General features: G+C 41.5%; 3 protein-coding genes and 1 long non-coding RNA gene across 5 annotated transcripts; 3 read left to right on the top strand and 1 right to left on the bottom strand.

Annotated features, from left to right (window-relative positions):
* Window positions 1-12,488: 12,488 nt before the first annotated feature.
* On the bottom strand, window positions 12,489-14,488 carry LOC142070878 (uncharacterized). Its single transcript, XM_075124800.1, has 2 exons — window positions 13,615-14,488; window positions 12,489-13,026 (listed from the first exon to the last, which is right to left on the bottom strand). The coding sequence occupies exons 1-2, from the start codon at window positions 14,195-14,197 to the stop codon at window positions 12,506-12,508; spliced, it is 1,104 nt and encodes a 367-aa protein (XP_074980901.1). The 5' UTR covers window positions 14,198-14,488; the 3' UTR covers window positions 12,489-12,505.
* A 7,886-nt stretch (window positions 14,489-22,374) lies between these two features.
* Window positions 22,375-490,712, top strand: MALRD1 (MAM and LDL receptor class A domain containing 1). The gene is made up of 42 exons (XM_075124752.1): window positions 22,375-22,411; window positions 28,932-29,132; window positions 39,826-39,966; window positions 50,652-50,746; window positions 50,827-50,988; window positions 60,610-60,703; window positions 65,904-66,050; window positions 72,636-72,793; window positions 81,009-81,101; window positions 84,160-84,364; window positions 93,722-93,868; window positions 96,857-96,966; window positions 101,552-101,725; window positions 105,532-105,652; window positions 109,807-109,953; window positions 136,404-136,556; window positions 136,705-136,810; window positions 138,173-138,540; window positions 142,388-142,809; window positions 177,048-177,135; window positions 184,066-184,242; window positions 190,210-190,387; window positions 236,953-237,109; window positions 242,748-242,858; window positions 245,692-245,905; window positions 253,293-253,540; window positions 257,918-258,206; window positions 290,494-290,739; window positions 293,429-293,586; window positions 357,841-358,021; window positions 376,069-376,197; window positions 384,745-384,906; window positions 391,368-391,525; window positions 401,757-401,958; window positions 424,788-425,063; window positions 433,151-433,276; window positions 436,311-436,377; window positions 480,588-480,670; window positions 480,764-480,860; window positions 487,192-487,267; window positions 488,934-488,999; window positions 490,415-490,712. Exons 1-42 carry the CDS (start codon window positions 22,375-22,377, stop codon window positions 490,499-490,501), a joined length of 6,657 nt encoding a protein of 2,218 aa, XP_074980853.1. The 3' UTR covers window positions 490,502-490,712.
* A 43,076-nt stretch (window positions 490,713-533,788) lies between these two features.
* Window positions 533,789-945,198, top strand: PLXDC2 (plexin domain containing 2). 2 transcript variants are annotated; one of them, XM_048837969.2, is made up of 14 exons: window positions 533,796-534,486; window positions 713,064-713,275; window positions 756,537-756,683; window positions 763,871-763,940; window positions 835,161-835,283; window positions 838,099-838,217; window positions 850,738-850,837; window positions 864,132-864,227; window positions 865,065-865,146; window positions 888,820-888,880; window positions 892,614-892,767; window positions 894,484-894,522; window positions 916,004-916,164; window positions 942,558-945,198. In XM_048837969.2, exons 1-14 carry the CDS (start codon window positions 534,378-534,380, stop codon window positions 942,672-942,674), a joined length of 1,590 nt encoding a protein of 529 aa, XP_048693926.2. In that variant the 5' UTR covers window positions 533,796-534,377; the 3' UTR covers window positions 942,675-945,198. The 2 variants fall into 2 exon arrangements, with proteins under 2 accessions (XP_048693927.2, XP_048693926.2); XM_048837970.2 differs by lacking the exon at window positions 894,484-894,522 and having other exon boundaries at window positions 533,789-534,486.
* LOC142071209 (uncharacterized) lies at window positions 547,555-549,973 on the top strand. Its single transcript, XR_012667254.1, has 2 exons — window positions 547,555-548,923; window positions 549,583-549,973. It is a non-coding gene; the product is annotated as an uncharacterized LOC142071209 (long non-coding RNA).
* Window positions 945,199-1,153,433: the final 208,235 nt, after the last annotated feature.

Genomic DNA, 1,153,433 nt, shown 5'->3' on the forward strand with positions numbered 1-1,153,433 from the left:
CCACGTCAATCCGTCAATTCACTAATCAGCTGTGCTGCCGGTCTGGAATGAGCTTCACTGGCAGATCTGTGCTGTAAGCTTGCAAAACACCTGCTCTCTCAATACCTGGCTCCAGCCATTACTCTGAGTACTTGATTCCTGCCATCAGGGAGTGGAAGTCATTACCATCTGTTGGTTCTTGTGTAGCTTACGTTATATGAAATGAACCAGCTATTTCAGTCTAGTTCATAGTCCACATCATAAAAATTACCACCACCATAAATGACACCTTTATTGCAAGCAGTCTCAGCAGAAAGGCCAAGGAGTTGAACAGATATAAAGGGGCAGATCCTCACCTGGTGTAACTTGTCATAGTTCCCCTGAAGTTAAGGGAGCTATGACAATTTACAGCAGATGAGAATCTGTTTCAAAGACTGTTACCTTCTCACCCCTACATGTGGAAGGGGAGTGGTGGGGAAGCCTGTACTGCAAATGGCCTTAGCTTTGGATTGATTGATTGTTTGTTTTTTTACTGTAACTTTAATTTTTTTCCAGATCCTTCAGCAAACTGGCACTTTTTTAATTGCTAAGTTTAGTTAGTTATTTTTTCTTTTTTAAATAAAGGAAAGCAACCTTAGGGACCTCTACAAAGTGGCCAAGGCTGAATTTACTCGGTTTCATTCAAAGTCATGAAGAATGTCCTGTTTATGATTTAGTAATTGGTACTTAATTGAAAATGCTACTGTATTAATTGGCTTTTAATATCCTCAGTTGAACATTCAGGGTAGGTTGTAAATATCAGGCTATGTCTGCCATTTATTAAAAAAATTAACAGACTTCTGAACTGTAATTTCTATTTGCTCATGAAGTGTCCATTAGAACACTTGCTTCTCCTTAGCTGGTATTAAGATATTCAAGTCTTCTGTGAAGAGCTATTTCAGTTTTAAATAATTCATGATAAATGTGATTTTTCTAGCAGTGATAGATGACTGGTCATTTATCTATTATATGTCATGGTGTTTTATTTTCCATAATAGAATTTTAGTAGGCATTTAATCAATTAGCATGCATCTGGCAATCATTGCAGAGTAAATGTTAAGGGCAGGATGCTGAATTCTCTTAAGAAAGTGATTGTTAACTCAAGAAGCTTTGTCCTGGTGTTGGTAATCTTCCCAATTAATCTGTTCTCCAGTCTTGTATCTGATAATGGTTATGTTGAAGTGATTTTAATAATAATTGACCGTGTTGGTACAGTTTTAGGGATTGGTATGGCGAGGGAAATGCACTGGATTCATTTGTCAATGATCTTCTGTGGGTGATAGACAATAGTCAAGTATAAATGATGATTCTTTAAGATATATCAGCTGCTTTTGTTATTTGCCCATGAGTTGACTATAGGCTTGATATGGCTTCACACGCTGGCAATGATGCGTGTGTCGCTCTTGGGTGGCTCCATTCCTTTCTTGTTGGCATGGCCCACTGGGTAGTTTTGGGTGATAGAAAGTAGTGAATGGTTGGAGTGCCACAGAATTCTGTTCCTGTTTATGTATGGGAGGCTGTTGGGAGAGAGAGTGAGTTTGCAGGGCTACGTGGTCTCCAGTATGTGGATGACACTGTTCTATAGGTCATGTGGCATTGGACCCAACTAATGTGACTGCATGCTTTACCCAACTTTTTGACACACAGTTGAGGGGGAGCACAGCAATAGTGGGGGTGACAGTCTGAAATATTAAACATTTAGAGAAATGTCTGCAAATTCCTTTTAATGAATGGAAGGGGACACCAAAGGAAACTCTCACTACTGCACAGGGAGTGATATGTAATTTTCATTAGTAACATCAATAATACTTTCATACAACACCTTTCATCCGGAAGCATCACAGAAGGCTTCATATGTCACATAAAGGCATCACATCACCCTCCCCTGAAATGCAGTCTACAGCCACGGCTGAGGTGGAACATCACAAGCACTTAACAGCACCATTCATAACTATTAACAGTATTTGTCACTTCATTCTCTTACCCATCATAAGATGGTAGACCCCAAACTTTTGATTGTGGGGAAACTTTTTTGTTTAACTTATCAAACTTTCAAGGCCCAAATTTCTCCTGCACATTCTGATGACCTTCTTCTAAAATTTTTCATCAAAATGATTTAACATTACAGCTCATTATACAGTTTAAAAATACAGACAGGAGTGTGCTCTCCCAAATTAATCATCCTTTTTGACTTCCTAACTGTCCAGTCAATGGCAGCTGCATCTCAAGTTACATCAGCCAGAAAAGTAATAAAGGTTTATTGCCACACTTGAAATAATGTCGCATATAACCATTGCAATTCACTTTAAACTTTTGAATTAATGAAAGTATGAAAGAAGTCTGACCACGCTTGTAAATAAATTTAAAAAATGCTGCTGATGGTAGCTGATCTATAAATGTAAATAACTGAATTCTACTTTGGAACTGAAAATGAGGTGATGTAAAATCTTGACAAACGGGGCCCTGTTCTTCAGCTGCATCCTGAGGTAAGTTTACACTGCAATTAAAAACCTATGGCTGGCCTGTGCCCGCTGACTCAGGCTCGCAGGGCTTGGACTAAGGCGCTGTTTAACTGTGGTGTAGATGTTCGGGCTGGGGCTGGAGCCCAGGCTCTAGGACCTTGCTAGGTGGGAGCTTATCCTGAGCTCCTCAAGCCTGAGTCAACTTGCACAGGCCACTCGTGGGTGTCTAATTGCAGAGTAGGTATGCCCTAAGAGTGCTCAGTGCAACTCTGGAAAGGGTGTGTACAATGGTATGGAATTTCTCTTTGGTCCTGGTCATCCGTTTCACTGCAGCTACTTTGCACCCTGGGTTCAAAGTAGTCCTAAAGGTGTCTTAACTGGTTGCGGGGGGATCATAACAGTACAGGTAGAGTCTAGAGTGACCTAGCATCAGCATAGTGACTTGCATGCCATCCACTGCATGGAAATTGGCATAGTTGAGGGAAAGGAGGGTGTGATGCTTCCCTATGGCTCAGCAGTCCCAAGCTGCCATAATGCCCTGTGAAAATGTGGATGTTTTTTTAAGAGAACCAGATTAGCTTCACTCTAAGCACAGTAAAATTAGTAAATGCAGTGAATTAGTAAATGGATAATCACCTGAGGCAAAGGTAGCAAGATAAAACAGGTTTCAGAGGAACAGCCGTGTTAGTCTGTATTCGCAAAAAGAAAAGGAGTACTTGTGGCACCTTAGAGACTAACCAATTTATTTGAGCATGAGCTTTCGTGAGCTACAGCTCACTTCATCAGATGTTTACCGTGGAAACTGCAGCAGACTTTATATACACACAGAGAATATGAAACAATACCTCCTCCCACCCCACTGTCCTGCTGGTAATAGCTTATCTAAAGTGATCAACAGGTGGGCCATTTCCAGCACAAATCCAGGTTTTCTCACCCTCCACCCCCCACACAAATTCACTCTCCTGCTGGTGCTAGCCCATCCAAAGTGACAACTCTTTACATAATCAAGTAGGGCTATTTCCTGCATAGATCAAGGTTTTCTCACATCCCCCCCACCCCCATACACACACAAACTCACTCTCCTGCTGGTAATAGCTCATCTAAACTGACCACTCTCCAAGTTTAAATCCAAGTTAAACTAGAACATCTGGGGGGGGGGGGGTAGGAAAAAACAAGAAGAAACAGGCTACCTTGCATAATGACTTAGCCACTCCCAGTCTCTATTTAAGCCTAAATTAATAGTATCCAATTTGCAAATGAATTCCAATTCAGCAGTTTCTCGCTGGAGTCTGGATTTGAAGTTTTTTTGTTTTAAGATAGCGACCTTCATGTCTGTGATTGCGTGACCAGAGAGATTGAAGTGTTCTCCGACTGGTTTATGAATGTTATAATTCTTGACATCTGATTTGTGTCCATTTATTCTTTTACGTAGAGACTGTCCAGTTTGACCAATGTACATGGCAGAGGGGCATTGCTGGCACATGATGGCATATATCACATTGGTGGATGTGCAGGTGAACGAGCCTCTGATAGTGTGGCTGATGTTATTAGGCCCTGTGATGGTGTCCCCTGAATAGATATGTGGGCACAATTGGCAACGGGCTTTGTTGCAAGGATAAGTTCCTGGGTTAGTGGTTCTGTTGTGTGGTATGTGGTTGTTGGTGAGTATTTGCTTCAGGTTGCGGGGCTGTCTGTAGGCAAGGACTGGCCTGTCTCCCAAGACTTGTGAGAGTGTTGGGTCATCCTTTAGGATAGGTTGTAGATCCTTAATAATGCGTTGGAGGGGTTTTAGTTGGGGGCTGAAGGTGACCGCTAGTGGCGTTCTGTTGTTTTCTTTGTTAGGCCTGTCCTGTAGTAGGTAACTTCTGGGAACTCTTCTGGCTCTATCAATCTGTTTCTTTACTTCTGCAGGTGGGTATTGTAGTTGTAAGAAAGCTTGACAGAGATCTTGTAGGTGTTTGTCTCTGTCTGAGGGGTTGGAGCAAATGCGGTTGTATCGCAGAGCTTGGCTGTAGACGATGGATCGTGTGGTGTGGTCAGGGTGAAAGCTGGAGGCATGCAGGTAGGAATAGTGGTCAGTAGGTTTCCGGTATAGGGTGGTGTTTATGTGGCCATTGTTTATTAGCACTGTAGTGTCCAGGAAGTGGATCTCTTGTGTGGACTGGACCAGGCTGAGGTTGGTGGTGGGATGGAAATTGTTGAAATCGTGGTGGAATTCCTCAAGGGCTTCTTTTCCATGGGTCCAGATGATGAAGATGTCATCAATATAGCGCAAGTAGAGTAGGGGCTTTAGGGGACGAGAGCTGAGGAAGCGTTGTTCTAAATCAGCCATAAAAATGTTGGCATACTGTGGGGCCATGCGGGTACCCATAGCAGTGCCGCTGATCTGAAGGTATACATTGTCCCCAAATGTGAAATAGTTATGGGTAAGGACAAAGTCACAAAGTTCAGCCACCAGGTTAGCCGTGACATTATCGGGGATAGTGTTTTTGACGGCTTGTAGTCCATCTTTGTGTGGAATGTTGGTGTAGAGGGCTTCTACATCCATAGTGGCCAGGATGGTGTTATCAGGAAGATCACCGATGGATTGAAGTTTCCTCAGGAAGTCAGTGGTGTCTCGAAGGTAGCTGGGAGTGCTGGTAGCGTAGGGCCTGAGGAGGGAGTCTACATAGCCAGACAATCCTGCTGTCAGGGTGCCAATGCCTGAGATGATGGGGCGCCCAGGATTTCCAGGTTTATGGATCTTGGGTAGTAGATAGAATATCCCAGGTCGGGGTTCCAGGGGTGTGTCTGTGCGGATTTGATCTTGTGCTTTTTCAGGAAGTTTCTTGAGCAAATGCTGTAGTTGCTTTTGGTAACTCTCAGTGGGATCATAGGGTAATGGCTTGTAGAAACTCGTGTTGGAGAGCTGCCGAGCAGCCTCTTGTTCATATTCCGACCTATTCATGATGACAACAGCACCTCCTTTGTCAGCCTTTTTGATTATGATGTCAGAGTTGTTTCTGAGGCTGTGGATGGCATTGCGTTCCGCATGGCTGAGGTTATGGGGCAAGTGATGCTGCTTTTCCACAATTTCAGCCCGTGCACGTCGGCGGAAGCACTCTATGTAGAAGTCCAGTCTGCTGTCTCGACCTTCAGGAGGAGTCCATCTAGAATCTCTCTTTCTGTAGTGTTGGCAGGGAGACCTCTGTGGATTAGTATGTTGTTCAGAGGTATTTTGGAAATATTCCTTGAGACGGAGACGTCGAAAATAGGATTCTAGGTCACCACAGAACTGTATCATGTTCGTGGGGGTGGAGGGGCAGAAGGAGAGGCCCCGAGATAGAACAGCTGCTTCTGCTGGGCTGAGAGCATAGTTGGATAGGTTAACAATATTGCTAGGTGGGGTGAGGGAACCATTGCTGTGGCCCCTTGTAGCATGTAGTAGTTTAGAAAGTTTAGTGTCTTTTTTCTTTTGTAGAGAAGCAAAGTGTGCGTTGTAAATGGCTTGTCTAGTTTTAGTAAAATCCAGCCACGAGGAAGTTTGTGTGGAAGGTTGGTTCTTTATGAGAGTATCCATTTTTGAGAGCTCATTCTTAATCTTTCCCTGTTTGCTGTAGAGGATCTTGATCAGGTGATTCCGCAGTTTCTTTGAGAGCGTGAGGCACAAGCTGTCAGCATAGTCTGTGTGGTATGTAGATTGTAATGGATTTTTGACCTTCAGTCCTTTTGGTACGATGTCCATCTGTTTGCATTTGGAAAGGAAGATGATGTCTGTCTGTATCTGTACAAGTTTCTTCATGCAGTTGATAGATTTCCACTCCATACGGCTAAATGCAGTGCCTTGCATAATGACAGGTTTCAGAGGAACAGCCGTGTTAGTCTGTATTCGCAAAAAGAAAAGGAGTACTTGTGGCACCTTAGAGACTAACCAATTTATTTGAGCATGAGCTTTCGTGAGCTACAGCTCACTTCATCAGATGTTTACCGTGGAAACTGCAGCAGACTTTATATACACACAGAGAATATGAAACAATACCTCCTCCCACCCCACTGTCCTGCTGGTAATAGCTTATCTAAAGTGATCAACAGGTGGGCCATTTCCAGCACAAATCCAGGTTTTCTCACCCTCCACCCCCCACACAAATTCACTCTCCTGCTGGTGCTAGCCCATCCAAAGTGACAACTCTTTACATAATCAAGTAGGGCTATTTCCTGCATAGATCAAGGTTTTCTCACATCCCCCCCACCCCCATACACACACAAACTCACTCTCCTGCTGGTAATAGCTCATCTAAACTGACCACTCTCCAAGTTTAAATCCAAGTTAAACTAGAACATCTGGGGGGGGGGGGTAGGAAAAAACAAGAAGAAACAGGCTACCTTGCATAATGACTTAGCCACTCCCAGTCTCTATTTAAGCCTAAATTAATAGTATCCAATTTGCAAATGAATTCCAATTCAGCAGTTTCTCGCTGGAGTCTGGATTTGAAGTTTTTTTGTTTTAAGATAGCGACCTTCATGTCTGTGATTGCGTGACCAGAGAGATTGAAGTGTTCTCCGACTGGTTTATGAATGTTATAATTCTTGACATCTGATTTGTGTCCATTTATTCTTTTACGTAGAGACTGTCCAGTTTGACCAATGTACATGGCAGAGGGGCATTGCTGGCACATGATGGCATATATCACATTGGTGGATGTGCAGGTGAACGAGCCTCTGATAGTGTGGCTGATGTTATTAGGCCCTGTGATGGTGTCCCCTGAATAGATATGTGGGCACAATTGGCAACGGGCTTTGTTGCAAGGATAAGTTCCTGGGTTAGTGGTTCTGTTGTGTGGTATGTGGTTGTTGGTGAGTATTTGCTTCAGGTTGCGGGGCTGTCTGTAGGCAAGGACTGGCCTGTCTCCCAAGACTTGTGAGAGTGTTGGGTCATCCTTTAGGATAGGTTGTAGATCCTTAATAATGCGTTGGAGGGGTTTTAGTTGGGGGCTGAAGGTGACCGCTAGTGGCGTTCTGTTGTTTTCTTTGTTAGGCCTGTCCTGTAGTAGGTAACTTCTGGGAACTCTTCTGGCTCTATCAATCTGTTTCTTTACTTCTGCAGGTGGGTATTGTAGTTGTAATAAAGCTTGACAGAGATCTTGTAGGTGTTTGTCTCTGTCTGAGGGGTTGGAGCAAATGCGGTTGTATCGCAGAGCTTGGCTGTAGACGATGGATCGTGTGGTGTGGTCAGGGTGAAAGCTGGAGGCATGCAGGTAGGAATAGCGGTCAGTAGGTTTCCGGTATAGGGTGGTGTTTATGTGGCCATTGTTTATTAGCACTGTAGTGTCCAGGAAGTGGATCTCTTGTGTGGACTGGACCAGGCTGAGGTTGGTGGTGGGATGGAAATTGTTGAAATCGTGGTGGAATTCCTCAAGGGCTTCTTTTCCATGGGTCCAGATGATGAAGATGTCATCAATATAGCGCAAGTAGAGTAGGGGCTTTAGGGGACGAGAGCTGAGGAAGCGTTGTTCTAAATCAGCCATAAAAATGTTGGCATACTGTGGGGCCATGCGGGTACCCATAGCAGTGCCGCTGATCTGAAGGTATACATTGTCCCCAAATGTGAAATAGTTATGGAATCTCAAGAGAAGTTCAAGTTAGCTAGGACAAATCTGGAAAGGACACCCAAAGTCAGAGTTGGCTGCTAAGTCTTTTAGGGACTATGGTCTTTTGTGATATTATTTATGCTGACTGTTGTTGTTCTTTTAGTTTCTCTTCCCATAGTGGAGAGCAGGGGTGCTGGAACAATTTGTGTAATGTGGGTGCTGAGAGCCATTGAACCAAACGGTAAACTCGGTCTATGGTGGAAACCACTTCAAGCTCCCGGGGGTGCAGTATCACCCCTATGTCCAGCACCTATGGTGGAGAGGACAAATACATTTTAAAAAATCACACTGACTGACTGAGGCACCCTTATCTTCATAAACTGATGCAGAGTTTGATGTACCCCTTGGAAGACCTCTTATACCTCCATGGGTACACGTACCACTGGTTGAGAGCCACTGCTCTAATTTGTACTGGCTGCCAGTATCCCCAGAGAGCTATTATGGCAACTGAGGATCGTTGAATCCTAAGGCCTCCCCTTCAGTGGCACCAGCTACCAACAGGGGGGGTTTGGCACAGTACTTTCTATGATCTACTTATACCAGGGTGATCCTGTTATGGCCAGTTAGCCAGGTAGGATTCAAAGCATCCCTAATAGTGCAAAGTAAAAGTAAGCCATAGCACAGCTGAAGATCTGAACTAAAGAGCAGTCACGTTCTATTGGCCAGTAACTTGTAAGCAGCTGGGAGAATTTATTATATTCTACATTAATGAACTAGTGTGTCTAGAGTGGGCTTCATACCCTCCCATTTAATTGTTTTAGATGTTGAGATTAAAGGACATTACAGCAACTGGCTAAATAACAGCACCGAAATGAAGTATGGTTAATCCCTTACAAATTGTATGTTCCTTTTTATAGTGGTAGAACATAAAATAATTTAAAATCAATAAGAATTTTTAACTAATAATTAATCCTTAATATTCCATACTGATTTTAAGAAAGATAAAATGGCTGTAAATAATACTTTTTTAACTTGAAAAGTGGCTACTGTACATAGGCACTATTTTTGTTCCTGATTTCTATTCCAGATACCAGTGCATGGCTACAGAAATGTCAAACACATTTTTATGGGACACATTTTTGCAGAGTTGATATAGTTTATTTGTCATATATAAGCCAGGCTAATTTATTTTATTTTAAATCAAAACTAATATGCATATAATGCTACTCCAGAGCTATCCAGCAAAAGGGAGAGGTGGTTTAACATTATATAAAAGTCCTTGAAATAGGTTAATATTTTGGGGAGAAAAGAGCCCCATTTCTTTTCTGTACAAAGCCCAAGATAGTTCCTCTCTCACACACCTAGGCAAGTAACACAATCTAGATGAAAAGAGACAAAATAATGCCACTTAACACTTAACCTGAGGCGTAAAAGTAAACAGGAGAGGGAGGTGACTTTTTCACAATAAAATAAGAACTATTTTTTCAAAAAGCTATTAAGGCAATCATTGGGAAGCAGAACACACGGCAATAACTTCAGAAGGGAGGGGAGGACAGAGTGCACAGCACTGAATTATATTAACACGCATAACCAAAGTTGTAGGCAAAGCTAGTTTGTTAAGACAACAGGAGTTGACACTATGGGTATGTCTACACTACGAAATTAGGTCGAATTTATAGAAGTCGTTTTTTTAGAAATCGGTTTTATATATTCAAGTGTGTGTGTCCCCACAGAAAATGCTCTAAGTGCATTAAGTGCATTAACTCGGCGGAGCGCTTCCACAGTACCGAGGCAAGCGTCGACTTCCGGAGCGTTGCACTGTGGGTAGCTATCCCACAGTTCCCGCAGTCTCCGCTGCCCATTGGAATTCTGGGTTGAGATCCCAATGCCTGATGGGGCTAAAACATTGTCGCGGGTGGTTCTGGGTACGTGTCGTCAGGCCCCCGTTCCCTCCCTCCCTCCGTGAAAGCAAGGGCAGACAATCATTTCGCGCCTTTTTTCCTGAGTTACCTGTGCAGACGCCATACCACAGCAAGCATGGAGCCAGCTCAGGTAACCATCACCCTATGTCTCCTGGGTGCTGGCAGACGCGGTACGGCTTTGCTGCACAGTAGCAGCAACCCATTGCCTTCTGGCAGCAGACGGTGCAATACGACTGGTAGTCGTCCTCGTCGTGTCCGAGGTGCTCCTGGCCACGTCGGCTGGGAGCGCCTGGGCAGACATGGGCGCAGGGACTAAATTTGGAGTGACTTGACCAGGTCATTCTCTTTAGTCCTGCAGTCAGTCCTATTGAACCGTCTTATGGTGAGCGGGCAGGCGATACGGACTGCTAGCAGTCGTACTGTACCATCTTCTGCCAGGCAGGCAAGAGATGAGGATTGCTAGCAGTCGTATTGTACCATCTTATGCCAGGCAGGCAAGAGATGAAGATGGCTAGCAGTCGTACTGTACCATCTTCTGCCGAGCAGCCATGAGATGTGGATGGCATGCAGTCCTTCTGCACCGTCTGCTGCCAGCCAAAGATGTAAAAGATAGATGGAGTGGGTCAGAACAAGAAATAGACCAGATTTGTTTTGTACTCATTTGCCTCCTCCCCTGTCTAGATCACACTGCAGTCACTCACAGAGAAGGTGCAGCGAGGTAAATCTAGCCATGTATCAATCAGAGGCCAGGCTAACCTCCTTGTTCCAATAACAACGATAACTTAGGTGCACCATTTCTTATTGGAACCCTCCATGCAGTCCTGCCTGAAATACTCCTTGATGTACAGGCACACCCTTTGTTGATTTTAGCTCCCTGAAGCCAACCCTGTAAGCCGTGTCGTCAGTCGCCCCTCCCTCCGTCAGAGCAACGGCAGACAATCGTTCCGCGCCTTTTTTCTGTGCGGACGCCATACCAAGGCAAGCATGGAGGCCGCTCAGCTCACTTTGGCAATTAGGAGCACATTAACCACCACACGCATTATCCAGCAGTATATGCAGCACCAGAACATGGCAACGCGATACCGGGCGAGGAGGCGACGTCAGCGCGGTCCCGTGAGTGATCAGGACATGGACACAGATTTCTCTGAAAGCATGGGCCCTGACAATGCATGCATCATGGTGCTAATGGGGCAGGTTCATGCTGTGGAACGCCGATTCTGGGCTCGGGAAACAAGCACAGACTGGTGGGACCGCATAGTGTTGCAGGTCTGGGACGATTCCCAGTGGCTGCGAAACTTTCGCATGCGTAAGGGCACTTTCATGGAACTTTGTGACTTGCTTTCCCCTGCCCTGAAGCGCATGAATACCAAGATGAGAGCAGCCCTCACAGTTGAGAAGCGAGTGGCGATAGCCCTGTGGAAGCTTGCAACGCCAGACAGCTACCGGTCAGTTGGGAATCAATTTGGAGTGGGCAAATCTACTGTGGGGGCTGCTGTGATGCAAGTAGCCCACGCAATCAAAGATCTGCTGATATCAAGGGTAGTGACCCTGGGAAATGTGCAGTTCATAGTGGATGGCTTTGCTGCAATGGGATTCCCTAACTGTGGTGGGGCTATAGACGGAACCCATATCCCTATCTTGGCACCGGAGCACCAAGCCGCCGAGTACATAAACCGCAAGGGGTACTTTTCGATAGTGCTGCAAGCTCTGGTGGATCACAAGGGACGTTTCACCAACATCAACGTGGGATGTCCGGGAAAGGTGCATGATGCTCGCATCTTCAGGAACTCTGGTCTGTTTCAAAAGCTGCAGGAAGGGACTTTCTTCCCAGACCAGAAAATAACTGTTGGGGATGTTGAAATGCCTATATGTATCCTTGGGGACCCAGCCTACCCCTTAATGCCATGGCTCATGAAGCCATACACAGGCAGCCTGGACAGTAGTCAGGAGCTGTTCAACTACAGGCTGAGCAAGTGCAGAATGGTGGTAGAATGTGCATTTGGACGTTTAAAGGCGCGCTGGCGCAGTTTACTGACTCGCTTAGACCTCAGCGAAACCAATATTCCCACTGTTATTACTGCTTGCTGTGTGCTCCACAATATCTGTGAGAGTAAGGGGGAGACGTTTATGGCGGGGTGGGAGGTTGAGGCAAATCGCCTAGCTGCTGGTTACGCGCAGCCAGACACCAGGGCGGTTAGAAGAGCACAGGAGGGCGCGGTACGCATCAGAGAAGCTTTGAAAACCAGTTTCATGACTGGCCAGGCTACGGTGTGAAAGTTCTGTTTGTTTCTCCTTGATGAAACCCCCTGCCCCTTGGTTCACTCTACTTCCCTGTAAGCTAACCACCCTCCCCTCCTCCCTTTAATCATTGCTTGCAGAGGCAATAAAGTCATTGCTGCTTCACAGTCATGCATTCGTTATTCATTCATCACACAAATAGGGGGATGACTACCAAGGTATCCCAGGAGGGGTGGTGGAGGAGGGAAGGAAAATGCCACACAGCACTTTAAGCACAGCACTTTAAAAGTTTACAACTTTAAAATTTATTGAATGACAGCCTTCTTTTTTTTGGGCAATCCTCTGTGGTGGAGTGGCTGGTTGGCCGGAGGCCCCCCCACCGCGTTCTTGGGCGTCTGGGTGTGGAGACTATGGAACTTGGGGAGGAGGGCGGTTGGTTACAGAGGGGCAGCAGTGGCAGTCTGTGCTCCAGCTGCCTTTGCTGCAGCTCAACCATACACTGGAGCATACTGGTTTGGTCCTGCAGCAGCCTCAGCATTGAATCCTGCCTCCTCTCATCACGCTGCCGCCACATTTGAGCTTCAGCCCTGTCTTCAGCCCGCCACTTACTCTCTTCAGCCCGCCACCTCTCCTCCCGGTCATTTTGTGCTTTCCTGCACTCTGACATTATTTGCCTCCACGCATTCGTCTGTGCTCTGTCAGTGTGGGAGGACAGCATGAGCTCGGAGAACATTTCATCGCGAGTGCGTTTTTTTTTCTTTCTAATCTTCACTAGCCTCTGGGAAGGAGAAGATCCTGTGATCATTGAAACACATGCAGCTGGTGGAGAAAAAAAAAGGGACAGCGGTATTTAAAAAGACACATTTTATAGAACAGTGGCTACACTCTTTCAGGGTAAACCTTGCTGTTAACATTACATACATAGCACATGTGCTTTCGTTACAAGGTCGCATTTTGCCTCCTCCCACCGCGTGACTACCCCCTCAACCTTCTCCCCTCCCTGTGGCTAACAGCGGGGAACATTTCTGTTTAGCCACAGGCAAACAGCCCAGCAGGAATGGGCTCCTCTGAGTGTCCCCTGAAGAAAAGCACTCTATTTCAACCAGGTGACCATGAATTATATCTCACTCTCCTGAGGATAACACAGAGAGATAAAGAACAGATTTTGGTTGAATGCCAGCAAACATACACTGCAATGCTTTGTTCTACAGTGATTCCCGAGTACGTGTTACTGGCCTGGAGTGGTAAAGTGTCCTACCATGAAGGACGAAATAAGGCTGCCCTCCCCAGAAACCTTTTGCAAAGGCTTTAGGACTACATCTAGGAGAACCGCAAATGCCAGGGCAAAGTAATCCTTTCACATGCTTGCTTTTAAACCATGTATAGCATTTTAAAAGGTACACTCACCAGAGGTCCCTTCTCCGCCTGCTGGGTCCAGGAGGCAGCCTTGGGTGGGTTCGGGGGGTACTGGCTCCAGGTCCAGGGTGAGAAACAGTTCCTGGCTGTCGGGAAAACCGGTTTCTCCACTTGCTTGCTGTGAGCTATCTACAACCTCCTCCTCATCATCATCTTCTTCGTCCCCAAAACCTACTTCCGTATTGCCTCCATCTCCATTGAAGGAGTCAAACAACACGGCTGGGGTAGTGGTGGCTGAACCCCCTAAAATGGCATGCAGCTCATCATAGAAGCGGCATGTTTGGGGCTCTGACCCAGAGCGGCTGTTTGCCTCTCTGGTTTTCTGGTAGGCTTGCCTCAGCTCCTTCAGTTTCACGCGGCACTGCTTCGGGTCCCTGTTATGGCCTCTGTCCTTCATGCCCTGGGAGATTTTCACAAAGGTTTTGGCATTTCGAAAACTGGAACGGAGTTCTGATAGCACGGATTCCTCTCCCCATACAGCGATCAGATCCCGTACCTCCCGTTCAGTCCATGCTGGAGCTCTTTTGCGATTCTGGGACTCCATCATGGTCACCTGTGCTGATGAGCTCTGCATGGTCACCTGCAGCTTGCCACGCTGGCCAAACAGGAAATGAGATTCAAAAGTTCGCGGTTCTTTTCCTGTCTACCTGGCCAGTGCATCTGAGTTGAGAGCGCTGTCCAGAGCGGTCAGAATGGAGCACTCTGGGATAGCTCCCGGAGGCCAATACCATCGAATTGTGTCCACAGTACCCCAAATTCGAGCCGGCAACGTCGATTTAAGCGCTAATCCACTTGTCAGGGGTGGAGTAAGGAAATCGATTTTAAGAGCCCTTTAAGTCGAAATAAAGGGCTTCATTGTGTGGACGGGTGCAGGTTTAAATCGATTTAACGCTGCTAAATTCGACCTAAAGTCCTAGTGTAGACCAGGGCTATGATTCTTTTTTTTCTTCAGATTATCGATATACTCCTCATTTCATACAATTCAATCATGTAAGCTTTAGCTTCCATCTTTATTCTTCCAAATATACTGATTCTGTACAATTCTCAAACTGCATGTATGCTTTCGCCAACACAATTTTATAGCACAAGATGGTACTGCGGTGAGTCCTTGTTCACAGTTACGTCATTGAAGGCTATAGTGTCTTTTGAAGGGGCGGCTCGGGCAGAAGGGGCAGGGCAGGGGGCGCCACCCATGCACACTTGAGTCCAAAATGTTATAGGAAGTACTGTATAGATGACTTACAAGAACAAACATCTTGTTACTAAGGTCCCCATCCTGCAACTGGATCCATCACTTCAGAGCCCTGTGCCCAGCAAAGCCCCATTGCGGGTCTTGGGGGCACGATTAAATGGATTATGTGGTTGGAAATCTTTGCAGAAGGCTCATAGAGAGACAGTAACTAATGTTCCCATCTATAGGTTGGAATAGGAGCATGCTTCTTGGTTGTGGGTGTTATGATCACAGCATACATACAGAGGAGAAGATAAAACAGAGGTTCCAGAAGGTTTCAATGTTACTGTACTTTATTTCTTAGAATTCAGAATGATAACCCACAAGAACCCCAGAACAGAGAAAGACAACACAAGCTGCTCCCTGAAACAGGGAGGCACAACTCCCCCCCATCTTACTCTGGGCTGACTGGCTGGTTGCAAACTGACTGCTGCTAGACCCAGATTGCAGGCTTCCCTACAGAGCCCCTAGCATGCAGGCAGGACCAGGAAACTCCTGAAAACATGAAATAATAGATCGTAATTTTAACAGTTTTCAAAACACCACAATGGTGACACTTTTATTTCCTAAACTCCTGCAAAGGACTCAGCAACTTGGTTACTTAAGCTTTTTGCAGGTTTCTAGTACTACAGCTATAGGGAAGTGGAGCAGAAATCTCCAATTTAGCTTCAACTAGCTTATTTAGCTAGCTCTTCAATTTAGCTTATTTCAGTGAGTACTTACTGTAATGAAACCTCACTGTAAGCCATATCTCTTTAGAATGCAGCCTTTTATTCCATTGGTTGTCAGTTCCTCTTCTTTCAGGTTACGGATGAGGTGGGGGAATAGACTGTAGGGAGAATCCCTGACTTCCTGTATTTCTACATCTGCTCTCTTACTGGGAATAAAGCCTTCCTGGGCTGCACCCCCATTGCCCTGTCGCATCCCCCCATATGAACACCACTACTGACATTATCCTTTAATGAGCATTTGTCATCTGCATTTTAAATCAGTAACATATTTACATAATAGACTTAAATTGACTTGTTTTCATACTGACACAAGAAATAGGGTTGTTTTAACAACTCACATCCTTTACATTTGGGGGGATTTGAATAAAGAATGAACTTCTGGAACCAGAGAAATGATAAATAAAATGGAAGCTTTTTATTACAAGTCCTCATTTTGCATCTTCATATTTTATGCATCATCTATCCTTTCAGCATTTATATGAATCACAGAACTAAAATATATAAAATATTTACATCCAGTTAAAAGAAACTTCTTGAAAATGTCTTGGCTCAATTTCATGGAAAAAATGAATGTTTGCCTCTAGAAAGTCAGGAGGAATAAGAATGGTATGCTAAAAATATGTAGGTTCTTATCTGTATTTCAAAAATTACAGCTTATGTATATTGTCTTGAAAATAATCATGGATATTTTAAAATGAGGTGCTATCTTAATAATTTATTCAGCATAAATATATAACAAAGATATTAAATATTTTTGATTCTCTGATAGCCATGGGGAAAATATTATAGGCAGGGCTGGTAACACCATGTATTATTAATGATGGCTGACACTTCCCATTATAAGACCGTGTTTTCTGTTGCTTATAAATTTACCAAACTTTAACTGTTCAGGCTGAAATTTTACATGTCTGTATTAGACTTTTTTTTTATTTCAGCCAAAATGGTTCAGCCATTTCTGTGAATAAAATTAGGGAAATATATGTTTATGTTAAAAATGTCCTTTTATTATATTTTTTTAAGAGCTCTACTGCCCCTATCTTTTGGAAAATGGACTTGAAATTTGTCAGGGGGTTGTTTTTTGTGTCAGAGATATGCCTTTCCCTATCCTGAAAATCCACTCAAATTTGGTAAAGTAATAAGCATTTCAAAATTGAACTTCTCACATGCTCAGTAGAGACTTAGATTTTAGCAGCTAAATTCCTGGAAGATCCCATTCACACTGGGCATGCTCCAGCCTGACACTGAGCAGGACTTTCTTGGCAATTGCATCTCTGGGCTGCTGTACGCTGTGTTGGGTCCAGGCACTTGAACTGAGAGCAGGGTCTCTTCGGTGCTCTCAGTGATTTCCCAGCCCCCTGGCCCAGGCAGGACTTTGCATTGACAGAGGAAAATGGACAAGATGACTGTATTATTCAAGGCCTTTTTCTATTGATAAAGCCTTTAGGTGAATATGTGAATTATAGCACATGTGAAAGATGGAGGGAAGATTAATGTTTTGTATTTCCTTTGTTAGGTTTTGTTATTTCCATCAGTCTTTCTCATCTTCTCTTGAACACTATACTCTCATTATAAGGACTTCCCTTGTGCTACTTAGTATTTTATTGCAATGTTACCTAGTCGAAATCTATGATGCTCTAGTGGTTTGGTTCAGCTCTCTCAATTTAGTTTACCAAGGAGCCATTTGTTCAGGGCTTTGTCTGTCTCTCTAGCTGTTCTAAGGCTGCAACATTTGCAGCAGCACATTTGGAAATTGACCTTTTTATGTTATTGTTTTTTGTTGGGAACAAATAAGAAACATGTTGAATGTCAAGGCTATAACTGCAACCGTGGGTACTTTACACACTTGTTTCACGGACCATATGGTATCATTTTAATGGATCGCTATTGCTTGTGGTCTATGGCAAGTGTCAGGGCCGGTGCTATTACAGGACCTGATTCTGCAGGGTGTTCTGCTTTAAACATCCATTGACTTCAAAGAGAGTTGAGGGTGCTCAGCACTTCACAAGATGAGGTCGATTGTGCTGGATAGTTTTTTCATCTTTGATTTAAGTATGAAATCGGCATAACTCATCATATCAATTGTAATGCCACACATTGCCAGCATACAAAGGTACATTAATTTTCAGTGTAGTGTTTATGCCACGTCATGCACTAGTTTATATATTGGATTTAACTCAGCTTCGAATTGATTCTGTTAGCTCCTATTAGCAGTTGGGGAGGAAATTTGCCCTGGGTCCATTTCAGCCCAATGTATTTATAGCTTAGTGTTTTACATTTGTAATCTAACAATTGAATTAGTTCCATTTAACTGGGAGCAGATGGAATGCAATTATTGCCTTCCACATAAAAATAAGAAGCCTGTCAATACTCATTAAATATAGATCAAGTCAAGGGTTACTGCAACTTCTTGTTTTTTTCATTAACATAGTTCAGTTTGAATTTGGCAATTAGAATTTGGAGAAATCATACAATCATATGCATAATGCATTTCTGGGATATCGACCTCGACTCCTACTTCTCGTTTCAGTTACTGTGAAATTTTGGGATATGTAATTTATCTTGGGGGGGGGGCGTTATTTTTTTAGCTACAAGATAAAATTGTTCCTGTGTAAGCACACTTGGAAGGTTACCAACATTAAAGTTCATGATGTTTATAAAAACTGAATGATAAGCACAGAGCCAAATGGGATTATGTATTAAAGAGAAATACACTGCTGCTATGATACTTTCCAATCTCATGACATTGTAGCCTTCGCATTCAAGGGTCATATTACATTTAATGAAATTGTAAGTCCTTAGAAGCTGTAACCACATTTCCCCTTGGGGAAGAATTTGCCCAGCAAGGAAACTGTGCTGCCAGCAGATTCCTAATAACGTTTTCAGACGATGAAGCTAATGTTACAGGTTTATGTTCCTTTTTCTGTTTAACTTGTTGACAGTACCTGGTTCCATAGAAATTTCATGAGAATGACTAAGAACATGATGCACTGTATTATAAATAAGTTACTTTGCATAGGTATAATATGCATTTCCTCCTACCCTCCAGACTCATGTCAAAGACTGTTTAGATCTTCAAGGGTGGGATCTCTTGACAATAAGACTTGTCTATGCAGAAAAGTTGCACTAGTTTAAGTTAGGTTTCAGAGTAACAGCCGCATTAGTCTGTATTCGCAAAAAGAAAAGGAGTACTTGTGGCACCTTAGAACTCCTTTTCTTTTAGTTTAAGTTAGGTGCGATTTTTAAACTGATTCAGTTAAGCCAGTGGAAAAAGTTTCATGGACATTCTCAATTTGTTTTAAAACAAACTTATTTGTATTTAGTTTAAGTGAATTAGGAATCGATTAAAGCTAAGCGTGATTTTAAACCAAAATAAGAGTGTACACACAGCCCTTTTACACTGGTTTAACTAAATCAGTTTAAAACCTGTGACCCAAGTACCCCTTAATGGCAACTAGCAAGGGGGTTACGGGAATATCTGGATTCTGGGATGTACATTCTGGCTTGCCAAAGAAAGACATGTGAGGTATTAAATGAAAGCCCCCAGGTCACACTGGTCCTTAGTAACTATACGTATATTTCACAACAATATTATGTAAGAAATTATGTGCATGTATACTGAAAATGTTGTTAAAGTCTGTATCAAGGCATTAGTCACCAGCAGAGGTGAAAAACAGGTTTTCCTCCAAACCAGAGGTAAGAAATGTTTCTCTCTGTTGGAATGTAAATTAAGCATGGAAGCTAACACAGTGAATACCTATTTACATACAAAGTCAAATATTAATAACGAAATGTGAAGTCAACAAGAAAAACAAGCCATGGGTGATTATCCTGTCTGAGTACTGACAATGAACTTTGGGGGTATATGTGGGATGCCAAGAACCAAATGTAAATAAATTGGCAGTTGGTTTACATTTATGAAGATGGTCTGAACCAAATGTAAATAAATTGGCAGTTGGTTTACATTTATGAAGATGGTCTCTTAGCCAACCTTGGTTGAAAACACTGAAAAAGTCTAAGGTCAGATAAATTTCTTTAGACAGGAGTTAACCTGATAGTTATGTTTAGTGTCTGGAAAGCATGTTATGGTTTTTATTGATATGTAACCATTTGTTTCCCCAGATCCTTACCCACTGTCTCCTGAATTTCTAATCTTTGCTGTATCCTTATTCATAGGGACAATAAGAATATATCTCAGTGCTGTGGTGTTAAGGAAAGTGCTGGTCCTGAGCTGAATCATACAAGCTGCTGTATATTCTGGTCCTTTGGGGCCAATAGGCCTGAAATTTCTGTGAATGGCCAGGGTCAGGGGCTGAATACATCAGGAGAATGCTTCAAAGGGACTCGGGGATTGGGGTGCACCTATTGTTAACCTGCAAGGCAAAGTAAGGGCTGGCAGAGCCATTCAAGCTCTCTCCTCTGGGCTAACAGGCTGGTGATGTTAGGGAGCTGACACTCAACTAAGCACAAGCAAGAATCCTTCACACTGATGGCAGGGGGTTAACAAGGTGACTCAGAGCTCTAGGTCCTCAGAGAACCATCACATAACCACTTTCAGTCAAACAATGGAACTTTTTCATGCAGACAAGGTCATGTGTTTTTCTTGGTTCACTTGCTCTGTTCACACAGCTTGTTCGTATCTTTGCTTCTGGTTTCAAGGCAAAATATTTCCGTTTTCTTCAAGGAATCTTCTTTCACCCCCTCTTCCTTCTGGGTCCCCATTTATTTCATTTGCAGGACTTCAATCCCTTTCTAATACCCCTGTGAAGGAGTATGTTATCCCTTCAAGGGTATATCTACACAACAGCTGGGAGTGTGGGCAGACATACTGCACTAGATCTGTTGAGCTTGCACCTAAAAATAGCAGTGCGACTGTTGTGGCACAGGTGATGGTGGTTCGGGCTACCAACCTGAGTACCTACCTGGGAGGCAGGAGGGATTGTAGCTAGCTCAAGCTATTTTTCAGTGCTAGCTCGAGCAGAGCTAGCATGTATATGTTTACCCATGCTGAGAATTACACCTCCCAGCTGCTGTGTAGACATACCCTAAGAAACAGGCTGGAACCTGTGGCAAGGACAGCCTGGGGTGTAATCAAGGAGGCCCTTCTCTGCTCTAGGACAGGGCTATTTAAACAGGAGCAGAAAGCTGGGACAGAGAAGGGAGTAGAAGCTGTCCTGGCTGCACCAGGTGGTGGTTTCTCTCCCAGGCTGTGGGAGCTTAGCCTAACCTGACTCACACTTTGTTTTGTGACCTTTAAGTTAGGGAGCTTTGAACCAGGGTCCTGAGATGAAGACCTTCTGAGCTGCTTGTTATAATTGCTCCTGCCCTGGAGCCTTATGAAATGGGGCTATGCTATTTCGTTCGTGTATGTTGGTTTCTCCTTGCCCTGTGCTGTTAAAGTGAACCTACTGCAGCCCCAATCGGGGAAAATTAAGGCAGGGCCACACCGGGGCCCATGGGGATGGCCCATGCCTTTATACCTCCTTTTGTCCCCATTTTCCAGGACTCTATTTCTCTCTTTCTATATTCAGAGATTTTGCAGTGCAGTACATTGTCTTTGCTCTTTTTCAGCTCCTTTATAAGGCTTCACTTTCAGAATGACTTTTTCTCTGCTTGTGCACATTCTCAGAGCTGTGGGAAAACATGCATTCTTTTGTGCTATGTCACATACAGGGATGGCTGAGTTTGTAGAGCTGATGGTGAAAAAACATTTCACACCCACAAAAAAAACTTCAGCAAACCCCCCCTTTTTTTGGTCAAAAGACTCATTTGCAATTTTTTACATTTTCATCATAAAAATAAAAGACCCAAAGCGGGGGGAAAAAGATTGGCAAAAGCCCACATAAAATCCTTAAAAAGGGCATTTTTCACTGCAACTTCTATTTGAACCAAACACTGTTTTTCATCATACTATGTATATTAATGGAAAATGTTCAAGTAGCTGAACTGGTTCTGATCAATTATGACCGGTCTCAGATTGCTGCTTCTTGCTGGTTTCTAGCCTAACATGAACCTTCTTTATAAAAGGGATGAGATAAGAAAGAAAAAATTCACAGCCTTCTGCACATGCTTTCCATGGTGTTTACAAAAGTTATCTTGAGTAGATTGCATTCAGTAGTGGAGGAAGACCACCTGGACAGTATCACCAAAAGATGCAGTTGGCTGCGGGGAGAGAGGGTTTAAGAGGCAGGAAAGTGCTTCATTTGAGAAAGGTAGCTATGAGTTTGAACGGTAGTCTGTTTTTGGAAATACTGTGGGAACATCTTTGCTGATCAGAGATGAGGGGAATGGATATGGGGGGATGAGGCTGCTGAGTGAGGGGGGGAAGAAAGTGGGGATCAGATCAGATACTTTGGGGTGATCGGGCGGAGGGGATGGAAAACATAGTAGTTGAAAGGTATAGATAAGAACCTGAACTTTTTGTGGTGTATCTGAACATCTAATCCTTGTGACAATTTGGCTGCTATTATGCATTATGAAGGTCTGACACATATTTTAATAAACCTTCAAGTTCATTCACTGCTATTAAATCACTCAACTATTTACAAAAAAGATAGATATGTCCTGGAGTTAAATGTACTGCTTGGAGACACGCACTAAAAGAGAACATATTAGCTGTTATGATCACAGAGGGAAAGTGACAAATTGTATGGACCTGGATCAGAACAACTGGAAATTGCCTTCAGGCAGATTTCAAACCTAATTATAATAATGAATATCTACCCACAGTGCTGGATTTCCATCATTGCAACAATACAAATTTGCATTGCTATAACTGTTTGCCTTCAGGCAATGTCTAAGATTTTAGCACTAGACTTTGTCCCCCAAGGTAAGATTTCTTATATTTATGAAATGATGTTCCTCATTGTAGTGATTTGTATCACCAGAAGATAGATAACATTGGCTCTTCTTCCTTTGTAGGATTTGTGTCTCTGGATCAAAGTTATGTAATTATAGTGATACACTGTGTGGTAATTCTGCTCTCCAAGGAGGATCTTCATTTTACAATGGTTAGCTGTATGTGGGATGGTGGTTGCATTCTGGCTCATGTCTGTCTTCATAGATATAGGAGTAGAACCTGGAACTTAGTTTCTAAGACATTGTGCCTCAGAAAATATAACCTCTTTATTTTAGTGGGACCTTATTTATTTATTTCCTCAACAGATTTCAATATTAATTTCAGTTCCAGCATATTCTACAGGAGGTATTGCACCCTAGAAGGAACTTTTTCCAAACCAAAAATATACAAATATCTCTGGGCGGAAAAATTTAAATTATTTTATTTGTTTTAAAAGTTTACAGATCATTCAAATAACAAAAGAGAAAAATAATAAATGTTTGTGTCTGCAATTATAGTTATCCCCTATTGGTTTTTCCTGGGAAGGGTTGGGGGATCAAAAAAACATTAGAGTTTTTTCTTGCCTAAATAGCTAGGGGAAATATTTTCCATTTTGTTTTGGGGTATTTTTATCCCATATTTGCTCACTACAATTGGAAGTTTGTGAAGGAGAAACCCAAGATAAAGATATCCTTGCTGGGGTTTTGTGATTGTTTTAATTCTGTCACAATAAATGGAACACCCCCAGAAAAGGGGCAACTATTTCCCTGACAGGCAAAGCCAGAATATGTGATATCTGCTTGCAGGCCAGAGTATGAAGCTATATATGGTGTATCCAGCAGTCTTCTTCTGGTGTCACTTCCATTGGTTCAAATTTGGTGGGTATGTAATAGAGTTTGTGGTTTCAGGTGGGAATAGACTGACCTGTATTTCAAAGAACCTGAAATCTGCACAATTAAGTGTTTTACTTTTGGGTTTACGATTGATTTTCTAAATGATTTCTCTCTGTCTACTGCATGAGATAAGTATTCAGGAGAAGGAGGACATTGTAAGTAAGGAGTTTTTCATTGTTTCAAAGGCCTTCCTTTTGTAATGAGAGTTTCTAGCTGTGCAATATAGGATGGAAGTGCTTCAAGTACTAATGAGTTGTAGATAAATAAGTGTGATTGCAGGGGACAGTGGCATAAACTGTTAGTGGTGCCAACATTCATCTTTTTTACGAGTCTCATGATATATATTTATCTTAAAGCACCAACTCCTGGGGGCTTCTCCATGAGAATCTTACAGCCCTCATGGTTGCAGAGAAAATCTTGAAAATGTGACCATTAAAGACTCTCTAAACAGAAGGCAAATAAAACCCCCAAATTTATTATTTTTAAAAATCGTGATTTGTTTTTGTTGTTTTGTTTTTTTATTAAAGTTAATCTTATGGGTTTAGAACAGTTGAGGTTGGCAATACTAGTGTTACACCTTTCTTGTTCTAGGGATAGGAAGGGGGGAGGGGTGACAATAAGGAGACAACCTTTGATCTCAAATTCTGGCATGGCTGATGTCCTGTGTGTTGCTCCCCAGCTGGGGAAAATGCTGCGCGGGGAGGAGTCTCTCAGTTATGCTATGAAACCAAATTGTTTCTGTATTTGTGCTGATGGAGACTGCCTTTGTTGCTAAGGAACATTTTACAGTGCTCTAAGTTTCAGATTTTATGACTGAAGTAGGGCATCCTTATGAACATATAGAAGACTTATTCCTATGCTATAAGCTGTCGCCTATTCTTGAAGATCTTTTAAAAAATGCTTCCAAATGTCAGAGAGTTCTCTAAGTAGGATGAACATTGTCACATATTGATTTTAATTTGCAGTCAGTGTGATAAATACTTAATTATGATTAAAGGTAAGGGCAGAACATCAACCTTTTGTAAAGTCTGAGACAGATAACATGAACATATTTTCTAAATGGACATTGATTCTCCACTTACCATTAAAGCATCAAGGTGGTGGGATTTGTCAGCTAGGCCTGTGACTTTAGATAAAAAAGTTCTTGTTGAAGCATTAATTTATGTTCTTAATTTTTTTAAACATGATTTTTCTTAATGCTCAGGAATGGTCCAGAATTCCAGGCTTTGAGGCCGAAGTTCTCTGAATAGTCATAGAGCGGGTACTGCACATGTGTGAACAATACAAGCTTCCCAACAGAGCTAATCTAATCTAATGTTTCGATGCTGGTATGGTGAGACCATTTCTAAAGGAGGGAATGCAGTTTCATTTCTGTGATCTTTCCAGTGAGACTACAAGGGCCAAATGTAATTATCACTTGTGATGGCATTTTCAGTAGCGTGGTCACTTGACCCCTGGGAACACCCACTCATTTCACAGAGGCTACTGAACAGTCTTCAGGTGACAGTTATATTTTGTCACTGTTGATCTGGGCCAGACTTGAAAAGCTCAAGATCCCAAATCCCTAGCCCGTTCCTCTGCTATGGCTATGATTAAGGGCTTGTCTATATGGTACATTACTCCACACTAGAGGGGTGTACAGTCTAATGTGTACTAGCGCGTGTTAATGTAGTATTGTTTGAAACAGGACAACATTAACGCACATAAGGGGCCTTCTGGTGCATGCCAGTGGGGTCCACACAGGCCATTTAGTGCGCAGCATGCTATTGCACTCTAGAATTTACACCCCTCTAATGCAGACTAAGGCTCCGGGTAGACAAGCCCACAGATTTGACACACAGTGCACTTTGGGGAGCTGAATCTATGGACAAAGTTATCCAGCTCTGAGAAGATATTGAGAACCAATGCTTTTTAGGTATGGAATACCTAATATAAACCCAAATGTAATACTTGTGGAGTACAATAAAGCTATTGGAATCAGAAATGGAATGGTGTTAAAAATGTAGCTAGTTCTGTTTGTATTTGTATAGTTGCCAACAATTACTTTATGCTGATGCTTAGAGAGCTGTCCTAGTGTTATTTCACGGAAGAAAGTGCTACTTGTAAAAGACAGAACTTCACAGTCTGACTTCACACCAGGGAGTGCACTGCTTTCCAGAACAGTTCAAGATGGGACCATTGACTGGCTCAGAATACTCTGGCAAATCAGGATACAGCACCTACTTGTATCTTCTATCCTCCAATCACATTTCATTTCAAATGATCCAGCAGATCAGAATGTCTGGTTAGGCCATCTGGATTATTTAAATTTTTCATTTACTTATTGGAGGGGAAGAAATAAACATCTACATAATATTGCTGCTATCAGCCTTGTTGTGTGCTCACCTTCTTGGTTCTCCTCAGCTGTTTTTCAGAGAACAGTCAAGTCTGTAGCACAAGGCTGCTCATTTAACTGCAGTATATATGTGACTGACTAAAGTAATAAAGAGTTACAATATAATACTTTTTTTCATGTGGAGAAATTTCACAATATGTAAAAGAGAAATAGGCCCTAAAAATGAAGGGCTAGGTCCTCTGCTGTGCTGAGGAGCACCTTGTAAAGCTCAGAAAAGAGGGTCAAAATGGCGCAAGGTCACTTTTGCACTCCTCAGTCCTGAGCTGGCTGGGTACAAGGTTACTTCCCCTGCATCGAGGCTGCAGGCAGCTCTAAGTTACATAAGCTGTTAACACCTGCAAGGGCAGTGTGTAATTTGTAATGAAAGAGGTGCTGGGGCTGAAGCAGTGATTTACTTTCATATCGAACGCAGCGAGCCCAAAGGTGGCGGGGCTGTGAACTGCCAAGCCTAGAGGTGCTGGGGCTCAGCCTTGGCAAGCCCTGGTACAAATTAAGCACTCTGCAAGGGACAAAATATAGCCAGAAATCATCTGGGCATAAAGGTAGCCATGGTTATGTCCCTTACATCAACTGAATGGGGAGGAGATGCCATAGAAGCTTCTTTTTTGAACTAGATGATCTTCCTGCAGCACAATGATCTTTCTGTGGCCAGTAACACAGGCTTTAGAGTTGCTTTCTGCCACAACAGTCTGGCATAAAGCAGCCACACACAGCATAGGATTTGAGCTGAAAATTTAACATGGGAGTTAAGCTCACTTAACATTGTGAGCCTTTTCAGAGGGCGGGTTCCAAAAGTGGGAGGTCATTGAGGGGCAGTGACATGGTGATTCAACTAGTAACACTATACCAAGGTTGTGATAACAACCATCTTGGGTTCTTGCTTTGGTTTTTTCAATGTTTCTTGACAAATAGATATATTATTGTGATTGCTGATTGTATTCCCCCTAATGGCCACTAATATTCCATCATTCTGGTCTGCTTTGGCTGCCCATTCGGGGGAAAAATAACCTGTGAAGTGGTAAAAGATTTTCAATGTGAAAATAATTTTGTTATTTGGCAAAACAAATCCCCCTGGCATTTTGTCATTTAGGATGTCAGGTTATTATGCTGAATTATGTTGAATACATTATACAGCTACATGACTCACTTAAATGATGAGTACTTAAGACAGCATATTGTATGTTACTGCTGAAATAGTTGTATCTCTAGTGACAGCACACTTCATGGCTTAGCAACTGAGATTAAATACTGAGAAGATATAGAGATAAATGTTGATGTAGAATGTTATAAACCTGTTGGGACACAGTGATCTGAAGACCACCCCATTGCTTTACTAATGATCAGGTTATAGCTGTTCAACTAGGTCTTTATTTCTGAGGTGAGAATGACTAGTAAAGAGGTTACTAAACTGTGGTCTGCAGGGCATTGCTGTTTGGCCACGGAGATGGCTGGTCCTTTACTTCTGGTTCTCCTTGCTTCTAGGTACTAGGTCATGTTTAACTCTCCCCTCCCCCCCCCAAACACTCCCCCCCGCATTAACTTTTTCCCCAGTCTTACTTTTTCATATAAACAATTCCATATAAACATCACCACAAGGATATTACTGGGTCACCAATGGGAAGGAAGGTGGTCCACACAACAATGAATGTGTATGTAAAAACCTAGAGACAAGGTGGATGAGGTAATATCTTTTATTGAACCAACTCCCGTTGGTGAGAGAGACAAGCTTTCGAGCTTACACAGAGCTCTTTTTTGAGGTGAGACTACCCCTAACTGGAGCTGAATTATCTGTGCGCTCCAAGTGAGTGAACTTCTGCCCCACCACAGAATCTGATACCACTACCCTTATGTTAAACCTTTACAGAGATTAAAGACAGTTGACTCCTCAATCAGTGCTGTTCTTCAAAGGCTCTAAATGTGTAAAGGCAATTTGGCTTTGGCTATGAATGACTTGAATTTTATTTTTTAAGCTTGGTGACTTCTGCAGGAGTGAACAGTGATCTATGGAAACAAATCAGCTAGCAACAGTGGCGGGGTTAATTGGACTTCTGTTTATAAAGCTAAATGTCATTTTGTCCACATTTTTTCAGTTGATATAGACTTAGTTATGGCTCATTTGCGCCATGTACGCTCAACCCAGTACTGCACTGCCCCAGGGGGAGAATACACATTGCTGCAATGTTTCACGAGGTCCAGCTCCACTGGACAACACATAGGGGCAGGGGAGCCACAGCTAACTCTCATCTCCATTCCTCTCTGGTCCTGGGGCAGCAATTGTGCCTGGTCCTTGCATGGATGAGTGAAAAATTTGGTTTGCTGCTATTTGTGGGGTCATATTGTTCATTGTACATAGAAGGGTGTAGTTCAAGAAGATTATTTATTTGTTATTCTCTTGCTTACAGATATGCATTCATTCTTTCAGGGGGCAGAAACAATGCCATGTGACTAAGGTGACCAAATAAATGTCATGAATAGTAAGCAGCCAAAGTGAACAGAATGTGCAAAAACCTGCAGGCTCACAATTGTTCAAATGAGCTATCTGGAGAATACCTGTGAATATCCAGTACATTTGCTCAAATTAGAAATGATTCACGAAGAGAAGGCCAAAATCAAAACAACCCGAAAGTAGTTCAATTGACATCATTTGAGCCTATATACAAACATGCCTCAGGTTACTGCATGATATGTGGATAGGGTATACAAATTCTCATTCTTCATAGACCAATCATTTGTCATCACTTTGATATTAAAATCAATGTTGAATTTATTTGCTACATCTCTACAGCTCATGCATAATGCTCTTCATAAATGACTTATACTTAAGCATTGCTGCCAGATTACTTCAAGAAAAGGCACAAAAGGCTTCAGGAATATTGCTAACTGTCTGATTATACTATGTGTGCCTATGTTGTTTACTTATCTGAAATTTTTGCCGGTCATCAGGCAATAATTCCAATCAATGAGTTAATGATATACCCTTGTCTTACATAGTGATGCAACAAAACAAGCCTGCTAGTCATAAAAGAAGTGATGAAATTTAGTTACATATTTTCCAAGGACACACTGATATATGGCTCAAAAGTTACTTCCTCACACAGAGCATATTTCATTAGAGTATCAATCTCTAAACACGAGCAACTCTAGAAAATAAAGTTTTAAAGCAAAATGTGTAAGCATGGCTTTTTATGGAGACTTCTTGGCCAGTACTAGATTGCTGCAATAGTTCTCTTCAAAGTGGAAGCCTGGATGGCAGCATATCCAATGAACAAAGTCAGCTTCTGTTGTTTGTGGTGTTCTCTCACTCTTCTAATTGTTCAGCCATCCACAGGACATGACTTCCAATGTGCCAATGGATCCTCTGTTCCACCAAAGGAAGTGTGCAATTTCACCAACCAGTGCGAAGACAGCAGTGATGAAAAACATTGTAAGTAGCTCTCGGTAGGCTTCATCAAAAGTGAAGCAAAGTTTTTTGTAGTACAGTTAGCACAGTTTGATAGCTTTACTTATAAAATAACTAGTAGTGAACAGAAGGGCACAGAATTTCATTTGGATGAAACTTCATGGAATTGTAGTTCATCTATTTTTTTTCTTTTACCCAAATGTTACCTTCTTAAATTTCAATTTCTATCCAAATCTGTATATCTTTAATGGATTTTTCTTATTCAAGGTACGTCACTAGATGAAGCTTCCTCCCAATCCCACTTTTCTTTAATTCACAACTGCTTATTAGAGTCAAAATGTATTAAATGTTAGCTAGATACGAACTTTTTTTCTGGAATTCAGGTCTGCTCTAAAAATAATTTTGTGAAAGAATTTTGGTAAAAATCTTTGTTGCAGGTCCATGACAGTTCAGTAATAAAGGTTTCCATTTTGTTCCAGTACAGGAATAGTGGACAAAGTAACACGGCTAGAGCTCACACAACGTACTAAGTGAGCAAACAAATACAAAAAAAGTTATGAACTTATAGCTTTGGCTTAATAACTTGAGATGTCATCAATGTTTCTGAATGTGGCTGTGGTCAACTAGACCTAAGACAGCGATCCAGACAATCTGACTCCACTCAAGCTGGCTGCAAATTACCTAGTTGAACTGAATTTATAGCTGACATTTACCTTTGCTATAACATTAAGCTACGTTGCAACATACGTATAACAATGCCCAGCACAAGAGTTATGTTCCTTGAGAACCCTATTCCTGGAACACAAGGAGGAGTTTGGATTTCCTGAATTTTGTGAGTTTTAACATGAAAACTTAAATGTCACCAGGTTCTACCAGAGACTACCTTGTGGCAGTACCTCCAGAAAACAGATGTTCACGTTAGCAGGTTATAGGCTTAGAAATGTGTATCCTGCAGACATAACCCACTTCTGTCTTCCTGCTCAACCTAACCAAAGGTTAAGCATTCTGTATGCAGTATCCTGTTACAACAGACAGGATTATGAATTACCAGGCAGAAAATTAAGTCCACTGAACCCCCTCACAAATGCAGTGCCGCGCATGTATCTTGGCAAGTTTCAACATAATAGCAGTTTGAACACAAGGGATGTTTGTATGTTATGTCCAGCTATACCTGAAAAGCTCAGTTTGAGTATGTAGTATATATGGTCCCTGGCTGTTGTTTCCTCTACCGAAGAATATTTCCTCCAGGCAGATAGGTCACTGAAATACACTTTCTGCTACATTGGCAGAATGTACAAGAAAACCTGCTTTTTTGTTAATTTCTATGGCAGTTCTTTACACATCCTCTTGTTCAGCCCCATGCATAGTTGTGCTACAGGAGAATCATTCATGTGAAAGCAGGAGAGGGAATAAGAGACCCAAAAGACTCTTCTATAAAAATTCTTTCACAGGAGGCAGGGAACAGAACTAACGAGAAAATAGACTTGAATTTAAATTAGAGATGGGAGAGCCACAAAATTGGAAAACTGGATTTCAGACAGAGTTTCGGAGCATCTGAATCTAAGGATTTAGATCAGGTCTGTCTACATGGGGAAGCTATCGCAAAATAAATTAGTGTGTGAATTTAAAATGCAATACTTATTCCTCACTAACTGTCAGTGCTGACACTCTTATTCCACACCAAAAGTGCCTTTGTGAGGATTAAGCTAAACTGCATAAAGGGACTTTAACATGGAATAAGTGTGTCCACATGGACAAAAGAACTATTCTGGACAGGTTCTATATGTAGACAAGCCCCAAGTGTTAATCGTAAAATTCAGATCCAGATCTGGGTTCTGATTTTGAAATATTGCCCTGTCGTTGCCCACTGACAATTGGGGCTGTTCAGATTCAGTGTTTTTATCTGAGCTAGTCTTTTGCTTAGGCCCCAAAACTGCACTCTGATGTGAATGAATGGATCCCTGTGCCCATGCAGAGCTCCACTGATTTAATTTGGTCTCCATATGGGAATAAGAGTTTTAGCTGCATGAATCAGATTGTAGGAATGGAACTTCAAATATTATACTTTTATCACCATTTTGGTCTCATCTTTACCCTTCCACATCTGAGCTGTTTGTGCAGGAGAGAGAGAGTGGAATAAATTGCATGTATATTGTATTTAAGCTGTGAGCTTCTATTGCAAAATATTCACTAGGGGGAAAATGATAAAACTGCTTTTTTTAAAAAAAAAATTGCATTCCCAAGATAGCACTCTTGAAAATAATATATATAGATATATATAGATATATACACACACACAGTAGGTGTGTTGGCTAAATTTTTAACTCTCCAAAAGCACTCTCAAGGAGCCATTAAAAATATACACATTATTTTCACTGGAAGTGTTTGTCTTTGTTGGGACAGTATCTTCTGATCAAAAATTCTTTAACAGTGTGATGCAGTGTCTCATATTTCTAGCAAGATTATCAAAATTAAATAGACACAGTTGAACTTGAACTGTTTGTTTCTCTGTTGAGATTTAGACAGATTTTTTTAACTTAGGGATGGATTTCAAGACCTTGTTTTGTTGTTAACAAACACTGAGAAAAATGTGTCTAGAACAAGCCGCACATTCCTTCCTCCTCCCTTCCACTCCCCAAGCAGTAACTTTTATCTGCGTAAATTTATCTTCCAGCAAATTACATTGGACAACTTTCAAGTTAGATGTTCTATGAAAATAAATAGAACCGATCTTTTAAAAAATAATCGTGAGTGATCAAGAGTTTTAATTTAAAACAAAAGAACTGTGCTTCTTATTCTAACTTGTTGACATTTTAATTTGGGTTTTCAGCTATGGGAAATCTCTTGAGATAAGATTGAGTGTGATTCAGTTTATTTCATATAATAAGGCAACTATGCTCCAGCAGTGTTTGTGATAATGAACCATTGACATGCTTTTCAGCAAGATGTAGCACAGTACCAAAGATAAAAACAGCAGCAAAAAATTAGCTGCTGGCTCAGCTAATCTATACATTAATCTACACCACAAATGCCTAAGACAGTGCTGTCTGCTCCCTCTTTTGCACCTCATAACAAATCATTGTGCTGCATTGATGTGGACACAGAAAGAGAGACATACATCATAGTATGGTTGAATGCAGAGGAGGCAACTCTCTTTAAAACTATTACCCAATGATGGTGACTTCCCCCCCTCCTGCCCCTCAACACAAATGACCCAGCAGGGCTGTTCTGTTGTGGACCAAAACTGGCACCAATGGTCCTGGCTTCTGCAAATCTGAGGGTGGTATGAAAGCCTCTCCGGGACCCTGACTGAAGCCAGCCATGATCCATTCCCTTCCTCCATGCTGGAGGTAGGAGAGACAAGATGAGGGGAGCCACATGCTGCGTGAGACATAGGAGAGACCCTCTCACTGCGAATTGTCATGCTGGGGACCAATGCCCAAGCAGTCCATTGCGCTAAAGGGACTTCATATCTTGTTATCGCATCAGCCCCACTGGAACTCACTGCAGGAGACAACAGCAATCAGCTTGGGTATCTATTGTATTTCAAGGAATCCCTATTGAGGTTACAGGGACAAACCATCCCGATGTGTCGAACGAATAGTAAATATGGCAGGAGACCAGCTTGGCTTAACGGTGAAATCCTTGCGGATCTTAAACATAAAAAAGAAACTTACAAGAAGTGGAAGATTGGACAGATGACCAGGGAAGAGTATAAAAATATTGCTCGGGCATGTAGGAATGAAATCAGGAGGGCCAAATCACACCTGGAGCTCCAGCTAGCAAGAGATGTTAAGAGTAACAAGAAGGGTTTCTTCAGGTATGTTGGCAACAAGAAGAAAGCCAAGGAAAGTGAGGGCCCCTTACTGAATGAGGGAGGCAACCTAGTGACAGAGGATGTGGAAAAAGCTAATGTACTCAATGCTTTCTTTGCCTCTGTCTTCACAAACAAGGTCAGCTTCCAGACTGCTGCACTGGGCAACACAGCATGGGGAGTAGGTGGCCAGCCCTCTGTGGAGAAAGAGGTGGTTAGGGACTATTTAGAAAAGCTGGACGTGCACAAGTCCATGGGGCCGGATGCATTGCATCCGAGAGTGCTAAAGGAATTGGCGGCTGTGAATGCAGAGCCATTGGCCATTATCTTTGAAAACTCGTGGCAAACGGGGGAAGTCCCAGATGACTGGAAAAAGGCTAATGTAGTGCCAATCTTTAAAAAAGGGAAGAAGGAGGATCCTGGGAACTACAGGCCGGTCAGTCTCACCTCAGTCCCCAGAAAAATCCATGGAGCAGGTCCTCAAGGAATCTATCCTGAAGCACTTAGACGAGAGGAAAGTGATCAGGAACAGTCAGCATGGATTCACCAAGGGAAGATCATGCCTGATTAATCACCTTCTATGATGAGATTACTGGTTCTGTGGATGAAGGGAAAGCAGTGGATGTATTGTTTCTTGACTTTAGCAAAGCTTTTGACACGGTCTCCCACAGTATTCTTGTCAGCAAGTTAAAGAAGTATGGGCTGGATGAATGCACTATAATGTGGGTAGAAAGTTGGCTAGATTGTTGGGCTCAACGGGTAGTGATCAATGGCTCCATGTGTACTTGGCTGCTGGGATCAAGTGGAGTGCCCCAAGGGTCGGTCCTGGGGCCGGTTTTCTTCAATATCTTCATAAATGATCTGGAGGATGGTGTGGATTGCACTCTCAGCAAATTTGCGGATGATACTAAACTAGGAGGAGTGGTAGATACGGTGGCAGGTAGGGATAGGATAGAGGGACCTAGACAAATTGGAGGATTGGGCCAAAAGAAATCTGATGAGGTTCAATAAGGATAAGTGCAGGGTCCTGCACTTAGGACGGAAGAATCCAATGCACTGCTACAGACTAGGGACCGAATGGCTAGGCAGCAGTTCTGCGGAAAATGACCTAGAGGTGACAGTGGACGAGAAGCTGGATATGAGTCAACAGTGTGCCCTTGTTGCCAAGAAGGCCAATGGCATTTTGGGATATATAAGTAGGGGCATGGCGAGCAGATCGAGGGACGTGATCGTTCCCTCTATTCGACATTGGTGAGGCCTCATCTGGAGTACTGTGTCCAGTTTTGGGCCCCAAACTACAAGAAGGATGTGGATAAATTGGAGAGAGTCCAGCAAAGGGCAACAAAAATGATTAGGGGTCTGGAACACATGACTTATAAGGAGAGGCTGAGGGAACTGGGATTGTTTAGTCTGCAGAAGAGAAGAATGAGGGGGGATTTGATAGCTGCTTTCAACTACCTGAGAGGTGGTTCCAGAGAGGATGGTTCTAGACTATTCTCAGTGGTAGAAGATGACAGGACAAGGAGTAATGGTCTCAAGTTGCAGTGGGGGAGGTTTAGGTTGGATATTAGGAAAAACTTTTTCACTAGAAGGGTGGTGAAACACTGGAATGCGTTACCTAGGGAGGTGGTAGAATCTCCTTCCTTAGAAGTTTTTAAGGTTAGGCTTGACAAAGCTCTGGCTGGGATGATTTAATTGGGGATTGGTCCTGCTTTGAGCAGGGAGTTGGACTAGATGACCTCCTGAGGTCCCTTCCAACCCTGATATTCTATGATTCTATGATTGCTCCCACCCTCGCATCAGGCATCTAGAGAGGAATCCACTCATTACTTGAGGTCCTCCAAGAAAATATCCTACTCTGTGTTGGATAGATATACTCCATCCTCTCTAAACAGTTTTGGGGGGCTGTTTACTTCCCTTATGGGAAATCACTATACCCCCTTGTCACTTTTATAAACTTGCCAGTTTCTCAGTTAACTGCTTTGTTGGCCTGGTCAGTCTTGGAAGGTCTGGTGACTCCCCACCAAACTTGTCTTAGTCTGAGCAGATCAAGACTATTTCAGGAAAAAGAGATGAAATGTGGCTGAAATCCCTCTTTCTTCTAATGATCAAACCAAGCTCTTTTGCTGTGCCTAAATAATTCTACCCCAAGTGAATAATGATCACCTGCTGGGAATGGAAACAGCCTGCCATGGAGTGGATGAGTGGCACTAGCTGATCCCACAACCTTCCCTGATACCTCATGCAGGCAACCAAAATGGGGACTGTGAGCCAGATTTTTGCCAGATGCCTCGTTATACGCCCAATAATTTTTTTTATTAAAGCTAATGTTAAAATTATATAATACATAGGATAAGAAAAGAGTATCTGTACATCTGGGTAGAGTGCTTAAATTACCCAAAAGTATGAAGGTTGGTTGAAAAGTCATACAATATATAGAGGACATAATCAACAATAACCCAAATAAGATTGATTAAATTTAATGATAGAATTTAGATATTAGCATCCAAATATTTGGGTACATGAACAGTTATGCAGAGAGTCAATTATGGAAAGCAAATATATCAATGAGTGAAGATGGACAAACAATGGCTCTGAAGCCAAAGGGATGACTGCTTTTAATACCTTCATGGGGCAAGTAACCTTTTCACCACTCTCATTCAGCACAATTTTGGTACCATGACAAAACTGATCTGCTTTTAATTGACAATGTCTTTTCCTTGATCCCATTGCAAGTTTCCTGTGGCAACACTTTGCTAGACTCATTGCTCTTTGAACCAGAAACTATTTCCTCCACACTGAAAATCCTCAAAAAGACCACCAGGAAGGCTGCTATAAATGGTACTGCTTTACTGACGCTATTGCAAACTTGAGGAATGTAAGGATTAAATCTCTTTTTGTCTGAATAATAATTGGTTTTCTTCAGTCTGCCCATGGTCCCATTGAACATGGCCAACTTTCTAGTAATCTGCGAACTACACACCCAGTGCAAAGATTGGGGAATCCCTTTATGGGATGGGCCATACGTGAGGTAGGCCTGGCACTTGCTGAAATCCATAAACTCTGAAAATCCTGCTTTGTAAATTTGGAATGTCCATGTGGCAATGGAGTATCATGCTACTCTGAACGCGATCAGTAATCAAGGTTGCACATGGTATGAGGCATTGCTATTGTGTCCTTTCAGCCTGTGTTGCTAATTCCCAAAATCTGAAAGCAAGACAGAGCATCGATCATGGTATTATTAATACCAAGGACAGGTCAGGCTAGATGATCATAATGGTTCCTTCTGATCTTGGAATCTATGTTTTCACTCTAGAAATGAACTCACTTATGGAATCTGTTACCCCAAATAGAGATGGACACTAGGATAGAGAAAAACCCCACAAATATGATGTCCTTGGTGATCCAGCCACCTCTGAGCACATCATTTCCCTTGGAAGTTGTAACAGAGTATACAAACCTTGTACTGGTTAGGTGAGGGTTAATGAACCACTGGAAGCTCAAGCAGCTCTGCTTCACCACACCTACAAGATATGGCAGGGCCGGAGGAAGCTCAGCTGACTTAGCAGCAGCCCTGAGTGGACCACACACTTTCACATCCTCAGCTCCTGGAGGATACTGCGGCTGAGAATAGGGATTGCTCACACAAGCACAACAAATCTGAAGGGAAGGTTGGCTGACTCTGAACAATTACTCTGGTACTATTGTTAGTGGCTCTAACTATTGTTTGGCCATTGAGCTAGACTGCAGCCTGTGAGAGGCCCCTTGAAGGAAGGGAAGCCTGTCGTTTGTTGTTTTTCTTTTTTCCTTTTTGTGAGCCTTTGATATCCCAGAAGGGGTTGACTCCCACAGGACTCAGCCAGAGGACTGAGTCTTCCACAACTGGATCATCCTGACTCTGAGGACTTCAGGTTAGAGGAGTACAGGGCCCCGTCACACCCCAACGGCATACTATAGGAGACCAATATCATGACAGACATACACTCAGAAGCTCATGCCACCATCCGTGTCTAAGTGGACCTGCAAGTCCACATCCAGCAATCACTCTGCGTGCCAAAATGATACCCTTTTGTATTCTGACAAAAACATATCCCAAACCTTTAGGGCCTCTCTCGTTTCCTTGGTCAGCCAAATATAGTGATGAGGCCTGGTAATACCAATTGTGGCTGCAGCTAGTGTACATTAAAATTACTTCCAGGAACCATAACCCTGCATGCAAAATTTAGATGGCCAGTGATAACCTGCAGCTGTCAGAGGCATGCTTTCTTGGTTGCCAGAATTATAGATAATAATTCTCATGATTCTGCCAATTTTTCAAAAGGGTGATGAGAAATACCCGCTGCGGTATCCAATTCCAAATGGGCATCGGGGCCTTTCGTGTTTTTCCTTGCTAATGGTGCTCCCAGACAGTGTCTGTTTCTGTTCTTCCTACAAAAAGAAAACCCAAGATAATGGGTGACTTCTCTAAGTCCGGATTCCCTGACCAGTGCTGATTCTAATGCAGAACTAAGCTTTTCACAGGTGCGCAGGAGTTATAATTTTGTTCAAGTAAAATTGCCCAGTGAGTTGAAACCCTAACAAACTAAAGTCAGAAGGATGCACAGGCAGCAGTCTGAAGTCTGGCTTAATACCATTTTTTTGCTATCAGAGTTCCTTCTTCACACATCCTTATGTTCAGTGCAGGATTGAAAGAGGGACAGCATACCCCATAGGCAGCAGGATCAATAGCAATTGGGAATCCTGTTGGTACTGAAGTGGGGAGGGCTGGAGAACAAGACTCTCCCCTTCTAAACCTGGGATGGGCTCCCATACTGTGCCAGAGACAGCCCCAGCCACTCCAGCAGTGGGTACGGGGCCATGGGGTCCCAGCAGTAACATCTCACCAATGGCCCCTGTGTTCCAAACTGTCTATAAGGAGGGATTACCATCCATAATTCCCAGAGGCATTATCACCAAATGGGGGTCCCCCACTGCAGAGGGGCTAGAACTGCCTCCACCTCCCCCAGAGCCTCACCAGTTGAAGCAGAGTGTAAGGCTGCCTCAGAAGCCCTCACCAAAGCAGGGGTTTCAGCAGGCTGTTTCTCCCTTGGGCACAGGTTCTTCCTTTCAGTGGCTGCTCTTGTTCCCCTCTCTCTGCATCCTCTGGAGCTTCTGGTCCCAATTCACAGCGACTAGGTCCTGAAGCTAGAAGTTCTTTGGCAGCTGTAATATGAGATAGAGCTCCAGGGCTAGCCTTGGCAGCCACCTTCCTCAAAACTTCTGAGAGGGCACTGCTGGGGCTGCTTAGAGGAACTGGGTTGGTCTGAGGTTCCCCTAAGCTGCCAGGTACATATCTTCTGCTCTGGCAGTGACCCCAGAGTTGCTGCTTTGCTTCTCTCATTATGCAGCCATGCTGGCTGCTGTTGAAAAAATGCCTGAAAAATGGCTACTTGCCCAGCGATAAGTAGCAGTAATCACCTCCACCTTCTGCTTGTCCAATCACCAAACCCCACCAGCCCAATGGCAGCAGTGATGGGCGAGGCATGCTCTGGTGTCTGAAAGAAGTATACAATGTCTCTCCTGTTCCCCATGCTGGGCAGCAGGAATGGGGGGAGGGAGGAAGGCGGAAAGAGAAAGAAACAGCCCCTTCCTCCTGAACACATGGTGAAAGAGAATAGGAGGGAGAAGTAGGGGGACTGCATGGAGCACTGTCCTACCTGCTCCTGGTTGAGATCTTCTCTCACCCCTGCGGGTGTCTCTGGTGCTCCTGGCTCCATCAAACTGGCACCCCAACTAGCGAATTGAGCATTAATCTAATTTAATGCCCATTCATGAAAGGTGCTAAATGTCACCTGGAAAGTGCTGAGTGCCCTATCCATCCATTGATGAGATGATGCCCCCAAGTAAGGATTCAGTAACTTGCAGGATTAGGCCCTTGGAGATTTCTGGATATGGGTTCATACTTTCCTAATAAATGTTATAACCATGTTGCTAAAAATCCAGGGTTCAATACAATGATATGAAAGACAGTGGAGATAAAAATATTTGTGTTAAATGGTTATTTCCTAATGTTTAATCTTAATTACTGCACGAGAAAGCCCAGTGCTGACATGAATAATAGTGTGTATTGAAGCATTTGAAGTAAATGGTAACTTGATGATGTTTGCAGTATCTTTTAAGAACAATTTTATGCATACGAAGTATTTTGCTAGCCTGCACAGTTTCCTGTACATTTGTAGAGATGGTGAAAATGCATCTATATGAGACCTTATATGTGGTGGGGAAAGAGCCTGTATTATATCTGCAGTAGTAAAACAGGACTTGAGGTCCTCCAGCAGATAGACATTGACTTTTTTTGCAACCCTCATTCTCCCCTCCCTGTTATTCCCACTGCATTGTTTATTGCTGTTACTCATTGTGTCTGGTCTACAGTTTAGAAAGTCTTTAATAATTTAAGCTATTTCTGGGTGCTTTATAAGTAATAACTAAGACTAAGATTTTGTTATGGTTATTTTTAGTAAAAGTCACAGACAGGTCAAGGGAATAAACGAGTTGGTGACCTGTCTGTGACTTTTACTAAAAATAATCGTACAAGCCATGGGGCAAAAGCACACTGCCCTGGCTGCAGCCTCCACTATGGGGTAAGGGTGCAGGGCCCAGCTGGAGAACCAGCTGCAGGGCAGACCCAGCTGTAGCCCCAGCTTCAGCCGCTGACAGGTGAAGCTGAAGAAGTCACAGAGGTCCGGTAAAGTCATGGAATCAGTGGCTCCCATGACCTCCATGACTAAATCGCAGCCTTAGTAATAACTAACAATTTGTAATTTCATTTGTATCTATTTCTCTGGGTATGGTTGCATTATATATTTGCTCAATGAGTCAAACCTTTACGGCATACAGTTTCTGAAAACAGTCCTCTTTGATTAGGTTCCTCCTATGAAACATGTGACTTTGAAACTGACCTGTGCAATATGATGCATGATGGGGACTTACAGACTGGATGGACTAGGAGAAATGGCCTGACCAACATGGGATCTCCACATTCTGACCACAATGGGAATAAAACTGGTAAGGGTCTCTTATATTTTAAAAAAGGAATAACCATGTCTTTATGAACTCCCACCTGTTTTATTTCACCAACTTACAAATACTCATGTCATGTTGGATTAATTGCATTGAACAACAATAAAAACAGGCTTGCAATTATGTTGTGTGGGGTAGAATCTTTTGTGTCCAGGGATGTTTAGTTGTCTGTTTATAATCACATTGTTTCTGAAATATTAGGTCTATCATGGGCAAAAGTGTAGGCCTATTTGGCCCTTCCAAATGAGCAATTAGTTATATAATTAGTCATTTGATGTGCAATAATCACAATTGCATGCATTTTCTGAAAGTGTGAGCCTATTCTTCGGATATTCATACTACTGTGGCTCCTAGTAAGCATTCTTTGATCTATATCTTGATGAACCTGTGGTCCACAAACCCCTGGGGGTCCACAGTCTATGTGTAAGGGGTCCACGAAAGGTCGGGGACATGAAAGGTTGTCGTTGCCGTACAACAGTGTTTTTCAGCCTGTGGTCTGCAGACCCTTGGGCAGTCCACAAACAATGGGTAAGATTTACAAAGGGGTCCGCACCTCCATATGAATTTTTTTAGGGGTCCGCAAATAAAAAAAGATTGAAAACCACTGATCTATCTATTGGCAATCACAAACCTACCTGGAGCTGATGGGTGCTAGCCATCTTTCACTCAGGATAAATGAGGGAACAATGAAATTCCCTTTGTTTAGTGATAGCTGAAACGATGGAAATTGCTGCTCACTGGATAGACTGAATGCAGATGTAGGGCCTGAGGATTACTCGATGCCTTTGTGTCAGAAGCAACCAGAAAGTGAGCAGAGAGAGTAGCAAAAAAGCAGAAGACAGCGAAAGAAGCACTTTTAGTGAAGCCCTGACGGAAAGCCTGGAGAGACAGCTTCTTGTGTGGACTGCTGGCTGAAAAGGCAGGCTTGGAAACTGCATCCTGTGTTTTGATCCTGCTGTATTCAGTGTAGTCTTTGTTTTAAAAAAACAGGATTGCTCCAAAGAAATACATGATTCTATCATCAGTTTATCTTCCTAATGGAGACAGTGTGCAAGGCCTTGAATATTGGTTAACCACTCAGGCCAAAAGGGGTGACATTTGTATAGTATTTAAAACATGTCTGAAACCAATGTTAAGGAAGGATATTGGGGTATGTGCACACTGCAGTGGTGACGGAGAACTTTGGAAAGTTCTAATTTTTGGAGATATCACTTGTGGTGGGATGTGGAGAGCTGTGCCGTTACAAACCAACCAATACCACCAACTCATTTCTCATAGGCCAAAATAGTTTTCAGAAAATAATAACAATGCTACATATGGGCACTACTGCCATAGGCTATATTTGAACTGGCGATGTAGAGGTGAATAAATGAAACATCTTCTTTTCTGAAACCTGCAGAATGATAATTATTTAGAAATTTTCTAACTTTTTCATGAAAAATCTTTACCACTTTTCAACAAGCTCAAATTCCATAGTACAGGGTCCTCCACTAAGACACTACAAAGCCGGGACTCAGTCCAGAAACTCTTTATCATGTGCTCAGTCCCATTAGCTTCAGTGGAACTGTATAGCACATGAGTAAGAACGACTGGCTTGATTTTCAAAGAAAGCAGTAGGAACTCGGCATTTTTGAAAATAGGTCCTCTTTGCATAAGTATTGGGTTGTGTAGCTGTTGACTCAAACACTTGAGCTAATGTCAAGCACCATGTTGATAGACCGGGTTTTATTTCAAAGACCCAAATCATGAAGTGTTTTATATTTGTAACAATAACAAATAAATCTTAGCTCTTACATAGCATTTATCAAAAATAGAGAGAAAAAAATACCAGAAATGAATTGGAAGACACCATAGCATATGGAGTAGAAATATAGTATGTTCTAGGCAAGAAGCAGAATTCTGCAATAAGTGAAGTTTCCAAGGGGTCTTAAAGTGTAAGCCTTATGGACAGCACTATAGCAATCCTATCTGGACAGGGCAGAAGCCTGGGTTACTGTGGTGGGGGCCTACATCTAAGAGACAATTACAATGACCTTGCCAAGCAGCAAGAAAAAAGGATTTCTGATCTGTCTAGACATTCAGAACCAGCTGAAGATTCAATAGGATCCATCAGTTGAAATGCTTAGTAACAAAAGGTGGACAACTTGAATAACTGCATCCTGAGTATACAAATTGCGTTACAACCCAGACAATCTGCTATATAGGTTGCATGGGCAAAAATGGTAGTAGAATCTGGCCCTCTCATTCCTGTTTCAGTTGCTAATCTAAGGAGAGAGACCAAATTGTAATCTTTCGTTTTCTGTAGATATTGGTTCTGATTGTCTCGGGGTTTTCAATGTTTATCTGCTTACAGTTACTTTTCAGGCGTGTGGCCTTTCCCACCCTGTGTTTAAGCTGTGTTTACTTTGCAATTTGTTTTACTCTGGTACCTGCATGGACACTGGAAAAAGCATTTGTATGATGAGAAATGAATCCTAAGGTGCACTCTGAGAGGGAACAATTCTTGCCGTCATAATTGATAGTAGCATAAAATCCAAGTTCACTGGGAAGCGTTTATTCCTATGAAGATTTACATAATCATTTACTAGGACCCACTTAGCATTAGCTTTATCTCTTCCTGGCTGTCACTACTCTGTGAAACTTTGTTAATAGTAAAGTAATGACAATATTTTATGCTCCAGGTATACATACATACATACAAGACCCTTTTACTTTACCTTATTCTTGTATTTTTAATGTACTTTTAAAATATCTCCTTAAACTGTAATTGAACACTGTAAAATGATCTGGAAGGTGAGACCTGATCTTGTCTGTTATTTTAGATACAGTATATTCAGATACAGCTCTGTTTTTACTCACTGACTTTAAAAGCTCATTAAAATGAGAGTCTGGTAGAGTTGACTAGGATCAGGCTTAGGGCTCAATTGCATCATCAAGTCACAGCCCACTGTGGGGAGGAAATGGACCCCTCCAGCTGGAGCTCCGTGGAAGCCCTGGCAGGCACAAAGATGCTTGGAATACAAGGAGAGCATGACCACTCCTATGTCCCTTGACAGGCTGAGGGAAGAGCTCCACTGGGCAAGAGAGTGGGGCCAGACCATAGTTCTTCCCCCCTCTTTGTCTGTCTCTTCTGCAGTATTGGTAAGACTTTAGTTGTCCCTATGTTTAGGTGAGTGCAAGGACTATGACTGCACCTTTCTCCCTACCTCCTAGGGTGCTTCTTGACCATCTCCTCATGCACAGGGGTCAAGCACATTTAAGCCCAAAGTTTGTAGGCAGATACCGTTTAAATTTCCCAATACATATCCATGACAGTGCACTATGTAACGTTTTGCTCACTTGTGTGGCTATAACCTGTAGGCAGCAGAGAGACAGAAGAATAATTCTTAAGTCAGATGATGACTTGGGCAGAGCAGACTTTGCTGGGGATATGTTCAGCTTTTAAAGAGGAACTGCCTCACAGCTGACAATAAATATTTTTCTGAGATCTAACTTTACATTCCTATTCACTCACAAAATTTAACATACCATTTGGGGACTCCCAATTATGATATGTACCTTAGAATTGATTTAAGATGTTATTCCAGTCCTGGATCCTCTTAATTAGTGAATTCCCAGTTATATGGAGGGATGCTAAATCTGAATGGTGGTTTAATGCAGTTGATACATATCTAGGGATAAGAAATAAATCTCATATTGTATTTATTTAATGTGTTTTGCTTCTGTGGGGACATCATTGTTTTTATTTAAAAGTTCACACTGAAGTCCACATGGTTTCTCCTAGTGATGGAGCCTCCCCTCACTCTCTACCCCTCCTGTCCATCCCGCCATGCACACACAACAGTTAAAGATAGAGGACCACAATTTAACTGGCCTTGTATGAGTTTGAGGAAAAAAAGGAGGGGAAAAGAAGATGGATGAGATTTTCCTTGCTCCTTCCTTGTGTCCATATGCGGGATTTAGTATAACTGCAATCCTCACGTTCAGGAAGAGCAAGAACTCCATGAATCTAGCTCCACCTGCTGCACTTGATACACCATCTGCTTTGGAGTATCAAGGGTGGATGAAAAACAGGGTCACTGCCCTGTACCAGCCAGTAGAGCTGGCCCTGCACTGGGAGAAGCACATGTTGTCACCTTTCAAAGGAGCTTGTCCTTCTGAAAATATTGTATTTGTGATGAGGCCAATTACTTTGGGAGCACCAATAGGATGATGCAACCTCCACACTGCCTCCAATAAGGCCAGTGCCTGTGTAGTTCTAGCTGGGACCATATTAAACTACCATTTTAGCAAATGTTGCACTGGAGCCCAAACACAGAGCATCCTTTTGATTTATATATATCTATATCTAGGAATATGCTTAATATATATATTGTGACAAGGTCAGGCCAGATGTCTATAGGAGAGTAATAGAAGGCAGATATATTAGCCCCAGGCTAAGTAGGTCCTTTTTCCCTGGGTAATGTAACAGGGAAGGTTCCAGAACAATCAGGAACCTTCTGAAGACAAGATAGGCTGATTAGAACACCTGTAGCCAATTAAGAAGCTGCTAAAATCAATTAAGGCAGGCTAATCAGGGCACCTGGGTTTTAAAAAGGAGCTCACTTCAGTTTGTGGTGTGCATGTGAGGAGCTGGGAGCAAGAGTCACTAGGAGCTGAGAGTGAGAACGCGGACTGTTGGAGGACTGAGGAGTATAAGAATTATCAGACACCGGAAGGAAGGTCCTATGGTGAGAATAAAGAAGGTGTTGGGAGGACGCCATGGGGAAGTAGCCCAGGGAGTTGTAGCTGTCACACAGCTGTTCCAGGAGGCACTCTAGACAGCTGCATTCCACAGGGCCCTGGGCTGGAACCCGGACTAGAGGGTAGGCCCGGGTTCCCCCTCAAATCCTCCCAACTCCAGGTCAGACACACGAGGAGTCAATCTGGACTGTGAATTCAGAAAAAACGGCCAAGCTGAGGGCTGCCGTGAAGCTCCAAGGCGAGCAAATCCGCCAATAAGTGCAAGACCCACCAAGATAGAGCAGGAACTTTGTCACAACTGATGTTGGAAGTGGGATCTGGTGTCCACAGCGCAGCAGAAGAAGGAGGGTGTTTGGAAGGAAGAAAAAAAAAAGGAAGAGGGTCTATTTTTATTTTTTTCACCACAATGGAGGAGGTAGTGCGGGCACTGATACAAGTCACGGCTGCCCAGCAGGAGGCTACTTGTGTCCACGCAGCCGCCCAACAGGAGGCAGGGCAGCTGCAGCAAGAGACTAATCACCTGCTGATGGACCAGGCTGCTCAAGACCGGGCTATGTTGCGGGAACTGGTAAACCAGGTAAAGGTCCTTACAGAGCTGAACCACGGCCATGATAGGACGCAGATCATGCAGGCCAGCAATTGGCTGCAGAAAATGACGTGGGAGGCTGATGTAGAGGCATACCTCCTGGCCTTTGAGAGGACAGCCCTGCGGGAGGCTTGGCCCCAAGAACAGTGGTCTGGCATCCTCGCTCCATTCCTGTGTGGGGAGGCCCAGAAGGCCTACTATGATTTGCCTGAAGAGGCTGCGGCAGACTACCCCCAGCTAAAAGCAGAGATCCTGGCCAGATCTGGGGTAACGACCGCAGTGCGGATCCAGCGATATCATGAGTGGAGGTACCAGGAAAACAAAACCTCACGGTCCCAATTATATCGCCAGACCTTTGTTCCTGGGTAAGCCAGAACGAACCCTCCACCTACGACGAGGTTGTCGTGCTGGTAGAAAGACAAAGGACGGCGAGGGAGCTGACCTGACCAGTTAAGGAAGAAGCACCCCGGGTTAAACTAGCAGCACCAAGCCCTAGAGCTCAGGTGACTGGGCCACCAGGAGAACCCAGGTGGAAAAAGAGAGGGGCTGAAGGCCCACCAGAAGCCACAAAGAGTCGGAGCACTGAGAGGGAAGAGGTTCATGATATTAGACTACCCAAACCAAGAGATGGGGGAATGCCTAGGGCTCCATACAGATGTTACGCCTGCGGGGAGTGGGGACACATAGCTGCACAGTGTCCTAATGCCGAGGAGCCTATGCAGTGTAACCTGGGGAACTGGGCAGACTCATGCTCCCTAATCCACCTTGTGGGGGTCTCACTAACCCCACATATGTACACTAGACCGGTGAAGCTAAATGGGGTAGAGACCACAGCACTGGTTGATTCAGGGAGTGCTATCATGCTTGTCTTGGGGAGTCTCGTGAAGCGTAGTCAACTGCTGTGGGCTAAGCATATGGGGATAACATGCGTCCATGGGACAGTTGGTTATTACCCCACCATCCCAGTAAAAATCAAGATTCGGGGACCACTACTGAGGTAGCAGCAGGTGTAGTCCCTAAACTCACATACCCAGTGCTCCTAGGGAGGGACTTCCCAGGGTTTGGAGACTTACTCCCGGTAGGGGAATTGGAGAAAGGGGGAAGCCCTGAAAGTAGTGAGGACCTCTGTACACTGCTCCATATACATACTCTGAGAACTTCAGTCTATCATCCGCAGACCGATGGGCTGGTAGAAAGGTTTAACCGAACCCTCAAGGCAATGATAAGGAAAGTGGTAAGTCGAGACGGGAAGGATTGGGACACCCTACTACCCTACCTTATGTTTGCAATCTGGGAGGTACCTCAGGCTTCAACTCGGTTTTCCTCCTTGGAATTATTATACAGATGCCACCCCGGTGGCATACTAGATATTGCAAAAGAAATCTGGGAAGAGGAACCCAATGAGGGAAGAAATATAATTGACCATGTGTTGCAGATGTGAGAACGGATAGCCCGGGTCACCCCTATTGTACGGGAACATTTGGAAAAGGCGCAGGAGGCCCAGCGAACCCATTACAATCACCAGGCAAAAGTCCAACAGTTCCAACCAGGGGATCGGGTGATGGTGTTGGTATCCACGGCAGAAAGCAAGCTTTTGGCCCAATGGCAGGGGCCCTGTGAGGTGGTTGAACCCGTGGGGGAAGTAACCTACAAGGTGCAGCAGCCAGGACGCCAGAAACAAGAACAAATTTATCACATTAACCTCTTAAAGCCTTGGCACCAATGAGAGGCTTGTGTAGTGGCCCAAGAGACCCCAATCCAGGGAAATAATATGCAAGAGCAGATCAGGATATCCACTGATCTGACACCAAACCAGAAGAAGGAGGTAACTGAGATGACCAACCGATACCAGGACGTGTTTTCAACCAAACCAGGCCGGACCACCGAAGCATATCACCACATTATCACAGACCCTGGGGCAAAGGTAACTTTAAGGCCCTATCGGGTCCCAGCAGCAAAAAGGGAAGAGATCAAGGCAGAGGTAAAAAGGATGTTGGAGCTGGGAATCATTGAAGAGTCCCACAGTCAGTGGTCAAGTCCGATTGTGTTGGTGCCCAAACCCGATGGCACCACTAGGTTTTGTAATGACTTTCGCTGGCTGAATGAGATATCCAAATTTGATGCATACCCCATACCCTATATCGATGAGTTAGTAGACCGCCTGGGCAATGCCCGATTTTTGACCACCCTTGATTTAACAAAGGGATACTGGCAGATTCCCCTTGCCAAAGATGCGAACGAAAAGACAGCATTCTCTACACCAGAGGGTGTGTTTCAATATACTGTTCTTCCTTTTGGACTGCATGGGGCACCTGCCACCTTCCAGCGTTTTATGGACAAGCTCCTACGGCCCCATACCAGTTATGCAGCGGCCAAGCTGAGGGCTGCCGTGAAGCTCCAAGGTGAGCAAATCCACCAATAAGCACAAGACCCACCAAGGTAGAGCAGGAACTTTGTCAAAATATATAAAGCATATTCCTGAGCACCATTTCCTTAATGATTTTGAATTGTATCAATAAATCTAAGCTGTTCAGTCTACAGGCAATTTCCCTCGTTAGTGAAATAGGAAATCCATTTAATAATCATGACTTTAAATTTTTGATTGATTAACTTTTTCTGAGTTAATCTTGACTGTCCCCTGGCATTTTATACTTATTAATCAAGTAATCAATATGTTTATATGAGAGATGTTTTGGAAGCCTATTTTGAAAATCAGTTGGGATATTAAGAGGTGTGCTGTGTCAATGTCTAAAGTCAGCAAAAGATCAGTGCACAGTAACTATAAGCAAGATATAGATCATTCTAAAAAAATTATAATCTGTTCATATCAAAATATGTAGCCTAAAAGACCTGCAAAATGAATGGTATGAAAGGAAGAAGAAGAAAATAGAGTTTTTATTGCTTTGAAATTGTTTTTAAACTGGTAAGAACATAGTGATTACTAGAGTCTAAGGCTTCAAAAGTGTCAGCCTTACTTTCTCTACTTACTTCGCTTTAGAAGAGCAAAACTGAAACCTATGGAAGATGATGGCATATATATATTTATATATGTAGTGGTTTCCCAAAAATCTGCATTCTGTGTGTCCTTAAGCTAACATCCCACATTTAAAAAAAGTGACCCATTTTATTACTGAGATTGGAAGTGGTTTTCTGGAACACTGTTAAGGAAACAGTTATCTGAGAGTTATACACAAGTGCTGGGTGAACCTCACTTAAGGCTTGCTCCAAAGGCCACTGAAATGAACAGAAGGACTCCCATTGACTTTAAGCTCTGTTACTAGAGGCCTGGTAACACTTCCTATTAAGGTTACCTGACACTTCCTATTATAAGACCCTGTTTTCATTTGGTTATAATTTTGCCAAACTTTAGCTGTTTGGGTTGAATCATATCATGCTGGGCGTCTGCCTCAGGGTAACCATTTATGGAAAATTTTAACCAAACTGACTCAGTTATTTCTGAGAACCAGGCTAGGGGAAAATAGATTGTTTTGCTCAGGTTAAAAAAAAAATTTGATGATCTTTCTTTGAGTTGCTCAACTCCCCCACGCTTTGGAGCAGGGTCTTCAAACTTGACAGGGGGATGGCCTTTGTGCCAGGGATGTACTTTTTGACATCCCCATGAAAATCTGCCCAAATTTGGCCAAGTTACTGAGCCATTGAAGAATCATAGTTTACACATGCTGAGTGTGATCTTACTCGTTAATAGCTAAATTGCCCAAAAATTCCATCTGCACTGGGCATGCTCCTGCCAGCCTGGGACTGAGCAGAACTTTCCCTAAAGTTGAAGCTCTGTGCTCCTGCAGGCTGGGCCAGGCAGGGGAACAGAGCATAAAGATGATGTCTCCTGTGTTACCAATGGATGCTCCCTGCTGGGCTCAGAAAGTATGGCAGAGGAAGCTACTTGATTCAAATGCAAAGGGGACAAGAGCCTGATGTGGGGGTAGAGGGGACGACACGGCCACTAACGGGAGGCTGTTGGCAAGGAGGAGAGGTAAAATGAGAACTGGGGTAGGGGGGACATTAGGACTGGGAATTCAGGTGGGGGGTATTGGGAGCTAGGGATGGGAGACTAGGACTGGCCAGGCAAGGAGTCTGATCTGGGAATCAGTGTGGGGGGAGGAAGGAGATGTGGTGGGCGGGGAAGGGGGGAGACAGATCTGATGAAAAGCTAGGATGTGGGGAAAAAGCTGGGACGGATTGGATAAAGAGATGGGAACAAGGAGCCAGGGGAGGGAGGGAAGGGAGGGGAGACACTGACATTAGACGAGAAGCCTCTGAAGGGAAACTGGAACTAGGAACCAGGGGATGAGGGATGTGAGGGTGAATGGGGGTTGGGTGACTGGAGACCAGAGGAGGGGAGAGAGATTGTGTGAGGAGCCGTGAGGGGGGGAATATGGACTGGCTGGGCAAAGAGGACAGGCTACATCAGAAGAATGGAACTGTGATGAGGAGCCAGGGGAAGAGATAAGACTGATGTGGGGAGAGGTTGAAGGGGATTGGGAAGAAGGGGTCATGCTTGGGGGGCTGACTGTGGGGGATGGTCAGAAGAGTCTGTACTCACTAGAGTTCCATCCCTTCCAAAGCCTGGAAAGGAACCCGATATCCCTGAGTCTGTCTCTTCCTCTATTGTCAACAAATATTTGAAAAAAACTACTGACAAAGTTTTCCACCCTCACTAGTGCTGGTCCATGGAATTTCTATTTTTTTCAGTTTGCATTTTTACAAACCTAGAAAATTGTGCACAAAAATAAACGATGCTAAAAGAACATTATTACGGTTGCAAAGTAAAAGTCATGCACTCAAAAGTTAGGAAATGTTGGAATTAAGGTTATCTGTGCAACCTTAATTAGGCCCTGCTGTGCATATGCCTTATGATACAGTCTTTAATTACAACTATTTTTCCACAGGACTCCTCCTCATTCTATGGACAAGATGGATTGTGCTCAAAGGGGTGTAGTGAAAATAAATTCATTAATGTTTATGAAGCACTCAGATACTATTGCAATATGCATCATAGAAAAGCCCCTGGGGGAGTTATTAATTCTGTCTTCAGAGCAGGGTTTTAGTGTATAGTTAATAAGGCTTGGGCCCTCACATTGAAAAGTGACTAGAATACAAAATATTGAATATCTGATTATTTTTTAACACAGTTTGTAATTTATACCACAAAAAATATCCCAGAAAAAGTCCTCTTATAGATAAATCTCCTCAATGTAATTATTTATCTGTTATTTCCAATCAGTTACTAAATAATGTAATTTTTCTGGTATGTTCTATAGATTTGTTAGAATACCACTGGTTCTTAAACCTTCTATTTTATTCTTGCTCTTTTTAAAAATAGCCTATTTCCTCTTATTGTCCTCTGAAGTGGCCTCATCTCCTGCAACTTTAAGGAGCAGAGTTTTCCTCCCTACTGATAGCAAACACATTTGCCAGGTATTTTGACTGCACCTTCCTTTCATTATATTCTTGTCATTGTGATTTGCTGGAATAATCAGAACTTTTCTTTGTCCTAGATTGCATTTTACTATTGGATTGGTCAAATAAGGGGAATATTGATGGTGGGACTCCAAACACATTCTAATGGTCCTTTTAAAAACATCTGGCAAGAAGCAGGAGGGCTACAAAACCAATGGAGAGCAAATGTGATTACAATCAACAGCACTGAAAATTTTGAGGTTTGTAAATTGCTACAGTGTATATTTATAATGGGGAGATTAGTATATTGTGTGAAGATAAATATAAAAATTATTTTAAATCTGGAAAATAATGTGAATCAAAGAAAGGATAGATACACATTTTAGTTATTCAAGACCCATATAATTTATTATTGCTTGATCTTATCTTGTGGTGATGTGGAAGCTAAAAACTGAAATCCATTTAAAATGTGCTCAGATTTTATACAGAACAATCACTCTTATAACATTGTAAATAGGAACTTGTCCATAAAAGTTACTTGTTTCGGAGCTCAGATTAGTTGTTTATTCTTTCATACCCCAAAGAAGTTAACTGTTTTGCTAGACTGGACCTTTTTTGTTTATTTATTGGCTGTGAACGTCTATAGAGATTTGCTAGGTGATTAAATATTTACAATATTTAGTCTAGCTTTGTGGCTTTGTTACAAGATATATTTATGCAGTGATTTCACTAGTTCTCAACTGCTGTAACCTTCTAAAAGTTCGCTCAATTAGTTTCAACATTTTCCTACGTTAATCTATGCAGACCACTAGCACAGTAAGGAATAGCATCAGACCTACAAAATGACATCATACACAATGTATTCTCACTGTTCTGCAGAATACTGTTTTAAAAAATATCAGGGTAATTTTACTTCTAGCATGGTTATCATGAGGATCTGGCTATTATGTTTACCCTTCAGGTAAGGACCATCTGGTTATAAGAGCTCAGTAAGTCTCTGCCTTGTAATACTTCTGACCAAATGCATCATTGTACAATATACTGTTACTGTCCATGGCAGTCATAATATCATTTGATGAGGTCTTTGCCCTTAGGCTGAAGAACATTCATCACTTCTTGACTTGTAAAAGTGGCTACTGTCCACTGGGTCCTACATTTTTCAAAGCAGTGTGTGCCTCCAATTTACTAAGGCACAACTCCCCAGGGCACATGTGCAGTGCATCTCTGAGTTTTTGGGCTTATCTGATATTATTGGATACCCAACAGTGTGCAACTTCATTCTGGAGATCAAGATCAAGCCTTACATTTGCTTTTCTATCTCCCATCCTTCTTTTCTGAGACTTTAAAAAAAGGGGGGGGGGCGAGGGGAATTGTTAATTGAATATGGAATCTTTTCTCTGTAATCATAACTGGTTGACTGGTTAGCAAACATTTTAACCTTCTGATAGCTGTTCGGGGGAAGTCCCAGATGACTGGAAAAAGGCTAATGTAGTGCCAATCTTTAAAAAAGGGAAGAAGGAGGATCCTGGGAACTACAGGCCAGTCAGCCTCACCTCAGTCCCCGGAAAAATCATGGAGCAGGTCCTCAGAGAATCAATCCTGAAGCACTTACATGAGAGGAAAGTGATCAGGAACAGTCAGCATGGATTCACCAAGGGAAGGTCATGCCTGACTAATCTAATCGCCTTCTGTGATGAGATTACTGGTTCTGTGGATGAAGGGAAAGCAGTGGATGTATTGTTTCTTGACTTTAGCAAAGCTTTTGACACGGTCTCCCACAGTATTCTTGTCAGCAAGTTAAAGAAGTATGGGCTGGATGAATGCACTATAATGTGGGTAGAAAGTTGGCTAGATTGTCGGGCTCAACGGGTAGTGATCAATGGCTCCATGTCTAGTTGGCAGCCGGTGTCAAGTGGAGTGCCCCAGGGGTCGGTCCTGGGGCTGGTTTTGTTCAATATCTTCATAAATGATCTGGAGGATGGTGTGGATTGCACTCTCAGCAAATTTGCGGATGATACTAAACTAGGAGGAGTGGTAGATACTCTGGAGAGCAGGGATAGGACACAGAGGGACCTAGACAAATTGGAGGATTGGGCCAAAAGAAATCTGATGAGGTTCAATAAGGATAAGTGCAGGGTCCTGCACTTAGGACGGAAGAACCCAATGCACAGCTACAGACTAAGGACCGAATGGCTAGGCAGCAGTTCTGCGGAAAAGGACCTAGGGGTGACAGTGGACGAGAAGCTGGATATGAGTCAGCAGTGTGCCCTTGTTGCCAAGAAGGCCAATGGCATTTTGGGATGTATAAGTAGGGGCATAGCGAGCAGATCGAGGGACGTGATCGTTCCCCTCTATTTGACATTGGTGAGGCCTCATCTGGAGTACTGTGTCCAGTTTTGGGCCCCACACTACAAGAAGGATGTGGATAAATTGGAGAGAGTCCAGCGAAGGGCAACAAAAATGATTAGGGGTCTGGAACACATGACTTATGAGGAGAGGCTGAGGGAACTGGGATTGTTTAGTCTGCAGAAGAGAAGAATGAGGGGGGATTTGATAGCTGTTTTCAACTGCCTGAGAGGTGGTTCCAGAGAGGATGGTTCTAGACTATTCTCAGTGGTGGAAGAGGACAGGACAAGGAGTAATGCTTGTCAAGTTGCAGTGGGGGAGGTTTAGGTTGGATATTAAGAAAAACTTTTTCACTAAGAGGGTGGTGAAACACTGGAATGCGTTACCTAGGGAGGTGGTGGAATCTCCTTCCTTAGAAGTTTTTAAGGTCAGGCTTGACAAAGCCCTGGCTGGGATGATTTAATTGGGGATTGGTCTTGCTTCAAGCAGGGGGTTGGACTAGATGACCTCCTGAGGTCCCTTCCAACCCTGATATTCTATGATACTGTTGAAATGTCACTGCTTTTAGGACTCTTATCAGAGTGGCCAAGGATCTGAACAGGCACTGAGACTGAACTGTCAGCAGAGCCAGCCATAGGCATAAGCAGACTAAGAAATTGCTTATGGTCCCAAGAAATTAAGCCCCCCCATTCACTTTTTATTATAAGAACTTGCCTCTGTTAGTATTGTGTGTGGGGGGGGGGAGGGGAATATTTCTGCTAAAGACCCCCAATGGGCTAGTTCCGGCACTGAAGTACCCTCTCATCCTTGGAAGTGTTCCCTCCAGTTCCAAGGGGAAGCATATTGTCAGAATCTTGTGTGTGATCTTGCAGTGCACATGTCTTTCTGAACCTGTCCTGTGGATACTTAGGTGATCTCAGTCTCCAGGGCTGTCAAGATGGCATTTTTCAAGAGCACTGAACTTCTGCAAAAATGAAAGGTAGAAAAATAACCATTGTGATAAGCCATATCGGCTTATTGCCAACTATAGGGAGCTTTGACGTATTGAGATCTGTACTGCTTTAAGCTGCCCATCACAGAATGAACTCAGCACATTCTTTGACTAGCAGAGCTCTTTCTTCAGTGTTTTTTCCCCATAGTTACTCTGGGTTGCACGTCTTACATATTAAATAACATCCATTTTTTTTGTGTGAGGCAGAGACTGCTCTGAATAAAAGTGTTGGGATGGTAGATACTGTCCCTGTGATTCAGTCCTGTACTTGTCATTGCTTCTGTATTTGGTGTGTTAGGCTCCATTCTTGCAGTCTGATTGCACAGACAGGAATCTGCCTGCCTAGGAAGACTGGTTTCAGAGTAACAGCCGTGTTAGTCTGTATTCGCAAAAAGAAAAGGAGTACTTGTGGCACCTTAGAGACTAACCAACTTATTCGAGCATGAGCTTTCGTGAGCTACAGCTCACTTCATCAGATGTATACCGTGGAAACTGCAGCAGACTTTATATACACACAGAGATCATGAAACAATACCTCCTCCCACCCCACTGTCCTGCTGGTAATAGCTTATCTAAAGTGATCATCAGGTGGGCCATTTCCAGCACAAATCCAGGTTTTCTCACCCTCCACCCCCCCACACAAATTCACTCTCCTGCTGGTGCTAGCCCATCCAAAGTGACAACTCTTTACATAATCAAGCTATTTCCTGCATAGATCCAGGTTTTCTCACATCCCCCCCACCCCCATACACACACAAACTCACTCTCCTGCTGGTAATAGCTCATCTAAACTGACCACTCTCCAAGTTTAAATCCAAGTTAAACCAGAACATCTGGGGGGGGGGGTAGGAAAAAACAAGAGGAAACAGGCTACCTTGCATAATGACTTAGCCACTCCCAGTCTCTATTTAAGCCTAAATTAATAGTATCCAATTTGCAAATGAATTCCAATTCAGCAGTTTCTTGCTGGAGTCTGGATTTGAAGTTTTTTTGTTTTAAGATAGCGACCTTCATGTCTGTGATTGCGTGACCAGAGAGATTGAAGTGTTCTCCGACTGGTTTATGAATGTTATAATTCTTGACATCTGATTTGTGTCCATTTATTCTTTTACGTAGAGACTGTCCAGTTTGACCAATGTACATGGCAGAGGGGCATTGCTGGCACATGATGGCATATATCACATTGGTGGATGTGCAGGTGAACGAGCCTCTGATAGTGTGACTGATGTTATTAGGCCCTGTGATGGTGTCCCCTGAATAGATATGTGGGCACAATTGGCAACGGGCTTTGTTGCAAGGATAAGTTCCTGGGTTAGTGGTTCTGTTGTGTGGTATGTGGTTGTTGGTGAGTATTTGCTTCAGGTTGCGGGGCTGTCTGTAGGCAAGGACTGGCCTGTCTCCCAAGACTTGTGAGAGTGTTGGGTCATCCTTTAGGATAGGTTGTAGATCCTTAATAATGCGTTGGAGGGGTTTTAGTTGGGGGCTGAAGGTGACCGCTAGTGGCATTCTGTTATTTTCTTTGTTAGGCCTGTCCTGTAGTAGGTAACTTCTGGGAACTCTTCTGGCTCTATCAATCTGTTTCTTCACTTCTGCAGGTGGGTATTGTAGTTGTAAGAAAGCTTGACAGAGATCTTGTAGGTGTTTGTCTCTGTCTGAGGGGTTGGAGCAAATGCGGTTGTATCGCAGAGCTTGGCTGTAGACGATGGATCGTGTGGTGTGGTCAGGGTGAAAGCTGGAGGTATGCAGGTAGGAATAGCGGTCAGTAGGTTTCCGGTATAGGGTGGTGTTTATGTGGCCATTGTTTATTAGCACTGTAGTGTCCAGGAAGTGGATCTCTTGTGTGGACTGGACCAGGCTGAGGTTGGTGGTGGGATGGAAATTGTTGAAATCATGGTGGAATTCCTCAAGGGCTTCTTTTCCATGGGTCCAGATGATGAAGATGTCATCAATATAGCGCAAGTAGAGTAGGGGCTTTAGGGGACGAGAGCTGAGGAAGCATTGTTCTAAATCAGCCATAAAAATGTTGGCATACTGTGGGGCCATGCGGGTACCCATAGCAGTGCCGCTGATCTGAAGGTATACATTGTCCCCAAATGTGAAATAGTTATGGGTAAGGACAAAGTCACAAAGTTCAGCCACCAGGTTAGCCGTGACATTATCGGGGATAGTGTTCTTGACGGCTTGTAGTCCATCTTTGTGTGGAATGTTGACTTCATTGGGATTCAGCATGTGCAGAGGATTCAGCCACACAAACCAGAGCTGCCAGTTACAGAAAAAGAGAACGTGCCATAATCTTAGCCATTGTAGTGCCTACAGGCTGGTGGCCACTGGCACTACATGATTAGCTAGCAATAATAGGTCTGGTAGGGAGGTATTCTGATGCGTTCATTGTTATAGTTATGGCAGCAAATGCTACTGCTAAGCTTAACAAAGCATTTCCATTATAATGATTTCCTCGGCCTTTTGGGCTGAATGTTTCCAGGCTTGGTCTCATGGAACAGTAAATATTTGTTGCTCAAATTTTGAGGGGAATCAGTTCAGATGTTATTGAGTTAAATGAATTGAGAGGGGGATACAGTTTTTGCCATTTGTGAAGAAGACCTTTATAACATTTTTAAAAAACAAAACAGTAGTGGAAGGTGTGAGGTAAGCATTTAACACTATCATTTTCCTCATGGAGTAGGAAACTCAAGCCAAGTTAGAGAGAGAAAAATACAGAATTGGCAATCTTGAAGTAGAAAGATTTAAAATTGGCATTGAACCTACTCTCTCTGAGGTCAATTGTGTCAAGCCCTTCACTAGTACATTTTCAGTAGTGGTTTTTTTTCCCCTTTCCTCAGTTTTATATTAAGAAATAAGACAAGTTCCCTGCATGTCCCAAGCCAGTATCGAACATTGGGCAAATAGCAGAAAAGTTTTGTGTCAGAACAGTGGCAAGAAGGTAAAGGAAAGGAAATATGCAGGAACTGAACATGTACAGAATTCCACAAGCTTAAAAATTTGCCCATGCTGCTATTTATAAACCACTGCTGTAATGTTGGTTTTCCATTCATGTGCTTTATAATGCAGCAATGTGTTCAAACATATCAGAGTAATATATATCAATCTAAAATAATCCATTCACTGCATGAAAACAGTACATCTTTAAAAGATTCATAGGAATTTGGGACATATTTGACCCCATGGGAACCTTTGGTTATACCAATCATCAAGGCTGTTATTAAAGTACGGTGATGTACTATAACTGTTGGTGATCTATTGCTAACCTTTTTTGCCTTGCTAGGCTGCAGGGAGGGGATGCTCTTGTAACATCTTGCACTGTGTTAAAAGTATTCTTCAAAAGATTCTGTGAAAGGAAGCTTGCAATCAAACTACCCAGGAAGTATACAGAGTACCGCCTTAGACAGCTGAACTCTCAGCAAGGTTTTTCTTCTTTTTGCAATAGCTTCCTTTCATATGCATATGTTTAATACCTAGAGCTTCTGTTTCCTTTGAAATTATGCAGTGTTCACTATATCAGAGTCCACTGAGGTTATCTATTTCCCCAGAGAAGGCATCTGTCATGTCTTTAAAAAATAAGGGCCAGATTAACCAGTTCCCACCAGGTATTTTGTGCAACTCCAGCAACACAAAGCATCTGTAAACCCAGCTAGGCCAGATGGTTAAAACAGCTTTATGGCTGCTTAGCCTTGCTGATGCAAAACAGTCAGAGTGTACTAGTGGATATGGCCCAAAAGTCATGAAGTGTCATGTGAGTTAACTGCTCTAGAAAGCACTCAATAGGTGCATTTAAGGGTATTCCCTTGTATGTGTGTGAGCGCACACACGCTGTTTTTATGCCCGATATCATCATCTATTATTAATTATTATTATTAGTCACAAAATTATGTGTGGGGGTGTTTAAGGGGGATAGCAGCAGTACAACATTTAATAGTACAAAATAGTTTTGTAGAATATGGTTCTGAAACCACCTCTGATTTTGCAAAACCAAAACAAGACATTACTGCTCTAGTATTACCCAAATCACGCAAGTTCAGCCCATCTCTACTCAGATTAGTCAAGGGGGTAAAATCAGGACAGTGGTTTAAATTGTTAAAAAAGTGAATAACCAGTTAAATTCAACCACATACACAATACTAATTGTGAAATGGTCAAACATTTGTTTTATTATTTTATTTGTAAATTTTTAAACTAATATGTTTGTTTTACTTTCCAAGTTATGATCCTGAGCTGAATAACATTTTTGGAGGCATAATTAAAACCTTATAATAAATAAATAAGTGAAAAATTGAATATATGATTATAATTATATTATACATCATAACTCACCCAAGTTACATCATAACTCACCCAAGCTTTACTTGATATATTTAAACTTCTTTGTACAACATGTGTATACATGAGAGATGGTCATAAATAGAATTTCCGTTCCATGAAAAATTCTCACATTTCAAAGTTTATTTTCATTACAAATCAGAATGAAACATTGCAGTTAAAACATTTTCTGCCTTTTGATAATATTGAAACATAATATAGTATATAATAATATATACCCACACAATATATCAGAATATTTAAATAAAATTGGTCAGTTATCAATTATTAGATTAAAACTATTTCAATATAATTCAAAACAAAATGGAACAATGTTTTGATATTATCAAAATGAAACATCTTGACATTACTGAAATGAGAAAGTTATTCTCCCATAGAAAATTTTGTCAAGATAGATGTGTTCTTGAGAAATATATAGATTTTGATGAAACTATATGTTCTAACAGAAAACTATTCCATCCGAATGCTTTTTGGCCAGCTCTAATATAAACTCACAAGATGGCACTGTTTCTGAACAACACTGTTATTTCTGAAGAGGCAGCTGCTCCATGTTTGGCTAGCTGCAGTTTTTCTGTAGCATTAATCAGGGAAAATACTCACTAGTTATCCTACTTTCCACAGTACTGCAGAGGCTGGGATATACACGACATAGCTAACTCAATGTAGTTTGGCAATTCAGCTATATGTTCAGCTTTGAACGTGTGCATATTTAGCTTTGTTCTACACAGCTTATTTGGGTACACATGATATAATATTGCCTATGTAGTTCAGATGTAGCCAGAAAAACTGAATGTGATTACAGTTTTGTTATTACAGTAGTTAATGTTGTTTCCCTGGAGCAAGGCAAGGAATAAATATAATGATCATATCTATGGTTCGGCAATGAAATCCTATGTGGTATTACCCCCAAATGTTTTGGAATACAGGTAGTACTCACTGGTGGAGACTATAATAATCTATGGCATAAATTAATTACAAAATATGGGTTTGGGGGCCTAATGTCTTTTTTATTAAGTTGTACAAGCCGTCCATAAAATTGCCTCTGAACTTTAAAACTAATACTGGAAGTTTTGCTGATTTAGTATTATCAATTTAACACTTAATAGTAAGACTAGACTGTGCTTTTAGATATAGCTCTGTAAGGGGAAGGTGTAGCATCACCACACCATAAGGAGCCCAGGGAACTGATTCAGTGTTGGAATTTCTTCCTTATCACCACTCCCACCTTGTTCCCATGGGGGAAAATAATCTTCTGTTGCCTCTTGCCCATAGTAAATTACTTCTTTTCCTACACCATAATCTCAATTCAGCTGCAGTGGCCCCCTCATGGTGGGGAGGCAGCAACACCTAGGTTCTACCCATTTCTTACCTCTCTCCAGCCACTCCCTGCTGACCTCTCTGGTGAAGGAGTACTGGATATGTAGCCCTACTCTCCCCACTTGGCCTGAGGTTAGGATGAGGGAAGGCTGCACAGGGGAAGTGTGATTGTGTGGTCATATTCCCCTTATGTTCCTGGGTGGCCATATAGGCTGGATTACAATCTAGCCCTAAATCACTAACAGAAATGCAAGACATCTGTGCATAGCTCCAATGGTACAGTATAATTGATGGGAAAATATCTCCTTTGAGGTGTTAGTGATTAACATCTGATAACTTTTGGGCCCTTCCATTGACAAAAGTTTACAGGCTGGAATGGCATTAGTTGTCCTGCCACTGCTCCAGATCTCTGCCTGGTAAACTCCGAAAATGGGAAAAAAGCACACTTGCTATCCCCAGGCCCTGGTGGAAGGAGGGACTTGATAATCCCATACGTTTTTTTCTATCTTTTAACCACTATGATCCTAATTGACTTAGTTCCTCTGAAAGGAATACATTTTATTGTGGTCTGCATGGGCCTTTTGGTTAAAGTCAATTTAACTTTTGACCTGAAAGCATGATTAGGGTGTATATCCATGGCGACAAAAACCACAGTAGTGATCAAAAGCCAGGCTGTTAATCCACTAAGATAATTTTTTTTGCATGACCTGGGCTTCTTTATTTCCAGTAGAAACTCTACAGTATATACTCTTGTGTGATTAGACTGTTAGTTCACATAATGTAACAACTTCAGGGATTCTGCAGAATACAGGTATCCTTTTTTTCCCCTTTTTATGTATGTGAGACAACATGAATGGCATTTCCTCCTAACTTGCTGCTAAACATCATGCAGGTTGTCATTCAAGGGACACTTGAGGCCTGGGGACCAGATGGCACCATTGCTATTGATGATATTTCTTTCAGTGGAGGATGTTTTCCAGCATTCGGTAAGAATCCTTTAACCACAAAAATAATTCTTTCCCCCTTAAGACAAAAGAGAAAACGCAAAGTGGCCATTTTGTACTCAAAAGATTTCTCAACTACTTAATCATTTTCATGTGGCTTATATTTTATTCCTCCAAACTATCTGCTGTCAGATTTAATAAACACAACTACAAAGAAGGACAATAAATACTTTTAACAAATCTGGTATATTATAAATGCCTCAGGAACTTTCTGCAGAAATACTACCACAAAATCTTCAATGGGCAGGAAAGACGTACTGTTCTTTGCCTGAGAATTCATGTTTTCATCCAGCTGAGGGAAAGCTGTGGAGCTGACCTTTTAAAAAAAACAAACCTCAAACAAACAAACAAACTTAAGGATTTAAGGCACTGATTCTCATCTGCTCTGTGGATACTTTGCACTACTCTGCTGCCTCTAAGCAGCCATTAAGTCAATGTAGCTAGCCATTGGGGAGATCATCCAAGCATAATGGCATTCTCTGGTGGCATAGGGCCTGTGGAATGTTTCCTATGCCAGTCCCCTTTCTGTGGCCAGTAGACAGAGTTTGTCCAGGAGAAAAGGGACATGACTGGGGCTTGTCTGCACTTCCAGAGGTCCCTGACTATAATAATAACCTTTTTGGACCACTGGCTAGTCTGAATTACAGCAGGAGATTGTACTGGCACACTGATGATCCAAAATTGCAGGAGTGCAAAGGTGACTTAAAATCAACTTTGCATCTTCCCACTCCTGAGTTGTGCTGAAAGCTGCTTGGCCTGAGAATCTGAGGCTCTTTGAGTTTACTTTACCATGCTGGTATATGATTGCGATGATCCCAGTAGTGGCACAAGAGTCTGAGTACAAATCTCAGGGCAGACTGTTGAAAAACCAGGACACAAACCCCAAACTGGTTGTGAGTTCTAAGCTTAGATTCCAGCAACCAACTTCACCAAGTGCAAACTCATCGGGCACATTAACAGCCTTAAACAGAGTCACAGACAGTCCCTTTGGATACTCTGGTCTGTCTTGAGTGTATCTCTGTGATAGATGGCCCGTATACCAAGAATCACAGCAATATTGAGGTTACTCCTACTTCCAAAAGACCAGTCACTTACCCCAAGTCAGTTGTGCCTTAGATCTCACATCAAGGCCAACACTTATAAGCCAATCCTATAATACACTATAGGAAGATTTATTAAATAGGAAAAGGAAATCTAAAAGTTATTTACAAGGTTAAAGCAAGTGGATATAGACACACAAATTAGTTACTTAAGTTTTAAAAGGCAACAGAGGCTTCTATAATCAGCAAGCTGTATTTGTCCTTTATGGTTAACTCAGGTTAAGTATCTGGGGATCTCTTGCTTATGCCTACGAAACTCCTTACCCCGCCCTCTGAGATCCAGCAACATAGAGAGCAGCAACATGGGGAGGAGAGCAGAACTAAGAGTCTTTAGCCCTTTTGTTGATGATTCCTCAGTCCAGATGCAGGGAGTTTCCAGTTGTAAGATCCAACCATAACCTGTTGGGTATCAATGGGTCTCTTCTTGCAGGAGCGGCATAACACTTTTTGTAGAAGAACAGCTCTTCTCACTATTTAATGTCCCTCTCCAGTATGGAGATTCATGATCACAGAGGCTCACATTGTGCCCACTCAAATATTACATTACAGATGTCATACAGATATGACAAGTAAGATTAATGCGTAGAGCAGCTCGCAAGCATTTGATAGAGTCCAAACACTGAACACTTTCTTATAATTCTAGTACCTAGCTTATCAATATTAACCCACAAGCGAGACAGATAGTTTCCAGCTGTGTATTGTCAGTGTTTAGTTGAGACATGGCGACCTTGGCATAAGCTGGTGTCTGGTCTGCCAGCATCACAATGTTATCTTCTGGAATGAAGAATTTAAGTTTCAGGTATATTTAGCTTTTGCAAACAGTTTTGTGCACTGGAATCCAAAATAGGAGGCTCCCCTGAGAAGTCAATGAGAACTGACATCTAAAGTAGATATCCAATCTGATTAATATTTTAAAATGCTGAACATCTGTAGATGATGTTACCTTCATCCTGAGAGTCAAATACAAATCGTTGGGACCCTAATAATTCAAGGCTAGATTAATATTTATTTCACAGGACACATCTCTTTTTAAATAGGAAAATTAAATTTCAGGTAAAGAAACTTGCTGTGTTATAAGCATTTCTATGCCTCAGATGTCCTGCATTTGGGAAAGGTAGAAGCAAAGTGGGATGCTAGGTGTAGTTATTTACATGCCAGTACCCACTAGTAACTGTTACCCAGCAGGGCTGCAGAGGAGTGCTGGGAACCAAATTACAGGCTTTGGACCTACTTGCCCTATGAACTGCCGCTCTTCTGCAGTATGCTTTTTAGAAGACCAAATTTAAAACAGGGAGTCAGTGAAACTCTCAATGCAGAAATGTGATTTTTCTCCCTCTGTCCCTTCCTTGGAGGATTACTGCAGCTGAGATGGGAGAATGGGACAGATATAGAGAAAAAAAATGATAATTTGTCATTGTGGCCAATGAGCCAGTATGTCCTTGCTTCACTAACTGATTTCTCAAATAGCATGTGTATCTCTCTCTCTAAATCTACTGGCTTTGTAAGCAGAGCTCTTTTTGTAAGCAGAGCTCTTTTAAAGCAAAAAATCCCCCCCCCTTGAATCAATATATATCTTTAATTATAAGTTTTAAACTTATTTTACTTATATACAAAGCATAACATAGCAACTGATCCGTTGCAGCAGTACAAAGCTCATCAAATGAGCTCAGCCTGGATCCATTTCTTGTCACATCCAAATTTAGAGACACATGATAGGTAAGTCAACTTCCCGAGATGACAGCTCAGGTGCCAAAGAGCAAAGAGTCAGAATTCCAGCTTCAGGAAAGAGGGTTTTAATGCAGAACATTTCAAATAGAAGGCCAGATTCATGACCAGCTGAAATGTAAACTCCTTATTGTGCTGGTCTTTGTGAAATGGCTGGGTAAGAGGGCTCTAAAGGGAGACTAGTTCTGATTTCATGAAATTTGTGGTGAAACTTGCATTTCTCCAGAAACCCTAACTGTCACAATACCCTAGGTACCAGCCATTCTGCAAAAGGAGCTACATTTGTGTTCACTAATATAAAACTAAGCTTTTGGGATCATGAATAAATTAGCTTATTGAGAACATGTTCATTTTTTAAAGAATATTTTTTGGTCCAGACTCTGCCTGTCCACTGAAAACAGACATGGTTTCTCCCCAAAACAGGGCACATAAAAACGCTACAAATAATTGATAAATATATATCCATGTTATAGTTCTGAATGGGCTGAAAAAGACACACACACACACCCCCTTCTCCTGCTTCTGTCATCAACTCCTTTGCTCCCTCATTGTGCCACTCCTCCTTCCTCTACTGTACAAGGAACTGCCTTCTGCTACCGCCTTGTCTACTCAGCGCTCCCCCAGCAATCCTCTCCACAACCCTCCTCTACCTCCCACTGATTTCCACTTGTATGTAGCCCCCTCCTCCTGAAGTTAAAAAGATCCAGGAATTAAAATGAATGGAGAGTTTTATCCAACTTCATAACAAAAATATTTTCTACTGAGACCGACGTTAGTAGAAAAATGTATTAGACCAGATGTACTTAAATATAAACATCTCAAAACCCAGTTAAAGTCTTCATTCTTTTATTAGAGCTGGATAATCCAAAGTATTTCTAAACGCTGATTTATGTAAGTAGGTTTAGATCCTATAGTCCTCTTGTAATTTTTTTTCCCCACTGATGTCATCATTAAGCAATGATTGCTGAAATGTCAAACTGCACCTCACTATTCTGAGGCTTGTACATGTCTGCCATTCAGCAAAATTGTACAAGTAATATATTACATGAAAGCCGACTTTGGTTGACTTGATATCAACAGGGTGACGGCTCTACATTTAAAATCCTTTGAAGTTTGTACTTTGCAGTTAAATTATTTACTGTCATTTCAGCTTTTCTGTGTGTAATAAAAATGGCAAATTAGGCCCTAATCCATTCATTGTAGTAAAGTTAAGCATGAGCATAAGCAAGCCCTTCAAGAGATCATTTAAATTGACTAAATTTGGTTGATGCTTAATTACATAGTTCAAAAAAGCCACAGATTTACAGCTATTATATAAACACATGTAAACTACACAGAATGACTTTTAATTGTTAAATAGTAAATGTTAGAGAGCTATTTTAAAAAATCTCCTATAATAGCATATCTAGTGGAGCTTGCATTTCAAAGGTTTTCTATATACATCAAAGTGTCTATACTCCTATTGCAGAAAAAAATAGATAGATACTGACATGCATTTTCAAGCATCTTCATTCTAATCTTGCCACAAGAAAAGTAAACAGTGAATTTCTGAAAGTCAGTGTTCCCAAAGAGGGAGAAGAAGAGACTATTTTTTGTTTTGACAAAATTGCATGTTTTTAAGTTTGCTAAATTTCTGCAAAGCTGGAGCAATGTTATGAAATACTGAATTTTTACAAAAAGATCTTAGATTAATTTTTTCTCTGTCTGAAGACTTGCAAATAAGTCAGAGTTGAGAGTTTTGAGAGAACTTTAGGAAGTTGTGGTAATGTCCCCAAAAACTATAGGACAGGCCCAATTATTCTACTAATTGGAACTACTTACATAAAGAGGTACTACCGTACGTAAGGGTTGTACAAGTGAACCTCTGGGCTGGAGCCAGAAGACCCCAGGCTCTAATTCAATCTCTGCCACAGAATGCCTTTAATAACTAGAGTTGGGTGGAAAATGGTTTTCCACTCTGGCAAGAATTAAAATTTTGAAAGGTTTTCCTGTCCCAACAAAAAGTCTAAAACTTCAAAAATTTTGAAAACCAAAAAAATCAGAAAAAAGAATTAGATCAGGTCAATCAAAACATTGTATTTTCTAATGTTCATGTTCTAATTTTTTATGTTTATTATAAATTAACGTAATTCTTCACTCTGGAAGAATTACCCATCATTAGGCAGTGACTTTTTGAAGTGGTATCACTAAAGATGGCAGCCTAGAATACCCGATAAACCCACTGGTAGGCTGGTTACTTGTGAGGTAACCAGAGGCAGACGGGCTATCAAGTAGTTTAATGAACATTAATTTCTAAAGGGAAATATTCTCATAAATAATGACTTCAGAGGTAACCGAATGATTGCTTTCCCATTTAGAGCAGCACGTTTGCAGTTTTGAGCTTGACATGTGTGACTGGAATTCAGATTCATCATTTGAACACGTTTCCTGGGTGCGCACAAAAGCAGGAAATAATCTTGCCTCAAAATCAGCCCTCCTGAAAGATCAAAGCAATGATACTAGAGGTAAGAATATTAAATAAATACATGGTTATTAGCTGTCATTAGACTGTGGTAATTTATAGGACAAGTCAGAGGGAAACATTGTGGAAATAGAATTAAAAGTCATCACGTGCTTTATTTTATACTTGAACTAGCCTTTATTTTGGAATATTCAGTATGAGTAACAAGATCTATGCATTTAGTATGAGAACATCAAGAACTTTCATCTAAGTTTTCAAACGAGCTGATCTTTGATAAATCAAATCTTACTCTAATATTTTTTGTCCTACCTGTGGGCGGGGGATTACATCATGATTCTATAGCAAATTAAATCTTTCCCAAGTCCTTTTTGTCACAGCAGTGTTATTTGTAAGGTGCTGTTAAAGGGCTTATTCTTTCACCCTCTCACTTCCCTGGTCCTTCTTCCATGAACAGAGAGCAACAATACCTGATGTCCGAAGGTGCAAACAATTCAATGTTTATTGGGGTGAATTTCCCGCAAGCAATGATTCCAATTTCCTTCCTTAGTGTCCCCCTTCTCAGCTCTGATGCCACAGAACCTTGCATGTGTCCGTTTCCGTTCCCCCCTCTTCATGAAACATGATTCCAATTCCCACACCCCCATTCCCTGTTCCCATTCGCCTCCTTACTTCCTGATTGACTGCAGACTATATAGTAAAACTTGGGTTCTGCTTAGCTACACCTTAACCAATCATTTTACTGAAATTTAACTAACCAATTCTAACAGATTGATCTAACCAGTTATATCCCACCACCTTAATTGGTTTACACCTAACAAAATTAATTATACAGCAGACAGAAACCATTAGAGAACCAGACAGAGATTATACAGACAAACAATAGGGAGGTGGAGACTACAGTGACAGAACAACACAGAAATGAGGATTTCACACCCCAGCTTTTGATAAGTGAGTTCTTTCCAGACAGGGTGCTATCATACTAAGTTTTCTTTAACCATTTTTATCTGGTGGTGATAGGCACTATCAGGACAGGATTGTATTCCTAACAGTCCAATAGCACCTTATTTCAATGTGACTGGTCAGGACCACTTCCCAGCTTATGGCTGCCACTGCTGCTTAGCCAAAAGCCTTAGCCTAAGAACAGGGCCTCATACTGCCACAGTAAGAGAAGGCCTACAAACAGGCAGATTGATTTTGATTCTTGTTTTGTACCTCTATAACTTACTAAGTGATAAACATATACCTAAATTCAGAAAGTATAGGCCTTTACAGACAGGCTTGAATATCTATATCCTAACAGGTGCTGCTCTATATTAGCCTCCAATGCATTCCAAGGTTTCGCTTTACACCTTTAATTGGACCACCCAAGGACAAAACAAATCTGTATAATTAATAATTATAAATGCGAGCCTCTTTTCAGATGGTGGTAGCTTTCTGGAGGCATGTGAAGGGGACCACTCACTTCCAAGGCCACCTAGTAGTCAGGCTGGAGTGGGCAGGTTGTCTTCCTCCTGGACATTCCCCTTTCTCTCCATAGCTCTGCTTTGTGCTGGTCTGTCCTTTTAGTGACTCAGCCCTCTGGCCGGGTCACTCATTCAAGTCCACCCCTTTTGGGTTACACATAAAGAGTCCAATAATGTGGAAGTCTTCACGAGTCAGCAAGGGCCTCAGGGCTTCTTGGGATCAGGATCATTGTACCAGCTAGGTTCCCCACTGTCATTGTCCCCTCTTTAAAGGTTGGTAAATAAGCCCTGGCCCAGCCTCTCCACGGGGCTCTGATCCAGGGCCCAATGGTAGACAGCTAAGCCCTGCATCTTGGGGTGCTATGCAGCTGCCTCTCTGGATCACCCCCTCCCTGTTCCCACAGGATAGAGTAAAGAACTGAACACAAAAATACATTTCTGACCTTCAAAAGTCACCCTCCTTTGCAGGCTTGTTCAGGTCAGCATCACCAAGCCTGAGGCAGCAAGAGCTCCTGTGGTGTTCCCAGCTCCCAAGAACTCAGAGTATCAGTCAGCTACTTCCCCTGCCTCCCTGCCACTAAGCTATTCTGTTTCCCATTTTTAAACTCCAGCTTGTGAAAGCTTTCCTGGTGCAGTGGGACGAGGCTGCCTGGGCCCAGAGCAACTCCTTATCCTCTTTTTCTCCAGTGTGGGGCTTGTATACCCCATCACAAGGTGTTACAACCTGAGTAAATTTGCCTAATCACCCTCCCCTCCACAACTGTTCTTAGTACTTGGAGGGCTATGGACCCCTTTCTGCACGGACTTACATGAAATCCATGGCCCACAATGATACATAAACTTAATTCAATAAAGTGAATCCTGGATATTGCAGGAAATTGCCCTATCTGTCACAATTTCCACAATTGTCAGAAGCTGAGAATGAGCAACAGGGAATGGATCACTTGATGATTACCTGTTCATTTCCTCTGGGGCACCTGGCATTGGCCACTGTTGGAAGACAGGATACTGGGCGAAATGGACCTTTGGTCTGACCCAGTATGGCTGTTCTTATGTTCTTAATAAAAATGCAGCTTTAGTTATTATAGTCCTGGCATTCAAAACTGCTACACTTGTTAATACAATATTTTGACAGACTTTTGAAAGCATAAGAAAACATCAAAAATGCCATGGAATGGACTTCCAGGCTCATTTTGTTCTTGTCTTTTCTGTTAGGACTATCGCCAATGTTTCTATGTAGCACTAGTTGCAATGGTAACTTTTTAAGTCTATAGTCTATTGATTGCTGTTTGAACTTTGCTGAGTCCAGAGATGCAAAGTACTTCTTGCAAAATGTCATAGTAGTTGACATAGATGCTTTAAAAAAATAACATCTGGGTTATAGACAATTATATTTATAAAGAAAGAATTGCCTATAGGATTTGAAGCATCCTCGTTTCCTGGTATTCTTAAATTTAATAAAACCTTTTCGGACCTTGGCTGCCTTTTTATTATTTTCAACTCTGTATCCGAAAGTACTTTATAACAATGAATAAGATGTCGATAGTAAGTATTTTCCTTGTAGGCAAACGTGGTTGCTATATGCACTTATTAATAGTCCATATTTCTGGACATTAAAATATGTTATAGGGCAGAGGGAATGCTGCCTAGGAAACCAAGGAGATTCCTCCATTCTTTTGAATTATTCTGGGACCTTTAATTTCCGCCTGGACAGTTAGCAAAGAAGGGACTTCAATTCAACACCTCCCATGAAGGGCATTGCCTCAGTCGGTGACACACACTAACTTATTAGTGGAGTATTATGTCAGTAATGGCTATGAGCCTTCATGTGTGCCAGTACAGGCAATCATTTTTCTCTAGGTGCTGAACACCCTAACTGCCCTTTTTATCTGCTGGAATGGCTATTGGGTACGTGACTGGGTCAAATTTAATTCCTTCATTTAATCTGTATTGGAAATGAACATGTTTTTAAATGCCTGTCATTCAGGTACGTGGGTATCATTAATTGGGTAAATAGACAAAAGTAATTGAGTAGGCTGAATATATTCTTCATAAACAGTGGGTTGGGGCTGCTCTAAGCACTTTATATTGTAAAGGAGAAACAACACATAAACACATGAGAGAAAAGGCACAGCAATACACAGAAATGAATTCTTCATAAATGTTGGAAGGCATCCAACAATACTGAACTAGTTCAGCTCCTCGCTGCTTGATGCACAATTTTTCAGCATTTCTTTTCTTGCTAATTATTCAAGTTATAAAGAGAGAGCAGAGGTCGTCCTAATGACTACAACGCTAAAAAACAGAGCTACGGTGTAATGAAACCTCAAAAATGTATTGTAGAAAGGTTCAAACTTGCAAATTGAGCTTGACTAAGCTTTAGCTTGTGATTTTGATCAAAGCTTCCACTACCATAAATAGGAAGGGGTCAGAAACTAAATTACGGAGTGCAGGTCTAGACAATTATATTTATAAAGAAAGAATTGACTATAGGATTTGAGTAATCCTCCTTTCCTGGTATTCTTAAATTTAATAAAATATTTTCGGACCTTGGCTGACTTTTTATTTTTTTTTGTCTGTGTTGCTTCATTCCCCCACTTGTTATGTTACTTTATTTCTTCTAGTTTTTCTAAAGTTAGAAATTCTTTGAGTTTTCCCCCCTCCTTTAACCTTATAGTTTCTATCCTTACTGTATTTTTATTCATTACCAGATATTTTTCTTTTTTCAGTCTCTAAGCCTACACCATGCTACATGTGGCTCCCACAGTTCTTTCTTCCTAAAAAAAAAAATCAAAACAGATTCTACACCTTGGTTTAACATAAACAAATAAAAAACCTCAAGAGTAACTACTGATGCAAATCCAATCAGGTGTATGTTGTGAAAATGGCCAAAATCATTAAAATGTATGTTGTTTTATCCAGATTTTTTCTTAAATTATTTCAGCAGTGGGAGGAGAGTTTTCAGCAGACAGAATTTCCAAAGCTGCTTCTTGCTACTTCCTCATAATCTTGTAGGTCAAGGACTCTTTAAATTTAGTTGAGAAGGGCATTTATTTGAACTCCTTTCAGTGTCTATTATCTCCTTTTTGCTATGAATGTAGTGGCCTTATACTGTACATCTGTCCTCTTACAGTAAAGTTTAAAATGTGTTTTAACACACTTTTCTCCAATTTCCTTACAAAGCTTTGTTAGTCGAGTGGTAGGAATACTCAAATCTGTCTAGTCCTATCCAGATAGTGTTTCCATCGGTACTTGTTTGTCATGTACCCATGCAACCAAATCAAAACTCTAAAATAAGAACCAATCCCTTTCCTGTGTTGTACTGATAAGTAGGGAGAAGAGGGCAGATGTTTTCCTCCAGTGCACTGTCTAAATAGTATGACTGGAGTTCTCAAGTGACCACTTAGAGTAGGATCCAGATTTTTGTCCTTGTTGTCATACCACAGTCCTAGGTGACATGATCTCTTGGCACTAACCATGCTCAGACCCTAGAGGGTGGGCTGAAATGTGTATCATACCCTTCCCTCTCACCTCTGTTGAAATGATCAGTAAAATGTGACTGAGAATGCATTCCCCTTAGCTGCTTAGTGTGGCAGACCTGAGTTCAAATCCCTGCTCCACATCAGGCAGAGGCGGGGACTGAACCTGAGTCTCCACATCCCACGTGAATGCTCTAACCACAGGTCTAACAGTTATAAGGGAGGCACCCGCCAAACCCTGTTTGTTTGTTTTTTAATCTAGCCTTTCATTTGCTTTGCTTTTATGTTAAAAAAGTTCCTGGCAACAAAACAAATTAGTTCATTTCAGGTTCAACAAGATATTTTGTTGAACCTGAAATGAAACCTTTATTGACTTTTTCGATTTACAAAACAGTTTTCGCCATTTCCCAGTTGAGATTGTTGAACGAATTGTTTGAAAGGGCCAGTAAATGGAAAAATCAGTTATTTGCCCAGCTCCAGATGTAATGTTACCAGCTGTAGGATTCTGAGTTCAGTTGAAGAATGGGCACAAGAAATTCTACCGCTAATTTATGGGCTGATCTCATTGTGCAATAGTCATAAAAATATAGATGCTTTCTGAATCTGTATAGACTAGCACACTGTATTTTTTGTAATATTGCTATCTCTATGAAGGTTAGGTTCAGTGATGAAGAGGGATAGCAGGCGCTGTTTTGCAATATGGAATCCTAAATAACAAGTGCAAAAGAGCAGCAATAAGGGGGAATATGTGGCCTTTTTACAAAGTCAACTGTAAACCTTTTTTTATAAAATGCCATTTCCCCGTTTTATGTTTCAAGCATTCCAGGAGTATGGTCTAAATTTGAGATCAAAATTATATTTACAGAAGGTGAAAGTGATTTAATGACAAACAAGTATGTCATGAAATATCTTAACTGGGAGCTGCAGAAAATAGCAAAGTATCCTATGACTCAGGAGGGAAAAAAGCTATGCTCTAGCTAAAACAGGTGTCTTGTCTTTTTATTTCTGATAGATAAAAAGAGACTGTTGAGGACATAAGATATTCTTTTAGGTCTCTGCAGAAACACTTTTATGGGGGGCAGCAGGTCAAGAAAAGCCCAAATTGGTTTCCTGCTTCAGATGGAAAGACAGTGTGCTGCCGACACTTTGGTGTACACATAAGCTCTGTAGAGATCTTACACCTCATGGTGTTTTCTGCAGGAGGGCAGAATTCCACCCCCCCCCCTTTATTTCATTCTTTAGAGACTATAGCAGTTTTACTGTGAAATATATTTACTAGAAACACACTGGGAAGGAAGAAAGGCCAACTTCAGATAAAATCCAACAATGATTAGATATGGAATGACTGAAAATGTGAAGCAGCTAAACAGAATGTGGGACAGGTTGTGGCCTGAGACTATTACTGTCTGAAGTAACAGCTTTAGGATAGCATCAGCTGATACCAGTATTTGGGTGCATGGGGTCATAGTATAAACAAAATCGTTATAGGTTTTTTTCATAAGAAATTCCCGTCAATTCAAGTCACATCATTTCATAATTTTAGAACAAGACAACCAGATCCTGGTGTTGAAACCATTAGTTGTCTTTTTGATGACAGGAATCCAGTAGTCCTTATTTTTAAGGACTGAGGGAAAGAGGTGTCTTGTGAAATGGTATACAATTTTTTTCTTTTCTTTTTTTTTCCAGGCCATTATGTGTGTATGGGAGCTAATGACAACACATTATACAAAAGTGCTTATCTTAACAGCTCCATGTATCACTGCTTTGGCAAGAATTGCCATTTTCAATTTTATTACTCCATGGCAGATAGCAGTGTTCTCAAAGTGGTACTGTATACTAATAAGGTAAGGAGAAACTTTCATTCATTTTCAGACAGTAAACAAAGTCCTGCTCTTGTCAGTCAAAAAACTTGTCTAGTAGTACGTGTGCATACCTCACATTTAGGGACAGACTGGGGGCCAGAACCTCAGATGGTGTAAATCACCATGGCTCCGTTGAACTTCATGGACCTGCACTGATTTAAACCCGGGGAGGACCTGGCCACATGACTTTTAAATCCTAGGATGTACTTCGGTTGTCTCAGCCAGAGTTAAGGCTTTTGGGGATTTCCAGGGAGCAGACAACAGCAGCACCTCTGGTGCCCTTTAAAATGATGCAATGTGTGCTTCCCTCCGTGCTGGGCTAGGTCCCTTTGGGGAAAGTAATACCACTTGCATTGGTAACTGGAGGCTCAGACTGCGCCTGTCCCCTGTGCAGAGGCAGTAGAAAGCAGAGATTCTGGCATCATACGTCCGCACAAAGTTGGGAGCAACTCCTGCACCAACTGGTCACATGTTCTACTTTATTCTATAACACAGTCACCTTTTTCTTGTGATCAGCAATCGCAACAAATAGTGCTGGGTGCTGACTGTAATGTCAAACTCAATTATAAATCCTGACTCAGGCTCCTGTACTATTCTACTTGACACCACTGCATCTGTAACGAGGACACATTCTGCTGTTGGGATGCCACTGAGAATCCCTAGTAAAACTCTCCCTTGTAAAAGTCCTGTCACAGAACTTAGTATTGATGCTACTGTACAATTACTCACTCAAGGCATGAGCACTGCAGCTGGTCTCCTTGGCTAGTGGCTCTCCATGTTTTAATGATGGGACTGAAGAAGTTAAATTGTCGCCCCACACAGCAAGTATCAGGAAGGGGGAGAGCTTTGCCACGCTGCACTCACAAGGCTTACATCTGAAATAGCATTGCCCCGTGGCATTGTCTCGTGGTCTGTGGGGCTGTCTTCACGTACAGCGCTGCAGCAGCACTGGTGCAGCTGCGCCGTGGTAACACCTCAGTGATGATGCTCCGATGCCAATGGGAGAATGTCTCCCATCAGTGTATTGAATCCATATTCGTAAATCTTTGCACTTATCTCCCTCCCTCCCTAAAATCAACAGCAAACAAACCAAGCCTTTTTCACGCCTTTTTTTCGTAAGCCTGGGTTACCCGCATGGATGCCATAGCATGATAAGCATGGACCCTGGACGCTGGACCCTGTACATTAACTGTACACTGCAGTATTTACAGGAGTCGCCTCACGGAACAATGTGATGCCATGCAAGCAGCCCTGCTGAAAGACAGAGTGGAGCAATTCGCAGTTGCTGGCGACAGTCACACATCATCTTGACAGGTTTCAGAGTAACAGCCATGTTAGCCTGTATTCGCAAAAAGAAAAGGAGTACTTGTGGCACCTGAGACTAACCAATTTATTTGAGCATAAGCTTTCGTGAGCTACAGCTCACTTCATCGGATGCATACTGAGGAAAGTGTAGAAGATCTTTTTCTACACACAAAGCATGAAAAAATGGGTGTTTACCACTACAAAAGGTTTTCTCTCCCCCCACCCCACTCTCCTGCTGGTAATAGCTTCTCTAAAGTGATCACTCTCCTTACAATGTGTATGATAATCAAGGTGGACCATTTCCAGCACAAATCCAGGGTTTAACAAGAAAGTCTGGGGGGGGGGGGGGGTAGGAAAAAACAAGGGGAAATAGGTTACCTTGCATAATGACTTAGCCACTCCCAATCTCTATTCAAGCCTAAGTTCATTGTATCCAATTTGCAAATGAATTCCAATTCAACAGCCTCTCGCTGGAATCTGGTTTTGAAGTTTTTTTGTTGTAATATCGCAACTTTCCTGTCTGTAATCGCGTGACCAGGGTGATTGAAGTGTTCTCCGTCTGGTTTATGAATGTTATAATTCTTGACATCTAATTGGACACAAATCAGATGTCAAGAATTATAACATTCATAAACCAGTCGGAGAACACTTCAATCTCTCTGGTCACGCGATTACAGACAGGAAAGTTGCGATATTACAACAAAAAAACTTCAAAACCAGACTCCAGTGAGAGACTGTTGAATTGGAATTCATTTGCAAATTGGATACAATTAACTTAAGCTTGAATAGAGACTGGGAGTGGCTAAATCATTATGCAAGGTAACCTATTTCCCCTTGTTTTTTCCTACCCCCCCCAGACTTTCTTGTTAAACCCTGGATTTGTGCTGGAAATGGCCCACCTTGATTATCATACACATTGTAAGGAGAGTGATCACTTTAGAGAAGCTATTACCAGCAGGAGAGTGGGGTGGGGGGAGAGAAAACCTTTTGTAGTGGTAAACACCCATTTTTTCATGCTTTGTGTGTAGAAAAAGATCTTCTACACTTTCCACAGTATGCATCCGATGAAGTGAGCTGTAGCTCACGAAAGCTTATGCTCAAATAAATTGGTTAGTCTCTAAGGTGCCACAAGTACTCCTTTTCTTTTTACATCATCTTGACACGGTTGAACGCCATTTCTGGGTCCAGGAAACAAGCACTGACTGGTGGCACTGCATCATTATGCAGCTATGGGATGACGAGCAGTGGCTGCAGAACTTTCGAATGCATAAGGCCACTTTCCAGGAACTTCAAGGTGTGAGGAGCTTTCCCCAGCCCTGAAGCACAGCAATACTGAAATGAGAGGTGCTCTGACAGTGGAGCAGTGAGTGGAGATAGTTCTGTGAAAGCTTGCAATGCCAGACTGCTACCAGTCAGTGGGGAATCAATTCAGAGTGGATAAATCTACTGTGGTATCTGTTGTGTTACAAATTTGCAGGGCCATCAACAGACTTCTGCTAGGAAGGGCAGTGACTCTGGGCAACATAGTGGATGGTTTTTCCATGATGGGGTTCCCTACCTGGGGTCGGGAGCTAGATGGAACGCATATCCTTATCATGGCACCAGACCACCTTGCCAAAGAGTTCATAAACTGAAAGGAGTATTTCTCAATGTTGTTGCAAGTGCTGGTGGATCACAGGGGCCGTTTTACTGACATCAGTGTGGGATGGTCGGGAAAGGTGCATGGAATGTGCCTTTGGACATTTAAAAGGTTGTGGGCACAGTCTGCTTACTAGATTAGACCTCAGTGAAAGCAATATCCCCATTGCTATTGCTGCCTGCTGGGCTCTCCATCATATCTGTGAAACAAAGGGAGACAAGTTTCCGCCGGGGTGGGGGTGGGGGGTTGAGGCTGATCGCCTGGCAGCCAATTTTGAGCAGCCGGACACCAGAGCAATAAGATCGAGGAGCTCTGCATCTCCGTGAGGCTTTGAATACCAGTTTCAGCAATGAGCCAGAGCAATGTGACACTTATCTGTGTTGTTCCTTACCAAACTGTCCCCCCGCATTGTATTTTCTCCCCTGTAATCTCCACCCTCACCAAGCACCATGTGTTGAATGAATAAAGAGCCTTTTCTCCTCAATCCGTTACGTTTTATTTTGCTCACAAACACACAGACAGAGCAAAGAAAAGTAAGATAACCTGGGGCAAAAGGGCTGATAACGCTGTGGGGGGAGGCAAGGGAATAAGGAAAGCTTGCTTACAGATGCACGGCAATAACAATCAAAGGTGTGGGAAGGGGTGCCTTCTGGTCCTTGCACCCTCCCCTAATGTTGAGTGCAAGGGATACTGAACTCCCCCTTAGGCACCGCCACCTCATAGGACATTTGGGGGAGGAGATGCAGAACTGGGCGATGAGGGCAGCAGGTTCAGCATAGGCTGCAAAGGAACTCTAGCATCAAGCTGCCTTTCTTGAACCTTACCTAGATGCCTCAACATGTCAGATTGCTCCTTCATAATCTGCAGCATCTCTTCCTGCGTGGCTCACTCTTGTTCCCTGCATGAAGAAAAGGAGTACTTGTGACACCTTAGAGACTAACCAATTTATTTGAGCATAAGCTTTCGTGAGCTACAGCTCACTTCATCGGATGCATACTGTGGAAAGTGTAGAAGATCTTTTTATACACACAAAGCATGAAAAAATACCTCCCCCCACCCCACTCTCCTGCTGGTAATAGCTTATCTAAAGTGATCACTCTCCTTACAGTGTATATGATAATCAAGTTGGGCCATTTCCAGCACAAATCCAGGTTTTCTTTTTGTGAATACAGACTGACACGGCTGTTATTCTGTTCCCTGCATGCTCTCCTGACCTCCCTGTCCATCTCCAGGTTCTCGGATAGTGTAATCCTCCATACGCAGAGCTCCATCTTGTCAGTCTCGGAGGCGCACATTAACTCACTGAACATGTCCTCCTGAGGCTTATTTTTCTGTCTTCTAATCTGGGAAAGTCTCTGTCCCAGTGTGGAGGATGCGCTGATGGACAAGGTTTCAGCAGCAAGGAATGCAAAGCACAGGGGCAGCACTGATAGTTCATACATCGTTTCTGGTGCAAGGTTAATTCTTCTTTTATAAAAAAAACCACACCCCTCAATGTGCTTCACTGCAAGCCACAATGTAATCATAGCTGCTGGCTACTGCAAGAGTTGGTTTGCTGCTCCAGACATGGTCGAGAGGTCTTGTGCTGCCGCTTTTGTGAAGACATCCTTGGGATCACAGGTTGGAACTTGAGAAAAGTCCCCTTTCCCCTAGCAACCTGGATGGTGCTTGAGGACAGGCATCAGTGTAAAGCCTTCCAAATAGTTTGTTTTTTACAAAAGCAGCACTGGGTTGGGGAAAAAGACAAACTGAAAGCCCCCCCCCCTTTTTTTTTTCAATGTTGCTTGCAATACACGGTGATCCCTTCGAACCACAACCATGCATGTTTGGGAAAGCACAGTTGTGTGACCCCAATTTCACCAAACAGAGGGCGGATTACTTGTTGAATTATTTGCAGTTTAATGGCTAGCATTGAAAACTTCCCCGTTTCCCCTAGGTGATCCTATGCGATATCACTCTCCTATGGGTAACAGAGGCGGCAAGGGGGCAGATGCTGCAAGTGTCTGGGTACAGATCTGGTCCTTATGATGCAATGCTGTGTGCTGCAATGATCCCAGCAGAATTAATACTGGAGTGGCGCAGGAAAATGTCCTACCGGGGTGGACAAAGTAAGGCAGCCCTTCCCAGAACCTTTCTGCAAAGGATTGCAGAGTACCTCCATGAAAGCTTCCTAGAAATCTCCATGGAGGATTCCCAAGACATCACCGTGCACATAAACAGTCTTTTTTTGAGAGCACCCTCTGCGTAGCTGGAGTGGCCACCGCTACCCACTATGCCTACTTTTTTATTTATATTAAACATAAAAAATAATAGCATGTAACCATGTCCAGTTTGATTGGAAATATGCGTAAAGATTTACAAATATGAGTAACTTTAGGCATTGTGTCCCATTGCCTTCAGTTGGACTACTCACTGTGCATAAACTTAAGTGCCTAAGTCTTTGCGGAATTGGAGACTAACTGACTGACTTAAGCTCACACAGGAAGTTTGTGGCAGAGTCAGGAAGTCCTGCCTCCAAAACATGTGCTTTCAATGCAAAAGAATAAATGGACACAAATCTGACATCAGGAATCATAACATTCAAAAACCGGTAGGAGAACACTTCAACCTCTCTGGCCACTCAGTAAAAGACTTAAGGGTGGCAATTTTGCAACAGAAAAGCTTCAAAAACAGAGTCCAATGAGAAACTGCTGAGCTTGAATTAATATGCAAACTAGATACCATTAACTTGGGTTTTAATAGAGACTGGGAGTGGCTGGGTCATTACACATATTGAATCTATTTTCCCATGTTAAGTATTGTCACACCTTCTTGTCAACTGTCTAAATGGGCCGTCTTGATTATCACTACAAACGTTTTTTTCTCCTGCTGATAATAGCTCATCTTAATTAGCCTCTTACAGTTTGTATGGCAACTTCCACCTTCTCTGTATGTATGTGTATGTATGTGTATATATGTATATAATCTTCTTACTATATGTTCCATTCTATGCATCCAATGAAGTGGGCTGTAGCCCACGAAAGCTTATACTTTAATAAATTTGTTAGTCTCTAAGGTGCCACAAGTACTCCCGTTCTTTTTGCCGATACAGACTAACACGGCTGCTACTCTGAAAACTGCAGAACTTGTATCCTCTAGAAGTAAAACTGGGACAAAGGGGTTGAAGCCTTTTCCCTTCTGAAAATTAAAAGAACTGAGCAGTAACTGATTATGTTGTGTGCAGATGTGATAGGCTGAACCCCAAAAGAGTGCTTTTTCTTGCAGGTTAATTTTGTTTTCCCTGATATCAGTCTGAGAGACTGAGCCACCAGCTCATCAAAGGCAATACTTTTAAAAAGGTTTTTCATAAATATTTGAAATGATTCATAGCTTATACCTACCCCAGAGAAGAGCCCTGGTGAGGAAAGAACAATAACAGGCTAAAAGAACATTTTATTTTTGGAGTGATTTTACTTTATTATATGGTCTACAAAGCAGGTGGAAAGAAGGCAGTAAAAGATAACTTAATTCTTAACCTTCCACTAGGTTTATATGTGAAGGCCTGTCCTCACCCACATGCACTGAAGTATCTTCAAATGTTCAATAACATTTACAAAAAACTCTCCTGCAGGCATAGTGAAAAGTGGTCCCTTAGTCATCATGGGGGGAAACAAGTATTTGTTCCATATTACTCACTAAAATGAAAGTAGCAGGAGGAATTCGGTGCAGTCACCACAGCCGTGTGTGTGAATGCACTTGTAGAGATATGTCAAAATAATGAATATTTTATTTTTATAACTGGAGCTCAGAAGGAAATAGTTAAGGGAAAAGATATAGTTTTCTCTGCCAACTGTAAGGATAGCAGCTGAAATGCACTGTAAGAAAAAGGAAGACATCCCACAACTCTTGCCCATGTCCATCTCAAAAAGATACTAATGGAACAAAGGAAGCTGGACACTCACAGCCATGTCCCAATATCCCTATCTATTTCATATTTATATGCTTCAACAATATGTGCTTTAAGCAACAGTAGTTTTGCTCTCCATCCAGTCCTAATCACTAAAATATATCCCAAAGATCTCCAGGTGGGCAGATGCTGGAAGAATGTGTAGAATGTTCTAAAGGGGAGATTGGGGAAATGAGCAAAAGAAAAGGAATGTGCTAGAGAGGGAGGAGGAGGATTAATCCATGCAAAAGCAATACAAGTTTCAGACAAACAAACTGTACAGAGAACATTCTAAGGCCCCCTCTGCAATATCCTTTTTAAGATGGGGTGGCCAGTTCTGCACACCATATTCCAGATAGAAGCTGCACCATTGATTTATATAATGGAATTATAATATTTTCTTTAATGTTCTCCGTCCTGTTTCTTCTGCTCATTCCTTGAACCTTCTTATGAAATGTGTAAAAGTTCTGTTTGTTTATTTAAACTGGCCTCTGAACTGTCTAGTTGTGGTTGTGACCAGAAGCAGAATAATCATGAGAGTTTTCATAAAATTATCAAATCAAAGGGGTTTAGATAGTTTGCATAAGGTGAGCAAAAGCATAACTGGTCCTCTTGTTGTCATTTGTAGCACACAGTTCAAAGACAGAGTGGGAATGGAGACCAGGGCTCAAGCACATTGCTGTTGCTTGGTGGGGAAGTTCTCAGTGCCACTGTCCATACTTCACTTGTTCTGTGAATAGAAAATAACCTCAGTTTTCAGTACAGTTGATCTGGCAATTTTGACAAGCCCTAGATTCAGTTACAAGTAAACAGACTAAATGTAATGGTAACATGTTACTATGCTTAGTTAAAATTATAATAATTAATAATAAATAAATAGTTAATAAACCAACAGCCTCAAACACATAAGGACCCCATCCTCCTCTCATTAATATCTGTGGGAGATTTGCCCCATCATACCTTTGATTTCAATGAGAGCCCACAATATTTAGTGGAAACATCTCACTAAATACAAGCTAAGTTCAGCAAAAATGGCAGCAATTTGCATAGCAATTAATTATACTGCTACCAAGTTATCTCCTGATTAATTAAGCAATTAACTTGTTTAATCACTGAAAATGTGTCTCTTTCTCCCATTTCTCCCTTGGAGTCCAGGCTGGAAGAATAATGTAAAGATTACAAATAAAAACACGCAGTCATGTTTCCTCACGGACAGGGCAGATGGGAAGTTCTGGTTGTGGTATGAAAAGATCAAGGGGGAAAAAAGTTCAGATAACTCATAGGGAGATAAACTTTTTCATTGTAACTTCTTATTCTACATCTGACAGGAGGAACAAGTGCTGTGGGAAACCAACACATCAACTAACAATGAGTGGGTCAGAGCAGATGTGCAGGTACCAACAAGTATGAAAAAATTAAAGGTATGAGTGAAAAAGGCAAGCACTTGTCTTCTGTAAATGCATAATTTTGTTATTGTTTTTCAAATTTCTGGGAAACTAAGATAACTTACTAAAATCATGTTTATTCTCAATGGCTCTCTGATTTTAATTGACTGGGTGCAACTTAGGCTCTGGTTATAGTTCAACAGAAAACAAACTAACAAAGCATCCTGCAGCCAGTAGCTTTAATTACAAATGTGTAAAAGATGTATCCCCATACAGTAGTCAGCTTGGCCCTGATTCTTCTCTCACTTCTTACACCGTTTAACATCAGTAATTTCTGTGGAGTTATTCCTGATGAACACCAGTGTCAGTGAGAGGAGATAGCCCCTTTGATTCTTTTGGTTCAAAGAAGAATGCAAATTTTTCCAGAATTTAGTTCTTAAAATCTTCAGTGAATTATTAGGTCTCTCTTCTAATCTTGTTTTAGTAATGTATTTGTTCTGGTATTTTATACGTAAGGTATATGCAAACTCCATCAATTAAAAAAAAAAACTTGTGGGGAAAGAGAATATTTGGCTCATTACAGTTACTGAAAGGTATCTAAACAATCAGTTTCTCTAGTCTTTAGGTGTACTAGAATCAATTAATTTCAGTGAATGAGCAAACCACAATAAGCCCTTTACATTGCATAGATTATGTGCCAAGGAAACTGTAAAGTAAGAAAGCTGAATTAAGCTGAATAAAGAACAGGGCTTACGTCCTATGAGTTATTACATAAAAAAAACAAACAAACAACCCCCCCCCCCCATTGAATTTGTACTCAAAAGTTAGGAAATGCCAGAATTAAGGTTACCTGTAGAATCATAGAATCATAGAATATCAGGGTTGGAAGGGACCTCAGGAGGTCATCTAGTCCAACCCCCTGCTCAAAAGCAGGACCAATCCCCAATTAAATCATCCCAGCCAGGGCTTTGTCAAGCCTGACCTTAAAAACTTCTAAGGAAGAAGATTCCACCACCTCCCTAGGCAACGCATTCCAGTGTTTCACCACCCTCCTAGTGAAAAAGTTTTTCCTAATATCCAACCTAAACCTCCCCCACTGCAACTTGAGATCATTACTCCTTGTTCTGTCCTCTTCCACCACTGAGAATAGTCTAGAACCATCCTCTCTGGAACCACCTCTCAGGTAGTTGAAAGCAACTATCAAATCCCCCCTCATTCTTCTCTTCTGCAGACTAAACAATCCCATTTCCCTCAGCCTCTCCTCATAAGTCATGTGTTCCAGACCCCTAATAATTTTTGTTGCCCTTTGCTGGACTCTCTCCAATTTATCCACATCCTTCTTGTAGTTTGGGGCCCAAAACTGGACACAGTACTCCAGATGAGGCCTCACCAATGTCGAATAGAGGGGGACGATCACGTCCCTCGATCTGCTCGCTATGCCCCTACTTATACATCCCAAAATGCCATTGGCCTTCTTGGCAACAAGGGCACACTGCTGACTCATATCCAGCTTCTCGTCCACTGTCACCCCTAGGTCCTTTTCCGCAGAACTGTTGCCTAGCCATTCTGTCCCTAGTCTGTAGCTGTGCATTGGGTTCTTCCATCCTAAGTGCAGGACCCTGCACTTATCCTTATTGAACCTCATCAGATTTCTTTTGGCCCAAAAGAACCTTATTTTGCCTTTCTTGTGCATATGCATTATCATAGGTGCCGATTCTATGGGTGCTCCAGCCCTGGAGCACCATAGAACAAAATTAAGGGGGCTTAGCATCCCCTGGCAGCCAAGCTCCAACCAGTGCCTCCCACCCACCGGCAGCCCCACTGAGCTGTTCTGTGGCATGCAGGAGGCGCTGGGAGGGAGGGGCAGGAGCGGGGATGGGGTGCGCTCGGGGGAGAGGGTGGGAAGAGGTGGGGCGGGGTCAGGAAGAGATGGGGTGGGGTGGGGGTTAGGAGGAGGGGTTGAGTGGGGGCAGGGCCTGGGTGGAGCGGTGTTTGAGCACCCCCTGCTAGAGAGGAAGTCAGCGCCTATGTGCATTATAATAATCTTTAATTTCATGATGACATACAATTTTTTCAGCATAGTCCTCTACCTGTGGAGTAAGTGGTAGCTCTGAGGCATGGAGGAGCTGCATCTTATCAGTGAAACAGTTGTAAAAAAAAATTAATATGGGCAATATATTTTTCTCTAGCCACACTCTTGGAAGCAGATGAACCTTTAAAAAATAATTCATTGTGAAGCAGACACCCAGCATGGGAAATTTCAGCTGTGACAGGGTCAAGCCAGATGTCTATAGGAGAGTAATAGAAGGCAGATATATTAGCCCCAGGCTAAGTAGGTCCCTTTTCCCTGGGTAATGTAACAGGGACGGTTCCAGAACAATCAGGAACCTTCTGGAGACAATTAAGATAGTCTGATTAGAACACCTGTAGCCAATCAAGAAGCTGCTAGAATCAATTACGGCAGGCTAATCAGGGCACCTGGGTTTTAAAAAGGAGCTCACTTCAGTTTGTGGTGTGCGTGTGAGGAGCTGGGAGCTGAGAGTGAGAACGCGGACTGTTGGAGGACTGAGGTGTACAAGCATTATCAGACACTGGGAGGAAGGTCCTATGGTGAGGATAAAGAAGGTGTTGGGAGGAGGCCATGGGGAAGTAGCTCAGGGAGTTGTAGCTGTCACACAGCTGTTCCAGGAGGCACTCTAGACAGCTGCATTCCACAGGGCCCTGGGCTGGAACCTGGATTAGAGGGCGGGCCCGGGTTCTCCCCAAATCCTCCCAACTCCTGGTCAGACACAGGAGGAGTCGACCTGGACTGTGAATTCAGAAAAATGGCCAAGCTGAGGGCTGCCATGATGCTCCAAGGCGAGCAAATCTGCCAATAAGTGCAAGACCCACCAAGATAGAGCAGGAACTTTGTCACACAGCCTAAACAGTTTGTTTGGCAAAGATATAAGTAGCTATAAGAGTCTTATAAAGGGCAGCTACCTGCACCATCTATAATAAATCTTTTCACATTTTGTGAAAGAAAAATCCCTGTTTTTTTTTCTGTCAGTTCATATATTTATGCAAATATTTTAACCAATAACAATTCTCACAGCTTGTGTTTGAAGGAACTATTCAGAGCAGGACTGGTCTTATCTGTCTGGATAACCTCCAGTTCTCAGACTGGGCAACAGAATCACCAGAGCTCTGCTCCCCAGAGGAGTTCACCTGTGCCAATGGCCAGTGTGTTGCCAGTGGATCAGCCTGTGATTACCAGCTGGACAGTTCTGATGGAAGTGATGAAAATCCAACAACTTGTTGTAAGTGAATTAAGTTGTTTTATAAAGAGAGGATGCCAAAAAGCACTGTGGTATAGAAGGATAACATTTGTATCATAACCAGAGAAGAACTGGATAGAAAACTGGTAATAATAGTACCTTATTTATATAGCAGCTTTCATCCAGAAGGTTTGAGCCTAGGATGATTTACAAGCTCATGTAAAATTTTTTATAACTGATCACACCATCTTTCTTTCCACTTCTTTTTACTCCTATTTATCTAGGCTCCAGCACAAGATTCAGATCCAGATAATAAATCCTAAATAGTTTGGAGGGGCAAAGAGATTTGTATGATGTTTGTGTTTCAGACTTATCCGTAATTATTTATATATCTATAAGGGATTTCTTTTAAAAATCGGGGTTTAGATTTTGCTCTAATTTCATCTAAAATTTGAATTTTTCTCTAATTTCATAGGTCTCTGACTGAATGAGAGCATGTACATGTGTGTAATGTGGCAATATAATATTTCTGTGGACCTTCGTTTGGAGGCTGCCTTTAATTAGCAACTGCTTCAGTTTAGTAGCAGTAGCTTAGTCATGACATTTTTAATTGAAGCTTACTTTGCTTAGTAGCCACAATTCCACCATGCAAGCCACAGGAAAGTAATTAAATTTAATAGACAATGCTTATATTGATGAGCCTGCCTTGGTTTAAAGCTGCATATGGAAGTAATTTTAACGGATGCTCTGGCTTCTAAATGAAGATTATATGGCATACTTATGTGTGTGTTGGCTACATTTCTGAAATTCCAAATGTTTGCATTTATTGATGCAGATGACAGATAAGATACTGATAGTTGCATATATAATGCTTCTTGCAGGTTCAAATCAGAAATTCTATGCACCTAAAAGTGTAGGCACCTAAAATTAGGTTGGAATGAGACTGTAGTCAATACAATTTTCTGTTACAATTATTTGAAAAGAATTAAAAATTATAGATGATTTTCCCCTGTACCAGCCTTGCAGTCTGAATCATTATTTTTTGTTCACTTAACCAACCATGTAAATAAGGAAAGTCATGCTGTTTATCTCCAATTTAGAACCCAAGCCAGTGCCTATAACTTTGGCATTTCCCTGTTTCAAGCCTAACTGGTTGCTTCAGGCTTAATCCTGCCTTCCTGAGGAGGAGGAACAGGGCCCAATGCAGAGTGCTCTATGCATTGTGTATTCCTCAATGCTTTAAGGATCCATTTTTAATCAGATGGACACTTAATGATAACAAGTTCATGTAAAGTAACTATATAAGAGAATAATGGTATGGATATTGTCTTGGAATCCAATAAAATGTTTTTGAGGCAAAAATTGTTTATGAAAGTGAATAAAGCCCTGCTCAGTGAAGACTGGTTATTAAGAGCATGTATTATATAAATGAAAAAGCAAAGGTAACTTGCCACAATTACATATAGTTAATGGTTTTCCTTTCATTACATTTCATATACACTGTTCATAGCTCCTTCTGATTCTTCTCTGCCCTTTTTTCTCACACACAGCAAGCAGGAGAGTTAGATGCATTATTTACTCTGGTAAAGAACCTATATTTTCTCACAAAGGAAAACCGACTCAAATATCAATGTTTCCTGATTATGGAGTAGAACGAGTGTACTTACTCAGAAACCAACAGGTTTTTCTCCCTGGAACTTGTGATGTGGGAATTCTGTCTCTTCACTCAGATGTGGAAAGCTTGAAACACAGCAGGACAGGCTTCAGAGAGGCCAGCAGGATGCCTCAGAACCTCTTGCAGGCCATGGAGCTGTGCTCTTCAGCAGTATTAGGGGGAGGAGATAGGGCACTGTGGAAGGGTTGCCACAAGGTGAGATGCATTCAAAGCCTGCTTTGGTTCATTGGCAAGAGCTCTGCCTATGTAATTGTCCTTAAGGTCTGGAGAGGATTTGTCAAGGTTCCTTCCCCACTCTGAAACTCTAGGGTACAGATGTGGGGACCTGCATGAAAGACCCCCTAAGCTTATTCTTACCAGCTTAGGTTAAAACTTCAAGGTACAAACTTTGCCTTGTCCTTGAACCCTATGCTGCCACCACCAAGCGTGTTAAACAAAGAACAGAGAAAGAGCCCGCTTGGAGACGTCTCCCCCCCCCCCAAAAAAATATCCCCCCAAGCCCTACACCCCCTTTCCTGGGGAAGGCTTGATAAAAATCCTCACCAATTTGCATAGGTGAACACAGACCCAAACCCTTGGATCTTAAGAACAATGAAAAAGCAATCAGGATCTTAAAAGAAGAATTTTAATTAAAGAAAAAGTAAAAGAATCACCTCTGTAAAATCAGGATGGTAAATACCTTACAGGGTAATCAGATTCAAAACATAGAGAATCCCTCTAGGCAAAACCTTAAGTTACAAAAAGACACAAAAACAGGAATATACATTCCATTCAGCACAGCTTATTTACCAGCCATTTAAACAAAAGGAAATCTAGCGCTTTTTTAGCTAGATTGCTTACTAACTTTTTATAGGAGTTCTGAAGAGCATTCCTGATCTGTTCCTGGCAAAAGCATCACACAGACAGACCCTTTGTTTCCCCCCTCTCCAGATTTTAAAGTATCTTGTCTCCTCATTGGTCATTTTGGTCAGGTGCCAGCGAGGTTATCTTAGCTTCTTAACCCTTTACAGGTAAAAGGACTTTGCCTCTGGCCAGGAGGGATTTTATAGCACTGTATGCAGAAAGGTGGTTACTCTTCCCTTTATATTTATGACAGGAGTCCATTCCTCCTCTTTGCCCATGTAGATTGCGCACAAAAAGCCTCAGGCAGCACCATTCAGGCATTGTGTAAGTGGGTGACAGTGATTTTACCACATGGCACAAGTGTTGCATACTGACAGGGTTCTAGTTATATTTTAGGAGGGGAAAACTAACACACTGGATTTAATTTGAGATACAGGAATTATGTGCTTCCTATTGAGCTGGGTTACATCAAGTTAAAAAATGTATCTTGTTGAGAGGCTGCTTTTCTGAAATTTGAGTGAGTAACAGTGACTCATATAGCAGGTATATGCTGCACCTTAGTGAGACAGTGCTCTGTGGGAGGGAAGGGGAAAGGGAACAAATCTTTACAAATAATATTTTTTTAAGATTAGATCATGTGAGGTATCTTTATGGTCTTGGATACCGCACGGATCGAACTTCAGTGAACATAAGAATTCCATTGTTAGGATCATTCCATTGATTGGTCTTCCCCCACTTAGGAAATCCATCCTTCTGACAGTTTCCATGCTATTTAACGCAAAAAATCTAATGCACAAAGTGTCTTTCCCCCCAACCCCAAATATGCACATTTTCAATGTAAACTAACCCCCTTCTCCCCCCAGCTTTTTATTCTCCTTCTGTCCTGTGACTGGGGAGGTGTTAATTTGCTACTTTGCCTTCAATGGTCCCTTGAAATATTTAACTACTTATGCTAAACATTCTGTTTCACCTTGTATTTATCTGTGAGGCTCTGATTACCTTTCTCAGACCTGAAGAAAAGCTCTGCGTAAGCTAAAAAGCTCATCTGTGAGCTTGTCTACACTTTCAGCTCTGCAGCTTTAGTGAAAATACTACCACGCCGATGGGAGAGCTTCTCCCTTTGGTGTGGTTAATCCATCTCCATGGGAGGCGGTAGCCAATTATACGGGAGCTCTCCTATCTATATAGCGCTGTCTAGTCTGGGGGTTAGGTTGGTATAACTACATCACTCAGGAGTGTGAATTCCCCCCCCCCCCCCCCCGAGCGATGCAGTTATACCAATGTAAGTTTGTAAGGTAAACCTGGCCTTTTTCACCAACAGAGATTGGTCCAGAAAAAATTGTTACCTCTCCCACCTTGTCTTTCATTTTCAATGTAGTCATAAAAATGACCTCATCAATATTTTGAGTGCATTAAATTTTTTACGTGAATTTTGAAACAAAATTCCTACTCAGCACATTGGTACATTTTTTAGGATCTATTCTTGGACACATTTATTCTCAGTATTTTCCTTCTGATGAAGGACTCTCATGGTACTGTGCTGGCAGTTTTCCATTCTGAATTAATACAGAGGCAGCCAGCTGTTGCCTAGTGATTTACAGGATATTTCCTGTTCTTTCAAGATTTCTTTTAATGCAACTGCTTCTTTACAGTAAGAGGGAGGACATAATGTTTTCCTTCATTGATGCTAACTTGACACAAATGATGATATAAAAATATAAATTATTACCGTATGAAATAGGTAATTTTTTATTGTACTTCTATATAACTATTAGTTCAGAGGTGCAATACAGTTCTTCATATACCTAAAATGCATTTCTTCTTCTAAACTTCTGAAAAATAAGGGCCTGATCCTGCAAACATTTGTGCATGTGAATAAAATTACTCATGTGAGTAGTCCCATTGAAATCAACCTACTCATGTGAGTAAATTACTAAGGCACATGTTTGCAGTTTCAGGTTCTACATTTTAAAAATTTCCTCTTTGCATAGGTCCTTTTCAAAACTATTGCTAAATTTCCCATTTCACGATGGGTGCCAATAAATGAATGGATCACAATTCATTCATTGATAAATAAAAAAACATGCATTTAGAAAACTAACTGGAAGGATGAGTAACAGTATAGTGATATTTTTAAATTTTTGTCCACCTAATATGAAAGATCTTCTGCAAATGCCATAATAGCTAATGAAGCAAACTTTTTTGTATGGAATTCAGATACCATATTTGGTTAGACCAGTGGTTCCCAAACTCGTTCCGCTGCTTGTTCAGGGAAAGCCCCTGGTGGGCCAGGCCGGTTTGTTTACCTGCCGCATCCACAGGTCTGGCCGATCGTGGCTCCCAGTGACCGTGGTTCGCTGCTCCAGGCCAATGAGAGCTGCTGGAAGTGGTGCGGGCCGAGGGACGTACTGGCCGCTGCTTCCAGCAGCTCCCATTGGCCTGGAGCAGCGAACCGCGGCCACTAGGAGGCGCTATCTGCTGAACCTGTGGATGCGGCAGGTAAACAAACCGGCTCGGCCCTCCAGGGGCTTTCCCTGCACAAGCGGCGGAACAAGTTTGGGAACCACTGGGTTAGACTATAGTGTTAGATAGTATAAACATTACCAACAACTTAGACCAATCAACATTCATAGAGCTAAAACATCATTATGAGGAGTGACTTTCTGTAACTGTTTCCAAAAAATAAATAGCACCTATTGCTGTTTGGAAAGTCTGGTGAGAAGCCCCTTAAGACCACTCATATTGAGAAGAAGTTTAACTCTTCTGAATTCACCTGCTCCATCTCTAGAAATTAGATTTTATGAGGCTCAGTGAAGATGTAAATCATTGAGTAGCAAATACTCTAAAGTCAGACAATTATTTGGATAATTTTGGAAATATGCACATTTTGCTGCAGGATACCAATTTGTACTTGCAAATACTTGAAAACTTAAAAAGTTGAAATTTTAAAGATGAACTTTTAAAAGATGAAAGTATATACATATTTATTTTGCTGGGGAGTTTAAAGTGGGTGGATGGTTTTCTTGATCCTGAATATTTATTTTAGTAAATGTTTATACTTTCTACATGAGACACATTAATTTGCAGGGCATGCTAACATCTGTCATCAGGTCTTGATCTGTGTAATGTTTGTGGATTATAGATTGAGCAGCATACAAGATCTTTTTTCATGGATTTCTTCATTATATATATAGTGTAACACAAGCTTTGTGTTTCAACTGTTTTATAGAATGACTTTTTGAATGCATAGTTGAACATGGATTTCATTTATGGAGAAAAAAAGGTTCACAGAGCATTAACTTGTTTTGTGAAACTCAGAATGTTTGATTAAATGTATGTGTAGTATAGCTGTAGCCTTGTTAATCCCAGGATATTAGACACACAAGTGGGTGAGGTAATATATTTTTTTTTATTAGACCAACTTCTGTTGGTGAGTGAGGCAAGCTTTTGAGCAACAGAGACACTGTGACCCATATCTCTGCATTAAACTTGAAATGGACCTAAGCAGGGGTGAAAGTAACTTAAAGGATTGGGCAAGGTGGGGGAGGGGAGGCAGCTCTGGGCCTGCAGAAGGGGCGGGTCCTCAGGTGGAAGGGCGGGGCTGGGGTCAGACTCCCCCAGCCAGCCCTTCAGTGCTGCTCGGCCCGTGCCGCCCAGGGCTCCAGCGGCAATTTAAAGGGCCCAGGGCTCCAGCCGCTGCCAGGAGCCCTGGGCCCTTTTAAATCATCGCTGCCCCTTTTGCCCCTGCTGTCAGTGGCTTTCCTGGTACAGTGCTTAAAGCGCTGCCTTGGCAGCACTTTAATGTCGGCTTTGTACTGGCTCATACTGGCAGCCACTTTCTTACTGGAACGCCGTACCGGCTTACTTTCAGCTCTTGACATAAGCACACATTAAATAAAAAGGGAGTCAAGATAGAACCTTCTGGAATTCTACCTGAGGTGGTTCTTCTGTCATTCAGTAAAGTATTTAGTCAGCATTAGTACTGTCTTTATTCCTTACAGACTCTTAAAAAAGGGAAATCTATATCCAGATTTAAAATCCAAGCAGTGAAGACAGCCTATTGTAGTAGAAAGAAAGAGCCTGAAGCATGAGCCTGGTGCCTGGGGCCTGAACGAACGTCAGCAAAAGTTATGCTATAAGCAACAGTCAGGCCATGTCAAAAGCAGATGCTTGCCTGCAAGGCAGTGTCTGGTACATTAACTCAGCACGAGTATTGCTATCATTGCTAAAGCACACTGAATATGTAAACACATTCCACCAGGCCAGTACAAGAACACCTCAGCCTAGCAATAAAATGATTTGACAAAAGTGATGAATAGTGATATTTTGCCTAATACCTCAGGAGTAAAAGTACGAAGACAGGTGGTGAATAGGAATGTTTGTCTTTAACATCAGAAGGAAAGTACAATGGGAGGTCACAATCATGTCATAAAACGCGTAAGGTAATGCGTAAGCTGTTGATCCTACATTGTTTGTCTCAATCTATAAATGTTGGAATACCTCGCCTTAACCCTTCTTCCAGCCTAGGAGGCAGTGGAAAGTCCCGCCACTGACTGAGCTGCGTCTATTGTCATGGGCATATATGTCGTCGTATCCTTGTAGAGTCTGCCAGGTGCTATTACCATGCTTGGTTGACAATAAACCTGGCCAGGCGCCTTTGCTACTAAAGTCTTGTGGTCATTGGGCAGTTCAATTGAGGTCTGCGCAGAGCTGGGGCAGCAAACAAAAAACACACACAGCCAAACATCTAACAACACCTGTGTACTTAAACAGGGATTTTAGGTTTGGACAGGTCTGTCCCTTATGAGAAGAGACTTCTGGCTAACATATAAAGTTTCTAGCACTTGGATAGTGCCATACAAATAATAATATCGCTTACTATGGAAGGTCTTTTTGATGAGTACTGTGTGAGCTTGTCCACACGAGACATAGACTACATCTACACTACCGTGGTAAGTCGACCTACACTATGCAACTCCAGCTACATGAATAATGCAGCTGGAGTCCATGTACCTTAGATCGAGTTACTGTGGGGTTTACGCCGTGGGGGGTTGGCGGGAGAAAATATTCTGTTGACTTACCTTACTCTCCTTGTCGGGGGTAGAGTATAGGGGCCGAATGGAGAGCGATCTGCAGTCGATTTGGCAGGTCTTTACTAGACCCCCTAAATCGATCGCCAGTGGATCGATCTCAGAGCGTCAATCCTCACTGTTGTGTAGACCTGCCCCTAGTGCATGGCAAGCCATGGTGTGAATGTACAGTGCACTAGCCTGCTGTTTTCTAAGTTATCATGCGGACCCTGTTACCACACTCAACTTCTGTAGTGTGCTTTGAGCTGCTGCTGCTAGCAGTTGGTCCAAGTGCACTATGGAACTCAGTGTGTTGTAGCAGGATCCACATGGCCAATTATTGTGTGGCAAACTAGTGCGGTATAGATTTAAACCCTGACTTGCTGCGCACTAGTTGACCGTGTAGACAAGTCCTCAGTTTCTCATGCAGAAGATCTTTGCCAGGATTTGGAGGAGGAGGGACGGGGGAGGCAGAGGAAATAGATGTTCGTTTAAGTAAAGCAAATCTAAATGCATTCTACATTTTTTTCATACTCCCTACATCAAATGACTGCCTAAGTAAGCATAATGCCTGGGGATCTAGGTATTTAATTAGTACACAGCAAGATAGTTTAAACTGGATAGAAATTTGCATACTCTACTTTGGAGTATTAGCAATTGAAGTCTAATTAACAAGATACCTTGTCAAAAGCCTAAGCATTTCTTAATTAGATAAATTTAATAATATAAATACCATCTTTAACTAATATGTGACAGCAAATGGGGACCAATGTATTAGGTTAAAATTAAATGTGCATTGTACATCTAATTCAGTGGTGCTGATTTAAGTATTTTGTTTCTTGGCATAGGACATATTAGTAGTTGGGAGAGCCTTTGTCTGAATAGCGTGAGGAATCTTAGTGCCGAGTCATGCGAGCAGAGCTGTATTCTATTTTATGTTAGTGCTCTGCTTCTCACAATTTGAAAAATGGAATCTGGGATGATAGTTGCATGATGTAATAAATGCTTTTGGATCTTTGTCACAACTGTGTACAATCCCTACAGTACTTTCCACAACTGTGATAAATGCCCTAAAGGATTTTATATAATACATTTCCAGGTTGTTCTGTGCTTGAGAAGAAAACTTTGATAATGTATTATACTAATAAATTGTTTAATTTGGCTATAATTCTGGAGATAATGCCTTCTTTGAGTTAAGTAGAAAATTGAGAGCGTGTAATGGTCTAATCTGAAGCCATTCAGACAACTTGACTGCAGTTTAATTGCCTTGTATGTTTTGGGTAAAATTTTCTGAAGTGTCTAAGTGATTAAGGAGCCTAAATCCCATTTTCAAAAGTGACTTAAGCATTTAGGCCTTAAATTCTGTGGACTTTCAATGAATCTAAATTATTTAGGCCCATGAAATTTTTACCATATATTCTTAATGAGCTTTCTCCTGTAAAAAGTTTTCCTTTTTAGTGATTTCAGGAAGTATTTGTAACTACTTGCAAATGAATCACCTGTTGACAGAACTTCATTAAGATTTCACCGTTAAAATCAAGAACTTCTTAATTAATATAGGCTGCTTTTCTTAGAATTACGTGTATCACAGCTGAGGATGGACAAACCTGTTTCGTATGTTACATACACTTTTAGAACATTGGTTATTCCCCCCGTTCTCCCCAGGAAAGTGATTCAGATTGCAATAAACATACCATTAGTTCTTTTTTTTTTAAAATAGGGCAGACCAGTTTACACTTGAGGAGAATAAGGGTGACAATTCCAGCATAAAACTGTGATATATGACTTTCCTTATTCTTCTGCTTACAATAGCAAATTATACTACATGTAACTTTGAGTCTGGTTTTTGTGGATGGAAGCCATTAAACCCAGAAGATGCTAAATGGAATATAATAAAAGGAGAGACATCCAATGACACAAAACTTCCTAACAGAGATCATACAACCAACAGTGAACTCGGTGAGTCTCTCTTGCATAGTTTCCCTTCTAAAAGTGAATTTTAATGTCCATGAAGCATGCCTGACTGACTGGAGACTAAAAACGACATAATATATGTAACATGGATAGCATCCGTATAAGCTTATTCCCTCTGGCCCCTTAATGTTCCTCAGTTGTGCTCTTCCTGAGAAGTCCCCAGAGAAGTCATTGGAGTTTAAGTTTCTATGCCTACACTATGATTAATTTCGAGACAGCTAGTGAGGTGCTAATTAATGCTGGTTGTAATGTTGGTTTTGATTCTTCAGCTCTTGCTCACTGGATGGAGGCAGCCAACTTCTTTCATGTATACAGTGAACCACCATTATATCCAGTATTTAGACAGAGCCTACTCTTTTAGTTATTTCTCAGGCAAATTTTCCACTAAAGCCAGGACTGAATCCACAGTAAATAATTTAAACAGTTTTCTTTTTCTGCAGTACAGACATCCTGATCACTTTTGCTTGGGACAGGCGGAGAATGTACAGTATCCTTTGCATTGTTGCTCTACCTCAGTCAGTAGCTATCTCGTTGTTGTGCAGTGTGTTCAGCAGAGGGAAAGGAATTTAAATAAAGAGGGCTCATTTGCATTCTTTTGCAAAAGTCAAATGCTTTTACAAAGCGCTGCGCAATACTCAAAATGTCTTACATGATAACCTACAGTGTCAAGCGTTCTATGATTGTAGCATTATCAAAATATAGGGTTTATTATGCACTGTCCAGAGGAGAATAGACTAATCCAAAACCTGACTGCCTTTAGGTCATTCTCCAAGGCCAATTTTGGATAAAGCTTTCCCACTACTTAATGAGCAGCTCTTCAATATTTCATTTTTAGTCTGAACATTCAGTACGTGGCCCCACACATTATTTCCTGCACTCCATTCAAACCCTGCAGAATTAAGAGGCACGATGTAGAACTTGCAGCCCAAGAAAAGGATGCTAAGGAGTTTTGAAGCCACTTTTGTGCACTCCTAATCCTGGGGGGCAGGAGGAGTCCCAGGCATAACCTGGTCAGTCTTGGGAGCCTGATTAAGTTAGAGCAGCCTCCTTAGGCTACCCTATGAGTTGCAGAGCTGCCCATAATTCCTGCCATGCTTTGGCCCCACCTCAACAGATCCCTCCTAACCTCAGCCCCACCCCGACACTCCTTTTGGCTGTCTGTCACCATGCTTGCACGGGGGATCCTCCCCTTGTTAGATATGAGGATGTTAGGGCTCCTTGACACTACTTTGACCCTTTTAAACAGTATAAAAGGGCTGGAGTGGGGAGGATCTCGCTGGTAGTTCTCCATATTTCTTCAGTTCAGCAGGGTAGATTAACTCCTGATTTATGCCAGCTCCTCTCAGCATTTAGCAGGTGGTAGGGTACCTCTAGTTGCAATAATTCTGCCAGCAGGAAGTTATAGAAGTGCGATATGGCCCCAAATTCCTTCTGCTGTGGGAGGGGAGCAGCACAGCTTGAACAGTGAGTAATGCTGGCTCAGGATAGGATATGTCCCCCACAACCTCTGCTGGCAGGGCTACTATGGAATCTCACCTATAGACTGAAGCTGTGTCCCATGAAGTACCAGTGAAAACATTACCTGCTTATCAGTGAGAATGTCACTAGTGCCGCGGAGAGTAGCAGGCTTTGTTTGTTCAGGAAGGTGCGCCTGGCACCTCCCTGTACCAACCTGGGTAATCTAAACCTGTATATAATTGTGTATGTCATTATTCACTTGGGAGCCCTCTGCTCCATTCCCATGGATCACTGGGGAATGGCTACTATGCATAATTGTGCCAGCACGGTAACTGTTTTTCTAAGATACAAGACGATGAGTGTAATGTCAGTGGGCAAGAATGTGCCCTTGGTGTTACTTTGCATAGACTTTCATGAAAAACTTTTCAGTATTCAATGAAGGCAGCATTGATGGCTCCTAAAATGTGCAGCTTTAGGGGCCCTTGAAGATGTTTATCCTTTCCTACCTTTGTCTTGGGCACATCTGCTATAGTTCCAATCCAAAGGCAGTTAGTTTGCCAGAATTCAGATTAGATCTTTAATTAAGCTTTCATCCCCACTAGCACAGACAACAATGTGAAGCCTGCGGACCACAGGAGAAATTATAGCTTATTTCATTGGTTCACAACATTGTTAACATGCCTAAACACTGCTAGGCTGCAGTGGGAATTTGTTAAGAATAAACTGAATGCTGTACCTAATCTGAGTGTCATTGAATCTTGATTCTAAATGTTATTTACACCAATATTTAAAACCAATTAAAGTGGTCTTTTGGAGCTCCCAGCTGAGGTCTGTATTTTTTTGATCTCTCAGGCTGTCAGCGCTCCTAGTGGTGCACCCTTCCTACACTCTGAGAACTGGACCCTTTCTGGAAGTGGGATGTGGAGGAGTGGGATAGCTGGGCGGCTGTAGTGCTACACACACACACACACACACACACACACACACACACAGGTCTGAAGTTTTCTGTCTGAGGAGGGCAGATGCAAGAAGAACATCTCTGGAGAAGTGCTGGACCCCAGCATTTGAGCTTTCGTTGCAGATGTCCAGTGTTTACTCCCTCAACAGTGGCCTCTGTGCACATTCAGGAGCAATGTGCCTTAGCCTTAGCCTTCACTCCAAACAGCCCAGTTGCATACCCTTTAGAGTGTTGAGTGCTGCTGGAGTCTCTAGTTTCTTCTTCTCCCACATGTCCCCCACCCTTGTACTTAGGAATTCCCATATGGGGGCACTGGGAGTGGGGAAGAGAGCTCCCTACACTCTCACCCTATCCTTTCAGACTCATTAGAAGGCAGCCAAAGTCTGTCCCAAAATTTTCCTAATGATCTAATGGAAGAGAATGCTACTCCACTTGTTAAAATAAATGAAGGTGTTCAATATGCCGGAGGAGATCATTAAGGAAAGGCTAGTTCTCTCACATAAATGTTCACCATTGTTGGACAGTGTTTCTAACATTTCATTGATTTTATTTTTCAGGATCATTCATTTATTTTGGAGGATCACCACAGGCAAGCATGAAACCTGTCATTTCCTGCCTCGGGAGTCCTGTCATTACTAAGCTGTCCTTTGACTCTGTCCATTGTCAGGTAGCTGTTTGATACTAATTGTGATCACTTCATGTCCTCAGGTATTGTGTGGTGCTGCTGAATGCTGTTATAGTTGACGTGGTTGAAAAAGTGGCTGCATTTCAGTAGTGGAGCAAGTGATCATTGGGCCTGATTATTTATTCTGGCCAAGATTAATGTATGAGCTCAGGGATGGGCTAGCTGGAGGGGTAGGTGTGGGACACACAAAGTTATCTTTTTTCCTGATATGTGGGAGCTGGCCAGTCTCCAGTTTAGCTTAGAGCAATCTCAGACCATTCTACTTTTACACTAGGGCTACTCTCCTGGAGACTGTGGACAGCCAAGAATAGCCCTACCCATTCCCTCCGGAGTAACCCTAGGACACCTCCAAAATCACAGATTGACATAGAACCTTTCTGCCATCTCTACCCCAGCCAGGAAATCCCCTTACATTGACATCTCCATGGTGGGAGTTCCATCATTATCTGTATAAATGTCTCAGCATGTGAATCATGCTGAATGTTAATTGGGTAGTGTTCAGTCCCACACCACATATACAAAATACCCTAACATTTTAGTTGAAAATAATTTGAGGTGGATGGGTTTTGTATTTTAATCAATGCAGTGTTTGACACATTGTCAGTATGCACAGAGCACGTCATAGTCAATCAACTTGCATATCTTGGGCTCAATCTTGCAGCTATGCAGGGGAGTAGGAGAGCAATTAGCAGTAGGGAGAGGAATGAGCTGGAGGACTAGGAGGACTAGGAAGCCAGGAGTGAGCCAAGGAGGACTAGGAAGCCAGCAGTGAGAGAGAAATCAGCAGAGTTGACACTCAAGATTTAGGCTGGTAGAAAAATGGAAAAACAATTTTGTCTGAAGTTTTGGAATTTTGAAGAGTTCGAAATTGAACTTTTTTTGTTTTGTTTTCAAAAATGATCACAACATATATATTTTCTTATTTTTTGAAATGTTGAGGTTTGTCCCCTTTTTGCCACAGAACTACAGAAAACACTGTAATAACAATAAATATTGTGCCTTTTTAGTGGGGGAAGGGAGGGTTTTACTCCCCCACCTTTCCCTAACTTTTCAAAACTCTTCCAACTTTTGGGAAGTTACAGGGTCACAAAGTTACAATATTTCTTTTTTCCTTTTGCCATTGTGTAACTTTTTGAAAGTTGAAAAGTTAGAGTGGAAAAAAAGGGAGGGGGGAGTTGTGAAAACCTCCAAAATCCTAAACATCATTCATTCTTTTGCATTCGCTGGTGAAAAAGGTAAAAAAGTGAGAAAATGAAGTGTCAGAAAAGATGAAATTAAAATTTTTTTTGTTTTGGAATTTTCTGTTTTGAAAAGTAGAGGAATGTCAACAAAAATGAATGGTTTGCAATGGGGTGTTGGGGAGAGATTCTATTGCTATCTCCCTTAGTTCCCTCACTGGAGGAATCCTACCTCAGCTGGATCTAAGGATTTTAGAGCCCGTTTATGCCAATCTAACCCTTTCACCTGTCTTAAAGGGGCTGGAGTGAGCATGAGGATCTCCCCTCTTAATTCTTACAACTTTACAGAGTGCAGTGAAGAATCAGAAGTCAAATGAAGACCATTCTCTGAGCATCTTCCCCCTGTAATGAAATAAGAGGGCCAGAATGTGGCTGTAAAGCATTGCCAGCATACTGCTCCTGCAGGAACTCCTGGAGACGTGTCTGAGATCGGCAGGATGTCTCTCAGAGCACAGGGGAAGAGCAGGTGCTGGTTATATCCTCTGGAAGGTTCAGCTTGAACTCCTCCTTGTGTGGGGCCAGCCTGCCGGCTGGTGCTGTAATGGAATGGGGACCCTGCACCACTATCTTCACAAAGTTTGGTGTGACAGATGACATTAAACTCACGAAACCCTAACCCCCATATGTATGGCAAGGCAAAAGAGCCCTTCCTTCACCTGCCTTAAATTTTAAAGCCTGCTAATATTTTAAACTAAAATGCTAATCCTCCCAGACTTGCTCCTACCAGTGTTTACAAGTCATCCATCTTTAGAGCAGCTTTCCTCCAGAGAGGTAGCAAGTGACAGTATTGCACACCAACAACTTTAGGACATGGTTTAATTTACAGTAGGGAACTAAGGTTGAACGGTTAGCAGTGAACATTAATTTACAAAATTGTGGAAAGCTTGTGAAAGTCCAGCTGGTTTGGTTTCTCCTTTGTGAGACTTTGATCAGAGGCAGATTACTGTTTTGTGGGGCTCTGGGCCAGAGAAAATGGGGGCCCCTCCCCACCCCTTCCACCTGCAGTTCCCCCTGCACTCCACCAGCATTACTGCCAGGAAAATGGGGTTGGGGAGCGGGTGCTTGCCCCCGCTCCGCCCAGAGTTGGGTGAGTGGCACCTGGCAGAGCAGCCCTGGAGAGGCCCTGCCTCCAGATCAGGGATTCAACGTGAGAGTACCCTGTGACTAAAGGGCCATGGTGTAAGACTGACAAACCCACACGTGGAAGGCTTTGCTGTGGAGTAGCTGAGCGAAGGTCTTGCTTATACTTTGTGCTGGTCTTTTTCTGTTAATAAATGAGACCCTCCAAAGGGGGCCCTCTGTAGTACCTGAAGACCTGCTTGGACTTATTTAGACACTGGGGGAGAGGAAATCAAGGTAGAACTCACACATATCTCCATCTTTGACAGCAGGGGGGCACAGAAGGATGGCCTGCACCATGGCAGTCCTGTTTCCCTGAACACAGTGGGAACAAACAGCAGGCTGTTTCCTTGCTTGCTATTTCCAAACCTGCCTTTCCAGACATTGATCTGCTCAAAAAAAGTTCTCTCTCTCTCAGCTTCCTCCCAGGGCTGATTTCATACTGCTTCTCCTCCTGTCTGCTTGCATTCTGATCCTGTCTGCTGCTGATACACATAGCTGCAACTAATGAATACCCCAGACCCTGTATACTCAACCAGTCCCAGAGAAAACCTTCTTATTGTCCTTGAGTTAATTCTTGCTCAAGCCTTCCTGTGCAGCCCAGTGCCTTAGGCAGTGGCATCTATTAATTCAGCTGTTTTAAGCCAGAAAGTGGCTTAATTGTTTTTTCCACTGAGGCGATGTCTACACTACAGACTTCTGCCAGCATGGTTGTGCTGGTCAGGGGTGTCATGAAATGTGATCCCTGACAGACATAGCTATGCTGGCAAAAGCTCCTTGTATAGACACAGCTTACGTTGGCATTTCTGCTGGCATATCTTATTTTGTTTGGGAGAACTGGAATAAGCTCTACAGGTGAAAGTTCAGTTTTGGCAGTATAAGCTGTGCCCATGTTAAGAGCACTTTGCTGGTGTGGTATCCTAGCATAGCTATACTGGCAGAGTGCTCCTAGTTTAGACCTGGCCTTAGCCTGAATGGAAGGTGGTTACCCCACCCATCAGCTTCAGTGAGATCGGTGATTGCCTATATATCAAAGACAGACTTGCTGGCAGCCACCAACAATCTCCAGTACAACAGTGCTATGTGGTAGTTAACCTAAAATGGTTTGAATTCTTTAGATCTGTTTGCTTACAGCCTGTAATTTAAGAATCGGTAAATTGGAGAACATTTTCTGTATAATCTTATGATCCAAGGAACACTGTGGACACTCAGCACAAAGAATGGATAAAAAACTGGAAAACAGACTGCTTAACAGCCAGTTATATTCACCAGCTGAGTATCTCTTCATTTGCATTCAGTGATTAGCAACTATCTAGGGCTTGCAGTGAATTTTCAGCTGGAGGATTCTAGCTTTTCATTATCTAAAAAAGTGGGAAAAATTATGAGAAAAAATAAGACAAATGTAGTTTCCTTGAAAATCGTATTTCTCTCCAGTTCTTGTGATCAGAATGGTTTTCAGAATACTACTTAACAAAAAGTAATGAAACTAGGTCGGGATATATGAGCCAACAATCCCGGTATTACACTTCTGTCTAAAGGGCTAAAGAATTGTGTCTTCTGTCTTCCTGATTCCATGCCTGCCACACCAGTTTTTCCAGCTGCTTCCATCCTGGTGTCCCCTCTTTTTAAGCTTTGACCCTGCACTTGCATTTCAGGAGACCAGCAGGATAATTTATGGGAGAGGATTTTTTTTTTTTAATTTTCAACCCCTGGAAGGTTTACGGGATTGTTCCTGAAAACTGAGGATCAGATGAGGACTGAGGATGCATATGGTATTTCATGGTTTTACATCATTCTCTGACTTTCCTTAAGCCTAGCTTAGGCTGCCTTTTCAGATATTTCGCCCATGTCTCAGGGTACAGTTTTGAAAACAAAAATTATTCTTGGTGGAGCTCCCTGATGAGAGCCCCCAGTGAGGTAAGGGAAATCATAGATAGATGTCTATAGGTTATGATGGAAATACATTTTAAAAATCTTAGTTACATATTTATAGTGGCTTTACTTTTTTGACACAGATTACCTTTCGGATCCTATACATTCAAAGTGTGTTTCCTGTATGCCTGCTGCATTTAGTCTTGTGCGTGTGTACACAATGCAGTGGTACCGCATATGCAAAGTTAGTTTATATTATAATGGTGTAAATGTATATTGAAATTGCTGTAGGTTGGCAAGCTGTCCAACACTTTTTTAATAAACATTTATTTCAACAGATAATATTTTGGTATCAGTTGTCTCAGGATTCCCAGCTCTCTGTCTTTAAGAGAACCGTCCTTGGTGAGAATTTGCAAAAACTTGGTAACATGACAGGTTTGTCCAAGAGGCAGTGGACTAAAGCAAATATTCTTATAGAAAGCAAACCTGAGGAAATGTCACCACCTTTCCAGGTAACTCTATTGGCAATTATATTTCTTTTCTGTACAAATAAGCTATTCTAATATGGCTTTTAGAATTAATTTATTAATTTAAAATAATCTTTGCTTACACTTTTATAAAGAATTCCTTTAAGCTTTTTTGTATAGATGTGGAAATAAAAGAGGAATGTCAATGTTTCAGAAGTTTGTGCATTAAAATCACACATTTATGATGAAAATCAAGTAGCAGATGTGCAGTCTATTAAAAATGGGATGAGTATTTATGATACAGTTGAGAAAAAACATATATCTCTGGGGTCTACTAACAGGACTGTTGTAAGCAAGACACAGGAGGTAATTGTGTCACTCTACTCAGTATTTGTGAGGCCTCAGCTGGAGTCCTGTGTCCAATTCTGGGTGCCACACTTTCGGAAAGATGTGGACAAATTGGAGACCATCCAGAGGAGGCAAAAACATGGTGAAAGGTTGAGAAAACCTGTTTTATGAGATGAAAAAAATGGGCATGTTAAGTCTTGAGACAAGAAGACTGAGGCTGGGATTTGATAAGTCTTCAAATATGTAAAGAGCTGTTATAAAGCAGATGGTGATCAATTGTGTTCTGTGTCCACTAAAGGAAGGACAAGAAGTAATGGGCTAAATATGCAGCAAGGAAGATTAAGGTTAGACATCAGGAAATACTTTCTAACTATAAGGGTAGTTAAGCTCTGGAATAGGCTTCCAAGGGACATTGTGGAATCCCGATCACTGGAGGTTTTCAAGAACAGGTTGGACAAAGACCTGTCAGGAAGGTCTAGTTTTACTTGTTGCTGCCTCATCACGTGGAGCTGCGGTTGATGACTTCTCAAGGTCCCTTCCAGCCCTACATTTCTATAATTCTATGATTATACTCAAAAATTAGCAACTAATGATATTGGCTACCGGGAGGGTGAATGCAGGCTCCTGGACATTTCAGTCAGTAACAATCAATACTTCAGCACTGATCTCCAACCACAGGGTTTAGTTTGACTTGCAGATTATCTCATACCTGCATTTAACTAGGTATAGAAAACAACTGATGAATCACTCACCAACTAAAATATAAAGCATTTAGCAAAGCAATCTTCCTGTTTTGGTCTTTACATTTTGTATGCCACCGTCATAATAAAAACTGTCAAACTATGGATTACAGCCAGGGTCCTCAAACTTTCCATAAGGAGATTGCTGCAGAGATATCACAATTGATTAGTTGTTGAGCAACTTTCCTCTCATTTCAGGTCACTTGGACCACTTCACCTCCCAGTCACAATTGATAATGTGCCTGTGGCTACTATAATAAAAATAGAAAAGTAATACAGGGAAAGTGTTTGCACCAGTACCTTTATTTGATGCTAGTAGTATGTGCAAATGAGGAGGAGAGTCAGCAGCATGGGATCAGCAAGTGCTCCATAGAGCACAATTTGAGAACCTGGCTTACAGGGTGTTTTTCTATTTTAATGGAACCAGGGTCAGATCTCCAGGCTACTACAAAATTAATGTTTCATCTGTGCTCACCCATAGGATACATCCTCATTGTTGATTCTGCAAAGTGGTCATTAGCTCCTGGATTAAAATGTAATTCTTCATGTGGCACTGTAATATGGAAAATAGATGGTTTCCCACATAGAGTTCTCTTCCATGGTGGGTGACGCAAACTGTTGACACTTTAGCAGAGTTGAGGAGTTTAATCAGCCCAACTTCTGCTGTGCAGGATGCTGTTTGAACATCATTAGAGGTTAACAATGTGCTTATTTTATCAGATCAGTACCAAGAGGACAAAAGCAATAGCATTAAGCATTCCCAAGTCAGCAATTATGTATTACACACTTCTTTAGTGTGTCAGTAATTTTCTTATATTAGAATTAATTGTCTTCACATTTATAGATTTTGCTTTTATCCTTAGACTTCTCATTAATATTGTTAGAAAAATCTGCAATAATTTCATATGCTTCTGTCCATATTGACATGGAAAGTCTTGCCTCTTTTACTTCTGGAAAAGGGCCATTCAATGATACTATTGCTGAATAACATTAGAATCACTTCCTGCAATGAGTCTTTGAAAATGTAATGACCACCAAACGGAAAAGAGATCCTGTTTTGGAACCTACCTGATTTTGACAAATATTCTAGTAAAATCAAAGTAAATTATGGAACAGAGATATAGATAGGTCACATATAGAATACCTGCCCAAACTGGCTTATATAGGATATCTCGAAACATTTTATTTATCTACTTAGTGTATCTAAAGTAGTCAGCTCTCCTAGAAGTATTGTGCCCGTTCGTAAGAGTACAATATGGTACTAGAAATCACATCACTGTGCCAGTCAAACTCTGAGCCCAACATACATTAGAGAAGTATGGCCTTTAGGCATGGTGTATCAAATGTCATCATGAAATCAGCTCTACAGCACTGCCTTATGCTATCAGATCCTGAGGTAGGATCCACAGCAAACCTCCATTGGTACTTCCTGAAATTCCAATGCTACGTCAGTTTAGAAAAAATGGATTCCTCAGCTGAATACTCTCCTTTCTGGGTACGGTCAGAGATTGGTATGTAGTGATTCCCACCAATGGCGCAAAAAGCCAGGATGTGGGTTAAACACCACCAGAGCCCTGACTCATCAACCCTGGGCACTCAGTTCCGACTACAAGAGTGGGACAAGGCAATCTCCCTTCAAGCACGTATTGGTGGGAGATAATCACACTCCATCACAAGTCCTGCATGTCTTTTAGCACAGAATTTGCCTTCTGGAAGATATAGATCTTTTGGTAGATTTGCCATGCCTTCTGGTAGATTTGCATTACTCCACCAGCATAAAGTAGCCATTAACCTGGTGGATCTGACCATATGAAAATTCCTCCTGCATGTGGGTGGATCCTTGGGTTATATAGCACTGCCATAGTAGCTTCTACACCACTCTTAACTGTGCAGAGGTGTGGCAAGAGTGTGCCAATGCCCCAGTGATTCCTGCCAGCTGGAATGGCCCCTTGGAAACTTTGCCTTTATTTTGGATCAGGCAATTGATCTGGGGTGCTCTGAAAAGTTCTCCAAGAGCATTTCATGGCTGGATGATCGTGTGAGCATGTCTTGTTTCATAAATGTGCCAGCCACCCTCACTCCCCCTGTGATTATTTTTGTCATCAAGAAAACTATTTAGAATATGGCTAAGAAACAAAAGCTATATTTCACATCAGTGAAATCCTGAATGAGAGGGCTGTAGTTAAGTGAATCAGTTTAGTCCTCCAGTGACTTTCAGGTATGAAATATGTTGTTGTTTTTTTACTGTGCTAGCTGGCAGGGAGTTTGGGGCATAGTGTGTTTAAAAGTATCTTTGTATGCACACATTACACTATATGTATTTCTTATATGGAAATGTCTTATTGACCTCAGCAGACATGATATAAATGAACTCATGTCTCAGTTAAATTGAGTTGTAAACCACCACATTTAGTTACCCTGAATAGCTCATTTAAAAAGGCACAGGACTTCATGGTTCCACGAGGAACACAGTACATTCAGGAAGTGATGATTATTATTGCTTAGGGTTGAAACAAGGTTGTTTAGGTTCTATAATGTTTTGTGAAGGTAGTTATGTCTTTGAGAGTTTAGCTGTAAGTTTCTGACTTGAATCTTACCATGCTAACCTCAACCATATGTTTCGTTGGCTAATGGCGTCCTTCAAAACTGTGATGGTTGTAGATGGTGTTTACTCTCCATACAGATACCTGGAATTGTAAAGAAATGATATTTCCTTTTGTAATGTGACTTTTAATAAGATTATTTATTTCTGTGTCATTATAGATCATTTTACAAGCCACTGCTCTATCAGAGGATGCTACTGTTGCTATAGACGACATCAGCATAACAACAGAATGTGGTACTGCATATAAATCATTTTCCAATACCAGCCAAGAAAGCAAAGGCAAGTTAAATTAAAGCAAGCAAATTAAAAAAAAAATCAGAAGGACAAAGTATGGTGTCAAGCTAACTTTCTTTTTTATGCTTTGTTGTTCTTTCACAAAAAATATTCTTCTAGTTAATGTCATTTTGTGGTTTTTCCCTAAAAAAAGAATTAAACAATGAAATAACTAACTTGATTTGAAGATATTTTTTAGCCTTTCATTGACAATGAATTCCAGAATAATTTGAATTAGATATTACATATGTGTAAATCATAATATTCATACTTTCAGAGTAATGTTGCCTTGTTAAAGTCAGTGAGTATGAAAAAGGATGCTACAACGTAGCTGTCAGCTGTATGGTTATACAGACACAGACGAAAAACAAGTATATAGACATTATGTATAGATCAGATCCTCAGCCAGTGTTAACTTGCATAGCTCTGATGGGTTTCGGTTCAGTTATGTCCGTTTGCACCAACCGAAGATCTGGCCCTATGTGCATGTATTATTAAATTCCTTCTATTTCCTATATTTTATATCCATGCCCCAGCTATACTCTAAAACAATCCCCTTGCATAAAAAGCCATTAAAGTGTTTGTGGGAATGATCTGACCACTTCTTATAAGGGTGTTAGGTGGAAAATAGAGCAAGACATAGGTCTATTTGTGACAGTGCATATTCTGTAGTGAAGCCTATCATCTTATGTCTAACATGACTTGCTATAGTTTCCATTAGAATCACAGTGATCTAAACTGCAGCTGGATGGAAAGAAAGTATGACTTTTATGACAAAACTCCATCTGCATCATAAACGTATACATCTTGGTACTTTTCAACACTGATGAATATGTTTGTTAAATAGAGTAGTGTTACAAGGTAGCATGGGCATAGACAGTCTCTAGGGAAGTTACTGATTGTAGGAGTGTAACACAGAAACCTGAATTTCTTCAATCCTTTTCTGGAAAATGTATGACATAGTGGGAATGTAGACCTTTTGGTTTTCAGATGCGTTCCCTGCTTCCCCATATATTCTACTGTATTAAGGCATTTAGGAATTAGTAGAAGAGAGTTCCTTTTCAAAAAGGGTTCTTTAAAAAGAAAAACCCTACCCTCATATTAATCACATAGTAGTGTCATTTTTTAGAAATTTACTTTTTAAGAAGGGAGCACTTCCAGCAAAGTCCTTACCAGACTAGTTGGACTGGTATGCTACCAAATTAATTCACAAACTGAAAAAGAAAAAGTATGTGTCTTTTTTTTTTTTTTTTTTTTTTTTTTTTACCCCTGGTCTGAAATAAAGTTAGCACATTTTGGGTATCACTTACATTGAACTCTGTTCTGGACTATCTTCTAACACACATCTTGCTAACCGTCTAACACAGAACATCTGGCTTCTGGAAATTTTCTTATATAATAAACAGGAAACATTATGATCAGAGGCAAGGGGCACAGTTGCTAAACTGAATCCTCTAGGCACAAAACATTAGTGCAAGATTTGCCCTTGATTGGCCGGGGTGAAAGCTATATGCTGTTGAAGTATCCATGAGAAAGATGTCCTGTGCATAGAATGTTCACTCTAAAATGGTTGACTTTCAATAAGAGTTGGTCCTCAAACTCCCTTAGATGCTGTTGTGTTAATTTTTATGGAATATATGGGCCCAGTGGGTCAAAGATGTTAATATGGCCATGTCACTATACAACGCTAAACAATTAAATATGGTTCAAGCTCTTCAGTCCAGAGACATTGGCCTGCTTAGTCTAATGGCAACAATCAATATTAAAAATCTTTAACCATTTATTAAAGATAGAGGAAAGGAAAAAGCAATTAAAGCATTGAAATATAAAATATCAAATAAGGTGTCCATTTTAACAATATTCTTTATTCCTTTTAACTGTAGAGCTTTTACAGTCTTAGATGGTATTAACTGTCTTTTTGGGAACAAGAGAAGATAGCTGAGATGGTCTGGAGTTTGAGTTAGAGTCCAATTCCACTTACTTGGAGACAAAGCAAGATAAACACACACAAAAGAGGACAGCAAAGATAGAAAATTCAACTTCTGTCTCTTGTGACAGGAAGGAGCTTGACCAGGGTAGTCGGGACCAAGGGTCAGATCGGGGCAAACCTGAGGCTGGAATTAGAACATAATCAGGGTCCAGGCCAGCATCAATATCAAGGGTCAGTGTCCAGTCAAGTTTCAGGATATGAGTCAGGAGGCAAAGTCCAAATCAAGCTGAGGTCGAAGCCAGGAGTAACAAATGGTCATGGCAGCTACAGGAGATCCATACTGAACACTTCCTGGATATTTCCTGGAATGCCTCTTAGGTTTATGTAGGGCGGGGAGCCTATCAGATGACTTCTGGTAGGACTTTCCATGGTCTGTGTCCACAGAAGGTTGTGGGCAGTGCAGCACATTCTGGTTACAGCTACCTCTGGCTGGCAGCACAGAGCCTGGCAGCTCGGCCAGCCAAGGTTCTAGACCTGTGAGGCCTTACATCCTGTGCTGACTCTTGCTTGCAACCTTGTACCAGCATTGGGCTGTTTAGGGTGTGGCTTTTTGCTGCCTCTTTCGTCATAGGCTCACCATATTGGCTGGCTAAGCTAGGCTCCGATTAAACAGAAAGGGGAGATAGGAAAGAGAAGAAATAAGGGTGTGGGAAGGAAAATAACACATGAAAGGAAGTGGTGAGAGCATGAACCTAAGTTTCTCATTCTAGGAGTTGTTCAGGATTTAGCCAAAGCTGGTGCAGTTGGTGATATCATCTGAGTCCCTATCTCTGGCCTGGTCTGGTCAGGACATCTCTCAGGATCAGGATGATGAAGGCTCAACGGTGCCACGATGGATTGCACGGTCCCAAGAGGTTGTGGCGGTGGCAGCCATGACTGTGAAGCTTGCTCCTTTCAGCCCATTGATCGTCTAGCCTAGCACCATGATTCCTGCTATCCCCAAGTCTTATTTTTAACCCTTCCCCCCAAGGGGGCAATGGGCGAAATATCCCATCCTCCTGATTATTTTGTCCACCAATTAGGCCTAATTTATGACCCACCAATTTTGGTCCATTGATTTTGGATTCCATTCTCCTTTGTTTACTGGTCACAATCTTAACGTGGTCCTTGGGTGGTATCAATAGACCTTTTTGTTGGGACTAATTCAGTCTTCCTGTCTTTAACTTCGGCTGATTTTTATAAGCAATTTTATGTAACAGGCTGAGTTGGACTTTGGTTATCTTGGACAACTTAGGGCAGGTCTATACTACAAATTTACATCAGCATAGCTGCACTAATTCAGCTGCGCTGCTGTTGTGCGTCTGAGGACGCTCGATGCCAGTGGTGGGCAACCTGCGGCACGTGGCCCGTCAGGATAATCTGCTGGTAGGCCACGAGACAGTTTCTTTATATTCACAGTCAGCAGGCACAGCCACCCTCAGTTCCCAGTGGCTGCAGTTCGCTGTTCCCAGCCAATAGGAGCTGTGGGAAGCGATGGCCAGCACATTCCTGCGGTCCATGCAGCTTCCTGTAGCTCCCATTGGCCGGGAACAGCTAACCGCAGCCACTGGGAGCTGCGGGCGGCCGTGTCTGTGGATGGTCAGTGTAAACAAACTGTCTCACGGCCCGCCAGTGGTTTACCCTGATGGGCTGCAGGTTGCCACCCACTGTTCTATGCCAATGGGAGAGATCTCTCCTGTCAGCTTAATAACTCCACCTCCCTGAGAGATGTTAGCTAGGTCAGTGAGAGAAGCTCTCCCATTGACATAGCACTGTCTACACAGTGGGTTACGGTCGCTATAACTACATTGCTCAGGGTGTGGATTTTTCACACCCCGAACAATGTAGTTAAACCAAAGTAAGAATGTAGTGTAGATCAAGCCTTAGAGTATAAGCCTCTGCACGTTAGTGCTTTTGAAAATTCTGTCTTTAGATTCTAAGCTTTTCTAGACAAGTACTTTTCTTATCAGCAGTGTGGTGCACCCAACACACTTAGGGATGTCATGGAAAATAATTATACACAAGTAGACGGCTGCTGTCATCTAGAAAGGAGAATAACATTAACTGGATTTCTAGTTCACCAAAAATGGTGTGAAAAAGTCACTTTATATATAACTGATTCAATCTGCGTGCAATATTATATATGTAAATGGTGAAAAGAACATCTTACCAGTTTTCATTTTTTTTAAAGGGGAAACAAACTTTACAACCACTGAATCTTCATCCCTTTTTTGTCCACGGGGTTATTTACCATGTGAAGATGGAGCCTGTATTTCGTCTGACAAGTTTTGTGATTTCACACCTGACTGCTCAAATGGGAATGATGAAGCCAAATGCTGTAAGTGAAAACATATTGACTAGTAACTCATGCTGTAAGGACGTATATACATATTCATTGGGAGTCTTGTGGCCAGATTTCCGTTACTTCATGAATGGTGTTATTGAATCGAGAGTAAAAACTCCAGAGATGCAGTGCTTTCAATTTGAATCTGTATTGATGTCTCTTTGTAGTCTTTGTACAGCTGCCCTGTTAAAGTTTAAAACAAAAAAGCTGTACGCGGATTTATCAGCAGAACGGAGCTGTTTAAAAGAGTGTTTTATTTTACAGCACCCATGATGTAAAGTACTAGATACAGTTTTATGCTGGGGTGAGAAAATTATTACCATGTTAGTCAGGGCCTGATTTTTCAAAGATGAGCACACACAGTTGCACTTGTCTAATTTTCACATACAAATGCTAAAATTGGATTTGTAAATCTAATATTTATGCATAGGCATGGCCATTTAGAAGCACAGCTGGGCATGTACAGATGCAGTTACTCAGTTTGCACAAGCAATCATGGTTGAATATGTCAACTTTCAAAATTAGACCCTTGCTGTTCACTTAGATACTGACCATGTTGTTATAAAAGCCCATGAGCCATGATCATTATGCCAAGTTACCATGCATTTGCTGATTTTTCCAAAGGAGATACTGTCACAGATCCATAGGATCAGTGCTATGCCCTGAGCTTTGCTTGGAAGAACCTCTTCTGTGTGCCAGACTCCCAAGGGAACTCAGTCTTCCTTCAGGGTAGGCTACACCTACAGTCTGCCTTCTAAGACTGAACTTCTGGGGCTTCAGCACTTCTGCTTCACACCATGAGCTCTGTTCAGTGAGTCCAACTGAGAGAGACTCCTGGCAGAGACTAGTACACTCTTCAGGGATTAATACACTTCACCAGATATTTGCAGAGACACTCAAATAGCATTGTCAAAACAGTCGGGTTTATTAGTCAATATAGCATATTGTATATTTATTAGGAATATAGCATAGGAAATCCCTAGGTTAGCACAAAAGAATGTAAGGTAAAGCATAGCCCAAGTCCATTCTGGTTAGCCCAGAGCCCAGCCAAGCTGTAGTGAACTCCATGTTCAGGCTCTGTCTGTCTGTCAGTTTGATCTTCTTAATCAGTTCCCAGGTGAGAGCTCCCAACTACTTCCAGAAGCCAACTATTGTGCCCCACCTCACATCTTCCCAGTTCTTTATTCTCAAGATGGTGGATTTTGCTCAGCTTCTCTGCTGAGAGGTAGGGAAATCCATCTCTCTCTAGGTCATAGGTTGCTAGGTGTCAATGTCTGTGTGATTGGATTTGCCATTGTCTTCTTGGATTCTCCACTGACATGGGGTCAGTCTCAGCCAGGTTTTTTTAATGACCCATTCAAGCTCAGACAGATAGGCGACATTCATACCTATGTCTCTCAGCCTGCTCTGAGAGCAAACAGTCCTTCCCCCCACCACCACTGGATAGCCATGAGGCACACATAGGATTCATAAAATATTACAGAAAATTCTTACTTCATCACAGGTACTATAAGCAATACTTAGTAAAAGATTATTGGAAAATATAGTATGATTATTTTTTGACAATTGTCAAGGTTCCTCCCCCACTCTGAACTCTAGGGTACAGATGTGGGGACCTGCATGAAAAACCTCCTAAGCTTATCTTTACCAGCTTAGGTCAAAACTTCCCCAAGGTACAAAATATTCCACCCGTTGTCCTTGGATTGGCCGCTACCACCACCAAACTAATACTGGTTACTGGGGAAGAGCTGTTTGGACGCGTCTTTCCCCCCAAAATACTTCCCAAAACCTTGCACCCCACTTCCTGGACAAGGTTTGGTAAAAAGTCTCACCAATTTGCCTAGGTGACTACAGACCCAGACCCTTGGATCTTAAGAACAATGAACAATCCTCCCAACACTTGCACCCCCCCTTTCCTGGGAAATGTTGAATAAAAAGCCTCACCAATTTGCATAGGTGACCACAGACCCAAACCTTTGGATCTGAGAACAATGAAAAAGCATTCAGTTTTCTTACAAGAAGACTTTTAATAAAAATAGAAGTAAATAGAAATAAAGAAATCCCCCCTGTAAAATCAGGATGGTAGATATCTTACAGGGTAATTAGATTCAAAAACATAGAGAACCCCTCTAGGCAAACCTTAAGTTACAAAAAAGATACACAGACAGAAATAGTTATTCTATTCAGCACAATTCTTTTCTCAGCCATTTAAAGAAATCATAATCTAACACATACCTAGCTAGATTACTTACTAAAAGTTCTAAGACTCCATTCCTGGTCTATCCCCAGCAGAAACCAGCATATAGACAGACACATAGACCCTTTGTTTCTCTCCCTCCTCCCAGCTTTTGAAAGTATCTTGTCTCCTCATTGGTCATTTTGGTCAGGTGCCAGCGAGGTTACCTTTAGCTTCTTAACCCTTTACAGGTGAGAGGAGCTTTCCCCTGGCCAGGAGGGATTTCAAAGGGGTTTACCCTTCCCTTTATATTTATGACAACAATTATGTAAAAGACCAGTGCAAATATAATATCAAAATTGTATTATCTAAAAAGAAGCTTGTTGTATTCTCTTACCCCATGCAGTATCATGTGTTACTGAATATGATCAGAGCTACAATGTAACATTTTGCCACCTTTGCTAATATGATACAAAGGTCCTACTCGTTAATTATCAGTTTTGGAGAGGGAATTTCATAGCTGCTGCTCATGAAAATGATCCTGGGACCAATGCACCTACAACACTGCAAAGTAGTGCCAACAGACAGATGAAATGAGGACAAGTACAGTGGACAAGTACTTCTCCATACAGTGTCTTCTCCCTCCTCCCCACCCCTGCCCCAGTAACCTTTAGTCCTGCATCATCCCCACAATTCTAGTGCATGGGCATCTCTTGAATAAAGCAGTTGTTTTAATTTTGAAATGGTTTGTAACAAGTTGCATTCAAGGTTTGGGGCTTCAACAGATGAATGCACTAGACTAGAAACACATTTTCTCTCTTTAAAGAACATGTTCTCAAAGATAGAGGTAAAAAGGAAGCAATCAGCAGGGGTTAACGAGAGGCGTCTGCTTCCTTCCTTTAATGATGGGAGAAGGGGAAAGCAGTTGTGTTTAACACAGGACTCCAGCAAAGAGAGCAGGTGGATCCTGTTCCTTTAATGCAAGGGGATGGAGGAGAGATACCCAGGGGAAATACTTACCTGGCTGGAGTGAATACGCTATTTTTCCTTATGCGTATTCTGTGTTATTTTGGATTGAATAAAATGATGAGGAGTAACTAGAAAAAGCTCATATATCTGAGATCTCTTTTGTTTCATTTGTGGAGATAAATATGCTGTAAATTACTTCCATTAAAAAAAATGGATCACTTGATGATTACCTGTTCTGTCCGTTCCCTCTGAGGCACCTGGCATTGGCCACTGTCGGAAGACAGGATACTGGGCTAGATGGACCTTTGGTTTGACCCAGTAGGGCCATTCTTACGTTCTTGTTCTTAATCACCCTGCAAATTGAAGTGTTTTCAGTAGTGAAACTCAAACCGTTGGTATGTCACTCAGCATTTGTTCTGGAATAAACCTTGCCCTCCCACTAGATTATAGGAGGTGGATAAATGTTCGCAAAAGACCAGAAGGAGACCATTATGTTAATTTTCACTCACAGATCTATTTGGGAGTTTGAAGCTCTGGATTTCCAGGCGGTGAATATCTAGAACATTCTTATATAGATTCATAGATTCCAAGGCCAGAGGAACCTTTGTGATTGTCTACTCTGACCTCCTGCATAACACAGGCCATAGAACTTCCTTGAATTAATCCCTGTTTGAACTAGAGCATCTTTTTAAGAAAAAAAATCCAGTCTTCGTTTAAAGATTTCCAGTGATGGAGAATCCACCACAACCACTGCTAAGTTGTCAAATGGTTAATTGCCCTCAATGTTCAAAAAAAAAAAAAGTACCTTATTTCTAGCCTATTTCAGCTTCCAGCCTCTGGATCTTGTTATATATATTCTGCAGCTAGATTGAAAAGCCCTCCCTCTGTTATCAAATTTCTGTTTCCCCATGTAGATAATTATAGACTGTGATCAAGTCAGACCTTACCCTTTGTGATAAGCTAAATAGATTGAGCTTCTGGATTTTCTCTCTATAAGTCACATTTTCCAAACCTGCAATCATTCTTGTGGCTCTTCTCTGAACCCTCTTCAATTTATTATCATCATCCATGTTGAAGTGTGAAGATCAGAACTAGACACCCTATTCCAATAATTCTCATATCAGTGCCAAATCTAGAGGTAACATAACCTTCAGATTCCTACTCATTGTTCTCCTGTTTATGCATTGAAAGAATGCATAGGCCCTTTTGGCCACAGTGTCACATTGCAAACTTACGTTTAGCTGATTATCCACTATGTTCCCCAAGTCTTTTCCGGAGTCACTGCTTCCCAGGACAGAATCCTCAATCTTGTAAGTATGGCCTGTATTCTTTGTTCCTAGATGTATGACTTGTGTTCAGCTTACCAAGTGATCCAGACCACTCTGTATCAGAGATCCGTCTTCCTCATTATTTACCATAATTTGTTTATTTCCTATTATAGACAGTTCTACCATTTTCTTCTAGTAATGGAGCAACAGCATTGTTAGGATTCCTTTTGTTCCTAATGTATTTGAACTTCTTCTTACTGTCCTTAACTCTGCTGGCCATAGATTTCTCCTTGCAGTATTTCAGTTCCCTTATCAATTTTCTACAGTTCATAGCTTCTAATTTATGCTCATTGCTAGAAACTTCCCCCTTTTGCCATTTGTTTGTTTATATATCATTTACAGTTGTTTTCACATCCACATAAACCAGGTTATTTTTAACCAGTATGGCCTCCTATCTGATTATAGGTTTTGGGAAATTTAGTAAAACCATAAACTGTTCCCAGTTATTCACATTTTTCTGTTTAACTTCTGTGTCCCAGCTGATTTGACTCATGATTGTTTTCAGCTTTGTGAAATTGGCCCTTTCAGTGCACCGTGTGTGTGTATGTGTGTGTATATGGCCCTTTCAGTGCACCATTTGTGTGTATGACTTTATTCTGTTTCCATCTAACAAATGTGACTGAGTCATGATTGCTGGTACCTAAGCAACCACTAATTTTAGTTTTGTGATCAATTCCTCTTTCACTGTCATGATGAGATGTAATATAGAATTTCCCCATGTTGGATGTAATACTTTTTGAGTTAGGAAATTATCCTCCATAATTTTTAGGAATTCCAAGAACTGCCTCGTCCTGGCATAAGACCTCCAGCATTCGTCACTTAGGTTGAAGTCCCCTATAATAATGACTTTTTTTCTCTACACATTATAATAGGTAGGTGGTTAAGGAAGTGGTCCAAGTTTGATTATTGTTGCCATCCACTCCTCCATCTCCATTTATGATGGGATGGATGGGTCAAACCTGAGTGGCATGGTGTCCTGCCTTAACCACTTGAAATGCTGGGAAGTGTGAAAGAAAAATCCTGTTTGTGGCTGAGTCATTTTGGAATAGAAAAAAATGCAGCCCTGCATTTGGTGAGAGGGAGGGTAGGGGAGATATTTGGCTGGACCCCGGGGAGAAAGATCTGGAGAGGAGCAGCATGGACCCCTCATCTTCTCCCTTAGCAGTCTCATGCATAGACATGGCTTGAGCAAAGTGGTGGGCCCTTAGTTGCTACCACCCCCCACACTGCTTGATTGGCTCATTTCTGGGCTGCACAATTGCCTCAGTAACTTGTGAGAGTAGAGATGGCTTATAGTGCTGCTCCTGGTTATGGGCTGTTTTCTTTCCCCAGTCACCCTTCCCCTGGGCTGTGTTCTGTCTTCCAGTTCCTACTGATTTCCTACTTAGCTATGCATTTTGGCAAGTGCTTTGTTAATGATCTAGGAAGGGTTCTCCCACACCCTCATTGTAGATGGGCAGCTAGTAGTTGTGTTTTTTGACCTTTTTTAGAGCCCCTTTTCAGAAGGTTTGTCTAGGTGTGAGGTACAACTACTGAGTTATTTGTTGCAGCTTAATTAAGGTAGAAGGAGGTCAGAGTTGCTATTACAGTCCTGGGCACTGACTAGGTGGTGTCTGGCGGGACCCTTGTTTTTTCACTGAATGGTGAAGAGAAGCACTCCTTTCCTTCCTTCCTTCCTTCTTCACATCTGGAAAGGGAAATGGGGTCTGGGCCCACTTGGTCCTGATCCTTGGATGGATTTTCACAAACTCATGGATTTATAAGGCCAGACATAACCACTGCGATAATCTAGTCTGACCTGCATAACATAGGGCTTCCCTGAATTAATTTGTGTTTCAGGTTCAGTAGTTTAACTACAGCATATCTTTCAGAAAAACATCCAGTCTTGGTTTAAAGATTTCCATTGATGGAGAATCTGCCAGAACCCTTGATCAATTGTTTCCATGGTTAATTTCATAGAGATCCATAGACTCATAAAGTTTAAGGCCAGAAGGGCCCATTACATCATCTAATCTGACTTCCTGCTTCTTTCCAAATATAGAACAGAAATATTTATTGAACACTTCTTCCTTTTCTGAATCACTATTAATATCTAATAATGAGCCTATATCATTGTTAGAATTTATTTTGTTTCTAATATACTTTAAAAAATTCCTTATTATTATACTTAGTTCTGCCAGCCATGGACTTTTACCTGATGTCCTTCCCTTCCCTTATCCATTTTCTACACTTCATAATTTCTAATTTATTTTAGTTTTTCTCTCTTTCCCTCTTTTCCATTTGTTAAATGTCATATTTATATATGCATTTATTTATTTTTAATTCAAATTGCTGGCTTTACTTCACTACTGAACCAGCATGGGCTTTTAGCCAAAGTTTTCCTCTTATTTGATTGCTGAATCTTGGCTTTTTGGCCATCTAATAAACTCTTCTTAAATAGATACTAATTTTCATTCACATTTTTCTGACTAAATTTTTCATCTCAGTCAATCTTGCTCATGTTTTTCCTCAACTTTGGGAAATTATCCATTTTGAAGCACCAAGTATATATTGCTGTCCTCTGTTTGGCCACACCGAATATTTTCAGGTCATGACTTCCTGTCTCTAGGCAACCACCAACTTCCATCCAGTGGTTAATTTGGATTTATGTATATTATGTGATCCTTGGATGTGTAAGCAGGAGAATATTGAGTAGGGCTAATACCCTAATTTTAAAAATTGCAATTATTTCTCATCTGGATTCAACTTCCAACTGTGGTCTGCTAGATCAAAGAGCCCTCTATTATCACATTTGTGTTTCCCATGTAAGTATTTATAGACTGTGATCAAATCACCGAATAACCTTCAATTTGATAAGATAGATAGATTGAGGTCCTTGAGGCTCTCACTGTGAGACATGCCTTCCAATGTATTAATAATCATGTCTCTTCTCTGAACCCTCTCCAATTTTTCACTCTCCTCCTTTAAATGTGGGTACCAGAAATGGACAAAGTATTCTATTAGTGGTCTCACCAATGCCAAATACAGAGGTAACACTACCATTCTACTCCTATTTGGTATTTCCCTGTTTATACATCCAAGGATTGCATAATATACATCAACCAAACTTCTAATTGCATTGAAAAAGGAAAGTTATTTGACAAGAGTTATTTTCTGTGAACCTAACTTGATTGCTTGATTATCCTCTTTTAAATCTTTATTAATCAAGTCTTGTGTCAGCTGTTTCAATATTTTGGCTGGTATTAAAAACAGGCTGACTGACCTGAAATTACTTGGGTCATTCTATTTACCCTATTAAAATATTGGCACAATATCCCAGTTCTCTGGAACTTCCCCAGTGTTTCAAAACTTATTAAACATCAACATAACTACCCAAAGAGATCTTCAGGCAGCTCTCTTAAAACTCTTTGATGCAAGTTATCCAGACATACTGATTTAGTAGCTGTTGTTTAACATCCTCAGTTATTGAAGCAGCAGGCTAACGGCAGCCTTCTCTTAAGGATTGCTTTTCCTTTTATGGCTATTTGTTTGCAAACCTATCCTGATGGATAGTTTATGTAGGGAGAAGCAGTTCCTCCAGAGGTGGTTATGTTGTAACTAATAAAAATTAACTTTAACCAGATCTCTGTGTCGGTACGAGGTCAATATGTTTATGTTGTGAGGGTGCTTACACTAAAGCAGACCAGTGGCAACAAACTGAAACAGTCAAGAGTTTCTCTGCCAGTGAGGCAAAAATGACCAATGAAATCTTGCAAAGGGGCCATTATGGTGTCCTGTGTGTTGGTGGCAAATGTAAAATTGGTGCTTGGAATGTTCAAACATTGTCTCAAATAGCTACAGCCATTCTCCTCATCAAGCAGTTGAACACTGGGGTGTATACTGTATCTGAAGTGCACTGGCATGCAAGTGGTGAAAAGAAAGCTGAGGAGTATATGATTTTGTTCTCAGACGGCCCTAATGGATTGATGTAGCCAGCAGTGACCATTCTACTTTTACCCAAAGCCCAACAGGATTACAGTGTTGTTATTAGCATCCAATTCCATGATGATTATGGGCATCTTACCATCATTGCTATGTATAGTTCCACCGATACTAAGTCCAACAATGCAGCCGCAGATATTTTTAAACCAGAAACTCCAGTCAATCTTTAATAAAACTCTGAGAAGTGATGTCATTGTGATTCTGGGTGACTTTAATGCACAGATAAGAAAGGATAATGACACCTGTGCAAGTATGCTCAGGAAGTTTGATATAAGCAGAAGAATAGGAATGGGTAGTGACTGCTGAAATTTGAGGGTGCCTGTGACATCATGATCAATGACTTGCTCTTCCATCACCCTAAGTTTCACAAGCAGAACTGGTACAACCTGGATGGTTTCACCAGGATTGCTATTGATCATGCCCTCATTGATGATCATTGACAGGCAACAGTTATGATTGTATGAGTGCCCAGAGGTGCTGAACTTGACATAACTGTCAACTTCTGCTATCAAAAGTGTGCATCCAACTTCAAAGATTGTTGCCAGTTCAGTGATGGAGCCTCAGCCCTTCAAACATCATCCATAAATCAGTGAGGAGATGCTCAAAGCAGTTGGAGCTAAGAAAAAAGCGAAGCTACAATTTGAGTCTTTAAAGACACCTTTCTTGAGAGCAAAAGCAAAGTCTTAATGAATTTGACTTCAGAATGTCATCAAGTCATTGTATAAGGAAGATAAAGAATCCTCTGGTCAGCTCAGACAACCAGTTGAAAACAGGCTGCTGCCACGCATGGTCTCCACAACCTTTAAATCAACTTTGCAGCTGCAGGGGAAGGTGGGACCAGCTTGTCTAGTAAAGAATTGGGATGACAGCATCCTCCAGAGTCTGCAGGATGAGTTGCATCAAAGCGAAGATCATTTCAAGATACTCCACAATTGTTTATTGTCTGCAGTCTATCTTCCACTTGAAGAAGAGCAAGAAGCTCTATAAGATCCATCTTCCTTCAGTCAAGAAGAGATCTGGATCATAGTCCATAAGCTGAAGTCTGGGAAATCACAAGGGGTCTGTAATGTTACCCCCTGAATTGCTGAAGACACGTGAGAGTATTATTGTACCGTGGCTACATAGGCTCTTCCAGACCATCAAGTGCACTGATATCATCCCTGATGGCTGGAGGAAGGGGGGTTATTCTGCCTGTGTTTACGATAGAGGTATTACTCTCTTGTTGGTCCCAGGGAAAATATTTGCTTCCCTGTTAATATTTCAAATCATTTATGCACTTTGGAGCACATGCCAGGATACTGTGTGCAGCTGTAGACCTGGTTGTTCCACTGTCAACCAGATCTTTACCTTGAGATAGCTTTTTGAGAAGATGGCTGAACTTAATAAACTGTGAACATCACTTTTTATAGACTTCCACCAGACTTTCAGTTCAGTGCATTGAGCAAGTTTGTGGGATCCGATGAGGCATCTCAGCATCCCTGATAGAAGAGCTCTATAATGGGATGGAAAACTGAGTTCAAGTCAATGGCACATACAAAACGCAGTTTCCTACCTCCACCGGAGTTTGGCTAGGCTGTATTCTGTCACTATCATTGTTTAATATCAACTTAGATTGGTTGATGGATAAGCTTCAGGAGGCAGCTGTTGGTGGCTGAACATGATTCTGCTCCGAGATTTTGAATATGCTGGTGACATTGTCTTGTTGTCTTGGTTTGCTGAATCACTTCAGAGGATGGGCAATCTGGTCAGGCAAGAAGCAGTACTCATTAGTCTGCTTATTAAACTCGATGAAACTAAGTCCCTGGCCATTTCTGTCAAACAGCCTCTCACTCCAGATTGCAATGAGCTCAGACATTAACCTGTCTAGACAGACCATCAAGTAGGTGGCAGCTGTCAAATATTTCATCAGCATCATAGACTGTCCTGGAGGATGCACAAAAGAAGTGGATGCTCATGAAGTAACTGCTGCTGCCATTTTTCAGGCCCTTCAGTGGCCTCTGTGAGGATATCATGACATCAAACTTGCTACAAAGCCACGGATCTATAGAACTACAGTTCTAGCAACTCTGTTTTATGGAAATGAATGATGGTGCCAAGGAAGGCTGAAGAACATCAGATTGACAGTTTTGATGCTTGTTGTCTCATTTCAAGAGGCAGGACAAGATCAGAAATGAGGATATTCTGAGCCAAACTCAGCAACCTCCTCCATCAGCACTGGTTCAGTTTCTGGCTTTCTTGGTGTGGATATAAAAAAATGGAAGATCGGTGAATTCTGAAGTGTATGTACCAAGGAATGCCACTACATGGCTGGCGATCACATGAGCACCAAAAGCGTTGATGGTGTGACATGATTGCCAGTGGTGGATGTATAATCAGACTATCTTAAGCACCTTGCTAGATTGATCTGGGGGAACTCAGTTTGCAAGGAGGTCACATCCCTTTGGGATTTGCAATAATGATGAAATCTCTGTGTATGATGCCTTATTCATTGTGGTATCTAGGCCAAGTGGGCTAGGATATTGTGTGTATTGTGTGAACTTAACACAGTTAATAAGTCTTTGCTGAGAGATGTCATAAATGATTACACTATTGCACTGAATAGGTCAATTTGTTCATTGTTAATTGCAATGTCAGTGCAAGTAACTAGAGAAGTGTAATCCTGGTTTGCTCTGTGCAGTGTCTTAATGAAGCTGATAAATGGAATTGGGCCTGAACTTTACTACCATCTCTGAATTCAGGATATGAACAATCCCATATTTTAGAGGACTGGAATTCAGTGTTTATATTCTCCTTATTAAGCAGAACTGGATTGGAACTGCGCTTTGAACCAAGATTCTGGGTCTGGATCCTGGGGTTTGGTTCTGGCCCAAAGAAAATATTTGCATCAGACTGCAATATTAAATTTCCTGTGCTGCCTACCAGAGAGCTCCCTGTTTGAACAGAATCTCAATTAAAACCCTTAATGAGACAAGCAGCTTTAGTACATGTTAAAAAACCATGAGATCTTAACATGACTAAAACCAGCATCAGCCATTATGCTAACTAGAAGCAAACAAAAACATTCTAAACTCATTTCTTGTGGTGCCACTGTCACTAAATAGGGTGTAGGACAGAACCCAGACACCTGGTTGTGTATTTCTACTGAATAGGAGCAGAATTTCTCATTGTATAGTCCCTTGTAGATGACACTGTGAGAACTGCACCAGTCTGAGTATCGCACTCCCAGAGCACTTCTAAATGCTGAATAGTATTCAAGTGCCTCATAGTACTAAATAGAGTAATAGCTCTTTACAGTCATCTCAAATTAATTTTATTCCGACCCTTGATCTTTAAAGGGCTTTGGATTAAAAAGTAATCATTTTAAAGTACCTGTCATTATGCTTAATCTCCACTGTAGTCAAATGTCTAAACGGCAGATTTGGCAAGAGACACTGCTGTCTAAGGTTCTGATCCTGCAAACATGTAAGTAACATTAGTCTTATGAATAATCCCATTGAATTCGCTGACACTACTCAAATGAGCAATGTATATATATTGAGCTTTGAAGCATGAGGGCCTGATCCTTATCCACTGAAATCAGTTGCAAAACTCCCTTTGACATTGGCAGTGCAGGATCCAGCCCTTAGTGAGAGTAAATGCATGCTTTTTTTCTTAATCACATTTTATTAAACATAATTTTTTAAACTTCTTCAAACTATTTATTTGGAAGAGATTTTTCCCCCATCAACTACATCTTATCCCTAATAATCCTCACATCACATTCCAAGTATTTTGTATGCAGAACTTTATAAGTTCTGAATATGAAGAGGACTGACATTTGAAGATAAAAATGAGAAGGGGAAAGGATGGTCCTGTGGTTAAAACACAAGGCAAGAATTAGACTGGGAATCTGAGCTCTGGTTCCAGCTCTGCCATAGAACCCCCAAATGACGTCTAGCATGGTACCTGGTGATATAATAACTAGGCAAGGTACTACCAAACTTCAACAGGCCTTTATTCTTAAAGTGGAAACCTCTTTACCAAGCTGCTGCTGCACCCTCGGTAGCTCTCACTCAGCCTCCTCAACTACCCCCCCCCATCCTTCCTGTTTCCTGTCCTTTCTGACTCCCAACAGCCAGTGCTCCCTGTTCTAATAATTACAAGCAGCATCTAAACACCACATTCCCTCCTCTCTTAAGAAACTCTCCCAATTAAAATAAACATTGTTGTTCTAACCACAGGAACAAATATGAAACAAGACACTCTACTGGTGGCAGAAATATTACACTGAAAACACTGTAGATACTACATAACATAGTCTGTAGTGCAGTCAGGTGGTCATCTGGGGCTGACAGGCCGTCTCTCAAGCCCCGGTTCCAGTGCAATGTCTTGTTGTGTTGATACTACGGTGAAGTCATCCAATGCAGACTGGGTGTTGGCATAATCTCCTCTTGCTGCAAAGGCAGGTGCAAGATAAGAAGCATTCCATACCCACCCATCAGAAAGTCGATAGGTATAAGGTCCCTTCTTCTCTATGATTTTAAGAGGAGCTGTGAATATATGGTCCCTTTGCATAAAATTCCAGGTTTTCGTATTCTAATGAAGGAACCACACTCAAACTTTGGTTCCTTAGCACCCCGCTGCTTGTCTGTGAAAGCCTTATACTTTGCTTGATTCTGTTCAACTGTTTTTCTCACATCATCCTCGGCTGGGGCATCAGGTTGTGCATGTAACAATCCAGCAATGTTCAATTTAGTATTCATCTGTTTCCCATGCAGTAACTCTGAGGGTGATCTTTGCATTATGGCTTGTCGTGTGGCCCGGTATGCTTGCAAGAAATCAGAGGGGAAGGTTATCTATAATCACCCTTCCAGTTTAGCCATTTGCAAACACTCTTTCAAACTTCTGTTAAACCATTCGATTTCCCCATTGGCTTGAGGGTAATATAGGGATAACCTGTGTAAAATGTTTCTCTCTGCTACAAAAGTTTCAAACTCCAGGGAAGTAAATTGACTACCATTATCTGAAACCAGTTCTTTGGGATTACCTTCCCTGCTAAAACTGAAGAGAGAAACTTACTTACTATAGCAGAAGAGATTTGCGATGTAAACGCTACCTCAGGCCATTTACTGAAATAGTCTATTAAAATGATGGCATAATGGCAGTCACTTGGAGCAGTATCAAAGAGTCCTACAATGTCAATCACCACTCCGTTGAGTGAGGAACAGGCTGTAATGGAGGGGTACATGTCACTGCTGTCTTATCATGCATCTGGCAAGTGACACAGGATTTTATGAGTGCTTCAGTTTGAGAGTCCATCCCTGGCCACCAATACATATCCCGTAGTCAATGTTTGGTTATGACAATTCCTTGATGAGTATCGTGTGCCAGGTGTATGAGTTTTGACTGTAATTATTCTGGCACAAGGAGCCAGTGTGTACCTCATAGCACACACCCATCAAGCAACGGAAGTTCATCCCGAACTCTAAAATAAGGCAGCAAAACGGGGTCAAGGTTTTTATGGTTACTGGGGCCATCTTTGTCAGAAATTCCTGTAGTTTTTGTTGAATTGGACACGCTGAACAAGCAGCTTGAAATTGTTCTCTTGTAACAGCAGTAAGAGTGCTTCTAATAAGCGCAACTACTACATCCTTATCCTCTGGTGGACCATCAGGTGAAAGCAAAGGCAGGCGAGAGAGGCAATCAGCGACCACATTTTGGTTTACAGGCTTATATTCCAGTTCATAATTGAAAGAGAGTAGTCTTGCAGACCATCTAGCAATATGATATCCTGCTCTTCCCAGTCCTTTCATGGTGAGCAACATCGTCAAAGGGCTGTAGTCTGTGCGCAACTTGAACGTGCGGCCCCACAGGTAAGTTCTCTATTTTTCAGTAGCCCAGACACAAGCATGTGCTTCTTTTTCGACTGTAGAATATTTTCTCTCAGCACTACTTAGTGTCCTTGAAGCAAATGCCACAGTCCTCTCTGTGTTGTCCTCATGCAGTTGTGTGAGAACAGCCCCAAGTCCACAATCAGAAGCATCAGTAGTTACAATTGTGGGCAATGCAGGAGTGAATAGTGCAAGTACTGGACTGTGTACAATCAAGTCTTTCACCGTTTCGAAACTAGCTTGTGCTTCTGTTGTCCACACTAAGGTTGAACTTCTCCGTAGTAATTCTCGTAACTGTTCAATGACAGAAGCATAATTGGGAATGAATTTTGCATACCAAGAAGTAAGACCCAAGAAGGACAGTAAGGTTTGCAAATCTGTTGGAGGAGGAGCATTTGAAATTGCCAGGATATGATCTGGATCAGGTTTTAGTCCAGCCTGTGAAATTGTATGCCCCAGAAAGCAGAGTTCAGTTTGTCTAAATTTGCATTTGGACCTATTGAGCTTGAGGCCTACTTTGCTGATGCAGTTTAGTTCAGACCGCAGGTTATTGTCATGCTTCTTAGAAGTATTTCCAAACACGATAATATCATCCAGATAGCACTGAACTTCTTGCTGAGTCTTCAACATCAATGACATCATTTTTTGGAAGGCACTTGGGACAGATGCGAGACCATATGGAACACATTTAAAACGAAATAGTCGCTCATGTGTAATAAATGCTGTGAGGTCTCTGCTATCTTCATGCAACATAACCTGGTAGTATGCGATCTGCAAATCAAGAGTAGAAAACACCTTTGCTCTATGGAGTTCTGCAAATACTACTTCTATGTGAGGAACAGGATGGCTTTCAAGCACAATAGCTTTATTTGGCTCCCTTAAGTCCACACAAAGGCGAATGCCTCCACCCTTCTCCTGCATCACTACTACAGGTGAAACCCATTCCGAGGAGTCAATCTCCTCATTAATGTCCTTTTGAACAAGTTTTCTAAGTTCCTCTGAAATAGCTTCCCTGACTGAAAAGGGTAAGCGCCGTAACTTCTGTCGTACAGGCATCACATTATTCCACATTTTAACTTTATGCAGAAACCCATAAGCACAGCTGAGTTTCTCCTCAACCTGGTGTTGGGGGTCGCAGCTGAAACTGGCGTGTGTACTGCAAGAGTGCTGTGCTGAGGAAGATCAATTCGTCCATTAACTACCCTGAGATTTAAAGCAACTAATAAATCTCTGCCAAGGGTAGGAGTGCCTTTGTGGACAATGTAGAACTCTGCAGTTACACAGCAATCATCAAAAGTAACAATTGCTGGCAGACAGCCATGTACTGGAATATGGTTTTTCAAATAGCACACCAAGTGAAGCTTGGGTTCAGTAAGAGGCACATCTTTAAAGTAATGCAAATAGATGGAATCAGGTAGTATAGATACTGCTGAACCAGTGTCCAACATTAGCTGAATAGAGTGTGATTTGCCTGAGGGTATGGTGGAAAGGTTTACAGTGCACTTCATTTGTTCTGGACTATGTGCAGTAGTGATTTTGTCCACGCTCAGCACAATAACAACTGGTATTGTAACTGCATGCGCCTGTTGATTGAACTGGCTGCTGCAACATACTTTAGCAAAATGCCCAATCTTTTTACAATGTTTGCACTGAGCTACTTTTGCCGGACATCCTGTGTAGCTTGCAAGGTGTTGGGGGGATCCACAGTGAAAGCATTCTTTTACTGTATTTTGAATTTGCTGATTCAGTGGTTTTTCATTAGTTTTCCTCTTGGAGTCGTTTGTCTGTAGCAATAGTGAACTTTTCTGCAAAGGAGTCACAGTTTGGATTGTGCCTCCTGTATTCATGCTCATTATTTTGGCTTCAGCTGTAGCTGACTCAATCTGAGTAGCAATGGTTATTGCTTTTTCTAGTGTAAGTTATGGTTCTAGAGGTAAGCGTTCTCTTACACATAGCATGGTTGTTTTCTCAATGAGCTGGTCTCTAATCATCTCATCTGCCATATTTCCAAAGTCACAAGTTACAATCAGACTCCTCAGGGAACAAAATACTGCATTATAGTCTCCCCTGTTTTCTGCTCATGCTGGCGAAATCTGTAGCAATTAACTACTACATTCACTTTTGGTACAAAAAAGTTCTTTAATGCAGTGAGTGCAGTCTCATATTTATCATCTGCAAGGGAAAAAGTGTAAAATATATGCTACCCTTCTGCTCCAAGGCAGTTGATTAGCAGAGCACACTTTCTTACTTCAGAAATCTCTGTAGCAGTGATTGCAAGCAGATAAGTCTCGAACATATGGATCCAGGCAGTAAAAGCAATTGGAGGCTCACCTGGGCTTTGCAGAAAGGGTGCAGGTGGGTTCAGAGGCAGAAGATCCATCCTCATCACCAAAATGTTGTAACAACCAGGCAAGGTACTAACAAACTTTATAAGGCCTTTATTCTTAAAGTGGAAACCTCATTACCAAGCTGCTGCTGCACCCTTGGTAGTTCTCACTCAGCCTCCTCAACTCCCTCCTCTCCTTCCTGTTTCCTGTCCTTTCAGACTCCCAACAGCCAGTGCTCCCTGTTCTAATAATTACAAGCAGCATCTAAACACTACACCTGGCAACTTTATGCCTTAGTTTCCCTCCCTGCAAAATGGAAATAAGAATACTTACCTACCTTAGAAGGGTATTGTGAGGATAAATGCATTAATATTTGTTCAGTGCTTTGAGGTCTTTGGGTGGAAGCACTTTGTAATAGCCAAGTATGATTATGATTAGATGTTTTATTATTATACAATGGCAACATTCAGGAATGAAAACATGCAATACATCTTAGTTCATCACCTGCATAACTTTTGTGATATACAGTATGTTTTTTCCAAATAAATGTCTATCACTGTTCCAAAGATTAATTTCTCTCTTTGAAAAGAAATTTCTTCTAGACCAGAGGTCTCCGTTTAGAATCCTCACCAAGTAGTATATTTAGAAAAGTGACCTATCATATTTATATGTGTCTTCTGTAACACCAGTATATACTATCAGTGCCAAAACCTGCATAATAGATTTTGGAAGAAATCTAAAAGCTTTCTTTTCCAATCTAATGACGATGATGGCCTAATGGATAAGTCATGAGACTGGGAGTCAGTAGACCTCAGTTCCATATGTCTATTAATGACTTGATGTGTGACTTTGGACAAGTCATTTCACTTCTGTGTGCCCCATCTATTATCTGTTTTGTCTATTTATACTGTAATATCTCTGGGCAGTGACTGTCTCTTGCTATGTGTTTGTATGACAGCAATTTGGTCTCAAGTCTCACAGTGTTTGTTGCTCTTCTTAAATCCCAGCTCTTGGAGATATTCTCTTACGTGAGAATCTTTGTTTTCATTTAAACAAAAACTAAAACATTTCTAGCCTCCTGTTTGCAGTGAATCACATGAAAATGTGAACCAGAAAGGCTAAAAAAACAAAACCAAAGCAAAAAAACCAAAAACCAGAAGGCAAATAAAGAGCCTCAAATTTATTTATTTATTTTTAAAATCACATGATTTTTATGCCCATCTCATGAGTTTTTAGTTCTGACTGAGGTCTGTTGATACTGAAATATTGAATAGCTGCTCAGTAAGTGAGCACCATCTATGCTACGCACTGAATGAGGCGGGGTCTTGTGGAAAAAATAGTATGTGATCATGTAATTAACATGTTAATTAAAATGTATCACATGCATACACACAAGACATACAGTAAAAGGGAATATTTACCTAGTATGTTTAGCCTGTTAAAGTGTAAAGTCAGAATTAGATGGCAGTGTTAGTTTTACAAATGATTTTTCTCTTCTGATTTTGCCTGTCTTGAATGAGAAATTCTTCCTTCATTAAACAGGATAAATAAATATACCTATGTGCTGTGCCTACCAAACTGTCATGTCTGTCTATTCCTAAAATAAGCCTGTCTTGCTGGCTGGAGTGGACTACTACTGTGAGCCCTACCTCAGGGCAGACTGTCAGAAAACAGGGCAGATGCCCCCAAATTGGTGGCATGTTCTACAATTAGATTTCACCAAGCCAGTAACAAATATGAAGACCTGTATACACTAACAGTCTTACCATGGAGTTAGACAGTCCCATTCAACTCTCCAGCCTGTCTTGCCACTCAGACAAACTGAACTTTGTGATAATGGTCACTTAAACCAAAAATCACACTACATCAGGTTTCTCCCAGTCCCAAGAGACCAGTCACTTGCCCCAGATCAATTTGTACTTCAGATCGCACACCAAAGACAGTGTTGGCAGCTATTTCTGTAGTAAACTAACCAAAGGTTTACTAGCTAAGAAAAAGAATGAGAGTTATTGAGAGGTGAAAGCATGTAAAATATATGTACAGGTGAATCACACTTTGTAATTCCAAATGGTGACTGCGATGTAATAAACTGCCAATTTCTCAAAAATTTTTCAGGGCTACCCACAATAACTCTGGGGATTTCTGTCTTCTTATTCAATTATTCTGCTCTGTTAGAAACCAAACAGTCCAGAAATAAAACATCTTTCTTTGAATCCATATTTATATCTTCTTTTCACAGAAGACAAGGAGACAGTCTCTCTATCCACCTGGGCTTTTCCTTTTATGATGATGGTGGGCGAGGACTGCACTTTGTACCTCTGACTTTAGGTCATCACCACAATGGACGTTTGTTTTGGAATTAGCACCTTTTCTGAAAAAGTCCTTTATTAGCATTCCCCAAGGCTTCTTTGATGTCTGATGAGTTATTTAGTTACAGAGCTATAGACAGTGTAAATGTTTGCTATTACAGTATAACAGGAACAGGTCAGTGAGTAACGTTCCATTAGTTTTATGAAGTTTAAACACTCAAAACACTAATTGCCTTGATCTATACTAATACACAAGTGAATTGACCTGAATACACTCTGACATGACCTGGTCTGCCACCCTCACAAAGCCCACATGATTGAAATCACAGCTAGTTCTATTACATGGGTGTTGTAACGGATTTCCCCAGACCCACTGACTAGTGGAATGGAAAGCGAAAGAAAAAGTGTTCTGGAGCATTGTGCTCTATCTGCATTAAAGGATTACTGGATTTAAAGACAATGTGGTTGTGTTCACATGAACACCCCATGCTTACACACTATTTTGATTTAGTAGATAGACTCCCAAGAATAGGTTCTTATTTTTAGTTTGAATTTAGTTTATATTTTTTAAAAGGTTCTAGTCTAGGTTCAGGACTCTTGTTGTTGACATTGTGCGGCTCAGTGTTACAAATGGATTCCTCATGGCTTTACTTATTTCGCTTGCTAGGTGTACCTAAAGCTAAACATTCATTCCGTGCTCCCAAAAGTGTAAGGAATTTTGTTTGAGGTAAGGAATTAACAAATGTCAAGAAATGACTTCTTGGGGAAGAGGTAGTCTTCCACTTGTTTGAAGATAGTCTGCAATCTCCCCTCACTAAGGATCCAGTTCAGTAAAGCACTTAAGCATGTGAATTTGACTCATTGATTTTACTCTTCAGAAACCGAATTGAACCAAAGTAGAGTAAGGGAGGGTTCATTAGGAGCCTGAGTTGACCAAACCATCTGACCTTCAAATACAGTTTTTTGTTTGTATCTGGTTTATATTTGAGGCACTATTTTGTTACTGTTGTCTGAAATACTGCAGTTTATCCACACTTAATATAAGCATTAATCTTTTTATTCTAGAAATTAGGCTGGCATTACTACAAGAATAATTTCACATTGTATTTTAGAATCTGTTGTGCAATGAAGAAGTGGCACATTAAGAGGAATAGTGTATATGGGAATACAGACCCTATATACATTTTATTTATTTTTAGTTTAAATTGGTTCTGTCTTGATAAAGCTTTATAGTATATTTTTCTCCATCAAGATGGATATTTCCAAAGATAAGATGATTTATGGCCTAGTTGCTAAAGTAAAAAAAAAATTACCATAAGTTGTCTTGTTTGCAAAATAAATGGTGACTTTAGGTCATAAAATGTTCAAATCTTTAATCTTCTGATGGATGAATGTTGAGGGGCTGTTGGTTGCTAGAGTCTCTTCAATCAGTTATTTTTATATAAGATTTTAATTCACACTTTCCATAAACTGGTGAAATAATGTCATCTCAAAACCTTTTCACCTGACTGAGGCCATGACAGCTACCTCAGAAATGTACTCCGTTCTGTATTTTTCATATTTTTGGGGATGCAGATGTCTCCAAATATTTTTTTTAATTGCTGGCTTAAGCAGGACTTTCCCAAAATTGACATTAGCTATGGATAACTTAACTCGATCCTGATTAGACTATGTTGTATGGTTTCAGGATAGGCCTTGTATGTGATTTGCCCAATGCCTTGTAGGAAGCTGCTGGAAGGAGGAGTAAAAACAAAGTTTGCAAACTATAAGAATCAAGAGTGAGACCAAGAAATCCCACCTTTCAGGTCAACAAACCACCTGAAGGAAGACTGACACTCTTGAAACCCTAAAGCTAGCTACCTTAGGGAGAGGTGGTCAAGACATCAACAAACAGGCTATACTCGTCTTTGAGCAGTCTTCCTGCAGCCAAAGAAAGCCCACTAATAAGTGCTGTTCCAGCAACATCACCCTCTGGTTCATTGTCTACAGTTCCCGCTAGAACTGGGGGAGATGGTTTTCCCATCCCATGAAAATTTTGAAGATTTCAAATATTTTCCTATTTAATATCAAGACAAAAAGCAAGATCTTTAACATTTTTCACAAAAAGGTGGAGAGAGACTGAATAGCCACTTGCCTGACACTTAAGAGTGTTAGGGGGCTTATTCCTTCACCCACTTACTCCCCTGGTCCTTCTCGCATGAACAGAGAGCAACAATACCCGAAGTCCAAAGGTGCAAACAATTCGATGTTTATTGGGGTGAACTTCCAGCAAGCATGATTCCAGTTTCCTTCCTTAGTATCCTCCTTCCCAGCTCTGACACCACAAAGCCTTACACCTGTGTCCCTGTTCCCATTCCTGCCCTTAGCCAAACATGATTCCAACTTCCTTACTCCCATTCCCTGTTCCCATTTCCCCCTTTAGCAAAACATGATTCCAATTTTCTTACCCCCATTCCCTGTTCCCATCTCCCCCTTTAGCAAAACATGATTCCAATTTTCTTACCCCCATTCCCTGTTCCCATCTCACACACCCACCCCCACCCACACCCAGTCACTTCCTCATTGACTACAGATTATATAGTAAAACTTGAGTTCTGCTTAGCTATACCTTAACCAATCATTTTCCTGAAATTTAACTAACCAATCCTAACATATTGTAACATGATTATGTAACCAATTATATCCCACCACCTCAATTAGTTTACACCCAGCAAAATTAATTATACAGCAGACAGGAACAATCACAGAACCAGACAGAGATTATACAGACAAACAACAGCAAAGTGGGAACTATAATGACAAAACAATACAGAAGTGAGGATTTCACATCCCAGCTATTGATAAGTGAGTTCTTGCCAGACAGGATGCTATCAAACTAAGTTTCCTTTTACATTTTCTAGGCACTTCCCTTTCTCTGGAGGTGATAGGAATACAATCCTGTCCTGATAGTGCCTAACAGCCCAATAGCACCTTATTTCAATGTGACTAGTTTGGAATGTGAGGATGTGACCGTTCTCTTCCCAGCTTATGGCTACCTCTGCTGCTTAGCCAAAGGCCTGAGCCTAAGCACAGGGCCACAAACTGTCACAGTAAGAGAAGGCCCTTACACTGGCAGACAGTGTTTTTGATTCTTTCTTTTGAGTATAGGCCTTTACAGACAGGCTTGAATATCTATATCCTAACAAAGAGCACTCACCTGGAATGTCGGAGACCTAGCTTCAAGTTCCTGCTCTGAATCAGGCAGAATAGAGACTTGAATCTATATCTTCCACTGCCCAGAATAGAGACTTGAATCTATATCGTCCACTGCCCAGAATAGAGACTTGAATCTATATCTTCCACTGATTGTCCTAACCTCTCGTCTATTACTTATTCTGAGGTGGGGTTCTCTCCCAAATTAAAAATCACTGCATCAAAGCATTCCTATCCAGCTCTATTTCCAATTTCTATGCCAGGACAATCCAGAAGACTTCACTCTTATCTTTAGTATCTTATTTTTCCTTTTTTCTATTTTTGTCTTTTTGTTTTTATTCACTTGGTGACATATCAGCCTTCTTTTTCTTTAATTTTAGGATACAAAAGTGCAGTTGTATGCATGTATGCATTTGAGCACCAGTGAAGTCCATACAAGGAAGGTGCCAGAAAAATGTTCCCCCAGTTTAAACAGCCTTAACAATAATCTTATAAAATACTTAGTAAAATGGGCTCTGTATTTTGTGTTTGAGTCCTAAGAAATTTAAAGCTGTCAGCTGTAAACTGTCAAACCAGAGTCACCAAACTTCCACTTAAAATCTGGATTGTAATATCTCAGGGGAGAGGAGGGAGAAAGGGTTAGCTACCACACTCGAAGTGAAATCTAATGAGGAAATTTTATAATTGGCTTTGAGGCTCTAGTTAAACACGAGATAATTTGGTTTCAGTATCAAAATATTTAACCAGTTCCAGTTTACAGATTTGATTGACATGGATAAAATTAGAAAGTTGAGGTATGTAACCAACCAGATAGGTACTTTCTTAGTTTCCTTTTTAGAATTCATATGGATTGATTATTTGTTATATTGATCTGATTACTTTACTAATTGGATGATTTAATTTCCATACAACACTGATGCTAACCTGTTGATTTGTTTTTGATTTTATAGTGCAATGCTTTATTTTTCATTTAGTATTAATAACAATAGTTTAGCTGTGGTAATTTTTTATTTATCTTTGTTTAATATTTTTAATCATTTACAAAACTGATACTAAGTCACATTTCAGTCAATAAGCAACGTGGGTTCAGAACCTTGGAGGACCTGGTTAGGTACCAGCTGGTCAGCCTAAAACACCATGAGATGGCATTATCATTAGTAGTAGTAGTACTGTAGTGCCTAGGAGTCCTGGTAATAAACCAGGAGCCCATTGTGCTAGGTGCATACGTGTATGGTTCCTGCGTCAAGGAGTTTGCAATTTAAGTATGCAAAAAGAAACAACAGATGGATACAGACGGAGGAGTACAAGTAAACAATGAGATAATAGGGGTCAGCCCTGTAGGCAGGCGTCTCTGCATACCAACAGCCTAACCTTTGCTTTCTTTACTTAAATTGCAACTTCAGATAAGCAAACTATTTTGGACCTTAAAGGTTTGGTTTGAGTTTTAGTTGAAGGTTTGAGTCAGTTCCTGTTCTGTCTAAGTATATACCTGCATTCCTAAATTAAATGCATGGTCTACTGCTTCCTTTCTTTTATGTTCCATCTCTTCACTCTTGGATGCAAGTCATCTGGGCTTGGAGACTTAGCTGTTTTAGCTTCTTTATTTACCTCTTTTGGTGTAACCACCAGTGTCAGAAGTTTGTCTTTTTCTTTGCTGCTGGCTCCCTTGCAATACAGAACATGTTTTCATATTTTTCCTGCAGGCCCTGCTGAGGAAAAACTAAAGGAGAAATAGTTTTCCTTGCCTATCTGTTGCTTCCTCTCTAATTATGTTCCTTCAATGCACCTACAGTCAACTCCACCAAACCCTGGCTCCTTATAGATTTGCAAAATATTATTCATCATCTTGTCATTTTTCATCAAGATTTTCTTAATCATTCTCTTCTTCGTCATCTACACTATAACTGCTTTTGGCATCAAGAGCACTGTTGATTTATATACCCCATATCAACCTATATTTTCCTTGATCACACCCTGAACTTCCTTGTTGTTTTATATTTCTAGGGTATTTATTTCTCAGTGGTATTCATAATGGAATATTTTATCTAATACTCTCCACTTCATATCCCCCGAAATTAGCTCTTCACCCCCGATGGCCAAATGTTACGTAAGCCTCTAAAATATGTGTCAAAGATTCTAATCAATCTCTTATGGAAATACCATATACAGTCAATAATTGTTTATTATTAAAAATAAAAATGGTACTTAAAACATATGATAAAGCTTGAAAATGATGGACAACATAAAACAGTGCAGAAAAAGATAGAAATAATATTAGGTTAATTTATTTAGGATATCTGAAGTTTTCTATACCCTCAGTTTTCAGGATTCAGCATTTTAATGCCCATAAATTATTGTTTATTGCCATAAATTAACAACACTTTTTCCAAGGGACTCAGATAAATTTGAGTCTAAAACGTATGTTAACTTCTGTGTTGTGATCAGATGCATTTGAGCTTTATGGCCAGAAAGGCTATGGCATAAGTGTGCTACTTGCTGAAGTTTCAGGTATTCTTTGAGGACAATGTGAGTGATGCTTAGGTTACCATGGCTGTCCACAGTTTTATTAAATCCATTTCATATGAATAAATAATAAATCTCTGTATAAAATAACTCCTCAAACAATTTTCTTTTATAAAAAGAATGTATATATTGCAGGAATAAAATACCATTAAATTTGAGCAATTATATTTAGGAGAGTGGAGTCTGTTATTTTTTCATTTTTTTGTGTCACATATTTGTCAAGATTTCAGTAATTTGCTGCAACGCTTCTCATTTCTCATCTGCCATCTTTCCACTTGCTTGAATATCTAGATATACTTCATTTAGCATTACACACATTTTCTTAAACGTTTACTTTTCCTTTAAATTAATGCCTCTGTCTTATCATTTTGGGGATGCAGTGAAAGTATTTTCACACTTAACTAGGCTGTCGTATTAGGTCTTTTTCACAGATGTCCTACTTTCACCTGTTTGATACTATCTTTTAATGATTAAGGCTACATTTTAGTCATGGGTATTTTTAGTAAAAGTCATGGACAGGTCACGGGCAGTAAACAAAAATTCACGGCTCGTGACCTGTCCATGATTTTTACTATATACCCCTAACTAAAACTTGGGCAAGGGGCCACAGGTGCTCTGGGGGACCAGGCCGGGGATGCTGCGGGAGCTGGGGAGGGTGGCCTGGGACCCTCACTGGTGCGGCGAGGGAGCGAGCGGTGGCTTGGCCCAGGACCCCCGCTGGCACTGGTGCCGGGGTGCGGTCAGAGCATGTGGCCTGGGCCCCCCGCTGGTGCTGGAGGGGGGCAGGCGGCAGGCTCCCTACCTGCTCTGACCGGCATGTCCCTTCAGCTCCTAGGGGGAGGGGCGGCCGGGGGGCTCTGTGCTGCTCCTGCCACAAGCACCAACTCCGCAGCTCCCATTGGATGGGAACAGCAGCCAGTGGGAGATGTGAGTACAGTGCCTGCGGGCACGGGCAGTGCATGGAGCCTCCAGGCCCCTCCGCCTAGGAGAGGCAAAGACATGCTGGTCTGAGCTGGGTAGGGAGCTGGCTGCAGGGATATGCCGGAGGGAGCCAGGTAGCACCCCCACCCCCGTCAGGTAAGCACTGCCCTGAACCCCAACACCCTACCCCAGCCCTGAGACCCCTCCCACACACCCAAACTGCTGCTGTTGGCCCAAGGGCTTCCTGGCTTGGGCAGCCCCTGAGCCAGCACCGGCCGCTGCAGAAGTTACGGAGATCACGGAAAGACTCAGAATCTGTGACCTCCATGACTGAAGCACAGCGTTACTTATGATAGTTGATAATAATAAGGTAGATCTTACTAGTAATTGAAGCATTGAGTGGGATTTGGAAGATCTAGGTTCAATTCCTGTTTCTGACATAAACTTTCTGTGAGATCTTGAATCTCTTCATGCCTCAGTTCCCAATCTGTAAAAAGAGGATAATAATACTATTTTTCTTCCACTTTTTGCCTCTCTTGTTTTATTTAGACTACAAATCATACAATGTGTTTGCGCATGTGCACAGTGCCTGGCCCAGTGAAGGCCTGATCCTTGCTGATGACTCTATGTGATACTGTAATTAAAATTAAATAATAAAAAATCACCTAATCTCATACCCTGTTACCCACCTGTCTTTTTCCCAGATACCTGTCTGGCACATTGTAGAAATGTTTTGTTTTAGAGCCTTGTTCTTTTACTTACATTCTGGAAAGTTTTTCCACGGTCTGATTAGCTGATGGTGGTTATGTTCAGAAATACAAAGTGAAACATCTCTTTCAATATTTCAGCTGCTAAATGTGACTTTGAAACAGACAGCTGTGGCTGGTTTGAGACTGTTAGTGCAGATGGATTTGACTGGATAAGAAGCTCCAGAAGTGCACTTCCATCTGCTTTTCAGAAACAAGCCCCACCAGAGGATCATACCTATAACAAATCTGAAGGTAAGACATAAACAGGTCCTTGATGCAGATACACATACACCAAACTGCCTGCCATTAAATCAGGGGCAGTAACCCCTGTTGAAATCTTCTGTGTGTTATACTGGCTCTGTGTATGAACAGTTCTTTTCTATTTTTTTCCCCCAAACAGGTCATTTTATGTTTGTTCTGAGGAACAGCAGCAGCATTTCACAGGTTGCTCAAATACGAAGCCCCACGTTCAGCCAAGCTGGATCAGGCTGCACAGTGTCCTTCTGGTATGAATTAAGTTTTATTTTAAATTTATGGAACATCTGACATTGCTTCTGTTGGATTGAAATTGAGGTTAGAATTTCTAGTGGTGTACATCTCCCTCGGCAATATTTATTGCCTCCTTTTACTCTTTAGTTGCACAGGCTTTGTTGTAACCACTAGGCAACAATAAGCGGAAGCATTTGGAAAAACAGACCTGAGACACAGGACTGTTTTAGTTTTTGATCTTTTAGACATAATCCTTTAAAATGTTTTTTTTCCCAGAGTAATACACAGAAATCCCATGGTGATTCCAATAATACAGTTCTACTAAGGATGGGTCAATCTCAAAATGTTAACGAGATTCAGTTTGGAATAACTAACCACACAAAAGGCTAGTGGCTCATCAAGGCCTCTGGGAGATTCTAAATCAAGCTGTAAATCTCAGAACGACCGGCTTTATCAAATGATTTAGTGAACAAAAAAATGTTAAATGCAGGATGGTGGGGAAAGTTAACCAAGATTTGTGTGTTAAAGTTCAGGATGGTGCTTATTTTTAAATGAACAAGTTTGTCGTTGCTGAAATTTTGTTCAGTGATAAAATTCAGAATTGGTTTTCTGAAGAAAGAGTTAATTGGACATGACCTCATCTCTCTTCTTATGAAAGAGTGGTACTGTAGTCAATGGGAGGCAAGTCTGTTTAGTGGTTAGAATATGGGACTGGAGGTCAAAAGTTCTGGTCTTATTCCCAGTTCTGGCATTGACTTGCTGTGTCACTGTTGTACCAGTCACATAATTTCTGTTTCTCTAGATGTAAGAGGGATATAGTAATACTAAACTCATGGGGATGTCGTAAGCATTAATGTTTGTTAAGTGCTTTGAGATTGTTAGGTGGAGTGCAAAGTGTAATTAATAATTATGGTGAAAGAAAGACATGTTCTTGCATTCACTAGATTTTTGCTTTCCTTCAGAGAAACTTTAAATTTATCTGTTGAATTACATTCATACAATTAATATTTTGCCTGTGAGTGTGTTGTGTTCATTGGTTACTATGAAGGAGAATTTCTCTGTACAATTGTGGATTCTAAGTTAATTAAGAACCGTTCCTCCATCATAGTCTTAACTTCTTCAGAAGTGTCCATGATTCATCTATCAGCCAAGTCTGCCAAAGCAGATAAGCTAATATAGCTATGGTATGACAATGAGATCACATACAGAATGGTGTGAATTGCTGCTGAACTGGATGTGGGCTCTGTGGACTGACTTCATTCCAGGGGTGATTCCATTAAATTCCATAGAATTATAACAGAGCTGATACTGGCCCAGTACATTTAACATGATTCATCCTCATCATTTGCACCTTTTGACTTTTTCCGCTGCCTTTTCAGGTACTACAATTATGGACAGTCAGTTGGAGCAGCAGAGATGCAATTACATGTTCATGGACTGAAAAATGCTACTGTCCTCTGGAGGGTATACTATAATCAAGGAAAGCAGTGGTTAAAGGCTTTCGTTCAGCTCGGCCGCCTCCCATGGCCCTTCCAATTATCACTGTATAAAGTCAGCCTTGGATTTTATGATGGTGTCTCAGCAATTGATGATATAACTTTCGAGAACTGTGCTCTTCCACCTCCAGCAGTAAGCTGTGAAGGTCCTGATCATTTCTGGTGCAGAGACACAAAGGCTTGCATCGACAGTTTATTCGTGTGTGATCTCGTGGATAATTGTGGGGATGGATCTGATGAGGACAATTGCAGTAAGTACTTTCAGCTCTGTTCCTTGTCCAATAACAAAGTTGTTATAATGACCAATTTCAGCCCTGGAAGTGCACTGCTTACACTAGGGATGAATAGATCTATTGTTGAAATACAATCTTCAAATGATTGACTGGTGCCATATGCACCTGATGAGCTCTAGAAGTTAGCTCTTTGTAGAAAATGAAAACAAATATGCACAGACCAATCTTCTTTATTAGAAATGTGGCCATATTTCTGTATTTTCTATAAAATATAGAAAAGCACTCCTTGTTCAGAATAGAATTCTCAGAGTGGTAATATGATGTGTGCTAGGGTTTTTTGTTGTTGTTGTTTAATATGTTAACTTTCCTTAAATAGATGAAGCATGGTGAAGATCTATATTTATATGAGATGTTGACATACTGTGGGGAATAATATCCTCTAATTCTGTATATTATGGAGGTAATAGTGAGACGATTTCCCTCCACTCACATGGTGCCACCTGGAACTGGGGTTCCACTGAGCCCTCAGACTCAGCAGCCTGGGCTCCCTCTCAACATTGTGCTGCTGTGACAGGCAATAGACCGCTCCCGGTCTTACACCCCCACCAGTTACATGCAGGCTTTGGCCAGCCACTACATGAACCAACAATAGTGAGGCTATAACCAAGATAACCCCCAGCTTCCCAAGCTAGGACCCCAGAGCTGTATTGTCCTGCCCTGGTCAAAACCCTGACCAGTACGAATTTATTACTCAGTTCGCCTCTCCTTTAATGTGGAGAGGAATATGGAACAAACTTGTTTAACCAAACTACGATTTTTCCCCAGGCACTTCACTTAAAGGCACACTAAAACATTAAAACATAAAACGAGTTTATTAACTGCAAAAGATAGATTTTAAGTGATTATAAGTGCTAGCAAACAGATCAAATCAAATTACCTAATAAATAAACAAAACTGCAAACTAAGCCTAGGATACTAGAAAGATTGGATATGAATGCGCAAATTCTCACCCTGATTGATGATACAAACAGGCTTTCAGATTCTGAAGGCACAAGCTGCACTTGCTTTGCAGCTTGGGCTCCCCACCCTCGTTCCTAGTCCTTTTCTTTCGGAGCTTCCCTCAGCTGTTGAGTTGTGGGGGAGTGAAGAGGAACAGATGATGTCACTCCCTGCCGTCTATTCCTTTTCCATATGGCGGGAACCATATGTTTCAAACTTGGTTCCCAGACCAGTTTGTGGAAAAATACAGGCACCCAAAATGGAGATCAGTGTCATGTGGTCTGGTCACATGCCCTTGCAAACCTTGCTGAGTCATAGCAGCCATTACTTACAAGCTGTCTGGAGTGTTCTTATGATGTCTAGGCTGGAAGCATTTTGCCTCATGCATTGTTATACCAATAAAATAAAAACCAGCAGGATCTTATTAAAGGGGATAAGGCAAAATGCCACATTTATTGTGAATACAGAAAGAATCATAGGAAGCCATTAGTTATAGCTATAACATTCCATTCAATTTCATATTTATTCACACATTCATTCATACACACACACAGAGGTTCTGCAAGGTTGTTATCAAAGTTACCAGCCTTAGAGTTGCTCGTGCCAAGCCACGGGGGAGGTGGCCTAGACATGAAGAGGGAGCAGGGCCTTGTCAGATGCTCATGTGATGCTCCTGGAAATTGGTTTGCAGAATCAGACCCCAAAGTTCTCAATTTCTAGAGACCATTTTTATAGGAATTTATTCCTATGCCAGGCTATGGGAATTGCTTCATCATGCTGTTGCTGAATCAATCAACAGATGGCACATTTCTGACGGCTCTGTGCTGCCAGATGTTATCTTGTTCTTTGGTTCTCCCATCCTTGGGTCTGTTGGGCAGATTCCAGTCTTCCCCCCGGGGGGTCCTCTGGTTTTTCGGATAGAGGGAGATTTGTGATGGTTTCACCCTGCCAGTGGTTGAATTTTTGGAAAGTGCCACTCTTACTGCAAGTGATGTCTTGTGGAGAGTCTGCTTTATCTCATTTCCTACCACAATCACTTTGTGATCCATAGGCCTCCAGTTCAAGTCACAGCTGAGCCAGATAATTTGCAATTGAAGAGGCATCAAATGAGACTTATGCTTTCTTTGGCATGTGCTCACTCTGTTATCTTTTTCATTCCTGAAATGCAACACTTCCTGCTTTCCTAAATCAAGTAACTTATTTTTGTCAGGCTGCATTTAATCCTATACAGAGGTGAAAAGGTGCAGCGTTAATGGAAAACTTAATTTGAAAATAAACAGATTATTCCTTAATCTAATGGAAAAAAAATTGTGACTCATCAATAGTGTTTTTGCTAATATATAACCTTATATAAAAAAACTAAAATCACTAAACAGATTTAATTTTGCCTAAATCCTGATACTAACATTAATTTACATGGGCTGTCTTGTTATATAAAACACAGAAGGCTATGAAAAGCAGTTAGACACCAAGACTGATCCTGGGGAAAGTCTAATCTGGTACACAAGTCAAGAGGAAGAGGCTTCATGTTGATGGTGAGATAGGAAGCCACAGTGCCACTATAGGATGGAGGAGCTAAGAGGTGGGCACACAACTGGAGGCCACGTTGTAAATTGGTATGCACCCAAATGGAGGCTAGGATGAGAAGCCTTTAATATGTGGCCTTAATCTTTCTGGGTTATTGGTATTAATTGCTTCATTTTTCCTTTAATAAAGTTTTACTGTTGCACAAGGTGGTGTGAGCTGTTCTCAACATGAGTATTCACTCTATGGTGTTTTGATGATTATGATTCTGTATTCACACAGTAGATTCTGTACGAAGGTATCCTCCTTTTTCTCACATTCCCACACACTTTCACTGCTTTTGCTTTTCTATCTATTTTTTCTTCCCCCAATTCCCAGGGTAACAAGTTGAACAAATATAATACTATAATATAACATTTACAATGGTAAACAGAGCCGTGAATGTATGCAACCAGGAGATTTGTCATTTGGGGTTGAAATCTTGCAAAAAAAAAGCACATTACATTTTGCACCATTGCAACCAAACTTGAACCTTCATTCAGTTTGGCCCCTAACCCTGAATTCTAGCCTAAAACTAATCTGAATCTGGATCCAAAATTGGCTCCTTGGCCTATATCTAATTAGTTTGAGTACTGAAAGATAGTAAGAGTTTAAAACCTAATTTTAAGTCTTTTTCCTGCAATAAAGAATGCAACTATGAGGACACACATTCCATTCTCCCTTCCTATCCAAGTTTGTATCCTAAGTGGGTCTCAACCTGGGGTACGTGTACTCCGTGGGTACACAGAGGTCTTCCATGGGGTATGTCAACTCATCTAGATCAGTGCTTCTCAACCTGGGGGGTCGTGAACCCCAGGGGGGCCATGGGACGGGTTTAGGGAGTCGCAAGTGCAGGACTGGTGTTAAGGGATGGCAAGGAAGGCAACTGCCTGGATCCCCATGCCACAAGGGCCCCGTGAAGCTAAATTACATGCTTCAGCCCCAGGCAGCGGGGCTTGGGCTTACTCTAAAGGTGGCAGGACTCCGAAAAGGGGTACAGTAATCGGGAAAGGTTGAGAACCACTTTCCTACAGTATATTTTTCTAGTGGTTTGTCCAATCAAGTTTCAATTTAGGGACAGAATTTATCATGATACTTTAGCATAACTTCCACTGAGTATGTGTGTATTGCCACATATATGTGAGGAAAGCATCCAGTCCTTGGTTCTTGTTCAGACTGGTTTAAATATAATTAATTACATTGAGATTAACTCTGTGAGGAGAAAAAGCAAATTCTAGTAGATCACTTTGTTTGATGTAGCATATTGCTTTCATTTGACAAGGTCTGTATTTACATATTTCAGAATCTGAGCTACAGTGTAACTTTGAAAATGGTCTGTGCAACTGGAACCAGGACATGGATGATGACTTTGACTGGACCAGAAACCAGGGCCCAACTTCCACATTTGACACAGGACCAATAAAGGATCATACTTTGGGCACAGTCAAGGGGCATTATCTCTATATAGAATCCTCAGAACCGCAAGTGTTCCAAAATAGAGCAGTTTTGCTGAGTCCTATCTTTAACAGCACTTTCACTCATGGCAATAAAAGCTGCATTTTCCGCTTTCATTATCATATGTTTGGAAAACACATTTATAGGCTGTCAGTCTTCTGGAGAATTTTGAGCAACTCAAGGGGTCATCTGCTGTGGCAGAAGTTTGGAAATCAAGGCAACAGATGGATAAGACAAACACTCAGTATTACAAGTGCTAAGCCTTTTCAGGTATGATTCTTTTAGTCTGTCATCTACTTACTAGAGCACCATAAAATGCTGAGAGAATGAGAGATTACACTAATCTAAAATAAAGCCAAAAGTAAGAAACACTCTCTGATCAAATTTACTTTGAAACACATTTGTCATTTGATTAAATATGTTCCCAAACATTTTGTTCTGCTGCAGCCATATTTCCCCATACCAGAATGCCTGGTTATCATCTTTGAAGATGAACACATGGCATTTTGAAACAGCTGTTACTTGGTTCTTTCAGCATTTAATACCATGAAACTATGCTTGTGTCGATTGCAAAGCCAACTGGGAATATGGAACAGCTTGTCCTTTTATTTTTTGTGAAAAACCTTTTACTACGTGACATTAGACTGAATATGCCATCAAAATATTTGGGTGAAGAGCCTAATGCTCATAGGTTGAAAAGTAGGTATCAGTTAATAGAATACAAATTTATTATAAAGCACAGCTGGAAATCCAGTGCCCTCTTTTTAAAAAAACGCTTTGTGTTATAGAACATTTAAGTTTTACTTTGTCTTGTGGGTCATATTGGGGTTGGTATACTTGCAAACATATTTGAGATGTTTATTCATTTGACCATGTGATGCCAATTCATCAGAAAATTAATTGAAAAGAAAATATTAGCAAAAATTAATTCCTTTATTTAACTGACCTAAGGCAATATTAGAGGTAGATGGTGCCATGTTTTGTTTCCATAAGGACTATGTTAAGGGACAAACGGCCACATTCTCGTTGACACTAAGGCCCTGTTACATCAGTTTGGCTATTTAGAGAAACCTTACAGTGGGCGTAAAGGTTTATATCCATTTAAGGCCCCTTTGCACTACAGTCTACACTACAAAAATAGGTCTCCCTAAGTTATGTCCATATACAGCCACTGCAGTAATTAAATTGCTTTTGCACATCCACACTATGCCCCATTTGTCATTGGTGCATGTCCTGACCAGGAGCACTTGCACTGATTTAACTGTCAGTGTGGAGCATTGTGGGATGGCTTCTGATAGGCAGCAACAGTTGATGTAACCAGTGCAGTATCTACACTAACACTGTGTCAAGCTAACTAAATTGACCTAAGTGCTACACCTCTCGCAGAGGTGGAGAGTGATGGAACCTACAGAGAGCACTGAAGGGAGCTACATTTTAGTGTAGACGCTTACAGAGTTACATTGATCTAAATCTGTAGCGTAGACCAGTCCTTAGTGTGAATGAGAACAAGTTACTCTAGGGCAGAGAGTAATTACAGTAGAATTTGTTTGTATACAAACATGTACCTAGTTCTTAAAACCCAGAACTAAAACTCATTCTTATACCTCATTTTCTATATTAATTTAGCCTACTATATAATATATTGATAGCTGAACATTAATGCCAGTAGTACAAACTGTACTGTTTGTTGTGTGACATCTGGATTTGTTTTTATTGTGACTAGGCATACAGTGTGCAACCTACTTGGAAGGAATGTGAACGGCACTTTTCACATTGGCAGCTTGATTTTACTCTCACTTATACCAGTTTCACGCTGGGGATAAATTTATTGTTTGAAATGGAGTTACTCATAATTTATACCTGTGTCTGTGAGAAGTGAACCAGGCCCTAAACATGGAAGCACTTGACTTTGAATTGAATTGAAATGTGCACTGCATTTAAATTGGAGTTTGAATATATTTTAGTTCCTCTTTGTGCAAGTTCCGCATGCATACTTGTTTTGCATAGAAAGGAAGTATGTTGGATGCTTAGTAGTTTGCCTAAAAAACTCCAAAATCAATAGTCATACATGGGTCCTTGATTAGGGTTAGGAAGATGTTTTGAGTTAGTAAGGCTTAGTGTGACAGCACCATAGGGCTCTCCTACCCTTCCTTCCTCTGCAGAGTGTTATGAGCTGAGTGTAATCTTGTTATGGGAATTAAAACCTCACTCAAGCTTATATGGAAATTAATCCATTTAAGATAGTTGTAAGAGACTGTTAAGGAGTCACATCCAAAACAAGCCCTAATAAAGTCTGTCCAGAAACTAGCACCAGGTGGGCAGATGGGTTGACTGGATATTGTGTCCAGGTGGATGGGGGTGTCAGAGAGAATAGACAGAAACAGAGAACAGACAAAAACAGAGAGAGGGAGAGGGGGCAAGAAAGCCACGCAGGAGCCTGTAAGCACAGTGTGATCCAGGAAAAAGTTAGAGAGAGTTTTTGGGTCTGGTACTGGGTAAAGAGGCTTGAGGGCTGTGAGCTAAGAAACTGCTCCTTTTGTTCTAGATTCATTCTCTGTTCAGAGAGACAGGACTTTGTACATTCCTTGAAATGAAGAAAATTGCATCAAGAAGATACCAGTCACCATCAATTTTAACTTCAAACTGGAACTTCCCAGTTTGGAGCCCTGAATTTTGACTAGCCCTCAGATCAAAGGGGGTAAAATGGAAAGCTATAGGGCCAAGTTCGGTGTAAAAAGGGGAGTAATGGGTAGAGAAAACATCAGCATGACATTGAATGCCTTGGATATTGCTCAAAATTGGAAATTGTTACTGAGTTGTTCAGTTTTTGTCAATTGTTGCATTGGCCATGTATTGTAGAGTGAGCTTTTCGCTTACCTTGATTATTCATTTGGGGATTTAATTGCTTTGGGAAGGAGAGGTCTACTAGGTCAGTTAGATCAAGAGCTGTGGCTCATTCCTATGTCCACTATTGTTCTTGACTGAATTTTGCAGCCGGTTTGCCTACCCTTCCAAATTTGGTGATTTTGAAAATGAGATGGTTTTGGCTAGAATTAGAAAAGCACAAGTGATCATGCATGTTCCAAGTTGCATAGGAAACAGCTTGTTCTTCCGATTGCTGGCATTTTCAATGACAACAAAATGTCAATTAGAAAAAAAATGTGTATTTTCAAAATATACGCTGGGTGGTGGAGATGGTGCTTCATCCATGTGATTGGCTCCCCCAGAGGGGAGGTGAAGTGTGCAGGGGGTAGGGTGGGAGTTGATACTGTTTGCTCATTGTGAACTTCCTGTTTCAGCCTCACTCTTGATCTAGTTTCTGGATCTCTGTTGATGCTGGGGACTTAGCTGCTCACCAGTTTTATGTTCTGGAAGGGATTTTTGGAAGGATATGGCAAAATTGGGAAACTGCTGTGTGGATTTTTTTACCTTCCATCTGGCATGTTTATGGCATTGAAGTTACAATTGTCACAACTTTGGCAGATGCATGTAGTGGTTTGGTTAGAAAAGGTCTGATTGAGGTCTCTGTAAGTCAGCAATCTGCTTGGGTATTGGTCCTGGGCATGACTTGCACATTGGGTTTGCCTGTATGTGTAATGCAGCTTGTGGCTCACTTTCTCTTATTTCTCCTATCTCTGGTGTGGAGGAATGGATGAGTCAAGACTCTGGCTTCCAGTTGGGGCCCTGAGCCAGACCTAAGAATATAGAGGGGGCATGGCCTTCACATTTAATCTCAGGTTTGTAGTACATGAAGGCCATTGGTGCCTCTTGAGATCAGCACTGGAACAACCCCGCTGAGTAGTTTTGGGCTGTCACTCCAGTTGGGTAGTACTGTAGTTTTTAAGTAAAGTTGCAGCCTCTGCATTTAACCACATTAGGATATCTGTGTCTCATTGTTTCCATGTGCACATCAATGGAATGTTTCAGATCAAATCAATACTTCGAAAGGAAATATTTAGCTTGGCTTTGAAATATGCATTTGGAAAATTGAAAAAATTCATAGAAATCAACATTTTTGGACAGAAAATATTGATTTTGATGAAAAAACTTTTTGTTTGAAATTTTTTGACCAGCTGTATATATAAGTAAGGAAAATATAAGAAGAAAAATTCCCTTCCCTCCCCCCCTCTTTTCTTCTTTTTTCTCATAAATGCTTGTCACTTGTGTACTTAGATGTTCACTACATTCTAGGAAGGAAACACAACTTGTGAATTATAAACAATAAAGGGACATATGTTAATATTATTTTTAATTATGTTAAGCAAGCCAAAAAAAGAGTAGATATAAGTGATATCACAATCAAGCCAATAGACTGGATGTTTTTAAAAACATGTAATAATCTGCTGATTTACTGAAAGGATCCAGGAACCATGAATCATAGAATCATAGGACTGGAAGGGACCTCAAGAGGTCATCTAGTCAAGCCCCCTGCAATCAGGACAAGACTAATATTATCTAGACCATCCCTAAAAGGTGTTTGTCCAATGATGGAGATGCCACAACTTCCCTAGGAAATTTATTCCAGTGCTTAACCACCCTGACAGTTAAGGAGTTTTTCCTAAGGTTCAACCTAAACCGCACTTGCTGCAATTTAAGCCTATTGCTTCTTGTCCTATTCCAGAAGTTAAGGAGAACAAATGTTCTCCCTCCTCCTTGTAACAACCTTTTATGTGTTTGAAAACTGTTATCATGTCTCCTCTCAGCCTTCTGTTCTCCAGACTAAACAAATTCAGTTTTTTCAATCTTCCCTCATATGTTGTTTTCTTGACCTTTTATTGTTTTTGTTGCTCTTTTGTGGACTTTCTCTAGTTTTGTCCACATTTTTCCTGAATTGTGGCACCCAGAACTGGACACAATATTCCAGCTGAGATCTAATCAGCACAGAGTAGAGTGGAAGAATTACTTCTTGTGTCTTGCTTTCAACACTCCTGCTAATACATCCCAGAATGATGTTTGCATTTTTTGTAACAATGGTAGCATGGGGCAGTAGTCAGAAGGCTGAATGATTCTTGGCAGTCCCTCTGTAATGTCTCGGATATGGGCCCCTGGCAGGCAGCAATACTGGGATGCCATGTCAGGCCAATAGATGGGTGCCTTTTTGTCCCTCTCAGAAGAGAGTCACCAACCACCACTACCCTACATTTCCTCCTGGTAGTGGTGGCTGCGCTCCTCTCAGCTTTGGGGTACATGGCTTCTCCTCCTCCACCTCTGGGGGTGATTCCTCGTCGCTCGTTGCCAGGGCAGCATAACAGTTCTTCATCACTTTGGTGTGTAAGTTGGGAGTAGGGGTGGAACACTGCCTGCTCCCAGAAATAATCAGCAGCCAGTGTCCGCCCGGTGATGGAACCACATCCTTCTCTCCTGGTGGCCTGACAACAGACTTCTCTAGCTGGATAACTTGGATAACTTAGACGTCTCCATCTGAATACTCTCAATGAATTCTTTGTGGGCACTGATGCTCCTCAGCCCAGCTAGCTTCTTCTGTCATTCTCTCACCTGCTTCCTGAGAGATTCCACCAGCAGGCACCTTTCAGATTGGGTGGTCCCCCCAGCCTGGCTTTGTGAGAGTGGGAAATGCAGGTCACAGTCTCTGCAAATCCATACCAGGATCTGGGTAGAAGCATCCATGGTTAAGTTCTCTGTCTGGATTATAGGTGAAGGAGGCAGGAGCAATGTTGGCCCTTCCCAACCATAGTGCCTATATTAGGGCTCCCCCTTACAAACTCCCTCTCAAATTGTTATTTTAGCAAACTATTTGATCATACATAGCTCACTTATGGATTCCCATTGTGCAATATTGTGCAGGATGGAAACTAAAGTTCAGTTCTCAGAACTGACAGAACTTTATTCCTTTATTCCTTTTCTGGTCTAAGACATTCATCCCAATATGGGTAAACATAACTGTTAAGTGTGTTTATCTTCTTAATCTCCTTTAGCAGTCCACTTTCATGTTTTCCATATAAGTGGTGTTTGAAATCATAGTAAAATATTGAAATGTCCAGGATAGCTCACTTATATTGATGATGCACAGTGTTTGCTTTATCATCAGTGGGAAATCGATGCCTGACACAGTTTCACCTCAGAAGAGAGGACAGGTTTTTATTGTGGTTATTTGTTAGATAAATGTCATTGTTTTCCTCTTTTCCTTCAAACTGCTCCACATTTGGCAAAAATAAGTGACGATGTTATGTTTAAATTAATAAAGTGATATATAACAATATTCTTTGTTAGTCCAGGCCCCTTCCTTTTAGTCATGGAAGTTACAGAATGGATATAAATCAGATGCCTACAGTATCTTTAAAATGATATCTAGGGACATTCTGTCATATTTTAAAATTTATGAGGTTATTTATAATGTAAAGGCAATTTTGCCCTGATCTATTTCACATTTAATTCATATGCAAGTTTTGTAAACGGAGATAATTACAACCCTATAATATCACAAGACATAGGGAGTCATTTAATGTTTCTAACCCTCTATGATTATTTCACAATAATCACCCCAGGCCTTCTCTAATGTCTATTATGATTATGAAGCTTCTTTCAAACATGCAAATTCAATATTGAAATAGATTACTAGCTACTGCTACTCAAAATTTGCATTATTCAGGTATAATTCTGCTACCATATATGTCATTTGTCTATTAAGGTATGAAAAACAAAACCCAAAAAGCAAGAAAAACCAAAACTAACCCTCAAGCCAAAAAATAAAAATGGAAGATACTACAGAATATAAATCTATCTTCAAAATCACAATAATTTTCTCAAAAGTTGGGTGGTAAAATACATTTAGTAATTTATTAGTTTAAAAAATGACTAGGGAAGATATATAACTAAATACATAATAATAATTCTGTTTTGATTAACAATTACATACTAATAGATCATAAAGTGGTGGAATATTGATTGAAGATTATGACGATATATTGCCTATGCTTTATAGACAAGAATGAAAGCCAGGTCTCCTCTCTAATTTTTTTATTTTTTTTTATTTTTACTTGTTGTGCTTTGGTGGTGCCCAACACTATACAGAAACAAACATAAGGACCAAGAGGTTTGCAGTTTAAGAGCCTGATCCTCCAAACATTTACTACTGTGTGTACTGCAATTGGTTTAAATGGGTTTCAGAGTAACAGCCATGTTAGTCTGTATTCGCAAAAAGAAAAGGAGTACTGGCGGCACCTTAGAGACTAACCAATTTATTTGAGCATAAGCTTTCATGAGCTACAGCTCACTTCATCGGATGCATACTGTGGAAAGTGTAGAAGATCTTTTTATACACACAAAGCATGAAAAAATACCTCCCCCCACCCCACTCTCCTGCTAGTAATAGCTTATCTAAAGTGATCACTCTCCTTACAATGTGTATGATAATCAAGTTGGGCCATTTCCAGCACAAATCCAGGTTTTCTCACCCCCCCACTTCCCCCACACACAAACCCACTCTCCTGCTGGTAATAGCTTATCTAAAGTGACCATTCTCCTTACAATGTGTATGATAATCAAGGTGGGCCATTTCCAGCACAAATCCAGGGTTTAACAAGAACGTATGGGGGGGGGGGGGTAGGAAAAAACAAGGGGAAATAGGTTACCTTGCATAATGACTTAACCACTCCCAGTCTCTATTCAAGCCTAAGTTAATTGTATCCAATTTGCAAATGAATTCCAATTCAACAGTTTCTCGCTGGAGTCTGGATTTGAAGTTTTTTTGTTGTAATATTGCAACTTTCATGTCTGTAATCGCGTGACCAGAGAGATTGAAGTGTTCTCCGACTGGTTTATGAATGTTATAATTCTTGACATCTGATTTGTGTCCATTTATTCTTTTACGTAGAGACTGCCCAGTTTGACCAATGTACATGGCAGAGGGGCATTGCTGGCACATGATGGCATATATCACATTGGTGGATGTGCAGGTGAACGAGCCTCTGATAGTGTGGCTGATGTTATTAGGCCCTGTGATGGTGTCCCCTGAATAGATATGTGGGCACAGTTGGCAACGGGCTTTGTTGCAAGGATAGGTTCCTGGGTTAGTGGTTCTGTTATGTGGTATGTGGTTGCTGGTGAGTATTTGCTTCAGGTTGGGGGGCTGTCTGTAGGCAAGGACTGGCCTGTCTCCCAAGATTTGTGAGAGTGTTGGGTCATCCTTCAGGATAGGTTGTAGATCCTTAATAATGCGTTGGAGGGGTTTTAGTTGGGGGCTGAAGGTGACGGCTAGTGGCGTTCTGTTATTTTCTTTGTTAGGCCTGTCCTGTAGTAGGTGACTTCTGGGAACTCTTCTGGCTCTATCAATCTGTTTCTTCACTTCCGCAGGTGGGTATTGTAGTTGTAAGAATGCTTGATAGAGATCTTGTAGGTGTTTGTCTCTGTCTGAGGGGTTGGTGCAAATGCGGTTGTATCGCAGAGCTTGGCTGTAGACGATGGATCGTGTGGTGTGGTCAGGGTGAAAGCTGGAGGCATGTAGGTAGGAATAGCGGTCAGTAGGTTTCCGGTATAGGGTGGTATTGGAATTGGGGTGCTTTTCCTTTCTGACTCAGCCCTCCATTAAAGTCACCATATAATTTTCCCCTTCCGGTGCAGCCAGGTCCACCGGACAATCTGCGTGTGTGCAGTCTCAGACAGTCTTCCGCAATTCCCAACCTGTGCCACTTTCCCAGTGGCTGGTAGGGGAACCTGGGTCCACTGGCTACTCCGACTTCCAGCCCAGGGACCCTATCATCGGTAGCCAAGGTCTATACTGTCTCAACCCTCACTGGTCTTTCCCTTGGCATCTTCCTAAGCCATGTTCCACAGGCTTTCTTCTTCCAGAACACCTCTGGATAAATCCCTTCTATCGGGGACAGGATCTCAGGGCTTTGGTTCCTCATTGGGTTTCCTCCTAATCGCCACTCTGTGCCTGGAGAGTGACTATAGACTCTCTCCCTGTCACCCACTTCTGTCAGGCTGTCGGGAGTGGCTCAGGAGCATGAAAACCAATCTCAGGGCAGACTGTTAAAAAACAGGGCATAAACCCCAAACTGGCTGTGAGTTCTATACTTAGATTTCACCAACCAAATATCAAGTGTGAACTCCTCAAGCACTATGGTAACCTTAACATAGTCACAGACAGTCTCCTTGGGTACTCCGGTCTATCTTGCCACCCAGTGAAGTTTGCCTTTGTGATAGATGGTCCCTTACACCAAAAATCACAACAATATTCAGGTTATTCCCAGTCCCAAAGGACCAGTTACTTAACCCAGGTCAGTTACACCTTAGATCCTACACCAAAAACAATGCTTGTACGCAATACTATAATAAACTAACTAAAGATTTATTAACTAAGGAAAAAATAAGAGAAATATTTGCCAGGGTAAAGCAGGTAAACATACAAATATGAGTTAGAGTCTTAGACAATAGAAGCTGCTGTAAATGCAAGCTCTATGAGTATGTCTACACAGAGAAGAAAATTCCACGATTGGCCCCACAGGGTCCTAGAGCCTGGGCTCCAGTCTGAGTCCAGAAGTCTACACAGCAATGAAAGAACCCCATGAACCTGAGCCCTGGTAGCCCACATCAGCCAGCACAAGCCAGCTGCAGCTTTTTCTTTGCTGTGTAGATGTACCCTATATGTCTTCTTGGGCTAACCAGGCCAAGCAGCTCTGGAGCCCTTGCTTATGCTTAGAAATCTTGCCCGCCCAAAGTCCAAGCAGCATAGAAACACAGTTTCCACTTGCCAGGGATTTTTATTCTCTATACCCAGAGTTCAAACTATTGGGTGAGTCTTTGTGCATATCTCCTGTTCATGGGTATGGGGGGAGCAATCGACAAAGTCTTTTATCTTCTGATGTTCCACAAGGGTTTGCCTGGTGTCCATAGGCCTTTTTTTTGTTGGGCAGGAGATAACACCTCCTGTGGTAAGCTAGTATTTCCACATTTGGTAATGCTTCTCTCCTGACTGGTGGTTTTACGGTTTCAGTGCAAACACTTTTTCAGTTATAGAGCAAACACTTAAATATTGCCTTATAATATGGGATACAAATATTATAAATGAGATTAATGCATGGAGCAACTTACAAGCATTTCATAAAGTCTAAACATATTTTCATAAACCTAATATCTATTTTAACAATACAAACATGCAGGTGACCGTGACTGGTTTCCAGTTAAGCATTAGTCAGTGTTCAGTTGAGGCATAAGGGCCTTTGCATGAGCAGGCACCTGGTCTGCGAAGCATCACACAAGCCCAGACTGCTCCTGCCCAGCTGGGCTTCATCTTCAATTAGTGCTCATCAGTCAAGCTTGACTCTTCCCCCAGGTGCAGCCTTAAAGCTAATTGGCTCATTTTAACCCGGTCAGAGCTTGTGTGGGACACCCCATCAAGAGCACTATTCACTGAACAACCAGGGATAATGGTTGGGATGTGACCAAACATGTCAAGATAATGTTGAATTATAGCATGTCTTGTTAGATTACCAGTTCATTATTTATACTTTTTATATTTGAATGTGTTATGTGTAGTCTTTGCATGATCTGACATATACATCCAGTACATTGAGTTATATATTGTTGTAACATACTGACAGATAAATGATATTTAGGCACTGTCGTACAGGGAAGAGATTCAGATCTGCACTGCCTCTGGGTGGGTTCAGGCATGGTGCCTTCCTAAGTGGCCTGGTAGGCAGAAGGAATGTGCAAATGGTGCATCTGCTCCCCACAATATATCTGACTTGCTTAGTGGGCTAGTGCAAAGGAGAGAGAAAGAGACTGTTGTGCCTGAACTTCCTCTCCACAACTTTGGAGCAATGCATCCCCTTGGGAGCGTGCTCAGGGAGTAGCCTTCCCATATACAGCAACTGCAGTGGGTAAAGGCTCTTTGCAAAGTCTGCTTTCCTATGTACCCTGGCAAAGGCCAGTCACAGTACAGTCCCATGTGTGATGCAGAAAAACAGTCATAGTTACTGTAGCTGGAACTATTTAAAATATTTTTGTTACAGTGAAATACAATTTATTTGAAGGTAATAAAATTATAGTAACTCTGGCTTTATTGAATTTTGTTTACAAATTAGTGATACAAATTGGATTGACAGCCACTGAAGATCTCATCAAGAGTTACTGATCCATTAAGTAAATATTGACCTTAAAGTTAGTGGATGAACTTCAAGTAAAGAATTGCCTCGAGGGACAGTATATTTCGGAATGACTTAAAACAGAAGCCAGTATAAATATTGTTCTGTAGTCTGTTGGTTTTTAGGCATTTGCATTCTAAAAATTACAGAAGATAGAGCTGAAAATTCTGTTGCCAAATTTGTAATTAATATAGTATGCCAACACCCTTTATTTACTGGCAACAAATACAATATTCCAAAACCTGTAGCCACAGGCCTAGATCCAAAGCTAAGGAGGGCTCAGGAGGGCTATGAAGCTCAGGAGGGCTATGAAAGTGGCGCTTGATGTTTCCCTGATCCTGGATTAGCCACCTAACAGCAGCAGGCAGGGATGAAATGGCAGCAAGACGTTGGTGAGGTGTAGGAAAGGCCAGGCAAAGTCCTTTATACCAGAGCTGGAGTATATAGGGGTGGTAGGGTAGGAGACGCTGTGACTCTACATCACTGGAGGAGCCTCCTCCAGGGGAGTAATCTTCCTGCAGGTGAATACCCTGGTTTCAAGGCCAGAATCCACCCATTTGTGGCCACGCAGCACCCAGAAGTGGGCTACCCTGTTGTAATGATTCAGCAGTTTTGGTTTAGTCAATATTTAATTTTGATTTGAGTGCATTGAAAACCATTTTCTAATACAATCTTTGAAGTGTTTAGTAAGTATTATAACAGAACAGCTTATTGCTCAGGGAGGAAGGTAAGTTTGAGATCCTATTTATCGGGATATAAGCGCATGAGTTTCCTTAGTGGTATTTCATTTGTGATTAGTTATATATAACTTTTTAAAGTCATTGGGAATCTTCTACAAGATAATATTTTGAAACAGTATAACAATCAGGTTGTCCACTTTTCAAAGAATCCCAGGCAGCTGCTTCATGTTCTTATTGGCTAGATCAGGGGTTGGCAACCTTTCAGAAGTGGTGTGCCGAGTCTTCATTTATTCACTCTAATTTAAGGTTTTGCGTGCCAGTAATACATTTTAACGTTTTTAGAAGGTCTCTTTCTGTAAGTCTGTAATATATAACTAAATTATTGTTGTATGTAAAGTAAATAAGGTTTTTAAAATGTTTAAGCTTCATTTAAAATTAAATTAAAATGCAGAGCCCCCCAGACCGGTGGCCAGGACCCGGGCAGTGTGAGTGGCACTGAAAATCAGTTCACGTGCTGCCTTTGGCACGTGTGCCATAGGTTGCCTACCCCTGGGCCAGATAGACCCAACTTAAAAGGCTGCATGGTGGGATAGATGCTTTTGAAATAAGAGAAGCTTTCCTTTAGTGCCTACCTAACCTCTTGATCATCATCCCACTAATGCCCTCAGCAGCTACACCTGCTGTGCTGTGTGGAATTCCAGTGGAATTCAGGGAAGTAGGAGGGTATGCCCTGAGCATTGTATGGCTTCAGTAACACTGTTTTGGGGATAGGCTTTCCACACCAAATGGTGAACCACATGATGAACTGCTATCAATGCCATTTGTATCCTCTGTGCAGCACTGGAATGTAGTGGCATTCCTTTAAGTGTCAATGTTTAACTGGAACTTCACTAAGGACATAGTATTGTGTATAGATAGTGCCCAAGACCAAAGGAGGTATTTTCCTCTATATATGTTACCTGGTATAATACACAGCTTGCACCATGGTTGTACTCTTAATTTATTTATTGAATGGTGAAATTTGGGCATCAAATGTACAGATTATCTGTGAAGCAGTAGTTTATTACATGGACAGTTTATTAAACACCTCAAACTTCACTTACTATAAAAATACCCCTTGAAAAAGACAACAACAAAAAAAAATGGTCTCTGTATTCAGAAACATTTCATTTTCTTCAACACCTGCTTAGGGCTGCGATTTCAGGTAAGATTTCAGCTATTCAGGTCAGTAACTCACTAGGATACTGTAACTCCTCACTTAAAGTTGTCCCGGTTAACATTGTTTCATTATTAGGTTGCTGATCTATTAGAGAACATACTTGTTTAAAGTTGCGCAATGTTCCATTATAAGGTTGTTTGGCTCGCCCCATTCTGCCCGCCCAGTGCTTCTGCCATGGAGCGGGGTCTGGAGTTTGCCTGCTTTCTGGCTGGAATGCTGGGCGGGCCAACCAGGGTAAACCCCCGTGCCCAACCCCACTCCCCACCTGGAATGCCAGGCAGGTGGAGCGGGGCAAGTTCCACACTCTGACCCCACTCCCCGGCAGGAGTGTCGGGCAGGTGGAGTGGAGCAAGCCCCTGTGCCCCAACCCCTCTCTGCCCCTGCCTCAACCAAGCTTCACAATCATCATTGGTGACTACAGTATTAAATTGTTTGTTTAAAATTATTTAAAACGTATACTATACATGTATATCATGTCTTTTGTCTGGTGAAAAAAATTTCCCTGGAACCTATCCCCGCCCCCACCACCATTTACATTATTTTTTATGGGGAAATTGGATTCTCTTAACATCATTTCGCTTAAAGTAGAATTTTTCAGGAACATAACTACAAACGTTAAGTGAGGATTTACTGCACTGGGTAATTCTGCAAACACAGGTGCCTATATTTGCATATTGTATTGTCCCTCTGCTTTTCCTGTTTGCTCCATTCTTGTGGGTAGGCAATGTATACAAACATACTGCTCAAGGATTCTGCTTTCTGAGCCTTTGGGGGATTCTTTTAGTGACAGATGTTACAAACGTATGCACCATCTTTACAGTTCATTGTTTCAAATTTATAAAGGTTATGTATACGTTTGAGCCAGTCCTCGAAAACATGAAAATTTCCCTTTTGAAATTTAAGTTAATTATAGTTTAAAAAAAAGTTTTAAAATCTAAAGGAGTTGAAAGATTCAGATTGATCTGAACCAAAATTTTGTTGAGATTGTCAGTTCATTAAGTTTCCCAGATTTTGACATTTCATCCTGATTTGAGATGGGAACATTTTTTTGAATTCTTGGAAATTTTCCCTGGAAGGAAAAACTGTTTCCTGCCCAACTCTACCTGAGACACAGTTACAGACTTACAATTTATTATTATTGCCTTGCAATAAGATAGCAAAACCCAAGTGTAATATGTTCAGATTTCCTGAGACAAGGTGGTTGAGGTAGTATCTTCTATTGGACCAACTTCTGTGGATGAGATAGATAAACTTTTGAGCAGCTTCACAGAACTCTTTCTCAGATCTAAGGAAGATACTCAGAGTGTCACAGCTAAATACAAGGTGGAACAGATAGTTCAGCATAAGTAGTTAATACAGTAGTTAATATAAGGAACTATTCAAGGTAAAGTGGCCCATTAACTTCCCTGTAGCCAAAGGACAAAAAGTGGTGGAGGGGTTAATGGGATACAAATTATTTTAATAAGCCATAAATCCAGTGTCTCTGTTCAGTCCATGACTTTTAGCATCTATCAGAATTATGAATTGAATCTCCCAGGCTCGTCTTTTGAAAGTGTTGTGCAAGTTTCCTTTGAGGATGAGGACTGATAGGTCAGATATAGAGTTATTGCTGTGTGAAAAGTGTTCACCCACCGGTGAGACGGTGTTCTTGTCTTTTATCATTTTCTTGTGAGACTTCATTTGAGAGCATAGTGATTGTCTGGTTTCATTCACATAGTTGTTATCAGGGCATTTAGTGCATTGAATGAGGTATAGCACATGTTGTGGTAGGCACATGTAGGATACATGGATCTTGAAAGGTGTGTTGTGAGGAGTGTTGATCCTTGTAGCAGTGGAGATATGTCTACAGATTTTGCATCTCTTGTTCGGGCACAGTCTGCTGCTGCTTTAAGTTGGTGTGTCTTGGTCTGTGGGGAGCTTGTTTCTGGTGATGAGCTTGGAGAGGTTGGGGGTTGTTTGAAGGCCAGAAGACAGGGTTCAGGAAAGATTTATTTCAAGATAGGGTCCCCATCAAGTATGGGTCACAGTTGTTTGATAATACCCCATATAGGGTCCACTGTGGGGTGCTAGGTGACAACTAGGGTAGTGTGGTTGGAAGGGGTTTTATGTCTGTACTGAAGCAGCTTCTCTTGGGGTATTTGGGCAGCCCATTCCATGATGCAATCTACTACTCTGGTGGAGATTCCTTGTTTGGTGAAGGCGGTTTTAAGTGTGTTAAGGTGTATATCTCAGACTTTCTCCTCAGAGCATTTTTTGTGGTATCGGAGTGGCTGGCTGTAGATAAGATTTATTGGTGTGTGTGGGCAGTTACTGGATCAATAAAAATAGGTGTGGTGATCCTTGGGTTTCTTGTATATAACTGTCTGTAGGATTCCATTGTTGAAGCTGATTGTGGTGTCCAGGAAGTTGATGCTAGTGTGTGAGTGTTCCAGAGAAAGTTTAATGAATGGGTGGTGATTGTTGAAGTTGTGGTGGAAATCTGTGTGGGAGTTTAAATCATCTGTCCAGAGGATGAAAATATCATAGATGTATTTCAGTTATATGATTGGTTTCATGGAGCATTTGTCCAGAAATTCTTCCCTCAAAAGTCTATTTCAGAATTTAAGTAACTTTACAGTGAGAGGGTTTTTTCCCGTAATGTAATCTAAATCTCCATTGTTGCAGATTAGCCCATTACTTTTTATCCTACCTTCAGTAGAAATAGAGAATAAATACATTGATCACTGTCCTCTGTATAACAGCCCTTCACATATTTGAAGACTGTTATTAGGTCCCCCCCTTAGTTTTTTTTTTTTCTAAAGAATAAACATGCCCCATTTTTTAAATCATTCCACACTGGTCAAGTTTTCTAAACTTTCATCATTTTTGTTGCTTTTCTTTGGACTCTCCAATTTTTCCACATTTTTCCTAAGGCGTTGCACCCAGAATTGGACACAGTGCTCCAATTGAGGTCTCACCAGTAAAAGGTAGAGCAAGACAATTACTTCCCGTGTCTTACGTAGGACACTCCTATTAGTACATACCAGAATGATATTAGCCTTTTTCACAACTGAATCACATTGTTGACTCATATTCAGTTTGTGACCCACTGTAACCCCCAGCTCCTTTTCAGCAGTACTACCACCTAGTCAATTATTCCCCATTTTGTAGTTGTGCACTTTATTTTTCTTTCCTAATTGCAGAACTTTGCACTTGTTTTTATTGAATTTCATCTTGATTTCAGACCAATTCTCCAATTTTTCAAAGTCATTTTGAAGTCTAATCCTATCCTCCAAAATGCTTACAACCACTCTGATTGGTGTCATCCTCAAATTTTAGAAGCAAACTCTCCACTACATTATCCAAGTCATTAATGAAAATATTGGATAGCATAGGACTCCACTAGATATGCCCTCCAAATTTCACAGTGAACCATTGATAACTACTCTTTGAGTACAGTTTTCAACTAGTATGCACCCACCTACAGTAATTTCATCTAGACCACATTTCCTTAGTTTGTTTGAGAATATCATGTAGAACTGTGTCAAAAGCCTTACTAAAATCAAGATATCTCATGTCTACTACTTCCTGCAATCCACTAGTCCAGCAACTCTGTCAAAGAAGGAAATTAGGTTGGTTTGACATGATTTGTTCTTGAAAAATCCATGCTGGCTATTCCTTATAACCCCATTATTCCCCAGGTGCTTACAAATTGATTGTTTAATAATTTGTTCCATTATCTTTCCAAGTATCAAAGTTATAATTCCCCAGGTCCTCTTTATTCCCTTTTTTAAAGATAGGTACTATGTTTGCCCATCTATAGCCCTCTGGGGCCTCGTCCATCCCCTGCGAGTTAGGAAAGATAATTGCTAAATGGTTCAGAGAGAAATCTTAAAATAATACAAAATACAATTTTGTCTCATTTCATTTAATGTAGCGTGATGTGAATTCTCAGTCTTGGCATCTGCAAGACTGAAATAGTCTGTATATTGTATCCTTAGCTTCCTTCTCCCTGTGGATTTATGTCCTAGACTCCTGAAGGATCCCATCATGTATCCTTCTCTTTAAATCCCACAACCCAAGATGGTTAACCACCAAGGTCTGGATGAGGAGAAAACTCAGAATTGACTTCAGAGTCAGGCAACATCACTCCTATATCAGCTGGTAGGCAACATTACTGAGAAATATGATAGTGTCCCTTTTCTTTGCAGACAAAATATGCTGCAACCATTGTGCTGCCAATTTTCATGTGGCTTATCTATTGCAGGGTACACGGAAAGTGAAAAATTGTAGACTTCATATTGTATCAATTTAGAGAGAAAATAATGTTGAAGTCTTCACGTAAAAAGGAGTCTGTTGGGATATACTTGCTATTGTTTTTCTTTGAAGAATCAAACAAAAGGAGAGTTGGATCAGTTTCAATGAAATATTGATATTATCAGCATTGTATTTTTAGACTACTTGGGGTGAAAAAGAAAAATGAATACTAGGATTGTTTCAAATCATATATCCAGCTCTACAATATAATATGCACGATCTGTGATGGGATCAGCAAAACACCACTTTAGTATTTGGCTATTCAAATGGTGGAGGAAGTATTATTTTTAATTGGTTACAACATATTAATCCTCTGGTGTATTTCCTATACAGTGTTGAAATGAAGAATTGGCCTTATTTTTAACACTAGAAACAATCTGATGAAATATTACATTGATTGTAGTCAATTTCATTCATTTTGAAATATTGGATTAAAATGAATTGTTTTTCCATTTTATCATGCGTATTGAGATCTTATCTGATTTGTCATCTTGTTGTTTGTTTAAAAATAAGATAAGTTCTACCTTCATTATACTGTTTTTCAGTTACTTAGCTCATTAGCTCAGTCTTAAACTGATTTATTGTCAGTCACTCCTTTTTTTTTTAAATTTTACCCATAGAATTAGTTGTAGATTCATGTTATGATATTTGAGTTATTAGCTTGATCTTGGGGACAAAAGGTTTGACTTAGAAAATGGAGCTTTAGCTGCTTCTGTTCTTGTTGTTATGTTGTTATTGTGTTAAGCATGTTGTTAATGTGTTAAGCATTGTATACACACACTGTGAAAATATGGCACCTGCCCCAAATAGCTTACTATCTACATATATGAGAGATGCTAGATGCCTGCAACAAGTATGTAGGGGAAGTACTAAGTAACAGTGAGATGATTACAATTACTTTAATTAACCTCTCACTTACCTCCAACATGCTCCATTTGTATTCTTTGGATGAGATAGTATAAGTGTTGGGTCTTCATTCCATGCTGCGTTTTGATCAACTGATCTATCACAACTTGCAGGTGAAAATCTTTGGCTTGACAGCCCTGGAGACTGAAGCCCTCTTTATCCACAGAATAGATATAGCAGAGGCAATGCCAGCTTCTTCACACTTCTGGGTCAATGTACCTCAGACCTGAACTAGCAGGAGTGCTTCTCTGTGGCTAAGAGGCTCCTTCATTTCTTGACCTGTTGGAGGGCCAGTTATACTAACTGGTTGTGGTTTTGTTGTGTTGACACATGACCACTAAGTGCTGCACAGAGATCACCAGCTGATTTTGCAAAGTCTACTGAACAGTCATCGAACAGTGACACCTAATTTCATATTTGTCATAAATTAGGTAAATAGAAATAATAATAATTTATGGCTGTGATATGCCATCTACCAAGGGACTGCAAACCACAGTGTTATTTCCAGTATAAGGGCAATTGGGTTCCTCTATCTAAGCTGAGGTGTATTTCGTATATATGTCTCAACTGTGTATGCAAAACCTCAGTATTCACATGTGTGCAGCCCAATTAGAAAAACCAAACCAAACCAAAAGAAACCCCCAACCCTGATGTGCTACTGTATTTAATGCACAGGTCTCACAAGAATTTCTTCCCTTAGCTTGTGATAAGTAAAGAGGGGGAGGTGGGGGACTGCAGAATCTATTCCTATTTAAACCAAAATGCTTTTGCAGAAAGGAAGCACTTAACTGAATATGGCAAATAAATGTATAGTTAAGTGGATTTTATGGGAATGTTTATCCTTCTGTTTGTGTAAACTATACTGACTGTTTTGATAATGAGTGTTCAACTGGTGTATTTGAAATGAAGTGTGGGTGGGTGGAAATCTTTTAGTAAACACATTTGGTGCAATGATATATATTCTAAAGGCAAAAATAGTATTTTTCTGAAGTAATGTTATAAACTTCAGCAATGTCATCTCAGGCAAAGATGATTTAACAGTATAGAAAGGTTGGTGAAGCAGGGAAACCACTATCAGAGACAGGGAAAATACTTTGTTCAGTATGGACACTAATTGAGGCAAGGGTCCTGAAGAAATGTTACTAAGATTGTAAGCATGGACCATCTTTTTGCTCTGTGTTTGTACAGTGCCTAGCACAATGGGGTCCTAGTGCATGACTAGGGTTCCTAGGTGCTACAATAATACAAATATAAAATGAGTTCATGCAGTAAAAGACACAGTTAAAACATGGATGCATGGGAGCAGAGTTAAGATTGCCTGTACAACCTTAACATTGCCGTTCCCTGGCTTTAAGTTATTACTTTTGCAGTCTTAGTTTTCTTAGTTTTGTTTTTTAGTATGGGCTAAACAATATAATACATAACCTTTGTTTTCTGTAGCACCTGACATTCAGGGATCCCCAAAGTCCATGACATCTATTAAAAAACATAAGCTTCACGCAGACCTGTAACATAATTGAATATGGAGAAACTGAGGCAATGAAAAATTAGGATCAACATATTCAAAAGTGGCTTTTCACTTGGATGCCTCAGTTGTTAAGGTGAAGACAAGGGAAGCTGTAGATTTTCAGCGCCTTTGAAAATGAAGCCTATGCTGCCCCAAACCTTACTAGTAATTAAGGATTATAAAAAAGGGATAATGATATTTGGTCAACTGCATAAAATATTTAGAGTCATGGATGAAAAGTGCTGTGTAAATGCAAAGTGCTGTGAGTAGTACAGCTGGTCAGAAAATTTTTCCCCAAATTACCTTCTTTGATGTAAAACACGAAACATTTAATGGATTTTTCCCCTTCCTGACTTGCTCTAGGAGGCATTTTTGAAAATGTCACTAGAGACTCATAGGAAAGCTGTAGAAGGCTTAGGAAAATATCCTTTTTCCAATCCTATGCCTTAACCAAAACTTCACATTTTCATAGTCTCTTGGCACATGATAGCCAAGCTAGGGATGTGAGAGAGTGTGTTTTAAGAAACAAAGATTAATCCTAGCCCCATTGAAACCAATGTCAAAACTCCCATTGATTTTAATGGAGCCAGGATTTCATCCCAGGTTTTTTTGTTCTGCTCACAACTCTCTACTTTTCTTGCTATAATTGGTGGAATTAGTGTGTGCATGCAGGAAGTAGAAGTGGTAATTCTGTCTTACTATTGCAGTTTTACAGATGACTGAGGCAAAACTTGGTGTAAGTCAAGGTACATAAGTTTAAGCAATATATACGAGTAATGAACACTTACCCCCATCCTTATGTTCTACAGAGTGATTTGGTAGCTTACTCAATTTCTACTATGAATATTTGTGACAAGTATCAAGAGAATCTCCCTGAATAGAAGGGAGTGATTGATTCTCTTTCCAACTACATCTCCTTAGCTAACCAGAGGAAAAATTTCCATGGGCATAGGCCTTGCGTAGGAGAGCCACAGCCTGGCCTCCTTGAGGCCCCACTGGGAGTGGGAGGGGAATGCATGTAGCATATACTGGAACAGAGTATTCTGGGCTGCTGTGGAGCAGCCCTTAGATATCTGTGGGGAGGGCATTGTAACTTTGGGAAGCTCCTGGATGTTCTAGTATATGTTGGGGGATGGGGGGACATACCAGCCCTCAGAGCAGCCCATGTCATGACATTTTAGCCCCCTTTTTTCCCTGGGCTGCATCTTACTATGCTAAATCTTCCAGAATGATGGCATAGAGGGTCAGCCAAAATATCTTCTCCGCTGTCATGGATTCCTTAATTTTCATGTTTTATTTTATTTTCAAAGGCCCTTAATTTGTTGTTAGTGGGGAGAGGTTGTGCAGGAGTGGATGAATAAATACTGACACACACACCCAGATTGGACAACTCTGAATGGGGGTACCTAGAGCTACAACACCATGGCAGTGTAATCAAATTGTTAAAGGGAAAGATGTGGTGACAAGAATCCACCTAAAACTATAAGATGATATTTTTTGAGGGGGAACGGAAATAGAGAACCTGACCCTTTCAGGGACTCTATGTAAAAGGCAAGATGTAGCTAACTAAGAAATTCTAACAGGAACTGTCACAAGAAGCCCCAAACTTTTCAGGAGAAAAATTGCCTATACTTCTCCAGGAAGGGTAGTTACTACAAAAGTTCTTCGTTTCAGGGTACTAGTCATTAAATGGAATCAATACAAAATTTTCCTCATAGTATAATGTTGCATAGTGAGAAACAATACTGAGTGTTTGTTTTAGCCTCAAAAGTACATCCAATTGGTGGTAATTAGCCTCAGGATGCTGAGTGGTTGGCCCACTACTCAGGGCTGGCCTTAACATGAGGCGAACTGAGGTGGCTGCCTCAGGTGCCGGACTGGGGTGGGGGGGCAGGCAGGCACTGGGACCCAGAGTGTAGAAAATTGTGTCTGCTACTGGTGCATATGTATTCTCTCTGCTCTAGATGCACAGAAATGGTGGAGTGCTGTGCTGGAGGAAGGCGGGCACAAGAGACATGTAACCCTTCTGCCCGTCAGAGTTGGCAGCAACAAGGGCCGGGTTCAATATCTAGGGGATCCATTCCAATAATACAATGCAAACCGGCTCGAGCCCCCACCCAGTGACCTGGGACAAGTATATACCACCCCCGCTGGGCGCCTCCAAGAGGCAATACTTCCCCTCTCGCAAGCACATAGTCTGAGTGTAGCAAAAGCCTTTTAATAACAGAGAGAAACAATGTGGCATTATGTTGGGGAAACACCACCAACAGGATTCATAACACAACCCATGAGCAAAAAAAACCCACCCCAAGCAAATTGGGGCATGCCCCTTTCCCTTTGGTTCTTGAGTCCAGCAACCCCAAATCACCCAAAGTCCCAAAAGTCCAATGCCCCAGAAGTCTCTGTCCCTGGTCAGGGCAGCCCCAGAGTTCGAAAGTTTATCTGCGGAGCTTTACCTCCCAACCTGGGTGGAAATGGGACGGGGGTAAGAGGCACCTTACATGATCTGAAGCGGACCGCCCCATAGCTCCATAGCAGCGCTCCGCTCTGCCAGCCACCCCACGAACTCCTTCGCACAGCTGCGCTCCGCTCTGCCAGCCGCCCCACGAACTCCTTCGCACAGCTGCGCTCCGCTCTGCCAGCCGCCCCACGAACTCCTTCGCTCAGCTGCGCTCCGCTCTGCCAGCCGCCCCACGAACTCCTTCGCTCAGCTGCGCTCCGCTCTGCCAGCCGCCCCACGAACTCCTTCGCTCAGCTCCACGGCCCACAAGCAGCTCCTGCCATCCACAAACTGCTCCGCGTCGAACTGCTTCACCAGCCGGTCCGCAAGACACTCCAGCCATCCCACAAACTGCTCCACAATATATCTTCAGGCTCCCCCACTACTTAACACAACACTCAGTGATTTCAGCTTGTAGTAGGGGAGCCCCAGTGCTGGTGCACTGTCAGCCCAAGATGAGCTCAGCAGCCTATAACTAGACTTCTAATGAAATCAAAATTAGCTCTGATATTCCACAGTGGAGAGAGGAGGAAGTGCAATTAGCATGTAAGGCCCTCACCAAGGGGCCCATGCCACCAAGTATTAATACTTGTCCCCAGCCTCTCTCCATTCACACAGTTTTGGAACCCATGACCCTTGCCTAGCGAGTGCTACTTAGTTGATGGTGAATCCCTCCATCATAACAAAAGGCCACGTACAGTTCCAAGCACAGTTCCCATAATCAGGGTAATAACAATTTATTCTTCCTGCCCCAATAACAGAGATACTGGGGATCCCACAGCAGCCAAAGTGACCATTTGGGCAGCTATGGTCTCATTCTAGGCGTGGTGGGTGTGCCTATGCAAATGAGATCAGCCCCTGAAGTTCTTTTCCACAACTTGCCACACCTCACCACCAGATGTCAGGGTGGAGCTCATCCTGACACTGCTTACAGACATAACAGGCAGGCAGGAGAAAAGTTGAGAGGGAATAACAGAAAGCAGCAGGAGCTGCAGGGAGAGAGAGGAGGAGGAGCCTCTTATGTACCCCCAGAAGCCTGGACTGATTAACATCAGCTTCTCAGGGAGCTACCTGTTTCCTGCTGCTTCCCTGAATCCACTTGAGGAGAAAAGGCAGTCAACTGAAGTAGTAGGAGCCAGTTAGGCCCTTAAGATGCTGATATCTTCCCTCACTCAGGCCCTACTACCAGCCTGCTTATTTGTCCCCTTCAATTGAGTGTTGAGAGCCACTATAGTTGGCACAGAATATCAGTCATGAGTGAAAGAAGAAAACGCCCCTCTGGGGCAGCATTCAGAAAAAGAAAGAAAGCAAAGGAAGCTTTTTTATCTAAGCAGGCAGGCGCTCTCCTGAGAAACATAGACAAAAATGTTCACAGTGAGCCTTCCAGCACCAGTGAGGATGTGAGTGGTGAGGAGATGCCTGATCTTCCAGTTAGTCAGAGTGCAGGTGACGTGGCAGCTACTGCAGCATCCATATCTCCATCTCAAATGGATGTAACCATGCACATTCCTGAAGAAAAGTGTAGATCAGAGTGTGGTGGAGGTGCAAGAAACAGCTGCTGCTGAGTTTAGTTCCTTAAGTCTCGATCCAGGACTGTGGACCCACTTGAGCAGTAGCCTGAGGGACTTCCTTGTACTGCATGGGCCACAGCAAGTGAAACACTTCATGTTCCCCAAAGACAATGAAAATAGAAGTTTCCATCCAACATATTACTGGTGTGAAATTCCCAATGGTGACAAAGTGGAGAGGCCATGGTTTATATAAACCCAGAATGCTGCATACTGTTTTTGTTGCAGACTCTTCCAGTCTAATGTTCCAGCTACATTGGGTTCTACAGGAACAAAGGACTGGAAAAATCTGGCTAGAAATCTGGCATGCCATGAGAAGGCAGCAAAGCACCAGAGAGCATTCCATACGTGGAAAGATCTTAAGATGAGACTAAGGTTAAAGGCCACCATAGATTATCAGCATCAAGAGAAGATTGCATCAGAGTCTCTTTACTGGCAAAATGTTCTGAAAAGGCTCATTGACATTGGGAGAATGCCTGCTACCCAAAACCAAGCCCTGCATGGCACTTCAGATCAGCTGAATGAGCCAAACAATGGAAACTTCCTTAAAATTGTGGAGCTGATGGATGAGTTTGATGCTGTACTCCAGGAGCATCTAAGAAGAGTCACCACCCAAGAAATGTGCACACACCACTACCTTAGAAAAACAATTCAAAATGATATCATACAGTTACTGGCAACAAAAGTCAAACAGAAGATTGTGACAGATCTGAAGTCAGCGAGATATTACTCTGTTATTCTGGACTGCACACCTGACAGCAGCCATACAGAACAAATTACTTTAATGGTACGTTTTGTAACAACAACAGAACCTAGTGAAAATGTCCCTGCAATGGTGACTGTAAAAGAGCATTTTCTAGAATTTATTGACATTGCTGATACTACAGGAGCTGGTATGACAAATATGTGCTTCTTAAAGAGCTGGAAGATACAGGAATTGCGATAGCTGACATGAGAGGTCAGGGCTATGATAATGAGAGGAAAGAACAGAGAAGTGCAGACAGGGAGCCAAGAGTTAAACCCTCCAGCTTTTTTTGTCCCATGCAGTTCTCATTCATTGAACTTGGTGGTCAGTGATGCAGCATCAGTTTCTAGTGAGGCTGCTGAATTTTTTAATGTATTTCAAAGCATCTATGTATTTTTCTCTGCATCAACTCATCGATGGCAAATTTTGAAGCAACATCTGGGAGCATCCTCTCTGACACTGAAACCACCGCGTGCCACATGATGGGAAAGTCAAATGGAGGTGATAAAGCCTATCAAACACCAAATTGGGAAGATAGATGATGCCATAATTGTCATTATGGAGGATAATGCTATGACAGAAACTGTTCGTAGGATAACAGTGGCAGAGGGAAATGGAATCACCAGAAACATACATAACTTCAAATTTCTGTGTGGCTTAGTGTTGTGGCATGACATACTGTTTGAAATAAATGTTGTAAGCAAGAGACTCCAAGGTGTTGACCTTGATATATCTGGAGCAATGAAACAACTGGACAAAGCAAAGTTATACATACGGTCTCACCGGTCAGATGAGGGATTTGAGAATGTTCTGAAGAGTGCACAGAATTTGGCAGGGGAACTTCGCACTGAAGCTATTTTCCCACCCATTCAAGAATACAAGTCACCGAAGAAGGTGGCACGGGATAATCCCATAAGAGACCCCAAACAACAATTCAAAGTTGAATTCTTTAACTAGGTGCTTGATTGTGCAATACAGTCAGTTGAAGAACATTTCATGCAGTTCAAGGAACACAGCAGTATATTTGGGATATTGTATGATATTCCAAAACTCCTCAGTATTCCTGAAGAAGACCTACACCAGCAATGAAGGGCACGACAGACAATGTTGACACATGATGACATGCGTACTATTGATACGAGTGATATAGGTGATGAACTGAAAGCCCTTTCAAGATACATTTCAGCAGGATCAACTCCAAAGGCTGTTCTGGAATATATGTGCACAAATAAGATGACCACCCTCTTTCCAAATGCTTTTGTTGCTCTGTGCATACTTCTAACACTTCCTGTAACAGTTGCCCGTGGAGAACGCAGCTTCTCCAAGCTGAAGTTAATAAAAACACATCTGCACTCCACAATGACACAGGAGAGGCTGGTTGGCCTTGCAAGAAAATCTTTGGAACCAAGAAGGCATGGAAAGCACCACTTTGATTATTCAAACAGATAAAAATGCCAGTGTTTATTATGCAGACAAGAAAAGTTACATTTGCTGTTCTGGTGTTTGCAAGTTAAGTGTTACTTAAAATTTTTGAACAAGGCATTTTAAGTTGTTAGTTCTCCTTTATTGGGGTAGGTAGCAGAGCAGTACCATGAGAGGAGTAGAACAGGAAGAAGGCAGAATTGAAACCTTTCAAAGTTTTGGCCCAAGCAAGGGGATATGGGGGCGTCATTTGAGCTCCCTGCCTCAGGTGCCAAAATGTTGTGGGCCGGCCATGCCAGTACTCTTGTCTGATATGGCAATTCTGATAATCTTGCAGTGGTCATCATTAAACATCAATGTTTGCCAACAGTTACAGTGCTTTAGTGTCTGAGATACTACTCTGAAACCTGAGATACTACAGATATTCCCTATTCAAAAGTAGTCCGGATACCACAATCTGCTAGCTCTTGGTAAATGCTGACTTTTAAATGCTGACCATTGTGTGTTTTATTTATGATTTTCCCCATAGTTTTGCTACTCAGAAGTCATGAGATTGCTACCACAACTCATCCATGAATTTTTCACTGGAATATATCCTTGACAAACTTAGAATATCACTGAGGACCAGCCTTAGCATTGGTTGACTAGGCCAGTTGTCCACGATGTCAGAAATGAATGGACGCATTTTGAGTTCGAAGGGAATAAATTTGCTTATATTTTGGAGGGGCTTCCAAAAATCTGATTTCCCTAGGGTGCTAATTGCACTGAAAACCCAGTTAGCCGTAGATATTTTTATGTTGCTTATGAGTACATTCTTGTAGACTATTTAGCCTTCTCAAGTGAAAAAAGAGCAGTACATGTTGTGTGAAGTATTAATGTTTACAATTTAATTTAAACATTTAAAAAGAGGCACATGCAAGGAGAGGCATATTGTGCCAATTGAGAGACCTGATTAGCAGAACAGTTAAGACAAAGTGAAATTTCACTCCACCTGCCTATGCCCAGTATTTTAATGCTGTGTCATGTGTTTACAATTTAACAGCATTCACTTGTGGTATTTAATGGGACTGACAAAATATCTCCAATCTGAAAGGTATGTTTCTTAACACCAAAGATGAAAATAGATCATTTTAAAGCAGCTAGCTAACTAGAAAAACATTCTGCGGTACAATCCAGACTAGTGAGGGCCTGCCTTGTAACCATGAGCACCTCAGAATGTTCTGCTGCTGTAATTCTCTTGACTGGATGCTTCCAGCCAGCATGCAAGCATGCACTGAGGGCTTGTCTACACTTGAAATGCTATGACTGTGCTGCTCAGCACTTCAGTGTAGACACTCACTATAGTCACAGGGGGGTTCTCCCATCAGCACAGTTATTCCATCTCCCCAGGAAGTGGTAGCTAGGTCGATGGAAGAATTCTTCCATCAGCCTAGCACTGTCTACACTGGGGATTAGGTCAGCTTAACTATGTCCCTCAAGGGTGAGGATGTAGCTGGGTCAACTTAACTTCTGAGTTGAATCCTGGCCTGAATGTCTGTGTGTTAAGCAGCTCTGTTTCAGTGCTCTGATTCCAGCAGAGGTGAAGGAAGTTTCATGCTGGTTTCTCCCCCCTCGGCTCTCCCCCCGCCCATGTTTGCTAAAATGCAAATTGATCTGTTCCTGCAAACTCCTCTCCCCTACTGTGATGCTGAGTGGTTGTCTCCTTCCCTTGTTGACTTTGATGCTCCTGATTACTTTTGATGTAAATTGTGTTCCCATTGTCTCTTAATGTACCTTGAAAATGCCTTCCAGATAGCAGAACCACATTCCTTTGTCTAGGGTGGGGTAACTTAAGCCCTGCCTGGCAGACATATTTTAAGAACATAATTTCCAATGTGTTTCTAATTTTGAATTTATCCTCTGTACATTCACCATTCAATAATATTAATGTAACCCTTCTGCCCATCAGAGTCGGCAGCAACAAGGGCCGGGTTCAGTATCTAGGGGTTCCATTTCAATAACACAATGCAAAACTGTCTCGAACCCCCCACCCAGTGACCTGGGACAAATATATACCACCCCCTCTGGGCGCCTCTAAGAGGCAATACTTCCCCTCTCACAAGCACAGAGTCTGAGTGTAGCAAAAGCTTTTTAATGATGGAGAGAAACAATGTGGCATTACGTTGGGGAAACACCATCAAAAAGGATTCATACCACAACCTATGAGCAAAACCTATCCCAAGCAAATTGGGCTGTGTCCTTTCCCTTTGGTTCTTGAGTCCAGCAACCCAAAAGTCACCCAAAGTCCCAAAAGTCCAACAACCCAAAAGTCTGTTCCCCTGGTCAGTGCTGCCCCAGAGTTCGAAAGTTTAGCTGCAGAGTTTTACCTCCCAACCTGGGTGGAAATGGGAGGGTTAAGGGGCACCTTACGTGGTCCAAAGCCGATTGCCCCATCTCTTCATGGGGCTCCGCTCCACTCTACCAGCCGTCCCACAAATCGCTCTGCTCTGCCAGCCCCCACACGTGAGCTGCTCCAGCCATCCCGCAAACTGCTCCGCTCTACCAGCCACTCTGCTCTGCCAGCTGTCCCATGAGCTGCTCCAGCTATCCCACAACCTGCTCTATAATATATCTTCAGGCTCCTCCACTGCTTAACACAACACTTAGTGATTTCAGCTTGTAGTAGGGGAGCCTCAGTGCTGTGCACCATTGGCCCAAAGTGAATTCAGCTCAGCAGCCTGTAACTAACTCCTAATAGAATCAAAAATAGCTCTGACATTCCACAGTGGAGGAAGGAGATGCAATTAGCATGTAGGGCCCTCATCAGGGGCCCATACCACCAGGCAGTAATACCTATCCCCAGCCTCTCTCAATTCACTGAGAGTTGGAACTCATGTCCCTTGCCTAGCGAGTTCTACTTAGTTGATGGCGAGTCCCTCCATCATAACAAAAGGCCAAGTACAGTTCCACTGTCCTTGATTCACATAATCAGGATAATAACAATTTATTCTTCTTGCCCCAATAACAGAGAAACTGGGGATCCCACAGCAGCCAAAGTTACCATTTGGGCAGCTATGGGCTCATGCTAGGCCGGGTGGGTGTGCCTATGCAAATGAGATCAGCCATTGAAGTTCTTTTCCACAACTTGCCACAACTCACTACCAGATGTCAGGGTGGAGCTCATCCTGACTCTACTTACATTAATGATCAGTATGTTATTAGCTTTATATTGATAGTTCACATGACACCTTCTAGATACCAGATATGACATTAGTGGGTTGGAGTACATTCAGCTGGGTAGGCCAGTTAAAACTCACTGCCAGATTACAATGATATCTTCTTCCATTGGGATGCTGTTAGGGCAGTGGTGAGCAACCTGCGACCCGTGGGCTGCACGTGGCCCATCAGGGTAAGCTGATTGCAGGCTGCAAGACATTTTGCAGATGTTGACCATCCACACGCATGGCCCCCTGCAGCTCTGCGGATCACCGTTCCCGGCCAATGGGAGCTTCAGAAAGTGGCAGGACGGAGGGACGCACTGGCCGCCACTTCCCACAGCTCCCATTGGCCAGGAATGGGGCTCGTTCATCTGCACATTTACCAATGCGATATATGCCATAATGTGCCAGCAATGACCCTCTGCCATGTACATTGGCCAAACCGGACAGTCTCTACGCAAAAGAATAAATGGACACAAATCAGATATCAAGAATTGGAACATTCAAAAACCAGTAGGAGAGCACTTCAATCTCCCTGGACACTCAATAACAGACTTAAAAGTTGCAATTCTTCAACAAAAAAACTTCAAAAACAGATGTCAATGAGAAATTGCAGAACTGGAATTAATTTGCAAACTGGACACCATCAAATTAGGCCAGAATAAAGACTGGGAGTGGATGGGTCACTACAAAAAGTAATTTTCCCTCTGCTCATACTCACACCTTCTTGTCAACTGTTGGAAATGGGCAACGTTCACCTTGATTGCATTGGCCTCATTAACACTGACCCCCCACTTTGTAAGGCAACTCCCATCTTTTCATGTGCTGTGATACATATTATATATACTGCTTACCGTATTTTTCACTCCATGCATCTGATGAAGTGGGTTTTAGCCCATGGAAGCTTATGCCCAAATAAATTTGTTAGTCTCTAAGGTGCCACAAGGACTTCTCATTTGTATTTGCCACTTAGTCATTCATAAAGCTTTACATAAATATGACTCTTCTAGTTTGTAGGCACCAGTTTTCTTCTATTCCATTATATTCTTGACAGTGTAAATACAATAGGGTGAGAAAGAAGTTATATAACTTGAGCTATATTTTGTGCATTGTGGGCTTGAGCACTCTGGTGCTGATCCAACAACACACATAAATACAGAGCTGTGTATAACTGACTTTTTTTTTCTGTTCTGGCAGGTCAAACAAAAACTGATTATTTCTGGAATTTTCAGCAAATTGAAAAAGTTGGGAAAAAATGCTTCAACCTGAAACAAAATATTTTGTTTTAGATATTTTAAGAAAAGTAAAGGAAATGAAGGGCTAGATTAATATAAATGGAGGAGGAGGTTGTAGTGGTGCTCTCATCATAACCTTAAGGCATTCACCTAGGATGTAGGAGTTTGAGGTTTGAATCCTAACTCTGGAGCAGAAACTTGAACCTAGGGCTCCCACTTCCCTAGAGAGTACCCTTAAATCTGCCTTTCAGCAAGTACACCTTGATTCAACCTGGATTGAGCAGTTATTAGAGCTGGAGAAATCAGGAACTATTTATCCTCATTCAAATAATAAGTGAGATGTGAAATGAGCTTCATGGTAGGTAAGTTCCCTGCAGATTGTTTTATAATAGCATATTCAGTTTGAAGAGTTTCAGCTGGCAAATTAATTTAAAAGTGGTAAACATTTACAAAGGTTTCACATAGACCCAGCTATATATTACAAAACTAGATCAGAAACTGACCCTGTTTCCACTTTTAAACTGGCAAATACAGAGTAGTACTTAAAACAACCTCAGTGCTTTGAACAGCTGTTCTTTTAGAAAGCCCAAGGATAAATCAAAGTCTCATATTAAGGATCTGTAATCTATTTGAGTTAGAACTACACTGTGAAGTTTGTCTGAACTCATGTGGTTGACCCTATGGCACAATTGAATTAATATGTCTAGTAGATACTTCCCCAAACAAACACCTACATTTTCTGTGTTATTTTAAAGAAATAATTTGAATAATGTTTTATGCAAAAACCCAGGATACTAGTCACTGAGTAACTAAAGAAGCCTTCCAAGAAATTCAAATTTTATTTTATTTTTTTTCTTTAAGGTAGTGAATTATCAGAGGAAAAAAATATTGAGCTAAGGTTCACCAGACAAAACACTTTTTTTAAAAAAAAATACACAACCTGTTTCTATGTTTACATTGCTAATTTGCAGGACTCCTGCTCTCTTTCTGTGAATTACAGTTCACTGAAAGATGTACATTAGGTCTTTCAGTATCACAACAGGGTGTAACAAGGACGATTAAAATTGAACACAACTGAATTTGGAGTGTTGGCAAGTTACTTATATACCTTGTTTTGTGGTGTTCACTAAAAATGGCTATCCTGATTTGTCCTGTCACGGTGCATTTTTTATAATGCCAGCACTAAGGAACACTATTGAGGTGTAATACGGGCTCCGTTTTAAGTTAAATGGAAAACAAAAGGATGGATGACTATTTAGGATATGATTTTTATGTGTCTGTGTGTGTTACGGGGGAAAGTAACGCTCCACATTGAAAGGACAGGAGACTTTTTTCTTGCAATGATTCTGTTGGGTTTTTTTATTCGAAGTTTTCATTTTAGGCACACATTATGCTGGATTAATTAATATTCTCTTCAAAAGCGTGCTTTAAAAAAAAAACTTTCATGCACACATTAGTTAATTTCACCAAGAACTAGAACAGCATGCAGTGCATTAGTCAGTGAGAAATCACAAATGAGTGTCATCTTGCAACTCAGTACTTGTTTTGTCTACAGGACCATTGTTCCATAAATAAATTGCTATCTATTTTTGTACCTGTTTCTTTTATTGGATAGCTGTCTTTGATGTTGTGAACCATATGCATCATCAGAGCGGAAGCAGCATCTTAATTATTTAATGTTTGCACAGTGCTTTAAACATGTCAAGTACTATATAAGTGATAAACATTATCTAGATTTAATGTTATTTTCAGTGACATGATATCCTAGTGGCAAACTATCCTTGCAATTTTCATGTGGACTGTGGGCAGGATTGTGCATTATACACATATTCTTACAGGGGCATAAAGGTGAGCAAAAACCCCTGAATGGGTGACACAGATGATGGGCTACTCCATGGTGGCCACTATTCCCCTTCCCATTCAAGTGACTAGGGTATGGAAGGAGCCTTGGCTTAGCCTTCAATACCCTGGTTACTGCAGCTGAGTTAATGCACAGGGGAACTAATCTGTACTAGGTAAAGTTCTGATGGAGATTACATGCCACTTGGTCTCCTCCTTGGGTTTGATCCTGCACCATAGAAGTTAATGGGAATTTTACTTTTAACTTTAATGGGGGCAGGACCAGGGCCCTACAACTACAGTGCAATTACATGCTGCCCTTTACTCAGGGATTATGGTAAGTCCACAATCAATGTTTCCACGGTATGCCTCCGATGAAGTGAGCTGTAGCTCACGAAAGCTCATGCTCAAATAAATTGGTTAGTCTCTAAGGTGCCACAAGTACTCCTTTTCTTTTTGCGAATACAGACTAACACGGCTGTTACTCTGAAACCAGTTTACTACTGCTACATTATCCTCTTCCTTGCCTTTATCGTATTTTAAGGTAGATCCCTGCTCCTTTAGAGGATGTGACTCTCACTATTTTAATCACATAGGGTTCTTTGCCATGCCTGAGGGGACACCATAATTAAAAACAGGCATAATAATCATCAACATTATAATGACTGTTTTATTATTAAAGAAAGAAAAGATATTACACAAAACGGAACACAAATGATAAACAATTGTTATTTCCGTTTTATTCTTTTCTGTATGTCTCCCTGTATGTGGAGAGCTTTCAACAGAGATGGGCCTCCCTTTAAGAATGAGACTACCTCCAGTGGGCATGCTCTTCTTTGGTAAATTATGACCAAAATTAGCAAGGAAACCTGTGTTAATAAATCATACTCATTTTGTGGCTGTGCTTGAGCTAACTGTCTCACCTATCCATGTTAAAATCTTAGCAGTGAGGTTGTTTGTTTGGTGTTGCCCTCTGACTTCATTCTTCTGAGCAGTCTTGCTCCTATAGACAGCAGGGAGAGGTGTGATGAGTGCTAAAATTAAGGCGGAGAGTGGAAAATTCTTGAGTACCTTTTGAGTAGGTTTAAGTAGAGTCTTTTTCCTGCAAAGGGCGGGGTAGGAAGGCCCTCTTTAACGTTTTATGGCTTCTGATAAATCTCCCATGCTTACCCCTCCACACACACACAGTCTTGCATTCTTTTAAAGTCAGGACAAAAATATTTTTCAAAGTCTGTTGTTTAAAAATCATATCTGAGCCAAATGATATTTTAGACCAGAGTGGTGGTCTGTTTTTTGATAAAGACAATTTGTTGTCTGTTACTTTTTTTTCCTTCCAGTTCTCCTTAGATTTATGACCTGTTGTTTATAGTATTTACAACTGGCCATTAAAACTTCTATTAAGTATTTTGTACAAAGCACAAATTGCAATAACCAATAAATACTTTAAAACATAGTATAAAATGGAAATAGTATAGAATTAAAACAAAGTACTCTAGTAGTTATAAAAGTTGTATTTTAGAGTCTTCATAAATGCTTGGATGTAGTAAACATGGTTTCATGGCCAAGGAAAAGGAAAAGGAAAGAAGCTAATTTCAAAAGGAAAGAAGCTAATTCTCTTGCCTGTTGTTTATTCTGAATACTAATTTGTTCTATATTTTGGCAATAATGAGAAGTAAATGTATAAACAAAAAGAAAAGGAGTATTTGTGGCACCTTAGAGACTAACAAATTAATTTGAGTATAAGCTTTCGTGAGCTCCAGCTCACTTCATCAGATGCATAAGTATCTGCTATTTTAATGACATTTAGTAAAATATGTACCTCTCTTTAAAGTTTGCTAGAGTATATCTGTGTATCTAATTATTTTCAGTTTAATGGGATTCTCATAAAAGTATATCACTTATTCACATAACTATTAAAATAATTAAACATGATTAATGTTATTACAGTAACTACTAAAAGAGCTAATTATAATGTGCCACTTATTATACCATCTTGCCATCATTTTCCGTCACAATGTTTCAGTGGATTTAAATGTGACTGTATAACCAACCACATTAATGTTGTAGTTCACTGTGATTAATATGAACACCAGAGAGCATTGATAATGATTAGTCTCTTTCATGAAGTGTTACCAAATACAGTATCTCCACAAGAACAAATTTAAGCTCATTTTAAAATCATGAAACATAGTAAATGGCTCTTCTATCAATTGATATTAAATATATAATGAGAAGTGAAAGTCTACTATATGCTGACAAATGGTTTCATAATTATTGTTTCCCTAGATCTTAGTGGAAGGTACTGTGGGAGACGGTTTCTGTGGAGACATTGGAATTGATGACTTGTCCTTTACAGACTGTACCCTTTACAATGGTGAGAACAAAGTTAGAAAGTAACTGTAAATGTCTTTGCACCCAGTACATTGAGTACAGAAAGGAAATACTGAGGAAATGGACATCTGGAAAACAAATTAGTGAAAAGAAGAAAATGTGATTTGATTATTATCTGTTCTGTTCATTCCCTCTGAAGCACCTGGCATTGGCCACTGATGGAAGACAGGATACTGGGCTAGATGGACCTTTGGTCTGACCCAGTATGGCTGTTCTTATGTTAGATATGCCTGGTATACTGATTCCTGACCCTACAGAAAAAGGAAGTGCCTCTTGCCATATACACTTAAGCTTAAGTTCTGAGATCAGGTCAGATGTGAAAGAGGAAGAAACTGTGCTTAGATGCCTGGGGACACTGGCTAGAAAATAAGCTCTGTAAGACAGAAATTCCAGTGTCTAAAAAATGTCAGCAGCTCTAACAGGCAGTCACAGGAACGCATTTTCCATAACCAGCAACAAGGTAGTTTGATTTCTCGAAGGAGCATCAAACTTTTAAAATAGTGTAAATATATTTAAATTTCATTTGGCAAAATTCATTCCATCTTTTGACAGAGAGAGAGAGAGAGATCTCTCAGGTTTCAGACTAACAGCCGTGTTCGTCTGTATTCGCAAAAAGACAAGGAGTACTTGTGGCACCTTAGAGACTAACCAATTTATTTGAGCATAAGGTTTCGTGAGCTACAGCTCCCTAAGGTGCCACAAGTACTCCTTTTCTTTTTTTAGAGTTATCTCTGCACATACATATATGTATAATCAATTTAATGAAGACATTATTCTGACAGTGTCAAAACAAAGAAGTCAAACACTCACACTGCAGTACACAAACAGTTTGAATGATACTACTGTCTGCCTGAAGTCTTCACTACCTAGTTTGGTTCAATGTCTACAGAACCATCATACCTTGTGTCCCAAGACATCTACAAAATTCCATGCCTACTGTGTTTCATTAAAACAAACAAACAAACAAAAAGTAAGCTTCCAGGGGGGCTGGTGTTAGATGCAGAAGAAAATGGAATGTAATATATGGTGTGACAGCTGACTCAGGCCTAGTCTACACTAGGAGTTGAGGTCGAATTTAGCAGCATTACCTCAATTTAACCCTGCACCCGTCCACACGACAAAGCCCTTTTTTTCGACTTAAAGGGCTCTTAAAATCAATTTCTTTACTCCACCCCTGATGAGGGGATTAGCGCTGAAATCAACCTTGCCGGGTCGAATTTGGGGTAGTGTGGACACAATTCGACGGTATTGGCCTCTGGGAGCTATCCCAGAGTGCTCAATTGTGGCCGCTCTGGACAGCACTCTCAACTCGGATGCACTGGTCAGGTAGACAGGAAAAGGCCCGCGAACTTTTGAATCTCATTTCCTGTTTGGTCAGCGTGGCAAGCTCACCTGCAGAGCCCATCAGCGCAGGAAACCATGCAGTCCCAGAATCGCCAAAGAGCTCCAGCATGGACCGAACGGGAGGTTCGGGATCTGATCGCTATATGGGGAGACAAATCTGTGCTGGCAGAACTCTGTTCGAAAAGACGAAATGCCAAAATATTTGAAAAAATCTCCAGTGGCATGAAGGACAGAGGCTATAACAGGACCCGCAGCAGTGCCGCGTGAAAATTAAGGCGCTCAGGCAAGCCTACCAAAAAACCAGAGAGGCAAACGGCCGCTCCGGTTCAGAGCCCAGACATGCCTCTTCTATGATGAGCTGCATGCCATTCTAGGGGGTGCAGCCACCACTACCCCAACTCAGTGCTTTGACTCCGTCCAAGGAGTGGGAGGCAACACGGAAGCCGGTTTTGGGGGCGAGGAAGATAGCTCACAGCAAGGAAGCAGAGAAACTGGTTTCCCCAACAGCCAGGATCTGTTTATCACCCTGGACCTGGAGCCAGTACCCACCGAACCCATCCAAGGCGGGCTCCTAGACCCTGAAGGTGGAATAGGGACCTCTGGTGAGTGTACCTTTGTAAATATTATACATGGTTTAAAAGCAAGCATGTTTAATGATTAATTTGCCCTGGCATTCGCGGCTGGTACAGCTACTGGAAAAGTCTGTTAACGGGTCTGGGGATGGAGTGGAAATCCTCCAGGGACATCTCCAAGAAGCTCTCCTGGATGTACTCCCAAAGCCTTCGCAAAAGGTTTCTGGGGAGGGCAGCCTTATTCTGTTCTCCATGGTAGGACACTTTACCACGCCAGGCCAGTAGCATGTAGTCAGGAATCATTGCAGAACAAAGCATTGCAGCGTATGGTCCTGGTGTTTGCTGGCATTCAAACATCTGTTCTTTATCTCTCTGTGTTACCCTCAGGAGAGTGATATCATTCTTGGTCACCTGGTTGAAATAGGGTGGTTGTAGTAAGCGGATATTCAGAATTGCCCATTCCTACTGGGCTGTTTGCCTGTGGCTGAACAGAAATCTTCCCCACTGTTAGCCATGCCATCATCCCGGAGAATTGGGTGTGGGGGATGGGGGGCTTAGTTGGGTTTCTGCTGCACTTTAACCCAGAAACCGCATCCCCTCCTTTTAAATTGCCAACCCATTTTAAATGGCCAACCCAACGGCTACTTCATATGGGAAAGGAGGGTGCTGCTCTTTGAAACCATTCCCACATGTTATGAAGGTTCAAGAAGCCAAAAGACTGCGGCTTACCATGGCTGCCTGCAAGCCGAATTCTGTTGCCTGGCCCTGCGTGAGTGATCTCTCACACCAAACCAACATACCCTCAATAAAAGGCAAAATGTGACCTTGTAATGAAAGCACATGTGCAATGTAATGTTAACAGCAAGGTTTACTGTGAAAGAGTGTACCCATTGTTCTATAAAATGTGTCTTTTTAGCTACCACTCTCGCTTTTTTTCCCCTCCACCAGCTGTATATATTTCTCCTTCCCAGAGGCTAGCGAAGATTAGAAGGCAAAAAAACCGCACTTGCGATGAAATGTTCTCTGACCTCATGCTGTCCTCCCACACGGACAGAGCACAGCAAAATACATGGAGGCAGACAATCTCAGAGTGCAGGAAAACACAATATGACCGCGAGGAGAGGTAGCAGGCTGAAGATGGTAGGTGGCATCAGCTTGCTGAAAGAAGGCAGGAGTCAATGCTCAGGCTGCTGGAGGATCAAACTCATATGCTCCAGCATATGGTTGAGCTGCAGGAAAGGCAGCAGGACCACAGACCGCTGCTACAGCCCTTGTGTAACCAACTGCCCTCCTCCCCAAGTTCCATAGCATCCTCACCCAGATGCCCAAGAACGCGGTGGGGGGCCTCCGGCCACCCAGCCACTCCACCCCAGAGGATTGCCCAAGCAACAGAAGGCTGGCATTCAATAAGTTTTAAAGTGCTGTGTGGCCTTGTCCTTCCCTCCTCCACCACCCCTCCCAGGCTACCTTGGTAGTTATCCCCCTATTTGTGTGATGAATAAATAAAGAATGCATGAATGTGAAGCAACAATGTCTTTATTGCCTCTGCAAGCGGTGATTGAAGGGGGGAGGGGAGAGTGCTTAGCTTACAGGAAAGTAGAGTGAACCCAGTGGAGGGGTTCCATCAAGGAGAAACAAACAGAACTTTCACACCGTAGCCTGGCCAGTCATGAAAGTGGTTTTCAAAGCTTCTCTGATGCGCACCACACCCTCCTGTACTCTTCTAACCACCCTGGTGTCTGGCTGCGCGTAATCAGCAGCCAGGCGATTTGCCTCAACCTCCCACCCTGTCATAAACGTCTCCCCCTTACTCTCACAGATATTGTGGAGCGCACAGCAAGCAGTAAAAACAATGGGAATATTGGTTTTGCTGCGGTCTAAACAACTCAGTAAACTGCACCAGTGACCTTTTAAACGCCCAAATGCACATTCTACCACCATTCTGCACTTGCTCAGCCTATAGTTGAACAGCTCCTTACTACTGTCCAGGGTGCCTGTGTACGGCTTCATGAGCCATGGCATTAAGGGGTACGCTGGGTCCCCAGGGATAACTATAGGCATTTCAACATCCCCAACGGTTATTTTCTGGTCTGGAAAGTAAGTCCCTTGCTGCAGCTGTTGAAACAGACCAGAGTTCCTGAAGATGCGAGCATCATGTACCTTTCCCAGACATCCCAAGTTGATGTTGGTGAAACGTCCCTTGTGATCCACCAGTGCTTGCAGCACCATTGAAAAGTACCCCTTGCAGTTTATGTACTCACTGCCTTTGTGCTCCAGTGCCAAGATAGGGATATGCGTTCCGTCTATCGCCCCACCACAGTTAGGGAATCCCATTGCAGCAAAGCCATCCACTATGACGTGCACATTTCCCAGAGTCACTACCCTTGATATCAGCAACTCAGTGATTGTGTTGGCTGTTTGCATCACAGCAGCCCGCACAGTAGATTTGCCCACTCCAAATTGATTCCCGACTGACCGGTAGCTGTCTGGCATTCCAAGCTTCCAGAAGGCTACTCGCTTCTCAACTCCCTCAATTGCCACTCGCTTCTCAACTGTGAGGGCTGCTCTCATCTTGGTATTCTTGCACTTCAGGGCAGGGGAAAGCAAGTCACATGTGAAAGTGCCCTTACACATGTGAAAGTTTTGCAGCCACTGGGAATCATCCCAGACCTGCAACACTATGCGGTCCCACCAGTCTGTGTTTGTTTCCCGGGCCCAGAATCGGTGTTCCATGCCATGAACCTGCCCAATTGACACCATGATGTGCACATTGCAGGGGCCCGTATTTTGTGAGAAGTCTATGTCCATGTCCTCATCACTCTCGTCACCGCGCTGCAGTCGCCTCCTCCGGGGTTTTGCTTTTCTTGCAGGTTATGGTTCTGCATATCCTGCTGGATAATGCACACAGTGTTTATAGTGCTCATAATTGCCGCTGTGATCTGAGCGGACTCCATGTCCCCAGTGCTATGGCGTCTGCACTGAAAAAAGTCACAAAACGATTATCTGCCATTGCTTTGACGGAGGGAGAGCGTGACAACATGGCTAACAGGGTTGGCTTACAGGGAATTAAAATCAACAAAGGCGGTTTTTGCCCATGTTTTTGCCCCATCAGGCATTGGAATTTCAACCCAGAATTCAAATAGGCTGTGGAGACTGCAGGAACTGTGGGATAGCTACCCACAGTGCAACGCTCCGGAAGTCGACAGTTGACAGAGAGTACTGTGGCCGCACTCCGCCGACTAAATGCACTTACAGCATTTGTGTGGGGACACACACAATCAACTGTATAAAAACACTTCCTAAAAAACTGACTTCTATAAATTCAACCTAATTTCGTAGTGTAGACATACCTCACAGTAGTAACGGAGAGTAGTAGAACTGCAGACATTTTAGCACAAAATGATTTTCCTAGAATTGCTATCTTAGCAGGCTCTCATGCAGACAAACTTAGTTTTAACATGCAAAAACTTCTAGGCAAAATTATTAGGTCCAGCAGGACTGTTGTGCATGCTGTATGCTTTTCTCATGGATCATTTTCCCTTTTTTAAATCTAAATAGTGCACAATACAACTTTATTTTGTATAACATCTTTCACACAAACAATGTCTAAAGTTAAACGATACAAAGTTAATGTAAAAATATCTGCAATGGTGGTGGTGGTGGGAATTAAGAGATATAGACAAGGGAGCAAATGTCTTCAGGTGACATATGAAACTAGACAGGGAGGCAGAAGTTTTAAGTAGTCTGTTCCAAATGATAGAGCTTCAGGGGACAAGGCCCCAGCACAAACAGTGGTGAGTTTGTAGGAAGAAACAGAGGAGGCTGAAGATGGATAAAAAATGGAATAGTGGGATGATCATAAATGAGCTAGGAAAAGGGATAAACAGTGAGGTGGCAAAATTTTCAGATGACACAAAATTATTCAATATAGTTAGGTCCAAAGCAGACTGTGAAGAGTTACAAATGGATCTCACAAAACTGGGTGACTTAGCAACAAAAAGGCAGGTGGTATTCAATGTTGGGAAATGCAAAGTAATGCACATTGGAAAATATAACCCAAACTATACATACAAAATGATAGGATCTAAATTAGCTGTAACTAGTCAAGAAAGAGATCTCAGAGTCATTTTGGATAGTTCTCTGAAAACATCTGCTCATCGTGGAGTGGCAGTCAAAAAAGCGAACAGAATGTTGGGAATCATTAAGAAAGGGATAGATAAGAAGACAGAAAATATTATATTGCCTCTGATTAAATCCATGGTATGCCCACATCTTGAATACTGCATGCAGATGTGGTCTCCCCTTCTCAAAAAAGATAGATTGGAATTTGAAAAGGTTCAGAAAAGGGCAACAAAATGCTTAAGGGCATGGAACTGCTTCCATATGAAGAGAGATTAAAAAGACTAGGATGTTTCACCTTGGAAAAGAGATGACTAATGGGGGATGTGACTGAGAAGGTGTGGAAAAAGTTAATAAGGAATTCCTTACTCATTCTCCTAACACAAGAGACCGAGGTCACCCAGTGAAATTAATAGGCAGCAGGTTTAAAGAAAACAAAAGGGAGTACTTCTTCACGCAATGTACACTCAACCTGTGGAACTCATTGCCATGGGATGTTGTGAAGGCCAAAACTATAAAGGGGTTCAAAAACAATTAGATAAGTTCATAGAGGACAGGTCCATCAATGGCTATTAGCAAAGATGGTCAGGGTGTCCCTGGCCTCTGACTGCCAGATGCTGGGAGTGGACTGTGGGAATTAGGTACTTAAGCCTCATGAGAAAGAAATCCAGTGGAGAGGAAATTGGCATGACACAGTCAGAGTGGTGGGACAGGAAGGTGATTGTTAAAGTATTTTTTTTTCAATGGACAGAACAGCAAGGAGATGATAATAAAGGGATGTTAGATAGGAGGAGATTCTCACAGCAATTCCACAGTTCAGGGGCAGAGATCAAATAACTGTTGAATAAATACATTATTTGAATTATTTTTTTCATAAGGAAATTTGCCAACTATCTCATCAACGCCCTCAGGAACTTCAGTTCCTGCAACACTCCCTACGAACAATTGCACAGAGAAGGAATTTGTCTGTAGAGAAACAGGCCACTGCATCCAGATGATCCAGAGATGTGATTTCAGACCTGACTGCTCTGATAAGTCTGATGAGTCCTCTTGTGGTCAGTGAACTAATTATTATGCTAATTTATTCTGAGATATTAAACATATTTAATTATTCCATATCTTCATTTGTTATTCTGTATTTGTGTCCTGGCATTAATCTTCATATAAGCTTCCCCAAAGAAGACTAACCTTCAGCTTTGTAGTATGGGAATTTGAGATGTTATGCATCTTGAACCTTCCAATGTGCTGACTGGGACTTGACACTTTATATTTCAACTCAAATTACTTACTCAAAAGCTTACATCACTTAGTGCTTGGTTACTATACATAGCCATTTAAAAAAATACAGTTTCTCAAATTAATTGAACCAGTAATTATTGCTCAGCAAGGCAGTTGTTGGTGAGCAAGAAATTAAGATAATATGGCATGCAGGGAAGAGTGAATATAACCAAAAGAGTTACAAGGAAGTAACTTGTTGGCTGCTCCTGGTGGATTTCTATTATCAAGATACTTAATAATAGAAATCAAACTATTGCTTTATATTTGTGCCATAAAATATAGTCCTAGACAGTCCAGGTCTGATAGTTCACAGTAGGAAATGTAGTTAGATGCCCCTTCAGGACAGGAACTGTGTCTATATTAGAGGTGTGGGAAAGGAGAATTTCCAGGTTATGGGAAATTCTGCGATTTCTAAATTTGTTTTCATTCTGAATTTGAATGAAACATTGAATTTCAAAATTTGCCACAAAACCACAGTTTTTTAAAAAAATAATTTTTCTTCAATCAAAACATTTAGTTTTGATTTCCACTTTCAAAAAAATCATAATAGAAAAGAAAATTGTTGTCATGAAAAGCAGTTTCAAAATGAAAATTGGAAACATTCAGTTCTGAAAATGTTGAAATTAAATGTTGTGATATTATTGAATGCTTCGTTTAGATTTTTTTCTAAATGAAACTTTGTTGAAATCAACACATTCCCATGGAACATTTTGATTTCAGTAAAACAGCATTTTCCAGCCAACTCTAGTCTATATGTTTGTTCAGCACTGAATACAATCAGCTGTTATGCATCACCATAGTACAAATAAATAATAATAAATGAATATTTTTTTATTTTTAATACTCATGAAACTTCCTTGAATATAGCAGTTTCTTCAAAATTATTTGATTTTAATTTCACAAATCTCTTCAGCTTTTTGCTGTATAGATTGATTATGAATATTGAAAAAATAAGATGTTTATGATTGGTCAGACAAATCACATGGTATTGTTTTTCTTTCCTGATTAAATGTGTGAGTATTTATAAAGCATTTTGTTTGTGTATGTATGAATATAAAATATACTGTCCACAAATACACTCATATGTGATTTTGAGATCTACTTTCTGTTAACATTTGTTCCAGCAAAACATTAGCCACTGATTGACCATGGTAAGTGAACCTAAACGGAAAAAGTGGAAGTGATTTACAAATTCAAATATTGATAGACATTTTCATGCAGTATTCATCCAGCTCTAGTTACTGATGAGAAACACTGAAATGAAACTTTAGCATAAAGCAGAGTTCACTCAGTAGAACAAGTTTTTTCTCACAGATTCACTTTAAGTCTGTCTTCCAAGTCACCCTTCATCTCTTCAGGGGGATAAAAGCTATGGAGAATACTGCTTAGTCTACTGCATGCAATCTGAAGTCTGCAGTCACCACAGAAATGACTGCAATTCATCGCTTGAATGGCAATATCTGAATAGGCCTGAAGTACATCGGACCCTCACTAGAACGTGCATCTATATAAGGCAAATTCAGATATAATGCGGTCACGTCCATGGATCCCAAATTTAAGTACTGTACGGTACAATTTTTTTTTAGTATAGATGCAATAAATCAACCGTTGAGCGCTCCCCTGTCGACTCTAGTATTCCACCAGAACGAGGAGTGCAAGCGCAGTCGACGGGAGAGCGTCAGCTATTCACATTGCTGAAGTTGCATATCTTAGATTGACCCTGTGTGGTAGTGTAGACAAGCCCTCAGACGATTGCTGTAGGCCTAGAACGCCATACAAATATAATGTAATAAAAATTTACAGGTACAGTATTTATCTTTAGAAAGATGTCAAAAATGTCATGCAAAAGGAAGGCTTACTTGGTGCAGGAGAAATTGGAAGCTGTCAAACGACTTAGAAATGGCAAAACCCAGGCAAAGATTAGCCATGATATTGGCATTAACGAGTCCACCTTTCGTGGATGGCTAAAGAATGCTGACAAGCTCGGAATTTACATTCATAACCTGGATGAAGAGCATGGCCTTCAAAGAAAATGAGCCTGTTTAGCGAATGATGCTGATCTTGATTCTGCGGTGTACATGTGGTTTGTGCAAGAACAGCAGAAAGGCATTCCGATCTCTGGTCCGCTTATAGCCATGCAAGTGGAAAAATTCGACCGGGAACTTAATGATGAATTCAGCAATTTTAAGGCGAGTTCGGGTTGGCTATGGTGGTTTCAGAAAAGACACAGAATATCTCAGATTGCAGTTTTGGGAGAAAAACACTCTGCTGATGCCGATGCCATGCAACCATACCCTGTGAAGCTGAGGGAAATTTTACAGGCAGAGGGTTACTCAGAGGAACAGGTTTACAATGCAGACGAAACAGGAATTTATTATAAAATGTTGCCCGATAAAACCCTGGCTGTCAGAACAGAAGAATGTAAGAAAGAAGGCTATAAACAGGCAAAACATCATCTTACTTCATTGTTTTGTGTGAACGCAACAGGCAAGCATAAAGTAAAACCATTGTGCATTGGAAAGTCTCGCATGCCTCAGTGCTTTCATCATGTAAATGTGAATTGACTGCCATTTTCTTATAAGAACTCCAAAAATTCCTGAATGACAAGAGAGATTTTTGAACAATGGTTCTTCACCAAATTTGTCCCTTCTGTGCCAAAGCATTTGCGGGCAAAACACTTAGAAGAAAAGGCCATTCTTTTGCTGGACAACTGCGCATCCTCCGGCCAAAAGACTCAGAACCCATGACGGTAAAATACGGGTTGAATACTTACCTAAAAACACGACTTCCAAAATCCAGCTGCTTGATCAAGGTGTTATTGCCATTTTTAAACAGCACTATCGATGGAACTTGGTACGACAAATGATAGAAAGCGAGTTGTCTGTCACCAATTTTCTGAAGAAGTAGACTATAAAAGACTTCTTTTATATTGGTGGTGATTCCTGGAATTTATTAAGCACTGAAATGATAAACCGCTGTTGGATGGTGGGACTGAGAGAGTCATTTGGCCACCCGTTCCTGGAAGAAAATGAAGAAAGCAGATCACAGTCTGATGAGGAATTCGACTTTGAGGGATTTACAGAGGAGGAAGTTGGAAAAACAGACATGGAGTGGATGCAGGAACTGTGCCAGCAACTGTCCGGGCTCGGGGTAACTGTTCTGTCACAAAATATCGAGTCCTGGATAAGAGGCAACGATGAAGCAGAAGAATTTTGTCCCATTGCTGAAAGTCTAACGGATGACCAAATTCTTCAGACATTACGACCAAACGACATTCCAAAAGATGAAGAATTGGCCTTCACTGTGGAAGAAGAAGAGGAAGATGAAGTGGACATCGTTCCAACGTCAACTGCGACCATAGCCAGCTTAGAGACTGCTTTGAGATGGTTTGAGATGCAAGACGTTGAGCCTATAAAAATTATGCAGCTACGTAGTCTTTTATAGTTTGCTAAGCGGAAACAGCACAGCTAAGCGGAAACAGCACTAGACTAGTTTATTGTAATGTCTACTTTAAATCTCTAATAAAGCAGTACTTTTTTTCTCGTTTATTGTTTCCTTCAAGTAGGAGTTTATTTTCTAAGGTTTTCTATACTTTATGGATGTGACATTTACTGTATACAGTAATTTCATTTTAACGCGGTCCCCGCTATAACGCGGTACTTGGCATGGATCCCAAATCCCGCGTTCTAGCAAGGGTCCGGTGTACGTCCTGCAGGCAGCAATCTGTGCACAGGAGGGTGTTATCCACTGTCAATTGCAGTTTAAAACATATTTATAAAACACACAAAACTGTAAAAAAAATATGTGTGGTACTTTAGACTGTGCCACTTATCATTGTCAGAAAGCATCATTAATCTTATGGATAATTAGACAGAGACATTGGTTGTGGTTCGCTTTACTGTAACTTTGTAAACTAATAAAGCTGCTCTGTTAGCGCCCCCCCCCCACCTCTTTATTCCCCAACCTCTACTCCCCCAAAGAGGTTACCCCAGGACAACATGTTCTCCTCACACATTATTACTTACTAATACAGAGATCATCTAAAGCTTGGTCTACACTACCAACTTATGGCAGCATAACTATGTCACTCACACCCCGAGCGAAGTAGTTATAGTGACCTGGCCCACGCTGTAGACAGTGCTGTGTTGGTGGGAGGACTTCTCCCGTTGACATAGCCACCTCTCGGGGTGGTGGAGTACCTACGCTGATGAGAAAAGCTCTCCCATCAGCATAGGTAGCATCTTCAATAAGCGGTATAGTGGCACAGCTGCAGTGCTGTAAGTGTACACGAGCCCTGAGCAGCACCAACCTTTACAAGCTGCATGGGTCAGCAATACAACTTTCACATGCCCCTGTAGAATCCTCAGAGCAGTCCCCTGAACTAAACTGTGCTAATCTGTTTGAAAGTCCTGGAACCTGACAGGGACTCATCCTGCACCACAAAGGCAAATTTGGAGTTTCTAAAAAATAATTTGGAAGTTACACTGCAGTTGACCAGTTCCCTAAGTAGTGGAAATGACCATTAGTAAGGCTACGTTTTAGTCACAGTTATTTTTAGTAAGTCACAGACAGATCAGGGGCAGTAAACAAAACATTACGGCCTGTGACCTGTCCATGACTTTTACTATATACCCCTGACTAAAACTTGGGGAGGGGGTGGCTCAGGACAACAGGCTGGGGGGCACCGCGGATGTTGTGGGGGGGAGGGTTGGCAGGTCTGGGGAAGGCTCCCTACCCAGCTCCTGAGCTCCACGTGCTGCCTCTGCTCTGCCCCACGCTTCAGTTCTGTAGCTCCCATTGGCTGGGAACCGCAGCCAATGGGAAGCTGTGGGGGAGGTACCTGCCAACCCAGGCAGCACATGGAGCTAGAAGCTGAGGGAGGAGAGTTCCTGTAGCCCTTCCAGGGAGCCCACTCTAAGTAAGCACCGCCCCGCACCCCAACCCGCAGCCCTGAGCGCCCCCACACCCAGACTCCTGCTGCTGGGAGTGGGAGGGTGAGACTGCCCCAGCAGCAGCTGGTGCGACTGGCGCAGTGGTTGCCTGAGCTTCTCAGGTGGCCTCCGGGTGAGGCATGCCGGCCGCTGCAGAAGTCACAGAAAGTCACGTAATCTGTGACTTCCGTAACCTCCATGACAAACACAGAACCTTAGCCATTAGATTCTGTGTGTGGGGACACTGAGTGGGAAAGGGCAACTAGAATACTCATTTGTCCCATCTTCAGGAAGGGATCAGCTAAGGCACAGGAGGCTGAAATACTATCCAAATAAGATGGTAATTCAGTATTTTGGTCCCAATGCCAAATGGCAGCATTACTGTAAGGCATTCAGATATGATTTGGATTGTTAAAATAAAACTAATTTGCTTTTTGAGTTTCCTTCATAAAGTTGCTATCACACTAATAGCTAATGGCTTTTACACTGATATCTTGGCATATGACATCACCAGAGGAAATGGGTCCTTTTCATATATAATGTGATCTGGTAGAAACCAAGGTGAATAACAGTTCAAATGATTTATTTTAATCCCCTGGTTAGAATTGGTTTCTTAGCCAATAATATAGTGAGTATGACTGGTATTGTACCAATAGGGAAAAGCCATGCTTGTCGATACGGTATAAATACTAATTAAAGAAACGACACTGAAATTCTTTTATACCCATATTGTTCACTCGACCTGAACATCAACTGTCTGATCATTCCCCGTTTGTAGACGTATACTAAGTGTTTTAATTTTGTCTTGTAAAGTCGTGGAAGTTTGTGATTTTGAAGGTGAAAACCTGTGTGAATGGTATCAACCAGCAACAGAAGTGACAGCAGCAACTCTTTCAGTCCATTCCACTAGTGCATTCCGCTGGGGCCTTGGAAATGGAGCAACCATGCATCCTGGGGAAGAAAACCACAGGCCATCAACTGATCACACAATGTGAGTAGGATGTTCACACCTATACACTTACCTCTTGGGACTATATATGTTTAGTCAGCTATGGCTTGTGAATTCTGCTGCCATTTGCTCATTAGTGTCAGTGTTAAGTTATTCTAGCAGAATTTGGCTCAGTGCATGTGAAAATTGAACTCTCTCCTAACATGTCTTGTACACCACTAGCAGGGGAGGAGAATTGCTGCCCCGCCATGTCCCTCACAATGCTGAGTTGTCATCTCCAGCAGTACTAGCTCTGAGAAGAGGCATCCAATCAGTATTCCTGTAGGGACCAGGGTGTGAGCAATCATGCCTAATCATGCTTAGAGTCAGGCACCTGAAACCAGAGCCAGGGTCAGAGTCAGGTGCCAAGCCAAAGGTCAGAGCCGGAGTCAGCGTCAGGGTAGGATAGAAGCAGAGACCTGGAATGAGGCAGAAAAGCAGGAACTGGCAACAGCAAGGGTTCTGGGATAAGGAGCACAGGAACCAGGAACAGGCAGGGCTCAGGAATCAGGCAAGTAGGCAGGGCCCATAGCATCTGCCAGGCACAGTTTCCTGTGTCTCTTTCTGGTTTAAGTAATGTGTCCCTGCCACTCAGGGGACATCTCCTCCAAACAGAAGCTTTGTGGGCCCTTAGTGGGCTAGAGCTTCACTAACCCATTTTTCCACATCTTTGGGTGAGTGGTTGGTTGTGGCCACAGTCTCAGTCCTGCCTGGGGGCTCATGGCCCAGATTCAAGGGCCTGGATCCCTCATAATTACTGGCTGATGTGTTACATCTGAGAATACAGATGGAAGCAGACATGGGCAGCGTGTATAATAGGCCAGGAAAGGCTAAGCCATCCCTAACCCAGGCCGTGGCCCACCCTTGCTCCACCCTGAGACCCCACCCTCGCATCCCCTTTCCCCCAAGGCCGGTAGGAGCTCAGCTCAGGCCAGCAGCCTGGAGCTCAGAGCTTGGTTAGCCAGCTGCTCAGGCTGACCATAGGCATGGGGCAGCTCGGGTTGGGTCAGTAGTTGAGCCGGCTGGTGGCCTGAGGGGTCAGGCCAGTGCTTGGGCCAGCCGGGAGTCACAGCAGCTGTTGGCCCAGGACTTGGGGCGGGCGGACCAGTGTTCGGGTCAGCTGGTGCAGCTAGGGCAGTCTGGCCAATGGCCCAGGAATTTGGACAGCTTGGGCAGGTGGGCCGGTGCTTGGGGCAGTTTGGCTGGGACTCTTCTGGCAGGAGGATGGAGGGGGACCTCGGGACTCTGGCGGGCGGGCACGGACGTGGAAGGGGTAGGGTAGGGACAGGGCCTCGGAAGGGGCGGAGTGGGGCTGGGCTGGGAGCTAGCCTCCCCGAAGTGTGGGTTCACGCGCCACCCATGGAAGCAGTGACTCACTGCTTTTGAGATTGTGAATAATCAAGGATATGCACTAGGGCTGTCAATTAATCGCAGTTAACTCACGTGATTAACTCAAAAAATTTATTGCGATTAAAAAAATTCATTGCAATTAATCGCACTGTTAAACAATAGAATACAAACTGAAATTTATTAAATATTTTTTATGTTTTTCTACATTTTCAAATATATCTATTTCAATTACAACACAAAATACAAAGTGTACAGTGCTCACTTTATATTTTGATTACAAATATTTGCACTGTAAAAATGATAAACAAAAGAAATAGTATTTTTCAATTCACCTAATATAAATACTATAGTGCAATCTGTTTATCATGAAAGTTGAACTTACAATCTCTCTACCTAATCTGTGTGTGACCACACACACAAGAAGGCTAGACAGACACATACATACTTCTATTTAATGTTGTATGAAGAAAATACCAATAGGCCAGGTATACTTGTATTTAAAAGCTTCTTTCAGTGATGTGCAGCTCGAGCTCCAATCAAGAAACATGGGATTTCTATATGATATGAGAGATGTTCAGTAATCTGAATAGAGAAAAACAAGATTTTCTATCTGGCATGATAGATGCATGCAGCTCTCTATGAAAGTAGGAAATAACCATTTATATGTGGCAAGGAATGCAGAACAGGACACCAACGTTACTAATTGCAATAAGAGTTACGATTTTGATGGTAGTTTAAAACTAGATTTATGTTTATTTTTAGTGTCACAGTAATACTATAGAGCATTCAATCTGACAGAATTGTTAATATGAGTATAAGAGAACTACTGCATTTCAGCTTAATATGTTAGGGTTTTTAGTGTCAGTAAAATTACCATGTTTCTATTGTAAAAAGCCCCATAATTTAACCATAGTTAAAAAATACAGTTTTACTTTGTCATTTTTTGGAAACAATTTAGACTTCCCACAGAACATCAGTGTGTCTTCCTGCTTGAAGAGAAAAGGAATATGGTAAATCAAATGCAAAAAACTTGAACTGACTAAAGAATATAAAATCTTATGATATAATTGTTGTATAGTAGATAATATTAGCATCAAATTTTCTGTTTTACAGAATCCTCTTATAGCATTTGCACCCTGTACATGTTTTAATGTACAGTGATATTTTCTCTCTTTTAATATACAGTGATAGACATATGTACTAGAGCTGGTTAACATTTTTAATTGAAACCGTTTTTCAACAGAAAATTAATTTTTTCATATAGTTTTTTTTTTTTTTCAAAATGTGTCTGCTTCCATGGGAAAACTTTGATTTTTTTCATTTAAAAATAAACAACCTTGAATGTCGTAAAACTGAAAAGTTTTGGTTTTCAGGTGAAAACTGAAATATTTCAGTAAAGAACTGAAATTTTATGGTTCACTTATGCTGCCACAGTGCCTCCTGTGAGTGTGTTTTGGTTGCCACATGTCCCTGTTCCTCTCTGTGCTGCGTTCCCCAGCTGGGCTTCATCTTCACGTGATGCACTATGTCCCCTTATCAAGAGAGCAGACTCATAGACTTTCAGGTCAGAAGGGACCATTATGATCATCTAGTCTGACCTCCTGCACAACGCAGGCCACAGAATCTCACCCATCCACTCCTGCAATAAACCTCTCACCTATGTCTGAGCTATTGAAGTTGTCAAATCATGGTTTAAAGACTTTAAGGTGCAAATGCAGAAAATCCTCCAGCAAGTGACCCATGCCCCACGCTGCAGGGGAAGGCAAAAAACCCCCAGGGCCTCTGCCAATCTGCCCTGGAGGAAAATTCCTCCCTGACCCCAAATATGGCAATCTGCTGAACCCTGAGCATGTGGGCAAGACTCACCAGCCAGATACCCAGGAAAGAATTCTCCGTAGTAACTCAGATCCCACCCCATCTAACATCCCATCACAGGCCATTGGGCCTATTTACCACTAATAGTCCAAGATCAATTAATTGCCGAAATCATGTTATCTCATCATACCATCTCCTCCATAAACTTATTGAGTTTAATCTTGAAGCCAGATAGGTCTTTTGCCCCCACTGCTTCCCTTGGAAGGCCGTTCCAGAACTTCATTACTCTGATGGTTAGAAACCTTCGTCTAATTTCAAGTCTAAACTTCCTGATGTCCAGTTTATATCCATTTGTTCTTGTGTCCACATTGGTACTGAGCTTAAACAATTCCTCTTCCTCCCTGGTATTTAACCCTCTGATATATTTATAGAGAGCAATCATATCTCCCCTCAGCCTTCTTTTGGTTAGGCTAAACAAGCCAAGCTCCTTGAGTCTCCTTTCATAAGACAGGTTTTCCATTCCTTGGATCATCCTAGTCATCCTTCTCTGTACCCGTTCCAGTTTGAATTCATCCTTCTTAAACATGGGAGACCAGAACTGCACACAGTATTCCAGATGAGGTCTCACCAGTGCCTTGTATAATGGTACTAACACCTCCTTATCTTTACTGGAAATACCTTGCCTGATGCATCCCAAGACCGCATTAGCTTTTTTCACAGCTTTTTTTCATTGGCAGCTCATAGTCATCCTGTGGTCAACCAATACTCCGAGGTCCTTCTCCTCCTCTGTTACTTCCAAGTGATGCGTCCCCAGCTTATAACTAAAATTCTTCTTGTTAATCCCTAAAAATGCATGACCTTACACTTCTCACTATTAAATTTCATCCTATTACTGTTACTTCAGTTTACAAGGTCATCCAGATCTTCCTGTATGATATCCCTGTCCTTCTCTGAATTGGCAATACCTCCCAGCTTTGTGTCATCCGCAAACTCTATTAGCTCATTCCCGCTTTGTCAAGGTTCCTCCCCCACTCTGAACTCTAGGGTACAGATGTGGGGACCTGCATGAAAAACCTCCTAAGCTTATCTTTACCAGCTTAGGTCAAAACTTCCCCAAGGTACAAAATTTTACACCCGTTATCCTTGGAATGGCCGCTACCACCACCAAACTAATACTGGTTACTGGGGAAGAGCTGTTTGGACGCGTCTTTCCCCCCAAAATACTTCCCAAAACCTTGCACCCCACTTCCTGGACAAGGTTTGGTAAAAAGCCTCACCAATTTGCCTAGGTGACTACAGACCCAGACCCTTGGATCTTAAGAACAATGAACAATCCTCCCAACACTTGCACCCCCCCTTTCCTGGGAAATGTTGGATAAAAAGCCTCACCAATTTGCATAGGTGACCACAGACCCAAACCCTTGGATCTGAGAACAATGAAAAAGCATTCAGTTTTTACAAGAAGACTTTTAATAAAAAATAGAAGTAAATAGAAATAAAGAAATCCCCCCTGTAAAATCAGGATGGTAGATGTCTTACAGGGTAATTAGATTCAAAAACATAGAGAACCCCTCTAGGCAAAACCTTAAGTTACAAAAAGATACACAGACAGAAATAGTTATTCTATTCAGCACAATGCTTTTCTCAGCCATTTAAAGAAATCATAATCTAACACATACCTAGCTAGATTACTTACTAAAAGTTCTAAGACTCCATTCCTGGTCTGTCCCTGGCAAAGAGCATACAGAGAGACACAAAACCTTTGTTCCTCTCCCTCCTCCCAGCTTTTGAAAGTATCTTGTCTCCTCATTGGTCATTTTGGTCAGGTGCCAGCGAGGTTACCTTTAGCTTCTTAACCCTTTACAGGTGAGAGGAGCTTTCCCCTGGCCAGGAGGGATTTCAAAGGGGTTTACCCTTCCCTTTATATTTATGACACGCCCCCCAAATCTCAGCTAGGGTGAAACACTGGCTGGGATTTCTTCCTGGAGCTCTAGGAAAACAGAGTTAATAAGACACATGCATCTCTAAATATACTACCAAGTACATAAAGACTAACAATATTTTCCACATCTCAAGGACGATTTTAACCAGTTGATTCTGGGAAACTTTCACGGGAGAGTGCATCAGCCACTTTGTTAGAAGCTCCTGAGATGTGTTGGACGTCGAAATCAAAATCTTGGAGAGCTAAACTCCACCGAAGAAGTTTTTTGTTAGTTTCCTTGACGGTGTGAAGCCACTTCAGTGCAACATGGTCGGTTTGCAGGTGGAAACGCCGTCCCCAAACATATGGGCGTAGCTTTTCCAGAGCGTAGCCAATGGCGTAACATTCTTTTTCAGTGACTGACCAGTTGCTTTCCCTCTCAGACAGTTTTTTGCTGAGAAACACTGTGTCAATGGAGTGGTATGCCCGTTCAGTCAGTCCTGGGGTGGCTGAGAACGTTGGCGCGTAGCTAGTGCACAGCTCCTGGATCTGCTGTCGCTGCATACGCCCAAGGGTCATGGAGAGGTTCACCTCTTCCACACCACCAGCACATTTCCCTTCGTAGTAAACACCTTCAGGCCACTCAGCGTCGTCTCCTCCCTGGGCTGTAAACTGACAAACCTTTAATTCTCTGGAATAAAAGGGCTTTAGAGAATTAATATGGTACACCTTAGGCTTCCGGTTGGAGGTGGGGAATGCTATGAGATAATTAACAGCTCCCAGGCGCTCCTGGACCGTGAATGGCCCTTCCCACGATGCTTCCATTTTATGGGCCTGGAGCGCCTTTAAGACCATGACCTGGTCTCCTACTTTGAAGGAACGCTCTCTGGCATGTTTATCATACCAGGCTTTTTGCTCTTTTTGAGCATCCTGTAAGTTTTCTCTAGCAAGGGCTAAAGAGGTTCGGAGGGTGTTCTGTAGGTTGGTTACAAAGTCCAGAATGTTAGTTCCTGGAGAAGGTGTAAATTCCTCCCATTGCTGCTTCACCAACTGCAATGGCCCCTTAACCTCACGGCCATATACAAGTTCAAATGGGGAAAACCCTAAACTGGGATGTGGTACAGCTCTGTAGGCAAAGAGCAACTGCTGCAACACTAGGTCCCAATCATTGGAGTGCTCATTTACGAATTTACGTATCATGGCCCCCAAAGTTCCATTAAACTTCTCCACCATGCCATTTGTTTGATGATGGTAAGGAGTGGCAACCAAGTGATTTACCCCATGAGCTTCCCAAAGGTTTTTCATAGTTCCTGCCAGGAAATTAGTCCCTGCATCGGTGAGGATGTCGGAGGGCCAACCTACCCTGGCAAAAATGTCTGCTAGTGCCTGGCACACACTTTTAGCCCTGGTGTTGCTTAGAGCTACTGCTTCCGGCCATCGGGTGGCAAAATCCATGAAAGTCAGTATGTACTGCTTTCCTCTGGGTGTCTTTTTCGGAAAAGGACCCAGAATATCCACAGCTACTCGCTGAAATGGAACTTCAATGATGGGGAGTGGCTGGAGAGGGGCTTTGACCTGGTCTTGGGGTTTTCCCACTCTTTGGCACACCTCACAAGACTGGACATAGGTAGAAACATCCTTGCCCATTCCCTCCCAGTGGAATGACCCCCCCAACCGGTCTTTGGTCCTGTTCACCCCAGCATGGCCACTAGGGTGATCATGGGCTAAGCTCAAGAGCTTGGCCCGGTATTTAGTTGGAACTACCAACTGTCTCTGAGGATGCCAGTCTTCCTGGTGTCCACCAGAAAGAGTTTCCTTGTATAAAAGTCCTCTTTCTACAACAAACCTGGATCGATTAGAAGAGCTGAGAGGCGGTGGGTTGCTCCGTGCCGCCGTCCAAGCTCTCTGGAGGCTTCCATCTGCTTCCTGTTCGGTCTGGAACTGTTCCCTTGATGCTGGAGACATCAGTTCCTCATGGGATTGTGGACCTAGGCTTGGTCCCTCTGGAAGCGATATAGGGGATGGAGCTGTTTCTGTTGACTGTGAACCGCTCTCCGCTGGTGCACTATGTTGGGATTCAGGCTCCGGCTGAGCCTCTTGGGTCGGGTTATCGGCTGCTGCCAGTTCAGGTTCGGTGGGGCCCTCTGGTGTTGAGGTTGCAAGTACTGGATTCAGTGCTGACACGGGGTCTGGTGTTGGTTGTTCGGCTGGTTCCGGTTCTGGGACTGGTTCCGTCTGGGTCTCTGGGACTGGATCCACTACTGCTGTTGCAGACATTGGCCTGGGGTCCAGGTCCATCACCTCTGACTGGGTCCTGATAGAAGTTTCTGGAACAGAGCTAGGCCTCACGGCTTGTTTAGCCTGGCTGCGGGTGACCATTCCCACCCTCTTGGCCTGCTTCACATGATTGGCCAAGTCTTCCCCCAACAGCATGGGGATGGGATAATCATCATAGACTGCAAAAGTCCACATTCCTGACCAGCCCTTGTACTGGACAGGTAACTTGGCTGTAGGCAAATTGAAAGAGTTGGACTTGAAGGGTTGAATCGTCACTTGGATCTCTGGGTTGATTAAATTGGGGTCCACTAAGGAAGCATGGATAGCTGACACTTGTGCTCCGGTGTCCCTCCACGCGGTGACCTTCTTCCCGCCCACACTCACAGTTTCCCTCCGCTCCAAGGGTATCTGGGAGGTATCTGGGCCTGTGGACCTCTGGTGTGATTCCGGTGCAATGAACTGTAATCTGTTGGGGTTCTTGGGGCAGTTGGCCTTTACATGCCCCAGCTCGTTACACTTAAAACATCGTCCAGCTGACGGGTCACTGGGGCGAGGAGGGTTGCTGGAGAACGGGGTGGTGGGACGATAAGGGGTCTGGAGGGCTCTTTGGGAGGTAGGTGGGGCTTTGGGCGGCCCCCGGTAATAGGGTGTGGTCTGGGGTGGTCCCTTCTGGTCTCCGCTCCAACTGCGACCAGTTTTCTTCTTCTCTGCCACCTCCACCCATCTGGCTCCAATCTCTCCTGCCTCAATTACAGTTTTGGGTTTCCCATCTAGGATGTATCTTTCTATTTCCTCAGGAACACCCTCTAAGAATTGTTCCATTTGCATTAGGAAGGGCAAATTTACTGGAGATTCAACACTTGCTCCTGATATCCAGCCATCCCAATGTTTCACAATGTGGTAGGCATGTCGGGTAAATGACATGTCTGGTTTCCACCTTAGGGCTCTGAACCTCCGACGAGACTGCTCGGGTGTTATCCCCATTCTGACTCTCGCCTTGGATTTAAACAGTTCATACTTGTTCATGTGTTCTTTAGGCATTTCAGCTGCCACCTCAGCTAAGGGTCCACTGAGTTGCGGCCTCAGCTCTACCATGTATTGGTCAGTAGAGATGTTGTACCCAAGGCAGGCCCTTTCGAAGTTCTCTAAGAAGGCCTCAGTATCATCACCTGCCTTGTAGGTGGGGAACTTTCTGGGATGGGAAGTGGTACCTGGAGAAGGATTGCTAGGGTTTGTTGGTATATTCTGCTGGGCCTTTATCCTCTCCATCTCCTCCACATGCTTCCTCTCTTTTTCCCTCTCCTCCTCCACATGCTTCCTTGCCTCCATTTCTTGTTCCTTCTTCAGCTGCATGAGTTCTATCTGTCTTTCATGTTCCCTTTGTCTTTCCTCAGCCTGAAATTTGGCTAATTCCAGCTGTAGTCGAGCTGAGGATTTGGTCATTCTAACCTCTCTGTTTTTAACTAACTTTACACCCGAGGTTTAGAAATAAACAAACAAAACTTGGCTGTAAAATTTTGCTGTGCTGCAATAGAATACCTATTCTCTGATAGTGATTGTCAGCCTACAGAAAAAGACAATTCCCTTGTCTCTGCTCTGGGCCCAAATTAAAGCAAAAAACCTCCAACTGCTTGGAAACCTGCTTACCCAGCCCAAAGAAAAAGCAAATGGGTAGAACACACACCCCCTATTTACTTTTAGGAAGAAAAGAAAAAAAAAAACAATGGGTTGGAAGACTGTGAATTTCCCTGCAGGAGTTAAGTACCCTGCCTCCAGGCAAAAAAACCTGCAATTCACAAGATAATCCCCTTGTCTCTGCTTGGCCACAAAGCAGAGAGAAACCAAGCTGCTTTCAGTTTCAAAGCTGCTTTCTGGACTTTCTTTCCAAAGAAAAAAAAAATTTCCTTTTTAAAATCTGTATTTCTAGTTCAAAAAATCTCAACTGGATCTCAGATGATTTCAGGTTAATCCCACCACTGTGCCACCATGTCAAGGTTCCTCCCCCACTCTGAACTCTAGGGTACAGATGTGGGGACCTGCATGAAAAACCTCCTAAGCTTATCTTTACCAGCTTAGGTCAAAACTTCCCCAAGGTACAAAATTTTACACCCGTTATCCTTGGAATGGCCGCTACCACCACCAAACTAATACTGGTTACTGGGGAAGAGCTGTTTGGACGCGTCTTTCCCCCCAAAATACTTCCCAAAACCTTGCACCCCACTTCCTGGACAAGGTTTGGTAAAAAGCCTCACCAATTTGCCTAGGTGACTACAGACCCAGACCCTTGGATCTTAAGAACAATGAACAATCCTCCCAACACTTGCACCCCCCCTTTCCTGGGAAATGTTGGATAAAAAGCCTCACCAATTTGCATAGGTGACCACAGACCCAAACCCTTGGATCTGAGAACAATGAAAAAGCATTCAGTTTTTACAAGAAGACTTTTAATAAAAAATAGAAGTAAATAGAAATAAAGAAATCCCCCCTGTAAAATCAGGATGGTAGATGTCTTACAGGGTAATTAGATTCAAAAACATAGAGAACCCCTCTAGGCAAAACCTTAAGTTACAAAAAGATACACAGACAGAAATAGTTATTCTATTCAGCACAATGCTTTTCTCAGCCATTTAAAGAAATCATAATCTAACACATACCTAGCTAGATTACTTACTAAAAGTTCTAAGACTCCATTCCTGGTCTGTCCCTGGCAAAGAGCATACAGAGAGACACAAAACCTTTGTTCCTCTCCCTCCTCCCAGCTTTTGAAAGTATCTTGTCTCCTCATTGGTCATTTTGGTCAGGTGCCAGCGAGGTTACCTTTAGCTTCTTAACCCTTTACAGGTGAGAGGAGCTTTCCCCTGGCCAGGAGGGATTTCAAAGGGGTTTACCCTTCCCTTTATATTTATGACACGCTTTTTGTGCCAAGGTCAGTAATCAGAAGATTAAATAAGATTGGTCCCAAAACCGAACTCCACTGGTAACCTCCCTCCAGCCTGACAGTTTACCTTTCAGTATGACCTGCTGTAGTCTCCCCTTTAACCAGTTCCTTATCCACCTTTCAATTTTCATATTGATCCCCATCTTTTCCAATTTAACTAATAATTCCTCATGTGGCACCGTATCAAACGCCTTACTGAAATCGAGGTAAATTAGATCCACTGTGTTTCCTTTGTCTAAAATGTCTGTTACTTTCTCAAAGAAGGAGATCAGGTTCGTCTGGCATTATCTACCTTTTGTAAAACCATGTTGTATTTTGTCCCAATTACCATTGACCTCAATGTCCTTAACTACTTTCCCCTTCAAAATTTTTTCCAAGACCTTGCATACTACAGATGTCAAACTAACAGGACTGTAGTTACCAAGATCACTTTTTTTTCCTTTCTTAAAAATAGAAACTATGTTAGCACTTCTCCAGTTATATGATACAACCCCTGAGTTTACAGAGTCATTAAAAATTCTTGCTAATGGGCTTGCAATTTCATGTGCGAGTTCCTTTAATATTCTCGGATGAAGATTATCTGGGCCGCCCCAATTTAGTCCCATTAAGCTGTTTGAGTTTGGCTTCTACCTCGGATATGGTAATATCTACCTCCATATCCTCATTCCCATTTGTCATGCTACCATTATCCCTAAGCTCCTCATTAGCCTCGTTAAAGACTGAGGCAAAGTATTTGATTAGATATTGGGCCATGCCTAGATGATCCTTAACCTCCACTCCATCCTCAGTGTTTAGCGGTCCCACCTCTTCTTTCCTTTTTTTCTTCTTATTTATATGGCTATAGAACCTTTTACTATTGGTTTTAATTCCCTTTGCAAAGTTCAACTCTACATGACTTTTAGCCTTTCTCACTTTATCTCTACATGTTCTGACCTCAATAATGAAGCATTCCTTGCTGATCCCTCCCATCTTCCACTCCTTGTATGCTTTCTGCTTTTTCTTAATCACCTCTCTGAGATGCTTGCTCATCCAGCTTGATCTACAACTCCTGCCTATGAATTTTTTCCCCTTTCTTGGGATGCAGGCTTCCGATAGCTTCTGCAACTTTGACTTGAAGTAATCCCAGGCCTCCTCTGCCTTTAGATTCATAAGTGCTTCAGTCCAATCCGCTTCCCTAACCAATTTTCTTAATTTTTTCAAGTCAGCCCTTTTGAAATCAAAACCCCTAGTCACAGATTTATTTTTGTTTATCCTTCCATTCAGTTTGAACTGAATTAGCCCATGATCACTCGAGCCAAGGTTGTCCCCTACAACCATTTCTTCTATAAGGTCCTCACTACTCACCAAAACCAAATCTAAAATGGCATCCCCTCTTGTTGGCTCAGCAACTACTTGACGATGGAATCCATCAGCTATCACATCTAAGAAAATCTGAGCCCTATTATTATTACTAGCACTTGTCCTCCAGTCTATATCTGGGAAGTTAAGGTCTCTCATGATCATGCAGTTCCCATTAGTATTTATTTCATTAAAAACATTAAAGAGGTCTCTATCCATATCCAAATCAGATCCTGGAAGTCTATAGCACACCCCAAGCACTATCCCAGGGGAAGCTCTAGTAGCTTTCTTCCCCAATTTGATTTTTGCCCAGACAGACTCTGTCTTATCCATTCTATCGCTTCTTATTTCTTTACAGTCTACCTCATCATTGATATACAATGCTACTCCACCACCTTTACCTTTATTTCTATTACCCTTATTTCTTTCCTAAGCAGCACATACCCTTCAATACCTGTACTCCAGTCGTGACTACTATTCCACCATGTTTCTGTTATCCCTGTAATATCTGGTTTCACTTCCTGTACCAGTAGCTCTAGTTCCTCCATTTTGTTACCTAGGCTCCTCGCATTGGTGTACAAACATCTTAATTTTTTCTGTTTGGCCTCACTCATTTTCTTCACCTGAGTAAGCATGGACATTCTACTGCCAGTATGACCTATTAGACTAGTATCCATGGTGCATTGTGGGAAAAGTAATCTAACCGGGGAACCTGACCTATAGAGGAGAATGAGATCATGAGAGCACCCAAATTTCAACTTCCATGAGGTGCATCCATGGTATTTCCAAAACAAAATATTTCTATTTTCCATTTCTCACTGAACTTTTTTAAGTTTCATCAAAACTTTCCATGGGGGAAAAAACACATTTTCTGTCCAGCGCTAACATGTACACTGTGTAACTGCCTGTTTTCATACAGTATAACAGATTCCATGCTAAATGGATGAAACTCTTTCAGGTTCAGAGGGTAGGTGTGACGGTGGGGGAGAGGCTGTTTGTTGAGTGGGGCCATCCCCGTTGTCCCAATGCAAGGTTGGTACACCTCATCACACAGTCGTCTGGACTCCTTGTGGGATCAAATATTTGCAACAATGTGGTCTCAGGACCCCTAGTGGGGTCAAGCAAATATCAACCCGCTACCCCCAGGCGGGGTAGGCCAAGCAGTCTGTAGCCTCTGAGACTCCTGGCCAAGGCAGACAGTAACAATTAGGGTTTCTGATCTTCCAGGCAGAGCAGAACAAACAGTCAATCTATAGCCCCTAGGTGGGGCTGAACAACCAAGCAGTCTAGGGGGGCCTCTGAGCTTCCTGGCTGGGGCAAGCAAGCAGCAACTGCTTGGAGAGGGGGAGTTCAGACTCTTTGGGCAGGGCCGAACAAACAGTCAGTTTGTAGCCCCTGAGTGGGGCAGAGTAAGCAGATGGTCTGTGGCCCCTGAACCTCATGGCTGGGGCAGGCAAACAAACAGTAGCCACACCTAGTGATGAGTTTGGTGGGGTAGGGAACCCAGGCCCACCCTGCTCCACCAAGCTCCAACCCAGGGCCCTGTGAAGCCAGGGGATTTCTCATTAAGGGTTTAAACAGCAATGTTCACTGTATTCCCTGGGTCATTTCCTACCGCAAGGTGTATTTCAGGCATCTCCCTGTCTGGCAGCAGTTTGGCATCCCTGTCAATCTCTGCAGTCATCTGGTTGTCCGCAAAGTAGCCCAGGTCCATAGCTCATACTGCTTGGAGAGTCTCAGGCATCTGTGCAGGAGCTTGCGGCACATGTCCTTCCTCCTCCTCAGCCTGCCCAGACAGAGCTCGGCTTCCTCCATTTATCTGTTCCTTCCATCTGAAGCATATGCAGCAGAGGAGAGGGGAGCCTGGCCTCTTGGGCCCAATTGATTCGTCTGTCCCCGTTGGCCCAATGCGGGGTCAGTACACCCCGTCACAGTAGGCACCATTTAAACTGCATGGTGCAGGATTCCAGCAGAATAGCTATAAAGGGTGGAAGCTCCACAATGGAGCTGAGTGAATAATTGATTTTTTGGTTCAGCCAGCAAATCGAAAAATCAGGGAAAATATTCAGTGTGATTCCAAAAATGTTCAGAATTTGTCATCAAATTGGAAAAGTAAATTTCAGGCCAGCAAATCTATGTATGCATGCATGTGTATTTATGCCCCTCCTGTATAACCCTTAGCCTTTAGGGCACTTGCCTGAGACATAGGAGACTGAGGTCTGAATCTGCACTCTGGGACAAGGACTTCAATTCAGATCTCTCCTATGCCAGATGAACACCCTAACCAACAGGCTATCAGCTATTTGGGGTTGCGTGCCTCTCAATCTCTCATTGAAGTTCCTTTTTATATAAATCATCTCAATGGGACTTCTAGATGCTACTGTAATAAATAATGTATCTAGGCTTAAGCAAGTGCATAGACTAGGCAAGCAGCTAACTAGATAACTGCAGGCCTCATAATTCATTTCCACTTGAGAAAAAATGATTAGTGATTTAGCAAAGTCTTTGGAATTAATAGGACTATTCAGGTACCTTTGGTTTATACTTTGCAAATATTGCAGATACTTAGGAATCTGTTTCTTCTTTCTGCTGCAGTAACTTTGTATTAGATAATTCATATCCAAATATCTCATCAAAACCAATGAAGCAAAAACAACAAAAAGAATATGAAACCTAAATTCTGAGCTCACATGATAATTATTGTTTTGTAAACAGCTCCCTTGATAACCATATGTTTAGCACATATGTCTGCTTTGTGTCTGCTTTTCCGACAGGCATTATCCTAGTTTGGCATTCAAAAGGTAAAAAATAAATAAAAAGAGAAAAATAACCAGACTATACTGCAGTATAAAGCAGTTTTTGTAGCAATCAGGGAAGTGATCAGACGATTCTAAAGTAAGTGGTGATTGGGAGTAAGGGGCTGAAGATAGGTGAAAAAATGCCATGTAGTCACACAGGAGTGCAGTCACTTGAAAGAAAAAAAAAAAAGGGCGGGAGGAGGATCAAGAGTCAAAAAGTCTATAGAATTCACTACAATTAGGGGGATATAGGATAGGATAGGAAAAAATTAGCAAAGACACATATGTCTCATTTCCCTACTCATCTGGGGTGCCCATGTATTTCTACCTTTTCCTGGCATGTCCTATTGCTTATCCGACCTGTTCTTTTATTGTGCTTCATTCAGCTAATTTCAATACATAATAAATCTGGAAAAAAACCACCTCACTGACTCTGTGCTCTCCAGAGCAACCAGTTCTGCAAAGGGTGCAGGGAGGTGCATGCTGCTGGCCCAACATTTCTTCTTTTCAAATTATTCCAGTAGTAACATATATAAGTGATTTGACTACTGTAGCAATGGATCATAACACTCAAGAGCATGACTTCAGCCTTTTCAGACATCCAGGAAGAGCACAATAATTTTTTGAAAGAAGATTTGCTGGAAACATCAGTCACCTGTTTCATTTAAATTAAATGATGACTTTGGCAATTTGCACTTCAGCAAATTTTGGTTTAATTAGAAATTTTGGGTATGGGACTGATTCAAATTTTGGAGAGAATGAGGATTCAGATAGTCAGGCTTCAGGAAATTGGGTTTTATCTGTATAATCTTTTTGGACATACTGCAGCATAATGTAAGTTTTTCTCCCAAGTGGCTAGGGGAAATGGTTGTGGGAACCTCTTGTTAAAATATTGGCAGAGTATCGTAACAATCAGTGTAGACACCATCTCCACCAATACCTGGTGCTGTATCTTTACTCTAGTGTTAAATTCTTGTCTTGTATATTGTTATGTTGATGTATTTGATGCGGGGGTTTTAGCAGGAGGTTCAGTCCTGCCTGTCTATGCTGGAGTGGGCACTTGCAGTGTTTCAGTCAGTCCCTGTGATTCTACAAGCAAATATTACACCTGGTGGCAGCAGCTTCAAGATGGCACAAGCACTTTTGCTTGAGAAGAAATGTACTGGTCATGCAGATGAGACTAGAATCTGTGAGCGCTTGACAGACTTTGAGCTGTTGCTCTCTGTGAATGAGTGGCCTGATATGAAAGCAGCACAATATCCAACAGTGTTTTTCTATAGTGATCCCAAAGCATTTTACCAGCAGCTTCCTAGTGCAGATTGTGGTTCTTATAGATACACCTATATGACTGTTTTGAGAGGAGATTGGCCCTTTTGAAATATCAGAAGGCATAGCAAGCCAGGAGGTGGAGTGGCAGAGAACTGCTGCATAGTTGTTTTTGTGCATTGCAGAGACCGTTTAGTAGGGTTTTTCCTGCACTACCCTGGCCAGGAGGTGGCTCGAGTGATGCAGAACCTACTGTGCTGAATCTGGAACTGGCACTTCAGAGAGGGGCCTGTCACAAATATGGCAATTTCCTGAAATAGCCTTGAATGACTTTATTGTATTAAGTTTATGTATTACTGTGGGCCAGAATTGCATGAAACCACTCTAGGCGGGAGATGTGACAGATGTAAGAACTCTATATTCAAAAGACTATATTGAAAATGTGCCAGACAAGTATGAACTTTTGAGACAGTAAGTATTAAGTGGATTTCCTGGGGATGCCCTAGGCAGAGGTTAATGCACATTACACAACTTTGGTTATGCAAAACCCCAGTCTTTTGAAGCTACATCCTGAGGAGGGGGGTCTTTGTCTGATGATTTACCTATTATAGAAGGCCAGGACCAAAGGTCTGAGCTGCATAGAGAAATGGCTGCTCTGTCCAGCCTATGTTCTAGTTCTGGGTCTAAGATGGATATAAACTTGTAAACATGGGGAAAACCTAATTGTGGATTATCATAGAATCATAGAATATCAGGGTTGGAAGGGACCTCAGGAGGTCGTCTAGTCCAACCCCCTGCTCAAAGCAGGACCAATCCCCAATTTTTGATTTTGAAGGACTGAAACATAGCAGAACCCTAGAACCCTAGATTGGAGCTTGGGGTGACATCTTGTAAAGCTTTTTAGCATGTACATAGGTTCTTCTGTTGTTTTAATGTTTTCTCTCTAATGCTTTCACCTTAAGAATAAATGTGCTTGCTTAAAAGGAGCTGTGTGATAACTTATTACTCCAGACAGTTACACTGTAGCCTTTGGAGAGAAAACAGCACAGATGCTGACCTGCTTAGGCAGTTTGGCTTGCTGGGGATGTCACAGTGTAAATCCAGGGCTCTGTGTAGCCTTAACACCCCGGTCAGAAGGGGGAGAGAGACAAGGCTCTGAACAAGACTGGTGATGGCTGGGAGCTGGAAACCTTTAAGTGCGTGTCCTCGATTGACCACAGAGGGGGAATACAAGTGCACTTAATCTGAAACTGTGACAAGGCCTATGTTCAGTGGCAGGCTATGAGAGGGTCCTGTGTGAAAAGTGAGTTTATAAATGGGAACTTCATAATCTGCTGGTGAAGGAAGATAACATACTGGATAAACCTATGGACTAGATTATATGATGAGTTTGAAATGCCCCAGGGTGACTCCTTTGCAGCACTTCAAAAAAGATTGCTAGAGAAGTGGCTAAAGAGTTGAAGGAAGCCCAAGTGCAAGATATTCACACGTGCCCTTAGGATCAGATGAGAGAGACTGTTTCCCAAATTGATCTCAGAACAGATGACATTTGCAGGCGATGCAGAGGCAAAGACCATTGGAGACAGAATTGTCCAAGCAGAGGGAAACCACATCCAGGGAAACTAGAAGTTGATGATGCAATACGGCCAACATCCGCAACTAGTAAAATAGCCATGTTAAGAGCTGCCCAGGTATCTGTTACTGCACCTGGAGACATCAATGCCTGGTAAAGCACAATGCTGTTGGACTCGGGATCTGGAATAAGTCTCATCCATGGAGAACACCCAGCGCTTCAGAGGGAGGAGATTTATACTGCAAGAGTTAAACTGGTGATTATTAATCATGAGCCACAGCAGACAGCAGGTGAAATCTAGCTCCCACTGAACTTGGGGTCTCTGCATACTCAATGGGTTTTTGCTGTGGTGACTAGTATTTCTAGTGCTGTTGTATTGGGAGTGGATTTCATCCAAGAGAATCAAAAAAATACTCCTGGGTTATTAGGAGAACCGAACTGTTCCTGAATAATATTCGGAGATGGGTAGGAGAAAGTGTAGATCCTGGAGGGCAACCTTGAGGGCCTCAGAGGTGTTTCTGCCATACCTAAAGGATGACAGAGAGGAAGTAAGTTCTCCCTGTGATAGCTTGGAATAAAGGAATGCTGCAGTGAACCAGTAGGGCTGTTTGAAGCTACCAATGTCCACTTAGGAATGCTGTTTAGAAATCTCTGTCTTGAGTTGGACCAAAGGGTGAGTTCTGAGTAAGAGTAATTGATGTGACTGACCAGGAAAGTGCAGCTAATGTAAAATCAGACCATGGGGATAGCGTCCAAGTTAGCTGGTGTCTCAAAGCCTCTCACAAGAACAGAGATCAAGAGCTGTGAGGCAGCCCAGTCACTAAAAGAACATAGGAGTGACTTGACAGAAGTGGCCATAGAAGGCAATGAAAGGAAGAGACTAGAACAGCTACTCTGATTATATGTTAGTGTGTTCTCCAGGAATAATGAAGAGTTTGGGAGTAACACTAGATTGTGGAGTAACATTGGATTTTGCTTAAGCCAAGGAGTGTTCTTGTGAGGCTGCCCCCACTTCAGATTATCTTGGTGTATCAGATAGCAGTGAAAAAGAAGCTAAATTGCATGCTGGCAGATGGTCTGATTGAGCAATCTATGTGACCTTGACATTGGAACTGTGAAAAAATCGAATGAAGACTTGAGGATACATGTTGCCTACAGGAGACTTAATTCACGGAGTGTTCAACATAGCTACCCACTTCCCCACATAGCAGTCACCCAGGATAAAATGTCAGGAGCAAAATATTGTGGTTTGGTGTTTGGATATCATCAGATTAAAGTGGCATCTGAAGATCAAGGACAAAATTGCCTTAGTGACACCCTGTGGATTGTTTCATCTCTGCAGAATGCCTTTCAGATTTAGGAATGCACCAGGCACATATCAGAGGTTAGTGAATCATCTAACCCACTTTTTGAGAGCTGAAGACATCCACGTGTACTTAGATGACTCCATTTGTTTCCACAAAACATGGGAGGAACATCTGGTAGGAGTGGAAAGGATTCTAAAGCTTTTTAAGGATTCAGTGTTCAAACTTGCAGGAAACAACTGTCAGTTTGCAAGAAATTGCATCACCTTCCTAGGACATATAATCAGTGAGGATGGGTTGGAACCCCAACCCCAGAAACTGAACATTATGAAGGACTAGAAGGTTCCCGCAAACCTGGAAGAGTTACAGTGATTTGTAGGCCTCTGTGGATTCCACAGAAGACTTGTAAAAAAAACTTCCCAGAGCATCCAGTGCCATTATTCCAGCTAACAAAGAGCAACTTTGATTGGACAGAGCAACTTCAAAGAGCATTTGAGTCACTTAAGGAAGGACTTCTAAACTGCTGTGCTTAAATTCATGGATGCATCCCATCCATTCCTAGTAACTTGTGAAGCATCAAAGATGGCTGTTCAATTTGCACTTGAACAAATTGATGAGCTTGGTAGGCACAGACCTGTGGCCACAAATTAAATGCAAGATAAACCTAGTATGCAGCTATAGAACTGGAGTGTCTGGCATTTGTAGAGGCCCTCAAGGCCCATTGTCCCTGTTTACTAGGTGTGAATTCACAGTGTACACAGACCACAGTGCCCTGCAGTGGCTCCTTACAAAGCTCAACCCAGAAGAACACCTGGGGAGATGGATTCACAAACTGTCTGAATATACATTGCATGCAGTGTAGTTGTAGCCATGTCAATCCCAGCCTACTAGAGGGATGAGGTGGGTGAGGTAATATCTTTTATTGCAAAAAGAAAAGGAGTACTTGTGGCACCTTAGAGACTAACAAATTTATTTGAGCATAAGCTTTTGTGAGCTACAGCTCACTTCATTGGATGCATGTAGCTCACGAAAGCTTATGCTCAAATAAATTGGTTAGTCTCTAAGGTGCCACAAGTACTCCTTTTCTTTTTGCGAATACAGACTAACACGGCTGCTACTCTAAAACCTATATTTTATTGGACCAACTTCTGTTGGTGAGAGAGACAAGATTACAAGCCACACAGAGCTCTTCTTCAGATCTTGGAAAGGTATTCCAAGTATCCCAGCTAAATGCAAGGTGGAATAGATTGTTAGCATAGGTAGTTAGCATATATTGTAAGGGACCATTCAAGGTAGAGTGGCCCGTTAACACCACTGTAGTTATAAGACAAAAAGAAGGGGGTTAGTGGGTTGCAGATTGTTGTAATAACACACAAGTCTGTGTTCAGTCCATGATTTTTAGTGTCTAGCAGAGTTATGAATGTAATCTCCCAGGCTTGTCTTTTGAAAGTGTCATGGAGATTTATATACATTCACAGTTCACTAGAAACCTGGAAAGCAAAATGTGGTTGTGGATGCTCTCCGCCCAGCCAAGGAAGTTTAGGGAGAATAGACTTAGCCTGGTCTTGTGAGTATATCTGGCAAGAACAGTCTGAGCTATGTTCAGTCACCAACAGAACTACCAAAGGAGATCCAGATCGGGGAGGTTCAGTGTAGTTCAAGAATGATTATTCATTGATCTGTTGAACTTGCTGGTGAATTAAGGTAACAAGATTGTCTTGCCAGCAAGCTTACAGAGAAGAGTACTGGATTGCCTTTGTGATAATGAAGCAGCAGTCCACCTGAAGCATGAAAAGACACTGAGCAGGGTATCAGACTTTTTTTTTATTTTTAGCTGGTTATGGCTGCAGATTTAAGGACCGGGCACTTCCCTGTGTTACCTGTCAAGAAAGTAAGTGCTAACAAAGACAGGTGGAATTCCTCTATGAGGAATGCTCCAACCTATTAATCCCTGGGAGTTTGTACAGATTGACTTGAGAACTCCTCTACCAGAGACAACAGCTGGAAATTATGTGGTGGCACAGCCATGGAAGGATAAAAGGTCTGAGACAGTTATGGCTTCATTGATGAAACATATAGTGTTGCAGTTTGGCCCACTACACTTCATCTGCAGTGATCAGGGGAAAGAATTTGAAACGTGGTTATTACAGAAGTTTTGCTGACATCTCCAGACAACCCAGGTGAGGACCAGTTTCACCCCTTCTGCAAGACATGGGGGAGTAGAGAGAGGAAACAGCATCATTGGCTCTAAACTTAGAGTCTTAGTCAGTGAATCAGAGGGGTAGCCATATTAGTCTTTATCAGCAAGAACAACGAGGAGTCTGGTAGCTCTTTAAAGACTAACACATTTATTTGGGCATAAGCTTTCGTGGATAAAAAATCCACTTCTTCAGATGCATGGAGTGAAAATTACAGATACAGGCATAAATATATATTGGCACATGTTAGGTAACTCCCTTCTCTTCAAGTGGACAACCAATGTTGAAGGACAATTTAGTCAGGGTGGATGTGGTGCATTCCCAATAATTGATGAGGAGGTGTCAATACCAGGAGAGGGAAAATAAATTCATCTGCAAACTTAACACCATCAATCTGGACTTGAACAGGGACTGGGAGTAGCTGGCTCACTACAAAAGCAATTTTCCCTCTCTTGGAGGACGGGAAGCCTACACTCACAGATTTTCTAAATCCAACTACCAATGATGACTCCATGACTGATTATGGGACTCAAGCGGGCAGAGCAATGCAGAGACCTGTGTGGGTGACAGACTGCCTAGGAGTTACTGTTTAAAATTTTTATTTAACTAGGGGGGAGAAAAATATAATGATCAATGTAGACAGTACCTCCACTAATCGATGGTGCTGTACCTTTATTTTGATGTTACGTTGTTGTCTCATATGCTGTTATATTGTTGTATTTGATATGGGGGTTTTAGCAGGAAGTTCAGTCCTGCCTGTGTATGCTGGAGTTTGTTCCAATACATCCCTGTGATTCGAAAAGCAAGTGTTACAACATGACGATGATCAAATGTCTTACTGTTCACTCCGGATAACATTTGAGGTGTCAGTAAAAGCAGCAGGAGTGATGGGTCATATTTTCTGACACCAAATAAAAAAGCATATTTACGAAATAGTTTGCTGAATTAAAGTGAAATTTCATATTGTTGCAAACTGCAGTAGAATTGCAATTAAAAGAAATCATGCCCACTGTGATTAGAAGCCGTGGTGGTATTTTTACTTCCATCTTTATTACTTGAGAGGGAGAGTCTATCCTATTGTTTCCTTTTTTTCTTTCACAAGGATTTGAGAAGATATGATGAAATGCTAATGAGATGTGGCGTGTTCAGACAAGCCACAGAAGAATTGTGAATTAATCACAGCTCTTTGTCAGTCAGAGGCAGCCAAGCTAAAAACTCCAAATGAAAATTCCACCTAACAACTGGAATAATTGTTGTGCTATGATCAAAACATGGAATACTTAATCTCTGCTGCCATTTATTTTACGTCTTGGTTTGTACGCTGCAGTGTTTAAATCAGATGCTGATAAAAGAGAGTTTTTTAATAGATATTTTTAAAGAATGATAACACTGACAGACTAAAACAAAGAAAAGAGAGCGGAAGGAAGAAAAAGGGATTATATCGATTAGTAACCTACTAATCTTAGCTCCAGGAATCAGCTATAATGGGCATTTATTTGGCTATAACTAAACTGATCGGTTTTGCAGTTTTGCTAACAGCAGAGATTGGCTTAATTGTTTGTGCCAAACTAAGATACATTTGAACCAAGTGGGCCAATTTCTGCTCTTAGTTGAACTTGTGCATTTCAAGTCAATGGGGTCATGCATGAGTTGAAGTGAGGGACATAACCAGACCAGTGAGTTTGAAGATACATGAACAGTACCAATGATAATCCGCACAGACGGAAACACTTAAGAATTTGCAGAATTTCAAGGTGTGTTCATGAGCATATTTTGTTCTGGGGAGGACAAGGATTCTAATGTCTCCCTCAAGCAGCTGTCAAGTAACTCTAGTCAAAATATGTCAAAATTTTATTTTGTTTAACTGGTGATAGGATTTGCTGTACTGCATCAGATCATTGGTCCATCTAGTCCAGTCATGCCTCTGTTTGGCCTACTCTGATTGACTCCCTAAAATTGTTATGCTTTTCTAGATAAGTTTTCAGTCTGCTCTTCAACCACATCTATATAGTATTCTATGTTCTCTGCCCTTCAATTAATCCTGATCCTCTAAAGATTTGTGCAAGCGCTTAACTTTACACTTTGAGTAGTCCTAGTATCAGAGGGGTAGCCATGTTAGTCTGTATCCACAAAAACAGTGAGGAGGCTGGTGGCACCTTAAAGACTAACAGATTTATTCGGGCATAAGCTTTTGTGGGTAAAAAAATCCACTTCTTCAGATGCATGAACTGAAAATTACAGATACAAGCATAAATATACTGGCACATAAGAGAAGGAAGTTACCTTACAAGTGAAGAATCAGTGATGACAAGGCCAATTCAGTCAGGGTGGACATGGTCCACTCCCAATAATTGATGAAGTGGTGTCAATACCAAGAGAGGGAAAATTGCTTTTGTAGTGAGCCAGCCACTCCCAGTCCTTATTCAAGCCCAAATTAATGGTATTAAGTTTGCAAATGAATTGTAGATCTGCAGTTTCTCTTTGAAGTCTGTTTTTGAAGTTTTTTTATTGAAGGATGGCTACTTTTAAATCTGTTGTTGAATGTCCAGGGAGATTGAAGTGTTCTCCTACTGGCTTTTGTATGTTACCATTCTTGATGTCTGATTTGTGTCCATTTATTCTTTTACGTACAGACTGTCCAGTTTGGCCAGTGTAAATGGCAGAGGGGAATGGCTGGCACATTATGTCATATATCACATTAGTAGATGTGCAGGTGCATCAGCCCCTGATGGTGTGGCTGATGTGACTGGGTCCTATGATGGTGTTACTAGAGTAGATATGGGGACAGAATAGGCAATGGGGTTTGTTACAGGGATTGGTTCCTGGGTTAGTGTTTCTGTGGTATGGTGTATAGTTGCTGGTGAGTATTTGCTTCAGGTTGGAGGGCTGTCTGTAAGCGAGGACTGGCCTGCCTCCCAGGGTCTGTGAGAGTGAGGGATCGTTTTTCACGATAGGTTGTAGATCGTTGATGATGTGCTGGAGAGGTTTTAGCTGGGGGCTGTACATGATGGCCAGTGGTGTTCTGTTGTTTTCCTCATTGGGCCTGTCCTGTAGTAGGTGACATCTGGGTACCTGTCTCGCTCAGTCAATCTATTTCCTCACTTCTCCAGGTGGGTATTGTAGTTTTAAGAATGTTTGATAAAGATCTTGTAGGTGTTTGTCTCTGTCTGAGGGATTGGAGCAAATGCGGTTGTATCTTAGGGGTTGGCTGTAGACAATGGATCGTGTGATGGGTCCTGGAAGGAAGCTGGAGGCATGTAGCTAAGAATAGTGGTTAGTAGGTTTCGGGTATAGGTAGTGTTTATGTGACCATCACTTATTTGCACTGTAGTATCCAGGAAGTGGATCTCTTGTATCGACTGGTCCAGGCTGAGGTTGATGGTGGGGTGGAAATTGTTGAAATCCAGGTGGAATCTTAGGACTTCTCCCAAATAAATCTGTTCGTCTTTAAGGTGCCACTGGACTCCTCGTTGTTTTTGAGTAGTCCTGTTTACCTCAGTGAGACTACTCACAGTGTATAAAATTAAGCATGTATGTAAGTCTGTCAGACTCAGGACCTTAGATACTCTTGGTGCCCATTTAAGAAGTCAAGTGTGACTTTGTCTCCAGATAGAAGAGTTATGCCAGCTTAATTTTTAACTCATTTATAAAATTCTAGTTCCTGCTATAAAGCACATTTTAAATAGTGTACCCTGATTTTTTTAATTCCCTTAAAATATTTTAAAGGGGTTCTTTGCTTCTTTCTTGATGTTTATTGCAAGGGAAAAAATAACTGAGGGAAAATTTCACTGGGCTACAGAGAAATTTACCATGTACAAAGTGCTGTCAAATGCACAAAGCAAATAAAATGGAGAGAGAAAGAAAGCTGTATCTTCAAAAGATATCTCAATCTTACTTTTAATGATAGTAGTTAAATTTTTCAAACAGAAAAGCAATTTTCAAATTGACAGTTCTCCCTTTAAATTGACTGATTTTAGCAGTCATAATTTTCAACGCATTTTTATCCATGAAATTTTTAATGAAATGCTCTATTTTATTCTCTGAAATCATTCTGCTAGAATCAGGGATTCTCAAATATCATTGCACCATGACCCTCTTCTGACAACAAAAATGACTACATGACCCCAGGATGGGGACTGAAGCTTGAGCCTGCCTGAGCCCTGCCACTCTGAGGGGCAGGGGAGAAGGGAAGCCCAAGCCCAAGGGCTTCAGCCCCAGCAGGGGGCCTGTAATCTAAGCCCCACTGCCCAGGGCTGAAGCTTTAGCTTCGGCCCTGAGTGGGGGCTCAGGCTTCGGCCCCGGGCCCCAGCAAGTCTAAACCAGCCCTGGCGACTCAATTAAAATGGGGGTCACAACCCACTTTGGGGTACTGACCCACAGTTTGAGAACCTCTGGGCTAGACTGTCTGTGCCTTTTCCTCATACTGTATCAGACAAAGTGAGCTGTAGCTCACGAAAGCTCATGCTCAAATAAATTGGTTAGTCTCTAAGGTGCCACAAGTACTCCTTTCCTTTTGCGAATACAGACTAACACGGCTGTTCCTCTGAAACCAGACAATGTTGAGTGCACATTGCCTCTGGCTTAAATATAAATGCAATATCTGACTGATTAAATATTTTTTTTAAATACACATATTTTTTTAAAAAAAATTACTGCATCTTAACCAAAAGAAAAAATAGAGACCTACAGAAAAGTGATAGTAGATCTATAACTGGATGACTGGAGCAGAGCTAATGGGATGCCAATTTTTAAAAAGGGCTCCAGAAGTGACCCCAGCAATTACAGGTAAGTCTGACTTTCGTACCAGGCAAACTGGTTGAAACTATAGTAAAGAACAAAATTGTCAGACACATGGATGAACATAATTTGTTGGGGAATAGTCAAAGTGGTTTTTGTAAAGGGAAATCATGCCTCACCAATCTACTAGAATTCTTTGAGGGGGGTCAACAAGCATGTGGAAAAGGGGGATCCAGTGGATATAGTGTATTTAGATTTTCAGAAAGCCTTTGACAAGGTCCCTCACCAAAGGCTCTTAAGCAAAGTAAGCAGTCCTGGGATAAGAGAAAAGGTTCTCTCATGGATTGGTAACTGGTTAAAAGATAGGACACAAAGGGTAGGAATAAATGGTCAGTTTTCAGAATGGAGAGAGGTAAATAATGATGTCTCCAGGGGTCTGTACTGGGCCCATTCCTATTTAACATATTCATAAATGATCTGGAAAAAGGGGTAAACAGGTAAAAAGGTGAGGTGGCAAAATTTGCAGATGATACAAAACTACTCAAGATAGTCAAGTCCCAAGCAGATTGTGAAGAGCTACAAAAGGATCTCATAAAACTGGGTGACTAGGCAACAAAATGGCAGATGAAATTCAATGTTGGGAAATGCAAATAATGCACGTTGGAAAACATAATGTCAACTATACATATAAAATGATAGGGTCTAAATTAGCTGTTACCACCCAAGAAAGAGATCTTGGAGTCATTGTGGATAGTTCTCTGAAAACATCCACTCAATGTGCAGCAACAGTCAAAAAAGAGAACAGAATGTTGGGAATCATTAAGAAACGGATAGATAATAAGACAGAAAATAAATATAATATTGCCTCTATACAAATCCATGGTACACCCACATCTTGAATACTGTGTGCAGATGTGGTCACCCCATCTCAAAAAAGATATATTGGAATTGGAAAAGGTTCAGAAAAGGGCAACAAAATGATTAGGGGTATGGAATGGCTGCCATATGAGGAGAGATTAATAAGACTGGGACTTTTCATCTTGGAAAAGAGATGACTAAGGGGAGATACAGAGGTCTATAAAATCATGACTGGTGTGGAGAAAGTAAATAAGGAAGTATTATTTACTTCTTCTCATAACATAAGAACTAGGGGCCACCCAATGAAATTAATAGGCAGCAGGTTTAAAACAAACAAAAGGAAGTATTTTTTCACACAATGAACAGTCAACCTGTGGAGGATGTTGTAAAGGCCAAGACTATAACAGGGTTCAAAAAAGAACTAGATAAATTCATGGAGGATAGGTCCATCAGTGTCTGTTAGCCAGAATGGGCAGTGATGGTGGCCTTAACCTCTGTTTGCCAGAAGCTGGGAATGGGTGATGGGATGGATCACTTGATGATTACTTGTTCTGTTCATTCCCTCTGGGGCACCTAACATTGGCCACTGTTGGAAGACAGGATACTGAGCTAGGTGGACTTTTGGTCTGACCCAATATGGCTGTTTTTATGTTCTTATGTTCTTAAAATGCACAAACTAAACAAACACTAAATTTAAATGCAATATAATGTGAGGAGTGTTCACTCTACATATTTGTGTTCTCAGTTTAGTGGTTAGACACTTTCCACTGTAGTATATTTATGCTGGACTTTTTTGTGTGTGTTAGAATGTGCTGACATAAAACAGACATTGTTTTGGGGTAGTGCGAAATTAATGTCAATGTATTCAAAAGAGTCTTTGAGAAAGAATGCATAAATGATACTTGAGAGTGCTATAGATAATCTTACATTTATACCTAAGTGGAGAAAAAGAATGAGTTTTATGTAAACTCCCATAGATCTGTTCTCAAAGGTATTATTTACTTAAAAACATATATATCACTCATGACCTCTATTCACAATGAAACAAAAGATAGAAAATTAAGTCCCATAGGCTGTACGTCATTCTCTGTCACAGTGTTATTCCAGGATTTGTACTCTCCGGGCAAATAGAACGTAGATGAAGGTGATGCTTTAGTTCTCTAAAGAGGACATTATCTACCATACCAGTGTATCACAGGCTCTGTCCACCGAGGGCCTCTTTCTGATTTCATTTACTCTGGTGTAAATCATGAGCAACCCCATTTCAGTTACATTGATGTAAGTTAGATCAGAAGAAGGCCTTGAGTGCCTCCTGATAAGCACAGTTAATGTTAGACTTGAAGTATATACAGCAAACTGAGCAGTTTATGCTCCAGTCTGGAGACTGCCTGATACTAAATCAGGAGTTGGAGAGGACCAAAATGAAGTAAAATGATATGGGCAGAAGCTTTTATTCTTTGATATTCATAGTCTCCAACACTAAAATGTTAGCTCAAAAAGGGTGTTACAGATAGCATCAGTTATCATGTAATTTGTTCCTAAAAATAAATAACCCTGGGTAGCTCCTTCATATTTCAGGCAATTTACCTTGCCCATCCAGAGCAAGCAGTAAAATAAGAAGGCTTCATTCTTGTCTGGTTTTATATTGAGAACTTTCAATTAAGGCAGCCACTTGAGCACAGTCCCTAAGTGATTCCCATATTGAACACACAAAATATGACAACAGGTTGCTGTCCTATGATTAGGGAACTATATCAGCCAGACACTGTGATTTCCAATCCTGTTAGATGGTACAAGACCCGTCTGTGTTTTCTCCATTGGCACACTGGTGCACCCCAAAGGAGAAGCATAGTTCTCTCCCTGAAATCTAACAGGTTTCAGAGTAGCAGCCATGTTAGTCAGTATTCGCAAAAAGAAAAGGAGTACTTGTGGCATCTTAGAGACTAACCAATTTATTTGAGCATAAGCTTTCGTGAGCTACAGCTCACTTCATCATGAAAGCTTATGCTCAAATAAATTGGTTAGTCTCTAAGGTGCCACAAGTCCTCCTTTTTTTTGTGTGAAATCTAACAGTTTTCTCTCTATACTCCCCCCAAATAGCTTAATTTTGGAGAAGTCCATTGAAAATATTTGTTTTGCTACTAACATATAATGAATTATCATAGTTCAGCTCTAAGTTATAGTCATTTGCATACAGAAAGAACACAAAGCTCATATGACTGGTTTACTAGTTTTATTTACTCTGATAGTTAATGATTCACAAACTGTAACACTTTCTGTCAAATGCCTGATACTATTGTTAGGAGATAGGGTGGACTAATTAATAAACTTGGTTTTCAAGGTGCTCTAAAAATAAATCTCCTGTACTCTAAAATCTTGTGGATACTGTTTCTCTCCCTTCCCCCATGCTATGAGAAGAAGAACCAAAAATTGAAGTTTGAATATCAGGTGAATCACACAATATTTACAACAAAGAGGCTATCTTGGACAGTGAAGTGTGGGTCTTATCTTTGTTGTATCATCACTGTGACTTGTCAGAATCAGCCTTTCATTCTCTCGTTATTTTCTGTGCGCCAAGGCCAACATAAATATATATGGAAAAAGAACAAAACCATACATAGCAATCACATAAATTCATTTCACTTAAGTGAAATGGACAATGGTGTTTTTCCTGTGTCTTCCAGAAGCAATATGTTTTTAAAGACAAATTTGAACAACACACTCCTAACTGATGTACACAAAGGACCAAAAAATCCTTCACACAGGATGTTTATCTAAATGTATCAAGTAATTTTGAGGGCATCTGATTTTTTTCTTATTTGATTCAAGTATCTAGACTCAACCCCCACTCCCCCCCACACACAAACCCACTCTCCTGCTGGTAACAGCTTATCTAAAGTGACCACTCTCCTTACAATGTGCATGATAATCAAGGTGGGCCATTTCCAGCACAAATCCAGGGTTTAACAAGAACGTCTGGGGAGGCGGGGTAGGAAAAAACAAGGGGAAATAGGTTACCTTGCATAATGACTTAGCCACTCCCAGTCTCTATTCAAGCCTAAGTTAATTGTATCCAATTTGCAAATGAATTCCAATTCAACAGTTTCTCGCTGGAGTCTGGATTTGAAGTTTTTTTGTTGTAATATCGCAACTTTCATGTCTGTAATCGTGTGACCAGAGAGATTGAAGTGTTCTCCGACTGGTTTATGAATGTTATAATTCTTGATATCTGATTTGTGTCCATTTATTCTTTTACGTAGAGACTGTCCAGTTTGACCAATGTACATGGCAGAGGGGCATTGCTGGCACATGATGGCATATATCACATTGGTGGATGTGCAGGTGAACGAGCCTCTGATAGTGTGGCTGATGTTATTAGGCCCTGTGATGGTGTCCCCTGAATAGATATGTGGGCAGAGTTGGCAACGGGCTTTGTTGCAAGGATAGGTTTCTGGGTTAGTGGTTCTGTTGTGTGGTATGTGGTTGCTGGTGAGCATTTGCTTCAGGTTGGGGGGCTGTCTGTAGGCAAGGACTGGCCTGTCTCCCAAGATTTGTGAGAGTGTTGGGTCATCCTTCAGGATAGGTTGTAGATCCTTAATAATGCATTGGAGGGGTTTTAGTTGGGGGCTGAAGGTGACGGCTAGTGGCGTTCTGTTATTTTCTTTGTTAGGCCTGTCCTGTAGTAGGTGACTTCTGGGAACAGTGGATGAGAAGCTGGATATGAGTCAACAGTGTGCCCTTGTTGCCAAGAAGGCCATTGGCATTTTGGGATGTATAAGTAGGGGCATAGCGAGCAGATCAAGGGACGTGATCGTCCCCCTCTATTCGACATTGGTGAGGCCTCATCTGGAGTACTGTGTCCAGTTTTGGGCCCCACACTTCAAGAAGGATGTGGATAAATTGGAGAGAGTCCAGCGAAGGGCAACAAAAATGATTAGGGGTCTGGAACACATGACTTATGAGGAGAGGCTAAGGGAACTGGGATTGTTTAGTCTGCAGAAGAGAAGAATGAGGGGGGATTTGATAGCTGCTTTCAACTACCTGAGAGGGGGTTCCAGAGAGGATGGTTCTAGACTATTCTCAGTGGTAGAAGAGGACAGGACAAGGAGTAATGGTCTCAAGTTGCAGTGGGGGAGGTTTAGGTTGGATATTAGGAAAAACTTTTTCACTAGGAGGGTGGTGAAACACTGGAATGTGTTACCTAGGGAGGTGGTGGAATCTCCTTAGAAGTTTTTAAGGTCAGGCTTGACAAAGCCCTGGCTGGGATGATTTAATTGGGGATTGGCCCTGCTTTGAGCAGGGGGTTGGACTAGATGACCTCCTGAGGTCCCTTCCAACCCTGATATTCTATGATTCTATGAACTCTTCTGGCTCTATCAATCTGTTTCTTCACTTCCGCAGGTGGGTATTGTAGTTGTAAGAATGCTTGATAGAGATCTTGTAGGTGTTTGTCTCTGTCTGAGGGGTTGGAGCAAATGCGGTTGTATCGCAGAGCTTGGCTGTAGACGATGGATCGTGTGGTGTGGTCAGGGTGAAAGCTGGAGGCATGTAGGCAGGAATAGCCGTCAGTAGGTTTCCAGTATAGGGTGGTGTTTATGTGACCATCGTTTATTAGCACTGTAGTGTCCAGGAAGTGGATCTCTTGTGTGGCCTGGACCAGGCTGAGGTTGATGGTGGGATGGAAATTGTTGAAATCATTGTGGAATTCCTCAAGGGCTTCTTTTCCATGGGTCCAGATGATGAAGATGTCATCAATATAGCGCAAATAGAGTAGGGGCGTTAGGGGACGAGAGCTGAGGAAGCATTGTTCTAAGTCAGCCATAAAAATGTTGGCATACTGTGGGGCCATGCGGGTACCCATAGCAGTGCCACTGATCTGAAGGTAAACATTGTCCCCAAATGTAAAATAGGTATGGGTAAGGACAAAGTCACAAAGTTCAGCCACCAGGTTAGCCGTGACATTATCGGGGATAGTGTTCTTGACGGCTTGTAGTCCATCTTTGTGTGGAATGTTGGTGTAGAGGGCTTCTACATCCATAGTGGCCAGGATGGTGTTATCAGGAAGATCACCGATGGATTGTAGTTTCCTCAGGAAGTCAGTGGTGTCTCGAAGGTAGCTGGGAGTGCTGGTAGTGTAGGGCCTGAGGAGGAAGTCTACATAGCCAGACAATCCTGCTGTCAGGGTGCCAATGCCTGAGATGATGGGGCGCCCAGGATTTCCAGGTTTATGGATCTTGGGTAGTAGATACAATATCCCAGGTTGGGGTTCCAGGGGTGTGTCTGTGCGGATTTGATCTTGTGCTTTCTCAGGGAGTTTCTTGAGCAAATGCTGTAGTTTCTTTTGGTAACTCTCAGTGGGATCAGAGGGTAATGGCTTGTAGAAAGTGGTGTTGGAGAGCTGCCGAGCAGCCTCTTATTCATATTCCGACCTAAACAGCACCTCCTTTGTCAGCCTTTTTGATTATGATGTCAGAGTTGTTTCTGAGGCTGTGGATGGCATTGTGTTCTGCACGGCTAAGGTTGTGGGGCAAGTGATGCTGCTTTTCCACAATTTCAGCCCGTGCACGTCGGCGGAAACATTCTATGTAGAAGTCCAGTCTGCTGTTTCAACCTTCAGGAGGAGTCCACCTAGAATCCTTCTTTTTGTAGTGTTGGTAGGGAGGTCTCTGTGGATTAGTATGTTGTTCAGAGGTATGTTGGAAGTATTCCTTGAGTCGGAGACGTCGAAAATAGGATTCTGGGTCACCACAGAACTGTATCATGTTCGTGGGGGTGGAGGGGCAGAAGGAGAGGCCCCGAGATAGGACAGCTGCTTCTGCTGGGCTGAGAGTATAGTTGGATAGGTTAACAATATTGCTGGGTGGGTTGAGGGAACCATTGCTGTGGCCCCTTGTGGCATGTAGTAGTTTAGAAAGTTTAGTGTCCTTTTTCTTTTGTAGAGAAGCAAAGTGTGTGTTGTAAATGGCTTGTCTAGTTTTAGTAAAGTCCAGCCACGAGGAAGTTTGTGTGGAAGGTTGGTTTTTTATGAGAGTATCCATTTTTGAGAGCTCATTCTTTATCTTTCCCTGTTTGCTGTAGAGGATGTTGATCAGGTGGTTCCGCAGTTTCTCTGAGAGCATGTGGCACAAGGTGTCAGCATAGTCTGTGTGGTATGTAGATTGTAATGGATTTTTTACCTTCAGTCCTTTTGGTACGATGTCCATCTGTTTGCATTTGGAAAGGAAGATCATGTCTGTCTGTATCTGTACAAGTTGATAGACTTCCACTCCATACGGCTAAATGCAGTGCCTTGCATAATGACAGGTTTCAGAGTAACAGCCGTGTTAGTCTGTATTCACAAAAAGAAAAGGAGTACTTGTGGCACCTTAGAGACTAACCAATTTATTTGAGCATAAGCTTTCGTGAGCTACAGCTCACTTCATCGGATGCATACTGTGGAAAGTGTAGAAGATCTTTTTATACACACAAAGCATGAAAAAATACCTCCCCATACCCCACTCTCCTGCTGGTAATAGCTTATCTAAAGTGATCACTCTCCCTACAATGTGTATGATAATCAAGTTGGGCCATTTCCAGCACAAATCCAGGTTTTCTCACACACACCCCCACAAACCCATTCTCCTGCTGGTAATAGCTTATCTAAAGTGACCACTCTCCTTACAATGTGCGTGATAATCAAGGTGGGCCATTTGCAGCACAAATCCAGGGTTTAACAAGAGCGTCTGAGGAGGGGTGGAGGGTAGGAAAAAACAAGGGGAAATAGGTTACCTTGCATAATGACTTAGCCACTCCCAGTCTCTATTCAAGCCTAAGTTAATTGTATCCAATTTGCAAATGAATTCCAATTCAACAGTTTCTCGCTGGAGTCTGGATTTGAAGTTTTTTTGTTGTAATATTGCAACTTTCATGTCTTTAATTGTGTGACCAGAGAGATTGAAGTGTTCTCCGACTGGTTTATGAATGTTATAATTCTTGATATCTGTTTTGTGTCCATTTATTCTTTTACGTAGAGACTGTCCAGTTTGACCAATGTACATGGCAGAGGGGCATTGCTGGCACATGGTGGCTTTCCTTATGTTAATCAATTGCCTCACCTTGTCATTGGGACTACTCATATGAGGAAGCTGAGCAGAGCTTGGCTTTAAAAGGTAGAAAATAGTGTACCATTGGAGCAAACTATACATTGTATTCTGGTCAGATTGTTTAACCTGTTCCATGGCACCTGGAAAGAAGACAGGTAATTAAGGATTAGACCCAGCTCGGGAGAACCAGGCTGGGTGGTCCCTACAAAGAAAGGACTGCAGAAAATAGGCAGATGGGACCCAGGGGAGAAGTAAGTAGTTGGGAGTTTCCACTTTCTGGGAAAGGAATCACATAGGGGCTTGCAGGATGGCCCTTGTTCCCTGGGACTGTCCTTGTGGGGAGAGGGCAGTGAATTAATATGAATTTAGGTGCCAAAATTTAAACACTCACATTTGAAAATTTTATCCCTAGCTCTGTGGCCTACTATCCCTGGACCTAATCCAATTTTCAGATATGTTTATGGGAGAGAAGGGCAATAAAGGAACTATTAAACTTAAACCAAATGCAAGGTAAACAAACCAAATCTCAAAATAAAATGTGAAAAGAGCCAGTTTTATCACCTCCCTGAAGCAGTAACAATAAATTTCTGTCAGTACAACTGCAGGAAGATTGGGCATCCAACTCATACTTTTGTATGCCTTTAATAGGTATAGCTTTATCACATCCTTTTGGATATCTACCTTCCAGCAAATTTACCTCTACTTAGCAATGGCCTGAAAATGATATTGCTTTTTAAATTTCCAGTTTATTATGCATGAATGTTAAACATTTGAGGGAGGTGATGAGGCAGGAACATTTTTCCAAAACCATGTTGGGATTATTTACTCTTTTGGGTAATTATTGCTGTTTAAATTACATTTTAGCACATAACCTCCAAGGTGAAGATCCACATTCCTGACCACGGTTTACTTTCAATTCCTTTTTTAATTAACTGAGAAGTTTTCAAATAGAAAACAAAGAGTCTAAGATATCAACAGAGGAAAGCCTGCAGTATTATAATCTTTCAGCAGTGCTCAGTAGTTAATCAAAAAATGTAGATTTGAGTTACCAGCTGCTGGAAATATTTTAATAATTGAAAAGTAATGAGCTTTTTGAGTGGGGGAGGTGGAAAATCCTCTTCCTCTGACTCAGTGGCCACTGTTAATTTGAGCAAAAGATAAGTATGAGTCAGGAGTATAGAAAAGCAACCCAGACATGTAGTAGAGGGATGAGATTATCTGGAGTTGATAATCCCTTTTAACATAATTGAAAATGATACATTTTACTGAACATGATTTGCTTTAATCCTGCATATTTAGGCCCTGTTCCTGCAGTAAGTTCCACACAAGTGGACCCTTCATCCACATAAAAGTCTTTTTGAAGTCATCAGGGTGTTGTGCAAGCAGCTGCATAGATTGGGGGCTGTTGCATTAATTTAGATGCAATATATGAACTAAAGGTGTTAACATGACCCAGTCACTGTCCAACATTAAACAAAGTGCAGGGCTTGGTATAAAGATACCTCAGTTTACTTGGCACCACGACAAATACACCATTAAAATAGTTAAACCATTTCAAATGTAAAGTATGAAATCAGGTGTTCATTTTAACAACATCCCTTTTTCCCTTTCCCTTTAGCTGCAGTGGGTTTTTAAAAGGAAACCTCCCTGTTGTTTGACAGTCTCTTAGATCGTATTAATGATGGTAATAATTGTTCTTTTGGGGGGAAAAAAGAAATTGGTTGAGATGGGCTGCTGCTGTTGCTCTTGTAAAAGTCCAGTGTTAGGGCATGGCTACACTTGTAGATGTAGAGGGCTGTGAGTTAAACCAGCCCTCGGAGAGTGCAGTAGGGAAAGCGCTGCAGTCTGTCCACACTCCTCAGCTGCAAGCGCACTGGCGTGGCCACATTTGCGGCACTTATAGCGGCATTGGGAGCAGTGCATTATGGGCAGCTATCCCATAGAGCACCTCTTCCCATTCTGGCACTGTGGCTTGTGGGAAAGGGACGGGGAAGGGGGGTTGCAGGGCATTCTGGGTCCTGTCTCAATGCCCTGTGGTCCATTGGTTCGCATCCCAGCAATCCCTGTGCTTCCGTCCACATCTGGTGTCATCTTTCAACGTTTTTTGAACTGCGCGCTCTGTCTTCCCTTTCAGTCTGGGGGAATGGAGCCCAAAGTGCTGAGGAATATGCTGATAAGTCTCACCAGCATGTCCCGTTTGGCAGTCAGGTTACTCCATAAGCTACAAACTGACTGTGAGGTGTCCGACGATGATGTCGAATCGCGTAACGCATATGACACAAGATTGCTTGTGGCATTCACGGACATGCTCACCACCGTGAAACGCCGCTTTTGGGCTTGGGAAACAAGCTCTGAGTGGTGGGATCACATTGTCATGCAAGTCTGGGATGATGAGCAGTGGCTGCAGCACTTTTGGGTGAGACAAGCCAATTTCATGGGACTGTGTGAGGAGCTCGCCCCCACCCTGCGGCACAAGGACATGAGATTGAGCACTGCCATGCTGTTGGAGAAGCAGGTGGCTATTGCAATCTGGAAGCTGGCAACCCCAGATAGCTACCAATCGGTCACTAACCAGCTTGGAATGGGAAAGTCAACTGTTGGAATCATGTTGATGCAAGTTTGCAGGGCCATTAATCATCCTGCTCAGAAGAACCATGACTATGGGTAACATGCATGACATTGTGGCTGGCTTTGCACAGTTGGGTTTCCCTAACTGCGGAGGGGCAATAGATGGGACGCATATTCAAATTCTGGCACAGGCCCACCTCCGACTATGTTAATCAGAAGGGGTATTCTCTATGGTTCTCCAGGTGCTTGTGGATCACCGTGAGCATTTCATTGACATTAACGCAGGCTGACCCAGAAAAGTGCATGACGCACGCATCTTTTGGAACACAGGCCTTCTTAGGAAGCTGCAAGCCAGGACTTTCTTCCCAGACCAGAAGATCACTGTAGGGGAAGTCGAAATATCTATTGTGATCCTTGGAGACCCCACTTAGCCTTTAATGCCATGGCTTATGAAACCCTACACAGAGAGCCTTGACAGCAGCAAGGAGCGGTTGAACAACAGGCTGAGTCGGTGCAGAATGACTGTGGAGTGTGCTTTTGGCTGTTTAAAGGGCCGCTGGCGCTGTCTGTATGGGAAGCTGGACCTGGCCGATGACAACATCCCTGTGGTAATATCCACGTGCTGTACCCTCCATAACATTTGTGAAGGGAAGGGTGAAAGATTCACTTGAGCATGGAACTCAGAGGTTCAACACCTGGAGGCTGAATTTGAACAGCCAGAGAGCAGGGCTATTAGAGGGCCTAGCAAGGGGCTGCAAGGATTAGGGATGCGTTAAAGGAACAATTTGAGGCTGAAAGCCACCAGTAATGTTTGGTGCCATGCACGGGAGTGAAGAACAGTGGTTCCAATATTAGTAGGAATCTGTGTTTGCTACAGTGACTTGCAGTGCCTGTTGCTTTCCTGGGCTAAGGTATCTTTTACTTAATGCAATAATAAAGAATGTTTTCAAAGCCAAAAAATCCATTTATTTAAAAGAAAATTAATTTATTGAAAAGAAACACAACTGCTTGGGAAACAGAAAAGGCAAGGGGGTGGGGTGAGGAATGGTTCAATCACAGACTTGCCTATGTCCTGTTCTCATACTCTGCCTTCCTGTCTGGAATGCTGTACAATGAGTGCTGCACTTCAGGCTGGCTAAAATGCATGGTGATGGGGATTGAGTGTAGTGGGTAAGGATCATAGTTTTCAGGGCTGGGTGGTGAAGCTACAGGTATTGAACACAGCTGGGGTGATAAGAACCCGGATGTGGGGGAAAATGTGTTGGAGGTGAGATGAGGGCACAAGGGAAAGAGTTTTGGGACAAAGGCTGCAGGGGGAGGTGGGCACAGTAGTGCTCCGCCTGCATGGCTATGAGCGCCTGTATTGAGTCTGCTTGGCACTCCATAATGCTTAGCAGCTGCTCTGTGCTTTGGTGCCGGCGTTCCGCATTCTGCTGGTGGACCCTCCTTTCAGTCTCCTGCCACTCCTGCGCTTTTTGATTTTCATTAAAGGGCTGCTGCATTACTTCATTCAGCATGTCCTCTTTGCTTCTACGTGGCCTCTTCCTAATTCTTTGGAGTCTTTCAGCCGGTGATAACACGGATGGCTGAGATCTCAAGGTTGCATCTGTAAAGGCGAAATGCAACATTTAACAGAGGCAGCATTGTTCACACCAGACAGAGCAATGATTGACCCATACTTAAAGACAAGCACAGTCTACACAATAGCAGAATTTTCCCATCCCAAAGCGAGTGCACATAATCCACAGGAGTCCCAAAATGGTGAGTAAGCATGGGGCAAGGGGGACTGATTGTTTCACGGCCATACTGTCCTCTGGGTTTCTGTGCCTTGGGGAGAGCTAACAGCTGCAGGGGGCCCCTATACTGAACACTGTCTCCACATTTTCCACAGGAGTTCATTCTGGAAGATATCTTGCTGCTGAGGGTGACCTGGGAAGCAAGGGAGGGTCTTCTACTACAATGCGGCTTCTGCCCTGGCCCATATGCAGCTTGCCTGTGTGCAGCAATGGTCCTACCGCCCCTCACAGCACAGTGGCATGGACATGTTAGCCTGACTGGGACAAGGAGCACCGTAGCTCTCCCAAGGAACCTGCGCAAGCGCATTGCCCAGCTTCTGCATGAGACCTTTGAAGAGATTGCTGAGGCCGAGTACTGCAATGTGAGAGAGCACATCAATGCTCTATTCCACATCTAGGCATGAATGCAGCCCTAACCCTCCTCCTCCCAAGAGCCCACACTGAATAACTTCCTTTCCAAAATAAAAGCCGCTTACCGGGCACCTCCTCTGGTGTTTGTCCTTCCCCAAGCACCGGCCGCTGCAACTGGCTACCTTCTTCCTGGCTTGAGAACAGCTCCTGGCTGAATGCCTCTAGGGATGCCAGGATGTCTCCCTCCTCCTCAACACCCTCGCTCCCACTTTCCTCCTCCTCTTCCTCCTGCCTTGTTGAACTGGGCTCTGAAGTGTCCATGGTGGTACTCGGAGTGGAGGTGGGGTCGCCCCCAAGTATTGCCTCCAGCTCTTTGTAGAAATGGCAGGTCACAGGGGCAGCACCGGAGCGGCAGTTTGCCTCCTGGGCTTTGTGGTAGGCATTCCTCAGCTCCTTCACTTTAACTCTGCACTGCAGTGCATCCCAGTCATGGCCCCTTTCCATCATGTCCCTTGATATCTGCCCAAAGTTATTGTAATTCCTATGGCTGGGGCACAGCTGGGACTGGACAGCTTCCTCCCAGCAAACACTGATGAGGTCCAGCACCTCGCCATTGCTCCATACTGGGGATTGCCTGGCGTGTGGAGGCATGGTCACCTGGAAAGATTCTCTGAGAGCACTCCACACCTGGCTGAGCAAACAGCAAGCGTTATGTCTCTCGTTGAGGTGGATTACCAGGAGTGCTCCAGCCACGGAGTCCGGGCGGTCTATGTGCTTTGCCAGTGTGGATGTGTTGTGAGTTAGGGTGCCCAGGGCTGCTTTAATGTGCTCAAATCGCAAGTGTAGCCAGGCCCTTAGAAGGACAAGCCCCTTGTTTAACAGTGTCTCAGATGATATTAAAGATGGTAATAACTGTCATCCCAGGTGGTGTTTAAGATTGAGCTGGAACTGGTAGGGGTGGCAATGTCACCTGCATCCTTCTCTCTCTGGTCCATTCTGGTCAGGACACCTCTCAGCATCAGGATGATGAAGGCCTGGGGTCCCAGGAAATGGTGGGGGTGGCTGCCATGTTAGTAAATCTCACTCCAGTAGCTTCTGTCTGTTCTTCTTTTTGTTCTTTTGTGCTTTCCCCACAAAAATCTTTCTTTTTAAGGACCCAAAAAGGGAGTGATGGGTGGAATAGCCCATCCCCTCATTAGTTTGTCCACCAGTTAGGCCTAATCTCTGACATACAATTTAATTAGTCTAAACAAAAAGGCCAAGTTAATATGATTCAAGGGCTGTGTTAAAATTATGATGTGGAGTCGGAAGTTAATGAGCCAAAATTGGTATCTCACATTTGTACCTTTTCCCATCAATATTTGCTACTTACAGATTATTGTAGCGTCTCATGAAAATTGCCATTTTTTTTTATGGTTGAGCTCACGATTTGGCTAAATTTGTAGGCCCACTTGTCACAACAGGGCCTAAAAGAGTCTGTTCTCTCTTTATGTTAATCTAGACCAGGATACACTTGAGATCAGGACATTACTATTTTAGGTCCAAGTGATGGGTGCCGAATGTGCACAGATACACTCTAGGACACCTAAGAGGAACAAACACAGGGTGGAAGTTCTCCAACCCTGATTCTTGCCTCCTAAATAGCACTGACAAGCCATCCCTCCATGATATGAGCCAAAGAGATGAGTTGTTGGACAGTGCCTGTGCTTCAGGAACATATGCCTCCTCACGCAACCATGGCAACTGTCCACAAACTACGCTCTCCGTATTCGCTTTTGACCTTTGAACAGTAATAATGTGCATGGATTGACTTGTATAGAGCAGACGTTGGCCAGAATATGGGTGATTAATTTGTCGTCGTATAGGTCCTGTGCCATAAAGGCCCCTTTTCTTCTTGGTTTGAAAGCTCTTCCAAATTAGATCTGGTTGGGAATTTTTCAACAAAATGTTTTTTCATGGGAAAATGCCAGTAGGAAGAAACCAAATCTCTGTGGGACTGTATCAGTTTCAGTAAAACTTTTTCAGGTCTGGGATGGAATTTTGAGAGTAATAGGGACTAGAATAGCCACTGGCCACGTGGTTAGAGTTCTCCCCTGTGATATTAGGAGATCCATCTTCAAATCCTTCCTGAGCCTCATTTCATATCCTATATGAATGCCCTAATCTCTGGGGCAAGTGTCTCCAGAAATTTTTGAAAGGTCTTGGTTTTGACCCAGTGTGGAATGGGAACATTTTTTGAACTCTCTCAAAAAAATTTCCTACTCTGTCTCTTATCCTTTTAAGCTGGCAAAGGAATGTTAGTATGGGTGCATGTCTGCACTGCTTTTGTAGCATGTAATGCCATCTCTATATGGCTGAACTATGCAGTACCAGAAACTGGCTCTGAAGTTTACACAGTAAGAAATGTAAGTAAAATGTATTCCACTTCCTGCCTCCCTACAAGCATTGCCACAATAGCAGTTTCCTGACATTTTGTATTTTTGTTACAGTTTTTGTCAGAAATGCAGAAGGTCAGAATAATATGTGGAAGGTTATAAACCTTGTAAAGACATATATCATAGACTTAAAAATATTTAAATAGTTAGAATTTTGACCAGCCTCTTCAGAGCAGGCTACTGGCACTGTAAACAAAGAATAATGATGCTCAATGGAGGATCAAACTGTAGAATGATGGAAAGGTCAATGTAGCACAGTTTACAACCATCTTTCATGGGATATATGAGGCATTAAAATACTGATACTGTACTCTGGTGACAAAGTACATGAAAGAAATGACATAACATGAATCCTCTCTCATAAGCATCACTGTAATGAGAAGAAAGAGGAGGGGCTTAGCTCCCCCTTAGCCATTTGGTCAATGAGCTTGCAAAGTGAGGGTTCCTACTTACTGAGACCACGAAAGGTGAAGTATTAATGTGTATGTTTGTAAACCACTGATGCATCTGAGCACCAATTTATTTTAGAGATTCTCTGTGAATTTGTGGTAGTTGCAAAGTAGAGATAAGCCTGAACTAAAAACTCCATCTGTGAACATTTCCAATGGCTGGTAGAGGTCAGATTTTGATTTCAATTTTGAGCCTAGACACTATCACTATACTGAGCCAAAACTTGATTCCAAATATCCCTCAGGAGTTGGGAAGGTTTTTTCTTTTTTGCAGCCACTTCCAAACTCTGCAGCTCAAGACAATTTCTATTATGAAGCAAAGGATTAAAGTTTTACAACCTGAATTGGCAACACTGGGTTAGGGATTTTGGGAGGGCCTGCAAAACAATTTAAACACTGTCTCTCGCTCTGTCCCTCCATCTCCCTCTCCCTCTCCAGCCCTCAAAACATGCCAGAATCCTGCTCATCCATGATCACATCAAGGTGCTTGGGGCTAACCTGAGGGTTTTGAGGAGGATGCCTACCAGAGTTTTTTTAGGCATTCCCGTATTTAGCTGACCTCCTGTATATAAAAGGGTGTTGGGAAGCCAGTGTTTGCAACAAACTCATACTTCAGAAGTGGAGTCCAGCTGCTCATGCTGAGGTCTGTGCATCCAGTGAACTCCATTAAAATGTTGGCAATTTTGTCGTTTGAAATTAATTAGTGTTACTGAAGTGTTACAGGAATTCCTGTGTCTAGGGAACTCTTACACTAGCACAGTAAAATTAATTGCTTTCAAAGAGTAAATGTCCACAATATAATGATGCCTGCTGTAGCTGCCAATGTTGAGACAAGCTTTCCAATGGATAATTTTCCAGATGAGCCAGGGATCTAGTGGCCACTAGGCCCCCAACCACTGAAGGAGTCTGTGTGCATTGTAGTGAATTTTAGCACTCGTGTAGCACTATATTGAACACCCAATTCTGCCACCTTTATTAATGTCAAACAGTGCTCTGCTGCATGATTGGCCTCACTGAGGTGTCATTAACAAGTGTGTATTTGAGAGTGGTGCTATGCAGAGACTAAAACCAAAAACATAGCATTTTCAGATGTGTTTTAGAAATGAAAAGTGATGAGTTAAGGGAGATGTCAGTAAATTGCATGACTGAGAAGCTGACACACCAAAAGTAAGATTGACAGCTGACCAAAGGTGCAATAGCAGATCTCCTAAACAGTGAGTTGGTAATATCTGAGTGAAAAAGCCGAAGAGGATGAGGCTCGAGGAGTAGGGTGACCAGATGTCCCATTTTATAGGGAGTATCCCAATATTCGGGGCTTTGTCTTATGTAGCTTTAAATCTTTCACTTTAAAGGCAGCTGCTTCATGCACCGTGTGCTAGGTAATAACATGAAAGTATGCGATGTTTCTAAAACTAAACTGGCTCTTGATCGAGAGAACTTTTTATAAAGGTGCAGCAAATGCAGCTAGCATTCAAGCCATGGGCACAAAGACTGATTTCCTGGTGCCTCTTCCAAATTCTTCTGTCCTGCAACATGTGCTCCTACAAGCTTTATGCAAGTTGCAACAGCAACCAGTGTAAAAAAACGTCAAGGGGAGCACAGTATCCACCACTAGCTTCTCAGTTTTATGAGGAAAGTTGCTGCTTCATTCTATGTTATTACCTGCAGGTAATAGAAAAGCATTTCTGGTGAAAGCCCAACTTTGCAAGAGCTGCACCAATGAATTCCCGTCTTTTAGATGTTGTTCAAACCACTGGAGGTGATTTTAGACACACCTGCACTAGTTCTAGGCTATGGAAGCAGTGCATTCCAATAAGCAGCCAAATTTCTACTTCTCAAAAGTTTTTGAGGTATGGTTGAGAAGAGGGTATTCCTGTTATGAAGAAGGGTATTTAAACTTATTCATACATCTTTTATGACTCTCCAGGAAAGATTTTGATGGAGAAACCCAAAGCAAAACCAGGAATTCCAAATTACCTCAGAATGATTGAATGTCACTGAGGTAATGGCCTTGCACAATAAAGCTAGCCATGGGAACAGCAATTAGACTCACTTGAACCAGGAGGCTATCTGCAACTATGCAGGTTCCAGAACATTACCATTTCCCCTGTGTGCAGCTTTATTGGGGAAAACTGTTAAAAATGCCAGGTCTGCTCTTAACTTTTTCATCTGGTTTACCTTAATTCAGATAAAACTTGGGTAAACTTTGGTCTGATTTCTTATGGCTGAAATAGCTGCCCTGCAAACATCTACATCATCATCGTGGAACAGTAGCTTTGCAATTACTGGAGTGAGATCATCAGCCAGTGTAAATCTCCATTGATTTCAAGCTCCTTGAAATCAATGGAGCAATGTGATTTACACCAGCCCCTACTTTTTAAAATCGTGTGTTCTGCTTTTGTTTCATGAAAAGCTTCACTGATAGGTGGCTTATACAAAGTTTTATTTGAGAAGGCATTTTTAACGGGTGTCTTGGAGGGCCAGGCAGCCTAGTGGTTAGAGCTGCTGGCTTCCAGCCCCCTGCTTGCCTCAACCAAGCAGGGGGCTGAGAGCCAGCAACTCTAACCACTAGGCTGCCTAGCCTCGAAGCCACCTGTTAAAAAAAGGAATAAGGGGACCCAGCTCCTCCCTCTCCACCAGGTCCCAGCCCAGGGCCCTGTGTACATCAACCCCTGAATGGGGCAGAGAGGCGGGGGGGGGGGGGAAGAGGGAAAGTGCCCCTCCCAACAGGGAGTCAGAATCTGCTGCCCTGGGCTACTTCCTACCAGTCTCTTCAGTTTGGGGCATCGCCCCTCGAGTCCAGTTTCCTGGGAAGCCTGCTTCCCATAGGGTTCCCTCTTGGGTTTTGGGCAGCATCTTGCTGCAGTCCCAGGCTTCTTCATGTGGAGCAGCCATCAGTTGGTGACGGTGAGCCCCACAATGTCTCTGGGGTTCGCTCACTCAGTTACCTTAGGTGCTGGAGGCTCCTTGGCTGGTGCTTACTCCCAGATTGGCTGCAGGTATAACGGGGCAAGGCTTGCTGAGCCTGAAGGCTCTCTTTAACCTCTGCTGTGCTGCTTCATCACAGTCTACCTATAAACTTCCATGCACTTTCCTTCTGTTATAAGACAGGAATATTTAAAGACTGGGGACTGGTTAGCAATGTTTTATGTGTGACGGTGGACATGTTAGCTCAGATCATTACTGCTTCTCTCATGCAAGTATTTGATTTCACCTGTGCCTATGTGCCTGGATAGACCCAGCCAACATGCTGCTGTGTTTTTGTTTTGTTCTTCATTTTTCCCTTATGAATCATACATATTTCATTTACCCCAATTAACATAAGAGATTATCTGCAAAATGACATACCACTGCCCAGATAAACCCTTCATTTTATGGGACCTGTAACTACTTCATGTTTTACCCCTAACTCAAAAAGACATAATGGGAATTATTTGCCTCTTTATTTACAGAGGTTTTTATACATGGTGTTGTAGCAATACCATCTCATACAGTAATCATAGCAACTTCACCAGCTAAACAAGGTAGGGCCAGACCAGAGCTTGTATGGGAAACCTCCAAGGAACACCTAGTGACTTTAGAAAAGTATTGCTGCTGATAGCTGGGTAGTAATCTTTTTTTCCCCTATCAGTTCTGAACAATGGAACTGTTATGGTTGGCGTGTAAGGGTATTGTGCTACTGAAGGTGGTGTCTTCCTACCAAAATGTTCTCCACAGCTTCACAGTGATACGGTATTTGCCTTCACTTCCTCTTCTGCACTTAAAATAAATAGGCTGAAACTGTAGGAGGGGTGGAAACTCTATGTCTAAAGACATAAGTTAGGCATTGATTGCAGGGGTTAGGAAAAACTTAAGTTCTGGGCAATTCATTACATCATTTTTCATTACTGGGACTTTAAACCTTCCTGTTCAGCAAAACTTTTAACAGTAAAGAAAATGAGCCATTAGAACAGCATGTGGGATGTGGTGGATTTTCTATCACTTGAAGTTTCTAAAATTGGGATTTGGATGAGTTTCTAAAACATATGCTCTACTCAAGCACAAGATATAGGCCTGTTGGAGGAATTACTGGGTGAGTTCTATGGCATATGCTATTGCAGGAGGTCAGACCAGATTCTCATAATGGACCTCGCCTTAAAATCTACGAATGGAGGCAAGATACTGGCTATAGTGATCATTGGTGTGATCTAATAAGATAATTTCTATGTTTCTAACTTCTTATAGCATGCACTATTCAGCAACCCCAGATGTTCTACCCCAGAGATGGATCATTTTACCTGCCAATGATATGCAATCATATGTATATCCCTTATCTACCTTAGAGGCATTCTGGGGCTTAATTAATATTTGTTATAACACTTTAATATTATCTAATGAAAGGTGCTGTATAAAGTATTATTACAGTTTTCTAGTGATAAACTTGCATACCTTCTCTCAAAGTGACTCCAATTGCATAACTATCATTTTCCCCCCTCAGAACAAGAGAGAGGAAGTCTATGGCTAAAGCACTAATGAACAGATTTGTATTAATTATTTTAAAATGTTCTTTAAAGAAGCAGTTTCAAGTCCAAGGCTTCAAGGAATCTCAACTGGATTATTGAAAAATGTGCAGAATTTGTAATATCTATTCATTCCCCTTGAGCTGCTGGAACTCATCAACAAAACAATGCACCAAATTCTGAGTGCAAGTGACAAGATCCTTTAGGAACTGGTATCTAATGGTTAGAGCTGAGAGCCTGAATGTTAGGCTTCTATTTCTGGCTCAGCTATTTTACAGAAGCATCTCTGCAAGAAACCAACCTCCCAACCCACTCCCTTATTTCTAGGATGACCATATTTCCCTAAGTGAAAATGGGACACCGTGCAGCGCTCGTCTGAGCCGCCTGGTGTAGCCTCTCACCTGAGCCCCACTGCCCAGTGCTGGGGCTGACAGCCTGAGGCTGGGTGCCCGGCGTTCCTGTACACCATCCCCCTCTTCCCCCTGCCGAACATTCCTCCATGAGCCCCTAGGGGGCTGTGCCCCACTTTTTTGGCAAAACTGGGCTTTTGTCCCATTTGCTTTTGTCAACTGATAATCTATTGCCGGCCAGGCACAGTTAAGACCTATAGGACCTTGTGCAAGATTTTTAAAAATGGATTCTAAAGTTGGATCCTAAACCCTTCTTTAGTCTCCTAAATAAGTGATGCAAAATTGCTCAAAATTGCTGAGCACTCAGCAGCCTCCACTGAAGTCAATGGAAGCTTCTGAGTGCTCATGGCTCAGTCACGTATATCAATCATGAAAATCAGGTTGTTTAGGATCCTAACTTTAGTAACCAAATCTCAGCTTCAACTTCATTGTGAAATGGGAATAACACCTGTCTTCCCAGGGGTTTTGTAAGATTTACTGATATATTAATAAATTAAAGAGCTTGTGGATCCTCAGATGATTGCAAAACAGTATTACCATTTGCAAATCTAGAATTTTACTATGAATAGATGTATTGTTTTAATAAACTCTGCTTCTCTGAACAGGGTGACTAAAGAAGGCTGGTATCTGTATGCAGACAGTTCAAATGGAAAATTTGGTCATACTGCTGAAATTGTCACTCCAGTCATTTCGGTCACTGGACCCAAATGCAAACTGGTATTTTGGAACCATATGAATGGTGCAACAGTGGGTTCTCTGCAGGTACGGAAACGACATTAGAGTTTTCTGAAATTACTGTATGAAAGTCATGCCCTATCATTTAGTTTCATCGAGTGTAGACTGCTGATAAATGATAATGAACAATTATCCACACTTCACTCCCCACAATATGGTGTGACTGAGGGAAGTGTTAGCTGGAGTAAGCTCCTGAAATGGTAACTTTTTACAGCATAGATGCAGCTTCTGTACAAGTAAAGCTTTGTACAGCATAATCTCTTTTGCGACTAAGATACATTGAGTAGATATCTGAACATCAGAGATCTGTGGATGTGACCAAAGGGTTAAAATATGAAACTATCTTTTATTGGGGTTTTTTTTAATTGTCTCATCGGTGTGATTTCCCCTGGAGGTTTCATGCGTATTGTTGCTTAATTTGATTGAAACAAGCCGAACTGAGATTTTACTAGCAGTTAACTATAAAAAAAATATTTACCCGTACCCCATTCTGCACTCCACTGTAAAAAGGAAAATACTTACGTTTAGTTTACACAAATACCTAACTCATTTAACAGCACATTGGCCCCACTCACCTGAACTAAGAGAATAAAACAGGGAAACAATTCTAGACAGGTTTTATTGCAGCAAGTATAAATTATTTTTATGGTGTTATAAATAGAACAACAGCCGCATTTCAAAAATCCATAGTAAAAATATTTCGGATAAAATACACAAAGGCCAGATCTCAGCTGGTGTAAACTGACAAAACTCCACTGACTACTCAAACACTATAAGTACTTTAAAAAGGATGCTGAAAAACTGGACAGAGTTAAGAGAAGATTGAATGATTCATGGTCTGGAAACAGTCCTGCCTCTGAGAGATGTAAGGAACTGTAAGAGATGTATCACCCTATTTAGCTTTTCAAAAGAAAGGTTAAAAGGGGAGTTGATGATGATCTATAATTACTTACAGAGGGAGAATATACCTGATACTAGAGGGCTCATTATTCTAGCAAATAAAGGTATTACAAGATTTGATGGCTGAAAGTTGACATCAGCTATGTTCAAACTTAAAATAAGACTTTTTTAATAGCGAAGATAACTCACCACTAAAAACAAGGGATGTGGTAAATTCTCCATCACCCACAGTCTTTAAACCAAAATTGGCTCTCTTTCTAAAAGGTTTGCTTTAGTTCAGCCACAAGCTATTGGGATGGATACAGGAATCACCAGGTGAAATTCCAAGGTCTGGGTTAAGTAGAAGGTCAGACTCATATTGGTCCCTTCTGGCCTTAAAAATATATTATGCATCTGTCTGTGATTCAAAAATATTGGAACTAACTAATCCTGGAGCTTTCATTTAACTGTTTTGGTACCAATCAAAAGCTCTTTTCCGGTGCCTTGTTTGGGAATAAATTGGAAAAGCTTTCCTCACTAGTATTCCAAGGTCTGGTATCAGATAAAAAATTGTGGTCAAAGTCTGAATTAAGTACTCTCCCACTTACAATATGCACATCTATCCAGTAGAAACAATAAAAACAGTTGCATAATTTAATTGCCAAAAAACTGCATTTTGTATCTGCAAAGCAAGATGGCCGAACTTTCTCAGCTTTCTACTTTATTGTTATTAGCTGCTGGATGTAGGTGTAACTTACTAGGACAAAGAAACAGATAAGGGAGACAAGCTGGAAGCTTAAATCAGGCATTCTCAGTGTAATGAGGATTCAGAACTGGTCATATATCCCCCTAATAGGCCTTCATCCTGCAAAGTACTGAATATTCCAGGCCTGATCTAGCAAATCATTTAAGCGTGTAACTTTAAGCATATGAATAGGCACATTGATCTCAGTAGTAGTATTCACATTCTTAATGTTATGTATGTATTTAAATACTTTGTTAGATGGGGCAGGAGTTTTCAACATATGGCAGGATTATGCCCACAGCCACTATTAATGCATGCTAGCGAGTTTTGTTTTGATTTCTGAGGTACATCTGAATCAATGAGGCCCGGAGCCTACCTTTTCCTTATGACCTCTCTTTCCACTGCCTCACTTTTTGTTCTCCTTGTCACTTTCCTATATGTAGTTTAGGATCCAACATTCACACAAACCCACATATACATAATTCTGTGTTACCTAATCCTCCATCTTGCTTTTCTCCTAGACAGAGGGAAGAACACACGGGGAGCAGTAGAAGCATTAACATTCCTGATCCTTTAAGTTAGTGGAGCCGAGATGAGCCAGAACCAAAGTCCTCTCAAATCAAAGATCCAAACCCCTCTCAAATTTTGGGGACATTCATATTTGGATCCAGTCTTGGCATCTCAGGCCCTTCTTGTAGGACAGGGTTTGGGGAGACTGTACCCCCCAGAATTGCATGTGGAGGGGAACCTCAGTGCATGGATTCTCACCTCCTGCACAAAAGGGGGGCTCAGACATGTCCGTGGTACCACTGTTGCCGGCACCCAGTGCCGAGAGGCTGAACAACAGCTTGAGTTGGTTCGTTACCCGGTGTGCTGCACCCAATAATCACAACGGGGTGGAGAAGCAGAAAAGTTTATTTGAAGCTTCAAAAAGGTACAGGGAGATTTGAATCTCAAATCCTGTACAACAGAGCAGGAAGTTACACAGGCTTTTATACATCCTTTTTCCCAGCATACTTATCCAATAGCAAGCTGCTCCAAGTATCCATATAGCCAGCCAATCCAGTTCCCAGCTAGTTCCCTGATTCTCTGTATCATTTGTTAAACTATACATAAAGCTGCTTTATTCAGCATTGTTCTTCCATATCTCCCCTGTTTGGCCTTGCTTAGTTTCAGGCAGTCTGACTCTGCAACATACTGTTGCAGATTCTCAGCATAACTGCTGTGTGTGCCTCCAGGCGAGGGGGCCAAGGACACTTGGGCCTAGCACGCAGAGCTGCTGCGAGTGCCTCCAGGCGGGGGGGGGGGGGGGGGGGCAAGGACACCGGGGCCTAGTGCGAGGGGACTTCATCGACACTCGTGGTCTTCCATCCCCTCGAGTTACCTAGTGGCCATGCCCCAGTGTTCCCAACACCACCCTGCTTTGCCTCACACCCTGCTGAGGCCTCACCATTCATCCAGCGATCTACATAGCACGGAGAGAGGAGAGAGCTGGATGCACTAGGGAAAGTGAGTGGGTGTGTGTGTTGGGTGGGGAGAGGGAGGGGCGGGGAATGCCATAGAGAACATAAGCCAGTCTCTACTGATCCCATAGAAAAGGAAATTCAGCCTGAAGCAGAATTATTTTTTCTGTATGACCCACTTCGCAGGGGAATTCCCATCTATGCAATGAATGAATGCCAGGATGCAGAGGGGTGGGCAGCATTGCAGCTGTGAAAGCACAGGGCCACTGTGAAGATTAAATCTGATCCAAAGCCAATTGAAGTCCTTGGCAACGCTCCAGTTGACATCAGTGGGTGCAGGATAAGACCCTTGGCCCTGGCTTCTTAGTTATTCCCCAAGAACCACACGGATCCCAGGGGATCAACAGAGTTTCAAGGCAGGTCCATAGACGTTTTTGCTGGTGGTGGGGGAAAATCCTGTTTCTTCCCAATGCGCACTCCCTCTCTCCCCCCGCTCCACACACACAGTGTTACTATGTGAAGGAAACTCTGTAAGAACAAACTCAGTTTTCTTCTCCTTGAACTCCCCATCCATCGTTCTTGGGCTGCCACCCAATCCTCTGTCAAGGAGGTAGGCCTCGTGTCTTCTGTTCTGTAGTCCTCAGCCATTATAAGGGAAATCATGGGGCTTCTAAGCCCTTTCTACCTATAACTGAGATATTTTTCTTTTGTGGAAAGGTTAGAAAAAGAGAAAAGTCATGAATGGGTTATGTTGTGTGAATTTTAAACCATGCCACTAAAACCACTGTCAAAATTCAGGCAAATAAAACCACAGAATAATAACAACTGACACTGAGGTGTTGTGATATTAATTTGTTGCTCTATCATCCTCTCTGAGCTAGTATAACCTGAGTATATATTTATTAAGTACTTCTGTCATACTATTCCTTCCCAGGGCTGTCTATATCTCTTAAGATTGAGTCTTTTCAAAGATTAGAAATTTCTCACATTTTAAAAAAATAAAATAGATATGCTTGGATTTTAATCAGTCATAAAATATGCAAATGTAAGGAAAAAAATAAGAAACATCCAAGTCAAATTGTGCTTTTTGAGAAGATCATAGTTATTCTCACATTAGATAACAATGAAAACATGTAGATGTATTATAATGTACATTTCTGTTTTCTCCATTATTTTTTCCTATATCTGTAAGCCATTATTGATGGAGGATATTTGTAGACGCTTTCCTTTCTTGTCACCCCTTATGCTTGGAAAATAATATCCCCATCCTCTGTTTAAAAAAACCCAAACTTCTGAAACCCCATATGTTCTGTGAAGCATCTCACCATGCACCACTGTGTCTGTCTTGTGTTTTAATGTATTGCACTCTTCCCTCTTGTGTCTCTAGACTGAAAGTTCTTCAGGGCGAGGACCCTGTTATTCATTTGGCACAGCTTACCTGTTGTACAGCATCACATACACTTCTGGGACTACATAAATTTTCAAAAATGCCAGTTTTTCATTAAAGTGAAAAACATCTAGGTCATCCTAGATCTCAAAAATAGGATTACACTGTGAGGGGAAGATGATAAATCCTTGAGAGGAGAGGCAGTTCTGGAAACAGGGGATGTGATGTAGTTTTGTCAGTACTGACTGGAGAGACAGCTTGACACGCTCCATCTACCTAATATTATCAGCTTAGTTCAATTCAGATGCTCAAGAAGTCAGAGAGAAGCACATTTAGGAATGCTGGCTCATGTGGAGAAGTGTCTCCCCAATTCAGTGACTATTCACTGAGGCAAGACATTAGGAGGATATTTTGTGCACCTGCCATTGTCCAAACAGATCAAGTTCTTTGGATTGAGAGGACAAGTTTATTTATGGATAAATGGGATGTTCCCTGTGTAGTTGGGACACCAAAACACTCCTAGAACTACAATGGAATAATCTAATAGACGTATTTCAGAGTGGTAGCCGTGTTAGTCTGTATCAGCAAAAATAATGAGGAGTCCTTGTGGCACCTTAGAGACTAGCTAATTTATTTGGGCATAAGCCAAGCCACTGAATTTGTTAGTCTCTAAGGTGCCACAAGGACTCCTCATTATTTTTGCTGATACAGACTAACACGGCTACCACTCTGAAATACGTCTATTAGATTATTCCATTGTAGTTCTAGGAGTGTTTTGGTGTCCCAACTACACAGGAAACATCCCATTTATCCATAAATAAACTTGTCCTCCCATATGAACTCTTAGACCTTTTATTATTCTTGCCATTAAGATTATTTTCTTTATTGCATTCATGGGTCCTGAACTTATTGGCTGCTGAGCATCTCTTGTTTGGGGCTGAGTGCTCTCCACTCCTATTCAAGTCAATGGCAACAAAAAGCACTGAACTCAGCGTGCACACAGGACCTGCTCAGAACCTGTAGCATCAGGCTTACATACTAGTAGGTCACAATCATGATTATTTTCCACTGATTGTTTTAAAGTGTGGGATGGGGTTAATTTAAGGGCAAAATCTGACTGAAATGACTATATTTATATTAATGAGTTGAGAAAGATTTCATGTGACCTGGAATTCACAATTTCTCTTCCAGGTACTCAGTAAAATTGGTGATGTAACGTCTGTCCTTTGGGTTCAAAGTGGCTACCAAGGTGCTCAGTGGAACAGAGCAGAAGTGTTCTTAGGAATTCGCTCTGATTTTCAGGTTTGTGCTTCTATTTCATATGTCCCCCATTAAGTCAATTCTAGATTTCATTTTAGCTTAATCATTCCCATTTTCACCCTACACACTTTGTAGCTCTTCAGTTCACGTTGGTCTTCTGAATATTAAGAACAAAATCCTCTCCCAGGTCCCCAGACCAAGTATCTCAGCAGGACACTAGTGAAATCTATGAGGGAGGGAAGAGAGGTAACCTAGCCCCTGGAACATCTCCGTCGCTGCTACTCCAGCCTACTGAGTGGAGGCCCTGCATACCTTTTCTTAGGTGGAAGGATCCATGTAGCTGCAGAACTTCTCCTAGCCTGAACCTCACTTGTGTGACAGCTTCCCCAAATTCTTTGTCAGGTGGGGCACTGCCAGGGCTGGGGATAGGGTCCTAGGTCCCACCCCTGTGTCTCCACACAAACACACACACCCCCTCCCTCCTAGGGGTCAGTGTCAAGCACCACACTTAACAATTGAACAACAATTTTAGCTAAACCAGACAAAGCCAGAAGTAGACTCATCATAGGATCTCTGGCAGGTGTTATACAGACTCCCTTGCCCTAATACAGCATACAACACATTCCCACCCCCAACTCCTAGTGCTACACCCACCGACCCCTGTGCCCCACAGCAACGCCCATCCCCCTTGGGTCAGTTCAACATATTCATGCGTTCTGATACTGGCCTGGGTTGTGAGCTCAAGCTGGTGGGTTCTGCTGTGTGGTCTCAGGTGCCTTTTTAGCTCCAGTCTATGCATCTGTCTCTCTTCCCCAGCTCAGCACTGCTGCTCTTTAGCTCTTTCTTTGTTCTCTGTCCAAACCTTCCTGGGCTTGTCCCACACCCCCATCTGTTCATTGGCTCAAACCCTCCCAGGGTGTCCTTGTTTTGGAGTGGCACCTCCCCACCAGCCAATCAGGTTTTCACAGAGCAGTAGGGAGGGGAGAAAGGAAGGGCAGGGTTGGAAAGGTTGGATTTAGATGTGGAGCTCAGAGGGGTGGAGAGTAGGATGAGGAGCTGTGAGGTGGAAAGAGATGGGACAGGCAGAAGGGTTTGGGAGGTACATGGACAGAAGGGTCTGGGCCCATTTGTCAGGTGGGAGTTATCAGGGTTAGGTAAGGGGTCACCGCTCCCAGCCACACACCTCTGCACAAACACCAACACTCTCTTCTTGAGGGTCAGTATTAACCCCTGGAACAAGCACCATGCTTAACAAGAGAACTACAGTTTTATATAACCAAGGTAAAGCCAGGAGTAGACTTGGGTCGGAATTCTAGCAGGGGTTTACAGACTCCCTTGCTCTTGATACAGAATAAAAGCATAAGAACAGCCATACTGGGTGAGAGCAATTGTCCATCCAGCCCCATATCCTGTCTTCCAACAGTGGCCAATGCCAGATGCTTCAGGGGTAATGAACAGAACAGGTAATCATCATGTGATCCATCCCATGTTCTCCATTCCCAGCTTCTGACAACAGAGGCTAGGGACACCATCCCTGCCCATCCTGGCTAATAGCCATTGATGGACCTATCCTCCATGAATTTATCTAGTTCTTTTGTTTGAACCCTGGACTTTACAACATCCTCTGGCAAAGAGTTCCACAGGTTGACTGTGTATTGTGTGAAGAAATACTTCCTTTTGTTTTAATCCTGCTGCATATTAATACACAGTACATAAACCCTCCTACACCTGGCTAGGCACACAGAGACTCTTTGCTCCATGTCAGTGCAACCCTCTGCCCCGCCACAGCCCGTTGGGTCCGTCCAACCTATCTGAGTACTCTGATGCTGGTGTGCGCTGTGAGCTCAAACAGACAGGTCTTGCTTTGTGGTCTCAGCTGTCCTGTCCGCTCCAGGCTGTGTGTCTGTAAGATTCCCCTTTTTGCAAGCATCAGTGCAGCAGGAGCAGCAGCAGCAGCAGGCTTTCCTCCAAGCACCTCCGAGTTCAGACTCCGCACCCGTGCACTCTGGTGTCTCTGCCTCCGCTCAGTGCTTCTGCCACTGCAAGCACTGCTCTTTCTTTGTTGTCTCTCCAAATCTTCCTGGGTTTGTCCCCCATCTGGTCATTAGCTCAAACTCTCCCTGGTGGTCCATACTTCATCTTATGACCTCGTTTTGGAGTTGCACTCCTCAGCCAATCAGGTTTGTGCAGAATAGTGGGGAGAGCGAAAGGGTGGGAAAAAAGGAAGGGGAAGAGGATCATTCTACCCAGTCCTATCCCTGTCTTTCCCTTGTGTAGCAGAACTGTGCTGATTCCACTCCAGAAGGGTCTTCTGTACTCATGGAAGGATTTTGTCCCAAGTGATGTTAATTAATATCTGTGCAGCACTTTTGCAGATATAGCACCATACCATATAAATGGTAAACCTAAGCATCCATGCATTTGGGTTGTGACTGATTCTTATTCATATGTTTATTTAAAGATCTGTCTAAAACATCTGATTTTACACTCTTCAGAATACAAACATAAAAAACCTTCAACACAATTGAAGTCACTGAGAAGTTTGCAACTGATTTCAAGGGGAACAGGATCAGCCCCTTGCTTTCTAACTGTACACTTAATGTATTTTTCTTTTTTGCCCTTTGTTATTGTAGGATTGTGGCTCCTCCAATATTTACAACATCAACCTTTGAGGCATAAACCACGCACTGATTCATGTTTATGCAGCTTATATTTACATCAGTAAGAACTGAGAGCAATATCTAGAACTAAACATTTAGAAGACTTGGGCAACTTGCAGGAAGCATAGATACATCATGTTTTGTGTACCACACATGGCATGTTTCAAGTTTTTATACTTTCCCCTCAATATTTCACTGAAATTTCTCTTTGTTAGATTATTTTCAGGGCAAAACGTGGTGTCAGTTATGTGGGAGATGTGGCAGTGGATGATATTTCCTTTGAAGGTTGTTCCCCTTTGCTGATCCCAGACAGACCCTGCACTTCTGAAGAATTCACATGTGCCAATAAGTATTGCATCCCAAAGGATAATCTGTGTGATTTTGTGAATGACTGCACTGATAACTCAGATGAGAACCCTAACATTTGCAGTAAGTCTGGTAGTTCCTTACTCTAATTATCAGAAGTAACTGTGCCTGCTGTGAATTGTCAATGCAGCAACGCTATTGGCAGTTCATCAACTAATTGAGGTTAATAATGTAAGTATATTCCTTGGATCGGTGGGTTTTTTCTCTGTTTAATTTGAAAGCATGTCTTGCAAAATAAAATTTGCTGCTCACGATTTTTTCCCAACTTAAATTAATTGAGAGAACCACTCTGCCTTTTAAAATAAACAGAACCAAATCATTGATTTCCACATGAAAAAATAAAAGCAAAAAACATGTCAAGCAAAATACATCTGGGATCTTAGGAACCTTGCTTACTTTGATGTTTCAGGAATTGCCAAGTCTCTTAGCTCTTTCATGAATACCAGACAACTTTAGTTTTCAGCAGAAATCAACAAACAGTATCTTCAGTCTAAAATTCAAAAACAGCACTTCATATCAAAAGTGTACTTCTCTAGAGGATTGGATCACACTATACCATATATCAGAATTGCTGGCAGCCTCTTTTGTCAATAAAATCTTGGTAAATTCAGGCAAATCTGTATTGTTTGGTACACTACAACCAGTTGTTTCTGTAAATGTTATGAACACAGCTCATCAAAAATTAGATTATGACAAAGAAGGGATCATTCAGTAAACATCAGGTCAGTTTCTCAGTTAGAGGAAATCAGTGTAATGCCGTTTAAAATAATTTGAGCTGTGCAGATTTATATCAGCTGAGGATTTGACCCACTGTTTCTGGTTTCTGCACTGACAAACATTTTCCTTGGTTTCCATGAATGGTGATATCAGTGTAGACATACTGGGACTGATTCTGATTTCACACAGCTGTAAACCAGGAGTAGAGTAGATAGAAATTAAAATTTTCAATCTCGTGGAAAATTCTAAGTTCCACATTTGTTTTCATTCTGAATTCAGATAAGTCAAAATATCAATATTTTTTGTAGAACGGAAAGTTCTAAAATATTTGTTTCAGAACAAACAATATTTTGGTTTGCAAATGTCACTTAATTTCAGTATTTTCAATTGAAATTAAATGTTTCAACATTCCCAAATTGAAATGTTTTGTTTAATTTGTTGAACCAAATCAAAGCATTTTGTTACAGCTTAAATACCATTGCACTGCTGCAGTGCCTCCTGGTGGTTATAGTTCAGTGCCTCATGTCCTCATTCTTTGTGTGGGTCAGGCTCCCCTGTGAGACTGCATTTCCCATGATGCATTATGATAGTTCAGCCAGATGGGAAACAGTGGTTCATCATGGGAAAAGTGATCCAGCTGGGGAGCCCATTCCACAGAGGAGAGTGGGGACATGAGGCACCTAAGCTACAACTCCCATGAGGCACCAAGGCACCGCAGGCAGACCCAGGTTAATGCTGAACTGATCCAAAACCAAACACTTCAATTCAGTTTGAAAAAGTTAAATGGTTAGATTTTGGTTGGCCCAACCTGAAACTAAGTATTTTGTTTTGATTTTCCTGACAGAAAAGTTGAAACATTTTGGCAAAATTGAAATATTCCTGCAGAAAATTTCTTTTGTGGAAATCACATTGTCTATCAAAACAAACAGATCCGAGACACTTGGATGGAACATTCCTAATATACTCTAAAAAGAAGGAATTCCAATAAAGTCACTGGATGTAAACACTGGAATGGCCCAAATTGAAAGAGCAGGGCCAGAATCAGCCCTAAAGTTTCTATAGCAGTGTTCATTAGACATATGGCCCAATTCCATGCAACTGTTAAATATGTAGAACAAGCTTATGATCCCTTTCCATTGGTTTAGTAACACCTTATTCAAAGAGACATTCAATAAGGGTCTCAGAGTCTGACCCATAGTATCACCATAAAACACAGACTTGGCAAAATGGTCAACTTAACTTAGCTTTACAATTTATTGTCATTGTACTTTGCAACATATATGTTGCCTGAACAATGTATGTGGCGTTTTGTTTTTTCTAAGTGGTTTTTTTCTTGAATTTAATAGGTGCTAGAGCGTACTAGTGTTTCCTTCCGTTTTCTGATACTTTTTCAATGAAAAAATTAGAGAACAGCTAGCTATAATTTGCCAACAAGAGAACAATGGACAGAAATGTCTCCTGTGTGTTCCCCTGTCCCCTGAGGACATTATTTCTGTGACATATTCTAATGTGACTTGCTCTGGTAACAGTGGCTCCAAGCCTCCTTTTCACATCCTCTTCTCTTCACAGCACTGAATGTTAACAGATGAAATTCTTAGAGACTGGAGCTAGAATCTGGAGACTTCAGTTGTTTTTCATGAAATCATCTTTAAAAAAATGCTTTTAAAAATACATAAACTGCAGCCACCTCACTCGTTAAAATCTTGATCACTAAAGTGAACAGCAGATGTGTGCTTCATAGTTTAATTTTCCTTCGAACTAACTGAAGGACCAAGTAGTCAAATCTAATTTTCAGTGTGCAATAAATTGTTGATCAGCTCGCTTCTGCTCTCAATAAATTTCTGTGACTCCATAACTTTTAATAGTCCCTTCTTATATTTTAAAATTTGGTTACCAGATCAAAGACATAAGCTTACCAACTACAGGTTAATCAGTACTGCACAAACAGGATGAGACAATGTCTAAAAATATTTATTGAAGAAAGCATTCACCTTTGTGAATACGGTGAAAAGTCAGTTGAAATGGCATATAAAAGTTGTGGCTTGTGTCCTGAGTCTTTATCTTACCTTGGATGATGATAACAAATAAAGATTAGTCTGTTTTTTCAAGGCAAATTTCCCAAAAGAAAAGAACAGAAAAGATGTACCTATATTTCTGATTCTGTGTACTCATTTAAACGGTACAAAATAAGTTATGCATTTGGTTGACTCCATTTCCATTCTAGAGACAGAAATATAAATCAAACCCTAATATTGCTGACTGCTCAAATTTACAGTCTAATAGGTTTTTGTATGGGGGAAAAAATTGGCAGTGAATTTGATAGCAGTGAAAGTGGGGCCTTTATAGCTTGGGTTTGAGCCTACACATAAGGGATATAAGGTAGGCAGATGCTATACAGTCTTCCCCACAAACTTGTCTCTGTGAATGTTAACATGATTTCCTGTGCAATCCCAGTTTCGACTCACAATGGAGACTGCCAGGCATGGTAGATTAGTGGTTTTGTACTGAAGAAAAGTATCCACGAGGCTATATGCTGAGATCACAAAACTCATTTTGACTCATTCTTTCAGATCACCAGAAGTATCAGATTAGTACATGCTTATGCATTCTGCAATTTATCCTCAAGATTTCGCATCTCTCAGTTCATGGTGAAACTCTTGTTCTGTGTAAACCGGATTTAGGTGGTCATTCTGTCAGTAATACTTGGGACTGATGGTTTTGGATTGGCTGTTGATGTGGCTTGGCAGAAGAAAATTCTCATAAATATGAAACATAAACTTAAGTAAAAAGAAAAGCAGTCCAGATATTTGACTTTGATATTGCTTTTTCTGTAAATATTTATGGTTACAAAAGATGTTGGTGCCCATTACCATTACAATACTTAGTTTTATGGTATGTATATCCTATTCAAACCTTCTCATGGACAATAACAAGGGTTTTCTTTTCATGTCATAATCCAGGCTTGACCTAAGGATGACCTTTCTTCAACTGTGAGCTTTTTTCTAGTTTTATGTAATGGTAAAGTCTATCCTAATTTACCCCAGAAAAGTACTGTTTCCATTTTTTTTCATTCTGTAGTCTGCCTCATAACAGAGAGCCATTAAAGGATACCGCCCTCCCGCTCCCACCCATGACTGTTTGTCACAATTGTTCATTCTGTGGAGCCACCAGAGAAGGATCCCTTTACCAAATGCTAAGCTGCAAATGACTGTTTGAAAAAGACTGCCCCAGAAGTCTTAGGTCTGTGCTGGCTTCTGTGGAGCCCTTAGAGGAGGAAAGTCAGCAGGGTTCAAGTGTAGAAAACCAGAAATTGGTAGTGCTCACCAAGGATGGGAGTGGGGGCAGGAAGCCTGAAGGGTATGCTGATTCAGCACATCTGTTTAGTAGCTTTCAGTAATGGGCTTTTATGGATCCCTGGCCATAACTCTAGATACCACTGCCTCCCCTGAATGCAGAGAGCCAGACTGCTTCAGAAATTTGTGATTTTACACCTTTCTGCTCCAGACTGGGGGAATCTGGCCCATAATCTCTGCAAAATCCATGATGACCCAAAACATTAACAGAGCAATATTGCAAGGCAATACCCACAAAGACAGTTAATGTAACAGTGCTCTAAAAGATGATGCTTCTGAGACACTATTGCTAGTATGTTGTTCAGTATGTGAATCCGTCCTGTGGATAAAGGATTTACTTTTGTACAGAGGTGTGTCTTGTCATAAAGGGAGTTTTTGTTTACAACACTTTACAGAGGATGGATTTTTAACTTTGGATATTTGTGCTGGAAAGCAGATCAGGTACTACAAGTGTTACCGGGCAGACTAAGGCTACTCTGAGGACAGTCAGCTCTTTCAAATATCTGGGATTTATCCCTGCAGATTGCTGCTGAAAGAATGATCAGGGCACAGCTTTTATCAGGCATCTAATATGTTAAGCACTGGTCATTCTATAGCTGATTAAATTTGTCACAGCTATTGTTCTTCAAATATTGTAATATGTTGGAGTGTATCATTAGTACTGCTTTGTTAGTGTAATTACACAGGAGTATAATAACCACAGAATGATGTCATCACAGCAGAATATATTGCAGCATTATTACAACAGTGTTAGGAAACTGCAGGCATCTTTATTGTACACTGAGGCTTACTGTGCACCAGAGGGGATCTCTGAACCAGCTCTGAATAAGCTGATGTGGAAGTGCCTACAGGAAGTGGGCTAAAAGCAGGATACATGTTTACTGTATGCATATCCTTCTGAAAGAGACTCAGAAGGGCAGCAGTGTTTTTCTGAGCCCAGAGGCTGGACAAGTGCCACTGGAGGGGCTGCACAGCCACCCTCTGACCTGCCTTTGGAGTTGGGTGAAATGAATTCCATTTCTATTCTCTCCCACAGTGAATTCCCTACCAAATCCTGGTAACTTGGTGTCCCACTGTGTTTGTAGGAATGAATTTCACCCTAAGAAAACAATACTTCTGTCAATTTAGTAAATGAATTGTTAGGGCCCAGATTGCACCTGGCTCTTTGTCCAGGAGGGAAATAAAACCCCCACCCCTGTGAAGTGTCCCCACATCTTAGTTCAGAGGCTGGGGAGGAGAGCAGGGCTTAGAACCTGGTACCACCCTCCCAACATGAAACATGTGGGTGGAGAGGCCCAGGAAGCAGGTGGAACCTTGGCTATAAGTTTCCTGGGTAAGGGTGCAGTTTTGGGAAGAGAAGATCTGCACATCTTGTCTGATAAAGAGAGACCTTATTGCTCATAAGTAAAGTAGTTTTGTGAAAAGGAATATGGCAGTATCACTAAGCAGTTCAACTGTAATCTGAGTTTTTAGTTTTCTACTCCATTTTTACTAGAAGAATGACCTATTTCAAATTGCTTCATTATATATATATATGCTTCGGGGCCTTTATTATATATATAATACCTATATATATATATAATAAAGGCCCCGAAGCTTTAATTTACATTGAAATGCTGGCAAAACAATCATCATAGAGCATAGAGCTTCTCCAAAGCATCTTGCTCGTTACTTTTGCCAGCTAACAATATACTTCAGAATTAAGTTTTCATTTCCCCAGTTGTAAGATTGAAATTGTAATTTTTCAGAAATTCTCAGACTAGAAAGGGACATTAGCTTAGAAATAGGTTAGCTTTTGCTCTATTTAATTACCTCTTTTGATACAGATGTTTCATGTAGGTCATGTGGGGCCAATATAATTTTGACCACATACATAACATTCCTAATATAAAATAGTTTTTTTCCTAATTATTCAACTGTTGTCAAACTGATTAACTAGCTAATTCGCTAGCCCTGTTCCGTTACTCCAGAAGCAACAGGTTGGCTTTGTCTTTATATCTCTTGGTTCACAGTTCAACATAGAGGTACTTGCTAAAGGGGATTTTACATATAATATGTGCAGCATTAGTTGGTATATTAAATATCAGCATAGTTTCAGGTCCTGATTCAGAAAAACATGCTTCTATATGAAAGAAGCTTGAGCATGTACATAAGTGCTTTACTAAAGAGAGATGGATTTAGCAAGTGTGGGAGTCTTAAAACTCAATGAAATGAACAGGGACAGACATAGTGGCTGCAGTAGCCTTATGAATTTTGTTGGCCAGTTACTCATAACTCAAAGTTATTATTATGTTTTGAATGACTATGTGCTAATCCTTTTAGCACAACATAGACTTTTTAGTTATTATTATTAGTCTACACTATATTCACAAACAAAAATTGTCAGAAAAATAAACACATTTTGCTTGAATTTTCATTGATAATTTTTGAATTTTCCTTGCTTCTTTTTCACAGAAAGTTACATTTCCAGTAGAGAAATTTTGGGAGTGTTTGGCCATGTTGTTTTGGGGCAAGCCCATCTCTAGGGCTTGAAGAATTGTTGGCCTCTCTCCTGAGACTTCTAAACAGATGGCACTTAAATACAGCTACCTTTTAGATGTTGAACTTTATCAGACCTCTGAAAAGGCTCAGGTTCTGTTTGTACTTTAAGAGAAGGCTTTTGGGAGTTCTTCTTTTGTCAAACCAAATGAGCCATCCTGATTTAAGAATTTAGCTTCAAAATATGTTCTTTCCAGCAACAACAAGAGGAATTATTTGTGGTTTAATCCAAACCCTACTGAAGTAAATACAAAAATGACCATTAACTTTAGTGAGCTTTGGTTCAGGTTTGTAATTATCAGCAAATTATGAGAAAATCTAGCTAAAACTCTTAGAATATTGTAATTCTGTCAACATAAATTTATAAGAATATCTGACTTAAAATGTTGATCAATTTACAAAAATCTAAGTACTTGAAACTTGTGAAACAACTGTACAGGAAGTATCAAACATGCATTTTATACATATACATGTAATCACACTTTGACAGCTTTATGTATAGACATAAAATAATGTTCAGTTATAAGCATCTCGATTTGCATATTGCCCATTAAAATGTGTGTGTTAATTCTTACTGAGAGCAAATGGTTAGAGAAAATAAGCTAGAATTAAAGGACAGAGGCTGTTTGGTAATCAGAAATCCTTTTAAAATTATCTAATTATCAGCCATCTTTTTATGATAGTATACCAACCACTTGTCTATTAAAAAGACTCATTAATAAAACAAGTCCATGTTTTTGTCTTTGTGAGGATGTAGATAAATCACTTGTTTGTCTATTTGGTTATAAGCTGGTTCTTTGGATCTACCCATATTTTTACACAGTATATTTTATTTTTCTCAGGTACATCCATGGGGCACTGTGATTTTGAATTTGATCTTTGTGCCTGGGAGCAGGATCAGAATGATGACTTTGATTGGAATCTAAGAACTGGCAGCATCCTGAAATCTGGCCCTGGACCAGCTGCTGATCATACCTTGCAAGGGCCATCTGGTCATTACATCTTCATAAAGAGCTCATTCCCTCAGTTGCCGGAGCAGAAGGCCAGGATTTTCAGTCCCAAGCTAAGCAGAAGGAGCAAAAACTGCAAGGTATGTCAAAGCATAATACTGGAGGTCTGAGCTTGATTTGTAGAATGCTACAAAGTAATAATCACTAATGTGACAGATAATCAGTAACATGTTTCTTAAAGAAAACTGGAGTGTTCTACAGACATTATGATCCTGATCCTGTGTTGACCTTGAAACCAATTACCAAACAAACATTTTGTTTCTTACAGTGCAGAATATCAAAGAAGAATGACTTCTGTTGATAAATTAAGTACTCTGGCAAATTTGGAAGTAGTCAGTAGTAGAAGCAGATATTGTCTATTCAGTGGGTGTCTTAGAAAAAGCTTATGTAACAAAAGCACTGAAAACCCTGCATATATCTGCTTTGTGCTTTAATGGAGAAATTGAATAGAGGTACATTAACAACTGGATACAAGGGAGTGTAACTGGAAATGGACGAATACATGATAAGATTCTTCTCACTGATCTATCAGAAACTAGGGAAGAGTAAAGTTTTATTTGTTGAAGTGCTACAGCACATTTTTGTCATTGGTCCCAAAGATAGCCTGGTAGACATTTGGAAAAAATGGACTGAAAGGCTGTCTAGTTTCAGTGCATCCTCTGCCTTCTTTGCTAAACTGCTGTTTTGTATCTTCTTAACCCAGTGGCTTAAAACAGATATGCCTGTGGCTCCTGCAGTCACAGTACACTAGAAAGGGATTTCTGGAATTTTGGGGGGGAAATGTTTTTATAGTATTACTTGCTCTATTTATATACTGTATTTTTCCACTCATTTACTCCTGTTTTCTACAATTTATAAGGTTTTACAATGTGCAGATAAATGGGGTTGTCACATGACTGATTAACGTAGCCTATTAAAAGAGGGTTATTAAAGCATTCTTGCTAACCTAATTGGTAATGCATGCATAACACATCCACTTACCTATTTAAATAATAAACCCTACACCCGAATCAAACATAAATATTGCCAACTCTATGTATTTTCACTAGAAAAAATAATTTTGTTTACCATTGTCTTTCCTTCTTCCTCCTCCAGTATTTAACTCCTGCCTTCTTTCATGCACCCAAACTTGCACACATGAGCATGCATGTATAAAACTACTGGAGGAATAAGGATCTGAGGCCTTTGTAAGAAATATTTTTATGAGACATTCAAAGGAGGAGGCAATGGAAGTTTGAAGGCACAGCTGGGAAGGGGTTTCCAGGCATAGAGAGTGGTGTTGAAGAAGGCCAAGATAAAAGACAGGAGATTAAGGGGTAAAGTTAATTTAGCATTTTGGGTGGAGTAAAGACAAGGTGAAAGATAAAAGGAGATGTGGGCAGAGGTAAGAGAAGCCTAAGTTGTGTACAGCCCTGAAAGTTAGGGGAAGGAATCTAGTGAATCTTGAGTTTAAAAGCGAGCATTCAGGAAATATAATTTCAATTCATAAATGCAAGATAGAGTAAATCACTGTTAGCATGTAAATATCTACCCAGCTTACTAGTAGAAGTGTCAGCCTTTTCAATTTATCCATTTACATGTACACCTGCTCAGCAGTTCTTTGCTGTTCTGATCTCAAGACAACCGCCCCTCCTCCCCCCATCACCTTGAAGTATCTCCACTACTAATTATATGGCTGAAATTCTTAATCCATCCTCATACAGGAACTTGAGTTCCAGTCCCTTGATCGAAGACAATACCAGTGCCTGCCTGGTTGCACAAATTTTATCTTTTTTTTTTTCATTTTAACCTGTAAAAGAGGGTGTTTCATTTTTATATTCGAATTTTGCGGTGATTCATTCTGTTTTGCTGATTTACACCAATACAGCTACTTTATCTTAGTTTGATTCCATATAGAAACTAGACATGTCAGGAGAGTAACTATCAGAAATCTTCTTGATGCTGACAATTTAAATTTGATTTTTAAAGAGCCTTTGATTTGAGCTGATTGAGATCCTCTGAGTGTACAGATGCAGAGCTACTCTTTGGATTAGACTGCCTCAGTTCCAAACACATTTCTAAATAGATTTACTGAATTTTCAAATGGAACCTCAGCTCAAACTTTAACCCCTTACTCAGGTAGTTCATATAGAAAAAGAGAAGTAATAGTGATTTGGGGAATTTACTTTTAACAGTTTTGGTTGGTTTGATGTTTTCCAGATCACTTTATTTCACTTTCTCTATCTTGTCAAATCCCAAACCCTTTATAGATAAGAAATTCAGGAAATGTTAAACAAAAATTATTAGATTTTATTATACTAATACAACATAAGTAAATCAGTTTGTCAACAGAGAAAAAATAAACTAACCATTAAACATTCAACTTGGAAATTCTGGGCCATGAACTTATGTTTTCAAATCCGTTTCCTAACAGCCTTCTGAAAAAAGATATATTGAAAAAAAAATCTTCCCCCATATTGGAAGATGTCTCTGTCTAAATCCTCTTTCATTATGCTCTCAGACTTATAGTCCCACTCCTTTTAACATCTATGTGTAAACAATAAAATATGCTTTGAAGAAATATAGAATAACTAATGATAAATGGTCCATTGTATGAATATTGATTTCTACTGTATATTAAGTGCCAAAAGAATGGAGGAGGGTCACAGCAGGCAACAATTAGCTTTTTCATGAATAAATGTGTTTATCAGGTATTTGGAAATGCCTTTAATCTTTAGGCAGAAGACCTTTTTCCTATTTTGAAACAGTCAAAACCAGGTTTGATACTTTTCAAGCACTTTTTTGAACATCTCTGCAGTTTTGAAGTTTCCTTTTATACAAGTTCTTCAAGAGAACTCAGGTTTGAATCATATTGGCATGCACACATGGCTGGCTGGCTTTGTAAACTGTAGCCAACTGTATTTTGATGCTCAGAAGTGCTGGTGAGCATCAGTGGCTGAGAGGCAAAGTAGACATGGAATGGAATAAAGAATATAATGAAATAAGGATGATAAAATCTTGTGTTTCACAGGGTACATTGATTGCTTGCAGGGATCAGGAGGGTTCTCTCTCTCATGCACAGAATTGCATATTTAGCTACATATATATTACGGTGGGAATGGGGATACCATTTACAGTTGATGCTACCGCGAGATTCAGATTCCAATCTCAGTTGTCCAGTGTATTCATCTGATATACAAAATCTTATGTTCCACAAAAAATACCTGTTTCAAGGCCCAGGACTGCACCAGTGTAGATACATTTTCTTGTTTCTTAGCAATGAAGATGAGTTGACATTCCTTGGAGTCGGTGCAGAAGCTACTTAAGTATACACATTAGAGCCATAGCAAAACTCCCATTGACTTCAATGCACTCACCGTTTCAACTACAGAAGATATGCAAATTGCTAAATGTAAGAGGAGGCAGAAGGCAAGGGGAAAAAAAAGTGTGGTTAAAAGGCAAGATATAGTTGAGCCAAAACAGTATCCTTCAAAAAGTAGAAAGTGATACTAATAGAAAGGAACACAACTTTATGATAGGTATTCTGTGTAATCGGTCATTAAAATCAGTTGGACTATGGAGAACTGAAGGATAGTGAGAGTTGAGTCTACGTTTTGTCAAGTGCCAAGATGATCCCATAAATTATAGACCATCAAGTTTTACTTCAGTACCAGGATATTAGTTGAAAATATCGAACTCATAGTTGTAATTTATTTTAAGGATTCTTTGATAAATCCATCACAAGAGCCTGTTAAGGAGACTAAGTAGTCTTGGAGTGAGAGGTAAAATTCTGTCATGGACTAGAATCTGGTTGAAAGAGAACAAAGTATAAGAATAAATGCTTCACAGGCGATGAAGAACCCTTCACTGTGGTTCTTCCTTGTACTTTATCTACTGTTATCCTACTTGAGCACAGTCGTCATGTTCAATATTCTGTTTGTCGCTTTTTACTTATGAGTCCTTCTATTTTCCCTACTGTCTCTTGGTAGAGGCTCACTCTGAAGCAATCATAATAGGGTAGGAAAGAGCTCTGTGCAGGTGAGGCACTTCAGAGTCCAGCAACAACACCATAATTAGCCTGAGAAGAGTCACACTTGAGTGATTCAAGATACTCCGCATATGCTAACGGACATTGTTTATACATTGCTCCCTGTCTCTGCTGTGTCATCAGTTTTCAGAGTTTTAAATTTAAATGTGAAATTTGCTCAGAAGCAGTCTACCAGCAGCTCTATAAGGCCTGAAATGTTGACTTCCAAAATAGCTTTCGTTAGTTTACTGAAGGAATAGTTCTACAGATTACTATTAATGATATTTTTCCTTGTGTTTAATTAAAACCCTGGATAATGAATGATTTACCAATTTTGATGCTCTTCTGAGAACTGAGGATGCTTCTGTAGTGAAAATTTGGAATAATTATAATGACAGAGTATACATAATTTTCTCTACTGAGTATTTAATGTCATTATTCTTGGTTGCAGATATTATTTTATTACCATATGCATGGTGTGAACATTGGATCATTAACCATCTATCAGGTGACAGCATCAAACCAAGACAAAATCCTACTCCACCTATCTGGAAACCAGGGAAACTTCTGGCAGAGAAAACTGGTGCTTCTGGATGCAGATGAGGACTTTCAGATTACCTTTGAAGGGCAAGTTGGGAAAGGCTACAGGGGCGACATAGCACTTGATGACATCACATTCACCAAGGAATGTTTGCCATCACCTGACTTATCAGCAGAACCCACAGCACCGCCTTCAACAGGTATTAAATAGACTTCCCAGAATCTGATGCTGTGAAATTGCTCAGAGTAGCAAACAAGCCTTGCTTTGATTTTTCTGTTTGGGTTTTTTTAATGGTCAGAAATGAATATAATTTGATGTAGCTCTTTAGTATGTTGTCTAAAGTATTGCATAGAAGAGCTGTTTGGAAAAGTAAATCACTGATCCTGAATCTGCATGACATACTCATCTTGAGCAGGACAAACTCACAGGAGTGGTCCCATTTAAGTCAGCGGGGCTATTCACTTGAAAAATCAAGTGTGAAAGGACAAAGAGTGCAAGGGGCTTGCTTCCCTAGACCTATATGCAAAGAGTGGGCAGAATGCCAATGGGGAGTATAGGTACAGCTCCCTGCTAGCACCTCCCTGGTACATGTGAGACAAGAGGAAGAGGGCAAACCCCACTCCCTGCACACGTGCCAGAAGAACTGTTGCAAGGGTGACAGAGCTGCTACTCCACCATATGCTCCCACTGTAATTAGTGTGCCACCAATCAACACGCAGCTTCCAGCATGAACTGAAATTTAAGTCAGACACTAACCCTTAATTTTCATCAATTTTGATTGAGAGTGATTCATAGCCCGTGTGTCAGGAAAAGCTCTTCCTGTTTTTTAGACAGCTTTTGGCAGCTAAGCTCTCAGATGCAATCTATGAATATGCAGCTCTCATTGGGATTTCTGCCATGGCTTGAGGGCGGTATAGGACTCTCAGGATTTTGTATCTTTTGAAGGGAAGGCGTTCATAATGGGTTTCCATTGAATTGGGAGCCTGTTATTTTCCTAAATCTGTTTTCAGAAAGCCTTGTTGAGACAGTGAATTGGGATACAATAAGCTGTAATTCTTATTTTATTGATCTTTTGTTTCACATTTGTTCTTTCCATAAGCATAGTAGTTACCATCAAATTATATAACTACTTGAAAATTATGACAAACAGTTTAAAACAGTCTAGGCTTGGCTGTTGCAGAAACTCTATACTTTTCCTAGAGAATGGTATTTTTCTAATGGTTGATGGTTTGGATTCGCTTTCCTCTTTCTTCTCTTTGGGGTGAGGAAACATTTTTCTTTCTAAAAGACCCTGTGATTCTGATCTTCAGCATAATATCCATACTAGAGCTGGTCAGAATTCTCTAGATTAAATGAAATATCAAAATATCCTGTTTTGCTGAGACATATTGGTTTCAATGAAGTTTTCATCGGGGTTTGGGGGTGAGACAGGAGACACTCTGTAGCCTGAGGGTGAGAGCATTAGCCTGGGATTCTGCCTGTGTCAGAGCAGAGAGTTTCATCCTGTATCACTCTGACTCCAAGACAGCAGGGACTTGAACCTTGGTCTCCCAGATCTCAGCCAGTGCCCTAGCCAGACACGAACACACTCTTGCTTCCTGAATCAAAAAGCTCAGGTTTCAAGCTAAAAACTACTGACAATTTGGTTTTTACAAAAATGGTCAAAATGTTTTGATTGTGTTCCAATGGAAAATGAAAGCGATTTTGAAATCTCAAATGTTGCTGCAAAACAGAACTGTCATCCTCCAGTCATCTCTAATTTGTATCTCTCTTACTGTCCCCTTCCCTATATATATATATATATATAGTTCATGCTAACTGCCATGGGTTCTGTGGACACAATGACAGAGTGGCTAGCATTATCAATGACTGAGATTGGTTGCAATGAGATAGTAATTGCCATTAGGTACAGAAAGATGGTAGTTGACATTTGCCATTACTCCATAGGGTTCACTGAAATCATATGACCTCTGATGCAACATCAACAACAAATTAATTGGAACAAAAGATGTAAAATGTAGTTGTTTCTGTTAAACTGGATTGGACCATTAACAACCATTAGGAAAGTTCTTTGTTTCTCTTCATGAAGGTATTCTATTCCGTTTACCTACACAGTCATTTTGAAAATTACAGATGGCACGTGTACAAAAATTCTGTTACTTTCTATCTCCCCAGGCTGAGACAGAACTGGTCAAAATTCTCCAACATTTTTGATTGTGCAAGTAATTTTTTAATTTAAACTTTGATTGGGTGGGGAAACAAACACAACTCAGACATATTTACAGAAATTATTTTAACATTTTTCATCCATATCTAGGCTGCAATAACTTCTACAAAGCAACTATACACAAAAAGATGAGAGATTAGGGCCAGCGTGTGGAACAAAATGACTCCTGTCAGTTAGGGGCTGAGGGTGAGCCCTTGGAAGCTATGGCATCAACCTGCCACTTGACTGCCTGGTGACAGGAGGAAATCTTAAATCACAATGACACTATGGTTCCTTGCTTAAAGGCCCATCCTAATTGTCACTCAGTTGTGGAGATTCTGTTACCCACACCAGGAAGTCTGGGGAGATGCCTCCTCCTTCTCCTCCCCCAGTGTCACTTCCCAGTGCTCCCATGACCACTCCTGGTGGTAGCAGGCCGGTCATGGACTCTGCACCGGGGAGAGGTAGATTGGGTTTTCTGGTAAAGTTAATAGAGTGGAATTTTGGGGAGAGATTTTTCCTGGTTCTACCTTAGACTTCTTGTGTGTGAACTTTGATATTTACTTAATCTCTTTTGTCTCTGTTCCCAATCAGTAAAATTAAGGTATTGTGTTAAGAGTATTGAGTAAAAGAAAGTTAAGAAAGAGTATTGTGTTAAGAGTATTGTGAGGAGTCCATTAATTTGTTTGAGGTGCACAGACACTACACTGATCAATACCATGGAAAAGCCTATAGAAACACAGAAACTCACTATGTGGCTGCTGCTAAAGGATGGTTTTCGTCTTCAGAATTTCATTTACCACACTTTAGGCACTGAGTCAAGCTGGGCTTGAAACTCCATCTTGCACAGTGCATTCAGGTCAGAATTTGTCCCAGGGTGTGCAATGCTTTCAAAATATATCCTTAATACCTCATCAAATCCTTACAATCCATGCCATTCACTGCTCACTTCAGTCACAGCCCAGACTCCGTGGCCTTCATTACAGACAAGATCAATACTTGAAAAGTAAAAAACCTGATACTAGTTTGGCCCCAAGAAGTGCATTTGCTGAGGTTTCTAATTCTGTACTCTCTGGTGTTTCTGGACCTGCTGCATTTACAGTAGATGCGAGTCCCTGTGGCAACATTTGAAACTTTAAAAACTTTGCTTTTGATGGTGAAAGGCTGTTCAAAAATACTTCTATCAAACAAAAGTTATTAAAGCCTAAGAAAAAGCCATGAGGGACCCATTCCTTTGTATGATATATCCAGGATGTAATGGGTACAACTTCAGATGTTCACAGCAATTTCAAAGTAACAGTATGGGGTGTTAGGATTCATCTTAGCTGACATTATGTTTAGAGTTTATGTAAATATATTTGCGTTTTCTCACCTACAGAATTTCCATTTATCCTGATCAGAGATTTAAACTCTGATTTCCAAAGGTCCCAGGCTAGACCTGCTATTAAGCCATGCTTTTTGCTGCATTATGGACAGTTATGGGGATGGAATTAGTTGCAGGGATTTGGACCCATTGATACCCGTTGATGCTGGGCAGAGGGAAACAAAGCAGCACCTGAAACTGTGCAATTGGGATAAACCAAGACTGAGGCATTTAGTCTTGTTTCCATAAGTTTAATTTTATAAAGACCTTGGTGTGTTGTCTGTGTATGCAAAGAATGCATTGCAGGCCCCAGGACTTTCTGGTCTCCAAATGCACATGGAGGATGCCATTTGATAGAACAGGAGGAGAGTTGCTCCACCTCGGAGACTGCTAACAGAAACAGGGCGACTGAGAAAGACAATCACAGGTGTCATCACTCCTGACGCTGCATGGACCAGCTGCAAAGCAGTACACCCCAAGAGGAGGGGCTGGTGATAGACCCACTAAGGGGCAATAGAACCCCATAGACCAAGCTCATAGAGCTGACTCCAGAAAGACTGTCTGAAAAGCAGGCCACCTTTGCCTTTTTTTTTTCCTCCCAATTCCTCTCTCTCATAAGGGAAAGAACCTCTCTTTTGTCTGTTCGTTTGAGAACGCCTCATGTGCTGCAAACTGGAGTGGGAGGGAGGACAGTATAGATGACAGGCAAGGGGGTGGAGGGGGCCCCTGTTCCCCACATGTCAATACCTGGAGACAGATAGTTACAGCAGCTAATTTTAAAAGAGAACAGAGGTATAATTCTATAACAAGGTACTAGTCTTCTAAGTATTTAAACTCTGTATTTCCCGTTGCTGTTTCTCTCCTTGGTAAATATGCAGTAATATTTAAAGGGTGGAGGAGAGAGTTTGACAACTCAAAAAAGAAAAAAAGTCATTTTGAAAGCTTTGTCATGGACTGCTGATTAACTGCCTGTCCGCATGGCGCTGCTTAGCAACCATCCCAGATTGGCAAGTCAGAGAGTTGCTTAGAGTGTTGAGGCTCAGAAACAATCAAGCCTCATTTCAGGGCACTGCTTATCACCTCTTCACTGTATGAATAATGATGGCTATTGTAGTATCTGGAGCTGTTCACACTCTACAATGGTAGCCTGTGTAGGAAGGCAACACTACTTACTCCTTCCACTGTGGCTTTCTTTGCTGTGGGCTGGATTTGAAATGTACAGTCTGCCTTGGGTAAGGGGCAGCACATAGCTGCAGCACTTCTGGAGCAGCCCTGGAAAAGGACTGTGACTCCCCTGCTCTGCCTTTGCTCTGGAGCGTTCGTCCCCTTTTCTGGAGTAGCCTACTCCCCACTATGTGCCTGGCCAGTTCAAGAGGAGACTGGGGGGAGTTGAGCTAAGGTTCTTCCCGTAGTTCATCCCTCTCTGCCCTTTTGCTCACAGGGAGACTATCCAGTGCGTGGTGAGTGCGCCCCATTACACTCCTAAATCCAAGTCAATATACTCACCCTTCTTAGCGTGGTAAGGAGGCCTAATGGCCAAAGTCACTGTACTCTCCCCTAATAGCTGGGCAATGCAGTCCAATGGCCAGAGCCAGTAGATTTGCCCCTCTTAACAGGGCAGTAAGGTCTAGTGGCTACAGTCAGTAAATTTGCCTCTGTCAGCAGGGCAGTAAGGCCTAATGGCAACAGTCAGTAAATTTACCCCAGTGAGACAGCAGTAAGGCCTAGCGGCCAGAGTCCATAGGTTCACCCCCCATAGCAGGGAAGTAAGGCCTAGTGGCCAGTCAGTAAATTCACCCTGGTGAGACAGGACAGTAAGACCAAGCAGCCAGAGTCAGTCAGGATGGGGGCTGCCACACACAAGAAAGGGGGGTGGCAGCCTGGGTAGGGGGTCCAGGCCCTCCCTCTCTACCAGACCCCAGCCCAGGGCAGGGGCATGTGCTACTGAGTCAGTGGGTGGGGTAGGGGGTCTGACCAAACCACACTGGCTCAAAATTCCAGTTCACTAGCTGGGCCCCTATCAAATTCCCCTGGGCTGTTTCTTACCATCATTCTTGCTGCCACGGTCTGGGCATCTCATTTATCTCCCAGTTCCCTGGTCTGAAAGTCCCCTGTGACTCTGGACTCAGCAAGGTCTCCATAGATACCTTGGAGTCTACCTGGGTTGCAGCATCTCCAGTTCCCATGGCCTCAGGCTTCGGCTGATCCTTGGCTGGAGACAGCAGCATACATCCTTCCTCCCCAGCAGTCAGCCACAACTGAGCTGAGCTGCTCCCTTTTATACCAGTGCACTTGGAGCATGCCTAGTAGAGTGAAGGAGGCCTGGTTTCCTCAGCCCACAGTGTAGGCACCGTGTCACAGGGCCATATCAGGCAAGTGTCCCCTGTTCTCTTTCCACTATAGCTGGGCTGAGTAGGGGAGGTCAGTAGAGGTCACTCCCCTGCACAGACAAATAATGGCTGCAGAAAAGGTGTGAGGACCTTTCCATTTTATTAAATTTGGTGGAATTTCCATTTGGTGAAATATTAATAGATCTTAGAGTTAGAGTGACCCATTTTGCATTTTCATCTATTAATTGTTATTATTATTATTTATTTGTGTTACCGTAGTGCCTAGGCACCCTAGTCATAGACCAGGACCCCATTGTGCTAGGCACTGTACAGACGCAGAACAAAAAGGCGTTCCCTTCCCCAAAGAGCTTATAAAATGGCAAGACAAGATGGGGAAGAACAAGTAAACAATGAAACAGTATTGGGCAGCTTAACCAATGGTGGTCTCTGTGCACCAGCAGCCTAACTGTTGTCAAGTTTTTCATATACATCATAGGAAAGAGTTTAGAGGAGGAATTGAAAGTGGATAATGAGGTAGTTTTCGGGATGTTCATTGGAGCTCCTCCCAAGCTTGTGGAGTAGCAGGGGAAAAAGCAGAAAGGTGCTTATCTGAAAGTTTAACAAATAGGCAATGGAAGCTGGCATCATAGGCCAATCAGAGGCAAGCATTGACACCTCAGTTGTGACTGAAAGATGATAGATGAATAGCGGAGATTGACTATGAAGAGCTATGTAAGTGAATACAAGCAGCTTATGTTAGATACAATAGAGAAGGGGAAACCAGTAGAGGAATGCAAAGAGAGAGATGACATGGTCAAAATGACAGGCTAGGAAAATTATTCTGAATGGGTAGGAGTAGGGCAAAGTTGCATTTGTCAAGGCCAGAGAGAGAGAGAGATGTTGCCATAATCAAGATGCAAGATAATGAGAACCTGGACAAGAGTTTTAGCAATGTGGATGGATAGGAAAGGTAATCTCTTAGAGATATTATGCAGAGAAAATGGGCAAGAATTAGATATAGCCTGGATGTGAGGACCAAGCAAGAGGTCTGAGTCAAAGATGATGCATAAATTATGGGCCTGAATGACAGGAAGGATCATGATGCCATCCACCGTGATCAAGAAAGGAGGGGGTGGAGAGGTCTTTGGGGAGAAGATTAGGTGCTCTGTTTTAGCCATGTTGAGCTTGAGCTGGCAGCTAGACATCCACAAGGAGAGGTCAGAGAGACAGACTGAGATTTTAATTTGAACAGAAGGAGACTGATCTGAAGTAGAGAACTAGAACTGTGAACCATCTGCATAGTGATGGTGGTGGAATTTATCTTTGTAGATGAGCTCATCCAGAGTTAAGGTAGAGAGGGAGAAAAGAAGGGAACCCCCATAGAGAGTTGGAGGAGAGATGAGGAGGATCCTCTGAAGGACATGCTGAAAGAGCTATTAGAGATGTAAGAGGAGAACCAGGACAGAGACACAGACGCCCAGGGAGGACAGGATTTCAAGAAGAGGAACCAAAGGTGATAGTGCCAAAGGTGGCTGACAGGTCAAGGAGGATGAGGATGGAGTACTGATACAGAGCTTTAGCTAGAAAGAGGTCAATAGAGACTTTGGCAAGAGCAGTTTCAGGACAATGCAAGGGTTGAAAACTGGATTGGAGAGGGCCTAGGACTGATTTGGAGGAGAGAAGCTCCAGAACGCAATTGTAAACAGCTCATCTCTCTTTCATCTCTAAACTCATTGAATGGGGTGGGTTTTTTTAAGGTGGGAGAGATTAAAGCATGTTTGTATTGTGAGGGAACAAGCCAGAGGAGAGTGAGAGGTTAAGGAGAAGAGTAAGGTAGGGAATGAGGGTGAGCACAAGGGAGATCAGAATAAGGAAGAGAATGGGGTCACTGGAACAAGTGGAGAAGTTAAAGGGGGAAAGCAGATGAGAAACTTCTACAACAGTGAGAAGGAGGAGAGAGTTGTAAGGGGAGAAAGGAGAAGTGTATCTAGCATTCTTACCTTGACTAGGCTACAGTTCAACATTGACTTGGCTATAATTGTAGTCGGGAAGGTGTGTAGGATCACTATTTAATGTAATATTTGTATTTATTTGAACATAGCCATGGATGTGCATGACACTTTACAGACATAACACGGTAGGTCCCCATCTCAAAGAGCTTATAATCTATGACAAAACAGTAGGGGGGATGACATCACCCATGTGGGGAGAAGATAAAGGAAGGATGAGTGTTACAAAATATGAGCTTGTGAGGCTATTTTTGTATGCAATTTTATGCACAACATTCATTCTTATTTCATTGATTCACGGATGGGAGTCGTCATTGTAAAAGTAATAAGACACCAAAGATTTACATTACAGTGTTTGGTGATTAGTGTTTATGAACCATCTTCAGCACTCAAGCTAGAGTGCTTTGGCACCACAAAAAATACCACATTTACTACATATGGAATAATTACACTAAAAATTCTCTCAAGACATTCAGTTAACAGACAGACATTGGGGGACATGACCTTGTGTGGGTGCGTGTGTTTCAGATAAGATTATTGTAGACTCATAATGCACAAAGCTATATCTCTAAATGTTTTACAGAATTCAATAATGAAGTTAACATTAAAATAAATGAAAGCAAGGGGAGAGAAATTAAGAGGTAGAAGATGATCTTGAATTGCCAAATTCTGTTAATTGCTCTCAATCTTGTGTATCCAAAAATCCTCTGGGTATTCACCATGACCCTGTTTTCACATATACTGATGTGGCTTATTGCTACAGCAAGATTAAAAAAGATTAGACACGTACAAATAAGAATAGGCTCTGCAGTTACACTAAAATACAGTTACGAGAGCTTCAGAGTATAAAGTAATCTTCAGCTAGAGTCAGGAAAGAAATTTCTCCCTATGCACAATTAATTGAATTACAGAGGGTTTATATCTTCCTCTGAAGCATCCAGGACTGGGCACTGTCTGAAACAGAATACAGGATGAATAATAAACAGAATGATAATACATGCTTAGAGCATGTTGTCGAGCAAATCTTGAAGAGGAAAACTGCTTCTAAAATTGCACCCACAATTTCTGTCTGCACCTAAAATTGTACAAGTGTAACTAACTTTCAGGTAAAAATAGGCTGTAGACATCTGACTTCCAGAGTGTTCCTGCAATGGTGATAGAGTCTATATTATTTTATTCTCACCTTTGATTGCTGTGTACTCACAAAATTGCAGGTGCTATATTAGGAGGCCAGGTGAGGCCCATTTGAAAATGTGTCCTTTATATTTGTAAGGCAGTACACACTCTAATCTTAATATCGCTCTGTCAGGAAGGTAACTAAAGACAACTATCCTCTTTATAGAATGGGTAAAATTGAGATAGAGGTTAAGTGACTTGTCTAGAGCTACATAGTCAATGGCAGAGCTGGGATTAAGACTTGGGAAGTCCAAAGATGGCAGCTGAATCCATTGGACTTTGAGAAAGGGTAGAACCACCAATAGACTATTCTGGTATAGGACAAAATCTGTTCCCTGTTTTTTGGACTATTGTAGTTTAGATTAGTGATCCTAAAATCTGAAAGTTCATGATGGTTGTCAATTTAACCCTAGGATAGTGCCTCGATAAAAATGAAAGTTATGTCAATTATAAGTCTACCTATTTTGACAGTTTCAATTATAAATATAACATGGTCTGATATGAGATGATGAAACAAAATTCCTACAGAATAAAAGTGTTTCTTGAATTATAACTGAACTTTGTGTGTGAAAAAAGATGTCTTAAATTCAACTTGTCCCAGCTCCACTGAAGTAATTATAAGACAATCCAAAGGAGGCAGTAACAACAGTCTGCTGTGTAAATTCTCTTCTAGATGTCTTTTTACTTTGGCTTGAGTTCAAAGTTGTTCTGCAAAGTACAGTAGACTCAGAAAGAAAATGAAAATCAAATAACCTACCTTCTTCTGTAGGATGGGCAAAGCTAGGATATAATTTCACACAAAAAATTACTTGACCAAGATGTGTTCTTCATTTTGTTCTAATCTGGTATGTGTTTACTGCCTTATTAACAAATACAGAAATGTGAATTTCTAATTTGGCCAGGAATGAGCTTCCCAAATGAATCTGACATAAGAGTCCACTGTATTACCAATTTTCAGTTTTACAATTATAGTTAATTTTAATAGCATGAGATTAAAGTTGATAACTTAATAGAGATGTTGTAGGTACTGTAATAATACAGTAGCAGGTTTAAAGTCATCTGCTGTACATAATACAATGCCACCTCCTGAAACTAAGACAAGATTTTTCCTGTACTTAGAAAAATCGAAGAATGTGGAAGTAATGTAGAATGAGTGGGTTATTGTTGTAGCTTCACACTATAACAATCCTCAGCGTAGGTGATCCAAGACTGATTATATGCTCAACAACTCATTTAATACCTTGGTAAGGTGTTCTGAAGGCAATTCTCTCCTATAGCGAGGAGTGCAAGCTACCTATGTTGCCTGGAATTTCATACTTTTCAGACCCTCGTATATCTTCTCCAGCCAAGCTCCAACTATGTCTCATTACATCAGTTTAGCTTGTTGCATTAATTAAAACATACATAATTTTGGATCCAGTTATTTCATTCCATATGTGTATTGTGTTTTTTTAAATAAATTCAAAGGCAGTTGAAGTCTCACAGATAGATCTACAATCTTATTGGCATTTACCCCGAGACAATGTTTGTTCTTTTTTAGCACAATTTGAACTCAGAACACCTGTCACTTAAAACAAAACACAAAACAATCTCCCATCTAAACTGTTTCCTTCTTTCCCTCAGCTCTGGAATGCCGTCTCTGAAATTACTCTGGACATCAATGTTAGTTCAGGATCAGTGGCAGGTTTAGGAAGCAATACTTCATGACCCGTTAGGGCTAGAATAGGAGATTCTCTTCTTACCAAAGGGGCACAGAATTTGCTATTAAGTCACAGTACAGCGGGCTTTAAAACTAAGACACTGGTATATATGGAAAAGCTCCTTTAGTTCACTTTTAAAGGAGTCTAATATTTGTTGTAATTTTATCTCATGCTGAGACCTGTACAGTTTTGCATGTAGCATCGAAGGGAGCTAAGCTGAACAGGTTGAGTGATATGAAAAATTGTGGCAATATGTTTTTAATATACTCAAACATCTTAAAAATAGTTTTACTGTAAGGCAAGTGGTGGGTGCAGAATGCATGATAGCATGGTGTGGTATAAAGACCTGACTGGCACTTAATTGGGATGACCAGCATGCTTCACTTTTGGTTTGACCACTTGTGAGTAATGTGGTCACCCCAGTCACATGCTGATAAAACTTTCACAACACAGCACTCCATCATGTTCTCCTTCTTTTTATATTTATATATATATATATATATATACACACACACACACAGAGTCACACATTACCTTGTAAAAATAAGTCTAAAGAATGAAACTGCTGTGGTTAGTCATTCTTGGATCTAATACATTAAATGTAAGAATGAAAGAACATTCAGATCTATAGTGAGATCAGAGCATGGTTTGACCCATAATTAATTATGGCTTTGAGAGCGGGACAGTAGAATATGATTAATGTCATCTGCAGCCCTTTGAAATGAGGCACAGTCAGCACTCATTTTTCTCTTTGTCAAAGAACTTTAGTACCAGATAAGTGTCTGGGCCCTTGGGCATCCAGAGATACATTGAAGGGAAATGTGTCACACCTCTGACATCAGAGTATGTGACAGGTCAGGAGGGATTACTCCTCAAGGCAGTAACTTTGAAATTGAATGGTCTTTGAAAAACTGCAGTTAACAAAGCACATTTAAGGAGCTTGTATTAATTTGTGTGCATGCATGGGGCAAACTCATGATTCCTCTGAGGCAATGGTCTGCTGAGGGAGCAGGTATACTGTCTGGTAGGTGGTTGTGGGAGTCATCATGGCTTTAAAACCCACAATGCCTCCACTAATGCAGGGGGACCCCACTGGGGAGTAGCTGTTGCTACACTTTTGGAATGGCATAACCAGCACTGCTCTGCCAATACAGCTCTGTCAGCACTGGGGGGCCATAGTGAATAGACCACGTCTGCATCCAGCCCAATCCTTTCTGGGGCCACTAGTTTTGCTGGCATCACTAACTCTCTTCTCCCACTGGGTTCTCCAGATCCTGTATCCAAAGTCTGCCTCTGCATGGATGGACTGGAAAAGTGAGGAAGAGTGCCCCTTCCCCACTGTAATGCACCTTCTGAGAGCCAGCCATTAATTGTCCCCCAGTATATTTACTGTGGTACCTGCAAACAGATAGCCATAAAAACATCACATATAAGCCTTTCATGGCGGGGATTGACATGTTTCTGTTTTGTACAGCACCCAATAAAATGGGAGCCCCCAATCCCATTTTTGGGCTTGTAGGTGCCTATGGATACTACTTACTACTGACACACAGAGATAATGAAGCTATAGTATGGAGTATATTTTAATTAAGATTCATGGAAATAGCTAGATCAACTGCCTCCCCACTAGATGCTCAGTTGCTCACCTGCAGGGCTTGTCTACCTGAGGGATTCTTGTACCAGTGTAGCTGATTTGAAACCAAAGGAAGTGCTAGCCCTGTTTTATACTAGTGCATCACATTTGGCTGGCATTTGAACCATTGTAGATACTAGTGCAAAAAATCTCTAGTGTAGATGAACTACATGTATGTGAAAGCAGGGAATGAATGAGCTTCCCCTGATATCTAATGAGGAGCTGAGGGAAAAGACTTCAGGATCAGACCATATTTCCATAGACACACTATTCTTATCTTGGTGTTCAGCAAACAGAGCAGCTTTGCCGAAATGATCAGTTTTTGCTGGCAGTGGGTTACAATTCACTTTAGCATTGAATGCAGGGGTAGTGAAATGTTGTTATCCTTATTGTATGAGTAAACGGCAGCAGAATTGTACTTAGCCTGTGCTGACTGTGGGGATCACCCTAAACTGAACCTCACTTGCTAAGCAGGAGGTAGGGATGCCAGGTCGCAGTCAAGCAGAGAGGGGTGGGGACTGGCATTCCTACAGGGTGGTGTGAACCCTGCTTAAAGACTCCTAGACATCATTTGACACTAACCTCTGTAGTGTTTAAAGACAGAGATGATTGGACTCAGTTGAGAGTCCTTGTTTCTGGCCACTCATTACTAAATCTAAAATCACTGAGCAGGCCTAGGGGGGTTAAGCTTTAGACCTGGTGTGGGGACAGTGTTGCAGTGAAAGAAAAATATGTAGGCGGCACTACTGGTGAGGTTCCCAGGTACGCAGTGAAATCACGAAGAGCTGGGTTAAGTGGCGGAATCTCAGAACATGGCGTCGCAGAAGTGGCAGTGAGCGGCAAGCAGCAGCAGCGACAGTGAGGGCAGAGCTGAGGGGCAGCCGAGATAGTCGTGACGGCAGAGATAACAGCAGCAACAGTGAGCCAGCTGCATCAGCAGTGGCACTGCTTGACATCCCCACTTTTCAGGGTGGGAGGTGAACCCATGTGAACACACCTCTGAACGATCTGTCTTTCTGACCAAACACAACCAACTGTTAGTCAGGTGCAATGGAGGGAAAGGACAGTGGTGGGCTAAAGGGACATTCATTTGTTGGAGTTTCACACTGCAAGGCGGGAAACTGAGGCAAAGGACACTACCCAGTGTATTGTGGAGTAGGTGTTTGCTTATGGTCACATGCTTTTGAATCATGGTTGTGGTGTTTTCCCAAATTAATGCTGGGCTTCCTTTCTCTGTTAATAAAAGTTTTGTTATACATAGACTCAGTGTTTGCCAGTGGGAGGCACCCAGTGGTGGTGTTTAATTTTCCCAGATTACTGGGGGGGGGGGCTTCAGCCGGTTCAGTTTTGTATTGTTATGAGGTATCGCTAGATATTGAAGCTGGCCCTTATTGCTGCCGACACCACCTAACAGGTTACATTTTGGGGGGGCTTGTCCGAGATCCCTGGTTGAACGCCCTTCACAAGCTTATTTTGAATAAGCCATTAATTTGGGGGAAACAATGTTATATTTTTGGGAAATCACAGTCTGTATAATGGCTGTATACATGTTAGAGGATTGGTGCTTATAGTAACAGGGATACCTGAGGCATTCAATGAGGGCTCAATAGAATCTGCTTTACCGGCAGCCACAGAATGCCTGAGCAAGTGCAGAATGTGTGGGCACATGTTTACGAGTGAGGATGGTGCCTTTGTAGCACTCTGTGAGTTGTTCGTGGCTGTGGAAGCTTTACAAGTTCCAAGTGAGCTAGCAGTGGCAGATGCCCCATGGAAGCTGGTAGTGCTGGAAGCCAGTCCCTGCTGGCTCCTGCCTCAGATGTAGAGTTGTTAAAGGAAATATCAGCCTTCTTAAGGAAAGAGGGAAACACTCTGGCTGATATGCCGGGTTTGTTGGGCCTTGACCCAACAGCCCCAGGCCTGGGGGCTGCAGGCTCACCTAATGTATTGACAAATGCTCTGGAGCAAGCATTGGAAAAGGTTGTGTAGCCCCATCTTGAGTCAAACCCATATCATAAGTTAAGGTTGTTCTCCACAGAGGGTATGTCATAGTGCTCCTGGACTTTCCAGAGAAGTGTGGTAAGAGCAGAAGTGGACACCACTGCACTACTATGCCCCACCCTAAAGCAGTCACTAATGTGTCTGTGCTGATAGGGACCAACTCACATATCTCCAAGGTACTTGCTGATTACTGCAAACGGCAAGCTGCTGACCAGTATGTAAACATCTGATGATCTACAGGCTTTGTGCTGCAGCCTAGAGAGATATCAACACTAAAAAGGAGATATCTGAGCTACCAATGGGAGCACTGAGGTACATGGGCATGACCCCTTTAGTGGTGCCTGCAAGAACCGAGAGAGAAGTGCCTGCCATGACTACTTGCCTAAAAGGCAGTAAAAGGACATGAGCAATGGTAGAGCAGCTGACAGAAGGAGGGCTCCCTGAAGGAGCAGTGCACTGATCCCCAGGAGGTACATAATCTTACCCCCAGAAAGGTGACTATACCGATTGCTAATGAAACAGGCTGTGATATTGTAGTGAAACAAAGGCAGAAGATAGCAGACCTCTCTGAGCCCAAAACCATCATGGAACCACAGTGTGAAGCCCAGTGTATAATGATAGACCCTGCAAGGTTTGACTTTGGGGATTCACCATTGCCTGAGGATCGGAGGAATTGGGTAAGGAACGAACTTTGTGAAAGGTCCAAGGTATTCTCACTGCATGAGTAGGATCTGAGATGTGCAAAGGGAATGGGATACATCATCAGACTAGTTTCAGAGTAACAGCCGTGTTAGTCTGTATTCGCAAAAAGAAAAGGAGTACTTGTGGCACCTTAGAGACTAACCAACAAGACTCAGGACCCTTCAGGGAGCGATCTAGGAAGATTGCTCTCTCAGAGATGGAGGATGTGCAGCCTTATCTTCAGCTGCTTGCAGATGGCATTGTTGAAGAATCCCACAGCCCATACACCTTCATTATTATTGTGGTAGTCCCTAAGAAGAGTGGGAAAATCGGGATGTATATTGACTACCGAACCCTAAATAGGTACACTGTAGTTGACCAGTAGACCATGCTATGAGTACAAGATGGCTTGGACTGTTTGCTGGGGAGGCAGTGATTCTCTGTGTTGAATCTTTGAAGTGGATACTATCAGATACCTCTGGGAGAAGAAGATAAGGAGAAGACAGAGTTTATCTGTCCTTTTACGTTTCTATCCGTTTGAATGCATGTCCCACTTCTAAAAGTGCTAGATGAGTTGGAAGTGTCAGGACTGAAGCTTTCAATTGATAAATGCCAGTTCTGAAGAACATCAGTCAAATACGTGGGTCACATTGTGTCTCAAGAGGGTGCGAGTATTAATCCAGATAAAATAAAAGGGCTCACTATATGGCCGCACCCGTGTAATTACAGAGAACTCAAGACCTTCCTAAGATTTAGCGGCTACTATGTAAATCTGCTGCCGGAGATTTGTGAAGAATTTTGCTACCATAGTAAAGCCACTGAATGATCTTACTTGGGATATCAGTCCAACAAGAACAAATCTAAGACCAAGGATAATGAGAGCTTCCCAAGCCTCCTGAGATACTATGGCCCCTTGGAGCCCTTTGACTTTAATGGTTTTTGGAATAGGTCCTTAGTCTCTGCCTCTCTGAGCAGACCTTTTGTTGTTCTGGTGTCCTGCCCGACACCACCATTCTTGTCCACTGCACAACAGTGAAGCTGCTCCCAGCATAGATACTGCACATGCTGCAGCTAATAATTTTTAAGAGTGACATATTCAGGAATGCAGAATGAGAATCAAGGAATCACACTCAGATTTGATGCTCAATTATAATTGGTATCATGCTAATTCCCACTTGAGGACATCTGGGCCAGATTCATACAAGGAGAGGGACAGAAGAGGTTTGGGGAAATGCTTTGTATCACCTCAGGCTAGGGCTGGGGCTTCTCACACAGCATGTTTCTAGATACCATGGAGCCACAGATCAGCATTGACAACTGAGCTAAAAGATTAAATTTGCTACTCAGTTCAATTCTGGAAGTAATAATAATAATTAGGGCTGTCAATTAATCACAGTTAACTCACGTGATTAACTCAAAAAAATAATCGCGATTAATCGCACTGTTAAACAATAGAATAGCAATTGGAATTAAATTTTTTGGATTTTTTCTACATTTTCAAATATATTGATTTCTATTACAATACAGAAAACAAAGTGTACAGTGCTCACGTTATATTATTTTTATTACAAATATTTAACTGTAAAAATGATAAAAAAATAGTATTTTTCAATTCACCTCATACAAGTACTGTAGTACAATCTCTTTATCATGAAAGTGCAACTTACAAATGTAGATTTTTTTTGTTACATAACTGTTCTCAAAAACAAAACAATGTAAAACTTCAGAACCTACAAGTTCACTCAGTCCTACTTCTTGTTTAGCCAATCGCTAAGACAAACAAGTCTGTTAACTTTTACAGGAGATGCTGCTGCCTGTTTCTTATTTACAATGTCACCTGAAAGTGAGAAGAGGCATTCACATGGCACTTTTGTCGCCGGCATTGCAAAGTATTTATGTGCCAGATATGCTAAACATTTGTATGCCCCTTCATGCTTCAGCCACCATTCCAGAGGATATGCTTCCATGCTGATGATGATCGTTAAAAAATAATGTGTTAATTAAATTTGTGACTGAATTCCTTGGGGGGCGGGGGGTGGTAATTGTATGTCTCCTGTTCTGTTTTACCCACGTTCTGCCATATATTTCATGTTATAGCAGTCTCGGATGATGACCCAGCACGTTTGTTTTAAGAACACTTTCACAGCAGATTTGACAAAATGCAAAGAAGGTACCAATGTGAGATTTCTAAAAATAGCTACAGCACTTGACCTAAGGTTTAAGAATCAGAAGTGTCTTCCAAAATCTCAGAGGGACGAGGTGTGGAGCATGCTTTCAGAAGTCTTAAAAGAGCAACACTCAGATGTGGAAACTACAGAACCCGAAACACCAAAAAAAGAAAATCAACCTTATGGTGGTGGCATCTGACTCAGATGATGAAAATGAACATGAATTGGTCCGCACTGCTGTGGATCATTATTGAGCAGAAGCCATCATCAGCATGGTTGTAAGTCCTATGGAAAGGTGGTTGAAGATGAAGGGACATATGAATATTTAGCCCATTTGCAACACCTGTTCTTGCTTTCAGGGGACATTGTAAACAAGAAGTGGGCAGCATTATCTCCTACAAAATAGCATTATCTTCTGTAACCAAGTTTGTTTGTCTGAGTGATTGGTTGAAGCAGGACTGAGTGGACTTGTAGGCTTTAAAGTTTTACATCGTTTTATTTTTCAGTGCAGTTATTTTTTGTACGTAATTCTACATCTTAAGTTCAACTTTCATGATAAAGAGATTTCACTACAGTATTTGTATGAGGTGAATTGAAAAATACTATTTCTTTTATTTTTACAGTGCAAATACTTATAATAAAAAATAAATATAAAGTGAGCCCTGTACACTTTGTATTTTGTGTTGTAATTGAAATCAATATATTCAAAAATGTAGAAAACATCAAAAATATTTAAATAAATGGTATTCCGTTAATGTTTAACAACGCGATTAATTGTGCGATAAATCATGATAATTTTTTTATCGCACAATTAATCACAATTAATTATTTTCATCACTTGACCGCCCTAATAATAATAATTTTAATAGTTAATAATACCCCAAGATGATGGAAATAAATGGGATTAAAAGAATCCATAGCCATCCAACCTTTCCTTTCTTGTTTAATCTATTTTGCTTTAAAGAATGGCTTTGAGTTCTCTCAGGCTTTAATGTAGCTGAAATCTGAATTAAAGAAAGACTGTTTCATGTCAGTTAACCAACACCAGCATTTTACCACCCAGATGCATCCATCAATACTGCTTTTTTCCTCTTACTAAAGAAATGTATGAATTGGCTATATAAAATGTTATATGGCACTGTTACCTTGATGCTATTATGGCTAAGCCTGAGGGCATGTAAACTATAATTTACATGGTTTGCGAAAGAACAGAATGTGCCTGGTATGATAGAAGAGTTGCAGAGCAAATGTTTGCAGTAAATTTCATTGCACGAGGCTGAATTAAGTTGCAAGGCCAGATGCAAGCATAATATCAGCCAAATGTCTGTCTTCTAATAGCTGATTTTTGTAACCACACAGTATACTATATTCTCCAGTGTTGTTTATCATTTAGTTTCCAAAGAGTTATTGTCAATGATACAAAGAAAAAAGGAAAGCAGACGGGGCCAGTGAATGCTGCCTTCCAATTGGACAAAAATGTCTTCAGAATGCCACTACTTGAGGATAATGCTTTCATTCCAGGCCATGGAAAAAATCTTTTGACTAATATGTATGTATATAATATATAAAAATCTATAAAACAATAGAATGCATGGATCACACTTTTTATCTAATACTATTTGGAGTTTTCTGTAACCAGGAGAAGAGAGTAGAGTTGTTATTTTAAGCCTCTTTAAATGTTTTGGCATCACCAGCACTCTGGTTGGTATAAATACAATGAAAACTGTCTTAAGAAACTAGTTAAGGGGAACAATAAAAATCAGCTGACTGAAGGAAATGATTTACTACTAAAAGTGAAGAACTGTGCCCAGTGTATGTCGGAAATTTGGGGTGATGTCTTAAAACTAGAGCTGTGTGAAGAATTGATTTTTCCCCCTACTGGCAATTAAAAAAAATCACTTTAACTCCCAAAAGATTTTTTTTGCAACATTTTTACAAATCAAAAGTCAAAGAATAGTTTCAGGTGGAACAAAACATTTAGTATGACACAAAACACAATGTTTTGTTTCAAATATGAGCTTTTAAAATATTTTAATTTTTTAAAATGAAATAGAAGGAAATTTAGAAATAAAGTGATTTCAAATGGAAACCTTTGCTGCTGAAAAATGTTGAAAGAAAGTATTTTGATTTTTTTTTCACAATTTTTTTTTATGAAAACAATCTGGCAAGTTCAACATGAATTACTGAAATTTCTGAGTGAACCCAAATCTGAGTTTTTCTGAAGAAAAGTTACAGTTGAAAAATTTTACCCAACTCCTCTTAGAACATGATGTTGCCCAATATAAATGTTTATCTTCTACATATTCAATTGTCTGAGGCATTTCTTGTGTGTCTAATGTGAGATTTGTATTTACATACATAGAGCATTCCTACTCTCTTTCTCTCTCTCTCTCTCTCCCTTTGTGTGTGTATATGTGTATACACATATGTGTGTGTGTTTCTAGTAACATTCTACCAAGATGCATATGTTACCAGGTGACTAGATATTGGAACTGACCAGAGTTGGTAGCGGGAACCCATTAGTCCTACATTAGTCCAAAAATGAACAGAAGTGCAATTTTTTTGTTTCAGTTTCTGAATGTTGTTTATTATAATTTCATGTTAGTCCAGGTTGTTTAGTTAAAAATGATGGTTTGAGATTAGCAAGATAATTAATATTCCTGTGTATGGTTCATTTAATAAACCATTAGAGTAATTGCATGGCTTAATTGCAAATACTGGTAAGTTTCCATCTCATATATAGTAAATAGTATAGCATGGGAGAAAAGTTCTTAAAACCTTTGCGATTAAACAATTTAGACAAACAAGGGTCACATCAAATGAATATTTTTAAGTGGGACAATTCATTTTATTTCCTATGTGGATACAAAGCTGAGGGGACACAAAATACCTAAATAAATAAAACTATCAACGTATAAATAGATGCTCCATGCCCCTCAGAGCCCAGCTCTGTGAAGGATCTCTGCATGGTTCCATGCAGTGACCATTTGGAGACATGTGGATTCACCAGTACTCAGATCTCCTGGACAGAGATACCTATGTAGGTGCAACACCAGGGCTACAAAGCTAATCCATGAGGCTGAAGTAGCAGCCACATAGTAGCTCTTCCACAGCACCACAGCCCAGGGGAAGAGAATTCCTTCCACTCTAACCCCCTGAAGAATTACTCCCCACCCAGCCCAGTTATTCAGGGTGAGTTCTGGAAACAGGAGCTTGCCTCTTAATGCACAAACAAAGTTTTAAGGGGTGAAATTGGCAGTTGGAGAGAGATTTATTTAGCTGGGCTGCAATGCAGTATTCCAGTTTATTCTCATGTATACAATACATGATCTATTGCTATGTAAACCTTGAAAGATTTGGAGAATCATTTTGGATAAGCACCCAAAATGTGGATGTCTACTTGGATCTTCTCCAAACCAATGAGACCTATTTGGTCAGCAAAAGGGTAGCAAAAATACTGTGGGATTTGGGCACCTTTGTTTCGGGTCCTAGCTAAAACATATGAAATGCAGAGGAACTTCTAAAAATATTTTTTTAAGTTAACCAGCTCACATACAGCAATGTATGATTGGCTTCAAAAAGGGTTTTGTATGAAAAACATCAGGAAAGGTTTTGTTTGACTTTTAAATGAGGGTTTGAGTCAGCTGAGTATGAGTTTTGTGGGGAGCTTTGAGTTGGTTTTCATTTTATCCAGGATCAGTTCATACTTTCCTGTTCAGTTCCCTTTTCATTCTTTCTCAGAGAAAGGTAGCTACTGAGGGTTACAAATAATCTACTTTTTCTTATTTTGAATCACTGGAGAATCACATTTAAGACAAGTAAATGTAATCGTTGAACCTATTTCCAAAGGCATGCCAGACTTTTGAATGAAATCCTAGTTCCATTAAAGGAAATGGGTCAGGATTTTCATCCTTTATGTTCCTTGTATTCTTTTGGCTGCTGATGGGAGTGGCCTTCTGAAATCCTGTCCAGGTTTTGACTAGTACTAAATGTTCCAGGAACAACCCTTTCTTGAAGATGCATCTTGGGAATAGGAAAGTTGTTGAAAGTAACTGGTCTTCATTTTTAAGCAAATATTCTTCTATGTATTTAGGGACAGATCTAAATTATCGCTCATTATGTCAATGGGAGTCTTGTAATCCCCTGTGCGTCCTGTTCGTTGTAATGGGCTGAGGTAGGACAGGGTATCTTCCAAAGTTTGTCAAATAATGTTTTGTTTCTTACAATAGTTGATGGACTTATCTGGCTTTGCTAAACATGTTTTTAATGTGAACAGATTGTGGGATAGTGTTTAGAAAAGGAATTGGGAGAAAGGACTCTTAGCTATGAAGTTAACTCACTGTGTAACCTAGGCATTTATTGCTCTGTTCCACAATTTTGTCATTTGTAAAATGGATGTACTAATACCTACCTACCTCAGAAGGTATTGTGAGAAATTATGATTATTTATAAAGTACTTTGAGAACCTTAGATTATATGCTCTGTTAATAATAGTAATTAATAACTATCACATACGGCAATATGGAAATTCTACTGAATTGGACTGATATTAAATGGGGATAACTGTTACATTATTTTTGTCTAAACAGTTTTATCTAGTGATAAAGCTTCTGCTGTTTGTGAGATGGCATAATCTCAAAAACTACTTAATTGGGTTAGAAAATATAAGTAATTATGAATAAGGAAACTCCTGATGCTTTAACATATGGTTCCAAATGCAATTTACTTTGCTTTGCAAAAGTCTTGAACCACACCACTCATGTTAGATTTTTAGGTGTACTGTTCATCACCTCTCACTGTATAAGAACAAACAATAATGCAGTAGAACTCAAATAAGGGAGAAAGCTAAAGTACTAAAAGCTACATGTTGCTTTGAGATGTCTAGCGATTAAAAGGTTGCTGATGTCCGTACCTTCCGCCAGGAGTCAGATATTTTGTATTTACCTATTGTCCTTTCCATTGAGGGATCAAAGGTGAGTGGAAGGCTGCTCAGGGCATCAGTTGCATCTTTTAATCATTATGTTCCTTTCAACTCAATATGGCATTATGTCCAGGATGGATAGAGAGATTTGTAATTTCACACTGTGGAATGAGGTAATCCTGAGTCTTATTCCTTTTGAGCACTGAGAGATGAAAAGTTGTTAGGGGTCAAGAGATTTACTTTAATCAGCTTTGGGCTTCTTTTTTAGATTCTCCTCCACCCAACTTCAGATAAGTATTGCTAAAGCGTTTAAAATACACTGATACCTAACCATTTATAGCAGCACCCTCACAATTTCAAGCTGCCTCATCTAGACAATATTATCCACACTCCAGATAAGTTTGGAGTGCAGACAATAATATAATCAACATACTTGTTTTGTTGAAACCTAAATTCTACATTGTATTTCACTGGTAAGGTTGATTAAAACTGAATAAAGATTGAGAATCAGTGTCAACCTCTGATTTATGATTCGTGAACATTATTTGTTACCTTTTGAAGTTAGGACAAATGTCTAGGGTTCTGGTTCGGCTTGTCTAGCCCACACTGGCAAGGCTTCACTTGTCCAGTACCCAAGCTAACTAGACTATAGCTAGCTTGGGTATGTCTACATGCAATCACACCCCATGACTCCCGAAGCCGGAGAGGCCCAGTCATAACTTAGCTTCCTTGTACTACCCTAAAGAAACCAGCATTACCTACAGAAATTGTGCTCCCTTCCCCCGCCCGCCGTCCCCAATACAGCTCTCCATTTGGGGCTTGGGAGGGAGATCCTCAAGAGGCAACTTTTCAGCTGTCTTCTACAGTTCCTATACCAGGGAAATCTTCTCCTGGCCAGATACAGAGCTTTTTAGGGTGCTTTTATGCTGCTCTGGCTCTTTTATGTGGTGTATAGTGGCTGGAGTTGGGGGTTAAATGTCTCATATTTCAAAATACATGTGACTATGCAGGTTTGAAATACTCAAACAGCTACAAGCATTTCTCATAGAAACCACAAATGAAAACCGTTTGTTGTACATAGTTTGGAAGAGTGTGAATTTCATACTTTGATAATGATTTTTCTCCCATTGCCATCCTTGCTGTACAGTCATGGTAGAGACTACTTTGATTTACTTCATGAAACAGTTTGAGAAAGTCAGACCAAAAAAGATCCTTCTTTTAAACAGTGAATACCAAGAGATAAATTAGAAATTATCATGGCTGCCTTGTGTAATGAAAACCTAATTATGATACCTTTTTTTTTATCTTTGGGGTATTTTGTTGTCAAACAAATCTTGTTCCATATTTCCACAGCTTTTGAAAACCTCTACATTAATTTAGGTTTCAGAGTAACAGCCGTGTTAGTCTGTATTCGCAAAAAGAAAAGGAGTACTTGTGGCACCTTAGAGACTAACCAATTTATTTGAGCATAAGCTTTCGTAAGCTACAGCTTCATCGGATGCAGTGAGCTGTAGCTCATGAAAGCTTATGCTCAAATAAATTGGTTAGTCTCTAAGTTGCCACAAGTACTCCTTTTCTTTTTACATTAATTTAGTTACTGTCTTACATGAAGAGAAAACTCAAATAAGTTCTTTAAGCTTTTTCTAGTTTAGTCAGGGTATATGTATCATCTATGTCTACACTCTAGGATACTGCAGTTTCTTCGAGTTGTGAATTTCACAGGCCCACTACAAACTATATTGCCTTCCCATTACTACCCTCCTGGTCCTCCAGGTAAGGAGAAGAAAATGGCAGCATGGACTCTGGGGAGGTTAGTGGGCAAAGTTGAAAGGGAATATGGGAGGAAACTGTACTCAACTTACAAGTTTTGTAGTTTTTGGCAAATTGACTTTGTTGTTGCTTATCTACACCTATCTGTCCATCTTGTCTTTTAGATTACATCTTGTGCAGGGCCCAGCACAATGGTGACTCAACCTTGGTTGAGCCTTTAGGCACTTCTGGAATGCAACTGATAACAGTAAAAGAGGGACTTGTGAACAGTGGCTACAGTCTAGGAATATGTGCCTAAGCCCCACCCAGGTTCAGGAAAAGCCTTGTCCAGGACAAAGGGAAGACATGGATTTCCCTTTGACCGTGGGTGTCTGTCTTTGGAATTGTTTCCCTGACCTCACTGCTGTCAGATGGGAGAGTGGGAGTGGGCAGGCTGCACCATCTTGGTAGATGATAGAAGGGAGATAAGTAGACTATTGGTCCTCTGTAAGAACACACAAAAGAATAAGAGGAGAGATGAAGATCTTTGGGTTGGGTTCCAGTCCATGAGACTATGGAAGGGTGTGTCAGGGATCCTTACCTTCCTTCTCACAAGCATCATGGGGAAGAGAAGCAGCAGCTTTTGCAAGTGGCCTCCACTGTTTTTATAAAAGCTCTGGGTTACCCAGAACTGAAATAAATTTAGCAAAACGCAGAAATATTTGAGAAATTAGAAAAACCTTAAAGTCAACAGCTTGAGCCCAGCCCAAGAGCAAACTGACTCTTTGCAGAGAGCTGGTACTGTATATAGATTTTTTTAAACAGTATTCCTTTTTATTTCAAGCACTCTAACTTTTGAAACTGCTTAAGAGTCATTGCAATTTTTTAAGCATTGCTTTCAAAACGAGGTGCATTTTTCACATTCTCTCTGCTGACATATCATTACCTTTATGCATCACAAATCGTGATGAAAGCCCTTCACTAGATGCTGCGTCCTTGGGACATATCAGTGAGGGATTTGAGGAAAAATGCTCTTTTTAACTAATGGTGTTTTAAAAAACACACATACACAATTGAACCCTACAGTAATGTTGCCTCACAGCAAAAGTGATAATGGAGGAAGTGTCACAGAGGGGAAAAAATACAGAGATCTGAATTATCCAGAGTGCCCCTATCCTATTGGTGTCAAACTCTCTGCCTATTGATTAATTATTCTGGCCTCTGTGATAGATTAAGGTTCTGCAGAACTCAAGCTTTCATTTTAAGAAAAAATATATTTCTAGTCATATGGTTTCAAAGAAAACCTTTTGAAAGTGACTTGAAGTTCTGTCTTTCTAATTCTAGAGATGCCTATAGATTTACCCAGTAATTCTGAGGTGTGAATTACCCCCCCATTCACTTTAATTAGCTTTTAACTTTGAAAAATAACTAAGTTTAATCATATCAAAATTAATAAATAGTACAAAATTACTACAAATACATTTTTGGAGCTTTTAGGAAGAAGGCTTGGAATACTTTAGTTCCTATGGTCTTGGAATTCAGGTGATGAGATTGAAACCATGACAAAGTACAATTAAGAATGGAAAACAAGAGACAAACAGATGTGCTTGTTAAGGAGCTAAGTATTAAATATTTTATGATGGAGCCATAATTAGTATAATGCTATGTCAAATACCACTTCTCCCTTGCAATTTCCCCAGGATTCTGGATCATATCATTGCTTATTTTCATGATTATATTTATTAATTGATTTTCCACTAAATTGAAGGTGGTGCTTGAAGATACCTATTTGAAAGGAGAAAACACAAGAAGAAACATACAATTTTACCTACAATTTTAGAAAATGAATAGATTTTTTGAGAACTTATCAGTCCAAATTCTTTGATGCCATCTCTCCATTGACTGCACTTGACCTGCTCCTGGAGGGAGAAGAGGGTTAATGGTTGTACATCATCTGCTTGCTTATCTGTACTCCCAAAACAAAGCTCTAGCTAGACTGTGCCAGGGACATAGGGGAGGTTCAGACTCCACCTTACTCTCTTGCATAGGCATCTAGCCCTTATGTGTGGAACCTTTGCCCAACCCTGGAAATGGTCCCAACCCAAACTATTTATAGGTTTCTAAAAAATTTTGGATAATGTTTTAAAAAGAAATATTTTAACGTGTTTCTGAACTTACTTTTTGATTCCATCTAAACAATTCCGGTACAGATTTTTCATGACTATGTCAAGCAGATATGACTCAATACATTTTCACATATACTGGGTAAAATTGAAACTAGTATATTAAGAACGCTTTTAAAAAATTAGGTGTCTCATCATGCAAACCCTTTGTGATAGTTTTGGATGGATTTAAAGAATAAATAAAGAAATGACATTGTTTAAAAACATTTAAGGAGAGTAAAACTACCAAGGGGTGAAATAAATTGCAGCAACAGAGCCTAATGGAGAGAGCCTAACAACTGGCAAAGGAATTTGATTGGCTGAGAGAAATAGTAGCTGAGCCTATTTAAGAAAAAAATATGTCAAAAAAGGACCTAGGATGTGGATTTAACGTTTCTACAACCTTTTAAGTGCTAATGGAACACAAATGTACTTTCCATGCAATTGCCCCATTAGAGAACATGGGAATTAATCAGAATATTAATCACTGGCTACCAATGCAAATGATAATTAAACTCAGTGGTATATGAGCATTGATATTTCAGTTTATAATTTAGTAGTTTTGGGTCTCTTTGCAAGTATCTTCATTTCCTTTTAACCTTTATTGATACAATACATGACCACTCTAATTCACTAGTATTTATATTTTCATGCTTTCTAGGTGCAGCTGGCTTAACACCATTGCCAAAAGACAAGCTCCTTTTATAAGGAGCATTTAACAAAAGGACACTTTTCCTTTTCATATATATTTTATTGAAAAAAAAACATTAAAGATAATTTTTAATTCAGTCAGGGCTACATCCAATGAAGTGCAAATACAATGAAAACAAGTATTCCATGTCCTGCTACGGATGGTAGTTTGTTTAATGTGGGTTTCTTTAATCAGTGTAAATACTTGTGAGCTCTGATCATGCTTGCCATTAAATGGTTGTCACTGGTTGCTTCTTCCGCCTTTCCTCCCCTCCCCTTCACCCCTCCCGTTCATACCACAATAGCTATTAGGGAGCTGTAAAATATTTTCTAAAACCAAAATTCTGGATGTTTTTGTAAAACATAATAAATCCGGGTGCACAGTGACTGACCAGGCTGTGCTTAGCAACCTGTGTTTATCATTTGATTCCTTCCTTTTGTCCAATGTACCTTTACAGTTGCAGCAAACTATGGATGAACAGTTATTAGTTGTTACTAATAGCAAGTTTCACAGAGATAGCGTCACAGAGATGGTGGCAATTGTTAGTACTGCAGAAGCGATTACCTTTGCCATGGACAACTTATTATCTGTCAGATATCTACGGACGGGAAGTAAAGTACAGGGTTGGAAATGATTAAAGTGAAAACAGAGAGAGCATAGAAAAACACTGAAGTTAGATCACTGATATCTAGGAAGATTCTTTGTTTAGTGCTTTGCTCACTCTTCTGTCTCAGTCTATTTTATGAGTAGCTGCTTTAATACGTATGTGTATACAAGACAGATCTATTCAACCATGTCAGCCTTTATTATTTGTATTTATTTATTTGATAATGCTTCCAATGTGTGAGGTGCTTTCTAGACATGAAAGAAGGCATAGTCCCTGCCCTGAAGAGCTTACAGTCTAAAAAGACAAACAAGCAGACAGCATTTGGAGTAATAATAACATATAATTAAAGTGGTCAATGCAGGAGTTGGTCATGTCAGGAAACACAGAGCCAGATTCCCTGGTGCAGCACAGTCTCATTGCACAGCAGCTCTGATGGAATCTAGCCTTAAAGCAGCTGGGGGGGGGGGCAGAAATCACCCCAAATAAAGAATTCTTATATCACTTGCTCTGTCTGTTGCCAGTGTAGCAGAGACAAAGATCCAGGGCCAATCCTGAACTGTGGTTTTTGCCTCCCAATTGCTCTAATTTGGCACAGGAAGACTGCCCGTTCACAGAGCAGCCACAGGGATCAGGGGAGTGCAGAGGTGTCTTGGTGAGTTACTTAGATTATTTCCAAGAACACACAGTCTACCCATTATTAGCCAGTTAGCTCCTTATAGTAATCCTGGATCTGTAGGAGGGATTTGTATGCAGTGAAGGTATGGACCAGCTCAGAAAGCGTGTTTTATACACAGGCGGACAGTACAGAAAACAACATGAAGCTGCTTGTCAGAGAAGCAAATAAACAGGGAACAAGGCTAGCACTGTGGCATAACAGATAAAGCGAGGCATTCACTCACTCCAGTAGTCTCTGCGTTAGATGTAGCTTTGCATTTGGGGGATTAGCAAAAAAGAGCACATAAATATAGATTCCCCTAATCATTACTCATGGGAGTACTTATTTAAACATGTAAATACTCCCACTGAAGTTAAGGAGCCTACGTGAATAAGAGTGCAAGATCAAGTCTTTATTGTAGGCATTCCACCTGTAACACATCCTGCTTTGCCTCAATACCGCAGCCCATAAACCATGGTGTATTGTTCTGTCACTGATGAAAATCCTTTCAATTGCTTTGGGATAGTAGGGTAAAACTAGGCTTTGACTTTCCTTGGTATTTGTCTATAATTAAATGCAGTGGTGTTTGCACCGTTAGTCCTCTTAGCTTTTTAATGATGGGTTGTTGGTGCCTGTTTTTTTCTATATACATTTGTATGAGACTTTTTCCAAGTCCCAAATACATATTTAAAAATGTAATCCCTCCCTGCTTTCAAGATTTATTCGGAGCCTTTTAAAAATAGTGATTATTGCCTAGACTGATTCTAGTAGCTTTTGTGCAGCCGTTATCCTCTAGTGTGTAAATCCTCCTCAGTTCAAAGTTTATTGATCTGAACAACACTAAACAGTGCCTCTGGGTCCATTATAGTCTAGTGTGTTGATGCAGCTGCCACAGAGGGGCATGAAGTCCACCTGCTAACAATCTTTACAGAGCATTGCTGCAGGAAAACAGTTCCTCAGCCTCACAGAGAAGATGCTTCTCTCAATTAAATAACTAGGCCTTTCTTATTACTTCCCCCCCGGCACACCCAGAAGCCTTTGGCTTATGTTATAGACTGATGTCATGAAGCATACAGTGTGGGGTTTTGGAAGTTAGAATTTAATAATACATTTCAATGGACTTATTTCTCCCTTGAAACTTTTACAGGTGCTTGAAAAAAAAATCTTCCCAGGATTCAGCATTCCAAGTTAATTTTTCTATGCAAATGACAACCAGTTCCACATTTCAGCTCCCAAGTTTTTCAGTCTCAAATTGGACACACTAATATAGAGCAGTGGTTCTCAACCAGGGGTCCAGGGTCCCCTGAGGGGCCGCAAGAAGGTTTCAGGGGTCCTCCAAACATGGCTAGTGTTAGACTAGCTGGGGCCCACCGCAGAAAGCTGAAACCCCACCACATGGGGCTGAAGTCCGGGGCCCTGAGCCATGCCACCCAGGGCTGAAGCCGAAGCCTGACCAATGTAGCTTTGTGGTGGTCCCTGTGGCATGGGACCCCAGACAATTGCCCTGCCCTAATGCCAGCCCATGTTGGAGTGAGGGGGGCTCACAAAGAAAAAGGTTGAGAACCCCTGATACAGAGGAACACCAAATGCTATAGAGATGTAATCATAATTGTTAAGCATTTGGTGGGCAGAATGGAAAGCATGGAGAGGAGCAGACACTATCCTTTAGTATGCTTTTGAATTCTGAGTTTGTTAGGAAAGTTGAATTTATGCCTAAATTCTTAGGGCAAGCACCTAAACAGGGATAGCAGGATTACATCTTAAAAACATCCACCTGCTATATTATGTAAAATCTTTAAAATAAATAGCTTAATTTAGGTACCGAGTTAAGCAGCCACCACCTTCATTATACCTAACAAAATCCTAGATTTATAAATGCTAATAAATATCCAGAACAGCAGCAAAAAGGTTTGTCTGTCTTCTGTTGGGGAAGTAGGGAGCATGGCAATTGTGATTCTGAGAGAGAATGTGTCATTTTGAAATTATCGTGATGCACAGCACTCCTGCTTGCCGTGGAGAAGAGCAGTTACAGAGGCCTTGCCAGATGTGACTAGAGTGCTCAACACCTTACAGGATCCACCTGTAGGGGTTGGGAATTAGAAAAAACAGTATGATCAATGGCAACATTACCCCTGCAGTGATGCATGCCCCAACCTAATACCCTACTTAGCTACCGACCCTTAGGACAAACCAGACCACATAAGCCTTCCATTCCCCCAGTTTGGCTCCCTGCTTCTTAGCTCTCCTGTGTCCCTGGAAAGCCCCTGCTCCTCCCCATAGAGTAAACCTTGATTTGGAGGGCTGGATAGGACTCTTCTTTTGGAATCTATCAACATTGCTATACAAGCCATAGGAATAAGGCCAAGTGGGTGACAAGTTAAACCAAGTTGCTGCAGTTCTACTCTTCTGCCACACTGGCTAAAATCCCGGAGGATATTCTACCAGTTTTGGAAAAGACTGCTATGATTTTGGTAACATTCCTGCAGATTTCCAGGTCCACATTGTATTTCCTCCAGTGCATACTACAGGGTTTGTTGCTGTGGATGTGGCATTTGACAGTTCTTTTTATGATATGGTTGGTCCTCTCCTTTTATTCCCCCTTGGGTCATATAGGAAGCAGGGGCTCTTAAGGAGCTTGCACGGTCTCCTGTTTATTCTGTTATTTAGGGTTGGATCCCTGATTGCAGAGCACCTTGAAAGGACAAGGTGGAGATACGCCCATTTAGTTTTATAGTCAGTCCTGCTTGGAGACCCCTTTTCTGAAGTGAGCCTGGGTACAAAGACATGATATAAGTGGTTTGTGAGTGATATTTAGCTATCTTCTGTCTCTCCCTTTCTTTAAATGACTGCAGGGTTCTGTCTTCCCAATACTTCCACAGAGCAGAGGAGCCTTCCCTTATTTCTTTTCCTAATTTTAGGGACTCACTGGATGACTGAGGGCTGTAGTGTGTTCAAAATTCAGTTAAATTAGGAAGGGAAAATTAATGGCTGTCAGAGTAAAGGAAAAGATCTCAGACCTGATTTTTCAGAAGTACTGTGTACCTGCAACTCCCACTGAAGATCATGAAAGCTGAAGGTGTTCAGCACATCTGAAAATCATTCTAGTAGTTTGTTTTACACCCACCTTCATTGCCAACCCAAGGATGTAAATGCTATCTTACCTGATTAGGAAACAGCAGTGGCTGTGAAGCAATCAACCCCACCCTGGTTAGTAGTTACCATTAGGCACCACCTACTCCAGCTATAACTAATTTGAAGAGTCACAGATGCAGTTATAAGTGTTCATCAAAGACTGAAGAAATGGAAATCATTTTACTCTTTATTTAAAAAATACTACACTGAGCTCTACTTCTTGTAAGAGCTTTGGAGAGATACGACTCTCTGAGAACCAACTTTAGTATAGCCTTGGAATGAAAGTTCTGAATTTTGGTGGTAGTCAGCATTCCACTAAAATGTGTACCCCACCTCTTTAGTTTATTTTTCTTTTGTTAATAAACCATTTGTTCAGTGCTCCCTAGAACTGTCTGGCCCTTTCACATCTCTCTCCTGGTAACTTGGCTAGTGATAGTGGAAAACCAAAATGTTTAGCTTTGTTCTTCTTTGCTTTTTCTTAACAATTGGTCCTAATCCTGCCAACAGTTAGGTGAGTAACTCTTTACATACATGTGCACAATCATTTAATTTAGTGAGACGCCTCCATGTGTGTGAAGTGAATACATTTTTGGCAGGATCAGGGTCTTAGTTTGGGAAAACAATGGGGGTTCGTTGGTTTGTTTTCGTTTCATGTCTGTCTCTGTTTCTGGACCAGGGATGTGCTAAAGGGACCATCTTCTAGCCAAAGCATTTCAGGAACTGATCTGAAATGAAAATATGAAGCTTGGAAATGGATCCTGTGAAATGAGTCCTATAATGCTCAGGCTTTACAATAGCAAAGCTATCTTTCGGTTATGCCAGGAAACAAAAAGGACAGTACCACCCCATTGAACTAGCTTGCACAAAGTCCACTAAAAGGGAAAACTGTAAAGTTAAAGGTTTTTTTCTCTCTTTCTTTTTAAATTGGGAATGCTAAACTAAACCCAACTTTGCAGTTAAAATGAAATGGCTTAATCCTACACCACATGAAAGGAAAATGTCAGCAATTAAGTCAGACTAGAAAGCTTTGTTCGTGAAGGAATGCATGGCTGGAACTTGCCCTCAAAGGCTTTACAAGGAAAACAGTCATTTATTTAGGCCATCTCTTCACAAAACACAAAAGAAATAAATTGATAATGGATTGGCACTTCAGGGGGACCAAAGACTTTTTTTAAAAAACTGCTGTGGTCCACCCTCCTCCTCCTAAATATCAAACTGTCTCAGATGTAATCTTCCAGTAACCTTGCTAGAAGGCACTACAGTGTGATTCACTAGGATACCCCTATTCTTTTCTTTTCTTTTCAGGCTCCTGCTCAGATGGCTATTGGGAATGTCAGAACGGGAAGTGTTACAGACCAGAACAAAGCTGCAATTTTGTAGATGACTGCGGGGATAATACTGATGAGAATGAATGCGGTACTTCCTGCACATTTGAGAAAGGCAGATGTGGCTGGCAAAATTCCCTAGCTGACAACTTTGACTGGGTTCTGGGAGTCGGCTCGCCTCAAAGTCTCAGACCTCCCAGGGACCACACACTTGGAAATGAAATTGGTATGTTAACAATTCACAAACGAGGATATAATCCTATTTGTTAAGCTTCTCATGTGTTCCCCATGAGACAACAGGAGGGTTCTAAATATCTAATTAGGGTGTCATTATTAATAAATGAAACATGTAATTGGTTATCAAAACATAATAGTAATTACTGTTCTACAATGACTGTAGGTCAGAAAACTTTGATTCTCAGTTGCCCTTTTTCTAAATAATACTGCATGTGATGAGCAAGTCATTATTTTACTTGGCAAGAGAGTGACATTTGATCTGGCCACAGATTTTAAGGATGAATTAACTAGGCTCAGAGATTCATTAGGATCCACTCCACCAGAGCCAGATCTCATATCCAGAAAGCTCTTGTTCATGTCAGGCACATAATGCTGGAACATTCAGACCTTTGCTGTAAGCTTTTCATTCTGTACTAACAGTGGTCGCTTGGTACTATTAGAATATACTGTTGAGAAGGGGCGGAATTGTCTAATATATTGAAGAGATTTTAAAAAAGGCATTAGGTTCTCAGCTCTCATAGAAATTTAGTTGGAGCATAGCCCATATATGCCCTCATGCCTTAGAGAAATCTCTCTGTAGGGTGCTAAATCATCTCTAAAGAGTGTGTTTTAAGCAGGGAGGAACAAAGCTGTTGGGGGAAATAAGAACTGCCCCAAAATTCCGCCCTTGACTATAGCCAGGGTGGCTGCAGCTCTCACCACATCTTCCAGAAAACCTCAGAAAACCATAAGCTCTCATGTCTCCCTGCTCTTGCTCAAGAGCACCCAATCCCCTATTTTTTCCCAATATCCACTGAACAGGCTTTAGCCTCACTTCCTGCCTTTGAAGTTGCCATTACAGAGCCACAGAGCTTCCCTGAGGTAAACCCCAAAATGATCCTGAAATTCAAATCTTCCACCTTCTACAGTGCACAGAGGTCATGAGACTTGAACTCAGCAGTTGCCAGAAGGCTGATTATGGCTGGATTATGTGAAGGACTATAGGAGGAATATGGATTGAATACAAGAAGGCCTGAGTTTACCGGATGATTGTAGGTAGAAAAGGAGGTTGGAGCTTGTGGAAGCTTGTATGAATGGTATAGAATAATTACATGAAACTATTGTACACCTAGTGCCAAAATTATACATGATCTAAGCGGCCTACCCTCTACTGATGACACGAGTAGGAAGCAGTGCAGAAAAGATGGAGTGGGCCAGAGAATTTGTTCTTCTCTTTCTTTTGGCTTTTTAAAAGTCATAAGAACAGCCATACAGGGTCAGACCAAAGGTCCATCTAGCCCAGTATCCTGTCTTCTAACAGTAGCCAATGCCAGGTGCCCCAGAGGGAATGAACAGAACAGGTCATCATCAAGTGATCCATACCCTGTCACTCATTCCCAGCTTCTGGCAAACAAAGGTTAGGGACACCATCCCTGGGAAAATACGTTACTGGTGTTAAATTTTTAACATCTGCCTGATCTCATATAGAAATAAATATTTTTCCCATATTTTTGTTTATGGCAAACATCTATAATGCAAGAAAGCCTGAGAAAAGTTGAAGTCAGTTCTAAATGATGAAACCACCTCACTCAAATGGATTTGTATCCCTGGTTTAAATATAAAATGCAATATTTTATGCAGTTATAAATTGATCAACAATGTACTGTTTATACTATGATTACGTTTATTTGAATTCCAACTCTGTTGTTAGCATCATAGCAAAAAAAAAAGATTGAATATGAAACCTTGCTGTGTTTATTATGCTTTGTGATTGAAATGTCTATCTGATTGTTTTTCATCATGCGAAAGAAATGCAGAACTGAAATGCCACCGCATCTCCTGAAATGTTAAAGTATCAGTATTCATTTGCAATCTTTTGGGGACTTAATCTGAAATGCAGGATAATACTTTTGTACCGAGGAGTACAGATAGTCTGAACTAGTCTGACTCACTATGGACACCTATAGATCCGCACAGATGCAAAGGACTTGAGGGTTGGTTGGTCCCTTTGCCTACCAGAGCTAGCTTTGAGCTGGTGTGACCTGGTGTTTTGGAGACCATTTTTCATAGAAGACTCACCCTCAGATTTATCCATGTTGCATGATGTGACTTGCTTACAGAATTGCCACCTGTTAGAAATGGTTCCTTCAGGAGTTATGACCTTACCAGTAGCAATTCTACTTTAAAATGAAATGATGCAACTATTGGCAGCCCACCGATAAAGCTCAATAAAGACATATGGGGCCAGATTCTCGGCCAGCATGAGAGCTAGCAGAAGGGTTTATGCCTGCTTATTCTGGTAGAAATGAGACGGGAGGGGGTGGGGGGCAAGATTGCTGCATTGGAAAACATCTGCAATTCTGCTATTTAACATGTCCTGAAAAACACGTAGTGCTCTTGGAAAAGAGGATGTGGCCAGGATGGCTGAAAAATGTGTCAGTTCACCATCTCGCCTTAGAAACTGCTCCCATCAGAATTCCTGTGTATCCCCAGTGAAAAGTTAACTTGTTCCCACTCACTTCCTAGTATAACATGGGCTGTGCTTTTTCCTCTGCCCATCTCCCAGTCTTGCTTGCATGCAATGGATTTGGCTGATCCAGGGTGTGCATTAGGGGGTATACTTTACATTCTCTACATTAGTTCTGCTGAGTTTTTAAAGACTAAAACAGTTCTTCATAACATGTAACTCTTGATTCTAGGAGCATTCCTGTATCTTGAAGCTGCACCAGTAGGCCTAAGAGGTGAAAAAGCCCATGTGAAGAGCTTCAGGTGGAAAGAGTCAGGCACAGCTTGTATGATGAGTTTTTGGTACTACACATCCTCAAAAGCCACAGGGGACATTCAGGTTCTCATTAAGGTAATGGTCAAATCATCTCTTCTATTTGAATGTGCTGATACTTATACTGTCTGTAAGAATGTATGGTTCCAGCTGAGAATGATTCTGCACACTTTCCACTGGCTCAGCTGGTGAGAGGCTTCTCTTCAGTTCTGTTGTTTGTGGATCAGTGGGGACTCACTGTTCACGACTCCCAAACCCAGTTTAGCCCAGCATTGTGCCTTTCATACAGTACCATACACTGTATGCTAATCTCTTTAACTTGCTTCACAAAACCAGTCTTCTGACCCAAAACGTCTCCCCTAAAAAGCCATAGAGAACTGTTAGAAACCCTCTCCCCACTACTATGAAAGCCACATAAATAGAATTTACCTCTTAACCAAAAGGTCTAAATAATTCATTAAACCAGATTTCCCTCTCTTTTACTTTGCCTCTGAGTTCACTGTCCCTAATGCTGCTTTTCTTCTGATATATCAAACCTCTGTCGTCTTTGATACTTTCCATGTCAGAGCAATTTTAACTTTTTATTTGATTCCCTTTCCATTGATAGCCATGTGTAGCCTTGTGGATCTGATGCGTTGACATCCATGAATAGAATGCATTCAGCAGCCAGCACAAAGAAAGAGAAAATGTAAAAAGTATGCCCTGGTTGGCATATTTCTTTCTATTTACACAAATGCAAACGCGCACACACACAAAATATACAATAACTTTAGTTTTAGAAGTGGCATTTATTTTCACAATTTAGGATGATGTCATAACACATAAGTGGTACAACCAAAAGTTTACTGAATAAAAATCATCCAATAACAAATAAAGACGGATGCCCTTCCTCCAGTTTGCTGTTATATTTATTGCTATGGCAGAGATGTATTAAAGTGAAAAAGCAAGTTGACAGTCAAAATGCTGATTATAAACAAAATATAGAAAAATATCTTTGATGCTATATAAACACATATTTCAACTCTTTGTAGATTATAAGCCACTGAAAGTATTTCACCACTATGAATCTATGTAGTTCTACTTATAAGTGCAATGACAAATCATCCCACGTGTGAGTGTGTGTGCACGTACAGTATATTAGTAATAAAAATACAATTTTAAATCAATCGGGCCATATATTTGCCATCTGGCTGTTACGATCTCTCCCTGCAGGAGAGGGAGATTATGCCTAATAAAGATCAGGACAGAATTCATTTTGGGTAACTTCATGACATCTCTGATTTCCAATGAACACGTTATCTTAACTCTTTTTATTTTAAATTACATCCTGCCCTTGAAAATAATCTACAGCAAATTCTTACTCTGATAACCTGGGTATTATACGAATGATTCAAATCCCTGATAGTTAAAACACTTCAGTGGACTCTAACATCTGGACATATGACCCAGAGTAAGTCTGTCTGAACTAAACAAAACAATGGGCCTTTGGCAGTCATTAGCAGATTTTTTTTTTCTTGGATTAGTCCAAACACATACAAGTAAGAGGTGACTGATCTTCAACTAGCTGTTTAGTTTAATGGATCATGAGATAAATTTATACAGCTATTTTCCAGAAGAGATCGAATCCATAAATCAAACAGCGAGGTGAAGACTGGAAATTCCGATTATTGATGTGTTTCTAAAATTACTCTTCAATGGTAATCCAGTCATAGGTAAAGGCAGAAAGATCCTGGTGTTTAGAATGAATGAAGTACAATGGCAAGCACTTATTTCAGTATTTGCTTTGTGTTCTAATCTTTTTAAGTGATTCAAAGATATTATTTGTGACACCTAAATACTATAATGATTAACAACTTAGAAATGCTTAATAATTAATATTCTTATGTACAAATGACTAACCTCGGTGACAAGTAAATAAGGAATTGTATTATGTATATACACACTGTGATATCAATGTTGATTGCCAAAGTAACTATAACTACAAATACACTACTGTATGGAGGATTTTGCTAGACGTGCAGATGTCTATTTATTATATGTATATCCCACTTTGATTACACAGAATAAATTCAAGAAGAAAAACAAAAGCAGATTCCTCTACTGATCTTCCAGTGGCCCCAATCTTGCTAAGTGACCTATGCAGGTGGACTCTGCAGGGGGGGAGGGATAGCTCAGTGGTTTGCTAAACCCAGGGTTGTGAGTTGAATCCTTGAGGGGGCCATTTAGGGATCTGGGGCAAAAATTGAGGATTGGTCCTGCTTTGAGCAGGGGGTTGGACTAGATGACCTCCTGAGGTCCCTTCCAACCCTGATATTCTATGATTGGAGCCAAAGAGGTTTTCCTTTTGAAATAACACAATGTTCTGCAATTTTCTCTTTAAATACTGAACACTTGATTTTTGTTCTACCTCTTTTCTTGTGACTGAGCAGCTGGTGCTCGTTAAAGAGATGTGATATATACACATTAAATGACTACTTGAACAGTAGGTGGAAAGAGTTGGTAAATGTTGTGTTCATTGTTTTTAGACAGGTTTCAGAGGAACAGCCGTGTTAGTCTGTATTCGCAAAAAGAAAAGGAGTACTTGTGGCACCTTAGAGACTAACCAATTTATTTGAGCAAGCTCATGCTCAAATAAATTGGTTAGTCTCTAAGGTGCCACAAGTACTCCTTTTCTTTTTATTGTTTTTAGAGTTTGAAATGCAGTTATTTTACATTGGAGCTCAGAAACCGAAGGAAGGTCAGCCTTACCCACATGAAAGAAACAGCATTTTGTGGGCATTCTTAGATGCTCTTTACCTGAAGTGCTCTACTTATGTTTGGAGCATGCTGTCTTTCTTAAAGGTATTTTTACTATCACTGTTACCTTAAGCCATACACTAGCATAAAATATCTGATTAGATTTAGCCACACAATTGCTTTTGAAACCATCCCAGTACTATTTAAAATGAGTTTGGAGTCCATGAAACCAACCTCATTTGCTCTAGGATTTTTTAAAGGAAGTAACCATACACGGAGAACTAACTAGGAAATTTACCCCTCTTCCAACTGAATAAAGGGATTGTTAAAGTTCTCTTTAACTTGAACAGATGATCCTTACCAAATAGTTCTTTCTGTCTCACGCTCTCTCTCACACACACACTGATCCATAGTACTTAAGGAAACACCCTTTCTATAGAGCTTTTTGAATCATTCCATAGAATGTAATACAGATTTATATCCTTGCTATGGAATTCTTTAGAATGGTTCAAAAACCTATACAAAAAATCCCTTTCTCTACGTGTTAGAGTATTTTCTGTAGTACCCACTTGGTTTCAAAACTATTCAATTAAGTCATTCTCTCCCTTCCCTCTCTTTTTTAATTAAACCAACTTAAAGCATATAGTCATTGCATAAATGCCTGTAGGCTATTTTTAAACCATCCCACCCTTCTGTGAGCTGCTGTCTTTTTTCATAATTAATGGCTGCATAATTATGCAAGTTAAAGACAGTTTGAGTGACAGAAATTTGAGTGAGAACATGACTAGCCCAGTTCTCTGTCCTATAACAAAGTCATGGATTAGAGATGGACAACAAAGAAAAAAATTCACGTTGTGGATGGAGTCTCCCAATTCTTCTACAGGAAATTAGTCTTCTCCTTCCATAGATTTGCATATACAAATCCCAACAGCAGTGCTGTAGTCTGAATTTCTACTTAGCAATATCCAGTCTCACATAATGACTGAAGTCTGATCAGCCAGTACCTTGTCTATGAGAGGACATAGTGGAGTTCCCCATCTTGTTTCAATCTATTTTAACTACTGCTCTAGTGTAACTTCATTGACTTCATAGGAGTTATTCCTGATTCAGTGGCATTAGCCCCAGACTTATATTAGTGTGAGAGCAGATCAAGCCCATAGTATCCTTGTGATGTGTATAGATGATTTATGTTAGCATTAATAGGGGTTATGAACCTTCAGCAAGAGAAGCATATTATTTGTTATATTCCTAAAGTATTATCTTAGATAATGAGGTCAATAACACATCTGATGTGGGACGACTTCATAGAGAACCTTATGTGTTGCTGTCAAGCATAATGAGACTTGTTGTTGGGAGTCAGTTGCAGAAAATTTCTGTGAAAATTTCTTTCAATGTATTGGGTTTTGTTTTAATGCTCATATTGTTATTAACATAAATCTCTGTGTAGAATCAGAATTATCTCATTGAAATGACACTGATGGGCAATTCAACTAGTTTTAGAAATAGTGTGTGTACTGCTAATCAAAATCCTCACCATTTATGCAAATGAAAGACACTGACATTATAGCGGTGTTTGAAGACTGCATTATCTGCCTTAACAACAAGGAGTTCAGTAGGACCAGCATGCATCTGAAGAAGTGAGGATTTTACCCACGAAAGCTTATGCTCAAATGTATCTGTTCGTCTTTAAGGTGCCACCGGACTCCTTGTTGTTTTTGTGATACAGACTAACACGGCTACCCCCGATACTTATTATCTACCTTGCCATCCATCTAATTTGAGACTGTGAAGTGTTCAGCTGCATTGCAGCAACCACAACATGCAGATAGATTATTTCCAGGCTGAATCTGAGTGCTACTAATCAGAACATCACTATTGCTTTAAGACCTATCTAAAATGATCTGTGTATGGTTGCAGTAGAATAGGATTAAATGTGAGAGAAACTGACTTTTTGAGGCTAACGCGGAGGAAGAAAACTCTGAAATATCCCATGCCCAATGTTTTGTACTGCTTTCCCACTCAACACCCAAATATTGATTTATTTTAAAACATGGAGAACATGGGTTCTCTATTACTATGTAATACGTTTACAACAGAGCTAGAGAAACCGTTTTCAAATGGAAGGAAAAACTCAACAATTTTATCTCTGCTTATTTTTGAATAATTATTTCCAAACCTGTTTAAGTTGTCTTTGCCATAGGAGGAAACAAAATTTGGGCATCACAGTGGAAGAGAAACTACAAATCAAAGAGTTATGTCATTTGCTGCAATGAGTTTTCAGATGCCAATCTTAATTGCATTGAATTAACATAATGTAGTTTAAAGGTTAATTTAGGATCTGAACAAGGCTTTTGGGGCCTCTTCAATGAGTTTGGATCAGTCCCCTTAGAGCAATAGAGAAATGTGCAAGGAAGGTATAAATAGCCATTAGCAGCTACCTCCATTTACTATGACAAAGCCAATATGCACAGGATCTCATTAGGAATTTCCAGTGGACCTTATTCCTGAACTTGTCATAGGGAATTTATTCCATCCAGTAAATGAGCAAAGATGTAATGACATTTAGGAGAACAAGACATCCAACCCAACTCATGGCAGCCTAAACAGAGAAAGTCTCATAGATAGTTCCACAGCTATGAACTAGCCGACCCATTGGATTAGTCAGGCATAAGGCCAGCTGTACCCAACAGCCAGAGTCCTGCAGTTGCTAATGGATTAATGTATTGCAGAACTTGTCACCTGGGTACTGCCGCTTATTATCAAGTGTCATAAACTGTCACAAAGGTTGATTTTTCAGCTATCAGGAGGAAGGGAGGAGAGAAGAAAAGAAGAAATATCGAAATGTGCAGCTTAGTTGGTTCTACAACCCAAAGTCTAGATGACCTGTGGCCTTTCTGAAATTCCCAGATAATTTTTAGTGGAATTAAGTGTACAAAAAAAGTCTCCATAGTGAGATGTGAAGAGGGAAATCTGAAGGATGGGGGTGTGGCAGATGCCACCTGTGTTTTTAGGTTTCGTAGAACTTAAACTTAAAAATGAAATTTTCACAAATCAGTATCAGTGGCCCCCATTTACTTGAGCTGCTTCCCAAGAAAGTAAGCAGTTTGATTAAACTACTTATTGGTGCTTAGGAGCTTAGAAATAGCCTGTGTCCTCACACTGACGCTCATTTCTGGCTGCATAGAAAATGGTCAAATCCTTATGTCTGCATGGGTTCATTTCTAGCAGTGTATCTGAGCGCTGTGGAGTTGCAGGATAAAAGAGTACATTTTCAAAGAGTAACATAAAGTTTTCACTGATTTGATTTTAATGGGAGTTGTGTAATCAGACAAGTTGAAAGTCTGTGGATAAGGATTTTTAGTCCCTCTTCTGAGATACAAGAAATCTTCCCAAATAGATCCCTAGAAAAATCTGGTGCACAAATGCAAAAATTTGCTAGCAACTTTTTTCATAGCAAGGTTCAGTAGGTTACATGTTCGCCTTGTTTTTCTCTCAACTCCTTAATAGTCTGATCATCTCAAATCTGTGTATAGGACTTTTGCTTCATTAGTTCTTTAAAGTATTTTTGACCCCAAAAAATCTCCTTTTGTTTTTGATTTTATATACAGGGGAGTCTAGTTAAACATAACACAGGTAAGGGCCAGATTCTGTCACTCTTATTTATAGTGAGTTGCACATTACTCCCCAAAGGCCAACTTTTCAACCCCCTATTCCCATTGGTGAATCAAAAGTCCTATATAAATCAATTGAACAACTTATGCAAGTAACCACTCACTGTTGGGAGTAAAAAGAAGAGGAATACTTGTGGCACCTTAGAGACTAACCAATTTATTTGAGCATAAGCTTTCGTGAGCTACAGCTCAAATAAATTGGTTAGTCTCTAAGGTGCCACAAGTACTCCTTTTCTTTTTGCGAATACAGACTAACACGGCTGCTACTCTGAAACCTGTTGGGAGTAAGGGGTTCACAATCTGTTAACCCAGGTAACCTCAGCTGAAATCATTGGGGCTACTTGCAAAATAAGAACTACTCAACTTGAGTGAGGGTAGAAGATTCTGATTCTTATAGGGGTTTCACTATTGAATTCATGGGCAAGAAAATGCCCCCTAACTAATCAAATGTACTGACTGAACACAGTATCCAAAACCATATGCAGCTAGCTCGCTTTGCACTTAGTGGGCACTAACTTAAATGGAGTCATACCAGGGATAAATTTGACACAATGATTCCAGAACTTTATGAGCAGAACTCCTGGAAAATTGTGATTGAAGCAATGAGTAGTAAATATAAAGATAAGCCAATGATAATGGGAAAACATTATGTCTTTCCGAATTAGTTTTCATATCAGGAGTAAAGAAAGCTTTGTGAAACTCTGAGCAGGACTGTTATCATTTACTGTATTACATTTTCTCTGATGAATAAGTTAGGAAATTATTTTAGACTTCCTACTGGTAAATAACAGTAAGGGTAGTTTATTGTGTTCTTAAATTGCAGCCAAATTTAAACATTCATTCAAAACAGTTTGGTGATCTGGAATAATAAATCTTGCAAGTGCAGGACAAAGCAAATTGCTGTTTTGCCAAAGCCTGGAAGGGTCACTACTACACTTGGAAATCTTGTTTGTGAAGACGAAGTAGGAAGAAACTGATTGATCAGAGGATTTTATCATTTAAATACCCTTGAGTGTTTTGTGAGAAACAGACAAGATAAGAAAAAATTGCTTGTAACTGAATTATTCATCCTTTTGACCTGAGTTCCTTAAGAATTTGGCCCTTTTCTTCTTCTTCTTCTTCTTCTTTTTTTGTCCTGAGGAGGCCATTAGGGTGGGCACTGAGATTCCATCTCCAATATCCACTTGGACTTCATTGCATGATACTTCAGCTCTGTAATACTGAGTCCCTGGGCTTGATTTACTCCACCATCTTAGAGGACTTGTAGAGTCACCCTTGAGGAAATCTGTGTTGTCTGCTTGGCCATCCTTTATCCCAGTAGTTTTGTCATGGAAAGGCAGTATTAAATTGTGTTTCAGACTCTATGGGTGGTGGAGCTTTCTCAAGACAGACTCGCTTTGCACAGCACATTTTGGGGTACATTTACAGCCAGTAGGGGTAGCAGCTCTGAAGCCCACGGACAGAAGCTGGTATATCCCAGGGCTGAATCAAGCCCTGTTCTTTTAAAAATGCAATGTTGGAAATGGAATAATTTTTTGTATTATTCTAAAAGGTAGTATGTGTAATAGAATCTGACACTTATTGAAGAAATGAATATATTGTAGAGGCTGTCTCATGCTGACCAGATGTGAGTTCTAGCACACAGTCTAATTGCTCCAGACAAGTATCCCATTTTGCAAAAAATGACAATGTCTGTGACCAAGGATTCAAATTAAGCTCAGCAAGAGTGTAAGAAACTGACAAGTCTTCTTCCCTACTTCTTGTTTTCCTTTCTAGCCCCTTTCTTCTTCCCTTCTGATCATGTTCTCAGATAATCTCATCCCACTATTGAAAATTGACTGAAATGAACAGATGATACATTAGCAAAAGCTCAGTTAGTGCCAAGATAGCACTGAAGCCCAATGCATGAAATTAAACAGTTTACCAATTTTTTCCACACATTTTTGATACACAGTTTGTGTGGTTTTTTTCAAAGTCCTGGATTTGTTCCATTTCATGATCATTGACTAGTTGACAGACTTAGAACATTAAGTCCTAGTATGTTTAAAATGATCTTGATTAGTCCAAAAGGACTCATAGCGGGAGGAGCCCAATTCTACTTACAGAAACTATTTCAATTTCTGGCCTCCAGTTTATAGACTAAAGTAGTTTACAGAAAAACAATCCTGTTTCTACTTTTGGTGACAATCCAGACTAATGTACTTTACAAAGATGGCAGGATCTGACCACTTTCCCATTAATTGTATAAAAAGGTCAAATTAGATATTATTCAGGCCTTGTACTTGCACTTTCCATGATCTATGTGCATACTTCCTTGTAACTATGCCACATAGCATTATTTAATGGTAAAATTAAATGTTAACAATGAAAGATGCCTTAAGTAAAAGTGTTGCATCTTTGCAGCTACTGGCTTCCTGCCAGTGGTGGTAAAGCAAGATTATTAGTAGCAGCACTGAGAAACAGTGTAACATTTCACAAATCTTCCCCACATATTGATTAACCTTTTCCCATCTATTTCTCTAGTATTATTATTATTTTATTATATATTATTACATGTGTATATATGACACCCGTCATGGTGGTATCTGGGCACCATACAGTAGTGTCTGGTGCATCTAATTAGATAGATTAAGAATTAACACCTGCTATCTATAAGTAGCATGCCAGAAAGGGCCAGACATGGAGGAACCCAGTCAGCAGCTGAATATTAAGCGGATTCTAATTTACAATTAGTAGAAGGACTGGAGAAAGTTGTGTCTTGTATTTCATTTTAATGATAGCCTTTCCATATTGATGCTTATTGTTATATTAATTTCTCAACATTTCATGTATCACTGTTTTATTTTTAAGTTTCTGATATTGAGTTATTCTTTTCCTCCATTGAACAAGAGGAACCCCAACCCCCATCACAGCTCCTTGTGCAAGATTCTAATGCAGTGTACAGAGGGAAATTCAAGTACTTTTAAATTATATGTATGTTCCTTTAAAAGTTTTCTTTCCTTGTTATTTGTGGGCTGGAAAGAGTTTGTGTGGTTGCTATGCTACCCAAATAGGCTGCATCTACCTACAGATATTGGAATGGTTCCAGAGCCGTCTATGCTCCCAATCCCAGTCAGTTGCTTTTTGTCCTGGCCATCCAAGCTAAAAGCAGCCCCAACATCAGTCCTTCACCTACCCACCACTGGTAAGAGCAATCCCCCAGGAATTCTAGCCCCCCTCATCCCTTCCTAATAGTTCCCTTTCCTGCCTATATTTTGTAGGGTCTGGACTTCTCTCCTGGAGGAGGTAGAAGGTAGCTGAACTCTTGCTGGTTGCCCTTTTCAGACCTGTCAGACCTCATTTCCTGATCAAACTGGATCTAGCCTCAGACTGCATCTAACCTCAAACTGGATGTAGCCTCATGGAACTAGAGGCCCAGGAGTAGGGAACCCCGGGGGGAACAACGTTAAAAAATGTAGTTGTTTAAACTTTCCAGAATTTGACTGTTCCCTCTGTCTGGGATATTTGAACTGCATCTCTCTTCCTGCAAGTACTTGGGATTTCTCTATATAGCTTCAGAGCCTGAGACCGTCCCTTCTACCTTCAGACCAGATTCGGTGCCTTTGGTGATGAAAGGAGATGTACAGTTCAATGTTCCATGTGTTATCATTGCGATCCCAGCTTACTTTGGAGCAGCAGTGAGCAGAAACTTTTTCTTCCCTATCTTTCCTTCTCTCCAAGCCTCCATCAAGTTGAACTATTGAAATAATTGAGAGAGGAGTGGCTAAACTGAGAGCAGATAAGCAATTCTTCTTTAACATGAAAGCAGACCAAAGCTCACTGGAAACACACTGTTCTCAAATGTTCTCTATGCTTTCCTGCCCTCTTTTGCTACTTGGAGAAGTGATTCAAAATATGAGGAGTCAACAGCCATTTTTGTCACCAACTGACCAAAAAAGCTGTGTGAATCATTCACATGGGAGGAAGGTACTGTGGAGGTTTCCACTCCATTTTCCTAGCCAGCAGGATCTCCGGTACCAGGTTCTGTTACAATCCAGTTACTTGTAGTTGACAGCATAGCTATTGAGTGGCAAGCTCTAAACAAGATGGGATGCTCATACCAAGTAATGGAAATGCTCCTAGCCTCCGGCAAGCTTTCCTCTGTCTTGGCTCACATAAGGGTTTGGACACAAATCTGTGGTTGGTGTCAAGAGAGAGACATGAAGACTAGAAAAGAAGGCATTTCTGCTCTTTTGGATTTCTTACAGGATGTCTTAGATTTGGGCATAAGACGAACTGTCAGGTACGCACAGCTGAATCCAGACCTTGCTCAGTGTCCTCAGGTAATGAACCCAGCCTCCTGAGTGGCTGAAGCCTCCAGCAGGCACAGTTTTAAACCCTTGGTCCCTGGCTGCTCAGTAGTGTTTCACATCCACAGTTGTGGTGCTGGTTGTACTTCCTGTTCCTGCTCTCAGCTCCCTTCTTGCTCCTAGCCTTCACTCCAGATCTGCACTCCTGCTTTCCTGCTCCTTCTCCCTGGTTCTGCTCCTGGATCCTAGCTCCTGCCCCCACCCTGACTAATACTCTGGCTCTGACCCCTGACTTTGGTTCCTGGCTCCCAGCTCTGGCTTGCTCCCTGGATTTGTTTTTTTGTCTTCTGACCACAACTCTAACCCCTGGCTTGTGGTTTCTGGCTTTCAGCTTTGGCTCTCTCCCTGGACTTGGGATTCAGCTTCCAACCACTGCTCAGACCCCTGGCTCTAGGCTCCAGCTCTCCCCCGGACTTGATAACTTGGCTCCTGACTTGGCACCTAGGCCTGGCTATCTCTGTTCCAACCATTAAACTAGCCTTCCACCCTAACCGTTAGGCAAGACCACCCATGGCCCAGTTGCTATACCCTCCTCCCACCATTTCTTCTCAGGTTTCAGCATTATACAGTGTCATAAATGCAGGTATGAAGATCTAACTGGGTTACAAGCCAGGGTAACCACACTTTAAAGGACTCTTCACTTGCCCACCTTTATTATTTGTATGACATTTTGTCCATTTGATTTGGAGAAGACCTCCTTTCCTATAGCTAGGACAGCTGTGGTCTGACAACACCACTATTTTCAGCTATTCTCTTATTTGCCCCAGCCTTTCGTGGTTGTCTGTTACTTAAGAGGAAATAGAACTAAACATTGCCATGAGTTCTCATTCATGGAACATAAACTCACAGATAAAGCTAAGGAGTGCCTGATTCTGATCTCATTTACATCAATCTTCTCATTAGTGTAGACAATGGAGTTAGTGCTGATTTAAACTGAGGTAAATGATCTCAGAATCAGGTCTCTCTTGTTTACTTACAAATCAAGAAACAGATACATTTATTTTCTAAAGATGTCCTATTAAAAGATATTACTTCTCATCTCACATATGATGGATGCAGATGAAATCATCATGTTTGAATATGAGTCCAGTAGAATGACAGTTGCTCACTCTACCATTAGTGAACAATTGTATTCTAACTGATTTGGAATAAAGGTTTGTGGGTTTCAACTAATCAGAGACTAACTTCCCCATAAAAGTACATCTTTCAAATAATAATCTTCTATGGTTAGTTTGATTTTTAGCTGAAATTTTTAATATCCCCATAAATAATCTGACATAACAGAAATAAACTCATTGCAATAGAACAGGATTAGTGTCTTAGAATATGAGGTTCAAGAATCATATTTCATAAAGGACTCTATTGTAGGCACTTTAGACTGTAATCCTACATTTTTTTCTTTAATTATGATAGGCCTATAGTTAAGTTTGTCTAACACTTCTAAGTAGAAGATTATTTTCCATTACTTATTCCTTTACCAAAGTTTAATATATGGGCTGATATTTTCAAAGCAGGGTATCTGCCTCAGGCTGAATTTTTTAGAACGTTTCAGCCAAAACAGCTTAGCCATTTCTGAGAATGAGTTTAGGGCATTATATATTGTTTTCCCAGTACTGAAATTTGTTTTTTTGAGATGCTCTAGTGCCTCCAGGGTTTGGAGCAAGAACAACCTCGGCATGCTTTTAATGTATTTGTGTGTGTGTAATTTATATAAACCGGGCTTATAATAGCTGTACAATGCTGTTGCTCTTTCCTAATTACTGTCAATAGCATGCAATGCTATGGCCGTAAGGATGCTTATTCTCCCACTTCGCTTCTTTCTGCATTTCTACCCTGATATGGTAAAAATATTCTATTTTTTATAAACTCTTTTCACGACATTAAGAATCTTGGTTTTGCTATTTAAGTAGGCCAACTCCCAGATGTTAAGACAGTGACTTTTCTAATATGGTGACCATGTACCACAGGCCAGTATAGAATGTGTTTCTTATCTTTTCCTTCCAAGTGGTGTGCTACTGCTGTAAAGAAAGTTTTCAGGCTGCGAGTGAATGTGATAATAGAAAGATACAGTGGATGTATTTGGTTCAATATATGGACTTCACTGCTTTATTCCCTGTTGGTGTAAGCATTAGAGTTCAGGTCTTAATCTCAACTTTCCAAAAGTTCAGTGATATTTTGAGGTTTTGGTTTGTCTCATTACAAGAGTAGTCCCCAGGTGGTAAGTTCAGATCCACATTTTGGTCTTGGGTCTGTCTGTTTATACATCTAACAACTACCATGCATCTCAGATACTTGACCAAAAGCAGTGATGGTTCCATTGTGATGCTATGACGGGTATATGGTCAACTACAAAGGATGCCCTGCAAAAGATGTCCAGTGGTGTGGTGGACAGGTCGGACACTTTGCATTACTTGTCACCCCAAAAATGAAGTGCCTGAAGTCACTGTCCCTGATGTTGTTTTCCCATTTGTAAATAATTACAGTTCACCTCTCCCTGGTCATAAATTGTTTGTTGTGTTCACTTGCACTTCTAGAGTACAACCACGCTACACTGAACTGATGATAGAGATTGGTTTTGTAACACAGCTAGTATCAATTCTGCCTGAAACTATTAATCTGTAAAATTTCTGGAGTTAACTGCTTACATATCCAAAACTACATTTGTTATTTATTTGAAGGCTATCCCTGAGTTTGGTTGCCTTAATGCACCAATAAAGCATGAAACTCACGTACCTGCATAGTTTTCTGTTTTGAAAACTGTCACCCCTATTCTCGCAATGGAGTCTATTAGTGCTTAAACCCTATGATTTGTTCATGGATTAATTTTTCCCACACCTGCACAGAAAGATCCTGCTTTACCTCCCTATAGTGATAGATTGCATTAGGCCTGATGCACTAGCTGTGCAATTAGACAGATAAAGTAAACCTCAGAAGGGATGTGGTGGTTACGCAGTGGAAACTCCTATGTTTGCCTTTGCCTGTGAGGGAAGCAATAACTGGGAGTTGCAAAAGTCTAAGTCTTATGAAAGAGTTACAAAACAAGTTAGTCCAACATTGTATAAGAAAAAGTCCAATCAAGATAAAAGTAAACAATATGCAGATACCAAGCCCACACTGCCAAGTATCCAGAGTTCCAATATATGGCTCTTCATAACTGAAAATTTGGAAATAAAAATGGAGAACCAGGGCCACATTTTCTCCTAATTACACCCAGACAACTGTGGGTGTAACTGGAGGGCAGCACGCAGCCCAGACTGCTTTTCCCATTAGTTAATTTATACTGTATGTGTGACTTTTAAGATGTAAACAATTTGAATTACTATGTGTAGTGCTCCTCCTGTAACCTTGCTCCCTTTGACGAGAAGCTATGGTCTCTCTTCTCATCCCAAGGTTCAGAGAAGTGAAGTTACCACTTCCTGGATGTGCAGCCCTCAGGTCCAAATTAAATTCATTTACCTCAGTAAGTTCAGCAAGATGGGGTATCAGGTAGCCAGACTGAAAATATTATTTTAAAAGTAACATAAACAGTAGCAGGTAACACTGGAACATAAACAAAAGTTGTCCACGTTCCATATTACCCCACACCACATCCCTCCTGAGAACACAGGCTTCAGTCTCCCCATCACATACTTTGGACTCAGTCACAATTCTTTAGCTCTTTTCACTCAGGCTGTCCGACCAGTCCCCCACAAAATGGCTGCTCTGCTCCATTCTCTATTGGCCTGTTCCCTGACTTTGGGCAAGGCACCATCCACAAAATTCAAAGAGACTTTCGAGCGTTAAATGTGGAGTTCTAGTATTACTGCTGAGAGACAAGGTTTTTTCCCAAGGAAGTACTTGTGGTAATGTGAGTTACTGTTTGAATTCGCTAGGTGGTGAGAGATGATACTTAGATGATGATACAGTACTAATGAAAGTGAATGGAATGAAATCCTTACTGCTGGTTATAAGTACCTTGAATACTTAGACTATAGGTTTGCCCAAAATGGTGCTCTCTCCTGATTTCATACTAACACTATAAAGTCATGTTTTTTTGTCTCCCCTACATCTCAGGCGCTCACTCTTTTTATGCTCCCAATTTTACTCCACTCAAGGAAATTGAAATCACATGGAAAATCTTCAGGGTCTTACACAAATAGAAACAGGAATACCCTTTAATATAAGTTTGTTTTATGGAATTACCAAGGAGAATTACTTTACCTTTAACACAAATGTTAGCAGCTAACAAGAAACATAATTGTGCAAAGTCAAAGTCCGAGTAGAAAGTGGAAGGAGGGGTGTGTGAATTTTTTTCCCAGGGAAAGGGGACTTTGCAAAGAAGCTGACTTTGATTTCTAATAGACCTGATTAGCAGGGGCACAGAGGGAGGGAAATCTGTGGAAAAACTGGGATTAAACAAAAAAAAAATTGTTTTCATCAAAATTGTCCTTTGGATATTTTCAGATTTTCATCAGAAATATAAAAGCACCAAACCAGAATTTTTTCAGTTTTCAGCATCCAAAAACTGAAAAATATGAGTTTTCTACAAAATTGATTTTTTTTATTAATTGAAAAGCTATTTTTGTTGAAAAAAGATTCAACAAAAATTTTTCAACCAATTCCAGTTTCCAGTGCTCATGGCAAGGGTAAGGAAGGCAGGGAGTGAAGGAGGAGTGGGGAATACACAATTTTCCAAGCCCCAGATTTTGAGTTTCTTTGATAAATCAACCATACAGTGGACACTATTTAAAAGTCAATATTTAACATGCAATTGCTACAATTATTTATTATTCTAAATATAGGGGGAAACAGTTGTCTTGTTAATGGCGACTGCTGTTCTCACTGAAATGAAATGTGAGGAAATGGAGAGCCCACTTGTATCAGGGTCCTGTAAAACCACACACTGCCAAAAACTGCGCATGTACAATTGGACAATGTCATTGAGTATGTAATGGAAATCTCAATCTGATTGCTTTGGTGAATCTTCTTGGTAAATTCAACAGAAGTTAATCAGACTACAGCATCACTGCTGTGCAACTTAAATCCTCCGTTTGCTTTGTTAGCACAGTGGAATTAAAATTGACATTTATTTTAGATATATAAATATAGAAATAATTGTAAGAATATCTAGTCTCAGTAGTGGATATGTAAATTAACAGTTATGATGTCTGAGGTTGCTGACCATTCTCTAATGACTGATGGAAAGTTTAGGTAAACATCAAAATATTATTTTCTTTTGAATGATGACGTCACAATAACATCAATAATGTCTAAGGTTCAGCAGCAAAATGCAGTGAGTCATCACAATAAGAGTTTATGCTTGCAAATATCCATAATGAACGTCAGCAGGTACTATTAAGTGATGATTAGTTTTCTATTTGCTGTCTGTGTATTGCACAGGCACAGAACAAGGTATCAGGCCAAATAGGTTGTTTGAGTACTTCAAGTACTGTTAAAATGTGTACCTATTCAGAGAATTGTGCTGTAATTTAGAAAAATGTTCTCCCTATCCATCCTTAGTTGCCTTTCAATCTGGATTGGAGATCTGAAGTTTATTGATACATTCTGTGTTATTTATCTGTGTGTGAATTTATCATTTTAAATGTATATAATCAGACCTCACTTTTTTGTGTATAATAGTTATACCTGTAACATGCAAAAAAATCCACCACTTTGGGACAGATACATAGTAATTTTAAAAAAAATCCATATTTTACTCACCAGAAAATGCTGAGGAAGTTTTTACTTCAGGGAAGCATTAATTTCTAAATTTTCAAAGTTATTGATCTGTGTTTTGCCCTTGAGATTCAGACACCTAAAACTCACATACAGTCTTTTTGGAAATGTGGGAAGTATCTCTCCAGCTATTTGTACCTTTGTTGGTTAGGGAAGGGGGAAATCTGTACTTGTAGAGATCAGATTCCAGAGCAGTTTACAGTGCATGGAAGATATTTGAAAGACTGTTGTTTTTGCTGGAAACTCTGTTCAGTTGTTTGGAACTGCCATGAAATGGGCTCACAAGGACACTCAGTCTGTATTAGGCTGAATCAATAAATACATCTAGGAACAAAGGTGAAACATCTTACAGCCTTTAAACCAATTGTTTAGACTTCTGTTCTGTACATTTACACTGTGTCACTTGGGAAGCAAAAATATTATCTGTTCTATTGAGCCTGGGCATGATAAAGTGCAGTACCATTTGTCAAAAGAAAACTTGAGACCTATTTTTAGGTTTTATTGGCTCTTCATCTGAATTGCTTACGGTCACCTTCTCCTGAATTGCACCACTTAGCACCTTCCCCTCATCTATCTTTAATTGGTTTGATCTATCCTGGAGAGAGAGAGAGAATTATTCAAATAGGAAGTCTTAGTTTGATCCAGAAGAGGCAGTACTCAAATTTTGAATCGTGCCATCAGATTCATTTCATTGATCAGCAAACAGGAGAGAACACCTGTAATTTATGACATACAATATATAGCTAGATATGAAAGATCTCCTATTGTGCAGAGTATAATTCCAGTATTCTTGATAGTCTGGTTCAGGAGTAGAACTGTGCTCTGTGATGGGAGGGTGTTAACTAGAAGCTCATATGCAGTAGAAAAATGATTAGTTCAACTAGATATCCTCTTACTTAACACTTTGTGCACATGATGGGTTCTTCAAGGGAATGTGAATTCTACTTTTTCCACTGGGAAGCTTTAATGATTAAGGAGGATTTCCTGAAAAATTTAGAGGTCTAACTACTAATGAAAATCCTCCCCCTCACTCATTAGCTTTTAATGTTTTATCCTGAGGTTCTTCTTGGTCAATAATGTACTGCGTGGGTCAATAAATCATGATGGAGAAGCTACTTCTCTCCAAAGGGAGTTCAGTGAGGTGTGACAGTTAATTAGAGCATGAATGCTGGCTTGGAGTACTGTGTTGTGGTAAAGAGTTCATTTGGAACATGAAGAACAGTATTGATGGGCCTGCGGAACATGGCACAGTAAACTCCTGAGTGCTCTGGAGCAATCTGCCAGCATCCACTCCCATCTGCTGCTGGACACCACCCTTTTCCTTCCACAAACCAAAAAATGCACATCTTAAACTGTACAGATGCTAACTTGGGGCTCATCAGCAATAGCAAACACCTCTTCGATCCATATATCCAGAAGATGAGAAACATCTCCTCCTCCCCGCCTAAGATGGCTGCTGCTGAAAGCAGTGAGAATGTGCTGACATCCTCACAATTAAAGCTGCAATCACCACTCTCCAAACATTAGTGTCTGCAATTGAATCCTCCTTGCAACTATTATCAGGTAGGAGGTCAGAGGCCAAGGGCTGTATTTCCTCAATAGAAGGTCAAATGCAGGGCATGGCTGCCCTAAGTGAGAAACACCTCAGGGACAGAAAATAAATTAAAGCTAAATTGACTGATCTGAAAGGCAAATCATGCAGACATAAACTTAGAATCATAGCAGTCCCTGAGGGAGCACAACAAGGCAATCCCCAGACTTTTAATAGAAATTATTGATCTGCCTGATGACTTTATATTTGATATTGAAAGAACCCACAGGTCTCTGGCCCGAAGGCCCACCCCTGAGGCTACACCCAGAGCCCTGATCATCAAATTTCTCAAGTTCACAACCAAAGAATCCATTCTATGCAATGTGAGACAAAACAAGAGAGCTTCATTGGGGTAAACCTATCTCAAAGAATGATTTTTCAAGATTTTGCTAGCAAAGTTATGAGCAGAGGGCAGTTTTTCTCAGGGCCAGAGAGCATTGGCAAAACAAAAGGGCTAAAGTATTGTATGAGATTTCCAGCATTGTTACATGTGGTATCTGAATGTAACCCTTCTGCTGGGTGGAGCTGGCAGCAACCAGGGCTGGATTCAATATCTAGGGATTCCTTTTCAACAACAACGCAGAACCAGCTCAACTCCCACCCAGTAACCTGGGAAAATTACACACCACCTCTGGGTGCCTCTGAGAGGCACTACTTCCCCACTTGCAGAGTCTGAGTGTAGAAAAGAAACTTTTAATGAAAGGAGGGAAGTCACCCAACGTTAATTAGGGAAAATGCCACAAGCAGGATTCATAATCATAAAACTGTGAGCAGGACACCCACCCCAGAGTGTATTGGGCAGAGCCTTCTGCCTCATGTTCTTGAGTTCTACAACCAAAAGTTCCTTTACTGTGCTCCTCTCTGCTCCCTTATCTTACCCCACTCACAGTTGTCCTTGGTCAGTGAGGACCCAGGGTTCAGAGGTACATCTGTGTGAGTTCACCTCCGATCCAGGAAACAAGGCACCTTGCTTGCCCCGCCATCTGAGCACTTGCTTTGGCTGGCTGCCCCACCAGCTGCAGTTACTCTCCGCTGGCCACCCCACCAGCTGCAGTTCCTCTTCACTGGCTGTCCTGCTATCCGCTCATTTCATTCCGCTCACCGCCTCACCAGCTGCCATTCCACTCGCCGGTCACCATCTGCCACCTGCCTCTGTGCTGTGACCTCTGCAGGTCAGTCTCTTGAGGTTTCACCAAGTTCTTAGTGATTTTCAGCTCTTAGGCTGGGCAGAAACACTGCCCCACCACAAGTGATTGTCAGCTCTTTTGAGCACTTGAAATAACAAAAGGCTCCTAATGGAATCTTTTTAGCTCTATGTTTGAACTGTGGGAAGGAACAGGTTAAACCAGACTGGAGACCCTTAAGGAGAGCCCACTCCTTGTGGTTGGGATACCTATCTCCACTGCTCTTACTTTCACAGAGGTCTGGCATTTGAGCCCCTGGTGTAAAAAGGTCCTTTCAGCTGAGGGTGACCCCCCTCATTTGGGACAGGTTAAGCACAGTTCTGATCCCTTAACTCATACAATAAAGATAACAATATTGATAACATTTCACTACCCCTGTATTCAGTACTAAAGTGATTTGTAACCCAACACCAGCCAAAATTGATCACTTTGATCACCACTGCTCTATCTGCTAGATATCTAGGCAGAGTTGGTATGTTCATGTAAATACAACTTGCTCCTGAAGCCTCTCCCCATCCCAACTAGCTGTCAGGGGAGAACTCTTTCAGACCCTCCTTACATGGACAAATGACCCATTCATTCCAGAAGGCTAAGAGCTTCATAAATAACTTATAAACTTCTTTTGGTGTGTTGTGTTCCTGGTTACTCCAACTGCTTGTGTTTGGTTTGCAGATCTAACTTGCTCCCATTTTATTTACACATACACACTCTGCCCCTGGCTGGGTGCACTGAAGTTAGAGTCCACCTGTATGTTCTATGTTTTCTATATGGGGTTTTGAATTATCACAGTAATATAGCATGGATATGTGTGGGCCATCTCACTTCTGAATACTTAATGCCATACACTTGATAACTGAATCGTCAAGGCTGTGATTGCTTTAATGAGCTGCCTGATGATGAGAGAGTAGAAACGTAAAACTTCCCCATCCAAATCCTGCACTGGTGAGCAACAACAAATCCAATCTGAACCATATACTAGAAACCACTAGGTGGCTCTATGCACAGATGGCTGCACAGAGGAGCTAAGCAATGTGAAGATGCTAACACAGAAAATGGTGAACTGCAGTGAGACAGGGCTGTCTGTATGTCATTGGGAATGCTGAGACCTGAAGAAGAGATCCTCTGATTTAGACAGTGCCATGGCATTGCTGGTTGATACATGGACCTAGAGGCAATAATAAGGGAACTTAGCCACCAACACCTTCGCTTACCTCTTTATATTGCTGCAAGATTGTAATATAACTATCAAACATTTTTAGCTGGCAAACTGTGTGTCTGAGTTGGGATAATGGATGTTGGATTAATTTTTTTTTAAATAAAGGGGTTGGCAATTCCTAGAGAAAATTAACTCCACCCCCCAAACCCCACCCCATCCACACACAGGAACTCTGAAATTACAAGGACCTACTTGGAATTGTTTGGCACAGAGGGTCCCTGACACAAAACCCTATTGAGCTCATGCATCCAACACAATCTCAGAGACTGATATAACCATCTGTTGGATGCTTGCTCCATTATGGAATATAAACATCAAACCTTCCCCATCCTCTTTGTTGGGGGATGTTTCCCAGGTGGGGGTATTACTTACAACAATTTTTATACCCATATATGGGTTTGGATGCTGCAGGGACCCCAGAGCAGTGGCAGGCTGCCTATTTCTCCATCTGCTTCCATAGAGTATAAGAGAGTTTTAGCTGTCAGTAGTTAGAAGCATTCTTTCAGTGTGTGATAGTGGATTATATCAGCCCCACCCTTTGCCAGGTACACAAATGTTCCTATGTTGCTATAATTTTTTTTCTTTTTTCTTTTTGATGTCCTCTTGTGTCCCCCTTCTATTGTTGAGCCCCACCCCTCTTTCTTCCCCGACTCTCACTCCTAAACCTCAGACTCAGGAAAATTACCCCCTACATAACTGTGATATGCATCAAGCTGCAACTAATGCTGCTGCCTCAGCCTCTCCCCAATTCCCTCTCACCTTCCCTAATGGAGAGTATCTGGCAAGGTAATCTAAAAATCTGTGGAATAAATATTGGAGACATTTCAATCATAGACTGCCCAACTCCGCAACCCCTGTGGGATTCTGTGTGAGAGGCAGGATGGGATGTAATAAAGCAGACGACCCAAATGTTCCATCTCCTTCCTTTGTAAGATAACACGTGACAAAAATGATTCCTCACACAGCCAAATGGTCCTGAATCTCGTATTTTTTGGAATGTAAAGGGATTCAACACTCCAAATAAAAGAAAAAAGTGGACTCGTTATTAAAGTGAGCAAAAACAGATATCGTGATTTTGCAGGAGACACACTTGACCACAGATGAAGCTACTAAATTAGAACATGACTAGGTAGGAAAAGCAGTATCTTGCTGCTTCTCCTTCATATCCAGTGGGGTAGACATGCTCTTTCACCAAGCTTTGGCAGTAACAGTCAATTTCAGACAATCAGGGCAGATTTTTAATCTAAAATCACTGTAAACAAACTAAGGAAATATAACCTAGATGGAGCTACTATAAGGTGGGTGCATAATTTGTTGGAAAACTGTTCCAATACAAAAAGAAAAGGAGTACTTGTGGCACCTTAGAGACTAACCAATTTATTTGAGCATGAGCTTTCGTGAGCTACAGCTCAAGTGAGCTGTAGCTCACGAAAGCTCATGCTCAAATAAATTGGTTAGTCTCTAAGGTGCCACAAGTACTCCTTTTCTTTTTGCGAATACAGACTAACACGGCTGTTCCTCTGAAACCTGTTCCAATACAGTAGTTATCAGCGGTTTACAGTCAAGCTGGAAGCATATAATGAGTGGGGTCCTGCAGGGATTGGTTATGGATCCAGTTCTGTTCAGTATCTTCATCAATGATTTAAATAATGGCACAGAGAGAACACTTATAAAGTTTTCAGATGATACCAAGCTGAGAGTTGTTGCAAGTGCTTTGGATGATAGGATTAAAATTCAAAACAATCTGGACAAACTAGATAAATGGTTTGAAGTAAACAGGATGAAATTCAATGAGGACAAATGCAAAGTACTCCATTTAGGAAGGAACAATCAGTTGCACGCATACAAAATGGGAAATGACTGCCTAGGAAGGAGTACTGCAGAAAGGGATCTGGGGATGAGAGTGGACCACAAGCTAAATATGGGTCAACAGTGTAACACTGTTGCAAAAAAAAGTGAACATCATTCTGGGATGTATTAGCAAGAGTGTTGTAAATAAGACACAAGAAGTAATTCTTCCACTTTACTCTACGCTGATTAGTCCTCAGCTGGAGTTTTGTGACCAGATCTGGGCACCACATTTCAGGAAAGATGTGGACAAATTAGAGAAAGTCCAGAGAAGAGCAACAAAAGTGATTAAACGTCTAGAAAACATGACCTATGAGCAGGGCCCTACCAAATTCATGGCCATGAAAAGCATGTCACGGTCCATGAAATCTGGTCTCCGCCCGTGAAATCTGGTTTTTTATGTGCTTTTACCCTATACTGTATAGATTTCATGGGAGAGACCAGCGTTTCTCAAATTGGAGGTCCTGACCCCAAAGGGAGTTGTAAGGGGGGGTCGCAGGGTTATTTTAGGGGGGTTGTGGTATTGCCACCCTTATTTCTGTGCTGCCTTCAGAGCTGGGTGGCTGGAGAGCAGCAGCTGTTGGCTGGGCACCCAGCTCTGAAGGCAGCATCCCGCCAACAGCAATGCAAAAGTAAAGGTGACAAAACCATACCATGCCATCCTTACTTCTGTGCTGCTGCTGGCGGCAGCTCTGCCTTCAGAGCTGGGCTTCCAGCCTGCAGCCACTGCTCCCTGGCTGCCCAGCTCAGAAGGCAGCGCCACCAGCAACAGTGCAGAAGTAAGGGTAGCAGTACAACAACCCCCTATACAATAACCTTGTGACCCCCACACAACTCCTTTTTGGGCCAGGACCCCTACAATTAGAGCACCCGTGAAATTTGAGATTTAAGTAGCTGAAATCATTAAATTTACGATTTTTGAAATCCTATGACCGTGAAATTGACCAAAATGGACCATGAATTTGGTAGGGCCCTATCTATGAGGGAAGATTGAAAAAATTGGCTTTGTTTAGTCTGCAGAAGAGAAGACTGATAGGGGACATGATAACAGTTTTCAGGTACATAAAAGGAGGAGGGAAAATATTCTCTTTAGCCTCTGAGGCTAGGACAAGAAGCAATGGGTTTAAATTGTGGCCAGGGTGGTTCAACATTAGGAAAAAATTCCTAACTGTCAGGGTGGTTAAGCACTGGAATAAATTGTCCAGGGAGGTGCTGGAATCTCCATCACTGGTGATTTTTAAGGGCAGATTAGAGAAACAACTGTCGGGGTGGTCTAGAGAATACGTAGTCCTGGCATCAGTGTGGGTGACTAGACTAGAAGACTTCTAGTGGTCCCTTCCGGTCCTATGATTCTATAAATGGATCTGAACTAATCATTGCTAATACATATGGGCTTCAGAGCTTAATTTGTGCCAAGGCTTGCCAGGCCAGAACCCTGGCACCTCTGGATTTGGCAGTTCATAGCCCGAGCACTTCTGGCTTGCTGGGTCAGTTATGAAAGTAAAAAAAAAAAATTCCTTGAGAACCGGCAGCTCTTTTATTAAAAATTAAGCACTGAGGGACCTAACCTCAGCGATCATGAAAACTTTCATAGGTTTTTTTTTTTTTTTTTACTAAAATGTATGGAGAACCTCATATCCCTATTGTGATTGCTGGGGATTTTAATTAAGTGCTTGATCTTTTTATGGCCAAACTCACCTGCAAGGTCATAAACCAACCAAAACTAGAATGGACCTGGAATTGCACATTAAAGACCTAAGACTATGTTATATCTGGTGCCTCACACATTCTTTGAGTTGGGACTGTTCATACTTTTCCCCAGTACATGGGTCCTACTCCTATATGGATTTCTTTTTGATCTCCAGTGACTTGATTAATTTTGTAATTGACGCCATTGATACAGTTGCTGTCTGTCATCATGCAGCTGTAACTCTTGAAATAGGAACAGATCTGGGTAAGAAACAACTATGTAAATGGATATTTTATTCTTCACTTTTATTAGATCCCCATTTCAAAATTGTTATTGAAAAAGAAAGTGGACCATTCCTGGAGACAAATGAACCATTAAAAACTAGCAGACTATTGTAGGAGATGGTCAAGGCCTATTTGAGGGGTAAAATTATTAGATTTGCATCTGCCACAAAGAGGGAACATGGAGAAAATATATGATGCTCTTGAGAAAATAATATAATAGCTTCCTTTTTTTTTGTTTTTATGCCACAGCCCCTTCTCCATATTCGCTGTGATCTCTGATCAATTGAGTTCAACAAGCTGCACTCAGTATTGACTGAATTCACCCTATGTCAACTCAGGCAGAACCTCTGAGAATTGGGTGAAAAAAGCTGGAGAGTTGCAGACATGCCACCTAAGATAAAAAGCTTCTGAGTGTAGAATCACACCCATATATGATAAACATGGTAAATTATGGAGTACTTGTGGCACCTTAGAGACTAACCAATTTATTTGAGCATAAGCTTTCATGAGCTACAGCTCACTTCATCAGATGCATACTGTGGAAAATACGGAAGATGTTTTTATACACACAGACCATGAAAAAATGGGTGTTTATCGCTACAAAAGGTTTTCTCTCCCCCCACCCCACTCTCCTGCTGGTAATAGCTTATCTAAAGTGATCACTCTCCTTACAATGTGTATGATAATCAAGGTGGGCCATTTCCAGCACAAATCCAGAGTTTAACAAGAACGTCTGAGGAACAGTAGGGGGGGAAAGGAATAAACAAGGGGAAATAGGTTACTTTTTATAATGAATCTACCATTCCCAGTCTCTATTCAAGCCTAAGTTAATTGTATCCAATTTGCAAATGAATTCCAATTCAGCAGTCTCTCGCTGGAGTCTGTTTTCAAAGTTTTTTTGTTGAAGAATTGCCACTTATAGGTCTGTAATCGAGTGACCAGAGAGATTGAAGTGTTCTCTGACTGATTTTTCAATGTTATAATTCTTGACATCTGATTTGTGTCCATTTATTCTTTTACATAGAGACTGTCCAGTTTGACCAATGTACATGGCAGAGGGGCATTGCTGGCACATGATGGCATATATCACATTGGTAGATGTGCAGGTGAATGAGCCTCTGATAGTGTGGCTGATGTTATTAGGCCCTGTGATGGTGTTCCCTGTATAGATATGTGGACACAGTTGGCAACGGGCTTTGTTGCAAGGATAGGTTCCTGGGTTAGTGGTTCTGTTGTGTGGTATGTGGTTGCCGGTGAGTATTCGCTTCAGGTTGGGGGGCTGTCTGTAGGCAGGGACTGGCCTGTCTCCCAAGATTTGTGAGAGTGTTGGGTCGTCCTTCAGGATAGGTTGTAGTTCCTTGATAATGCGATGGAGGGGTTTTAGTTGGGGGCTGAAGGTGACGGCTAGTGGCGTTCTGTTATTTTCTTTGTTGGGCCTGTCCTGTAGTAGGTGACTTCTGGGAACTCTTCTGGCTCTGTCAATCTGTTTCTTCACTTCCGCAGGTGGGTATTGTAGTTGTAAGAATGCTTGAGAGAGATCTTGTAGGTGTTTGTCTCTGTCTGAGGGGTTGGAGCAAATGCGGTTGTATTGCAGAGCTTGGCTGTAGACAATGGATCGTGTGGTGTGGTGAGGGTGAAAGCTGGAGGCATGTAGGCAGGAATAGCGGTCAGTAGGTTTCTGGTATAGGGTGGTGTTTATGTGACCATCGTTTATTAGCACTGTAGTGTCCAGGAAGTGGATCTCTTGTGTGGACTTGACCAGGCTGAGGTTGATGGTGGGATGGAAATTATTGAAATCATGGTGGAATTCCTCAAGGGCTTCTTTTCCATGGGTCCAGATGATGAAGATGTCATCAATATAGTGCAAGTAGAGTAGGGGCGTTAGGGGACGAGAGCTGAGGAAGCGTTATTCTAAGTCAGCCATAAAAATGTTGGCATACTGTGGGGCCATGCGGGTACCCATAGCAGTGCCACTGATTTGAAGGTATACATTGTTCCCAAATGTAAAACAGTTATGGGTAAGGACAAAGTTACAAAGTTTAGCCACCAGGTTAGCCGTGACATTATCGGGGATAGTGTTCTTGACGGCTTGTAGTCCATCTTTGTGTGGAATGTTGGTGTAGAGGGCTTCTACATCCATAGTGGCCAGGATGGTTTTGTTATCAGGAAGATCACCGATGGATTGTAGTTTCCTCAGGAAGTCAGTGGTGTTTTGAAGGTAGCTGGGAGTGCTGGTAGCGTAGGGCCTGAGGAGGGAGTCTACATAGCCAGACAATCCTGCTGTCAGGGTGCCAATGCCTGAGATGATGGGGCGCCCAGGATTTCCAGGTTTATGGATCTTGAGTAGTAGATAGAATATCCCAGGTCGGGGTTCCAGGGGTGTGTCTGTGCGGATTTGATCTTGTGCTTTTTCAGGAAGTTTCTTGAGCAAATGCTGTAGTTGCTTTTGGTAACTCTCAGTGGGATCAGAGGGTAATGGCTTGTAGAAAGTGGCGTTGGAGAGCTGCCGAGCAGCCTCTTGTTCATATTCCGACCTATTCATGATGACAACAGCACCTCCTTTGTCAGCCTTTTTTATTATGATGTCAGAGTTGTTTCTGAGACTGTGGATGGCATTGTGTTCTGCACGGCTAAGGTTGTGGGGCAAGTGATGCTGCTTTTCCACAATTTCAGCCCGTGCACGTCGGTGGAAGCAATCTATGTAGAAATCCAGTCTGCTGTCTCAACCTTCAGGAGGAGTCCACCTAGAATCCTTCTTTTTGTAGTGTTGGTAGGGAGGTCTCTGTGAATTAGTATGTTGTTCAGAGGTGTGTTGGAAATATTCCTCGAGTCAAAGACGTCGAAAATAGGATTCTAGGTCACCGCAGAACTGTATCATGTTCGTGGGGGTGGAGGGGCAGAAGGAGAGGCCCCGAGATAGGACAGCTGCTTCTGCTGGGCTGAGAGTATAGTTGGTGTCAAGGTTCCTCCCCCACTCTGAACTCTAGGGTACAGATGTGGGGACCTGCATGAAAAAACCTCCTAAGCTTATCTTTACCAGCTTAGGTCAAAACTTCCCCAAGGTACAAAATATTCCCCCCGTTGTCCTTGGACTGGCTGCTACCACCACCAAACTAATACTGGTTACTGGGGAAGAGCTGTTTGGACGCGTCTTTCCCCCCAAAATACTTCCCAAAACCCTGCACCCCACTTCCTGGACAAGGTTTGGTAAAAAGCCTCACCAATTTGCCTAGGTGACTACAGACCCAGACCCTTGGATCTTAGAACAATGAACAATCCTCCCAACACTTGCACGCCCCCTTTCCTGGGAAATGTTGGATAAAAAGCCTCACCAATTTGCATAGGTGACCACAGACCCAAACCCTTGGATCTGAGAACAATGAAAAAGCATTCAGTTTTTTACAAGAAGACTTTTAATAAAAAATAGAAGTAAACAGAAATAAAGAAATCCCCCCTGTAAAATCAGGATGGTAGATATCTTACAGGATAATTAGATTCAAAAACATAGAGAACCCCTCTAGGCAAAACCTTAAGTTACAAAAAAGATACATAGACAGAAATAGTTATTCTATTCAGCACAATTCTTTTCTCAGCCATTTAAAGAAATCATAATCTAACACATACCTAGCTAGATTACTTACTAAAAGTTCTAAGACTCCATTCCTGTTCTGTCCCTGGCAAAAGCAGCATACAGACAGACCCAGACCCTTTGTTTCTCTCCCTCCTCCCAGCTTTTGAAAGTATCTTGTCTCCTCATTGGTCATTTTGGTCAGGTGCCAGCGAGGTTACCTTTAGCTTCTTAACCCTTTACATGTGAGAGGAGCTTTCCCCTGGCCAGGAGGGATTTCAAAGGGGTTTACCCTTCCCTTTATATTTATGACAGTTGGATAGGTTAACAATATTGCTGGGTGGGCTGAGGGAACCATTGCTGTGGCCCCTTGTGGCATGTAGTAATTTAGAAGGTTTAGTGTCCTTTTTCTTTTGTAGAGAAGCAAAGTGTGTGTTGTAAATGGCTTGTCTAGTTTTAGTAAAGTCCAGCCACGAGGAAGTTTGTGTGGAAGGTTGTTTTTTTATGAGAGTATCCATTTTTGAGAGCTCATTCTTTATCTTTCCCTGTTTGTTGTAGAGGATGTTGATCAGGTGGTTCCGCAGTTTCTTTGAGAGCGTGTGGCACAAGGTGTCAGCATAGTCTGTGTGGTAGGTAGATTGTAATGGATTTTTTACCTTCAGTCCTTTTGGTACGATGTCCATCTGTTTGCATTTGGAAAGGAAGATTATGTCTGTCTGTATCTGTACAAGTTTTTTCATGCAGTTGATAGATTTCCACTTGTCAAGGTTCCTCCCCCACTCTGAACTCTAGGGTACAGATGTGGGGACCTGCATGAAAAACCTCCTAAGCTTATCTTTACCAGCTTAGGTCAAAACTTCCCCAAGGTACAAAATATTCCACCCGTTGTCCTTGGATTGGCCGCTACCACCACCAAACTAATACTGGTTACTGGGGAAGAGCGGTTTGGACGCGTCTTTCCCCCCAAAATACTTCCCAAAACCTTGCACCCCACTTCCTGGACAAGGTTTGGTAAAAAGCCTCATCAATTTGCCTAGGTGACTACAGACCCAGACCCTTGGATCTTAAGAACAATGAACAATCCTCCCAACACTTGCACCCCCCCCCCCTTTCCTGGGAAATGTTGGATAAAAAGCCTCACCAATTTGCATAGGTGACCACAGACCCAAACCCTTGGATCTGAGAACAATGAAAAAGCATTCAGTTTTCTTACAAGAAGACTTTTAATAAAAATAGAAGTAAATAGAAATAAAGAAATCCCCCCCTGTAAAATCAGGATGGTAGATATCTTACAGGGTAATTAGATTCAAAAACATAGAGAACCCCTCTAGGCAAAACCTTAAGTTACAAAAAAGATACACAGACAGAAATAGTTATTCTATTGAGCACAATTCTTTTCTCAGCCATTTAAAGAAATCCTAATCTAACACATACCTAGCTAGATTACTTACTAAAAGTTCTAAGACTCCATTCCTGGTCTATCCCCGGCAGAAACCAGAATATAGACAGACACACAGACCCTTTGTTTCTCTCCCTCCTCCCAGCTTTTGAAAGTATCTTGTCTCCTCATTGGTCATTTTGGTCAGGTGCCAGCGAGGTTACCTTTAGCTTCTTAACCCTTTACAGGTGAGAGGAGCTTTTCCCTGGCCAGGAGGGATTTCAAAGAGGTTTACCCTTCCCTTTATATTTGTGACACCACTCCATACGGCTAAATGCAGTGCCTTGCATAATGACAGGTTTCAGAGTAACAGCCGTGTTAGTCTGTATTCGCAAAAAGAAAAGGAGTACTTGTGGCACCTTAGAGACTAACCAATTTATTTGAGCATAAGCTTTCGTGAGCTACAGCTCACTTCATCAGATGCATACTGTGGAAAATACAAAAGATGTTTTTATACACACAGACCATGAAAAAATGGGTGTTTATCGCTAGAAAAGGTTTTCTCTCCCCCCACCCCACTCTCCTGCTGGTAATAGCTTATCTAAAGTGACTACTCTCCTTTCAATATGTATGATAATCAAGGTGGGCCATTTCCAGCACAAATCCAGGGTTTAACAAGAATGTCTGAGGAACAGTAGGGGGGGGAAAGGAATAAACAAGGGGAAATAGGTTACTATTACCAGCAGAAGAGTGGGGTGGGGGAGAGAAAACCTTTATTAGTGATAAACACCCATTTTTTCATGGTCTGTGTGTATAAAAACATCTTCTGTATTTTCCATAGTATGCATCCGATGAAGTGAGCTGTAGCTCACGAAAGCTTATGCTCAAATAAATTGGTTAGTCTCTAAGGTGCCACAAGTATTCCTTTTCTTTTTGTGAATACAGACTAACACGGCCGTTACTCTGAAACCATGGTAAGTTACGTTCATCACCTAAAGATAATAAATAATAATAATTATCTTATAATCAAAGGAAAAGCCATTCCCTGCATTTCCTTTACGAAAGGAAATCTACTGTTTCTCAGAAAACACTTGAAGATTGCAGGAATTACGGCGAATTCATAGTTTGTTACAATATGTTTTTTAATGCTGTCAGAGGATAAATGTTTCAGAATTATGCTGGAGGAGTAAAGGTCCAGAACTCATGCACTTGTGAAACTCCTAATCTCTGCATCCATAACATGACCTCTGGCTACTGGAAAAGCAGGGAGGAGGTCTCTGTATAGAGCTTTGATATAGTGAAGTATTTACTGGGTTGAATTCTAAGAGGAGTGTGCGTTTCACAACTGTACATAAACATTGTAAATCAGCTCTCTATTTCCATTGCTTCCTGTTTATTTTCTCTATCATTTCTAAAGGTGATAGGACTAAGCATCCTCTGTAAAGATGTCTCCGTGCTCAGCATCTATTTACAGCACAGGTTACAAACCATTTAACAAAAGCCTTGACTAGATAATGAGCTTGTTATTTATTTCGGCATTACTATTTTGGCTCCCCTGAGCCTGCCCAGCACTTCCTAACACCCCATAGGATCTAGTCTGTCTCTACAAGCCCAACAGCAATTCAATCAAATGGAAAAGGGCATATTCTTAATACAAATATGCGTGGGCTGTAGAGACAAATAGTTACCCAAATGCGCTAGAGCAGTGTTCCCCAAACTTGTTCCGCCACTTGTTCAGGGAAAGCCCCTGGCGGGCCAGGCCGGTTTGTTTACATGCCGCCTCCACAGGTTCAGCCGATTGCAGCTCCCACTGGCCACGGTTCACTGCTGCAGGCCAATGGGGGCTGTGGGAAGTGGCGCCCGGGGAAGCAGCGTGGGCCAAGGGATGTACCCCGCGCCGCTTCCCGCAGCCCCCATTGGCCTGCAGCGGCAAACCGCGGCCAGTGGGAGCCGCGATCAGCTGAACCTGCGGACGCGGCAGGTAAACAAACCAGCCTGGCCCACCAGGGGCTTTCCCTGAACAAGCGGCGGAACAAGTTTGGGAAACACTGCAGTAGAGAAAAGTGTATCGCTAGATTGAGAACTTCCCCCTGTGTCAAACCACACAGGAATCTCTGATTGAGGGTAATCACTCTCTCTTTTCTCAAAGAAGAGCAAAAGAAATTATTTTTTCTGATAATTGGATGGGAATGTTCATGTAAATTCTTGCCCTACAGACTTGTCACTTTAACAAAGTATTGGAATATTTAGGAAAACCGTAAAGGTTGTAATGTCTAACTGTATAAGAGATACACAATATTATTTATTAATGGCTTATGGTGTTGCTGTGTAGGGGTCCATATTTAAGTTTAAAGAAGAGCAGATTGCTATTTTTAAAATTTATTACCTATCGGTAGTTATTATCAAATTACTTCAGCAGATTGCCAAGAGTCGGTTGCATGTGTGTACATTTGCTCTTCACTGGTTATTTAAGTCATGTGGCATTGTTTTTGTTCCTTGATTCGATGACTTATGCAACTAGCCACCACAGTGTGAATTGCAAATTGCGAATCTTGAATTTAAAATCCTATATAGTATATTCCCATTTATCCAATACCCTATTATCTAAACCTCCACATTATCCAAATCCCTTCACTGTCCCTGCTCCCAAAACAACTGCTTCCATGCAACCTCTAGTGAAATCTCCTGCCCATCAGTCACGATACACCCCCCAACCCCACTGAAAGCCTCTGCCACCCATGCTCAGCTGCCTACATGCACATCCTCTCCCCTCTGCCTCCTTGCCTCCTCTCTGCACCTCTGCCATGCAGGTACTCTCCACCTGGTCTATGTCACAGCTCTGACCCTGGCTGATGTAGCACCGAGCTGCACAGCTCCAACTTTAGCATGGCTTCCACTATGCTCCACTATGGTTGGCCTGCAGGAATCCGGGTGCTGGGAAGTGTCCTGCCTTGCTGTTACTGCGTATGCATACTAACAGTGAAGTCTGTACCCTAGCCAGCTGTTTTAGACTGCAAGGGAGAGTTCTGGGGGGGTTGGGGCAACAGGCTGTCATCTTAATTATCTGAACAAAATCCATGTCCCCCATGTTGGATAAACGGGAGTATACTGTACATCACTTGAAATACACTTTGGGGAAATTTTTGAACTTATAGTTAGCTTTTAGTGAATTAGACAGTGAGGAGCTCAGAGGGACTGTGTGGGCAGCTGCCATTCTTATCTCCCTTCCTCTGGATCTCTTGGGGGTCTACATAAACCAAGCACCACTCTGGCAGACCTCAGGGGATGCACAGGAGAAGGGATTCTTGTTGATAAGTGTCCTTTGGGAAGAACCCTGTGTCTTTCAGCGGTTAGCAGGCTCACTGGAGTCCGTAGGAGGCTTGTTGTGTGCCTCTCCAGCCATACCCCTGCAAGTTGTAAGTAGCTTATAGGGTCCTCCTCACATGAGGCTTAGGAGGTTGATGGGTTCCCTCCACCCACACTACTCTGTGAGCCATAGGATTACTTTAAAGAGTCAAGCAATCCCAATCCGCCTCTTCCTCCTTCAGCACCACCTCCTTCATGTCACAGGAAGCTTGTTAGTCCACATCAAACTATAATGGGTTTTGCAGCCACTGGATGAGCCTTAATAGGATCATCTGTCTCTCCTTATAGATGCCCCATAATATGATGGGGTGGAGGGTCAACAATCTTATTTAGACTGGTCAGGATCTGATGAGCCCTAATCAAACTTCAGTGGGTGTGGAAACAGGTAGTGAGAGTCTCACAAAGCATGCTAATGTATGGAAGATGAAGTCCTCCAACAAGCCTAGTAAGTCTTGCAGGCTTCCAGCAAGTATCCAAAGGCTGGAAGAGGGGTGGTCTTTTAGGAACTCTGTCTGTTTAGTTTAACAAAGACCAGGGTAAGGAGTGACTAGATCACAATCTATAAATACCTGCATAGACAACAGAAATATGAGAATAGAGGGATTTTTCGGTCTAGCAGACAAAGGCATAAAATGGCTAGAAGTTTGAGCTAGACAAATTCAGACTAGTGATAAGGTACAATTTGTTAATTGTGAAGGTAATTAATCATTGAAACAATTTGCCACGGATTGTGGTGTGTTCTCCATCACTGGAATTGCTTAAATCAAACTTAGATGTTTTTTCTAAAATATATGATGTAATTTAAATAGGTATTAATTCAAGGAAGTCTTATGGCCTGTGTTATGCAGGAGTTCAGACTAGATTAGTGGTGGGCAACCTGCGGGTAATCCGCTGGCAGGCTGCGAGACAGTTTGTTTACATTGACTCTCTGCAGGCATGCCCATCTGCAGCTCCCAGTGGCCACAGTTCGCCATTCCTGGCCAATTCATGACCCTGATGGTCCGCAAGTTGCCCACAACTGGACTAGATGATCACAACAGTCCCTTCTGGTCTTATAATCTATGAAGATATTCAGGAGGGCTGGAATGAACACCCTTGCTGCCCCCATGCTCTCGTTCTTCAATGCTCCCTTCTCCTCTCATACTTCACGTCTTTCTCCAATGCTCGCTTCTCCACTGTCCTTCTACTTATTTATCCAGTACCCTCCAGGCATGCATATCTCTTAAGATACGTAGGAAACAAGTGAGATAAATGGGAGACCTGGAAATGTATGGAGTTTAAATGATTATTGAAATGTGCTAGACAGGCCTGGACTTTTGTAACAATAAATATTAAGTGCATTTCCCAGGGAATCCAAGGGGAGTGGTTAATGGAAATTCTACAACCCTGGTTCTGCAAAAACCCAGCTTTTTGAAGCTATACTCTGAGGAAAAGGCCACTGACTGGTGATTACGTCTTCTCAGAGACTGAAGGGGCTAAGTTAAAGTCCAGAGCTGTTTCTTTAAACAGCTGAACTGTCCAGTTCTGATCTGACTATTGATCTAAAAACTACCATTAACTTGTAACCAAGGGGGAAAACCTAGTTGTGGGTTTTGAAGGACTGACACTTACCAGAACCCTCTGATGGAGTTAGGGATGACCTTTGGTAAGCTTTTAGCATGCATGCAGGTTCTTTTATTGTGTTTAATATGTTTTCTCTGTGATGCTTTTTACCTTAAGAATAAATGTGCTTGCTTAGAAATTTTGTGATAACTTGTGCTTTTGGAGTGAAATCAAAACACAGGCTCTATCCTTTAGGCAGACTGGCTTGTTAGGGATATCACAGTGTGAGGCAGGGAACACTGCAGCCTTAAAATTGTGAGCTCCTCAGCCACCTCTTTTAAAACTCTTTGATGCAAGTTGTCTATACCTGCTGGTTTAAAAATGTCTAATTTTAGAAGCTTCTGTTTAATATTCTCCAGAGATACTAGTGCAAAGGAAAGAGTGTTATCACCATGTGATGAGACTGCATCACGTGGTTTTCTTCTCAATACAGAACAGAAATATTTATTGAAAAATTTCTGTATTATTACAGATAAGTCTACAATTTCCATCTAGTAACAGACCAATACTATTGTCAGGATTTTTTTTGTTCCTAGTATATTTTTTAAAGTTCCTTGTTAATGTCCTTAGCTCTGCTGGCCATATATTTCTCCTGGCCTTCCCTTATCAATTTTCTGCAGTTTCTAACTTCTGATTTATATTCATTATTATTAACTTCCCCCTTCTTCTATTTGTTCTCTTATATATTTCGTGAAATTGGCCCTATTAAAGCACCAAGTATATATATTACTGGTCTAGACTTTATTCTGCTTGCACATTATAAATGTGATCAAATCATGATCACTTGTACCTAAGCTACCATTAACTTTCAGTTCTGTGGTCAATTCCTCTGTATGTCTTAGGACAAGGTCAAATGTGGAATCCCCTCATGTTGGCTGCAACACTTTTTAAGTTAGAAAATTGTCACTATATATACTGGCAGCATCAGACCTCCAGCATATGCCACTCACACTGAAGTCCCCATATCACACAGGTTTTTTTCCCTACATATTATTGATAGGTATGTGAGGAGGCAGTCATCCTGTTCCCTAGTGTGATTCTGTTCCCTAGTCTGTGGCAGACTCAAGCTAGTATTCCATCTTGTGCTTTATTTGTTAGGACATTGACCCATAAGCATTCAAGATAATTTTCTTCTGAGTTATCAGTGACTTGGAAACAGGTAATACCATTTTGGATGTAGTGTACTCCTCTTCCTCCCATTACTGTTGACTTTCAATAAGTCTGGCAGCACTGGGGAAGTTTCAGAAGACGCAGGAAAGTAATGTGCAAATTTTTAAAAAGGGTAAACAGGATGACCTGGTTAATTATAGGCCTGTCAGCCTGACATCGATCCCAAGCAAGATAATGAACCAGCTGATATGGGACTCATTAATAAAGAACTAAAGGAGGGTAATGTAATGCAAGCTAACAATAGCTGTTTTAATATTTCTAAATGTAAATGTATAAATCTGAGAACAAAGAATACAGGCCATACTTACACAGTGTGCGCAGGGGCGGGGAAGAGGGGCTGCTCTGGGAAGCAGTGACTCTGAAAAAGATTTGGGGGTCATGGTGGATAATCAGCTGAACATGAGCTCCCAGTGTGACGCTGTTGCCAAAAGAGCTAATGCAATTCTGGGATGTGTAAACAGGGGAATCTCAAATAGGAGTAGAAAGGTTATTTTAACACTGTATTTGGCTCTGGTGCAACCACTGCTGGAGTACTGTGTTTAGTTCTGGTGCCCACAATTCAAGAAACATGTTGACAAATTAGAGAGGATTCAGAGAAGACCAACAAGAATGATTAAAGGATTAGAAAACATGCCTTATAGTGACAGACTCACGGAGCTCAGTCTATTTAGTTTAACAAACGGAAAGTTAATGGGTGATGTGATTACAGTCTATAAGTACCTACATGTTGAACAAATATTTGATAATGTGTTCTTCAATCAAGCAGAAAAAGTTATATCACAATCCAATGGCTGTAAGTTGAAGCTAGACATATTCAGACTGGAAATAAAGCATACATTTTTAACAGTGAGAGTAACTATCTATTGGAACAATTTTCCAAGGATTGTGGTGTATTCTCTGTCACTGACAATTTTTAAATCAAGATTGGATGTTTTTCTGAAAGATATTATGTAATTGGTATTCTAAACGATATATTCTGTGAATTATTTCAGGGAAATTCTATGACCTGTTCTATACGGAAGGTCAAACTAGACCATCACAATGATCCCTTCTGGCCTTAGAATCTGTGATGCTACAGATCCTCTCTTCCCTTGCCCCTGGTCAGAAAGGGGAGAGACCTGGGTCTCCACACAAAATAGGTGACAGCTGGCAGCTTGAAACCTTTAAGTGGATGCCCTCAAGGACCCGTGGAGTGGGAATACAGATACAGTTACCCTGAAACTGTGACAGCAAGCACTTCAGGAGGTCTGTAGGAGGATGTACTGGAGCTAGAAGGGATCAGATGTGACAATGGAACAGGCATCTTCTCGCTCCCTGCACACAAAAAGTTTGCTATACTTGAAGTCTTCCAGGAAACATGTTAATATCCACAACTCACCACTGCATGTTTATTAAAATAATGGCACTGATAGAGCCCCAAATTTGAAAACAACGGACCTGGTTTTCAGTGATGGTAAATTCCCCTTATGCTGATTTGTAAGCATTATATGGCTTTATATGGGTCAGAATATCCTCCAGTGAATTCACTAAGGGCCTCCTTGGCCAGTGTAGAACTGGTGAAAGGAATCTATACTGGTCCTGCTCCCAGTCCCTCACATGGATCTGCTGTATTGGGACCATGGCTGGACAGTATTACAGTACATCTGTTCTGTGCTTTCCCAGGCCAAGAGGGAGCCATGGGAAGCAGAATGTGAGTTAGAAGTAGTTTTGTGTCTGCTCTACCTCATGCCCGGGATTAGTCAGGCCAGTGTGAGGCCCGAGAATACAGAGAGAGCAAAGATGTTTGAAATCTACCTTTGTCCACAGGCACAGGATCAGAGTAACTGAGAATCTGGCCCAATGGGCTGCCAACAACTGGCAATACCATTTTGCCACATGAAGCATGAAATGCCTGAATCTCTCAGCTAGAGTGACTCCATCTCTTTCTTCTTAGTAATGAAAAATGTGATGATGGAAAAATTACAAGATCAGCAAATGCTTGCTGTATCAGCCTCTTAGAAGGAAGTTAGTTAAAGAGCTGAGGACCTTCCACTGAGAACACCCAACTCTGAGATGTTGAAATACAGAATATTTTAGAATTGGTGTCCATGTTTATCTAAATTGCCAAACAGGGAAAAAGAAACAAGTGCAGTTGTTGGACTGGTGCCATATGTTCTCTGTGCACAACACTTCCAAGCAGGTGGGACGCTTAATTGTGCATCAGCTAGCTTCCAAACAGTGTTCAGTGGTAACCCCATGTAGATTTCACTGCCGTAATCCAAACTAAAAGCCACAAGGGCTGTGCTGAGGACCAGATCAAAAAGAAAAGGTCACAGTCAATCACCTTACTAGACAGAGTGGCCAAAAAGACCTTTTGCATCTAGGTTTCCAGGAGCAGTCTCAGTGCCCCCCCCCCCAAAATAAAAATCCCAATTACAGACCTCTTCAGTACAGGGACAATAATCACGCCTGCCATACCCTAAAGATCCAACCCAGTAACATCAGCTCTGCCTTACCTGAAGTAAACTTCACTCAGCTCACTCTCATCTACGTCACTGTACTGTCTATGCCCTACCTTGGTCTGATGAAAATGAGACCTAGAGTAGTATATCATCTGGATCCTGATGGCATCACAGTGCAAATGATCTTGAAGCCATACCTGGTAGTCTCACGTGTAGGCTGAACATGGAGCAGGGATAGAAAAGAACCTTGTAGAACCCAACACAAAAGAGCCTTCAGAGCACCTGTGCAATTGCCCCCAAATGACCTCCGTGATCTCTGAGAGGAAAGAATGGTGTCAAAGTGGTTCCTGAGGCCACAGCCTAAATTGAAAAGTTGATAAAAATAAACAAAATTGAAGCGTATAAGTGTTGTATTTAACTGGCTTTGCTGTGGGACCTTTATTTTACAAGTTTGTAATTCTTCACTGAGCAAATCATAGAATATCAGAGTTGGAAGGGACCTCTGGAAGTCATCTAGTCCAACCCCCTGCCCAGAGCAGGACCAATCCCCAACTAAATCATCCCAGCCAGGGCTTTGTCAAGCCTGACCGTAAAAACTTCTAAGGAAGGGGATTCCACCACCTCCTTAGGTAACGCAATCCAGTGTTTCACCACCCTCCTAGTGAAAAAGTTTTTCCTAATATCCAACCTAAATCTCCCCCACTGCAACGAGACCATTACTCCTTGTCCTGTCATCTGCTACTACTGAGAACAGTCTAGATCCATCCTCTTTGGATCCACCTTTCAGGTAGTTAAAAGCAGCTATCAAATCCCCCCTCATTCTTCTCTTCTGCAGACTAAACAATCCCAGTTCCCTCAGCCTCTCCTCATAAGTCGAGTTCCAGACCCCTAATCATTTTTGTTGCCCTTCGCTGGACTCTCTCCAATTTCTCCACATCCTTCTTATAGTGTGGGGCCCAAAACTGGACACAGTACTCCAGATGAGGCCTCACCAATGTCGAATAGAGGGGAACGATCACATCCCTCGATCTGCTGGCAATGCCCCTACTTATACACCCCAAAATGCCATTGGCCTTCTTGGCAACAAGGGCACACTGTTGACTCATATCCAACTTCTCGTCCACTGTCACCCCTAGGTCCTTCTCTGCAGAACTGCTGCCTAGCCATTCGGTCCCTAGTCTGTAGCGGTGCATTGGATTCTTCCATCCTAAGTGCAGGACTCTGCACTTGTCCTTGTTGAACCTCATCAGATTTCTTTTGGCCCAATCCTCCAATTTGTCTAGGTCCCTCTGTATCCTATCCCTACCTGCCACCGTATCTACCACTCCTCCTAGTTTAGTGTCATCTGCAAACTTGCTGAGGGTGCAATCCACACCATCCTCCAGATCATTAATGAAGATATTGAACAAAACCGGCCCCAGGACCGACCCTGGGGGCTTTCTGCTTGATACCAGCTGCCAAGTAGACATGGAGCCATTGATCACTACTCGTTGAGCCCGACAATCTAGCCAACTTTCTACCCACCTTGTAGTGCATCCATCCAGCCCATACTTCTTTAACTTGCTGACAAGAATACAGTGGGAGACCGTGTCAAAAGCTTTGCTCAAGTCAAGGAATAACACGTCCACTGCTTTCCCTTCATCCACAGAACCAGTTATCTCATCATAGAAGGCAATTAGATTAGTCAGGCATGACCTTCCCTTGGTGAATCCATGCTGACTGTTCCTGATCGCTTTCCTCTCGTCTAAGTGCTTCAGAATTGATTCCTTGAGGACCTGCTCCATGATTTTTCCGGGGACTGAGGTGAGGCTGACTGGCCTGTAGTTCCCAGGATCCTCCTTCTTCCCTTTTTTAAAGATTGGCACTACATTAGCCTTTTTCCAGTCTTCCGGGACTTCCCCCAATCGCCATGAGTTTTCAAAGATAATGGCCAATGGCTCTGCAATCACATCCGCCAATTCTTTTAGCACTCTCCGATGCAACGCATCCGGCCTCATGGACTTGTTCACGTCCAGCTTTTCTAAATAGACCCGAACCACTTCTTTCTTCACAGAGGGCTGGTCACCTTCTCCCCATGCTCTGCTGCCCAGTGCAGTAGTCTGGGAGCTGGCCTTGTTCGTGAAGACAGAGGCAAAAAAAGCATTGAGTACATTAGCTTTTTCCACATCCTCTGTCACTAGGTTGCCTCTCTCATTCAGTAAGGGGCCCACACTTTCCTTGGCTTTCTTCTTGTTGCCAACATACCTGAAGAAACCCGTCTTGTTACTCTTAACATCTTTCACTAGCTGCAACTCCAGGTGTGATTTAGCCTTCCTGATTTCACTTCTACATGCCCGAGCAATATTTTTATACTCATCCCTGGTCATTTGTCCAATCTTCCACTTCTTGTAAGCCTCTTTTTTGTTTTTAAGATCAGCAAGGATTTCACTGTTAAGCCAAGCTGGTCGCCTGCCATATTTACTATTCTTTCTACACATCGGGATGGTTTGTCCCTGTAACCACAATAAGGATTCTTTAAAATACAGCCAGCTCTCCTGGACTCCTTTCCCCCTCATGTTATTCTCCTAGGGGATCCTGCCCATCAGTTTCCAGAGGGAGTCAGAGTCTGCTTTTCTGAAGTCCAGGGTCCGTATTCTGCTGCTTTCCTTTCTTCCTTATGTCAGGATCCTGAACTCGACCATCTCATGGTCACTGCCTCCCAGGTTCCCATCCACTTTTGCTTCCCCTACTAATTCTTCCCAGTTTGTGAACAGCAGGTCAAGAAGAGCTCCGCCCCTAGTTGGATCCTCCAGCACTTGCACCAGGAAATTGTCCCCTACAATTTCCAAAACTTCCTGGATTGTCTGTGCACCGCTGTACTGCTCTCCCAGCAGATATCAGGATGATTGAAGTCGCCAATGAGAACTAGGGCGTGTGATCTAGTAGCTTCTGCGAGTTGCCGGAAGAAAGCCTTGTCCACCTCATCCCCCTGGTCCGGTGGTCTATACAGACTCCTACCACGACATCACCCTTGTTGCTCAGGCTTCTAAACTTAATCCAGAAACTCTCATGTTTTTCTGCAGTTTCATACTTGAGCTCTGAGCAGTCATACTGCTCCCTTACATACAGTGCAACTCCCCCACCTTTTCTGGCCTCCCTGTCCTTCCTGAACAGTTTATAGCCATCCATGACAGTACTCCAGTCATGCGAGTTATCCCACCAAGTCTCTGTTATTCCAATCACATCATAATTCCTTGACTTTGCCAGGACCTCCAGTTCTCCCTGCTTGTTTCCCAGGCTTTGTGCATTTGTATATAGGCACTTGAGATAACCCGCTGATCGCCCCTCATTCTCAGTATGAGGCAGGAGCCCTCCCCTCTCACGTGCTCCTGCTCGTGCTTCCTCCCGGTATCCCGCTTCTCCACCTACCTCAGGGCTTTGGTCTCCTTCCCCTGGTGAACCTACTTTAAAGCCCTCCTCACTAGGTTAGCCAGCCTGCTCGCGAAGATGCTCTTCCCTCTCTTCGTTAGGTGGAGCCCGTTTCTGCCTAGCACTCCTCCTTCTTGGAACACCATCCCATGGTCAAGAATCCAAAGCCTTCTCTCCGACACCACCTGCGTAACCATTCATTGACTTCATGATTCGACGATCCCTACCCCGGCCTTTTACTTCCATGGGGAGGATGGACAAGAACACCACTTGCGCCTCATACTCCTTTATTCTCCTTACCAGAGCCACGTAGTCCGCAGTGATCCGCTCAAGGTCATTCTTGGCAGTATCATTGGTGCCCATGTGGAAAAGCAGGAAGGGGTAGCAGTCCGAGGGCTTGATGAGTCTCGGCAGTCTCTCCGTCACATCATGAATCTTAGCCCCTGGCAAGCAGCAGACTTCTCTGTTTTCCAGGTCAGAGCGGCAGATAGATGACTCAGTCCCCCTGAAGAGGGAGTCCCCAACCACCACCACCTGCCTCCTTCTCTTGGGAGTGGTGGTCGTGGAACTGCCAACCTTAAGACAGTGCATCTCATGCCTTTCAACTGGCGGAGTCTCCTTCTGCTCCCTTCTCCCAGACATATCAACTGGGCCACTCCCCGCAATGGTACCTGTGGAGAGAACATGAAAATGGTTACTTACCTGTATCTGCGTTGCTGGTACATGGACATTCCCCCTTCTTCTTCTGGAGGTCACATGTTGCCAAATTTCTTCACTGTCCTCCTGTGCCCGCTGTGCAGCCTGCTCTGAATCTTCAGAACCTTGTGCCCTTAGAAGCATATCCTGACGTCTGTCCAAGAAATCTTCAGATTCTCTTATGCAACGCAGGGTCTATACCTGTTGCTCCAGACCTTGAACCTTCTCTTCCAATATGGAGACCAGCTTGCACTTTGTACACATAAAGTCGCTTCTGTCCTGTGGAAGAAAGACAAACATGGCACATCCAGTGCAGGTCACAACAGCTGAACACTCCCCATCCATATTACCTTCCTACTACGAGCTTCCTCAGGAGATGCAGTAATTACTCAGAAAAGCTGTTAGGGTGTAAGCCTCAGTGGGCTCACCCCAGGCAAACTCCCAGGCAAACTCCTGCTGTTTGCTGCTCTGCTGTTCCTCGCTGCTCAGCTGGTTCCCCACTGCTCAGCTGGTTCGCGGAGCGCCGGCTTTTTTAAACAGCCAGGCTCACCTGAAACAAAACACTCCCAACTCCCGCCCTTTTCAGCCAACCAATCAAGCACTCACTCAAACTTTCAAGCTGCCCTCACTACAAACACTCCGATCCTCTCAACAAACACACACTCAGATACCCAAATACTCACCAACACAGATCCCAGGTAAACTCCTGCTGTTTACATTTGGAGAGCAAAGTGAGGTTTTGTACTTGGTCATAGATTAATTCTGTGATTCAGAGCTAGTGGAATTAATTTTGTAACCACTAGCAAAAAGAATAATGATTAAATATGACGATCATGTCATATTATTGTGCTGTAGATTGAAGCAGAGGAATGCATTTTACCGTAAAGCCAAATGGAAACCCATGTGATCTAGGGCAGTGGTTTTCAAACTTTTTTTCTGGCGACCCAGTTGAAGTTGATGCCCACGATCCTATGGAGCTGAGGATGAGGGGTTTGGGGTGTGGGAGGAGCTCAGGGGTGGGGCAGAGGGTTGAGGTGCAGGGGTGAGGGCCGCAGGGTGGGGTCGGGAATGAGAGGTTCAAGGTGTGGGAGTGGGCTCTGGGCTGGGGCAGGAGTTGGGGTGTGGGCGGGGTCAGGGATTTGGGCTGGTGGTGCAAGCTCCAGGGTGGGGCCAGTGTGAGGGGTTTGGGGTACAGGAGGGGGCTCTGGTTTTGGGGGGGGGGTTCAGTCTGGGGCAGGGGGTTGGGGTGTTGGAGGGGGTCAGGGCTCTGAGCTGGGTGTGCAGGCTCTGGGGTGGGGCTGGGGATGAGGGGTTTGGGGTGCAGGAAGTGGCTCTGGGTTTGGAGGGGGCTCAGGGCTGGGGCACTGGATTGGGGCACAGGCTTACCTCGGGCGGCTCCCAGTCAGCGGTGCAGCGGGGGTGCTAAGGCAGGCTTCCTGCCTGTCCTTGCACCACGGACCACGCTGTGCCCCGGATGTGGCCAGCAGCAGGTCCGGCTCCTAGGTGGAGGCACGCAAGCGGCTCCGTGTGGCTCTCGCCTGCAGGCACCGCCTCCCCGGCTCCCATTGGCCAAGAATGGGAGTGCAGAGCCAGTGCTCGGGGTGGGGGCAGCACGCAGAACCCTGTGGCCCTCCCGCCTAGGAGCCGGTCCTGCTGCTGGCCACTTCTGGGGACTTTTAACATCCCGGTTGGCAGTGCTGACCAGAGCCACTGCAACCCAGTGCCTTACATTCCGCGACCCAGTACTGGGTCGTGACCCGCACTTTGAAAACCACGGATCTAGGGATCAGAAATATAAGAGGAAAACCAATTGGATGGCGAGCAGTTACTTTTGTCAAATCAGGATAATCTCAGACCATGCTAGCAATCAGGAATGCCAACCCTGTGCCCTGAGTAGCCAGTGGGAAGTGGAGGAGAAAATTAAATAGACGATGCAGCTTAGATACCTTCAAGGACTTTGTTCCTCAGCAAAGGTTTTTTAGTCACCATTGGACATAAGCACAAATATGCTAAATAAACCTCATGCCACTAGACTGAATTCAGCTGGGATTTGGAAACAAAAGTTGGAGTAGGGTGGCTGAAGAAGCTCCAAGGCAGTGGAGATGTAAGAGGGGAGCTGTAAAGGTTCCTCCCCCACTCTGAACTCTAGGGTACAGATGTGGGGACCTGCATGAAAAACCTCCTAAGTTTATCTTTACCAGCTTAGGTCAAAACTTCCCCAAGGTACAAAATATTCCCCCCGTTGTCCTTGGAGTGGCCGCTACCACCACCAAACTAATACTGGTTACTGGGGAAGAGCTGTTTGGACGCGTCCTTCCCCCCAAAATACTTCCCAAAACCTTGCACCCCACTTTCTGGACAAGGTTTGGTAAAAAGCCTCACCAATTTGCCTAGGTGACTACAGACCCAGACCCTTGGATCTTAAGAACAATGAACAATCCTCCCAACACTTGCACCCCCCCTTTCCTGGGAAATGTTGGATAAAAAGCCTCACCAATTTGCATAGGTGACCACAGACCCAAACCCTTGGATCTGAGAACAATGAAAAAGCATTCAGTTTTTTACAAGAAGACTTTTAATAAAAAATAGAAGTAAATAGAAATAAAGAAATCCCCCCTGTAAAATCAGGATGGTAGATATCTTACAGGGTAATTAGATTCAAAAACATAGAGAACCCCTCTAGGCAAAACCTTAAGTTACAAAAAAGATACACAGACAGAAATAGTTATTCTATTCAGCACAATGCTTTTCTCAGCCATTTAAAGAAATCATAATCTAACACATACCTAGCTAGATTACTTACTAAAAGTTCTAAGACTCCATTCCTGGTCTATCCCTGGCAGAAACCAGCATACAGACAGACACAGACCCTTTGTTTCTCTCCCTCCTCCCAGCTTTTGAAAGTATCTTGTCTCCTCATTGGTCATTTTGGTCAGGTGCCAGCGAGGTTACCTTTAGCTTCTTAACCCTTTACAGGTGAGAGGAGCTTTCCCCTGGCCAGGAGGGATTTCAAAGGGGTTTATCCTTCCCTTTTTATTTATGACAGGAGCCATAGTTCAAAATCCTAGCAAATGAACAAAAGCTATTCATTTTTGTGTAGGTGTTCAAAGCATTGTGGTTGTTTTTAATAACATTCTTAAATGGCTTTTGAAGGACAGTATCGAACAGTATCTTCTCACTCTGCCCCCTGCCAACAGACAGTTGCTTTCCAAAGGAGGTGGGAACCTGCTCTTTAAGTGACTCTTAAGTAATGCTGTGAGGGAAAACCTACACCATTTATTAGCCTTTAAAAAGTGTTGTTACGGCATTACTTTTTTTCAGCCTGTTTCTGGGCAGTGCATTAATCAACCGCTACCGATTCCAATTTTCTCTCTCCTTCCCTTGATGAGGGCTGGATTAAAACCTGACCATTATGCAAATGTGTGCTGGGAACCAGGATCCTCCCCATCTTGTGCAGGGGCCTATCACATTTGCAGTCCCTTGCTTTAGGGAGGGCATGCTCCTTCTGTGACTTCGGTCTAAAAGGAGCATGGAGGAGGCAGGGCCGTGACCCCTTGCTCCTCCACCCTGGCTCATAGTAGAGGCTCAGTGTCCAAGCGGAAAGATTATGGTGTGTTAAAAGAAACTCAGAGAAGGACCATTTCTCCTGGAGGACTGCGGCTCCATACCAACCCCTTTGCAGGGCTGTGTTTAAATCACACAATTTAACCCTGGGAAATTTGTGGCTCTTGTGGGAAGTGAGGGACCCAGGAATCTCTTGGGCTGCACGACTTTTCAATTCTGTGTTGTGGTGTGGATGAAAACTTTAATGATGTAAAAGTGCAATTTGGTGGTTCTTGGTTGAGGAATACTGGGTCCCACTCACAACTACCTCCTTCCTCAGAGGACCAGTAGGACCATAAGCCATATTCTGAAGAAGGCCTTGGAGAACGAAATCAGGACTGCTGGGAGAGGGTTTATACCCACATAGGAAAACAAGCTTCCTGGACACACCCAAGGAATACTTTTATCCAGTGGGGTTTTGCGGGCTATGAAGCTACTCCCTAAAATGTGTGTCTACCCAGAGTGGGGAGCAGTCCACCTCCAAAAGTAGCTTTCCCACACACATGCAAAATGATCTGTCTGGTTTGGTCCAGAAGGTGGAAAAGTTTGAAGTCATAGTTCAGTTAAGCGGCTGATAAGCATCCCAACACTGAATGCTTATTTGAGCTTTATCTAACATTGCCATTTACTTTTTATGGGCCATAGACTACGTATCAGAATGTAGCATTTTCTGGACCCAGTTAAGCTCTTTCAGCTTTTTAAGCCACAGATAGCTTTATCTTCAAGCTTCACTTGCCACAAAAGAAGCTAACAAGAACATTTATGTAATGCAGTTCAGCAAGACCCCATTACTGGATAGTCGCCCATTGCTATTCTAACCCAATTTCCCTCTTCCTAGCACCTACATACTAGTAGTTTGAAAGAATAATTTGATTCCTTTCTCTCTGTCCATAATTCAGTTGATAGCAGAAGCTGCTGATGCTCAAACAACAAAGCTATAAGGAGCTAAAATGCAGTTCTTAAATGAGATGGGCAATGAAGTTATCAGCACTGATATGAAAGTTGTTGCCTTTACTGCAGAGATGTGTGGAAGTGCATGAGTTAAGGACAGAGATACTAATAAAAAACAACTTTAATAAAGGGACCAATTCTACAGGCAATATTGTTTTGTGTTTGTCACACTTTCAAAAAATGGTGTCCTGTTAGCAAGACATATGTGAACAGGAACATGACAAGTTTGAGTTGATCTTGTTGTTGCAAGTATCTTGCTAATTGTGTCATTTCACAGGATGTTGTGCTCTGTGTACACTGCTGTGTGTAAATTTAGTCAAACAATCGATGATCTAAGAGTTTGAGTTTATTTTTTGCATGTGAGCCTAGGAATCTAGAATTTCATGTCTTGCGGATGCTTAGGATGCATAAAAATGCAGGTAGGTCTAAGAGTCAAAGGCTGTAATGTTTTCTAAAATGTGCCCATTTATTTTTATAGCAACAATTGTCACAAATGCTAGCTCTGGATTTCCACAAAGGTACAGGTGCCCCGAGCCTTTTAAATAGAAGAAAACTGTGGAAACCTGTTTAAAAAAAAAAAAGATTAAATCACAAGTGTGACAACATTTGAGAAAAAATTCAATTATGCTGCCTGAAATTCAAATGATCCCATTTAAAATGGCTTTGATGTTAACTGTTACTTAGTATTAGCAGAGCTAATCTCATAAATGAAACCAAAGCAAAAAAGTATATCCATTAAACTGCTTGAGAAAGGAAAGACACACTGAGGAGAGTTTTTAAAAAATGCTTCTAGAGAGGCAAACTGTAAGAGTTTTCATATGGGGGAATAAGATGACTGGTATTCTGTCTGAGGATATGAAGCTGATAAACAATGCACCGTGCATATTGAATGAGAATTTAAAGTGAAGAGCTATTGTGTTACCCTGACCGAAGTAGTAAGCATAATGCATGGTATGAAAGTGTAGTCTAAGAGCCAAAGCATGCCGATAAGAACTTGATGGCAGACGTTTCAGGGAAATGTAGAGAGATATAATCTGGGGAGAGAAGTGTTTTGTTGTCTTTAGATGAAAGATGCCTTTAATGAAAGTCTAACAGGTTTGGGAGTTTGAAAAGGCACAGGAAAAAGTATGTGCATCTCTGATGTTTGCAAACCAGAGAATACTCCTTCAGAGGGAATCATGTATCCCCTTCGCCTCCACTAAATGAAGGCTGAACTATGTATGAAATGTTGGCAATATATTAGTGATTAATATGCATGGAATAATCCAGTATCTGCTGACAATCTGTGCAGTCACTGTCCCAAAGTGACCTACAACAGGACAGGCCCAACAAAGAAAATAACGGAATGCCACTAGCCATCATCTTCAACCCCCAACTAAAACCTCTCCAGCGCATCATCAAGGATCTACAACCTATCTTGAAGGATGACCCATCACTCTCGCAGATCTTGGGAGACAGGCCAGTCCTTGCTTACAGACAGCCCCCCAACCTGAAGCAAATACTCACCAGCAACCACACACCAAACAACAAAAACACTAACCCAGGAATGGAGTACTTGTGGCACCTTAGAGACTAACAAATTTATTAGAGCATAAGCTTTCGTGAGTTACAGCTCACTTCATCGGATACATTCAGTGGAAAATACAGTGGGGAGATTTATATACACAGAGAACATGAAACAATGGGTGTTATCATACACACTGTAAGGAGAGTGATTACTTAAGATGAGCTAATACCAGCAGGAGAGTGGGTGGGAGGAATGGGGGAGAAAACCTTTTGTAGTGATAATCAAGGCGGGCCATTTCCAGCAGTTGACAAGAACGTCTGAGGAACAGTGGGGGAGGGGAAGGGGGGAAATAAACATGGGGAAATAGTTTTACTTTGTGTAATGACCCATCCGCTCCCATTCTCTGTTCAAGCCTAAGTTAATTATATCCAGTTAGCAAATTAATTCCAATTCAGCAGTCTCTCGTTGGAGTCTGTTTTTGAAGTCCTTGCAACAAAGCCTGTTGCCAACTGTGTCCACATATCTATTCAGAGGACACCATCATAGGGCCTAATCATATCAGCCACACTATCAAAGATTTGTTCACCTGCACATCTACCAATGTGATATATGCCATCATGTGCCAGCAATGCCCCTCTGCCATGTACATTGGCCAAACTGGACAGTCTCTACGTAAAAGAATAAATGGACACAAATCAGACGTCAAGAATTATAACATTCAAAAATCAATCAGAGAACACTTCAATCTCTCTGGTCACTCGATTACAGACCTATAAGTGGCAATTCTTCAACAAAAGAACTTCAAAAACAGACTCCAACAAGAGACTGCTGAATTGGAATTAATTTGCAAACTGGACGCCATTAAATTAGGCTTGAATAAAGACTGGGAGTGGATGTGTCATTACACAAACTAAAACTTTTCCCCCCACTACTGTTCCTCACATGTTCTTGTCAACTGCTGGAAATGGCCCACCTTGATTATCACTACAAAAGGTTTTTTTTGTTTTTTGTTTTTTCCTCTCTCCTGCTGGTAATAGCTCACCTTACCTGGTCACTCTTGTTACTGTGTGTATGGTAACACCCATTGTTTCATGTTCTCTGTATATATAAAATCTCCCCGCTATATTTTCCACTACATGCATCCGATGAAGTAAGCTGTAGCTCACGAAAGCTTATGCTCAAATAAATTGGTTAGTCTCTAAGGTGCCACAAGTACTCCTTTTCTTTTTGTGGATATAGACTAACACGGCTGATACTCTGAAACCACTCTAAACTCTACATTCACCTTAACTTCTGGGGAAGGCCATGTGACCAGGTGACATTCCCAGAAATGCCTACTTCTTTATAACCAAATCCTGAGATCCTTCCTCAGTTTCTACTCAAATTTTTGACCCAGTCCTTTTTCAGGCTAGCTCAACTCAATGAAAGCTTATATCAATTATGGACCAAGTGTGAGCCTCAGCACTTGGCTCTTAGAAAATACTTCACCCATCACAGTGTGAGGCGGCAGCAGCAGCCTTCAGCCACTGCAGGAGTTTCGAGAGATCAGAACTGGCATGTTTAAGGAAGTAGTAAAGTAGCACTATATTTACTATTTTCTTTAATAAAATGTATCTTCAGTGTGTATATTCTTTGCTGAAAATATAGGCGTTTTTATTATGATGTTGTTAATTCTGTAACCAGAAATTGGGAGAAAAAAGAACTTTCAGGGAGTGAAAATGACCTCTGCTTTGCACAACTTAGAAAATGAAGGAGGAGAATGGGCAGTGTCACTAACTCTGATTATAGAAGCCTGCTGAGAACAATACATGCATGTTTCCTAATAAAGGCCCAGAAGGAACTGAAACTTCAGTATTTTTTTCATCCATGTTTTCCTCTTTTTTTATACAACATTTTGAAAATGCAATTGATTGTAAGTTAGCTTTGATGATTAAGCAAAATTTTCACACAGGCTGTCATAAATATAAAGGGAAGGGTAACCACCTTTCTGTATGCAGCGCTATAAAATCTCTCCTGACCAGAGGTAAAGTCCTTTTACCTGTAAAGGGTTAAGAAACTCAGGTAATCTGACTGGCACCTGACCCAGAATGACCAATGAGGGATCAAGATACTTTCAAATCTGGAGGGGGGGGAAGGCTTTTGTCTGTCTGTGTGATACCTTTTCCAGGAACATATCAAGGATGCAAGCCCTCCAACTCTTGTAAAGTTAGTAAGTAATCTAGCTAGAAAATGTGTTCGGTTTTCTTTGTTTAGGCTTGTAAAATTCGCTGTGCTGGAGGAAATGTGTATTCCTGTTTTTTGTGTCTTTTTGTAACTTAAGGTTTTGCCTAGAGGAATTCTCTATGTTTTGAATCTGACTGCCTGTAAGATTATCTTCCATTCTAATCTTACAGAGTTCTCTTATCTTTTTTTTTGTTCTTCTAATAAAGTTCTGTTTTTAAGAATCTGATGGGTTTTTTGGGTCTTAAAAATCCAAGACTGGTTTGTGCTCATCTTGTTTATTCTCAAGCCTCCCCAGGAAAGGGGGTGTAAGGGCTTGGGGGGATCTTTTGGGGAAATAGGGACTCCAAGTGGTCCTTTCCCTGTTCTTTGTCTAAATCACTTGGTGGTGGAAGAATACTGTTCAAGGACAAGGCAAAGTTGGTGCCTTGGGAAATTTTTTAATCTAAGCTGGTAAAAATAAACTTAGGGAGTCTTTCATGTGGGTCCCCACATCTGTACCCTAGAGCTCAGAGTGGGGAGGGAACCCTGACACAGGCCAATGTATGCATACATGACACACCATGCTTGGGAAAAATACCTTTGGAAAGTTTAGCTCTGTCACTCTGTCTCAGTATTGGTTAGGGTTTTACAAATGCTTTTATTTAGGGCAAGGTAGAGCTAGGTGGCATTTATGGATCCTGTCTGAAAAAAAATTACCAGCCTTTGAGGCAAACTTATTTCTAGTCACCTCAATCCTGCTCAGTGATGAGTGTCCTGAATTCTGATTAAAGGCACTGGAACTGAGGGCACTCTACACTTTGCAGGATCAAACCCAAGGTGATTTGGAAAGTAAAACCCTCTCTGCCATGTGGCTGATTGATTACATTCCCCCTGCTTTGGAATGGTCACCATTGAGATTGTTGCCATATGGTTGTATAAAGGTCCTCTCTTGGGGTGCATGGTCTTATGGTCAAGGCTGCAACTCCTGACAGCCAAATTTTGGGGAGAGGAGCCCAGGCCTTTCCACTCCACCAGGCTCTGACCCAAGGCCCCGTGGGCTACCAGTAATCTGGCAACTAAGGCTGCTTAAGACTGTCCTCCCTGGGCCTCTTCCACTTGTCTACCACCCTGGGGTCAGCTTAGTCCAAGGCTTTCCCCTGGTGGGGAGACCCAAACCACAATAAGTAAAGGGGGGTACCAAAGTCCAAGGTCCACAGGATACTTTCCCAGACACAACCAGAGAGTTGTGTCTGGGGTGATCCTCCCTTCCCTCAGGGAGGACCCCTCTGGGCAGCTGTGTCAGAGTCTTAGGCTTTGCTCTGCTCTGCTCTGCTGCAGCTGGGGACTGCAGGTCTGCCCACCTCCAGCTCTGCCACCCAAATGAGCTAATTCCCTGCCTTTTAATTCTTCCAGCAAATGGTGCATTTCCTTCAGGTGGGGGAGGGGCGGCACGTGGGCGGGCTAGCTGAGCCCAGAATAATCCCTTAACCTCTTGTTGCCAAGTATGGGGTTTGTACACCCCATCACATGTTGATATCTGTGTAAGATATTTTTTTCCATCTACATTTTTTTGAATATTTTCAAATCTTTTGGCCTGCTTGGTTAAAGTAAATACAAAGTTCAACCTTTAAAGCTTTTACATTTATTGAAATTGTTTCTCTTTGTCTCTCTTGCAGTTCTTCCAAATAAAATTGTTTTTGGAATTGAACCTGGACTAGTTTGTGTTTGATGTAGAGCTGCAGTTTTAGATAATTAATACTAATTTTCAGTAGATTCCTCTGATAGCCTTCAGGTCCCTGTTGGTGGATTCATTAAATAAGAGGGACAGATTTTCAAAGAGATAGCTACATATACTGTACAACTATTGCTATACTCGTGGTATTTGTACATGATTAACAAGATTAAATGCAATGACTTATTTTGATTTACATACTTAACAAATTATATACAGTGCTTGTCTTTCCCCAAAATAAAATAGCACATCAAAGCTGAGATGAGTTACTGTCAGTAATTCTGTCATAAAATGCTACTGAGCTGTTTGTATTGAATTGTTATGAGCCTACTGAATGACAGCGTTCCAGGGGACAGGCACAGTCATTCATAACTCACATCTTTCTTGTGACCTTACTGTCTGCTCTCATTTTTCTTCCTGTCATGAGCTTCCTAAAAGGTCTTGTTTTATTTTTCTTTTTAGATTATTCCTCTCTATTAAACCATTTGGGATCCTTTCTCCCGTTTGGGGTTCTAAGACTATTACTGACACAACAGTATTAAAAATAAAAAAGCCATATGATCCCTACCTGAGTGAGGAACGCTCTCAACATTTATCAGAGTAACAGCCGTGTTAGTCTGTATTCGCAAAAAGAAAAGGAGTACTTGTGGCACCTTAGAGACTAACCAATTTATTTGAGCATGAGCTTTCGTTAGCTGTAGCTCACGAAAGCTTATGCTCAAATAAATTGGTTAGTCTCTAAGGTGCCACAAGTCCTCCTTTTCTTTTTTTGGGAGGTAGAAAACAGGCTCCTTCCTGTTTCAGCTCTAGCTCAGACCAAAATCAAAACCACAGGGGCATGTGCAAGTCTGGGAATGGCCCTGTGTTGGATTCAAAGTTCTAGTATTGGCCCATCTCATGAGTGAACAATTTTTGGATCCAGTTGAGTTAGCCTTCCTCACATGAAGCCAACAGAAAGCCTGACTCTGGAAAGTTTGGAGGATTGGGCCATTTAAAGTACTCTAAACAATATTATTTTAGGAAGACTTGACGTCTGTAACTGTCTATGGGGATGGCTGAGTTTTAAGAGGAAAATAATGAGAAATGGAAAGAGAGGCAGAACTTTCATGTGTTTTCAAAAAGGACTTGAAACCCTCTGTTTTATTTTAAGTTTTATTCTGGAAATTAAGCAGTACATTTTTCAAACCAGGCTTTAGGGATTTAGTCCCCAGCAGGCACAGGTTTTAAAGCTGACTTGTGATTCTGGGTACCTCAGTTTTTGCGTAGGCAGCTTGACAACTTTGCAGGATCTAAGTTTCATATGTCAAGAGCTCAGCACTTTCTGAAAATCAGGACTCTTTCAGCAATGACAACTTGGTCACATAAACCCTGAGGCACCAAAAATCACGAGACACATCTGGAAATCTCAGCTAGAATCCACTGATGCGTATGTCATTTGAAGAGCTGCATCTGCCTAGTGGGCTACAAAAATGGATAGACAGACAAAAACTGAGCTTTCTCATTTTTCCACATCTTGGATTGGCAGGAGCAGAAGCACAGGTCTCTATTCTGCTCCTTGCTGAGAAGTGAGAGACCTGAGTCTCACAGAGGGGATTCCAGCATCAAAACACCAGGTCAGCTATTGGAAGGCCTCAATTACATTTATAATATCAGCAAGCAGAGCAAATGTAAGCAGTCACTAGGACTTCACATAAACCATTTTTATTGATTGATTTTATTTACATACCATGAAAAGTGTGTGAGGTGCTGTGCAGAAAGTAAGAAGACACGGTTCCAAAGAGTGTGCTGTCTAATCCAGAAATATGTAAAGGACAGGGGACAAATGGGCAGTGACATTTAAACAAGCATCAGGTTAGTTCCAGAATTGACTTGTTTTTTTGACGGGGAGGCAAGGATTGTTTTATATTTTTGGTGATATTTATCATTTGGTAAAATCTTTGGAGTAAAGGACTAGGATTTGCAGGCCTCTTGGAAAAAGTATGTTTTCAAAAGGGACTTGAAGGAGAGGGTAGGAGCCTATTGCCCATTGGTTAAAAGGATCTCATACAGGTCGAAAAGGCATAATGGAGGAAGGCATACAGAAAGGAACCCTGGAAGACCCTTTATAAATATGAATAATGTATATTTTCAGACATTTATGATGTATCTCTTGAAAGATTTCTATCCCTGGTGAAAAGGCCTAGAAGAGGATATTTGTTCTTGGGAGACCAGGAATATTTAGCAGTTGTTTTCATTGCCTCCATCCAGTTAGTAAAATCCAGTATCATTTCCTGTGTGTCTGCTGATGTAGATATCAGATGCAAAGGAGGTGGGGAAAGATTTTGAATTCCTTTGTCAGCATGGTATGGGGAGAGAAGGAGAGACATGGCAGCAGTAAACAATGGGATTCCAACAATATTTTATTGTACTATCAAGGTATTTTTTTCAAAGCAGGATTTTATATTCAGTCTGGAATATCTGGTGTGTCCTTGTGTCAGAGAGTTAAAATCTCTTAGCAGGTTACTATAGATTGTTGTGTAAGGAAATATCACTTATTCCTCTGCATCTCAGGTCAGTACTTAATATTATTATGAACACATTATAACAGCAAAGAATTGCATAGTCTTTACCACACAGGAAAAATAATAAATCTGGTTCAGAAAAGAAAAGGCAATCAAATGAAGGTAGTAATAAATCTTAACCCTTGTCCCTCTTTCTTATTCCCAGTGGGAGGATAAGCGGATTGGGAACTTCAAGAGGAGTTTGAGCCTAATGAGAGGTTATTTCCTCTGGAGTTCTTTTAACTGAGATTAAGGAGAGTTCTAAGCACCTTAATTTCTCCAGATGAAGACAAACCTGAGGAAAATCAGACATTAAATTTAGTGAAATCACTATAAAATAATTCCCATCAGACCACAAGAGGAAGTTTTGGATTCCTCTCCAGAAAACCCCCATAGATGCAGTTTACTCAGAATATAAATTTCCCAATAAATCTAGGTGTGTAAATATACAAATCTAAACTTCTTGCAATATATAGAAAGGTAATTCTCCCATTGTTTTGGGTCAGCTGTCACTTAGCATGACTGGGTGCTGGCAGACTGGAAGTCATGACTACTATTATTGGAAACCACTGTCAGTTGCTACTCTATTGTTGCTGATGATGCCTTGACTAGAGCTGGTCAAGAATTTTTTATCAGAAAGAGAAACGTTTGGAAAGAATCGCTGAGATCCTGTGCAGAGAGGGAAGTGGGGGTATGGAGGGTTTGAGAACTGAGTAAAAGTTGATAGCTGGGATCGGGGACCTGGAATTCAATTAAACTGGAGAAGTGGAGTTTGTTAGCTAGAAATATGGTGTTAATGAAGGAGAGAATGAATTTTAGTGGAAGAAGTCAGCTTAGTCAACAGATTTCCCCAAACGATTCTCCACAGTGTGAGAGCAGGAGCAGATGAAGTGGATGTTGGGTCTGAACCAGGAATGTGGGTTGGCATGGAAGACATTGCGAAGGGAGCCAAAGAGTCAAGAATGGAGGAGAGTGAGGAATGAAAAAAAAAGGAGAAGAGAGAAGGGAGGAATGGGTTGAAAGCAGACAAGAGGTCATCAACATTGATAGACTGGAACTCAGAGAAAGGCCGAGTGACAGGACATGAGGGAGGGGGCTGATGAGTGATCCTATAAGATACAAGGTGGTGGCCAGAGAGGGAGAACTCACCAACAGAGATATCAGAGCGAGAGCAATGCATGGTAAAGATCAAGTCAAGTGAACAGCACTTTTGGTGAGTGGGAGAGTTGGACAGGGCTGCAGGTTGAAAGGAGACGGGAGGGCAAAGAAACGTGCAGCGAAGGGTTCGGCAGCATGGAAGCTGAAGTCACTGAGGATGATTGTGGAAGATTGTGAGGAGATGAAGAGCGAGATCCAGGGGTCAAAATCAGAGAGGAAAGCTGATGGGGAGGAGTTGGGTGGATGATAGGTGACAGGAATGTGGAGAGGAAGAAGAGAAAAAATGTGCATGCAGTGCTGTTCAAAAGAAAAAGAGAGACTGAGAAGGGGGATGAGGGAGGGTTTCCAAGTGGCAGAAAAGGGAGAGTATAATCCCAACACCCCCGCCACTGTCTGATCCAGGGTGGGGAATGTGAGAGGACAGGCCTCCATGACAGAGGGCAGCTGCAGAAGCTATGTCAGACTAAGAAGTCCAGGACACTGCAAAAGCCAGGAGTGAGCTCTGAAAATGTCACGAATGGCTGTGAACTTTGGAGAAATGGAATGGGTGATCTAGAGACGGCAAGACAAGGGAGGAAGATGGAGAGGGATGGATGGGAGGTTAGGAATGGTGGCACAAGAGGGGCAGAGGTGATGTGGTGGGACGGGTGTGGGAGGTGGAGAGGTTCGGGAGGGAGGGAGGGAGGTCAGGGATTTGGCAAATGTCACCCAAATTGAGGTGGAGGAAATAGATGTAGGACCTAGATTGATGCTGGTAGAGAGAGGCAGGAGGAAGTAGGGCTGGTGGGAACTGTAAAGGGGTGAACATGACAAGGCAGGGGAAATGAAGCCTGTGGGGGAAAGAAAGGAGGAAGGTAAAGGAGGATGGGTACTATGAGGCAAAAGAGGCATGTCGTGAGAGCTAGGAATAAGTGGCAGATGGACAAGATTACACACACACGCATACAAACACACAAAGCAGAGTTTGAAAAGTGCTGTGAAGATACTTGTACATTGCCCCACGCTGATAGGGAAAGTAACAACCAGAGTGACCACAGAAGCAGCAGCACTGGTATAAGTACCAGAAATAACAACTTTTCAATATTATTTATTACTCTAATGGAGCATATGTTTAGCCTGGGCCTTTCGCCATCAGCCCAGGTTGAAACAGCAGTCCAGATAAACTCAATATGTGTGTTTGTCAGTAGAAGAATAGCTTCTTAACAAATAAAAAGTCTCTCTCAGTGGTCTGCAACCTTTTCTGGACTGAGTCACCTTTCTTATTGTCATATCTGCTGCATTGTTTTATGTCAATACACATATGTATACATACAATACATAAGGGTCACAGGATGACTGGATGCAATAGGAAGGTCAAAGGCAAAGCGTAGATTATTTGTTTATTTCGCCCTGGAGTTTGTTTGTTTTTGTAAAACAGAAGGAATGGCTGGAGAATGCTGTAAACTAAACAATAATTCCAGAAACAGAATCCAGAATATTGTCAGAATGAGCTGTGAACTGGTGATGCCAGGTACATACCAGAAAAAAGGGTGCATCTTACATCCCACCTCATGCTGAACCAGCTTCAGTGACTGGCATTTGTTGGGAGGGGGGAGGGAACAGAGACAAGGCAACTTCCATCCCCTTTTAGCCCCTTCACTTCCAGTGGGTGGCAGCCACAGTGCGAGGGCTACATTGTTCAGGGCACCTGAAGCTCTGGTTGACCATTCCTAAACACAGCTGTGTAGAGGAGGGTGTGTCTCACTGCCTTGTAGTTCCCTGTGCAAGATACTACTATAATATATGTGCAGTAAATCGCTGAATCCAGTCGTCATGGATAGAAATGGAAATCTAGCCTCCTGGCACCCTGCCCTATGCTTAATCTGTATGACTGTATATATGGCTTTTTGAGATCGGAGGATACATCTCCTCCACTTTTACAAAATTTGCATGTGAAAACATTTGAGCAAAAGTGTATTTTTGCGTATTTGCACACCTCACTGTGAAAATATTCCATCTTCTGTGATTACCCAAAGAATTGACACTTTGGGGCTGTGACATTATACAAAATGGCTTGGTAACAAATTTTGCACGAGTTTTTATGAAAATGTTTAATTAGTTTCATCCACTCCTTTCAGCACCCCTTTCACGTATACCATGGCGATGAGTGTGGCATCAGAACCTGAACAGAAAAAAATGGAATAGTTAGTCAAAATGCCCTTTAAAATCAATAGGAATTTGACTGAGTAAGGAGTGATGAATTTGGGCCCCTGATATGGTTAAATGGGGTACATTTAGGCCCTGATCCTGCATGAATTTACATACATGCTCAACTTTACACACAGATAATTGATCCATTGATTTTGATATGCATAAATTAAGTACATGCTTAAGTCTTTACCATATTAAGACCCCCAATTCTGCAATGCCCAGAGGTACTGGATATTTCTACTTCACTTTGTTTCAATTAAATGCTTAAATTGATAGGAATTCTATCATCATTTAGCATTTTTAATATCCGCTTCAGTTTAAGGCTGTGTTTAATTCCCCAATCAATAGACATTACTCTACTTCTTTTTGTAAAAATTAATCAGTGGTTTCTTTCTAATAATGTTGGGGAAGTTTTCCCGTACCAAAGAGATTTCAAGGGCAGACTGCACGTATGTGCCGAGACAACAAAACGATTAAATGCACTTAATGCCAGAGAATGCTTCTGTTCTGTTTTGTCTACCATGCTGTAAAAAAAAGCCGAATGCTTCTCTTGGTGTTCATTCATTTTATTTGTGTGCTGGATAGATGAGAGTGATTTTCAAATTTTAAACCAATTAAACCTAATAAATTGTAATCCTGTTTTAGAGATTGTTCAAGGAAAGTAGAATCAAAGGGATGGACATTTTGGAGTTACTGAAACCTTTACCACATAATGTTGCCTATGTATTTTATGAATAAAAATAATACATGAATGAAATAACATTATATTTGACAATCAATTTTACAAACCTTATTTCAATCAGTGTTCACTATATTGCATCTACCTGATAGAAGTCCCAGGGTCATCCTAGAATCCTTACTCCTGATTTCAATCCTTCACCTTAGTTCCCCCCAAAGAGAACATTTTAATATACACTTCTGCTTTCAGGCTGTAGCTCCAAAAGAACAGTTAGAGAGAGGCCCACATTCACTTGACTAAAGAATTTCATCACCCTTAATTACGTTGCTTGTAGACCAAAATGGGAGTTGACACACCTGATGAATAGATCTATAACATTTGAACGCAGAGAAACAGAATGGGTACAGGAGTTTCATTGTAAGCAAACTACTTATGTAAGTCATAATTGTTTTTAATCAACATCCATCTCATTTATATTGCTAAGTACCAATGAGAGGCCTTTGTTTGTTATTTTATCTTTAACTAAACATGCCATAGGTTCTAAATCAGTGAGACATTACAAAAGGTCAAAGGCTAAGTTTGCAGTGTGTGTCTCTGCTCAGTCATTACCACGACCTATGAGAGATATCTATAGCTAATGATGAGACACTATGTATAGGGCCATCAGTTCAATGCTGTTGGAGTCAGTCACTTAGTCGCATCTCAGTTTTTTCAATGTGTGATGTGTCTCAGGACCTCCTTTTAATACAGGTACCAGCAATTCCATGCTTAAATTATTAGGAAATTTGTAAAATGGATTAATAAAATATTTGCGTACACGGATTGCTTATGTAATACCAAAAGTGCTCCACTTCACTTCTCTACCTCTCTCAGTCTCCATAACCAGGTGTGATGCAATATTATTCACATAAGCATGCTCCCAACAGGCATACTATATACCAAGATGTTATTCATCTTTTTGCTTCCCTGCCTACCTTTACTTTTGCCTCCATTCCTTTTAGATTTTGCTTGTTTAAAAACTGTTTGCTACAATTCTTCATTATTGGTCGTATTCGATAGGTCACCTACATTACATGGTGTTCGTTCAGCTTGATTAGGTGACTGATTATTTTCTTAAATAGGAGAATAACAAATAGCTTTAAGGTGGATAGACATTAAAATATAGCTTGAATATATGTTGTTGACAACTAAAGTTCACTATTCCTCTGCCCTTTTAACTATCTGGTAGTAATCACCAATATGCATAATCCTATCCTTAGCTAAAGACAATGAGAATCAATAGGTCCATCTCAAGATGAGAAACATATTGTCTGTGTAGCATTAATCAAGCTAAAACTACAATCCAAAATTCCTAGGAAAGGAAAATTCTGGTGTTTAATAAGGAATTTTCCAGCTACTGTTAGTTTTACAAACGAAGGACTTCCATAATTTACTTATGGATGAGACTTCCATCTCTCTTGATCTAGTAAAGGAGAAACCCTGTGAGGCAACAGACAAGTGTAAATGTCCCCTTTCCTGTGCAGAGTACCCCATTGTCTCCTATATGTTAATTAAAAACTAGAGAAGTAGAGAAAAATATGTAGGTTTAAATTAGTTAGGAATAGCCTGACTGATGATCCAAAAACCTGAAAGCTCCAGAGATCAAACTTCCTGGTACCTCAGGAGCTTCCTCTCTCTCTTTTCTTCCTTCCTTCTCTCTCTCGCGCTCTCTCTCTCTCTCTGTATATATAATATATATATAATTTCGTGCCACCTTGGAAACCATACATTTGTTTACTTTGTGATGCAGATAGAAATCTCTATATGTGAATAATCTATCTTGTTCTTCTAATGTAATGTCTCACATCCTATGATAAGCCTTGAAAGATGTGAAGAGTGTTAGATATAATCAAAGATTGATCAAATCAATCAAATCAAAGTACCATGTGTCTACAAGATTTAGAAAATCATAGGGATTTTGTTTGTTTTCTCTGATTAATGATTGTTGCACTCCAGAAGCGATAGGAACTGTATGGCACTGGAAGGGAAAAAAGGAATGTTAAAGATAAAAGCCTCTAGCAAGGGTATAACTTCAGAATACTAAGAGATATTGCTTTAAAGGGAGGATTTATGTTAATAGTTGGTGCAAATAATGAAATGAACTGAATTAAACCCTCCAACTAAAGGAAGCATTGAATAAATTTGTTACATATTGATATCATCTACTGGATATCAACAAAAAAGCAGAGAAATCAAGAGAGCTAAAATCTGAGCACTCAGTTGGCACATGTCAATAGAAATCAGAGGGTAGCTTCCTTCAAGGAGCTTGAAGTCAGTGTATAGAAATCTGAGGGCTCCACGTGGGACCCCAGAGGGTTTTGGGTTTTGTTGTTGTTTTTTAGAAGAGATTTTGAAGAGTTTGTTAATCCCCTGTACAGCAAAGACTCTCCCCCTTGTTTAATGCCTGTGGGGGAAAGATTCTCCCCTTCTCACAGGCCACAGGACTAAACAGAGTTGACTGAACCCACAAACTAGCTGCAGAATCCCCAGTGCGACCAAAACCTGCACCCGCTATATAGAAAGGACTCTTCCTTATTCCAGGGGTAACAGGATAAGAAGAAGGGGTGAGATTTCATTTCAAAGGTTGTATTTCCCTTTTTTTCTTTAACATACAATACTGTAAGGTATCTTGCTGAGTCTACATTCTTTAATGAAACCTCAAATAGCCATATTTTAGGTCTTAACTAATGATATATCTGTGCCATCTTTTGTAAGTCCAAGCAAATTGGCTGAAGAGAGATTGAACCATAAATTTAAGCAATTGCTTTTGATATTCTAAACTTGTCCCTTTGGACCAATCCATTCAAATAGCAGGAACCATTCTCTTAAAAGTGCCTTCAAGACAAGTGTATGTTTTTTCTTTGGAGAAATACTGGAAGTGTGGTAAATGTGGTAGGTACTAAAGAGTTGATTTGCTCTGCTCCTTGATATAATTGCTGAGCCTCAACCCAAGTCTTTGACAGTTGCTTGCAAGACTGTATTGGTGATTTCAGTACATGCCAAGAACTTGGTTGTGTCTGTATTTTCTTGGTAAACTGTTGATTGTATACAAATGTGGTTCTGGGTGAGTTAATAAATTGTTGTTTAGTTAAGAATAAACAAATGCACCTATATAAGAAATATAATTTGAGTTAAAAGGAGACATGAAAATAATTTAGCATTAAATAGTAAGCTAACACTTCTTGAACTCAATTAAAAAAGGTTTTCCTATTTAGATTCCATTCTAATATTAGCTAAAACACTTATCCAATTGGGAAATCTAGTTTGTTAGATTTTAGCTTTAAAATCTAACTGATACCAAGCATATTCATAAAATGGATCCCATGGAAAAATAAAAGCTTCTAAAATACAAACAATTCGGTGACAAACCATTCGTTCTAAACTGTGTGAAAATCTGTGGGCCACAACATTTTCACAAACTAGAGTTTGAACAGTCACAGCTACAGATCCACCAACCATAGTAAATAAATTCTGTGATTTTATTCACAAAAATACTTGCAAGTAATTTTTTACTATATGATGAATTATAATATTGATATTCCTCGCCAACCTACTAGAATTCTTTGCGGGGATCAACAAGCATGTGGACAAGGGGGATCCAGTGGATATAGTGTATTTAGATTTTCAGAAAGCCTTTGACAGAGTCCCTCACCAAAGGCTCTTAAGCAAAGTAAGCAGTCATGGATTAGGTTTTCTCATGGATTGGTAACCGGTTAAAAGATAGGAAACAAAGGGTAGGAATAAATGGTCAGTTTTCAGAATGGAGAGAGCTAAATAGTGGTGTCCCCCAGGGGTCTGTACTGGGACAACTCCTATTAAACATTTTCATAAATTATCTGGAAAAAGGGGGTAAACAGTGAGGTGGCAAAATTTGCAGATGATACAAAACTACTCAAGATAGTTAAGTCCCAGGCAGACTGTGAAGAGCTACAGAAGGATCTCTCAAAACTGGGTGACTGGGCAACAAAATGGCAGATGAACTTCAGCATTGATAAATGCAACGTAATACAAATTGGAAAACATAATCTCAACTGTACATATAAAATGATGGGGTCTGAATTAGCTGTTACCACTCAAGAAAGAGATCTTGGAGTCATTGTGGATAGTTCTTTGAAAACATCCACTCAATGTGCAGCGGCAGTCAAAAAAGCAGACAGAATATTGGGAATCATAAAGAAAGGGATAGATAATAAGACAGACAATATTATATTGCCTCTATATAAATTCATGGTATGCCCACATCTTGAATACTGCATGTGTAACCCACACACCTCCTGGGTGTGGTGTACTGTCCCATCTAGTGGCACCGAGACCACTTAGAGAGAGAGATTAATGAGTTTTCTCTATAGCCTTAGCTAACAGCGAGTTGGCTTTTAGCTCATGCAATAGAAGCTCATGCACTAAGCTCCAGAGGTCCCTGGTTTGATCCTGCCCACCGATGACAGGGGTCTGTCGACGTTACACATGCAGATGTGGTTGCCGCATCTCAAAAAAAATATATTGGACTTGGAAAGGGTTCAGAAAAGGGCAACAAAAATTATTAGAGGTATGGAACGGCTGCCGTATGAGGAGAGATTAATAAGACTGGGACTTTTCAGCTTGAAAAAGAGACAACTAAGGGGGGATATGATAGAGGTCTATAAAATCGTGACTGGTGTGGAGAAAGTAAATAAGGAAGTGGCATTTACTCCTTTTCATAACATAAGAACTAGGGGCCACCCAATAAAATTAATAGGCAGCAGGTTTAAAACACACAAAAGGAAGTATTTTTTCACACAACTCACAGTCAACATGTGGAACTCCTTGCCCGAGGATGTTGTGAAGGTCAAGACAATAATAGGGTTCAAAAAAGAACTAGATAAATTCATGGAGGATAGGTCCATCGACGGCTATTAGCCAGGATGGGCAGGGATGGTGTCCCTGGCCTCTGTTTGCCAGAACCTGGGAATGGGCAGCAGGGGATGGATCACTTGATGATTATTTGTTCTGTTCATTCCCTCTGGGGCACCTGGCATTGGCCACTGTCGGAAGACAGGATACTGGGCTAGATGGACCTTTGGTCTGACTCAGTATGGCCATTCTTATGTTCTATTCAAATACTAAGCATAATGTATGCTGTACATCTGCTCAGCTTGTATACTGGGATTGTACTACAGGCTTTTGAGGCTAATTTTTTATTTACATTGGCACACTTGTAATTCAGGATGTTACTGTTTCCATTTAAAGCATATTGGGTAAACCTATGGATTTCTTATCTTTGTTAGTTTTCTTATTACACTTATTACCATGGTAACAATTGGAAAAGATTGTACCTATTTGAGAGAGATCCCCTATATTTAAAATTGAAGAAATATCCTTGTAACCAATAATATATTACCAAACACAAAGAATGCACCTGAGTCAGGTATAAAGTCAAACGTACTGCTGCTGACATTTTTGATCACTAGTATTACACAAACCAGCATTAACTATTACAGTGGGTATTCTCAGAATGAAAAGACAGACTGATTTGTGTGTGTGTAAGTGTAAGATAACAACATACACTGCTTTGAAGTTTGGTCATACACACAGTAATTTTGTATTAGTGCTCCATGCATTATAGATTTTTTTTGTGATTTGTATGATAGTCTCTTCATCTTACTCTTTTTTCCTCTCTATCCCAGCAAAACATGTGTCAATCATTTACTGACAAAATTCAGTATAATACTGGAGTATCAAGGGGCATATCTCAGGGTCTTCCCTTTCTCTTCATGCAGTAGTAATTTAGCAATCTGTGCTTTACATATACCTTACTATACATATCTCCTTTCATCTTCAGACTGATAACGGCCTTTCAAAAGCGTGGAGTGAGTCTGGGAACCCTGCTGATGAATGGAGGAAAGCAGAATTGCACTTGGGGAAGCTGAGGAATTTTGAAGTCATATTTGAAGGCATTCGTGCCAAAGACCTAGGTGGAGGAGCAGCAATAGATGATATTGAGTTCAAGAATTGCTCCATAAGTAAGTGAAAGGGACTTGTTTTCTGTGGAAATAGCTGGAATGGAAAGAGTGAGCTCATGACTGATTTTAAGCATATTATGGTTTAACTGATAAGATTTGCCGTGATGTCACTATATATAAAATCAGTCATGAACAAATTATTTTTATTCTTGAAATTCTAATAGAAATTCTGTTTAAATGGGAACTTTCACACCCATGCAACATTCTCAAGCAAGTGGACAAAAAGCCAGTAAATATCTGAATTCTCTTTCCTGCTTTTTAAGCTATTTGGTTTTGAATAAAAGCCCATTGGCTCCTATGCAACCAAGGAGGAGGGCATATGAGCCAGTTTACCTATGTAGGTGCCATTCTATGCCTGGGAGCAAAAGCTTCCCCTCTCTCCCCACCTTGGGATCAGAGTAGCTCTGTGTCTGTGGACTTCACTGTGGGCATCATTCTAGTAGCCTTTTGGGGGATAGGAAGGAATTTTTCCCTCACTGCCAGATTGACCCAGGCAGGGTGGCTCCCTCTGAGCAGTGTGGCATCCAGTGGGTAGGTTAGGTCATATTGTATTCCTGCTGTTGTGACTTCACAGTTGCCAATGCAGGTAACTGTTTAATAGGGGGTCCAGTTGCCTGATAAACTGAAAGTGAAAGTTGTTTCCTTAAAGAAGGTGTGGAATGGGGTTACAGCTCCTAATGTCTGGTACAGTGAGAAGACCACCCCTTTTGCCCTTTCCCTCAACCCTTATATGAGAGGGGAGCAGTGGGGTCCCAGCAATGGTTCTGGGAACAGGTTAAAGGTGTGGAGGGGCTGAAAGCAGCCCTCCCCCAGGTTGTGCAAATAACCAAAGGAAGGTTAACCTTCACCGAACAAGTTATTGCTGGATTGTGCCCAGATGTATTACATTAATAAAGCTGTGGACTAGTTAAACCAAAGTCCAGGTGTCTTGTCAGTCTTCCTACAGTGTCCGGGACAATTTACAAATTTGAGTTCACCACAGAATTTAAGAGGGATTCAGCTAACAAAAATGACAAGGAAATTACAAAAAAAAAATGTAAATCATGTCATAAGTCTGGTACCAGTTTATTTTCATGTGAATATAATGTTTTAAAATAATAGTGCACATTTGCTAGTGCAATTAGTAGAAGCAAAATCTATTAGTACTTACAATTACCTTGCATTATATGAAGTTAAAGGTAAACGATGTATGTATTGAGGTTATGCTGTAAAATTTGCTTCTACTAACTTTACAAGCTAACGAGCACTGCATTTTGAGAGTGTATGCAAATATATATATATATATGTATTAGTATTGGTATTATATACAAATAAATATTCATGGTTCTCTTTAATTCCATATATTGTAAGATATTTTGAAAATAACACTATATTTATTATTGAAAATATTCTATATAGAACTGTCTTTATATGAAAGAAAATGTTTGCCTCAGTAGGGTGCTCATCAATGGATTTTCAAATTCCAAAATATATGTAAATGTTGAAGGTTTACTTTAGGTTTAGTCTCTCTGACTTATTGTCTGAACCTGAATGTTAATATTGTTTTATAACCACCCTTGCGTGAAAAGACCATTGCAGTAAGGCAATTCAGAAGTAACTTTGGTTTATTATGATGTTTTAGCAACTATTTGTTTCAAGAGCACTACTTCAACAATGGGCTCTCCTGAGAACGCAATTACATATGAGTTAGGATTATTTTCACATACATTACAATTTCTGCAACACCACAGTCCTGTGTAATTTGCAGAATGTTAGGGTTTATGAGCATTGGTGACTCGTGGGATGCTTTTCTTGTAGGTGTCTGGGCTATGCTGTTGAACTCCAAAAGGAGGCCAAGTGATTATGAGAGAGGCGCAAAGCTGTTTTATAAACAAAACGGAAATGAAAAAAGATCTAGTGAGGAAAGTTAGAAGCACAAGATAATCTTCCTTTACAGAGCTATCACTTGCCTGGCAGATGTCTCTGGCAACATTATGTGGAAATTTTTACAAAATGGTGAATTACTCATTTATCTATTGGGCACAGTGAGGTTTTCATTAAACTTCAGGTGTACACATCCAATTTCTTTAACAGTCTCCTTTTCTTTTAGCTTTACAAACACCATGTATTTCAGCCAATGGAAGGAAAATCTCATTCCCCAGTAATTTTTTGAATTTCTCTGTATTTACTCTCTGGATAGCCCAGAGTTCTATAGGTTACAATCTCAGATTCTACACTTTGGTCTTTGTGTTCCTCTTTTAGAGAGGAAAAATAATCCAAAACCCCAGCGGCTATGAAAGTTTTGCTATTCGTCTTCCTTCTGCTCAGTTCTGTATTGTGGTAACAGAGGCAGCATACTATGAACTGGGAATTCTCCAGGGGACTGGGAGGTGGGATGAAGATTTACAAGAAACTCTGGCTACAATCCTCTGACTCCTCACCTAGTTATGTGGTCCCTCCCTCTATGATCCACTCAGCTAACCCAAAAATGGAGCTCTGTTTCTATTGGTTCCAATAGCGCTCTAACCCCGTCATTGGAAGTGAAAGTGTACAGAAGAGGAGATTAAACTCCTTTAGGCAGCATTAGCTACTCTGGTTTTTATGCAGATATTAGGAATGCATGAAGATTGGGAAAAGGCTGTTTAGAGAACTGTTCCCTGATTCCTCCCTCTACTCCAGGGCCCATTCCCTTTTTCCACATGTGGCCCTTCAGCTACAAAGGAAACAACATTATCTCAGGTAGGTGGATGCGTTTTCCTCTCCATATCATTTCTCCCTTCCTACCTCCTGCCACGTATGTTTTCACAGTATCAAAGCAGTTTTAGGCCCCAAAGCTTATGAGTGAGGTTTGCAGAATTTTCTTGGTAGATATCCTATTCTTTGGAGTTCCCTCCATGCTGAAATGTGATTAAGCACAAATTCAGTTAATTTTAGAAAGACACATTTCTTTGCCAAATGGATTAAACCCTGGTTGCCTAGCTGACTAGTAGAGCTGCAATTACCAGGGAGGTGTCTCTGGTTGAAATCATGAATGTCTTGGCTTACCTATATTGTCATAATAATTATTATAAGCAATTGTCTGGTGCTTAAGTAATCTACAGTATTTTAGAGGAATACAGCCTTATTGTTTGTTGTAAGATGACTACTGTAGTTGCCGTATTATAAGGGCTCTGTGCCACCACAGCACAGGTGCGTAGAGAGGTGTTTGTCTTTTGTGAGGAACTCCATACTCCAGGGCCACATAACAAATATTCAATCTTATTGGTGCCTGAGTGGCAAGAATGTGCTGAATAAAGAATGGAACCCATGCCGTTTCCCACTATGGGACTTCCCTCTCCATGGGGGTTTTAGAGAGAGGTACAGGTTAATCTGTCAGCGGCTGTGTGAATTTTATGCCTTTTCAGCATACTTTTTAGGAGACAGGATATGGGACTGGTTGGCTTCCCCAGCCACACTTCCTGTTTGGTGATTATTTCTTCTTCTTAACATGTATGCATGTGCTGTACTGAATGGAGCTGCTGGGCTTGTTGCATTCACCACAAATGCAGGTTTAGTGCCTTCCTGGGGGATATTTCTATATAACTTGGCACCATTTTCCTGACTGCTCTGTGCAATTAGGGCCTGAAATAATGCTCATCAAAATCAAAGGGATTCTTTCCATTGGCTTTAATGTCCTTTGGATCAGGCCATTAATATGATTTTGTTCACTTCTATGCTACAGTTTGGGCCAAGCTTTTTAATTTTTCTAACACATCTGGAGTGCTGACATTTGTCTCAGTATGTTGTCACGAAGGAGCCTGCCCTTCCCTTACTTGTTCTTGTTTGTTATTGGCTCCTTTACCTTTGTAGAACAGGCAAATAAATTGCATTTTGCCGTATTCGCAAAAACAAGATTTCCCATCTGTTCCTAGCCTGGGGCACTCAGGACTATAGAAAGCATGTTGTGTCTAAGTTGTTTCTGTAGCACAATGCATGTGGTTTTATTATTTGATGTGTACGACTGAGAAAGATGGTTGTTAAACCCGTGAGCACAAGTATCGTGCAAACAGGCCAGACTTTTCTCCTTGTGACACTGCTCTGGGCACCATGAAGGCAGTGGCATCTATAGCCTAGCTAGAATTGCTAAGGTGAGAGCAGTGGTGGCCACATTTGTGTTTTCCAGTAAACAATGAGACCTGCAGGGTTGCAGTGTAATATAAAAGATATTCAAGCCGCTGTAACTAACACAGAGGAATAAATCACTAAAACAGCCCACAAAAGCCTTAAATAAAATAAAGAATAATTAACTATCAAGCTGGCAGCTCCCTCCATACAGCTTGATGATGCATTGTAAGACTGAGATAATCAGAAAGCAGTGGAAATCAGAGTGTTTTAAATTGGTTAGGAAAATTTTTTGACAATGACCTATGCATCAGAAAACTCACCCAGAGAACAGGCAGTATGGGGTGGAAAGTTTTTAGCGCAGCTCTGGTCATCCCAAATGCCCAGGAGAGGCTCCTCCACATGTTCTCGGCCTACAGGAGCTGCTGAGGGCTATTCCAGGTTACTTGTACCTTTCTGTTTCTAACAGGACTAATTTACCCCTGTGGGGGGTGGGTCTCAGTGAAGGCTGTTGCTCTCCAGAGTATAGACACATATTAACATTGCTTTTGCAGGGAGGAAATGTTGGGTAGTGGCTAGAGCAGAAGTTAATAGCCAGGGATCACAAGTTCTGTTTCCAGATCTGGAAAAGACTTACTGTGCATGTGCACACTTTCATTTGTTTCCTGCAACAACTCTCGGCTAAAGGGTGCAATGCATATTATATGTCATAGTGGACTTTGCCTGGTGACGGATCAGCATTGCTTGTTCCTTGAATTCAGAGCCTTTATGAAAGCCATAACCTAACAAAGCACAAACTTTTCACTTGATTTCCTTTGTTTTTTAACTCATTAGAGTGTTGTTAACTAAAAACACTTATCTGAGCGGAGCATACAAATAGCTTTATTTCTTAAATTGCTGAGCAGCTGGAGTCCAATCCTGAAAGGACTGAGTGCACTAAACTCCCACTGACATCCATGGAAGTTGAGGGTAAGCAGCACCTTGAGGGACTTGCACCCCTAATGTGTGTCAGGACTCACAGGGAACTGTGAGAAATGCTACTGGAGTCTTTTGTCAGAGTCAGAAACAAACAAGATGCAAACAGTTCTTTTTAAAGAGGAAAGGTTTGATAGGTTCCAGATTTGATCTTTTTCTAATTTGCAGATTTATGTATTATAATTCTTGCTGAAAAACCACCCAACTGTCCTAAATGATCCAGAGTGAATTTACAATGGTTGATACCTATTTTTAAAAATGTTCATTTTTATTATTGTACATATATTGTGTTTGTTATTTGCAGACCTATAATAATGGAAAACCAGAGGTTATTGATGGTACAAAATAATGTCCATGGATTGTTTTATTTTTTCTAATTTTTGATCTCTTCGTTATGGCCATCTTGCAACTTCTAAAAATGGTTGGAAAGAAGTTGCAGTCCTGGACCACTTCCAGTCCCCCTAAAGAGCATATTGTGCATTGTTGATCTGAAATGAAAGAGACAGGCTCAGAGCTGATAGTTTGCCATCACATAATAGTGGGCTAAAATCAAGCATGCAAGATCTCAGAAGTGCTATTGCCATAAGTCTGGATTTTGTACATAAGGTAGTGGAAGAATTGCTGCCTGTAATAATTTGTTAAAAATATCAAGTTCTACTCCAGCTGGATGCAAGAGATGAGAATATCAGACTGAAAAAATAACTCACTAAACCAGATGATGTGACTTTGGCACTAATTATTTATCACAAGGCATCATTAAAGAACACAGATAATAACAATAATTCTAAATTCAAATGTAATGGAAATTTCCAGATAAGTGAGAGGAATGATCCATGTTATGTGTCTGCTGAATGATTAGCTGATTCATTTGGGCTTTCATGGTCTGTTAAATGAGTCTTGTGAAAATGCAGGAAGAAGAAACGAGCTGTACAATTCCAGTGACTTTTGTGAGCTGCCTCTTTGGAACCATATTTCACAAGGTTTTTTCTTTATCTTTAAGGTGATTAGGACTGGCATTCTCAGCTCCTTCCTGTTGCTCTTGTAGAGGTGCTATAAGCATATCCAATTAAAAAAAATAAAAACAACCATGGGGACTGCGACCTATTAAAGGAAAACTAGTTTAATTTATAGTTAGTGCTGACGAGAACACTTGCCCAAAGCTCTAACCAGATTTGATCTAAAATGTACAGATGGTTTAGAAATGTTTGGTTCACTTTTTAATATTTTTTATCATTTTTGTTCCTCCTCACTTTCTCCTTATGGCATGAATGAGAGGTGAAAGTATTGAAATAACCTCAGAAGAGCTTTGCTTTCGCCCCATCAGAAGAAGGAAGCTCGGAAAGTGTTGGGAGGAAAATCTGTTCTGGTGAGAATTCCAGCCCAGATATACAGATCCAAGAGATTGTGGCTAACCCAGTGTTTGGTTGCTTAGCCCAACTTTTGTTCTTTTTAAAATAGGCCATCACTTTACTTATGCCGGGTTAGTAAGGAATTCCCCCCCAAGTCGGATTGGCAGGGTCCTTGGGGGCTCTGCAGCTTCCTTTGCGTCATGTGGGGCAGGTCTCTTGCTAGATTCATCTGGGTATATGTCACTTAATTCCAGAGGTGAGACTAAGTGATCCAGTAGTCCATTCTGTCCTTAAACTTTATTACTTGAATTTTCAATTCTGCACCATGCAACACGTTATAGTGAGTGAAGAAGCTAGTTTGCCCTGCTCAGGAACTCAAGAAGAGATCAAGAGTTTATAACAAATATGAACAACCATTGCAGAAATTGGCCCTGAAATGGTAGTCTTCTATGGACTTCAGAAAGAAATAAAAGCTGGAGTTGGTTTAGCTTCTCCAGATATATATTAGTATTAGTATTTCATAATGCAAAGCATGTTACCTTTTTATGGCTTTTGATAGTTATTCCCTTTCTCATTTTTTTCTTCCCCCTTTGGTATTGCTTAACGTTTTATGATTCTTTGCTCTTTTTCTATCATTTCTCCTGTATTAGGCTATTCTAAAACATGAGATTCAAAGGAGTCGGATCATGTCGTTAGCCTATCCAAAGCCCCACAAAGTCAGTGGAAAGATTCCCTTTGATTTCAATAGGCTTTGGATTAGGCCTTTGGAGAGAAATAATTTTATCAGCCCCTATACAGTTCTCAGGTACCACAATGATGGGTGAATTTAGAAAACACTAGAATGGAATCACTGGGAATCTTTAAATTTTCATCATTACAGGAGAAAAAAGTTAATTTTAACAAATCTAGAAACCTTTTAGTATCATTCACTTATATCATCATTCAGTGACTGATAGATATAATTTATTTTCTTTGGGTGAGATTCTCACCGTGTTCTAGTGTGCCTACCTTGGGCCACTAGGTGCTTATGATCAACTGATTAGCCATCACAACCCGTAAATCTTTTTCAGAGTCATTGCTTCCCAGCATAGAGTTTCCCCTATGTCCATCCTGTAAATATGGCCTACTTTCTTTGTTCCTAGATATATATATTTACATTTAGCCATAATAAAACACATATTGTTTGCTTGCTCCCAGTTTACCAAGAGATCCAGATGGCACTGTCAGTGACCTGTCCCCTTCATTATTTAGCACTCCCCGATTTTTTGTGTCATCTGCAAACTTTATAGTGATCATTTTTGTTTTCATCCAGGGTCACTGATAATATTAAGTAGCGTGGGGCCAAGAACCGATCCCTCCAGGGTTCCACTGGAAATGCATTTGATCAGTGATGTTTCCCCCTTTACAATTACATTTTGACACCTATCAGTTAGCCAGTTTTAATTAATTTAATGCGTGCCATATTAATCTTATTCTAGTTCTTTAATGAAAATGTTGTGAGGTACTAAGTCAAGTGCTTTACAGAAATCTAAGTACATTATGTCAACACTATTACCTTTTATCAACCAAGATTTTTAATCTCTGGGGAAAAAAGATGCCAATTTAGATTCACTGGATCTGTTTTCCATAAACCAATCTTGATTGGCATTCATGATATTACCCTCCTTTAATTCTTTCTTAATTGGATCTTGTATCAGCTTCTCCATTATCTTGTTCACAATTGATATCAGACTGACAGGCCTGTAATTACCCAGGTCATCCCATTTACTCTTTTTAAATATTGTCATAACATTAGCTTTCTTCTAATCTTCTAGAACTTCCTCAGTGTTCCAAGATTTGTTGAAAATCATCATAAATGACCTACTAAGCTCTTGGTCAGTTCTTTTAAAACTTTTGGATACAAGTTTTCTGGACCTGCTGATTTAAAAATGTCTAACAGTAGTAGCTGCTGTTTGACATCCTGCTGAAATACTCGTGAACTGGAAAGAGTGTTATGTGCTATGACTACATCATCATTTTCTCCCAAATAAAAAACAGAAATATTCTTCTCCAGGACCATGCTATTATGTAGTCCTTGCAGGCAGCTGCTGCAGAATTCCCCATGAGGGTAGATGAGGAAGGAGGAGGGTTTGTTCCTAGGCAGGAGAAATTACTGCTGATCAAACCTACAGTGATTCCCAGATGGATTTTCAGTGGGAAATATACCTGTATCTGATGGAAGCAAGCTGCACAGATTTATGTCTCAACTTCCCCTTCTGGCTCCACGTTCCCTCCCACAAAGCCATGGGTCTGTATAGAGGGTTCATTGGGTTTTGGGGACCAGGAAAGAAAATGCAAGACAGCTGCTGTTCTTTCCCTTGCTGTGTATGTTCACCATTTATTACTTGCCCAACCAAGACTGGAGCTTGGTGCTGTACAGATACATAATACCAGGCAGCCCAAGTCCCAAAGAGCTTAGCTTACAACCTAAATAGACCTCACAGTCAGAGGATAGGAGAAAATAAATGTTTATCCCCATTTTACTGATAGGAAGCTGCTGCATAGAAATTAAGTAATTTGACTAAGATCATATAGCATCTGTGAGCAAGCTGGGATTTGTACTCTGTCCAGGACCTTAATCGCAAGACCATCTCTCATCTCTCCTTGCCACATTTAATTATCTTCCCTGCCATGCAGTGAAAGGTAGTATGTAATCCAATGTTCCCTGCTTACATATTTGGGGTTATATCTGATAGATCTTCCCAAAGTAATATTTCACTGTCATGTCAGGGAGCCTTAATTGTGTGGCAAGGCTTGGATATAAAGGATTTTTTTGCTTCAAACTTCCTATGGCATTTTTTATAAACCTGATTATCCTTTACTCAGAACCAGCCAAATTCTTTACCTTTCGCTAGCTCACAGTTCCATTGTAATGTTACAGTAATTTCAAAAAATTGGTTGAAAATTACACTGTTAACAACATGCAAGTTAAACTGTAATGCCTTAAAAAGAATAAATTAACATATAGGAAAATGCCTATTAAATTAATGTAAACACGTTAGTTTGAAGCATCTATCATGTTGCAGAACTTTAGTATATACAATTCACAGAGCCTCCTGGAGTCTAGTTGAGTCTTCCACTATTTTTAAATATTAGGTAAGTTAACTCTTTGAGAGCTCTTTGTTGGGTCCCCTTTGTTGGGTCCTACAGTTTTCTTCTCTAGCCATTTGGAAACCACAGACATTCTCCTAAGCCTCCATTTGAATGCCATTCTGTGAAATGACAGGTTTCAGAGGAACAGCCGTGTTAGTCTGTATTCGCAAAAAGAAAAGGAGTACTTGTGGCACCTTAGAGACTAACCAATTTATTTGAGCATGAGCTTTCGTGAGCCACAGCTCACTTCATCAGATGTGTACCGTGGAAACTGCAGCAGACTTTATATACACACAGAGAATATGAAACAATACCTCCTCCCACCCCACTGTCCTGCTGGTAATAGCTTATCTAAAGTGATCAGCAGGTGGGCCATTTCCAGCACAAATCCAGGTTTTCTCACCCTCCACCCCCCCACACAAATTCACTCTCCTGCTGGTGCTAGCCCATCCAAAGTGACAACTCTTTACATAATCAAGTCGGGCTATTTCCTGCATAGATCCAGGTTCTCTCACTTCCCCCCCACCCCCATACACACACAAACTCACTCTCCTGCTGGTCTAAACTGACCACTCTCCAAGTTTAAATCCAAGTTAAACCAGAATATCTGGGGGGGGGGAGGGGTAGGAAAAAACAAGAGGAAACAGGCTACCTTGCATAATGACTTAGCCACTCCCAGTCTCTATTTAAGCCTAAATTAATAGTATCCAATTTGCAAATGAATTCCAATTCAGCAGTTTCTCGCTGGAGTCTGGATTTGAAGTTTTTTTGTTTTAAGATAGCGACCTTCATGTCTGTGATTGCGTGACCAGAGAGATTGAAGTGTTCTCCGACTGGTTTATGAATGTTATAATTCTTGACATCTGATTTGTGTCCATTTATTCTTTTACGTAGAGACTGTCCAGTTTGACCAATGTACATGGCAGAGGGGCATTGCTGGCACATGATGGCATATATCACATTGGTGGATGTGCAGGTGAACGAGCCTCTGATAGTGTGGCTGATGTTATTAGGCCCTGTGATGGTGTCCCCTGAATAGATATGTGGGCACAATTGGCAACGGGCTTTGTTGCAAGGATAAGTTCCTGGGTTAGTGGTTCTGTTGTGTGGTATGTGGTTGTTGGTGAGTATTTGCTTCAGGTTGCGGGGCTGTCTGTAGGCAAGGACTGGCCTGTCTCCCAAGACTTGTGAGAGTGTTGGGTCATCCTTTAGGATAGGTTGTAGATCCTTAATAATGCGTTGGAGGGGTTTTAGTTGGGGGCTGAAGGTGACGGCTAGTGGCGTTCTGTTATTTTCTTTGTTAGGCCTGTCCTGTAGTAGGTAACTTCTGGGAACTCTTCTGGCTCTATCAATCTGTTTCTTTACTTCTGCAGGTGGGTATTGTAGTTGTAAGAAAGCTTGACAGAGATCTTGTAGGTGTTTGTCTCTGTCTGAGGGGTTGGAGCAAATGCGGTTGTATCGCAGAGCTTGGCTGTAGACGATGGATCGTGTGGTGTGGTCAGGGTGAAAGCTGGAGGCATGCAGGTAGGAATAGCGGTCAGTAGGTTTCCGGTATAGGGTGGTGTTTATGTGGCCATTGTTTATTAGCACTGTAGTGTCCAGGAAGTGGATCTCTTGTGTGGACTGGACCAGGCTGAGGTTGGTGGTGGGATGGAAATTGTTGAAATCATGGTGGAATTCCTCAAGGGCTTCTTTTCCATGGGTCCAGATGATGAAGATGTCATCAATATAGCGCAAGTAGAGTAGGGGCTTTAGGGGACGAGAGCTGAGGAAGCGTTGTTCTAAATCAGCCATAAAAATGTTGGCATACTGTGGGGCCATGCGGGTACCCATAGCAGTGCCGCTGATCTGAAGGTATACATTGTCCCCAAATGTGAAATAGTTATGGGTAAGGACAAAGTCACAAAGTTCAGCCACCAGGTTAGCCGTGACATTATCGGGGATAGTGTTCCTGACGGCCTGTAGTCCATCTTTGTGTGGAATGTTGGTGTAGAGGGCTTCTACATCCATAGTAGCCAGGATGGTGTTATCAGGAAGATCACCGATGGATTGAAGTTTCCTCAGGAAGTCAGTGGTGTCTCGAAGGTAGCTGGGAGTGCTGGTAGCGTAGGGCCTGAGGAGGGAGTCTACATAGCCAGACAATCCTGCTGTCAGGGTGCCAATGCCTGAGATGATGGGGCGCCCAGGATTTCCAGGTTTATGGATCTTGGGTAGTAGATAGAATATCCCAGGTCGGAGTTCCAGGGGTGTGTCTGTGCGGATTTGATCTTGTGCTTTTTCAGGAAGTTTCTTGAGCAAATGCTGTAGTTGCTTTTGGTAACTCTCAGTGGGATCATAGGGTAATGGCTTGTAGAAACTCGTGTTGGAGAGCTGCCGAGCAGCCTCTTGTTGACAAAGGCTGACAAAGGAGGTGCTGTTGTCATCATGAATAGGTCGGAATATGAACAAGAGGCTGCTCGGCAGCTCTCCAACACGAGTTTCTACAAGCCATTACCCTATGATCCCACTGAGAGTTACCAAAAGCAACTACAGCATTTGCTCAAGAAACTTCCTGAAAAAGCACAAGATCAAATCCGCACAGACACACCCCTGGAACCCCGACCTGGGATATTCTATCTACAACCCAAGATCCATAAACCTGGAAATCCTGGGCGCCCCATCATCTCAGGCATTGGCACCCTGACAGCAGGATTGTCTGGCTATGTAGACTCCCTCCTCAGGCCCTACGCTACCAGCACTCCCAGCTACCTTCGAGACACCACTGACTTCCTGAGGAAACTTCAATCCATCGGTGATCTTCCTGATAACACCATCCTGGCTACTATGGATGTAGAAGCCCTCTACACCAACATTCCACACAAAGATGGACTACAGGCCGTCAGGAACACTATCCCCGATAATGTCACGGCTAACCTGGTGGCTGAACTTTGTGACTTTGTCCTTACCCATAACTATTTCACATTTGGGGACAATGTATACCTTCAGATCAGCGGCACTGCTATGGGTACCCGCATGGCCCCACAGTATGCCAACATTTTTATGGCTGATTTAGAACAACGCTTCCTCAGCTCTCGTCCCCTAAAGCCCCTACTCTACTTGCGCTATATTGATGACATCTTCATCATCTGGACCCATGGAAAAGAAGCCCTTGAGGAATTCCACCATGATTTCAACAATTTCCATCCCACCACCAACCTCAGCCTGGTCCAGTCCACACAAGAGATCCACTTCCTGGACACTACAGTGCTAATAAACAATGGCCACATAAACACCACCCTATACCGGAAACCTACTGACCGCTATTCCTACCTGCATGCCTCCAGCTTTCACCCTGACCACACCACACGATCCATCGTCTACAGCCAAGCTCTGCGATACAACCGCATTTGCTCCAACCCCTCAGACAGAGACAAACACCTACAAGATCTCTGTCAAGCTTTCTTACAACTACAATACCCACCTGCAGAAGTAAAGAAACAGATTGATAGAGCCAGAAGAGTTCCCAGAAGTTACCTACTACAGGACAGGCCTAACAAAGAAAATAACAGAACGCCACTAGCCGTCACCTTCAGCCCCCAACTAAAACCCCTCCAACGCATTATTAAGGATCTACAACCTATCCTAAAGGATGACCCAACACTCTCACAAGTCTTGGGAGACAGGCCAGTCCTTGCCTACAGACAGCCCCGCAACCTGAAGCAAATACTCACCAACAACCACATACCACACAACAGAACCACTAACCCAGGAACTTATCCTTGCAACAAAGCCCGTTGCCAATTGTGCCCACATATCTATTCAGGGGACACCATCACAGGGCCTAATAACATCAGCCACACTATCAGAGGCTCGTTCACCTGCACATCCACCAATGTGATATATGCCATCATGTGCCAGCAATGCCCCTCTGCCATGTACATTGGTCAAACTGGACAGTCTCTACGTAAAAGAATAAATGGACACAAATCAGATGTCAAGAATTATAACATTCATAAACCAGTCGGAGAACACTTCAATCTCTCTGGTCACGCAATCACAGACATGAAGGTCGCTATCTTAAAACAAAAAAACTTCAAATCCAGACTCCAGCGAGAAACTGCTGAATTGGAATTCATTTGCAAATTGGATACTATTAATTTAGGCTTAAATAGAGACTGGGAGTGGCTAAGTCATTATGCAAGGTAGCCTGTTTCCTCTTGTTTTTTCCTACCCCTCCCCCCCCCCAGATATTCTGGTTTAACTTGGATTTAAACTTGGAGAGTGGTCAGTTTAGACCAGCAGGAGAGTGAGTTTGTGTGTGTATGGGGGTGGGGGGGAAGTGAGAGAACCTGGATCTATGCAGGAAATAGCCCGACTTGATTATGTAAAGAGTTGTCACTTTGGATGGGCTAGCACCAGCAGGAGAGTGAATTTGTGTGGGGGGGTGGAGGGTGAGAAAACCTGGATTTGTGCTGGAAATGGCCCACCTGCTGATCACTTTAGATAAGCTATTACCAGCAGGACAGTGGGGTGGGAGGAGGTATTGTTTCATATTCTCTGTGTGTATATAAAGTCTGCTGCAGTTTCCACGGTACACATCTGATGAAGTGAGCTGTGGCTCACGAAAGCTCATGCTCAAATAAATTGGTTAGTCTCTAAGGTGCCACAAGTACTCCCATTCTGTGAAATGCCATCATTCTTGCTCTAAGGGTTATATCATGATAGAATGTAACTGTGAGATTGGCATGTGCTGCTCTTTTGAAACATGTTGCTGTTCCATGGGTCAATGGCTCCCGATAGCTTTCTCTTTGAATATATAAGTGCAGCCCAGCACGTGAAAACGAGATCCTTAACAAACTCTTGCTTTGTACGTAGGTATTTGCTGAGGTTTATTGGTTTGGAATGATTTCTATGTGTGGAGATGGGGGCGGTGTTTAGATTTCCATGGACCTTATTTAGGAGTTAGATTCTTTAAAAAAATTCACATGTATTAAAGGATATTGTTAATCTTGAATGAGACTATAAGGTAACAAAGTACCTTTCCACTTGGTTAAATGTCAAAGCACAGCCAAGGAATGTGATGAAACACAAAAGCCATTTATTTGCACACATCCCCCCACAGTCTGGACAAATGCAACAAGACAAGAAATTGTGGAGAAAAACCCTTATTTTACATGAAATACATCATTTTACCTTTCAACCACATGATAATCAAGTACTTCATCAGGAGGAGTTAGATTGGTTCATAAAGCAGTTCCACAGAAAGATTTAAATGCCACTCTTGTACACTGTAGTGTTATAATTCAATGGGTTAAATCATGGTAGAATGCCAGAGTCTGACAACCCAGTTTTTCAATTGCAGACAGGTAGGAATTGGCAGGATAATATTTTGAAAAGCCTCACGTTTTCTATGTTGATAGCAGCTTCTAACATGTTCTTATGTTAAATTGCATCCAGGCCTCGGAAATGAGATTGACATATATTAGTTTTCAGAAATGTTCTGGGATTAAGTATTTCTATTTTTTGAAAAATATTTAAAACAATGGTAACATGATACTTGAAAGGGTGCTGTTCTTGTGAATTTCCTCAGTCACTGTAGTTTCTGTAGTTACTTTTTATGATCAAAAACCATTATCATGTTTCTTGTTTTAGTATAATTTCTGTCAATACATTGGCTATGGTCAATCAGGGCCAGTATTGATGTATGCAGCAGAACGCTGTGCTCCCCCTCTCCCCTCCCACACCCACCCACCCTACATTTAGAGTTGAATTTTGATAGACTATGAAGTTTGGGGGAGGGTATTTTTGTTTTTAGATATTTGTACCAATTCTGGCATGTTGATTCCCAAAAAGATTTTGCCTTGGCCTTTGCCAGAGTCTTTGGCACAATCTATATACTGCTTGTAAATGTATATTGCAGTTCGTATGCAGCTACCCAGAAAAATGGTGTTCATGTGAGTTCTTACTCCAGAAGACTCCAAGCCACAATGTTCTGAATCTAGATCCAAACTTTCCAATAGTTATGTCTATTCAGATGTGCAGTTTGGGTAGGACCCATCTACAGTTCATCCAATCTTACTTTTGCAACATAATAGTTTCCAGCTTACTGCCTGAAATGTTTTTAATTTTTAAATTAGTTAAGAAGTATATTGCAGTGTTGTTGTAGCCATGTTGGTTCCAGGATGTTAGAGAGACAAGATGGGTGAGGTAATATCTTTTACTGGACCAACTTCTGTTAGTGAAAGAGACAAGATTTTGACCTTATACAGAGCTATTACCTTAACTACCTTGTCTTTTTAAGAAGTATATAGTATTTTGAAAACCTGGGTTCTATTTCTGGTTTTACCACTAAGTCACTTAAATCCCTGAGTGCCCTTAGGTAAATCACTTAAACTTTCTATGCTTCGGTTTAATGTAAATGTTTAATTTATGATTATTATTCGATTATTATTAAATTAATACAATTAAATAAACAAATAATAAATAAAATTAAGTAATTGTATGTTTAATTTATGATTATTATTTGTTTATTTAATTGTATTATCTTTCATTACAAGGTTTGAGGCCTTTAGACAGGGCCGGCTTTAGGCACCAGCAAAACAAACAGGTACTTGAGGCAACACATGTCTAGGGGCGGCATTCCGGCGCCTGCCATGCCACCCCTAGAAATGTGCCACCGCCTTCCCAGCTCGCCTCTGCCTCCCCCCCTAAGCACGCCGCCGCTCACTTCTCCCCACTCCCTCCCAGGCTTGCCACATGCCAAACAGCTGTTTGGCATGGCAAGCCTGGGAGGGAGGAGAAGCTGACCAGCGGTGCAGCGGGGGAGGCGGTGGAGCGGAGGTGAGCTGCGGTGGGGAGCTGTTCCTCTACACACACACCCCATTACTTCCTGCACTCACTCCCCCACCCTCACTCATCTCCGCTCCGCCTCCTCCCCTGAACGTGCTGCCTCTCCCTCGCCTGAGAGGGAGGCGGGAGAAGCGGAGTGGCAGCGTGTTCAGGGGAGCAGGCAGAGCGGAGGTGAGCTAGGGTGGGAGGTTACGGGGGGGGGCACAGGAAGCAATGGTGGGGGGAATGCGGTACACCCGGGGGAGCAGGCGGGGAAGGGGTTGAGAAGGGGCGGGGGGAGGGGGCATGAAAAAAAAGCGGGGCCAGCCAAAATTTCTTTTGCTTGGGGCGGCAAAAATCCTAGAAAAATCCCTGCCTTTAGATCTAAGGCCCAGTACTATTCATAGCTTTTTATTGCATATGAAGACTTGCCTCAGTCAGTGCTACATTTAACTAAGCCAGTCATTGAACTCCCCTTGAAGGATTTCAGTTACATCTCATGTATCTTTTGAATGTTTCCTTGTGTGTATGCTCTGTGGGACTAGGATTTAGTTTTGCTTTCTCATTTCGGCATCAATGAGAGCTTGTGGTCTGCCTCTGAATATCAGGTTTTAGGCAGGCGTCTGAAGTTGTGCAATCCAAGTTTTGAGAGCCATACAGAATCAACGAAATCTCTTAAAAATGTTGGCCTTATTCCTTTACATACTTAAAGTTGCTCTGCCCAGAGCTGTAGCTGATGATGAGTCCCACTTCAGTCATGTTTGAAGGAGCCATAGAACAAATTATAAAGAATACAGTCAAAGCACATTCTCCTATGTGTATCACTGAACAGCTTGAGGCAGTGGGAGAAAAAAATAATCTCAGACTCATAGAAAAATATAATCTCAGACTCATAGAAGTGCATTTTAAATATTGTGCTTTGGGTTATCAGCACAGCTCCTATTAATGCTAATTGGAGTTATGTAGCCAGTTCACTGAGCCACTTGATGAACATTTAGATCAGGATTTTAAGCTTGACAGATCTCAAAGGACTGAATCCAAGAGTTAGCTGGCCTTGGCTCTTTCCTTGGGTATATTGCCCCCAATTTATTCATTCATTCCCATTCACACTCTTCCACTATTTTACCAAGATTCAAGAGCGATTGAAAAGTTGTTCTGGTAAAATGAATCTTCATTTTAAATAGTTTAGGCTGAATCCCTATGCAGCCTGCATGTTGACTGCAGTAGGTTTCTCTACCACACACTGAAAAATCTCACACAATTAGATGACCTGAAACACTTCAGAAAACTATGCACTGTATGAAAGTAGCATAGTGATAATTTCAGGCAATTTGACACGATCTTATTTCTAAATTATGTCATATATTGAGATTAGGTTTACTCCTTTGCCCTGCCCCCTTTATACCTGTTTGTAGCAAATTGAATTGTATGCACACATATCACACCACAAATAAATTAGGAATTGAGTTGTGCTGATGTGGAAGTGAATTCCTATTCACCAAAACATTCCATCCTCACAGCTTTGACTATCACCAATATAGCAGTCTAGTCAGGCACAAGACATCATTAAAAGAGAGTGGGATTGAATAACATCTGTTGGATGCAGTAAATCACTAAAGTGATAGTGTATAATGGGTAAACAAATAAAAAAGGTCATACTTTGATTTAATTAAAGTATTGATTTAAATGTCCTGTTGGTTTCAGTTGGAGAGAGTCCTAGGGAATGCCCAGCACTCACTGATTTTATGTGTTGGAACAAGAACTGCATTGAGTCTCACCTTGTTTGTGACTACAAACCAGACTGCAAGGACCTATCAGATGAAGTTGATTGCAGTAAGTACAACTTTCTATATTAATATTAAAATTTTAACCCTAAATACTGTAACCAGTTTAGATGGATTTGTACAGCTGCTTAGGAGAAGGTAATATAAGTATGCTGTTCCCTCTCTTGTTCCCCCATCACACAAAGTTTTACACTTTCAGATCCTCAAAGACATTTACTGAGCAAAAATATTTAAATGTGACTGAGTCACAAATGTGCAACATACTCAAAACAAAGAGCAAATAGAAGACCAACTTCATTTTTTTAAAGGAAGATAATCCAAGGATTACTATACACATTATCTATAGGAAGAAACTTGAAAGGATTTTGAGCTGTCAACATTTAAGGGAAAAGCCTAATAAGGAAATTGGTAAAAATATAGAAGCATTTAGAGTAAGGTTCTGCTCCAAACACTGACCATGTAAAAATTATCCTTCAGATCAGCTCCCTGTATGTGCTCATTTTCATGACACAAGTACATTTTTATTGCTTTTTACTACTCCAAAACTAACAAAAGACCAGAATGAGTGAGTTGGATTACTTTCCTCCTTCTGCATCGTCAGTAGAACTCTTTGATAAATTCCAATCTGTTTACACCTGTGCAACCTCAGTGACAACTGAAGATTGCAACTTAATTTGGCCTGGAGAACTTTATTATTGATGATGATGTGTGAGAAGGAAAGAACCCAGTTTGCCTTGTAGAGCATACATTAATAGGACTTGCAGTTAAACTACCTTTAAACACTTAAACTGATCATATTTGATGTTAAGATGCAGCACACATGGAGCCCTTGCCTCTGTCCCCACCCTGCCTCCAATGCCATTTTTGCAGAGTCACTTTTGAGACTAGAACTACATTTTAAGAGCAAGAGGACAGAACAGTTTATTAAGGCATTTACTTAATCCTGGCAATCAATCCGTGTTTCTTAATCTTGAATCTATAGGGCCAAATTCTGCTATGGTGTACATGTGAAACTATTACTGAAATCACTCTTGATATGTAGGGGAGAGAAAATACATCTTAAACAACAAAAATAGATTTTTTCCCCTCTCATATATGGTGAAAGGTCACATTAGACAAGGCTCCAAAAGAATAGAGTGGCATAATCTTAAATCCTATATTTAGGGATTGCAGAGGCCATATAAAGTGTTCACTGAGAATCTGTATTGTGACCAAATGTGCAAATAATGTCACTCTGGGAAGTATATTAGGAAGAAGAGGAAGGAAAAGGCATATTATCATTAAAATATTATATGATACCGGAACTCTTCTCCCTCTTTCCCTATTTGTTTTAAAGTAAATAATGTATATATCTAAAGTGTAGATCCTAAAGCAGTGTCTTTATGCAGTCTTTTGGCCAGATTCACAACTGGAACAAATCTAAGCTGAACTGAACCTTTAAAAGGATAACCAGTTCAAGTAGATAAATGGATTTTTAACGGATTGATCATATTTTGTAGCATTACATTAATATTTCTTCAGTAGTCAGGCAGTGTGACTGCAACAAAATACTTCGTAAACTATCCACGATTATATTTTACAGGGCCCCAATAGAAAAACATCACACTGAAACTGTGTCTAATGCAAACTGCTTTTTAATGACACTCAGAAAACTAATGAAGATCTTGATTTATTCTGTAAATGCTGTTATTGCATACAGTAGTTGCCATTGGTTTCTGTAAGTGTTCTCTAGAGATAGCTTGTGAGACCTTCAGCTTTCTTTTCTTAGTCAGGCAATGAATGGGAGCATTTAATGCCATAAATCAGTCCAAGTCACAAACCAAATGTTTGTTATGATGTATAAAAGCGATTCTTGGGAAAATATTAACTTCAATGAACCTTAAATGTATAAGGCAAAACTGGCCTTTGCTTCACAGATTTACCACAGATGGAGAGGGCATGGGGAACTTCTTTCTCCCCTCTGTCCGGCAACAGTCCATATTGCAATGTAGCACACAGAGTGCTAAAGTAAGTGCTAGGTTAGTTGCCCTGTCCAGCATACCTGTGGTGTTTAAATGTTGCTTGTAATTATTAGGCTTGGGAGCACTGGCTGTTGGGAGTCTGAAAGGACAGGAAACAGGAAGGAGTGGGGAGGAGTTGAAGAGGCTGAGGAAGAGCTACTCAGCGTGTAGCAGCAGCTTGGAAAAGAGGTTTCCACTTTAAAAAATAAAGTCCTGTTGAAGTTTGTTAGTACCTTGCCTGGCTACTACAATACCACAGTACCAAGGGCTGGGGGTGTTTGGATTTGAGACAGGGGTAGAGGTGATCCCTGGGTGTGTCTGCTGTGGTGTAGAATAAGCACTAGACGGGGGCATAAACTACTCTTTTATAATGAAGAGCAAAATGTACTCCAGCGTGCTTTCATCCTTCAGCCACCTTGAGCTCTTCCTGCACACACCCACACCCCCAGCATAATGCAGCTCCAAATAGCAAAGGTCAGATTTTCTCACACAACGCTAGGGGAAAGCCTCTTCCCCTTCAGCCTGGATGCAGGGACCTTCCACAACCCTCCCCTGGTGAGGAGAAGCAGCAGGAGTCAGAATGACTGTGAGAGAAACGCCTGCTGCTCCAACCTGCCCCACCCTCACATCACCTTTGGATATTTGAAACTTTTGGCTGCAATTTTTCTTTTTTCTCTCAGCTCCAGGTTGGAATTGATCCCCCACTTTGTTACACCAGTTTTACACCAGTGTAACTATTGAAGTCAAGGATCCAGTTTTGCTGTTGTGTAAATCTGGAGTAATTCCACTGAAACATTTCTCTAGATTTACAACGGAGTTTGGCCCAACAGAGATCATTTCCACATTCAATTGGTGTAACAGAGTATTGTGTTGCATCCTATTTTAAAAAAAATAAAATGGCAGCAGTTGCTTTTTATATGCTTCATTCCTTCCAGTCAGGCATTCTTGCACAATTTTCATTTTCTTTCAAAGCCCATTGGAAGTACGGATGTGAAAATCACACATGAAAGCCATTTCTGTTTTCATGAACTGTAGTCAATTATACACGCAGATCTGATTAATAGCAGGCCTCAACATTGATGAACCATCTCGTGCAGTGCTTGAATTATTGAAATAAAAGCAATTTTGCAGACAAATGGACCAGTCCTTTTCTCATAACTCCTAAACAGTCTCTGTTTACATCAAAAAGAAGAAATACCCAGCAGGTGCAGACATGCAGGTGACTTCATCGACCCTGCAAATGCCGTTCATAAATATTTATTATTAAATGCTTTCTGAAGCACTGGTAAGATATTAGAGCTGAATTCCTGCTGTCAGGCAATGCATTATAAATAGCATTATAAAATCAAAATTCATTTGGTTTTTGATCTGTTTAGAACTCTACAAGACACATGTACTTTCTTTTGAGATTGCGCAGCCAAATTCTTTTGAAGTGCCTGCTTGTCTATTTCACTTATTAAAGCTCAGCTTTCCTTTGTAGTGCAGCACAGCGTACAATATGGACCAGTGTGGAATGTTCCATGTGTTTGTGTTCCTATTTTTCTTTAATGGTTTTCCTAAGGCACCAGTTGAGGATCCTCCTCTTAGAGTTCACATGCTATAATTTTAATGCTGTAATTTTAGCGCCCTCGTGGCCAAGATGGAGTCTGCTCTGCAGGCAGCTCTGGCCAAGAGACTGTGCGCCCAGGAAGGCAGCAGGGAAAGTTCCTTCCACACCAGGGACACCTGTTCCAAACCCCCCAGAGTGAACACACCCTCACTGGAAAAGGACAATGAATATAGGAAAGGGAAATGTTTATTTACAGAGGGGTGAGTGGAGAAAAACAATAGGGGAAAATTTAGGGGCACAGTAAAACAGGGTTGCATTCAACTCAAGGCCCCACAGGCCCAGTGGTACCAAAGTCTGAAAGGGCAGACACCCAGCAATGTGTCTGCACACATTGTTCAGGAGTCCTGGGCAATGGTCCAGTCCAGCAGTGAATCTTGGGTACTCCTGGTCATCGTCAGTGAACTTCCTCCAACAAACCCATCTGGTGGCCTTTTCTGCCGCTCTCTGCAAAGCCACACAGAGTGACAACCTCCCTGCTTAACTAGCTAACAGCCTTTCTCCTTATTCCCAATGCAAAGTCACAATCCCCAGTATTCAGCCCCATGCAGCTCTGGGCAGCAGTGATACTGGGTCCAGCTCCAATTTGTCCTTCTTGGGCAATTTCTTCCTGGCATAGTGCTCCTCCTGGCTCCTGTCCTGGGGTGTGCCCGATTAGCTGCTCTGTCCCTCTCAGGCTTCAGGCAGATTTTTGGCTGCTTTACTCTTTGAGGGCCTTCTTGCTGCAGCCCTTATCATAGAATCATAGAATATCAACGTTGGAAGGGACCTCTGGAGGTCATCTCGTCCAACCCCCTGCCCAGAGCAGGACCAATCCCAACTAAATCATCCCAGCCAGGGCTTTGTCAAGCCTGACCTTAAAAACTTCTAAGGAAGGAGATTCCACCACCTCGCTAGGTAACACATTCCAGTGTTTCACCACCCTCCTAGTGAAAAAGTTTTTCCTAATATCCAACCTAAATCTCCCCCACTGCAACTTGAGACCATTACTCCTTGTCCTGTCATCTGCTATCACTGAGAATAGTCTAGATCCATCCTCTTTGGATCCACCTTTCAGGTAGTTAAAAGCAGCTTCTTCTCTTCCATAGACTAAACAATCCCAGTTCCCTCAGCCTCTCCTCATAAGTCATGTGTTCCAGACCCCTAATCATTTTTGTTGCCCTTCGCTGGACTCTCTCCAATTTCTCCACATCCTTCTTGTAGTGTGGGGCCCAAAACTGGACACAGTACTCCAGATGAGGCCTCACCAATGTCGAATAGAGGGGAACGATCACGTCCCTCGATCTGCTGGCAATGCCCCTATTTATACACCCCAAAATGCCATTGGCCTTCTTGGCAACAAGGGCACACTGTTGACTCATATCCCGCTTCTCGTCCACTGTCACCCTTAGGTCCTTCTCTGCAGAACTGCTGCCTAGCCATTCGGTCCCTAGTCTGTAGCGGTGCATTGGATTCTTCCGTCCTAAGTGCAGGACTCTGCACTTGTCCTTGTGGAACCTCATCAGATTTCTTTTGGCCCAATCCTCCAATTTGTCTAGGTCCCTCTGTATCCTATCCTTACCCTCCAGCGTATCTACCACTCCTCCCAGTTTAGTGTCATCCGCAAACTTGCTGAGGGTGCAATCCACACCATCCTCCAGATCATTAATGAAGATACTGAACAAAACCCGCCCCAGGACCGACCCTTGGGGCACTCCGCTAGATATCGGCTGCCAACTAGACATGGAGCCATTGATCACTACCCATTGAGCCCGACAATCTAGCCAACTTTCTACCCACCTTGTAGTGCATCCATCCAGCCCATACTTCTTCAACTTGCTGACAAGAATACTGTGGGAGACCGTGTCAAAAGCTTTGCTAAAGTCGAGGAATAACATGTCCACTGCTTTCCCTTCATCCACAGAACCAGTTATCTCATCATAGAAGGCAATTAGATTAGTCAGGCATGACTTTCCCTTGGTGAATGAATGCTGACTGTTCCTGATCACTTTCCTCTTGTCTAAGTGCTTCAGAATTGATTCCTTGAGGGCATGCTCCATGATTTTTCCGGTGAGGCTGACCAGCCTGTAGTTCCCAGGATCCTCCTTCTTCCCTTTTTTAAAGATGGGCACTACATTAGCCTTTTTCCAGTCTTCCGGGATTTCCCCCTCATCGCCATGAGTTTCCCTTCTGTCTGGAGCTCCAGACGCACACACCCTGTTGCTCTCTCTCTAAACCCTAAGGGGGTTACATATGTTATTCATAGCTCAAAATCATCTTTATTTAATGTATTTATACTAGACCAGATTTTTACAAGAAAATCCTAGAAAACAGTATTGGTTACAGTTTATAGTTTAGCATATCTGCATCATAATAAAGAGAATTGCTTTAATTTCTCATTTGAAAAGATACTTCTATAATGGTAGCAAGCCTATTTTTGCAAACAAAATATTTTGGGGGCATCCTATTAAATAATTGAATATTAAACATGTCAGAAATGGTCCCATCTGCTTAGATTGTTTTCTTCTTCTCAAGGAGCTAAGATGTGCAGTTTGTAATTGGAGAACAGATTAATTTACAGTCCAAGAGTGTAAAAGAGGATCTGCAGTTTTTGTAGCATGTGGATGCTTGTCTACACTGCACTTCAGTCTGGGCTATGGGGATGTGAATTTCAGTACACACAAAGCTGAAAGGAGGGTTGGCCTGGTGGTTAAGGCCCATGACTGGATTTGAGTCCTAACTCTGCCCTAGATTTCCTGTGTGACTTTAGGAAAATCATTTAATTTTGCCTGCATCAATGCAGGTTAATGTCTCATTGGAGAAGAAATCTGTGATGCTGCGTGAGGGCATTTGCTTGGTGTAACTTCTTCGTTTGCAGACTGTACACAAATACTGCTTCCTGAAGTGATCATGAACTGCATACAGGCAATTCTTGTCAGCGAATGTATCACTGCCTCCTCTCCAAGAGGAGCTGACTTAGGCTATGTCCACACTAGGAGCACTTTACCGGGATAGGAATTCTGCTATACTGTACTGGCAAAGGCGCTCCTCGTGCAGATGCAGCTATACTGGCAAAGCTGCACTTTGCACCAGTATATTAAAAACATACTCCTTCCTCCTTCTCTGCCCGCAACCAAAACAAGCTGTACTGGTAAAAGCTCAGCTTTGCAGGTATAACTAGGGGCTTCTGTTGGCATAGTTATGTTGGTCAGGGATAATATTTCTTCACTCTCCTGAGCAATATAGCTATGCTGGCAGAAGTCTGTAGTATAGATCTAGCCTTTAGTCCTTGTCCCTCTCCTGGAAGTCACAATTTAAACACACTGTTTCTTGGTCCTCCCTAACCCCCGGGGCTTTTCCCCTGGGAATCCCCTGAGTCTAAAGCTGCTCACCTGGGACCATTTGGCCTTGAAAGGTGAGCCTAGTCCCTAAACTTCCTGTTGTGTAGATGCTTTGAAATCCAAAGGAACTCCAGAAAAGGTTTGCCTGCCCAAACCAAGAATGGTTTATCCCTTAATGACTGTCCAGGTGCACTGAGAGTTTAATCCTGAGTTTTTATACCTCAGTGACTCATAACGTTAATGACATTAGCACCTATGGCCATGACAATATTATCTTCTGTTCTTGCTTTTTGCACCTTAGTGATCATTATGAAATTAGCTGACTTGTGGTGTTGAAAATAGTATCCCATTGGGAAAAAAAGTAAGAGGGCAAATGCTGAAATAGTGAGCGGATATGTGTCTCCTTCATCAATCAATTGATCAGTTTTTCCCAATGTAATGTACTCCAAGATTGATCTGTGCACTCATACTTTCTTCCTGTACAACCAGAGGCAAAACTACCAGATACCCTCTCTGATTAGGGGGTGTATTGTGCTTCTGGTGAATTATCAAAAGGGATACAGTATTGCCCTCTACACATTTTTATCCTGAACATTAATGTATCTTAGAGTCATATGAATCATCTCCGCAGATCTGAAAAGAAGAATTTCTTGAGAACATCTTGTTGTTTTATCTCTTACTGTAAAGCATCTTGAGACATTGTGTTGAAACATACCACATAAAAATAAATTTAATTTAATTCTCAGTACCTAGAGCTGGCTGATTTAAAGGAACACTGTCAAAGCAGGGAATGGTAGTTCAATATGAGACTACTTCCATCTTGGTTCCAAGAGCATGTAACTGCTATATTAGTAGGAGAAGTGAGTGGATGCAATTTCTGAGGAAATGCCTCTTTGTTTAAAAAAAATCATAAATGATCATTATTGGTATTATGGTAGCATCCTGATGCACCAGCCAGTGAGCTCCACAGTGCTAAGTGCTGTACAAACACATACTAAGAGACAGTCCCTGCCACAGAGTACTCACACTTTAATAGACAAGAAGAACCAAAAGTGGGAGAAAGGGAGTAATACTATCCCCATTTTACTGATAGGGAATGGAACTCAGTGAGTTAAGGGCCTGCTGCAAAGCCCACTAAAATCAATGGAAAGATTCCTATTGATTTCAATAGGATTTGGAGCTGGCCCTGAGTCACTTGCCATAGGTGACACAGGAAGTCTGTGACAGAGTTGGGCATTAAACACAGATCTCCTAAACTATGCTCATAGGCCACCATACAGTAATGCCAATATATACGCAATATCAAACAACTCCCATACTCAGTCATGTCTCCCTAATGTCCTCACCATTGGCCATAGCCATACACCAATGACATTAAACATATCCAAAGGGTGGAGGGCATATAGAGCCAATATTATATCTCTCTAATAAAGAGACCACTTTGTCTCTTGAGCCTGCATTATATCAAGATATACCATATATGTATACCACAATGTGGAAACATACGGTAAGTAACATTCTCAGTTTAACATATGTAAATTTGGCATTCGTTGAACAGAATCCTTGCTATTACTATGTGCAGTATGCTTATCATCGTATTTTAAATATACCAACTGATATACCATATATTGATATCATGAGAGTGAATTTACTTTTTATTGCCTTTTCAGGCCAATATACCAGTATCCCTGGAAGCTGTAACTTTGAAACAGGAGATCAAGATTGGACTATTGCATGTGGATTAACACGAGATTCTGTCAGTGATTTTGACTGGAGTATTGGCAACAGGGCTGTCACAGGGCAAAGTGGTCCTGATGATGACCACACACCAGGTAATATTAAGTTTCTCACATCTGTTTGGGGAAAGGGACGGAAAATTCTCACTCTTAGCTCTGAAAATCATTAAGCCATCTGCTGAGGAAAGTATTCTGCAGAATTAGTCCCACAATAGGCAGGAGGCCTGCTTAGTCGACCTGTGATCAATTCAGTGTATTGTGCCAGAAGGTAGTGGTGGTGAGCAAATTCCACAGTTTTGTGGCGCTAATTGGAAAATGCCCATAAAAATGTTCCATTCTTTTGGATGATAAGGTACAATAGGGGATAGACATCATAAATGGCAGTGCTAAAGTAGGCCAGATGAGTGTATTGAATCTTGTCATGTATACAGTCATAGTAACCACCAGTGTTATCTGAATGCAATTAAAAATAAACAGCCTAACAGAGAGGCCTGTTATCAGTCGGTTTAATCATTGGTTGAGTCAGCATCAGTGTAATTTTATAGATTGCTCCTTTCAAAGTGGCCTCGATTATATCATTCTTGATACTCTATTGTGGTTTGATGCATTTGTTTAGTCATCTCTAGACAATGAGCTGCTAAATCAAATCTAAGGATACTTATTAATCATGACCCCTGGAGAGAAACAAACTTTTTATAAGCAGGCACAGTGGATTAAATAAACCTACTGTCCATTTGCAAGCATCTGGCAAAACCCTTATTAATTAAAGAGGTATTTGTAAACCTACTCATTTAGACCTACAAAGATGAAAAATTAAATACAAACAAGAGAATACAGTCAGTGACAATAATGTTTCCTTTTCTGTTGGATTTTTTCATAGGAGATGGCTTATACATTTCTGACTGAGTGTTGTCATTTTGTTGTAATTCTGCTGCACTTTACATAATGAGCCAGGTTCTGCTTTCAGTTACACTGGTGTGAATTCAAAGTAATGCCACTGAGCTCAATGGCTTTTTTTTGTATATCCTGTGTAATGAAGCTGTAAACACATTTCTATAGATATTGATCTTCCACAGCATCCAATTCAGATGGTCACAAACAAAAACAAATCTGAAATTTGGCTTTCGAAACTCAGAATGGATTGTTTTTTAAACAGCAAACCCATTTCATAAATGAACAAAATGTGCAGGCAGGGGGTGAGCTGAGACTTCTGCTTATTGTACTTGCTTACTTTACTGTTATCTTGTCCTTTCCTTTTTCCTGTTTCTGCCTCATCCACCCATTGTATTTTGTCATAATCTAGGATGAGCGCTTTGTGGTTCTTTTACTGTGCATCTGTACTGAACCATGCATGATAGGGTCCTGACCCTGGACTGATGACCGTAAGTGCTCCTGCAGTGCAAATAATAAAGAGTAAGAAATCACTGCAACAACAGAATCTGACTTCAGGGGCCAAATTCTCTGCTGGTGTAAATGCATGCAATTCCAAGACATCAACCATACCGCTCTGCTGCAGGTCATCATTTTCAATGTCTGTCCTGGGTTGAAGCTTAGCATAACACTCATGGGTTCCAGATAAAGATTCAGGTCCTTAAAGGATGATTGAGGAGCAAATGGGGAAAAAGGAGCAATCGTTGAGGGGCCACAATAAAAAATCTCAGTGGAAATTATTCCCCCCATGTTGTGGCTGGTCAAGAGCTTAAATACATGACATATACATTTTGTATTAGCATGTCCCAACTCCCAAATCCCAGCTCCTGATAGCAAAGTAACCCTTGATACTACTCACAGAACAAAGTATATTAACATGGAATACAATGACCTGGTATGATGAAGACAACAGTCTGTCATGCTAAGATTTAAGGAGAAAACAAATAATGCAGACCAAGTATTAGTAGGTGATGAAAATATTGTAATATCCATTGTCTTCATCATGTACCTGTGACCAACATGTCTGCCAGCTTTCATCTCCTCCTCGGTCTTTCAGATTCTCCTCTTAGGGCTGCCTGCTACAGCCGGTTGGCAACACAACATGACTGGTAGTTGGTGTGCTTTGACCAAGACTGAGAGGGGAGTGCAGGTTCCAGAACCTCTTTACCCTCCAGCACCTCTCTCTGACGATTACGGGGTCCTTGTTCCCAAGCAGACATCTGCATGAAATTATCCAAACAGTAATCTCAATAAAAACAAGACTGATTAAAAAGAGAAAATAGAATTAAAACAAAATTAACAGTTTGCTTAACACATCTGGCTTTGCTCTTCTCATAAGCTAACCTCCCCAGATTTTCCACCAGCATATCCATGAGGCGTTGCTTTATAAATCTTCAGAAAAGACAGATAATCAATTTAAAAAGTACTCCAACCTCAAACACTTTAGTCCAATGCCAGAGCAAAATGATGATTTTATTAATCATTTGTATTGTCATAGTACCAAGGAGCCAACTAGGTTGGGTCTCTGTTTTGCTGGGTATGATACATATAGTAACATTCCATTTGATTTAGAATACAACATATCCATGTCACTGTAATAACTTTGAAATAACTTTTTTACTTGAGAATGTTTAAAATCTAGCACCTCTTGAAAGTACTGAGGTGTAACACTCACACCCTGATAATCCAACATAAGCAGATCATCTGAGAAAATTATATTTTTATATTTATTTATAAAATATATATTCCAACAGACAGACAGAGAGAAACTGAGAGCATTTCACTGATAGTCATTGCAATTTGCAAAACCTCCCTTTTCGTGGTGTTTCAGCCAGAAATTACATAGGATTGAGGTGCAAACTGAATGTCTCATTCTGAATAAGTGATCATTTGCAGGTCTGTGAGAGTGGCATGTTGTATACAGTTTTGAAATCCAGTAGACAATTTCACTTTATGAATGAGTGAACTAAGTGTTTGTGCAATTTTAGGTAAAAATAAATGCACTTCACTTCAAATAGCCTTTGATGTTATGCCGCCAGTCCATGTGAGCCTGATTCTTGAAATAATCAAGTAGTGAGCAAATATCTCTGTGTTCATTTGCACTTTCTCAAAAGGTTTATTATTTACCACAATACAAAAAAAAATTCCAGATCAATTGCCAGAAACAGTTTTGTGCTAAAAAATCACACCAAAATAGATCTTTATTTAGATGTTCCATCAGCCAAACTACTCAGAGCCAATGAGTGGCATCATCTGATATCTTAGTAATGAATTCACCTTGGTATATTCTAATTGTTAAAGCTGTAACACAGCTCTCTTGTCCCACCCCGGTTATCCTATTACAGGAAAAGAGCAGCATTCATCAGTAGCTCTTTGGGGGCAGGGTCTGTTTCTTAATATGTGTTTGTACAGCACGCTAGCACAATGGGGCCCCAACTTTATTTGGGTCTCTAGGCACTATGATCATAACAGTAATAATTAGCAGGGAGGAGTTAAACCAGAGTTGTCATGAGGCTGCAGAAGGGTTTGGGATTTCCAGAGAAAGGGACTGGTTGGGCATGCTTGTCACTAGGGTATCTAGGAAGGTTTGGCAAGTGTGTGTGTGTGGTCTGAGATGGAGTGGAATAGGTGTATGTTACCATTCACTGGTCCTCTCCGTGGGTCTTGCCTCCCCCTCTAGACTATTCATTCTTCCTTCCAATATTTCTTCCATGACTCCTCCTCCACCCTCTATTATCACCATTGTTTTGAAGAACCCCAGCTCCACCTTCCTTAACCATGATCTTCAAGGCCAGCTGCATTACACCTACGCCTCACCTTGGCATGATGCCTCAGACTTGAATTGTTGGACTATCTGGTGCACAATGGAGTTTGGAATACTCCAAATCCCAGAACATATGAAACTGGAATTTGGATGGCCGCAAATTCAACCACACACATCAGCAAGAGTTCAAATGCGAGGCATCATGGCAGATGGGACCCAAGCTCACCTTTAAGGTAGGGAGAGTGGTGGTTTGAGAAATAGATACTACTGCATGGTGGTGTACTGCTGACTGTTGAAATGATACAAGACATCACTGGAGAAACTGTCCACCATGGATAGTGAAGACCTCATTCCAGGGAAAATCTTATTGTTGAATTGCTAAAAGCCTGTCTTAATTAGACCAAATTAATCTACTTGTAATTGCCCTAGAAGTTTCTCCATACTCACTGGGAACCTATCAATTTGATTTTGCAACTTGTTAGCCAATTATGTACCAAAAGGTTTAGAAGAGCCCATTAAGGGCCGGGACACACTACTATTGTGATTCTGAATATGCTTGTAGCTGATTATGTTTAAACAAGAAAGAGTATTCCGTGTGTTCCTTGATTTGAAAAATTCTGAATTTTATCCTCCAGAGGAGAATAACCCTGATCTTCCTCACTGCTACCACCAGAACAAAGATAGTTTGTTTTACCTGAGCAATTGAGCCATTGTAAATGTTTTGAAAATGGGATTTTAAGAGAGCTTGCTTGTTCAAAAAGTGTTTGTTGCTTAAAAAAAATGTACTTGGAAGGTTGTATAATTACACATTGTGTGTTACTGTTATTTCATGAATATGTTTATGTAAAATGTAGCTACTGATTGGTGCAAAGTCATTTCCATGTCTTTTAGGAGCTGACACCGCTGTGAAGCTCACAACAACCTTGTCATGTGCCAAAGTCAAAAGTGAATTTTATTTCTATAATAGTCCTTTAGACTTTTGATTGAATTTTTTTACAACAATCAATATTAAGAAGTCAAGTGAAGGAAAGTGACAACAGTACATAGTGAGTGGCACCTGAGGGCTTGTCTTCACTACCAGGGTAAGTCAACCTAAGTTACACTACTCCAGCCGCATGAATAACGTAGCTGGAGTCAACGTAGCTTAGGTTGACTTATTCTGGTATCTTGACTGCGCTGCACTGATGGGAGACATTCTCTGGTTGACTTACCTTACTCTTCTTGGGGATCTGGAGTACCAAACTGGAGAGCGCTCTGCAGTCAATCACCCTGGTAATGAAGCCCTAAGAGATAGCAGCCTGAGTGCTCCATCACGCTAAGGCCCTTTACACCACTCTGTAAAGAAGTCCTAAAGTGAGGTTAACTATGACTGGCCTCCATTTTAAGGCCCAGTTACACTGCTAGTGCAATGCTATTCTGGAGAAAAGAGACTACTGTGGCATATCAGATGCCATTGTGTGATAGCTGGCGGCAATACTGGCTTTGCTGTGGTGGCCACTATATTTTAGAAGCAATGTTTGTATGGAAGTGAAGTGTTTGGAATAAAGCTGTAGTGATTACTGACACCTTACGAGCACTTTGAGCAGGGGGTTGGACTAGCTGACCCCCTGAGGTCTCTTCCGACCCTAATCTTCTATGATTCTATGAAAATGAGAGATGTTTGCCATTAGGTTATCCTAGGATCAAATATTACCAATATATCAATATCAATATACTCTCTTTTAGTAAAGAGAGTAAGAGTGATTTGTCACGGGAGAAAGCCACTCTAAAGAAAAAAAGAGTAAGTGCATTCAAAAGGAATCAGACCTATTTAAAACCAGGCAATGGGTCGTGCTATTCATATTCCACAGAGCTGTTAATGTACTGTGCTACATCTCTGGTTTAATGGTAAAGATTTAAGTCTTTTAGTGAATTATGTCCATGTAAGGTGCTGCTTGTCTCCAGCCCATGAAGGACCCACTGCCACACCAAGAGTTTCTTTTCCAGGCAGTTTTATGTTCCAAACACAGGCAAAAACCTCACAAAAAACAGTTCCTTAGCCCACCCATAGGACTTTCCCCTTTGTCCCTTTCAGACCCTCCTGATTCAGGACCTACTTCAGGACTTCTTCCAGGCTATTTTAACTGAGCACCACTTCCCAGGGCTTTCTCCTGGAGGTCTTTTCCCCCAGCAGGTTCCTACTGCCTCCCCTCGCAGGGGATGCTGGCAGCCCCTCACAGGGCACTCCCTGCTCCTCAACTAACACCCTGGCTCTTTATAACCCCCAGTTCTGCCCCATCCTCTTAATTGGCCAAACTGGGAGCACCTGTTCTGGCATAAGGGAGCTGGACCTACTTCATTTAAAGCAGACAGTCACCCTGAGACAGTTCAATAACCTTCAAGTTTCCCCTGCTTCCATGAAGAACGTACAGGTAACATAACTTGGAGCTATTGTTAATTCTAGTACTAGCAAAACCCTTTCAAAAGAACAATGACTTTCATAGATAGACATCACTATCTCAAACCTTTTTTAGAAAAAAGTGGTTCTTTTAGAGATGAATTTGCATTCAGATCTGAACATCCCCAATGTGTTTAGTCCACCTCTAGTAATGTCTTTTGTTTGCAACAGAGCTAGGGCCAAGGTAGTGGCTGAATAGCAAAAGTGGCTTTAGGAGGGTTTAAGGAATACATTTGTAAAATATGTATGTGTTAATAATATATACATCTGTTATCAGACCCTTGGCCTATGTGTAAATATATATTTGGGTCTGATAAGATACATTATTGCTCTCACTATCTAGCTAGCTACCTATCTACTTATCTATCATGGCTTATGCTCTTAAGTGTGAAGTAGTATTCAAAGAACACTTTCATTCATTTTAAGGTAATGGACAACATTTTTTGTATGTCAACTCATCTGCCCAGCAGGAAGGAAATAGAGCAAGGATAATTACTACAAAATTGTTCCCAGCCAGCCTTGGAGTGTGTAGAGTCCGGTTCTGGTTCTGGCTCTGTGATTCCAAGCAAACAGGAATTTTAAAGGTAAGAGAAAAAGTATTTCTATTTAAATAGCTGATATCAATATTTGTGTTTCTCGTGTTTTGAATGGTTTAAATTTCAAACATTATATTAGCTTTGTTTAATCTCGGCTTGGTTGCCGGTTCTTTACCCAATCTTTCTGTATTGACAAGATCAACACTGACAACTCTGCTTTAGTCCGAATTTCTCTGGAAATGCCATTAGTACATATGTGAGTCTCACTGTCAGAGACTCGTCCGGTCATTGCAACCAATCTTACTGAACAGCAACACTTTTCTGCTTTGCATGCTTCTATCCTCAACATACAGTAAGTGCTATTTCCAGGTTATATAACACACTAATCCTGAAATGTGCTATACACAGTTAAAAAGAAAAACATTGTTTTAAAGCTATGAATGTTAATGCTCGTGAAGGGTAGTAGATTGAAAGCTCTGGACATAAACTATTTACTCACAGAACAGATGCAAGGTGGAGAGTGATAGTGCAGGCTTCCATGAAAATGTCTTGGCAGCGTTTTTCAAGCCTACCTAATGCTCCTACCTCAAAGGGTAATGGGGTGAGTCTTTTTGCACTCTCTGCTGAGCCAGCTTACAAAAATGCTAGTTGTCATGTGTCTATAAACTGGCTTGTGACCATCAGCTCATTTCACATAACCCACTGAACAAATAACGTCTCAGATAGTAATGGGTTTACTGACCCAAGCCGGATTTGTGTTTGTGTGTTTATGCCAGTTTGGAAATGTGAAAATAGAGATTATGTCAGTCATACTACATGTGACATGAAACAAAATTCAATACAGATTAATTTAGCTGTCTAAAACATGTGTTAGAAGGAGGAAAGATGGTCATGTTGACTTGGAATCTGGAAGGCAGCAGGCCAGTGTTCTAAAACTGATTCATTCTGGCACCACCTTCCTTTTGACCTTGAGCAAGTCACTTAGACCCAAAGGTATTTGGGTTCCTAACTTCCCTTGAAATCAATATTCCTTTGAGGATCTGGGCCTTCATGTCTCTATGTCTTGGTTCCAGATCTGTAGAATAGGAATTATACTGCTTCATTTTTCCACCTTTTTACTGTCTTATTTAGACTGTTAGCTCTTCAGGGCAGAGGACTGTCTCTTACTATGTTTATTCACAATGTATAGGTATTGGGGTGCTGATTTCAATTGGGGCCTCTAGGCGCCACCAAATAATAAATAATAATAACCCCCAGTATACTATGTAATACCCAATCAGTAGAAGCATCAAACAATTAAAAATCAGTGCATTCAACTGAGCATTTATACCAAGCATTAAACAAAAACATTTCTCAAAGCTGTACAGTCTCCAGGGATACTAGTTTCAGATATTCAGCTTGAACTTCTAAGAAATTCTTATACAGAAATGTTACAGTTCTGTAATTCTGAACAACTTTTTAAACTTCTGCTCTCCATCATCAAATGCCGCCTTCTTATTTTACCACTTACACGTGTGTGCGCGCACACACACACACACACACACACACTCCTTTATGTTTTGCTTAGTAAAGTTAATTGAGAAAAAGAGTTGTAGATAAAGGTCAGCAATTTCTGTGCTTTGTGAATATCCAGATTATATTAAGGTAAAAGGCAAATAGTGTTTACTTCTGAATATTTTATTCAAGTATTTTGATTTTACATTTTTAGGCTGGGGTTTGTTTAATTATATGTCTCCTGACCATTACAGTGTGCAAGCCCCAGATTTTACTTTTATTTTTATAGAGAACTTCTGTTGGACTGAAGTTTTCAGTCATGTAAGCATTACTAAATGTTTAGGGCTTGTCTTCATTACCGGGGAGATCAACAATGCAGCGGGTGTCGATTTAGCAGGTCTAGTGAAGACCCACTAAATCGATGGCAGAGCCCTCTCCAGTCAACTCCGGTACCCCAGCTCCCCAAGAAGAGTAAGATAATTTGATAAGGGGGAGTGTCTCCCATCGATGCAGCACCAGTCAAGACACTGGGGTAAGTCGACCTAAGTACGTCGACTCCAGCTACATCATTCACGTAGCTGGAGTAGCATAACTTAGATTGACTTACCCTGGTAGTGAAGACAAGCCCTTAGAAGTAATTTGTATGTCAAAATATTTGGCCTGTGAGTCAGGTAGCAGGTGGCCACATAAAACTTGCATTTCTGTGATCATTTATTAAACTACATTAGTTAAACTTTTAGGCCACAATTCTACAAAGGGATCCATAAACATGAACTCTTACTCCTGCACAGGAGTACGGTTGTGTGCTTTATCTCCTTCAGGATTAGGCCTTTCATGGGGGAGCACATAACAGTAAAATTCATAACAGACAGAACTAGTCCGCCAGAAATTATACACATATTTTCTTTCTCCTGAAAAAGTTGCACACTGAAGACAATGTATCCTTGATTGTGTCCTTCCCTCGTGCCATCTAATAGGTGACCTGATTCAGCAGCAAGCTTTTTTTTTTTAAGAGGCAAAGGATATTAACTGTAATCACTCAGGGAAAAAAGTCAAACAATCACTGTGAACAGCTAAGTGAAAACCTCTGCTCAGTTTGCAGTAGAGGTAAAAAAAAAAGCAAACCATCTTAGGATGTCTGCAAAATGAGAGAGAATATTATAATGCTATTATGAGAGTTGACGGTACATCCACCACCTGAAATGTTCTGCTCTGTTCTGATTACTCTGTCTCATAGGATATAGTCCAAAGATGGGAGTTTAAAGTGACTCAAGTCATGGAGATACTCCAGAAGAAGACAGATTTAAAAGACTGGGACTGTGGTTTAGAGAGGAGATTTGTTAGAGGCATACAAAATAGTGAATGGTAAAGAGAGGCACACTGGGTGATCCTATTTACCCCTTTATAGTACAAGAAAATTCAATGGAAGTGAAAAGGGAAAATTGAAAACAGACACATTTTTACACAATGCATAGTTAACTTGTGGAACTTATTGCCAAAATATTTCATTTCACTGAGGAGAAGAACTTAGGTAGTATTAAAAATTATTAATTAGATGTTTATAAAGGTAATTGCATTAGATAGGATAAAACATTTATAAGGGAGATGAGCCCTCATACTTCAGTGTATTAGCCAACTGCTATCTTCAACTACCAGGAGTTCTACAGTATGTTACATTCAGGGAAGCAAGGAAGAGGCCTAGACCTTCAGATGGGTTACAGGTATCTCAGTCTAAGCAAGTTGTTCCATAATTGTCCAGTATGAGGTTTCTTTCATCTTCCTCTTAAATATGTGGTAGTAGACATTGAGAGAGAAATAATTCTGGACTAGACAGACCACTGGTCTAAGCTAGTATGGCAATTTCTCTGTTCACTGGAGTAGTTTCAGGTCAGTTCAGTTAAATTACGTTACTTTACCCGTGCAAATAAAAACAATGCATTTCTTTGTAGATTTGGATAGCTATTTACCCAAGTTTATGCAGAGCAGGAGAGAACTTGGATAAACCAACATATTAAGCACAATCTCTCATAAAACAGTTGGCTTCTCTTTTAAAGTTTTTTCTTCAGTCCTTTGTGCTCCATATGAGTCTATCTGTATGGAGAGGAGTAAAGCAATTACTGTTTCACTATTCAACTTTCTTCCTCTTCAGCTTTTCTTCCACACATTGTTATACCATGGAGAGTTAAAACTAAATTAAGACAGTAGTTTCAATATTTCAACTTCTGGCTTGTTCAGGCAATTAATATTAGCAGAGGTTGCTATGAACCAGGATACAGTAAATTCACTAAAAATGACCAGTGGGTTTTGCATTACTATTATTATTTTAAAAAATTAACAAACATTGGATAACCACTTTTTACAATGTATTTTCAATGTTATAGTGGGTGGTGGACAATGTAATCAGCGAACTTTGCTTAATTAATTCATGTGCTTACTTTGGCAAATCAGATGTTCTACACTACATTATATTCAGGGAAGTAAGGAAGAGGCTAGGCCTTCAGAAGGGCAGAACCTGAATCCAATTCCCACTGTGAACCCCAAATATAATGTTATATCAGTTTCTGCCATTCTTGTTCACTCTGTATACTGGCACATCTTGTATTAGTGTTTTAGTGGTCCCACTTCTTGCAGTCTGGCAGGAGGCACTGCTTTAAATCATGTTGATTCAGCATGGGGAGGAAAGGTATTCTACCAGTTACAATGGAACAAAAGACATGTGTAGTCTGAAGACATGAACTTGCAAGGATGTGGTACAAAACGTCATGTCATCATTCTCTATTAAAGTCAACAGGTGTCTTTCTCAATTAAAACTGGGTTGTGGCTCACAATAAAATGAACATGTGTGGTTGCCTTTCATAAGACTCGGGTTCTCCTAGTTCCATGACTGGAGAATACAGTGCATATGGTGGGAATAATCAGAGATTATAAAATTAGTTCATAGTCACCTGAGAGCACACTTCTTGCTATGCAACCTATAGATCTGCCAGGTTCTCAGATATACAGAAAATCACGTAATTAATACAGACCCTTCCATCATGACAACTGTTAGTCAGGTAAGATCAATCAGGTAAGATAATATGTTATTTAAAAATATATGTATTTAAAAGCCATCAAGAAGACATGGAAGAGCCTTGTGTGCTGCAGCAGCTGGTGCCAAAAGTAAGAGTAGCAGTTTACATTCACTTGACTTTCAAAAGTATGTGCCCCTCTCCCAAAAATGTATAGTTGGTGAAAAAAGAATTAGCAAACCACTGCCAGGCAGCACACGCTTCAGAGAATTAAAACTGAGTCAAAACTGTAAAACAAAGAAATGGGATTTGCTAAAGAATTCAGTTCCCACACCAGAATACAAATGAACCAGATGCAAAGGCACTTTGCAGAAGAACTAAGAATCACAGAGCAGAGCCTCACTGACACATTCATCTCACAGATCTACAAATGGTAGAGTCCTTAAAAAAAACCCAATGTACTATGTATTAATAGACATCTTCAGTTTCAAGCATTTCATAAGGAATATTTTGCAACTTGATTTTTCTCACTTGGTTTATTGTCCATGATGATTTAGGTGAGATGGGCATTTTTATGAAACCGCCTAGAAATAATGTCAGCATGGAGTGGAGAATAAACACATATGATACTTACTAGTTAGTGCCGGACATGTGGTTTGTTTCTTATTTTAAATAATGATGCAAACCAGAAACTGCCAATAATTAAATTATTATGACTGACTTCTCAGAAGCACAGTGACAGCCTGACCTTTCCCAAACCTGGTAGTTAGGGAACTGTACTTTCACTATCCAGGTTTATAGTGGCAACAGTCTGATCCCCTTTCATCCCTCCATTTGTTAAATAATCAGCTGTGGACACACAGGGCTAGTGTGTGCCCTTTATGGCACAACTCACTGTATGCAGAAGGGCTAGAGTCTCTTGAGGCACTGAGCACTATGCAAGCATAATTCCTCCTGGGGGTCTGGGAAACATGGGCCAAAGTGTCTCTTCTGTACTGGGTGCTATCTGTGCTCCTCCCTGTATGAGTCCATCTCAGCTGGGTGGTATGGAATGGGAGGAGTATTGCTCTGTCCCTCCTCCACTTCCCTTCTCTACAGAGGCTAATGACTGTCAGCATTAGCCTTAAGCAGTGTTTGTGCTCTGTGCATCCCTCTGTAGGGATCACATTCAAACCCCATCCTTGTGCTGTCTGTGTACACTGAGTATAAAGACTGAGACTGCATCTAGCTCTTGAACCGCAAGACACATTTGGTTCTTATTGTGGAGGGAGGCTCTGGCAAAGAATGCAACATTGCAATCTGTCAGTTATCCTCTTCACTCGCTATGGACATATTGGAGCCACTTATTCTGGAGAGAATAACACCTACATTGCAGTTAAAGAAACAGAGTGCTAATTGAGGTTCACGTTTTTCTGAACCTCTTGAGTAATTGCTGAAATAAACCAGAATCAAAACTTTTCCAATTATTATTTATATATGTTATGGTATTTTGTAGAGGTCTCAAGTGAGAATGGAACGTGTTGTGCTGGGGATTATACAAATGCATCACAAGAGACAGTCCCTACCCTGAAGAGGTTACATTCTACACACACAAAGGATTGGAGAAAGGAAGTATTATTACCACCATTTTACAGATGGGGAACTGAGGCAGATAGATTAAATTACTTGTCCAAGGCCAAACTGGAAAACTGTAGCAGAGCTGGGAATTCAACAGAGATCTCCTAGATCCCATTTTAGTGCCTTGCCCAGTATACTGTCCTTCCTCAGGAAAATTCAGGTATTTCTACATTAAGAAACATAGAATCTGGCTCCCCATTGGGTTACTCCAGCTTTACATTAGTATTGCGCCATTGATTTCAGTGGAATTCCACCAGTTTTAAGCTGTAGGAATGCCGTTGTGAGCCACACATGAAATGTGTAGAATTAGAAACTTATTGTCCATCAAAGCAGGATTTTTCTTATCTGAAGTTTTTACCAAAAAACCTCTCTGATACTTCTCCGCTAAAATTTAAAAGCCAGAACTCAAAAAATAAAGTCTGTGTTCTGAATCCCAGAGTACATTACTTTTGTCCACACCAGAACTGAAAGCAGCAGAAGGCAGAAGTTAAAATTCAGAGACAGACTGGGATTCTAGATCCTGAGTTGGTAGAGGCTGGCTGGGCTACTGAGGTGAAGAATAGTAAAAGGCCAATATGGATCCACCAGGAACCCCTTTTTGATTTTCAGGTCATTAAAGAAACCTACAAAAAGTAGAAACAGGGACAAATTGCTAAGGAGGAATACAAAAGAAAAACATGTGTATAGGAACAAAATCAGAAAAGCTAACTCACAAAATGAGTTACAGCTAGGAAGGTACATAAAAGGCAATAAGAAGAGATTATTTAAATATATTAAAAGCAAGAGTAAGATGACAGAAAGTGTAGATTTTCTAGTTAGCGAGGAAGGAGAGCGAATAATTGACGACATCTAGGTGTTTAATGCTATTTTGCTTGTCTTCACTGAAAAAGTTAATGATGACCAGATACTCAACATAATTAATATTATCAACAAGGGGGGAAGGAACACAAACCAAAGTAGGGAAAGAACAGGAATATTAAAGAAAAATAAAGAATATTTAGATAAGTTAGATATACTCAAGTTGGGAGGACCTGTTGAATTTCATCCTAGGGTACCAAAGAAACTAGCAGAAACAATCTCAGAACCATTAGCAATAATCTTTGAGAACTCTTGGAGATGTGTGAGGTCCCAGAAGATTGGAGAAGTGCAGTGTGAAATGTGGTCTAGATGAAAGTACTATAAGGTGGGTATACAACTGATTGAAAGACCAGCCTCAAAGAATAATTATCAGTGATTTGCTGTCAAACAGGGATGCCGTAGTGGGTCCTGCAGGGATCAGTCCTAGGACTTGGTACTATTCAATATTTTCATTAATGGCTTGAATAATGGAGTGGAGAGTACACTTATAAAATTTGCAGATGATACCAAGTAGGGAGAGGATGTAAGCACTTTGGAGAACAGGATTAGAATTTAAAATGACCTTGACAAATTGGAGTATTGGTCTGAATTCGACAAGATGAAATTCAATAAAGACAAGCGGAAAGTACTTCTCATAGGAAGGAAAAATCAAATGTATAACTACAAAATTGAGAATAAACAATGTGATGCAGCTGTAAAAAAGGCTAACTTCATTGTGGGGTGTATTAACAGGAGAGTTGTATGTACAACAAGGGAAGTGATTGTCCTGTTAGACTCAGCACTGGTGAGGCCTCTGTTGGAATATTGTGTCCAATTCTGGATGCCATATTTTAGGGAATATGTGGACAAATGGAAGAGAGTTCAGAAGAAATCAACAAAAATGAAGAAAGGTTTAGAAAACCTGACCTATAAGGGGAAAAAATGGGCATGTTTAGTCTTGAGAAAAGAAGACTGATGGGGGACCTGATTAGTCTTCACATATGTTAAGGGCTGCTATAAAAAGGACTGTAATCAATTGTTCTCCATGTCCACTGAAGGTAGGACAAGACGTAATGGGCTTGAGCAAGGGAGATTTAGGTTAGATGTTGCGAAAAACATTCTAACTATGAGGGTAGTTAAGCTCTGGAATAGGCTTCCAAGGGACGTTGTGGAATCCGCATTTTGGAAGTTTTTAAAAACAGGCTAGACCAACACCTGTGATGGATGGTCTAGATTTACTTGTTCTTGCCTCAGCACTGGGGGTTGGACTAGATGACCTCTGGAGGTCCCTTCAAGCCTTATATTTCTATGATTATATCAGCCAAGGAGCAGAATTTGCATTGTTGTTCTGAAAGTTAGTACATATCCTGCCTGTCAACAAACTGAAATTTAGAAAGAGGTAGCTGGAAGAAGAAAGAGGTTACAAACAAAAACTATAAAGAAACTGAAAGTATAAAAATACCTGATCATTAAAAATTCCCTTTAGCCCTAGATGTAGAAATATACTTAGTCTGACAATTAGAAAGTACAGTCCTGGGAAAAAGATAAATGACTAAATCCCAGAAATGCAATGGGGAACAACCAACACATTTTTTGCCTTCTGGTCATCCCTCGCTACCCAAGTGGGCCTTTCCCCCCTCCCCCTTCAGAAGAATTCTTTGTCATAGAAGCCTTTTTATATTTAGTTACCCTCATGTATTCATGAAGACGTGCGTGTGTGTATATTTTTATATAAGAAATAATACACACATGCACTTCAGTTTTGTTTGGTGTCTCTTTTGTTCTAGTCAAATCAGTCCATTGCTAGAAATGAAAGATATTCATTGACATACTCTGTCATGACAGTGGGGGTGGCAAACCTATCCAGTGAAACGATTGCTGAATCTATGAGTGTGAAGTCTGTTCCTCAGGGAATAACACCACATCATTTTTCACCCTATTGGTTATAATTTCTTTTCTTAAATTGACCTCAGAGAAAAGCTCTAAGATCCTTCCACCAAGCACTCTTTCACCTTCAGTGAGTACCTGACTTTTTCAACTGATGCTTGACAAGAACAGCTGCATGAAGGAGTCGTTTCTCCCCTATGTAGAGGCTTCTAAGCAGGTGGGAGTTACCACTGGTTCTGCCCATTTCAATCTCATTGAAGCATGCCCCTAACATGGATATTTACTTCCATTCTTCAGCCAGCTTTTCATTGATCTAAAGATGACTAAAACGTAGACACCTGCAGAGAGCTGCTGGAAGCAGCGACTGACTCTGTTTCACTAGATATCTGCTTTGATAACATTTTGTCTCAATATTCTTATGCAGTAAAGCTCAAAGAAAGTATCTGGTTTAAGTTCCTGGTTGGTTTTTAACTCAATTATCCAACTGAATTGGTTGGGGGACATGAAGGTCAAGTGACTTATTGAAGGTTATGCAATTAATCAACCTGGATTTAAGCCCAGAATTTTCTTGGCTCTCATTCTTTTGCTTTTCTTTATATTTCATTGCCATATCAGGGACCCTAGGTTGGGAAATGAACTCTGGAGTGGTGGAATATCAGTCCCAAAGGTGATACACACAATTTCTGGCAATCTGAGATGCCGAAAATATAATGCTTCAGTGCCTCCTGCTGGTCAGCTGATGGAGTAAAATTGCTTTAAAAAAATCACAGTATATCAAGACTTATTGGGCTCTTCTGTTGTGTTTGAGTGGCACTGGTTCAGTAGCTTTGTTTTGCTGCAAATTCATTCCATGTAGTTTGTTTTAATGTTTGATTTTGTTTTACACTGACATTTATCACTAAGTTTATACGAGCCAATTTGCCATCGCTGAGTGCAGTGCAAATTGCATCACTGGGTGCAATTTTTTGTAAGTGTTTGTAACAGATGCCAGATTGAAACCACTGGGTGCTGCAGTCCTCTGTTTATACATCTAAAAGCTTCACATACTCTCACACCTCATTTCAGACAGAGAGGGACCAGCTTGAGGATTTGAGAGGTCAATTGAACCTCTGTGCTGAGTATTTCCTTTGACGTAAATGGATTTTGGATCAGCTTCTATGCTGTCCGAGGCTGGCAGCAGGGTTTCCCAATTAATAACTTCTGGCCGCATTTTCTGTTATGTGAACTCTTGTTTGCTAGAAACTGGATTGAGACCACCATGGCCACTCCACAAGATTCAGTCATTACCAACCAAGTAATGAACCACAGCAGAAAGGCTCCATATTACATAGCCAGTCGGCTGAGCCCTCAAACTTTGTTCGGTTGACCTAACTAGCTGTACTTCTCTGCAGTTTCATGCTGATTACATTTTATTTCCTGGGTTTCGTTGTCAATAGGTGTACACTGCTGAAGAACATGGAATGGATATTCTGATGTGGTCTTCAAGTGGAAATAAAGGAAGCAGGTGGACATATGCAAATGTGGTTCTCTCTAGCAACAGTCCTTTCAGAGTCACATTTGAAATTGAGGTGGGAGGGAATGAGCTCGCAGAAGTTGCTCTTGACGATATTTCTTTCACCCTGGAATGTATGGATGCAGGTATGTGATTATACAAACACTGTGAAACACAATCAGAAATGAGGTGTTTACCATTTTACAATGGTGAGTTTATCTTGTGATACTAATATGTTCCAAAATAACTGAAGGAGCCAGTAAAAAGTATTTAAAGAGATCATCATTTTAAAAGTCAGCATTTTCTAGTCATTGCAACCTTGGTATCTAAAAACCCACAGTTAAGAATATATTCCTGTGAAGAATATAGAGAAAAACTGTGAGATCTCAGATACCACTGCATGGATTTTTTTTTTAAAGAAAAGCACAGTACTATTCCCATTTTACAACATCCATCAGAATGTAGAATGGAAAACAAACTTTTAGTCTGACCACAATACAGGACAGTGTGTCTCTGCATTGGAGAAGAAAACTGGCTGGTAGGAGGTAAAGGGGAAATTTCTCCTTTCTGATCCATGTGGCAGATTTTGATTTAGTCCTTTGGCTTTCCCTATGTGTGTGGATTTCCCATTGCCATCAAAAAATTTCCACCCATATAGGAAGAGAAGAATATCTGAATAAAGATATTTGTCATGTGGATCTCTGAGGACAATTCTGCCCTAAAACTAACTTTTGAATAAATCCTTAATTATAGCAGCCCCCGACAGTATCAATATAATTGAAGGCCTGTTAGGGTTTTATTTTGAACCCTAGTTGAGAGGGATTTATCACTGCTGCACTGTAACAATTCTCTCCAGGATGAAAGCAATCAGACAAGGTTTTGGCTTGGGATGGAATAGTTTTATGAGCACAGAAGTAACTCACAATTATTTTAAAAAGTAAATGGTTTGTTCTTTTATCTTTACTCTCTTCATAAACTATCTCAGCAACATAACAAATTTACCATGCTGCCTCGCTCTTTGAGAATTTATGATCTTGAACTTCTACTACAAAAGCTTTGTGATTTGAACTGTGCAAAAAAAAAAGGCTTACATCCTAAAGCCCTACAATACTATTTATTATGTCAGTGTACTGTATCATACAATACAATATCAAAAGAAAAAGTATATGCAAGATACCATACTACCTCTTTTTCAGCCACTAACGTCTATGGAGATTTTCAGCACAAATAGCTAGTACCTTTATTCACACATGTACACCATTGTTTGCATGCAAATAATGGTATTTCCATGAAGTTCAGTCATTCCTTAAACATTTATGTGAATGAAAAACAGTTTGTCATGAGTGTTTGTTGGTAAATAACCAATACGGATTGGATATGGCAAAATAAAAAAAAAGATACAGATTTGTATGAAAATGTTCTGGAATAATTTTTTCCACTGTTCACAGAGCTCTAATAGTGACCCAGAATTGTTCAGACAGCATCTAGGAAACACAGCCCATGTGCAAATTACTTGTATCACACTGTGTTTAAAACACTGCCTCTATTGTCAGTGATGATAAAACCAGTCTCTGGGGAGATAAGCCACATGCTGGTTTGTACTTTAAGTTTTGATGGTGCAGTATGTTCTCACTTATGTGAGATTTGCTAAATCTAGAACTACAAAGTGCAGCTTTTTTCTGAAAGGTGCAGTTCAGGCAAAGGCTATTATTAGAATGACTTCCGATGAGCTCTGATATGCTCACATGGTCAAGTGCTTGTCCTAGATTTTTTATGTCAACAAACTTATTCTCTCAAGAATCATTTAAGAACTTTAACTGAATGTTGGAATTACCTGGTATTGTGAGGAGGGTCACACCAGAGGGTTTTTTAAGTGATATATTTTTGTACTCGTGACTAATTGTAATACCCCACAGTCCCTGTTTAAACCCCCTGAAATCTATAGATTGTCTTCTGTCTTAGTTCACTTCCATAACTCCGATTCACTTCACAGGGAGTCAAACGTGTTAACTCAAGAAAAAAAATCTCTAGTTAAACAGGCATAGTTGTCTTTTCAAATGATGATAATTTAAGAAATAAGATAACTCTAGTGGTACAGTACCATTTTCTGACTGCTCTCTGATTTTTCCAAACGGTTTCCTGGTTACGGAATATTTTCAGGCAGATAGCAATTTCTGGTTTATTCTTTATTAAAAGCATGGCTTGATGATGAATAGACCTCTGTGAATAGTCAGTATTCATAGCTATTGAGTTAGGCTGGTTAGTTGTGGTTGGTCAAGTAAGTCACAAGGTATTGTACTTGTTCTCCGAATTGGATGAGCACCAGTCTGTCAATGCAAATACTTTTACTTGCATATTTAAAATTTGGTTTCCACAAATATTTGTTCTTGAAGTTTTGACTTTGGCTGTCTCCAAAACATTCATACCAGAAAGAGCGATTGCACAGATGTTTGCTGATAAAAAACACAAACAAGGTATAAGTATGGCTGAAGCAAAAAGAATTATCACGTGTAATCACCATAGGACCTCCCATTGGATTTGTGAGAGGTCTCTCACATGAGGCAGACACACACACAGTCTAAATGATTAGAATCTTTATGAGCCGTCTTATGTAACTAATAAACTAATAAAGAGAGTTGTGGTCTAAACTTTATATCCCTGGTCTCACTCTGGCTCCTGAACTAGAGAAGCTGCAACATACTCATGGTGCCTGACTGTGCTAGAAAGCACGACATGTCAGAAGTGACCACATTGTGCATGAAGCAAGACGTGGCTGCTTTTGTCAGGAACATAGTGGATTAGAAAATAGTGCAAACTGCTGCATAGAGGAAGAAACTGCAAGCTATAGACCACCAGGAGCCAACCAAAAAGTACAGAGTACTGAGACCCAGAACATAGTCAGTACACACAAATGAAACCAAAACTAACACAGTAAAAGAGAAAACAGGTTTTTTTAATAAGAAAAAATGAACATAAAGGGTTGCAAGCCACCACCTTCATCTTTCCTTGGTTATATTGCTGAAAATTGGAGGAGAGGGGGACAATGACTCCACATCTATATGACAGCCTCAGGAGCCTGTAAAAAAGAGGAGGACATAAAAGAAGCCATTTTATTGCACATAGTGGGAGAGGAGACTCTGGAAGTGCATAACACATTCTTACAGCTGCCAACTGAAAATGGTCCCATTTGGGGTCAGGTCTTAACAATGCTTAGGAACTATTTAACCCTAAGAATAATGTGATGTTCAAATGATACCTGTTCTGGTCTCACCTACACCTAGGAGAAGAGAAGATAGACAAGTATGTCACAGAGACAAAAAGTAAGACGTGAGTTTGGAAATATTAAAAATGACATGCTCAGAGACAACACTGTGTTCAGTGTCACTGATAAAGGACTAAAGGAAAGGTTGTTGAGGGAGACTGATTTGGGCTTGTAAAAGCAATAGACATTTGCAGACCCTCTCAAACCATAAAGACACAAATAGAGGTCAAGTCTGGACCACATTCTGACAAATTTATACAGGCTTTTACACAAAAGTACGGACAAGACCCAGTCACATGAGAATCACAGCAAAGCAAACTCACCAACAACTCACACAAAGAAACAATGCACAAGCTGTGTGGTAAGACAACCCACCCAGAGTCTGCCCAGCCTTTACAGTAACGTCACAAGTGTGGACAATTAAATCACTATTCTTCTATGTGCAGAACAACAAACATACCCAAAAGACACAGCCACAAATCTCTGGCTGAACTAGAACGTGATTAATCCCTTGTAGATATAGAATCCCAGGTTAATAGAAATTATATAACACACACTCAGAAGTGAATACATTCACTGAATATAAAGAATGGACCTGCATAATACAGGAGATGAAGCTAATGTTTTATCAGTTCACCTTTTGAAAAAGATACCAGGTCCCATCAGAATAAAGCCATCTAATGTTGCACAGCGTATGGCAATTCCAGAATAGACTCTGAAAGAGAAGTCACGCTAACAGCAGCAATGGCCAAGGCTAAGATCAGTCTTCAGTTCTTCATCACTAAGGCATTACAACATCAGTTAGGCAAAGAAGCTTGCACGCAGCTACCTAATACACAGAATAGGCATGTTTCTCACCAAAGCACCCAGCATGAAAGAAAAATTGATTGCACAATACCCAAAAGACCTTAGAGAACTAGGAGAGTTCCATGAGAAGCATCACATAAATACAGACCCATCAGTCACCCCATCATACACACCTGCAGAAATATCCCCTTTGCAGTGACAGACAGACTCAGAGATGCATTCAGGCTATTAGAAAAGGGCCATACACAAAGTGAACTGACCCACACCATGGATTACCATCTTGGTCTTAATTGAAAAGAAAAATGGCACGATTAGGATGTGTTTGGATCCCAAAGACCTTAATAAGGCTATACTGGGACAGAATTACTCCATCCCCAGCTGTTCAATGCTAACTATCTGGTAAAAGCATATCCACTATTTCAGATGAGAAAGATGGATATTGGCGAGTGTTGTGATAATTGGGCCTACAAATTTACACTGACTTTTTAGAGTTGAACTCACAGTTAGGGTAAGTTCATAAGATGTTACAATAACCTATAACAACAAATGTTGATGGGAAAAGGTACAAAAGGGAGATAGACTGAATTAGTCCAAACAAAAAGTCCAACTGATATAACTCAAGGACTGTGTTAAGATCAAGCCTCATAAACAAGAAGAAGGTGAAATTAGAAATCAGTGACTCAAAACCGGTGTGTCAGAAACCAGGCCTAATTGGTGGACAAAATAATGAGGGGATGGGCTGTTCCACCCATGATTCCCCTGGTGAATCCTTAATGAAAGGCTTTGAGAAGAAAAATTGGGTACTGGAGTGAGCTTCACCATCAGGGCTACACCCCCACCATCTCCTGCACCTCCAGGCCTTCATCATCTTGACCTTGAGAGATTTCCTGATCAGATCTGGCCAGAGAGAGGGACCCAGATGACATCTCCACCTCTACTGGCTCCAGCTGAATCCCAAAGACCACCTGGGATGAAACGGGATTGGACTTTAACAACAACAGCTCCAACCCATCTCAATTAACCTCTTCTCTTTTCCCCAAAAGGACAGTTATTGCCATCTTTGATAACATCTAAGAGACTGTCAAACAACGGGGGGGGGGGGGGGGCGTTCCTTACAAAAACTCTCTTCAGCCAAAAGAAAAGAGAACAAGAGATGTTATTAAAACGGACACCTTGATTAATACTTTACATGTCAAATACTTTAACTGTTTTTCGTTTTTTTCTGTATTTAAGACAAGGTTAAAATTATTTAATGGAATGTTTGCCTGGTACTAAGCAGGCTGAACTCTCTGTATACCACATCCTGGACATTGTTTAATATTAAACAGTAACTAAGTTATGTTAACACCTTCAGCCCATATATCCTTTCCAAATTAATTCAACATGTCACATTAGATTAGGAGTCATCTGAACTGTGCACTTTGAATACAGCCGAGGGAAGATACAATTTTCTCCATCCACCTTTTGGAATAAAGTCAGCTAGTGAAGAGTTTCAACAAAAGAATAATGAAATATCTGGAGATATTGCAGGCATCCATATAATAGCAGACAACATGATAATAGCAGAATCAACTCAGGCAGAACATGATCAGATACTGAATAAAGTGTGGCAAAGGCTCATGAAGAGAATATCAAGTTTAACCCAGATAAAATCCAGTTTCTGGTAAAATAAATCAAATACATGGGACACATTCTCTCATCACAAGAAATTAGGCCAGATGACAGTCAGGTTGAACATGAACACCACAGCTAACATGAGACCTCCAGGACCACAGGACAAAAAAGCATTACAGAGAAGCCTGGGGGTGATGAGATTCCTTGCACAGTACATGCCAGGTGAAGCACCTTTGACTTGCTTCACTGAGACAATTCCTATGTGAGAACATAACTTGGCAATGATCATGGGAACTAGACAAGGCAATGGAACAGCTAAAGATAGTGCTCCGTAATGTTCTGGTACTCAGTCTCTATGAGCCCAACAAGCCAGTCACTATTCAAGCAGACACATCCAAAAGTGGTTTAGGAGCTTGTCTATGGCAAGACAAAGGCCCTTTTTCATATGCATCATGAGCGCTGACAAATCAAGAATGAACTACTGGCAATTGTGTTTGCCATAAAGAAATTTCATCAGTACATATATAGAGTACAGGCTGAGGTACACTCTGATCATAAATCATTGGAAGCAATGTTCTCCAAACCTTGAAGAAAAGCATCTGCAAGGCTACAGCGCATGCTACTTCAGTTGCAGAAATATGATCTCAAAGACACAGAAACCCCTGGTAAAGAAATATCATTTGCAGACATTATCGAGAGTTGCAGTGGAATATACTACGGAAACAGATAATGAAATCGCTGATGACAAGGTTGTCTATGCAGTTGAGGCGACTTCTACACTCAGCACAGATTTGTTAGACTGAAGGAGGACACACAGAAAGATCCTGTAATGCAAGTTTTACAGGATATTGTACATAAGAGTTGGCCCTGCAGAGGAGACAAATGAATCTCAGACAGCAGCCATATTGTTCTGTGAAAGATTCTCTTTCATTACAACAAGGGTTGTTAATCGCTGGTGACAGGATAATTATTCCTAACAGGACAACACAGAAAATGCTTAACTGCTTAAATGAGTCACATCAAGGCATTCACTGAACAAAAGCAAGAGCGGAGAAGGCCAGGTCTGACACAAAATATAGAACAACTTATAGAAGGATGGACAAAGTATTTCAGGAATGTAGGCTGAGTAACCAGAAAGAACCATTATGGTCTTGTGAGATTCCTGATCTGCCATGGCTGCAGATATTCCTGATCAGATATTCCTGATCGGCCATCGCTGCAGATATTAGTGACTACAGCAGACACACATATCTACTCCTAGTGGACTACTTTTCCATATTTTCAGAAGTTCTGCATCTGCCAGACAAATAGCATGTTCTATTATTGCTAAACTGAAAGCTGTATTGGCAAGACATGGCATCCCTAAAAAGTTAGTGAGTGACTATATTTCATTTGCAAACAGAGAAATGAGAACTTTATGAGACCCAGGGGAGTGAAACTCGCTCACTGCAGTCCAGGAGACCCGCAATCTAATAGAATGGCTGAGAGAACCATTCAGATGATAAAATACAGTGTTTCAAAAAATGGCTGCATCAGATATTGATCCCTACTTAGCTATTTTGGAACTGAGAAACACACCACTGACAAAAAGAAAAGGAGTACTTGTGGCACCTTAGAGACTAACCGATTTATTTGAGCATAAGCTTTCATGAGCTACAGCTCACTTCATCGGATGCATACTGTGGAAAGTGTAGAAGATCTTTTTATATACACACAAAGCATGAAAAAATACCTCCTCCCACCCCACTTTCCTGCTGGTTACTCTCCTGTAGCTCACGAAAGCTTATGCTCAAATAAATTGGTTAGTCTCTAGGGTGCCACAAGTACTCCTTTTCTTTTTGCGAATACAGACTAACACGGCTGTTACTCTAACACCACTGTCAGGTATAGAATACTGTCCTTCACAGTTGCTGATGGGGAGGATGTTGGAAACAACTCTTCCATCCTCACATGCATTTCTGTAACCCAAAATACCTCAGAAGGCTCACACCAGATTAAAGCAGCTACAGGAAAGACAGAAGAAATACTGTAACCAGACAGCTAAGCCACTATCTGTGTTCCATCATTGAGATCCACTACATGTTGAAACAATACAAAATTGGCAACCAGCAAGGGTAACAGCAACAGGTCCAAAGTCATGGTCATATCACATTGAAACACCTACAGGAGAAAAGTACAGACATAACACATGGTACCTAATATCTGACTGTACAATACAAACAATAGCTACACAACAAATATCTCAATGGGAAGAACCACATGAGTAGCAAGCAGAGTATACCAGAAAACCAGCAATCAGAATCGACATCACCATGATCTGACACATAGGTTGTATCAGAAAGAAAATTTACAAGAAGCAGACATCAGGTGCACCTATCAGCACAATACTGTGACTCATATGGCAATGTTATACGGGGACAACAGGCAGAAGTAGACTGAGCTAAAGGTAAAGATTGAGCTGCAGCCTGTTAAGTGTTAACGACCTCTGACTCACACAGATGAAGTCAGTTGCAGGGGGGAAGCTGGACTTTTCAGTGTTTTTTTTTTCCTTCTTATCACATTGCATCCCTTTTCCCATCTCAATTTAATACAATTACTTATTGAGGGTCATTTTTCATATTCAGGATCTGAAGAACTGTTCCCTTCCAACAAAAATTCTCTTTGTTCTCTTCCCCCCATTTACACTTTTCACCCCTCCGTAGGGTAACCCTCCAAAGTTCCATATTCCACCTCCCCATTCCATCTTGCCCCTGCCTCAAATGCCCTACCCAATTTGAAAAGTCAATCTCTTTCTCCTTCCCCAGCCAGAAATCCCAATCCCATGTCCCGCATTCAATATCTGCATCTCCCACCCAGTCCCCTAATTCCATTGTACACTCACTATTCTATCTATGATTCCATATTTGTCCCCTTCCTGCCTCCGTGTCTTGTTCCCTGTTCACTCACCCTCAAAATCCAAAGTGTAATATAATCTCTTGCTGAACTTGGGACAGAGAGAGTCACAGCTGGCAATTGTGGCCTCCTGGACAGACAGAAGATGGTACCTGAGTTGTATTGTGATCTGCTGCTGGCCTTTAGGCACTGCTGCTGACGGGTGTAGACTGGCAGGACACTCAGATACCCTCTTCTTTCTCCACTGGTCTTGGACCATCTTGAGAAGAGGCCTTTCTTTATGAATCTTGCCAACCTGGGTGGTGAAGAAACAAGAGTAAACCAGCAGTAGAGCTGCGTAGCTGGTTAGAGAGTCTATACGAGAATGTAGTGATGAGGTCAGGAAGAGAGGAAGGAATCCATCTTTTAGTTTATTCAGGATCTTCCCTAGCAGCAGCACCTCCTTGTGAATGTATTTTCCTAGTGGCCATTTCTTTTACAGTAAAATCTGAAGATTCTACTCTGCAAATGGTACAGGAGCAGTGTTCTAGATAATCTGAGTTACAGGTGTTATTTGCTTTTTATGCAGAACTCTGCAAAAGGTCCAAAACAGAGAACAAAAAGGCAGTTGACAGATATATAAAGTTCTTGAGTGAAAGATTACACAGTTCTGTGCCAGCTTTTGTTTTGATTTTGCCCTTATTTGTCTTTGTTCAAAGACTACTCAACTGCAAGATAAAGAAGTCTGTCACACCTGAAGTTACACTTTTCTTATATTCACCCTTTTAAAAAGATTGCTTTGCTGCTACAGACTTTTCCTTTCTCTTTCTTTCTCTCTCTCTCTCACTGCATTATTACTTCTCCAGCCTCACTTTAATTACTTTAGGTTTCCTGGGGCAACATGTTCTAAATGGAAGCAATCATAATTTAGCTGGTTGGGAGCTCTAAGCAATAAAGCATTTCTAGCAGCTCTAATTCAGTTGAGGTTTTTATTTGTTTTTAAATAGTGAGCCCTCATTAACTAAGAGACTTTCTATGGATCCAAGAATATTTTTGAACATTTGAATAAAATATGATCATGCTCATCCCCAGTTTAGTGCTGAAGAAACTTCCCACTAGTATCCATTGCCCATTGATAGCTGCACTGCCAGCTGCTGATTGCAAAAAAAACCTTGCTGTCTTCAAAACTGCCTGGCAAATGAGATGTAAAGAAAAAGGCTTGTCATGGAGGGGATCCAGAATTTTCTCCTGCCACTCAAGCTACGTAGAGATTTCAGATTCCTCTCCACCAGTCGGTGGAGGCAGGATTCATAATGGGAATTACTGGCCCAGGAATTAGGGTCAGTTTTAGGGATGGGAAAATATAGTTAAGGATCAGTCCAAACCTCCTCTTTGAACTTTTAACCGGTACTTAGAGTTATGAAAAAAGTTCATTAACTTTAAAAAAATAATAATGTTTCTATACCTAATTTCAAATGAGTCCAGATGATGAAGTCCTAAAATACTGCACAAAAAGCTATTCTCCTTGTAGTTCTAGCCCAGCTGAAAAAAGAAAGGATCAGAAATACTGTTAAAATGCCTTGTTTTACATGATTTCCATGCCAATTCGGGCTCAGAGAGGATCATATCATATACCAAACATTTGTCTGCTAAAGCAAACCAAAATTCTATATTTTTGGTTTTCACCCATCACTGCTTTAATTAGTTATACTTCATTAGTTACAATGCCCTCATACCCAAATGCCTCTGGCATATCCTAACAAAAGCATAACTAATCATTTCATTTCAAAAAGACAATCTGGCTGATAATCAAGCATCTTACAGCATATTAGCAAATCCTCCAATATCTCGCATCCTTAACACTCCCCATTCAAATCAATACCCAACCAAAAAGGAAATTTTATTTGCCCTGCAAGGAGGGCACAGATGAATTCTGACTGCAGTACCAAGGCTGTTTAAATGAGTTGCTGTGCTCCATTTGCTGCAACAGAAGGGATGGAAATCTCTTTGTAATTGAGGCACCTGAGGGAAGAGGAGGACTCCATCCAGCCCAGCTCTCCAAGTTCCAGTCTGAGGCCCTCAAGACTGGACAGCTAAATGTCCTGTTTTCCCAACACTGTTATTTATTTATATATATTGAGGTAGCATCAAGGAGCTCTAGCTATGGACCAGGACCCTGTTGTGCTAGGTGCTGTACAAACACAACAAAAATCCCTGGGAAACTTGCAGTCTGTTCTCTCCTCCCCTTTTCAAAGCCAAAGTACAATAAAGTTCTCAGTTCAGCCAATCTGTAGCCACATTACCTTGGAAGCTTTTCCTTTTCCCAAATAAAATATAGCAAGAATGCTAGTGAACAGTTCTTCTTGTGCTCTTTCTTTCTCAGGCAGGCTAAAATAAAGAGAACCAACAGTCTCAGAACAGTATCCCCTGGCAAACCTGGTGGCTGAACTTTGTGACTTTGTCCTCACCCACAACTATTTCACATTTGGGGACAATTTATACCTTCAAATCAGCAGCACTGCTATGGGTACCAGCATGGCCCCACAGTATGCCAACATTTTTATGGCTGACTTAGAACAACGCTTCCTCAGCTCTCATCCCCTAATGCCCCTACTCTACTTGTGCTACATTGATGACATCATCATCATCTGGACCCATGGAAAAGAAGCCCTTGAGGAATTCCACCATGATTTCAACAATTTCCATCCAACCATCAACCTCAGCCTGGACCAGTCCACACAAGAGATCCACTTCCTGGACACTACAGTACTAATAAGCGATGGTCACATAAACACCACCCTGTACCGGAAACCTACTGACCACTATACTTACCTACGTGCCTCCAGCTTTCATTAAGACCACATCACACGATCCATTGTCTACAGCCAAGCTCTAAGCTACAACCGCATTTGCTCCAATCCCTCAGACAGAGACAAACACCTTCAAGATCTCTATCAAGCATTCTTACAACTACAATATCCACCTGCTGAAGTGAAGGAACAGATTGACAGAGCCAGAAGAATACCCAGAAGTCACCTACACCAGGACAGGCCCAACAAAGAAAGTAACAGAATGCCACTAGCCATCACCTTCAGCCCCCAACTAAAACCTCTCCAACGCATCAAGAATCTACAACCTATCCTGAAGGATGATCCCTCACTCTCACAGATCTTGGGAGACAGGCCAGTCCTTGCTTACAGACAGCCCCCCAACCTGAAGCAAATACTCACCAGCAACCACACAACAAAAACACTAACTCAGGAACCTGTCCTTGCAACAGAGCCCATTGCCAACTCTGTCCACATATCTATTCATAGAACCTAATCATAGAACCTAATCACATCAGCCACACTATCAGAGGCTCGTTCACCTGCACATCTACCAATATGATATATGCCATCATGTGCCAGCAATGCCCCTCTGCCATGTACATTGGCCAAACTGGACAATCTCTATGCAAAAGAATAAATGGACACAAATCAGACGTCAAGAATTAGAACATTCAAAAACCAGTCAGAGAACACTTCAACCTCCCTGGTCACTCAATTTCAGACCTAAAAGTCGCAATTCTCCCACAAAAAAAACTTCAGAAACAGACTCCAATGAGAAACTGCAGAATTGGAATTAATTTGCAAACTTAAACTAGGCTTGAATAAAGACTGGGAGTGGATGGGTCATTACACAAAGTAAAAACTATTTCCCCATGCTAATTTTCCCCCTACTGTTACTCACACCTTCTTGTCAACTGTTTGAAATGGGCCATCCTGATTATCACTACAAAAGTTTTTTTTCTCCTGCTGATAGTAGCCCACCTTAATTGATTAGTCTCATTACAGTTGGTATGGCAACACCCATTGTTCATGTTCTCTGTGTATGTATATCTTCCTACTGTAGTTTCCACTGCATGCATCTGATGAAGTGGGTTTTAGCTCACGAAAGCTTTCGCCCAAATAAATTTGTTAGTCTCTAAGGTGCCATAAGTACTCCTCATTTTTTATTTTATTTTTTTTTTGGCTGATACAGACTAACATGGTTACCACTCTGAAGCTCACAATAGGTTCACATTCAGGTCAGTAGTATTCCTTTGGTCTGTTGCAAGTCTTTCCCCTTGTCCAGTTCCATGGGCTACTTAACCACCTAAAAAGCCCTTAGCACTTGACTTCTAAATGCTTCAAGAAGGTTGCTGCGTGGCCCTGCTGCTTAATCGTTTCTCTCAGATTGTGGAATGCCAGGGCTCAATGACCCAGCCAAACTCCTGTGCTGCTGGGGATGCAGACAGAGCACTGAATTGGGATTCAGGAGATGTGGATTCTATTTCTGGCTTGGCAAGTGGCCTGCTGGGTGATCTTGAGCAAGTCACTTCACCTCCCTGTGTCTCAGTTTCCTGATCTGTAAAACGGTGATAAAGATATTTACCCCTTTTGTAAAGCATTTTCGATATCTACTGATGACAAGCTTGATATTATATTCCTGTTACAATACACTAGCTTTGCTGAAAACACTGCAGCAAATGAACTTTATTTAAACCATCTTAGTGATATATGGAGGGAGGAGAGCATTCCAATGTCACCAGCCTTCAGAAGTACTAGTCTCCTGTACATTCAGAATTACACTGTGAGATGGTGAGCGTTTCCAACCCCATCCAACTCAAATATTTCAAAAGCAGATGGTCCCTCAGGTAGATTAGACCTAAATTATGTTTGGCTTTATATACCAAAAGCAAGACCTTGGGGCTCACTCAGTGAGTTATAGGCATCAGTAGTCATTTTAATGCTTTACTGAACAACCGTGACAATTCATAGGTGTGTCAGAAGGCCATAAACAAGGCCAAAAGTTTGACTTTGTGGGCTCTTTCAGAGATCAGTCAAATGTGATACTTGCCCTTGCACAGATGATCTGCTGAAAATGAAGATACATGTGAATGCTAATTTTTGACTGCTGCTTCAGCTTTTTCTGCATTGAGGGGTTCTAAATGATGCTTGGAAATAAGATTTTTTTTAAACTAATTAGTTACAATTTTGATTTATTCAGCTTTAGAAGATTGACCTTTGTCTTGAGATTTTATGATGAGTATTTATATAGCATAACCACAGGTATAAACAGGAGCAGACACATCATGAGAATCTCTGGGCCACTGGAGACCATTAAGAATTAGGATTGTCGATTAATCGCAGTTAAGTCATGCAATTAACTCAAAAAAATTAATCGTGATTAAAATAGTCACAATGAATCACACTTTTAATTGCACTGTTAAACAATAGAAAACAATTAAATTTTATTAAATATTTTGGATGTTTTTCTACATTTTCAAATATATTTATTTCAATTACAACAGAGAATACAAAGTGTACAGTGCTCACTATATTATTTTTATTACAAATATTTGCACTCTAAAAATGATAAAGAAATAGTATTTTTCAATTCCCCTCATACAAGTACTGAACTGAAATCTCTTTATCATGCAACTTACAAATGTTGCTTTTTATTATTACATATCTGCACTCAAAAAACCAAAACAATGTAAAGCTTTTGAGCCTACAAGTCCACTCAGTCCTACTTCTTGTTCAACCAATTGCTAAGAGAAACAAGTTTGTTTATATTTATGGGACAAAATGTTGCCCGCTTCTTATTTACAATGTCATCTGAAAGTGAGAACAGGCGATTGCATGGCACTTTTGTAGCCGGCATTGCAAGGTAATTATGAGCCAGATATGCTAAACATTTGTATGCCCCTTCATGCTTCGGCCACCATTCCAGAAGACATGCTTCCATGTTGATGACACTCATTTAAAAAAAAATGATTTAATTATATTTGTGACTGAACTCCTTGTGGGGAGAATTGTATATCTCCTGCTCTGTTTTACCCACATTCTACCATATATTTCATGTTATAGCAATTTCGGATGATGACCCAGCACATGTTGTTCGTTTTAAGAACACTGTCACTTCAGATTTGACAAAATGCAAAGAAGGTACCAATGTGAGATTTCTAAAGATAGCTACAGCACCAGACCTTAGGTTTAAGAATCTGAAGTGCCTTCAAAAATCTGAGAGGGATGAGGTGTGTAGCATGCTTTTAAACATCTTAAAAGAGCAACACTCTGATGCAAAAACTACAGAACTGAACCACCAAAAAAAGAAAATCAACCTTCTGCTGGTGGCATCTGACTCAGATGACGAAAATGAATATGCATTGGTCAGCACTGCTTTGGATTGTTATCGAGCAGAACCCGTCATCGTCATGGACACGTGTCCTCTGGAATGGTGGTTGAAGCATGAAGGGGCATGTGAATCTTTAACGCATCTGGCACATAAATACCTTGCAATACTGGCTACAATAGTGCCTGCAAAAGCCTGTTCTCACTTTTAGGTGACACTGTAAACAAGAAGCACGCAGCATTATCTCCTGCAAATATAAACAAACTTGTTTGTCTGAGTGATTGGCTGAATAAGAAGTAGGACTGCGTGCATTTGTAGGCTCTAAAGTTTTACATTGTTTTATTTTTGAGTGCTATTATTTTTTTGTACATAATTCTACATTTCTAAGTTCAACTTTCATGATAAGGAGATTGCACTATGTTATTTGTATTAGGTGAATTTAAAAATACTATTTCTTCTTCAGAGGCATCTTCTGTTTTTTACTATGCAAATATTTGTAATAAAAATAATAATATAAAGTAAGCACTGTACACTTTGTATTCTGTGTGGTAATTGAAATCAATATATTTGAAAATGTAGAAAACATCCAAAAATATTTAAATAAATCGTATTCTATTATTGTATTTTTTTAATCGCCTGCCAGCCCTATTAAAAATCTATCATCTACTTTGCTCCATTCAGTTATAAATGTTAGGAGTTTCTCAGCCTTGTAGTGTTTATATAAAACTGGCTAACTAAACAATGAACATTTTTCAGAAAATTTGAAAACGGTTACATTTTTTAAGAAAAGGACTCCAGTAGATCTCCCTTTTCTCTTCTCTTACACACCTTTTTTCTTTATCTTTCTGTACCTTTCCATTTCACTCTTTTTAGTCTGTTTTCTCTCACAGTAGGCTTTTCAGTAGTGTTTAATGCTGTTTTTAACTTTATTTCATGACGTCTTGTACTTCATTGTTTTTCTTTTTATTCTTTTTCGATTATTTTCTACTTCTGAATTTCTCAATTTGTCCCTTCTCCCAACCCCACCCCTTCTCTCTATATTTTAAACAGATTAAAATCAAATGTATCAGTTTATCAACAGAATAGTTAGAACAAAGGTGGCAGTCGCATACACTTCCTCACACTGCGCCAACATGCATCTGGCCTTACCTGGTAGAGACTGTCATGTTAACTGATCTATCTAGCTGATCATCTTTCCCAAACTCCCTAGCTCTGCCAAGAAGAACTGTGGGGTGCGGAGGAAGACGGGGAAGGGACACTTCAGTAATAAAATAGCATTAGCAATTTTTCAGAAAAATTGCCTCCTTTTTAAGAATGGTCTATGGTCAGTGTAGTCAACAGTTAGACTTGTTTGCTGATTTCTAAAATGTAGCTAGGTTTATTTTCAATGACAAGGAAAAGCAGTTTGGTGCTTCCTGACTTAGAATCTGAAATGTTTAAGAGGTGTATTTAAATCTTGATGTTTTGTACTAGCCTGCTGGCTAGCATAAAGGAGCAACTTTCCCCACATCATACTGGGAGATGTCACCCATGTGCCTGGCAAACAATTTCAGTTGACCTCCGTGAGAGTTGCAGTAGCAGGCCTGAGATCAGAGTAGACCCCTACCTTATGCCCAGCACAGCTAGGTGGTGCACGGAGGATTTTGGACTGTTATTGGAATTTCATTGTACCATGTTCACCTAAAGTGATTGCTAAATACATTTTTAAAACCTTCCTTTAAATTTCAATATTCATTGTATGTATTATAGGTATGAATGGCAGTGTACAATACAAAACAGATTATACAGCACAGATCCATGTAATTATTTAGTATTATGCAAAAGGTGTAAATTGTCATAGCTTCATAGACTTTGATGGAGCTACGACAATTTATACCAGTTGAAGATCTGGCGCAATGTTCTTTGGGGCAGGACTTATTTGTACAGTTCCAAATGCACTTCAATGCTCATTAAAACAGAGTATTGACGATTGATTTTACATCTTGTAAAATTGTTTTTGGTTGGCTTGTTTTTCCCTCCATGTCCTTATACTGAATGCATTCCTCAATATCTTCCAGACCTGGCTCTGAATGACTATGCAGTCTGAACTGAAGAAGTTCAAGTTTTCTCATGATATATTGTTTGGAATACATGATTTTGTACAGCATTATCTCCCCCTGCCCTCCTTAACTCCCACCCCTTTTTGGATGGGTGGATGAACTGTATATAATACAGTACATTGCTGTAGCAAATAATACTGCCCTAAGTACAAGTCACTATCCTTCAGTGACTGGGGAAGTATTTTTTTTCAACAATTAGTCAGCACTTAAGTAAATGGACGAACATGGGCTCTTGAAAGGTTGTATGTTTGGTTTCCAGGTGTTGCAATAAAAGTTATTCTCTCAAGAAAGTACATGAGTTAAACTTCATGGCCCTTCATCTGAGGGCAAAAATAAACCACTATTCATTACTGAAAGAAACTGCTTAGCATTACTTATTGTATGTGGGCATTGTTAGGAAAACACTAGCATGCACCACATGTCAAAAGCAGAAGTAAGCAGTTATAAAAACAACTAGATTCAGATGTACTAAGCCAATGGGTCAGTTTTACCTCTATGCTCGAGACCTCTGGTTTTGACAAACATGCAAAATTTATATTTAGCTTGATGTTATCATAGCTGTGCTTTCCCGCTATTCTCTCAGCTTTTGCAAAGTCTCCTTTTTAATACTGCATAATTTACATATGGAGTTGATATCCATGTGATAAATTGCATGATACATTTATTTATCATGTTCCTTTGAACACCTCGTCTGACCCCAGCTCATCCTAATCCATCAACTACTTTCAAGATTTATTCTAAATTTCAAACAAATGCAATTTTAAAAAATTGACCTGCCGCACAAGTATTTCCTTTTTCTCTCTCAAATGTGGAATTTCCCCCCCAAAATTACTCCTTCCTGAGGCCCAGGAAAAATTAGAGTTCAGCCTTGGAGTGGGAACAGCTTTTCCACATTTGGAGGAAGAAGAAAGACACATCTCACCTTCTTATATACCGTGTGTGTGTGTATGTAATATATACAATGTTTGTGTGCGTATTTACATGTACAGACACACACATATCTATACACACAATATGTATATAATGCCCATGTGTTTGTAATAGGTATGTGTCACTTCTAAAGCTGTAACAGGAATAGGCCACTATGCAACTCACTAAAACAGGATATTTATTATGAAGGAAGCTCTCAAAGTCTGATGTTCAACTAGCTTGCTATCAGCAATATTAGTGCATTTTACATTTCGAAACCTCACTGCATCCCTAATATTTTAGTTTTTCTCCCCAATATTAAGAAAACAATTTAAATATTCCCACTATTAAGGATGAAATATGTCAGTAGCAGATACTACTGTGATGTAGGTGTAAATACCGAAATAGATAGTAGCTTTGAATGCAAAGAATTAATGTTGCGTTAATGACAATGTTGAATGGGATTTCATTCCAATTTAGCATTAGTTACTAGACACAGCAGACTTACCCAGTCCTAATCAAGGAGTTTGAATCCTTTGTAATTAGGTACAAATGAATGTTTGATAAATTCTCAATATTCTTAGCGCAAACATTTTATTTGTTCTGTATATAAACATTTATAACCTACTTTCTGTGTTAGGGCCAAGTTACCCTCTGGGGGACACATTGTGGAGCCCCATGGACTTCAGTGATGTTTTATCCGCTGTCATTTGGAGCAGAATTTCACCTCGTGTATTTAAAGTTATAGAAAATGTGGAATAGTTAACGTAAAAGGGGAGGTAACAAGACAGCATAGTAGTATGAAAGTCAGGTCTGCACAAATTTTACTTCTGTGTCTTAAAGACCATGAGCCATATTTGATTTGGCATAAATTTAGAAAATTCCACTGACATCAGAGGTGTTGCTTTGGATTTACAGGGGGGGAGTCAGGAAAGCAGAAATGTTAAGCCACAATTCAACAAAGCGTTTATACATGTGTGTGAATACTTTACTGAAGCAGGATGATATTGTTCATATTCTTAAGCCCTTTCCTGAATCAGGACCATATGTTTGAATTTATCAGCATTTTATGAGCCAGAAGTATATATAAAACTAGACATAGGGTTCAAAATGGAACCACAAATTCAAATACCTCTGAGCGTGAAGCTGGGGGAGGTTAGAAACCTGGATCCGATTCAGTAACATTACCTGATCTGTAACAATGACAGTTACAAAAGTTTGCATCAGTAGAGAGTGAGACATATTCAGCCATTGACTTCACTAACGTTGTTTTGGCATAAGAAAGGGCATAATTTGTGTCCTCTGGACTAAATCCTCATCCTGGGCCCAATTCTGCCACAGTTACATAAATTGAGTAGTTCCATTAACAATGATCTAGCCCAAATTCAGAACGAAAAGGAAAAAAATTGAAAAGGTTAAAATATGTTAAACTCTATGAATATTTTAAAGAAATTACAGGTCAGAAGGGACCATTAAATCATCTCGTCTGAGCTCTTAAATTATTTACTATGTGATGTAAATAAATTCCTAAAATCAATCAGCCAAATATAACTATTATTTAGGAGCCTTTTGAAGATATATAAAGTGAAAACAATAGATTTGTGAAGCAAAAAACAAGTTATAACATATGGTAAAACATTACATAAAAATTTGAGTACCTCATTTCTTCTATTTAATAATTATATATGGATCCAATACTGCTTTTAAAATTAAAACAGCTAAAAGTAGTGAATATGATCTTTGCAACAAAGATATTGTGGTAAAGAGAAGAATGAAATTCTTAAACTAGTTATCTGTCAGAATAAAAACAAAGACTTTTAGTCATGGCTAGAGACAGTATTTAAAATGAGATGCTTGAAACAGCAGTGATTGGAATGTACATGTGACATTGCACAGATCTTGAAAACTTTCTTTAAAAAGTTAATTCATCATTCTAATCTTGGGTAGGAGGATTACGTTGACATTCTGACATAAACCAGTAGTTTATAATTTTTACTGTGTCAAAACAATTGATGAAGACTATTTTTAAGTATGCCTTATGGCCAGAGTATGAAAGATAGCACATCCAGCATCACAGCACCACCATTCTCAGGACACTGGGGGCCTGGAATATGCCTGTAGTATGAAGGCCATTTTCTGTCCTGGACCCACATCATCATCAGAGATTTCTCAAATCTCAGTGTCTAGAGTCAAATGTCAGTGTCTAGAGTAGTAAAGTCAGGGCAGGGGATGGGAGCTCTGTTTCCCTATAATATTACTGGAAGTCACTAGATGGGGCTATTACAAAAATATGATAAATTTTGTTTATTTGAATGGTAAAGCAGTTAGATCTTGAAAGAAGTGCTTATTGTCAATTGTGGAGCGCTTCTTTTAGATGCCAATCGTACATCGATAAAGACTTTCTACTGTCATAGGTCCTGATCCTGTAATGTGTCGCACACAAGTTGGCAGTGATTGCTGCACGGAAGACAAAGGAAAATATAAAAGGGTATAGCCTCATTTGTACATTCCCATACAAGGTGCCCTGCTTCACTGCAGCAATAGCACACGATTTCACGTCGTCTCTCTGACGGAATCATTTCTTCAGCGCAGCTGCTGTCCACAGGGTCTACCCGCATGAGCAAACAAAAACTTGCATGGGTGTCCCCACATTACACTCCTGTTGGCTAAGTCTCATCATTCATGAATGTAACATCATTCACATGATTTAATAAAACAAGCTGGCACCACAGGTGAATTTCCAGATTTAGGCCTGCTTCTTCTCTTGTTGAAGTCAATGGCAAAACTCCCATTGCCTTTAATGGGAAAACTGTTTGTCTGACATGTAGTGTCTTTAACGCTGTTGGTGGTAATGTAAATCATTGGACTTACTAGTATGCTGCACATTCATCTAGATATAAAGAGAATTGAGCATATAGGGCCAGATTCTCCAGCCTGATCTTATCTGTACCTTTTGCACTCACACAGTACAAAGGCTCTGGAAATCAGACACATCTTTCCAATGGGGGGATCTTTGTTATACTGGACACAGAATCTGCATAATCAGGCCCTTTTAACACCCTCTCCAGGAATCCTGGTGTATGGAATATGTGGGAGCAGACATAGGGCATGACCAGAATGCAACTGACACTACCATTTGGCAGAGTTTAGTGCAAACTCCAGGTTTCTGTAAATTCCACCAGAGCCCTGGTTGGAACAGAACACACTAGAAAATCAGGGAGCCATAAAAAGTTCCATGTTGGCTCCTTCCCTCTCTGTTCTACAGAACAAAAACTCAGTACAACAAAGAGTCCGGACCAGAATTTGCAACAAATTATTCATCCACAGAATTTAGCCTGTAGCCCGTCTTTCTCTTTGCAGAGTATTCACAAGATGATTGCAATTTTCAAATCTGAAAGAACATAGTGATTTTTTTCTAAATTTGTCTATTCAATCACTGTTTAGTTGTGATTGGCCAGATAAGTTGCACGTTATTACAGTAGCACCTCAGAGTTATGAACACCTTGGGAATGGAGGTTGTTCATAACGCTGAAATGTTTGTAACTCTGAACAAAATGTTATGATTGTTCTTTCAAACATTTACAACTTAACATTGGCTTAATGCAGCTTTGAAACTTTACTATGCAGAAGAAAAATGTTGCTTTCCCTTTATTTTTAGTATTTATTTAGACTGTATTTGCTTTTTTTTCTTTCTTTTTCTTTCTTTTTTTTTTTTTTGGTTTCTGCTGCTGCCTCATTGCATACTTCTGGTTTCAAATGAGGTGTGTGGTTGACTGGTCAGTTTTTAACTTTCATGTTCATAACTCTGAGGTTCTACTGCACTTCTGTTTCATGATGGATGAGCACACCAGCACTTCCAGCACAAACACTCACATGTGTAGATTTAAAATGTCCATGAGTATTTGTGTCAGTAAAACTCTATTGCACTAGTATATTTGCACACACACACAAAAAGGAGCCCAAGCAATGCTGAAGTAAATTCATTTGAGTATTATTCACAGAAAATAGTTTCCAGTATTTTTCAGCTCTAGAAACAAATGTTATGTGTTGGGTTAAGCCTCAATGAAACTGTGGTTTAAGAGCTACTTTTCATTATTGATAAACATATTAAATAGTTCAGCTCCTTTTTGGAACCAGATAGTTGAAACAATAACAGCCTCCACCCAAAACATGGGCACATGCAAGACACATGTGGGTGGTGGTGTTTTACTGGGTATTGTTTAGTGGAGGTGTGTGTGTATCTGTCTGTATAAGAAAAGCAGGAGAAACAGCAGAAAAGCAAGGATACAGCTAGAACAAGCACTGGTAATGTGACCCTGAGAAAAGCTTAAAGAGAGAGCTTTTAGGCTAAGTGCTGGCTCAAAAGAGGCCTGGAACTGTCCAAAGAAACGGTCTCCTGCTGTTTGATTCATGCTGTGTTCAGGGAAACAAGATTTTGTACATTCTTTATAAATAAACAGGATTGCATCAGAGAAACACCTGACTCCAGTATCAAATTCTCCTCTTGACCAAAACAAGCCATTAGACCCCAACTTTTGACTAACTGCTGGCATCACAAAAGGGTAACATAACTGTACAGTTTTTGCTTGTGCTGCTGGTGAATTGTACCCTGAAAACCCATTATACAGTCCTTCCTTTGAGTTAATTCCCCCATTTAATGAAGCTATGCTTCAGAATCAAAGCAATACATTGATATAACAAAATAGTTTTCTTTGCAGCTACCCTGTGAAAATTTTCCCCTTGCTATTTTGTTGATGTCTAAGGGTAAACCCTGGAGTACATAAAAGCTTTCTGTGTGAAATGTTCTTGTTGATCTAGAGGCTTATATAATCCTTCTTTGTTATTGTTTTAATCCATTAAGTCCATTGAAAGAGGAGCACTATAAGTTGATGGCTGCCAAAAATATTTACAAACCTTTTTCTAATACAGGGTGAAAGATAACTTTTAGCAACCCTTCTGTATTAAGCCTCCTGCACAAACAAGGTACAAACAAAAGAATCAAAATAAATGGTGCATTTAGGCTCTACAAGAAAAATGCTGCAACAAAATAAACAGGGAGGTGATACACAGACTTTTCAATAGTGAATACTATACTAAGGGTGGAATGTGTTTATAAATAATTTTTAATCATATTAGAAGAGTTGAATCTGCAAAATGAATTGCCTTCCCAGTAATCCCTAGAAGTCAGGATATATTCTAACTTCAAGACTGATGTGATAAATATTCCTTTTTTGGTCTTATTTCACCTGTCTAGGAACAGCCAAACCCCAACCTCCAACGTGCAACACTGATCGGTTCACTTGTGTGTATGTACAGCAGTGTGTACCTCTTGCTGTAAAATGTAATGGGGTAGAGGACTGTACAGATGGAACTGATGAAATGAATTGTCCTACTGAGACTCCTACCACTGCTTCTCCATGGCTTTGCAAGGAAACAGAGTTCCTGTGTGCAAATAAAGGTTGTATCCCATCACTCTTGAGATGTGACGGCATGCCTGACTGCCAGTTTAATGAAGATGAAACTGACTGTCGTAAGTTAGATTTAGTGATGTAGTTATATCCATGCTAACTTATTTTCATAAAATGACAAAGTATAATAGAGCTGTACTAAACAAATCCAGTGAATTTAGTATGATTTCACAGCCAAGAACATATTTTTTTTGTATCTGCATATCATATAGGATCATTTATGGTATGATCATCAGTGGTTAACTCCTTGTTCAAACCTCCCACCACTGATCAGAGGCAAGTAATGAAGCAGAGTTGGGGAACAAATGCCCAATCCATTTCTTGAGCAGAATACAGGAAAACTCTATAAGAACAATTGCATGTGACATAAAAGGGGAGAGACCTGTGGAAAGGGAGCATTCCAGACCCACTCCTCCTCCTCATTCCCCACACTGCTGTCCCCATGGTCAGGTCCATGGAGAATGGATATCATGGGTCCAGTGAAGGACTAGTGGGGTGGAGCAGGGACCCATATGTTTCATTCCTCACTCCCACCATATCTTCCGTTTCTTTCTCTGTAAGAGCCATATCCCGTCGGCAGCTAGGTGGTATTTGTTCTGGAGATCCTGGGTGATGCCTGCTAACTCTGTTTGAGGAGGGATGTTGCTCCTATCTGGTGTTACATGCAGTACATCTAGTGTTTCAAAGGCAGGGACAGTATTGGAGTCTATGTCCTCCACTGTAGCTGCCTCAAGGTGTGCAAGGAAATACCCAACAGGAAATGTGATGGTAGAACAGGGAGAGGGAGAGCACCCTTTCCAGAGGGATGATCTATAGAGAAGAAAAGACTGGGAGGGTGCAGTGGGACATGGTATGGAAGAGATACTGTAGAGAGCAAACTGAGAGAAGATAGAAAACTTCTGTGCAAGTAATCAAAGGAAGCGGCAGCTAGGAAGCATCTACAGCCAGTGGTTGGTACTGTTACAGTACAGTAACTCCTCACTTAAAGTCGTCCCGGTTAACGTTGTTTCCTTGTTACGTTGCTGATCATTTAGGGAACATGCTCATTTAAAGTTGTGCAATGCTCCTTTATAATGTTGTTTGGCAGCTGCCTGCTTTGTCCACTGCTTGCAGAAAGAGCAGCCTGTTGCAGCCAGCTGGTGGGGGCTTGGAACCAGGGTGGACTGGCAGCCCCCCTATCAGCTCCCTGCTCCCCTAAATTCCCTGTGCAGTAGCCACCCAGCAGGCTGTCAATTTCTGGGCAGTGCAGCTGTCCCTCCCCCCACTGCCACCTGCTGCTCCTGCCCTCTATCTTGGACCTGCTCCCAGGAGCCTCCTGCTTGCTGTGCAAGGGGGGGGGGAGGGGAGAGGGGTGCTAATGTCAGGGTGTCCCCCTCAGCTGCTGTCTCAACTTGCTGATCTACTTAAAAAGGCAGTGTACTTAGACAGGGGTCAGCGTACTTAAAGTACCAATGCACATCTCACACACACACACACACACACACACAGGTTTCAGAGTAACAGCCGTGTTAGTCTGTATTCGCAAAAAGAAAAGGAGTACTTGTGGCACCTTAGAGACTAACCAATTTATTTGAGCATGAGCTTTCGTGAGCTACAGCTCACTTCATCAGATGTATACCGTGGAAACTGCGGCAGACTTTATATACACACAGAGAATATGAAACAATACCTCCTCCCACCCCACTGTCCTGCTGGTAATAGCTTATCTAAAGTGATCATCAGGTGGGCCATTTCCAGCACAAATCCAGGTTTTCTCACCCTCCACCCCCCCACACAAATTCACTCTCCTGCTGGTGCTAGCCCATCCAAAGTGACAACTCTTTACATAATCAAGTCGGGCTATTTCCTGCATAAATCCAGGTTTTCTCACATCCCCCCCACCCCCATACACACACAAACTCACTCTCCTGCTGGTAACAGTGTGTGTCTCTTTCTCTCTCTGCCATTCTGTCTCCTGTCCCTACATTCTTGCTGCCTTGTAGAGTATGAGGCCACATTAACAACAATGTGTTAACCCTTGAGGGCTCAGCTGAGTGCTAGTTCATCATTTAGCAGTAATGCATTCCGTGGGAAATATCCCACCCTCTTCCATCCTCTGACTTCACCACCTCAACCAAGCTTCATAATTATCATTGCTGTGTACAGTATTACATTGTTTAAAACTTATACTGTGTGTGTGTGTATATATATATATATATATATATATATATAGTGACAAAGTTCCTCCTCTACCTTGGTGAGTCCTGCGCTTATTGGTAGATTTTGCTCGCCTCAAAGATTCACAGCAGCCCTCAGTTTGGCCACTTTCATGGCTCAAATATGCTGTTCACTCAGATAACCTCATCACTGGCCAGCATGGGGAAAAAAGAGTAAGAAAAATCCCCGCAGTTTCTGCTGATCCACCGTGTGGGTCAGGGACCAACTCAGAGACCTTCACCTCTGGTGGAAGCTCCTGTGTTGGGTCAGGAGTTGGGAGGTTTGGGGGGAACCCAGGCCCGCCCTCTACCCTGGGTTCCAGCCCAGGGCTCTGTGGACTGCAGCTGTCTAGAATGCCTTCTGGAACAGCTGTGCGACAGCTACATCTCCCTGGGTTACTTCCCCATGGCCTCCTCCCAACACCTTCTTTGTCCTCACCACAGGACCTTCCTCCTGATGTCTGTTAACGCTTGTACTCCTCAGTCCTCCAGCAGCACATCCTCTCACTCCCAGCTCCTTACGTGCACACCTCACTAACTGGAGTGACAGCCTTTTTAAACCAGGTGTTCTGATTAGCCTCAATTAATTCGAGCAGCTTCCCAATTGGCTACAGGTGTCCTAATTAGCCTGCCTGCCTTAATTAGTTCTAGAATGTTCCTGAGTGTTCTGGAATAGTCCCTGTTATCTTACCCAGGGAAAAGGGACCTGCTTAACCTGGAACTAATGTATCTACCTTCGACCACTCTCTTGTAGCCATCTGGCCTGACACTGTCACAATATATATATAAAATATTGTCCTTTGTCTCTTGAAAAAAATTTCCCTGGAACGTAACCCCCCCATTGCATTCATGAGGAAATTAACATCATTTTGCTTAAAGTAGCATTTTCCAGGAACATAACTACAACGTTAAGCAAGGAGTTACTGAGTTAATTAAACTGCGTGGCTGAAACAGAGCATCCTAGGAGGCTGCCATTTTGCAAGGTCCAACAAGGTGGAGGAGATCTTCCCTAAATCTAAAATACTGCTGATGGGTCTGGTGCTAAACAAAGAGCAATGATGAATGGGTTTCCAGAACTGGATAGCTATTCTGAGGGAGTTCTGAGTCAACATGGATAGTGCACATATTGGAAATGGACCACACAGAGATTTTATTTAATATGTTAAGGCATATAAAAGGATTTTATTTTATTAATCAAGCAGGGAGGGAGTGCAGCCCATAATACTGTACTGCCCCACAGAGTAACCATGGTGACAAATGTTTTTAAATGACTGTATGGTACTTCTGTTAATATACATAACTGGAAGCATTTCTGGTTTTGTTCTTAGATCACTCAGCTGCATTGCTTTGTGATTCTGCCAGTTCAGTGTTCCAGGGAACACTCTTGACCTCATTAGAGTTTCAAAAGCAACTCTGGTGCTATAGTAGCAGCAACCTTTGTCCGAGGGGAGGATGAAAGCATGAGGGACCTGGAACTCCAACTCCCAGGGGGCACTACGGCAGCTCAGGCTGACACAGAGATTAATGCTGCCCAACCCAAAATGTTTCATTCCAGGTTGATAAGCTGAAACCAAATGTTTCATTTCAGTATGAAAACACATATTGCAATATCAGATTTTCCTGCTGGATGGAAATTTGATTTTTCAGTCGTCTCTGTTGATACATGTTGTCCATGCAGACAATCACATACTGTATCTAACACAATCAATGCAAGAGGTGTTCAGCGGTTGATTTTACAAACTATGTGGAAGAACTTTCCTATGAATCTGAGCTGAAAATTGAGCTCTGTGTTTTTGTAGAAAATTCTGAAATTGAATCAATGAAAGCACAAGCTCCAGGATGTTTCTGTCTTTAGACCATTACCTACTTCAAGGGATCCAAGGTCTGGCTGTGTCAAAAGTCCCCGTTTTCAATACTCAGCCACCTCTTTCTGCCCTAGGCTAGTCCCCTATATTCTCTAGATTATCTCATTATGTCCTAAGGCTAAGATCCTAACTCCAGTCCACCAGGCCAGTTGTGTGGTCCAGGGATCACATGTCTCCCACTACTAGTTCCAATGCTCTTGAAATATTACTTCTGTATCTTTCAATCTTAAAGCTACACCTTGAGAGGGAGGCAAAGTAATTCCTGGCATATTCAAAGAACAAACAGCTTGATGCTGAGATCTTAAACCCAGGAATTTTGGGTGGATTGGAAACTTATTCAAACCTACTATGACATCCCTACTCCAAAAGTTTGATAGTTTTATGCCTACAATATGGTAGCTGACAATATAACACTGCCATGACAGTTGACATTCCCTCTCTCAAGATCACAATTGAGGTTGGTGATGCTTTGGAACTGAACTGCAGGGTGGTTACTATTGTGCAGACTTTTCTCTCTTTGCTGTTGGTATGCTTTGAGGGCTTTGCAGCATTCTTCTTCTCTTGCTGTCTACTTTTGGCATGTCAGATAGCATGAACATTTGTCAGCAGAAGAAAATCAGGAGGGGGAAAAAGAAACACCTATCTTACAAACTCAGTTTACTTTATTGGAATTTTTGCATGTTCTGTAAAAAAACTGAGTGTTGTGCTAGTAATCACACTCTGTATGTAATGTAATAACACAGGTCAGATGATGTTTTCTTAGAAGATCTTTGTGATTTTTCTGAATTTGAATTTGTTTTCCTCAGCATAAATGAACATAGCAGAGTGCAGTTAAGCTTTGATGACTACCAGAGTCATTCTTTAGGTTAGATCATTTTTAACAAAATAGTAAACATTTTTTCTGCTCCCCTCACTGTCCATTTAATTCTCTTTTATCAGCTCCTTCCAAAGAGCAACCATAGTTCTGTCCTTTTAAATGAAATTTCTTTGCTACTCTTTTTGAAAGGCTTCACCCAAAGCATTGAAGTCAATGGAAAGACTCCCATCAACTTCAGTAGGCTTTGGATCAGGCCCTATTCTCTCATTTCACATGTACTATTTCCCTTCACAATTTCATTTACCTGGATGAACAGAAAGCCACAAAATGTTCATCCTGTTTCAGTCCCAGATTGTATCAAGTGATAGCATCATCTCCCAGGATGAAGACAGGTTGGCAAAATGTGTTCTTTAGAGATAAAGTATAAATCCTGAAAGAGGCCACAGCAAAGAGAAACAAACACAAATGCATTAGTCACATCTCTACTACAACCACCATCACCACCACAAAAATGTTGCCATGTATGATTTAAAGATTTATGTAGAAAGAAATTTCCTGCATCGGTCACTGAACAGTTTGCTTGTGCAGTGTCATGTTAATGTTGTATTATATCTATTAATGTGGTGGATTTTATTTCTTGCTGCTCTTTAAAACAGAAGCTTCAAGTTATGCTGCCTTTATAAATGCTCTGCTTAGCTAGCCCTTCTGTCATTCCTAATGTTAGGAAAGGGCTCTTTATCTCACCAGCTTTTTTTTTTTTTTTGTAAATTGCATGATCTAAAATGGAAAGGGTATAAAATAAACATAAAGACCCAAGAGGTGTATGCATTACTTTCCACATGCCTCCCAGTAGAATCTGACTTAACTGCTAACAGCAATGAATAAGAAATGATTTCTCATTTCGCTACAGTGCAATAAAATGGATCTGTGGTGTGCACCTATGAACTTCCAAAGACATGACAAATGTTAAAATCATACATTTTCAAAAAGTTTCTTTCTTTCTTTTCTTTTTACACACTTAATTTGCACTTACGGAATGAATTATGGATGCAAACCTGAGTATTTGTACCCATTTGCTCCCATTTTAATCCCTGCATTTGGCATCCGCATCCTTAAAACACATGGTGGTCTCTCATGACATTTAATTATAACTCTGCTGGAGTCCATTGTAGCTGTGTGAATGACTGAGTGTATTGACTGAATCCAAAGCATTAATGTAATATTAAAGTAGAAATATCAATGTTAAAAAGTCAGAAAATTCTAAAAGTTAGTTACTGCTGCATTGATAGCTCAGCCATATTCCCTTTCTTAACACCCACTGCAGTGGTGCAATGCAGTCATGAAGGAGATCCAACCTCTGGAAGGGGAATGTTAGGGTGGTGCAGAGCCACTCAAGCAACTTCTTCACTGCCCTCCCTAGTACAGGGGTAGGGGGTGGAGAAGTGGTAAACTGGGGAGAAAAGGGCATGTTCAGGGCATATCCATGCCCCAACAATCGCCAGCTACTTAAACAGTCCTTGGGACTAATGACAGCCAGCACAAAGCAGAGAAGCAGCCCAGAGATTTCTCTATTTTACCCTATGGTATCAGTCTAGCGGAAAGCCAGTCCCAAGACTGGGGAAAGTAGAAGTGGCTCTATGCCACATTTGTCTCCGCAACACAAGCTGAGCTGAGCACAACTTAAATGTAGCCCAGGTACAGAATTCCTATGTTTATCATGGTGTACATTAAACAACATAAGCAATACTACATGTATCCTTACATGGAGCTTCTTTAAAATAGGTGGGTAAGAAAAATCATACAAAAGGTCTAAGAGATATAAGTGAAATTGCTGAGGTTAAAGACTTGAGTTTTTAAATATCAAATTCTCAGAGCTGTATGCAATTTCACCCCTGATTTTGGATGCATTTATTGCTTACTGCAGTTATATGCACAAACTTGTATTTGTGTGCAAATGACACAAGCTACAAGTATTTTCCACTGAATGCATCGATGAAGTGAGCTGTAGCTCACGAAAGCTTATGCTCAAATAAATTTGTTAGTCTCTAAGGTGCCACAAGTACTCCTTTTCTTTTTGCGAATACAGACTAACACGGCTGCTACTCTGAAACCTGATCCCTATGATGTATGCAAAAGGAGGAAAACTAGCCAATATTTCCTAAAGTGACTAGTAATTTCAGATATATTTATAGTCCTTGGTAAATTGGCAGTGTGTAAGATTTATGGGTCTGATCCTGTGAACCTTTAGTCCTAGGAGTCTACTTGTCATCTGAGAGAATGCCTTCATTAGCAAGAGTTGGCAGGATCTGATGTAATATTCGTATTGCAAGGTTGAAGTGCAGTATTTTATATTCAGCGTTTTCTTTTGGCTCGGTGTAATCCAGTCATTTAGAGTACTTAAAATATTCCTAAATTCTCTCATGCTTGTTATAAATCTAAAATCTGGGCCAAATTCTGCTCAGTTACACTGGTGATATGTCTAACTCAAGTGAAAACAGAGTGTTACTCCTGGTTTACGCAAGCATAATGGAGAGAAGAATTTAGCTCACAGTCCCTTAAACCAAGATGTTCAAAAATAATGGCTCAGGGACAGTACCACAGAACATTTCATTAGCTGGAATATTTCTCAAAGTGACAAAATGCTGTTAGATTCTTGGACAGAATGCAGAACCACTGGGTACATCTTATAGAATCAGTGATGCCATAATGAATTACCTGGAGGCTTATGTGATTCTGTCAAGATTTCCCCTCTATAATTCCTTTAGATGAGTTTAGAGAATATAACTGAATGCTACAACATGACAAATGTCTGTAGGTTTAGATTTTTAATGTAGCCTTACTCCCCTTTTGTTACGTCCATATATAGTGTTTAGCTTCTAGAAACAAAATGGGATACATTTACAGAAATTTTCTGTTCTATGTTTAAGAATTAATTCAGTTATCTTTATAACTGAGTTATCTAGGCGAGTTGATTATCTTTTCTGATGTCTGATTGTGGATTGTCATTAAGCATTGCACCTTATTCCACCAACAACATATCAAATATAAACACCCCTTCCCAGGATTTGAACATGGTAAAAGCTTGATTCGGCAACCTAAGCTGTCTTTTTTAATGTCTAAGTTGTACACCTCTGAAATGGAAGTTTATAATGGAAATGCCGATCCAGATTTATGTACTCTGACACAAATAAGCTGCTATAGTTTTCCAGTAGTGTTTTATCAATGAATAAAGGAAATGTGTCTGACCGTGTCATCTTATTACTTTGTTCCAGCCACAAAGGACTGCTTCAATGGTTCTTTGTTGTGTGCATCAACTAATACATGTATTCCAGTCTCCAAGCGCTGTGATGGTATTGCAGACTGCTTTGATTTCAGTCTTGATGAATCCAGCTGTTCAGGTAGTTGGTTTCACATCAAAATATCATTTCAATAGAAATATATAGAGTTTTTTTATTTAACCTGCAAATGGTGCACAATATTGACTGAATCATCCTGCTGAAGTTCAGTCAGATTACATGAGGGATGAATTTGAAACATCATGTTATTTGTATAGAGAGAAGAGTGGGGGGAAAAATTGAAAACATGGTGACTGTTTGAAGTGGGGATATTTCTTGGTATATATATTGAATGGCAGTAAAACCTCTATCCTGAAAACATATAGGCTTAATTTTAATTATGCAAGTAGTCCCAGTAAAGTGAATTGAACATTTGGAGGTCCCTGGGATTTCTAATGTGCTCAAAGTTAAGCACAATGCATGTGCAGGACTGGGGCCTAACACAGGAAATAGAGAATGCATCTTAGCATAATAAAAATATTGCAAAGCCTAATATTTTTAGTACAACAGAAAAATAATGGATAAAAATAGGAAATGCAGTATATCTAATGAAAATCATCTTTAGAACACACATTTTGTTATATTATACAAAGTGTTTAACTCACAAGGCATCCATAAAGCTATATTCTGTGCCCAGATGTTAATACGAAGCATTTACTGACTTCTGGGGGAGCAACTGAAAAAGAATTAGACCAGAAATATAGGTTATATTATGTTTTATTATATGAAAGAGTAATATTTTACCATGAAAAATTCACAGTTAATATAAAATGCTTGGTAAATAGATGTTGTCATCTATCCTTGGTAATTTTTTAATGTTTTGAGTGAACGTTATAAATGCAAGGGAGTATGTTCAATATTCAGTTAAATGTAGAGGATTGTGAGATGGTAAACATAAAGCAGTAAATGTGAATAGAGGTAAAAAAGACCTTCTACTGCTTTTCAGGTGGCATATCTTTTAAATAATTTGCTTCCCACACTATCTTGCTGGAAATTCCGGTATCTGAATGGAATAACTAATCTGATATTCTTTCTTTTATTTTTCTCCAGCAAACAGCCCATACTATTTCTTTTATCTGACTCGATGCAGCAGTGAATTTAGTCATACATTTTCCCCCATTCCAGGAAGATGTCCCAAATCCTGCCGTTGATTCTAACACCAATAGACCCCTGTGTCCAGGCAAGGCACCACATAGGTGTTGGAGTGTAGCCATGCCACATACCATGCCCAGCCAATTGCAGGATCAGGACAATGGTGGGGGTTATAATAACTTGTTCAGTTTCATAAAATTGCAGCTGTGTTATCTGACCAATGACTTTCTTATTGTTCAGATTATGCCATCTGCTTTCTATTAATAGAATCATAGAATATCAGGGTTGGAAGGGACCTCAGGAGACCATTGTTGTTTTGGGATACATTTTCAAAGCAATGAGCCACTGCCATTGTTGTTAATGGAAGTTCTGTCATTAAGAGCTGAATCCTGCAAACTTCAGTGGAACTAGTCACAATGTGTAAAGTGAAGCTCATGTACAAATCTTTGCAGGATCAGGGTCTTAGGCATGCATGTAACTTTACTCAGATAAGGAGGCCCACAGAATTCACTGCGCATACCAGTAAGTAATAATGTTGCCTCTGATTCTGCAAAACTTAGTCACATACTTGACTTTACTCCAGAGACTAGCCCCATTGAAGTTTATGAGGCTGCTCACTTAAAGTAAAGTTTTGCATGTGCCTAGAGTTGCAGGATAGCAGCCTAAATTGTTTTACTGCTATAGATATTGCCATGGGTATAAACTCCAACAGACTGTTTTGAAAGTTTAGAGGAGCATGTACCGCCCTGCTGTAATTATATAACTATAATATGGGAGACTATTCAGTGGTAATAAAATAGTAAATAAAACAAGACAGATATTCTTAAAAGGAACTAATAACAAACATTTGTAAAAATTATTTTGTTACTATTAAAACCTTTGGGTTTTGTTTTTGGTTTATTTGGGGCTTTTTTTGTGAATGAATATTTTTTAAAATTAAATCTGTAAATGCTAAAATATATGTGAACTTAGGTTGATCTCATGCCCACCAAATACCCAAGGTGTGGTAAACGTCCATAACAACACTTGGCTTGGCATGTCTTTCTTCTTAAACATCTTATTCTATTAAGACTGATTTCCCTCAAGCTGTATGAACATATATCTATGAAAAGTCTTTAATGAAAAGACTGGTCACACAGCAGATGGTGAACATCTGTTCTTATCTCATCCTTACATTTAAACTATTAATAAGAATATCGGCACTAGGCACTAAATCAGTCTAGGAAGTTCAGCACTCTAAACTAACTCTTTTCTCTATTGCAGTGGTTCTTAACCTTTACTGCACCCCTTTGGTTCACAAAATATGTTCTCACACCCCTTATCAAAAATTGTTGAAGTAGGTCAGTTCTTTAAACCTAGATATAGTTTTTGTTTGTGTATTACAGTAATCGTCAAAAATATATAATGTTAATAAATACATAGGTTTTATGAAACAAAGTAGTTGTACTTACGTGCCTGTCCTTAATTTGTGTTTTTGATGATTTACCTTCTAAAAAAATCTGGCATGTCTCGCATGTCCAGAAAGGGCATCTTGCACCCCCACGGGGTGCGTGCACCCTAGGTTAAGAACCACTGCTCTATTGTATAGTGTTGGGAATCTTCATATTGTAATATCTAAAGGTTTCAATGAATAACAAAAGCCCCACTATGAGAGTCATGTAAAATTTGACCTGAGAAATCACCAGGGCCTGGACCCAGCAAAGCACAGGAATTACTTTAAGCACAAGTAGTGCTATTGACTTCGGTGGAGATACTAATATGCTTAGGATAGGCATGTGACCAAGTGTGTTACTGAATCAGGACCTACAGTGCTGGTCTTCAGAAATGCTCAGCACCCAAAACACCAGATACACTAAATGAGAGCTGTGAGTATTCAGCACCTCCGAAAATCAAATTGTAGAAGATCTGATGTAGGTAAAGAAATCTTGCATTGGCAGGAGGAATGGACTGATGTCTATTACATCTTCCTTAATCTAGTTACCTTTGTTTACTTACGTTTTCCTAGATTGTCCAGAAGGATATTGCAAAAACGGAGGAACTTGTATCATCAAAGATGCTGTTCCTTTATGCCGGTAAGGTTCATTCTCTTATTCTTTTGAGAAGAGTTTCTTTTGTTCCCTACAATTAGAAATGACAGTCAATGGAAATGTGTTTCTGAAGAGTAAATTTGCACTGCATGAGTTTGCACTTTTCTCATTTACAGTAGCTGAGTGAATAAGAGACCAACAAATAATGAGGATGTTTTGAGAAGAATATTAGCGAACAAGCAGAATTTTCCATGACTTTCATCTGTACTGTAGTTAGGATGGCCTGTTTTTTCAACACCTAACGTTTCCTCCATCTCATATTGCACATCAACGTTTAAAAGAACATATGGTTATGAAAAATAATGCCTTGTTTACAACAGACATATTGTGCATCTCAAGGAAGATTCACAGCAGGCCATGTTCCCAGCTCTTCATTAATTTGTGATGTATCTCTGGCATAACATTATTTATTGTACATATTTCACCTGTTGCTTTTCCACTTATGTAAAAAAAAAGGGGGTTAAATGCATTTAGGAATGTTGCAGTGCAAACCAGGGGTGCAATTGTGAATGCCCTTCCAGCTTTTGAAAAGCAATTGCTTTTTATTTGTCACGAGCAGTGATTTTCTGTATTTTCAGCACAGGCTGGACCACCAGCTAGCCAAATAGACTATGAACAGATAGATTAAGATCTCTACAGTATTAAGGGAGAGTGAGTTTGGGGTGGCTGTTTACACTAGTGGGCAAAAACAATCAAGCCCTCTAATCAGGGTGAAAGTTGAGGTTGGCTTTACCTACTTGGTGCCCCTCCCTAAGTCTCTGTCATGGGTGAATACAAGAGAAGAATCAAGAACACAGGAGCCTCAATCTGCCTTCCATTTGACTTGTTCAAACTTACAGTATCAAACTACAGTTGCTGCATCCCTTTGATAATCACAGCCAAAAGGGTTGGTGGGAGTATGAAGGTTCATTTGTGGAGGATGGGTACTTCAATCCCTATGCGGGGGGTAATAGGAAGACAAGGTAAAAAAAATCATGTAGTAGGCACAAGTCTTGATCAAGTTTCAACATCTGTTTGACGTCTGGAGCACAGTGTTGGCAGATGTGGATCCTGCCATTCCGTTCATGTTGCTGAATATAAATTCATTAGTTGATAAATCATAAAAAGTAATAACTTAAATTAAGGGAGAGGCCCCTTTGTTCATACAACTGATGAACGGATGACACTGCAGGGCGTATATTGACAAAGTTGTCTCCAGCCAGGCTTACAATTAAACATAGAGCAGTGGTGGATTGCAGCTTTGGTGGGCTGTATTATTTGCACCTGACCTGAGGATCTCCCACTGATTTGTATGTGAACCCTGAGCTGGGGCTTGCTTTGGTGTGAATGTCACTCCAGTGCACCACGCATTCCTACTTGACCTGATTAAGTTCCTGTCTGTAGTGGATGTGCAACTCAATGCCCCAGCACACATGGGGCACCCAGGCAACCGCCCCCCCCCCCCAAGTTTTAGTCACAGGTATTTTTAGTAAAAGTCATGGACAGGTCACAGGCCATGAATTTTTGTTTACTGCCTGTCAAGGTTCCTTCCCCACTCTGAACTCTAGGGTACAGATGTGGGGACCTGCATGAAAGACCCTCTAAGCCTATTCTTACCAGCTTAGGTTAAAAACTTCCTCAAGGTACAAACTTTGCCTTGTCCTTGAACCCTATGCTGCCACCACCAAGCATGTTAAACAAAGAACAGGGAAAGAGCCCACTTGGAGACGTCTTCCTCCCAAAATATCCCCCCAAGCCCTACACCCCCTTTCCTGGGGAAGGCTTGATAAAAATCCTTACCAATTTGTACAGGTGAACACAGACCCAAAGCCTTGGATCTTAAGAACAATGAAAAAGCAATCAGGATCTTAAAAGAAGAATTTTAATTAAAGAAAAAGTAAAAGAATCACCTCTGTGAAATCAGGATGGTAAATACCTTACAGGGTAATCAGATTCAAAACATAGAGAATCCCTCTAGGCAAAACCTTAAGTTACAAAAAGACACAAAAACAGGAATATACATTCCATTCAGCACAGCTATTTTACCAGCCATTAAACAAAAGAAAATGTAACACATTTCTAGCTAGACTGCTTACTAGCTTTTTACAGGAGTTCTGAAGAGCATTCCTGATCTGTTCCCGGCAAAAGCATCACACAGATAGACAGACCCTTTGTTCCCCTGCCCCTCCAGCTTTGAAAGTATCTTGTCTCCTCATTGGTCATTTTGGTCAGGAGCCAGCGAGGTTATCTTAGCTTCTTAATTCTTTACAGGTGAAGGGATTTTGCCTCTGGCCAGGAGGGATTTTATAGTTCTGTATACAGAAAGGTGGTTACCCTTCCCTTTATATTTATGACATTGCCCGTGACCTGTCTGTGACTTTTACTAAAAATACCTGTGACTAAAGCACTGCCTTAACAATAAGAGGCTCAGACTGAAAATGCGTGGTCATATTGCTCTGAAGTGGGATGGTATAGTGGTGAGAAGACTGTGCAAGTGTCAGAATGAAAGCTGGGGCCAAGAGAATATTTTCTCACCAAATTGATTATACACAGTTTTAACTCTAATACTAGTCAGACAGAATGTACAGTACTGTACATTCACATTTAATACATACTACTGTTCACACATAATATATTCAATTCACTGTTTTATCTTCCCTCTATTTAAAGCAGACACTGGATATATAGCAGGTCAAATTTAGGATCAGCTACATCTGCCCACTATAAAGAGAACAAAGGGCATACTTTTATTAGTGCCTGAATTGTAAGGATAGTCTATTGTTAAGCAGTAAATGTAATTACATCCCCTGCCCTGTAGTAAAACAAGTGTGTTAGAAATATATCTTCATTAAACACAGTTTTTCAATTATACTGAATATGTACAATCTAGCCAACTGAGCTACAGAGATTAGAATGTCAAAGAAACATCATACACAGATTACTAATTGAGGTTCTGTGTGTCTCAGAAAATGTTAGTTCTTATCCAAAATATAGAAATCAGGGTTTGATTTTGTTTTACTAGATTGAAATGAGAAAGATGCCTTTTCCTTTTTATTTTACAGAGGAGAACTGAGATTACAGGATTATAGTTGATTCAGAAGAGCCTTTTAACTATTTCTTCTTAGATATGCTAGCTGGCCTCAGATTTTCACTCATCACTCTTAAGAGACCCAAATAATCTGTTTTAATCCACAATCAAAGTGGTTTATTGCCTGTGGCACAATAGTGTTTTGCAGTATTGCATGAAAAGATGAAAGTGGAACTTTTTAGTAGCTAGACATTTTCCTCAGTGTTTGAGCTGGTCTCTCAAATTCTAAATCCTGTAATATGGCAGGAATTTGTACTTAGAAAGCCTAGGTGCCCACAAACAATTCTAAATTATGCCATAGTACATTGGATTTTTGGTACTAGATAAAAGTCCGTAAATAAATTGTTACTAACATTAATGGCTCTCTAAAATTGACTTGTATCTACACACAATGGTTCAAAGATTGAGGGTGACATAAATGTTGTATAAGTGAATGCAAGCTGAAAGGATGGTAGAGTGGGGATGTAGCAGAAAAATCAGCCAAGCCTAGGTTGTACATAAAGCAGCATCTCACCTGTTAGAAGCATTATTGTCTATGGTTTAGAGTTCAAAAGAGTGGGAACCAGGAGATGTAGGTTTGATTTCCAGCTCTACCAATGATTCAGTGTGTGACTTTATGTGAACCTCTTAATCTCTCTATACCTCAGTGTCCACATCCATAAAATGGGGATAAAACTTACTGTACCCACCTTTGTAAACCACTTTGAGATCCTTTGATGAAAAATACCATTTTAAATATTTAATCATTTAATTATTATTTTAATTAATTATAATCTCAATGTAAACAAATATGACATGTACTATATTATGCTTATAACCATAACTAGATTCATTAGAGTAAATAAAATGAAAAATTGCTGCTGATAATTACTGCAAATACATTTGCTTCTGTCTCTACAAATTCCACACCTTATAAATATTACATGGCCTATTAAGGAAAAGTCAGAGTGAAAAATGCAAATTGCGCTGCAGGTAGCAGTGCATGAATACTCATGTTGGCATCCACAGTGATTAGAGATGCAAAAATGCAGGCACAGTTATTTGCAGACACAAAATTTTGCCCTCGTAAACGAACGCCATTTTAGAACATTTTGGACTTAATTTTAACAGTAGACAAGGTTTGGGAGCTGTTGTGTCATGGGTATATTTATTAATGAAAGACATTGTTCAGGTGGAATCTCTATGTAACATCAGAGTGATACTTGATGCACAGCTCACTAACTTTTTGTACGGGCACATTAAGAGTTGCACTCAAATTATTAGTTCATTTTTTCCCCGCTGAATTCACCTGAGTTACTCTGAAAAAAGCTGCAACTCTTTGAAACCAAGGTTGAAAGCTAAGTTGTCAGTCAGTTGATAGGTGCTTACTTTAGAGCAGGGGGCCTTATAACTAAGCAAATAAGGAATCAGGAACATAAGTTTCTCCCAGCAGATTTCTGATAAATTACATTTTAAAAAATAATTTCACTTTGTCATTGGACACTTTCATGGGATTTACTTAGATACACAAACTATATATTTCCACTGCTTTTTCACATGATGTTTTCAAGAAAAGCTGTCAGTACAGGAGACCCACTTCCCTTCACAAGCATTATTGGCCTGATAGACAATCCAAGATGTGTGCTGTTTGTTTTGATCTAGCTACAACTATATCAAACACTGGAATGTTCTACAGTTTGCCATACTTAATCAGAAAATGTTGCTTCTTTCCTCAGTTTCAGTACCTAGTTTTTTTTGGCAATAAAATCGGTCATTTGAAACTTGCTTTCTTTTAATATGGAAGCAAGAAATTCCACTTTATTTAAGATTGAAGGAGGAGGAAATAAATTGCAATTTGGGCTGACTATGTTTGCCCCCATTCATATTCACTTATGTGGAAACATTCATAGAGTTTGTGCATGAATGTTTGGGGAGGAGCCTGTGGTGCTGATTCTCCACTGCCTTTCACTTTGTGTAGTCACTTACACCTGCACAAATTGGTGTAAAATGCTACCATTCTGATTTGTTTTGTCCTCTTTGCACAGGTGAAAATGAGTACACAAGTTGCAGGTTATGGCCTGCATTTATGTGAATATGTCTGTCTATGTGTAGGCACATATATGTGTTTGTGATTCTGAATTTTCACATGGGAAGTGGTATACCAGCTATATTACAGGTATTGTCTTTTTGGATCTTGGAGTGAGGGTGGTAGAAGGTAAGAGCAGAGGCTGATTTTAAAAACTGAAAGCAAAGGAACTGTTTGGTCATCATGCCTGCTGCTGAGAGAGCATTCCAAGGAATGTGTGCTTTGTTTTAGCCATGATAAGGAGCTCAGTGCAGCAGGTGATAAGCCTGGTGTTGATAAGTAGATTTGAGCATCAGCGGTGTGCAGGTGATACTCGAACCCATGCAAGTGGATGAGGTTACCCAAGAATAAGTTATAGATAGAAAAGAGGGCTTGACGTAATCCTGAGGGACATGTAAGCATGAATGGAGAAGAGGAGAGGAGAGAAGGGGTTGCTGAATGAGTGGTCAGAGAGATGGGGGAAAGAACCAAGCAGAGATAGTGTTATGAAACCTGAGGTGGCACAGAATGTTGAGGAGGAGGAGGTGAGTCTAAGTGTCAAAGGTTGTTGGAATATTAAGGAGGATGAGGATGGAGTTTAGGCCTTGCGATTTAGTCTTGATTATGTCAATGGAGACTTTGGTGGAGCAGTTTCATAGAGCGAAGTGAGTGAGTTAGAGGAGAAAGAGGTGGTTAGGGACTATTTAGAAAAGCTGGACGTGCACAAGTCCCTGGGGCCGGACAAGTTGTATCCGAGAGTGCTAAAGGAATTGGCGGCTGTGATTGCAGAGCCATTGGCCATTATCTTTGAAAACTCGTGGCGAACGGAGGAAGTCCCAGATGACTGGAAAAAGGCTAATGTAGTGCCCATCTTTAAAAAAGGGAAGAAGGAGGATCCTGGGAACTACAGGCCAGTCAGCCTCACCTCAGTCCCCAGAAAAATCATGGAGCAGGTCCTCAAAGAATCAATCCTGAAGCACTTACATGAGAGGAAAGTGATCAGGAACAGTCAGCATGGATTCACCAAGGGAAGGTCATGCCTGACTAATCTAATCGCCTTCTATGATGAGATTACTGGTTCTGTGGATGAAGGGAAAGCAGTGGATGTATTGTTTCTTGACTTTAGCAAAGCTTTTGACACGGTCTCCCACAGTATTCTTGTCAGCAAGTTAAAGAAGTATGGACTGTCTCCCACAGTATTCTTGTCAGCAAGTTAAAGAAGTATTGGCTGGATGAATGCACTATAATGTGGGTAGAAAGTTGGCTAGATTGTCGGGCTCAATGGGTAGTGATCAATGGCTCCATGTCTAGTTGGCAGCCGTTGTCAAGTGGAGTGCCCCAGGGGTCGGTCCTGGGGCCGGTTTTGTTCAATATCTTCATAAATGATCTGGAGGATGGTGTGGATTGCACTCTCAGCAAATTTGCGGATGATACTAAACTGGGAGGAGTGGTAGATATGCTGGAGGGCAGGGATTTGATACAGAGGGACTTAGACAAATTGGAGGATTGGGCCAAAAGAAATCTGATGAGGATCAATATGGATAAGTGCAGGGTCCTGCACTTAGGACAGAAGAACCCAATGCACAGCTACAGACTAGGGACCGAATGGCTAGGCAGCAGTTCTGCGGAAAAGGACCTAGGGGTGACAGTGGACGAGAAGCTGGATATGAGTCAGCAGTGTGCCCTTGTTGCCAAGAAGGCCAATGGCATTTTGGGATGTATAAGTAGGGGCATAGCGAGCAGATCAAGGGACGTGATTGTTCCCCTCTATTCAACATTGGTGAGGCCTCATCTGGAGTACTGTGTCCAGTTTTGGGCCCCACACTACAAGAAGGATGTGGATAAATTGGCGAGAGTCCAGCGAAGGGCAACAAAGCGAAGGGGTCTGGAACACATGACTTATGAGGAGAGGCTGAGGGAACTGGGATTGTTTAGTCTGCAGAAGAGAAGAATGAGGGGGGATTTGATAGCTGCTTTCAACTACCTGAGAGGTGGTTCCAGAGAGGATGGTTCTAGACTATTCTCAGTGGTAGAAGAGGATGGTTCTAGACTATTCTCAGTGGTAGAAGAGGACAGGACAAGGAGTAATGGTCTCAAGTTGCAGTGGGGGAGGTTTAGGTTGGATATTAGGAAAAACTTTTTCACTAGGAGGGTGGTGAAACACTGGAATGCGTTACCTAGGGAGGTGGTAGAATCTCCTTCCTTAGAGGTTTTTAAGGTCAGGCTTGACAAAGCCCTGGCTGGGATGATTTAATTGGGGATTGGTTCTGCTTTGAGCAGGGGGTTGGACTAGATGACCTCCAGAGGTCCCTTCCAACCCTGATATTCTATGATTCTATGAAATGAAGCCTATATGCCAGTTGCAGACCACTTGTTTGAGTTTAGAAATTCAAAGAAGACTAGAACAGTTGAAAAGACAGGTAGTATTGAGATTTGGCTTTTGGAGAATGAAGAAGGTAAGAGCCTGTTTGTATGAAGACATTCATGCACAGATTACATAGGTAGCACAGAGGAGTTCAGTTTCGTATCTTCCCATTATATTACTACCATCTGCAAAGTGATATCAAGGCAAATACAAAGAATTTTCCTGTCTTCAGTGTATTTGTGAGTTAGAAGACAGATTAAATATTTGACTTCCCTAGTATAAATAAGAATGAAGCCACCTGCTGCAAAAAGAAATATACAGTATTGATGGAAAAGCTCCTTTTTAGATTTGCTGATGTCTCATGGAAAACTCCTTGCTGAACATCCTGATCAGAAACAATTCTGTTTTTCCTATACTATGTTCTGTTTTCTTTTTACACTTTATTTTTAATAAGAATATTTGCATGAAAACAAGATGTTTGCTCAGGAGGGATTAATATGCTCCTATTGCTGTTTTTCACCTGAAGTCTCTAACATCATAATCATCTCCAGAACCACCAAGTGTGATGTCACAAACAATATTAGTGTGCAAGTGAACAGTAAGCTTCAGGAGAAAATGAACCCTTCAGGAACAATGTCTTGTTTTCATGTCATAAAAACAAGAGTAATAGGGAGCAATACAGGAAAATACAGCATTTGCAACATAAACAGAACTGTCTCTAAGCACAAAAGAGCAAATGTTCTGTGGCTCCTTAAGATCAGTGTTGTGGAGCCTGTTTTGTAGAAGTTGTGTGAACAGTGCCAAACATTTTTCTTGAGTATTTGCTTTCATTTAACAATGAATTTGCTTTGGCCACCTTCATCTCTTTTGTGTTTGCTTTTAGCAAGCATATGCGTGATTAAATGGTACTTACCAGAATGCTTGTGGAATTTAAAGTTTGCAGATTCAAATAGTCCAAGTTCATGACTCTGTTCCTCCCTCCATCCCTGAGGTAGGAAGGCAAGTAATGTACTTCAAATCTGGGTCCACATACATACCCAGGGTATCACGCTCTTGGTTATGTATTTGTGTAATTTGCCAGTTGCCCTTCGGCATACGGTGAGCCAGTACGAGACCTATCTCATCAGTTTCCTGTTCATGCTGCTGGGACCATAGAGATGAATTTCTTCTCCAGCAGGCAGAGAAGCGGTATCATCTGGCTATTACCAACTGTCACAGAGTTGGTCAAGCTTCTTCTTCTGGACACTTAGTGTGTTGCTGTGTCCAGGCTCACACCCTGGATCCAGGTTCTTCTGAGTCTGGGCAGGCTCCTGGCCCAGACTCTGGCTCTAGCCTATAGACTCACTCCCGGCATGCAGACTCCCTGTCTGATACCCCTTCTTGAAAGTGGGACTCCTACAGTCTAGCTACCCTGGTGCTAAACGATCAAGTTTCCCGTGCAGTTTAAGCATACCCTTTCTCAGAAGTCTGCCTTAGTGCATACTCTGGTTTGCAGTTTAACCATTCAGGGACACATGACAGTTGAAGCCAAGAACTTAGTGGGTGAGCAAAGTAACTTCTTAAACACTTAAAGAATCATAGAATATCAGGGTTGGAAGGGACCTCAGGAGGTCATCTAGTCCAACCCCCTGCTCAAAGCAGGACCAATCCCCAACTAAATCGTCCCAGCCAGGGCTTTGTCAAGCCTGACCTTAAAAACTTCTAAGGAAGGAGATTCCACCACCTCCCTAGGTAACGCATTCCAGTGTTTCACCACCCTCCTAGTGAAAAAGTTTTTCCTAATATCCAACCTAAACCTCCCCCACAGCAACTTGAGACCATTACTCCTCGTTCTGTCATACACTACCACTGAGAACAGTCTAGATCCATCCTCTTTGGAACCCCCTTTCAGGTAGTTGAAAGCAGCTATCAAATCTCCCCTCATTCTTCTCTTCCTCAGACTAAACAATCCCAGTTCCTTCAGCCTCTCCTCATCAGTCATGTGTTCCAGTCCCCTAATCATTTTTGTTGCCCTTCGCTGGACTCTCGCCAATTTATCCACATCCTTCTTGTAGTGTGGGGCCCAAAACTGGACACAGTACTCCAGATGAGGCCTCACCAATGTCGAATAGAGGGGAACGATCACGTCCCTCGATCTGCTGGCAATGCCCCTACTTATACACCCCAAAATGCCATTGGCCTTCTTGGCAACAAGGGCACACTGTTGACTCATATCCAGCTTCTCGTCCACTGTAACCCCTAGATCCTTTTCTGCAGAACTGCTGCCGAGCCATTCGGTCCCTACTCTGTAGCGGTGCATGGGATTCTTCCGTCCTAAGTGCAGGACTCTGCACTTTTCCTTGTTGAACCTCATCAGATTTCTTTTGGTCCAATCCTCTAATTTATCTAGGGCCCTCTGTATCCTATCCCTACCCTCCAGAGTATCTACCTCTCCTCCCAGTTTAGTGTCATCTGCAAACTTGCTGAGGGTGCAATCCACACCATCCTCCAGATCATTAATGAAGATATCGAACAAAACCAGCCCGAGGACCGACCCTTGGGGCACTCCACTTGATACCGGCTGCCAACTAGACATGGAGCCATTGATCACTACCCATTGAGCCCGACAATCTAGCCAGCTTTCTACCCACCTTATCGTCCATTCATCCAGCCCATACTTCTTTAACTTACTGGCAAGAATACTGTGGGAGACCATGTCAAAAGTTTTGCTAAAGTCCAGGAACAACACGTCCACTGCTTTCCCCTCATCCACAGAGCCAGTTACCTCATCATAGAAGGCAATTAGATTAGTCAGGCATGACTTGCCCTTGGTGAATCCATGCTGACTGTTCCGGATCACTTTCCTCTCCTCTAAGTGCTTCAGAATTGATTCCTTGAGGACCTGCTCCATGATTTTTCCAGGGACTGAGGTGAGGCTGACTGACCTGTAGTTCCCAGGATCCTCCTTCTTCCCTTTTTTAAAGATGGGCACTACATTAGCCTTTTTCCAGTTGTCCGGGACCTCCCCCAATCACCATGAGTTTTCAAAGATAATGGCCAATGGCTCTGCAATCACATCCACCAACTCCTTTAGCACTCTCGGATGCAACGCATCCGGCCCCATGGACTTGTGATCATCCAGTTTTTCTAAATAGTCCTGAACCACTTCTTTCTTCACAGAGGGCAGGTTACCTCCTCCCCATGCTGTGCTGCCCAGTGCAGCAGTCTGGGAGCTGACCTTGTCTGTGAAGACAGAGGCAAAAAAAGCATGGAGTACATTAGCTTTTTCCACATCCTCTGTCACTAGGTTGCCTCCATCATTCAGTAAGGGGCCCACACTTTCCTTGACTTTCTTCTTGTTGCTAACATATCTGAAGAAACCCTTCTTGTTACTCTTAACATCTCTTGCTAGCTGCACCTCCAGGTGTGATTTGACCTTCCTGATTTCTCTTCTGCGTGCCCGAACAATATTTTATTTATGAATACTTTATTCATACAGAAAGCACATAGACTTATAGATCCATGCAAAAACAACAAACCTGCATGCAAAACTCTCCCTCAAGTATCCTCACCACTCGAAGAGCCCTTTGGATTTTGGTTTGAGTCTTTTTAGTGTCCAGGTTCCCCCCCAACCCCCGGACCTTACTTCTCCAACTCAGTCTTTTCTTCCTGGTCATGGCTTCTCCTCTCTGACTCCTGCAGCAGGCTCCCTTCAGCTGGGGTTGGTCAAAAGTTTCCCTCCTCCTCAGAAAGTATGTCCTTTTGTGTCTTCCCTGAACCTCCCAGCATCTGACTTTTTAAAAGCCAGTGCTAATGCCTGGTTTCTTTCTTATTCTTCTTAGATTTTCTACTCTGCTGCAGATAATCTGGGAAGAACCAGGTTCCCTAGCCTCCAGCAATCCCATTATTTTAAAGTGCTCCCATTTGAACAGGAAGCTATTTAGGTTAATGACTCTCCATTGTTCTTGGTCTGGAAGAGAGGTGCCACCAAACCTGGTACCAGACGGTTGATTGCACATCTGCTGAGGAATTCAATGATGCAGCAGTTTCATAAAATCACCCAGAATTCATAAATCGTGCATAGGCAGATTCCCCAGATCATTACACCAACATCCTCACCAGTAATCAGCTTTGTGGATTCTTCAAAGGTACAATCCTTTATGAGTGATCATTCTGCTGGTGTTTTTCTTGAGTGGATCAGCATAGGTAACAGTAGTACACTTGGCACTATACGTAACTTCCCCAAGAGGCAGTCTCCACCAGACCCCACCTCTTTCTTCATCTGATGGCAGTGAAGCTGATTCTCCTCCTGTAGCTCTTAGAGAAGGCATGAAACTGTAAGACCAGCTGAACTGGCCGCAGATCTCTAATGGTATGCTAAGAACCATGTTCACGTTCTCAGTACTGCACACCCTCATGATTAGGTTAAGCATTCATGAAGCAAGTTATGTGAGGGAAACAGCATTCATGAGCTAACTTCTCCACATTTTTCCCATTGTCTAAGGAGGCCTCAAACCCAGAAGAGAGATTGGAGATGATCAAGCAGTCTTCTATGACAGCATACAGCTTCTCCAACATATTGCTCACAATGTGCTGTAACTCAAATCCACACATGCACATGTCAGACTGAAACATGCTGCAGATAAGGCTGACCGTGTGTGTGTGTGTGTGTGTGTGTGTGTGTGTGTGAAATAGTTTGGCTACTAGTTCTCTTTACCATAGTTCTCCCATTCCCTCCACTGGCAAGGACATGCTAAATTTGCTGCTTTCACTGATTGGTAGTCTGTGCCTGGCCTTTTGGAAAAAATGGCTTGGCACCTACTACCATGGTACATGCTATCAGCTCCCAGAAGCCCTCTCCTTCCACATTTTCAAGTGCCAGCATTCTCTGAACTGGCATCATTCAGTAGCAGGGTCTAGGGATGTGCATAGTGGTGTCTGGTCCCCCACTTAGAGCTCTCAGCAAGGTCAACTGGGCCTCCTACCAGCCATGAAAGTTATAGGGGTGCTGCTGTGCCCCATCATCAAGGATGGCACTAGCTCTAACTCATGGCATGCTGGTAAGGAAGACTCCACTCGAGCTGAGCCAGGCTGCTGCCCATCTTGGGGTTTTATTATTTATTTAATTTATTGTTTATTTATTATTATTTTATTTTTTATTATTATTATTATTATTATTTATTATTAATAGAGACATCACTATCATTGTGGTTTGTGTGGTTTCTGAGAGGTGAGGTACCTAGCTGTTTGAGGTGAGTTCTATGCTTACTCATCAGCTGTCCAGGATCAAATGAAAACTACTTCAACATCCATGATTTCTGCCTTCACTATTTCCCAGATGGATGCTGATTGCTAGTATCGAGCAGTTAGATAAAGCAGGATGGGACTTTCCATCAGTCCGACTGCTTTCCATGGCCTCTCTTATTGCTGTACCTGAGTTATTGTTCTACTATACTCAGATGGAATGTGCACTTTGTTTCTAGACACTCGTGAAACAAGGTGTTAACAACACGGTACCTTGAGGTCCTCTTTCTTTCACATTTCTAGTTGTATCTTCCTTCTGTCACTCTACGTCAGCCCTCTCCTAATCTTTTCTCTCTTACACATCCTGAGAATTAATTGGCTCTGTGACAGCATCCTCACCTACTGCCCAGAAATATGTTGAATCCAGATGTGATTTGTCTGTGAGTAACACCGAAAATTACAAACCAATAAACAACATGCATTGGTGTATTTTACAGAAGGTGGGACACTGCTTGACGCAAAGGTTGGAAACGTGTTCCTCAAACCCCTTGCCAGAGCTCTGGCACAGAGACAATTTAACAAGCCACACCAAGATCTAACTGCTTCCTTTGCAACAAGGACCATGCAACCTCACATAGCTACTTTGCATCCATGACTGTGGTGAAGTAATAGCTAGGCTAGTAAATACTGGACATTTGTTGTATTTTGTGAGGAGTAAGAATGAGATATTGCTTGACTATGAATACTGAGTATCAATGACTGTCAGAGAACGTTTTGCAATCACTTCATAGAATAAAAAAATCATGACAACTCATTAAGTGAATTTAAATAACTATTAGACTTTGAAGAAATCCTGGTCTTCCATTAGCAGAGAAGCAAGCTAAATTTGTTGAGTACATTTTGTGCCATGAAATATTTTGCTCAGCTCTACTCATTTTGAGTAACTTTTAAAATTTAATTGGTACGCTTAAACTCAAGCAGGGTTTTAAAATTTGTTTCTACCCAGTGAGGCCCTTTTCCATAAAAAGTGAGGAGTAGGTTGAGTACATGGCTAAACATGGTCTTTTTAATACATGTGTGTGTGGTGAGGGGTTGAGTACATGGCTAAGCATGTTTTTTTTTAATACATACATACATATAGATATAGACTCTGTGTGTGTGCACGTGCGCACATGGTTCTGACTCTCTTCTTTCTCTTCCTGTTTGCACGTAGAAGCCCTATCCTGAAGAAGACCCATGCATCCCTATACATAGGGACATCTGTTTTAAATAGCAGTAGTCCCAAGAGACCACAGAAGGGGAGAAAGGGGCACCTAAAAATAATAAATATGTGACTGTTTTGCGGAGGAATAATCCCTTCTCCCAAAAGTGTAGATAGCTGAGGGCTGGGCAGAAGCACCTGGACCAACCCCTACAAGAGCAGTGAGAGAAGCCAGTAGGGAGAACGAGGAAGCAAGATAGATTGGGTTGTGGGGGGCTCTGAAAGGAATAGTTAAGACCTTCCCCACACACACCTATAGACCGAACGGGAACCTGGAGAAGTGGGTGGCTAAAGATCTACTTCCTTCTCTCCCAAAAAGAGAAGCCTCAATTTCAAATTGCTTTCCAGGTTTTGGAGTTCACTACTGGGCAAACAGAGCTAGCTGGCTGTTCTGGATACAGTGTCTTCGGAAGGAATCTGCCTGTCTCAGTTTCTTTAATGCCAAAAAACAGTTTGCCTCACTGTGCCTGTTAAACTCTACCTCTGAGTAGAACGATGGATGCAGGCATCTTATTTGATTAAACAAATGTGGCAGCACTGCCCCAAATTTTTGTTTCTGAGCATCCAGCATTGTAAAGGTGTGGTAATCAATTTAAGTAATCAGATTTGATTTTCTTACCAAGCAGCATATTTTCTGCAATGAGAAACTGAAGGTCGGATTGCTCTATAAAACTGGAAGAAAGCAAAGTATCTTCTACTTTTCTGTAACCCACTGTCTGAAATGAAATATTATTGCTTTGATGATCTGACAAAAGTATTGTTTGACTAGCACTGTTACAATATTCAGGACAGCACTCTTTATGGAAGGACACTGACTGGATTTAGTCCATTGTCATCGTCCACAGCGAATTGTTACCCGGATATCTTCCAGTTCCATTTTTATTACTTGTTTGGTATGTGGATAGTTTTTTCTTTACGGAACAGTTGTACAAACCCAAGACATCTTGAGTTGCTAAATAAAATGGAGAGACTCATGAAAGGAAAAGGAGTACTTGTGGCACCTTAGAGACTAACCAATTTATTTGAGCATGAGCTTTCGTGAGCTACAGCTCACTTCATGCTCACGAAAGCTCATGCTCAAATAAATTGGTTAGTCTCTAAGGTGCCACAAGTACTCCTTTTCTTTTTGCGAATACAGACTAACACGGCTGTTACTCTGAAACCACTCATGAAAGGGATATGCAGCCATTCTTATGAGTTTGAGGAGCTGAGTGGAGCCAGCCCCTGCTCTGAGAGTAACAGAAGGAGAACATGGTAAATGTTACTGCTTAAACAGCGCAAAGTGTATTTTATCAGTCCCATTGGAATATGCAGGATCTGTTCTACTGGAAGGGTGGAAGCAGCGGAGCATAATTTAACAAGGAAAGTGAAAGTGACTCCGATTTGTAAGAATGCTGAGGAAAAAGTCATCTCTTGGACTTGAGATTTGTAGTTGCCCATACAAAATTCCTGGGGTAGGCTTACCCATAATGCTTGAGATGCAAAAAGCATTCCAGCCTGTCTGATATATGTCCTGTGTACCAGCTTGGATTGCCACAGTTTTCAGTTGTGCCAAATATGACAAAATTATAGACCACTTACAAGACAATCCGCTCCTCAAAGAGAAGGCAGATACCTGTGAGCAGTAGAGAGTCAGGGTGAGGGCTGCTAGCTGGGCAGTACCTTATGGTTAACCTTACCTCAGAATGACTAGCACCCCAGGACCATCTCTATCATCACACTGAATGTTGAGGTCAGTGTGGGCGAGTGTATCTGAAATGGGGAAGAGGTTAGGTAAGTGTCTGGGGAGGAGTCTGTACTGCAGAGGTGCGTGATTGAGAGTAAGAGGAAGGACTTTGTACTGGGAGGGATGGTGTTTGGGTGTTTTGTGGGGAAGGAGGTTATCACATTCTTTAATGTATCTGCTGGAGCATTGCTAGGAACATGGCTGAGAAGCTGTAAAAATAATAGTATTCTGTATTATACTGAAAAAGAGGGAAATAGCCAGAAAGCCAGAAGTAAATAAATAAATAAACAAACAAACTGGCGCGGGTGGGGGGGGGGAGTGGAATGGAAATCAGGCAAAGAATAAAACATCTTGTGCTGCACCCTTCCCTCTCACAGCTTCTCTCTGCCTTTTGTCTGCATATTGTCTATAGAGATTAAAACATCTTTGGGGCAGGAATCTATCCTTTTATATGTCCATAATGTGTCTAGCACATTTTTGGACTCCACAGAATTAAATAATAATTAAGGGCCAACTTCAGTTACTTTACCCAAGATGAATAAGTACCTTGCTCTGAGATCGATCCCATTGACTTTAGTGAGGCTACTTGTAGATTTAAAATAGCACTCCAGGTGAATAAGAGTATCAGAATCTCACCCTAAAACGATTAGAGCAGCATGTCTCTGCTGTAGCTCTGCCACCTCAGAATTCCATTGCCTAAGAGAAGTTTGCATGTAGAGATTTCTCAGTGAGAGGCACCTGCATGCTGGTTCTGCACATCTAAAGAGACCATAAAGAATATAATATGAAGAGGACCTGAGGGGATAAACTGTATCCTGGGAAGAGTGTGGTTAAATGTTAGAGCAATGGAGAAGAATGTGATGCGGGGAGAACCCATACTTGGGAAGAGGCAGGTTGGTGGTTAGAAGAGTTAGAGGGAGATTTGTCCTGACAAAGAGGTATGTCCTCTATTCTGTGTTGATAGCATAGTATCCTGACCTGTGACCCAGCCAGTTCGCCCCTGCAAGACTCCCTGGTGGCACAAGAGCTGCAGGTTACCTTGCCTCTCTCTGATCTTACTTTGTCTTTCTTCCTGCTCAGCCAGCATGAGTTTAACTATGTGAGAATTAAACCCTTTGTGCTGTTGCTAGGTGGCTGAGGCACCCTCTAACAAAAGCCAAATTAAGTAGAACTTCTTGAACTTCTCTTGCCAGCTATTACAATGCTGACAGATCTGCAGTGCTCTGTGCATTTTAATTTTAAACAAATATACACAGAGGATTTTTCTCATCACTCTGAAGGGCCCTTTCATGTTTGCCATTGCTTTAATCAGCTACCAGTCTGCATCTCTAAGAGGAAAGCTGTAACTATGTGCTATTCCCACACAGCCCTCAAGAAGTATTCTTATTTTTACCCTAAAGTTCAAAGAACCATGTCTATCTATTAGTCTCCAGGTCATCTAGCCAATTTGCATAAACAGTCCTCTTGAAAAAATTAGTGCAGATTTTAAGATGCATTCATTTTAGAAAGATCCTTTATGTTAACATGGTGGGCAGTACAGTTATGCCCGGGACAAATATGGCCCATTGTGTCTAGCACACTGTAAGATGCAGAAGGCAATTAAACCCCTGAAGAGTTAATTTTGAAACGATTAATGTAAGCTTACTTTCATGACCTTTTAGCAATCAGAAAGGTTTGGACTCCAAGAGTGAACTATCTCCTTGTTGGATGAGAAATGATTTGGCTAAAACATATGATATTTTATACTCATCTCTGTTTATTTACAATATGTGTGCTTTTGAACACAGGGATTAAATAGCAAAACAGACCACAGACAAGTCACAGGCCAGAGTGCTGGAAAATAATTGTATCAATTACTGTCTGCTCTGTTGAGCCCTGTCCTACTTTACACTCGGTGCATTCCCTCTGAGGCCAGTTGGAATGTGCAGGGTGAAAATCTGGGAAAACTTTAACAATTGGTGTGTCTATTACAGGACTCTGCTGGACAACTCTCTGGTGCTGCATTTCCTTTCTGCAGCAGAGAGGGATGACAGTCAGACATAACTGGCTGCCTGATTTTCCCTCTGGTTCTATACGCGTTAGAGCAGTGGTTCTCAAAATTTTTTTTTTCTGTAGACCACTTGAAAATTGCTGCGAGTCTTGGAGGAACACTTAATGATCTTTCCAAATGTTGTTTGTACCATTGGCTAACTATTGTAAAGAGCTTTGGATAAAAGCGCTATATAAAAAAAAATTAACTTTTTTTTTCTACCAATAAAAGCACATAACTCATATTTTCATATCAGTAGTTTTACCTTTCTAATGCGATGGATGTGCCCTCTCTCCCCCGCCACGGCAGCCCCCAAGCTGGGGCTGGGAAGGAGGGGGGTCTCTCCCTCTCTCCCCCGCCACAGCAGCCACATTGCTGAGGCTGGGAAGGAGGGCCATCTCTCCCTGGCAGCCGCAGACCTGGAGCTGGGGAAAGTCACCTCTTTCTCTGGCTGTCACAGCCCTGCACATCCCAAATTCCCCCCACCTCCTCTTCTCACCCCACTTTCCCCTCCCACCTACCCCCTATTCGCCACAAGGGTTGCCTTACATGTGCATCTTCTCCAGGGTCCAGGCACCTAATTAGTGGAGCCACGACTGCACAGCTCCACTAATTAGGTGGGTGGCCCTTCATTGTCTTGTGTGCAGCTGCCCAGGCATGCATCTAAGAGGGAACTATCCACGGACCACCTGAATGGAGCTCATGGACCACTCGTGGTCCACAGACCACAGTTTGAGAATCTCTGTGTTAGAGCATCATAAGCACTGAGGCAGGGTGCATATACTAGCTGGGTATTGCCCTGGTGCATTGCACTTTGGTCCACTCTCAGCAAAAACCTATTTCAAATATGGATTTCAAATAACTTTTTAATTTTGTGTCTTTACCATTCTTGCCAGACTCCTTTGTTAACTACTGGTGGTTTCCACAGACAAACTCCTGTCCTACTCCAATTGATAGCAAAACTTCCATTCTCTTCAGTGAGGCCAAAAATTGGCCTTGGACTGTAAAACAAAACAAAGATGGTAAATACTTAAGACTACATGATGACTGATTTCCCATAAAATGTAACAGGAATTTTGTACCCTTAGACACTGGTGTGGAGGTTTCGACCTGGACTCTTGGACTCCCTTTCAAACAGTGACACCAGACACACCAGAATGCTCAGTTCAGAATCTTGATGTTTGCACAGGATAGAATTCTAATGTTATGAATAGGGAGCTCTTCTCTGGAACAAGCCATTTGCAAACCACTGATTTATTCCCACATGAATTAATGTGGGTGGTTTGGTATGTATTGTAGTCTAGAAGGACAATGGTCAGTAGGAGTTCATTAACCAGAGGTTATCTCTAACAGCTTTTGAACAGGGGGGAAAAAACACAATCCTTTTTTTATTTCAGTCCTCCATGGAGTAATAATAATGCAAATGCTATGTTTATCTGGAGATTTTAAGAAATTTGCAGTAAGTTCTCTTATAAAATGTGTTATCTTTAAGTGCACTTAAAATATTGCACTAATACAGGTATAGTAACCCATTGGGGTAACCTCAATATGCAGATTATTGCTGCCTGACAGTTCCCATCACAACAGTTCAGAACAAAGAGGGTTGTGTATGGGATGATTTGGTTTGTCAAGGCAAAGCTGTAGTGGCTACCTATTAGGGTGCCACCCCTAACATTGCAGCTTTGGTGCTGCAGAATAATGGCCATTTGGGGGCTACACAGGGGCTCCAGACCTTAGCCCTTCCTCCCAAACCTTGTGTAAATCCAGTTTGTAAAGCCTATTAAGATGAGACCAGATACGGACCAGAGACTGAAAATATTTGTATTTACTGCCAGTAGTTGTGGAACACTTTCTGTTGGTTCTCACTAAATAAATAATAAAGCTAGCAGTCTATTTAACCAAGAATATATATTATGTTGTGTTGTACTAACTTGTACTATAGGTAAGCTTTTGTTAATATATTTCCATTGTCTTTACACATATAATATATTTCTACTCCCTTTATACCATTAAATATTTTTCAGTATTTTGTTATATTGAAAAGATGCAATTCATATCAGTTAGAATTCCTTATAAACGTAGAACTCTAATATGCTTGGAACTCGACAGTCATCTCAGTAATCATAGCCCTAAGTACACAAATCCTCATGCATCAAGATGAGAATATAAAACATAGCGTTATGTTTTGTTTAATATAAGAGGATGATAAGTGATTAAATAGGTTGGCATGAAGAGAAAACTGACCTTTGCCTCTTCCTAGAATTATTATGGACTTGTTTATTTATTCACATTGGCAGTGAAAAATGTCTTGCAAGAAGTACAAAATAGCATTAAAACTTGAACTTGCCATTTTTCCTATTGCTCTATTACAGTGGTTCCCAAACTTGTTCTGCCGCTTGTGCAGGGAAAGCCCCTGGCGGGCCGGGCCGGTTCGTTTACCTGCCGCGTCCGCAGGTTTGGCCGATCGTGGCTCCCAGTGGCCGCGGTTCGCTGCTCCAGGCCAATGGGAGCTGCTGAAAGCGGCGGCCAGTACGTCCCTCAGCTCATGCCACTTCCAGCAGCTCCCATTGGCCTGGAGCAGCGAACCGCGGCCACTGGAAGCCACGATCGGCCGAACCTGCGGACGCAGCAGGTAAACGAACCGGCCCGGCCCGCCAGGGGCTTTCCCTGCACAAGCGGCAGAACAAGTTTGGGAACCACTGCTCTATTATTTACAGTTTTACAGTGCAGCAGAGTATAACTGCAATGCTCATGTAAGTCAAAGACCAAGTATTGCATAATACTATTAGTAATTCTTTGTATTGCTATAGCTGCTAGGTGCCCCATTGTGCTAAGTGTTCTACATGTACTGTGACAAAGTTCCTCCTCTACCTTGGTGAGTCTTGCGCTTATTGGTGGATTTGCTCGCCTTGGAGCTTCACGGCAGCCCTCAGCTTGGCCGTTTTTCTGAACCCACAGTCCAGGTCGACTCCTCCTGTGTCTGACCAGGAGTTGGGAGGATTCGGGGGAAACCCGGGCCCGCCCTCTACTCCGGGTTCCAGCCCAGGGCCCTGTGGAATGCAGCTGTCTAGAGTGCCTCCTGGAACAGCTGTGTGACAGCTACAACTCGCTGGGCTACTTCCCCATGGCCTCCTCCCAACACCTTCTTTATCCTCACCATAGGACCTTCCTCCTGGTGTCTGATAATGCTTGTACTCCTCAGTCCTCCAACAGTCCGCATTCTCACTCTCAGCTCCTAGTGCCTCTTGCTCCCAGCTCCTCACACGCACACCACAAACTGAAGTGAGCTCCTTTTTAAACCCAGGTGCCCTGATTAGCCTGCCTTAATTGATTCCAGCAGCTTCTTGATTGGCTGCAGGTGTTCTAATCAACCTGTCTGTCTTAATTGTCTCCAGAAGGTTCACGATTACCTTCTCTGTTACCTTACCCAGGGAAAAGGGACCTACTTAGCCTGGGGCTAATATATATGCCTTCTATTACTCTCCTATAGCCATCTGGCCTGACCCTGTCACAGTACATAACAAGAAGTTGGTCCCATCCCCAAAGAGCTCCAGCTTAAGTAAGCCTGGCAGAAGAAACTCAGTACCTTGTACAACTGTACCCAGCATTTTCCCATGTGATCCCGTAAAAGCAATACTTGGTATAGCATCCTTCACCTTGCCATGTGAGCTCCTTGCTACTTTTTCACCTCTAGTGTAATCTTTAGCACAATAGAATTGTTTCTGATAACTTAATTATACAGTCAGTATACGAACATTGCACTTGGCATTTGCTTTCGATAGCCACTGTGAATATGTTTGTAGAGTATTTTCAGGCCAGTCATATGTATTTCAGTATTTTTCTTACATAGTGTAGAGGCTGTTGAACCAATGTTCTGAAAAAGAATGTATAACAGTGAGTCTAGAAAATGTAAAATTATAGCACTTTTGTACCTGTAGCCAAGTTTGTACCATATAACCTGATAAGGGAGCTCTGCTGAGTTGGTATGTACTGCAAAGGTAATCAAATAAGAGATAACCAACTGAGATTTCATGGCTGGAGATTCTGTTTGACCAATCTCCTCTACTTCTTGAGGGGGATATATACACAAAGTTGTTCGGAGACAAGATAAGGTAGCATTTATTTATCAAACAACCTTCAAAGAATGCCATATTATATAGCAAGTTTTTGCTTAGACTTGAATGTTTAGTGGTTTCTGTGTCACCGGGGGAGGTGTAACACTATTTCTAGTGCAATATGCTGAAATAAGCAGACCTGCCTTATTCTTTTTCCAGATTGGCATAGGAAGGCAATCTATGATTCTCTGGAGACCACTGAAAGTGAAGTGTAGGCCAAAAGGGGCCATATAATGCTCTCAGTGGTGCTTCCATGCAGATCATTCCAGCTATGCATGCACATCCAAAGGCAGACCTTGGCCATGTCTGCATTAGTCTTTTGTTGTAGAATTGGGTCGAAGAACAACCTACACTAGTCTACTGAGCTCATTGGCTATGCTCTTATGTAAATGGACAGAAGATTTTAACCTTAATACTATGAACTGTAATGTGCTTTGACTTCAAAAGAAGTTCTGAAATGAAATTAGTGTTAGCTGGGGGAAAAAAATTTCCAGACACAATTCAACAAAAATGAGGAGGGGTGGAATTGATTCTGCTGAAATTTTCAGTGAAAAATTTCAGCTTTTTCAAAATACCAAAACATTTGTAGTTTTCTGATGGAAAATCAAAAATTTTCAAGGAAGTGGGCACTTTCTAGAAAATGGTTGTTTCATCAGAACACCAATTTTCAACAAAATATTTTGACCTGCCCTAGCCTAAATCCCTCATGTATCAAAAGGAGAAGGAAACCTCCCCTCCTCCTGCCACTGTGACTTTAGTATTTTTGTTGTTGCTGTTGTTATTTATATTACAGTAGCACCTAGAGGCCCCATCCAAGACCCGCTGCTTTTGGTGCAGTGGATTTACTAAACAAATTGTCTGTCAGTTCCCCATCTGTAATATGGTGAAATAATAATATTTCATTTCTCCCAGTTTCTCTTTTTTTTTCTTATTAGACAGTAAACTCTTCACAGCAGGAACTGTTTCTTTCTATGTATATGTACAGATTACAGAACCTGTCACAAAGGGCACTCAATTTCAGTGGGAGCCTTTAGGTGCTAAATAATAACAAATACAGTAATCACATATGCAAATTAAGTACACCAATTATTGTGTATTTTTTGTGTGCTGGCATAGGCTTCTAACTCATGGAACCGAGTTCTGAAGAAAGAGATGTCATTTAAGGAAAAATACAAGCCTAAAATGAGTCATTCTCAAAAATTTTGATTTTTCTTGTGTTTTTAAAATTTCAAAGTGTTGAAAACTAGGTAAATGCAATAGACCATTTGCAATGTATTTTGTACATCATTGACATTTCTTGGAAGATGAGTGTTGGGGTCATTTAATTATAGGCTATATAGAGAATGAAATTCAGGCTTGATAATTGTTGATCTTTTATAGTTGTAATGCTATCCTTATAATGCTCTCTTTTAAGTTCTGATCCTGCTGCCATTGAAGCCAATGGCAAAACTCCGATTCACTTTTATGGTGAAGGATCAGACACTTGTTTTAAAAAAAATAATAATGAGCAGAAATAATTTTAATCAGGGGATAGATAGCAGCAAAACTGCAATGGTGTTTTTTCTAAATGCCTATCACTACAGTGTATCTTTGCATAGCTATGTTTTGAATTTTTATTTTTGTGGTTATAGGTAGTCACATATTGTATGCAATAGGAATTGACAGTCCTTTAGACCAAAAGTGTAACCAGTATACCTCTGAGTCTTTGGTTCTTGGCAATTTATACTGTAGAAAATGTGTTCTCTTCTGCTGTCTTGGGGTCACACGTAGACTAAATTCCTTATGTGTAACTCTCATTGATGTTAATGGAGTTAGACATCTGGATCTAGGTCAGTGTACGGAACTTACTAATGTCATTATCGACCATCAGTGAGTTTATCAATACACAGTAAAACTAGATGGCCAAGCGGTTGTGTACCTGGTTCCATATAGCTTCTCAAGTGGCTCAAGGGTGAGACAGGAATTGATATAGATATAGGTAGTATTATATAGATACTATCTAAACAATGCCAGTCTTTCAAAATTATTATCCTGAACTTTCCTCCAGTTCAGGCAAACCACAATTATATGCATATCACAAGGGGTTCGGCTTGGGGAGCGGTTATTGGACTCAAAATGGCCCTTCCATCTACATTCATTTTGAAACCCTGTGTTTATGAAATGTCATGAGAAAATAGTCCATTTACTTACCTTCCTTGTGATTAGCTAAGCCAGGGTTTAGGGGCTGGAGTTGCAGTCACCACAAAATAAGTACATCTGCTGCAGCTTTCAAAGTGTGGAACCAGTAATGCTTTCCTAATCACCACAGATATGGCCAGTGTGCAGCCTCCACAGCATATTTGGTCCATTCCTGGGTCTCAGTTCCCAGTGAAGTCACAACCCACACAATATTCTCTGTGCAAGTCAAGCTTTTGGCAACAGGCTCATGAAAGAAGGCTCAGGTCCAAACCATAAGAGACATGTCAGCAAACAGTTTAACTTCCTTTTTGCCATGTGGGTGACCAGAGCAATAGGAAGGCTGTTTTTTATTGAAACCTCATGGAAAGAGAGTTCCCAACATTTGTTTCTTGGGGGGGGGAAATAATTAAATAAATAAGTAATGCTATTGTGGTCTTGATAGGAGTCAAATGCTCAGTTAATATAATTATACCCAGACATAGGTACATTTGTGTAGTAGCTCAATCAGAAAAATGCCAAATATGAAAACTGCTTATCCTCTTTCACCTCCCACCCTATCAGGAAGGAAGAAATAGTTAAGATCTGTGTTCAGAGCAAAATATTCACAGTTTCCTTTTCTATACTTTAGGTTTCAAAGATACAGCTTTCCGGCTAAGCTATTCCTCAGAGCCAAGATTTTAGAACATATTTAGTAAAATTTTAAAAATGGTTGGAAACATACAGAAGCTATCTTTATCTGAGAGAATAGAGATGCAGTTTTACAGTTTCTTCCATCAGCAGAGAGGCGGACTGGATGCACTAACATATTTTTTTCCATTTTTAACTTCTATGAAGGTGAAAAATGTATACATTAGGGGCTACATTTTCAAAACTCTTCATGAACTGACGTTCCTCAGATTTTGGGCAGTCAGCTTGAGACAAGTTAAGTAGGAGCAGCAGTTGTTCAGTGACTGAAAATCAAGCCCTAAATGCATTGATTTGGCCATCCAAAAACTGAGGCACCAAAATTTGACCTACACCTTTCAGTCCGTCCGTCCCCCCAACCCCCCAATTTCTAGTTCCAGTCACTATATGACATCAAAACAGTCTATTGGAACAGTTGTTATCTCTTGGATTTATATGTTTTAGGCCACATACTGATCCTACTGAAATCTTCTATTTTGGATTTACAGCTTTATTCCATAGTTTGATGCAGTGTTTCTATATTGCTAATCAAGTGCATACTTTATAAGCTGAAACCCTTATTGTTGTTTGTCACCCCACTTAACGTTGTATACCTTTAGGTATTATTGGACAACCATTTTGCATAGCCTGGTGAGTTAACTATATAATTCAGGTAGAAAGATAATTCCAGTAATAGGCTTACACTAGAAGTGACAGACTGAAGTAGCAGTTGTTATGGTGTTAACTTGTGATCAAACTGTATGATGTATGTAAATTATTGTAGTGTCATAAAAATTATGGGCCAAATCTTCACCTGGTGTAAATAAGCATAGCTCCATCTGCAAACCTAGCTTAACAAAAAAGCAGGTGAATGTTGTGATGAATAACACGTAGAAAAATACCAGTTCAACTTTTACTTCACAAAACAGGTCACTGGCTAAATAAACTGTGCTGTTCACTCCTTGTTCATTAAAAGCCTGCTAAGACAAGTCCAGAGCAAAAAGCCAGCACACGAAAGTCCAGAACATAAGTGAGGCAGAATATTGTGTAAATCTGCTACCAAAGATCTTCATGTTGATATAGAACCTTGCATTTAGCTGACTTAGCAGTGGAACGGTTGAAGGTTTATTTGTTTTGGGTTTTTTTTAAATGGAATATTGGATTTCTCTTTGCACTTTTGGCCTTGTAGTTTATTGGCTGAACAAGGCACACAGATGCCTATCCTTGGAAGACCAAGGATAGGGTTGGCCTGTTACTCAGTGAGGGGGGGGGAAACAATAACAGAAAATCTGGAAATGGCAAAAGTCCTAAATGACTTTTTTGTTTCAGTTTACACCAAAAAGTTTAGTAGCAATTGGACATCTAACTTAACGAATGCCAGTGAAAATGAGGTAGGATCAGAGGCTAAAATAGGGAAAGAACAAGTTAAAAATTCTTAGACAAATTAGATGTTTTCGAGTCACCAGGGCCTGATGAAATACATCCTAGAATACTCAAGGAGCTGACTGAGGAGATATCTGAGCCATTAGTGATTATCTCTGAAAAGTCATGGAAAACGGGTGAGATTTCAGAGGACAGGAAAAGGGCAAAAGGGGGATTACAGACCAATCATTTTAACGTCAGTACCTGGAAAGATAATGGAGCAAATAATTAAGCAATCAATTTGCAGATACCTAGAAGATAATAAGGTGATAAGTAACATTCAGCATGGATTTGTCAAGAACAAATCATATTAAACCAACCTAATAGCTTTCTTTGCCAGTGTAACAAGGCTTGTGGATGGGGGGAAGTGGTAGCTATGGTATTTCTTGACTTTAGTAAGGCTTTTGATACTGTCTCACATGACTTTCTCATAAACAAACTTGGGAAATACAACCTAGATGGAGCCATTATAAGGTGGGTGCATAACTGGTTAGAAAACCATTCCGAGAGAATTCATAGGCTGGAGAGCATATCAAGTGGGGTCCTGCAGGGATAGGTTCTCGGTCCGGTTCTGATCAATATCTTCATCAATTATTTAGATAATGGAATAGAGTGTATACTTATAAAGTTTGTATAGGATACCAAGCTGGGAGAGGTTGCAAGTGTTTTGGAGGATAGGATTAAAATTCAGAATGCTCTGAACAAACTGGAGATATGGTCTGAAGTAAATAGGATGAAATTCAGAAAGGAAAATGCAAAGTACTCCACTTAGGAAGGAACAATCAGTTACACACATACAAAATGGGAAATGACTGCCTAGGAAGGAGTACTGTGGAAAGGGATCTGGCTGTCATAGTGGATCACAAGCTAAATACGAGTCAAGAGTGTAACACTGTTGCAAAAAAAAGCAACATCATTCTGGGATATATTAAAAGGAGTGTTGTAAGCACGACACAAGGAGTAATTCTTCTGCTCTACGCCATGTTGATTAGGCCTCAACTGGAGTATTGTGTCCAAGTCTGGATGCCACATTTCAGGATAGATGTGAACAAATTGGAGGAAGTCCAGAGAAGAGCAACAAAATTATTAAGGATCTAGAAAACATGATATATGAGGGAAGATTGAAAAAAATTGGTTTGTTTAGTACAGAGAAGAGAAGACTGAGAGGGGACGTGATAACAGTTTTCAAGTACATAGAAGGTTGTTGCAAGGAGGAGGGAGAAAAATTGTTCCCCTTAACATCTCAGGATAGAACAAGAAGCAATGGGCTTAAACTGCAGCAAGGGCAGTTTAGGTTGGATGTTAGGAAAAACTTCCTAACTCTCAGGGTGGTTAAACACTGGATTAAATTGCTTAGGGAGGTTGTGAAATCTCCATCATTGGAGCTCTTTAAGAGCAGGATAAGACAAACACCTGTCAGGAATCGTCTAAATGATACTTAGTCCTGCAGAGGACTGGACTAGAAGACCTCTCAAGGTCCCTTCTCCTATGATTCTAAAGCTTAAATCCCCAAGTGATCAAAAATAAGCGCTTGTCTTCACTACCAGGGAGATTGACGCTGTACTCTGGTCGACTCCAGTACTCCAGATCCCCGAAAAGAGTAAGGGAAGTCAATGGGAGAGCATCTCCTGTCGACAGAGTGCAGTGAAGACACCGGGGTAAGTTGACCTAAGATACGTCAACTCCAGCTACATTATTCACATAGCTGGAGTAGCATAATTTAGGTCAATTTACCTCGGTAGTGAAGAAAAGCCAAAAGGAAGACAGTCCCTTGAATAATGAAACCATCACATCATATTATTTGAATGGCTACGTTTCTTAAAAGCAGGATTTGACCTTGTATTTTTTCCTTCTCCATCTTGTGGTCTGCCATAAATTCTGACCTTATATGTGTGGGGTCACCAGTTGATTTATAGCTGTCATTTCAGTAATACTGACTGTTTCAAGCCTAATCTCATTCTAATAATTCCTCTGAAATGGTCTCTGTTTGAATTGTAGTCCTCCTATAATTTTCATAACTTTTAATATAACTGACTTATTTCCACTCTGATGAAATTGAACATAAAGGTGTAATCTCAGTTGCTCAGCAGTACAGTTTGCTCTTACTAATAAATGGATCAGCTCCAGCATGAAATGTCTTTGTTCTAATCCAGTGTTTGCCAGATGTCTTCTTATAAGGGATTGAACTGGTTCAAATAAAATAGTGATCAGATCAATCACCCCAAATTTAGACCTAGTTGAATTAGATTTTGAAACAATTGATTTAACTTTTTTTGGTTTTGTTTGTAAATTTTTGCTTTCTTTTTTCATTTCCGGTTGTTAGTGGGATCTTATATAGAAATTCCACAATTTACTATTTACAGGTATCTTGCTATTTTTCTTTTTTTCTGAGCGCGTATAGTTGAATTCGCATAAGTTAAATGCATATATGATGCGACTCACGTGTATAAGCCCTAATGCCATGGAAAGCAAATGGAGATTCTTCTAAACTTCAGTGGTAGAGGCCTGGGTTTCTAGCGCAAAAGATTGTGAGTTGATGCGTGTGTGCTGTTACTTGAACTGCAAGAATTGTATATGATCATGGAATATTATGGTATCAAACGTTGGGATATGTATGCTGTATGGCCCTCCAAATCTTCACTAGTTCATAATAATGATGGTTGTTTTCACTTACTAAAAATGGAATAAGTAGTGGGAAAATGTGCAAAGCCAATTATGATTAGAATAGGTTTCCAACTGCATTTAACTGTAGGTTTAACCAATATATGATTAGAGTAGGTTTCCAACTGCATTTCTCAAGATAACAAGTAGATGAATATATAATGTTAGGGCTTGAATGAAACTTTAGGCTCAGCCTGTTTATGAGTCAGACCTGAGTTACAATTCTTTTCCAGACCCCTCTTTGCTTCCAAAAGGAAGTAATTCACTGCCCTATAATTCAGCTATTTAATCCCTTCATCAAGTGAGTAAAGTGCAGTTTATGTCCCTACCTCATTCTGGCTCAGCTCAGCTCGGAGGAGAAAAGATTCTGAGTCCGAGGGGTGTGTAGTGGAGGATTCAGAGCTGAGGGACATGGTTCTGAGCAGTAGAGAGGCTAGGTAGGAAGAGGTGGATTCTCCTCCTGAGGACAGGGAGGAATGTGGTATGTTTCTGACCTGGTGAGGCGTTTGAGGAAGCTAAGAAGGTTTAGGAAGTTCTTAGCTGGGAGGGGGGATGGGAAGGTGGGAGAGTCAATTAGAGGGTGTAGGAAAAATGGTGTGTTAAGGTAAGACAGAGATTGAAGGGGGTGAATGTGAGATCAGGCGAGAACAGTAAAGGGATGACCGAGAAAGAAACTGTTTTCTCCCACCCTGCCTTTTACAGAAAAGTGTCCCAGTTCTTTGATCTGAAAAGTGTGAGAGGGAAGCAGGCATTCCTTTTAATTCCCTCATCTACTGCCAAGCTCCTTCATCCATTGCCAACATAGTTCTCTGTGATCCCCTTGACCTCAGCTTTTTCACTTTGAAAATATGATCAGCTTGCAGGATAGAGGGGCAGGTTGCAGATATTCACCTCCAATCCCACTACTTATTTGGGTACCAGCTGCCAATGCCATAAAGTACACAAGCAGCTGTTTTTTTTATTTGTCATTTACAAACAGGCCTGTGGATTAGCATTTCCTCTGGAGCATGTGAGAATGTACTGCTCTGGCACAGACCAGCTCTGTGAGATTTACAATAAATAGCTATGGTGAACCATTCCATAGTCTACTCTGGCACATGACTTCCTGTCCTACGGTTAACCTCCGCTGCCAATTAAAGGTATTCATACAATATAAAGTTGCTTTAGTCTCTTTAGGAGAATAGTTGAAACTTTTGAAGTACGGTACTTAATAGCACTAAAGTTTATCCTGATTAGAGTAAGGTTTAAAAAACAAAAGCACCTAGTTTTAAAGAGTTATGAGAAACTGCAAATAAATAAACATTATCATGTGGTGACAGCTTAACAGTGCCCAGTGATCACTGCACAACAACTTCAAGAAGTACATTAATGAAAAACTGCTTGCCATTGAAAATGCACTTCTCTTTTTAAAGCTACAGGCTAGGATTAACCCCTTTCCTTCCTACCCAACTCCACTAGGCCTCACTAGCCCAGCCCCTCAAGGACTGTCATATGAGGGAACAGAGTCCTGACCCCCCAAGAGATAAGAGATTTTTTTGGCTGCAGCCAGAGCAGCAGTGGGAGTAGGAGGGAAGGAATCAGAGAGGGTTTCCCCATTTCCATCCACTCCTCCGAGCCTGAATTTAAGCCCCAGGGACTCCTGAGGAAAGACCCATGGGGTAGGAGCCTCAACCAGCTCCTGAGACATGAAGCCAGACCTCCAGAAGGCCAGAGACAGACACAGAGTTGCACCTTCACAATCCTGAGTCCCTCCCTCTGGAATCTGGAGTATCATTTCAGCTGACAAAAATGAAATAGAGAGACCCAGAAAACCCTTAAAGTAGGACTAGGTGTTACTCTCTCAATGAGCCTGAGATGGGGTTATGGGTCAGAGGAGAATTTGGCATAACAGGGGAATTTAGTATTTTTAATCTTATTTTTTAATGGTGTTGATCCACTGGCACATGTGTACTTGCAGGTAAATAGGGCCTTTCAAAACTAGAAAATAAGTTAGGGATAAGTTTATATCTATATCTTAAAAAGGAACTATAGTATTACCAACTGCAAATGTGCAAACATCATAAATCAGGCCCTGAAAAATCATGACATTGACTTTTTGCATTCTTTTTATTTAAATTCTTGCTTTTGAATCTTTAGGATGTACTTGGGTCATGTTTTAAGCTTTTTTTCCTGCAGCCATAAGGGCTAGAAACTTGCCCTTTTTTTTTAAATGAAAGCTGAGATTCTCACATATTCACATGACTCCAGGAGTTAGGGCTTTAAAAACAAACCAAATGTCATGAGTGATAGAATTGCAAGAGTTGGCAACACAGGAACTAACGTGGCATATGCCTATCATCATCCTTACCATTTTGTTTATATAATTTATCTCCCTCCTTTCTACTCAATATCTGTCTTTTTATACTCTGAATTCTGTGAGGGAGGAACCATTCTTTCTTCTAGGTGTACAGACCCTCATCCTGATTGTGGCTTTGCGGTACTGCCACAATATAAGTAACAAAGATGCAAAAGTTGGAGAGCTGATAGATGAAACAGTGGGCTGTAAAATCTGTAGAAACCAGTGCATCTTGGAGGACAGAGGTAGCATTTATGGACAGAAAAAATTGACAATTTTATAAAAGACCTTAGTTATGCCTTAGAAAACAGGAGAAACTTGAGGTCAGTCTGGTTTCCATATGAACAGATTCACTACAACTGGTAGGAAAAAGTCTGTCTAGTAATAAAAAAAAAAAAAAAAAAAAAAAAAAGGAAACATCTTTTCAGGATGCAGTGTTTGTGTCAGAAGAGAAGCTGTCATATGTTCCCATCACTGCATTCTCCTATATAAGCCACTGAACTGACTAATTCAAATCATTTTTGTGAGTGCTTTCCAGGATGCTTCTCAACATTATATGCTAATAGGATCATTATGATTTTCTTTCCTTGTCAAGAATGCAAAGTATTAGTTGCAGTATTTCTGTCTCAGCACCCTAACTCTGTGAGAAGCATTGTGAAATGGTGTATCATTTGTTTGGTTATGACTGGTTTCAGAGGAACAGCCGTGTTAGTCTGTATTCGCAAAAAGAAAAGGAGTACTTGTGGCACCTTAGAGACTAACCAATTTATTTGAGCATGAGCTTTCGTGAGCTACAGCTCAAGTGAGCTGTAGCTCACGAAAGCTCATGCTCAAATAAATTGGTTAGTCTCTAAGGTGCCACAAGTACTCCTTTTCTTTTTGGTTATGACTGTTTGTTGTGTGGAATAGAAGGGTGAGGCAACGTTCCTACTTTATAGTTCTCTTTATGTTCGTGTCGTAGTGGGCACCATCCACCGCAGCTCTGCAGTGATAACTTATGTTTTATGTTTCAGATAGATGAAAAATGTCAGTGTCTTTGTATTTGGTGAATATAATAATAAATAATAATAATACAATAATAATAAATAGGTGAATGAAAAGACCTGACTGGTGAGATTTACACAACTTAAAAAGAAATAGGTTCTGATTCTGGGCCTCACTCAGTTGGTGCACAAAAGCCCTAAACACTGTGGATCAAGCCTCCAGAGATCCTCGGGTGATCTAGAACCCCTGTTGTGGCTCCATGCCACCCTCTCCCAACAGGTGGCTTAGGGCCATGGCCAGAGGAAGGGAACAAGAGCAGGGTTCCATGTGCCCTAAAGATCCTTGGGTGCCATTTCTAGCCCTAGGGCTCTTGCCAGGTGTTGCAGCTTCAATTTGCACCAGTGACTGGCCTATTGCAGAGTGATGCCAGGATCGGGGGAGAGCAATGGACACTTTTGGACTCCTGCTTCCTCACCTGCACCAAGTGTTCGTAGGCTGCAACTGAGGATCTAGCTTATAGAGTGGAGAAGTGTTGTGGCTATTTGAAAGGGTGCCACTTTATATTCAGGGAGTGCTGGGCACTAAGGAGGACATGCAGGATTTAGTTGCAGCAGAGTGGCATGAAGTAAACCATTCAACCCACCATTGAACTCTGGCAGACAAGCAGCTTCCAGGCCATGTAATTTGTTCAGTAAGTTTCAGGAATGTGGATGGAGGCTAACATTTCATTCTTTTTGTACTGCCAGCTTATGTGGTCATTCCCAGTGCTGAAGTTGCAGGGTTTAAACCCTGGTGATGATGGAGGAGTTGTTACCCTGTTCAGAATAAAATCTGGTTTTTCCTTTTCCTTTTAAAAAAAATAGGAAGTTGCCTACCAAAGACTATTTTAAGGTTGCAGAGTAGCAGCCATGTTAGTCTGTATTCGCAAAAAGAAAAGGAGTACTTGTGGCACCTTAGAGACTAACCAATTCCAGTACTCGGGCATGAGGAAATGCCAGAGGTAACATTCCCAGTGTTGGAGGAAATAGTAGCATGGGGGTTCTGTAATTAAAGACATTCTCTTAATTCCTGTGCAAAAGAAGCCTGAATTATAGTTGCACAGGCATCCTTAATTCTGCTATATCCTAACATTTGAGGGCTTGACTATGCAACCTTCATTACATTCTTCTCATGTCAGGACTTTTTTATGTAATTATTTATATAGTGTCCTAGAGTCCGCTAAATATCTTATCATTTAAGCTATATTTCTGGAAATGGGAGCGAGAATTCCCCTAATTGCGATGGGATTCATTTGTGGGTATCAAAAGAGGACAACTACAATCCATGTGGGGACGTCGTCATGATATTATTGTTTTACATGTGGAGTATACCAACCACAGCCGCTGACTTTTGTTTGTGCCAGTGGGTGCTTCTCTCCACTCCCTCCCCTCTAAGTGGCAGGTGGGGTCTCAGGGAGAAGAGGCTAGCAGGGGTGGGGCCTCAGGGTGGAGTGTAGGCGGGACCGTAGGGGGAAGAGGCCATGCGGGGGCAGGGTCTCAGGGCAGAGTGGTAGGTGGGGCCTCGGGGAGGGGGAAGAGGCAGAGCAGGGCCTCAGGGTGGAGCATAGGCAGAGCAGGGGGCGTGGCCCACAAAAGATTAATCCGGCCCTGCAGGTGGTGAGCACCCCCTATTTTTTTTCAGTGGGTGTTTGAGCCCCAGAGCACTGATGGAGTTGATGCCTATGATGCCAACAATTTACTGTGCTGCCTTTGCTAGGAAATGAATGCTTCAGATGGAAGGTAAACCACTGTTTCCGTATAATGTGGAAGTTCAATAGTGCAGAGCTGCTGCTTTTCATTCCTGGAAGCATACAACTGAAACATGAAAAAGAAAAGTTTTGAAAGAATTCATTTCATAATTTTGATGCACTCTGGTGCTACAGTTGTGCACCTGACTTGTAAAATGTTAAGAAGAGGCTGTGTTAGACATTGTTGTGTAATGTTGTATCCAGTGGGAGCAGATGAAGTTATGATTGTCTGGGAATAACAAAGTGATTTAGAATCTCCAATATGTACTGCAACCCACCTGGCAGGAGTAATGTCCTATGCTGGCAGGCTCAGATTAAAGCAGGCCATTTTAACTGATAAGAAGACCAGACCAAGATTTTTTTTAAAAAGGGAAAATAAATTTTATCACAGATTTTTTTTTTTAACAAAGATGTGTGGCATAATACATACAATGAAACATAGTCATTGCTCAAGCCTTTTAAATGACTGACTTTAATTTATCAGGGCTTTGCAGATTCATTCATTTGAAAGATATTCAGAGGGTAAACAACTATTGAAAGCAGACTGGCTTTGACTGGGATAAATGTCCCTTTCCTATCACTATAGAACTGATAGTTCAGTCATGTCTAAATAATGCAGTGCCGCAGACTCTCTCTGATTATTGCACAGTAATAAGACCAGCGTTTATTGCGGAATCCGGTTTATTCATGTCAACAAACTCCAGCTTGTAAAATAAGATGCTTTCAATTCAGCTGCAGAACCACAACAGCTTAAAATGAAAGGAAAAAAAGAGACAAAAGTCCAAAAGAGGTTATAGCATCCCAATGTGGAAATGCTCAAACAGACATGAAAATATAACCAAGAGACAAGTAACACTAGAATTACAGATAAGAAAAAACACAGAGAGTAAATCATAATGAAATTAACATGACAATAGATTTGTTTGTTTTAAATCAAGAAAGAATGCAACAAGAGACCATGGAGGGATAAAGGGGAATATGAATAAACAGACATAAAAACAAATAAGAGCAAAACAGTAAAAGGAAGATGATCATGGTAAAATCTAGCCAGTGTAAATATATTTAGGTATTTTATTGGATTTTTTTATTGATCTCTAATCCCCATCTGTTCTAGCAAAAAAATGATCATTAAGCAAAAGCTTTCTTCTCTGAAGCCACCAGATTTGTCTTAAAGCTACAGTGTTTGTACCTTCTGCATTCAGGTGCAGCTTTGCAACCCATTGTTTCCTCTACAAATTCTCTCTCTTATTTTAACTGTATGTGAATTTGGTGGCACTTGTCACAGAGAAGTACGTTTTTACTATGATTGACTAAGTACATTCAATGGTCAGACACTGGGCAGGCTCCTAGCCGTAATTTGATCAATGCAGAGATTCTGTTGTCATCTATTAGTCCTTTTTCAGATTCCACACTCAATACCCTACAAAAATTATAACTAGGAAATGAGAAGAGAGAGAAGGGGGAACATAAAGAGAGGGAAAGCCTTGCAAAAGGGATGGGGGGAGTGCAAACTGAGAAAAGGGAGTCAAACCCTTTTTACACAATTGTAGCATGGAGACCTATTATACTAGTACAGTCTTTTAACTCTACCCCTAGCTACATTGTCCAACAATGCCAGAAGGACAGGAAACATTGGATGTAGTTTTAATTAGGCTGCAGCTTTATTCTTAAATATCTGGGAGTATCTGACAGGTAAAATAGTGCAGGTAATTCCATATACATTTCTAGAGATGTGGGAGCTGCTGTCAGACCTTCCCTTTTCCATCCTGGTTCCACCCAGCCCACTGCTGGGACCCTGCCACTCCCACTTGTAGGAAAGTTAATGTGGGCTGTAAAGAAGGGGTGGTTGACTACGTCCCATACCAGTCATAGGAGCCCTAAACCCCCTTTTTCTGCTCCTTTAAAGGATGTCTTCTTTAAATCCTTTGCCAATCAGTTGTATCAAAGTGATTTTTTATTGATCTCTAATCCTCATCTGTTCTGTTTTATATTTATATGTATCCATTCGTATGGAATTAACTGAACTGGACATCCACCACAAGCTTCCATAATGAGTTGCGACATAATAGCCTAACCCCGATTTTCTTACCTCATCAGATCCCTAACTTGCTGTGTGGTAGTGAACCCCTCCCACACACCACACCCTGCCTCAGCCATTCTGGCAGTGAGGGAAAATTCCTTCCCAGCCCCCCGAGGAAAGGAGTGACTAGTGTAATGGCCATCGCATATAATGAAGAAACCTGATATTTTAACTACTTCCATGGCTGGGAGGGTGGGTGCTGCTAGCCCGGTCCGGATTAAAGAGGGCTTTCCCTGAACTGCCCTGAGAATAAATATGTCCCTTTTCCCTTCTCGTCAGTTGGCGGGAAAGGAGGCAGCATCTCCCGCATGCCAATCCGGTCTGCCTGTACTGCTTCCTGCCTCTTTAGCTGGAACAGGTAATTCTTTCAGGGAGGGGCACCTTAAAGAGGCACCATGCCCCTTGCTACCAGCCTGCTGGACAGCCCCATCCCTCCAGTTAAAGGGAGCAATTCACCGTCTCCATCCAGCTGGACAAAGGGCCCCACTGCTTAATTCACAACATTCCTGCTATTACTCTAGAGTTTCTCTTAAGCAAGGATTAATTTATTGTCCTGCGTTGTGGCATGGTACTTTTGTAAAAAGCAAAAACTGTGGGCTAGGATGAAGCCATTGGATATTGGTATTCCCTTGTGACTTGAGCCAGCCTTGAACTCTGATCTCTAGTGGCTAATGGCCAGTGTGTTTAACCCACGACACCACTTTCAGCCTCTCAGTTTCTTTTCAGTGGTGTTGCATTTTAATGTCAACACCAGTTTAGATGAAACGACAAGCCTTATTTGGTGGTTTGACCTCTAAATGTGATAGTGTCGAAATGTTCTTTTCACCAAGAAATATTGCATCAAAAACAATCACTTTACATTAAAAAAAATAAACCAAATATTTCTTCTGGAAAATAGATTTTGTAAGTTTTATTTTGTTTAATGGTTTAGCTGGTGAGGCAGTCATTTTCCTGTTTACTGAACCTAGCATAAACCTTTCTTTTCTTCAGAACCAGGAGTTATTTTCTGTAGTGTCTCATTATTGGCTTTTAGCCAGCAGTGTTATTTTATATGACAGTGAAAAATCTCTAACACTAGACACAAAAGAACCATTATTTAAGAAGGTGAGAAAACATAGCATTAAAATGATTGTACATGTTTGAAATGATAGATTTCAAGTCTGATCGTCTCCTATGGGAATTGTTCCATTTCATTTCTGTAGTCCTCACTGGGCCAAATTCTGCCATAATATACAGTGTGTGCAACATATTTTAACTTGGATTTAAGGATTACATAAACTAGCAGCTGTTTCTTTGAAGAGCTAAGGAAATGTAACTTTCTCCTACATCCACATCACTCTGGTTGTGTGATACTCCATGGAGATTGCTGTGCATATCATAATGTACAAAGCCACTAAGGCAAATGATTAAACAAGCAATTTGCACATATGTATATTCCTTTAGGAAGGTATAAGATATAAAGAAAAATATTCATTCTGGGGGCATCCTGCTGGTTTAAATCAGGCGTAATTCCAATAAAGTAAATGGAGTTACTCCAGTTTAAAAGCAGTGTAACTGATCACATTCAGATCCACTGTGTTCTAGCTGAAGATAGGCAGCTAATATTTATGCAACTCTACGTTTAAAATTAGAGCTGAGCCGAGGAAGGTAAATCCAGTTCACGGAGGGTTTGGTTCTGATTAGGAATGAAACTTTGAAACCTTCCATGAACGGGAATGAAGCCTCAGCTCCAGGCAGTTTTCCGTGGCGGCTGCCTTGGAGCCACAGAAATGAGTAGCCTGAGCTGCCAAGGAGCTGTAATCTCAGGAGCCGGGACTCCCAGTGCCTCCAGGGTTCCTGGCTTCCCATCACCCTGCCAGGTGAGCTGGCAAGGGTCTGGGAACCTGGATGCCTGGACTGCCAATTTATGTTTAATATTGGTCTAGACTATGCCCAATTATCTCCTGGATGCCCGGGGAAAACGGGGTGGGAGTGCAAGGAACCCTCTGTCGCTACACTGCAACTGGGCATAACTAAAGTCTCTGCATTTCCCAGAGAACAAAACTGTTTCTTTCATTTACACCTTGGCCCCACCACTAGCCGTTGCCCAGGCCGGAGTATGTTGAATGGCATGAATGGCTATAGCACCCATCCTGCACACAGTAGGCACTACATTATAATCACCATATACCCATATTACAAATGTAGCAATAGTGAATTTGTGATCAGGAAGCAGTCGGGAGATTAGCGCAGTGTGAAGTTTAGGAGGCAGGCGTATCCCAAGCGTATACAACAACCAAAGTAAAAAATCATTGTCAGTCCAAAAATGTCAATAAAAAAATTTAAAAATTTAAATCTTAGTTTTAAAAATAAGAACATCTTGCAATGTCAATGCTCATCCTCATCCATGTCTTGTCCCCTTTCCCTAATTCTGATCACATGCGAAGGAAACAATTGTTTGACTACGTTAGCTTGCTCTAGGGCCATTTTGAATTTATACATGACATGGCTCATCATGCTTTCTCTGTGACTAATGGAAGTGAAATTAGGAGATGCCAAGAGGGCTCACAGTGGGGGGAAAAAGTTTAGTTTGGCCCAGCGGCTAACTGAAAGTTCTGTGGCTTGGGAGTGAAGAAGAGGGGAGAGGGTGCGGCTTGATGCTGATTTAAGGGCAGGGATGGTTAACTCTGTACTTGCCATTAGTTAACTGAGGACTGTATGTCAGAAGCAGATTGAGTTGCTTCTTGTATCAGACAAAAGTTGAAATTTGATTTCCTATGGTGTGCTGGTGGTATTTTTACATTTTTATATGCATATTGTGTCCACAATCCCATCTATTTTCTCTGTCTATTCTGTAAGGGAAGGGCTTGATGGAAGTCATTTACACCTGTGCAAAGGTGGTGTATAATGCTATTACATCAGAGAGGTAGCATTTTACATCCACTTTGCACAAGTGCAAATGACTGCACAAGTAGAGAATCAGATCCAAGGTGGAGATATTTAAATCAAATTGAAGGCATTGGAAATAAGCATTTGCATTAGTTCTAATTGTTCTGAGTTTTACATGTACGGTCCTTAATGTAATGTAAAGTTCTGTAACCTGAGATGCAGCACTGTGTCATCCAGACATGTTCCTGGTAAATTAGACCTGCCCTGTACGAACATCTAGAAGGAAAAAATCTTGTCTGTTCCTTATTTCCTGAGTTAAACGAGCCACGACCACAGTCCCAGGGTGCAGAAACATAGGCAGTGCTATAGTTCATTCCACAGCATTACCAGTATAGGTATTAGGGAGTAATGAGTTGGAAATCCTAGGGGCAAAGTTGGAAGAGTTAAAACCGTCCCACTCCAGGATGACTCTCCCATCTGAACTTGCTAATAGCAGAAGACATTTTATCAGGCAGGATAGATTAGGATTGTGTACTAGGATGGAAGGATTCTAAATGCTGGTTTATCTGTTTCTCTCTCTTCCTCTTCCTGTTTTCACTATGAGGATGCCCCTTGCCTGGATGGATAGGAATGGTTATCTCCCTAGTTCAGGTAGGAGTTGGATGGCTTTTAGAAACCTAGCACTTCTTTGAAATATGCTACTGCTAATTAGTCAGCAAGCAATTAGTCCAAGCAAATTAATTGTATGCTCTTAATGTGGAACTTCTGGCTCAAGGGATTTATTCAGTGACTTCTACAATCGCCTGTCTTCAAAATAAAATGAATAGCTCCAGGGTAGGAGAGGCTTTTCTAAGGAATGCCTTCAAAACTCCTGCCACCCCTGCAGGAGTGGAGGTGGAGACTTAACACATTGCCCAGAGAGCATATTTGACCTCTGTCCTGGAGGGTGTCTCCTTCACATCATAATTTGTGTATCCCCAGTTACCGAAATCTTAAGAGGAAAGCAATAGTGACTTTGAAGGAAGGAACTCATCTGCCTTTCAACTGAAAGTAATGTGCTGTGAGTACGGTGTAACCACAGCAGTGGGAAGGGTAATTAGGAGTGTTCTCCTTCATTAACTTGACTTCAAGTGACCTGACTCTTGGCTTTATACCACAAGCTGCACAGACCTACCTGGTGCTGTTAGAGCAATTAAAGTTCACTTCAAGACAGTAAGATACCAAGATTACATATATCTATATAATGAAGGCTAAGAAATCTTCCTTCATTTCCTTATATATCTGCCTGATATTATGATTACTGTTATTTATTATTTGTATTATTCCAATAATGCCCAAAGGCCACAGTCCGGATTGGGCCTTATTTTGTAATTTGCCTTACAAACACACATGGAAACACATTCCCTGCCCTGATAGAGTCTAGTCTAATTTAATGACAGGTTTCAGAATAACAGCTGTGTTAGTCTGTATTCGCAAAAAGAAAAGGAGTACTTGTGGCACCTTAGAGACTAACCAATAATTTATGCTCAAATAAATTGGTTAGTCTCTAAGGTGCCACAAGTACTCCTTTTCTTTTAGTCTAATTTAGAGTTTACAGTCTAATTTGCTGTTGAATCAGAAGCTTGCCTTGCACATCTTTTGTGGAGTTTTTTTTTTACTTACAAAACAGGACGAAGAGAGACCATGAGGTTGATTTTTCTGCTGCCTTCCACCTTTGCTAGTCATATATACCTGTGCAGAGGGCAAAGTGAGTGTAAATCACCACCAGATCAGAATGATGACATTTTACACTCATTTTGCAAAGATGTAAGTGATTATGCAAGGCACAAGGCAATGGAGGATCAAGTCCATAGAGATGTACACATAAATCCCTCTCTCCTTTCAGTTGTAGGGGTTTGGTTGGTTCTGTTTAGTTCATTTTCCTGTGTTGTTGTTTTTTAGTACTGAGTTCCTGTGTGAAGGCTTGGTCAAAGAAATAGGGTTTTGCCTTTGGTTCTACTGATGGTTTTAGGATCACCTTGGTCTCTTCCAGGAGTGAGCTCCAGGTTTATGAATTAATTTCAGATAAAGTTCGGTCTCCTGCATGCATGAGTTTCACTCTTAGGGTCAACAGTTCTGTGTTCCACTGAACACTGCTGTTGTGCTAATCATGCAGTGTAAAGCTGTAAATTGGGAATGTCTGGGAGAATAGAAGTCCTTGTGTTTGAGCTGAAATTCACTGGGGAGCCAGTGAAACACCTTGGAGTCATGCTCTCTGCAGCCTATGTTGTTGAGCAGTCAAGCTGTTGTATTCTTGGTCAATTTTAACTTTTACAAGATCAGCAATTTCATACCTAGGAATAGAGAATCACAGTAACCAAACCAAGAGCCATGAATGCCTCGATCATTGTGCCAAAATCTGAATCTGTCAGGAAGGGGTGCAGTCTTCTTGCCACCATATAAAAAGGGTAATTTTTGTGGCAATGGCTATTCGGGTATTACAAAACAGTGAGAAATTCCGTTGTACACAAAGGTTGAAGTTTGCCTTAACAATCTGAGGGCAATGTTATAGAGCTGACAAATTTCCCTCTCCCCACCAGTGCCACCTCAGCCAGATCTCAGGCAGACACTGGATATTGAGAGATTTCTTTGCATCTGATATGAAAGTGATGTAATGCAGGATGTCATCTGTGGATTGCTGACAAACAGTAGTGTCATTTTTCTGAATCTCAGTCATCCAAAGCTCCTTGTTATCCTAAATAAGGTCATGCCCATTTGATTTATTGATTTTGAAAATTCTCTCAGTTATCTCAGCATTCCCAATGTCCCCCACTCGATTGGGATAATTGAGATTTCACTGTATGGCTTGTACAGAAATATTGTTTGCAATTGTTTTTAATTCATGGACTAGCTATGTTTAACATCGTTCTTTAATCATTAAGGACCAGATCCCGCCATTCAAATTGGAGAGTACATTCTCCACAAATGGTCTCACTGAAGTCAGTGAGCGCATATGTGGTATAAGGTGCTATTGAACATGAGAAGAAGGATCAGAATCTGGCCCTACATGAATGTAGGCAAACTTTTGTAAAGACATTTTGTACACCTTCCTCCCCTCCATCCAGAAAAGAGTTTGGATTCAGAAAAAGCTACATCCACATATGCTGGGTTGGGTTTTGACTGGGAGGGGAAGCCCATCCCATCCCATTTTATTTCCAGGTTTAGTGAAATCTGCAGGCATCTCAGCAGGAGGGAGAAAATAACATTTGCAACTTCTTGTTTGGGAAATGCCAATTTGTAATTAATGAAGGGCCAAACCTCAGAAGGATTTGGGTGAATCTCCAGATTACAAACAGGGCTTGTATGATGGATTTACATTCTATTCTAGTGGCTGATACTACACTAAGTTTTCCCTACCAACAGATAAAAGGGAAAAAGTAAATTAAGTAGTGAAGCCAAGGCTGGAAGTCTTGACTAGTAGGTGAACTCTCTTTCTATTCTTCTCTTGTTTCACAAAATGTCTTACCTCTAGGTAAGGAAGGCAAGGCCATTCCTACAGAACAGGGTACTGTATACCAGAAAGTAATGACTCTGAAGAGGATTTAGGAGTTATAGTGGACAAGCATCTCAACATGCTGTGACAGAAAGGGCTAATGTGATCCTTGGATGTGTAAACAGGAGACTAGAGAGGCACATGTCCCTCTGTATGTGGCATTGGTGAGACCAATACTGCCCTACTGTATCCAGTACTTCTGTCCACATTTTTAAAAGAATGTTGAAAAATATGAGGGGGTGCACAAGAGAACACCAAAAAAAAAAAAAAGATGCAAGGCTGGAGAAAATACGGTACGTTGAAAGATGCAAAGAGCTCAAACAGTTTAGTTTATCAGAAAGAAGAGTGAGCGATGACTTGATTGCAGTGTATAAGTACTTTTATGGGGAGAAAACACTGAGTGCCAAAAAAGGCTCTTTAATCTAGTAAAACAGCATAACAAGAACCAGTGACTGGAAGCTGAAACCAGACAAATTCAAATTAGAAATAAGGCACAGTTTTTAACAGCGAGGGTGATTGATGCTTGAAACACGGTGATACACGGTGAAATGTAATGGCCTGTGATATGTAGGAGGTCAGACTAAATGACCTAGTGGTCCTTTCTGGCCTTAAACTACATGAATCTCTGAAATGTCTTTCTTCCCCCTAGCCCCTTTCTATAGAAACAAAAAGAGTTGTGATCATATAATTAAAGACTGTATCATAATGTAACTGGGAATTGGTCCTGCTTTGAGCAGGGGGTTGGACTAGATGACCTTCTGGGGTCCCTTCCAACCCTGATATTCTATGATTCTATGATAATGCACAGGCACAAGGGGGCCAATTTAAGGTTGTACAAGCAACCTTAATTCTGGGATTTCCTACCTTTGAGTGCTTGACTTTCCAACCTTAATAATGTTCTTTTAATATTGTTTGTATATGTGTAATTCACACAATATATAGATTTACCTATCCTTATTTTAAAACTCAATGTAACAGTCTCTGTGTGGTTTATTGGCTGAAAATTAAAATATTAAAACAAAATGGTCATGGAGAGAAGGAGCCAAGCATCTGTAAAAGGCAAAAGGCCATCATAATTACCAGGATTCTAGACCATCCTAGATAGGGATTATAGACATGCTTCTGGATTTATGTAGTCATAGGTCAATGAAATCAATGCACTAAGCTGATTCTTTCTATCTCTCAATTGCATTCATATATGGTGAGATTGAGAGTGTGCTCTATGGATTCCACAATTGAACCTCTAGCCCCTTAAAGTGAAGAGATCAGCAACTTTACAGTCATTTGGAAGGGTTATAGTGGCTGGTTTATTTTGGTTAGTTAGTTTTTCAGTGGACATTTGGTTAAGGATTGTATTTTGAAAAGAAGAATAAAATAACAAATGATTAGATAGCAAGAAAGAAAAAGAAACACAGATTCTTTCTCTCCCTTCCCTGCTCCCAGGCCTTCCTCTCCACTGCGGGGGTTGGCCTCTCTACTCAGAAATGTTTCTTATTCTCACTAGACCCAAAGAAAACAGGAATAACAGGGGAATGAGCCACACTGGGCAAGTATTGGTGTAGAATAATGCTGTTTGGTGATGGACAGTGATGACAGAGCAGCTAATGTAGGGGCTGCTTATGAGCCTTCCTGGTTTGTTTTTTTGTATTTATAATTTGCCTTTTCAGTCCATAAATGTTGATCCTGCAGGTTATGCATTCTGAACACAGCTAGAAATGCCCAAGAGCATTTGGACTACCTGAACTGTAATTTCCAGTGCTTTCTATCATCCTTCAGCATGTTCCCTACATTCTCGGCTTAAACGCATTCCCAGGCCCTCCTTTCTCACAAATTTATTTTTTTTATCTTATTCACAGATGTGGAAAAGAATGGGATGGAAATCGTTGCCACATCAAGGTTAATCCTCCCCCAGCTTCAGCTTCCATTTCCCTTCAAAATGGTAGGTCAGGTGAAAAGACATTAACAGCACTCAAGCCATTCTTTTAGTGTTTCCCTGTGCTTATTTATCTCTTTCATTGGTCTGACTTTGCAGATATTTGGACTGGCTTGAGCATTGCATTAGCTGTCCTACTGATCAAAATCACAGTCGCTGTGTTGTGTTTCTTTTGGAAGAAAAAAGTGCCAAGAACGTAAGTGAAGCCTTTTATTGTGTGCAAAAGCAGACAAAAATGTGCCACAAAGCAACAGCTAACTCCCCAGTTTCTGTGGTTTCACCTTTTAAATCTCCTCTCAGTCTGTTTGCCTTAAATATGCAGCTATAAACATAAAACCGAGGTTTGCACCACAAGCTGACCTTAGTGGACCTCAAACTGGAAACAGTGAAATGCATCTTGATGGCTTAGAGTATCTTAAATGCAACATTGTGTGGTTATCACTGAATTACAGAGCCCCAGGATCCATAACAGCTCAGAAACACCCGTCTTCTTTTACTTGATGTTCAAATGGGAGGACATAGGAGATATCTGTGGTTTCTCAAAACTTCTAAGGCCAAATTCAATTCTCAGATGCACACCTCCAACTCCCCTGGAAGCCAGCAGGCACTGTGTGTACTTCAGAGAGCAGAATTTTGCCCTAAATGTTTTCTAAAATATTTGCGAAACTTTGAAGAACTTTTGTTTTCAAAGCATCCCCCTCTATGTGAAAATTACTCTGCATGGAATAGAAACATTTTTCTAGCAAAAAGGATTAGTTCAGAAAGACTGAATATCTTTATTCATTTATTTAAATAATAGACAAATAAGAATTCAAACAAGATTTGTGGAACTACTAAGCTCTTCTCTTTTACCATTCACACTGCTTTTACCACTTCCCCCGTCCTCTTCTCCCCTCTCCACACCCACACTCATTGAGACTGTGAGCTCCTCAGAGCCTGGGCCCTATCTATCATGTGCCTCATGTGCTGCTGATGCTGTGCAAATAAAAGCAATCTCGTGCTGGCATGCCAAAATATAAAATGACTCCACCATAATTATCAAAGGAGAAAGGAAAAACATTGCAAGGATGGCTGAAATAAAGAAGTGCTGTTTCTATAATGCTGCTACATAGGTTCTCTTTAACCAGACATTCACTTTCTCATAATCTTTGAAAAATACCCCTCAGACTCACAGATCACTGACAGGTCTCTTGGGGTTACCTTAGCAACACTCTTTGCCTTTTCTGTTCCTCTTCTCTCAACCCTCCTTTCCATTCCTACAGTCCAGTCTCTCCTTCTCTCTCTCTCTTTTCTAGATTTCTTGTTCTCTCTCTTTCTTTCTACTGCCACTCGTCTCTCCTCTCTATAGTGTTATTCTCTCTCTCTCTCTCTCTCACACACACACACACACACACACACACAGAGAGAGAGAGAGAGAGAGAGAGAGAGACAACTAGCTACCAGGGTCTCTCTTTATTGTCAACTCCTATTGCTCTTCTGCCTTGTCCACTTCATTTTTGTATTATAAGACTCCCCTCACCCTCAGTTTCTCTTCTCCAGGCTTCATCTTCAAAAGCCACCTCATCTCCTTCATGCTCCTACTTTACTGCAGACCTTTTTCTGTTTACGGCTGCCCCTCTTTCCCAACCCGACTGCTAAACACTGCAAACTTATGGACTGAGGCTTTTGCTGAGGAGACCCCACTAATCAACATTCCACCATAACTAGGAAACAGCATGGTCTCCTGGACACAGCAGTGAGCTCTGAACTAAGAACATTTTTGTTCTAATCCTGGCTTTGCTACTAACTTGCTGTGTGGCCTCACCTAACTACTCTGTTTCTGTTTCCTCCTCTAAAGTGTGAATAATAACATTTCATTATCTTACTTCATTGGGTATTGAGGTTTAATTCACTCCAGTTTGTAAAGCCCTCTGAGGTTCTTAGATAGAAGGCAGTATAGAAATGTGAGATGAATTTGTGCTACCCTCGGTGTCACATAAAGCTGACTGAAATTTTTAAAATTTCTATGAGCATTTGTGCAAAAATGTTTTGGTATTTTTTCCAAAACATTTTTACTGTTAATTTGACTGGCTGTAGCGTCAAGTATTATTTATTGTTATGCTACTTCTCTTACTTCCTAAACTTTTCCTTCTACCTGCTTTAGATGGCTTAAGGCTTTAGATGGCTTTAGATGAACTTTCACCCACTTGTCTTCCAGCTTCCCAGCCAGGATTTAAGGAACAGAATCCTCCCCCCTTATTTTAATTAAATAAGCTGACAAAAGATGCCAGAATGACAGCTCTAGAATCTTCTTTTTCTACACAGATGAGGTACCATCATGAAATGACAACAGCAGGCAAGCAGGCAGCCTTTTTGTTCTCTGTTTGAACAGCACCACGCACAATGCGATTCTGGTCCATGATTGGGGTTCCTAAGCTCTATGGTAACACAAATAATAATGATCTTAATAAGTGCAGGATTCCCCACACTGCCCTCTGCATGTATCTCAACTGTGACCTGGGGATGAAAAGTTAGATAGTTCAGTCTCCAGGGCCTAATTAGTCCTTGACCTGTCTGCTGTGATTTCCAAAAAGGTAGCTTGTGATGGTGGAGGCTTTTCTGATTTAGAGTTCTATCTATTATGAATAAAGAAAAGCAGTACTTGTGGCACCTTAGAGACTAACCAATTTATTTGAGCATAAGCTTTCGTGAGCTACAGCTCACTTCAACATCTGATGAAGTGAGCTGTAGCTCACGAAAGCTTATGCTCAAATAAATTGGTTAGTCTCTAAGGTGCCACAAATACTGCTTTTCTTTTTGCGAATACAGACTCACATGGCTGTTATTCTGAAACCTATCTATTATGAATGAGACAGAGATTACCAACTCACTTCACATACAGCACCAAACCACCATTAGACAGCAATTGTTTTAGGTCACTATTAACAGGCAGCTGATTTGGACCAAAAGTCCGGACGCACAGGTCACTGTAGCCATGAAATCATGAGGACATTGTTTCAAACTTCATCCAGGCAGCAACTCCGTATTCTGAAATCTGTGTTCAGCACCCAGCACATTTTGGTAAATAATAATAATGTGCCAATAAATAATAATAATGATAAGTAACTTGTGCTTGTATAAGCTTGTAAAGTGCACAATGTGATAGCACCACACAGAGACCTGAGATGTTACTCCTGCTTTTAAAGAAGAGGATTTGATGCGGCAGAGGCATTTAAGTGACTGAAGGGTTAACTGCACTTGATACTTTACCACAGCTTGGTTACTCTACAAAGACCAGTGTCCACTTTGCACCTTTAAAGGAGTGATGTGATTTTGCACTAGGTGTTAGGCACGGGGGAAGTGGTGTATTCTAAGAGAAGAATCCTTCATTCTTTATTCAGAATGAGTTGGGCCTGAGTGATCAGTGCACAGTTGGGCCCCTGTTTATATAATGTCTATCAGGTTAAAGGCGTTTTAAAAAAAATACAAAGTAGCAAAAAATAACTGAAAAGGAAATGAAGTACAGAACCAGGCAGACAAGACAGTATATTAGCAGCCTAATCAAGCAAGAAACCCAGAGGTACAGTAATTCTAAACCAATCACTATAACTGTCTTTTGAGTCTACCCAGATTGCACCCTGACATACATTTCCTCTGCAGAATGGCATGACTACACTATATTTTTCAAACCTACATTGTGTGTAAAAAGCTTTGTGAATATTTTAGGAACTGAGACCTTTCATTAGATTTACAGTTTGAAACATCTATAAAGTATGTGTTCAAGAGATTAGTGTAATTAGAATTGAATCGTCTGTCTTTTAGCTGTTTTTTGTTTGTTTTATTTTTTTGGTTATAAGTGTGGTAAAATTCAATTGAGGGCACACTCTTCTTAAACATATAGCATTGTATGTTGTATTCTGGCTAAAACTGACACTGTTTGGTTTTGCAGTCTAGATTGAATTCTGAGTTGTCACATCCAACCCAATTAAATCCAGATACATTGATTTTTCCATTAAAAAAGCCTTATGCAACTCAATGATCTCTTTACACGCTGACAAGTGTTTTTATGATCAATGCAACTTTCTCCCATCTCTGATAAGAGTGTGATGCTATTCGTGGTGAGTGGAATCTGTACAAAAGCAACAGCTGCTGCTCCGTCATGGAAATGAGTTTAGCAAAAGTATCCCCCATGTGATCTGGTCTGCAACCCAAGATAATTAATTCTTTCCTTTCCTTTTTGTGGTAGCTCTGGTTATGTTAGAAAACTCAGTTCCATCTGAGCTGTTTCACCCATCCATGTGGTTTAGTTTGTTTTTCCTAAAAATCCAACCATTTGGCATTTTTTCCCCCTAATTGAGCCCTTCTTTTTCCAGTTTTGTTAATCTGAGATTTTCACATGTGAAGTATTCTACGTGGCTGCGTTTTATAAACTTGACCTATGGACTGATTATTTTGGACTATGATATTTGTGAGTCAGCCCTTTACTGTAGAGGGCTGACACGATATGTAACTTAATTCCCATCGTGAGACCTTGTGATGGACATACAGCTCATGGCTGCAGCCATGAGCTATCGTTTCCAACGAGAGTAATGTCAAGTAACAGCAAGCATTACAAGAATGAGATTAACTCAAATCACTGCTATATATTTAGTGAAACTGACTGCTCAAGAAGTTTAAAATTAGGGTGTAAACTGATGACCAGCTGGCATCAGGAAGAATTTTCATCTTCTGTGTAATACTACAGTTCTATGCCTCTCTGTGCAGCATCCAGATTAATAACAGGATGCTGAAATGAATGAACTGCTGTCTGTTCTAGTATGACAATCCTTATATTCCTAATTAGCCAAAGGTATAATACACCATGTTCACATTATGGGATATGGGTCCAAATTTACACAACTTTGTGCAGGCAAGCATCTTGTAATACAGTTCATGGATTCAAGCAACTGCACACATAGGTGACAGGTTTTACAGATGAAAATCCATTCTGTCCACTTTTAAGTAATCTCAAAATAAGCTGATAGATTTTTTTTAAAGTATAACTACAGGTTGTTTACTGGGAAGGTGATTAAAAAATCCATTCATTTCAACATTACAAGTTGCCAGCTAAAACTATAGGTAAGATTTGTTTTTTTAATCAATGGGAGTTAGGCACCTAAATCCCTTTTAAAATCTGGTTGCACATAATTATTCATGAGCAATTTATGTTATACTAAGGAATATTGAATCACTAGAATTTTAGTGGCAACACAATGGTATAAAGAAAATGATTTAATCCCACATACTGCTGCCAATATAACACTGTTATAACTTTTGCAGTGTTATGTTCTTGTGATATTTAATTACCCTGCTTACTAGCTTTGTTGTTTGAATGTCTGGCAACAGTACTCCAATCCGTTTTCACCATACCTCAAAAAAATCGTAAGTGGTTTGATTAGGAAGCTGAAAATCTGCTTGTTTATGGATAAGAGACTGATTAATAATTGGGACTTACCAAGGGTGAGTGAGCTGCAGGGGCCCACTTGGCTAGTCATGTCCTGCTGAAAAGCAAGACATATAATTCCAACTAGTAGTCAGAGAGTAAAGGGAGTGAGAGCAACTTGCAAGAGCAGGTTCTTTCAAAGCAAACCAGAACTTTGCTCCTGCCCATATCTCCTTTATGCCCCTTCTTGTCTTCCTCTGTGTATAACTCCATTATGCTCTCCACCCCCAAAAATTCCCTTCGTCTCTTTCAACCACTCCTGACTTTGTGTCTTCTTGCAAGTTACCCCCTTATTCTTGGAACAGGGTCCTAATTAATGAACATCAGGCTCCTCCATTAAAATAATCTGTTTTGTATAGCATTCAGGTCTAAGACCACATGCCACACTCTTCCTTACTGCACTGTACTGTGATGTCTTTGTGCCAGGCCTGCTTGTGCCATTAAAGTGAAGGCCATGTCTACACTTACTGGAGATTGACGCTGCTGCGATCTATGCAGCGGGGGTCGATTTAGTGGGTCTAGTGAAGACCAGCTAAATCAACCGCAAAGCGCTCTCCGGTCAACTCTGGTACTCCACTGGAACGAGAGGAGTAACGTAAGTCAGTGGGAGAGTGTCTCCCGTTGACGCAGCAAGGTGTAGATACCACAATAAGTCAACCTTAGCTACGTCAACTCCAGCTACATTATTCACGTAGCTGGAGTAGCATAACTTAGGTCGACTTACCCCAGTAGTGTAGACAAGGCCTGAGTCTGTAACTTACCTGTTTGGTCCAGTTTTACCTATTGTAGCACCAAATATCCTTACACAACACTTTGTAAATCATGTTGCATAAGACCTTGGATGTGCAATAGTATATTATTTTTTAGCAGAAACAAGTTAAACAATTCTGTTTTTACTGTCTTTTCAAAAACTGCTAGCTCACAGAACAAAACCCATCAGGCCAAATTCATCTCCTGTGTAATTCCGGTGACTTCAGTGGAGTTATATCAGGAAAGAATTTTGCCCTTTATCTTTTTGGCTCAGCCTTAACCAATTTTACTATTTGAGAATCTATATCTTTTTAAGGAACCTGGAGGAAATCCATAATACTGCATTCACTAACCCATTGTACGAGGATCATAGCTCACCTGGGAAAGTAAAGGTAAGTAGCAATAGCCAGTTGTACACTTACAGAAGTAGAAAGTACAAAGCCACAGTGTTGTTCGAACATGCTGCCCAGGAAAACAAATGAATGTTTTTAAATAGAGAAATAAGTCTTACAAAACTACTTCATTGCCACTGGCAGTCAAGGTAAGATTTCTGCTGCACTGTATTTTCAGCATACTAATAGTCCCATTTGAAGGCAATATAGTGTTAGGAATGTCTTTGTGGTTGCAGCTAATATTCTCTGGCTGGTGAATCTGAATAACACCTATTTTGGTTAGAGTATTTAGTCACATATTTAGAGCAAATGCCCATTCACTGGGCTTCCCTCTCTCCTCGTGCTTCTGAAAATAAAGAGCACTTTAAAAACATAGAGGGCTAGCTAACCTACAGCACTTAGCTACATGTATGCAACACCATTGGATTTAGTGAAAACTATGATACACACTCTAATCTTTTAAACTCGTTGCAATTTGCATTGCTATAAAATATTATAGTAAACAAAAAGTCTGCAGAATATATCATCATTGGTATGGCTTTGCCTAATCCCATTTGCTGAACATAACTGAGTTTACTAATAAAACATTGCTAATTAAATTATAATCTAACAGCTTCATACAGTTGTAAAGATTCAGGAAGAAAAGAGTCAAGCATCAAATTATATAGTGGGCCAAAAATTCTGCTCTAAGTTAGACAGTTCAAGCCCATTAACTGAATGCATCTCAATTACATTGCTGTGGTATTATGACTTATTTTTAATTTAAAAATAACTTATATGAAGAACATTATCCATATGCCTTGGAAATAAAAGGTGCAAATTAAATCTTAAAAGTATCTTCCCTACCTCATTTTGAGACTACTCTTATCAGAACTATAAGAACTAGGCTAGGTTTGCCATGGCAAATAAAATTTCTCTTATCCTTTCCTCAGTAAGTAATATCAGATTCTACCAGAGTATTAAACAGGATTAACGATGGCATGCCATTTACTTTCTATAAAAAGTTCCTCACATCTGATTTTGGAAACATTAGATCAGATTCATTCACTTGCAGGTTTGGGTTTGTAAGAGCATGTTGGAAACATTCCCATTACAATCATGTCCATTTTAGTAGGACACTTCTATTTTAGTTAAAATAGATTCTTGACAGGCTTCATTTAATAGCAAGTTGAAAAACAGAAGTGTGGTGTCAGAAGAGATATTTTCATACTGGATAAAAGATCCCTGGGCACTGTGATTTAAATCTGGTGCTCCACTAGATTTTCTCTTTTGTTTTCTTTAAGAATCGAATTATATGTGCTTCCAATAATTTTTTCTGCAAGAGCCAAAACAAAGGTTCCTCTATTTTCCCAGAGCTTAAAGAACATTAAGTTTAAGTGATTCATGTCTCCAATCAGAAAATATTGTCAAACAGTAACAGTATCACTAATCTTCAGATGAACAACAGTTAAGTACTTAACAAACTCAGCTTAACTGACCTTCCTGACAGACTCAACCTAGATCTAGCATTGCCACATTTTTGCCCATATAATTGTATAATTTGTTGTTTAGCTTTAATTTTTTCTCTCAGTTATATCATTTGATGACAATAGTTCTGGTATCTGTCTCTTTAATGTCACTTACTGTTAAATAAAGTTGCTCTGAAGCTGATCTATCTCTTTTGTAGTCTTCTGAGTGTGTTGCCCCACCCGTCGTTCAAATCAGTGTTTCCCCATGGCAAACGCAGCAGGAGGTATGTATCAATAATTTTCTTTTCAAAATGCCATGTTCATTCCTATGATGGGTATTTCAAACCTCTCTCAAATTATTGCATTATTGACAAACTACTTCTCTACGTTTCCTTGTTTCTGCTTGCATTTGCTAAATATTACAGAAAAGATCCGATAGATAAGCATATTTAGGCAGAGTACTAAGTCTGAAGATGACTTTACTACAAAGTGTTTTTAACTAGATTACTGAGTGAAACAACCTTGTATGGAGTTTAATTTGAAATTCTGAATTAAGTTGCAAATCCTAAATTAAATGTTTTTCTAATCTCCTTATTTGGGTTTTCTCTTTAAAAGACTAAGATGGCTGCTCAATTTGAAACATTTCATTATACCAAATACAGTAAATGCAAACAGACTGCTCTTCTGGGCATACTGTGTTCAGCTCAGAATTAAGAAAATTTCAAGACAAATGATTATGCTACTGAATTGTATTAAGAGGTGCCAACCTGAAATTGAGTCTTTACCTTCTCTGTGAGTTTTACAAAATTGAAATTCACTGTCATGGTTCTAAGTGCTACTAGCCATTCCATTGCTTGCTTATAATAATCTCTCAGAAGAGTCTTAGATAATCTGTTAAATAGGATAGCATCTTTCCTTATTACATATAGCAATATTAGGAGGTGTCGTCAATGTAATATTAAAGGAAGGGCTGGGAACTTCCTGAAATTCATAGATATTCCACCATCCACAACTTTTAGCAGCAATGCAACCCAGGTACAGCTGAAGCTACTGCCATGAACTTCATTCAGTTGCTTAATGTAGCATAGCATTTCACAATGTCGTGCAGCAGTTTAACCCTTATCAGTAAGGCAGTTGCTCTAGAAATGGTCAGGGATGACAAAAGGCCTTCCATGGAGAGTAACTTTATATCCTTGTCCATAAGTCAATGTATATAGTGCTTTAAATACCTCTCCAGGGATGAGCAATCAGTTACTTAACCAAAGCACCCCTATAATAACGATGCTACAAAAATGTACTCAAGGGGCTAGATCATTATTATTATTATTCATTTGTATTATAGTAGCACCTTGAAATCCAAATCAGAATTGGGGCCCCATTGTGCCAGGCACTGTAAAAAAATGCATATAATCTATCCAGACAAGACGGACACAGGTGGAAAACAGAGGTATAGAAAGATGAACTGACTAGCCCAAGGCCACCCAGCAAGCATTTACTTCAGGAGAAGTATGCTCGTTTACATCAGCTGAGAATCTGGTCCTAAATGTTTGGGATTCTTGGCTTAGTTTGAACATGAGGATGTTCTCTGGAGCAACTGTCATTGCATGTTACTTGGATATCCTAATATCTACTGCCATTCTTGCACCTATTTCCAAACAGCACTTACTGCTGAAATAACATTTTTATGCCTTTCTTCTAGCATGCTTCCAGTAAAGATACAAGTGTCTCTTCCTTTTCCAATCCTCTTTATGGCAAAGCAACAGAAAACATGGAGAACTATGTGTAATTTTTTCCTTTGTCTGAAGATTTTGTTTCTAAAATCTAGTGGAAAGTATGTGATTAGGATACTGTGAAATAATTCCTCAATTAAAATAATTATGTTCTAAATATAACACTACTGTGAAAATACCATCTATGCATATGTGAAAGTTTAAACCTATGTGATAATTCTCTTGGTACAAAAATAGCCTGGTAATTGTAATTATGAATTCACTGCACATTTGAATGGTTGAAATTCAAGTATATTAATAAAAAGAAGTTTCACTTAATCCAAACCATTTTCTTGGGGTTTTTTAGTTCTAATTTTACTGCTGCTATTGAGAAAAGATGACTCATTTCTGTAATTTTGAACCATAAGGGCATTTTACATAGTTATTTTCGTGTTCCAAAGGGAAAAAGTAGGAGAGCTAATGTACCATCCAAACAAGCAGACCAGGCTATAGCAAAGTGATTATAATAAATGTCTTAGTCTTGGGTCTGAATACTAGCTTTGCAAGTCAGAGGTCTGACACACTGTGTTGTATACTTGACTTCACAAAGACACAAAAATTAACATTGAAAACCATATCTACTCAAACATCCTTCTGCTCCACTTTTCACCACAAGCTACTCATGTTTTTAGGTTGGTGATTGATAGAAGGTGGATATTAGATAGACGGTGGATAGATATTAGATATTAGATAGAAGGTGGATATGCAACAAACCAGCTTCTCTAATGAATAGGTCGTTTCCCACCAGAGCCAAGAATTATGGCCTCCCAACCTTCGTGTAATTCTGAATAATGAGCGGGATTTTAGGGGGTGATATTGGATTGCCTCCTAATTTTGAATATAGTCTGTGATGCAAAGAAAAGATTTGAGATGTTTATAGTTTAAGCAACTTTGCAATACATCTTCCTCGACAGAATCCAATAGGCTCAGATAGTTGACAACATTCTTTTTTATTTTGCCCTTATAGAAATATTCTGCAGGAAAGGGACAAAGCATTGTCTGGGACCATTACCATAGAATGCTGTAATTTTTCTGGTAACGGCTTTCTCCTCTTGATTATATGTTGGAGTACTGAAAGAATAAATATGGAAGTAATTTGCTGTACTACCCTTGCAAACCTGGTGCATTGAGAATTGGGGCTCAACTCTGCAAGGTGCTGAGTAATGTCAACTTCTGAGCTCACTGGGATTTCAATTAAGTCCAGAAGAGTTGATTACCTTCAGCATTATCAAGAAGCTCAAAACTTACAAGAGTGAGTCCTTGTAGTAGAATTCTCATTTATTCCGCCATAACCTGACTTTAATTCCAAAATTGTGCTAACACTGTGAAACCCTGAAGTGTTGTAACCCGTCATTCCCTAAACATGCTGTCACACTTTGCATTGTTATAAAAAGTTATAATGATGCAAACGTTACAATTAACAAATACATACAGTTTTACCCAGTCCCTCTTACCGTACAAAATCAACCATTTTATTACATAATAAAACTAATCAGTTAATATTCAGATGTAAACAACTATAATGGAGAAACTTAATGAATTCTTGAATATCATTTATTTTCAATAGCTGTTTCCTGACACCTGAAATGAGAGGTGTCATTCCTCCAGGTTATCTGTACACCACAGTAGGACTTTTACCTAATCATCTTCAGATTTTACATTTAGATAAGATGATTTTTATGCTTTCTTTTAAAATACTTTTTCCCTTTCATCTTTCCTGACCTTCAATTATTTTTCACTACCCATATTGCACCAGGAACAAAAGATTCATTTATATCTGCTAAATAGTAACTGCCTTGTGCTTGACAGTTGAGGAGCGGCAGGCAGACTACTGTATTCAAGACGGCGTTATTTCCATCAATTTGGTTGGGACTTTGCAGCAAGCTGCCTGTAAACAGTCTCTTATTAGAGCCAAAGAGAAAATTCACATTTTCATTTTCACTTGCCACAATTTTGATATTAAAAAAAATCTAAAACCAGTGCCAGAAAGGAAATAAATGTTGTTAAATCTTTGCAGTCAGGTTTTTCTCCACTGAATACCAGCCCTTGACTAAATATACTATATAGGGTGCCGATGAGGGACTAACAAAGTCTAATGAGCTGAATCTCCAGGAAGGGTGGCTTTGCTTTGCCAGGCCACACTCAGTGCTGCTGAGCACTATAAATGAGGGTTGTTTGCTGGGAAGACATTAGTTGACAATATCCTGGAGACTTTATATCTTAGTCTAATGTATGTACACACCTGAACAGGAATACCAGACAGTGAAAGCAAAAATGCAGCACAAATCTTTAGGCAAAGCTCTGGCCTAGTTTGCAGCCAGACTGAGACCAGAATCTGGCTCTTTTTGTTTGAGGCAGGGTTGTGGATATCTGGATAAATGTGAGATAAGCACAGAGACTATCAGTTATGCTAGTGTAATTCTAGAGTAATTCCAGTGTAATCATTTGAACACTTCACTAGAATGGACGCATAGAGGAAGAGGACCTCCCTTATAACTTTTAGCGCACTAGTTAGGGTACTCAGGATGCAAGAAGCTCCCAGTTCAGGTCCTCTCTCCATCTCAAGGGGAGAAGGGATATGAAGTGGGATCTTCTACCATTCAGGTGGGAGTCTCCTGTATACCAGCTTATCCTTCTCCCCTCCTCCCTGGCTTCTTGCTAAAATGGCGTAAGTGCTGAATGCCTATAAAAGGGTTGCAACTGAGAATCCCAAGCAGAGGGAGTTGTGGGGATTACTACATGCTCCTTGGCTTGGCATCTCCCATTGACTAGCTTAGTCAATGAGCCACCTAGCCTGCTCGTTTTTAAAAAGCCCATTCTAAGGTGCCTCTCTCTCCCTAATCATTGTATAGAGAGCCTAGGGGCCAAACTTAGGCATTTGTGAATCCCAGTGATTTCTGAGGTACCTAAAAGTGAGATGTGGCAACAGGAAAGTCATCTGCAGCCTCAGTGGGGGAGCCAGCAACAATATGGCACTTGAGCCAGCTATGCTAGTCAATGAGTTGGGAGCTTGAAAACATACAAGAGCAATGGCTATGCATGGCTGGCCGTGATCTGTGGGTATTGCTTGCAGATACGTAGGCTCTCCATTAGTGGCAGGCCAAACCATGTATGCCTCCCACCACTTAGACTCAGCCCATGGAAAGGGGTGATATATTTTACATTCCCTTAGTCCAGTGGATTTTTAAATGTAATGTTAAATATCATGTTGACCATTTTTGCACACAAGCAGATACTTGCAAATCAAGGGCCAGACTAAGTGTCATTTCATAGATGTGAGTAAAGGTCAATCAAACTCAGGAAACTGTCTAGGCAGAAAAACTAAGAATTCCAAAGAGGTCAATCAGCTCAGGAGAAAGAATTTTTCTACCTTCCTACTCAAAGTGTGCTCGTGTGAGGGTAGTCAGTGGTGCAAGCCATACTGAGATAAATGGGTTAAAAAGAAAAACCTGAGGACAAGTTATCCCTGGGAATTCTTTAATCTTATGTGTAATTAGATCATCAGTTCCAGACTAAAGGGTTTGGATAATAATTGCAGGAAAGAGTCAGTTTCCACTCACTCAGCCCAGTGTTTAGAATGCAGCTATGGAGACTATACACATATAAAAGACACAAAAAATGAAAAGTCACAGTGGTTTGATATTTGTTGCATTTTCCAAGTGTTTGGGAAATTGGACTAATCAATTTAAAGAGTATTTTAAAAGCAGTTATACCAACCCTTCTTTTAAATGAGCTCCAGTTTGAGCTCTAAATTTGACTCTTGATCCTTAGAATCTCCAATTTTTCTTCTCTAGATCATGTGGGTCATTCCTGTGGCAAGCTTTTAAGATATATGTGCCAGGTGATGTTACAAAGTCTTAGCCAACATTATTATATTTTTGATACCAAAAGATAAAAATACAATGGACTGAGCAGTAAAGCATAATCGCCTGGACACTTATAGTAAGGACCTCAACATTAATAATCGATTTGGCATTCGTAGGAACAGCTTAACAAGAAGTGGACATTAACAAGTACTACATTACAGTTGGTCTCCAATGAAATGAGTATTACACTTGCATTAGTATCTAAAGTACTCACCATGATGCACATAAAGTGTTGTCAGGGAATTAATGATTTGCTACTTATTGCAAAAAGGGGCTGTATTCATTGTAACATGACTAATCATGGAATAAATAAACTCAACAAGGTAGGTAGTATTTTTAAGATTACTTACCATCCTCAGTCTCTGTGTGGAACTCTTACTGATACCAAGAAAATCAAGAGCATTAAGGAAAAGAGCCCTATCTGTTTCAGTACCAGAAACCGAAAATCCATGATGAATAAGCCCCCTACTTGACTTGCAATATTGCAGAAATTGTGGATTCCACAATATGAGGCTTCCGATGCAGTTTTGGGTGCCTCCACGCAGGGTGCCCCCACTCCCATCCCCGGGCTGCCGAAAGTGGGTGCCTTCTATCAATTTTATTTTTTTTAAATTGCAAATTACATCTAAATCTTGACACTGAAACAAAAAGGTCGGTTTCAGGTCAAAGGAAACATTTTGTTTGACTCAAAACATTTTTTTTCAATTCATAAAAAATTCAGAAAAAAGTATTTTGGGGGGGGCAACCTGAAATTTTTTTTCAGAGCTTCCAGGAAACTGAAAAGTCTATTATTTGCACAGCTCTAATTGTAGGTGTTCCAAAGTTCCTAGTCCTCTTTGTCTCTTTATTTCACACCATGACAGAAAAGACATAGATGCTGTGTGATACATTGCGTTGCTGCAGCATCCCCAGTAAGGAATGACAGGTATGTTGGTGGAGGAAGAATCCTTTTTTTTGGGGGGGGGGTGGAGTGGAGGAAGGTTCTGTCAGACACACTGCATATAAAAAGGTAATGAGATGGGAAAAGCAAGCATAAGGCAGTCAGGGGGGTTGTTGTCATCAACTTTGTATTTACAATAATGAATGGTACAGCTGTTTTCTCAGTGAAAGCTGTGACATGGATTTAAAATCTGAAACAAAACAGCATTTGTGACTGCTTCCTTGACCCAGGATTATGCAGTGGTTTATTGGCATTAACATTTTGCTGGAGGTTACAATAAAGAGGAGAGACTTCATTTGACTCAAGAAAGTAAAATTGCCATGTTTCATCTTCAACTCCTTTGAGCTGGTGTAGGTAGAATCTGTTGGGAGAGAGACAAATAGTCCCTCCCTCCCAAGTTTCCAACTTACTGTTCTCCTTCCCCTCCCCTGGGGTGGGAGCTTGTCACAGTGCAGTATTTCAGATCAAGTCTAGGTTTTTGCTCACCAGATGCCCTTAGGGATCCACTTTCTATTCTATGCAAATAAGTTATGCAGCCTAAATTGAAGATTTTATATGTATGAAAGTCAGGCAGTTAAGAGACAAGATCCTCACAGAAATCTTAACTTTGGTCCCTGTCAACAGTCCATTACAAGGGCAGAATCACCCAAGGATCTATGCAATATATGTTGTCACTTAGGGCTTGATCCAGCACCCATTGAAATTGATGGAAAGATACCCACTGATTTGAATGGGCATTTGATCAAGCCCACAGTGTCCACCACATTCAGTTCACTTATGCATGTGCACACATAAAAGGGAGTCTTGCAGGTGCACACCTAATCCACCAACAATCCTTGCAGGTTGCAGCGCTATTAGTGCTGCCTGCTAGACTGTGGAATAGAAGGGGGAGCAAGAGGATGGAGAAGCTACGTTAGGCCTTTCAGGTCTTATTTCACATAGGCTCCAACAAAGTCTAGCACCAAGGTATGCATTTTGTAAGTTCTGTGCATAGAAAATCTCAGCCTTAATATTGCATGGATGATGCTTTCAGACTCCATTAGAGGCCATTGACGCCTTGTCTGATTATAGATAAAACTGCACTAATAAAGGCGAGGCTGAGGGTGGAAAATTAGCCTGCAGCATCTTACAGAGCCAGTGGGTTTGGGAATCCTGATAAAAAGGACAGATAAGAAGCACAGTCGTTGGCAGAATTCAGTTTTCTCCCCAGGGTCATTTCATTAAGTTGTGTGTTTGCTTGGTGTTCAGTCATGTCAGTGACAAGCCCCCAACTCTTTCATTTGCATACCCTGATGGTCAGTGACATCTGGGTACAGTTTTTAGGAGTGTTAGTCACTTAGCCGAGGTTGCCGGTGAAAGTGGTGTCTCACATACAGCTGCAATGATTGTAGATCATTAATTTGAGGATGGCTCACATGAACCCTGTACTCATGGGTGAGAAGATCTCATTTAAGAAGGAGAGCAGAGGGACAATTCTTCACCATGCACAGGAGGGGATATTAGTCACCTCGCTGTTGGTTAGAGTCTTATTTGTGTGATTACAGAGATCCTCATTCCCATGGGTGAGAATGTCAGGTAGCCCTTAATTTGGTTTGTCTACTGACCTGACAGATACAAATGCCATGCACTCACTTTGCCTTGTAGGGTGTAGAATGATTGTGAATGCAAAATTGTGGGTGCAACTGCAGAGACTGAATTGAGCCCATTTTAAAATTTAGCATTTTAAATAAAAGCAGGGGGGCTATAATTTAAAAAAAAAATTCAAGAATGCATCATCTGTGTGAAAATATAATGCCTGCAGTGCTATCAAGGTTATAAAGAGCTACATTGATATGCTACATAAAAGTCGGTCATGTAAGTTAAATTTCCTAGTGGCACTTTTCACTAACAAAGCCAAATTTCTCACAAAACACTTGAGAGAAGAGCAGTAGAACTTGTTCATTTGGGACAAATTCTCATGCTCCTAACCTTTCCCTTGAATTTGCTGCAGATTTCCTAACATGCACACCAAATTCTGAGATTGAGTAAGATATTAACAATCAGTGAATATTTATATTGCCGAATTTCTTTAAGTAGGACATAACTATAGAGCTGCAGTGTTTCACAGAGTTGCATTAGACCACTTTCCCCACTTACATGATGTTAAAATTCCAGGTATAGTAATAGGATCTACCCAGAATCACAACAGATTTACAAAACAGCCTATGCATCAGAAGAAGATATTTTCCCTTCTATGAGACCCATGTGACGTTTTCATATACTGTGTATGGTTTGCAAGTCACTGAGTACAACCTTTCTCTATTAGTAGTCAAGCCGTTGTATTCTCTTGGTGTGGTTCTTTGTGAGACCACTTTCTAGTTGGCTAAGCAGTGAAAGGGAACTCTGTATCAGTACAAATCACTGTATGCAGAAAGAAGCTAACAATGTGACGTGTTTTCAATTACAAAATGTAAGTTGTAACCAACTTCAGCAACCGTGCAGACACAACAATACTCCATTCACCAGCTAAGGAAGAAACAAAGTAATAGAGGTACCAATTGTCACAGATCCTAGTGAGCGCCCCCTCCTGGTCAGCTACTAGGACTGCTGTGAGGAGAATCCAAGCCTCTGCGGTCAGGGTCCCCTGGAGCGTTAAGCTACTTAAACCTCAGGTCCCTGCAACACTAGTTCTTTCCTTAGCCTCTCTAGCACATTTCTTGGGCACTGACTCTCAGCCTGCCACCTCTTCTTGGAAATGAAGCTACTCAGCCCACCTACCAGAGGCCTCCAGGACCAGCACTGATCCCCAAGATACCCCAAGTACTTACCCACACCCCTCTCCCATTAAGCCACCCCGAAAGATGTAAAGCCCCTGCTCTACAGTTTAACGCACTTAGGGGCACACAGCAGCTATAAAATAGTTAACACACAATTTGCACAATCTAACAGTTTTATGTTCTTCTATTCTTAATCATGTGTAAAGCACAAGAGTATAGACCATACAAAGCATACATGCATGCATGTCCCTGCCTCAGTTTCCTCACCACTCCAGGGCATTCTATGGGCTGTGTTCCAAGTCCGTTAGGGTCATGTAGGTTCAGGAAAGCAGACAGGACCACCCCTGCCCCGTGATGCTGCTACATGTTGGGTCACCTCTTCCTCCCAGGGCCCCTTACACATGTTCTGTGACCTTACTCTCTTGCTTCTTTCATACTTCCTCTTCCTGTGGCTCCCTGTTCCTGCATGTTTTTTATTTAACACACACACCTGGCTCTTTCATTCTCCTCCTGCTAACTTTCCACAGCTCCTACCTTTCCCCCTCCCTGTAGAGGAGTCTGCTAAACTGGTTGTTTAAGGAGGCAGCTAACTCACTGTCCCAGAGGTTTGCACCTGAAAAAAGTCCTAAGCACCTTCTATTGCATTTGGCTGGTGTGTACCTTCCACAAAGCTTATCAGCAGTGGTGGATCTACATACATACAGGCACTCATCTAACACAGCAGATTTTCATAATACAACTTCACCAGATCAATCAGAATTCACAAGTTGTACAGATATAGCCCCGTTCATCACACCAATTAAATAATTTTAACTTAGAATAAAAGACAAATTGCTTCCAAAGGCAAAATGTCCAAAGGAAATGGCCAAATGTTTTGATTTGAACTCTGCATGTGGCATGAGAGTCAATTGTACAGCAGGTACCTGTCACATTCACCATTAACTTAACGTCACTTTTTGCCTTTATTGTCTGTAGATTAGATAAGACTAATTATACAGGTGATGCCCTGTGATGAGATGTACAAACCCCACACTGAGAGGGAGGGATTAAAGCGCTACTTTGAGCTCAGGCAGCCCACCACACTTCACCTGCAAAGCTTGGATGGGCTGCAGGAAGAGATCAACAGGAGACTAAACCAGCTCAGTATTAGCAGATCTGAGCTGTACCTTTGGTTTATTTTGTTTAGTGTCTTCACTTTGTCCTTTAATAGAAGGGGCTAGGTAGGAAGCACTCCAGGGAAGCAGTGGTACAGCACCTTTGGGGTGCAGAGCTTTGCTGCCTATCATGGGGCCCTGCACTGGAACCTGATGGTGAGGGTTCCTTGCCATCCTCTAGGCTGACAAAGACTGTGTACCTGCCCTGGCACAAGAGAACCTGAATGGGAAAAGGGCCTCAAAAACCATGAGAGCAGAGACCTTCAGACACGTACCTGGGGGAGCTCTGGAGGATCCCTCCCTCCTGACTGATCCTATGGCTGTCTGTTGTCCGACTCTCTGCGTAACATAGGAGGAGTAAGGCACTATCTGCATGCTCTGGAACTAGCATTCTGAGGCCTGAATGTGGTGGCATGGATGCAAGGGGGTGCCTGGGTAGTGAGTGGCTTATTACATATGCCTTCTATTTATAATAGACTAGAAAATACCGCCAGGAGTAGTGCTCTCGTACCTAAAATTAAAGGGAAATGTTTAAAGGGTGCCCACTGTACTTTAAAGGATGACTTCTGACTCTAAATATTTAACAGAAACTCTCTCTGACCTCATTTGTGATTCCTTCCCAATGTTCTCAGAACTTAAAAGGCAAAAAATCTGCAATTGTAACTTATATGTGTGTACAGGTATGCACTGTGAGTATAAACATTACAGAGAATAGTTGCCTTCCTATTTCATGCTTTGTGGGGTGTTTTTTAATTATTTATTTTAAATGGTACAGGACAAATTACAAAAGGAAATCTTACTTTGATTAACACTTGTTTTAAGTGGTTTTTTTTCCTTAAAATCTTTCCGCCATGTTATGCCTTATTGTGTCACTCTATGATGGAAAGCAGTTCTGCTCAGTGTTGCTGTTAACATTAATGGCAGCCCTTGGAAAATAATAGCAATAGATTCTGTGATCATCTGGAAGATGTAATTACACATTTAATGACCCAGTTTATGGTGTACATCTGCACCACACACTTGCAATTCATCAAGAATGAGTATGTATGCTAGTTATGAAGATGAGAATCTTTCTACTCTCTTCTCCATCAGATCACAGTCCAGCAGCTCCTGTAAGCACATGCTTATCTTAACTTAAAGCACATAAGTAATTCCAGAGTGGTCTCATAGAAGTTACTAGGACTAAGCACATGCTTACCTTTAAGCATATGGATATGTGCACTACTGGAGTGGGGCCTTAGTGAATTGTTACTTTGTTTAGGACATACTTCCTATCCTGTCTTTTGCTTGTTCAGTGAGTTTTTAGGTAGTAATAGACAAACTTCACCATGTTTAGTGGTCTAGTTTAAATAATCCTCTCAAAGTCTGAATCACAATCTGTACTTTGTTTTAAAATATTTGTGGTAAACACAAATTAAATTTAGTTCTACAGAAAGGTGCAAATAAAACAAAGACAAGCTGGTGCGGATGAGTTCTGTTAAAGGCTTCAGTTCAGCAAAATATTTAAGCATGTGCATAACTTCTAAGCATAGGTTTAAATTAATCCATATTCAGCAAACACTTCAATCCCACAGAAGTAACTCTCTTCAGTGTGATTTAAGCAGGTGCTTAAAGTTAAGATGTACTTTTTGTTAAAATGTACTTAAAGTTAAGAAGATTAAGTACTTTTTGCAACGGGGGCTTAAGAGGGCTAGATTCACAAAGGGGCATAGGCACCTGCCTTTTAGGTACTTAAGTTCAGCACTTAGGCACCACTGACATAGGCACCGAAGGGTTTGCCAATAGCTATGTGCACAGCTGCATAAGTCCTGAAGCCATCCCCCAGCAACAAGCTGCTCAGAGCCCTTAATTGCCCTTAAGCTCCATTGGGATTCTCCAACAAGGTATTCCCCTGTGTGGGACCCACAGATGAGACAATCAGGTAGGTGTGCAGTATTCACAGGGCTCTCATCTGGCATGTGGGAAACACAGGGTTGAATCCCCACTCTGCCTGATTTCCAGTAGGGACTTGAACCCAAGGTTCCATACCCAAGGGGAGAATCCTACCACCAACTAGAGTTTTAGCTATGCTGATGTGAGAGGGGAGGAGCTCTCAATCTCTCCTGCTGAAGTTGTTCCACTTCATATAAATAACTAAATATTCATTGAAGCAGGGATTAACTTTTCCACATCCCATAGAAAGGCCCTAACCACTGGACTCTGGAGCCAATCTCTCTCACTTTTGTTCTCTCTGTCCCAGTGAATATTTATTTACTGACAAAGTGGAATAATTCTGGTGAAATTGATATATTTCCATAGGTGCTGGTCAGTGGTGACTTGTATCAGGGATTTAAAATAGCTATGGTCAAACACATTCCTCCCCACCCCCCATCTTTGTGTGAAAACGTCAATACATTCTATGGCAAATTGTATGCCTGAATAAAGCACTAACCCTTCTATGCACAAGCTGAAGAGAGATTCCCACTCCTCCCGCCTTTCCCAAAGCACCCCTGTCTCTTCTGAGTTTCATAATGCGTGTGACTTGGATTAGTAGAGGGATATCATTGAGATGGTCCATTGCTAAGAGGTAAAAGAAGGTGCAGGATGTACTTTATGGAGAAACTCCAGACCAGTAAGTAAACATTTGTGCTGTAGGTTAAATCTCATTTTAATCAGAGAATTACACAAAGAGAACAGATTTTTTTCTCTCTCTCTTTGGGTTCTGCTGGGACTATAAATGTCTCTAACATTTCATAGCTCATTCCTTTCTCCCAATAAGTGGATGTTTCCAAAGTACCTTGTTGGAGGCTTCAAGGATCCAAAGATCACGTATGGCTGAAGTATCCAAAGATCCAAGTTACACAATGGGCCAGAGCCCGCTTGCTTTACACAACTAGTCCCACTGAAGTCAATGAAAATGCTTATGTAAATAAGGTGAGCAGGAACTGGCCCACCATGATCAATGACATAGCAACTGGGGTTAGATACAGAGATCTAGCAGGGTTAATCAAAGACTAGCGCTAGATTTTCCCAAGGTATTTAGGCACCTAGTAAGAGAGGCAAAGGTGCCTAAGCAGGATAGGCACCTAACTCCCTTTGAAAGTCAGGGAGTAAGGAGCCTAAGTTGCTTACATGCTCTTGAAAATCCCTTTGTGTATCTGGCCTAATGAATAACAAAATATCAGCCTGTATGCCATCAGGAGCACTGTCCTCAGGAAATGAACATCTGTATGTCATGGCATATATATTTTCCATCCCTCTGAGCATACAGTGGAAATGTGAGCTTTCTTGCCTTGCAGGGTTAATGCAACTTATTCTATACAATTCTCCAAATTCAGCTCTCTACAGAGATTTGAGATCTCTGGCTGTCATGAAAGAAGATAAGACTATACTTGGCACCATGATACATATTTTGAACATATAATTTGCCATACTGTGCTAGCCATATTTCTCTTAAAAGATTTTATTATGACTGCTAAAACATCCCTCTTATTTTTCTTCATTCTTGAGCATCTAGACTTTTTCCTAGCATCTTACATTTAAAAAGCAAGGGGGTAGGGGGATATTTTGGAAAGATCCAATTACATATCTTACTGACTACAGAAAACTTGGCAAAGATTTTTTTTGTGCATGGGATAAATTCCATAGCCAAATGGAATCTATTATGTAGTCCAAAAATGGTACATTTTAGTTCCTGATTTAAAGTGAAATGCATCACCATGTATCCTGCATAACGATGACTTGTCTCACTGCCAGGTACATCTTGTGTTCTGTTTCATATCTTTCCAGAAACCAAAAGAAATAACACAGGCACAAATTTGCACTTTTTTTTTTCATTTTAAAAAATGGAAATTACTTTCCTGACACTTTTTAAAATATATGACCACTTCAGAGAGAATATTTGGGGAAATTGTTTTTGTTTTCCTAAGCACAGAAATCAATCAGAAGGCAGAATGAGATCTTTTATCACTGATATTTCTGAGCAATAGTCAAAAAAAAGACCTGACAGCTGAGCTTTTCTCAAACAAAGTATATCTTCTCTATAAGACTCTTCATGAAACTCAAACAATATTTCTGTGAGCTGCATATTATTTGGGAAGAGGCTTACATCTGACCTCAAGGAGCTGCGAGACCGAGAACACCACCAACACAGGTCATTCATATGGTTAAGCTTTAGAGGGCTGTGTACCTACTGCCTTAAAAATTTCAGTCATTACACAGACCATACTAAAATGTTTGTCAATATTTTCAGACTCCTTTCCACCTGGAATCTGAAGCCTAGATGCCTTGTTCTCTGACTCTTACTACCTGAAACTCAGAGGGGAGACCACTCTGCTACCAGAAAACAACTTAAAATTGGATTGAAACAGGGTTTTCCCTCTCCCTATGATAACAAAGCCTTTTTTTGCACCATCTCCTTTCTTCAGTAAGGCCAGTTCTGCCCCCAGTTACAGGGCTCCAACTTCCACTGATTCTGCACTTACCTCATGTTCTCACTGGTGTAACTAGGGTCACCTGAGCAACTAAGATCAGAATTTGGCCTTAAAGGTCTGTAATAAGATTATTTTTTACTTGAATACTGTAGTTTTTTTATGGAGAGGTTTACTTTATTCCTGGTAACTAGTAAAATACTTCTAGTGTGACTGGTTTAACTTTTTAAGGGCTTTTTTTTTTTTGTACTCACTAGATTGGAGTTGAAAACCTTAATATACTGTTATTTCAGAATCACTGCTTAACTCTCTCTTCTTGCCTCTTGAATATTCCTGAATCACTGTTGTTGACACCCATATTCCTGGATCTTAAAAGTAAACTTGCATTTGCTCTTTTGTAAACACTACCAGTGGCCAAGAACATTGATAGATTTTTTTTTAGAGAGAAAACAATTTACCACATGCAGGAACACATTATCCATCAGACACTCCTCATGAATATGCTCTATTTGTACAGTGAGGGATGTTAGGAAGGAAGAGAGATGGGGAGCTTACAAATAAAGAGTGACATGAAGTGCACAGGCCAATACACAATACCTACATTCATTTGGGGGGGTGGGAAGAGGGAAGGGGAATGAATATACTAATTCTTATTTCCTGTGGATCACTGTGGGGATTAGCAAGTGTCTGCTACTGTTCATCACAGCTTGCTGAGTCAAAATGAAGAACAGAGAAAGCAAACACCAAGATGGCCTTTAAGCCTTTAATAGACACTTCAAGTGTGATGGGTTATTAATGTGAAGTTTCATTTATACAGGAAGGCCCTTTAAGATCTACGTAAACTACTTTCAAGAGAATGAGAAAGTAGCATTACTAAAGATTGAGCAGGCTACCGCTTAGCCAATGGAGCTCTAGTCTCAGAAGTAGGCTCATATTAGAAAAAGAGTAGGTAATGCTACACAGTACTTGAGGCCAACACTATATCAAAATGCCTCATGTAGTTGCTAAGGCCAGATGTTTTAAACAGGAGTATATATTCACTCTTCAGTACGTGACGAAGGACTCTTACTTCCTTACTGGTATCTGTGTTGGAGTCCTCTGTGCCACATGCATCTGATCTCAAACACAAATGTGGTTCTCCTGGTGAAATCATTGCGAGTCCCACACATGTGAGGGTAGAACTTGGACTTCTGTCTCCACAGACCCCAAGGCTGCTTCAGTGAGTTGCTGCATGGCATTTGCTGCCGTACTGGCTCTGCTATAGGCAATACAGCACAGTGTAATTTAAGCATCTTTGATGATATGTAGACATAGTTGACTCTACCCTTAGTGGAAAAAGTCTGCAATACAAGTGACCGCTGTCCCCTAAAAAACCCAGTAAGAATCAGTAAGCTGAAATCCAAATGAGGCTAACGTCAAGATTATCAGTCAAATTTCATACTATCTTTATAGCAATTGCACATAGGAGGAAAAAGATGACTATCAAAGAAGCTTTTGAATATAATAGTTATCTTGTGTGTTTATTGTACTAAAAATTTCTTTGGAAGAGAGATTTTAAATTCTCCTCATTGCTGGAACCTACTCTGTGTGCGTTGTGACAAAGTCAGGCTGGACGGCTTTAAAAAGGTGGGGGAAGGCAGCTATGTTAGCCCTAGACTGTTAAAGGCCCTCTTCCCTATATGCTGAGAAGGGGTTACCTCAGGTCAATTAGGAACACCTGGATCCAGTTAAGGGCTACCACTGAGCTTCTCCAGGAGGGGAGGTTGTGACCTTCCCCATAGGAAAAGCAGACAAGCCTGAGAGCCTGCAAGGGGAAGGACTGAGACCCTGGGGCAGACTACAGGGCGACACCCAGCCCCAGGGAGGAGGCAGGGGAAAGTATCATCCTTTGTTTTTGTTTATGGGACTATTCCCCTTTTGTTTGCTGGAGGATCACACCGTAGGCCTGCCCTGAGGCCTACCCAGGAAATATAGCCAAAGGAGCACAGAAAGGGGGAGCACAAATGCTGCCAGAGTAGGATGAGGCTGACTTACCGAGGCTTGTCATCACCAGAGGGGCAAGTGCTTGATCTGGCAAGACGAAGGAGATGCCTTGCCACAGCGTGTTTCTACAAAAATGTGGTTGACACAAAAATCCTTTATATCCTAATCCACTATGTTAACTGTCTGTGATGTCAATAGCTCCATCAGTACTGCCCTCAAGCTTAGATGCTTTGTAACAGTATTTGAGGATGCTGGTATCACAGAAGCATGCATTTTTCAAGGTATTTCAACATGTGATGCTACATTAATCACATTATCAGCTGCAGTGCTGAGAGTAAGAACTGAATTCGGGCTCATCTCCTCTGGAGCTGACAGTAGATATTCCATTATTCTTTTTTTTCTGGTTCCTCTGTCTTCTGAAGGAAGAATTTGATTAAGCTGATTCCAAGATGTAGCAGCTACTATGGGTATTTTGAAAGTGCTTGTCTAGTGATTGAATGGAATGAGTGATGCTCTTCGATGGGCTCCAGGGAAAGTGGGCAATGTATGGAGAGTAAGATGAATGAGGATTAAGCTGCCTTTGCAGAGGAAAACAGCTTCTGGGACTGACACCATTTAGGAAATGGAAAACAAGGGCTCAAAGACTCAGAAGAATAGCAAGAAGTATTAGAGGAAAGAGGACAAAGGTGTTTCATTAAACCTGTATTTGATCTAAACTAGTGCAATAGCTTAGGCAGGAAGTCTCTGGCAATTTCATAGTCTGGACGATATCTTAACAGAAAGTCCAGTTCAGCAAGGTTCTTAAGCACCTGCATAACTCTCAGCATAGGAGCAGTCCCTTCTATTTTAGGTGCACTTGGTTCCTATTACCCTAGTATCTGGGCATCTTACACTATTTTATGTATGTATCCTCTCAAACCCCCTATCAGATAAGACAGTGCTATTATCCCCATTTTACTTCCTCTAAACCTTGCTTCTCCACCTCTAAGTGACTCATCCCAGGTCTCCCAAGTGCCAAGCTAATCCCCTATCCCTACATCCTCCTCCTCCTCTGCACATGCTTAAAGTTATGCATGTGCTTAAAAACCTTGATGAACTGGAGCCACAGAGATTGCCTCATGGTCACCTTCCTTCCACTTGATGACTGTAGATGATTTCATTCATAATTGTGGAGGCCATGTACTCTTTCATTCTCAACTGCATAACATTCTTATGGACACTATCGCAATTGTTTGCATGGGAAAGAGCTGGGTTGGGCGTGTGGGAAAGAAGGAATTAAAATTAATAGGTCTCCTGTGTCTTCATCTAAATGTAAAAAATGTTGACCAGACCAATAGTTGATTTATAAAAAAAACCTGAAAAAATTAGTGAATATCACTGATACTTTTTCACCTATTTTGTTATTTAAAAATCATTAACCAGCTTTAATTTTTAAATGTGTGATTTATGGTTTGGAAATAGAGATGACACAGCACCATGGAGCAGCTAGCTCTCTGTGGATCGCTGCTGATCCACAAACCACAGCTGAGGAACCACTGTCCTAATAAGCTGAAATCTGCATAGCACACTGCTGTTGAAAACAACAAAAAAATTGCACTTTCCACTCCCAAAACCTCTCTTTTGTTTTTTTAAGTCCACTGTGATTCTTTTTTTTTTTTTTTTTTGCCTTCTAATGTCTGATTCCTCAAGAAAATAAAAGGTCTGAGTTGAAAGAAGACTCATTCCAGGCATACACATGAACTCCAAATGGGAGTTCCACCAATTAGAGAAACAGATGAGGTGACCTTTGGGTCCTGATATGGCAATTGCTATGTAGTGGGCATAGAATTGTTGACCTTTGGCTTTATCAGCTCAGACCTCTATTTACTGAGGTGAAGGATAAATTCTAACTGAGCCAGAAGTGAACTAGCAAACATTTGAGCAAGTGTAATATTTGAAGCAGGCAAGGACAGTAATACACACAACCCTGCATTCTCCTTTGGCTATGGCAGAGCCCATCTTTGAACTCAGGACAAGAGATAGCGTTCACAGGATTTCACTGCAGTTAAATAATACAAACTTGTAATGAACTGTAGTTGCAGGATAATACTACCTAACTTCATACATGTTGCAGGAGAAATAGACCAAAAGAGCAGGCCTCTAACCAGAGCTAAAGAAACAATTTCAGTAACTTACTCAGTTTCCAGCCACTGAAGAAGTCTGATCTCCTGTCTAGTGTCAGGCAGAGGTACACATACAAGCCAATTCATTACATGCCTCATGTTATTTTTAGTCACACTTGCTGATAGTTAAATTTCAGAGTGGGGTGGGAGAGAGAAAACCTTTTGAAGTGATAAACACCCATTTTTTCATGGTCTGTGTGTATAAAGACAGGTTTCAGAGTAACAGCCGTGTTAGTCTGTATTCGCAAAAAGAAAAGGAGGACTTGTGGCACCTTAGAGACTAACTGTGGAAAATAAAGAAGATGTTCTTATACATACAAACCATGAAAAAATGGGTGTTTACCACTACAAAAGGTTTTCTCTCCCCCCACCCCACTCTCCTGCTGGTAGTAGCTTATCTAAAGCTTATCCTTACAATGTGTATGGTAATCAAGATGGGCCATTTCCAGCACAAATCCAGGTTTGGGTGAAAATCCAAGGTGGGGAGAAAACCTGGATTTGTGCTGGAAATGGCCCAACTTGATTATCATACACATTGTAAGGTGAGTGATCACTTTAGATAAGCTATTACCAGCAGGAGAGTGGGGTGGGGGAAGAGAAAACCTTTTGTAGTGGTAAACCCATTTTTTCATGGTTTGTACGTATAAGAACATCTTCTGTATTTTCCACAGTATGCATCCGATGAAGTGAGCTGTAGCTCACGAAAGCTTATGCTCAAATAAATTGGTTAGTCTCTAAGGTGCCACAAGTACTCCTTTTCGTTTTAAGAATCAGGTGTAGTGTACTGTAACATGTTAGGCTTCCGTACAGATTACAAGTAAATGCCATGTGTTTAAAACTTAGTTTGCAGTAGGAAAACAGCCATTTTCAAAACTTCATCGGGGTCACCAGCCAGTGCCAGATTGAGAGACTGCTGAATACTCAAAGCTTTCTTAGAATGGGCCTAAGCCTCAATATCTTTATTGGGTGAAAACTGCCTTTGATTTCAGTGAGAATGGCCGACTCAGACACTGCACCTCTGCTTTACGGTCCAGATCCTCAACTGCTATAAACTGGAATTACTCCATTGACTGCAGAGGAACTACTCCAGTTTACACATGTTGAGAATCTGGCCCTATATTTCCTTTACTATAAGGATCCTGTGGTTGTTACATGACTGGAGCTCTCAAGTGAATTTCTAATATGGGCTTTCACACAGCAACAGGGACTGCAGGAGGGGAGAAACTTTAAGTGATTGTAAATTCACAGCTGCAAAAGGTAGGAGGACTCACAGGGAGGTAAAGTACCCGGAATTTTTTTTTTTTTTTGGTCAACCACCAAATTATATTGGCTCTTTTAGACACAATGGACCAAACTCTTAGCCAGAGTAAATCACTATAGTTCCATGACTTCAATGGAGCGTTGTGATTTTACTCCAGAGCAGAATCTGTCCATACGATCCTAAACCTGTCATCTTTAATTAGGCAAACTTATCTGACTCCAATAAAAGCATGTCTAAGTAAAGAATGCAAGACTTGGCCTGATACATGTTAGTGCCTTGCAAAAAAAGTATTATAGATATGAATTGTTACGTGTAATAGCTGGAAAGCAGAACAAAACACAGAATGTAAGGAACATGATCTCTTTCCTAAGAAAAAACTGCATATATATCTCTAAAGCATGTAAAAATGTTAACATACTTTGCTGGAAACAATTTTGGAAGACTTATTCTACTATCAAATTTGTAAAACCCATTTACAATTCACTTTAATGATTAAGATTGCAAATGTTTGAAGTATGTTTGAAATAGTTGTAAACTATAGACCGTGCAAAGAATCCTTTCTGGCTTCAAAGCACCATTCTTCTTTCCCACACACCCAAAAAGAGTGAGCAAATAAAAAAGAAAACAAATGGATGATGGGCCATAAAGGGTTGGAGTTTCTTCAGCACAATAAAGTCTTACGTTCTCCTTTGATTGGACAGTATGTTTAAGGTGGACCTCATGATATATGTTAAAACTCATGGTTACCAAAACACGATAAAATTAAATTTAGACAATATCCCCAGATTTTGAAATAGGACATTAGCTATTTAGGCTTTTATTTTATAGTAAAAGGAACTAATGAGAGGATTTTGTTTCCTTTTCATCATCTGTTCTTTGATGCTGTATAGCTCATTCTTACCACCACATTAATTAACGTGGAGACTGAATCATAACTGTGGCAAAAAATATTCCTTCAGCTGAAACTTCCCAGGTGCAGCCATGGTCTGAGAATAAATTAGGTTTACCAAATTTGACAAAATTTAGCATGGTTCTTTTTGAGTTACCAGTATTCAAATAATATTTTTTGTTTAAGATGCCTTTTTGAACTCTGATAACTCAAAAATGGCTTTGTCTCACAACCTGTACTTGGAACAATCAGTCTTCTATATGTATCACTCACTTCGAGTAAAAAAAAAACAATGAATCTGATTTCTCCTTGACTTTAGTAGAGGTACTCCTGATTTACACTGGTGGGCTACTGAGATCGAACTTTGTCCTAACATGTAAAACTGACTGATATGATTTACTGAGTAAGTTGAATATGATTTACTAAGCATCACCTTATCATTTTCATAGTGATATCAACACCCCTGTGTCAGAAAATAAGATGTTAATTGATAACATGACTACTGAACACTTCCCACTGGTGGCTCATTGATTTTAATATTGTAAACTTGTCACATCCGTTTCAGTCAAACAGTGTTGAAGGAACAAGCTTTGGACTGTAAAATTCCTGAGCCAAATCCTGATGCTTTTACTCAGGTTTACTCAGTCCTTACTCAACCAAAACTCATACTGATTTCATTAGATTTTTGCCTGAGTAAAGGCCTTATCATGTAAATAACTATTGATGTGAAATATATTTTCTTGCTACACATAACGTGAGAGATGTTTATTTGCAATTTTATGTTTAGGGAAAGAACAGTAGACTGAGAAGAGACTAGGAACATTTCTGAATGTAATGCAGCATATATAGAAACCTGCTACTGAGCCTGGAAATGTTACTCAAGATGAACAAAGCTCAACATCCTATTTCGTAATAGTAACCCTTAACTCTACTGCTTAGACAAGTAGAGGTAACCATGTAAGAATCATAAATAAACAATGGATGCATAAATATGTATGTTGGACTGTTGCAGTTGACCTTTTAAGAAGGATGTAATAGTTTCCCCTTTCAGGAGCTGGAAACCTGAAAGTGGTTGTCAAGACTAGGACTACAGCTAACAGAGCTCCATGGTGGAGCTAATACCTTGGGATCCAAAAGTTCCAAGATAAAGATTTAGCTGGGATGGGTTCTCACAAAGGAAAAAAACATCAAGTAAGTGAACAAACAAAGTGAAATCCACTGAACAGGAAAGAGCTTTGGAGCTGTTCAGGGAACTCTTGTTTAATGAGATCCCTACCCCCACCTCAGTGCTGCTCCCAACACTGCCCTCCTTTGTACACTGTGGTTGAGCAGGGAGCAGTTTTAGGGCTGTAGTAGTCCTCTTGCATGGACTGAGTTAACATGGGAGACTAACCCCCATCCCACCGTTTTAAAAATAGCACACCTGTCTTTTTGGATGGGAGCCACTGCCACAACTCCCTCCATTTTGCAAAATACGAAGAGGGGACTCCTGCTCAGGTTCAGCTGGTGCCTTATGGCAGCACCTCTCTGCACAATCCCCCATCTGGACATATCCCAGGAATTCTCCCTGTTTTGGAAACTTTCCAAGCAAAGCAGGGAGTCCCATCACCAACTGAAGGAAGAAAATCTTCACCTTGACTTGCCAGCCTGCACTTCCCTTTCAAGAAATATCCCCTATTCAGACTGCCAAGTGTGCATGACACATGTATTTTGCAAATCTGTCGTGCATTCCCACATACCTGGTAAATGTCACACATTTTGAGCTACCCTTCCCCATGCAATGGGGGAAGGATGAGCCCATGGATTCAGTGATGTTGACAAACCAGGTCAGCCTAGGGTCACAGGCCAATACACTTGTGTTAGTGTAGATCAAAGCAATTGTTAATTTATAAGTGTGTATTCAGATGTTTAAACTTCATGAAAGCTAATGGGTCATTATTTGTATTGTTCTCCCTTATGGATTCCTGTTATAATGTAACAGCAAACATTTACATTTGTGTATAACCCTGTAACTAAATTGCCCATCAAAGAAATCTTTTTAACAGAAAATGCTAATTTCAAAGCAAGTGGTCATTTTGTGTGATGATCAGGGTCAAAAAGTATAAGTGTATTCCTCACTGTCATCAAAGAAAAAAAAACAGATGGGTCATCTTGCTTTCTGTGTAAAGGAGCTATAAATATGATTCAAGAAATGATCCAGCATCTCTGACTGTTTGGATACGTACAGGGAAGGTACCAGATGCAAAGCAGAGATCCCCAGAGACAATCTGGGGTATCCTGAAAGGGTTACTTTTACCTTTTGGAATTACAAACTGTGATTCATCTGTTCATATGTTTTGCCTGCTTTAACCTCTCAATAACTCTAATTTCCTTTTCTTAGCTAATAAACCTGTAGTTAGTTTACTATAGAATTGGCTACCAGCTTTGTCTTTGGTGTAAGGACTGGAGTACCAGTTGATCTGGGATAACTGACTCGTCCTTTGGGACTGGGAGAAACCTAATGTAGTGTGATTTTTGGTTTATGTGACCTTTATCCCTAAATTCAGCTTGTCTGGGTGGCAAGATAGGCTGGAGAGCCTATGGGGACTGTCTGTGACTCCATGGTAAGACTGGTATAGTGAAACAGGAGCTCACATTTGTTAGTCTTGATTAATGTAATTACAGGACACACCACCACCGTGGCGTGTCTGCCCTGTTTTTCTGATCGTCTGCCTTGAGGCAGGCATTCACAGTTGTGAGCCACTTCAGACACCATGATAGATTCTATTACTTGCTCCTCTAGTGACTGGTCTTAATATTTCTGTGTAGTTCACATCTCATTAACTAAACTGTTGGTCCTGGTGTGCATTTACACATCCCTGTACTGTTTCAAGTCTGAGTCCTTTAAGACTGAGGGACTGAATTCAGGAAGCACCTGAGTCATGTGACTGCAGGTGGCAAGCAACATCTGCTGTAACCAGAGACTGCCTGCCCTGAGTAAGGAGAGAGCCAGGATCAGTGAACAACCTGCAGGAAGCAGGGGAAGCATGTGTCTTCACTTCCCAGCTTGCAGAAAGCAGGGAACCATCCGTGATTAAGTGTTATGTATTATGTAGACTTTATATTTTCTGTTGATTAATAAACTCACTCTGAGGAACCTAAACTGGATTACCCAGCTAGGGCACCTGACACTTGGTGTACACAGGCCTCATACAACCAACTTAAGGAAGGTAACAATAATCACCCATTTAACAGATAAGATAACTGAGTGGCTGAACTAGGTCTATGCAGGTAAAACTGAGAATAAAACCCAGGTCTCTAATATGACAGACTTAATTTGCCACACAGAGACAGGGCATGATGATGACCTGTTCTGTTAATTCCTTCTGGGGCACTTGGCATTGGCCACTGTCGGAAGACAGGATATTGGGCTGGCTGGACCTTTGGTCTGACCCAGTATGGCCGTTCTTATGTTCACACTGCCTTTCAGAAGAAATGGGACAAATTATTTGCAATCTAACGCACACTAACACTAAGTTTTATGAGTCTGCAACTATCTCCATGTTAATTTGCATTGTCCTTTAGCTCAAGTGGTTGATACTCATGCTCAGAGACCTTAGGTTCATTCCTTGGATGTGATGCAAACAGGGGTTGTGTTACACTTAGCTATACTGTGTTTAACTTCTAGACAACACTCTGCTCCCAGAGCCAAGAGTAGAGCCCAGGAATCCTTGTCCCCAGTAGTCCAGTGTTGGTTCACAAATGATTATACAACCAGTGACACAATATTTTTTCTCTCTCCCTTTAAGAGCTGTTCCTTATAGACCATGGCAACATGCTTGCCCACTCCAGTTACAGCTCAGGTCTTCTCCTTGGGGGTTCAGACTTTGCTGATGACCCATGTTGCAGGAGAAAAATACATGTAAGTTAGGCTGAGGACCGTGGAATAAATTTTGAAATGACTTTATATTGCAAAGCATTGTTTTTAGAGGTGAATGTGTGTGTGCTGTTAATATTTGGTTTATTATTGCAGGTTTAGTGTTTGTATTTTGGTTAATGGGAGCTGTTCCTTGAAGAAAAGGATGGGCATATATTATAGACCTCGTGTGAAATGACTGAGAGCAGGAGGTAGGAGAAGCTGTTTGTGTGTCCAGAGAAAGGAAGACCATGCCTATGTAAGCGCCAAAAAAAGGTCAAAACTTGATTTAATAACTTCTCTTCCCTGAAAGCAAGCCCCATTCTCAAAGATGTAACATTAGCGCTTATTAAGGGACTGGTTGCCTCAAGGCACTGCTACTGAGGTACAGTGCCTTCTGCCTATTAGGTCACCTATTAGAAGCCAGCCCAGCTCTGCGGGGATTAAAAACTGTGCCCATCTAATGGATGTTTGGTAGCTCTGACATGTGATGAGTTTGGGGCTTAGTTTCAGCTCCCACATCACAAACTCCCACCACACATTGGACTAATTAGCAAACTTGGCTGAGAGACAGCGCTGGATTACCTCATAGGCAGACTAAGCACGTGCTTAGGGCACCAGCAAAGCAGGGGGCACCAAAAAATATGAGATTTTTTTTTTAAAAATTGATATTTGATATTTCAAAAAAAGTATCAAAGTAGTCATCATGGGAAAAATCAGAACCTTCTTAGACTTTCTTACACTCCACTACACACACTTCCCCTGGTTTTCTGTTCTCTTTTTATTACTTATCCCCACCTAAACCAGGGGGCATCCTACTAATGTAGATCGAAATAATGCAAGGAAATCAGATCCTGTCATGTATTGCAATAATTTTGTTTTATTATTGATATATTCTTCTGAGTCATACATACTTGATTAGTTTTCTTTCTTATATATATATATATATATACACATTAAAATAGTGTACATTGTGTAATTTTGCGCATCTACTTACTATGCTATAATTGATACACTTGAAGCTCATATGAAGGCGAGAGGTGAAGTGTAAAAAGAACTATCAAGTAGATTTTCTTTTCTAAACACTATGGACTTATCTGACGAACAATATTCACAAGGTTCCCAAAAGCTAGTTGACTTACCCTGTTGACTTGAACATGAATCTCTGTGGAGAAATATGGCAGTTCCACTGTTATATGCGGGCAAAGTTTAATGAAACAGAAAAAATGAAATTCAGTCACATTGATCTTCATGACACAATATTGAAAGATGGAATACAATGTGTATTTCCAAATGCAGAGATCACACTATGTGTTTTTCTAACATTGATGATTACTAACTGCTCCACAGAATGCTCTTTTTCTCAGCTGAAAAGAATAAAAAACCCTCAGAGAACAACAATGTGCCAGGACAGACGTGATTCACTTTCCCTATTGTGCATGGAAGCGGACATGCTTCGTCGAGTCAGCTTCGATGAACTTATCCAGAATTTTGCAATCAGAAAATCTAGAAAGAAGCTATTTTAATTTCAGCATACATGTAAGTTTTGTGTCATTTCAAAAAATAAAATTTTATTTTACGGTATAGTATTGTTTTTATTTTGAATTACATAGGGGGGCATCATAATCTTTTCAGTGCTTAGGGCCTTAATCTGGCCCTTCTGAGAGACCAAGAACTCCAAGAGCCATGGAGGCTGAGCTCCCTCTGTTACCCAAGAAGAAGCTCTCCCTACCTTAGGGATGAGGCATGCTGACAAGGCAGTGTGTGTGTGTTGCCCTATAGATATGCTTGACAAGACTGTACCAGCACTCCAATAATTTTAAAGCCAGAGTTCAGTGACGTTAATTAGTTGCAATTAAGCAAATTAGCTCATTTGCATAAAATGTCATGCAAGGAGCTTCACAGAACATGGCAGCAATGCCTGCTGGATGGGAATCAGCCAAGAAAGAGCCCTTCCCCTATAGAATGCTGAGGGAGGCTCATGGCGTGCCCCAGTCAAATCTGAGCTGTCACAGATTCACAGCCTGGGAAGGGCAGAGAATATGATGTCTTCTAAAAGTGTAATACAGCTTCTCCTGAAGGTTGCTGTATTTCCCTGCTTAACTAAGGCTGCGTCTTCACTAGAAACACTGCAGTGGCACAGCTGCGGCACCACTGTAGTTGTAGACGCTCACTACAACCATGGGAAGGTTTCTCCTGCCACTGTAGTTAATCCACTTCCCTGAGAGGTGGTAGCTCCATCAACAATATAATTCTTCCATTGACCTAGCGCTGTCTACACAGGGGGATAGGTTGAGCAAAGGAGCTGGCTCAACCCAATTTTTTTAGTGTAGACCTGGCCTAAGGAAGCTGCTTCCCTGCCAATAAAATGCAGAAAAGTTGTGGCCCTTTAGTGAACTAGAAGCAGCTGTGGACTGAAGAGAGCCCTACATTTTCAGTGGAGAAACTCAAAGGCTATGTCTACACTACACGTAGTAGCTCTGTGAAGATACTCACTACAGCAATGGAAGGGTGTGACATTCCCCTATAGTGTTATCTGGACCGGTGATCTGCTATGTCACTCCAGTCCAGTCTTACCCTGCTCTGCTGTGAGAACCCCCATTCCTGGGCTGTTCACACACAGCCTGTAGCATGTAAGCTGCTCCTTGGATTGTGCAACCAAATGACATTAGCCAATATCTCTGGTCCCAGACACAACTCTAGGAACCTCTGTCTTGCAGTGTCCAGTTATGCCTGCTGGCTTCTGCAAGCTTATATGAGTTCGTCAATTTAACAAAGAAATAGATATGTACCAAGCTTGTTTTCACAAGGGGAGTCTCTGACATGCTTCAAACCTATCACACTGATTCAGGAATAAACAGATTTATTAACTATAAAGATAGATTTTAAGTGATTATAAGTTGTCATAAATATAAAGGGAAGGGTAAACCCCTTTGAAATCCCTCCTGGCCAGGGGAAAGCTCCTCTCACCTGTAAAGGGTTAAGAAGCTAAAGGTAACCTCGCTGGCACCTGACCAAAATGACCAATGAGGAGACAAGATACTTTCAAAAGCTGGGAGGAGGGAGAGAAACAAAGGGTCTGTGTGTCTGTCTATATTCTGTCTTGGCCGGGGATAGACCAGGAATGGAGTCTTAGAACTTTTAGTAAGTAATCTAGCTAGGTATGTGTTAGATTATGATTTCTTTAAATGGCTGAGAAAAGAATTGTGCTGAATAGAATAACTATTTCTGTCTGTGTATCTTTTTTGTAACTTAAGGTTTTGCCTAGAGGGGATCTCTATGTTTTTGAATCTAATTACCCTGTAAGATATCTACCATCCTGATTTTACAGGGGGGATTTCTTTATTTCTATTTCCTCCTATTTTTATTAAAAGTCTTCTTGTAAGAAAACTGAATGCTTTTTCATTGTTCTCAGATCCAAGGGTTTGGGTCTGTGGTCACCTATGCAAATTGGTGAGGCTTTTTATCCAACATTTCCCAGGAAAGGGGGGGTGCAAGTGTTGGGAGGATTGTTCATTGTTCTTAAGATCCAAGGGTCTGGGTCTGTAGTCACCTAGGCAAATTGGTGAGGCTTTTTACCAAACCTTGTCCAGGAAGTGGGGTGTAAGGTTTTGGGAAGTATTTTGGGGGGAAGGACGCGTCCAAACAGCTCTTCCCCAGTAACCAGTATTAGTTTGGTGGTGGTAGCGGCCAGTCCAAGGACAACGGGGGGAATATTTTGTACCTTGGGGGAAGTTTTGACCTAAGCTGGTAAAGATAAGCTTAGGAGGTTTTTCATGCAGGTCCCCACATCTGTACCCTAGAGTTCAGAGTGGGGGAGGAACCTTGACATAAGTCAAAGTATAACAAGTGGGATTTGGTCAAATGAAATAAAAGCAAAACACATGCTAAACTGATCTTAACACTTTCAGTGTTCTCACAAACCTAGATGTTTCTCACCACAGGCTGGCTTGTTGCCCTTCAGCCAGGCTCTCCCCTTTGATCAGCACTTCAGTTGCTTGATGGTGATGTCTGTCAATGGAGGTGGAAGAGAGGGTACGAGCATGGCAAATGTCTCTCCCTTTTATCATGATCTCTTCTCTCTTACCTTTGCTCCCCCATGTTCAGAGTCAGGTAAGTATTACCTCATTGCAGTTCCTGACCAGTGCAAGATAGTAGAGTTCTGGGGTGAAAAGCTGGGGAACTGGGGGGAATTGTCTGGAGCCTATTGTTGGTTCATGAGTGGCTGGCAACACATTCATGTAACTCAATTGGGTGTGTCCCTGCCTGTGTAAGTACAGTACCTCTCAGAGGTTTGTAGCTTCACGACAGTATCACAAAATTACAGAGTGAGAGAGATACTCCTTGTTGGTGGGACAGAGGGCTCAGCAGTCTGAAGGTCCAGGTTGCACCCCAGGAACCCATCACAATAACCATTAAAACATTTTGATTTACAACTACATAGAGACTTTACTCTAGATTTGGTATATCTTTTTGCTACCTTAAATGTTTAGTATATATAAACTTCTCTTATCAAAACATGTTTCACATCGACATATTATTTATTAAAGGAACAGTGTGAATAACAGTCAGTGAATTACACTGCTTATTTCAGATCAACCTGGAGAAAATTTCAACTATGGGGGTAGGTGAGAGTAACTGGATCTTAAGTTCCTACTCCCCTAAGTCTCTTGAAAATGAGACAACAGCCTCCTAGGTTACGTAAGCTGTTCTTCAAACTTTTAAAACTAATAGATTTCATCTCCTCCCTCCTCGTTTTTATTCATAGACTGGAAGAGAAAGACAAGATTTACTGCTTTTTAGCCTTCCAATCAATTCTCAACTTTGAATGAATTTGTCCAAATGAAGAAATATTCTCTTGGTGTCTGCTGAAGAGGCTAGTGCTGTCAAAAACTGGTTTAGCACTTCAGTAAATTCTGGTTCCAGGTGCTTACCTGGTGACTTCCACCAATACAGCAGGATGACCTTCCTTAAAATATCATAAAACATGTACTGCTTGAATGGTTCACCACCAACCCTGAAATTTACTATGGGTGGCATGATTGATGAGTAATTATTAGATGCCCATGTCAAGGCAGCAACACCTTCTTCAGCAGTTAGGCATTTACTCTGGTACATTGGGTTGAAAATACTGGGAAGAAACTAAGTGTGTGATCCATCTTCTTCTTTACTGCCTGCAGTTTAACTTTGTTGTTGTGTATTTCTTTCTTCAACGTATCTTGAAGTTCTTTCCAAATTCAACAGCATAAGCAATACAGCAGCAATCTGTGGTTTCTGCGGTTTGTCCAGTGCTACGGAAATAGGTTTCAGTATATTCAGCATATCTTCTACATTTCTCTTTAGTCCAATGTTGACTACTTTGGCTGTGATAGTTCCATTTATTTTGTCATGAGTTTCTTCACAAATTGTCCTCAGAATAGGTCAGTTATTAATAAATAGCTCAAAACAGTCAATCATTGAATTCCATTGTACATCTTGGGGGAGAATTAGTTTGGATTCTCCTGCTCTCTTCAGTGAAACTGAAGGTTATGGAAGTATTTTGCAATTTCAGCAACATTTTCCTTTATTCCTGGAGTTGTACTTAAGTCTTTGGCTAAAAGATGCATCAAATAAGCACTGTACCCTTATGTTATAAGTTTCAGGTTCCCTTCATTATCTTCTTTCTTATCTTTGCTACATTTGCAGCCTTGCCTGGGATAAAGCTACACACTTGACACTTGAATTTTTGTTCACAGCTTGTTATAGCTTTTACTTCTACTTCTTGTAAGTATTCTGCTGTATGGGATTTCCTGATGTATCAATTGTTTCTGTAAAATAGACAACCCCCTCTCCTGTTGTCACACAAGCACATATTACTGGATCATTGTGTACATTGCTCCACCATCAAGACTCAAATAACGAATTTCCTGTCAATGTTTTTTGCACAATGTTCAATTTCCTTCTCATATACTGTATCCAGTATATGAGATATATATACTCATATACTGGATACAGTATATGAGTATACTTCCGGCAATGTCTGCTCTGCCAGGTGGAGTGTAGCCTGGTTGTAACAATTGAACCAGGTCAATTAAATGTTTGTTCTGAACTAGCGTAGTGGGGCGGTCACCCAGCTCCAGTTTGGAAGGGGTTAAAAACCAGCTCTGGGAAAGGGCTGCCCTGGGGAGCCAATCACGAGTGGGCTTGTGGCAGCCAATCAGGGCCTGGCTGGGCCAGTATAAGAAGGGTTCCTGGGGAGAAGGGAGTCAGTCTTACTCCAGCAGTAGAGCAAGAAGAACCTAGCTGCCTGGTAGAGACAGGGGTACCTTGGACAGAGCAGTACTGGAAAAGGGCAGGCTGAGCTGGGGAGCTCTGGCCTGGTGACTTTCCAGGCTGAAGCCTTGTAGCAAAGACCTGAGGAGGTACTAGGGCTGTAGGGAGGCAGCCGGCCAGGCCAGGAAAAGGCAACAGGTCCAACCGCCTTGCCAGTGATTAGTGTCCATTTCAGACTGCAAAATGTGCCTGAGAGAAGGATCTAGATGATGACTGGCAGTAGCCACTGAGGCAAGGTGGGTATAGGGGGTGGGGGTTCCCCTGGAAGGGGAGACCCTGAGTTTAGGGGCACTACTCTGGGGCAGCACCCAAAGGTAAGGGGCACTGCAGTCTAGGATGGACATGGGGCCAGAGGTGGTGGAGACAACAGGGCAGGTAACTGAGGGTGAGAAACCAGCCAGAGTAGGGTACTCCTGAGCTAGATGAGCTAATTCCTGGACTGACCAGCAGGAGGCGCTGTGCCAGTGAGTCAGCACTTTGCTACAACTAGACAAAAGGGAGAATTTGTTGCATAAATGAACTCAGCAATCTCTAAATCTATGGAATATTGCTGGAATTTGCTGGTCCTGATTACAAATTTATCTGTGGCTTTACAGGATAATGAAGGCAGTCCCTTATTCTGTTTGTTTTTGTTATCAGTAACTTAATGTTTCATTGCAGCACTGCTGGTGGTACCAGTAGATGACTTTGAAGTTGTAGACGTTGTAACTGATGGACATTCATAATCCCTTATGTCTAAGATGGACCCTGAACAAAATGTTTTTTTTTAAAAGTCACATTCACTCATTGTGAGTGCACTGCATTTAAAACAAACAAACAAAAAGATTGCAAAGGAAAGATTCCTCCTACCTCAGCTGTTTGTACCACAGTTTATATTATATATATATTTTTTCTAAACCAGTTTTATAGGGAAAACAATGCACAAATCATAGGGATTATCTAAATCAATGTAGACCCTTATCTCTAGCAACATATGAAACAGCTTGAAGTTTTTTTAAATGTTAAAATTCATAAATGCCCAATAAAACTTTAAACAGGAAATCTTCACTGGTTTGAGCAATAAAAAAATCATTTCCAAAGTCCAGCAGTAACAGGAAAAATGTTATTGATTAAAAACTCCCACAACAAACATCAATTATATTTTGAACAGAAACCACTTTCAAATTCTTAAATAAGCAATCCAGCCAATTTAGATTATTGTCATAAATTTGTGTTTTATCATCTACTAGCATAGTAAGACCTGGTAGGCAGGCCCTAAGAATGGTGCAAAAATAAGTCTACTATCCAGTTGCTCCACATAGTTCAGACATGTCCAATCATCATTTGCAAAAACCTTGTCTTCTGATCAGCATTTCTCATAATGTTGATTCATTCTGACAACCAGGTCTTCAGGCCTTGCATCTTTTTACTGAACTCTTTACATTTGGCACACGTTCCTTTTTTTTAACCCAGAAGTGCAGTAATTTCTTGAAAATATTCCCAAATTGGTGGGGGGAGGGGGAGGTGTTATGACTTGTAGCTATGGCAGGTTTGTTTTCCTCCAGTTCCCAGGTGCTGAAATCAACACTAGAGGCTGCACTCCAAAGAATGTTGTCCCTTCTTCCCCCGGTGTTGACACTAATGTTGCTTCTTTCTGGTAGCACACTCTGTTCCTGCTCCCTTGTTACATAATTCCCACTCCCCTGTTCCCAGAAACACAAAAGAATTAAAAACAGTCTGGGACTTCTGCTCATATAACCCACATGCCATTTGCACTACAGAATTTTGTTTAGAGACTGAGAGGCAGTTAAATTAATGGATTTCTGTTTGTTTGAATCCTTGTCTGTGTACACATGCAAGGAGACAAAGGAACACCATTTACTTGAAACATCCAGATGCAGGGGCTAGTAGTTACTGGGCAGATCAGTGTTTTTCCATGAGCTGGAGAGTAAAGTTCATGATGGGTGGAGTCATAAATATTCATTATTTGAGAGGTGATCCAACTAGAGCTCAGGTAGGGAGAAGCTATAAAATAGGTGTATGATTCCACGCAGATGGGGTTAGTGGATGATCCTGTTGGGATACATTGTGGCATCTCCCGGAGTCAGAGGCCCCGTCCCAATGCCTGTGGTGCCTTTGCCAGTCTCTTCCCAGTAGCACAGCCCCTGAGTCCCCCACAGGATCAAGTCCTTAATATAGTACATGACCAACTGCAATATTCATAAAGCTTGCCCTCAAAAGTTAGATGTTGTTCCCCTGATTCTTTATATAGAAAAGCAGCTTTTAACTCAAAGTTTTTGATACAGGCTCATGGATTAAGCATATTTATTTTTTATTTAAATGTTTTAAGAGATTATAATTTTAGTCCTTAGCCCTATTTTGTATTAAATTCAGATTTCATTTTAAACAGGTTTATGTTTAAAAAGAAAAACTTCTTATAATGTAAATAACAACCTGATTTCCTCCCCTGCCCCAAACAAAAAAAAAAAAAGGTTTTTTTTTCTCCATCTTGCTGCATTGCTACCACTTAGTTAAGATATGCCGGTATGTTCATTTCACCCAAAAATTTAAAGGAACATTCCTGGAACAGAAACACTTGTAAAAATCAGTGACTACTTTCAAACCAATGCAACCTGAGTTCTTTTTGAAACTCAGTCAAATACTTTCATTCCTAGTTATTATTGACTTTTAATTTTGGTCATTTTTGTTTAATATTTTTATAACTAATCTGAAAAACATGATCTACAAATAACTGTACCTAAAAGACTTCATGGTCAAAAGATTTATAAGATTAGGTCATGGAATAGTTGCACAGTAAGGGCCGCACACTACAGTTCTTGGGTGGAACAACCTTTGCAGACAGGACAGTCTATGGGCCCTAAAAGCATGGTGTATTTCTTAATTATACTAAGACACCACATCTATAATAGAAGGTATTGTTACTTGTGGTCCACTTATAGTGAGCTAGCACAAGCAGCCAACATTTCCCCAGATAATGACTGTAGGTACAACTTCATTATACATTAAAAAACCCCACTTCTGTTTCTTGGTAAAGAGAGTACAGAGGTAGCTCCCCTCTTGCTGCTGATGCTACAGGAACATACCATTTTCTCCTTTCCTGGATGTAGGAAGAAGAGACACCCCATCCCAACAACATCCTCTCAGAATGACTTCCAGAGTCAACATGGGAGGAGTCCCTCTGGGCGCTATGTGTGTACACACCAAGTCACCTCACCAGCACACTCACTCTTTTGTTATGATTTTAAAAAAGGTAGTATACGTGTCAATTCTGGGTAGCTGCATCTGAATTTCCCCTTTACGGTCCAACAAGAGCACCTGCAGGCTTCTCAGCCATCCCCTCTCTCTGGTGGAGACAGGACTCTCTCTTCCCCTGACCTGGGTATTTCCAGGCTGCCCAGGCTCCTGACTGTACAGTGTCGTTCCCCAAAAGACAGACTGTTACAAGTCAACAGCTCTAAATTACCACACAACTCTTGTGAAGCAGGTGCTTTTATTCTTAAAGTAAATGCATTACAGAAAAAAAAATAGTGAAACAATACAAGAACCAAAATACATGCTAATAAGCTTACCAGAGATCACCCCATGGCCATGGCTGGTGACTAGTCCTACAGACCGCACACAGGGCTTTTTTTCTGTGGGCATAAGCTAATCATAGCTTCAGCTCAGAATCAGCTCTCCAAGTCTTATGGGGCCTCAGTAGGTCAAAGACCTGCCAACCCTTCTCTCAGGGTTGGGGGCCCCCTTTAGCTCAGAATTCCTGTCCGTTTGTTGAATCAGAAAGAAGGCTCTAATTTGGGTTTTTTTGTTTGCTTGTTTTTGTTTTATAACTTGGGCTATATAATCAAAAATCCTTTCTTTGTCTGTTGATCCCTGGAGAATCAAGTCTGAACCAGTATTTCTGAGCCTTCTGCCAGGTGGTGGTGTAGTTCTCTGGAGGTATTCCAACCAGAGGGAATCTGCCTAATCATGCCCCTGCCCCACAGTTCCAAGAGGGCTGTGGTCCCTCTCACTCATGGAAATACATACAATCCCTTATTCATATGTATTATCTTGCATTTTTAATATACAGAACTCCCAGGATACTTAATTCTATGTAAGCAGTGTCAGGATGAGCTCCACCCTGACATCTGGTGGTGAGGTGTGGCAAGTTGTGGAAAAGAACTTCAGGGGCCGATCTCATTTGCATAGGCACACCCACGCCGCCTAGAATGAGGCCATAGCTGCCCAAATGGTCACTTTGGCTGCTGTGGGATCCCCAGTGTCTCTGTTATTGGGGCAGGAAGAATAAATTGTTATTACCCTGATTATGGGAACTGTGCTTGGAACTGTACTTGGCTTTTTGTTATGATGGAGGGACTCACCATCAGCTAAGTAGCACTTGCTAGGCAAGGGTCATGGGTTCCAAAACTCTGTGAATTGAGAGAGGCTGGGGATAAGCATTAATACTTGGTAGCATGGGCCCCTTGGTGAAGGCCTTACATGCTAATTGCACTTCCTCCTCTCTCCAGTGTGGAATATCAGAGCTAATTTTGATTTCATTAGAAGTCTAGTTACAGGCTAGTCACTTTGGGCTAATAGTGCACCAGCATTGAGGCTCCCCTACTACAAGCTGAATTCACCCAAAAGCTGAACTGACTAAGAGCTGAAATCACTGAGTGTTGTGTTAAGTAGTGGGGGAGCCTGAAGATATATTGTGGAGCAGTTTGCCAGACGGCTGGAGTGCCTTGTGGACGGGCTGGTGGAGTAGGGAGCTGCTGGTGGGCCGCGGAGCTGAGCGAAGGAGTTCGTGGGGTGGCTGGCGGAGCGGAGCGAAGGCCTATGGAGCTGTGGGGCGGTCATCTTCAGATCATGTAAGGTGCCTCTTACCCCCATCCCATCTCCACCCAGGTTGGGAGGTAAAGCTCCGCAGATAAACTTTCGAACTCTGGGGCTGCCCTGACCAGGGACAGAGACTTTTGGGTTGTTGGACTTTTGGGACTTCAGGTGATTTGGGGTTGCTGGACTCAAGAACCAAAGGGAAAGGGGCATGCCCCAATTTGCTTGGGGTGGGTTTTTTTTTTGCTCATGGGTTGTGTTATGAATCCTGTTGGTGGTGTTTCCCCAACATAATACCACATTGTTTCTCTCTGTTATTAAAAGGCTTTTTGCTACACTCAGACTATGTGCTTGCGAGAGGGGAAGTATTGCCTCTTGGAGGTGCCCAGGGGGGTGGTATATATTTGTCCCAGGTCACTGGGTGGGGGCTCGAGCCGGTTTGCATTGTATTATTGGAATGGATCCCCTAGATATTGAACCCGGCCCTTGTTGCTGCCAACTCTGATGGGCAGAAGGGTTACATCAACAAGGGTAGCCCAAGATATTGCAGGATTTGTCATATATGTCAAATAATATGAAGGGGAGAAATATGTGGTTAAAGCTCTGCTCTACCAAGATGATGCAAAAGCTGAGAAGGCTGTGGGGTTGAAAGACTCTGATACAAGAAAAAGAAAAAGTGAAACCAGTGTGTGGGCGAGAGAGAGAATTTGAAAGTAGTGAGGCAGTTCCAGACAACAAATGGGTCTCTCCTAGCCTCCTGGGATGATTGATGATACAATCAGGAATGCTGGAGTTAAGTAGGAAGATAAGAATTTAGGACCATATCCTTGTCTGATGTAAATCAGCGCAGCTCCATTGATTTTACTGGAACTACACTGATATAGGCCAGCTGAGGAATGGCTCCTTAGAGACATCGGACAATATGTAAAGGAGGGAGTAAAACAACATTATAGAGATGAAAAATTATCCTGTCCAAAACAAGTTAAATCCATTGAGTCAAAGAACCAACAAGGAAAGGTGCCTTCTCACTATTTGTTATATTTTATTAATATAAATGCATAAATATGCTCTACCTTTGCTATGAATGCCTCTTATCAATGACATATTGCCATTAATCACAATAGTATTATTAACTTTCACCTGATTTTTTTTCCCTGGCACACTATAAGGTTTTACTTGTCTTTTTACACACATATTATACCAGGACGTGTGTCTTGGTTGTCTTTTATAGTGCAGAAGAATAATGTATTTATTATTCACCTTTGGAGATCTATGTCCTAATTCTAACCCATCAGAGCACAAGTGAAAGTGAATTTGATGCTCTTATCCTAATCCCTATGTATCAACATCAGACAACCACCACCAAAGTGGATTGTTTCAGTTTATGATTGTAAGTTGTCAGAGCTGTGTGGGGAATCTTGTATGATTCCTATGTATAGATTGCTTGTGCTCAAGACAGTATAGTCCCTCACTTTCTTTGAGTACTAGAGTATTTGTGAGGCAAGTATAAGGAATATAAATCTAAAATGATAAATCCAGGTAAATAGTAATATTTAGCACCAAGCTGCAAATGAAGAAAGAAAAATTGGCTTTCACTCATTTTGGCTTCTCTAAAAATGCTTTCAGGCCTTCACCATACACCATACACCATACACCATAATCTACAAAGGAGACTTTTTTTATATGAGAAAAGCTGTGTATAAGACATTCAGATCTTTCCTTCACTGGAAGACTCTAGTGTGACTGAAGAATGAGTGAATGTATGCCATCATAACAATGCTGACCAAAACAGACGACGTTTTTACTCAGACTGCTAAAGGTTCATTGGTTCTTATTTTACTTTTGTTCTCACCTTTTTAATATCAATGCCTGATTAAAACTTACAAGAAAGGATGTCTTTGTTGAAGATTCAATAGCTGCTTCTTCCATGAAAATGTGAGAGCTCATGATTCGTATCTCTAGCACCAGCAAAAGCTGGGAAGACTGGACTTGCATTCCTGGTACTTCTAAGGTTAACGAACAAAACCTAGCAGGTATTCTTTATGTATCATAAAGTTAAAAAAAATCAATTTTTAAAATTTCACCTTTTTAAAGATCATTTTCAAGTGACTTGGCCAAAGTCTGACTGTTTGTGGCAGGACCCAGTTCTCCAGAGGGAATTCCTGACCCCACTGGATTAAATGGGAAAACTACCATTGATTTCAATGGAGCGAAAATGTCACCTTAGTCTTCAATTTAGCACATTCTCTCCTCTTCAGTTTCTCTTTCTATTCAATGACAGCATTACTAAAATGATTTGTTAGCAAATAATATCTGGACTGACTGGTAAATCTTTCTGCTAATCTCCTGCAAATAATAAAGATCCTTAAGAAGGACGAACACAGTGGACCCAAGCATATTTATCTGTGTCAGATATATAGGCTATTTCATAATGAATGACTGTGCAAAGTTCTGCTTATAGGGAAAATATGCATTAAGACATGAGTGTTTTGGCATGTTTTATGCATTAATGTGTCAAGATTAAAGGGTAAAACAATTGTAAGGGTATGTCTACACTACGGAATAAGGTCAAATTTATAGAAGTCGGTTTTTTAGAAATCGGTTTTATATATTCGAGTGTGTGTGTCCCCACAGAAAATGCTCTAAGTGCATTAAGTGCATTAACTCGGCGGAGCGCTTCCACAGTACCGAGGCTAGAGTCGACTTCCGGAGCGTTGCACTGTGGGTAGCTATCCCACAGTTCCCGCAGTCTCCACTGCCCATTGGAATTCTGGGTTGAGATCCCAATGCCTGATGGGGCTAAAACATTGTCGCGGGTGGTTCTGGGTACATATCGTCAGGCCCCCGTTCCCTCCCTCCCTCCGTGAAAGCAAGAGCAGACAATCATTTTGCGCCTTTTTTCCTGAGTTACCTGTGCAGACGCCATACCACTGCAAGCATGGAGCCCGCTCAGGTAACCGTCACCCTATGTCTCCTGAGTGCTGGCAGATGCGGTACGGCATTGCTACACAGTAGCAGCAACCCCTTGCCTTGTGGCAGCAGACGGTACAGTACGACTGGTAGCCGTCCTCGTCATGTCCGAGGTGCTCCTGGCCACGTCGGGTGGGAGCGCCTGGGCAGACATGGGTGCAGGGACTAAATTTGGAGTGACTTGACCAGGTCATTCTCTTTAGTCCTGCCTGCAGTCAGTCCTATTGAACCGTCTTATGGTGAGCGGGCAGGCGATACGGACTGCTAGCAGTCGTACTGTACCATCTTCTGCCAGGCAGGCAAGAGATGAGGATTGCTAGCAGTCGTATTGTACCATCTTCTGCCAGGCAGGCAAGAGATGGGGATGGCTAGCAGTCATACTGTACCATCTTCTGCCGAGCAGCCATGAGATGTGGATGGCATGCAGTCCTTCTGCACCGTCTGCTGCCAGCCAAAGATGTAAAAGATAGATGGAGTGGGTCAAAACAAGAAATAGACCAGATTTGTTTTGTACTCATTTGCCTCCTCCCCTGTCTAGGGGACTCATTCCTCTAGGTCACACTGCAGTCACTCACAGAGAAGGTGCAGCGAGGTAAATCTAGCCATGTATCAATCAGAGGCCAGGCTAACCTCCTTGTTCCAATAAGAACGATAACTTAGGTGCACCATTTCTTATTGGAACCCTCCGTGAAGTCCTGCCTGAAATACTCCTTGATGTACAGGCACCCCCTTTGTTGATTTTAGCTCCCTGAAGCCAACCCTGTAAGCCGTGTCATCAGTCGCCCCTCCCTCCGTCAGAGCAACGGCAGACAAACGTTCCGCGCCTTTTTTCTGTGCGGACGCCATACCAAGGCAAGCATGGAGGCCGCTCAGCTCACTTTGGCAATTAGGAGCACATTAAACACCACACGCATTATCCAGCAGTATATGCAGCACCAGAACCTGGCAAAGCGATACCGGGCGAAGAGGCGACGTCAGCGCGGTCACGTGAGTGATCAGGACATGGACACAGATTTCTCTGAAAGCATGGGCCCTGCCAATGCATGCATCATGGTGCTAATGGGGCAGGTTCATGCTGTGGAACGCCGATTCTGGGCTCGGGAAACAAGCACAGACTGGTGGGACCGCATAGTGTTGCAGGTCTGGGACGATTCCCAGTGGCTGCGAAACTTTGGCATGCGTAAGGGCACTTTCATGGAACTTTGTGACTTGCTTTCCCCTGCCCTGAGGCGCATGAATACCAAGATGAGAGCAGCCCTCACAGTTGAGAAGCGAGTGGCGATAGCCCTGTGGAAGCTTGCAACGCCAGACAGCTACCGGTCAGTTGGGAATCAATTTGGAGTGCGCAAATCTACTGTGGGGGCTGCTGTGATGCAAGTTGCCCACGCAATCAAAGATCTGCTGATATCAAGGGTAGTGACCCTGGGAAATGTGCAGGTCATAGTGGATGGCTTTGCTGCAATGGGATTCCCTAACTGTGGTGGGGCTATAGACGGAACCCATATCCCTATCTTGGCACCGGAGCACCAAGCCGCCGAGTACATAAACCGCAAGGGGTACTTTTCGATAGTGCTGCAAGCTCTGGTGGATCACAAGGGACGTTTCATCAACATTAACGTGGGATGGCCGGGAAAGGTGCATGATGCTCGCATCTTCAGGAACTCTGGTCTGTTTCAAAAGCTGCAGGAAGGGACTTTATTCCCAGACCAGAAAATAACTGTTGGGGATGTTGAAATGCCTATATGTATCCTTGGGGACCCAGCCTACCCCTTAATGCCATGGCTCATGAAGCCATACACAGGCAGCCTGGACAGTAGTCAGGAGCTGTTCAACTACAGGCTGAGCAAGTGCAGAATGGTGGTAGAATGTGCATTTGGACGTTTAAAGGCGCGCTGGCGCAGTTTACTGACTCGCTTAGACCTCAGCGAAACCAATATTCCCACTGTTATTACTGCTTGCTGTGTGCTCCACAATATCTGTGAGAGTAAGGGGGAGACGTTTATGGCGGGGTGGGAGGTTGAGGCAAATCACCTGGCTGCTGGTTACGCGCAGCCAGACACCAGGGCGGTTAGAAGAGCACAGGAGGGCGCGGTACGCATCAGAGAAGCTTTGAAAACCAGTTTCATGACTGGCCAGGCTACGGTGTGAAAGTTCTGTTTGTTTCTCCTTGATGAAACCCCCCGCCCTTTGGTTCACTCTACTTCCCTGTAAGCTAACCACCCGCCCCTCCTCCCTTCAATCACCGCTTGCAGAGGCAATAAAGTCATTGTTGCTTCACATTCATGCATTCTTTATTCATTCATCACACAAATAGGGGGATGACTACCAAGGTAGCCCATGAGGGGTGGTGGAGGAGGGAAGGAAAATGCCACACAGCACTTTAAGCACAGCACTTTAAAAGTTTACAACTTTAAAATTTATTGAATGACAGCCTTCTTTTTTTGGGGCAATCCTCTGTGGTGGAGTGGCTGGTTGGCCGGAGGCCCCCCCACCGCGTTCTTGGGCGTCTGGGTGTGGAGGCTATGGAACTTGGGGAGGAGGGCGGTTGGTTACAGAGGGGCAGCAGTGGCAGTCTGTGCTCGAGCTGCCTTTGCTGCAGCTCAACCATACACTGGAGCATACTGGTTTGGTCCTGCAGCAGCCTCAGCATTGAATCCTGCCTCCTCTCATCACGCTGCCGCCACATTTGAGCTTCAGCCCTGTCTTCAGCCCGCCACTTACTCTCTTCAGCCCACCACCTCTCCTCCCGGTCATTTTGTGCTTTCCTGCACTCTGACATTATTTGCCTCCACGCATTCGTCTGTGCTCTGTCAGTGTGGGAGGACAGCATGAGCTCGGAGAACATTTCATCACGAGTGCGTTTTTTTTTCTTTCTAAGCTTCACTAGCCTCTGGGAAGGAGAAGATCCTGTGATCATTGAAACACATGCAGCTGGTGGAGAAAAAAAAAGGGACAGCGGTATTTAAAAAGACACATTTTATAAAACAGTGGCTACACTCTTTCAGGGTAAACCTTGCTGTTAACATTACATACATAGCACATGTGCTTTCGTTACAAGGTCGCATTTTGCCTCCCCCCACCGCGTGACTACCCCCTCAACCTTCCCCCCCTCCCTGTGGCTAACAGCGGGGAACATTTCTGTTTAGCCACAGGCAAACAGCCCAGCAGGAATGGGCTCCTCTGAGTGTCCCCTGAAGAAAAGCACTCTATTTCAACCAGGTGACCATGAATTATATCTCACTCTCCTGAGGATAACACAGAGAGATAAAGAACGGATGTTGTTTGAATGCCAGCAAACATACACTGCAATGCTTTGTTCTACAATGATTCCCGAGTACGTGTTACTGGCCTGGAGTGGTAAAGTGTCCTACCATGAAGGACGCAATAAGGCTGCCCTCCCCAGAAACCTTTTGCAAAGGCTTGAGGACTACATCTAGGAGAACCGCAAATGCCAGGGCAAAGTAATCCTTTCACATGCTTGCTTTTAAACCATGTATAGTATTTTAAAAGGTACACTCACCAGAGGTCCCTTCTCCACCTGCTGGGTCCAGGAGGCAGCCTTGGGTGGGTTCGGGGGGTACTGGCTCCAGGTCTAGGGTGAGAAACAGTTCCTGGCTGTCGGGAAAACCGGTTTCTCCGCTTGCTTGCTGTGAGCTATCTACAACCTCCTCCTCCTCATCATCTTCTTCATCCCCAAAACCTGCTTCCGTATTGCCTCCATCTCCATTGAAGGAGTCAAACAACACGGCGGGGGTAGTGGTGGCTGAACCCCCTAAAATGGCATGCAGCTCATCATAGAAGCGGCATGTTTGGGGCTCTGACCCAGAGCGGCTGTTCGCCTCTCTGGTTTTCTGGTAGGCTTGCCTCAGCTCCTTCAGTTTCACACGGCACTGCTTCGGGTCCCTGTTATGGCCTCTGTCCTTCATGCCCTGGGAGATTTTCACAAAGGTTTTGGCATTTCGAAAACTGGAACGGAGTTCTGATAGCACGGATTCCTCTTCCCAAACAGCGATCAGATCCCGTACCTCCCGTTCGGTCCATGCTGGAGCTCTTTTGCGATTCTGGGACTCCATCATGGTCACCTGTGCTGATGAGCTCTGCATGGTCACCTGCAGCTTGCCACGCTGGCCAAACAGGAAATGAGATTCAAAAGTTCGCGGTTCTTTTCCTGTCTACCTGGCCAGTGCATCTGAGTTGAGAGTGCTGTCCAGAGAGGTCATAATGGAGCACTCTGGGATAGCTCCCAGAGGCCAATACCATCGAATTGTGTCCACAGTACCCCAAATTCGAGCCGGCAACGTCGATTTAAGCGCTAATCCACTTGTCAGGGGTGGAGTAAGGAAATCGATTTTAAGAGCCCTTTAAGTCGAAATAAAGGGCTTCATTGTGTGGACGGGTGCAGGTTTACATCGATTTAACGCTGCTAAATTCGACCTAAAGTCCTAGTGTAGATCAGGGCTAAGAGAGCCAATACATTTTTAATCTCACAAACAGTGGTATAAATTACATGAAGATAAAATCTCATGGCTGTTTCTTTTAGTGGTTACATATTAATAGTTAATTTATTTTTGAAGCGCAGCAGCCCTATTTAATTATCATGGGTTGAAAGGGTTTGTGGCATATTAAGGTTTCTCCATGAGAATTCCTATAGCAATCGTCTGCTTAACTGGTTAATACAACTGTGTGAGTATTAGCACAAACTGGTCTCTATTTCATTTGTGTGCCTGAGACAGTTATATGTGCCTTCTGCTAGTTTAACTCGCATGGACCCTTGATCCTTCAAACATTTATGTACGGGATAGGATTATTCAGAGTTCATTAAATTAAGCACGTGGATAAAGCCTTGCAATGTATAAACCGTAGTTCCGATATTGCTTTGTACGGAACATCTATCACAACCATTTACTTTGCATCAAAAGGGGCTGACTTGTCCAGAAAGCATTACTAGTGACACCTCCTCATTAAAAAAGTGTTTCTTGGGATGAAATATTCCATATGCATCTGCTTTGCACAAAGAAAAAAAAAGCATTTCGAGAGAGGCATTTATAAAAATCAGGATCCCTGTTCCATAGACTTTGTGCGATATTTCCAGTACTCACCAGTGTAAGGGTTAAATGGAAGGGGCTCTGGTTGGCTACAGTGATACTTTCCAGAGCCCTACCGTGACCTTCCCCACTGACACTGGCTGCTGCTCTTTCACCCACCTCCTGGCTATCAAATAGCTCTAGGGAGCAGATTGTCCCTATTCCTTTCCCTTGAACACCGCTTATTCTCCAGCCCTCTTTCCCGGTCTCCAGCTGATCTAAATGCCAGAAACTGACATAAGCAAAACTCAGGACCAAGCCAGTTTCTCTAACTAATACTCTTCTTTGCACTTTAGATGGCAGCAGCAGGACCATGAAAAACTCACTGAGTTGGGGGGGGGGGGGGGGGGACGGTTCAGGGACATTCCTCCCACCAATAACCAAAATGCCTCTTTATCCTCCCGTCTAAGCACAAATCCTTTTTTAATTTGATTCCCTTTCTCCATCCTCCACCAGCTCCCCCCCCCGCTCCCGCTCCCACATGAACGCTGCCTACGGACACGCTGCTCCTCGCAGAACCCCCCGCTGTGTTTGCTGGGGGCCGGGAGAGCGCTGCCCTCCGGCAATCCGGGCGCCAGGGCGGAGCTGGGCTCGCCCGACGTGGGCTGGGGGCCGCTGGGCGCGGAGCTCCAGCCGCCCCTCCCGAGGAGCAGGGGGTCGGGGGGGCCCCCTCTCTCTCTCAGCCCCAGGAAAGTGCAGCAATTGGGCAGGTCGTTTCCGGCAGCCTGGCCCCGAGAAAGGGGCGCGGGGCCGCTCGGGGCACCCAGCCGGCGGCGCGCGCTCCCCACGCAGGGCCAGGCGCCCGCGCCAGCCCCACACCAGTTCCCCGCGCGGCTGGCCCTGCCAGACACCGGCTTCGCCTGCGGGGCTCCTCGCCGGGACCCCCATCCCGCGCCTTCGCCGGGACTGCGCCGCCCGCTGCCAGGAGCGGGCTCTGCCTTTCTGGCCTGAGCCCACGGGGCTGGAGCAACAAGACGCCCAGCCGGGGGTGGGGGGAGAAACTTATTTTGTTTCCTCCTCCCCTCGAGCCGCGCAGAGCTGGGTCGCTCCCGTGCCGGCGCTGACGGGCCGGGGGGAGGTTTTGCCTTGAACTGCGCGTGGACAGGAGCCACCAGCCCCCCTCCCACTGGGCGGGCAGGGGGGGTCCGGCCAGGCGCCGCCGCAAGGAGGGAGAGTTGGGCGCTTGGCGGCCGGAGCTGGGCTTGTCCTCGCCAGCTGCTGCGTTCCTGGGGCTGCTCCCGCCGGAGGGACCGAGCCAGGCGTCTCCCCGCGGCTGGAGGGGAGCCGATGCGAACCAGAGGCGTCCCGGCCGCGGCTAGCAGTGGGATCTGCAGGACGCTCCCGGGCCCCCCCCGCAGGCGAGCGGCGCAGCGAGCGAGCCCGGCAGGCGCGGGGCGATGGCGAGCCCGAGGCACGGCCACTTAGCGGCTGCAGCGCTCTTCCTTGCCCAGTGCTTGGCAGCCCGCGTCCAGCTCGTGGACGGGGAGGCGGCGCGGCGACCTCAGGGTAAGGGCTGCTGCTGAAGTTCCCTTGGCCGGGCTGCTCTGGAGGTGGGGGGAGCGGCCGCTGGGGGTGGGCGAGGCACCCGGCCAAGCACACGCCGGTCGGCAGCCCCCGACCGTGGCCTCTGATCCCACCCCCCCCCCCCCCCCCCCCAGGCGCCAGTGCTGTGTGAGGCCAGCCCCCGCTCAACCCCCCCCCCCCACCCGCCCGTTGCTGAACGGCCGAGGAAGATGGTGTCTGCAGTGAGATGCGGCGCTTTGCCCCTTCCCCCTGCGCCCGTGGGAAGCTCGCTGCCTTGTAGCTCATGGAGCTGCGACCTCCCCGCCCCCTCTTCCCGGGTTTATTGTGGGTAAATCGGGAGCCGCTCAGCTGAGGGTCCGGGGGGCGATCTTCCTCTCCCGAGTCCCAACTTCTCACTAGGGCGAGCCCCAGGAGTCTCAGTCCCAGCCACGATACTTGGGCGGTGGGAGAGCCGCGCTGCAAAGACAGAATGGCCTTAAGTAGTCCCCGAACTGGGCTGAACGCTCAGGGAGCCTGAGTCTCCGGGGCCCTGTGACCCGGCCCCGGCCCCCATCGCCTTTCGGGGAGACCCTGCCTTTGTAAAGCGCAACAATAATTGCCACTTCCCCGCTCTGGCCCTTCGCTCAGCTCTGTATGGCCAGCGGCTTGCAAAAGCGAGCCCCTGTTCTCCCCTGCGCTCAGCGGGTTCCTTGCTGTTACTAAATAGGCTGCTTTCTCCATGTGGTCTCTACTAATGGGTGTTGCCTTCACTTATGGCCTGATTTTCAGAGGTGCTGAGCAACTGCAGCTCCCTTTGACTTCAGCTGGAGTTGAGGTTGCTCCTTACCTCTCAAAACCAGGTTATAAATGTCCCTGGTAAACTTTACCTCCCCTCTTCAGCACACATTAGTTCAGGTACTGGCAGGTGCTTAGCACCAGCCCTTTCCCTGGCACCGTGGGCTGACCACGTTTGCTTGTAACCCTTTTAGGGTCCTCTAGTTCAAAACTTTCCTAGAGACACCTGTTAGTGCATCAGGCCAGCCACATGTAGTGGATTCTCATCAGCTACCCAGTCTTTCCCAAAACGTGGTCCTCTTCCTGGTCATCATATCTCATAGACCTCTGCATGCGTGTAATCCATAGGGGGAACTGCCAGGGAAATCTTGGCATGCTTGGGAAAAGTTGGGTGATGAATGGGGTGGGGTGAACATTTTTTAGCATATTAGGAGGCTAAGAATAACAATTGAAAGCTGCTGTGTTTAACATTATGGGTTAGGTTTGGAAATGCAAGTATTGTATTATCATTAAACATCCATCTTTAGAGACATAAGGACACTTTACTTTCCCTCTCCTGCCACCCAAAAAGTTAACCCCAAACTGGGTCCTGTAGCCCATCTACAAATAGTCTGTAAGAAAACTAACCCCATTTTGCACAGAAGGTTTGACACAAATGTGAAGAGTTGAGTGACTCGAACAGGATAGATGTAGGAATTTTAAAAACATCCACTTAGGGCTATGCCAGACAAGGAGGGCCTACCACTGAGTTCAGGAATTGCTAAATGACAAGGTAGCCCAGCAGGTTGCTGAGGGCTCTTATGTCAGTTCAGGGAAAACCCAGAAGGAAGGTTTTAATATACTCCTGTTCAGCATGTATGTGTCCAACCTGGTGCTGCCATTTCTAGGGCTTTGCCTTTAGGAAACATACACTAATATTATTTACAGTAAATCACTAGAGAAAATAAAGGAAAGGGGTGGGGCTCTGAAAAAAAAAAGATGTAAGGCTGTATCTGAGCACGTGAAGTTCATTAATCTTCTACTGTAGGTGTGTTTGTGCAGAAGAAGTGTCAATAATTTCTTGATTAAATACAGTCTATTGATGAAGTGAATGATCAATGTACACTGCTGGTCATTCATTGCTGATTTAGGCTTTAGAGTTGCATTATTTTAATAAAGTCTATCTCAGCACTAAATAGAATGGCATATCATCTGCTCATTAATCTTTTATTGGTTTATTAATGTGGTGTGTCTTAACAGGTTAAGGAAAAATATTTAAGCTGAATGAATATGATCTATGGTGTAAAGTACCAAGATGATTATTATACAGGTGAATTTTATTTTTGTGTTTAAACAAGAGCTGATGAAATAATCTGTAAGAGATAATCTTCTCTCATAACAGTAAAATGGAAATTTTAAATGACAATTTTTGACAGGCAGCTTGTTGTGAGGTTTGTTACCTTTTAAAATCCTGTTTCTGAAAATATGATGTTACTGTCACAAGCATGCTGCTGAAATTCAATAATAGAAACTGAAATTCATTCAGCCTTAATATGTATGGTTCTTTCATTCTTCGATAGAGAAGCACAATAGATTAATAGACTATATTTCTTACAGCAAGTAGAGAGTGCTGTTTTGCAGAACAAGGAGACCTGAATGCAACAAAAAATATATTTTGAAAGTTATTCCATGAATTTTTATATCCATATGTCCAAGAAATACCATTTTGAAAATGAACATCTGTATTCAACTTCAGTTAATGTGGTCTGAAATGTAAAAAGTGCCATTTAGAAGTTTTACTTATACACTAAGGTCAATACCATGCCCCTCAGACACGTTTAAATATAGTCTTCTAAATTTTAAACTGAACCAAAAATCTTTGCAGTAACTGCAAATGCTTAATGGGAGTTTGATTATAGTTTGTGTCTGGGCTGTGCATTATTTACATTCTCAGGAGTAAAATACATTCTTGTAATTGAAATGAAATAAAAATAGAAAGGAATGCAAACAATACATGTGGTATAGGTTCCTGAATACCTGGATTAAAGAGAGGATTTTATGGAATGTTATCAAATAAACATCATGATTTCATATAAAACTGACCCACAGTTTGCTGAGCCATGGTTTTGTATAGCTTTTGCCAGAAGTTCAGAACTAGTCCCTTCAAACTTCCTGAGATAATAATCATTTGTCTAGTAGCCTTGAGGTCTGATGTTTAGCAATCAGTAATTTTATAGCAAATGTGTTTGGCTGTAAACAAACAAAAACATTCCTGGTTGTGGAATTAAATTTGAAATATTTGTGCTGCTGATGAATAGGAAAGATCTCCACTAGAGGGCAGAACAGTTGTCCCTTGCAACTTCATCTTTCAGCAGACAGGGTTCTTTTCAAAAGGCTTCAGATCAATTGTCTTATACTATCTTTTTTCTGCATTTGTGTCTGTATAGAGCGTCATTTTGCTGACTAGAAATGCATAGATCAGTGGTCAGGGTTCTTAAATATAAGATTTGGGTATATGTGTGTTTTAAGATAATCACAATGAATATGAAATAAGTTCAGTGAACTGAAAAAAATGTTCTTTTGGAAGTTAGCTGAACAATTAAAGCTTCCAGTTGTCTAAGTCAGGGGTTACTAATTGTTGAAGTATTCCCACAAGAAGCCTTGAAAATGTTACTTTTCTGAAAATACGATCAATCAGAATTAGGAAGCTTATTGTAATTTTTATTCCATCAAAGTGTGTTCCAGTGTTTTGGTATAATTTATATTAATTGACAAACAACCATTTCAAAATATTGCTATTTAGAAGGGGATAGAACAATTTTTATTATTAGATTAACCTTTAGCTAATACTCAAACATTCAAACTTGTTGCACTGCTTGAGTTGCTTGTCTGTGTTACTTTTTTCTCATTAGGCCTTAGGAGACTTTGCTGATTAATATTTCATCTTAAATTAGCAAAAGAAACAAAATATTAGGCAGTACATATGTTTGGTAACTTCTGTTTCTTTTGCATTAAAGGTTATACCTTATTTCTTTGAGTTAATGATATTTGTAAATGAAAAATCAAATAGAGAAATGCAGGTGTCCATTACTGATACTTGGGTTTAGCAGTAAAGCCAACACATGTCCTATATAAGTAGTACTTAGAATTCCCTTTAAGGAACTCACCTCTGTTTATTTACATCCTTACTTTTCCTACTTTCTCCCCTTAATTGTATTATCATTTTTTCTAAATGTGTGGTTTGAAATATTGCTGATATACAAAGGTGTTTGTCCCAGATTAGACACACACACTGTCAGGTTGATTTGAGTCTCTAAATTCAGGTTTTGTAACATATTTCTACAAAACCTGCAGTAAGATCAGTAGTTATAGTTCACTGACTTTTTAAAAATTACTCTGAAACCATCTTGTTATCTGTAAACATTCCCTTTCATAATTTGCATCAGACTTGTGACTGGCTCTGAATCTGAAGTTGACTATAAGGCACAGTGGAACTGACTATTGTCCCTTGTCCAAGCTGTCAACAAATATAATTAATGATGAAAAGTAAATCAGACTTTTAAAAATTGTCATTTGGGTAATTTAGTTTATTACCACAGGTAAATTAATGTAAAGCAAAACATTAATGGACTGTAGGGGCCATATCCTACAGTTTTGTGAAAACCCTAGGGGACTCATGGAAACTCCATGAGATTCAAAAATTGCAATTTCATTGGAATACTGTGAGGGGAATGGACTTGAGGGACTGTGAAGGAGGTAGCAGATGTAGCCTGTGTATCCGAGGTATCCACTGGAAATGAGAACTGCAATCTCATGGTGTACTAGGTCGTATATAGAACTGCGTGCCACACTTCCCTGAGAAACTGTGCTGTTCTTCCTCTGCACTCTCACAAAGCTTAAAAGGGTGCAGTCTTGGAACTGGAGTTAGTGTTTCCCAAAGTACTATTGAGTCCTGTGCAACTATCTACTGGAAATCCACGACACTCTGAGAGAAACATGCTACACAGAGCATGTCTGAATCAAGCTGGTTTTCTTCACAAAGCAGATAGAAAACTTCTTCCAGGTTGAAACATTTGACTGTGTTTCTGAGAGAAAAGGCCCTCTGGGTTCACCAGACTATCTGATGCTCTGAACAGTTTTGCTGGTCAGGACTGTGAGTACACCTGCAGAAAGAAGACTCCATCACAGCCACAGTGTCAAAACCTCTCGAAGCTGCAATCTGTCAGACTTGGAGCATGATGGCTCCCACTGGTGTTAAACCATGCCCTATGTGTTTCATACATAACAAGCTGACTGTATATCTAAGTGATCTGCAAGAGTGATTTTTAAGGTGAAAATGTTATTAGAGTCACCATATTGAGAGCAGAGGACAAAAGATACATTGATGGGCCCATGTCGTAAAGCGTAGGCATTCAGTTTTTCACACAGTTACTTCAAAAAAAGAAAAAAGAAAAGGAGTACTTGTGGTACCTTAGAGACTAACAAATTTATCTGAGCATAAGCTTTCATGAGCTACAGCTCACTTCATCGGATGCATGCAGTGGAAAATACAGTGGGGAGATTTTATATACACAGAGAACATGAAACAATGGGTGTTACCATACACACTGTGACAAGAGTGATCAGGTAACGTGAGCTATTACCAGCAGGAGAACGGCAGCTTTTTTAGTGATAATTAAGGTGGGCCATTTCCAGCAGTTGACGATAATGTGTGAGGAACGGGGGGGGGGGAATAAACATGGGGAAATAGTTTTACTTTGTGTAATGACACATCCACTCCCAGTCTTTATTCAAGCCTAAGTTAATTGTATCCAGTTTGCAAATTAATTCCAATTCAGCAGTCTCTCGTTAGTCTGTTTTTGAAGTTTTTTTGTTGAAGAATTGCCACTTTTAGAGCTGTAATCGAGTGACCAAAGAGATTGAAGTGTTCTCTGACTGGAGTTTGAATGTTATAATTCTTGAGGTCTGATTTGTGTCCATTTATTATTTTACGTAGAGATTGTCCAGTTTGGCCAATGTACATGGCAGAGGGGCATTGCTGGCACATGATGGCATATATCACATTGGTAGATGTGCAGGTGAACGAGCCTCTGATAGTGTGGCTGATGTTGTAAGGCCCTGTGATGGTGTCCCGTGAATAGATATGTGGACACAGCTGGCAACGGGCTTTGTTGCAAGGATAGGTTCCTGGGTTAGTGTTTTTGTTGTGTGGTGTGTGGTTGTTGGTGAGTATTTGCTTCAGGCTGGGGGACTGTCTGTAAGCAAGGACTGGCCTGTCTCCCAAGATCTGTGAGAGTGATGGGTCGTCCTTCAGGATAGGTTGTAGATCCTTGATGATGCGTTGGAGAGGTTCTAGTTGGGGGCTGAAGGTGATGGCTAGTGGCGTTCTGTTATTTTCTTTGTTGGGCCTGTCCTGTAGTGGGTAAGTTCTGGGTACTCTTCTGGCTCTGTCAGTCTGTTTCTTCACTTCAGCAGGTGGGTATTGTAGTTGTAAGAATGCTTGATAGAGATCTTGTAGGTATTTGTCTCTGTCTGAGGGGTTGGAGCAAATGCGGTTGTATCTTAGCGCTTGGCTGTAGACAAAGGATCATGTGGTGTGGTCTGGATGAAAGCTGGAGGCATGTAGGTAAGCATAGAGGTCAGTAGGTTTCCGGTATAGGGTGGTGTTTATGTGACCATCGCTTATTAGCACCATAGTGTCCAGGAAATGGATCTCTTGTGTGGACTGGTCCAGGCTAAGGTTGATGGTGGGATGGAAATTGTTGAAATCGTGTTGGAATTCCTCAAGGGCTTTTTTTCCGTGGGTCCAGATGATGAAGATGTCATCAATGTAGTGCAAATAGAGTAGGGGCAGTAGGGGACGAGAGCTGAGGAAGCGTTGTTCTAAGTCAGCCATAAAAATGTTGGCAAACTCTGGGGCCATGCACCCATAGCAGTGCCGCTGATTTGAAGGTATACATTGTCCCCAAATGTGAAATAGTTATGGGTGAGGACAAAGTCACAAAGTTCAGCCACCAGGTTTGCCATGACATTATCGGGGATACTGGTCCAGCAATTCCCCTCTGCCATGTACATTGGTCAAACTGGACAGTCTCTACGTAAAATAATAAATGGACACAAATCAGACCTCAAGAATTATAACATTCAAAAACCAGTCGGAGAACACTTCAATCTCTTTGGTCACTTGATTGCAGCTCTAAAAGTGGCAATTCTTCAACAAAAAAACTTCAAAAACAGTCTCTAATGAGAGACTGCTGAATTGGAATTAATTTGCAAACTGGATACAATTAACTTAGGCTTGAATAAAGACTGGGAGTGGATGTGTCATTACACAAAGTAAAACTATTTCCCCGTGTTTATTTACCCCCCCCCCCCCCACTGTTCCTCACACATTCTCGTCAACTGCTGGAAATGGCCCACCTTGATTATCACTACAAAAGGTTCCCCCCACCCTCCGCTCTCCTCCTGGTAATAGCTCACGTTACCTGATCGCTCTTGTTACAGTGTGTAAGGTAACACCCATTGTTTCATGTTCTCTGTGTATATAAAATCTCCCCACTGTATTTTCCACTGCATGAATCCGATGAAGTGAGCTGTAGCTCACGAAAACTTATGCTCAGATAAATTTGTTAGTCTCTAAGGTGCCACAAGTACTCCTTTTCTTTTTGCGGTTACAGACTAACTCAGCTGCTACTCTGAAACAATTACTTCAGTCACTCAAGCAAGTGTACACACAAATAGCTAATTCTGTTGCAGATATAATTTTCAAAACTGTATACATGATTAGGCTTATGCATGTGCATTTCGCATGCACAACTGCATGCCTAACTCTTTCAGAATTAGTGCCCTATTAAGATGTTACCCCATCCAAAGGTAAGATATCTTCCTATCTTGAAGGCCACTGACAGACAGTCACCAGCTTAACAAAGTCTTCTTCTAGAGAAATTAGAAATGCAGCTGTGTCTGTCAGTCTTTATGGGTGGAGCAATGATGAACCCTGACTTCAGCTTGGATGATTTAATGATATAACCACAATAAGGTTCTGTTTTCAAAGCCTCACACATCTTCACCCCAAATCTTAACCCCAAGTATAATTACCTATATGTATACACCTAGAAATAATTTAGGTTAATAGAAACTGTTACTAAAATACAGACAGTTGAGAGCAGTCTGTCTTAAAGTAGACCTCTTGCTTTTTCATACTTCCTTTCCCACAGTGGTAAGTTGAATATGATACAAATCAAAATGACTAGGGTAATTTTCATTTGTTTTGGGAGTAATTCCTATCTAATTCTATCCCTGGTTTCCCCCCACTAATTTAACCTGAAGCCAGAGTTTAAAATAGACTTAAAATAGTACCAGGCTTATCATTGCTCAGTGATGAAATTTAAGTAGGTCATAACAACACTCTAAAACTCAGACAGCTTATAGCAAAACTTCATTTAAAGCAATGTTTGGGGAGAGGAGATGGGGAGGCACAAAAAAGAGGATTTTAGGATGTGAGCAAATAGCATTCCTTCTCATCTAGTACTAACTTGCCAACAGTGTGAGATATCATCAGATCACTGAAGGGCTAATTAGAGATGGGGCTGAGAATGCAGGGGGGAGGCAGTGGAATCTAACTTGTTGTTCCCCAATTGGCAAATGTCAGTATTACCAAACTAGAGCATTACAGAAACAAAAAGGAACTAACATTCACCCATGAGATTTCTTTCCACCCTGAAATGTATGGAGAAGCCACATCAAGTTCATGTTTCTGTCTCTTGGTGCTCTTTATGGTAAACGATCATGAAACATACCAGAAAATGCCCTTAGATACTGTTTGTGAATGCTGTGTGGTTTGTTTAATCATGGAGCACTACCTCACTTAATTTTGTTCTGGCCCTCCTTGATACAGCCCATTTTAGCCTGGCCTCACATATCTTTCCCTCTGCAATCTGCATTCTGCAATCTGCTTTGCTGAGTGTATTTATTAATTCTGGGTTTGAAAGTCACATAGTGACTCTATTGACTAGAACACAGATATGTGGGAACGTATTCTCTGCTCATAGTGGTCTTATTCCCTTTGATATGATGTTTGTGTTGATTTCAATGGGAGCGGATTAGGTCTCAGCACTGATACAGGAGAGACTATTTTGGATCCCCAAAGCACTTACGCATGCATGTAACTGTAAGTATGCAAAAAGTGCCTTGGCTTTGCTGGATCGGGACCTGTGCTCCTTTGTCAGCAGTATGTATAGTTTTAACCTAAGTTTTCTAGCATTTCAGTGACTACGTCCAGAAAAGAGAGCTTTTTAATGTCTACTTTATTTAGAGTTCTTCCCTCTTGAAATGGCTTTGATTCTCAATTATTTTAGGGGCTTTGGACTTTTAAAATAAACATTATCGGAGTTCCACAGTGGCCAGTTAATACCTTGTGCTTCGTGAATAGCATTGTAGAGACATTTTATTAGAGTATATGTATTTCATATCTATCACATGTACTGTATCTTCATGCAGTAATTGATCATTGACCTCTACTAAGAAATGCTCACAAGTACCTGCACAATGTGTAACCCTCTCCATTATCCCAACTTTAATAACACTTTAAATATGTGTTCTATCATAATGAGTAGATGCTGGAATTTCTGTACCTTTTCTTTGTAGGTGTTCCATTGTAATTTAACTTTAGTCAATGGCAACCTATACTAAGGTTCTGTTGTAACTTTTATAGCTTTTACAGTTCCTTCTTTAATCCCGCTAGAGAATAGAGCAAATTCTGTCCGGGTTACACCTATGCAGCTCAACTGACTTCAGAGGGTAGGATTTAGCCCAATGACTTTTCAGTAGCAATTATGTTACTACTGCATCTTATTGTTTTCTTCTATTAAATTATTATTTTGGCTTTTGTTTTTGATCAGACTGTGACTCTTGCAAATCCTGAATGGGCAATATCCAATTTGGGTTTGTAATTCTGACTTTCCTTTGTATGAAAGCTCTGGCTGGACTGATTGTAAAAGGCAACCTTCTCTCATTGTAACGGTTAGTAGTATTAGCCAAAATATTCTAATCTGAGTGCATCAAGTTAATCTTGTAAATCAATGTTCAAGCACCTAAATTTAGTAGCCTGATTTTTGAAGGTGATGAGCACCTCATGTTGATCTCAGAGAGATTTTCATGTGCTCAGCCCCTCTGGCACCACATTTATTTATATGCCTAAATATGTATTTAGAAGCTCAACTTTGAATGCCCAGGTTCAAAAATGTTGTCTGAAGCTGCTATTTTCCAACCATTAGAAAGAATTGTGTAAGAGTTTGTTTTCACCCTGATGTTGTTCAAAATTTTGTCTGCTTTGAAGGTGTCATGATTGTGCCAAATCTATATTTAGATGTTTTTGTTCAAGCTCAAGAGCATGATTACAACTTCCTGTATTTTATTACTATTTTGTTGCCAAGAAATGGAAGGTTGGGGAGAGAGTGGTAATATTTATATAGGGCCTGCATTGCTTTATGCTCTGTTTCCAGAGAGTCAGCAGAGGGAGTGGAAGGCAATGAACAAATCCTGTCCTGAAAACCATACTTGTATCATATAAAATGTTGAGTTGGAGTCAAAGTCTGTTTTTTGGATTTCTGTGTGGCTCTCTCTGATGTCAGTAGAAGACTTGATGTCTGGAAAATCTGTGCCCCCCCCCACCTTGTGGACATACAATGCCAAAGTTGGGCCCTGATGGTGAAATCCAGGGGCTTAGTGTCCAGTCCGACTAGTGAGCTGAGAGGTGGATGTCTCCCTGGAAGTGACAGTGAAGCAGAAGGACTCTTCCCATCATTGTCCACTGCAGAGCTGTTTCATGAAGACCACTTCAGCCCAGTGGATGATGTAGCATTTGCTGTCCTAGTGCATCTTTGTAACAAGGGGAGGACTGGAGGATCAGGGTGGATTTGATTTAAATCACTAGTCAGGAAGTGATTAATCATGTTTTTCTACATAAAAGTGCATTCTTGTTGGTTGTTATAACCTTAATACATATTCTTCACAACTCAGAGATAGACGTAGGTTTCATTTTTAGGAGGTACACATTGTACATTTTTAAACAGATTTATTTTGAAAACTTTTCAGATTAGTTTTACAGCTATATCAGAAAATGAATGATTGTTTGGTTATTTCATTTACCAAAGGTAATTGAAGCAGATATTTATGAAGTCATTGGGAGCTGAACTATCTCCAGTTCAACAGGTTAATCATTAATATTTGGAGGATTTTCTTGCCATCTGTATTAGGAGGAGAACATCACCAGACAGACAGTTAAATTGTTTTATTTAACTAAAACAACAATGTTAGGTATTCTGGATTTTTTTCTTCAACAGCAAACATATAATATTTTAACAAAACAAGCATATGTCCCTCGCTTCTCACATTTATCTCCCAACTTCTTCTCCTTGTCCAGATCTGTTCCACCCCCAACAATCTTCTATTCATTGAACTTTTTGAAACTTTGCACTTTTAGAGAGAGGTAAGGGATTGACTCTGTGTACACAGATTTGCAGAGGGACAATAGAGCTGAGGTCTGTTTTTTCTCACCTCTATATATTATTTATTTATTTAAAACATTTTTGCTGTTAACAAGCATGTTACCTCTGGAGACACAAATCCACAGTTCTCAAACTGCAAAACTAAGCATCTCTGATGGTATCTTCTAGACTGAGTACTGAGTCCCACTAGAAAGATTAACCTAAATAATCTATGCAGAAGCCTGTTGAGCCCCATAAAATGTGGTCCCTAATCCATGAACTACTGGAACTCATTTACAAAACTTTTCTTAAACATTACATGAATATATTGTCTCATACTATAGAATTAGAATTTATAATCCCTATTCCATGATAACTTTAAGCTATAGTTTTAATAGGGTTTTTTCCCTCAAAAAGCATTTTATCAAAAAAAATCCAATTGAAATAAAAAAAATCCCGTTCTTTTAAAATCATTAATTTTTATCCACCCTGTGGAGGATATACTTAAAGGTAGCTATCTAGGCCCTGCTCTTCACCCATGGCATGCCATTCCTCTCTATGCACTACCACACACAGATTTCCTGCAGAGTTGGGCTCTGAATTGTACACTTCCTCCTCTTCCCCCAAACACAACATACTTTCCTTGCCTAGAAAACTGCACTAGTTGAATTGCTACAGGTACCTCTGTGACACCCAGGCTGGGGGACTGGGAGTACCTCAATAAGGCAGCAGGTACAAAGCCATGTTGGATTGAGAGCTATATAAGAAACAGGGTAGGTGTAGCAAAACTTGCTACTGTAGATGGAAAGAAATAAAATCAGTTCAAATGGGCATAGTTGTTTTTTTTTTAAGTCTGTAGGTATTACAAGCCCTCAAAGAGAGAGTACAGAAATGGAAAGGGTAGAGAATACTGGACAGCTCCCTTTAACACCAGTAGTTATTTTGATTAGAGTGGGTCAAAACGTTTTCAGCACAACAGTTTTCCATTGGAAAATGCAGTTTTGTTTGGATTCTAACCAAATTTTCAATGAGAAGGTGTCAAAACAAATTTTTATGAATTTCACAGTTTGTTTCAGAGTCAAAATGTTTCATTTCAACTTTGTTTTAGTTTGTTAAAGCTTTAATGATATTTTATTTTAATATATTTAATATTTTATAAGGTAAAGTTTCAACATTACGTAAGAAAAGAGTTTCTGAATCACTTTTTTTGGAGGGGGTGAGTGGGGGATTTCCATTCTGCGAGAAATTTTGATTTTTTGCTCCACCTGGGAATATAAACACATTTCAAAATGTCAGAATTTCTAAGGGCTGGAAATTCCATTTTCTGACCACCCCTAACTATGAGTCCTCATTGTTGAGCGTTTTTGACCACATGCTGTGATCTCTTTCAAAACCGATCATTTTGCTTTGTGAAAGCTGCAATTTGGGTTGTTGTGGGATGGCTGAAATGAACAGTCCAGCTGGGTCATTGGCCTGGGTTTAGTGAACTCCTGGCTTTATGGCATATTGCTCATTCAGGCTTGCTTCTTAGTTAATACTGAAATTCATGAGGGAATTAAATTAAAAGAGGGCACATTCTCCAGATTGCAGCTGCGGTAAAGATAATAGACTTATGGGTTATTTGCAGCGAAGACATTTATGGACTGGAAGCTTAGCATTTTATATATTGCAAAACCCTGACCTCAGTATCAGCACAATTTATTACGGGATCCTAATCAGAACACATACATACTGATCTAAATGATCTTCTTAATATAAAGTAAATAGATACAACAAATTACTTGCTTATAGATTAATGCCACCTTTGTTTATCTTTTCATATATTTTAGCATCTTACTAATTTTTCAGATTTATTTTAACCAAGTATATTTAGCAAGTATATTTTTAAGACAATATTTTATAATTGAAGTGGTACAGGGGTTGCATGATAAACAGTGGAATATGTTTCTGAATCTGAAATCTCTGAAATGCAGAGATTTCAAATTTGAGTTCAACCAAAAAAACAAAACAAAAAAAACCCTACCCCAACAAAACAAACCCCCCCAAACCAAAACCTTCTCCAAGAAACAAACGAAAGGAGAAACAACACCAGATTTTACTGACAAAAACTGTCTTTTTGGTTTCCCAAAACTTTCTCTTTCACTGCTAATGCTGCAAGTCATTGGCGGCATTGCCTTTTTTCCAGTATAAAAAAAACAACAAAAAACGACGGACAAAACAGTGTTTAGCATACCCCCTTTACTATATCCTGTTTACTTACTCTGCCTTGGCCTACATTAGGAGTTGAGGTCGAATTTATCAGCGTTAAATCAATTTAACCCTGCACCTGTCCACACGACGAAGCCCTTTTATTTCGACTTAAAGGGTTCTTAAAATCGATTTCCTTACTCCATCCCCTACAAGGGGCTTAGCACTGAAATCAGCCTTGCTGGGTCGAATTTGGGGTACTGTGGACACAATTGGACGGTATTGGCCTCTGGGAGCTATCCCAGAGTGCTCCATTGTGACTGCTCTGGACAGCACTCTCAACTCAGATGCACTGGCCACGTAGACAGGAAAAGGCCCGCGAACTTTTGAATTTCAATTTCCTGTTTGGCCAGCGTGGCAAGCTGCAGGTGACCATGCAGAGCTTATCAACAGAGGTGACCATGATGGAGTCCCAGAATCGCAAAAGAGCTCCAGCATAGACCGAATGGGAGGTACGGGATCTGATCGCTGTATGGGGAGAGGAATCCATGCTATCAGAACTACGTTCTAGTTTCAAAATGCCAGAACATTTGTCAAAATCTCTCAGGGCATGAAGGACAGAGGCCATAACAGGGACTCGAAGCAGTGCCGTGTGAAACTTAAGGAGCTGAGGCAAGCCTACCAGAAAACCAGAGAGGAGAACAGCCGCTCTGGGTCAGAGCCCAAAACATGCCGCTTCTATGATGAGCTGCATGCCATTTTAGGTGGTTCAGCCACCACTACCCCAGCCGTGTTCTTTGACTCCTTTAATGGAGATGGAGGCAACACGGAATCAGGTTTTGGGGTTGAGAAAGATAGCTCACAGCAAGCAAGTGGAGAAACCGGTTTTCCCAATAGCCAGGAACTGTTTCTCACCCTAGACCTGGAGCCAGTACCCCCCGATCCCACCCAAGGCGGGCTCCCAGACCCTGAAGGTGGAATAGGGACCTCTGGTGAGTGTACCTTTGTAAATATTATACGTGGTTTAAAAGCAAGAATGTTTAATGATTAATTTGCCCTGGCGTTCACAGCTGGTGTAGCTACTGGAAAAGTCTGTTAACGTGTCTGGGGATGGAGTGGAAGTCCTCCAGGGACAACTCCAAAAAGCTCTCCTGGATGTACTCCCAAAGCCTTTGCAAAAGGTTTCTGGGGAGGGCAGCCTTATTCCGTCCTCCATGGTAGGACACTTTACCACTCCAGGCCAGTAGCACATACTCAGGAATCATTGTAGAACAAAGCATTGCAGTGTATGTTTGCTGGCATTCAAACAACATCCATTCTTTATCTCTCTGTGATATCCTCAGGAGAGTGATATCATTCATGGTCATCTGGTTGAAATAGGGTGCTTTTCTTAAGGGGACATTCAGAGGTGCTCGTTCCTGCTGGGCTGTTTGCCTGTAACTGAACAGAAATGTTCCCCGCTGTTAGACACGGGGTGGGGGGAGGGATGAGGGGCTAGCCACGCGGTGTGGGGAGCAAAATGCGACCTTGGAATGAAAGCACATGTGCTATGTATGTAACATTAACAGCAAGGTTTACCGTGAAAGAGTGTACCCATTGTTCTATAAAATGTGTCTTTTTAAAAACCACTGTCCCTTTTTTTCTCCACCAGCTGCATGTGTTTCACAAGGATCACAGTATGTTGCTCCAGAGTATGGTTGAGCTGCAGGAAAGGCAGCAGGAGCACAGACTGCCACTACAGCCCCTGTGTAACCAACCACCCTCCTCCCCAAGTTCCATAGCCTCCTCACCCAGACGCCCAAGAACGCGGTGGGGGGCCGCCGGCCACCCAGCCACTCCACCCCAGAGGATTGCCCAAGCAACAGAAGGCTGGCATTCAATAAGTTTTAAAGTTTTAAACTTTTAAAGAGCTGTGTGTCCTTCCCTCTTCCACCACCCCTCCTGGTGCTTCTCTCCTCCAGCCCTCCTGGGCTACCTTGGTAGTTATCCCCCTATTTGTGTGATGAATTAATAAAGAATGCATGAATGTGAAGCAACAATGACTTTATTGCCTCTGCAAGCGATGATCGAAGGGAGGAGGGGAGGGTGATTAGCTTACAGCGAAGTAGAGTGAACCAAGGGGTGGGGGGTTTCATCAAGGAGAAACAAACAAACTTTCACACCGTAGCCTGGCCAGTCATGAAACAGGTTTTCAAAGCTTCTTTGATGCGCGCTGCGCCCTCATGTGCTCTTCTAACTGCCCTGGTGTCTGGCTGCACGTAACTAGCAGCCAGGCGATTTGGCTCAACCTCCCACCCCGCCATAAACCTCTCCCCCTTACTCTCACAGATAGTGTGGAGCGCACAGCAAGCAGTAATAACAGTGGAAATATTGGTTTCGCTGAGGTCTAACTGAGTCAGGAAACGGCGCCAGCATGCTTTTAAACGTCCAAATGCACATTCTACCACCATTCGGCACTTGCTCAGACTGTAGTCGAACAGCTCCTGACTACTGTCCAGGCTGCCTGTGTATGGCTTCATGAGCCCTGGCATTAAGGGGTAGGCTGGGTCCCCAAGGATAACTATAGGCATTTCAACATCCCCAACAGTTATTTTCTGGTCTGGGAATAAAGTCCCTTCCTGCAGCTTTTGAAACAGACCAGAGTTCCTGAAGCTGCGAGCGTCATGTACCTTTCTCGGCCATCCCACATTGATATTGGTGAAACGTCCCTTGTGATCCACCAGTGCTTGCAGCATTATTGAAAAGTACCCCTTGCGGTTTATGTACTCGCCGGCTCGGTGCTCTGGTGCCAAGATAGGGATATGGGTTCCGTCTATGGCCCCACCACAGTTAGGGAATCCCATTGCAGCAAAGCAATCCACTATGACCTGCACATTTCCCAGGGTCACTACCCCTGATATTCAGCAGATCTTTGATTGCATTGGCTACTTGCATCACAGCAGCCCCCACAGTAGATTTGCCCACTCCAAATTGATTCCCGACTGACCAGTAGCTGTCTGGCGTTGCAAGCTTCCACAGGGCTATTGCCACTCGCTTATCAACTGTGAGGGCTGCTCTCATGTTGATATTCTTGCGCCTTAGGGCAGGGGAAAGCAAGTCACAAAGTTCCATAAAAGTGCCCTTACGCATGTGAAAGTTTCGCAGCCACTGGGAATTATCCCATACCCGCAACACTATGCGGTCCCACCAGTCTGTGCTTGTTTCCCGAGCCCAGAATCGGCGTTCCACCGCATGAACCTGCCCCATTAGCACCATGATGCCCACATTGCCAGTTCCTGTGCTTTGAGAGAAGTCTGTGTCCAAGTCCTCATCACTCTCATCACCGCGCTGACATCGCCTACTCGCCCGGTTTTGCTTTGCCAGGTTCTGGTGCTGCATATACTGCTGGATAATGCATGTGGTGTTTAATGTGCTCCTAATTCCCAAAGTGATCGGGCTCCATGCTTGCTGTGGTATGGCGTCTGCACAGAAAAAAGGCGCGGAACGATTGTCTGCTGTTGCTCTGACGGAGGGAGGGGCGACTGACGACATGGCTTTCAGGTTTGACTTACAGGAAATTAAAATCAACAAAGGGGGTGGCTTTGCGAGAAACAGAATGGCTCCCTCAAGGATAGAACTCAAAATCTCAAGGATAGAACTCAAAACTGGATTTAGCAGGCCGTCGATTTCGCAGGGGGAGGGAGGAGAAAATGAATACAAAACAAATCTGGTCTATTTCTTGTTTTGATGCACTGCATCTACCTTTATACATTTTGCTGGCAGCAGACTGCAGTACGACTGCTAGCCATCGTCATCTCCTGGGTGCTCGGCAGAAGACGGTGCCATATGACTGCTGGCCATCGTCTTCTGCTGGCTGCTGATTAAAAGACAGTGCACTGCCAGTAGGACTGAATCGCCATGAGACGAAACTTAAAAGGGGAATGACCTGGCTGAGTCACTCCCATGTTTGCCCAGGTGCCCCTGACCTCATCGAGGTCGGTTAAAAGAGCACCCAGGACTACGTCGATGACGGCTACCAGTCATACTGCACTGTCTGCTGCCAAAAGCCAATAAACTGCTGCTGTGTAGCAATGCACATGTCTGCCAGCACCCAGGAGACATACGGTGACGGTGAGCAGAGCGGGCTCCATGCTTGCTGTGGTATGGCGTCTGTATCGGTAACTCAAGAAAAAAGGCACAAAACAATTGTCTGCCCTTGCTTTCACGGAAAGAGGGAGGGAAGGGGGGCCTGACAATATGTACCCAGAACCACCCGTGACAATGTTTTAGCCCCATCAGGCATTGGGATTTCTACCCAGAATCCAATTGGCAGCGGAGACTGCGGGAACTGTGGGATAGCTACCCACAGTGCAACGCTCTGGAAGTTGACGGTTGCCTCGGTACTGTGGACACACTCCACTGACTACATGCACTTAGAGCATTTGTGTGGGGACACACACAATCGACTGTATAAAAACGCTTTCTACAAAACCTACTTCTATAAATTTGACCTAATTTCGTAGCGTAGACATACCCGAATAAGTGTGGCCTGGCAAAGCAAAGCCACCCTTGCTGGAGATTCAGCTCATTAGACTTTGTTAGTCCCTCATTGGCACCCTATGCAGGATTATGTGGATACTCACCCTCTTTTTTTCTCATTCAACCCAAATTAAATTGGGACACTTCTTGGAGAAGCCTAAATGAGCTAAAACAGGTGTTGTTCCTTTGATATTAGTCATAAAGTTGAGTTTGAATGGAAAAGAATACTATTATCTATAACAGGGATCTCAAACTCAAATGACCATGAGGGCCACATGAGGACTAGTACATTGGCTTGAGGGCCACATCACTGCCCCAGCCCTGCCCCCACTCCACCCCTTCCATGAGGCCCCGCCCCTGCCCCACCTCTTTCCACCCCCTTCTCTGCCCCCATTCCAACCCCTTCTGCGCGCTGGGCTGGACCCACCCCCCGAACCCCTCCTGCAACTGAGCCCCCTGCCGCACCCACACCCGTCCTGCACCCCGACCCCCTGCTCCACCCCGCACCCCTCCGGATCCCGTGCCCTGAGCCCCCTGCCACACCCCTCCTGCACCCCAACCCCCTGCCGCACCTCACACCCCAACCCACTGCCCTGACCCCCCTGCTGCACCCTGACCCCCTGCCGCACCTCGCACCCCAACCCCCTGCCCTGAGCCCCCTGCCGCACCCCTCCTGCACCCTGACCCCCTGTCCTGAGCCCCCTGCTGCACCCCGACCCACTGTCCTGAGCCCCCTGCCGCACCCCACACCCCTTCTGCACCCCAACCCCCTGCCCTACCCCCAGTGCGCACCTGGCCAGGCCGGGCTGGGCTGGAGCCGCTCTAGATAAACGCTGGGGGCGCCGCAGGAAGCTGGCAGGCTGCAGAAAATAACCCCGCGGGCCGCATGCATGTTTGAGACCCCTGATCTATAATAATTTTTCATTAAGAAGCCCCTTAGACCTGCAAAAGAGGCTAGTTCTTAATTATAATTGAAGACTGCTAGGATTGGCAGTTCTGTTATGAGGGACTTGGCCACACAAGATCCAACCTTTTGGGCAAATTTCACTTTGCGGGAGTAGGTTGGGGTGTGGAGTTCAGATATTTCAGCCGCTGTTTGTATGTTTGCTTTAATGTTTGCAACAGTCCAAGCCCAAATCTTGCAGCTTCTCTCATTTTGGTCTGTGAACTCTCCATCATCCAGCACCAAAGTTGCTCTTCCAGAATGGGCTTGTGATTCATTTAATCCTTGAAATCCAAGTCTGCAAATCACTCCTCCCTATTCCAGGCCATGTTTCTCTCTAGGTCTGTCTAGTTACCCTCATTACCATAGTATTTGAGCACCTCACTAACATTAGTGAATGTATCCTCTGGGCAGTAGGGTGATATTGTCCCAATTTTACAGATAGGGAATCAAGATTTGGAGACTGTGAGTAATTTGCTTAAGGTCATATGGAGGTCTTTGACAGAGCCAAGATTTAAACAGACTCCAAAGTCTGAACCCTATGGCCATCATCTGTTCTACTTCATAGCAAATGAATCACTTTCTTCCAATATACCCCCAAATTTCACCAACGTTCAGGGGTTTGGCACCCCCAGTCCAGGGCTGTAATTGACACCAGCTGACTCTAAATTCACAAATTCAACTTGTGGAGGCCACAACTTCACTTCTATCTCCTTCTATCTAAAAAAATCACAGGCCAGATGGCCAGTGACTTTAGTCTTTCTGTTGGGCCCCATCTGACTTCTCATTCTACTACAGGTGTTATTTTAGAGCTCCCTGTAAATTGCACTTCCTACTTCTCTGTGCATCCATAAATGGAAAGCCTGAATTGAGGAAGTAGCCACCTGTGAACTTGACTTATTTTTTCATTTGGTTGAAGTTAGGGAGGAAGATAACTGCAGCTAGGGTCTAATCCTGCAAGGAGCCAAGTGCCTGCAGTTGTTCATAGACAGTCATTTGTGTGCACCGTTCTGTAGGTGCACTTCTTAGTGTGTGGGCATGACAAAATTTCCATATAAACACAGGGCCGGATCCTCACACCCACTGAGAATCTGGAACGCTGTTGCTATCACTAGCTTGTACTATTGACAATGCCCACAGAATTGCAAGAGCAAATAACTGTGTTTGTAAGACTAAAGGCCACAGCCTGCAAATTTGGCCTCTGAGAGTTATACTTACGATGAAATAAAGGAACAAGCCACAATAATTGTTATAAATTCTGGTATTATATTGCACAAATGTAATAGCACCACTCACTGGGAGTGTGTGTTCCATGAACTTTTAAGCACAAGCATTACCAACATATGCAGTATAGCCTGTGCTTGTCGTGCTCTAAAATAAATCATGTTGAAGTTTCCTGCAGAGTGAAAAGGTATGAATCCAAATGGAGTCAACCACTATGCCATCTAATAAAATCACTGTTCTTTGGTGTCTGCTAGTTTCGTAGTGATGTGCCCTGGTGTGTACCTTACAAGAGCTGTGGTAGGTGGTTGAGAGATGGAGGCAGAAACAAACTTCTAAAAGTAACTCTTGTATTTATCTTGCAGTGTTTTTCTAAACCTGAAAAAGGGATTCATGTGATCCTTTCCAGAGGATCAGTGAGCCTCAAAAGATGGATGCAGTCCTTTGAAATGTCTTGGTTTACATCTTTAGGCTCCCATTCAGGAAGCATCTCCATTAGAACCACACTAAAATATGTGCTTGATGTTTCATTAAAGTCCATGGAATTTAAAGCATGTGCTTAATATTAAACATGCTTAAATGCTGCCCAGAAAATGAATGGACTTAAGCACATGTTGTATAGTTTTTTTCTGAGTCAGGGCCATAGAGCTCAGTTTGCCATGAGCACAGTACATTGCTGGTATATAGTTGTAATATCCCAAAAGGGTCTCTGGAAGGAATTATACTCTGTAGGCTTGTAGAGAAAGAGATTTATGGTGCTGTCTCCTCCATGCTCCATTGGGGTGTTTTGCAAACAGGAGGAATACAGAGAGAGTAGTCCCTGCTTTTCTGTATGTGCCATCACCATACTCCCCCATAAGGGCCAGGAATGATCTCACTTACGGTGTACAAATGATATTTAAGAGCTATACAAACAAAATATTCTCTTATATTTTATAATCTCCTGGTAATGAGGGACTGAAATATGGCCTGATCTGGAGAGGTGCCTCAGCTGCCATTAAGGTCAATCTGTGGAAGTGTAAACACCTACCACGTGCTACTACTTTACTTTAGATTAATGGTCTTTACACAGACAAAATTCCCATTAACCTCAGAGAATGGCTCAGAAATATTAATGAATCATCATCCTTCTCCCAGATAATAGTAGATAATACTCTGATTGTAACCTTTTCAGGACAGGGAAGTTATCTTCAGGAATGTCTGCAAAGGGCATAGTAGTCAGTAGGTGCTGTATAAATAATAATCTCCTCTTTGTAACTTTGGATATGTGCCTTCTCTGTTTGTATTCAAATCCCCTTCTCTTATCCTTATTGCACTATTTGATGGTGCTGCTGAGTGAAGGTGTATTCCATACTAATGTTCTCACTGAATTTTAAAAACTCCTGTGCCACAGAGCACTACCTATGTTCAGTGACCTTCTGCACTGCACAACTATGTCTTGTGGATGATAATAAACATCATACTCTGTAAGCACTGATCAACACTGATGCTGCTTAGCTGGGCCAGCCCATATTCCCCAACATGACACTCTCAGCCACCAAAACTGCTCCTCTTTTGTTGGGGAAATGCCTTCTGGACTTCTATTTAGAATTAAATATTTGCAAGACCATTGAATTCCAAAGTATTTTTAATACCACTACATGGCTGGTGAACACACTGTCGCCAAAAGATTCAGTTGTGCGATCAGGTTACCCATGATGGACATAAACTGAATAATCAGCCAGACCTTCTGAAACACCTAGCTAGAGACGGGTCCAGGTGACATTCGATCTGCAAGGAGGCTACTACCCTTTGGGATGATGATAACCTATTTGAGGCTGTCAACAAAGGAGGAGGGAAAGAGAGAGTAGTTGTGCATTTATTGTAATAAAACACACAAAAGAATTGCTACTCTTTTAGGCCCTGATCCAGCACAGCTCTTAAGCTCATGGTTAAATTTAACAACTTGCTTAAGTCTCATTTTAAGTCAATCACACTTAAGTATGTACTTAAAGTTAAGTACATGCTTAAATGTGTTGCTGAATCTTGGCCTTAGCACTTACCGTATCCAGAAGTTCTGAAAAAAAATGGTTAAAGAAAATAATTTGTGTATCTATAGAGGTGTTAAATTAGCAAACTAGGGCTTAAAGTCTGCCCTCTGATAGAAGTGATTGTATTCATTTTTGGGAGCTATGTGTCCCCAATTGAAAGGAGACTTTAGCTGTAAAGTTTTTGCTTTAATTCCATACTGTGCTCAACATTTTCTAAATTTTATGTGGAAGGTTTTAGTGTAGGATTTTTGGTCATTTTGTTAGATACCATTTTCGTTAGTTAAATATGGATTGTTTCCCATGAAAGACTGAATAGATGGGAGTCATTTTATTATTGTTAGAAGAACAAGGAGTACTTGTGGCACCTTAGAGACTAACAAATTTATTGTTGTCACTTTTGCTATTGTAAATGCTGTACTGTCTTTCTTAAACATACTGATATACTTTTTGAAGATGTTTTATGATTTGGAGGTCCTAGGAAACCTGAAATAGTCTAATTGCCTTTCTGTTTTTTATTTCCAGTGTTTGAATTGTGTTATTAAAAGCTGAATGTGAAATTGGTTTTAACCACAAAATCAAAGGAAAGTGCATTAACTTTTAGCGCCTCAAGCTCTCCTAAATACAAAAGAGGGGATAAAGAATGTGAAATCCTCAGATGGAAGTGAGAGCTATTGGAAATCTACAGTAGAACCTCAGAATTATGAACACCAGAGTTACAAATTGACAAGTCAACCATACACCTCATTTGGAACTGGAAGTTTGCAATCAGACAGCAGCAGAGGCCGAAAAAAAAAGAAAAAAAAAGTAAATACTGTGTTAAACATAAACTACTGAAAAATAAAGGGAAAGCAACAGTTTTCTTCTGCATAGTAAAGTTTCAAAGCTGTATTAAGTCAATGTTCAGTTGTAAACTTTTGAAAGAACAACCATAACATTTGTTCAGAGTTACAAACAACCTCCATTCCCAAGGTGTTCATACCTCTGAGGCTCTACTGAATTGGAAACTAAAGGGCTGCTTTTTCTCACCTATTCATTTGAGCAGTTGTACTGATCTCTGAAGAAGTAGTTGTTTGCTTGAAGCTTTAGACTAGAGGAAAGGGACCAAAAGATCCAGTTGTTGATCTAATGGATTTTTAAAGAAAAGTAAAGTCACTCTGTTCTTTAATCTTCTGCAGGAAGCCAAACAGGTGGGAGCTGGGGAAGAGTCTAGGCAGACGCTCTTCAGAAAAGCAGAGTAGCTACAGTGTGAATGTGTTCCTTATTCTAATTCAGTCCCTGGTTTAGCGTTAGAAGAAAATGATTCTTTCTGTGATTGTTTAGCATTGTCGCATGACAGTCACATAAAGGAGGATCTGTCCATTGCATACTTCTGAGAGTGTCAAAACCTTCTTTATAATAAAGGGCATATGAACTGGAAGAGGAAGCTGGTGTTTGTTCCCTACCTGTATTTCCCTCCCACGGGACTGGTCTTATCAATGGTTGCCTTGTAAAAGTGTCTGAGGAATGAAAAGACTCATTGTCTGCACTGTGCTGTTCTTCTAAGGATTCCTGAGAAATGTGTCTTTTAATTACTGGACACCTGTTTTAGCTAGGACAGGAGGAGGAAAAAGCCTTCCAGTCTGTAGCATTTCTTTTAAGATTCCATTGGTAATTTAACCATATAAACATGCTTTACTGAGGGGGGGGAGAGAGAGAGAGAGAGAGAATGAATAATGATGATAATGACAAGGCTAGGGTCAGCGTTTTTGGCCCTACAGTAATTTTTTGTATGTTTACAACTGTACCATGGCTTGGACTGCACTTTAACAAAGTCTCCTCTGACCATAATTCTGGTTCTGTGAGCAGAAAGGACTGTAATATAACCAGAAGTCATGCATTCATTTTATAGGGGATGTTGAAATGTCAGTGTATCCTTCTATAAATGTGCACCCATCTGCAATTGTGGGCTGCATTTCCTTAACTTGTTAACTGGCACATAAGATCATTTATCTTAGTTTCCCAAGGCAAATCACTTGCAGTCTCATACTTTCTCATGAATCATAGAAAATGTTTCTGTCTTCCTAGACATCTCCCTCCCACCCCTGCTTCTCTTTTCTTTGGTTCTTGTTCAGCTAGGGACTTTGATGTCCACTTGCCAGGGTATTAGTAGAAAGCTGATTGACTTGTAACCACTCTTGTTGTTTATATTTATCCATCCAAATGGCATTGGAAGAATAATAGCCATCCTACAGAACAGACAGAGAAATCCTGTAATAATTTTAAGATTTAAAGTCATGTCACACACACTTTTACCTGATATATATGCGCTAATATATTTTACTTATCACCTGTCAACTTACAGAAGATTGCTCAGAATTTTGGAATAATAACTTGTTTATAAGCTTTTCTATGGTTCTCCTTACCATTCTATTTGACAGGTTTCAGAGTAACAGCCGTGTTAGTCTGTATTCGCAAAAAGAAAAGGAGTACTTGTGGCACCTTAGAGACTAACCAATTTATTTGAGCATGAGCTTTCGTGAGCTACTATTTGAGTGAGCTACTATTTCGTGAGCTTCTATTTGAGTGCCTCACACACAATGATGGAGTTAGCCACTAATCAGCCACATCAGATAAATTGATGTTATTTGTTCCCACTTTACAGATGGGGCATTGAAGCACTGATAATGCTTTACCCAAGACTATGCAGACAGAATGTGGCAGAGTCAGGAGTGAAACCTAGGTCTTCTGATTCTTAGTCCAGTTTTTTAACCACCAGACCAAACGTTGTGCCTTCACAGCAACTGAACAAGAGATTACAAAAACCTGTTAATCAAAACACAAGCAGGTATCGGCTATGCAGTTTATGTTTGAACTCTGGTCCACACTTCCTTACTGGCAGCCTCTTCCTGTCTCTTAACAAATCTTTAATTCCTAATTTAAAATGTCTGGCAACCCAATGGCAGGTTGTTCCTCTCTCTACTTCCATAGAGGCAGTTGAGATCTGTCACTGAGGGCAAAGCCACCTTTGCTCAGAACAATGGCTGGATTTGTTCTGTCTCAACAAGAAGTAACAGGGTGTCCCAGAGCATAAGAGGCCAGGAAAAAGTTTGGTTAGGTTTGACAATTTTGATATTTTATTTCTTTGCAATTCTAAATTTCAAAAATATCTAAACGGCACCACAGTTCTTCTTTATCTTCATCTTCCTCAAAGGAACAATAACATAAGCTACATAAAGTCAAAGAGGAAGGCAGAGATCCTAGCTTTCCTCCTTTTCTTCATTCCCAGAGGTGGAGTCAGAATTTGTCGAGATGGTAGAAACCCAGTAGAGGTTTACTCCCTTCAGCTTCCTTTAAGGTTATGCTAAGAAAGGTCCTAAACACCTTTGCTATCAGCTCAGAAGAAGACAATCTGAGGAAAAACTTGTCCTTAAGGGTAGCAAAACTGCTAAGAAATATTCCCCTTCTGTCCAAAGAGGAAACTCTGTAGTCCTCTCCAAATAATCCTTTTAGATGCAATTTATTCTGAATGGGAATTTCTTTGTCTAAGTAGGCACATTCAGAAATGTTGTAAACATTATTTGAATTTCCCTAAAGCTGATGTGGCCATTGCCTTATCAGTAAAGGGCATCATCCACACTCCTTTCTGAGGAGGATAGAGCCCCCACACAGGAGAGTAGAAAGAGAAACATCAAGATGTCTTATGCAGCTCTCTGAATTTTGATAGGGTTCTCTTGTCATGAAGTGGATCAAATCTACTTGATTCACATCCTTTCAATTCCCATCCTTTTAAAGGCCAATATTACAGAAAATATCCTTGTCTGTTTCTTTTGTATGGGTTGTATTCCTGAATGACCTTTTGTCTTTAGATCCATGCTTTCAAACACTGTCACATGCACATCTAGTAGAACCTTGACTCCTGGTGTAAACTTTTATGAATGCTTTGAAAGGCAGTTGCTGCAGTCTCCCTCTTTCAAGTAGTCTAGAAGCCATATTCATGGCCCATTGGCGATTTCTTTTAAACAGGGTAGTGGAGAAGTAAAAGCAGCACTGCAGTCTCCCAAGGGAGATGGAACAGGTCAAAAAGGGGAAGAAGATTCAGAGCCAGCTTTGCTTCAGAAATCTCTGCCACCTCAAACTACTGCATGACTCTCTTCCCTAGAAATCTAGGAAAGCACAGGGTGGCATCAATACTTTAGTCAGCTATGCATTTGCATGACATTTAATGGGTGAATCTGAAAGATACTTCAGAGAGGCTATTCTTTGAAATTGAAATACCTGTGGAAGGAAAGATTCACCCAGTCTCCTGCATTAAAACAAAACAAAATAGTATCTGATAGAAGATACAACAGTGTTGGATTTGACAGCCTGTGTGACTGGAGTTGCTGTCCCTTTGCATCCCCTGTGTTAGGGTTCCCAACTTAAATCTGCAATATTTTCCTTTGCATCTGTATTCTTGCACCTGATGGAGAGGCTGCATCCACAATGTAGGGTATGTCTGGAAGACCTATACGTGGCTATTCCCTGGAGGATCTGACAATATGATTTTTCTCCAATAGTAAAATGAGCATGCTCAGTGTTTAGGGGATATGCACAGAGGCATCATAAATACTTTGTGGTGACTCTTTAATGAGCCTCCACATTTGTGATTGCAGCCATCAAACTCTGCTCTCAGATGCACGTCTCTGCCTCCCAGTGGTCTGAGGTCAGAATTCTGAGTGTTTTCTTTCCCCGAGAGATGGTGATTCCTTCAGGAGGGTTAAAAGCAAATTTAGCAGGTAACTGTGTACAGAGTGGATGTTAGTGTGCTTGATGTATCCAGGCACTTGGATAAAACTAGAGGTCTAAATGTTCCCGAGCTTCTAGCTTCCTAGGCTTTAGAAATAAATATCCATATACAAAAGAGCAGGAAAATACAGAGAGTGAATTCTAATCAAAATCATTCTCGATTTATTGTTTTCACTTATATTTTGGTAAAAGCCAAAGGAACAGATCCTCAGGACTGGCCATTTTGGCATGCAGCTCAGCTTGGGAGGAATCACCTTCTCTGGGCCACAGCCTGGTCCTGATGTGCAAGTTGGAGCAGTCTCAGTATTATGCTAAATTATGTTAGTGGGAACAGCAGACAGAAATTGACTGGATAAAATGGCTCCCCAGTCATGTCCCTGTTTCCCCAGCAAAGTCCTCTGTGCCAGCAGGAAGGCCGGGAAGGGGTGGCTTAAGAGCTACAGTAGTAGTCCTGTGCCAAGTGTGGATATTCCCCATATTAGAGGTATCTTAAGGCTTCTGGTTAAGATGACTTTGCAGCTCCCACAGATGGTGTTGGCCCAAAATCTGTCAGGTGCTGTTCATGCCAAGGGGAAAGACTCAATCCTTGCCCTGAAGGGTGTATAATCTAAGTATAAAATTGACATGAATCATTCATTGTTAAAGGTTAACATACCTTGTTAAAGGTATGTCAAGTTGTAGAAGAACTGTTTCACAAAGAAACGGTGACCAAAAACCAGCCAACTGTGAGATGCTGATTTTCTTGTGTACATTTAAGCATTTCAGTATAATTTATAGCTCTTTCATTGTATAACATTAATGGCAAGTACCATTTACGTAAAGACCTGCTATTAATTAAATGCCTCAGCCGGTTGTCTTATTTTTCCTTTTGAAGAACAGTTATCTAGTTTGGAGATCTAATTAAGTCATCAACTAAAATTGTCTGGATTCAGTAAAAATATATTTTTTCTTGAATCTTCAGAGTATTTATAAGTGGAAAATATAGTAAGTTTTCTATTCTTTTGTTTATGCTATGTGTCCGTTGTTATCTTTGATAACCTCCTTGGAACATGTGCCCCAGTTAGTTTGGAATATGTGATTTCATAATGGCTGTAGAACATTCAGAGCTCTTTCAGCAGAGCTGACAACATATGACTGGTTAATATGAAGAAATTACCTTTAAAGTCATAGCATTTAGTTTTAAAACTGTTATGGTGTGATTTCCTAAGTACTACATCCTCAGGTATTTAGCACTGATGTCAATAAGATCTAAATGAAGTAATCGCTTTAAGAATCTCTGTGTGTGTAATCTACATGGGTATATTTTGAGTTCTGTGTATATGGGCTTCTATTGTATTCACTTCTAATAACACCAGATAATATGAAGGCCGTGTAGTGACCTGACAAAGCTTTTCAGCTGGAAGCAAACTGGATTCCAGTCATTTAGTCTTTGGAGACAAATATCAGAAAGGTGATGTAGAGCAGGGGGTGCGAAAACTACAGCCCGCAGGCCGGATCCGGCCCATCAGGGCTTTGGATCCGGCCCGCGGGATTTCCACCCCCCTTGCGCCACGGGCCCCGCACCGCGGCTGGAAGCGGCCGGCACCAAGTCCCTGTGGTCCCTGGGGGACTGAGAGCAGAAGGCTCCATGCACTGCCCTCACCTTCAGGCACTGCCCCCCCACAGCTCCCATTGGCCGGGAATAGGGAACTGCGGCCAATGGGAGCTTCGGGGAAGGTACCCGCAGGCGAGGAAAGTGTGCGGAGCCCTTTGCCCATCCCCCACCCCCAGAGGCTGCAGGGACGTGGTGCTGGCCACTTCCGGGTGTGGTGCGGGGCCAGGGCAGGCAGGGAGCCTGTCTTAGCCCTGCTGTGCACCGCTGCCACCCAAGAGCTGCTCCAGGTGAACGGCGCCGGGCTGGAGCCCGCACCCCAAACCCTTTTTGCACCCTAGCCCCCTGCCACACCCCACATCCTCCCATACCCCAACCCCCTGCTCTGAGTCCCTTGCTGTGCCCCCCTGCAGCTCAACCCCATGCTCTGAGCCCCCTCCTGCACTCCGCACCCCCTCCTTCACCCTAACCCCCTGACTTGAGCCTCCTGCCGCACCCCTCACCCCTCCTGCACCCCAACCCCTTGCCCTGAGCCCCTTCCTGCACACCGCACCCCCTCCCACACACTACACTCCCTCCCGCACCCCAACTCCTTGCCCCAGCCCTACATTCATGGCCCTGCATGCAATTTCCCCACCCAGATGTGGCTCTCTGGCCAAAAAGTTTGCCCACTCCTCATGCAGAGTATAATATTCGGACCCTTGTGACATTATGACTTCTGATCTCTCATTTCATGTACTTACAGTGCATTAGAGTGTGTATATCTTTAAAAGAGCTGTTCGCTTTGATTCGTGACTTGAGATGCTTGTACCACACAATTGGTTCTCTATCTGGCCTGTGGAAAGCTACTGGTCTGTAGGACACTTTCTTGTCATCTGCAAAAAGCTGGCTGGTCACAGGGTTCAGGCGGTCTTTATTTCCAGCTGGTAAATTTCATTTAAAGAAGACTAAAATACCTTGTGATTGCCACTGGATGCAAATTGGATAGGATGTTTTAAGAAGGCATTGGGGTGCTTTATTGTGGCAGTGTTGATAAAATGGTAATTTTTCATCATGGATGATGTTTCATTAAGAATATTACTAGGACATCACTAGAAAGATAACATTTGAGTGTCTATTAAGGTACCATTTAACTAGGTGCATCCAATTACCATTTCTGCATTTATCTTCTGATAGAAACTAAGATTGTCATAGCCTTATTTCTGAAAAGAAATATTATGTGGGAATGAATATGGAAGGTTTAGGCAATCATCTCACTGGAGAAACCAGTGCATGCTGAATATGGGACCTAGTCTTTATTTACATAAACTGCACTGAATTTTTTTGGTTAAACCTGCTTCTTTGACTCATTTTTACTCTTAACTTGCCCAGTTACATGCTAGTCTCCATGGTCTCTTTCTGTAATAAGAATGTGATTGTGAGCATTTAATGTATGTATTTCCCAGATGAATGAAGCCTATTACTGTTTGGAGGATGTTATTTATATACATGTTTTTCTGTTTATTAAAGTTTACTTTGACTCAGTTATATATTTTGATTTATTCAGGGGAGGACAATTCTGTTTGTTCTAGTATAATTGCTCTGTTTTCAGTAAGTCCACTGCTTTTCTTATAGGCAATAACTAAGTAATCTGTGGAAGACTGCAATCCTCCTCTAGTAATGATCTTTTATTGAAATTTAAAGATTATGATTTGATTGAAATGTTCATTATAGGGAACTTAGTTTTAAAATATGAGCAAGAGTAGAAATTAACATGTGCTGTAGAAGTGGGGAGAAAGCTGTTGCTGCTGGAACTGCTTTAATAAAAAGAAGGCCTTCAAGCTCTTTGCAATTGTAACTTGCAAGAATTTCTGCGTAGTATGAACTCATTTTTGCAGTTTAATAGTACTTGAGACTATGCACAAATAAAATGCCTAAGCACTGGTAACAGGACATTGCTCATCACACTTACTGCAATATTTGGCCTGTGCAATGATTTCAGTATTTACAGATGATAGCCCAAACCCTACTGCTCTTATTCTGGCAATACTCCCAATGACTTTAATAACATTTTTTCTCAGGCTATGTCTACACTACAGCCGGGATCGACACTCTGAGATCGATCCACTGGCGGTCGATTTAGTGGGTCTAGTGAAGACCTGCCAAATCGACAGCAGATCTCTCTCCAGTCGACCCCTGTACTCTGTCCCTGACGAGAAGAATAAGGTAAGTCAATGGGAGAGTTTCTCTTGTCAACCTCCCAGAGTGTAGACCTCTCGGTAACTCGACCTAAGGTACGTCAACTCCAGCTACGTTATTCACATAGCTGGAGTTGCGTAGCGTAGATTGACTTACCGCCGTAGTGTTGACAAAGCCTCGGTGAGGTTTACAGGATCAACCTTACTGAGCAGTTTGGGCCAAATTGTTTCCAGTAGTCACTGCCTGTGTGTGCAAGGGCAGGGAGGATGTAAGGAGCCCATGGAGCTAGTTAGCCATCCTTGGGGAAGGGGGTGCATATTTTCCCTTAGTGCAGCGGTTCTCAGTCTTTTGTACTGGTGACCCCTTTCACACAGCAAGCCTCTGAATGTGGCTCCCCTTATAAATTAAAAACACTTTAAAATATATTTAACACCATTATAAATGCTGGGGGCAAAGCGGGGTTTGAGATGGAGGCTGACATCTCGCGGCCCCCCACATAATAAACTCGTGACCCCCTGAGGGGTCACGACCCTCAGTTTGAGAACCCCTGCCTCAGTGGAAGTGCAGCAACCATGCCCCTTCTGCACCTGGGAGGCATTGTAACTCACTGAAGCACAGCACCTTCTGGAGCTTGCCTTTTTTGACTCCCATGCCTTGTATCACCATCTGATGCCTGGGGCTTAATGCCACAGTGGAGCCTTCAGTTTCAGGACCTTGATCCCCAGAAGAGGAAAGTTCTTCTAAAGGCTGTCGTTCTGCTCCATTTGAAATCAATGGCAAAACTCCCATTTAACATAAAATTGGAGTTAGGATGAAGAACTAAGGTTGTAGTAGACACCAAAGGGCCCAGTCCTGCAGTATCAGAATAGTAACCATCAACTTCTCACACAAAATGAGCAAGGACTGCAGGATTGGGCCTGTGGAGAGAAACAATGGTCTGTTTATGGAGCGTGTTCGTTTCCCACCAGCAGGTGGTCTCATTCTAAAGTTTGCATGAGATCCAGACTTTACTTACAAAAGTAAAAGGAAAGATAAGCTAAGATGACATTGAAACAAGATGGTTTGAATATGCGACTCTTAAAATACTGTTCTTCTATTCAAAGAATAAAGAACTGAAGAAATTGGGAAGTGCCTAATGAGTTTTGATAAATAGAATGAATTGGCAGATATGCTCATGTAATTTCCTGCTCTTGAGACCTTAATGACCTCTTCAGCCTTAACTGTCTTTCTTTTACTGCAGTCCTCCACCTGTTAAAATAAATGAATCTCGGAAGGAATCATTGTAAGAGGAGAAAGCAGCTTCATGCTATACCTCAGCAAGCTACGTACCAGCATTCCTGGACTACTTCTTCATTAGGACTGTAAAAAGATTTTTTTTTAGAGAGTCTAATTATAGATCCGGTGAAACATGAATAAAGAAGAATCTAAGCAAGGCCACAGATATTAAAGATACTTATGCAAAGGATTTTCTGTATTGGAGAGCCTTCCGTGGAATAATATGTTCAGTAGGCTGGTCTGTAAATTTGTGATGATCCAATCAATCTCAAGAAACAAACAAGCAAAATCCCTGACCTGAACTTCAGCTTAAATATTGAACTGTGTGTCAGCTCTTCTTTAGGTGTGAAAATTCTCATCGAAGGAACAAGTTTACTCTGTGATCCCTAAAAGGCTTACTACTTTTTATAGTTTGTCAACATTTTCTCAAAATTTGACAGTTTGAGAAAAAGTGATGATTTTAGCTCTCTGCCATGGATTTTTAATAGCATTGCTACTTTTACTGCAGTCCATCTGAGGAGCCTAGAGAGTATCTTTGCTGCACTGGGTATTGCCATCCAATGGTATGAAATCTTAATGAAAACAGGAAGCAGTGCATTCTGGGATTCTTCTGAGGTTAACAGGAGTCAGAATACAGGAAGAAAAGCTGGAGAAGGGAAAAATCAAAAGACTTTGTTAAGCCTATTCTGATCAAACCCTATGTCTTTTGAGGTTCATCTATTACTAGTTTCAATGTGAAAATATTGACTGCATAGTCACTTATACTCAAGAGTTCTTGTTCAGCTTTCTACTTATATATCCCCCCATAACAGTTCCTCCCAAGGTTTAAAAATAGAAATAATAACAACAATCTCTCTCTCTTTTTCTTCCTCCCCAGATAATAGGAGAAATAGTTTGATTATGTTTTGAGTATGTATGAAGAATTTACTGGGGGAAAGCTAAGTTTGAACAATTGTTTGCTCTTGGGCCAAAATTTTCAGATTCAAGTTTCAGTTCCATAATAAAAGTGGCCTGATACGTTCTCTCTCTTTCTCTGCCCCCCAGGTGGTTAGCACCTGCAGCTCCCCCTGACTTCAATGGCATTTGCTGCCCTTCTCTGAATGTCAAGCTGACTTAGTTTAGGTACCTCAGCATCTATTTAGAAGCCTAGAGAAAGTGGGTGTGTGGAATAAGTGAATTGTTCACACAGTCAGTTGGCATGTTCCACCCTTGCAATGCACATACAGCAAAAGTCCAAAGAGAAGCTTAAACTGAAAGCAGAAAGACTTGAGTCTAAAGTAAGTGCCACAATTCCAGCTGCCTGGAGAGCAGGCCAAAGGAGGGGTTGTCAATGAGCCACTGCTTGCTAGGTTACCAGTAATGCTGCCTATAAACACGGTTCATGTCATATTATGGCTGTTTCTTCTCTACCCATTCCTACTGAAGTCATTTCTTAGCATCACACATTGCTTGTTTGCATGTAATACAAGACAGTGACATTTTCACACATTGGCCATGCTCTTATGATCTCTTTTCTCTCATTTTTATGAGTCTGCTGTACCCTTTCCTTGATAAAACCTGGCAGATTGCCATTAGTCCTGCCATCCTTTTCTTGCTTGTCTGCCCTACTGGCTATTGCAGTCTTGATGGCATAGCATAGTTAAGCAGAGAATTCCCCCCCCCCTTTTTACAATGATACTCTGACTTCTCCTTACATAGATGTATTCCTTGGTACTCCACCCTGTGCAGACTGCACCCACACCCTTCAGTACACTGCTCAGGGCTGGCCCACAACATTTTGGCACCTGAGGCTGGAAGCTCAAATGACGCCCCCATGCCCCCTCGCTTGGGCCAAAACTTTGAAAGATCTCAATTCTGCCTTCTTCCTGTTCTACTCCTCTCATGGTACTGCTCTGCTACCTACCCCAATAAAGGAGAACTAACAACTTAAAGTACCGTGTTCAAAAATTTTAAGTAACACTTCACTTTCAAACGCCTGAACAGCAAATGTAACTTTTCTTGTCTGCATAGTAAACACTGGCATTTTTATCTGTTTGAATAATCAAAGTGGTGCTTTCCGTGCCTTCTTGGTTACAAAGATTTGAACTGCTTCCTGCTGAAGGTCCACAGTCTGGGCCAGCTCATGCTCTGTTGAGATGGTTGCAAGGCCAACCAGCCTCTCCTGTGTCATTGTGGAGCGTAGATGTGTTTTTATTAACTTCAGCTTGGAAAAGCTGTGTTCGCCACTGGCAACTATTATAGGAAGTGTTAGAAGTATGCGCAGAGCAACAAAAGCATTTGGAAAGAGGGTGGTCATCTTATTTGTGCACATATATTCCAGAACAGCCTTTGGAGTTGATCCTGCTGAAATGTGTCTTGAAAGGGCTTTCAGTTCATTACCTAAATCACTCGCATCAATATAACGCATGTCATCGTGTGTCAACACTGTCTCTAGTGTCCTGCATTGCTGGTGTAGGTATTCTTCAGGTATAGTGAGGAGTTTTGGAATATCATACAACCTCCCAAATATACTGCTGTGTTCCTTGAGCTGCACGAAACGTTCTTCAACTGACTGTATTGCACAATCTAGCACCTGGTTAAAGAATTCAACTTTTAGTTGTCATTTGAGGTCTCTTATGGGATTATCCCATGCCTCATAATCAAAATGTTTTCTTCTTCGGTGACTCTCGTATTCTTGAATGGGTCGGAAAATAGCTTCAGTGTGAAGTTCCTCTGCTAATTTCTGTGCAATCTTCAGAACATTCTGAAATCCCTCATCTGACCGGTAAGACTGTAGATATGACTTTGCTTTGTGCAGTTGTTCCATTGCTCCGGATATATCAAGGAATCTCTTGCCTACAACATTTATTTCAAACAGTATACCATGCCACAACACTAAGCCACACAGAAATTGAAGTTATGTATGTTTCTGGTGATTCCATTTCCCTCTGCCACTGTTCTCCTACAAACAGTTTCTGTCATAGCATTATCCTCCATAATGGCAACTATGGCATCATCTTTCTTCCCAATTTGGTGTTTGATAGGCTTTATCGCCTCCACTTGACTTTCTCATCGTGTGGCACTTAGAGGTTTCAGTGTCAGAGAGGATGTTCCCAGATGTTGTTTTAAAATTTGCCATTGATAAGTTGATGCAGAGAAAAATACATAGATGCTTTGGATTTCATTAAAAAATTCAGCAGCCTCACTAGAAGCTGATGCATCACTCACCACCAAGTTCAATGAACGAGAACTGCATGGGACAAACAAAATCTCGAGGGTTTAACTCTCAGATCCGTGTCTGCACTCCTCTGTTCTTTCCTCTCATATTGGCAGCATTATCGTAGCCCTGACCTCTCATGTCTGCTATCACAATTCCCGTATCTTCCAGCTTTTTAAGAAGCACATTTGTCATACTGTAGTATCATCAATGTCAATAAATTCTAGAAAATGCTCTTTGACAGTCACCATTGCAGGGACATTTTCACTAGGTTCTGTTGTTGTTACAAAATGCACCATTAAAGTCCTTTGTTTCGTATGGCTGATGTCAGGTGTGCAGTCCAGAAGAACAGAGTAATATCTTGCTGACTTCAGATCCGCCACAATCTTCTGTTTTGACTTTTGTTGCCAGTAACTGTATGATCTCATTTTGAATTGTTTTTCTAAGGTAGTGGTGTGTATACATTTCTTGGTTGGTGACTCTTCTTAGATGCTCCTGGAGTACAGCAACAAACTCAGCCATCAGCTCCACAGTTTTAAGGATGTTTCCATTGTTTGGCACATACAGCTGATCTGAAGTGCCACGCAATGCTAGGTTTTGGTAGCAAGCATTCTCACAATGTCAATGAGCCTTTTCAGAACATTTTGCCAGTAAAGAGACTCTGATGCAATCTTCTCTTGATGCTGATCATCTATGGTGGTCTCATCTTTAACCTTAGTCTCATCTCAAGATCTTTCCACATATGGAATGCTCTCTGGTGCTTTACTGCTTTCTCATGGCATGCCAGACTTCTAGCCCAATTTTTCCAGTCCTTTGTTCCTGTAGAACCCAATGTAGCTGGAACATTAGACTGGAAGAGTTGCAACAAAACAGTATGCAGCATTCTGGGTTTTTGAGTACATAAGCCATGGTCTCTCCACTTTGTCACCATTCGGAATTTCATGCCAGTAATATGTTGGATGGAAACTTCTATTTTCATTGTCTTTGGTGAACATGAAGTTTTTCACTTGCTGTGGCCCATGCAGCACAAGGAAGTCTCTCAGGCTAATGCTCAAGTGGGTCCACAGTCCTGGGTCATCTAGACTTAAGGAACTAAACTCAGCAGCAGCTGTTTCTTGCGCCTGCACCACATGCTTCTCTGATCTACGCTTTTCTTCAGGAATGTGCATGGTTACATCCATCTGAGATGGAGATATGGATGCTGCAGTAGCTGCCAGGTCACCTGCACTCTGACTAACTGGAAGATCAGGCATCTCCTCATCACTCACATCCTTACTGGGGCCGGAAGGCTCACCGTGAACATTTGTGTCTATGTATCTCAGGAGATCTCCTTCCTGCTTAGGTAGAAAAGCTTCCTTTGCTTTCTTTCTTTTTTCTGAATGCTGCCCCAGAGGGGAGTTTTCTTCTTTCACTCATGACTACTGTTCTGTGCCAGCTATAGTGGCTCTCAACACTCAATTGAAGGGGACAAATAAGCAGGCTGGTAGCAGGGCCTGAGTGAGGGAAGATATCAGTGTCTTAAGGGCCTAACTGGCTCCTACTACTTCAGTTGGCTGCCTGTTCTCCTCAAGTGGGTTCAGGGAAGCAGCAGGAAACAGGAAGCTCCCTGAGCCCTGGTCTATACTATGAGTTTAGGTCGAATTTAGCAGCGTTAGATCGATTTAACCCTGCACCCGTCCACACAACGAAGCCATTTTTGTCAACTTAATGGGCTCTTAAAATCGATTTCTGTACTCCTCCCTGACGAGGGGATTAGCACTGAAATCGACATTACTGGGTCGAATTTGGGTTAACGTGGATGCAATTCGACGGTATTGGCCTCCGAGAGCTATCCCACAGTGCTCCATTGTGACCACTCTGGACAAAACTCTCAACTCGGATGCACTGGCCATGTAGACAGGAAAAGCCCCAGGAACTTTTGAATTTCATTTCCTGTTTGGCCAGCGTGGCAAGCTGATCAGCACAGGTGACCATGCAGATCTCATCAGCAGAGGTGACCATGGAGTCGCAGAATGGCAAAAGAGCTCCAGCATGAACCAAATGGGAGGTAGTGGATCTGATCGCTGTATGGGGAGATGAATCTGTGCTATCAGAACTCCATTCCAAAAGACGAAATACCAAAATATTTGAAAAAATCTCCAAGGGCATGAAGGACAGAGGCTATGACAGGGACCCGCAGCAGTTCTGTGTGAAACTTAAGGAGCTCAGGCAAGCCTACCAAAAAACCCAAGAGGCAAACGCCCTCTCAGGGTCAGAGCCCCAGACATGCCGCTTCTATGATGATGAGCTGCATGCAATTCTAGGGGATGCCACTACAACTACCCCACACCTGTACGTGGACTCCTGCAAGGGAGTCTTGCAACAGGGATGAGGATTTTGGGGACGAGGAAGATAGCACACACCAGGCAAGCGGAGAAACCATTCTCCCCGACAGCCAGGAACTGTTTATCACCCTGGAGACAGCACCCTCCCAATCCGGGCTCCTGGACCTTGAAGGCGGAGAAGGTACCTCTGGTGAGTGTACCTTTGTAAATACAATACACGATTTAAAAGCAAGTGTGTTTAATGATTAATTTGCCCTGAAGACTTGGGATGCATTCGTGGCCTGTACAGCTACTGGAAAAGTCTGTTAACGTGTCTGGGGATGGAGCGGAAATCCTCCAGGGAAATCTCAATAAAACTCTCCTGGAGGTACTCCTAAAGCCTTTGCAAAAGGTTTCTGGGGAGGACAGCCTTATTGCGTCCTCCCTGGTAGGACACTTTACCATGCCAGGCCAGTAGCACGTAGTCTGGAATCATTGGATAAGAAAGCATGGCAGCGTGTTGTCCCAGTGTTTGTTGGAATTCAAGCAACATCCATTCTTTACATCTCTGTGTTATCCTCAGGAGAGTGATATCATTCATGGTCACCTGGTTGAAATAGGGGAATTTTATTTAGGGGACATTCAGAGGTGGCCGTTCCTGCTGGGCTGTTTGCCTGTGTCTGAAAAGAAATCATCCCCACTGTTAGCCACGCAGTGGGGGGAGGAGTGAAGTGATCATCCCAGAGAATTGGGTGTGTGGGGGGGGGTTTAGTTGGATTTGTGCTGCATGTTAACCTGAAAACATCAGCCTCTCCTTTTAAATGACCAATTTTTTCAATTTTACTCTCCCTTTTTTTCCTCCCACAGCTGCAAATGTTTCATCGCTGCCACTAGCATCTCCATCCCAGAGGCTAGCACAGATAAGAAGGCAAAAAAAAAAACGCACTAGCAATGAAATGTTCTCTGAGCTCATGCAGTCCACCCAAACTGAAAGAGCCCAGAAGAATGCATGGCTGCAGACAATGGCAGAGTCCAGGAAAGCACAAAATGAAAGTGAGGACAGGAGGCGGGAGCAACAGGAGAGGTGGCGGGATCAAGAGGAAGGGTGGCAGCAGCATGATGAGAAGAGGCAGGATGCAATGCTGAAGCTACTGGAGGATCAAACTAATATGCTCCGGTGTAGGAGGTGCAGGAAAGGCACAGACCACCACTGCAGCCCCTGTGTAACCAGCCGCCCTCCTCCCCAAGTTCCATAGCCTCCTCACCCAGATGCCCAAGAATGTGGGGGGGGGCTTCGGGCACCCAACCACTCCACCCCAGAGGACTGCCCAAGCAACAGAAGGCTGGCATTCAATAAGTTTTGAAGTGCAATGTGGTCTTGTCCTTTCCTCCTCCCTCACCCCACCCAGTGTGTCCCTCCTCCCCCACCTCTCCCGGGCTACCTTGGCAGTCATCCCCCTATTTGTGTGATGAATTAATAAAGAATGCATGAATTTGAAACAACAATGACTTTGTTGCCTCTGTACGTGGTGATCGAAGTGGGGAGGGGAGGGCGGTTGGCTTACAGGGAAGTACAGTGAACCAAGGAAGTGGGTTTTCATCAAGGAGAAACAAACAGAACTGTCATACCGTAGCCTGGCCAGCCATAAAACTGGTTTTCAAAGCTTCTCTGATGTGTAGTGCACCCTGCTGTGCTCTTCTAACCGCCCTGGTGTCTGGCTGCGCGTAATCAGCTGCTAGGTGATTTGCCTCAACTTCCCACCCGCCATAAACTTCTCCCCCTTACTCTCACAAATATTGTGGATCACACAGCAAGCAGTAATAACAATAGGAATATTGGTTCTGCTGAGGTCTAAATGACTCAGTAAACTGCACCAATGCGCTTTTAAATGTCCAAATACACATTCTACCACTATTCTGCACTTGCTCAGCCTATAGTTGAACAGCTGCTGACTACTGTCCAGGCTGCCTGTGTATGGCTTCATGAGCCCTGGCATTAAGGGTAGGCTGGGTCCCCAAGGATAACTATAGGCATTTCAACATCCCCAACAGTTATTTTCTGGTCTGGAAAGTAAGTCCCTTGCTGCAGCTGTTCATACAGACCAGAGTTCCTGAAGATGCGAGCGTCATGTACCTTTCCCAGCCATCCCACGTTGACATTGGTGAAACGTCCCTTGTGATCCAGCAGTGCTTGCAGCACCACTGAAAAATACCCCTTTTGGTTTATGTACTGGCTGCCTTGGTGGTCCGGTCCCAAGATAGGGATATATCCAAGATAATAGATATCCATTTATTGCCCCACCACAGTTAGGGAATCCCACTGCAGCAAAGCCATCCGCTATGACCTGCATATTTCCCAGAGTCACTGCCCTTGATAGCAGCAGCTCAGTGATTGTGCTGGCTACTTGGATCACAGCAGCCCCCACAGTAGATTTGCCGACTCCAAATTGATTCCCAACTGACCCAGCTTCCAGAGGGCTGTCGCCACTCACTTCTCAACTGTGAGGACTGCTCTTATCTTGGTATTCTTGCGCTTCAGGGCAGGGGAAAGCAAGTCACAAAGTTCCATGGAAGTGCCCTTACGCATGCGAAGGTTTCGCAGCCACTGGGAGTCATCCCAGACCTGCAACACTATGCGGTCCCACTAGTCTGTGCTTGTTTCACAGGCCCAGAATCGGTGTTCCACGGCATGAACGCCAGGTCGGCCAAATTGCCGGGGCCCGTGATTTTAGAGAAGTTTGTGTCTGTGTCCTCATCACTCTCGTCACCGCTCTGCCATCGCCTCATTGCCTGCTTTTGCAGATTCTGGTTCTGCATATACTGCATGATAATGCACGAGGTGTTTACAATGCTCATCACTGCCGTGGTGATCTGAGCGGGCTCCATGCTTGCCATGGTATGGTGTCTGCAGGAGAGCAGAGTTGCAGGGGAAGCGGTGGTTGGATGACCAGATGTACTGCATGGTCTGCTGCCAGGACACAACAGCCGAGCGCGCTGCACACTTGCCGTGGTATGGCGAGGCAAGAGCAGCCGAGCAGAGTTGCAGCGGAAGCGGCCATGTGAGACCACCAGGAGAGCAGAGTGCCAGCGGACGCGGTGGATGACTATGGTCACTATGGACCTGCAAAGTGGATTCGTAGCATCAGGAAAGCAGAGTTGCAGCGGAAGCGGTGGATGACAATGATGGTTTGCAGACCTACTGCACCGCTGCTGAAAGCAGCATGGTGCCTGCATGGAGAAAAGGCGCCGTTGCTTTCACGGAGGGAGGGGGGCGACTGACGCCATGTATCCAAAACCACCCGCGACAATGTTTTTGCCCCATCAGGCACTGGGAGCTTAACCCAGTATTACAATGGGCGGCGGAGACTGCGGGAGCTGTGGGATAGCTACCCACAGTGCAGTGCTCCAAAACTCGATGCTAACCTCAGTACTGTGGACGCACTCCGTCGACTTAATGAGCTTAGTGCATTAGTGTGGACACGCACACAATTGACTGTATAAAATGGACTTCTATAAATTCCACCTAATTTTGTAGTGTAGTGAGAAGCTGGTGTTAATCAGTCCAGGCTTCTGGGGGTGCTAGAGAGGTACATAAGAGGCTCCTGCTCCTCTCTCTCCCTGCAGCTCCTGCTGCTTTCTGTTATTCCCTCTCACCTTTTCTCCTGCCTGCCTGTTATATCTCTTGTGCCCGCCTTCCTCCAGTACAGCACTCCACCATCTCTGTGGATCTAGAGCAGAGACAATACCCATGCACCAGCAGCAGACACAATTTTCTACACTTTGGGTCCTAGTGGCGCCCCACCCGCCCCCCAGTCTGGCACCTGAGGCGGCCACCTCAGTTCGCCTCATGGTAAGACCAGCCCTGACACTGCTACATGTTGAGAGGAAGGCTGGTCGTAGATTTTAAGATCAGAAAGGATTTTATGGTCCTCTAGTCCGGTGGTTCTCAACTAGGGGTCCAGGGCTGCCTGAGCCGGCCCTGGGTTTTATATGCCGAAAGCCAGTCGTTGTGGCACAGGTGGGCTGTGGAGTTTTTATAGCATGTTGCGGGGCCTCCGAAAGAAAGAAGGTTGAGAACCCCAATCTAATCTGGGCTCTTGCGTAAGAGAGGTCAGAGAACCTCACTCAGTAAATCCATCTCTACACCCACATCTTGTTGGGCTATCGTATATTTTTTAGAAAGACATCCAAAGCTTGATCTTAAAGACTCTGTGTGATGAAGAATCCACCACATTTCTTGGTCTTGTGGTTAGGGCACTGGACTTGGACTCAGGAGATCTGCTTCAATTCCCAGCTCAGTCACATACTGTCTGTGTAAAAGGACTTAACTGAGATTTAATCTCTGTGCCTCCGTTCCCTATAAGTAAAATGGGGATAATATTTTCTTTCTCTTATGTTTTGTCTGTCTTGTCTATTTAGATTGGAAGCTCTGTGGAGCAGGGACTGGCTTAGTCTGTGTACAAACAATGTCTAGCACAAGCAGGCCTCAAACATAATTAGGGCCTCTAGATATTAGCATACTACAAGTAAGCAGTAATTATGAGTATAATAGCATTCAGTTATGCTGTTCAGTTTGTTATGTCTCTGAGCCCCGTTTTGACACTAACCTGCTTCTCTGCACATAAGGGAAAACAGGGACTAAGGAGTTCACATGTATGGCACATGTTGTTGTATCTACTGTTTGAAATGGCAGGATATGTGAGTGAATATTATTAATGTGTAATCAGTCTGAGAAGCTGTACTTTTTTGTACTGGATATCAAAGTCAGATCATTGTTGGGTGAGACTAAGAACCAAAGGTTTCCTTTTAGTGCTGGTTTGCTGTATAATGGCTTTGTGTTTGTTTGTTGAAGCACTTAGTAGATGTACAGTATCATATACCATGTCATGATTAGCATCTAAGCATTATAACGGGGCAGCAGATGTAAGAAAATGTTACAATAATAATGACACTCGCATAAAAGACACATTTTGCTTTAGGTAGAAACCTGCATAAAATCCTTACAAAATGCAAATGCTCTGGTATTTTGCCTGTCACACTAGTTTAACATATTCTTTAAAGTAACTTTTGTCAGTCTAATTGGAGAAAACTAAATAAATGAAATTCTACACTTTATTGGGAGACACTAGAATGTATCCAGAAAGCAATTGGGCCAGATTCATGCTGACTAGATAAATCAATTTGTAGCTCCTTGCATCTTTGGCAATAGTGGAGTTGTGTTACTGTCTTCCCAGGGTTCAGCTGTGGAGGCCACTATAATATCTACTGTTGCCAGTCCCAAGCATTCAAAAGTCATGAGTCTGGCCACAGGAAATCGCCAAAATGGCTTAAAAAACATGAGATTTTACAAATATATATTTTTACAATTTTATTTGCGCTACCGTTTTTGAGCCTTTAGGATGCATGTTTTTACAGCATTTATCTGGAACCAGGGGAGAAGAAAAAGAAATATGAGATTCTTATGTCATCACAAGACTCCAGCAGCTGGGGCTTTAGGAAGAAACACCAAATATTCCAAGACTTATGATAATGTGGTGACAGTTAGCAGCACTGTGTCTGGTTGGGGTGCATAGAAGCCCCAGTGGCAGAGAGGGGTTGAATCAGCTACCCTAACCCTGCCCTTACTTGGGCCAGCTCTGGCTGCTTTTGGCTCTAGCTCCCAGAGATTCTGCATAGTTTATATTATTGCTTCCTCACTCTAGGTGAGCTTGCCGCAAGTGGGGTTCCACAACCTGGTTTGTTCCAGCTCATATATCCAGGTTGTTAAGCTGGCTTTTTTCAACCCTGTTGCTACACCTTGCTATATAGAGAGTTTATCGTCTTCCCATATGATCTGTTCAATATTTTCTATACTTTTGCTGTTTGGATTTGAACTAGGACTGTCAAGTGATTAAACAAATTAATTGCAATTAAAAAGTTAATGATGATTAATTGTGCGATTAATCACACTGTTAAACAATAATAGAATATCATTCATTTAAATTTTTTTTGATCTTTTCTACATTTTCAAATATATTGATTTCACTTACAACACAGAATACAAAGTGTAGAGTGCTCCTTTATATTTATTTTTATTACAAATATTTGTGCTGTAAAAACAAAATAAATCGTATTTTTCAATTCACCTCAATCAAGTACTGTAATGCAATCTCTTAATCACAAAAGTTGAACTTACAAATGTAGAATTATGTACAAAAAATAACTGCATTCAAAAATAAAAAATGTAAAACTTTAGGGTCTCAAGTCCACTCACTCCTTTTTCTTCTTCAGCCAGTCACTCAGACAAACAAAAAGAATGAGGGATACTAGTGGCACCTTAGAGACTAACAAATTTATTTGAGCATAAGCTTTTGTGGGCAAAAGCCCACTTCATCAGATGCATGCAGTGGAAAATACAGTAGGAAGATATATATGTACAGAGAATATGAAAAAACGGGTGTTGCCATACCAACTCTAATGAGACTCATCGATTAAGGTGGGCTATTATCAGCAGGAGAAAAAAAACTTTTGTAGTGATAATCAGGATTTTTGCTGATACAGACTAACATGGCTACCACTCTGAAATCAGACAAACAAGTTTGTTTACATTTCGAGGAGATAATGCTGCCTGCTTCTTGTTTACAATGTCACCTGAAAGTGAGAACAGACTTTCACATGGCGCTGTTGTAGCCGGCATTGCAAGATATTTATATGCCAGATGTGCTAAAGATTCATATGTCCCTTCATGCTTCAACCACCATTCCAGAGGATATGTGTCCATGCTGATGATGGGTTCTTCTGAATAATGATCCAAAGCAGTGCCGATAAACGCATGGTCACTTTCATCATTTGAGTCTCCTGCCATCACAGAAGGTTGATTTTCTTGTTTGATGGTTTGGGTTCTGTAGTTTCTACATCAGAGTGTTGCTCTTTTAAGACTCCAGAAAGTATGCTCCGTACCTCGTCCCTCTCAGATTTTGGAAGGCGCTTCAGATTCTTAAACCTTGGGTGGAGTGCTGTAGCTATCTTTAGAAATCTCACATTGGTACCTTCCTTGCATCTTGTCAAATCTGCAGTGAAAGTGTTTTAAAATGAGCAACATGTTCTGGGTCATCATCCGAGACTGCTATAATATGAAATACATGGCAGAATGCGGGTAAAACAGAACAGGAGACATGCAATTCTCCCCCAAGGAGTTCAGTCAAAATTTATTTAATGCATTATTTTTTTTAATGAGCGTCATCAACATGGAAGCATGTCCTCTGGAATGGTAGATGAAGCATGAAGGGGCAGACGAATGTTGAGCATCTCTGGCACGTAAATACCTTGCAATGCCAGCTTCAAAAGTGACATGCGAACACCTGTTCTCACTTTCAGTTGACATTGTAAATAAGAAGCTGGCAGCATTATTTCTGTAAATGTAAACAAACTTGTTTGTCTTAGCGATTGGCTGAACAAGAAGTAGGACTGAGTGGATCTGTAGGCTCTAAAGTTTTACATTGTTTTGGTTTTGAGTGCAGTTATGTAACAAAAAATCTACATTTGTAAGTTGCACTTTCACAATAAAGAGGTTGCTTTATGGTACTTGTATGAAGTGAATTGAAAAATACGATTTCTTTATCATTTTTACAGTGCAAATATTTGTAATAAAAATAATGATATAAAGTGAGCATGTATTCTGGTGCATTTTGTATTCATTGTTGTAACTGAAATCAGTATATTTGAAAATGTAGAAAAACATCCAAAAATAGTTAATAAATTTCAGCTAGTATTCTATTGTTTAATGGTGCAATTAAAAATAAATTTGTTAGTCTCTAAGGTGGCCACAGGTACTCCTTTTCTTTTTGCAAATACAGACTAACACGGCTGCTACTCTGAAACCAATTAAAACTGTGATTAATCGTGATTAATTTTTTGAGTTAATTGCATGAGTTAACTGTGATTAATCAACAACCCTAATTTGGACATTTGTTGTTCCTGCGCAATTCTAACTATGTGGCTATATTCTGCAGTCCTTACTTGAGCAAAACTTCCATTAACTTTAGTGGCTGTGAGATTTTACTCATGGGTTTTGCAGGAGGTCTGAATGTGATTGTGATGAGTACACTGGTTTATTTTGCAGCAGAAGTCAAATGGTGTAAACAGATCTCACTCCCTGAGGGCATCAAGGACAAAGTTTAGAACAGCAGGGATAAAGTCAAAACAATTTGGTGGTTAGGAGACTCTCAAGAGAAGCAGTAAGTGCAAAAGGTCATTATTTGTTAACAGTTAGAGCAATAACTCAGAATATGCCCTTAGCTGAAACTTTGTATCCTTTTAGTGTCAAGTTACTATCATGGGTTTTTTTTTTCTCCCTACAAGCTCCTGAGAAAGATTTTGAGAGAGATTTCCTGGTATTGATGGGGGCAGTGGCACCATTTGAATTGTAATTTCCTGATTTGTTTAATAAGCCTGGCTTCCTTTTTAAATCTCAATTATCTTAAAGCCGTGGTCTGTAGCTATAGAATATGGCACTAGTGTATCACCTGTGTGCATTTCCAATGTTTCCCTCAGAAACCTGTTTGATGAGATATCTTTAATATGATCAGTGGTTAAGATTTCCAATCTTGACAAGACCTGTCATCTTAATGCTGACACAAAAACTCTGTGTATGCATGTTAGGATTTTGCATAGTGCTCATCGCCATATTATTGGAGTACTTTCAATGTCTGAGAATTTTTGATGTATAGATTAGATAAAGTGAGATGGGATTTCTGTGTGTATGTGTAACGCATTTTCCAAAGTAGATTACTTCAGTACTTTATTTTCTTCAACTTTCTTAGTTACATCTCTCACTTGCAAAATCCTTTATCCTCCTGTATCAAATTTTCTCCTCCTTTGATGGATTTTATTTTAGGTTACTTGGAGATAATTGTTCAGGAAAATCACCACTGCAATGCTATGGCTGTAATTATCTCTTGGGTTCTACTTTTGGAACTGCATTTTCACAGTTTCTAACATCATGAGATGCTCCTGGTTGAGTTATAGCCTTGTATTCAATTAGAAATATTGTGGGGTTTTTTACACAGAATATGAAGAGAATGGCTGTTTGCCTTAAGCACCTGCTTAATTCACTTGCAGTCTATCTCCTCATTACACATGTGCTGCTCCTCTTGTCATTCATTAATCTTCCTTGTGAGTTGCATGTTCAATAATTCCTGTTTTACCAGGTCCTGAGGAATATATGTAGTATTTTTTCTTGGTACAAAATGTGAGGTTCTTTTATTTTTTCTGGACATTGCAAATTGAAGTCATTATTAATTTTCCCATCTATTGTTGCTATCAAATCATAGCTAATCTCTCTCTCTCTCTCTATCTTTATCTCTCTCTCTCTGATTGTAACAGTTATTTATTTGTTTGTGTTGCTGTAGGGCCTACAATGCATTCAGCAGTGTTCAATAACATATTCCCTGTCTTGAAGACCACACAGTCTGAGAAGAGTTTATAGGGGGAAAAGTACACCAAAACTGAATGCACTACCTGACTATCCAGAATCTATATCTTCCTGTTGAGGTCTCTTTACATAGCATCTTCACCCTAGTTTCCGGGTGGGTGGTGTCAGGCTGGGCTCTCCCACCGGAAGTTGGGGGAAGAAGTATAAAAGGTGGAGCCTCTGCTCAGTTGGAGCCCAGCCAGGTAAGGAGACAGACATGCCTGGCTCACTGCAGGTCTTTGTCACTGCTGCTGAGCCAGGCAGCGCCCTGACCCAGGAGGAGACCAAGTCTGCAGGGGAGCTGCTGGGGGAGACAGGGACAGATGCTTCTCCCACACTGCTGGGGGACACTGAGAAGGACCTCTGCTGCCCTGACAACTCAACCGGGCTCCCAGAACTGCCAGCCATGTCAGACACAGCGGAGCTGCTGGGACTACCACTAGTTGTATATCCCGGTGAGATGGAGGATGACCCCAGGATCCAGGTACACCCCCAAGGAGAGGGTAGGAAGCAGCCCAGGGACAGCCGACTATAGTCTGGCTGTGCTGCTGCCTGTACCCAGGTCAGCGTGTTGTGGCTGGATTCCCTGCTGACCCACTGTTAGGGCCCTGGGCTGGGACCCAATGGAGTCAAGTGAGCCTGGGCCCCTAAACCCCTACTGCTGCCAACCCCATGCCAAGGATGGCAGCTTCCCCACCACAAGCCAAAGGGCTTGTGTTGTCTGCCATCGGCCAATGCAGCCTGAGGGCCACAGCGCATAGACTACCTGTTTGCTCTGCCCCTGCCTGAGGGCCAGAGCTCATAGGCTGCTTGGATGCTTTGTCCTGAGGGCCTGAGACTACAGACGGCATGTTAGCTCTGCCCTGCCTCAAGGCCTGACAACCGCCACCACGCTACAGTAGGTATCAGTGGAGGTATTTTCTCTTTTTGGATTTAATGTGAATTTAGTGCTCATATATAAAGGTGAACAGTCAGCTGTGAAAAATGAAGTTATCTGGTCACAAAATGGACGTTGGCATTGCACAGCTATCACACTTGCCCCACAGTGTGCTATCCATGCCCAAGAATGTAATTTGGTCTGCATACCCATTCAATCATTGGCATCTCTGCTAAGACTCCTGACAAGCAAACTAATTATGATGTGGTCACCCTCACTAAGGGCCTGATTCCACCCTGTTTATTCAGATTGGATAATATCTCAATGGGGGCTCAGTCCAGCTTGGTGCTGAGCATGTTGTCCCCAATCCAACAAAGCACTTAAGCATATACTTAACTTTTAAACACATGAATAGTTCCATCTAGCATTCACTGGTGTGTTTATCATCCTTTTGGGTCAGTGGCCAGTAAGCTCTTTCAGCTTTATTATAATGCTGGCTGTTCATTCTCTTTTATAAACAGCATTGTGCCTCCCCTAAAAATGAGCAAACAGGAAGCAATTGATTTCACAGCCTGTCCATGTTACTGAGTTTGATGGTGGATGAACAGAGGGAATGTGCTAGGTAAACTTAACCCAAGATCTCAGCAAGCATTTTGCCTAGCTTAGTGAACAGCAGATATAGTGAATGCACAGGTCTGAAATGGCAAGCTGTCTGTTCACGTATTTTTAGGTGCCACAACTTTGGGATCCTATTCTTGTTCAGATTACTTCTTCGCCTGCAGTGATGAGCTAAAGCTTATTATGTTTTAATTATCTTTTGACTTGTTGCTGAGGTATTTCTTTGTATATCTCTGGATTTTAATTCATGGAATAGTCATGGGGATTGAACTGTGTTCTTGGAATGCCTATTCCTTTCTGAAAGAATGATTTGGTATATGTAGTCTGTAAATAATTTAAAGTGGAATCTTTCTGAAGCAGAATGTTGTCACTGTAGTAGAAATAAAGTTGTTAAATTCATAGCCAACTATTTTGTCTAAAATAGTTTTATATTCTCTACAGTGTAATAATTAAGGGATGTTTGAAATCACCGCCACGACTTCTGGTAGGAAAGCAACAAATTCACTTTTGCATGATGATGTGGTTTTCTGTAGTACTTAGAACACAGGTGGGCAAACTATGGCCCGCGGGCCACATCTGGCCCGCGGGACCCTCCTGCCCAGCCCCTGAGCTCCTGGCCCGGGAGGCTAGCCCCCGGCCGCTCCCCTGCTGCTCCCCACTCCCCAGGCGCAATGCTCTGGGCGGGGGGGCTGTGAGCTCCTGGGGCAGCGCAACTACAGAGCCTGGCCTGACCCGGTGCTCTGTGCTGCGCAGTGCGTGTCTGGCTCCAGCTGGGTGGCGCGACTGCCTCCCCTGGTGCAGCCGCGTTGCCAGTCACCAGTGCTCCAGGCAGCGCAGTAAGGGGGCAGGGAGCAGGGGGTGTTGAATAGAGGGCAGGGGAGTTCAGGGTGGTGGTCAAAGGGCGGGGGTGTGGATGGGGTCGGGGCGGTCAGAGGGCGGGGAACAGGGGGGTTGAATAGGGGCAGTCAGGGGCAGGGGTTTCAGGGGTGGTCAGTGGACGGGGAAAAGGGGTGGCTGGATGGGGCAGGGGTCCCGGGGGGCAGGCAGGAATGAGAGAAGGGGTTGGATGGGGTGGCAGGGGGCAGTCAGGGGTGGGGCTTCCAGGGGCAAGCAGGGGACAGGGAGAAGGGCAGGGGGTGGATGGGGCAGGAGTCCCGGGGGGGGAGGGCTGTCAGGGGGTGATAATGGGAGATAGGGGCCAGGCCATGCCTGGCTGTTTGGGGAGGCACAGCCTCCCCTAACCAGCCCTCCATACAATTTTCAAAACCTGATGCGGCCCTCAGGCCAAAAAGTTTGCCCACCCCTGACTTAGAACCATGTTCTCCCTGCAGTTTGGATGACTAAGTCTGATGTTTCCTTCATATTTTCAGTCTTGATGGGGAAAGAGGGAAGCTGAAAGTGCTCGTAACTAGCTGTGAATTAGAGCCATAATAATGTGATTACAAAGCCCAAGTGAGGTGCTGCAAGGTATAACAGCATGGGTACACTTTGTTTTGCTTATTATTAAGAGTCCATATAAATCTAACACAACAATGACCTCTTTGTTTACTTACAAAAATATCTTGGTAGAGAAATTACACAGAATTCTAACTAACTGCAGGTGGGTGGGGTTTTTTTTTGTTTCGTTTTGTTTGTTTCTTTTGTGGGTTTACAGATACAGGGGTTGGTCATGCATCATTAAAGCCTATGGGAATTTTTCAGTTGAGTTGAATAGAAGCTGGATCAAGCCCGTACTCTACAATTATCATTAAATTAGTGGCTAGAATTAGATAATGAAATAGTTTTTCAAGTTAGAAGGTGTTGAGCTGCATCTAGTAAAAAATCTTTAAGAATAAACTCATGTGGGTTCATGTTAAGAGAACATGCCACCTTTGTAAAACAGTGAAGAGGGCCTTATCAAAGCTGTTATTTTGTGAGAAGTACATGTGAGCACTCTAAAAATGTGTGTGGCAGTGTTTAGATAGAGCATAAGTGCCTATATATATATAATGTTTTACAGGTTCACGAATTTTCCAAAATCCATTATTGTGAAGAGAATTCTTTTTTAAACTAGGGGTATGTCTACACTACGAAATTAGGTAGAATTTACAGAAGTCGGTTTTTTAGAAATCGGTTTTATATATTCGAGTGTGTGTGTCCCCACAGAAAACGCTCTAAGTGCATTAAGTGCATTAACTCGTCGGAGTGCTTCCACAGTACCGAGGCTGGAGTCGACTTCCGGAGTGTTGCACTGTGGGTGGCTATCCCACAGTTCCCGCAGTCTCCGCTGCCCATTGGAATTCTGGGTTGAGATCCCAATGCCTGATGGGGCAAAAACATTGTCGCGGGTGGTTCTGGGTACATATTGTCAGGCCCCCGTTCCCTCCCTCCCTCCATGAAAGCAAGGGCAGACAATCATTTCGCGCCTTTTTTCCTGAGTTACTGTGCTGACGCCATACCACGGCAAGCATGGAGCCCGCTCAGCTCACTGTCACCGTATGTCTCCTGGGTGTTGGCAGACGCGGTACTGCATTGCTACACAGCAGCAGCAACCCATTGCCTTGTGGCAGCAGACGGTGCAATAGGACTGGTAGCTGTCATTGTCATGTCTGAGGTGCTCCTGGTCGCCTGTGTGAGGTCGATCAGGAGCACCTGGGCAGACATGGGCGCAGGGACTAAATTTGGAGTGACTTGATCAAGTCATTCTCTTTAGTCCTGCAGTCAGTCCTATTGAACCATCTTATGGTGAGCAGGCAGGTGATACGGATTGCTAGCAGTCCTATTGCATCATCTTCTGCTGGGCAGGCAAGAGATGAGGATGGCTAGCAGTCCTATTGTACCATCTTCTGCCGAGCAGCCATGAGATGTGGATGGCATACAGTCCTTCTGCACCGTCTGCTGCCAGCCAAAGATGTAAAAGATAGATGGAGTGTATCAAAACAAGAAATAGACCAGATTTGTTTTGTACTCATTTGCAACCCCCCCGCCCTCCGCCCCTCATCTAGGGGACTCATTCCTCTTGGTCACACTGCAGTCACTCGCAGAGAAGGTGCAGCGAGGTAAATCTAGCCATGTATCAATCAGAGGCCAGACTAACCTCTTTGTTCCAATAAGAACAATAACTTAGGTGCACCATTTCTTATTGGAACCCTCCGTGAAGTCCTGCCTGAAATACTCCTTGATGTAAAGCCACCCCCTTTGTTGATTTTAGCTCCCTGTAAGCCAACCGTGTCGTCAGTCGCCTCTCCCTGCGTCAGAGCAACGGCAAACAATCGTGCATCTGAATTGCAAGTGCTGTCCAGAGCAGTCACAATGGAGCACTCTGGGATAGCTCCCGGAGGCCAATACTGTCGAATTGTGTCCACAGTACCCCAAATTCGACCTGGCAAGGCCGATTTAAGCGCTAATCCACTTGTCAGGGGTGGAGTAAGGAAATCGATTTTAAGAGTCCTTTAAGTCGAAATAAAGGGCTTCATCATGTGGAGAGGTGCAGGTTTACATTGATTTAAAGCTGCTAAATTCGACCTAAAGTCCTAGTGTAGACCAGGGCTAGAAGATTTTGTATGATTAAGAACATAAGAACGGCCGTACCGGGTCAGATCAATGGTCCATGTAGCCCAGTGTCCTCCTGTCTTCTGACAGTGGTCAGTGCCAGAGGCTTCAGAGGGAATGAACAGAACAGAGCAATTAATGAGTGATCCATCCTCGGTTGTCCACTCCCAACTTCTGGCTGTTACAGGCTTAGTGTTCCATCCCTGATCATCTTAGCTAATAGCCATTCACTGACCTACACTCCATGTATTTGCCTAATTCCATCTGAAATAATATTGACGCACCATGCCATGTTTACATCAGAATACTAGAGTAACTCTGTTCAGAATGACTGCTTCCCCTCAAAGTATAAACCGCTGAACTCTTTTAATCTGTGACTTTGAAGCGGCAGGAGAGTCTTTGAAGCTGAACGGCTGTACAAGGACCAAAGCATAAAAAAGAGAATCACTGGGGGAGAATACTGGGCTTCATACCACTGTAATTCCTCAAGTAGAATGCAGGAGTTCTGCCAGCTGAGCACTCTGTCATTACTATTATCCCAGGGAATGCGTGCCACCTTGATAATTTTGTTCAAAGTATAAAAATCTGAACTTTGCTTCACTGGCACAGTAGTTGGCTGTGGAATTCAAACTAGTTACACAAACAAGATTGTCATTTAGCTTATCTGAAGAAATCACCTTTCCTGCTGTTCTCGGAACAGACAAAGAATGACCCTATCTCATTATGGAACGTGGTGAGGAAATGAGGTCAGAATTAGGAATTTTTCCTCTTGGGCTGCTGGGCTAATTTATTGCTTCTAGGTATGTCACCATCACATCTCTCTTTAGTCGAATCCATGTGAGCACTTGTAGGGGCGAATCCAGTAAACTCTTTGAGACTGTTTCTTCTTGGCTATGTGCATGTATTTCACAAATCCTGATTTTGGTCAGCCTCTGGATTTACGGCACTGCTGTATAGACTTGACAAATTTATCAGGCATCTACTAGCTATAGTAATATGTAGATTCAGAAGACACAGTGGAGGGCATCCTTAGTGAGGTTCAGAAACAATGCCTTGGGAAGGAGCCCAGCTCTTCACTTCTTCCATCCATCCCCAGCTGATCAGAATTGGGAGAGTGCTGGGCTTTCTCCTGGCGTGCTGTTCCAGGACCCTCAGCAGAGGCTCCATTTCTCAAGGTGATTAAATTTTTGAGACATTTGATGCTCAATTCCCAGAGGGAAAGATGGTTAGGAATAAGAATGGGAACACTCTGTGTAATCTATATGGCTTCCATCACCTTGGAATCAGAGCAGGATAGAAAATAATACTGAAACCGTTACAGTGCCATCCTATCAATCAGTGAAGCGATATCCAGTTAAGGTCATCTCCTCTAAAAAACAAAACAAAATGCGAGGGTATCCAGAGAAAGGCTATGTAAGTAGCCAAAGGCATAGAAAAACTTCCAAATGAGGAGATACTGACAATTTGGGGACCGCGTAGTTTTGAAGGAAACAAATGAGAGAAGACATGATAGAGGTGCCTTCTCCTAGATGGCGCTACTATACAGTGGGTGCATAACTGGTTGGAAAAGCATTCTGAGAGAGTAGTTTTCAGAGGTTCACAATCAAGCTGGAAGGGCATATCAAGGGGGGTCCTGCAGTTCTGGGTTTGGTTCTGTTCAATGTCTTCATCCATGATTTAGTTAATGGCATAGAGAGTACACTGACAAAGTTTGTGGATGATACCAAGCTACAATGGATTGCAAGTGCTTTGGAGGATAGGATTAAAATTCAAAGTGATTTGGACAAACTGGAGAAATGGTCTGAAGTAAATATGATGAAATTCAGTAAGGACAAATGCAAAGTACTCCACTTAGGAAGGAACAATGAGTTGTACACATACAAAATGGGAAATGGCTGCTTAGAAAGGAGTACTGCACAAAGGGATCTGGGGGTCATGATGGATCACAAGCTAAATATGACTCAACAGTATAACATTGTTGCAAAAAAAGCAAACATCATTTTGGGATGTATTGGCAGGAGTGTTGTAAGCAAGACAAGAGAAATAATTCTTCTGCTCTGCTCTGCACCGATGAGGCCTCAACTGGAGTATTGTTTTCAGTTCTGGGTGCCACATTTCAGGAAAGATGTGGACAAGTTGGATAGAGTCAAGAGAAGAACAAGAAAAATGATTAAAGATCTAGAAAACGTGACCTATGAGGGAAGACTGAAAAAATTTGGTTTGTTTAATCTGGAGAAGACAAAAACTGAAGAGGTGGAACAACAGTTTTCAAGAACATAAAAGTTTGTTACAAGGAGGAGGGAGAAAAATTGTTCTCGTTAGCCTCTGAGGATAGGACTAGAAGCAATGGGCTTAAATTGCAACAAGGGTGGTTTAGGTTGGACACTAGGAAAAATTTCTTGTCAGGGTTGTTAAGCATCAGAATAAATTGCCTAGGGAGGTTGTGGAATCTCCATCATTGGAGATTTTTAAGAGCAGGTTAGACAATCACCTGTCAGGGATGGCCTAGACACTACTTGCTGCGAAACAGCTGTTTTGCAGTGGCAAGCACTGGGAGGAGAAGCGGGGACGCGGTGCGCTCAGGGGAGGAGGCGGAGGTGAGCTGGTATGGGGCGGGGCGGAGAGCTTGGGCTGCCGGTGGATGTAGAGCACCCATCAATTCTTTTCCATGGGTGCTCCAGCCCCAGAGCACCCAAGGAGTTGGCGCCTCTGTGTGTGTGTGTGTTTTTGTTTTTAGTTATACACACATTATACATACAGCAAAATGACTGACCAAGTATTCTACAATTATACTAATAACATAGTAAAAACATCCTGATTGATTAATAATTAAATCACATGGTGTTTTAATATTGTGTGCTGCAAAGAGCCGCAGGAGACACAGTAAAGGGCCACTTGCGGCTCCCAAGCCTCAGTCTGAATATTACTGATCTAACACAATGGTGTCCTGGTCCATGACTGAGGCTCCTAGGCACTACAGCAGTACACATTATTATTATTATTATTGTATTTTATGTTATTATTATTGTTATTATTGTTATATTAAATATAATAATAATTAATATTAATACCCTTTACTCTCATTGGAATCCAAAACAAGGACATGGTCTAATCTTAATGAAATCACATTTCTCCCTTCTGCTGGGGTATGTCTTTGACCACTATCTGTGCAGGAATATTGATAGTATTTCCAAACCAGCAATAATCTGTTGCCAAGAGAATGCCTATATGCCAAGATATACTCAACATAATATAGACAAATATGGTCAAGTAAGGCAATGTAAAGCAATTACAAGAATCATTTTCTGGTACAAAATATTTAATATCTCCTTGGACCACTCAGTTTCATTCCTTTGAAAATGGGCACATTTTCTTGATCCTATCCCATCTTGCTTCTCTTGCCAGCATTTGGGGCTCCATTTCCCCTTGTTTTTCACCTGTTCTTTCCTTCAAAAATGAGCAATGGCTGTCTAACTTGATGGTGTAGACCAGGGGCAGGCAAACTTTTTGGCCTGAGGGCCACATCGGGGTTCCAAAATTGCATGGAGGGCCGGTTAGGGGAGGCTGTGCCCCCTGACAGCCCCCCTGGGACTCCTATCCCATCCAACCCCACCTGTTCCCTGTCCCCTGATGCCCACTGCACCCCCCTGACTCCTGCCCCATCCACCACCCTGTGCTCCCTGTCCGATGACTGCCCCTGAACCTCCTGCCCCTGACTGCCCCCCACCGCCCCATCCAACCCCTCCTCTCCTTCCTGACTGCCCTTCCCGGACCCCTGCCCCCATTCAACCCCCCTGTTTTCCGTCCACTCACTGCCCCAACCCCTATCCACACCCCCGGCCCCAGACCACCCACTTGAGCTCCCCTGCCCTCTATCCAACCTCCCCCCCGCTCCCTGCCCCCTTACCGCGCTGCCTGGAGTGCTGGTGGCTGGTGGCGCTACAGCTGCGTGGCCACACAGCACAGCGCACCGGGTCAGGCCGGGCTCTGCAGCTGCGCTGTCCCAGGAGCTCGCAGCCCCCCCGCCCAGAGCATTGCGCTGGCAGCACAGTGAGCTGAGGCTGCGGGGGAGGGGCAACCGCGGTGGAGGGGCCGGAGGCTAGCCTCCTGGGTCAGGAGCTCAGGGGACTGGCTGGAGGGTCCTGCAGTCCGTCGTTTGCCGACCTCTGGTGTAGACCCTTTCAATGTTTAGCGCATTTTCTCTTTTGTCATCCTGCCTCAATATTTGAAAGTACAGTAAAGAGAAAAATTCTTTAGTCTCCTATTGCTTCAACTCCTATCCTCGCTGAATGAAATTGTAACTGACTAAACTCGATGAGTTTTTGTCTTACAAACTGTTTCATCATCTACAACACGAAGGGACAGTGCTGTTTTACTTGGGAGTTTCAGCACTGTCTCCTCTGAGTGCTTGATACCATTGGTAGAGTTTTGTTTTGTTTTTAGTGCTACAGTCTGGTATATTGAATGGAGAGTGGCAGAATCGTGCATTTTGGAAACTAGTTTTCAGGCTGAGTTTTCCTTTTAATCTTCACTTCTTGCCCTTGTGGTTGGGTTCATCCATGTGGAAATAGTTGTTTAATTGGTACTTTTGTTATGGATGTTTGAATAAGAAAAAAAATCTTAATTTAATAAGAGAGCTCATTTACCAGAGCTAGATCTCCCCAAAAAGATCAGTTCAGTCTGTTCTTTGTTAATTGCCACTTTCATGTTCCCATGCAGAGTGTCTAAAACAAGAACTAGACTTCTTAACTGCTGCTTGTTCGATCATTGTAACTGCAGCATAAAGATTTTTGACATAGTTCCTTGAGAGGGGTCTTTAAAAATACCTAGGTTATTCCACTTTAGCTACCTTTGGGGAATAGGCACAAGCGAGAAAAGAGCTGCGTATCAGTGCAGGTGATTAAAAAGCCACCCAAAAGTGCTTTTGTCATATAATAAAGCATAATCTTATATAGCATCTGTCACACACAAGTGTTGCAGGATGCTCCACAGCTGATTGCAGTCTTTACGCGTAAATATAAGAAGATTTTGTCGGTTGCAATACATCATACAGGTGACATCTCTAGTATTGTGCTGCTCTTATTAGGCAACAAAAAGGTCAAAAGAGCAGCCTGTAGAGAAGACGATGAATGAGAACAATTTTTATAAAACTGTCTACCAGCTTAGAAACTGCTGTCTCACCTCCAGCCCAGGATTCAACCGTAGATATGGTACAGCAAGGTAAAGAATGGAATAATTAGTGGTAATTTAAAAGAAACTAGGAAGACTCAAGGATCTGGTTGTTCTGTTGGAAAGAGTTCTAGAAGTCATAGGTTAATGAGAAGCAAGGAGACTTGAGATGGTATTTGAAAGGATTTGGGGCATAAAGAGAGTGTCTCTTCCTGGAGTTAATGGCAAATTGAGGAGATAATTTATGGGGACAGAAACGACCTGCTGTTTCAGGATCCGAGGAATAGTTTTCTAGCAAACGTAACTGTTTTTGGTAGATTAAATCAGTTTCTGCAGCTTTCGGAGCGTCATGCAAAGCTGAAGAAAGTTGTTAATTAGAAATATATATAAATATAATATATATATATATGGGAAAACAAAACTAAAATCCCTCTGTCCAGCTAAACTTCCATTTTCTCTCAGAAAATTCCAAGTAGTGAACAATCTAGACATAAGGAAATAAATAGTATACAAAAAAAAAAGAAATGGAGGACTTGTGGCACATTAGAGACTAACAAATTTATTGCTCAAATAAATTTGTTAGTCTCTAAGGTGCCACAAGTCCTCCTTTTCTTTTTGCGGATACAGACTAACACGGCTGCTACTCTGAAACCTGTCATAGTATACAGAGTGGCTCATTTCAAAAGACACAGTATTTGTTGAACTAAATTTGTACATGTTTCTGTGGCCTAGAAATCAGATAGATAGGAAATCTTGGAAGCACTAAGTTTCTAGTTTCAGAGTAGCAGCCGTGTTAGTCTGTATTCGCAAAAAGAAAAGGAGTACTTGTGCATTTGCATTGAATGCATCCGATGAAGTGGGCTGTAGCTCACGAAAGCTAATGCTGAAATAAATTTGTTAGTCACTAAGGTGGCACAAGTACTCCTTTTCTTTTTAAGTTTCTTGTGATATTTTAGGTATTTCCTGTTTACTACGAGGTCAGAAATATCATGAGAATGATTTCTCATATATCCAGTAGGGTCATCTTGGATACTCAAAGAAATGTCAAGTTTGGACCAGTCCTCATTTTATGCTTACTGAATTTGAAGTGACTGTCTGAGACAGGTTAGTGCAGTGCACAAGAATTATAATCAGTACAGGAGAAGCAGTGAAAATACTTTTTTGCCAATTGCACGAAAATTAATCTATCAGAATAATTTAGGTATTGGACACATTTCAGAAAGACCATTTATATAACTATTCTGAACAAGCTGTTTAGCTTTGGAGCTGTTCTTTCCATTTCTAATTTATCAGTTTTCATTTTGAGAAGATAAAAGATGCAGCTAAAGACTACTGATAGTTTAAAAGGCTTCTGTAGAACAGAGAACGGATGAAATGTTGAGCCTTTTATTAGCTGAAACTCTAATTCTCTAACTAATGGATAGGTAGCTTTTGTTCCTCTCCTGCATGTGTCACATTTCAATGACTGTAGTAATAGTTGTATCCCACATTCCTTATTTCACAGAATCTCCATTCTATAAAGATCAGTGAATGGCCTCTGATGATTGAAGTGGTGTTGATAGAAGACATTCTCTCTGTCATACCAAAGCATTGCACTGGTGAATTTTTTATTTCATGGAACTTAAAGGGATTGAAAATTATTAAAATTGTTAAAATTTCTGGCATCAATTAATACTGTGATCAAATAAACATATACAAGATTATCTTTATGAAACCAGTAAATATTATGAGAGGTCCAATCCTGCAAGCTTTCCTCACAAGCAAGTTCTGTTGAAGCTGATAAGAGCTTTGTACAATTAAGGCTTTGAGGATCAGGGCTGAAATCCTGATCCCATTGAAATCAGTGGTTGTTTTATCATTGACGTCAGTGGGGCCATAATCTCATCCCAGATTCCTAAATTGATACAGAGCCCAAAAGATAAGTGTATATTATAATATTATGTGGATTCACTAATGGCAACAATTACTTTGCTCAAACATTATGTTACAAGTGATATTATTTTCTGTGCATTTATGCCATGAAACATTTTTCAAAACCTTTATAAAGTATAGGGATGGATTCTGAAAACCCTAACTCATATGAATGTTCCCACTGAAGTCAGTAGAATTACCTATGTGAGTACGAACTACATTAAAGAGTAAGGGTTGCAATAGTTTGCCTAAAGTATTAGAAGTATCATAGGTAGGCTTGGCAGAATTCCAATTTTTTAAATAATTTCAATGGATAATATTGGTGTTTGTTTTTTGTATGTGTTTTTAAAATTTTGATCAATGTAAATTTTTACAGTTATGGGACATTGTCGGGGGGAAGGTTGGACAACAGGGGGATCAGACAATTATTTAATTACAGAAGACAAAGATTCAAAAAGCTAAAGGATTATAACCATTACAACAAATTGTCAAGATCACCTGTCAAAATATACAAAGTAAGTATCCTTAAATCAAACTGTAATATGTTATCAAGCAGCATTTTTCTTACTTTGCCTATCTGTAGACTTCGATCATTATCAATGAAAATTTTTTCTCATCAGTTTGTGTGTGGACAGTGAAATCCACATTTACCGATAATTTTATCCTTACAAGCTTGATCAGAGGTAATATATTAATGACTCAGAGCAGAAAAATAGTGTGTATAGTTTTAAATGGCCAAACACTGAATGTAGGCAGGGAATTGTTTACAGTTCCTTGACAATAGAAGATTAATGCAGGTGGACAGTGCTATTGGAATGCTAAGGTACAAAGAAATAGTTTGAGTAAAGTTTAAACTTTGAAAGAAAAAAAGGTAAGTCCTGGAAGAGGATAGTGAGGGAAGGAATAGCTCAGTGGTTTGAGGATTGGCCTGCTAAACCCAGGGTTGTGAGTTCAATCCTTGAGAGGGCCATTTGGGATCTGGGGCAAAAATTGGGGGTTGGTCCTGCTTTGAACAGGGGGTTGGACTAGATGACCTCCTGAGGTCCCTTCCAACCCTGGTATTCTATCATTCTATGAAGGAAAATCAGTATATTTATTTTGTATTGTAATCATGCATAGTTCAAGTATAAAAAATAAAACAATAAAACCCGCAAAGTTATTTAAAATGATGCAACATCCTTTGAGGATCTGTTTAAATACCGTCACTGTAAACTAATTACTAAAATGTAACATGATTTTTTTTTCTGTACCCATAATATGCTCTCTGCTGTGTATAGAGTAAAAAACAAACAGCTCCTCTCCCCATTGTCTGCCCTGAAGACCTTACAGTCTTATAGACAGACAGAAGAGCTGTAAGTGCACTGAGGATTTTCTGACGTTATCCCACTGTTGCTCTGGCACTGGTGCTAAAAATGGTTGGAGCATTGCAAGATGTGTGAAAAACACCACCAGCTGGTGTACACTAGCAGAGCCACCATTGCTAGCACTAGCAGCGGGAGCAATACAGAAAGTCCTCAGTGTAGACAAGGCCATAGAAAAGGCAATGCACTGGAAATGCCTTTTTAATTGTATGAATGTACTATTTAAAAAATATTCCTCCTGTCTTCCTTCCCGGAGTAGCTTCTATTTCCAATATATTTTCAATTTTAAGGGGTTGGTTGCTGCAAAGAGGTTCTATAACTACTACAGATCCAAATGTGTGTTCTGTCATGAAGTGAGTCTAAGCACCAGAGATGTGGAATTTCAGTCATTTGCCTTGCAGATATTCTCAACAGACCCATGTCTACAGTAGAAAACACCCATTGAATGGATGGGGCTTGATGTGTCTTTTGAATTAATAGCCTGATAGATTATGAAAATGAGGTATGCAATCAATGGACAATGGCTCTTTCACAGGCAGAAAAATTTGTTTCAGAAGAAACAAATAGTGGGTCAGACTTTCTGTTCCTGATAAAAATCCTAGGGACCTTTTATTACTGAGTTTATGGAGAAGGACTTTGCAAGCTGGGTACAAGAAAAATGTTGAAAGATATTTTCAGTCCTGTTACCAACACTGACTGACTACGAGAAATGCAGTCACCACCACTGGAAGGATTTTGGGATGCATTCATAGCAGTCACTTTACTCTTGAAGAGATTAGGTAGATCAGTCACTATGCCCAAACAAGGGAACACATGTGTAGATTCATCACACATTGACTTAGCCTGTGTTCATGTTTTCCTTTCACACCAGGTAAAAGGGTGGTAGGAAAGTCTTCAGGGACACTGCTCAATTCTGTGCTTGAAGGGCACCTTGAGAAAGAAAGGTTGGGGTGAAATCCTAACTCCACTGAAGTCAATGGGAGTTTGGCCACTGACTTCAGTGAGGTCGGGATTTTACCCCTGATCTTATTCCTTTCTGTTTGCTTTAATAATAAGGTGTTAAACGATTACAAAATTAATTGTGATTAATTGTGCTATTAAATAATAGTAGAATACCATTTATTTAAATATTTTTGGATGTTTTCTACGTTTTCAAATATATTGATTTCAATTACAACACAGAATACAAAGTGTACAGTGCTCATTTTATTTATTTTTATCACAAATATTTGCATTGTAAAAAACAAAAGAAATGGTATTTTTCAGTTCACCTAATACAAGTACTGTAATGCAATCTCTTTGTCATGAAAATTGATGCTAATTCTACATTTGTATTTACCAAAAAACCTGCATTCAAAAATTAAAATAATTTTAGAGCCTACAAGTTCACTCAGTCCTACTTCTTGTTCAGCCAATTGCTAATACAAACAAGTTGGTTTACATTTATGGGAGATAATGCTGCCTGCTTTACATTGTCACCTGAAAGTGAGAACAGGCATTTGCATGGCATGGCACTGTTGAAACTGGCGTCACAAGATTTTTACATGCCAGATGCGCTAAAGATTCATATGTCCCTTGATGCTTCAACCACCATTCCAGAGGACATGCATCCATGCTAATGACAGGTTCTGCTCAATAATGATCGAAAGCAGTGCGGACTGACACATGTTCATTTTCGTCATCGGAGTCAGATGCCACCAGCAGAAGGTTGATTTTCTTTTTGATTTGGGTTCTGTAGTTTCTGCATCAGTGTGTTGCTCTTTTAAGACTTCTGAAAGCATGCTCCACACCTCATCCCTCTCACATTTTGGAAGGCACTACAGATTCTTAAACCTTGGGTCGAGTGCTGTAGTTATCTTTAGAAATTTCACATGGATATCTTCTTTGCATTTTGTCAAATTTGCAGTGCAAGCGTTCTTAAAACGAACAACATGTGCTGGGTCATCATCCGAGACAGCTATACATTAAGTATATGGCAGAATGAGGGTAAAAGAGAGCAGGAGACCTACAATTCTCCCCAAAGGAGTTCAGTCAGAAATTTAATTAACACACTTTTTTTAATGAGTGTCATCAGCATGGAAGCAAGTCCTCTGGAACAATGGCTGAAGCATGGAGAGGCATATGAATCTTTAGCGCATCTGGCATGTAAGTATCTTGCAATGCCAGCTAAGACAGTGCCATGCAAACACCTGTTCTCACTTTCAGGTGACATTGTAAATAAGAAGTGGGCAGCATTATCTCCCATAAATGTAAACAAACTTGTTTCTCCTAGCAATTGGCTGAACAAGAAGTAGGACTGAGTGGACTTGTAGGCTCTAAAGTTTTACATTGTTTTGATTTTGAGTGTAGTATGTAACAAAATACATTTGTAAGTTGCACTTTTATGATGAAGAGATTGCACTACAGTACTTGTATGAGGTGAATTGAAAAATACTATTTCTTTTGTTTATCATTTTACAGTGCAAATATTTGTAATAAAAATAATATAAAGTGAGCACTGTATATTTTTTATTCTGTGTTTTAATTGAAATTGATATATTTAAAAATGTAGAAAGGCATCCAGGGCTTTGGAGCTGTGCTCCAGCTCCGCTCCAGCTCCAGGCAAGAACTTGCAGCTCCACTGCTCCAGAGCTGCTCCTCGCTCCTGCTCTGGGCTTTGCTCCAAAGCCCTGAAGGCATCATAAATATTTAATAAATTTCAATTTGTATTCTATTGTTTAACAGTGGAATTAATCACGATTATTTTTTTTAAATCATGATTAATTTTTTGAATTAATCACGTGAGTTAACTGTGATTAATCGACAGCCCTATTTAATAAGCAAGATTTTTTTCTGCATCTGTGTCCCTGCTTGTCAGAATGGCAGCATGACAGATAGAACTCCATGGAATTTATGAAGACTGGAACTAGGAATGGAAGGCATTGTAAAAATGAAAATAAATAAGTTGGAACTGGAGGAGCATCTTTTATTTTATTATAGGGTTAATCAGAGATATGGCTGGTAGTTTTACAGTGGCATCTATCTTGAATTTATTCATAGTATACTTAGACATTGAAACTAATCACTGAAACTTTTCTGCCTGGCATACTTAAGCATTCACAACTGCCAAATATGTTCATGTGTTTTTCCTCCGAACAATAAACAATGGTAAATTTGTGGATGCCTTATCCCAGGTCATGAATCATAAAATCTGCTGGTATTTCAAGCTTCTGAATTATAGTATATATGACACTTGTTTCCTCCAGGGTGCTGGTTGTCTAGTTAAAGGCAAGCTTAGTAGCATTTGACACAGTGGTGCAGGTACGGTCCAGTACGCTGTACCAGTAAGATATTTATAGCTGGTACGGCATAACGGAAAGAAACAGGAGGAGCCCGCCTCCAGCCCCACCCCGCACCCAGCTCTTCCACGCAGCCACATCTCCTGAGTCCTCCTGCCTGGGGTCTCTTCAGCAGGCCTGCTAGAGGACTGGGCTGGGGGGCCAGGGCTGGGGGCAGTACGGCAGCTGTGCCGGAGGAGCTGCTGGAATTGGGCTGCCCTGTGGCCTCACATTCTTCTCCTTTAGCTGTTGCGGTTCCGGAGAGCCCTGATCTCCAGGGAACCGCAGTGGCAAAAGAAGCAGAACGTGGGGCCACCAGATGGTCCCGTGCTGGCAGCTCCTCCAGCATGGCTGTTCTGCCCCCAGCCCAGCCCCCAGCCTTTCCACACAGATGCGTCTTCTGAGTCCTCCTGCCTGGGGTCTGTACAGCAGAAGTCTCCAGCATAGCAGGAGGAGGACAGAGAGCCCACCCCTCCGTTAACGTGGGATGGATGTGGATCATGGGGAGGGGACAGGGAGAGCATGGGGGCCCCAGGCTGGGGGCAGGGAGGAGTCACGTGGGGGGTCATGTGGGGAAAAAGTTGCGTGCTCCATCCCTTTGTTTCCCCCTCATGAGAGTAGCGTACTGGCAAGAAATGATTTCTACTTGCACCACTGATTGGACGACTAAGGCTGATGTATTAAGAACTCTACAAGACGTACAGAATAATAATTCATGTTTTATTTGAGTGTGATGCCTTGTACAATGCAGTATGTTTTCTGTTGGATCAGTATTCTGTGCTATATTATTCAGCATCATCTCTGGCTCTAAATCTAGCCTGTTTTCCTGGCTCCCAACCTTAACTGGCAAACTTCTTCCTCCAGAAAGCCAACATTTTTGGGGGGTAGGGGTGGGACATCTGTAGATAACTATGTGTGAGTCCTTTGGTTCCAGCAGTCTTCAATTGACAGAGGAATCAAGAAAACTGCTGTCTCTAATGTACATGTACTATTTTTTTCAAGAGACTGACTAGATGAACTGTTCATATTTCCTCCTAGTAGTTGAGTGATCTGAAGCACATGCCTTCCTTTACAGACCAAGCTCTCCTTGTTACAGATACAAGTAGCTTATTTCTTGCTCTCTCGTGTTATTTCTTCCACAAATTATTATGGGTTCTGGTGGGTTTCTTCATTTGCTGAGAAATGGGACAAAATCATCTCTGATTAATGGGTTCTCCAGACTATTTGTAAATATATTGTTATCCTGGCCTTCCTCTAAAATCTTTTTATTTTCCATGTGTCTTGCCAGGAACTCAACAGACGAAGAATTCTTTTTTTCCTCCTGCAAAGACAGGGCCACTAATTGTGTCAGTATGTGCATCTAATTAACATAAACTAGGATTTGGGGCCTTCCAAGGGGAATTGAAATATAAGGTAGAAGACTTAAGGAAGATTTCCTGTCCCAATCTGTCACTTCCCAAGCCAGTGGTAGCTGAGGATATAGTGGAGTTCTGCAGGAAAGGAATGCCTTTGACTGATAAATGAACAGCACCCATAGCTTCAAAAGGAGCCCTGTCCAAGACTCAGCTGAAAGCATAATGAGAAAGTAGTAAGAGATGAGCTGACCACTATTATTTCTGTGAGAGAGAACTTGCAGAAACCTGGTTTGCAAAGGAGAGCACAGAAATGCTTGGATAGGATGTGATTTCTGAAAACCTGAGTTAGCATGTTCTGAGTGGAAAGAATGAGGTGTAGTTGTGGCACCTTAGAGACTAATACATTTATTTGAGCATAAGCTTTCGTGGGCTATTCTATCTGCTACTCAAGATCCATAAACCTGGAAATCCTGGACGCCCCATCATCTCAGGCATTGGCACCCTGACAGCAGGATTGTCTGGCTATGTAGACTCTCTCCTCAGGCCCTCTGCTACCAGTACTCCTAGCTATCTTCGAGACACCACTGACTTCCTGAGGAAACTACTATCTATCGGTGATCTTCCAGAAAACACCATCCTGGCCACTATGGATGTAGAAGCCCTCTACACCAACATTGTAATTTCTTCCTACTGTATTTTCCACTGCATGCATCTGGTGAAGTGTGTTTTAGCCCACAAAATCTTATGCTCAAATAAATTTGTCAGTCTCTAGGGTGCCACAAGTACTCCTCGCTCTTTCTGCTGATACAGACTAACATGGCTATCACTCTGAAATGTGTTCTGAGTGTCTGTCTGCAAGCTAGATATCCTTGAGCATGTTATCTTTGATCATAAATCTGAACATACGTTGTTTTCCTCAAAGAGTTTCTGGCATTCCTTGCTTTCTGGGTCATTGAGAGCCTCTATAGTCCAAATAATTTCTGGAGACCCAAAAAGTGGGGTGTTTTTATTGGGGCATGTCGATGATACAAAGAAGACTTGAACAAATATGATGCTCAGTATTATCAGTCTGATATATTAGAGGACTCTATGTTCAAATGCCTAAACCAGTTCAATAGATCAAGTGAGCTGAACCTAAAGCATTCAGTTCTTTTTTCAATCCTAAAACTTAGTGTAACACCAACAGACCCTGGTCATCAGCGGGCAGGATTGAACTGGGGACCTCTGAAGCTTAGTGCATGAGCCTCCACTGCATGAGCTAAAAGCCAACTTGCTCTTAGATAAGGCTGTAGAGCAGACTCATTTAACTTGCTCTAAGTTGTCTCAGTGCCACTAGGTGGGACAGAACACCGCACCCAGAAGGTGTGTGGGTTACAGTAGCACCACTAAAGACGTGTTTTCACTTTCTGGAAGTGATCTGGACACAGGTTTCAATCTAAGCCATTCCCATCAGGGGAAGAAGTCTGATGCCGCTTACCATCTTTAGTGGGGGAAGGTACTCTGGTTGGACAGCAAGGAATGGGAAAAGTTCACATGCATGCACAGTAGGAAAGGGACTGTCCCCTTCTTAGTTTCTCTGCTTAGATTGGCTGAGTAAACGGGGATGGGACCAGCTGATTGGCTGCTTTGTGCCCTTACTTGTCTATTTCAAATAAGCCTGGGCTTTGCAAAACCTCTTTTGCTCTAGTTAGTTGACCTGTCTGCCCTCCTTCCTTCCCTTTTGGATATAGATTAGGAGCTTTGCCACTTAGGTTCCTGCAGCTCTAAGAAATTGCCTGTTTTTAGGAGTCAAAGGGGGAATGTTCCTGTTGTGCAAAATTGCCATGTAGCACATTCATTTTTTCGCCTTCCTTCTGGTACCATAGTTGGGTTAAAAACAATAGGATTTGAAGTTATAATGCTGTGACGATTACTGACTCGTCACAACTTGCAGCCGGAGTGCACTGCAGGTAAAGGCTAAAAGGGCTAGTTCTCAGATGTAAATGAGACCCAGGATTGTGAAGTTGGACATTGTGGTCGTGTGGGGGAGAGCTTGAAGTCTTTGTGAACTGAGGATCCCTCCACCCTGCCTTGTGGCCTCTAACACTCCATCCCCTTTACCTTGAATTATTGTTTGGTTTGTGGTAAAAGTCCTGCAACCTGCACTGGAACCAATGAAATGGATGGTATGTGAGGGCTAGGGTGGACATGTAGTTCCCCTCACCAATATATAATAAAGTTGCAGCCTGCCATTTAAACTCATCCCACGTGTCTGTCAGTCATTCGTCTGCTTGTCCTGGTCAATGCCTTTTTTGTGGTGTTTGGCAGTCATATGAAAAAGCTGCATAATTCTCCAAGTCCTTACTTCGGCAGATTAAATAATTCCATTTTCCAAGCAGCGTGATCAGAAATCTGGGAACATTCTTTGAGGTTTCATTGCCTGCTCTGCCAGAGAGATGTGACAAATTGGACGAGGAAACATCAAGTTTGCTCTCAGTGCAATGTTTGGATACAATTCTTTGGGCAGCTGATCAGCCAGGCTTCTCTCAAGGCACTTCAGAAAGATGTGTATTATTGAAAAAAAAATGACAGACATCCTTCCTTCTCTATTTCTGTTTGAATATAGGAGAGCACATAATCTACCCGTGGAAACTATTTGCCAAATGTGTACTATTCCCCTTGCTTCACTGATTTATTTAGTCTAATAGAGCAGCAACCTATATGTTAATAGGAAGTGTGGTGGTGACTGATAGTTGTATTGTTACCTTGAAGTTGCTCTGATGCTACCAATGATTTTACTTAATTACCCCCAATTTCATCAAAGGTGCCTATTCCCAGTTTTTTCAATGTGTTTTAACTATATGGAAAATTTGAAGAGTTAAGTTACAAGCCATTTGCTGACTCTAGAGGTGCATGAAAAACATGAGATTCAAAAAACAATAGCTTATTTTCAAGGGGCTTTTTCAATGCATTTTAACTCAAACTAATGAATTTACCTGAAAATCCTCAGAAAATTTAGTCTTCACTCAGAGATTATGTGCTGTAAATTTGGGGATGATACACTCTATTCTTTGTGTGGCACAAAGAGTAAATCTGTCAGAAACGAGAATTAACTGGAGATTGTAAGAAGTGCCGTAAAGATTGTTCTGTTAGCATAGAATGAATGTTAGAGTGGCAGACCAATTCGCTCTGGGAAGTAGCAGTGGTCTTTGAATTCTAAGATGCATTCTTTGCTGCATTTTTTTTTAAACTCTAGCTAATTTTACCTTCTAAAAGATTTACTGAATGGCTGTTTTTGTTTGGATCAGTCTTCCACCTATTTCCTTTGTTTGTAATTACTATTTTTGAGATTGTTCACTGTTTTTATTACCCTTGCTGTGCAATTGATGGATGATGGTCACTGTTTGCTGCCTCTCATGAATTATTACTTCTGACCACAACAGTGGCTATAACACAGAAGAAAGGCAAAACATATTTTCTTACCTTTTTTTGCAGTTTTGCAGTTTTTTGCAGTTTTGCTTTCTGGGGTGTTGATTCACTGTTTTGAACAGACCTTTCCTATGCTAATCTAATAACCTATGTATCTTTGGTTCAGTACTGGATTCCCTTTTCAGTTTCTCCAAGTCGAGGCAGAAGAGTGTGTCCAACAAGGCTAAATTGTCACAGAATATCATGTACATAATGGTTGTGGTTTTGTTTTTATTGGTTCCAAATTGTACTATATGTAATTTATATATATATGAGTTTTGTATCTCCTCTGCTTTGGGGACCAGTGGCTCTGTTGCTGGAAGTGAGAGGTTCCAACTTTTGTGGTTTTTTTTTTAAATTTATATTAAGGCAAAACTGTCTCCATTCAGCTAGATTGGGCAGAAATAGCTATGAATTATGATATTTTGATTACTGAGTAGTGGATCCAGGTGAGAGAATTGATTATGCCCTTTTACATCCTGAGTCAGGGTATTAATAGGCTACAAATGGAAATTTTTCTAATTACTGAGGACTTCACTCACTTTAATACTAAAGTGACCATGTTTCATGCAAATTTAGTGTTCCTTCAGTTTTATTGTTGAAAATCATCTGCCTCAGAAATTAGGAATCGTGACACTGAAGTTGTAGAGAGAACTACACTAAAGAACAGGTTCCTGATGGTAGCCATGTTAGTCTATATCAGCAAAAACAATGAGGAGTCCTTGTGGCACCTTAGAGACTAACAAATTTACTTGGGCATAAGCTTTCATGGGCTAAAACCCGCCTAATCAGATGCATGTAGTGAAAAATACAATAAGCAGTAAATATATCACAGCACATGAAAAGATGGGAGTTGCCTTACAAGTGGGGGGTCAGTGCTAATGAGGCCAATTCAATTAAGGTGGAAGTGGCCTATTCTCTCTCCATGCATGTAATGAAATGGGTTTTAGCCCATGAAAGCTTATGCCCAAATAAATTTGTTAGTCTCTAAGCCCTGGTCTACACTAGGACTTTAGGTCGAATTTAGCAGCATTAAATCGATGTAAACCTGCACCCGTCCACACGATGAAGCCCTTTATTTCGACTTAAAGGGCTCTTAAAATCGATTTCCTTACTCCACCCCTCACAAGTGGATTAGCGCTTAAATCGGCCTTGCCGGCTCGAATTTGGGGTACTGTGGACACAATTCGATGGTATTGGCCTCCGGGAGCTATCCCAGAGTGCTCCATTGTGACCGCTCTGGACAGCACTCTCAACTCAGATGCACGATTGTTTGCTCTGACGCAGGGAGGGGCGACTGAGGACATGGCTTACAGGGTTGGCTTCAGGGAGCTAAAATCAACAAAGGGGGTGGCTTTACATCAAGGAGTATTTCAGGCAGGACTTCACGGAGGGTTCCAATAAGAAATGGTGCACCTAAGTTATTGTTCTTATTGGAACAAAGAGGTTAGCCTGGCTTCTGATTGATACATGGCTAGATTTACCTCGCTGCACCTTCTCTGTGAGTGACTGCATCGTGACCTAGAGGAATGAGTCCCCTAGACAGGGGAGGGGGGGAAGCAAATGAGTACAAAACAAATCTGGTCTATTTCTTGTTTTGATCCACTCCATCTATCTTTTACATCTTTGGCTGGCAGCAGACGGTGCAGAAGGACTGCATGCCATCCACATCTCATGGCTGCTCGGCAGAAGATGGTACAGTACGACTGCTAGCCATCCTCATCTCTTGCCTGCCTGGCAGAAGATGGTACAGTACGACTGCTAGCAATCCGTATCGCCTGCCTGCTCACCATAAGACGGTTCAATAGGACTGACTGCAGGACTAAAGAGAATGACCTGGTCAAGTCACTCCAAATTTAGTCCCTGCGCCCATGTCTGTCCAGGCGCTCCCAGCCGACGTAGCCAGGAGCACCTCGGACACGACAAGGACGGCTACCAGTCCTATTGCACCATCTGCTGCCAGAAGGCAATGGGTTGCTGCTACTGTGTAGCAATGCTGTACCGCGTCTGCCAGCACCCAGGAGACATACGGTGATGGTTACCTGAGTGGGCTCCATGCTTGCCGTGGTATGGCGTCAGCACAGTAACTCAGGAAAAAAGGCGCAAAACAATTGTCTGCCCTTGCTTTCACGGAGGGAGGGAGGGAAGGGGGGGCCTGACGATATGTACCCAGAACCACCCGCGACAATGTTTTAGCCCCATCAGGCATTGGGATCTCAACCCAGAATTCCAATGGGCAGCGGAGACTGCGGGAATTGTGGGATAGCTACCCACAGTGCAACGCTCCGGAAGTCGACTCTTGCCTCGGTACTGTGGAAGCACTCCACTGAGTTAATGCATTTAATGCACTTAGAGCATTTTCTGTGGGGACACACACACTCGAATATATAAAACCGATTTCTAAAAAACCGACTTCTATAAATTCGACCTTATTCCATAGTGTAGACATACCCTAAGGTGCCACAAGGACTCCTCGTTGTTTTTACACTACAGAAGTCACAGCAAAGGAATGTATCTACAACATTTCAAGGTTCCTGCATGAGTACACTTTTCTTTGTCCCTCATTTTTGGGTTTTTGTCACACATTTTGTTTCACGTTTGGGCTTTGGTAAGTCATGGAAGTTTAGAACCAGGCCAAGTAACTGAAGCCTATGCAAAGTGCTTAACTAGTGTGATTTATCTGTTTTGCTGCCTGCTTTTCCTCATTCAGAGCTGTCAGTGGTTCTGACCCTCCCATCTGCTTCAAGCAATGCAGTACAGAAAATAATTTCTTTTTCATTTGCTTTTTCTTAGTAACAGAGTAAAAAGCTAACTGTGTGGTGTGGCTAAGAATATGCCAAATTGATTTATAGCTATATTTAAGTCTTTGAGGGTACGTCTACACAGCCCTCAGCTGCGAGCCTCTTAGCCCAGGTGTGCAGACTTGGGCTAGTGGGGCTCACATTAGCGCTCTAAAAATAGCTGTGTAGACAATACTTTGCTAGTGGCTTCTGGGAGAAAAAGCAGAGCCTGTATCGTTAAATGCTCCCTCCTCCCCAGTACTTTCCATTCCTTGTCTCAGAAGCTATTTTTAATTACTTATTTTGAAGAGATTTTTGTCTTCTTATGTAGATATTTGTGCTAAAGTTGTATTGACACAAACATCTGCACAAATCCCAGTTCAAAATAAATATTTAGTTCAGGGAATTATTACAAAAACGGCTGACTGCTGACATTATGTTCCTGCAGGGCTGGCAAGACTGGCATTCTGCACATAAGTTTTTCCTCTGCCAGTTGTGTAGAGACAGCTGGGTTGCTTAGAACTTGCATAGCATGTTGTAAGGAGTAAAATATCAGGCCAAACGTTCTAGACAGATTAAGCATCACTGCCCCACCTTAATCAATCCTCTAGGGTTCTGTGCATGTCTGACAACACAAATGGAGCACTCTGTTATTACTGACACCAAGGAGGGACTTGTCAGTGGCAGACATCACTTCACATTGCCTTCCAGTTAAATCTAAGAGCACAATGGTGCAAGGAGAGCAACACCTGTTTTATCAGATCTCATTTTAAAAATCCCATTCTCGCTATTCTCTTCAATGAATGGCAATTTTGTGCACAGAATGAAGGACAAGGATTTTCTATAGGCCTTACTTGATAATTGTCCAATAAACATTTTCATATTGCAATGATAAATGTCTGATGGATGAAACAGAGGGAGAGGCAGGGGTCATCAGTAGCTTTAAGAGGATAACAACACATGTTTTTTTCAGTTTTTCAGTCTCTGAGATAAGTGTATGTGTGACTGTTCTATATGTAAGGGGACTGTTGCCCCCTTACTAACATTCAGTGGGGGTGTTTTAGTTGCTAGCTCCCAGTACTCAAAGGGGAAGGGTCAATGGGGAATCAGGACCCTGAGACGGACAGACCCCAGAAACAATGGGGAGAGGCCAATGCTCCAGGTAAGCCTTAATGACAGGGTGGGCAGGCTAATCAAGGAGTAAGGAGGCCACGGAGGTCCTGTCCTCTATGTGAGCTGGAATTGCGTGGGCCAGACAGAGTGGGACCAAGCTAAGGAGAAAGCAGGGGCCCAAGCTAAGCTGGGGAGCAGAGCTGTGCCAGATCCTGAGGGACCAGACAAGCAGCCCAGAGAGAGCAGACCCTGTCCTGGGAGCAGAGCTGCAGCCTCAGAGCCAGAGGCACAGCCCAGAGAGAGCAGACTTGCCCTGGGAGAGAGCTGCAGCAACCAGAGCCAGAGGGGCCAGAAAAGCAGACCACGAAGCAGGTCAGTGCTGGGAGCAGAATCACAGAAGCAGCCTGCAGAGTAGACCTGTCCTGGGAGCAGAGCTGTAGCAACCAGAGGCAGAGGGGCCAAAGAAGCAGCCCAGGGAGCTGGAAGCAGAGCAGCAGCAGCAGTACTGAGAGCGAGTGGTGGAGCTGGGTCCGGTGAGCAGCTGGGGAGAGCAAGGGGGACCCTGGGCAGTGAGCCCAGCACAGGGAGACGCCTCAGCCAAGAGGCTCTGCAGGCCAGGCTTGGATCGTAACCCCGACAGGGAGGGGGCGACACTGGGAAGAAGGGTCCTACCACTTAGAGCCTGAGAGCGTCTGGCCACCACCAGAGGAAGTGTCCAACCCACAGCATCCCTGCAGCACAGCCAGGGCCTGAGAAGGAGGCCTGGGACTTACAAGGAACAGACTGTGAACTGCCCTGACATTCCAGAGACACTGTTTGTGATGTTCCCTGCCACAGAGCGGGTTGATGTGTTTCCTTTAACCTTTCCCATTTTTCTGTATTCTTTTTAAAATTAATTGTTGATTAAATAACTTGCATTTGCTTTAACTTGTATGTAATGGTCAGTGAGTCAGAGAAGTGCCCAGGGCAGAGAGAGTACCCTCGAGTGGGCACACCCTAGCCCCATCCTAGGTGACCACAGCAGGGTTGGGTCGAGGCCCCCAGGAACCCTGGGCCCAGCCTTGTTGGGGTTACGAGGACTCTGCCAGACAGGAGAGTGGAAGGGGAGTCCTCAAGGGCAGGGAGGCCACTAGGTAAAGGAACTGGGAGCGAGGACTCAGATTCTTTCGCTAGCCCACTTCACTGGAGTAGTGCAGAAGCCAGAAAAGTTCCCCACAATAGCGGGACTATTCCCCCGCTTACATATAGGAGTGCACACTTTAGTTTCATGAGTGACATATTGAATAAAATTGCCAAGCACAGTCAGTGCTGGTCAAATGATGACACATTTGAGTATGCTGATCACAGTATCATATGTAGATATATTATGGCCAACACTTCCAAATATTGGAGCTTAACATTAGGCTCCAAAATCCATGTTTAGGCACCTTGGCCTGTTATTTTTAAGTAGTACTGAGCACCTGCTACTGACATTAAAGTCAGTGACAGCTACAGGTGCTTACTCAGCTGCTCTTAAAATCAGGCTTCTTTCATTTAGAAGCCTAAATATACATTTAGGAGCCTACTTGAAGCAACCAGGTGTGCAGACATTGACCATTTGCTACAGAGCAACAGCAGAAATGAGCCTAAAACTATAGAGTTTTGTGTTATCTACATTGGCTCATGTTAATATTGGTAGAAATACTGATAGATTTATTGAAAGTCTTTATTTTCTACTAGCATGTTAAAATATATATTTGTATAGACAATATGAAAAATAGCCTGATTTATATTTTTAAGTTAAAGGGGTCTTCAGCCTGGTATTTTACAGTGGAACAGTGAAATACATTAACTTTTGTGACTCTGAGCCAGGTCAGGTGATGGTGCTAGGAAATAAAGATTAATACCCCTGCATCCATTACTGCCTCCAACAATTCTGTAACAGACACAATTAATTATAGTGATCAATTTTAGTGAGATATTAGGGGTGTGTGTGGGGGGGAGTCCTGCATCTTCCCATACTACTTTGCATCTTACCCAAGCAGGAAAGTTCCCCAGAATCATCCCTCCACATGACGGTGCTGTATGTAGGCAGTTCTTTTCCAGCAAGCCAGCAGTAGAGGTTTGGAAGTGACTAGAATCAATAATATCATAGAGTGCAAGGCCAGAAGGAACCATTGTGATCATTGCATAACTCAACTTTGTTTCAAATTGCTACTTTCAGCGCCAACAGAAAAGAGCTGCCATGTGTTGAGGGATAATTTTCCTTTGATGGGGACCATGCTGCAGAATATAGGGTAAGGATGATATTGGATATAATGGAACAAATGGCCAGTGAGACAAAACAAAATGGGGATGGTTTAAGAGAAAGAGAAACTGCAGTGCTACGGTAATGGGACTGGAAATTAACAAAAATCCCTTCCAAAACAAAGTGCATTCCCCAAAATATGTTGGAGGGACCCATGTGATAGAATAGGATGATGCAGTAATTACAATGGATCCATGTATCTACTTTGTTAAATCAAGAGTGATGTCTTGTTTCTTTAAAGTAAATTAATGGCAAAAGAACCTGAGCAGTTGTGTTTATTGCCATAGGGGTGAATCTTCTTCATACATCTTTCCGGGTCATTTATTAACCAGTTCAGCCATGTACTTGGCACATCCCTTTCTGAAGTGCCAGTACCCAGTGGAATTTTGACACTTCCTACCACTATGATGGTCTGCAGCACAGATTGAGGATGGTAGCGGTATTTTAAAAAGAAAAGCAATTGAAAGTGAGCAAACAATGCCATAGCCGTATTCTGCATCAAATACTCTTTGCAACACTTAGCAGTTTTCTCCAAGGGACTTGCTCAGCCTGAACTTCCTAGCTGTGTTAGCAGACAATAAGAACCTACACTTCGATGCTTTCAACTCTCGTTCATTACAGACATTGTATTCATTGTTATATCATATGAAGTGTTGCCTTGGAGGAGTTGTTTATGCCTCTCCCCCCCCCCCATTTTTTATGGTTACTTACACTTCACTCACATGAAACTGAAATGAAAAGCTTCTTTGTTTCCTTTCGCTCTTTACCACATTGTAGATTTGGCCCTTAAAGCTAAGGAAAACTAAAGGAATTAAGGTGAAACTTCCTGAAAGAGGATCTGTTTGAAGGATTTGTGTGACAATGTTTGTACATGATGTGTGAAAGGTTAATCATCCAGATAAGGAAGGGTAAAGAGGACAACCCCTAAACATGCTGGAAGAACATGGGTTTTGTTTTGTTTGTTTTTAAAGTCTTAATATGAAGCAAATAGAAAATGAACACTAGAGTTTAGTATCTGAAATTTGGCAGGACAATAGCCTGTAAAGTATGTTAGTGGGTTGGTCTGCTTTGGGAGAAAATATTAAATAACTCTCAGAGAAAAAAATAAACAATACAGATATTTTGTTTAGAAAATTAGCTACTGAACCAGTAATAATACTTTGCAGTTATATGCCATCCTTCATCTGAGAAAGTGCTTTCCAGTGGTGGGTAAGTACTATTTCCTTTTACAAACTGGGCATAGAGATGCTGAACGATACGTCCAGGGTTACGCAGTGAATCAGTGGTGGTAGGGACTAGCACCCAGGCCTTTGAGAGTAGACTGAGGAACAGACCCACGCCTCCTGATTCCCAATCCCTTGGAACCAGTTGCCTTGTAATTTTTTTTCCTAAGGATAATTTTCTACAGTTTTCTGTATGTCAAAGATGATTGAGAACAAGACTAATAAAATAAAAAGATTTTCATAAAAGAACTTCTGGCATCATTGGATTAGCTAGAGCTTAAATGTAGGAAAGTAGCAATAGTGATCGTTTACTGACACAGCTTTCTTTCCATCACCTGGTGATACTGTGGGATAGCCAAGATAAACTGTGCAGTACAGCAGTTCTCACATTATATCCTTGAGCAATATGTGATGGTGGATCAAGTCCTAAGCTGTGAATCTGGAACTTCACATGCCAATAATGAACATTTAATCCTGTCTAATTCATAAACTCAATGAATTGCTGTGTAAATATTGTAACACATACATGTTGGGGGAATTAGCTTGGATAGTAAGCACTAATCCTCAAGTCTAACCCAACTGAATTAAAAACAAGGCTTCTCTAACAAGGTTAAAGCAAAACTGTCAGGTTCCTGAGGAAGCAAGTTAATACTCAATAACAGATGTTTCTCAGAAGTTACCACAGTCAGATGCCTGTGTAAGGAAAAACTGGCAAATAGCTCAAAGGTTTACCTTTCTTTCTTTAGAATCCATTACATCACAGAACCAAAATACAGATGCATTATACATGGATGATGCTTTCAAGTGAACCAATGGAAAGTCTATAACTCGTAGACATCCAATATGACTTGGAAAGAACACTGGCATAATGTGATTGCAAAGCAACATTTTTAAGATGTATAATTCTTTATCTTCTACTTTGGGTTTATGAAAGTGCAATATTCATTCTGTTAGTCAAGTAGAGAAACAAAAGACTTTGGGTCTGATTTCAGATGTATTTGTAAAGATGCAGCTAGGTGCTTAGTGGGATTTTCAAAAGCGCCTAGGTGCCTAACTCACATTTATTTCAGTGAATATATGTGCCACCTTGGCAGGAAAAGCGAGAGCTCTGATTTCCCATGAGGCAGTGCATGACATTGCCATTAGTTTACTGACTGGCATTAGAGTTTAGATGTTATAGGAATGTGGTGTTCACTTAACATATTAGGGACTTGATTTTCAGTCAGTTGGTTGGCATGCAGATACACATCTGTTTTGTGCTTATGGTAGCAGATATACGTGTATGAAAGTGACACCCGAATATGGCTATAAAGATGCTTCTCTAGCTACATGTGGGTGCAAATTGGGAATTTGTGTGTGGAAAAAATAGCCAGGTATTCGCACACATGCAAATATTTCCCGACAAATGTACTGTAAATTAGGCCCTAGGAGTAGAATTCTAATACAGAAATTGTTGCTGTGCTATAAAAAATGTTTACCTACATAAGTAGTAATTGTAGTTTACTTTAAAGATCCCAGGCAGATAGAAAAAACTCTTACCTGTCAGCTTATTAGAGCAAAGAACTAATGTCCAATATAGCTCTTCATGGCAGTGTCTGGAAGCAGCTAGAGCTATCAAACATCTGGGACTATAGTGGAAATTCACACCTATTATTTTCCTGTGCCACAGAGGGTTCTTCCAGAGCTGACAGTGCTAGAGATATAACACCCATGAAAGAAACATTTTAAAGGTTACAAACACTTTGCTTTTCAGACAGGCTGACTAGGAACTATGACATACTTTGCTTTCGGGATTGTTGGATCATCAGATGCTAACACTGGAGGGGGAAAGAAATTGACAGCTTTTCTTTTTGAAGTGGCCCCGATCTCCATTAGAGGAGAACTGACTACCAAAGAGACAATAGAAATGAGAGAAGGAAGATCTTCAATAATTCCTTACTCCATTGTAATTATCTGGTTAAGTAACACAACATAGAATATCTTTTTTAGTAAATGCTGCCTTGGAAGAAACCTGGAGGAGTATAAATTCTGGAACAGTTGGTAACTTTGCAAAAGTAACTTCGTTGAAAGCTGCAGATTCCTCCACAGAAGACATGGGTGTTATTTTTGGCTTTTGGAGCTTAGATTCCTTTTTTGTTTTTATTAGTTTAAATGATAATTTGGATCCATATTGCTTGCTAGTGCAGAGTTTTCCCACTGTAACTTGGGTACAAAACCACAGAGAAAGAGGTAGACTTCTGGATTGCCTTAGTACTTACCAGATAAATACTTAGTGCTCTCCTGACATATGGTCTGTGTCAGGCTTTATCCTTTCCATGTGGTGGATTTGGGCAAAAAGATAGGATCAAAGATTGTTTTGGATTTGTGAAGTGATGAGTTGCATATCCATCCATACAAAATCTGGTGTAGTCCATAAGCTTGCTTTATCTGAATGGAGCATTGTTCTTCTATAGACACAGCTCTCAGTCAGATTCTCCCGGCTTCAGGAATGGGCGTTTGAACAGTTATTCTGATAGAATGGATTCTGAAGCATTACATTCTTCTTCTTGACTTCATTGACAGTGTGAGTTTTGCCAAAATAAGGCCAGACTAAAATCTAAGGAAGGACTTCAGGATTTGATTTCTGATGTTGTTAATTATTTATTTTGATGTTAACCACGGGAGCTAGTTGCTTCTATACAAGCTGCATTGAGTCACAAGCTGTGAAGAATGCCTAATACATTGTTCAACTTAAGTTTAATTTTATCTTTTCCTATTGAAGAAGGCATGAAGGTCATCACTGTTTAGCAGAAAGCATACAACACAATACAATAGTAATCTCTGAAAAGTCAATGTTCTATTTTCTGCAGTGTTGTCAGGTTCTTCTCAAATCAACATAAATGATCATCAAAAATGTGTAAAGCAGAGTAGATATTGATTTATTTCAGTTAGAGGAGGGAATAGTTTTCTGAAAATAAGGGAACTAATGAGAATTAAGTTCTTTAAAGCATAAGCTAGTGAAAAGACCTTGAGTTCCACTTTCTACAATTTCTGAAAAAAAATTCTCTGCTAAAAACTTTCTTCACTTAGGACAGTCACATTTCTCATAGGTATTGCCAATAACTTCAGCGTAGCATGAAAAGAAGTCATTCTGTACTTACTGGGGACTTTCAGCTCAGGCCAGTGGTGCCTCAGACCCATAGTAAAGATTATTTTTCAGATGAATTGATGATAGGGCATTCAACAGAACTCTTTTTTTCACTTTAGGGTATAGAACTATCAGACATTCGGAATCCTTTCTCTTAATAAAAGTACCTTTTGAAACAGGGTTCAATAAAGGCTAGGGAAAAAAAGAGATGGTTTTGAGTGGTACAAATATCAAAACTTTTACAAGAGTCTGTTTCTTGGCATGCTAATGACCAGGATATGGAAAGTGTGCTGGGTCTTCTCCTTTGCATGGGAAATTAACAAGGATGTCAGATTACCATTGAGTCCCAAATGCTAGGCCCACTTCTGCACATCAGCCAGGGACCACATGGCATTTATTTGATGGTTTTTTCGTATACGTTATTTACCTTAATAAAGCACCAACATCATGACCAACAAGAACAGCTTGACTGAAGCAACAGTAATTGTTTCTACTAAAGAAAACAAAATTTGCTGAGAAATCTGGCGTGAAGCAATGCTCTGACAGAAGTTGATTTGCATTTCAGATTTGGAGTTATGTGCTTTAAAAGGTTACTGGCTAATAGTTAACACCTGTGAGCACCTAAACATCATGTGACACATTTCATTGGAATCCCTCTTAAATTCTTGATGTATTTGCAAGCTATTTTTAATTAGGAAGTAAAATAACTTAAACCTTGAGGGAGTCTAAATATTGCTGAAACATTGGCTGACTGTAATTCTGGGCCAGATTTTTGCAAAGCACATGTACAAAACTCTGTAAAAAAAACAGCTTCTCTGTCCTCCTAGCTTCCATATCTGCAATTTCCAATGCATGCACACATCATGATTTGTACACTTCATGCCTGGATGCATGAGCTAATCAGGAGTTTGTGTGAGTGCACATCAACACTAAGCTTGGTAGGATTGTAATCATTAGGCATATAAATAGTTAATTTTGTAAAGTTCAGCTATTAAATTAGTTCTGGAAAATGCTGAAAAACTGTAAGTGGAAGGACTAGGCAAGAGAATTTTTCTAGACTGTTGTTTCTCTCAATGTGTTTGCCACTTTCATATGGAATGCAAGGAGCATAACTGAAGGCAGAGCTTGTTGTTGTCACTGATTTCTGTTACCAAAATATGACAGGAAGGAAAAAATAATATTGGAGTGATTAATGCTGCTAGGTTTTTTCCATTCCATGAGGCAGAGGTCTAAGTCACTGAGCACAAGATTAAAGGTACAAATGGTGGCTGAGTGGCATGGAAGGAGATAAAACAGTCAACTGTTTAACAGAAAGAAACTTGTGGAAGTTTAATAAAAAAAATTCATTTTCACGGAAAATTGTTTCGTTAACAATTGAAAAAGACTGAATAAGTGTGCTCCTCTGCCAGTTTTTAAGGAACCTTTATCCTATCGCATCTAGCTAGCTACAGGGCTATTTGAAAAGAAATGGCTAATGTTTTGTTTTTGGCTATGGCAGAGGGAATAAGGGCAGGTCTAGCCAGGACTTCTGTAGCATTTTGGGGGTTGGCCCCAGAAAGAGCATGTTCTGGAAGGCAACAGCAAGGCCTGCTGAGAAAGGGACAGTACTCACCAAGGCTTCCAGTGTGCTCAGCATGAGGAGATGGGGGGGGGAGGGGAAGAAGAGCAGCAGTTTACTGGAGAGACTCTCCTGGGGCTGAGGGACTGGACAAATTTTGGTTCCCTGCTGAAAGGGGTGTTGGGAGAGGCTGTGTGGGAAGGAACTTGTTGGAGGGTCTAGGAGGAGGCCTAGGAGCAAGATGCAAAAGTACTGTGGAGATGGGGGAAGCAGGTGAAGGAAAATTCCTGGTGCAGATACAGTAGTGTAACTTTGAGGCCTGGTGAGTGCAGCTGCTCTTCTTTTGGGGCCTTACAACGGAACTTGCAGAGAGCGGGGAGAAAGTCCTTCCTTCATGTTAGGGGAGTTAAGCAAGAGAAGCCCTGCTTGATGGGAGACTATTTCACCTTGGGAATATGCAGGTCTATTTGGTGAAGCTCCTTGCAGCAAGAAACAAAGGTCTATTTAGCCAATGACTATTGAGCTCCTTCAGTTGATGGCAGAAGTCTTGTTATCAGAATGTCTATTTGGGTTTTTTTCTTTGGAGGTGGGGGCTCTTGTTAACCCCAGAAGGGGAAGACCTGTTTCATCCGTTTTAAGGGCTAATTTGCTAAACTGCTAGTCCAGCAGGAGACTGAGACACCGCTGACATCAGAACAATAAGTTGTACCTGCACAGGAGGGGATATAAATTTGTGTGTGTTTGTTCATGGCAATGAGATGGGAAATAGATATGGAGAGAACAGAGATTTTTTTTTAAATCATTCATTGGTGTTTTCAAATGGAGATTAAATAGCTATTAGTTCAACCTCCTTGTGACTAATTCTTTCTTGTCTAAGACTGGATAGCTTGCTGCCAATCACCAATGGGAACTAGCAAGTTAGGGTTGACAACTTTCTAATTGCACAAAACCTAACATCCCTGCCCCTTCCCTGCCCCTTCCATGAGGCCCCACCTCTTCTCTGAGGCCTCGCCCCCTGCTCACTCCATACCCCCTCCATTGCTCACTATCCCCCACCCTCACTCACTCACTCATTTTCACAGGCTCGGGCAGGGGTTGGGATGCAGGGAGGGTTTGGGCTCCAGCTGGGGGTGCAGGCTCCAGGGCAGGGCCAGAAATGAGGGGTTTGGGTATGGGAGGGAGTTCAGGGCAGGGGTAGGGGGTTGGGGTGGGGGGTGGGCTCTGGGGTAGTGCTGGGGATGAAGGGTTTGGGGTGCAGGAGTGGGCACTGGGCTGGGGTAGGAGGTTGGAGTGTTGGAGGGAATGTTGGCTCTGGGAGAGAGTTTGGGTGTGTGGGAGGGGCTTCAGGGATGGGACGGGGGTTGGGGCATGGGAGGTGGCTCGGGGTGCAGGCCCTGGGTGGCACTTACCTCAAGGGGCTCCCTAGAAGCAGTGATATGTCCCTTGGCAACTAGGCAGAGGCGCAGCCAGGTGGCTCTACACATTGCCTCCACTTGCAGGCATTGCCCTTGCAGCTCCCATTGGCCGCACCTCCACCTAGGAACCGAGGGATATATTGCTACTACCGGGTAGTCATGTGGAGCCAGGTAGGGAGCCTGCCTTAGCCCCGCCACCTGGACTTTTAATGTACTGGAGTTGTCCCTTTTCAACTGGGCATTCTGGTTGAAAACTGGACACTTGGCAACCCTGTAGCAAGTACATCTGTGAAGAAGAAACTTTGCCCCTTCTGACTCCTTGCCTTCATATTTTGTCTTGTCAGAATATAAAATAGGGGCTAAACTAATGAGTGGGTGGGGGAGGAAAGTGTCACTGTCCAATATAATTCAAATGATGTTATTGGTAGGCATTTGGTTCAGATTCCTTATTGTGTTTTCTGATTCTGGGGATATCTTTAAGTATTGTCACTCCTTACAGCACAGCACCTAAAAACATACCATATTTCTACATAAGCAAAAGTAGTTATGGAGTATGATGTAAAGGTTATGGCCTAGCTCTTTGCCATCCCTTCACCCTGCCTCATTCCTCTTCCTTTCTGTATCCTACTCTGTCTTTTATGTTGAGTGCTGCTAAAGCCTGGAGAGCAAAGTTAGCAGAGCTTTTATATAGCAAAAAAGTTAGATCCCCATCCACGTAGGTTGACATCAGTCTTCACATGCTTTGAGACCTGTAAGATACACTCACTCACCTGGTAATATCTCAGTTTTTTCACAGAAAAATGGCTTCTGTGCTCCATACATATGAATGAGAGCCTGAAATCGCAGTCCTGTGCCTCCTGACCTCACTTTTGATTTGAGTCAGAATACCAGTCTTGTCTTTGGAATAGTCTTCATGCATTTACTGTTGAACAATATCATCTCTTATAGTTTTCCCAGGCCTTGGAGCCAAGGCCTATGTAGACAAACCTGTTGCTGTCATCCCTGGCTGTGTTCCTGTATTGTAAATGCTGAAGTGAAAAAGTATGTCTCAAGAGAATGTGAAAAGAAGCTGCCAACACCCTCTACAGGGGTGGATGCGGAGGGGATGTGTAAATGTTGATGCCATAAGCATAGAAAACCCCAGCAATAGTGCATTAGATGCACACAACTAGTGCACTATGTTGAAATGGTGTGAACTGGAGCAATCTGGCAAGAATCCTTAACACTGGGCTTAGAGTCAGAAATTCCTAGGCCAGGAGGGACCATTGTGATCATCTAGTCTGACCTCCTGTATAATACAGGCCATAGAACTCCCACCCTTTCACCTGTAAAGGGTTAAGAAGCTAAAATAACCTCACTGGCTGGCACCTCACCAAAATGACCAACGAGGAGACAAGATACTTTCAAATCGGGAGGGGGGGGGACAAAGGGTTCGTCTGTCTGTGTGATGCTTTCGCTGGGAACAGATCAGGAATGCAGTCTCAGAACTTCTGTTAGTAAGTAATCTAGCTAGAAATGCATTAGATTTCCTTTTGTTTAATGGCTGGTAAAATAAACTGTGCTGGATGGAATGTATATTCCTGTTTTTGTGTCTTTTTGTAACTTAAGGTTTTGCCTAGAGGGATTCTCTGTGTTTTGAATCTGATTACCCTGTAAGGTATTTACCATCCTGATTTTACAGAGGTGATTCTTTTACCTTTTCTTTAATTAAAATTCTTCTTTTAAGAACCTGATTGATTTTTCGTTGTTCTTAAGATCCAAGGGTTTGGGTCTGTGTTCACCTATGCAAATTGGTGAGGATTTTTATCAAGCCTTCCCCAGGAAAGGTGGTGTAGGTCTTGGGGGGATATTTTTGGGGGGAAGACGTCTCCAAGTGGGCTCTTTCCCTGTTCTTTGTTTAACACGCTTGGTGGTGGCAGCATAGGGTTCAAGGACAAGGCAAAGTTTGTACCTTGAGGAAGTTTTTAATCTAAGCTGGTAAGAATAAGCTTAGACGGTCTTTCATGTAGGTCTTTCATCTGTACTCTAGAGTTCAGAGTGGGGAAGGAACCTTGACAATAGGTTTTTAGAAAAACATCCAATCCTATTTTAAAATTGCCAATGATGGAGAATCCACGACTATCTCTGATAAATTGTTCCCATAGTTAATTACCCTCCGTGTTAAAAAGTTAAATCTTATTTCCAGTCTGAATTTGTCTAACTTCAATTTCCAGCCACTGGACTGTGTTATACCTTTCTCTGCTAGATTGAAGAGCCCATTATCAAATATATGTTCCCAAGATAGTACTTATAGTCTCTAATCAAGTCATCTTTTAACCTTCTTTTTGTTTAGCTGAATAGATTGAGTTCCTTGAGTCTATCGTTATACAGCATGTTTTCCAATCCTTTTATCATTTTGTGGCTTTTCTCTAAATCCCCTCAAATATATCAACACCCTCTTTAATTGTGGACACCAGAACTGGACACAGTTTTTCAGCAGTGCTTGCACCAGTGCCAAATACAGAGATAAAATCTCCCTACTCCTACATGAGATTCCCCTGTTATGCATGGAAGGATGGCATTTGCTCTTTTGGCCACAACGTTGCATGGGAGCTCATGTTCAGCTAATTGTCCCACAACCCCCAAATCTTTTTCAGAGTCACTGGCTTCCCAGAAATAGAATCCCCCATCCTGTAGGTATGGCCTGCATTCTTTGTTTCTAGACGTATACATTTACATAGGGATGTATTAAAACTCGTATTATTAGCTTGTCTCCAACTTGCCGAGTGCTCCAGATTGCTCTGTATCAGTGACTTGTCCTCTTCTTTATTTACCAGTCCCTCAATTTTTGTGTCATCTGAAAACTTTATCAGGGATGATTTTATGTTTTCTTCCAGATCATTGATAAAAAAGTTAAATAGAGTGTAGGGCCAAGAACTGATCCTTGTGCATCATTGCATCCGCCATGGAATATGCAAGACAACTTTCACTGCAAGTTAACACTGTTTTGAGTAGCCATAATTTACAATACAATATGTTTGGTTGGAGGTGTGGTAGGTAAATTAAATTGCACAAAAGAAGTAAGATGCGTACAGCATAGAAATAGTTAATTGTGGCAGTAATATTTTGGAAAGACATACACAGTTACCGTGTGGACAAGCATGTGCTTTCTGACTCTTCACATGAGACTGATGTCAAGAAATTAGATTATTGGGGAACATGCTAGTGGTGGGCATATTTACACTGTGATGTTCTTCCTCCTTCTACACCTTCATGGACCACATCCGTTGCTGACAACATATGCTGTGCTGGTTGTAGAGGTTCTGCTGCAGCATATTTTTCTTTTCTTTTCCTTTGTATTTGGTGGTTTATTGTCAAATTTTAAACTTAGAGGCAGAAAAATCTGAATATTAAAATGGCAGAGCCTATGAAATTGAAAATCCGTGTCTTGTGTGTGAAATGGACTATAATGTTATACAGTCAGAAACATATGATAAATTAAGTGATCAGTTTAATTTACCTTTCTCTGTATACTTTGTTCCCATTACTGCTAATAGGAGTTATGCATGCAGATCCAGAGTAGAATATACCAGACCCCAGAATGGCTAAATTATGCAAACTGGTATCTTTCAGAAAACGGCTTTTTTAGTTTTATTTGTTATTGTACATTACCATTAATCTTGAATCTAGTGATCAAGATTTAAGTGTTTGTATGCACAGGATTTTCAAACGAAAGACTTTGGCAACTGTTCATCCCAGAGTTAGGTGTAATTTAATCTTTATGGGACAAATCTTGCAATCCTTATGCTTTGTTAAAACTCCCATTGACATCAACAAGAGTTTTGCCTGAATAGATACTTAAATACTACAACAGTAGGTCTTATTTCTGATACATATCATAAATGTTAAGCATTAACAATGAATATGCTGTACAGCGCTTGAAGTTATGCAGACATTTGTCATCACCCAAACTATAAAACCCCTCCTTTTCATATTAAAGGCATGTTTCATGGCTTCATTTACCTTTACTGGCATAGCAGTTTGCGGCACAGTTTTGCAAAAGTGATACTCAATCTTAACTCAAACAGATTGAAGCATTCCATAATTTGAAATGATAGCCTTGGCTTTCAGTCCTTGGCTTTCCCTGGCACTCTCTAGGAGCCATATTATTGCATCCTTCCATTTCTGATTGGTTCTGGGAGTAACATTGTTTGGAGGAAGTTTTGAAGCTGGTGTAACTTGCAGTGTGTAAAAGTAACAAGTGAATACTTCATTAAGAGACTAAGAATTCCAGTAAATTCTGGTGAATTCCAGTAAATCAGTTACCTGGGCTTGGATCTGAATATTGTACCTTGGAGGTCACAGGCAACTATGTTAGATACATGTCACCCCATCTCATTCTCTCCAGAATATTTAAGAAGCCAATGTTAAAGCTGTGGTTTCTCATCCCTGAAAAGGACATTCTATCTCTGTTTGTTTGTGTAGTAATTTTAGCAATTTGGCAAACTTGTCATAGATCCTCCCTGAGATCTTACTGTGGAATTAGCTGGCAAATGAGCTTTCTCTTAGAAATTATTCCAGTTCTCAAGGTGGGATTATGGAAACCTCAAATATTGCATGTTTTTCTTATTCTCTTCAGTTGGAAAACATCTTTCTTGGACCTGCTAATTCATTAAGACTTGGGATAGGCTTTTCATCACCTGGATTGTTTGGAATTTTACTCTTAAAATGTTGGGTATGGTATTCTCTAATTACTGTATTTTTTAACAAGGGAGGGACTTGTTTTATTTTAATTGCACAGTTGTCTCAGGAATCATCTCACAATGATGGTGTGGTGTAAGGTGGCAGCATGAATGAATCCTGTAGCTGATGCTTTAGTCCCGATTTACATACAAGGAGTACTATGATAATTTAAAACAGAATAAGTATGAGACTCAGAGAAAGGGAATGACAAGTCCTGTCACATCTTGCATGGTGGCCATAAAATGACTGTGCTTTGTATCTCCAATGTATACATATGTGGACGAAGAAATGACAACAAATTTGCAACTAGTGAAGTAACAGCTTGATCTATATGAAACCTATTACAAAGTACATACCATACTTTTTTCTGCTTCTAGCAAAAATATGCTGGGTTATAAGAAGAGCTGGGGAAAGGGAAAGGGAACCTGAACACACTTTTAAGCATGTTTAGGGTAAACTCATCAGGACTGCTTCAAAGATCAGATCCACAGCCTTAGTGGAAACTTAAGCTAGTTTTCTGCCACTGCTGGTACACTGGCCACACCGATGCACTATACATGATTCTCAACTCTGCTTCCCTTGGGCACTATAGAGCTGGGCTCCAGTTAGTAATCACAGTCCTGTGTAGAGGAGTGTGCACAAAGGCCACACCCTCTGACACTGGAACAGGAACCTTGGTGGGGCTGCTCCTCATCTTTCAAGCAAATTATGGGGAAACTTCCTATCCTCATTCCTATGTAGTTCATCCACCCCTTTCCTCTCCCTCTCTCCCCAACACACAGATCCTGCTTACTCGGACTCTGTCCAGTGAGAAGTTGGAGTGGGAGTGAATTTTACCCAGTAGTTAAAAATCAAAGAAACAAAGAAAACTGCTGCATAACTCTGATAATTTTTTTCTATCCAGTAGGCAGTGCAATGGTAGGCTTTGCAATTCATGTAGGTTTTTTGAAGTATTTTGCCATTTGTTCATTTTTCTGCAGTATCAACCCCTATATTAAGGTTGCCTAACATTTCCCATGAAAAAAAATATGACTTTTGGAGAATTTCTAATGTCTCATGAAATTCTAGTGTTTTCATCACGATTTTGAAAAATTGCAAGGGGATGGTCTTGTGATCAGGGAAGTGCTCTTTTGTTGTCTCCATGAAAAACCAGGCAGGTTTGACGTAGCTATTAATTATTGATAATTCTCATTTGCAGTTTGCATTATGCACAGATGAGCTTGCTAGAAGCTAAAATCGCTCAGCATTCCATTAGCACTGAGCATACTCCCCAGTGTCTCACTTCCCCACGGAACTGAACATCCAGATGGGACTCTGGCAGAATGTTCAACACTTCTGAAAATTGGGCCCAGATGCCTCATGAGGAGACCTCAGTTAGAGGCCACCTGTGAAAAATTTAATTTTAAGTGATCTCCCCAGCATGACAGAGGAAATCTGTGACAGAGGCAGGGACACAATCCAGTTCTCTTGTGTGTCACATCTTCCATAACCACAAGTCTGTCCTTCTTTTTTTTCCGCAGTCCATGTCTCATTCTCTACCTGTCTGTCTTCCGACTTCTAGAGCAAATGAGGGAAGGGTCCTACAGAAAACCTTACTCAGTACACAGCCTTGATTTACTCCCAAAGCACTGCCCGTTGTGCTGAGTGAGGCAAAGGTCTTGTAAAGAAAATAGTATGTGATTGTTTAATTAAAAACTTTATCATAATGCATGCACAGAAGGTGGAAGAGGATTGAATTAAATCTGTGTTGGTGTTTCCTAACTATTGAGTGTTTCACTTTCCAACATTAATGGCAATCATTTAGTGTACTTTTTATGTGATTATAAGACTAAACTCGACTTTAGTTACTGATGATCCATGATACTTCTTTGACAAGGGATGCAGATAGTTGGCTCCATTTTGTTGGCCATAGAGCCATATTTTCTAGTCTGTCTCAGCTTTCTTCTGCTGTCCATCTTTTGGTCATTGGTGTTGATTGCCTTTTTTTTCAGTGCATGCACTGGTGGGGAATATTGATCCTATAATTGTGTCTCCTTGCACTTTGTATTGATTAAAATAATTACACTGGCCCAAATTCATCCCTGGTAAACTCTAATGAATTAATTTTTGCATGTTATTGATTTACCAGGATCATCAAATTGCACATCTGGCTCAGAGTTACAGCTGATGATCAGGTTTTTTTGAAAGATGTCCTGGGCATTTATCCACATTCATCCTCTTGTACAGAAAAAGAGAGGACTTGAGTCTCCAAGGCTGTTAATCCAGTCCCTTTCACAATCCTCACAGTAACATATTTTCATTTAATTTGGAAGAAACTCAGTCAAGTGAAGTTGGTGTTATTTGCTGATGATGATAAACTGCTTTTATGACAGCATCATAATCCTAAAGAGGTCAAGGCCTCTAGATATGTTTAGTGATCAGAACCTGATATATTACACAGGAGGGGCAAATGGAGATCAACTTTTAGTCACACAAAGTTGTTTACCTCAGAGAAAAATGGGCAAGAGCCAGTGAGGGGCAATAAATGAAACAGACTTATGATCTAGGAATTAGTAACTGATTAGTCTGAAAGAAAAACCTCTGGTTGTCGATTAATTGCAGGTAATTCATGTGATTAACTCAAAAAAATTAGTCATGATTAATCACAGTTTTAATCACACTGTTAAACAATAGAACACCAATTGAAATTTATGAAAGTGTACAGTGCTCATGTTATATTATTTTTATTACAAATATTTGCACTGTAAAAATGATAAACAAAAGAAATAGTATTTTTCAATTCACCTCATATAAGTTCTGCAGTGTGATCTCTTTATCATGAAAGTGCAACTTAAAAATGTAGATTTTTTTTGTTACATAACTGCACTCAAAAACAAAACAATATAAAACTTTAGAGCATACAAGTCCACTCAGTCTTACGTCTTGTTCAACCAATCGCTAAGAGAAACAAGTTTGTTTACATTTACAGGAGATAATGCTGCCGGCTTCTTATTTACAATGTCACCTGAAAGTAAGAACAGGTGTTCCCATGGCACTGTTGTAGCCGGCATCACAAGATATTTATGTGCCAGATGCGCTAAAGATTCACATGCCTCTTCATGCTTCAGCCATCATTCCAGAGGACATGCTTCCATGCTGATGACACTTGTTAAAAAATGCATTAATTAAATTTGTGACTGAACTCCTTGAGGGAGAATTGTATGTCTTCTGCTCTGTTTTACCCACATTCTGCCATATATTTCATGTTATAGCAGTCTTGGATGATGACCCAGCACATGTCGTTCATTTTAAGAACACTTTCACTGCAAATTTGACAAAATGCAAAGAAGATACCAATGTGAAATTTCTAAAAATAGCTACAGCACTCAACCCAAGGTTTAAGAATCTGAAATGCCTTCCAAAATCTGAGAGGGGATGAGGTGTGGAGCATGCTTTCAGAAGTCTTAAAAGAGCAACATTCTGATGCAGAAACTACAGACCCCAAACCACCAGAAAACGAAAATCAATCTTCTGCTGGTGGCATCTGACTCAGGCGATGAAAATTAACATGCATTATTCCGCACTTCTTTGGATTGTTATCAAGCAGAACCCATCGTCAGCATGTGTGTAAATATCTTGCGACCCCGGTTACAACAGTGCCATGCGAACGCCTGTTCTCACTTTCAGGTGACATTGTAAACAAGAAGTGGGCAGCATTATCTTCTGCAAATGTAAACAAACTTGTTTGTCTGAGCTATTGGCTGAACAAGAAGTAGGACTGATTGGACTTGTAGGCTCTAAAGTTTTATATTGTTTTATTTTTGAATGCATTTTTTTGTACATAACTCTTCATTTGTAAGTACAACTTTCATGACAAAGAGATCACACTATAGTACATGTCTGAGGTGAATTGAAAACTACTATTTCTTTTGGTTTTTTACAGTGCAAATGTATGTAATGAAAAATAAATATAAAGTGAGCACTGTACACTTTGTATTCAGTGTTGTAATTGAAATCAATATATTTGAAAATGTAGAAAACATCCAAAATATTTAAATAAATGGTATTCTATTATTGTTTAACAGCACAATTAATCACGATTAATTTTTTAAATCATGTGACAGCCCTAAAAAAACCTTAAATCTTGCTGCTCAGCAATTTTAAACCTTTGTATTAAAGCTGGTTATAACTTTTTTTTTAAAGAAAGTATTATCAGGACACAGGACTAGAGTAATGGCCTGTCTCTGGGGTAAGGAAAAGAGGCAGTCATTACATCTGTGATATATGGAAGATCTGCCTCGTCCTATGTGTAGCTCAGATTTGTTCACTGCTATGCCTACAAATAATTTATCCATCCAAAGATGTATTAGTGCTCATGCAGGGTAAGTGTGGTGTGAAATAGTCACCATAGGCAAATAAGTGAATTCTTTGAAGGTATGTGTGGGTGTACGGGGGTGTGTAAGTGTAAGTATTCTGGGAAAGCTTAAAAAGCTCTGTTTCATATGCATTTGGGTTTCATGACTGTTCTTTTGTCAAAGGTGAATCCTACACTGCATGGAGGGTCTTTGTATGGATGTTTTTCCATTATACAGAAGCAAAGGAGGCTTTCTGGAGCTCAGACAACACTATTTGCCTTTTGCTGAGCACAGCTACTGATGTTGGGTGGGGCGGGAGAAGATTGCTTCAAACTGCTATTTTTTCTTTTGTGTGCTTCTAGGGAATAGATGTCAGGGCAGAAAGCAAGTAGAAATCCTTTTAAAACTAGGTGCAAAGGATTTGCCATACAGGATGGACCAATGTCTAATCTGATTGGGCCATCTCTCTCTGACATTGTTTAATGCCAGAAGCTTCAGAGTAAGGAGTAAACCCCACATCTTGCATCTAACTGCAATATTACTCTTTAGGGAGATTTTTCCTGGCCTTAACTGGTGATCAGTTTATTCCTAAAGCATGCTTACTGAGAGCGTACCAAGCTACTTAATTCATATAGCTCTTCGTTCTTATTTTTGAAATCTTATTTTAGTTGCATCTATACTGTTATGTAGTAGTGAGTTTCATAGGTTAGTGTTTCAGAATAGCAGCCATGTTAGTCTGTATCCGCAAAAAGAAAAGGAGTACTTGTGGCACCTTAGAGACTAACAAATTTATTTGAGCATAAGCTTTCATGAGCTACAGCTTACTTCAATGGATGCATTCAGTGGAAAATACAGTGGGGAGATTTATATACACAGAGAACATGAAACAATGGGTATTACCATACACACTGTAACGAGAGTGATCAGGTAAGGTGAGCTATTACCAGCAGGAGAGCGGTGGGAGGAGGGTCCTTTTGTAGTGATAATCAAAAAGGTGGGCCATTTCCAGCAGTTGACAAGAACATGTGAGGAACAGTGGGGAGGGGAGGGGTGAGAATAAACATGGGGAAATAGTTTTACTTTGTGTAATGACCCATCCACTCCCAGTCTGTATTCAAGCCTAAGTTAATTGTATCCAGTTTGCAAATTAATTCCAATTCAGCAGTCTCTCGTTGGAGTCTGTTTTTGAAGTTTTTTTTGTTGAAGAATTGCCACTTTTAGGTCTGTAATCGAGTGACCAAAGAGATTGAAGTGTTCTTCGACTGGTTTTTGAATGTTATAATTCTTGACATCTGATTTGTGTCCATTTATTCATTTACATAGAGACTGTCCAGTTTGACCAATGTGTGTGGCAGAGGGGCATTGCTGGCACATGATGGCATATATCACATTGGTAGATGTGCAGGTGAACGAACCTCTGATAGTGTGGCTGATGTGATTAGGCCCTATGATGGTGTCCCCTGAATAGATATGTGGACAGAGTTGGCAACAGGCTTTGGTGCAAGGATAGTTTCCTGGGTTAGTGGTTCTGTTGTGTGGTGTGTGGTTGCTGGTGATTATTTGCTTCAGGTTAGGGGGCTGTCTGTAAGCAAGGACTGGCCTGTCTCCCAAGATCTGTGAGAGTGATGGGTCGTCCTTCAGGATAGGTTGTAGATCCTTGATGATGCATTGGAGAGGTTTTAGTTGGGGGCTGAAGGTGATGGCTAGTGGCGTTCTGTTATTTTCTTTGTTGGGCCTGTCCTGTAGTAGGTGACTTCTGGCTCTGTCAATCTGTTTCTTCACTTCAGCAGGTGGGTATTGTAGTTGTAAGAATGCTTGATAGAGATCTTGTAGGTGTTTGTCTCTGTCTGAGGGGTTGGAGCAAATTCAGTTGTATCATAGAGCTTGGCTATAGACAATGGATCGTGTGGTGTGGTCTGGATGAAAGCTGGAGGCATGTAGGTAGGCATAGCGGTCAGTAGGTTTCTGGTATAGGGTGGTGTTTACGTGACCATTGCTTACTAGCACCATAGTGTCCAGGAAGTGGATCTCTTGTGTGGACTGGTCCAGGCTGAGGTTGATGTTGGGATGGAAATTGTTGAAATCATGGTGGAATTCCTCAAGGGCTTCTTTTCCATGGGTCCATATGATGAAGATGTCATTAATGTAGCACAAGTGGAGTAGGGGCGTTAAGGGACGAGAGCTGAGGAAGCGTTGTTCTAAGTCAGCCATAAAAATGTTGGCATACTGTGGGGCCATGCGGGTACCCATAGCAGTGCCGCTGATAGGTTAGTTTGTATGCTGCACACATTTCCTTTGGCTTATTGTACCGTGGGAAGGAGAAAATAGGCCTGCCTGGCTGACCAATAACTGTTTATTCAGCAACATTCCTCTTCACTACCCCCACATCCCAATCAAATGCAAAAGTGCTTCGGAGTACTAGATGACATCATAAAAGTAAGTTAGTATACATTTTAAAACACGAGACTAAAAATATCATGTTGTGAAAAGTCAAATGAGTATCTCCTTCCCAAGAAAATAGTCCTTGTCTTTTTAACTTCTCCTAATACAGAAGCCTCTCTCCCTGCTTCCAGTTATTTTCATAACCTTTTTCTAAACAGCTTGTGTTACTGCCATGTGTTTTTTTGAGATTTGATGTTAGAGAGGAAAGCAGTAATGCTCGTGGGACCATACCACTTATTTATAATATTGTGAAATATTTTGTATTCTTTGACTTCTTCTAAATAAAGCATATGTACTTATTCACTTTTGTAAGGTGCTATACATTGCCCAGACGATGCGATTAACTATCTCAAAATGATGCCTGGAGCTTTTTTCTGAGGGGACAAAATTTGTACAGAACCTTCCAGTGTGATGTGTAATCACAGTTGTTCCCTGCAGCATGCATTGCCCTGTCCTTGTCTGTGGCAAATTTAATCTGTCCTTGTGTTTTCAAGTTATTTAGTTTGGACCCCGATCCTGAGAGATGCTGAGAATCTGCCTCTCCCAATGAAGTTCTTCCAGTATTATTTACAGTCCCCCTTAGTCTTTAGTAAGTTTTCACATCATCATTCACCCTTTTTCCCAGATTATTAATAATAAATATATTGAAGAAATCAGGTCCTGAACCCTGGAATAATCTATTATTAACTTCTCATGTTAAGAAAGGGCTGTGTATCTCTGCTTTGTGTTTCCTATGACTTGACCAGCGGAATGGTGACTCTTCATGAGAAAGTGCAGCAGCAGCCCGCCATGAAACGGTTAACAGGATTTGGGAAGTCTGACACTCAAGTGAAAAAAACAAAATAATTAACCAATTAGTTTGTGGTGGGGAGAAAAAGGCAGTAGCTTTTTATAATCACAGTTAGACATTCCAGGCAGGGCATGTGTCATTTTGAAACAGCATGAATGCTGAGGCAGCTGAAGGCATAAGACAAACAAGGCATGCAGGGTCTAGAATTATTTAGCCCAGCCTACACTCTTTCATGTTTAATTGCTTAATTACAGTTTACTGTACATTCTAATAGCAGAGACAATGCATCATTCAGGCTAAAGCAATGCATGATGCTCTGGTGCTCACTACATTTTTTCCAGACTCAGTGAAATTCATTAACGTGCCCAGTCAAGTAAATGAAATGATCTTTTGTGCCGTTCGCTTTTGTTCCTATTTTGTTTTGTCAACTGACTGGCGACCTTTTTGAGTTAAGAGCTTTGCGAATAAAGGGAAGGAGGGAATGGCAAGTGATTGATGGGATTATTTTCTTTTGGTGGGTACTGAGGATGGTAAAAATATTGGAAAATGATACTGATCAATCCAATGTTTAGAAGAGAACAGTAGATTTCCATTTTTCAAGCAGGAGTCCTTGATCTGTTGATTATTGATCTATCTTGGCTACTGGAGCATGCTATTTGGCAGTCACTGTATTAACACACTATTGAAATGGCGGCTTTTCTTTCTCAGGGAAGCTTTAACACCTTACTGGTGCTTAAGAAATTCTTTGACTATTAATTAAACTGTTCACAATAGGCCAATCTAAATCCTTTTTTTAGGAATGGTTAATTTAGGAACAAATTATGTAGCTTGATTTATACAATGACTTAATAATTTCAATGTGTATTGTCCATCACCATAATTTCACAGGGGAAAAATACCCGCTGGGGAATACTTTTATGACGTGTTAAGCTAATTGTCAGCTTCTGGCATGCTATTCTGAATTGCACAGTTTCTGTGGCATATTACAAATGACAGACCCCAAGGCCCAGAGCTCTCTCTTCCTGTGTCCTGGTGATTTCAAATGCTGTCATCAGTAAGGCCTAAATTAAACCTTCGGTATAGTGAAAAGGATAAATGTTCGATAGATATTCATTAGAAATGTCACTGGTTGGTTTTGATGATACACGTGATGGGAAACAAGTCCTGTTAGCAGTGGCATGAGTGAATCCTGTAGGTGTCCCTTTGGCCCTGATCATCCCATCCCACGTGCACTTTGCAAGAGAAGAAAAGAGCATAATGGGCAGCAGCTTCATTGAAAACAGACACAGAGGGTGAGACTCTGGCCCCACTGAAATCAATAGCAAAACTGTAATTGACTCCATTGGGGCCAGGATTTCACTCAAGAGTATATAACAAGTTCAATGCTCTGATGCCCCTCCTGAGTCTTTCACAGAGCTGCTGGAGGCTGTAGTGGAACTGGGCAGGCTTCAGGGGGAGGCCTGTTCCTTCCTCTGCTGTGAGGCCTATCTGACACCCCCCCCACCAAAAAGACTGCCAACAGATAAGTGAGACATTGTTCCCACTTGGCAACACACTCCACTCCCTTCCCAAACAACTGCTGGTGGTGGATCAGCCATTGCCACCAAAGAGCCCTTGAGGGGATGGGGATAATGAAGGCCTGAAGATCCCTCTCTCTGAAGACTGTGGAGGGAGAGCTATTCAAAAAGGAGGTTGCTGCCATTTTGGTTTGGATGACTGAATCCAAATTTATTTGTTAGTCTCTAAGGTGCCACAAGTACTCCTTTTCTTTTTGCGAATACAGACTAACATGGTTGCTACTTTGAAACCCTGTACTGTAACTCTGGCAGCATTTGGATCCAGAGCTGAATGGAGCCACCTTGGTCAGCCTCTAAATGTTGGTACTACTTGATCTTGATTCCAGTGTAATATGTAGATTTGTTATGCTGAGCCTGGAATTTACATGCATATTTTATTCCCTGTATAATGCTAGGAGCAGGACAAGAATCATATAAAGGAGAAATAGAGAGTATAATTTTCACTTGATAATGGCACAAGTCAGCATGGGAAGCTTTGCCCTTATAATCCAAAATGAAACTGACAGTAGGGATGGTTTTGTCATTGGGAAGGCAAATGCTATGCTATGCTATGCTATGAGTGTTTTACAGAAATGCAGTTGCCTGGGTCTGTCCCTCCATCTGCAGCTTGAGCACTAAAACAATTATTTTTCAGTGCTCTCTACATTTTTCTTCCGAGCTGAACTTTTTGTCTGCTAAAATTAAGTTTTAATTTTAAAAAATATATACACTCATGAAAACGTTGAGTTAAAAGGAAGTGACAACAATATAACCTTAAAGGGACCACTCAAAGTTGACAAGTTCAAAATGTCATTTATTTTATGTTAAATCTCCCCCCACTCCTACAAAAGTGTGTATGTGTGTACATGAGGGAGGACTTCTCTTGATCCTGTAAAAAAACAAAAAACTATAACCTTGCTACAGCTAGAGCTGTTTTCCCCTTCATATTCTGTGACTCCAGTATGTATGTGTTCATCACTGAGATTTAGAACTGTACCTTTCTACTCATTCATCCTAAACTATGTGGCAGTCTATATGTCAAAGTTCCTGTATCTTTAGGTATTAAAATCTCATGATACTTGCATGGGCAGGATTGGAATCAGTGATTTGATAGCACTGAAATAAAACAGAACATTGTTCTGAAACTGCATTTTGCCATGCGTGGTGCTCATAAAATGTCATGTTGTACAACAAACAGCAACAAATCCTGTATTTTGGTTTCTTTTCGATTACAGCTGTATGCAAGGACGTTGTGTTCTGCCTGCTCATTCTTGTGAGGGGGCAGGACACTGAAATGTACAATAATCCTGCCATGGGAGTTGTCTGAAGAATGAGATTCTTGTGCATTTCAGAACTATATCTGGTAAAAAGGACAGAACTGACAGATGGAATTAAGAAATGCTTGATCACACACACACACAAACACCCCATGCATCCAAACCAACATACAACTAGTGTGACTGATTGTAGGCCTACTAGTCTCTCGTCCTTTTAACTGCGACAGTCTGAGCAACACACTAAAGCAAACACAGATAAGGACATCTAGATTTTTTTGTTCTCAAACTACTTCTATTTAGATATAGTTGCTTAGGCCCATTCCTACTTGAAAAACTTTACTCATGTGTGAGAAGTCCCTCTTACTTGTGGAAGTAGTTGCAAGATCAGGCCTTTATTGATCAAGTAAAGCACTTGAACTTTAAATAAATTAATCTGTTTTCCCCTTCATATTCTGTCACTCCAGTATGTATGTGTTCATCACTGAGATTTAGAACTGTACCTTTCTACTCTTCTGAAAGTAGAGTTCATCCTAAACTATGTGGCAGTCTATATGTCAAAGTTCCTGTATCTTTAGGTATTAAAATCTCATGATACTTGCATGGGCAGGGTTGGAATTAGTGATTTGATAGCACTGAAATAAAACAGAACATTGTTCTGAAACTGCATTTTGCCATGCGTGGTGCTCATGAAGCTAATAACGGAGTGAAGAATCCAGTGAAAAAAGAAACACATGTAGGTATTAATTTCTAGCTCACAGTGCAGGGGGGAATTAGACACACAGCTCTTGCTGATATTAATTGAAGTAGTGTTTCAGATTCCCCTTTATAGTCTTAGGTTCACATCATCACAGCTCGTCATTGAGAAATCGAATTTTCGTCATTTATCCAAATACAATTCTGATTAATGCACTTTGGTGGTGGTTATTCTTGAACATCAGGAGGAGAGGCTTTCAGGACTTTCTATCCTACACACTTTCTGGTCCTTTGTTGGTAGTGTCAGTGCTACAAGCATTTGAAGTCCTCACAATGAATCCTCTGTAGTTAATACAAGGTTAATAGAAACAGTAAACAAGCGGTGTTGTTAAATAGTTGATTGTAATTTTGCTACATAATTCAGTAAAGAGATTCACAGCCTCTATTATTTCAGGTATCGCAAGTTGTATGCAGTTGTGATCAACATGCACTTAGTTTATAATATATAATCCCAGATACATAGAATCTCAGCAGCTACATTGAACCAATTAAATTACCAGCTTTGGTTTTCTTACTGTTGCCGGGGTGAAGTCCCTCTTTGCTTTCTCAGGGAGTAGCATGACCGAAGTTGGTGGGATTCTATGGTAGGTATCTGAAGACTCAAGTCTGTTTTATCATCTGTAGCGAGGGATTGGTGCAGACCTTCATCACTATGGAAAGCAGTTACCTTGTTTTTGATGCGACTGACAAATGCAGTCATATCTCACTAGTTGTGCTTATACAGGATTTCAGGAGGGCTGGCGTGGAGGATTGACTTAGCGAACATTCTGTGGAGGTTTTTGCTGTGACGAGCACAGATTTTTGCAAGGCCCAAGTGCTCATGTGATTTAAAATTACACGATTCCTAATCCCTACAATATTAAGCCTTCTAGGTCTATGGAAAGCTGCTACAGTGGAATAAGCTGTGGCAGCGCTGCAGTCTATATATGAATAAAGTCTCTGTAGTGATTTAATCTAAATATACCAGTACATCGTATCTACTACAAAAAAGAAAAGGCAAATTAAGTCTAATGGATAAGCCAGAGAGCATTGTTAGCTAGAGGTGGATACATGTCCCACTCATATTCATCTGCTAGAATGGAGAAAGTTCTAAACCTAAATCCACATAATTTTCTCAGATCCCATCTTTACAAATGCATGTTAGTCATGAGTACAAAACTGTTTAAAAAATGTACATGTGCAAGCTAAGCAGGCTAGCACAGAAATAAGGTTTGTAAGACCATACAGCAATATTTGTGACAACACAGTTTCCGGACAATAACAGTGAAAAGAGATTGTGCAGAAATATTATTTCCCATGTACAACATCTCATCCGCTGGCTGGCCTTTTTTCTATGGTTCTCGTGATAACAGCTGCCCTTCTTCTTGTTTTATAACATTTTTATACCATTCCAGTAAGGAATGTATCTGTGCAAAATTACTGCATTTAAACTGAACTCCTATATTGCAACTGGATTATACATTAAAATATTCAAGCTCTGACTTTCTCATTTATTTTCTGTTCAATGGGACAAATCTTTATTATAAACAGTAATCTCTCCATACCTAAGGCTGCAATCAGCTTCCAGTATAAAGCCCTATTTTGGGTCCCCTGCAACTTTTGGAAAAATAACTAGGCCTGAAAATTGTCATGTTTACCCTGAAGGTGAAGGAGAATATTTCTGCAATTTTTGAACAAAATTGGCAAAACTATTTGCGTGGCAGGTGTTAATATGTGTTTCAAGTCAGGGATAATATTTTAATGTATACAAAGAAAAATTCATAGTTATAGAGGATACATGCTGGAGGTCTCATGCTACTACTAGTAAAACATCCTTTAAAAGGAAACAGTAATAATTTTAATAATATGCTTTTTAGTCACTCTTACAGAATGGGGGAGTGTATTTTGGAAAGCAATGACTCTGGAAAAGACTTTAGGGGTCATGGTGTATAATAATCTGAACATGAGCTCCAAGTGCAATGATATGGCTAAAAGAGCTCTGCAGTCCTTGGATGCATGAGCTGGGGACTATTCAGTGAAAGTAGGGGTGTAGTATTTCCTTTGTAGTAGGTATTAGTGACACCAGTACTGTGCCCAGTTCTGGTGTCCATACTTCAGAAAGGATATTGGTAGACTGGAAAAGGTTGAAAAAAGAGCTACAAAAATGATTTGAGCTCTGGAAATCCTGCTTAACAGAGAGAAACAAATAAGCACAATCTTTTTAACTTATCCATGATCAAAAATACCTACATGGTGAGAAGATTTCTGATAGTAGAGAGCTCTTTAATGTAACAGACAAAAAGACATAATAAGATCCCATGGCTGGAAGTTGAAGCTAGACAAATTCAGACTGAAAATAAGCCACAATTTTAACAGTGAGGGTTATTTAAACACTGGGACAACTTACCTAGGCATTTGGTAGATTCTGTCACTTGAAGTCTGTAAAGCAAGAATGGATGGCTTTCTGAAAGATATAGTATAGCTCAATGGGAAATAATGGGCTTGTTGCAGGAATAACCAGGAGAAATTCTATGGCCTGTGTTCTGCAGGAGGTCAGATTTGATGATCACACTGGTCCCTTCTGGCCTTAACCTGTGAAGCTGAAATTTTGACTGCTGTCTAATGGTTCTTTGTCTACCTCTATCTCAAAAATAACTTGTTACTGCCACTTCATTCTTTTCACAGAGTGAAAGCTAATGTGCTGCCTATATTTCAAGAAAATAAGCAGCATTTGAGCAAAGTTATGAACAATTTTATATCACTGATTTCAGTAGGAGCAGGATACAGCACTACATATTTGAGAGCATGATGCACTTCATTGTCTGATTGCAGCTTAGAAGGAAGAAAACTTCCTTCTGTAATTTACTGAGGTTTTCCTTTGGTTACAGTGTTAGGAGATTGTGTTTTTGGAACTATGGGGCTAGGGTTCTGTTCTGTTATGGTTTATGGTCATAGCCTGTTGACTGTTCAGGTTTATTTATCTTTCCCTTTTGACTGCATAGAGAGAGAAATCGTCAGACTCGCACTTTTTATAGGTAAGTCTCGTTCAAAACCAGAAAATTTGTTCTGAAAATTTTGAATGGACTGCTTGAAATTAAAGTTATTAAAATAGCTCCATCTGAACTTTTTTGTGAAGCATCTAATAATTTTTCATGTCCTCTGTATACCCAATAAAACCACATTACATCACAACTTTCAAGGTTTATCAATGTCCCCCAACCATACTGGGGTGTAATCCATGAGTAGCATTGAGGTGCAGAACCATGGTGACACAAACCATGGATAAATGCATATAGAAAAATATGCTTGTAACATTGGCTTGTTCAGCAGGCCGTTGGAAAGGGAAGGGCTAATAAGAGTAACTGAAATCGCTCCTCACGAATATACTGTGTACAATCGATACATCCCTACTCTTTGATTTGATCATTGAAAGAATCCATCAGTGACAGGGTTGCTTGTAGAATATAATCTCTGCCAAAAAATTTCTCTGCTCCTGCTCCATCAACTTTAGCTATGGAGAATTTTGCCTGCCACATAACAAATAATGGCAATTTATGAAACACAGTACTGTTTCTTCCCTTGAAACTGTCTGTTGTTCAAGCCAGTGTCAATAATAATTTCATCTTGCTGCATTCATAAAGCACTTATCACTATATTGCTATACCACATGAGGCAACCTATGGTAGCAACCTGCATGGACCTTGCAGGGAGGAGTACATGTTGCAGCAGGGAAATCTTTGGAGGAGGCATCAGAAGATTAGTCTGTGTCCATATGGCTTGAATGGTAGCTTCAGGTTCAGTGTCTCTGTAAAGAGTTCTCTTAATAAAAAGCCAATTTTAGTTTTATAAGCATGGAGTCCTCTTGTGTTATTAACCAGTGTGACTGAGTGCCTGGGATGAACCACACTGAGAATACCACACTCAGGGAAGACTGCAAGAAACAGGGCAGACAATCCCCCAAAACTGGTGGTTTATGCTATAATTAGATGCACCAAACCAGTATCAAAAGAACTTCTATAGTACCGCACTGGTTAGCAAGAAGCGAAACACAGTTTCCTCTACCCATCCAGACAAATTGGTCCAATTTAGTGAGAGGTTACTGAAAACCTCATTTACCATATGTGAGGTTCTACCAATCCCAAGAGATCAGACACTTAGCTTGAGGTCAATATGTATCTCAGATCTTACCCAACTATCACACTGTCAGCCAATCCTTAGTGAACTAACTAAACATTTATTTATAAAAGAAAAGAAGAGCATTATTGAATGGTTAAGGAATCATATGGATACAAGTGATTTTCAGTGTTCAGAGTCCAGGAACCATAGTAGTGATGTAATAGGCTGCTGGATTGCAAAAATCTCTCTGGTAACTTCCAAAAGATTGGAAGGTCCTCAGTCTATAGTTCAAAATACTCCTTTTAGTTGTAAATCCACAGTCCAGAGAAGTGGAGCAGGAATGAGGAAATTGGAGGTATCTCAGGTATCTTTTATATCTTCCACCATGTGCATGGAAATTTACTGTCCCAAACAAAGCCCACAGGCCCTGTGTATGGAAAGTTACTGACAAAGATGGAGTCTGAGGTCACATGTCAGTGTCACATGCCCTTACATGTTTTGCTGAATCACGGGGGGTTGCCATTGGCTCCTTGCAGTCTGAGGTGTCCTCAGGAAGAGCCATCTGGAGAGTTGATTCTTCTTAATTGCCCATCAAGCTTGAATAGTCCATTCGCAATGGGCTGGTGAGACTGGATGTAAACTACCTTTTTGGTGTCACCTTGAGTACAAACACATTTGAGGTACAAATACAGGGCCAATATTCATAACTTCAGATACAGTGATGATACATGGATTTAACAAGGATAATCTTACTTGACAGATTTTAACTTTTCCATTGACACCTTCCATGATACACTTTGTATAAGATTTGTTGTGATTGTATAACAATGGTAGCAACAAATGGTGATCTTCAATCATACAGCATCACACCCAGCACACAGTACATGAAACACCTAACCTGCTGTAAACAAAGGAAGTGGGAATTTAAGGGATGATTTTGGCCTTAAGCTATAAACAGAAATGGTAGATCATTTGATTTAACAAATTTGCTTGTGAGAATGATTGCAGGGGACCTGTATTATGATGTCAACACCTAGATGCTACTATGCATTAAAAGCACCGAGAAGTGCTTACTGTGGATTAAATGTGAAGCTGGCCAAATAGGGTTTGATTCTATGCTTCCTCAAGTCAATGGCAAAGCTCCCGATTAATGGTGCAAGGTCAGGGCTATAATGCAAGAAAGGGGTTTAGCTATTTGGCTGAATTTGTAAATTACAGCTAGCAGCCTCCTGGGCTGTCTCAGCAGCATTCCTTAAAATTGGCATGGAAGCTGAAGAGCTTTCATCCTCAGGGAAGGATTGGGGAACAGTTGCAAACAATCTGTTTTTGTCCATGCTATGCCTGTGCAGTGAATAAAAAAATGGCTGTTAAGTCTCTACCAACGTTAGCCAATCACCGTATATGTGCACCAAACTCACTTAGAAAAGGGTTAAAAAAACAGATGAAGCACTTTTTCTGTATGTTTGTGGAGGGGAATAAGCAAAAGATTTACAGTAGATGGAATTTGCAAAAGCGTAATTGTGGGAAAATAGGCCGTATTTTGTGTCTCATGGTATATCTACTCAGAAATTGAAAACCCACAGCTGGACCGGGTCAGCTGACTAGGGTTTGTGGGGCTCAGGATGCAGGGCCATAAAATTGCGGTGTAGACATTTGGGCTCAGGCTGGACCTGAGCTCTGGAACCCCAAAGGAGGGGAGGATCCTAGAGCCTGGGCCGCAGCCTGAGCCCAAACGTCTACACCACAACTTTTTAGCCCCGCAGCCTGAACCCTGCGAACCTGAGTCACCGAAGATGGGCCAGCTGTGGGTATTTAACAGCTATGTAGATATACCCTTCGTGATTTTCCCCATGTCCCTTTCAATCATAGAGAACTGAATCATCAGTATAGCTCTGTAAACATTATAAAGAATATACATTTGTCCCTTTTTAGTTTATTATATGAAGTTCAGTAGACTTTTAATGTTAAATAAATAATAATAATCAAGGTGCAATCACTTTTATTTGGACTCCCACATTTGTATTTAAATCTTTTATACAGAGTGCCTTTTTGGGTCCTGATCTCTTGTCACTGCATCTATCTTTTAGCATGATTTAAAATGAGAGAGCGAAGCATTTAAATTGCATTGTTTGGCATCTGAAAATTCCCACAAACCTTCTCCAGTTACATGGGGATGGGCAAAGTGATGTTTATGTAAATAAAAAAATGATATCACATACTGCAGTCTAGTCTAGGATATATAATTTAGGTAGTTCTATGTGATTTAATCCCATAAGGAGGATTAAATACACTGTAATTAGTGTACAGTGGAAACTGGAGATTCTTGAAAAGTGGCAGTTTCGTATGTGATCTTGCAGTTATGTAAAAACATTTACCTCCCTGCTGTGTTTTCACTTTTAAGTAGTTCAGCTGTACATATGTATATAGTTTATTGCATATGTTATTTTCCCCAAACTGATTCCAAATTATGTTATTTTCAGTAGTAGAATCGAAGATGTGAATGAATGACTCTGCAAGGGCTCTCCTGTTCAGTATTCCTCAGGCTTTCTCCTTGAAAGCATTCAAAGCCTATATCCAAAGACCGTACTCCACTGATGCTCTGACTTCTTGTGATTGCAGTCCTATTGGAATATTATTATTATTATCATCTATCATTTATTACTGTTTGTTAAACTCTGACAGTGTGCTGTGCAAGACCAACATATCAAGAAAGTTCCTGCTACCGAGAGCCACAATCTAGACAGATATAACGCTAAAATGCACTGGGAGATCCACAGGAAGGAATCACTTTACAAGTATTTTTTTAAACAATTCTTAATCTGATCATTTTCAGATTGTTTTTGTTATGGTGGTACTCCAAGGCACCACTCAGTCATTGTGCTAGGTGCTGTACAAACACACAGGTAATCGGGGTCCCTGCCCACAAGAACAGATCCCCATCCTGCAGACACTTACACAGATACTTCACTTTAAGCACATGACATCTATGGGTCTAATCACAGCAGGATCAGTGCTGAAGTCAAGACAAAGATATAAAGTGCACTAAGAGGGAAGTGGTGAGAGGTCGAGGATAACCGTGATAGGATAGTTAGATAGGATAGTTAGATAGGATACTATGTGCAAATTCAATGGCTCCAAATCATTTGAGCAATTGAGGCTAGATGCTCGGTTGGTTTAAATTGATGTAGCTCCATACAGGTTTGGGTTGGGGGTGCAGCAGCACCCCCTGGCTTGAAGTGGTTTCCATCATACACAGGGTTTACAGTTGTGTTTAGTGGCTTTCGGCACCCCCACTACAAAAAGGGTTCCAGTGCCCCTGGCTCCATAGAGTTCTAAAGAACAATGTAAACAGGCTGAGAAACTGGTGCCTGGTTTTTAAATTACTTCCCTATCAAACTGTAGCCCTGTGTGCTCCCTTACCAGTTACTCCCATCCTCCTCCATCCGCTGACAAGTGTCTCTTGACTCCCTGCTTCTTAGTTCTGTAGTATTTTTGTTGTTTTGCCCCTACGCACCCATCTAGCATTATTAGTTTGGGTGTTTTTAAGTGATATATTTTACCACAACTCCCTCAAACAATTTGTCTCCTCCTCTTGTCTGCCTACCGCATATTCTGTTCTGTTCCATTCAGATTCCTACACCTCCCTCATCACTGTAGTACCTGAGCACCTTCACTTGGTACCTTAAATGATGGGACTAGTATCTGTCATATGCAGTTCACTCTTTCTCTCATCCTCTCCCCAGGAGGAGAATTTTGTGTGCAGCATGGTGTTAATTTTGTTTTATAGACTACAATACTGTGCACATATAATGTATTTATATTAGTGAAGACAAGGCCAAAGACATGCACATTGTATTTGGAACAAAAGGTGATGAGGTTTGTGGTGGTTCTTAGGTCCTGTGGAAGTTTGTTCCACAGTCTTGGACTGGCCCCAAAGAAGGCTTAGTTGCCTGCATGGACAAACTTTTACTTTTGTGGTAGGTTGGTTCTCATCCCAGAGCTTTCTGCATTCTGGGACAAGGTCACTGAGTGCCTTGAACATAAGGAATGAGTGGAAACAACTAGGGCTATTTGCCCCCTAAATCTTGGCTCTGCAAGTGTGGGCAGGGCTTACCTATCCTGGTGCACTAAAGCAGCTGCTGTGGACTCTCTCTCTCAGAGGATGCTGGGGCCTTCATAAAGGGCCATGTAAAACATTTTGTTTGGGGGCCTAGTGGAAGAAGTGAATCTCTGACAGGGATTTGAAGGTTGAGGGCCTCTGGCATGCTGGGATTGAGAACCTGTTCTACGTATATTGGACAGACTGCATGGAAAAAGGCACAAAGTTGGGAGTGAAACAAGGAGGTAAAAGCAAACCAGATATGGATTTGGTTTTGCAATTTGACTTTGAGATGCATCCTTATTGCTGTGTTAAAACCTGTGTAGAGATGCAGGCCTGTGAAAACCCCAATCCTAGAAGTTAACATCAGAAAACGTGTTTTAAGTGTTGAGATGACAGAATGCTGATGGGTGTATTTTTAACAGCCAAGTGTAAAATTTAGGGAAAACTTAAAGTATACTTATGGGTAAAGAAATCACCTTTCATTCACATCAATTTTATACCACTGTAAATCTGTCTTCAGTGGAGTTACTCTTGATTTACAACCCCATTAGAGAAGAATCAAGCCCAGAGCTTGTTAACATTAAGGGCATCGTGCAAAGCAAATCTGTTTACTCAGGCTTTTGCATGTAAAGGCGCAGTATATTTATGTGCTTGAAGTCAGTAGGAACTTTTCTTTATTAAGCTTTGAGCAAAGGCTCTAGAACTTGGTCTTTGTTTATTATGGGGTGAGTTTATGTAATAATTGTTATATCCTTTTAAAATGGAATATATAACCAGAGGCAGCTGTAATGAGTGCATTTTAAAATTAGAAGACAAATCAGCCAATATATGTGACTTTTTCATTAATCCAAAATCATCTCTAAATATCTGTTCCATCATAGGCGACTTTTAAATTATCATATGCAACAAAGACATTGTTATTTGCCTGAGTGGTAACATCTACTTTTTGCTGAAATGTAGACCATTTTATCTCATGGGTGTTAAGATTTATAGTTTTCTATCTTTTTGTTCACATGACATAAATAAATACTCTAGAGATGTTCAGCAATTCCAAGGCCAGAAGGTACCATTGTGATCATCTAGTCTGGCGTCCTGTATAACACAGGCCATAGAACTTCCCAAAAATAATTCATAGAGCATGTCTCTTAGCAAAACATCCAATCTTGATTTAAAAATTGTCAGTGATGGCGAATCCACCGACCCCTCCATAAATTGTTCCTGTGGTTAATTATTCTCACTGTTAAAAATCTACACATTATTTCCGGTCTGAATTTGTCTAGGTTCAACTTTCCGCCAGCCATTGGATCGTGTTATATCTTTCTCTGCTAGATTGAAGAGCCCATTATTAAATAATTGTTCCCTATAGTGGACTGACTACATGGAAAAAGTCACAAAGTTAGGAATGGAAGAAGGAAATAAGAGCAAATCAGATATGGACTTGATTTTGCAATTTGACTTTGAGGTGCATCCTTATGTATTTCTGTACGTATACTGCAATCAGTTCAACCCTTACCCATCTTTGATAGACTCAAACAGCTCCATCTATTTAGTTTATCACTATAAAGCATGTTTTCTAATCCTTTAATCAGTCTTGTGGCTCTTCTCTTAACCTCTCAACATCCTTCTTGAATTGTGGTCTCCAGAATGGGACACAGTGTTGCAGCAGCCTTTCTCCTTCAGTAACATAAAAGATACTGTCATTTTGTTCATCATCCTGGGACATTATAGCAAGGCCATTTGCTAGCAATTACTAGCATCATTTAGCAACCATTAATCAAAATTGTGCACACATTTTTTCATCTTGAATTCATTCAAGTTGCACTTAAAAATTCACTCGTTTCATGAGACCCACAAGTAATCTGTTTATATTTTAAAACAAACATGCAAAAGAAACCCCACTAAGTCATCTCTTCCTCTGGATTTCCCAATACATCTTACCTTTGTTCCTTAAGTTCTGTGCAGCAGCTGGCCTAATAAAATCTTTATTCCCTGTGCATTAATGCACATTTGGCCAGTTGATGTACACATTCATGTCTGGATTGTTTTTGCATCAGCACCTGATTTAAATAGAGTAACTTTGCTGGACTTGAGATTAAACTGGAAAGTAGGTGTGAGAACCTCTAAAGCAAAAAAGCGAGAAACAAGGTGCACTTTTCTAGAGAGTATTGCAATATACAGCAGTCACTGGGAAGGGGATATAAACTCTGGAAGTAGAGGAGAAGCTCCCTGGAAATACATAGTTTCCCCAAGAGAAGAAGGAAAACGTCAATGAGGCATAACTCTTTTATAAACTGGTCTCCAGAATGGTAATACCTGAACTTAATGGTACCTCTTTTCCCCCTGGTTTGTTCCCTTTTGCTCAATTTGTAAGACTGCATTATTGCAGATCTTCTGAATTGCATATTTAATTTGGATGGAACTGGAATGGTGTTGTCATTGTTCTGTGTATGGACTTTCTCCCCTGAGGGGAGATGATTGTCTAAAATGCAGTTTCAGGCAGGGTATTTCTACAATATCCAAGCTCGGACACTATGACATTTTAATTTTAGGCTCTGGTAATCCAGTATCTCTCAGTCCTCAAGTTCACTGAATGTTTTGATAGAACTCAGGGCCCAGACTAGTTCTGAGAAATTATTTCCAATTTTAGTCTCTCAATAGCAAAACATGAAGACCAGCATTCTGCCAGACTTGCTCATTCCTAATGGGATCAGGGCACCTTTTTTGCTTATCAAGGCTGAAACGTCTATCCCTTTTAATAGTGCTTACAAGAATTCACATTCATTTAGTATTCCCACTGCAAGTGCTATTAAATAAACACTCCTTAATGAGAGTTAAAATTACAACACAGAGAAATGTGCTAGTTAGCTTGGAGTCACGTAAAAGGCTTAGTACAAATCCATAATATTCCAGCATAGATGGAATATATTTTTCACTGTTAAATCAATAGCCTGCAGTGTGTGTTTACAAACTGGCAATGTTTATGTAATGAATCAGATTGTCTATGGTTTACTCATCTGGCGTCAGTCATACTGTGAACTCCAAAACTACTTCTTAAGAGTCATCCCTTCCCCTTTTTCTGATCCCTCTGTAAATTTAACAATGGGAACTGGGTCTTTTGTTTACACCACATATTCAGTGGGAATGACTATACTCCCCGTCCTCCTCTGAACTCCTTGTAGACTAAGAAACAGAACTTACAGTTTTCTCTTTCAGACTGTTTGATTGCTCTTATTCTAGAGGCAGTCTGTGAATGTTCTCATCAATTGTCCTGACCCAAGGCCAGTTTGACAGAAATTATGACTATGCTTTGTACCTAAAAACACAGAAAGACCATATTAATTTGTATGTAGAATATGTATGACATATTTGTTACAATGTTTTAAATATAAGCTTCATTCATCAAAATATCATCTTATTGTACATAAATCTTTAGTGTTGCTTCAGCAGTCAAAAAACTGTAGATACAACCATAGATTTTATAGATATGATAACTTGAGGGTGGAGGGTTCAGTGCATTAGGAGTTGACACATGCAGAAATTTGCACTCACACATTTGCCCATATACTTCCTGAAAGTCAGGCACGGTATACACATGTATTCAAAAAGCCATCAGCAGCATGGTGAAAATCAAACCAAAGAGATTCTCTTCTCACCTCTCCTCTTTCTGGACTTTCTCCCATTTATAAAAAATAGAGCTGTTGAAAATTTTAGATGAAAAAATATCCTTTCCATCCAAAAAGTTCACGGAAAACATTTCCCCTCCCCAATCCCAACATTTTTACCTTAAAAATATTTTAGGGTTTCAGTTGCTGGTTTTTTGGTTTTCAAAAAGAATCACAGGAAACTCAGGGGAAAAAAGTGAATAAATAAAAAATATGCTGTGTAAAATTGGGATTTTTCAACCAACTTTGAGAGGTCTCCCAAGCTCACCACATCCTACAGAGTCACAATGTATCTGTCTGTTCTAAATCTTTATATTTTATAAATCCTGTTAATCTGATCAGATTTCTCTATCCATCGTATGCTCGTCACCATGGTACCTAATGGACATAGCTCTCACAGTACACACAAAATAATATTTGTGTTGTTTTCTGTAAAATTTTGACACCAGAATTTCTATAAATCAATAACATTCTAACATGCTAAATCTCATTTGTTTTTCTTCTGTACTCTTTCTTCAGTTAATGTTTCCCCATCTTCTCCAGCATCTTTCCCCCCTCCAATAACTTTTCTTTTTCCCCTTCGTCCCTTTACATAATGAAATCTCCTGTGTCTGGGGTCTAGTAACCAGCACAGTTGTATCCCAACACCAGGAGTGAAAGTAACTTAAAGGACTTACCGGTACGCTGGAGTTCTGAGCTGGGGTGTGGCCTCGACTGGAAGAGGCGGGGACTTTAAAGATTTAAAGGCCCTGGGGCCTTTAAATCACTCCCCAGAGGTCCCAGCAGAGGTGGCTGGGAGCGCCAGGGCTCAGGGTGATTTAAAGGGCCCAGGGTTCCAGCCACCGCTACTGCAGCAGAGCCCCGGGCCCTTTAAATCACTGATGGAGCCCTGCCACCGCTACCCCAGGGTTCCGCAGCAGAGCTTGGGAGGTGATTTAAAGGGTCCAGGGCTTCAGCTGCTGCAGGGAGCCCTGGGCCCTTTAAATCACCAGCCTGGGGAAGCTGGTCCAGTCCGGCCTGGAATACCAGACTGCACCGGCTTACTTTCACCTCTGCCCAACTATTAAAAAGAGTTTAATCATACACTTTTCCTGAGGCTGAACTGTTTTTTAACGGTGTTCTTGAACTGGGCTAGAGCCCTGCAAAAGTCTGAGTGAAGTAGTTTGGAAGCACAGTTAATCTTGTCTGTACTGCAAGACTGAACTGTTAAATGACTATCATGTTGTAATGGGTCTTCAGCATGATAGATTTTTTTGGAAGTTGACTACTAGGAATGGGTGTTATACTGAGTGAGTCGAAAGGAGTCTAAGTTAGTGTGATATGCAAGTTTAGGGAGCTGGAAGTAGGTATAATTTACTCTAACCTAATTTCTGTTTAGACTTTTTAGACACATCTGTAAATAGGTCTCATTGTATTGAAATTCTGTTTTCACTTACACCTGAGCAACATCACTGAAGGCAATCGATATGTCCTGCAGCATTTTTATTACTGATGGTGGTGCACAAGCCAGAAAGAACAGAATTTGACTGTCACATCTCAGGCTAAGTAGTAGAGCTGACAGTTTGAAACAAACAGACCTAAAAAAACCCAAAAACCTTTGTAAACTGAGATAGTTTGATGCGTTACTAATGAGATTAACAGAGGTGGATCCCAACAATACCAGTTTGATAAAGTTACTTTTCGGGGCAGAAGTGCAGTTTAATGCTTTATAGTCATGTAAAAGCAAGGACGTCTCCTTGTCTAGGCACTTAATTCGCAACTGTGTGGCACTCACAGAGGAAGGATGGTCCAGTGGTTACAGCCTAGGACTTGGGAGACTTGGGTCCACATCCCTGCTCCATCAAAGACTTCCCGTGTGACCTTGTGCAAATCATTTAGTCTCTCTGTGTTTCAGTTCCCCATCAGTAAAATGTGGATAATGGGGTGTTATGAGGATAAATACATTAAATATTGATAAGCACACAGATACTACAGTGTCTTAGATTGTCTTTATTGCTGTATTGTGTGAGTGCCTGATGGAGGGGTATGCATATGTATACACAAAGTGAAAGTAGCCAGTTTATTCCTGTATTGGGAAGTCAGATTCAATCCTTCTTTCCTTCTGCTTTTGCTCTACATGTAGGAGTATTTTTAGTGTCTCTGATTTTAATTCAGAGGCTTGATGTAACCAGAGAGGCTTTCAAACTACCACTACTTCCTCCTCGCTTATTCTATGTGAGTGACCAGATTGGGAATTTCTAGATGAAAGCCCCTATGCTACAAGTCATTCTCAGATTCAGGGGAACATTGAATGAGACTGCATTCCAGGCAGTATAATACACATCTAAAGCCAACTGGCAGTTTTAGTAACTTTTATTATTTTAGCATTCTATGATTTAATTTACTTGGGGTTTGAACAGGGTATTGCAGGACACAAATTTGAAAATATGTCTTTTAATGATTGGCTATCAGTACTATATGGAATATATTTATTTGAGTTGCATGTACACTTTTAACAGTTTTCTTTCTGTTCTGTTTCCGTAGATGACATTCTAATTCTGCTATGTAAAAGTATCACGTTTTCAGCATAAGCAGTATCTAATGTGAATTCCTTTTAAAAAAAAAACTGATTATGACTGATTAAAAAGCGTGGTGCTGCAGTCTTGCTTTAGAATACAGAACACTCTCCTTCTCACAATGACATGAGATCTAGCAGATTTTAATTCTTTCATCTACTGAGTTTTAAATCCTGCTCCCCCCCCCTTCTTTTCCACTTTCCTTCACTTTTCTCACTGTTCGGGTCCAATGCAGTGCGGTGCTGCCCACTCTGCAATCCTGTTGCACTTAATCAGAGTTGATAATGCTCAGAACCTGACAGTATGCACTCAGCTCCTAAGAGGATCAGGCCCTTACTGTTCTAAATCTTCTCCTGTGCTCTTAGTGTGGAAACATAACTCTAATCTTTCAGCTGGAGCTTTCACTTGGTTCTGTTTCTAAAAGGAAGTGCAAGAATTAAACTTGACAGGAATCACAAGAGTGAAATGGGAGATGTCATAAAAGGAGATAAATATACAAAACACAAAGAGGAAGTTTTAAAAAATTAAAATTGATATTACATGGAATAAACCAAAGATGGCAACTTGCTTCGTATTTCTCTCCCCCACACTCATAAAGCATTCCATGTATTTGTATTAAATTGTTTTACACTAATACTTTCTGGCTCTAAGTAAAATGGGGATCCCCTTACTCTAGACTGTACAAATACATAATGAGATGCAGTCTCTGTCCCAAAAAGCTTACAAACTAAATAGATAATACAACTGGCCGGAGGCGTCCACATTCTAGATTTTGAAATTTGTTTTTGTTCCATATTGGAATGTAAACAAAGCCCTTAGAACTTTTTTTAAAAAAATACACTTGTGTCAAGATGTCTGCTGTCAGAGTGAAACACCACCTTTTTGATTCAGGAAGATAAGAGAACACAGAATTTTTTTTTAATCCTAGCTCTCTATGAATCAGGTATAGTAGGGATTCAAATCTGGGTCTTCTACATTTCAGGCTAATTCTGTAACCCCCAGGCTATGCTGGATCAGGGGAGAAAATATCTTTCTGTCTCTCACTCTGCTCTGTCTTCCTCTCTCTCAAGAGCCCTGAACCAAAAAACTCTCCTGACGAAAACTTCGTTGAAACCAATGTATTTCTGAGAAACATTTGGGCTTTAACATTTCATTTAGTCAAAAATGATCCAGTCAGCTCTAATAGACAAAATGTGAGAAAGGAAGGATTACTATTCTTTTATGTTGCTTCTAAATCTGACGTGAAAATATTGCTTACATCTTTCATCTCAAGACGTGATAACATTTTGAAGCCTGGGAATAGGACGACTCACAAGCTTTTAAGTTAAAGCACATGCTCCAGTGCTTTGTTGGATCAGGACCTCAGACACAAGTCAATGGGAATTTTGTCATTATCTTCTATGGGAGCAGGGTTGAGTACTTAATGAGCAAATATTCTTACTGGAAAATTCTTACATGGAAGAAACCTTCTTTGCACTTGTGTATTACGTAGTACTGCTTGGCTCAACGTTTCCCACAGATTAATTTATCTCTGAAGGCTATGTAATGGTGGGTGTAAAAATAGGCTTTGGAGTAGTGGGTGTAAAAATTAGTCTAGTATGTTTAAGTTTCTATGTAAAAAGAAGTGGAAGCCACTTAGAAATGACTAATTATGTATATTCTGATTTTTTTCATCAGACCCAATGTGTGTTGTTAAGAGCTGGACAATAGAGAATTTCATCCAGGGGTTAAGGCATCTACTGGAAACTGGGAAAAAGCAGGGGAAATTGATAAGCTTAATAAAGGGGAAGAAAGCAGAATTTGGGAGTAGGCATTAAAAAAGAAGTTAAATAGGGCTTCAAAAGTGTCTGAAAGTCTGACTTTCTGTATTACTTAAATGGTAGCCTAAATGATACACAAACTCTCTTTGGCTTTTGAAACCAGCTTTTGTGTGAACAATAGTATCATTTAAGTAGAAGTTGCAGTAAAATAGCAGAGGAGACCCAACTTTAATGATCTCTTAATCCTTTTTCTTCACAGACATATAATAAAAACATTGGTGGAAGAGTTTTTTATGGCACTTCCTGCTGTACTTTTGTGGTAAATTTGTATAATAAATGGACCACAGTATGATTTTGAAGATGTAAGTTTCTCTGCATGTCACTTAGAATATAAAACATGGCATTTCCAAAAGTATATATATAAACTTTTATTTAAAACACTTTCTAAAAACATCTTTATTTAGGGAGAAGGGGTTTTGATTGGTTGCTCTCTTATGCTCTGGCTTTGTTGGAATGATTCTCAAATCTATAATATGTTTTTCTTCTCCCCAAGTGCCGTGGATGGGGGGGGGCGGGAAGCCCCAGTAATAGATACTACTGTCTGAACATTAATGGTACTCATCTCATTTTCATTTACATGCAGAACATGATTAAAAACACATTATTTTTCATGTAAATTCTTGCTAAAGGGATGTGGGTTCCTGACAGAGACTGTCCAAATTACCCAATTTAATGGGGACCCTTCTGCAAAACATCTGGAGATCAGGGAAAATTAGAGAGGCAATAGCAGCTGTTATAATTAATAGATAATTTTAAAACAAAAACAATTACCACATTATACTGATTTTTTTTGAAGCAGCCAATTAAATAGACATATAGTCAGCATACAAGAAGAGTAATCTTAGTTCATATCCCCCATACATATAGATGATTGTTAAGCAGACAATTGTCTCAGTCTGTATAATACTATAGTTCTTGAGCTCATTATATTTTTGGACCAGGGTCTAATCCTGTTGCAGTCCTGAATGCTTCCTGGTGGGTAGTGAGCATCCTCAAATCCCATTGACCTCAATGTGCTTCATAGAATCAGACCCTTAATCACATTAGGCTTTTTTAAAAAAAAATTGTCAGCAGTGTTATCTAGCTCAATATGGCAAAGGCTGAAGTGGTGCTGATAGGAAAAGAGAAGGTTTTAATAGAGTTCGTTGGGCTGGTTGGAGGGGAATCTAGCTGGAGTTCTGACCTCTCTGTCCCTTGTATACAGATGACCTCCTGTTGTCAAGATTGTACACACTGTTGGAATCTTTTTGGAGTTGTCTCTCCTCAGAGACTCCCAAATGGTAGCAGTGAGCAGAAATACCTTTTTTTCATCATCAGGTAGGGAGGAAGTTGTGCCTTCCCAGTCATATCTGGTGAATCTGACCTCACTGACCAATATTTTGACTTTTCCAGGTTTGGCTGCTTTACTGTGCTTTACCTGGTACTGGCAATAAAGGCCATAGGGACGCTTCAGCTGGCCCAACACATAGTAGTCTCACATACATCAGAGCACATCCCACAGTTAGTCCATGTTCCCTATCCAATGCTAGGTTTGTTACCAGCTGTTGGTACTAGACAATAAAGCCTTCATTGTTCTGGTTTCCAGGATCTCAGACTAACTTTCCATTCAAGACACACCTTGACATTTGTGATCAGTGTGGTGATGCTATGGCTGACTCAAGCCAGCTTGAAACTCTTGGGCATCCAAGCACATAGGTTTTCAACTGTGAAATTCCTGGTCCTTGGAGATCAGGATGAGCCTATGTCTTTACATTGGCTCCATGTTTAGGACACGATATAAGACCCATTGAATAACACAAGCCTTCCAGCAATGAAAATGACTACAGAATGGTCAGCAAAGCCTTCACCAAAGGACAGACATGCAAAGAACAACCATCCTACCAAAAAGCCGCAAAATCCATGCCAACCTAAGAAGTGCGAACTTTATGAATGAATGATGCTTTTTTAAATTAGGGAGGTTTGGTTTAATAACTTCATAATTGACTTGCATTTTTCAGCTATAGTGATATTTCATTCTCTAGCTTAGGGATGTAAACAAACATTCACCATAACCAAAATTATACCACTTACTCTTAGGGTGATGAGAGTTGATGCCATATTTTGCTCTGAATTATTTTTGGTTTACAGCTGTGTACCACCATTGCCACCAATAGCATTATTACTAATTGACACCAGTGAAACAGGTCAAAAATTAGCTCTTTACTATTGGCTATCCATAATATAAAATATGTTCAGAGGTTTAGAAATTTACAATGACTCTATGTCTAAATCTAAGGATGTGATTCTCACTGTTTTTCAGACCATCTAATTTACCATGGCTTTCTTTTAGCACTTCAAACTTTATATAGATATAAGTCTCTAAACTGTAACATGCCTAGATGGATTATTTTTGTTTGTGTTAACAAGGTTTAGTGTTGTTCATCACTAATGTTTCTATTCATGCCCAAGGTGCTGACAAAACATTTTCAGCATCAAAGGCCACCTGTATGAAATTTTATATATTAGAATTTTCTTGAGCCTTGGTAGGCCTCTGGGTTGGGGTGACATGGCATGCCATGGTCTTGAAAGGATGTTGGATAGGAAGGAGAAGAGCTCCCCACAGAATTTTTGTGGGACTTCCAAGGAGCCTGCCCCTTCTTTCCCATGGTGTTCTGGAGTGACAGAATGCTCTGGGATTTTGGAGATAGTGGAAGGAAAAGATGTGCAGATCCTCTAACTCTCTCCTACCCCATTGGTGGCCACGCTAGGGTTGTGGGACTAGAATACAGTAGAATCTCAGAGTTCTGAACACCTTGAGAATGGAGGTTGTTTGTAATTCTGAAATGTTCATAAAATGTTATGGTTGTTCTTACAAAAGTTTACAACTGAACATGGACTTAATACAGCTTTGAAACTTGACCATACAGAAGAAAAATGCTGCTTTGTTTTAGTTCATGTTTAGCACAATACTGTAATGTATTTGCTTTTTTTTGTCTCTGCTGCTGCCTGATTGCATACTTCCAGTTCCAGATTAGGTGTTTGGTCGACTGGTGGTCAGTTCGTAACTCTGGTGTTCGTAACTCTGAGACTCTACTGTAACTTTCTGGCAGCAGCATTGCTGATACTTTGCCATCTTGGGAAAAGGATTCATTGTCACTTTGTCCACCATGCATCTCCCCAGCCCCAGCCTGAGTGATCCAGACTGAGTTCTGGGGAGTAGATTTGGTGGTTATCTATATGGGCTATATAAGTAGGGGCATTGCCAGCAGATAGAGGGACGTGATCGTTCCCCTCTATTTGACATTGGTGAGGCCTCATCTGGAGTACTGTGTCCAGTTTTGGGCCCTACACTACAAGAAGGATGTGAAAAAATTGGAAAGCATCCAGCGGAGGGCAACAAAAATGATTAGGGAACTGGAACACATGACTTATTAGGAGAGCCTGAGGAACCGGGCTGCCCGGGGTGGGGGCAAGAGGGGCAGTTTTGCCCGGGCCCCACAGGGGCCCCCACGAGAGTTTTCAGGGACCCCCATGATAGTTTTCAGCTGCACTTCAGTGTTGGTGGGGTCCTTCAGTGCCGCCAACACACCCGGAGCGAAGGACCCGCCGCTGCTTCTTCCGCTCCGGATCTTCGGCGGCAATTTGGCGGCGGGGGGGCCTTCCACTCCATGTCTTCGGTGAAGTGCCCAGAAGACCCAGAGCGGAAGGACCCCTGCTGCCTGAATTGCCCCCAGACCCCCTGAATCCTCCAGGCGGCCCAGCTGAGGGATTGTTTAGTCTGCGGAAGAGAAGAATGAGGGGGGATTTGATAGCTGCTTTCAACTACCTGAAAGGGGGTTCCAAAGAGGATAGATCTAGACTGTTCTAAGTGGTAGCAGATGACAGAACAAGGAGTAATGGTCTCATGTTTCAGTGGGGGAGGTTTAGGTTGGATATTAGGAAAAACTTTTTCAGTAGGAGGGTGGTGAAGCACTGGAATGGGTTACCTAGGGAGGTGGTGGAATCTCCTTCCTTTGAGGTTTTTAAGGTCAGGCTTGACAAAGCCCTGGCTGGGATGATTTAGTTGGGGATTGGTCCTGCTTTGAGCAGGGGGTTGGACTAAATGACCTCCTGAGGTCCCTTCCAACCCTGATATTCTATGATTCTATGATGGATTTATTCTTTCTTAATGGTTGAAATGGTCATGCTACTTTTTTATTCTGTTTTCCATGGGCACTCACAGTAATCTTATGCTGGACTTTCTTTCTGCTTATTGCTTTAGTTTTAAAATAGGTTTGACTATATATAATTGATGTTGTTTCTGTGTGTGTAATGATGTGTTGAGTAAGCTTACTGCATTTTGAAGTCTACTACACAGTTTGATTGTTTTTTGATTGATGTATGCTGTAGTTTTAGCTCCCACTTATTTTTTTGTTGTAAACAAGACTGTATTTTCAATAGATTTTTAACTTGTTAAATATTTTGATAGATGATAATTTTAACAGTTAGAAGTGGGAGGAAGTGGGCTTAGTTCCTGAGCTGTTGGGCATTATTCTTAACACGTTGTGAGCAAGAAATCTCTTATGATGACATTCTGTTTAAAATTTCACAAATTCTGCCTTCTGATTTAGTAATAAATGAATATTGTTAATGTGGGCTGTGTTTCCCTCATGGTGTTGAATGGCATGATTAATCTGAAATTATATAAAGTACTGTATTTCATCTGAGGATCTCAAATTGCTTTGCAAATGTCAAGTTTGCAACATCCTTTTGAGGCATAGTCTGTTAAATGGATTTGTAATCTGAATCCTTCCCGCGCTGTGAGGTATTGCTTAGGGCATGAACAAAGCTCTGCTTATTTTATATATGGATAAAAGGGATTGTTCAAGGTCATGCCATTGACAAAGTCAGAAAAGGAACCCCATGGTCCTGGCTCAACATCTGCTGCTCTCTCCACCGTACCCTGCCTCCCTAAAAATTACTGCAATGTTCAATAACTTGACTTTTTCGATTATTATAGTGTTCAGTGAGTACAGGTTTTTCTACTAAGAGATAAGATACTCTTGGTTAATAATGCAGAAGAACTCCATTTTAAAAACTTAATTGGGAATTGAGGAGTTCATAAAATCAAAAAGTTCATTAAACTGAACAAGTTATGGTAGATGCGGTGGGTAAATTGCAGTATGGCCATTGCATTGGATTCTTCCTGTCCTTCAGATCATTGCAAACTGACTTACAATGCATTGAAGACATTGGAGTGCGAAGGGACATTGACTTGGTCTTCATCAATATTACTTCAATTATGTGATTTCCCCCTGCTCCACCTCATGTCAGGGGAAATGTTTCATATAACTGGTCATTTGTAAGACTGATGTTCATAAAATCAAGATTCTACTGTGTTATTACTAAACTAATCCCTACTTTTGCATTGTGCATAGGGATCATGCCTTAAGATAAAGCCAATTCCCTTCTACATGCCTGGCCCATATTGTGGGCTGATGCATTCATGCGTGGGTTTGGTCTGGTCAAAATCATGATCCTCCCTCCTCTCCACCCCTTTTGGGGCAGTGCAAATTCAGAGACTAGAGTGATAGCCTCAGTGTTAAATCAAGATGAGTGAGAACCAGGCATCTCTCTTTGACTTCCTTCTGCCTCCATTTGTCTCTCAGTTTGGCAAATCTGTCTGCAAAAACAAAGGCCAGGGTGCTGACTTCATTCCTCTAGCAGGCCCTATTACTGCCTGCCAGGGCCCTTCTAGCAAAGAAAGCCAGGTCACAAGAGAGAAGCTCCCTAAGTCTCCACTCCCTGATTCAAAGGGTGCCTAGAAGTTGGGATGAGTTGGTAATCAGAGGAAAGCCCGTTTATATTCTGTGTATGTATATGTGTTTGTGAAAGACTCATCCAATTCCTCATACACATGCAAAGGTCAGTCAAAACCTGGCCCATAATTGGCTCGAACTTCTGATGTTTTCCTTGCTGGTAAGAAACGAAAAATAAGTTTTAAATAAGTACTTGCTGTACCTGACTCACAACCATTGTGGGCATTAAGACTGGGTTTTTTTCTTTATTCTACAGAGAAAGCAGTAAAAGCATAGGCATGACACTTGGATGTTTTAAGGCTGGAATTAGAAATGAAGAGCAGCATTCTATTCTTGGAGTAATTCTATATAAATTGATGGAGTTCTCCGAGATTTACAACAGAACAAATGAATTAACAGTTTGACCCAATGTAAACATGCTTCTAAATAGTGATTCTAGATTTTTAAAATCAAGTTTAGTCAAGACTTTGCCTTTTAGAAGTTTTTGACCACACACAGGACCCTCTTCATAAATGATTCATTTCCTTATGCAAAGACCATTGTCATTGTTCTAAAAACACTCTGCTGCATGCCCCTGCAAGTTGATTTATCTCACGATAAAATTAAAATTCATCCGATACATCTTCAATTAAAATTCTTCTTTTAAGAACCTGATTGCTTTTCATTGTTCTTAAGATCCAAGGGTTTGGGTCTGTGTTCACTTATGCAAATTGGTGAGGATTTTTATCAAGCCTTCCCCAGGAAAGGGGGTGGTGCACATTGTTAAGCACCCAATCTGAAAATTTTGGACTTTCATAAATGGTGGTCCTGTTGTTTTATGAAAACAATAAACCATTCTATCTAGATCTTCTCTATCAATAGAGGTGACAACAGATGCATTAGATCTATTTGACCTTACCCACCTTCTGATTTGTAATAACAGAAGTTTAATGGGCATGTGCCAGAGAATGTTGCAGTGATCTAATAGTTGTCATGGAAACTCCTAAAATGCATAGTCTAGAAGTTTTCCTGAAAAGATAACACATGTCATTTGGGTAGTTGGGATGGATCCTTTGCTTGGAGCTGCAGTGAAGTCCCAGGCTGCTAAAAGGCAAAATTGTCCATCTGTGGAGTGAGTAGCAGGTTTGACTCTGGATTTGACTGCTGAGGTTATCAAAGAATAATATTTCCAGTTCCCATGACAGAATTTGGGATGGCTGGATAAGAGAAAGCCATTTAATGATTTTTAAATAGAGAAGTGGTTATTGCTTATAATTAGAGCTGCTCAGGAAATTTTGAAGAAAAATGGATGATTCCACTGTCTCGCCCCCCACCCCCCATTTTTGGACCATCTCTTTATAATTCAGCATAACTTTTAGTTTGTTATTCCTGTATAGAAAGAACTAATTAGTCCTTCTGTAATTGTTCTTTCAAGCCCAGTTCAGTTTTTCTTTTCTGTTTTTTATAAATAGCCTTTCATTAGCTGTGGACTAATATTGAATGCTTTTTTTAACCTGTTTTCTCCTGAACAAATGGAGACTGCTTTATTTAAAGTAACAAAAGTAATATACCATGTGGGTGGGCCAAATAGAGTTTAATATGACCATTTTCAGTAGTACTACACCATATTATTGAAGGATCCAGGAAGACACTCTTGGCCCTGGAAAACTTAAATAAGAGTTAAAGGCCAGATTATAACTGTGACTGGCTTTTGTGGGGCAAAGCTGCAGAGAGGGCTGTTGGGCATGCATGTGCAAAGCCTCTCTGTGCTGGCCTTCTGAGTGAGGGATGGAGAGCTTGTTTTTAATGCTTCAATTATTTTTATTTAAATATTGGTAACTACCATACCAGTACCCAGAGTCTGGTGTTGACTGCAGCCCCTCCTTGCAGTTCAGAGCCTTTGCCTTCCAAAATGGAAGATTACCTTTAGTCTCCAGAGCCATACCCACATCTTTACACAACTGTGACAGCTGTTGTACATATCCTCCACCTTGTGTGGCCTGGGCAGATCACAATAGCAGCCCCTATGACTAAGGACCCATTGGTACTTACTCCCTCAAAGGAACAAATTACCCAGGAAGGAGAGGGAATATGGCCCCCATCCTCTCTTCATTGACTGGTGGAGTGAGACCTGCACACTAAGAAAGCAATCTGCACCATCCTTATGTATGGCATGGAGTGTGCATCCACTGGGGAATCTGGGGGAGGTTTGAGGCTGGGGGCACAGTCTCTCCTGGTGCTCCCCTGTGGTCGCATGGCTCTATACTGCAAGAGGCACAATTTAGTCTTACAGCCAAGTAACCTGTTCTATTTTACCATCTGTTGCAAAGATCTATCATTGTACAGCCAGCTGCTGGATAGGGATCAAAGATTGGCACATTTTTATGCCCACTTTCCTTTTTTACAGCATTCTGTGATATGTTACGCCCTTGTGCTTAAACTATTTCACAGTTAAAATAATAAGCTGCTGTCAGTTTAATGGTGCTCTAGAATTCAAGTGTTGATTTTAATAGGTTCATGCATGAACTTCTCTCTTAGCATGTCTAGACAGAACATCCTTCTTCTCAGATCAAACAGTATACTTTAGAACTTAGAATGTCCCAATCAATTAACTATTCCACAGATGTTCTACAGAGAGTGTGTAATTATGTAGCATTTTACTGCTCCAAAATCTTAAAATCTTAAAATCTTGACATCATAAAGGCATTGGGGTATTAGATATAATACAGGATTTTAGAAATCTGGCAGCCTCCAAAGGCATAGTTACACTGCAAAAACAAACAAACAAACAAAACCCACAACCCACAGACACAACCTGCGCAGCCCCTCTCTGCAAGCACTGCTCCCACAGCTCTCCTGGCCAATGGAAGCTGCGGGGGTGGTACTTGCAGGCAGGAGCAGTGCGTGGAGGCAGACCTCTGCCCCCCCTACCCGCACCCGCTGCCAGGGCCACAAGCCTGCGCTGGTCGCTTCCAGGAGTGGCTTGGGGCTGGGGTAGGCAGAGAGTCTGCCTTAGAGGCAGCCACACTACACCACCAGAGATCGAGTTGACTGACCGGTTGGTGACCACTGATCTAGATCATTCCTGAAGGTAAATGTCTAACGTGCTTTTAAAAACCTCCAGTGACAGAGATCCCACAACCTCCCTATGCAATTTATTCCAGTGCTTAACTACCCTGACAGGAATTTTTTTCTAATGTCCAACCTAAACCTCCCTTACTGCAATTTTAAGCCCATTCCTTCTTGTCCTGTCCTCAGAGGTTAACAAGAACATTTTTTTCCTCCCTCCTCCTTGTAACAACCTTATATATACTTGAAAACTTTTATCATGTCCCCACCTCAATCTTCTCTTCTCCAGACTAAATAAACTGGATATTTTCAATCTTTCCTCATAGGTCATGTTTTGTAGACCTTTAATAATTTTTGTGCTCTCCTCTAGACTTTCTTGAATTTGTCCACACCTTTCCTGAAATGTGGTGCCCAGAACTGAACACAGTTGAGGCCTAATCAGCACAGAGTAAAGCAGAAGAATTACTTCTCATGTCTTGCTTACAACACTCCTGATACATTACAGCAGGGACCGATATACGGGTCAACTGTGGGGCAAACCTGCAACCAAACCAGGGCTGCTCACTCAGCTGCCCCTCCAACAGAGCCATGGTGAGTCAGCACTGAGGCATGCGGCAGTAGGCTATCCTGGAGTGGAGCCTGGGTCAGATGACCCCCAAGTTCAGGTACTTCCCCAGTCTGCCACAGCTGCAGATCAGTCTGTGCAACAGTCCTACCCAGCCAGGAGCCCTTCTGCAGCCTTGCAGCGTAGCAGACTATAGAATCCTAGTCTGCTCCTGATCCACTTCCCGCTCCAGCCTTGCCTGAGTCCTGTTACAGTCTTGTCCTTGCCCTACCCTGACCTTGCTCCAGCCCTGTTACTGACCTGCTCCACCATTGTCTCTGATCTCGGTTCTGATCGTGGCTTGTCCCTGGATCTTGATTCCAGCACTACCCCCAGCCCAGTCCTGACCCTACATCTGGCTTTGACCTGCACTCCAACCATTAGACCTGAGAATTGGGAAGCAGCACCTGACATCAATTGGTTCATCTTTGCATTTGAATTACAACATGTATTTCTACTCTTCGATGAAGGATCTCTTGTTATATCGCATAATTCAATCATAAGCCTTCATTTTATTAATGGGAATTAGGCTTGCTAAAAGTATCTCCTCAGGTATTTTTACTTCTTTGTCAGCTTTACAGTATCCACAGTTGCTCCATTTGGATAAAGATTGAGTGGTCTTGGAAGGGAAAAAAAAAGTTTTAATAAGTCTAATTTTCCTTTCAATTGTAAATTTTCTTTGAAAAGAGTAAATAGCTAAAGGGCAGCACTTTATTGTCTGTAGCAATATATTGTAGGTAAATCACCATAGGGGTAGGATGGATGTGATTGTCTACTTAATCAAAGCATCAGCAGGTGGAATTCTCTTTTTGTGCTAAGTTTTCATAATGGTGAGGCAATGTAATACACAATTACTACCAAAGACTGATTAAGTGGTTTGCTCTGTGTTCTAAAATGGAGAGGAAAGATGCACATCAGTTTTTTTTGTTTGTTTGAGATGTTCTAGGAAAAAAAATCTGCATGCAAATTTTCTTTTAAAAACAAGTGGTTTATGTATAATATTATTGTTGTTACCAAGAAAGGTATAAAGAAATATTAAATACATTCCTAATGATAAGTGAAAGCTAGTACAATGAAGGTTGCAAAGCAGTTTCTATTTTAACTCCCTGTTTTTACGAGCTCCTAATTGAAACACATAAATAAATAAAAATATAATGAGCTGATATTTCCCATACCTCATTCATGTCCAAAAGTGTTTTTTCCCTGAACTTCCCTTCTCCTTTGCTGTCTCCCACCACAAAAAAGTGAATAAATCATTTTTTAAAAAAAACTTCTGATACATGAAAGAAATACTTTTCCCATTGTGCTTTCTAGAATATAGTAAATAAATAAAAAGCTCTAATCGTATTGTTTTAATAGGGTTACAGAAAAAATGAATGAAGTTTTAAACTTGACCAGACTTGTTACTGAGGACTAGAGCTGTTGCTTGGTAGCAAATATATTAGTTTTACTATAACAACTATCTGAATGTTTGAAAACTGTATACAAAGCATGCAAGAGTGAACTTTACTTTGACAGGTGCCATTTTAAACATGGGTGTGCCTTTGCATGTCTGCATAGTTAATTAAGTGCACACTGGTTGGCTTAAGGAACTTGCAAGCTTGGGTCTTTATGTGACTGGGTGCCTGGGATAGACCACACTGAGAATGCCACACTCAGGAAAGACTGCAAGAAACAGGGCAGACAGTACTCCAAGACTGGTGGTTTATTCTAGAATTAGATTCACTAAACCAGTATCAAAAGAGCTTCTGTAGCACCACACTCGTTAACGAGAAGCCAAACACAGTGCCCTTTCGGCATTCCAGCCCTTGGTTCCTATCCAGACAAATTGGTCTAATACACTGAGAGGTTACTGAAAACCTGTTTTATCATATGTGAGGTTCTGCCAATTCCAAGGGTTGGACACTTGCTCCCTGGTCATTGTGTATCTCAGATCTTACCAAACTATCATCCAAGTGATTTTCAGTGTTCATAGATCAGGTTCATAGCTGGTTTTGTGCATTTTTAGTTGAGTTCCAATTTCCATCCAAATGCAGCTTGACACAAATAATTAGTATAAAAATTAATCATCATCCAGTAAATAATAAACCTATCACTCAATGTAATAAAAAAGTAAAAATTAAGAATCTGAATAAATGTGTGTTAAGCTATATAATTGCTTAAATAAATGTGTATAAATATAGTATATCCTCCTGGTTAGCAAAAAGAAATGCCAAATTATACCAGCCAAAGAGAATCAACCTGTTTTTAGGAAAATCTCAAAAGGACAAATGCAAAACCAAATTAAATTCAGTTATTTAAATCAAGGTTTCCTGCTTGCTGATTTAAATCAATACATCCTGACACAATGTGAGATGTCCCACTGGCTTTGATGGGACTGTTCAATCTGTAACTTTAAGCATGTGCTTCAGTTCCATTGACTTCAATAGGACTCAAACATGTGCTTAAATGCTCTCTTGAGCAGGGGTTGCTTTCCTAAATTAGGAACTTAGGCTACTAAGATCACTCTTTTCTTCAGCCCCCAAGTATTTTTCATTTACATCTGTCTTCTATCTATATTAAGTATTTAGATGACACAGCGGTGGATGTTATAAAAGCACCACTACCAAGTAGGTTTTGAATATTCTGATTCTGGACAGGATTGGAGGCCAAAGTACCAAGGTGGTGCTTTTGTTATGTATTTCCAACCCAACTAGAGGTGGGAAATGTTGGGGATCTTGCAACATCTCCTGCCTTGGTTTCAGGTAAGAGAGGATGGAATAGTTGAAGCAAGCATCTGAACTTTGGGATGTTTGTCAGGGCAGTATAGTTTTGCAGAAGGTTCCACTTGCATTTTCTAGTTGTTCTTCTCAATTTTTCATGTATTCAAAACTCATCTCCTAAAAAGTTTTATAATTCATTTCAGAGAACCATCACCCAGCAAGAAATGTATTAACTTGATACACTGTCTTTCTGAAAGCACTTTGGCACTAGCTTGTTCATGCTGTTAATGAATAATATATCATTGTAGAGGTCCTCCCCATTGCTTTATGCTGAAATACATACATACGTTAAAAATAAAACATTTGGAAGAATAACCACATGGTAAAGGGCAGATCACCTGAGGAGAAATCCAGACAATTGATGGACTAGTATAGTTATGAATAGAGCCCTGAAATCTGCAGATATCCACTTTATAACCATGGACCATTTTTGCAGATCAGATGCAGATACAAATTTTGTAGTCATGCAGGGCTCTAGTGATGAAGGGGAGCACCAAGGCCACAAGGTAGAGTAGGCTGAGGGAAGGGGGGAAAGTAATAATCCAAAGAGAGAGAAACCAGTGGTGTAGTACAGGTATAAAAAGGTATGGGTACGTCTAAGTTTCACGCTGGGGGTATGATTTTTAGCTTGAGGGGACGTATTCATGCTAGCTGTCAGCTAACTCATTGAGCTAGTTTATTATAAACAGACAGTAGCTGCAGCAATGTTAGTGGCAGCAGGGGCTAGCTGTCTGAGTACATGCCTAGGGTCTTGGATGGGTATGTACTTGGAGAGGCTAGCCTCTCCTACCGGTCGTGATGCTTCAGCTGTACTCTGTTGTTAGCACACTAGTTGGATGAGAGCTAGCATGGGTCTCCTGGAGCTGGGAATCACACCCCCAGTTTGAAATGTACATGTCCCATATGAGGCAGAAGATAGGTAAAATTCAGCTAGGCAGTCAGCCATTGTCAGACAAGTCGAGGTTGCAATATGCCTATGTGTAGTAAGTCATCATGATTTTATCTGTAGGAAGACAAAGTACACTTAGCACTAAAGTTGATGTAAAAGGATGTTTTCATTATTGACAAACTGAGTTTTATAAATTCACTGATATCTCACTAAAGCACCTTACATTTTATTTTGAATGTTACAGGAATAAGGTTGAGATGTCAGCACTTTTGAACTAGACCACATAATAAAAAGGAAGGGTGGAAGTTGCTTTATTTTTGAGCTTGTCAATTTGTATAAAATGTGCCATGGATGACTAGTTAAAAAAACACTAACAGCAATTTCTTATGCTTCTGTATTCTCAGTCCACCAGGCTGAACTGATGGTTTTTTTCTCAGCTCACCATTTAAAAGGCAGCAGCAACAGTAGCAGTTGATGACAGGGCTGGATTTTTGGTGCCTGCCTCTCTGCTCTGCCTTTGCACTCAGGAGGCAGTAGCTCCCCAGTCTTGCTCTGCCTCACTGAGTTTGGGTCATGCAGCAGTGCTCTGCCCTTTTTATTGTTCTTTACTGACAGGTTTATACTGCGATTGTTTTTTCCTCTCATTACCAACCTTTTGAAACACTAACACCCATTCCCCCAACATTCCTAAAGAAGCTATTCTATAAAATATGTGGCATATACAGTATACACGGTGGTGAGGATTAGGGCTAGGTTTCATTGGTGCTGGTTTGGGGTGACCTGCATGACTCACTTCTTGGTTTTGCAGTTCGTGAGTAAGGAAGCCATCCCCTATTCATGTTGATAAAGGGCCTGATTCAGGAAAACAGGTGCTTAATTGTAAGAATGTTTTAATTCCAGTTCAAGTCAATGGGATTTATTCATGTGCTTAACTCTATATACTACACCATCAATTATTCCCTGTAGATAAACATGTATGTACACACAGTATTTAATGTTCACTGAACCCAAGGGTTATTTCATGTAACCAGTGTTTAAGCACAGATCATCGATGGGTCTCACTAAACTTGGCAGCATTACAGGGATCGTAATTTCACATTCTCTAATGTATTAGACCAGCAATGCACGAGGCATAAAGGTCTTTTTCTTTCTTACCACTTTCAACGAATTAAGTTATCGTGGAAATTACAAGGAAAATCTCTTCCAATTTCCTGTCTGAAGTGCTGTCCCAAAGAGCAGCATAAAAGCCTCAAACTCTTGGAGATGATTGAGAAAAAGGGATTGTTAGAGCCTGAGATTTTAAACTTTTGTTTTCCATGGCTTCATATGGCTGGATTCTGAAAAATCTTGTTGTAGAAAATACTTTTTCCAGATGTTCTAACATTTCTAAATGGGTTTATTGAATATTTAAAAACTTTCCAAAGCTCTAAATGCTTCACAAAACCCAAGACAACTTCAACTTCTTCCTTGTTAGGTTTTGCTGATTATTTATATGTAGTAATCTTAACCCAGTATTAAAATTAATTATAGTATTAAACATCTATTTTATTTAGGAAAATCCCTGTGCAGCAGTACTTTATTGGTCTATTGACCACATTACAGTATGGATACTGTATATTTATATGTTAATAAAGTGACACATTAAATGTGATTGGCAGTTAGATGCAGAAAGGACTATTTTTTGTTGGTGTAAGGTGTATTTTTTCTTGTCATAAGAGCGTAACATTATCTCTAAAATTATTCTTGTGATGGGTTGGGTCACAGACACCCTCTTGGGACTGCCATCTGATGTGCTGAGACTACCTCTAAGCCCATTTTCCCTGGCAGCTTGGGACTTCAGTACTCTGCCTTGTTGAGCCAGACATGCTAGTCTGCTACAAACACAGGCCCAGGTCTGAACCATGCCCCCCCCCCCAAAGCTGCAGGCTTAACTGAAAACAGCTTAAGAAGTGCTCCTGTCAGGGTTCCTTCCTCACTCTGAACTCTAGGGTATAGATGTGGGGACCAGCATGAAAGTCCCGCTAAGATTATTCTTACCAGCTTAGGTTAAAAACTTCCCTAAGGTACCAACTTTGCCTTGTCCTTGAACAGTATGCTGCCACCACCAAGCGTTTTAAACAAAGAACAGGGAAAGAGAGCACTTGGAGACGTCTTCCCCCAAAATATCCCCCCAAGCCTGACACCCCCTTTCCTGGGGAAGGCTTGATAATAATCCTCACCAATTTGTACACATGAACACAGACCCTAAACCCTTGGATCTTAAGAACAATGAAAAATCAATCAGGTTCTTAAAAGAAGAATTTTAATTAAAGAAGAGGTAAAAGAATCACCTCTGTAAAATCAGGATGGAAAATACTTTACAGGGTATTCAGATTCAAAACACAGAGGATCCCCCTCTGGGCAAAACGTTAAAGTTACAGAAAACAGGAATAAACATCCCTCTTAACACAGGGGAAATTGACATAAAACAAAAGATAAACTAATCCGCCTTGCCTGGCTTACCTATACTGGTTGCAATATTGGAGACTTGGATTAGGATGGGTTAGAGAAGATGGATTTCTGTCTGGCCTCTCAGTCCCAAGAGAGAACAAACACGTAAACAAAGAGTACAAACAAAAGACTTCCCCCCCCACCCCGCCCCAAGATTTGAAAGTATCTTGTTCCCTTATTGGTCCTTTGGGTCAGGTGCCAGCCTGGTTAGCTGAGCTTCTTAACCCTTTACAGGTAACAGGATGTTGTCTCTGGCCAGGAGGGATTTTATAGCACTTTTTAGGGAAAGGTGGTTACCCTTCCCTTTATATTTATGACAGGTCCTGTCTCCAACACCCAGATACCTAGTTCCCAGTGGCCTCCAAACCCTCAAGAATCGGTTTTGCTCTGTATAAAGCTTATACAGGGTAAAATCATAAATTGCTTGCCCTCTATAACACTGATAGAAAGAGATGCACAGCTGTTTGCTCCCCCAGGAATTAATTACTTGCTCTGGGTTAATGAATAAGTAAAAAATGATTTTATTAAATATAAAAAGTAGGATTTAAGTGGTTCCAAGTAATAACAGACAGAACAAGGTAAGTTACCAAGCAAAATAAAATAAAAAACACAAGTCTAAGCCTGATACAGTAGAAAACTAAATGCAGGTAAATCTCACCCTCAAAGATATTCCAATAAGCTTCTTTTCTTCAGACTAGACTTCCTCCTAGTCTGGGGCCAGTAATCACTCACCCCCCGTTGTTACTGTCCTTTGTTCCAGTTTCTTTCAGGCATCTCTTTGGGGTGGAGAGGGCTATCTTCTGAGCCAGCTGAAGACAAAATGGAGGGGTTTCCCAGGGCCTTTTGTATTCTCTCTCTTGTGCAACATTCCAGCCACAAGAGGGGTCTCTAGCCACCTGGGCAAGTTGCATGTCTATGAATGATTCAGCTTTTTGCAGGCCTATGCCATTGTTTACATGTTAGTTTGAACGTTCCCAGGAAAGCTCAGATGTAGATTGGCGTCTCCCAAAGTCCATTGTTAGTTAAGCACTCCCAATTACTTGAATAACCCCTTCACACTATGTTGATCAAATCTGTTTTATGTGCTTCCTACAGCAAACACTTTAAATACAAGCATAGAGCCAATGCTCATAACTTCAGATATAAAAATGGTACATGGATACAAACAGAATATATTCAGTAGATCATAACCTTTGCAAAGATATGTTACATGGCATATCTAGCATAAAACATATTCCAATTATGTCATATTTACACTCATAAGCATATTTTTATAAAGCATTATGGGGTGCAATGTCACAATTTTGTCTTTATGGTTTATGCACCCAAGATTGTACAGTATGGACATAAGAGCCAGAGCCATCTAATGAGTTCAGCAAACACAAAGGGCCAAATTTTCAGCTGGGTTGAAATCTTGCTTCCCTGTTCATTTATGTGGACAAATGAATATTTTATGCAATTTGGTAGCTAATATTCTCTGCAACAAATGATGATGAGCGTTGCCTTTCTTTTTCTGCTCATTTAATATCTGCCAGCTTATTGCAATTTCCTCCAAATTTATATTTTGTTCAAAATTATTCAGTAAATGTTGTTTTAATCTGGAGGTCAATAGCACATATTCCAAAACCAAACTGTGTATTAAGTCAGCTAAATTGCATGTCATTGTTTTCATTTCCTGATTAGATGACCATACATACACTTCTGGCAATAATACTGAACTCAAATTCTGCCAACATTTGTGCCAATGAATTGGATTTCTTTAAAATGTCCTTGGAAAGCAAGATGCAAGGTGCAAATGTGGTTGAAGTAAACTTGTTTAAAAATGTAACTAAATATTCATAGAACCTTTTTTTCATTATTCACTCAACTTTAGTTTGATGTATAGCTATCAGATTTGTTCCTGTAATAAAGTAGTTAAATAACTACTTAAATCTGTGCCCACAGTTCATAGTACTCATAAAAAAGGGTCAGGGCACTGACAATTGCTGGTTTCTAAATATGCACAGTATAAATGTTATATCAACCATTATACTGCAAAGGCTACACAATACATGTGCCTTTTTTTCATCAAAAAAGAGAGTGTGCATGGGTTTTCAAGGATTTGCCACATCTACACACTGTCACACATTTTTAAGCCTTGTCAGAAGAGATAGGAATTCTTTTTATCAGCATAATAATTGACCAAAGCATTAATCTTTGGTCATGGAGTGATCATTGCTGGCAGTTAATGGTTTATATTGTTCCATGTTGTTTTAGCCTTTGGGAGAAAAAGTTATCTCTGACATGTTTCCAGAATCCATTACCCTAATTAATTAGTTGGGTTTATATAAAAATTGTTGTCGATATTTTTTCCTTATTTGACTCCACATACAGTAAAACCTGCCTTAGTGATTACCTGTGAAGAGAGACCACAAGCAACTATTTGAAGAGGCCATGGGACGATTTCCCCTATAATTTAACTCTGAAGAGTGATGACCTGTCATCTGTAACCATTAAACACATTTCTTACTCCCATCCATATAAACAAACCTGTAGGAGAAACCGATATTCGCTTATTAATAGGGGTCTAGTGACCATACCCTGCCACCCTTACTTCTGCGCTGCTACTGGTGATGGCACTGCCTTCAGAGCTGGGCACCCTGCCAGCAGCCTCCACTCTCCAGTGTGCAAACCTTTGAAGAGAGACCACCTCTTACAAGTCACCACTTTTGTTAACTCCAGTAAGTGGTCACTCTTGGCAAGTTCCATTGCATTTTCCCTATTAAAAAACATGTTAAACATTACATTTGCGGGAGGGATAGCTCAGTGGTTTGAACATTGGCCTGCTAAACCCAGGGTTGTGAGTTCAATCCGTGAGGGATCTGGGGCAAAAATTGGGGATTGGTCCTGCTTTGAGCAGGGGGTTGGACTAGATGATCTCCTGAGGTCCCTTCTGACCCTGATATTCTATGATTTGTGGGTTAAATACATTTGTTTACATAAAACTGTTTTGAGCCACTTTAATCAGCCACTGTTCAGAGACCTAGACAGAAGTTTTCTTTCAGTTGCCGAGTACAATTGGGACCGTATTGTTTACATGGTTCTGAAATAGGGGGACTGCCACCCAGAGATCCATTCCAGGAGTGGTTAGACCGCAGATTCCACCCTTAGGAGATTCAAAGGAATCTTTGTCACCTGAGGGGTGCACTTGAGAGGGACAAAACAGGATTTAAAACTCATCTCACCCTGTAACCATGACATGCTGTATCAGGTATACTGTGGCTTAATTGAATAAGCTATGTAAGGAAGGTGGTGATGTTCCCTTTATAGCCTTTTGCACAGTGGGACTTGACAAAATAAGATTCACCTGTCATTCTCCTGCTCATAGCTGTTTAACATATAAATGATCAATTAGAAAGCCTATTCATAAATATTAAAACTTATTTTTTCCAATAGGTATTAGATTTGTTTAATAGCTTTATCCCAGTGCTCAGGATCCATCCAAAACCAAGATCACTATGCTTTGTTTGTGAAATATTAGAGAAGACAAACCTGCCTGTGTTGCTAGTTTCCTATCGGCTTTGCTGAATTTGTAATGCTTTTGAACACAGCAAGCACAGTTCATATTTTTGCTTCCCTGGCCTCATTCCAGCCATTTGAGGAAATTCTTTAAGTAGAAAAAGTAATGCCTTGCTCTTTTAGATGTATTAAATCCTACAAAACTGTCCTCGGCAATGAATTATTCCAATGGCTTGTTTACTTGGAAGAGAAGGCAGTAATAAAGGTGATTTGTGCTTTTTTCTAGATGAGACAGACTTTTGTCATGCATTACTCATTGAGATGATCATTTACCAGGGTTGATGGAACTGAGCCTTTGCACCTTTTAAAGTAGCTTGCTATTAACTGTTACCATTTTCTTGTTTTAAAAGCTTTCCGGACATTTTCCATCTCCCAGTGGCAGTTCTGAAGGAGAGCAAAAAATGGACTATGCAGTATATTTGATAGGAAATTGAGGGGATTTGGATTATATTAGAAACCAGCCATTAAGATGCCTATCAAATTGAAGGCAGTTTCATGTACTTTCCTGGAGAACTGTGAAAAAGCAAGTCTCACTGGTAATAAATGCTATTTCTAGACTAGAGAAGTGTCATATAACTCCACTGGGTAGTCCTTACTTCCCAAGGTAATTCTTTGGGCAATAAAAAGAATTAGAAGGCAGATTTATTGGCTGACTACACTCATGCCTCTTGCTACCAAAAACTAAACTAAAACATTCTAATCTATTTTTGATTAGCCCGGGATCATTTAAAGGGCTAGATTCTGCAGATGCTTTTAGGGCCTTTAACTCTCATTGATCTCATGAGACGTTAAAGGCACTCAGCACCTTGCATGAGGGTGCATAGCAGTTTACAGGATTCCATCCTGAGGAACCAACACTGTCCTTAGTACACACTTAGCAGTCAGATTCTAAGGGAAGAACACATCCATTTGGATGGAGGTCATAGAAGAGGCTAGCTGACCACTCTCAATCGCTGACAGTTAAAATGACCACAGAATAAAAGAAACCTTAGCCCAAAGAAATTCATTTTTTGGTACAATGGAAGGTCTGTGTTAGATATCAGTGAGTACAGCAAACATTAACTACTATTATATGTGTCTGCAACACTAGAGTACTGAAAATGGGGGGTGGGGAACCATGTTGATCAAAGGCAATCAAAATTCTATTAGAAGAAAGTTCAGTATAGCTTGGGGTTATTATAAGAAAGATCTCCACCAAGGGATGTTTCAGACACTTAAGACAGTGCATTGTTTCTTGCATCTAGTCTGATTAAAAAGACACTAAGGGCCAACGTTTTTAAAAGAGCTCAGGACCAGGTTTTCACTGTCTCAGCATCAGCAGCCCTCCATGGGGATACTTCTGACCAGATTTTACATGAGCTCCTAAGAAAGTCTGGCCACATATTTTGGTGTCTAAATGGGATCTGAGCTCTTTCAAAACCTGGTTTCATGTATTATTGCTGTTTTGACTTGTAGTCTTGTCTATACAACCCACACATTAGACGCAGAGGTGGGAAAAACTGGATCTTAGCAAGGTCAAATGACCAGTTAAAGCTGTGATTAAATAGTCAGTTTGAAAGACAACCTTGTAGATACAGAGAGAGTTTTTTTCTTGGGCTCAGAACATCTGGAAGCCCTCACAGAAGCATGTTCCAAAATGGGCACTGAAATGGATACTTGCTTCAAATACAGTGATAAGTAATAAATAATTTAGGAGAAAAGTAAATTATGGTTGCTGAAGGTATTCCATAGCACTAATCCTTAGTGATGAATAGCCTACATTAGGGATGATAACAGGAAAGCAAAGTTACTTCTAGCCCATAAAGAGAAATTAAGTTTATTTTTATGGTGTACCATTTTTTTTTATGTTTTATGGTGTAAAATTTCTGCTTTGGGGCTAGAGCAGGTGAGCTGAATATATTTGGTTGTATACAGTGTTCACCAACATTTGTTATTTTGTCAGTTACTACAGTTTTTTTTAACTTTACTAACACTCTGGAAAACTAGGTACTAGTATGTTCTCTGTAGTACACTATACGAGGGGTTCTCAACCGTTTTCTTTGTGAGGCCCCCGCAACATGCTATATAAACTCCACGGCCACAACAACTGTGTTTCTGCATATAAAAGCCAGGGCCAGCATTAGGGGGTAGCAAGCAGAGCAATTGCCCAGGGCCCCACGCCATATGGGGCCCTGCAAAGCTAAGTTGCTCAGGCTTCGGCTTCAGCCCCAGGTGGCAGGACTCTGGCTTTCTGCTCTGGGCCCCAGCAGGTCTAATGCCAGCCCTGCTTGGCGGACTCCCTGAAACCTGCTCACAGCCCCCCAGTGGGCCCAGAACCCCTGGCTGAGAACCACTGCACTATACACTGGCTGCTCTGTTCCGGTTCTTATTCCATGCCCATCACCATGGTATCTCAGTGTTTTTTAGAAGCACATTAAGCAATATGACTAACATTTGTCATGACTGGTTCCTTTCTTCCTTCCTAGTGGCAAGATGTATTTGTTTTTTAAGCAATACATTATTTATGCTGTGCTCTGTGTATTAGTGAAGACAAGGTCAGCCTTTAAGATGCCACAAGTCCTCCTTTTCTTTCTAAGGTCAAAGAAGTGCACCTTCCACTTGGAATGGAATGGAATGGAATGGAATGAAGCATGCAGCATTCTAATATTGTGTATCAGCCCCTAAAAATCTTTGTCTCCTTATGGTATGCCAGAGCTGTAGAGTTGTTGACTGTGATCCTCATCTCAGAGCTTTATGCTTTTAGTTTTTACATACTCTGAGCCCAGATCACTAATAGCCAAAATATTACAGGTGTCAGGTTCCTGGGAAAACAACCCGACTCTCTCAGGCTTGGGTCAAGTCATCTCTATCACCACCTCTTCCTGCCAATGTCATGAGGGTGGCTGCATGTCCCATTTCTACTGAGCGCCGTCACCTCGCTGCACACTGTGTGTGCACTTTGAAGTGAGTCTGCTGACGAATTGCAGCAGCTTTCATTCCACAGCATGGACTGCGCAGTGAGGCAGCAGTGGCTCGCAGGAGTGGGGCACGCAGGTGACGTGCCAACCCTCCAGGCAAGAGGTGGCTGGAGACAGATTGCAGGCATGGGCCATGGAGAGTAGGAAGCCCCCTTCCAGGCTGAGCCCCAAGAACGAGGCAGTGGCAGCATTGACACAGATTCGGGGGAAGTGTCGACTTTGGATTGGGGCTGAAAACGACTCAGGTCAGTTATGCTTGGGTCAGGTTCATATCCAGGTCAGTCTTTAAAAGCAGGCCAGAGCAAACCTCCAAGCTGTAGAAAGCAGTGTCCACAAGTTACATATTCTCCCAAATGAGAGCTTAACATAAGCAAAGAACTCAGGAACACTTTTAAATTGCACACTGCTGTGACTTTGTTTTTAATGAATGACTACAGTATTTAGACACAGTTTAAGGAAAGAACTTTTTGTGGGACATATAGTATGGCTTAGTATATATCAAACAATCACGATTAAAACTGTAGTGTTTGTTTTCTATTCCTATGAGACACATATTCTAAAATAATAAATGACTCCGGCCAATTGTATGTTATACTGATTTTTTTAAAAGTAAGGTAGGTTCAGATCAACTGAAATTATGGTAGGAAATATCTGCTACAGTAAGTATCATTATGATGGAGATTTATTCAAGCCTGCATGGGATATTAGCTCCTATGTAATGTTCAAAGTTAAGAATTAGGGCTAGCAGCTGCTCCATCCCTAGCTTTTGTCAGAGGCGTTTGCATATCTAACTGCAGTTGTATCTGCATATCTTCCGGGAGTACACAGGATGAGGTTTAGAGAGACGCTCTAAAAACGTAAGTGCCAACTTAAACTGCCACTTAACACAGTAATTGGGTAACACTAGGGAGACCTAATGCCTACTGAACACAAGTGACTGAGGGGCAGAATGGAAACAATGCTAACTCTTTTCTTCAAATATATGAATTGTTTCACCTAAATAGATGTAGCTGGTGCCTGAATAATAAGAAGTGATAAAATGGTTTGCTGCAGGGGTGTTGCTCACTAGGCCCTCTTCATTTACAGAAAGGTGTATTCGGCAAGCATAATCTGACCTAAAGGGTGACATGCAAAGTGTTTTTTAAATATTAGACTTGAGCCTGTTTTTGCTGCTTAATGATCTATAAAGAGGCTGTGAAAGGGTTATTGCATTTTTAAAAAGGTTTTGTTTTGTTTTTATCCCCTGCTTGATTTTTATCTTTAAAAATATCAGAAACTTGTGGCATTCCCTGGGTTTTCTTTTAATTGAAGAGTTGAATGTTTAGCATTTTCCCCAAAAAGTTACTAACATTAAATTAATATTAAAAAAAAAAATCTAAAATTTTTGTAACTGTCTCAGTACAAATCTCCTCCCCTCTCAACATGTCCTCTCTTTTCTGAGTGGCCGTGTATAGACAAGCCCTTGGCTGTTGTGATATCCTCATTTCACTCGCTCTCTGGGAGTCAGAGAGTTTAGTTTAGGTGTTCAGCTTGTTCCCCTATCTGTCTGTAAGGAGCTTAGTTCAAAGTTGGTGCTATACTACTCCTGCTAACAATAAGCACTAGGTAATAATAAAAATAATAATTAACAATTAATATAATTATGTACTTTTAAAAGTTATTAAATATTAATAGATTTCATGCTCCAGTTTTTTTTTAATTATAGCCTTGAGTCCTCAGACAATAAGTCAGTCTCTAGCCTCTGTTCTTGACGCACCATGAGCAGGTTCCAGTTTCTCCACCATGCAAGTGCAAAGGACACACTTGCTTCCCAGGCACTCCTATTATCCTTACACTTGTTTGCTTTTCCAACTCTAGTGCCATAGTAGCTTTTTAATTCTCCCCCAGCAAATCTCAACTCAGTCTCTGACTCTGTTTGCTCCTGATCCACAAGAATGTGGTAATCTCACCACTTTTCTCACTCACTTCCATTATCCTCAGAATTTCCCAGTGAGCAGAAGTAGAATTGAAGGAAAGGTGTTTTCTGCCTTTTCCCTATTGTCATCATCAAACTTTAGGGGTTTGACATAGTGGCTTGCTCCCATATTAGAGCAGGATTAGGTTTGGAGGAAATTTTGGGTGGCAACATGAAATCAGAGAGAATAGCGTGTAACATTGCATGGTTTAATTATGTAAGGAGGGTCATGTCCTCATATCTTCAATGGATGAATTCCTGACCTGGCAGACTGGCTTTCTCAGGAGGTATGTACCATTTGAATCTGCCCTGGGATAGTAGCAATCAAAAGTTACTGCCATCTGGTTAGTGGCTGTTAATTGGTTTTATGTGAAATGAGTTGGTGGTTTTAGTTGTTAGCATTCCTAATGAACGTGGCAAAACCCAACATTGCAGCTGACACCATTTGGCACGCTTTTTGTCAGACTCAACCAAGGGGCCAAGAATTAAATGATTACAGACTGAATTACCTTTCAGCTCTAAATCTGTGCCCTCCAGCTCAGGGTTAAGGTACATATAGACAAATATAAAGGGCCTCAGTTTCTAGTGCTGTCAATCCAGTGCTTTTGAACAAATGAATCTTTTTTTTTAAAGAGAATTCATAACCACTGTAGAAGAAATGATCAGTGAGAATGAGGTTTCTTGGCAGGTGTGTGTGTATTTTAAATATATGTAGAATAAAGCAAATCAGGTCACTATATTTTTCCTTTAAATGTGAAAGCAAACATTCCTGGTACTGTTCATCAAACTCGTGGCAATTTATTCAAATTTAATTGAGCTCAGCAAAGGAATCTAGCAAGTAATACTATTTTTTAAAGAGAGGATTCAAGAAATCAGATGCTAAGTGAATTTGGAGCTAATGATGGAAATTCAACACGATGCTTCAGACTTAGGTCAAAAGAGAGAGAGAAAAAACAGAACAGCCATTTCTGTTAAGATTGAAATATTGACATTTTCAACCATAAAAACATGGCCAATAGTTAAAACTAAGTTGTTTTTCTGAAAGTACTAATTGCAATTTTAAACCAAGGGCCTGAATCACTAATTTCAAAATAGTAGAACACCACTGAAGCCAGTGGAACTACACCAGCTCAAAACTTGGTATATCACCATCGTGAATCAGGCCCAGAATATCTATCTGTTCATATCTTTCCAAACGTGTATTTACCAGCTGGTATTTTGGGACTACCAGCTCTTTAAAGCATCCATTTAATTAAATCAGAAAGGTACACGGATGTCAAAGCCTGGTCTTATTAAAGCTAGTTAATGAGAACCCCTATCAGTGAAACCAGTATTTGGGTCTCATGATGTAATTGTCAAAGGAGATGTAACTGGGCCTCTCTCCTGCATTATAACTCAGGAGCGCACTAAAATTCAGTCCAACATAAACAGGGTGCTGAACGAGCATGCAGCAGCATAAACATACCATAGGTGTGTCTTTGCAACCTCCCTTCTGCCTGCAGCAGCTGGATACCAAGCCTGTAGAATTCAGGTTACATGATATAGTCTCTGTAGTTCAGATATACTCCAAAAGACTTTGCAAATGCTCTAGTCTTAATACTACCACAGGTCACACAGTAGACTTAATATCTAGGCTGACTCTGAAAATAATCTATGTTAGTGCCAGTGTGAGAAAATGCACACTTATATATGCTTGTGCTGCTTGTGTCCTTGCATTTACAGGCATTGCTTGGCTTGTAATGATACTCCCTGCTTTGCTCACTTGCAGCAGTGCATGCCACCATAGATCATGGGTTGCATGTTTATATTTCCTTGCCCCGCCCCATAGAATTCATCTTGGATCATGCATTGTCAGGCAGGGGGAAGAGAGGACTGTAGGACAGGGAAAATGAAGGTTTTTCCACCCTCCAGTGAAGCTTTGTATGAAAAGCCTGCCCACAGGCTGTAACATTTGCTATTATAGTAATGAGATTTGTTATAAACAGGCAAAGCCTTATGATGAAATGTCACCATAACAATAAAAAAGACGGTGGATTGTGTGTTACCTGACTCAGTGATGCTGGTTCCTCTGCCATGTCCTTCCTGGTCCATTGCCCTGTCTCGCCCTGAAGAGGTGATGGGACTGCAGTCTGAGGTTCATGCTGGCTGTGCCCTGGCCCAGTCAGCATCTACCCCATGCTCTCTGGTTCCAGCTCTCCTGGTGTCTGCTCTTATAGTCTCTCTGGCTCTGGTCAAGTACAAGTACTTCCTGGAGACAAAATCCTGTTTAGCATGAAAATGGACTCTGTGCTCAGGGTAGTGCTGAGCACTTGGTCCAGCTCATCGGAGAATGTGCACATTCTCCATGACTTGCTCAATGGGGAGTTCTGGACTTTGGTCTTACACTACAAAGTCTGGAGGGATTTGATTTTTCTACCTGAACTGAGGTCCTGTCCGTGAAATCCCCTCCTCAGCCAGCTTCCTGAGGAGTGGCCTTGTAGACCTGCAGATTTTAGGTAGATCTCCACAAATTTTGGGTCTTAATGACACCAGTGGTCATCCAGAACCTTGGTGTCCGCCTCCAGCCAGCTGGCAGTATGCTCAGAGTATGATTTTCTGGATGCGCTCTCTTTTCAAATGCTGTGAAAGAGCAGTAGAAATATAGAAAGGGTACCAGTACAGCAGGCCATGTGCAACATGGAAGTTAAACACTGAGCCAGTATATACAAACTGGTAGGTGATGCCTGGTACAGAAGAAGGGAGCAGGTTGATTAGCAAAACTGTATGTATATATTTTGGTAATCAACCTGCTGCCTTCTTCTGTACCAGGCATCACCTGTCAATTTATACACACTGGCTCAGTGTTTAAATTATTTATAAAATATATATACCAGGAGGAATTGTGGGATGGCACTGGGGGGCTATAAGGCTTTGATTGGCTTGAGCCCACACTGCAGAGTAGAAAGGTTCCATCTGGGGGCTAGCTAGCCCAGGTTGATAGCAGCAAACTTGGGCCAGAGGTTTTTGTGTGTGGATGGGAGCTGGGTTAGGGACAGCGCTGTGAAGAATGAGTCACTGATGTAGAAAGAAGGGACAATAGTATTAAGGCCTTTATCTTTCAAACTTGGTTGCTTAAATTTAGGAACCTAAATCCATATTGAGTGACCCCACAAGAATGGCCTGATTTTGAGTTTCTGAGCACCCACAACTTCTTCTAACCTTAGATGAGTTGCAGATGCTCAGCACATCTGAAAAACAGGCCACATGGTTTTTAGGTAACTAAATATGGATTTTGCTCTGTAATTCTACACCCAAATATGACAAATCTATCCTAAGTGTACTTAGAAGTGCTAGGAAGTATATTGAAATAATGACAAATCCTTTTTGTATTACACACACACACACACGCATGCGCACACACACACACACACACCCACACACGCACACCCCTCTACAAAAAAACACCTACTTTCCTATACAGGATATTGGAACCAACTTTTTAAAAAGTCACTGTCCCAGTCAATAGTACCATTTATCATAATAGTTCTGATTCAAATGAATACATTTGCTGTGGATTACAATAGGCTCCTTCTTTTTTGTGTGCCTTGTTTAGGAGGTGCCATGGTCTATGTAAATTAATCAGCATTACAAACCTGCACAATTTCTTTTATAAATTTGTTTTTGGGCACTGAAGGATTTTTTATTTAAAGAGAATTTTCTGTTAATTCCTAGAGTGAAAGACTTCATAACACTAGCATGCACTAGCTGTAGCTCACGAAAGCTTATGCTCAAATAAATTGGTTAGTCTCTAAGGTGCCACAAGTACTCCTTTTCTTTTTGCGAATACAGACTAACACGGCTGTTATTCTGAAACTAGCATGTACTGCTGTTACTCAAACCGAAGTGAATGGCTTGTTTGCAAAGTTAGTGTATTAAAAAAATAAAAGAACAAAAAGGAAATGCTGTCAGGTTGAGCCCTGCTGTGCTCCATTTCAGACAGGAGTACATTATTTGGTTGAGTTATGATCTTGTGCAGGTAGGGGACTAGAATGGAAACAGCAGCAGCCCTAATATACAGCAGTGCAAGCAACACTGTTAGGATACAAATAAAATATTAAAGCATAGTCATACGATAAAATTATTTGATGATGTACTTGAAACTGAAAAAAATAATTCTATTATTATGAAGTGCATTAAAAAGCTATGAATTCAACTGGTTGCGTTATTTCTTTACTGATTTTACTAATATTACGGGACCATTACTAGACTGAATGGCAGTTGAAAGATTAATCAGAGTCAGAAGAGCTTTTACAAATAAACATGGAGGCACTGTTAATTTGAAGTTATCCAAACATTTGAAACTCCTTTATATAACATATTATTTCTATATCAACAGGGCAGTAAGAAATACTTTGTGAATGCACTGGAAAAGGCTATAACTAAAGAGTAACTAATTTTGCCCTTACTAGCCTATGGGGTGCAGTTCTAGTGGATTTGCTCAAGGTACTTCTCAATGTAGAGAGGCAGAATCTGGCCCTGTATAAAGGTCAGAAAGTTACTGTCTTAATTTGAGCTATGGATATGTTTGCTTGGAACTAAGCCCAATAAACATTGCATTGCCTGCACTTCAGACTTCTGGTCTTCTGTTTTCTGTATGTGTGACAAGAACCAGAGGACGGGGTGAAGGGAAAGCCCTCTAACAGTCCCCTCAGGGGTGACTTATCTTTATCAGTGCGCTTTCAATAGATGAATGATTGGGAGGGAAGAAATTGTTTAAATCATTATGTAAAATAAATACGGGAGGCTGAAGAAGGGGAGAGGTTAATTATTACAGTCATCAGAAGCTCATAAGGCTGAGGAAGTGGAGAAGTGGGTCAGGAAGAAGAAATGTGAAGGTAGAGAGATGAGTCAGTTATCTTGTATATTGCAGTTCCACTGAGCTGTCACGTTTTTCAAATGTACTAGCTGGATATTCTGCATATTTAAGGTTATGGATATCTAGTCTCTTTAGAGATTATTTACAGTGAACCAGCATGGTTCAGATAACAGAAGCCTAAGTCCTTCACACAGCTCCTCAAGGAGTGGAACTCAGACTCAGCGATACTAACCTGTCTACAGGTAATAACTAAGGGTCTGTCTTCACTTCAGGGCTAGCATGACATGGACAAAGCCTTGCACTGCAAAGCACTCCCTGTGCCAGACATGTGTAACTGTGTTTGCAGTGGTGCTGCACTAGTGTATTTCTGGTGGGAATCCCAGGATTCTTAGGGGTCCATTAACATATTGGAACTGCAATATACGAGATACCTGACTCTTCCCTCCACCTCCACATTTCTTCTTCCTGACCCACTTCTCCCCATATAGCTGCCTTATGAGCTTCTGATGACTGTGTAATAATTGACCCCTTCCCTTCCTCAGCCTCCTGTAGTTATTTTACATAATGACCGGTGAGCTGTTTGAATTCATTCTCAGAGTGCTTTCTCTCCCCACCCCCTACCCCCAGGCATGGAGCTGCTGTTTGTGGCAGCGACATGAGAACAATACTTGATATAAATAAGTTCCAAGTGTAGTTACTCATTAATGCACATAGGCAAAAGCAAACAGCATTTGGTAGCAAGAACTTCTAATGAGGATGTCATTGAGGAAAATAGTCTGCAAACCACAAAGTGATTCTCAGTGCACGCGACTGACTGCTCTGTTTCTTTCCTGTTAACTAAACATAAAAATGTCATTTTCGGTACTTTTCCACAAATTGTGGGCCTTACTGACATCACACAACAGCTTTACCAGAAGGCTGGTGTCAGTGTCTGACTGACTGGCAACATGGATGGAGGATTTATGTATGGCTTCTCTGGTCAAATGCTATAGAAGTGCTGCAGAAATGGAGTAGGCAAACGTGGGGTTAAAACACAGATCATAAGAAGGGAGGAGTTAGGCAAGAAAGTACAATCCAGGTGGAATTGTGGGATAGGATTTATTAACTTGTAATACCACTGGAAAATGGGCAGGTTTTCCACCAGGGCTGTAGTGAAATATATACCCTTAGCTGTGCCTGCTAGTTTTGACTTAAAGCACCACCAAACTGGGTTAGATGTTTTTATGTGTGGATAGAGGAGGAGTTAGAGGAAACACATGGGCTATAGGCCAGATCAACTCCACAGTGAAGAAATACCCTAAGTTATTCTACCTCTGTGGCTCAGTTCTAGCCAATACTGAATCAAAACTGCTGTTGTCATTGAATTCTCTGCTGGGATTTCTGGAAGAGGTTAATTTGTGAAGTCAGGAATCTAATTTCACTTTCACCTGAGGATCTAACCTGATTTTTATCTCTAAAATGTACTGTTTTATATACTAAGCTCTGCAGCATTGACATAGAATCTTGATTCAATGGCTCAGTGCTTCCTATGGATGATATTTTATCAAATTGGTAAAGTATTTGCTAGGAAGGAACATTAATGTTAAGCTTGCCTTACTGCCTTATTACAATGAGCTATAATAACATGACATTTATTAGCTTTCAGTAAGTACCTAAGGCAATACAAATGTTAGGTTTGTAGAGTCATTTCAAATGCGTTTTGCTCACTTTGTTTTTAAAAAAATCACGATCCTGAGCTGGTATGTACAGGTGTTTTGACTAACAGCAGAAATGCTGCTTTTCTGGGATACAGATGTGGAATACAGTGGGAAATTCATGCAGGATGATTTTGCACTCGCATGTGTGTTATGAATGTGAATCTGTGGTGGCAGATCTTCACAAGAGAATGCAGAAAAGAGAAAGTGAGTAGGTCAAGGGCTTGACTGTATTCCGTGCACAACATGAATCCACATGGCCCAAAACTGGCATAGAAGAGTAGGAAAAAATCAGTGTAAGTATTGCATCATTACTGACCTTCCAGTACCCCACAATTCCTGGCAATTGATGAACTGTTTGAGTATTCAGAGCCTTACTAGTATGTTGGAGCATAGACCATCTCCCAACTCTGTTATGTTACCTTCCAGTTCTCCATGAGTATTGCCCTCTTAGGAGTACTCAGCTGTGTCAGGATTCCACTCTTGGGCAAAAGTCACAGTGGCCCAAATTTTTGACTGAATTTGCTACCAAGTGTGCACAAACCTTGATCCATGAGTGCATGTGCACAGATACTGTATGTGCATAGATACTGTAGGTTGTCTGTAACCTGTCTTACATGCATGTTCTGGGGTGGAAGGTTGCATGTTTATGCCCAAAGTGTACACACACTTAGGTGCATGCCTGTTTGAAAATTGGAGTCATTGTAAAGAGCTGCCTTTAAATTACTGAAGATCAGTTTACTCTCTTCCACTTTTCTAAGTAATGTGAGAATGAGTTAATGTTCTTGAGATTTTTCATATTAGTGTGTATCCAATATATATATATATATATATATCACTTAAAAGTCCACTGCTGTGGGTTCAAAATTTAGGTTGAATGTAAAATCTGAAAATGACCAGTGAGCCCCAATGTACCATATGCCCTCTTCTCCTACCCTCTGCTGCTTCAGATCCCTGCTAAAGACTCAGCATTTCCACCAGGAAAGCAAACACTAATCAGCTAGCTGCTGCGACACCCCACAATTATGGATGAGAAATGGGGATAGAGGGTGGATGATAGATTTATGTCAGTTTTAGGATTTTACACAGCTGTCCTTCTCTGTAGTATCTGGGCAATTTCTATGTAAAATGGATGGCAACAGTGAGGCCCCAGTGGACTTGATGGACTCTCTCTGGCTCTTTTCAGGGTGAAAACTCAGCTTGGGGTGTTTCTTATTGATAAATGTGTGACATACCAGAGTGCAATCTACACCAGTGAAGTGCTGTGCCACCCCTGCCCTGCAGTAGCCCCCACCTGGGCCTCTCACAAATAACTTTCCAGTATGCAAGTCACACCCTGAGTGCCTGTGTGTAACTGCAACCTGCCAGGCACACTTGGGTTACAGTCTGGCTTTTATCACCCTGGGTTACCTCTGTTGGGTGACTCCAACCTCTGCTGGGTGTCTCCTGGATTTCCCCCCAGAAAACTATATCCTGTATGCCATCTCCTGGATAGTTCAAATATATTAAATCCATTATTCCTTTAAGGGAATAATACACAACTCCTCACCACTTTAAACAGACGTTATCCAGAGATGTTAACTTAAACACACTTGTTTTATTGCTTCATATAATCCAGTGTATAAACTACAAAGAGAGGTTTTAAGTGAGTACAAGCAATGAGGCATAAAAGTTAGAAAAAGTTACAAGAAAATAAAGATAAAAATGCTGTCTAGGGCCCTGCTTAACAAATTATATTAGATTCAAATCAAAGTTTTTCACCACATGCTTCCAACAGCAGTACTGACCAACACTTTCAGGTCAGTGAAATTCCTCCCCCAGTGTCTAATGACTGTTTCCTTTGTCTTCTCAGGTGTGGAGAATGAGATGGGCAGGGACAGAGAGGAGGGGAGTCTTGGGGCGTTTGCCCCTCCTTTTTCTAGTTTCAGTTGGAAAACATTTCCATATGAGAACAAAGAGTCAGGGGTCTTGTGGAAGAAAGTGAGCTCAGACTGTTTCTTTGTTAAGATGCAGATCTCTTTTTCCTTGTCCCCTTTTCTTGCCAAAGAATGGTCACTTGATTGGTGATGGCTAAGGCTATGTTTTAATAATGGGTATTTTTAGTAAAAGTCATGGATATGTCACGGGCAGTAAGCAAAAATTCACGTCCCATGACCTGTCCATGACTTTACTATATACCCCTGACTAAAACGTGGAGGTCGGGGACAGCCCAGAGGTGCCATGGAGAGGTTCCATGAGCTGTCCCCGCCCCGGGAGCGTCTGCTCCACAGCTCCCATTGGCCAGAAACCGCAGCCAATGCAAGCTGCTGGGGTTGCATCTGCGGGCGGAGGCAGCGGGCGGCGCCATCTGGCCGTGTCTCCGCCTAGGAGCTGGACATGCTGGCTGTCTCCGGGGAGTCCCCAGAGGTAAGCACCACCCAGAGCCTTCACCCCCTCCTGCACCCCAACCCCCGCATTAGCCCTGAGTCCCCTCCCCACACCCAAACTCCTGCTGCTGTTGGAGTGGGAGGCGCACGGTGGCCCAAGACTGCCCCAGCCACACTGGCTGCTGCAGAAGTCTCTGAGGTCCCAGAAAGTCACGGAATCCATGGCTTCTGTGACCTTTGTGACAGACTCGCAACCTTAGTGAAGGCCCATCAACTTTTCTGAATACAGAAAAAACATACTAACTCTGCACCATCCTCTGTGTCCTTGCTGTGTTATTGGGGCTGTTTAATGGTCTGTCTTCAATGGGAGTAGATTTGAGCCCTTAGACTGTGATGGGAGAGATATAGACCATTTAAAGTCTCATTTATGCTCTCAAAATGGGATTTAAATGGGACCATAAATCTTGTGCTGATGCTCTTTTGAGGGGGTGAATTTCACCTCCACTTCAGTTCTGTCTTCATATGTTTGTATTGTACTGTGCTGAGTACATATATACTTGTGTCTGTTACTTTTATTAGGTGGCATTGTTGAATTCACATTGCCAATTTACATTGAATACACATTGAGTTCATAATGTGATTTATTATACAGTTTGCTTCACCTAGCATACAAGCGTTGAGTGCTGAAGCAGATTGTTCTGAAACATTTTCTGAAATGGGGCTAATCTGTTGAATAGTAGACTGGAAGATGTTTCCAGTGCCTTCTTGAGCTACGTGAACAGGCATCTGTCTACACTAATGTGGACAAATTGCTTTGCCAAATTGGGGGAAAAATATTTGAAAATGGGTGAAACTCAAAAAACAGGTTACATTTTCAGATAACATAATGTAGGTAAACACTGACATAACCATGACCTGTTATATGTGAAATGATAACTTGCCTCCAGAAAGCTGTATACATAAAAGCACTGTAATCCTTCACCTTTACAAGGGAAAAAATGCACTTAAGAGTATAATTAAAGCAACCTAATGAAAAAGGAGCTTTGTGTAGAACAAAACTATTCAGAGTTTCCTATTATACAGCCAACAGCTCGCCACTAAAAGCACTTCATTTATTGTCCTATCCTGTTACGTCTGTAGTGGTTATCTTTTAGTAGTGCACAGTTCAACACTTCTTTTGTTAATTGAAAGCTTCTCTGTCAGCTAGATTCAATTTAGATGTAGTGTTTTAAAAATTGTTTATTTACACAAATCTAATGTTAAAAAGAACATTTTCATGGCTATGACTGTTTAAAAACATTAGTGAAAACAGTTTGTGTTTGAATTTAAACATCACCCAGCAGTGCTTGCATTTGAGCTTTCTGAAGATGTGATGTCCATGGAGCTGCTCAGTCTAGGTCTCCTCTCCTGATCACTGGTACTGTCCTCAGGTGGGCTTCTCAGGCGCAAATGACATCATTAACACTTACTCAACATATAGCCATTATAGTTCATTATGAAGATGCCACCAACATTAGTTCATATTTTTGTGACTTATCACTTCCACTTAGACTTTCTGTTTACTGTTTTCAGCATGTTACTATGTAGGCGACATTCTATTAGACCCTTTTTTAAGAGAGACTATCAGATGTTTAAATGTTTGTTAAAATATACATTTCTGTGTCCAGTAATGACATAATAAGTTCAAGCTGGATGAATTTCTACCTTGCATTTCTCTATTTATACTCTTTTCCTTTTTGCATTTCACTCAGTTTGGGCAATAAAAATAAACAAGTCATCTGCACTTGTGTTTTAGTTCATTCCAGTATCTGGTTCATATGAATACAATGCTGCAATGTCTGGGTTGCAAACACAGTAAAGGAATGTTTAAATCCCAACTGCTTGCACTAAAATTAAAATAATCATTGACATTTAATTTAATACTAGGGATTATAAAACCTTTATTTTACTAGCAGGCAAGGAATGGAGCACCTGACATTGTCTCTTTAAAACAGCGTGGGTATGGGAAATTTTTGCTCAGTGGTGGAACAATAGTAAAATACAGTTATTTCCTTCTTTTTTCAGAAGGTGGTTAATGGGATCACTTTACCCTACAAAACTACCAGCCCATCTAAACTGCAGATTCGGGAGTGTTGGGAGTCAGGATTACAATATAGTTGTTTCCCCAACCTGGTTAAAATATGGTTCCATCTTGTAGTATAAATGGGACCCTAACTGTGTCGTTCCAATGCTCCAAAGTGTGCTAAAACTTTGGATGGCTGAAGACATTACAATGACTGGGGAGATAGACAAGATTTTATCTATACTATAAGATGAAATCCTGTTTTAACTGTGGTGTAACTGGGTTCCTTGACTTGATTGTTTCTCCTGCAGGAGATGTACTTCTCAGAGAAGTCGTAACTCCAGGGTGGTATTTCTGTCTCTGGAGGATAGCTAATGTAACGCCAATTTTTAAAAAGGGCTCCAGAGGTGACCCTGGTAACTACAGGCCAGCAAGCCTCACTTCAGTACCAGGCAAATTGGTTGAAACTATCGTAGAGAACAAAATTGTCAGAGACATAGATGAACATAATTTGTTGGGAAATAGTCAACATGGTTTTTGTAAAGGGAAATCATGCTTCACCAATCTACTAGAATTCTTTGCGGGGGTCAACAAGCATGCAGACAAAGGAGATCCAGTGGATATAGTGTATTTAGATTTTCAGAAAGCCTTTGACAGAGTCCCTCACCAAAGGCTCTTAAGCAAAATAAGCAGTCATGGTATAAGAGGGAAGATTCTCTCGTGGATTGGTAACTGGTTAAAAGGATAGGAATAAATGATCAGTTTTCAGAATGGAGAGAGGTAAATAGTGGGCTCTGTACTGGGCCCAGTCCTATTTAACATATTCATAAATGATCTGGAAAAAGGGGTAGACAGTGAGGTGGAAAAATTTGCAGATGATACAAAACTACTCAAGATAGTTAAGTCCCAGCAGACTATGAAGAGCTACAAAAGGATCTCACAAAACTAGGTGACTGAGCAACAAAATGGCAGATGAAATTTAATGTTGATAAATGCAAAGTAATGCACATTGGAAAACACAATCCTAACTATACATATGCCATAATGGGGTCTAAATTAGCTGTTACCACTCAAGAAAGAGATCTTGGAGTCATTGTGGATAGTTCTCTGAAATCATCCACTCAATGTGCAGCGACAGTCAAAAAAGCAAACAGAATGTTGCGAATCTTCAAGAAAGGGATAGATAATAAGACAAAAAATATCATATTGCCTCTATATAAATCCATGGTATGCCCACACCTTGAAGACTGTGTGCAGATGTGGTCGCCCCATCTCAAAAAAGATATATTGGAATTGGAAAAGGTTCAGAAAAGGGCAACAAAAATGATTAGGGGTATAGAACAGCTTCCATATGAGGAGAGATTAATAAGACTGGGACTTTTCAGCTTGGAAAAGAGACGACTAAGGGGGGATATGATTGAGGTCTATAAAATCATGAGTGGTATAGAGAAAGTAAATAAGGAAGTGTTATTTACTCCTTCTCATAATACAAGAACAAGGGGCCACCAAATGAAATTAATAGGTAGCAGGTTTAAAAGAAACACAAGAAAGTATTTTTTCACACAGTGCACTGTTAATCTCTGGAACTCCTTGCCAGAGGGTGTTGTGAAGGCCAATACTATAAAGAGGTTCAAAAGGGAGCTGGATAGATTCATGGAAGATAGGTCAATCAATGGCTATTAGCCAGGATGGGCAGGAATGGTGTCCCTAGCCTCTGTTTGCCAGAAGCTGGGATTGGGTGACAGCACATGGCCACTATCAGAAGACAGGATTCTGGGTTTGATGACCTTTAGTCTGACCCAGTATGGCCGTTCTTATGTCTAATCCCCTGGAATGGAGGCAGAGTTCCACTTTACTCATGTTTTTAAATTGAATATATAACAGTAAGGTGCTTAAATTTCACATCTTTGAGAAAAAATATATTAATCTATAATTTTCACCCCCAAATCCCCTGAAATATGGAAAAAATGCAAAAATTTGGGTATGTCATGATATATGATTTTCATTCTAGTTTTTCCACCAACAAAATTATTTGTGGGGGTTTGTTCTGCTTAGCATGTTGACTAAAAAAACTAAGAAGAAATCTAAATAGTGTAGTGTTGAATCCTGCAAATAGAAAATGCCTGATATGATATGGTAGCACATCCATGCCATAATTTTTGTTGAAAATGTCTAGCCTAATAATTAGAACCTGGTCCTGCATTGTGATTGACCAGTGTATATCCCTGCTCCTTTGTAGAATCACATTAAAAGAAGGATTCCATCTCAAAAAGGATGCTGAAAAATTAGAGGGGATTCAGAGAAGAGCCTTGAGAATCATTAAAGGATTAAACATGTCTTATAGTGATGGACTCTGGGAGCTCAGTCTGTTTAGCTTAACAAAGAGAAGGTTGAGGGCTAATCTGTAAATCCCTACATGGAGAACAGATATTTGATAATGGATTCTTCAGGATAGCAGAGAAAGCCATGATCCAATGGCTGGAAGTTGAAGCTAGAGAAATTCAGACTTGGAAATAAAGTATAATTTTTAAATGTGAGAGTCATTGACCATTGGAACAATTTACCAAGGGTTATGATGGATTTTCTATTGCTGGCAAGTTTTAAATCAAGAGTAGATGTTTTTTCTAAAAGATATGCCTGTTTTATAGAGCAGGGTTGATTAGGTGATCACACCAGTCCATTCTGGCCTTGGAATCTATGAATCCATGAAAAGTGATGGGGCTCTAGGGGCATAAGAGGCCACATTAGCAGACCTCAATTTAGGACTAGAATATTACCTATTAAAGGCCTGATCCAAATGCCATTGAAATCAGTGGAGTCTAAATATTGGGATCAGGCCCTAAATCTTTAAAGATGTCTTTCTTTAGTCTACAGCTTAGTTGTCAGCAAATCAGGGTTTTTTGTTTCTCATTGGTGTTTGTGGTTTTTGTTGTTGTTAGCCAAGTCACCAAAGAAACAAAATGAAGGGGAAGATTTTTTTCTGCCAGGTCTGCTGTTTCTAGTTAAAATGTTTAGTCTTCTGAAATGTCCTTATTTTTGTTCCAGATCAAAATTACACTGCTGACTGCGAAATGGAATATCTTTTTGGAAAACTGTGTAAATTAATTGTAGCTAATTGAATCTGAAAAGCAGAGCACGTGATCTTTTCGCCTTTCACTGAGAGTAACTCTTGTGGTATTTTGGACAGCTAACTCTCGGACGAACAAACGAAGGAAAAAGAATGTCATCATTATTAGCTTATTAGAAATGGCATGGATTGAAGCATACTTTACTGGAAACATTGGCTAACGTAATTTCTGTACTGAAGCAATAAACAGCTGCCGTTCTTCTGATCTTTCTGGTGAAAAACAAGCTGCTGCTCCCATTATATTTCATATGTATGTTGATACAATGCCTAAGGTGTGCTAGTTGGTGTTTATATGAACTCAGTGCTGTATATTACAGTAAGGGGAAATTTCTCCCTTCTGTATGATATTCACAGAGGTACCGAGGCTTATAGCATCTGCCTCTCAGCTCCACTTCCTAAGGGTTTATTATATTTATTCATCCCTCAGTGGAATGTGGGTAGCTTGTGTTAGGTTTTTCATTACACTTGCAGCTTTTTGTGAGCATTTTGATTCAGATTCTGACCTCAAATACACTGATGTAGAACTGGAAAAACTCCATTAAAGTCAATAGAAATATTATAGTTTTACCGCAGTGTTACTGAGGTCAGGATCAGCCCCAGTGAATGAACCAGTATCCTTTCTAACTTCAGCTTGACAGAGTACTGTAAGTAGAAGGTATAATCTCTGATGGTTTCACACTGATGCCAGAACATTTTTCATATAGAGATTGAACTGTAGCAGAGATCATATAATTATGACAGAAGGGGACTTGGATCATTATGGGGAAACAAGGATTCTGTTTCTATCAGCATCAGTATGAGAGCAATAACAGCAGCCTGCAGAGCTCTCAGGAGAACTATGGCTGATTGGAGAATTGCCTTCAGTGTTGCGTTGTCTCCTGCTTCTATAATGCTTTGGAAGTCAGAGTTTGGTCTCCTGGTGGTTTCCTTTGGAGAGGAAGGAAGAATTTCAAGTGACCCGTAATGTTCGGATTGCTGTATGCAATGGAATAATTGCTAACCCAGTGGGTGGTGAGTTGGGAAGGCTAATGGTGTCTCCTTAATTCCTACTGTGGGCAATGGCCTGTGAAAGCATGGGATGGGGGTGTAGAGTGTAAAATCTGATTTATGTTTTGTTTAAGTGATGGAATAACATTTGAAGAATGCCTTAATAGTTTTACCAAGCATTCTTCCTTTCTCCCCCTTTTACCCTTTCTTTAGGGTATATAAGGCACTTTGTTTCATTTACTGAAAAAAGTAATTATAACTATAATCATATTTTTGAATAACAGTAGCAATCTGAATTTTATGAAAAAGTAGTAATTATGGCATCACCTAAGGGCCAACAAGGAGTGGGGCCCCATTGTGCCAGGAACCGAGTTAGTAGTCCGTCCCTGCCTCAAAAGTTTTATGATCTAAATGGACGGCAATTCAAAAGGCAGCACTTAAGTGCCTGGGCCATGGAGGGCAGATATCAGCTGTGTTTTATATAGTGAAAGCAGTTCTTTCCCTTAGTATGTATAATTAAGGACCAAATGTGATATCAGTTTACTACACCTTGCCCTATGGGCTTGATAATTAACCTGGTATTTTCCATAGCTGGCTACTTAGTTTGGGGGATACCATATAATAATGGCTACCACAAAAATAAAAGTCTGAATTGATTTGTAATTTGAGATCTGTGCTCTGTCATGGTTCAGATAAAACTGGTGGTGTATTTTGGAATAAAACCAAACTTAGTATGTTTCACACTGAACGTAGAAGAGGATTGCAGAAGACCTTTTACCCACATATGTTTTGTAGGCTAGTGGAAAAAGTTGACCAAGCTTTGAGCTATGTTTGTTGCCTCATCACCACCATAATCTGTTTATTTTCTAATGTGTTTTATTACCCTTTTTCAGATGGATTTACTAAACTATTATACTTATTTGCATACAAATTTTCATGTGACAGTGCTGTTTGAATGAACTGAATATGCTGCACTGAATAGCTCAGTGGTTTGAGCATTGGCCTGCTAAACCCAGGGTTGTGAGTTCAATTCTTGAGGGGGCTATTTAGGGATCTGGGGCAAAAATTGGGGATTCCTCCTGCTTTGAGCAGGGGGTTGGACTACATGACCTCCTGAGGTCCATTCGATCCTGGTATTCTATGATTCTAAGTACTCTGGTTATGTGAATACAGAAATTACAGTAGTTAAACTAGATAATGGATAATTTGTGTCCAAATCGAGTAAAAGTGACTGGCTTGTTAACATCAATATTTAGATAAGAAATCATGAACACTGGCTAGTTTGATTTGGAAATAGGCCTTATTCAGAGTTTGGTCATTTCATCTACAACTATTCTTTGCTATAGAAAAGAGTTTTTCTAGGGTGTTCTTTTTATGTGTGTGTCTGTATGTTGGGAAGGAAATCTCATTCATTCTGGTGTTCTGGTGGATGTCTTGTGAAAACTATTGATTGAGCATGGAAAATACACCAGCAGATGGCATAGCCTGACGATAGGCCAGTAATCTTGGAAGTGCCAGACTGCCAATCCTGAAATTGAAAACAGGTGGCAAAAATTTCTCTTGGAGACTTGGCATCTGTAAGTAATCAGTTACTCTAAGAGCCTTGGTGGAACACAAATTAGCTTCGTTGCTGATTACATTTTCAATATCTAAAGGAGCCAGCAGCTGTATTTATTTAGAATTACAGTATACTATGTAGAAGTAACTGATCACCTGTCACAGTGCTTGATTTTCTTCTACTTTTGTTCATATAGGTACTGATGTAACAGATTTTTATTTTGGTTGAATAACATATTTCACAACCATTGCAGTAGCATGGTGGCTGATAATACTAGTGGGAAATGGTTTCTTTAAAGGTTGTCACTTTGCTTCTTCCCATTACCACAATGCCACCCTTGCCCTTTAAAAAAATAAAGAAATAAAAAAACCAAACACACACATCTGCACTTGGTTTTCCTTACCTGAAATTAAATCCCACAAAACCAAAACAGTGGTTTGCATAGAAAATGTTCATTACTAAAGTATGTTAACAGGGAGATGCTATCTTCCCGACCTTTGTCCTTTTTTATAGTGGTTTTTTTATTTTTTATTTTGTAGAGAATAGTGGGTTAGCTTGGAAGCCAGACTAAAGCTTTGAACCCTTTGAAAGGTATCTTAAAGTAACTCTCATAGATAAAACAGTGGTTCTCAACTAGGATCCAGGGCTTCCGGGGGTGGGTTGTGAGCAGGTTTCAGGGGGTCCGCCAAGCATGGCCAGTGTTAGACTCACTAGGGTCCAGAGCAGAAAGCCGAAGCCCCATCACCCAGGGCTGAAGCCGAAGCCTGAGAAACTTAGCTTTGTGGTGCCCCTAACTCCAGCTCTGGCTTTTATATGCAGAAAAACAGCTGTTCTGGCACAGCTGGGCCATGGAGTTTTTAGAGCATTTGGTGGAGGCTCAGAAAGAAGAAGGTTGAGAACTCCTGGACTAAAAGATACTGAGGGCCAAACCACCTGGAATATCTTTTTAATGTATGAAGAACAAAGCTCTTTGAAGCAGCCAAACTGGAGGACTCTAGGCTTAAAGCTGATCAGGAAAAAAAGGGTTTTGGTCTATGGGAGAAACTGAGTGATGGGGGGAAATGAACCTGATAATTTGTGCTAGTCAAAGTTTCAAACACAGAATGTTAGAGAAGGTTTGAAAATAGGCAAAATGATTTCCTCCATCTCAAATTTGAATTGAAAGTTCTTCAGATGTAGATATTTCATCTATTAACATCGCAATTGCCATATTGAATAATTTTGGAGTTCATTATCTATGACTAAAATTTCCAAAGCGGAATGCCTCAGGCTAAGCTCCTAAATCTATTTTTATGCACCTCAAAGTAAGTGACCTGACTTTCAGAAGTGCTGAGTGCCCACAAATCCCATTGAAATAAATGAGAATTGCAAGGTTGTTTAACATTATAGTGATCCACCTGAAGATTTAGTTCTTCAAGTGTTTCTGCATATTCCCACATAAGGTACTATGCCACCTTGTGGTAGAACCTTCTTCTAGTAGTGTCGGCTAGAACATTCCTGTGCTCTCCGTCCCTCAGCACCATCACGCAATGAGGGTGAGATTATAAAGGGGGCAAAGTACCCTGACCACCGCAGTTCCTTCCAGCCATGTGCCACGAACAGATAAGAGCCTGTTTGGTTTCCCGAAGCAGAAGCTGCTTCTTTGCAGATAAAGAATGCTATTTTGCTCTACAAAATGGTGCCCACCATGCAGCATCACCTTGTACACATGTGTGCAAAGTCACGCTGTTGTCCTCCATGCGGTGTGAACTTGCACATGTGGTGCATGCAAGGTCACCCTGCATGGAGGATGCTATTTTTAATGCAGGAGGCAATATATCTGAAAATGGGGGCCAGCAGGGAAAATGTTTGTGAACAGTTGCTTTAACGATAAGGAGACTTACCTGCAACTCCACCTCCTGAAGAAAGCCCTCAAGGTCAGACCCTCTGGATCCGAACAGTCCTCCAATCCAAGGCTGAAAAGGCGCTGTCCGCAGCAGCAAAGTACTGAAGGTTTCTGAAAAGTCTGCATCGCTGCTCGGGACCAGATCTATTCCCTGTGGCTCCCTCAGTTATGCCTCTGAGGCTACACATGGCTGAACCAAGGGCCACCCAGTCGGATACCATTGCCCCAGTACCAGAGGAGAAGTTGAGAGACAGTTCGACCACCTTTGCTGGTGCCATACCTCGTGTCTCACAGCCTTGCAATCCTGCTGGAACTCCTGCACCTTCCGGAGCAGGATGTCAAATCCTAGATTTAGGAATATGGATTTCATGGGTTTGTCAGGACTGGGGTCATCATTGCCTTTGGTGCTAACCATTAGGGACCTGAAGAGAAAGAGGCATAAGGACAAAGCAACTATTTTAGTAGAGCCAATTCCTGTGAATCAGAGCTATCAGATCCATCTGATTTGGGCAATGGTTCTATGGCCCAGAAACACAGACTGGTTCTGCCCTCATCACCAGTAGCAAGGAAGGTAGATTTGAGTATGGCGTTGGATCCAATATTGTCTCAGTCTTCTGATCCATTGTTGGTTCCTGCTTTGGCTCCTATATTAGTTCCAGCTACTTCCTTGGTTTCAGAGAGTTCTGTCAGTGTGGCAGCCCAAGTTCTCCTCTTGACACCGCTTCACATGTTCGATCTGAGTGTGAAATGCAAGGGTTCTGAGAAGAGGCTTGCTTTCCTGACTCCGAGGTCCTTTTCTTCATCCTCAGTCAGGAAGAAGAGGCTAGATAGTGTGGGGACCCTTTTGGAAATACTTCTATGCTCCCTCCACATAGGCTCCTTCAATATCCCTCTCTCCTCAAATAGCCCTGTTATCCCCAGTTCACTCTATCTTGGATCCAGACCCCAGACTGGGTCCAGTGTTGTTTAACATCTTCATTAATGACCTGGATGTAGGTATACAGGGGACACTGATCACATTTGCAGATGAGGCAAAACTAGGGGGGATTGCCAATACATTGGAGGATAGAGCTCAAATTCAGAGGGATTGTGATAAATTGGAGAACTGGGCTTTAAACAACAAAATGAAATTCAACAAAGACAAATGTAAGGTGCTACACACAGGGGAAAAAAATCAAATGCACAAATACAGAATGGGGGAAAATGGCTTGGCAGAAGCACTGCTGGCAAGGATCTGGGAGCTGTGGTGGATCACAACCTCAATATGAGTCAGAAATGTGATGCTGTTGCAAAAAAAAAATCAAATGCAATTTTAGGCTGCACTAACAGAGGTATAGCATGCAAGTCGCTGGAGTTATTACCACTATACTCGGTGCTGGTTATGCCTCAGCTGGAGTACTGTGTCCAGTTTTGGTCGTGAATGTATAGACATGATGTAGAGAAACTGGAAAGGATCCAGAGATGAGTGACAAAGATGATGGAATGCAAGCCATATGAGCAAAGGCTGAAAGAACTGGGTATGTTTAGTTTGAAAAAGAAGAGATTAAGGTGGGACATGATAGCAGTCTTCAGATACTTGAAAGGTTGCTATAAAAAGATGAAGAAAAGTTGTTCTCTTTTGCCACAGAGGGCAAGAGAGTTCAAACTACAGCATAGCAGATTTATATTAAATCTCAGGAAAAACTTCCTAACTGTAAGAACAGTGGGACAATGGAACAGGCTGCCTAGGGAGGTTGTGGAAGCGTCTTCACTGAAGGAGGCTGGATAGCAATCAGTCTTGGATGATTTAGACATAACAAATCCTATATCTTGGTAGTGGGTTAAACTAGTGACCCTTGCGGTCCATTCTAATCCTATGATTCTATGATCCAGAAGGTGATAAGGAACATTTGTCAGGACAGGGCAGTGACGATATTCATTGCACTGGCTTGGCCACATCAGCAGCGGTTTTCTGATCTTTTTCAACTGTCCAGCAGAGTCTTCATGTGTCTCCTCTGTCCCCAAAGCTCCTCCCCCCAGAAAGAGGGCAGGAACTTTTATCTGGACCCAAAATTTCTTCACCTGATGGCTTGGGCGATCTGAGACTGATTCTGTCTGCTCTTGAGCAGTCATGTTCTTCATCAGTGCAGGAGATACTAATTAACTCACCAAACAATTTATTAGGAACTGTTACTGTTGAAAGTGGTCCAGATTTCTGACTTGGGTGAAGGAATGATCTGATTCTCCTGTATCAGCTTCCATTCCTTGTGTTCTGAAATACCTAATGTACTTAAAAAACTCATTGTTAAAGGGGAACCATTTCTGTGTATTACACTCTAGTTGATGGGAGATGGCTATTTGTTCATTGTTCAGTTAAAACATTTATGAAAGGATTATCAAATCTGTATCTCCCTGTTAGAGATCCTGTTCCTTCTCGGGACCTCAATTTGGTATTGGCCATGCTGGTGAAATCACCCTTCAAACCCTTGGCTGGGTTTTCCTTCTGCCATTTATCTGTCAAGATGGCTTTCATTATTGCCAGGAGCATAAGCGAATTGAATACCCTTATGACTGATCCACCCTTCACTTCTTTCCATATGGACAATGTCGTTTTCAGACATGATCCCACATTCATACCCAAGGTGGTGTCTGATTTCCACATTAATCAGACAACTAATTTGCTTGTTTTCTTCCCTAAGCTGCCCTCTAATGTGGGGGTGGGAAATCAATTCTACATACTTTGGATGTTAGAAGGGCTTCTGCTGATTACCTACTTGGAATTAAGAATTTTCTTATATTGCCTAGGTTGTTTGTGTCTTATGCCAAGAACCAGATGAGATATATGGTTTCTTCCCAAAGTGTTTCTTGGTGGACTAAACAATGTATTGCTGAATGTTACACACTGGCAAAGACCCTGTACCTGCTGCCATACAAATGTATTCCATTAGAGTTGTAGCTTCTTCCTTCATCTGCCTTAGGCAGGTGCCAGTTATTGAAATTTGCCCTCAGTGCCTCGTGACTCTGAAGGGAGGTGCAGGAAGCATGGTAGCTGACACTGCTATAAGAAGGTTCTACTGCAAGGCATCACAAGGTGGCACTCCACCCATGGGTGTGAATATACAGAGCCATCTCAAAGAACTTGGGTTATAGGTAAGTAACCTTAATTTGCAATTGCTAGGTTGGTTGGTACGAACTTTAAGGAAGTCTGTACCTACAGATGTTCACATGTACTGAAGGGCGAAAAGACTAAGACCTTCAAAACTGTTTAGTGATTTTGGGTGCTCATATGGAGAAACCTTTGAGTGGCTTGATTTTCAAAAAGTGCTGAGCACTCATCTTGTGAAAATCCATTTTTGATGTCTCAAGTTGGGCACCTAAAACGATTAGTCACTTTTGAAAATGTTGGCCAAAAGGTTTGCTAGAGCAAGAATTCTCAAACTTTCCCTCCAACTTTAACAGAGACACTGTCTCATGGGCTCACCTCTCATTCCATTATGCAAATACACAGATTGCCTATACTCTTGCTGGCAACTACAGCAATTGTGTACATGAAACAATAATATTAGTGAAATATTTAATGTACTTTTAGCTTTTCTTAGTGCTCATTAGCAGCCGATACAAGGAGAGCAGCCAGCACTATGTGACCAGCCAACAGTCACCACCAAGTGCTCCTTAGACCATGACCATCTCTTTGATACAGTATGTCTTGCAATGACAGAATGTTAGAACTGTATTTTCTCCAGGTTTTTCAAAGTCTTTTCTGTGGGATCCAACATGAATGGCAGGGGGGTTAGACTTGTGGTCACTTCTAACCCTATGATTCTATGAATTCACTCTATGGCTAGTGATTATGCCTTTATAAACAATATTTGTAGTTATATTCATTGGATTTACTAGCTCCCTTTCTTGAAATCAGAACATGCCATCCTTTTACTGAATATAACAATGCCTATCTTTTGGCCTAAATGTTTTAAATCCTTTTTTTTCTTTTTCAATGGGGCTTTCGTCTCAGTTCTGCACTGCTATTTTGCCACTGGATCAACTGATTTGTGGAATTTTCCATTGATATACTGTAGCCTTTATCCATGTAACAGCAGTTTTTTTTAAAAAAAATTATAGTGTTCTGTGCATGTCTAAACTCTATTTTTGCACTGTGCATATTAGCTATGCTGATGGAAACACTCTTCTGTTGGTATAGCTGTGTCTTCTATGCTGGGAGTTTTGTTGGCATAGTTATGTCAGTCAGAGGTATGTTTTTTCACACCTCTGACCAACATAGTTGTAATGGAATAAATTTCAAGCATAGACCAAACCTCAGTGGCTATAGATAGCTTGGTTCTGATTCTAGCATGGGTTTCCTTAAGGGGAATGAACAGTCTTTCCTTCCACTCCCAAAAGAAATTTTATCTGAAACTGTTGAGGGAGGATTGAACAGATTTACCATCATCTTCAAAGATTCCAGTCTGGAATGTTAAAACTCTTGGTGTTTATTGGAGATCTAAAAAAAAATATCTGAGCTGGTATTTGTTAAATCAGTGGTTTTTAGAACTTAAGCTGCAGAACAATCTGTTGGCAAGCTAAGGATTTCCTATGGAGAGGCAGTATGAATGAATATACCATAAGTATCTACCCTCATTCCTCTCACCAAAAGCAATTCTTGGTCATTACTGCATTACTCTGATACTGTTCATTTTAGCAAATCTGTTGGTGATAATAAGACAAGTTGTTTTTTCCTGTCAGTTAATGAATATTTATATGAGAAGATCATATAGTGCAGGGGTCGGCAACCTTTCAGAAGTGGTATGCCGAGTCTTCATTTATTCACTCTAATTTAAGGTTTTGCATGCCAGTAATACATTTTAACATTTTTAGAAGGTCTCTCTCTATAAGTCTATATTATATATAATATAACTAAACTATTGTTGTATGTAAAGTAAACAAGGTTTTTAAAAAGTTTAAGAAGATTCATTTAAAATTAAATTAAAATGCAGATCTTATCAGTTTAGTGGAGTGGTTCTTAACCTGGGGTGCACGCACCCCATGGGGGAGTGAAATGCCCTTTCTGGGGGTGTGAGACATGCAAGATTTTTTTAGAAGGTAAATCATCGAAAACACAAATTAAGCACAGGCACGTAAGTACAACTACTTTGTTTCATCAAACCTATGTATTTATTAACATTATACATTTTTTAACAATTACTGTAGAAAACAAAGTTTTTAAGTTTTCTAGTTTTTAAGCTAATTGTAGTGTAATTTTTGATAAGGGCTGCAGAGCACTGGGCTGGCTGTCGGTACCCCAAGTCAGCAGGAGGGCTGAGTAGGGCAGGAGGCCTGGACCCTGGCTGGCATGGGGCTGGGTGGCTGGAACCCCAGACCAGCAGCAAGGTGAGCAGTATCCCAGGCCAGCAGCAGGCTGAGCGGAGCAGATGGCCGGGGCCCAGCTGGCAAGGGGCTGGCGGCCGGAACCCCAGATTGTCAGCGGGCTGAGCTGGGTGGTGGAAAAAACACCAGACCAGTACTGGCCACCCTTCACCCAGGCAGGCAGTGGGCTGAGCGGGGCCAGCAGTCGGGACCCCGGCTGGCAGCAGCGTGCCAGTAAAAATCGGCTTGCGTGCCGCCTTTGGCATACGTGCCGCACGTTGCCGACCCCTGATATAGTGTGTGTGTGCGTGGCTGCGCATGTGGAGTCTTCCCCCCAAGATTAGATAACAAATTATATACACTTTCGTACATATTTAGAAATAAAAGTTACTTGACAGATCTTTAGAAATCACTTTGGTAGATCATTTAACCAGGGTATAAGCAGGAAGCTCATAAGAGTCTGCAACTTCAGTATAGGTAGTCAGGACTGAAACTGTGAAAATGTTGTTTGCATTAATGTTAATTTTGGGAGGAAGTGGTGAGCCTATGGTTGCCAATTGGTGGAAAGGTAATAAGAGTGGCTGTGAGTAGTACATATACTGTTTGGTTAAACAACTGTAATTTGAAAGACTCTGTTTTTTGGAAGTGGTCGGTGGTTTTGCAGCTCGCCTCCAGTCAAAGGCTGTACCCAAATAGAAGAGCCTCTGAGAAATTGACATACGGATAAAAAGAAATCAGTAAATTAAAGTGTAAAAGAGTTGTCAACATAAAAAGTTTATTTTTTCAACAAAGGGATATATCTATTGGACAGATTGATAAACCCAACCTTTGACAGACTTTTTTCCTCCTTAAATCTGTTCAATTGTTTAAATTTGTGTCTTAAAAAAAAGTGACCCTGATCAGTACTTGTCTGTTTGTCTCTGTTAACATAAATCGTGTGCATATGTAAAGGAAGAAAACCAGCATTCAGTAAGGAAGCACTGAAGGCTAGTTCCTAAGATGTTATTCTAAACAGAACGAAATTCACACCCATGCAGACGGGCCAGCAAAAGTCCTATGAACCACTTAAACTTATAAAGTTGGATTGCTCATGATTTAGGTAGGATTTAGGTGGTGCAATGGCATGGTTTAAGTGAACCATAAGCAGACATTGTGCCCATGCTAACCCTCTGCATAGGTGTGAATTTCACCCAAGAATGAGAAACAAAACAAAAAAGATTGTCTATATTATGAACAATATGTAGAGATTATTTTTTAAAATACTATTTGTAATGCCACGTTCCCTTCAGGAACTAGGTAAAGTATATGAGTGCTAGTGTACTTCCAAAGCCCTCAAATTATTATTGAATCAGTTGCACACCACAAAATGTAAAGAGTTTGTTTCCAAAACTTACTGTGGCTTCTGTGGCTCAGGATGGGCTGTCAGCCAGTCTGATGGCTAAAGCCTTGGCCACAGTTACATTAACATAGAAATATAAGGCTGTTTCTTTCATATGGCTGATGCTTTATCTTCATTGGGGATAGAGGACATGGAGAAAGGAAGCAAACTGTTGGGACTGTGCTTGGATTGGAAGGGAAAATTATGCGTTTTGAGAAAGCATTAGTACAGTAACTCCTCACTGAATGACCTCCTGCTTAATGTTGTTTTGAAGTTATGTCGCTGCTCCATTAGGGAACATGCTCGTTTAAAGTTGTGCAGTGCTCCCTTATAACGTCGTTTGGCTGCCTGCTCTGTCCACTGCTTGAAGGATTCTGTGGAAGAGTAGCGACTTTACAAGGGAGCATTGCACAAGTTCCTCTTCTCCACCTCCTCCCTCTCTCTCCCAGAGCTTCCCCCGCCACCAAACAGCTGTTTGGCAGCACTTAGGACTTTTTGGGAGGGAAGGGGAGGAGTGGGGAAGTGCCGTGTCTCCACTCCTCCCCCCTCTCCCAGAAAGTCCTAGGTGCCGCCAAACAGCTGGGAGGACGGGGGAGGAGTGGGGATGCAGCATGCTCCGGGGAGGAGGTGGAGTGGGGGTGGGAAGAGGCGGGCCTGGAGCGGAGCAGGGACAGGAAGAGGTGGGTCTGGAACATCCCCTGGCAAAGTCGGTGCCTGTTCTTCTGGGGAGAAGCTGCTGCTGCTGCGCAAGGTGCTTCCTAGCGTCCTCACCTGCCTCATTGTCTGCAGTGGGTTGTGCCTGTGTGGGGTAAGCCAGGGGCACCTCCCAACCACAGTACAGTACTGTACAGTATAGAATGCCTTTTGTCTGCCCCCCCAAAATTTTCTTGGAACCTAACCCCTGCATTTACATTAAACCTTATGGGAAAATTGGATTAGTTTAACATCATTTCACTTAAAGTTGCATTTTTCAGGAGCATAACTACAGTGTTAAGTGAGGAGTTCCTGTACGTGCTTGCTAGCAATAAAAAAGTTGGTGACAAGAATGAGGAAAAAATGGGCTAATTTTTAAAGTATGTCGGCTGGGTATCTGTCCCCTCCTCATAAAACAGTTGACTTCCCAACTAACATTTTATTCCCAGATTATTATGCATGCTGAGTAATCCTTTCTTGCCTGTGATTAATAAGGCTTAAGAAGTTTAGTGCTACCATGTCTAATAAAAACATTTTTAAATACCCCCCCCCACTATATTGCCCCTTATCACCAAACAACCACTGTCAATTTTTCTTTCTATTTTCTCCTTTGATTTTTGCCATCTAACCAAGAAAAAATAAACAAAACCAAACAACCTCCTTTCCCCCACCCCCCCCAAAAAACCTTGGAGAATTATTTCTAGGCAGGGTAGTAGTATGCATCATGCTGACTGCTGAAGAGAAAACTAGGCTATTTGTGAAGGCATCCTTGTTTTGCCATTCTTTTTGTTGTGTCTGTGTCCTGGGGGGTTGTTCACATCTGTTTGGCTCACTGAGTTTACATATTCAGAGTTAATCCAAATCTAGCTCCATTGACAAAATAAAGCCCCAGAAACATTTAAGCACTTTGCTGTTCTATATAAATGTGCTGTTGGCATTTGTGCTGTAAACCAAGCAAAATTATTGACTATGCATTTTACACTAGTAGAACATGGAACATCAAATATTGCATAATACATGATCTCCTGTTTAGAAAAATGCCAGTACACCAAACACCAGATATATAAGTAAATCTGTTCCCTTCTTAAGTGTATAATGAGGTCATTTTTGCTGCCTTGCCTCCTACCAAAATATTACGCATTTTGCAAGTGGAACATGAACAAAGCTTTGACTCCTATTAAGAAAAACACACAGAGGAGTCACCAGGGACCCTAGCAAACCCATCTTGGGGGTAGTTTTGCAGAGCTGTAGTTTTTATCATGGAAATGGTAAGATAGTAGTGAAAATAATATAATAAAAACCTACTTACCCAAACTTTTCCAAGAGTATGCAAATCTGAATTAAAGATAGGTTAAATGGTGCAAAGAACTAATCTCCTCCAAGTAGTCTGCATGCATTAATAACTGATGGCAAATGGTGGCATGTCCTCTGATTTTATTAAAGCAGAATTAATGTGGATAAATAATTTAAAACAAAAAAAGTTGTTTAAACTTCAACTTCTATAACTTTTTAAAAATGAAATTGCACTGCAGGAATTAAAAAAATCACAGTCCTGTAGTTCAGTTAGAAATGGATACAGTTCTTCAGTGTTCTAGAGAGTGTGCTCTTCCTGCACGTTGGTAATAACACAATTGACTGACTGCATGACAACACAGAACATACTTCTGTACGACCACCTTTTGAGGAATGAAGTATGTTATACCCTGTTTACTCTGCATTTAAATTAAGCATTTCCCAAAGAATTTCATTGTTTTGACATCTCTCAGAATCGATGTTATTTTTTCTTCTGACTCTTCCATGTTACTGCAAGTTGTTAAATACATTACTTCTGTTGACAAAATGTGTCTTATCATTCGTATCTCTAACTGGTATCATTTTTAAAATTTATTTCTCTGCTTCTTGATGGTATTAGGTTTGAAGTCCTGCTGTTTCCTGATGCTAAATGTGTAGCAATTGACACTACTTCTTGATACACATTTGTATGATCTTTTTGGCCCCCACATCAAGTGGTTCCAGCAATTTAGATTTTGTTAGATTTTATTTCAGAACAGTCTCAATTCTTATTTCATCTCCTGTATAGGTAACAAACATAATCATGATGGTTTTTATTCAGGCAAAACTCCTAAAATTGGAGTTATGACTGAGTAAGGACTGGGGATTTTTTGTCCCAAATTCAACAAAGAAATGTCCCATAATTATCCTCACTGAACAAGACTGAAAGCAGTTTGCTTCTGCACAATAGCCACAAGTCAGATTGGAAGAAATTAACAGTGGTGCTTCAGTAAAAATAATGTAGCTCTCATCTTGTGCTTTTCGTCATTATCTCTCCAAGTGCTTCATAAAAGAGGTCAGGATCATTATCTCCATTTTACAGATGGGCAAACTGAGGCACAGAGCGGTGAAGTTACCTTCCCAAGGTCAGCCAGTAGGCCAGTGGCAGAGCTGGGAATAGACCCCAGTCTGAGTCCCAGTCCAGGCCACATCACCCTTCCAAACCTCCCCCACTAATGCCAAGATGACAATGATCACATGACTGTCCAACTCATTTTGTACTTTCATGAATAATTAATTAACAATATTACAATAAAATTGTTATAATTGGGCTTCATTGCTAACATCCCGTTCACCTCTCTCAGAATTATTGTTTCCGCTTGTTTGCAGACTCAGGCAGACATTATTATATCAGTTTCAGCTCGTTACTCATTTCTCATTACTTTACCAGCGTAGAACACTTTTAAAGGTTTTTTGCTTCAGTATGGGCTTTTTTATTTTTTCATTCAATGTAGGCCATGTCTGCACTAGAAAATTGCACTGGTTTAACTGAAGGTGCAGTTTTAAACCAGTTTAGTTAAACTGATGCCCGCCCTTGTGCGGACACTATTATTTCAGTTCAAGAGTGGCCTGTTTCAGTCTAAGCTTAACCTGATCCCTAACTGACTTAAACTAAATTTGAAATAAACCACCCTTAAACTACAATCTGAGGGAGGCTGCAAAGGGTTTGCACTGGTTAGCTAAATCAGTTTAAAATTGCACCTTTAGTTAAACCAGTGCAATTTTCTTGTGTTGCCATGGCCTCACATTCTGCAGGATCAGACGACAGGTAGTTTGTAAGGTGTCATCTTACTGGAGAGCCTCAGCTGGGCCAGTTCGGTACCTGACAATTTTAAATTTTCCTAGGATGTAAGCCTTCAAGATAAAATACAGTGTAAACCTCTTTGTGACATAGATGCTCCATAACAGTAATCAGATCTATGATTAAGATAGAAGAGAGAGGGAAGGAAGAACTCTTGTGTGTAGGCCCCTGTGGATTATTGTAGCTATTATGGGGTGCTCAAAAATCTAAAAAAGATCATTGCCAGCATTTGACATTTCCCCCCTAAATCAATAAATAATCTTGGGCCTGCTAAACCCTCTACCGCTGAAGTTATATCTGGGTGCTTTCTGATGTATTGTGGGTTCTTCAGCGACCAGCGTATCAGCACTGATACTTGCATATTACAAATCTTTCATGATATTGCAAAAATGACAACAAAATAAGTAGTGATAGAAAACCTTAAACTACTTGGAGTTTGTATAAGTATCCATAAATCCAAACACTTACTGAGCCAAGAGAGAGATTCTCAGTGTCCCACCCCTCTTTGCTTTACCACACATCCTGTTCTGTGTTACCAGTAGCGGTTGTGTGAGGGCAGTCCCTGTGGCCTGCTACACCCTCTGCCCCCTCCCCCGTTGCGCATTTGGGTTTTGTAATGGAAAATAGTGTCTCTCCAAACGAATAGGATTGTTAGAGCATGTTAACGAAACAGTGGATAAGGAAGAAACAATAAACACAATTTGTTTGGACTTTGAACAGCCTCCTTTGCAAACCCACATTTTGAGTAGAAGCGTCTTAATCTTCAGATTTAAATGCTATAAGGAATGAAGAGACAGAGTGGGTGAGGTAACTTTTTTTTTATTGGACCAACTTCTATTGTGAGAGAGACAAGCTTTTGAGCTTACACAGAGCTTGTCTTCAGGTCTGGGAAATGTACTCATAGACGTGTAAGATCTATGGATCGCGAATAAACTAACATAGAAAATAGTAAATGACAAAAGCACCATATCATTCAGGGGTGAACACTTTGCACAAAACGATCACCCTAAATCTGACCACTCAGTCCTCATCCTCAAACCTGCACAATGCCTTCAAAAGACGAGACTGAAAGTTTACATTCATAACTTCGCTAGATACTAAAAATCATGGAGTGAATAAAGACATTGGATGTATGGCTTATTACAATAATCTATAATCCACTAAACCTTGCCTTTCCCCCGCCCCCTTTTTCTGCCTCCTCCTTTCCCTCCTACGAATGGAAGGGTGTTAACTGGCCACTTCACCTTGAATGGTCCCTTGAAATATGTTTTAACTATTTATACTAAACAGTCTGTTCTATCCTGTATTTAGCGGTGACACTGTGAGTAAATTTCCCAGTCCTGAAGAAGAGCTCTGTGTAAGCTCGAAAGCTTGTCTCTCTCACCAACAGAAATTGGTCCAAAAAAAGATATGACCTCACCCTCCTTGTCTCTCTAATATCCTGGAACCAACATGGCTACAACAACATTGCCTATAAGAAAATGAAGTAACTCAGGCTTACAGCACACCAGGCACATTCCAACCCCTTCCTGTTCTAGAATTAGTCCATAGAACCTTTGAATTTCAGATCTGTCATGTTGGCTAAGTAATACGTTTCTAGTTTTGCTGAATCACTTTTTAGTTTTGCCCTTGTGTAAGTCATTTGGTGTTAATTAGATCAAACCATGCTTCACTGGGAGTGCAGCATTGGTATCATCAGCCTTTGGTCTGTCAAGTGCCTCTGCAACTTCTTTTAGTTGCTTTTGTAAACTTAGTGACTCACTGCAGAGTCACAATTTAATTTGTGTAAAACTCTTGTTATATTTCACTTGAACTCTGCCTTAGAGAAGTGTAAATGTGAACATGCTTGTGGTATTTATATGAAAATGTAAGGACTCAAGGCCAGTTCCTTGGCCCTAATATAATCACTTTTGTGCCATAAAGCTGTCCTAATCAGGTATTTGGGTGTTCCTTTTGTGTGGGGAAATGTTATGGATGATGTAGTGGTGGAAACAGAAAATAAAGACACTGAGAAGAACTCCCAGCTCCTCTTCCTTAGAAAACCCAATATCATCCCCGTGCCTCTGATGAACCCCTCTCCACAGGAAAGGCCTGGCTAAATAGACACATCTTGCAATAAATATGTAAGATCAACGTCAGGACAGAAAACATGATAATAATTTTAAAGCACTAAGGTTTCAGATATTTCTCAACCATAGCCAATTTAAGCATGCAGGAACTCACTGCATAAGCACAGTGAGATAGTCTTTATTTTTCTTGAATGCTGGAGCAGTTCTCCTGATCGAGAGTGCCATTTTTCTTTATTCTTAGCACAGGATCCATGAAGAGCTTGTCTTATCAGCACTGTATGGGGTGTTCCGAGGCTAAACCTTCATTTTTATTAAATTAATCAATCAATACCTAAAACAGTCGATACATTCCGTAGTAGCTGACATAATCTTGCCAAGTTCTATCCCACTATTTCAAATTGACACATTTTTTTCAGCCTTCATTTGCTGAAAAAAAGACATTCTCATTTAATTCATAATGAAAATCCCACTACAGGGAGTCCCTGGCGCTTTAAATCGCCAGCCTGGGGAAGCCGGTCTGGTCCAGCATGGCGTACCGGCTTACTTTCACCTCTGCTTTTTATCCACCCTAGGGGCAGATTCCATGGACTTGTCTTTAGGTGTAAAGGGTTATATAAATTCTAAATAGAAGTATTACCACTGAATTTATTCAGTTCTTATTTTGGCAAACTCTCATTGACTCAGTAAGAACTGAGTAAACACTGAGTTAGGACCTCAGGAGTTTATCCATATTTAGGCACTAATTTGCTAACAAGATGATCATAGATGTTCTCCCATGGCAGGGGTGGTGTGGGACACCTGTGGTTTGGATAATATGGATTTTTTTGTTACACCAAATTATGCCACCCTTGTTCCTTTATTTCTGCTGTAGTAAGGACAATCTAGGAACTATTATCATTAAGGAAAGGTACAGTGCAGAGTTTGGATTTAAATCCTGGATTGTGTTTCTTTTCCATTTAAATTGTCATTTTAACTCAGTCATTTTAACTTTTCTCTTCTGTATTTCTTGGCTCATGCTGTCAGATCTTGGATATGACATTGAGTCAGGGAGTTGGAGGGCTCACAGTTGCGGTCTGACAAGGCTGCCCATTAAACCAGTTACCCTCCAAACTCCAATATTACTGAGCTTGACAGGCATATTGAGAACAAAAGTATCTTGGCCAGACCGGTGGCAGTGGAATTAACATGCTTAGCCTCTGCATGCTACAAAGAAGTCAGTGATCTAACACTGTGGTTAGCTAATCCACCAGTTAAGCAGTATACTTGCATCTTTTTTAGCCTTTGGCTTTCCCTCAAGCTACAACTGATCAGAACTTCTCCACCAGGGCTGCTTTTACCATTACCTGCTGGGAAGATCAGAAACTAGCCAAACCGACACAGTTTGGAATATCACAGATTCTTTGTGGTCTTCTCCTTTCACACTAATGCAAGGGGGCTTCCAAATATATGCTACATTAAAGTTGTATAAATAGCTGATTTGTGAGGGATGTCGCTCATTTTTGTCTCAAACATATCTATTTTCCCCAGAAATTCAGTATCCCCTCCCTTTCATGGCTTAAAAAAAACAGCAAAAACATGTACATCAGAAATTTAAAAAATCACGAAACTAATCTTATTAAAAACACTTAAAGGATTGCATCCCACAGAATTTTCTATTTCTTGCATGAATAATTTCTTCTGTCTTATATTTGGTCTTTCTGACTTTTGAGCCCAGTCAGGTTGAGAAGTAGGATTTTATATCTCATAAACAGACTTTTTAATACTGTTTTTGAGGTATGAATTGTCATACTGTTTCGAGTGGTTCACGACCATTAGTGCCAACCTCAGGGCAGACTGTCAAAAAGAAGGGCAGATACCCTAAACTGGTGCAATGTTCTATAATCAAATCAAATCAAACCAACCCAGTAACAAATGAAATCCTGAAGCACTATATACCAGTCTTAGCAGAAAGTTGCAGACAGTCTCTTTGGACTCTGCAGTCTAGCTTGCCGCCCAGGCAAGATGGACTTAGTGATAAATGGTCACCTACACCATAAATCACAAAATATTTAGGTTGCTCCCAGTCCAAAAGACTAATAAGGTCAAGTGCACCCTAGATCTCTCTCCAAAGACAACACTTGTAGCCAATCCTATAATAAACTAACTAAAGGTTTATTAACTGGAAAAAAGAAATGAGAGAGTTATTTACAAGGGTAAAGCGGGTAAACATACACACAAATGAGATACAGTCTTAGGTTCCAAAAGATTATAGTAGCTGCTATAATATGCAAAGGTTTATATGTCCTTTAGGGCTAACCGTGCTTGGAAATCTTCATCCCTCAGAGTTCAAGCAGCATAGGGAAAACAGTTTGTCCTTAACAGGGATTTTTATTCACTTCCCGCAGGATTCAGGCTGTGATGGGACGAGGGCTTGTGTACGTTCCCTCTTCAGAAGTGTGGGGGAGTCAATCAACAATCTTTTATCCACTGATGTTCCACAATGGCTTTTCTAGTGTCTATAGGCTTTCTTTTGTTGGGGAGGAGATAACACCTCTTTTGGTAAATCGGGTTGCCAACCTTGCAGGATTGGCCTGGAGTCTCCTGGAATCGGCATTGATCTCCCGGTGAGGACTGAAAGCAATCCAGGAGATTTTTAATAGGGTATTTTAAGAAAATGACATTATGTCATGTTGGGAAAAAAATCTCCCAGAATAACTTCAGTAAGAGTTGGCAACTCTAGTAGTAAACTAGTATTTCATACTTGGTAACGCTTTTCCCCTGATTCTGGGAGTTTACAGTCTTAGCAAACATTTTTATAGTTTTGGCACCTTAGAGACCAACCAATTTATTTGAGCATAAGCTTTCATGAGCTACAGCTCACTTCATCGGATGCATAAATTGGTTAGTCTCTAAGGTGCCACAAGTCCTCCTTTTCTTTTTGCGAATACAGACTAACACGGCTGTTACTCTAAAACCTATTTTTATAGTTACAGAGCAAACACTTAAACACTACCTTATAACATGGGATACAGATATTCTAAGTAAGATTAATACACATGCAGCATCCTACAAGCATTTTATAAAATCTAAACACATTCTTATAACTAGGGTTGCCAACTTTCTGATTGCCAAAAACTGAACACTCTTGCCCTTCCCTCTGCCATGCCCCTTCCCCAAGGCCCTGCCCCTGACCCGCCCTTTCTCCGAGGCCATGCCCTCTGCTCACTCCACCCCCCCTTCCTCCATCGCTCGCTCTCCCCCACCCTCACTCACTCGCTCATTTTCGCTGGGCTGGGGAAGGGGGTTGGGGTGCAGGAGGGGTGAGGGCTCTGGCTGGGATTGCAGGCTCAGGGGTGGGGCTGAGGATGAGGGGTTTGGGTGTGGGAGGGGGCTCCAGGATAGGGCAGGGGGTTGGGGTGTGGGATGGGGTGAGGGCTCCGGCTTGGGGTTTGGGATCCAGAGTGGGGCCAGAAATGAGGGATTTGGAGTGTGGGAGGGGGCTCCGGGCTGGGGCAGGGGGTTGGGGTGCAGAAGGGGGTGTGGGCTCCGGAAGGGAGCCCCCTGGGGTGGGGCTGGGGTTGAGGTGCTTGGGGTGCAAGGGCTCCGGGCTGGGGCCAAGGGGTTCAGGGTGCAGGAGGGGGCTTAGGGCTGGGGCAGGAAGGTTGGGGTGAGGGGTGCAGGCTCTGGGTGGCACTTAACACAGATGGCTCAAGTGGTTAGCATATCCCTGCAGCCCATAGGCGCAGAGCCAGCCAGGCAGTGCTTCCCCCACAGCTCCTGTTGGCTGGGAACCATGGCCAACGAGAGCTGTGGGAGTTGCATCTGCAGGCGTGGGCAGCGCATGGAGCTGCCTGGCTGCCCCTACACATAGGGGCCGCAGGGACATGTTGCCACTTCTGGGAGCCACGCAGTGCCAGGGCAGGCAGAGAGCATGCCTTTTAGCCCCGCTGAGCCGCCAGCCGGACATTTAGTGGCCCCGTCAGCAGTGCTGACCATAGCCACCAGGGTCCCCTTCTGACCTGGCATTCCAGTTGAAAACCAGACAGCTGGCAACCCTACTTATAACTCTAATATCTATTTTGATAATACTAACATACAAGCGAGCCAAACTGGCTTCCGGCTATGCATGTCAGTGTTAGTGAGGGCCTTGGCATGAGCTGGCACCTAATTTGCCAGACCTGCATTCCATTTGAATTGAATTACTTATTCCTCTGCAGGCTAATTGGGTGAAAACACTGAGATTTAAATGGTAACAGTAAAACGCTTTGTTACATTTCCTGTAAACCGCTGTTCTTTGCATCAGCGATCCATTAGCTGCGTTCACAAAAAAAGGTGAAATAGCTTTAACCTGGGAAAGAGCTGCATTTCTAGGGCTCTGCACATTTATTTTTCTTGAGTTGTCTGACTTCAGAAGTTAGAAGACACTATCACTGATCTAACTGATTTCCATCAGTGATTAATTAACTTTACATTTACATATAGTGGATAAAAAGCAATCAATCTATTCAGCTGACTTCAAGAAAGTGATGCTGTGTTTCATTTCCTCAAGACTGGAGATTCATGAAGGGGAAGCTGTTTTGCTGATTTGGTTAGAAAGGGCCCTTAATAATTTTGGGCTGTTGCTTTTAGAACAAACAATACAATAATTTGGTGGACTTTATTACATATAGAAATATGATACAGCAATAGTTAGAGACAGTAATCAGTCAGGGGCTGAGAAAACTCCATAGTATAGCTCTGCTATTTGCCTCAGACTTAACCTGCAATATCCCTACTCTGCCAATCCTGGATCAATTATGTTGAATTCTGCAGTTGTTTTGTAATGTGAACAAACAGTCTTTACAGGTGAAGTTGAGAGATCACAAGACTGACTTCATGCTTAAGGTCATAGCTACACACACAATTGTATTGCTTCAACTATACTGGCAGAGCTAGAGACTGGACACAGTTATATTGGTATGTACTGTTGGCCTTATATCTGTATAGCTTATTCTTGTAAGGGAAGAATAATAAGCTATACCTGTGGAAGGCCCCTTTGTGTCATAATGACTGTGTCCACACTAGGGCTGTATGTACACTAGGAGTGCTTTACTGGTATAGAAATACTAGTATACTATATTGGCGTTGCACTTCTAGTACCGCTATAATAAGCCCACCCCCGACAAGCAAAACAAGTTATACCAGTAAAAGTGCAGCTTTACCAATATAACATGTCTACACTAGGGCTTCTACTGGCATGACTTCATTAGTCAGGGATCACAGTTCTTCACACCTCTGACTGACACAGCTATGGTGGCAGAAATCTGTAGTGTAGTCCTGAGCTAGGAGTAGCACCAATTTTACCATTTAAGTAGAAAATCATAGCCCTAACCAAAATAATTAAATCTGTATAAAAACTGTGCAAACCAGGCCTAACCTATGTTTGAACATTGACTTTCAAATAGGAAACTGTACATTTACCTACTGCATTATCTGGTCTATGAAAAAGGGCCATACTAAGTTCAATTGTTATATTAGTAACCTGATATAATTGTACTGAATGTGATTTTTGACACAGTGTAATTATGGGTGGGTGGGTGTACTTACCCCTGATTTTCTCTCCAGGAGTCTGTTATCAAATATGGATGCTTACAAATATAGTAACTTGGTATTTTCAATCATACTGTCACTGATTTGTATTGCAGGCACTAAACACATCTTTGATTGAATCTGTTGTGTTTGTCATATTTGTCAGCACTGTGTGACCTGAGGCCCTATTATCCCTTAACATTTTGATGAGCTTCTCTAAGGTGAAGCAGGTAGGGTAGCTTTGAATGGATTTGTGACTGGCAGTTGATAAAGCTTTCTGAGGGAATGGGTCAGTTCAGCTATTGAGCGGTCCCTCTGTCTCTGGCAGCTGATTGTTAGATAAAACAAGGATATCTGAAGCAGTTTATTGAAAACTGTTTTAGGCTTTTCAGAAAACACAGTGCCTAAAAGAAAAACAGTGACTAAAAGAAAGCAATGGGATTAGTTGGTTTCTGGAGATGACTAAGGCCTGAGACTATTTATTCTGCCTTAAGAATGGTCATTAAAGGTCAGATTCTTTCAGGATCTGATCACCTTCCGCTCACATTAATTTCCAGGGAGATGAGGGTGATCAAACAGTTTGGAGGATGAGCTCAGTACCTTATTGGCTAGTGTCCCAAAATAGTCTATACAGCAGCCTGAAGTCTGTCATAACATTTGTCACTATTGCAACTGACTCTGCTCTGTAAGGAGTGATGGCTGGTAGATCCATCCCCATCCCCAATTTCCTTACATGCAAAAATACAGGGATTCCTTATTACTCATTTAACCTTTTGAATGCTAGTTTTCTGTTCACTTCCTCTAATGTGTCAGCAGGAAGATTACCTATTACCTATTAGGGCTTTGGAAATGCCATTTTGCTTGAGTCGCTGCAAGGGAAAAAAGTGATAGAAACTATTTGACTAGTTATTTATTTTTCAGCATCTGAAAATTCTTTCCCCACCTTTATCTCTACTGTACCTCTTCCCTTGATGACCCTTGTGGATCCTGCCCCTTTAATCAGGTGGAGGGTCACTACTGAGTATTCAGAGACCTTTCGTCTCCCTGGGAGGCTGGATACACTGCTCCCACAGCACTCCCACCTTCATGTTCCATGGGGGACGATACTGGGGATAAGGGTCAAATTTGATCCGCTGCATGGCAATGCAGAGTACTGAAACTGTTGCTTCTGATGGTGTGTAGAGATAAAATATGACCCAAGTGTTTGGGACTGTGATTCTCCTACTCCTATATCCTGCCTCCTGATCCTCATGAATCCTACCATCATATCAGATATTTCAGAGGAATATGAAAAAACACCCCACATTGCACTCGGTCAATTATGCAGTGCCATGCAAATACAAATATTATGTAACCAAGCCAAATGCTGGGTCCAGTTCTGCAAAGCCTTACTTGGCTGAGTCATCCTTATTCATAAAATAAAGGTTTTGCAGCATTGGACACATATTTTGTTTCTTTGTAGTGTTAATATGATAGTGACAATGTCTGATGGATTAAGCATGTGATTGGGAATCAGAAACTCCTGAGTTCTAGTCCAGCTTCTCTATGGGCATGGATTGTGCCTTAATTTATGTTTGTAAAGTACCATGTAATTTTACACCACTATTACATTATATTTTAATAAATCATAAAGCTTCTTTGCCAGTTCTTCCATCCAGAAAATGGGGATAATGTTACTTACCTGCCACACATTGGTTTTCTAAAGATTAATTACTTAATATCAATACAGGCCTTTGAAGACATATAGCAAAATATAAATGCTAAGTATTGCTATATAAATTAAATACAGTTATTGTGAATTAACAAATGCATTTTTTTTATTGTCTGTTGAGTTAAGCAAAGTGGAAATTGCTCAAGAGTTTTTGATGGTGGTGTTTTTGTTCACAGCAAGAGAATAAGTTTACTTGTAAAGCCCAAAAGGACGGGGATAAAACACATGTCATGAGACTACATATTTGTGCTAAGGGCATTGTCAATCTCTGTAAACTTCACACAACATTAGCATTCATCACTAGTGACACAGTAAGCAATATTTGTTTTCTATGCTGAAACAGATATTATGGGGAAGTCTGCTGTCTTTAATATTTACAGTAACTCCTTACTTAACGTTGTAGTTATGTTCCTGAAAAATGCGACTTTAAGCGAAATGATGTTAAGCGAATCCAATTTCCCCATAAGAATTAATGTAAATAGGGGGGTTAGGTTCCAGGAAAATATTTTCACCAGACAAAATACTTTATTATATATATACACACACAGTATAAGTTTTAAACAAACAGTTTAATATTGTACTCCACAATGATGATTGTGAAGCTTGGTTGAGGTGGTGAAGTCAGAGAGTGGAAGAGGGTGGGATATTTCCCAGGGAATGTGTTACTACTAAATGATGAACTAAAATAGCTGAGCCCTCAAGGGTTAACACATTTTTGTTAATGTAGCCTCATACACTACAAGGCAGCACAAATGGAGGGAGGGGAGACAGCATGGCAGACAGAGACTCTCACCTGTGTGTGTGTGAGAGAGAGATGTGCATTGCCCCTTTAAGTATTCTGACCCCACTCTAAGTACATTGCGTTTTTAAGTAGATCAGCAATTTGAGACAGCCTCTCCTGTCAGCAAGCTCCCTCTGTCCTGAGCCCTGTCGTGTCTCCCCCCACTCTATGGAGATGGGGTAAGTGGGAGGCAGGAGCAGGAGGGAGGGGGACACCCTGACATTAGCTCTGCTCTCCCCCCACCCTTGTACAGCAAGTAGGAGGCTCCCGGGAGCAGCTCCAAGGCAGAGGGCAGGAGCAGCACATGGCAGTGGGGGAGGGACAGCTGAACTGCCCGGACATTGACAGCCTGCTGGATGGCTGCTGCACAGGGAACTTAGGGGAGCAGAGAGCTGATAGGGGGGCTGCTGGTCCACTCTGGTTCCAAGTCCCCACCAGCTGGCTGCAACGGGCTGCTCTTCCTGCAAGCAGTGGACAAAGCAGGCGGCTGCCAAACAACATTATAAGGGAGCATTGCACAACTTTAAACGAGCATGTTCCCTAATTGATCAGCAATGAAACAATGTTAACCGGGATGACTTTACATGAGGAGTTAATGTTTAAAATTGCCACCCATCACCATAGCATCTGAATGTCTTCCACATAAAATCAGCAGCAATAGTGAAGTCCATAGTGGACATGAATGTCTGGTTCCTCTTCCCCTTTGGGGATAAAACTCTGCCTGGGGTATTTTTTTTATTGGGTGGTTGGTTTTGTTTGTTTCAGATTTTTGGTTTGGTTTGGGGAGAGATGGTACTTGGGTAGATGGAGGTGTCAACATGGAGAATGTCAATCTCTCTGTCATGGAAAGGCTTTTCTTAAACCATGAAATAGACAGGGATGAAAACAACAGTGCTCTGTAGAAATTTAGTAAGGATCTACAAAAATCGCTCAAATCTTTTGAATTTGATAAAATTATATTCTTTCTGTAGATTTTTAAAAATCATTTTATAGCATTCATTCAGATATATAGTATAGTATTAAATTAAACAGGATGGTTTAAAGAACGTATAGAAAGATTATCAACTTTTATTTGATTTTATAAGACTCTTACGTAAGAAATAATCAGACCTTATAATTATTAGCACTATTACTTTTATGATCAATAAAACAAAGTTATTGGCTGTGATAGCTGCTTGGATCCCAACTGATAAATAACCATCTGTCCCCTACATTATTATTATTTTCTTTTGTCAAACAGGTGTGTTTTATGAAGTTGTTCAGAGCTCCCCTCGAGTGGAGGAAAACGTACAAGTGGATTCGCATCTATACAGTCACAGGTGGAAAAGGCACTCAGAGTCTCTCAAATCAGTCGATACTAACAGAGCCAGCATGGGGCAGGATTCCTCAGAGCCTGGGGGCTTCACAGACCTACTACTTGACGAGGGACATGACAACACCACACAGATTGAGGTAGAGATTCGTTCCACGTTCGAACTTTATTTAGTTTGTGAACTACACTGTTAGTGGTGGCATGAATCAAAGTTCCAGAACCCTACAAAATGTTTTTAAAAGCTAAGAGATGAGTTCAGTGCATTTCAACTTTGATGACTGAGGCTAGCCTAATGGCCTCACAGTTTATGTAACATGTTATCATGTGGGCTCCAGTTTCTGTTCTCCAGTTGCTAGGCTTGGAGAGTCTGGGAGGGAGTGACACTTGTGACTCTTGGGGAAAGAGGTGGTTTCTCCCATTGTACTGGTCATTTCAAGATGGAGGCTGTCGGTCTCTTTGCCGTACAAGACAAGGGAGGCTTTTTGACATCATTAGGAGTTCTTGCTGGAGGACCTGAAAAGGAAAAGAGAATAGTTTATAAAAAAGAAGCAACTTATTATTAATTATTTGTATTCCTGTTGAACCTAGGAGTCCTAGTCATGGACCAGGACCCCATTGTGGTAGGTGCTGTACATACACAGAACAAAAAGATAGACCCTGCCCTAAAAAGCTTAGAATCTAAGTATAAAACAATAGAAAACAGATGGACACAGAGACCCTGATGGGGGATTATGAGGAAATAATGAGACAATATCGGTTGGCATGATAGGTCTCAGTGCACCAGCAACCTAATTGTCAATTGGCAAAGGAGAGTTTTAAGGAGGGTTTTGAAGGAAGATAATTAGATAGCGTTGTGGATACTTTGAGGATATTTTTTACAAGCAGTGAGGGGCAGCATGAAAGAAAGCATGAAGGTCACCCTTCATAAAAGCCTTGGTAAAATCCTTAGTTTTGTGCCATATCCTCTGGTCTTTTGGTGACTCAGAACCTGGGTGTGGAAGGGGTAAGTACCCAAGAAAATTGGCAAGTAGTTGGGGAAATATCAAGTTAGACATGGAGATGAGCAGCTCCCCCTCCATTCAATCCCAAACCTTCCCACAAAGGTACCCTCCCAAAACATTAATATGTGGAGCCTTGCATGGGAAATGCTGGGACATACTGTCTCACATTTAGGATTTGATTCATAGCACATTGAAGTCAATGGAAAGATTCCCCGTTGACCTCAGTAGACTATGGATCCTTAGAGCTGTGACTGTTGTGTGAATGTGTGAATATTAGAATATAAACTTAAACTTCGATTATTTGCTCAGGAGCCTGAAGGGACAGATTTTCCCCTCATTCACACCTTTGTAAATCTAGATGAACTCTATTGACATCAGTGGAGTTACTCCCATATTACACCCGTATAACTGAGAGCAGAATTTGACGCTAAGTATTTTTGAGATTCTTTCTCTCTGATTGGTTGGTGACAAGTAACTGAATATTTTTTGGAGTTGAGCTATTTTTCTGTGGTAATTTGGAAATCCACTATCTGATTATAGATGGACAGTAAGTAAAGACTTCAGTGCTGATTGACTTGATGTTTTAAAAACAGTAATTACTTGTTGTTTGCTTAAATTACGAAAAGTACTCTATATTCTTGAAGCAGAATACATTTTGGAATAAATAATTATTTAATCTAAATCCTATACAATTCTACTCTCTATATTTTGCTTCCAGAACAACAGTACCATTTAAATCTTAATTCTAGGAGAACTTATTCTTGAATGAACAAAACAACTTTCAGTTTTTGTGGCACATCTATTTTAATTGTATTATTTATGTTCTTATTATTTAATAATTATTTTGGCTAAAGAACAACAAATACAAGGAACACAAAGCCATCTGTGGAGTCAGTAGTATTTCAGTCAAAAATGATAAGACTTTTCTGGGTGGGAGGCAAAGAGAGATTGTTTTTGACTTTTCAGTTTTACAGTTTTCAGAGTGCTAATTGCATCTTCTGTTTGCATTAACATGGAAGTTACTGGCTGGTAAATGATACTCTTGACTTGTGTGTTGATTTATGAGTTGTTTATTGCCTCCTGTACTCCCATCTGGGCACATATGTAACTAGTCAGTCAGGCAGGACACAGATCTTGCTTCTGATTATTTGGTTGATAAAGTAAGACACGCAGCTATAAATATATTCATGTGGCTGAACTTTTCATGGCTTATCTCTAGGGGGTAATGCAGTGTTGCCTTGCTTCTCTGTTCTGCTGATGTTCTAAGATTTTATAATCTGAACTGGCTGTAATTCCAGGAATGACAGTAAAATGTGGCGGTGTACGGGTTAGAAGAGAATACTTGCAAGCAGATGTGGGTAGTGGTGATATTTTCTCACATGCATCTTCCCTAAATATGTTTAGATTGATGAGAGCAAAGTGCACTGACAGTGTGTACTAACAAGTTTCACTCACAGTAACCTACTTTGTTAAATTCAGGTGCAATACCCTTTCATATTGCTCCTTTTCTAAAGGCTTCACCGCAGGGTAAAATAACTGAATTGTGGCTCTGAACTGTATTGGATTCCATTATAAATTCTCATTATAACATACACCCACCTTACAAAATCCTTGATGACCAGCTTCATAGACTAGGAGCAGCGTATAACGAATATTCAAAGTGTAGATAGCCGTATGTAGCAAATCCCTCTCCTGAACCTTTGGAGATCAGCAGCAGCTCTGGAAAGACATACTGATTTTGTTTAGTCACCCTTCTTCCCTGTGTATTGTAATTCTTGAAGAAAATCCACAAACTGATGGTCATCTCTTATTCATATTTCATGACAATAAAGCATTACAAAACTCATTCACAACAGATATTGTTTGTCTAAATTATGTTATACTCTTTCATTGTAAATATCAAAGATGCTTTGACATACACGCTAAGGATGATATATAGTCTCTCCCCACAGCTTCCTTTACCATGATAAGCCCTGCTTCAAACCAACTGTAAAACAAACACAGAACAAGAACAAGAAGAAAGAAATATGAGTGTGTGTCTTGTTTTGTAAAAAGCCATAAATTTGATTTCCTAAGTGTAGTATCAAATTTGACCTTTCTTATGGAAAAAAATTCCTAGAGACAAATTCAGCCTGGGGTAAGTGGGTGCAGCTTCACTGATTTTTCCTAGTATTTTATAGTACTATAATAACAACTTTTCACTTACATATTTTCATCAGAGAACAGCCAAATGTTTTAGAAGCTATCAACTAAACCTCACAACGCTCCTCTGTCCCACAGTCTGTCATAAGTTAAGAAGGGTTAATCTTGCTGGTTATGGGGATTGAAGGCCTCCAAGTGCTGGTGCGGTGGATTCAGTTTCTTCTAAGTCAGGGCCAAGCCAATGACCTCAGTGCTGGACCAGTCTGAGATGATTAGATGTGCTGTACTGCTGCAGGTGCAGTCTCTCCAATGAAACGTAAGTCTGAGGTCCCAAGCATCGTTCAGGATCCTTCAACATTTGTGGCAAGCGTGGGAATGTTTACTCTCTTCCTGGCCAGAATTCCCTTTCTGCCTACTGGGGCTGGATTCAAAAAAGCACTTCAGCACTTGTTTAAACTAAAACACATGCTCAAGTGCTTTCCTATATATGGATATTTTCTTGAACTGGGCCCTTAGGAAGGTGGACCCTGTTGAAGAGAGAGAGCTTCAGAGCCTGATGGATTCACCCATTTAATTTTTGGTAGAGATTAAGACATAGATTGTATTGGCCTAGAGCACCTGCTGCTGGAGTCACGTGATTACATCATAATCTTATCTTTCATTTTAAAAAGAAGTAAATGTTTAGCCCTTATTGTTGCAAAAAACAAAAAACACGCACACACCTTGAAAATGTGAACTGAGAGTGACCAGCACAGCAATATGTGTCTGAGCTTGCAGACAGCCTGCAGCAATAGCTCTGAGTGGTGTGAACTTTCCCAGGCATCTCTGTAGAGTGCTAACTCCACTGCTCTGGGGGGCCCTCCCAACACCATCCCCACAGTAGTATTCTGTGTGTAGCAGGAAGATAAGACTACGGTGTGCTCAGCTCACCTACCTAATCAGTTTCACCCCTTCTGATGGGTTAGGTCCTAGGGGGTGGGGTTCCCCTACCTCACAGGTGGGGGGGAGAACCCTTACTGGCACCCTTACTGCTCCCAAAGGCAGGGAAAAAGGCTGGTGCCAGTCCAGTGTGGGAGAGGGAGAGGCCATCCAAAGCTTCTGCCTACCATTCTGGTAGGGTAGGAGAGGGTGATCCACCAGCCACCACCACTCCAAGTGAAGCTAGAGCCCTGTGTGTGCCTAGGGTACTGGATTGCCTTCATTACCAGGCAATAACCACAATTTCTAGAAGTGTAGGTCTGGAAAGGACCTCAAGAGGTCATCTAGTTCATCCGTCCAGCAGATCCCTTGGCCCACGCCGCTTCCCGCAGACCCCATTGGCCTGGAATGGCAAACTGCGCCTGTGGGAGCTGCAATCAGCTGAACCTGCGGACGCTGCAGGTAAACAAACCGTCCTGGCCCCCCAGTAGATTTTCCTGATGGACCACGTGCCAAAGGTTGCTGGTCCCTGCTTTAGCCTATGTATTCCAAGATAATCCAACTAAGATTTAACTGGGTTTGCCTGTTTAAGTTACAGTCATTAAGTTATCTAGTTCTCCTTGAAAACTGTTGGCTTTTCAGGTAGTTTGAGTTAATCTCCTAAAAGTAGATTTCTTTCAAAGAGTTGTTTGAGATTTTAATCCCATGAAGCCCATTAAAGTCATGCTAGTCTGGTGGCTAACACCCTACACAACTCTTTAACAATATTTTCCTCAAAGTAAAGATGGAGGACACTAATATTATATACTCCTTAGCTTTGATAGCGTTTGATATGGAGAAAGGTATTACCAATATATGTTGCAGCCCATTTCTCTGCATTAGATAAGGTTACACCACTTTTTAGTAACTACTTTCTAAACCTCGAGAATATCTTGGTTTTTTAAAATTATTTCATGGCAATTGCAGTCTGTATTTTCCCATTTATAATCCCATGTGTTTAAAGTAGATATTTTGTAATGATGATTAATATTTATCAGTTTTAGGATGCAGTACACTGTTAGAAGTGTTTAGCATTAGCCTAACTCTGTTCCCATTGAGATCAATACTAAAGGCACCTGCTCAAGTACCTTACTGAACCAGGGTGACTATGTCTGCAAAGCCCCTTGTATATTATACAAAATACTATATTAATAACAATAATAATAATTATTATTAGGTGAGGTGTAAATGATGTACAGGATGCTCTGCATATGGGTGAATCTCAGCCTACGTTGCTAGTTTTGTTTCTCTGTCCCAAGTCCTGTTTACTGCACAGAATGGTAGATCAGCTCCTGGTGCACCATTTGCCAGAGGTCACTAGTAGTCTGATTGGCCTCTTACTTCACCATCTTTGAGACCTGCAGGTTGTCTTGACTCAGTGAGGACAAGGCTGGTGGGTTTTTGCTGGAATAGGGACTTTGCACTTGTTGTTTTGTGTTTTCTCCTGGAGTTGTTCCCTAGCAAAACATTTTTCTTCTTAACTCCAGTCACTCATGAAAGTGAATGTCTGATTCTGGCTGGCAAAAACAACAACAGGACCTGAATGCATCTGATGAAGTGAGCTGTAGCTCACAAAAGCTTATGCTCAAATAAATTTGTTAGTCTCTAAGGTGCCACAAGTCCTCTTTTTCTTTTTGCGAATACAGACTGACACGGCTGCTACTCTGAAACAGGACCTAAGTTTTTCAATTGTTAGGATTTGAGAGTGATTGCTCTCCACTACTGACTGACAGCATCTTCAGCAAAAAAGGCTTCAATGTACACGCTCTTTTGTTCTTACTTCAAATCTGAGCTATGAAACAAAAATAATGATTACAACTAAATTGCAAGGAGCTTGATGAATGAATAAGGCATTACTGGAATTAATAAATCATTGCTGGAATTACTCTATAATAGTATTACAGAAAAACTTGTCCATGCTTAATTATAAAAGTCCTTGCCTCACTAGCAAAGACTAAACAATGTCATGGTCACATATTGGCTGTTTGGCCAATTCTCCCCCCCCTCCCCCCCCTTCACAGTGCTTTGCTCACCAATTGTGTCTGAAGGATTTTGAAATAAAAAACAGTATAGCAGATATTGTGAACTTTAAAAAGTTCTCTCTTTTGCAAACTGTTTGGAAGCATGTACTGTAGCCAAGAAAAAGAACCCTCTTTATCACATAATTTTGCTGAACCCATCTTCTAGTCTCTTCATTCATCCTGAGTTCTGACTGAGGGGATTTTAAAAACTATTATCCATTCTGTGATCTTATAGCTTCTAAATTAACATAGATGAATTCAATCTATATATGTAGAGCTGTCTTTCAGTTTGTGGGGGTTTTATTTACATTTTGATGGTTTTATTTTAAATTGTATTCTCAGTATCTTGCTTTCCTACTTATATGGCCCTTTTCAGTGTAATAACTAAGTTCCATAGGCAATGTTTTCACTTGCAGACTCTAAGTAATAAAATCAGAGCTGTTATTAGTCTGCATCACGAGAAAGAGGTGGGATTTTTCCCTTGTGATGGACAATTATGTTTTAAAATATGGATTATAAAATATCAGGCAGAAAAATGTAAACATAATTTTAGTGTTTTGGAAACGTGTGAAAAGTTAAACAAAAATTTGTTAGAATTTGACTCATTTTGGGTATGACTGGGAAAGGAGCTGATTTTTCCAATTGCATAGATTTGTTGATGGAACAAGTTGATACTTTAAAAGAATCCTCTAGGGCCACATGTGCTGTAATTTATAGTCTCCAAGAGCCAAGAGAAAACTCTTTTTTATGAAACCTTTGTGAAGGAAAAACCCTCAAGAAATAAAGAAACAACTCCAACTGAATCTTCAATACATGTTTTCTTGTGCTATTTCATTCTGGGGTTTGGAGACAGGAGAGAGAGTTTCTCATCTACACTGCTTGTCCTGGGTATAAACCTGTTGAATGCCATGGGTCAAGCAGAGGACATCCTTCACTTCAGAATTGTTGATGAGGCATTCAACCTTTATTGCAGGGGTGGCCAACCTGAGCCTGAGAAAGAGCCAGAATTTACCAATGTACATTGCCAAAGAGCCACAGTAATACATTAGCAACCCCCCATTAGCTCCCCCCATCCCCCACTCCCAGCGCCTCCCACCCACGGCAGCCCCACCGATCAGGGCCTCCCCCTCCTTCCCTGCACCTCCTGATCAGCTGTTTTGTGGTGTGCAGGAGGCTCGGGGGGTTAGGGGAGGAGCAAGGGCATGGCAGGCTCAGGGAGGGGGTGGAAAGGAGTGGAGTGGGGGCAGGGCCTGTGGCAGAGCCAGGAGTTGAGCAGTGAGCACCCCCCGGCACATTGGAAAGTTGGTGCCTGTAGCTCCAGCCCTGGAGTCGTTGCTTATACCAGGAGCCGCATATTAATTTCTGAAGAGTTGCATGTGGCTCCGGGCCACAGGCTGGCCACCCCTGCTTTATTGGTCTTCATCAGAGGTTCCTCTTCCGACTGATGACCGGCTGGAAGCAGAATGGATTTTAAAAAAAAATCAGGGAAATGGGGTATGGTGTGGTGTAGAGGGGAAAAGAGCTGTATGGTATGTAACCATGGCATTGTGTAGTCACCAGCAGCACTGCCCTCAGTCACAACCCAGTAAAAGGCAGCACCGCTTGCCAGGGTGGGATGCGCTCGGGGTTGAGGAACAGTTGCTGAGCTGAACATAGCATACTACCCTTGAAAACAGTCACAACTTAGAATGCTGTATATCCCATGTGTTACTGTTGCTGTGAGTAACTAAACTCCCTCCAGAGTGAACAGCAGTAAGATCCTTCCAGGTGAGGTGTCCCAAGCCAGCCATGCTGTCAGTACTGGGAGAGGGAGTAAGGTGAAGCCTGCACATATACCCCGTGTCTATGGAGTGGAGTTTTTACATTGAAAAGGGATAAGAGCCAGAGACTCCCATGAATTCCACTAGGGTTTTTGCTATTACTATTGATTTTATGTGGAAGGTGCTCAAATACTGTGGGATGAGCCATTAGATATACATATTTGGTTAAAAATTTGTAACTGCTGATACAGTACGTATGAAAACACAATCTCTATAAGTAAAGGATCCATCCAGGAGGTGCAAGACTGGGACCTCTCTTGTGGTTTGCAAATCACTTATCTGAATTTCTTATGGACTTCTGATCCACAGCCCATACTCTTCTGTACTCATTTTCACAGTCCTGCACTGTAAATATCACCATCAGACTTCCACAGACTGCAGCAGGGCTCAAACTAGACTGAACCCGTTTAAAACTTGTTTTACAATTGGTTGGCCATTGAAGATGATTCAAATCAAGTTTTAAAGCATTTTAGATAACGTTCTAATTTAGGTTGGGCTAGTCCATTTCACATGGAATCATATTTAAACCTAATTTCTTTGAGCAGTTCAGCAAATGTGTATTGCACCATCTGTAGATGGGGCTTAAAAGTTTTCCAGTCTCTCTGAACTCATATTGTTCTATCCAGATCTGAGGTTTAGCTTGCAGCCAAGTGAAATATTGAAAAGTGATACAGAAATGTAAAATATTATCAAGAAAACTCAGATGTAGGTTCTATTACATTCTGAATGATTTCAGCTTGGTCCTCACTTCTGCAGGTCATTATCAGCAGCATATTAAATTAAATCTGATCTAACACCATTGTATCAATCCCATGTCTTTTCAATGAAGAGAAGCTTGTAACAGAGCGTATAAGCTAAGCAGGTACTAGAAGAGAGATCTCTTCAGAATGTTGATTATATGCTTTAAACTATTGGGGTGTATCTTTTGCTTTGCCTGGGAACTTATTGTTCAGCAAATACTGGCATGGTAATTAGGATCATTGTCAAGTATGATATGATGCTGTGGGGGATAAAATTTGATCCTGAATGGTTAAATCATTTACTAACTGAAGGGAAAGATCCTAGAGAGTCTCTAACTAAATTTGTAATATTCTGTTTAGAAAATTACTTTGTTATGGAGGTGCTATTTCAAAGTGTTTTCATTCAAGCTTTTCAAAAATTTATTCCAGAAAATTACCTTGACACTAGACGAAGAATGTAATTTATTCTGTGCATAATCAAATCTCCTTTGTTCAGACAGAGACAAGGAAACAAATGGTCCTGGCATCCTTGCTATGTGGTTAAGAGAAGTATTTGAAATGTTTTCAAAAGAAGCTGCTTTTTCAGATGATAATCACAAGCGAATAGTAATTTATTGTAATTGACATTCTTTCCAGTACTCCAGTGATTTCGTTGTTGTTGTGTGTGTGCGCGCTGGTTATAAAGAAGTGCCAGAAAGTGAACTGGTCTAGAAGGAGTGTATTTCAGCTATAAAACACCCTACCCTTTTACCCCTATCCTACTAAATCAAAGCAAATAGTATGTCAGCCTGGACTGGAATCAGAATCTGGGACAGTCATTAGTTTATGCACTTTTGTTCCACTTTTAGTTCAGCTGAGTTTTCCACCAGTGATGTGGACCCCTATTTCATTGTCCTGTTTTCTTCCTGGCTTGCTGTTGCAAAATGGTAAACTAGACAAAAGCATCATATATCTTTTAAAATTGAATTTATTCATTGCTTACTTGTATCAAGATTAACTTGATCTATGTGCTGCGTAGGAGGTCTGGATACCTTGTTTAGGTGGAGTGAATTCATTATAGCAAGTCCTGTGAGAGCTACTGTTGCAAAGGGTCCATCAACAATTCCATTATTCTCATTCTAAAATCAGGGGTTGATACCACCACTACTAATTCAATCACAGCTGAAAATGACAATGGCTGGGCCTGATGGTGAATCTTAAAATAATAATAATAAAAACAATTAGGGCTGTCTATTAATCACAGTTAACTCATGCGATTAACAAAACAAAAAAAATTAATCACGATCAATCACAACGTTAAATAGAATACCAATTGAAATTTATTAAATATTTTTGGAAGTTTTTCTATGTTTTCAAATATATTTCTATTACAACACAGAATACAAAAAGTACAGTGCTCACTTTATATTATTTTTATTACAAACATTTGCACTAAAACATGATAAAAAAAAATAGTAATTTTCAATTAACCTCATTCAAGTACTGTAGTACAATCTCTTTATTGTGCAAGTGAAACTTACAAATGTAGATTTTTTGTTACATAACAGCACTCAAAAACAGACCAAAGTCCACTCAGTCCTACTTTTTGTTCAGCCAATTGCTAAGACAAACAAGTTTCCTTGTTTGCTGCCTGCTTCTTATTTATAATGTCACCTGAAAGTGAGAACAGGCATTTGCATGGCACTTTTGTAGCCAGAGTTGCAAGGTATTTATGTGCCAGATATGCTAAACATTTGTATGCCCCTTCATGATTCAGCCACCATTCCAGAAGATATGCTCCCATGTAGGTGATGCTCGTTAAAAAAAATAATGAATTAATTAAATTACTGACTGAACTCCTTGGGGGAGAATTGTATGTCCCCTGCTCTGTTTTACCCGCATTCTGCCATATATTTCATGATGACCCAGCACATGTTCATTTTAAGAACACCTTCACAACAGATTTGACAAAACACAAAGAAGGCACCAATGTGAGATTTATAAAAATAGCTACAGCACTCAACCCATGGTTTAAGAATCTGAAGTGCCATCAAAAATCTGAGAGGGATGAGGTGTGGAGTATGCTTTCAGAAGTCTTAAAAGAGCAACACTGCTATGCGGAAACTACAGAACCCGAACCACCAAAAAAGAAAATCAACCTTCTGCTGGTGGCATCTGACTCAGATGATGAAAATGAACATGCATCGGTCCACTCTGCTTTGGATCATTATCGAGCAGAACCCATCATCAGCATGGAAGCGTATGCTCTGGAATGGTGATTGAAGCACGAAGGGACATATGAATCTTTAGTGCATCTGGCACGTAAATATCTTGCGACGCCAGCTACAGCAGTGCCATGTGAACACCTGTTCTCACTTTCAGGTGAGATTATAAACAAGAAGTGGGCAGCATCATCTCCTGCAAATAGTAACCAAACTTGCTTTGTCTGAGCGATTGGCTGAATTAGGACTGAGTGGACATGTAGACTCTAAAGTTTTACATTCAAAACAAAAACAATGCAGTTATTTTTTGTACATAATTCTACATTTGTAAGTTCAACTTTAATGATAAAGAGATTGCACTACAGTACTTGTATTAGGTGAATTGAAAAATACTATTTCTTTTGTTTTTTACTGTGCAAATATTTGTAATCAAAAATATAAAGTGAGCATTGTACACTTTGTATTCTGTGTTGTAATTGAAATCAATATATCTAAAAATATTTAAATAAATCATTCTATTATTGTTTAACAGTGCGATTAATTGCAATTAACTTTTTTAATCGCGACAGCTCTAAAAACAACCCTAATATGAAAAACAAATTATTTTTTTTAGAAGCTCACCAAAGCAAGGAAATTCCTAGTTGTCATCAACAGTCCTTAGGGTGCCTAGGCATTTCAGCACACAGGAAATGTGATTTAACATGCTGGCGCTAGGCTCTTCTAAGGTAGCATACTTACCTACTCACCACCCATAGCTCCTCCTTGTGTCAGGGTGAGATTCAGCAAGCGGTCCTTGTCCGGTGCCTCCTGGTGGTAGGAGAACCCAGACCCACCTTTTATTCTGGGTTCCAGTCCACAGACCCTGTATTACACAGTTAGGTCTGCCTCTTTTGTTGTGCTGCTGTTTCCCTCAGCTGCTTCCCAACTTCAAGCCCCCTTGTGCTTCTTCCCTGCAGCCTGTGCTTAACACTGCAACCCTTTGGTTCCCAGACCTCCAACTTCTCCCTAGGTCCTCCCAGCTTCTCCTTTCTGTGCTTGTCTGACAAGTCTTCCACCCTTCCTGAGCTCCACTAAAGTGTTTTACTGACCCTACCTCAGGGCCTTCCCCACAGGAGCCTATCTTCCTCCTGCAGAGTTCATCCTCTGTTGCTTCTGGTTTTAGCAGGTTTTCCCTTGCTGCCTCCCTTCCCCAGGGACTCTGTCAGCTTCCCCTAGGGATCTCCTACTCTGTGTAAGCCCTAGCTCAGAGCTTTCCTCCACAGGAGCCAGCACAGACTCCCTGCAGGTCCTCCTCCCTGACTTCTTGCCTGTTTAAGCCCTACCACAGGGCTTCCACCCACAGGAGTCTGACCATGCTCCTTGTTGGATCTCCTATCTGCAGGAGAGTCTTATCTCCTCTGCAATCTCTCTCCGCAACTGAATTCTCCACTCTGTATATTCTTTTCCTAACCCTTTCACAGCTGGGGTCACTGATTACCCTTAAATTGGCACATTGCCATCAGCTGGGGCCTAGATATCAGGCCATAGCAAGGCTGAGCCCGGTTTACCTTAATGGACCAGCCAGCCTGTGATAGGCCTTCAGTAGCAAGGATCCAGATGGGTTGCTCAGAATGTAATGGAACCTGCCTCTGAAGTTTCTTGACAATAATATTTTACATTTCTATATCACTTTTCTTCTCAAAGATTCCTAAAATGCCTTACAAATATACTGGAATCACTCTACTCACCACTGAAAGGAGCTGTGTGAAATAGTGAAAGCAAACCTCATTCCCATTTGCAATGAGCCCTGAATTCAAGGTTTGATTCATTTGTGTTCCTCAGCACATGCTAACAAAAGTTCACTGACTATAAACTCAGCTGGTAAGAACTGAATTTGCAGAGCTGGATGAACGTAAACCACCCTCTCTCTTTTCTCTCAGTCTTCTGATCCTCAACAGCTGTCCTTTACCTTCCACCTCGCCCTGGGATGGTCTCACCATGAAAATATCTAAAGTCAAAAAGCACAAAACAAACAAAAATGGGTGGTGGTGGGGAGAGAGTTCACTGGTGTGGGAGAAGGGAGAGGGATTTCTTAGAGGGAGAGGACTGAGTATCATATAACCTCCAAGAAAGATTGCATGGGGTTGTTATGCTTAAACTTGTGTGAACCAAACAGCCCTATCCTGTTTAAAAGCAATGCAGCACAATCAGTTCAGGGCAAGAAGTGTGAGGAGGAATACTTTATCCAGCTGTAACTGTAGCAGAATTGAGGTGGGTAGATAGACAATTGTTACATTAATTCACATAATTCTAGTTTAGATAAGTCAGATCCATAGGGATAGATTTTTTTCAAAGCTTTATGAATTCCAGTGACATTGATGGGAGCTAAATGGCTATATCATTGTGCATCACTTTGAAAAGTTCTCCCTTCATGTTACTGTAACATAGGAGAGTAAATTATCGATTACCTCTAAAAAATGATCTACTTAGCAGATAGGTACATCAATTGAATTTGGACAAATACATACACCCTTTGACTAGTTTTCCTGGTAAATTACAATGATTACAGTGCTTGCCATATGTGTCAGTAACAGTATGAAAGACACAATGGATGAGTTAATTTTCTCTCTCTCCTCTTCATCTTTTACCTTGTTAAAATGCTTAGGGGGGTATGCGTGTATGTATCTGCCTCCATATATATTACAGATTCCACAATATAGTTATACAATTACCAGATCCAAAGAGCTAAAAAGACTTCAAAATCAAATAAAAATTCTTCTTGGGAACTATCTGCATTTTAAAATTCTTTGTGCAAAACAACTTCTTCATAGTGTTTTGTCTTCTCCCTATATCCTTCTTTCATATCTTAATTAATTAGCTTGAAATTGCAAATAGAACTCCTATAAAAGTAAGAATTATACTCTGGTGCTCTGTCTTATCAGAGCAAAAAGAAAAAAAGCAAATACAATTTTAAAAGTGGAGTGATACAAAAAAGAGAGATTTGGTGAAGACAGCATAGCATTAGAAATTACACGGAGAAGCCAAAATGTCGTTTAAAATATGGTCAGAAATAGTCACTTTCATGAATATCTTTTTAGGAATATTTAAGTTAAGGGAGTTTATATTTTATAAGAGTCTAGTTTAAATATACCGGCCCTGATTGTCTGAGGCCAAAAGGCGCACAGCAGGGGTGACCAACCTGTGGCTCGGGAGCCACATGCGGCTCTTCAGAGGTTAATATGCAGCTCCTTGCATAGGCACGGACTCCGGGGCTGGAGCTACAGATGCCAACTTTCCAATGTGCCGGGGGGTGCTCACTGCTTAACCCCCTGCTCTGCCTCAGGCCGTGCCCCCACTCCACCTCTTCCCCCAAGGCCCATGCCCCTTCCCCCGAGCCTGCCATGCCCTTGCTCCTCCCCCTCTCTCACAGAGCCTCCTGCGCATGTGAAACATCTGATAGCGGCAGGCAGGAGGTGCTGACTGGCAGGACTGCTGGCAGGCAGGAGGCGCTCGGGGCTGGAGGGCAGAAGCTGATGGGTGGCTGCTGACGTATTACTGTGGCTCTTTGCCAATGTACATTAGTAAATTCTGGCTCCTTCTCATTCTCAGGTTGGCCACCCCTGGGGCATGCAGTATAACTTGGGGGTGAAACCAAGTTGGCTTTAAACCATTTACACACACCTACAATCCTGGGCCTACTGTGTACTAGGGCAGTCCACTGGAATAAGCTAGAGAAGCCTAGTGATTTTCAGACTCATCAGAAAAAGGGATATTCACCTTGTCAGAATAACTGCTGAGTCTTCAGAGAGCCCTGGGGAAAAGAGTAACAATATAGAGTTTTCTGAATGCTTTTACAGTGCCTGATATTGTGCATACTGAGTGCCTTTGGAATGCCTGTCTAACTAGCAAGTGCCTTATTAAGTGTCTGGGTTAACTATTGTGTCTTAGTATTGTGGTTCTCAAGGGATGTTTTGTGGAATGTCACTATAATATCAGATAAGAAAATATTTCCATAAACATGTCCTTGGGAGTCCCTTGTTGCAAGAATAGTCTGATTAAATCTCTTAACCCACAGATTTCAGAGTAGCAGCCGTGTTAGTCTGTATTCGTGAAAAGAAAAGGAGTACTTGTGGCACCTTAGAGACTAACCAATTTATCTGAGCATAAGCTTTCGTGAGCTATAGCTCACTTCATCAGATGCTGAATGCATCCAATGAAGTGAGCTGTAGCTCACGAAAGCTTATGCTCAGATAAATTGGTTAGTCTCTAAGGTGCCACAAGTACTCCTTTTCTTTTTAACCCACAGAGTTTTCTCTTTGGTTTTCCTATCTGGATTCTGATGTGTGCTGATGAATCAAAAAGTACCCCTTTGGATTTCTATAACAAAGTACATAACTTTAACAACTTTTAGTAAAGAAAAATGTTCTAAGGAGTAAGAGAACTCACAACAGCAGCCTAACCAGTTTAGTTAGCAAAGCCTTTCTCTCCTGAAAGATTTTAGAAGTAATTTTGAAATTCTGAATGTTAGTTATGTGGTTTGCACAGTCTTACATGTTAGTCTAATAATAAAGGCATCACTGGCATCACAGTGTATGCACATGGCCTAAAGCAGAAATTATAATTCTGCTACATACAACACAGTGTTCTGCTTTGCCACTATTATATGGCCACGGGACTAAATTAAATAGCAGTGCTTTGATATGGACTACTACTCAATGGGTTGAATGTAGCAAACCTTTATTTGAAAGCCTCAGATTAGACTTCATCCCCACCAGTAAGCAGTTAGTGTTTTATCTTATCCATGCTCCAGCCTGTAACAACCTTAATGTCAGACGTGCATGTTCTTACAACTGATTGCTTTGCAGTTTCCACTGTGAGCCCTGATAAATCAGTGAAACATTATATTATTAACAATTGAAGTTCAGCACACATGGGTACTTGTGAAGGCAGAGTTCCCTGTGCTGTCCTAACTAAAGCCCTCATCAACTGGAAAGTACTACTACTAATAATAATAATCTTGCATTACTATAATACCTTTCATCCTGCTTTAGGCTTGTGACAGACTGTACTACCCATTTGATTCTGGTGCAGCCTCTGGGTGGCTGGGCCTCAGATCCACTGGGCATGTTCTCTGTTTGTCTGTTGGCTCTACAGACAGAGAAGGGCTAACTGGTGTGGAGCAACTGCAGATGGTTTCCGTAACCTGTCAATACCAGGTTCTGAATACGAAAGAAGAAGGAAGCAGGCAGTGACAGGCTGGGAGGGTATGGGGGGAGGGATAGCTCAGTGGTTTGAGCATGGGCCTGCTAAACCCAGGGTTGTGAGCTCAATGCTTGAGGGGGCCATTAGGGAGCTGGGCTAAAAATTGAGGATTGGTCCTGCTTTGAGCAGGGGGTTGGACTAGATGACCTCCTAAGGTCCCTTCCAACCTTGATATTCTATGATTCTATGGGGGTTGCTGTCCTTGAACTGAAGAAAGTGAAACAGTACTTTTATTTTAAAAGGTTGAACTGCTGTTATATTTTAGGGAAGGGAAGGATGTATGTATTTGTTTGTTGAACCATGTGTTGTGCCCCATACAAGGTAAGACGTAGAAGGTTTCTTTTACACTTTGTGGTTTCTTTTGTTTTATATGTATATTGAGAAGGGAGAACCGACTTTGTGACAAAACAGTACAGGTTTGCTCCCCTGCCACAGAAATGCATCTCTTTCCAGGGCAGAAGTAGCAGCCATTCTACACCAGCAACAATTTTTTTTAAAAGAAAAGCAAATGGCCGTTTCCAATTTAAAAAACCCAGGAGAAATGTTGATATACACATAACATAGTTATGTGGAGTAGCTGTTGTTGTTATGTAAAAATGTTGGGTATGGCTGGAAAATCCAGTTGGTTGCCTTTCACATAGGGTTGCAGGGCTCTGAAAGCTAATCAGAACAGAGAGCTGCCTGGCTGGCTGGAGGTAAACTCTGTTTTGTGGGCTGTTAAGTGGATGTAAAGTTAAAAATTAAAATAACATTTATTTAACTCTTTTCTTAATGTGGAGAACAACACATTAGTTATCCTAATTGGAATTAGGCCAGATTATTCCTCTCATGAGAAGTGCCAGGGGATATTTAAATTATCATGTAACGGAAATTACATATCAGAAGAGGAATCTTGCCTGATGAATCAAAGATTCAGGCAATACTGAACATTCTGAGACCTAAAGATAACAAGGGAATTCAAAGGCTGTTAGGCATGTTGAATTATGTCAACAAGTTCATACCTAACAGTACATCTCATACAACTCACCTAAGACATCTCCACTAGATCAGTGAATGGGCATGAATCTCAGAGCACAAAAGAGTTCAGTGATTTAAAGCACATTCTGACATCAACTCTAGTGCTGCAATTTTTTTACCCATTAAAAGACATAAAACTCTCTACAGATGCCTCCAAAGGAAGGCTGGGAGCAGTACTATTAAAGTGTCATGGAACTGATTGATTGCTAGTCTTGCATTCATCTAGGGCTGAAACAGCCCTATAGATGAGGTACCCACACATTGAAAAAGACTCTAGATCACATGTATGCATGTATAGACTTGTAGACTTTATGGCCAGAAGGAACCATTGTGATCATCTAGTCTGAGCTCCTGCACATCACAGGCCACAGAAACTCACCCAGTCATTCCTGTAATAGACCCATAATCTCTGACGGAGTTACTGAAGCCCTCAAATCATGATTTAAAGACTTCAAGTTACAGAGAATCAACCATTTAATCTAGTTTAAACCAGCAAGTGACCCATGCTGCAGAAGACAGCAAAAACCCCTCAGGGTCTCTGCCAATCTGACTTGGGAGAAAATTCCTTCCCACCCCCAATATGGTGATCAATTAGATCATAGAGTCATAGAATCATAGAATATCAGGGTTGGAAGGGACCTCAGGAGGTCATCTAGTCCAACCCCCTGCTCAAAAGCAGGACCAATCCCCAATTAAATCATCCCAGACAGGGCTTTGTCAAGCCTGACCTTAAAAACTTCTAAGGAAGGAGATTCCACCACCTCCCTAGGCAACGCATTCCAGTGTTTCACCACCCTCCTAGTGAAAAAGTTTTTCCTAATATCCAACCTAAACCTCCCCCACTGCAACTTGAGACCATTACTCCTTGTCCTGTCCTCTTCTACCACTGAGAATAGTCTAGAACCATCCTCTCTGGAACCACCTCTCAGGTAGTTGAAAGCAGCTATCAAATCCCCCCTCATTCTTCTCTTCTGCAGACTAAACAATCCCAGTTCCCTGAGCCTCTCCTCATAAGTCATGTGTTCCAGACCCCTAATCATTTTTGTTGCCCTTCACTGGACTCTCTCCAATTTATCCACATCCTTCTTGAAGTGTGGGGCCCAAAACTGGACACAGTACTCCAGATGAGGCCTCACCAATGTCGAATAGAGGGGGACGATCACGTCCCTCGATCTGCTCGCTATGCCCCTACTTATACATCCCAAAATGCCATTGGCCTTCTTGGCAACAAGGGCACTCTGCTGACTCATATCCAGCTTCTCGTCCACTGTCACCCCTAGGTCCTTTTCCGCAGAACTGCTGCCTAGCCATTCGGTCCCTAGTCTGTAGCTGTAGCATTGGGTTCTTCCGTCCTAAGTGCAGGACCCTGCACTTATCCTTATTGATCATCAGATTTCTTTTGGCCCAATCCTCCAATTTGTCTAGGTCCCTCTGTATCCTATCCCTGCCCTCCAGCGTATCTACCACTCCTCCCAATTTAGTATCATCTGCAAATTTGCTGAGAGTGCAATCCACACCATCCTCCAGATCATTTGTGAAGATATTGAACAAAACCGGCCCCAGGACCGACCTCTGGGGCACTCCACTTGACACCGGCTGCCAACTAGACATGGAGCCATTGATCACTACCCGTTGAGCCCGACAATCTAGCCAACTTTCTACCCACCTTATTGTGCATTCATCCAGCCCGTACTTCTTTAACTTGCTGACAAGAATACTGTGGGAGACCGTGTCAAAAGCTTTGCTAAAGTCAAGAAACAATACATCCACTGCTTTCCCTTCATCCACAGAACCAGTAATCTCATCATAGAAGGTGATTAGATTAGTCAGGCACGACCTTCCCTTGGTGAATCCATGCTGACTGTTCTTGATCACTTTCCTCTCATGTAAGTGCTTCAGGATTGATTCTTTGAGGACCTGCTCCATGATTTTTCCGGGGACTGAAGTGAGGCTGACTGGCCTGTAGTTCCCAGGATCTTCCTTCTTCCCTTTTTCAAAGATTGGCACTACATTAGCCTTTTTCCAGTCATCCGGGACTTCCCCCGTTCGCCACGAGTTTTCAAAGATAATGGCCAATGGCTCTGCAATCACAGCCGCCAGTTCCTTTAGCACTCTCGGATGCAACTCGTCCGGCCCCATGGACTTGTGCACGTCCAGCTTTTCTCAATAGTCCCTAACCACCTCTTTCTCCACAGAGGGCTGGCCATCTATTCCCCATGTTGTGATGCCCAGCGCAGCAGTCTGGGAGCTGACCTTGTTAGTGAAGACAGAGGCAAAAAAAAAAAAGATCTTGAGCATGTTGGCAAAACCCACCAGCCAGCAGGGGCACTGGAACAATTTTTATAGTGAGGGTGCCAAGAGCCATTGAATCACACTGTAACTCCTGTATATAATGGAAACCACTTCAAGCTGGGGGGTGCTGCAGCACCCCTCACACCCCTTGTTCCAGCATCTATGCTAGCCAGACACCTGGGTTAGAATTCTCTTTAGTAACTCAGAGCCCTCCCCATCTAGTGTCCCATCTCAGGCTGTTGGGGATTTCTGCTATTAGCAGTCACAGGTGGGCCACATGCCACTGTAGGCAGTCTCATCATACATAAACTTATCAAGCTCAGTCTTGAAACCATTTAGGTTTTTTGCCCTCACAGCTCTCCTTGAAGGACTGTTTGAAAACTTCACTCTTCTGATGGTTAGAAACTTTGTCTAATTTCAAGCCTAAACAGAGGTATAATGTGACCTTTAAAGTACAACCTGGAGGCTACTTAGTAATGACAGGCACACTCTCAAGGATATATGCTCCATCTGACATTACACAGCCTGATGGTCTGGAACCAGCAGTAAACATACATGTGAACATGATAAATGTCATGTGCTGTATCTCCAGGCATATGGATTGAATTGGAGACACAAACAGCTAAAGATGAAATGTTTCAGGGAGTGATACAAGTGATAAATAAGGGAGGACAAAAATCAATATTTCTCGCCTGCATATTCCCACTGTAAAAGTCAGCTGTCAGAGATCTCAGGAATGTTCTTGAAGGGAACACAGATTGTGGTTCCCACAGTGATGAGAAGAAATATATTGGAATGAATACATGAAGACAACCTGGGAATGAACAGATAAAAAGGGGAGCTAGAGAAGTTATATTCTGGACACACATGAATAGTGACGTTGAAGAAATAGTGAGCATGTGTGGAACATGTCAGAAATACAGAGATTCATGGGAGAAAGACCAGTGATACTGCACAAACAACTTGCAATTCCATGGAACAAAGTTGGAATTGACATTTTCAGCCTGGGAAGACAACACCTTCTTATAATGGACTACTTTACCGATTTCCCAGAAGTAGACACACTTGAAGATACCACAGCAGCAACAGTTGCCAGACACATTAAATATGTATTTGCACATTGTGTACTTCCAAGAACAGTAAAACTGACAACAGATTACAGTTCAAGAATAGGGAATTCCTGGACTTTGCTAAAATGTATAACTTTCATCATGAGGCATCTAGTGCCAGATATCCTCAAGCAAATAAATTAGCTGAATGTGAAATATCTATAGTGAAGAACCTGCTTAAAAAAAACTATAGATACAAGAGAGGATGCATATTTAACAAATATACAGCTACGGTGCTACAATTTGAAAAGTCACACGCCGAACACCTCTATAACATACATATAAATACTTGATTACCCAATGTGGGATAAAGGATGACCAAGCAGTCTCTGTTTGAGAGGAAGAGACTGGGAAAGTGCAGTCAGACCAAATGTCATAATAAGGGAGCAAAACTTCTTCCACACTTAGAAAACAAAGACTCAGTGACAATTTAGCAAGGTAAGCATCTGCTCAAGGTACCTGACAACTTGGCTGAGACAAATAAAATGAGAGCAGACGAACAAGCTGAAAACAATTCTCAAGCTGACCCTGTTATTGACTATGAGACTAAACAGCCTGTTACAGACAAGGACTTGCCTTAAGGGGGTTTTCAATACAGCAGGTTGGGGAGATCACTGAAACACCATAAGAGACTGATTAAGACACTGTCCTCCAAGCAATGTTGCGATGCCACACTTCCTATACACTCCAGTGGCAGTCTTTGGTTTCCTGGGAGACACTTCCTGCTGGGGCAGAAAAAAGAACCCCAGGACAGGGCAGTCACAGGCTGCAGCTACATGGTGTAGTAGAAAATGTGTTACCTTATTTCTATATGTAGTTCCAGTTCATAACATAAGGTTTATCTTGGCACCATCTGCTCATCAGTAAGACATTATAGCGTTTACTGGTAAAAATTTAAAAACCAGAGGAAGAACACATAAGAACATAAGAATGCGATACTGGGTCCAACTAGTGGTCCACCAAATAGACCACTAACATTAAGAATATAAAGGCAGCCATACTGGGACAGCAATGGTCCATTTGGCCCAGGATTCTGTTTTTGACAGTGGCCAATGCCATGTGCTTCAGAGGAAATGGACAGAACAGGCAGTCATCGATTGATGCCTGTTCTCCACGGCCAGCTTCTGACAATCAGAAGCTAGGGACACCCAGAGCATGGGGTTATATCCCTGACCACCTGGACTAATAGCCATTGTTGGATCTATCCTCCATGAACTATTCAGTTCTTTTTTTGAACCCCATTATTGTTGTGGCCTTCACAACATCCCCGACAATGAGTTCCACAGGTTGACTGTGCGTTGTGTGAAGAAGTACTTCCTTTTGTTTGTTGTAAACCAGCCGCCTATTAATTTCATTGGGTGACCCCAGGTTCTTATGTTATGTGAAGGAGTAAATAACACTTCCGTATTCACGTTCTCCACAGCGGTTATGATTTTATAGACACCTATCACATCCCCTCTTAGTCATCTCTTTTCCAACCTGAAAAGTCCCAGTCTTTTTAAACTCTCCTCATACAAAAGCTGTTCCATAGCCTCAAAAATTTTTGTTGCCCTTCTTTCTCCCTTTTCCAGTTCTAATATATATATATTTTAATGAAGTGACCAGAACTGCATGCAGTATTCAAGGTATGGGGATACTGTGTAGTGGCATTATGATATTTTCTGTCTTATTATATATCCCTTTCCTAATGGTTCCTAACATTGTCAGCTTTTTTGACTGCTGCTGCACATTGAGCTGATGTTTTCAGATAACTCTCCACAATAACTCCAAGATCTTTCTTGAATGGTAACAACTAATTTAGACCCCACAATTTTGTATGTGTAGTTGGGATTATGTTTTCCAATGTGCATGACTCTGCATTTATCAGTATTGCATTTCATCTGTCATTTTGTTGCCCAGTTGTCTAGTTTTGTGAGATCCCTTTGTAACTCTTAATTGGACTTAATTATCTTTGCGCTGGAGAGGTCATTAAGGATCAACAACCTATCCTGAAGGATGATCCCTCACTCTCACAGAGTGTGAGATCCTTGGGAGATAGGCTTACAGACAGCCCCCCAACCTGAAGCAAATACTCACCAGCAACCACACAACAAAAACACTAACCCAGGAACCTATCCTTGCAACAAACCCCGTTGCCAACTCTGTCCACATATCTATTCAAGGGACACCATCATAGGATCTAATCACATCAGCTACACCATCAGGGGTTTGTTCACCTGCACATCTACCAATGTGATATATGCTATCATGTGCCAGCAATGCCCCTCTGCCATGTACATTGGCCAAACCGGACAGTCTCTACGCAAAAGAATATATGGACACAAATCAGATGTCAAGAATTATAACATTCAAAAACCAGTTGGAGAACACTTCAACCTCCCTGGACACTCAATTACAGACCTAAAAGTGGCAATTCTTCAAAAAAAAAAACCTTCAAAAACAGACTCCAACAAAAAACTGCAGAACTGGAATTAATTTGCAAAGTGGACGCCATCAAATTAGACCTGAACAAAGACTGGGAGTGGATGGGTCATTACACAAACTAAAAACTATTTCCCCATGCTAATTTTCCCCCTACTGTTACTCACACATTCTTGTCAACTGTTTGAAATGGGCCATCCTGATTACCACTACAAAAGTGATTTTTCCTCCTGCTGATAATAGCCTACTTTAATTGATTTGTCTCATTAGAGTTGGTAAGGCAACCCCCATCTTTTCATGTTCTCTGTGTATGTATATATATATATCTTCCTACTGTATTTTCCACTCCATGCATTTGATGAAGTGGGTTTTAGCCCATGAAAGCTTATGCCCAAATAAATTTGTTAATCTCTAAGGTGCCACAAGTACTCCTTGTTCTTTTTGCTAATAGTGATGAAATCTCACAGAAACAAGCTTCCTTCTGCTGCTGGCTTCATTTGGTTTAATAAAAAAACAGTGGCACCAAGCTGATTCTTTGCATTGCCTGAAAGAGTGAATGGCTTATTGGATTAATAATAGGTTTATTATTAATTTGTTAAATAAGTTTATCCAGTCTGTCTCTCAGTGACTATGACCCTGCATTATGGGAGCTGTGAGGCACTCAGATAAGAGAGAGTGCAGTATAAAAACCTAGTTAAAATTCAAGGTGTTAGTACTAATCTATAAAACCACACATTTATATGATTGAGTTCCCAGCTCTATCTCCCCTTGTTCTAACTCAGCACTTGATATCAGTTGACGTGTTTGAACTAACAACCTCCAGGTGTAAATCTGTGGGATTGTATTCATTACTCAGTGAGTTGTGTGGCTCTACCACTCACTCTCCGATTGGCAAGAAAAAGCAAATTTCCTGATTGTCTCCTTCCCCTGACCAAACTTTAAGGCCTATACACAGTACTTGCACAGGCTTTTCCCACAGCAGATGGCATGGGATAAAATTTGAGGTATTTTTGTGGGGGATACTGTTAATTCCTTGAGTTGACATGGAGGCAGTATATTGTAAGAATTTATTTTAAGTGTATGTGTACATACGCTTAAAGACTATGATAGTCATAGTACATAAACAAAAATGTACTTTTCTACATGAATATTAAAGCATTATCATTTTAAAATTCATTTGGATGGTAAACAACTTAATTCAGGATTCAACCCCCAAAATTAAAGATGATCATTATGTATTCATAGAAAAAATCTTCCACATTTACAACTGGTGAACTTTAGCTTTAATTCTCTAAAATTCAGATTTTAAGCAATTTTTAAAGCCCAGATTTTTCAGATAGGCTAACACAATTAAACAGCCAAAACAATTACCTCACTATGCAGACTGGTTATGTCTCATTTGGAGAATTGCAATTGGCTTTTGGGCACCATATTTTGAAAAGATATTGACAAATAGTAGTAGGTTTGGAAAATAAGAACCATGAGGCGTGTTTGAGAGCTTGTGCCTGTTCAGTTCGGAAAGGAAGCATGATTTTGAGTTGTAGGGGTCACCATCCTCAGAAATGCAAAGGGATATTATAAAGATGTCTGGACAATTTATCAACAAGGACAGAAAAATAAGCAATGTGACTTGGGCCAACTTCAAGGAAATCTTAATTTAACATTTAGAAAAAACTTTGTAACTCCATCTACAGCTAGGCAATACAAAAGCTGGTAAGGGAGACTGCAAAATGATTGGGATAGTGGTATTCAATGCTAGAGAAGACATCGACCTGTTATGGGCGGATAATTAAATCAATACTTCCAAGATACAGAGGAACAGAGTAAAAGGCTCATTAGAACTACTTTTCAAACTAAACGATTCTGTATTCTCTCATCTATGTTTTTAAGGCAGCCAAGAAAGGTTCCAGTGGTTCCTGCCTATTACAGGTAAAATGTAAAGCAGTTGCAGTTAAGGTTAAACATATATTCTGAATATTTACCTTGTAGTATAACAAACTGATTGATTTTAAATATATTTCTTTATATTAAAATTAGAGAAGAATCTGAGCCACAAATCTGAATAGCTAGTGAACTTCATTTCAGTTCCCAGATCCAGATATGGTTCTATGACTTTTGGGTCAAGATTTAATTGTAAGTAAATCTTGGTATCCAATCTGGAAAATTAATCCTATAGAAACTGATAAATTGCTCATTTAGTGAACTACAAAATTAATAGTGCTAATAACAGTGCTTGTTCAGAGCATCCCACATAGCAGTAGAACAGGGCAAATAACTGACTCTGGTTTGCTGGCAGTTCCAGAATCAAGGGGAAACTTTGGTTTGGGTGAAACTTAATCCAAGAACTGTTAATATTTGAGAGTGACTGACTAGTAACAATCAAGTTCTTCTAAATAAGCAGTTATTGTCTATATCTTGTACCAGATTTTCATACAGTAGTTTACAAAGGGCTTATCCACTGTAATTAGTCTTTTCACATTTTAGAAATGCTTGTTCTAAATAAGTCATATTCAGAGGTCCTTGGCTATAACATGTTATATACTTGCAAAATAACACTATTTACTATTATGCTTTGATTATAATTTAAAGGGATTTCTGTGCTAGCAGCCTTTCCTGCTTGCTAAAGCATAATTTCAGGAGGAAGCTGCACTGCAGCTCTTAGTAGGGCAATCCAATTTTCTTCCCATCCAGTTGTCCACTCTGAACCCATCCCAGCATGGATTTGAACATATGTGCACACAGAGTCTCTCACACACAACTTCCTTTTCTTAATGGTGGTTGGACATGTTCCTGACACTCCCCACAATGACGTGGATTCCTTTCTGGGTCTAATTTTAAAAATATTGAAAATGTGCATAAATCAGAGGCTTAATCAGCAATGCAGCACACATGCCCTTCCTCCCTGCCCCAGTACCACTGAGCATGCTTGTGATCTTCTTCCAGCAAGTCCAGGGGCGGTGATGGAAATGACCTGTAAGCAGCTCCAATGCTGTTGATGGTGAAGTCATGTTAATCGTCAATTTTTGTTTTGTTTTTTCTTCATCTTCTTGCTCTTTTTTGTCTGGATAATAATATTCCGTGCTTTTCATCCACAGACCTGGAAGTGTTTTTTACAAAACATTTTTACCCACTTTTTGTATATGGGGGGAACTGGGGGCAGAGATTTTGAGTAATGTGCTCAAGGTCATATGAGTCAGTAGTAAACCAGACAAATTGGAGGATTGGGCCAAAAGAAATCTGACGAGGTTCAACAAGGACAAGTGCAGAGTCCTGCACTTAGGACGGAAGAATCCCATGCACCGCTACAGACTAGGGACCGAATGGCTCGGCAGCAGTTCTGCAGAAAAGGACCTAGGGGTTACAGTGGACGAGAAGTTGGATATGAGTCAACAGTGTGCCCTTGTTGCCAAGAAGGCCAATGGCATTTTGGGATGTATAAGTAGGGGCATTGCCAGCAGATCGAGGGATGTGATCATTCCCCTCTATTCGACATTGGTGAGGCCTTATCTGGAGTACTGTGTCCAGTTTTGGGCCCCACACTACAAGAAGGATGTGGAAAAATTGGAAAGAGTCCAGCAGAGGGCAACAAAAATGATGAAGGGACTAGAACACATGACTTATGAGGAGAGGCTGAGGGAACTGCGGATGTTTAGTCTTCAGAAGAGAAGAATGAGGGGGGATTTGATAGCTGCTTTCAACTACCTGAAAGGGGGTTCCAAAGAGGATGGCTCTAGACTGTTCTCAGTGATAGCAGATGACAGAACAAGGAATAATGGTCTCAAGTTGCAGTGGGGGAGATTTAGGTTGGATATTAGGAAAAACTTCTTCACTAAGAGGGTGGTGAAACACTGGAATGCATTACCTAGGGAGGTGGTGGAATCTCCTTCCTTAGAAGTTTTTAAGGTCAGGCTTGACAAAGCCCTGGCTGGGATGATTTAGTCGGGGATCGGTCCTGCTTCCAGTCATCCGGGACTTCCCCTGTTCGCCACGAGTTTTCAAAGATAATGGCCAATGGCTCTGCAATCACAGCCGCCAATTCCTTCAGCACTCTCGGATGCAACTCGTCCGGCCCCATGGACTTGTGCACGTCCAGCTTTTCTAAATAGTCCCTAACCACCTCTATCTCCATAGAGGGCTGGCCATCTCTTCCCCATGTTGTGATGCCCAGCGCAGCAGTCTGGGAGCTGACCTTGTTAGTGAAAACAGAGGCAAAAAAAGCATTGAGTACATTAGCTTTTTCCACATCCTCTGTCACTAGGTTGCCTCCCTCATTCAGTAAGGGGCCCACACTTTCCTTGGCTTTCTTCTTGTTGCCAACATACCTGAAGAAACCCTTCTTGTTACTCTTGACATCTCTGGCTAGCTGCAGCTCCAGGTGCGATTTGGCCCTCCTGATATCATTCCTACATGCCCGAGCAATATTTTTATACTCTTCCCTGGTCATATGTCCAATCTTCCACTTCTTGTAAGCCTCTTTTTTATGTTTAAGATCCGCTAGGATTTCACCGTTAAGCCAAGCTGGTCGCCTGCCATATTTACTATTCTTTCGACTCATCGGGATGGTTTGTCCCTGTAACCTCAACAGGGATTCCTTGAAATACAGCCAGCTCTCCTGGACTCCTTTCCCCTTCAAGTTAGTCCCCCAGGGGATCCTGGCCATCCGTTCCCTGAGGGAGTCGAAGTCTGCTTTCCTGAAGTCCAGGGTCCGTATCCTGCTGCTTACCTTTCTTCCCTGCGTCAGGATCCTGAACTCAACCAACTCATGGTCACTGCCTCCCAGATTCCCATCCACTTTTGCTTCCCCCACTAATTCTACCCGGTTTGTGAGCAGCAGGTCAAGAAAAGCGCCCCTCCTAGTTGGCTCCTCTAGCACTTGCGCCAGGAAATTGTCCCCTACGCTTTCCAAAAACTTCCTGGATTGTCTATGCACTGCTGTATTGCTCTCCCAGCAGATATCAGGAAAATTAAAGTCACCCATGAGAATCAGGGCATGCGATCTAGTAGCTTCCGTGAGCTGCCGGAAGAAAGCCTCATCTACCTCATCCCCCTGGTCCGGTGGTCTATAGCAGACTCCCACCACTACATCACTCTTGTTGCACACACTTCTAAACTTAATCCAGAGACACTCGGGTTTTTCTGCAGTTTCGTACCGGAGCTCTGAGCAGTCATACTGCTCCCATACATACAGTGCTACTCCCCCACCTTTTCTGCCCTGCCTGTCCTTCCTGAACAGTTTATAACCATTCATGACAGTACTCCAAAAATCATGGAACAGGTCCTCAAAGAATCAATCCTGAAGCACTTGCATGAGAGGAAACTGATCAGGAACAGCCAGCATGGATTCACCAAGGGAAGGTCATGCCTGACTAATCTAATCGCCTTTTATGATGAGATTACTGGTTCTGTGGATGAAGGGAAAGCAGTGGATGTATTGTTTCTTGACTTTAGCAAAGCTTTTGACACGGTCTCCCACAGTATTCTTGTCAGCAAGTTAAGGAAGTATGGGCTGGATGAATGCACTATAAGGTGGGTAGAAAGCTGGCTAGATTGTCGGGCTCAACGGGTAGTTATCAATGGTTCCATGTCTAGTTGGCAGCCGGTATCAAGTGGAGTGCCCCAAGGGTCGGTCCTGGGGCCGGTTTTGTTCAATATCTTCATAAATGATCTGGAGGATGGTGTGGATTGCACTCTCAGCAAATTTGTGGATGATACTAAACTGGGAGGAGTGGTAGATACGCTGGAGGGGAGGGATAGGATACAGAAGGACCTAGACAAATTGGAGGATTGGGCCAAAAGAAATCTGATGAGGTTCAATAAGGATAAGTGCAGGGTCCTGCACTTAGGACGGAAGAACCCAATGCACAGCTACAGAGTAGGGACCGAATGGCTAGGCAGCAGTTCTGCGGAAAAGGACCTAGGGGTGACAGTGGACGAGAAGCTGGATATGAGTCAGCAGTGTGCCCTTGTTGCCAAGAAGGCCAATGGCATTTTGGGATGTATAAGTAGGGGCATAGCGAGCAGATCGAGGGACGTGATCGTTCCCCTCTATTCGACATTGGTGAGGCCTCATCTGGAGTACTGTGTCCAGTTTTGGGCCCCACACTTCAAGAAGGATGTGGATAAATTGGAGAGAGTCCAGCGAAGGGCAACAAAAATGATTAGGGGTCTGGAACACATGAGTTATGAGGAGAGGCTGAGGGAGCTGGGATTGTTTAGCCTGCAGAAGAGAAGAATGAGGGGGGATTTGATAGCTGCTTTCAACTACCTGAAAGGGGGTTCCAAAGAGGATGGCTCTAGACTGTTCTCAATGGTAGCAGATGACAGAACGAGGAGTAATGGTCTCAAGTTGCAGTGGGGGAGGTTTAGATTGGATATTAGGAAAAACTTTTTCACTAAGAGGGTGGTGAAACACTGGAATGCGTTACCTAGGGAGGTGGTAGAATCTCCTTCCTTAGAGGTTTTTAAGGTCAGGCTTGACAAAGCCCTGGCTGGGATGATTTAACTGGGATTTGGTCCTGCTTCGAGCAGGGAGTTGGACTAGATGACCTTCTGGGGTCCCTTCCAACCCTTATATTCTATGATTCTATGATTCTATGATCTTCAGTCTCTTCATCGAACAGCATGGAGAATAGGATGCTGGGGTTGTTAGAAAAAAGTTGTTCATTAAAAGTGCAAAATGTATTGTTACATTCCAGGAAAAAGTCCACATGAAAATGTTATAGTCATAAGTAAAAAATGTTGTGGATTTCCATGTGTGGTATAGATCCATACACAGCACCAATTAGTTATATATGAGAATATTTATTGTATCTTATAAAAACAGCTCTTTCACTATCTTCTGTGAAGTTCACCTTTCAGCTATATCAGAGTTGCATGCTCCTGGAAGTGGTAAACCAATTTTCATTCATGATATAGTCAACATGTTCTTAAAAGGGTCTTAATAAGACACCATGTTCCATCTTGTGATTTGAACTTACTGCTTTAGCAATTGATGAGACCTCCCTTTGAACCTCTGGGAAGTTGTGCTTTGTTTCATCTGTCTATTAAGATAATTGCTGCAATATGTATAAGCAAATTATATGCATTAGTGGCTGATCCACTATTCACTGTCTTTCGAAAAGATAAAAATCATTCTTCATATTCACCCAACATTTCTACAAAAGGAGGTCTCAAATTTTCACATAAGACAGTATACAACTTTACTAGTGCTTTTCCCCCCAAGCTTCATGCTCAGAAAGGGAAGCTAAATTACATGTTGCATATTAGAAGAGCTTTAGCTTTTTATTTAGACAGGACTAAACCATTTAGACAGGCTCCAAGCTCTTTACTGAAAAGCGAAATAAGGGTAAAGCTATTTCTATACAAACACTTTCAAGTTGAGTTAGAATTTGTGTTAATGAAACTTATGAACTGAAGCGTTTATCTGTTCCCCAGGGAAATAGAACACATTCTACTAGATCCAAGGTAGACTCTATGGCTTTTTCTAGGCATATACCTCTAATAGAAATATGTACAGCAGTAACATAGAGTTCTGTTCATTTGACTAACGCTATTCCTTAGATTTAGGGTCAGATCTGATGCAAGTTTTGGCAACAAAGTCCTGCAGTCCTTATTCAGTCAGGACTCCAGGATCCCAATGGCCGTGATCAGAGTACTGTTTATTACTCTGTCCCTGAGTGGGAATCTGTGGAGAACAGTTGAAGAAGAAATTAAGGTTACTTACATGTAACTGAGGTTCTTCAAGATGGATTCTTCATATTCATGCTCGCTGCCTGCCTTTTCCCACTACCTCAGAGTCCAACTTACCAAAGGGCTTGGAGCCACAGGGAGAAGGAAATGAGGCAGCTGGAGCAACCACACACCTTTTATACTCCCTCTCTGGAATATTTGTCATTCACTGAAGGGAGGGGCTACGGAGGCACGGGAGGGTTCCTACAGATACTACTAGCCAGAGTTCTACCCTTGAGGCTGTACTGGATGGCACATTCCATGAGTGTAAGTACACAGACTCCATCTTGAAGAACCTCAGTTACAGAAAAGTAACATTAATTTTTGCCATAACATCACAATGAGAGCTCATATTCAGTTGGTTCTCTACTATGACCCCTAAATCCTTTTCAGAGTCACAGTTTTTCAGAATACATTCCCCCATTCTATAGTTATGGTCTGCATTTCTTGTTCCTAGATGTATAACTTTGCTGTATTAAAACTGGGGCTGCCAAGTGATTAAAAAAATTAATTGTAATTAATCGCACTGTTAAACAATAATACAATACCATTTATTTAAATATTTTTGGGTGTTTTCTACATTTTTAAATATATTGATTTCAATTACAACACAGAATAAAAAGTGTACAGTGCTCACTTTATATTTATTTTGATTACAAATATTTGCACTGTAAAAAACAAAAGAAATAGTATTTTCAGTTTACCTAATGCAAGTGAATTGAACTTACAAATGTAGAATTATGTACAACCCCCCCCCCCGCATTCAAAAAATAAAACAATGTAAAGCTTTAGAGACTACAAGTCCAATCAGTCCTATTTCTTGTTCAGCCAATCACTCAGACAAACAAGTTTGTTTACATTTGCAGGAGATAATGCTGCCTGCTTCTTGTTTACAATGTCACCTGAAAGTAAGAGCCGGCATTTGCATGGCACTGTTGTAGCTGGCGTTGCAAGATATTTACGTGCCAGACGTGCTAAAGATACATATGCCTCTTCATGCTTCGGCGATTGTTCCAGAGGACATGTGTCCATGCTGATGATGGCTTCTGCTCGATAGCGATCCAAAGCAGTGCAGACCAATGCATGTTCATTTTTATCATCTGAGTCAGATACCACCAGCAGAAGGTTGATTTTATTTTTTGGTGGTTTGGCTTCTGTAGTTTCCGCATTGGCATGTTGCTCTTTTAAGACATCTGAAAGCATGCGCCACACATTATCCCTCTCAGACTTTGGAAGGCACTTCAGATTCTTAAACCTTGGGTCGAGAGCTGTAGCTATCTTCAGAAATTTCACATCGGTATCTTCTTTGCATTTTGTCAGATTTGCAGTGAAAGTGTTCTTAAAATGAACAGCATGTGCTGGGTCATCATCCAAGATTGCTATAACGTGAAATATATGGCAGAATGTGGGTAAAACAGGGTTTCTAGTGGAAAATACTTTGCTGTACTCGTGATACAAGCACATTCTTCTCCTCCTCCTTTTCAAATATAAAACAGAATTATTTATTTAACACTTCTGCCTTTTCTGGATCTTTATTAACAATTTTACATTCTCCATGTAGTAATTGACTTATACCATTGATAAAAATTCTTTTGTTCCTAATATATTTTTTTAAAAAATCTTTCATTGTCCTTAGGCTTGCAAGCCAAAGACTTTTCCCTTTCTTTAGCTTTCCTCATCAATTTTCTGCACATTATAACATCTAATTTATATTGATTGCTATCTCTTCTTCATTTTTCCCATTTGTCATATATTGTATTTTTAATATCTAATTGCCACTCAACCAAAAGCTGTTCTCTTTTTTGATTGTGGATTTGTGGCCTTTTGGCCATCTATAACTTTTCTTAAAGACCTCCCAATTTTCATTTAAAATTTTCTGTCTAAATTTTTTCCTCCTAGTCAATTTCACTCATAATTTTCCACAACTTTGGAAAATTAGGCCTTCTGAAACACCAAGTATTCATGTTTCTGTTTGGGACCATTCTCTGTTTGTCTATATTGAATACAATCAGGTCATGATCACTTGTTCCCTAGGCAACCACTAACTTCTAGTCCACTGATGAATTCATCTTTAACCAGCTCAATGAGATCCAAAATAGTTACCTCATGTTGGGTTAATACCTTATGCGTTTGAAAAGTATAATTAGTATGCTTAGTATAGGTTCTTGTATATAAGTGTCCATCTGCAAGTATGATCTGGAACGGCACTGAACACTGATCGCAGAAACTACCCCTGCATTGTCACTGATTGGCACCAATTTCTATACTCAGCACAGAGAGAGCAAGTACTCTCAAGTTTCCCATTGATTTCAGTGTGCTGTGGATCAGTTTCTTAGGGGGATAGAGAGATTTATCCTCTTATTCCTAAAGGGTAGTTCCTTGAATTCAGACCTGAGGAAAATTGGCAGGGCAGCAACAATATTTCCCATGCATTATCTGTCCTGAGGAGAAATAGGTAATTCTCATCTCCATGGCTGTCAATTGGACATCTTTAAAAAGACAAGCTCACTTCAAAAAATTAAACTGAACTAATAATAATAATTAATTAATCAAGGGAAAAGAGTTAAAGGAACAATAAATACTGAGTGAAAGTTTCTTAATTAAAGAATTCTGAGATGATTTCTGTAGCTGCACATGCCCTGTGCAAGTCACAAGTGATTATATTGTAACCAGCTCACGATGTCTGTACATCCAAATGGAAGTTGCTTTTCTGATCTGCGTGCTGATAATTTACAGGTTAACTAGTTTCTCATTTCACCTGCTTCCTTGGCCAGAGACCTAACTAGCAATTTGAATACATTTTGGAGCCATTATGTGGTTATTACTTTGAAATATTACAGAAATGAACATCATGCATGGTTTGTTGTAACAGCTTTTTAAAAAATCCAAGTGTTGGAAGGTCATGTACAGATAATAACTGAACTGAAGTTATATAAGTAGGCTTTCTACAATGATTGATAGTCTAGGTGCCAAGGACCATTACACCACACCCGAACTGGTAATGATAAGGACAAGGCCACAAGAATAGTTAAATCTGAGAAAAACAGGAAAACGCCTAGGGCAATGAAATAAGCTATCTTGATAATATAAGTGGAGGGATGCTAAGAAAGCATAACCCAGTCAGGAAAAGAGTGTTGTCTGTGATTACAAAAATGAAGGCTGTATATAGCTTGAAATATACCAAGTATGGATAAGGGTGATGAGTGATCAGTTAGGTAATACATGCAAGAACAAGGATGGCTCGTGTGTGATGCATGAGTTATGTAGTGTATAAGGCATAAAAGAGTGCTAATTACTGACCACGAGGGAACAACGCAGGATCTACACAGCCAAATGGGAATGGACCTGATGATAACAGAAACAGCCTACCTGCACTCCAGGACTGGGTAACTGATCACTAGCCTGTCCTGCTCTGTTTTACTTATACTTCATAATTGATTAAGGTGGTGATATATTGCCCTGAATATTTTCTTAATAAAACATTAAAATTGAGTAAGTTTAATAATTGGGTATGGACAGTTTGTTTTGCCCAATAAACTCACCTAACTCTCTGCCACACATTGGAAATCTTAATCTGTGAAAGGAGACCAATTTTTTTCTGGAATGGGAAAATGGTTTTGTGGTATTTAGATTGTATTCTGGTGCATTTGTACACACACTGTATATGGTCTGTGTGTTCTGTTATTTAATTTGACAAATACAGGACAAGTATGATCTGTAATGGCACTGAACACTCATTCACTGCAATGGGAATTACAGGTGCTCAACACTTCTGAATAAATCAGACCCAGTAAGACTACTAGAATTGTATAGGTCACCATGCAACATCTCTGGTCAAAACAGTGTGAAATTAACTTCTGTCTGTTTCTGGTTTTTTTGTTTCCACACAGTAGGAAGACTGCAACTCCAGCAAAGAGAAATTGTTAATGATTCATATAATTAACAGTGGTGACAAATAAGTTGTTCGTGAGGCAGGGAAGAAATATGATGGACATTTCTGTCCAGCATCCACTTTATATATAGCACCAGTTGGAAAATGGTTAATGCAATAATCCCACCAACCAAACTGAAAAAGTCTGGGGAAATCATTTCAGTAAAAGCTGTATGCAGTAATCTGGGGAAGCTACTTCCTAAGCATATTTATGGACAAGACTACTGCTCTAGATGAGGTGGACAACAAATAGTACCTCAAAAAATAGTGTTCAAATATCAGTTCGCTAGAAATCTTCCATGTTTTTGCTCCCACAAGAAATGAGATGGAAACAAGAGTTGGCATCTTTCTCTGCATGTTGTTTATTTTCTGTCAAGCTTTTACTGCATTTGAAATATTTGTAAAGTTTGCTCTGATTCCTTAATAGCTACATTGCTTTTGTATTGCTAAAACTGATTTTTACAATGTCTGCAAACTTACATGCTCGTGTCTCGAGAGCTAGGGAAATAAATAATAACACATTTTAAAAAATACAATGCCTGAACCCAACACTAGCATCAGTTCTAGCTTTTTGATGTCCCTATATATCTAGACTCTATTAATAGAACGTATTACAGAACAGATATACTATTGACAGAGACCCATAAATCAGAGAATAAAAATAAGCCACAGATGCTTGTTGATACAAATGAAATATGACTCATTAGCTGGGCACTGTGTTAAGACCGGCAATCTTTGTGTTGATTTCTTTACTGGAAGTATATGTACCAAATTATGTGATGTAGGAACTTGGAATAGAACCCGGATTTTCTAATTTACTAACAATAAAAAATAAAGGGGGGAGGGGCATAGTTCTACCAGAACTAATGTTAGGCTAATTACAGTGCTCCAGTCCAGCCACACTGTAAGATTTACAAATAGTAGAAATGGGAATTACAATAAAAGGGCAGTTAACAGTGTAGTCACAGAATGTTGTCTGTGAGAAAGATGTTTAGAATGAATTTAGCCTCTTTGTTGAAAGGGCAGATGCTGGTTTCCTTACATCATCCCTGTTGAAACGATTTCATTTCCCTTCAGAAATACATGAAGTTAATGTATCTGAATTACGGCAGTGCATAAGACTGTTTTTTTACACAAAACTTAATAGCTATTTATACATCAGTTATTCTATACACATTGACTTGGTTGTTGAGCTGAAGGCTATAATTAGTGTGTAATTGCAAGATGTTAAAAGATTCTCCTTTAAGCATGGATCAAGGTACCATTTAAAATACTTTTATACAGCAGTCATTTGGCCTTAATAATATGGCCTTATGGGGCAGGGGACAGGGGTTATGTAGTCATTTGGTTGCTAGAGAGAGTAAATGGAATAGTTTTGATCAGTTATTAGAAATTGGCAATAAATAAAGTCCTTGTGGAGCTTTAACTGCAAATTAGCTTTGCAGTTAAAGCTGTGCATATTTATCTTTGCTTAAGATAAATAATGCAATAGTTATTTTGTAATCCCTTATCCCCATTACCTCTGGAATTGATCTCTTCCTTGGGTCTCTATGATGCCATTAACCTACATTTTAGCTTCTATAAAAACATTATGTCATCTGAATGATGAATTAAACTTGGAACTTTAAATTTACTGTACCTTTTTTGAATCATCTACCATAACAGTAATAACTCTTGACTCTAACCACTTGAAAAGAAAAGTACTTGGTTAAGTTGTTTGCATACCATCTTTCTGATAGTATGATTTTACTTATGTTTACTTTTATTACGAATCTGGAGCTTTTGAGGCTATTAGGAGTTGCTTATTAAATGCTGTCACTGGAGCTAATGCTCTTTGGCATATAGGGTACATCAGAAGATAACCATAAAGTACCTCTATCTGCAACAGCTGTGAGTGAAGTGCATCAGTAACGACTGCTAATAAGTTGTCATTTCCAGATAAAGCAAAACTTATGGTCAGTATATTTCCCTTTAGGCTTTTTATTTATTTAAATTGAATTTAGTAATTTTGTATTAAACTACCATGGGTTCAGCTCCTGTTGCTACAGTTACAAGCTCAACAGAGTGAAAATTACTTCTGGTGCTTTTCTCACATTTGAAGGCTCTAGGAACACAGGAAGTCCAAAGATAATGACCACAGAAACAATCACAAGTACAAAGTCCTAGCTGTACTACGAGTTTTATTAAAGCAATAAGTAATGTTACAATTACCTGTGCATATATAAATCCTACAAAAATGCATGCAGTGACTAAGACTGTAGTCATACTCACATCCTCAAAGATATTGGAGAGTCCAATGGATCTCTCAATAGATCAGGGATTGGCAACATTTAGCCTGCAGCCCGCTAGGGTAACCCCCCTGGTGGGCTGCGCCAGTTTGTTTACCTGCTGCGTCCGCAGGTTCGGCTGATCGCAGCTCCCAGGGGCTGCGGTTTGCCACTCCAGGCCACTGGGGCTGCAGGAAGCAGCAATTGCCAATCATCGATAGAGGGATTGTTCCTGCTCAAGTTTCTCATGGGGTTATCCTTTGGGGTTCTCTCACTTTTACCCAACCAGGGAACCTCTCTTATCTTGTTGTTATGACCACACCTAACACCATATGCATGAGGGTTTCAACCCTCTTTTCCTTATCTGTACTTCCATCCCCCATGAATATCGGGGTGTCCCATTTTTCATAGGTTGTTTTTAGTTCCTTTCATTGTCATTAGCATCTATGCACAACATGTGTCCTTGGCAACCTGTGGTCAGGACAGAACATTCAAAGGTGTTTACAATCAGGTGTCTTGTGGTCTTCGACAATATATTGCAGTCTACTGCAATCTACTGTTCCATAACATCACCTATTGGCACATTTTTTTACAGTATCTTGTGATTTCCTTGCATAGGGTTATTCCTTAGTCATTCACTCATGTCAAGCATTCTTAAGCCTATGGCCTAGTCTGGCTAAGGTAAAATCTTATAGGTCTGAGCCTGTAGGCTTTGCATTCCAGCAATGCTTTACTTATATACCTAATACACACTCATCACTCCTAAATACTTGTCAGCCTTATACTTCTATAAACCTACAATTTAAATCTATTTAACATGCATTGATTATATATGAAATAGCATATGAATTGACCATAACACCACATAATACAATGACAAATAGATGATAAAATGAACTAATTGGCTGCATCCCCTAGAATATAAGCTATAATTAAGCCCTTGAAAATGTAAATATCATGTATCTACTGCAGTAGCAGTTTGTGATAAATCTGCGCACTTTGGATGAGTAGTTGTATGTGAAAGAGCATCCATTGTGATTCCACACAGCCCTCTCCAGAGGTGTGAGGGAACCTCCAAAACGATTTCGGGACTGATCTTGCAGTCCTTTCTCAGGTAAAGATCCCATTCCTTTCAATGACAATTCCAGATGTGACCAAATGTAGGATTAGAGCTTTGGACAGCTGGGAATGGCTTCCATGTTCTTAGAGAATCATAGAACTGGAAGGGACCTTCAGAGTCATCTAGTCCATTCCCCTGCATTCAAGGAAGAACTAAGTATTATCTAGACCGGGGTGGGCAAACTTTTTGGCCTGAGGGCCACATCCAGTTTCCAGAATTGTATGGAGGGCCGGTTAGGGGAGGCTGTGTCTCCCCAAACAGCCAGGTGTGGCCCGGCCCCTGCCTCCTATCCAACACCCCACGCCCAGCCCCGCTCCTCGGCCCCTGACGGCTCCCCTGGGACTCCTGCCCCATCCAACCCCCCCTCTCATTTCTGACTTGCCCCCCCGGGACCCCTGCCCCATCCAACCACCCCTTCTCCCTGTCCCCTGACCGCCCCCGGAACCCCTGCCCCTGACTGCCACCCCATCCAACCCCCCCTCCTTCCTGACTGCCCCCCGGGGACCCCTGCCCCATCCGACCCCCCTGTTCCCCGCCCTCTGACTGCCCCGACCCCTATCCACACCCCTGACCACCACCCCCAACTCCCCTGCTCTCTATCCAACCTCCCTGCTCCCTGCCCTCTTAATGCACCGCCTGGAGCACCGGCACCTGGTGGTTCTGCAGCCTTGAGCCCAAAGCACCAGGTCAGGCCGCGGCTCTGCAGCTGTGCTGCCTGGCCGCCCAGAACATTGCGCCGGTGGCGTGGCATGCTGAGGCTGCGGGGGAGGGGGGACAATGTGGGAGGGGCCAGGGGCTAGCCTCCTGGGCCAGGAGCTCAGGGGCTGGGCAGGAGGGTCCTGCGGGCTGCAGTTTGCCCGCCTCTGATCTAGACCATCCCTGACAGGTGTTTGTCCAGCCTGCTCTTAAAAGATCCCCAATGATGGAGATTCCACCACCTCCCTAGGCAATTTGTTCTAGTGCTTAACCACTCTGACAGTTCGGAATTTTTTCCTAATGTCAAATCTAAGCTGCCCTTGCTGCAATTTAAGCCCATTGCTTCTTGTCCTATCCTCAGTGGTTAAGAAGAACATTTTTTCTCCCTCCTCCTTATAACAACCTTTTATGTACTTGAAAACTGTTATCATGTCCCCTCTCAGTCTTCTCTTTTCCAGACTAAACAAACCCAAATTTTTCAATCTTCCCTCATAAGTCATGTTTTCTAGACCTTTAATCATTTTTGTTGCTCTTCTCTGGACTTTCTCCAATTTGTCCACATCTTCCTGAAATGTGGTGCTCAGAACTGGACACAATACTCCAGTTGAGGCCTAAGCAGCATGGAGCAGAGTGCAAGAATTACTTCTCATGTCTTGCTTACAACACTCCTGCTAATACATCCCTGAATGATGTTTGCTTTTTTTGCAACAGCATTACACTGTTGACTGTATTTAGCTTGTGATCCACTATGCCCCCCAGATCCCTTTCCCCAGTACTCCTTCCTAGGCAGTCATTTCTCATTTTGTATGTGTGCAACTCGTTGTTCCTTCCTAAGTGGAGTACTTTGCATTTGTCATTATTGAATTTCATCCTATTTACTTCAGACCATTTCTCCAGTTTGTCCAGATCATTTTGAATTTTAATCCTATCTTCCAAAGCATTGCTTTTGATCAGTCATACTCTAGGCTGTCCTTTGACTAGAGAAAGTTTGAAATGGATGGTAATGGTTTTAATTTACTCTAAGTATAGCATATTTCAATAGTAAGACTCAATTACTTTGCTTGGCGAAGAAAACTGGAAACAGAAGTATGTAATCGTATCACACTATTTCTTGCTGCCATTGAGGCAAGAAGTGTGTAATCCTGTCACAACTAGAAGTAGAGGGTAAACTCCTTCATTTAAATTATTTCTGACAGTGACAACAATTAATTTGTGACAAAGGAAAACAATTAAAGAGCAAGAAAAAGAAACAGGAACATTAGATAAGTTCCATCTCTGGCTGTCACTCAAGCACCTTTGTTTTCCATCCCTCTTAGCCTCCTACTTTTAGGTATCCTACAAAGTAGCAGCTGTCATAATATTAGCAGGACTATCTAATCGGCTTAGATCCCCAAGTCACTGGTTTCCATTCTTCTGCAGATGCCATGCAGTTATCAGCAATTGTAAAGTTCTTTCGTTTCAGCTGTAAGCATGGATATCCAGCTGCAATGAATGTTGCAGACCAAAAGTAGAAGTGCAGATTGTAAAATCTCTGGATCACAACTCAAGTTCCTTCGTAAAGGAGAAAAAATGTGAAGCTAGAAGGAAAAATACTAGAAGCTAGCTCCATAAAGTCGTTGATAGTCCCACTGTCTTCCAGTCCCTTGAGCACATAATTTGGATGTTCCCTTGAGCATTTCTCTAGACCTGTACATCCAGGCCATTTCCAAATCTTTCCATTTCTTTCTCCATGATGTTTCTAAACCCTGGTCTTTTCTTCATGTACGTGCTGCCAAAACTCTCATTTGGGCCCTTATCTCCTGTCTTGAATATTCCAGCCTCCTCCTGTGTAGCCTTCCTGACACCCACCTCCTTTGCATGAGGTCCAATCAAAACATGACTGCTAAGATTGTCTTCCTGGCCCATTGTCATGTCATTCCCCCACTTTTTGAGCCCCTTCCTTCTCCACTCCATTGAATGAAAGCTTCTTATCCTTGCCTGTAAAGCCCTTCTAAAACTAAGCTCCATTTGGACAACAGCACCAGAATTATCTCTGGATAATTTATTTTTAAATACGATGATCTTGAAGTCTACTAGTTGTTGTTACATGGCTAGTAGTGTAGTGGCTAGAGCAATGGCGTGGCATGCAGAAGACCTGGCTTCTATTCCTGGTTCTGTAACAGGCCTGCTGTGTGATTTGGGCAAAAGAGTTCCCCTCTCTTTACCTCTGTTTCCCCACCTGCAAAAATGTGGGGTTGTGGGAGGGGAATAATAGTGACCTCCTCTGTAAATTGCCATATAAGAGCTAATTATTATTATGGATCTATTTTTATCATTGCTTCTATTCCATTGCTCCTATCCCTGTTACCTCCATCCTACCTTTCCCATCCAATTGATTGTTACGCCCACTTGTTGTATGTTATCTTAAAGCAGATGGAAAATTCTTCAGGCCAGAGACTATGTTTGAATCCATGTTACAGCACTCAGCACAATGGGATCCTGATCCTGATCCTGACTGGGGCTTTTGAACACTATTATACTACAAATTGTGTGTGTGTGTGTGTGTGTGTGTGCGCACGCGTGCATGTGCATACATATGTGCACATAAAAATAATCATGTCAAATTTCAACATCTTTTGTGTGCTGAAGAAGGGTAGTGATGTTGTGCTATTGTGCATAAGCTGATTGCCACAGAGTAGAGTGTTGCATTTTTCTGCATGTTATACTAACAATACTTAACCCTTCTGTTGAGGCTTCTATCCAAAGATCTCAAAGCGGCTTAGAAACATTAATGACTTTACTCACCGGAGTACTATGGGGCTAATTGTTTTATTATGCTTACTGGACAAGATTTTCAAAATTGACTAGTGAATTTGGGTGCCTCAGATTTTAGGTGTTCAGCTTGAGATGCTTTGGACGGGGCTTGAACTTCAGAGTGATGGATGCTCAACTTGGCCATTCAAAATAACTTGTCACTTTTGAGTGTCTTGGCCATCATGTGCACCATATACAGCATTGCAGAAGTGGACATAGGCACTGAACTTCTTCTGAAGCATGACGAAGTTGTCACTGTTGTAAGCAACTGCAGAACTTGGTGCACTTAATGGTGTGATCCATTATAGCAAATCCAGTCCTCATGTATTTTACCTTTGACTTTGCTTCTGTGGATGTTTAAGCATGAGCATTAAGTACTGTCAGTTTAGAAAACGCAGAACTGGAAATTTTAGTTTGAAACATATGTATGGTAATTTATTACCCTGAACGGTTAGGATTTTATACGGGTTGAGGCTAGAACTGGGTGAATTTTTTCAGATAAATTTTTTTTTGCCCCAAAATGCAGATTCAGGTCAACTGAAACATATTTCTGAATTGGTATTGATTTTGGCAAATTGTTTTGGACTGAATGAAAAAAGAAAAAAAATTGAAATGTTGAAATGATTCATTTAATCAAAAAGGAAACATTTCACATTTTCAGTCTAGATTCACAAAGGGAGTTTGCCACCATTCACAAAGCAGCAATTATAAGGTATTCTGGGAAGATATCTCTCAATCTCTTCTTGAAGCTATTCTACTTTGAATAAAACACTTAAATAGTCATTGGCCAGAAAAAGAGAGTGAGAATGATTCCATTGCCTACTGATTAGGACATTCACCTGGGCAGGGGAAGACCTGGGTTCCAGTTCTTGCTCCAGAGCAGGGATTCAGACATGAATCTCCTACAGCACAGCTGAGTGCCCTAACCACTAGGCTAAAGGTTATAAGGGACGGCTCCTCTTCTTTGGGTTTTTTTTTATTTGTGTTTGTTTAGTGAATGTAGCCTCTCATTTCCTTCACTTTAATTAAAATACCCAAACTAAAAAGTTTCATTTTCTAGTTGAGCAAAATGTTTAATTTGACCCCCCAAAATTGTTTCCAACTTTTCAGATTTCTCAAACACACAGACATGCACACACAAACTTTGATTCTGGTCAACTGGGAGAAGTTTTTCAGAAATTCCAGCAAACCTAAAAATCAGTTATTCATACAGCTCTAGTTGATACCGCTAATAAACATGAACCAGAGAGATGGACGTTCTGGCTTTGGTATAGCAGAATCCATTAAGTAGTTAGATCTCTTTACTGAGTGGAACATGTACAATAAAAAAATAATCTCATGCTAATTTAAGATGAAATAGTAGAGTAGACTGACACATACCAAAGAACAATTTTTATTATCAATAATGGGCATTCTAATAAAAAGCAGGTCAATAAAAAGAAAACACATTAAAAATTCCATCATTGTAAAGCCATTAGCTGAAAGTAGTACTGCTTCTTGCTGTTATTAAAGTGGAGAAGTTGTCACAGGGGATTTACTGGCTATCACTCACTTGGAAGTCAGCATTCATTTTCCTACAGATTTCAGTAAGGCCTTTACAGCAGCTATATATCTGAGTTTTGGGATGACTAAAATTTCATTTATAAGATAAGATTATAACATGCAAGGCAAATATTTGCCTCCTATTTTATTTGTTTTTAAAAAAATATATATATCTTCTATAATAGATTTAAAGTTTGTACCTTTTCCTTATTAGTTTACTTGTCATAGAAACAGTTTGGTCTTATTTGTTGCTTTAAGGAACAATAAAACTCAGTATTTCAAAGACAAATTTAGAAATGTCTGGGAGATATTTTCCATTTTAATCTGTACTTGGTTTTGTTTGTGTGTTTTCCCCCACACAGGAGGATACAGATCATAATTATTATACTTCCAGGACATACGGCCCATTTGATTCTGTCAGCCGGGATTTGTGGGTGAACATAGACCAAATGGAAAAAGACAAAGTGAAGATCCACGGGATTTTGTCCAATACCCATCGGCAAGCAGCAGTAAGGGATTCGCTATACATTGATACTCTCCCTCTTTGACTGGCTTTGATATTTTTCTCCTATGACTGACACATCAATAATTATCTAGGACAACTTCTACTAAAGGTGGTTCACCTCTGCATTTATAGCTCAGAGCTCTGGATGTCTGTACAATGCTGTGATAAAAAAAAATATATGTTGCTTTAGTGCATCTGCTGCAAGTGTCCCTTGGGGAATATTTTCCTCAAGGAACTTTTTCCAGATGAACTGAAAATTCACCTTAGTTGTGTTCGAGGTTAGATCAAAAACTATGATGCACAAAGCAATCCTGCTGCTGTTGAAGTCAGTGGGAATTTTGCCCCTGGATTCACTGACATCAGGTTTGGGCTCAAGATTAAATTGCTTAACTCCTGTTTTTAACCCCAACAGGGAGTAGACTTGCATTTACATTTTAAATTTGTATGAAGTGCCAGCCACATCTTCCTTTTGAGAACTCTTAAATTCTTGCCAAAATATTATGATTTAAACTTTTTTTTGTCAAATGACGATAGCTAAAGTGGCAGATGTAATTCCATTTCCAGATTAGAAATCTACGTTGGCTAATTCCAGTCACACTGTCCTGTACCATGAATACAAAAATAAGCAGCTAGCATACAATTATAATTGGATGCTGCATGATTTCCAAGTTGTATTCCCATGTCTGACCAACTACTGGAAACTGCCTGAACAGAAGAACCAATATGGGCATTAATTAAATAAGGAACATTAAGATTCTGTGTTGTGACTCAAAGTTCTTCCTTCATCTACTACCCAGTTAGTTGCAACAATGAGATGAGGTTCTGACAGTTGAAAAAACTCCAGGTAGTAGCTTTGCTTGATAGCTCAATGGTTCTTAAACATGCAAGAGGGGCCTTCTGAGGCTGAGAGAACAAAAACAAAGCTAAAATTCTTTTCTCCAGTGGGTTCTGTCATATTATTTCCCATAGCCAATAAACCTACCAGTGAGGTGACAAGCTCAGAGGGAAGTAGGAGACAGACGAATCACTGTGGGATTTAGTTCAGAGTTCAAAAACCGAGGAAGGTAATAAAGCCAGTAGATTTAGGCTGACAAAGGACAGCATTCAGGCAATCTTTTGCCTAGCCAAAAGGTCAAAATAAATAGCTAAGAAGTCTGTAAGGGGCTGGGGATAATGGAAATAAAGGGGTTGAGACAGTTTCCTATCTTTGGGATGAATTTAATAAAGCTCTGTATCAGTTATCTGTGACTTTTGCACACATTCTAAGTCAGTTCGTGGGGCTGGGGGCTGGGAAGTGTGCCACAAATAAGAATCTTTCATGGTTTTGCTACTCTGCCAAAGGCTTCTTCTCGTGAGCACTCTCTTCACCTGAGTTGGGGAAAAGACTGAAAAAATGCAAACTTTGTACAAAAGAACTAACAATACCTTTCCCAGAGTTGAATATTTTCCTAACAAGAAACACTCTGGCAATAGCTGGGGCCCTAAATCTAGGGTTAAATTAAAATTAGAAATGTTACATAATATTGTTTGGCAGCCTTCACCTGGCATTATTTTTTTCTCTGAATGCACATGTTAGCTTGTAAGCACACTTGTTTCAACTTGGACCATTGTGGCTAAGCATGAGAAATTTCAGTCCAAGAGCAAAATTTTGTGAAAGTTGTGAGGGAGTGAATCCAGAGGTGTTAGAATGGACTGACACTTAAAATGCTGCAGTGTCACAGCTGCACCATACTGCAGCGCTTCAGTAAAGACACTACCTATGCTGGCGGGAGGGGTTCTCCCATCGGCGTAGGTACTCCGCCTCCCTGAGAGGCAGTAGCTAGATCAGTGGGAGAATTCTCCCATTGACCTAGAGCTGTCTTCACTGAGGGTTAGGTCAGTTTAACTGTGTCACTCAGGGATGTGGATTCTTCATGCCCCTAAGGGCTTGTTTTCACGGTGAACATCCAGGAAAATTAATCCAAATTAACTAAAGATGTGAATTTGAAGTGGATTAGTTAAACCATATTAAACCAAAGTGAATTAAACTAAACCAAATTAAGGTCCCTTTAATTCTGATTAACAGCATCCACACAGGGATGTAATGTGGTTTAACTAATCCATTTCATATTCACCTCAGAGAGTAACAGTGAATCCACCTGCTTTGTGTCCATAATAGATAGAGATGTAAGTAATGATGTTTGCCCACAAAATTCAATTATAGGCATAAAAATCCAGGCATAGATTTTGCTATTGTTTTTAAGATCTCTCTTGAGACCTCTATTTTATGTCCTCTCTTAAAGATGGATAAGTACCAATGAATCTACCGGTAAGGTTTTATTTCTCTGTGTGTAATTGATTTGTATTTGCATGTTGGATCCACCAACACCCACATATGCTGCATGGCTCAGCTGTCATGGAATGATAGTCTGGAATTGGACACATTCTACTACCTGGCTCCTACATGGATATTTTACAGGAAAATTTTAAAAATAACTCTCTATACTAAAAGCCTTTTTAATGAATTATGCTTTTAATGTTGCTTTCATAATTCACTCGGCTTTCTGTTAACCCAGGGACCAAGACTTTTAGTTCAAAGGGTAAAAAATAGTAATTCTAAAAGACTGATTATAGTTAAGTCAAGATTCTAATCTTGTATCTAGAGAAAAGGAATGTGGGCTATAGTTGTACTTGACACCAGTTCATAGCAAAGCTTTTGACTTTAGCAAAGTTTTTGACACAGTCTCCCACAGTATTCTTGTCAGCAAGTTAAGGAAGTATGGGCTGGATGAATGCACTATAAGGTGGGTAGAAAGCTGGCTAGATTGTCGGGCTCAAAGGGTAGTGATCAATGGCTCCATGTCTAGTTGGCAGCCGGTATCAAGTGGAGTGCCCCAAGGGTCGGTCCTGGGGCCGGTTTTGTTCAATATCTTCATAAATGATCTGGAGGATGGTGTGGATTGCACTCTCAGCAAATTTGCGGATGATACTAAACTGGGAGGAGTGGTAGATACGCTGGAGGGGAGGGATAGGATACAGAAGGACCTAGACAAATTGGAGGATTGGGCCAAAAGAAATCTGATGAGGTTCAATAAGGATAAGTGCAGGGTCCTGCACTTAGGGCGGAAGAACCCAATGCACAGCTACAGAGTAGGGACCGAATGGCTAGGCAGAAGTTCTGCGGAAAAGGACCTAGGGGTGACAGTGGACGAGAAGCTGGATATGAGTCAGCAATGTGCCCTTGTTGCCAAGAAGGCCAATGGCATTTTGGGATGTATAAGTAGGGGCATAGCGAGCAGATCGAGGGACGTGATCGTTCCCCTCTATTCGACATTGGTGAGACCTCATCTGGAGTACTGTGTCCAGTTTTGGGCCCCACACTTCAAGAAGGATGTGGATAAATTGGAGAGAGTCCAGCGAAGGGCAACAAAAATGATTAGGGGTCTGGAACACATGAGTTATGAGGAGAGGCTGAGGGAGCTGGGATTGTTTAGCCTGCAGAAGAGAAGAATGAGGGGGGATTTGATAGCTGCTTTCAACTACCTGAAAGGGGGTTCCAAAGAGGATGGCTCTAGACTGTTCTCAATGGTAGCAGATGACAGAACGAGGAGTAATGGTCTCAAGTTGCAGTGGGGGAGGTTTAGATTGGATATTAGGAAAAACTTTTTCACTAAGAGGGTGGTGAAACACTGGAATGCGTTACCTAGGGAGGTGGTAGAATCTCCTTCCTTAGAGGTTTTTAAGGTCAGGCTTGACAAAGCCCTGGCTGGGATGATTTAACTGGGAATTGGTCCTGCTTCGAGCAGGGGGTTGGACTAGATGACCTTCTAGGGTCCCTTCCAACCCTGATATTCTATGATTCTATGATAGCTTTATGCTTCCTTACAAATGATCACCGTGATGACTTTTGAAAAAATAAGAAACCACAAAACTAGTATAGTATTTAAAATGCCAAATGGGCGGTCTGGTTGGAGCTTGGCAGAAACATCTCTCATCTCCTTGTGCAGAGATGAAACTCCTTCATTACTCAATGAAAGGTCAATTCACACATCTTGCTGAGACTTAGTGATTTAGATGCTGATGACTTCTTAAGCATCATTCTTTAGTATAGGAAAACAAGGATTCAGATTTGCTTAAAAGCTCAGTGTTAATGCATTTTATAATTTGGGGATTCTGAACAGATGTAATAAAGCTTGAACATATTGTATCAACTTGTAAACCGTTCGGAGCTTGAGGTCATAATGAACTAGAAAGGTAATTTTGCAAAACTATAATTTGGAAAGATTCATTGGACACTTAGTTTTCCCTAGATTCACAGTAAGATCTCAAATTTGACCTCCTGCCTCAATGTTTCAATAATTTGGCAATCTAAATGTTCTCATTTCTTGGATGAGAACTTCTGCTATTTTTGTAATTTTAATTTTTAAACGTTTTTTCAATAAATTACTATTTGGAATTTTGACACTGAAATTTGTATCCTGAGAGATGTTTGGGTTTGTTTACCTTCCACTTCCCTAATATAGTCGTTTATTATCGTAAGGTAGCTCATTAGTGTTTGCATTTGTTTATTTTTAAAAATAAAACATTAGTTGTGAAAAAATAGGTAATTAGAAATGATAAAATAAGACAGAGAAATTAGAAATTATGAAAATTTAGAAAAAAATTAGAAAAATTCCAAAGTAAGAAATTGTACTTTCCTAATGGATATAAGGAAGGAAAATGAGGTACAAGCCTGTAGTTATATATAGTGTCATTTCAAAGTTGTGCAGCTATTAGGACAGATGTAACTACCTGTATACAGGACATTAATAATGCCCACCTCACGGCCATGCTGGGATATCATTTCTGTAATAACTGCCTATAGAACACAACGATATCTATAGGACTGACACATCAAGAAATCAGTGTTTCTGACATGGCAATTTGCCTGTAAGTATTTTCTGTATGATTCCTTCTGGGAATGCTAAGAATTATGGTATCACCTTTCTTCCACCATCACCTCAAAATAACTAATGGACAAAATACCTGTTCAGTCTACAAGTAAATAAATGTGTTCTGCAATACTGAAAGAAACATATAGCTTCTGAGTTGCCCATACCATTTCTTACTCTTGTTTTTCAAGGGAAAAGGAACAATGAAGATTAGCCATGAAGTGTGTCAGTTCTAAGTCCTGCACTATCAATGCTTAATGATATTATTCCGCAGTTCTCATTGGAATCATGAACAGTCAGTTAATACAGTCTTCCTTTGTTTCTATTCTATCTTTGAAAATAAAAAGGATTATATTTTCCTATCTACAACTCTTTCTCAACATTTTTATTTATTCTTTTTTTTTGTCATTAACATTTTGGCAATAAAATTAAACTCCAGTTGTGATTTGGATGCACAGATTCATTGGTAGGGCATCTAATAACAGATCTGCTGAATCAGGAAGGTACCAGATATTTAGTGAATACACAATTCTCTTTTGTGCACACAAATTCTATCACCTGTGCATGGAAAGAGCTTCTCTCCTGCAGAGAATATCAACCCTACAGCATTATAACTGCAAAAGTTCATATAAGCTTTCCAGCTGGAAAGGTGAGCATGTCTTAAATGATGGTTGTCCTTAAAAATACACCTTTAAAAACAGACGTTTATGCCCTGTATTACAGATGATTATTTAAATCCTAATATTGTATTAAACAGATATTACAGTTCCAGGATTTAGGGCCCAACTGTACAAATGAAATCAATGAGAGCTCAATATTTGTTGAATGGGCACAGGATGGGTCTTTTAATAGTACAGCTTTTAATTCAGAGTCCTGCTATATTGCTAAGGGGGCACAGTTGTTTGCCAAAGTGATTCTAAATTGTTGTAAAAGCTATTCTAAATGAGCTGAACAGGAGTAAGGGGAGATATAGGTAGAAATAACAATGGTTAATGTTAAGCAAAAAATAAAAAAAATTAAAAACCCTCTACTTTCTGGTCTGGGCAGAAAGAAATAGTCTGGAGGCAAGACTTAGAACAGTGAAGATTTAAAGAAGTATGTTGAAGATGTAGATACTTAAAAGGAAATATGAATGGGCTTATAAGAAAGGAAGAAAAAAGTAAGATAATTATAAACCAAAGTGGAGAGAGAAGAAATAAATACTGCTATGCTGGTCACTCACAAGTGACCATATCTATTTAAACAGCAAAATCTGCTGCTGCTTTACTCCTTTTTTATGAGTACATATTTTTCTTACCCAATATTGGGGGGCTTGTGTGTTTTACCTGTGTCCCTCAGTATTGTTTTGGTCAGAAAATTTGGCATTTTTAAGCTGTGCTGTTGGAAATAATGTATAACAGAAGAAGCACATGGACAATAGAGTATGTACATTAATATACCATGTTTGTCAACAAAGAAAACATGTCGGGAAAAAGCTGTTCACATATTGTCATTAGATGTGCCATCTTGCCTTGAAGTATTCAGTTTATATATATAGAGAGAGAGAGTCTACATAGTCCAATTAGCACAATGAAAATGCGTTTTGCTGTTCCAGTTGTAAACAAAAAAAAGTAATAACAAATCCCTTCAAAATTCTGGTTTCCATTTAAGAGGAAAGAAAATCTAATTTCAAGTCACTGTAATCTTCAGTGGTTAATTTCATGCCAAATAAGTCATTAAAAATCTCTGATGGCTGGAGAAACTGATCCTTTTGCAAGGGAGCCAAATTCAATCCAAAGGTAGTATACAAATTAAAAACAAGACAGAAGTAGGCTTAGAAAAATACATTTGAAGGATATTTTAAATACAGACCATTGCCTGCAATTGATGGAGTGGACAAATATTAGGGTATGTTGTAATATTCAGGTACTATTATAGCCATGAAATAATGATGGTTGTCATACTAAGAAAAAAGGCAGAAATAACCTTGCTTAGTGGAAACCCTTCCCAAACATGATGATTACCCATACCGAATAGAATCATCCATTTAGTGGGGCTGTATTTTTTTTTAATTAGTAGTGTAGATCCTATGTTTCCATGTGCTGTGCTTTCAGGCCTTTAGCTCGTACACTTTTTTTTCCTCCAATTTAACCACTGGGGATTCCAAATGAGGGATGGCAAGGCTGCTTTAAAAATGGCAGGAATAAATGGGTTAATCACATTTTGAAGTGGAGGGCTCTTCGTTTTTCTCTTCCTATTCTTCACATTATTGATTTTTCTTTTTTGGTGTTGTTCCTTGCAGAGAGTGAATCTGTCCTTCGATTTTCCATTTTATGGCCATTTCCTACGTGAAATTACTGTGGCAACTGGGGGTAAGTGGCTTTCTACCCATTCACTTTAAGGAATCTGACAAGAGTTTCCTGCAGCTGTTTAAAAATGCCTTTTCTTCAGATGTCAAGAGATAAAGTGTAGTATTTATTTGGGAAATATTCCTTTCCACAGAAAGCACATAACAAAATAATTGTCATGTTGGAAAAACCTCCAGCTGCTCAAGTGAAACTGATCTAAAAGTGTTTTCAGTAGGAAAACAAATAGTGTGAATAATTTCCTGTTTAAGTATTTCCCCATTCTCCTTTTGTTTTTACTTCCTTTTGTGATCAGAGCTATAATGCTGGTTATGGAAATTGGTCAGAAGCCACAAAGGAGGGGAAACATAAGCAGGGGAGAAACAAAATGATTTTTTTTCAATTCCAGATTTTTTTTCTTTTGCTGACCTCTGGAAAAAGTAGAGACGGGCCTAAACTACATCCCCTATTCCGAGACCCATCCCCCAGTTCTGGGGAAGATTTTATACAGATCCAACCTTTGTGGCTTGGGCTTATCTGTATAATGGGCCTGACTCAAAACTTTGGGAAAACTTGGATTTGGATCTGAACATCATAGCATAGGCCCATTTCTGTTAACAGATTTACAATTTCTGAGGCAGTGTATCCAACTAGAGGGTTCAAAGCAGGTAGAGGAAAGTCTGTTAGGAAAGCTACTAGTGAGATGAGAGAGTGGCACAGCTCAGCGGAGAACTGGGCTCACTGTTTGTGGAAGTTAGTGGTGGGCAGTTGTGACATTGACCGGGGTATAATCTGGACTGTTAAACAGCTGTGTCCCCTCAATTCTCCAGCCTTTTACCCTGTTTTGCTGTAAGAACCACTCCTGTTCTGGTTACATAGCCTCTAGCATGTAAAATCACTCCCAGCTGAATTATGAGAATGCTCTGGCCAGTCACTCCTGAATTATATCACAGGGTGACACCAGGATACTTCCAGTCCCAGACTCTCCTCCAGAAATGTGTATCGTACTGCCTGCCCCTTCCTTTTGGACACTACAAATTCATAGAAAGTCCGTCATTTCAATAATTAAAAATGATGTGCAGGGACCCTGTTATCTCAAATGGACGTTCCCAAATGCATCAATCCAAACACACTGGTTTAGATAAAACAATTCTATTAACTACAGAAAGATAAATTTTAAGTGATTACAAGTATTGAGGCATAAAAGTCTGAATTGGCTACATAAAAATAAAAGGTAAAACACAAATTAATATCTTAACAAGCTAAGTGAATTTAAAGCAAAAAGGTCTCTCTTACCACATTTTCAAGCAGTCTTACTGGCTGAATCTTTCAGACAGGATCCCTCCCCAGTCCAATGATTCTTCCTTTGCCTTTAAAGTGTGGATGCTGTGAGTAGAGATGAAGAAAGAGATGAATTGGGGCTTCTCTTCTGATTTTTTATAGTTGTCTTTTCCCTTTGAAGATCATCTCCACTTGGGGTTCAGGAGACACGAGGTCTTGGGGATGGGAATCTTCATCTGCTTTTTTTTTTTGCCAATATATAAATTTCTCACTCACATCCTTCTTCCTGCCAAAGAAAGGCTGCTTAACCAAATCATAGTCCATTTGATTTTATTCACACTTGGCTGAGGTGTTGGCTAACCTTCTGTCTCTGGGGAACTGGTTGTTTCCCCAGACTTGGATCATATCTTATACAGTAAAATGTTAGAACTTTACATACAATGTCACCATGCATATTTACCAGGACAATAATGTTCAGCAGATTATGAGTTTTCAAATTATACCTGTGTGATACTTTGTACCCCAAAGCAGCACCATGGCACCCCTATATTTACAATGGTTATATGATTATGATATGTTTTGTAAAAAAATGCCTTGTAAAGTATCATTTTAAAAAGTCTTAATCTGTTGAACATTAATATCCTGTTGAATTGTATGTGTTATCATTGTATGTGGAGTTACGAAGTTTTGTTATGTGTAGGTTCCTGAAATATGTTATGAAGTTGGAAACACCCAGGCCCATTAAGGGGAATACACAGTCACAGGCACTACCCCAGGTACTGTATACATTGGAGACCTCTCAGAGAGAGCATGTAGACAATGGAGACTGCTTGACTCACAACATAGCAAAAGATCTTTCCAGCAACCTGGAGGAACCTATAAAGGAGGGGAAGTGACATCATCATTTGTCCTCACTCCCCTCACATCTCAACACCTGGAAAGCCATCTGGAGAACAAAGACTTTGAGCAGGGAAGGTGGTCCCAGGCTAGAAAGAAGAATCCTAACTTGTGTGTTAAGAAACTATACCATCAGGCTAAGACACTGCTTGATTCGAATTCTGTCTAGTTTATAAAACTCAGATTGTGATTTTACTTTTATTTCCTAGGTAACCATTTTTAATCTGTACGCTTATTACTTATAATCACCTTCTGTAGTTAATAAATCTGTTTTGTAGCTAAAACAGTGGGTTTTGCTTGAAGTGCATGGGAAGTCTGCTCAGGAACAAGAGATGGTGCATGTCCTCTCCACATTGAGGGAGGGGTGGACTGGGTAATAAATTTACGCTGGTCAGGCTTCTGACCAGGGCAAGATGGTACAGCTCTGGGGTCCCAGGCTGGGGAGATGTGGGGAATTGGCTCTCAATTGTTGGTTCATGAGTGGCTAGGAGAAGCATTCATGTAATTCAGCTGGGTGTGTCCCTGCCTGTGGATGTCTGTGTGAGTGCAGGACCTGGAGAGGTTTGCATCTTGTCAAAGCATCACAATGTGAGAGGGAGCCCAAGTTGGTAAGACAGAGGACTCAGCTGTTCCCCAGTTCCAGGTTGAACCCTGGGGAACCTGTCACAACCTCACAAGGCATATTTTGTACAAAATTTATCACAGTCTTGTAAAAAGGGTGAACATAGAGGTACAGACTGTCACAGCAGTGTGGTAGTTGCTTGTTACCAAGAGCACCAGTTTTCCAAGTCAGTAGCTGCTGACTGCCCCATTTCCATTGTGCAGATAAAGGCTTGGTACCTTGGATGAGACATACTTAGTCTCCCTCCAGATGCAACAGAATTCTTATGCGTGCTGATTGAGCTTGTAGAAAGGGTTGTGTGTTCAGGTTCAGGTTTTGATTCACCATGTAGTCTCAGAGTATGGGGAATTTTTTCCTTTACCATATACGAACTGTGTGTATGCTTAGGACCCAATCCTGTGAATAGTTTTGCACAGTAATCTGCCTTGCAGTGTAATGTAACTGTGACCTCATCCTTCCTCTAGGAATACATAACACATTGCACACTTAACGTATGTACATATGTCAACTTTGAATACTTGCTAAGGTTGTAATCAACGTGTGGGAGATGAATCTCTCCTTTGAAGAGGGGTTCTTTCTCTGTGGGAGAAATCTCCTTGAAAAGAGGGAGAACTCTTTAACTGTCATTGGAAATGTGCTGTGTGTCCCAGAACTGGGTATTTCCTTGTTCTTAAGGGTTTGCATTGCTTAACCAGTCTTAATCCCTTTTCAACATAGTTGTTTTATGGAGTTTTCTGTTTCCTGTATAGTGCTGTCATTGAGTTTGTTGAATGAGATTTTTCACTTAGTATTTCAATGAGCTCTGGTCATTGTTGCTGGAAAGTTGTATACTAACATGGTCTTTAAATTGAAAAAATTGTAAAGGGGGAGGAAAGGACTAAAACAAGCAGATTCAATGGCACATTAAATCCTCATGATGGTGAAATTTTGTGGGTGCCCTGTCTACCCAACAGCTTTTCACCTATTTCACCCATAGGAAAATCACTGCTTCAGAGTTGGCTATTGAAGACACTGCGTAGATGTAGACCTTCTTTCAGTTTCATCTGTTAAACTAAAATTAGGTGCTGCTTCTGAGTAGTCTTGATGAGAAGTTATTGTGTTTGGCTCAACAAAGAAGTGGGAATGAAATGTTTGGTTTGGGGATTTAATGTGTCATTGTCCATTTCAACAAGGTTACTGAATTTATGACTAGGAGGTAAAACTGTTTCAAGCGTTTTTAGCATAATTCATCATGTACAGCTCTTAAAGAGGTCAACATCTGTCATATGTGATTCCCGTATATGTTAACGGTGATATTTATTTATTTATTTATTAATGCTTTCTGAATGCCACTGGAGGGCTTCAGGTCTTTAATAATAGAAGGTATCATCATAAGTTGCTCAGTGTCAGTTGACTGTGAAATTTCCTAGAAACTTATGGCCAACAGGTTTTTTTATTCCTTTGCTCAGGTTTTTTGATAATTTCATGCTAAACCTACCTGAACTGTGACCTGTCCTGTGCATAGGCAGGAGGGAGCTAAGCACAAGGAGCCTCTCTTCCTGTGCTCGCCAATGCCAACTAGCAGATCTAGCTGGCTGAGCAGCAGGGTGCACACTCCCTGTGGAGCTCTGGGAGGAATTGTGCCAGGAGACCCAATCCTTCCCAAAGCTGTCCCGGGGCTTTGGTGGCTTCAAATCCTCCTCAACGCAGTGTCTTTTTATTTATTTATTTTTGTATTAATTTTCCATGCTAATAGCACTAATAGCTCTTCACTATTTTCTCTTTGTATGTGGCAAGCTTTTTCATAAATATTTAAGTCAGAAGGGACCATTATGATCATCTAGTCTGACCTCCTGCACAACACAGGCCACAGAATTTCACCCACCACTCCTGCAAAAAACCTCACACCTATATCTGTGCTATTGAAGTCCTCAAATCGTGGTTTAAAGACTTCAAGGAGCAGAGAATCCTCCAGCAAGTGAGCCGTGCCCCATGCTACAGAGGAAGGCGAAAAACCTCCAGGGCCTCTTCCAATCTGCCCTGGAGGAAAATTCCTTCCCGACCCTAAATATGGCGATCAACTAAACCCTGAGCATATGGGCAAGATTCATCAGCCAGCTTTGTAATTCATTGCTCTATGTTTTCAAATGGAGACCTGTGTCATCTAGTGTAAGTTCCTTAGCAGGCTCTTTTCCTGTTCCCACATCTGACCAACAACAGAGCATTTCTCTTCAATAATATCCGTTGCTGTGTCTTCTAGCATAGTTATGCAGGGTGGCAGGAAGTACAGCCTCTGGTAATTCATATGTTAGCCCCCAAGTCTTATCTCGATTACTAGGTTCTAATGAGGTTTTGGAGTTTGTGTCACTACCCTTAGGGTCATAAAGTTTGTTTCCAGTCTTTCCATGGAACAAAAAGATACTGCTATAAAAATGTATTCTGCAAAGGAAGGATTTTACTAAAGTCAGTGTGTGGCTTGAAGACCATGGGAAGGTCACCTGTTTCCAGTTTTAACACAGCTACTTGGTAATAACAAAAAGGTTGTGCATGTGAAATGAAAATGATGTTTGATCATGAAACCGTCTTCAGAACCATAAAGGAACAGTTAAGATCATTAAAGAGTAGTATTAGTGAGAAAATGTACCCAATTAGATATGGACCTACTTTTATATTTTAATTGTGGAGCCTGTCAAGATATGATTAATCTTTTTTAAAAAAAAATTCTGAGTTAAAAAAAACGTCTTTTTTCCATGCAACCCATAATTAGACTGTGGATTTCATTGCCACAAGATGTTGTTGGGACCAAAAACTTAGCAGGGTTCAAAGAGGAATGGGACATTTATAAGACTTAACAAGAATTTCCAGAATTATAAAAGTAAAGACTTGAGGATCTGAAGATGTTTTAGAAGGGATACCAACTCTCATGCTTCCAGGTTTAAGACACTCTGTAATTATTAGCATTGAAAAGATTTTCCTGAGGAGCAAACTATCCCTCCTCTCCACACTGCAGCTTATTGCACTTTCTTCTCAAGCATCTGGTACTGGCCACTATCAGAGACAGGATACTGAACTAAATGGACCACAGAGATCTTATCCAGTATAACAATCAATATATATATATATATATATATACACACACACACACACACACACACACATACAAAATATTTTAAAAGCATTTTCATTTTTTAAATTACAAGAATATGCACAAACATTTTTTTCTCTTTCATTAACACCCATTGATCTAAGACTGTGGTTCTCAACCAGGAGTACACGTACCGCTGGGGGTGTGCAGAGGTCTTCTAGGGGGTACATCAACTCTTCTAGATATTTGCCTAGTTTTACAACAGGCTACATAAAAACCACTAGCGAAGTCAGCACGTACTAAAATTTCATACAGACAATGCCTTGTTTATACTGCTCTATATACTGTACACTGAAATGTAAGTGCAATATTTATTTTCCAACCCATTTATTTTATAACTGTATGGTAAAAATGAGAAAGTAAGCAATTTTTCAGTAATAGTGTACTGTGACACTTTTGCCTTTTTATGTCTGATTTTGTAAGCAAGTAGTTTTTAAGTGAGGTGAAACTTGTAGTACGCAAGACAAATCAGACACCTGAAATGGGTGCAGTAGTCTGGAAAGGTTGAAAACCACTGATCTGAGAGGTTTCAGAGTAACAGCCGTGTTAGTCTGTATTCGCAAAAAGAAAAGGAGTACTTGTGGCACCTTCTTTTTGATCTGAGAGAGTGGCACTGTACTTATAAAGTTATATCTGATCAATACAAAGATATACAATGGACTATACTATGTTGAAATAATTTATTGTAAGTCCTCATTTCCTTTTGAACTGCTCTGAGTTCCGTATTACTCTTGCTGATACTTGCTCAGTTATGGGTTTACTCTGATCAAGCTGAATCTTATAGGCCATGCCATGAATACTGGTTTTTAGCCAGAGTTAGCAATCATAATAGAGCTTTTTTTTTACCGATTTTTGAAGTTTTAACATCAGTAATGCCAGGGGTACACAACTATGGGATTTTAGGAACAAGAACTTTAACCGTGTCCTTCATTGTGGTCTTGGAAAAATTAATCTGAATACTTATACCCACATCATTTCTTCCATCAAGCATGCCCTTTAATTTCATGTGGAAAAGGTACCCAAGAATGCTGGGGTTTTGGCACTCACACATAGAAAAATTGCATGTAGGGCCTAAATGTGGAATACATTATTACTGTGATGGGTTCAGTCACAGAGACCCCCTTGGGACTGTCACCTGACGTGCTGGAATTACCTCTGTGCCCGTTTTCCACTGCGAGCGTGGGACTCCAAATCCTGCCTTGTTGAGCCAGACACGCTAGTCTGCTGCAACACAGACCCAGGTTTGGTCCATGCCCCCAAAGCTGCAGACTTTAACCAAAAACTGCTCAGCAAGTCACCTGTCTTCAGCACCCAGACGCACAGTTCCCAATGGGATCCAAACCCCCAATAAATCTGTTTTAGTCTGTATAAAGCTTGTACAGGGTAAACTCGTAAATTGTCCGCTCTCTATAAAACTGATAGAGAGATATGCACAGCTGTTTGCTCCCCCAGATATTAATATTAAGTATAAAAAGTAGGATTTATGTGGTTTCAAGTAATAACAGAAAGAACAAAGTAAGTTACCAAGCAAAATAAAACAAAACACGCAAGTCTAAGCCTAATACATTTAAGAAACTGAATACAGGCAAATCTCACCCTCAGAGATGTTCCAGTAAGCTTCTTTCACAGACTAGACCCCTCCTTAGTCTGGGCCCAATCCTTTCCCCTGGTACAGTTCTTGTTAGTTCCAGCTCAGGTGGTAACTAGGGGATTTCTCATGACTGGCAGCCTCCTTTGTTCTGTTCCACCCCCTTTTATATCTTTGGCACAAGGTGATAATCCTTTGTCTCTCTCTGGGTTCCCACCCCTCCTTCTAAATGGAAGTGCATCCTATGAGACCCCAAGCCTCCATTCTTTCTGGCCTGACTCACACAAACACAGGAAGGCTTACGAGTAAACAGCCATTTACAGCCAATTGTTCTAGTTAATGGGAGCCATCAAGATCCTAAGCCACCATTAATGTCCCACACTTTGCATAATTACAATAGGACCTCAGAGTAATACTTCATATTTCTAGTTTTAGATACAAAAATGATACATTCATACAGACAGGATGAACACACTCAGTAGATTATAAGCTTTGTAATGATACCTTACAAGATACCTTTTGCATAACGCATATTCCAGAAGCATATTTCCATAAACATATGGAGTGTAACATCACAATTATGTGTTTACAAAGGCTTTAGCAGCATGAGTTTGGGACGGTGTGTTATTCATGAATGGTAAAAGCCCCAAGTTAGTTAGGCAAGTTATCTACTACATGATACCTGTTTGGGTAATTGTTTATTCAGAAAATTCTACCCTTTCTGCATTGCTTTGTACAAATTTTAGAAAATTGATAAGGGAAGCAGATGGACACAAGGAGAAATCTATTGCCAGCAGAGTTAAGAATAATAAGAATGAGGGTTTTTTTAAGTATAGTAGAAACAAAAAGAATCATAACAATGGTATCATTCCATTACAAGATAGAAGTGGTAAAATTATCAACAATAACGTAGAAAAGGCAGAAGTTCAGTAAAAATGTATGTTCTATATTTGGAGAAAAACATGATGTGCTCATATCACATGATAACTCGCTTTCCATTCCACTGGTATCTCAAGGTGAACGCCTTCCGGATCCAGCACCCTGCCCCTCCTCCCGCGCCCCAACCCCCTCCAACCCTGAGCCCCCTCCCGCACCCAAACTCCCTCCCTCTTAGTTAACTGGAATTTTTTACTTTCCGCAACCCCATTCCCGTAACATGCTGGATAATAAAGCCTTTACTGTACATACAACATTTATCCCACGCTGTGCCATCATGTAGTCAGTATCTGTCACACATTGTAGATAAAAATTTATTCTAAGAATGCATTTGAAAATTTTTAAAAACTTTATTTTGACAGTTTTATTCATATCCACCATTTGTAAAGCCAGATGCCATAGTTACCAAGCTCCCAATTGTGTAGTGCTCAGAGGAAACCTAAAGCACCTCTAAAAACAACTACTCCTATCCTAAAATAGTATGTCTGTATGTAAAAATGTGACAATTTTGGGCCATCCAAGGCTAGAATTCAATGCTGAATCTTACCGGGAATCTAGAGCTTTCCCCTTTCCAATGGTCTAAAGCTTCCTTTTCAAGACCAGCAGGGCCAGACGGTGTATTTTAAAACTAGTAAATTTTGTATCATGAAAACTGTAACCGACCAAGACTGAATTTTGTCACTAGTTTATTGTAGGAGGCTGGCAACAGAGAAAATGTGTTGGGGTTTTGTGCTAAACAGAGCTCTGTGGGGCTTTACAGGTGGTACTGGAAACACACTGGAGAGGAGACCTGGCTGTTTTCTGTGCCACTATCCCCCTTCGCCTAGGTTTCTGCATGGAAATCTGGGAGGTAGTTAATACAGTTACGTGCTATACTAATGATTGTTCCATGGACACACGCCTGATGAGAGAACAGGGGCTTCCTCGCCTGTACATTCTGGTGATCATAGAATTGGGAAGTCCAGGAAGATTTCCCCTTCCCCCTTTGGGGGAACCTTTAGCAGGAAACTACGCAAAGGGAACCTCAGATTATTTCCTTCCTTTCTCTTTTCCTACTATGTAAATCTATAAAGCTCTGTAAAATGGATATAATGTGCTGAACAAACAAATACCCAAGCAAGTGTCATGTATTAAAAAAAATGCAAAAATCATCCTCAGCATAGATAGTCCAAAACTAAAACTAGACTCTTGGCACTGTTATGACTAGAAGTACTCATGGATAAACCTAAGATTTTGTCACAAATATTTGTAGTCAAATCAGGGACAGGTCACAGGGAATAATGAAAAATTCACAGAAGCCCGTGACCTGTCCCTGACTTCTACTAAAAATATCCGTGACAAAATAGGGAGCCTGGGCATCTGAGGGTGGGCTGGGAGCTCCAGGAGCCCCCACCGCTCATAGGGGCTCAGAGCTCCAGGACCCCTCGCCACTGGTGGCTCTGAGCAGTGGGGGGTTGCCCCTGCCATCAAGGCAGCCAGGAGTTGTGGGCGGAGGGTGGGGCGTACCCCACAACTCCCTGCCTCCACGGACATCAGGGGACCCTGGTGCTGGCTGAAATCACAGAGGTTTTTGGAAGTCACAAACTATTCTTGGACTAGCCTGGTTCTCTCCTTAAAGCAAGTGATCCTTCCTCTGGGAACCCTCTTATTTCCATCATTCAACTCTTACAACTCTTTCTGCTCCCACTCTTGTGTCTTATCCATACAGACTGGATCAGGAGCTCCTAAGGGTCGGGACCATGTCTGAATTTTTCTATGAAGATCTATATATATCTACATCATTATGGCTTTGATTCACCAAAGCCCTTAAACACTTACTGGATTTTAAACATGTGGGCAGTTACACTGAAGTGTCCAGCAAGATTGATGACTTTGGCACCTAAGTCTGGGGTTTAAGTGCCAAAGTACCTTTGTGGATCCCACCCCATATAACTAGCCAGTAGAACTGCTCACTTAAAGTCAACCAAGTGCTGGAGTGCTTTTTGGATAATTAAAATGGGATGGCCTAGAACTGGCTTACATCATTCTAAGTGGTAGGTGTGACAAAGTTCCTCCTCTACCTTGGTGGGTCCTGCGCTTATTGGCAGATTTGCTTGCCTCAGAGATTAACGGCAGCCCTCAGTTTGGCCACTTTTGTGGCTCAAATCTGCCATTCGGTCAGATAACCTCATCACTGGCCAGCATGGCAGAAAAGAGAAGAACAACACCTGCAGTCTCTGCTGATCCACCATGTAGGTCAGGAAACAGCCCTGAGACCTCCCATCTGGTGGAACCCACAGTCCAGGTCAGCTCCTCCTGTGTCTGATCAGGAGTTGGGAGGTTTGGGGAGAACCCGGGCCCGCCCTCTACTCCGGGTTCCAGCCCAGGGCCCTGTGGATCGCAGCTGTCTAGAGTGCCTCCTGTAATAGCTGCGTGACGTCTACAACTCCCTGGGCTACTTCCCCATGGCCTCCTCCCAACACCTTCTTTATCCTCTCCACAGGACCTTCCTCCTGGTGTCTGATAGCGCTTGTACTCCTCAGTCCTCCAGCAGCACATCCTCTAACTCCCAGCTCCTTATGTGCCCTCCTACTAACTGATGGGAGGTCCTTTTTAAACCAGGTGCCCTGATTAGCCTGCTTGCCATAACTGATTCTAGAAAGTTCTTAATTGGCTCCAGGTGTCTGGATTAGCTTGCCTGTCTTAATTGGTTCTAGCAGGTTCCTGATTGCTCTAGGGCAGCCCCTGCTCTGGTCACTCAGGGAACAGAAAACTATTCACCCAGTGGCCAGTATATTTGCCTTCGACTAGACTCCTGTATCCCGCTGGTCTGGGTCTGTCACATAGGTTATACTCATACCTCCAGGGACTGGCTGTATGTACTCTGACTCATCCCTAATTCCTCATTATGTATGTAGAGTTTAATACTTGAACAGACATTGTGCATTCTGGTTTTTAGTTGAGCAGCACTGTAAAAAAAAAATCACTAATTCTTGAATTCTTTCATACTGTACTTTAACTGTACATTAAAGACCCTTAAGTCCAGTGTTGTGTGCTACTAGTGTTTGGAGGTGCTGCTTTCTAAATCTTATACATAGTGTGGTGTTTGTACGGTGAGCTGTAAGGTTATTTATGAGTTCAGGAGTAAGCTTTAACTCTGTTCTGCCTTCACGGTGAGTGACTGTGAAATTCCCTGTGGACATCCAGTCTCACATGCAGGTTTATCATTTTTTGTTTTTTCTGTGTGCAACTACCACAATATTTGAGCCTCAGTTCTCAACAGAATAATTGTACTTCACAATCCCTGATCGAAAAGTCATTTACTGGGGGGGGGGGGCGGGGGCGGAATCATTTCCAAACCTAACAAACAAGACAACTGAAAACTGATGAGAAAAGTGGATAGTATGTTTAATGTTTAATTAAAAAAGGAAGTTCCTGATAATGAGTAGAAAAACAAGCCTTCCCTTCCCCCCCGGGTAATATTGCATTTCACAATAACGATTCCTTACTGCAGAAAGCAATGACCTAATAAAACCTGTTCAGGCCCTTCAACTTTCTAATATCTACAGAAACTATAAGATGTATTTTAAAATCAATGTTTGCACCCTACTGCTGTTTCATAAAATAAAATCAGTCTGACTGGCAATGGGTCAAACAAATTTGGAAAAATTCACATAACCTCTTGAGACAGAGTGCAGGGAGTGAACAGGTGAGCCTGCACTCTGATCACTTAGATCAGTGATACTCAGTCCTCAGTGGTTCAGGAGCCAAATTAGTGTTTAATATTACCCAAAAGAGCCAGAGTAGTGTGAATTAATTGTTTCATTTACTCTCTAGATAGATAGATATTCTCACAGCAAAATGACTGACCAAGTATTATTTTATAAACTACAGTTGATAAACTACAACATAGTAAAAGCATCCTGATTGGTTAATAACTTAGACCGATTAATTAAATCACAGTGTTTTAATACCATATGCTGCTGTCAAGGTTCCTCCCCCACTCTGAACTCTAGGGTACAGATGTGGGGACCTGCATGAAAAACCTCCTAAGCTTATCTTTACCAGCTTAGGTCAAAACTTCCCCAACGTACAAAATATTCCACCCGTTGTCCTTGGATCGGCTGCTACCACCACCAAACTAATACTGGTTACTGGGGAAGAGCTGTTTGGACGCGTCTTTCCCCCCAAAATACTTCCTCAAAACCTTGCACCCCACTTCCTGGACAAGGTTTGGTAAAAAGCCTCACCAATTTGCCTAGGTGACTACAGACCCAGACCCTTGGATCTTAAGAACAATGAACAATCCTCCCAACACTTGCACCCCCCCCCTTTCCTGGGAAATGTTGGATAAAAAGCCTCACCAATTTGCATAGGTGACCACAGACCCAAACCCTTGGATCTGAGAACAATGAAAAAGCATTCAGTTTTCTTACAAGAAGACTTTTAATAAAAATAGAAGTAAACAGAAATAAAGAAATCCCCCCTGTAAAATCAGGATGATAGATATCTTACAGGGTAATTAGATTCAAAAACAGAGAACCCCTCTAGGCAAAACCTTAAGTTACAAAAAAGATACACAGACAGAAATAGTTATTCTATTCAGCACAATGCTTTTCTCAGCCATTTAAAGAAATCATAATCTAACACATACCTAGCTAGATTACTTACTAAAAGTTCTAAGACTCCATTCCTGGTCTATCCCCGGCAGAAACCAGCATACAGACAGACCCAGACCCTTTGTTTCTCTCCCTCCTCCCAGCTTTTGAAAGTATCTTGTCTCCTCATTGGTCATTTTGGTCAGGTGCCAGCGAGGTTACCTTTAGCTTCTTAACCCTTTACAGGTGAGAGGAGCTTTCCCCTGGCCAGGAGGGATTTCAAAGGGGTTTACCCTTCCCTTTATATTTATGACACGCCCCCCAAATCTCAGCTAGGGTGAAACACTGGCTGGTATTTCTTCCTGGAGCTCTAGGAAAAACAGAGTTAATAAGATACATGCATCTCTAAATATACTACCAAGTACATAAAGACTAACAATATTTTCCACATCTCAAGGACGATTTTAACCAGTTGATTCTGGGAAACTTTCACGGGAGAGTGCATCAGCCACTTTGTTAGAAGCTCCTGAGATGTGTTGGATGTTGAAATCAAAATCTTGGAGAGCTAAACTCCACCGAAGAAGTTTTTTGTTAGTTTCTTTGACGGTGTGAAGCCACTTCAGTGCAGCATGGTCGGTTTGCAGGTGGAAACGCCATCCCCAAACATATGGGCGTAGCTTTTCCAGAGCTTAGACAATGGCGTAACATTCTTTTTCAGTGACTGACCAGTTGCTTTCCCTCTCAGACAGTTTTTTGCTGAGAAACACTACAGGGTGGAATTCTTGATCAGGTCCTTTCTGCATTAAAACGGCTCCCACACCACGCTCGGACGCATCTGTGGTTACTAGGAACGGTTTGTCAAAGTCTGGGGCCCTTAGTACAGGGTCAGACATGAGTGTCGCTTTAAGCTTGTTAAAGGCCTTCTGACACTTTCCGGTCCACTGAACAGCATTTGGCTGTTTCTTTTTGGTTAGGTCTGTCAGTGGGGCAGCGATTTGGCTGTAGTGCGGTACAAATCGTCTGTAATAACCGGCCAAGCCTAAGAAGGATTGAACCTGTTTCTTTGACTTTGGGACAGGCCACTTTTGGATAGCATCCACTTTGGCCTGTAGGGGGCTGATAGTTCCTTGACCCACCTGGTGTCCAAGGTAAGTCACTCTGTTTAGGCCTATTTGACACTTCTTAGCCTTAACAGTTAGTCCTGCCTCCCTTATGCGCTCAAGGACTTTTTGTAGATGTTCCAGGTGGTCTGCCCAGGAATCCGAAAATATGGCCACATCGTCAAGGTAGGCGACTGCATATTCTCCTAATCCCGCTAGGAGACCATCTACAAGTTTTTGGAAAGTGGCGGGTGCATTTCGCAGCCCGAAAGGGAGTACATTAAATTCATACAGCCCGAGATGTGTGGTGAAGGCTGACCTTTCCTTGGCAGATTCATCTAGCGGTACCTGCCAGTACCCCTTGGTTAAGTCCAAGGTAGAGATGAACTGGGCCCGTCCCAGTTTCTCTAATAGTTCATCTGTGCGTGGCATTGGATAGTTGTCTGGACGAGTTACAGCGTTTAGCTTACAGTAGTCCAAGCAAAAACGTATTTCTCCATCTGGTTTGGGAACTAGAACCACTGGAGATGCCCATGCACTTTCAGAGGGGTGGATTACATCCATCTGTAACAGATCCTGGATCTCCCATTCTATAGCAGTTTTAGCTTGAGGAGACACCCGGTAAGGTTGGACCCTAATTGGGTGAGCATTACCTGTGTCAATGGAGTGGTATGCCCGTTCAGTCAGTCCTGGGGTGGCTGAGAACGTTGGCGCGTAGCTAGCGCACAGCTCCTGGATCTGCTGTCGCTGCATATGCCCAAGGGTCATGGAGAGGTTCACCTCTTCCACACCACCAGCACATTTCCCTTCGTAGTAGACACCTTCGGGCCACTCAGCGTTGTCTCCTCTGTGGGCTGTAAACTGACAAACCTTTAATTCTCTGGAATAAAAGGGCTTTAGAGAATTAATATGGTACACCTTAGGCTTTCGGTTGGAGGTGGGGAATGCTATGAGATAATTAACAACTCCCAGGCGCTCCTGGACCGTGAATGGCCCTTCCCACGATGCTTCCATTTTATGGGCCTGGAGCGCCTTTAAGACCATGACCTGGTCTCCTACTTTGAAGGAATGCTCTCTGGCATGTTTATCATACCAGGCTTTTTGCTCTTTTTGAGCATCCTGTAAGTTTTCTCTAGCAAGGGCTAAAGAGGTTCAGAGGGTGTTTTGTAGGTTGGTTACAAAGTCCAGAATGTTAGTTCCTGGAGAAGGTGTAAATCCCTCCCATTGCTGCTTCACCAACTGCAATGGCCCCTTAACCTCACGGCCATATACAAGTTCAAATGGGGAAAACCCTAAACTGGGATGTGGTACAGCTCTGTAGGCAAAGAGCAACTGCTGCAACACTAGGTCCCAATCATTGGAGTGCTCATTTACAAATTTACGTATCATGGCCCCCAAAGTTCCATTAAACTTCTCCACTATGCCATTTGTTTGATGGTGGTAAGGAGTGGCAACCAAGTGATTTACCCCATGAGCTTCCCAAAGGTTTTCCATAGTTCCTGCCAGGAAATTAGTCCCTGCATTTGTGAGGATGTCGGAAGGCCAACCTACCCTGGCAAAAATGTCTGCTAGTGCCTGGCACACACTTTTAGCCCTGGTGTTGCTTAGAGCTACTGCTTCCGGCCATCGGGTGGCAAAATCCATGAAAGTCAGTATGTACTGCTTTCCTCTGGGTGTCTTTTTCAGAAAAGGACCCAGAATATCCACAGCTACTCGCTGAAATGGAACTTCAATGATGGGGAGTGACTGGAGAGGGGCTTTGACCTGGTCTTGGGGTTTTCCCACTCTTTGGCACACCTCACAAGACTGGACATAGGTAGAAACATCCTTGCCCATTCCCTCCCAGTGGAATGACCCCCCCAAATGGTCTTTGGTCCTGTTCACCCCAGCATGGCCACTAGGGTGATCGTGGGCTAAGCTCAAGAGCTTGGCCCGGTATTTAGTTGGAACTACCAACTGTCTGAGGATGCCAGTCTTCCTGGTGTCCACCAGAAAGAGTTTCCTTGTATAAAAGTCCTCTTTCTACAACAAACCTGGATCGATTAGAAGAGCTGAGAGGCGGTGGGTTGCTCCGTGCCGCCGTCCAAGCTCTCTGGAGGCTTTCATCTGCTTCCTGTTCGGTCTGGAACTGTTCCCTTGATGCTGGAGACATCAGTCCCTCATTGGATTGTGGACCTAGGCTTGGTCCCTCTGGAAGCGATATAGGGGATGGAACTGTTTCTGTTGACTGTGAACCGCTCTCCGCTGGTGCACTATGTTGGGATTCAGGCTCCGGCTGAGCCTCTTGTGTAGGGTTATCGGCTGCTGCCAGTTCAGGGTCGGTGGGGCCTTCTGGTGTTGAGGTTGCAAGTACTGGATTCAGTGCTGACACGGGGTCTGGTGTTGGTTGTTCGGCTGGTTCCGGTTCTGGGACTGGTTCCGTCTGGGTCTCTGGGACTGGATCCACTACTGCTGTTGCAGACATTGGCCTGGGGTCTGGGTCCATCACCTCTGACCGGGTCCTGATAGAAGTTTCCGGAACAGAGCTAGGCCTCACGGCTTGTTTAGCCTGGCTGCGGGTGACCGTTCCCACCCTCTTGGCCTGCTTCACATGATTGGCCAAGTCTTCCCCCAACAGCATGGGGATGGGATAATCATCATAGACTGCAAAAGTCCACATTCCTGACCAGCCCTTGTACTGGACATGCAACTTGGCTGTAGGCAAATTGAAAGAGTGGACTTGAAGGGTTGAATCGTCACTTGGATCTCTGGGTTGATTAAATTGGGGTCTACTAAGGAAGCATGGATAGCTGACACTTGTGCTCCGGTGTCCCTCCACGCGGTGACCTTCTTCCCGCCCACACTCATGGTTTCCCTCCGCTCCAAGGGTATCTGGAAGGTATCTGGGCCTGTGGACCTCTGGTGTGATTCCGGTGCAATGAACTGTAATCTGTTGGGGTTCTTGGGGCAGTTGGCCTTTACATGCCCCAGCTCGTTACATTTAAAACATCGTCCAGCTGACGGGTCACTGGGGCGAGGAGGGTTGCTGGAGAACGGGGTGGTGGGACGATAAGGGGTCTGGAGGGTTCTTTGGGAGGTAGGTGGGGCTTTGGGCGGCCCCCGGTAATAGGGTGGGGTCTGGGGTTGTCCCTTCTGGTCTCCGCTCCAACTGCGACCGGTTTTCTTCTTCTCTGCCACCTCCACCCATCTGGCTCCAATCTCTCCTGCCTCGATTACAGTTTTGGGTTTCCCATCTAGGATGTATCTTTCTATTTCCTCAGGAACACCCTCTAAGAATTGTTCCATTTGCATTAGGAAGGGCAAATTTACTGGAGATTCAAAACTTGCTCCTGATATCCAGGCATCCCAATGTTTTACAATGTGGTAGGCATGTCGGGTAAATGACACGTCTGGTTTCCACCTTAGGGCTCTGAACCTCCGACGAGACTGCTCGGGTGTTATCCCCATTCTGACTCTCGCCTTGGATTTAAACAGTTCATACTTGTTCATGTGTTCTTTAGGCATTTCAGCTGCCACCTCAGCTAAGGGTCCACTGAGCTGCGGCCTCAGCTCTACCATGTATTGGTCAGTAGAGATGTTGTACCCAAGGCAGGCCCTTTCGAAGTTTTCTAAGAAGGCCTCAGTATCATCGCCTGCCTTGTAGGTGGGGAACTTTCTGGGATGGGAAGTGGTACCTGGAGAAGGATTACTAGGGTTTGTTGGTATATTCTGCTGGGCCTTTATCCTCTCCACCTCCTCCACATGCTTCCTTGCCTTCATTTCCCTCTTGTGGGCAGCCTCCAGTACCTCCTTCTCCAGCCGCGTGAGTTCTATCTGTCTTTCATGTTCCCTTTGTTTTTCCTCAGCCTGAAATTTGGCTAATTCCAGCTGTAGTCGAGCCGCGGATTTTGTCATTCTAACCTCTGTTTTTAACTAACTTTACACCCGAGGTTTAGAAATAAACAAACAAAACTTGGCTGTAAAATTTTGCTGTGCTGGAATAGAATACCTATTCTCTGATAGTGATTGTCAGCCTACAGAAAAAGACAATTCCCTTGTCTCTGCTCTGGGCCCAAATTAAAGCAAAAAACCTCCAACTACTTGGAAACCTGCTTACCCAGCCCAAAGAAAAAGCAAATGGGTAGAACACACACCCCCTATTTACTTTTAGGAAGAAAAGAAAAAAAAAACTCTGGGTTGGAAGACTGAATTTCCCTGCAGGAGTTAAGTACCCTGCCTCCAGGCAAAGAAAACCTGCAATTCACAAAGATAATCCCCTTTTGTCTCTGCTTGGCCACAAAGCAGAGAAAAAACAAGCTGCTTTCAGTTTCAGCTGCTTTCTGGACTTCCTTTCCAAAGGAAAAAAAAAATTTCCTTTTTAAAATCTGTATTTCTAGTTCAAAAAATCTCAACTGGATCTCAAAATGATTTCAGGTTAATCCCACCACTATGCCACCATGTCAAGGTTCCTCCCCCACTCTGAACTCTAGGGTACAGATGTGGGGACCTGCATGAAAAACCTCCTAAGCTTATCTTTACCAGCTTAGGTCAAAACTTCCCCAACGTACAAAATATTCCACCCGTTGTCCTTGGATCGGCTGCTACCACCACCAAACTAATACTGGTTACTGGGGAAGAGCTGTTTGGACGCGTCTTTCCCCCCAAAATACTTCCCAAAACCTTGCACCCCACTTCCTGGACAAGGTTTGGTAAAAAGCCTCACCAATTTGCCTAGGTGACTACAGACCCAGACCCTTGGATCTTAAGAACAATGAACAATCCTCCCAACACTTGCACCCCCCCCCTTTCCTGGGAAATGTTGGATAAAAAGCCTCACCAATTTGCATAGGTGACCACAGACCCAAACCCTTGGATCTGAGAACAATGAAAAAGCATTCAGTTTTCTTACAAGAAGACTTAATAAAAATAGAAGTAAACAGAAATAAAGAAATCCCCCCTGTAAAATCAGGATGATAGATATCTTACAGGGTAATTAGATTCAAAAACATAGAGAACCCCTCTAGGCAAAACTTAAGTTACAAAAAAGATACACAGACAGAAATAGTTATTCTATTCAGCACAATTCTTTTCTCAGCCATTTAAAGAAATCATAATCTAGCACATACCTAGCTAGATTACTTACTAAAAGTTCTAAGACTCCATTCCTGGTCTATCCCCAGCAGAAACCAGCATATAGACAGACACACAGACCCTTTGTTTCTCTCCCTCCTCCCAGCTTTTGAAAGTATCTTGTCTCCTCATTGGTTATTTTGGTCAGGTGCCAGCAAGGTTACCTTTAGCTTCTTAACCCTTTACAGGTGAGAGGAGCTTTCCCCTGGCCAGGAGGGATTTCAAAGGGGTTTACCCTTCCCTTTATATTTATGACAGCTGCAAAGAGCCGCAGGAGACACTTGTGGTTCAGGAGCCTCAGTCTGAGTATCACTGACTTAGATGCTAAATAGTTCACCAGAGGAAGCTTATTGGAGTAATTACCTAATCAAGCTGGCAGGCTGTGTGGGATAAAGATTCAATTAGCCCATCAGCCCAAATCTGATAAAGAGGCACAGGAAGGAAGTTGGAGGGGAAGAACAGGACTACCTGAGCCCAGTTACACAGAGGCCTCAGAAAAGGGAAACCTCTGTTCCTCTCAGGTCCTGAGGAGAGGGCCGGTAGCTCTGTAGATATTGTAAATAGACTGTGGCATGGGGACTGTAGTAGTAATGGGTGGAGAGAACTTGAAATAAAAAGTCACTGAGTGCACACCTCACGGAATCAGTGCAGTTTCTGTGGGGAAGAAGACTGGAGCAGAGCCGTGCCCTGTTATACCTCTGAACATAGGGGATTCAGGAAGGCTGGGGAAAATATTGAAAATCCAGCTAATCATTATTAATAATATAATATTTAACATTCAAGTTGTGGTAATGTCTACTGGTCATAACTAGGTTTGGCCCCATTGTGCTAGGTGCTATACAAACTGTCCCTGCTCCAAACAGTGTAGTCCCAGTAACTCTTAAGTAAGAATTCTTCAACATACTGAATTCTTAAGGACCCTGACTTGAAAGAAAATTGCAATGAATTATAAAATGGCTTCCACTCACTTATTCCAATGTGAGTCATGATGAAGAGCTTTCTCCAGTTTCCATGTAAACAAGTGGCTAAACTCATGTTGACTCCAGTGACAGCATGGATTAGGCCCCAAATAATTATTTCTTTAAAAGGTACTATTAATAAAAAGTTTTAATATAAAATAATGAATCTTGAAGCAGCTAGTATAGCTGGGTATCTTGTCATCACCTATATGAGGGGAACTGAGTGCTGTATCTCTCTGAGATGTTTTCAGTTCCTTGTGTGTATCAATGTCAAATTTATAATTTTTACCCCCAAAAAACTATGGAAATCTTCTTCTGTTACTTGTGTTTCTGGCTACACCTCTGAGCTTCCTGACTTGGCTTGTCATCAGGCTTTCCTGTAGGAATTACTGTTAAAATGGCAGCCCACAGATATTGGGTCCTGATCGTGCTTCCAGTAAAGCCAGTTGCAAAACTCTCATTGACTTCAGTGGAGCAAGATGATTCCCTTAGTCTGCCATTTGTTCCATGTCAAAGGAGATGTCAACATATTTGTAACTACTGCTTTGTAATTTCCTTGTTTAAATAAATCTGATGAAGTGTAACATTATGTGGTAATCTAAAACAGTACTGAACTCACTGCTGCTCTCCTTTGAGGTAGCAGAGTGTATTCAGAGATTGTAACGAAGCAACAGAAATCATTACTTTAACCATTTGGGTTTGCTGTAAGGCCCATCTTTTTCCCAAAGCATTTAGGGAGGTTGGAAGGGCATAAGAGGACAGGCTGGAGGAAGATATGGGAGGAGTATCTTTAGATAGAGAGAGTAGCGTTTATTCTTGAAGAGTAAGCTATTAATTGGAAAATTTATAACTAAAAAATGTAATTAACTGAGCTGTTATACTGCAAATTTTAGCTAAACTAAATGTTTGTGTCAAATTTTGGAAGGTTCGTGGAGCTGTGGTTAGATGCCAGTGAAGTCCAAAGATAATTTTTTTTACTCTATATGCTAAGGGCTAAATTTTCAAAAGTGACTAGTGAGTCTGTGTGATTCAATTTTTGGGTCCCAAGTTTGCATCTTAAAGGGGCCTCATTTTCAGAAAGTGCTGAAGACTCATCATCTGAAAATCAGGCACTTTTGAAAACAGGCACAAAATCTAGAGAGAACTTGCATTCTGCTGTTTATTTAAAAAGAGAAAAGAATTCTAAGAAAATGAGACATTTACAAGTCTGAAAGAATGCCTTAAGATTCTGTCTCTGTTAGTGGTTCTGAGAGACACAGATCTCTTCCTCCTTTCACTTTAAGCTTATTAATTCATAATGACCCTACCAATCTGTGTAAAGCCATTTTAGAAAATTACAACATATTTCACTCTAAACTACATTCATGAGTGTGGGTTTTTTTATTTTTGTTTCTGTCGTTGTGGAGTAAGCAGCTTGTTATCTAGAAGAAAAAGTTTGCAAGCCTAAGATAGCCTTAATTACAATCAGTGGAGGATTTCGAAGCGAGCACTGAAATTAATGAGGGTAGCAAAGCAAATGTCCAGAGATGCCTGATGCCAGTCATCATCACTGATGTGATGGGAAATATCATGTGGGCCCTGCATGGAGACAGCACTAGAAATGTATGTTTGATCACTTGTTTCAGTAGAATTACCAAAAATATGTATTGTGCCCTTTCCTCAGTGTTACTAAGTGATGACCCTCCCTCCCCCCACCTGTTTAATTTGTAATGAAAGAGGTGTTGGGGCTCAAACAATTTTTTTACATTCATAAAACTGCCATGGCAAGCCCAGAGGTGCCAGAGCTATGAACTGACAAGTCTAGAGGAGCCCTGGCAAGCCCTAGCACAAATTAAGCACTGATGACCCCACTTTGTTTCATCCTAATCCTCAGATTCCCCATAATTCTCAATTTCCATTTGCCCTTTTGAGGGAAAACAGGTAGGAAATATGTAGGATGGATGAATCAAACTGGTAAGCCTTTTTATTACTTCGGCTAAAATAGCCAGTTTCTCTAACTGGGCTCTATCAATGTCGGAGGATAAGTCTGCATCTGTAATGACAGTAGCACCCTGTGATGGGATCCCTGGGGTACAACGTGGAACTGTGGGACCACTGTGCCCCCTTAACTCTCCAGCATGGGCTCTCTTTCACGATGGTCTGCTAGTGATAACAGCACCTGCAAGGGTTTTCTGCTTATCACTCCGCCACCCGCATTCAGAGACACACCCAGCTAGATTGCACGTATGTTCTCTAAGACACTCATGAACTGTACATAGGGAGACACTAGCAAATCCCCACAGCCCACAGCTTTGTACCCCAGAAATGTATCCCCTTACACTGCTGTAGACCTTCTCTTGAACAATGCAAGCTCATTAATTAGTTTGCCACTTCATCAAGAATAGTGGCGATGCACCAGTCTTTGTAACCTCAGCAGTTTCCCCCAGGCTTACTCTTAAGGCTTATCCCCCTTACTCACTGGTAAGGATAAAACATTAAAATAAGTCTGTTAACTACAGAAAGATAGATTTTAGTGATTATAAGTGGTAGGCATAAAGATCAGAGAAAGTTACTTAAGAAAATAAAAGGTAAACATGCATTCTAAATCCTAAACTTTCAGACTAAGCAAGATTTGAATCAAACAGCTTTTCTCACACCACTGGATGTTGTGGGCAGGTTACAGTTCTTAATACACAGGCTGAATTTCCTTCTCAGCCAATCTCCTCAGTTCAAAGTCTTTGTCTTCTCAGCATTCTTCTTGCCTTCCAAGTAGGTGGGGGAGGAGAGGGGTGATCTCCTGGTGCCACTGTCCCTTATTTTATATTCTCAGTTCATGTCCCAGGGAAGATACTGGTGCAGGTATGTCCTGGTGGATCTTGCTGAGTCATAGAGTTGAGCAATCCCCATTGTGTGGTACTTTTGCAACTGTCTCTTACAGAATTGTAAATCTCTTGTTTACAATTCCCCTGCTGGTCGTGGCTCATGATGGTCGCTTACACGCTGTTTGGGTGTGGGTCACTGCCTTTGTTGTCACTGGAAAGCTAGCAGTGAGCATCTCCCAAACTCACAACATATTTCAATAACAACCATATAGCAGAATATCACAATTCCATATACGATGATAATACACATATTTTGACAGAACAATGAGTTTCAGCAGATCATGACCTTTCATATGGTACCTTACAAGGCATACTTTGTATGCAACATTTCAACAATATACAAATGATGAATATGGGGGTTTCAGGGTGCTATTTTGAGGTACAGCATTTCACACACCCATACAAGGATAACATTAAGAATGGAGTTTTATTAATTTCTGAATTGTTCTGTGGACTTGATTGAATGGCTGGTCACACCTCACTCCTGCTGGATCTTAAGTAGAGCAACTACTGTTTGCTTGCGGATAATCCAAGAAAAGAATGCATACAGCTGGTGCCTAAAAAAGCATTTTGCAAGATCCGTGACCATGTCCCATTTATCCTTCTGTGAGGATTGTAACTGCTCTTTTCTAGAGTCCTTGACATCCATCTTGTCCCCATTCAGCCTGTCCAAAATGTTGTTGCTAAATTCATCCCCCTTGGAAGTCAAGATCCATGTCACTTCACTCTGTAAGGTCCTGATCCAAAAACCCATTGAAGTAAATAGACTCCGATTCAATGAGGTTGGATCAGGCCCTAAATTCCTTCATTGGCTCCCCATTTCCCTGGGTATTAAGTTCAGACTTCTTCTTTTTACATTCAGGTTCCTTTCCCCTGGCTTACATCACTGACCTTGAATTTAGTTACAATTCCTTCCTCACTCCAGTCCACCAGCAAGTCAGCCTCAACTACTCAGTTGTTTTTTTCCTCCACTCGTCACCAGGTTGCCAGTTATGCATGTAATGTTTGCTCCTGAGACGGGAGCTTGCATTATCTGATATAAAACAGTGTAAAAGGAGTGCAAATGACTAAGAATTGTTTTGGTTTTTTTAAATAAAACTGGAGCTTTGTTCGTCTTTAGAGCTTGAACTCTGTTCAGGATTTTCAATACAGAATTGTTTTAATGTTAAAAATATGTATTGATAAATGGAAGGTGGTTTTGTTTTGTTTTTGTTTTGTTTTTTTGTTAAGTTTTCTCAGGAGCTAGGATTTTTTTAAAGATATTGTAGTCCCATTTTATTTTGGACCATTTCTTTCCTGTCTCTTTTTTATTCCAGCTTCTGTCTCAGGTCCCTCAAGATCATGAATTCAGTATTATAGGCATGGTTCATAGCATCATCTCTTATTAAGGTTTCTAGTCTCTTCGGATTATTTTAATAATAAATTCATATATTGTGCGTATCATATTGTTTGTAAGTTTAAACTTTATAGAATAAAGCACGTAGGTGCAGATCCTTAGAACTAACTATTGCACCTTATGCAAAGGCCTACCCAGGTGGCCTTTGTGTCTTCCTGATTCTTGGGCCACTAGTTCCGTCTGGAGGAGCCTTTGAAGACAGGGTTTGTCTGCTGTACCTGTCTCCCCAGGGGACAACTGAGTATACAGAATCACCAGTAACGCTCCAACTACAATCCATTTTTTACAGTCACCCCCCACCCACACACATCATTAAATGTGGGGTGGGGCAGGCAAGGGTGTGCCTTGTGTGTGCACACAAGGGTGTGCCTACGTCAGCTCTTCACTACTCCCATGAACTTCTGCCAGCCTCAAGTCTGGTTTGTATTGCTAGAATGCGCAGCAGCACAAAGCAGCCTCATCTGGCCCTAGGATATGGCCCCATGATTCCCATATAGCTTCCAAAGGATTCTTTTAATTTCCATGTTTTATTATACTTTAAAATCTGTTCATGCTGAAGTCTAGGCCATAACTCTTAAGTTCTGAATCAATCTGAAGAACAAAACCAGACCCTGTGGAACTACATCATACTCTCCAATGCCCAGAGCTGCTGTCAAGGTTCCTCCCCCACTCTGAACTCTAGGGAACAGATGTGGGGACCTGCATGAAAACCTCCTAAGCTTACTTTTACCAGCTTAGGTTAAAACTTCCCCAAGGTACAAATTAATTTTATCCTTTGTCCTTGGAATATCCACTGCCACCACCAAACTCTAACTGGGTTTACTGGGAAATGTAGTTTGGACACGTCTTTCCCCCCAGAATCCTCCCAACCCTTGCACCCCATTTCCTGGGAAAGGTTTGGTAAAAATCCTCACCAATTTGCATAGGTGACCACAGACCCAAACCCTTGGATCTGCGAACAATGAAAAAGCATTCAGTTTTCTTACAAGAAGACTTTTAATAGAAGTAGAAGTAAATAGAAATAAAGGAATCACCCCTGTAAAATCAGGATGGTAGATACCTTACAGGGTAATTAGATTCAAAACATAGAGAATCCCTTTAGGCAAAACCTTAAGTTACAAAAAAAGACACACAGACAGAAATAGTCATTCTATTCAGCACAATTCTTTTCTCAGCCATTTAAAGAAATCCTAATCTAACACATACCTAGCTAGATTACTTACTAAAGTTCTAAGACTCCATTCCTGGTCTATCCCCGGCAAAAGCAGCATATAGACAGACACAGACCCTTTGTTTCTCTCCCTCCTCCCAGCTTTTGAAAGTATCTTGTCTCTTCATTGGTCATTTTGGTCAGGTGCTAGCGAGGTTACCTCTGGCTTCTTAACCCTTTACAAGTGAGAGGATTTTTCCTCTAGCCAGGAGGGATTTTAAAGGGGTTTACCCTTCCCTTTATATTTATGACAGCTGCGCACCCTTGAAAAATCCTTTACTAGATGTTTGCTCCAGTATAATAGTGGGTTTTGATTTTCACAATCCTGTGTGTGGCAGTATGGTACATGCCTGCTCACCTGAGAGCAGACTGAGTCAAAAAGGTCTTGAGAAGAATTTAAAAGGTGACTGTATAAAGTATTTCAAAGCACTTAATTGACTCTCTAAGAGCTAGTGTTGTACTGGTATTTCAGCAAAGAAGGAATGTGTATTTATTAGCAGCAAGCTAGCGGTGTAAATTACCATAAAAGTGTGTTGAACTCTGAGCTGAGTGGCAGTGACGGGGTGATTTCATGTTTCTCAGTTTTAAGTTGCACTAAAACAACAAACAAAATCAGTTGTGAGAGAGGGGATTATTTGGGTATAGCTTGACTGTGCAATATAATTCAATTTCTGTAAGCACATTCACTCATTGTTATAGATGTCCTGCTTTCACTCTTTGCCTTTCACTGGGGAGATTTGAACTATAAAGGCAATATTTTTGAAATATTGACTGACAGTTATAAATTTCTCTTCTCACAGCTGTTCAACCCTACAGTGAAAAAATAAAGATTTTTCTTTCAAGGGAGTGGTCTTCTATGAAGTGTGATTATGTGGCATTAAGACCTAATAGTACTTTTTATTTCCATGCTCTGTATCCAACAGTTTCCTACCCATCACACAAAATATTGTTTTAAGGGCAAAATTGTGCCTATTATACAAATACAATCTTCAGACAAAGCAACAAGTACAAAACAACTTGGCAACACCCCCGTTCAAAACAGTGGCACCTCCTACACTATCATTATAAGACAGGATCTAAGAGATGTCCAAATCACCTGTGTCCTGAGAGGAGCTGATGATTGCTGGACTGACCACCACCTGGTGAGGTCAGTCGTGTCCATCAGGATTGCACCAAAACATAGAAAACAACCCAAATCACACAGATGGCAGTATAACATCCAAAGACTTCAATCCTCAGTGCACCAAGAGAACTTCCAAATACTCCTCAGTGAAAAGCTGGCCATTTGCACACCTGGAAATGACAACACAAGTGTTGAAGAAGACCAGGAAGCCCTAAAACAGACCATCCATGAAGTTTGGGAAGAATCCATTGGTCTTGCTACCTGCCTCCAAAGCTGAAGTTCAAAGGAGGATCCGAGAAATCAGAAACAAATGGTGGGAGGACAAACAAAATAAATCCAAAAAGAAAAGGAGTACTGGTGGCACCTTAGAGACTAACCAATTTATTTGAGCATGAGCTTTCGTGAGCTACAGCTTGTAGCTCACGAAAGCTCATGCTCAAATAAATTGGTTAGTCTCTAAGGTGCCACCAGTACTCCTTTTCTTTTTGCGAATACAGACTAACACGGCTGTTCCTCTGAAACCTGTCAAAATAAATCCAAACATTTGCTGACAGACATTTATGTGGAGCTTTTTTTCTGAGACAAAGACCCTGTATGGACCATGCCCATTTGGCCTCACACCTCTGAGATCCGAAGATGGTAGTACCCTTCTTAAAGATAACTAATCCATCAAAGAGCTCTGGAAGGAACACTTCCAAAAGCTTCTAAATTGAGAATCGACTGTGACTGATGACATTACCAACTCCATCCCTCAGCACCCAATCTGGGAAACTGTTTCTAACCCACTAACACCTGAGAAGGTCTGCAAAGCAATTAAACAAATGAAGAACAATAAAGCACCAGGTCCTGATGGCATACCAGCTGAAGTACTGAAAGTGGGGAGAGAAACACCGACTAACAAGCTTCACTTGCTGCTCCTCAAAATCTGGTGCACCAAAGAAATCCCTGCCAACTTACGGGTAATGCTAACATCTTTGCCATTTTCAGAAAGGGAGACAGGGCTGATTGTGGCAACTATCAAGGCATTGTCCCCCTCTCCATCACTGGGAAGATTCTTGCTAGAAACTTACTGAATCGCCTGTTCCCTCTTGCAAAGGAAGTATTCCCAGCGTGGCTTCAGAGCATCTGAGGCAGCACCGACATGATTTTTGCAGCCAGGCAGATCCAGAAAAAAATGTCAAGAACAACACCAGAAGCTGTATATGGCCTTTATCAATCTGACCAAAGCCTTCGACTCTGTCAACCGTGAGGCTCTGTGGACAATCATGTCAAAGTTTGGCTGCTGTAAGACTGTAAGACTCCACTGTAAGACTCCTCCATGACCAGATGACTGCCTCCATCCTGTGCAGTGGCTCCACCTCTGAGGCCTTTGTCTTCTGAACTGGCGTAAAACAATGTTGTGTACTGGCACCCACCCTTTTCTCCATTTTCTTAGCAGCTATGAAAACACTAACCCAAGACCGTCTGCCACAGGGCTTTGACATCCAATATCGGATTGACGGCAACCCCTTCAACCTTTCTCTTCTCCATGCCAGAACTAAAGTAATATCAGCAACAATAACTGAACTCCAGTATGAAGATGATTGTGCTGTAGTTGCACACTCAAAGGAAGATCTGCAAACATAATTGCTTCTCTGAAGCTTACAAAAGCCTCGGGCTAACTCTGAACATCGGCAAAACAAAAGTTCTCCACCAGCCAATCCCTGGTCAGTCATCAGACTCAGCAAGGAAGATCTATATTGACAAAGAAGAACTGAAAAATGTAGAATACTTTGCCTTTCTTGGCAGCCATCTTTCCCAGTAGGCAGATATAGACGTCGAGATTCAGCACAGAATTTGCTGTGCCAGCCTTGCCTTTGGCAGACCGTCTTACCAGGTATTCAACAATCACAACATTAGAACGCATACTAAACTTTTCATTTATAAAGCGGCGGTAATCCCAACTTTCTTCTACGGCTGTGAGACTTGGGTGAACTACAGAAAACATCTGAAAAACCTGGAACACCAGCACCAGCACTTTCTTCAGAAGATCCTCTACATAAAGTAGGAGAATCATCACACTAATGTCAGTGTCCTCATAGCGGCCAACATCTTCAGTGTTGAGGCCCTGATTATCCAGCACCAGTTGAGGTGGAGCGGGCACTGTGTGCGCATGCCTGATGTGCGCTTACCAAAACAACTGCTGTTTGCCCAACTCGCCAGGGGAGAAAGGAAACAAGGAGTCCAAAAGAAATGATTTAAAGACAGATAAACATAAAGAGATGTGGCATCGACACCACACACTGGGAGAGAGCAGCCCAGCGTAGGGATAACTGGCAAAGACTTGTCAGAGAAGGGAACGTCTGCTTTTGAGGAAAATTGCCTTGCCTTGGTTGCAGAAAAATGCCAGAAAAGAAAGGAAAGACAATGGTCATGCAGCAGTTGCAGCCCAACCCTGTCTTCCAACACCACCTGCAACATCTGCCCACAAGCCTGTGGCTCAAGAATCGGACTTTTCAGTCACCACAGGACCCATGAAAAATAAAACCTGTGAAAGAGATCATCCTTGACCTCGAGGGATTGCCAGCAACTACTGAGGGTATGTCTACACTACGGAATAAGGTCGAATTTATAGAAGTCGGTTTTTTAGAAATCGGTTTTATATATTCGAGTGTGTGTGTCCCCACAGAAAATGCTCTAAGTGCATTAAGTGCATTAACTCGGCGGAGCGCTTCCACAGTACCGAGGCTAGAGTCGACTTCCAGAGCGTTGCACTGTGGGTAGCTATCCCACAGTTCCCGCAGTCTCCGCTGCCCATTGGAATTCTGGGTTGAGATCCCAATGCCTGATGGGGCTAAAACATTGTCGCGGGTGGTTCTGGGTACATATCGTCAGGCCCCCGTTCCCTCCCTCCCTCCGTGAAAGCAAGGGCAGACAATCATTTCGCGCCTTTTTTCCTGAGTTACCTGTGCAGACGCCATACCACTGCAAGCATGGAGCCCGCTCAGGTAACCGTCACCCTATGTCTCCTGGGTGCTGGCAGACGCGGTACGGCATTGCTACACAGTAGCAGCAACCCCTTGCCTTGTGGCAGCAGACGGTACAGTACGACTGGCAGCCGTCATCGTCATGTCTGAGGTGCTCCTGGCCACGTCGGCTGGGAGCGCCTGGACAGACATGGGCGCAGGGACTAAATTTGGAGTGACTTGACCAGGTCATTCTCTTTAGTCCTGCCTGCAGTCAGTCCTATTGAACCGTCTTATGGTGAGCAGGCAGGCGATACGGACTGCTAGCAGTCGTACTGTACCATCTTCTGCCGAGCAGCCATGAGATGTGGATGGCATGCAGTCCTTCTGCACCGTCTGCTGCCAGCCAAAGATGTAAAAGATAGATGGAGTGGATCAAAACAAGAAATAGACCAGATTTGTTTTGTACTCATTTGCTTCCCCCCTTCCCCTGTCTAGGGGACTCATTCTTCTAGATCACACTGCAGTCACTCACAGAGAAGGTGCAACGAGGTAAATCTAGCCATGTATCAATCAGAGGCCAGGCTAACCTTCTTGTTCCAATAAGGACAATAACTTAGGTGCACCATTTCTTATTGGAACCCTCCGTGAAGTCCTGCCTGAAATACTCCTTGATGTAAAAACACCCCCTTTGTTGATGTTAGCTCCCTGAAGCCAACCCTGTAAGCGCCCCTCCCGGCGTCAGAGCAACGGCAAACAATTGGGCATCTGAGAGTGCTGTCCAGAGCAGTCACAATGGAGCACTCTGATGGGGCTAAAACATTGTCGCGGGTGGTTCTGGGTACGTATCGTCAGGCCCCCGTTCCCTCCCTCCCTCCATGAAAGCAAGGGCAGACAATCATTTCGCGCATTTTTTCCTGAGTTACCTGTGCAGACGCCATACCACGGCAAGCATGGAGCCCGCTCAGGTAACCGTCACCCTATGTCTCCTGGGTGCTGGCAGACGCGGTACGGCTTTGCTGCACAGTAGCAGCAACCCATTGCCTTCTGGCAGCAGACAGTGCAATACGATTGGTAGTCGTCCTCGTCGTGTCCGAGGTGCTCCTGGCCACGTCGGCTGGGAGTGCCTGGGCAGACATGGGCGCAGGGACTAAATTTGGAGTGACTTGACCAGGTCATTCTCTTTAGTCCTGCAGTCAGTCCTATTGAACCGTCTTATGGTGAGCAGGCAGGCGATACGGACTGCTAGCAGTCGTACTGTACCATCTTCTGCCAGGCAGGCAAGAGATGAGGATTGCTAGCAGTCGTATTGTACCATCTTCTGCCAGGCAGGCAAGAGATGGGGATGGCTAGCAGTCGTACTGTACCATCTTCTGCCGAGCAGCCATGAGATGTGGATGGCATGCAGTCCTTCTGCACCGTCTGCTGCCAGCCAAAGATGTAAAAGATAGATGGAGTGGGTCAAAACAAGAAATAGACCAGATTTGTTTTGTACTCATTTGCCTCCTCCCCTGTCTAGGGGACTCATTCCTCTAGGTCACACTGCAGTCACTCACAGAGAAGGTGCAGCGAGGTAAATCTAGGCATGTATCAGTCAGAGGCCAGGCTAACCTCCTTGTTCCAATAAGAACAATAACTTATGTGCACCATTTCTTATTGGAACCCTCCGTGAAGTCCTGCCTGAAATACTCCTTGATGTACAGGCACCCCCTTTGTTGATTTTAGCTCCCTGAAGCCAACCCTGTAAGCCGTGTCGTCAGTCGTCCCTCCCTCCGTCAGAGCAACGGCAGACAATCGTTCCGCGCCTTTTTTCTGTGCGGACGCCATACCAAGGCAAGCATGGAGGCCGCTCAGCTCACTTTGGCAATTAGGAGCACATTAAACACCACACGCATTATCCAGCAGTATATGCAGCACCAGAACCTGGCAAAGCGATACCGGGCGAGGAGGCGACGTCAGTGCGGTCACGTGAGTGATCAGGACATGGACACAGATTTCTCTGAAAGCATGGGCCCTGCCAATGCATGCATCATGGTGCTAATGGGGCAGGTTCATGCTGTGGAACGCCGATTCTGGGCTCGGGAAACAAGCACAGACTGGTGGGACCGCATAGTGTTGCAGGTCTGGGACGATTCCCAGTGGCTGCGAAACTTTCGCATGCGTAAGGGCACTTTCATGGAACTTTGTGACTTGCTTTCCCCTGCCCTGAGGCGCATGAATACCAAGATGAGAGCAGCCCTCACAGTTGAGAAGCGAGTGGCGATAGCCCTGTGGAAGCTTGCAACGCCAGACAGCTACCGGTCAGTTGGGAATCAATTTGGAGTGGGCAAATCTACTGTGGGGGCTGCTGTGATGCAAGTAGCCCACGCAATCAAAGATCTGCTGATATCAAGGGTAGTGACCCTGGGAAATGTGCAGGTCATAGTGGATGGCTTTGCTGCAATGGGATTCCCTAACTGTGGTGGGGCTATAGACGGAACCCATATCCCTATCTTGGCACCGGAGCACCAAGCCGCCGAGTACATAAACCGCAAGGGGTACTTTTCGATAGTGCTGCAAGCTCTGGTGGATCACAAGGGACGTTTCACCAACATCAACGTGGGATGGCCGGGAAAGGTGCATGATGCTCGCATCTTCAGGAACTCTGGTCTGTTTCAAAAGCTGCAGGAAGGGACTTTATTCCCAGACCAGAAAATAACTGTTGGGGATGTTGAAATGCCTATATGTATCCTTGGGGACCCAGCCTACCCCTTAATGCCATGGCTCATGAAGCCGTACACAGGCAGCCTGGACAGTAGTCAGGAGCTGTTCAACTACAGGCTGAGCAAGTGCAGAATGGTGGTAGAATGTGCATTTGGACGTTTAAAGGCGCGCTGGCGCAGTTTACTGACTCGCTTAGACCTCAGCGAAACCAATATTCCCACTGTTATTACTGCTTGCTGTGTGCTCCACAATATCTGTGAGAGTAAGAGGGAGATGTTTATGGCGGGGTGGGAGGTTGAGGCAAATCGCCTGGCTGCTGGTTACGCGCAGCCAGACACCAGGGCGGTTAGAAGAGCACAGGAGGGCGCGGTACGCATCAGAGAAGCTTTGAAAACCAGTTTCATGACTGGCCAGGCTACGGTGTGAAAGTTCTGTTTGTTTCTCCTTGATGAAACCCCCCGCCCCTTGGTTCACTCTACTTCCCTGTAAGCTAACCACCCGCCCCTCCTCCCTTCAATCACCGCTTGCAGAGGCAATAAAGTCATTGTTGCTTCACATTCATGCATTCTTTATTCATTCATCACACAAATAGGGGGATGACTACCAAGGTAGCCCAGGAGGGGTGGTGGAGGAGGGAAGGAAAATGCCACACAGCACTTTAAGCACAGCACTTTAAAAGTTTACAACTTTAAAATTTATTGAATGACAGCCTTCTTTTTTTGGGGCAATCCTCTGTGGTGGAGTGGCTGGTTGGCCGGAGGCCCCCCCACCGCGTTCTTGGGCGTCTGGGTGTGGAGGCTATGGAACTTGGGGAGGAGGGCGGTTGGTTACAGAGGGGCTGCAGTGGCAGTCTGTGCTCCAGCTGCCTTTGCTGCAGCTCAACCATACACTGGAGCATACTGGTTTGGTCCTGCAGCAGCCTCAGCATTGAATCCTGCCTCCTCTCATCACGCTGCTGCCACATTTGAGCTTCAGCCCTGTCTTCAGCCCGCCACTTACTCTCTTCAGCCCGCCACTTACTCTCTTCAGCCCACCACCTCTCCTCCCGGTCATTTTGTGCTTTCCTGCACTCTGACATTATTTGCCTCCACGCATTCGTCTGTGCTCTGTCAGTGTGGGAGGACAGCATGAGCTCGGAGAACATTTCATCGCGTTTTTTTTTCTTTCTAAGCTTCACTAGTCTCTGGGAAGGAGAAGATCCTGTGATCATTGAAACACATGCAGCTGGTGGAGAAAAAAAAAGGGACAGCGGTATTTAAAAAGACACATTTTATAAAACAGTGGCTACACTCTTTCAGGGTAAACCTTGCTGTTAACATTACATACATAGCACATGTGCTTTCGTTACAAGGTCGCATTTTGCCTCCCCCCACCGTGTGACTACCCCCTCAACCTTCCCCCCTCCCTGTAGCTAACAGCGGGGAACATTTCTGTTTAGCCACAGGCAGACAGCCCAGCAGGAATGGGCTCCTCTGAGTGTCCCCTGAAGAAAAGCACTCTATTTCAACCAGGTGACCATGAATTATATATCACTCTCCTGAGGATAACACAGAGAGATAAAGAACGGATGTTGTTTGAATGCCAGCAAACATACACTGCAATGCTTTGTTCTACAATGATTCCCGAGTACGTGTTACTGGCCTGGAGTGGTAAAGTGTCCTACCATGAAGGACGCAATAAGGCTGCCCTCCCCAGAAACCTTTTGCAAAGGCTTTAGGACTACATCTCGGAGAACCGCAAATGCCAGGGCAAAGTAATCCTTTCACGTGCTTGCTTTTAAACCATGTATAGTATTTTAAAAGGTACACTCACCAGAGGTCCCTTCTCCGCCTGCTGGGTCCAGGAGGCAGCCTTGGGTGGGTTCGGGGGGTACTGGCTCCAGGTCTAGGGTGAGAAACAGTTCCTGGCTGTCGGGAAAACCGGTTTCTCCGCTTGGTTGCTGTGAGCTATCTACAACCTCCTCCTCATCATCATCTTCTTCGTCCCCAAAACCTGCTTCCGTATTGCCTCCATCTCCATTGAAGGAGTGAAACAACACGGCTGGGGTAGTGGTGGCTGAACCCCCTAAAATGGCATGCAGCTCATCATAGAAGCGGCATGTTTGGGGCTCTGACCCAGAGTGGCTGTTCGCCTCTCTGGTTTTCTGGTAGGCTTGCCTCAGCTCCTTCAGTTTCATGCGGCACTGCTTCGGGTCCCTGTTATGGCCTCTGTCCTTCATGCCCTGGGAGATTTTCACAAAGGTTTTGGCATTTCGAAAACTGGAACGGAGTTCTGATAGCATGGATTCCTCTCCCCAAACAGCGATCAGATCCCGTACCTCCCGTTCGGTCCATGCTGGAGCTCTTTTGCGATTCTGGGACTCCATCATGGTCACCTGTGCTGATGAGCTCTGCATGGTCACCTGCAGCTTGCCACGCTGGCCAAACAGGAAATGAGATTCAAAAGTTCGCGGTTCTTTTCCTGTCTACCTGGCCAGTGCATCTGAGTTGAGAGTGCTGTCCAGAGCGGTCACAATGGAGCACTCTGGGATAGCTCCCGGAGGCCAATACCATCGAATTGTGTCCACAGTACCCCAAATTCGAGCCGGCTATGTCGATTTAAGCGCTAATCCACTTGTCAGGGGTGGAGTAAGGAAATCGATTTTAAGAGCCCTTTAAGTCGAAATAAAGGGCTTCATTGTGTGGACGGGTGCAGGTTTACATCAATTTAACGCTGCTAAATTCGACCTAAAGTCCTAGTGTAGACCAGGGCTCAGCAGGAGTGAGTGTGCTACTATTTAGCCCTGGCTGACCAGCTGCAGAACTTATTTATTTTCGTTTATAAAAACTTTCATTGCTAGACACATCTGCACCTGCTACACATGGTTACACTAAAGCCATATATATTGCTTATTTATTGGATATTTTAAAATAGTGGTATGGTGCTGTTTTACTGCGAAAGACATGCTTTGTTTCGGATATCGCTCTTCTAAATTATAAAAAGCACACCCATGTTGGAAATTGAAATTATGAAATTAAGCAGGCATATCTAGCCATAACTGTACATGTAAAAACATGTTGTGTGCAGTGTTGTCCACCAATATTTTAAAGCACCTTTACTTATCAATGATTCCAGTGGGACAACTTGTGGAGTTAAAGTTAAATTTGAGTAAGGGTAGTAGAATCTGCTCCATAGCTTTTGGTTCACTATGGTGGTGAGTGTGTTTTAGGGTTTAAAAATATATCTTCTGGATACTTTCTTATCTGAAGATCGTATTTCATTTGTATATGTATTGCTGATTGCAAGCTTGGATACAACCACTTCTATCATATTTTCCTGCCTGTCAACCCTATAAAGCACAGAAGTAGCACAGTTTTCATGAATCTTGTGTGACATGTTTTTAATTCATGTGACTAAAAACACTTATCTCTTAGGGAAAAATGCAGAACTGACTGGACACTGTCAAAAAGAGTCTCAAACTGAAATTCCTTGCTGTGAAATATAGCTCTGCTTGTTTGTTTGATTTTAATTCTAAGTCACTTTGGCAGTCAGCCAATATGTTAAAGGTAAACTCCATTTACAAAGGCACTGATAGATCATTATGTATTTTGGAAACTAAACAAAGGCTTCATTTTCACCTTCAGCACACTATTTTTTTCTATTCAGTAATTGGTATTTAGAGGACTGCATTCCCCCCCTTCCCCTCTTTATTCCTCCCCCAAAAGGTGCCTTTACAATTTATTTCTTACGCTCATGAAACAAGGATGACAGAATAGACTAGCTGTTTCCTACTTTCAGTCAGGCAATAACATGGTAAGTTGAACTATAAGGGATTTGTGTCACCTTCCCCCCTTCCAACTTATATTTTCTCCTTGGGTTTCTCCTTTGTGTTTTGTTGGGATGCAGCTCCTGATGACCCACATACTGGGAGAAGCCACCTCAGCCAGGGTCCCTTTGACTGAATCCTCAACTGTCTAAGACTTTGATGGAGTGCTAAGATTCCAGACACCCTCTCTCCTTTGCTCCTTCTCCTTGGTGGATTGAGGGGTTTGCTCTCTTTTGGGGTGGTTTGGGTGAAATTACCCAGCTAACAGTCTGAGACACCTTGTGACCACCTTAAAAACAAGATTTTTTAAGGGGAGAGAGAAAGAAGAGGGAACACGAGGAATATTTATCCCACTAGAAACTATGCTTCTGACACTTGACAGATAAAAAACACTGTCTTAGAAAAGCAAGCGTAGGCTTTAAGATGCTGCATGAATGATAGAAGACAGAAAGGTCCCCTGACCTACTACGATTTAAACATAAAAATGCATGATCCTTGACTTCTATAGTGTTGTCATGGATGGGACATAGTTCCGCTTTGAGAAATCTCTTGAGTCCTGCATATAACAATTCCTTTTATATAGTGTGTGCTCAGGTACTCGGATATATACTCCTAGATGTAGTTGAAACTGGCAGGGTTGTTGTTGTTGTTGTTTATTCGAGTGCACAACATGATGCTCTTCAGTGCTGTTGTTGCAGTTATATTCTCATCTCCCATTGAGCACTCGTTGGCTTGACTGCCCATAATGGCCAGTTGGTTCTTCCCCAACCACGTCAGAGACATGATTGCGCAACTGGAGCCCCCAGTTGAAGGTTGATAGCAAGCAAACTGGTTTATAGAGCGAATGTAGCAGTCCCGTGCCTTTTTTTTTTTACAGTAGAATCTCAGAATTATGAACGCCTCGGGAATGGAGGTTGTTCACAACTTTGAAACGTTCGTTATTCTGGACAAAACGTTATGGGTGTTAATTCAAAACTTTACAACTAAACATTGTCTTTCAAACTTTACTATGCAGAGGAAAAATCTGCTTTCCCTTTATTTCATTAGTAGTTTAACACACTACTGCACTGTATTGGTATTTTTTAATTTTATTTTATCTCTGCTGCTGCCTCATTGCGTACTTCTGGTTCCGAAGGAGGTGTGTGATTGACTGGTCAGTTTATAACTCTGGTGTTCGTAACTCTGAGGTTCTATTGTACTTGGACAATAACCGTGGAGGAACTGAGCACCAATGCTATTGGAAATGACAATGGCATGGTAACAGTTTTGATATATTTTAGTAATGCAGCAAACTTCTGTCACCACAGCACGTGAATGTACAATTGGGAGTGTTTTAAACAAACCCTTATTTTACAATCAATTTGTCCTTTAAACCAGAAGGTCTTAAGAACATGTTTATTAGAGAGTTTTGAGGAGCAGGTGGTCTTTACAGCTAGCGGTGAAAAAGATACCCAGGCTTCAAAGTAGCATCTGTCAAGAGGAAGATGCAGTGGCGGGAGAAAGTAATAGTTAGTTTGAGGGGATTACAGATATCCTTTCATCTGTTCTTTCATCTTCTATGGCGCATTACATTTTCCATTTGTATTTTAACTGTAAATTGTCTAACATTCTTTCTCCTTCAGTGTGCTTGACAGCAGTGTTCTGTTTTACTCACTTGATTTCTTTATCTTTAAATTGTTACGCTTAGTTTTCATGTGCTTAATGATTTTCAGGTTGTGACACAAAAACAAAAAGCCAATAGTCTGTACTCCAGACATTTCTTGGTGCGTAAGCTACTACAGAACATTCTTTAGGTACATTTCATGCAGCAGTGCATAATGTTCCTGTCTCTGTTTCCTATGCTGGCACAAAGGGGTGTTCTGCGGATGAATTCTTGGTCTCAATGTTGAATTTCTTGTGTTTGTCCTTTTGTGGGGAAAATTCTGAGACATGCTGAACACCTGAGAACTCACACCTCCCACAGGAGTCAATGAGAGTTTCCTTTAAAGAAGGAGTATAGAAATATAGAATTCTGGCCTTGTATCTGCCCAATAACATTAGTTAAGCCTTGTGATTAATTCCCTTTATTTTATTGTAGTTAATTTTTAAAGAAACAAATCAAACAAAACTAGACCCATTTGTAGAAATTTCTGAGAATTAACATGATGGATTTTAGTACTCATTTTATAGCCACTTTTCTGTACCAGGTAACTAAGGATTAGCAGATATTTTTAAAATCAGGATTATGTAAATGTGAATTACTCATATAACTTGTTGCAAAGCTTTTGACACTGCCTCCCACAGTATTCTTGCCAGCAAGTTAAAGAAGTATGGGCTGGATGAATGGACGATAAGGTGGATAAAAAGTTGGCTAGATTGTCGGGCTCAATGGGTAGTGATCTATGGCTCCATGTCCAGTTGGCAGCCGGTATCAAGTGGAGTGCCCCAAGGGTCAGTCCTCAGGCCGGTTTTGTTCAATATCTTCATTAATGATCTGGAGGATGGTGTGGATTGCACCCTCAGCAAGTTTGCAGATAAACTGGGAGGAGAGGTAGATACGCTGGAGGATAGGGATAGGATACAGAGGGCCTAGACAAATTAAAGGATTGGGCCAAAAGAAATCTGATGAGGTTCAACAAGGACAAGTGCAGAGTCCTGCACTTAGGATGGAAGAATCCCATGCACCGCTACAGACTAAGGACCGAATGGCTAGGCAGCAGTTCTGCAGAAAAGGACGTAGGGGTTACAATGGACGAGAAGCTGGATATGAGTCAACAATGTGCCCTTGTTGCCAAGAAGGCCAATGGCATTTTGGGCTGTATAAGTAGGGGCATTGCCAGCAGATTGAGGGATGTGATCGTTCCCCTCTATTTGACATTGGTGAGGCCTCATCTGGAGTACTGTGTCCAGTTTTGGGCCCCACACTACAAGAAGGATGTGGAAAAACTGGAAAGCATCCAGCGGAGAGCAACAAAAATGATTAGGGGACTGGAACACATGACTTATGAGGAGAGGCTGAGGGAACTGGGATTGTTTAGTCTGCGGAAGAGAAGAATGAGGGGGGATTTGATAGCTGCTTTCAACTACCTGAAAGGGGGTTCCAAAGAGGATGGATCTAGACTGTTCTCAGTGATAGCAGATGGCAGAACGTGGAGTAATGGTCTCAAGTTGCAGTGGGGGAGGTTTAGGTTGGATATTAGGAATAACTTGTTCAGTAGGAGGGTGGTGAAGCACTGGAATGCGTTACCTAGGGAGGTGGTGGAATCTCCTTCCTTTGAGGTTTTTAAGGTCAGGCTTGACAAAGCTCTGACTGGGATGATTTAGTTGGGGATTGGTCCTGCTTTGAGCAGGGGGTTGGACTAGATGACCTCCTGAGGTCCCTTCCAACCCTGATATTCTATGATTCTATGACTGGTCCAGAGCCATGGCACTTAACTGCATAAATCCATATTTAGAAGCGTTAAATATATGGAAATTTGACTAGATAAAATATTGCTGAGAATCTATTGGACAGGCATTTATCCTAAAATTACATACAAATTACTCATGCTTTTAAATACAATTTGTGTAGTCTTATAGCTTCCTGTCCCTCTTTCAGCGCATTTTAATTGCAGCTGCAAACTCAATAGTCTTCTTCAATTACTTGTACTTTAGGTCCTCTTCTTTAGCATCCCGTGTGTTCTGATCATGTCACTGATACATGCTATTTTGAGAACTTGACCAAAATAGTCTCATGTTGAATTACTTTTTATCCTATTTAAATTCCATCTAACACTCACTATCCCAAACCCCCAATCTCTTTCAATCCATTTAGTTTCCTACACTGCACCTGAGTTGTCATTAACCCAACAATATGTCCCAAAGTGCTCCATTTAAAGGAAAATGTGTAGTCAATGAATCCATCCTATTGTGCGTCTTATTCACATCCATCTTTCTCTGTTCATTATCCTGTTGCCTCTCTCGGCACTTCAACCTTATCTTCTGCCCTTTCTCACCTCTGCCTCTAATTCTTTCAGTGCTTGTTTTCTCACCTTTCTTTTCTCCATCTCTCATTCTGACTTCTGTTCTTTTTAAAAATTAATCGTTGCCCACTCCTAGTTCATCTGTAACAACCCCCTTGCTCTAAATCAGTGGCTAGTAATGGAGCTGGTTACTGAAACCTAGTTATCACATGCATTGGGATCTGATCCTGCTCCCACTAAAGTCCATGGGAGATTTGCCATCATCGACTTCAATAAGGATCAAACCGTAATGTAGTACAGTCTTATCTTCTTATTGTGTCTTGTCATTAATCAAAATTGTAAGCTTTTGGGGGGGCAGAGACTGTCTTTTTACTATGTGTTTGCACAAAATCTAGCACAAGATCTCTAGGCAGAGCTGCAACAGGAATAATAAATAGCAATCTTGCCTGAAGTATTTATTCCTATAATTTAATAAAAACTATATAAAGGGGGAAACTATATTTAATTCCATATAAAATGGATGTGAACGTAATAATATGAGACAGAACCAGATACTAGCATTCTTCACAGTTTACTTTATTATTAGCATTCATATTCTCTCCATCTCTGTGTTATCTGGACACACTTTACATGCCTTAAATTAAATCAGAAACATTTCCCATGTGTTAAGGAGCTAAGACTCTACAACTTCTTTTTGCACTATGACTTTAATAGGGCAGAAACAAGGAAGACCTGGCCAGGAGACTAAACAGTAAGGGAAACAGAGACAGCAGTAACTTCACAGTTTTCTTTGTACACCTGTGCTCTAGCAGCCATTCTGATCTCAGTGAAATTTCATAAGGATAAAACATCAGAGAGTTTTACATTACGGATTGAGTTCATTGGGGGGGTACCTCTAGGACTCCCCACCTGATATGGGTTAACTTGATCAAGCGACAGACTTGTTACATTCTGGTAGGATTCAGTGAGGCAAGGTAAACTGGCCTAGTAATTAGAGAAGGGGAGACAGGAGTCCATTAGGACTCTGGTTTCTGTTAGCTATACCACTTAATCACTGTATAACCATAAGAAAGTCAACCAGTCTGGACCTCAATTTACCACATTAGATACATTTTACAGGAGTATTGTGAGGTTGAATTGCTGAATCTTTGTAAAGTGTTTTGAGATCCTTGGATGAAAGGTGCTATATGAATGCAAAGTATTAAAGTATTATTACAAACAAGGAGCTACTGTCTTTGAATCTGAGAGAAACTAAGAAAAGTGTCAGGGGGAGGGGACATTCTCTGAAATGTTTTCTTAGGCTCTACCAGTCAGTTTTTGTACAATATGTCTTTCCAACTTATTGTACTACTTTCCCTGGGGGTCCTTCAAAACTGAAGGGTGGCTCTGGTGTTGTGAAGCTGTTTAATAGACAGAACAAATGTGGTGGGGGTTTTTTTTTAGAAAGGAATCATCTTAAAATGAAATGAGCTATGTCCAGTAGTCTGGAGAAATGTTGACTGGCTCAGCTGTAGAAAGCAGTGAAGCCTGGGTGTTCCAGTGTTTGACTTAGCAAAAGCAAATGACAATACATTAAACATTTCTCATCTCACCTGCTCTAGAGAATGAGTGAATCGAAGGCACTGGCCTAAAAACCCATTTGTCACAAAACCTATAAACAGGCTCCAGCCGAGTAGCTTCACAGTAATCAACCTCAAGAGGAAACAAATAAAAAATTGCCTCTTTGCTGTGAGTGCATAGAGAAATTATAAGGAAACATTGTGTGGGAGAATCTCATTTTTACAACAGCTGATGATATCCATGGAAACCTTAACCTTGTAAAACCATAAACAGTCATAAGGAAAAGTGCTAAATGGAACACAATGCATTGTTATCAGTTAGATTGGTGATTAGTATAAAGGAGCCTGTAGCTTTGGCCCCACCTCTAGACCCATCAGCAAAATGCTCAGTCACACCGTGTGTATGAATGTATAATGCAATGTGTGCCTGTTTTTGGTGAGGAAGGTTTCCATGGTAACGCAGGAGATGATTGATAAATGGGTTGTGATGAGATCTACAGAGTGCCTCACCTCCAGGTAAAGTTTGAAGCAGAATGAAAATGGTGCCGTTATCAGCAAATGGCAGACAGTTTGAGTAATTTGTTGGGCCACTTAATTTAATTCATGAGTTACTCTAACTCAAACCTGAAGGATAGCCCTATTCGGTAATTGTCTCATTTTCTCATGTGGTTGCTGGTGTTACCTTCAGGTTGGAAGGCTGTCTGTAAGCAAGGACTGGCCTGTCTCCCAAGATCTGTGAGAGTGAGGGAAATCCTGAAACAACTACTCACCAGCAACCACACACCACACAACAAAAACGCTAACCCAGGAACCTATCCTTGCAACAAAGCCCATTGCCAACTCTGTCCACATATCAATTCAGGGGACACCATCATAGGACCTAATCATATCAGCCACACTATCAGAGGCTCGTTCACCTGCACATCTACCAATGTGATATATGCCATCATGTGCCAGCAATGCCCCTCTGCCATGTACATTGGCCAAACCGGACAGTCTCTACGTAAAAGAATAAATGGACACAAATCAGACATCAAGAATTATAACATTCAAAAACCAGTTGGAGAACACTTCAGTCTCCCTGGTCACTGGATTGCAGACCTAAAAGTCGCAATATTACAACAAAAAAAACTTCAGAAACAGACTCCAACGAGAGACTGCTGAATTGGAATTAATTTGCAAACTGGACACCATTAAATTAGGCTTGAATAAAGACTGGGAGTGGATGGGTCATTACACAAAGTAAAACTATTTCCCCATGTTTATTCCCCCCCCTCCCCCCCACACACTGTTACTCTCACCTTCTTGTCAGCTGTTGGAAATGGGCCATCCTGGTTATCACTACAAAAGGTTTTTTCTCCTGCTGATAATAGCTCACCTTAATTGATCACTCTCATTATAGTGTGTATTGCAACACCCATTTTTTATGTTCTCTGTGTGTATATATATATATCTTCCTACTGTGTTTTCCACTGCATGCACCCGATGAAGTGGGTTTTAGCCCACGAAAGCTTATGCTCAAATAAATTTGTTAGTCTCTAAGGTGCCACCAGTACTCCTCTTTTTTAAAAAATTTTTGGTTTCTTATTAGCTTGATCTCATTAAACTTCTGAGTTTCAAAAGATCATCCCTGAAATGCCCATTTCCAGAATGGTGTTTTGCCAGATGACATTTTGTATCAAAATGGAAATTAAGGGACACTGCATAAAGTGTACATGTAATACCCTAAAATGCATTTGCCTATGCTCGGCATAAAGGTAACGGCTAAACAGAAAAAAATGTTTAAGATTTTTTTTCTGAGCTAAAGCAAGATCGAGTTCTACTTGAAAGTTTTTTGCATTTGTCAGTCTGGTTACATGCCTCTGTCCTGACATTATCAGGACCTTGAAAGTTCCGTTTACCAAAACTGTATTAATCTTATGACATTCTCTTTCTCCTAGTTTTCTTCAAATAAATACATAATAGGCCACATTTAATTACTTCAGTGAAGTTACACCAGATTGAAGTTGACCCAGTGATGGAAAGCTGATTTTTAACATACTCCATTAGTGTAAGTGGTGCAGTAAAAAGCTGTCTGCAGACTTCTGTGTTTATAAGACTCTAGGAAAAGCACTTGAGTGCGCCTAGCAATGGTTTCAGCAGCTAGGAGAGGGAGAAGAAGAGATTGTAATATCCCTAGGTGCATCTCATGTAGCTTTGCTTTAGCTTCTTGGTTGTCAGTTCTCCTGTCCTCAGAAGTGCAGTGTTATCCAGCCTTTTTTTCTTGCTGTTCAATAAAAAGGGAAGAAAAGGAAACCTTTGCCAGCAGTAACATGGTATAAGTAAAAAGAAAAGGAGGACTTGTGGCACCTTAGAAACTAACAAATTTATTAGAGCATAAGCTTTCATGAGCTAGCATCCAATGAAGTGAGCTGTAGCTCACGAAAGCCTATGCTCTAATAAATTTGTTAGTCTCTAAGGTGCCACAAGTACTCGTTTTCTTTTTACGGATACAGACTAACATGGCTGCTACTCTGTAACATGGTATACGTATCCATCTCTATAGCTTTATATATCTCATCTAATCAGTGTGCTATACGTAGCACCTACCTCCATGATATGAAACAGTTGAAGAGCACAAAAGTTAAAGAGCACAAAATTAAAAACCACAAAAGCTTATAACAAGTATTTCTCTCTCAGTTCTTCCAGGCAAAGAAGCATGAATTTGTGGCTGTAGGATTTTTTTTTAAGGGTATTGATTATGGAGGAAGGTTTTCTTGAAAAAGTTTGTTTTATACCTTGATCTAAACACAACCAGACTTGGGTTCAGTCTGATCTCATTTGGAAAGGTGTTCCAGAGCTAGGGTCCTGCCACTGAGAAAGGAATATCACTTTCATTATTATACTACAGGCATTGTTACCCTGCATTAAAGTACAGGAAGAGAAAAGGTGATGCAAGACTAGTAGGCACTCAACTAATTAACATTTGCTCTTGGCTGACAATCTAGTGTGTCACACTGAGCAAAGATCAGTTCCAAACAAACTAAAGCTCCAGGAGTAGCTTAAGTAAAAGTGGAAGCTCTGTAGCCACGTAGTGAAGGAAAAGATTGATACAGCAATAAGAAATATGTAGCCTTGCCTAACCTTTCCTGTCTGACTCTTCAGAATTGTGCAAACATTAGGCAGCACCTGAATGAAGTAGTGAGGGTTCTTACTGCATCCACCAGTTCCCATCCAAGGGCAGGCAACTGACAAACTGACAGGGAGGTTATCCTGCAGCTTGGTAACTAATATCTAACCAACCTGCACACAATTTTTCTTTCCATTTATCAGCTATTGCAGAAGTCACAGTAACTGCCTCAAGTAAATCTTCATAGCAGGGCATTGTGGCACTACAGTACACTTTCTCTTTACTTCTGTTATACAAATTCACTCCAGTTAGGAGACTGCTGATGAGTAACCAGGAGCAGGCCATATCTGATGAGCTAAAGGATAAAAAGGAATCAATGGCCCATAGTCATTTGCTCTGAGAAATAGGTTAAGAGACGGGGGGGGGGGGAGAAAGTTGCGCTTGCTGGAGGTATATGATTTATCTTCAGTCCTGTAAAGTGCTCAGATACTTTGGGGGTGCTAAGCTAGAAGTACTAATAAATAAAATGAGTAGAGTCCTTTGCTGGAGTGCAGTGCGTCAAAAGATGCAAGATGGAGGACATCATCAAAGAAGATTTCAACTGGATGGCAAAACGGGCAGGGACTGGAGTATGTATTTTAATATACAACTTGGAGGATCAGCCAAGAAGGTGAAACATACCTTGCATAACATATTTGGCGAAACAACAGAAGAGGGAGAGAAATAGTGTGGGATAACTTGAAGTCAAGTGCATTATAGCTGCAAGAAAAGGTAACAGGGTCAGAGGGCTCAACAGGACCAATTAGTTAAAAATCAGAAGGGATATTGGCTGTGTTATGCAAAGAATATACACCCCCCCCCAACAAAAAATCCCTCACTTGGAAGTGTGTGTTTAGTAGTATTCACTGAATTTAAAAAAGGATATTAAAATTATTTCAGAGAAACTGTTTCAGAAAAGGCTACAAAGATACAGATGAGAAGGTCTGTTTTATGAGGAAAGACTTCAAAGAGCTGAATATGCTCAGTCTTGAAAAAGAAGAGGGCACTTGGTTACAGAGTATTTGAAAGGGTGATACAAGTAGTCTGGAAAAGACCTGTTGAGATAATGGAAGATCGCAAAATGAGGGGTCATGATATGGAACAGGCAAAAGATAAGTGATATGTTTAGAACTGACAGGAAAGGAGAGGTTTCTCTCTAAGGAGAAACATACCAGCAAAAAGGAAGAGTGAAGGTAAGGAACCCACTATGCATTAATTTGGAAAATAGTGGGCACGTTCTTAGGCCAAAATTTAGAAACTTGGGTGCTAAGTTGGGTGCACAGTCAAGCACCTATATCCACTGAGAATCCTGCCATTTTTATCAAGGTGTCTAAATGTGGATTTAGTTGCCTAACGTTAGACACCTGAGTTTGAAAATGTTTGTCATGCTCTCCATTCAGATTAGATGGTTTATACCTAATAAAGCTTTCCACCTAAGAGGTGGCAATGAATTAGATGGCCCAAAGGTTCACTTCATTCAGTGCATCTTCTATGTATCTGGCATTTGGTCAGGGACTTTAACCGGGGCCTGCAGGACTACCAGGTAACCAACATATCTACCCTGTCACCTGACAGCAGCTGTAACCTATCTGCTCCCTGAAACCCACAAGCTGCAGAGGTTGCATGCCACAGGAGGTTCTTCCAATGATCTGACTGATAGTATTTTAGCAATCCCTGGTTGGCTTCTTGATCCTATATAAGCCATGGGGCATACCAGGAAGTATGCAGGCAACAACCTGGATCCCTAGCTAGCTAGCTGCCACGGCTTCCCTGGTTCTCTGTTTCTGAACTCGCCATGTTGCCCTCAGCTCTGACTTGAATTCTTACTCCCGATGGATCCCTAGAACCCCAGCATAGCCTCTGGTACCTGGTAATGATTCTCAGCCTGATTGACTTTGTGTCCAGCTCTGACCCTCAGTTTCATTCTTGACTCTGATACTGGCTCTGACTGCTGGCGTCAATTCCTGGATCCCAAGCTCCTGCCACTAGTCCTGCCTACCTTCACCCAGGGTCCTGACATTCAGAAACTTAAAGATTTTCTCGGATGTGTATTCAGCTATGATCATGATTTAAACAACTGTGTTTTCATACAAAAGTCATGGTACCATGAAAAAAAACCCTTATTTTTCACCATACAAACATGAAAAGTTTTGTCAAGTGCTGGTTTACATCAAGAGGTGTCATTGTCCGGATTCTGATTGTCATTGGGATTCAAGCTCACGGGGGAGGGATGGCTTAGTGGTTTGAGCATTGGCCTGCTAAACCCAGGCTTGTGAGTTCAATCCTTGAGGGGGCTGTTTAGGGATCTGGGGCAAAATTTGGGGATTAGTCCTGCATTGAGCAGGGGGTTGGACTAGATGACCTCCTGAGGTCCCTTCCAACTCTGATATTCTATGATTCTGTACCTAAGGATCTGGCATAACGCTTGCTGGAGCACCTAGGTTAAACTAGTTTAAAATGATGGCCCTTGCCAGCATACAAACCCATGTTAATTATGCTTCATATTACTCATTATGTGGTGAATCAACTGTACAGCTTTAGGAATAGGACATTTGAATGTGGGGATATTTCGCTGTGTGAGCTTTATGGTTCTGGGTAATTGCTGTCAACACAGACTAATACCCTTTGTGCCACTTCTCATTTATGCCTCTTTTCATATGAACTAGAGGGCATATCCTTCAGGTTTGAAGTTGTTTGCTGAAATTGGATGATTCATGCCACATAGTTGTTATACTTTATCCTCTGCACTTAACAAAATCCTTCATGCTACAGCTTGACTTGAACTTCATTCAAGAAGAGCTTCTAACAGCTGCTCTGTGTACTTGTTTTACAAAGTATGAGCTTCCATGGCTTATTAACTTGCAGGTCAAGTAAAAGGTCACAATTCACACATCCAATCAGAGGATAAAACTTGCAAATCCAAGCATATGGACATTCCCAAGTGAAATGCTATACATGGCTGAAAACAGCCTCTCTTTAGAAATGCTTGAAGTCCCACATTCCTGTGTGCATGGCTGTGCCCAAATCAAGCAAGCCAACATTGTACAAGAGAGAGAGTAATGTGAAAATGCTGTGTAGTAAAGTGTCATTGGAAACAGAAGGTTAATCACTGGAAATGCTGCTCCATGGAGTACATCTTCTGCTTTATGTGTGGGGGACAGGCTTGCTGATTCTCGGACAAGGCACCTATGTTTCTGCAGAAAAGGACCTAGGGGTTACAGTGGATGAGAAGCTGGATATGAGTCAACAGTGTGCCCTTGTTGCCAAGAAGGCTAACGGCATTTTGGAATGTACAAGTAGGGGCATTGCCAGCAGATCTAGGGACGTGATCGTTCCCCTCTATTCGACATTGATGAGGCCTCATCTGGAGTACTGTGTCCAGTTTTGGGCCCCACACTACAAGAAGGATGTGGAAAAACTGGAAAGCGTCCAGCAGAGGGCAACAAAAATTATGAGGGGACTGGAACACATGACTTATGAGGAGAGGCTGAGGGAACTGGGGTTGTTTAGTCTGCAGAAGAGAAGAATGAGGGAGGATTTGATAGCTGCTTTCAGCTACCTGAAAGGGGGTTCCAAAGAGGATGGATCTAGACTGTTCTCAGTGGTAGCAGATGACAGAACAAGGAGTAATGGTCTCAAGTTGCAGTGGGGGAGGTTTAGGTTGGATATTAGGAAAAACTTTTTCACTAGGAGGGTGGTGAAGCACTGGAATGGGTTACCTAGGGAGGTGGTGGAATCTCCTTCCTTTGAGGTTTTTAAGGTCAGGCTTGACAAAGCCCTAGCTGGGATGATTTAGTTGGGGATTGGTCCTGCTTTGAGCAGGGGGTTGGACTAGATGACCTCCTGAGGTCCCTTTCAACCCTGATAGTCTATGATTCTGTGTTCCAAAGCGGTAAACGAGATGATTTGAAAACAGGAATGAAAAGTAATGGCAATAGCAGTAGTGGTGAAAAAAGCACATCTGTGACTCCTGTGCATTAATTGGTGAGAGTCAACTTCAAGGATGGAGTGTGAAATGGTGACAGCCATTTGTCATCTTCACCAGTCTGGAAAGAGAGCAACCACTATATATCTCTCCAGCTCAGCCCCAAACCTGTATGTTACTGGTTGGCCTTTCCCTCTTCATTCTCTAAAGCATGCTGTCTGCTTTGTTTTAATAGGCATTGGGGGGGGGGGGTAAGATCCGTCCAATGTCAGCCACATTATAGCTTTGGTGTAGCTAACAAGTTGATGAACAAGCTGAGTGCTGAAGGTTTTGTTGGGTGCCTTTTTGAAATATGATCTGAGCTCTATGGATTTTTCATGTAAGCATGGTGGACAGACAATTATTTGATTGGCAGTTTAAGAAAAAAAACTGTATAAAATAACAAAGGATTTGTCACTCTCTGAAGCTGGGTAGAAGGACACGTAGGCGAGACATGCCTCATCCATCCAGAAAGCCCCTTCCCCTTTCAAAGGTTAGAAAGGTGTTGTGGGTTATTTCAAATCAGTGGTAGGTGTACAAGCGCTGTGCCTTTCCAGTTTGGGATATGTATTTCATTCTCCCCGCAAAGCCCTTCCCCCCGCCCCCATGTGCAAATGGTTCCCCCCGCCCCCATGTGCAAATGTTGGTTATTTCCATGTATGGGGGTATGGAGTGCCTGGAATTATCCTGAAAAAGTGTGGGGTTGGTGCACAAGAAGTCTCCAGGCTTGGCTGAAGTCTCTGCCATCTCTAAGCCACTAGCCAACCTAAAGGAGTGGGAAAGAGGCAGGGCCATGGCCCCACCATCTTGGATTGCCCCAGGAGATGGCTAGCTGTGGACTGAACTGTTGGAAGCACTCCTTAAGGGTTGTAGGTGCAGGTACACTCCCGCTGTATGCCTGAGAACTTCAAAAGATGAGCCTCCCTCAATCACAGGGCCTCCCAAATCTCCCACAAAGCTTCCAGTGCAGGCTAGTACCTTAAATGCACAACTGGGCCCTTGGTTAAATCTGAATTCCCATCCCCTGTGTCGTGTGGCTAAGCTTGTTATGTCAAATCTGTGCATTCTGCATTTAGGGCTTGATCTCACAAGCTCTCTGAGAAGTGCTGAGCACCTTTAGGTTGTTCCACCTCTTGCAGGATCAATCCCTTAAATATTTTCTAAAATCTGTTATCATAATGTGAAGAACTTTGTTTGCAATGTGCAGCACATTCTGCCCCTTTAAGGTTGCAAAATAGGTCCTCTCCTCTGTGCTGTTACTAACCACTTATGAATCACTGAAGCATGTAATTTATTCATAAAATGTATGGATTGCCTATACTCCTCTTTGTAAATAGTGTGCATTTATTTTATGAATCTCGACTTTCCTGACCATATTAAAAACTATGAAAATATTGTGTAAGTATAACTTAGATATGGGAGTTCTCTCTTTTTCTGCTCCTTTCTTTTGGATTCTTCAGCTTTACACATGTGCACGCGCACGTACACACACACACACACACACACACACACACACACACACACACACACTTCTGAGGCTTATTCCTTCCATAGTTTGTATAATTGATGGGAGTTAATGGAATTAAGAAAGTATTTTTATATTGTCTTCTCCCCAAAATGGTTTAGTATTCAATTAAACAAAATTTACCAGACACTGGCTGTGCCATGGTGACATTTAATTCCCCAAAATAAAGCATAAGACTGCAAATAAAAGCTGTAAAACTGAAATAAACTGTAAATCTACAATTTCTAATGTATATGATTAGCCAGAGAAGAACGGGCCTGTTAGAATACAGATTTGTGATTTTAGTTATGTTTTTCCCCTAGTGTTTTTAAGTGTCTTGGTGTAAGGTTCTCTGATTTGTATTTATGTTGTGATTGATTCTAATGCTGTGGCTGTAATTCTAAATATCAGGATCCAGCTTCTTCTGCTATATGCTTGCTTTCTCCTGTGCACTCATTGAATCTACACACTTGTAAAATGAGAACAGAATTTAGCTCCCAGGCATTTCTGTTGTCTCTCCTTCTGTCTGTAGTATCTTTGAGTGTTGAGAACAGTCTTCTGGCAGTCCCAGAGCTATATGACTGTGATGGCAGATGCCCTGTGACTAAACTGTAATCTCTCCTTCTTTTCAAGTAATAATTTGGCTTTAAACCTGAAGGTGACCTATTTGCATATGAAACCACGGCTGCTTCCAGTGGAAACAAAAAGGAAAAAATTACCATATTTATATAAAAAGAAAAGGAGTACTTGTGGCACCTTAGAGACTAACCAATTTATTTGAGCATGAGCTTTCGTGAGCTACAGCTCACTTCATCCGATGAAGTGAGCTGTAGCTCACGAAAGCTCATGCTCAAATAAATTGGTTAGTCTCTAAGGTGCCACAAGTACTCCTTTTCTTTTTGCAAATACAGACTAACGCAGCTGTTACTCTGAAACCTGTCATATTTATATATATTTATACCATATTTATATTTATACCAAAGGCCCCAGAGAAGCAGATTTCCTGTTTGATTTCACTCCAGACAAAGCTTTTAAAAGTTCGGGTACAAACTGGCATTTCTGCCCCATCCAGAGAGCTGAGAGCCCCAGGGATATTCAAGGCTGATGTTTGGTCATGTCCAGGAACCCAGTGGTTTGAGAACTTCCAATGGGGCAGGACAGGCTTAGTCTTTCTTCGGTGTACAATACATATTTTCAGAGGATGCCCGGGCACTCAGAGGTTGCTCCAGCTGCTCAAAACTTGGTTGGGTCAGAGAAGAACAGGAAGAAACGGTTCAGAGGTTCAAGCATCAACCTCTCATGTGAGATCTTTATGCTCTGAAAAATAGTTTACACAGACATTAAAAAACACCCTTCCTATCATGCTACCCACATATTTGAGGCAGAGTATCCAAGAAATTTTCATGGGCATTTTTGAGTATCCCACCAAGTGCTGTGTGTTCAGGCACTGAATCCCAGCTTTGCAAATCTCCTAGCTGCCCAACTCCCACTTGAGGCTCTAGCTGAGGGCCCAAATTGCTGTACACACCTTGGCCAAGCTTTTGAAAAAGGTTGGCTGTAGTGTGTAGAAACTGCCTCTTATTTGCTTCGTATTCCACTTCAAGCACAGAATGTGAAACGCTATAAGCATTTCCTGCTCCTTTTTCTGTTTTTGAGGCTTTCACTTCAGTTCACAGTGCTGGAGAAGTCATCACCCCATCTTTGCTGGAGAAAGATGCCCTGTGAGTGAATTGCTGAAGAGCCTGGAGTTACCTTGGAGCATGGGGAAGGCAGTGAGCACAGCAGTTCTTGGAGATCATAGCATCATGTAACAGTGAGGCTTGACAATGTCAGCTGAGCATCCAGAGAACAGGGGCACCCCCAGTGAGAGCAAATAATCAAGGAACAGGGACAGGCAGTGCCCCCGTAGCTCCCATTGTCCACAGTTCCTAGCCAATGGGAGTTGTGAAGCCAGTGCTCTGGGCTGACCACGCCTCTGCCTAGCAGCTGAGCAAGGGGGATGTCGCCACTTTCTGGGAGCCTGCCTCATCCCCTCCAGTGCCACAACCCCCTTCCCCTCCCACACCCAAACTGCTGCTGCTTGGTGTAGAGGGAGATATGGAGCCAGGTAGGGAGCCTGCCAGCCCCACCAACCCCTCCCCCCCAGCATTAGCAAGGGTCCCGGGCTGCATGCCACCGCCTGCCCACTTCATCACCCAGGCCACCCTCCCACAGCACCCCCGGGCAGTACCTCCCCCCCAAGTTTTAGTCTGAGTCATATAGTAAAAGTCATGGACAGATCATGGGCCGTGAATTTTTGTTTACTGCCAGTGACCTGTCCGTGACTTTTACTAAAAATACCCATGACTAAAATGAAGCCTTACTCATGGGTGTTAGGGAGAGATGGAATTATCCCTGGGTAGAACATAGAGGAGCATGTATCTGTGTGAATTTAACTACTCTCCTGGCAGCAGGAATACAAAATATCATAGGTCTGGTTTGCTGCATTTTGGCATTTCTCACAAAGAGCCAGACCCTTCAGGCTTTACTCCCAGGGACTTCAAGCAATCTGGGCAAGAATTGCAAAATCTGGCCCCAAAGGGGAGAGGCTGAGCAGCAGAGGCAGTTCTGCATTCACAAAAGAGAGACGGTTTTCTCTTTAAACAAACAAATACTAAAAGATAATGTTATGGAGTTGTAGCCAGGTGAAAGGACTATATTCAAAGGTTGCAATATAGCTCCTTCTGCAATGGCCAGCCAAACAATCTGCCTGCAGATCTTTGACAGTTGCCACTGAAATACATAATTTAGACTAACAAGACATAACTAGAAGGACCAAGCAGAAGCAATCATGGACAGAGAGATGCTTGTCAGAGACAGAGGCTCCTGCAGAGGAGGCTGCAGCTGCTGCTGCTGAATTTGGAGACAAGAATTTGTCCAATATCTTATTTACTGTAAAATTAGACGAGGATGCTGGCGTACAGCCTAAGAGAACAGTTAGGCTGTACTTGGTAACAAGGGTGGAGATCTGATTGTACTGTTGATTTACTGCTGCATATATATATGACCTATTTATCTGCTGTTTCTCTTAAATCCTGTGACAGTCAGTGTGAAATATACAAGCCAGAATCAGTGATGCTACTGTTTAACACAGTGAGACTTTGTTCTGAGACAAGACTGGTGGTCTATTCCTTCTGCTGGTGTTCTGGGTGTGCAACAGTGTACACATCCTTATTTAAACTCTTTCTGCTTTTCTGAGCCTGGTTGCTGGTGGTGTGTTTTATGGAGTGACTCTGCTGATGTCTGTCTCCCCTTTGCCTGAGCTATCTACCCCAGGGCCCTCTTGCTTAATCCCAGACTGACAGAAATGCTCGCTCATTTTACAGATACACTCTTGGACTTAGTGAGGCATGTGGGAAAGACAATTCATTTCACAACAGGCATGGACCACTTGTCAAGCTGATGACTATACGTGAATATACAAGCTTTGTGGCATAGACCTTGGACAGGGAGAAGGATGGTGATGCATTCTGTTCTGCAGCATGCAGCAAAATACCAATCTATGTGAAAATGCCATTTCAGAAAATTATATACTGCATGTAATTTGTTACACAAGCTAAGAGAAGTAATGGATATGATATTAGCTCCTCTCCCTCCCCTAGATTTTGTGGATCAGATAGTGGGGCCACTCTGGTGCAAGTGGTGCATGAAAGAGTTGTGTCCAAGTACCTGCTCTTGCATGTTTTGTGAATTTGATCTTGTAGGAATTCCTTCTTTAAAAAAAAAAAAAAAGGGCAGAACATGAACAACTGCCACTCCACATCTTGCATGCTGAAATTTCAAGTGAAGTTCACTGGCATTTGTGTGTTTTCATTTATCTGAAAAGTAACCATTACCCTGAACTCTTCTGTTAACGTTTGGGTTTGCAAAATCACCCAAAGGAAAACGGAAAAGCTTGTGTGGAAAAAATTGTCCTTGCTTTTGCATAGCTTAAATTTGATAAGGAAGAAGCTGCATATTGTATACTATGCCACACCTGAACATTTATCACCACTATATGGTGAAATGTCTTAAAGCAGTGTTTCTCAAACTGGGGTCTGTGGACCCTGAGGGGTCCGCGAGGGTACTCCAAGAGGTCTTTGGGCTCCACTGATTAACTCCTCCCCCTCCCTTCCTCAAATCCTCCCTCCCAGCATTGCCTGCATGCCAGGGAACAGCTGTTCAGCGGCATGCAGGAGACACTGAGAGGGAGGGGGAGGACCAGGGATGGGGTGCGCTCGAGGGAGGGGGTGGAATCATGTCCAGGGCCTCCAGCCCTGCTTATCAACTCCTACCCATCCTTCCCAGTGCCTCCTGCACGCCATGGTACAGCTGTTCCCTGGAGTACAGGAGGAGCTGGGATGGAGGAGGAAGAGCAGGGACAGGGCATACTCGGGAGAGGGGCAGAAAGAGGTGGGGAAGAGGAGGGGCAAGGGTGTAGCGGGGGTGGGAAGAGGTGGGATGGGGTGGGGCCTTGGGGAAGGGGTGGAATAAGATATAGGGATGGAATAAGATAATAAGACAGAAAATATCATATTGCCTTGATATAAATCCATGATACACCCACATCTTGAATACTGCATGCAGATGTGGTTGCCCATCTCAAAAAAGATATATTGGAATTGGAAAAGGTTCAGAAAAGGGCAACAAAAATTATTAGGGGTATGGAACGGCTGCCATATGAGGAGAGATTAATTAGACTGGGACTTTTCAGCTTGAAAAAGAGACGACTAAGGGGAGATATGATAGAGGTCTATAAAATCATGACTGGTGTGGAGAAGGTAAATAAGGAAGTGTTATTTACTCCTTCTCATAACACAAGAACTAGGGGTCACCAAATGAAATTAATAGGCAGCAGGTTTAAAACAAGCAAAAGGAAATATTTTTTCACACAACGCACAGTCAACCTGTGAAACTCCTTGCCAGAGGATGTTGTGAAGGCCAAGACTATAAAAGCATTCAAAAATAATTAGATAAATTCATGGAGGATAGGTCCACCAATAGCCATTAGCCAGGCTGGGCAGCGATGATATCCCTAGCCTCTATCTGCCAGAAGCTGGGAATGGGTGATGGGATGGATCACTTGATGATGACCTGTTCTGTTCATTCCCTCTGGGGCACCTGGCATTGACCACTGTCGGAAAACAGGATACTGGGCTAGATGGATCTTTGATCTGACCCAGTATGACCATTCTTATGTGGGGTGGGGGCAGGACTTGGGGCTGAGCGGGGCGTTTGGGGGGGGTCTTCAAATTTTTTTAAATCAAAATGGGGGTCCTCAGGTTGCTAAAGTTTAACTACCACTGCCTTAAAGTATTGTTAGTCCTTTATAGCTATCAACTGAAGTAGTGTCTGGCGAAGACGTCTGCATTCAGTGTAGTCCTGCTAGCTATCCTGCCACAACTGTTATCTTTTTGATTGTGGGTGGGTATGATAACTACTGTTAAATTTCCATAGTCCATGTTATAGTGAACATATATATTTTCTTTGCTTGGAAACTAAATAACTTTTTCTTGACAAATATAACATAACTGCATGTGATAATGACATTCAGTAAATCCAAGACATTGTAACCTCCCCTCTGTCTAAAAAGGCAGGAATTACTGTTTATGTACTCTGTAATTACATGTACTTGCTTACATGTACCATAGATATCTTGCTGCTACTTGTAATTTACCTTATAATTAAATAATCCACATTTATCATCTGAGTAAAAGTGTGTTGCATGATATTTGTACCCCATAAAACAGAGCATTATTGTAATGTCATTCTTGACCCCCTTCCAAAGCTATCTTGCTTTAGTTCAGTCAGAAGGTAGATCTGTAGAACAAAGGAGAAATTATCTGCTGATCTGTTTACTGTGGCTGTTTCTAAAACACTTTAACTGTTCATTTTAAGACTACTGGATTATTGTCAGGAGACTGATATAAAATGTTTGACATCTGTTCTGCTGCTTGCCTGGAATTTCCTTCAGATTGCATAACGTGGCACACTGAATTTATGAAATGTGACCCTTCCAGTCTTTTTCAAGTGCTTTGAAGAGTTGTTAACAACTTGTATTTCCATACATTTTTGTCATAGTGAAGCATAGAGATACAAATCCAGTTTCATGCTTGCTTTAGCATACGATCTCTTGTGCTTTGAGCCAGTCTGATGATATTTATTCATCAAAATAGTCTGACTGGCAGGGCTAGCAGCAGTATGCACTGAAAAGCATCAGTGGACCCACAGATAGGCAACTGACCCTATTGTGGGGAGACTGTGATTAAACCTGTTTAAAACGTATTAATGAGTAGTGCTTGTGAGAACCTTGCAGAGTTCAATTCGGAAAGGGGTTTGCAAAGTGAACCCATGAAGTTTGGCTTGCAGGGATTAGAAGTAAATGAGATTCTTAATATTGCTTGTGGAGTCTAGTTCAGATGAACTTAGTACTCCCCAGAGAACCAACATCCGCCACCTATGCTCCTAGAACTCAACAGATGTCATTGGAAGAGTGGACTTCCGGGGCTTATTGAGGTCAAGGAGAGGCAGCTGTTACAGTAGTGACAGAGTTCAGATGTGAGGAGAGGAAGTTCCCTCACCTTCAATAGCTCTGTGTACACAATCACCTCTGTGCTCACAGCCACCAAATATTTGCAGATGGACTCTGTGTTGTATGAACTTAAGTTGAATTTGACCCAGAATTCTTACTTTGTATTTTTTGTGGCTGAAGCAAAACCTTTCACATATTTATGTTGATGATCTCATCCGCTGACAGCACTGCTACACCGTAGTCAGGGTGGGAACATCACTAGTTCTGTTACCCCAGTCCTTGTGTTTTAAGTTCAGTTGTAAAGTTTCTTCTGGGCTGAAATGTATTATATGCCACAAAGTTGACACCATTTTTTTCCTTTGTGGTTTTAGTGGGGTTATAAAAATTTGGGGTTAAGCAGAACTGCTACATTGCATAGTTTAGGACAGGAAGTGAAGAGGACTATCCTAGCTAAATAACACGACTGGGGGAATTGATTTAAAGAAACCATAATTACCAAATTTAACAGCACACTTTGTATCAAAACACCATCCTGAACCTCCATTCAGTACTGTCTAGAGGAAAAAGTGCTGTTTGCTGAATCATCACTCACCATTCAGCATCCCAGAACTGATTCTTCCTAAGCACAGCTCCCAGCATGGTCAATTATTCAACATTTTCTTACTACAGATCAGATATGCTGCAAAATATATTAAAAATAAGCAAAAGATGGTAAATAAATAAATTGAAAAATTGACCCAGGCCCAACCACCCATTTGCAGATCCTGTATATGTTTGGAGGTGCTGATTAATACAGTACTATAATGTAATCAGATGCAAGAAAAGTGACGAGAGAGCAAGAGAGGAGAAACAGTTCTGATTACTGAAGGTACTTGGGCTAGGCTGACTTTAGTGCTGTCTGCCTGCCAGGTTCCCATTGCCAAATATTGAGACCGGTATATTCTCTCCCCCTGCTCCCATACACACACTCTGTCAGTGGCTACCCACTTTCTAATTGACTGTAGCCAGATATCTTTCAGGAAAAAGGCAGCATGTGTTTTCTGTAATTATGTACAAATGAGAAAAGGGGGCTAAATTTGTTAATTGTTTTTTTATAAATTGCTCACCCGACTCTAATATGTGTATGGAGTGTGAAAAGTTATGAACTGGGGCTAGAGCCAACTGCTTTTCCCTTAAGAACTTTTCCTTTAGAAAAGGCTGATCATTTTTCTCCCATGAGGAGGAGCACTGTTAGAAAGGGAAATTCAGTATAAAATGAGAAACCAGAGGTCAGGATTCCATTTCAAATAGCTCCCAGCCCTTGACAAGAAAGGAAATGAAAAGGGTTATGAAGAAATGTGATGTTTATGAACAACAATGTAGAATAAACCACTCTCTCTGAAACATGCATGGATTTTCTCTTAAATTCCTGCATCCTCTCCCTGTCATCTCTTCCTTCACCACCATCCCACTGATCATGGTGTTCAACTGGGGAGCTCATTGTCTCTAGCAAAACCATATTGTCTGTCATGGGTCAGTTCTGAGTATCATCTGAATAAACATGGCCATTAAACAAAGAGCTGCAGATGAGTATAATATTGTAGTCTCCATACTTCCAGCCATGGCAGGAAGTAGGACGAAATAATGATACACAACATCTGACAACCTTTTTGAATAAGGACTTTACTACTGGCTTAAAAAAATTGTGTCCTTTGCTATTTCAGTCTGTAAATCAGATGTATGTTTTGGGTTCTTAATTTAATCAATGGGCATTTCTAAATCACCTATCACCGTACTATCTACTGCAGCTGTAGTTCTTTTGGTGTGTTTTTTTCTTCCACACATTTATGAATGTAGTATTTGTGAAAAGATTGACCTGCTATTTCCTTTGTACACCTTTTTCATGGCCGGCTTTTGCCAAGGTTATAGCATGATAAACTCAATAGGACTGATCCTCTGCATCGAAAATCCCTTGTCAAACACACTTGAGCCTCAGCAGTTAAGTACTTTTTCTGTTTCACAGAATTCTCAATGGAACAATGTTTCATTTTTTAAAAACTTTCTGCCATCTTTTTTTTGGGGGGGGAGGGAGAGCGGCAGGGAGGCACTGAGCACAATACAATGAATACAAGGTTATGTTCTGTAATTGTTTAATTTTCCCCCCTGCTGCAACTTTTCAAAACTCCAATTTTAGAAAAATGATAGTGGCAAATATGTCATTTTTCCTCCTGGCCATTCTATAGTCTTTCAGAGTTGAGGAACTTTTGAAAAGTTAGAGCTGGAAAAGTGTGAAAAAAGAGAAAAATTGTGGCGGGGAAACATCCTAGAACTGCTAATTCTGTTGTTCTCAGCAAAAAAAGGAAAGGAGAAATACAGGGAAAACCAATAATCTGAAATGTTTATAAAAGTTTATATTTTGAAAACCAAAATAAAAATTTTCAACTCAAAATTAAATACATTTTCTTTGTTTCATTTTTATTCTGAGATTTACCATTTAAAAATAAATAAAATGTCATTTCCCCTGCCAAAAATGTTGCTTTTGGCAAAACCCATTTTTTTGCATAAAACTTTTTGACACGTTCTACAGAATAGATTTTTTTTTTACAATACAGCAAAGAGCCTACAAAATTAGAATTTCCTCTGCAGATGCTTTTAAACCTCTTCTTAATATTTTGCAAGTTCAAAGTTAGCTACAGTAGCATAACTGCCAAGATGTACAGCCTGAGTGAGGTAATCCTTTCTCTCCTCTCTTCTTTACTCTGGTTCTGACCCATCTAGGAACAAAGCTAAGGGCTTTGTTTGGTAGGCCAGAGGTGTGAGTGACTTGAGAGCTATCAAGTTTCAAGGCTTCTGATTGAATAGATACTATTTTCCTGTACAGACCATTATGATTCTGTCCCCATACCTTCTCTGGAGGAATAAGTACCTGATCAGACAGGAATGATGAGTCATTAGAATCTAAATAGCCTCCTGTCTTGTTTTCTCATGAATGTGAAAGTTCTATCTCCACAATTCAGAGTATAAATATGTAATTAAAAACATAGGAACAGATACATCAGTTACAATTAAAGCTGAAGTTTGGTTATTGCCTGCCACGGTCTCTTTGCTGGCATTATTCTCCCCTCCTTCTCCACCCCTGTGATATCCAACCTCTTTTTGACAAGGTCCATTTTTTTGGCATTTTAGAAGAAAAATATCTGCTGGCAGTATTTCATAGTACATAAAAACTCCTAAATCCCTTTGCTTAATTAAATGGGATATTCAACAGAATGTGTTACAATCGACCAGATCATATATTTTTTTACAAAAGTAATGAATATTACAGCAACCTGAGAAAATCACTCACATAACTCAGTGTCAACACATTAGAGAGAGAAGGTGGGTGAGGTAATATCTTTTATTGGACCAACATCTGTTGGTGAGAGAAGCTTTTGGGTTTACACAGAGCATTTTCAATTGTTCCAGATACCACTTTTCATATTAAAAGAAGAGTAGGAAGAATGCAGAGAAGCTCATCCCCTTGGCTTTCTAACATCTACATGAGAGACCACAAAACTCTGTCTAGAAGAACTAAGGTTTATGCTAGTCTTTTACAAAAAGTTTCCCATTAATCGAGGTTATGCAGTTATGCCTTTTGGGGTTTCCCCTTTCTGATATGCCACCTTTCAAACTGAGAGAAGATTATGGCTGTGCACTATAAGGCTATCTTAGTGGATATGAAAATGATTTTTTTTTAAATCTCTCTCTCTCTCTCATTTTTCCAGGGGGAGACAGGAACAGTGAGAGGGCCTGACATTGAGTGAGCACTAAGCTCATTATTCAGTTATTTAATTCTCAGATTGTTTTAGCTATCTGGAATTGCTGCTGTCCTTTTGGTTAGCTATAGACCAGTCTTCATGTATTTAGAATGATGATGGCACTCTTCCAAACCATAGCATTGTAACAATAACTTAGTCATTTTTGTGTGAAGGAAGTTACTCTAAATTGACTTGCTTTGGTGAGGCAATAAGGAGGTATCAATGTAATTTGGTAGCTAAGAGTGTATAAAGAAATTATGTTAACTCTTTCTAGAATCTAGTGTTCTGATATGTATTGGGAGGTTAATGATTTCATACAAATTTTCTTAATTTTGCATCAAGTGCTTCTGTGGAAAATTATTAAAATATATCAAAAATGCAAAGGAAAAAGTATCAGTTAGCAAAGTTGTTTCTTGGTGTAGCGATCTCTAAACTATATTTTAAACCACTGAACACTGGTAAAATATTGGTCACCCTGCTTAAATGAATCTTACCATTTATTCATACAAAAAGCTTACAGCTCCACCCCCAAGTGAAATATTAGATTTGATCTCAAATACATGAAATAAAACAATGGGCCAGATCTTCACTTGATTAAATCAGAGTTTTTTACTGAAGTCAGTAGAGATCAAACATTTACACCTGCTAAGGACTGGCCCAATTAGCCAAACTCTGCTTTTCCATCCTACGGAAAATTCTAAAACAAATGGAATTAAACCTATTTACCAAATATATTTGAAAGCATTTCTGTACAGATTGATTCCAAACAGATATCTTCCAACCTAATGAAAAGATGTGTTTGAAGGAGTAGAAGAAATTTTTATAACTCAAGGTTAAAATAGTTTCAGCAAATCTGTCTTTTACTGCCCAAAGAACTGCTTGGAAGGATTGTAGTGTTTTTTAGGAAGGAAATAAGTGGAGTATGGTGTAAATTCTCATGTCAGAGATACTTCACGAGTCATCTCACTTGCAGAACAAAACTGGAGTTCTTAGGTTCTCAGCAGTTAGGAGATGTTTCTTCAAATCAGTGATGGTTTCAGAAAGAGTTCGAAATGAGCATATCTGACCACAGACCAAAAGGATTCTGACCACATTTTATTAGGTCCTAAATTTTAAGATAATTGTTTTACAAAAACCTTTTGAAAGGAAGATATCCGTGTATGTGAATGGCTGATGTGGAACCATTTGCTTCAAAGGTGGCATGTTTAGGTGGCAAAATAAACTTGAATCTTGATATTCTTCTCCATGACTTTTTCAGCAAACTGTCTTTGCCCTGTTAAGGTGGGATTTTTTGAGGTTTGAAGCCTTTAGATCATAGAGTTTTATCTAACAAGCTGAACTTGTGTTACAATGTCTGCTTTTTACCTTAAACATTTCAGAGAAGATTGAGCTTCACTGCCTGTTTAAAGCAAAAATAAATAAATTCCTGTGCCAAATGTGTTGTGTCTTTTCTACAGTGCTCCTTTGCTGGATTTGACGCCATTTTAATGTTAAAATAACCATTCGGAAATCCTAGCTGAACCATTATTTTGAATGTAACTTCTACTTTCTCCAGTCTTTTAACAGTAAATACTATTATTTTAAATACATTTCCCCTACATTTCCTTTAAAAAACATAGATGGAGAGTCATTCATTCCCCACAAGCATGCTTCATTTGGAAAGCAAATGGTTTCACCCATATACTTGTACAAATATTCTGAATTCCTACTCCACATATAAACTGTGTATAAATGCTCAGTTGAGTGCATTTATATGAAACAGAACATATATTTAAATGTATATTTCAAATAACATTGAAATGCTTTAAATATATATTATTTTCTTACCTAAGAATATGGTAAATGTTATGCAAAGTCTGCAGAAGGCATACCATGTATTTTGCATACTGTTCACATAATATATTTGATTAAATGTACAAGAAAATTCTGGCTCACAAAGGAGCACAGTACTGAAAAAAAACAAGTGCAGATGTTTGTACAGACAACTGTGCTAATCACCACCCAAATTCTGGCTGCTAATGGCAACAATGCTATCCACGTGCATATATTGGTGAAGGTATGGTGTCGGTAGCCTCTCAATATCTGCAGATTCAGCCATGTCTCCTCTTTTCCTACCCCCTTCCTCCCCCCCCCCCAATTGCTTAAAAAAGCACAGAAGTGGGAAGGAGTTTTTGAAATAGTTCAGAAGCATTTGAACAAAAAGCACATGTAGCCCTCTGGACTCAGACTCTGCATGTGTATACCACGTAGGGTGACCAGATGTCCCAATATTAGGAACTTTACACATGTATAACACCTAAAGTTGCCAACTTTCTAATGGCACAAAACCGAACACCCCTGTCTCGCCCATTCCCTGAGGCTCCGCCAATGCCCTACCCCTTCTCCAAGGCCCCGGCCCTGCTCACTCCATCCCTCCTCTCTCTGTCGCTTGCTCTCCCCCACCCTCAATCACTTTCACTAGGCTGGAGTAAAGGATAGGGGTGCGGGAGAGGATGCGGGGTCCTGGCAGCGCTTACTGCGACTCCCAGGAAGCATCCGCCAGGTCTCTGAAGCTCCTAGGTGCATGGGTGGCCAGGGAGGCTTTGCGCACTGCCCTCATGCCCACAGGCTCTGCCCCCGCAGTTCCCATTGGATGGGGTTCCGCGCACTGCCCTCGTGCCCACAGGCGCCACCCCCGCAGCTCCGATTGGTTGCAGTTCCCAGTCAATGGGAGCTGCAGAGCTGGCACTGGAGGCAGGGTGCAGAGCCTCCCTGGCTGCCCGTGTGCCTAGAGTCTGCAGGGAGCTGGTGGCTGTTTCCGGGAGCCACGCAGACCTACGGCAGGTCCACGCGGACCTCCTGTGCCACCAACTGGACTTTTAACAGCCTGGTGGGCGGTTCCGACCGGATATGCCAGGGTCCCTTTTTGATTGGCCATTCCAGTCAAAAACTGGATGCCTGGCAACCCTAGCTGGGGATGAAGGGTTTGGGGTGCAGAAGGCAGCTCAAGGCTGGGCCAGGGGATTGGGCTGTGGTCGGGGTGAGGGCTCTGGCTGGGGGTGGGGCTGGGAATAAGGAGTTTGGAGTCCAGGAGTGAGCTCTGGGCTGGGCCAGGGGGGTGGAGTGTGTTGGGGGGTGAGGGCCAGAGCCCCCTCCCTGCACCCCAACTACCTGCCCTAGCCTGGAGTCCCCTCTCACACCCCAAACCCCACATCCCCGGCCCTACCCCCAGCTAGACCCCTGACTCTCCCCACACACATCAACCCCTCAGCCCCAGCCCAGAGCCCCCTCCTTCAGCCCAAAACCCTCATCCCCACCCCAGAGCCTGCACCCCCTCCTAGAGCCCTCACCCCCTCCTGCATCCCAACCCCCTGCCCAGCCCAGTGAAAGTGAGTAAGGGTGGAGAAAAGTGAGTGATGGAGGAAGGGGGGATGGAACGAGTGTTGGGCAGGGCCTCAGAGAAGGGGCAGGACTGGGGGTTCGGTTTTGTATTATTAGAAAGCTGGCAACCCTACTCTGTGTGCAAAGGGACCTGATCCGAAGCCCATGGAAGTAAGGGTGAGTCTTTCAGTTGATTTCAGTGGATTTTTGATCAGGCCCCAACTGGGCATGTTGTGGTTTCTCCACCATGGGGGAATCCCTAGAACAGGTACAGTCAGCATTGCCAGTTCTATGCCAGCACTCCAACAGCACCTAGAGTACAATTAGACTAAGGGTGGGTGATGGCCAGAATGCTCCTGCCCTTATGGGCTGTTATCAGCCAGCCCAAGTTAGTGCAATCTGATGCTGGCTCTGATTTGTGCTAGGGACAAACTGGTGGCCCCAGAATCTGGGATATTAAAGAGGGAATAAAACCATGCCCCCTCAGAGACCCAGCACAGGGATCATGTTGGAGCCATGCAGACTGCTACCAGCTGGCATAGTTTATAGCAGCCCAAGATAGCTCTATAAACTATGCCGGGACCAGGGCAGAAATAGTCTGAGAATTCGGGAGCTTCAGCTATCTCCTTTACAGCTTCCCCTCTCCGCCCCATGCAGCGGTTTTAGCATGGATTTGGATGAAAATGATCAGTAGAGGCTGTGTACTCTCCCACTGATTAAATAAGGAAAATAAAAGGGAGAAATGAAAACGATCATTTCAACAGCACACAGCAAGATGGTACAGTGGGAATGAATATCTGTTATTACATCTCTGCTACCATGGCTGCTAATTTTTCAATATAAAATCTCACAGATGACATCAGGGCTTCATAGCTAGTGTATCTCAGGCCATTGGGGTACAGGGGCAGATTTTTCTCCATTTCCAATTTTTTTGGAAATTCTTACACCATTTTCCTTCTAATTTGTGTGCTGCTAGAACATAACTAATAAACCTGCAGTGAACTGACTAGCAACTCAGCCTCTGCCCAGTGGAAGTCTCTTTCATGCCAGACCTTTCACTCTATTGTCACTGCTGGCAGATGATTACTTTTCCAGCTTGCTAACCAGAGCTCTTTGTCTTAGCAGGGCTTTGAACATATGGGGTCTGCCCCCGCAGTTCCCATTGGATGGGGTTCCACGCACTGCCCTTTTTTTTTTTTTGCTCAACACTGATGATAACAAATGGGCATTTTCTTTACAAGGCAATCTGATTTTTGCATGTGTAAAGTGATGCTGTTTATTTAGATTTTCTTTCAAAATGTGCTTCGAGCTCAAGGTGCATGTACCAATATATTTTTAAAATAAATACATTTCCAATTGGCCCAATAGTCATATTAACTATCCTTCCCAAGCCTAATACCTCCTCTTTAATCCACTGGCCATTAACCTGTCCTCTTGGGAAAGAGATGGACCTTGGTATGTGCATTGGAAGACAATGATTTCAGGCACACTCAGGCTAGCAGCCAGAGTGAATTCTAGAGCTCAAGTCTCTTCAGTGACAACTTCCTTTTTACAGCCCCATCATTCATCATCTGATTTCAGGTGCTGCAGTATTGCAGAAGGGGAGAATGGTCTCTAATGTAACCAGACCCAATCCATTTAGGGCTTTGTAGGTCACAAAACCAACTCTTGTATAGCACTGAAACATGAATACACATGTGCAGTAGGTGCAGAGCCAAGTATCACCATGTGGAGGCACCTGACATGCTGTATATTTTATTCTGGGGTATGCTATATGCATTTCATCTAATGCTCCAATTCAGCTCTTGTCATTTTCAGAGCTACAAGATCAAGAGAAAGACAATTACACTTTGTTATAGAGTCCTTCAGACAAATGTCAGAAAAATGCTTCTCTGCCTATATTTGTGAATAGATTATTACATTCCCAGTCCTGTCAAATGAACTGCTTGGTAATTGGAATAGAAGAGGACACTGTTTTATATATTTATTTTTAATAAGGGATGGTTTTGGTGAACTCACAAAGTTAAAGCCCTTCTATAAAAGCAATGACAGGAGTATTTCAAAATGATATGCCGCATTCATTATCTATGTTCCTGTCACCTGGAGCCATGAAAACTTTTATTGTTGAAAGTGCAAGTGTCATGAAGTAGAAAGAATTTTTCATACGATGTTCTTGTTGATAGCTTTGTACAGCCAAGCAAATTTTTCCATTTAAGGGGTTTGTGTTTTCACTCAAGGATAACTAAACTAAACAGTGAATGCAATGGGAGTGACTTAAGAAACGTAGATGGCGAGAATTGCCAAGTACATTATTGTCGTGTATTAAATATGCCATTTCAGTTGTCAGATTACACCTTTTCCCGCTGGCATTCTAAATATCTTCAAATAAAATATCTTTGTTGAGCACCTACCATAAGCTTGCAAACAAACAAGTTCCTGTAAATGCCAGTCATTCAAATAAATGCCATAAAACATTACAAACTACATGTACACAGACAAAACCCTTGTAAATCCACATCTTGCAATAGCTTCAAAGAAAACCTGGACCATAATATCTGAGCGTCTGAAGTATGTGCACTCTGAATGGACTCCTTCAGACTCTTTTTTGCAATAATACTTCAGCTGAACTCTTTACTCAGTCGGATCTGTAACTGCTTTTTAGATACCACCAATTGTTCAAGCCAACCCACTACAGTATCCTGGAAATCACAGTCTCAGCTTTTTATTTTGTTTCTAATTCTGCAATGTACTTAAGCATGTGCCAAATGTAACCCTGAACATGTGAGTAGTCCCACTGAAGTCCATACATGAACTCACATGCATAAAACTAGGTACATGTTTAAGTACTTTACTGAATCGGCCTTAGAAAGGAGATTATTTCCAAGACAGAGTGTTTCATTCTTTTTACTTACCTGTGTAGCTCATGTTTTGGCATATCTTCAATGAAACAAAGGGTGCAGAAAAGTGGGAAATCTGTGTAGCCTAGTGACTAGAGCACTGAGCTGGGACTCAGGAAATGTGGGTTTTTTTCCGGCTCAGCTACTGGTTGACCTGGGGCAAGTGCGTTCACCTCCCCACCCCCATCTGTAAAATGGGGACAGTGATCCTGACCTCCTTTGTAATGACCTTCGGAATCTACTGATGAAAAGTGCTGTAAAAGAGCTAGGTATTGTTATTTAATTATTTATTATATGGCTTAGTTATTCACACTACCTAAAGCCGATATCCTACAATTTCCTTGAATTTGGTGAATAATGCAGGAAGCTTGTGTTGGGTGACTGGTGTCTAGGCATGCCTATTGAAAGTGAATAAAAGAGGAAAAAGCCAAATTCTGCAATCCTTATGAAGGCAAACTGCCACTGATGTTTGAGAACCAATAGTGGGCCTAATTCTGCCCTTGAATCAACTGATGAAAATCCCGAGTAACTCCACTGAAACCGTTCAAGCGTGAATCTAGAGCAACCAGTGGAACAGAGAAATGACAAGAATGGCCCTCCTTTGTGTGACCAAAACAGTTTGGTTTTGTCTTCTGTAAATGGAATTGAAATTTTGGAAATTGGCCCAAGTCAACTCTAAAAAGCTGGCCCACAACGTGTACTTCTCCATCAGTTTGTATACGTATGTTTGTATGTACATGTACACCCACACACCACATGAGATTTATCCTTTTTATTTCTATACTATTCACCTGTACTTACTTTAGGTTTTGTTTATACTTGTTCTTGTTTTACATAGAGCTGTTTGTTATAACTTATAAAATCCTGAACAACAGAGTTTGATAAATTTCATCCGAACGTTTTAGAGGCAGCTAGAATCTTGTTTCTAGCTTTAGTCCTTTTGGATAGGTTTGCAAAAGAGCCCTCCAAACTCTTCCCACAAAAGGAGGATTAAGTGGTTCAGGAAATTGTAGGTCTGGAAAATTCTTCCTTGACTATCAGAAAACTGGCTTACAGACAGTATAAGCCACTGCTTGCCAACTTTCTGTGAAAGCCCCTTCAGGGATAAGTTAAATTTATATGTGCTACATACTTGAAGTATTAATGGCAATGATAAAATATCAACAGTGGTTGCCTTTGAATCTCTGGGATGCTTTGAACTGACTTTGTGTTTCTTTCCAAATTGTTCTGAAGCATGACAGGAGTTCTCATTAGAATGACCTTTGTTCGGAACCTTCCTGGTTTCCAGCTATCATCACCCTTCCCTCCCCCTTTCCACTGTTATCTATAGGGAAAATGTATCACTGGCAAACAAGTAGAAATATGCATTATGGCTACTAACTACCTGGATTAATTTATTTATTTACTTAAATATTCCAACAATTAAATTTTTGCCTTGTATTTTGTACCTGGCCTGAGTATTAGTTGTGATGGTAATGTTTACAAATGTAAATTGGGATGAGAGGGTGTGCAAGCATATGAGGACACTGGAGTTACACCAGAAATGAATTTGAGGTGCAAGGTGTTAAAAGGTAATCCTGATACATGAATGTGACTTTCAAGATTGTATATATCATCTTCAGAATATTAGGGGTGTGGTTGTAGGTATATAGATCCAGACAAGAATATGACAAAAGGCATGTACGTGTTACCTCAGGGACCATCAGCACTCAAGTGCTGAATGAAACCAGAGATATTTAAAAGGTCTGAATAAGCCAAAGGGAGAATGCTTCTTAAATGTAACTCTCTTGAGAAACAAACAGCAAGACCTGTGAACTAATAAAAATGCATTTTAGTGACTGTTGTCTGGTAGGATTTCTGCTTAACCTAAGAAGACATATGGTAGAATACAAGTCTTATTGAAAATCCATTTGCAATAGAACATCTGAAAAGTTTAGATTTTAAGTGACCAAAAAAGCACATGAAGAAAAGGTGAGGAAGGAAGAGATTACAGTTTTTTATAAGCAGAGAGAATTAATTGTTTTCTACCAGTTCACAAAAGCGAACGTTGTAAAAGATGTTTGGGTTTGTTTTGTCTGTCTCTGTGAACCTCTGAAAACCAGGTCACCTGCACTTAGGGACCTAAATATAGATTTAGGAGCTGAATAGTAGACATCCAGGTTTTAGAATATTACCATCATTTGAAACTATGAAACTGCAAACCATGTTTTAAAAGAAAACAAAGGCAAATGAATCCTCTAATCCAGCCCATGGGAATGTAGGATGTTTCCTAGAGTATATTTTCTGATGTTTTGTCCAGCATAGTTTTTGAATTAATGCATTTTCTAACATTTCAGCAAGGGATTGCCTCATGATATTTGGTGATAACTGCTACTAGCCAGGCAGGTTGGTTTTTTTAAATACCCTCTCTAGTCACTGCACAGTGCAACATGTAAAACTGTATATCTGACAAACTCAGTTATACTGTGCAAGCATTTGGTTAAAAGGGGTCAGGAAAAAATTGTTAATGAAGATAGCCTGTTTAACAACATGAGATGGGAGAGGTGGCTATGGTATGGACTGGGACTCAGGAGATATGAGTTAAATTCCTTGCTCTGCCACAGAATTACTCTGTGACCTTGGATAACTCATCTAATCTCTCTGTGTCTTACTTTCCTGTGACAGAAGTGGACTTGTGCTATAATAATTTATGAATACTTCATGTTGACTAGAGTTGACTGGAAAACAGATTTTCTGTCCCGAAGGAAAATGAGAGGGTTCCAGATTTTTTGTTGTTGTTCTGAAATGTCAAACCTTGGATTTCCTGTGAAGGGAAATAGCCTGATTTGGGAACATACAGGTGCCACGACCTAGCTCAGGTATCTCTGTCCCTCTATGCTGTTCCTTCTTCCTGTGTTGCATCCAGATAACACAGAGGGGAAAGAAAGTCCCACCCCACCCCCCAGACTGGAGATGGGAGGGTGAGGAGGGGGAAGGGAAATCCATGTGCCTGAGACAGGAAGGAACACATTCACTGTCACCATTGCTGCTACACCACTCTTCCCATCAAAACTTTCATCAAAGGTGACACGTTCCTGCAAAACAGCATTTTCTGATGGAAAACGATCTTGTTAGAAATTTTTTCAACCATTCTAATGTTGGCCTGGTTATTGGGATGTTTACTGTTTGGATATATTGGTTTAGCATCATAGGAGGCAGAAAGGAAAAGCAAGCAGGAAGGAAACAATGGCTCAAGATAAACCGCCCCTCAGTAAATTCTAAGGGTCCTTAAGAGACAATGTCCAAACTATTAGCTGTGAAGTATCTACTCCTGACTCCAGCCAGCTTACAGAACCAATTTTGACAAGCAGGGCCAAAGCCTGGGAATTGACAAGCAAAAGATAACAGTTTAGAAAGATTTCAGAGTGGTAGCCGTGTTAGTCTGTATCAGCAAAAACAACGAGGAGTCCTTGTGGCACCTTCGAGACTAACAAAGGTATTTGGGCATAAGCTTTTGTGGGCTAAAACCCACTTCATCAGATGCATGGAATGAAAAAAACAGAAAGCAGAATATATATTATAGTACATGAAAAGATGGGCATTGTCTTACCAAGTGCGGGGCCAGTGCTAATGAGCCAGTTCAGTTAAGGTGGAAGTGGCCTATTCTCAACAGTTGACTGTTGTAAGGTGCGCAGTGTAGCCGCTCTTTATCCCTAGGAGAGAGCTCTCCCGGCGACAAAATAAAACCACCCCCAACAAGGGGCAGTAGTTTTGTTGACGGGAGAATGTCTCCTGATGACGAAGCACTGTGCACACCGGTGCTTTTCATCACCCCCGAGCAACAAAAGTTTTTAATGACAAAAGTGCAGTGTAGACAAAGCATTACTGTGTGTCTTACAAAAAGAAGGTGTGGTCTCATCCCTGAAGAGCTGACAGCTGAAAAGACAAAACAGGCAGACTAATGAAGGGGGGAGGGGATCAACACATGAGGAAAGTAGCAAAGATGGTAATTGGCTGCATTTTGATAATGCTTGCTTTACACAGCCCTTCTGAGTTTCGCCCCAGAACAGAAAATATCCTTCACTGTACAATGAGTTTCGATCTGTTTTTCTGCCACTATGAAAATCTACTCCTTGAAATGATTCCTCCTTTGTTCAGAGCTCCTTCTGTTTGCTGTCATGAAACTTTTTGTGCCTTTTATTCTGTTATTTAATTTACTGTTAGAAGTTGGCGATGGGATTAATTTATCTTTAAAACTCTGGCAATATCTAGTTAAATCGGACATTTATTAAATCTTTTAGAAATTACTGATTTTTTTTCTTCTTTATTGTAGGTTTCATATATACTGGAGAAGTTGTGCATCGAATGCTAACAGCTACGCAATACATTGCACCCTTGATGGCAAATTTTGACCCCAGTGTGTCAAGAAATTCAACAGTGAGATACTTTGATAATGGTATGTGATAGTCCTACAAAAATGAATTTGTCTATCCCTTGGCTATTTATATTTTCCTAAATAGCTTAAAAAAAAAAAGATGAAGACTACTCAAAATATTGTATGTGGCTGATAGGTCATCTAAAGAACGTGGTTAAATATTCGTAAAATGGATTCTAAAACATGGTTAGACATTCATGAATGGATTGTATTAAATGGTTTTAAAAAATCCCACAAATGCTAGAACATGTACCACCACTTCTAGACTTGAAATATACTTTATCATTTTAAAGAGGAAAATCTATCTCCTGCCAAGGTACATAGCCCTCTTGATTCATTTGTGTAGTAAGTCCTGTCCACCCAGTAGCTATAAAGAAAATAGCCTTATGAGATGTAATATTAAGCATACACAGAGGCAGGGCATGTATGAGGTTAATAAACCCATCACTGATTAAATGTGCAGTGTGCCCCAGTATAGGAGTATAGCAGTCCTTCATAGGAAAATCTGAAAAGCTAAAAAGCAAAGTGAAATGTTATACTGAGGGCTACTCTTTGGGATACATTTCTAAAGCATTAACTATGAGGACTGTAGTCATGTTGTCTGTTAAAAATCAGCATTTTGAAAGCTTGATCCTCTGCGATGAAATGACATCTAGTGCCTTAACTCTGAGTGGTGGCATTCATGCAATAAATTATTTGACATGAATTGTTCTGCCAGCTGTGGTCCTAACATACCAGTGTGTTTGGTCAGCTATTTTATTTCTTCTTAATTCAACTGATGGACAGTGGAGTCATCTTTTTAGTGATGTTTGCTGAGAAAGAAAAAGGCTATGTGGAGAATTTCCATTATCATGAATTGTTAATCCAGGTATACAACCAGTTAGGTGCTATTGTTGAACCTGGACTGTTGATGTAGCACTACGTATTTGTATCTATATATGTGTGTGTGTATGTTATATGTCATATACATGAATGACAAATGCAAATTCCTGCAGATATAATGGAGCTGTCGAGTACAGGTGTGCCATAAACACTGAGGGAACCTGGCTAACTGAAAGGGATCTGAATGTCCTTGAGGAGGAACTTCTTATGATCCATACTAACATAATTCTTTGGTGCCTGGGTGGGGCAGATGCCCTTACATTGCCCTTAAAGTGAAGGGGTTGGGCAATTGCCTCAGAGTATGTGTCCACCCTTGGAAGTACCTAATATTTCCATAGTCATGAACTTCTACTGTGCTGTATGTGCTTTAGGACCAAGGATTTGGCTGGTTACAGTAGATGAAAAGAAATAGAACAAGTTACATCATCAGCTACTTAATTCTGGTTTTGCCTTTGTCATTCTGCCTCTGCTGTTTCTCCTTGAAGTACATTAGTTACTTTGGAAATAATTCTGTATCAATATGGGTCGAGCTTAGTGACCTACCCATGTTGTTACCTCTCATGGAACCCAGCCCAGCAGACAGTTCCCCGGGGAAAAAGGAGCCAGTGCCACAGAGGCTGCTGACTCCCACTTTTGCACAGGAGGGCTGAGATCCACATGGATATGGGGAGCAGAGTCCGGCCCATTGATGGATTTTTGTTTGTAACATTATGCAGGTGAAAATGAATCCTGAAATGGGAAAAGTCCTTTTAAAATTGAAATTTAAAATAATCTACTTATCATTTAAAAATGAGCTTGCACGCTTATTGCTGTCTATGAAGAATACATTGCATACAGCATTGATTTATGCAGTAAGACCATGAACTATACACTTGCAAATGATGTGATAGATTTGCATGTTCATAGTTTCCTAAAACATATTGGCAAAAAACAGGCATATAAACTATTGTGCGGAAGATCTGTGGCTGAGGAGTTTACAGGATTCATCAAAGATGTGTTGAGCTCGAGGCACGTTGACCCACCTTGAAGCATCCTTGTGACACTACAGCAAGAAATGAAATAGAGGTTTTCTGAACCAAAGCACATAACTCCCATTAGTGTTAAAAGGAGATGTGCACTGGGGGAAGGATATAGTCCTAAATATGAAAAAGACATTGTCAGTTAACACTGTTTTGGTGATAAATTCCTTTCAGCCTAGCTGCCTGAACCTCTCACCATCTGTAAAACATGTTTGCAGAGCATGTGAGTCACTTGAGGGTACATTTTTAGTGTGGTGCATGGGGGTCCAGCCAGACAGCTCCCATGGATATTAATAGGCCTTTTGCAACTAAATCTCTGCACACCTAACTCAACATTTACCCCCATCTATGGCTTTTTAGTGGCTTTAATTTAGACTGCATAGTTAATATTTATTGCCAACCCCTAGTATTTTTCAGCTTTCAGAAACACAGTGAAACCTTACATTGTAGAGAAAATATAATGTTGTTTATATTGCTGCATTGTAATGGAGGAAACTGAATACCTTAAATAATCACTTTTACAATACCAGCAATTCCATTAACTTTTCAGCCTTGATAGCCATTGAGTGATAGGATAAATGAAGGACACTGGTCTTGTGGTTAAAGCAGCAAACTTGGAGTAGGAATACTGGGTTCTGTTCTTGATTATTGACACTGACTCACTCTATGACTTTAGGCAAGTTCCTCAATCTGTCTTGACTCAAATGTATCTATATAATTGATATAATTAATTATAACACTGTAATAAACATGTTACAAGAGAGTTTGGTGCTCAAGTAATGTTTATGAGATCTTTGGTGATTTGAGGTCTTTGGCTGAAATATGATATATAGGGACAAAGTATTTTTTTTATTTAATATAACTTCGGTAAATGCTTACGCTAATGTTAATGAATATTTTTCTCATGTTTTTCTTCCCCTCTCTGGGGCTCACAGGCACAGCACTTGTTGTCCAATGGGATCATGTACATCTGCAGGATAATTACAACCTAGGCAGTTTCACTTTTCAGGCTACCTTACTCAATGATGGGCGTATCATTTTTGGATATAAAGAAGTAAGTTGAGTCTGAAAACTATCATTTGAATAATTGTATCACTTTACAATCCCACAATTTCTGTCTGTCAGGACCTACTCTGTATAATTTTTATTTTGGTTACCTGAAAGTTCAAATGTGTCAAAATCACTTTTATATTTTGTTACACATAAGATACCTGTTCTGCTGAAACTTGAATTCCTTTGTAAAGCTGAAGGTCATATGATTACCTTGAATATCATAGTTGGTGAATTTCATTTGACTCTAAGATGATCCTTCTCTGGATGTTTTCAGTGCTGATTGTTTAGTAAAGTCCTAGTAGGGGTTGGGAGGTGAAATCTAATTTGATTCCCGGATCCAACTTGTAATTTCTTAGATAAATATTTTCTAAAAAGTGGCTTGCAAATGCACTTTGAATTTGAGAGAGGCACATTTTGTAAATTAAACTAGTGACCATATAATGGTAACTATTGTAGTCATTACTCCCCATTCTCCTGTGTCCTGAATGTTGTGTCACCATTTACACCTGTGCAGAGTGGGTGTCAGAGACTGTCATTTTGATTTGGTAACATTTTACAGTAATTTCACACTCATTTTGTATAGATGTAAATAATAATGAAAGGAGGCAGGCACTCTGATACCACCACATTTGCTCCAAAGATAAAATTCAGAATCAGAACACACATCTAAACACACTTAAAAGCTTCCTTCTCTAAAGAAGGAAACTCCACCAGAGAAGTAGATCGCATCATGGAAAAGGCTACCAAATACTCCAGGAGAACCTGCTTCAATAGAGAAGAAAAACTCAGACCCCTAGCTGCCACCTTCCACACCACACTGCAACCCATATAGAATCATAGAATATTAGGGTTGGAAGAGATCTCAGGAGATCATCTAGTCCCATCCCCTGCTCAAAGCAGGACCAACCCCAACTAAATCATCCCAGGCAGGGCTTTGTCAAGCTGGACTTTAAAAACCTCTAAGCATGGAGATTCTACCACCTCCCTAGGTAATCACCACCCTTCACCACCCTCCTAGTGAAATAGTGTTTCCTAATATCGAACCTAGACCTTCTCCACTGCAACTTGAGACCATTGCTTCTTGTTCTGTCATCTGCCACCACTGAGAACAGCCTAGCTCCATCCTCTTTTGAACCCCCCCTTCAGGTAGTTGAAGGCTGCCATCAAATCCCCCCTCACTCTTCTCTTCTGCAGACTAAATAACCCCAGTTCCCTCAGACCTCTCTTCGTAAGTCATGTGGGGATCCTCAAACAGTTACAATCCATATTTGATGGGCACCACATCCTGAAAAAAATAATTGTTGAACTTCGTCTTCTGGCCATCAGACAACCCCCCCCCCCCAATCTTTCCCAGCTCATCATCAGAAGCAAGCTCCACACAGACTAGGACCCATGAACTCAAAGCAGCACTAGACCCTGCCAGTACCCACTGCTATGACGATCAATCCCCCCTTCTCTCTCTCCATCTTTCAAGATTCATGGGTCCTACATGAATACAACGTGTGGTATACTCATCCAGTGCACTAAATCCTCCAACAGCAACTATGTGGGTGAAACCAGACAATTACTGTGTCTTGAATGAACTCACACAGAAAAAATGATAAAAGAGAAAAACACCATATCACCTGTGGGCAGACACTGCATAAGTGATCTTTCAATACTTGTCCTCAAAGGAAATCCGCTTAACATCTTCTAAAGGTGAGCGTGGGAGCTTAAATGTATAACTCCACTAGACACCACGGACTGAACAGGGACACTGGTTTTATGTCTCATTACAGCAATTTGTCACACACCACACTGTCTGCTACTCTTAATTGCCTACTTCAAAACACTTTGTACATAACAATCTAACTCCCAGTTGCCCACTTCATTTCACGTGACTACTTCCAACATGCATTACCTCTACTGCTGGACAATCTGTCCCATCTTGTATTTAGCTCAGACACTCTGCTTCCTTTCCCAGACCTGAGGAAGAGCTCTGTCTATCTTGAAAGCTTATACCTTCCACCAGCAGAAAGTTGGTCCAATAAAAGATATTACTTCACCTACCTTGTCTCTCTCATAACCTGGAAGCAACATGGCTACAAGAACATTGCAAAGTACAAAAGTTAGACATGTGGCAAAAAAGTTGGCCAATAATACTGGGAGACAGAGTTAACTGTTATCTATAAAGCATCAAGCTTAAAAATAACTGACTACATGCTTCAGGGTATTGGGAGTGGAGTGGAAACTAAGGCATCTTACCTGAAGCTTTCACCTCTTGCTCCTATTTATTCAAACCATCTGAGATTTCCTTTTTCATATCCTTCTTTCTGTCATCCTAGCCCACTACAGGCCTTCTGACACCATAAATACTGTGATGTATTGAAGCAAGGTCTCAGGTTCAGCTTAACTGGGTTCTAGAGAGCTATGCTATTAAAATCTTGCATATTCTGTGGACTCCCTGGTCAGATGTACTCCAGAGGTTTTGAGATCCATGCTTACCTTCAAAGCCCAAGGAAACTCTGAAGTCATGTGTTGAAAACAGCAGCTAGCCCAGCAGAGATTGTTAGCACTACTGAGACTCCACAATGTGTTCCAGGAAAATCAGTAGGTAATTTGGATTTGGGAAGAGGGACCTATGTACCTGAAAATTTTCAAAACTAAGTAAGTTCTCTAATTGGGTTTAGTCTAGTTCTTTTTTTCTCTGAACTTATTTATCCATCCCTATAAAAGTATTTTTATCATCATCTTTTCTAGTGTAAGGGTTCCGGTGGCACCTTAAAGACTAACGAATTTATTTGGAAAAAGCTTTCGTGGGTAAAAAACCACTTCTTCAGATGCATGGAGTGAAAATTTCACTCCATTTTCACTCCATCCAGCTGAAGCAGTGGTTTTTTACCCACGAAAGCTTATGCCCAAATAAATCTGTTAGTCTTTAAGGTGCCACCGAACTCCTTGTTGTTTTTGTGCTTACAGACTAACACGGCTACCCCCTGATACTTTTCTAGTGTATCTTTCTGATATTCCTTTCGCATTATAATATCAGAATTGATTTACAAGAATGTAAATATGCTTTGTATAAGCCAAAGACTTACTGTGTATTATAAATTCCTTTGAGGAAATAGACTAGAAAGATTTTCAAGTAAGCTAAATGTTTATTTTTTAACATTTTAGTTTGTTTACTGTGTACACATTTTCTCTTTGAATGCTGCTTTGCTAATACGTAATGTTATTCAGCATGCAGAACCTCATTGAAAGTGTATTATATTGGCTAACTAATGCAGTTTACATTAATGAATATTTTACTGGTAGTCTCTAATGCTTAGGACACACTGAAGTGATAATTCAGTTTTGCCAGTAGAGGATATTAATAAACAATCTGCTGGGGAATGTGCTTATGTATGTTTTAATAGGGACTGCCCTCTCATTCTGTAGTAAATCTCAGAGAAGGTCAGTTTTCAAGAGCTTTACAGTTTATTTAAAAAAAACAGCTTTTTAATCCAGTCTTCTGTTGGAAGTACTTAAAGCTAATGTTCCTTAGGCCAGGTCTACACTACAGAGTAGGGTAGACATAAGGCAGCTTACATCGACCTAACTCTGTAAGTGTCTATATTATAGCATTTCTCCCGCCGATTTAAGTCCCCCACTACACTGACCTAATAATTTCACTTCCACAAGAGGTGTAGCGCTTTGGTTGATGTAGTTAGGGCGACGCAGTGTCTGTATACTGCGTTACTTACATTGCCTGTCAGGCTGGATTCTCAGCTCAGCACAGAGCTCCCAGCTGGGAGCCCGGCCACCAGGTGCTGAGAGCCTGGGCTCTCGGTTCCCTGCAGATCTCCCAGCTGGAGCCCATGGGCAGCCGGGCTCCCAACTGGAAGTTCTGCGAGTGCTGAGAGCCCAGGCTCTCAGTACCGGGCAGCCAGGCTCCCAGCTGGTAGCTCCACACCGAGCTGAGAACCTGGGCTCTCAGCCCCACCCTCCTACCCCTCTTAAGCCGATGCAAGTGCTTCTGGTGAGGACGTGCACCACCGACAGAAGGAGGGTAGTGTGCACATGAAAAACCGCAGTACAGTAGAAACTCAGAGATGAGACTACCAGAGTTATGGACTGATTGGTCAACTGCACACCATGTGAAACTGAAAGTAACCAATAAGGCAGCAGTAGAGACCCCTGCGCCCCTCCAAAAGAGCAAATACTGTTATGTGCCTGTATTGCATCTTAAAGGTAGGCAGATCTGGGCTGCCTGTCCCCTCCGCCACGCATGGGGCAGCCACTTACAGCTAGGAGGTAAAGATGCTGGGGCTGCCAGCCCAAGAGAACCAGAGCCAGCAGAGCAGGAGCAGCGCTGGGGTCAGCATCACTTTCACCGCCCCTGGGGGAGGGGGATGCACTCACCCTCCCACCCCTGGCCAAGAGGGGGACATGCTGTTTTCACCCTCCCTCCCGCGGCTGGGAGGGGAACAAGCTTGCAAACTCGGTCCAACACAGGGAAAGAAACAGCCTGCAAGGAAGCTGCTGGTGCTGTGGAGGGAGCTCAGCTGCTGCTGGAGCCTGGCCTGAAGTGTCAGCTGCTGGATCTAGAGCCCGAACTGTGCTTTGTTCAGAGTTACGAACCTCCATTCCCGAGGTGTCCATAATTCTGAGGTTCTACTGTAATCAATGTGGTAGCTGTAGGTCAACCTAACGTAGGTTGACTTAATTGTGTAGTGCAGACACGGTCTTAGTGTAATATTTACTGTTTCTATCTTTAGGTGTAATTAATGCATGGCCAGTGCAAATTAACCAGAGGTGTCAATGACTCTCTGAATGTTTGAGGACATTTTTCTTCATTTCATTGACATGAAGGCTGTCTCTGTTGGTTTAGATAGTAATGGTCCTTCAGTTATGTAACTATCCAGAAACCATTGTAAAAGCTGAAACACTTGCTGAAATTGCAGAATATCTGAAGCCAGCAAATAGTTCTAAGAGAGACATGCTGTCAAGTTCCTCTCTCTTCTGAGAGGGGACAGTGGTTAATACAGATGTATAATGTCGGCATTTAGATTAAGTGAATGCTCTTGCTGTTTATGCTGGAAAATATTTTGTTTTAGGTAACAAAAGTTTAAAAACTCACTGTTGCTTCATGAAAAATCAGAAAAATATTCACTTCGAAGACAGTTCTGCTTACATAATGGGTGGGGGGGTTGGAGGTTTTTTGCATTTCTCTTCCTCTTCTTATTACTCTGGATATTTACATGGAAACGAGATTTTAGTTTTTAAGATTTTACCTGTTTCTCTGTCTCACTTCTCATTTAAAAATATCATCCCTTGTTTGTGGTTTGACATCACAGTTGGCTGATGTGAAAATGATTAAGAGATCACATAAAGAGTATTGGGATTTTAGGTGAATACAGTTTAGACAAGACCATAAGGAGCTAAGATCTGGTTTTCATGTAAATATTTCTAGTGATATAAAATCAAAGAAGAAATATTTACTGTAAGATAAATACAGTAACTCCTCACTTAAAGTCCTTCCGGTTAATGTTGTTTCGTTCTTACGTTGCTGATCAATTAGGAACATGCTTGTTTAAAGTTGCGCAATGCCCTCTTTTAATCTTGTTTGGCAGCCACCTGCTTTGTCCACTGCTTGCAGAAAGAGCAGCCCGTTGCAGCCAGGTGGGGGGGGCTTGGAACCAGGGTGGACTGGCAGCCCTCCTATCAGCTCCCCGCTCCCCTAAGTTCCCTGTGCGACAGCCACCCAGCAGACTATCAATGTCCGGGCAGTTCAGCTGTCCCTCCGCCTACTGCCATGTGCTGCTCCTGCCCTCTGCCTTAGAGCTGCTCCTCCTGCTTGCTGTGCGGGGGATGGGTGAGGGGGAAATTGGTGCTAATGTCAGGGTATCCCGCTTCCCTCCACCCCTCCTTCACCCCATCCACAGAGTGGGAGAGGGGGAGACAACGAACAGGACAGGGCTCAGGACCGAAGCAGCAACAGCTGCTGTCTCAACTTGCTTATCTACTTTAAAAGGCAGTGTACTTAGAGTGGGGTGAGCGTACTGAAAGGGGCAATGCACGTCTCTCTCTCACACACAAGGTGTGTGTCTCGGTCTCTCTCTGCCACTCTGTCTCCCCTCCTTCCATTCATGCTGCCTTATAGAGTTTGAGGATACATTTACAACAGTGTTTTAACCCTTGAGGGCTCAGCCAAGTGCGAGTTCATCATTTAGCAGTAAGGCATTCCCTGCTTTTTCCCACCCTCTGACACCATCACCTCAACCAAGCTTCACAATCATCATTGTACAGTATTAAATTGTTTACAACTTATACCGTGTGCGTGTGTGTGTGTGTATATATATAGTCTTTTGTCCGGCGAAAAAAATTTCCTGGAACCTAACCCCCCCATTTAAATTAATTCTTATGGGGAAACTGGATTCGCTTAACATCATTTCGATTAAAGTAGCATTTTTCGGAACATAACTACAACGTTAAGCGATGAGTTACTGTAGATCAGAATGGCTTGAAATAGAATATATTCCAAAGTTTAAAGTGAAAATTCAGCTTCTCTTTAAAACAATATTAGGGGTGGGAGTGATGCATATACGCCTCAAATATAATAAAATACACAATTATTAATAATTCCTTCTTCAGCTGTTTTATGCAGTTCAGTGGACAGATTAATGCGCTAATGTCTATACAGAGGTTTGAAGATGAAAAGTACTATATAAAATATTAGGTATTACTAATTATTATTCTAGACCATACTCTGGGTCTTATATTTGACATGGAATTAGACTGGGGGAATATGATTATTATATCCTTCTCAGCACCTTCTTCAGAATAAGCTCAGAGCATTGTGTAACTTTCTGGGGGGGCAAAGAATCTATTTCACTGGTCTGGCCTCCGAGAAAGATGAACCCAAACAGGGACTTCAGAACTGTCGAATGGAAAATACTGCTCACTTTAATACTGTCAATGGCTTTTTGCAACTAATACTGTGCTCTCTAGAATCTAGATCTCTCCTTTTCCAGTATTGTCTGCATAGGTCATTATGGCATGCAGACATCCTAGGGAGGACATTGGTATTGGAAAGCTTATTCCCAAACTGGTCAGTTGTAGAAGAGAGAGTTTTGTGTTGGCCATGGTGGAAGCTAAAATAGGCTTTTAGGGTTTGTTTTTTTTTAAATTTGCCCTTCAAGTGCTCCTGCCACCTTTCAGCAACCATTCTCACAGCTCAAAGCCACTAGCTGACACAGTTTTCAGCTAGTATTATATACACAGTACCTTCCCTACCCTCCCAAGGGGGGAAGCAGGGAAATTGAAGGTGTTTATACCATCTGTATATGACTACAGTTCTCAATGTTCTCAGTCATCATTTATTGGAAATCTAATGGGTTTGTCTGCTAGATTTTACTAACAAGGCATAATAGTGAGAGAGCCTATTATTAGCTGGTATTTTGCTCAGAAGATGTTTAATCTATATAAGATGTTATTGATATAAATAAATTACAAAAAGACTGAAATAGCCTGCCCTGTAAGATAGGTCTGACTCTCCCTCACAGAAAAAATATATTGTGTGCATATGTATATTTAATGAAGAGGATGTTTTTCTTTAGCTAATTATATGATATGAATTACCAGTCTACTTCAACTGGACCATTGTTTTGTAACATTAATCATTTGACATAAGCTATATTCTACTTTGAAGAGTTGGCCTAACTGACTTACTGTATTTAACTTGTTTCAGAGTAACAGCCGTGTTAGTCTGTATTCGCAAAAAGAAAAGGAGTACTTGTGGCACCTTAGAGACTAACCAATTTATTTGAGCATTTCCTTGAAGAATGCTCTTCCTAATCCTAAAACCTCATTCAAAGCCTTCTGTTTAAAAGCAATCAGTCACAGGACAGGGTTTCTCCTCAGCTTCAAAACATACACTGCCTTGCCCAGCCTCCTTCAAACCTGGTTATTTTTCAAACATAAGCAAACCAAACATAGGCAGTTCCTCAGTTCACACTTCTCAGCCAGCTCCCTGCTCCTTCTGGAACACCTGCCCAGAGCTGGTGCTAGGCATAATCAAACTAAGCAATTGCTTAGGACACCAATCAGCTCAAGGGGGCCTCCTATTCACTTTTTATTGTAAAAACTTGCCTGTTTTAGTCTTGGGGGTAGGATATTCCTGATTAGGGACCCCAATGGGCTAGTACTAGCTCTGACCACCCCCTTACTCCAGGACCCCACTACTTGAGCTAGCTCCATTCCTCTGTGGCTGCTCTCCAGTCAGAGCTTGTCCCAATCACTCCTTCCCCATTCCTGGCCTCACAAAACATTCCTTATAATACTCCAGGGCTCCAACTCCTGAAACTGGACCCCAGATTTTCCCTCTCCAACTCAAACATTCATTTCACGTAGCCCAAGCATTCCAGAAACCATTTCCCAGGACAGATACATTCATTGACAGCACAGAGGGTTCCCTACGTCCCACAGGAACAAACCCTTAATCCCAGTCCTTCTCAGTCCTGTGCAGTGGGGCCAAGGACACATACTCTGTCTCACCAGGCACAATCAATATAAATCGCATCTTCTTCTCTGACCCTTATTAGTGTTTTTTCTTGTAGCTGCTCCAGCTCTCCTTTCAGCTGGCTCATCTCATAGGCCATGTCTATACTACAAAGTTAAGTCGACTTTATGTAAGTCGACATTGAGCCTCTGATTTAAGCAAGTCAGTCTTGCATGTCCACACTATGCTCGCTGTGTCGACAGAGTGCATCCTCACTAGCAGGGCTTGCATCGACACATGGAACACTGAACTGTGGGTAGCTATCCCACAGTGGTGCCTTCCCCAGCATCATGCTCCTCTGCCAACTGGTCCTGTGAAGGGATGGGCTCCAGGCTTAAAAATATATCTTGGCTGTCGGGGAGAATGGATCCTCTGCTTGCCTGCCCCACATTCTCCTCTTCCTCCTCCTCGTTGTTGCTCAAGTTCTCCCAGGGCTCCTGGGAGGTATCCAAGGAGTGTTTTGGGGTAGTGGTGGGGTCTCTGCTGAAAATCGCATGCAGCTCCTCATAAAAGCAGCATGTCTGTGGGGCAGAACCAGAGCAACTTTGTCTTCTTTTGCCTTGTCTTCTGGTACACTTGCCAAAGCTCCTTTATTTTCATGCAGCACTGCTGCAGGTCCCTGGTGTAGCCCTTTTCCCCCATCCCCTGCAGGATCTGGGCATAGATGTCAGCGTTTCTTCTGCTGGATCGGAGCTCTGCCTGCACAGACTCTTCTCCCCACACAGCAATAAGATCCAGCACCTCCTGTGTACTCCATGCTGGAGTGTGTTTTCGGCCTTGAGTCTCCATGATCAACTGTGCTGGCAAGTTCTTCGCGAGCTCTTCTGATTTACGGGAGATAATGCTGCCCGCTTCTTATTTACAATGTCAACTGAAAGTGAGAACAAGTGTTCACATGCCACTGTTATAGCTAGCTCTGCAAGGTATTTATGTGCCAGATATTCTAAACATTTGCATGCCCCTTCATGCTTCGGCCACCATTCCAGAGGACATGCTTTCATGCTTATGACAGGTTCTGCTCAATAACAATGCAAAGCAGTGAGGAGTGACACATGTTCATTTTCATCAACTGAGTCAGATGCCGAAGCAGAAGGCTGATTTTCTTTTTTTCATGGTTCAGGTTCTGTAGTTTCTGCATCAGAGTGTTGCTCTTTTAAGACTTCTGAAAGCATTCTCCACACCTCATCCCTCTCAGATTTTGGAAGGCACTTCAGATTCTTAAACTTTGGGGCGAGTGCTGTAGCTATCTTTAGAAATCTCACGTTGGCACCTTTCTTTGTGTTTTGTCAAATCTGCAGTGAAATTGTTCTTAAATCAAACATGTACTGGGTCAGCATATGAGACTGCCATAACATGAAATATATGGCAGAATGTGAGAAAAACCACAGAGCAGGAAACATACAATTCTCCCCCAAGGAGTTCAGTCACAAATTTAATTAATGCATTATTTTTGTAACAAGCGTTACATTTGTAACTTGCACTTGCACAATAAAGAAATTGCACTCCTGTACTTAAGTGAGTATTGTACACTTTGTATTCTGTATTATAATTGAAATCAATATTTTTTAAAATGTTGAAAAACATCCAATAATATTTATAATTAATATCAATTGGTATTCTGTTATTGTTTAGGAGTGTGATTAAAACTGCGATTAATTGTGATTAATTTTTAAAAGCGAGTTCATTTGTTTTGAGTTAATTGCTTCAGTTAACAGCCATTAATTGACAGCCCTAATTCCTATGATAGCCCTAAACAATACTGCCATAACTGCAGCCTCCATTGTACCCTTCTCATAGGCACTGTTCCTTTGAAGCCCTGCCTGGGTCCCTGTTGCACACTGATCGGACCAAGGCCCTAAACAGTGTTTTACCTCTGCCACCAGCTTCCGTTCCCCACTACCCTCCTCTGCGTCAGTGCCCCCACCTGGGAAATTATTTCCCTCACTCTTAAGGCTCTCCACCTCCACAGACACCATCTTTCCCAAGTTTCCTCTTCAAAGGGCAGAACCACCTGATGTGTCCCATTTTCGCACACCTGAAATACTCAGGCCCCCTCCTACCCCTCCTGGTCCAAACCTCCCAGTCGTCTCACCACTACCTGGGGCAGGGGCGTGTGCAGAAATTTAAATCTGACCCCTTTTGGAGTTCGCTCTTCCCTGCCCCAACCCCCTCCCACCCCAGCCCCAACCCCGGTCCTGACCCTGATAGGAACTAGCTCTCCCCCCACCCTGGCCCCCAGAGCAGCTCGCTCTTCGCTGCCCCTTGGCCCTGGGGCCGGAGAAGTTCTGTGACCCTGACAATTATTGGGGAGGCCGTGCCATTGCTTTCCTTCCCTCCCCCTTTGCGCACCTCTGACTGGGACTCCCAAATCTTCAGTGTCAGTCTATATTCTTACAGTTTACATTCATAGTGGGGCTGTACCTTCTAATGTCCTTACCCCTGCCCCCCCCCACAACAAAAGCATACACCTCCTGAAACCCTATCGTCCTTGCTCCTTCTTGAACTGCAGTAACTTGCGAGGTTCCATGGTGGGTCTCCCCGATTTCTACGGTGCTACCCTGTGACAGACTCGATATGAAAGCATTATTGGAAAACATTAAATTAGATTTCTGATCCAGTTTATTGGTTCTGAACTTTAGGATCTTGGGTTGTTGGCCCTTGCTATGTATTAGAGATTGATTCCATGCTTAACATCTCATTAGAATAAGCACATGAAAGCTGAAATCTGCAGGGAATATGCCAAATCTGTGAAGATATTTCTGCTCCAAATCTTTATGCAGACGGCTCTATTTGTGTTTTCCATATTACAGGGCTCCAATCTCCTATTTTAATACCCAATATCACCATTAGACACAAAATGAGACATTCACAATTTTTATTTTATGGGCACACTTGATATCATTTACATCTCAGGCTACCAGTTTTGTGGGCACAGTTAGATAGTTACATGCATGCACACACACACACACACACACGCACACAGAGCTTGAACTGAACCTGTAGTTTTTGTGACCATGAAACTCTGGTTACTTAGCTCATCTAGTGTGACCCCTCTGTATCTTACAGAACTTATTCAATACATCATCCCCCACCAATGTCTAATTTATCCTGGTCTTGAATAGCTAAATTGATGGTGCCTTTTATGGTCTCTTTTCCTCCAGTTTAAGAATATTTCTTCCATATGCAGCCAAAGCTTTTCCTCCTTTGTCCTACAGTCTTCTGAGGCTGTGATTAATTCCCTTCTTTCATTTATACTCTCACTTTGAAGGAGTTTTCTAGACTGTTATTATATCCCCTTTGAGTGTTATATTTTGGAGACTATGAAAATATGGTTCCTTCAGACTCTTTTCATATGTCTTGTCCTCCAATGCTTGTACTAACCTGAATATAGTCTTATGTTTTTCTGTATTTTTCCCAAACTATGGAGAAAGAACTATACAAAATATTCCAGGAAGAGTTCCACCAAAAAGTAAATCGAATGCCAGGATATAAAGGTTCCTAAGGAGGATACATATGTCAGCTGGATGACTTTGCTATGCTGATCAATATTTAATAGTAGATATTAAGTTCAGATAATTAAGCCATCAAGTTAACCGTCCCATTAAAATGAACATGGAAGCTAATACTTTTCCAGGGCAGTATCGTTCCCGTCTATTTGGCTGCAGACTCAAACAGTATTGTAACAATTGTCATTGTCCAGTCTAGCTGAACACAAAAGGAAGGAAAGAAGTGTTTTGTTTTGCTTTAAAAAAGAGGTGATTATGTGAATATTGTTAAATAGGCTGTAAATCAAAGTAGGATAAAATTAAAATCTACAGTTTCAGTCAGTATTAAAACTTATTTTAAGCATGCTGCATCCTTCTTATAATATGTTTAAACTTCTATTTTATAACTGTTAAACACACACTATATGCTCATTCTGGCAGTATTGTTATTTTTAGACTTGAATTTCTTGATGTAAAAAATTAATATTTAATGCACATCAATCTATTTTCTCTTCCAGATTCCTGTCGCAGTGACACAGATAAGTTCAGCCAATCACCCAGTGAAAGTGGGACTGTCAGATGCATTTGTGGTGGTGCATAGGATCCAGCAAATTCCCAGTATGTAATAAAAATTCTGTATGATGTGAACTAGTGTGGAAGTGGGGAAGCAAATTTTGCATGGAAGCGGATTTAACTGAACAACAAATCACTTAGCTAATTTCAGTTTGTTAATTCAAATGCAATTTTATATGATTTACAGATCCCACTGTGGCTTTCTGTTTTTTCTCTTGAACTGATGACTTAAGTAAAATAAAATAATTAAAGAGTCAGACAAAGTAAAATAAATCAACCACACAATTCTGTATTCCATATAGGATACTCCACCTTAGTTGCTGCAATATGTTTCTTTATTAATAAATGGGAACAAATAAATTGTGCATAGAATGCCCTTGTGCCCAGGTGAAAGATAAAATCATGCTTTCAAAGTTGGATTTTTTTTTCTCAAAACACATTCCACACTGTAAATGTCAGACCACATACCTTCCTTTCAGTGAGAGGAAGGGAGAGAAGACACAGAAATTAACTAGTATTTTGTGTTTGCATAAATCTTTTCAGTTACACTGCAATTTGCATTTTTATTTTCTCTGAGGTTAAAAGTGTTATCAAAGCTTTAAAATACTCACCTTACTTAAAATTAAGACTAGTCATCACTCCTTATTTTGTTATCACTTGGTGTTCGTATACCTTGATCATAGCTCGACTTCTGTTGCACCATTAAGGATTCCAATGCACACTTCATTTTCTAGGTGTGCGTCTTTACATACATACTTTGGGCCAGATTTACCGATTACACCTTAGGGAAGGCCCCTGGCAGCAGGATATGCTTGGAAAAAAGCTGCAGTGAAACAAGCTGCCCAAGACTGTTCCTAGTGCTTTGGGACTGTATAAGCAGTCTCCAAAGTGGATAATGCTGGCAGGGGTGTGGCATAGCCAGACTTGATGTGAGCTGACCTGATTCAGCCCATCCCCAAAGCAGCTTACAGGCTGAGCTACCATGGAAATTAAAGCTGCATTCAACACTTACAAATGCCTTTTCTATCCCTGCACCAGCAGGAGTAAGTCTGACCTGACACTTTTCAGCTATATGAGTGGTTTGGGGGGGAGGGGTTGTTTGTTGTTTTTTTCTCTTGATTTTATGAAGTGACACTAATTTACCAGCTCACATATTATAGAGTGTAATTTTAAGTTTATTCTGTTCATTTTGTCATCTCAGGTAAATGGCAGATGAGCAATCTGGAAATTGGTGAGAGGCTCTAAGCAGTGGAATTGTATCAGCTATTTTGATAGTTTCCTTTCTACACTACCTACTGTACTCTTTAGGTTGTGCTACTTTGACTTCTTCACTTATAGGAGAGTACTGTTTTGTGAAGGGTGGAAATTCTTGGTAACTCTGTTGCTTACTAGCTTGAAGTTCTTGAGGGAGGTAGTAGTATTCAAGGGAATGGGCAATTTGCAGTTGGCTTTCCTGGAGTCAAATAGTGCTTTCAACAGAACAAGTTTATATTTGTATGTGCCAGCAATATAATTGTATCCTGACAAAACTGTTAAATAGTGTTGGCCTGTAAAGAGCCAATGTCAGCTGCTCTTTAAGTATGCATGTTCTTGCATTCTTGTCTTTCAGAGGTGTTAAATCAACCAGGGTTCTAGTCAATTACTGCAAAAGTGAAATAAAATAATAGTAGTTTGAGTTTATTTATTGGTTCTTTAGGACACAGAAATAATATAAATTGCTGCTTACTTTGTCCCTGTAGAAGGCACAGAGTTCCTATAGCTGTTTTATGGGTTCTTGTCTAATATTTTAGCTAGGACTTCGCATCAACTGGCTAGACAGGATGGAAAACTGTAAAATGGAATATGAATTTCACATAGGGACTCCTTTATAACCCTATTAGAAAAGAGCTTACAGTTAATGTGTGTTGATTTATATGTTAAATGTTCAGCACCCTCCAAGTCGTGCTCAATAACTGGTTGACTTCATCCTGCAAAGTTGGGGAAATGCCCTCAGTCTTCTTGTACTGTTGCTTTTTCTCTTGGTGCTTGAAAAGCTGTTTTTTCAACCTGCTCACTTGGTGCCACTCCCATTTATGGCAATGGGACAAGGGCATATTTCCTGTAGAATGATAATGAAAATTAAGTTCAATGCTACTTGAAGTGAACTCCCAGCATAGATAGCTAGTATACACTCATGGCAGATCAGTCCCATTAGTGACTTGGAAACAGAACATCATCCAGAGATGGGTTTGGAATCTATTTCAACACTTCAAACCTGCTTTGGTATACTACAGAGGGTAAATGAATTAGAATTTGGATAGATCGCAAGTGAGGTTCCTTGCATTGTCTACAATAAATGCTTCTTCCAGTAAAATGAAGCCTTTGGCTTTGAATTGAATGTATACTAGTGTAACTGTCCAGAATCTGTTCTCAGGCATAACAGTATAAATCCAGTATAATTATAATGAGGTAAATAACATTCTCTAGATTTACACAAGTGTACAGTAACTGAGTGCTTTCTCACTGTAAGGAACAAGCATTTTCCTTTCACAGAGCCGTAGAGATGTAGCACATAATATCTGCAGTGTGTTTTTACATTGTTCAGCCAGTTGAACTTCTCTTGACTGAGCAGAGCTCTCTTTAAATACACAACTAGGTGTTTGACCTTTTGTGTACCTATAATCCTCGTTAGTCTTTGTCAGAAGGATTCACTTTCTCTATATATGGCATTTCTGGCATTTCCCTCTGTAGTACAGGCTAATGGGTGTGAGAAATCTGAGGTGAACCTCACTTTACCAGGACTTTTATCGGACATATAATCAAAACTTTTCCAGATGTTCTAGCATCAGTGGATGCAAATTCAAAACGCCAAAAGTGAAATTTCTTAGGCTTATTTCCAAAATTCTTCATTTGGGTCAGTTCGTCTTCTGTTACACAAGAGAGTTTATTCTTTGGTGGCTTCTAAATGGTAGGCAGCAGCTGATTTACATTTGATCTTTTCAACTTGTGTCACTATTGTTCAGTACAAAATGTAGCCATGGTATGTTAGCTATTATTAGGCACAGACAGATAATAAGCTTTTGTATTTAAAACAAAAAAACAGCACAATCGGCAATTCAGTTGGGAAAATTGGAGACATAGTGGTACAGTGATAAATTTTGTGAATCACTGTACTGATTTCTCTACACTGGATGTCTTATAGAACCACATCTGGTTTATTTGGAGCTTTTTTTTGTTGTTTTTCTTCTACCAGCCCCCAAAAAAATTAAAACCAAAAGTATTTTCAGAGTTTCAATGGGATAATATTTTTTAAATGATTATAGCCATATGTTCATGACTTCAGTATTCCAGCAGGGACTGACATTAAAGCTGTTGTCCTCTGTTTTGAACTAGTTATTGTCCTCAACAATTTTGAACTAGTTAAAAGGCTTAATAAGTCTGTTTTTCAGAGGTGTTGAACATCTTTATTTCCCACTGACTTTAACTGGAATTATTAGAACTCAGCACCTCTGCAAATCAGGGTCTACAACTTCAGGATACCAACCTGCTTTTTATGGAAGAAAATTTAGAGCTAACAGCTGGATCTTTCAAACATTGGCCAAAAAAGAAAATATATTTTGTAAATATTCATGAAACAACACATTTATTCCAAAGTCAGGCAAAACTGCTTAATGTTGATGGATAAACATGCTTCCCTGAAAATCTGGTTTGGAGATATTTCATTTTTGTTATGGTTGGTTATTTCCTCTAAAAAGCATTTAACCAAGACTGGAAAAGGTTTGTTTATAAGAATTGGGAACAAAACTGAAGGATTTTTTTTTCTTCACAGAGAAGTCTTCGTCTTAGTATTTAGACAAGTATTAGAGGGGTAGCCATGTTAGTCTGGATCTGTAAAAGTGGCAAAGAGTCCTGTGGCACCTTATAAACTAACAGACGTATTGGAGCATAAACTTTCAAGGGTGAATACGCACTTTGTCGGATGCATGTAGTGGAAATTTCCAGAGGCAGGTATAAATATGCAAGCAAGAATCAGGCTAGGGATAACGAGGTTAGTTCAATCAGGGAGGATGAGGCCCTCTTCTAGCAGTTGAGGTGTGAACACCAAGGGAGGAGAAACTGCTTTTGTAGTTGGCTAGCCATTCCGAGTCTTTGTTTAATCCTGTGCTGATGGTGTCAAATTTGCAAATGAACTGAAGCTCAGCAGTTTCTCTTTGAAGTCTGGTCCTGAAGTTTTTTTGAAGTCTTTAAAACTGCTATTGTGTGTCCAGGGAGGTTGAAGTGTTCTCCTACAGGTTTTTGTGTATTGCCATTCCTAATATCTGATTTGTGTCTATTTATCCTTTTACATAGGGACTGTCCAGTTTGGCCGATGTTCATAGCAGAGGGGCATTGCTGGCACATGATGGCGTATATTACACTGGTGGATGTGCAGGTGAATGAATCGGTGATGGTGTGGCTGATCTGGTTAGGTCCTGTGATGGTGTCGCTGGTGTAGATATGTGGGCAGAGTTGGCATTGAGGTTTGTAGCATGGATTGGTTAGAGTTACTATGGTACGGTGTGTAGTTGCTGGTGAGAATATGCTTCAGGTTGGCGGGTTGTCTGTGGGCGAGGACTGGCCTGCCTCCCAAGGCCTGTGAAAGTGATGGATCATTGTCCAGGATGGGTTGTAGATCACTGATGATGCATTGGAGAGGTTTTAGCTGAGGACTGTATGTGATGGCCAGTGCAGTTCTGTTGGTTTCTTTCTTGGGCTTGTCTCGCAGCAGAAGGCTTCTGGGTACACGTCTGGCTCTGTCGATCTGTTTCCTTATTTCCTCATGTGGGTATCGTAGTTCTGAGTATGCTTGGTGAAGATCTTGTAGGTGTTGGGCTTTGTCTGAGGGGTTGGAGCAAATGCCTCCGCGCTTGGCTGTAGACAATGGATGGTGGGGTGTGTCCGGGATGGAAACTGGAGGCATGAAGGTAGGCATAGCGGTCAGTGGGTTTTCGGTATAGGGTGGTGTTAACGTGACCATCACTTATGTGCACTGTGGTGTCTAGGAAGTGGACCTCCCGTGTGTATTGGTCCAGGCTGAGGTTGATGGTGGGGTGGAAGCTGTTGAAATCGTGGTGGAATTCTTCCAGGGTTTCCTTCCCATGGGTCCAGATGATGAAGATGTCATCAATGTAGCACAGGTAGAGAAGGGCCATGAGTGGACGAGAGCTGAGGAAGCATTGTTCCAGGTCAGCCATAAAAATGTTGGCATATTGTGGGGCCATGCGGGTGCCCATAGCGATGCCACTGTTCTGGAGGTATATGTTGTCACCAAATTTGAAATAATTGTGCATGAGGATAAAGTCAAGGTTCATTCACCTGCACGTCCACTAATGTAATATACACCATCATGTGCCAGCAATGCCCCTTTGCTATGTACATCGGCCAAACATGCATCTGACAAAGTGGGTATTCACCCATGAAAGCTTATGCTCCAATACGTCTGTTAAGCGATAAGGTGCCACAGGACTCTTTGCCAGCGTTTAGACAGTTTATCTCAATCGATGGCAATCATCATTGGAAGGATATATCATTCACTAGTTATAGTTTTCCTGTTAATGGTAGGATAAAGCTATGTACAATCCATTCAGAGTCTCATTGTCTAAGGAAAACCTCAACAGAGGAAATGGGCATCAGAGTTGTTTGGATTTAATTCACTCATTGGTTTCTTATCAAACAAAACATGAAAAGTGGTACATTTAGTGATGGGTCAAGCTTGGAATTCAGTTCTGATAAACAAGCAAAGGTCTAGATATGCATGTGATTCTGGAAAGCGACCATTTTGTCTGATATTAATGTAAGTGTCTCTTCTTCCATCCCCAAAGGCTTGGCAGTAGCAACTCTTTGTTCTCTGTCTACTGCATTCATTTACCTGGGATGTTTCCTAGGATTTGCCCCATTGCTATTGTAAAGCAGTTTGGGGGCTTTGGGGGGGGATTGGAGAGTGAGTGGGATGTGGAATTTTGGTAGACCCCTGTCATAAATATAAAGGGAAGGGTAAACCCCTTTGAAATCCCTCCTGGCCAGGGGAAAGCTCCTCTCACCTGTAAAGGGTTAAGAAGCTAAAGGTAACCTCGCTGGCACCTGACCAAAATGACCAATTAGGAGACAAGATACTTTCAAAAGCTGGGAGGAGGGAGAGAAACAAAGGGTCTGTGTGTCTGTCTATATGCTGGTTTCTGCTGGGGATAGACCAGGAATGGAGTCTTAGAACTTTTAGTAAGTAATCTAGCTAGGTATGTGTTAGATTAGGATTTCTTTAAATGGCTGAGAAAAGAATTGTGCTGAATAGAATAACTATTTCTGTCTGTGTATCTTTTTTGTAACTTAAGGTTTTGCCTAGAGGGGTTCTCTATGTTTTTGAATCTAATTACCCTGTAAGATATCTACCATCCTGATTCTACAGGGGGGATTTCTTTATTTCTATTTACTTCTCTTTTTATTAAAAGTCTTCTTGTAAGAAACTGAATGCTTTTTCATTGTTCTCAGATCCAAGGGTTTGGGTCTGTGGTCACCTATGCAAATTGGTGAGTCTTTTTATCCAACATTTCCCAGGAAAGGGAGGGTGCAAGTGTTGGGAGGATTGTTCATTGTTCTTAAGATCCAAGGGTCTGGGTCTGTAGTCACCTAGGCAAATTGGTGAGGCTTTTTACCAAACCTTGTCCAGGAAGTGGGGTGTAAGGTTTTGGGAAGTATTTTGGGGGGAAAGACGCGTCCAAACAGCTCTTCCCCAGTAACCAGTATTAGTTTGGTGGTGGTAGCGGCCAGTCCAAGGACAATGGGTGGAATATTTTGTACCTTGGGGAAGTTTTGACCTAAGCTGGTAAAGATAAGCTTAGGAGGTTTTTCATGCAGGTCCCCACATCTGTACCCTAGAGTTCAGAGTGGGGGAGGAACCTTGACACCCTTTTTATTTTATTTTATTTTATTGTTCCTGTTGGTTGAATATTTTCCTAGCCTAAATACTGTGCAGCGTTGCTAGTACAGAACAAGTGCTACATTCCAGATGTAGCTGAGTTTGTGTGAGGTGTGAGAGCATATCCAGGACACTATAAGAGGGATGTGCCACCATAAGAAGGATGAGTCTGGCAGTGAAAGTCAGGTAGGAGTTGGCTAATGCGGGTACAGGATGTCTCTGTTCTGTCTATAGACAGGCTGAATGTTCTTTAAATTAACTTTTCTGTCTTGCAAGAAAGCACACTATAAGTCTTAATACCTGTCTTCAGGTTAGGTATTGCTGTGACTGGCAGTAGTTCTGATAGTCTGGCTAATTCTACAGCTGCTCTCAGCAGGTCTTTTCCTTTTCTTTCTTCATCATCCCTGCTATATCAATTACCAGCTCCTTGCCCCTCTGTTGCCACCCTCTCTTCACTGTTCCTTATTCTTTTTTCTTCTCTGTCAGACCAGCCCTTTCTTTCTACTCCCAGGCCATTCTCAATCTTCTTCTCTCTCTACTGCATTCCTTTTTCCTACTCTCAAGCTTTATTTCTACACCTTGGTCTATCATCTCTGCTCCTAAGTCCCTTTTCTCTCTCTCTTTTCCAGGACACTCCTTTTTCAATACCTTTTTAAAATAATTGTTTTAAAATTGCTCATGTAGAAAATAATGAAGAAATATTGTCTTCAACCTGACACTGTGTTCAACTCTAAAACACCGAGCAAGTGTCCTGCTTTCTGAGTTCACACTGCACTGAGAATCGTGGTCCATAAGTGCAGTGTAAAATGATGTGAATTCTCAGTTTTTCCTACAGCCTCACAGTGGGTTGCTACTCCATGCTGGTCTTTTTATTGGAAACAATGGTTGGGATACTCCTATAATGAAGGCACATAAATGGCTGGACTTTGTCCCAGTGATGTTTCACACTGGGCTCTGTTAAGGCAGGTTCATCTATTTTAGGAAGTGTGGGCTGAGACAACCCAAGGTTTAAAAACACTGAAATTACTCTACAACACTGGGTATGCAAATAAAAATGAAAGTTTAGTAATCAATTAACAACATTCCAGTTTCAGTGCAATTAGTGCCACTCAATATATAGTTAAAAGGAGTACTTGTGGCACCTTAGAGACTAACCAATTTATTTGAGCATAAGCTTTCGTGAGCTATAGCTCACTTCATCGAATGCATCCGATGAAGTGAGCTGTAGCTCATGAAAGCTTATGCTCAAATAAATTTGTTAGTCTCTAAGGTGCCACAAGTACTCCTTTTCTTTTTGCGGATACAGACTAACACGACTGCTACTCTGAAACCTGTCCTATTGAGTGTTTTCCCCAACCAGCTAAACTACACGTGGCAACTGTGTCTGTTGCGAATGGCTTTTCTACATTACTCACAAAACAATTATTTGGTGCTTAATTCATTGGCTCACTCATTGACAGATTATCTCATCTATGTGTCCTCAACTGCCACCCTTTCTCACCATGATCTTATAACTTTTGTTGAACTAAGGTTCAAATTCCTCCAACTGCTGGTGACTTTGCAGTGTTTTGAGTAACTTTAAAGAATGTTAAAAATGACTGTTGTACAAAGAAGGACCGACATCTCGGCTGGAGGTTTAGGGCTTGTCTACACTGCCTTGCAGTTCAGATTATGGGGAGTGAAGAGCAGTGTGCACCAAAGTGCTGCACTGTAACTGCTCTGTGTAGATACTGAGGGCATGAACTAAACAGCTCCTCATTTGTGTTAACATAGTCCTCTTCAAACAGGATTACATTAATGCTAACAAGGAACCTTTTCATTCACACCTAATGCATCCACATGGGGGAGTTATAGCACAGCCCTTTGGTGCACTCTGCTATTCACACCCCTGTAGTCCAAGCTGTGGGGCAGTGTAGACACAACTTTAGACACACATGCATAATTGTGTGTTATTAGGAAGCAGCACTTCCCTAGTGTCGAACAGTAGATTCTTGTTTGTAGATTCATTAGTTAATGTTAGTAGTTTACAGACCTTTGAAGATGGAAAGTGCATGAAGTGCTGAGGGTGAATATTACTTTGAAAATAATCTTCAGGCCATTCTGACTCCTTTACATTGTTTAGGAGTTGGCTGCCAGTCATATGGGACTAACAGCATGATCAACCCAGAATTCATACTTGCTCCTATGGCATGAAGATCTCAGTTGCTCACATATAGTACTAGTTGCTGGATTTAAAGGTCACTTTGTACTGAGATTTGCCCCACCCTCTTTTGTAACTTTTATTTGATTCATAAATTGCTGGTAGTATAAACTGAATATCCTTCATAGCTTGTTTATTTCGTACTGAGCTGTCATACTCATTTGTAAACAGGCCATTTATTTTCCCACCCCTTAGATTCACAAATACATAAAAACTCTCTTTACTAGGTAAGCTATTTTTGTTTATTGTTCTTGCTGATTCTAGGGCTGGTGTTGAATCCCTGGGGGTCTTTAAGTGACAAAGCCTTGTAATTTGTGAAGATAAAATTAGAAGGTTTAACTGAAATGGATTTAATAGAAGAAACCTAATCAGGGTTTACATCTGTCAAACATATGGATTCAGAATAGTTCAGTACAAGTACTAACCCTTTTGATATGTTGTAGAAGTCTTTTCTGCTTTTGTGTTACTGCACCATCTGCAGAGCCTCCTGCATTCTGTGGCTAATGCAGTAAACTCTGGCACTTCTGATTCAAGTAACGTTTATATGTCATTATTTCATTTAAACCACTGTGATAATCCTGTAGAGAAAAATGTGCTCTCAGACCAGTATCTTAGACATCTATAATTTACAGATGCATTGCTTAATCTCTTGAAAGGACAATTGGCCTTGTGACAGCATGTTATCTTTTTAGAGGCTAGCAACAGGGCTGAGGTGTGTAGTTACCTCAAGAGGCTAGTTTTCTCTTTGGTTCTTTTATGCCGGAAATCTGCCTTTGTTTTTGTATTCAAAGATATTACATGTGTACCATTTGAACTACATTGTAAATGCAACAGTTGCCCACAAGGTAGAACCTGTTACTGAAGAATTATACATTATTGATCTTTTTCAAATTAAAAAAAAGATTCATGGGAGACAAAAAAAGACTAAAAGAAAAGTGAAACATTTTCATACACATGCTCCAGGAAATACTATTAACAGAAATTTATTTCTAGTACACACCAAGGTTATCTAAGCTATTGTGACATGTGGTATTACATTTTTGTCATGCCCAAAGCATGATAGATGCTTTACAAACAAGTATAAATACGAAGTCCCTGTCTCAAGAGCTTGCAGTGTAAAGCCTGTGCTTAACTTAGTCTATGAGTAGTCCCGTTGACTTCAGAGGGACTATTCATGTTTCCAGTTAAGCATCCGCCTAACTACCTGGATGAAGTGAGGCCTTAGACTGCAAACTCTGGGGGGCTGGGACTTTGTATTTATACTTGTTTGTTAAATACCCAAATAGACAGCATGTGAAAAACAACAACTACACCCAAGTGTCTAGGATTGGGGACTTCAGTTGTGTTTTTCTGCTTTGGGTTGGTTTCTGGCTTTTGTTCTCTTCGGAAGAAGAGGATTGAGGATTATAGGCCTGAGGAATATGTGAACTTTGAAAGGGGATGAAAAGTGTCTTTCAAGTCTAATTTTCAAAAGAAGCTGTACCTGCATTTTCCATACGATTTAACTGTGTACACAAATCTGAGTGCTTGTACTTCCAGCTACCTGCTTACAGGTGCAAATCAAGTCGTTAAGAGTGCAAGTACTCAGATTCTACCTATGCTAGGCTTTCTTACACCACGTGTCACCACAGTGTGGAAGCTCACATTATGTTTTGTGGATACCAATTGTTTCTCCAAAAGGAAGGGTCAAGCCTCCATCCATCTGAAAATGTATTGCTTACTAGGATTAGCAGTCATGCTGCATTCTGCATGATTATAAAGCAAGCTTTTATATCAGACATCATCTTACATAATATTAGTATTTTTAGTAATTATCTGCAGGGTGGTTGTGTGACAGACTGTTTCATGGGGATTTTGGAAAGCCTGAATACCTGGTTTGATACATGTCCCCCTTGGGCATTTATTGTGACATACTCAGAAATAATAAGATTATGGCTAACCAACCTGCACTGTTCACCTCTACTAATGACAGAATGCTGCCAGGTTCATTTCCAGTGCCATCATTTCTTTCTATGTATCCATTTGCCTTTTTTTTTCTTTTTTCTTTTTTTTTGACAGACAGGAGCCAGATTTAAAAAAAAAAACCAAAACAAAAAAACAAATGAAAGCTTCAGGCATCAGCAGGAATTCATTTCAAACACATTCCATGATTGCTTTGATTTGGCAGGTGCTTCTCTTGGACAAAACATTCTGGGGGAATATATCCTTCACTGCTGGCAGATCTACCCAAACCAAGCCCAGATTAGTTTCATCTTGGCAGGGTTTCCTAGCCTGTACCTTTGGAAGTCTGGCAGGTATCAGAACATCCACAGCAGATATCTTATCTTGCCAGGATCTGCCTACTATCCAATCAGAATGGTTTTGTGGTAAAAATATATAAGTGTACCAACTTAAAAAGCTATCACTGCATCCAAGATAAAAACAGAGATCCTCCACCAGGAGTGGTTCAATGATAGCAGAAGTCAGCCTCAAATAAATAACAAGTTGAGTTAATTGGCAATGGCACCTTAAGCCTTATGGAGAGTTAGGTAGAAGTATTATTGTCTGCAAGCAAGATTCTGACTATTCATGCCTAAAAGAGCTTGTTCAAAGAGGAGAACAGAGAGGCTGTCCAGTGCAGTCGCTTCACAAAGAATCTTGCCAGGGCAGGGCAGGATTTCACATGACATCCCAGCCCAACCCTTCTTAGGGCTGTCTTCACTGCTCCTTCAAGCAGGTTGCTTGCTGGTTGCTTTGACAGCTTTTGCTTGCTGTTGGTGGCAGCACATGTACTTGTCCTAACAAAGCTCACATACTCAGGCCAAACTGTGCTCTTCAAGCACAGTAGCTAGGTGTATCTCCAAGTGCACTCTAGCACATCTTGTAGGAATTCATATTTATTGCTGTTAATGTGTTTATTTCAATGTATAATAAATATATAAGTAAAAACTTTTTGCATCTGAAAGAAGTGGCCATGACCTTCTGACCAGAAGAAGCTGGGGAAAATACTTTCTTTTTGTCACAGCTGCTATATGATTTCCTAACAACATTTGGGGATGCAACAATACTCTTAAAGTCCAAAGCAGAATGGCTGATAAAAACATGTCCCTCACACCAACCATATGGCTGTGCCCCATTTGCATGGTGCAGAATTGGCAACACAAGGCTGCCTAAGCATAGATTTGTGGTTCTCTGTATTATTTTCTCCTCCCATCAGCTCAACTGACAAAATTGACCAAGAGAATCCATTAATCCAACGTCTGAATCTGCTCATTTGTCTTCTGTCCTAATCGTACTGAAGTGAGAGAGTTTGCAGTGATTTAAATGGAAGCTGGATCAGGCCTCTGACAAACAATTAACCTTGAATCCAAGGCCTATGGAAATGGTCATCATTATAATGTAAGACCAGTAGTATAGTCTATCCTTCTAATTTGCAAATGTTCTGGTCTGCTTTGCAGCCATACACTTAATATCTGGAATATTGAAGATGACTAGAATAAATAATACAACAGTGAATAGGAAACTAACAATCAACTGATTTTTCTTTTTACATTTCCCTTCTGTTGCTTTGGACTTGTGTGTTCAAAGCCTGTCTAAACAGTACACTTATAACTTTGCAGAGAATCTTCTGCTTTGAGAAACATACCTGATTTCAGTTTACGGAGTGATTTCACATGCAGCTGCCTTTTTAGTAACACTTTTCTTAGCTCCTTTAACATTTTTCATTTTTTTAATATTAAAAACGTTCTAATCCAATACTTTTGAGCAAAGGCTGCAGTATTAAGATGTGAAGTAGCTTCCAGCTAACAAATAAATTAAGTGATTAAACCATTTTTGTTTGCACATTTTGAGAACAAATGGCATTCCGACAGTATGTTTCTATAAGCCATCTAGCTTGGGAAACATCTTCTGGGGGTAAATATCTGAAATATAGTCTAAAATGAATTTGAGTATCAGCTTTAGAAGTTCTGCCTAAATGAGTTAATGAGATGGCTGAGAGCTCATTCAGCATTTTCATAGTCCTTTATTGGTGAAAGTCTCTGATGGTTTCTCAAATGAATCTCCCACTCTAGAGCTGTTAAATTAAAATTGCGTCATGGGGGAAATGTGCTCTGTGTGTGTGTGTGTAGTATAGCAAGCAACTGGTAAACCCATTGGTTTCTCACAGGATGCAGCTTGCAAAACAATAAGATATGAAAATATCTCCTCCCTGTTTTCCTCCCTGATAGATGTCCGTAGAAGAACGATTTATGAATACCACAGGGTGGAGCTACAAATGTCAAAGATTACCAATCTGTCAGCTGTTGAGATGATACCTCTACCTAGTAAGTAAAATTTAATATGGACAGGTCCAAAATAGTTGGAAAATGCAGCATTGCAAAATATTTTCCTAGAATCTGAGGGTTTGAAAACTTTATATAGCTGACTCAAGTAAGTTAACAGATCAGAGTTTTATCATAACTGCCAGAAGATCTTGAATGACAACTGCACTAAATGATTTTCCAATGAGTGTCTATATATCCATTGTTTGCTTCATGAAGAAAGGGAGTAAATTACAAGATTGTGAGTCAAACACAAAAACTTATGTGTGCAGTGCAGCCCAACTTAAATGAACACACAAACAAGTTTTGCAATTCATCCACCTTCTTTGCTCAAGGTAAGCCTACATTGTTTAGAAATCTTAGCATTTAAATGGCCAGCTGTACCACTATGATACACTGAAAGTAGCTATCACCCTTTTTTCCTAATCTAGTTACAGTTCTTACACACTTTCCTGCCAGTCTTCTTATCAGCATATGTCTAAATGTTAGCTATACCGAGAAATGTAAGAATGAGAAGGAAAGAGATTTAAAGAAATAACTTAATACTTAACAGTAAAATAAAAAATTAGCAACCTGAGTGAAAGGAGGTTTTTGGAAATGGGATTAAATTTACAAATGGAAAACAAATTAAATCCTGAAGATCAAAATTACCTTCTCTGCATATATCTGTACAGTACATGCTAACAGGCTATCTTTTATATGTCATGCTGCACATCTGAGAGCCCAGTGATCGCTTAAATATATTTTTGGAGAGGATTTATTCTTGCTTTGTACATGTAGTAAGAATTGTCTATAAGATTAATAGGTGTATTAATATTTATTTATTTTTCCATCTCCCAGCCTGTCTCCAGTTTAACAGCTGTGGTTCCTGTGTCACTGCCCAGATTGGCTTCAACTGCAGCTGGTGTAATAAACTCCAAAGGTAAAGAGCCTTGTTTCTTTGGCCTTTGATATACGGCCGTGCTCAAAATGTATTCAAAAAAAGTTTGACCTTAAATGATTCAGAATATAGGACTTGTTCTTTTGGGAATTTATTTGCTGAGGAAAGACAAGGGGGATGCTTTTGGCATTGTAATTTACAGTATCATCCTAAAGTAATATTGTTCATCACTATGAACCTCAGCAGCTCCCATTATCAGCAACACATCACTACCCCATTTAACTTTAATAAAGAAAGCTAGGAAAGAAGGGCCCAAGGGCTGACAGAGCAAGCATATGTTTCTCAGAGTTCCTACCATTATTTCCATACTCTTATCTGAAGTTCTAATTATCTTTGGTTTAAAGTAGCCGATAGAAACCATAATTAAATTCATATTTGCTCCTTGTATGTCATCAGAAAGAAATGTCACTGCATGCAGAGACCAAGGGGCGAGTATGTAAATGTAGCTATAAAAACCTGCTGGTCCCCCAAACAGGGATGAGACTGACACAACTAGGAGTTTAAAAAAAAAAAGTCTTTGAGCCTCTCATCATGTTTAGTGAACATTTTGGGTCTCATCATCCCCTCACTGCTACATTCACTCTGACAGTCATGTCAGCTGCAGGAACCATTTGGAAGCTTTATGGAATAGCTGAAGTGTAAAGAGCATAATGACAACTCTGTGATCATGGCTTTTCAAAAAGTTCTTCATTTGCTGACCTTGGTATCTAGAATTAAACAGCCATTCAGTTATGTAAAATACAATATAGTTATGGATGTGAATTATTTGTGTTTTGCTTTTCAACCTCAGAGATTAAGGACACAAGTCTTATTTATAAAGTGTATGAATAATGAAAGGAGAAAAGGCTATTAGCATTTTAAAAGTGTGCAGTTATTTAATAGGATGCTGAAAGACAGGCAAATAGTTGATGAAGGCGGTATGGAATTAAGAATTTGTGGTAGTTTATATTTATATTTTCCTAAGCCGCTTCACTTGAAGTAGGTTTGTATCAAAGCTTGCTGCAAATCAGTTTTGTCCACTTATTTTGCCAGACAGCCTTGATAAGGTATTTTATCTACATCAGATTGTATCATGCAGCATGACAAATGTTGTACAGAATAAAAATATACACCTAGTAGCAGGCTATTCCAAGGAAAGGCTAAGTGAGCAGGCCTTGTAAGTGTGCCCCAGTTGCTTGGTGTGAAGTTTAGTCTTAGGATTTGTTCCTGCTTACACTGAAGCATGAACATGCATTGACTTAGTTAGAAGCAAGATCTGATGCTTTGGGATCATGTTGCAGTCCTCCTTGCTCAGGTGAAACACCCACTGGAGTGAGTGGAGCTTTGTTTGTGGAAACAGCAAAAATTGGTCCGTTTATGAAAGTAAAAAAACAAAACCTCCCAGCCATTGTTGTGAAGTTTCTGAAGCATTATGCTGAGCTACCAGAGCATTAGAAGTGCTGCAAAAAAGGCTTAATAAATCAATTCAGCCACTCATCAGTGGCAAGTATGGGGGGCGTGAGACTTCGATTTCTATAGAATATAAGTTTTCATTAAAGAGATTCTTGTCCTTCTGGTTGTAGATCACCTTCTATCAAGTATGTAACCTAGTACTATATGGTTTTCTGCAAACAGACAACTCCAGTGCTGTTACAGTGCTCATGGCTTTGACAAGAGGTGGTAGAGTAAAACGAATAACATGGCACATTTGTCGCTGCTATTTCTGGGTGGGAGTGAAGCTGTCAGTCATTTCATGCTACTTGGGCTTGGGAAATCTCTGACTAGCAGCAGAGGCAGGATCTGAAGTTATTCATGAGAAGGATAAAAAAAAGGAGACTAAGGTTATGTCTACATACAGAAATTGCACTAGCTTAAATACAATTCATTTAAAAGCTGGTTCTATCATTTAGCTTGTGTTTGTAAAATTACTGATAAAAAGCCAGATTCAAACCAATAGAGGAATGTCCACCCAGGAATTTGCACCTGTTTAACTAAATTTGTTTTTAAACTGATTTTTGTTAAACTGATGAAACTTTATGTATGGATCAGGTCTAAGAGAGGGGAAGACTAACAGAGACCTCTTTGCTCTCTCCAATTCTGCCTGCTGCCAGGAGGCTCGGGGAAGAATAGAGCAGTGGAGACACCTCCCTTAACAGTAGCTAGGAGGCTCTGAGAGAGGAAAAGAGACAAAAAAGCTCCTTTCCATTAGCAACAAAGGAGGTGGGGCTTCAAATTTATCAGACAGCTACTAGCTAGAGCAGGGATGGGCAAACGTTTTGCCCCGAGGGCCACATCTGTGTGGGGAAATTGCATGCAGGGCCATGAATGTAGGGCTGGGGCAGGGGGTTGGGGTCTGGGAGGGAGTGCGGAGTGTGTGGGGGGGTGCAGTGTGCAGGAAGGGGCTCAGGGCAAGGGGTTGGGGCACAGGACAGGTGTGGGGGTATACGAGGGGGCTCAGGGCAGGGGGTTGGAGTGCAGGAGGGGTGCAGGGTGCGGCAGGGGGTTGGGGTGCAGGAGGGGTGCAGGCTGCAGCAGGGGTCTTAGGGCAGGGGGTTGGGGTGCAGGAGGGGGCGTGGAGTGCAGGAGGGGGCTCATGGCAGGGGGTTGGGGTGCAGGAGGGGTGTGGCAGGGGCTCAAGGCAGGGGGTTAGGAGGCTCAGGGAAGAGGGTTGGGATGCAGGATGCAGGAGGGTTTCGGGGTGCAGGTTCCAGGGTGGCAGCAGCACACAGCGAGGCTACGACAGGCTCCCTGCCTGCCCTCGCCCCGCGCTGCTCCCAGAAGTCTCTGCAGCCCCTGGGGGAGGTGGGGGCAGAGGGCTCCGTGCTCTGCCCTCGCCTGCAGGTACCTCCCCGAAGCTCCCATTGGTCGTGGTTTCCCATTCCCGGCCAATGGGAGCTGCAGGAGGTGGTGCCTACAGGCGAGGGCAACGCGTAGAGCCCTCTGCCACACCTCCTCCCTCCAGGGGCCATAGGGACATGGTGCCAATACCACGGGCCAGATCCAAAGCCCTGACAGGCTGGATTCAGCTCGCGGGCCGTAGTTTGCCTACCCCTGAGCTAGAGCCTGGTACAAAAGATGGACAGTGAATTCTCCACTGCTGTGCACCTCATGCAGTCATTTACTTGGTAATACAGCACTGTTAGATCAAAATAGTGGCAATGTTTTACACCCTCTTTGCATAGCTGTAAATGACATGGAATTGCCAGGCAGGATCAAGGGAGAGCACCCTGATAGAAACCTCAGCACTGGAGCCCTGCATGAGGCTATTTTTTTAATCCCACTCTCATCCCACCCCGTAATACCCACTCCCACTTCCACCTGCTCCCGCATTGTTTCGTGCAGTTTTATCCCACTCCCACCTGCAAAAACTTTAGATCCTGAACATTCCTCAACAGACAGATTCCCCCATGCTCTTAAAATAACCAAAAACAAACAAAACAAAACAAAAACATGGTCAGTTAATATTAGGGCTGTCAATTAATCGCAGTTAGCTCATGCAATTAACTCAAAAAAATTAATCGCAATTAATCACACTTATAACAATAGAATACCAATTGAAAGGTATTAAATATTTTTTTATGTTTTTCTATGTTTTCAATATTGATTTCAATTACAACACAGAATACAAAGTGTACAATGCTCACTTTATATTATTATTTTTGCTTACAAATATATACACTGTAAAAATGATAAAAGAAATAGTATTTTTCAGTTTACCTAATACAAGTACTGAAGTGCAATCTCTTTATTGTGGATAGGGGTCAGGGCAGTCAGGAAGCCGGGGGGGGGGGTTGGATAGGGTGTGAGGGTCCTGGGGGGCGGTCAGGGGACAAGGAGCGAGGGGGGGGTTGGATGGGTTAGGGGTTCTGAGGGGGGCAGTCAGGGGTGGGAAGTGGGAGGGGGCAGATAGGGGGCAGGGGCCAGGCTGTTTGAGGAGGCACAGCCTTCCCTACTCGGTCCTCCATGCAGTTTTGCAACCCTGGTGTGGCCCTCAGGCCAAAAAGTTTGCCCATCCTTGGCTTACACAGAGACTTGAAGAAGAGCTCTGTTTAAGCTCAAAACCTCCTCTCTCTCTCTCTCACCAACAGAAGTTAGTCCAATAAAAGATATTATCTCACCCAATTCCAAAATGGGCAGTTCTGAATAACTATAAAGCATAAAATATCCAATGGTGTGCAGCATGAAATGTAGCTGAATGGTGTCAGAAATTTAATACAATGCATAGTAGTAATTAGGAAGCACATTACAATGTATCAATCATCAAATGCAAGTTCTGCTCTCAACTTGCAAAATGTTTTCTCCTTCCCAGCATCTTAGATTGCTTTATGCAACATTTTGGTCCAGTGATTCTCTTATGTTATCCGGCCACTCTTCAAAGACGTCCACATTGTCCAAAGGATGATTATTTTTACAAATTACACTCATTGCCTTCTTGCCTTGATACTGTTAAGGGAGTGAATTCATTTTCACAGTCTAGCTTGCATTTCAAAGGAAGGTGATTTTGGAGCATGACAAATACACATCAAGTTCCCCAACACCCACTTTTGGGTAAACTCTTGCCATATTTTATAACCTGGTTGGCAGCTATATTTTGTGTTTCTTGACAGCAGCAAAATGCTCCAAATCATGAGCTTCAGTTCCAGCAAATATTTTTGTTCTTTAAAAGCCAAAATTAGCTTTAGTAAAATATTTCACTGTTATGTGTGGTAAAGGAATACAAACTCGATTAAGATAGCTGAATTTCCTGGTCAAAAATTGCTAAGGATAGATTGTTGGGTGTGGCTTCATCCCAAGTACTCCATTTTTTCTGTGAACCATTGTGTATCAATTGTAATTCTTGTAAAATAATACAGCCCTGGATTTTTATCTCCCATTGGGATAAATATTGTACCTCTGCAGTGGAGCAGAATCTATTTGGGAAAACAGATAAAATACCACATGAACTATTAACATAGGCATTTTGAAAGTGCTTAAGAATATACAGAAAATTAATATTTAATTTTGGAGGGAATACTTGCAGAATTTTTTCAAGTAGTCATAAGAAGGTACTTTGGAAACTACAAGACAAGCCCATCCACAATAATCAAAATTGAAAGACTTTTGATGAGTAATGGATCTGACTCCTGTAAAGTAGATAATGGCCCTAAAAACTGTTTTAACAGATTGAGTCAAGAAACAGGACAGAAAATAACAGAATCTCCTTCCTTATACTCAGAGTCCATAGAGGAAGGCAATTAACATTTACTGTGATACCCTGAATACAGCATTTAACTTGGGCATTGGGAAGTCCTGCCATTGTCAAGTAAGGAGCAGGGAAGCAGTGAATTTATTTCCCAGTGATCAGAATGTGATAAATCAAGATCCACAAGGGGCTTCAATGGCCATTGAAATGGTCTCCGAGAGAAGCAAAGAAGCTGGGGCAATAAGCAGATATTCTAAAGTGAGATTGCTTAGAGCATGTAAGCTAATAAACAAATACCAAACAAGCATCTCTTCAGTATAAAGTAAAACTCTTTTACACTCCCACAGCCCCTTTTTCTTCAGGACAGCATTTATCAAAGCTACGTTACTACTAAACACAGCATTCTGTATTTTTTGTCTCCCATGCACAGTACAATACAATTAAAATTTTATATTGTGTCATTCGTATGACCAAGCACAGTTGTTACAACAATAAAATCTTTATTCAAAGGTCTTGTCTACCCAGAAGAAATCCACCAGCACAGCTATTCTGGAATAACTATTCCAGCATGATTTAGCTATTCCTGAATAACTCTCCTGCATGGACACACTATTCTGGAATAAAAATGATTTTACTTTTTTCAGCAGAATAGAATGTCCACATGGGGAGCTATTCCGGAATAGCTATTGCAGAATACCTTAGTCCACAGAAGCTATGCCGGTAACTTTCCCCATGTAGATGAGACCCAAGAGTGTGAAAGTAGACATGAATGTGAGGCCAGGGTAGACAATAATTAACTCCAGGGCAGGGTGCTTGCTGACAGCTCCCCAGTTGTACACTGTGGGGAAAAATGGGATCTGAGCTGAATTTTTGAGATGGGGTGTGAATGAAGAGAGGGTAGTCTGTTTTCGGTAGCTGTTCTGGCATCAGCAAAAAGATCAGCTTCCCACAGAGTGATCAGAGGGAGAGGGTGAGAAATAACACCCAGGGCTGTTTTTGGAGGGAACGTATATTTACTATAGAATAGTTATATTTAGTACTTGTATTACTTTACATCCATAGATCTAAATGTGTCTTACCCCGGTGCATAAACATTTTTATCCCCATTATACAGATTAGGAAATATAAGTACAGAAAAGTGAAGATTTAATTTTTTAAAAGCACCCCTAACTTTGGGAGTCACCACATTGGGTGCCCAGTTTCACACTCCCAGCAGTCAGGGAGAACCAGAAACGAGCTGCTTAACAGAAATGGACAAAACACAAAACTTGGCAGTAATAGGGGACTTCAACTACCCAGACATCTGTTGGAAAAGCAATATGGCAAAACACAAAATTTCCATTAAGTTCTTAGAATGTATTGGGGACAACTTTTTGTTTCAGAAAGTGGAGGAAGAAACCAAAGGGGGAGGGACGGCATTTTAGGCTTGATTCTGACCAACAGAAAGGAATTGGTAGCAAATCTGAGGGTGGAAGGCAATTTGGGTGCACGTGATCATGAGACGATAGATTACATGAGTCTAAGGAAAGGAAGGAGAGAGAGCAGTGGAATAAGGACAATGGACTTCAAAAAAGAAGACTCCAACCAACTCGGAGAACTGATAGGCAAGGTCTCACAGGAAGATAATCTAAAGGAGAGAGGAATTCAGGAGAGCTGGCAGGTTTTCAAGGAGACAGTATTAAAGGGCACAACTGCAAACTATCCTGATGCAAAGGAGAGCTAGGAAAAAAATAGTAGGAGGCCAAGGTGGCTTCATGAAGAGCTCTTTAATGACATGCGCGCCTCAGCGCTTTCCTGACTCTGGGCCACAGTGATAAGGAGTAGGAGAAAATAATCCTCTCTCATGTGCCGGTGTTGACACTAGTAATAGCACCTGTTATGCAAACCAGGAAGTTATTCTTGTGTTTTAAGTGATGTGCTCAGCACAAAGTCAAAAGTCCGAAAGGCTTTTGAGAAGGATCCCAGTGATGTCATGTAAAATCTTGATATTTCTGCGTTCTCTTTATTACAATCACATCTTCTACCTAAACCGATACTGAGGAAACACATTATTTTGCATTCCAAGCTGAATAACTGGAAGGGGGGAAAAGCAAGTTTGGGAACTTGCTCTTCTCAGGAAAATGATTTTAAACTGAAATATTATTTGATATTTTTTGTAGATACCTTTATAGTAGCTCCATGTTGATATACAAAAAATACCTTATCGCTCTACATTTAGATCTCTGGGTAAGCCGGAAATGTTCTTGCTTGCTTTTTTCTTCTTCTTTTCAGTAGCAGTTTCAAATATATTAAGGTTAGTTTTAAATCTGATTTTTGGATCTGAAAATTTCCAACATTCAGGGTGTTGGGGAGGGGTTTGTTTTGATTTAGACCTACCTGTACCATAAATATTTTCATATAAGCTTTTGGAGTAGGTTACTGTAATATAAATAATCAGGTGTGACCATGTTGCTTGTCCACCCACCCCCCATAAAAAAATTAAAAGAACAGAGCAGGGAGAGATATTTTATAAAGACACTGAATTAGATGAGAGTTAATAACATTAAAGGCCACTTTTTCAAAAGAGATCTGGACTAAAATTTCCAGTGCTCAGTATGCACAATCTGGGCCAGGCTCACAAAAGTGCTCAGTCAACACCCAGAAGCTCCCATTGTGACATGCATTATGCTAAACACTTTTGTAAATCTGGCCCTTACTGTGGATGCTAAGCTTTGTTGAAAATCGTGGCCCGTTTGTGTTGTGGTTGTGGTGTTCCTTCAAACTTCATAGATCCACCCTTGGGAGCATTGAGATGCAGGGAGGTGTCCATCGTCCAGTGTCTCACGTAATTGACCATTCAGATAGTTAAATCTGAATGATCCTGGCTCCTTTTTAAACACTTTTATTTTTTGTAATTTGGTGGAGTTTTCTTTCTTTTTTCCCCTTGTGCATGTTAAATATTTATAATCAGAATTAAGTGTGGGAGGTGTTGATTTATATTATGGATATTTTTACCGCAGCCCAATTTTAAGTGACAGCAATGAGCCACTATAACAAAATCAGGTACAAGATCTGATCTCTTGAGTTACAAAGAAAGAAAATGAAGAATTTGTACCGATTAAGTAAACCACCAGAGGCAGCATACATAACCCAATGAACGTTGTCGATTCATATACAAATGACAAGGAAAATCTAATTTGAAATGTTTTATAAGGGCTAGAGATTTCAAACAATGTGTGTTCCCTAAACACTAGCACATTCTAGCAGCATGCAGAAAATTATGAAAGTGAGACCCAATTTGCTGATCGTTTTGCTGCTTCAAGCAAAGAAAAGTGGGGGAAAATTGTCCAGATTCTGGCTCACTCTATAATTAATATTCCAGTTACAGTGTTTCTTTTGGGAGTGGTGCTAGAGTGGCTTTATATGAAAAATGAACAAACATGTAGAGTTCTAACATCTAGGTCTATTGTGGCAGTCTATTGATTCAGCTCAAATTTGTCCCTATGCTAAACTGAAGATAATGCTAGTGCTGTTTTTCCAACTTGGGGCCAGTTGCTGCCCAGATTATACCACAATCACATTGAAATTCATGAGGTAAAGAATTTGGCCCTTCCTTGAGGAGAGTGCTTTGATTTTAACACAGTGGTTTGTTTTCTTATTTTTTAGGGATCGTCTTGCGATAGGGAGGAGGTCTTTTAAATCAAGTGCAACAAGTGTCAGGAATGATAAGTTTTGTATGGGGAAATGTGTCAGCCCCTGATATGCTGCTGATAACTAGAACTGTATTTTATGGAGCAGAAAATTGCTCCACACCCAACTTCTTCAATTCCCTTCCAAGCTGCTTTTTTCTTAATTTGACAAGCTAATCTGAATGCATGAACTGCATGAAACTGTAAGGAAATTAGCATTCAATAATTGAGAATTTGGTATGCATGGCAAACCTGATGGAGTAAAGCAAGAAAAGAAAGCAGCACAGGACTGTTTAATGAACAAAACATTTCCTCAAACTGGGGTGAACTTAGTGATGTTTGGGATGTGATGAAGGGGGCCTTGTAAGATCTTAGAAATAGGTCTCCCACATGGGATGAAAATTCTGTCTTGAAGACAATGTAGAGTGAGTGAAGTTAAAGGTTGTCATTTACAAGTATCATCACTGAATACATATGATTATGAGTCCATAAAGCATTTATATTGAAAGTTAGCCTCTAGCCAGATGAGTTAGACTTTTATTGAGATTTATGCATTGATGAACTGCAGATAAATTAAGCAGTCCTTCTAATACATAATATCATTGTGTAGCTTTTAGTGGCAGCTGGACTTTATGAAATCATTGTAGAATTGCTGTGGAATCCACAGGACACAAATGTGTGGAGAAAAGCCAACTTACCAAATTATAGTTTATGTATACCTCATAGCTGGTCCATACAGAATTATTTTCTCGAGAAACACCCTGGCATTTTCCTACAGCCTTAGCTTTTTACATCCCTACATATTTCACTCCATAATGTTTCTTTCCTTCCTCACACCTTCTTCTTTTGCAGTCCCTTCAGGTTCTTCTGCTCACTGATAATCCCCAATGCCCAGCTGCTAAGAATGGATATCTAAGCCTGCTTGCACTGTTTTGTTAACGTGTCAGTTTATAGTTGTTATTCTCATCTAAATTATTTAGTGGATATGTTCAGGAATCCTGCTCCAGAACAGAAACCTTTCCATTCCTTCCTGGTACAGTGTCACTGAACAAGCTTTTACATATGTTATCAGCTCCTTCCTGTTGAGGCTACTTTCCCCAAAGCTCTAAGTCTGCTCAATATTGAAGAAGGTTCTTAAGAAATGTGGTGTTGAGTCCCAAAACCCTGCTATACTTGATTTTGAGTTTGTCTCCAAACAACTGGCCAAAAGGACGAATGATGTTCCCCCTTCTCTGGAATCCTACTCTTGTCAGGATCTTGCTTTTAAGAATGATTTCCTGGGAAAGTATAACAATAAACAGGAACAGAGCGAGAGACCCAGCCAAGCCCCACTACTAATGTTTCTTGGATAAACACGTCCTGCTCCAAGAGATGATTTTTATTTTCATTCTCCTTTCCTTGCCATTTCTCTTAAAGAATTATAGGGATTTCCTAATAGCCATTGCTTAGAGCTGTTGCTGTGGCTTCAAAGTCTTAGATTATTGGAAAATAATTTTTCATTTTCCTTTCAGTCTAAGACTTTCTGTGCTGTCTAGTTCTGCAAGAAATCTGGACACAGACTATGGAAGTCACTGCCAGATGAAATAACAATGGCCACCAGCCTTTGCTACTTTCAGACCATTTCAAAATCCATTTCTTTGACTTTTCTTTCCCAACATAGGCCTCTCAAGCATAACAGGGTCCTTGTTCCTGTTGTGTGTTCTGTAAAATAGGTAGGAGATTTTTAAAGACACAAAGGGTAATTAAACATTTAAATCCCGTTCACAGTAGGGGAGCTGAGTATCTAACTACCATTTGTGCCTTTGAAAATGTTTGTTTTTGCTGGCTGGGTTAGAAGAGAGATTATAACTCTTGTGTTTAGTTTTCATGGAAGATCTTCAGATACAATAGTATGAAACCCTAGATAAATAGCCCATTTTTTTACTAGAAACGCCTATGAAACATGATTCTTTTACATACCAGTAAGCTATTATTGCTCATTTATAATAATGGAACAAAACATTGAAAATGCCCAGTCTTTGATGAGCCATTTGTATCAGGAGTTGAAACTTCCATGCCAGCATAAATCTTTGAAGTCTCAGTACAGTAGAGTTAATTCCTTAATTCCTGCATTGTTTGCTTATCTTGGTACTGCTAAAGCCATAACAGTGAATGTGGCCTTGTTCTATTAAGCTGGCATGTGCCACTGGCTGAAATAGTCATTTGCTGGCAGAACTACAGCATGGTCAGTTGGCACAGCAGTTTCCACCATCACGTTTTCTTATGCTTGTTTTTGTACATGGATAGCTAGTATCACACCAAAGCTTGGAGTCAGGCATATTCCTATACAACAGGCACCTTGAGAATCTCAGGTGAAATGTGCTATTTAAATGCTATAATGTGGTGTATAAAGATGCTACAGAATATAATGTAATTACAATTAATGTAACAAACTCAACCCAGAGGTCTCGTGGTAATTCTGTTCATTGTCACTATCTGCAAATGGTTAGATCTAGTTATATCATAGGAAGAGTACAACTGATCCCTGACCGGATGTCTGGTATCACTCAGCCATGACCCCTGCTCCAGCAGACTGAAGAGTAGCAGTATCAGGCTTTGAAATGATTGCTGCCCCATACTTCCCAGGCAGAATGATGGTGACTAATAAGGAGTTTTTATGTCGGTGGATGACATTCATGGTTTTGACAGGAAGAATGTTGGGGGGAATATAATTTAAATGCAAATAAGAAGTCTGCTTATAAGTAAGCACTACTGGGCTGCAAAAATTCTCCCAATCAATTGCTGGCCAAATTTATAACCAAAGCATTTCTAATTAATTGAATTCCTTATTGTAATCCCAGCACAAATCTGTATTGTGAAAGACAGGAAACTAACTAGCTAGTTTGGTAGTCCTCATTTTCTTACCATTAATTTTACAGTGTTCATATTCAGCAATTCGCATGACAGTTTGGCTAGTGTTTTAGTGTGTACGTTACATTCTGACTAGATGGCCTGAAATAAAACAATTGACTGTCTGAATCTCATAGACCCAGATATCTGTTTTAGCCATGGATAAGCTGGGTGGCCACTATTTTGCTAAGTTCTCTTCTGGAAGGACTAACACATTAAAGCTGTGCTTCTGAAAATGACTTGAGCATAACTGTAGACATGTTGACACAGTAGTGCCCTTATAAATACCTTGTTTAAGGTAGGGGGAATTAAGGAAGATGCTGCTTTTTGGTGTGAAAGTATTTTTAATGGCATCATGCAGTACTTCAGATCCATAATGATTAAGTAAAATATTCATCCTATCTAAGGTTCCCTGAAAAGTGTCTTTAGGTAAACTTGAAGTCTATACAGCTGTACAGAGAATAAAAATATTAGAGATGAAGACCTACTCAGTCATTTAATTCATTCCCCTCCCCCCACAACTGGAAAATTGTTCTCTGTAACATATATATTTTCTAATGGTTGCCTGTAATAGCCTAGTTCTACTAAACTCTTCCAATATAAGCATTATCATATAGCAACAAATAAACCATTTGATTTTCACCTTCCAGATACCATAATGTATATTAATGTGTATTTCTAATGAGGAAACTGATGATCCCCAACTGTTCTATAATTCTTCAGAAATCTTGCTGAGTATTGACTATATCATTGGACTTTGCGCTCGTTTTAGGAAAAAGAGAGTGAGTTAGGTGGGAGGAAAAAACAAATACCTTTCTGAACTTAAAGGTGGCATCATCACAGCTCTCTGAGCAAAGTCAATCATAGGACATTTCAGCCCCTTTTGTTTCATTGCTCTCCTGGGTTGATTAATTCTTTGAGACTCTATAGCAGAGTTCCACATTGTTTTCCTTTGGCTCTGTTTTAATTATCCTCTGCAATTCATCTTCACAAAAACATCAGCATGAACATAGAGCTTCTAGAATTGTATGGATTCTTAACAAGAATAGGGAAGAAAAGATTTCCTATTCCATCAGGCTGCCTAATAAACCTCTTAAACATTGGCAGTCATGAAGGATCATCATATTGTGTAGATTACAACTCTTCCCTCACAGTCCCATCCTCCCATTGACCTCTTAACAACTCCTCCTCCTTGTAGCTGAAATCTCTGCATTACCTTTTTGAGTGAGTTAGGACTTGAGAGGGTAACATATCGTTGCAACACCTGAATGTTTCTATAATTCCCCTTTTATTGGTGTAGGCATCACTCCTCATTGATATTGAGATAGGCACGTTTTCTTTATTAGCTATTCCCGTTACACCATCAGCATAGTTTAGGATGGGTGTGAAAGGGATTAGACACTTCAATTTTGAAGGGACGTGTAGGCCTGCTTTATTGCAAGGAACAATTTTTTCTCCTTTAACTATCAATTCTTCCTGGTTTTCACTCTTTAAAGATGCGCCAGTGAAAAGGTTTCTAATCTAATTTCAGGAGTGGCCCTTCATGTGTGTTAATGGTGAAACAACTACAAAGGGAAGCTGAAAGGCCAGGATCCTTAACCAAGAAAGAGCTATGCATCCACTGATAATCTATAAAATCACTCAGGGCTTTTATTAGTAGCATATTACAAAATAAAAGTGTGAATGTAGTCCATGTAAAAATGAAGACCCTTATAGATAGCACTGGTTTGAAGCAGGCACAGTGTGAGCAGGCACTGGGCAAGATTTTTCATATAACTTTCCCAGTGCACCTCAGCTCTGATTTGCAACATTCCTCCTAATCTAGGCATCTTTAGAGCAAAATCCACTAGTTCTAATGGTTTGTACATTGAGTTTTTTAATCAAATGAAAACTCCTTGTTTTTGCACACTTGCCTGTTCCAGAAGTCAGGGTTTCTGGCTCCTACCCCTATTTATACACCACAGTACCTGCAGTAGTTTTTCTAATGACAAAAACTAAATCCTTATAATTTAACTCCTGAGCAGGCGTCTCGCTGGCTATTCCATCCTCTCCCTGTGGGTTTGCCTTTTAAGTAGGAAAAAGTTATGGTTAGGAAAATGTTAGGAAAACTGATACTACCATATGTAGGTCCTTTCTTATAGGGACCATTTAAAAAATCTGGCTGTAAGGAGAAAACACTTGCCTTGCCTGCCTGCGAGTGAAAACCTTTGTTTTATTTTTGTCACAAGCACTAGCATTCGTTCCTAGCAATCATAACATCCTCATTCCTCTCTGCTGCAAAAACCCAGGGTCTTCTCTCTGAAAAGCAGTCAATCTTTTTTACACTGATCTGTCTTCAGTGATTCTAACTTTATAGCAGCCATTGACAGAATATTTGTTTTGTCTTTCACCTCTACTCCCTGGGACTTTCTTGTGGCAATTTACAGTGGAGGTTTCTGTAAGAGAGTTGAATTCTTTCCTTTCAGAATGGGCAGAATGAGTGTTTCAAATTTGTACACCATCAGATAGAAAAGAAACAGGTCCACTCACTTAAAAATGAGAGTGAAGAGCTTATAAGGTGTAGCAGATAAGGTTATGGGGCCAAGCTCTGCTCACTTTATTCACACAAGTAAATCTCATTTCAGTCAAACCATTTTGCTTGCATGAATAGGGTCACCAGGATTTAGTCCATAATACTCAGTAATCAGTTTCTTTGTTTCTGCCTTTACAGAGGGATGTAGTGGAGGTCTCACAGTCTTGGGTCAGTTTTCCAAGGATGATGGTGAAGGACCTAGGTCAGAGTCAAATTAAGGTGACTTTAGACCTAAAGATTCTATTTTAGGCTCATACATTGCCCCAGGTCCCAGAGTCTTGTGATTACATCTAAATAGGAGCTCTCAGTTCAAAAGAAAAAAAAAAGTCTGTAATTGAACTTACGACATGAAGTAAAAATGTGCCACAGCTGTAATGGGTGCAGCAACATCTGCAGACAGCCTGAATCGTAGCTCTAGGAGATGTGAACTGTCTCATTCATTTCTATGGTCTGTTAACACTCGGAGCCAGTGCACGTGGCAGCCCCGGCAACCCCACCTCAGAAAAGGACTCTATGTATGCACAGGCCCAGCCCACTTACCAACCCACCCAACAGATGCACCCTGGCAATTGGGGTGGGGGGTCCTGCTACCACAACCCGCTTTTCCTGGAAGGAGAGGAGACCCCTGCTGACACCGTGGCTATTCCTGAGTGGGGGGGGAAGGTGGGGTGCCACTATTCCTGCGGGGAGAAAGCAGCCCCCTGTTGCTGCCGCTACCTCTCAAGGAGGGGATCCTTCTGCCACTACCACTCCCAGGGAGGGTGAGCCCGTTGCCTGGGGGCTGGGAGTGGCAGAGCCATGTAAGGCCCTGTGTACTAGGGCACCAGATTGCCTCAATTTGGCCTTGAGCTAGGTTATATATAGATAATGATGTAACTGTTTATATAAAGGTTAGATTAGTTTACAGCAGACATAGAACCATATCTAGATTACATATATCAGTGGGTGTTAAAGAAAGTGTATCATCTTGTAGTTAAAGTATTGGAGTCCTGGGCTCTGCTACAGGCTTCCTGTGCGATCTTAGTCAAATCACTTAAAATCCCCCCTGTGCCTCAATTCCTCATCTGTAAAATGGGGATAATTGGTACTTTTTTCTCTCTGTGTTTTAACTGTTAAGTTTGTGACCGCTTTGAGGCAGGGACTAACTCTTACAATGTGTATGCACAGGGTGTAGCACAATAGGGTCCCAGTATCTGTTTAGGCCACTTAGCACAGTTGTGATGCAAACAATAATAAATCAAATGACAAGTAGCAGTAGACTAGGAAATTTAATCATTGTGGGGGATGCTTTGGAGACTATTTTATGGGACAGAATATTTTCTGGAATGCACAGATTGGTTATGGGCAGCCAGCCTGGATTCCTATTCAAGAGGCCCCACTTAGCTGATCAGCAGCAGTTCTGTGGGGGCTGGCTTGGTGAAAGAATTGGGGAGTGAGGCTGCAGGGAGCCTGAGTGACTATGAACACTGACCTTCCTTGCTCTCTCCTTGCTGAGCTGCACCACACGTCTGCCACTTCTCCCAAAGCAGCAGCCCTTTGATCTGCAGCTGGGAAGAAGCCTACTCCGCTTCCAGCCCCATCCTAGTGAATGGACTTCAGTGCATCCCTTTCCCTGCTTCCAGGGCACTGAGGAACAGATAAAGAGCATGTTCCTTCCCAATGGCCTGCCAAAGGCACTGTTGGGAGGTTAGCAAAGATGGGTTGTATTAAACATTCAGAGCTGGCTACTGCTTGCCATTCAGCCTTCTTCCTAGCAGCCACACTTGCCTGTATTGCTCCCCAAAGCCAGGTCAGACCCCACTGACCAGTTACCTCAGCCAGGTGAGAGAACCCCAGCACAGCTCATGCTGCCATGTGCCATGGAGAAGAGAGGGTGAACGTGCCACTCTTTTGCTGATGATCTTAGTGCTGCTGATGATCTTAGTGCTGCTGCTCTTGGAAACAACAGTCTGTTATTTTTCCAGCAGCCTCTGCGATCCTTGTGCACACACTTCAGACCTTGCCTTCTGCTAATGACACAGGAAGCTACCTGCATAGCTAGAGGGAAAGGAAAGAGGAAGTGGTCAGATGCACCAAAAGGAGCTAAATTACTACTTAAAAAATAAATAAACCAAGAAACTCAATCACAGTGAGCCTCATTATTCTATTTAAAAATAAAAAGACAAATCAGTGAGTGGATAAGCTCAGCTGCACTCTAAAGGAAGTCAGAGTCAAACTTTATTTAGAAAGCTATTATATAATAGTCAAATATATAATGGTCAAACTGGACAGTCTCTACGTAAAAGAATAAATGGACACAAATCAGACGTCAAGAATTATAACGTTCAAAAACTAGTCGGAGAACACTTCAATCTCTCTGGTCACTCGATTACAGACCTAAAAGGTGCAATTCTTCAACAAAAAAACTTCAAAAACAGACTCCAATGAGAGACTGCTGAATTGGAATTAATTTGCAAACTGGATACAATTAACTTAGGCTTGAATAGAGACTGGATAGGGAGTCACTCTCCTTACAGTGTGTATGGTAACACCCATTGTTTCATGTTCTCTATGTATATAAATCTCCCCACTGTATTTTCCACTGAATGCAACCGATGAAGTGAGCTGTAGCTCATGAAAGCTTATGCTCAAATAAATTTGTTAGTCTCTAAGGTGCCACAAGTCCTCCTTTTCTTTTTGCGAATACAGACTAAAACGGCTGCTACTCTGAAACCTATTATATAAAGCTTATCACTTATTTATTTATCCATGGGGGGGGGGGAAGGGCATGGGGGGAGTCTGCTGATTGGTGGTGGGGAAAAGTAAATGTATTTCCTGAGGAGGTAGTCATCCTGGGAGATCTCACTCTGAAATTAAAGTGGCTATGTGGAAAAGAGATAAAAGGATTCAGACTTGTAAGCCAAGGTGATTGTAAGAAAGTAATTGTCATGCTGCGGTTAACTATGCATAGGTGGTCCCAATAGTGATATTAGGATTCAGGACCTGATTCCCCACTCCCTTGCACCATGGGGAAGTCATTTACACCTGGGCAAAGTGGGCTTGAAACACTACCAGATGAGAATTCACTGCTAACCTACACTGATGATAGCGTACACCCCCTTTGCACAGGGATCAGTTACTACACTAAGGGTATGTCTTCACTACCCGCTGGATCGGAGGGCAGCGATTGATCCAGCAGGGATCGATTTATCGTGTCTAGTCTAGATGCGATAAATCGACCCCTAAGCACTCTCCCATCGACTCCTGTACTCCAGCACCGTGAGAGGCGCAGGCAGAGTCGACGGGGGAGCGGCAGCAGTCAACTCACTGTGGTGGAGACACCACAGTAAGTCGATCTAAGTATGTCGACTTCAGTTACGTTATTCACCTTTAAATGGTTTAGGTTTATCTTAGCTGCTCAGTAGCAGGGCATATAGCAGCCACACAGGAGCAAATTTGCACTCAAACTTCCCCTTCCTATCACTACCAGGGCATCCTACTACAGAGAGATCTGTGGAGACTCCAGGAATAGGCCCTAGTTAATCAAGGGGTTTAGGCATGTAATTAAGCAAGGGGTTAGGCATGAGACTACTCACATGCTTAAAGTGAGGCATGGGCTTAAGTACTTTGTACAAAATCTGGGCCATAGGGCACAACCCGTTTTACATCACAGTAATTTGCAGTGACAAATGAATTCCAAACACATTTATCCAGCTCTGGAGCTGAGATAAGGCAAGTGGGAAACAACAAGAGCAGGAAAATGCAATTTCTTTCCACCCTAAGCTGCATGAGAAGAAAATGATACTGGGAGAATGGAAGGACCAAGACAAGCCTGTCCTGGGGTGAAATGGAGGAAAAGTCAGAGTAAGCATAAAGATAACATTCATATATAGATTATCCCTTTCAGTGCTTGTTTCTTACAAACACCAGATGGTGAGGGTGTGATATCCAAGAGCAAGTTACTGCATTAAGATAAATCAGTTCAAGTGCAATTTAAATGGGTTTAAATTAGTCTTTATTAGGGATTTGCCCCAATGTAACTGGATAGATTGTTAGTTTTACCAGTATAAGGATTCTATTGTAGAACATTTCACAGGTGCAACGGTTACTGCCACCAAGGCTGCCAGTATTTTCCCTGATACTTCCTTTCTCTCTCAACCTAGTCTGAGACTGCATTTAAAATGACACTAATCCATTCAATAATTTAAAACAGTACAGTTGCATTTTCCCTGAACAATAGCATGCTGTTTGTTTTCAGCCTGCCCACTCTTCTAATTAATCCCCCGGTTACACTTTTATTCAGAGGAATAGGTAAATGTTTTAATTGTGCTGAATCAATATTTGTATACAGTGTAGTTACGAAACTGATTCAAAACCTTTGTTGCTGAGTGTGTCTTTTCTATGCCCAGGATCTGGGTGTTTGTGTGATGCTTCAGATATCCTGGGAGAGATATGCGGGTTGCTATTAAGGTGGAAGATAAATGTCATAGAAGGGGTTGAATCTCCTGGTTGTGTTCCATCTGTCAGGTACCTAGATTTTTCATTGTGGGGGGCGTTGTCTTTTTCCTTCTCTGTTACTTTCCCGAGTGTATTTATCCTGCACAGAGCATATTGTGCTAAATCTTCTGTATTGGGTTACTATGGGAGCTGGCTGACTTTTTTCCAGCACTGGGCCTCTACAGCAGAAAAAAAGGATAGAGGTTTGGCTACTAGAGTAAATGGAAACTCCTCCTCATCTATGTGCTCTCTACCAAACGGAGGTAAATGGCCTCTAGTAAATCTCATGATGTTTACAGCTCCTTTCAGTCTCACATAAGTCACAATGGAAGGATTCATACTTCAATGTCAAGTGTGTCAGCCATGCCAAACCATCACCATCACATATGTAAACACTTGAATTTTCCCTCTGCTTCCTAAAATTGCACATCTGTGTTCCATGTAAATAAGGAAGCCTGGGATTCCCTGTTTCTCAAATAGTGTCCTTGTTCTCATTTCCTAGAACATGCTATGTTAATTGCTTTGCTACGAGCAGATCTGGGTCATCACTTGAAAATGAAGTTGTTATAAAATGGCCGTGTTGTCAGATGGCACAAATGGCATAGCTAATCAAATCTACTCCAGTGTTTTCATGGCAATAGGGAATTATTGCCATGCCATTAAATGAAAATCTTATAAATGCTTAATGTAGAGCAGGCAGTACGCTGCTGTAATGACAGGTTCCAGAGTCCTAACTCAGTGATGCAACAGAGATTATATCCTCTAAAACTGGCATTTCCTTGACATGTGTCTCAGAAATATTTTGCAGACAATTTGTTTGGAGCCAAAACTATCTAATTTCTGATAAACCTGCTTTCAGATAATAATGTTTGGGCTCACCAGTACGTCAGCAGTGTCTAGCCTTTCAAATTCTTTAGGGGGCAGTTATCTTAGGAATGTTTGTTTTACATGTTTTCGATAGGAGCTGTTGCAAATCCTTGCCCAGAGCATGGCTGTATTAATTATGACAAATTATATTGCCTACTGCAATATTTCAGTAGTTTGCCAAAAAGAAACTTCAAAACAGTAAATGAGTAAGTCTGGGATACGTTTTGTTCATTCAACCTAATGAATTTGAAATTTTGCACCATCTCGATCCAAGATAGAATACAAGATGGTCCTAGATACGGCTAGACTCCAGTTAAGTGTGGATGTATAATTTTGCAGTAGTTATCTGTTTATAATAATATACTGTGGGGTTGGGTATTTTAGTTTCTAAACTTTGGGCCTAATTTTCAGAAGTGCTGAGCCCCCAGCTCTGACTGAAATCAAAAGGAACTGCAGGTGCTCAGCCCCTCTGAAAATCAGGCTCTTTTTAGAGTTGGGCAAATATGGTATTGGCAAAGCCATTCAAACATCATTGAAAATTAGGGACTGAATGTCACATGCAGGTAGGAACCTGGCTTTCACCGGTTCCATTCTGCTTAGGCAAGTCACCCCTCATCTCCCAGTTAGAGAGAAGAACCCTTAGATTGGGAGAAGAGGACACCATCCCTCACCCTGTTTGGCACTCCTTCCTTGGCCCCCAAGTGAGGGCAAAGATAAACACACCTCACTGTGGCCTCTGTCAGAGTGAGGTGTGTGGAAACTCATAGCCACCAACATGCCATGTTACCACCAAATTTGGGAAACCACAAACTTTTTTAGAAAAGGGTTCAAGTCGCTCCCCCAGCCTTTAACTGCACAGTTTTAACTATCCCTAATTGTTTCATGGTTTTAAAAAGATATCTAGGCACCTTTGAATTATGAAGGGGCAAATAATACCATCCATATGTAGCTAATTGGAGTGGTGGGTAAGATTCCTTATGCTTGGTAATGTGAAGAAAAAGAACTCAAAACAACGTAGACTGACTTCAACACAGATTGCAGGTGCCAAAAGTGTTTCACCTGTTGCAGTCTTGTACTTGAAAAAAAACCCTTTTGTTTTGTCCCTTTTACTGACCTATGTCCCACATTCTACTCAAGCTATGTTGTGTCAATTTATGCTGTGGTACATCACCCCTGGCATGACATAATACATCACAGTGCCACAAAAAGCCATTTGCTAAGCAAATTTGCTAAGACCAGCTTGGCTTAATGGTGAAATCCTAGCGCATCTTAAACATAAAAAAGAAGCTTACAAGAAGTGGAAGGTTGGACATATGACCAGGGAAGAGTATAAAAATATTGTTCGGGCATGTAGGAATGATATCAGGAGGGCCAAATCGCACCTGGAGCTGCAGCTAGCCAGAGATGTTAAGAGTAACAAGAAGGGTTTCTTCAGGTATGTTGGCAACAAGAAGAAAGCCAAGGAAAGTGTGGGCCCCTTACTGAATGAGGGAGGCAACCTAGTGACAGAGGATGTGGAAAAAGCTAATGTACTCAGTGCTTTTTTTGCCTCTGTTTTCACTAACAAGGTCAGCTCCCAGACTGCTGCGCTGGGCATCACAAAATGGGGAAGAGATGGCCAGCCCTCTGTGGAGATAGAGATGGTTAGGGACTATTTAGAAAAGCTGGACGTGCACAAGTCCATGGGGCCGGACGAGTTGCATCCGAGAGTGCTGAAGGAATTGGCGGCTGTGATTGCAGAGCCATTGGCCATTATCTTTGAAAACTCGTGGCGAAACGGGGAAGTCCCGGATGACTGGAAAAAGCCTAATGTAGTGCCAATCTTTAAAAAAGGGAAGAAGGAGGATCCTGGGAACGACAGGCCAGTCAGCCTCACCTCAGTCCCTGGAAAAATCATGGAGCAGGTCCTCAAAGAATCAATCCTGAAGCACTTGCATGAGAGGAAAGTGATCAGGAACAGCCAGCATGGATTCACCAAGGGAAGGTCATGCCTGACTAATCTAATCACCTTTTATGATGAGATTACTGGTTCTGTGGATGAAGGGAAAGCAGTGGATGTATTGTTTCTTGACTTTAGCAAAGCTTTTGACACGGTCTCCCACAGTATTCTTGTCAGCAAGTTAAGGAAGTATGGGCTGGAAGAATGCACTATAAGGTGGGTAGAAAGCTGGCTAGGTTGTCGGGCTCAACGGGTAGTGATCAATGGCTCCATGTCTAGTTGGCAGCCGGTATCAAGTGGAGTACCCCAAGGGTCGGTCCTGGGGCCGGTTTTGTTCAATATCTTCATAAATGATCTGGAGGATGGTGTGGATTGCACTCTCAGCAAATTTGCGGATGATACTAAACTGGGAGGAGTGGTAGATACGCTGGAGGGGAGGGATAGGATACAGAAGGACCTGGACAAATTGGAGGATTGGGCCAAAAGAAATCTGATGAGGTTCAATAAGGATAAGTGCAGGGTCCTGCACTTAGGACGGAAGAACCCAATGTACAGCTACAGACTAGGGACCGAATGGCTAGGCAGCAGTTCTGCGGAAAAGGACCTAGGGGTGACAGTGGACGAGAAGCTGTATATGAGTCAGCAGTGTGCCCTTGTTGCCAAGAAGGCCAATGGCATTTTGGGATGTGTAAGTAGGGGCATAGCGAGCAGATCGAGGGATGTGATCGTTCCCCTCTATTCGACATTGGTGAGGCCTCATCTGGAGTACTGTGTCCAGTTTTGGCCCCACACTTCAAGAAGGATGTGGATAAATTGGAGAGAGTCCAGCGAAGGGCAACAAAAATGATTAGGGGTCTGGAACACATGAGTTATGAGGAGAGGCTGAGGGAGCTGGGATTGTTTAGCCTGCAGAAGAGAAGAATGAGGGGGGATTTGATAGCTGCTTTCAACTACCTGAAAGGGGGTTCCAAAGAGGATGGCTCTAGACTGTTCTCAATGGTAGCAGATGACAGAACGAGGAGTAATGGTCTCAAGTTGCAGTGGGGGAGGTTTAGATTGGATATTAGGAAAAACTTTTTCACTAAGAGGGCGGTGAAACACTGGAATGCGTTACCTAGGGAGGTGGTAGAATCTCCTTCCTTAGAGGTTTTTAAGGTCAGGCTTGACAAAGCCCTGGCTGGGATGATTTAACTGGGAATTGGTCCTGCTTTGAGCAGGGGGTTGGACTAGATGACCTTCTGGGGTCCCTTCCAACCCTGATATTCTATGATTCTATGATTCTAAATGTGGGCAAAATTTTCAAAGCAGTCTTTGGAAGTCTAGCCACTTGCTTGCCCTTTTAATATAACTCTGCATATCTATAGCTCCTTCTGTTCAGGGATCTCAAAGTGCTTTACAACCATTAATGAACACTCCTATGAGGTGGGGAGGTCTATGGGACTCATTAACTTAAAACATTACAAGCTGCTTTGAAAGTTTTCTCATTATTTACTGAAATTACAAAGGATTGTTAAAACAGGTTATTAACCTCAGTGAATTTGGCAAGAAATGTGTATGTAACCTAAATCTTTTCAGCTAGTAAGGAGATTGAAGCAGCTCTACAGTATTTGCAGACTGCCACTGGGAGTGTTCAGATGGGTTGTTATGTAATCCTGGCATGTTGATCGTACAGCAGTGAGTGTCTTGATGTCTCAGATCACCTAGTCTGATAAAGGGAAAGCAGAAATGACTGATACATTATGCCCTTTCTGCTGTTGCTTTTTACAGACTAAGAAGAAGCCAGGACAGAATGAATTTAATGAGTTAATTCTATATGCTTGAGATCAAACTTAAGCCCACACTGCTTGGTGCAGAGAAGCAATTGACTGTCAAAAGGGATAGATACTCTGGTATCTAAAAAATGACAAACTGAAATAAACATCCTTAGAAGAAAATGGTTAACAAACTGTGCTAATCATTCAGTTTATAAATAAATCAGTTAATTACAGTCTCTTTCTCTTCCCCCCTCCCCCACCACCTTCCCTACCTGCACCCCTCTTTCTATTTCCATCTGGACTGCTTTTATCTCTTTCATCATTTAAAGATGCTCCAGTGGATTTGATCGCCACCGGCAAGATTGGGTAGACAGTGGCTGCCCTGAAGAGGTAAGAAGGTGCTTTACAACCTTGATATGACCACCAAAGGCAATTTGCAGTTATTATTAGGACCTTACCAGATTCATGGTCCATTTTGGTCAATTTCACGGTCATAGGATTTTTAAAATAATAAATTTCATGATTTGAGCTATTAAAATCTAAAATTTCATGGTGTTGTAATTGCAGTGGTCCTGACCCAAAAAGGAGTTGTGGGGGGGAGTCACAAGGTTATTTTAGGGGGTGTTACAATGCTGCTACATCCTTACTTCTGCACTGCTGCTGGTGGCAGCTCTGTCTTCAGAGCTGGGAAGCTGGAGAGCAGCAGGTGCTGGCCAGGAGCCCAGCTCTGAAGGCAGAACCACCGCCAGCAGCAGTGCAGGAGTAAGGATGGCCTGGTATGGCATTGCCACCCTTACTTCTGTGCTTCGGACCTCAGAGCTGGGCCCTCAGTCAGCAGCCGCCACTCTCCAGCCGCCCAGCTCTGAAGGCAGCAGCACAGAAGTAAAGGACAGCATGGTATGGTATTGTCAACCTTACTTCTGCGCTGCTGCTGATGGGGCATCGCCTTTAGAACTGCTGCCCGGCCAACAGGTGCCACTCTCCAACCACCCAGCTCTGAAGGCAGTACAGAAGTAAGAGTGGCAATACCACAACCTCCCTAAAATAACTTTGTGACCCCTTGCAACTCCCTTTTGGTCAGGACCCCCAATTTGAGAAACATTGAAAATTTCTTCCTCATAAAATCTGTGTAGTAGAGGGTAAAAGCACCCAAAAGACCAAATTTTATAGGGGCAGATCAGATGTAATGGTCCATGATGTATTTTTTTGGCTATGAATTTGGTAGGGCCCTAGTTATTATGCCTCTGATTACATTCTGCAGATTATTAAGCAACATTTTTCAAGGCCAAGTGCATGCTACAATTATCCATATAAATTACTTAAAAATTGAGTAGGTTGTATTAAAGAAACATTAGGTTGAGCAATAGTCATTATTATCTGAAGGTATAAAACGGGCATAATATGAATTTTTTATTTCCATGAAAATATGGTAAACCCAAAAATTAATGCAACAAAAAGGCTAATGCTAAACTTCTGACCCTGCATTGATTGGTGTAGCACTAAGATTCTCATCAGAATGATGGCAGAGGCTGGGCTGTAGTTGCCAACTGCCGTTGAGCCTTCCTTGCCTTTGCTCATCTCCATTTTAGTTGGATGAAAAGAGATCCTTGACAGACTCTGCAAGAATAGCTCTAGCTAAAGATACAGCCCAAGCATTTTGGTTGTGAATTCTGGCCAAGCCTTTAGCATTAAGTACAGATTTTGTTGTTACTCATTTTTAAAGACTTGATACATTCAGTTCTCCTGTAAAAAAAAGAAAGCAACAATAGATATCTGACATGAGGGAGGGTGGGCGGCGATCCTGGGACTGCCTCTGACTACAGGAGATGCAGCCAGAGGGTAAGAAGGCCCAGAGCAGGTCATTTTCAAGTCACATTCATTAGTATCTTACATTATGTTGGTCCTTTCCCAGTGGCCTCATTGTACAAGTTTTTTTCATGTGAGGATTTGTGGTCAAATGAACTAATTCATCTAACAGACTTTGATTCTCTCAAAGGCTGATAAAGAGCAATTACTTTCTCTTTTTCAGCACTAAGGGCCAAATTCTGTCTTCAGATACAACAGCTCAGCCCCAGTGACAGGATATGGCAGGGTATAATTAAAGGCAAAATATGTCTGTTTAGAAGAGCATGCTCGATTTTAGTCTCAATAATTGAGTCCAATGCATACACTGATATGAGCCCATTGTGGTGGGGGTATTTTTTGTTGGAGTTCTTCCTCTTATACAGCCCTAACTGCAAAGTAATACTGCATTAGTTAGGTACAATAATTACATACTAGCTGGTTGTTATAAAGGCTTGTAGCTTCAGCTTTGCAATTTGCAAACTGAAAGTCTAGTCATGGGGTTGCCCTCAGAGTTTTAGTGCTCAGAGAGGTAACTTTCTGAGAACATGCAATTAAGGCTGCTAGTAAATCTATCACTGTGGGGCGGAACCTCACAGAATGGTCTCAGATTGAAGGATACTGATGGCCACAGGCCTGTGTTGTGAGTCACACAGTGTGACCACACGCCACGAGGACCTTTGGGAGGCATTTTGCCTCAGCCATATACAATGCCTTCCTGAGCTCTGGGGAATGCTGGTGGACCCTGGCTGCTTGGGCAGAATGTGTCCACAGCTCTTCTCTGCACCCATCCAGTTCTGCTAGCTAGCGACCTCTCTCCTCTTTGCCGAGATCTGTACTAGCAAGGCTTGCATTCCCAGAGCACAAGGCCTCTTTCAGTGAGCTGCAAAGGGAGGAGAGAAGAGATACTCATGCCCCCTCCCTCCCTGGGGCACCTATAGAGGATGCACTCTTTCTGGCCCTATATATTTAGATATACACATAATACCTGACCTACTTATCAAAAATATTACTAACATGGTATTGAATTTGAATGAGTTACTGTGTTTTGTGACTGAGAGCAAACTTATATTTGGCATCTCCTGGGGATTTTTTTCTATTTAAATATATAATATTAACATAAGGGCTTGGGTTGGGTTTTTGTAGGTGCGGATGGAAGGTGGTGGAAGGGTTGTTTGTTTTGGGGATAGTATTAGGGTGTTGTTGTTTTTTTCATTTAATTTTCATAGATTCATAGATATTTAGGCCAGAAGGGACCATTATGATCATCTAGTCTGACCTCCTGCACAATGCTTTCTTAGTTTGCTCTTATGAAAGAAAGGGTAGAGGGAAGAGAGGACAAGAAAATAACCATGCATGTCAAAAGTGAAACAATACACACTTGTTTTTGAAGTTCACATTTCACTGAGATGAACACACTGCCAGGAAGCAGAGTTCACAACTCTCTGAACTGGATGATGTATGTCGGGTGTGAGGCGGGGGTAGTTCATATATTTGCTGCTGTTGGCTGGAAATATTTTTCTGCAAAACTGTGTTATAGATGCACTGCAAAGAAAACAAAACAAAAAAGGTTTTAATCTTTACTCCTACTGAATATATAAATGTCACCTTGAGTTAAAAATGTATACATGTGTATGTGTGTGTATACATATGCACATATTCACATATGTGATTTATTATATAAAAATAAAAAGTAAAGTTCACTATTTATATGTAAAGCTATTTTATATATATCATTATTATTGTCTTTGGTAATTTCCAAGGAAAATGTAATTAATTAAAAATTACAATTAACTACACCTTATTTTCTGTGCTATACCATATTTTCTGTATTTTTATTTTACCCAGACATGTATCTTGCTCTGACATGTTTTATGGCACCCAGAAAAAAAGATTGATTGAGGTGTGCATTCCAACTACAATAGCAAAAAGAACAACCCCCTCCCAAAACATAACTTCCTAGTGATGAATTTAGACGTTAAAACTTTGTGGCAGTAATAATATACATTTGGTATTCAGAGCCTTCACAGCTTTGTCATCAGCAGGTTAGGCACTGCCAATTTTCCAGTTCAATTGAATACCTGTCATTCTACTGAAACCTGTGCAGAGTATTTTACCTTAAAAATAAATAAATAAACTCTCCAAATATTCCTTGATTTAGTTTCCATTTTCATTCTTTCTGGCTTGGCAGTTTGTCCATACTCCAACTTTTAGTTTAGTGACAAATGGTCTCCACTGAAAACTAATTTTCTTCTGGCTTGTTTTTGGTGTTTCTCAATAGTCGAAAGATAAGGTCTGTGAGAAGAATGTGGACACAACTGAGAAGCCCCCCCATACCACCACTTCCCTCCAGCCAACTACCACGAGGTTCAGAGTTTTAACCACCACCAGAGGAGCCACTACATCCCACCTGCCAACCAGCCTGCCCACAGAAGGTGGCTTACCATGAAATGCTTTAGTCCATAATACAAAGTTGTCTTAGTTACAATGTAAAAGAGAAAACAAATCTTTTGATCTTTTAAGTTTGGGGGGGGGGAGGAAGCAGGAGTATTTGTTTGGTTTGTTTGTTTGTTTGTTTTTGTTTTTTGGAGGGAGAAGACTTAGCATGGAGCAAATATCTGAAGGCCTTTGAATGTTTCCAAAACAAGAAGCTTGGATAGTGATGAAAACCAAAGCCCTATTTTTTCTTCTTAGACCAATGACACAAACCCTGTGTCTTCAAACAGCCCTGCCTCAGCTTCTTAATTCTAACTGCTACATCCTGGCTGCCACTACTGCTGTCTTGGCCTTTGTCTCTGCAGAGACTGCCAATTCTCTGCTCCCACTATGTTCAGTTGGAGTTATTTGTATTACAGTAACACCTAGAGGTCCCAGCAGGGTTGAAGGCTTTATTGTGCGAGGTGGTGTACAGACATACGGTTAAAGACAGTCAACATTTCAAAGAATTTACAATTATGAAGCTTAGGAGGTTATTGGTGCTCGTCGGAAAAATCAGGTCTTATGGGCCCGACGCAAAGCCCATGGAAGTCAATGGAGAGACTTGCGTTATTGACTTCAGAGAGCTTTGGAACAGGTCCTGAGGGTCCAATGTTGGCCACCTGAAAACAGAGGCACTCAAAATTAAAGATTTCTTTTGAAATTTGGCACTAACCTTTTGCGCCAGTACTGACTGCACTATTCTTTTCCAGAAAGACCCTTTTCTTTAGGGTCCCAATGCAAAGTAACAGGATTGAGAGATAATGTGGGAACTCACATTTGTAGCTGTTCCTCTGATTTCAGAGCTTAAACCTTGCCATCCTGCAGATAAGATATTCTAGCCTCCTGCATCTGGTAGAAGTTCAGCTGGATTGAAAAGCTACCTAAAATGAATCAAGTAGCAACTATAAAATATCATGGCAACTCTTCTTCTAGCAGAATTGCCTGTTAATATATGGGAAGCTGTACTGTGTGGTCAGAATTTTTTAATAGATTCTGGCAGGAACATTTCTAGCTTCTAAGATATTCAAGTGTTAAGCCTAAAACTGAAGATGTTACAAGGTGGGAGTCTATTGATGAAAAGGACTGGCTTTCATTGCAGCAAAGCAGCAAGAAAAGTTTAGAAGCTGACACTGCAGGATTTGTAGCTTTATTCTTGAATGCTCATTTGCTAATAATGCCCCAGATATTTGGCTCATCAAATGTACAAGTAATAAAAGAAATCTGGAAATATATAGAGACTTTGAAATGGGTATATTTTTCCAATGATTTCTTATGGGAACAGTTAATAATTGTTTTGGTTTTTTTTACTGTCAGCTGCTACCTGAGTCCTAAATATGTCATGTGACCTACAGAGTCAGTCATACAAATAATCATACTTATATTACATAGGTAAAGGTGGTAAAGGTGCTTTTAAAAGCTATGGGCTAGATCCTCATCCCTTTATTCATTTTGAATTCTATCTTACTCCACTGATAGTCCTTTAGATGTCTTAGTACTATTAGAGGAGTAAGGTACTACTCAGTGTGAAGGCAAGAGGATCAAGCCCTATATGAGTAGAACACCAAATTCTATTCTGATGGTTAAATCTGTTGGACATTGGAATATCATTAAAGAGATCTATGACCTAATTAAACTAGGTTTCCTGTGTTAGTAATGGTGAATTTCTTTTTTAGATGATACCAAGATAGCACTGCACCTAAAAGATAATGGAGGTAAGAGGTGATTTTTGTGTGTGTGTGTGTAAACAATGTCAATAGGTTACATAACTACAGCCTGCTCAGCTTAATTAATCTAAATCAGAGTGTAGAAATACCAGGCCCCCAAGGGACTTAAATTATCCACATCTCTATGGCACAGTACCAGGGTAAAAAGGCTAAGCAACTGCTTAGTAAATTAAATGTTTACAACTGTCTTTATAACTCATTAGTGTAACAGTAAAATAACTTTAGCATCCAAAAAGATGATCTATTAAAGGCAAAATTCTAGGGGAGAAGATGATATGGGGAGTGGGGCTGGTGATAGTTTTTTAATAGCAGTATTCATATATTTGTTCTGTTGTGATGTGGTCTATATAAGATACTATAAGCTACAGTATTTGTATTTATCATAGATTACAGTTGCTATCCACATGTATTCTCTGATTAGGCATATAATATTATGGACCCTTTTCAATGGGGCTCTTCAAGAGACCACACCCCACAGTCCTCCTGGCAGTATCAGCATCTCAGTTCATGCTCCCTTTTGAATTGTTGAGAGTTTTGCCATTGACTTCAAGAGAAGTAGCATTGAGTCACTAAACATAGCTCATTGAAGCCATTAGAAAGACTCCCATTGACTTCAGTGGGTTTGGATCAGACCCTCAGAGTGAATGCTGATTTATTCTGCGTGACGAAATGCACTGGACCTGCACTGATGTAAAGGGAAGCTTTACTGTTGATATTAGTTACCTTTTACAGTTGTCTTAGGCTTGAAAGAATGTGTGGTGTCCATATGGCCCTTGACATTCTGGATTGATTTTTTGCTGCTTGGTTCACCAGTGATATCCATGAGGGGATTTTTTATTTAGTTCTCCTCCTCTCATAAGTTAAATATCCCCCTCTGAATCGTTTTTCCAGTCACTCATCTGTCTGGATAACATCTTCACCTCACTATCAATAGCAACAGCACAGCTAGGAAAGTATTGAACTTTGCCTCATGCAGGGCTGTTCATTTGTTGTTAATTGGCATGGATTTGAAATATAACTGGAAACTCTGAATAAGGTAACTTACAAATTAGCCATTTAAAACTTTATTAAAAGGGATACTGCTATGGTTGGTCAGCCCCACATTTGACCTGTTCTTTCCCTTGTTTGTTTTTGAAGTTATTACACTTTGTTTTGTCAAAACAAATGCTTCAATGCTCATCTTCTTAAAGAGCATAATAATATAAAATTACATCAAACCCAATCAATATATTTTTAAAAAATAAATTCCAGTTCTCTCCCACACTGGGGGACTTACTTCAAACACTGTATTTGGCTTTCCTCCTCTTGCCTAAGATCTGAGAAGGAAATCTCTGAAACAGAGAGCAAAACGTACAAAACCAAGAGGAAGAACTCAGATGTAGTCCCTTGGTAGACTTTGTGGTATGGTTTTCTTTAAGCCTAGGTAGGCAGTTTCAGTGCATAAAGCTGCTTGATTTCAGAAATAGAAACCAGCAGCTATAGATTCACTTTTCTTGGTTTAGTTCTTGAAATAAAAATGAAGGTGGTGATATGGACTTCAAACAGTATGGAAGCAAAGTCATTCAGCAGGATTTCTCATTCACATAATAAACCTAGCTTTTAATCTGGGAAGTTGTTCTTCATGAATCTTCAATTATGCATTGAGTTTTACAATAGCCCTTAGATTAGGCTCTGATAAAACCTCTGTAGCCACAGGTTTGTTCTTTGATATGCTGTGATTTGTCAGCCTTTCATAAAGAGTAGAAGTTTCCAGGTCAACCAAATACAGAGTCTTTAGCCTTTCCAAACTAGATCCTGTAAAACTCAAATCAAAGTGAACCTTTTGTAATGGAAAACTAAGTTATATCTGATCAATAAGGGCCTATAGCTAGATGTGTCCTTGGATGATAACAGTCAATAGATGGTTAGGTACAACAAAAGGATTCTGTATAAATTCTGCATTTCCCCTTTGACTGGAACTTTTGAGGCCAAATTTTATCAAGCAGTAACTAAATTAAAATTTTAAAGCAGACTCCAGTTGTAGGTCAAACTGCCCTGACCTTTTAGTTATATGAGAAAATCACTTGTAATTTAGTGCTATACCCATTCATATATAACCTTGTGTGGCACCTTTTACCATTAATTCCAATTTAGCTTTTATCTATTTTCTTCTGCATTTGTTCTTCCATTACTGCCAGTTACCCGTATGCACGTCTAAGGATTTTTTACAGTCGGCTAGCTTAACGTCACACTTGTTAACTCTTCATTCTCTTAAAAGTTTTCAAACTTGAAAAACGTGGTTTAAAAGTTTAGGAAAATTAAGATGTTCTTGTATAATAGCATTGCTTTTTTATATTTTATGTTATAAAAGCCCTTCAATCCATTGTTGTTCTTATTTTCCTTTAACTTCATGTGTACCAAAGCTAACATATTTCAAAAACAGCTACCTAATTTTTCATAAAAGAAGCAGGCAGCTGGCAATAATGATACAGTAATAGCCCTTTCATGTTGAGAATTCTTGGGTGCGTGATTTAGAATCACTCATTCAGGGAAGCTAAAAATGGAATTTAAATAGTTTGGTTCACGTAGGATGAACTAAGCTTTTCTATTTTAAAATTATTTATGATTGAATGAGCCCCTTTTTCATTGAACTAGTTCAAACTGAATTTAGATGAAAACAACAGATAATTGTCCCAGAGTTCTATATATTTGTTTTGACCTTTTTAGATAGCTCATTACCATGATCTGCTAGCTGTAGATTCTTCACTTGTCTTGAGTTTGAGCACTGAGAAAAATAGGATTTATGTATAAGGCAATGGCCATGAGACCAACCGTTGCCATTTTCCATTAGTCAGAATATCTTCTTAAAGAATAAACTTCCATTGAGAACTACCAAGCTTCACAAATTCATCCTCTCTGATGTGCTACTGTGAAATTCGCCATTGAGCAGAAGACCAACAAAAGGCCTGTATGAGCATGTCTGTATTGCAAAGAAAAACCCTTGATGTCAAGTCTCAGAGCCCAAGTCAATTTGCAGGGATCAGGCTGAGAGGCTAAACATATCAGTGTAGACATTCCTGCTTGAGCAGGAGCCCAGGGTCTGAGACTGTCACCCCTTGCCACGTTTCAGATCCCAGGCTCCAGCCTAAGCAGGACTGTCCACATTCTTATAAATAACCCGAGCTCCGTGATCCCAAGTAATTTGAGCCAGGCTCTGAGATTCAGCACCACAGGGTTTTCTTTGCATTTTGTAGACACGCCCCATGCCACTTACGTCCTACTTAAGCTCTCAAAGCCATGTTTTAGCTGGAAGTGAGTGTTGTATAAGACATCTGCTAGTCTTTTGTATAGGGTGAAATACAGTGTGTGTAGTATGCAGATGGACGTCAAACAAAATCAAGTTTTGCAGTCTTGGGAAAAAGACGTGAATACTGTTGCATATATTTGGTACAATACAGTGTTTATTAAAAAGTAATATAAGACTGGACTTTTGCAATGGAGCCTAAGGGTTTTAGAGAAACAAGGTGGATAAGGTAATATCTTTTATTGGACCAACTTCTGTTGGCAAAATAGACAAGCTTTTAAGCTTTCTCTGAGCTCTTCTTCAGGACTGGGAAATGTACTCAAGGTGTCATAGCTAAATACAAGGTGGAACAGATTGTTTAGCATAAGTAGTTAACACATATTTCCAACTCCCATTGGAATTTGGGCACCTAACTGCCTTTGAAAATCCCAGTCTAAATTTATGCAAACATAACAATAAACATTGGATAGGGCCCAGTCCTTCCCTTCTTGTGCACCCTAAACTCCAGTTGAAACCTATGATTATGTTTATTATACTGACACCTGCTAATCATTATCTAAAAAGTATTTTCTTTTAACATACTAAGTTTCTGCATGATTCAAAAAAGATGCTAAGAATTGCTCAGTTAGTGATAGCGTGGTACATTCAAGAGCCATATTACTACTATTTCAGGGAGGTGGAACCTGCACAGGATAAGATCCACAGGTCATGGCTTTGTTGTTATTCCCTCAGATCATAGCTTGCCCAAAAGAAATAGTACCCCTACCCTCTGGCTAATCAGCTCTGATGCCAAGTACACCTGTAGGCCAAGGAGTCAAAAAGCCATGGTTCAGTCTTCCTTTTCCAAGTCTTTTCCTACGAGAAGGGAAGGGTATTAGCGCTAGTCTGAATTTTGGCAAAACTCCAAATGGGATTTGGCTCTACAATTTAGTCCATTTTTTATAAGTCTAACCCTGAGTTTCTCAGCTGTTTAAAAACATTTGAGTTCTGACATAATTGCAGAGTTTATGCAGTTCATGGTAGCAAAGAATTTCCCCATTGGAAACTTGACACAACATCCAACTGTTCTTTATTTTATTGACGCTGTGCTGTGTTTGTTTAAAACCAGTCTTATCAATAAGCAGCTTTAGGACTGTGTCATTAGTGATGGAAACAGCAATCAGAAAAAATAGAGAGATGCTACCAGAGCTCAAAGATAAGAAAAAGAGGGGTATGGAGGGGGGTAGTGTTTTAATAGGATAAGGACAGGTAGGTGGGGCTTTGTGAATAGCAATTAGCCACCCAGACTATCAAATAAACCAGAAAGAAAATTGTCTTGTGCACATACTTTAGTGGTCTTTTAACAAATCAAAAATAACTTGTCATTTGTGATGTGAAACCAAGAATCTAGGTCAGAGGTGGGCAAACTATGGCCCGCGGGCCACATCCGGCCCACGGGACCCTCCTGCCTGGCCCCTGAGCTCCTGGCCCAGGAGGCTAGTCCCCGGCCCCTCCCCTGCTGTTCCCCTTCCCCAGCAGCCTCAGCTCACTGCACTGCCGGTGCTGTGCTCTGGGCAGCGGGGCTGAGAGCTCTTGGGGCAGCACAGCTGAAGGGCATGGCGTGGCCACTGGTGCTCCAGGCAGTGTGGTAAGGAGCCGGGGGGGGGGGGGGTTGGATAGAGAGCAGGAAAGTTTGAGGGGGTGGTCAGGGGGCTGGGGTGTGGATAGGAGTTGAGGCGGTCAGAGGGCAGGGAACAGGGGGGTTGAATGGGGGCAGGGGTCCTAGGGGGGCAGTCAGGAAGGAGAGGAGGGGTTGGTTGGGGCAGCGGGGGACATTCAGGGGCGGGAGGTCCGGGGCGGTCAGGGGACAGGGAGCAGGGGGTGGTGGATAAGGCAGAAGTCCCCGGGGGGCCATCAGGGGACAGGGAACAGGGGGGTTGGATAGGGTAGGAGTCCCGGGCGGGGCGGAGGGGGAGGGCATCAGACGGCAAGAAGCAGGGGGGGTTGGATAGGGGTCGGGGGCCGGGCCACGCCTGGCTGTTTGGGGAGGCAAAGCCTCTCCTAACTGGCCCTCCATACAATTTTGGAAACCCTCTGTGGCCCTCAGGCCAAAAAGTTTGTCCGCCTTTGATCGAGGTAAATTTGCATATTTACTTAAGCTAACAAATGCCCTGTGCCGCTGGATATCTCCACTTTGCTATCTCAGCAGTATCAGCCCAACCAATTATCAAGCCATTTCTCCTCTAGCACTTCCAAGTAATGAATTCGTTCACATAATCAAATTCTCTAGACTAGTTAAAGTTGGAATAGGGTCTTGCATACATCCCAGAGAACTCCTGTTTTCTTCAGTTTTATATGAAACATAGTTAGAGCTGGACTATAAACTCCAAATGTTTTGCTAACTGCAGTTCATTGGTTGTACAATTTCAGTCTATGTGCTTGGAAGAAGCTGCCACTGTTTCCTGAGAAAGGGTAATGGGAAATCTACAGTAGCATGCGGCTGTGAGCAACGTTCTTCCTTCCCAAAACAGCCTATGTATGAACCAAAGGCATTAAAGGGGAAATATATAGTCTATTAAAGAAAATACCTCTGGCTGCTGTTAGATCTAGGTATCTGCTAGATAAGAGGATGGCAGCATCCATCTTAGCAAACAGAGACCTCCAAAGCTGAGACTTTACAGCTTGAGCTAAGGAGCCTGCCTGCATAGTTGGGGGCTGTAACAGTCTCACATTCTCTGTGTATCAGACCCAGAGGGGAACATGTTATATGTACTGGGTATGTCTACATTGCAGCTGGAAGTGAGCTTGGACCCAAGGGGTAGGGTTGACCTCATGTGGCTAGCCCGAGCTGCAACTGGCACTGCAATGTCTGTGCTGCTATTTTAGTACACAAGTGAGAGCCCCACTACCACTAATCTATACCCAGGCTAGGAGGCTTGCTCCCAGACAAAGCGAAGATGTACCCACTGATTGGTGGGTTACGCTGGCAATTACTAAAGCAAGTACAAACAATGAGTGCCAGCCATCGGCTGAGTTGTGAGCAACGCAGAGCGGGACCATCCTACCAGGAGTTCCTGGAGGCATTGTGCCTCAAATAAACAGTGGCCACATGAAGCCCCAGAGGTTATCAATACTTGTTTGGAATCATTCTCCCAACCAGTCCTTTCTTCATGTTAACAATTGGGCGTGAGTGATGGATACCTCTAACCTATGCTCAGTTTTAAAAGTGCTTCTCCGTATTCTACCAATCATTATTCCTGGCAATATAATCAGGTGTGGGATAAGCTAGAACCTCAACATGCACCAGTACTGCAGAGGACTCAGATCCTAAGAAGATGACACAGCTAAATTGACATGTTCATAAAGATCAAAATCAGTCACCACCATTCAAATCCTGACAAAACCAACCACTCACAGCCTTCTGACATGCACGGAGCTCAAGGAAAAGTGAAACAAATATTCACAATCCCCATCAGCAGCATTCAAAAAATTCCTCCTTAACCCTTAAAGACAAGCACTGGTTTAGCACAAAGCATGGCAGATACATGGCATGAGTGTGCTGCCTAGGAACTCTTAATGCAGTCCAAACACAGCTAATGCTTACAAAATGGGGGCAGGAGGATCTTGATATTTTTAGCCGTAATGTTTTGTAAAATGAGTCTATTCTGTGCCAACTCTGTTTTCTGAGATATGGGGCTTGACAGCTGTTCCTTTTATAAAATAAATTCTCAATATTTCACTGCAATACCTAAATAATTTTACTTAAAAATTGTAAGTATCCTCTGCAATGATGACAGGAATTAATTATATTCCTAGCCACGGATAATGCAGCAGTAATTCTGCATGGTGCCATGAGTTACTGAGGCTGTGCTTTATTATTTGGAAATAAAAATAATGACTTGTCGAACTGTAATCCAGCACAAGATCTTTTAACGGGATGGTAATTAACTTGTCACCACTATAACATTTATGCAACAAAAAAATGGTCTTGTATATTTTCAAGTGTTGTTCAATTTTTTTATGGTTCAGTCCTTGTTAATTATAAGGCTCTTAGGCATGAGGTACTGTTTCGTTCAACAAATGTGAGCTGTACGCTTTAAATCCAGCCTGCTTGTCCAAGGACTAGTTTAAATTCTCAGCCAGAGGAAAAAGTGCTGAACTCATCCATCCTGGAGAAACAACATCACAGATTAATAATCTTTACTTTCAGGAAATTTAATCTAGTAGGTCTGATAAATTGCTTTCACTTCAGTTTGCTTCCTGGTGCTTTGGGGAGTGCCCAAAAGAGCCTTAAGCTAAAGTATGTGGATTTTTTCTAGAATTTTCATATCTTCACTGCTCACCAGTTTTGCTGTCATCATCTTCTTACTGCAGTTATCCTCACAGTAAATATGGGAAATAAGGGATAAATTACCCAGAGAGTCAATACATATATCTACAAAGTCTTCCCAAAAAATAAAGCCATTGTTATTTTCTATGCAGAGAATGCATGTCAGACCCTGGCTTTGCCACAAAAGTCTTGTCTACACACACAAACTGTAGTGGTTTAAGATATGGTGTAATGTTTAAGCAATTTAGCTAAAGTGAAACATCTGTGTGTGTAGACACTTACCTCGATTTAAGCCTGGCTTATGCTGGTTTAATTTGCCTCTGCTGCTGACGTATCTATTATTGTAAACCAGATGTAAGACCACACACACAGTTGTGCTGATCTAACTGAATCAATTTAACACCACCCATTTAATTAAACTACTGCAACTTGTATGTGTAAGCCAGGCCAAAGGGTTTTGCTGGAGAGCAGATAGGGGAGTGGAGAATTAGGCACTGTCCAGACTGAATGCTTTTCCTTTAAAATTTCCCACTTTTGTTCTCACCAGTACAGCTCGGAGCCCTGTATGCTAACTTTCTCATCCTTGCTACCATTGGTGAGCTACACAGTTGTTTGTGGAAAATTCGGAGGGAAGACTAGTGCAGATACACCCTGAGTTAAAAGTGCTGTAAAGCTTTATGTCTTCACAGGGAAAATATAATGAATGCCTCAGGGAGCACGAGAGGCAGCTATAGAAAGAAGGTAGCATGCATAGGCCAGTAGCTGTACCTAACCTCAACTGGCGGACAGAGGAGACAGTGCTTGGCCACACTTATTCCAGCTAGCCACACTCCCTTGGGGATGAAGAGCGCAGGCAGGTGCTTTGCCAGGCCAAATGACACAGAACACAATTGAGTCCCTTTGAGCCCATCAGACAGGCTAAAGTTATTTCTAGTACAAGCCCCTGGAGGTTTTGGTGTGTATCTAGTGCAGAACAATGCAGTAGTTTGCACCACTAGCCTATACCAGTAGAGCATTGGCACCCAGCAAACTAGAGTGCTGGTTCTCAACCAGGGGTACGCATACCCCTGGGGGTACATCAACTCATCTAGATGTTTGCCTAGTTTAACAACAGGTGACATAAAAAGCACTGGCAAAGTCAGTACAAACTAAAATTTCACACAGACAATGACTTGTTTATACTGTTCTATATACTGACAGGTTTCAGAGTAGCAGCCATGTTAGTCTGTATTCACAAAAAGAAAAGGACTTGTGGCACCTTAGAGACTGATAAATTTATTTGAGCATAAGCTTTCGTGAGCTACAGCTCACTTCATCGGATGCATTCAGTGGAAAATACAGTGGGGAGATTTATATACATAGAGAACATGAAACAATGGGTGTTACCATACACACTGTAACCAGAGAGTGATCACTCAAGGTGAGCTGTTACCAGCAGGAGAGCAAGGGTGGGGGGGAAACCTTTGGTAGTAATAATCAAGGTGGGCCATTTCCAGTAGTTGACAAGAACGTCTGAGGAACAGTGTGGGGTGGAGGGGGGGAATAAACATGGGGAAATAGTTTTACTTTGTGTAATGACCCATCCACTTCCAGTCTCTATTCAAGCCTAAATTAATTGTATCCAGTTTGCAAATTAATTCCAATTCAGCAGTCTCTCGTTGGAGTCTGTTTTTGAAGTTTTTTTGTTGAAGAATTGCACATTTTAGGTCTGTAATCAAGTGACCGGAGAGATTGAAGTGTTCTCCGACTGGTTTTTGAATGTTACAATTCTTGATGTCTGATTTGTGTCCATTTATTCTTTTACGTAGAGATTGTCCAGTTTGGCCAATGTACATGGCAGAGGGGCTTTGCTGGCACATGATGGCATATATCACATTGGTAGATGTGCAGGTGAACGAGCCTCTGATGGTGTGGCTGATGTGATTAGGCCCTATGATGGTGTCCCCTGAATAGATATGTGGAACAGTTGGCAACGCGCTTTGTTGCAAGGATAGGTTCCTGGGTTAGTGGTTCTGTTGTGTGGTGTGTGGTTGCTGATGAGTATTTGCTTCAGGTTGGGGGGCTGTCTGTAAGCAAGGACTGGCCTGTCTCCCAAGATCTGTGAGAGTGATGGGTCGTCCTTCAGGATAGGTTGTAAAACCTTGATGATGCGTTGGAGAGGTTTTAGTTGGGGACTGAAGGTGATGGCTAGTGGCATTCTGTTATTTTCTTTGTTGGGCCTGTCCTGTAGAAGGTGACATACTGTACACTGAAATGTAAGTACAATATTTATATTCCAACTGATTTATTTTTTAATTATATGGTAAAAATGAGAAAATAAGCAATTTTTCAGTAATAATGTGACTGACACTTTTGTATTTTTATGTCTGATTTTGTAAGCAAGTAGTTTTTAAGTGAGGTGAAACTTGGGCATACACAAGACAAATCATAGAATCATAGAATATTAGGGTTGGAAGGGACCTCAGGAGGTCATCTAGTCCAACCCCCTGCTCAAAGCAGGACCAAACCCCAACTAAATCATCCCAGCCAGGGCTTTGTCAAGCCTGACCTTAAAAACTTCTAAGGAAGGAGATTCTACCACCTCCCTAGGTAACGCATTCCTGTGCTTCACCACCCTCCTAGTGAAAAAGTTTTTCCTAATATCCAACCTAAACCTCCCCACTGCAACTTGAGACCATTACTCCTCCTTCTGTCATCTGCTACCACTGTGAACAGTCTAGATCCATCCTCTTTGGAACCCCCTTTCAGGTAGTTGAAAGCAGCTATCAAATCCCCCCCTCATTCTTCTCTTCTGCAGACTAAACAATCCCAGTTCCCTCAGCCTCTCCTCATAAATCATATGTTACAGTCCCCTAATCATTTTTGTTGCCCGCTGCTGGACGCTTTCTAATTTTTGCACATCCTTCTTGTAGTGTGGGGCCCAAAACTGGACACAGTACTCCAGATGAGGCCTCACCAGTGTTGAATAGAGAGGAACGATCACGTCCCTCGATCTGCTGGCAATGCCCCTACTTATACAGCCCAAAATGCCATTGGTCTTCTTGGCAACAATGGCACACTGTTGACTGTTGACTCATATCCAACTTCTCGTCCACTGTAACCCCCTAGGTCCTTTTCTGCAGAACTGCTGCCTAGCCATTCGGTCCCTAGTCTGTAGCTGTGCATGGGATTCTTCCGTCCTAAGTGCAGGACTCTGCGCTTGTCCTTGTTGAACCTCATCAGATTTCTTTTGGCCATTCCTCTAATTTGTCTAGGTCCCTCTGTATCCTATCCCTACCCTCCAGCATATCTACCACTCCTCCCAGTTTAGTGTCATCTGCAAACTTGCTGAGGGTGCAATCCACGCCATCCTCCAGATCATTCAGATATCTGAAAGGGGTACAGTAGTCTGGAAAGGTTAAGAGCCACTGAACTAGAGAACCATGGCACTACAGAGCCTGTTCATGTCCAGCATCCTGAACAAAGAATCCCTTTGGGCTTGCTACTTCCAGGTCTTCTTGATTCCAGTCCAGAACAGACTGAGTGAAACTAAGTCACTTGCCCATGGTCAAACAGAAAATCTGTGGCAGAGCCAGAAATTGAACCCAGATCTCCTGGGTCACAGTTTGTAGTACTTGAATAAGACCATCTTTCCTCCCTTACATGCAGGGGGAAAGATAGTTTTAAGACATTATCTTAACCACAAATGCAGTGGCAGATTACTGCCACAGCCAACTGGGGGGGCTCCAGGAGTGCATCCACACCCTGCTATATGTATCTCATTGTGCTGGTAGTGCTGGTGCCGTGGTGTCGTAACAGCGTTATGCTAGAAATATGAACCTTGAAAATAGTGCCCTGGTGTGATGATCACTCTGGGCTGCTAATGTGAATCCTCCATTTTTGTATACAGTGCTGTTGTAGCCCTGTTGGACCCAGGATATTAGCGAGGCAAGGTGGGAGAGGTAATATCTTGTACTGGAGCAACTTCTCTTGGGGAGAGACAAGCTTCCAAGCTTATGCAGAACTCTTCTTCAGATCTGTAAGTTCGAAAGCTTGTCTCTCTCACCAACAGGAGCTGGTCCAATAAAATATATTTACATCACCCACCTTGTCTCTCTAATGTGAATCCTGTCATTCTGGGCCTGTTGGGTGCATCCTAATATACTGAGAGCATGATTTTTGGCCATGAGAGGAGGAGTATAAATCTTAATGTTAGTAGCTGGCTGTTTCGATCTTACTCTACACTGAGCCTGGGAGTTTTAATTTTGGCATGTGTATCCTGATGCCAATCTAGGAAGGCAGTAGAGTTTGGAAATAAGGTGAACACAGGGTCAGCCTCACGGGTCGGGGGGGCCATGGTGGGGGGAGGGGTGCTGTGATCAAGAGGCAAGGAGCAGGGTGAGCCTGGGGTGCCATGCCATGAAAGGGAGCTCGGGGCAATGGAGAGGAGGCAGCAGGGTCCAGGGACAATGTGGGGGATTCCTCTGCCAATTTGGCCTTGCGCCCCCCCCCCACACACACACACACTTTTACAAGGTTCTGGCACCATTGGTCTCCCCACAGCAAACCGTCTCCCTAGGCAGCTGCCACAGCTTTTACCACTGCCTGGCTCTGGCTTCTGGCCTGGCTAAGAGGCAGGGCCTCGGGGGAGAGGAGGAGCAGAGGATGGGGCGCCATGGCGAAGGAGTGTGGGGGACCCAAAAGTTCTTTGTGCCTTGGTCCCCAATAAATCTTAATCCACTTCTGCATAAATGTATTACTCCTTGTGCAGCCAAGCAAATAACAGTAAAGCAGAAAGCTCAAAAGTATTAATGAATGCTAAGGGAATTACTTCATAGAATCATAGAATATCAGGGTTGGAAGGGACCTCAGGAGGTCATCTAGTCCAACCCCCTGCTCAAAGCAGGACCAATCCCAAATTTTTGCCCCAGATCCCTAAATGGCCCCCTCAGGGATTGAACTCACAACCCTGGGTTTAGCAGGCCAATGCTCAAATGACCTAACAACTATAGGTCTTTAGAAGTCTCCAATTTCTTTGATTCCATAATAATTGTGTGATTAAAACCCTTTGTCATGTGTGATTATGGGACAAAGGGCTCATCTGTAAAACTTCCATAGCTCAGCAGTTTCCATGTAAGGTGCAAGGGTACATTTCCATCTGCTTTGAAAAAATGATTATGAAAAAAATGGCACCTTCCCCCAGGACAGGCCTGTTCTTTGTCTGTACTCTGTCATTTCTGCTTATTTTAGTGTCTCTCTTTAGAATCAGCACTCTAGATTGTGAGCTCTTTGGTGATCTGACCTGTCAGTTGAAGTGTGTGTGAAGTTTCCCCACCACCACCACTCTTTGATGCTATATACATAAAATCATAATAATGTATTAACATATTTTAATATTCCTAAACCAGTACTGAAAAGAGCTTGTTTATTAAGAACATGCGGGTATTACTATTGCTTTTGCATTAGTATTACGAATACATAATAAAAGTACTGCATCGTTTCTCAGCCAGCACAATCTCCATGCTACAATCCTTTGCTTAAAAATCAAACCCAATCTTGAAACATTCATTTTTTCGTCCTTACTCATGCAAATTGTGCCAATCAGAGTTCTATCATTGACTTCAAGGAAAGCAGGAACAAGCTGAAAATCAGCAAAGACAAAACCAACAAAACAAAAACAAAAAAACCCCAACCTTTACCAAGTGGCATATTCACACAAAGACCCTGAAAAACGCATTGTACGTTCTATTTCTTTAACATTTAAATTACTATAGGACAGTGGTTCTCAAAGCCGGTCCACTGCTTGTTCGGGGAAAGCCCCTGGCGGGCCGGACCGGTTTGTTTATCCGCCGCGTCCGCAGGTTCGGCCAGTCACGGCTCCCACTGGCCGTGGTTCGCTGCTCCAGGCCAATGGGGGCTGCGGGAAGGGCAGCCAGCACATCCCTTGGCCCGCGCCGCTTCCCGCAGCCCCCATTGGCCTGGAGCGGCAAACCGCGGCCAGTGGGAGCCGCGATCGGCCGAACCTGCGGACGCGGCAGATAAACCGGTTTGGCCCGCCAGGGGCTTTCCCCGAACAAGCGGTGGACCAGCTTTGAGAACCACTGCTATAGGACGCTAACTCACTAGTTCCAGAGATCAGTGTAAATACGTGACGGTGCTTTATGCTACTACAGTTACTCATGTGAATAGTCTTTCATTCATCTGAATAGCCCAATAAATTCATTATTTTAGAATGATCATTAATAATACATTATAGCATTGCCACATGGCCTAACAGCAAATGCATTTTTAAAGCACTCACAGGAAAACAATTTCAATGCCCAACTTGTATTCCTTTGTTATGAAATCAGGGCCTGATCCTGCAAGTCTACTCATCAGAGTAGTCCTTTTAACTAGTCACACTAATGCCAACAGGAGTTTTACCATTGGCTTTAATGGAACTACTTAAGTCAATAAGGGTTATAGCATCAGCCCTTAATAATTTTTGGTGTTAAACTGGACTCACGCTGAAATACTATTTCAACCTTAATTTTTTTTTAAAGAAAGGTTTTTTTTTTGGGTATTTCACTGTTTGTTTGGTTTGGTTTGGTTTTATTAAGAACCAAAAGTTTAATTTGGATTAGCTCATAAAATACCCAGGTAGAGGACCCATAGATAGATCTCTGATAGATCTTGTGAGGCCATCAAAGCAGGGCTCCCCTCCTGCATGTTTCATAGCAAGCCCACAGAAGGGGGATAGAATCATAGAAATGGAGGGCTGGAGGGGACCTCTCTAGTCCAGCCCCCTACACTGAGACAGGATTACGTCTGAGTGGGGTATGGGAGTAGTCGACAGCAGAGCAGGTGAGGAGGAAATCTAAGAGGATTTTGTCCACAAAGAAAAAATTACTCTCTTATGTTTTGTGTGTAGAAAATTTTAATGGTTCACAATGTTTAATGTGAATTACAAATTTCACCTTTTTTGCCCTTCTACATCTCTCAAGGTCTTCTGTGTCCCCTCCAACTATGCTGTGGTTCCCCACACCTCCCCCAAATTCCCTTGAGGTCTTGTGCCCCCACTCCACATGGCCCACAGGTGTTATCAGGAGATCAGTTTACACTGATAAACTTTTAAACGTTATTTTTAAATGCCTCAATATATAAGTGAAGAAGAGTTCTTTGTGGATGTGACCTGGGCCATAGCCAGGAGTAACTGGAAAAGGAAAAAAAAAACAAAAACAAAAATGCGTCCTGCCACTTTCAGGTGCACACATATGTACAGCTATATTGAGATTTATGAGCAGGGCTTTTTGGAGTCTGGTCTAAAATATAAGGGCAAACTGATAAGAACGGCTGGCTTGCTTCAACTTAGGCCTAAAAAAGAAATGCATAACTTAGAAAATTTCTTTCAAACAAAATAACTTGTCAGTGTAGCTCCTCAGTTCCTCCTTGCTTCCTGGTCTGGAAGTTCACTAACTCTGTCCTGTGGGGGTGGGCAGACAAGGCTCCCACCGAAGAAATAGTAGTAGACCTTCAGGGATTTTCCCTTAGCCTTCCACTCTCTTCTCTTTATATTTCTGCTCTAATGGATTCCTAGTTAGCCCCTTCCCTTCCTTCCTACATTATTGAGGGGCAGGTGCCCTCACAATCTCTATTATAATAATAGCATAGTGGAAAGCTAGCATCAAGCTGAACTATGGGGCAGATCTTGCAGGCAGTATACTATAGTACTGTCTGTCATGTATACTGTTCTATGGAGCTGAATGGTTAGTGTGCTATAGGGAGGCGAATGCTATAAATACAGCAAAATGGGTTTTACAAGATGTGCATACCATTGCCAGTTTGGCTTTTTTTTTTTTTATTAAGATTTTGGATACATTCTTGCAAAATTCCCATTGAATGTAAAAGGAACAGGGTAGGTCTCTTTATAATGTATCTTTGAGTCTCTCTGATGTCTTTCTACACTAGAATGTCTGAAGGAGCTAATCGAACCATAAGCCACGACATAATCTAAAATCAAACCAGATAGTCTGTGTGTTTTTAAAATATGTTTTTAAAGGTAAACTATCCAGTTATGAAAACATTTCTGATTTTCACTCATCGTCGGTATGGGCTTGTCTACACTTACAGTACTGCAGCAGTGCCCGCTGTAGCACCCAACGTAGGTACTCCACCTCTCCAAGAGGTGGTAGCTATGTCGACAGGAGGGCTTCACCGTCAACATAGCGCTGTCTACATTTGGAGTTAGGTTGGTATAGCTATGTCTCTCAGGGGATTTTCCACAGGCCTGAGCGATGTAGTCATACCAATGTAAGTTGGCATTGTAGACCAGGGCTTCCTTGGAAGAACTTCCAGCAGCAGGAGACTGAAATGAATTAATATTTAGCTCATTTGTGTGTTTGTTTTTTAAAAAGCATGTAATTACCCTCTGTTTCCTTCCTGCTCCACAGTCCATAATGAAAAGCAGACTAACCTGCACATTTGAACATGCTCCTTTGGTTTAAGAGTTATACTAGAACAATTTTTATTTGAGTAATTGGGTGAAATTGCAAAGGCCTTATATTCAATTCAATGGCATGTCTGTCTGTCAGGCCATCCAATGAATTCCAAAATTTCAGGGAATGTTGTAGGCAACCAGAGCCCTGTGGATTTGGGAGGAACTTGGAAAACCGAAAGGTGGGAAATGGGGGACACATGAAGCCCCTGCCAGATCTTCAGCACAGCCAGGCCTCAAGCACCTCTGCAATTGTCTGTAGGACAAAGAACTGATTGATGGCACCCATTAACACCTTCCAGCCTCTCATCTCTGCCCATCCTTCCAATAGAGTTTTAGCATGTTGACATCCTGAATGGCTTATATCTCCCAGACAGAAAGAAGAATAAGGATGGAGGAGAAAGGAGACATGAAGAGATTGGAGACCCTGATATGGAGGGAGGGTAGAATGGGGCACACAGAACCTTTGGTGGATGGCAGGTTGGTAAAGGAGGAAGAAGGGCATACAGAGCCCCTGGTAAGCCAGAGGAAAGGAGGAAATGGGGGGGAACAGGAGTTATGAAGGTTCAGACAGAGCGCTTGGAAAGGGAAGAGAGTGGAGACAAACAGAAAACCTGGTGATGGTAAAGATTGGGGGCCCCTAGTATGGAGGGACATGCAGAGACAAAGTGGACTGAGGTGCACACAACAGAACCCTATCCATGGGGAGGAGAATGTTGGATTCTGAAATGGGAAGAGAAGGGAATGGAGAGCACACAGAACCTTTGGGGGGTGGGAATTGGTATGGAGATTAGTTAGTATGCAGAGCCCCTGCCATGGGATGAAAAGGGGGAGTGGGGAGTATGGCGGAAGTGGAAATGGAAGGGCACACAGAACTTCTGGCAAGGGAGTGACTGGGGGGAGTTGTAGGGAGTCCCTGAAATAAAGGGGGACCACACAGGGAGCTCGTGGTGGTCGGGCAAAATGAAAGGATGGAAGGAGCCCTTGGTGTGTGCCATAAACTCAGCCTACACAAGCTATGATGTGTGTGACCCTCTAGTAAACAGAACATGCTATCTGTAACACCCACAGCTGGAGCAAAAGAAAAGGAGAGTATGAGGGAAGCTCATTGGTGAGAGCTGCCATCAGGAAGGGATTGGTCATCAAGACAAATATCCTCCTTACAGGTTTAGCCTTGCCTGAAGCAGGAGATGGGCTGTGATAAGCTTAATGTTTTTGCACCTGAAAAAGATTCCAAGGCTTCTTTCTAGCATTCCCCTCTGTGGCTTTTTAAAGACCTGTCCTTGATTTATGGCAGAGGATATTTTCCACAGCTGACAACACTGTTTATTGTCTGTGCAAACAGAGTGAAATCAATTTCTCTTTAGCATTCTAACACTGAGGTCAATGAACTGAAGTTTGATTATGGAACTCACTAGTCACTTACACTTGTCATTTAGAAAACCATGTATTTATATTTTATTATTTTTTGCATTTGCCATTCTGATCATTATTTCAGTGTATTTGGAATGCTTTACACAATGGGCTAGAAGAAATACTGACAGGCTGCTATCATTTGGAGTCTCTTACAAATCCAGGTAGTAAATACTGACAGTGTATCAAATTAAAGGGATTAACTTGATCTGGTCCCCACTCCCTGGCTAGAACCTGTCTTTCAGATGTCTGTAGCATATGATAGTCCACAAAGTAGTGATACAAAGTACTTGTCAGGCATAAGTGGGTCAGAAAATGGGTGTAAATGGTCAAGTAAATTTAACTTGTGCTAATCCAGCATTCAGTGGAAGAGCAAAGGAGTAGGCAGTTGTAAAAGGAAAAGTAACTAGTGGGGGGGTCAGTTTATGAATCCCTTATTCCTACTGGTGAGTCAATGGGACTGTTTGTGCAAGTAACTGCTCATCACTGCAAATAAAGGGTTCACAGTCTGGCCCAGGACATGTAACATAAAGCAGGCCTCTCCTGCTGGCCTCTAGATAAATTAATTGATGTTTGCATAGTGCTTTGAGCATGTAAAGCTTGTACACATACTAAATATTATTATCCTTATTACAGTGTATAAACTGAAAATTTCAGTTTGAGCTTTTATAATGCAGTCTAGTCTCAGGTGCAGCATATAGCCATTTTATAAATGACTTAGGGCCTGTTTCTGTCACTCTCAGTCCACTGAGTGGTACTTTACACCATGCGTTGTCCCATTGACTGCCTGATGAATTATACAGCCACACCACAGGGTAAAACTGCCCTATCTGAAGATTTTGGTAATCCTGGAGAGGAGCAGGGGAAAGCTGAATGATTCCAGATTCTCCCCTCTTCCCCACAAATTTGCTCCTGCGGCTAGATCAGCGGTTCTCAACCTATTTACCATTGTGACAGGTTTCAGAGTAGCAGCTGTGTTAGTCTGTATTCGCAAAAAGAAAAGGAGGACTTGTGGCACCTTAGAGACTAACCAATTTATTTGAGCATAAGCTTTCGTGAGCTACAGCTCACTTCATCGGATGCATAAAGTGGAAAATGCAGTCAGGAGATTTATATCTGTGTGTATATAAATCTCCTGACTGTATTTTCCACTTTATGCATCTGATGAAGTGAGCTGTAGCTCACGAAAGCTTATGCTCAAATACATTGGTTAATCTCTAAGGTGCCACAAGTACTCCTTTTCTATTTACCATTGTGGGCCACATATGCAGCTCTCTATGTGGTATGTGGACCACATCCAAACAATATATATACTACCTGTGTGGCCCTGAGGATGTCACATGGGCCGCTGCTGTGTGATGATTGGGCTGCAAATGGCCTGCAGTTGCAGACTGAGAACCACTGGGCTAGCTTAAATTATCTCTTGGTAAAAGTAAAATCTTAAAAGCCATCTTCCTTTTTTTCACTGGTCCTATAATGGCCCCGAATGCAGCCAGTCATGGGATCAACTCACATCTGCACACTTCATCTGGTGTACTTGTGTCATAAGGAAAGATGGCAGAATGGGACCCATGGTAGTAAAAAATTGTGCAGTTGGTACAAAAATTAATTAGACCCCTTGAAATGTGAAACATGATTAGCACAGCAATTTTGAAATGTATCTGCTCCTAGCTGTGAACAGTGAGAAAAAAGAAAGTTAATTCAATTCAAAGTGCACTGAAATGGCGAAGGCCCCACAACTTCTTTTTGCTGTAGGAGCCCCTACCCCTTGTAATGATGTGGGCCCCCCAGCTCTGTTACACCATATTCAAGCACATTTGTCTCCTCTTCTTTCTTTTCTGCCCATTTTCTTTCTCTCTCCCATCCTTTTCTGTCTCTTGTTTCTCTTTCTCTCATCTTTTACTTTCTTCTTCTTTTGCCTGGCTTTGCAACACCCCCAACCCCGCAGGCTACAAGAAGGGCAGGATGGACCTGGGCCCCATGGGCTCTTGTGGTTGAGCTTAGTGCTGTGAAAGCAGAGGAGAGATGCTTAGGCTGGCCAACTGCTATCTGAGCCTGCAACATGTGAAGCGTTCCATAGCCAGCTGCTGGAAGACCTGGAAGAGAAGACTACTGGCTTCCAAGGAGTTTCCTGCTGCTTTACCTATAGCCTCGAAAGGAAATCTGTAGGAGGAAATAGGATCAGATGTTCATGCTCTTCTCCAAGATCCCAAGTTAGGGTAGCATTTTAAATTCCTTCCCATGGTTTTGTTTATGGACCTCTAGCTTTATACAGTTTGATTCCATCTGAGAGTACTACTGTGCATGAACATGTGTAGCTGGGATCATGCGAGTTAACCATTCATCCTAAGTGCTCAGCTGGTACCGTGACAGGCATCATTGTGAGAGAACCTAGATAGATAGTCCCTTTCCTGTTCTTTTTCAATTTTCCTTGTCTAAGATATGCTTTGAATGGTCTGTTGACCAGCTGGTGAATGCTAAAAGATCATGTACAGTAGTTATTACTATTTTTATGTATCATTTGTTTGCAGTGGTGCCTGAGAGGTACTAGGAGCTTTTCAGGCACATGAGAAGGTGCAGTCCCTGCCCTGAGGATCTCACTAATTAAGGACAAACAGATACATCCTAGTCTGGGAAAGGGAACAACAAAAGGGATTTCAATACAACTCAATAAACGTCATTATAGGCGACATGACAGAAATGTGTTTTGGAGAGGGGCTTAAAAGTGAAGGGTCCTTGTTAATGAGTTCAGCTTTCAGTTGCATAAAAATAGAACTGTCACTCAATCAGTTCCACACTATATGTAGAAAAGAAATAAGAAGGGGGTGGCTTTGGAGTGATTCAGAAGCCCGGAATGGGTCACGTGAAAGCAGATGACACAGGTGATTGTTCGAAAGACAAAATGGCAGACAAGGATGGGAACACAAGCACCAATATTAGCTTTTGTATGCAAATCACATGTTCCAGTTGGTCTTAAAACTAAGTTAGGGCTCCTGAATCATTCTAAGGCCTTCCCCTTCTTCTTGTTTCTTTTCTATGTACAGTATGGTAACTGATTACATGTGAATTCTCTTTATAGGCAATAGTAGCTGATTAACCTACTGTTGATGTTTGAAATTGCTAAAATTCTCTGAGGTGCCCAAAATAGGAATCAGACTCGCCCAAGTGCAACCAGTACCACAGATGACAACTAACTAACTTAATGAGATTCTTTCATCATGATGATAACAGTGTTAATCAGATTTTCAATTGGTTGATTTACCTGGGAGTGGAGGTGTTATTTGCTTTACAGGATATACTCTGGTATGTCTTCTTTCCCCAAGGCAAATGTATAATACAACAAGAGACCCATCAGTATAAAGTTTAACAAAATGATCAACTTCAGTAATACTTGTGCTCCCTTCATACTAAGATTTAAATATTTGAGGGTCATTTAACATTCATTTGTTACACTTTTGCAATGTGATTCAGTTGCACAGGACTTTGGGAAATCATTCTCCAAGCTAATGAATCAGGCTTTCAGAATGTGTTTATTAGCTACCCCTCACAGGGAACTGTGACATCTCTCAAATTGAAGCTTGCAAAAAAAAATGACAAAATACATATTTCAAAATGTATTCAATTAATACTTGATGTCTGTAGGACAACTGTGATAGTTTTTTGGGTAAATCAAAGTCAAATTTTGTTCTTATGTAAATTCATTATGTAGATAATTAGGAACTTTAGAATGTCCAAATTACTTTCAGAAAGAAGGATATTAATTTTGTTTATTGAGCTAGAAATAATAAAACATTTGGAAATGTCATTTCATTAACATTATATGAATATGCATATAGGGGAAAGGAAGATGTAATTTCTTTCTGCAACGTGGGCCATTGAGAATAGTAGGAAAATGTAGGACAGAGAAAACAAATGTTCAATTGTCATTTTAATAATTTATTGTAGACGAGAAGAAATAATCTCTCTTAATCGCAAAACAGTTGCCATGCTAAAAAGTATTCCATGCTTGTAGCTTCTACAGACGATAGCGCTGCAGAGAAGAAAGGTGGAACTCTCCATGCTGGTTTAATTGTTGGAATTCTGATATTGGTCCTCATTGTAGCAGCAGCCATCCTTGTGACAGTCTATATGTACCATCATCCAACGTCAGCAGCTAGTCTCTTCTTTATTGAGGTAAGTCAACGGTGCCATGATGGGTCACTAATTCTGTTACTTGTTTAACATGATTATTCAGTCTACAGAATAGTACTTTCTAAGCTTAAACTACAGACTATTCTTAGAATCCTGATTGGTACTAGCTTTAATCTGTAATGTTTAAAGACTCTTAAATACCTAACCCAAAACCTGCTGCTATAAATACAGCCACTTCCCCCACCCCTCACGACACTCCTTTTATTTCAAGAAAGTAGGCGTTTTTTACCCAATATGTATTCAAAGGCCATATGCACTCATTTCAGTTATCAGTCATAGTCACAAAATCTCTTGCTATCTTAGCATTTTACTCACTTAAAATAACATGTTGTCACTAGATTTATTGGTAACTGTGTAATAGATGCACGTTGTCATTTTATTTGCGAGCTTGTATTTATTTTTTAATCTGCTTATTTGTCTAGCGTAAAAATAAAAGAATATGTGCACTAGTAAATTCTGCAAAATGCCTGACCTATGGCAAGTTTAATAATGCTTGGGGTAAGCCAGACACTTTTGCAACAGATTCATTTATTGAAATCCTTTAATACAGTACCTGACAGTGTCTGACAACATGAGACTGGAACATTATTCCCATTGCAGGTATTTGTGGCTCCAGTATATTGTTAGGATCTGCACTCTGCTGTGATAAATATTTCTTTTGGAGCTCAGCAGAGTTCATCTGTATCAAGCTAAATATATACTTGCTATACAAAAAAGAAAACTGAGACCATGCATGAAACCAACTTGCAGTATTGGCTTACTTTTAAGAATATGGATACTTGCAACAGACAACAATAAAGATGCATAACAACTGGAAATATCATGAAGGAGTTACCTGGGGATTACTTAGGTCGAAGATCAGCCAAAAGGGTCTGGATTATTGATAAAAAGTTCATTCTTAGTAACAGGAGCATGAATTGAAATGTAAATTAAACATGGCTTCATCTTTAAAATTACTTTATAGTTAAATAGACAACTTACATGCAAGAGTAGTGACAGAAATCAAAATGAAATGCTTACAAGTATTGTGAGAGCTCAGGCTATGTAACTACATTAACCATTTGGGATCAGGATCCAAATAACACACTCATGAATTTTTCATACATATCTAAAAGTGACATACTGAGGCAAATTTCTGTTGACGTAAGTGAACCCAACTCCGCTGAAGTCAATGGAGTTGTGTCTATTTCCATTAAGCAGAAAATTTGGCCCACTGTATTTTTCACTAGCTTTAATTGACCCTGGCATGGGAAACTTATTTATCTGTTAACAAAACCTTCCAAAAAGACTTGATTTGTGTGGTAACACCATTTTTCAAAAGGACAGAAACAAGGTACTGGCTAACAGTAAAATGCATATTAAAAGGGAGTTTCTGAGGTGCGTAGTTACATGGTCCAGAGCAGAAATTCTACAAGTTAACAATTTATTATTATTAAACCTTTGTATTATAGTACAATTGTACACAGTTCTCCTTGGAATAGTAGAGCCATCTACTACATAATATATTTACTGTCACCAAAAGTGAAGTAATCCCAGCATTCAATGCTAATGAACTAGCTTACTAGTTTTCAAGACAGGCTGTTAGAAAATGTGGTAACATGATCTTTCTATCCTACCCAAAATGAATAGGATGCATGAAAATAAGGACAGTTATTGGTATGTAACAAACCAGTGATCATCAAAACTATGACTATTACCCTTATTACTAGTGCTGTAAACTACATAATTCTTTTTTTTTCTGGAAATGATATAATATTTGTGAAAACCATAAGTTCTGTGAAAATTAACAAAAGTACAAGCCTGGGTATTGTGCCAGGAAGGGGTAGGCTTCTTGTAGTCAGTTTCATAATAACAGGTAAAGATGTTCCTTGAACACTGAGACTCAGACTTGCAGAGTATTTTTATTGATTTTTTAGGTGTTCGAAAATGAGTAGAGAAAAGGATTATTCTGAATTTTAGAACATTACCACGGCTTTGGAAATATAATAGCAAGTATCTGCAGCCTACAGTATAGGAATATGCTATTGCTTTCTGAAATACAGTTGGTTCTTGCACTGATTGCTTCTATTAAGTATAGTTTTATTGTTGATCTTTTCAGATACTTTCTTAACTACTACCACTGATCATTTAATTTCACAAACAAAAACTATAAGTAGTTTGGCCAATTGAGAAAATGCATGATAAAAATTCATCCTTCTCACCTGGTGCACAAGGGTATGCACATGCAACTCCCACACATGGAGATGAGAATGTATCCCCCTAAGATTTGCTTTTGGAAAGAACAAATATGCATATGTGGGAGGGAATATAGAGGAAGATGATAAATTATAATTGTTATATGGAGGCAACTTATACAAAAGCATTTACTCATTTGGTTGTAGAAACAATACAAAAGGTTCTGTCAGCATAAAGATTCATGACTGGGAATAAGAGAGATTTCTGAGTAAATGATGCTGGTAGCACAATGATGTAAAGGAATCCTTGTTCGAGGGTGATTTGAGACCAAAATACCCAGTCAACAGGGTTAGCAAGGTTCTCCAAAATAGCTAACTTACCTTATTTATTGGAGATGAGTATAATATAGATCTGGTGTTAGTATTGTAGGATATTGATTGAGAAACGTTGCCACAGGCTTGATCAAATAGCATGAAAGAAATCCTCCCTTCCCCTGAACACACACACACAAATGTTAGGTAAAATAAGAGTAGTGAACAGGAAAAAACATTGTTTTCATATATTTTGTATGACTTAAAGCACGGATAGGCAGGCAGGCAACTTCTTCACATAATTGTATCTGAACAATTGACCTATAACCATTCTGCTTTTCCAGAATTGGTGTTCCTTGAGCATAGAGCATGAAATGTACCTCCTTGCCTTGAGTGGTGGTTTAGTCAAGGCTCAAGGTGAAGCCAAAAATTCATTCTCATTTGTCATACTCAATCAAGATTTGAATCTAGGTCTCCAGAGTGAAGGCTAGTCAATGCAATAAATAAATAGCCAATGTACTGATGGGGAGAGAAGAAAGAGAGGAAGTGGACTTGGCTTTCCTATGCTTATAAAAACAAGCTATCTGCACCCTTATAAAACATCTTATTGAATTTAATGATAACCTTTGTACAGAATTTTTAACCCAAGTTATAGAATTCTGTAACAGAAGTACAAAGAATCCACTCTTAAATTCTGTAGGATGATATTTTAATTCTGTATGAAGTATGTAATTTTCTACTAGATTCTGTAGGTTTATAGAGAGACTGCTATAGAACCCTTTGGGTTTTATTAAACTGTATAAGACTTTTTCCATGCGGAGGGTGTTTGTGTCTGGACTGGGTCTAAATGCTGTGACCCAGAAATATTTTGGTTGTCAGTTAGGAAGTCACAGATGAGCCCCTTTAATTGGAGTTTGTATGTATAGCTACTTCCACTTGTTTGATTACATACTACAATTATACGTTGTTCCTGCATCATAACACAGTAGGAAGAGACTGCAGTGTGATTTCCATTTGCAGTCTATATATCATTATGCTGGATAGCCAGTCACCCTACATAAACCAACTGCCCTGTAGCATGTACTCTGACTGGACCCATGACACCTGTACAGTACATACTCTTAGTTAGCATCGACAGGTTTCATTTGCTATTTATACAATGTTTTTTGAAAGAAGACCGCAAACTGCAATTAATTTTCACTAATCAAAGCATTTTATTATTCACTGCTCTTCATTATACTATCTATTGCCATCTATTTTAATAGCAAATATTTACCATAACAACAGATGTATAGGACAATCTCTGCTGATGTTTTGTTAGCTTGTTAATGTAATGAACCGAAAAAGATTTTACTCCTCTTTTAACTTTGTGTTTTGAAATAGAAAATGCTTTACTTAAAAATAGAATAATTTTGACATGTTTTAGGAAATGGTAATAAAATAACAAATGCGATCCTCCTTAGTTGGAATGTAAATGGATACATCTACACTAAGAGCGAGGGGTGTGATTCCCAGTTCATGTAGACACACTTGTGCTAGTATTCATCTGAGCAAGTGTGCTAAAAATAGCAGTGTGCCTTCAGGAAGCACGGACAGCCACAGTGGTAGCACAGGCTAGCCGCTCTGAGTACAAACCCACCTGAACCCCAGAGGTATGTACTCAAGGGAGCGAGCCTGTGTCACCAATGCTGCTGTCCACGCTACCACGCTATACTACTATGTTAGCAGGCTAGCTCGGAGGAGAGCCAGCACACTTTATGTCTCTGCAGGCTGGGAATCACACCCCTACCTAGCAGTGCAGACGTAGGCTAAATCAGCAAGAATTTGACATCATTTGCAAGGATGGGGGATTCTTGGTGGAGATTTTAGTACTGGTCAGAAAGGTCAGTTTTCACTATAAAAGAGGTAGTTATTAATCAGTCATTTCTTCTTATCCCATATTAATGAACTTGCAGGTATTTAATAATCCTTAGTATATTTTAGAGTCTATCCAACAATCAAGTACAGAGTAATGGATATCAGCAATGAATTGATTATAAGAGAACTTCATAGATTGAAAATTGTATATCAAGTTCCATGGCTGGCTTTCAAATTGTCCTCTGAGACGGCACTGCCCCTTTTTCCACTCTTTGGATTGGAGGAGAATAAACGTATCCAAATGGAGCAGGGAACCCAGACAAAGAAAGCAGGAACAATGTATTAGTAGTGCTTTCTATGGCAACTATGTTTCGAGCTTTGCATGTTTTCAGGAGGGAATGGGTAGAGAGAGAAGGATTATTTTAGGCAGCATGATTCCTTTATAGTTCCAAGTTGGAACACTTATTCACCCTCTTGGAAGTGGTAGTTCATGTTTATTATTCAGGAGAAAAGCAAACAGCAAATATTCTGAGCTGGATTGCTGCCAAAGGAAAAGAGGACAGGGCAATTAAAACAAATTTCTTTGAAGTAGCACACATGTAGCTAACATTTCCATGTCAGTTAATGACATGATAGAACACAGAATACCTCTTGTGTCATTTCCCAGAAAATTAGGGTTTTTTTTTCACCTTTTGACTGGAAACCCAGAATTCTACAATAATGGAACCTACTCTACAGCTTGTAGTAATGTTCTTACAGCACTGGGAATCATTACGTGGACCACAGTAGTATTTCTTTTAAAAGGGAAGGAATTGTCTAGAAGTGTACAGTATTTTAGACATACCTTAGAATAAATACATAGCAGTTGATGGAATTTCTTGGGAAATGCTATTCCAAAAAGATAAGTCCAGGTTGTTCCAACAGCCATCAGCAACTTTATCAAAAAAAGAAACCAGAAAAAAGGTCAAAACCAGAAAGTCCACCAGAGACTGTAGTAATACCAATGCAAGAAGAACATACACCAGAGGTTGGCATACAGTCTTACAGCTTCCACTAATTCTGGAGATGGTAAAAGAACAACCTAGCTCTCACTTTCTTCAGTGGAAAGACTCCCTTTGAAATCAATGGATTTGGATGGAATCCTAAAAGAGCATGTTAAAGACATGCCAAATTCACAGCTGGTATCAACTGCCACTGCTGCAGTGAACTAGAAGGGCTGTGCCAGTTTATACCAGCAGAAAATTTGGCACTCAATTGTACAATAAACAAAAAAGATGAAGGGCTAACTCCTCATTCCATTGCTACAAGCAGGAAAACTCACACTGAATACTGATAGAGTATCTATGTACTAAAGCACTTTTGAGTAGTCTTGTAGCTGTACAATTAATAAAGTTTTATACACACACACATACCCCTCTGGTCTCTGCACTAAGAACTCGTCTACGCAGAGGAGTAATGCATTCTACATGGGGTGTGATTTTTTCAGTGCTCTAACATAATGCATTTTAATTGGTCTGTGTAGAACCTGTTGATGTGCACTAAAGGTTCCCCAGTGCACTTTAGCATAGTGCTGTTTCAAACCGCACAACATTAAATTACACACCAGCAGGGGCTACACAGACCATTTAACATGCATTATGTTAGTGCACTTTAGAAATCACAACCCCGTAGAGGGTATTAGCCCGCTGTGAGTCTGTATATTTTAAGTTGTACATTGGTTACATTACTGAGGTTGATTAGCAAACACTCTCTTTTTATGTAAGAGCACAGAAAAGGATGAAGCTGAAGTACGTTTTTCTCTATTTCATCATTTGTGTGATTTATGGGCATCACACTGCATGCATGAGAGCATACACACACCCTTTTTTCATTCTTTTTGAAAACAAACCAAAGTGGCGAAGGAAGGAAGCTACAGTCTGCGGGGCTAATTTAACTATGTCTACTACATTCTTAGTGGAATATTGGGTTTTAACAAATTGTACGCCCAAGACAAGAAAAATGCTATTAACTTCAAAAGAAGCAGTGTTCTTGAGATTTCTGTGAACTTTTCCTTAGAGTGAAGCAAAGTAGGTGCTGAAGTGTTTGTACTTGGTTTATTGAGCACAAAACATATCTTCAGTTACACTTGGAACAGAAAATAGATATTGAACTGATAGTCGGGTGACCAGATAGCAAGGGTGAAAAATCGGGACAGGGGGTGAGGGATAACTGGCATGAATATAAGACAAAGCCCCAAATATCGGGACTGTCCCTATAAAATCAGGATATCTGGTCACCCTAACTGATAGTATGATTTTTGTGTGTATTTATTAGTTAACTAGCAATGATATCTGTATCATTTATACAGAATGGTGTCAAGGTAGTTTCATAATTTTTCAAAAAAAATCCTTTTTTTATTAATCATTTGGAAGATTGAAATTCTAATCTGACACCTCTCTATTTCTTCTTCTCTGCAGTGTATCCAACATGCATTTCCTTGTTTATTATTGTTGGACTACTCATAATTAAGTGCTATAGCACTTATTTAGGGGATAATACTGAAAGTTTCTATCTCAGAAAATAAAATGTGTATGTGGTCAAGTGGAAAGAATTATGAACTTTTCAAACAAAAGGACCACTCCTGTTCTCATTGACATCTCAATGGGAACAGGCCGCAAACCAAGAAAAATGTTTATTACCATATGGAACCTATTTACTTTTAGAGGATTCCTTTTAAATAAAACATAAATAAAACATAATGAGTAAAGATGCATTTTCAGTGTAATAGAAAAGATATTGCTTGCTCAGGTCCTTTTTTAAATTATTGTTAAGATCTTTTTTCCTCTCTTGGAATACAAAAATAAAATACATTTAGTTGCCAGGGATACTTCCTTTTGAATCAGGTCACAGATTGACTCTGACTCTCAGGAATTCTTTCACAGTGTCTCTTGAGAATAAGGAATGTTGCAGCAAGATGAGACTTTAAACTCCCCCTTGCTGATTTTTGGAGGATAATGCACATATAAAAATTGATGTCTTTCATATTTGTTTTAACAAAACCACAGCTCACATTAGGCGCCTTAAATACAACAAAATTAATGAACCACAATAATAGTTAGCTATAATACAATTAAAAAATAATTAATTTATCCACTAATCTATGTAGCGTAAAATATACTGCAGTCAGGATGTAAGATTTGTCTGGCAAAAAGCCAGGCATGATGTGCCAATTATGGTGGATTACATGCCTGTGAATACAAGAACATATGAAACAGATTAATTGAAGGGTGTGCTGTATAAAGATTAAATATGAGAAAACATGGTTCAGGAATTTCTGAAGTTGCATTTGAATGAGGTTATATTCCTCCCTGTAACTTGGTTGATTCAAATGTGAGCCTTAGTGGTGAAAGGGAATTATGCGTGAAGGACAAACTAGACAAAATTAAGAGGTAATATGTGAGATGATAAAAATTAGACTGTCTTGTATCCAGGCATCTTTACCCTACTTGCTCCCACTTATCTGTGTGTAAGGCTACATCTATACTATGCAGCACTGGTGGAGATGTATAGCGTCAGTGTAGCTACATGCCTCAGTGAAAAGCAGGCTCCATCCACACTGCAGTGTGTAGCTACCCATGTCAGCAAAAAGCTCTGGCAGAGGGAGAGAGCAGAGAAAGGCTTCAGCAGTTCCCTATGGCCAGAACCTTTCACTGTGATGAGGAAAGGCAGAGCTGGCAGGGAGCTAGCAGAGCCTTTCCCCACTAAGGGAGCCTTTCCCTGCTGCTGGTGTCTTTCACTACAGTGAGGAAGGGCTTTGCAGCAGGGAGCGTCTGGAGCCTTTCCCCGCTGTCCCACTCCCACCACCAAAATAGCATTGCTAAAAATAGCAGTGTAGATGGGAAAGCAAGGAGAGAGTGTATAGGGTAGGTACTTGGATACATACTCACACCCTTCAGGCATGTCTCTACTCTGCTTAACTAAACCATGCATCACCAGCTGTGCTGCTATCTATATCCATGCTGGCAGGACTTTGCAAGTATATACGCTACACACTGCCAAAAGAGGCGTGCATTGTTGATGTACCAAAGAAAGACTATGCGGATGTAACTTACATAGAGAAGCCAAAGCAGGTGTAAAGTACACATGGTGGTTTTCTCCGCTATACTTCCTTCTCCAGGCCCCATAGTGTATGAGCTACATTACTTGTCACCTTTTCACTGCCTAAGTGGCACAAAGGGGACATAATCTGGCTGAAGCTGGACAGCTGAGAATTCCCCCAAAAGAATTCTTGACTGGTATAAAGCCAAGTGAGTCAGCTCCTGTGCCATTCTTCTCTACCTTGGCATGGGGGTGTGATGGCAAGTGAGTGTAAGTAAAGCATGGCAAGAACACAATGGTATTCTTCTATGGCAGTTCTCAGCTGGAGTACAGTGCTGCAGGAACCATGGCCAACTGTCATGAATTAGGTTTGGGTTTAGATTGTGTGTCTTACTTCAGGGCTGGTGCAGGGGCAGCTTGAGAATCAGGGAGCCATTATCAGCTCTCCATTACTGAGTGGATCTTGGCACAGGAGAGAATCTGGCCCCATTAGAATTACTTCCCTTCATCAGGCTCAGTGTGCCAAATTCAGAGATTGGGTGTCTGTGTTGGTGAGAATTACACGTTGGTAAGTAGTTCTGAGTGTAAGTAAATCTGATGGATTCTATGTAACTGTACAGGTAGTTTAGGTTGGTGTGAAGTTCACACTGAGGAAACCAAAAGGTGTAAATTATCCCTATCTAGCTGTCCTGCAGTGACTAGGTACCAATCTCAGGGCAGACTCTTGAGAACCAGGGCACAAACCCCAAGTTGGTTGTGAATTCTATACTTATATTCCACCAGCCAATTTTCAATTGTAAATTCCTCAAGTACTATAACAGCTTTAACATGGAGTCACAGGCAGTCCCCTTGGGATCCCCAATCTGTCTTGCCACCCAGATATGCCTACCTTTGTGATACACCAAGAATCACAGCAATCACAGGTTACTCCCAGTGCCAAAGGACCAGTCGCTTACCCCAGGTCAATTGCACCTTAGATTTCATACCAAAGGTAACATTTGTAGCCAACCCTATAATAAACTATCTGAAGATTTATTAAATAGGAAAAGGAAACGAGAGAGTTATTTACAAGGTTAAAGCAGGTAAACGTACATACACAAATGAGTTACAATCTTAAGTTTCAAAAGGTAATAGAAGCACCTATAATAAGCAAGCTCTGTATTGCCTTTTGGGCTAACCCAGGCTAAGCAGCTGGAGATCATTTACTTTTGCATAGAAAACCTTGCTGCTAGAATCCAAGCATCATAAAGATACAGCTCCTTCTTGTTTGTGGTTTTTATTCACTCCCCCCCATGCTTTGAGCTGCAAACTCGGCTGATGGGAGAATCCACTTGCATACCTTATCTTCAAGGGAGTGGGAGAAGAGCAGAGCAACAAAGTCCTTTGTCCTCTTTAATGTTTCCCAATAAACCATCCGGTGTTGATGGACCTTCCTTGTCAGGCAGGATGTAACATCTTCTGTTGGAGACCAACACTTTGCTCTAGTTGATGTCTCTCTCCTGTCTGGTGATTTACACAGTCACAGAGGCTTACACTACAAATGCTCGACTATTACCTTATAACATGGGAAGCAGATGCTGTAAGTGAGATTAATGCATTCAGCAACTCACACGCATTCAATGAAGACTAAACACTTCCTTATAATTCTAATACCTATTTTAATTATATTAACACACAGGTGAGCTGGACTGATTCCAGCCATGTATTTGTCAGTGTTCATTTGAGACATGGGGACCTTGGCATGATGTGTCATCAGGTCTGCCAGCATCACAGTCTCTACTTTGACTCCCAATAGAATCATTTAGAGTCACCTTTGAATTTGGTTCTCTCTGCCCCACTCCTTACCCCCAACCTCCATTCCAATTGGCTGTTTGAAAGGAGACAACTGAAGAAAAAATAATATAATAATTGAAAATCTAGTTTGCAATATTTTTCCTGGTGTTGACTTTCAGATTTCTTGTCTTGATGGGCTTTTTGGGCTCCATCTGAGGTTCAGCATTTTACATCTTTGTATATAGCAGCACACAGCAGATAAGATTGCACAGTGATAGGTAAGGATTTTTCATAACTATTTCTAACAATGCAGTGATTTCACAGATGCTGCATAGCTCTTTAAAATAATGCAAAGTAAATAGGAGAAAGAGAAATGTAAGGCCAGATTCTCAGCTGGTTTAAATTGAAGTTGATGGAGCTATGCTGATTTACATCAGCTGAGGATTTGGCCCATAATTTTTTTTTTAGTTTGAAAATGGCCAGGCACCCCTCTTCAGGAGCACTGTCACTGATCTAATTCTTCCCTGCACTGACAGATGAGTTCCGCATCCTGAAACTAATGATTAAAAGAAAAAAGAACAAGTATAATTTTTCTGTTCTTTGAAAGTTCTACATTGTCCTGGCATTTTGAATACTGCTATTGATCTAATTGTTATTGCACTGCACTGACAATACATTTATATCTTCAAGAGCTTATTCAGCTCAGCAGGAACCAGCAACTCAGCGGGGAAGACCCAGATCATGTCAGTTGGAAAACCTGTAAAATAAATAATTATCACTGAAAATAAAAGTCAAAAGGGTAAGAAAGGAGGCATCCAGTTTCTCATCATTCAGCAGCTGACTGCTTAGATGATCCTACATACTGCTGGTCCTTAAAGTTGCAGAAACTTTTTTTATAAGGAGAAGCATTTTAAATCAGAGAGGTCTATTTTGGAGAAGGATTTGTATCGAGTGAAAGAAAGAAATGAATGAGGTATTTTCATTGTATCGCCATATCATCCTTTTGAATTGTACAGCTTGGGTCAATCTGTACATTAAAATAATTTTAATTTTTTAATTGGTACCAGGCAAGTCATGTTACCCAGTTACTTGAAAGTTAGGTATATTGGAAACACAGTGTTTGCAGGCACTTTGGGTTGGATCTGATATTTCAATACCTGCTCATGTCTGACTGACATTTAGTCAAAAGAATTGGGTGTTTGGGGTTCGGAGAAAAAAATAGGTGGGGCTGGCACTAAAATTGCAAGTATTCAAAAAATACTCGGATGACTGTAAGGGTGCAGATGACCCATAGAGCAATCCTGTTACAGCCAAGATCATCAGTGGTAGACAAGACTAGGCATTTGATTACTTGTCATGGGACAATGGTAGTCCTGGATATCATAATCAAATATTAGTTTATTTGCATAAGGATGATATGGGATCTTGTTGATACTGTGTTAACATATGCCTTTATTTCTTAGTGGAAATTACAGTTTATTTTAATTAATGTTGAAGACTGCAAAGCTATCACAGATAACAGTTGTCTAATATTTACTAAAAAGGAACATGATTTATATGTTCCTATTGAGAATGTACTAATATTGATTGGGTAAACTGAATAGTAAGATCAAAATGTAATAGATTAATATATTTTCTTCCTCCTTTCTTGGTTCATTGGGTAATTTTGTACTATCGTTCTAAAGCTTTGGCACTCAATCCTGAGAGTTGTGAGGAATCTATATTTAAATATCTCTACTTGCGAGACATAAACATCTGCTGTTGTCAAAGACTGAAGTTCAGTCAAAAAGCCCATAAGCACTTCTAATAAACTTTTCACTTGATGTTAGACATCTTTATAAGTCTTATCCACTGAGCTGGATAAGAATATGGAGTGCCCCAAGGGTCGGTCCTGGGGCCGGTTTTGTTCAATATCTTCATAAATGATCTGGAGGATGGTGTGGATTGCACTCTCAGCAAATTTGCGGATGATACTAAACTGGGAGGAGTGGTAGATACGCTGGAGGGGAGGGATAGGATACAGAAGGACCTGGACAAATTGGAGGATTGGGCCAAAAGAAATCTGATGAGGTTCAATAAGGATAAGTGCAGGGTCCTGCACTTAGGACGGAAGAACCCAATGCACAGCTACAGACTAGGGACCGACTGGCTAGGCAGCAGTTCTGCGGAAAAGGACCTAGGGGTGACAGTGGACGAGAAGCTGGATATGAGTCAGCAGTGTGCCCTTGTTGCCAAGAAGGCCAATGGCATCTTGGGATGTATAAGTAGGGGCATAGCGAGCAGATCGAGGGACGTGATCATCCCCCTCTATTCGACATTGGTGAGGCCTCATCTGGAGTACTGTGTCCAGTTTTGGGCCCCACACTTCAAGAAGGATGTGGATAAATTGGAGAGAGTCCAGCGAAGGGCAACAAAAATGATTAGGGGTCTGGAACACATGAGTTATGAGGAGAGGCTGAGGGAGCTGGGATTGTTTAGCCTGCAGAAGAGAAGAATGAGGGGGGATTTGATAGCTGTTTTCAACTACCTGAAAGGGGGTTCCAAAGAGGATGGCTCTAGACTGTTCTCAATGGTATCAGATGACAGAACGAGGAGTAATGGTCTCAAGCTGCAGTGGGGGAGGTTTAGATTGGATATTAGGAAAAACTTTTTCACTATGAGGGTGGTGAAACACTGGAATGCGTTACCTAGGGAGGTGGTAGAATCTCCTTCCTTAGAGGTTTTTAAGGTCAGGCTTGACAAAGCCCTGGCTGGGATGATTTAACTGGGAATTGGTCCTGCTTTGAGCAGGGGGTTGGACTAGATGACCTTCAGGGGTCCCTTCCAACCCTGATATTCTATGATTCTATGATTCTATGAATATGTGCCACAGACAGGACTTCAGTGAATTGTGTGAGATATAATATTTGTCAGAAACAGTGGAGGTTCCCTTTTAAAGTTAAAAAGAATGGTCGATATAGAATATAGAGCTAGGGAGGGCAGGGTTGCATTAGAAACCTGAACTTGAAAGATGCTCAGTACCTTCAACTTGCATGGATTTTAATGGGAGGTGATGGTGTTATGTCCCTCCGAGAAAGCCTTCAGGACTTTGCAGAATCAGGCTCTTACACTGATGTAAGTCAGAGTAACTCTATTAAAGTCAATTATACACACGTAAAATAGGCATGGGAGGAGACTCAAATCCCCATGAATCAAGGTAAGACCACATGATGAAGTTGGTAACTGGTTAGGGATGAAACTGCACAGCAGACTCTTTGGGATCTGGTGCTGGCAGGATGATACTATTAAAGCAAAAGGCAAGTTTTACGAGTAGTTTACAGGCTTCTCAGTACAGGAAGTGGAAAGAGACACGACCGTAATGGAGATTGTCCTTGATTAGTTTTCTGACACAGTAGCTGGTCTCACTACATAGGATTGTACTATTTCTGTAGTCCTCAGGGTGCAGTTGTAGAGGATGGTAAATGTCTCCAAACTACTCTCCACGGATAATATTATCTACAGGTAATACAAACTTATTTTGCAGAAGCATGAAAGGAAATGTAAAAAAAGAATTATTAAGAATTGCAGCAAACTAACAATGAAGCACAGTGCTCAGTGTGCATCATTATAATTACTGTAAATGAATTCCTGTCACAGGTAAAATGTACCATACTATTGACTGATCTTTCATAGAGATTATATGGATCTTTATAAGGGATAACAATATGTTTCTCAGTTCCTTCAGGAGGCCAAGGAAAAGCAGTCATTAGGTGCCAGTACGCCCATATTATAGTGCTTGTACTTTATCTGAAAATGATTATATGCCAGTGAGCACATCTGTTCAGAACTTCTATAATCGATCTTCTCCTACATCACTTATCCCCTAATCTTTATATTCCTGTGGCATCTGCACAGTAGACTTTTCCCTCCCTCTGGCTCACATTCAATGCATTTCCTTCTTCTTGTTTTTATATATATATTTACAAACATCTTCCATTTATTTTGTAGCAGTTTCTTTACTGAAACACAGAAATGATTGTTTCCTTTGTTTTCAGGATAAAATTGATTAGAAATCCTGACTGAATTCTAGGCTGTAAAGAAGTATAGTCATTTATAATTTTCTGCAGAACTTCTCAACTGAATTGCAGTTGTCTGTTCAGCTCAAAGCTATGTACTATATTATTTTATAGTTATGTCATCAGTGGTCCTGTGAATAATTATAGATGGGAAGCCTTGTTGGCAATAGAAAATCCATCACACCTCTTTAAATGGTGTCTGGTTGTTCAGAGTGAGTCTGAAGATTGAAACCAAAGGTTTGTTTTCCTTTTCCTCTCTTGTAGAACTATACCAGAGGTAATGTAATTTACTAGAACCCTCGTCATGAAACTCAGCCAATCAGATTACATTTCTAGACGACACTAATTTATATGGGGGGAGGGATAGCTCAGTGGTTTGAGCATTTGCCTGCTAAACCCAGGGTTGTGAGTTCAATCCTTGAGGGGGCCATTTAGGGATTTGGGGCAAAAATTGGGGATTGGTCCTGCTTTGAGCAGGGGGTTGGACTAGATGACCTCCTGAGGTCCCTTCCAATCCTGATATTCTATGATTCTATATGAGAATCTGGTGGAGGATTCAGCTTAGGACATGTCTGGGGTTCTTTTAAACACATTACTCTGCAACTGAATATCAGCTGATTTAAAGCTGACCTGCAAAGGATTTCATAAAAGTCCCTCAATTCAGTATGTGTTGAATGCCCTCAGTTGCCAAACTAATTGGGGCATTCAGCTCATTACAAGCTCTATCTCTTAGAAAGCAGCTTCATGGGTCTTCTGAATCTCCTGAACTAAGCAGCCAAGCTCCTAATGTGGATCCTTCTGTGGTTGACTGAAATTCTGTCAGCGAAGAAAGAATGCTACGGGGGCATATTTGTTTGCATTCCATATTTATTTGTGGCTGATAACTCCATTCTGATGCCCAGCCAGGAATAAGAATGATGCCCTGAGGCCCAGGATTCACCCAAATGAAAAGGTGGTGAGGGGAATAGTGCTACCCACTGGGATAAGCCTGGAGACCTCCCAGTACAATAATAACAAAGAGAAGAATCCCCAAACGTCCACACTGCAGTACTTGGGTTGGGAAACACCTCACCTGTGCTCTTAAAAAGGAGACGGGCAAAACCTATCCTGTCACTGCTCCAGGGTCTGCATAAAGATGTTTATTCCAGGCTAAGGGCAGTAGGAACTCCAGCAGACTGCATGGTCCCCAGCAGTGGTACAATGGATGGGTCCATCACAGGAGTCTGAGTTTGGAAATGTTATTTTATGAATTATCCTGCTCTGGAACTATTTCTCTTTTTACTTTGGCCTTCCACAGGGAACCAACCTCTTTCCCCACATATGGCAGGTCATTCTTCTGCACGCTCAGTATCCATGGCCTTCTGGGGGTTGCAAGACTGGGGGTATTTTCCTCTAGCAGATTTGCTTAGGAAGATAAACTTGGGACCTATTTCTGGAAGATTCACTCATGTGTCAAAAATCCCAGTGAATTCAGTTGCAATACACTCTGTAATACATGCTGTGAGAGCAAGCGAGAGTCTTAGTAGCCCTATTTACAGTACAGCGGTTCAGAAAATAGCCTCAAAGGTTTCAAATTCTAAGGGAAAGAATCATGTTTTCTACCTACTTGAGAGAGAGCAAATGCAGAGAATTCATTATGCTGTTCCTGGGCTGCTGTGATAGCTTGAGGAGCTTCAAATCCCATGATGCCCATTAAGTTACTTTTCATTTTATCAATTAAAACTGTAATATCTCTACAGTTTTATCTGGGTCAGCAACAAAGTCAAGTGAATCGGTAGCTTGTCAATGCTCTGTTTTCAAAGACTAGATCTTCCCACATACACACATACAAACAACAAAAACCCTACTGTATGTTATTAGCAATGTAAAACCTGACAAGGTAGCACAAAAATATTTCTCTTACCTCTGGCATGAACAGAATCTTCACAAAGTTTCAACTCTGATGTTTGAAGATGACCTTCAGATTTATTGTTTGTTAGTTTCTGGGGCAACAGCTGACATTTATGCTCTATCCCATGTTTGGTGAACTCATTCATTTTTCATCAAAAGGAAATGCCAATTAAGAAGTATCTTGCCCGTAGACAGCAGAGCTAAAAATGGTAAAATCAGGTTGGAAAACATCTTAATACATTAAAACTTAGGTCATCCTTAGTCACTGTCTTCTGCGAGGCTGTTTTTAATTATTTTTCCCTACTGGTTTTCCATTGGTTTTTCATTTTCTCTTTTCATTAGAGACCTATCAGGTCAAATTCTGTTCTAATTTACAATGGTGTAAGTCTGGAATAACTTCATTGGATTTAATCTGGATTTACACCAGTGAATCTGAGAACAGAATTTGATCCCTCTTCGTTAGCAATAACCTAACTGTCCTTTTTAATTTTTAAAACAATCTGAATCAAGTATACATGCGAAGTCTAAAAAAAAGTTGGAATGGGCTGAGTGTCCATATTAGGAAAAACCTGTCCTGTCAAAAGAACAGCACTATACATTCCTATTTTTAATGTTGCGAGGTTTTACACAAAGAAGCCATAGGTTTTAAATAACTGTCAAATAAAATTTAACATTGCACACCTCAAAAGCACACCTGACCCTAGAAGGGGGCATGGGAGGAGGGGGAGCAGCAGCTTTTGTAGTATATCTGCATGACAGTGATCCCTATGTAAGCCTTTCTTTGTGCCCTACCACCAAATTCCTCGCAGTTACAGTCTTTTTGAGATTGGAATTCAGCAGTCCCTGAGAAATTCTTTAGCTAATCCTGCTCTAAATCAGCTTCACTAATCCCAATATAATGTAACAGCAGCGGGTGTTCAGTGGTTCTTAGCACAGATTCTCTCTACCATCAAATATACTAAACAGCAAGAAGCACAGAAACACTACAGAAAAAGGAGACATTTAGAGGAATTTATTTTCAGGACAGGAAAAGTAAAAAGATCTTGTGGTCAGAACAGAGTTTTCCTCACAGTCAAGTGTGAATCTGAGGGTATGTCTACACTACGGAATAAGGTCGAATTTATAGAAGTCGGTTTTTTAGAAATCGGTTTTATATATTCGAGTGTGTGTGTCCCCACAGAAAATGCTCTAAGTGCATTAAGTGCATTAACTGGGCGGAGCGCTTCCACAGTACCGAGGCTAGAGTCGACTTCCGGAGCGTTGCACTGTGGGTAGCTATCCCACAGTTCCCGCAGTCTCCGCTGCCCATTGGAATTCTGGGTTGAGATCCCAATGCCTGATGGGGCTAAAACATTGTCGCGGGTGGTTCTGGGTACATATCGTCAGGCCCCCGTTCCCTCCTCCCTCCGTGAAAGCAAGGGCAGACAATCGTTTCGCGCCTTTTTTACTGAGTTACCTGTGCAGACGCCATACCATGGCAAGCATGGAGCCCGCTCAGGTAACCGTCACCCTATGACTCCTGGGTGCTGGCAGACGCGGTACGGCATTGCTACACAGTAGCAGCAACCCCTTGCCTTGTGGCAGCAGACGGTACAGTACGACTGGTAGCTGTCATCGTCATGTCTGAGGTGCTCCTGGCCACGTCGGCTGGGAGCGCCTGGACAGACATGGGCGCAGGGACTAAATTTGGAGTGACTTGACCAGGTCATTCTCTTTAGTCCTGCAGTCAGTCCTATTGAACCGTCTTATGGTGAGCAGGCAGGAGATACGGATTGCTAGCAGTCGTACTGTACCATCTTCTGCCAGGCAGGCAAGAGATGAGGATTGCTAGCAGTCGTACTGTACCATCTTCTGCCGAGCAGCCATGAGATGTGGATGGCATGCAGTCCTTCTGCACCGTCTGCTGCCAGCCAAAGATGTAAAAGATAGATGGAGTGGATCAAAACAAGAAATAGACCAGATTTGTTTTGTACTCATTTGCTTCCCCCCCTCCCCTGTCTAGGGGACTCATTCCTCTAGGTCACACTGCAGTCACTCACAGAGAAGGTGCAACGAGGTAAATCTAGCCATGTATCAATCAGAGGCCAGGCTAACCTTCTTGTTCCAATAAGAACGATAACTTAGGTGCACCATTTCTTATTGGAACCCTCCGTGAAGTCCTGCCTGAAATACTCCTTGATGTAAAGACACCCCTTTTGTTGATTTTAGCTCCCTGAAGCCAACCCTATAAGCCGTGTACTCAGTCGCCCCTCCCTGCATCAGAGCAACGGCAAACAATCGGGCATCTGAGAGTGCTGTCCAGAGCAGTCACAATGGAGCACTCTGATGGGACTAAAACATTGTCGCGGGTGGTTCTGGGTACGTATCCTCAGGCCCCCGTTCCCTCCCTCCCTCCGTGAAAGCAAGGGCAGACAATCGTTTCGCGCCTTTTTTCCTGAGTTATCTGTGCAGACGCCATACCACGGCAAGCATGGAACCCGCTCAGGTAACTGTCACCCTATGTCTCCTGGGTGCTGGCAGACGTGGTACGGCTTTGCTACACAGTAGCAGCAACCCATTGCCTTCTGGCAGCAGACGGTGCAATACGACTGGTAGTCGTCCTCGTCGTGTCCGAGGTGCTCCTGGCCACATCGGCTGGGAGCGCCTGGACAGACATGGGCGCAGGGACTAAATTTGCAGTGACTTGACCAGGTCATTCTCTTTAGTCCTGCAGTCAGTCCTATTGAACTGTCTTATGGTGAGCAGGCAGGCGATATGGATTGCTAGCAGTCGTACTGTACCATCTTCTGCCAGGCAGGCAAGAGATGAGGATGGCTAGCAGTCGTACTGTACCATCTTCTGCCGAGCAGCCATGAGATGTGGATGGCATGCAGTCCTTCTGCACCGTCTGCTGCCAGCCAAAGATGTAAAAGATAGATGGAGTGGATCAAAACAAGAAATAGACCAGATTTGTTTTGTACTCATTTGCCTCCTCCCCTGTCTAGGGGACTCATTCCTCTAGGTCACACTGCAGTCACTCACAGAGAAGGTGCAGCGAGGTAAATCTAGGCATGTATCAGTCAGAGGCCAGGCTAACCTCCTTGTTCCAATAAGAACAATAACTTAGGTGCACCATTTCTTATTGGAACCCTCCGTGAAGTCCTGCCTGAAATACTCCTTGATGTACAATCGTTCCGCGCCTTTTTTCTGTGCGGACGCCATACCAAGGCAAGCATGGAGGCCGCTCAGCTCACTTTGGCAATTAGGAGCACATTAAACACCACACGCATTATCCAGCAGTATATGCAACACCGGAACCTGGCAAAGCGATACCGGGCGAGGAGGCGACGTCAGCGCGGTCACGTGAGTGATCAGGACATGGACACAGATTTCTCTGAAAGCATGGGCCCTGCCAATGCATGCATCATGGTGCTAATGGGGCAGGTTCATGCTGTGGAACGCCAATTCTGGGCTCGGGAAACAAGCACAGACTGGTGGGACCGCATAGTGTAGCAGGTCTGGGACGATTCCCAGTGGCTGCGAAACTTTCGCATGCGTAAGGGCACTTTCATGGAACTTTGTGACTTGCTTTCCCCTGCCCTGAGGCGCATGAATACCAAGATGAGAGCAGCCCTCACAGTTGAGAAGCGAGTGGCGATAGCCCTGTGGAAGCTTGCAACGCCAGACAGCTACCGGTCAGTTGGGAATAATTTGGAGTGGGCAAATCTACTGTGGGGGCTGCTGTGATGCAAGTAGCCCACGCAATCAAAGATCTGCTGATAACAAGGGTAGTGACCCTGGGAAATGTGCAGGTCATAGTGGATGGCTTTGCTGCAATGGGATTCCCTAACTGTGGTGGGGCCATAGACGGAACCCATATCCCTATCTTGGCACCAGAGCACCAAGCTGTCGAGTACATAAACCACAAGGGGTACTTTTCGATAGTGCTGCAAGCTCTGGTGGATCACAAGGGACGTTTCACCAACATCAACGTGGGATGGCCGGGAAAGGTGTATGATGCTCGCATCTTCAGGAACTCTGGTCTGTTTCAAAAGCTGCAGGAAGGGACTTTATTCCCAGACCAGAAAATAACTGTTCTGGATGTTGAAATGCCTATATCCCCCTATCCTTGGGGACCCAGCCTACCCCTTAATGCCATGGCTCATGAAGCCGTACACAGGCAGCCTGGACAGTAGTCAGGAGCTGTTCAACTACAGGCTGGGCTGAGCAAGTGCAGAATGGTGGTAGAATGTGCATTTGGACGTTTAAAGGCGCGCTGGCGCAGTTTACTGACTCGCTTAGACCTCAGCGAAACCAATATTCCCACTGTTATTACTGCTTGCTGTGTGCTCCACAATATCTGTGAGAGTGAGGGGGAGACGTTTATGGCGGGGTGGGAGGTTGAGGCAAATCGCCTGGCTGCTGGTTACGCGCAGCCAGACACCAGGGCGGTTAGAAGAGCACAGGAGGGCGCGGTACGCATCAGAGAAGCTTTGAAAACCAGTTTCATGACTGGCCAGGCTACGGTGTGAAAGTTCTGTTTGTTTTTCCTTGATGAAACCCCCCGCCCCTTTGTTCACTCTACTTCCCTGTAAGCTAACCACCCGCCCCTCCTCCCTTCAATCACCGCTTGCAGAGGCAATAAAGTCATTGTTGCTTCACATTCATGCATTCTTTATTCATTCATCACACAAATAGGGGGATGACTACCAAGGTAGCCCAGGAGGGGTGGTGGAGGAGGGAAGGAAAATGCCACACAGCACTTTAAGCACAGCACTTTAAAAGTTTACAACTTTACAATTTATTGAAAGACAGCCTTCTTTTTTTGGGGCAATCCTCTGTGGTGGAGTGGCTGGTTGGCCGGAGGCCCCCCCACCGCGTTCTTGGGCGTCTGGGTGTGGAGGCTATGGAACTTGGGGAGGAGGGCGGTTGGTTACAGAGGGGCTGCAGTGGCAGTCTGTGCTCCAGCTGCCTTTGCTGCAGCTCAACCATACACTGGAGCATACTGGTTTGGTCCTGCAGCAGCCTCAGCATTGAATCCTGCCTCCTCTCATCACGCTGCCGCCACATTTGAGCTTCAGCCCTGTCTTCAGCCCGCCACTTACTCTCTTCAGCCCGCCACTTACTCTCTTCAGCCCACCACCTCTCCTCCCGGTCATTTTGTGCTTTCCTGCACTCTGACATTATTTGCCTCCACGCATTCGTCTGTGCTCTGTCAGTGTGGGAGGACAGCATGAGCTCGGAGAACATTTCATCGCGAGTGCGTTTTTTTTTCTTTCTAAGCTTCACTAGTCTCTGGGAAGGAGAAGATCCTGTGATCATTGAAACACATGCAGCTGGTGGAGAAAAAAAAAAGGGACAGCGGTATTTAAAAAGACACATTTTATAAAACAGTGGCTACACTCTTTCAGGGTAAACCTTACTGTTAACATTACATACATAGCACATGTGCTTTCGTTACAAGGTCGCATTTTGCCTCCCCCCACCGTGTGACTACCCCCTCAACCTTCCCCCCTCCCTGTAGCTAACAGCGGGGAACATTTCTGTTTAGCCACAGGCAAACAGCCCAGCAGGAATGGGCTCCTCTGAGTGTCCCCTGAAGAAAAGCACTCTATTTCAACCAGGTGACCATGAATGATATCTCACTCTCCTGAGGATAACACAGAGAGATAAAGAACGGATGTTGTTTGAATGCCAGCAAACATACACTGCAATGCTTTGTTCTACAATGATTCCCGAGTACGTGTTACTGGCCTGGAGTGGTAAAGTGTCCTACCATGAAGGACGCAATAAGGCTGCCCTCCCCAGAAACCTTTTGCAAAGGCTTTAGGACTACATCTAGGAGAACCGCGAATGCCAGGGCAAAGTAATCCTTTCACATGCTTGCTTTTAAACCATGTATAGTATTTTAAAAGGTACACTCACCAGAGGTCCCTTCTCCGCCTGCTGGGTCCAGGAGGCAGCCTTGGGTGGGTTCAGGGGATACTGGCTCCAGGTCCAGGGTAAGAAACAGTTCCTGGCTGTCGGGAAAACCGGTTTCTCCGCTTGCTTGCTGTGAGCTATCTACAACCTCCTCCTCATCATCATCTTCTTCGTCCCCAAAACCTGCTTCCGTATTGCCTCCATCTCCATTGAAGGAGTCAAACAACACGGCGGGGGTAGTGGTGGCTGAACCACCTAAAATGGCATGCAGCTCATCATAGAAGCAGCATGTTTGGGGCTCTGACCCGGAGCGGCTGTTCTCCTCTCTGGTTTTCTGGTAGGCTTGCCTCAGCTCCTTCAGTTTCACACGGCACTGCTTCGGGTCCCTGTTATGGCCTCTGTCCTTCATGCCCTGGGAGATTTTGACAAAGGTTTTGGCATTTCGAAAACTGGAACGGAGTTCTGATAGCACGGATTCCTCTCCCCAAACAGCGATCAGATCCCGTACCTCCCGTTCGGTCCATGCTGGAGCTCTTTTGCGATTCTGGGACTCCATCATGGTCACCTGTGCTGATGAGCTCTGCATGGTCACCTGCAGCTTGCCACGCTGACCAAACAGGAAATGAGATTCAAAAGTTTGCGGTTCTTTTCCTGTCTACCTGGCCAGTGCATCTGAGTTGAGAGTGCTGTCCAGAGCGGTCACAATGGAGCACTCTGGGATAGCTCCCGGAGGCCAATACCATCGAATTGTGTCCACAGTACCCCAAATTCGAGCCGGCAAGGTCGATTTAAGCGCTAATCCACTTGTCAGGGGTGGAGTAAGGAAATCGATTTTAAGAGCCCTTTAAGTCGAAATAAAGGGCTTCATTGTGTGGACGGGTGCAGGTTTACATCGATTTAACGCTGCTAAATTCGACCTAAAGTCGTAGTGTAGACCAGGGCTGAGAAAAGGCCATTTAAGCTGTGTCTCGGTCTCAAAATGAAACTATAAAATTGTAAGTGATTTTCTTTCCTCATCCTTCTGTTTAACTTGAGCACTTTTGGAATGTTCGCTTTGTAATTCAGCAGTCCCCCAAAGCGGACTGCTACTTTATGTAGCAGATTTGAAGAAGAAACAATTGATAATTTAATAATATATTTACTTAAGCCAAAATTTTCAGAAGTGACTAATGACTTTGGCCACTTAATTTGAGATACCTTGAAGGGGCTGCTTTTCAGAAAGTACTGAGCAATCACCCCTTGAAAATCAGCATCCTTAAATATGCATCAGCTTGGGCACCCAAAAATTGAGCCCCATAAGCCCTAAAAGAAAAGGAGTACTTGTAGCATCTTAGAGACTAACCAGTTTATTTGAGCATAAGCTTTCGTGAGCTACAGCTCACTTCATCGGATGCAACATAAGCATAAGCACCATAAGCACTAGTTACTTTTGAAAATTTAGGGCTTAGAAGTGTCTTTCATCTCAGAAGGCATTATAGATACACAGAAATCTCATTTCATCTACCACTGAAATGAATCCACTTCACTTGGCTGGTTCTTGGCTGCTGCTTAAAGAACTGATCCAGGGCCTGATGAAGTCAATAGAAAAAAATTCTGTGGGAGCTGGATGAGGCCCTAACAATACAAAACACATTGGGATGGTTGGAATGAAGATACTACATGTATTTGAAACGGCTGCAGGGAAACTTACTCAGGCAGACTGTAGTTGTCTGGCTCTACCAAAAGAAGTACCAGAGATATTTGATATGGTTTTAATCAGGCTGTGACTTTATTATTAGATGTCTGGGATGTCTTCTGCCAGCCCCCACTCTTTTTCCATCCAGGACTCCCAGCCAACCCATTGCTGGGACCATACCAACTGCCCCCCTCCCCCCCCCCCCCCGTAGCAGGTTTAAGGTGGACTATAAGAAAGCGGGGGTTGGCTCCCTACCATACCATTCATAGGAGCCCCAAACCCTCCCCCCATTCCATTCCTTTAATCAATACCTCCTTTTTAAGTCCTTTACGAGGCATTTATCTGGTCACTCTTTGCCTTTCCTATGGTGTGCCTGCACTGGACAACCGCCACAAGGTGATGTCAGGTGTGGGTGTGGCTGCCTCCCCCACAAACCGAGCCGCGTTCCCAGACATCTCCCACTGCCCTCTTTTTTATTGTCCAAAACCAAATCAGCACCCAAATCTGGCAGGGGAACCCGACCCTCCCTAAATAATTCTGGTGCACCAGGTTGCAAAATAGCTGAGCCTCTTATGACCCCAGGGAATTTGTTCAGATCCTTGTTCAGATCCTCTTTGCCTTATCCAACGAGGTGGTGCCCCATGGCTCCCTGCCAGACCATGCATTAATGCTTGTCTGACTACACAATTTTTACACCTGGCAAAATTCAAGGATCAATACTGCATCTACTTGAAACTGCTACAGGAAAAATTATTCAGGCAGAATGTAGTTATTCAAATTGGAATTTTAATTTCTTGGAAACCCAGGTAAGAGTGCCAGAATTTGGCTCTAAGAACTGATATGAAACAGAAATATCTGGTGTATTAATATAGATGGAATATATGGGCCCAAAGAGTCAAAGGTGTTAACATGACCATGAAATGGCCCCATATCAAATATTTTTAAACAAGGTTCGGGCTTAATACCATGGCAAACACATCATCAGAACTCTTTTTAACCTTTTATAAAAGATACAGAAGAAGAAGGATAAACAGTTAAAGCATTTGAAATGTAAAGTATTAAGTAAGGCTTTCATTTTAACAACATCCCTGGTTCCCTTTCTTTTTGGCTGGAGAGAGTCTTTCGAAGTAAAAACACTTTCTTTGACAATCTCTTAGATGGTATTAAAGATGGTAATAACTGTTCTCTTGGAAAAAAGAAAAGAAATTAGTTGAGATGAGCCAGAGCTATTGTCGGTAAAATCCAACCCTGTTTCCTAGAAGACAAACCAAGACAAACATGCACAAGACGAGAGAAAAAGATAGGAAAAAACAGCTTCCATCTCTGTTGAATGTTGATTCATTTGCAACCGCACTGTATGAAAAACACAGGCACAGTCTTGTCAGACAGTCTGAGACCTAGCAAACTTGTTACAGCCTTGGCTGTTTGGGGCATTGCTTTTAGCTCCCTCTTTCTAGGCCCAGGCTCACAGCAGAATTGCAAAATATGCAGTCTTGGCTGGCTAAGCCAGACCTTTGTTAGACAGAAGGAAAAAGGAGAGGTATCAGAAAGAAAAAAAGAGTGGGAGGAAAAAGAACACATTTGGGCAAGGGTTAGACAGAGTCGCACATCCTAGGTGGTGACTGAAATTTAGCTGGCGCCAGTAGAAGTGGAGGTAATGATGACATCTGGTCCCCTCTCTCTGGCCCAGTCTGCTCAGAATATCTTTCAGGCTTAGGACAAAGACAGTTTGGGGTCCCCAGAGCTAGTGGGGTTTGCAGTCATGATAGTGAAGCTCGCTCCTTCCTCTTAGTCTGATTTTTCAGTCAGCCAGTGTTGCATAGTCAGCTGTCCCCCACTCCAAAAAAATCTCCTTTTGAGGACACCAAAAGGGAGCGATGGATGGAATAGCCCATCCCCCTCATTATTTTGTCCACCAGTTAGGCCTCATTTCCAACATGCCAATTTTGGTTAATTGATTTCCGGTGTCACACAGTTTTTGTTTATCAGGCAAGATCTTAACACGGTCCTTGAATTATATCAGTAGGCTGTTTTGTTTGGACTAATTCGGTCTTTCTGTCTCACTTTTGCACTTTTTCCCATCAGCATTTATTGTGATAGATTACTGTGACACTTCATAAACTTTTATCCCCTTTTCCACAGTTAGGCTCACAATTAGGAACCTAATTTATAGGCCCAAGTACCACATGTCACATTGCAACCTGGACTCCACTTTTCTGCAGTGGAAGAGAGACCATTCAGGGGGACACAGCGTAGAGCTCAATGGGAACTCTCTATGCAGGCCTATGAAAGGAGGCATTGTGGGCAGGCCTGGGAGTGGGTTGATTGGCCAGTGACTCGGAGCACAGTGAAGATCTACCAAATCCCCAGATGGAGAGGGAGGAGACAGCAGGCAACACTAGCTCATAGTCCCAGGACTAGTAGCTAGTGCTGGGCTGCTTGAGAGTGCCAGACTTTTCTTATGAATTAAGAAGGAAGGATGAACTTCTTCAGCTCTGGTTATCTATCCCTTCCCCACAGCTCCCAAAATGCCCTACAGCATTAGCCAATTGGATTTTAGTATCAAGGCAATTGAAATTACAAGGTACTTTTCAACACTTGCTTTCTTGTTGTTGTCCCTTACATATTCTAAAAAGGATTTTGTTCTTGTTTCTTTTGTAGCGCCGCCCAAGCAGATGGCCTGCAATGAAGTTTCGAAGAGGCTCAGGACATCCTGCGTATGCGGAAGTGGAACCAGTTGGAGAAAAAGAAGGCTTCATTGTATCAGAGCAGTGCTAAAATTTCTAGGACAAGAGCACCAGTACTGGTCTACAGGTGTAAGACATTTACTTTGCCTCTCTCTAAAGAAAAGGAGGCCTAAGCTGCTGTAGCTGTAAAGAAGATTGTTGGATAAATCTTGTCCAAGAAGAAAAAACAATCTAGGATAGCAGATTACCCACTGCGCTGTAGTTTCCCTTTGTGGATTGACATACAATAGTTCATTCAGAACACCCTGAGTGGACATCTACAGTCTGAGAAATGTGGCACAAATGCCATGTTATTGGCTGACGTATGGGGTTGCGTAAGAATAAAAAAATATAATAAAGCTTTAGTTCATCAGGGTGCTACCCTTTTGTTCAAGCATTCTTCTCTGGTTTCTCAAAGATAAACTGTGTTACAAATCTGTAACCCTTTCATGCAAAGAGCAATGATCAGTTTTGACAAAGTTGCTAAGAAAATAAATTCAATGCAGGTAAAAAAAAAGCAATTTTCTGTACTTCTACAAATGAATGTGGAATACAATTCTGAGTGTTCAGTGCCAAACTAACATAACCAAGTGAGTGAGTGAGTTACAGTACAACATCTATTCTTTCCAGGAGTAGTAGAATGTTTCTTGTACTTCGTTGGTTAATATCCCTTAAACAAGCCGTGATAAAGAATTATAAAGTTAGCACAAGGCGGTTAGAAAAAATAGCTGGGAGTTTTCACTATGGTGAAATTGGGCTGTATAATTGGAGTTCATGGTGAAATTGGAGTAATTTTCAGTGTCAGTGTTCACTGAACAATTAATTATCGGATTTGTTTTAAGGGATGTCGCTTCCATTTCCAAACAGTGGGCTGAAATGAAGGCAACAGATGCTTTTGGCTAATGCTGGCAGAAATCAATATAGACCATTTCTCAGACAATGTGATGAAAAAATGTTAAGATTTTAAACAAATGGGTTTTTATCCTCATTGTGAGTCCTTCCCGAGAAGCGTTGCAGATTCCAGTGCACCCCTCCCAGAGATAGAGATTCAAACTATCTGATTCATTCAGTGATTTTGTTTAATACACATAGTAGTTGCATAAATATATATATAAATATATATTTTTTTTTTATAGCTAACACAAGGCAGGCTCTTGTGGCTGTTAAGACTGCATTTTTGTCATCCAGACGGAGGAAATGGATTGCATTACTGCATATTTCCACTGAGTTGTAAAATAATCCTTAATATTAGAATATTTTTATGTTGCTTAGGGATGGTGGTCCGTTTAGTTGCAGTGCCATAACTTTTCTGCCGACTGGAACCACGTTTCTTTTAATATCAACCCTTTTCCTCCCTGACTAGGGAAAAACAATATGATAAATTCCCAGTGAAAAGAAAATATATTCCTTTGGGTGGAAAGGGGTTAATATACACTGAGCTACTAAACTTTTCAATTCAGGTATTGTATGTACATTTCATCGTGGTCTTTCACTTTCAAATCTTTTACATACTATACAAGCAGAGGCCCTTGAATCTTTTTAAAGTACAGTATTCAACATTTGCAGTTTTAGGTCTCAAGTAGTTTAGACACCTTGTAGTTACAACCTTAATTAATCAGTTATTTACATTTCTTGTCAATGCTCGTATGGTCTAAATTTGTTTACTTAACTCTGTTTTAAAAATAACATGATTTTTACTTGTTATTTTCTTCAGTAAATTATACAATACTGTATTTTCTGTATTCATTCTTTATTCTGTGTAACACACATTTTACTGTCGGCTTTAAATCGTCCACTGTGAGGTTTGAAATGTTCAAAATCTAACCAGCATTAATTTGAAACTGATAAAAACCACATCTTGAGGTCTGCTGAAATCTTGCAGTGATCACTCTTTTCAATTTGTGTGGCTCTACTAACACCTGTTTCTGATGGGGGAGGGATTAATGTACTGGCTATTAATGCAGATAGCAGTAATCAAATATATGCACATGCCTATCTGGTGACACTAATTTTTAAAATAAAACACATAACAGTACACATAATTTAAAAAACAAACTTCCGGGGTCTGATACTTATAATCACTTTTTCTATCTTATTCCAAGTAGATTTGCAATCATCAGCTAGGATCTATCGGCCTAATAAAACAATCACAGAACTCGCACTTGTGATTTTTGAAGCATGATGTCCTCACCAGTTAAAATAAATGTTATTCCAGATCACATCATGACATATCAGCCAACATATAAATGTTGTGAATCTGACTAAAGAGTATCCACATGGTACTGCAATATGTGTGGTTGTCTTAATATTCATGTAAGTAAAGACTACTCACAGAACTCTGGGTTTGAAGGTGAAGTATTGGCTTAATAAAACAAGCTGGATTCAGTTTTACTTATGTATGTTATACTGAGTAAACAGTGGACCTGGCTGAATAATACTGGTCATTGTATTTGTGAGTTTCATGATTTTTTCATAGTCAGCAATTTTTTCTGTTTTCATTCCTATCCCCTTTATAGAGCTGGATGAAAAGTTTGTGATAATTCACAAATAAACATACATTTGATGACATTTCTTAATTGAAATATTCATGCTTTTTTTTTTCACTCTTTGGCCATCCCTGGTAAATTGGTGACAGATTTCACTGAATGGCTGACATAAAAGAAATATCTTAATAGAGTTGATTTGGCTTTCCCATACTTCTGTGTACTTGGTTATACCATTATTAGTTGCTGGATTTATTCAATAGGCATATTCCTGTGTCTGAAGAGGAAGTGATGTCTGAAGGGGAAAATTCCTGCATACCTGTAGAAACTGATAGTGTCTCATCAGTGTCTGCTTTGATATATTCTGTAGTATGTTCCATTTATCCCAGTGGGTGAAGGTAATTAAGTAATCTGTTGTTGTTTTATGATTACATCTGCTTTTCTACATTTTTAAAAATTAAAAGTGATACAAATGTGATTCTTTGCTCCAGTAGTTGTAATGAAATATCAGAAGATGCAAAGAAGCCTATAGTTATCACTTTATAAACTGTAACATTGATGGATCCAGGTGTCCCTCTTCATGACAATCCAAAAGAAATTGCAGCCTGATAGCGGTGGAACAATGGCTTCCCTAACAATCTCCCTGGTCCTTAGTCTTAGCGTACTTCAGAATTATTAATCTAGGTAATTGTTTATTTAAAGTGCCATTTATTGTAGCAGTTACTGTATCTCATAGCCCATTTCTCTATGCACAGGTATTTGCATACAAATAGATGTTGAAGTGATTAGAAAAGTTTCATAAAAGTAGCCTTTCCTATTTTTTCTAGATTTAGTAGAAGTGTGCTTTTAAGTCTGATGTCCCCAATGAAATTATGACATTTTCTGCTGCAGATTACAGAAAAAGGGCACTTTCCAAGAAAAAGATTTCAAACTACTTTGCCAAATGGCACCTTAGACTCTCAGTAAAATAAGTCAATGAAGTAGATACATGTATTATACATAGAAAATATTTGTTAAAAGAACACTATTAAGGTTGCAAAGCAAAGCACTCACAAGTTGCCTGTGAAACCTAAATTTAGCCCCTTGTGAGCTTGCATTATGATGCAGTGTTTAATTACATGGCTGTATGTTAGTTTTTCTATAGGATGCCTGCCTCATTCAGTGATGGGGGTTATTTTCTTTTCTCCTCATTGTTCAATTTGTGGCCCCATGGCTTATTTATTGTGTGCTATTCAAGTCCTGCTTTGAAGACAGAATGATTAATTTCCTCGTGGGCTTGTCACTTGTATCCTATAGGGCTAGCTTGCCTTTATTATATTCAGCAGTAAGGCAAGGAACCTACAGACCTGTATCCTTATAAGGCATTTAAATAATACTGGGTCTGATCTTGGGACAAGAACCTGTCAACCCTCAAAGTGATAAAAGGGAATTCTTAAGTAATCTATATAATTAATACATAACCTATAGCTCAGGCTACACAATGGTGCACATCACTTTATTATCTGAGTGCTTCACAAACATTAATTAATTTAGTTTCACAATACCCTTGTGAGATGGGGGTGGTATTATTGTCATTTTACACATGGGGAACTGAGGCACAGTGAAATTAAGTTTCAGCTAACATTGGGTGCCCAATTTGAGCCGCCTAGGACCTGATTTTTCAGAGTACTTAGAACTATAAAGCACTTTATGCATTCGAAGTACAAGTCTCCTTGACTTTAGTTGTGGTTGTGAGTGTTCAGCACATCTACAAAGCAGAGCCCAGGGTATCAAAGTGGGCACCCAGAAAATGAGGAACACACAATTAGTGACCACATATGAAAAGTCTGGGATAAGTGACTTGTCCAGCATTACACAGTAACTCTCTACCTGTAAAAACAGGTTGGCGGGGGATCCATGTTTTTTTTCCTCCCCAGGTGATGCTGTATCAATGACTTCAGTTTACAGGCAAAACATTTTTTCTAACTGCCAGCGCTAAAAACTCATGATGGGCTCTGAAGCTCAAGCTGGGTGTTTTCTTTCCTACATATTGTCTCCAGTAATTAAGGTTCTTGCATCTATAATGGCCAATAAATGCATGCATTTATCACTTTCCTGTAGTTTTATCTATGCATTTTCATTACAAAAATTACATTCTATGTAGAGTATTTCACAGTGATTATTTATTGCATTTCTCAGATGATTAAAGTCTCTTGGCCTTTGGTGTTGTCATTTAAAACGGCAAGGCGTGCTATAATTGATCATTAATAAAAGACCACTTAATTAAAAGACAAGAAGCTAATCCTGTGAGGTGATTAGCACCCACAAATCCCATGGGTACTTCCCCATGAGTACTAAGCACCTCGCAGGTTCAGGTCCATTTTTAGGTACAAAACTGCCTAAACTGGAAGCAGTCTAATGACTCAGCGCAGATTTTTCATCTTGGTTATAAAACAAAAACTGCTACCTGAAAATTCTCCTTCCAATAGACACATACAGGAACAGAAAATTGATGCATTCTCTATTTGCCTGCATGATATTTTGCTCTCTTCACAGTAATCTTAAGGTACATTTCTCTAGCTCTATGTCAGTCCAGGACACAAACAACTCTGTGTCTCGTCTCCCATCACCAGAAGCTGTGTTTGAACTGAGGATGTATGATACTTACACTTTTAAGCATTTCTTTTGGTGATTCCTACACATTGTTCATCTCTCAATGCTCAGGAGAGTGGGTTTATTTCTCTTCTGGATATTTCTTTAGCTTCTTGATTAAGCACACGCATTACAGCTACATTTGTAACTTTTAGTTATTCTGTCTACCACAGGCATGCCACCAATTCAGAAAATAAAAAATCTGCTAGTTTGGTACACCTAGAATTTGTTATGGACATGACAGAAAAAAATCTGTGGCTCCTTTTATTTATACCATATTTTCTAGATTAGCATTATCAGGACCTGAATAGGCAACCCTGGTCACAATGAATAGTGCTTACTTATATCAGTCGTCCTATTGAAGTCAAGAGGTCAGAATAGTGTGTTCTATTACTTCCCTCTTCGCACCACATCCTATATGCATAAGATTCATAGATTCAAATAGTTTAAGTTTTTGTGGTTCTTTTGTGATCCCACTCACTATGCCCCTGTTTATATATCCCCCTCTTGCTACAGTGTTGTATTGTGAGCTCATGTCCACTGTGATGCCCTAAATCCATTCCAGAGTCACTACTTTCCAGGATACAGTTCCCCCATTCTATAGGAATGGCCTGCATTCCCGGGTCCTGTTGCCCAATCTTTAGATTATGTATTAATGAAGTGAGCTGTAGCTCACGAAAGCTTATGCTCAAATAAATTGGTTAGTCTCTAAGGTGCCACAAGTACTGCTTTTCTTTTTGAGGATACAGACTAACACGGCTGCTACTCTGAAACCATTGATTACTTAAGAATTCCCAGTTGTCACTTTGAGGGTTGACAGGATAAGGCCCAGATAAGATAAGACCCAGTATTAAGATATTATTAAGATAAGGCCCAGTATTATTCAAATTACTACATAGTTGGGAACCCCAATGTGCACACTTGCAACACTCACACTATAGCAACTCTTTTATATTTACAAATAGAGTTTATTAATATATTTAGCACAGTCACAAACACCCCAACTCAGTAAAGTAGATAGAGATAGTACAGAATGTACATCTGCACATCCATATACTCACACCATCTGTCAAGGTTCCTCCCCCACTCTGAACTCTAGGGTACAGATGTGGGGACCTGCATGAAAAACCTCCTAAGCTTATCTTTACCAGCTTAGGTCAAAACTTCCCCAAGGTACAAAATATTCCACCCGTTGTCCTTGGACTGGCCGCTACCACCACCAAACTAATACTGGTTACTGGGGAAGAGCTGTTTGGACGCGTCTTTCCCCCCAAAATACTTCCTAAAACCTTGCACCCCACTTCCTGGACAAGGTTTGGTAAAAAGCCTCACCAATTTGCCTAGGTGACTACAGACCCAGACCCTTGGATCTTAAGAACAATGAACAATCCTCCCAACACTTGCACCCCCCCCCTTTCCTGGGAAATGTTGGATAAAAAGCCTCACCAATTTGCATAGGTGACCACAGACCCAAACCCTTGGATCTGAGAACAATGAAAAAGCATTCAGTTTCTTACAAGAAGACTTTTAATAGAAATAGAAGTAAATAGGGGAGTAAAGGAATCACCCCCGTAAAATCAGGATGGTAGGTACCTTACAGGGTAATTAGATTCAAAACATAGAGAATCCCTCTAGGCAAAACCTTAAGTTACAAAAAAGACACACAGACAGAAATAGTCATTCTATTCAGCACAATTCTTTTCTCAGCCATTTAAAGAAATCCTAATCTAACACATACCTAGCTAGATTACTTACTAAAAGTTCTAAGACTCCATTCCTGGTCTATCCCCAGCAGAAACCAGCATATAGACAGACACACAGACCCTTTGTTTCTCTCCCTCCTCCCAGCTTTTGAAAGTATCTTGTCTCCTCATTGGTCATTTTGGTCAGGTGCCAGCGAGGTTACCTTTAGCTTCTTAACCCTTTACAGGTGAGAGGAGCTTTCCCCTGGCCAGGAGGGATTTCAAAGGGGTTTACCCTTCCCTTTATATTTATGACATATAGCAACTCTTTTATATTTACAAATAGAGTTTATTAATATATTTAGCACAGTCACAAACACCCCAACTCAGTAAAGTAGATAGAGATAGTACAGAATGTACATCTGCACATCCATATACTCACACCATCCCTTGTAGAACAACCTGAAGTGTTAGCCATCATCTTCCTCATCACCATCATCTTCCTCATTATCACTAATGGCCACCATTCTGGCACCTCTCAAGGATTACAACTCCCTCTTCTACCGCCCCTGGCCTGGGATGCCATTTTTATAATACAGGCAGTCCTCAGATTTACGACACAATTGGTTCCTAAAAATTGTGTCGTAAGTCGAAACATTGTAACTCGGAACCACAATACACTCCATGCAGGGCCCAGCATTGTAAAGTCGAAACCAATTGTCGTAAGTCGAATCAGGGTGTCAATTCAGAAATGTCATAAATGCCATTCATCGTAAGTCAAACATCGAAAAGTCGAGGATTGCTTGTATGTTACGCTGACACCGTTATGTTTGATCCATATTTAATAGGGGATTTTTCCCCTTTACCTTATTTGTATTTCCTCACCTTATTAATGTTGGGGTGTCTGTTTTCTATAGGTTAGTACTAATATCAATTAATCATATATGTCAATTCGTTACCGTTGCCCTTTTGTGAGTAGGTATCAAATTTGTTATTTCTATGCTAACCAGTTATTTTGGTTCTTTCCAAGCTGTGGTTCACCTGTTATGTTTAAAAGGATATGATCTTAGGAAGCACTCTCTGCCAACCTACCTCAACTCATCCTCTATTCTAAAGTTCGCCATCTGTGGACTTTATGCTTTAGCTCATCACCATCTATCTAGGTGAAAGGTCCCAAACATATGTATCCTAACTTTGTCTTAGCTCAACATACAGGACGTGGCTTGTAGGTCCCTTGTTTACAGCCAAAATATAATCTAATATAAACCTATAGCCCTATTATAATAAAACAAATAATCACATCCATAAGAAAGGTTTCAGAGTAACAGCCGTGTTAGTCTGTATTCGCAAAAAGAAAAGGAGTACTTGTGGCACCTTAGAGACTAACCAATTTATTTGAGCATAAGCTTTCGTTAGCTGTAGCTCACTTCATCGGATGCATACCGTGGAAACTGCAGCAGACTTTATATACACACAGAGAATATGAAACAATACCTCCTCCCACCCCACTGTCCTGCTGGTAATAGCTTATCTAAAGTGATCATCAAGTTGGGCCATTTCCAGCACAAATACAGGTTTTCTCGCCCTCCACCCCCCCACACAAATTCACTCTCCTGCAGGTGATAGCCCATCCAAAGTGACAACTCTCCACACAATGTGCATGACAATCAAGTTGGGCCATTTCCTGCACAAATCCAGGTTCTCTCACCCCCCCACCCCCCTCCCAAAAACCACACACACAAATTCACTATCCCGCTGGCAATAGCTCATCCAAAGTGACCACTCTCCCCACAATGCGCATGATAATCAAGGTGGGCCACCCCCAGCACAAATCCAGGCCTTCTAACCCCCCCCCCCCACCTCCATACACACACAAACTCACTTTCCTGCTTGCAATAGCTCATCCAAACTGACCACTCTCAAAGTTTAAATCCAAGTTAAACCAGAACATCCGGGGGGGGCGGGTAGGAAAAAACAAGGGGAAATAGGCTACCTTGCATAATGACTTAGCCACTCCCAGTCTCTATTTAAGCCTAAATTAATAGTATCCAATTTGCAAATGAATTCCAATTCAGCAGTTTCTCGCTGGAGTCTGGATTTGAAGTTTTTTTGTTTTAAGATAGCGACCTCAATGTCTGTGATTGCGTGACCAGAGAGATTGAAGTGTTCTCCGACTGGTTTATGAATGTTATAATTCTTGACATCTGATTTGTGTCCATTTATTCTTTTACGTAGAGACACTCGACCCAACACTCTCACAAATCTTGGGAGACAGGCCAGTCCTTGCCTACAGACAGCCCCGCAACCTGAAGCAAATACTCACCAACAACCACATACCACACAACAGAACCACTAACCCAGGAACTTATCCTTGCAACAAAGCCCGTTGCCAACTGTGCCCACATATCTATTCAGGGGACACCATCACAGGGCCTAATAACATCAGCCACACTATCAGAGGCTCGTTCACCTGCACATCCACCAATGTGATATATGCTATCATGTGCCAGCAATGCCCCTCTGCCATTTACATTGGTCAAACTGGACAGTCTCTACGTAAAAGAATAAATGGACACAAATCAGATGTCAAGAATTATAACATTCATAAACCAGTCGGAGAACACTTCAATCTCTCTGGTCACACAATCACAGACATGAAGGTCGCTATCTTAAAACAAAAAAACTTCAAATCCAGACTCCAGCGAGAAACTGCTGAATTGGAATTCATTTGCAAATTGGATACTATTAATTTAGGCTTAAATAGAGACTGGGAGTGGCTAAGTCATTATGCAAGGTAGCCTATTTCCCCTTGTTTTTTCCTACCCCCCCCCCCGGATGTTCTGGTTTAACTTGGATTTAAACTTTGAGAGTGGTCAGTTTGGATGAGCTATTGCCAGCAGGAAAGTGAGTTTGTGTGTGTATGGAGGTGGGGGGGGGTTAGAAGGCCTGGATTTGTGCTGGGGGTGGCCCACCTTGATTATCATGCGCATTGTGGGGAGAGTGGTCACTTTGGATGAGCTATTGCCAGCGGGATAGTGAGTTTGTGTGTGTGGTTTTTGGGAGGGGGTGGGGGGGTGAGAGAACCTGGATTTGTGCAGGAAATGGCCCAACTTGATTGTCATGCACATTGTGTGGAGAGTTGTCACTTTGGATGGGCTATCACCTGCAGGAGAGTGAATTTGTGTGGGGGGGTGGAGGGCGAGAAAACCTGTATTTGTGCTGGAAATGGCCCAACTTGATGATCACTTTAGATAAGCTATTACCGGCAGGACAGTGGGGTGGGAGGAGGTATTGTTTCATATTCTCTGTGTGTATATAAAGTCTGCTGCAGTTTCCACGGTATGCATCCGATGAAGTGAGCTGTAGCTCACGAAAGCTCATGTTCAAATATATTGGTTAGTCTCTAAGGTGCCACAAGTACTCCTTTTCTTTATCCATAAGAAACTTATAAGAAAAGGTATTTAGGCAAGCAAGCAGGCTGGCCTTAGATGTATCTCATGTACCTGTTATCTACGTCAGTTCATTGCCAGGACACTTCTGTGGCTAAATTATTTACCTGTGGTCAGAACTTCCCCTTAAACTCTATTTCCAGAACCCCAAATACTTGTGGTTTTCCATTGGGCTGTTTATCTGTGCAGCTCTGGCCAAGAGACGGCGCATGCAGGAAGGCAGCAGGGAAAGTTCCTTCCACCCCAGGGGCACCTGTTACAAACCCTCCAGAGTGAACACACCCTCACTGGAAAAGTACATTGAATATAGGAAAGGGAAATGTTTATTTACAGAGGGATGAGAGGAGAAAAACAACAAGGGGAAATGTAGGGGGAGCAGTAGAACAGGGTTGCATCCAAACCAAGGCCCCACAGGCCGAATGGTAGCACAGTTTGAAAGAGCAGACACCCAGTAATGTGTCTACGCTCAGAGTTCAGGAGACCTGAGCAAAGGTCCAGTTCAATGGTGAGTCTTGGGTGCTCCCAGTCATCGTCCGCACCAGTGAACTTTCCTCAACAAACCCCTCTGGCATCCTCACCTGTTACTCTCGGCAAAGCCACTCAGAGCATCAACCTCCCTTCTTAACTAGCTAACAGCCTCCCTCCTTATTCCCAATGCAAAGTCACAATCTCCAGTACTCACGGCCCTATGCAGCACTGGGTCCAGCTCCGGCCTGTCCTTCTCGGGCAATTCTTCCCTGGCACAGTGCTCCTCCTGGCTCCTATCCTGGGGTGTCCCCGATTGGCTGCCCTGCCCTTCCCAGCCTTCAGGCAGGTTCTCTCTGCTTCACTTCGTCCAGGGCCTCCAGGCTGCAGCCCTTCTCTCTCTGAAACTCCAGTGCCACACCCGACTTTCCCTCGTTTCTCTCACTGCTCCGCCTCCCCGGTAGGAAAAAGATTTAAAGGGGCCATGCTCTCTAAACCCCAAAGGGGTTACACCATTATTTTTGTTTATTATGTTGACTGGCAATAATTATATTCCTATCCTTTAGTATTTTATCAATTGAATCCTGTATCCTCTTTTCCATACTGTTCCCCTGGACTGATTTCAGGCAAACTGGCCTATAGTTACCATCTCATACACTCTATTCTGTTACTATCAGCTTTCATGCACAATTGTGCTTTAAATATATCATGCGTTAACAAAAATAATTAATAATAATTAACATACACACATAGGGTAAGATTCTCTCACACACCCCAGGGCCTTTATGTGCATACAAGTGTTGTAGGCCCATCAGAGAGCCCTAAAAATCCTGGGTCCAGACAAGGGAGGATTATGCCAGCACAGGCACTGTGGAACAGAGCTATAAAGCTGATTCCCTAGGACACCTTTGCACGGTTTGAGGGAGTGGGCTGGGAGCAGAAGCAGCGCGGCTGGGGCAGGATCCCAGCTCACCACTCTGGAGATGCCAGGCAGCGTCGTGACCCAAAGCGCAGACTGGAAGGCTGCTGTGATACAGTCTCCCCCAACCCCCCCGCAGCGTGTCTAAGTTACATCCAGGGCCCTGAAGCACCTGCGATCAGGAAAGTGCAATGATAGTTTTAAACCAATATAGGCTCCCCCTCCACTCCCCAGGCTGTGAGCTCTGTGCTGCGCCGCTTAGCAATGTAGCACAGCATCTCACCCTTAGAACACACACGCCTCAGGGCAAGGGCTGTTATATGTGTGCAGCAGGCCTAGCACAGAGGGACCCATCTCCACAGATTTGGTCCCTTGGCTCTACCGCAAAACAAATACATGACAACAAATTAGGTATCATGCATGGCAACAGCAGTGATTTATGCATCAGAAAATCCACATTATGTGATGGAAATTGGCAAAGAAGCTGTAAGTAGACGAGTGCCACGCTTTTGTCATTACTGCAAGGTGGCATTTCTCATCTGACAAAAAGGAGATGCGTAGGATGCAGCGATTAGCAGAATACATTGTCTGTGTTGGTGAAATCACCACTTACTGTAGAAATCCTGCTCTCCGCATTTTGTTTTTCCTCCCTCCCTTCTTTCTTCAAGACTGTCACGTCTCTGCCGTTAATATTTAGCTATCAAGAGGCAATACCATAATCATCGTTGGTACTACAACGACCTAGCTATCTGCAGTAGGTGCTTATATGGCTCCTATCATCCTCGTATCTAAGTGCCTCATAGACATAAAATGAATTTATCCTGACAACAAAACACATCTGTGAAATAAGAAAGACTGCTGGGGAACTGAACCACAGAAAAGATAAATGACTTGTCCACAGTTACATAAGAAGTCTATGACACAGCCAGGAACCGAAGCCAAGATACTTGATTCCCATTCCATTGCCTTAATGACAAGACAATATTTTCCTCCCTTCAGTCTCATGAGAAGTAAAGTTTCTCTACCGTGCTGGGAATGTCGTTATTTTGTCTCGTATTAAAGGAGTCATCACCTTGTTATGCCTCTTCCATAGAAAAAGGGGATGGCCCAACAACATTTTTATTTGTTGGAAAAAAAGGGCATGGTCACTTGTCTGAAGACATCTTTTAATGCATACTAAACATCTGAGGCACTGCATATAATTAAAGCTACTGTTTAGTAGTAGTGGCATTTACTATGTGAAAATCTGCTCATCTTCTCTTCAGCAGTATTCATCATTGTAAAGCATAAACTTGTTGACCTATTGAGAGAATAATGGATTCCTGAAAATCTTTCTGTCCTTCAGCATGTGCAACTCTCTGCTGTTGGGAATCTTAGCACTGTTGCTGGATGGCAATTATACCTTGAGCTAGGTGATGTTACAGATCATACCGTCTTTCAAGGCTCCATCATGTTTTATGGAACATGTCTCGCTTGGGATTGCATTTAAGTCCTGGTACCAATATGGTGAACCACAGCAGCACAAATCAGTTATTGGATGAAATCAAAGTTTGAGGTAGTCACTTTAAAAATGCAATCAAAAGCCCTTCTAGCTTTAAAAGCTTGTGATTTGTTGTTGTAAGTTAAGGAATGTATACAGGATTAGATGGAGAAGCAAAGTAATCTTGATTGTTATGCTAATCGTAGGAAAGCTTAACTTTTTTTTCCACTAAACTAGTTTTAGAATCCAAAAGCAAGGACAGATCAGATGAAATCATCTTATCAAATTTTGGAATTGTCATTCCCAGACATTAAAAACAATTCTAAAGATATTTATATGTGTAACAGAACAAAGGTTCCGTTATTATCTTATTCAGTTTTAACTATGTGTCTTTTCTCCCCCTCCTGATGTAGTCAGAATTTTAAAATAAACATCAGGGTAAGATAAAACAGTGTATCTGTACTGAGCCTTCAGTTTCACAGAATGAGGGAAATTTTTATGTCATAGTCACTATAAAATCAGGATTCATCAAAAGTCAATAATTTGTATGCTTAAACACAGATTTTTATAGCTTTCTGCAGTCTTCTGCTAGTAGATTTATAACACAGTCCATACTATTTTTCAATTTTTCAGTGTTGTATGCTTTTTAATGCTAAAAGAGTCTGACCTTTTGACAGAGATGGTTTTATTAACACACATCACTAAAAGGTGTCTTTCTTCATAGATCGTAGAAATGTAGGGTTGGAAGGAACCTCAAGAAGCCATCCAAGCCAATCTCCTGCTCTGTGGCAGGACCAAGTATACCTAGGCCATCCCTGATAAGTGCTTGTTGAATGTGTTCTTAAAAACCCCTAACAATGGGGAATCCACAACCACCTTTGGAAGTCTAGTCCAGAGCTTAACAGTACTTATAGTTACAAAGATTTTCCTAACATCTAACCTAAAACTCCTTTCTACAGATTAAGCTCATTACTTCTTGTCGTATCTTCAGTGCACATGGAAAACAATTGATCACAGTCCTCTTAATAACAGCTCTTAACATATAAGAAGGTTCCCCCCTCAGTCTTCTTTTCTCAAGACTAAACATGTCCAGTTTTTTTAACCTTTACTAAGAGGTCAGGTTTTCCAGACCTTTATCATTATGTTTGCTCTCCTCTGGATTTTCTTCAGTTTGTTCACATCTTTCCTAAAGTGTGGTGCCCAGAATTGGACACAGTACTGCAGCTGAGGCCTCACCAGTGCTGAGTAGAGCCAGACAATTACCTTCTGTGTCTTACATACAACACTCTGTTAATAAACCCCAGAATAGCCTGTTTGGAATTGCTTCAATTTATTGACATATTCAATTTGTGAGACACTATAACTCCCAGAGACTTTTCAGTAGTACCATGTGGCCAGTTATTCTGCTCTGAGTGCTTGTTCATGTCCATTCCATTCTAGGTGTGTGCACGCCCACATGCACAGTCGTCCAGACTTTTGCCTTAGCAGTATCCGTAGGGCCAGCTATAATGTCCCCTTGAGTGCTGCACTCATGCGTCGGTATATCAGGCTTCGCCCGGTATATCAGGTCTTACACCCTCTCAGTTCCTTCTTACTGCCTGTGGTGGTTAGCCGGAGCACCTTTTCCTTGCAGAGCAAGGGCTAGCGGTTTCATCTCTTCTGACTTCGAGCCATAGGGCCTTGTAAATAGTTGTTAATAGTAGTTAGTGTTAGAAAGTTGTTAAGGGGCATGCCCATCTCAACAGGCCTATGCCTGTAAGTGACTTCCACAGCAGCTGCCTCAAGCGCTTGGGGGAATCACATGTGAAGAACAAGGGTCAAATTGGTAAAAATTTTCGACGCAGGCCTCAGAAAGAGCGGGATATTCATTTGCAGGCGTTCCTCATCGAGGCTGTCCCGGCCAGACTCTACCCCTAATACCTTGGCCTCGGGGCAGAGCACACCCCCAGCACCGGGCTCCACCCAGCACCACTCCCTGTCGCTAGTGCCCAGAAAAAAATGAAGTAGCATGGCTCCCTGGCACTGGTGGCAAGATCTTTGCTCATGACATGATGGCATGGATTTTGAAAGGTCTGGAGCATCTCTACCCACATATCCCATCTCCCCCAGGACCTGAATCTCGTGCTGTTGAGGCTCACGAGGCCTCCCTTTGGGTCTCTGGCTTCTTGCTCTCCCCTGCTTCACTCCTGGAAGGTTTCATTCTTGGTCATGATAACATCAGCCCTCAGGATGTCCTAGATCAGGACACTTACCTTGGAGTGGCTGTATACAGTCTTCTGCAAAAATAAGGTCCAGCTGTGACCACACCCAGCATTTCTGCCCAAGGTTTTTTCCCAGGACATACACTTACTGGTCTTCTTTCCAAAGCCTCGTGTGTCAGATGAGGAGTGCAGGCTACACACTCTGGTCGTCAGGAGGGCACTGGCCTTCTACATAGATAGAACAAGGCCGTTGCCTAAGTCAACACAGTTGTTCATTGGGTCACAGACAGAATGAAGGATCGCCCTGCTCAGAGGATTTTGTCCTGGATGACAGCCTGCATCTGCTACTGCTATGAGCTGGCAAAGGTGCCCTCCACCGGCGATAATGACTGCCTACTCATCTAGGGCACAAGCATCGTCAGCAGCCTTCCTGGCACAAGTACCAGTCCAAGAGATCTGTTGAGCCGCTACCAGATCATCTGTCCACACGTTTGCGTCTCATTAAGCGCTTACCCAGCCAGCTCGAGACAACTCTGGCTTTGGCAAAGCAATGTTGCAATCTGCAAGACCATGAACTCTGAGCCCACCTCCATTGATACTGCTTGTGAGTCACCTACAATGGAATTGACATGAGCAAGCAGTCGAAAAAGAAAAAATGGTTACCCACCTTTTGTAACTGTTGTTCTTCAAGATGTGTTGCTCATGACCATTCCATTATCCGCCCTCTGTTGGAGTTGCTGGCAAGAAGGAACTGAGAGGGCACAGGGCCGGTGGCGCCTGATATACTGATGCATGAGCGCGGCACTCAAGGGGGCACCACAGCTGACCCTCCGGAGACTGCTGAGGCAAAAGTCTCTGACGACCATGGACATGGGCACGCACACATCTAGAATGCAATGAACATGAGCAGCACATCTCAAAGACAACAGTTACAAAATGTAGGTAATCATTTTTTCCCCATTTTGTAGTTGTGCATTTGATTTTTCCTTTCTAAGTGAAGTACTTTTGCACTAATCTTTATTGAATTTCATCTTGTTGAAATTCTGCAATTTTTCAAAGTTGTTTTGAATTCTAATCCTGTCCTCCAAAGTGCTTGAAACACATCCCAGACTGATGTCATCTGCAAACTTTAGAAGCATACTCTCCACTCAATTTTCCAAGTCATAATGAAAATACTGAATAATGCTGGACACAGGACTGATCCCTGTGGGACTCCACTAGATATGCCCTCCCAGTTTAACAGCAAACCATTGAAACCTAGTCTTTGAGTGTGGTCTTTCAACCAGTTATGCACCCACCTTCGAGTAATTTCATCTAGACCATATTTCCCTAGTTTGCCTATGAGAATGTCATGTGGAACTGTATCTAAAGCCTTACTAAAACCAAAATATATCAGGCCTACTGCTTCTCCCTTATCCACTAGGCCAGTAACTCTGTCAAAGAAGGAAAGTAGGTTGGTTTTGCATGGCTTGTTCTTCACAACTCCATGGTGTCTGTACCTTGTAGCCCTATTATCCTCTAGCTGCTTACAATTGGATTGTTTTATAACTTGTTTCAGTATCTTTCCAGGTATCAAAGTTAGGCCGAGTGGTCTATAATTCCCTGGGTCCTCTTTGTTTCCCTTTTTAAAGATAGGTACTATGTATACCCTTCTCCAATCCTCTGGGACGGAACATGTAGGGATAAAGTGAGACAGGCTAAAAGTCAGGTAGAGTTGGACCTTGCAAAGGGAATTAAAACCAATAGTAAAAGGTTCTATAGCCATATAATTAAGAAGAAAACAAAGAAAGAAGAAGTGGGACCGCTAAACACTGAGGGTGGAGTGGAGGTCAAGGATAATCTAGGCATGGCCCAATACCTAAACAAATACTTTGCCTCAGTCTTTAATAAGACTAAAGAGGATCTTAGGAATAATGGTAGCATGACAAATGGGAATGAGGATATGGAGGTAGATATTACCATATCTGAAGTAGAAGCGAAACTCAAACAGCTTAATGGGACTAAATCGGGGGGCCCAGATAATCTTCATCCGAGAATATTAAAGGAATTGGCACATGAAATTGCAAGCCCATTAGCAAGAATTTTTAATGAATCTGTAAACTCAGGGATTGTACCGTATGATTGGAGAATTGCTAACATAGTTCCTATTTTTAAGAAAGGGAAAAAAAGTGATCCGGGTAACTATAGGCCTGTTAGTTTGACATCTGGAGTATGCAAGGTCTTGGAAAAAATTTTGAAGGAGAAGGTAGTTAAGGACATTGAAGTCAATGGGAAATGGGACAAAATACAACATGGTTTTACAAACGGTAGATTGTGTCAAACCAACCTGATCTCCTTCTTTGAGAAAGTAACAGATTTTTTAGACAAAGGAAACGCAGTGGATTTAATTTACCTCGATTTCAGTAAGGCGTTTGATACCATGCCACATGGGGAAGTATTAGTTAAATTGGAAAAGATGGGGATCAATAGGAAAATTGAAAGGTGGATAAGGAATTGGTTAAAGGGGAGACTACAACGGGTCCTACTGAAAGGTGAACTGTCAGGCTGGAGGGAGGTTACCAAGGATCGGTTTTGGGACCAATCTTATTTAATCTTTTTATTACTGACCTCGGCACAAAAAGAGGGAGTGTGCTAATAAAGTTTGCGGATGATACAAAGCTGGGAAGTATTGCCAATTTAGAGAAGGACAGGGATATTCTACAGGAGGATCTGGATGACCTTGTAAACTAGAGTAATAGGATGAAATTTAATAGTGAGAAGTGCAAGGTCATGCATTTAGGGATTAGCAACAAGAATTTTAGTTATAAGATGGGGACGCATCAATTAGAAGTAACGGAGGAGGAGAAGGACCTTGGAATATTGGTTGATCATAGGATGACTATGAGCCACCAATGTGATATGGCCGTGAAAAAAGCTAATGCGGTCTTGGGATGCATCAGGAGAGGTATTTCCAGTAGGGATAAGGAGGTTTTAGTACTGTTATACAAGGCACTGGTGAGACCTCACCTGGAATACTGTGTGCAGTTCTGGTCTCCCATGTTTAAGAAGGATGAATTCAAACTGGAACAGGTACAGAGAAGGGCTACTAGGATGATCCGAGGAATGGAAAACCTGTCTTATGAAAGGAGACTCAGGGAGCTTGGCTTGTTTAGCCTAACTAAAAGAAGGTTGAGGGGAGATATGATTGCTCTCTATAAATATATCAGAGGGATAAATAACGGAGAGGGAGAGGAATTATTTAAGCTCAGTACCAATGTGGACACAAGAACAAATGGATATAAACTGCCCACCAGGAAGTGTAGACTTGAAATTAGACGAAGGTTTCTAACCATCAGAGGAGTGAAGTTTTGGAATAGCCTTCCAAGGGAAGCAGTGGGGGCAAAAGATCTATCTGGCTTTAAGATTAAACTCGATAAGTTTATGGAGGAGATGATATGATGGGATAACATGGCTTTGGTAATTAAATATTCATGGTAAATAGGCCCAATGGCCTGTGATGGGATATTAGATGGGGTGGGATCTGAGTTACCCAGGAAAGAATTTTCTGTAGTATCTGGCTGGTGAATCTTGCCCATATACTCAGGGTTTAGCTAATTGCCATATTTGGGGTCGGGAAGGAATTTTCCTCCAGGGCAGATTGGAAGAGGCCCTGGAGGTTTTTCGCCTTCCTCTGTAGCATGGGGCACGGGTCACTTGCTGGAGGATTCTCTGCTCCTTGAAGTCTTTAAACCACGATTTGAGGACTTCAATAGCTCAGAGGTAGGTGAGAGGTTTTTTGCAGGAGTGGTGGGTGAAATTCTGTGGCCTGCGTTGTGCAGGAGGTCAGACTAGATTATCATAATGGTCCCTTCTGATCTATGAATCTATGAATCTATGGGACCTCACCTGCCCTCCATGAGTTCTCAAAGATAGTTGCTAATGGTTCTGAAATTGCTTCAGCTAGTTCCTTAAGTGCCCTACAATGAATTTCTTAAGGACCTATCAACTTGAATCTAATTTATGTAAATAGTCTTTAACTTGTTTTTCCCTTATTTTGGCTTGTGTTCCTTCTACCTTGTTAAAATTTACTCTGTTGAGTATCTGGTCACCATTAGCCTTTTTAGTGAAGACCGAAGAAAAATAGATATTAACCACCTCAGCCTTCTGAGGTCAGTAATGATTAGCTCTCTTTCCAAAATAAGCAGGGACCTACATTTTCCTTTGTCTTTCTCTTGCTTGTAATGTATTTTAAAAACCTCTTCTCATCGCCTTTTATGTCCCTTGCTAGGTATAACACATTTTGCTCCTTAGCCTTTCTGATTTTGTCCCTGCATGCTTGTGTTATTCTTTTGTACTCCTCCTTAATAATTCATCCATGTTTCCACTTTCTGTAGGATTCCTTTTTGATTTTCAGGTCATTAAAGAGCTTCTTTTTCACACCCAAATGCCTTCCCACGCTGTAAAGATCTCTGTCAGTGAGAACATGGTGGCAAGAGTAGCTTTGAATATACCTGGATTTAAGGGGCACAATTGTAAGACTTTCAAAACTTATCACATCACGGTGTTTGGTGGTTTTGATCCCAATTCTCGATGAAACCAATAACTATTTAAGTCTGTGAAGATAAAAATAGACAAGAATTAGTCAATCAAACCTTTTTAACCCTAAATGAGTTTTGGGCAAAGTAAAGGATTCAGTTCTTTTAGCCTAAACCTTTTTGTCTATTCCTAGTAATCAGGAAGTGTTGATCATAGTAAAGAAAAATAAGACTATAATTATCGCAATAAATAAGGGTATTTTGCCAATAGCCATGACGCTAACCCAACTCACCAGTGAGCCAATAAGGAGCAAGGGAGTGAGTTTTGTTAAAGTTGTCATGACAATCTCATTTCAACAGACAATGGAAAGATTTCCAATGGCAACAGCTTTGCTACATGTTGCAACTTTTGTTTATTCATATTTGGCCCTGGTCCTTCAGCCTAAGCTCAGGAAAATCTTACTTCAACATTGTGACAGACAAAAGCCTCATGCCTCCAATATGTTTCAACATTCCCCTACAAAAGATTTTCTGGTTACTGATACACACATCCTCCAGTTCTGCAAATTGTAATGGTGAGTAGATAGCACATGAAAGAAAAGAAGTGGTAGTCCTCTTCATTAATGGCCTTTAAACACTGGAGTAACACTAGGTAGCCTGTAGCATTTGGTGCCCTTACTGTACAGTTCTGTAAGAATACTATAGGTTATATTTGAAACAAGAGGTAATATAGGGAATATATTAGATACCCCTAAAGAAACTATTCACAATCAGCTAATATGACAGGATGATTTCTATCTGGCTTAGAGAAACTACAGAGATGGTTGCCCCAGAAATATATAGGTAGGTAGAGAGAAGTAGATATCTGATTGTTGCTGACAGTTTCCCCCTATACAGATATGGGTTCAGATTCTGGGCCTGATCCTGTAAACTCTTACATGAGTGCAAACAAACGTTCCCACTGACTTCAACAGGACTATTTGCTTAGGGCCAGATATTGTAAAACTGAAGTCAATGGACATTTTGCCACTGATTTCCGTGACATAGGATCAGGGCCTTAGAGCTCTGTCCCCTTGGTATGGGTTTGCAGGATCAGGCCCTTCATTTGTAAACACTGGTCTGCTGAATGTGAAAGGTACGTTCTTATGTGCTGAACATTTTATTCTGAAGAGACAACTTGAGCAACAACCTTTCCCCCACTATGCACAGAAACACTTTGAATAAAACCTTAGAACCATGTTTCACTGCAGTGGTCTAGCTAAGGAGTAATTTTCTCTTTAAATTCTGCATGTATTTGTAGCAAGCAGTGCCAGTTCCCTGTATGCAAAAGTAGCAGGATGACAGATGACTTATCATCAGCACTGGCTTTCTGAGTGACCAATCCAAAGGGTAGAGAAAGGCAACCAAACTGGAGGTCAGAGTCCATTATTTGAGCATTTGTAAACCTGCCTCCTTGTTGAAAACTAAAATCAAAGACAAACCAAAAACCTCCAGAATATCCTCTCTTGGGGGCATATGCAGATCAATTTTATTGTCAGCAGCAAGTCTGCTTTTCCTTTTTCCTGATGTCGATTGCAACAATAAAAGCATATTTGTCTTGCTAATCGATATTTATTGAGGGGGCATTTTAAGCCCAATGCTGGAGCCCCGTGGTGCAGCTGTACAGGTAGTTTCTGCACTGGCCACTGATTCATGACCATGTAGAGGGGGATTAACAACTCGGCTAATGGAACACCATTTAGATGGATCCAGTGACTCAAAAACACATGCAAAGTATACAGCATGTCAGCAACTTCTATTTTAGCCAATGACCTGGAACAGCAGCCGATTAGGGGCTTCAGTAGCATCAGAATGGAGAGACAATGGTATTCAGGGAAAGGAGCAAAGACAGGACTCTATGGATGGCTTGGGGACATAACAGCAAATGCTGTGTCTACCATCACTACCACCTCCAAGGAGAATGGGGATAGTCTTTTCTCCCTTCAGATGAAGGGCTTGGGAACAGCATATCACTTTACATGTTGTAATTCTCTGGTAGGTCCCTCTGTACTAGGTCTTCCATATGCACTGGCCTCTTGCCATATTCCGCCACTTGCATTTGCATTTAACAGACTGGTATGCTATGCATTATGCAGGTATGAGGAATAATGTCCAGTACCACCATCATCTGGAATAAGAGTGAGGCTTCATGTGGGATTCTGATGCGCAGAATCTAGAATCTCTTCTAAGTTCTGCAGAAAACTCAACATGAAGATTCCATCCTTGTACCATCTGGGTATAGTGACCTCACTGCACTTATGAAAATGACATTTGGAATTCTCTGTGTCATTTAAGTGGGAAGAAATATTCACTTCCAAACACACGGCAAATTTTGTACAGCTCTGGTGCCTTCTATCTGAGTATCTCAAATAACTCTCCAAATATCATCTTAACTAAGCCTGATAATATTCAGCCTGTGAGGCAGGTGAATATTATTATACTAATTTTACAGGTGTGGAAAGTGAGCCATTGAAATGAAGCAACAGTTCCAAGTTTGCATAAGTCAGTGTCACAGCTAGGAGTCGAACCCAGGAGTCCTGCCTCCCTCCCCACAAGATTGAATCGGGTTATACAGTATGATTCATGGACAAATCACGGGCCATGAATTTTTGTTTACTGCCCATGACCTGTCCATGACTTTTACTAAAAATACCATGACCCAAACGTAACCCAGGTCATCCCTACCCTGTCAGACCTTTATGCCAATCTTGTTTGCCCCTCAGAGAATTACCGGCAGCGGGGGGGGTCCTCTGGCTTTACCAGATCCCTAGACTTAACCTGTGTTTCAGGGCTGAGGGTAGAACATTAGAAGTGGGACAGGCAGGAGAAGGGAGGGGTGGCTTGGTGAAGATGGATCCAAGCCCCTGCTATTCTGCTCCTCTGTAAAATAATATTGAGGCCATTGAAGCACAGCACAAGTTCGGGCTATTGTCAGGGGCTCCCTGCACAGCAGTGAATCTGCTTCATGGGTGCACTGTGACTTTTTATTGTTCACTTGGATTAGGGATTTGGCTTTAAAAATGTACGTGATGTGTGTGCATTTGACTGTGAACACACATAGTCCCTAGATTTTCAAGTCCAAAAACCAAAACTGTATTAAGAAGACTTGAACAAAGAATGTGCTCAGAGTTTCTCCTGATAAGAATTCCCTCCTTGTATCTAAAGCCATGTTTTTGTCATTCCTTACTCAGTTTTCATTGCAATACCCACCGGTAGCAATTAAACTGCACTGCAACTAATCCACACATAAATCTGGCTTCACAGTAACTTTACATATTTTAGGATTACAGCAGTGTTCAACCACTATGTTGTTGTTGGCACTGTTAAATTTCCTCTAAAATTTGATACTATAAATATTGAAATGCAAAGTCTGCTCTTGGAGCCGTAATACTTACTGTGTGATTATTATGCTAAACATAAAATGCAACACTGAGATCTTCATCTCCCTGATAGCGCTGGGTCAAGCCCAAGGCAAACAATCTCTAACACTTTGGACTGAGAAACAGCAATAGCTTGTTGTATTTTAGTTGTATTTATTTGAAGAAGGACCGCTAAGCAGAGATGGGGTCCACCTATCAAGGAAGGGGAAGAGCATATTCGGATAAAGACTGGCTAACCTACTAAGGAGGGCTTTAAATTAGGTTCTAAGGGCAGGTGACCAAACCCACAGGTAAGTCAAGAACATGGAGATCTTGGAGAAGGTTCAGAATTTGCAGGGAGCATGGGCTGTTATAGCAAGGATAAAGGAGAGACAAGACAGATCTGGATGGGGGAATCAAATCAATATCTTAGATGTCTGTATACTAATGCCAGAAGTATGGGGAATAAGCAGGAGAATTTGAAATATTAGTAAATAAACACAACAATGACAGAGTTGTCATCACAGAGACCTGGTGGGATAATACACATGAGTGGAATATTGGTATAGAAGGGCACAGCTTGCTAAAGAAGGACAGGCAGGGAAAAAAGGGAGGAGGTGTTCCCTTATAAAGTAAACATGTATACACTTGGACTGAGGTTGAGATGGAAATAGGAGACAGACTTGTTGAAAGTCTCTGGGTAAGGACAAAAGGGGTAAAAAGCAAAGTTGATGTGATGGTAGGGTTCTACTACAGACCACCTAACCAGGAAGAAGAGGTGGATAACGCTTTTTTAAAACAACTAACACAATCATCCAAAGCACAGGACTTGGTGGTGATGGGGGAATTCAATTACTTAGACATCTGTTGGGAAAATAACACAGAAGGGCACAGATTATCCAGTAAGTTCTTAGAATGTATTAGAGACAATTTTTTATTTCAGAAGGTGGAGAAAGCTACTAGGAGAAAGGCTGTTCTAGATTTGATTTTGACAAATAGGGAGAAACTAGTTGAGAATTTGAAAGTGGAAGGCAGCTTGGGTGAAAGTGATCATGAAATGATAGAGTTCGTGATTCTAAGGAATGGTAGGAGGGAGAACAGCAAAATAAAGACAATGGATTTCAAGAAGGCAGACTTTAGCAAACTCAGGGAGTTGGTAGGTAAGATTCCCATGCAAAGCAAGGCTAAGGAGAAAAATAATTGAAGATAGTTGGCAGTTTTTCAAAGAAACATTTCTAAGGGCACAAGAACAAACTATCCCACTGCCTAGGAAAGATAGGAAGTATGGCAAGAAACCACCCTGGTTTAACCAGGAGATCTAAAAATCAAAAAAGAATCCTACAAAAAGTGGAAACTAGTTCAAATTACAAAGGATGAATATAAAAAAATAACACAAGTATATAGGGACGAAATTAGAAAGGCCAAGGCACAAAACGAGATCAAACTAGCTAGAGACATAAAGGGTAACAAGAAGACATTCTACAAATACATTAGAAGCAAGAGGAAGACCAAGGACAGGGTAGCATCGTTACTTAATGAGGGGGAGGGAAATAACAACAGAAAATGTGGAAATGGCAGAGATGCTTAACGACTTCTTTGTTTCCATTTTCACCAAGATGGGTGGTGGTGATTGGACATCTAACATAGTGAATACCTGTGAAAATAAGGTAGGATCAGAAGAAGCTAAAATAGGGAAAGAACAAGTTAAAAATTACTTAGACAAATTAGATGTCTTCAAGTCACCAGGGCCTGATGAAATGCATCCTAGAATACTCAAGGAGCTGACTGAGGAGATATCTGAGCCATTAGTGATTATCTTTGAAAAGCCATGGAAGACAGGAGAGATTCCAGAATACTGGAAAAGAGCAAATATAGTGCCAATCTATAAAAAAGGGAAATAAGGACACCCCAGAGAATTACAGACTGGTCAGCTTAACTTCTGTACCCAGAAAGGTAATGGAGCAGATAAGTAAGCAATCAATTTGCAAACATCTAGAACAGTGGTTCCCCCCGTGAACCCCTATCAATAAAATGTCAAGTCTTGTGAACCCCCTCCTAAAATTAAATATTTCCAGGGATTTTCTCCTTTACCTGAGTACAAATTATAAAGGTAGTGATCTTGGAAATACATAATGTATTTTTATTACATGCTTATTCCACACTATTTATTATTAATTATTATTTATCATTACAGTATTTTTATTACATTATGAAAATGGCAACGCTTTTCCAAGATTTCACTTTTGTAGCTTGTATCACTTTGAATAAGCCTGTTATAAGACAAGGCTCCTATGTTTCATCAAGGAGTATCAGATGTGAAATAGTATGAAGATATTTAAGAAGTCAACTCAAAGAGTTCCTCCTACACAAGCATTCAGGTCTTGAGCAGTCCAAGCAAACAACGCTGGGAGGAGGTTCCCTGCTGCCCACTGGGGCTGGAATCTGCATGGTCCCCCTCTCCTGCCGGCGGCTAGTGAGTTCTGGGGGATTCCCCTTTGCTGGTGGCAGCTGGGGGGGGCGCATGGGGGGGTCCCACACCACCCATGGGGGGCTGGGGAGATGCGGGGGGGGTCCCCCTGCTGCCCTGCAAGGCTGGCAGCTGGAGGGCCCCCCTCCCCCACTGCCAGAGCAGCTGGGCTGCTACAGGGCCTCAATCTGTGTGTGTGTGGGGTGTGGGGGGGGGGGGAAATCTGTGACTTCTGTGACCATGGGTGATATGGTGTTTTTTTGTCTTTGAGTTCATTCAAGAAAGTAATGACTATCTGGTTGTGACACTCTGTACCTTGGGGTAACACCCGGCAGCCCCATGTTCATCCTTGTAAAATGATTGTGTGGTATCCAATGCAAAGTTTGTCATGCCAGGTGTCCTTGGAAGGCTCATGATGCACTGAGCATTGTTGTTAGAGCAATGTTATAGTAAGGCTATAGGTTATAATTTCATGTATATAATTATGAGGCTGAAAATGTAGCCTCATGCTTAAAATAAGCCCAGGCAAAAACTCTCCAAGAGCAGAGGGGCAGTTCATACCTCATCAGGGCAGGTATGGGACTAACCCAGCCCAGCCTCACAGGAACAAAGGACGCTGGCCTAGGCAACAATAAAACAATCTGTTGGACTCTAAAGTGAGTCTCCCCCCTTCCCTTGGTCAGTTTGAGATTGTGATGAGGAAATGCTCACCTGACTCTGAACAGAGGGATGGAGGGTGGGGGCAGAGCCAAGAGGGAAGAAAGGACAAGATAAAAGGGAGAGATGTTTGCCATGCTCTGTCTCTTCCACCTACATATACAGACACTACACCAAGTGACTGAAGCACTGATCAAAGGGAAGAGCCTTGCTGAAGAGCAACCAGCCAGCCTGTGGTTGTAAGGGCATGGAAAGTGTTACGATCAGCATAGAATGTGTTTTGCTTTTATTTCATTTGACCAAATCTGACTTGTTATGCTTTGACTTATAATCACTTAAAATCCATCTTTATAGTTAATAAATCTGTTTGTTCTACCTGAAGCAGAGCATTTGGTTTGAAGTGTGTCAGAGTCTCCCCTTGGGATAAAAAGCCTGGTACATTTCAATTTCTTTGTTAAATTGACGAACTGATATCAGCTTGCAGCATCCAGCAGGCATAACTGGACAATGCAAGATGGAGGTTCCTAGGGTTGTGTCTGGGACCGGAGATATTGGCTAGTGTCATTTGGTTGCACAATCCAAGGAGCAGCCTACATGCTAGAGGCCATATGTGAACAGATCAGGAGTGGGGGTTCTCACAGCAGAGCAAGGTAAAGCTGGTTCCCAGAATCAAGGATTGGAGTGACCTAGCAGATCACCGGTCCAGATAACACCAGAGGGGAACATCACACTGATTTCACCCACATAGTTGTTATTGGGGTATTTAGTGCACTGACTGTAGTACATCAAATGTTGTGGTGGGCATGTGTAGGAGCCAGGGCTCTTGGAATTTGTGTTGTGGTGTTACCCCAAAAAATGAGTTTTGGGCACTGCTACAATAACTTGCCTATTGCCCTCTTAATCGGTTCTTGCCAAGGTAAAAGTTCCCAGGACTGCTAAGGAAACACTAAAGGACACAGATATAACCTGTGACCCAGTGTGCCTGGGGCAGCCCTCACTGAAAATGCCCAGGGCAGGATGCAAAAGCAGGAGCATATACTCCCCAAACTGGTGGTTAACACTGAAGTTAAACTCACCAACTGGTCATAAACTGTGCTTCTGATCTCCTAAACCAGTCATCAAGAAGCTAAAAGAGAAATCACACAGCCCCCTTAACTGCATTCCAGTTCTCTCACTCCCAGTCAGCACCTAGATCCAGTACAGTGAAAAGTTATTTAAAAACTCTGCTCACTATACAAAATGTTCTTCTGAACCCCAAAGAGCCAGGTCAATATTAGGTTGGATCTTACCTAAAATACCATGCTGCCAGCCAATCCTTTAGTGTCTAAAAAAAAGGTTTATTATAAAGAAAAAATAAAGAACAAGAAGAGAGTTAAATGGTAAAGCAGTCAGATACATACAGAGACTTCAAAGTCCATATATCAGGTTCTTAGCAGCATTGGTGAGTTTGCTGGCTTGAAAGTCCCTCCGGATCATACCCACAGCCTGGGCTCGAGAAACAAGTACTGAGTGGTGGGATCACATTGTCATGCAAGTCTGGGATGAAGAGCAGTTGCTGCAGAACTTTCAGATGATAAAAGCCACTTTCATGGGACTGTGTGAGGAGCTCGACCCCCACCCTGCAGCACAAGGACATGAGATTGAGAGCTGCCCTGACTGTGGAGAAGTGGGTGGCTATTGCAATCTGGAAGCTGGCAACTCCAGACAGCTACCGGTCAGCTGCTAACCGGTTTGGAGTGGGGAAGTTGACCATTGGAATCGTGTTGATGCAAGTTTTCAAGGCCATTAATTGCATCCTGCTCAGAAGAACTGTGACTCCGGGTACCGTGCATGACATTGTGGCTGGTTTGCACAAATGAGTTTCCCTAGCTGCGGAGGGGCGATAGATGGGACACATATTCCAATTCTGGCACCAGCCCACCTAGCCTCCGAGTATGTTAATCGGAAGGGCTATTTCTCTTTGGTTCTCCAGGTGCTTGTGGATCACCGTGGGTGTTTCATTGACATTAACACAGGCTGGCCCGGAAAGGTGCATGACGCACGCACCTTTTGTAACACTGGCCTGTTCAGGAAGCTGCAAGCTGAGACTTTTTTCCCAGACCAGAAGATCACCATAGGGGAAGTCAAAATGCCCATTGTGATCCTTGGAGACCCTGCTTACCCTTTGATGCTGTGGCTCATGAAAGCCTATAGAGGGAGCCTTGACAGAAGCAAGGAGCGGTTCAACAACAGGCTGAGCCAGTGCAGAAAGACTGTGGAGTGTGCTTTTGGCCATTTAAAGGGTCACTGGCACTCTCTGTATGGGAAGCTGGACCTGGCCGATGACAGCATCCCCGCGGTTATATCCATGTGCTGTACCCTCCATAACATTTGTGAAGGGAAGGGTGAAAGATTCACTCGAGCATGGAACTCAGAGGTTCAACACCTGGAGGTTGAATTTGAACAGCCAGAGAGCAGGGCTATTAGAGGGCCCAGCAAGTGGCTGCAAGGATTAGGGGTGCCTTGAGGGAGCAATTTGAGGCTGAAAGCAACCAGTAATGTCGGGTGTGGTGCCCTGCATGGGAGTGAAGTGCAGTAGGAATCTGTGTTTGCTACGTATGATGCACTGCCTTGCAGTGCCTGTTGCCCACTGCCTCTAACACCTGTAGCTTCACCACCCAGCCCTGAAAACTACGACCCTTACCCACTGCACTCAACCCCCATCGCCGTGCAGTATAGCCATCCTGAAGTGCAGCACGCATTGCACAGCACTCCAGACAGGACATACGCAAATCTGTGATTTAACGTTCCCCACCCCACCCCCTTGCCCTTTGTGTTTCCCAAGCAGTTGTGTTGTGTTTCTTTTCAGTAAATTGATTTTTTGGCTTTGAAAACATTCTTTATTATTGCAACAGGCACTGCAAGGTGGTGGTAAGAACCTGGATGTTGGGGAAAGTGGTTTGGAGGTGACATGGTGGCACAAGGGAAAGAGTTTTGGGACAAGGGCTGCGGGGGGGGGAAGGTGCGGTAGTGCTCTGCCTGCATGGCTATGAGTGCCTGGATCAAGTGCGCCTGGCACTCCATGATGCTTATCAGCTGCTCTGTGCTTTGGTGCCAGCCATCCACATTCTGCTGGTGGACCCTCCTTTCACTCTCCCGCCACTCCTGCACTTTTTTATTTTCTTTAGTTGAATGCTGCATGCATGTCCTCTCTGCTTCTATGTGGCCTCTTCCTGATTCTTTGCAGCCTCTCGGCCGTTGATAACGCAGACAGCTGAACTCTCAAGGTTGCATCTGTAAAGGCAAAATGCAACACTTAACAGAGGCAGCATTGTTCACACCAGACAGAGCAATGATTCCCCCCGTATTCAAGGGCAAGCACAGTCTACACAATAGCATAATTTGCCTGTCCCAAAGTGAGAGCACATAACCCACGGGAGCCCCAAAATGGTGAGTAAGCACAGGGTCAAGCATGACTGATTGTTTCACGGCTGTACTGTCCTCTGGGTTTCTGTGCCTTGGGGAGAGCCAAGAGCAGCAGGAGGCCCCTATAGTGAACACTGTCCCCACATTTTCCACAGGAGTTCGTCCAGGAAGGTATCCCGCTGCTGAGGCTGACCTGGGAAGCAAGGGAGGGTCTTCTACTGCAATGCGGCTTCCGCCCTTGCCCATATGCAGCTTGCCTGTGTGCAGCAATGGCCCCCTCCCCTCCACGGCACAGTGGTACGGACAAGTTAGCTTTACTGGGACAAGGACCACAGTGGCTCTCCCGAGAAACCTGCGCAAGCGCATTGCCCAAGTTCTGGATGAGACCTTTGAAGAGATCACTGAGGCCGATTACTGCGACGTGAGAGAGCACATCAACACCCTACTCCGCATCTAGGCACGCATGCAGCCCTAACCCTCCTCAACCCAAGAGCCTGCACCGAATAACTTCCTTCCCAAAATAAAAGCTGCTTCCTGGGAACCTCCTCTGGTGTTTGTCTTTCCCCAAGCAGCAGCTGTTGTGACTGGCTTCCTTCCTCCTGACTTGAGAACAGCTCCTGGCTGCATGCATCTAGGGATTCTAGGAATCTAGGGGTGTCTTCCTCTGCCTCAGCACCTTTGCTCCCGCTTTGCTGCTCCTCCTCCTCCTCCTGCCTTGTTGCACTGGCCTCTGAGGTGTCCATGGTGGTACTCGGCATGGAGGTGGGGATCACCCCCAAATATCGAGTCCAGCTCTTTGTAAAAACAGCAGGTCTTGGGGGCAGCACCGGAGTGGCTGTTGGCCTTGCGGCTTTGCAGTAGGCATTCTGCAGCTCCTTCACTTTAACCCTGCACTGCAGTGTGTCCTGGTCATGGCCCCTTTCCAGCATGGCCCTTGATATCTGCCCGAATATATCATAAGTCCTGCAGCTGGAGCACCACTGGGACTAGACAGCTTCCTCCCCTCAAACACTGATGAGGTCTAGCACCTTGCCATTGCTCCATACTGAGGATCGCCTGGCATGTGGAGGCATGGTCACCTGGAAAGATTCGCTGAGAGCACTCCACACCTTGCTGAGCAAACAGGAAGGGGATTTTCAGAATCCCCTTCCAATTTAAAAGGCAGGTCTGATGGTTGGTCACCTGAGGGCTAGAATAGGCGTTGTGGGACACTTCTGGAGGCCGATCAGAGCACGCTAACAGACCAGGGCATCCACACTGGTGCTGCAGTGCTCCAGCGGGGGCGCACAAAATGTTATTCCACTCGCCGAGGTGGAGTACCAGCAGCGCTGTAGCTGCGGAGTCAAAGAGCTCTACGTGCCTTGGCAGTGTGGACAGGCAGTGAGCTAGGGTGCCCGGGACTCCTTTATTGCGCTGTAACTGGCAAGTGTAGCCAAGCCCTAAGTGAAGCAATTTGTTGGAAGTGTCCAATGTGCAAGAAATTGCTGACAGCAGATCTTAAATTAATTTAAAGTTTCCATAAGTAAAATGCACACACACATTTCAAGCACACATATATTAAATATTATATTCTTTCCTAAACTATAATTAAAAATATTAAGCTTACACTATAAATCCATTGCTGCTTTCGTTTAAAATCAAATCACTGCTGCTGATGTTCAGCTCCTGGTCAGTCAGCTCTGCTCTGCTCCAGCTTTCTTCTCTCTCTTTGGCTTCTCTTGCTGGCTCTCTGGTTCTTCCTGCGAGCTTCTCACCTTTTCAGATGCAGCCTCCAGACTCTGAACCTGTTGCTGGGAGCTGGCCTTTTATGCTACATTGGAGCTCATGCTTTATATACCTTCCCATTCTTAGCAAAAGTTACCTCACTCGCACGGGCTCAAGACTTGCCCATTATCTCAGAATTCTGATTGATAGCTCTGACCTTTAAAACAAGTTGTGGCCAGTATGAGTGGGTTCTGACCACCTAGCTGCTTAACTGACTGCCCTCTCTATCACGCCTTACTGTACATGCTTAATAGCTGCCAATCTTGCACATGCTCATTGTTGTCCTTTACCTCAGAGCTGTGATTCTGTGGAGCCACACCCACACCCCCTTGGCTCTTTGCCTGAGTACCTTTTTTTTTTTTTAAGAAATCCTAAGTTCTTACTTAGCATGCTCAGGGTGCACATCGCCCCTCTCAGGGTAGAGTGATTTTATTTATTTATGTATTACTTATTCAGGAATGGCGATCAGAAATACAAAGTAGAGACTGGAGATTTTCTCTAGTAATAGTGGGGGGCATTGATTATCATTTTCATGGAAATGAAAGTGATTTTCATTTTCAGTGATCAGCAGGTTTTGCATCCGTTGTTACGGCAGGGTCGGATGCTGCTTTAAATTGGTGTGTCCTGGTCCGTGAGGAGATTGATTCTGATTTTGAGCTTGACAAGGTTGGGGGCTTGTTTGAAGGACATACACTGTACTTTCCACTTTATGCATCCGATGAAGTGAGCTGTAGCTCACAAAAGCTTATGCTCAAATAAATTGGTTAGTCTCTAAGGTGCCACAAGTACTCCTTTTCTTTTTGTACTGATATGCTACTATGTTATTGCTATATTTTGTACAGCCAGAAATGCTTGTATTTGACAAGATTACTTTCATATAGTAAGTTGGAAAGATTCAATTTGTTAGCTATTAGAAAATAGCTCATCATGATTAAAAAATAGACCTCCTTGTTTATAAAGCTACAATTTTTACAGTATTCCTGGGGCACTGGATGCCTCAGGGCGTTATTAATGAAAAACAGCCATTCAACTATATGGTTTGACTACAGCTAATCAGTTACTGACTACTAGAGCAGGTTGATTTGTTAACTGTGGATAAATTGTGGATTTAATTCAATCCTTCTTAATATCTGTAAAATGTTCATGACCCAACCTTGATTTCTACACATGCATTTGTTGTGAAAAAATATTTGTTGAATAGTTGATGCAAACAATTTTCAACCAACACAGTTGCAAAAACTGTTAGATTTGACTCTTTGCTAGTTGTGTGTAACTGGTCACCAAAGTGATATGGCATTATTTCTGCTCCCTGATTGGATGAGTGAAGCTTTTTAAAGATGATGATAATACATCACAAGTACCAAATAAAGAATAGGGAATAATGAGTATGAAATACTTTTATCGGCATAAATTACTATTCTTCAACTGTGAATATGGCTATTCATATATAGAACAGATGTTCCCTAAACTTTTTTTTTTTTTTTTTTTTTTACACACACAAACAAAAGCCAGTTTGTGTGAATGTTCACAAATAGCAAATAAGGTGTATGAACACGTTAGCACCATACAGGTGTTTAGAAACTGCATGAATGTTTGCAAACACTATTTTTGCCAAACTGACCAGCTGTTGTTCTAACTGAAACTAGAAGTAAGTGTGAGGGACATATGTGTTAAGTTAGCAACAAAGCTAACAGGCTTACATTATCCACACCTTAGAAAACAGTTTTGGAGGAAAAAGTCTGAGCTTTTCCAAATTGGCCTTGATGTAGCCTGCTGAATGAACCCAAATTTTTGACATTGAAAATTTGTGCTATGAGGTGAAGACTTAAACCAGCTTAGTTTCACAAATCTGTTTCATGAACCTGATTGCACCCCAAAGATTAATTTCTGCACTGCAAGTTTTTTTGTTTCACTGCTGCCCCATACTGCTATTCCTATGTTGCCACTCATTCTACAGAACTGACCTCCCAAAAGTGGGCTCTTCAAAGGCTAACATTGCAATGTGATGATGTTGTAATATATTTCACATTTGTGTCACATTTTGGTTTACTAGATTTTATAGGTAGAACCTGCATGCTCTTGTTTAATAAAAATTGCCTTTTGAGGTGGTCCTTATAGGTGAAGTTTGAGGCACATTACCTTACCAACGTGGAGAAGCTTGCCTTGCAATTGTATGTGCTCAGCCTGGTTCCTTGGGTGAAACACAGGACTTCATTATCCACGGTTGTCAATTTAGCACTTTGTTAAATTCACTTAGAGGGGAACAGCTTCTCTAAATGAGCAGAGGGATGCTAAAAAGTCCATTTTCTCTGAAATCTCATAATTCATGTACTGAGTTTAAAATTTTTAAGAATGCTGTCCAACGTTTCCTATTTAGATGTAATGTGGGATTTAGATTATTATTCCTAGATTTTACCAATCATTTGAGAGGCTGAGGGGGTGACAGATACCTTTCCAGTTATTCCTTCACTCTCCCACTTCCCTGGTCCTTCTCGCATGAACAGACAGCAACAATACCCGAAGTCCGAAGGTGCAAACAATTTGATGTTTATTGGGGTGAACTTCCAGCAAGCTTAAATACAAGTTCCTTTTTCCTTATTTTCGAATCCCAACTTACTTCCTGTTTGCCCCTATAGTATTATTCTTAGCTATACCTTAACCAATCATTCTACTGAAATTTAACTAACCAATCCTAACATATTGTAACATGATTAGCTAACCAATTATATCCCACCACAATAATTAGATTACACCCAGCAAAATTAATTATACAGCAGACAGAAACAATCACAGAAACAATAGCAAAGTGGGAACTATAATGACAAAACAATACAGAAGTGAGGATTTCACATCCCAGCTATTGATAATTGAGTTCTTGCCAGACAGGATGCTATCAAACTAAGTTTCCTTTTACATTTTCTAGGTACTTCCCTTTCTCTGGAGGTGATAGGAATACAATCCTGTCCTGATAGTGCCTGACAGCCCAATAGCACCTTATTTCAATGTGACTAGTTTGGAATGTGAGGATGTGACTGTTCGCTTGCTAGCTTATGGCTGCTTCTGCTGCTTAGCCAAAGGCCTTAGCCTAAGAACAGGGCCTCAGACTGTCACAGTAAGAGAAGGACCTTACACCGGCAGACAGTGATTTTGATTCTTTCTTTTATACCTCTAACTAGCCAAGTGATAAGAATACACCTAAATTCTTAAAGTACAGGCCTTTACAGACAGGCCTGAATATCTATATCCTAACAATGTTTGACCTCTAAGATGCTAAGAGAGTGGAAATAGAGTTGGTCAAAAGTCACTGTAAATCAAATTGGTGAGATCATAGATTAAATCTGAGACCTTGCCACTAAACTAAAAAATATTAACTTGCCAGTTATGTAAAGGACAACCAGAAACTCTTTATTTATATAGCTTCCATCGTTATATTATTGAACAACATCACAAACATTAATGACTTGAGCCTCACAAGAAAAACCTCTGTGGTAGGGAAGTATTTTATCTCCTTTTTATAGATGGGGAACAGAGGTACAGGCAGATTAAGCAATGTGTCCAAGGTTATCCAGGAATTCTGGAGCAGAGTCCAGAAGTGAACACAAGTTTCCAATTTCTAATACACTTCCTGAATCATGGGGCCACCCTTTCTCTACTTTGTCTAGACTCTGCCCTGATAATGTGTGTGTGTGCAACAAATAAGGGCTACCATCAGAAGAAAACCTTTTGTACACTAGTTTTTCCTATCTGTCCAATACTCTTCCAATGTCTATACTATTTCCAGTCTGAGATTAGTGCTGAATTAGGGCGAAGACATTTCTCTGATCATTAAAGCCATTGAAAAAAAGACAGTCCTCAGCACCTTTCAAAACTAACCAGGGATGTGCTGAGCATGAAAGGGTCATATTGAGCTAAATTCATTCTTGGTGTAGCCCCACTGCAGTCTGTGGACTTGCATCAGAAATGAATTTGGCCTATTGCCTCCAAATTCAGACCACAAAACTGAAAATTTGGGTTTCTAGGCTTAAGCCATATCAATATAGCCGGGAATAAGGAATATCTAGAAACTTAAGGATTCATTGATTCTAACAAATATTCTAACAAATATTTTACTTTTCATTTCCTGAATCACCATCTCATGAGAAAAACACAATAATAAATGCTGCATTTTGTGTCACCCCAGCATAACTTATGGTTAGGTGTTCTCTGGATATTCATTGGTTGAACAGGATACAAACTACAATGCACTCTCAAATCTTAGTGGATAGTAAAATAATCAAACCCAAACTTTCCAATCTTTTTGGTATCCCTGCAGCTTACTCAGTTCTTTCAATGCCATCACTAGGCCACCAAAGCCTCACCGTTAAAAAAAAAAAAAAAACAACTGGAAAACAATTGTAATTTCAGCAAAGCATGTACTTTCATTACAGCCCAGAAATTACTTCTCCACTCTCCATTTGCGCCTTTGTGTGCTGCATGCGTCTTCACTCACAGGTTTCATTTTGTCCTCCAACTCATCGGTTAGCTGTTCAGCTGCTTTTTTCCCCTCAGTACAAATATATCAGTTTTCACCTCTTCCTTTTCCTTCAGGGAATAGAGGGCTGATTATACCGTTTTTAAAGAGCTCTCGGGAGGATAAGGCACTTGAAAGAAAATTTGACATTGAGAATAGAGGATGGTGGAAGAGACACTGAAACCTGTTCTTGTTCTCTCTCAAACCACTCTGCGTTCATGCAGGGGTAAAGGGTTTTACCCTTTGTTTTCTCTAGGAGTTTGTCTTTCTCAATGACATTTTAATTCACAAGTCAAGAGTACTCAGATGTCAAACGATAATATTTACCACTTGCAGCTGGTGTTATGTTCCATATCTAGGATGCGATGTACCATGAAACAGATCCTGACCACTTGTGGATTTTACAAATCTTCTAGGCATGTTAACCGTACTGTGTCAATCAAATTCCTGGCTCGGCAATTACATTTTCCCATCTATATTTTCACCTGAAGTAGAATTTCTTCTTCATTTCATGACCTAAATTATTTTGTACTGCTGCTTTGAGTTGATAAAGAGTTGCTAAAATTCATATATTTTAAGGCCAACAGGGACCATTATGATTGTCAAATCTGACCTGCACAACACAGGCCTTAGAATTTCACCAAGTGATTCTTGCATCAAGAGCATAACTTCTTGTTGAGCTAGAGCCTCTCTTTTAGAAAGATAGCCAGTCTTGATTTAAACACTTCAAGCGATGGAAAAATCTATCACATCCCTAGCTAAATTGTTTCATTGGTTAGTTAACCTCACGTTAAAACTATGCAACTTATTCCCTCAGCACTGGATATATTTCAGTGGTAGATGAAGTGGCTCCTGTCCTTGGCTATCATTTTAAGTCTAAAAGAGGTTTTGCATCCTGGACAAGTTATTAATAATTAAATATAGGGGAGAAATGTGAAAAAGCAAGGTATCAAGTAGAAAAACAAATCTCACCACATTCTACAAATGGCTACACAGAAATCAAACCAAGAGTGCAAACACAATCTCAGAAGGTAAATGTTCACAGTGGCTGACAATTACTTTAACGCAAATGACTAACGTCACCAAACAGTACAATAAACAGGGAAAAAAACATCTATAACAGATTGTATTAATAGATTCTGAGATCAGAAGGGACGAGTGTGATCCTCTAATCTGACCCCCTGTATAACACAGGCCATTGAATTTCCCCAAAATATCTCCCAGAGCATATTTAGAAAAACATCCAATCTTGATTTCAAAATGGCCGCTTCTGGACAGTCCACCACAACCCTTAGTAAATTGTTCTACTGGTTAATTACCCTCATTGTTAAAAATTTATGCTTTATTTCCAGTCTGAATTTGTCTAGTTTTAGTTTCCAGCCATTGGATTGTGTTATACCTTTCTCTACTAGATTGAAGAGCCCATTATCAAATATTTTTTCCCCATGTAGGTACTTACAGACTGTAATTAAGTCACTCCTTAACCTTCTCTTTGTTAAGATAATCAGATCGAGCTCTTTACATCTATCACTATAAGGCATTTTTTTCTAAAATATTCCCTTGTTTATGCATCCAAGCGATTGCATTAGCCATTGTGGCCACAGCGTCACACTGGGAGCTCTTGTTCAGCTGATTATCTACCATGACACCTAAATCTTTTCCAGTGTCATTGCTTCCAAGGATACAGTCCCCTATCCTGTAAGTATGGCCTTCAGTCTTTGGTCATAGATGTGTACATTTATATTTAGCTGTACTAAAACATGTATTGTTTGCTTGCGCCCAGTTTACCAAGCAATTGACCTGTGCTCTTCATTACTTTGTGTCATCCGAAAACTTTATCAGCAATGATTTTATGTTTTCTTCCAGGCCATTGATAAAAATGTTAAATAGCATTAGAACAAGAACCAATCCCTGTGGGACCCCACTAGAAACACAACCATTTGATGATGATTTCCCATTTACAATTACATTTAGAAACCTACCAAGTAGCCAGCTTTTACGTTATTTAATGTGTGCCATGTTTATTTTACATCATTCTAGTTTTGTAATGAAAGTGTCATGTAGTACTAAATCAAATGCCTTACAAAAGTCTGAATATATTACTTCAACACTGTTACCTTTATTAACTAATCTTGTAATCTCATCAAAAAAAGATATCAAGTTAGTTTGACAGGATCTATTTAACATAAACCCATGTTGATTGGAAATAATTATATTGCCCTCCTTTAATTCTTTATTAATCGAGTCTTGCATCAGCCATACCATTATCTTGCCCAGGATCAATGTCAGACTGATGGGCCAATCATTACCCAGGTCACTCTGCTTAACCTTTTGAAATATTAGAACAAATTTAGTTTTCTTCCAGTATTCCGAGACATTGAAAATCATCATTAATGGTCCAACTAACTCCCCAGCCAGCTCTTTTAAAACTCTGGGATGGAATTTATCTGGACCTGCTGATTTAAAAATATTTACCTTGAGCATTTACCTTAAGAATATTTAACATTCTCCTGAGATACTAATGGAATGTAAAGAGTTCTCATGACATGACGACAACAGCTGTTTTTCCCGCAAATAAAGAACTGAAATATATATTGAACATTTTTGTCTTTTCTGCATTATTATATAAATATGATCAGTCAATGGAAGATTATTTATTAGTTCAGCAAAAAGAAGTAGTATGTGCTTGCATTAGTTAAAAATAGTACTCGCAGTAAGTATAGCTTTCAATGGCAAGCCTGGCATAGCTGTATATGAAAACATTGGTGACAGGGTATCCAGAGCCTCTTTTCTAAAAATACTTGAAAAATCAGGTTTAGGTGCAGCTCCTTAACTATCTCTTACAGCAGACTTAAATGAAAGGCATGTTGACACAGCCGTTTCCTCAAGTTTTTAATTTAACCCATAACAAGAGATAGCCGAGCGCATACCGGGACCCATTAAAACCAAAGTCAGATCCATGTTACCAGTTTCATTGCTGGAGCCTGAAAGTATAAATCCTTGGCCAAATTTTATTCTCCTGCACAAGCTCAGTAAAATCATTGGAGCATGCATAGGTGTAATTGAGGGCAGATTTTGGCCATTTCAATGCCTTCCTTTTCTATGCCCCTATTTTTATCTTTCTTACCAGTAGTAGGATGTATCTTACAGATATTTTTCTGCTTACTCTTCTTTGATTTGCCTCATGATACTTGCTTTTGTTATTCTACATTTTGCCTTAAAACTGCAGTGCTGTAACTCTGTTTTTTACAACAAACATTATTCTATGTAGACTTCCATTCACTAAAAATAATTGAAAAAGACTTTCACACGGAGATAAAATGAAGGTGGGAGTCAAATTACAACATGCAATGTTGTGTTTTGGAACAAAATGCAGTCAGACATAGGTTGGTAAACTCAAGAAAATGCTTTAAAATACGCAAGCAGCAATATCCATCACATATCTTACTCTTTTCAGTGATTAAAAAACATTGCAAGAGGCAGGGGGTGCTTAGTTCCTCACCCTGCGTGAAGGTGACATCTCAGCACATCTTTGTTGTGGAGTTCCTGCAGAGTTGTTTATCTGTACAATTGTGGGAAACAACTGGGGCAGAAATCTTGAGCTCCTCCCCCCACAACTATTTTTTGTTGTGTGCAACATCATATCAGAATTTGTCTCATATTATTAAAAAGTGCTAAAATCCAACAAAACAGCAACAAAAACAAGCATATTGGAGAGAGTAGTGGGTTTGCTGTGTTCCCCCCCGCCTGTGTCAGTGGGAGGCCACTCCACTTCACTGTATTGCTGGGCAACACCCACAGTTCGGGAATTAGCTGAGCAACACACAGCTGATGGCTCTCCGACAGTCCAGGCAGAGCGTTAATCGTTGGGGTCTGTAGCCAGCAATCAGGGCAGAGAAGCAAACAGTTATGCATCCTGGCCCCCAGGCAGGGCAGAATAATAAGAGTCTGTGGCTCAGGCCTGTACTCAGGGACAAGCAGTAATTGTTGGGCCCAGCCCTTAGTCAGGGCAGGGCAGTAAAGAGTCTATGGCTCAAGCCTGTACTCAGGGCTGAGCAACAAGGTGGTCTGGCATCCTAGCTCTGGTAGACAGCCAACGAATGCAGGCTCCTTGGGCTAAAGAGGCGGGACTGCCACCCCAGGGGCAAGGTGGCAGGGGGACACAGGCCCACCTGACTCCACTTCATCCCAGCCCAGGGCCTTAACAGTGGCAGAGTCTGCTGACTGGGTCTCTGGTAACAAAGCAGCCAGACAGACTACGGTCAGCTGTCCCTGGGCCACTTCCTCTCCTCGGGGTATACCTGGATCCACAGGAGGTTCTCCAGTTCATCGGGAGGCCTGTAGTAGTCCCAGCAACTCCTCCAGGGCTTGGTCAGTGGGTGGCTCCAGAATCTCTGGCTAGTCCTTAGCTCTGCAGGGGTCTGCTGCAGTCTCCCAGCTCAGGAGTGGGCAGGAGGCCCATGACTCCTTTGGCAGCTGCAGCCCAACTGAGCTCCAGGACCCACCCTTTATAATTCCTCTCCTGTGCTCTGACTTCTGGTGGGAGGAGCAAACACAGCCTGGCTCTGCCCACCGGGGCTCACAAAGTGGTCCCTCCCCATCTGGCTCAGGGAGGCCACATGTCTGGCTATTATCTTCATAAGGATAAAAAGTAATAGTAATAACTATTTAACATGTGACATATAAATACTGGATAGATAGAGACAACCTTATTGTATCCATGGAGGTTTGTCATTTACTTTTCTATTGCTCATCATTGATTAATGTTCCTTGTTGACTTCCTGCATGAGTTTCTGACTCTTTCTGTTCCTTATGCAGTGTTGTTGTAGCTGTGTTCGTCCCAGGATAGTAGAGAGACAAGGTGGGTGAATTTTTATCATGTATTAGACTTTTAACGATTTATGCCTTTCTCTATTTAGTTACATCGTTCCGCCATCACTTACTGCAGCTCTTTCATCTGTTTGTTTGTTTTTCTGACGCAGAGTAATATAATACAGGACATTTAAAAAAAATTTACATTGATTTTTTTTCTTCACCAATATGTTCCTTCTGCTTCAACAGACTGTTTTCTTTCTTCTGTTAAAGCAGAACTTGCCACTGGCACTGTTATATAACACTGAAAGAAACACTTTTTTGTCTGTCCTCTATTTTACTCCTTTACCTCAGCAGTCATATTTAACACACTGTAGGTAAGTGAAGCGAGGTGGCCTGGTTCCCCACCACCCCGGAGAGTGACGAGCCTCTCTGGACACCAAAGTGGGTGGAGCCAGCGAACCCTGCGCCCGCCCCTCAGAGGTCAAGGCGCAGGACAGGAAGTATAAAAGCCCGACCCCAGAGCTCAGTTAAAAGACAGCCCCTGGAGAGGCCAGATGCCTGTGGCAGAGCTTCCAGCTGGGAGACCATGGCAAGCGGCGGCTGACCCGAGGACTGGCCAGACCAGCCAATGCCTGATGCTAGCCTGAGCCCAGAGACGCTGCCAAGCTTGCCGCTCGCCAGTTACCCCGAGGAGCTGCCAAGCCAACTGTGTGCTAGTTACCCCGAGGAGCCCATGGTGTGTGACCCCTTGGAGGACGCTGGCTGGACCCAGGTACCTCTGGAGGGGTGGGGGGTAGAAAGTAGCCTGGGGCAGCCGACCCTAATCAGGCTGCATCACTGCCAGAGCCAATGTCAGTGTGTTGCGGCCAGGAACCCCACTGACACAGCAGCGGGTCTTCTGCTGCTGCTAGGGCCCCGGGCTGGGATGCAGTGGAGTGGGTGGGCCTGGGTCCTGCCTGCCACCCATCTGCCGCTTGGAGCCAGGAGTCTGGGTTTGCTATTGAATTCTTTGCTCAGCCCCTGCCAGATGGCCTGAAACTACTTACTGTTTGTTGCCCCACCCTTACCCAGGCCTAGGTAACAATGGGTGTTACCATACACACTGTAACGAGAGTGGTCACTTAAGGTGAGCGTTACAGTGTGTATGGTAACACCCATTGTTTCATGTTCTCTGTGTATATAAATCTCCCCACTGTATTTTCCACTGAATGCATCCGATGAAGTGAGCTGTAGCTCACAAAAGCTTATGCTCAAATAAATTGGTTAGTCTCTAAGGTGCCACAAGTCCTCCTTTTCTTTTTGTGAATACAGACTAACACGGCTGCTACTCTGAAACCAGTGCAAATACAGTTTCACATCCATCTCCAGTCCAAATACAGTTCAAAAACCAACTAAGAGGCTGTGTTTGTGTATTCATTGTATATCACATTAATATGCTGAGATTTATAATTCTTCATTCCGTTTCCCTACCACGTCCAAAGAGAAAAGAACAGAGACAACCTAGTTAAATTATAATAGCTAGACAAAGAGTACATTTAAGTCTTATATTCTATGACTTGCCAAGATCTAAACAGTATAGAGTGCTACCTTTCCCTACCTGAATGTTTTGCAAAAGGTGTTTTTTAACTGGCTGCTGCTGCTGAAAACATACCAAAAATTCTTTTGAAGGATTAAAATAAAACTTTAAAATACTGGCAGCACCATTTTATTAGCATGCACAGCGTTGCCATAGATTGTCCATACCAGCATCTCTTAATCCAGTAGCAACATCAACACTGCCTGTCAATTGTCCAGTTGAATTAGTGACAGTTGAATATAGCCACAACCCCTCCTGAGCTGCTTAGCATATCATTTGAACTTGTAGACAAGAAGGCTGACTTTCTGTAAACCGATCTCAAGTGTGAAATTCTCTTGTTCACTGAATAAACTAGCTTTGTTGACCTGTTAATACCTTGTCTGCTTTATCTCCACTTAGTAGGGTTTATTGAAACCTGAATCATAAATCCCTCTTTGGTCTGGTAACAAAACATTTAATAATAGGAGTTATATTTCCTTTAAGCAAGATTTTTTGGGACACGTCTATTTTTGTGCCTCATTAATAGGTCCCTACCATGAAAAACGTCACGGACTGTCAAATCTGGTCTCCCACCATGAAATCTGGTCTTTTGTGTGCTTTTACCTTATACTATACAGATTTCATGGGGGAGACCTGTGTTTCTCAAATTGAGGGTCCCTGACTCAAAGGGAGTTACAGGGCGGGGTCACAAGGTTATAGTAGGGGAGTTTGCGGTATTGACACCTTTACTTCTGCACTGCCTTCAGAGCTGGGTGACCAGACAGCAGCGGCTGTTGGCTGGGTGTCCAGCTCCGAAGGCAGTGCCTCGCGAGCAATAGCGTAGAAGTAGGTGTGGCATTACCATACCATGCCACCCTTACATCTGCACTGCTGCCTTCAGAGCTGTGATCCCAGCCAGTAGCTGTTGCTCTCCAGCTGCCCCGCTCTGAAGGCAGCGCCGCCATCAGCAGCAGCACAGAAATAAGGGTCGCAGTACCGCAACCCCTCCTACAATAACCTCACAACCCCCCACCCACAATTCCTTGTTGGGTCAAGCAGGGCTGGCTCTAGGATTTTTGCTGCCCCAAGCAAAAAAATGTTCATCCCCCCGCACCTCCTGCCCCAGGCTCTGCCCCAACTCCGCCCCTTCCCAACCTCTTCTCCAAATCCCTGGCCCTGCCTCCTCCCCCAGGCGTGCTGCACTTCCCCCCCCCCCCAATTGCTTCCTGCGGCTCCCCCCAGCAACCCGCCACCTGAGCTCACCTCCGCTCCACCAGCTCCCCTGAACATGCTGCTGCTCCGCTTCTCCCCCCTCCCTCTCAGGCGAGGGAGAGGCAGCGCGTTCGGGGAGTTGGCAGGGCGGAGGTGAGTGAGGATGGGGGGGAGCGCAGGAAGTAATGGGGGGGCTAGAGGAACCGCTTCCCGCCCCAGCTCTCCTCCGCTCCACCACCGCTGCCTCCCCTGAGCACGCCGCCACTCGGCTTCTCGCTCCCTCCCTCCCAGGCTTGCCGCACCAAACAACTGTCATGCGCAGCAAGCCTGGGAGGGAGCGGGGAGAAGCGGAGCGGTGGCAGCGCACTAGGGGAGCAGGCAGAGGCGGAGCGGAGACTATCTGGGGCAGCGGGGGCACATTTCTAGGGGTGGTGTCAAGGTTCCTCCCCCACTCTGAACTCTAGGGTACAGATGTGGGGACCTGCATGAAAACCCTCCTAAGCTTATCTTTACCAGCTTAGGTTAAAACTTCCCCAAGGTACAAATTAATTTTATCCTTTGCCCTTGAAATATCCACTGCCACCACCAAACTCTAACTGGGTTTACTGGGAAACGTAGTTTGAACACGTCTGTCCCCCCAAAATCCTCCCAACCCTTGCACCCCACTTCCTGGGAAAGGTTTGGTAAAAATCCTCACCAATTTGCATAGGTGACCACAGACCCAAACCCTTGGATCTGAGAACAATGAAAAAGCATTCAGTTTTCTTACAAGAAGACTTTTAATAGAAGTAGAAGTAAATAGAAATAAAGGAATCAACTCTGTAAAATCAGGATGGTAGATACCTTACAGGGTAATTAGATTCAAAACATAGAGAATCCCTCTAGGCAAAACCTTAAGTTACAAAAAGACACACAGACAGGAATAGTCATTCTATTCAGCACAATTCTTTTCTCAGCCATTTAAAGAAATCCTAATCTAACACATACCTAGCTAGATTACTTACTAAAGTTCTAAGACTCCATTCCTGGTCTATCCCCGGCAAAAGCAGCATATAGACAGACACAGGCCCTTTGTTTCTCTCCCTCCTCCCAGCTTTTGAAAGTATCTTGTCTCCTCATTTTGGTCATTTTGGTCAGGTGCCAGCGAGGTTACCTTTAGCTTCTTAACCCTTTACAGGCGAGAGGATTTTTCCTCTGGCCAGGAGGGATTTTAAAGGGGTTTACCCTTCCCTTTATATTTATGACAGGTGGCATGGCTGGCGCCGGAATGCTGCCCCTAGAAATGTGCCACCCCAAGCACCTGCTTGTTTTGCTGGTGCCTAGAGCCGGCCCTGGGATCAAGACCCCTACAATTACAACACCGTGAAATTTCAGATTTAAATAGCTGAAATCATGAAATTTATTATTTTAAAAATCCTATGACCATGAAATTGACCAAAATGGACCGTGAATTTGGTAGGGCCCTACTCATTAAGGGTTGGAATTCTTAAAGGTTCACAAGAAAAACAAAACTTCCTACTCTGTTTTTTATCTTAGAAATATCAGGTCCTCCCTTACTTCCTTTTGCTGAAAGAGACCTCAGCATCTTTGAAGGAGCTCAGTACAGACGTCAAGTGAGTCTCATACTGAGCTCCTTCTTTGCTAGTTTGATCATGGTATGACATATCCACACATCCTAATATTTCTCACTATTTATTTGAATCAATTATGATTTATTTTGCATGAGAACTCAGAAGGCCATACGGTGAAAGATGTTCAGTTCTTCTGACGTTACAAAAAGGTGTCAGAACCTAGAACTTCTATCCCTTACTCACATTCGTAGTTCTTACTCGTATCAATAGTTCAGTTGACTGCACTGCAGTCACCCATGTATAATCTGCTGGACTGGGCACAAAGTTGTACTGTATACATAAGTATTGTCAACTCTGATAACATTCTACAATGTCCAAAGTGATTGTTTTCAGTTTATGCCCTGAAAAATACTGCAATCAAATCTGACTCTGATTAGCTATTATTTTTCTTGCTGTTGATGGGAATCAATCTGTCTCTTTGCCTCTGATTTCAGAACATAAATCATTATGTGAAAAATCAACATGCTAACAAAATATCAGTGCAGCTTTGTTTAAAATATACAAACACCAGCCGATCAGAAAAATCATTGCATTGCTATATGATCACAATGTGTTTAAAGCTTCCTCAATGAGGATATTAAAATGTGCATTTTTAGCATAAAATAAATCTATTACACCTGACAGCCACTACATCTTACTTACCAGTATGTTTTATCTTCTGTTGGAAACATACAAACTGCAACTACATAAATAAAAAGGGGTTAACTACTGAAGATAAACTTCTTAACCTTGGAACTTTAAAACAGGGCAGTATTATGGACAGTAGCTTTTTGTCAGTATAGCTGTATTCCCATATGAGGAATTTGATTGGGTGGGTAGTTAAGTTAACAATCTGTTAGAGAAATGACATGTTCTTCATTGGTATAGCCACAAACAATGACAACATGAAGTCCTTAGTTGTAGGTGTGCACTGGTAGAGCTCTTGGAGACATTATAATTCAGATAGACACAAAGGGCCACATTGTCCAGTGTAACCCAATTGCAGAGTTGCCATCAGGCATGGATGTATGTATGCAAAGGTGGCATAAAGCCATTTTAATGCATCTGTACCCTGTCTGATGGTATTCTAATTTTTAAAGCTATTGAAGGGTTGCAGCTTGGTGGCTGAAGATATGGGAGTCCCACTTAGAAGGACAAGCTGAACACAGTTTGACTAGGCAATAGTTCCAAAACATATAGTCCTCAGATTGCCCAAGTCAGGGGAAACGGCTTTAGATTTACTTACAGGAGGAGTGACTCTCATTAAAAATACAAAACTCATGCACAGACTGTTTTTACAGCTTTGCAACTTTTTTATAAGTTAAAAGATCAGATGGTGTTTATGTATAGTGTGTGTGTGGATAGATAGATGTATTCTTTATAAAACTACTGAAGTCTTGCATAGACTTTTGGGCAATACATTTTTATAAGTCCCTGGTTTTAAAGAGCAAGAGGCTAGCTCTCAATTGTGACTAAGATAATTTTATGCTTGCTTGTATTTGAGTTGTCTTATCAAAGTACTGTGTTGAATATTAGATTTTATATTTTAGTCTCATAAACTAGTTTGCAGTTTCACAATTTCACTCAGTTATTGCTTGCAATCCATACAAATGGCAAAAATGAATTTTCATGACTTCCATTAATATGGAAATCAGTCAATCAAGTGTGCATTTCCAACGCTGTGAGCGACATTTTTAGGTGCTATAATTACTTGCTGGTATTTGTTTCAGAAGTTGCTAGGTTTCCTGATAACTAAGAATTGTGAGGAATATTATGAGAAATAACTCCTGGGTTGTCTAAGATAAAATAAATTTATTGGAAGTACAACTGGAGCCCTTAAAAAACTTACCAGTATTACCTAAGATAAATAGGGAATCTACAAATATTGAGGTTACCTAATTGCAAATACATTTCTAGGACCAGAATCTGCCTGCTCCTTATGTAGCTGTGAAGTGGGGGCAGTGTGTGGAAGGAGGCTCCCCCCCTCCACCTATACATCCACCAGGTAGAATTGCAGACTCTGTGCTCTGGAGTGTGCCTTTTGGAGTCAGAAGTTGCCCCAACAGTTTGGGAGGAGGAGGTGTTGGGTATAGCCGGCCAGTCACAGGGAAGTAGAAGGAGTATATAGGGTTATAGTAGTGCACGCAGTCATAGTGGCCTTGGAGCTCCTAGAGGCATTCTGCTCTTTGTGTGGTTTTGGCTCTCAATACAAGGCTGTGCCTACAGGAGAGATCAAGACTTTAGTTATCTAAGGAGTCTGATAGGTTTAGGCTTTCTTTGGCATTTAGTCTGTGTGGCCATCTTAGGGTGTGATGGTTATTTTGACAAAGTAACTGCCTCAGCTGAGCAGGCAGGCAGTTTGCACTGGTCGTATGCTGCTCAGCAGAGGGCATCTCAAGAGGGTAATGCCAGACTCAAAATGGCGGTTAGAGTTCATTTAAAACAGGTCCTGCAAAGAGGTTTCTCTTCTGTCTCCAGAAAAAGCAATATTGGTTTAAAACAGTCTTTCATAGACAACATGGGCTTCAACTCAAGCAGTCGTGGAGCACTGAGGAACAAAATTTGAGGTGAGGCGAGTTCAGAAGCTTGTAAACATACCTTCATAAATTAATCCTAAATTATAAAAAATAGACACTTGCTGTTTTATAAAGGTTATTTTTAACCAGTAAACACACACTTCTTTTTCCTGTTAAGTAATCTAAGCATTGTACAAGTGCTAATTATGTGTTATGAGGTGTTTCTTCATAACAAGACACAGAATTCTTGGGTCTATTGAAGTATTTGATTCTTTCATGCTTCAGTGAACCCCAGGTGTACATGCTGTTTGTTGGCTGGGGAACACGTGCTATTGCTCAGACACTACAGATTATGGTGGCAAGGATGCACCTAATTTTATCAAGCTCTATATCATTCAAATGACTTTAGTAATATTTCAATAGCAAAGATAAATATAATGGGTCCAATTAACTACCCCCCTCAGAATCCATCCACTACAGTCTACCTTCTTAGAGTTGGGTGGAGCCCCCCCGGTAGGCATACAGGCAGACACACAGATGCGCACTAAATATAGAGCTGTTCCCCACAGGGAAACCTGATGAGGAGGGTGATGGCAATACCATTCACACAGGCCAGCTACAAATTGTGTTTATGCAGAGACACTATCAGTGATGGCCTCTGTGACCTTTGCTGGCACTCCTGCAAGAGAACATTGAGATACCCCCAAACTAATTCAATACTCAAATACTACTCATCAAGTGTTATATGTGGAAATGCAGATAATTTGTCGTGCCTTTAAATGGATCATTGGTGAACTCCCTGTGGACTTGTGTTTCAGTAGCGTTGGACTTATAATGCATAATGCTGAAATGGGTCCCTAACATTGTGTGTTTCCCTAACAATGTAGGGATGATGCCTGTAGATTTTCAAAAGCTTCCAAATAAAATAAGCTCTCGAGCTTCTCATTTATGATTAAAAGTACATCTGCTTTTTCTTTTCTCCACTGGGCGTAAGCAACTAGATTTTATTATCCTCTCAATCATATAAGTGTTTCTGTGTATTTCTTGTTGTTTTCCCAATAAGAAAACATCCCTCTAGGAACGAATACAGTATGCAGCAGTATAATTCTTGGCAGGACACCACAAGCATTGAATTGCTTCTACTGAACAGTGCATTTCACATTTTAATTCCCCTGTGGTCTTTTGCCACCAAAATACTTACTCAGAGAACTTTGATACACTTTAGCCAAAACAACTGTAGCTGGAAGTAAAATAGTAATAATTCATTAAATGCACAGCATCAATGCACTCCGACAATACAGTTGGAACTGTATTTGCCCTGTAATAATGTGGTAAACAGACTTAGCACATGGTAATTGTACTTTTCGTTACCTATCATTCCAAGAAAATTAATTGCTGAATTCTGTAGTTAAACTAATGAAAGCATCTAGTTAAGTTTTTTAATAACTAATCAATAAGACCAGAGAGGGAGTGACATTTTAGACAATTATAGCCCCTGGGTGGTAATGTAAGGGATGGAGGTGTAAGCTCAGCAGCTTTAACCTCTCGTGAAAAACAATAATCTCTCCAGATGCTTCCATTTTTAATTTCTTACTACTACAGTATACATTCATTTCTTGGTTCCCCCAATTCTTTCTGTTCCAATAACAAACATTTTCCAGTAGCTGGAACCCAGAGCTTAGAGTCAAAACTCCCTAGTACTGTGGTGTAGATGACACCCACACAAAATTATCCAGCTCTCAACGGTTGCTAAATAAAAGTTTTACATGTTTGGCCAATGAGAATGTTGTAATACTGTGAAACTACAGGGACAGATCATCAGCCAGCCTAAAACGACTTCAATCAGATAAATTCTCTCCAGTATTTCATAAGATGAGAATGTTGTTCAATATCCTGTTGGGAGATCTTTGCTAGTTAGAGTTTCTGCTTGTGTAGCTGAAATACTCTCTAACTTTTTATCATTTTTCTGCTTTGGATTTTTCACAGTTACACTGTAACTATTGCTTTTCTATTACTAGGAAGGTATTAAACAAGCAATAGACTATAACATTATATTTAAAGTAGTATTTTTTCAGACACATTGATTATGTGTTGATAACATTTATCAGACTTGCATCATTGGGTAGGTGCTAGCTCTGTGCCAATGAAATTTTTAGCATGTGCTCATAGGTAGATTGCTTACTTTTAGAAAGATTCAGGATAGGATTCTTTGTAGCTTTGAATAATATTGGAAAACTTAAGGAAATATTTAATACCATAAAATATAACATTTGTTATGAGTAAAATTCACTTTGCCCTCAAAAAGTTTGAGTCATCGAACCTTCCGTAGGGCAGAGAGCAGGCAGCTTGGAGAACTGAAATCCAAACCCCAGCTCCCCGCCTAACATTGCCAGTAGCATCCACAGACCCTTCAGTCCTCTTGCAAAGGAAGATAAGACCACAGAATCTGCATTTCATGGTCCTTTCATTGTCCCAGCCCGAGCACCAGACTATGCAGTGCAAGTGCAGAGCCTTAGGAGACAGGGCTCCCAGTAGGAACCCATGTGGCTCCCGCTGTGGGGACTAAGTGGTGTGTAAGGGTTTGCACAGGTCCTCTCCACAGTCTGAATTTTCGCCTATGACTGCAAAGTGCATTACATGTAAGGTGCCTTATAAAGAATATCAATAGTAGCTATTTTTACTGCTGATCACCATAAACAAAGGAAAAGTTTGAGTGTAATGCATATTCATTTTTTGTAATTGTAATATATAAATATATTAACATGATAGGAAGAAACTATTTGAACATACTATATTTTGCTTTGAAAGACATACATTTATCTTCTGTAAAAAAAAATAAAAACCCTACATTGTTAGAATATTATTTCTCAGAGAAAATAATCGGAATTGCAAAATACTCTGGCATTAGTAATTTGCATGTAACTGCTTATCCAGAAAATATGAGTAGTATAATTTAAACGAACTATTTTGGAGAGATTCCAGGGCCCAGGGGGTTGGTAACAGGGAATGAAGGCAGTGAGACTGTGATTGGCATTCCTAGTACGTAGATGTCCATATCACAAAAACCATGTTACAACTGGCACTAATTGAAAACCTGTTGGCCATCTCAGTAGAGGCCATGGATTGAGGACTCAATCCTGCCAGGTGCTGATTTATTAGAGTTGGTAATCAACACCTCACAAGATTGAACTCCTGAATTATGATGAACTACCAGGTGGCCCTAGCTGCAGTCTCTCTGAGTGCAGGTAGAAGCAGATTGGTGGGAAGTTTGGTCTGCTGCTGTGAGTGCTGTACCTTTTCTGTGGCTAGATGCATTCTCCGGAGCTGTTTATATGGCACCTTTTGAGAGCTGGAAGCAAAAATCAATTTAATTGGTCATTTATTCATTTAACAAGATCATTTTTAAAGCAAGTATTCATTTTTTTATATAGGACCCAGATTCTACAGTGCTAGTACTACGTAAATACCTTACATTGCTAGAGGTACAAAACCCAGTGCTTTGTTTCTTTCTATTGGTCTTGTAACCTTATAAACCTCTTTTATAACAATTAAACTCTTCTAGTAAATTCTCATTTTTTCCTCTTATATGTTGTTCCAAAGATAAATTATACAAATATCCTATAATATGCATTTTCCTGCAACAATATGTATTGTTTTAAACTGCTATGAAATAATTTATCTAAAATAATATGTTACACTTTGCACGGTGGAAGATATACGTACCATCCTGGTGAATTAAAGAGTTGCATATATACATTGTTATCATACATGATATTTATTCAAATATTAACAATTACATCCCTGGACTTTACACTACAATGGGCCACATTTATCTCTGATGTAACTCTTCCTATAAGATTAAGGAAGCAGAGGCAAATAGAAACTGGGAGCCTTCAGAGTGTGAGAGAGTGACAAATGAGGAGGGAGGATGGATGCTGATGCTAGGAGATAGAGTCAATATAAGCACTGCAGTTATAAAGTCAAGTACCTCTTGCCTCTATAAAGTCAGGCCCTTGAACGAATTATATTAAAAAGATCAGAAGGAATGAGGAGTAGAAATGAAGAAGGGACTTGAGGAAGAGAGGGGATGCAGGGCCTGGCCAGCTGGCTCAGTCATTTTCTATAATGCTGAAGACACAGGAAATATTTGGTCATTTTCAGCAGTGTAAATTTATGGCTAACGATATTCATGTGCCTTAATCATCATCTGGAGCAGAGTCCCCTCCACTCAGTACAGCTGGTTGGATAAAGCAGTTAGGAGTAAGCCCCCAGGAAGCTGTTACATCAGCTGGGAGTTGAGAGGGGGGTTTATATCAGCTGGGGGTTGCTGGAATGTCCCTTTCCCTAGCCATGCTCCTGGTAGGCCTTCTATGCCAGGCACTCTGAGGGGCTGGTGCAAAATGATCTATGTCCTCTCTACACCACTAGGGGATTCCCCACACTGGGGAGCGTGGGGGGGGGGGGGGACCTCAGCTGCCTGCTCTGCACTGCCAGAACACTACAAAAAAGGCCATACCTGGGTTGTGGGGGAGGGTACATGATAGCATGAGAAGACAGTTCAGTTTAATCAACCATGCATGTTATTATAATGCCCACTATCCACAGGGAACACATGATTGTGCCCATTCATTTCAAAATGCTACAACACAGTTCAACCCTACTAGAGAAACACATTTTATATTTTCCCTCCCTTGTAGTAGTTAAGGCTACCTGTTCCACAGTTAGATCTCATTATATTTATCCCGAGGGTTTAACCTGACAGCAAGATAAACGGCTGAAAGTCTCTCCTTGCATAAGAAAATATTCTCAACTATACAGTAAATATGAAGGAGTCCCATGAATCTGAAGGTATTTGCATAAAATGTGTGATTAATCTGAATGTTTGGGTAGGATGGAGCTGCTATGCCAGTGTACAAAATGCTGTGGAAAAAGAAAGAGTATCATTAACTCACTTGCAAATATCCAAAGGGAAGAGTTCATAGGGTTTGCTTAGCTCTAGTTTCTAAGAAAATATAGAGCAAAACCTTATTCTTATTTGTATGCAGTACTAAATCGGTGAGTTGCTGTGATTTCTCCCAGAAGCGTGCTAATTCACTGAAAACAGACTTTTTACTTTGACTAATACATGCACATTACAGTAAATTGGGCAGTATCACTATTATCTACACCATCTGCTGTGTACAAAGTTTGTGTCATCCAGCTACAGGGCCAGCTCCTAGTGCTTCACTTCTGGGACCACATCACCACAAAGAGGGAAATTCCTAGGCCAAGCCTGTTAAATTAAAAGGAAAAAGGGGTGTGTGTGTGTGTGGGGGGGGGATTTTAAACACTTTTCCTTCTAGGGTTGTGAGTTCAATCCTTGAGGGGGCCATTTAGGGATCTGGGGCAAAAATTGGGGATTGGTCCTGCTTTGAGCAGGGGGTTGGACTAGATGACCTCCTGAGGTCCCTTCCAACCCTGATATTCTATGATTCTATGATTCTATTTTCCTTCTCACTGCATTTAACTCAATACATGGGAGGGAGGGGAAGGTTCTTTATGAAAATATTACAGGCCAGATCCTTGGCTGGTGTGAATCAGTGTAGTTCCACTGACTTCAGTGGAACTCTGCTGGTTTAAATCAGCTGAAGATCTATTCCTCCCCCCATTCCTTTCTGTTCTTCTCTCCTAGATTCCAGATCTCAGAATACTGAAATGGTGACTTTAAAACCAAGTTCCAGTTCATCCCTCTAGCCTCAACTTAAATGTAAAAGCTTCCAGGACACCTCTGGAGGGGCCAGACAGGCTGGGAGGTAAAGAAACACCCCTGCTCGTGCTCCTCTTGCAGTGTCACTTTGAAGCACATCTGCCATTTCCCTCCCAGCCTAGCAATTGCAACAGAGGCAGTTGTGCAGCATTTACAGTTTACTTTTCGTTTTAATTTCTTGGAATGCAAAATTTAGCAGAAGGGAAAGTACAAAAGTAGAGAGGAAAAAGAGGGGAATGGAGGAACTGGAGTGGAACAAATCTAGTTTTCAACTGTCCCTTCCCCTGGGAGCTTATCTGCTTGATCAGCTAGAGCAGTGGTTCTCAAAAACATTTTTTTCCGCAGACCACTTGAAAATTGCTGAGGGTCTTGGCGGACCACTTCATGATCTTTCCAAATGTTTTTTGTACCGTTAGTTTAACTGTTGTAAAGCGGTTTGGATAAAAGCGCTATATAAAAAAAACCCTTAATAATAAACTTTTTTGATCTACAAATAAAAGCACCCAACTCATATTTTAATATCAGTAGTCTTATCTTTTTAATGCAATGGATGTGCCCTCTCTCCCCTGTCACAGCAGCCCCCGAGCTGGGGCTGGGAAGGAGGGGGATCTCTCCGCTGCCACAGCAGCCATATTGCTGAGGCTGGGGAGGAGGGCTGTCTCTCCCCAGCAGCTGCAGTCCTGGAGCTGGGGAAAGTTGCTCTGTCTCTGGCCACCACAGTCCTGCACATCCCAAATTCCCCCCACCCCCTCTTCTCACCCCACTTTCCCCTCCCACCTATCCCCCATTCCCCCCACCCCCAAGGCCACCAGCTCACCTTACATGTGCATCTTCTCCATGGTCCAAGCACCTAATTAATGGAATCACGCCTACACGGCTCCACTGATCAGGTGGGTGGCCCTTCATTCTCTCGTGTGCGGCCATCCAGGTTCGCAACTTGGAGGGAGCTATCCGCGGACCACCTGAATGGAGCTCGCAGACCACTGGTGGTCCATGGACCACAGTTTTAGAACCTCTGATCTGTTTAGTCCAATAGCCACTTGACTATAGTCATTGGGACTAGTCATGTGAGTTAGGAAAGCAGGGTTTGCCCTACATCAGGCACCAAACAAATTCCACTTCTGAGAATACTATCCAGGTACAGCTTGCCAAAGGTGGGGCTAACAGGGAGACGAATGGGCATACCCTAATGTCTAAAATACCTATATATATTACACACAAAACAGTACATTAAAAAAACATGAAGGTTGCAGGATAAGCACTCAAAAGCTGCCAGAACTAAGGCTACCTGTGCAACCTAATTTGAGCCCCATGTATGTACGCATTGTGATACTGTCTTCAAATATACGATTCCATACTATGTTTTCCCCCATAGGACCCCTGCTGAGCTTTCATCCTTTCTGAATTTGAATTAGACAGTTGCTTACTCTGCAACCTGGGTGCAAGCAGGAGGGTTAATGAGAGCACATCAGAAACAGGTTCCCTGCTCTCAGTTCCAATGTCCAGCCCCACCCCAGGCCAGAGTAGCCATTATGGGGAAGACCTTTCTGAGTTCCCATAGCCCTGGGCTGAAGCATGTTCAGTCATTCTGTCAGGATGGTGTATGTGCAGTCTGGTCAGCAATAGGAGCCATGAGAGGCTGGTGAGTGCTCCATGAGAATGGACCTCTCTGGAGATTTTAGCTGTGAAAATTAAAAAAAGAATCTACTGAGCATGTGCAAAGTGATGTTTTCAAAGACTTGTAACATGGCCAGATTTGGATGGATTTTCACAGAGGTGGCAAAAGGCAAATCCCTGACACAAATACCACCCCTGTCAAATTTCAGATCCAGGCTCCAAAGCATGGTCTAGCACCCCCATTGCAAAGACTAAGACTGAAGATTTTTTATTTTTTTTATGGGTAAAACATATTTTTACCTAGTTTCATTCCTGGAAACAGCTGAACAGTTCTGACCAAATTCAACCTGAGACAGACAGCCAGCATGGAGAATTTTAGCCCCAATGGTTAAAATTTGGCAAAGTTATAAACAATTGAAAAGAGTCTTATAATGGAAAGTGATGGGCAACCTTAATAATATGCAGCTGTTAATAATAAAAGCTAATGTAAAGGTTACATCAAATATTAATAATCAAGACCATCAAGTAGACACACCCTAGAGGATAAGTATTCTGATATCCTATGAATTGGCAGTTTGTCAAAGGTACATCCCAAGTCCAATGTAGCTCAGACAAACTCACTGGAAAATGTATTTGTGCTCTTTACATCAGTATAGGAAAATGTCAACAGAGTCACCTGTCAGCCAAAATTCTGTCTATTTCACTCTCCTAGGTATACTTAGAGAAGGCCAGCCACTGTGCTATCTAGGCACTGGCAGCATCTGGAGGTCTCTAAGGGAATGAACACGTGAGTGGGAGCTCTTTTCCCTGTCACAAGTGTATGTGCCTTCCTGTGACTGCTGAGCTACACTGGCTGGTACAGAGGGATGGGGTTGGGGCCATAGCTCCACTCTCTCCCAACTCCTTTTGCAAAAGTGATCGGCATGGATTTTCATGGTGCTGAGCATCTGCTGCTCCCGTTGACTTCTGTCAGAGTTGTGGGTGCTCAGGACTTTGGAAACTTCAGGATTGTAGTGACTTGCCTCTGAGTAAGACCACAAGACAGAGAAGGCGGCCTCTTTTCTGCCTCTTGGAAAACCTGCACAGGGCAGCCACAATCTGATCCTAATTTTGATTTAACATTTCTTCAAGCAGCTCAGCAGGGAGAGCACTTGGAATGGAATGGGCTTGATTTGTAAATAAAAATCTTCAAGGCAACCACCAATTCAGCAGGGGCAAGTCTGTGCTGACAATTAACTGCACATGCATTTACTGGCAGGTGCAAAATAACTTTTATACCCTTGGTTATACGCACAAAAACGGACGATGATTTCTGAAACTCAGAGCAAGTGCATTATTCTGCCTTGCAGTACATCTCTGCCTGATGAGATGATGATAGACCTGTAGTGCTGGTGCACTTATTTGGACACACAAACATTTGGTAATGGCTGGATGCTTATTAGCAGGATAGACAAGTTACACATTTAATTTTTTTTAAAAAAAATCTGAAACTGTGTGTCATGTCACTTTGTGCAACGAAAGGAGGAGGTTATCTACCTCAGTGATTCTAAATTTAAACTCACATTTCAAATTTCTGCTTTTACTATTTATGATCAACTAGGCTATACTTCATTTTTGCAAAAGGGACTGCATTAAAAATAAATCTAAAACCAAGCAAGTTTTTCTTTCTTAAAATTCCTTACAATCAGAAGCTAAATGCCATAGTAACCTCTGAGATCACTTCCTGATACCATTTTTTATATCCTTATAATGATCTCCATCCGTCAGACTTTTGTATTGCTTATGTTTGAAATGTGCACATCAGTTTTAATTCAGTAAAGGCTGGTTTCTGTTACTTTGACTCAGTGTATCTATTGTAACAAGAAACAGGTTGGAGTCAATATATCCTCACAGAACAGATGTCTTCAAAAGGAAGATAAGCTGATAATCCAACTTGTCTGAGGCATGGACACTGCTCATTTTTGTTCAGGTGTGACATGGGGAAATCTTTAAGAGTTCAGGGTTTGCTCCAGAATAGGGAAAGAAGGATGTTTTTTAAAGATTTGTACTTTCATATGTGCCTGAGTATCAAAGGAACCATTTCTGGGGAAAGTACACATTTAAAAGGCAGGTTTCAGAGGAACAGCCGTGTTAGTCTGTATTCGCAAAAAGAAAAGGAGTACTCACGAAAGCTCATGCTCAAATAAATTGGTTAGTCTCTAAGGTGCCACAAGTACTCCTTTTCTTTTTATTTAAAAGGCAATATTTGCATGGTTTCTTCAGCCTATGTACTCTTTGTTAACAGAGTATTGTTGAATTTGAGTACATGTTTGATACATACAGCATGGAAGAGAGCTAGGGATCCCGAAACTTTTATATTTGGGTAGGGGATATCAATCCTGACTCTCAGCCTGTGGTAGTCTGGGAAATGTAGTTTATGGGTCAAAAGGCCATTTTGTTTCTATTGATTACGATTGGTTATAAAGGAAAGTTTTTTTTTAAAAATTGTTTTTTGTTTGCTCATATACGAGGATGAGTTAATTTGCATTGCCTGTGAGTAAATGGGTTTTCTCTTGTTTTTATTAATGTAAAGGAAGCATTCAACTGATTGAGGTGAAGGCTATGGGTGGATTGCTCCCTCAAGGGGGATAGAGTTGAACAGCTGGGAAAGTTAGGCGGAGGACCTCAGGTACTAAGAATACTCAAAGGAGTAGAGTGGGATAGAAAGCTCAGAGGAGTAATAACGGGAAAACAAAGGAGGGGAAGAGCTTTCTTTAAAGTCCACAAACAGAGCCCTCCAAAATGCTTCCTCCATTTTGACAAGAGGCAATTTCAAAACTGACTCAGAAGTAGAAGCTGCATCTCCTGCTGAAACCACCAAGAACTATAAACATCATTCCTCTGCATAAATGAATGAAATGTGCAGTGCATCTGGATCAGTCATATCCCTTTTCTATATTCTGCAGATAACAGAACTGCATTACTAGAAACACCCAACTCTCTATGTTCATTTGAGGCCAGATTCTCATACACTTATTCATGTAGAACACAACTTGACCGTACAAGTGGTGACATGAGTGAGATCACTTTTGACCTAAGCTACCGCTCAGTGAGAGTAATGGTTTCAGAATCTGTGCCTTTAGGAGTGCTCTGTCATTTTACATGATTCTGCATCTACCTTTGTAGGATTTATTTATATCACAGCTTGTAGATAAAACACCAGAACCAAAATAATTAATGTCACAATGTGAGCAAATTAATGGGATAATCCAAAAAGGAATACTGGTAGGATCAGTGCTGCTTATTTTAGTTCAAATATACATACATACAAATATTTCCTTTCCTCTTCCGTTGTCTGGGGAAAATATTAACCCTGATCCACATTTAAAAGAGAATATGAATAAAATATGAAGATTGGAAAAAAAAAATGAGGCTCTGTCTGCAATAATCAAATTGGTCCAAGAGTGTAGGGTTGTCTGTCCAAAATAGTGACTGTTGAAAAGGTCAGCACTGTAGCATGAAATTTTTAACAAAGCCCAGTGCAAATCCTTATGGTTCTGCTGTGGTTGTGTCCATACTGCAATATTCAGACATTCATGAATATTGCAAGTTCCCTGTTCAGTTAAAAGTGAAGCCGGAGGTGGCAGGTGCAATCCTCCCTGGGCTATTACAGGTATCTTCAACAGCAGCCATTCTTCTCCGGAATAAAAGACCGTGAAAATGAGAAGAGATGGTGCTATAACAGCAATCCATTCTTATGACAATAAATCTGGTTATAAATGATCCAATTTAAAATCATACTAATACAGTTTTAAAACTGCCATTTCTTGGTGCAATTTGGATGTCAGTTCAGGAGCACTAATGATCAGTCAGATATTCACTGCTTTAGTTCATAGTGAATTGTTCCTTTCATGGTTTGAGTTCTTTTTAGAGCTGGATTGATAAGGTTTGCAGAGTCTGTCTGGACAGTTATATATGCTGCTGTTGGGCCACATAATCTTGATTCCAAAGGGAGACATGACTAAACTTCTGAGCAACTTTTTGAATATCCCTGTTGTCAGAATCCATTATCTTCTTTTCTGTAATGGATAGAAAGTGGCTCAGTCATCTTCACTTTAAGGGCTGAGTGTCATTATGGAAACCATATCTAGTCTTTGAAACACATCATCAATGGCAGGAGCTGAAGTCTGCTTCCTGACAGTCACAACTAATAGGGACGAGTGAACCTCAGAAAGTTTAGAGTTTGGATTTGGGTTCAAAGAAACATCTAAAAGTTTGGGTGCTTTGTCAAGGTTCCTCCCCCACTCTGAACTCTAGGGTACAGATGTGGGGACCTGCATGAAAAAACCCCCTAAGCTTATCTTTACCAGCTTAGGTCAAAACTTCCCCAAGGTACAAAATATTACACCCGTTATCCTTGGAATGGCCGCTACCACCACCAAACTAATACTGGTTACTGGGGAAGAGCTGTTTGGACGCGTCTTTCCCCCCAAAATACTTCCCAAAACCTTGCACCCCACTTCCTGGACAAGGTTTGGTAAAAAGCCTCACCAATTTGCCTAGGTGACTACAGACCCAGACCCTTGGATCTTAAGAACAATGAACAATCCTCCCAACACTTGCACCCCCCCTTTCCTGGGAAATGTTGGATAAAAAGCCTCACCAATTTGCATAGGTGACCACAGACCCAAACCCTTGGATCTGAGAACAATGAAAAAGCATTCAGTTTTTACAAGAAGACTTTTAATAAAAAAAAAGAAGTAAATAGAAATAAAGGAATCCCCCCTGTAAAATCAGGATTGTAGATATCTTACAGGGTAATTAGATTCAAAAACATAGAGAACCCCTCTAGGCAAAACCTTAAGTTACAAAAAAGATACACAGACAGAAATAGTTATTCTATTCAGCACAATGCTTTTCTCAGCCATTTAAAGAAATCATAATCTAACACATACCTAGCTAGATTACTTACTAAAAGTTCTAAGACTCCATTCCTGTTCTGTCTCTGGCAAGAGCAGCATACAGAGAGACACAAACCCTTTGTTTGTCTCCCTCCTCCCAGCTTTTGAAAGTATCTTGTCTCCTCATTGGTCATTTTGGTCAGGTGCCAGCGAGGTTACCTTTAGCTTCTTAACCCTTTACAGGTGAGAGGAGCTTTCCCCTGGCCAGGAGGGATTTCAAAGGGGTTTACCCTTCCCTTTATATTTATGACAGCTTATGTAAACAGTCCAGACTTCTTGAATCTGCAGAACCAGTATGGCAATCCCCCAAGAATAGGTCTCCCATAGGATTCTAGCACTCCCATGTCTGTGCCAAGCTGGACATACTAACAGTCTTAATGTTTCAGCACTTACAAGTTATGCATGGAAACTGGAAATGAGAAAAATTTTGAGCCACAGTGATACAAGTTCAAGTCTAGAAATGACCAAAGGTTTGTTTATGGGGGTATATGGGCGGTTGTGTGTTGCACAGAGTTCTTTAATCTAAACATAGAGTGCACTCTCATCTACTCACAGCCAGCCTTTTAATGCATTTTCTCACCAAGATGGCCAACGCAGCACTTGTCCATATAAGGTCCTCTACTATGTTTTTTGCACACTCAAAGTTCCCCACTATAATCAATGAGATGAGATTTGTGAGCGTGCAAAGGATGTCAGATCAGGCCTCTGGGTTATATCTGACAGTAGCAACTGTATGCAATTACCTCTCGACACTTCCCTTCCAGTGTGCCTCACCCCTGAATTGGAGAGATCTGAATGAAAGGTGAGAGACTAGATTAGTCCCCAGGCCAATTTAATCTTAGGCCTCTCTGTTGGACTGCTAACAAAGCTGCCAAGTATTGTCAATTGTGATAGTGGGTTTACTGATTATTGTAAAAATATAATCATTAATATTGATTTCCACACATGTATACAGAGCTTTAGAAATAATAAGAAAAGGATCTTAGAAGCTAATTTGGTGATGAAAACACTTGTCGTCCCGTGGGAACTGGAACGAGACAACCAACTAATTTCTGATAGCCCATCAGACAGATGGTAGCAACTTTTGATCATTACCGAGCTCAGTTGGATTCAAACTGATAATTTAGAGAGAAAAGACATCCTTCCCCATTATCAATTCTCAGAGCCATCCAGTCCCCAGTTGTTATAATTCCTGACAATTTTGCCCCTCAGACTGTGTAATTAAATTTTTTTTAAAAAAAGCTGCTTCAAAACACCGTTCAGAAGAGGCACAAAATTTCACTATTATATATACTACTTATGTTCTGCTCTTTAAAGACAGATTATGAAGCCCTGACTCCCACCGGTTAAACAGTTATTCACACTAGTCATCCCTAGGGTGACTAGACAGCAAGTATGAAAAATCAGGACAGACGGTGGGGGATTATAGGCACCTATATGAGACAAAGCCCCAAATATTGGGACTGTCCCTATAAAATCAGGCCATCTGGTCTCTCTAGTCATCCCACTGACTCACAGGCTCACCAGAGAAAGTAAGAGGTTCACAATCTGATCTCCACCCAAAAAAGATTTAGAGCTCATTTTAAAATGTGGTTACCACTTTCTGTTCTTCAAAGAAGGTTAATTGGTAGTGCCATATAAAAAATTAAATCAGCAAGCACAACAAAAAGAACATTTGTCAAAGGTACGGAATTTCTACCCCTACCCAGCTCAGCTTCATGCACTTGTTTCAAAATAAATTAAATGTATTTCTATTTTTTTCACTTTTCAATGAGTTGAGACATAATTGTTGGCTTAGTTTGTGTAATGTCTTATGGTGCTTGATATGCAAGTCTCTCCATTTATTATGTTATACTGTATTATCAGTTACATATTTAATACAAAAGCATATATAGTGCTTATTCCAGTTGACCTTTATTCAGGCTATGTAGTATCTTAAAATCTGTTGCATTTTCATCACAGGTTGAAGCTTTATTATAAAAGCTGGCCCAAATTAAATAAATATGTTAATATTTAATTTTTAAAAAATGGAAAAAAAATAAAAACAAGATTTTACAAGATTAAGTTTTGGAAAGTCTGCCTTTATTTTTGAAGGTACAGTCTGCATGTTGACTACCCAAGTCTTAGCAACTGGGTGGCCTGCAAATCATGCAATTAGACATCCAAATGAAAATTAGTTTGCGTGAACAGACACACACACACGCAGTACAATTTTGTGGGTGGAAATGCACTCACCCACCCACAAAAAGAATTTGGGCTGAAGCCTGAATGAAAGTTTTAGTTGTAATTTTTAGACTGTTTGACAGACAAATTTGATCCTGATGATGATGAACATCTTGAAACTTAAGTCTTACTTCCTCAAATTGTGAGGTTGGTTTTCCTAGACCTAAATTAGCCTATGGAAAACATTACTAGTTATTATTTGTAGGCTGACAGAACTATACAAGATACAGAGGAAGATACATTCCCTTCCCCAAGAAACCTACAATCTAAACAAGCATTAGAGAAACTGCCACACAATGCACTGCCTTGATCCAGAGCATCGTTGTGTATTGAAACATACTTTTGTTTCTGGGTTTTACACTTTTTGATCCCTGAGTATATTAGTTTACTGAAATGGATTGGGACTGGCAGACTGTGTTGGAGTGTGGTTTAAGGAGGGAGAATGGAAAAAAGAGGAAGCAAGCTAGCACGCTATGGTAGGAAGGGAATTCCAAAGAAACAGGAGGAACAACATGTTGGAAAGTGCAAAGTCAAGAGGAAGGAGGATATTAGGCTATGTTTTGGATTTTACTCAGCATGTGGCAAAACCCTACTGCAGTAATGATTCAATAGACATTCTACTACGTTCAGACTTATCATAAGGGGAAACAACTCTGCCAAGAAAAATTAACAAGATACCCTGTTGAAAGGAGATTTGGGCTGAGGAGGTGAGGTTTTGGTTTTGACAAACCTCATTAGAAGGAATTTGGTTTTGTAAAATTAAAACCAGCTCTGGTATGGATGTGGTTTGCATTTTATCCTGACTACCAAAGTAAAATGGAGGTAGAATGTGGGTTGGGAAAAAATGTTTGGTAATGTCCATCTCTGTAGTGGGCAAAACAGAGTAGGTTGTTAAGGATCAGCAGCATGGTTTGGGTTTTGCAAAACCAGAAGCAGCTTGAATCCAGGTTCTATTTTATCTGATCCACCAAAGATTGAGTGGGAGAGGTGGATGATTCAGAGAAGTTTTTGAGCCCTCTTTGACTTATTATGGGCCTGATTCTCTACTACCTTACAATTTTTGTAACTATTTACACCTGTACAAGTTGTTAGGCTGTGGAGAATCAAACCCTGTGCTTCAAAAGTTTATGAAAATGTGCCACATTAAAAAATGTACTTGAAACACAAATAGGCCTTCTAAACTGTGGGAAAGCAATACTATGTTATGTTAAGGTTTTGGAAACTCTCAGGAATACAGATAGCCATTCAATCTGTTATGGGTTGGGCTAAACCTCAATGAAAGTGGGGGATGCCGCAGCTGCTGCCTTTCATAAAGGAGCTTAAGTTAAACAATCTTAAAGGAAACAGTAGCGACCTCCACCCTAAACATAGGCGCATATCACCCCCGTAAAACAAAGGCACATGTAAGGCTGCTCAGGAATTTAAGAAGAGGGGCTTGGCTGGGTGTTTTAGGAGATGCATGTGAGTGAGGGAGAAGCAGGAGAAACCCCACACAGACACAGAAAGAGCTGAAAACCAGACAGCACTGAGAGGGTGGCCCTGAGAAAAGCCTAGCGAAAGAGCTTCTGGGCTGGTGCTGGCTGAAAGCAACTTGGAGCTTGTTGTTTGATTCCTACTGTGCTCAGTAAACAGGACTTCATACATTCTTTGCAAATAATCAGGATTGCATCAAAGACACTGGACTCCATTATCAATTTCTCATTGTAATGGAAACAATCCACAGGGCCCCAAACGTTGGCTAACTGCGCAGGCCAAAAAGGGTAACAACATATTTCTGACCTTACCTGCCTTTTCACTTCAGGAACTTCCTGATTCTTGGCCACAGTTCAATGCTTACACTAAATCACAGCTTTCAAGTGCTACAGATAAATAGTTAGCAAATAGATATGAATGGCATTTTGCAAATCAGCTCAGCAATAAAATGTCAGTCTCATGTCCTACAGAGCACACACTTTTCATTTCCACATTAGCACCAGCATGATGGTGCCTACACAATATATGTGTTTACTTTATAACATGGAAATCTTTTCTGAAAAGAAATATTAGAAATGCATGGTTAGGTAGTTTGGAGACCAGAGAGCTGCCTTGTAAGGGACAGTGAAACGGACTCCACATCTGAGCATATAAGCTCTTGAATATGGCTGCTCTGCTGTGGCACATAGACAATTTCAAAAACTTAAGAGTCAGTGTATTTGATTCAGCCTTTGAGTTGCATGTGCCTTATTCAAGAGGTCACTGGCCTGAACTATGGAGAAGTTTAAATTAGTCTTAATTGGATTCAGTGGCAAAATTCAGAGGTGATTTGTAAATGGGTGTAAGTTACACGTCTAAGTGCATGAGTACGTGGAGCATCATTGGGTTTGAGATAATCTAAAGAAGTAACTAGCACGTTGAGGGAGTCAGAAGAAGAAACCATTAATTATGCCACTTTAGATTGCCTTGAATTTACCTCTGATTTTTGCCCATAGTAAAAGATGCCCAAGGCATCTTAGCTTTGCTCTTTAAAGAATTACTGTATTTCAGTTTATAGTACACTCAAATAGCAGTTTTAACATGAGACAATAGGGTTGGAGTGATGCAGGAGAAAGGGATTTCATAGTAGTGGCTACCTTTCACCATTTCGTTCTTAGTATTAATATGAGCAGAAGACAAATAATGGATTAGTATACACATTTCAGCACACAGGACAATCATGAGTGGTTAAAAAGGCAAGGAATCAGGCTGCAGAGAGAAAGTATGAGAGAGATGAGTAAGCAAATACATATGGTGAATGAAATCCCACACATTCCAATATTCTATCTGAAGGGGTCCAGATTTTGGCTTTGCAATTTGGAGAAAAGAAGATGGCACACACACAGTTGAATAAAGGAAGTTCACTGTGGTGGTTTTGGTTCTAATCTTATCTATAATCATGGCTGACAGTTTAATATCTCTGTTGAGGCTCCATTAGCACTCGTTTCCATGTCAGACTGTAAACAGAGTTCACTGGTTGCTTCGCCTAAGCTGCTGTAAGGAGTCCATCAGATATCCAGTGCAAAGGAACCAGGAGCAGTCAACAGTGATAGAGAAAAAAACAGCACCACTTTCAACAAACAGAACCAGCAGAAGCAAGTGAAGTTGTCCTACCAATCTGAAAGAGGTGTAAGAGTGCATAGGACATAGGAAGTTCTATACCAAAGCTTTTTGCTCACTTCTACAGACACCTTCAAGGGACAACAGGGACAGAAAGAAGACTAGAGATATTTATCTCCCTACCACCATTAGGAACAGAGTATCAAGTAATTTCTCTCCTCTGGCCCAGCCCAGGTTAAAGATATGATAAATTATAGAAATAATTTAAAAAAAAAGTCTCTGGAGCTAAAATAATCTTTCAAGAATATGGGTATGTCGTATTCAAAGCTCAGAATATGACTAAGGTCAATGCTTGAATGGTACCTGAGGACCCAAAAAATTCATGTAACTAGTCAGGGAACTTAACTGACTAATTTGTTAGACAGGATTTGATTGGGTCAATGCTGTCACTACAAATATTATCTACAGATAGCGCATTGAGAAAAAAACCTCTTCATACACTTCTGCTACAACCACTAGCATTTGAAAAGTGTGGCAGAAACACAATACAAACAGTAAGATTGTCACAGGTTACAAACATCTGAAAAGGCTCCTTGTCTATTTGTATTTACTGTTTGCAAAACTATTGAGGACTCTTACATACCAAGAGCAAGTGTAAGTTTCTAAAGAGAAACAACACCTTCTCTGTATGAGTATATATATATATCTTCTTACTATATGTTCCATTCTATGCATCCGATGAAGTGGGCTGTAGCCCACGAAAGCTTATGCTCTAACAAATTTGTTAGCCTCTAAGGTGCCACAAGTACTCCTGTTCTTTTTGAAGATACAGACTAACATGGCTGCTACTCTGAAACTTTAAGAAAGGGTACAAATATAATTGTCACTTCTAGTCTTTCAGTTCAGAAAAATAGCTAGCCTGCATTCCTGAAATCAATCCATATCATTAAGCAATTACTGACATAGGTATGTGGAGCAGAAAAGAGAAATCTATAATTTTTCTCATTGCTGGATTTTGAGAGTATTACCTATAAGATCTTTCTCACAGAGGCTGTGATTTTGTACCTCTACCTTTCCACCTTACCTGCTTTAATAATAACAGCTGAGAACCCATATTTCTTCAATAGGTTCTTTCATAGTCTCCTTCTGTTAAGAGCACCTCTTCTGGAGTATTTCAGGGGAAGCTGCATTTAAAGTCAACAGCCACAGTTGTTTCTGAATGTACCAGGAGGGAGAGGTTTTGGCTATATGTTTCAGGGTTCTTGGTGTGTAGAAGCTTGGCTAGAGTTGTGGAAAACAAAGGCAATACAAATACATTCCTGGAACTATTACAAGTACTGTTGCTATTAGTCATCTGGGACTAACAGCTGAGGAGTCATAGGGTAGGTTTTTGGTCAGACAATTTGGGATTGTTCAAGTAATTAACAAGCAGTCAGCAAATTCTGGGCCAGTTATTAAATTATCCAGGGTTTTTGTGCTGATATGTGCGCTCCTCAGCATGTACTTTGGTGCCAGGCATCATGTGTTTCTAGGTAGTAGCCAGACTACTGATTCTCTCTCTCTCTCTCTCTCTCTCTCTCTCTGTCTCATCTTCAGTGGTTTCATTTCCTGACACTGATATGGAAAACCAAAGGGTGCCTTTGTTCAACCCTGATTTCTCACAGATACGTGGCTATAGAGAGCAGGGGCTCTGAGAAAAATCTACAGATGGTAGCTTTATCTTGGGCTTCCTGCCAGACTTCTTTCCTTAAGTAAAGCGAAGAGAGTCAGGCATGTTAACAGGTCATGTGGTCTTTTTGTGAACTAACACAATAGCATGGCGATTTGGCCTTTCTCTTGACAGCTGTGAGTTGGGCAGAACACCAGTTTTTCCAAAGCTGGGTGCCTAATGGGATCTCAGAAGCCTTTTCTTAAAGAAAGAATTTGCTTGATGTTTTCAGAGAAAGCAAAACTCTGTTAGAGGGACCTTATGATATCTCATGTGCTTAGGATGGGTTAGTGTCTATACACAGTGTCAAGTATCAGAGGGGTAGCTGTGTTAGTCTGGATCTGTAAAAGTGGCAAAGAGTCCTGTGGCACCTTATAGACGAACAGACGTATTGGAGCATAAGCTTTCATGGGTGAATACCCACTTCATTGGAGCTTATGCTCCAATATGTCTGTTAGTCTATAAGGTACCACAGGACTCTTTGCCGCTTATACACAGTGTATTATGTGAGATGTTTTCCATATAACCTTGTTTAAATTATTATTTAACTCTTTTGTAGCTCTTTTTTGAGTTTATTGGCATTGCTACTTAAAAATTGGCACATGGTTTTCATACCCACATCACCACCAACTTAATGTTGCCTTAAATGAGCCCAGTTTATTTGAAAATGAGTATATTAACTATTGCAGTACTACCTTTGATTAAAAAAAATTATTTGGATAATTTCACAAAAGAAATTTATTATTTGTATTCCAGTAACTAAAGGCCTTGACTGGGGCACTCTATAAACATTTAGAAATAGACAATCTCTGTTCTGAAGAGTTTACAATCTGAGGTCCCAGTCTCTCAGTTTATATTCTCTTTTTTTGGCTTCTCCATCCATGCAGAGCTCAGATCAGTGGTGCTCTGCATATGCACCAAGAATCTGGCTGTGTATGCAAACTTGCAGGATCAGGGTCAAAATAGGTAAGACAGAAGACGGGTAGAGGAAGACGTACTTCAAGCAGGTAAGTGGTCAAAGTGTTGTTCAGCACACATTATGTTAGGTCCAGGGTCTTTTATGGTTTTACATATGGTGGGTGTGATGGGGTTCACTTTCTGCTCGTGGTGCCTCCTGCTCAGGGAATTAGCTCTGTCTCTCAGCTGTGCTCTCCTCAGCAGTCTCTCCACTCATCTTCTCTCTGTATGCAGCCTCTCACTCTCGGTGCTGCCACTTCCGGTGCATGGCTTGGCCCTCCAGCCATGGTCACTAAGTCCCTCCCCTTTCAGGAAAATTTCAGTCTTTCCAGACCAGTTCTCCGGCAGGCATCTCCTGACCCACTATCCAGTGGTAGGTAGGGGAACTCAGGCTCACCCTCTACACCGGGTTCCTGCCCAGGGACCCTATAACATGAAGCCAACATGTACTGCCTTTGACCTGGCTGCTGTTTCCCTGGGCTTTTGCCTACCTATCTCTTCCCCTCCCCTGAACCGGGTTCACTAGCTTCTCCACTCCCTCTTCTCAGGGAGTCTCTGCAACCTGCCTTCCTGCAGCCTCAAACACTTCTCTCCCTTTCGAGGGAATCACTGCCCTTCCCTAGCCACTGCTACCCCTTCTGCCCTGTAGCCAGCTACCTGGCTTTCTGCAGGCCCCACCTGTTCCTGCCCAGGTGAGCCCTTGCTCCTCAATTAGCTCCCTGGCTTGCAGCCTAATTAGTAGCTTGGACCCATCCGCCCCCACACAGCTCTTGCTGAGCCAGTGTGGGTTGCACACCCCATTACAGTGGGGTATTTTTTATGGGGAAGGAATGGAAAGGAAGCTGAGCAGTAGTCGGGGTGGGGGGGGGGGAAGAGGGAGCAGAGAGGGTGTAAGGGAGAGATGTTGATGGACTGAGGGAGGGAGGAGAGGAGACAAAAGGAGGGTGTGGCAAGCAGGAGGGTGAGGACTCAGACCATGATAAAAGTAGTGCTCAAACTCCAAGAAAGTCCCAAACTTGATCTTAGTTCTGACATCCTGGATCCAAGAGACTGAAGACAGGCTCCTGCTGCTGCCGCAGCCACTGTTCTGTGTGGGCTCCCTCATGCTGGTCACAACCATGTGGTGGGTGGGTGGGGAATGAAGGCTTCTGAAGCCTGGGCCCTGGCATGGTGGGTGTAGCAAGGAAGGGGCTGGCAGTCCCTGAACATATCTCCATTCCTAAAGGAACCTGCTTCTGGAGGAAATATTGTCTCTCTATTTGTAATGTACTGAAATATTTGCTTCCTCTTGAGGGATTGTGGTGTGAGAAAGAGCAGGGAGGAATAATTTAACACAATAACAGCTTTCTCTAATCCCTCTTACATTTGCACATTTTTTCAGATGACTCGGACGATACATGAATACCAGTCTAAACCAGATACGTTTTTAAAAAGTTAAGGTATTTGATTATCATAGAAAGTAGAGATGGATAAGCCCTGTCAGATGACAGATGTGAAGGCATGTGGCTTAATGCATTACAAGAAGACACTTAGAATCTACAGTGCTCAGTGCGATATAAGATCCTATGTAGAACAGAATAGAAAAGAATTTGTATTATGGTAGGGCTAAACTTCCAAATTGGGACTGGGCCACACAAAAATACAGACATAAAAAGAGGCAATCCCCTACCTGAGAGGGCTTACACTCTTACTCCTTTCTACTATTCTGAATAAGTCCTATCACTCCTTGATGTTTCAAATACCTTCAAATATTGGTAGACTTATCATATTCCCTGTAATCATTAATCACTTTGCCAAGCTATCATATACTTATTTAACTCTTAAACTTTCTTTCTAAGTCCATCCCTTCAGCTACCTAATCATTTTTGTTACGCTGCGCTCCTGCCAATTTATCAATAACTTACATGGCATGGTAACAAGCTGCTCAGAAATGAATGAAGTATTGCAGCAGATCTGTACTGAAAGGGTCCGTTATCACCCGGTTCTATGGCATGATGCCTGTTATTAAGATAAACAGATTCTTAGATCAGTTATTGATCCACTACATGTAACATCTAATGACCTTTGAACAAGCTAAATTAAAAAGAAAATATACTTGCACGCATGTGGACAGAACACCTTTATCAATTTTTACATACTGAAGGATTTAAACAGGTAGAATTTAATCAAATAACTTTCCACATATGTTCATTAGGATTAGGATAACCCACTTCACTTATTCAGTTTTGAGTGACAAAAGCCATTGTATTTCAAAACTGGCAGTTAATACCACAACTGTAGCCTTAGACTTGGGGTAATTTAATTTATTCATGTTGGCCTTTGCTCATAGATTATGCAGCATAAATATACTCTATACAGATTTCCAAGAATTTCCACAGACTGTGGTATGCATAGAAACAAATGACTGGGAATGAGGAGCTCTGTTCTTATAGATATTGGTCAATGACTGTAGATTGTACAACAACCACTGACCTATAAGCAGTAGACTTTTCATGCTGTCTGAGAAATAAGTATATAGTTGAAATTTGCAAAGCAGTGCAGGGGAGTTAGACCCATAATTTCCATATTTTTCAATGGAAGAAGTGTAGTTAGATCTCATTCACTGGTTTGAAAATCTCAGCTATGCTTTTCCTGGACAGATTTATGCTTAAAGAGTAGTGTGAACAGCAAAATGAGAGCTACAGCTTCTGCTATTATCTGTTATTTACAGGTAGATACCCCTACCACACTACAAGCAAAGTGAGTCTGGCCACTAGCATCTCTTCAGACAGATTAGGGGAACGTGCAGTTGGAATTTCCTCTGGAAGTCATCAAGATTCAGGGCTGGTCTACACTACCGCTGTAAGTCGACCTCAGTTATGCTACTTCAGTTATGTGAATAACGTAACTGAAGTTGACGTAGCTTAGGTAGACTTACCACGGTGTCTACACTGCACTGTGCTGACAGGAGACGCTCTCCTGACAACTTACCTTTCTCTTCTCATGGAGCTGGAGTACTGGAGTTGACAGGAGAGCACTCTGCCATGACTTAGCAGGTCCTCACCACACCACCTAAATCGACACTGCTGCATCAATCGCAGCAGTGCCGATCCAGCGGTAAGTGTAGACATGGCCTCAGAGATTAAATTAAAAGTAGTGACAGCGCGTGGGTCTGGATTCCATGACTTCCCCCCAAGCTTTGATGGTACACTTAAAGCTTGCATAATTTGAATTTAAAATGATTTTGCTGTCAACAGTAAATATTTGACAAGCCTTCTCTGGAATGGTCTCTTCACAACCAAGCAAGTGTGGAAGTGCAGAAAGGCCATTAACCTGACTGAACAGAAGGAAAAATTAACTTCAACTCAATAACTTTCATTTAACTACAATGTGTCTTTTTTTTTCCTGTGAGTGTGCAGAATCCATCAATTTTTAATTTAGAAGCTTCCCATAGTGCTGTGACTTGACAGTTTTGTAGCAGTGTGCAGTGCATGGATGATATCAGGTTCATCTTTCTGGTCAGAAAAGCCTCTTTCAATTTACAGACCTAGTAGAGATTTTCATTTACGGTTTGAATCTGCAACTCTTCCTCATACATGTTGTTTATTTCCAAGTTACTCTATGGCACCTATCATCATAGTGCCTTCATAAATCACAAAAAATTGTGGACTTAACCATATAACATACCTACAAAGGAAGGAAAGATTAGAACTCCCATTTTACACAAGAGAAACTCAGACAGAGAGAAATTAAACAATTTGTCCAAAGAAACATAGGAAATCACTGCCAGAGCTTGAACAAGAACTCAGATCTAAGTTCCCACCATGTACCTTAACTAGAAGACCATCCTTGATGCTGATGATATGGCTCCCATGGGTGAGTGCTAGTAAACGTACCAGATTGGATCCTTAGTTTTGAAAGGACATGACCAATTTACTCCAGAAACATTTAACTGTGTCTATGAAATTGTGACTGAGAGGTGTTTAGATATTGATCCATTTTGAAGTTTCTATTGAAGACAATTGCATTACAGGGAGGTTTGGCCTAAAGAAGGATTGGGGCTCATTTTCTGAAATACAGGACATGGCTCTAGTCAAGAGGGTACGAACAGAGAATATTGGCACTTCTGTTGAACCAGGAAAATGATTTGGTACTCCTAAACTGGGGTGGAGAGGTTTAGGATGGAGAAGTTTCTTAGCAAGTTCAGAATATTATTTGGGGTTCAGAAGTGGCTGTGTTTTTTCTTATGAAGTGCTTCTCAGCTTGCGTAGTGCAGCACTATGTAAATATAGCTGTGATTGTTAGCTTCTCATACTTCTGTGGACTGAGATAATGCTGAGAAGAAGGAGGCTCTGTAGAAAGAATGGAAATAAGAACACTTAATCAGTTTTTTCTTTTGAAGAACAGGTATGTTGTATGAATATTTCTGGCTGTGTACATGCCTCAGACAATATATGATTTCAGAAAATTGAACTTAGAAAGGTGGAGAAATAATGAGAAGATAAGATGACTGTACAACAAATTAAATCCTAAAGAAGGAAAGGAATCTTTCATTTTTTCATTGTCACCTCCAATATTCAAAAGTTAAGGCAAAAGCTGGATACCAACCTGATAAAATAATGGCTGACTTAATTTGATTCACATGATACTGCTCATTATCTGCAAAAGAACAGATGCACTCGCTGGTTCCAGATTATGAAACTGTAACTTCAAAACACATTCTTCCCTCAAGTAAGTAGATTTAAAAGTAAAATCAATGTCTCTATGCTGCATGCAACTCAAGTTCATTTTTCTTGAAAATTATGGAGATCATGTGAAAAATTGACTTCAATGCTTTCACCTTAGACTTCGGTCTCACCAAATATAATGTATTGTACGTACAATGAACTGTGAATGACTGTTTAAAAAGTAAAAGCAGACCAAGCACCACTACATGTGCTGGCATAGGAGCTATCAAAAAGCATGAAAACTTCCTGTGCCAAAGAAAAACAGCCCTTACCTTTTCCTGTTTCTGGTTCACCAGAAGCCAATTGAGTCAATAGAAAACAATATGACTGACTGGGTTTGACCTCGGTAACCTTGACCTATGTCATCTGACCTGCGCCAGGAAGTAAACTTCTTACCAACACTACTAGGTGTGTGTGATCTTTACTACTTAGTATAAGAAGTAAAGCACATTACAAACCTTGGTTATCCTAAAAAGATACATGTCTTGTCCTGAACAAAGAGTTTTCAACGAATAGGGGAAGAGGGGGAAAAAAACAATTGCTTACTCCTTGCTGACTTTCTTTATTCAAGAAGGATGGTGGTGTTCGCTTCTAGAAAGCTGTTTCCAGAAAATTACATAAGTCTCAGATGAAAAGTCTATTCTAGTTGAACATTAGTATGTTGAGAGTCCTGGAATATTTCTTCCTTACTTCATCCCATGCTGAAGACCAGCTGGTAGAATATCTGGGAATAAAAAAATAAAAAGATTGTTACCTGTCTTCGAATGGCTTTACACTGGAAGCCTCTACAGGATTACCAAATTATTTCAGCGCCAGTGAAGAATCATTAAAAATCCCTATACTGCACTCTGTTTCTTGCAAAGATGTAGCCAAAATCGTGGGCAAATTCCATTCTGTGTGCTAATGTTAATTGCCTGTGACATGGTCCAACTAGCCCATGAATTATCCAAAGGCTGCACAATCTGCAGGACACAATAATATGGAGGGAAATCAGGGAGCGGGGCTGAAGCAGGTGTTGAAGGTGGTAGTGGAAACAGCAATCTGGAAGCCATGAGCACAAGTAATCACTCAAACAGTTTCTTCTGCTGCGCTTTGCCTTCCTCCCTGCGGTCATGTTCCATGAGTATGTCCACCAATCTCTCATCAAGATGTGTAACTCCTTTGTCTCTTTCCACCCTTCCTTCTTTCTTATCCATTTTGTACTCCATTTGGTCATTCTGGAACTCTGTCTGCTGATTCATTTTTTCCAAAAGCTCTTCCTTGCCTACAGTAGGTGCTCCTTTATAGAATCATAGAATATCAGGGTTGGAAGGGACCTCAGGAGATCATCTAGTCCAACCCCCTGCTCAAAGCAGAACCAATCCCCATTTAAGTCATCCAACAGATTTTTGCCCCATATCCCTAAATGGCCCCCTCAAGGATTGAACTCACAAGCCTGGGTTTAGCTCAAACCACTGAGCTATCCCTCGGGCCCCTCCCCAGGATCCTGGTGCTGTGTGTTTTTTCCTGCAAGGGGAGAAGGGCTTTGAAAAGAAAATGAAAGAACACATTATTGTCTGACCATGATAACAAAAATTAAATTTCCCACACTATCAAAAGGACTGCTTTAATTCAAGGTAAAAAGATAATACTTTTAATCAATGGGCTTTATGTTATCCATGCAAAAAATACCAGTCACTTTCAGACATCCTTTGGAGCAGCACTGAAAGCCATCACACATCATGGTAAATTTAATACAAAATTCAATTGAAATGATTTCTACATGCCCTTCACTTTTTTCTGGGTGTAGGGTGCAGGAGATGGCAAAGGACTTATGAATGGTCTAGTCTCTAGCTATGGTTTTTCAATCCTTTCAGGAAGGGCAAGCTTTACAGAACACTGATATTCTGGAGGTCTCCAAGTAGAAGCATGAACTGCTGTTCCAGACCAGTGGAGGATCGTTATCTGTATATAGAGGGGCCAGAGGGGCTTCTGGCTTGAGTCAGACTGATTTCTGTGTGAACAGAAGGGGCACTTGATCTTAAACCTGAATCAGAACACAAACAGTGTGCTTACATTACCTGTGACTCCCAGGATAGGTCTAATTTCCACACCAAGAGCCTAGGATGTAGAAGGATGTTGTAGGATAAAATAGGAAGTAGCCAAATTCCCATGAATATACTTAAATTTTTAAACAAGTGTTTGTGGATTTTTCCCCACTGTGCATGTAGGTGTAATACTGACATATCAGGCCAAATTCATCCCTAGGATGAATCAGCTAATTTCAATAGTTACACCACAGATGAATTAGATCTTAAACAGAAGATATGCTAAAGTTATAATAGCACACACATTGAAAAAAGGAAATGGGAAAGCACTTGAGATGCACAAACCCTCTCATTATGTGTGTGCACGGTGTCCAGACCAATATGGCTTCAATCCCCAAACAGGGCATCTAAGTGCTACCATAAAACAAATAATAATCCACTTTGAGTGTAGGTTTGGAAGGATTTTTACCTCATTCAAGACTCAAACCAAACCTTTTGGGCAGTTCAAAAGAAAATGTTAACTTGTCACTCTACTGCCATTGTTTTTTCTACCTCTTTATTCTTTCGACACGTCCAGCCCAGACAGAAATAGCAGAACCAGACAGCTTAAAATAAAGCTTCTTAACAATACTTCCAGTCCAATTTTTGCAGATTGAGGAGATTCAAATAGTTTGGATGAGCCTCAGACAAGCATGCAAAATTCTAGATGCTTATCTGGAATTAATCTAAATTCCAAACATTGTAATGTTCTCCCCACCACTACAAAGCTCCTAAGCAGAATCTAGAGTTCAATGGCAGAGGAGGGAACAAAATTAATCACAGTATATATGTTGAAACAAAAAAGAAAAGTAGTCCTGGAGAACTGGTATTATTCTTTCATAATTGTTCCTCAGTCAGTGGCAGATATGATCTAAGGAAGAAGTACCCATAATTTGCCTTCATGATGTTTAATATCCATCTCAAAAAGATCTTCTTAGTTTCCTACACTTAAGAGATATCATCACAGATAGGAATATCTTTGAAAAAGTTGCTCTCAACAGTTGCATAGATCAAAACAACCTGAATGGGCTGGAGTGCATTCAGGCTAATGAAAGATATAATGAAAAAAGTGATATTACACATGGTCTAAAGAGAGACATTTTTAACATGAAGCATATAGCCCAAGCAGATGGTGCCTCAGTAAGAAAAGTCAAGTAGACATTTGTCACTACCAGGGGAAATGGAAGGAAGACCATAGTGGGATTTATGTTACCAGATAAGAAAATGTTTCCGCAGCCAAGTAACAGATGTCATTTTAGAACGTTAGCTACAATTGCAAATATATATATATAATAAATAACTGGAATGAAAACAAAACATTGCCTCTGCTAGAAGATCAGGGAACAGATTAATATAATCAAGAACGCATCCAACTGAAAGCCGATGACTGCGAAATACAAGTAGAAAGTGGGACAATACTATCTATTGTAACTAGTTTTGTGTGTATTATATGTGGTGATCTTTTGTGATGTTTTTCTTTCTGTGCACTTATTCTCTTCTGCTGAAAAGTATGGGTTGGTTTGGTGTGCTAGTTTATTCTATTCAGATGTTATAAGTACCCAAAATGCATAAAAGTATTTTGGGTGGGATTTGACTGAAATATTTACTTATTTGAAGGCACGGCTCCAAGCATGCTTCTGTTCACAGGGAATAACATGTTTCAATATAAACTGCAATTTAAATTGGTTATTAACAGCAAAGAGGCAGCTTCTGAAATGCATAGCTCATAAAGAACATGTTTGTTTATAGAGCTGTGTAGGAAATGGTTTTTCCATCCTACAAAAAAATTTAAAAGATCAAAAAAAATTGGAATTGTGACAAAAAGTCAAAGTCTCAACAACTTTTGTGAACTGAAAATCCACCCTCTCCCAAAAATTCAGTTTTGGGGTCAGTTGAACAGTTCATTTTAATAATTTCAAAATGTTTTTTAAACCATTATTTATTTATTTTTACTAAAATTAGCTTAAATAAAAGGTCATTCCAAACTAGAAAAACAGAGTTTTTCATTTCAAAAATGTCAAAATGAAACCTTTCCACAATTTTGAAACTTTTTTCCAAAATCATTTTGAATTGATAAATTCATCAAAATGGACCCTTTCCTACAAAAAGTTTTGGTTTCAACAAATGGCTATTTTCACATGAAAACCATTTTGTAAAAAATTTCCCAACCGGCTGTGTGTATTTAATATAGCAGTACAGGAGATCTCTGGCAACAGTCTTCAGACTTATGGCCTGGTGATCAGAACATGGGGCTGAGAGGCAGAAACACCTTGGAACAGATCCTCAGCTAGTATACTCTGTTTACACCAGCTGAGGATCTGCCCCCTTCATTTGAATTCTGATCCAATAACAATCCCCCCCTACAGCTGTGAACTCTGCACAACCTTTCTATATTTCCTTGTCCCCATGTTGCAGATAGGGATACCAGTACTTAGCATACCTACCTTACACCTGTGTCATGAGGGTTAAGTAGTTAACATTTGTAAAGCATTGTATCAGTGCAATGTATTATTATAAATTTGCATTTATCAATTCATATTCCTTAATATTGTTCCCAAACAGACACTGGCCACTCCTCAGCAATGGGCAAACCTTCTAAGACTCAGAGGTTTGGGTCAGTTTAGACATACAAAAGTTACTTTATTTTTATTTTTAAGCTCCATTTTGAACAAACACGTGACATGACAAGGGCAGCGAGTTCAGCACATCCGCCAGGCACCCTGGCCACACACAGTGGGAATGGCTATCTGCTGGGACTTCAGCAGGTACTTTGCACTGTCACAAAAGCTCTCTAGGCAGACTGTCCATCACTGGGTATCCTCTGAGTGAATCTAGTTCTCAAAAACTAGAGATGAAAGAAACCTAGAGGTAGAGCATCCAGTCTATTCCCTACCAATGTTGGATTGTTCCTTCAAGTGCTAATGCTTTTACTTTCAGTTTTTCATGCCTTTGTAATCTACTGTAATTCATAGAAAATATACACTATATTATTCTGACTCCATGAGAGACAATGGCTGGTGGATCCATGTATTATAGTGACAGAGCCACTGACCCTGGCCAGCATCAGCTAGGACTTATTCCTGCTATGCTTACAAGCCCCTCTTCCATTACTGTGCAAGGAATCCTAGCTAGAGCTGGGCATTTAGACATGTAAAGGGTGTGCATCCACTGTATGAACTCCATGAATCCTTGCCTACTCCTCTGTAATGGAAATGCACCAGTTCCACTGGATCGGGGGCTCTGCAGCTGCTGAGGAGATGACATGATTTGCCATCTGACAACCTCTCGCAAATTGATTCTTGCACTAAAAAGGAAGTAGAGGCTCAAGAAGTGGAAGAATGACTTTCCAGCAGGACATCATATGCCTTAGCAAAAAAGTCATGTCTTTTCTAGATCTCAGCAGAGATGCCTACTGTATGTGGTTAGGAACAGTCTTTAGAGAAAATACATCTGAGAACAGAAAAGAAATGGAAATGAATAGATGTGATGAATCAGTTCTAAGGAAAGATAATTATGGCTAGAGAACATTTACTAAACCTTAGGATATCAGTCAAAACCAAGCTCATAATTCATCAGGGCTCCAGTCACTCATTATTATTCTGCTATTTTATTACCTCATCCTTTTGGGGGATTGATTTTCTCTTTCAGTTTATTTCAACTCATGTATCTTCTCTGCTACAAATAACTGTCACTTTGTGGTTCAATAGTAATGTTTCTATAATTCCAATTCTATAAACACCTATACATTTAGATTTTTGGGGTCAACTATTTTTCTAAAGTGTCATTATGGATTCTTATGATGATATGAGTGTGCTGCCTACAGAACTCAAATGCAAAAGATCTGAACTTTTGCCCAAAATACACAATGCATCTGTGTCCGGAAGTAGGTTTTTAGCCTTCTACTAGATTATGTGATCTAATCATTCCTTTCACTTTCCACATCTGTGCTGATATGTAATCAAATTCCTTTACTCTACAAAAAAGAGGTGGTTAAGCATGGGACTGAGAACCAGGAGGTCTGGGTTCCATTCCTCACACTGCCACTGACTCAATGTGTTGTCTTGAGCAAATCACTAAATTCTTTCTTAGAGATCTGCAAAATGGAAATAAGCCAAACTTTTGTGAAGCAATTTGAGATTTGTGGCTGGAAAGGGTCGCATACTGTAAATATTAAGTATTTTTTATAACTGGTTCAGGTCAGGAATTTTGGCTAGAATTGAAAGGATATGGATAGAATAATGCTCTTTCCCATAAAAACATTATTTAGGGCTCAGTATGTTAACAATAGGTCTCTTTCCAAATGGTCTGGTGGCAAGCAAACAGAGATAATTCAATCAGCTCAGTTTGAAGCAGTCTTAATGAGCAATGGTCTATACCAACTGTAGACCATTGTGCTGGCTGTATTCTAAACATGTTTTACCCTTTGCATATAAATCTACAAAGCAGATGCGAATACATTTAAATCTTCAAAATATAACTTCAATTTCTCAGATTGACAAAGGATTAGCAAACAGCAACAAAGGATAATGGAAAAGTTTGTAGGGCTTCTTTGTTAAAAACAGATTAGAGATGGGCCTAAATCAACCCCATAGATCTGAACACCGTTGAACTTTACCAACGTTTGGAGTCTGAACATGGATTTGAACTGATTTGCCCCCACCTGCCCCATACACATCCTCAGAAGCCACTGCATCCCAGAGGTATTCACCCTCCGAGGAGGGCAGGCAGTGTTTCATGTGGGTAGGGGTGGTGGCATTTGAATGGGTCACTGTTAAATTATGGTTGGAGCTCTATCAATACAAGCTACGTACGTAGCGGTTGCTTAGGAAATGCTCTAAATCAGTACATGCCCAGTCTCCTCACTGTGCAATGCTGCCCACTTCCAGCACTAACTTGGATGGCCACAGGCCGGCCTACACACACACAAGGATTATTCTGCTGCTAACAACGCAAGACTACAGGGAACCTCCATCTCTGTCAATGTGCCTGTCCTGTTAGCGCCACCGGCTCTTTGCAGACAGATGGGCTCATTTCCCATCCTGCATGTTTTATTATTGTAAATAGAAAATAAATTACAGTGATGTTAGGACTCCTTCAAGGACTGACAGTCAGATCTAGTCATGTGCCGGTTCCAGCATAGGATCTCCCAGTTGGGTAGGGAGATGACAAGACACTCTAGGCTGCCTCTCTACAGTTAGGGCTGTTCTAGGTGTCATAGTTGGAGGTCTTCATTTTCTCTGTGCTGACCCATCCAGGAAGGCTCTAACCACAGAGATGGAGCCTAGAGTGTAATTCCATGAACCACCCATGCCCTGCAGCTGGCATGACACTGGGAAGTGCTCTGGCCATCTCTCCCTGGCCACAGGGTCCTTGAGCAGTAACCAGATGCCCATCAGCCAGGAAGCAGCAACCAAAAGTCTAGGCCAGAATCCCTTTAACTCAACAATAGCACCACCTCAGCCAGAGAGCAGCAGCGAGGGGCAGCCAGACTCTCTCCCCCGCAGCAATAGAGCAAAGGACAAGGAGCAGACAGAGCTAGGCACCCAGCTAAGGACCAGCAGCCAAGCGAGAACATCCCCTGTTGATGCCTGGCAGGTCCCCCATCCAATTCAGGGCAAGCAGCAACCAGTACAACCTGGCCACAGACCTCCACCCAGTCCAGGGAAAGGTACAACCAGGAGCAGAGACTCAAGGAGTTGCCAAAGATACCTTGACTCCAGTGCAAGTTGATACTGACACCAGCCAGAAGAATAGCAATTCCTGTGCTCCTAAAGCTCATTCCAAGCTGCAGCCTTTTCAGATATAAGTTCTGGTAATCAGGATGTTTGTCATAATTCAGGTAAATAAGATGATGCTGGGGGGAGTGCTCCCATTTATGGGCACCAAGCCAGCCTGTTAGCTACAAAATCCCTGTTAGTACCTGTTCTCTACTTGCTTTACTTGTAAAGGGTTAAAAAAGCCCAGAGGTAAAAGGAAGTGAGTGGGCAGCTGACCAAAAGAGCCAATGGGAGGGATAGAACTTTTTAAAATTGGGGAAAAAATTTCCCTTTGTCTGTCTGTCTGTTGTTTTCCAGAGAGAGAAGACAGAGCAGCAATGCTGTAAGAAGCTTTAATCCAGGTATGAAAAATCATCAAATCATACCTAGGAATTACGTATCTGAAACCCCAGATATGTAAGTAGACCAGGGAATGTCTAGGAAGACACGATTAGGTTTATCTCTTTTATTTCTCTAAGGCTTGCAGTCTCCTCTGTGCTAACTCCCAAATCCTTTTGTTTTGCTTGTAACCATTAAACTGGACCTCAAGAAAACCATTCTTGATGCTTAATTAATGCTCTTTTTAAATCTAGCAATAGCCCAAGTTTCAGATGTATTTTCTTTCTTTTTGTTTTTAATAAAATTTACCTTTTTTAAGAACAGGATTGGGGTTTTTTGTGTCCTAAGAGGTTTGTGCATATGTTGTTTAATTAGCTGGTGGCAACAGCTGATTTCCTTTGTTTTCTGTCTGAGCTCTTCCCCGGAGAGGAGTGAAAGGGCTTGAGGGTACCCCAAACGGATGAATTCCCAAGTGTGCCTTCCTGGGTCCAAACGGGCCTTTTTTGCACTTGGGTGGTGGCAGCACCTACGCATCCAAGGTCAGAGAGAAGAAGCTGTAACCTTGGGAGTTTAATACAAGCCTGGAGTGGCCAGTATTAATTTTTAGAATCCTTGTGGGCCCATACCTTATGCACTTGAAGTGCCAGAGTGAGGAATCAGCCTTGACAGATGCATATTCAAATATGCAACATTTGGAAATCAATTCACCGTGATCAATCTATCCTTCGGCCCTTGAATAGATTGCGCTGATCACAACACATTTTCCATTCTTCTCATATCCTGGCTTTCCTTCTCCATGTGCGGCCATGTCTTTTCACAATAATGTCTTCCCATCTCTTTGGAGGTCAGCCAAGTAGTCATTTCAGTTTCTGAGGGTACCGCTCAGCAACAGCTGCAGTCCATCAATTGTCAGTGAGCCTCACTATATGCCTGGCCCATCACATTTTACCATGCCTGCTCTCAACAATGATGTCCCGCACTCCACTCTGCTGTCTGATCACTTCATTGGGGACTTGGTGGCGGATTGAAATTCCCAGAATTTGTATTCCCTTGAGTGTTCCAATAGCTGGTTTATAGTGAAAATATGGTCCATTGTGCTGAAATTCCTTCGAAAGCCTGCCTGCTCTCTCAGCTGCTGCTCATCCAGACTCGGAGAGAGTCAGTTTGTTATTATTTTGGTGAACAGCTTGTAGACATGTGAGAGCAGGCATATTGGATTATAGTTCTTTAGATCTTCACAATCACCCTTCTTGTACAGCAGAATGTTGTTGGACTCTGTGACGGGCTGGATCACAGAAACCCCCTGGGAGCTGCCATCTGATGTGCCTAGATGACTTCTGCCCCTGCTTTCCTGCCCTGGCAGCTTAGGACTTCAGTGCCCTGCCTGGTTTGAGCCAGGCCCGCTAGCCTGCTGCAAACCCAGACCCAGGTCTGAACCACATTCCCTAACAGCTGTAGGCTTAACTGAAAGCAGCTTAAAGAAGTCTTCCTGTTTCTAATACTCAGATACCCAACTCCCAATGGGGGTCCAACCCCTAAATAAATCCATTTTACCCTGTATAAAGCTTATGCAGGGTAAACTCATAAATTGTTCACCCTCTATAACACTGATAGAGAGATATGCACAGCTGTTTGCCCCTCCCCCCAAGTATTAATACATATTCTGGGTTAATTAATAAGTAAAAAGTGATTTTATTTAATACAGAAAGTAGGATTTAAGTGGTTCCAAGTGGTAACAGACAGAACTAAGTGAATTACCAAGCAAAACAAAAAACCCGCAAATCTATGCTAATACAGTAAGAAGCTGAATACAGATAAAATCTCACCCTCCTAGATGTTCCAATAAGCCTCTTTTACAGACTAGCCTCCTTCTAGTCTGGGTCCAGCAAGCACTTACACCCCCTGTAGTTACTGTCCTTTGTTACAGTTTCTTTCAGGTATCCTTGGGGGTGAAGAGGCTATCTTCTTAGCCAGCTGAAGACAAAATGGAGGGGTCTCCCAGGGGTTTAAATAGACTTTCTCCTGTGCGTGGAGACCCCCTCCTCTCTCCTATGCAAAGTCCAGCTACAAAATGGAGTTTTGGGGTCACCTGGGCTAGTCACTTGTCCATGCATGACTGAGTTCCTTATCAGCCAAGCAACTTTCCTGGGAAAGCCCAGATGTGAACTGGCATCTCCAAGTTCATTGTTGGCTTAAGGGCTTCTTGATTGGGCACTTACTGAGAATAGTCTTTTCTCAGAAAGCTGACCAACTGCTTCACTAATACCTACTCAGAATCAAACAAGTATGCAGCCAATATTTGTAACTTTGAATACAAAAATGATACATGCATACAAATAGGATTAATAGATTCAGTAGATCATAACTTTTACAGAGATATGTTACATGGCATATGTAGCATGAAACACATTCTAGTTATGTCATATATACATTCTTATATATTTGAAATATATATATACACACACACACACTCACAAATATAGGTAAATTTCACTAAAGCCTTATGGGGGGCACCAGCTCAGATTCCTTCCAGCTAGATGGTATCTTCTGCATTTCCAAGTAAGGGCTAAACCTCTGAGCAAGGGTCTCTCAATGGCCTTGGCCTACAGCTCTTATCATTTCGATTGTCAGTCTATCTTTACCTGGGGCTTTTCCTTCCTTCATTTGGTGAACTGCATGTTGAACTTCGCTGACAAGGACTGGGAGTACATGCTCGTTGGTCTGTTGGTACTAGGACATTTATCTGAGACGTGAACAGTTCAGTGTAGAAATCTTTGCAGACCACTTCCATCCCTGTTCTGTCAATTACTAGCTTTCCGTCCCTGTTCTTCAGTGCCATTATTGTTGAACTGTACAATATCAATTCCCTTTTGCATTTTTGAGACTTCTGTGATGTTCAGCCATCTTTAAGAGTCTTTCATTTTGGTACTTCTCGAAGTCCTCCTTTAGTCTTCTGCTTATCAACCTGCAGAGGAGGGAGTATTCAAGTTTGTCACCATCATTTCGCTTCATATTCCTCCACTTCTCTAGCAAGTTTCCCATTTCCTCCAAGATTCTTCCCTTCACTCTTTTCAGTCTTTCTTTCTCAGCTAATTTCACTCATTGCCTCAGTTTATCAGTGAAGTTTTTATAATCCTCATTATAGTTATCTATAAGACTCCAGTCTTCCTTGGAAATGTTCACTTTCAAGATTGCCTCATCTAATATTTTTGGCCGCTGTCTCTGATTTGCCATCTGTAGCGCTTTCTTCTCCAACTTTTTCATTGAGGTTGAGCCATGCTCTGAGCAAGCAATGGTCACTATCAGTGTTAAATGATGGTACTACTGAGATGTCTTGTACAATGTGCTGCTTATCAATCAGAATATAGTCAATCTCATTCTTGTTCTTCACATTGGGCATGATCCATGTCCCACCTCCTCTTGACCTTCTTCTTAAACCAGGTGTTATCAATGAACATTTCTTTCATCTCTGGTCCAGAGTTGCCAGTCGCTCTCATTGTGGATTCCTTTCTCCTATGCCATGCCTTCCAATGAACTTTTCACCTTCTTTCCCTCTTCCAACTTTGGCATTGAAATCTCCCATCACAATCGTATACGTGGATTTTTGAGTGAGGGTTTCCTCGAACTCCTGATAGAATTCTTCCACATTGTCATCTTCGCTTGTGCTTGTGGAAGCATAGATCTGAATAATCTTTAGGATGCTGTTCTTATTCAGTTGGGTATGTAGCACTTCGATGCGCGATGACTTGAACTTGCAGGAGATGATTTTTGAAGACCATTTCTTATTGGTGATGAAGTCGATTCCTCCAATGATTCTCGCACCTTTTCCTTTTCCCAACAAGTTGGTACTTTCATCTCTCCACTTCACTTCCATCTCCTTTCTTTGTCATGTTTCTCTGAGACCAAGGATGTCTCAGGCAGTCCTTGTCTTCTTCTCCATTAGATGGTTGAGCAAATCGTCTTTCGTCAGTGTCCTGCAGTTATAGGTGCACACTGAGAGGGCTGTCCTTTTTCTGGCCCCTGAGATTCTTAACAGCCTCTCATCGACTGAACTCCCCACCACCATCGTAGAATGGATTGAGGAGCACACAAGGACCTGGGCCCATTTATTCATGTTGTTTTAGCCATTTCTTCATCCACCCACTGGCCATGCTGCCAGTGGCACGTTTACCTCCTCAACTTAGCTAGCACCCAACCTCAAGAAGGAGGACAGCTGTCCTCTCCCTGGGCTGGTAGTCTGACACCTTAATAGCATGGTTGAACCTACTGAAGAATACACTCCACTATCCTCGATTTCAAACAAGCCAGGGTCACTACTGTGCCACTTTGAGATGTTGAGGTAGGATTTTGCAGCAGAATCTATTCATTTTAATAAAATCTCTAGATTTCTGAACCTTCAGCCTTAAAAGATATGCAGTGAATGCCCAGTGCACCACATATTACCCTACAAATTAAAATAATTTTTTTAAAGAAATATCTAAGCTGAGGTCTTCCTTCTGAGCTGTAGTGAATTCAATGAAGTTATTCCTCATTTACACCAGGGTCACTGAAAGCAGAAGTTGACTTAAAAATGTAAAGTCATCTTACTGACTTTATAGATTCAATAGGTCATGATGTACATGAGTGATGACGTAAAAAACTCCTGCCAATCCATTGCTGAATATGCTTCACTCGTGCACTATTGGCAGTAACATTATGTACAGCTGAAAAAAATGCATCAGAAGCAGAAGTCCTATGCAAAGTAAAGAAAACAAAAATACGTTATTTTAATTGGTTTTACAATTTTGTTTTCTCTTGTTTTTCTCTGCTATCCCAAGGCAGCAACTTAGCTGCAGCTTGATGCAGGAATTCTTCCTCAAAACACACATCCCCTGTTGTACTTCTTAATCCTTTTCAGAGAAGTTAGTTAACAGCATAATATCCATACAACACGAGAAAACATTACCGAGACAGGGACCATCTTTTTGTTCAGTGTTTGTACAGTACATATCACAATTGGGTCCTGGTCCAAAACTGAGGCACCTAGGTACTATCATAATACAAACAAACTAATAATAATAATAATATTGGTTCTACAAGCTATACAAAGGTTGCCACTCTGTTAGAAAGACAGGCCCCTTAGTTTTCCACTATGCTTGGAGTTTGATCTTTAGTGGCCATTTCATAGCTACAGACAGTTTGCTTTGTAACACAATGCCATCTCTGCCATATTTTTAACTTGACAAGTACAGTATTGAACACTTGAGATCTATGAGACTCTCTTGATTTTCTAGTGGCATCTGTGTTATTGCTACAAGCTGTATGCTTTGTAATATTCTTCTTTCTAGAAATTATAAGTTTAAAGGACATATTGTTTGGTTGGTGAAGTCTCTTGTTTTTGTTTTTATAAAGTAGTAAACAAGCAAGAAAATAAATAAAACCACTTAAAAATTTCCAGGAGTTTCTGAAAGTTAAGACAAGAAAAGAAGAGAAAAGGATCTCCATAAGAATATTATAATGTAGAAGAAGTTAAATTTTTATTCTGCTGAGCAGTATCTAAGAAGTGCAAATGTTGTTAGTGTATTATCAGACTGGCCATAAACTAAGAGAATAGATTCATATTGACTAGCAATAAACTAAGAGAAGAGATTCTTATTCTTATTGTATGATAAAGTATTTTCTCAACTTATTTCGTGTAGTTTTCTATAAAGCTATGAATAGAGAAAGTATATTTGCATGATGTTAGCATTCATCACTTTCCCACCATCTTTTTAAAAAAAGTCATTAGCATTGTACAGAATTGTTGAAAATCTGAGTGAATGGAAACAGGAAAAATAAGATGAGATTTATGTTAAAACAGTCTACATACAGGGACTGCGTACATCATTTACATAATTCTTTATGAAGAATACAAACATCTCAACCAGCAGCCAACTCCCTCAACTAGTCCCATTCCTTGAAGAGGACCCAACTGTTCACAAAAGTGGGAGTTACTTTCTTCTTTTTCTTTTTCTCTGCAGGGGTGAGGTCCCACAACCTCCCAGTTCCGAACAGAATCGAAAGTCTAAAGTCCCCAAAAGGCTTACTGCAGTCCTGGTCTAAAGAGAAAAAATTAGTACAGCTTGCTCTAGCAACTGCAGTGAAAATTTGAAGCCACTGTCCAGAGATACCTCCTGTCTGCCAAAAGTGTCACCTTCTTTATAGTAGCTGCATATGGGTCCAACTGGTCCACTTCCTGTCTCCTAGGATCTGAATTTATCCCTTCCCCACCTTCTTGATGTTTGGGAAATATACATCTGTTCACAGAAAAGGAGACAATATTTTTGTTCGCTACTATGGCCAGACAATCCGTATAACCAGGTGTACATAGAGCTGCCCCGCCCTCAGGGGCAACACTTTCAGAAATGGTGTCAATGTCCTCTAGTCAGTATTCTAACTCTCTGATATTATTCTATGAAAAACAGTTTTTGAGCTGGGAGCTCTGAAAATGACAAGAAGATACAATATGCTCATTATTGGGTAGGTAATGATGTGAGTGCCTGCACTGTCAATATACCTAGCAGCCTCCAAATGCCTGCATGTTTTGAAATCCCTTTGTCTTTCCAAACCCTTCTCTGTTTTCTGTTTTAAAATACAGCTAATAATGAATAAAAATGTCCATCCAAGACGGGCATGAGCATCCTCCTGCACTGACTTTCCTACCTAGTGAGGAGGGCTTTAAACTAGGTTCGGGGGGGGGGGGAGAGGGGGGCAAGGGATGACAGTAACCCACAAGAAAGCATAGAAAAGATTACCTTAACAGAGGGCTAGATTTTGGGGGGAACACACAAATTCCAAAAGGATCATAAGAGCAACAAGAGGAATCAGTGGGAAAATCTGCTCAACATCTTACATGTCTATACATAAATACAAAGAGTATGGGGAATAAACATGAAGATCTGGAAATATTAGTATATAAGCTAAATTATGATTTAAGTGGCATCACAGTTACTTGGGATAAATCTCATGACTGGAATATTGTATACAGGGATACAGATTGTTCAGGAAGGACAAGCAGGGAAAAAGGGAGGAGGTGTTGCATTACACCAAGAATATATGACTTTATTCTGAGATCCAGAAGGAGATGAGAGAAAGCCCAGTTGAAAGTCTCTGGGTGAACATAAAACATGATAAAAATAGGGATGACATCATGGTAGGGGTCTACTATAGACCACCAAATTAGGAAGAGGAGGTAAATGAGGCAAGTCTAGAACAAATGACAGAAATATCCAAAACACAAGACCTAGTAGTAATCAGGAACTTTAACTATTTAGATATCGCTTTGAAAAGCAATACAGTAAAACACAAAATTTCCAATAAGTTCTTGGAATGTATTGGGGGCAACTTTTTGTTTCAGGAAGTGGAGGAGGGTAACCAGGGGACAGAAATTTTACACTTGATTCTGACCAACGGGGAGGAATTGATTGCAAATCTGAAGGTGGAATGCAATTTGAGTGAAAGGGATCATGAAATGATTGATTTCATAATTCTAAGAAAAAGAAAGAGCGAGAGCAGCAGAATAAGGACAGTGGACTTGAAAAGAGTCGACTTTAAGAAACTCAGAGAACTGCAAGGTAAGATCCCATGGGAAGAAAATGTAAGGGACAAAGGAGATCAAAAGAACTGCCAGTTTCTCAAGGAGACAATGTAAAAGGCACAACAGCAAACTATCCCAATGTGAAGGAAAGATAGGAAACCCAGTAAGAGGTCAATATTGCTCCCTTGGGAGTTCTTTAATGACCTGAAAATCAAAATAGAATCTTAGCAAAAGTAGAAACATGGAAGAATTGCTCAGGAGGAGTACAAAAGAATAGCACAAGCATGTAGGGACAAAATCAGAAAGAAAATCAAAACAAATTACACTTAGTAAGGAGCATGAAAGGACAATAAGAAGAGGTTCTTTAAATCATTTGGAGCAAGAAAAAGATGAAAGGAAGTGTAAATCCTCTACTTAGCAGGGAAGGAGAGCTAATCTCTGATGACATCAAGCAGGCATATTTTTAATGCCTATTTTGATTCACTCTTCACTTAAAAGGTTAATGGTGATGAGATACTCAACACAATAAATATTAACAACAAGGTGGAAGAAACGCAAGACAAAATAAGGAAAGAACGGGTTAAAGACTATTTAGTTAAGTTAGATGTATTCAGGTTGGCAAGGCCTGATAAAATTCATTCTAGGCTATTTAAGGAACTAGCTGAAGCAATCTCAAAACCATTACAATTATCTTTGAGAAATTAAGGAGGATGAGTGAGGTCCAAACAATGTATAACCTATCTTTAAAAAGGGGAACAAAGACTCAAGGGAATTATAGACCAGTCAGCCTAACTTCGATACCTGGAGACATACTGCAACAAATGATTAAACAATCAGTTTTAAGCACTAGAGGATAATAGGGTTATTAGATATAACCAGCATGGATTAGTCAAGACCAAATCATGCCAAACCAACCCCTTTCCTTCTTTGACAGGGTTACTGGCCTAGTGGATAGCAAGGAAGCAGTACATGTGCTATATCTTGATTTTAGTAAGGCTTCTGATACAGTCCCACATGACATTCTCATAAGTGAATTAAGGAAATGCAATCCAGATGAAATTACTGGAAGGAAGGTGCATAACTGTCTGAAAGACCACACTCAAACAGTAATTATCAATGGCTCTTTGTGCAGCTGGAAAGGCATATCTACTGGAGTCCCACAGGGGCCAGTCCTGGATCCAGTACTATTCTCATTAATGATAATGGAGTGCAGAAATGTTTATAGAATTTTCAGATGACACCAAACTGAGAGGGGTTGCATGCACTTTGGAGGACTAGATTAAAATTCAAAATGATCTTGACAAATGAGGGAATTGGTCTGAAATCAACAAGATGAAATTCAATAAAGACAAGTACTACATTTAGGAAGGAAAAATCATATGCACAGCTACAAAATGGGAATAACTGGGTAGGGGGTAGTAATTCTGAAAAGGATCTGGGGCTGATAGTGGATCACAAATTGAATATGAGTCAACAATATGTGACCTATGAAGAAAGATTTTTTAAAAAAACATAGGCCTGTTACTCTTGACAAATGAAGACAGAGGGAGGACCTGATCAAACTCTTCAAATATGTAAAAGGCCATTATAAAGAGGATTATGATCAACTGTTCTTCATGTCCACTGAAGGCAGGACAAGAAGTAATGGGCTTAATCTGCAAGGGAGATTTAACTTAGATATTAGGAAAAACTTTCTAACTATAAGGGTAGATAAGTTCTGGAACAACTTCCAAAGGAGGCCGTGGAATCCTCATCTCTGAAGGTTTTTAAGAAAAAGTTGGACAAACACCATCAGGGATGGTCTAAGTTTATTGTTCCTGCCTCAGCAGAGGAGGCTGGATTTGTTACCTCTTGAGGTCCCTTCCAGCCCTACATTTCTATGATTCTATGAGGTTTAGCACACTAGAATGAAACAATCTCTAGGTGATCATATGCACTGGATATGATAGTCATGAATTGCATGACTTCTCTTTTTTCTGAATGAATAAATTCCACTCTTCCCCAGTCCATTGAAGAAAGAGAGGACTTGTATTAGGGGAAACAATAAGGCTCAACAGAAAGAGCTTTAAACTAAAAAGGAAATCCAGCCTCTTCATGAACATCAGTAGATCAGAAGGTTACATGCACCAGAATGGATGTAGTTCCATTATGCAAGGTGGGCTGAATTTGGGAGAACTGTACAGAGAGTGCATATTTCTGTGGGGCAGCATGACAGGTGCAAGACAGAATGGGGTGACAGCAAGCCAAGGGCTCCTTTGGGCTAAGGTACGCGCCACAGCAGCTTCACAGCCTCTCCATGTTTATCCTCAGGGTCCATCCTGGCTACTCAGGTTTGGCAATTGGGGAACAAGGAAGGTGTCTGAGTTTTAGCCTAATGACAGACCTTGATGAGCTGAAAATAAAATAAACTGCCAACACTTTGGCATTTTTTATTGAACCCAAAATCATAAATCCAAATAAGTTATTTTTCCTTCACTGTTGTCTGAAAGACAGAAGTGCAATAATCTTCCAGTGTCCTCCTCCCCCCATCAACAGTATCTTCCAGGTAAGAGTATGGTCAAAAGAAGCCACATACCTTACTATCACCCCCTGTCCAGGGCTGAAACGCAAGTACTTTATTTCACTCCGAGGTACTACTGTGATGTAGCAGCAGCAAAGAAATCTGTGTCTTTTTCAAGGGAAAAAAAGGCTTTAGCACAAAAGGCCCTGTAACACTAAGCATCTGTGTATTCACACCCTATCCACTATTATAATAATCTTTGTACAAAATATGCTTTGTGAGGTGTCAGTTGAAAACTAATAACTCATTGAGCATTAACATTCTTGTGTGTTGTATGAATGTGGTGGGTATTGAGAGTTATGAATATGGGGATATTATAACTAAAGTGTATGTAAACCAGGTATGCCAGAGAGAGTTAGTAAACTGGTCTGCACTAGACAAAGGAATGGGTTTCTCCACCTGGGATTTACTTCGAAAGCACTTTGAAAGACAATGAGACCCATCAGACCCATCATGCCAACAAGGGTTAGCGGCAAACCTCACACTAACAATTGAAGGGGGGAGGACGGGAAGGCAGCATGTCATCTACACCCAGCAAGGGAGAGAAGCTTGGTCTGGGTTTTACTTTTCAGTGAATACATAGCAAAGGTTTACCGGTCTCTAGAGACAGGGGTGCTGAACTTCAAGTGATAAGCAATTGGATCAGCTGATTGCATACTGTATTATAAAAATATATAGAGTGAGGTCATTTCTGAAACCCTATGACACACTGGTGATTAATATCTTTGTGAATTGTATGTATTAAGACAGTATAAGAAATTATAGATACTAATTGATATTAGGCTGTACAGTCTGCTCAGGCAGGAAGGAAGGGCACATGTCTCCTATGTAAACTAAGCCTGGAGGAATTAGAAACAATGGAAGCCCCATTTACACAGAAATCATATGGAGGGATGAGAAGCCCACAGAAAAGGAAGGACAGCATGAGGTCATCCTGCTTCTTGAAACAAAATAATTGAACTTTGAAAGATATAAGCTAAGACAGAAGCCATCTTTGGCCTCCATCACTAGACAGACACCAGAGAGCAGAGCTCTTGCAAACTGAGAAAGATGGGTCTTTCACCAAGGGGGCTGCTGAAGTCTCTGGAACTGAATATAGGTGAGAAACCTGCTTAGGCATAGATCTTTCACCAAGGCAGACAAAGGAAACCATCACCTTGTGCTTTTGTGGAAGGTCCTGTCTGAGAGAAAATCAGCCATGGCTGGGAAGAAGAATGACTGGTGAGAGAAACCATCTTGATCAAAGCCTGAGTGTATATCTTCACTACCTCCTGGATTGGCGGGCAGCAACTGATCCAGCGGGGATGGATTTATCGCATCTAGTCTAGATGCGATAAATCGACCCCTGAGCGCTCTCCCGTTGACTCCTGTACTCCAGCGCTATGAGAGGTGCAGGCAGAGTCAATGGGGCAGCGGCAGCAGTTGACTCACTGCAGTGGAGACACCACGGTAAGTCGATCTAAGTACATCCACTTCAGTTACGTTATTCACGTAGCTGAAGTTGCATAACTTGGATTGATTTCCCCCCCCACCCCCCAGTGTAGACCAGGGCACAGTCTTGCTGGGTTAAGTTTTAGACTTTTAGATGAGTGTTTTGACTTTTGTTTTCTTGTAACCCTTTCTAAATTTATTCCTTTTTCTTGGCATCACTTAATCCTATGTAGAGTTTGTTAATAAATGTTACTATTAATATCAACCTACTCTGTGCTGTGTTTAAATGGAAGGGTGTACTTATTCCAGTTAAGTTTATAAGCTGTGGTGTGCTTTTGGTCTTGAGTGGAACAAACAAACCTTATTATTTCTCTGAACCATTCAGGAGAGAGCTAGATTTTACAAAGCACATAGCTTTGGGAAAATTCAGGACTGGGAGTGAGTCCTGCAAGTAGTAACGCTGGCTGGTGAAAGTCAGAGTGGAGCTGTAGATAGGCTGCTGGGATCAGAGCTACTGAACCACGGCTGTCTAACACACAGACACTCAGGGTGTGACCTGTATGCTGATAGACTAGTTGTAAGCCATCCAGTTTGGGAGCTACCGCAGCAAACCAGTATGAGACACCCTGAGTTGTAAGGTTAACAACCTCTTTCTGGTCTGGATTGTACCCCAAACTGAATGCTGTGATAGTATCCACCTCCCCCTCAGCCCCCACCCCAAGCCAAAATGTCAGATTTCTTTTTCTGCCTGTATTGCGTTTGATGTGGTGTTTCTTGCCTTTCTTAAGAGAATTACACTGAAAGTTTATTGCACTTTGGAGAGTTCTCCTGGATTGAAAAGCACATCAAACTGTTTCAGAGGATGCACCACATGCTTTAAGCATGTTATAGTTTTCCATGCCAGAAGAATGTTAATTGGTATAGGATTCCAATATTTACTGAATTGATTTTTTTGTTCTGAATGCTGTCAGTATCCTAACTTCATTTCATTATCTGACGTGATGGCAACCAATTTATGGTGATATAAGTAATAGAAAATAGTGACCCCCAGTCACAAAGCATCATAAAAATGACAAATAAAAAAAGGCTTCCGATTGGAAAATCAAATAATTTTATTTAAAAATAATGTTATTTTACAATGTGTCACATCTTCCTTTCCAAAATGATGTCTATAATAAAGGTTGCCTTGCACTTTCTGTTATAGGACCCTATATTCAGTGGCTATAACGTTCCCAACCTTCTATGTTTGGGCTAAAATTTCCAATGCCAGGTGTCATAAATATAAAGGGAAGGGTAAACCCCTTTGAAATCCCTCCTGGCCAGGGGAAAGCTCCTCTCACCTGTAAAGGGTTAAGAAGCTAAAGGTAACCTCGCTGGCACCTGACCAAAATGACCAATGAGGAGACAAGATACTTTCAAAAGCTGGGAGGAGGGAGAGAAACAAAGGGTCTGTGTGTCTGTCTATATTCTGTCTTGGCCGGGGATAGACCAGGAATGGAGTTTTAGAACTTTTAGTAAGTAATCTAGCTAAGTACGTGTTAGATTATGATTTCTTTAAATGGCTGAGAAAAGAACTGTGCTGAATAGAGTAACTATTTCTGTCTGTGTATCTTTTTTGTAACTTAAGGTTTTGCCTAGAGGGGTTCTCTCTGTTTTTGAATCTAATTACCCTGTAAGGTATCTACCATCCTGATTTTATAGGGGGGATTTCTTTATTTCTATTTACTTCTATTTTTATTAAAAGTCTTCTTGTAAGAAAACTGAATGCTTTTTCATTGTTCTCAGATCCAAGGGTTTGGGTCTGTAGTCACCTAGGCAAATTGGTGAGGCTTTTTACCAAACCTTGTCCAGGAAGTGGGGTGCAAGGTTTTGGGAAGTATTTTGGGGGGAAAGGCGCGTCCAAACAGCTCTTCCCCAGTAACCAGTATTAGTTTGGTGGTGGTAGCAGCTAATCCAAGGACAAAGGGTGGAATATTTTGTACCTTGGGGAAGTTTTGACCTAAGCTGGTAAAGATAAGCTTAGGAGGTTTTTCATGCAGGTCCCCACATCTGTACCCTAGAGTTCAGTGTGGGGGAGGAACCTTGACATGGTGGCATAGTGGTGGGATTAACCTGAAATCATTTTGAGATCCAGTTGAGATTTTTTAAACTAGAAATACAGATTTTAAAAAGGAATTTTTTTTTCCTTTGGAGCTGCTGGAAAAGCAGCTTGTTTTCTCTCTGCTTTGGAGCCAGAGCTGAGACAAAAGGGGATTATCTTTGTGAATTGCAGGTTTTCTTTGCCTGGAGGCAGGGTACTTAACTCCTGCAGGGAAATTCACAGTCTTCCAACCCAGAGGTTTTTTTTTTCCCCTAAAAGTAAATAGGGAGGGGGGTGTTCTACCCATTTGCCTGGAGACAAAAGTGGCAGGGTTGTTTTTTTTAGGATTTTGATTTTTTTTGTTTTACAAGGAGCACAGGTTTGAAAAGGAAATTTTTTTTTCCTTTGGGCTGCTGGTAAGCAGGTTTCCAAGTAGTTGGAGGTTTTTTGCTTTGATTTGGGCCCAGAGCAGAGACAAGGGAATTGTCTTTTTCTGTAGGCTGACAATCACTATCAGAGAATAGGTATTCTATTCCAGCACAGCAAAATTTTACAGCCAAGTTTTGTTTATTTCTAAACCTTGGGTGTAAAGTTAGTTAAAACAGAGAGGTTAGAATGACAAAATCCACGGCTCGACACAAGCTGGAATTAGCCAGATTTCAGGCTGCGGAAAGACAAAGGGAACATGAAAGACAGATAGAACTCATGCGGCTGAAGAAGGAACAAGAAAGGGAGGCAGCGAGAGAGGCAGAACAACACCAAGCGGCTGCTCACAGGAGAGCTATGGAAGCAAGGGACAAAGAACTGGAGGAAAAGGAAAAAGAGAGGAAGTATGTGGAGGAGATGGAGAAGATAAAGGCTCAGCAGAATATCCCAACAAACCCTAGTAATCCTTCTCCAAGTACCACTTCTCATCCCAGAAAGTTCCCCACCTACAAGGCAGGCGATGATACTGAGGCCTTCCTAGAAAACTTCGAAAGGGCCTGCCTTGGGTACAACATCTCTACTGACCAATACATGGTAGAGCTGAGGCCACAGCTCAGTGGACCCTTAGCTGAGGTGGCAGCTGAAATGCCTAAAGAACACATGAACAAGTATGAACTGTTTAAATCCAAGGCAAGAGTCAGAATGGGGATAACACCCGAGCAGTCTCGTCAGAGGTTCAGAGCCCTAAGGTGGAAACCAGACATGTCATTTACCCGACATGCCTACCACATTATGAAACATTGGGATGCCTGGATATCAGGAGCAAGTGGTGAGTCTCCAGTAAATTTGCCCTTCCTAATGCAAATGGAACAATTCTTAGAGGGTGTTCCTGAGGAAATAGAAAGATACATCCTAGATGGGAAGCCCAAAACTGTAATCGAGGCAGGAGAGATTGGAGCCAGATGGGTGGAGGTGGCAGAGAAGAAGAAAACTGGTCGCAGTTGGAGTGGAGACCAGAAGGGACAACCCAGACCACACCCTATTACCGGGGGCCGCCCAAAGCCCCACCTACCTCCCAAAGAACCCTTATCGTCCCACCACCCCGTTCTCCAGCAACCCACCTGTCAGCTGGACGATGTTTTAAATGTAATGAGCTGGGGCATGTAAAGACCAACTGCCCCAAGAACCCCAACAGATTACAGTTCATTGCACCGGAATCACACCAGAGGTCCGCAGGCCCAGATACCTCCCAGATACCCTTGGAGCGGAGGGAAACTGTGAGTGTGGGCGGGAAGAAGGTCACCGCATGGAGGGACACCGGAGCACAAGTGTCAGCTATCCATGCTTCCTTAGTGGACCCCAATTTAATCAACCCAGAGATCCAAGTGACGATTCAACCCTTCAAGTCCAACTCTTTCAATTTGCCTACAGCCAAGTTGCCTGTCCAGTACAAGGGCTGGTCAGGAATGTGCACTTTTGCAGTCTATGATGATTATCCCATCCCCATGCTGTTGGGGGAAGACTTGGCCAATCATGTGAAGCAGGCCAAGAGGGTGGGAATGGTCACCCGCAGCCAGGCTAAACAAGCCATGAGGCCAAGCTCTGTTCCGGAAACTTCTATCAGGACCCGGTCAGAGGTGATGGACCCGGACCCCAGGCCAATGTCTGCAACAGCAGTAGTGGATCCAGTCCCAGAGACCCAGACGGAACCAGTCCCAGAACCGGAACCAGCCGAACAACCAACACCAGACCCAGTGTCAGCACTGAATCCAGTACTTGCAACCTCAACACCAGAGGTCCCCACCGAACCTGAACTGGCAGCAGCTGATAACCCTACACAAGAGGCTCAGCCGGAGCCTGAATCCCAACATAGTGCACCAGCGGAGAGCGGTTCACAGTCAACAGAAACAGTTCCATCCCCTATATCGCTTCCAGAGAGACCAAGCCTAGGTCCACAATCCCATGAGGAACTGATGTCTCCAGCATCAAGGGAACAGTTCCAGACCGAACAGGAAGCAGATGAAAGCCTCCAGAGAGCTTGGACGGCGGCACGGAGCAACCCACCGCCTCTCAGCTCTTCTAATCGATCCAGGTTTGTTGTAGAAAGAGGACTTTTATACAAGGAAACTCTTTCTGGGGGACACCAGGAAGACTGGCATCCTCAGAGACAGTTGGTAGTTCCAACTAAATACCGGGCCAAACTCTTGAGCTTAGTCCATGATCACCCTAGTGGCCATGCTGGGGTGAACAGGACCAAAGACCGTTTGGGGGGGTCATTCCACTGGGAGGGAATGGGCAAGGATGTTTCTACCTATGTCCAGTCTTGTGAGGTGTGCCAAAGAGTGGGAAAACTCCAAGACCAGGTCAAAGCCCCTCTCCAGCCACTCCCCATCATTGAAGTTCCATTTCAGCGAGTAGCTGTGGATATTCTGGGTCCTTTTCCAAAAAAGACACCCAGAGGAAAGCAGTACATACTGACTTTCATGGATTTTGCCACCCGATGGCCGGAAGCAGTAGCTCTAAGCAACACCAGTGCTAAAAGTGTGTGCCAGGCACTAGCAGACATTTTTGCCAGGGTAGGTTGGCCCTCCGACATCCTCACAGATGCAGGGACTAATTTCCTGGCAGGAACTATGGAAAACCTTTGGGAAGCTCATGGGGTAAATCACTTGGTTGCCACTCCTTACCACCATCAAACAAATGGCATGGTGGAGAAGTTTAATGGAACTTTGGGGGCCATGATAAGTAAATTTGTAAATGAGCACTCCAATGATTGGGACCTAGTGTTGCAGCAGTTGCTCTTTGCCTACAGAGCTGTACCACACCCCAGTTTAGGGTTTTCCCCATTTGAACTTGTATATGGCCGTGAGGTTAAGGGGCCATTGCAGTTGGTGAAGCAGCAATGGGAGGGATTTACACCTTCTCCAGGAACTAACATTCTGGACTTTGTAACCAACCTACAAAAGACCCTCTGAACCTCTTTAGCCCTTGCTAGAGAAAACTTACAGGATGCTCAAAAAGAGCAAAAAGCCTGGTATGATAAACATGCCAGAGAGCATTCCTTCAAAGTAGGAGACCAGGTCATGGTCTTAAAGGCGCTCCAGGCCCATAAAATGGAAGCATCGTGGGAAGGGCCATTCACGGTCCAGGAGCGCCCGGGAGCTGTTAATTATCTCATAGCATTCCCCAACTCCAACCGAAAGCCATATTAATTCTCTAAAGCCCTTTTATTCCAGAGAATTAAAGGTTTGTCAGTTTACAGCCCAGGGAGGAGACGACGCTGAGTGGCCTGAAGGTGTCTACTACGAAGGGAAATGTGCTGGTGGTGTGGAAGAGGTGAACCTCTCCATGACCCTTGGGCGTATGCAGCGACAGCAGATCAAGGAGCTGTGCACTAGCTACGCGCCAACGTTCTCAGCCACCCCAGGACTGACTGAACGGGCATCCCACTCCATTGACACAGGTAATGCTCACCCAATTAGAGTCCAACCTTACCAGGTGTCTCCTCAAGCTAAAACTGCTATAGAACGGAAGATCCAGGATCTGTTACAGATGGGTGTAATCCGCCCCTCTGAAAGTGCATGGGCATCTCTAGTGGTTCTAGTTCCCAAACCAGATGGGGAAATACGTTTTTGCGTGGACTACCGTAAGCTAAATGCTGTAACTCACCCAGACAACTATCCAATGCCACGCACAGATGAACTATTAGAGAAACTGGGACTGGCCCAGTTCATCTCTACCTTGGACTTAACCAAGGGGTACTGGCAGGTACCGCTAGATGAATCTGCCAAGGAAAGGTCAGCCTTCACCACACATCTCGGGCTGTATGAATTTAATGTACTCCCTTTCGGGCTGCGAAATGCACCCGCCACTTTCCAAAGACTTGTAGATGGTCTCCTAGCGGGATTAGGAGAATATGCAGTCACCTACCTTGACGATGTGGCCATATTTTCGGATTCCTGGGCAGACCACCTGGAACATCTACAAAAAGTCCTTGAGCGCATAAGGGAGGCAGGACTAACTGTTAAGGCTAAGAAGTGTCAAATAGGCCTAAACAGAGTGACTTACCTTGGACACCAGGTGGGTCAAGGAACTATCAGCCCCCTACAGGCCAAAGTGGATGCTATCCAAAAGTGGCCTGTCCCAGAGTCAAAGAAACAGGTTCAATCCTTCTTAGGCTTGGCCGGTTATTACAGACGATTTGTACCGCACTACAGCCAAATCGCTGCCCCACTGACAGACCTAACCAAAAAGAAACAGCCAAATGCTGTTCAGTGGACCGAAAAGTGTCAGAAGGCCTTTAACAAGCTTAAAGCGACACTCATGTCTGACCCTGTACTAAGGGCCCCAGACTTTGACAAACCGTTCCTAGTAACCACAGATGCATCCGAGCGTGGTGTGGGAGCAGTTTTAATGCAGAAAGGACCTGATCAAGAATTCCACCCTGTAGTGTTTCTCAGCAAAAAACTGAGAGGAAAAGCAACTGGTCAGTCACTGAAAAAGAATGTTACGCCATTGTCTACGCTCTGGAAAAGCTACTCCCATATGTTTGGGGACGGCGTTTCCACCTGCAAACCGACCATGCTGCACTGAAGTGGCTTCACACCGTCAAAGAAACTAACAAAAAACTTCTTCGGTGGAGTTTAGCTCTCCAAGATTTTGATTTCAACATCCAACACATCTCAGGAGCTTCTAACAAAGTGGCTGATGCACTCTCCCGTGAAAGTTTCCCAGAATCAACTGGTTAAAATCATCCTTGAGATGTAGAAAATATTGTTAGTCTTTATGTACTTGGTAGTATATTTAGAGATGCATGTGTCTTATTAACTCTGTTTTTCCTAGAGCTCCAGGAAGAAATCCCAGCCAGTGTTTCACCCTAGCTGAGATTTGGGGGGCGTGTCATAAATATAAAGGGAAGGGTAAACCCCTTTGAAATCCCTCCTGGCCAGGGGAAAGCTCCTCTCACCTGTAAAGGGTTAAGAAGCTAAAGGTAACCTCACTGGCACCTGACCAAAATGACCAATGAGGAGACAGCTGGGAGGAGGGAGAGAAACAAAGGGTCTGTGTGTCTGTCTATATTCTGTCTTGGCCGGGGATAGACCAGGAATGGAGTCTGAGAACTTTTAGTAAGTAATCTAGCTAGGTACGTGTTAGATTATGATTTCTTTAAATGGCTGAGAAAAGAACTGTGCTGAATAGAGTAACTATTTCTGTCTGTGTGTCTTTTTTGTAACTTAAGGTTTTGCCTAGAGGGGTTCTCTCTGTTTTTGAATCTAATTACTCTGTAAGGTATCTACCATCCTGATTTTACAGGGGGGATTTCTTTATTTCTATTTACTTCTATTTTTATTAAAAGTCTTCTTGTAAGAAAACTGAATGCTTTTTCATTGTTCTCAGATCCAAGGGTTTGGGTCTGTAGTCACCTAGGCAAATTGGTGAGGCTTTTTACCAAACCTTGTCCAGGAAGTGGGGTGCAAGGCTTTGGGAAAGATTTTGGGGGAAAAGACACGTCCAAACAGCTCTTCCCCAGTAACCAGTATTAGTTTGGTGTGGTGGTAGCGGCCAATCCAAGGACAAAGGGTGGAATATTTTGTACCTTGGGGAAGTTTTGACCTAAGCTGGTAAAGATAAGCTTAGGAGGTTTTTCATGCAGGTCCCCACTTCTGTACCCTAGAGTTCAGCGTGGGGGAGGAACCTTGACACCAGGTGTCTGCCTGAAGCCGATTTCTTTCTTTTCAAAATTTCAACAAAATTCGTGTAGCCATTTGTGAGAACAAATATAGGGGAAAACATCTCTGCCCATATTAAAAGAATAATATAGCCATTTAATAGAGAAGCTCTAGCTCATGCATACTTTGGACCAGGGATTTGAAATTTGGGTTGTGACAGAAAAGTTACCCTCATGTCAGGAACGTGCCCTTTCCTCTACCCTATTTTTGCCAAGTTACAAGCTTCTGAAAAATTGCAATTTGCACCTGCTCAGTATAGGTGTGCTAGAGGCTGCCCGCTAAATTCACCAAAGACTGCAGCATCTTCACTGAGCATGCTTCATCCCTACAAAGTGATTAAGTATCCCAGGCCTGCAGGGAATAAGCAGGATTTTTTTTGGCACCTTCCATCCACTGGTCTGCTATGGCACCAGAACTAAGAAGAGGCAGACTGCTTCTTCTGTGCTCCCCCTGCTGCTGGTGCCCAGGCAACATGTAGGAGGAAGTAGTCTGTCTGGAATGAAGAGGGGAGATGGGATATGATAGATTGAAACAGGAATCAGGAGCTGGGCAGAGAATGAAAGAGGAACCAGTGGAAAGAAGACTGAGACAGTTCAATGACTGGGGAATGGGTAGTCAGGCCTAGTGGTCAGAGCCAAGGGTCAAAACTGAAGACACCAGCAGGTACCAAGCTGAAGATCACAGCTGGAGACAGTCAGGTGCTAGGACAGTGGGCAGAGCCAGCATCAGGAATAAGTCAGAGGAGCAGGGGCCTGGAGTAGGGGAGGACAGCAGGAACTGGGAGTAGGCAGGAGACTGGGATAGGAGGACAGAAACCAGGAACAGGCAGGAATGCAGGACTTCAGGATCTAGGGTTGTCAATTTTGATAGGACGTATTCCTGGAGGTTTCATCACATGATATAATTTTTAATTAAAGATTAACCTTTAATTCCTGGGGACTCCAGGACAATCCTGGAGGGTTGGCAACCCTATCAGGCTCAGGCAAGCAGGAGACATCCATAGTAGCAGCCATCCAGGGATTCCCCTAGTTGCTCAGAAAACATCCTGTTGTTACTTCCTGGTTTATATGCTGCCCCTCAGCCAATCAGGGGGCTGGATGTTCCCCCCATTCAGGAGCTTTGGGGTCAGGGCCCTCTAAGCCCTGGTCTACACTAGGACTTTAGGTCGAATTTAGCAGCGTTAAATCGATGTAAACCTGCACCCGTCCACACAATGAAGCCCTTTATTTCGACTTAAAGGGCTCTTAAAATCGATTTCCTTACTCCACCCCTAACAAGTGGATTAGCGCTTAAATCGACGTTGCCGGCTCGAATTTGGGGTACTATGGACACAATTCGATGGTATTGGCCTCCGGGAGCTATCCCAGAGTGCTGCATTGTGACCACTCTGGACAGCACTCTCAACTCAGATGCACTGGCCAGGTAGACAGGAAAAGAACCGCGAACTTTTGAATCTCATTTCCTGTTTGGCCAGCGTGGCAAGCTGCAGGTGACCATGCAGAGCTCATCAGCACAGGTGACCATGATGGAGTCCCAGAATCGCAAAAGAGCTCCAGCATGGACCGAACGGGAGGTACGGGATCTGATCGCTGTTTGGGGAGAGGAATCCATGCTATCAGAACTCCGTTCCAGTTTTCGAAATGCCAAAACCTTTGTCAAAATCTCCCAGGGCATGAAGGACAGAGGCCATAACAGGGACCCGAAGCAGTGCCGCGTGAAACTGAAGGAGCTGAGGCAAGCCTACCAGAAAACCAGAGAGGCGAACAGCCGCTCCGGGTCCGAGCCCCAAACATGCCGCTTCTATGATGAGCTGCATGCCATTTTAGGGGGTTCAGCCACCACTACCCCAGCCGTGTTGTTTGACTCCTTCAATGGAGATGGAGGCAATACGGAAGCAGGTTTTGGGGACGAAGAAGATGATGATGATGAGGTTGTAGATAGCTCACAGCAAGCAAGCGGAGAAACCGGTTTTCCCGACAGCCAGGAACTGTTTCTCACCCTGGACCTGGAGCCAGTACCCCCCGAACCCACCCAAGGCTGCCTCCTGGACCCAGCAGGCGGAGAAGGGACCTCTGGTGAGTGTACCTTTTAAAATGCTTTACATGGTTTAAAAGCAAGCATGTGAAAGGATTACTTTGCCCTGGCATTCGCGGTTCTCCTAGATGTAGTCCTAAAGCCTTTGCAAAAGGTTTCTGGGGAGGGCAGCCTTATTGCGTCCTTCATGGTAGGACACTTTACCACTCCAGGCCAGTAACACGTACTCGGGAATCATTGTAGAACAAAGCATTGCAGTGTATGTTTGCTGGCATTCAAACAACATCCGTTCTTTATCTCTCTGTGTTATCCTCAGGAGAGTGAGATATAATTCATGGTCACCTGGTTGAAATAGTGCTTTTCTTCAGGGGACACTCAGAGGAGCCCATTCCTGCTGGGCTGTTTGCCTGTGGCTAAACAGAAATGTTCCCCGCTGTTAGCCACAGGGAGGGGGGAAGGTTGAGGGGGTAGTCACGCGGTGGGGGGAGGCAAAATGCGACCTTGTAACGAAAGCACATGTGCTATGTATGTAATGTTAACAGCAAGGTTTACCCTGAAAGAGTGTAGCCACTGTTTTATAAAATGTGTCTTTTTAAATACCGCTGTCCCTTTTTTTTTCCTCCACCAGCTGCATGTGTTTCAATGATCACAGGATCTTCTCCTTCCCAGAGGCTAGTGAAGCTTAGAAAGAAAAAAAAACGCACTCGTGATGAAATGTTCTCCGAGCTCATGCTGTCCTCCCACACTGACAGAGCACAGACGAATGCGTGGAGGCAAATAATGTCAGAGTGCAGGAAAGCACAAAATGACCGGGAGGAGAGGTGGCGGGCTGAAGAGAGTAAGTGGCGGGCTGAAGACAGGGCTGAAGCTCAAATGTGGCGGCAGCGTGATGAGAGGAGGCAGGATTCAATGCTGAGGCTGCTGGAGGACCAAACCAGTATGCTCCCGTATATGGTTGAGCTGCAGCAAAGGCAGCTGGAGCACAGACTGCCACTGCAGCCCCTCTGTAACCAACCGCCCTCCTCCCCAAGTTCCATAGCCTCCACACCCAGACGCCCAAGAACGCGGTGGGGGGGCCTCCGGCCAACCAGCCACTCCACCACAGAGGATTGCCCCAAAAAAAGAAGGCTGTCATTCAATAAATTTTAAAGTTGTAAACTTTTAAAGTGCTGTGCTTAAAGTGCTGTGTGGCATTTTCCTTCCCTCCTCCACCACCCCTCCTGGGCTACCTTGGTAGTCATCCCCCTATTTGTGTGATGAATGAATAAAGAATGCATGAATGTGAAGCAACAATGACTTTATTGCCTCTGCAAGCGGTGATTGAAGGGAGGTGGGGCGGGTGGTTAGCTTACAGGGAAGTAGAGTGAACCAAGGGGCGGGGGGTTTCATCAAGGAGAAACAAAGAGAACTTTCACACCAGTCATGAAACTGGTTTTCAAAGCTTCTCTGATGCGTACCGCGCCCTCCTGTGCTCTTCTAACCGCCCTGGTGTCTGGCTGCACGTAACCAGCAGCCAGGCGATTTGCCTCTACCTCCCACCCCGCCATAAACGTCTCCCCCTTACTCTCACAGATATTGTGGAGCACACAGCAAGCAGTAATAACAGTGGGAATATTGGTTTCGCTGAGGTCTAAGCGAGTCAGTAAACTGCGCCAGCGCGCCTTTAAATGTCCAAATGCACATTCTACCACCATTCTGCACTTGTTCAGCCTGTAGTTGAACAGCTCCTGACTATTGTCCAGGCTGCCTGTGTACGGCTTCATGAGCCATGGCATTAAGGGGTAGGCTGGGTCCCCAAGGATACATATAGGCATTTCAACATCCCCAACAGTTATTTTCTGGTCTGGGAATAAAGTCCCTTCCTGCAGCTTTTGAAACAGACCAGAGTTCCTGAAGATGCGAGCATCATGCACCTTTCCCGGCCATCCCACGTTGATGTTGGTGAAACGTCCCTTGTGATCCACCAGTGCTTGCAGCACTATCGAAAAGTACCCCTTGCGGTTTATGTACTCGGCAGCTTGGTGCTCCGGTGCCAAGATAGGGATATGGGTTCCGTCTATGGCCCCACCACAGTTAGGGAATCCCATTGCAGCAAAGCCATCCACTATGACCTGCACATTTCCCAGGGTCACTACCCTTGATATCAGCAGATCTTTGATTGCGTGGGCTACTTGCATCACAGCAGCCCCCACAGTAGATTTGCCCACTCCAAATTGATTCCCAACTGACCGGTAGCTGTCTGGCGTTGCAAGCTTCCACAGGGCTATCGCCACTCGCTTCTCAACTGTGAGGGCTGCTCTCATCTTGGTATTCATGCGCCTCAGGGCAGGGGAAAGCAAGTCACAAAGTTCCATGAAAGTGCCCTTACGCATGCGAAAGTTTCGCAGCCACTGGGAATCGTCCCAGACCTGCAACACTATGCGGTCCCACCAGTCTGTGCTTGTTTCCCGAGCCCAGAATCGGCGTTCCACAGCATGAACCTGCCCCATTAGCACCATGATGCATGCATTGGCAGGGCCCATGCTTTCAGAGAAATCTGTGTCCATGTCCTGATCACTCACGTGACCGCGCTGACGTCGCCTCCTCGCCCGGTATCGCTTTGCCAGGTTCCGGTGCTGCATATACTGCTGGATAATGCGTGTGGTGTTTAATGTGCTCCTAATTGCCAAAGTGAGCTGAGCGGCCTCCATGCTTGCCTTGGTATGGTGTTCGCACAGAAAAAAGGCGCGGAACGATTGTCTGCCGTTGCTCTGACGGAGGGAGGGGCGACTGACGACACGGCTTACAGGGTTGGCTTCAGGGAGCTAAAATCAACAAAGGGGGTGTCTTTACATCAAGGAGTACTTCAGGCAGGACTTCACGGAGGGTTCCAATAAGAAATGGTGCACCTAAGTTATCGTTCTTATTGGAACAAGGAGGTTAGCCTGGCCTCTGACTGATACATGCCTAGATTTACCTCGCTGCACCTTCTCTGTGAGTGACTGCAGTGTGACCTAGAGGAATGAGTCCCCTAGACAGGGGAGGAGGCAAATGATTACAAAACAAATCTGGTCTATTTCTTGTTTTGACCCACTCCATCTATCTTTTACATCTTTGGCTGGCAGCAGATGGTGCAGAAGGACTGCATGCCATCCACATCTCATGGCTGCTCGGCAGAAGATGGTACAGTACGACTGCTAGCCATCCTCATCTCTTGCCTGCCTGGCAGAAGATGGTAAAATACGACTGCTAGCAATCCTCATCTCCTGCCTGCCTGGCAGAAGATGATACAGTACGACTGCTAGCAGTCCGTATTGCCTGCCCGCTCACCATAAGATGGTTCAATAGGACTGACTGCAGGACTAAAGAGAATGATCTGGTCAAGTCACTCCAAATTTAGTCCCTGCGCCCATGTCTGTCCAGGCGCTCCCAGCCGACGTGGCCAGGAGCACCTCGGACATGACGATGACGGCTACCAGTCGTACTGTACCGTCTGCTGCCACAAGGCAAGGGGTTGCTGCTACTGTGTAGCAATGCCGTACTGCGTCTGCCAGCACCCAGGAGTCATAGGGTGACGGTTACCTGAGCGGGCTCCATGCTTGCCGTGGTATGGCGTCTGCACAGGTAACTCAGGAAAAAAGGCGCGAAACGATTGTCTGCCCTTGCTTTCACGGAGGGAGGGAGGGAACAGGGGCCTGACGATATGTACCCAGAACCACCCGCGACAATGTTTTAGCCCCATCAGGCATTGGGATCTCAACCCAGAATTCCAATGGGCAGCGGAGACTGCGGGAACTGTGGGATAGCTACCCACAGTGCAATGCTCTGGAAGTCGACTCTAGCCTCGGTACTGTGGAAGCGCTCCGCCGAGTTAATGCACTTAATGCATTTAGAGCATTTTCTGTGGGGACACACACACTCGAATATATAAAACCGATTTCTAAAAAAACGACTTCTATAAATTCGACCTTATTCCGTAGTGTAGACATACCCTAAGAGCTATCCCTACACTGTACTCTTCCCTCACTACTCAGGTGAGATGCAGGGTGGTGGTTGTGGCCTGGGGACCAGTGGCCCAGTATTTGAGACCTGTGTTCCTTTCAGATAGGTGCTTGGGCATGGGGGAAAGACTGGGAGACAGAGAGCAGCTTTGTAGGGAAAGGGAGAAGAGACTGGATCAGGAGGAGGCAGGGAGGTAGGAGGAGACTAGGCGACTAAGCCAGGATGAGAGGAGTGGGAAACTTAAACAGGAGCTGGGGGGAAGAAAGGGAGAACGTGACAGCAGCTGGGGGGAAGTTAACTGAGACAGCAGATGGGGGTGGGGACGAAGACAGGGACAGGCTGGAGGGGACAATGGTAGAAAGATTCGGTCTTGTGGGGGAAAGGAGAAGAAGGATCTGTACCACTAAGCACACTGCCTTCCAGAATCCACATTTCTGAGTCTCAACATTCCTGTGTTGTCTGGCAAATAGCGGCATTGCACACTGATAAAGAGTGTTTCTCTTGCCCTTCTGCGGGATATCCACAAAAGGATAACAGCCTACTATTCCCACCAGTTACTCGGGTAGCTGAAGTGGTAGAGATCTGTGCTCTGGAGCTAAAGATCCCAACTCTGTTGGTGACAGAAGTTCAGTGATCAATATGATTTCACATGATTGAATGCTGGGGGTGGGGTTTTCCACTTTGCTTTTTAAATCATAAGAAAATACATTATCTGAAAAGAATAGTAAGGTTGCAAAGACAAGCGCTCAAAAGTTAGGAAATGCTAGAATTAAGATAGATTCATGTGTATGCATTAGCATACAGTCATTAGTTACATGATCATATGCTATTCCCCCCCACCCCCGGATTCTTGTCTTTTAAAGTAAATTTTGTTGGCTTTTTAAATATATAACATATTGATTGTATTCCTCTCCACCACTTTGGGATAGCCACCAATTCTTCCTATGTGTTCATACAGCATTTAGCACAATGAGTCCCCAATCCTAATTTGGACCTCTTGGTGCAACCCTCGTGGAAACAATAAATAATCTTCCCCTACGATAATTATTGTCTAGATGCATCTGATATGTACTATATATAACAGTAGTCCAGTGTCTCACTATTAGAAAAAGCAATAGATTAGTGAATAAGGTTTCCTGACAATGAGTCGTATTGGGAAAACATATTCCCACTTTGCTCATTTAATTTTTCCCCAATCACATATTTGCTGAGTCTGGGAGGAGTAAAAACAACAACAAAACATTAATATTTTCTAACTTTGCATTTGACTTTCTAGTGATAAGAGAAGAAATACAGTATGTTGGCTCTAGAGTTCATCATCCTGGTATTGTTTATAGCTGTGTTACACCTTATTCCAAGGGCTGAAAATGTACCTCAATATATTTTGAAGATATCTTCACCTAGGTGACAGTTAGTATAACTTCTGGTCTCTCAAATCTCTTGCTGGCAGTGTGACTGTGCCATCCACTTAAACTGTCTCTCTTACTTAATATACAGTGCAGAGATAGTCTATCACTTGGGTAAGTGCATGCATGGAACTAAAGCAATAGGGGTGGGGGGCAAACGGTGCTCAGGGAAAGGGAAAATGGGCTCAGATTGTTAGAAAATAAGAGGAGCTTGTTTAACAAATGTGTTTACAAAGTTAACTGCTTCATTTAGTTTTCCTCCACTCTTTTGGGTATATCATCATTTTGTGATGCTACACTTCCACTTATTCAAGGCCCGTAAGTGGACTAGGAAATGTGGATATGTTGTTGATGTTATCCCTTCTTCAAAATTTGAGGCTTGTCTCTGTCTCAGCCAAACCCCCTGCTATTCAGTAATAATATATTGACGTTACAATTAATAGCTTGAATACATTTTAAAGGTGTCAAGATTGCTCTATGAATTTTTCTTCACTATAATGGCAGACTATACTTTTCCAAGTGGCAAAGTTGAAAGATATGAGAACTAACATTTCTTAACTAAGAATGACTATGTTAAAACATTGCTCTGGTGGAAAAGAAGCTTTCTGGAGGATCTTGTATTTCTCTGTGGGATAACATATTGAAATAGGAGGCATTTTAGTAAGTCATCACAGAGGCCACAATTCAACAGTCCATCCCTATTCAGCAGGGCACTTAAAACAGGTATTTAATTTAGGTATATGATTAAGTCCCACTGAAACACTTGTTCAACTGCTTAGCTGACTGTTTTTCAATGCCATGCTGAATTAGAACCAGAGTTCTCCATAATTCAGTTATGGGGCACCATAACTCCCATTTTCTAATAAAATCCAATACATATTTCAGCTTTTGAGGTCTCTTGGGTTCTACAGATGAACAAGGAACATAATAAGGAAATCCTGTTCAATCTTTTTGGCAGTAAAGATTGTTTGGGTGAAACACTGCAGAAAATACAAGATCTGATTTTCTTTTAATCTCCCCGAGGGAAATTGTCCTAATTACCTAGGAGAATGACTATGAAGTCAGTCTGACAGAAACTTGGGAGCTCACAGCAATCTCATTATGAGATTCAAATCCTAAAAGAAACTTTGGTTGACAGTATCAAAGAGCAAAATGTCAATGTAGTGAAGCAGAAAGCATTAGCGCATTGAACTATTACACAGTCTTTAATTCTTTTACTAAAGGTAGTGTTAATGAATTATCTTAAATGAAAGAGTTGAACCCTAGATTTTGTTACTGTAATCAAAGGGAAAAGTCTGTAGATATCTTCTGATAAATGCATTAATTTCAAATTGAAATTCTTGCATTTTAGCCATCCTGAAACATGAATTTCTACTGTTTTGAACAAAGAAAGTGTCAAGATATCAGAGATAGTAGGAGAATAGAGACAAAGGAATGAAGGAATGATATTTTTGACCAATTAAAGTAGAGTGATTTGTTCTATCTTTATCCATCCCTTCTTTATTTCTGTATTGATATTGAACTGATTAATAGTTATCCTTGCTAGATTATATATTAAGTAGAAGTTGTAATAAATTTCCAGTATTTCTGTACTACTGGAGATACATATTGTGACGGGGTAAGGCCAGAGGGCTATAGAAAAGTAGTGGGAGATATATATATTAGCTCCAGGCTAAACAAATCCCTGGTACCAGGATAAGTGAAATGGCAGCTGCTCCAGGTCAATTAAGACACCTGGGGCCAATTAAGAACTTTCCAGAAGGCAAGGAGAAGGCTAGGTTGATTGGGACACCTGAAGCCAATCAGCGGCTGGCTGAAACTGGTTAAAAGCCTGCCAGTTAGTCAGGTGGGGGTGCATGTCAGGAGCTGTGGGAGGAAGTTGCGCTGTTGGAGAGGCTGAGTAGTACACACCATATCAGGCACAAGGAAGGAGGCCCTGAGATAAGGGTGAAGTGGAGCTTGAGGAAGTGAGGGCTGCAGTGGGGGAAGTAGCCCAGGGAATTGTACATGTAATGTTTCTAAAAGGTCAGCTACCATAACTGATACTATTAGGGTCCCTGGGCTGGAGCCCAGAGTAGAGGGTGGGCCCGGGCGCCCCCCTCCCCACCTTTGCCCCCGATTAATCACTGAGACTGGGAGACAACAGAGACTGTGCAAGGAAGGATAACTTCTCCTCACCTCCCTCGCTGGCTTATGATGAAAATGGGTCAGTAGACTGTGACCCTTGTCTCTAGAAAGAGAAGGGTTACATGCAGGGTCACAGTGAGCCTCTGAGGCTAGCGAAATCCACCAGGAAACGCAGGACCCATGGAGGCAAGGACAGAGCTTTGTCACAATGTGTAATGTCTATCATCATTCCAGGAGGATTCCCTGGAGGTGCTTGAGTTCCTCAATGATAAATGGACCACTGGGGTGTAATGAAAGGCTTGGTAGAGCTATACTTATTTTCAAGTTCTAATCTTCTTTCATTTCATATATATTGAATCAATCAAAGTCTGGATATCAAAAAGCATTATTTGCATAAAATTCCAATAAAAATATTATTCAAAGAAGCATTATAGATATGTTTCTTTTTTTTATATTGACTCTACCTGAGTGGGTCAGATGCATGTTATTTCTGAGTTATCTGCCTCTTTAAAGTCATGCTGGATTCTGGATGACACTCTTTTCATGAATTAGAACTATTACAAGAACTATGAATTAATATACATACAAACACTCTCTGACTAGCAGGTCTTTCTCAATAAAGACAATGCTTTAGGTTTATGTCTATATAACCTGTGCTGGAGGTAAAGAATCAAGGGACAGATGAACAGATGTCTCTAGAAGGAAGTTCTATTCGGGTTTTTAAAACTGAGGTACTGATTATTTCATTGGTCAAAATCAGTGTTCAATGACATTTAATAATGTTACCTCTTCTTCTGATACCAGTGTCGCCCCTCTCTCAAGAAATAACAGATGTCTGGTTCCTTGCAGATTGGCTACCAAGTACAGTGGGTATCAGTGAGTCTGGGTACACTCTAATTGTAATTTGCTTTACTTACACATATACATCAGTCCTGAAAGGAAATGGTCAAACAACATGCAGAGCAATGCCTACCTCCAGAAAGCTCAGCCCAGCACCACTGCCTGATCCCCAGAGAATGATTCTGCCTCAAAAACTGACTAATCAGAGCCTCACAAGAAGGGGGAGGGGGAGAGCTCTCTTCATGCTTGCACAGAACTTTGCATAGCCCAAAACTAGCAACCCAGTATGCCTTTTCCATAGTCAAAACTTGATTACATACTGAGAAAAAAAACTTGGAAGACTATATCTGTAACAACTCCACGTGGCAATTCCTGCCATAGCAAAACTTAGACATGAGTACTCAGAAAGCCTTATTAAAAACTCTATTGGATTACTGAAATAAAGTAATAGAGTCCATGCAAAATGCACTTTAAAGTAATAGGAATTGGAATAACAAAATTAGCCTATTCTCTTCTTGTGGCTTTATTTACGTTTCCTTCCAATTCTATTCTACAAGGGTAACGGAGTGTCCGTTTAATCATGGCATCATTTCCTTGTCATCCTCTTTTCCATCCATCACCTTGGCTGAGAGTCAACCACTGGGGTAGGTGGTTGAAAAGTGTATGGAGTGAATCAAAAGTTGTAAACTTTTCCAGACGGTATTTAATAAAAATAATGGATTGGTTATTATGATTTGGTCCTGTTTGTTCAGTATGGCAAGGGATGAATGAGTAACATAATACATTTAAGGTTTTTATTAACTCACATTTCCGGTGTTTCAAAGCTTATGGAACTGCAAATATAAATTTTTACATGAATGATGTTGATAAATTGTTAACATTAGTTAATTGCACTATGCAGTGATTATAAATGACAACTTATAGCTAGAGCTACTAATGAGACATCACATTACCTTGGTGTAAAACAACCTCTCAGACCCCTTCAGACTATTTCCAGATGTAGTATCACCACAAAGATTACTTAGTAGAAGGTAAGTATCAGACATTTACAGTATAGCCACAATAATATTTTGTAATCAAAAAGTCTGCAGTTGTATTAAGCTTATATTAACTGTGCAAAATAACCTGTTCGTACAGGAAAGAACTGTAAACCCAAAGAGAGAGTAAGGCAAATGCAAATTTTGCGACACAAACAAACTTATTGAATCATGAGAGTAAAAACAGATATAAAAATGGTGAGGCCTGTTTGCATTTTTCCATTGCCTGACATGTTCTGCTTTGAAATCTGGAACTGCATATTGGAAATTATTAAATCATAATTCTGAAATGGCTTCTCAAGCATGGTCATACCTAACAATAGCCAGATGTGGGACATCACTTATGTATTGTGTTGTGGTATAACGGCATCTATAAACACACCAGTAATCACTGAGATCCAGATAACCTGATAAGGTTTTGTCTCTAAACAGTCTTATCAGATATCAGCCATAATTTGTTGCTAGTCAAAATCAAACGTAGTTGTGCCACCACTCATTTACTGAACATGTGGCCAGATCCTCAGCTGGAGTAAGTCAGCACCACTATACAGAGTCCAAGGAAGCTATGCAGATTTACACCCGCTAAGGACCTGAGCCATTGGTTTTTATGTATTCTGTCAGTGAAAGATTTGCTTGAGTAGGCTGTTAATGATTTATTGGGTAAACTTTGCTTCTGAAATACATCTGTGGCTTTCATATAGACTGATATTTCCCTTCTTCATTTGTATGTGTTGTTTCATACTTGGTTTGGCTTGAAGATTCAATACATCACAGTTTGGCAGCAGCTACAGAAAAGACATTCTTTTCAATACAGCACTTTTCCGTATTTGGAGGAGTATTTTGCAGATGGATCAAGAGCACTGCTGACCAGTACAGCCTTAGGACTTGATCCTGTAAATTGCCAAGTTCCTTTTACAAGGTGCTCAGCACCCTCAACCTTGCCTGAAGACAAGGAGATGCCAGTACAGGACTCTCTCATTGAACCACTGGTTGCTACCTAACTATATCTGTCCCACAGGACAAAATCATGTTACAGTTCCATGAAGCTGTATCAATCACACCATTTGTATTTTTATGCACTGATGTAACCATCATTAGGTCAGGCCTAAAAAAACTAGGCTTGCAGGAAATCCAGGAAAACAAGAACTGTCCCATAAAAGTCAATATAGTTTTACCCTAATCCTACCAGAGACAGCGACAGCGAAGCCACCAAAGCCAGATGGAAGGAGCATTTTTGAGTTACTCCTGACCCGTGAGTCAACTGTCTCTGATGCCACTATCGAATCTATACCTCAATGACATGAAAGAGAATCTCTTGCTGACACCCACCCCTCGAAGAAATAACATGACCCATGATGCAAACTAAGAACAACAAGGCAGCAGGGCCAGATGGCATACCAGCTGAAGTCTACAAGTTTGGAGGTGAAGAACTGGTAGGGAAGCTTCACGCACTTTTTCTTCCTATCTGGTATAATGAGAAGATTCCAGAAGACTTGAGAAACGATAACATTGTAACAATATTTAAGAAAGGAGATAATTCAGAGTGGGGAAATTATTGAGGCATTCCCTTGCTATCTACAGCAGGGAAATTTCTTGCCCGTATCATTTTAAACTGATTACTTCTCCTTGCTGAGGAAATATTGCCGGAATCTCAGTGCAGTTTTAGACCATCCCACAGGACAACTGACATGATCTTAATTGCATGCCAAATCCAGGAAAAAATCTCTGGAGCAAAATCAGGATCTGTGCATGACTTTCATTGATTTGACAAAGGCCTTTGACTCTGTCAATCGCGAAGCCCTGTGGAAGGTGATGGCCAGATTTGGCTGCCCTCCAAAATTTATTCAGGCTTCTCCATGATCAGATGACTGCCACGGTTCTCTGTAATGGCCTTGAGATGGAACCTTTTGTCATCAAAACTGGGGTTAAGCAAGGATGTGTTGTTGCCCCAACCGTGTTTTAATCTATTTAGCCGTCATTTTGGTCCTCGTTAAAGATCATCTCCCCAATGCAGTTGACATTCAATATAGAATGGATGGGAAGCTCTTTAATCTTCAGAGTCTCTGCCTAAGTCTAAAGTCTTCAGAGCATCCATTACTGATTGTCAGTACGCTGATGATTGTGTCATCCTCGCGCACACTGAGAATGACCTTCAGTCAATACTGGATTTTCTTGCAAAAGCTTACCGAAGCCTAGGACTCTCATTCAATATTGAGAAGACTAAAGTGCTCTATCAACCTGATTCATGCCTTGCCTATGACCCACCACAAATCGTCATTGAGGGTCAGACTTTGGAGACAGTTGAGCACTTTTGCTATCTCAGAAGCCAACTTTCTCAAAATGCAAAAATTGACAGTGATATCCAGCACATGATCCAGTGTGCAAGTCCTTCCTTTAGGAAATTGCTTCGACTCATTTTCACGGACCATTACCTATGGCAGGACACCAAGATCCAGGCCAAGACGACAATTGTTGTTCCTACACTCCTCTATGGATGCAAAACCTGGGTGATCTATCGATAGCACCTCAAAAGTTTGGAGAGGTATCCCCAACAATGCCTCCAGAAGATCCTTCGCATCAAGTGGCAAGATCGCCACACTAACGCCAGCATCCTCGCTGAAGTCAATGTCACCAGCATTGAAGCAATGATCCTTATGCACCAACTTCACTGGGCAGGACATTGTGTGTGGATGCCAGACTCTTGCCTCCCAAAAAAAGTTCTCTACACTCAGCTCATGCATGGTCAGAGATCCCGTGGTGGTCAGAGGAAACGCTACAAAGACACACTGAAAGCGTATCTTAAGAAAACTGATGTGGACATCACAAGCTGGGAAGAGCAAGCCACCAACCTATCCCAATGGTGCCATATTCTCCATCAGGCAGTGGCCTGCTTCAAGGAGAAGTGTCTTGCCTCAAAGCAGAAAAGAGAGAGAGGAGAAAGGAAAAAGAAATAACTTTCTCCCAGCAGGCCGCTGGCCTACCACAAAATTCTGTACCTACTGCCTGGATTTGCGGTTCCAGGATCGGACTCCTGAGTCATCTCAGGACTCATATGCAAATCCGTGGTAGAGATCATCCTTGAATCGAGGGATCGCCAATCATCACCAGAAACAGGGTTAGGAAGAAGCTGAGATGCAAACATGTTCCTCTAACTCAGCTTTGGTTGATAAAAGAAGGCTCAAGCTTGGGGGATTTTGATTCTTTTTTGTTCATTTTCCAACTTATATCGCCATTGAGATACATTAATATATATATTAATTAGTTCCAGATAGTGATTTGGTGTAAGGATTCTGCATCTGGGGAGGATAAACATGACTTGTTTTAAACAAATGCCTTAACCAAAGCTCACAATAGGGCAGAGAGGGGAAGATAAAAGGAAAAAGCAAAAGCTAATTTTTATTACAACAGTGTCAGTCACAGAAATTTAATTCTTGCTGTATCAGCATTTTCATTGTAAACAACTGTCAAGGTTTTATACCTCAGCTGTCTCATTTCTTTCTGTGCTGAAACTTATCGTCCAAGGAGGCCAGATTTTTGGTATACACAAATAGCTGAAGGAAAAAAACCCCACGCTTAGTAGGATTTCTTTAGTGAGATTGCCACAGAAGCGTGGCGGATCAGCATTGTATTTAATGTAAATTAAGAATGGATATAATTCAACAAAATTGTTCCATTTAGACAAAACGTTGCTGCCACACGTTTTAGGGCAATGTTTCTCAACCTTCTTGATACCAGGGACTAGCTACTGCCTTCCTAAGCTGTGTCAGGGAGATCTCAGGGACTAGCATTAAGAAACTCTGGTTTAGGGTATGTCAACACTTCGGTTAGACACCTGGGGCTGGCCCATGTCAGCTGACACAAGCTATGTCTACAGTACAGAGATTGCAGTAGTGCAGCTGTACCTATGTAGCTGTGGCACTTTAAGATCTCTTGTGTAACCACTCTATGCCAACAGGAGAGAGCTGTCCCGTCAACATAATTAATCCACCCCCAGTGAGCAGCGGTAGCTACGTCACCTGCAGAAGCTCTCCCGCTGACATAGCACTGTTCCCACTTAGGCCAGCGTAACTGATGTTGTTCATGGGCATGGAATAGTCACACCTCTGAACAACGTAGGTTTTGCCAACATAAGTGGTAGTGTAGACATAGCCTCAGTCTCACAGGGCTCAGGCTAGGAGGCTGTTTAATTGTTGTGTAGACGTTCAGGCTTGTGTTGCAGCCCGAGTTCTGGGACCCTCCCACTGCATAGGGTCCTAGAGCCTGAGCTCCAGCCTGAGCTCAGAAGTCTATACTGGAATTAAACAGCCCTTTAGCCTGAGCCAGCTGGCATGGGCCAGCCGCAGGTGTATATTTGCACTGTAGATGTATCCTTAGTTACTTATAAAAGCTTAAATGAACCCAAATTTTTATTTCACTTCAAGGGGAGTTTTGCCTGAGTAAAGACCTGTGGGATCAGGCCCTGTGTGAATAAACCAAGGCTGTCTCAGATTTCAGTCTGGCACCTTTTCAGGAGCACTGTACAGATGAGAAAAGCTAACTGTGTGTTGGCTGTTACAGGTTGGCACCTGTAGATGGTAACTGTCACACTAAGTAGCTTTACCTGAGCCACTGATTCTGCATTTCCACACTGCATTGCCCTGCCAATATCAGTCTGATACCATTGGCATCTGGAAGATAGTCTACTTGTAACATTGAGGCAGCGTTTTCAATACAACGATCTGTTCTTAAATTAAAGTACTATATTTCTGGCACAATGCCCTCCTTTTGAGATAATTTTACATTTCCTGGACTGTGGTTTCCTGAAATTATTTTCCTATTGTATGACAGTTATGACTTGCCAGCCCAAGATATAACTACACAATTGAGAAATTATATTTGTATTTATTAACCTCTGTATATTCCTATTAAAATAATCTAAAAGTTAGTCAAGATTTTTGTGCTCTGATTCAGTGAATGACTACTTTTTTTCAGTTATTAAAAGCACATTATTTGTTTATTTAAGAGGGTTCTGTACTGGATGGACAATATTTTTAGATTGTTTTTAAAGGCTGCGTGTAACTTTATCATGTGTGTTGGTATGATAATTTAACAATAATATACAGTAAAACAAGTGTGGATTGCACTTTATTTGAGAAAATAAAAACATGGGGTCACATTCGGAGGTGAGTTTAATAGGGCCTACATTGAGTATTAGTAGCTATACCTCACAGCTTCTACCTATCCCCTCAATAGTTTTACAGACTTTAAGGTCAGAAAGGACCTTTAGATCATCTAGTCTGACCTCCTATATATCAGGGACCATTAAATGTCACCCATTTACCCCTATTATGAGCCCAGTAATTTGGGTTAGACTAAAAACATTTCAGTCCTCAGGAGACTCAACTGTGCTGCAAGCAGAGGAGAGACCGAGGTGCCACTAATGCCCAAAGGCCCCTACAACTGTAGGAAATTTTTTAGGTGAGATATGACCAGATGAATCCAGCAGCTGATCCATGTGCCATACTGCAGAAGAAGGCGGCGCCCCCACCCCACCCCCAATATCCCTGCTAATCTGACTTGGAGGAAAATTCCTTCCAAACCCCACATCCAGACATCAGTTTGACCCTGAGCATGTGAGCAAGACACACCAGCCAAGCATTTGAGAAAGAGGATTCTTTGTAGCATCTCAGAGCACTGGTCCACTGCATCCATTGTCCCGTCTCCGCTATGGCCATTCCTGATGCTTCAGAGGAAGGCAAATAAATCCAAGAATACATCTGACCAATTCCTGCCTGACTTCTGAAGGCAACAAAGCCTGGAAGAGTGATATTTAATTATAATCATTGTTTTAATGCAAAGCTGCAAGCGTTATGAGTATGTTGAGGCCACTGCAAAGCTTCCTGCTCTACCCATGGTCCATGAAGAAAGGGAATGAACACGGGCATTCATAGACTCACAGATGCACAAATTGCAAGTCCGGAAGGAGCACCAATATATAAAACTCCCACTAGTCTTCCTTATTTGGACTCTCAGAGTCACATAGTGTCTTTCAGAAATGATATGAAAGTTGCACTTACACTATCTCAGACTCCCTTAGAATTACTTATATCCATTCTATTGATATCTACACAACACTAAGTTGATGTAATTTACACACCAAGGAGGTAGTGGAAGATGTGAGTTAGAATGACTCTCACCCTGCTTTAAGTTACACCTTCTACAGCCTCAGTATGTTAAATTAATTCAGTGTAGTATCCTTTTAATTTTGGTAGGAGGGGTATATGCTGCTCTAAGGGAGTTCGAGCAGTAAGAAAAGCTGAATTAGTGTTGAGGGGTCTGATTCTGTGCTGCTCCCATGGAGAAAAGGACAAAGGGGGAGGAGGAAGGGATGGAACAAAGATGGCTTTAAGCCACCTATACCACCTCTACTGATATCTAAGGGAGACTAAACTGGAGTAGCTTAACACACTGAGGAGCTGTAACGACGTGTAGTTAAATGCTTAGAGCAACCATTCTTTGGACAATATTCATCAGTAATGAGGTTCATTTTCTCTGCATTGCTGTACTTCACATTCTCTCCCCTGGGCCATAGCCAATGTGATATTTCAGGCTTCTTGCATCTCTTCCATGATTCTGAAATTATGAGAACATTCTATGCCCTCCTAAAGGGATGTATTGCCTAAACTAATAGGCTAACGGTGAATCAATAACCTGCTGAAATGTTTCCTACCTGTCAGCCACCCGCTAGAGTAAATTCCCTCTATACAGTAACTCCCACAGCAAACTCTTTGCTTAAAGCTCTCCACAACAGGCACCACAATAACAGTGCAATGGAAGGCCAGAAGAAGTAAGGAATGTTTGACTTTTATGTGATTTCCCCTTTGACAAAGTGCAAACAGAATTCCGTGGGACTTCCTGTTAAAGGTGGAATACAGCTGTGAGAGCATAAGCAAGAAGTATCATTCCAGGTATATTACATTACTACTAACAGAAACTCTGTCAAGAGCTACTTTATATGATGCTTCCTGCATCAAAGTTGGGTGAAGTTTTATAAGCAAGGATGCTCTTTTCCTTATATTAGTTTGCTAAATATTTAAGGTAATATGTGATTTACTTTAAAATAGTTTCAGTTTAAATGAGTTAAATGGGGGCGGGGGACGGGACACAGATGCATGTTAGTAGAGTGTAAGTGACATCCCCATGTACAAGATTGATTACCAGGAGGATGTAGAGGGGAAGGTCACAGTATACAGCATCTAACCATGCACCAGTCCAGAACAGTGAACCTATGACTAATGCAGCAGGGTGTATCATTGTTTAAGCAGAGGGAAGGTTGAGTGGCAGTAGAGATGTGCAGCAAATTGCTGCTTGCCATGGAACAACAGCAAAAAAATTGCAAGCACAGCTGTTAGCAAACATCCTTCATTCACTCTGAGATCACTGTCTAAGCCTTCCTTATTGATCACTGTCTAAGCCTCCCCAGTTACTCGTGCTACCATCCTTGTGTATAGGTTTGCAGTCTGTCCATCCACCATGTCACATTGGTTGCGAGTGATGACTGCCAAAACACTTCTTCAGCAAAAAATGTTTTGTGAATTCATTTTAGCATCATAGAATTATTCCTGATGAAAAAAGCTACGAAAAATCTGGTAACACTGAAATGTTGCATTTTGACGTTTTTTAAACAAAATGGTTTGACTGGTTCAAAATGACTTCATTTCAAACATTTCTTTTAATTTCATTTTTAAAACAATCAAAATATTTTAAAATGGTTAAAATCAAAAGTAAGCAATGTTATTTTGTTGGAATGAAACATTGTTTGACCCCAAAATGATTTTTTTTTAATTTCCAGCAAATCAAAACATCTATTTTCACCCAGCAGTACCAGCAACTCATGAGAATACAGAAATCAAATGTCAGGGGAACTAGAATTTGATGTGTGTATTGTTAACCCTTGAAGTCAATGGAAACTGCTGGGTACATAACAGGCCACTTGTTTAGGTGCCCAGTTGTGGATTTAAGGGCCCAACTTTTAGCTCTCATTTCAAAACCATGGCCGCTTCACTAGCTTCACTTGAAAAGACTTCACATATGAGAGGAGATCTCTGAGAAGAGAGTCAAATGTCAATTGTGTAAGTTGCACGAGCAACAGGCAACAAATTAAAACCACACATTACTTTTAAAGCATCTTATTATATTGCCTCACCTTCAGCAGCTATAACAGGACATTCCACACTACCATTTCCTTTACGTTCTCCAGATTAATGTGTACAATCAGCACATGAACCATTAAGGACACTAATAATCATTATGTAAAATGGCTTACTTATTACTCGTCCTACACATATGCATCTACTTGCACTGAGGATCAATATTTCTTTCTGTAAAACCTTAACACTGTACGTGTGCACATAACTGCATCTTTGAAAAAAACATTTACATCAAAATTACTCAAGGGGAGGTTCATTATTCTCCGATTTGTCATTCCCAATCAAATGCTAGGGAAATTCAGTGGTCTATATTATTAGTTTCTTGGTGTTTAACTCTACAACTAAATATACAGTACATGGATCCTTTACCATGATTTAGTCCTTACTGCCAGCACCTAGTCTAGATTCAATTCGCCGTTAGTCTGGGGTACTTTTAGGGAATGATACAATTTTTTGTATAATTGCTTAGGAATGAATAACTTTGTGTTTCTTGTGAGTAATATAATAGACCTAACATCACAAGTAAAACATTTAAAAGCAAGTTAGGTTCATCCTCCCTCAAGCCTTCCTCCCCCCTCAAAAAAAAGAAGAAAGAGAAGGTGTGATGGAGAGGGAGGGGGTCCAACCTTTTATACATATAAGCTCGTTAAAGTTATGTACTTAAAAATACAAAACAAAGAATTGTGAGCTGCTAATTCACGCTGTACTGTATATCCAGAGAAAATAACATTCAAATACACTCCAAAAACTGGATACTGAATACAATGGGACACAAAGTCTCAAAAAGATGGTGTTTTTTACTTTCTTTAAAGTTGCCTAAAATAGGGAAACTAGAAGGATCCCTGTCTCATTTGTTCCACAAGTTGCCAGATATGTAGGTAATAAGGCAGGCGATTGTGGGAAGAAAAACAAAGGTCTCATAGTTAAGAAAGCTGAATGCCACCCTGGACAACTGGATTCTATCCCTGCCTATGCAAAAGAGCTCCTGTGTGATGCTGGGTGAGTCACTTTAAGCAAGATGTTCAGCTGGACACTAATTGTGTGTTTCTCGTTTTCTGGGTGCCCTATGTGAGACACATGGGCCAGAGTTGCTGAAGTGATGCATGTTCATGACCACAACCAAAATAGGAGATATGCTTTGAACATACAAAGTACTACAAAATGCTAAGTACTTTTAAAAGAGTCAAGCTCTAGGTGATTCAAGTTGACCACAGAAAACTTAGTGCACACTTCTGACAAATTTGACCTTAATCTCTCTGTGCTTCAGTTCCCTAACTGCAAAGTGGGGATAATTATACCTCCCTAATCACATGAGGTGAAGGTTAATTCATTAAATGTTTGTGAAGCACCTAGAGACTTTGAATACCATGGAAATTAGTTTCTATATTGAGTTTAGAGCTTGAAGGGTAGGTGATAAATGAGGCCTGTGGCCACACTTTGAATGAGGAGGATTTTAAAAAAAGAAATACTGAATGACTAACCATTCACTAAATGAGACACAGGTTCTGTGAAAAAATGAGTATGTGATTATGGAATTATAGATTGCATATGCATTGCTACAAGGAGGAGAAATTAAGATTGCACAGGAGACTTTTAATTCTCTCATTTCCTAATTTCTGAGTGCTTGACTTTGCAACCTTAATGTTCTTTTAACATAGCTTTTTGGATGCAATTTCCTTGTCACATATCTAGTTGTGCTCCCCTTATTGGACATTCACCAAAACCTCACGTGCTCTAAACCTCAGGAATCTGAGCACTGCCCCGGTGGGGGTCCCTAGGCACACTCTCAGGGTGCAGATGCTGTCTAGCACCTCTTACAGAGAGCTGAGGCTTCACAGTCCAATTGCCCAGTGCTGACACCACCACCCCCTGCCCCCCGCGGGCTCTCTCATAGCTTAAACACACCTCTCTCAGCTATGTAGACACTCCTCAAGAGCATGTGATAGGTTTTTCAACTAACAGAGTTTGCACAGGATTCTAAAACTTCATTGCGCTTTACATGAGAGAAAAAAAGTACAAGAGAGCACAGATCATTTAGCAAAACAGATATCCTGAACACAATACCCTTCTCACCCACCCTTGGGAATCTTTGGGGCACTGTCCAAGTTCAGGTAGGCAGGGTCCCCCTGATCCATCAGGCTCCTGCAGCAGCTTTCCTCAGCTTGAGCTGGTGAAAATGCCCAAAGACCCTGAGTAGACCAGCTCCTGTCCTTTTATAACCTTCCAGTCCCTCTATCGGGTGACTCCCCAATCAGCCTCCTCAGCTGATTACAGATCCCTACCAAGTGACAGGTGACCTCTCTCCTGCCAAACAATTTCTCCTGAGTGGCAGCCAGCCTATTGTGTGGCATGTTTGTATTTGAAGAGGAGAGCATCCAGATTTAGCAACTCTATTGTGCGACCTGTATCAGTACCCCCTAGAGGTAAAAGGACAACAGAGCTGCTGCATATTCAAACTGGGGTTTGAAGCTTGTTCAAGATACCTACAGAGTTAATTATCTCTCACAAAATTCCTAAATTGTACAGATTCCCCAAATTGTCACATTTCTGACTGTGCGTACAGGTTCAGAAATCCAGCACTGTCTTGAATCCACTGCTGACAAAAAGGTTCCCCCTTGTCCTCACATGCTGTGTTCTGCACAGTGTAATCCATAATAATGCAGACTGCACTGACAACAGTGGCAATCAAATGGTTTTGAAGGCAATGCCAACAGAATTTCTCTCTCTCTCAAATGCACATTCCATCACCACCCTCAGTAGCTATAGGATGTGGTGGAGCCTTCTTTTTCAGGTCTTCTGAAATCAAGATGTGGTTTCAAAAGAGCAACAGGGGGTAAGTGGGGTGCCCTAGAATAACTGGGGATAGTGACTCCATTTATAACAATGTCATTTGGTGAGAATAATGTTCCATCTTATCCATGAAGGTAAAGTCCTGATCTACAGAACAACCAGGCATCATGCACCCTGCCAGTGCATCTCCCATTAGAGTCCATTAATCTGCCCCTGTGGTCAACCAGGGCCTGCATAGCAGTGGAGTAGTATCCTTTGCACTTTATGTACACAAGTGCTCCTTGCAGTGGACAAACTATGGGCACAGTTCCGTCAATGGCCTGGTGCAATTTAGAAAGCCTATTTGCTGAAAGCCAGCAACTATTTCAGGAACATTTATAATGCCCAAAGTAAGCTGTCATGGGATAAGAGGGAAGGTCCTCTCATGGATCAGTAACTGATTAAAACACAGGAAACAAAGGGTAGGAACAAAGAGTCAGTTTTCAGAATGGAGAGACATAAATAGTGGTGTCCCCCAAGGGTCTGTACTGCGACCAGGCCTATTCAACATATTCATAAATGATCTGGGAAAAGGGGTAAACAGTGAGGTAGCAAAACTTGCAGATGATATAAAACTACTAAAGATAATTAAGTCCAAAGCAGACTATGAAGAGGTGCAAAGGGATCTCACAAAACTGGGTGGCTGGGCAACAAAATGGCAGATGAAATTCAATGTTGATAAATGCAAAGTAATGTGCATTAGAAAACATAACTATACATACAAAACGATGGGGTCTAAATTAGCTGTTACTAATCAAGAAAGATATCTTGGAGCAATTTGTGAATAGTTCTCTGAAAACATCCACTCAATGTGCAGTGGCAGTCAAAAAGGCTAACGGAATGTTGGGAATCATTAAGAAAGGGATAAATAATAAGACAGAAAATATTATATTACTTCTATAGAAATCCAAGATGCCCACATCTTGAATACTGTATGCTCAATGACCAGGCAAAGGGGTCCCTGTAGCACTATCTAGGGGAATCAAAGTGGCTGCTGCAGGGTTTCCTAGGATGCCCATCACCATGGCAACCACATGTGAGTCACTGCAGGGCAAGGCTGGCCCTATGGGTGGGTGAGTGTTCGAGGGTGCTGTGGTTAAGAGGCAAGGAGGAGAGCAGGGTTGGAGTGTGAGATCATGGAAGGGAGCTTGGGGCAAGGTGGGGGGCAGAGTCAGCGGGAGCTGGGGCAATGGGAGTGAGTGAAGTGGCAGCGAGGACCAGGGCAATGGGGTGCGGAGGACGCTGGGGCCAGGGTGCCAAGATACAAGTTTGTCCAGGGTGATATTTTCCCTAAGGCTAGCACTGTCTGTCAGTGTCCAGTGAGAGGGACAGGCCACTACAAAGAGATATCTCTGGGGAACTTGGGAACAGGAGTTCATTAAATGTTACCTGCAAGACAAGGTTAAGATGGCAGAGTCTCAGGTAGTTTGCTGGTGAGGCTGACAGAACTGTGTGGCAAGGAGATGACACAGTTTAAGCTCCAGCAAAGCTCTCCCTTGTGAGGCAGAGAGATAACAGTGGCTTACAGTTCTGGGAACCCTGAGGACAGCATCACACCACCACCTTTGGATACCTCACAGTCCTGATGGTCTAACAAACCTTTCAGTTGATTTGCCAACTCCAAACTGGTAAGCCACAGACTAGTAGCAGTCTGGGGTAGTCAAGTTTCAGACGTCTATAGCAACCTGCTTTTGGACCAGCATGGCTTCCCTCACACAGAAGTTGTGGTGCTGGAGGGTGGGGCAAGCTGATCACAAACCTCCAGGAATGACTGTTTTTCACATGAAGTACTGGACGCACTGATGGCCTGTGCCATGCAACCCAGAATATCCAGGAGGAGCAATCGTTGGGAAAGCCCTGCTCAGACCATGCAACCAGGCTGTAGCATGCTCAGTGCTGACAAAATTCTCCAAGAATTTAGCTGCCAAACTCTAACAAGTCTCTACTGAGCACATGCAAACTATCTCATTTCAAAGGTTTATAACTGGGCTAAATTTGTGTGATTTCTCATGGGAACAGCAAACGGCACATCCCTGACACTAGGGCAATCCCCTGCCAAACTTCAAACCCTTGCTCCCAAGCCTGGAGATGTTAGAACTTCCCAACAAAATGGATGAAATAATTTTTTAACAGCAAAAATAATCTCATTCTTAGGGATGGCTGAACAGTTTTAGCTGAAAGTTTCCAAAGAAAACAACAACAAAAATTAAACCTGAGGCAGACTCCCTTCCTGGAAAATTTCAGCCCGAACAGTAGAAGTTTGACAAAGTTATAAGCAACTGAAAAAAATGTATTGTGGGTACAGATGCAATGAAAGGAGGCGTCCACCAAGAATAATTCTATTCACTATAGTGTTATGGACGTGCATGACACTTTGCAAACAAACACAAAGGACAATTCTCTGCCCCAATAAGCTCTCCCCCTAAGTTATGAATCTGGTTTCAATTACTAGTGAAACTGTTCCTCCAGCCCATTATTATGAGAGAACCAGAAGAACACATAATAAAAGTGAAGTCTTGTAATTCAATCAATACAAGTGGCTGAAGGCGTCAGCCACATGGTTTATCAGTATGGAGGTGACATTGTAGCTGCTGGGTCTATTGGATTGGGCTCCTAACTTCCCCAGCCTTCCTAAGTGTTTTACCCCATCAATCCCAGTTATATGCAGAGGTGCTTGTGTGCCTGAAAATGAGTGGTTAAGAACCTAGCTGAGTCAGCTCAATTTGCTAATCTGTCTGCTCAGCATCAAGTCTTTATTTAAGAGAACCAGGAGGTTTTTGTTAGGAAACAAAAATGGATTACAAAGAAACCATTTCGTCCATGACTTACAACTGTTAATGTCTCCCAAGCCTATTACTGACAAAGCTTAATGAGCAGAGTTAGAAAGCAAAGAACCATGGCAGTTAAAATGCTGGGAGTTGGAAATGTATTTAAATATCCAGAGACCAAACATTTTTGTTAGTTTTCTTTTCTCTTGTTATTCTTTCTCTTTTCATTTTCTTTGTTTTTAACCGCAAGCAGGGGATCTGGATCAAGATTTTCCCAAAGTTTGGAATAGGTGTTCAGTTTTAGGGTTCCTGTTTGGGCATATTTCAAAGATTCACTTTGCAGAAGAGAAGCTACATTGTCTGGATTCAAGCTTTCCCAAAGTTTGATGGTGTCCCAGACCAAGGTAAGCTCTACTTTTCACTATTAACGGTGTACCCAGAAACTGAGCTAGTCAAACTTCAAGAGATTTAGAGTTTGGGCTCAGTTTCGTTATACTTCTAGAAATATTTGTTAGCTGCCACTTTTTGGAAAGGAAGAAACTGCATTAGGCCTGGGACGCTGGCAGTCTGACCTAGTGGTCAGAGCAGGGGTGGTCAGAACAAACTAGGGGTCAGAGCCAGAATTAGGTATCAAGCAAGATCAAGTCCAGCCAGGAAGTCTCTCAGTTACTCAAACAACTTTCTGTCCCTCCTTCTGGCTTAAATAGTATGGTTGGGCCAACTGGCAGGTCTAGTCATTGCTTCCAGTCAGGATCCTTGTGAGTGGTGCTTCTGGGAGTGGTCAGAATTCTGCTAGCCCCTCACTTTCAATAGTTCTGTGTGGGTTGCCCAGTGGCAGCCAGGGTGTAAGGACAGCCTGGGAACCCCTGGGCCCAGGTTTGAAGACCCACAGCTGCCCTTACACAATGGCTTCTAATCATTCAAATTGCATGAACAAGCCCCTTGGAAGTAAGAAGATGCTAGTAGGTATTAGATAGTCTACCATCATTTTGCTTGTTTCACACAGGATAAATCATTTGAAAAAATAGGCATTAATTATGAATTATTTTCATATAAGTGCTCCAAAATACACCACCATTTAGCAAACAAAATACTCAGATTGTGGATAGTCACAAGTAAGATTATGAATCTGTCGTGGAGGTCACTGATTCCGTGATTTTACGAGACCTCCGTGACTTCTTGAAAATTCCAATAATTCAGCCTCAGGCAGCGGAGCTTGGGCTTTAGCTTCAATAAGTCAGTGATTTATTGTTTATTGCCCGCGTCCTGTTCGTGACTTAATAAAAATACCCATGCCAAAATTGTAGCCTTAGTCATAGCTTGCCAGCAGAGCTGCTAATTGTGCAAGGTAGATAGAAGGATGAATATTCAATGTGTTAAACTTGATTAGGCTTGTTTCCATGTAACTGCTGCATAGCATGAAAGTTGCAATGAAATCCCAATGTGCGGGCAACTCCTTTTCTTTCCTTCATAAAAATTTGAGTGATTTCTTTTAGGAACAGAAAAAAATAAGAGTAATACAGCAACATATTTTCATACCATTTCTGGAAGGAAGCCTGCAGTATTTCATATAGTCCCAATACATCCAGGCAGTGGGCAGCACTTATTTTCTTGAAATAAAAATAAATGCTCCCAGCCACAGAAAAATAATGGTGTTTAGAAAAAAATATGGTTGGCAGTTCAGTTGTTTGGCTGGGACCAAAAACAAAACAAAACAAAAAACAATCCACCACCCAACCAGCCAAAACTCAATTCCCACAAAAAGAAAAGGAGTACTTGTGGCACCTTAGAGACTAACCAATTTATTTGAGCATAAGCTTTCGTGAGCTGGAGCGAATACAGACTAACACGCTGTTACTCTGAAACCTGTCAATTCCCACAAAACATCTTTTCATCCACCCTAAGCCAACGTGTTAAGTGATCTGACTAAAGGTGAATGCAGTCACAATGCGCTATAGTGTAAAGGAACTCTTGGCTTATTCTTGTTTATGAGCCTGAAAGACATTACATTTTGAAACACACCATTCTGGGGCTGAGAAGTTTTGAAAACTAAAAACCAAAGATTTGAGGTGAAATCACAGACTGTTGCATTTTTCATAGAGCTAATAAGAAAGGCAGGGAGGGCTTTGCCAATCTGACAGTTCCTTAAAGAAAATGTATTTGCAACGTAAAGCATGAACACTAAAAACAAACAAAACAAAACCAAACATTTCAGTTCCATACCTAAGGCCTGGCTGGGAGGTGCTGGACCTGAGATGAGTGGCCAAAGGCATCTGTATCTTATCTTTTCACTCTGATTCCCCCAGGCGCATTCAGCACCTGACAAACTAGAGAGGCCTTAAAGCTATTGTAAGTTATGCCAGTTTCTAATGGCCCCGTAGACTGTTCTACTGACCAATGACTGCTGAAGCACAGCGGTTCTAGCTAAGGCCCAGTCCACTCCTTTCACATCCCCAGCATGCCCACCTATGATGAAAGGGGTGTATAGAGCTGGTTATACTGGTTCTACAGAAGCCAGCGATTCCTCTATATCAGGGCATCCTCAGTTGTCCCATTAAGGCTGATTTCTGGCTTGTTGTGATGGCAGAGCTGCATAAAGGGACTGGAACAGGGACCAATATATACCCCCTGAATAGCATTGCTCGTGGGATAATGTTAGGATTTTTTTAAAACAATTTATTGGTGATGTTAGCAATTGGGTATGAAGCCATCAATTCTTAGGAAATGCCAACTAGGACGGCATGCGGCAGCACATTTCCTCAGCAACACAGGCTACTGCAAAGACATTAAACCTGTCCTCTACTGTCTACATTGGTTTCCCATAGAATATCAAATCAAGTTCCAGGCCTCAGTTCTTATCTTAGAATCATAGAATCATAGACTATCAGGATTGGAAGGGAACTCAGGAGGTCATCTAGTCCAACCCCCTGCTCAAAGCAGGACCAATCCCCAACTAAATCATTCCAGCCAGGGCTTTGTCAAGCCTGACCTTAAAAACTTCTAAGGAAGGAGATTCCACCACCTCCCTAGGTAACCCATTCCAGGGTTTCACCACCCTCCTAGTGAAAATTTTTTCCTAATATCCAACCTAAACTTCCCACACTGAAACTTGAGACCATTACTCCTTGTTCTGTCATCTGCTACCACTGAGAATAGTCTAGATCCATCCTCTTTGGAACCCCCTTTCAGGTAGTTAAAAGCAGCTATCAAATCCCCCCTCATTCTTCTCTTCCGTAGACTAAACAATCCCAGTTCCCTCAGCCTCTCCTCATAAGTCATGTGTTCCAGCCCCCTAATCATTTTTATTGCCTTCTGCTGGACGTTTTCCAATTTTTCCACATCCTTCTTGTAGTGTGGGGCCCAAAACTGGACACAGTACTCCAGATGAGGCCTCACGAATGCCAAACAGAGGAGAACGATCACGTCCCTCGATCTGCTGCCAATGCCCCTACTTATACATCCCAAAATGCTATTGGCCTTCTTGGCAACAACGGCACACTTCAAAGTACTCAATGGCCTGGGCATCTAGAAGTTTGCCTAATACTCCAGGATGAAGACTGTAGTTGACAACTCCAACTACAAAGTCCTATACAGGAAAAAGCTAATTTGTCCATGAGAGGGAGCTCTCTCGGGTTTGGTCTGAGATTGTGCAATGAACTCCTACAGGAACTAAAGGCGATCACAAACCTCATCACCTTCTGCTCCAAGTGCAAGGTGCACTTCTCCAACCTGCCATGTCAGACATGTAGCAGCATATACATAAAAAACAAAACAAATCAAAACACCACACTGTACATACAATTCTCCTTCTGGGGAGAGGATGAAAGACAGAAGGAATCACATGACAGATATTAGTCACGGCACTTAATGCACTACTGGAAAATGTTCCGATACTACTGAGAGGAGATTGGTAGAAGAACCTTTATAGAGTACAGTTGTAATTTGGAAATAATCAATGATTGAGAAGTGGGGCTAACTGATTTCAGTGCATTGTAATTGAATAGTGGTGGATGTGATGAGGAAAATATTTTTAATGAGCTATTTATGGCAAAGATTATATAATTAGGTACTTAATATGATAATTTCAACATTATTTAGCAGTTTGATTTTCTCTAATGTGTATTTATATTTAGAACTATGCACCTGTCACTGCTTTTCTTACTGTGATTGATGTGGAGTCTATTATTAGCAAGTCTGACTTCATTTTGACTGCTAGCATGTCTTCTTTTTTTGGTAAACTAAGTGGCCTTGTTCTCACTGATTCACTTTGCAAACAAACAGGAATTGTCAATGTGTGTAGCAGCAGCTCTCTCGTTTTGATCTATGGCTATTGAATTTTTAAAATTGAGAGAGTCTGGATTAATCTTCTTTCATACAAACATCTTGGTACTGTCTGAACATACAGCAAACAATTAGCAGCCACAAAAATTCTCTAAGTCAATTGGACAACAGGTCACTGAGTCTACCTAAAATGCCATCATCAGTCACACTTATTACTCCAGGTTAGAGCAACTATCAGGAGAATACACTATTCCCCTCTATTCGGCACTGGTGAGGCCACATCTGGAGTATTGCATCCAGTTCCCCCCCCCCCACTACAGAAAGGACGTGGACAAATTGGAGAGAGTCCAGTAGAGGACAATGAAAATGATTAGGGGGCTGGGGCACATGACTTATGAGGAGAGGCTGAGGGAACTGGGCCTATTTAGTCTGCAGAAGAGAAGAGTGAGGGGGGATTTGATAGCAGCCTTCAATTACCTGAAGGGGAGTTCCAAGGAGGATGGATCTAGGCTGTTCTCTGGTGGCAGATGACAGAACAAGGAGCAATGGTCTCAAGTTGCAGTGGGGGAGGTCTAGGTTGGATATTAGGAAAAACTATTTCACTAGGAGGGTGGTGAAGTACTGGAATGGATTGCCTAGGGAAGTAGAGGAATCTCCATCCTTAGAGGTTTTTAAGGCCTGGCTTGATAAAGCCCTGGCTGGAATCATTTAGTTGGGGTTGGTCCCACTTTGAACAGGGGGTTGGACTAGATGACCTCCTGAGGTTTCTTCCAACCATAATCTTCTATGATTCTATGAAAAAGCATCAATATGACAGCCTCTGAGCCCATTGAAAACAATTATTAATTATTATTATTATTACACCCATTGCTCAATGCCTGATTCATTTGAAATAAAAAGCCATGTAACATAAACAATAAACTATAAACAAAATTAGTAAGCTTATCACAAAATTTCAATTTGCACTTGTTTAAGTCCTTTGTGTTTTAACATGTACCAACTTACACAAAATTAGACTCTCTTACTGATACCTGTTTATACTTACATGTGTAAATATACCCCTTGTTCATCCCCTCTGAATTTGTCCCCCTGGGCCTTCATGAGTGAAATTAAGTCTAAATTGGTAAAAAATGCTGAGGAGCAAGATGACAAGATGTCAGAAAAACAGCTAACAGAGCAATGTAAGGGGATGTAACTGGAAATCGGTCACCACCCAACTTTAACTTAAACTTCTCACACCCTCACGATACTTTATTTACCACACTCCGCTCTTCCAATCACTCATCATGTAAGTTACTAATGTAGACTTCCTTAGCTTCAGCAGCATGAATTCAGGGCTGTGGCATAAAGATTTGTAAATTACATGTCAGCAAGAGGAAGGGTGTCTGAAGAAGTCTAAGTTATTATAGCTTTCAAGATGAGAGGGCTAGGGGAACCTATAAGTTTGTTCAGTGCCATTACTCATTTCTGAATTCAGGCCTACTCTCTCCAATTTACTTGTGATACTAGTTTACTAGTGACTATTCTACTAGTGACTATTTACTAGTGACTATTCTTGTTCTAGGTAATTTTCAAACACTCGGGAAAAGTGGTCCCTGCTCCAAGGGGTTCACAATATAATGACAGTAAACAAATAGACATAACTTAGGGGAAGGTAAAGCATAAAAGGTAATTTATACACAAGTTAACTTGAATCACTGTAAGTGCAGCATAAGCCAGACTTTATGAGGGACTTAAAAATGGCAAGGGAGGGGGCCTTGCAGCTTGTTATAAAAACAATCCTCTTCCATCTCTAAATGAAAAACATTATGGGATAAATGATACATCAAGTTTCTTGGTTTTATTCTAACTGATAAAAGAGTATCCTTCTCCCCAAAACAGAGCCTTAACTTAGCAGCTAAGTGAAGTGGATTTGCTATATCAGGTAAAAGATGAATTTGTTTGCATTGTCTGTAGTACGAAAAACAAAAACAAAACTGAAATGGGGCAGAAATTGGGGATAGAATCACTGCTAACATATCATGTACCAGCTAGCAGATCATCCACTCTCACTCAAGTGTCATCAGACCTTTTCTCCATTTTAACTCTAAAGTCTGTACTCTTCAGATCTAATGCTGATCTCCGATACTCAGAGGTAGAGTCAGTAGTATGTGGTTACAATGATGTAAAACTGGCATGAGATCAGAATCAGGTCTTTTATCTCCAGTGACCTTCACTGATATCAGATTCATTATAAATTACTCAAAAAAGTTCTTGAATTTCTCCCTGCAACACCAAAGGTTTTTCACAGTTCTCATTTTAGGGAGGAAATAGCTTTGCTGTAATTAACAATGAGTTTTGCCTTCCAGTACAACGCCTGATCCAACTACTAGTGGAGTCAGTGTAAGTCCTATTAGATCCTCTACATGTCAGCAATATCCATCCTTTCAAGATTTCTTGAGAAAAGGTGTTGATTTGCACTTCAAATTATATAGAGGCTGTCTCTGGGCAGAGGACAATTTTTGCAAACATTTGAGATGTTTTATACAGACCATTTTTGAAGATATGGGACTGAGAACAATAGAGGTTAATCATGCTTTGAAAATATAACTAAATGTACCAGATCAAATGTAGCAAAGCTTGCAAGGAAAGATTAAAGATTAGGCAACGATAAATGCATATAGGCCTACAATGTTGTACCCTTTGCTCTGCGCGCTTTGTACCTTTGGGTGAATAAGCTCTGTTTTGAAGCAGCTGGTTTTGAGTCACTTTAAATCAGCTCATCACATGACCCCAGAGTAAAACACAGCAGGACTTGTCGCATTGACATGGTTGGGAAACAGGGGGGCTGATATCTGGAGATCCAACCCAGGTGGTTGAACTGATTGACTCCTCACAGAAGGAGGAGAGGTTTCAGAGTAGCAGCCGTGTTCGTCTGTATTCGCAAAAAGAAAAGGAGGACTTGTGGCACCTTAGAGACTAACAATTTTATTTGAGCATAAGCTTTCGTGAGCTACAGCTCACTTCATCGGATGCATTCAGTGGAAAATACAGTGGGGAGATTTATATACACAGAGAACACAAAACAATGGGTGTTACCATACACACTGTAACAAGAGTGATTACTTAAGGTGAGCTATTACCAGCAGGAGAGTGGGGGGGGGGCGGAACCTTTTGTAGTGATAATCAAGGGGGGCCATTTCCAGCAGTTGACAAGAACATCTGAGGAACAGGGGCGAGGGAGGGGGATAAACATGGGGAAATGGTTTTACTTTGTGTAATGACCCATCCACTCCCAGTCTCTATTCAAGCCTACCAAGGCCTATCCCCTAAGGGACTAAAAGGTGTCTAAAGTGCAGTTTGCCCGGTAACCATGACAGACAGAAACTTCAGACTGATCTCTTAGATGCCAGCAGACTTTTTCAAGGCACTAAATATGACTTAAGTGCTTTTTTAAAAGCAAATATACTTTTTCTGGCTTGTTACCTTTGGGTAGAGCCTGTACAGCACAAATTTCTCTCTAGGGAGGTTGTCACCATGACCTTTCTGGGGGAACAAAAGCCAAGAAAAATACCATAGACCAATCACCAACCTTTCCAGCTACTGCCTTGCACAATATACCCCAAGCACTGGCAGCCAGGGCTCCTAACCTCAATATCTTCTTCTCCTTTCCCACCAGATATTCTACCAATGGGGCAGATCTCTCTACAATGGCACCTGGGCTGCTCCCTGAACTCCCGTCTCATAGAATCATAGAATAACAGAGTTGGAAGGGACCTCTGGAGGCCATCTAGTCCAACCCCCTGCCCAGAGCAGGACCAATCCCAACTAAAATATCCCAGCCAGCGCTTTGTCAAGCCTGACCTTAAAAACTTCTAAGGAAGGGGATTCCACCACCTCCCTAGGTAACGCATTCCAGTGTTTCACCACCCTTCTAGTGAAAAAGTTTTTCCTAATATCCAACCTAAACCTCCCCCACTGCAACTTGAGACCATTACTCCTTGTCCTGTCATCTGCTATCACTGAAAATAGTCTAGATCCATCCTCTTTGGATCCACCTTTCGGGTAGTTAAAAGCAGCTATCAAATCTCCCCTCTTTCTTCTCTTCCATAGACTAAACAATCCCAGTTCCCTCAGCCTCTCCTCATAACTCATGTGTTCCAATCCTCCAATCATTTTTGTTGCCCTTCGCTGGACTCTCATCAATTTCTCCACATCCTTCTTGTAGTTTGGGCCCCAAACTGGACACAGTACTCCAGATGAGGCCTCACCAATGTCGAATAGAGGGGAACGATCACGTCCCTCGATCTGCTGGCAATGCCCCTACTTATACATTCCAAAATGCCATTGGCCTTCTTGGCAACAAGGGCACACTGTTGACTCATATCCAGCTTCTCTGTATCCTATCCCTACTCTCCAGGGTATCTACCACTCCTCCCAGTTTAGTGTCAACCGCAAACTTGCTGAGGGTGCAATCCACACCATCCTCCAGATCATTAATGAAGATATTGAACAAAACTGGCCCCAGGACCGACCCTTGGGGCACTCCGCTAGATACCGGCTGCCAACTAGACATGGAGCCATTGATCACTACCCGTTGAGCCCGACAATCTAGCCAACTTTCTACCCACCTTGTAGTGCATCCATCCAGCCCATACTTCTTTAACTTGCTGGCAAGAATACTGTGGGAGACTGTGTCAAAAGCTTTGCTAAAGTCGAGGAATAACAAGTCCACTGCTTTCCCTTCATCCACAGAACCAGTTATCTCATCATAGAAGGCAATTAGATTAGTCAGGCATGACTTGCCCTTGGTGAATCCATGCTGACTGTTCCTGATCACTTTCCTCTCCTCTAAGTGCTTCAGAATTGATTCCTTGAGGACATGCTCCATGATTTTTCCAGGGACTGAGGTGAGGCTGACCGGCCTGTAGTTCCCAGGGTCATTCTTCTTCCCTTTTTTAAAGATGGGCACTACATTAGCCTTTTTCCAATCTTCCGGGACTTCCCCCGATCGCCATGAGTTTTCAAAGATAATGGCCAATGGCTCTGCAATCACATCCGCCAATTCCTTTAGCACTCTCAGATGCAACGCATCCGGCCCCATGGACTTGTGCATGTCCAGTTTTTCTAAATAGTCCCGAACCACTTCTTCCTTCACAGAGGGCTGGCCACCTCCTCCCCATGCTGTGCTGCCCAGTACAGTAGTCTGGGAGCTGACCTTGTCTGTGAAGACAGAGGCAAAAAAAGCATTGAGTACATTAGCTTTTTCCACATCTTCTGTCACTAGGTTGCCTCCCTCATTTAGTAAGGGGCCCACACTTTCCTTGGCTTTCTTCTTATTGCTAACATACCTGAAGAAACCCTTCTTGTTACTCTTAACATCCCTCGCTAGCTGCAACTCCAGGTGTGATTTAGCCTTCCTGATTCCATTCCTACATGCCCGAGCAATATTTATATACTCATCCCTGGTCATTTGTCCAATCTTCCACTTCTTGTAAGCCTCTTTTTTGTGTTTAAGATCAGCAAGGATTTCACTGTTAAGCCAAGCTGGTCGCCTGACATATTTACTATTCTTTCTACACATCACGATGGTTTGTCCCTGTAACCTCAATAAGGATTCTTTAAAATATAGTCTCCAAGCCTTCACGTCGTCCTATGACCACAGAAACCCAGCTGATCTAAAAGCAAGGAATTTTTAAAGCCAGGAAAATAACACATTCCCCTACTTTAAGTGATTCTGGACTCTAGTAAATCTCAAGAGCTGAATCTCTTTGTAGCCTACTTAAACAGGGCCAATCTCACTTTCAGAGCTGAATCACTGAAAGTCCTGATATTTTGAAGACAGCCCAAGCAGCCTAAAATTAAGCAGTAGAACTGGTCAAAATATTCCAAATGAATTCTTTTGTCAAAAAATAGCCTTTTGTCAAAATCAAAATTTTTTTTGCAAAAAGAGTTTTTAATCTTCCATTTTTGTTTAGTGAAATTGGAAAACACAGTCAATTGTTTTGGTTCTTTGTTTTAGCATTTTTCATATGCCCTCCCCGCCCACATTTTCTCACACTTTACTCTTTTCTTTCTTTTTCATTGGCAAAAATGGAAAAAGGTAAGAAGTGGGGAAAGGGAAAAAATGAAAAAGGAGAAAAGGAATAAAAAGGTGCATGGTGGGTGACAAACTAAATACAAATTTCAAAATAATTTTCTATAAATATTTCTGCAAATAAAATTAAATTAAAATGTATTCTTCATTGAAACCTGTAGACTGTTAACTGTTAGGTAACTACATCAGTGTGGACTCCAAAGTAAGCCTCATTTATAGTCAACGGGCATATGCTTTTTCAGACCTGTGATAGCTCTGATCTCATGTACCTGTACTATTTAAAGTGGGGAATGCCAAATAAAGAGAAAGAATAGAGATTTATTTCAGCATAGGTTTTATGTGGTATTATTTGCTATTGATACAGAAAATGTGGCCTCACAGAGAGTGGGTTCTGGGCTATTAATATGATCCTTATAACATTGGCATCCACTTTTCCAAATTGTTGATAATTAATACCAAATTACCAGCTAGTTGGTTTGTTTTCTTTTCTAGGTTCCCAGATTGATTTTCTATTTTATTATCCAGACGCTGTACTAGTAGCAAAACATTGTAAAGCTCACTGTCCTTATTTATCTCTGTTAGGCCCCTGAAAGATAATATGGCATCTCCTGAAAGGCTCCTTGCGCACCATGTTTTCTCAAGCCAGACCCGGTGATTTAAAATTCTAATCCAGAAAAGCATTCCCTGACATGACCATACCTATTCCTTCCATCTCTGTACTATGTTTCAGAAACAATTCCTGTTTGAGAGGCAGTGTAGCCTCAAGGTGCTACTATAATATAAATAATAATACATATTTAAGTTTGTTTAAAAAATACAAGGTAAAACTATTAGAAGTTCCTAATCAAAGATCAAACTAAGACCCAAAAACAGAAAGGAAAAGGAATTGAGTCTCTCCCCATCTCTCACTCCTCACCCAAAAAAGCACCATCTCTCTGTCTTCAGTCCTCCACAAGACATGAAGCATTGTTGCAGTCCTTATTCTGCTCTTCTTACACGCATTCCCATTAATAAAAATGTTCACTGGGAATGTTTTGTAAGATAAGCAGGTTTTAGCTAAGATGTCATGGGTGAAATCATGGCTCTACTGAAATCATGGGAGTTTTGCTATTCATTTGAACATAACCAGGATTTCATCTTCTGTTCCTCCAAAACACACGTGTGAGTAACTATAAGCATGTGAGTAATCCCACTGAAATCACATGCAGAAATGTTTGAAGGATCCAGACCCAAATAATTACCAGCCAAGACCCTGACCTTAGACCTTGTACCCCAATCCACTTAAAGCATTTTAAAAAAATTCCTCTGAAAATATATGCACAGCCTGTCAAGTCTTGTTGCTGATATATCTGCATGGATATGAAATCTCAGCTTGCACTGGAATATTTATATTCAGATGTCTTATACCTCTTACTGATAATTAATAGCAAGCTGAGGAAAGGAAAATGAATCGGATATAAATGTATATTCAATTTACTAAAACCATTTCCAGAAAACTGCAATCCTCCATTTTTAAGATAAAAAATTATCTACATAAAAAGCATCTTGTTTCAGTTAGGGATTTGATTGAATGGAATCCAGACAGCACTGATGTAATACAAATTTTTTAAACTTAGACATGTTTTTTCTTTAATTTCTTTTTTTATAAAATATTGTTACATCTTCAGAGATTTTTTTATGATTTAAAGGCTTTCATTTAAGAGTTATCATGCTTTTATTTGAATATTAATTGCCAGTGTTTCACTTCATCACTTGAGACTCATTTAAGTGTCTTAATAACTGATAATGCTAATTCAAAGGTTTTTCTAATTTCTTCTCCATTAAGCTTCTTCTTTTCAGCCACAGCGCTTAGATGAGATCCCCCATCAGCAGAGACTTAGAACCCATCTAAGCAGCACATACTGTCATTATCTTCTCCACCAAGTGTGAAAAGAAGAGTTTGTTTTAACTTCTCTTTTTTAAAAAAAAGAGCTCGAGTTTATATTTATTAAAATCTTTTTTATTTCTCCCATGAATGAAGCATGTCTTCATTTCTACTTTCTCCAGGCAACTTCTTTATCATCAGTGGTTATATATTCAGACTAATATTAAACCTTTCTTCAGCCCTTTGAAAAATGTATTATAATTTTAATAGTTTCGAAAGTTTACATTTAAGTTCCATAAGTACATTAAAGCCTAGTTTACTATTCCTAAACTAGGACTGCTCAATATGCCAGATTCCAATGTGCAAACTCACTGGAGTTACTCTGGATTTGCTTTTTGTAACGGGGATCAGAATCTGACCCAGCTTGTGCAGTTGGTTGGGAAGAAATGCATATGCTGAAGCCAATTATACCTCAAGTTTATCACCTACCATTTGACTATTCAACTGTACTCCTCCCTCTTAGATTTTCAGCATCAGGTGCTGCTATAAATTGCAAAGGGCAACTCATGTTGAAGATCACTTTTTTATACAAGCAGTCCCAGCAAAGTCAGTAGGAGTACTCATGAGACTAACAATTGCCCAATCTATCTCAGAGGAAGAAACAATGTATAATTTGTAGCACCCATGAAGAGTGAAATCAGATAACTATGTTTTCTGAGAAAAGTTATTTTCCTAGATGATGACAGTTTAAACCAAAACAGACAGTAAATCTGTAACTTTTGAGACCCATGGGATTGAAAGAGCAATTTGGATACGTAAAGGTGTCACAGTACAAGGCTCCCTCGCCCTGGTTTCCTCTCTGCTAACAATCCTCCCACACGCCAGTGACAAGTTCAACACCATGTGCTTTGTTTACAGCGTTCTATACAAGTTCTTGTCTCCCCCTTCCCCCTCACTTTTACCTTCTCTCTAGGTACAGGGCAAAGAGGGGAACAATCTCACTTCCCTGAGATACTGGGCTTCTCTAACCCTTCATTCTGACCTTCCCATCTCTCCTCCTTCCTCTTCCTGTCTCTCTTAACTGTCCTCAGCTGACAAATTGAATCACTTTTCTTAATTGATTAATCATCCAGTCCTCAGCCAATTATCTCCTCAATTTGATCCATGTGGGGAAGTTTGCCAAATGCACTGAGTGGTGAGTCAGACTGAGGCTACTCACACTCTGTCGCAATAAGAAATATCCAATTTAGGTCATATTTTCTTCCTATTGTAGTCAATTTCAAAATACCCATCAACTACCATAGTAACCAGACTTGGATCAGGTCAGTGCTACTGCTGGATATCACATCACTGCACAGACAGCTTTGCATTGCTGCTTGACTGGTCAGGCCTCATTGCAAAGTCAACTATGCACCTCTGCTGCTAGTCCAGTCAGACTTTGCAGTCAAGTCAATTCTGCATTACTACCACTGCAGTCTAATCCCACAGATTCACTCCACCACACAGAGTAAAGAATTGCCAGAATCCCTATTCCATGGGATGGAGTTCCAAATCTCCTAGACAAAGCCTTCCATCTTCTCTGTTGACCTTGAGTTTTGTTACCAAATCAAAGACTACTTGTACCGTCAGAGTAAGCCATTCATTCCTGGTTATATCCTGCACAATTTTTATGCCCTTTCAGCAGCTTAGTAATAATAGTAATCACTCATACAATTAAAACAAATTCCAACTAAAGCAATAAAATTCAGTAGGCAGCATTATGGGTAAGCAATATTATAATTCATGTAAATAAGCTGGCCAGAGCTGGTTTTTCCCCTTCTCCCCAGAATAGGAGCCAAGGTTTCCATCCCTTTAGGTCTTCTGGCCCTGGGTTTAAACTTGTTCATTGTTACATGAAATATTCTTGTCTTTAGGATTTACTGTCTTAGTGTTTTTCATTGCAAAGTCTTGTTTAATTAGATATGATTTTTAAAAAGCCTACTTTGATTATGATGCTGATGCTGCAGAATCTCTGAATGCACAAATCTAAGAACGGGATGATCCAGTCTATGAAAACTCGAATGGGTCAGATGAAGATTTGACAACTGAGTTATTATTGTCTGAATATAAGCAGTATTTTTATTAACAGTGGTTTATTTATTCTCATTTGATGCTTCAATTAGATGTGGGCTGCCAATGTAGGTAGTAAAGGATGCCTTGCACCCTTTTTGCCCCTGAGCAGCTACACTAGCTGAGCCACAATTTGGCTGCAAATTTTCAAAACCTCTTTTATCAAGATGTGGCTACTTGGACCTCTCTATTTATTTGTTTTCCCATTAACTTTGCCCTGCATCTATTTATCTACCTGTTACAGACTGTAAGCTCTTTAGGGCAGGAAGTGTCCCTTTTTTGTGTGCCTGCCTGGTTTTGATCACATTGTGGATGCTATCAGAAAATAATGTGTGTTCTTCTGTTTAGGGTTTTTTTTCATAAGTCATGGGCTAAACTTATGCGTATAGCTGTGGACATAGTAAACTAGTGTGTAAAGCTGTGGACATTTTTATTTCTTAATGGATAATTGTAATATAGCCATGAAATGATAATTGGCACAATGAACTAAGAATGATACATATGTCATACAAACTCAGTATTCATAATCATACATATTGCAAGGATGATTTACATGTTTGGGAATAATGGATATCTGGAAATCACATCAAGTGTTAGTAGCATGTTTTGTCTAACAACAAGGATCTGAGCCCGAGCTTGCAAGGAGTAGTGCCAAATGTAGCAGGTCAATTTGGGAATTATTCCAAGGTTGAGCAATGGGAGCTGGAGATGGGATGGCAAAGCACTCAAATCAAAATGACTTTCCCTCTTCCTAGCTCTCAGTTATGCCAATGGAATTCCAAAAACTGGTCCCCGTGTAATACTGTGGACATAAATGACAGAATATAGGTTTGGTAAATTCACACGTGGACAATCTGGACAGGAGAATGGCAAAAAAGAAAATGCTGATATCACTGCTTTGCTTCTCATTGGGCTTACTATGACTAGAGAATTTACTTCTGCTAAACTGAGACTTCTGTTATTGTGCAAAGTTCTTCAACAGGAGGCTGTTTTTGGGAAGTGCTACTGTTGATATTTTCTGCAGCACTGGGTCCATTACAACAGCCTTGAATATTCAGTGTTATGAAAACTCCAGTCTTTGGCTCTTGATAAAGATAAGATGCAGCTACATGAGCATCCCCTTTGGCATTAAAGCTTCATTACGAAGATTGGTCTAACTAAGACAAGTGTTTATGTTACTAAAGTGCATCATGAACAAGGGAATATGCAGGAAAACACAAATAACTTTCATGAGAGTTAACCCAGGTACCATGACTTAGTTATAGTATGTGCCAAGAAAAGGTCCCTGTCATAAGACAGCCACCAGTATTATTCCTTATTGTGGCCCATAAAAAGTCACTGGATTGCTTTAAAGGAACATGTGAAAACCTATTGGGAAAAAATTATTAAAAAGTAAGACTAAATAGTTACAACTTTTGAATGACATATTTCTTTAAGAAAAGTTCTGTGTAATATATTTAGAGTAGAAGTTTCCATAGGAAGTCCATTTTTATTATAACTAAACTCAGATTTTGTCATGATTATTTTTAGTAAAAGTCATGGACAGGTCATGGGCAATAAACAAAAATTCAAGGAAGCCACGACCTGTCCGTGACTTTTGCAGCTGTGGCTCCATGGTTTCCCCTGCCACCATGGTGGCTGGGAGCTGCAGGCTTCCCCCTTTCCCTGCGGCAACTGGAAGCTGCAGGGTGACCATATTTCCCAAAGAGAAAACGGGACAGCCCCAGCCACTTGCCCAGGGCCCCTCCCAGGCTGTTGCCCATCCCTGGAACCCTAAGGAGGGCCCCCTGCAGGGTTACAGTGACAGGCGACAGCTTCCTGAAACTGTCGCCCATTGCTGGAACCTTGCCGGGGCCCACTGGCTGCCAGCTCCAGTCCTGTGGCCCCGGTGCTGAAACAGAAAATGTCATGGAGGTCTCTGGATTCTGTGACTTCCATAACCTCTGTGACATAAACGTAGCCTTCATTATAGCTAATGAGAATTGTTATTTATTTAATCTTTCTAGGCTTTTATACTGCAATCACATCATTTTTTCTACAAGCCATGCACAGATCTTCTGGACACAGATGAGAAAATAGACCTTCCAATAATATCCTCTAATGTTGTAAATTAAACACAAGCTATGACCCCCACTTTTCTGTTCCTCCATTCCTATGATAGGTGTAGGGTGACCAGATGCTAAATACAAAATATCGGGACCGCTGAAGGGAGAGCACCTTTTCAATTCTTACACTCACCTGGCACGTTCAGCAGTGGGAAATAAATCTTGCCAGTGGAGAAAGAAGTACCTGCTGCCGAAATGCCGCAGAAGCCTGTCAGTGATTGAAGTATTCGCCGCCGAAGTGCTGCCGAAGACCCAGACGTGTAACAATTGAAAAAGTGTTCCCCCTACCTCTCACCGACGCCTAAGGAAAAAAAACGCATCCAAAACAAAATATCGGGACAATCTGCTCAATATTGGGACAGTCCTGATTTTATCGGGACACCTGGTCACCCTAGATAGGTGCAGGAATGGAATGAGGGGATAGAAGTAGTCTAAAGTCACTTTTGCACCTCCTGAATTCTGGGGCTGTCTGGTTCTTGAGCAAATTAGAGTAGCCTCTGGGCTACATTAGTTTATGCTTGGACTCCCCATGCTTCCTTAGGGAACTCAGAATAGCCAAGTGCTGTGTGTTCCAGACATACTCCTCGCACATTCTGTCCATGCACCTGGAACATACCTATGCTGGGAACCATGAGCGGGCACCAAAGAGCACTTCTGGCAACTCTCCCACAGATGGGGAACCTCCTCCTCGTATATTGGAATTATCTGCAAGGATAAATTCTACCCACAGTACTGTTTCCTTATCCTACTATAGCAATATAAAGAAGCATGAGTGGCATGAAAAAAATCAGGGCTTATATGAATAATGAGAAATAAGACATATTGCATTAGAGACCCTAGACCCATGCTGGCTTCTGCTTGGCTGTCCCTTGAAATTATAGTTTTAGCAATGCGTAATATTTGGTTCCTGGTCCTACTATAACACACAATTAAAAATCACACCCTTCAAAGATGCAGGGCCAGAGTCCAGAGAGTTCAAAGTCTTACTGTTTAATTTTCATTTGGATCACTGACATGTTGATTAGTTTGTACACTGGAATAGTGAAAGAGCCTTTAAAATCTCAAAGGCATTAGCTAATCTGCCAGATGCCAATCCCTGGGAGTTGGGCATTCTCAATACCTCTCTGGTTTTACCCCATTAGATTATTTTGGTGCATCCAATGCCAGAATCTGGAGTCACAGCACCTTTCAAGACATAAATCACAGCAGGTCATTCACTGTTTTCTTCTATTCCCTGAGCATCTGACCAGTAAACAGTGAAAACTGTATCCTTCAAGGGCTCATTTTATATGAACCTTTGGATTTCTTTGCATTTGCTTCCCTTTGCTTCACATTTTAATTGTATAGTAAGAGGACTTGAATAATCATCTGTGTGACTAAACTCATCCAGAAGAGAATGTGAGAATAATGATTTATAATTAAAAATGAATGCAGTTCTCTTACTGACAGTAAGAAATATTAAGGCATTTACAGACATTCACAATAAATATTTCAAGGATAAAAATTCTTGGTTGAAGAGGTCTAAAATTTCAATGAGAATTGAATTTTTTGCTCATTTCCTTTCTTCCTTCTCAGCACTATTTAAAAACACCTTTTACCACTGCTTTGAAAAGTAGCAGCCTTAAATCATATAAAACTCACATTACCTCACTTAACTTTTCCATTCACTCTTAGAAAAATGCATACTGATAGAGCATTTTCTGTTTTCCATAGTTAGCAATGTGCATCAGGGCTAATGAAATGATGCAAAGACAGAAGTACAGGTGGATGCAGTATATACTAATAACAAAGTAATTGGAATGTCAAAGCTCATGAATTAGCGCTTTTCATATTCATCTCTAACCAGAAGATTATGGTTTTCTTGCCTAATATAAACTCTAAACACTGCAATTTATTATGTTCACATCAAGGGACTCTTTTTTTCTCCCCCGGCTTGGTACTTTGCTAGTGGGAGCTAAATTAAGAAATTAGTTCTTAAGAGGTCAGTTTTGCTATTCACAAAATTAAACAGTCTGAGCATCAAAAATGGAAATGAAGTGAGTTAAGACTATGGGTGCTCAGAGAATCAGGGCTCCTCTTTTTGTGCTACTGCCTAAATGTAGATTTAGAGTTGAAATTCATCCCATGCAGGGAGCCAGCATAAAGCCTTTGACCACTCGCCAGTGTTTAAGTGGAGTAAAGGACCTATGCTGGCCCTCTGTGAGAGGGTGAATTTCACCCACAATGCACTGCAAACTCATATTACTTGCTGTTCATTATCACCCCTACAGAAAATCATTTTTGTCATTACTGCCATCAACATTTCTCCCTCCCATTAAGTATCTGTGTTTTATCTCATGCCATATCGTGTTCATATTTCCAGTCTCCCTATATAACAGCATCATGAAAATATAGGGCTGGAAGGGACCTCAAGAGGTCATCTAGTCTTTCCCCCTAGACTGAGGCAGGATTAAGTATATTTAGACCATTCCTTTTTCTCATTGGTGTATTCACTTCTCTCGTAATATAAAGCCAAACTGAGGTTCACTTCTATAAAGGTGTGCAATAGGGAAGGAGGGTGTAAGGAAAATTCCCCTTGTGTAGGGTTAGCCACAATTGCAGCCATTCCACTGTCCCAAACACAAATGCTGTTCAGGGTGAGTGCCTCTCACTCTGAGACTAGCCACCCCCAAAGCAGCAGGCCCCAGCCCAGCTCATTCAGCAGTGTTACAACGGCTGCGCTCACCTAGAGGTATTGTGTTTGACACTCTGCCCTCTCCTACTATCTACCCCTTCTTCCAGCTCAATAATGAAAATATTAAGAGTGGAGCAAACAATGAACCACACTGCATTCCTGTGGACGTCTCCTCCAGCTCAGCTCAATATAACAGCACTATGCTTTTCTTTAGTGTTCATTTCCAAGCCATTTGGAATGAATTTTTCAAGTTACCATGAAGATTCAAATAGCCTTTCTATTCCTGGATTATTGCTCTTACACCTGGAAATTCTAACCTCTCTGCTGTCTAAGTTTTACACTACAGAAAGAATATTGACTTAACCTTCCTATTTAAATAAAGTGTGGGTAAAGTATGCTTGGTTCCTTCCTCCCTGAGCTAGTCCATCAGACCTGCACCCTCTCCTCCTTAAAATACACTTTTTTCCCCTAATCCTCTCACTCAAGAAAGAAATGTTTCCACACACACAGAGAACCCAGACATAGTACAGCTGATTATGCTGTGCACCACATGTATTGCCTTGTTTGCATACATACACACTGTATTCTCTTTGAAGGCAGTGTATGCTTTGTAATGGAACGCTAAACTCTATTATGCTGTGTGGCCCCTAGGTGGCACTGTGTGTAAAATACCTTATTTAAACCAACTTCAGCCATACCTGGCAGAGCATTAAAGGAACGTCTAATGAACTCGTCCGGTGTGTATAAGCAAGCTCTGTAACCAGTCCATAACTGACAAAGGAACATGACATGGTGTCAGGAGTAAACTAAGAACAGAAACAACAGGAACAAAGCAACAGAGGTTGCAGGACCTCATTAACATGTCACTCTTCACTGCCCCCAGAGAACTTCAGCTTTGACAAACCTTCACAATGGATGTACTGGAAGCACTATTTCAAATGGCAAAAAAACTCCACAAAGAAACTGAAGATCTAGAGGTATCTTCTTTAATTTATGCCATGGGGAAGCAGTGGAGCATCTCTTTAAATCCTTTGACTTTGCCAAAGACGATCACCAAGATGACTAAGAAAGGGTTCTGGCTATGTCTGATGCATACTTTATACCTCAGAGAAATGTGGTTTATGAAAGAGCATGTTTCCATCAGAGAACTCAAGACTGAGGGGGAAATGGTGAATGTTTCATAAGCGCTCTGCATACCGTAGCTGAAAATTATGATTTGGGCAATGCAAAACATGCAAGTATCAGAGACAGGCTGGTTATTGGGTTAATAGATAAAAATATTTTACAGCAGATACAAGTGAAGGCAGATGTAACCCTAGCCACAGCTATACAGAGAGCAACGCAATCTGAGCTGGTGAGACAGCAAAACCTAGACCAACTTGACAAACTTGAGAAACCTGAAACTAGCTTAGGAACTGTAAACAGACATTTGAATGTTAAATCATTATCATAAAACTCCTGAGGTGAGGAGAGGGGCTAAGAGAGACAAATTCCAGCCTACATGCACATGATGTAGAAAAAGTCATATCCCAAGATCGGATGCAAGTCCAGCTAGAGGCACACAGTGTAATAAATGCATGAAATATGGACATTTTGCAGCTGTTTGCCACACTGAAGCAGTCAGGCCGTTGACTCATATTACAGCAAATCAAGAGCCATTGTTTCTGGAATCTAGCACTTGTGATGACATAGAACTTGCCTGGAGAGTGAAACTGAATATTCATGGCAAGACTATTGACTTTAAAATTTACTCAGGAGCTGACATCACAGTCATCTCAGAAGAGACTAACAATCACCTTCAACCCCTCCTAGGGCAGAAGTCACCTGACACAGCTCTGATTATCCCCAGAGGTTTTCTGAACTGCATGGGCCTGTTCACCATGGAAACAACTTTTTAAGACAAAAGATATGCATTCAGACTGCACATGATCACACAATGAAAGACCACTCACCTTCTCTGCCACAGTGTGGCAGCCATGATGGGCCTACTGAGAAAGGTGGAAGAACTGGAAGGAATATTTAGTCATATTGGACTTTTGAAGGGAGATCCAGTACAAATAACCTTAAGAGACAATTTTGAACTATATAGTGTACAGACACCTTGTAAGATTCTTATCCTTTAACTTCATAAAGTGAAAACTTACTTAAAAAGAATGGAGCGGTTTGGAATACTAGAGAAAATCTCTGAGCCAACAGCATGGTGTTCCCCAGTCATACCAATTATAAAGAAACATGGAAAAATACAAATCTGTGTGTGGATCTTAAAAGACCCAATGAAGCAGCTGTGAGAGAAAAATATACCCTCCCAATACTGGATGACTTCCTCCCAAAACTGAAAGTAGCTACAGTATTCTCCAAGCTGGATGCCTCGAGCAGATTCTGGCAAAATCCTTTAGCCAAAGACAGTGCTACACTGACCACATTTATCAAACACTTTGGGAAATATTACCTTTGAAGATTACTTTTGGGATTACCAGTGCATCCTGACATTTTCCAAAGTAAGACCTGCTAGCAAACACAAATGGAGCTGTAGTTTTCATGGATGATATTTTGATATATGGATCATTGATAGAGGAACCAAAACAAAGCCCTCAACAAAGTCCTAAACCTAATCAGTCAATCTGGGCTGAAGCTAAACAAGGAAAATTGCATTTTCTGCCTATCCCAAACTAAATTTTTGGGACAGACAGTAAACAGAGATGGAATCAGTCCTAGCCTTAAAACAATAAAAGCAATTCGAGAGCTGAATGCACCAACTAATGTACCAGACCTGAACTGTATACTGGGGATGGTAAATTACCTTGATCAATATCTAAAAGACCTTATTACAGTGACAAAACCACTGAATGAAATGTTAAAGACATCTTGTCTATGGAGGCCAAAATAAAGAAATTGCCTTCAAAAAGGTAAAAGAAATTATCTCAGCATCTTCAGTTCTCTAGCACTGTCAGGGTTCCTTCCCCACTCTGAACTCTAGGGTACAGATTTGGGGACCTGCATGAAAGACCCCCTAAACTTATTCTTACCAGCTTAGGTTAAAATCTTCCCCAACGTACAAACTTTGCCTTGCCCTTGAATAGTATGCTGCCACCACCAAGCATTTTAAACAAAGAACAGGGAAAGAGACCACTTGGAGATGTCTTTCCCCAAAATATCCCCCCAAGCCCCACACCTCTTTTCCTGGGGAAGGCTTGATAATAATCCTCACCAATTTGTACAGGTGAACACAGACCCAAACCCTTGTATCTTAAGAACAATGAAAAATCAATCAGGTTCTTAAAACAAGAATTTTAATGAAAGAAAAGGTAAAAGAATCACCTCTGTAAAATCAGGATGGAAAATACTTTATAGGGTATTCAGATTCAAAACACAGAGGATCCCACTCTGGGCAAAACCTTAAAATTACAGAAAACAGGAATAAACCTCCCTCTTAACACAGGGAAAATTCATATAAAACAAAAGATAAACTAATACGCCCTGCCTGATTTACCTATAATGGTTGCAATATTGGAGACTTGGATTAGGATGGGTTGGAGAAGATGGATTTCTGCCTGGTCTCTCTCAGTCCCAAGAGAGAACAACACGTAAACAAAGAGCACAAACAAAAGCCTTCCCACCCCCCACCAAGATTTGAAAGTATCTTGTTCCCTTATTGGTCCTTTGGGTCAGGTGCCAGCCAGGTTAGCTGAGCTTCTTAACCCTTTACAGGTAACAGTATGTTGCCTCTGGCCAGGAGGGATTTTATAGCACTGTATACAGAAAGGTGGTTACCCTTCCCTTTATATTTATGACAAGCACTATGCTGTGAACAAAGCCACAATGGTCAGTGTGGATGTTGCCAGCTATGACTAGGTGGTGTATGGTTGCAATAACACAGCTTTGAGTGGAAGCCAGTTGCATTTTGCTCTTGCACACTCATGGAAGCAGAAAAATGACACATACAGATTGAAAAGAAGTGCCTAGCAAGTGCATGGGCATGTGAGAACTTTTACAGATATCTGTGTGGACTGGATTCATTTACACTAATAACAGAACATAAATTGCTTGTAACCCTTGTCAACGGAAAAGACCTGGATCAAGCACAGCTGAGATGCCAGTATCTATAGCTAAGGTTACTGTGATTTAACACAGTTGCTAAATATGTTCTTCGGAGTAATCTACTTGTAGCAGACACTCTGTCATGGAGCCCAACATCACACTCACTACCTGTGAATTTGAAGATGACATAAAGGCATACGTGGATGCTATTGACACATACAGACCAATGTCAAGAAAACAATGGCAGCTACTAAAAACAACCTCAACAGAACACAGCTTCAGGAAGTCTAAGTTACATTAGCAGTGGCTGGCCCAAGTATCTAAAGGGGACTAAGGAAGTGAAAGAATTAAGTGAGTCAGATGGACTTGTGAATAAAGGCAACTGAATCACAATTTCAAATGAAATGAGAGGAGAAATTCTAAACCTCACCCAGGAAGAACATCAAGGATTAACTAAATTCTGTGAATGGGCCAACTGGTCAGTGTGGTGGCCGGGCATCAGCAAGCACATGAATAAAATGTCTGCATGTGAACATTGCGAAACTAACAGAGCAACACAACACAAAGAACCTTTACTAACAACAACACCTCTACCAGACAGATCTTGGAAGAGACTAGCTGCAGATTTGTGCGAATTCAGAGGACATCATTACCTGGTCACTGTGGACTATTTTTTCTAGGTAAATAGAAAATTTTTTTTTGACCAAAAGGCCAACCCTGTCCAGGACAGCCACCTTTACTCTATCATAGTCCCAGGTCCTTCCTCACTAAGGGCCATGTAGACCACCTGGGCTTCTCCTGACAAATAGGGTGCCACTCGGAGGGCCCATGATCCCTTATCCCATCTGGCTCGCATTGCTACTCTCTCTAAAGTTAATAAAAGTGCATCAGGGTCGTCTCTGGGGCCAATACAATCATAGGATTGGAAGGGACCTCGAGAGGTCATCTAGTCCAGTCCCCTGCACTCATGGCCAGCAGTTCTCAATGTATGAGGTGTGCCTCCCAAGGGAGACACGGAAATGTGTAAAGGGAGGTGTGAGCTGTGGGTTTTTTTATAGCTCCAGCTGTCAGCCACAGGCAGCTGGGGCTCATGCAGAAGGGCCGTGCAAATCCAGAGCTGATAGCAGGAACCGCAGTCAGCGGGAGCCCAGGTTGAGAGCCAGAGTCTCAGCCCGGCAATGTGAGCCTGGGCTGACAGGGGGAGCTACAGACCACCTTGCTCTGACAGCAGAACCCCTGAGAGCCAGAGCCAGAGCCGAGCAGCTCTGGTAGCGAGAGCCCAGGGTGACAGCTGTAGCCGCAGCTGCACAGGGCTCTTCACTAGTCCCGCTCAGGGGGCTCTCTTAGCAACTGTGACAGGTCAGACATCTGTTGCGTGGTTTTGCCCCAAAATGTAAAAACAATATCAGCAGCACACTTATAGTGACAGTTTATATGAGAAAATGGACCATTTTGTGACAAAGGGAGAAAAGCGTATAACACAAGCTGAAGTGAGGACAGCAGCTGAGGTTCCATCAAAACACAGAAGCTGAAAATATAACAAAGCTTATTTGAAACTGGGCTTTACGTGGAGTGGGTCCAGCAATGCACTGAGGCCTCAATGTGTTGGATGCAGCAAAGTACTGCAAAAAAAAAAAAAAAAAAGTACTGCAAACAAAAGTATGCAGCCCTGAAAACTACGCCAGTATCTCGAAACAAGAACCCTACACCTTGGTATCTAAACCATAGAAGTTTTTTTTCAGAGGAAGCTCAATGAGTTAACAGAACTGATGGAGTGAACTAGGTCCAAAGGCCAACCTCAGGGTTCTGCCATACCCATCCCAGGAAAGGAGTAGTGGAGAGGTCCTCCAAACAGGCTAGAGTGGCTGCAGGAGAATCAGCAAATCAGGGTCCAGGAAGGCCATATAAAAGGAGCTGCAGAACAGAGCAACACTTAGGTGCTGCTGGAAGCTGGAGAGGAAATGACTGCATGCCTGGCTGGCTGAAGGAACTGCAGCACAATGGACAGCTAAGTGGGGGCAGGGACCAGGGGACTGAGAAGCTCCTGGCTGGCTGCTAGGACTGAGCTAAAGAAAGTTTGCTAGCAGGGACTGGGGAAGCAGTGAAGGAGCTCCTGGCTGGCTGCAGACACTGAGTAGGAACTAAGCCTGGGGAGGGCCACAGGAAGATAGTGTCTCGGGGAGGAAGCCCTGGGAATACAGCCTCATATCAGGGCTGGACTGGTTTAAAGACACCCAACCAGAGGGGGTGCTTATGAGAGGTGAGTGCTGACCCTGTTACAAGGATAAAAAAAAGTTGTTAAAGTGTACAGCACAGTCAACATGAAGACTACTGAGGCTTCTTACCATGTGGCTTTGTGCATTGCTAAAGCTGGTAAGCCACACAACATAGGTGAGAAACTACTACTTCCAGGTACAAAGGATATGTGTGCTGGGATGATAGGAGAAAAGACAGCATCACAGCTAGACATGATCCCACTTACTAATGACACAGTTTCATGCCATATTGTGGAGAGGGCCACTAATGTAAAAGAGGAGTTCCTAGATAGCGTTCATCAAAGCCAAATGTAATAGACATAGATGTGTCTACTGATACATCAGATGCTGCACAGTTACTGGTGTATATTTGTTTTGCTATAGCAACAGATTTAAAAAAGGAATTTTGGTTTTACTGTCCCCTTCCAACACAAGCAACAGGTGAAGAGGTTTTTAAACTATTAAAATTTTTGTCCAAGACAGAGGACTTGATTGGGGACACTGTTTTGGAATTTTCTGTGATGGAGCACGGTCTATGACAGGACGGCACACCAGATTTGTGACAAGAGTACAAGAAGTGGCCTCTACAACTACCTGGAATCATTGTATGAGCCACAGACAGGCATTGGCTGTTAAGAAGATGCCAGAGGCGCTCAGCAATGTTCTTTCAGTTGCTGTAAAAATTATAAACTTTATAAAGTTAAAGCTCGGTTAATTTTAGGGTTTGATTTAATAAAAGGGTTTGCCATTTAATGCAAAGAGATGGGGCCACACTTCACACAGTTGTTGTTACATACAGAAGTTCACTGGCTGTCCAAGGGCACTTCTACACTTTCCACAGTATGCATCCGATGAAGTGAGCTGTAGCTCACGAAAGCTTATGCTCAAATATAAGTATATTGTATAAGTAGGGGCATAGCGAGCAGATCGAGGGACGTGATCGTTCCCCTCTATTCGACATTGGTGAGGCCTCATCTGGAGTACTGTGTCCAGTTTTGGGCCCCACACTTCAAGAAGGATGTGGATAAATTGGAGAGAGTCCAGAGAAGGGCAACAAAAATGATTAGGGGTCTGGAACACATGACTTATGAGGAGAGGCTGAGGGAGCTGGGATTGTTTAGCCTGCAGAAGAGAAGAATGAGGGGGGATTTGATAGCTGCTTTCAACTACCTGAAAGGGGGTTCCAAAGAGGATGGCTCTAGACTGTTCTCAATGGTAGCAGATGACAGAACGAGGAGTAATGGTCTCAAGCTGCAGTGGGGGAGGTTTAGATTGGATATTAGGAAAAACTTTTTCACTAAGAGGGTGGTGAAACACTGGAATGCGTTACCTAGGGAGGTGGTAGAATCTCCTTCCTTAGAGGTTTTTAAGGTCAGGCTTGACAAAGCCCTGGCTGGGATGATTTAACTGGGATTTGGTCCTGCTTCGAGCAGGGGGTTGGACTAGATGACCTTCTGGGGTCCCTTCCAACCCTTATATTCTATGATTCTATGAAATAAATTGGTTAGTCTCTAAGGTGTCACAAGTCCTCCTTTTCTTTTTGCAAGGGCAAAGTGCTGACAAGACAAGATGAACTGTATGAGGCAGTCTGTATTTTTCTTGCTGATGGTTATCTCCACTTGTACAGCATTTCAGTGACACTCGTTGGGTGTCCTTGTTGTCATATCTGGCTGACATATATGAGCAACTGAATTCTCTGAATGTGTCACTTGAGACAAGATGCACATGTTTTCATTGCTAATCATCAGATAGCAGCATTCATTAACAAACTTGAACTGTGATCTTCACGTGTTTCCATGTTTTCAACACTGGAGAATGTTCTGCAACAGGGCGGTGATCAATCTGTTGACAGTATCCAGGGCGTAATTGTTCAGCACGTAGGGGGTTTGGAGGGGCAGTTTTGTCAATACTTTCCTGAAGTGGGCAAAGACAAATGTAATCAATGGATGAGGAACCCATTCAGCTTTAAGCTGAACCCCACAGATATGCTGTCTTCAAAGGAAGAGGAAAGCCTTATTGACCTGTCATGCAACAAGAAACTTCAGCACAAATTTTCACAAATGCCAGTTGCAGACTTTTGGTTATCAGTGGAATCTGAGTTTCATCAGTTAACACATGGGGATCTTACAGCCCTCATTTTTATTTTTCCTCCATCCACCTATGTGTGTCAGGTGTCTCAGCATTAACCGCAATCAAAACAAAGTATCACTCCCAGCTTTCTGTTGAAAATGACTTACGTCTCTTCCTTCCTACACTGCAATCTGAATTCCACTACTTTATACACTGAGGAAACAAACACACCCCTCACACTGATCAGATGTGATGGACTGAATTAATATATCATTGTTTGGTGTCATGTTTCCTAAAATGTTTGTGAAGTTTTACTTTAGCTACTTCCGTTTTGAACTTAAAATTAATTCTTCTGAAACTCATACTAATCTATAATTGATCAAATCTCTACTTTTTACTAATTTTTTGCAACATATAGGATTTTCAGTTTGTTATATTGTTTTAGTAAACTATGGGAGGCACAGTCATTTTTCTCATAGCTCAGTGAGGCTCACTATGACAAAGTTTAAGAATCCCTGATCTAGACCATCCCTGACAGGTGTTTAAAAGTCTCCAATAATGAAGATTCCACAACCTCCCTAGGCAATTTATTCCAGTGCTTAACTAAGTGAGTAAGTTTTTCCTAATGTCCAACCCAAACTGCCCTTGCTGCAGTTTAAGCCCATTGCTTCTGTCCTATCCTCAGACGCTAAGGAGAATAATTTTTTCTCCCTCCTGCTTGTAACAACCTTTTATGATAACTTGAAAACTGTTATCATGATCCCTGTGATGCTCTGTGCCCCAAAGAGCCACTCTGCACCCCATATTCACCATAGTGATATAATGATATGTTTTGTGCAAAGTATGCCTTGTGAGGTATCATTCTAAAAGTCTTAATCTGTTGAACATTAATATCTCTGTTAAGTTGTATGTACTATCATTATATATGAAGTTATAAAGTTTTGCTATGCATATCCTACTGAAACATATTGTGAGGTTGGGAACACCCAAAAGCAGCCTTTCAGGTACAAAAATAAAAAGGCCAAAAAATGTTGATGGCCTGTTGAGGAAATGCATCCACTCACAAGGATTACCCCAGGAACTGGATACAGTAGAAACCTCTCAGAAATAGCACTACACAATGGAGACTGTATGACCCAGGTCACAGCAAAAGAGCTTTCCAGCCAGTTGGAAGAAGATATAAAAGGGGGAAGTGACATCATGAGAAGGCCTCACTCCCCACACAAGAGAACACATTAAAACACCTAAGGAACAAAGACTGAACTGAGGAAGGGGGGCCGCAAGCAGGAAAGAGGGAAGCCTGCCAGTGTATGCAAAAGCTAACCTGCTTGTACTATCTAACTGGCTGAGACACTGCTTAATTTGTTTATTTGCTAGCTAATAAACTTTGATCTGTTTGCTATCACTTATAATAATTTAAAATCTCACTTTCTGTAGCTAATATCTGTTTTATATTTTACCTAAAACAGTGTGGTTTGAGTGAAGTGTTTGGAAAACAATCTCAGCTCAATTAACAAAGGTGTTTTGTGCATATTCCTCTCCACAATGAGGAAGGGGTGAACTGGGAAATTGTAATAATCTATACTAGTAGGGCTTTTGACCAGGGCACAATAGTACAGCTCTGGAGCCTGGGTGGGGGTATTTTGGCTGGAGCCTCTCTATTGCTGGTTCATGCAATGGCTGGCAGAGCATTCATGTAACTGCAGCTGGGCATGTCGCTGCCTGTGTGAATGCTGGTGAGCATGCAGGATAGGGAGTGGTCTACAGCTTGTCACAGCAGTACAGTGTGAGAGGGAACCCAGGCTGGTGAGACAAAGGGCTCAGTCCGTGGTGCCCCAGTTCCAGGTGGCACCCTGGGTGGGGGGATCTGTCACAGTCCCCTCTGAGTCTTTTCTTCTCCAAACTAAACAAACCCAATTTTTTTTCAATCTTCCCTCATAGGTCATGTTTTCTAAACCTTTAATCATTTTTGTTGCTCTTCTCTAGACTTTCTCCAATTTGTCCACATCTTTCCTGAAACATGGCACCCAGAACTGGACACAAAACTCCAGTTGAGGCCTGATAAGGGTGGAGTAGAGCAGAATAATTACTTCTCGTGTCTTGCTTATAACACTCTTGTTAATACATCCCAGAATGATGTTTGCTTTGTTTGCAACAGTGTTACTCTGTTGATTCATATATATCTTGTGATTGACTATAACCCAAGATCCCTTTCTGCAGTATTCCTTCCTAGGCAGTCATTTCCCATTTTGTATGTGTGCAACTGATTGTTCCTTCCTACATGGTGAACTTTGCATTTGTCCTTATTGAACTGAATTTCATCCTATTTACTTCTGACCATTTCTCCAGATCATTTTGAATTTTAATTCTATTTTCCAAAGCACTTGCAACCCCTCCCAGCTTGGTATTGTTTGCAAACTTTATAAGCAGGGCCGGCTCCAGGCACCAGCGAACCAAGCAGGTACCTGGGGTGGCAAATGTAAAGGGGCAGCAGGACGTCGGGCTCTGGGGCAGCGGTCCGCCCTCAGTGGTGGCGGGAATTTGGCAGCCGCTCCATCACAGCGTGATTCGTGCTCAGCGGCAATTCGACGGTAGGAACATGACTCTTCTTCAGTCACCGGCGGCAATTCGACGGCCACACCATCACTCCGCCTCCGTGTTCAGCAGCAAGGTGTTTTGGTTTGGTTTGGTTTTTTTGCCGCTTGGGGCGGCAAAAACGCTGGAGCCAGCCCTGTTTATACGTGTACTCTCTGTGCCATTATCTAAATCATGGATGAAGATATTGAACAGAACCAGATTCAGAACTGATCCCTGCAAGACCCCACTCGTTATGTCCTTCCAGCTTGACTGTGAACCACTGATAACTACTCTCTGGGAATGATTTTTCCAACCAGTTATATTCACCCACCTTATTGTAGCTCCATCTAGGTTGTATTTCCCTCGTTTGTTTATGAGAAGGTCATGCGAGACAGCATCAAAAGCCTTACTAAAGTCCAGATATTCCACAGCTACCACTTCTCCTCCTCTATCCAGAAGGCTTTTTACCCAGTCAAAGAAAGTTATTAGGTTGGTTGGAGACAATTTGTTCTTGACAAATCCATGCTGACTGTTGCTAATCACCTTATTATCTTCTAGGTGTTTGTGAATTGAGTGCTTACTCATTTGCTCCATTATCTTTGCAGGTACTGAACTTAAGCTGACTGGTCTGTAATTCTGCAGGTTGTCTTTATTTCCCTTTGTATAGATTGGCACTATATTTGCCCTTTTCCAGTCCTATGGAATCTCTCCTGTCTTCCATGACCTTTCAAAGATAATCGCTAATGGCTCAGATATCTCCGCAGTCAGCTCCTTGAGTATTCAAGGATGTATTTCATCAGGCCTTGGTGACTTGAGGACATCTAACTTTTCTAAATAATTTTTAACCATCCTACACAGGCTTGCCCCCTGCATCCTAGTGCTGTCCCCAGTTGCAGGACTCACCAGACCACATATCAGTTGCCGCTGCACTTGTGCTTGCTCCTTTATGAACTCCTGCAGACTCTTCTGCTGCTTAGCCTTCCATGCAAGGAGGGACTGCCATTCCATGAAGTAGGATTCCTGGAATGATTGCATAGCTTTCTGCATCTTTTTGTTGCTCCACTAACCATTATAGGGTCTGCTCTATCGCCCAAATGCCAACTCTTTGCACCAGCTTTCCCCATCTGGTCCTCTGTCACAATGGCTGGGGGAATCATGATCCTGGACAAGCCCCCAAATGTAACAGGGGCACAACTCCACCCCCATCCTCTTCTCTCCAGAAACCACATGGACTCCACTGGGTGTGCTTTCAGTGAAACTTTATCATGGTTCCTCCATACCAATATCACCTCAGTCCCCCATGATCCTGCCTTTTTACAATATTTGCTGAGCTTTAGACTTTCTCAGTAGGACCTGAGGGGAACAGAAGTCTCCCTACTCTGAGGCCTCTGTGATCATGTCTACACTGCAAAGAAAAACCTGAGGGTGACCTGGGTCAGCTGTCTTGAGCTCACAGGGCTTGGGCTGTGGGGCTGTTTCATTGCTGTGTAGACATCCGGGCTAGGGCTGGAGCCCAAGCTCTAATACCCTCCCACCCTGCAAGGTATTAGAGCCCGGGCTGCAGCCTGACTCCACAAGTCTACACAGCAATGAAACAGCCCCCCAGCCTGAGCCCTGCATGCCCGAATTGGCTAGCATGGGCCACCCATAGGTGTCTAGTTGCTGTGTAAACCTTCTCTGTTTGACTAGACTCAGCTAGCCCTGTTCATCTCTCTCTCTCCCCCTGCACTACCTTTTTGTGCTTACCTGCCTTGGGCTGATGGATTCAACTGAGTTTTTACACACACACCCCCGGCCCACCCTGTCACAGTGAGGTATAACGGAATACTGCTCAGCTACTAGATGGCACCACATGCAAAATACCTTATTTAATCGAACCTCAGAGCAAAGCATTAAAGGATCTTATGATGAACACATCTGGTGTGTATGAGCAAGCTCTGTAGCCAGTCCCTATCTCGGGCAGAAGAATAAGACATTCTTCCTCTTTTTCTTCTGTATTGCACTAAGATGCTGTTTGAGTTAAACAAATAATAAACAGTAAGTCACCCGTGGTCATACTTTATAATTTAGCAGATTTAGTGTACCATCATAGGCACTGCTTTCATTTTCTATTATTATACAGAGCACAGTTCAGACTAGGTAAAGATTCTTGTGGATGAAAACAGGGAGGGAATTTTGGATTTTTTTATTTACAGGACATTTTCCCCAGACTGACTGCATGCCAGAATAATATAGAATACAATAGAATGCATTATTTATGTGTTAATGTGTGTGTGGGATGGGGGGGTGGGGTGGCAGTTTCTCTCAAAGAATGTTCTTTCAAGTTACAGATTTTATAAAACTTATCTTTAGAGGCACCAGGGAAGGCATAAAAATTGTCTGGAGCATATCCAGCTGTCCATTCCTTTAATAAAACACGGGTGGACAATTATTTCTCTAACTCCCTGCAGTATGGTTTGCAGGAATACACATGCCAAAATAGCAGAGCTTGTGGTAGAGTGTATTGTAACAACAATATAGTGCATAGTTTGTTGTCACAGTGCCTCCAGGGTGACATCTTTTTCTACTTAAAATATTTCTTTAGTGGTACATACAGTAATAAGTGGAAAAGACGGCATGACTAGTGATCATATTGTACAAAAGAATAAAAAAGACTAACTTGTATTGAAAAGTTTGCATTAGTCTTTTCAATCTCGCTGCAACCATTTTTTTCCTTTAAGACCTTTATATTTGCAAATATCAGGCACTGTGCTGTGTGTTATAAAACTGATCTCTTACAGCTGTCAGTTAATTTATTTAAATACCAAATTTAATACATTTGAAATTAAACAACTAGTGAGGGAACAAAAAGGAAAACACTATCTTTATCTGCCTAGCAGCATTGTAATCTTGTCTGAGATCTGCAGGGTTTAGGGAGTAAGTAATCTGTCAGTAAATTCCACAAATAAGCACTGACTGGTCATTATCATTTCAGAATGTCCAGCAAGAGGAAGTGAAGCATCCAGTGGGATAACAGAGTGTTCAAATAGCTTTACACAAATATTGGATAATAGCCTTCCCCAAAGAGATTTGCAATGCTCCAATATTAAAAGACTTCTGCCTAATAAATAACAGGAGCGCACATCAGATCTACTTCATTTTAGACTTTAGAATCGTAGACTTTGAACTGTACAAATTTTGCTTGAGTTAAACTGTCCAAATCAAAAGAAAACTAAGGTGCAGTCAGTGCAGACTGACCTCACAGGGTGTGGGGAGTACAAGGAAATCAATCACTTTAACTTATTTATGAATAAGGGAGACATTTAGAATATTTTCCTAAAAACTTCTGGCCTATAAACCAAATCATCTAAATGCCCAGGCCTGCAGTAATCTATGTAGGTAAAAAACTCCACTCATCTAAATGGGAATTTTCAGTCAGAAAATATGCCCATAGACTAACCGGGAAGTTTTCCCTCTGTAAGGACTGCAGGATCAGGCCATATAACATGGCCACGTTTCATTTGTGTGCTAATACTATGATTCTGAGCTCCTACTTCCATATCATGAGCCTCTGTTGATGTTACATGGTACACAGAGTTGCCAATCTGTATTAGAGATGGAAAAGACCTACTCAGTCATCTTCTCCATCTTCTGTCAGAGCAAGATTGTTTCCCACAGTATATTCACCAATGCTTTGCCAAGGCTGGTTTAAAAATTTGCAAACTCATTATTTGATTTTCATTATTACCGCTACAGAAAGTGGCAATGCAACTTTCAAAATTTCTCCCTCCTGTTAAGTATCTGAGTTTTATTTTTCTTCTCCAATAGGCTACATTTTTCCAGTATGATTTTCATGTCATTTCTTGCTTACATTTCCAATCTTCCTCCAGCTCTTTATCTCACTGGCATTTTCTCCCCCTTCCTAATATATCAGGCTCCCTTCCATACAGGTGTTTGCCCTGGGTACTAGCTGTAGTAGGAAGAGACCCTAAGACATAAGCCCTTGTATCAGAGGTCTGGTATGAGGCAGGACCTGCTCGCAGAATCTGGCAAGAACAGGGTTGATATTGCAGACATACACATTCCTAAGAAGTGCTAGTCACAGAATACTCACGCACACACATCCCAATATCAAGTGGTACCAGAACACCCCAATATCAAGGATGGTACAAAAACATTCCCCAAGGATAACAGGAACACACTGAACCCTCCTAAAAGATAAAGTCATATGACAGTACGTAACAGAGATGTTTTGATTGAACCAGCATGTACAAGGTGATAACTAGCCACGTCAGGGGGCAGTGACTAACTATGTCAGAAGCAGAACTAACTTGTTTGTAACAGGGTATAAAGATGTATCTCAGAGGGAGTATCTTTGTCCAGCCGAGGGGGGAATGGAAAGTCTTGCCATTCACTGAGCTGCATCCATTGTCACAGGCATACATATCTTAGTATCCTTGTAGAGTCTGCCAGGTGCTATTACTGTGTTTTGTCAACAATAAAACTGGCCCGGTGCCTTTGTACCTTAATGGATCTTGTGGTCATTGGGCAGTTCGCTTGAGGTCTGCTGTGCCAACTGTCGGCGCAGAGCTGGGGCAGCACACAGGGAGAATACACACACGCAGCCAAACATCTAACTACACTAGCCACCTCCAAAATAGCAAGCCCCAGACCAGCCAGCTCAGGAGTATTACACTGGCTGCACTCCCTTGGAGTTTTGGAAGGCATTGTACCTTCTGGAGAAACTCCTAATGCACTGCCCCCTCCTGCTAATTACCCCTTTTTCCTGCTCATTAATGAAAATGAAAAAAGGCTGGAGATAACAAGGATCCTGTGGACACCTTCCCCAACTCACTATGAGCATTTGTTTAGTGTTCATTTCCAAATTATTTGGAATAATTTTTGTAAGTGGACTTGAAAATTCAAGTAGCATTTGTTGTCCAGGATTATCGCTCCTTATACATAGGAATTCCTCTTCTGCCTAAGGTTTACACTACAGAGTGACATCATTTCCTTGGGAGAATATTGTTCGCAATCTAGTAGTTCTTACCACTAGGGGAATTTTCCTAACATATAGCCTCTATTCTAATTGGCTCAGCTTTTATTTCATTACTCCTCATTAAGCTACTCATCCTGCTAAGTACCCTGAGCTGCCCTTGAAATCAATAGGGTGCAATCTTGCAGGAGGGGAATGCAAGATTTGGGGATAGGGAGCAGGTGAGCTGCATGCATTGCCCCTCCCCAAAACCCAGCAGTGGATCTTAGTCTAGTGAATACATTCTAAGGAAGTATGAACAGAGATAGAGACCATCTGCACTATGGAACCAACTCTTGGGAGGCTCCAGGAGCAGTGGTAACCAAGGGAGCCTGCGGCAACTATGCTCCAATACAGTTGCACTGCCAGGAAGCTGGCTGAGAGATACAGGATCTCCATCAGATCTCACGGGACCCATGGTTTCAACGGCTTCCTTGCTGGGGGAAGGGAGATCAAGGGAGGCCCCTGAGCCCGATGGGACAATCTGGTGAGAACTCAGTGAGAAGAACCTAACAGAGTTTTTCTCCTTCCAGTCCTTTTCTGTAAGCTTTTCCATAGGAAGGGTGATCTTGCCCTAAATTTTTACTCAGGCAAAATTCTATCAAAGTTTCTTGGGCCCATCATTTGGAAATGTTTCTAAATATTCCTGTATAAACCTTCCAGTCTACAGGTGGGGGAGAATATTTCTTTTCCCAGCAACCCTTCCCCTTACCAACTTACTTGGTCTATGTGTAGGAAGGGTAAATCTCACCCATATTACATAAGCAAGGAGTGACAGTGATTTGCTTTTGAAACCATTAGGGCAACTTTTGTTAAGATTATCGGCTGGGCTATAACAGCAGGTACATTAACTGAATGAATTAGTGCTCTATGAGTGGTAAGGGCCAGATTCTGATCTCCTCACTCACACTTTATTACTTACCTTACTCCACAAGCACTCTCATTGACTTCAAGCAGACTACTTGTGGAGTCAGGTGATACTAAACAGCAGTAAGGGTATCAGAGTCTGGCCCTAATTATTATTATTCCAGTTATTGTGTCCCAAGTTTAAAATTTTCCCTGTAGAAATGCAAAATGCAATTTATATGGTAAAATGCAGAACAAAATGTGTTATATAATACTAATTACTAATGCCTAACGCAATCAGACAGTTGGAAACTACATGATTCAGCAGGATTGGTTGGTTTTGGTGAGAGAGAGAAGGTCATTAATTTCAGGCAAGAAGATGTTCAATAATGTGGAGCAATTCCTGAAGCCTTTACTCAATCTTTATTCAGGTAAAACTTTTATGGATTTTTTTAGGGGGAATTTTGCTAACATAAGGAACAACTGAACAAGGAATGAAGGATTTGACCCTTTTTTTCTGAGTGAGTGTGAGAGAGAGAGAGAGTAGGTTCAGTCAGGACAATATATTTAGCTTCTGCTTTATAAAATTGTGCAGATGGTTGCAAATTCCTTAAGCTTTTTGCTTAAACTTCATCACATTAAAATCAGAGTTGAGACTTAAATAAAATTAATTTTGCTTTATGGGGCCTCTGCAAAATAAAGAAGCAGTTTATTTGAAAAGATCACGTTAACTTAAGATGTGGATTTCTCATATACACCAGAAACCTAATTTCTTTTTGATTTCTTATGATTCATGCAGGCATAAAATCATTTTGTTCAGTAAAGCAGCCTCAATTAATTTGCCTGGAAGAAAACTGGGATTTATTTATACAATTACGGCCTGTTCTCAAAACAATTACGGCCTGTTCTCAAAACAATTACATGCCATACAAGCATTCTTACATAGTGTATACTCAGATACAAAAAAATTATATACAAGGAGGAGTTGTAGACTTTCTTGCAAAATGTACATAGAATATTTTCTAATGTATTACGTTGTAAGACAATGTGACCTACAGCATCTGTGACCTACAGTATTTTGCCATATTCCAGGATGTGGTCAGAATCTTGACACAGTAGGAATACCCTAATAGACAAGTTTATATAACTGTATCCTCTTCAATACTCATTAGGCCTAATTAGGACTAATAATAAGTAGACCTTAAAAGTTTTGGGAGTCAAATTCAGGTTAGATGAGAACCGAAAAGGTTGACTGATTATCCAAACCTTATGTAATATGTCCAGACCCTTTGAGAACCTCCTTCCTGTAATTCCCCAGCCTTTTATGTGGGACATCTCACCTCAGCTCAAGAAATACAATCATTTGGGGAAGGCATCCCCCAACTCCTTATAGAAGTCCTAAGGATGAGGAAGATCAACTGTCACTCAGCTATTCACTGTTCCCTTCCTCAGCAGGAATCTTTGAGAAAGTTCTACAGATCTCTTCCAACAGGCAGCGACGCTGGCCCCACTAGCCCCATTTTTAATTTGATGCAGTCATGGGCGTTGGCAGGAATAAAAATTTGAGGCTTTTGAAGGCATGTGTTCTGTGTGCTGGCTGCAGCCTCGGCGCTGGAGGAGCTCACTCTTCCTCCCCCCCCCCCCCACACACACACACCCTAGGGCCAGAGAAGTTCTGTGCCCCCCTTCATTATTGGGGGGGGGGGCTGTGCCCCTGCTTGCCCCCCTTTGAGCATGCCCCTGAGTGCAGTGAGGGGCTTCCCTGATCAGCATGTTGCAAAGTGCACAGTGTGCCTATATCTGGTACTTCAGAAGCACACTGAACTCTCAGTTGCTCTGGCTGGGGATGCACCAGAAGAAGCTGCACTAAGTGGAGGTCTCCCTATGAAAGGTAAAGAGTAAGGGTTACCTAAATTTGTTCCAAACTGGAACTTGTTGCAAGATCTGAACTTTCCTATGCTGGTCAGCAAACCAAACTTCAGCCAGATGGAAATAAGGCGATTTCCCCTTAGGTTGTATTAGGCTCTCTACTACAAATCCAGATTTCTGTGAGAGCTTCTGTCCGTGTCTCTTAGGAAATATGCAGATGCTGCTGCACTGCTTCAGGGGCACCCTGAGAAAACCTTGGGTTTCAATCACATACAGCAAGCAATAAGAAAATCCATCCTAAAAGAAAATTGCCATTGCTTTGTATAGCTATAAAACTAGAAAAACGGATTGTGAGGCATAGGATCAAAAAATACCATGCAGAAAAATAAATAATCCAAAAACCTATAAAACAGAATTTTGATACATTTCGTACATCTGGGTTTAGCCAATGTGGATCAGCAAGTGAAATACCATGAGTGGTAGATTATAGAATATCATCAATTTATTCTTTTTTCCAAGCAAGCCTCAATATTGTGCTTCTATCACAAACTATTGAAAGTGATATTAATCTGCAACCTTCATCCCCATTGTCATGTGAACCAGAAATCCTACTTAAGGCCCTTACTGGCAAACATTTACACATACGCTTAACTTTATGCATATGGGCAGCCTCATTAATCTAAATGGGAAGGCACTGTATGAAAAGCCCAAGTGTAAGTGTTTGCAGAATCGGTGATTAATTGTGGAATTGGAAAAATAAGTAACTCACAATGAAATTATTGCTTGTAGCAAAATTGTTCTGAAATTCACAGACCTGTATTTCCTGCAAATAAATTACATCCCTTGTTGACACTAATTCTGGAAACTGTTACAAAATGTACCGCATTACATCTAACAATTTAAAAGAGCTGAATAATGCTACCAAGAAAGATTGTTTTGTGTGTATGTAAATTACTTTGTAAAGTGACTCAAAGGCAAATTCTGTGTAACACTCCAATATTTTCTTTGCAGTTTTGGTTCCAGCAGCTACATGCTGTAGTTGACATAATACACATTTAACTGATAAAATATTTATCATCTGGGGACTGCACCAGAATTCTCCATAGGGACAGCTCAATCCCCCTAAACCTATAAGAAATTGTTTTTCACTTAGTGGGAAAAAATGCTGACAAACGGAGACCAATTATCAATCAATTCTTTCATTCAGCAAGTGGAGCATGAGCTTATGTCTGGACTGGACTAGAACCCATGCACAGCAAGAGAACATGCTGCCTCATCCCCGCCAGCCTGCCTGACCCTATTACTTTTTAAAGAATGTTGCTCTGTTGGTAACTTGATCTCATTTGATTACCTGAGCTACCTTTCTTGATGTGTGAACAAAATATTTATGCTCCAGTATACAGTATCAAACTAGAGTGGCTTGTCTGATGATTGCATAAAAGCCTAGAAATTAAATGTTTTGTACAAATCGGTCTTCAAAGATAAGGAATACAGTGGCTTTGGCATCTTTGGGATGGAAAACCTCCAAATCACAGGTGTTCAGAGGAACTGAAAACAAAGCTTTTAATTCTCTGGGACACTCAATGACTGCATTCTTGTATTTAAATATCCATGCAGCTCTGTAAAATGATAAATAGAAGGACTGAATTGTATTTGATCCAGTCATTTAATTTACAAGATCTTTTAAATACAAAATAATTAAAATAGGTACCCTGATGGAAGATCAAATTTTGCTATTAATTCTCATAATGAAAAATGACAACCGCTTTTCAGAAGGAAACCATAGCTTCCATTGGTTTCTCCTGGGCTGCCAAGCACGCAGTAGCTTGTTTTCATAATGAGTTTTCATCATCAGTTCATGGTAAATTTAAAATATTATTAATTTAGTTCCTTCACTGTGGAAGATTTATGCAGTAGAACAGTTCAGGCATAGTCCTTTTCCCCCTCAGCCCCAACCTCTTTTATATCAATGTAATTAAGAGCTGAAATGTAACATTTAAGAAATGTACTGAAATATATGTGAAATGCAATAGGGATTGACATTTGTACTGTAGTAAGGATGGTTGCTGAAGTGTAACAAAACAGCATTCTTTTGTAATAAAGGAAAGAAACACAATCGTGCCATACAATAGGAAACTAAAAGTTATATGCATCATTCTATTAAGATGGCCCATCATTTTTATAGACAGCACTAAAAAATAAATTAAACTGGCTATTCTTTCTTATTCTTCATTTGAATTTCAAATTTACAAACGCCTCACTTTTCCAGTCTCAGCATTACTGCAGCAGAGAAGACGAAAATAGCGGCTTATTTCAGCCTCTCCTTAATTTTCTCCTGATGGATTTTCAATGCAGCTCCGTTTTTCTGCAAGTAAAAACAAATTATCCCACACATTCCTCAACCTTTCTTCTTGCCATAGTACCAATCGTAGTGAAGGCAACACATTTTCCTTGTATTATTTTCATAAAACCACAATGACATCAAAGGTCAGCCTAGAAAGACAAGGCCAACAGTTAATATGGTGGACACTGCTAAATACGCTCCAAAAAGAAACAAGACCTCTTTAAGTATTTTACACCAAAGGATTTAGGGCTCAATTTTGCTCCCATTGAAGTCAATCGTGAAATTCCCAGCTAATTCAATCTTGGCTTTCTAGGCCAAAGTCTCCTTTCAGTTATAGCACTGCAACTCACCTGAAGTCAATAGGGATTATCAAACAAATTAATAAAAGAAATGGTGTATTCCTTTTCTATAGCTAATTTAGAGCTAAGTCCCTTACTTATATACATTTTAGGATCTTATATTGCCACCCATTACCGTAGTATCTGAGTGCCATCCATATCAAATCAATAGCTACAGCAAAGTCCCTTCGTGGAGTCAGTTGCACTTTTCCCTTTTGGGGTCAAAACTCTGCTTGGGATAGGGACTTTTTGTTTTGTTTTGTTTGGAGGGAGTTGGGGGCAGAGTGGGAACAAAAGGGGTGTTTGAATTGTGAGCATCATTTATGGTGGAAAATCTTTTTCAAAGAGGAAGGCCTTGCAATGTTTCCTAGGGCTGGTCAAACTCTAGCTTTTCCTGATCTCCTCTGGAAGATTGTTCCACAGACATCCCCAGCTCTCACATGCTTCATCCTGGGCTTTGACAGCTACATGGTCCCAGAAAAGCAAAGCAGCCAATGTTCCATAGATGCCCATTGTAATTTGCCACTATTATTGATACTATTTTTCATTTCCTTACTTTTCAAAAAAACAACAGGTGAATGATCCAGAAGAGTTTAGGGAAGAGGGCAAGTCACTTTCTTGTCTTGAAGGGCTGTCTGCTCCTTCAAAGCAGACTACTGTGTTTAATGATTTAATTGGGGATTGGTCCTGCTTTGAGCAGGGGGTTGGACTAGATGACCTCCTGAGGTCCCTTCCAACCCTGATATTCTATGATTCTATGATTTCAGTGGCTGAAGCAAAGAAATCCCCTATTTTAAGTCAATAAGAACAAAATCATGATCAACTTACATAGCATAAGGCCAGGAGAAAAAACTATTCATTTTAAATGGCATGAGCCATATCATAAATATATTCCTCCTCCTCTCACCTAAGACTGTATGACACATTACAGGGAGGGACTAATTTTAAATGAAAACAACTTGCCACAGTGACCCAGGGGATTGGGGCTCCCTAGGGAGGGGAGATCCAGAGTGTGGGGCAGCACCCCCAAGGTAAGGGGCACGAGGGTCTGGGAGGGACATGGGGCCTGAAATGCTATAAGTGGTGGAGATCAGGAGGAAGCAGGCACCTGTAGGAAGACACCGGCCAGCAGGAGGTGCTCCAAGGCTGGAACTGAGCTAATTCCCAGATGACCAGCAGGAGGCACTGTGGTGGTGAGTACCTACTGTGCTACGTGTGGTGGAGAATGCGGGCATTTGCAGTCCAATCCTGACACAAGGGGAACTGTGGAGACTGGGCAAGTTGTGCCACTATTGAGGAGATGATGGATCCAGCCTACGCAGAGGTTTTCTTTGAGGAAGGTGCTTATGCCATCTCTGACTGGGCCTCGGCATCAGCGCCGTGGTGGAAGGGGGCAGATGATCCATAAGGGAGACGGAGTCCCTGCTGTAAGGAAGCTGGGAAACCCAAAATGGAAAAGCCCCAGAAGTAATAGCCAACAAGATAGTTTACTTTTGCTGTGTTACTCCTGGAAATATCAGAGTTGTTTTCTCTTAATACTACTACACACCTCTGAAATGGGAGGTTAGCATTGTCCACTGACCAAATCATAATCATAATCACTGACCAAAGATGCCTATTTAACAGAAAAGAAAGATGTGCTCTTTTTTCCTGTTGAAGGTCTGCCCCCAAAGTTGTTCAGAGGGTATAGTCCCTTTAGAGAGTCATGCCTTCTCTTCCCTTCCATAACGTTATGAGATCTTTTTGTCAGTGATATTATTTAAATACATAAAAATGTTGTCAGATACAGCAGCCTTGAAGAAGAGAATTCCTTGTCTTCCCGCTTCCACAGACAGCATTACACAGTTGTCTAAGTGGTGTTATTTTGAAAGGATATATTGTTTTCCACTGTGGAGGCTTTTTGGGTGGGGATGGCTTGCTGTCCTACAAAGGTATTAACTATTGCGAGAGGAAGGATGTTAGAGTAGACAGGCCAACACCCTAATCCAGTGTAGCAAATCTCAGTTCCCTAAACAAACAAGTTTTCAGAAGACATCAGCTTCTTAATGAGACCTATGGGAGACCATTCCATTAATGATACTTAATTAGGTGCCACTGTTCCAGGCATGAGAGGGTCCTTCTAGTGACATTCTATAAGAAGAGCATCACACAGTCTATATCTAGAGATGGGTGGAAATGAAGTGTTTGAATCCCGCAAACACCCTCACTAGTTACTGTAACAGATATGGCAATTTCCTTCAGCATCCTGGACAAACCTTCTTGAATTAAATTTAAGTATTTTAGGAGCTCAATGTATTAAAAATGCAAATGTTCCTGTGTTACTGCGGGATTGTTAGGGTGACCCTAACAGCACCAGTGCCAGAGGGCGAGGAGTTCCCTTGTATGTAGCAGTGTGTCTCAGCTGGCCTGACCAGCTCAGTGCACCCCAAACACTCTTGTCATATTTAAAAGGTATCTAGTAATACAGCATTAATATTCTTGCATGTTGTACGTACTGTTAGCATGCAAAAAATATACAGATGTGCTGGAAATATGCCTGAGCCCAGTTGGTCCTAAACGAAGGAATGTTGTTTCACAGACTTGACTGTATCTCCAATGTAAATTAAACAATGAAAAGCACATTTACAAGTAAAGTGAACAAAGCCATCAGGAAAGTAAGTGGGTGAAGATGACCATGTAATCTCAATGGAGGATGGAAACTGCACCCCCCCAGGAAGTTTTCCTGGCTCCTGAAAGAGGTCAATGAACTTTGGGAAGATATAAGTGAAGGCAGCATGCCATTTTATCATCCTTCACCTGAGGTGAGAAAGAAACCGAGTGTTTTGGGCTCTGTTTTAGATTCTGGCTAAAGACTGGCAAACCAGGCTGGAAGAATGACTGGGTGCAAAAAGTCTTTTGAACAAAAGACTGTTTGTTAAGTTAGATTTTGGTCTTAAAAGCATATTTTTTCTTTTGTTTGTTTTAGACATTCCTATCCTTATTCCTTCTACTGATATTACTTAAACCTATGTTTTAGTGTTAATAAACTTGTTTTACAGTTACTATAAACCATCTTAGTGCTGAGTATTTGAATGGAGACTGTGTTAACCCGAGTTAAGCTAACAGGCTGCTGTGTACTGTCTCTTAAAGGAGCAGCAAATTTGGGAAGGTTTTGTCAACGCTATGGCGAGAGAGACTGAGCATTGCAAAGAAATGCTTTTGGGGAGAACTTGGGGCTGGAAGGGTTGTTGACATCCCCCTGAAAAGATGTCAACAACAGGGTGGTGGAAGCCAGCGTAACACCTTCTTATTTGTAGGCTGGCTGTTGGTATCAAGGCTGTGAGCCACAACAGAATAGCATTTAAGGCACTCAGAATTGTAAGACAAGTGTTGACTGAACCCCTTACTGGACTGGGTAAACCCCAAAACGTCACAGTTGTATGTAACTTTTCTAGGAGATGTGACTAATGTGAACCTTGAAGTGTTATGAGTGTCAAAGGACTCTTTGAAACAATGTGCTAGACAATGTTAAGTGGGATTCCTAGGAAATATTTGGGAGGAGGGGAAGGCAACTTCTCATCTCTGAACCCATCCTTTTGAAGCTATACCTTGTGGAGAAACCCACTGGCTGCTGATCACCTGTTACATGGGGACCAGACCAGTTGCCCAAACTAGACAAGTGAGACTAACAGATTCATGAACATGCTTGTTCTGAGATAACAGCTGTATGAACATGTGACTACAGAAAAAATCTTTGGTGGGGTCTGAAGGACTGTTCACTGGACAGAGTCCTTGCTGGAGCTGGGCTGATCTCTGGTAAGCTTATCAGCTTGCATGTAGGTTTTTCTTGGCTTGAAGGTTTTTCTCTAATGCTTTTCACTTAAGAATAAATGTACTTGCTTAGAAAAAGTAGTCTGGTAACTTATAAGTATGGCAATTACCCTGTTTATAGACCCCCCAAAGAGAAAAGCAGAGCAGGCCTGCTTCGGCAGTCTGACCTTGCTGGGGAATTCACAGTGTAGGCAGGGAACTGTGCAGCCTTGGAATACGCTGTGTGACACTGTTTGGAAACTGGGGGACCTTAAAATATTATGAATACCAATATTGTAAAATTGTGATGAGTTGTGCCAGATATGCCATGTAAAGTATCTTCAAAAAATGTTAATCTCATGTATGTGTTTGTATCACCTTTGTATTGTAAGTTATATGTATGGTATGTCTGTAGTTCCAAACTTGTGCTGTGCAAAGTGACATTGCCTAGCCTGTTTGACAGTCCATCAAGGGACATCAGCTATACAAATGACCCGTTGAGAGAAAGCAAGGAATATACCTTATGACTTAGCTAGGCATGCAGGGGCATGCCTGTAGACTTTAAGGTCAGAAGGGAACATTATGATCATCTAGTCTGACCTCCTGCACAAAGCAGGCCACAGAATCTCACCTACCCACTCCTGTAATAAACCCCTAACCTATGTCTGAGCTACTGAAGCCCTCAAATCATGGTTTAAAGACTTCAAGGTGCAGAGAATCCTCCAGCAAGTGACCCATGCCTCACACTGCAGAGGAAGGTGAGTCCCCCCACTCCCAGGGCTTCTGCCAATCTGCCGTGGAGGAAAAATCCTTCCTGACCCCAGATATGGTGATCAGCTAAACCCTGAGCATGTGGGCAAGACTCACCAGCCAGGCACCCAGGAAAGAATTCTCTGTAGTAACTCAGATCCCACCCCATCTAACAGCCCCTCATAGGCCATTGGGCATATTTACCTCTAATAGTCAAAGATCAATTAATTGTCAAAATTAGACTATCCCCTCATACCATCCCCTCCATAAACTTATCAAGCTTAGTCTTGAAGCCACATATGTCTTTTGCCCCCACTGCTCCCCTTGGATGGAACTCTAAGGCTTCTAGGCCATGTGCTGGGCAGCTTGTGTTTGGAACAAAGGAAATCAAACTGCATGGCAAAAAAACCTATAAAAGTCAGCTGTATCTTCTCCATTTGGTCTTCATTCTGACTTCTGACCTCTGGATTAACCTTTCTACAAATGAAGCTCTGAACAAAGGGGGACCAGCTCTGACTCAGTAGTCTAGATCGAGCAGCACTTCCAAGCTACCAACCTTATATGTCACAGGTTCAGCACATCCCTATTCCCACTTTCACATCACAATTGTACTGGTAGTAATCCATTTGATGAGCAAACCACCCAGTATCTTTGGGTGCTACAGGGATCTTTAGCTTAGGTAAAAGAAGAGTTACTGCAGAGTAAATGGGGAAGCTAAAAATACAAAAGGGTAAAGTTCAGAGAGAGAGAAGCAACCGCAAAAGTTATTTATTGAATAATAGTGATAACTACACAAGGAGGGCTAAACAAACATAACAGTAACATTATTAAAGGTTAATACCTGAGGTAGAAAAGAAAACGAGAGAGAGAGAGGGTGGGATCTCACCCACTCTATGAGGCTTGAACTGGTCAGGGTTCCCAGATGATGGTGGTAGCTCAGGGTCCTGAGTGCTGGAGACAGGCAGAGCCCCCAGCATGATCAGTCAGGAGATGGAGTCCTAGTGGAACTGATACAGAGTTTGGGTCCATATATCACTGTTGGCTATTGGTGGTGTTTTCTTCCAGGGAGCTCACAATGCAATTAGGCTGCTTCAGTATTTTGGATATCAATCAAGGATTCATTACTAGAATTGGTCTGATAACTGCTGAGCTGGGTATGTGCAGGCATAAGTTCATTAACATCTGGAACAGAGATCCCCCATGATGCAGTGCTTCCCTGCTTTTCTGGTCCCAGAGTTCAGTGCAGTTCTCTGTTTTCCATTCTGTATGCTAATGGAGATGTCTCCCTGTCCCAACTTTCATGCAGATAAGGCTAAGGGAGTGGCCTCTGTTCTCCATTCTGTACACTAATGGGGATGCCTTAATCTTGTCACCCTTGTCAGGAGGGGTCTAGGTGTGTCTCCCAACACCCTTTACTGCTCTCTGCAAGTGTTTTCTCTGATTGGTTTTGGTTCAAGCAGAGACTGGTTGTGGGGGTGGGGGGCATGTTTCATGAGTCAGACAGGCTAGATACTGCACCCTTGTTCCCCAAGAACACAGAGCTGACTGGTATCACTTGGCATTTCCAGTAAGGGGTGCCTAGGCACAATAGGTCACACCATGGTCAGGAGAGAGAGGGAGATATGGGTCTGTGCCCAAGAGAGAGGACAACTGGGGAGCTGGAAGCCTGAGAGTGTATGCCCTCGTTAGTTCACAAAGGGGGAATACAGGTGCTGTAGCCCTGAACTGTGACAATTATCACGTGTGCACCAAGCACCAAGGAAGGCTGAGGATGTCAGATAAAATCAGGACGTTAGTATCAGTTTACCAAAGTTTTCCAGTTCACAGATGTCTGTCCAACACGTTTTAGTTTCAGGGTGAGGTAGTCAAATAATAAAATAAGCCACTTTAGGGTGTGTATTGAACAGGAAACAGGTGAATACCCCAGGATCTGTGCTTTCAACCCCCAGACAAATGTATCATGGTCCTAATCCAAAATCCGATAATCAACAGGAGTCATCACATTGACTTCAGTGTGCATTGGAGCAGGCCTCAGTATCCTAGACGCCCTGGAGTCGCTCACTGCTGCAAGTGCTTGAGTCATTAATTTGACATTTCATTTCCGTTAAACATTGTAAACACAGTTTTGTTCGGATTATAAAGTGTATCCCTCAACTAGTACATAACCTCTGCATAAAACTTCACACCAATTAGAAGATTACCTGTTTAGACTAAGGTCTGTTTGGCTATTGATAGTTCTTACTTCTAATGGGTTGCTTTCTGTCTTTGCCAGAATAATTAGGTTTTCATATGAGATGATCAGATTATTTTATGCATACACTAAAATCCCCTTACTACTGGTTACTCAGCCTGCCATACAGAGACTGAACAACGGTAAGATATTTCTTAAGGCTGATCTTGCCAGTGTGAAAAGAAAGTCTATATGAACCCTGGTATTAAAAATGTCTAAAATATTCACAAAAATAATCAGAACATATTTGAAGGAAGCAGCAACAAATGGGCAAGAAGTTTCCTTTCTGAGGAAATAATCCCAGGGAAAGTATACTCTCAGATGATGCCATTTCTTCTTTGCAATGAGATCTTTGACAATGAACCTGTTTCTCATCCACCACTTTGTGCTTTTTTTATATATATTTTTTTTTTGAAGAAGGGTCCATCTGTGATATGAAGTGTTTCCTCAAACAAATAGAGCATAAACTGTCAGAGCATTCTTTTTTTAAAATTTAGAACTGAAGACAGGGGTGCATACAGGAAAGGCAAAAAAGGGCTATAAAAATAACTTTAAAAACAGACACAAAAGCACTTTTCCCCTCATGAGATAAGAAATGGTTAGAGGAGCTAGCTGACACAGAGTTATAGGCCATTTTTTATAGGTCATTTATTTTGTCACAAAATGTCATCCCAAGAAAACAAAGTTCAAGATTAAAAGGTTAGGTGACATTTCCTTGTGTTTGAAAAGCTGAGCGTAAATCGCTTTCTATATTTTTTGGCTGCGTCTTCCTGATTCTTATCAACAGATGGAAGCCAGATCTGTGATCCATCAAACATGATTTGAATCTTTCATTTTCCTTCCAGTACTTTTCAACTGTTCCCCCCTCCCAGCTAAATTAATATTTTTGTTGTAAAAAAAGATAGATGAGCACATCAAACAATGACTGATTGCTGAAATAGCATTTCCAAGCCCCATCAACTACTTTTTAAATCTGAATTATTGGTGACCTTTTTGTCAAACTTCTGTATAAACACAGTTAAGATTTTATATCTGAAAACCTTTATTCTCTCTGAAAGAAACATGTTTATTTTTTGATCTCTGCACTCAGTGAAATCCCAAACTGTCTTGGAAAACAGAAGTTAGAGACACAAATCCCCCTGATTTGTAGGCTTCACTTTGAAATGCCTATTTCTACTTTTACTATTATTTATTGCTTGAATGGGATTTTTTTTTAATGTAGGATAGAATAAGAACCATTTCCTTTTAGATTATTTTTCTTTACACATAAGCTACTCTAGAGTTCCCAGCAATTTTCTAGTGTCCTTATAGTGAGGATAAAGTAAAAATACTTCAAAATGTAATTTTTTTCCCCTGCAGTTGCAGACCTCATACTTGAACTTTTTAAAGAAAGATCAATTTTTATTTCAAAAAGAAAAGGAGTACTAGTGGCACCTTAGAGACTAACCAATTTCATAGAATCATAGAATCATAGAATATCAGGGTTGGAAGGGACCTCAGGAGGTCATCTAGTCCAACCCCCTGCTCAAAAGCAGGACCCATACCCAATTAAACCCATACCCAATTTATTTGAGCATAAGCTTTCGTGAGCTACAGCTCACTTCATCGGATGCATCCTTTTCTTTTTGCGAATACAGACTAACACGGCTGCTACTCTGAAACCTATTTTTATTTCCGTTTTGGTTTACATCAGAAACCCAACCTCTGTAATAAACTAATTACAAGTACTCCTTTTCTCTTTGCGAATACAGACTAACACGGCTGTTACTCTGAAAACTGTTAAGGTCTGCTACCAATTGTATTCTATGTTCTTGGGGGCCAGTCCTCCTTAAGAAAGCCATTAGGAGAGTTTGTTTTCCTACTGAGACCAAAACTCTTTCTCCATCTATTAATGTAAACAAACAAAAAAAAACAGACAAAGAATGTGCTAAATAACCTATAGGTTTCAGAGTAACACCCGTGTTAGTCTGTCTTTGCAAAAAGAAAAGGAGTACTTGTGGCACCTTAGAGACTAACCAATTTATTTGAGCATGAGCTTTCGTGAGCTACAGCTCACTTCATCGGATGCATACCGTGGAAACTGCAGTAGACCAGTTTCCACGGTATGCATATGCATCCAATGAAGTGAGCTGTAGCTCACGAAAACTTATGCTCAAATAAATTGGTTAGTCTCTAAGGTGCCACAAGTACTCCTTTTCTTTTCTCCTCTTTTGAGTGTCATGTCATTTAACTGGGCACTGTCATGGATGCTAGACCCTAAACTTAACTTCTTTATTTTAGCTGTTTGCAAAGTCTTTGCAATTCTCTGTATCTGACTTTATTTCAAAACATGCAAAAATAAAGCAGTCCCATGAACCAGACACTGATGGCCAGACCAATGATAACCAACTGGGGTGGACCCTCGGAGGAAGCAGTATTGTCAAGCCCGAGCATTCAAAAATCATGAGTCAGGCTCCTGAAAGTCATAAGATTTTTTAAAATAGTAAATGTTAGTTTCTTTTTTAATGCCTTCTAGTTTCTGACCCTTTAAGGTTTACATTTTCAAGCTTTTTTTCTTCAAACACAAAGGCGAGAAACTCAGTTTATTTAAAAAATGAAAGCTGAGATTCTCAGCTAATCACAGCTCCAGGAGCTGGAGCTTTAAGAAAAATTCCAGATATTGTGAGAGTTGCAACAAAACTGTGAGACTTGGTAAAACTGAAGAATGTAGATTGGTCTGTAGATAGGACATGTACTGTAAGGTACGTATATTGTCTCTGCCCATGCAGTAGGAGCATATTCTTCCCATCACACAGAGAGGTATATGACCTAAAGAAGAGGTCTGTGTAAGCTTGAAAACTTGTCTCTCTCACCAACAGAAGCTGGTCCAATAAAAAAATATTACCTCACCTAGCTTGTTTCTCTATGTATAGTCATTTTTTAAAAAAAAAATCAATAAAATGTAATAAAGAAAAGGTTGGAGCACAGAGCTTCAGTAAATGCTACTGGCTTTCTGTGCATGTCCAGTTAGGCAGAGCAGACTAACAAGTCCCAGAGCACTGATAAGAAGAGGAGGGTATGTTGTATGGGGATCTAATAACTGTGGTGACAGAGTGTGGTCATTGTCCCTTTGGGGTCTACAAATCTGCAATGTTCTGTTGGCTGAGTTGCGGTTGGGTTTGAGTCTGGATGTGGTACCAGAGAATGAAGAGATCTGGATATAGCTTGTAAATAAATACTCACCCACTGTGCTAATGGGAATAATTTTGGTTACTTTATTTTTCTTGTTATTTAGGGCCAATAAAAGTTTCTGAAGTTAAATAAAAAGTCATATTTGTCTCACTGCATTTCAAGATGTATACCAAAGTTTAAAGTTCTTTTGGCATTGAGGGGCCTTTGAGGGAAGGAAAGCCTTCAACCAAGAGGCTGGAGGCAATGTGAGCAATAAGGAAGGCAGACTACTGGCAATGAACTTTAACAGGTTTGGAAGATTATTCAAATTAGGACCTTCGGGAAAGCAAGCAGGTGCTGAGGTGCAGTCACTTCAGATTTCAAAAAATGTAAGTGGATGTGAGTACCATGAAGAGTTAAGAGAGAAAAAAAAATGTTAAGTTCTGTATTTCTAGCAGCAAAGGAAATCAAGGGAGATCTGTTAGATCCAAGGAAGAGCAGGACTTCAGTTGAAGCAGCTAAGTAGTAATAGCCATACTGCTATGAACAGAACATATAGACAGATGCTTGAAATTTAAGACCGGGGTAATGTGGAATGCATGGCCTCGGACAAGAAGAGCAACATTAGTGGTGTATCCAAGAGGTGGTGGGAATGATAAAAGTCAACAAGCTATGTTGATCTCTGGCTATAGTGTTTGTTAATTTGTAAAAAGATGGACTATGGAGAAAGTTGCATTATACATAAAGGAAACCATGGATTCTAAGGAAAAATCATATGAGGAACAAGATGGACATAGAACAGAATCTACTTGGTTACCAATCTGAAGTAGCAGGGGACACTCCTTGTCAAAGAACAACATATTTATAATAAATATTTAGAAAAAGTAAATGTCCTTGCCATGGCAGGAGAAGAGATCAGATTTGCACCTATTCACTCAGCAAAAGGTCCATATTGGGCAAACACGCCTGATGTTGAAATTGCTTGGGCAAGGGGCATTTGCCTTGTGACTGTGAACTTTATTTGACTTTTATGTCACAAACCAAGAAAGAAAGTTTCCCAGTGAAAAGGGATGCTATTTTATGTCACATAGAGTTAACCTATAGAATTCACTGCTGCAGGAGGTCAGACTCAAATAATCTGGTGAGATTTTGTGACTGAGTTCTGGGCAACGGCGACTGCTCCAGCTCTCTGGTCACCGCAACTCTAATTAGTTGCTTCAGAATAGACCTGATTAAGAAGAGCAGTGCCTAAATGATGGATTGGGATGGGCCGAAGAAAGCCAAGAGATTAAATAGCTCTGTAGGCAGAAGGTAGAAAAGACACAGGAAGTAAGTTTAATGAGGGAGGAAAGAGAAGAGAGAGAAAGAGAGGCTTTCGGAACCCAAATGGATCTCCCAGGAGGAAGATCCCTTCCATCTCTCTCCTCCTTGGTCAAGAGAGTTAAGGACTATATATTATTGTAAATACAGGCTGCACGAGTTTTTGAATATGGTGGGGAGAAAGAACACTGTGAAATAAACCACACAAAGAGCTTACCAGAAGGACGTCTACAGGCTGAGTGTAACTTGAAAACAGAGAGGAGCGGGACCCCACCCTGTCACAGATCTACAGAGGGATCAATAATTTCATATACATCAAAACCAATTGTATAGTTAAGCTAAGACCCATCAAGTCCCTGAATGTGAACTAGCCAAATTTTGTGTCATCATAGTAGAAGCTGATAGTCTGCAAGGATCAGGAAGGGTTTTTTTATCCTTTGTGCTCAATACCTTGCACAGTGAGCTGCACATATCATAACTGGGGTGAATGTTGCCTTGGGAGCTTTTCCCAAATAATGACTTCAGTACTGGCCCCACAGAGTCCCTTCCATTATATGATTTTCAACATAGAGCAGAAGGAAAAGCCTTAAAAAATCTGCACATTCAAAGTGCAGAAAGTTCAAAGCAGCAAAGTGTTTAACTTTCAAGGACCGCATCTAGCTCCCAACTAAATAAATGGCAGAAATTCCATTAGCTCCAGTGGGATCATGATCAAGCCGTGATGCTTCCCAAGGTAACTCAGGTTGTAAGGCACCTCACCCCCACCTGCCATCATCATGAGGAAGTCTTGCCTGTGTCAGCTGGAGATCAGCTCCTTGAAACCACCAGCCTCTGGAAATATAAGCACTACCTTCCAGGCCTCTGCAGGCTTCACACTGTCTGTGCAGGTTAGCGATGGGCACATGCCAACCTCTGGAGTGCTCAGCCCCTGTTCCACTGAATGCCTACAGAACTCTCAGATTCATTTGTTCCCAAAGGACTAGTACATGTCAGCTTGCAAGATTCAACTCAGGATTGCCATGCTATTTAACATACAGCATGTTAGATGTATATCTGGATATATAGATATAATGAAAACAAGAATAAATTTATTAAAGAACAGAGATCCAAGTAAGAGAGTGAGAATACTGGAAACAAATGGTTTCATATAAAACAAAATTATAATGTGCTTTCTCAAGCCTAAACTTAACTAACAAGGCATTCCCTATATACTACAAGATACCTTACCCCAAGTCCTTTTCCCAGCATTTTCAACTAGGTTGTCAGTGATACTTAAGATCAAACCCACTGGTGACTTGCCCTCACAGATTGAAGGAATAACTGGAAGTTCATCTGCAGCCCAGATATAGTTTCAGAAGATCATTGTCTTACTCCTACACAGGATAACCCCACCTGTTTTAGTTTTTTCCTGTGACCTCCGCAAACTATTGATTAGCATTTGGCTCAGACTGCAAGTGGGCATCCATTGTGAATCATACAATATTTAATCTGCACATAACCAGTCAGCCCGAGATAAGCATCTCTTTCTCCTGGCTGACGTGAGTATGCGGAGCAACTTTTCATGACTTGCCTTAACTCACTGACCTAGAACACATAATTTTTAGTATATATACACGTTTTCCATACGTACATGTCACAACACTGTGTGACACAGACTTTCTTTAGAGAGCTTACATGACATGCTTTGGTGAACAAGTAGGTAGAAGCCTGACCAGAGATCTCTGTAACCCTTGTGTACCCAGTGTTCTCTTCCAGCTGGCATCAAGAGGATCTTGGATCAGACAATGCCTCCAGTGCTCTGCAGTATGAGTGTCACATTAGGACTGCAAGCCTTGACAAAATTATTTCCCCCTTCGGCATATTTATGAAAAGTTCCTTATCATGATTTAGTCTATTAAATCAATTTATTATTTTACAGAAACCATTTACTCCTAATAGTAATACCTCTTTTGGAATTACTTGCTTCAGGAGCACAGGGTGTGCTTTGTATTAGGCCTGATTGCTCAATGTGGCTTGAAGGAAAATGTATCCACATTTTAAATTTGATTGAATTGTTCTTTATCTTTGAGAAGACAGCTGAAGATGAATTACATTGTGTCTGCTGTTAGCTGCTGTTCTATTATCACATACTAATGTTATCTGCTTGCTTTTTTCTCTTTAATATGGAAGTTTTAATTCTGATAGACTGATCTGAGCATCAGTAGCTTTATAAATCAACAGGAAAAGGAATCTTGAATGCAGGCTATTAACCTTTCAGAGAAAGAAAGGAAGAGAACACAGTAATGTTTTTCCTTACAGATGGCCTTTAATGAGAATGAACAACAGTATGGGTAGTCAGAACCCATAAGTGCCATTGCAGGAAAGTATATTTGAAAGTATTTATGAAAACAAATATTAAGGGTCATATTCTGCCCTCAGATGCACATACAGGGATCCCATTGTCTTCAAATCAGTGCCATATGCCCAACTCTCAGGGGAAAATCTGATCCAAAGCAACTTCTTCAAACAGGAGGCCAAATTTTGCCCTCACATACACATGTGGATAAATTGGTACAGCCAGACTAGCAGAATTGAATTGGACCAAATGAATTGGTCCTGCTTCGAGCAGGGGGTTGGACTAGATGACCTTCTGGGGTCCCTTCCAACCCTGATATTCTATGATTCTATGATTCTATGCACAACTCTCCACAGCTTTTCCTCACTGGTCTGATCTAAATCCAGTCTATATATTGTATGTATACAATATAGCAGTGGTAAATAATCTGCAAATACTATCTAGTATTTCCCCAAAAGTAGGAGGTACAAAATAATGTATTCAGTAGTGTGAAATGTACTCCCACCCTCCTCAAGTCTGTCAGTCACTTCAAAGCTCTGCCCAAACCAAGCAGACTCACAGTGAAATTCTATCCCAAGTGCCACTATGACACATCTCAGAAAACAGCATGATCTCAGATGAATAATAGGACTGAGTTTAAAAAAATTCATGGAGTACATTCTTCAAATGCATGAATTTGGCTGAAATGTGCTAGAACTGGTCTCAACTGAGTTGTAATTAAAAAGAAAAAAAAAAAAGACTGAGCAAAATCCATTAATCCATTTTAGCCAAAACATGTAATGATGCACATTGGAAAACATAATCACAACTATACATATAAAACGATGGGGTCTAAATTAGCTGTCACCACTCAAGAAAGAGATCTTGGAGTCATTGTGGATAGTTCGCTGAAAACATCCACTCAATGTGTAGCGGCAGTCAAAAAAGCAAACAGAATGTTGGGAATCATTAAGAAAGGGATAGAAAATAAGACAAATGGGAGCAAATGCGGTTGTACCTTAGAGCTTGGCTGTAGACAATGGATCATGTGGTGTCTCCTGGATGGAAGCTGGAGGCATGTAAGTAAGTATAGCGGTCAGCAGGTTTCCGGTATAGGGTGGTGTTTATGTGACCATCGCTTATCAGCACAGTAGTGTCCAGGAAATGGACCACTTGTGTGGATTGGTTTAGGTTGAGGTTGATGGTGGGATGGAAATTGTTGAAATCATGGTGGAATTCCTCAAGGGCTTCTTTTCCATGGGTCCAGATGATGAAGATGTCATCAATGTAGCGCAAGTAGAGTAGGGGTGTTAGGGGACAAGAGCTAAGGAAGCATTGTTCTAAGTCAGCCATAAAAATGTTGGCATACTGTGGGGCCATGCGGGTACCCATAGCAGTGCCGCTGACTTGTAGGTATATATTGTCCCCAAATGTGAAATAGTTGTGGGTGAGGACAAAGTCACAAAGGTCTGCCACCAGGTTTGCTGTGCCATCATCGGCGATACTGTTCCTGATGGCTTGTAGTCCATCTTTGTGTGGAATGTTGGTGTAGAGGGCTTCTACATCCATAGTGGCCAGGATGGTGTTTTCTGGAAGATCACCGATGGATTGTAGTTTCTTCAGGAAGTCAGTGCTGTCTCGAAGATAGCTGGGAGTGCTGGTAGCGCAGGGCCTGAGGAGAGTCCACATAGCCAGACAATCCTGCTGTCAGGGTGCCAATGCCTGAGATGATGTGGCATCCAGGATTTCCAGGTTTATGGATCTTGGGTAGCAAATAGAATATCCCTGGTCGGGATTCTAGGAATGTGTCTGCACAGATCTGTTCCTGTGCTTTTTCAGGGAGTTTCCTGAGCAGATGGTGTAGTTTCTTTTGGTAATCCTCGGTGGGATCAGAGGATAATGGCCTGTAGAATGTGGAGTTAGAGAGCTGCCAAGCAGCCTCTTGTTCATATTCCAACTTAGTCATGATGATGACTGCACCTCCTTTGTCAGCCTTTTTTATTATGATGTCAGAGTTGTTCCTGAGGCTGTTGATGGCATTGTGTTCAGCACGGCTGAGGTTATGGGGCAAGTGATGCTGCTTTTCCACAATTTCAGCCCTTGCATGTCGACATAGTCGCCATACAAATTAGAAAAAAGCATGGCATTGTTATGCACAGGTGTAGAACAAAATGTATACCAACTTTAGGCTTGTAATATTATCACAGTTACTGAGGACTGATTAAACAGATATCATAGATCATCCATAACTGTAGTTTGGAACTAGTATACCACAGCAAAGTGGCAGTGTTGGACAGAGGTTCCCTTTGACAACCGTATGTGCATGATTACTGTCTGACACTGTTAATTTGCACTTGGCCATGTACTTAAATTCATGACGGGGGTTACTCTGGTCAACCACATCCTCACAAAACCTGTGTCTGGACACCTCTTAAAGTCTACAAGGTAAATTAACAAAAAAGAGAGGACTGCTGGTTGTAAGAGGAGAGAGCTTGGATTACATGGGATGGCAAAATTCCTGCCAGAATGGAGAAATTAGTGGGAGAGGCTAGCTCTGGAGCAGAAGTAGTGGTAGTAAGGGGGAAACCTTAATCAGAAGGTGGCAACCTGTTGGACAAGACAATCCCCCTGAGAGGGCTACCAGCATTGGTGGAAGAGGCAGGAATGTGCTGGGCCACTGTGATCACAACGTTAAACTATAGTGGTACCATTAACATAGAGGAAATTTTAATCAAACTTAACTGATTAAGGGCTGGATTTTCAGGTGGGCGACGTGGGTGACCGCCCAGGGTGCCCTCACTGGGGAGAGGGAAGCACCTTGGTCAAGAGGCCGCAAAAGGGCACTGAGCTCCTAGGTAATGACAATAGCCATGCCCACTTGGGAGGCGGGGTAAAGGGGGCTGCGAGGTGGGAGCCAGGCACTCACTCACATCCCCTCCCAGCAGCATGACACCTGCAGTGCTGCCACCACTCCACCTGCTGCTCAGGGACCCCGGCCAGGAAATGGGCACCTGGGCTCATTTTGCCCACCCACCTGCCCTGCCCAGAAAATGAGCTCTTCCTCTATGACACCTTCCCCAAGGGCTTCCCGTGAGGGATGGGCAGCAAGTTTGCCCATGGCACCATTTTTCCTAAGGCCAGCCCTTCTTGTATCAGTGATGTTCTCCGTGTCTGTGAGAAATGAAAACAAGATTTACACACGTAGCCATAAAAGCCTTGCCACACCTGTAGTTATAACTGCTTGAAATTCCTGTTTTCAGGAATCCTAAAACAACCAGCAAAGACAGCAGGTGTTAGCCAGTTAGTCTCCTCCAGGTGCATTGACAAGTTTATTGATGAGACTCTCAAATGAACTAATACATTTATTAATCTTCCAAAAGAAATGCAGCACACGCACCAAGTTATGCATGAATTTTATGGCATTTAATCTGCAGCTTTTCCATCTGTCCTGGTCACTATTGACTGTGCACATGTGTCTATTTATGCATGATCACATAATGAAACTATATTTAGGAACTGGAAATCATTTAACTCACTAAGTATGCAGGTGGCATGCAATCCAAGGTATCAAATAACAGATGTGATAGCTAAATACCCAGGATCATGTCATGATTCATTATTTGAAGACAGGCTCATAATTCACAGCTTTTTTAATATGGTGATATTCAAAGTAGTTAGCTTTTTAGGTAACTATTAAAAATGTTTAACTATAAGCAAAATTAATTGTTTTGCTGTAAACCTTTCTTTATGCATAGAACAGAAGTTACCCACTCAAAAACTGGCTAATTATTTCCTCTACAAAATCCTCAATCTCCCATAAAAATAAATTAAAATTAGGCCCATAATCTTACCAGTTCAGTTAATGAAAGAACTTAAGTCTTCTTAAAAAATCAGATTCAGATGCCTAGACATCTGGTGGAATGTTATTATGCTGCCCTCAAAAAGTCTTGGAGATATTCCCAACGTGCTATACTTTGCATAATATTGCCGTCAAAAGTAGTCTATCTAGGCAAAAAGTAATGAGTCAAAAAATAATAATTTATCAAAGTCAGAGGAGATACATTTGACCAAACAAGGTAATTTTCCAATGACTCTTGTTAAAGTACAGCCAGACTAGCAGAATACTTGTTAAGGTTTTGCACAATTGCATATGAAATCATAAACATCAATCTCATATTGCAATTTCCTATGCAATCTTAATTTTTCAGAATCAAACAATGTATTATTTGGAATACTGTTTTTCACTTTTACTCTTTCAGAGCCAAAATGCCTTACTGTGGGTCTTTTGTGCAGAAAAAAAATTTGAGCCAATCTCACATCATATTTCTCTTCCCGCTTCTGTTTTGTAAAACCTTCCCTTGTAAATGTTGAAATTGATCTAGTCCCTGCATTTTTTACTTGTGGGAGGCATTTTTCTGCTGACTATGCTGTTCAGAATAGTACAATGAACATTGTTATTGGTAAGTGTCTCTAACGTTAGCCATGGGATTAGTGGCACTATGAACAGAGTCAGCATATTTATAAGAAATTTCTGTCTCTGTATTTATGCTGCTTCTTAACAATTGGATTTTTTTCTGCCATATTGTGATATATGCCAGCAATTACCCATTTAGTGAAATAATTTTATTTTCTATGTGCCTTCTAATTACTAATTAGTTATGACATAACATTCTCTTAGAGAGGTATAGTTTGGTTGACTAAGGAGCCAAAACCTCCTGAACTCAAGATCCTGAGTTTCATACTTCCTTTGTCTGTGGTCTCATGGGCTTCCAGAATCCAGGCTCCAGCCCAAGCCCAAAGGTCGATACCGCAGTTAAACTACTGCAGATCCTGAACCCCACAAGCCTGAGTCAGCTGACATGGGCCAGCCACAGTTGTTTAATTGCCATGCAGCCATACCTTTAGTTCTAGAAGGGCCTTAAGGAGAAGCCTAGTGTAAGGGGTGATGGATACAGCTGTGCCTACCCAGAAGGAGTCCTGAAAAGGAATTGTCTCTTAGGCTTAAGTGTTTCCCTGCTCCTGCTTTGCTCGTGGGATGGAAGTAGCTTACTCTCGCCCTTTTCTATGTGCAGCTCACTTCCCACTTCTTACCAACTTAGCTCTGTTGGCTGGCACATTGGAGAGGTAAAGCCTAGTATCTACACCTATCCTGCACCTGCTCAGGAGGGAGTACTAGTCAAGTAAACCCTACTCTCCTCCCACTCCATATGAAGCTGCTCAGAGGGTTTGGGTTTTATTCCTATCTGAAGTTGCATAGGGTCTCATGGTCTTCTGCCAGTTTTCCATTCTTCTTCCTCATTCTCCTTTTCCCTTCATTTCCAGCCTTCCCTTTTCTCTTCTTAGCTCTTCTTCTCCATCCTTACAGTCTCTTCCTTCCCTTTCTCTATTATCCAGCCCTCCACCTATTCTCCTTCTAAGGGACCAGAATTTTTTCCCCTCTGCCTTTCAATGAGGAGAATAAAAACCTCAGCAGCCATATTTTCTGTTTGCCCCTTCTCCGACTGGAGGAGGAGGAGGAAGAGAATCCACTGGACCAGTGTCCAATGTACTAGAAAGTCAACTCTTTGCTTCCCATGTAAGAGCCAGATAAACCAACATTTACAAAAATAGCCGGCACACAATGGAGCAGGAATGGTGACTACAGCTATGGAAATGCTAGAGAGACAGCAGTATATATGTCAATAGTTAGTTAAAATAAAGAGTGACATTGACTGGCACATAAGAAGACGAAGCATTGTTCATAAGTTAGGTTCAGTAAAGTTTTTGAGGGCATGCACTGCAAATGGTATCCTGAGTGCAACTTTTAATAAATCTGTTTCTATCTCTCACTAGGGCTGTCAAGCCCATGCCTGCCCACCTACCTGCTGTTATTCTTAGCAGAGGATGAGGAGTTGCAGTTCTCAGTGGTCTGGATGACTGCAATCATAAAACAGTATTTGCAGGCTTTCGATACATGTATGTATGTCCCCCCGCCACATACTCACCCAAGACAAGCACTAATTAAAGCCACATTCCCTGGTTGCTAGCTATCAGCATCCATCTTCTTTGCCCAGGCTCTGCTCAGCTCTCCAGTTACCCAGCAGATAAGCCCAAGGAAAAGGGACCTGGCTCAATGCTACTGGTGGCAGATGATCAGTCTGATTCTCTTGGAGGCTGTAGCTGTGTGTGCTTCATGCAGCTACCATATTCACTGCTCTTTGCACAAGTGAAATTGTGGAGCAACAACTAGGGGGGCACATGCTGCAGGAACAGTAGGAAGATCTCTAAATTAGCTGCCTAGAGCTTGTTCTTGGGGCAGAGCCGAGTCAAAGCCATTTAAGGAGAAGGCTGACAGAGGTGGATCCAAGATGACCAGCTTTAGCCCCTGTTTCACTATCACCGCACTGCTCTTCTCAGTCTCCTCAAGCCATTTGGGAAATCTAATCTGCCCAGGTGCCTATGTTGATATGTGCACCGCTTGGAATGCATCAAAATAAATAAGAGATTTAATTATAAAAAGAAATATATGAACACTTAATGTAATTAATCTCATCATGAAGCTGATGTCATATTCTAGGACTTAGAAGTAAATATTCACAATTTCCAGTTAGGTTTGGGAACTCTTCTCCATGCATATCATGCTGGCTTGATTCCAACAACGGTATTTTTTTTTATATGGTGCATGGGCACTTACAAAATTCAAAACCTATTAACAATAATGGGCATTTAAAAGTGAATTTAGGCTCTAGTTTTGTAGGAGCTTTTGGTAACTACTGAAAGGCCAGGCCTTTTGAAACTGAAGGAGACAATAAATGTGTTAACCTGTAGGTTGTATCATTTCATCTCTCTCTTTGATGTATTATGCTTCTTAATTCTGCTGACCATAATGCTTTGCCTAGCCTCAGCAAGTAGGCACTGCTACAATTTTAAACAATCTGCCTACTTTAATTTACATTAAAGATTGTTAAAATTCACTAACACCGCATGGGCTCATTTTAAATCCTACTGCTTTTAAGAAGCAGTAATTGAAAATAGTAATAGATGCAGTTTTCAATTTCTTTTAAAACATACAAACAAAATGCGGTGCTTTATCTTATTGGGCATTCATTGCTAAACACATTTAATCAATATCCTCAGAGGGAAATACAATCTTACAATTTACAATAAACACAGATGAAAACCACTCAACAGATCTGCAATAAAAAAATCTTATTAGTCATAACTGACTATTTGGAGACAAGAGATGCTTGATGTGCTTTTGTTTGTAGGGATAATGATGGAGGCCATTTTCATTAAGGTAAAGTTGGATGTTTAGATGAAGTATAAATTATAACATTGGAAATACACCATTCATAGAAGGGCTGAATATCCATCTAACATTAGTGATTGAAATGCTGACTCCAAAGCTGTTGTAAGACAAGCTCATAAATCTTTCTGGTAGGGATGAGAGAACCTTAAAAGATTCCACTTCCCAAAGCACTCAAACTTTTATAAAAGTTGTAATGTGCACAGTAGGAGGGAAAGTGTTCAAAAATAGCAAACAGTTTAAATGAATTCACACCTTTGTTCTAATTAGATTGTTTTGGATCTGGTGACATCATGATAAAATCATCAGATTTGTGGATTCCTTGTTTGGACAGTTCCCAGAGTTGGATCCTACAAGCCATTTTAGCCCAGACAAACTCTTCTGTCCCTGATACCATCCACTTCTGCCCTAGACATGAAATCTTTTCCTATATTGTGCCTGTAGGATAGACTATATAGATACACACAATGACCAGCAGGAGCTCAGATACCATGGAAAATAGGTATTGTGTGTAGATTAGATAGATCCCAGAGTCATTGTGTCTGAGGCAGGAACAGTTTTTGCAGCAGCTTTAGGGAGCTCAAACCTAAACAACTTTTCGGCATCCTTTGACAAGTTTACCTTCATAGAATCACAGAATATCAGGGTTGGAAGGGACCTCAGGAGGTCATCTAGTTCAACCCCCTGCTCAAAGCAGAACCAATCCCCAACTAAATCATCCCAGCCAGGGAGTTGTCAAGCCTGACCTTAAAAACTTCTGAGGAAGGAGATTCCACCACCTCCCTAGGTAACACATTCCAGGGTTTCACCACCCTCCTAGTGAAAAAGTTTTTCCTAATATCCAACCTAAACCTCCCCCACTGCAACTTGAGACCATTACTCCTCGTTCTGTCATCTGGTACCACTGAGAACAGTCTAGATCCATCCTCTTTGGAACACCCCTTCAGGTAGTTGAAAGCAGCTATCAAATCCCCCCTCATTCTTCTCTTCCGCATACTAAACAATCCCAGTTGCCTTAGCCTCTCCTCATAAGTCATGTGTTCTAGTCCCCTAATCATTTTTGTTGCCCTCCGCTGGACGTTTTCCAATTTTTCCACATCCTTCTTGTAGTGTCCCAAAACTGGACACAGTACTCCAGATGAGGCCTCACCAATGTTGAATAGAGGGGAACGATCACGTCCCTCAATCTGCTGTCAATGCCCCTACTTATACATCCCAAAATGCCATTGGCCTTCTTGGCAACAATAGCACACTGTTGACTCATATCCAGCTTCTCATCCACTGTAACCCCGAGGTCCTTTTCTGCAGAACTGCTGCCTAGCCATTCGGTCCCTAGTCTGTAGCAGTGCATGGGATTCTTCTGTCCTAAGTGCAGGACTCTGCACTTGTCCTTGTTGAACCTCATCAGATTTCTTTTGGCCCAATCCTCTAATTTGTCTAGGGCCCTCTGTATCCTATCCCTACCCTCCAGCGTATCTACCTCTCCTCCCAGTTTAGTGTCATCTGCTGAGGGTGCAATCCACACCATCCTCCAGATCATTAATGAAGATATTGAACAAAACCAGCCCAAGGACCGACCCTTGGGGCACTCCACTTGATACCAGCTGCCAACTAGACATGGAGCCATTGATCACTACCCGTTGAGCCCGACAATCTAGCCAGCTTTCTATCCACCTTATCGTCCATTCACCCAGCCCATACTTCTTTAACTTACTGGCAAGAATACTGTAGGAGACCATGTCAAAAGCTTTGCTAAAGTCAAGGAACAACATGTCCACTGGTTTCCCCTCATCCTCATCCACCTTATGAGCTCCATGCAGCATGTGGCCATTTCCACTATTGTGTGATAAGAGGGCTGAGGCACAGATTGGGGTTGGATAAACTAATGGTGAAGAAGGAAAAACAGGAGCTGCAAGTCATAAGAAACAAGAAAGTTTAACTGTCTGGATAGAATGAGATGGGGGCTCTAGGGAAGGATGCAGGGTCTAAACTGAACAAATGGGAAGGGGGATCACAGCATGAAAGAGGTATTGCAAGCTGCTGGTGGAGCAGGAGTAGGGGTTGAAGCTAGGAAAAATTGGGTGGGCAAGGTAGGGAATGGGAGATAATATGAGAAAGCATGGTCTCTGCTACCCATCCATTCACTCATACCCACCCACTCAGCCACGGACACCTTGCTACCCACAGCAACCACAAACAGCCAAGCTACCCAGATAGCCACAAACTACCAGTGATTTATCTCACATTCACCACCACAGCATGTGAGCAGCTAGACAGCCACAGACACCCAGCCTGCACCAGCCAGCCATGCCAGTACCAGCCAGCTCACAGTAATGATGAGCCATCTAGAACAGTGGCTCTCAACCATGCTAGACTACTGTACCCCTTTCAGGATTTTGATTTGTTTTGTGTACCCCAAGTTTCACCTCACTTAAAAATTACTTGCTTACAAAATCAGACATAAAATACAGAAAAGTGTCACAACATGCTATCACTGAATAATTGCTTACGTTCTCATTTTTACCAAATAATTATAAACTAAAATCAATTAGAATATAAATATTGCACTTACATTTCAGTGTATAGTATATAGAGCAGTACAAACAAGTCATTGTCTGTATGAAATTTTAGTTTGTACTGACTTCGCTCGTGCTTTTTACGTAGCCTGTTGTAAAACTAGGCAAATATCTGGATGAGTTGATGTACCCCTTGGAAGACCACTGCGTACCCCCAGGGGTACACATACCCCTGATTGAGAACCACTGATCTAGACTAATCCAGCCACACTCATATTATTGCCAACTGTAATGATTTCATCATGAATCTCATGATATTTAATGCTTTACTTAAAGCTCAAGCTACTGGAGACAAGTGATTGTGTAAGACTCTCACCTTTCCTTATAAAAAAAAAGGGCAAGTTTGTAGCCCTCATGGTTGAGAAGTAGAGCTTGAAGATGTGACCCAAGAGCTCTGTAAATGATCAAAACCAGAAGCCAAAGACAAAGAACCCAATATTTATTTTTTAAAAATCTCATGATTTTAAGGGGCCTTACTCACACTTGTAGAGTGTTTGATGAAATACTGAACACTAAAATCACAATTTTTAGAAAAGCTATTTTAGATCATTTTAGAAGTTTGTATTATTTGTTATAATCTCTTCCAGTCTCTCTCCCCCAAGGCCTGCAAGGCTCAACACACGATGCTAATGCAGTCTGGTTTTATAGGCAGTGGAATGCAAATCATAACACCAATAAAACCTGGTTGAAAAATAGGAATTTTTTCACAGGAATTTTCACTCAAAATTTTCCTGTCTTGTTTTCCAATGTGAACATTTTAAAAAGTTAAAAAGTTGACAAACATACTTTTCCCAATTTTCGAACTGATTTCCAGCTTTTGCTAGTTGGAAAAAAGTGACAGTGTGAAAAATAATCCCCCCCCAACCCCGCCACTCACACTCACATTTTGTTTTAATTGGAGGAAAAAATCAAAGTGTTACTTTCTTTCAGTTGAAGAGAAAATTGAAAAGTGTGAAAGATCCTTAATCTATTTTAAAATATTTTTGAAAATATGTTTCCCTGTCCCCTTTTATAGGGGGAAAAAGTAAAAAACAGAGAAGGTGGGCCTTTCCCCACAATATCAAAATAATAATCTTCTAAAATACCCCCAAATTGTCTTTTCCTAAATGGTTTTGTTCAGAAATTTTAAAAAATTGTGTTGTAAATTCAATTAAAAATCATTTTCAACACAACTTCACTCTTGGATGAAAAGCTATTTTGTTGAAAAAATTTCAGCCATGTCTGTATGTATTAAACACACAACCCTAAGGAATGTTATAGTGCTACCCTCATTTGGGGGCCTAAACAGGATGACACTGTCTCTTTTAAGTCAAAAAGAAAAGGAGTACTTGTGGCACCTTAGAGACTAACCATGAAACAATACATCCTCCCACCCCACTCTCCTGCTGGTAATAGCTTATCTAAAGTGATCACTCTCCTTACAATGTGTATGATAATCAAGTTGGGCCATTTCCAGCACAAATCCCGGTTTTCTCACCCTCCGCTCCCCCTCCCCCAACTCACTCTCCTGCTGGTTTCAGAGTAACAGCCGTGTTAGTCTGTCTTTGCAAAAAGAAAAGGAGTACTTGTGGCACCTTAGAGACTAACCAATTTATTTGAACATGAGCTTTCGTGAGCTACAGCTCACTTCATCAGATGAAGTGAGCTGTAGCTCACGAAAGCCCATGCTCAAATAAATTGGTTAGTCTCTAAAGTACCACAAGTACTCCTTTTCTCCTGCTGGTAATAGCCCATCCAAAGTGACCACTCTCTTTACAATGTGTATGATAATCAAGGTGGGCCATTTCCAGCACAAATCCAGGTTTTGTAAGGAGAGTGATCACTTTAGATAAGCTATTACCAGCAGGAGAGTGGGGTGGGAGGAGGTATTGTTTCATGGTCTCTGTGTATATAATGTCTTCTGCAGTTTCCACAGTATGCATCCAATGAAGTGAGCTGTAGCTCACGAAAGCTCATGCTCAAATAAATTGGTTAGTCTCTAAGGTGCCACAAGTACTCCTTTTCTTTTTGCGAATACAGACTAACACGGCTGTTACTCTGAAACCTGTCATTGTAAAGAGAGTGGTCACTTTGGATGGGCTATTACCAGCAGGAGAGTGAGTTTGTGTGGCGGGGGGAGGAAGGTGAGAAAACCTGGATTTGTGCTGGAAATGGCCCAACTTGATTATCATACACATTGTAAGGAGAGTGATCACTTTAGATAAGCTATTACCAGCAGGAGAGTGGGGTGGGAGGAGGTATTGTTTCATGGTCTCTGTGTATATAATGTGTTCTGCAGTTCCCACAGTATGCATCCGATGAAGTGAGCTGTAGCTCACGAAAGCTTATGCTCAAATAAATTGGTTAGTCTCTAAGGTGCCACAAGTACTCCTTTTCTTTTTGCAATTTATTTGAGCATAAGCTTTCATGAGCTACAGCTCACTTCATCGGATGCATACGGCTGTTACTCTGAAACCTGACTTTTATGTCAGATACTCTGCAATTCAGATCCTTATTACCAATGTATTTGTAATCTCTGAATCAGATTGACATTATGAATAATTCGTTTCTGTTGAAGAGCAAGGGAGAACACTTAGTTTAAATCACAAGAATGCTGTAACCAGGGGTTCAAATTATCCAGCCCTCTCTCTCTCTCTCACACACACACACAAAGCTAATTTTCATTTCACATGCCTACAGGGACAGACTCAGGCCCTTATTAACAATTATGTCAATCCAAAATAAAATGTTATCTGGCAAGTATTTTGTCAACAACATGAAAAGGATTTCCTACCAAATTTCCTATCTTCAGAGCAAACAGAAATTGTTAATAATTCTGGTGAGGTGTTATTACATTATTCGTTCACTGTATCACCTTAGTTTATAACCTCTTTGGAGAATGTTAAGGAGCCCGAATAGTGCTGAACAGCTATTGACATTGTAAAGATGGAAATATTCTGGAAATGAGAGACTTGTCTTTCCCAGGAGCATAATCCTCACTCTCTTTCTGGTTGGAAAGGAACAAGATTTTAAGTAAAGGCTATACAATTATGGATAAGAGTTCAAAACCTCAGTTTCAGTTCTGACTAAATGCTTATTATTTTAGAGATCGAAGCGCTAAATCATAGTTGATTATTTTTAAATAAGAATTAAACAAAACTACACACTTTCATATTTGTCTTCTGTCCAAAGCACCACCAAGAACAAAGTCTGAAAGAGAATGGGGGAAATGTTTTCAACTGCAGATGGATGAAACGGTTTGGGTAAAACATGTACCAATCTGAACCAAAATTGGAACTTGAACACACTTTTTTTTTTCCTGAGGTTTGAAAAAAGTACAATTCAGCTCATGTTTTCAAAATGTTTTGCACACAACTGTGCTTTCTGGCATTGGCTGGGAGCAAAATTACCGGAATACAGGAAACTGGCTGAAAAAGAAAAAATGCTGTAAATCTCATGACAGAGTCTGTATCTGAGGTCAAACACATTCTTAGAAAACATCTGGTGTGAAACCATCACTGGTTTCAACTTTATTGAGTTTATTCCCCTCTTGCACAATGACAAATGCCTACAAGAAGGAGCTTATGGCAGTGTTACAGCCTCACATCCTCCACTATTCCAGTGTCTGTCTCTGTAATAAACAGCAGAAATACTAAGGGGCAGGAAGAAAGTGAATAGTAAGAAAAATATACACAATTAAATCAAAATCATGGGAGAAATATCTGTACTGGATTCATTCCACTTTGTATTAGCTACGCTCTCAAGTTTGGGAGTCCAATAAAGTCAGGTCTGAAGCTGCATTCCTTCACATTGGATTCAGTCCTAGGGCTAACCACATGGAATCCATATGTTAAATAAACCATTATAAATACAATATGAAGTGTTTTATTAAAACATAGAAAAATCCTCCATACTTGGCTCAATTTTCTAAAAAAGTATGTAGAAAATTCCTTGTGATCTTCGTTAAATTGAGCATCCTTACTTGTTGATCAACTTCCTGTGTACTCTTTGCATAGGCAAAGTAAATTTGCAGGCAGTTCTACTTTAATCTCACACTTCATGACACTTAACTACTGCCAGGAAAAAGTGAATCTTTAAGAAGAGTGATAAATATAATAAGCCAAATTCACCCCAGTGTAAAATCACTGAATTTACTAGGGTTACATGAGGAATCAAGTTAGCCCATTATGTTTTCAACAGGTGGGAAAGAATAGAAAGATAAACAGCTTTAAGGCTCAGTTGTGCCTTTCAAGTACAGCCTACAGCAGGATGCTGGGATAAGACACAAGTCACAATGGGTCACTGCTGCTGTAGGACCCTTTTAATGGGTTTAGTGTGTTCCGTCTCCCATGATGGTTCTGTTGGCCTTTGAAAAAGATAGCAGTAGTCCAATTTGTTCAGAAGACCACAAGCACAGTGATTGTCTAACCAGCAAGGGTAGAGAGCTTTGTAAGCCCTTTCTGCTGCACCAGTCCCACAACAACTGGGGATCAACACTGTCCAAGCTTGTTTTCCAGGCCAGTTTTGCAAACCCAGAAGCTTTGGGGTAGTCCATAGTGGTCTCAGGATACTCATCCAAATTTTTAGGAGATTATCAGAACCAAACCTCTCATACAACCATGAATATTAGGTCTTGAATTTTTTAAAAATCACCAGTTATTTTGGATGCCTCAATTTTGGCAGCTCAATCTAAGACACCTTAAAATGCCTGCTCACTGGTCTGCATTTCTGAATATCAATCCCCTTTAAGGGTCTCAAGTTGGGCTTCCTAAAATGGAGGCACCAACAAACTACTCATTTTGGAAAAATAGCTCTAGATAGATGACCTAATAAGACTTTTCTAACAATTTACATACCTATGTTTGCAGACCCTTTTCACCATCATAGTAACTAACCTTCTGTCTCCTCATTATTTGTCAGGGAAGGGTCATTCGCAATTATGGCCCAGATCGCCCCACACTGCATGAAAAAGCCAGAGGAGATTTTTTATGTGCAATCTCTACAAGGAAGACCTGATTGATAGAAATTCTATCTAGGCTCTCCCTCCTCCACCCCCACTGCTATTGTCAGGGGACGACACACTCAAACCTGGCAGATCTTCTCGGACCTGTGGGAAGCCAGGGCCATTTGCAAGCAGAACCTCCTGCTGCAGGCTTTCAGTCCTGGCCAGCAAAGCTTCAGGATGCACTGCCAAAGACCCTCTCTGGCCACGGCTGTCCTGGGTGAGGATGGGGGATTTATTCAAGAGTTAACAAAACCCTCAATTGTTAACACAACCCTCCATGTGTAAGTTTAATGGCACCAATGTGTGTCCACCCTTCCCCATGGCCCCTTCCTTCTCTGGTCTGCCACAACTCCATTCCTTGCCAGATGTGGCTCCTGGACCATGCAGAGAAGGTTTCATGGGACACAAGGAGATAAGGGAGAAATGGTGCTAAAGAGTCCCCCTACGGTATGGAGGACAGAATGTTGCATAGAGAACACCTCCACACAATAATCGGGGGGGGAACTATCTAGGCCAGGGTGTTTTTTCATACTTAGTCCAGTCTAAATTTAGATGTTTCACATAATGTTGTTTTCAGCCCCTCACTGAAATCTATGAAAGTGGGAAGTAGCCTTCTATTTTTTATAATATTCATCTTTAATTTTCTAGTTCTTATTTTCAACTAATTACTCCTAGGCATACTTGATTGTGCCACTCTGAACTATTTATTTCCTTCATTTGTGTGCACCAGATACTCCCGTATTCTGCGGTTCATCTATCATCATTACAAGAATCTCACACACACCAACTGGAAAATGCAAATACACCCTTCAGTCTCCTGTAAATGCAAACAGTTATGAAAAAAAACCCACAGGAGAGTCATTCTTCATTTTCTTTTACTTCTCTCTCTGTCTAGTCTTAATCTTGCACACAAAGACGAAGAGCTTTCAGAGACACTTAAACCAAATTTACCAGGCTGTACTTGATCATCTTGCTTTATAACAAATTAATATAGTGCCTTAACATGCTTCTTAGACATTCCTGCTTGTTGTGAAATAGACGAATGTAGATTTAGCATAACTATTGAATGTAATGTGAGTACTCCATGGTATAATAGTAGAACAAAACACATAAAAGCAGAATTTAACAAAACAAATGAACCACATTCAGTAGTAACAGATCAATCTTGGAGATAAAAGATGTTGTAGAAGATTTAAGTTAGTAATAATGATAAAAGATCCTTTTTATTCCATTTTACTTATTTGCCTGCTGCAGTGTCTACACCTCTATAGATTAGTCTTCATATCAGTCTTCAAGGAAAAAAAAAGAGACAACACTCAAGGCTATCAACGTGAGATACTGCTTTTTATGTATAGCTAATAAACACTGTATCGCTCAGCTCTTTTCAAAACATGGTGATGGTGACACCTAGTTTCTTTTGTGAATGGCTCTCACTGAAAAAATATGAGAACTCAGCTATTTCACAAAGTAGAGTGGTTTTATAGGTTTAGAAGACTCCTGGGCAAAATAAGGGAATATGATCAAAGCTGTAGTTAACTCATAATATTACTAATGGAATAAATTACACTTTCTATACAAAAAGAGCAATCATATACCTTCAGTCATATGAACTTAAATGAAACAAGTACACAAAAGTCCTCATGAGACAGCAAGAGATTTCTCCTCTCTTCTTCCTCACAAAATGGCAGTTCCTTTGCAAACAGCAACACACTAGAAATTTAGAGGTGCAATACATGAAAGACAAAATCCTACCTGCACTCACTACATACATTCACAATGCATTGAAATTTAAAATTATTTTGATACATTTAGTTTTGTATTTTCATTGTGTCCAAATGTGCCTGTTAGGAAAGGCATTTGAAACTGGCTGTCCACCAGGCCCCATCTATATTTTCAGATTCACCATCTGCATTTCATTCATGTCATCATCAGGCCAATAAAAACACATACTAATTTTGCTTTCTGATAATTCCATGATCAACATACTTAGTTTCTGTGCTTCTTCCCTTCTGTGAAGCTTTATTCTGTACCAGTGGGCCTTTGTGTTTCCTCATTATCTCCCATTGTAACTCTACCAGATATGTCACTGATCACAGTACCTTCCTGACAACATCTTCCCTTGAATTTTCTCCTTTTGTTGTCGACACATATTGCTGGGAGGAAGGGGAGGTCTTTCCTGTTTTTCCAGCTCTTTTGCTAAACATTATTCGATAAATCAAACCTAATTTGTATCGAGGTTTAAGAAATAACTTTGCTGGAGTTTTCTGTGTGGAAGGACGGGTCCCCTCCCCATTACCTTTTTAAATGGCTGAAATCATCCTGCTAACCCATTTGATGATGCTGGGTGATAAGCAACTTATTGAGTGTCCTTTTCTGAATGGCTCCTGAGAAATATTTGAAATTCCTAAAGAAGAAACTGAAGACTGTTATCAAAATAATCTCTTCAGGTAACTCATACACAGCAGGTATATTCCCTACACCTGGCTAGCCTTAGAAATGTTAGTCATGTGTAGTATGTTTGGCCACTGGAATAAGCCTTGGGTTCAACTAAAGACATTTGCTTACTCTTTTCAGGGTTTAATGACCCACCACCACAGAAGACATGAAGCAGATACTGGCATATTTGAGGGCTAGTACACAATTCATGTAGACTCTTTTCCTTTTCAATATCCTGGTCAACACCATGCTACCAAAAATAATTTCTAAGCAAACTTTTTGTTTCCAAAAGATAAGATGTTCCTTGTAACTCAGCCAGTGTCTTCACATGTAAGATTTTGGGATTACTATCTATATAGCCTAGCAAACAGTAATTCTCTACTGACAATTCATTTCTCCAGAGAAACAAGAACAAAGTCTCATGTGCTGTTTTATACAACTATCAGGAGAGAGCTTATCGTATTAATTTAACAAAACCAAGGTCCTTTAATATCTAGGGCCATCTGTTCTGTTGTAATTGAACATGAGACAAGTTCTCCTATAGTCAAATTAGTCCTGGTAGTAATAATTTCCTCGCAGGAATTTACTTTGTGCTGCCATTGTGCTCAAAAGGCCTGTGAAGGCCGTTCCACTCACCACAGGTGCACCTCCTTGTGGCTGGGTCTGGGAATTAGCTTTTGCCCCATCTGGCACCCCCTTCCATTGGTTGCTTGCGCTGTAGCCCCTCTCTCTCACTCTCTGAGACTCAAGGTGCTTCCTTATCATGACTCAGCCCTCCCACCAGGTCACTATGTAGTCTCCCTTCCCCCCACTTCCAGGGTAACAAAGGCCCACTAAACAAGCTATCCACATGTTGCCTCAACTGATCTTCCATTTCAGTTCTCCAGGTTCAGTGCCACTTTCCCAGTGGCTTGTAGGGGAACCTAGGCCCACCCAGTACTCCAGGTTCCAGCTCAGCAACTCTATAACTAGCACCATAGGTCTGCTCAGTTTCAGACCCTATTGCTGTTTCCCTGGGCTCTTTCCTTCCTACCCCATCCCTGTACCACCAGAGCTTCCTCTGCTCCTTGTAGCCACTTCTTCTTTCTCAACCTCTTGCCAGACTCCCCTGTCCAAGCCAGGACACCAGGGTTTACTATCCCCCTGGAACTCCTTCATATCCCTAGCCAAATCCCTTTCCCACTAGCGAGTGACTACAGACCTCCCTACAGCATCTTCCTATTCTCACTTCCTGTTTTATAATCTTATCCCAGCTCCTCCCCCTTCTAGCCTTCGTCTGCCATTAAACTATATCAATGCCTGGTTCCCCTCAATCTTATCCCAGCTCGTCCCCCTTCAGGCTGCACTTTAATCCCCTCAATCTTCTCTCTGCTCCTCCCCCTTCTGGCCACATTAACCTGCTCAAGGTTTGCCCTGTTGTGTTGGCACCCCAACACAGGGCCCTAGCAGTAAGAGTCCCCTTACTAAAGCTTTTGCACTGAAGTTTGTTGAAGTTTCAGTCAATCAACATAAAATTCCCAAATAATGGACATATTGACAGAGATGGTTTGTTGGTACCTGGGATGTGCTGTCTTCATTTGTGGATTGGGCCTTTCTTCTTACTCATGGAAAGTTTTCAGAAGCACTTTCTTGAATTCTGGAGGGTTTTCTTTATATTTCTTTCAGAGATATTTTCTTTTTCCATTTGTTTCTTTCGATGAAACAAGTCTTTCCCCATCTCTGCTTTTAAGATACCTTTGTTATAGTATTATACTACAACTCATTCCATGCCTCTGAAAAACATATGTCATTTAACACTGTAAATATTTTTCCCCACCACCATTCAGACTAAGATCTTCCCTTGCCCCTGGTTTTAACAGTATATATATAAAAATAGTGTTTCAACCACAGAACACGGGCTTCATATTCTTCCCCCTTCTCATTAAACTGAAAATCTTCCACATTTCTCCAGGTGGCCATTTTTATCATTTCTATTTTTCTTGTTTTTAAACCAGGATTTCTTCACTTTTTTTCTAAGCCCTTTGTTGTTTTACATTCCCATTGCCTGATTTCTGAATGTTCTTCCACTGCACAAAGAGCCAAAACTTGTTTTTTCCCCCAATCTGATTAACTTAATCCTTTCATATTAAAGAAAACAAAAATATAAAGTCTGTGTAAGAGAAACTCTTATGACTCACTCTCTTAACATTCTGTGTCTGCTCTAAAACACAAAATGATGGCTACCTCACAGCAGCAGGCAGGCAGAATCTTCTACACGTAAAGTTGAAGTATACAGAATGACAGTCTTTCTTTTCAGTTCCATTCATATATCACCCCTCATTGAATTTTGTGCCTAGACTCTCTCACACAGACATGCACCTCCAGTCCATTTTTTTATCCTCTTTTACATACACACTCTTCCCAAAAATCCATTTTGTGTCTCTCACACACAGACACATCTCCTGCCCAGTCAATTGTGTTGCACATCCTGAATTGTTCTTCTTTTTGAGCTTCTCCCAGTACACAGAGCTCAATACAAAAAGAGCAGAGTCTTGTTGGTCAGGAGGCAGCTTGTTTGTGGATTCCATTTCTTTCAGCAGTACTTGATTAAAAAGTGCCTACAAGGCTTCCATTCTTCATACTGACTGGTAATGTAACAGAGATAGAGAACAAAAATAGCAGAAAAATCAAGAGCTATGTTCTGAGTGACTGGCACCAGCAGGGTATGTGCTTGTTTGTGTTCCAATACAATGCTCCGTGGTGGTGCTATGCATTGTCTGCACTCCAGTCAGAACAGGCCATAATCCTTTATAGTAAATATTCTCTTCTAAATCAAGAAATCAAACAGGGTATATAGCACAGAGAAAAAAACAAAGTGTGAACAGTGTAAAAGTTTATGTAATAGGATGATATTACATAATATCTTACCTATTCGATTGCACTCCAAAAATGTGTATCCTGAAGCCACACTGATACTCGTAACAATGAACATGAGAGGGGATTTCCTTCTTTATCTAGCTTGTTCACTAAATGTTCACTAAGGATATTGGTTACTAATCCATCCTTTAGCATTTGGTGTCAATAATTCATTTTCCAGTCAAAGAATTTCCCAGCAAAGCTTTCTGCTAAAATGTTTTTCTTTTTTTTTTTTTTATCAAATACAGTGTACCACAGAACAGCAAAAGAGATTGCATAGTAAACCCTTGTAAAGGTTTTGTTCCAGGTAATTTTGCAGTCCCTTCAATTTCAAAGTGAGTGATGCATTTTCATTCTTGTAGTTTTTCATAATAAAATATGCATTAAATGGCAGTATAACTGGAAACAGCTGCTGTAAACCCATAGAGGAAAGAGCTCTCTACAGCTATGATATTTAATTTATTCAGAAGGAAAAATACCAGCTCAAGTAAAGACAATCATGTACCATAAAAAGGTGATCTTTCTCCTTGCATCGCTGCATTTAGGGCTCAGTTGCGTACAGCTGTTTAACAAAGGAAATTATCACATTGCATATTGTCTCACATAGGCAGTGAAGGAAAAACTGGGGCTATCCTATATACTAAGGTGTGCGTGAGATGAAGTACACAGTTGCGTACATGATTATGGTAGGGGCTGTGGCGATTCTTATGGCTAGTGAGGGTGGCCATTTCCCTAGACACCTGATATACAGCCAACCAGCAGCACTCATCACTGGCTTCCAAAAAACCACTCCCTGCACACACCACCGCCTGGACCCAGAGTGGCGCGTAGTGTGACTATCCTGTTTTACAGCATACCCTTCCCCTCTGCACAGAAAGAGTGGTCACGAGAATGACTGCATTCCCGGAGCAGTGGTGACATGAACTCCAGCTGTCTAAGGGCCTATCTGATGGAACTGCACTGTGCTTCCTTGCACGCTATGAGCTATGTCCTAAACTGCCAGTGGGGAGATCATCCATGATTGGTTCCTGGATAAAACTCCTTTAGTGGCCTGCCCTGACTATTCTTTCTGGAAAAGGCTGGACTTCTTAAAGCTTTTAAAGAAATGCCACTGATCTCTATTAAATGAAGAAACTAGTATCCCAGCCCGATGCCTCTTGTACAAGCTGGAATTTCTTTATATTTTGGGATCTTGAACCTTGCCATACTCTTCAGAAAAGAGATGATCAATAAACAAACACACACCTGGCACTGCTAATGGAACAGCAGGCTGTGTATTGGATTGTTGTTAACAAAGAAACTTAGAAAAAGTGTCATTGCTGGACATGTAAAAAACATCCTTCTATATTGCTCATATTTAAGCATGTCATTCATTGATGAGTTTTGTAACATACAATAAATCACTGTTTACGCATATCTCAGATCCAGACTTCAGTCCATTTCCAAGTTCTCAGTGAAATCTACTTTTGAATATCAGCAAATTCCTAGCAGATAACAGATAACAGCTAGGATTTTCAAAGGTATCTAAGGGAATTATGCACCCCAAGCTCATTGAAGTTCAAAGAAAGTTAGGCATCTAATTCACTTAGGCACCTTTGAAAAGTCCTAGACAATATTCCTACAGTATGAGAGACAGTCCATCTCTCAAAACCACAGTCACCCTCGGGGCTGACTCCAGCTTTTTTGCCGCCCCAAGCAACAAAGACCAAACAAAAAAAAAGATGAAGCAGCAGGACATGCCGGCGAATTGCCGCCGAAGACGCAGATGTGCGTCCCAATCACGGACAGAGTACTGCCCCTTTCTATTGGCCGCCCCAGGCACCTGCTTCCTTCGCTGCTGCCCGGAGCTGGCCCTGCTCACCCTCATTCTTTGAAAGAATCTGCACTCAGGAACTCTTCTGGATTGAAGTAGAACAAGAAAGCTTAAACAATTTCCTACAACTCGCAAAAATAAAAAATTCTTGAAAAGAAACACACCATGTTATTTTATCAGCCAGGTGCAGGCCTCATTACAATATAGTGGATGTTATGTCAGCATTTCCAATGCAAGGGCTGCTTTTTTAAGAGCTCATAATTTAGCTAAACGCTGGAAACCCAGGTCTCTCAGCCTGAAAGCAAGTGAATTAACAGTTTAAAAAAAAATCTCTATGGAATTTTTTAAATGAGAGTGCAGGGTTTGGGGTTGTTTGGCATTTTGATCCTCTAAATAGTAAACTTTGCTTTTTAAGCTCTGTTCTCTGAAATGGCATAGGTGGGGCTCCAGTCAGTACTTGACTTCAGTGAACGACTCAGATACATACAGTTAAGGGTGCCCATCAATATTTGCAGGAAAGAGACCCCAAACCATTGCAGGTTTGGTATCAAAAAGGCTGAGACTTTATATCCCATAATTCTTCAAGGAATTGCTACCTTTCTTTGCTCTGTTCAAGGAATCCTCCCTCTGATCCCCTAGCACTGAGCCCTCTCCTGTCTCTTATATACTCTTGCAGGTGCTTGTGTTGGTCAGTGCTGAATGGAAGTGTTACCTACAGGTTAGCAGGTTACGCCCTCCTTAATACAGAGGGGGTTGATAGGGGAGTCCAGGCCCTCCTACCCCAGCAGGCTCCAGCCCAGGCCACTGTAAGGGTTAGAAAAGGTCCAGCACCAAGGAGTGCCTTAAAGCTGCCCTCCTTGGGCCACTTCCTACTCCCAATCTATAGTCCAAATGTTGCAGTCTGTGGCGAACAGGTAATAGAGAAACATACTAACTACACCGTCCATCTGCCTGAGCCCAGGAAAGCTCCCTTCTCAGGAGCTCCCAAAGCTGGTGCTTCTCCTTCCCTGATCAGCTCCCTTCTGAGCTGTCTGGCTTCCATTTAAGCTCTTTCTCCACCTGGACCATGTGCTCCAGGTGTGGACGGGTGGGATCGCTTGGGCCCAGAGGTGATCTTCAACCCCTTCAGTTCTTATGTGGGGTTTATATACCCCATCACAGAGCTCTAGGCACTATGGTAACACAAAATAACAAATTTATTAATTATAATAACAATTAAAAATCTATAGGACTATAGCAACCCAAAGGCCATTGTCTGTGCACAGCTTTCCAGCCCCTATGGTTGAACAGCTGATTTAGAAACCATGGTGCTAGGGAATCCAGGTAGGATGATACTGAGAGAGTCAACATCTTACCTGGGGCATCTGCACCAATTTCTGAGGGGACAATGCCTTGTACAGAGGCTGTCGCCCCTATCCCTGGCTTTCCTCTCCAGTCCAAGGAGCCCACTCTGTGTTACACACATGGAGAGGCATCCATGGGGCCAGAGTGGGGAAATAAGGAAATGAAAGCTGTGGAATTGGCACTCCTTCATTCTGCTCCCACTAAATCTAAACCTACTAGATCTGGATTCCCTTTGCTTGGGGCAATCGAGGGTTTTGTATAGCCCTAGGTGACTAATCTTTTTAAATTAACATTTTCAATCGTTAGCTTTTTCATAGTCCTTTTTAGAAGACCTCTTATTTTCTATTATAAATGGTGGGCATATCATGCATGTAGCTGTCAGCTGTATTAAGTAGGGCTGCTTATAACATCTGTAACATGTATAACCATTATACCACAGTGCACCCAGTGTGACAATGAATATAAATTTATAGCCCGGCCAATGGGCCTTTCCTGAGAGTTTAGGTGCACAAAGAAAGCAGAAACTATAACCATGTAGAAATTGCTAGTGCCATCTACTGTTAAAAAAAGTAATACTGTGAAAAATTCTTCCAGAAGCAAAAGGATAAGCATAAACAACATCTCGTAAAAAATGCAGAACTGAAAACAACTCTTATTTAATAAAGACCTAGTCCTACTTCTGTTTAAATCAGTGGGACAGTTACCATTGACTTCAACAAAAGCAGCAGCTGACCCTAATCAGCACGGATAAATTATAGATTAATTTTCACTATTTCAGCTTGAGAGGTTCATAAGTGATTTTATCTTGGTTTGTGCTTTTTTTTTTTAATATAAAATCTGGCAATTGAAAATTAGTCGCTACAGGATTAAAAAAATAGGGACTTTGAATAGGTAAGGAACTATGTTAAGGCACACTATATAGCGGGGATTTTCAAGCTGTTACTTTAATTTTGTTGAATAATATATTCTTGCCAGGTTTTGAAGTTTTAAAAGAGCAGATACATAATAACTTTGAGAGCCTTTATGAAGTACTTTGTGGTGCAGTATGCAGTAGCTATATAGTTCCAGAGACCTGTCTCTTTATTGCACTATTTGCATTTGCCTGAATGTGTTTGCAATAAAAATCTGGCTGTTTACTCATCATGGATTTTCTTGGAGAAAAGAAGGTTTCTGCTTGAGATTATTGCTTTTGAGACCCAAGAGTGACTCATAAAGACTATTTAACTGTGTAGTTGCACAGTGATAGAATATAGCAGTTCCAAAAGAATGCAATGTTAGCCAGAGCTGGTCAAAATTGTCTGAGTTTTGAAAATCATCAACCATCTTTGTCAATATTTTTTTTGGGGGGGGAGGCGGGTTAAGCAACTCTGTTAGCTTTTAAAAGCCTTGATCCTGCAACTGGATCCATGAAGGCAGACCCCTGAGCCAATGCAGAGCCCCACTGACTTTTATGTATGGATGCAAAGTTCTCACCAAATGGATCCAGTTGCAGGATCTGGGCCTAGAAATGTATTTAACTTATATGGACTCCCATGTACAGCAAGAAAGACCATTAAATATACACTACAAGACCTACTTTCAGTTAAACCAGGAAATACAAAAGGTAGGACTGTCAAATGATGTGTCCTCTTAAGACTGTATTGTGCGTGTTTTGCATGCAGTGTTTGCTCTGTCTTCAAGCTTCCCAGCTGTAACTGGTTTATGCCACAACAAATTTAACATTTTCTCCACAGTGTTTAATTTACACTTACAGTGAAACAACTAATAAAAGACCAATCTTTTAAATAAAGAAAGCTGCTAAATGTAATGCACCTGCTACTTTTCTTTTTTTTCATTTCAAGCATTTAATGTATATATTAGAAGCTAATTCTGTGACAAACATGGAATTGCTATGTATTAATCCAAGAATACTGATAATCAACCTCGTTATTGATATAGAATGGATCATTTATATTAGGGTAGTGGAATGTTTCTTATATGCCTGTATGGATTTAAGTCAATGGGGGACTGAGAGAAGAACAAACACAGAGGCAACACAAGGGCTCCCCGGATAAGAACATCTTGGCATACATCCATCAGACAACAGGGGAAAGCTATTAGCATCAGGGATCTTAGATACTCTGTCCACCAGAGATGCAAGCCTTGCTTTTGTGAGGCTCAGAGCCTGGAGATCAAAATGACACTAAACAGTTAAAAAGATCTTCTCAGGAGAGGAGGGGGGTTGGTTGCCAAGAGCTGTTGGGAAATGCTGACTCAGAGAGAGGCTGTCTGGAGAGAATCTAAAGAAGTCGGGCTTTGCCCCAAATCAGGGAAGGCAGACAGGCACATAGACTGGTTTATAGGTTTTAAGATTTGCTTTCTCTAAAATGCTTTTGTTCTAAATAAACAATACTTTGCTTTAAGAAGGCTGTTTGGTCACTAGATACCACTGTCATTGCTCCTGCAGGGAACAGAACTGCAAGCACTGAAGTCAGACCTGCTGAGGTAATCACAGTTGATCACAGGGGATTGCAGCTTAGGATCCATGAGACTGGGAGAATCACATGATTCTACTCCAAGACTATATCACTGGCATGCATAGTTGGTTACTTCATTTGACCATGTACATGCTTATGCATGTTTTGTACACCCATGTCAAGTGTCCACATATGCTGCAGTGGACACAGGTATAACACTGTGTACACGCATAAAGCGGAGTCCACATTGCTGCTGTTATGCAATGTTAGCGCTACCAGATAACGGCAGCATCCCAGGGTTCTGTGCATCACAAGGAGACACTCTAGGAACTGCTTTACTGTTCCTCCACCTTCACACATTTGCTGAGGCAGTTTCTGCTCAGCTCTTCCCCCAGCCACATTGGGTGGAAGTGACAGAGCAACTGGATGATTATCTGGTTCTGCTCCAGCTCCTTACAGTGGAACAAACGTTTATGCAGCACTGTAGGTGATCAGCACCATGTTGGGCAGAACTTTCTGATATGTCAAAAATGGTTGACTTGGAGAGTGAATGACAATTTATTCAACTGCCATGGTACAACTATCGTGAATGCTGGTATAGCTACGCTATACCAATGGGTTGACCATCACTTCTGGTGCAGGAGACTTTAGTTTCCAAAAACAAACTGTTGTTTTGGGGAACCCTGAATATGAACACCTAACTTGGCTCATGAAACTATACCCAATATCCATGACCCTGAAAAAAGGGAATTCAGTTACAGACTTAGTAAGGGCAGAAATGCACATTTGGAAGGCTGAAATCTTGTTGGTGCTACCTACAGATCAGTCTGGAGGTCAATGTGGCCAACGCTGGTTATATAACTCTCTCCTGCTGCACACTCCATCACATTTGTGAGGGTAAAGGGGAGTGCTTCTATCACAACTGGGCTCAAGACAAATCTGGTTTACAAACCCTTTACAGGCAGCCAGATTCCACCCAGATGCACTGGTCCTGGTTCTCAGCAGGCAAGGGAAATCAGGGAAGCCATATGCGCATACATCTTGGCACAACAGGGAGGCAGAAGATGACATCTGCCCATGCTGAGGGTCACCTTCACTCCTTGTACAGCACATGATGAACACTGGCACATACTTGTGGGGCTACATAGCTTTGTGCGGGTTTTGTTCCCCTGTAGCCGAAGGTCATTAGCCATTTTCTCCTGTGACAATTCACACATTACAGACCATTTCAACAGGGTAACTCTAACTTGGGCCAGGGTGTGTGCTGTGGAGGGTGGAGACCAAGTTGTAAGCTTGTCTTAACTGTTCACACTTGTTTACAAACCTCTGTTATTGGGAGCACTAAATCCTTCTTATCAACGTTTGCTTGAGGGCACATCCATTCTGTTTTTTAACTATTCTTTCTCAGCAGCGCTAACTGTTATATGGTAACTATTATGTGGCTATTAGAGTGGCTTTTATGCAGTACTAATCCCAAACTTGAAACTGATCAAGGCTGGAAGAAGGAGGAGAAGGAGGCGCGATTTAATCAATAGGTACTGGCAGATGCCTGTATTGTTACTTGGATTGTGTTTTGTTTTTCTGCATGTGACCCAAGCTATAAAGACGTTTATCTACCCATTTTCTGTGTTGTGCGGTCTGCTGCTTTTAGAGGTAGCAGTGCTTTCTGTAAGCACATAAGAATGTACTTTTCCTATTCCTCCTGTGTATCCTTGGTATTACAGATATTTCTTAATCTGGGTGTGTGTTGTGGGTGTGGGACAGACAGAAAAGTATTTGTCTGGTGTTGTCACGCTGCAGTTACATGATGGCAATTCATATGCTGTGAATCATGGGGTCCAATCCTGAATGTGAAAACATCTTACATTCATCATACTTAGGAAGGAGGGTCCACACCCAAGTCAAGAAAACTATAACATTTATTAAAAGTACTATATGGAACATGTAATCGAAATATTTGTAAAAAAAAATGTTAACAGAACATAACAAGACTGAATCTTGGAACAACGCCCAAATATTACTGTTTCTGCACTCATCTCCTCCCCCGACCCCCCCCCTCCACACACACACACACCGAGGGGGAAACAATGGGGAAAATTATTCTTGGAGGCATCCCCGTTTGTCCTCTGCATAGAGTTGTGGGTTGGGCATTTCGTAGGCTTTAGGGACTCCTGCAGGCTCATCATTCCCCTCCTGGATGCTCACGGGGTCTCCCTGAGAGGGGTTCTGGTGTCTGTGGAGTGTGTGGAAGGCTCCTGCCAGTGACTCGGGGTAAGGGTCCTTTGTTGCATCCTGGCTGGCAGCTGGAGGAGGTAGCAGTTTATGGACAGCTGCAGGGGCCAACGCATCAGGTGGACCCTGACCTCAATCAGCTACCAGTTCTATCAGCCTCTCCATTGGGGCATATTCCCATTCCCTAAGGGGTTCCTCCTGGTTCTTGAGCTGGTCTCTTCCTGCTGAGGAGCCTGATCCTCCCATGCCCTGAGGAATTCAAACTGCTCCTGGTTCCTCCTGTCCATGTAAATGAGCAGATCCTCCAGGGTCCTTCATCTGTCGTTGCTGTCTCTGGGAAGCTGCTCCTCCAGAATGGTTTCCTTCTTGGGAGCCAACGGTCCTGCCAATTCAAAGGCAAGGGTAGCATTATATAATTTTTTTCCTTTGGAAGAGGCCACAAACTCCCCACACATAACTTTGTTGTAAAAGGCCACAATTTGATACTTTTCAGCATTCCATGAATGCAACTGTTAGACTACCCTTGGTTCTCAGACAACTTTTGCAGCCCATGAGGAAGGAGGATAGGATACTAATGGTAAGTTACATGTACTAATGTTTTTAAAAGTGTTCATAGTGTCTCAAATTGGGGTGGCAGTTCCTTTCAGGGGCTATGTTATCAGTTTGCAATTTCTTCTTTAAAGGCTTGCCAACAGTTGGAGAACATAACAGTTTTCAAGAATGGAAAAGAGAGGTGGCTTTCCAGTCCTGTGGAGGAGATCTAGCAATCTATGCCAGACAGAGGTCTCTGCTGATGGTCACTCCTCTACATATTGCTGAGTAGAGGGGTTTGACCAACTATAAAGTTGGACCAAGAAGTTTTGCACTGCTGTTGAACCTCAAGACCCCACTGGAGTTTCTGCTGCACCAGAAATTTGCTGAAATGTGCCTACTGGACTGGGAGGCAATTTTACTGGACATTCACTGTCATACAGAGCATACAGAGTTTCATGCACAGGGAGATGCAAACCATGAAAATCTCCCCCACGCTCCACCGCCCCCCGGCATCACCAGAAGGTCCTGCCCCTCTGCCCATCCAACAGGAAAATGGACAAGGAAAGAAAGACGCACTGCAACTTTTTGGTTCCCTGATGTTTCAGATCTTCACCACAAGCCCTTCGCCTCTCCAGTGCCAAACTATGTTTATCCAACCACCACACTGGATCCTTCTCCCACCCCTATTTCCTCCAGTGTCTGCAGCAAGTCTCAGCGTGGGGAGAGGCCAGACATCAGGGACAGAGCAACGACTGCTGTGACTAAATTTTCCTTACACAACTAAAGTGTTCCTTCCCCCTCTAACTCCCTCTTCACCCCATTCTCTCCCCAGCCCCCACAGCTCCTGATTGTAAGGGGAAGGTAAGATCAGGGTGGGGTGTGGGGAGAAGCACTGAAACTCTATTATTTCAATGGACCAGAGATAGCTTTTACTAACTTTAGACAAACAACTGTATGTTTTCTCTACTGTCCCATGCCCAGCCAAGGCCTTTTTAATCCCCCTCCCTTCCCCAAGTCCACATGGCCCCAGGACCAGTACTGCCTGATTGCTGGCTGAGGAAAGTACAGACACAGGGGCAGAATGATTGGTCCTTAATCTGTTTTATAGCTTCTGCCAGATGCATAATAGTGATGTACCAGAAATCAGTAAATCATTGATTTATAACCATGTGTTGCTTGGGGACTATGTAAGGGTTGAAGCGCAGCAGGGGCTGGGCTTAAATTCATGAATGTAGCTCCAAAGCAAGAAAGGATATTGACAGGAAGGGTGGAAGTTCTTTGTAATTTACCAGCCTTGGGTTCTGGTTCCCTCTGCAGTTCAGGGTCCTCCTCAGGTCATTATGGAAGCTTCCTCAACCGCCTCCTTTGGGTAGAGGCACAGAATCACATGCTCCTCAATCTCCAAGTCTTCTGGGGCATCCTCAGAAGGTGGTCCCTGCCCCTCTTCAGCATCCTATTGGACAATGAGGCTGATGGGGTTGAGGTGGGATTGTGAGCCTCTTCAAGCTCGGTAGAGGCAGCCCTTGCCAGCACCCTGCCCAGATCATGGTAAAAAGGCCATGTACAACAAGCCCACCTGGAGTGACTGTTGAAGTCTTTTGCTCTCCTGTACAGGACCCGCAAGTGCTTGATGCATCCCCAGCACTGTCCACTCAATGCCTGCTTGCTCCTAATTCTATGAAATTTCCCAGTACAGATTAATGTAGCTGCCGCTCCAGGAGACGTCTTGGGAGGTTTGGTCGGCGAGCCAGGCATGGTTGGCGAGCCAGGCAGCTGCTCTCAGAGCAAGATCTATGTTCACCTGGATTGATCTGTAAAGAGCACAGTGGAAAGCTGTTCTGATGTGGTCAGCATGACTCGCTACTACCAGTGAGAACACAGGGATAGAGATCTTTATAGCTGGGGTAAGCATCAGCCAGAAAAGGTTTCAGTGCATTGTGGGAGTGGGGGTGGAGAACTATTGAAACTCAAGACCTGGTACGCTCTCCCCTTCTCCCTGCCTACCCATAAACTGGCACAAGTACAGGGCTGTGCCACAGGTCAAGGTATGCACTTACCCACATCGCTCAGGCATGCCAGCTTACTTGCCCTCTGCTCACCTTCAGGCACATGTGTCTGAGGTTTGGATGTGGACAGTGTGTGTGTGTGTGTTTCTGAAACAGACATCCACATGGAAACATGTACAGTCACTAATGCAAATGTAGCCCAAAAGAGTGGTGATGGTTTGAGGCCCAAACATAGAGGAGGGTGCACTCAAAAAGCCCAGGAGAGGTCAGAAATGCAGTTAGCCCAGTAGCAATACATCAGTTCACAATAAAATAAAAATCATGAACTATGGCAATTTTGTCAGCTAAAGCTGCATTAGTTTATAATATCGGTGTAGGATGG

This window comes from Caretta caretta, chromosome 2 (assembly GCF_965140235.1).
Source record: "Caretta caretta isolate rCarCar2 chromosome 2, rCarCar1.hap1, whole genome shotgun sequence".
Taxonomy (NCBI): Eukaryota; Metazoa; Chordata; order Testudines; family Cheloniidae; genus Caretta; species Caretta caretta.

Excerpts from the sequence above, each read along its gene's own strand:
- MALRD1 (XM_075124752.1), top strand. The coding sequence starts at position 22,375 with ATGTCTAAGATTTTAGCACTAGACTTTGTCCCCCAAG. Across the intron at positions 81,102-84,159 it reads CAAGTATGAAAAAATTAAAG|CTTGTGTTTGAAGGAACTAT; the intron begins GTATGAGTGAAA and ends CAATTCTCACAG. Across the intron at positions 436,378-480,587 it reads GATGCTGTTCCTTTATGCCG|ATGTGGAAAAGAATGGGATG; the intron begins GTAAGGTTCATT and ends TCTTATTCACAG.
- LOC142070878 (XM_075124800.1), bottom strand. The coding sequence starts at position 14,197 with ATGCAGAGCTCATCAGCACAGGTGACCATGATGGAGTCCCAGAATCGC. Across the intron at positions 13,027-13,614 it reads AGGCGGAGAAGGGACCTCTG|CTGCATGTGTTTCAATGATC; the intron begins GTGAGTGTACCT and ends TTTCTCCACCAG.
- PLXDC2 (XM_048837969.2), top strand. The coding sequence starts at position 534,378 with ATGGCGAGCCCGAGGCACGGCCACTTAGCGGCTGCAGCGCTCTTCCTT. Across the intron at positions 534,487-713,063 it reads GGCGGCGCGGCGACCTCAGG|GTGTGTTTTATGAAGTTGTT; the intron begins GTAAGGGCTGCT and ends TTTGTCAAACAG. Across the intron at positions 763,941-835,160 it reads AATTACTGTGGCAACTGGGG|GTTTCATATATACTGGAGAA; the intron begins GTAAGTGGCTTT and ends TCTTTATTGTAG.